At 36.8% G+C, this 1,153,433-nt stretch overlaps 2 protein-coding genes and 1 long non-coding RNA gene across 7 annotated transcripts; 2 read left to right on the top strand and 1 right to left on the bottom strand.

Annotated features, from left to right (window-relative positions):
* Window positions 1-286,722: 286,722 nt before the first annotated feature.
* Window positions 286,723-306,427, bottom strand: LOC147911853 (uncharacterized). 2 transcript variants are annotated; one of them, XR_015550650.1, is made up of 3 exons: window positions 306,341-306,427; window positions 305,178-305,249; window positions 286,723-286,858 (listed from the first exon to the last, which is right to left on the bottom strand). It is a non-coding gene; the product is annotated as an uncharacterized LOC147911853 (long non-coding RNA). The 2 variants fall into 2 exon arrangements; XR_015550652.1 differs by lacking the exon at window positions 306,341-306,427 and adding an exon at window positions 305,742-306,332.
* Window positions 306,428-306,437: 10 nt separating this feature from the next.
* Window positions 306,438-1,132,153, top strand: DIAPH2 (diaphanous related formin 2). 4 transcript variants are annotated; one of them, XM_014795691.2, is made up of 28 exons: window positions 306,441-306,934; window positions 356,641-356,673; window positions 359,479-359,655; window positions 380,453-380,557; window positions 386,047-386,067; window positions 494,690-494,829; window positions 521,167-521,241; window positions 521,320-521,389; window positions 524,949-525,085; window positions 526,857-526,965; window positions 538,805-538,915; window positions 544,476-544,594; window positions 546,547-546,663; window positions 549,362-549,480; window positions 552,813-552,877; window positions 555,869-555,973; window positions 560,972-561,262; window positions 562,881-562,995; window positions 667,406-667,507; window positions 669,552-669,646; window positions 705,884-705,985; window positions 717,879-718,118; window positions 744,639-744,768; window positions 835,624-835,748; window positions 913,852-914,016; window positions 949,195-949,330; window positions 984,691-984,786; window positions 1,126,824-1,132,153. In XM_014795691.2, exons 1-28 carry the CDS (start codon window positions 306,803-306,805, stop codon window positions 1,126,886-1,126,888), a joined length of 3,297 nt encoding a protein of 1,098 aa, XP_014651177.2. In that variant the 5' UTR covers window positions 306,441-306,802; the 3' UTR covers window positions 1,126,889-1,132,153. The 4 variants fall into 4 exon arrangements, with proteins under 4 accessions (XP_087283583.1, XP_087283586.1, XP_014651177.2 ...); XM_087427460.1 differs by lacking the exon at window positions 386,047-386,067 and having other exon boundaries at window positions 306,439-306,934; XM_087427458.1 differs by lacking the exons at window positions 306,441-306,934; window positions 913,852-914,016; window positions 949,195-949,330; window positions 984,691-984,786; window positions 1,126,824-1,132,153 and adding an exon at window positions 339,740-339,875 and having other exon boundaries at window positions 835,624-835,802.
* RPA4 (replication protein A4) lies at window positions 495,912-498,132 on the top strand. The gene has a single exon (XM_004441010.3). The coding sequence runs from the start codon at window positions 496,438-496,440 to the stop codon at window positions 497,227-497,229; it is 792 nt and encodes a 263-aa protein (XP_004441067.1). The 5' UTR covers window positions 495,912-496,437; the 3' UTR covers window positions 497,230-498,132.
* Window positions 1,132,154-1,153,433: the final 21,280 nt, after the last annotated feature.

Genomic DNA, 1,153,433 nt, shown 5'->3' with positions numbered 1-1,153,433 from the left:
CATCCACAAAGAAACTTATATACTAATGTTTATAGCAGCATTATTCATATTAGCCAAAAGATGGAAACAACCCAAACATCCATCAACAGATGAATGGGTAAACAATTTGTAGTATATATATACAATGGAATATTATTCAGCCATAACAAAGAATGAAGTACTGACACATGCTACAACTTGGATGAACCTCAAAAACATTATGCCAAGATGAAGAAATCAAACACAAAAGGTTACATATTTTATGATTCCTTTTATATGTCATATCCAGTATAGGCAAATCCATAGAGACAGAAAGCAAATTAGTGCTTGCCAGTGGTTGAGGGGAAGGAGGGAGTGGAGCATGGAGCATGATTACTTAAAAGGAACAGGGTTTTCTGCTGGGGTGACAAAAAGTTTTGACACTAGAGAGAGGTGGTGGATGCAACAACATTGTGAATGCACTAAGTGCCGCTGAATTGTACATTTTAAAATAATTAATTGTATGTTATGTGAATTTCACCTCAGTTAAAAAAAAAGATTGCAAAGGAAATGTTTAATTTGCTCGAGAGAACCACTGTCCTCAAGGACTCTAGTCCATTAGCTTTTGTCCAACTAAGGACAGATGACTTTTCTATATTCATTAAAGTAAACTTGGGATTTGGCTTGAGGGGCAGTGAACTGCAGAGTGAATAGCGCTGGACTCAGGAAGAATGTTCTTGATTACTTGCTGTATGTTTCGAAAAAGAATAAAATAGAGCCTTCTTTAAAAAAGAAAGAGGGCCGGCCCTGTGGCTTAGCGGTTAAGTGCACGCGCTCCGCTGCTGGCGGCCCGGGTTCGGATCCCGGGCGCGCACCGACACACCGCTTCTCCGGCCATGCTGAGGCCATGTTCCACATACAGCAGCTAGAAGGATGTGCAGCTATGACACACAACTATCTACTGGGGCTTTGGGGGAAAAAATAAATAAATAAATAAAATTATAAAAAAGAAAGAAAAGAGAAAACAGCATGGCTGCTTGTTTAAAAACTGATCCAACAGTATTTTCAAAGAGAATAGTAATTTTTTTGAATAAAAAAAAAAATAGTTGCAATGAGCAGATAAGAACCAAGATGAAACAATGTAAATTCTCCCCTTCTAGTAATTTTAAATGCCTTGAACCACACTGTTTATTTTTCAATGGTCTTCATTTGGAGGAAATTTTCAAACTGTGCCAGAAAGTCATATCATCACAAATGCCATAGCTTATGAGTAAACACTTTGTAAGGAATCCCTACCTTCTCACTCATCTCCATTCCTTGACCTGACAGAAGTTTTCGGTGGATGTAATTTTCTAATTCCATGCTATGGTAGGCCCCAAAGGGTGAGCCTATTACCTAGAGCAGTAGAATTTTACATTGTTTTGGGGACGGAAGGTGGACATATTAGGTACCTTGACACGGAGCACCATGGGTAACTGGTTCTCTTCTTTCCCATTGTTTGACACTGACAATATAATGACTTCTAGCTACGTTGATGAATCTCACAAAGGAACAAAGACAAACATGTTCTGTGTCCAGTTTGCATAATGACAGAGCCCCATCTGATGATTTCCCCTGAAGAGTGTTGCCAGGTAAGTCAATTTTGCTTTCTAAAAAGTAAATGCAAATAGGACCTCTAATTCAGTTGTGCATTTACCATTGGTGTTCAAACCAAAAGTATTTGAGTATCTATGTTTAATTTAACATGATCACAGCTGTACTATTATTCCCCTTCCTCACTTCTCTATGTTAGGTAAAGCCACTCCTTCTAAAACCACTAGCACTGACCTCCAAGATGTCAAACACACACACACACAAAAAGAAGGAAAAATTTTTCCCAAACATCCTGCCAAATCACATGCACAGGGAATGGCTTACGTGCCTCACCTAAATAAACACAGCACCTGATAAATGCAAGGCTTAAACCGCTAATGCATATGGACCACGGACAGACAGATGTTTATCAACAGACTTACTCCCGCTCCTCAAATGTATATTAGAAAGCACTGACAGACCTTCATTGATGTAACTAAATACTTTTTTAAGTCCTAAGAAACTCCTCATAATCACCCCAGAGAAAGAATAAATGGTATGAGTATCAGGTCTGACAAGAGCAAAATGTGACTTAAAGAAGAGTTATAACTAGAAGTTACTATGTAAGTCTCAGCTGAGCATAGACGGGCTAGCTATAATTCTGCTGGTGTCTTACACTATTGATCTGTCCATCTGTAGGTAATTATAGAAACTAGGGTTGGGACAGACACCAGGTTTTGATGTCAGATTCCATCAAATGACTATGTATAGGTGCTTCCTAAATCCAACTTGAAGTTTCATGATAGGCTCTATTGTAAATATGTGACCCCATTTTCTTATTCTGTATTTACATTTGTCCAATAAATACTTTTCCAGAATACATAAGTCCCACAGATTTGCACAAATACTGTCATCTTTTCCTATTCTTCACTCCAAAAAATCACAGCTTCCTTCAAGAGGCTTAGAACCACAAACACACAGCGTCCTCACCAGTACATTCAATTTTAGCCATGGTGCAAATTTTGGTCTGTTTAGTTTTCTTCAGATTGTTTATGTAGCCATGCCACATTGTAGGGACCTAGCAAAACAATCCCACTGCTTATACAGCAATAAGTTTGCATAAACCAGCAAACCAGAAAAACCACACCAAATTCATTGTGGACATACAGACAACGCTGCAGTTTCCCACAGTTATTCTTGAAATTGAAAGTGTTTTAAATTACAATGTATGTTCTCCTTCTTTCTCTGTCCCTTCTAGAAAGGTACAAGCAGGAGATATAAATACGGTAAATCTAATTAATTCAGATTCCACTCCTTTATAGCTTTGTATTTCAGGAAAGAGCCGATATGATGTTTAAACTTTGCAATATGTCTTTTTTTAGCGTTTATTTAAAGAAGGAACTGTTCTCAACTAACATCTAGCATTTTACACCTCTTCTTACGTATGTACAAATATTTGATATAGTAATTGCAAATTTATATCTATATATTAAAACAAATTTCCTGAGGTCCTTAATTAGATTCAACTGTTTGATTTGTTTGAGTTACTGATACTTGAAATTATTTAAATGGCATTTCAAAGAGATCTTCCATGATCTAAACTTTTCAGTAACTGAGGCTGGCTTCCCAGTTAGTCCGAATTAGTAAGACTGAATTCATATTAATTTTCTTTGGAAGCTGTGAGTGATCATAACTCAGAGTCTGGAGCCCAGCTATCTGGGGGTAAACCCTGGCTTGCCACCTACAAGCTCTGTGACTTCTTAGGCAAGTGACTTCACACCTATGTGCTTCAACTTCCCCATCTGTAAAACTGGAATAATAATAGTACCTGCTCTATAGAGTTGCCACTATTAAATGCGTTAACTTTTTCAAGTGCCTAGCACATAGTAATCCCTACACACATTTTTTTAAATTCCAAATTAACAATTAAAATTGACTTACTAGGTTTGCTCTAATTACCTTTAGGCCTGCATGAAATTAAGTCAACAAGGTGGACCTGTCACCCACTTAGGCTCTTGCAGTATGCTTTACAGTATGGCAACAGTTATGGTTTTAGGGAGGACCTATTCCATTGTTATGTATTAATTTGTTATGTATTCATGTATCAAATATCTATTACATGTGTTATTAGAAAAAAGCACATAAAATTTGCTCATTAAAGAGGAGTGGTGGCAACTAAAGTCCAAGTTTGTGTAAAGTGGAAGTTCATCTATAGGAGAAGCCCAGTGTGGACAATCTCAGATTTCCAGGTCACATGAACAGGATGGTCCTCTGAGCCATGCAGATCTTGAGGACCCTACTGTCATTGGACCCTACTGTCATGAAGTAGATTCAGCCTGTTCCAAGGATGTGAGCATTGTCGCTCTAACACTGGGGGTCACAGAGATTCTGCAGCTATGCAGACCTCACCACGTGGGGCCCAGCCCCAGGCCTACAAGCTACATGAACATGGTAGTTCCTAAGCCATAAGGGCATGTGATCCTTATCTTCAAGTGGCAGCCCCCCAGCCCCTGTACTCCCTATCAGACCCTGCCCTCCCACCAAATGAGCATTGTTGGTTCCAAGGGCAGTGGGTCATGTGGATCCTGCATGTGGATGCTACAACTATGGGGTAGGTCCAGCCTTACTGCTCAGGTCAGCACCATGGGCTCTTAAACCCCTAGGTCATGTGGTCTCTCTGACTGACAATTATTATCATGTGGTAGGCTCAACTCTTCCAGTCACGTGAATATCACACACTCTTGAATCCTGCAGGTCACATGGATCCTGCTGTCATGTGGACCTTAGCCTCATGAGGCAGGCTCAGCCCTCTCAGTCACGTGAGCAGCATTGCAGGCATTGCTGTTGGTGAATCATATGGACACATGTCTCCTGTGGTCACATAGCAGACTTAGCCCTGTCAATCAGGTGAAGACTGTGGGCTCCCGAACTCTGCAAGTCATGTGGATTTGGTGATCATGTGATCCTCCTATGGTGATGTGTCAGGCCCAGCCCCTTAAATCTATTGAAATTCTCCTGAACTGTAGCTGGGCTTAGCCTTCTGCAGATTCAGGATGCTGAAGACCTTTAGAACTCTGGTTCATGCTTTAACTCAGGCCCAACTTTGATAAGACTGGCTCAGATCCCAATCTTTACCACCACCTTTTACATTCTGTTGGTAGGCAGTATACTAGGAAGAGGGTCACTGGCCGGTACTAGAAGTTTTCTTGGAGAACTGGATGCTAAAGGACAGCCAAGCAACGTGAGGCCAAAGCCTGGCTAAATGGCAGAGGGCCTAAAAGAGGGTTAGCTAGAAGTAGGGAGACTTCTGAATGGGGCCAATATTTTGTGCATGTGGCAGAGAAAGCCTGTGGGTGTGTGCAACGTGATTCTGGTAGAAAGAGAAGTGGTGGAAGAGAAAGCACCAAGAGGAAGAGGGCTCATTGACTTGTATGTCATCTGTCAGGGACAAAGCTCTGGAAGTCTGAGGCAGGCGGGTGGGATGCTCTGCCCTCCCCTGCCCTTGTCTACCATCCTACCATATTCACTGTCTGTGCAGTGAAATAGCTAGAGTCACCTGTATTTTCTGTATCAATTTCCTCCCCTTCTGCTTACACCTTCACACACTGTGTGATGACTTCCTCTGCTCCTCCTCTGCCCATGTTGTTGTTAAGGGCACCAGAGACCTCCCAGATGCCAATTTGTATAGACTTCCAAATCATCTTAATTTCCATATGGCATATGATTCTGTAAATATTCACTTTATTCTCTTGATTTATTTTCCTAGTAAACATATGATCAGGCACAAGCAAAGCAGAGAAGGAGAGGGGGAGAAAGAGAGAGAAAACTTATTTAAAAAAATTTATATTTCAATAAAAGTGTTAAAAAAAAGCCAACATGTGAAGATTCAGAATTTCTTTCTTATACAGGCGTACCTCATTTTATTGTGCTTCGCAGATACTGCATTTTTTACAAGACCCTCCACCAGCAAAAAGATTACAACTCAGTGAAGGCTCAGATGATGGCTAGCATTTTTTAGCAATAAAGTATTTTGTAATTAAGGTATGTACGTTGTTTTTTTAGACATAATGCTATTGCACACAATAGACTACAGTATACTGTTCATAACTTATATATGCACTGGGAAACCAAAAAATTCGTGTGACTCGCTTTATTATGATATTCGCTTTATTGCAGAGCTCTGGAACCAAACCCGCAATATCTTTGAAGTACGCCTGTACTTACTTCTCAGTTCAGTAGTTTTACAAAGTACATATGGGAAGGGGGTACAATAATCTTTTTGTGCCTAGGATCTCTAAATGGCTTGACTAGTCCAGCCAGACACTATTCTTTCCTGGTTTTCCCCCTAATTTTATAACCATTGCTTCTCAGACTCCTTTCTTAAGACTCCATAGTTTCCTTCCTGTGAGAAAAAAATAATGAACTGATTTAAGAAAAGTATACGAAAACCTGCAACCATGTGTTCTGGCCCAGAAGTAATAGGACAATTCCACTCACAATTCATTGGCCAGAACTAATTAGTGGCCCCTCTTAAACCAAGGGTGTCAAGAAGTATAGTCCTACCAAGTGCCTGGAACAGGAAAGAAATAAAAATACTTGGCAAACAGCACCACTGACTACCATATGAAGGAACTAAAGCCCAGAGAGATTAAGTACTTGCCTAAAACCACATAAGCAGCTAGTGACAGAGCTACAATCCAGAAATATATATATGATTTCAAAGTCCATGTTTCTACTCTTACTCTTTTCTACATTGCATGCTATCCTCTTATGTGAAGTTCATATGCAATAGAAATCCTTCTAATTCAGTGTCGTAATTCCCTCTTCCTCAATTATCTGCAATTGAATAGACATGATGATATTGGCTAAAATCCCCAGCACTGATAAGCTGCAAATCTTTACCAAGCAAATAAATATATTGTGTATTTTAATATCCATTATCCAATGATAAATTTATAAAATAAACCCTAATGATAGTCACTATTTCCAAGGAAATAAATAAGAGCAGAAATGATTGAAATTGATAACAGATGGAAAGAGTTTATTAATAATGCTAGCTGTTGGTACTTTGAAAGATAATAAAAACTCCTCTGGCACAAGCGATCAAGAAAATAAAAATGCAGGCACAAATAAATAACATTATGAATAAAAAGGATGTTGTAACTGTAGTTACTGCAAAGATTTAAAAGATAAGATAGTATTATGAAAAATTACACAAATAATTTGAAAATTTGGATAAAAAGGATAAATTACTGGAAAAAAATTAACTTTGCAAATTGAGTCAAGGAGAAATAGAAAATCATAAAATTATAATGACTTACAAAGATTAGCAGTTACAATTTTTTACACAGAAAAAAGACCAGGCACAGATGGTTTTACAGATGAACTTTTGGTAGGCAGGATTTTAGACCCCCCATGATCTTTGGCCCTGGTGTTATACCTGTGAATATGTTATATTACAAATCAAAAGAGACTTTAGTGATGGAATTAAGGTTGCCAATCAGCTTCTTCAAGGAAACAGGAACCTCAGCCCGGCAGCTGCACAGAACTGAATTCTGACAATGACCTGACGAGCATCAAAATAGATTCTACCCTAGAAGCTCCAGCGGGGAACGCAGCCCTGCCAACACTTTGATTTTGGCCCGTGAGACTCAAAGTGGAGAAATCAGCCATGCCCACCTGACTTCTGACCTGAAGAGCTATAGATAATAAATGGGTGTTGTTTTAAACTGCCATATTTTTGGTAATTATTTACCACAGCAAAAAAAAAAAAAAAAAAAAAAAACTAAGAGGCTGTCCCGGTGGCGCAGCGGTTAAGTGTGCGCGCTCCACTTTGGCGGCCCCAGGTTCACAGGTTCGGATCCCACCGCTTGTCAAGCCATGTTGTGGTGGCATCCCATATAAAGTGGAGGAAGATGGGCATGGATGTTAGCCCAGGGCCAATCTTCCTCAGCAAAAAAAGAGGGGGATTGGCATCAGATGTTAGCTCAGGGCTGATCTTCCTCACCAAAAAAAAAAAACACTAATATAGAACTTTCCCCTAACTCATAAGGAACAGATAAATCAAACTTACAGAATATATTTTGAGGAAGAAAAACAGGGAAATCACTCCCAATCTTAATTTATGAGGCTGGTATAACCTTGATACAAAAACTAGGCAAAAAAAAGAGGATGAGAATATAAAATCCTGAGCCAATCTCAATTAGAAAATAAATGGAAAGAATGTAAATAAAATAGTAACAAACTGAACCCAGCAATAGATAAAAAGGATAATACAACTTGACAAAGTTCTGTTTATCTCAAGAATGCAAGGTTTGTCTAACATTAGGAAATCTATAATGTAATTCACTGTATTAACAGAAAAAAGGAAGGAATAAAAGAATGATTATCTCAAAAGAGTCAGGAAAAAAGGGATCTAATCAAATTAGCAATCATGTAGGAATAAAACAATAACAAGTAATCTCAGCAAATCAGGAATAAAAGGATATTTCTTTTAAATAAGACTGATACAGGGGCCGGCCCCATGGCATAGTGGTTAAGTTTGGCACGCTCTGCTTTGGTGGCCCAACTTCGCAGGTTCGGATCCCGGGCGTGGACCTATACCACGCCTCAAGCCATGCTGTGGCAGCAACCCACATACAAAACAGAGGAAGATTGGCTTAGATGTCAGCTCAGGGCCAATCTTCCTCAAGCAAAAAGAGGAAGATTGGCAACAGATGTTACCTCAGGGCAATCTTCTTCACCAAAAGAAAAAGACTGATACAGATTGAACACAAGGATCTACTTTCACTTCCTGCCGAAACTTCCCTGAAACAACATCAAAGATAAACAAATTATGGTTTGCCCATAAAATTAAATATTACTTTAAAAAAAGGGGGCACGGACATGAATTAATGTCAAAAACATTATGCTGAGTCAAAGAAGCCAGACAAAGAAGTACATGCTGTATGATTCCATTTATATGAAATTTTAGAATAAGCAAAACTATTTTGCAGTGATAGAAAACAGATCAAGGTTTGCCTGGGGCCAGGGGAACAGGGAGAGAATTAATTGGAAATCTTTTGGAGTGTTGTAAATGTTTTACATCTTGATTACAGTGGTGGTTCAGGTAATCCATATAAAGTTTTGTTTTTAATTTGCTTTAATGTACACAAATATGTGTTATTTTTACTTTTAGGAAAATTTTACTTTTGGAAAGTTTTTGTATAAAACTATTTCACAAGTCCATTAATAAAATAAAACCAATTTTTTGGTCAATAAATAAATGAATATTTCCAACTATTTTTTAACTTTATTTTTAGAACCCCCTTTCACTCTCAAGCATATCTCAGTTTGGGTAATAAATTATATGGCTCACCTTATAATTACCAGTTCAGGAAACAGGCACAGAGAGGTTCAGAAACTTGTCTAACTGGTGCAGCTAGGATTCAAACCCAGCTTTGCTCCTTCCCATAGTCCTCACTGGCCCGTGCCTCAGCAGTGACCACTCTGCCTGTCATTCTGAAGTAATTAAGTGATATATTGTGTACATGTGCTTAAGGAGATATGAACAAGCACTGGGAATTACAAAAGAGCAAATTATTTTTCCTGGAAGATCATGGCAGGCTATGCAGAGACCTTGATACGCATAGTTAGACTGGTGGACGGGGAAGTTGAGCAGGTAGAGAGGGAAATGCAGTAGAGGGAAACGAAAGAGCACAGCCAAAGGCAGAGCGACTCAGAAAAACCAAGATGGAAATAAAAGGGGTCCTGAGCAAAAAGAAGGCAACACCATAGAAGGTGATAAACAAGGAAGAAGACAGAGAAAAAGAAATCTTGAAAGAGACTGTGATACTGAGAAAATCTAGTAGAGATACCAAGAGAGGGAAATCTGTTAGCTTGAACTACAAAGGGAGGGAGAAAAATACAGGGGAGACGAAGAGGACTTAAAGCAGATAAAGTGTGTGTGTGTGTGTGTGTGTGTGTTTCTACAATGGGAGAAACACGGAAGAATGTTGAGAAAGAGAAAGACAGATGAGGAGAAAGTGGAGAATACAAAGGAGGAGAGAAGCAATGACTGGTGTGGTGAATGAGTGAGAGAAATTGAAGAGATATATGGACTCTGGGAGGGTGAATGTGGAAGCAGAAAGTGAAAAGGGGGAGAGAAAATGGGAAAAGACAAATGGAGAGGGGGGCTGAAAGAGAGGTGGACTATAAAGAAAAAACATAGGTGGGATTGAAAGATTATACATTTATATAATTATATATACGCACATATACATGTCTATGTATATTCACACGTGTATATGTACATACATATATGTGTGTATATACACACGTGTATGTGCTTGTGTATGTGTGCATGAAGGAAGAGAAAAGAGACAGCAGGGGTAAAGAAATGATTGAATAATAAGTACTTAAAAGAGATAAATGAAGAGAAAGAAGACATCCATAAAGTTATCTATTTAGAATATATAATAGTCATTTTTATATTTTTCTTAGGAGAAATTATTTAAAACCATATAATTGAGTTATTCCAATAGACTATAAAATTGTTTATTTCAATCATTCTCATATTCATTCAACAATCATTTACTGAACTCCACAGTGTACCACGCAGTGAATTCAAAAAGTACCTGTTATAATCTTCTCATACATATAAAGTAGAAAAATTGCAATATCCTGGAATCTCAAAATCACAAATATAAGAAATCATAGTACTATAGTTAAAATATCAACTTAGGGACATATTTCCCCACCAAAAAATCTATAATTTTGAACAAGTCTCCTCTGTCCACATTTCCCTGTGAGGCAGCTGCAAGAACAGCAGGTCAAAGAGACTGAAGGAAATGTCACCCCAAGAGATAAAAGAGGTGAGGAGCAAGGCTGGGGGCTATCAGTCCAGAATGACGGCCACTACGTTTTCACTATCCCTGAGCACCTCGCCCCACTGAGTGCCCTAGAGAAGATGAGATGTGTGGCCTCTGGAAATGTATCTTACAAGGGCACAGCCCAGGCTGACACGCTCATCTCTTCCTAATTGGAAAAGCCCGAGCTCTGACTTGCATTTTGATCTGCAGTCCTCAGGAGTCTTCCCACGGAGACTTGATAAATAATCAACTTTGATTCTTCCCAAGCCGGTGACTCTGCCTTCCCAGCGGTTTGTACCGAAACAAACACACAGTTCACAGGAACCCTGTGATTTCGTTACCTTTAATTATCAGGACATTAAAAGTGTCAAAAGCTGTATTAAGTGTATTTGCAATTTCTATAATATTGAATGAGATATATAGGTAAATTAAACACCTAAGTGTAGGATTTCAGGACAGCCCATAGAAACTTCATAAAGTTGAGAACTGTCTATCATCTTAAAAGTCTTTTAATTACAATCTCTAATTAGTTCCTTCCTACTCCTCTTCTTTTCTCCTGTGTCCACACTGTCATGCTCTTTCCACTCACCTATATTTCCCAAGACCTATCTGAACAGTGTTAGTTAAACCTGTCCTGAAAGAAAGGTTCAGATCACCAATAAAGCTTTTGATTTCACCATCATTCTAAATATGAATATTGTAAGACTAAATCTGGCATCTTCAAAGATTCTCCAAGGCCAGAGGATTTCACTTAAGCTTTTTTATTTAAGAATCTTTTAAGATAGCTACTCTATGTATTTTACAAAGTTAGAGTAACCCTCATAACAAATCCTGATGATTATAGTTCAAAAAAGATTAATTTCACTTCTGACCAGAGATGTCAGACCCTGAATAAAATCCTGGAAAAGAAAATTCAGTAAATACAAGAATCACTCACCATGATCAAGTAAGGTTTATCTTAGGAATGCAAGGAAGAAACACTACTAGGCAATCTATCAATATAATACATCATGCCAATAAGTCGAATAAGTCATTTTTTGACAATTGTAATAGAAGCAAAAAACAACATTCACTATACATTCCTTATTTTAAAAAATATATAACCACGACAAACCTATTAGAACTGATAAAATCAAAGAGACTGATAATGCCAAGTGGTGGAGATGATGAAAACTATCTGGGACTCTCCTGTCATTAACTACAGTGATGGGTCCAGGGATGGATATGCAAACAAGTTAAGCTGTCCAAATTCCTTCCCTGAAATGTGGAGTTGCTTAATTGCTTGTGGCCATATTCTCTGCCATTTGGAGAAAACCTGTCTGAAGTGGGAATGAATGAAGTCAAAGAGAGATAATCAGAGTTGAAAAATGGTGTCAGAGATAGAAGAAAAAAATATATACGTATATTTATGACGGTTAATGTTGTGTCAAAATGACTGGACTAAGGGATGCCCAAATAGCTGGTAAAACATTATTTCTGGGTGTGTCCATGAGTGTGTTTCTGGAAGAGATTAGCATTCGAATCTGTAGACCTGAGTAAAGAAGACTGTCCTCATCAATGTGGGTGGGTATTTTGGATCCAATCCCTTGAGGGCCTGAATAGAATAAAAAGGAGGAGGAAGAGCAAATTTGCTCTTTGCTTGACCTGCAATACATATTCTCCGGCCCTCGGAAATCAGTGCTCCTGGTTCTTGGGCCTCGAACTGGAACTTACATCGTTGGCTCTCCTGGTTCTCAGGCATTCAGACACAGACCAAATTAGACCACCTGCTGAATTACACCACCGGTTTTCCTGGTTCTCCAGCTTGCAGATAGCAGACTGTGGGACTTCTCACGCTCCATAATCATCTGAGCCAATTCCCATAATAAATCTCCTCTTATATATATATATATCTACATATCCTATTGGTTCTGTTTCTCTGGAGAACCCTGACTAATACAATACGTTAGAGAGAGAGAGATGACCCCGCGATATTGATTCCCAGGCCAGTATTTCCTGAACACAGATTCACTTGTGGAATTTTCTTTAATATAAAACCATAAGTTTCCATTTATTCCTATGTTCATTTGAATTGTTTCTCTTACTTTCAAGTGAGTTCTCACTAATGGAGAAGTACTGTTACATTGGATGTAGACTGCATATATTGAGTACCTATTATGAACAAAAAGCCATACAAGATAAATAGAACAGAGCTTCTGCCCTCAATGTTAGTTGATGACTAATCCAAATATACTACAAATTATAATAATATCCAACGTGAACTGAGTTTCAAAACAATGCTTCATAACGTGATTTCATCTAGTAATGACAATTTGGAAAGCCCTTCCTTAAAGATATAGGGACAATTCTATTAATTATTGAAAGCTTTATTACTGAAATACAGTATCTAGTGTTGAAAGATAAGGTTGTATCTTTATACGCCAAACACATGTCTAAAAAGTCACATATTCAGTCACTCAGCCAGATAGTTTGCATTCATGACATAAGTTTGATATTTTAGAAACTAAATTATCTTATTGGTTTGGAATAATGATACAATCCTGACAATATTTCTCTGCAATAACCAAGAAATGAGATATTTATAAGGGATATGAAATGTCTTAACCCTCCAGAGATCCACTGTTCTCCTACCAATATTACCACCTCTAGAATCTGAACACTTATAGGCCAAACATATTCTCATGTCATTAATATTGTACTGGATATATACATATATCCATATCCAGTACAATATTCGAATTCTTATCAAGGTTTAAGTTTTTGGATGCATATTCTTTTTTAATCAGAAGATTAATACAACAGGATTTCTGAAGTTCCATGTAGCTACTCTGATTCTTTCATTTCTATCACCTATGAGTGGCACACCTGCATAATTTTACAATAGTCACATCATGAGCCACTCATAATTGACAGTTCATGCAACTGGAGAGTAGTCAAAATCTCATTAGTTTTACTTCTGGGGAAGCCTAATTATTGCATAGTTTCTAGAGAAGCATATTGACAAGTTGAACGAAATGGATGGTTCTCATATTAAATTCTCCTAGAAAGAAAAAGCAAGATGATTCCTTTTATTTTCATAATGTGACTTCTCCTATTCAAAATGGTAGAAATTGCAGCATTTCTAAAGCTATCTGGAATTTGTCCCTAAAGATTTTTCAAACTGAAGAATGGAATATTTAAGAAAAGAATTTGTTATAATAAAACTTAAAAAGCAACAATTAACAATTATATTTGGAAATGAGAAGTGGACTAAGGAGAAATAAAACTCAAAACTTTTGAGCAACTCAAGCTTCTTAATCCACTACGGAAAACAATAATAATGAAACCTTACTTTTACGTAACACGATTAAGGTTTCAAAAGCACTTTCCCATCAACAACTTCATTTGATACAACTGACTCGTAGGAAACAACAAGGATTAAGCAGAGAGGCACAAATTTAAGTAATCAAAGTCACAGCCATAACTAGCCATACATTTATCCATCCATTCATCCATTTAGCATTGACTGAAAGATCAGTATGTGCCAGACATTGTGCCAGCTGATAATGGAATGTCTTTGCCTTCCAGGCTCTCAGACCACTCTAGAAAGGGTGACAAAGAAGTTCAGCATGATGTAATAAATGCTGTAGGGTGCTTTAGTTATTGGGAAACAACACCTTTAAATTGGTGCAGAACTTCAAACTAAACTCTCTTGAATCTCACAGATGAGATGTTCATGAAAAAAAAGGAATCTCTGTATGAGCACAGAACCACAGAATGTTAGAGCTGCAAAGGGCCTTAGAGATTATTATTCCAACAATTCCTTTATTTGACAGGTGAGGAAACTAAAACCTAAAGAGACTAAGTGATTTTCCAAAGACAATAAAACTAGAAAGTGGCAAAGCTTTCAAGTTTCTTAAGCCCTTAAGTACAATTTCCAAGCTACCTCAACACACCCAGAGTCAAAAAAAGAAGGAAAGCAAGTGTGCAATAACTACATGTATTTAGTCTGGGATGATAGATTTTACCACTATCCTTAAAGTTTTCAAAATGTCAAAAGACAGAGGGGACTTTTGTATTAATGCTATTATTTTATAATTTCCCAATGAATTAAAATAATTTTAATATTCAATGATGAAACACTATTCAAAAGGCAAAAGGAATAAATTATACTCTACATTATTGTTAAGATCATTGCTGGCACCTCTCTGAATGAACAGATATCACCATGCCAACTGCTAAGCTTTTATATACTCAATACAAGGAATGGACAGTGGATACCACAATGCATAGCAATATACAACCCTTAGTCTGTGGCCATTTTTAGTCTACCTTTAGGAGTTCAAACATAAATGTGCTTTATTTCATAAACCCACAGTTCCTTATGCACTAATACCTATCATTAGCGCTTCTTCCAATAACACCTTGAACCTTTAGCAATGTGGATTTGTTGAGGAAAAGGCTATGTCACATTGGTTTTGAAATTTCCCAAAGTAATGTAGCATGCCAGTCTCACTGACTTTTTAGACTGAATTATATTCACATTACCTATCTTCTGGTTCACTTTGCTATTTCTGGTAGAGTGGTTCTGCCTACATGAGTAAAATTTTATTACACTCTTATCCTTCACTGTTGGCTCTACCTTGGCAGTCAAGTTTAATTGTGCCAGATGTTGTTTTTGCAAAGCTCAATCCTTCTGCACAGATAACAGCCAGCCTGACCAATTCTTCCACTCAAAGTACCACTCTCCCTCAGAAAAGTGATATGTTCAGGGGATAATTCCTGACAATGAAGCAGACTAACCTGCTTTCAATTTGTGGGTTGCTATTTTACCAAAAAGATTTGATCTTCATACTCCAAATGGTAACTGTTTTTAACCTGGCTAGTCTTCTTCATTTACTGCTTTTGTCTTATATGTTTCTTTACCAAATCTCATATATAGAATACAAATATGAATTGTAATTATAAAGCAATGAAATAGATTTTCCATGTGAAACATAAAATTGATCACATTGTGGTTTTTTGGGGGTTTTTTTTTGTGAGGAATATCAGCTCCGAGCTAACATCCATGCCAATCCTCCTCCTTTTGCTGAGGAAGACTGGCCCTGGACTAACATCCATGCTCATCTTCCTCTACTTTATATGGGATGCGCCACAGCATGGCCGGAGAAGCGGTGCATCGGTGCACGCCCCGGATCCGAACCTGGGCTGCCAGCAGCGGAGTGCGCGCACTTAACCGCTACACCACGGGGCCGGCCCATCACATTGTGTTTTTGTATCAGCTACATCTATACTGATTTTTTTCTCTCTTCATACACAGGAAAGAAGTAATTCTTCACAGCTCCAATGATTCACTCCCCCAATAGGGGCTGCACTCATGAAGAAATCCTATTCCTACCAGTGCCTATCCCTCAGTTCTTAGATTTCCTTCTTCTTTCTATTTCTCTGCCTCTGCACATAAATGTATCTCTTTCCAAAAAAGGCTTATAGAGTAACATGTCACTTATCCAGAGAACAGATTTCTAGTAACTTCAACCATTAGGAAAAAAAAAAAAGCCACAAACCTTTATAAAAGAGAAAAAGACTACTGAGAGGCCAGTTGTCAGAAAGCACATACTTATTTCATAAGACTAAAACTCAAAATGAGCTCTCCTTCCCCTGAGTTCCCATAGCTTATTATCTGGTCTTTTCTCATGGCACTTAGAATTTCTCCTTATTATTCTAGCTATTTATGTAAATGTGTTATCTTCCTTACCAACCTGCAAGTTCTTTGCCAGCAGGATCCATGTCTAACTTATCTTATTCCCCGCAATACCAGTTTCTTCGTTTATGTTCTATAAAGAACTATTTCTCTATCCTTTAAAGCCCCGTGAAGGTTGCAGAAAGGTCAAGGTAATGAGAACTAGGAAAAGGTTATTTGATTTGTCCAGTTTCCCACTAATGTCTGACACTTATCACACGCTTTTATTACAGGTATTTTTATACACGTCTTACATTCCCAACTGCTCCAACTAAAAAGGAAGCTTTATAAGTTTCTTGAGGGAAAGTTCCATATGTTGCTCATCTTTGTATCTCTCAAAGCTTTTAAATAGAACTTTGCACATAACAGGCTCAGATATACAAATGAATGAACATAGATCAGAAGGATAAATACCAGACACCCATAAGATGTGACAGCTAACAGCAAAGAAAGGCAGTAGAATATTAAAAAGGCATTTTTATTCATTAAACATTTATTAAGTGCCTATTATATACTAAGAACTGTGCTATGTATTAAAAAGAATAAGACGTATAATTTCCCACAGAGAACTCCTAGTTTAGTGGGGTAACCAGGAATGAAGTCAATAATTATAAGACAAAATTATAAGAGATTATGTCCTCTTAATATATCCATTCTCTGAGCCTTGCCCAGTGCATGTTATATTGTAAAAATATATATATATATTTTTTTGTGTGAGGAGGACCAGCCCTGAGCTAACATCCAATGCCAATCTTCCTCATTTTTTTTGCTGAGGAAGATTGGCCCTGGGCTAACATCCATGCCCATCTTCCTCCACTTTATATATGGGACGCCGCCACAGCATGGCTTGACAAGCGGTACGTCAGTGCACACCCAGGATCCGAACCGGCAAACCCTGGGCCGCCACAGCGGAGCGCGCGCACTTAACCACTTGCGCCACCAGGCCGGCCCCTAAAAAGATTTTTTAAATGAAAAAATAGTTTAAACCAATAAAACTTTGGGTGCTAAAACAGGCAAGATTACATGAACTGGAACACCTCATGCTAGATAAATGAGATATTGCTTACTATATTACCACCATTTCTGAAATGTTCATAATCTAAATTAGATTGCTTTATCGCTATTCTCTTCATGCCCTATTCCTAATAATAGATATGAATAGTTATTTTACATGGATTATCATATTTTAGGAGATATTTTTAAATACATCTAAACAAGTATCTTTATTATTAATAATATTTAAGCATTTAAATTTTTTCTCTAGTTTCTTTTTTAGAAAGCAAGATTTCTCTGAGTGTCTTATATAACTTCCCCAAACCTTATTAGGTATTTCATTCAAGTACAGTTAGACAATTTCCAACAGTTCATGCAACCATAAGGGGCTACCCCAATATATGATAGCTTATAGCAGGAATCCTAGCTAGTTATTACAATATTCAAGCATAGCCTTTGAGAATAATTTTACTCAACTTTTAAGACTCAGAAATTTAATCCACTATCATCCTCGTTTCTCTGGAAATGACTGAGACCCTAGGTGAACATCAAAAAAAATTCATTTCCTTTCCCACAGATAATTAAAAGGTAGAATGTCTGTGAAAGGGAGAATTTTACCACTATTTACAGCCTACAACACTTTAGTGTTAATGGACTAAAGGCATTTAGCACCATTTATTTAAGCAAAAGAAGGTGCACAATGAGAAAATGGGCCTGACTTAGGTACCCTATATACAGTGCTGGATTGTATAATAATCCAGCCAGCCATCTGGTAAAATAGTTGACAGCTGTCTAAAAAATAGCAGTAAATGGCAATGTGTATTGCAGGGTATGCCCCACTAAAGATGTAGTAGACAAGGATTATATTAACATTTTAGGAGCAGGTTTTTTCTCTGCTTAAAAGAAATATGCATCATTATAGAAAATTTGGAATATCAGAAAAGAACAAATAACATTATAAAAACCATTCATTATCCAAAAACTCAGAAATTACAAGGATCAACATTTTGGTGCATTCCCTCCAGTATGTGTACGTGTGCGTGTGTGTGCAAGTGCACGCGCACAGATGCTTTATGTGGTATACATATGGATTCGTAATATGTTTTTTCCCACTTTAGACCATATTATGGAAATTTTCCCCATCTGTAGATATAATTCTAATTTTAAATAGTTACATAGAATTTCATAGTATGAATGGACCATAAGGTATTTAAGCAACAACCTATTGTAGGCCAGTTAAGCTATTTCTAATTTTTCATTATTATAACTAACTGTATAATAAACATATGTCTTTTCATACATCATTGGGTTGGGTTTTTTTGTATAAATTACTAGAAAATGAATTAGACAAATAGTATAAACATTTTGAAGTCTCTTAGTAAATATCACCAAATTCCTTGCAGGAAAGGTTTTACACTATCATCAGCAATGTATGCATTTTCCTCACTAACACTGCATTAAATAGATGACAGGTAGGTAGGTAGGTAGGTAGATACATATACACACACATACATACATATACACAGACACACAACACACACACACACTTCAATGGCTTATGTTAAAGAAGTCAGTAGTGATCTCTTAACTCTAACTTGTATTTCTTGGTCACTAGTGCAGTATTCATTTTATGTGAATAGTAGTTACTTATATTTCTGATTTTTCATATTTCTTCTTAAATATTTGCTCATTTTTCTATTGACTACAGAATGTTTCTCATTTTCTTAATAAATTGTAAGTGCTACCTCAATATACAACACTGAAATGTTATTTGCCAATCATGGTTGCAATTTTATTATGAAAATATGTAGAAAATCACAAAGAAAAATACAACACAAGTATAATTATCCACCTTCCAGAACTAATAAACATTAATACTATCATAATTGCAAAGCAACTTCTCTTTTTTTTTTAAATAAAGAAAATATTACAGATAGAGTTGAAGTTCTCTCATGTCACTCCCCAAACCAATTCCCCTCCCTCCCTACCCAGAATCATCAATAATCATGAATTTGATGTCTATCCTTCCCATCCTATTCTTACACATTTTAAGTATTTTCATGAGAACAAATACAATATTATTTGGGCTGTCTTAAAAACAGTTAAATATCATATGCATCATTCTGTAGCTTACTTTTCTTACTCAACATTATGTTTTTGAGATCTATCCATGCTGACATATAAAGATCTAGCTCATTAACTTATACCAATTTATCCATGTTATTGATATAACGTTCATTCATTTTAACTGCTATATACTATTCCATCACATCAAGACATCATCATTTATCCATTCACTATGATAAACATTTGTTTCCTGTTTTGAGTATTGTAAAAATTGATTTAGTAACTAACCTTGTGCATACATGCACAAATTTCTCTGTGTTATATACCTAAACATGAATTGTTGAATCAGGATATTTGAGTTACTGAATTATTGAATTACTTTCAACCTTATTAGATATTGTCATATTTCTTTCAATTTTCTAATGCTTTATTTAGGATTTTTGTATTTATGTTCAGAAAAGAGACTGAACTATAATTTTTTTTGCTATACTTTGTCTATTTTTCAGTAATAAGTTATTAATAATTTCATAAAGTGAGTTGGGGAGCATACCCTTATTTTCTAGACTTTGAAAAATATGTATGTAATAGGGACTATCTAGTCCTTGAAAACATGATAAAAATCACATTTAGTTGGGCCTGATACCTTTAGAATGGAGTGGTAGTGAGAGCAATATTTTTTTTTCAGTTTAACTTCTTTAATGATAAACAGTTTATTCAGATTTTCTATTTCTTCTGGCTTCATTCTGATAATATTTGCTTGTCTGGAAAATTTAGCAATTGTTTAAGCCTAGGATTATTCTCTATATGGCGAAGCCCGAGACAAGAGCTTGTGTGCAGATAATATATTTGAGGGGCATGATCCCAGGGAATGGGTATGTGGGACTGGAGAGGAGTGAAGAAAGGATGGAAGAAAAGCCTATTCAAGGTTGTGTCGTGAAGCTGATCACTACTGTGGCCGACTAGGGCTAGATTCCACGAGTGACCTTATGAGGAGCCATATAGAATGCACCTCAGACTTGCTCACCCATTCACCCAAGGGCTCCTGCTCCTCATTGGTCAAGGATGGCTCCGTGGGCTATTAAATTCCTCTTACAGGCTGCATATGCATACGAGCGCTATGGGATTCTGCACATCAGAAAGTAAGACGAAGTGGCTGCAACTATTAAGTCACACTTGTGCAAATCTGTTTGCCACAGCAATGACTAAAGTAAAAAGTGGGTTGAGGGCACAAGAGATGGAGCACAGAAGGTCTCCAATATGCCACTTACTGTTAGTTTTCAAAATTATTTAGTCTCTTATGATTTCTTGTATCTATTCTTATGCTCCCTTTTTATTTTAATATTAGTTGTGCATTTTCTCCTTACTCTTCTTTTCCAGAGTTTTTTCTTGTTTATCAATATTTTCAAAGAATTAGCTTTTAGTTTTATTGAATGGCTTTATTTTTTCTATTTATGAATTTCTGCTTCTATTTTTATTCTGTCTTTAACTTACTTTAATATATGTCCATTAAATCAAACTTCATGATTTTATCATCCAGATCTACAATTTGTTGTCTTACCAGTAGTCCCTGCTCCCTTCCCTTCATTGCTCTGCTTTCTTCCATGGGGAATGCATATCAGTTGGCTCTGGACCATCTAATCTTGCCGCGACTTCAGCCACATGTGTGGAACCAGGACCAGGCTTGGTCAGGCAGAGGATTCCAATTCCTTGCCCTCAAAGACAGTTCAGAAATGGGCACAGAGCCTATACAGAGCTACTTGGTTTCCTAAGAACTGCTAATCTGGAGGCTGAGAGAGACGCAGACTCTTTTACTCGAGCAGTTTCATCTGTAAAATTGTTATGTCCATTGAATGAATTAATCATATATAAAATGTTGGGTAGAGCACGTGGGATTTATGAGGCATCAATTTATGTTAATACCCTCTCCCCCACTTCTCTGGTGATTATATACCCTAAATGCAAGGCTAACTGTCTACGAAGAAGAAAAAATCCTATTCACCTCTGCCAACTTAAATATACCAAGTGATGGCAGTAACATTACATCTGCCCAGGGTACTTGTGGTTTAACTAACATTGAAGTTTTTTAGAGGAATTTTAATTATTAATGGTGAAATCTGAGGCACTATGTTTTTTTCACTCTATTTGGTACAGTCTAAGACACCAAGATGACCAAATGCCCTTAAGGCTGAATCTGGCTGCTGCAGTAAATGAGACAGCCAATTCTTATTTAACCTAAGAGAAATGAGAAGTTACTAGGCTTTCAGGAAATGTGTTCAAGGTGGTTACATGTTCTGAATTCCCCATGTATTTTCAGTCCATTAAGGCAAACACTGCCATCAAAAAATAACTATGCAACTTAAAAGAAGTAAATCTGCATGCATTTCTAAAACAAACTGATTGGTCATCATAAAATGCATTTGCGCCCACCTATCCAAGGGCAATTTCAAATACAAGCAAAGTTTTGGTTTGCTTCTCTGTAATTCAGAAATGCAGGCCATTCAGTAGCCAATATGTCAGTTCTTGAAAGTAAAAAACAAAGGTCCTGATAAAGTTTCAAATTCAATATCAGTCTTATTTTTTCACAGGAGTCAGAAAAAAAATCTACATTATTTTAAGCTTCTCTTCAGCACAAAATATAGCAAGCATTAAATTATTCACAAAGTAGTAACTGTTCAAAGCTGAAATGCAAGTGGCCTGACTACATGACAGTGAAAACTATCCAGAACTTTATATTCTTGCCAAATCATAATAACAAAAACTTGATTTGAGGTGTTTATAATAGAGAGTATGGACATTCAATCATGGGCTGATTAACTACTTTTGTATCAACACAATCAATCCTTTATATGGTATTAGAAAGGAATAATGACTGATTTCCTTGAAGGATCACCAAGGACCCGTTCAAAGCATAATAGGAAGTTCAATAATACCTAGCAACATCTTTGGCCTCAAATTTCTAGATTTAACCTAAATTACCCAGAGTTTGCACTTATTTGAGCTAAATTAAATGCACTAGGCCTACACATAGTGGAAAATTTTATTATCCAAGAATCAGTCACTTTGAGGCTTAGTCTCAGCTTGATTTGTGTTGTTTTTCATGTTTGGGCCACAGTTTCATAAAGGAGATAACACTTGTGTATATATTTCTCACAGGGCTGTAATGAAGATTATTGAGTCAGCGAACGGTTTAAACTTTTGGCCTAAAGGAGCAACACAAATTCAACTAGAGAGTAACCACAGACTCACCTGTTCAATACCTAATATCCATTAAAGGGAGGACCCAGGAAGATATTTGATAAATACACTCAGTCACTTCCTCCTAAGCTTACCTGCTGTGATTTTCGAGGGGCAGGAGGTACAATATAGCATATTGTAAAGCTTCATTATCTCTAGAATGGGGCAGCCTGGGTTTGAACACCTGCCTTAATACTTATGAGCAGTGTGGCATTTTTTACGTTGTTTATGTTTCCCAAGCCTGAGTTCCCTGTCTAAAAATGGGCACAAAAACTGTACCTCACTCATAAGGTGGTTGTGAGGATTAAATTTTTGGGGTATATTTTAATACACTTAACACCAGTAAATGGTATATTATAAACACTCACCATATGACTAATTATACTATTATAATGGTATATTAGTGAGGATTCTCCAGAGATACAGAACCAATAGGATGCATATATCTATAGAAAGAGATTTATTATAAGGAACTGGCTCATGCGAGTACAGAGGCTGGCAGGTCCCCAGATCTGCAGGTTGAGTCAGCAAGCTAGAGACCCAGGAGAGCTGATATTTCAGTTCAAGTCCAAAGACAGGAAAAAAGCCAATGTGTTAGTCTGAAAGCTGTCAGGCAGAAAGAATTCTTCTTCTTCTTCTCTATTTAAACAGCTTTATTGAGGCATAATTGATATACAACACAGTACCTATAGTTAACAATTCAGTATTGTAAACTTAAAGATTTGTTAAGAGTATAGATCTCATGTTAAGCATTCTAACCACAAAAAAAAAAAAAGCCTACTATGGAGCTGTCAGGCAGGAAGAATTCTTCTTACTCAGGGGAGGGTCAGTCTTTTTGTTCTATTTAAGACTTCAACTTATTAGATGAGGCCCGCCCACATTAGGGAGGGCAATCTGCTTTACTCAGTCTAACGATTTAAATGTTAATCTCAACCAAAAACACTCTCACAGAAACACCCAGAACAATGTTTGACCAAATACTGGGCATCCTGCAGCCCAGTCAAGTTGACGTATAAAATTAACCATCACAAACATATGTTAGTAAAATCGTATACCATGCATGTACGATGCTACCATAATTTATTAAAACTGCAAAATGCATTCAAATGTCTCATGTTTCTATGTAATATCAAACAACTGATCTGAATGAGGATTTTGTGTCTGAGAGTTTAGTTTAATATTGTTTTGCTTTGTTTTTTAACAAAGTGCCCAGTTGTTTGACTAAATTAATTGGTCAGTCCTTTCTAAACAGTCAGTTGTGACTACAGCCAAATTGAGTGGAACTTTTATAGCCTAGTAATTTTTGAAAAGGGGCAAAGCTCTCAAACACAGATGGTTATCACTATACAGTACTAGGTTTGAAGACCTATGAGCAATCTTTCCCACCATTAATCCTTAGGTTGGATTACAGAGCATTATTGAGTATATCAGATAAATAGAGCAATAAAGTGATACCAATATGAAATTTTATTTTATATTTCATCAGCTCAAGTCAATGATTTAAAGTGAGAATTAAATGCATTAAAGGGAAAATAATTTGTAGAATAAAAAGTAGGCTAGAATGTTCACAGAGGTAGCAAAAGTGGCAAGGAATGCATGACATAAAAATCACAATTAAATTTTCTAAGCTTTAATTGCAATTAATATTGCCCAGTATACCAAAGCTGCACTCAAATCATTTTCTTTTAATTGACCACATCGTGCTTTCTTACAAATTTTTCAACAATTAGTCATGAAGATTTAAATTTTGTACAGATGGTTGATTATACTATAATGCCTAAAACATGGTATTACAGGAACATTTTTAAATCAAGTGTAGTATTGAACAAAACCAAGAAAAATTATAGACCCTTAAATCTAGAAAGTTGTTCTATACATGACAGAACACAATTTATCACTTTCCCTTGCTCTCAGTTCATTTGTCTGATAAATGAACATTTTGTTGAAAATAAAGGGTTAAGCAAATACCAAGAGAATGCCTTGCCTCTATTCCTAAGAGAGTCTAAAATTGAAAACTTTTGAAAAAAATTTCTATTTTTTAACTGTTCTAGCCTTTAGTGGAGAGATAACTTCTGGGAAGCTATCAAATGTGAAGATAGTATTTTTAAACAAATAGAAAAATCAGAGGCCTTAACAAAATTCATATTCTAAATAAATGAACATATAATGGCTATCATTTATTGAAGTCTTACTATGTGGCAGGCATTTTAGCAATATTATCTCTAATTGTCACATTCACAACATTTCTTCAAGATAGCTATCAGCTATCTACCCCCTAATCTCTACTTCTTCACCACACACTCAGCCTTCCCCTACTGCAGACGAGGAATCTGAAACTCTGGGATTTTAAGTAAGATTATTAAGGGTTAAGGCAGGAGGCCATAAACCTGAGTGGATCTGAAACCAGTTTCACGCAGCACCAAAGCTCATTACGCCATTCTATCTCTAAAGAAATATTCAAGTCCCAGGACCACAAGCATTTCTTTCCCAAGCAGTGCAGCAATTTTCTCTTTGAAAAAAAATTTACTGATTTCTCATTATAAATATTCTATCTGTTTATTGTAGAACATTTGTAAAACATAGAAAGGCAAAAAAAGAAAACAGAAATAATGCATAATTACATGGTAACATTATGGCACATGTCACGGATGCTGTGCTGTGCCACCCAGATTCCCCCTGTGGGACAAAACGATTTATCCCCCAAAGTACTGGAGAGGTTGTGGCTGTCAACTTTCAGCTTTCAGCCCTCTTTGGGAATTTCCTTGGCTGAGGAGAGACACCTACCCTAAAGTCACAGTCCCTTTCCAGGTCCAGTCTGCACACAACAACTGATTGCTCCGTGGCTTTAAAGACCCCTTTTCCTCCACACTATCCCCTCCCTCAACTCAAGACAACTAGGAAGAGCTATCCCCATGGGCTCAGATGACAGCCTGTTGTGACCACACTTCAGCCCAACTTCTCCCCCTGCCCAGTTGCGTTTCCTTCCTTTCCCACATACAGGGGTTGAACCTGAAAGTACTCCCTAATCAACTTCCTTCAGGCTAATATCTGTTTCAGAGTCTGCTTTCTGGGGAACCCAATCTGCAGCAGCATATATCTTAGAGAATGTATGCGTAAAATATGGGACAATAGTGTACCCACTGCACTGTAATCAGCTTTTATTTTCACTTAAAAATACACAATAAACTTCTTTCCACAATCTAAACATCCTTTTACAACATTATTTTAAATGGCTGTATTGTATTCTACTGTGTATGCCATAATTTATCTAACCAATCTCCAACATTGAAGTTTTTCCAAATTTTCTGTTCTAAACAGGATATTCACATAGACTCAAAGTATATCCCCATAAGATGCTTGTTAATTATTTCACAGTGGAGAAACCTTGTAAACATCATTTTAACAAAACCATGCAAGCGAACTTTGCCAGTAATAGGACTGAGCAACAGCATGTGCCCTCCTGAAAACATGCACTAAGAATTCAGAATTGCTTCTGTGGTATTCCTGCCAAAAATTTTTAACCTGAAACTAATCATGAGAAACATCAAATAAACCCAAATTGAGGGACATTCTACAAAATTACAGGATTGTACACTTCAAAAATGTCAATGTTGTGAATACAAATAAAGGCTTAGGAAATTTTCCAGATAGAAGAAGACCAAAGAGACATTACAACTGAGCACCCCACACAATGTTAACTTTCCTTTTGCTATAAAGGACATTATTAAGACAATTGGCAAAAATTCAATAAGGTCTGTACACTAGATAATAACATATCAATGTCAAGTTACTGATTTTGATAAGTGTGCTTTGATTATGTAAGAGAATTCCTTGATTTTAGGAAATATACACTAAAGTATTTAGAAGTAAAGGAGAATCATGTCTACAAGTCACTCTCCAAAAGTTCAGGAAAAATAAGATGGCGTGTGTACGGAGAGAGAGAAGGAGGAACAGAGAAAGAGAATGAGCTTGGGTAGAGAGGGGAGGGAGAAGACAGGGAGAGAGAGAATAAAGCAAATAAATGCAGAAAAGGCTGACATTTGGGATATCTGGGTGAAGGATATACAGGAATTCTATGTATTATTGCTGGAACTTTTCTCTAAGACTGAAAGTATATTTTTACAAAGGAATATTAATCCTTTATCATATATGTTGCAATTTTTTTTCATGTGCAACTTGCATTTTAATTTTATCTATAGTAGTTATTAATGTATAAAGTTTTAATTTTTTTGTAGATAATCTACCAGCGGTTTCCTATACAGTATCTGGCTTTGGTGTCATGCTCAGAAAGACCTTTTTCATCCTCTGATTATAAAATATTCACTTATATTTTCTTCTAGCATATTTGCGTGCTTTTCTTCACTTTTAATATATATTTAACCTTGAATTTATTTTGGTGTGATGCAAGGACTTAATTTAATTTTCATTAGAGTCAGCCAGTGGTCTCAATACCATATATTGATGAATCTATCCTTTCCCCATTAGTTGGAAATATCATATATATTACATTCTAATTTCTTATACAGTTCTGTTTCCAGGCTTCCTATTCAATTTATGACACTGTCTATTCTCATGCCACGCTTTTTCAAATATTTTAACTAATACCTTTTAATATTTTGCAGTGTAAGTTTGCCCTGCATTATCTTTACTATTAAAAATCTCTTTGGTATCTGGGGATATAATACCTTTATCATTCCTAATGTCATAAATTTGAATTTTACCTCTTTTTTTATTCATTAAAATTGTCAGAAATTTCTCTTTTCAAAGAATTAGTTCTTGGATTTATTTTTTGAGCCTACAGTTTTCTAATTCATTTAATTGTGCCTTCTATCATTATTAATTCCTTCCTTTTGCTGTACTTATGCTTATTTTGTTACTGTTCTTATTGACTGCTGAGTTGAATGCTTAGTTTATTTATTTTTACTCTTTCCTATTTAATAAGGAAATCTTATACTACTAGGAATTTTCATGAGTACAGCTTTGACCACTTCCCATAAGTTTTTACAAGTAATATTGTTTTTATTGCTGCTTTCTAAGCAGTCTGAAATTCTAGTTTTCATTTCCTCTCTGACCCAACAGCTATGCACAGAATATAGTTTAATTTCCAAGTTGTTACACATATATATATTTTGTGTGTGTGTGTAAGGAAGATTAGCCCTGAGCTAACATCTGTGCCCATCTTCCTCTACTTTATATGCGACACCACCACAGCATGGCTTGATAAGTGGTGCGCAGGTCCGTGACCAGGATCTGAACCCAAGAACCCCGGGGCGCCGAAGCGGAGCGCGTGAACTTAACCGCTATGCCACCAGGCTAGCCCCAAGTTGTTATAATTTTTATTGCTTAACCTTTCATTATTCATGTCTAGCTTTACTATATTGAGATCAGAGAGTGTTGATTGCATGATTTCTACTCTGGAACTTACATGTTTTCTTTATCATCTATGATGCGATCATTACATTTAAAAATAAATGTTCGATATATAGTTGAAAATAACGTGATCTCTTTAAGGGTACACATTATACTCCATTAGTAAATCCTTCAGTGTCTCTCTACTTTTTGTCTAATGGACCAGGAGGTGTTCCTTCCACTATGATTTTTGTTTCACAGAAATTTATCCTTGCAGTTTTAACATTATTGGCTTTAAATGGTTTAATATAATATGTGGTGTATAAAAGTTCAAAAAGGTTCAGCTTCATTGCAAATTTTGCACTTTTCAATATAAAATATACCCCAGAAACTGTGAACGCTCCCATAAGACATTTTAATTATATATACATACATATATATTCTTATATATTCAGAGATAGATAAATATCTTCCTCTTGAAGAAATATCCCTTTTTTATAATAGCCTTCTAGTGGTTGCTATTTGAAATTAAAATGCAGTAAACAGTGTTGTTTGCAAATTTTACAGCTTCTTTTCTGCCTTCTTTTGTAGGTTTCAACAACAAATACAAACTTACCTAGAAGATATTTTTCTTAAAACAACATTTACAGAGAAATCTTAGCAAACTTTAAGGCGGCCTCTTGGAAATGTTATTTTGTTGTCATTGCTTTAATCATAGAGGGGTAACGCCACCATAAGTCAAGAACAGAAAATATCTAAGTGGGAAATCCTTAGCTAAAATGCATAACAGCACCTTGGAGAGGGAAGAAAGCCTGAGTTCTAAGGAGACACGGAAGCAGTAATGACAACGGTAATAATAATAATAACAGTAATAGAAGGAGGGGGAGGAGGAAAAGGAAGAGCTAATGACAGCATTCATTAGGTGCTTGCTATATCTGCCAGGCACTGTTCTACGTACTCTACATATAATATCTAAATTTATGCTAACCATGACCCTATGAGATAAAGACTATCTCCACTTTGCCAGTGAAGCAACTTGGGCACAGAGAAGTTAAGTAATTAGCCCAATACCGGGCTGGGATTTAAACCAGGGCAGACAGATTCCAGAGCTGGCACTCTTATCACTATCTAGAAAGACTGTTAAAAGAGAAAATGGGAAAGCAAACTGTATCTATTTTGAAAACACTGCACAGGGGTTAAAAACACAGATTTTGGAGCTGTATGTGGTGAGCCTGAAGACCCATTCCACCATTCACTACGTCTAGTGACCTTCGGCAACTTACTCTACTTGTCTGAGCTTCAATTTCCTCATCTATAAAATAACAATAATAACTCTCCAGAGTTGTGAAAATTCAGTAAAGAAGTGCATAAAAAGCACTTAGGGTAGTGTGTGCCCCTTAAACCTTGCCTATTGTTATTATATGTAACAATATTACATATTGTCAAATTAGATACCAATGACAAATTGATAAAGGCTTGTAACATGGAGAGTTACAGTATATATAACTTTTTTGCCCCTTACCACTTAGAAGATGTGAATACCTAATAGGTTTAGCCTTGGAAAAAGAGAAAGTATCTACATTTCAAAAGAGAAGCTTCTCCTTACTCCAAAATTAACTCTCATCTAGTCTGAGTGAAAAAAGAAAACATAACTTCCCATAATTATCATTCCTTCCTCTCTTGTACAATAAAATCTGCAAGAATAAGTCATATTTAGACAAAGAATGAGTTAGCAGACCATTTGGGGGTTATTTGAATCCCTAAGTAGTTATCCTGAAAGGTTGAGGATATTTTTAAATTTATTTTGGGGTTACACATAGTGCCTAGAACCACAAGGTTACATTTTACTAAACTGAATGCCTCTAAAGAAAGTATCTATTTTATATAGAAAACTCTACTAAAACTACTGTGAAAATCTCCATAGTATGGAAATAAATTAATTACCTAAGAGAGAAAAACATAAGAAGTTCTGGGCCATTCTTATGTACATTCCATCCAAGATTCTATCTTTGTCAAGGCACTCAGAGATCATTCTGAAAACTATGGCAGCAGTCCTCCAAATTCTCTCTATAACTTTCATAGGTTACTAATTTTTCATGAATTAATCTAAATTAACTAGTGGTTTTTAATTCAAGGTTGAGGGTTCAACTCTGGAGAATCTGACAGTTCATCTAAACTAATTCTTGACGCTTTGGAAATTGAAAATCTAAGGAAAGCTACAAACTTTATCTGAGAAAAACATGTGCACGTGTATGTATGCATTAACACACACACACAAACACTATAGATAAACAATTCTATATGTAAGTTCATGGAGTTCATGGACCCAGCCTAAGAACTGCTCTGTAGAGAATTATCTCAGCATGGCCCTACACTATTACAGAATGGAAATTGATAAATACAGTCAATTTTTAAGGTAACTAAGAAAAATATATTTGATGGCATCACATATAAAGAAATACATGATTGGAAGAATAAACCATGTAGACTATATATCTATCATAAATAAGATGAATAAAAGCATGGCCTTTGAAATTAGCATAAACTAGATAAACTTAGCCATGAGAGATGCAGAAAGCTCTAATGGTTAGCAGGTGAAAAGGAGGGAGAAAATAATGGATAAGAATAAGCCTGGAGATATAGTAATAAATAAGGATGGAGGTAGGGGAACTGATTCAACTTGGGGTGGCCCACAAAGTGGTTTAAATCAGTCTCCGAGACGGGGGGGAAATATGGTTTGACAGGAGAAACACAGAAGTTTCCATGCTGTTTGCACCCATATGTATATGCTAGTCTGTAGTTTCCCACCTTATTTTTTTGAAGTTTTTTTCAACTTTGATTTCAAGGTTATGTTGACCTCTTAAAGTGAACTTGGAAGATTTCCCTTTTCATGTATGCTCTGGAGTAATTTGAATCACTAAGAACTAGGATATATAACATAATGATCTGATCCTTCATGGTTTAATAGAGTTTCTCTGGTGCCTTGCAGGCCATAGATCATTTGATAAATATATATTACTTTTATAATCAGGAAAAAATTAAACATATTCCCTTTAAAAATCTAATAAAAGCTATGGACATTTCCCTACTGCCCAAACCAATCAGAAATAAACACAAAGGGCCGGCCCCATGGCTTAGCGGTTAAGTGCGCGTGCTCCGCTGCTGGCGGCCCGGGTTCGGGTCCCGGGCGCGCAACGACACACCGCTTCTCCGGCCATGCTGAGGCCGCATTCCACATACAGCAACTAGAAGGATGTGCAGCTATGACATACAACTATCTACTGGGGCTTTGGGGAAAAAAAAAAAAAGAAATAAACACAAAACTGGGTTTACAATTTCAAGGTGGTTTAGAGAAGCCTTAAAATCTATCCATGAAGTTCCCAAAGATCTACCAATATGGGTTAGGAATCTCTTCCTTGACCTTTCCAGACTCTATATTTTTAGCTTGTTCTGTCCCTTAGGATAAAACTTAAGATCTGTTTGTGACCTTGAGTATGGATCATGTTTTTCAGTTTTAAATATCTAAATCTGGAGTGACATCAGCAAAATGGCAGACTAGGAAATTCCAATTCCTTGTTCTCCCATGGTAACATCAAAAAACAACCAGAAAATGGCTAATATAACTTTATAGGACCTTTGGAGGAAATAAGAGACAAAAAAGCAATTAGACATACAGAAAACAAATAACAAAATGGCAAATGTAAGTCCTTCCCTATCAGTAATTACTTTAAATGGACTAAACTCCCTAATTAAAAGGCATAGATTGGCAGAATGGATTTTAAAAAACACATGATTTAACTAATTTCTATCTACAAGAGACTAACTTGAGCTCTAAGGACACAAAGAGGATGAAAGTGAAGGATGTAGAAAGATATTCCATGCCAACAGTAACCAAGGAGGGCTGGAGTGGCTATACTAATATCAGACAAAATAGACTTAAAATCAAAAACTTTTATAAGAGACAAATAAGCACATTATATGTTGGCAAAGGAGTCAATTCACCATGAGGATATAGCAATTATAACTATTTACACATCAAACATGGGACCTCCAAAATATATGAAGCAAGCATTGACAGAATTAAAGGGAGAAATAGACAAATATACAATAATTATTAGAGACTTCAATACTTCACTTTCAATAATGCATAGAAAAACCAGATAGGGCTGGCCCCATGGCTTAGTGGTTAAGTGCGCGCACTCCGCTGCTGGCGGCCCTGGTTCGGATCCCGGGCGCACACTGACGCACCGCTTCTCCGGCCAGAGAGGCCGGGTCCCACATACAGCAACTAAAAGGATGTGCCACTATGACATACAACTATCTGCTGGGGCTTTGGGCGGGGGAAAAATAAATAAATAAAATTAAAAAAAAAAAAAAAGGAAAACCAGATAGAAGATCAACAAGGAAACAGAGGACTTGAACAACATTATAAACCAGCTGGGCCTAATAGACATATACAGAATACTCTACCCCAAAACACCAAAATACACATTTTTCGCAAGTGCACATGGAACATTCTCCAGGATAGGCCATGTGTTAGGCCACAGAATAAGTCTTAATAAATTTTTTAAAACTGAAATGATATTAAGTATCTTTTCCAATCACATTAGAATGAAACTAGCAATCAATAGGAAAATCAGAAAACTCACAAATATGTGGAAATTAAACAACATACTCTTTTTTTATTGATGTCATAATAGTTTATAAAATTGTGAAATTTCAGTTGTACATTATTATTTGCCAGTCACCATATACATATGCCACTTTACTCCTTATGCCCACCTCCTAACTCCCTTCCCCTCTGGCAACCACTAATCTGTTCTCTTTGTCCAAGTATTTGTTTATCTTCTACATATGAGTGAAATCATACAGTGTTTGTCTTTCTCTGTCTGGCTTATCTCACTTAACATAATTCCCTCGAGTTCCATCCATGTTGTTGCAAATGGGACGATTTTGTCTTTTTTTATGGCTGAGTAGTATTCCACTGTATACATATACCACATCTTCTTTATCCAAGCATCAGGTTGCTTCCACGTCTTGGCTATTGTGAATAATGCTGTAATGAACATGGGGTGCATAAGCTCTTTGAATTGTTGATTTCAAGTTCTTTGGATAACTACCCAGCAGTGGAATAGCTGGGTCATATGGTATTTCAATTTTTAATTTTTCGAGAACTCTCCATACTGTTTTCCATAGTGGCTGTACCAGTTTGCATTCCTACCAGCAGTGTATGACGGTTCCCTTTTCTCCACATCCTCTCCAACATTTGTTGTTTTTGTCTACATAATTATAGCCATTCTAACAGGTGTAAGATGATATCTCATTGTACTTTTGATTTGCATTTCCCTGATGATTAGTGATGTTGAACATCTTTTCATGTGCCTGTTGGCCATCTGTATATCTTCTTTGGAAAAATGTCTGTTCATATCCTCTGCCCATTTTTTGATCGGGTTTAGACAACATACTCTTAAACAACCAATGGGTCAAAGAACAAATCACAAGGGAAAGTAGAAAATAATTCAGGATAAATTAAAATGAAAATACAATATACCAAAACATATGGGATGTAACATAACCAGTGTTAAGAGGGAAATTTGTAGCTGTAAATGTTTACATTAAAAAAAAAAGAAAGGGGCCGGCCCGGTGGCGCAAGCGGTTAAGTGCGCACACTCCGCTGCGGTGGCCCGGGGTTCACCAGTTCGGATCCCCCATGCACTGACGCACCGCTTGTCGAGCCATGCTGTGGCGGCCTCCCATATAAAGTAGAGGAAGATGGGCATGGATGTTAGCCCAGGGCCAGTCTTCCTCAGCAAAAAGAGGAGGATTGGCAGATGTTAGCTCAGGGCCGATCTTCCTCACAAAAAAAAAAAAAAAGAAAGATCTCAAATCAACAACCTAACTTTATACCATAAGGAACTAGAAAAAGGACAAACTAAACCCAAACTATCAAAAGGAAGTAAATAATAAAGATTAGAGTGGAGATAAATAAAACAGAGAATAGGAAAACAAGAGAGAAAAGCAATAAAACCAAAATTGGTTCTTTGAAAAGATCAATAAAATATACAAATCTTCACCTAGTTTGACTAAAAAAAAAAGAAAGAAGATTCAAATTACCAAAATTGAAAATGAAGGTGGGGACATTCCTACCAATTTTACAGAAACAAAAACAGATTATAAAAGAGTATTATGAACAATTATATGCCAACAAATTGGATAATCTAGATGAAACAGACAAATTCCTAAAACTACACAACCTACTAAGACTGAATCATGCAGAAACAGAAAATCTGAATAGACCTATAACTAGTAAGGAGATTGAATCAGTAGTCAAACCCTCCCATCAATGAAAAGCCCTGGACCAGATAGCTTAGCTGACAAATTCCACCAAAAATTTAAAATGGACTTGACACCAATCTTTCTCAAACCCTTCCAAAATATTGAAGAGGAAGGAACACTTCTTAACTCATTCCTTGAGTCCAGTATCACCTTGATACCAAAGCCAGACAAAGACACCACAAGAAAGGAAAATCACAGATCAATATTCCTTATGAATATTGATGCACAAATCCTCAACTAAATACTAGCAAACTGCATTCAGTAGCCTATTAAAAGGATTATACACCATGAGCAAGTAGGATTTATTCCTGGAATGCAAGGAGATTTCAACACACAAAAATCATTCAATGTAATACACTTAAATGTAAGAGCTAATACTATAAAATTCTTAGGAGAATACAGAGCGGAAAAGCTTCATGGCATTGGATTTGGCAATGATTTCTTGGATATGACACCATAAATACAGGCAACAAAAAATAGATTTTGTTCATCAAAATTAAAAACGTTAATATATATCAATGGACACTCAAGAGAATGAAAAGGAAACCTATAGAATGAGAGAAAACATTTGGACATTATATATCTGATAAGTGATTAATATCCAGAATATATAAAGAACTCCTGCAACTCAACAGCAAAAAAACAAACAACTCAATTCAAAAATGGGCAAAGGACTTGAATAGACATTTCTCCGAAGAAGATCTACAAATGACCAAAAAGCACATGAAAAAATGTTAAACATCACTAATCATTAGGGAAAGGCAAATCTAAACCACAATGAGATACCACTTCACACCTATTAGCATGGCTATAATAAAAAAAAAAACAAAAACAGAAAATAACAAGTGTTAGTAAGGATGTGGAGAAATTGGAACCCTTGTGCATTGCATGTGAGAATATAAAATGATGCAGGTGCTATGAAAAACAGTATAGCTGTTCCTCAAAAACGTTAAAAAATTACCATATGATTTGCCAACTCTACTTCTAGGTATACATCCAAAAGAACTGAAAGCAGGAACTCAGATATTTATACACCAATATTCATAGCAGCATTATTCACAATAGCCAAAAGGTGAAAACAATCCACATGTTCATTGATGGATGAATGGATAAACAAAATGTGGTAAATACATACAATGGAACATTATTCAGCCTTAAAAATGAATGAAATTCTGACACACTACAATCTGGATGAACATTGAAAACATTATGCTAAGTGAAAGAAGCCAGACACAAAAGAACAAATATTGTATGATTCCACTTATATGAGGTACCTAAAATACAAAATTCTTAGGGATAGGAAGTAGAATAGTGGTTACTGGGGACTGAAGGGAAATGGACTGGAGGGCAATGGGTATGCAGAGTTATTGTTTAATGGAAGTTATTGCTTAACGTTTGGGAAGATTTTTTAAAAGTTCTGGAGATGGATAGCAGTGATGGTTGCACAACAATGTGAATGTACTTAATGCCACTGAATTGCACAGTTAAAATTGTTAAAAGGTGGGGCCAGCCTGGTGGCACAGCGGTTAAGTTCATGTGTTCCGCTTTGGCGGCCCAGGGTTTGTGGGTTTGGATCCTGGGCACGGACCTACTCACGGCTCATCAAGCCATGCTGAGGCGGCATCCCACATTAAGGAACCAGAAGGATCTACAACTAGGATATACAACTATGTACTGGGGCTTTGGGGAGAAAAAAGAAAAAGAGGAAGATTAGCAACAGATGTTAGCTCAGGGCCAATCTTCCTCAACAATAAATTTTTTTAATTGTTAAAAGGGTAAATTTTATGTTATGCATATTTTACCATAATAAAAAATTGTCTTAGAATGATTCACAGACTCCAGGAAAAAAATACTAAATCTATGCAAGATATGACAGGAAAGAAGTTGGGGAAAGGGCATATTTGTTGGTTCTTTTATGTAACATTAGTTATACTTTAATAGCATTTTTACATTTACATGAATGCCTATAAATGCATACAGGTGTCCTCCTTTATAGCAGGCTCAACCACAAATAAAGACGACAGAAAATAAGACCCAGGGACCTGGATAACCTAGGGACAAATATTTGGTGTGGGTGGTTTTTGTTTGGTTTGGTTTTGCTTGAATTTTCATACACACACATAATTCACTATTTGTCTTAATATAAAAAAGAGAATAATATCTTCTCAACATACAAAGCAATGATCTACTTACTATATTACTCCTCATTACCTTTCTTTTCCTTGATACCAACCTCCTCATGTGCAGACTTGCACAGGTGATTAGCAGAATTTGCATGGATATAATTTGCTCTATTATAGAGGAAAATAATTCTGCCAGTTTCCCCCAAAGATTACATTTGTGCTCCCTTCCTTTTTCATTTTAAAGCCTACTAATGTTATATATGTGGAGATAATAACAACACTTATCTCATTAGGTTGTGAGGATTCAATGGGATAACAGAATGCAAAATATTTAGCATAGTGTCTGGTATATTAATAAATAAATAGTAGTTCCATTCCTGCCCTCTCCATGTAGCATTATATTATGCCTGTGATAGCCATATATCTTAGAATCTCCAGTATGGTACCAATATCTGATATGTTGTTCTCCTAACACCATAATATATTTCTATAGATCATAATCCTCAAGTCAGTATTCAGAATACAGAGTATGTATTCATATGACATATACTCCTTAAGCAATAATAATAGTTACTAGATTTTGAATGTTTAGTATGTTAACCACGTCAGGTGCTCTGCATATACTATGCCTTTTAATTCTCTCAACATCCCTATGAGATACATAGCATCACCGCCATTTAATGGATGAAGAAATTGACAGTTCAATTAGCTTGGTCAAGGTCATACACCTGGTAAGTGTTATAACCAGGTCCCCTGATGCCCTGGCTGGTGCTTTTTCCACTACCTCAGAGGTTCATGGTTCTGGTTAATCGACACACATGAAAACACAGACTTTTTTTTAAGTAGTGCTACTTAAAAAAACACAGACTATCCAGGGCCAGCCCAGTGGCATAGTGGTTAAGTTTGCACGCTCTGCTTCGGGGGCCCAGGGTTCACAGGTGCCCCCGAATGCCAGGTGCAGACCGACACAGCACTCATCAAGCCATGCTGTGGAGGTGTCCCACATACAAAATAGAGGAGGATGGGCACAGATGTTAGCTCAGGGCCAATCTTCCTCAGCAAAAAGAGGAAGACTGGCAACAGGTGCTAGCTCAGGTCCAATATTTGTTAAGTGGCGCTAGATATTTGATTAGTTATTGCACTCTGCTATTGTCTGAATGTTTGTGTCCCCTCCAAATTCCTATGTTGAAATCCTAACGCCCAGTGTGACGGTGTTAGTAGACGGGGCCTTTGGGTAGTGATTAGGTCCTGAGGGTGGAGCCCTCATGAATGAGATCCATGCCCTTAGAAAAGGGGCCTGAGAGAGTTCCCTTGCCCCTCCTGCCATGTGAGGATACAATGAGAAGTCTGCAACCTGGAAGAGGACCCTCACCCGACCATGCTGGCACCCTGATCTCAGACTTCCAGCCTCTAAAACTGTGAGAAATAAATGTTGGTTGTTTATAAGCCACCCAGTTATAAGCCACAGGTATAAACACCCAATACCTGTTTATAACAAGCCAGGTATTTGGTTCTAGCAGCTCGAATGGACTAAGACATGTTCTGAACAAAGGAAGCCAGTGAGCTTTATGATAAAATCATTCTCACACAATAAAAACATTAGGTGCCTCAGTTTCCTTGTCTCTAAATTAGGATTGATTTGTCTCACATGATGGCAAGAACTGATTGGGGACATTGTCAATAAAGAACTTCCATATTTGAAGTACAAATCCTCGGAAATATAAAGACAGATACAGAGCAAGATATCCTGAATACTCAAGCTTATACTTTGAAAAGGGATTGACAAGGAAAAGCTTGACGTTGAAAATGGTTCAGTTATAATCAGTTGCTGAAGTTATTCTGACAATCAGGTACAATGCAGAAGGGCAGATATTCTCAGGAAAGGTTAAGGTTTCCTTGGCAACTATCAAATGCATTGTTAATATCCCCTAGGAAGTTTTTGGTCAATAATGACTGAAGTGCTATAAAACTATTTTTAAACTATCTTTTGAGTTAATTCTATTCTCCTTTCGAGAGTCTTTTTTCTTCAAATTTACTTTAATTGCTTAATTAATGGTTATTTGGTGAAGGTTACTGAACATTCTGTTGAAGGAAAGGTTTTGACTCTTTCTGTCAAATAGAATTAAAGATGTCAGTGAACAGGGAGCTGTTTTGAAAAGATTTGAGCAAACTCTCAAGTAAAGGAGGAGTCGACCCATGAAATATTCACCCAAAGTTACAATTACAAGTGTCTATCTAAAATTATTATTAATATCTATTATAGAACTTTCATATTTGCAAACTTCTTCATAATTCATTTGTGTTGGTTATTCCACATATCAATCTAAGACCTTCAGTGTCTAAATCTATTCTAAGGATGAAAAACTTAAGACCAATTAGAGATAGCCAGATTTTTTTGACCACTCATTAGGAGATAATCATTATCATGTATTGATCAGAATCAGAAGAGTTGAAATAGATATTTATATCATTAGAATTGGTATATTATATTACTTGCAATTCTATCAAGTAACACTTGATAGGATTCTTTGTACTCCAAGAATATGATAGTGGACAAGCTAAAATAACCAAGCCTCTACATAGACCAAAGACGTGTTAGAATATTTAGAGAGCCTCTGATATTAAAATAATTAATGACAACTTCATTCATTGTTTCCTTCAGTTGAAGTCTTTGGTATTTGTGGAGTCTGCTCTCAACTCTACCAGAAATGGGCAGTTATTTTAAATTATATCCTTCAATAAATATACTTTACCCAGATGCTTTTCTCACTGGTTCGGGACATTAAAAGCATGGTTATTTTTACTAAGCAGAATAACTGTTTGTTAACATGAGTTGTAATATTAATTAACTGTTACCAAGATATTGCCAAGAACATTCTATTGATTTTTAAAACTCTCTAGTACCAAGGTAACTATCTTAGAAAGGTAATTGAGAAAGCAACTTCAATAATGCATTTCTAGGCTTATATCTATGTCTTAGTGACAGGCACCATAATATAGTAGAAAGAAAAACAGACATAGAAATAAAGCCATAAATGAATTGTGTGGTTATTTAAGAATAGCTTTGAGACAGATACGGCTTAACTTACAAGTGGTCTTATCTCTATCCCCCTTTTTTTTGGTCTTACAGATCAGTATGAGAATACCTATCTGCTTCCTGGGTTGGAGCTTTTTTCTTCTTTCTAAAAGGAAATTTTCTTCAACTAATTTCTATGTCTGGAAATCAGCCCTTATAGCACTGGAAACAATTTTTAAAAATTGTAAGATTGGATGCTTTAATTACTTCAAAATATAACTCCTCTTGAAAGCGCATGTTCATTTCAGCACCTGGTATATTCACGATGCAAACAGAAACTAAACAATCAGAGAAGGTAGCAAGGAAAATAACTATGCTAAGGATAGGTACCTTGATTTCTTTTTCTCTTCCTCATTTTTTTAAATAGGAATGAAAAGTTCAGTGTCCAAAGTGACTGAAAAAGGGGCTAAAAATAATACAATGTTAATAGTGTCACTCTGAATATATTTTGACTGCTCTTGAGGAAAATGAATCCCGTTTACAATTTAGTACTCCAAACACAAACAACAACAAAAGTACTTCATCATTATAATCACCAAAAATTATTTTAAAATGCCTAGTATGGTCACTTACTTATAACAAACTGGATAGACGTAATAGCTGCCTACAATGGTGCTATTTTCCTGTCACATAAAGCATTTGGTACAATGCCTAGGACTCAGCAGTTACTAAATAAATGTTAGTTCTTCCTCCAGCTACTAGTGCACCTATAAAAACTTGCAGTGGTAGACCATACCCTTTGGTCTCCCTTTGCCATGTTTTGACCAAAAGAACAGAGGTGGCCATGATCAGGGTAGAGAAAATGGAAAGCATGGTGTGGTAGTTAATCATGGTATACAGATAGGGAGGAGGATCTGGGTAGACTTGTAGAGGGATAGTTGGCCAAGTGAAAATGTTTGGAAAATGGAAGAGAAAGACATAGTAGAGGAAGAAGAAGAAATCATGACATCACCTCAAGCATGAGCACTTGCAAGGGAGATCAAAAAGGGCATACTCCTCCAATTCACATTTCCTGATTGACCAATGGATTAAATAAGCCACAACACTCTGGTACTCTAAAGCATCTGCTACATGTAGTCATCTTCTGAATGAAACTGCCAGAAGTTTCCTGTGAGCAAACCTTCATGTTTTGTGTTTGTGACACTGCAACCTTGGCCACACTGATTGAACAAGTTAGGCACCTGACCCAAAGGCAGCTGGACTTCAGGGGAGAAAAGCTGTTTATGGTAAAGTGACAAGAGAGCTTGGCCCATCGGGGGAGCTTTGTGTTGAATGATGGCACAATCCCAAGTATGAAGTCAGGTTCATACTAGAGATGAGGCCATTATTGAAATTCCAAACATCATGGAAAGGGTCAAGAGACACAGATAGTAGAGTGGGGACAGAAGCTGAAAGGCATGTGGCAATAAGGCAGTAAGCAGAATCCATAAGGCAGTGAAAAGCCATGAAGTTGAAAGCTGAGAGTATTTGGCAGCAATAGAAACAGATAGAATCAGGATAGGAAGAAGTAGAAGCAGAAAAGAGAACTTGAATCATGAGAATTATTTACTACTAGAGTTGCTTGTGGTGCACTAGGGTTGTATAGTATTCTAAATATAATCTTTCTGTCAACTGTGAGGATAGATTACCCAAGTATTGAAATGGTTTCTTGTGCTTCCTTACTTTCTCATTTTCTTTACAATAGCCACATCAACTGAGGAAAATTGAGATTGCTGCTGTTCCTTGCCACCTAAAGTTACCAATAAATACACGTAGACGTAGAAGAGTAACCGTTCAGTCATGGTTTATAGCCTCCTCATCACCGGGCTAGTGCTATCTCTTAAAGAAGGAGGGACACCCCAATATGAGTCAAGATATGTGGGAGCTGTATCAGTTGGGTTACATTTGGTTGCAAATAACAGAAAACCCTTAAACAGACCTTAAAAACAAGATGTTTTAAATCTCCCATATTAAGAGTCCATAGGTAGGGCAGACACTAGTATGGTATGACAAGGCTCTGTCTCTCCTTCTTTGCGGTTCCCTGTTCTCGGCCCTTCTTTGTCTGTGGACTTCCCCCTCAGGCATGTAGCATGATGCTGGCAACAGTTTTGAGAGGCATAATAAAGAAACATTTTCCATAAGCCTTTCCAGAATTATGTCATGTACTTGTGCCTATACCAATCAATCTTTGGCAAGGAAAGTAGGACTACCAAGACTATCTTAGATCAATTAGGATCCACCTCCTGTGGCCTGAAATGGGGTCAGCCTCATCAAGGAAGATTGACACCTGGGCAAAATCTGGGTTTTGTTAGAAAGAGGAAGGGAAGCGGGGAGCACATGTTGGGTGAACCATCAACAGTATCTGTTTCAAGAGTCATATCACACCATACTTGAAGGCAAACTGGATATCTTTTCTGAGATTCTGAAGCATATAATTTTACCTCCTGTTTTATTTCTACCAGTAACAACAAAGTTTCTGACAACAAAGCTATAATTAAACACTTTTTTCTTGTTATTATGTTGGTGGTCCTCAAATTACAGTGTATCAATTTCCAATGATCCATCAACTATTCCCACATGATTAATTTATGGCATTTAAAGTTAACAGGCCACTAACCAATTTATTAATCAAATACTGATTGAGTGCCTAATACATATATGCCAGTCACTGGTCCTGGAGACAGAGAAGTAAACAAGGTACAGTTTCTTTCCTCATAATCTAGCAGTACTTGCCTCTGTTGGCTTCCAAAAGGGCCCATGTCTTCTCTCTCCTTGCTAGTGTGGGGGGATCAGAATTTGCCACCCCAAAATGTGTCTCCTTACCTTGATTATTTTTAATAACAAAAGACTCATAAAGAAACTTTGAACTTCCCCCTAACTGCGTAAAAGAATTTAAGATAGAAGGCCTGTCCCAGCAAGGAGCTATCACCATAGATAACTCTAGGTGTGGTAGACTGGGAGGAACCTTGCTAGGCCCATCTTTATCCAAGTTGTCTCTCAGGGTCACATTGTCTATAGATGGCCCAATAAACATCCGTTTACCAAACATCTGCTTGTCCATCTCCATGTAAATTGCCTGCCTCCCCCTTCAAGTCCCAAACCACTACCCCAACACCCTCCTTTGTCGTTAGCTGAAGATGGTATTTAAGGTGGTGGCTTCGGCCACTTTGGCAAGTTACTCAGTTTTCTTGGGTTTCTCCCACGTATACATGTTATTAAACTTTGTTTGATTTTCTCCTGTTATTCTGTCTCATGTCAATTTAATTCTTAGACTAGCCAGAAGAACCCAGAGGGTAGAGGAATAGTTCTCCTCCTCTATACTAGACAACTTGGGAGAGGTTTATTCACCATGGTATCCCCAGAACCTAACACACAGTTGATATTTATTGATTATTGAAAGGATGAGGAATATAAGGGAATAATAATAAGATGAGCGGAGAGGATAAGGGACCAAAAGACTAATCCTGTTACCATAAAGTAATGAAACTTGTTTTATTGTGTTTTTGTGTTGCTGGTAAACTATCTCTGAAAGCAATTTAACAAAGGTTTAAAAAATGTTTGAACTATGGTAATAGCATTTTAAATGTTTATCTTAGCCCAATGCGATTACTTTTAACGAAAACACTCATTAGAATGTAGAAGCTATGGCACATTTGTCACCAAAAAAGTATCATTACATTATTGTATTCAAACCTTAAAATTGTTTCTAAAAAGGAAAAACAGTACTCTAGTGACAGTTGCGATCTACACTAAATGACAACATGCAGAACTTGTGCCTGAGATGGAATAGCTTTTTTCTGTGGATTTGGGCTCAAGCTCAACCCTGTGTGCCTTTAAGCTTGGCCAATCCAAAGCTCTGAGGCTTTTTGACAGTGAGAAGCAGGAACATGGTAAGGGATCAAAGGATGAAAATTTCAGTGCAAATCAAGGTTTCTTCATAAGGTCTGCCATTGCATAACATCAGGATATGAATGAAACAGACGGTACTGAGGAGATGGCAGCCCAACTTAGCCTTTCTGTTTGAAGGCAGCAGAAGGGGCAAGAAATTGTTTGCTACATGGCAATCTGCATTAGCACCTCTATGATCATTTCACAAGAAATCATCAAGTGGCCCTAGGTACCCCCCCAAACACTCCTTAAAAATGCCTGAGAAAATCTCCCCAAGGCGGAAGATCTGAATGAACCTACTCTAATGAAGGTATTATTTCCAATTCTAATTTGTTTTGTTGTAAAAATAAAGTGGAAATTATGAGGAGCAAGCTAAAAACTATAATTGTATTACTAAATATAATTTTCTATGTTATCCTGACTAATCAATTTACATGCATTTTAAAAATCTTTATAATATGTAGGTGTAGGGGAGGAAAAAACCCTTTTCCCTTTACCACTCTACATTCTCAGCTGGGGCCCCTGTAACAAAAACAGATTAACAAGAGAAAAACAGAAGTTTAGTAACATATAGTTCATATATACTTGAGAGAAAGCCAGGGAAACTGAGTAACTCAAAGAAGTGGCTTAGAATTTGAATTTAGCTAAAACAAAGGAAGAAGGGGACGGGGGAGGCAAGTTATGAAAAGATGACCAGGAAAAGTAAGGTAAACAAGACTAAGGTTGGTTACACAGATTCAAGCCGGTCCCTTCTCCATTGATAGGAGTTTCTGGAGATTTGTGGCCATCCTTCTCTTCCTGGTACAGAGAGGGAGACACCCTTACAAACAGAGATTTCCTTTATAAATGTAAATTTCCCTTACAAAAGGGTAATTTATGCTGTTTTCAAAGCTTCTGTGTCTGCTGTTTCTCAAAATAATCACCTCAACTAATCCAAAAAGGCATATTTGGGGTGGCATACTCTGGTCTCCTATACAGGTCTATAATTTTAGTTAGTAAAGTGTGGTATTTGTGGTCATTTCCAAAAAAACAAACAAGTGGGAACAGATCCTTGGTTAGGAAAGCCTCATCATTTGATTAGGAAAATCAGATTTAACTTAATTTTCATTTACAGCACCTTTTCTAGTAATAAATCACATCATAAGCCCAGGAGTTCCTAAATCATGTTTTGAGGTTAAAAATAAGTCTTTTAACATCTACACATTAAACAAGTGGTTAAAAATAAGAAAATCAATTTGCTTAAAAAACCTTGTTTTTATAACCAAATCGATTTAGTTGTATATTTTACACCTCTTTCCCTCCCATCCCCCTCTGCCCCTCATTGCCATGCTAACCCTTTTTCCCACCCACGCTTCTACCTCAGTGAATAGGATATGATAAAATGCCCCTGACCAACATGCTCTTTGGCATCCCTGATGATTTATTATATCCTTTCTCCCTCTTCACTAACCCAACTGATTGAAGCCCCCTCCATCTAAGAGTAGACAGCTCTATTTGACTGCAGTCCTCTCCATTAAAGAGGAGGTATAGCATTCCCTAAACCTATCCTAATAAAAAATAATGATTAAAACATTTGGCCCAAATTTTGAAAGTGAAAAGAACCTCTGGACCCTGGAATCAATACCTTCCCTTGCGCCTTCTTCCTTCCTTTTTGCCGTTCCTTTCATTCATCCAACAATTTTTTCATTGTTAAATGTGCCAGGTACTAGTCAAGGCACCAGGACAAAAGTCCCTACCTTCACGGAACTCACATTCCAGCTGGGGATACAGGCAATAAACAAAAAAACAAAAAACAACATAGTTTATATTCTACATAGTGATATGTGTTAAGAAGACAAAAATAAAGCAGTGAAAGGGATTGTGTGTGTGTGTGTGTGTGGGTGTGGGTGTGGGTGTGGGTGGGTGGAACAAGGTAAAAATTTAAATAAGATGCTCTCCAAGGCCTCAGTGCAAAGGTGACATGGGAGGAAACATCTGGAGGTAAGGAAAAAGCCAAGCAATTCTTTTGGGAAGAGTTTTCCAGGAAGAGGAAAGATCAAGTTACAACACGCTTCTAAGAATAATTCCATAATTCCTTGATCCACCCAAATTTGAGGGCTGTGATTGAGATAAACAGAGGTATTTAACTAGCAAGTAGCAAGATACTTCCCTACACCTACAGTAATCCAGTCTTGTCCAAACTCCTCCCAGTATAATCATCATTCCTTAAAGTCTGTATCAAAGGGAATCTTCCTTGCCCCCTGAAACACCCACACAGACAAGCACGAAGACTCCCTATCTGTTGAAGAGTAGCAGACTATCTCATCCCAAAATATGCTTCTTTGGCATAAGGATTATTTTGAGTTGATTATTTTTAAGAAACAACAGATATAGGAGAAGCCCTGAAAACCAAGCAGAAGCTACTCTTTTGTAAGGGACATTTACATTTGTAGGGGAGCAGAACTTGCCACCCCAAAATGTGTCTACTTGGCTTGATTATTCTTAAAAACAAAAGACTTAGGAAGAAACTTGGACCTTCCTCCAACTGCCTAAAAGAATTTCAGATAGAAGGCCTGTTCCAGGAAGGAGGTATCAGCATAGATAACTATAGTATAATATGAACTAGGTGTGGGAGACACGGAGGAACCTAGCAAGGCCTCTCCATGTCCCATTGTGTCTGCAAGGCACGCCAAACATTTGTTTACCAAACATTTGCTTTTCCATCTCCGTGTGAATTGCCTTCCTCCCCTTTGAAGTCCCAAACCACTACCCCCAACATCCTCTTTTGTCTTTAGCTGAAGATGGTATTAAAGGTGGTAGCTTCAGCCATTTTGGCAAGTTACTCAGTTTTCCTGGGTTTCTCCCATGTATACATTTTATTAAACTTTGTTTGATTTTCCCGTTATGCTGTCTCATGTCAATTTAATTCTTAGACCAGCCAGAAGAACCTAGAAGGGTAGAGGAACATTGCTTCCTCCCCTACACATTTATAAAGGAAATCTCCATTTGTAAGTGTGTCTCCCTTGCTGTACCAAGAAAAGAAGGATGGCCGCAAATCTCCAGAAACTCTTATCAAAGGAGAAGGCACTGACTTCAATCTGCATAACAACCATACCCTTGTTTACTGTGCTTTTCTTGGTAACTTCCCATGACTGGCTCCCCACCCCCCAATATCTTCATTTGTCTTTAGCTGCAGGTGGTATTGAAGGTGGTAACTTGAGCCACTTTGAGGAGTTACTCAGTTTTCCTGGCTCTCTCTCATGTATACAGCGTGTACACGTTATTAAACTTCTATTTGCTTTTTTCTTGTTAATCTGTCCTTTATTATAGGGGAGTTGCAGCCAGAACCTACAAGGATAGAGGGAAACTATTTTTCCTCCTCTACACTGCTATTGCATATTAGCTATTAGTGTTCAGATAGCATTTTTCTGTCTAAAATTTACTCTGTCGCCTATGGGCTATGTGCTGTAGACAGCTGTCAATTAGACAAAGACTCTAATCTGCCACTTGTCCAAAGACAAGTAAGTATCCAAGCCAACAGGCTTGTCTTCTCTGACAAAAGTACTAATTACTTGTACTTACACAAGTACTAATTACTTGTTGGACCAGAAAGCCCTCCTCAGATACAAGAGAACCCAGCAGGCCCCTGAAACACAACTTGACAAAACGCTCAATTGTGTGGTTACAGTTTAGTCATTAACACAAACTAACAATAGTATATATGTTTATATGTATTCTTTGTTAAATCAGTTGTCAACACATTGAAAAGTGTACACATAAGAAAAACGTCAAGCATTTATCACATATGGGCATTGGAGCAAATGATACATGGATAGAGGAGTAAAGAGTACGTATCCCTTACTCCTCCATTGTTTTCAAAAAAGCTTCAGTACAGAAGAGATTTAGCCAATTGTGGGTGTTTTTTCCTGAAAAAAAATTCCACTTCTAGTTTATATTATTTTTCTGCAATAAATATGTGGGTGTAATAATCTGAAACAAAAATTTTAAACTGTTGATTGTGTTCCCCACCAACCACAGAACTTCCATCTCTAATTATCTCATAGTAATCAAATGTGAAATCACTAGATTAGATGAAGAGGAGAATACATATTTAACTCCTAGGCAAATTTAGCAATGTACAATCAAATCCCACATAATAAATCTAAGAGTAGAAAATCAAATCATATAGCTTGTCCAAGAGCACAGAAGAGAGTCTGACAAAGCAGAATACAACTAGAAAAGAGAACAAAGAAGTTCCAGTTAACTGAGCCAACCATACATGAGAGTCTTTATCCTTACCATATGATTTTATGTTTTATGTTTCCAGGTAGTGAGACTAAGGTCCTAATCTAGGACTGCCTCTCGAATGAGTAGCATTGCCCATGTGTAAGCCGCATTGCTTCAAATCTATGTCATGTCTCAAAAGGTGCCATGTTGTCTGCTCAAAAGCACTGAAATAAAATGAAAATACAAATATGTTCCAAGTCACGTAGTTGCAAAGGGATGAAATGAAACCACTGCTGCACTAATATATGGATTACTGTTGCCTTTTGCTGTCATTTCCAGCAAACACTACATCAAATTTGTAGCTAGGGCTGATTCATGTTACAACGTTCGCTCTCAGATTTTTGTCTCCAGAAAGCCTATTCCACAGTTTATGAAGCTAGACAGACAAGAGTTATGCATAACCTCAGAAAAGCTAAGGGGCATCACATTCCTTGTATGGATCAGTGGTCAAATAGTTAATTATTTTCCTCACAGCGAAGATGGAAGATTTTTTTCCATTTGAAGATTTTTACCCTATATATAGTAGATTTGGGGAATGTGCAGTTCTGTGCATCATTTGGTTAAAAAAAAAAACTGTTGCAATCAACCTCTTGAAAGCAGGCATTGCAAAGGTTTATTACATTATTTTTAATATTTCTAAAATTCTATCAAAGAACACATACAGTTCAGTTAAGAGCAAATTCAGAATCCTAGGAGTATGAATCATTAAACATGCATACATAATACCCAGATAGCCCCTCAAAACATTGGGATTAAAGAGGCTATGGTTTCTATAGAGAAATGAAAACGCAAAAACACTGTCTTCTATCTGAAGTATAGACTACCAGAAGCATAAGCTTAAAGGGCTCTTGAGCAGTAAACTGCTTAACTGACCTACCTGTCAGGACCAAAGCAGAAGGCCCTGCCTAGGTCTAAGGAGGAGGGTAGAAGATGTGCAGGGTCAGAGGCAAGCCACAGCAACTTCACTGTTCCCCCTGCTGGGCTGCAATGCAGGAGGAAATTCAGGGACATGGGCAAAGATACTTGCTGCTAACCCCACTTAAGTTCTAAAAAGTAGCCAAGTAGCTCTCTTCTTAGCACTACGCCTGGCTCCATGCCTATAAGGAATGCCACAGTTCACATCAATATTCTCTGATTAAATCTCCCCCCCCCCCCAAAATAATCCAAGTTACTTCGAACAGAGGCTGAATAGATCCTTTAGAAATTTAGGATGCAGCTATAAATTTTTTAAAAAGTAAAAATTTTTTAAAATATATAATCCCTACGAGGGGTGTGTGTTTAGTTTGGTGGTGGTTCCTGTTGTTTCTGGCAGTAATGGTGCGAGTAATCCTGTAGCCAAGAGATTTTGCTACCTTCCCACTAGGAGGAGCTACAGGAACAAGATTGAAAATGCTAGTGCTCTGGTTGTCAGGCTATAGTCTATGAGAAATGTATCTTCCAATTTGCTTCAAGTAGGCACTCGTCAGCATTATTTTGGAGCCCCACCAATATATTCCAAGTAATTCCAACCAATATCCTTTGAGCACCTACTATGAGTAAGGTCCATGGCTAGATGCAATGAGGGACATAGAGATAAATGACACACAACCCTCCTCTCAAGTGGCTTATAAATTAGTGGCTGTTGCAAAGGGGAGGACAGGTGGATAAAACATGTTTAGAACTACCTATATTAGAGTATATAGTGTGATAAACTACACAACAAATGTGAAAATAGTGATATTCTATTGATAGGGAAGATAAATCATACTTGGGTTGGGGGAGAAACAGGAATTGGGAAAAAGTCTTATGGACATCTCAGCACTGTGACTAATGAGAAGCATGCCAGTGTACTGATCTCAGGGACAGGCATCACTCAGGAGTTTAACAACTACTTTTGCTAGGTGGTTTGTGAATAGCCAAAACCAGAAGCAGATGGTCTCTGCCAACTATAGAAAGCTTCCATCTGTCAGGCACCTGACTCCAGTGGCTGCCTTGGAGTCAGGTGCCTGCCCATTGCCCCACCCAGAGCTGCTCCTCCACAGTGGAAAAGGGAAAACCATGACTTACCTGGCTGTGATGGTTGATTTTATCTGTCAATTTGCAGGGCATATTTGGATGAAATTAACATTTAAATTGGTGAATTCTGAGTAAAGCAGATTGCTCTCCATAATCTGAGTGGGCCTCATCTAATCAGTTGAAGGCTTAAATAAAACAAAAAGACTGGCCTCTCTGAGCAAAAGAGAACTCTCCAGAAAATTGCCTTTGGACTTGATCTGCTCCGTCGGCTCTCCTGGATCTCCAGCTTGCCAGCCCACACTGCAGAATTTGAACTTGCCAGCCTCCATAATCATGTGAGTCAACTCCTTATAATAAATTTCTTTCTATGTAAATATATACACCTCCTGTTGGTTCTGTTTCTCTGGAGAACCCTAATCCAATGACTCTTTGGCATGCAGCATGCAGCTCATATTTGTGTATAAGAGTAGTATACGATAATAGAGTCCAGTAACTACACTGTTTCTTATCATATGTGACTCTCACTATGACACCAGCTAAACAGAAATATTTCTTTAATTAAGCATAATCATTTTCCAACTGGGAAAAGTTCAGTCCCTAGGGGTATAAGACAGCCCAGCAGGAGCAAGCACTTTTACCTACAGTGAACTTTGGGAGTCAGACAAACTTGAGTTCACATCATAGTTTAACTATTTATTAGCTGTGTGTATTTAGGCAGGTTTCTCTGAGGTTAAATTTCCACATCTGTAATACGAGACTATTAATACCTATATCATGTAAATAAGATAATGTATATGAAGTATTTGGTATTTGGAAGGCACGCTCCAATTTTTTTTTTTTTTTTTTTTTTTTTTAAAGATTTTATTTATTCATTTTTTCCCCCCAAAGCCCCAGTAGATAGTTGTATGTCATAGGTTCACATCCTTCTAGTTGCTGTACATGGGACTCGGCCTCGGGCTGGACGGAGAAGTGGTGCCCCGGGGCGTGCCCGGGATCCGAACCCCGGCCGCCAGGATCAGAGCGCGCGCACCCAACCGCCAAGCCACGGAGCCGGCCCTCCAATTTTTTTTAATTGCCCATATACCCACCACTTACATTCTACAATTTACATTTTATTATATTGTTGTAACATATGCCTATCCATATATCCATCTAAGTCTTTTTTTTTTTTTTTTTAATGAGGAAGATCAGCTCTGAGCTAACATCCATGCCAATCCTCCTCTTTTTGCTGAGGAAGACCGGCCCTGAGCTAACATCTATCGCCAATCCTCCTCCTTTTTTTTTTTTTTCCCTTTTTCTCCCCAAGGCCCCAGTAGATAGCTGTATGTCATAGTTGCACATCCTTCTAGTTGCTGTATGTGGGACGCTGCCTCAGCATGGCCAGACAAGTGGTGTGCTGGTGCACGCCCGGGATCCAAACGCTGGCCGCCAGCAGCGGAGCGCGCGCACTTAACCACTAAGCCACGGGGCCGGCCCCATCTAATGCTTAATAGTTATAATCCAGGGGCAAATAACTATGAAACTTCCACTATCCCCAAATGTTAGGGAAAGTTTCCTAATGGCCCTGTTGATTCAGTTTTCCAAGAATAGGAGAGTACATCTTGAGCCACGAGTCAGGCACATTGTCCTTCTGTCCCTCTTCCTGCCTAATCATTCATGATCTTCCCTTTATATACAAGCATAGAACTCTCCTTGCAGAGCGTAATGTCACCTATCCTTCCTGAAATATTCCAAGAAAGGCAGATACCATATAACAGCATATGGGTCCTCGTTTCAATAATAAAAATGCTTCTTTATGAGAAAAGCTTGCATTTCCCGTTGCTTTGTCCTTCATATGCAAAAAAAAAAAAAAATAGATGCAATAAGTAAATTCACTAAATTGAAACGTTTTGTGGCTTACATTCATTTTGTAGACATCTGAGAGAATTTGTATATTAAGTGCAGAGGAGAATGAGACATGAAGGAGCCATATATGGTAATGGTGATTGTGAATATGGCTCTGGAGCCATAGAGCTATGAGTACCATTGCCTTATTTAGGAGTTATCTTTGGCCTCCTCTTCCTTTCTCATTTTCTTGGATGGCGAGGTCCTACTCCTCCCCTCAAGTGCCTACTCTGTGTTCTACTTTTCTGGATGATGTTTCTCAAGGTGTGGGATATAGGTATACAGCTCAGACTCTCCTGGGCTCCAAGATTCCAGGGCCCCAACTAAGATCTACCGAAACTGAATCTCAAAGGATGGGCCTTGAGAATCTATATTTGTAAGGAACCATTCACATGCTTCTAATGCACCCTAAAGTTTGATAATCACCACTCTAAACCAGCAGTGGATGTACTATGAAGCTAATGAAGCTTCAGGGCACCTAACTTGCCTGGATCCCTTCAAAGACCCTTTGTCTAATTTTATATTGGTAAAAGTTTATTTTTTTTCCTTAAAGAGCCTTCCTCTAAACCATGTAAGTTTCAGGTCCCACAATACTTGGATGCATCCCTGCTCTGGACCCCACTTGCAAGGAAAGTCAAACCCAAATCAAATATTGAGATGATAAGAAACCTTATCATACTCCCTCTCCCTGGGTATTTGCATTTCAGTAAAGATCTTTTGAGAGACTGAAATCTTCAAGATCCAAAGGAATAAATTCCCCAACAGAGGAAAAGCTGGTACTATGCCAAGTATTGGAAGGAGTAGAGGCTCTTATCAACACACCTCATATCAAACTGGGTTTTGCAGCAGATCTTCTGCCTTTTTATGAGGCTGGCCATAGACCCTCCCAGATATAGAACCTGTTCAGGGAAGTTCATTAACATTGAGCTAATCATACCTGCTATCTCTTCTTCCATCCTGCAAAATACTAAGGAAACCATGTGGAGATAGGCTTAATGAAATGATATCCTCAGCTGGTAAATTTGCCTGCACCCAACTATGACTTCATTAGAAAGGAAAAGTAGAAGCCATGTCTAGCAGTATAAATTAACTGGATGAGAGGGTGACCCATGTTCTGAATGGATATCTCAGCAAACTAAGGCACAATGACATTAATCCAGACAACTGAAACATACCACCTCACAAGTTAAACTCTTAATTAAGAGGAATTTTGTCCTTGAAAGGTGACTACAGAGAAGTGAAGAAGAAAGACTGTGACATCTGTAAGTTCTCATAGGGAAAAGTACCTCCAGACCTATTGGTGTGAGCAATGTAAACAGGACTTTTAAGCAGTGCATTTTAATATAAACAGACGATTTTTCTTTCTGTTAGAAAAATGCAATCACTCAGAGAGATTTGAGTACAAAAAGAACACTTTGGAATTTAAAATAATGTTTTATGGTACTTCAAGGAAAGGAATTAATTTGAATTTAAGAAGTGAATTGTTTGGAAACTCTGCTATTACTTAGGCTTTGTTTGAAATTAGATTTGAGTTCCTATTTACACTAATATAGAACATGCCATGACGATCAGGGTGGCCAAAATGTGTCTCCCTTCCCACCGTGGCCTCCAGCTTAGCATCCTATTACCTGAAACTTGCTCAAATGGTGCAAATCCAACCATCTCAGTTTTAGTATGTCATACTGATGTGCCATATCACCTCACAGACCTTAACAAATTCAATGACATTATTTTTGCTCTGCTCATTCTAAAGCAGATCCACTTCTCCACATTTAAAAATATCATGACTATACAGTTAACAGAACTTATGTTTTAAATTCTATTAAGGCAGCATTCTCCAAACCATGTTCCATGGAACACTAGTGTCCAGCAAGATATTATCCCACCATACACACTTACAAATATTCAAAGAGTCAATGATCAAATAAGTTTGGAAAAGAGGGCATAACCTATCTGCATCTAGGAGACTCACTTTTCACATCATCATATGAAATACTATCATAAGTTATGCAGTAAAGAAATCTATTTAACTTCACTTAACATAGGCCTTCTTGCTCTAACCACCCATTTACGGTCACTGCTCTAGGTTTGCCCCTTGACATTCAGATGGTTTGGTATTCGTCCATTGGCACAACATATCACAGCTATGGTAGAGAAATGCTCCTAACTCCTGCTCCAGCCCCATGGAGCTCCTCTGAGCCTTCCTCAGCTTCCACACCAGGAAAGAAGGATCAACGTCGTGATCACTAATTTACATAGAATCCCTGACGCCCAACATCACACACATGTCCACATGACAGCTAGATGGAGCTATCTGAACAGCTTGTAGCTAGAAAACAGATTGTTTTTCTGTGGGAAGGAAAACCCATCGGAGAGTGTTTAAGAAAAGGTAAACTGTTTAATTTGTGTTAGAAAAACTATATAAAAATGTAGGTTTGAGAATTATAGATCAGGAGATGGATTTTCCACTCCACACACCCACTATCCTGCTTCCTATGATATAACCAAACCAATGTTATGGCTTTCAGTTATAAAAAGGAGAACGAACTAACCTTCCAGTTTCTAATCAGAGCTGGGAAGTATACTTTGGGAAATCAAATGGAAAACATTGCATGGTAAGCCAATAAGCCCTTTGCCATTTATTAAAAACAAACGGCCAACTCTGGATCAATTTCAAAAGCAGATGAATAAAAGTTTTTACCCTAGTCTTTTCCAAACTCAACTCTTGAACATTTGGCTCAGCAATTCTGACATTGATTCTGCCTTTGGACTTGGTATTTGTTTGTGCTTTTCTCAATGTTTAAACTCCAACTTATCCTCCACAGAATTTTACTGGGCTCTCTAACCCTGTTCTTTCCAACTCATTTTCTCTTGGGCAGGGAATACCCTGCTTCAGCTCAAAACACACAGTACCCAACCCTCATCATTTCCCATTAATCAGTGACCATCTGAGCCAGCCTTCCCATACCTACCTCCCATAGCAAACTTCAAGACAAAAACAGAAGGAGGGTGGTCAATAATGCTATTCCATACTACCGCCATCTTAGTAACAGCTCACCTAAACTTACAAGGTCAGATTCAGAGAGGGAATCCCATGAACTACTTTGGAAATTAAATCAACAAAAGCAACAAGGTGACAGTTTAGTGGTGTCAAGCTGTAAACAAGTAGTTCCCAATCTGAGTAACTAATCAGTTCTCACAAAGAGCTTGTCAATCCATGTGTACACTAATCTGCTAAATTAATAATAATATGTGCTATTTTTTAATATATGTAGAAGTTTTTATGGTTATTAATGAAAGAAAAATTCATCAAAATAATACTGAATTAATAGAAATTATATGACATTATAACAGAAAAATAGAAAATGATAGTTATTTTCTTGGAGGCAAGGGTGAAGGGGTGATAGTCCTAAGAACTATTTTGATACATACCAGAAATCTTCATCTTTGAAAATTTGGGAACCAATGCTCTAATCCATTGAGATAATGGCAAAGGTCAACTATTTAACAAATGCATTATCTGATAGACTTGTAGATAATATATTATGCAAAATGTGATAACATGTACTTTAGTCTTAATATAATGAGAAAGATGAGAAATGAAATGTAATTTTGTTTTGAAGAAACTGAGGACATAAGGCCCCTATGTAATGTATGGTAAAAATTGTTAAAAAGCCTTCTACAATTGCATAACCAAAAATCATTTCAAAGAACAAATGTATTCAAGTTGTTATGACAACCCAAATGCTAAGTTTGTGATTTAGGCAAGCAAAATCAATAGATTTTCTAATTAATACCTTCCAAATACTTTTTATCCCTATAAACATCATTCATATGTAACTACTCAATTTCAACTGTTAGTTTTCGAGAACTCCACTATCTTTTCTGATTATTTCCAAAGACTTTCTCATTAATCTAGTCTCTTATGATTTATTATATATTTCTTTCTTGGCATAAGGCCAATCACAATTGCAATGACAGGCTCTTCTATATAAATTTGTAAATCTCTGATTCTAGATTTTTTTTCTTTTAAATATTCTTTTTTTTTAATATAATTTTATTTATTTATTTTTCTCCCCCAAAGCCCCAGTAGATAGTTGTATGTCATAGCTGCACATCTTTCTGGTTGCTGTATGTGGGACACAGCCTCAGCATGGCCGGAGAAGCAGTGCGTCAGTGCGTGCCCGGGATCCGAACCCGGGCCGCCAGCAGTGGAGAGCGCGCACTTAACCGCTTAAGCCATGGGGCCAGCCCTGATTCTAGATTTCTGTTTCAACCCTGTCCTTTCTTTTATGAGCCTGGCTTCTTTTAATGAAAAACTAAAAGGAAAAGGAGGGAAAAAAACCCACCCCGAATCTACAAGGTGAATAAACAAGGAAATAAAAAACAAGTGAGCAAATGCAAAAGAATAGAGAAACTGTCAGAAGAGTAAATTACAGTAAATGGAAGACCTTTGACTCTAAAATCATGCACATACACAATTCAATAATGATAAGGGAGGAGAGGCCAAAAAATGAAAGGACCTTGCATACGAGTAGGGATTTTTAAAGTATGCATATAAAGTATGTATATATTATGGTTACCATTGTAATTCATGCTATGTATGAAGGCTAAACAGTGACGCATAGCTTCCTAGAACTTACTCTATTTTACCTGAAAACAAATCTTTAAATATATTTCATCACAACATACTTTAGACTCACATGAAAATCCTAGCTCCATAAAAAAGCACTATATAACAGACAACTCCACTAGAAGGCAGTCCAGTTATTTTTCTCCTAGCTGTGTGTTTTCCTGCCTGCTAAACCACTGTTGTTAAAGAGAATTTAGGCCAAAAATACAGTTTATGAAGAATGGAAGCCAACTGGTTTTGTAAGCTATAAAGGTTAAAATACTTTTATGAAACATTCCCCCTTGAAGCTTTGTAAGCAATACTTTTCTCTAAAATTTTATGACAGCTGGTACAGCATGAAACCATATGCCTTTTTATATCTCCTAAATAAAAATGACTAATTTGACTTATTAGCACTGATTCTCTGGAGACAGAGCTAAGAGAGCTCCTGCAGATTTATCTGGTTCTTATTATATTTTAACAATGTCTGCTTTTATACTAGAAACAATTATGCTAGCCATCTGTCTGCAAATATTTGTGAAGAAAATTACAAACTATACCTTTATGTACTTCAGATATCTTTTTAAAATCGAGCATTTTGGGTGACTCACATCACAAAACTCTTTAGAGTTATACGGTTTTACCTACTAGAGAGAGGAGATGACATCCCCACAGTGGATTTCAAGTAATAGAATCCAAATGTTAGAGCTAGGAGGACCCCCAGAGACCTCTATGGTCCAACTCTCATTTTAAAGCAAAAACTTGAGGCTCAAAGAGGTTAAACAACTTGACCGTGGCCACAATGCTATTTTCCAAAGAGAGAAAACTAGAAGCCAAGTTTTCTGACAACGTGTCCAGTGTTATTTGCATTAACCCCACCCTCCCACTGAGAGCCCCTCCTCTCTGGAGAGCCCCAATGGTGGAACTATAGCTGATGATGCCCAGAAGTTTAAATCAGGACTGAAGGTTCATTAAGAAACTCAGGATTCCATCTCATATAGCATTGGTCTGGTGAGAGAGGAATCTAGCCACCTCTATCGGGGTTACCACTCACTAGATATTCCAAGCAGGAAATAGGCTACAGAATAGGCCCTGTCTAACATGAGAGTCTGGTGTCAATTCTATTCAAAGACCACCATGAACACACTTGTATTTGAACAAGTTGGGCTCATTACTTGTCACAGTGAAGGAGAACACACATCAAAGAGAACATCTCAGGAAGACAGTGTTAAAAGAATATATTACAGGATTTGGAATTAGGTTGCATAATTTTGGGGAGGGTCAAAGGAAGCAGAGATTCCCTCCAGATTGGGAGCTATCAGAAAGCAGGGGTAATTCTATGATTGGCTGTCCCAAAGAATCTTATCTCTAGGGAGGGCAGGCTAGATGAGGGTAAAGCTATAACTGGTAAACAAGTAACAATCATTCATTTTAGCTGAGAGAGAGAGGGAGGCATTGGTGTTGTGTGGGTTGCACAGTGACCTTGTTTTGTTCTCACTCCCTTATAGTCTCAGAGTGAGCTTGCCTGGTGTTGATGTTCTATGATGTTCTCCAACAGGAGAACAAGACCCAGTCGTTAGTGATCCTCCAGCTTGAAGTAGCATGCGTTAAGACCTAGCTGTGAGCATCAGACCAGTCCTGAATATCAGGGGTTACTTTTTTCTTTCCCACTGTGTATTCAGTGGATGAGGGAGATGAGCAGATCTACAATTCCTAGGTGCCAATCTTGCCTAGCCCTCCAATGGAATGCCTGAGTCACTGTAAAGAAAACTTGGAAATCCTCTTTTACAAAATCAAACAATGAGATCAAAGCAGCACAAAGCAGTATTTGCTGTCTACGAGTGCCACAGTAACTGTAAATTAGAAAGCAAGATGAATTTTACACCTGAAAGAATTAGGTTTGAGTCCTGGCACTGCTTCTTGATAGCTATGTGACTTGACAGATATGTGACTCTGACACTCAAAGCCACAAGGATTGAATAAGATAATGTAATTTGTCTCAAGAGACTCACAGTTAGGCCATCCCAAATCGCTGTCTCTTTCCCAGTTTTTCAGTCCTAAGGAATGTTTCCCTTTGCAAGCCTCCCTGGTTATAACCAGGGAGCATTTACCACCATACACACTTCATGGGCTCTGATCACTTTTTTATGTGCCATCTTTTTTTTTTTTTTTTTTTTTATTGCAGTAACATTGGTTTATAACATTGCAAAAATTTCAGGTGTACATCATTGTACTTCTATTTCTGCATGGACTACATCATGTTCACCACCAAAATACTAATTACAACCCATCACCACACACATGTACCGAATTATCCCTTTCACCCTCCCCCCTCCCCCCTTCCCCTCTGGCAACCACCAATCCAATCTCTGTCCCTATGTGGTATATATACACAATGGAATACTACTCAGCCATAAGAAATGACGAAATCCAGCCATTTGTGACAACATGGATGGACATTGAGGGTATAATGCAAGGTGAAATAAGTCAGAGGGAGAAGGCCAAATGCCGTATGATTTCCTTCATTAAGTAGTAGATAATAACAACAATAAACAAACACATAGGGACAGAGATTGGATTGGTGGTTATGTGCCATCTTGACTTATAACATAGAGTAGTTAGATTAACCCTTTGAGTCATGCTAAAACTTTACCTTTCTTTCAGGTTCACATTGAAAGAATCTTGACTGTCAAAAATTAAAAGGATGATTGATAAGGAAAAAAATTACCTGGTGGGGAGAATGATGTGAATAAAGATAAGACTGGAATTAGCAATTGTGCATGGAAAAGTTGAAGGACAAAATGTTCAAATTTACTGAGCTATCCTAAAATACTGATCCTAGAAATAAAATAAATTTTAATAGCATTGACAGATAAACAGTTGAAACTTATCGTTACAGTCAACACTTTGAAATGCCTATGACCTATAAAGCTCTTTTTGACTAGACGTAAATTAGTTCTTTGACCTAATAGAATTAGCAAGAAAAAAAAAAAAAGTAATGATCACTGAAGTGGATAACAGAGCCAAAGAGTGTGTTTCAAGTTCTAAGAATTCTAAAACCTCTTCTGTAAAAGAAGGTTATGAAGAAGCCTCCAGCCAGAAAGCAGGAAGGAAATGGCATTTCTGGCAACAATTACTTAAAACAAAGGAAAGGTCACTAGATTGCCTTTTGTCGTTTGGCTACCTTGAGGCTCAGAGGAAATTTGACAGTTTCACAAACATCTCTTGACATTTTCACTTAATGGATTCTTGTTTACCTTTCTAATACGATTACAAGGTTCCTAATAAGTAGCACTGGAGATTCTTCTCCAGTTGCTTAACTATTAGTATGCTCAAAATTCAGTTACCCAGCCACACCTTTGAGGGGGCTGCCCAGACACATAACACAAAACGCCAATCTTCTGCAGGAAATTCTCTGTTAGCATTACAACGCCAAGTTCCTGAGATACACACATCAATATAACAAGAGAAGCATGGACCTGGAACAGAGTTTGAGAGAAATGCTATAAAATGAGGGCATTGGAGTTGCTCTCTAAGGACCATTTTGGCTCGCACGTTGTTTGACTTAGTAACTACTTAAATGGAATACAAAGTAAGAGAAGAGACAAATGTCAAGAAAAATATAATGTCAAGCGCCTCATTAGCTAGAATCCAGTGGGTAGGACCCCTAGAACATAAGGTCACGGATGTAATATTTTCCTGGGCTAGTTGGCTGTAACATACCTTCCCTACGACTCCACCTAGCCCTCTCACACATCTTTCCTATTGGTCATGGGGGAAACAGCATGGATGAATCAGTAAAATAAATCCCTACTGAAAGGAATAGGGTAGAAATCTTCATTATCCTGCTCATTATCAAGAGTTTTACCAAAGAACTATCCCTCAGATGAAAGAAACAGAGTACAAAATACAGTACTTGCCTAACTCGTCCCCATGTCCATGGCATGTTGAATGCACATAACCAGAAGACTCTCATGGTTGTGTGTGTCTGGGCAATTCCGCTCCCACCAATTGAATTATATGTTTACCAAGAGCTAGCTGTGATGATTCACAAGCTTGTTGATGCCAGCCCTACTGTGTGTATTACATAAAATGATGATGGTGAAGTATAAGTGCAAAGAGAAAAGAATAGATTCATTTCCATGAAAATTAAATTGTAACTCAATAAAGACAAGTTACTTAAAAAAAAATAGTCAAATTAGTTGTGGGTGAAACAACCATAAAAGTTTGGTTGGGAGCAGGAGTCATAAACATCCAGAAAGACTCCACACTCAAATTTCATAACAAGTGCTTTTAAATTGGTCTTTTACTTCAAAGAAACCAAAACTGGAAATCATAGAGGAGGCATTATGTTGTGGTTTCAGAGAAAGACAAAACCAGTAGTGTGCTGAAGCCAGCTTGTACTGGCTCACAAGAGCCAATTATCAGGTTTTCAAGAATTTGGTGAGCCTATTGTTAAACACTGCCATTATTAGTAATTAAATGATACAAACTGAGAATTAAATAAGTTATATTTTAAAACAAACATTAAACATTAAAGACTTGTCACTTCCTAAATATTTTACACCTTACAGTTATCTATACTCGTGAGATTATTAACATTTATTCTATCTGTATAGTGGAAATATAGTATAATGGTGTGCTGCTACACATTTCTTTCCAACTACACATTCAGTGCCATGTTAGTAGCTTAAAAGTGGCCAGGGTAAGGGGCTGGCCCCCGGTGGCACAGCGGTTAAGTGTGCATACTCCACTTTGGCAGCTGGGAGTTCGTGGGTTCGGATCCCAGGCGCACACCATTGCCCAGCTTGTCAAGCCATGCTGTGGTGGTGTCCCACATAAAGTAGAGGAAGATGGGCATGGATGTTAGCCCAGGGCCCGTCTTCCTCAGCAAATAGAGGAGGATTGGCATCAGATGTTAGCTCAGAGCTGGTCTTCCTCACACACAAAAAAAAGTGGCCAAGGTGGAGGTATTTACACCACAGAAATCATCAAATGCAACAATCAGGGCTATTTCTTCCCAGAATGTTGGTTGTTAAACATTTATCAGCATGCCACTAAACAAAAGCGAAATCGAGTAAGTGGGACCATATCCAAAGAAAAATCCTTGACCATACTGCAAAAGGTTAGCAAATGAACACACGTGTATTTATAAGTTTTAAATTAAAATAAAAATGCTGGGGCCGCCCCCTGACGTAGCGGTTAAGTGCGTGCACTATGCTGCAGGCGGCCCTGGGTTCGGATCCCGGGTTGGTGCACCAATGCACCGCTTGTCAGGCCATGCTGTGGCGGCGTCCCATGTAAAGTAGAGGAAGATGGGCACAGACGTTAGCCCAGGGCCAATCTTCCTCAGCAAGAAGAGGAGGATTGGAATGGATGTTAGCTCAGGGCTGATCTTCCTCATAAAAAAATAAAATAAAATAAAAATGCTATGATATGTGTATATATGTATAAATATACATATATATTTTTTGTTATCCTCTATTTTAATTCTTTCAATTAATCTACAACTATTGGTCCTGATTCAGATTAGGGTTTCTACCAGAGAGAGTAAAAAAAGTAGCACAAATTTTTATAACTTTCTGGAAAGTAGTTTGGCACCATTCAGTGAAAGCCTTGAAAATTCATACCCCTTCCCTCAGAAACTTCACTTCTATTACTTTATCTTAAGAAAATTATAAATGAGATAATCAAATATGTACCAAAATGTTCATCATATTGTTTAAAATAACAATACACACATACATAAATAAATAAACAACCTAAATGCGCAGCAGTAGGGAAATGATTAAATAAATCATAATGCATCTATATAATAAAATATAACAAGTAAAATCATGTATTCAAAGACTGTTTAATGAGTAGGAAGAAAGCCACCAAATATTAATAGTGGTTATCACTGGGTGGTGGGACTTAAATTGATTCAATGTTTTACACAAGTAGTGCACATGCATTATTGAAATGTTAGAAAAGAGAGATAAATAAAAATAAGAAAATAATGATCATCCATAATTCCACAAAACAAAAATAACTATTTTAAATCTTTTGTTGTTTTCTCTTGTAAGTTTTTCCATAGTAAATCTCAAGATATTTCTGGATAATTTTTACCTTATTTTCTTATTTACAATTTTCTGTATTTTCCAATTTTTTTCCAATTTTTTTTTTAAATAATGAGCATAAAGTAGCTTATCTCCAAAGACAATCCCCAACAAACTACGCCTGTGATTCTTGGCTGGTTCAGTGACTCTCTTTAACGGAAGAATGAGGCAGTAGTGACTGTGTGAGTTACAAAGCCTAAGACTCAAGAAGGCCTAGAAGCTTCCACTTTTGTGCTTTTGGGAGCCCCGAGCCACCACGTAAGAAGTCCAGCTACCCTCATGGAGAAACTAAGTGGAGAGACCATATGGAGAGAGAGAGGCTTCAGATTACATGAGGAGAAGAGGCTCAGCCTTGCCAGTGTCCTAGCTGAGCCCAGCCTTCCAGCCACGCCCACTAAGGCATGTGAGTGAAGCCATCTTGGATTCCCTAACCCAGTCAAGCCCTGAGATGACTGCAGCACCAGTACATGGAACAGAAGGACCATTCACCTGAAGCCAAGTCATCCATAAAAAGATGATAAATAAGAAAATGTTGCTGTTTAAGATGCTAAGTTTTGGAGGTTTGTGAAGCAGCAATAAATAACCAAAACAGAACATGTATTATTCATATACTATGAAGAAACATTATTATTTTTTTTTTTTTGGTGAGGAAGATTGGCCCTGAGCTAACATCCGTTGCTAGTCTTCCTCTTTTTGCTTGAGGAAGATTGTCCCTGAGCTAATATCCGTGCCCATCTTCCTCTATTTTGTATACAGAACACCGCCACAGCATGGCTTGATGAGCAGTGGTGCATAGGTCTAAGCCCGGAATCTAGGCCCACAAACCCCAGGCCACCAAAGCGGAGCACACGACCTTAACCACTATAGCACCAGGCCAGCCCTGAAAAAACATTATTTTTAAAGTCATTATAACACACTTGTGCATGCACTTTTGCATACATAATCCATTTCCTGCTTAAATGCCTAACTGCTGTTATCCAGTAATACTCTATTTATTCTATATGACGTACATCTAATTTCACAGTTCAGATTCAACCTGTGTAAAGGAAAGATAAATTGCTGACATTGTAAATTACTCATTGAATGTCAATCTAAAAACCACACAGACTGATGTAGATATTTCTTTTCATATAAGGAAACTGAGACGCGCAGAGAGTAAGCGACTAGTCGAAGGTTACCAAAGTCACATTAGTAGTTAGCAGCTGAGTTAGCACTGGTTCCCAGGTCGATGCCCCTTCCTCTACACCACATTATCTCTTTAAAAAATGCACCACCTTGTTTCAGACAACAGTGGAATTGAAAATACTTATCTACGAGAAGATAGATGCAGTCCCTACTTGAGTAAAAACGAGAAGAATCGTAAATCTTACAGAATAGCCAGGTCTTTGGGGATTTCTAGTCTGATAGATTTGGGCAGGCCAAAGAAGTTCAGATATGTTGCAAGAATCTATGGATAAGCACTGAAAATATTATTGCTTGGAGTGGAGGCCACATGACAGAGAATCTACTTGCTTATCCATCCAGCACTAGTCATTTAAATTTATGAGGCAGCCATTCTCATGTGAACACAGCAGGAGGTGGCATGAGGAAAGCCAAAAACCAAAAGTGGCAGAAGAAGAGAGTGGTAAGAGAGAAAAGGAAAAATAAGAAAATTGAAATAAGAAAAAAATATATATATAATGAACTAATCCCTACTTCTTCCTGTCCTGTGAACCATGAAACACCAAAGAAATACTTCCAAGGAAAGGGAGTCTGATTCACCAGCAGGTAACCCACGGACGTAACATACCAAGACAGCTCTTGCAACTTACAGTCTCTTCGTGCTAACCCAGCAAGGCACTACAGAGCTGGAAGGTACCTAATTTCAACTTTCCCTCTGCTTTTCTTCCCATGGGCAATATCTAACGTTAATGTGTTAAATCAGCAATATACCCTTTACAGGAAACAACTAGAGAAAAAAGCCATTCCAATTTTATCAGTTCTTCTGTACCGAGAAATCTAGTAATTTCATATGTAGGTCTAGGAAGGTCAAAAGATGCACTGGTCGGTAAGAATTCTTTTCCTCTGTCCTCAAAATAAGATTGTCGCCACAATCACTGATATATACAGCCAGGAAGAAGGGGCTAAGAAGATCAGCTTTGCCAAAGACAGAGAGCATTTACAAAATGTTTGGAACTGAAAAGAGCTCTCGGGCTTCCGAAAGCTGTCAAAGGTGAATACCAACCTTGATATACACAGGCACACCTCACTGACGCCAAGGTACCGACTCCATCCTGGGGAGCTTCGCTTGCTGCAGTAACTGTCTGGTGCTGAGACCACAGAGCCCGCACTGTTTCCAAAATAAGCCTGGAAAACTAGTACATTCTTTAGGATAGTGAAATTCAAGTTATTTGCCTTAATTTTCTCAGTACAATGAGTCTATTAAGTTACCTCACACTACCAAATAAAATCATGTAACACAAATGCCATGCCCTCATCAGATTGCTAAAAGGGCAATTCAAAGCTTCCTTTGATAATCAAGTGGCAGGTGCGACATGCAGTTTTCCCACGTTCCCTGATCTTTCCAGTGGGCTGAATTGGTGTGGGAGCTCCGGCACAAGCTCCCTTAGATGGTACTTATATTGATCACTATTTGCCTTGTGTCCCATGTTTTTCAGACTTGTCAGAGCAAAGTCTTCCTAATCTCACCTGTTTGTGCATGGTTCCTATTGGAGGGAAGTTGCATCTAACCTAAGAGCTCCATGTTGGGGCACAATGAGGTGACTGATTATACAAATAATTAAACTCAGTGACACCTAGTTTTCTTCCAGGAAAGAAAAACAATTGCTTTAACAACGTGTGCTGCGCCTCCCCTTCAGAAAAGTACTCTTGTGTATTATCTTTACAGGTAGCTTATTTCAATAGAGATCTTTGAGTTTGTTACGTTTTTAAAATACAAGGCAAGTTTTTTAAGAGCCTTCTGAATAACATCAGAAAAATCCAGAGACAGTTTGCCTGTGTCAGATCCTCAATTATAAACATAAACTAGCATACGAAAAATAGGCTTCTCTTCAAGAAAGGAGGCACTTCACACAAACAAAAAGTACTCAGGACTCAAAATCTGCTGCATGAATATACTTTAGTGAGAATACAAAATTTTTTAATTTACATTATTTGTGAATACTGTAAGAGAAGTGATTATGGAAAGTTGTACTGTCATAGTCTCACTTTCTAGAAGAGCAGCTGAAAATAATCAAAGACTTTGAAGTCTCTATGCCATTTCTAGTTGACTCACTTTCTCCTTTCAGAAGACGAAATGATCCCTTCCCTTTAGCCCAGTGCAAGAGTTTAATCATAAAATCACAGAATTTAGAGTTAGAAGAGCCATTGCAGCCTCTAAGTACAGATAAAACTTTATAAACTCTTTCCCCAAATTCTCTGAAAAAAACAATTTGCTATTTTTATTATTTCTTTCAAAAATTACATGATGTTCTGAGGGACCTGCAGTGACGAGCCTAGAAGTACAAAAATGCTGTTTACACATAGAACAAGTATCACAAGAAAGAAAATAGTACAAACATCCTTGCAGTACTTTAGTGCTGACCTGAAGGGCTGCATTTATGAGAAAGGGCAATGATATATGTACTAGATTGGTAAAAACGAGTCCATCATCAAAGGCTTCAGGGTGTGTATGCGCAAAACACTGAAGCATGAAAAAAAAATAAACTTTAAAAGGAACATGTAAGGCTTAATTCCAAACCTAAAAAGCACCAGATCTATACTTTCAGAGAGACAGAGAAGAAGAGCACTTTCCTGGTTTTTTTAGAGTCATTCTCAACTGTGGGGTTATGACACATCAGGGTGCTCAGATCAATTTTGAGGTGTGCTGCAAGTAATATGTTTTTAATAATATTTTTAAAAAGGAAAGTCTGTAAGTGATTTATTTATTGATCCGACTCATAGTTATCCTCACTCACTTGCATTCCAATATGCTTTCTTGAGCAGAAGAGAAAAGTTGGGTGAAGTTACAACTTGTTCCCAGAGATTTTCCCCTTGTAGAATGAATGTATTCATTTATTCATTCATTTAACAAATGCTTTTTAAGTTTCTAGAATGTTCCAGGCACTATGCCAGGTGCTTGTAAATACAAAGATGATTAGAACAAGGTCCTTGCCCTTTGAAGAGCCCATAGGTCTGGCGTGGGAGGCAGACTTGTAAAAAAGTAAGTGCAATCCAAAGGGATGAATGCTAATACAAGTAAATGCAAAATGATGAGGAAACACTGGAAAGAAAATTTTTTCTGGATGAGTCAAGGAAGACTCCACACAAGTAGGATAGTTGAGCTAGGTCTTACAGAATTACTGGGAGTTTACTCAGACAGAGAAAGAGGGAGGGACTTTATAATTTACTCTCTAAGAAGTAGTAAGATATTGGAGTGGTTCTTCTTATTGTTGCTTGTGACTTTTTTAAAAGTAAGGGAGCAACATGACCAGATTTGTTTTTCAGAAAGCTAATCTTGATGATAATATGGAGGATGTCTGAGAGAGGAGAGAAAGTGGAAGCAGGAATTCCAGTTAGAGGTGATCCCAAGAGTCAAGGCAAGAGATGGTGAGAGCCTGAACTAAGCAGTGCCTGCAGGAATGAGAAGGCTGAAACAGAATCAAGTGATAATCAAGCGACAGGATAATCAATAAGACTTGATGAAGGATTGGATTCAGGAGCTGAGGGAGAGATAAATTAGTCAAAAATGACTCCAAGTTTGCTAGCTTGGGTGATCTAATAGGCATTGATACTATTAATGAAAGAAAGATAATGCAGAAGGAAGAATAGTTTCATGGAGAGAAGATGAGTTTGTTTTGGACATTTTAGGTTTGAGAGTCAATGGGTCATTCAGGTAGATCTGTTCAGTAGAGAGACATATGCAATCAGATTTCAAGAAAGAAGTCTGGCTTACCACTATAGATCGAAAGTCATTGATATATAGGTTGTTGCTGAAAGTGTAGAACTGGATGAGATCACCCAACAAAGGTGAAAACAGAAAGGGATCTAAGCCAGATCTCCAAAGAACACCAAGACTTGGGGAGTGGGCAGCAGAAGAGGAGTGGGTAAAATCGAGAAAAAGGCGGCACTACGCAGAAAGAAACAAAAAGAGATACATGCTTTGGAAAGAGTTTTAAGAAGGAAATTTAGGGCCCGCCCGGTGGCTTAGCGGTTAAGGGCGCGCACTCCGCTGCTGGCGGCCCGGTTCCGATCCGGGCCGCACAGATGCACCGCTTCTCCGGCTATGCTGAGGCCGCGACCCACATACAGCAACTAGAAGGATGTGCAGCTATGACATACAACTATCTACTGGGGCTTTGGAGGGAAAAAATAAATAAATAAAATCTTTAAAAAAAAAAAAAGAAGGAAATTTATATTTCACATGCCAATATTACATGCCAAAGAAAAATAGGAGCATGGAAAAGAATCTTCGGGATTTAGCAAACAAAGGGTTATGAAATGATCTTAGAACAGTCTCAACAGAGTGGTGGAAGCCGAAGCTAGGAATCCGTTAAGCCAAAGGCATAAAGGATATCCTCAGAAGATTAGGAACGGGGATTTAAAAGATACTACCCACCTCCCATAGAAATAATTGTTCCTTCGGCCACAAGTCTCACAGACGGTTACAAACATGTTAACGGCGGGGGAGGTGCAGGAGAGGAAAGAACTCTGTCATTTCACTATGATCCTCTGTGCCAGTTATTAAGTTGCAGACATTAAGTTATTGTCTTTCAGACTCACCTTCCGTGTTCTCCCTTGTGATGATACCTTGGGACGCCGCGGCTGCGACTCTGCAAATCACACTTCCTGCCGGTTCGTTTGCCGCTGGTTCCCTGCCAGGCGCTGAGGCTAGGGGGCGCTAGAGGGAGAATGCAAGGCTGGAGGGAGGGGACAAGGCAGTTCTCCTTCCTGTTTGCTTTCCGGTCCCTTAAACAAACCATGGCAATAATGGCCCTTCACCCAGGCCGAGGCACTGGTTCCAGGCGCCAGCTTTTCGTTCCAGCACTCCCAAATCCAGCCTTATTGTATTCTTAAAGAGACAGCAGCAGCAGCTGGCCAGCGCCCTCTCCTCGAGAATCCGGGTTCCAGCGCTGTACGGACCCTGCTCCGAGCTCCTGGGTTCTGATAACCCCGATCTCTTCCTTCTGTCCTCCGAGCCCTAAGCGTGGTAACTGCTTCCGGAGATAGGGACTAGTAGGGAAGGAACATGTTCGGAGAGGAAAACTCCAGCGTTCTGTTGTGGACACGATAGTTTGATAGCTTTGAGATTAATATAGTGCTTGCAATGCTCCAGGCTCCAGGCGCGTTTTATCCCTCATTTATTCCACTGACCTCAGAATACAAGTATATATATATGGATTAAACTAGCACCATCATGAGTAAGAAACTCCTCACTGTGTTGTGAGTTTTGTTTTCTCTTTAGAGACAGCATGGCACTGAACAAGCCGATTTGTCCTGGTATTGGTACTGCTTCTGATTGCTTATGTGACCTTGAACAAGTCATTTCTTCAGAGTTAGTTTTCCTATTTTTAAAACAAGGACGTTCATTATACTTTGATGGTCGCCCTAAAAAGTCATTATTGTCGATTGTGATGGGAGAGAGAGAAATAGGCGTGAGGGCGGGAGCTGGCAATAGGGCAATAGAGACGTAGTGGGGGCAGTTGGGGGGGGCAGGAAGGACTGGCATGACTACTTCTAAGAGTCCAAGTTGATATCTTGTAGAAATGGGCACTCTGCTGAAATTTTAAGTCACTTTTTGCTTGAGAGGTAGGACAATGCCGTGGTTAAGAACACTGACTTAGATGTCAAACAAGACTTGTTTTTTCAGACCTACTTGTAAATCCTGTGTCTACCACGTCTTGGCTCTGGGATGATAAATCATTTAAGCTTTCTGATTCTTAGCTTCGTCATCCTTCAAATCAATATACCTCTTTTGTAAAACAGAGGTCTAGGGTTGCTGGATGCGAAGCGTGAGGAAGAGCAACTGCATGCAATATTAGGAGCTTTATCTGTTTATTAAAACTGCTTTAGGGCCCGGCCCCGTGGCCGAGCGAGTCAAGTTCCCGCGCTCTGCTTCGGGGCCCAGGTTCACAGGTTCTCAGGTTTGGATCTTGGGCATGGACCTACTCCACCTAACAGCAATGCTGTGGCGGTGTCCCATATATAAAGTAGAGGAAGACTGGCACAGACGTAAGCTCAGGGCTAATCTTCCTCAAGCAAAAAAAAAAAAAATGAGGAAGATGGACAACGGATGTTAGCTCAGGGCGAATCTTCCTCAGCAAAGCAAAAAAAAAACTACTTTAATAAAGCTACACCTTCATGGCCCCATGTGGAAAGATATGTTTCAGCCCCTTACCTAACAGGGACCCACAGACAGATACTATTATTTTTAGGTATTTGATATTCTTCTAGTAATGAGGAATATGTCAGAACCCTTCTACTCATAGGTGGATTCATTTGGAAAGAATGAAATGTTCCTGGATTTCATTAAACTACATATACTAAAAGCATATATCTTGGTGAATACTGAATTAATATATTGGCTTTCCTCACAGTTGTATTAAGAAGAAAGCACCTTAAGGATTTTTTTTTCAAGTAGCTGGGATATACTCCTCAGATGTCAAGGCGAAAAAAAGGATGGTCCATCAGGATCTATACTTAATATAAGAAACTATATTCATAGACGCATGAGTGATGGTTTTTCCATTACAAGATTCATTTGCATAGAATACTGTGGCACACAGACCAATTTTCCCCCTGGAGATACTGCATTTCTTAGCATTTCTAGCCAGTAAAAACGGATGGAAAAAACTAAAAGCACAACCATCTTTCTGACATAAAGGAGACAATTGTTTAAGCTCCCTATGCTTACTTTCTAAATATTATTCTGCTGTGCTAGCTTATCTCTGGGCCTTAAAACAGAATTTTGCAAGCACCATTTACATCCTTATGTCATTCCTTTACTACAAAACAAGTGAAAATTAAACATGCGATCCCTGGATTCAGAAACTTCAGGAGAGATTTCTAAGCCAAAAAGTAGGATGAGAGTTCATCTCCTTAGGTGAACATACATTTGAATAGATGAACAGGTTCTCCACCCATCCCACACCTACCTATCCACTCTCACACACAAATTTTCTCCCTATAATTGAGGCATATTTAAAAAGTGCAGCTAATTCTAGGTCCTGGAGGTGCCAGGATATAAATAAGGCTCCTTTAGCAATTGCATTGGTTTTTTCTGATCACATAGATTATTATTTAAGTGTCTGGTTCATCAAATATAATATGATATATAAGGAAATGAGTGGGAGGGAAAAGGTGGTAGAGACAGTATTTGAAGGAATTTTCAAATATACCTCCTTTGAATGAGTAATACGATGTTCCAAGGGTGAATTTTGTCGTTTCTTAAATGGTTCGCTCTAACAACATGTTTACAACCTATACTCAGAATGAAAAGTTGAATATGTGGAGGCTATGTGACAGCAACAAATCTTTATTTCAAAACTTTTGCGCAGGCTTTTAAGAACCAGCCTTACAGTTAAATGCTAGCTCTTGCATATTCTAGGTGGAATAATAAGTAGGTTTTCATGTTCTTTGCTAAGAAAGAAAAAAATCTGTGATTTTAGTCATCAAAGAGAAATCCTGTGGTGAAGTATTTAACTATAACGGTTTGGGCACAGCCTTTTGCATTTCCAGTGACTATATTGGTTGATTGAATAATGTTTCTTTGTTTTTTAAAGAAAACATAATCATAGTAAACAATATGGATTTTTTTTCTTGAATCAAAGACGCTAATACCTAGCCTCTTTTTTACAAACATTTATAGTTTTCAAAATGCTCTCACTTACATTTCACATATATATGAGCCTCTTACAATTCCCTATGTGATAGGTAAAAGAGGACTCTTCCCTTTTTACAGATGACCTGAGCCTCACAGAGACTATGAATGACTTGCCCAAGGTCATGTAGTATATCTATTTAGTGTTATTTGATTACAAGTAAAATAAACTCCACTCAAATTGACTTAAGGAACAAACAAGTTGTTCATTGGCTCACATAACTAAAAGTCTGCAGGAGTAGGGGATGAAGGAGTAAGGGGGTAAACTGCTTTCACCTATGGCTAGATGCAGAGGCTGAAGGATGTCTTCATGTCTCTTTCTCTTATCTCCGTCACTCAGCTCTGCTCTTCTCTGCCTTGGCTTTGTTCTTGAACAGGTGTTTTCCTGGTTGTAGAGAGATGACAGCCAGCAGCTTCAGTCTTAAATCCCATCCTCTCAACAAACAGGGTGTTTCATTTTCCCAGCTGAGTCTCATCAGCCTGGCTTTAGCCAGAGATAGAGAATATGCTGATTGGCCAGACGTAGGTGCCATGCCTTCCCTCGGAACTTCGGGGGAAGATGGAGAGAGTGTTGTTAGCCTTACCTCAAGACCCGGGGATTAATAACAGGAAAGAAGTAATTCTCTAAAAGGAAAATCAGCCTGAAATTACCAAAAGAAGACGGAGTAGATGTTGGGCAGGCAACAAAATTACACATAACTATTAAGTAAGAGCAAGGATTCAAAGCTAGGTCTGCTGGAATTCAAAGCATTCCCTCTTTACATTCTATTATGCTACCTCCATATATTGTCTGGCAAATATTATACGGTTTTGCTCAATCCACTTATAACTCAAAAATTATTATAATATTTATTAGTGCAATAACAGGAAATTGCTACACTGGATATAAATAGTGATAATGAAAATTACTAGCATGTGTAAAAAATTAACGTTAAAGATTCAACGATTCCTTGTTGCACAGGGACTGCCAAGGTTCTTCACAAGACAAAGGTTGAGATATCTCTTATTAGCAACACCTTTCACTGATGCCTCCCCAACTGCATCAACCCCATTCCTCAATCTGATTCTACATCAGTCCATGTCAAGGATTGTTTATGCTAGGTTCTGAAAGGGACAAAAAATGACCAGTATCCAAATCCTGTCACCAAGTAATTTGAAATTTAGTGTGGGTTAGGAGATGAGATTGGGAATTAAGTGGCCTCACAAAGATCTACAGTATGAGGTACATTATAAATTTCTATGTGTTCCCAAGTACTATGGAAATTAATAGAAGAGAGAAAATCCCCCTGGTGGGAAGGGGCAGGAAAGACTTTATGGAGGAGGTACTGGCATTTGAAATAGGTCTTTAAGAAGGAGGTGAGATTTTGACACAGATCAGAGTAGAGGTGGAGTTAATATCATGAGCAAAAGAATGGAGGTTAGGAAGCACATAGCATAATCAGGAAACAGTTTCTAGTCTAACTGGCAAGAGTACGTGGTATGTATATGGTATAGTTGGAAACGAGCCTGAAAATGCTTGGAACCTTACTATGAACTCCTTTCTGTGCTAGGCAGCTAAGTCTATATATTAATTGTGTAGGCACTAGGGAACCATTGAGTATTTTTGAGCAAGGGAGTAACATAATTGTATCTTTACTTTAGAAAGATGAATCTGGAAGTGATTACGGAATAGAATTTCCTGGCTTTCATCCCAAATTAGACTGAAATGCCTAATTTCACTGTTAGTTTGGGAGGATGTGGTCCAAACAAAAGACTCCTAAACTTCCACCCTCCTGACACGGGCTCGAGTCCCTTCTCACTTTGATCCTTGTTTCCAAATCTCAGCAAATTCTTGAATAACCTCCTGCTGATTTTCTACCATATTTTCTAGTGTCCAGATCTTTCCAATTCCCCATAAGGTCACTATCCAACCCCTGATATAGAAGATGCCCACTTCTAGTTTATTTGCCAAATCTACATTTAAATCCTAGGCCAGCATTAAGGCCCAGGTAACAACTCAGCTTCCCACATCAGCTCAATCTGCAGGCACATTTCCTTCCTTTTAAATCCTGTAGCATTTATTAGCAGTATCACTCTTTGGGAAATTACCGTATACTGCATATGTTATTTGGTTGTTCCCGGTTGTAAATTCCTTGAGAATAGAGATATCAAACAAACAGCCTATGTTAATTGTGCACCTACCAGGTACAAGATGCCATTAGATACCATGGGGAATATCAAAAACAAAATAAAATAAACAAGATAATCCAAAGATCCTTCCCATAAGAGGCTTTATTTTATTGAGCCTATATACTAGTTGAGTGTGTGCTGTTAATTTTGATTGATTGAAAAATCAGTGTCAACCGCCGTGGACTCCCCACACTTTCTGCCACTTCACTTCAAAGCTTCTCTGTTGCTAAATCTACTCTCTCACCCTTCTCTCCAACCTCAGAGGAAACTGTGTCTTCTTCCTTTACACTAGCACTTGTGATCGTGGCCACATCTCTTTCAATCTGCTCCAAGTTCTTGGCCTTTAAATTATCCCCTAATATTTCAAGCATTTTTCAAACATTTTCAGTTGCCTCCTTTCACCTCTCCCACCACCCCTCCACTTCTCTTAGCCACACCCAAATCCAAACTCCCACAGGTCTCCACTAGTCTAAAAAGACCTTTGCTTGAACTTGCTACTTCTACCCATCATTCTACTTTATCCTTCCATTGGCTAATAAATTTTTAGAAGTGTGGTCTCTACCCACTGCCTATACCTTCATTGTTCTCTATGGAAGCTACACTTTCAAAATGGTTTCCTGCTCCCAAATATATAGGCTTTCTCTCAGGCTTCATTCCTCCCTAGGATCTTTTCAGCATTTAACAATGTTGACCGGACTATCTTTCGTGAAACACTTTCTTACATGGACTTCCATGACTGAGCACCGAACACTCCTTTCTCTCTTTGCTGGCTGCTCCATCTCCCCTCATATCCTAATGATGAGCATTCCCTAAGACTCAGCCCTCACCTTCTAATTTCTGTGTTTAGACTCTCTTCTTCTGAGAATGCATCTGTTTTCAATACTATAACTATCTGTATTATATAGTCCAAAGGGACCTAAAAGGTAAATTAGACAATTTTATTGCCCCCAGTTAAAACCTTTCACTAACTTCCTATTGCAAGAAGAATAAAATTTAAAGTTCTTTACATGGCTTTCAAGGCCCCGCATGACCTGGCTTCTGCCTTCCTCTTCAGCTTCATACTGTGCCACTGTGTCCTTTGCTCTGTAGCTCCAGCCACACTGGCCATCTTTCTATTCCTAAGCACACCACGATCTGTCCGCCATCCAATCCTGCTTGTTCCCTGTTTCTAGACTGCCCTTCTCTCCACTTTGCCTGGCTGGTCCCATCTCCAATCAGTTCTCAGGTTAAATAGCACTTCCTCAGAGGCTTTCTTTGACCACCTAATCTAAAGTAGGCCACCCTTCATAGCACTTTTCATGACTTATAATTATATGCAAACATTTTCCTTGTTTATTGTCTGTCTCTCCCTCTTGACTATAAGCATCTTGAGGGCAGGTGTGATGTCTCCCTCTTTCCCTCTCTAGCCCCAGTGTCTAGCATGTGCCTGGCACAGAGTAGGTGCTCATAAATGTTTGATGAACGAATAATAAGAATGGTTCTCAAATTTCAACTCCTACCCCGATTTCTTCCAGGGTCCCCATCTCATATCTCCAGTTCCCTATTGGTCATTTACATATGCATATCCCTTCTCTAATTTGTTATATATCCAAAATTAGCTTACCTCAAAAAACTGCCCTCCTTTCCTCAGGGTAACCTTATATGTCAATGTTATAATAACCACACCCAGTCTTGAAATCTAGAAATCATCTTCAACTCTTGCTTCTCCATTGCCCTGCCCCCACAAAAAATTTAATCCTTCTGCTGGGATATCACTTGAAGATATCCTCTTCTTCATATTCCATAGTCTCCACCCTGGTTCAGAATGTTATTACCTGTAGTCTAATTCACTAAGTGAGCTCCCATTTTTTTGATTCCTATACCCCACCCAGCTTATTAGTAAATGAGCACTCATCTTCAATATACATACTTATATATTAGATGCGTGTAATCCAATAAAAATATACTACTCTCTCTACTTCAGCAATCCAGATATACTTTGTGGTTCCTCAAACATGTCAAGAAAGTTACGCCTCTGCACTTTTGTAAGTGTTCTCTCTCCCTGAACACTTCTATTTGACCTACCCATTCCATAGGATTCTGTTTAAAATATCACCTTCTGGGGCCGGCCCGGTGGCATAGCAGTTAAGTTCACATGATCCGCTTTGGTGGCCCGGGGTTTGCAGGTTCGAATCCCGGGCACAGACCGACGCACCCCTCATCAAGTCATGCTGTGGAGGCATCCCACATACAAAATGGAGGAAGATGGGCACAGATGTTAGCCCAGGGCCAATCTTCCTCAGCAAAAAGAGGAGGATAGGCAATGGACGTTAGCTCAGGGCCAATCTTCCTTACCAAAAAAAATTTAAAAAATCACCTTCTCTGTGAAACTTTCTGACCTCCTTTCCCCACATACACACCAGTACCACCAGCATCACCACTTTTATGAAATCAGGAAGTATTAGCCATTTCCTTATCTTTCTTCCTGAAGCAATCTGTGTAGACATCTATTACCAAGTAGAATGCTGAATTATAGACATCTGCTTATGTTGATTTCTCCCTCTGGACCACAAGTCTCCAAGCACACACAACTAGCAATAAAAATGTTTAGGCATTCACCTCCCACATATGTATGTATCTTATTATATTACTGTCCATATTATTGTATATATGTTATTATATATTACTGTATTATATCTATCATACCTTATATATATTGCCAGAATAATATGTACATCATAAAATATGAAAACTGAAATTGAAAAAAGGTGAGCTAAAACATAAAAATGATTAGAGGTTCTACTGTGTTGTTTCTCCCTTTTAATATATTATTTTGAACACACCCCTGAGGTGTATGCACTCCTTTCTGGAGGTCTATCGTTTACTTTACACTACTGTAGTAACCTCCAGCCTATGGCAATCTCTCCCACTGATCAACTCCTACAGCACTCACTTGGCACTTTTAGCACTTCTTGCACAGCTATCTAATTTGAAATTAACAAAAAATCTTTAATAATTATTTTCATATAACAATATTTACTGAGTGCCCACAATGTACCAGAAACTTTTCTGGGCCTTGGAGTCACAGTAGTGAACAAGAAAGAAAAGGTTCCTGTTCTTTTTTTTTTTTTTTGTGAGGAAGATCAGCCCTGAGCTAACATCCATGCCAATCCTCCTCTTTTTGCTGAGGAAGACCAGCCCTGAGCTAACATCTATTGCCAGTCCTCTTCCTTTTTTCCCCCAAAGCCCCGGTAGATAGTTGTATGTCATAGTTGCACATCCTTCTAGTTGCTGTATGTGGGACACGGCCTCAGCATGGCTGGAGAAGCGGTGCCTCGGTGCGCGCCTGGGATCTGAACCCCGGGCCGCCAGTAGCGGAGCGTGTGCACTTAACCGCTAAGCCACGGGGCCAGCCCTAAGGTTCCTGTTCTTATGAAGCTTATATGCTGGGATCAGGAGAGATATAAATAAACAAGATAATTTTTTATCGTATAATTGTAAGTAGCTTGAAGATCTGCAGTCTATTATATATAGTCAGAAAATAAAAGGCTTTGTAACCGCAGGCCGTCCAGAACCAGTTCAGCTGACCCCAACTCTTATTAACAGAGTGATTACAAATTTTCTGAAAGATAATTGTTAATGTCACGTGGCAGAGCATGTGCAGAAGAAATCTTGACCTGAAATGACCGCAGAACCAAAGATTCTCCTCCCCACAGGACCAAAGGACCGGGATATGACCAGAATTTAAAAGTTGGACTCTTGGGCTGGTCCTGTGGCCTAGTGGTTGAGTTTGGCACACTCTGCTTGGCGGCCTAGGTTTGATTCCCCGGCACAGACCTACACCACTCAGCAGCGGCCATGCTGTGGCGCAACCCACATGCAAAGTAGAGGAAGATTGGCATAGATGTTAGCTCAGGGTGAATCTTCCTCAGCAAAAAAAAAAAAAAAAAAAAAGTCAGACTCTTAGAAGCAAGAAGTCTTTCATTCAGGAAGATCTGGTGTTAAAATTCCTTCCCCACCTTACCATAAATGATTAGAACCTCATCATAAATGTTTAGAACCTTATCATAAATGTTTAGAACCTCATCATAAATGTTTGGAACCTTACCATAATTACTTGAAGCCCACCAATCAAAACCTGTCCCACCAGCATTTCCATGTGCCAGCCTGTTCTCCCTAACCACTTAAATTTCACCCCAAATCCTGAATTGGGGAGACAGATCTGAGAGTACACGCCCCCTGTCCTCCTGCAGATGGATCCCCAGAATAAAGCTGAATTCTTTTCCCAAAAGCTGTTGCCGTAATTAATTGGCTTGTTTGTTTGCATTGGGTAGGAGAACCCCATTTTTGTCTGGTAACAGCTTCAGGATTAGGCAGACCTGGATTCAAATCCAGGGTTAACCACATACAAGGTTTGTGATTTAGGCAAAGAACTTAATCAGTGTGAATTTGTTTCCTCATCTGTAAAATGAGATTAATAATTTTCCTCTCAAAAGGGTGCCTGTGAGAATAATGTATAAAGTTTCTAGCATAAATGCCTGACCAGTGATATTTTAAAAATATATTGTGCAAAATCTTCATAGCTAAGACAGCATATATGTTACAGTATGGCTCTATTTAAAGACATTTACAGTAATTCTAGAAATAGGATATGGGAATTCTTTTCTCAGTTCACCTTAATTGGATAGATTTGAGGGCAGATTTGAATGTGAGAGGAATATACTTTGGAAAATGTTAAGGAAGGGGTGTTAGGAGATAATTATCTGCTTAAGATAAGACAAATAATTGCTGTTGACAGTTTACTTACCTGACAACTTTCCTAGAAGCTGAAGAATTGGCAGCTCATCTTTACTGAATACCTAGCACCCTTGAGGCAGCCTTGAGCTCCACAGATTAGCACTGGAGTCTGTAGAAGCAAACATAAAAGCAGAACAAAAGGAACCGCAAACTGTCTTTCATCTTCAATCCTCTACCTTCCTGTATAAAATGGTGTCCACCTACAGAGTTAAAATACTCACCATTTGCTGCCTGTGAGTTTTCCATTTGAAAGGGGTACATGGATATAGCAAAGCCTAACAGCCTCTGTTCCAGAATTGTGAAATGGATAACCACAGAGATAGATAAAGCCACCTAAATACCAACGGTGGGGACATTAAAAGGCTACAATACCTAAGTTCAATTAATTAGTGGTGACGGATACAGAGGGGTTGTAAATTTCAATGTGACTTCTGAGAATATATTAGTACTTGAAGAGTAATACCAATTGTGAATATACACATTTAGGTGACAAAAACACATTAAAGGGGCATATGTTGCTATTTGTTTAAAATCTTGCTCATAGGCAATGTTTCATTTGATTATATTTACATGATTTTTTATTAAAACATTTTATTTTCTAGTAGTAATTGAATAGTAATTGAATCAGAACTGATAAGCCCATCTTATTACATTAGCAATTAATGTCTTTTGGATGTTTTATAAAATACCTGGACAACAAATCCACTGTGGTTTTTCTTTTTCTTTCTCAATCCACTTCTTGATTGTTTTTCAAAAAACTTGAGATTCAAAAAAAATAAAAATAACAATTGCAGTGGCGAGCTAACCAGGATATTTTCTGAGTCCTATCTGTCTTTTTCTGGTGATTTTGTATGTTTTAAATTCTGGCTTCTTTTCACTCATCTGTAAGGAAATAATTGATAAAAATTCACACCTGCCAAAGAGCTCTTTAAACTTTTAATATTCATAAGCCTTAACCTTTATGGCTAATGTCTTGTCACCTAGGTAACTGTGCATTAAACTTCATGAATATTAGACCAGTCCTTTGAAGTGTAGTCTCTCCAGTTCTATCATGAATGATCAACACCAGAAAATAGAAATGAATAACTAAAAACTGCCCTTTCAGGCCGGCCCAGTGGCTTAGCGGTTAAGTGCGCGTGCTCCGCTACTGGCGGCCCGGGTTTGGATCCCGGGCACAAACCGATGCACTGCTTGTGTGGCCATGCTGAGGCAGTGTCCTACACACAGCAACTAGAAGGATATGCAACTATGACATACAACTATCTACTGGGGCTTTGGGGAGAAAAAGGGGAAAAAAAGGAGGAGGATTGGCAATAGATGTTAGTTCAGGGCCGGTCTTCCTCAGCAAAAAGAGGAGGATTGGCAAGGATGTTAGCTCAGGGCTGATCTTCCTCACAAAAACAAAAAACAAAAAAAACTGCCCTTTCATACTCTGAGATGATGACTTATCTGATAACTCATATAATGTTGGAAGAAAATTACCAATACAGTCAGCAATTCATTCCCACTGCTATGGTAACCAGGTTCGCCCAAAACATGAAACAACAAATGGAAGGTCTACCTTTATTTTTATTCATGAATGCAAGAGAATCACCTTAAGTTCAAATAGAGCAAAAGAAGACTTTAGTTATGGTACAAAGCTGAAAGAGAGTGCAATTCAGGCACAGTCATTTCATTTGAAGCCTCTGTTGATGTATTTTGACCACGTCTCAACAGCATACTTTAAATGAATCATTTTTTTATGTGATAGCAAATAATACAGAAAAGTAATTAGTTAACCAGGAATTAAAGGACAGAAAATAAACCATTAGCACTTTTATTTTCAGTCTCACTATGGAAGTGAGTTTTGACTCTCTGCTAGTGTTAAATTTTATTAGTCACTTGAATATAAGTCATTAAGTATTCCTACTTTAATTGAACATTTGGTACTCATTAATTAAATTTATTAACATGGTGCTTTCCCCCTGTTCGTTTCCACTGCCCTACTCCAGCCTCTCACTTTAACTCTCGTGGATAATCACAGTAGCCTCCTGACGGATAGACATGCCTCTAGTTACACACTGGTCCAATTCAGAGTTATTATCACCATCAGAGTATTAATAATAACAATTGCAACAATGAACCTTGAACGAGTTTTGCCTGCTCTACCTATAAAACATATCCTGAGTCCTCCAATTCTATGTACATCCCCTGCAAATTCTCCACATATCAGCCAGAGCCAACTTTTTTTTAATATAAATCATGTAATATCAAACTCAGCTTAACATCTTCTCTAATGGCTTTCCATTACAATTAGAATAAAAAACAAAATCCTTACCCTGGTCTGCAAAGACAAACATAATCAGACCCCTGTCTCCCTCTAGAACCTAATCTCAAGCAGGTATCCCCTGTATTTACTTCAGTCCAGCCACAATGGCCTTCTGTCTGTTTCTGGAGCACATCAAGCTCATTCCCACATAAGGACCTTTGAATCTGCCATTCCCTTTGACTGAAAGACTTTGCCTCAGATATTCACCTGGCTCATCCCATCACTTCATTCAACTCTCAACTCAAATTTCGCCTCAGCAGTGAAGCCTAATATAATCACCAAATCTAAAGCAGTTTTCCTGCCCCCAGCCAGTCATTATCATATTGCCTGATTTCATTTTCTTCATTACACTTATCACTACCTGAAATTATCTGGAAAATTTCCTTTTTGTGTTATTGTCATTTGTCTCTCCTGTCCATAGCTAAAAAGCAAGTACCATGGGAGCAAAGGCTTTGCCAGTATATGTCACTACTATGGCCCCAATTACTAGAATAGTCCCTGGTAGGTAGGAGCTCAATAAATATTCACTGAATGAGTGAGTTTTGTCTGACTTCAGAGTACCAGCTCTTGACCACTATGCTAAACCACTTCCTAAAGGATAGATTTCATCACCTTACTTCTTTCTTCACAAATCATCAGTATTGCCATTATCTACAAAATAAAGTTCCAGCTGCTCAGTTTTGCTTTTGCATCTAGCATGTCTTTCCCTCTGACCTCTTCCTGCCCCCTACCTTTATGCATTATGACTGAGACACAACAGGGGATCTGAATACACCCTACACTTCCCCCACACCCTGCATTTTCCCCACACCTCCTCTTCCCCCCTCCACCATTCCTACCTATAAAATATTAGATACATCCTTTAAAGCCAAGCTCAAATCATACCTCTTATACAAAACTTTCCTAACCCCCTGGGATATTGTGATCTATAAAAGATATATATTTTGATCATTCAGATGATCAAAATATATTTCTCATATATATTTGGTCTTCATCCATAGTTCCAGGCTCCCCAAACCCTTGGAATTTCCTAAGCAATAAGAGCAATGGGAGCATCTTTTGTCATAATATTTTGTCTCTTGTCCTCAGTTCCTGAAATCATTTCAGAGTCATAAATGTGAAATGGGTGTCTTGTTATTCATCATAAGCCCCTTTCCACCACAAGTGGATTTATGTTAATAAAGGTGACTTTTGGAAAGCACCTGAGATGGGGGCTAGTTGCCATGGGAACAAACCATGAATAGAGAGTTGGAACTTTCAGTCCAACCCCCTGATTTCCAGGGAGAGGAGAGAGGTTGGAGGTTGAATCAATCACCAATGGCCAATGATTTAATCAGTCATGCCTATGTAATGAAGCCTCCATAAAAACCTGAAAGGAGGGGGTTTGGAGAGCTTCCAAGTTAGTGAACACCTGGAGGTGTGGGGAGAGTGGTGCGCTCAGAAAGAGCGTGGAAACTCTGCATCCTTTCTGCATACCATGCCCTATTCATCTCTCCCATCTGGCTGTTCCTAAGTTATATCCTTTTATAATAAACTAGTAATCTAGGAAGTAAAATGTTTCTCTGAGTTCTGTAAGCTGCTCTAGCAAATTAATCAAACCCAAGGAGGAGGTCATTAGAACTTCCAATCTACAGCTGGTTGGTCAAAAGCACAGGTGATAACCTGGGCTTGCAATTGGTGTCTGAAAGGCAAGGGCAGTTTTGTAGGACTAAACCCTTAACCTGTGGCATCTGATCCTATCTCTGGGTAGGTAGTGTCAGAATTGAGTTGAACCATAGGGCACCCAAGCTGGCGTCGGAGCATTGCTTATTAGTGTGGGAATACCTCCCCACCACACACATTGAAATTGGGTGCAGAACCCTTACTCCCTCACTCATCATTAATTTTTCCCTTCACAATTTCCCCCATGGTACTTTGTAGATGTTAACATTCAGCACAATGTACCTTATAATAAAGTTATCTGTGTCTATGTTTGCCTCCAGATTGTTACCTCTTATTTTCCATCACGTTTTTGATGCGGATTCTAGCACATAATGTCTATTCAAATGGTGAACTGAATTCAACACTTGTGGGCTCTCCCATCCCTGTCAGCATTCATACATACTGTTTACATTATATTATTTTTTGCCTCTTGCTTTTTAATTGCTTTTATTTATTTGACTTGGGTATGTAATTTTCCCCCAGCTAGATGTTAAGGTAGTGAAGGCTTTTTTTTCTTTAAGATTTCTTATTCCTTGCCCTTTCTCTTGTCAACACTACCCCCCTCCTCTGTAGTCCCCCATTACTACCCCTTTACACATAGCACATTGCTGAACATATAGCAAGTATACTCTGGATAAACAGAGTGAAGACTAAACATATAAGTGCATAAAAAGAAGATTTCCACCAGGTTTAGTCTGAGAAGTTAAAAAAAAAATGCATGAAAGCAGTCCAACTAGTTTTTGCCTTTCTCTGTTTCAAGTGGAACAATGGCCAAGTGGGGAGGAGGGGCAATGGTGGTAGCCCTGGGCTGCTGGCCAGAGGCAGGAACAGGGAGTTAGAATCCCTTGGGTCATAATTTCTGGCAGATGTGCACAGAGATTTAAGAACAAAGATAGGATCAAGCAGACAAGGCAGGGTCAGGACATTACTCGCCTTCTCTTCCCTCCATACACCCCACATTCCCCAACACAGAGACATGAACAGCTTTGGTATGAGTAAATGCACGATTTGATTTTTCCTTAGCAGTATTGGTTCAAGTTACTACAGAAGGCTTAAAAAAGGCTACTCGTCAAGAGTAACCTTTCGTTAGGCAAATAACCAAAAACTATTGTTTATGCACTTTATGCATATCCCTGGAAGGAAAGATGACTATCAAAATATTAGTGGACTGGTAAATATTTATTGGTTAATGGAGAGGTTGCAGTGACCATGCTTATTTGTTTTTTAAACATAAAATTTAGTCCGGACAGGCATCAATATTTAAGACATCTCTTTTTTGCCCAAGATGGCTTATGACATAGTCTAGATGAGTCAGACCAAACAAATGTCTCCTGTGTTTTTCCAGAGTAAACATTTCCCAGAGGCAGAACTCTGCCCTCAGCCCTGCCTATTAAAGCACAAGGCTGCCAGAGCTTTTCTTATAAACATAAGGGAAAGGAAGAGACTGAAGAGGAGGGGGAGAAAGACAAGGCAAAGTTTCTTAATGAATAAATTAAACATTGAGCCTCTTGAGGAAAACCAGCAGGATTGATTGATTGTTTTTGCATTTGGTGAGTTGTATGTTTGTTTTAGAAAGACCTCTCCAGCCGTAGACAAAAAACAAACAAACAAACAAAACAACAACAGAAATTGGAGAAGTGACTCAGCCTCTGAAGACTAGAACAACAGCAAACTGATCAAGATCTAGTTAGGCGACCCTGTGACAAATGAGAAAAATAAAAAAGTAAAACAATACAAAAAATATTGCCATCATCAAGATGCCCAAGCATGTGCAGTAGAGTCTCCAAGGAGACTTTTCTGGATCTAGACTGTAAAGCAGAGGAAGCAAAAGAATGAAGAATAATGAACAATGAAGCATGTCAATTCTATGGTAGCCAAAGAAAGGAATTTCACCCTGGGAATCAAGAATAATCTCTTGACAACTTGGTATAATTATACCATCAGCCAGAAACTGTAGAGAATATTTCTGATTGGAGCAGGTCTTTAATATATCAGAAAAGCCTGCATAGGAGGAACTGTGGTAAATAACAGCAGCATTCAAAAAAGTCTGTTTTTTAGGTTTTAAAAATAAAATTCCCCTTACTAATGCAATCACTTCATGCAAATAGGCTGTAATCTATTCCTTTTTTCACACAATGGATAAATTGAGATTTCTTTTTAAAAAATTTCTGGCATATTTTACTTCAACTCCAGGTATAGAATAGTTTAACATAATAGACTCCTATAATCTACAACTGGCAACTAAATAAACAATTCAATACCCCACTCCTGAGATATCTTTGATTGTCATGCTACAAACACTGCCTTATTTACCTATAATATCTTTCTCTGCATGGTAGAAAAGTTACTTTTTGTATATAACTTACAAAATTATCTTTAAAGCAAATACATTGAAATTGTGACTGATCAGAAAATATTAAGCCCAATGAACTGTAATGAGTCAGGAATAGTATAAGCCACTTGTATAAACTGATGTCAAGGCCATTTGGAGAGAGAAGAGGCACACACAAACACCCTTTTAGGTATAAATTTTGTGGAAGAATGGATTACACTTGTATGTTACAAAGTAAATGATATTAATGAGAAGACTGAAATCCATCAAATGCAAAGGCTTCCTTAGAACCATGTGAAATAATGTATTTAAAGATCTGAAGGTTGCACATCTTATCCATTTGGTTCTCGAAATTTCTGAATTCTCCTAAGGAAAGGCACTTGCTGTCAGACCAAGATAATGGAAGTTAAGGACAAATGGTTTTGAGTGGTGTTATTCAAAGCACAGCCAGTGGACCACGACGTGCATCAGAATCACCCAAGTATTTAACATGAAGACTGATTCCAGGTTCCACCACCCCAGACATTCCAAAGCATATTTACTTTCTGAGGTTGAGGGAATTTGGAATCTCTCCTTATAATAAACCCCCTATGTTATTCTATCATTACTAACATGTGAGAAACACTGATTTAGGTATTTATTCTGGGTAATTCCTTTGATGCTCAAACAAGTCTTTCTAACCTTTCTGTGTGAAAGGTTACTAATATGCTAAATTGATGTGTTGCCCTGTACCCAAATGATAGCAACAAACAAGATCTTTATGGGGTTTAAAAAATAGCCCCACTTTCTGGAAAGGGACTTTTTGTACTTTGCAAACACAATATCCATTGCCCGAATTTATTTATGTAAAGGCAAAGTTGAGGCCTTTTGGGAATTTCAATCAACAAGGTTTGTTGAGACATAAAGTGGTCAAGTATTGATACTATTTTAAGCTATAATTTCCTAGAGGGCAGAGAATGTTAAACTGAACCATGGATATGTATGAAAATTTTAAAAAAGACAAACTTTTTGATGATGATGACTATTAGCAAAAATAGAAAAGAGCAGTTTAATATTTACTTAGTAGAATGAGAAATACTCAGTGAACGTCTTCTATTTATACCAAACATACACAAAAGCCAGTTAACAGTTTTTGCTGAGCATGTAAAAATATTGCTCTATCTTCTGATTTAGACATTGCAGTCAATGAAATCTGCAAAAGGTTCACAGAGTAGTGGTTTATAGTAAGCTCCAAAACTTTCCATGTCTTTCTGGTGAACTTAATTATCACAGTGTCTTTTAAAACCCAGATGAGCAATGTCTATTGATTACAATGCTGCCTACTGCTGAGAGAAAAACTGATTCACTGTACACTCCAGAGTGGGTAATCCTTGCCAGCAGGTCACTTATGTCTCCCAAGGTTTCCTTTTAACACAATTAATGATGATGATGACGGTGGTGGTGGTGGTGATAATAATAATCCTTAATGCTTACTCAGCACGTTCTATTAAGATAGCTGGAAAATTAAACAGAGTTCACAGAATGTCATTTCTTTGACAGTAAAAACATAGAGTAGCATATTCTAAAGGCCCAATTACATTTTGATGGTAATTTGAGATTTTTTTCAGAAACTAGATCCTAAAGACATCTTTGAATTAAAAAGAGACTCAAAGCACCTTTAATGAACAGCTACAACACAACTACAGATTTACTACCAAGGTGTATCCTCTACTGTATAAGACTTTGCTTTCTATTTCCCATAACTCATATCAAAATAATTCCCAAAACGGGCCAACCCTGGTGGCCTAGTGGTTAAGTTCACTGCACTCTGCTTTGGTGGCCCAGGGTTCAGTTCCCAGGTGCAGACCTGCACCACTCGTCTGTCAGTGGCCATGCTGTGGCGGCAGCTCACATACAAAAAGAGAAAGATTTGCAACAGATGTTAGCTCCAGGAGAATTTTCCTCAGTAAAAAAATAAAATAAAATAAAATTTTATAAAAAAAAATTCCCAAAGGATATGTATGTGGCAGATGGCTTTTGCTGAGTAAAGAGGGAAAACAACCTCGTAGTTCTTGCAAGTTATACAAAATATACCTCCTTACTATTCTAAAGAAATAAAAGGAATATACCCAAAAACCCAGCTCTACCAATTATCAGATTTGGTAATGCATCATTGTACCCTTAGTAGGTTCAAGGGTGAAGACAGTAGCTTTCATTTCAAAGATAAGGTGAGGCCAAACCTGTTTTCTGAAGCTCCAATCATAGATGGGTCCAAAGTTGAATTAAATTTCTCTTTAAGAAGATAAATATAAAACCTAAATCTATCTTGTATTCTCTATACACCTTTTGTCTTTTTATATCTTTCCTTTTTTTTTTTTTTAAATGATAACTCTGTTTTGTTTTGGTAGTCCTTTTCTTTTTTAAAGGAAGATTTGCCCTGAGCTAACATCTGTTGCCCATCTTCCACTTTTTTTTCCTTTTTTCTCCCCAAAGTCCCACTAGATAGTTGTATGTCATAGCTGTATATCCTTTTAGTTGCTCTATATGGGACGCCGCCTCAGCATGACTTGATGAGCGGTGCGTCGGTGTGCACCCGGGATCCGAACCGGCGAACTCCGGGTAGTGGAAGTGGAGTGCGTGCACTTAACCACTATGCCACCAGGCTGGCCCCTCTTTCCTTTATTTTTTAAAGGTCCACTTGCACCACCATTTTTAAAAATGTCATTTGGCAATGAAGCTATACTTATTGTTTCATTCATCCTTATTTCCTTGGGGAAGTAAACATGAAAGAGCTGGACAATCTTACCGTTAAGATCCCTTCTATAAGTCTATGATCATAGCATGGCCGTTAAAGAACTACTTAATTGCCTACTTCTTTTAGAAGGAAAATACAGGCTGAGAGGAAGTACCCCCTGTTTGAGTGCAAATATTTCAGATGTACTGGTGCCAAACTATAAAGCTGTTTCTTATGAAGCAAAGTTTATTATAAAGTACTTTTGTTTGTAATCCATACAAGGATAGTTATTTTCTGACTAACCATAAGGCAGTACCATTACAGAAGGAGGAACCCACCAAAATCAGTGAAAGCCTTTCTACCATCATTATCTCCATCATTCAAAAAAATAGGTATTTAGAACTATGATTGTCTTAGTCAGCTCGGGCTGCTGTAACAAAATACCATAGGATGGGTGGTTTAAACAATAGAAATTTATTTCTCACAGTTCTGGAGGCTGGAAAGTCCAAAATCAATGTGATGGCAAGGTAGGTTTCATTCTGAGGCCTCTTCTCTTGGCTTGTAGGTGGCCACCATCTCTCTGTGTGCTCACATGACCTCTTTGTGTGAGCATAGGGAAAGGGAGAGAACAAGCTCTCTGGTGTCCCCTCTTATAAGGGCACTAATCCCATCATGAGGACCCCACCTTTATGACCTCATCTACTCCTAATTATCTCCCAAAGGCCTCATCTCCAAATACCATCACATGGGAGGTTAGGGTCTCAACATATGAGTTTCAGGGGGACACCAACATTCAGTCCCTACCAATCATGTTACCTGTCACCATAAACTTTTGTCATCTTTGCTGAGAGACACATTCAATACATTGAATGAAATACAAAGTAAGGGTTGAACAATACTAGCATCCAATCTGAATAATTCCTTCTTACTGTGGAAAAAAAAGTACCACCCCCACCCCACCCCTGCCAACAACCTTGGTTTTTGCCTGGACCAGCTATTCAAATGCACTAATTCATTACTCCACCTTGTCTATTTATGCATTAGTATTACAATCATTGCTATAGTGAAATACCTATAATTGACTGAGAAAGCATTTTTTCCAAGTTGGCTTCAGTGTATAAAGACTTCCCTTCAAAAAATGAAAATGCAGCGTTCGGGAGACTTTTGTCATCACTAGATGTGAATTACTCTACCCAGTTGGGAGTGTGACTTCCTCACATTAACTAAAGGTCCAGATTCGGCAGTACAGCATGGAAACAGTAAACTAAACTGCAAATGTTGTTCTCGCTTATCATCATGGTGCATCTGTTTTTCCACCTTCAGAATCTACCAACTCTCAGGAAGACTGGAAGCGTAACTGCTGTGATCTGAATGTTTGTGTTCCCCCAAAATTCGTACGTTGAAATCCTAACTTCCAAGGTGATAGTATCAGTAGATGGGGACTTTTGGAGGTGCTTAAGTCATGAGCAGAGAGCCCTCATGAATGAGATTAGTGTTTTTATGAAAGAGGCCCCAGAGAGATCCCTTGCCCCTTCCACCAAACCAGGATACAAGAAGTCTGTGGAAGAGATCTCTCATCCCACCATGCTGGCACCCTGATCTGGGACTTCCAGCCTCCAGAACTGTAAGAAATAAATTTCTGTTGTTTACAAGCCACCCAGTCTGTGGTATTTTATTATAGCAGCCTAAATGGACTAAAACAGTACTTCATTTAAGAAAGCTCAGATTTCACAGAGCAAAATAAAATTTTAAGATAGTAGTATTGTATATCTGATTTTCTTAATAATTCTAACTATAATTTACGATTTTGCATTCTGGTCATCTAAATATATGTTTCTTGTTTTTGTTTAAGAAACCACTGAACCACTGCTGACTGCAATGTTTTCCATGATTTTGGCTCAAAACTCGATTTTGCATTCTTGAGTGGTCAGTTCAATAATCTCTGCCTCCAGTGGTATCCTAAAACTTCTATAATAAAACAGAATGGATTTATTTTTTTCTCTTTTCAGTTATTTCAGTCCATGAAGTGGTCACCAGTGGCTCCTTTCGCTAATCACACGATATTATAAATTCACATATATTCCAACACTGGAACTACTTTGAGATAAGCAGATTTCAAATTAATTCATGCCTGCTAATTTTGAGATGTGAGTTGAAGTTTCTTAGTTCTGTATCACTTCATGGATCTGACAATCATAATCAGTTTCTACACACAAAAACATTGGGCAATTTAGAGATCTAAAATTAGTGTGAGTGAATTATTCAAATGAGTGCTGCATAAGAAAGAGATTAATCAGGTCACAGGAATGGCTGGAGCGTCCCAAATCTGAGTTCTCACTTATTTTCCTCTCCACTAGTAGTCTAACCAAGGTAGCACAAATTTCATTTAGTGAACTTGTAAAGAGTGCAGCATTTTTTTTAAACCCACAGTGATCTGGCATTCAAATTCAGAATTTAAGCATTTTTGTCCACATTCTGACTGAAGATTTTTTCAAAAGGAACGTCCAATAAAGCTTAACATTCACTGGAGTATTAATAAACATTGCTGATCAATAGGAACATGAACTAGATGACTTTATGTCTTGCTAATTACCTATTTAATTACTTAGTTTATGGCTTCTACACACTACCCCTTATTACATGTCCTTTTAGGTAAGCAAAACTGGGGCAATTTTGAAGTGTACAATTTAGTTTCAGCTATTTTTACAAATTAGAAAACTGATGAAAATGTTTAGCTGTCCTAAAAATATAGCGCAGAAAATCTAGAGAACCCGGTAAGTGTACGTCATTTGTATATAATTTCTATTTTCATTCTTTTTTATACTATATTATAAAATAGAAATGACTTTATTGACAAAATTGACTAAATGAATTTTGAGTGGGTGTTGATTTCTGGTTTTATAATATTTTAACATTGTCACTTTAAAAAAATGTTTTCTTATAATATCTGCAATTACCAAAAAACATTATAAAATGTATTCTGGAGTTGTAAACTCAATAGCTTGCAGTGGTCATATCTTGAATACTTACTTGATGAATTAATCAAAGAGCTTTCCTCTTCTACATTCCAAGGAAGATTGCCAGTACTTTGTGGGGAAAATGGTTATAGCTCATATTCTCTAGTGTTACATCAATTTCTAAGTTTGTATAAGGTTATATCTACATCTCAAGCAAGAAATATAGATCTTTCCAGTTTGCATAAAGAAAGCCAAGATCCAGTGAGGCAGTGGCAGATTGTATGCCAGAAAACTTGTAGTTGGATTGTAAAAGGAGAATTTCAGGGTCAGATTTGGCAGATCGGCTGGTACGTCTTGGGAGATGGGAGGCACACTGATTTTTCAATACTAGCTAAGGTCAGAGAGCCTGTTCATAAGTAGCAAATATTTCCAAGCCCCAGCACTGTTACCTTCCACCAACCTTTTAGAAAAAATTTGCCATGAGTAAAGCCAACAAGACACTTAGAGAATCCAGGCATAAATGTTACATTATTAATGCATTTGTCATTATTATAAAGTGTGGGACGAAACAAAGAGTGAGTCAGAATCTAACATAGGATGTTTGCATAACACAGCTGTACAGGACCAAGCATGTTACCACAACATTCTACATTTAGCTTTCTGGTGCGTAAGGCAGACTTAAGATCTATAAGGGGCCTCTTCTCTGGAAAATCCTTTTCAAGATCTTTTGTCTTTATCAAGCAGCATTATTTCCACCTCCATAACATGGCTCTTATGGATGCTAGACAACACACGCTACTCAAATAGGCTTTAGATATTTAGAATCTAGGCAAATAGGGCCTTAATTATCATTTGGTGGGCTTTAATTTCATTCTACTAATTGTGAGTGAATGAAAAGCATTCAGAACAACTCTTGCCTGTCATTTTCATGGTTTTCTTCTGTTTCTCCTTTCTATTTCTTGACCCCTACCTTTCTTTTTATTGCAGGCAAGAGATTCATTTAAAGTGAAGGAAGGGACTAGTGAGAGAAAGACCATTTCTGCCCCAATTTCAACTCCTGGGTTCAGATATACTACCCTATGATCCACCACTTTAGCACTAATTTATGCTTTAGCTTCTTAGTGAATAGCCAATTTGTATCTCATCAAAATACTCTCTCCTCCTCCAAGAGATAAACCGTACAATGAAGTTCTCGGCTACTAGTGGTTTAGAGGAGAGAATGGACTCCCCAAAATAGGCTCTTGCATACTCAAAATAGACAGCATACAAATATCTTGTGTTTAGTCCCTAATATTTGCAGAGTACTTTGGTATCTTTTTATCTCATAGAGCCATCTTATCACTAACATTCTTTCTCACCATCTCCAGATCACTGTTTGTATGTCACTTTTGTATGGCATAATCCCCTCCCAGAGCTTCTGGAAACATCCACTATAGAGCACAAGATGCGCTGTGCCCACTTACCCAAGAACACTTTTAATACAAAATTATAAAAATGATATTTAATTACCAGAAAATATGCATGTCAAAGAATAAAATTAAAATTTTAACTGTGAAGGCAGAAAGCCTTGTGAACTTCCATTAGCCACTGCATATCTTCACAAACTCATAGCCAATGTCGTGGAGATCAAATAGGGAGACCCAGGCTCATTTTGACCAGGACTGAAGAGTTTGCAAGGATGTGGGACTTTCAGTCCTCAGAAAACCAGCACGGTGGTCACCTGAAGACCAACCAAATGTCATGGATAGTGTTACTGTCAAGAAAATCAAAGCCTCTTGTCTGCTTTCTTCTAGAATGTACCTTTATCATTAAACTTGAAATCATTGATAATTTCCTCTCTTATTACAATATTGTTTCCTACCTAATGCTACCATCTTCTCCACAAAGCCAATATTTTCTGTCCTCTAATTTTCATGTTATTGCGGTTGCTGTTTTGACCAAAAAGATAGTAATTTCTTTTGAAATTGTCACGTTAAAGACTCTTCCTGAACGATTTTATTTTGTGATTTTTAAAAATTAAATCATAGATATGTATTCCATGATAATTTCTGGCATCGTGCTACCATTATTCCATTTCCTTCTTTTTCATCTCACCAGTGGAAGTAGCTGGGATTTTACTGACTATCTCATGACACTTGCATGTGCATTACATTTATCTTGCCATCACAATAACAGGTATTGTTCTCATTTTCCTGATGAGAAAATAGAGGCTAAGTGGAGTCAGGTGACTGGCATAGGTTGTCACTACTCACAGAACTAGTCACAGGATAAGCCTACTGCCTATCATGACCTTGGCTTTCCATATTAATAATGACTCTCCATTTTCTAGCCTATCAAATATACCTAACATCTATGAGCACAGAAGAAATGTGACCTAAAGCTTGTATATCAAAAGATCTACTGGAAAACATTTTCTCAGCCCTGTCTTGTGTGTAGCTTAGGTTCATGGTTGATTTTTCTAATTATTCTCGTGAGACCATAAAATCCAACTCTCTGACAGACTGCTATTGAGTTGCTTTCCTTTATTTTTATCTTGGATATGCCGTTTGTGTTTTAAATTTTCATGGTAAGCATTTACTCAGAAAGTAGGTTCTCATAATATTTCAAAGGAAAACTATATTCAAGAGCCTAAAAAATGAGGGGGGAAAAGCGGCAGTCCTAAATTTTTTTTTTACTCAAAGTACCCATGATTGAAGATTGAATTTCAGGGCACCAGACCAAACAATTTTTCTTCAAAATTGAAGTTAAATCCTCTTTATTTTTTTCTCCTATTTACCATACAAGAAAAACAATATGTGCCAGTAACTCATAATTCACTTTAGTGGAAGAAATTTCTCGGGAATTACATTCTAGAAATGGCTGTAGACCGGCAATTCTAGAATCTATAATAAAGAAGTCATTTCAAAGGAATTTTCCAAATAAAACCTTTTCACTTTGAAGGATAGCTCTGCTTTAGTCAAATTCACATAATAAAGGGAAAATAAAAGCCTAAAGTTAATTCTATAAGAGTATAAGATACATGCAAGCTTGGATACAAGTTAATGGCATCAAACAGTTTATTGGGCAGAATATCTGCAAAGTCAAAATATACACAGAGGCAATAGTTATGAATGTGAAGGAAAATATCAGAACAAAGGTCACTGAAAGACAGACTTGTAGTTCAGCTTTAACTGCCTACAGGGAAGTTTTTGTTTGAATTTGGTTCATCCTAGAAGATTCCAAAATGGGAGTTCAGTGAACCCTAACTTACAAAGAGAACTGACAGCCAGTCAGGTATATTTCACTCCAGTTGTTAGAGCTGATGTTGCCTTCACGGATTTATGGTACTCCTGGGGATGTGTATATCTGTCTATCTGTACAGGGTCACTCCAACTGTAGGGAAATGACTATAAACAATATAGGCTTTGAATCTCCAGGTATAATGTATAAGTTATTAACAACTTTGACCTCTAAATTTTATTTCTTATATATGTCTGGCGCAGGTTTACCAACAGAACTATCCAACTTTTGTTGTAAGAAACATGCACATCCCTAACAATTCTAATAAGGTGCCTCTTTATTTAACACTATTGCTTTAAGATTTACAAACTATGTATTGCTCAAAGTTGTGTCCTATTAAACTGTAATTGCAAAAATACAACAAAACATAACTTATCATCATTTATAAACCAATGATTGCCATTTGTATGGACGGTGCTTAGTAAACCGAATAAGGTAAATACTTATTTAAACATCTACCTTAACATATCTGGTATACTTTATGATCAGTTTAGGTTCATAAACCGATGTTCATAAACTGATTGTGATGTCATCCCATCACAATCACTTGTGAAACAGTGTCATCAAATCATTAAAGCCATTAGGTTCTAACATCCCTAGAAAAATTGCCTTATTAAAATAGCTTGATGAGCTATATTGTGCCATGAGCCTGGATAGTCCCAGTCTACATTTAATTTAAGATATCCAAAAATATCATAGAGCTGAGAAGACATTCAAATGAAATAAATATATACTTTCCATTTGATTATTATGGTAATCTATCACATTGAAATCATCATGCAATGTTTTTAATCAAAGCATGGTTTCTGCTATACTTCAAAGGCCATAGCTGAGACAGTAAAATACCCTTCGTGTTTCACATCTGTTCCCTGTCATCCACTAGGAACATCTATTTTTATTGGTTTACTTATGTCTTTGGAGTAGAAGAGAGCAAACAGGTATTATTAAAGTTGTAAAATTGTAAGAAAAGATTTGACGATTTTAGCACAATGTTGAGAACTATTTCTTGGTTCTTTAAAAAATCATTTTTATATCTCAACTGGTAATAATGCATACTAAACTATTTATGGATGAAATATGATAAATTTGCTTTAAAATATTCCAGTCTAACAAAAAAATGGGTGGGATAGATGAAGCAAGATTGGAAAAGTATTAATAATTGTGGAAATTGGGTGATAGTCACATGAAATTGATTTTACTATTCTCTCTACTTTTGTGTGTATGTTAAAATTTCTGTAATAAAATGTTTTAAATTGTTTTTATCACAATTCATCCTGTCTTCATGGGATTAACTCTAGTAAGTGTGGTGTAGTGATTTATGTGAATTTTAAGTGAAAACACCACATTTTATTCTTTTCTGAATTCAAACATGAAAGAAAATTGACCTATAAATAATATTCTACTACAAATACACAACTGCTGAAAAACAGTGTAAAATCAGCAAGATTTTGTGAGACTTATCCTTGAAGTGATTTAACTCATGGCTTTATGTCTCAAAAGTAGTGTAAGAATCTAAGAACCAAATTTAAGCATCAGTTCCCAGATATGAATCAATCAACTATTTGGTTAGACACATACTAGAGACGAGGCCAGCCCAGTGGTGCAGTGGGTAAGTGCATGCGCTCCGCTTCAGCAGCCCAGGGTTCACAGGTTCAGATCCCGGGAGCACACTGACGCACTGCCTGTCAAGCCATGCTGTAGCGGCATCCCATATAAAGTAGAGGAAGATGGGCATGGATGTTAGCCCAGGGCCAATCTTCCTCAGCAAAAAAAAAAAAGAGGTGGAATGACATTGGATGTTAGCTCAGGGCTAATCTTCCTCACAAAAAAAAAAAAAAGAAACATACTAGAGGCTGTGAAACATACAAGAAAATAGACAAGACACTGCCCCAACTATCAAAAAGTTTCAGATCAGCAGAGGAGACATTAGCACACACCAAAGAGCAAATAGTCGAAAGCTGAAATGCATGGTTCAGGTAGTAATTAAAAAGGAATTTATCAAAGGGAGAGTTTTGTGAAGCTCTCACATAAGAGATCAGAATTGAAACGATCTTTTAAAAATGGATACAATTTGGACAAGCAGGAAAAAGTATCACGTTGCTCGTAGAGAGTTCAGCACAAGCAAAAATATGAAGTCAGCTTGGCATGTAGATATTAAAGAGAACATGAAGCCTAGAGCAAAGGGTAGATGTTAAGGAATAATAATAATGACAACAGCAATAATAATAATAGCAAACACTCTGTGCAAGGCACTATTCTCAGTATTTTACATCTATTTACCCCTATGAGTTATCTTTCATTAATAATAGCCCAACTTTGCAAATGAGGAAACTGAGGTACAGAGAGATTAAGTAATGTGCCCAAGGTCACAGAGTTTATAATGATAGAGCAAGGCTTTGAACCCAGACAGTCTAGTTTAAGAATGTATGTGCTGACTCCCATGCCATACTGCCCAGTGGGAAATAAGACTTGATAGGTAGTTTGGGAGCAGATAATGAAAGTCAGAGAAGTTTCTGTTTGATGCTAACCATATTGGTTCCTGAGAGACAAATAACATAGGAAAAGAACTGTGGGTATACCATGCATTCATAGAACTCATTTATGATGCTAAAGCTGACTTCTCTCCCATCTTCACTTCGAATAACCACTACTTTTATGGACTGTCCAAAATTGTTCAGCCTAGAAGTTGGGAGCTAACTTTTGCTCTCTCAAGTCAAAGAATCAGAAAACCATGGCACTAAGTTTAAGCGACTTGGCTGAAAACACGTAACTTTGTGATAGATCAAAGAACTAAAAATCCAAAGACTCTTGTTCTCAATCCTAGACTTCACATACAAATGTACATTTCTTCTCTCAGAACTAGAATATAATTCCATAGACTGAAAATGGTAGTACGTTTAACTGGATCCCAGCCATCTATCTCACATCTAATGACACAATTCGGGAACTATTACACAATAATTCACAGCCTATAGTGTTTTATTGCACACCAAACAGATAAAAATAAATAGTGCAAACATTTTTAATAATCCTTTCCATTATTGTTCAGCTCCATATACAAACCCCACTGTTTATTTAACACTTGGAGTAAGTGCTGAGACCCAGAATAAAGTTATAGAATCTAAGATTATGATTATTAATAGTCTCCTCTTCTCATACTTTTCCCGTTATCTCTGACCTTAACACCTGACGAGTTCTAGGGCCTGTTATTGACTGAATTCGATGATTTTCACTACTTTATTATGTACTAGAAGTATTAAGCTATTTTCCCAAATCTTCCCCATTTAAGTCCGGAATTAATTCTTGTGGAGTATAAAGCTTTTGCATTATCATATTAGAATGACTTTCCTGAACTTGGGTGACCAACCATCTTGGTTTGCCCGAGACTTTCCTGGTTTGGGCAGTAAAAGTTCCTGCGTTCAAGGAAAAGCCCTCAGTCCCAGGCAAGCCAGGAGAGTTGGTCATCCTAGTGTCTGGCACACCTTTTATTATTTTGTTTTTTTTTAAGATTTTATTTATTTATTTATTTTCCCCCCAAAGCCCCAGTAGATAGTTGTATGTCATAGTTGCACATCCTTCTAGCTGCTGTATGTGGGACGCGGCCTCAGCATGGCCAGAGAAGCGGTGCATCCGTGCGCGCCCGGGATCCGAACCCGGGCCGCCAGCAGCGGAGCGCGCGCACCCAACTGCCAAGCCACGGGGCTGGCCCTGGCACACCTTTTAAAATGTTAGAGAGAAACATGTGTGCCTGTCTCGATATAACTCTTTGTGTATCTACACATTGTTTGATGAAAGAGAATGAATATGTGCGGGTGGAAAAAAGAATAAAAAATGAATCTCTCCCTCAGCATTCTGGAGACATACTTAATCTTAGCGTGAGAACTCCTTCCACTTGGAACAGAAGTGAGCCTGTTCCCTAAACCTGATATGATCTGTTGTTAATTGGCTACAATAAAGGTAAACACACTTCCTAGTAACTCCTCAAGTGGCAGTAATGCTGCTAACATGCAGTGCCAGGGGAAGTGAGATACCAATTTACCTGAAAATCTAACAAGCTCTTAATTAAAACTAATTGTACAACACAGAATTTCTATATTGTAGTGCACTGGCTTGTGACCCAGGTTTTAGGAACTACAACAGTTTAGAAATGTTTTCTTTTATTGCAGCAGAAAAACCAGCATTAGCATTAAAGCAAAATGACTCACGTTTATTATTAAGGTATCTTTGTGAAAGCCATAATTTTACTGAAAGCAAAGAAGGGAAAAAAGAGGAAGCTGATATGTGAGTAAAATACCTTCTCCTCAGATCCTTACTAAGACTGTGGGCATTATTTCTCAACATACACTCTAGTCTCAAAAATACTTGAGAAATTATCTACAAGTACGAGTTCCTCTCCAGGAAATTTTGAGGGAACATTCTTCCTTCTCATAGACACTATGTTTGAGGGACAGCCAAGGATGAAATTAATTTTATGTTAAAAACATCCAAAAATATTTTGAAGACACTTCTCTTTTCTTCAATTAGAAGTTGCTTGGGGGGCCTGATAGTAAATGGAAAATGTACTTTAAAATCATACCTAACTTATAAAATATGATATTTCATTATAATCTCTCAATAATTCTCTCAGAGGTGCCCCCAAATGTAGCTTGAATGAGTCTAATGAAAATAAAAACTACGCCAATTGGAACTGGATTTTAAATCTGAATTAATAATTTATTTTATCGGCTGACTATAATAAAGGGAAAATGACAAGAATAATTCGAATATTTATAAAGGAAATCAAGCTGAGGTAGTACATTTTATCAATACAGAATTTTGTTATAGAACACATTTGAGATTAAAAACTTAAATTATACATCACACTTTTGTAAACTCAGAACAGAAAGTATAGACAGAAAAACTGATTACTTTCAGATTTATATGTCAAAATGGAGAGTTTCTGTTTCATATTGCTGAGGTTTTGTGATACGGACTTAAGCTTAGAGGGCTGGGGTGACGGATCATTTTCTTAAGGGTATACAGAAAATCAACCGCAATACATTCTCTTGGCAAAATTTCACTACAGATAAAATGAGAAGAGCAGTTACAAACAAACCCAAGCCAACAAATACCCAGAAAAGATAGGAAACAGAAAAGAACGGGGCAAAAAGTTACTTTGTTTTCATGTATTTGACAATAAAAGATATTACTAATAGAACCTAATGTTCCCTTCTTGTGCCCTAGACTGACAAATCCTGTGTGCAGGGAGACTAGTGTTTGCTCTTATTGCTAGATATGGCAGTGTCTCCCTGGGGGACCCTGTCCTATGGCCCTTCATGGGCACCAGAATCAGGAAAAGAACTCATTGTGCTAACAATAGCAAGATAAAGGAAGACTGGTACACACCGGAGCTGCTGGATATATGGCCCGGCTTTGTTGTTTCCAGTAGGTCATATGGCCAGTTTTGTTTTCAATGGAAATGTCTTAACACTGAGTTGAAAGTTAGGGACCTGGGTTTTAAGTGTTGGCTCTGACACTAACCAGCTATATAATCTTAGGCAAACTGTTTCACCCCTCAGAGCCTTGGACTAGAATAGTCACTGGGTGACCCCTATGGGCACCATTCGGTGACTTAAAGTCAAAGTCAAAAGTGAAGGCCAATGTTTGAACAATGTTATCTTAGATCAAATCACTCCAACTGTTCCCAGGTATACTGAGAGGCAATATAGAAAAGTACCTGTTAATGTGGCTGTGGAACCAGACTGTCCAGAGTCATACCCTTCCTCTATTACCTTTGAGACCTGGGGCAAGTTTCTTCTCTGTGCCCCCATTTCCTGATCTATAAAATTGGAATGATAATAGTACCTATCCCGCAGGGTTATTAAGAGGATTAACTGAAATAATTCATGTACAACCCTGAGAGCACTGCCTGTTTAGTCCTAATACAGTCAGGAAGAACTAATGCATTAATTAAGCTAGGTCCTTTCCAGTAGAAGATGAGTTCAAGGGCACAAATGGAGGAGTGAGGCTTTCAATTGAAAAAGACACTGCTTCCCAGCCTAGAGTGATGCTCTTTTTTTCTGAGGAAGATTTGCTAACATCCTAAGCTAACATCCGTGCCAATCTCCCTCTATTTCTTAGTGTGTGGGCCGCCAGCACAGCATGGCTGCTGACAGAGTGGTGTGGGTCCGCGCCCAGGAACCGAACCCGAGCCGCTGAAGTGGAGTGCATCGAATGTAGCCACTAGGCCACCAGGCCTGGCCCAAGAGTAATGCTTTTTTACCCCACACCCACACTCCCAGTTATTTTCCAGCACAGTGATTCTCTAACTCTATCTGGCATCAGAATCGCCTGGACGGCTTGTGACAACACAGGCTGCTGGACTCCAGCCTTTGAGTTTCTGATTCAGTAGGTCTGGGCTGGGGTTGAGAATGTGCATTTCTAACAGATTTCCAGGTAATATTGATGTCACTGGCTCAGGCAGCATACTTTGAGAACCACTGCACTAAATAATATCTCCCTGATTTTTCATAATCAGAGAACCATCAGGACCTGCATAAACTGGGTGCTTGAGGACACCATCTCTTATCCATCAAACTCAACAGTACAGCTTGCTAGCCTATGAGTGACTACTAAGGTACCTGACCACTTTGAGAATCACTGATCTATTAAATCACACCGGTTACTTGTTCCCTTGCTCACTATGTTCCAGCCACTCTGGCTTTTTTTCTATTCTTAAAACCAGCCAGGGCCGGCCCTGTGGCTTAGCGGTGTGGGAGATCAAGGTTTGGCCACCCTGAAATCTATCTCTTTACCTTGGTTGTTTTCTCCGAAGGACATTTGACCTCCCCCACTAACTGCCTAAAGAATTTGACATGGTGGCTCCTTCCTAGAACAGATATATCATGACTGCTATAAAGATAATGTAGGATAGAGGTTACAATAGAAAAGGCACCAACAAGCCCATCTTATCGGGAGTTCTGTCTCTCTGGCCACATTCTTTGGATGACCCTGCAAAGAGTTGCCAGACAATCATTTACATTTATAAGGGAAATCTCCATTTGTAAAGGTATCTCCCTCTCTGTTTTGAGAAGAGAGGGGGATGAGCTCATTTCTAGAGACTTATCAATGTGGAAGGTGAGGCCTTGGGGCTGCATAATAACCTTACTCTTGTTTACTGTGCTTTAGTGGTAATCTCCTGTAACTGACTCCCCCCACCCCCAAAATCCTCCTTTGTCATTGGCTGAAAATGGTATTTAAGACGAGAATTTCTGCTATTGTGTTGAGAAACGCAGTGTCCCTGCTTTCTCCCATGTATACATGTTATTAAACTTGGTATTATTTTCTCCTGCTAACCTGTCTTGTTGATTATTTGGCCAGCCATAAGAACCTTAAGGGAAAGGGCAGAGGGAGATTCTCCCTCTTCCCCCTACAGCGGTTAAGTGCGCACGCTCCGCTACTGGCGGCCCAGGTTCGGATCCCGGGCGTGCACCCATGCACCGCTTCTCTGGCCATGCTGAGGCTGCGTCCCACATACAGCAACTAGAAGAATGTGCAACTATGACATACAACTATCTACCGGGGCTTGGGGCAAAAACAAAAAGGAGGAGGATTGGCAATAGATGTTAGCTCAGAGCCGGTCTTCCTCAGCAAAAAGAGGAGGATTAGCACGGATGTTAGCTCAGGGCTGATCTTCCTCACACACAAAAAAACAGCCAAAGAGTCTACCTCAGGGTCCTCGTGAGTCCTATGGTTTACACTTGGAAATCTGCCTTTCTAGATCTTCACATAGCTGGCTCCTCATCAGTTCAATTATCACATGCTCTATACAGCATATATATTTATACAGAAAATCACGGAGAGGTCTTATGTTTTGTTACTACAGAATTTCATTATAGAGCAAACATATTTGAGATTAGCAACTTAAATTATAAATCACATTTTTTTAACATAAAGAACTCCCCACTCCCCTTAGTCATTCTCCAGCTTATCACCTTATTTTAGTTCCTTCATATCAATTATTCAATATGTCATCATATCATTTGTTCATGAATGTATTTACTTGCCTATCTCCTTCTCGCCATAGAATGTAAGCTCCTTGAGTTTGGAGGGTTTTGTTAACAACTTTATCCCGAACACCTAAAAAAGTATTAGGAATACAGTAAGCACTCAATAAATAGACATTAAATGAATAAATAAACCAGAAAGAAGTCATTTGCATCAGACCCAATATCACTGCTCCATCCAGAGTGAAAGGCTCTCTAACGATGATGCCTACTGAACTAGTAGAGAATAAGCTTTCCTTCTAGAAATTATATCATTTTAGTTCTCCTTAAGCCTAGTTGTGTGAAGACTCTAAAAGGAAACTCAAGAAAAGAATGTTGCATAAGGGCAGTGGTGTTTTATACTATTTATCTAAATATAAGTAAACTTCTTAGAGTGACCTAAAACAAAAAATATGCAGGATTATGCTAGTTGCACAGTTACTTAAGCCAAGAACAGAATGTTACAATGAGTAAAGCTAGTTCTATCCACTAAAGAAAACAAAGCTAGTTCACTATGTGAACTGATCTTCAATAGGGATGATGCTGACAGATTTTGTTGTTAACAAATATTCAGTCTACATCCACATTCATCAAAGGACAGAGCCTTGGTCCCACTGGGTGAGCCTGTAGAATGGTTCTCTTTGCCAGACACAGATGGAAAACACCGCATACTCTAGTATCCTTAGAGATTCACAAAGCACGTGGGAACAGAATAAAGGTTTTGAGAAGTCCCACCTTCAAAAGCCTTTGAATTTTTTTAATCCGTATTTCACAAATTTTGACTGATCGATGTGAGCAAACACACCGTGGGAAAAGCAATTTGGTGGTCCACAGTATTGATTTATTTGCTTGTTTTGGTCATAGTGAGTGACAAACCCCTAGTGGGACAGCTAAATAGTATACAAGTTCATTAAGACTGTGCCAAGATATGGACTTTCACAGAATGAACAAAGGGGTGGTTCATTTTACAAGATACCATTATTCAGGGTTCTAGAATAATCTTCTTGCTTGTTAGCCCCAAAAATTGCCTAGGGACTTAACGTGGTTGAATTCCTTCATATCTAGTTCGTAGCTCTTCAATCAAAGCCATCGGAGACAAGAAGTTGTTTTTAAAATATCGAATAATTTGGCACAGCTTTAGGAGGCACAGCATGGAGCAGTGAAAAGGAAGGTAACACTCCATTACTCAGCCAAATCAGCTGCGTCACGCCTGAGGTCAATGGGTGACAGATATTGCTGTCAGACCACCAACACAATCAGATAATTTGGCTGCTCTTCCCCGTCCCCCAGAGAGGGGCTTCTAAGGAACCCACAAATGACCAACTTCATGGAGTTTTTCTCTTTAGAGAGGAACATGGCTTTCCTATAAAGAATGCCAAAAGAATTAGTCTTTTGTCACTTGTGTTTATTTCTCAAGAGGCGTTTAGCCCTTGCTGGTCTACAGCTCAGTGTGACAATAGTGCAGGATACATTTACTTTTTTTTTTCATTTCCAAGGGGAAGTCAGCCTTCAAAACAGTGACATCCTGGACATTTTCCAGAAAGAGAGACTACAAAACTCACACCTGTGGCACTAATAGACATCAATTTCCCTCTGGTGGTGGCCTGCTAACTTAACTCACCCAACAAACAGGGAGGGGAGCTCTTAAGCCTTTATACAAGTGGCCAGGAGATTTCCTTTTCAATGATGTCAGGAACTGCTAAATAATACCTTTTATCAGTGGGAGATAGCTAAACCCTCAGACAATTGTAAAGATTATTTTGAGTATTGTTGGCACCTGAGGCTTGGGTTCTGGGGGTTATGCAGATTCTGCTTGAAGCTAAAGAGATTCTATTATCTCAGGTCCACCGGTGTGGTTATATTGATGTATCTAAGGCTTTGTTTCGCACAGAGTCCCACATTCTATGGGCTAAATTGATGGCTTGGTCATTCCTTCACACGTCTGAGGGGACTACATTGTGCTGTGCTACGCCAACTTTTAACTATTGATTCAGAGACTTAACTCCTTGTTCTGAACTATTGTTTTCCATGAATGAACCTGATGTCACTTCCATACATAATAAACATCACATCTGTGATGATGAACAGCACCATCATCTATAAGTCACCTGGATCCCCTAGTTTACAGGAAGAAAAGTTGCTAGGACATTAGTTCCCTTAACCAGAAAAGTGTGAATATCTAAATATAGTTAAGATAGGAAGGTTCAGAGATCCAGTGGTGGACATTAGAGTCCATTCCCATTATTCCACAAAGGATTATTGGCAATCAGCATGTATAAAGAAGGCTGCTACAGTGCTATGGGAATATAAGGTAGGTTCCTGCAAGTAAGGAGCTATTGTGAGGGAAAATAATGGTAACGGGAAGTAAGATATAAAAACTACAACAAAGGGGAGAAGTAAGACTGTGAAACATGGAACACTTAAACTGGGCCTCAAAATATAGGTAGAAATGAGGGATTGGATGGGCCAGGGAGAGAGTATTAAAAAAGCAGTGGCAGTGGGAAATGACAGAGAGGAGTCTGTGTGTGTGCGTGTGTTTGCTTGAGACATAAGTCCACGCAAGGGAGTTGTTAGTGACAGGAGAAGCTAGAAAGATGAAGTGGAGCCAAATCATGGAGGGCCTTGAATGCCAGACTAAAGAGATGCTGCAGACAATGGGGAGATGCTGAAGGTTTTTTAGGAGGAGAGTGATATTATCCATTGAATGAATACGAAGATGTATCTGGCCTTGATGTGGAGGGTAACCGAAGTTTAATGAAACACTGAGGCAGAGAGACTACCAAAGTGGTTATCACAGGGAAAACTGTAGGGAAAAAATTGAAATGTAATCCCACAGCAATTGAAATATACTCTCAATACCTACATGTGACATGTCTGAATCGCCTCTTCCTGCTTAGCACCCTCTGTGTAGATGACTTATGAAGACCTAAGGCAAAAACATAATACTTTGCAAGCTTATTCTTTAGACTACAAGAGTGATCAATCACACACATGAAAAGCACAATTTTATTTCACAAATTTTACTGCTTGGAACATTAATAATAGAGGGCATATAAAGAACTAAAATTAAGCATCTTTAGTACACTATGTAAAAGATGCATGTGGTACCTTCCAAACATTAAAAAAAAAAAAATTAAAGAAGCTATTTTTTTGAGCCTTCAAAGCTAGCATTCTTCTGTGACCCAGGTCATGAATAAAAACATAAAAATAGTCTTAAGTACTGCTGTCCCACTTTATTTGATGGAGAAATTTTAGTTAAACTCTAAAGCTTGCTCTTGAATCAAAAAAAAAAAAAAATGAAAGAAAAAGAAAAAAGAAAGGCAGGAAATGTGTTCCCGTTGTCGTGCGGCAAAGCAGCTACACAATGCCCAAGGAAAAAAAAAAGAGTGAGTTTAATATAAAAGTCTTGGATTCTGGCAAGCTCTGTATTATTCATACTGTTTGGTTTTGAGGGTCATGGAGAGAACCATATGTGTCAGTAGCAGCATGCTGAATGCCGTTTTTCAAACCTAAACAAAACTCTCCAAAATAATTACTTTGAAGTTTTCTTTGTCCCTGTTCCCTTTTGCTTCTCAGCTGTCTTTCTTTCTTTCTTTTTTAACCAGTTAGGTAAATATGAAGTATAGGATGAGTCTAGCCAAACAGAAAGTATTTTCAGAATGTAGCTCTTAGAAGTGATCGTGAAAAAGGCAATATGGTATATAAAAATAAAGTAAGAAGAGGAAAATATGCATCATTTTAAACGTCTGGCATCTTTGTATGTTTATTTAACAGCATCCACTTTAAGAATCAAGTATTATCATTGTCTTTTGCTTTCCTGTTATGGTTTTCAGCTCAATAAATTCCTGCTTCCTGATTTTGTCATACTAGGAATTCTGCTGCACTCACTCATCACATCTATTTTTGGCATCTGTATCCTGTCTTCGTCTCTAAGGGCATATTATCAAATTCTTCTAACTGACTCAGGGTGTCTGGTGACTCCTCAGATAGTTTGGGCAACTCAATGGGACATTTAACCATTCCAATAACTGTGCCATAGGAGAACAAACAAATCGTATCCTTACTTTCTGCCTGGAGGTTAGCATTACCATGTTACTGTGACTATATTTTCTTCTGTGGATATTTAACTACATTTTCAGTGTTCATTAGATCCTTTCCCCCAAATTGTTCAATCCTCAGGGGCTGATGATTTGTTTAAATGAAAAAGGTGTGAGATATCCTTCATAAAGGAGCTAGTGCCACTGACCATGTGACAGCAAGACCTACCCTTTTTGTTGGGTTTCCGGGAGTGGGAGTGCGTTGTACTGAGTGGTCCTATATGTCTCTGCACCTATATCCAGACACTAAAACACGAGATCTGTCGCCCAAAAAGAAGTAAAGCTGCATTTAGTATTTTTATTCATATATATTTGTTCAACAAATACTTGTTGGGCAACTACTGTATACAACAGACCAATCCACATGCTGTAGAGAGAATACAATGATGAATGGGGCATGGCCCCTGCCCTCAAGAAGTTTCTAGTTTTTTAGGGCACTAAGGGAGTGGTGGTATAAGCTAAGTGTACAAATAACTGTAATACAAGGGAGAATATGATAAGGACAATAAAGGAAATGTTCTAGAGGGGAGGCAGATTATAAATGGTGGCTGGATCAGGGAAGAATTGAGGAAGAGGTAGCAGTGGAGCTATGGAATTTAATAGAGGGATCTCAATAGGCAGAGATAAGAGAGGAAATAATCCAGATAAAAGTAACAGCATGCACAAAGGCGTGGAGGCAGGAAAACACATGGCAAGCTTGGAGAAAGGCAAGTGATCCGGTCTGACACACCATAGAGTGGACATCCTTGGAGAGTGGACAACAAAACCGCAAAAGCGGGTTGAGGTCACATCATGGAGAAGGTCAGCTAGACTAGAAGTTCAGTTTATTTCACACATAATAGGGAGGCAATGAAAGCCTTTGAGAAGGAGAACGATTTGCTGTATTTCCTTATGCATTTGTTTATTTTCACCTTTCTACCTTCCAAAAAGAATATGAGGCAACCAACAACAATGAACACAATGTAATAAGATACAAATATGTAAAGAGACTAAGACCAAGGGATAAAATGATAATAAAATAGTCAAATGACACCAGGAGTAGTTGGTGCACAAAAACATGTCAAGAAGATCCTGCACAATTAGGAACAATGGGGCTCATAGTCAGCCTCGGGTTTCTAATTTGTCAAAGCAAAAGCGGAGATGTAATGTATGGACCAATGACGCAATCAAAGCTGTACTTCATAAAGGTCAATCTAGCAGTGGCGTGAATGATGGATGCAGTGCAGACAATGAAGGAGGAGGGTAGACGGGGGAGGAGGTGACTACAATAGCAAGTGTCACATACTAGGTGCCCCAAGAAACTCCAGGGGGGGTTTGGAAGCATTTAACTGTTTTTCCAAGTTGTTTTTTTCCCTTTTGTATGTTAAGGAGATGTAACCACCAGCCATCCTGAAACTGACCAAGCCTCACCACAAGAGCTACACCCATGACCTTGGCCTTATTTTTAATGCTAAGATCTCTCCAGGAGGAGCTTAGGCCTTATTATGTGGAAGCATGTTCTCCAACTGAGCCTGCACAAGCGAATACCCACCTCTCCCTCCTGAATATTCATTCCCCAGCTGAAATGAAAGTTCCCGCTTCCCTTTGTTGGAGGACGCCATGACTTTGGAAATGATTCCTCATGGCCTCCTATTTGCTGCAAATACGCTTTACTTTGTGCAACAACTTCCACTGGTGTAGAGGCTTATTTAACTCATCAGGAGACGAGCCTAGTTGGTTCGGTAACACAAGGACCTCAACGAGGTGATAACAAGAGACTTACGGAATTTTGTTTTCCTTAATACAAATCTTGCAAAGAGGATAAACTATTGCTCAGGAAACTCTCTGGCCCAAAACATGTTGCAAATGACACACCCCAAACATGTATAAAACTAATTTGGTGCAATTTTCTGTCTGCTAGTGGTGTTTTCCTTAGGGTGTGTATGTTGCACAATTAATTTCTTTCAAGAGATTCTTCCCTAAGTGTTCCTAGGCAGTTGGCAGGTTAAAGTCCTCTGTATCATCTGTGTCCAACAATGACATCTTTAACTGTTAGACTGCATGGTACCTTTCAGAGTGGACTACCCTTTCGCAGTCTGAACACTAGTAAGCCATTTAAGAATAAATGTTCAGTTAATAACTGGTTTCTTTCCAAATAAAGACTATGCTTTTTTTCCTTTGTGTGAGTGTTCACTTTCAATATGATGATATGTGATGCTAGCAGCAGGGAAAAGAGATAGCTTGTGAAGGCAACTGCAGCTCCGAAATCAAAAAAAAGGGAGTTGAAGTCATAATGATACAGATTCATTTCATTTTAGAATGCCTGGCCAAGGCAGCCAGATCTATTTGAATAACAGCAGTTGTGTCCTGAGGTGAGAGTGTTATTCCCTGCTGGGTCTAAATTATTCAGAAGCAGGGGTAGGGAGAGAGGGGGAGTAATTATCTCTATCAATGGGGCTTGCTAACCTTTCCGAGCAAGATACCATTCTAAGTGCGGGCACACACATACACACGCACGCACAAGCACATGCACGTGTACAGAGATACATACACATACTTCAAAGCGTACTCCATATTTTCAACTACTCTCTTATCGTAACGTACCACAAAAAGGATCCTCTCGCATCTCACCTTTACCTTCCTCCTGAATTACTCCGTGGTTCCGTTCTTCCTCTTTCCTTTCTTCCTACCATTTGCCCTTCTGACTAAATAGCCTGCAAAAAGAATAGCTCTCAAACAGCTCTAAGTACCCCTACAGCTCTTTATTTCTGGTAAGTCACTGCTCAGATGTGTTCATTTTATTTTGTATTATGTAATAGGAGAGACGAATGAGAGAGAGAGAGAAGGTTATGTGTTACTTATAAAGCCTAAGACTACAATGGTGGTTCTCAAACTTCAGCATCCATCAGAATCACCTGGAGAGCTTGTTACAACACAGACTGCTGAACGCACTCCCGATGTCTCTGATTTAATAGGTCTAGGTAGGACCCGAAAATGTGAATTTCTGACAAGATCTCAGGTGATGCTGATGCTGGCGGCCTTGAGATCACACACAGAGAACCACTGCAATAAAATACTACTAATAATGTTAAAGCTGCCTGGGGGCTTCTTTCTAATCCCATGCCCCTGTCTCCCCTGAAGAGCTCATTACTATGCTGATGTTAAAAAAATCACTTCCTTGAGGCTGGCCTGGTGGCATAGTGGTTAAGTTTGCGTGCTCTGCTTTGGTGGCCTGAGGTTCACAGATTCAGATCCCGGGTGCGGCCCTACACACCGCTTGTCAAGCCATGCTGTGGAGCCATCCCACACACAAAATAGAGGAAGATTGGCACAGATGTTAGCTCAGGGACAATCTCCCTCACCAACAAATAAATAAATAATAAAATTTTTAAAAAAAAAATCACTTCCGTGCTTTTTTTTTTATAATTTTATTCATTTATTTTTCCCCCAAAGCCCCAGTAGATAGTTGTATGTCATAGCTGCACATTCTTCTAGTTGCTGTATGCGGGACGCGGCCTCAGCATGGCCGGAGAAGCAGTGCATCTGTGCGCACCTGGGATCCGAACCCGGGCCACCTGCATCGGAGCGCACGCACTCAACCGCTAAGCCACGGGGCTGGCCCAAAACGGTAACCAACCCCATCCGACCGTGGCAGGACCGTGCTTTTCAAAAATACTCTAATTTTGTCATATATACGTGTACCCCTAAACTACAGTAAACAAGTAGTGGTATATTCAAACAATGAAATATTACATAGCAGTGCAAAAAATGAACTACAGCTACACACAATAACATGATGAATCTTAGAAACATAAAGCCAGGTAAAAAAAAAAGTTACTGAAGATTACATGTAGTAATTTAGCATTTTTAAATGTTCCAGTGCGTTTCATTCCCAGTTGTGGTTGAAGAGTCCCCAGGAAAGCCTTTATATTTTTCTCAAGTAATATATTGAATGTGTGACACAAGTTCCTTCCAAGGATCTCTAAGCATGTTACACTTTCTTATTTAATCTAAAGTTATGAGGTAGGTAGGAAAAGGCATTTCTTTTCATTTTTTAACAAATAAGAAATGTGAAGTACAGAAAGGAACGATCTAAGGGTCAATGTTGTTGGAAAAATAAAGCCTAAAATTCCAAGATCTTGGAGACTTTTATCAGGGGCAAGTAATTTTAGGTCCACAAGCAGTGGGATGGCATAATATAGTAAAAAATGTTCTGGGTAGGAATTTGGAGAGGTAGATTCTAGTCCTTACTCTACTCCAGACAAGTCAATTCACTCGTCTGGGTTTGTTCCCTCATCTACAAAAGACAAGGTTGATGGTTTTGAAACTGTGCTCAAAGGAGACCTAGGGATTCTTCAGAGATTCTTCTGGAACTGCATGGAGCAATGAGGAGGATGGCCAGGTTGGGTGGAGCGAGGGCTCCTCACATTTGAAATGCAGGGCCTGACCACCTCTTCAATCTGAGCCATTGAACTTCTGTCTGACTGGCATATGCTGGACTTCTGCAAAGAGTTCATTTGGAGAAATGGTTTTTCTGATTGAAAAATAAAAGTTGGGGCCAGCCCCGTGGCTTAGCAGTTAAGGGTGTGCGCTCCGCTACTGGCGGCCCAGGTTCGGACCCAGGTCACGCACCGACGCACCACTTCTCCGGCCATGCTGCGGCCATGTCCCACACACAGCAACTAGAAGGATGTGCAACTGTGACATACAACTATCTACTGGGGCTTTGGGGAAAAAAAGGAGGAGGATTGGCAATAGATGTTAGCTCAGAGCCGGTCTTCTCAGCAAAAAGAGGAGGATTAGCATGGATGTTAGCTCACTGCTGATCTTCCTCACTAAATAAATAAATAAATAAATAAATAAATAAATAAATAAATAAATAAATAAATAAATAAATAAATAAATAAAAAGTTGGAAACCACAGAACTAAGAGATTTGTAGAGGCCCTTCCAGCTTTAACGGCTCCTTCTATTCCAAACCTTTACCACCTTTCTCAAAGTGACCTATATTCCACCACCACCACTACCAAAACTCTCTTTTATCTCAGCCTTGCTTTTTTCTTTAAAGAGGATGAAATATCAACTTCTTAACTTCCCATCTCAATATCCAAACACCTATTTATTACTCTACCACCCTCACCTTCTTTAATGCAGTCTCTGAAGTAAAGGTCTCACTTCTCGGCTTCAAGATAAATCTTCCCACCCATGTTCTTGATCCCATTCTTTACAATTCTTAAGACCTTGCCCATTTGTTATTCTCATTCATTCTCCGTCTCTCCCCCGCCATCTCCTCTCCCTCTCATTTTCAAGATATTTCTCAGAGACTACACATATACTCAAGAATCTCTCCTCTTAAAAATAAACAAAACAAAAATCCTCCCTAGAGTCTGCATCCTCCTCTAGTTACTGGCCCCCTCTCCTTCCCTTTATAGGTGAAATCCTTGAAAGAATTGTCGGGAAGTTTTGTTTCTATTCTTTTCTATTTCGTCACTTCTCAATTTATGATAGTTTGCCTTTTGCTCCCACCATTGCAATGAAAATGTTCTGGCAAAACCCTTCACCAATGATCATCTTACTACTCTATCTCTGCATCATTTAGTGGTTGCTCTAGGTCAGCTCAGCACCCTTAACAGCTCCCTTCCCAGCCTCCACCTTGGCTGCAGATGTCCTATAAAGGCCCTGATGGCTATGCCCCAGCACTCAGGGAACCTCCCCACACTCTGTCACCTATACTACTACACTCTGACCTGCTGCTCTCGGTTTGTCATAATCATTGTCTCAAGCCCAGATTCTCTCTCTTTGCCTAACAACTTCAGATTGACCTTTTAGTTGGGATTATCTGAGTCTCTTACTATTTCAATTTCATCCTTTGACACTGCTTCTCAGAACACTTTGACCTCCATGCTCTGCAGCCTGTGGAACACTTCATCCCAAACTCACACACTCAGTGCAGGCATCCAGGTACACAGCACTGTGGTTCCTAGGTTGTTCAGAGGTGATAAGAGGAGTAGATCCAAGGAGCTTGTGTTTCTTCTCACGCTGCAAGTTCTCCCTAGGTGATATGATCCTCTCTCGTGATTTCAATTACCAACTGTGTGCTAATAATTTTCAGTCTTCTTACTTCAGATTCAGACCCATGTATCCCAATTGCAGCAAGATGTTGCTATTTGGGTATTCAATAGGGACCTCAGACTCAATACATCTGAACTGAAGTCACCATCTTCCCTCTAATACTTGATCCTTCTCTTGATTTCTCTATTTCAGTGAATGACACCCCCTTCTAGCTCATCGTCCACATTGGCGTCAGAGTGGTCTTGTAATAAAGCATAATGAAAGAAGTAGACACAGAGTTGTGACCATAGATACCCCTATATCCTCTATTTATGCTGCTCATCCCCATGAATCCCCATGAATCAAGCTGAATGTTAAAGCTAATTAATCAGTGATGTCATTAAATCCTTTTCATTTACCTTGTGTAATAATGAAAAAACTCCGCAGCTTTCTTCTAGTGCCTTTTACTCTGAGAAACACAACCATCTAGTTAAAATTCCTTTTTGGAAAATTTCTCCCAGGATCTTTGAATATTAAGATCTAAACCATAAATTACAACTGAAGTAGTTACTAGATCGAGATGATAAATGAAAGGCACTGAATGTCGTTCCTTCCAGGGTAGCTGTGAATTTCTCCAAACATAAGCCTTGCACAACTACCCTCTTCCCAAAATAAGATCTGAGACCCTAGGTGATAATATCCTGGATCAATGCCACCATTCCTTTGCTCCTAACCCTCCACTACCGTTGATTATCTTATTTAACAAATATTTATTGAGTTCCTAAAGTGTACTAGGTGCTGTTCTGGGCATGAAAGACACAGCAGTGAGCCAAGCAATACACCTGTGCTATTTATTCTGTTTCCTTCACAGGCTTCATTCTCCACCCTTCTCTGGGCTGCTCTGTTCCCCCAAGAAGCTGACTTCTAAGAACTGTTTCACATGGGCTCCTTGCCAGCTGGCTTCTGCTCAGGTATAAACCATAGACACACTGATAGGAGATGTGAGTACCGGAAGAGAGGAGTTGGTAATTTCTTCTCCTGTTCCTCCTGACTTCCAGGGCCTTGTCTTTCTGTGTCAGTAATTGAATTCCTCCAAGACTACATCTTCTTTCGGACAATCCCTCCTTCCCAGATCCAGCTCTCCCTGGGCTTTACTAACCTTCTTTCTTCCTCTTACCCTTTCAGGTCTAGTTTCAGTATACCTTGTTTATTCCTGTAACCCTGCCCATACTGCTGGAAGTGATCATTCTTCAAAGTCTCTTTATTTGAACCATCTGCAAAGATTTGTTTCCTATGAGACCCTGGAGTGACACAGTCCCAGGACTGACGGACCTCACAGTCTGTAGTGGCAGTGGATCAGGAGGAGGAAAGAGAGACAAAACATCAAACACATGATGATATAATAAAATGTCATAGTAATATGTGCTACAAAGAAAAAATGAAGCAGGATAAGAGCAGCTGGGGGGGAGTAGTTGGAGGTAGACTGTTTTAATAGACTGCAGAGGGCAAACTTTTCTGAAGAAGTAACATTTTAACATAGACCTAAATAAAATGATGGAATTAGTCTCATGGGGATCTAGAGCATTCAGAGCAGAGGAAACAGCAAGTGCAAAGGCCGTGAGGTGGGAAATTAATTAGCAGGTTTGAGGAATAGCTAGAAGGTCAGTGTGGCTACGTAATCACATCACCTTCATTTGCATTCATTCCTTCTAAAAATATTCATTTGATGATCTATTATGTTTTAAGTACTGTTCTGGAGAACGGAGATGAAAGCCATAGTCTCTCTGCCTTCATGGAGCTGGCAGAAGCAGTCAAGTTCTTTCTTCTACTTAAATTAGAAACGAGGAAAAAGTATACTGTAGCATGTGGATTCCTGTAAGGTAGGTCAGCCAGACACTTTCATGAACCTTGTTCTAATGTTCAGAAGTCAAATTCAAGATCCACTCACTCATTCATTAACTTACACATTCAACATAATCACAGGCTACTAAAATGTTTAAAGACAGTTGCCAAAAAGAAAATATAAATATTTAATGCTATTTTAAAATAAAATTGCAACTTTGTGATAGCAAAGTATGCAGTATTGGTACTCAAATTTGGGAAGGATAAGAAGAAATTGGAGGATGCCTTTTTTTTTAAAATAATTTTATTTATTTATTTATTTTTCCCCCAAAGCCCCAGTGGATAGTTTTATGTCATAGCTGCACATCCTTCTAGTTGCTGTATGTGGGACGTGGCCTCAGCATGGCTGGAGAAACAGTGCATTGGTGCACGCCCGGGATCCCAACTCGGGCTGCCAGCAGCAGAGCACAAGCACTTAACCGCTAAGCCACGGGGCCGGCCCGGAGGACGTCTTTTAGAGACCTAAAATTGTTTATTTTATGATGAAGTACAAACATAATAAAAAAGAAAAATCCCAGAACAAAAAGAATACAAGAAAATGGTATTGGAAGTAAGATATTGGAAGAACCCCTTCATATCGAGAGTGACAAATATTAGAGTGGGCCCTGGAAGCCTCAGTCTCCTGATTTCCTTAAGAAAAGACAACTATCTGTCTTGAATGAAATAGTCTCTGATGTGCATGAAGAAAATATAGATTCATCAGATTATTCATTCATGCAAACAACATTTATCAAGTACGTAGTATTTGCATACCACTTTGCACAGCCTATGGGGAATACAAAGATAAGGGAGTTATGCTCTCGATCCTTAAAGCTCATAAGGAGACAAGACAAATACACAAAAAGAGTTAACAGATGCAAGAAAAAATCAGTCTAAAAAGGCATGATTCTAAGTTGTCTAGCTCTTAACAAATTGTTCGTCAGATAACGTCCATGATTTAAGGACATTCCATCAATACTGCACTTTAGAAAAAATTAATTAATGTATTGGGGAGAGGGTACAGTCAGCATCACTCTCCTCACTCATTCCATGCCAAATTCCCATGGGGTTATCTTTCCCTTTACTTTCAGGATATGCTATACAGGGTCCAGAACAGGGAAGTCACCAACACACACTTTCAGGAATTTTCAATCTATCAGTATTGCTGCATTAATTCTGAAGACCTTTTTTTTGACACATTGTTGAAATGTGTAGAACAACTAATGAAATAGATTGAAAATATATAATGTCTCATGAGGTCCAAATTCTGTCTGGCCGACATCTACAGTAGCAGTGAACAGCATTCAATATTCTTCACAAAGAATTACCAATTAGTTCACCCAACTGAGTTCTGTGGACTGATGCAAATAAGGTTGTTAAATAACCTATGTTGTGAGGGGAACTTAGACAGTGCATAAGCAGTTGGGTGAGCACATGAGCACATTCACCTACAACCTGGAATCTACTATATTACAGCTATGTGTTTTTCATTCTGTGCAGTTATTTCCTCCAAAAATTTACCTTGCTGGTTATATTTGGTTGACTCTAGATATCCAACTAAATGGAAGTTTCCAAAGACCACAAAATTGATAGAGAGAAAAGGTGAGAGACTGGGTAACAACCGAAAGCTAGCCAGTGATGAAATTTACAACACACCATGGGGTGTGAATTATCTGTACATAGATAATCAAAAGCTGACCGTATCTTCCAAAATTCCTTTCATTCCTGGGCTTACATAACAGCTGTCTATTTCTGTATCCTCCTCCATTCTAACCAAAGCAATTGTTATAGCCCTTCACTTACATCAGCAGATGTTGTCACTAATTATCCGGAAAATCTGGAGCTCATTTTTGATCATACCTTCTTAAATCAGAGATTGATTATTTTCCACATTTGGGATGTGATCCTTTTAAGATATAATATTCATAAGGGTTGAAGCTTTACTGATGCATTTTCAAAGTTGTTTAAAAAGGAATTCTTATCTCCATGTATCAATCTGCCAATTCCAACTTATGATTTACATAATAAACAATATCAAAGTGCACAAGTCACAGAGCTCCTACCTAATGTCTTTACCAAGGAAAAATAAAAAGGGCTTCCATACTTTTTATTGGATATGAATTAAATAGTTTTTCAAGTATCCTTTGCCAATATAGAGGCTACCCAAGGACATTTATGAATATGTTATGGTAATCATTTCTATTAAGCACCTATAGTGTACCTAGCAGTTGTAGATGCAAAACATAGAAGATGCAAAATATAAAAGAGAGAATTCCCTGCCCTATGCAAGCTTATTATTTAGAATGCAATCTAAGATAGACATATGCAAAAGAAAAGAATAAAAACAAGTCTGATAATGCATTCAAATTGTATATAAGATGCTACAGAATGTAAATAAAGGGAGAAATCAACTGGGATAAAGATAATTAGGGAAAACTTGAAGTAGATGACTACTGAGCTGGCTTTTTCCTTATTTGAGAAAATCTGGCCCAACAGTTTTTGAAAAAGTAAACTTGCAGCTTGATGTGATTTGGGAACTGGGTGAAAACAACTGAATCTGTTCTTTTATAAGAAAAAAGAGAGGCAGAAGAGATCCATCACCTCTGTAGAGGGAAGAAAAACTACACTTCATCTTCAGACACCCCCTCTTCTACAGAATATTATTCATATCTTCCATCACCGAATAGTCTTTTTTGCCTGCATTGTTCTACTGAATGATGGAGTAAGATGATAAAGCATTTCATCTGAGGATGCAAAACAGTGACAGGTTAGATTATACACTGAGGTTATTGGGATACAAATGTGATTGCTCAGGGCACCCTGTTCAGGAAAAGAAAACTGATGATCTTTTGTATTTCTTGTAGAAAGCAGCGATTTTGAACACATAAGTCTTCACCAGCGCTGGTCAAAAGACACAGGGTCCCATTACAAAAAAAAGTTTGTTGCCCAGTTCTTCTGAGGTCTATTAAAAAAGAAGATTCATCTCTGGCCTTAGCACATTGTTTCACTTTGAAGGTCTCTGAAAAATGATTCTACGTGATATTTCTGACTTTTCACAGAAGAAAAAGTCACATAGCTGAATCAACCCACTCTCCGATAATTAGAGCTGGTTTGTTTGTCACTGTAAGATATGATTGTGTCCAAAGGAATAGTTACCTTTCTGACAAACAATGACAATCTGCATTTAATTAAAATCAGAGACGTAGGTTTGCTGCCCTTGGTATAATAGCATGATTTTTCTTTGCTCCATCTTTATCCAGAGCCAGATTTCCCAACTTCAGAGAAAAGCTTAGACTCTGAGCCAAAATATTGTTTTTGAATTGCCAGAAGCTGCCAGTTAATTTTTCCCATGTTCTTATAAATTCAATTAAAAGCTGAAGCTTAGATCAAATTAAAATGACTTGCTCCGTTATCAAACATCCAGCCATCCAGCTGTTCACAATATTAACATTAATACATTTCATGTACAATAGTATTTTCTAATGTTCTCTGTAGGTTCCCTCATGTCTGTAGTCGATTAATTACTTGTTATGTATGTGCTTATGGCAGCCTGGCTTCCTGTTTCCACTACCTCTTCCGCTCCCACAAAGCCCTAAAACGCTTAAATCCTGACATTCATGAATCATAACTAAATGCAATATCCTTTCTTTTCCTTTCTCCGGAAACAGCTCTCATACTAAAAGGGAGTGAAGTCTAACATCTCTAAAAAAGTTAAATAGAATTCTTCTCCATTATCAAACATTATGACCACAATCCATCTACCAATATATGACTATCACGGCAGATATTTGGCATCCTGACAAAAATCGTAGAGCCAAATGTGAATAAGGGCAATGGCAAGATACTTTGCTTCCTTTAGCTGAAGATTAAAAAGAAGTAGTGATGACTGAAATAACTGAGAAGCATCATATTCATTTTTGTCTTCAGAATGATTAAAAATAAGAGCTTTGACTGAAATCTCAAAATGTATGTCTACCTGGCAGAAAGAGCCGTCCCATTCAGTCAGAAACCAGTAATCTTTATTAATGCATGGTAAAGTGCTATTGCTGAGACAGACCCATGTAGGTGTGAAAATTAATCAAAAAGCAATGAAATTATTACCAACAAACAAGCACACCAGATTCAATGATCAGCAAAATTCAGTGAGGTGAGAAAAGAGTGTCTTGGAAACTGAGTACAATTTCAACTGCTTCTCTTCCTCATACTAATCCCTTCCCAAATTGCTATATCTCTGTAGCTTCCTGGATCACTGGAGTCCTTCTGAACTTATCTTGGAATTTTAGGCTACCTTTAGTACCTGTTTCAGACTAAAAAATTATATTCCTGTTCCAACAACTGCACACCCACACATCCTTTACCAGCCTCAGTCATTACCTGTTTAGCTACATAAATATGTTGTGCCCATTCCAAACCGTCCATACATATTGACACTCAACAGAGAACAAACTAGCCCGAGGAAGAAACTTGAAAAAGGACATTTCAGACAAGGGGAATAGCATGAAAAAGCAGAGGCATGAAACACAAAATACCGTGTTACAACGTGTGGACGACTACAATCATTGCTGGAAGAGAAAGTACAAGTTAAGGTTTATTGAGGGAAGGGGCATCTTCCTGGCTTTCAGTTATGTGCCACGTGAGGAAAGGGCGGATTACACAAATATTTTAAGGAGATAGTGAGTCAATGAGTCCATGCTTGGCGTATGAGTGTTCAAGATGACTAACATATAAGTCAAGTGATTGTAAAATCTTTATCCATATCTAATTGCCCTTTTGTCAATAAACTTTCACAATGTCCCAGTTTCACCATGTGATATCAGTGTTATTAAACTTTCAGTTTCAAAATTATAAATTAATTACATTCATCTTTTCTTATTTATTAGTTGACCCAAGCTTTCTAATACGGTGTCTCTCAAAGTATAAACTACAGGCACATACATCAGAATCCTCACTCGATGCTTGTTCAAGTGTAGATTCCTGGAACTCAGGCCAGATTTTCTGAATCAGACTAGAGCCAGGAATCTGAATTTTGACAAATATCCCCAGCTGATTCTGGTGCACAATGAAATCCAACCATATCACTAGCATGACACCTATCTGTGGTGAGTTAGACAAGAGTAACTGTTGACAGAAGGCTAGTACATAGTGGCTCGTGTCTGCTGAACACGGTGTCAGTGTTTGCCAAGGCATATTCCTCAGAGCCCTGCTTGCTGGAGATGCTCTAGGAAAAGATTTCAGTCGTGAAACACATTTGTGATACCACAAAATTATATATCCCTCTTAGAAAGTCCCAGTGAATATTAACATATTAAAGGTTCTGAGAAGTCCTGCATTAAAAGAAAAACTTGTTTAATACACAGACAAAGAGAGCAGATTAGTTACCAGAGGGGAAGGGGGATGGAGGGTGGACATAAGGGGTAAAGGGGCACACATATATGGTGACTGACAAATAATAATGCACAACTGAAATCTCACAATGTTATAAACTATTATGACACCAATAAAAAAAAAAAAACACATAGATTTGCCCTACCCTGAATCCCACTCTTTTTGCATAGGTGATTAATTTTTCAAATATTAACTAAATCGATTCTTTCATATATCAAAAAAATTACATTTTAATTGATTTAAAAAAAAAAGAAAAACTTGTTTAACCCAGCATTTCCCTATTACAAACCCGTTAACATACTATAGAACGAGTATGCTAATATGAGTATATTTAGAAGTATTTCATTGTTAAACATGGTGTTGACTTTTATTTATCATATTATTGAATTACTTTCCGTTTCTAGTTTATTAGGATTTTTTAAAAATCAGGGATATATTGAGATATATTTAAAAATCAGGGCTATAACTGACTGTGGTGAAGGATAAATACACTGATGAAAACAAAAATACATTGAAACCATGTGCTTTTTCATTAAATTGTTCAACTTATTGTGTTATTTATGATCTAAATATCTTTATAATAAGAAATCCACCAACAAAACAGTTGACAAATCATGAGTCATAAAACAGAGTAAAATACATCTCAGTTCTCCTGTTAGAATGTTAAAAAAATTTGATAACTAAGTGAGAAATAATTTGGAGACACTAGCAGATCAAATGTGACTTGTAAAGCAGCCTTTAGCAGTGATAGGTCAGATTCTGTTTTCAATGATTCCCTCAAGAATGTGGCATCCCCCTTCTTGTCACACATATGATGCACTCCCCATTATCTGGCAGTGGGTTCACCGCAGTGTGACTTCCTTTGTAAGATTCTGAGCAAATCCTCGTGACCTCACAACAGATTGCTCAGCAGCCCCCTTGACCCTGGGACATTGGAAACACACTAAGAACATCTGAACCTGTCTGCTCACATTTTACCCTAGCAGCCTTCCTTCCACCTATTTACAAATTACAGCCAAGAGAGCAAACTTTTACTGTTATAGAGATAATGTTTCCGGAAGGCAGAGTTGACGATATTTATGTGTCAACTCGCTTGACCTTACTGATACCACTCTTATCTGTTTCTCCATCATAACTTCCTTATTACCTTGGGAATCTCTAAATTAATCTCATTTAGGAAAGTACAGACATGGAATCTTTTTAAAGCTGGGAATGAGTATGATACAAGCAGTAATAATATACCGTAGAAATCATTTGCTTTAAAGACTCTATCAGAAATTACGGAACGTCCCATTGTGAAAAGCAGTTTAGCATAGAATTAGCAATCAAGGCTTTTTGCCAGCCTCCTTAGCAGCTGTTAAAACTTGTTTGGGACCTTAGCATGAGAAAGGCTGCAGCAACTGTAAACTGTAGTGGTTTGTCTGCAATACATTTATGGTTCTGAAAAGCACAGCAAAACAGCTGCAGAGGAAAGAAAGCACTAGGGGGTTAGAAGGGCAAGTTCGTAAAGCTTCCCAGAATTATCTCAGGGCCTGTCAGGGAAGGTTAAAAAAGAGGCTTCCCCAACAGCTGCCAGAGACAGAACTGGAGCTGCCAAGAGTTAAAGGAAGCAAACAAAGGGTGGAGGGACCCAGGGGATTTCTGTCTTGTAGGCTCAGAGCCAGGAAATGTCGATAGACACCGACCTCCAAAGGAGAGGAATAGACGAAGAAATAGAATGGCTTGAGCCTTGTGTCATCAACACAGTCTGTACACAAACAAGAAGATATATTCCATAATGTGCAAAGTACTCATTACAGTGATTCCCAAAGAGTAGCTTCCCAGCTGCTACTTTAGATGGGATAAAATTGAATTGCCACACGTGTTAATAAATTAGGAGCTTGATGAGAAAGATTCAAAAGTGCATTTGCAAAAGAAAATAGAATATATGAGTGGAAATTCAAAGATAGCAGGATGGAGAATTCCAAATAATTAATACTCTCCAAGATTGACAAGCATTTGAGTCAAGTTCACAATAAATTCAGAAAAGCGCATTCAGGAATTTAAGAAGACATCAACTATTATCAATGGATTTTTTTTGCCTCAATTTACACTGGCCAAGTGATTTATCCTCTCTCATTTCTCTTTCTTATAATCTTCTAAGTCATTCATAGGCCAAATGTATGTTAAATGGAAAATTTACAGAGATTTATGTTAAGAACTTTCACAATGAAGTGTAAATCTGTTGTTATCTTTCCACCATTAAGTGTTTAGTAGTAACTTTAGACATACTGTAGAAACAATGTATGGAATATTCAATGCATTTATTCTCTGAGGAGTTGTAAATCCAAGATTGCACTGGATAGCTGCCACTGTCTTCTAATGTATTACAACACAGCGTTGGTGACTGCTATGTATTTTAAAGATTGTTTTGTTATCAAAAAGTCTGGATAACTGGATATTAGAGAGCTTACTTAAAGCCACACTCCCCGGAGTCAGTAAAATACAGAAATATTTTTAAGTTCCAATATAGTTCATATAATTTTCTACATCTTAATGTTAGATAAATCGAGACTCCTAATTAAATAAATAAGTTGAGTGAAAATCTTATTGGGTGATGATAATATGTTAACATTAGAATATTTATCCAAGGAGAAGTCAGAACAAAGTAAAAAGCTTTGTGTTATACATTTCTATTTGTGTTTATACAGAGAACATTTCTTAACGATGTTCATCCTGTATCGATATAATAGTTTTCCTTAACATTAGGACCTCCACGCTCCATGTTCCTCCACACCAGGTCAATCTACTGCCATCAACTAAACTTCTCATAGTCAATGCTGTCTCTGCACCTTCACACACAAGGTCCCCCTACTTTACATATTCTCACAGTGCCTCCCCAAACAATTTCCAAATCCTCCAATGTCTTTAAACTTCAGCTCAATTTTCATGTACTTTATCAAGACTTCTGATACTTAACTTTCCACATCTTTGAATTCCTCTAGCACTTTTTAATAGCTTATATCACAAGGTCATAATCTTGCTCATATGTAGGAATTATTCTCTGGGAGTGATGTAAAAAATGAGGCTTATTCTTACAACTAATCACAAATTCCTTCAGGAGAGGGCTCAAGCAGTGCATTTGATCTTCCATAATACCTACTTCAGTGCTATCATTCGGCCAAAAGGACTTACTGGGAATTTCTTTGTGTTCTTAGCACTGTACAAGGTATTATGGGTATAGAAGTGAGTAAAGATTACTGTCTGTGCATAGAGTAGGCTGTGAATAAATGTTTCTTGTACAAATGAGTATGTGCAGTAGTGGATTGTGTTTAGCCACACCATGGATCTTTCTTGGATTTGGGCATCTTTCCTCTGGGCTCTAGAATGTCTGTGGAAGGGCCACCTTTCCAAGCACACTCTTTTCTTTTTCTTTTTTTTTTTTTTTTTGTGAGGAAGATCAGCCCTGAGCTAACATCCGTGCTAATCCTCCTCTTTTTGCTGAGGAAGACCGGCTCTGAGCTAACATCTATTGCCAATCCTCCTCCTTTTTTTTTTTTTTCTCTCCCCAAAGCCCCAGTAGATAGTTGTATGTCATAGTCGCACATCCTTCTAGTTGCTGTATGTGGGTCGCGACCGAAGCATGGCCGGAGAAGCGGTGTGTCGGTGCGCGCCCGGGATCCAAACCTGGGCCGCCAGTAGAGGAGCGCGTGCACTTAACTGCTAAGCCACGGTGCCAGCCCCCAAGCATACTCTTTTCAATACATCTTCTAAAGCAAACAGAAATTTGCAACTCTTACTGCTCAATTATCAGCATATAAATCCAACAATTACAAGCATTTCAAATGTGTGGTTGACACCTAAGCCAAATAATAAATGAACTCTGATCTTCAGAGTAGTGTGAAGGAATAGAAGGGGCACTGGACCAAGAGTCAGGAATCTGGGCTCTATCATTAGTTTGTTGTATGATATTGGACAGGCCACTTGGCCTCTTTAAACCTGTTTCTCACATATTCACCCTCTAAACCCTTGCATCTCAAAGTGTGGTCTGTGGACCAATAGCATGGGTATCACCTAGGAGCTTGTTAGAAATGCAAAATCTCAGGCCTCACCCTAGATCTACTGGATTACGGATTAAAGTCTTACATTTTAATAGGATTTCCCAGCTGTACTGTATATACATTAAAGTTTGAGAGGCACTGCCAAGATTATGAGATTTTTTAGGAAAGAGACTATCATATTCACCATTGTATCCCCTAACATCTATTAATGAGCCTACCACATAGTAGGCATTCAATAATTTTTCCAAAGGAAGAATGAAAATGTAAAAAGAAAGGGCTAAGATTGATTGTTTCTCTGGTGCTTTCCAAGTCTAATACTCTGTAATTGTAGGCCAAGCTTAAATTGGTTGATTTTAACATAGGTAAAATGGGACTTAAGACTAAATCCTGCTTGTGGGCTAATGTCTCTGACTGATCTTTCCATTTGCTAAATGATAAATTATATGCCAACTCATAGCTCAGTATTCTCAATTAAATTAGACAAAAAAAGCTGGAGACTAAAGTGTGTGTGTGTGTGTGTGTGTGTGTGTGTGTTCCTTCTATAATCAATATTTATATATACTCACTGAAATCCTGGATCTTGGCGTTAAACATGTTCAGTAAGTTTTTAGAAGTGAAAAAAAAAAACTTGTCCTGGCCAGCTGTTTTTATAGCTTCTGTCTACTAGCTGGCCTTAAATAATAACAACAGAAAGAGAGTGTATACCATTATTTACAGATACTGTCAAACCGCATGCACTGAATTTCTTGCCCTTCTTCCACTGCTTGTCTCTTGCTTTCAGAGAGTTTAAATAATCCCATACCCACTCCTGGGCTTCTGACTGTCCCAACTCACTTGGCTTTCACTTTTCTCTAAATATAAATCGCATGAGCTCATATCTTCTCTAACAAGACTCAGTTATTATTACAGTAACATTCTAAGTAAAAACAAAAGATGCAGAAATGTTCATATTGCAATAACATCTTCTAATATGATTCTGTCATTGCAGTTTGAAAATATAGGTTTTGTTATCCAATTACCAATAATGCTGCACAGAAAATGTCTATGTCTGAAAACATTGGGTATCAGATTTGCAAGCATCCAAAATATGTAAAGGTTTTTATTGATTTCTGCCAAATCCTAATAAATTATCTACTCGAATTCCTAGTTGTGTATATTGAATAAATTGATTCCTTACAAAGGTGATATAAATGTGCTACTTGCATAATTTCTATGACTAATTATGGTGCCTTTCTGAAAATCTCCAGCAAATTCTCACCCCCTGATTTTCTGAACGTTCTAACTCCTTGTCATTTCTGAAGGAGTGAGCTGTCCACCTGTGTGGATCTGTGGGCACACCAGGTGTTATGAGCAGTGATGGCTGGAGAAGCAGAGTGATGGAAATGGCAAAAAAAAAAAAAAAGCCCCATATGTGTCCTACACCAAAACACTCTTGCTACTTCAGAGCAGAAGGCTGCAAGTCAGGATATGGGAAGGAGAGGCTTTACATTTCTGTCTCTTTGTGTCTGCCAATAAAAGGGAATTATGGGATTAACTACCATTTTTCCTACTAGTATCCTAAGCTGTTTTAACATTTGTAATGAAGGCACCTCAACTGTTTATCTCGAATGCTGTTATCAACACTCCCGTAACTGACCTTTCTAAATGAATGGTGAACAATTGATCACTGATATCAGCCTGCTAATAAATCTACCATGGAGGAATATAATGGTGCTTATTTATTACTACTAAGGCATTAGCAGAATCTGTGTAATGTATAATGTATATATAGCAGAATGTATAATAGCTAATAGTTAAAAACTTTGCTAGGGGAAAGATATGCCCCCAGATTGCCACAAATGGATTTAAAACCTGGCTAAAAAGCCAACCATCTAACTAATTCCACACATAGCCTTATTCCCACATTTTGAATCAGTTAATAATGAACATAACCAGAATGATTGAAGAGTCTGACTCTTTTCTTTTGACACTTGAAATGTTTCTGGGATATGAGATATATACAAACAAGACATTTAAAAAAAACAAAAGCAGTGGCATTCACCCCAGAAACATTATTAGGCGCCCTGAGTTATTCAAGTATAGTTTTCTTGTACTTAATTTGATGCGGTAGCTGAGGTCTCTGTGGCATCCTCACTCCCAGAAGTCAAACCCCAAAACTCACCAGTAGCCAAAGATCTTAAAAACAACCTGGCATGCTCTAAAATCTAATTGACCCTGTTTAAGTACAATCCTGACAAGAGATACAAAACAGTGTATTTGTTCCGAAGGGCTGCTGTAGAAAAAAAAAAAGCCACTAACTGGGTGGCTTATTCTTATTCTTATTCTACATAATCTTATTCTCTCACGGTTCTGGAGGCTAGAAGTCTGAAATCAAGGTGTTAGCAGAGTCATGCTCTATCTGCAGCCTTTACAGTTGGATCCTTCCTTGCTTCTTCCAACTTCTGGTGGCCCCAGGCTTTCCTTGGTTTGTGGCAGCGTAATTCCAATCTCTGCCTCTGTCTTCACACAGCCGTCTTCCTTGTGTCTGCCTGTGTCCAAATTTTCCTCTTATAAGGACACCAGTCACATTGGATTAGGGCCCACCCTCATCCATTATGACCTGATCTTAATTTGATTACATCTGCAAAGACCCTATTTCCATATAAGGTCACATTCACAGGTATCAGATTAGGTTTCAACATATCTTTGGCGGGGGTGGGGGGGGTGCACAATTCAACCCATAACACTTGGCAAAATGATGTCTGGATGCCCCGTCAGGTTCTCTCCTAACTCATCTATTCAAATGTTGAACTAGAAATCCAATTACATTCTATATTATGAATTTTGATATATTACTTGTAAAACACTGACTAATGTGATACACAGTAAATGCAAGCTCAGATTCAATTTACTTATCTTTTGTTAATGTCTTTTTTTAAGGTCTTTTTATGTATCTTCCAGATCCCGCACTGGATAAATATACCTCTCAGAACTAGAATCAAGTACACAGTCATTAAAGACCAAAAACCACAGATGTCACAGGCTCCATGTGGTCCATGCCTTTAAGCAGACAGTCTGCTACAATCTGTACCAACTGACACTTCCAGGTGGTGGACAAACGAAGCCCCAGGGAGGCTACATTGCTTCAGTCTAGCCGCAGGGTAACATATATCACAGAAATCAACTTTTTTTTTTTGTTTTAATTTTCCCCCTTAGGTGATCTAGGTGATTTTTAATTGCCTTTCTTCTTCTCCTTAAATTTGTCCTGGGGAAAAGTGAGTAGTACAGAATTTCTGTTATTTCGTGAGACTGTTATGAGGATGCTGATGGTGGATGAAATCGCTGCCCCTACTGGGGAATGACAACCAGTCACAGTGGCCAGATTGTATAGCGGTGTCTTAAGGAAAGTACAATAGCTAGGACAAGCTCTATTATAGGCTAGTGAGTTACTCCTGTAAAAGAAAATGATGAATCGATTCCACACTGTCAGGACAATGCTTTTCTTGAAGCATCTCGGGAATATTTTGCTGCTAGACCTGACTAACTTAAATGCAACACAAAATAAGCAAATGGCAATGCCATTTGCTATCCTATAGGGAGGAAGGATGTACCAGGTCCCTTGCACCTAAGTCTTTCTGAGCCTTTTAACTCTTGAATCTAGGTTTAAAGCTACCCCAAACTCTGAGATCAATTACGCTCCTAGGCAGGAGCAAGACAGGGAGCCCTAGGCCAGCCAGTAGCTGACCTGCTCAAAATCAAGCTGCCTCGCTGGTGTCCTCATGCTGTCCTGTACTCTGGTTCTCACCGTGTTTTTTGTGTACCAGATTCTAATAGGTCGCCTAGTTCCCACAAATAGATCTTGGTTCTCTGCTTGAGTACCTAAGTCTCTGCCTAGGTTTCTACACCATTCCTCCAAGGTCTAGGATTATAACTGATGACTGAATCCTGGCAGAACCTTGGCTCCATCCTAAATCCCAGCTCCTATTGCTGGCTTAGTGATGCCTACTGAAGACCTACTTGAGGCCTCTTGGCTGCTGTTCCTGTCTGTAGTGTGTGTCAGAACTTAGTGGCAGCCCTCCTTGGATTTCATCTTATACTCTCATATCCCATATTCCTGTCCTTCCCTTCTAGTAATTGGTCAGATATGGGTTCCAGTCAACGTTGGTCTGACACATTCTAAACTCCAGTTATGATCTGGAGTAACACTTTGTTAAAGATGATAACTCCGAATAAGCAATCAGTCAATATATAAGCACCCTGTAGAAATAATAAGTGTGGTCACATATTAACTTCCTTCAGAGATTAACTGGGATACTTCTGGCATTGTCTATTATTACTTATATTGTATATTTTGAAGGTTTGGGACTTCTATTTCCTTCTATTTCTATTGCTTCTTAATTCCTTCTTTCTTCTTTTTCCTTCTAGCAATGGGTATAAGATCAAGCCTGTGTTTATCTGTTTATTAGGATTCTTCATTTCAAAAATTGTTTCAAGCTTAAATCTTCATGTGATAACTCTGATTTTACACAGGGTTTCATACTGGTTCTGGAAACTTTTTTTGTTTGATTATAGCTCTCAGATCCATCAGAAGAAGGAGCATTTGCTATTAAGGAACCCCCAGGTTGTGGGCTAAATTCTGTCCCTCCAAATTTCATATATTGAAGTCCTAATCCCCAGTACCTCAGAATGTAACTTTAGAATCAGCCCTCTGTATCCGTGGGTTCTGCATCTGTGAATTGAACTAACCACAGATCAAAAGGCCTATGATGGTTGCATCTGTACTGAACACGTACCAACTTTTTTTCTTGTCATTATTCCCTAAACGATACGGTATAACAACTATTTACACAGCATTTATCTTGTATTCGGTATTATAAGTAATCTAGAGATGATTTAATGTATGCAAGAGGATGTGCATAGGTTATATGCAAATACTACACCATTTTATATAAGGGTCTTGAGCATATGTGGATTTTGGTATCTGAGGGGGGTCCTGGAACCAATCCCCCAAGGATACCCTGGGACAACTACTGTATTTGGAAATAGAGTTTGTAAAGTGGTAATTAAGGTTTGTGAGATCATAAGAGTGGGACCCTAATCCAAGAGGATTGGTGTCCTTATAAGAAGAGGAAGATGGGCCAGCCCCGTGGCCTAGTGTTTAAGTTCAGTGTGCTCCACTTCAGCAGCCTGGGTTCGGTTCCTGAGCGTGGACCTAGACCACTCACCGGCAGCCATGCTGTGGTGGTGACCCACATACAAAATAGAGAAGATTGGCACAGATGTTAACTCAGGGCGAATCTTCCTTCACAAAAAAAAAGAAAAAAGAAGAAGAAGAGGAAGAGGAAGAGACACCAGGAATGTGCACTCACAGAGAAAAAGCTATGTGAGGACACAGCAAGAAGACAGCCATTTGGAAGCCAAAGAGAGAGGCCTCAAGAGAAAAAACCCTGCTGACACCTTGATCTTGGACTTCTAGCCTTCAGAACTGTGAGAAAGTAAATATCTGTTGTTTAAGCCACCCAGTCTGCAGTATTTTGTTAAGGCAGCCCTAGCAAACTAACACACACCCTTTAAGGTCACAACCCTCAAGTCCAGAACAAAGAGAAAAGAGACTGATCTTTGACACTTTGTTAATATCTTGTTCTTCATATTTGATGCTTTCCTAGAAAGTAAGCCATGAGCCTCTACAATTTATATTAAGAAGAATATATTCTAACAATAATTTTCAAATACTATTTATAGCTAGACGTTTTAGAAAGTCGATTCATAGTCAGAAAACCTGATTATAACCTGTCTAGCCAGTTCACCAGTCATGACATTTTGTGCAAGTCTCTTAACCTCTTTGAACCTTGGCTTATTTATCTAGAGAAAGGGGATAACAAGCCCTGTCTTGATCACCACAAAAAGCGTTATGAGGATCAAAAGTGATAGGGTGTGAAAGTATTTTGAGGTTGCAAAGCTCTATAAAAATATAAGGTGTTCCTTTTAGTATAGGACAAGAATTGTTGAACATTTCTAAAGAGGCCTTTTTGTTCCCCCCATGTTCATCAAATTTTGAAGGATCACTGAAAGGTGATGCACTGTATAGCCAAGAAAAACTGCAGGAGAGAATAAATCTAAGAAGCCCACAGTCTTGTGATGTACTTTGGCTCAGAAAAGCCTGAGTTTAAGCTCTGCCACTTTCTCTCTGACTAATGCAGCTCTTTGAGCCTTAGTTTCCTCATCTATAAAATGGAGAAAATAATATTCACCTCATAGGTTATTTACCATAGTAATTGAGATAATAATGAATGTAAAGGACATAAAACAACATTAGCACAATATACGGTAAGCACTCAATAAATGTTGGTTATCATTGTTATTAATGATGTTACTGTTATTACTAAGAACATAGACACTATTCAGGAGACTGTGAATAATGACTCACCCTTTCCCAAACCACAACTACACTATATTTTAACACCTCAACCCTCACAGAGAAGCCTTGCAGAATAACTAAAGAAATGCAAAACCTAGAGAGTGATCATGGAAAGGAAGCTGGTTCAAAAGGAAAAAAATTGCACGCGGTTTTCATTTTCCTAAAAGAGAGGCGAAAGTCCGAGTTTAGAGTGTCAGGTCAAATTGAATGACACAACCCAACTTTGGTTTCTACGTTAGTGGGGCCAGGTGGCCGGGCATCAACTGCAGCGAATCTGATCAGATGGTCACAGGTCAGCAGTTGAGCATTGAGGTTCAAACTGGGTTTAAATCAGGAAACAGCAGAAGCGAGGCCAGGAGATGAGGAAAAGGAGAACAGATGGCGTTGTTCACACAGAAGCGTAGCTAGGGTAGGACGCAAAATGTGCCCGTTTGATGACCTGCTCTCTGTGCTGATTCAAGCATCCTTGTGGGTTTGAGTGATTAAGGACTAGCAAGAGTATGCAGTATCAGTGAATGAGGCAGTGTTGTCCAGGTGCTGGTGACTACGGAAGAGGTTCTTGATCAACAGGGAGTCCTAAGAGCGCTCAAAGCCCCCTTAGCTATTTTTGCATGTGTGTGTGAGTCTGAAAAATTACCTTGTAAATATCTAGAGAGTGTGCTGATCGGGCACAGCAGTAGGAACTGGCCTGAGGTTCTAGACTAGCTACATTCTGATCTTGGTATATGATATATATGCTAACTGTACCCCTCATGCATTTTACAGATATTCTTTTCTGTTTATGTTAAGATTGGCTAGGGGTGAGGATATGCTGGAATGGAAAAGATATGGCTTGATGAAAATAATGAGTAACATGTAGAGGATTTATCATGTGTTGTTCTAAAGGCTTTTCACATGATTATCTCATTTAATCCTCCCAACATCCCTGTGAAGTAGGTATTATTATTGTCCTTATTTTCCAGATGGTAACCCAAGGTATGGTGGGGCTAAGTTACTAGTAAGTACTGAATCCAGGATTCAAAACTAAGCAGCTGATCCTCCATTTCCCTAGCACCAATCTTGAGTATCTAGCAGTTCCTCAATAAATATTTATTTACCCAATAGATGAGTAAATAAATGTTGAATGTTAGAAAAGGTTGTAATTGTATGTATAACCTTTATGCTCTTAGTTTGCAGGTACACTGACTCTAAGGAAATGTTTTCTACAATTCTTGTACCTACTACTTCCTCCCTCACAGTCAGCACTTACAGATCTTTGCTATTGGTGATGGAAATAAGATTTAGATTTGATGTCTAATAGACAGTCCACACTCACCGTGTCCACAACAGCATTCTTTCTTTTATTCCCAAAACCTGCTCTACCTTCAGTCTTTTGAATCCCAATTTAATCCTGTTGACTTTGTCTTCAAAATATTTCCAAATTTGACGTCTTCTCACTACTCCCACTGTCACCACCAGTGGTTTCCCAGGTTACTGCAATAACTGGTCTCCCGGCTTCTGCTCCGGCCTCTTCAGCAGCCAGAGTTATCCCATTAATAATCTAAGTCAGATCATGTCATTCCTCTGTTCACTTCAATGGCTCCCATCTCACTCTGAATAAAAGACAAAGACCTATAAGGCTCTACAGGAGTATTTCTCTGACCGAATCCTCTAAATCTTTATCCCTCCCACGCTCACTCCACTCCAGCCACACTGGCCTCTGCACTGCTCCTCTAATGCACGAAGAATGCTCCCCACATAAGGACTGTTTCTCTGCCTGAAATTTTCCTTCCCCCATACATACAGGAAAATTTACCTGTATGGCTCACTCTTAACCTCCTTCAAATCTTTTCTTGTATGTCATCTCAGTGAGGTATACCCTGATCACTCTATTTAAAATCACACCCTCCCCGCTGCATCCAGATCCCCTTACCCTGCTTTGGTTTTTTCTGAAGCCCTTAGCTTTAGAACATGTAATAAAATTTACTGATGTCTTCTGCTTACTCTCTGTCTCCCTCCACTAGAATGTTCACTCCACAAGGGCAAGTCTTTTTGTCTGGTTTGCACACTAATGTATCACAAGCATCTAGAAGAGAGCCTGGCACGGAATTAGCACTCAATTAATATATGTTAATTGAATTAGCCAGAAGATTCTCATGTGGAATGCTGATGAACAGACCTCAGGTTAAAAAAAAAAACTATGTGGTTGCACTTAAAGCAATATTTCAAGTCAATGATAAGTTGTTCACGCAGGTAAATCCCACTCCCCAAACCCTGCCTAGTTTGTTCTAAACGAGTATAGGTATATTCAAACTGTGCTGGTATATTCTATTTATATCCAACAAGCCTATGGTACGTGCAAAGCAAACCCACCATCCAGAACAAAATGTAAACCAGCACACAAAAATGTCAAAATAGGATAGTACTTCTAAAAGTCTGCCCATGAAAATAGACTGTTCCAAATGTAAACAGTAAAACTGATAAACTTATGAAAAATAATACATTTGCTGAACTCATAAAAACGTTTTAATTTGAGGTTTTATGTTTATTTTTTCATTGTTGGTAAAAAAACTAAATTATGTCCTTCAGTAGGTGAATGGCTGAATAAACTGTGGTACATGCAGCCAATGGAATATTATTCAGTACTAAAAAAATGAGCTATTGAACATGAGTAGACATAGAGAAAACTTGAATGCATATTGCCAAGTGAAAGATGCCAAACTGAAAAGGCTACATATTGTATGATTCCAAATATATGACATTCTGGAAAAGGCAATACTATAGAGACGGTAAAAAGATCAGTGATTGACAGGGGTGGAGGTAGGGAGAGAGCATAATAAGCAGAGCACGGAGAATTTTCAGGGCAGCGATAATATTGTGTATGATGCCATAATGGTGGATACACGTCATTATACATTATTTGTCCAAACCCATAGAATGTACAATATCAAGAGTGAATCCTAATGTAAACTACAGACTTTGGGTGATAATGATGTGTCAACATAGGTTCATCAATTGTAACAAATGTTCCACTCTGGTGGGGGATGTTGGTAATGAGGGAGGCTGTGCATGTGTGGGAACAGAGGGTATGTGGGAAATCTCTGTATTTTCCCCTCAATTTTGCTGTGAACCTAAAAGTGCTCTAAAAAAATAAAGTCTGATTAAAAAAAAACCTAACAGCTAAGTAGCATATGTTCCATAATATTTTCATTTGTGATCAGTTAAAAAAATACCATTTATTATTACAGAAGTAGTATATATGCATTGCAGAAAATTAGAAAATACAAGTAAGCAAAAATTTAAAAACTAAATGTTTGCATTGCCACCTCCAGAGATCTTCTATGTTAACTCTGTAGTGCATATGCTTCTTAACTTTCTTTAAGCATGTACATATGTACAACATATAGATTTGTATATTTTTGACCAAAATAACATTATACTGTTTAGCACCTGCTTTTTTTTTTTTTGGTGAGGAAGATTAGCCCTGAGCTAACCTCCATTGCCAGTTCTCTTTTTCCTGCGGAAGATTGGCCCTGAGCTAACATCTGTGCCCCTCTTCCTCTATTCTGTATGTGGGATGCCACCACAGCACGGCTTGATGAGCGGTGCATAGGTCTGCACCTGGGATCCGAACCTGCAAACCCCGGGCCACTGAAGTGGAGCACGCGCAGAGCGCGTGAACTTAACCACTACGCCACCAGGCCGGCCCCATAGCACCCGCTTTTTTTTTTACTCAATAATCTTCATCTTTCCAGTTCAGTAAGATTTCATCCCATCTAATACTCAAACTACATTGAAATCCCCCATCCCCATTAAATGAAAAAAGGCATTTACAGCTAGTTTGTCAAAAACAATAACCAATCCAGAAAATACAGTGAAAAATCACTTTTAAAGTAATAGTAACCTAAACTTATTTAATTGTATTTCAAAAACATTTTCAACCCAAAACATTTCAACCCAAAACATTCTATCTGAAAATATTTATTTTTATCGCTGCGTTTATCTGAATGTGATTTAAACTTTGTTCATATAAATTTATCGGTGATTTGTTGAATAAAATTGCAGAATAGATTTTAAAACGTACAAGATCTTCGAATATAAAAATAAGAGAAAACATTTAATTGTAAGAAAAAAGTTTAGATCATTGTAACTGTTCAAAAAATCCACAGTACCATAGGACAGCTCACTTTTTATTAGTGTGGTCGTTATTCATTTGATACTAATTTTTTTTAATTACTTTTTCTCTTTTTACTATACAATAAACTACTCATATTCTATGGCATTTTATTAAGCTTTTTCAGTCAAAAAAGTGAATCTTATTTCTGTTCTCTTAGTTATAACAAAGGGTTATGTGATAAAATGACAGTTACCCTAGACTTAATGGAAAATATAAATTGCTTGCATTCAACAACTCTTTTTCTTCAGTGTCCGTTAAATTTCAATATAATTGTCCTTAAAAGCAACTAATGGTGGGGACAGCATGGTGGTGTAGTGGTTAAGTTCATGCACTCCACTTTGGCAGCCTGGGGTTCACAGGTTCGGATCCCGGGTGCAGACCTACACACTGCTCATCACCCGTGCTGTGGCGGAGTCCCACATACAAAATAGAGGAAGATGGACACAGATGTTAGCTCAGGGCTAGTCTTCCTCAGCAAAAAGAGAAGGATTGGCAACAGACATTAGCTCATGGTCTATCTTCCTCACCAAATAAAACAAAAAAACTATTAATGGTGATTTTCTGAATGAATCTTCTTTCTAAACATAAAGTGCAAGCACATAACATTTATAAAATTAATAAAACCATCCATCTGTACAGGTTCTAATCTGTCTTTGTATGTTTGAGATTTGGGTATTATGTGAAGAAAACTGAAGACTCTCAAGGTACACCCTGCAGAATGTTTTTTCTAAATTCTGGCAATATGGTCTCAACATCTTTGTCAAAACTACAGTTATCCTCAAAGATAAAACTAACACGTGGTCAGTTTAAACTGTTATTTACTAGAAAAGAGTATGACAATTTCTTATAAAACTAAAAATGTAACTATCATACAACCTAGCAATCACATTCCTTGATATTTATCCCACAGAACTGAAAACTTATTTTCACACAAAAAAACCTATACATGAATGTTCATAGCTTAATTCATAATAGCCAAAAAGTCTAAACCACTCAAATGTTCTTTAGTGAGTGATTGTATAAACAAACTTTGGTTCATCCACGTAGTGGAATACTATCAGCAATCAAAAGGAAAAAACTACTGATACACAAAACAACCTGGATCAATCTTCAGAGAATTATACTGAAAAAAAAATAGTGATTTTTCCAAAGAAGATACACAGATGGTCAACAGGCACATGGAAAGATGTTCAACATCACTGATTATTAGGGAAATGCAAATCAAAACTACGATGAGATATCATCTTACACCTGTTAGAAGGGCTATAATTACCAAGACAAAGAATAACAAATGCTGGAGAGGATGTGGAGAAAAGGGAACCCTCAGACATTGCTGGTGGGAATGCAAACTGGTGCAGCCACTATGGAAAACAGTATGGAGATTTCTAAGAAAATTAAAAATAGAAATACCATATGATCCAGTTATTCCACTACTAGGTATTTATCCAAAGAGCATGAAATCAATAATTCAAAAAGATATTTGCACCCCTATATTAATTGCAGCATTATTCACAATAGCCAAGATGTGGAAGCAACCCAAGTGTCCATCAATGGATGAATGAATAAAGAAGATGTGGTGTATATATACAATGGAATACTACTCAGCAATAGAAAAAGACAAGATCATGCCATTCGTGACAACATGGATGGACCTTGAAGGTATTATGCTAAGTGAATTAAGTCAGGCAGAGAAAGATAAATACCTTATGATTTCACTCATAAGTGGAAGATAAACAAACACATAGATAAGGAGAACAGATTAGTGGTTACCAGAGGGGAAGGGAGTGGAGGGAGGATGAAAGGGGTAAAGAGGCACATATGTATGGTGATGGATAAAAACCGGACTATTGATGGTGAACAAGATGCAGTCTATACAGAATCTGAAATATAATAATGTACACCTGAAATTTATATAATGTTACAAGCCAATACAACCTCAATAAAATAATTAAAAAAAAGAAAATAGTCAATCCTAAAAGGTTATGTGCTGTATGATTCCTTTTATACAATATTCTTAAAATGACAACATTATAGAGATTAAATTAAATTAGTAGTTGACAGGGTTTAGGGACAGGGTGAGGTGCAGGGAAAGCAGGAAAGGTTATAAACACAAGGGATCCATGTGGCAAAGGAGCTGTTGTGTATCTTGCTTGTGGTAGTGGACACAGCAACCTATCCATGGGATACAATTGTGTAGAAATAAAAACACACACACAAATGAGTACAAGTGAAACTGGGGAAATTTGAATAAGATTAGTGGATTGCATCATGCCAGAATCCTGATTGTGATATTGTACTATGGTTTTGCAAGATGTTACTATTCAGGGAAACTGAGTAAAGGGTACATGAGATCTCTCTGTATTATTTCTTACAACTGCATGTGAATCTACAATTATCTCAAAATATTCACAACTGAATATTCACAACACACTTTTTTCACAACTGAAAAAAAATGCATTATTTAGTCTCATGAGTTTGCTTTAAACAAGCTTTTTAGGGAGACTCTAGAAGGCACCATTACATTCTGTATAAATAACTATATTCATTTCTTCAACCTCAAAGAATATATGAAAATGGAAAGATATATATATTTTTTTTGGTGAAGAAGATTAGCCCTGAGCTAACATCTGTTGCCAATCTTCCTCTTTTTGCTTGAGAAAGATTGTCCCTGAGCTAACATCTGTGCCCATCTTCCCATATTTTGTATATGAGACACTGTCACAGCATGGCTTGATGAGCAGTGTGTAGGTCTGCACCTGGGATCCGAACCTGTGAACCCCAGGCCGCCAAAGCGGAGCACGCAAACTCAACCACTACACCACCGGGCAGGCCCCATAAGTAGAATTTTTTTTAATGACAATAATAAAGCCAGCCTTGTTTTTATTTTTTTTCTTCCTTAGAGATATTGGGAAAAAGAAAGTTATATAGCTATACATTTCTTGAAATACAACTACTTAACTTACTCCTTTCGTATAAATATTGCTTAGATAGTCAGAGCTGAACCCACTTAGGGCCTGGACCAAAGTGAAACCAGAGTAGAGGTAATTGGTCCTAATTAATGTTGGTTGAGGGAGAAATAAAGTAAGCCCCCTCTCCTGGACTATTCTGCAAAGGTGGGGGAATGAGGAAAGAACATTCTGGGAAAAGCAAAGTTCAGGTAGAGATGTCAGGAGGATAATTGAGCAGACCCCACCTCTTGGCTTTTACTTATTCTGGAAAGTTCTGTCTCATAACCTCACTATATCAGACGTAGCCAGCTTAGATCAGTTCTCCTTCAACCAACCATGTTTGGATCTGCTTACAGACCTTTACTTTGCCTCAAGTTTCTTTTTCATTCCCCTCGTCTCCACCCTCACAGAAACCCCCAGTGGAGACAGTTTATTTCTTCTAGAAGGTTCTGTGTTCATACTCACACTTTATCAGAAATACCCAGGGGAGTGAGCTTAGCTCAGATCTCTTTTAACCAACCATGTTACAAACTGTTCTCAGACATTTACTTTTCCCAGAATATTCTTTCCTCCTCTCAGCCCCCACACAGAAACCTTCTGTGAAGTGGGCTATTTAGTTCATCATTATCTAATCATGTTCTGAGCTGACCCAATGACCTTTACTTCTTCTGGATAGTTTTGTCTTTATCCTCCCACACACTGTCACAGAAACCCCAGGGGAGGGAACTTAGTTGACGCAACCAATCACATTCTGTCCCCAGCTCCTGACCTTTACAGTTTCTGGAAACTTCTGTCCTCCTACCCTTCCTCTATCAGAAACACCCAGGATAATGAGCTTAGTTCAGTTCTCCTTCAACTAATCACATTTGGATCTGCTCCCAGACCTTTACTTCTTTCAGAAAGATCTGTTCTTACCGCTCTCCTCAAAATATCACCCTTAAAAAAACCCCACGGGAGGATTTTAGTTCATTTCTCCTTCAACTGATCACTTAGCTATACTTCCTGACCTTGATTTCTTCCCGAAAGTTCTGTTCTCATAACTTCACTATATCAGCAACCCCTAGGGGAAGGACCTTAGTTCAATTCTCCTTCAATCAATCATGTTCTCATCCCCTCTCTTACTTTCATTTTCCCCAGAATATTCTATCCTCATTCTCTCCACCCTGGAGGTTTCTGTGAAGATGGGTAGATGAGGATACAATATTCTATGAAAATTATACATCTGGGATGGTATCTGAACGTGATTGCTTAAAGGAGAACTGAACTAAGTTCCCACCTCTTGGCGTTTCTATGGATGTGTCTCTGTGTGTGTGGTGGTGGGGAAATTGGGACAGAACTTGCTGGAAGGAGTAAGGATCAGGAGGAGGACTCAGAACATAACTGGATGAGGGAGGCCTGATAAGTCCCTACCCCTGTGGTTTCATTTAGATTGAGTACATGAAGACTGAACACTCTGGGGCATGTACAGATCTGAGGAGCAGATCAGAACATGATGGATGAAGGAGAACTGAACTAAGATTCTTATCCAGGGTGTTTCTGATGTAGTGACAGTATAAGCACAGAACTTTATGGTGTCAGAATGTGAATGATGGAAGGAGTATTGAACTATGTTCCCTCTCATGGAATTTCTGTTAGGGTCTATATTGGGGTGTAGAATAAGGACAGAATTTTCTGGAAGAAGTAAACTTCAATAGATGGGCTCATAAAATTAATAGATGTGGAAGAACTGGATAATTACTTAACCCTGAGGGTTTCTGTTATGACGGAGGGATGAGGTCAGAATATTCTGGGAAAAATATTGGTCTCGGAGCATCTTACAACATGATTGGTTGAAGGAAATCTGAACCAAACTCCCACCCTCTGGGTTTTGTGATATAGTAAGGACATGAGGACAGAGCTTTCTGGAAAAAATAAACATCAGGGAATTGAATTAGAATGTGATTTTATGAGGAACAACTGATTAAGCCCAGGCCCCTTGGGATTTCTGTGAGAGTAGGTTTGAGAACAGACAGCCCTGATGGTCTAGTGGTTAAGATTCAGCGCTCTCACTGTTAAGGCCCAGGTTTGTTTCCCAGTCAGGGAGCCACACCACTCACCCATACTGTGGTGGCTGCGTCTTATTTCAGATACCAGCAGGGTCACCCATGGTGGACAGGTCTCAGCAGAGCTTCCAGACTAGTCAGACTAGGATGAGGAACTTGGCCACACTTCTGAAAAAACTGGCCATGAAAACCCAATGAATAGCAGTAGAGTGTTGTCTGATATAGCGCTGGAAGGTGAGAGGATGGCGCAAAAAAATGGGGCAGGGTTCAGCTCTGCTGTCCACAGGGTCGCTAGGAGTCAGAATAGACTCGATGGCACTAACAACAACAACAAAGGTTTGAGAACAGTGTATTCTGGGAAAAGTAAATGTCTTAGAGCAGATCTGAATGTGTTAGGGTGAAGAAGAATGAAACTAAAAACCTTCTCTGAATGTTTCTGATACAGTGCCATTATGAACACAGAACTTTCTAGAAGAAGGAAATGCCAGGAGGTGGGCCAGAATGTGATTGGTTGAAGGACAACTGAACTAAGTTCCCTCCCCCAGGGGTTCTGTTAGGGTTTTTGTGTGTCTGTGTGTGCAGGTGGGGGGATGGGGGGTAATGACAGAACTCTCTTGAAGAAGTAAAGTCAGGGATGGGCTCAGTACATGACTGGATAAGGAAGAACTGAGTAAGTCCATTCTTTTGGGAGTTTTCTGTGAAGGTTGGGAGATGAGAACAGATCTTTCTTGAAAAGAGTTATGTAATCGAAGACAGAGCCAATCAGAGGCTGTTGTTACAAGGGGACAGACATTATCATATATAATAATGAACTTCAAAGCTATAAACAGATTGGAGGACCAACTCCTTTTATTATGCAGATTTTCTTTGTCTATTATTTCAAAGCTGGCTCTCTTTGTCTATTTCTGATTTTAAACTGCATTATCGGACCAGTTTCAATGTACCTTCTTGGTCTCCTTCTGCTTCTTTTTTCTGTCTTTATACTTTTAAAATATGGATTACATACTTCGAACCTCCAGGATAAAGTATGTAGGGTTCAGATACTTCTTAAACTTCACAGTCAAGCGATTTATGGAGGCCATGTCCAAGAATGTATTCTTGCAGGGATGGAAATGGGGAAATAGACGGTAAAGGGAAAAATGAGAATGGAACTAGATTTAGAGGAATGCTTGAGTTTGAGTTTGGGTAAAGAAACTGTCAAAAAAACAAAGCTCAGGGGAAAATTTAGGCTGCAGATGAACACCGAGACTAATTCCACTGATACTTGATCCTGGGCATATAGCTATGTGGTCTGATCATACAAATAGATATATATCTGAAGTATGACCAAAAAAAGTGTCACCACTAAAATTAATTCCTGTAATATTGGATCCTGGAAGAATTAGATGGTGGTCTGAACCATAAGAACAGGCTTACCTGAGGCGGAGAGGGAAAACCAAAACCATCAAAATTAATTCCAGTGATATTGGATTCTGGATGAGTTAATCTTGAGGTTATAACCCAAATAAATGAACATCTGAAGGAGGAGAAGAAAAAAAAAATCCACCTCCAAAATTATATCCAATGATGTTGGTTTCATGACTAGTTATTTGTGTTGTCTAATCTATATAAGCAAAGGCTTACCTGAAGTAAGAGGGAGACATATGCCACAACAAAAATTAATTTCGGTGATCCTGAATCCTGGACAAACTAGTACAGGGTCTGATCCACATAAGCAAATGCCTATCTGAAGAAGGAGAGGCAAACTGCTACCACCAAGATTGATTCCAGTTAATTAATTCCATCCTATCTTGAACAAGTTAGACGTGGAGTCTGATCAATATAAGTAAATGCTTATCTGAAGAAGAAGGGGCAAACTTGCTATCGCCAAATTCATTCCAGAGATATTAGATTCCAGACGAGTTAGTCATGGGGTCTAGTCTCTCTAAGTAATCACATCTGTGAAGGAGGAGGGGGGCAGGCACCCCCAACATTAAATCCAAAGATGTTTGTTTCTAAACTAGGTAGTTTTGTTGTCCGACCTATATAAGTAAGTGTGACTCTGCAGGAGTACAGAGAAAAACCAAATGTTTATTGAAAAGAATATGTGGGCATGACTGGCACTGGTTTTTGTCCTGATGTGCAATTGTGGTGAAGAAAAGTGTGTAGGAGTATGAGAGAGTCCTCTAGTGTGAAGAAAATACCAGGGTATGATAGAAGTAAATTATAATAGACAGATGTGGTATGAGTCTGGTCTCAGAGTGGGCAGGAAACTCTAGAATAGTGGCTAACTAACCAGTTATTCTGGGTCATAGTGAAAAAGATAGTGGGCAACGAAAGTGGGCAGGAAACTCCACATACAGTGGTTAGCAACCAAGAAATCTGTCAGGAGATAGGACACTTCAACTCAATAGAGAGCAAATCCACGATCTTAGTGGAAAGAAAGTGGACAACCGTACAGCCATGGAATCTAGATCGTGGACAAGCAACCAGAAACTTCACAGTGAAAAGGAATGAGGACAGCTAAGAGGGCAGAGAATCTAGGAAGCCAGAAATTATTGAACTGGTCTTGAAACGGATAGAAATACATGCAGAAAGTGGCCAGCCAACCATGATCCGCAAGGTCTGCAATAGAGAGGTGGAGATCTTGAAGACTGAACTACTGGTCTGTTGAGAGAAGTGCCAGTGAGTTCCATAACGACCTCCACCCCCAGGTGAAAGCAGCCTCAAACGATTGGGAGCTGAACTGGAAGCCGAAGACTTTCTGCAGATGAGCAAGACGTCAAAATGTAAGTTGAATTTATTACAATGATCTTAGTGAGTATTTGGAGGGAATCAGGAATTGTGTTTCACTGTTCTGAGTAGTATGCTCCCATGAGATGGCAGTTCTCAAGGAGAGAAATCAGAGTGCGCTCAGTCATGCCATGTGCTTTTCTCATGGTGGTAGGACGATGGGATTTGGAACATTAATAATGCAAACTAACAGTAAGCATTTTCAATCCACAGAATTTTTTTTCCTACCAGGAAGCATTTCAGCATTCAATAATTTTCTAGAAATGACATTGCTAAGTATATATTGAGTGTAAACCATTGTTATTTCCTAAGGTGTCTTGTGAAGACCAGGGTGAAAATCTGGCCCTGAAATTTATCTGAAAGTGAATTCTGGTTTAACACACTTCTCAGTTGAGTGTTTCTTTATGTAGCAGTCAATGTTTTTCCAGCTCTTTAGAGAGCAATCTCTGGTTGCGGCTACATACGCATGCTAGAAAAATATCTCATGAATAGTGGGTTCTTGGAATAGCAGTGATTGTATATGCTGTTAAAATTTATATTTTGAAGAATTTCTTTAAGTAACTTTATCTTAACCCTATTCTTAGAGCATTTTTCACCTATAGTTAACCCTTTGTGAAGAGCATTTAAGCTTTATCTTCTAACTCCAAGGAAAGGTAGTGCTACCCAAGGTCAATTTGTTGAAAACTCAGAGACATAGAGCTTGAATAAAACTGAGTTTTCACTCTCGGCCTCTGAGGGAACAGGATCAAAGTTTTAAGTGATTTGCTTAAGGATGCAGTGTAGTAAATTAGCAGATCGAGGACTAACCCAAATCTCGCTTCCAGGTCAATTCTCTTTCCATTTTTTGTATGGATTGAACTTTAAAGGACAACTATAATGTTGCAAACTTAAACTTTAGTAGGATGTTAAGAATTTTCTGGATAGCATTGTTGCTTTTGTTGGCTTTGCTATCCCATATAGACATGGGTGATAATTGGTAGTCTAAGTTTAATGACAAAGTTGGAAACTTCAACTTCAGCAAGATATTAGACATTTTCTGGCCAGAGGTGCAAGGTTTTGGTAGCTTTGCTCTCCCGTAGGCACTAGTGTTAACTGGCAGTGTTTAGCTAAGCCTTTTTTTTTGGCAACCATAAAAACTATGTTTTTTTGGTCAGGAAATTTGTATGGCATAACATTAAGTTAAAAAACAGGATACAGGGGCCGTCCCGTGGCTTAGCAGTTAAGTGCGCGCGCTCTGCTACTGGCGGCCCGGGTTCGGATCCCGGGCGCGCACCGACGCACGGCTTCTCCAGCCATGCTGAGGCCGCATCCCACATACAGCAACTAGAAGGATGTGCAACTATGACATACAACTATCTACTGGGGCTTTGGGGGGAAAAAAAAGGAGGAGGATTGGCAATAGATGTTAGCTCAGAGCCAGTCTTCCTCAGCAAAAAGAGGAGGTTTAGCATGGATGTTAGCTCAGGGCTGATCTTCCTCACAAAAAAAAAAAAAAATCAGGATACATAATTGTATATGCAGCATAATCTCAACAATGCACAAAATATATAGAAAGAAGATGAGATGAAAAGATCTCATTCATAATGGCCCCCTCACCAAGTTTTTTTTTTTTTTTTAGGAAGATTGGCCCAGAGCTAACATCTGTTGGCAATCTTCCTTTTTCTTTTTTCCTCTCAAAGCCCCAGTACATAGTTGTGTATCCTAGTTGTAGGTCCTTCTAGTTCTTCTATGTGGGACGCTGCCTCAGCATGGCTTGATGAGCGGTGAGTAGGTCTAAGCCCAGGGTCCAAACCAGCAAACCCCGGGCCGCTGAAGCAGAAGGCACGAACTTAACCGCTATACCACTGGGCTGGCCCCCTCAAATATTTTCAAACCTAGGAAAAAACTATATGTGCAACATCCACAAAAAGAAAACTATAAATATTCACTGCATAAATGAAAAGGCATACCATATTCCTTGATGGGAAGACTCAATATAGTAAAGATGTCATTTTACCCAAATAATTTACAAATTCAATATAATTCCAGTCAAAATTACAATAGAATTTTAACAAAATTGACATGCTAATTCTGAAATTCACCCGGAAGAGTACATACTTAAGAAGAGCTAGACCTATTTTTTTGTGAGGGGGATCATACTGGCTTACCACATTGTGCAAATTGCAGATGGCCAAGTCTTTGTGCATGCTGTTTTCTTCAAGAGTTCTCTTTTTCTTACTCTGTTGAGAGCATTTTGGGGATGAAAATAATGTAACGTCTAGGATTTTCTTCAAAATAATCCAGTGAGAAGGGGGATTGGACATGTGTACAAATAAAACAAGATTGGTCATATGTTGATAACTGTTGAAGCTATACGATAAGTACATGGAGGTCCATTATACTACTATATCCACTTCTGTATATACCTGAAATTTTCCATTATCAAAATTTAAAAAATAGAATTATTAGTTATGTTATAAAAGACAAGCCTGATGGGTCATAGGAGCTAGCTAGTAATAAAGTAATGAAGCTAAGGGCAGGCAGTACATCTGGTAGATTTTACTTTCTTCTACACCATCTTTATTCTATTTTAGTACATGTGGACATAATTGAACTTATCTGTTCGTGACCTAATTTTATGTTAGGTTGAAGAAATGGTGATAAATATAAAAGACACCTTTCTGATCTGAGTTAAAGTGAAAGGGAATTGCAGATTTTATGTAAAAGTGCCGATTTTGACCAGGGGTTGCTCAATCTATGGGTATAAAATTTACTGTTATTTTTAATCACAACTTTGATTACTAGGGAGGAAACCACATTTATAAAAGAAATAACGGAAGTGACAAGGCTTGTAGTGGACAAAAGCAGAGGAATGTGTTTTTTATGACTTTTTGCTTGCTGCAGAATACTGAATCATCCCTGAGTTGTTATTTATTGCCTAAACAAGCAGGCCTTTCTGGCCCTGCCCTCTACGTCCCTGTTATAAAGTTACGTGTATTCAGGCTGAGTGTTAATGCCTCACTGCTGTAAAATGAAAAGACAATTAACGTGAAACAACATATAGGGTTTCTTTTTTAAAATTTTTTTATTGTAAAGTGTAACAGATATAGAAAACTGCATAAAGCAAATGTATATCTTAAGGAATTATTATGAGGCAAACACCCTTGTAACCAACAACCTAGGTTACAAATTAGGTTAAAAAATTAGAATTTCACCAGCCACCCCAGAGAGTCATCCTAATCACAGCCGTCTCCATCACCTCAAAAGGAACCTCTATCCTGACCTTTCTGGTAATCAATTCTTTATTTTCTCTATAAGTTTATCACCCAAGTATTCATTCATAAACACTAGTTTAGTTATGCCTCCCCCTAATAATTTCCAAGTCTCTTTTAATCTAGAGTTTCTCCTCCATCCTTTTTCCCTCGAAATTTATTTATTGAAGAAACCATGTCTTTTGTCCTCTAGAGTTTTCCACAGTCTTGATTTTGCTCAGTCTTGCATTTCCTGTAAAGTGGTAGTTGGTTGCATAGACTTGATCAAATTTTACTTGCTTTTTCTTTTGGTTTCCTAGGTCGTGGTGCCCCTCTGTCTGGAGGTATGAAACGTTTGGTTGCCTCTCTTGTCTATGGTGTTGACTACTTTCAGTGGTCAATGCCAGCAGGTTTAGCTTGAGGATGTCTCTCCAGACATTTTAGTTATCAGAAACTCATTCTCTAAAATGTAAAAGACCTCATGGGAAGAATATTCCCTGAGTTCTTGCATGTCGATAAATTTGTCTGTGGTTTTTTTATTTGAAAGTCAGGCTGGATATAAAAATCTTTGGCTCGCATTTTCTTTCCTTGGCTATATTAAGTATGCTACTGCTTTTTCTGCTGGCATAAATCTTCGCTATCAAAATCTAATTATAATCTGATTTCCTTTCCTTTAGGAGTGATTTTTATCCTTTTAACTGAAAGGGGTTTTTTTCCCCCTAAAGTCCAGTAATTTTTCCAGAGTATATCTCTCTGTTGGTTGATCTGGGTCAATTTCCTCAGGTACATGGTGTGCTCTTTTAATATGCACTTTTAAATATTACTTCAGGAAAGTTTTCTTGCATTATACTTTTTAGAAATTGTTTTATTTTGTTCCTACAATTTTCTTCTTTGGGGATTGAGAGACTATGGAAAGTAAAAAAGATTTCGAACAGCTGCTGGGGGCATCATCACAGGGATGAATGAAGAATTGCCAAGCAGTATTGAAGGCCCAATTGAGATTAAATGGCATAAATTTGTAGTAGAGCCAATTGGCACCGTTCTCCAACTTTCTGTAGCAGACCTCAACACAAGCAAACAAAACAGATGTTTGGGTTTATCCAGTGCTGTATATTGGCAGGGCAGGTAGTGTAAGGTCAAGGGGATGAGGGATTCTAGGTGCTAATTGAAATACTGTTAAAATTGTTATCAAAATGTTAATTGTACAAATAAGACAGAAATATACCCCAGAATTTCTAGGACAGCTCCAATTATATACTAATTTATTTTCAATAAAGGGAATTTGAACATATGACAAAAGCTAGTTTAATTCTTACTCTTTTGTAAGGATGTTCACATCACATTAACAAATCAGGAAAGGGCCGGCCCTGTGGCTTGGTGGTTAAGTGCGCGCGCTGCGATGCTGGTGGCCCGGGGTTCGGATCCCGGGTGCGCATCGAGGCACCACTTCTCCGTTCATCCTGAGGCCGAGTCCCGCATACAGCAACTAGAAGGATGTGCAGCTACGACATACAACTATCCACTGGGGCTTTGGGGGGAAAAATAAAATAAATAAAATCTTTAAAAAAAAAAAAAAAACAAATCAGGAAAAAATAATGTCAAACCATTTGTCTCAATATTTTACTCAGATAGAAATATTCTATATCTATATGTCTTTGGCCAGGCCATAAAAAATACACATGGCTTGTGTTGTGCAACAATAATGTCAAAGAAAACAGTGCTTGAGAAAAAAGACCCTTTAATCTGAAACTTGGTTTTATCAGTCATGCAAAGTAGTGTTGGTAAGTTTCAGGTTCTTACTAATATTATTTCTGCTAAATTCTAGGCTGGTGGAGCTGAAGGTACCAACCACCTAGAAAATGAGCAAAGTTGATATTTGTCCACAGTCTCCCTTTCTGAAGTGGAAAGTCATCAACGTTTATGAGTATTTTCTGCATTTACACCCAGCTTAAGGTAATACTAGACAAGATGGTAATGATGAAAAGCGTATCCTTTTCTTGGTCTCTCTTTCTTCACACAAGTGGTAAAAACTGCCCCTTGGTCAAATCCCTTTTTATTCTCCTTTAAGTTTCCCAGTGTTCCCTGCTCTTTAACTGTGATACTGTCATATCTGACATCATTAATGCTTGGCTTTCTTGATCACTTTCCCCTATCTTCCTGTTAACCAAGAGCAACTTATGGAATTAATGTTTATCTCCACATGGTGGTGGCCTCAATGCCAGCAAACCTAGATAGATACACAACAAGTCCCATTCATAAATCTGAAGAAATTCTGTAGTCAAATTTAGAATCTCATATGAGGTTTTATTACCTCTAACTAACCTCTCTTTGCTCTTCCTGTCATTCAAAGCCCATCCTTCTTTCTTGGTGCCCTCCCTTGCAACTGTCCGGTCAAATAACCGTTTTCTCATCTTTGTCCCACTTTTGTTTGCTCTAACTGATATGATGAACTTGGGATGCACTGGGATCTGCTAATCAGGACCTTAATGTGAGCTTCTTGACTATTTACCCAGCTTTCAGCCCTTATAAAAATCTCCTTCTATAAGATCTCAGCCATTTCCTGTCCCCAACTACCTTTAAGACATCTGCTGCTGCTCTCCACAGATGGCTTCAGGATACTAATGCTTGCACCAGGATCACCAATGCCTAAAGTCTTTGCTGGACCAAGGCAATGTTACAGATGCTGAGTCCCTCCTTGTGACAATGCTGCAGTTGCCTACGCTGAGATTACTGACTGTAATGGGTTGAATAATATCCCCTCTCAAATTTGTGCCCACCCAGAACCTCAGAATGTGATGTTATTTTGAAATAGGGTATTTGAAGATGTAATTAAATTAAGGATTGAGATGAGATCACAGTGGAATTGGGGTGGGCTCTAAATCTAATGTGAGTATCTTTATAAGAGATAGAAAAGGACACATGGAGACAGGCAGAGGAGGAGGCCACGTGAAGACGGAGGCAGAGATGGGGGCTACGCTACCACAAACCAGGAAGCACTAGGTACCACCAGAAGCTGGAAGAGCCACCAAGTTTGCAGTGATTTGTTTTGGTGGCCCTAGGAAACTAATACATTGATACTGCACCAAAGATACCACATCATATTACTGACAAAACTGTCGGCACCAATGCTGCTGATTCTTTGGCTTTGAATGTCTCAAGGAGATTTACTCTTTTAACTGTAGCCTCCTTGTTAAAGAATTTAAACTTAAGTCTCTTGGGCTTGTCCTAGAATACAATCTGATATACACCATGGTATACTTAGAGTCTAACTTCTACTCTGTTCTCAAACACTGGTCTATTTCCGGAGTTGAACTTGTTCATCTTGATTCTTCACCTATAATTCTTTCCCAGAAGAATCCTTAGACCCTCATGTAATATAAATGGATCTCTTACTTTGCAGTCCCAACAACTCTGAAAAAGCCTGACGTTCTTACTATATTCTTTCCGTTTCTGTTACCCCTGAATACAACTTGTGTTGTCTCTCTTAAGAGTCTACTTCTACCCAATAATGAGCCCTTCCTAGAAAGATGGAGAAATTGACGCTCCTCAGATAAGTCTTACACAATACCAAGGAATGCGGAAAAGGAAAAGGTGGAGCCGTCTGGTTCTTCCCTATCAACTCACATAGGTTGCCACTGTTAGTTTCTACTGTCCCTGTCTGGTGGCCCACGGTAGCCCATGGTAGCCCATGGGGTCCAGAAGAGAGCTGCTATTCAGTGCCTACTTAGGCCTTGGTAATCTTTCTATTGCTTCTATGCCACATCTGGGGCACGAGTATAATTTGTGAGGTTGCTTATGGTTCCATATTAGGCAACACATACCCCAGCCATTTATTTCCTCCCTGGAGTCGTGAGACCTCACCATCCACACTGCAGAGCATCAGGGTGAAGGATCCCTGTCTTCTTTGTTCTTATGATTTAACACTTCTTCCTTTTCATTTCTTTCCTCTCCAGGCTAAAGGGAATATCAAGACTGTGGAGAATGCCTCTTTTTCCCCATCACTCACTTACTCCCATGAATTCATCTAATTCAATGTACTTCTCCCATACAGCCTTGGCTGGGGAGCATGTGGAAGCATCTTCAGCTATAGGATTTTAACAGAAATTGTGATTAAAAAGTCTCATTAAAGTAAGGCAAAGTTCCACCATTAAATGCAGTCTTCCCCCTAAACATAGCAAAAGTGCAGGCACTCCCCTAACTCTTATATGTTACCTTAGGAACATTCTGATTCTAAGGCTGGGGAGGATCCTTTCTAGTACCCTGAAATATAAGCCTACTGTGGTCTTGGCTGGATAGCACTGTGGGACAGCCCCCAAGGGAAGGACTGGGCAAAATATTGGGTAATGAGGAAAATAAGAAAGGAGGGGGTGGTGTTTTAGTTATTGTATAATATGACAAACCAAGGCTATGTGTTTAAGTTTCTCCTATTTTTGTAGTCATCAGTCATTGTAAATAAATCAGGTGTTAGCACAGAATTCCAAAACAGGAATCAACAGCTCCTGTGGCTCAGGGATAAAAATACCTTGGGATCTTGCTAGGGATACATAAAGAAGGACAGGAGATTGGCATCATGCAAGGTAACAGACTGCTTTGAAAGTGGTCTGTTACTTCTGTTGGCTATACCCTACTCTTTTGAGGGAATAGAGTGACCTATACATGGAAGTGATTCCCAATAAGATTCAAGAAAACAGAGGCATTCTGGTTTCAGGATAAGCCTGGGATAGTGGGTTAAGTAATCAGTTCCCATCAGTACATTGGAACCCCAAAGGTAAATCTACGCAGTCTGCCTCCGGGTGGGGTGGGAAGCGCTGCCGGGAATGTTTTCTGTTATAGAATGACGAAGTTGGCAGGACTGTCCTTTGTTATAATAACGCAGCAATCACAAAAGTCACATCTGGATTTAACACTTTTACATCTATTAAGCCAAAAGGGAGGTCTATACTAGTTCTCCTACTTTGTAAGAAAATTCCATGGAACAGAAGGTATAAAACAAGCTGCTCATGTTGAGGCTCAGGTAAAAGAAACCCAGACTCACATGTGTCCAGGTCACTACAGAAGGAGAAGAAATAGGCCAAAGTTCTCTCTCAGAATAAAGTACATTTCCCTTGAATTTCTTCTGTGTATACATCCTTTGTGATTTTCATGAATCAGATACAATAATATTCCTTTCATAAATTTAGGATGATAAAACACTGGCTTCCTACCAAACAGTCCAAAGCACTTTATATTTGGGGTTCTGTGTAATCTTAGTGTGCAGATAGAAATCTTATTAATCCACATGTGTTGGAATCTTTCCAGATTTCTTACTACTATGATTACAGGCATATCAACAGTGAGATTCAGTAATGATCCTACTCTCCAAGAGTTCTTTGATTATGATTCTCTGGCACAGCATTCTTCCTAGATTATTCCCAGAATGGCTTTGAGTCATTCAACTTTATGACTGCTGCTCCTTTTGTGCTCACTCCACATCCTATGCAAATAGAGAAACACCGTGGTCCTCGCCTTAAATTTCCTCTTTAATCTCTCCTTCTACCCTCAATCCTGGAAAGTCTCCCAAATGAAAGTCATTTTGATTCATGTTTTGGGACTTCCTAGGATGATTGTCAGAGGGAATAAATTGGAATTGGGAGTTACTTTCTTATTTGCTCCTATCTTCTTCTAAATTATTATGAAATGTGCATAGGGAGTGCTGGTAAATAGCAATTCACAACCTACTGCCGTATTCGTGTGCCAGGTGTTTAAAGTGGCTAGAGATAGTTCCAAATAATGCCACCACTTCCTCCACACCTGTGAAATCAGGATAATTCCAGTAACCAGTTCACTTTTTAAATTTCTACAATGTCTTATAGAAATTCCAACCTGACAGTTAAGATAACAATTGTCCATCTAAAAGCCATTCTCTCTACTCTTCTTGCTGAATAATAGAACTTGATTTTTTTCAGGAAGTAGTCAGAGATCCCTTCATCTCAGGGTAGATAGACTCCTAACCCAGCCCCAGAGGATAAACTAATTGCTCTAGTCATTTGAATTCTGTTTTCTTCCACAAGTGATTTGTCTAGGATTGGACCCATAGCTGAGCGAGTTCTGACTACTAAGATATAAATGGGAGTCTAGTGGGCTGTTTTTAGGAAACATTTTGCTTGCTGGTAAAGGGGACAGGGCATGAGAGGAAGGCTTGCTGACACTGTCCCTTCCCCTTTCTTTTAGCCTTAAACTAAAAAGAGACGCCTGAAGCTCTGTCAGCCATCTTACAACCACGAGACGACAATCATGAGGATAAAAAGCCAATAGAACTGGAACGAAAAGACAGAGTCTGGTAGAGAAAGCCAAATACTGTATATTCTCCCTTATATGTGGAATCTAAAAAAAACTGAACTCGGGCCGGCCCCGTGGCTTAGTGGTTAGGTGCTTACGCTCCGCTGCTGGCGGCCCGGGTTCGGATCCCGGGCGCGCCCCGACGCACCGCTTCTCCGGCCATGCTGAGGCCACGTCCCACCTGCAGCAACTAGAAGGATGTGCAGCTATGACATACAACTATCTACTGGGGCTTTGGGGGAAAAAATAAATAAATAAAACTTTAAAAAATAAATAAATAAATAAAACTGAACTCAAAATAACAGAGTGGAATGCTGGTTACCAGGGGCTGGGGGGGTGGGGGAATGCTAGAGATGTTGTTTAAGGGTACATATTTGCAACTAGCAGATAAATAAGTCCTGAAGACCTAATACACAGTACTGGGATTATAGACAACAAAACTGTATTATAAACATTATTAAACTTGCTAAGAGACTAGATCTTAATTGTTCCCACCACTAGAAGAAATGATAATTATGTGACTTGATAGAGGTTTTACCTAAGGCTACAACGACAATCATATTGCAATATAAATGTATCAAATCAATACGCTGTACACCTTAAACTTACACAATGTTATATGTTAATTATATCTCAATTAAAAAAAAAACGAGTCTGGGTCTTTGATGCCACTGTTGAGCAGCTGAACTAATACTACCGACAGCTTTCCTATAGACCAGAAGATCTCAAAGTTATTGCTCTCAGAACCCTTTACAATCATACTCATTATTGGGGAATATTTATTTCTTAGTTTTGATAAATGTGCTAAGGTTATGTAAGGTGTTAATATTAAGGGAAGCTGGATGAAAGGTATACAGGAACTCTTTTATCTCTAACTCTTCTATAAATCTAAAATTATTTCAATGTAAAAAGTTTAAAAAAAATATTGAGGACCCCAAAAAAGCTTCCACTTATGTGAAATATATCTATTGATATTTACCATATTGTGAATAAAAATGGAGAGGCTTAAAATATATTTTATTAATTCATTTAAACACTAAAAATAATAGCTATTTTCCATGTTAACATGAGGAACATATTTTCGTGAACATGTTTTCCAAAACAAAAGTAAATTTAGTGAGAAGAGTAGCAGTGTTTTTTATTTCTGCAAATTTCTTTAATGTCTAGCATGATAGACGACAGCTATATTCTCATCTCCTTCTGCATTCAATCTGTTGTGATATGTAGTTCTGGTTCAATTATATGAAGAAAATCTATCCTCACACAGGTATTTAGTTAGAAAAAGGAGTATGTGAAGGGCCTTTCCAGATAATTGTAGATATTTCACTGAAATTCAAGAAGTGGTAGTTTAAAAGAAGGTTAGTTGCAACATGGAATCGGAAACCATATCAATGAGCTTTTCATGCTCTGGTATATTAAAATCTATTTGTCTATCTTGCATTTTGAATGGATCTTTTACCCACTCATGATTTTGTAACATGATGTATTCATTTGTCATTTGGAAAATACTAGTTCACTGAGTTTTACGCAGGATGCAATATGAAAAGTTCACGTTTTTTTGTTAATACTACTATTGATCTCATCAGGTAAGTCCTTAAGTTGGGAAGCTGACAAGCTCATGACGGCAGATATAAGTTTTCCAAAACTCTAATTTTCACTTGAAAGCGCAAATGTTATTATTGGTAACAAATACTTTGAGTTGTTTTTCTTAAAATGACAGGCTCACTTTGTTCATTTTCAAGAAAGTATCTGCCAAATACCCAAGTCTGTGTAACCATAGTTTGCCTGTCAGTCATTCTTGCAAGTAAAAATTATGTTTCTTGAAAAAAGCAGCCAATTCAGCTCATTACTCAATTGCACAAGCTCTGTTTCTGGAGACAAGCATTAAACTCCACTACACAGAAAAAGTACTTTATGCAAACTCCCCTTTTCATCCCATAGAATATTAAGAAAATGTGTACTCAAGGGTTGAGATTTAATAAAGGGTTGAGATTTTTTACTGCTCTTTGAAGAGCATTCTAAAGTGGAACAGGTTTTTTTTTTTTCTTCAAGTGCACGGCAATGAAGAATACAATGACTACTACTAGTACAGTTTGGTGCCACTTGGTTGATTTGTGTTAAGAAGCCAGCAGTTTTAGCTTCTGTTGCTTTAGCACCAACAGTACAAATGTCAACACAGTGAAAAAGGCAAATAATATCTTAGAATTATTATTAAAATAGTTTTGACCTTGCAGAAATCTGAAACGGTCTCAGGAACCCACGGGGGTCCATGGACAACTCTTTGAGAACCACACTTAGACTTCTGTGAGAAAAATAAATTCTTAATTTGTTTTATCCACTCTTAATTAGGTTTTCTGTTATCTGTGACTAGAAGCATCCCTGATACATTCAGCATAATATATTCTTGGGTATTCCTTTGTATTCTAAACATCCACAATTCCACTTCTGCTTGAGGCGGAAATGGTTTAATTACCTTTTTGAGTTGAGTCTCTTGTGTGGAGCCAGAGATAACTCACTCCTCAAAGTCCTGTGGCTTTTTCCCAACTGGTCTATGAGGGCCATATTTCTCAAGTATTGGAACTATGCTAAGCAACTCTCAGACTACACGTGATCCACCAGCTTTGAAGTATTTCCCATAATCTAATTCCTGAAATAGGAATCTTAGATGATTAAGTTACTGAGCAGTAATTTTACTCATTTCCATAGGTGTATTTAGAAATTCTTCTTTGGCATTATCGCTATCTCAGGCTAGAGAAGCTGCTCAGAGAGTTGAGTTAGAAAAAGGGACAAGCTATTGCCAAAGGTGTGGCACCAGAGACCTAGGCCACAAGGTACATGACACATTTCACAGTGAAGGAGAAAGAGAAAAGACCTAGGAATAAAGATGAGCTTCTCCCTGCTTCTGTTTTGGGGATTTACTGCAGCAAGAATGTTGGTTCCATCCTAACTTATTTTATGGTTTGGTAGTGGTAAAGAAAGTCACTTAGTATTCTAAATCCCCCTTCGCTGCAATATCTAATTATAAAACTTCATATTTGAATATATGTTGTATATAATAAAAACAGTAGGTAACATAGGGAAGAGTTTGAGAGATTTGGGGACAGAAAAATAAATTTGACCAGAGTTTATCCACAGACTAAAGGTTAGAAAAAAACTTTAAAAAAGACTAGGGGATATGTTAACCAGAAAAATGAAACTCTTTAGAAACAGAGGAACTGTGGTTTAAATGCCTAAATTTAATTGCAGATATTCTGATTTAAAAGATATAATTTCTTAAGCCAGTCACAGAAAGATAAATACTGCATGTTTCCACTTGTATGGGGTATCTAAAACAGTCAAATTCATAGAATCAAAGAGTGGAATGGTGGTTGCCAGGGGCTGGTAGGAGGGGGACATGAGGAGTGATTAATCAACGGGCATAAAGTTTCAGTTAAGCAAGATGGATAAGCTCTAGAGATCTGCTGTACAACATTGTACCTATAGTCAATAATAATGTATTGTACACTTAAAAATTTGTTAAGAGGGTAAATCTCATGTTCAGTGTTCTTACTACAATAAAATAAAACTTTAAAATAAATAAATAAAATAAAAGATATAATTTCTCATTAGAAATAGAAGGGATCTTCCATGAACTGATAAAGGGCATCTATAAAAAACACACAGCTAACATCATATTTAATGGTAAAAGACTGGATGCTTTTGCCCTCAGCTCAGGAACAAAACAAAGATGTCTACTCTTGCCAGTTGTACTCAACATTTTACTGGGGGTTCTAGTCAGGGCAATAAAATAAGAGAAAGAAATAAAAGGCACTCATATTGGAAAGGAATGAGAAAAACCATCTTTATTCATACATGACTTTATCTTATATAAAGAAAATCCTAAGGAATCCATTAAAAAAACTATTAGAACTAATAAACAAGGTCAGTAAGGCTGAAGGATATAAGGTCAATACACAAAAATGAATTGTATTTCTATACACTTGCAATGAAAAATCTGAAACGAAATAAAAAAACAATTCAATTTACAATAGCATCAAAAATAATAAAATACTTAGGAGTAAATTTAACAAAATAAATTCCAAATTTACTTACACTCTGAAAACTACAAAACATTGTCGAAAGAAACTAAAGATGTAAATAAATGAAAAAAACATCTTTGTTCATGGATCGGAAGACTTAATAATGTGAAGATGCAATACTCCCCAAATTGATCTACATATTCTACATAATCCCTATCAGAATCCCAGCTGGTTTCTTTGTGGAAATTCACAAGCTGATTCTAAAATTCACATGGAATTGCAAGAGACTCAGAATAGCCAAAACAATCTTGAAGAAGAACAAAAGTTGGAGAACTTACACTTCCTGATTTCAAAATTTGCTACAAAACAACAGTAACCAGAATATTGTGGTATTGGCATCAGGATAGACATATAGGTCAATGGAATGAAACTGAGAATGCAGAAATAAATCCAAATGTCTATGGTCAACTTATTTTTAACAAGGGAGACAAGACCATTCAATAGGGAAAAATAGTCTTTTCAACAAATTGTGCTGGAACAACTAGATATCCATATGCAAAAGAATGAATTCATACTCCTACCTCATACCATATACAAAAATCAATTCAAAATGGATCAGCAACCTAAATATAAGAGTTAAAACCATAGAACTCTTAGAAGAAAACATAGGGATAAATCTCGATGACCTTGGATTTGGCCATGGATTATTAGATATGACACTTAAAGCACAAGCAAGAAAAGAAAAAATAGATAAATTAGACTTCATCAAAATTAAAAACTTTTCTGCATCAAAGGATATCATCAGGAAAGTGAAAAGACAGCCTATATAGAAGGGGAGAAAATACTTGCAAATCATATATCTGATAAGGCTCTAGTATTCAGAATATATAAAGAACTCATAGAATTCAACAAAAAAAAGACAACCCAATTAAAAATGGGCAAAGGACTTAAAATAGACATTTCTCCAAAGAAGATATACAAATGGCCAACAAGTACATGTAGAGATCCTCAACATCATTAGTCATTTGATTCAAATCAAAACCACAATGAAGTACCAGTTCATAACCAATAGGATGGCTATAATTGAAAAAATGGAAAGTATCAAGTGTTGGCGAGGATGTGGAGAAATTGGAATCCTTTTACATCACTGGTGGGAATGTAAAATGGTTCAGCTTCTGTGGAAAACAGTTTGGGAGTTCCACATAAAGTTAAACATAGAATTACCATATGACCCTGCAATTCCGTTCTTAGGTATATACCCAAAAGATTGAAAACAGATACTCAAACAAGTACATGTACTCACATGTTCATTGCAGCACTATTCACAATAGCAAAAAAGTGTAAACAGCCCTAATGCCCATTAATGGATGAATAGATAAACCAATTGTGGTATATCCATACAATGAAATATTATTCAGCCATAAAAAGAACAAAGTACTGATACACGCTACAACATGGATGAACCTTGAAAACATTATGCTAATTAAAAGAAGCCAGTCACAAATGACCACATATTATATAATTTTATTTATATGAAATGTTCAGAATATGCAAATCTATAGAGATAGTAGATTAGTGGTTGCTTAGGGCTGGGGAGGATGAGGGGATAGAGGTGAAAGCTAAAGGTTACAGGGTTTTTGGAGGTGATGAAAATGTTCTAAAATTGACTGTGGTGATGATTACACATATCTGTCATTATACTAAAAAATATAGTATGCACACTTTTAAAAGAGTGAAATATGTGGTATGCAAATTATATCTAAATAAACCCATAAAATAAAAAAGATATAATTTCTCAGATAAATATAAAAATGAAGTTTATATACATTTTCTATTTCCTTAATGTCTCTCAAGCAAAACAGGTTTTTCATCACCATATTTGAAGGCCATTTCTCTAACAATTCTTGTCAGCCTGCTTGTGCTTTACCATCTTAATAGAGCAAGTTAAGAAGCTGGATATAGGCCTGGGAAAACTGCTCATGAAAAGAGCACCTGGCAATCCCCATTATCAAAGTGTTTGAACTTGGGACAGAATTGATGGTATTGAATAATTACAATGTAGTGGGATAAGTGCTATAATACTTGTATCTAGCAAGATAGAAGCTGGATAGGTAGATTGAAAAAAAGGCATTGAGGATCACTATCTGATTCATGAATCAGAGTCACAGAAGGCAAACACCAAGGTTTGTTTGGGAAGATTTCCAAGAGCTGCCATGGACTGAGTTAGTACAAGCAGTTGGATTGGGTGGGGAAGGCGGGAGGGGGATCAGTGTATATGAACTAAGAGACACAATCAAGATAACTGAAGATAGGAATCATTAGGTGATGAAATTGCAGAAAATGATTTTTTTTTTATCTTTCAGTTGATCTTAAACCTGCCAGGCCTTACATCAAAGCATCTTAAAGATGCTGCCTGTCATTTGAAAATAAAATTATAGGAGTCTCAGTTTTAGTCTGTGTATGATTCACACTAGATATATCTAGCACACTGGTCAAATAAGCCTGATAAAAGTATATGAGTTCTGAGGAGCCTCTTGGAAGCAGTCTTCCCGAGGGACGAAGGATCCAGGAGTACAGTCTTCATTCTCTAAGGGGTGCAGTGATATTGAGTAGAGCATGGTGGCTGTCATTTGTATTGGTCTCCTGATCCCAGCCCCAACTTGACTCATGGTTAAGTCCTCAACTCTTAAGTCCATTGAGGGTATAGGCATCACTGCATGGTTTTCCCTATCAACTGAGAGTAGTACTAAAGACAAATAAGAGCAAGGAATAGCAGCAGGTAGTCTGGTGGAGGTGCTGCTGTACTCAGCGGAAGCCAACTTGATCCGGAATACACATGAGAGATCCTTTGCAACCTTCCAGAAACACTTAGGGGAGGACCTTTCAAAAAACCTGAAGTCATGTGTCATACAGATGGAGGCATGAGCAAATTGTTGGAGGTATTACTATTTATGTCATACCTACAGGTTGGTGAGGCCTGAAGAAATGGGAAACATGGACAAAGCTCCTAATCCTAGAATAGTTGAACGTGATCTTACAGCGGAAGTAACCTTTGACCCAGGCTTTGAAGGAGTACAAGGTGTTAACCACACTGAGAGAGGGTCCAAAGGGCATTTCAGATTAGAGCAGAGGGGATGTACAGAGACACAGATGCTCACTATGCCTATTCATGAGGAGGAGTTTGCGTGGACCAAGTGTTTTCCATTTTGCATGGCTACACATGTACATTCTTAGTGGGGATCCTGCCATTTGACCACAGTTGCCACAGAGAGCAGCTGAACAAGAAATAGTTCAGCTTATAACTGTTGGAATTATTAAACTATTAGAATTGAAAGTAACACACAAATGCTATCTACTCCCACTCTACCTCCCCGCCAAATGCAAGAGATAATTGCAAAGCTATTAGCAAACTCTAAGGCTCGATAAACACCTTGCTTATATACAACATCTGCTTTGTCATGTAAATTTAGAGGAGCTAAAAATCCCTCTGAGATTTAGAAGGCTGAAAGGATGCTAAAAATCCGGTCAGCGGGTCATAAGTGTTTCTTTTGTTAATCCAATGGTCTAGTAATTCAACATACAATGAGGGCAGAAAATTACCTCTATAATTCTTTGAGGTTCAGACAGCATTTATACTTATGAAACAAAAGGAAATGGTGCTGAGAGTATTATTGTTTAATTGGTAGTGGATCACATTGTTTAAATCTAGCATCTAAATGTCTTGATAGAGCCAACAAACTGAACATTGTGATTCTAATTTAAATGATTTTTGTGTCACTTTATAGCATTTGTTTCTTTCACACTGTTTCAAATAAGTGGCTGAATTTATTCATCAGAAATTATACAAAGTAGAATTCACTTTGTGTAGAAAAGTAAGACGACCTTGTGTTAGTGTGGTCAATTAACCTAAAGCGAGCACTGACGACTACTAGTACCAAAAGTGATTTCTTTGGAAAACCAGGTCAAAAAAAAGGCAACTCTAAAATTCAGTAAACAGTTGAAAATAAAAAATAACACTTCCGTAGTTTTTCTTTTCCAATGCAATTTGACTGTGGCAGTTTTTCAAAGAATATAAACGAAAACATTGCTAACCTATACAAAAACTTTAAGAATATTTGTATATGAAGGCATGTGCATTATATTTAGCCTTTATATTCAGAGATTATTAAAACCACATCGCTATCAGAACTAAACACCAAAAAATGTTCTATGCCAAAGCTGAAATAGTCACCAATATTTCATTTTTAGTACCTTTCATTTTAAACAATTCTTAGGTTCATAGAGTCATATTACCCAGACACTCTTTGATTATTGTCAGGTATTACAAGCAGTAAGATTACTTAAAATCTGTATGTTATATGCACATTGCGGTAAAACTCTGAATTAGCACCACCTACACAAAGAATTGTTGGAGACGTAAAGTCTAAGGCTTTCCCCTTGAGGGATTTATGATCTAGTTGAGGAGATGAGATACACACAAAATGTTCAACATATGACAGTAGCGCTGTGTCGAATGAGTGTGACAGCCAATAATAGCTATAGGAACTCAGAAGAGGGTCTCAGATTCCTCTGTACATATGGCTTTGTTTCTAGCCATAGGTAGAATTTCAGAGTTTTCTTTATGCTGGGCAGTTTAGCTGCAGTTAGAGCTAAGATACTATTTGTTAGACAATAGCGTATTGGTTATTGTCTCCTAACCTTGGGATGGTTAATTATATCAATTGCAATTGTTTCATACTTTATTGAAAAATCTAACCATATATGTTTCCAATTACCATATTTAAAAAAAATAATAATAATACAGGGGCCAGCCCAGTGGCCTAGCGGTTAAGTTCGGTACACTCTGCTTCAGCAGCCTGGGTTCAGTTCCTGGGAGCCGACCTACACCACTTGTCAGCCATGCTGTGGCAGCGACCAACATACAAAATAGAGGAAGACTGGCCACAGATGTTAGCTCAGGGTGAATCTTCCTCAGCAAAAAAATAAAAACAAAAACAATAATAATACAATTTGAGCAAAGTTTAAAGAAATTAAAATACCTAAATATCATATGGTCTTAATTTCTTAACAGCTGCACATCTTTTTTTTCTCTCTAAGTTATGTGGCTTTCAGAAGTAGGAATCATTAAGTTTTACTTGTTTCAGTTTCAAAAGTTTGCATAGACCCCCTTGACTTTCAGGTTTTTCCTATGGTGTAAATTTTAACCACACAAATGAAAATGTATTTTCCTTGAAAAACTGGTTTTCTCTTAGTATCCTTCAACAATTCACTACCAGTCTCTTTGCTTGTAGAAAAAGCTGCCTGTTATTTAAACTAATGTGGTTTTACAGACACAATAAGAGAGATGATAGCCATATACAATCTTATTCCTGTTTTCTGTAATGACTGTATTCGTCCAATCATAAGGAAGTCATCTTTTCTGTACTTTGAAACCAGTGGACAGTTAGCTGTTAATGATTAGGCAGCTAGTAACTAAAGTTTTTTTTGTAATTATTAATTGTAGTCTTTAGTTGTTCGCCCACCCATTGTTAGCTATGCTGCTTAGGCAATATATTATCCAATTCCCACTAGGTTCCTCGTAGATAACATCTCTGATGCTTGGGTCACCATGGTAACAGATGCTTGAGTTATTTTTCAGGAACTAAGAGTTGACCCCTGTCCAAGTCAGGCCAGCTGAGACTATCACCCACCAATTGGGCCTGCACAGGTGTCTGATAGGTGAACTCTGACGTCAGGGAACTAAAAACTCCACCCTCAGATAATGCTAATGCCACCATTTTGTAAACATGCGTCCTAAGAAGAGCCATGAAGCTCAACTATGCTTGCACAGATCATCAATTACCTCACTCCTCCTTGCCTCCAATCATCTGTCCCCATACTTCAGACCACCCTGCCCCTCTATCCCATAAATATCCCTAGTCCTTATTTTCAGGGAGGCATATTTGAGATTTGTTCTCCCATCTTCTTGCTTGGCTGCCTTGTGAATATACCCTTTCTCTCCTGCAAACTCATCTTGGTGATTGGCATTTCGTATGACAGGCCAAATGAACCTGGTTTGGTAACAACTTGACTAATTCAATAAGCATTTATTGAGCACTTACTATGTGCCTGGCACTTTACTAGATATCAAGGATACAAAAATGAAAAGGGAAAAAGTCTCTGTGATCATATATACAAATAATTGCAACAGAATGGGATAAACAAAAGTGTTCAAACAACATACCGTGGCCTCTAAGACCTTTGCTTACCTTTCTAATCTCATCTTGGTCGCTATATTCCTGCTGCGTTGGCCTTCTCTTCATCTCAAATGCACTAAACTCCTTTCTACCTCAGGCCTTGGCACTTACTTCCTCCTCCTGCAATGTTCTTCCTTGCATTCATCGGCTGGCTGAGTCCTATTCACCCTATAGCAATCGATGTAAACATCGTTTACTCAGAAAAACTTTATCCCCTCAGATTAGGTTTTCTTCCTGTCATATACTCACAGTACCCCCTGTATTTTTCAATTTTAGCCCTAATCTTAATTGTAATTACATAATTATCCATGTACTTGTTTATTGTCTGTATCTTCCACTAGACTAGACTGTAAACTCAATGAAGGCAGGATTACATCAGTATTGTTCACTGGTATATCCCTCATGGCCAGCACAGGGTCTGGCATATAGAATTTGCTCAATAAACATTTGTGGAAGGAAGAGAGGAAGAAAAGGAGAGAGGAAGGGGAGAGGGAGGGAAGGAAGAAGGAAGGAAGGAAGGAAGGAAGGAAGGAAGGAAGGAAGGAAGGAAGGAAGGAAGGGAGGAAGGGAGGAAGGGAGGAAGGGAGGAATGAAAGAAGATTCTATGTGCATTAAAGAAGAGAGTGGTGTATCCCCATTTATGGGAGTTAGAGGCCTTGATTTTTGAGGTTTCTCTCTTCATCAGAGTTACTTATTCTCAGCTTCTTTGTCACCTCCTTTTTGATTAGTAACTTGTATCTCTGGTTTCCAGACCCAAGAAGATGTGCTAGCACCAACCACTTTCTGACAATGACTATACCACTAGCATGAAGTTTTAAAGTGACCTCAATATAATACAATCCTAGTGGTTTTAATATGGGGCCTACTGAATGGGCAGTTCCATACTTATCCCAAACTTTGGATTTTCCCCTCCTTCCCTCTTTAGTTAAATCTCTTGTATTATGTCTGCATCTGTGTCTGCACCTCTATCTTGGTGATGGAGAAAGTAGAAAAGAAACATCAGAATTAGATACTTTAGGTCATTTGTAAATGTACTTTTTCACTCAATCTGTCCTCCATTCCCATGGGTAATTATGAGTTGCTTGTATAAAGTGATTGCTATCAGTCTTAAGGAGATTAATACAGGCAAAACTAACAGTTCCTTTCTTTTCTAGTTAATGCCTACAGTCAGAGTTTTCCACATTTATATAAAAGAGAAAGGAGACAAGATGAAATCAGTCATCTTAGATGCTTCAACAGCAACCTAGTCTCTTTCAAATATCAAACAGCAACTCCCCTCTCCATACTTCAAAAGATTAATATAGCATTTGAAATTATCTTTTCATTCTACTTGTATTATAATGCTCCAGTTTTAAGTTACTATAGCAACCATTTTGAATTTGAGTGAAGCCTTCATTATTGTCACCTTAGTTGTTTGCTTTTGGTTTCTACTCTAGCTACACTGGAGTTTAAAAAGTGAAAAATGGATTTGTCTTTTACTCTCTAAATATTATGGAACATAAAGACAATTCAGACAATGATTCTATATGACTGTTATTGGAAATATCTGTTTGTATACTAACCATCGATGTCTACTTTAGAAACATCAGACATTATACTAAAGCAGACCAATGTTCCGTACAAGTAAATACGAGTGCTAGTAACCAATCTTCAACATTCCACTGAAAAGCATACAACATACAACTACTTCTGCAATAATTAATTATTAAAGAACATTTACTTTTGACTTCTTATAGCGAGAAATATAAAGATGGTGGTCATGATATTTACATACTTGTGCATTAGGAAAGAGGACTCCATAACGGGTTAGTCTGATTTTTGTCATAATATTCATCAAAATTACCAATTAATGTAATTTAAATTGTCCATGTCTGATTTTTTTTTTAATTTCCCTATGCATCTGATTATCTTCAACTGTTTTACTGGTTATTGCTCTTAAAAATTATTTGTGGAGATTCCCTGAGGCTTGTAATAAGCGCACTTTCCTCCTTCTGGCTGCCTTTCAGGGGCACAGCAAGTTGGGGACCACTACAAACCAAGTTCATTGTCCATCTATGCTATATGTTCCTGGGGTACAAATCTGTCTGAGGGCAGGTCTGTGGCCACATCTTCTCAGGCATCTTTTATCCCCCTTCCTTTTCCTTCTCCTGTTCTGCTTAGGTCCAGAGCAGCCTTTTCTCCGGGCTTGTGGGGTTGGGGAGGATCAGAAGGTGACAGATTGGTTGTGGTTCATACTAATCCTGAGAGTGTAGCCCTTTTGGACCCAGCTTAACACAGGAAAAGGCATCTTATAAGAGTCCTTACATTGGATGTGCTCTATGCTTTGACTTCTGTCACCTTTATTCCTTCAGTGTCTTCAAGGCAAAAGCAACTTTGGCGTTCAAATAATCCTTTAGTCTCTTTGGATTCAAGCTTTCACCCAAAATTGGCCTGGCAGGGTTGCACTATCTTTTCAGTTCTTCAGTGCTTTTAAGGTAATTTATCCAGCACTGTTTTCAGCCAAAGGGTTTGATATGAATAACCCACTACCTAACCTGCCCTTATAGGAAATAGCTATTACATTTTTATTGTATAAAATTATGCATTTGTGTTTTACAACCATGATACTTGCCTTTAGGAAATTTACTGTGCAAAAAGATCAAGGGAATGCAGACCCACAAGTTTTTATTTGTTTTAAGAGATTAGTAATCATATGGAAGACAGACTTCTGTAGACTTTTGGGGGGAAAAGGTGTGAGGCTTGTGATGGGTTGTCTCATTAACATTATGAAATTGAAGAGCTCATCTTACTTAAAGCCATTTGTTCTTTCCTCAAGGGGTATCTTCAATTGGTGGGCCAACAAAGTGCATCCTTGCTTTGAAAAAATAACCACCAAAGGAAAACCACTCTTAGCTGGTTTCCCAACGACCTCGGCCTGGTGCTGAGCTGCCCTGTAGTGGCCGAGGTCCAGCCGCTTCAAGTTAGGGGCAGCTGTGAGGGCAGCTGGCTTTGATTCTGACTGTAGAGACAGCGTTAGTCAGCAGCCTCTTCTCTCATGCCCTGATGACTTAGCCTTCCAACATGTGTCTGTGACAAGAAAGGCTGATTCCTGGCTCTGGCCATGGATAAGTGGATAAGCTTGGGCCAGGGTTGTGACTTTGTAACTTTTTAATAACAGCTCCATTCATGGCTCAGTGCTTAACTAGCCAAAACAACGAATTTGATTCCTGAAAGGACAAATTGGTAACACTGGGCACCACAGCTGTGAGGGTAGGATTATGGTGAAAGCAGTATTTTAGATCCTACAGAGGAAAAACAAATCCACATTCACTAAAGACACAATTTAAGTATTAGCATACTTCCTAATGTACACTTAAAACTTGTCTAAATTATCCAAGATTAACCAAAAGATATGCAGAAATGCATTGTAAAAATTTAAAAACACTAAACTTAAAATCACAATATCATGCTATTCTTCTTTTAGTGTGTTAAATTAGAGGTCATTTCGAAATTCGTTGAGTAGTAACTCATTGTTTTCACATGTGCATAAATAGCACATTTTACCTAAGACACTGGACTTTTTTTTGAAAATAATTAGTCCATTAAAATTAGTTTAGTGCCTTTAGGAATGAAGAGGCTGAAATACAAAGCAAGGTCTATTTATTCATGAGCAAATTGAACCAAGATTTTAATTTATTTATTAGTGAAACAAAATTGCTAATCTTCTATAAAATAATTATTTGTATTTGTATAATATTCCATGGTTTACGAAGTACTTACTCACCCAACATCTTATTTAATCCTCTCAACAGCCCTGTGAGGTAAGCATCATCACCATTTTACAGAGTAAAACACAACTCAAGGCGTATTTAGAATAGAGGTCTTCCTAAGGTCACAGAGCTAATCAGCGGCAAATAAGTCTCAAATTCACTCATCTGACTTATGATCCAGTGCTTTTTCCACTAAGTTCACAATTTACATTGTTCTTATCATTGTAGAATCATTGCTCATGCTATTCTAGGAAAAGGACCAATCCTCTGAGTCTAGGCCATAGGAGCAGACAAACAATGAAAAAGGACAAATTCCATGAACTTTCAGTTCAGGTTTGTCAACAAAAGGATTCTCTAACTACAGACAGAAAACCGTTCCCCCATGATGAACTCACAGCAAGGCCTAGAGAATACTCTCCAAGTCTAAATGGACAATCTTTCAAATGTTTAATAAGGGAACTCACCTTCTAACGAAAAGATTTTTTTCCTCCTTACAAGTGGAGTTAAATCCTAACAAATTCAAGGCTAAATAAATAGTTAAATTATTTTCTCATCCTTCAACCTAGAAGTTGCTTTTCTTAGCTAAATTCACAGAGGCCGTCTACATATTTTAAGAATTTTCACTTAGTGTTACATCGACTTTCACCTTTACTTTATGAAACTTTGAACAAGCGCCAATAAATCATGATGGAGATGAAATTGAGCAAGATCCTTAGAAGCAGAATAATCAAGACTTATATGCATTTGAGAGACTGGTAAAGTATGAATGAATGTTACCTGCCCCTTCAATTCTGTATGTATGAAATTTATATTTATTCTGCCCAAAATTATTTAAGACTTGCATTTGATAAAATTCCTCAGTCATTAGTGCTTAAGGTAGTATTACTATTTTTGAGGAAATATGTAGACATTATGTAAATATTGATGTATAAACTAAACATATCTGCAAGAATGCTCTCAATAGTTACTAACTCTGTTAAATCAGTATTTCTATTTTTTTTCTACAGTTTTCACCAATGACATTGATCTCTATCTCAATACAGTCATTTAATAATTAGAGACATTTCATATTTCTAAATTAAAAGTTAACTATATAACACATATTCCAAGTTAGCAGGCCAAAGAGACTATTTTTTTCTAATTGCCATTGAAACAAATGATTAGCATGCTACAGTAATTGTCTAACTCTTTTCTATTCATTAATTATTCAGGATTAATTCTATGAAAATCCAGAGAATGCTTATGATGATGAGTTTTTAAGATATACAACTATTCTAGGAGATAAGAAATATTCATGAATTTATCATATATTGAAATACACTATAAAGATCTTGACTGCTAGAAATGTCTCCTACCTTTTTGTTAGGTAATTACTAAATATTGGTACATTAACATTTGCTCATTAAAACTCAATTACAATTTTATGAACTATTAAGATTTATTAACCTTGTGCAAGGTTATATACAAATTATTCAAATGCTTTTTATTTGTGAAGTACTTTATATACATTACCTATTTCACATGCATTGCCTCATCTGGTCCTCTCAACAATCCTGGGGGATAGGTAGAGCAGTTAGTAAGCCCATTATAAAGGAAGAGAAAAAATGTTCATGCTGAGAAGCCCAGCAGAGGAAGTGCCAACTATATGCCAGGTACAGTACTAGATGCTGACAATATAATGAACAAGCTGCATAATCAGAAGCTTATAATCTAGCAGAGAAGACAATTAAACATTAAGAATGAGCTGTGGTGGGCCGGCCCCGTAGCTTAGCGGTTAAGTGCGCGCGCTCCACTACTGGTGGCCCGGGTTCGGATCCCGGGCGCGCACCGACGCACCGCTTCTCCGGCCATGCTGAGGCTGCGTCCCACATACAGCAACTAGAAGGATGTGCAACTATGACATACAACTATCTCCTGGGGCTTTGGGGGGAAAAAAAGGAGGAGGATTGGCAATAGATGTTAGCTCAGAGCTGGTCTTCCTCAGCAAAAAGAGGAGGATTAGCATGGATGTTAGCTCAGGGCTGATCTTCCTCACAAAAACAAACAAACAAACAAACAAAAAAAGAATGAGCTGTGGAAAAAACAAAGAAAAGAATGAGCTGTGGTGGGGCTGGCCCGGTGGTGTAGTGGTTAAGTTTGCGCACTCCACTTTGGTGGCTCGGGGTTCGCAGGTTCGGGTCCTGGGTGCGGACCTGCGCACAGCTCATCAAGCCATGCTGTGGTGGCATCCCATACACAAACTACAAAAAAGATAGGCACAGATATTAGCTCATGGCCGATCTTCCTAAAAAAAAAAAGAATGAGCTTTTTGAGTTCTCTGCTGGGGGAATCAAGGATGCTATGGAAGCTCATAAAAGGGCAACCTAACTTAATCTTAGAAGAGTCAGAGAAGCATCCTTGAACGAAGAGATATTTGGTAGGTACATAATCGGGAACTTCCTTACAAGACACGCTCAACGTTTTATATTTTATTGTGAAGGCTGTAGGAGCAGTGGGAGAAAAATGAGGGGAACTGCTAGATACATAGGTCTGGGATAGACAACAACTTTTTAAAAACTTAGACTAGCATTCATTAACCACTGAATGGGGGCCAGGAACTGTGGTGAATGTATTTCTGTGATCTATTTTTTCATTTAATCCTCACATCAACTCTAGGGGTCAGTTACTAAATGATATCCACATTGGTGTTAGTGTTATTATTATTATTACTACTAGTAGTAATAGCAGCGTTTGACCTAAAAGTCTAAATAGTTGATGATTACTTAAATACATTATAGCAGGTCACTAAACGGCAAACATGGTAATAGTCCATTTTATATGAAATGATAGAGAAAATGTCAGACAGGATCTGAAAGACATACATCCAGGTGCTAACAGTCTTTGTTTCTGGATAGGAGAAATTACAAGCACTCTCTGAGCTTGTATTTTGCTCGTGTATATGCATGTATATGTATGTAAGTATGTGTATATATATATTCCATATATATATGGAATGAACATGTATTGTTTTTGTAATAAGAAAATATAGTAAACAGTGAAATAAAATTGTTCTTGGACATTTAGCTTGTTCCAACTTTTCCCTTTCACAAAAAGCATACAGAAGGAACAATTGAATGAAAACTAATTAGAAATTAAAAATTCAATATGAAGACAATGTCCTGGGGAAGAAAAAGGAACAGAATGCTTAAAGATGCATAAAGGGTTGTAAAAAACCCAATGTTGCAATCAAATGACCAATTCTCAAAAAAGTAATGATGGTGACTGTTACAGATTGAACTGTCTCCCCCAAATTCGTGTGTTGAAGCCCTAACCCCCAATGTGACTGTATTTGGAGATAGGGCCTTTAAGGAGATAATTAGGTTAAATGAGGTCCTAAGGGTGGGGCCCTAATCCAATCTGACTGGTGTCCTTAGAAGAAGAGGAAGAGACACCAGGAATGGGGATGCACAGAGAAAAGGCCACTCGAGGACACAAAGAGAAGACGGCCATCTATAAGCCAAGGAGAGAGGCCTCAGGAGAAACCAAACCTGCTGACATCTTGATCTTGGACTTCCAGCCTCCAGAAGTGTGAGAAAATTTCTGTTGTTTAAGCCACCCAGTCTGTGGTATTTTGTTATGGCGGCCCAAGCAGACTAATATAGTTATGTTATTTATTTTCAACCAAATCATCATATTGACCAACTTGATTTCAGGCAAAAACAAACTGTTTTAATTTGGGGGAATGTTTTTCTTATTGGTTTGCTTTGGGTTTTGTATTTTCTAGGGAGAGGAGGGTGGATACTGCTCTAAGCTTTAGCAGAGTGTGATCCCACTGGCACAGATGTGGGAGCAAAGGGAATCAAATCTGTGTCCGAGGCAGGACAGCATAGCAAAGCAAGGGACCATCAGATTCGGGCTGGCGCCCGGCTGAGGGATGGATAGGTGATCAAGGGCAAGAATCAGATCTGAGTCCCGTATAGGAGGAGGCACAAGATGAAGGGGGCAGGTTGGGAAGGTGAAGTAAAGCAGTCTGGACAGAAGCATGAGAATTGCTTCCATGAGGAAGGAAGGAAGCAAGGAAGGGAGGAAGGGAGGAAGGGAGGGAGGGAGGGAGGGAGGAAAGGGTTATTGTGATAACACATCTGAATTATCTACCCATAATTACTAGCTATCCACTGAAATGTGGAGAAAAACTAAGACTGTTACTCATTACTTCACATTCTGCCCTAAGCTGCCACAGACAATATTTCATATAATTCTACTTAACTGCACATTCATCCAATCAAAATGCCCTGCATCTCAGACTCATCTCCAATTGTACTACATGGTTACATCACTGGTCTTGATTTTTTTTTGTTTATTGTTTTTTTCTTTTGTGATAGGGGCATAAGCATAGGGATTAAGAGCCCAGGCTCTGGAACCAAACTACTTGGATTTAGATCCAGGCTCTACTTCTTACTGGCTGTGTGACCTTGAGCAAGTTACTTAAACTCTCTGTGCCTTAGTTTCTGAGCAACAGTTGTTGTGAGGTTTAAATGAGTTAATACATATAAAACACTTAGATTCATGCCAGAAACACGGTAATGCTCTATAACTGTTGGCTCTTATGATTGTTAATTGTGACACTAAATTGGGAAAGAGAGTTTATCAAAGGAAGATGCCCTTCCTGAACCACATTCTACTTTACTAGAATGCTTTATTTTTTTTCAGTGATATAACAAACTAGTATTAGTTTTTTTCTGTTTTTTATTTTTAATAATATAATGAACATTGCATCCTAATTACAAAGTATAAAAAGTATAGAAATATAAATATAATACATAGTAATATAACTATAAATATATAATATAAAATTAAAGAATATTTTGAAATACTATAAAGAATAAATAGAAAATAAAAATAATGAATAGCTCCTACACTCAAAATAACCACCATAATTTTTTCAATCTATTGTACAAATTTCAAAACATAAAATAGGTATAGGTAATTTTTTTACCTTACAGTGTAATAGGAAATTTTCCCTGTCATAAAATATCATTTGTGAGTGTAATTTTAATTATTGCATAATATTCTATTGAATAAATGTACCACAATTTATTTAGCCATTTATATTTTTAGACATTTAGGTTGCATCCTCCTCCTCCCCCTACTCTTCCTTCTGTGCTCTTGTAATTAACACTTAGATATGCACCCTGGTACCAAAATATAAATGAATATATTGATAAATGAAAGGATACATAGATAGATGGATAAAGCTGCTTTGAACATTTTTAACACTAATATTTGTCATCATCTCTGATTATTACACTAAGGAGAATTCCTAGAAGTAGAATTATTGGATCAAAAGTTTTAAGATATATTGTCATTTCCCTCCAAACAGATTGGATCAACTAACTATTCACTCACAGCATATAAGGGCTCCCATTTCCCTGCTTTACTAGTAACACTGTATATTTCACTTCTTCATTTTTGCAAATTTGATGGGCAAAAATCATATACCATCGTTCTTTTAATTTGATTTTTTTGCTGACTAGTAAAATCCAAATGTATGCATTGACCATTTGTATCTATTTTATGGATTGTCTTTTACTAACTTTAGATCACTTTTCATTGATTTGTTGTATTTCATCCATATACACACATTCACGTTTATATAAGGCATAAACAGAACCATATCATACACAGCTGGAGTTTTAGTGAAGTTTTCCTCTTTTTTTTCTTTTCTTTCTCATTTTGCTTGACATGCTCCTATATCACCTTCACCCCATAACTTATGTTAATAACTTAGCATGTATCCTTCCAGAGTTTTCTCCATGCTCATATAATCAAGCACAATAAAAGAGTGACAGAAAAAGGCAAACAAAATGTGTGTGGGGGTGTGTGTGAGTGTGCACTTGTGTGTAAGAGAGAGAGAAGAGGAAAGGAGAAGGAGAGAGGAGAGGAGAGGGGGAGAGAATGGTTAAGAACATGAACACTCTGGAGCCGAAATGTGTTTATTGAAATCACATTTCTGCCATTTACTAGCTATGTGAACTTGGACAGTGACTTGACCTCTCAATACCTCAGTTTCCTCATTTGTAAAGTAGGCGTTATAATAATACCTATCTACCTGAGTTAATATATGTAAATTCCTTAGAAGAGTTCTGGCACTTTGTATGTGTTGTACAAATGTTAACTATCGTTATTTTCAAGAATTTGGGGTCATCATTTGTTTTACAAAAATGGCATTATAATATACAAATCTTTTTTGAAGGAGGGTCTTGTTTTCCTAATAGGTGAGACGTAATACTGTATTTCATTAAGTCTTCAGATGCCTTTGATTGTAAGATGCTTTATCATTTTATGTACCACTAAGAAAGAAAAAGTACTACCAGTTAAATATGACATAATGCTTTCTTATCACTTAGAATCTTTATTTTATTCTTATTGAAGGAGTTATTTTAGACTTATTTACACATAGAATTTTATCATAAATTATTCTTGTGTGTATGCTTAAAAAAACTATAAAAGAACCAAATGGTTACAGTATTCCTAAAAAAATCTTTCTCACGAGTCCAATTCTTCTGCACACTTTCAAGTCAGAGTCATCCTTGCCCATGTTTCTGCACACAATATTATTTTCTGTCATCAAGAACATTGGTGCAGACACATTTTTTAAAAGAGCGCTCCACTAGCATCACCAGGCTTTTATTTGAAGCCACTGACACCCATTCTGCAATTTGTGTGTGTGTGTGAGGAAGATTAGCCCTGAGCTAACATCCGTGCCCATCTTCCTCTACTTTATATGAGACACCACCACAGCATGGCTTGACGAGTGATGTGTAGTCCGCACCCGGGATCCGAACCTGCAAACCCTGGGCCACGGAAGCAGAGCACAAGGAACTTAACCGTTACACCACCAGGCTGGCCCCCCATTCTGCAATTTTTGATGCTGAAGTCTTCTTGATCATATCAGAAGGTGTCAATACAAAGTTTTCAAAAAACAATCAGGACTCATAGTCTTTTCTCCAATGATTTTGTTGAGTGAAACACTGAGGGATTATAGTTGTCCAGTCATGCCTTCAGGAGCAACAACCATATTTGTGCATGTGCAGCACGACTTTTACCTAGCCTACAGTGACTGTAGAATGTCATCGGTTCTAAGGCACATTCCAATTTTAGAGATGAAAAACTGAGAGAAAATAATGTTTTTGAACTAATGGAATATGGTGACTCATTATTTTGATTTTTTTAAAAGAAATTTCCCTGACTGCCAGTGAGCTTAGCATATTTACATTTTTGGGGTAGGATATATTCTGTGATTTGCTTTTTTATATCCTTTGTCATTTTTCTATTGGGGCACTTTCTTTTTCTTGTCATTTTGTAATAGTTCTTGTATATAATAGATATTTACTCTCTGTCATCTTTAGTACCAGAATTTTCCCAAATCTATAATTTGTATATTGACTTATCAGATCTTTTCCCATACCAAATATTTTCATTTTTATGTAGTCAAACACGTTTACTTCTTTTTTTGTGTGTTTTTTTTTTAATTTTATTTTTTATTTTTTTCCCCCAAAGCCCCAGTAGATAGTTGTATGTCATAGATGCACATCCTTCTAGTTGCTGTACGTGGGATGCCGCCTCAGCATGGTGGGAGAAGCGGTGCGTCGGTGCGCACCCGGGATCCAAACCCGGGCCGCCAGCAGCGGAGCACGCGCACTTAACCGCTAAGCCACGGGGCCGACCCCCTTTACTTCTTTTTTATAACTTCAGGTTCTCCCGCTTTGCCAATATCTCTTCTATTCCTAAGTTGTATATCTAGTCTCTTTATTTTTCTTCCAGGATTTTTATTTTTATTTGTTTACATTTAGTATTTAACCCATCTGTTTTTCTGGTAATTTTTTAATATAATGTGAGATAGGAATCTAACTTTATTTTCTTTCAAATGGGTAGCCAGTTGTCCCAGAACCACATATTAAATATTTCATCCTTTCCCCACTGAATTTGAAATACAATCTTAGTTATACATTAACTTCTCATATATGCTGGGATCTATTACTGGGTACATTTTATTCTTCAATTTATCTAGAATTTATTCCTATGCAAATGGTTATCCGGTTGTTTAGAATTGCTTATGGAATAATCGTGCCTTCTCCACTGGTTTGAAATGCCACATGTATCTGTCCTATTCATCTTTCAATTTTGACACCAGCATCACCCCATTTCAATTTCTGCAGCTCTATAATATGTTTTTATATCTGGTAGATGAGTCATCTCCCTCCATTCTTTTATGCTTCTTTATCAGAATTTAATTGGATATATGTTTATTCTTTCAGATGAACTCTAAGATGCTCTGGTCACATCACATCTCTCTCCCCATACACATAGATACTAAATAAATAATAAATAAATACTGAGACGTGGTTTTTATTGAGAGTGTGTTGCATGTATCGATGGATCTCTCTATAAAGATATACTTTCTATAATATGTTTCTCCATTTACTAAAGCCTTCTTTTACATCTACAAAAGCAGAGTTTTGTAGTTATCTTAATTTGGTTGTGCACATGTTGTTGTTAACTTTATTATTTTGTATTTTATATTTTTTGTTAGTATTGTGAAGATATTTTTATTTATTATCAAATGGGTTCTTGTTGAAAGAGTTGAATGATATGCAAGATACAATTGCAAAGCATAACTCCAAAAGTCCTAGTCCTATAGATCTAATTCCAGTTTAATTGGTGGCTTCCTATGAAATAAGAAAACTAGTTTACTCATCCAGGCTTGATTTTATCCTCTTCATAATTATAATTACACAGTGTTATGAAACTTAAAACAGTTTGTGAGTAAAGAATAAAAGTAGAAATAATTCAAAAAAAAAATGGGTTCTTGTTGAAATATAAGAAATATATTGATTGACTAATGTCGTAGTTTTGTACTTTGTTCTCTAGGGGTTTGTGGATAGAGAATTACGCTACCTACAAATACAGTTTTTCTATTTTTTATTTATATTTGATTTGTATATTTATATTTTATGAACTCATTGAGAAACATGTCCATAGTGTGTTAAATAATAGAGATAATGGTGAACAATCCGATTTGTTCTGAATTTTAATGGGAATGCTCCTGGTATTTCTTCATTAAGTATAATGCTAGTGTTGACTTAGTTTCTTACCGTGGGAAGAAATTATCTTTCTATTTCTATCTTACCAGGGGTTTTCTTTAGGAATGTCTGTTGAATTTTACTCTCAAAAAAGATATTTAAGTATCTGTTAAAATACTTTTCTCCTTTGACCTGTCATTATGAATTATTATTAGTTTCTTAATATTGAGCCACCTATGCATTAATGGTATAACATTTACTTAAAGAGCAAATATTATTCTTTGAATATATTATTGGATTCAATTTGCTTTGTCATTTAGGATTTTTGCACCAATGTTTACAATTGGTGTTGGACAGTTGTCTATTTTTGTGCTGTCAAATTTTTTTTTTTTTTTTTGTGAGGAGATCAGCCCTGGGCTAACATCCGTGCCCATCTTCCTCCACTTTATATGGGACGCCGCCACAGCATGGCTTGCCAGCAGTGCGTCGGTGCGCGCCCGGGATCCGAACCAGCGAACCCCGGGCCGCCGCAGCGGAGCGCGCGCACTTAACCGCTTGCGCCACCGGGCCGGCCCCTGTGCTGTCAAATTTTGGCAAGAGATTTACTCTAGTTTTGTAAAATAATTTGTGGAAGTTTTCTTTCTTTCCCTATGATCTGTTATTTGGATGTTTAAAATAACTTACTATGAAATCATCTTGGCAGGTGGCTCTCTACAAGGTGTTTTCTGTGACAAGTCTCAATTATAATCAAGTTTTATACCTCTACTTGGGTTGATTTTAATAATTAGTATTGCCCAAAATATTCATCCATTATGTTGAGAGTTTCAGATTTTTTTAATAGTTTTTTTTAAAAAAAACTATTTCTATCTGTAGTTATACAACTTCTTTACTTTCTACTGTTGTATATTTATGCTTTCTTCCTTGTATTGCCTTGCTAAATGTTTGTCCACTTTATCGCTGTCTTTGAAGAAATAGCTCTTGTAATTGTTCATCAATAAAACTGCATATATTTTATTTAATAGATTTTTGTTTTTATTTCATTTATCCAATTTTTCTCAATTCTCCTTTTCTTTCTGTCCTTTTCTGAGGGTAAGGGAAATTGTTCTTTTTTCCAATCTCTTGAGATGAATGTTATTTTCATTCCTTCCCGTTTAATAATAAATGCATTTAAAACTAGTAAGTTTCCTCTGAATGCAGTTTTGACTTCGTAAATTTTGATAGCATTTTTTTCACTGGTATTAGTTTCTAAATAGTGGTTTAAGCTAAGCTTGATTTTCTCTTATATCCAACATTGTGAAAGTGATTTTTAGTTGCTTAATTGTTCAATTTTTTCTATTTATAAGTCTGCTATTACTATATGGTTTTATGCATTCTTGTCAAAGAATGTGGTTTACACAATTTCCAATTTTAGGAAACTGAGATCCTCTATGATCAATTTTGGTAAGTGTTCTGTAGACATTTGAAAAAAAAGAAGTGTATTTTCTGTAGCACAGTATAAATGTGTGTGTCAAGTTGATATTATTATTAATCTTTCTTTACTGTCTTCTATTCCTATTTAATTTTTAAAAGATTAGGAGAGATGTGCTAAAATCTCTCCTGATGGTTGTGATTCTGTCAACTTTCCTTTATAGTTTAACAACTTCTGCATTATATATTTTGATATTATCTTATTTGATACCTCAACATCGCTGTATCCATAAATATCGGTCTTCTCAATGTAGTTTTAACCTCTTGGCTTTTAATTCTACTTTACCCGGTGTTGAAGTTGTGAATCATTCTTTCCTCTGATTTTCATTTGCCTGGTATAGCTTTGTTCTTTGCTTTATTTTTAACCTTTCTCTGACCTAGTCTTAGAATATTGGTCTTGTATTAGGAAGGTTTAACCCATTCACATTTATCGTGATAAATAATATATTTGGTCTTACTTTTGGCTTGCTATTTGATGCTTTCAGTATTCAATATGTCCAGATTTAATATGTCATTGCTTCTTAAATTTGTTTCCCAATTTCTCTAGTTTTCTTTGCACTCCCATTCTGTCTTTCCTTTTTTAATCTACTTGATGGAAGTTGTATATGATAGTATTATTATGTGGTGTTCCAGTAAATTGGTCCAAAAAAAAAGGCTGTGATTTGTAGAGTTTTTGTAGTGCTGACCAATTGCTAATTTTGGTGATGTAAATACTCCCACCATGGCCAATTCAAGTTACCAACATGATATGACTGAATGCAGAGGTAGCTCCATCACTGGATGTATTCTACTAATGTTTATGTGTATATTTTAAAAGTTTATCTCTATATCTCCACAAACATCAAAAATTGTCAATTGATCACCTGTATATAGGAAGAGAGGTTTAATATGCATTTATTCTCCGTCGCCACCAATCTCCACTAACTCTCATGTTCTATTGAAATAACCTGATCTCTTAAATTGAGATTATTAAATCCTTTTTATTATATAATTTATCCTTTAGTAATTATTTTGAAATTACAGTTACGTTTTATAACCACATGAATAATGATTATTTATATATTAGCTATATGGTTTTCCAATTAAAGCATTCATAACCATATTTTATGATATTCTTGGGGAATTATTCAAATGATATTCACTTCCCTCACTTTCCTGGATATTTTAAATTCTCCTCTTGGCTTAAGCTAGACTATCCGTATGTTGTGTCTATGGCCTATATTGCCTTAGACCTTCAGAAATAACGTTCACCAAGTCAAATGTGTGTTAACAACAGGATAATTTTCAAAGGACAACACAAGAAACTATTAGAATTTCACTAGAGATTTTGCTGTGGATTGAAATGGTTGTCTACTATATCACTCATATTCCTAATAGAAAGCTCCATGTGTGGAATTTCTTTTAGAATCCAACTGGTACTTGAAAAGCTTCCTTGAGGATCAGGAAAATGACTGTTTCTTTTTTCCTTTGGTTTCCAGGAATCTCAGAGAGAAATTTGAAGCTCAACTTCAGGAGTTATGGAAGCTCTTGTGCCCTGATTTTTCCTGATCCTGACTTTCTGTTCATAGTTTACTTTGGCTTGCCCTGCTATTTCCTATTTATATTTTCTCATTAATTTATTGTATGTGCTCCTCAAAAGGCTATTTTACATTCTTTGCAGACAAGGAGAGAAAAAAAATGAATAAATAGAAACTCTATAGTTTTGCTTTATGGTTCCTGATTATTAAAATGGAATTTAACACTATTTCTATTTCTTTAAGTTTCTTATATAAGACAAAAGCTACAAAAGATTTTTTTTTGGTTTATGAGTATTTGTGTTTGTCCATCAACTGATTTCTTCAGTAGATCAGTGGTTAACAAGGGACAAACTAAGCTCTGCATCCCTTATGCAATGTGTTTCTTTGTTTCAAATAACACTGGTATTTAGGTTAATTTTGCTTTTATTTTCATCCTGATGGTATAGTAGTTTGCCTCATAAACTCCACTGAATTTAATAAAAACCTTATAGGTGATACTGAGGGCAAGTCTCATTTTTAGTGATGTGGGTAGTGGTACAATGTTTTAGAAAGATCCCTGGAATAAGTGTCAAGAGTCTTGTTTCCAGTTCAAGTTAAAGTTCAGCTACAAATTTGCCTTTTGATGTGTGGTAAATCACTTTACCTGCCTGAGTCTTAAAAGGAAGGGATAAAATGATATGCATTTTAAGGTATCATTCAGTTCTAATGTCTTATTATTTGAATTATGAAAAAATAGCTCGTGAACACTTGCTGATAAAATATGTTCATTATACCTTTATCGTATCTACAGTATTCCACTTTCAGGCATGTCTTAAATTTATACTTAAATTTATATGATTAAGTGTGCATATTAATACAGTTAAAATAAGAAGCAATAAAATAATGAACATCTTATTCATGCATGCATAATTCTTATTCTGATGACATTTTTGAAATCCATGGTATTACTACAAGTGCTCTTTTTTCTGTTTCCATAATGACAAAATAACATTAATAATCCATGCCTGGAATATTAACTATGCTGTGTTAATGAGAAGTTTAATAGCCTAAAAAACTCTAACAAATAACTCACGATTGTGTTTTCTGAGTAGTTCCTTCGCCTTTGTTGCTGAGATCATCCCTGAAATGCCATGGGATCCTAATGATGTGACTCCTGTATGTAAGATTATCATACCTGGAAACAGCTCATAGAAAAATAGGCTTGTAGAGTTGGAAAGGTCCTTAGAGGTTATTGTCTCTTATATTGAAGACAGTTGCATCCTTTCTCTAAGAAATGTTCATATGACAAGTACCTCCTACCATATACAAAATGTGAACTGAATTTGAAAACAAAGGTTTCCGTGTCATATCAGTACTCTCTCCTAGGGCCTACCACAAGGAAAGAAGTTACATTATTTGTAAGATCAGTGATAGAATGATAAACCAATTTATTTCTGGTTTACTTCTCATTTAGATAGCCAGCCACCAAGGTGGTCCCCAATGATCCTCACCTTCTGGTATTCACGCTCCCCTCCCAGATTGTACGATTTGGTCTGTGTGAGCAATAGTATATGGAGAAGTGATGGTATGTAACTTTCAAGATCAGGTAACAAAAGACTATGACTTTTGTTTTAGCCCATCTTCCTCAGAGCACCATTCTGGGGAAGCCATGCTGTGAGCAGCCCTATGGAGAGGTCCAGGTGGCAAGGAACTGAAGCCTCTTGCCAACAGCCATGTGAGAGAGCCATCTTGGAAGAGAATCCTACAGCCCTAGTCAAGTCTTCGGAAACTGTAGCCCTGGCCAACAACTTGACTACAACCTCATGAGAGATCCTGAGCAACCACCCAGCTGAGCTGCTTCTAAATTCCTGACCCTCAGAAACTGTATGAGATAATAAATGCTGCTTTCACCTGCTAAGTTTTAGAATAATTTGAAACATAGCAATAGATAACTAATATAGAATATTCTACTTTAATATTAAACGATAGGTTAAAAAATATTTTTCAGATTGCTCCTTCCTAGGTCTTTCACAACCTGTCTACACATGGGATGACATTAAGCCCATTCTGAAAAAAATGTAATTGTTTCCAACTAATCTTTCAAATAAAATTACTAAGTAACTGACCCAGATTATTCAACAAACAAATGACATGGGGGTAAAAAAAGGTGAGGGGAAACTAGTATTGATTAAAATAGATTTAAGAGACTTATTGACAACTTTAATAGGTGGCCTTGATTGGATCCTGATTCAAACAAACCAATTGTAAAAAGACATATTTGAGATCATTGGTGAACATGAACCTATTAGATGATATTAATGAATTATTGTTACTGTTCTCAGGATGATAATAATATTGTGGCTATAATTTTTAAAGTCTTATCTGTTAGAGATATATAATGAAGTGTATATGGCTGAAATGACATCATAGCTGAGATTTGTTTTGACATTCTCCAACACAAACAAGTAGAATGAAATGATGGTGGAGAGGGATAAATGAATGGAGAACGGCAGAATGGTGATCACAGCTGAAGATGGATAATGGATACATGAGGATTCATTATACTAATATCTCTAACATTTCTATCTATCTGAACATCTCCATAATAAAAACTTTAAAAAATATTCAGCCTCTTATACTTTATTTTAAAGTAATACAGTAGTATGAATATGAAATTTTAATGCTTATTGTTGGAAAATATGACACGTTTCAAAAAATTTCTCCTGGGGCCGGCCTGGTAGCATAGTGGTTAAGTTCACACGCTCTGCTTTGGTGGCCCAGGGATCGCAGGTTCGGATCTTTGGTGCGGACCTACACCACTCATCAAGCCATGCTGACGTGGTGTCCCACATACAAAATAGAGGAAGATTGACATAGATGTTAGCTCAGGGACAATCTTCCTCATCAAAAAAAAGATAAAATCAAAAAATTTCTCCTAACCAAAACCTTATTATAAGATATTTCAGCATAAACAATCTGACAGTGGTCATTCAAAGTCCGATAAGTATTCTTTTACACCCTAAATAATTGTAATCATTTATTTTGAAAAACAATAAGTAAAAAGTAAAACTACAAATTGTAAAAAAAAAAAAAAGGTGAAATGGCACAGGAAGGTCACAATTTGACTTATCTCCACTGCTCCAAACACATTGCAATTCTAGATAAAATGCATAAAGAGAAAAATAAGACACAGCTAAGCTTGAAAGCAAGAAAAACATCTCTGTGGACCAGAAATTAAATTAAACAGAAATGCAGAGTGACAGGGAGTCTTGGAGTCACTGGCCTGCTGGTTCTAGGTCTTAGAAGTAAACTAAGGATGGCCAGGAGTTTGCCTCCAGTGAGATAACGGGGATTAAAAGTGCTGAAGAAATAAGAAGGGAAATGAGCAAGGTGTATTGTTTAAAGCGAGGATCTGGGGTGGATTTAGCACGCTCTAGAAAGGAGGCTGGGAAAAATAAACTGCCTGCAAATAGAGCTCTGGAGAAGTTACAAGTCTGGCGAGGTGAGAGGCCAATATGAGAGACTCTTTGTTTATCTAGCCAAAAGACTTTCTTTTTGTCAAGTAATTTTAGAGACTAGTCTAACAATGCTTTTGAGTACATTTAGAATACTAAAAAGAAAGAAGAAGATTTCATATTGATCAAAAAACAGTTAATTATGGAACAAAAATAAGCAGAACTGAAACATGAATAGGCAGATGTGTAAAAGAACCAACCAGAAATTCTGGAAATAAAATATCTAATCTTTAAAAAAAAAAAAGCCTCAATAGATAGGATAAACAGTTGGATAATTCATGAATTGGAAAGTGATACTGAAAAATTGACCTGCAATGAGGTACAAAGACACAAAGAAAATAAAAATATGGCCAAGATACAGAGAATAGATTGAGAGACCACAACAGATCTTTAATAGGGGTTCCAGAAGAAAAAAAAGAGAAAATGGTGTAGAATCAATATTTGTAGAGTTTATGACCAAGATTTTTCCAAAATCGAAAGACACAAATCTTTAGATCGAAGGTACACTGTGAGTACTGAGTAAGACAGGTATACATAAATCTACATCTAGACACATAGTAATAAAAGAATAAAACATCCAGTATAAAAATAAAATCATAAAAGTTACCAGTAAAAAAGACAGATTGCCTTAAATAGGAACAAAAACTAGACGAAGCAACTTTTTCCTTAGCAACAATAAATACCAGGAAACAATAAAGTAATATTTTCAGTGTGTTAAGAGTAAAAAGTTTTGTTCCCACTTAAACTACCATTTAAGAGTGATAGCAAAGGAGGGAAGGAAGGGAGGAAGGAAGGAAAAAAAAAAGGATAGAAGGAAGGGGGAAAGAAGAAAGAAAATAGAACCCAGAAGGAAAGCATTGGACACAAAAACACAAGCCTGCACAAAGAAGTTGCCAGTAAAATAAATTAAAATTGTATTATAAAAATAAAATATTAACTATTTTTGAGGTTTAGGAAAAAACTTGACGCAACAATAGCAAAATGGGGTTAATGTATATTAAGATCCTTATTGTCATCAAGAGGAAGAGAAAACCTCAATAACTTGTTAGAAAAAAAAATATCAAAAAATTTTGAGGTTCAACTTACGTTTCCACAAATGTGGTAGACTAGATAACCCGAAAATTCCCCAACCACAAAACAGCTAGAAATGTGGGATAAAATATAACAGACATACTTTTAAAAGCATGGCTCTGCTCCAATGAAAGGAAAAGCAGTCACCAGTGGCAAAAAATGAAGAGAAAACTGAAAGCCAGAGAAATAAGCTTCTGAGCTGATACTGCAGGAGTGTTGAGGAATGTTGCTGGTCACAATTTAGAAGTTTGGGTTTTAAAGTCCGAGTAGGCATAGGATACAAAGCCTAGAGTATACATGAGGTATGGAGTTGAAATTGAGATATCCCTCACAAAGAGTGGATCTCTAACAACCACAATTTCAATAAAAGGAAGAAGTAGAAGAATGCAAACAACTGGCACAAGGAGAAAATAAAGACAGTTGTCTGTAGAGTCTCGCTTTCTTTGTGGGGAAGGAGGAGGGCAGGGAGTGTCTAATAATTCCTAACCACTGGCCTGCCTTTAAACAATAAGTCTGTGGTTTGAATTTACATTACCTGCTTGATCTATTTCAAGGAATTGGCTCAAGCAATTATGGAGGCTGGTAAGTCCAAAATCTCTAGAGTGGGCTGGTAGGCTGGGGACTCAGTGAAGAGCTGATGCTGCAGTTCAAGTCTGAAGGCCAATAGGCTAAAGACCCAGAAAAGAGTCAATGTTATATATAGTTCAAGTCTGAAGGCTGCCTGCTGAAGAATTCCCTCTTGCTAGGAGGAGGTCAATGTTCCTTCTACTCAGGCCGTCAACTGATTGGATCAGGCCCACCCACATTATGGAGGGTAATCTGCCTCGCTCAAAGTCCACTGATATAAATGTTAATCTCATCTAAAAACACCCTCACAGAAACATCCAGAGTGGTTGACTATATATCTGGACACTGTGGCCCAGTCAAATTGACACATAAAATGAATCATTACAGTTGGCTAACTCAACAGCCATCTTCAGCTTTGTTCTCCCTTGCCTCTTACTCACAAATACTAGAGACACTATAGAAACTAAATGCTTGCTTTTCCAGTCTCTAGGAATGCCTATATGACCCAGATCTTGTCATGGAGACTTAACTAGAAGTTGGCTGTGGCAAAGGGAATGGCTTTTGAAACAGCTGTCATTTTTCTGGTAAAGGAAAAAGACATGACTATTGCTTCTCGTCTCTTCTTTTATCTGCCTTTAATGTGGACATGATGACTGGAGCTGTGGCAAATATCTTGAAACGTGAATTTGCTACCTACAAAGGATGGCATATCTGAAAGGAATAAATCATGGGATTTTGATGTCATTTCTGAGCAACTGCATGACCCCTGGCCTGCTTACTTATAGACATCTGGTGATGAGAGATTGTTTTTATTGTTTAAGTCACTCTTAACCAGATATTCTGATACTGGCAACCAAAAGCAATCCTAACTGATACAATTTTGAAGAGGTATTTGAGAGAAGAGATTAATGTCCACTAAATACGAGAATGTGCTCAACTTCACTAGCAGTCAGAGACAAGTTATGACAGTCAATGTTGGTGAGAACGTTTTTGGAAATGGGCACACGCTGATGTGGCTGGTGAGAGTGTGAATTTCTGCAATCTTTTAAAAAGTAATCTGCCAATATCCAGCTTGAATATATATATATTTTTATATATACTTAAGTATATATTATACATATCATTTAACCAAGGAATCCCACTCTGGAGAATATAGCCTAAGAAATAAAAATTATCAGTATGTAGGTATTGGGAGAAACAGTCCTCCACAGATCCCTTACAATCCTACACCTCTTGCAGGGCATGTTAAGAACATAAAGGCCCAATTGGTCTTTACTTGGTCCATTTCTCAGTGAGCAAATGAAGAATGTTATGTTTGCAGTGAGCACCCTTGAGGGATGAAGTAATGTCTCCCTCCAGCACAAAGGGAGGGACTGTTTGCTCCAGAATTGGTGGATTTCCTAATTTCAGTGCTCCTCAGGTGTGACCAACCCATTGCATGTAAAGCATCCATCAGGGCCCATAACACACCTCACTGTGGGACTTGGGAGTAAGGGGAACTGATACAAACACGCTGGTGCTCATACTGCTTGCAGTGTCACGAATAATAAAGTCCTTTGTCTTTGACCCAGGAATATTGTGTCTTCTATAAGCATTCATGAAGTCACATCAGTCCAACTTGTTAGCTTATAAGTAGGATAAAATCAAATCCTAGACCTTTATAGTAAGAACACATGCAAATTATTGCTTTGCATTATTGACATTAGTGGTAAACCAAAAAATTAAAGGAAATAATATAAACTTCCATTGACAGAGAAATAATTAAATAAAATAGTGCATCAACACTATGGAATATTATATGACTATCAAAAAAGAATGTGCTGGGCTCGCCCCGTGGCTTAGCGGTTAAGTGCGTGCGCTCCGCTACTAGCAGCCCGGGGTTCGGATCCTGGGCGCGCACCGATGCACTGCTTCTCCGGCCATGCTGAGGCCGTGTCGCACATACAGCAACTAGAAGAATGTGCAACTATGACGTACAACTATCTACTGGGGGGCTTTGGGGAAAAAAAGGGGGGAGGATTGGCAATGGATGTTAGCTCAGAGCTGGTCTTCCTCAGAAAAAGAGGAGGATTAGCATGGATGTTAGCTCAGGGCTGATCTTCCTCACAAAAAAAAAAAAAAGAATGTGCTGTATCTATATGCATTGGCTTGAAGAAACATGTACATATACGTTTGAATAAAAAATAGAGAAAGGTGTGGTAAGAAAATTAACTTTGATTACCTCAGGGAATGTTTTTTAAAAATTAGACAGGTGATAGATAGATAGATAGACATAGATATAGATACAGATTGGTATAGCTTGTATTTTTAAATAAGCATATATTATTTTTTAATTAAAAACATAATGAACCACTAAAAATCTATTAAAACTAATAAATGAGTTCAGCAAGGTTGCAGGATACAAAATCAATATACAAAAATCAACTGTATTTCCTTTTTTTTTTTTTTATAATTTTATTTATTTGTTTTTCCCCCAAAGCCCCAGCAGATAGTTGCATGTCACAGCTGCACATCCTTCTAGTTGCTGTATGTGGGACGCGGCCCCAGCATGGCCAGAGAAGTGGTGTGTCGGTCCACGCCCGGGATCCAAACCCGGGCCGCCAGCAGCGGAACGCGTGCACTTAACCACTAAGCCATGGGGCCGGCCCTCAACTGTATTTCTATACACTTGCAATGAACAATCCAAAAATGATATTAGGAAACTAATTCCACTTACAATAGCATCAAAAAGAATAAAATACTTAGGAATAAATTTAATCAAATAGGTGCAAGATGTACACTGAAAACTACAAAACACTGTCGAAAGAAATTAAAGATCTAAATAAATAAAAAGATATCACATGTTTATAGACCAGAAGACTTAATATTGTTAAAAACTCAGTTCTCCCCAAAATGGTTTACAGATTCAATGCAATTTCCATCAGAATCCCAGATGGCTTCTTGGTTCAAATTAACAAGCTGATCCTAAAATTCATATAGAAACTCAAAGGACCCAGAATAGTCAAAATAATCTTTTAAAAAGAAGAACAAAGTTGTAAGACTCACATTTTTCAATTTCAAAACTACTACAAAGCAACAGCAAGCTAAAAAGCTTCTGCAAGGCAAAGGAAACAATGAACAAAACAAAAAGACAACTCACCAACTGGGAGAAAATATTTGCAAATCATATATCTGACAAGGGGTTAATTTCCAAAATATGTGAAGAACTCGTATAACTCAACAACAAGAAAACAAACAACCAGATCAAAAAAATGGGCAGTGGATATGAACAGAAATTTTTCCAAACAAGATATACAGATGGCCAACAGGCATGTGAAAAGATGTTCAACATCACTATCAGGGAAATGAAAATCAAAACTACAATGAGATGTTACCTTACACCTGTCAGAATGGCTATAATTAACAAGACAAGAAATAACAAATGTTGGAGAGGATGTGGAAAAAAGGGAACCCTCATACACGGCTGGTGGCAATGCAAACTGGTGCAGCCACTATGGAAAACAGTATGGAGATTTCTCAAAAAATTAAAAATAGAAATATCATATGATCCAGCTATCCCACTACTAGGTATTTATCCAAAGAACATGAAATCAACAGTTCAAAGAGATTTACCCATCCTTATGTTCATTGCAGCATTATTCACAATAGCCAAGACATGGAAGCAATCCAAGTGTCCATCAACAGATGAATGGATAAAGAAGATGTGCTATATAGATATACAATGGAATACTACTCAACCATAAAAAAAGACAAAATTGTGCCATCTGCAACAACATGAATGGACCTTGAGGGTATCCTGAGGGACCTTATGCTACATGAAATAAGCCAGACAGACAAAGACAAACACCATATGATTTCACTCATATGTGGAAGTTAAACACATGGACAAAGAGAACAGATTGGTGGTTACCAGAAGAGAAGGGGGTGGGAGGAGGGAGAAAGAGGTAAAGGGGCACATATGTATGGTGATGGATAAAAACTAGACTATTGGTGGCGAACACGATGCAGTCTATACAGAAACTGATATATAATAATGTACACCTGAAATTTACACAATGTTATAAACCAATATGACCTCAATAAAATAATAATAAAAAAAAAGAAAGTGAAAAGACAATCCACAGAATGGAAGAAAATATTTGCAAATCACATATATGATAAGGGACTTGTATCTAAAACATATAAGTAACTTTTACAACTCAATAATAAAAACACAAATAACCCAAATAAAAAAATGGGCAAAAGATCTGAATAGACATTTCTCCAAAAAAGATATACAAATGGTCAATAAGCCCATGACAAGATGCTTGACGTAATTAATCATCAGGGAAATGCAAATTAAAACCTCAATAAGATACTTCTTACACCCACTAAGATGGCTATAATAAAAAAGTCAGATAATAAGAGTCGGTGAGGATGTGGAGAAAATGAAACCTTCATCCACTGCTGGAGGAAATGTAAACTGGTGCAGCCACTTTGGAAAACAGTCTCAAAAAATTAAATAGAGTTATCATTTTACCCAGCAAGTCTACCTTTAGGAGTATATCCAAGAGAAATAAAAACATATGTCCACACAAAAACTTGTAAATAAATGTTTATAGCAGCATTATCCACGATAGCCAAAGGGTGGAAAAAACTAAACTGTCCACCAACTGATGAATGGATAAACAAAATGCGAGATACTCTTACAATGAAATCATACTCAGTCATCAAAAAGAATGAAGTGCTGATTTATGCACAACATGGATGCACCTTGAACATATCTAATTGAAAGAAGGCAGACAGAAAATGTCACATTTTATGATTCTGTTTATATGAAATGTCCAGAATAGGCAAATCTATAGAGACAGAAAACAGAGCACTGGTTGCCCAGGGCTGGAAGGTATAGGAGGGATGGCTGGGAGGTGATAGCTCAAGGGTGTGGCTTTCTTTTTGGGGTGATGAAAATGTTCTAAATTTGATTGTGGTGATGGTTGCAGAACTCTGTAAATGGCTTATATACTCTAGACCATTGAACCGTACACTTTAAATAGGCCAATTGTATGATATCTGAATTATATCTCAATAAGCTCTCACCAAAAAAATATAATGAAGGAAAAATATTTGTTTCCTCACATCATTTCCCACTTTCTTTGCATTATGATAAAGGTACAAAAAGTCCTTGCTCCTTAAAAGCAAAAAAAATGGAAAAGTCACCTCTGCCAACTGCACACAGGTCCTTAAGAGAGCAGAAATCCAAATCGTGTTACTTCCAGTTTTCTATGTGGTCGTGAATATCTGGCCATACCATATATCACATTTGATTGCTTGATTGTATTGAATTGATTGATTGTATATTTTTTTACACTTTGTTGCCTGTCTCCCAGCTGAAATCATCTCTGACACCCCTACCTATATGCTTGGCAAGTAACTTGCTTTTAGGACAAAGAAAATCTTCTTTATTAAAAAAAAAAAAAAAAAGTTAATGGACTAAAAGAAAGAAAGTCACCTGGCTTTGTCTGTCTTTTTGGCAAATATATATTAGCAAAATGAGGTTCCTTCAATTCTCGTACAGGTTCCAAAGATAGCAGCCATGTACAATGCAATTTTAAAGATAAAACAAGAGACTTCAGAGAAATTCCAGACTGGCCACTTTGGACTATGCTCGAGGAGTTACTAAAAGCACAGGTGTGAGAGGCAGCTTCTAAAATGCCTCCTAGTTGTGTCCACCTCTTGTTATTCACACCTACTGTAATTCCCTCCCCTTGGGTGTAGGCTGGACTTACTGACTTTCTTTCAACAAATAAAATATGCCAGAAGTGATGGGACGCCAATTCTGAGAAAACGTTACAAAAAGACTGTTCCATCTTGAGCTCCCTCTTTCACTCTTTTGCTCCAAGGGAAGCCAGCTGCCACGTTGTGAGTTGCACTACGGAGAGGCCCACGTGGCAAGGAAACAATGTCTCTAGCCAAAAATCCAGCAAGGACTTGAGGCCTGTCAACAGCCATGTGAATGAGCTTGGAAATGGATCCTCTCCCAATGGAGCCTTGAGATGATGGCAGCCTGAGCAGATGGTTTAACGACAGCCTTATGAGAGTCCTTGAGCTGGAGACACCCAAGTAAGCTGCACACCGATTCCTGACCCACGGAAACTGAGATAGTACATGTTTGTTGTTGTAAGGCTCTGAGATTTGGGGTAATTTGTTAAGCAGCAATACATAACTGATATAACATGAAAAATAAATAACAACTCCTCCTCAGTTAGCTACAAAATAAACTATCATGATCCTTTACTTTTAAAGTAGAGTCAACGCAAAGGAAGAGGGAACTAGCTTACTTTAAGGATTTAGGGGACATGTTCTTACTTTCTGAACAACTGTAATTCTTCAGCAACAGAAAAGGAGAGAGGAGTTTGGCTCAGTCCTTATTCCTCTCTTCCAATTTTAGGGGTGATCACCAGCCGATAATGAGGTCCTTATTGACCGAAGATTGAAATAGCCAATGCTAATCTTAATGTCCTCACATTTTCCAGGACTAGCCAGTCACATTACAGGGAATGCCCTGGAAAGTACTAGCATTTTACTTTGTTAGTCTCCATCCTTTTAAACAGAGGTGGTACAGAGCTGAGCTGCAGTTTCCTTACTGTTGTCACAACACTCTTTATTTTCAATACTTTATACTATATAGAGCCATTTATGTAATGCCATATAATGTGCTTAGAGTTAAGCACTTTTGAACGTCATGTACACAAATCCTACCCTTCCATAAAAGGGTGTGTGAACCTCTGTGTACATAGATGTTAAAATTCCACTGCATTGTAATAACTAGAAAAAAAAATTGCCATCTGGTGTGGTGAAAAAGACCACACTTTTAAGTATTTTTCAAAATACATGTTTTCTACCTTCAGGTACATCATTAAGAAAGTAAGATTAAAATGATAGTACATATAGTCTAAAATATTCATGAAAAATTGACCATAATCAACTACATTACATAACAGTGTATCATAAATATTGGCATTCAGTTTCAGACCAAGAAACAATTTCTTTCGTGTGCCTTAAGTTTTTGATACTTTGATACTTTGATGATTAGATAAACTACTGAATTTTGATTCCCCTTAGTCTTTAGTTAGACCTTAAAGTTGTAAGCGGAAGACATTTTGAACTTTTTTCCTCACTAAAAATTATGCTGAGCCCAGATTATTATAAATTTTAAATCGTGAGTGACATTTGATTAGCAGATATGCTCTGAAAGTTCTCACACACAAACTGACTTTGTTAAGTTTCATCTGCTTTCCATGTTTCCTTACTATCTGTCATTCTATGAAAAGGAGGAAAATGAGTGCTAGCACCTAAATTAATACAGAGTTTGAATTTGAGTAGCAGCAGATGAGCAGGCAGGGTACACAGGACAGTCTTAGTATGCTTGGTATGGCTCACTTAACAAAAGAGTGACTAATGTATGTTCAACAAGCCCTTTCGCTCTAGCTCAAGTTCTAGAACAGATGGCAGTGCATTATGCCTTACTGACATATCCAGATACATAAACTATATAATTTACGATGTGCATGACTCCCTTTTACACAGTCCTTTACAAACCCATCCCTGAAGGGAGCAGAATGGTGACCTTTAGCCTATAGTTTTACACAAGTTTGGTGCTCTTACTCAGCATTGCTGTTTCACCCTCTCCCTCAATGTGATATGCATACAACTTAAGGGAGTGATTTTTCCATTATTAAGAATTATATATAAACTTTTTTTTTTTTGGTACTGGAGATACTCCTAGTGAATTATGCATGGGTCTGCCAAGGAAGTTATAATTCTGTCATTCCAAATACATTGTTCAACCAGGAGACCTGGACTGATTTAAAAGTATGCTCTGATTGTAAACCACTTTGGGATCCTAGGGGATGAAGCACAATGTATAATAATGTTATATCATAGGAGAGCAGGTAGGAACAAGAATGACAGAACATACGAGGTATTAATCATTTAATATTATTTCTAAATTATTCAAAGTGATTCCCAAGACAAATGTTATCTTCATTTTGACATCAAATCCATGTAGACTTGACAGGTAGAAAGCATACTGCTGCTTTAGATTTTGCCTGCCTTTTTTCTTCAGATTGATAAGTCAATAGTAAGTTGGCTTGCTTCTTTACAAAAGACAGAACTGCATCAATAGATATCATCCGTGAAATAAAACTTAGATCATACCCCAGGGAAGCAGATTTTCCCCAGATGCTCTTAAAATCCCCACAGTGGTCATCACACTGTTCTACCCTCTCCGTCTTTCACATGGACAGAAATTGCTTTCTTTCTTGTATTCAATAGAGATTTGCCTTTTTCTAAGGCAGCCCTCTGGGACATTCTGAAAGCTTTCTCAAGATTGTATCATTTATTTCTCTGCCACAAAGAAAAGCAAGCAAAGAGCTAAGCTGTAAGTAACAACTAGACATTGCATCGGAAGTCCCCCTCCCCTTAGGCCCAGGTCGGGGCCTGGCTGTTTAGTTCTCAACCACAGAGTAAGTCATTGGTCATTGTTACTATTTGGTAAAGGGAAGCAAATTGAGGAAAAGTGAAGCAACCCTTCTAGGGAAGAGAAAAAAAAGATCAGTGAAACTCAATAATCTACCTTCATCGGTTGGAGAGCAGGCTTCTGTCTTCCCTTTCAAGAATATATATGGATGTGCTCATCTTTTCCTTCAATCAAGTCAATGGAAATTTTCCTCATGTTGCTAATGAGAATACTGAAGACATTTCCAAATGAGTTTTGATATCATCTTTATGATGAAGGGAAATACGTTTAAACGAAAGTTGGGAAGATAGCAGCAGAAAATCATCAAAACAAAATTTAGCATTTCAGTTTAGGAGGCATCTCATATTAGTGGATTAAAGACTATATTTTTAAAGTCCTGCCTATTATAAAAACTACCAACTTCTGTCAAAAAGTTTATTTCAAAGACTCAGTGAGGCTTCAAAGAACATAGCACCCAGCACAACATAGGCAATCAATCTACTGGATGACTCAATGAATTAAGGACACCAGATTTTAGTGTCTCAAGAATTTCTTAAATGATACTTTGCCTCAAACGTGTATAAATCTGTATCTCTCTGCAAACTAATATACTCTGATGGCATATGTCTGTACAACTGAATTATATACGAATCATAGATAATTCTACTTCTCTCTTCAACTGCACACGTGTCCAGGAAAACTCCACTTCTTTCTCCATTTATCTTCTTTTCAAAGACCACTTCTCGTGCTCTTTTTCCTTATTTTTTCCTTGTTTCTGAATGTTATATAGACTCATCTCTGTCTATATATGTGTTTCCCACTATACTAGAAACTGTAGAGGAAGAAAACTTTACCCTTCTACCCTTCTAGGTTCTTTGGTTGGTCTAATAATTAAATTGACATAAGACAGATTAACAGGAGAAAAAATTTTTAATTTTGTACGTACGGGAGCCCCACAAAGACATGAGAGGCTCTCCGATAGTCAGGCAATTGTGGCTTATATGCCATCCTGAGCTAAGGAGAAGGGGGTAGGAGTCTGGGACTTCAAAGGGAAGGAAAACAATTTACAGGAAGATGGGAAGAGCAAATGTTTGGTAAACAAATGTTTTCCATGCCATATGAATAAGCCTTTCTGATATAAAAAGTTATCTCTGGTAATAGCTCTCTTCCTGGTACAGGCCCACTATCTAAATTCTTTAAGGCAGTTAAGGGGGAGGTAAAAAGCTCTTCTTGAGTCTGCTGGGCCTTAATTGTCTTCAGCTGGAAATAATCCACATGCCAAAGTGGCACATTCTGGGGCGGCCTGCCCTGAACCCCATTAGAACTTTTTAAGGGAAGAGAACATTTTATTTTGCTTTCTATTCTTATCACTTCTGCTCTAGCATAGCGTCCTGTGTTTAACTCTATCATTCTGTATTCTAATTGCTCATTTGCTTAGAGAGGGACAGTGTTCTTATGACTCAAACCTTTAAATTCAGCCATTCCAGAACATCTTCATTATATGAGTCAATAAATGCAAATAAGTTTGAATTGGTTTTCTGTCCCTTGCAATCCAAATACTTTTCATAAAATTGATATGGATATCTAGAATAGTGGTATTGGAAAGTGACAGATCCCAAAAGTTGAACTGGTTGATTGCAATTAGAATGTGGAACAGTGGATTCTCCTGCCTCTAGCCGTGAAATCGGCAAGCTCTATTTTGCAGTAGTTTATTAAACTGCCCCTGTTGCATCTTAGGACTCAGATCTTGGGCTGATGAAAGTTTAGGGACTTGATATAAATACTTCAGGATATTGGATTTCATTGACTACTGCTGTTGACCTTGAATAAGTGCCTATCGGGGGATAAAAGCTGAGGTCCAAGCTGGTGTGTCTGAAAGCAGACAGGGAAGAAAATAGAGATATTTTCTGCTTATGGACAGCAATACAAAATGGCTGACAGGCAGATAATCATGAATCTTACCAGGTTGGAAGTGCTGTATTCTCTGCTCCAAGTTAAACTTAGTGTGAACGAACTTCGAACTTCAAACTTTGGGGAACAGCAGATATAGCAGGAGATAAGACTGGTACTGATTCCCCAGTTCCCTACCAAGGACCTTATCCTATGCATTCCCTGTGTGACAATGGGCACAATTACCTGCATTTTCAAGAACAGTCCATTAGGATTCTGCCTTGGGCAAGGGGCAGATTAACTGTATCTCCACTACACTTCAACCTACTATTACAGCCTTCCCTCCGTATCCTGTGTGTGCGTGTGTGTTTGGGGGGGGGTTTGGTTCCAGGACCCCCTCGGATACCAAAATCCCCTGATTCTCAAGTCCCTTATGTAAAATGGTGTTGTATTTGCATAGAACCTACGCACATCCTCCTGGATACCTTAAGTCATGTCTAGATTACTTATAATACCTAATACTATGTAAATGCTATGTAGATAGTTGTTATACTGTATTGTTTAGGGAATAATGACAAAAAAAATGTACATGTTGAGTACAGACACAACCATGGTAAGCCTTTCGATCCCCGTTGGTTGAATCTGTGGATGCGGAACCAAGGGATACAGAGAGTCAACTGTACTTGTACTGTCCCAAGAAAGAGCAAAATCAAGATGCCATTTAACTAAGGCTGGTCAATGGGCAGAGCAGCTTGGTTTGTTCCTTAAAGGCAGAAACTCTGAGGCCCAGATTCAAGGACCGTGACTCAACGAGATATGTCTTTGGTTACCAGCCTGTGAAGCTGACCAGATGCAAATCGGCAAAAAGCCAATTAAGATTTTAAAAGTATTGGATTGATAGTCTGCCTGAAAATAAGCCAAAACAGTGGAAAGTAGTGCCAAGAGATAGAGGGAAATTCTAATGGCATTGGTGGAACCCCTTGACTTTCCCAGTTAAGTGAATGAACATATTCCTTTTAAAAAAAATCCTGCTTGACGTAGGTTTCCATCACTTGTATCTAAGTGTCCTAACACAAGGCTAAAGGGAATGGGAAGGAAATTAAAGTGTTTTGAGAACTTATGATATGCCAGAAACTATGCTAGGTGCTTTCCAATATTCTTATTTAATGTTCACAATAATCTTGTGAGGTACATAGTATCTTCCCTCATTTTCTTTAAAGGAAATTGACGTTCAGAGCCATAAGTATACATTAAATGCCTATGGCCACGTTGTTAGTAAGTGGTGGATTCAGGATTTAGCCCAAGTCTGTTTGATGCTAAAACCCATACTACTTGTACTATACCACACTCTTCCTCAATAAAATGGGTATCCTAATAGTGCTTGCCTCATAAGATTACTGTAAATGCTTAGATTACTGTCGGGCACATAGTAAGTAGTTAAATAGCTAAATAGTTAGACAAAATGCAAAAGGATAAAATAAGTACATAGACAAATAGTGGATCAAGGGGTTCCTCTTTGACATGAGAATTTAATATAATTTACAAATGACGTGCTGTTTGATCCTGGCAAATCCTATGATGCCTAATGGCCTCCATTATTTAAAATCTGTAATCAGAAGATGGTTATATTCACTCACCAGCTTAAAAAAGATTAATTATAATTGCTATAAACTTTTAAAATATAAAATCTATCTATAGTCAAAGTAGATTTATTTGCTCTTTTTTCAGGAAGGCTAAACAAATTAATATATGTGCATTATAAAAACATTATTTGGACATTATAATTCTTTTGAGAGTCCCAAGCTGGGAATTTTTAGCATGAATGTTATAAACTAAGAAACAGTAGATGCATGACTTTTGTAATGAGAGTTCTCACTTAATATATAATATGACTTGAACTTACTGCAATCTCAACTAGAATCTGCTTGAAAATTTAGGCAACAACAACTTTGCTTTGTGCAGAGTTTCAAGCTATAAAATAAATTATTCATAATGAGTTAATTATCATCTCAGTGTACCATCATTCCTATTTTTAAAATTATATTCAAAAGATTAAGTACCCAGGAATTTAATCATAATTTGCATACACTAGTTTTGAAAATAAGTAACAGTCTCTTGATCAATGCAAAATTACAAAATCCTCCAGATGAAGGATAACCTTGACACCACAATACAGGTAGAACAATAATTTCCCTGTAAAAAAAGCTAATGACCACCCTCAATTGCTTGAGGGCATTTTACAGTTTATTTTAGGAAATTGTCTCACATTCCCCATTCCTATGAAAAGAGGAAAAATTATATCTCTAATTCTATGTGAACTTTTTATTTTCAGCACGTGGAGGATTGAGCTTAAGTAATTGTCTGAATTCACGCCTCTGCTCTCTTTTCCCCTGAATATATAGGTGCTTGCTCATCACTGAACCTTCTAGACACAAAACAGTGACTGATGTGTAGTACCCCCTCCAAATTACTTAGACTTGCATAGACAAGAAACTACTAGGTCATCACAGTAATTATTATTTCCTCCCTGAAGCCACTGTGCAACATAACAGCTGAACAGTATAAACTCAGTCTTCTCTGTTTCCTCCAGGCACCAACACAAGCCTTTGTGATAACGAATCTGCCACATGTAAAACAAGAAGCAAGGACCAAACATTACCAAGTAGGAGACACAATATCCCTTTCACTTTGAAAATGAGGAATACATTGATGTAAAAACTTTCTCATATTTCTCATATTTAGTTTACTAAAACATTATATTTTGCTCTAGTACTTCTTCCTGCACAGAAATACACATAATTGTAACACACTGAGAAATTATACAGAATTAAACCATTTAATTTTACAAGCATATTTATTCCTTGGTTGATCATGTTACAGATCACAATTAAGCCTAGTTCTTATAATTTATCACTTAACCCAAGAAGTGTATTTGACCAAAATTTATTACAAATTCAAATTATCAGTGTCTGAAGACCATAACATTTTCATATTAACATTTTATACTATATCATAGCTTTGACACAATATCCCATACTACTTCTTCAAAAACAAAACATATTTGCTATGGTTCTGACCAAATAGTGTCTAGACATCAAAAGCAGGTTTTTCCAGTCTTTCCACCTTTTAAAATACTCGGAGAATTTACTGGAGAGGACGAGAAGAAAATTAGATCAAAGTTGTAACATTTTTTAAGCTATATGTTCTCATTTCTTGAGAGATAAAGAGACAAATAAGATCTGCATCCTGTGATCAATAGAAATATAGAGAATTGAGTTTTACTATTTTTCTCTCGCTTGCCTTTAAAAAATAAATAGAGCTTGCCAATGACTTCATTACACACAGCACTTCAAGGTAAGCATAATAGAATTCTACTTTACTGGCACACTGTGATGGTATGTTCTTCGTGGTAAGTAAGAGATGACATTGAATTAAAGAACTTATTCCTTTATAGGAACTCAATTATAGTGTTCTCTGGTATTTTTCTGAATCAAATCCAGTGCTACATCTCAAGTTAAAATTCTCATATACTCCCTTGGCACAGAGGTAAAGAAAGGTTTGTCTGCCATCCTCTTCGATTTTCCTCTTCAACCAGGTTAAAATCCAACCCAGGATTTTTGTTTGTTTGTTTGTTTTTTATTTTTTTTTTATTGATGTTTTAATGGTTTCTAACATTGTGAAATTTCATGTTGGACATTTTTGTTTGTGCATCACCACATATATGACTCACTTCACCCCTTGTGCCCATCCCCCACCCCACCCCCCCACTGCCCTGGTAACCACAGTCCAGTTTTCTCTGTCCATGTGTTGGTTTATATTCCACATATGAGTGAGATCATGCAGTGTTTGTCTTTCTCTTTCTGGCTTATTTCACTTAACATAATACGCTCCAGGCCCATCCATGTTGTTGCAAATGGGACGATTTTGTCTTTTTTTATCAACCCAGTATTTTTAATCGACAGCTGTATATAAAAAACAATTGCTAGAATACCCAAGTGTTGCCGAATTCTCCAGTCTTCTAAAGCCACTCTTTCATTTAATATCCAGCTATATGATGATGTACATCACCATTGCTCATATCGTAAGTCTAGCACCCTTCCTAAAATCCAAGGACTCCTGGAGAGGTGATATCTCATCCCAAAATACGCCCCCCACTGATTTCTCAATCCCCTTATCATCCTATGTCTGAAAGCTGCTGCTGACCTCTTACCTCCCCACTTTGCAGCCCTCCATCCCTTCTCCCCCTTATATAGCACTCTTCCTCCTTGATTCCCCAAAGTGTCACTAACACACGCAGTATGAAGTTCAAGGAAGGCATGTTGACCCAAAGCAAGCCAAAATGAGAAGTGGAATTAAAAAATCAAACAGGAGAAATGTCAAAGCAGAAGCCCAAAAGTGACAGTGAAGACAGAAGTGCAGCTCAGAAAATATAGGAGAGATGGTCTTTGCCTTCAAGGACTATCTATACAGTCTACTGGGGCATTTTGAAACATACCTGAGCACAACTTAAGCTCAACCTGGAACCTTTGTTATATACTTTATGTCTTTTCAGGATGGTGTTTTTTCTTTTCATAAACCCGATCATCAGAGATATGTCAAAGTAAATAGGAAACCAGAGACTAAACCAGGTAGCTAGTGTTGTGTTTTATAATTGGCCAGATGATTGAAGTCCTGTCTTGAGTGAATAATTCGACGGGAAGCGGCCAGGGAGGGATAATGTTTTCAGAAGGTCTGACTGAGGGGGAGCTGTATGTTTCCATTGTCTAGCAAGATGTCTAATATCTGCCAATCATTACACATGAATCCGTAAGAAGAGAGGTTGTTTAGCCCATTCAGCACACTTGTGTGATAATATTCTAATTCCTGATCAGAGTTGCTCTATAGGAAGCCATTTGCAAATGAAGTATTACTATTTCATCCACCTGATTTTATTCTTTGTTCCTTAGAGTCAAGAAAATGCTTGCTTAAAAGGGTGAAATTTTCTGAAATATCCAGTCAGCTGAGAATTCAAATAACTGCTGGATCCTGAGTATAAACAGAAAAAGTGGTAAAGAAAGGACATCTTAACAACAGTGGACAGTAAAAATGTGTAATCAGAGTTGGAAATACAGACATAGAAATAGGCAAGACTGTCAAAAAAGAATCTTCCAGACACTCTTGTAATCTACTTAGATATTTCAGTGTTTGACCTTGAAGCAACTTCTGGCAAGTTGGATGGCATAATTGCCTAGAATATCATAGTGGGTAAATCCATTAGCCTGATGACCCTCACTTGGCATTTTCAAAGAAATTTACTGCTGCTAGTGATAAGGCTGTGAACACTAAAAGCTGCCCAGCTGATGAAAATCCTGTTTGAAAAAAAAAATCTAGGCAGATTTCACATAGGAGTTCCACCAAATACACTCACACATCCATACTGTTAAAATATATACCTTCTTAAAACATGCATTAAGGTCTGAGGATATCATGGGCATTACAAATTCTATTTCATCTTTGAAATTATTTTTAATCCAGCAAAAATGTTTTGAGACCTACTATGGGCAAGGCATATGTTAGGTGCTTAGAGGAGCACAAAGATGATTAGAGAGTCCCTCCTTCTTTCTCATCACAAAGATAAGACAATTAGGCAAATAACTAAAGCAGAATAAGTAAGTACTAAATAGAGATACAAATACCCTATTGGGAAAGCTCAGGGAAGTGACTGATTTTGATCAACAAGGATTAGGGGAGGCTTAACCGGGGGGAGAATTGACCCATAGAAACCAAATTATGCCACATCTTTTGTGGAATCAAACCAGAATCCACATTATTTAGCTGTATTTAATACACAATGGGAAACCTGCTCAGAGATTATCCATTCTACAAAGGGAGAGATGTTATTAATGAAACAAAAGAGCTTTCGGCCATGTCATGGCAAATCACACAACTTAAAATGCTATCAATGAATAATATCTTTTCTCATGGGAATTGCAACATGTTACAAAAGTATAAAATACTTAATTCAAGAAGAACAATGTTATGACTCTTAGTTGTAGAAAAATAACATTTAACAGTGCCTAAAGGAGCAGAATATGAATATTCTGTCTCTAGAAAGATGTACTATAGGGTAGAACAGTAGTTTGCTTGGCTCAAATATGTCTGAGATGTACTCTTCTCCCAAGACTACTGGTTATTTTGCCCCTATTCCATAATTATCTGGTAGCCTTTTGATTACTAATGTAATCATGCCTCCTAATCCCAGAAAGGAAATGATTGCACTAATCTTTGAACTTCTTGAGGGCAGAGACTATATGCCCTCTTAGGTAAACTGGCAAAATTGCAAATCCACAAAACTATCAAAATCAGAATTCTAAGGACCAGCAAAGCAAAATTGAGTCTTAATTGTCAGTTAACTCTTACACATCCTACCAGACTTGCAGATTTACCTATTATACCATTATTTTCCAAAATAGAAGAAAGCCAGTAGAAAATTATGGAAGAACCCACATAAAGTAATCTTATGTATACCATGGACCTATATTTTCAGTTTGACCACAGGTATTTGATATCAGAATGAAGTGGAAGGCCAGATGGTTTTGGGGAGGAAAATTTTTCCTCTCTCCTTCTAGGTTCTTCTGGCTGGTCTAAGAATTAAATTGACATGAGACAGATTAACAGAAGAAAGTTAAATTTAATTTTGTATGTATGGGGGCTCCATAAGAATATAAGACCCAAAGACAGGCAATTGAGGCTTATATGCCATTCTGAGCTAAAGAGAAGGTGTAGGAGTCTGGGACTTCAAAGAGAAGGAAGATAATTCACAGTGAGATGGGAAGAGCAAATGTCTGGTAAACGAATGTTTGCCATGCCATGCAGAGACAAAGGGACACAGAGAGGAATGTGAACAAACAGGCCTTGCTGCGTTTACCACATCTAGTTCTTATTCTTTGTAATTATCTCTGGTGATAGCTGTTCTTCCTGGAATAGGCCCTCTCAATCTAAATTCTTTTAGGCAGTTAAGAGGGAGGTAAAAAGAAAAACTTCCTGAGTCTTCTGTTTCTTAAAAATAATATCAGCCTAAAATAATCTTCTTGCCTAAGAGACATATTTGGGGTGGCAAATTTTGCTCCCTTACAATGGTCAGGGATCTATTTAAAATTTTTAAAAATCATATCAGGAATATTTTAATAATAAATATGATGACAGAATGTGGAATCTTTTTCAAGTAGGTCGAAACTAGAGCACAAATGAATTCAGAAAAAAAAATCTAATGAAATGAGTATATCTTGACTCAGTTAAATTATTTGAAGTCTCTTGTGGCTCAAATATTTAGAAATATTTCTTGTTTAGCAAAATTTTAATTCATTTATTTGAGAACTATTTATTAAACACCTACTCCATATTAGGCATTGAGTGTACAGTAGTGACCAAGACAGGAACTGTCCCTGTCTTTTTGAAGCCAGGGCCAACTTATCCATTAGGCATGGTGAATACAGTGCCTAGGGCCCACATAACTTTTTAGGGGTCCATGAAAATGTTTTAATTTCTTTTAAAAGGAGAAAGAAAAAATGAATACAATCCTAGCTCGATTGTATTAGTCTTTATACTAATGCAGTCATAAAGGATGTTTAATATTTCTGTAAAGAAAGAAGTCCATGAAGGCAAGAGTTGCTAGGGCTCATGAAAGTCATAATGTGGGCCTGTGTGGAGTTTATATTCTATCAGAAGAAACTAGCTGATAATCAGATAAAATATAATACAGTGCAAAAAGTGCTGAGATAATGGTAAGTGCAGGGTGCTATGGGAACCCATCTGGAGGGGGTCATGGAAAGTTTCTCAAAAGCCTCAGCAGAAACATGAAGGATGATAAGAGTAGGAAAGAAAATGCACTGGAGCAAGAATATGCACAGATCTGAAAGTGAGAGAGATCATGATGAGTGGGAAGAATGCCAAGTACCTCCATACACTTAGAGCGGTGGTTCTCAACTCAGGGTGATTTTGTCTCCCAGAGGACATTTGACAATGCCTGGAGACATTTTTGGTTGTCACAACAGGAAAGGAATGTTACTGGCATCTAGTGGGTAGAGGGCAGGTGTGCTGCTAAACATCCTACAATGCATAGGACAGCCCCTGCACAACAAAGAATTATCCAATCCAAAATGTCAAGAGTGCCAAGGTTCAGAAACTCTGTGTTAGAGAATTAAAACTGGAGAGTTTAAATTTTTAGTCTTTGACAATTTGATGATATCTTGTTGCTTAAATTTACATTTCTTTGATTACTAGTGAGTTTAAATGTTTAAATATATTTATTAGCTATTGCATTTCTTCTTTAGTATATTTCCTGCTTGTGTCCTTTGGAGGTTTTTCACCTGGTTGTTGATCTGTTGCTTAGTGTCCTGGAAGAACTCTTTATATATTAGAGGTAGAAAATCTTTGTGTCATATATGTTGCAAATATTTCCCCTAATTTATTATTTTCCTTGATGCTTTATTTTTCTTTCTGTGCAGTTTCTAACTTTAATGTAGTCAAATCTATTGTTCTTGTCTTTTCATATTTTCTGCTTTTTTATTCTAAAAACTGTTTTCAACCCAAATTGCATAAGTTGATTATTTTAACATAATGTGATAAACAGTATAGTAGAACAGTATGTCCCATATCAACAGTGTGGAGGCACAAAAAAAGTGGTCAATTTAAATGGGCAGAAGGGGCGGGATTCGTTTATTTTTTTTATTGTCCTATGCATCCTAAGTGCCTAGAAAGGTGCCTGGCACATAATAGGCTACCCATAAATATTCATTAAGTGTTGAATGAATAAATAAGTGATATTTAATTGGTCACATAATTGCAGTTTATGAAATAGTATAAAATATTTATACTTGCAAATGTTCTTTGTGGAATTGGATGATGAGTAGAAGAAATCATACACTTTTGCATTACTTCTAGTTTATCCCCTTCAAAGCTGTGTCTGAATCTAGGGCTTTCAGGATCTCAAAGTCATCCTAGGACTGTGCATCATTGATGGCTTAGGGCTGGTCCAGATGACCTTGGAGATATCTATGCATCTCCAGATCCCCTTCTCAACCCAAATTGAGTTTTGTTTTTATTTTGAAAGAAAAGGATTATTCTCCCTCCCCCCAGATACACACAAGCACACATACATTTTAAGTAAAATGTGAAAGTTCCTCTGGCCCCCATCCCACTTCCCAGAGGTTTAATGCATCTTTCCATTTTTTTTAACGTATTTGTGATAGGCATGAATTTGTTCCAGATTGCTTGGGTACAAGAAATAGCACGTTTTTCTTTTGTTTTTTTAAATTAAATCCAACTTGGTTCTGAGCCCTCACATTCCTAGCTGAGAGGGCATTTGCTATCAGTTATTATTGGAGCTTCCTCCCCTATCAGATCCTACGGGAAACTCAGAGCTTACTAAGTCACAGGAAAATGGGAGATAGGAGGCTAATCTTTAATAGTTAGTGGTCACCATCATTACTGATGATTCTGCTACCTAATGATGCCATTGAATTCTGGTTCTCTGCCATCTGCCAGGTGCCAGTGCTTTGTAACGTGTATGGTAGGAAGCAGGATGACAGATCTGCCCTTCATCGATGTTTTTTCCATGGCTCCAATGACTCTAGGATTTACCCCAGGAGGTCCTCACTGGTCCTCTCAAGGCAAGACCATGGACCTTTTTGATCAGTCCCCAGCATATACCTCCTCTCAACATTAGTATAGCTACCTCCCTGACCACAGTCTTAAGGTAATTCTTCCTCTCCAACAATAATCACTCACCAATTTGACAGCAAGTATAAGCTTCTATTTACCCTTGCCCTCTAGGGCAACTCCAGACTCTACCAACAAATACCTGGACAAGTGTTATTGCTTGTTTGTTTGTTTTAGGAGTGGTTTTGGTTTATGTGTTTTTCATCTAGGGCTGCACCTATTAAAGAAAGATAAGGAGAAGAAAGAAATATGAAAGAAAAGGAAAGAAAGAAAGATTGAGTCCTGGAAATGAGTTAGCTTTGGGCCAAGCAAGATAGATTTAGGACTCCAGGAGTCACTCAATTTGAGGAAGATCTGAGGAAGACTCTGAAATAAAGAGCATCTTTAATAATTCTCATGTAACATATTTAAAATCTATTCAAAGAAAAGATCTCAGAAGGTAGCAAAATATTTCCATCTACCTACCAGGTCCTCTAGATATAAAATTCACTAACTTTGACAGAACATCACACCCATTTTTCTTTCCTCCCTCCTGTTGGCAATGACCCAAATGCTTTCTGATTCCTGAAAAGGATAAGATCATGTGACCTGCTAGGAGATTTTCAACCAACGAAAAAAGAGCAGCAGGCACAAATGTCTGGAGTTTATCAAACACTGCAGCAGCAACTTAAGATTTGATTAGAGTGGATTTCCACTTAAAATGACAACATCAAGCTACTGTATTATTGGAAAACCTTTATAAGTGAGGAGAAAGCAAAGCATGGACTACTTTAGGAAGAATATACTTTAAAATCCTTTAGCAATAAGTGGAAAAAGTTATTTTATGATATCTTCACAAAGCTTTGCTTTTCTGAAAATACTCAGTTCCAGTCACCTTTAACATAGCTAGAATATTTTTCCAAGAATGTTCTTACACTAATTTTGCATCAAAGTTATTGACAGTTTTTCGACCCCAGAGTATCAGTTCTATGGTTACACTGCCATTTAGACCGTCTACTGCAGACCCATTGCACCAGAAGTTAAGATTGGAAAAGTTGTGGAAAGAATTCTGTCGCCTCACCGGAGAAAAAGCCCTGGTTTCAGAGAACTGAATCAAGCACCTTATTTACGTAAGTTGGTGCATTACAAAGATTGTGCAAAAGAAATTAGTAAACATTAGGTGATGCATAAATAATCAGTCCTCTCATCTTTGAAGGAGCTAAAAGAATGTCACCACACACACACACAGACACACACACACCACATACACACTCAAATATCTCTGAAGAAAAAGTACTTGCCAACACCTATATGCAAACACAGCAACTTTCTTTTCTCTGTTTAGGAGCAGGAGCAGACCTCCTCAAGGCCTATTCTTAAGGGCACTTACTGACTCATACATGAGCACCTTTGCCTGGTCTGTCACTAAATAGTTACAAGTTCTAGTAAGTTAATTTTAGTAAGTTAATTCATAGCTCTGGATCTTTGTCTTCTCATCTATAAAATGGGCATAATAATAAACCACCGTATCTACTAGAACATGAAGCTTAGGAAAGGCTGAAATGAGATAATGTATGTAATAGTTATTCACCAAATATAAAGCTATTTTTTCATCTATTCCACATTCATTTAGCCAGGAAGTGTACTGGGTGCTCAAGATATAAAAATGAATTCAACAGAGTCGCTGTTCTCAAGGGTCTATAACAAGAAGTTCCATCAATCAGCAGACCTATGTCAACACTAATATTATAGTAGTCACTGTGCTAAGTGAGGGGGTTAGAAAGATGAAAAGACAGGGTCCTTACTCTCAAGAAGCACACAGTCAAGGCAAGAGGCATGCTCATAAACCCACAATTACAAAATAGCATAGTAAATGCCATGATAGAGAAGTACAAAAGAGAAAAGGCTTACATGCATTTCTGTTCATTTCTAATGTGCTCTGCCTGCAACTAGGAGACACTGCCCCCATGTCACTGGTACTGACTTGGATATGCTCTTTTGACTTGAATAGTCGTGTTCCCCACTTGTGTGGTTAACTGAGAAAGAAATTAGCACACTTTATACTCAATTATCCATTTTATGATTGAAAAACCAGAAATCTTTATTAAAATAGGTTAAGCACCGACATTAAAGAGTGAAGCAGATAGTCATCCGAGGCAAGTTGTAAAAAAAAGCCATGAACTCCTAAGTACAATTTGTTCTCTCTCTCACTAATGGTTAACAACCACTGTTCAGGTCAGATCTACATTTTTTGCATTGTAGTCCTCAAGACCAAAATATCTGCTTATTGTTGGAAAAACATCTTAAGAGTAGAATTGCCTTTATTAATTACATAATTTAATCTTTCTCGAAATATTTAAGCAAAATAAATATAAAATTCCAACTAGAAATATATAAGATTCACCGAAGGAAACTTCTACTTTAAGCACTTTAGCTGACATGAGATATTGTTGTACATAAGCTCTTTTTTTTTTAATAAAGTATCAAGTTTTCCCAAGATAACATCCCATGAGAGCTGGGAAATTTATGTTTAAAGGGTATAATTTTTTTATTTAATATGCTGCTGTAATTCTAGGACAGCAGTCACTTTCTGGGGGGAAAAAAAAAGGCATTCAAGTGGTTGCCATCTGTATTGCCCCATTCCAAATGATAGGAACAAGCTGGTTCAGAGGCTGAGTGACAAATATTATGAATTTCGAACAAATCTAAACCTGCCATTCTTTTCAGCTCTGATGCTCAAGAAATCATTTAAAGCATTTAATAACCATGTCATTGCACACCTTGAGAGGTGGTTTTATTTCAGGGATCACAATTACCTGAGAAACACAGAACCATTTGCCTTGCAGAAGCTATTTAGATTTGAAGACCTCTTCATCACAGCCCCAAAACTTCATCTTACATCATCTCCTGATGCGAGCTGACTATATTATACTCGGAGCTGTGTGAAAGCTGCAGCACTCCCATTACTGCAGGCTTGTTTTCCTGACAAGTCTTGCAGACAGCACTGGTAATGCTAGGCTGTGGCATATACAGGAACTTTTGAGAAGAGAGGTTAAATCCTAGAGGGAACAGGGTTTTGGGAACAAGTGATTTAGCAACAGGAAGAAATCAGTTAGCCAGCAAAGCAGCAGGACTGAACAGGTATTTAGCTCCTTAGGGAAACATCCAGCTATGTATCAAGGTCAAGGAAAAGCATGAGATCAATTAGAGTACATATTTACAGGCACTTAATATTTGATGATGCTGATATTTAAAGAGAAAGGACAAAGAATTCATTTTTTCTGTGTGCCATTAATTTAGAAATATTCTGCATTTAAAAATAAAGTTTTTCACAGAAATGGTGTCCTTTGATCATCATTCTTTCTTGAAATGTATTTCTTGTTTGATTTGTTTTCGGTAATTGAACTATATTAGAGCACACCATTTAAAACGCTTCTTCATTTAACCCCAAAGTAATTAAATCAGCAATAGGCATGTATTATGAATAACTTTATCAATCAATGTCAGCCTTTCAAATGTTTAAAATTGCGCAGTAATATCCAAGATAATGATTTCAGAAATACAGGGGAGGCATCATGATTCTTAATGTGTATTATGACATTTATGAAATGTTAAGGAGAAAAAAAATGAGAAAGAAAAAAAGGAAAATGAGCTATTAAAGGCACGCATGTCAATTTCATGAAGTGGTTCAAGATTAGCATTTTATTCAGAATGAGCTAATTTTATTATTATTTTATAATCCTCAGACCTATAGACTAGTCTCTACTTCAGAGATGTTCAGATAACATTTATCTAATTTAAGGTTTCTCTCTGCTTAAAGTTTACCTATCTGAAAAATAATGTTTGTAACAATTACAAGTGTCATCTATTTTTACCTCACTTACCAGTAATAGCCTCAAAACATTTCTTGCCTTCAATGGCTTGATTGTTTCTTCCAAGAGTTTAATTATCAATGTTTTAAATTGTTCCCTGGGATATGTGGGGATAATTAGATCACTGTCCTCAAAATCTGCATTCAATGGCTGTGATTTTTTTTCAAGTTTTGAAAGAAGTAAAATAGCAGTTATCTCATTAGAAGTTCATTGGATATGACTTTATCAAAAAAATGACTTGTTTCAGGGGTCATTTTATTTTTTCTTAGAAGCCTAACAGATTCAATCTAAAATCCAAAAAGCGTAAATCCTCTTCCAAATTCTCAAATATGTTTGTAAGAAAAAAGATTTTTTACGTTGAATTGGTTTCAACTATTAAATCCTTGTTTTAGAAGATTCTCTCCTCTGCTTTTATATACAATTACTTATTGTAAAGACGATACATACAGTCATCTTTGTATATATCTGTATCATCTTTGTATAGATTGTGTTACTATTATAAACTTGGAATGTCAAAGACATGTTCAGTCTTTAAGGTGTTTCATTGATCTCTTAAATAATAAAGTGAAACTGAGGTTCGTATTATTTCATCATTACCATCTTTTTTTCCTATTTCCGTACTCAACATGAATTACTCATTCAAGAACCATTTTTGCCACACACTGTGGGTAACACAAAAGAAGTATAATGTATAGCCTTTGCCCTCAAAGACACACACACTCTCTAGGAATTCAAGGCACATATATCATTTAGGACAAAAAATGATTAAGTGCCAACATGTATGGTACAGGAGTTATAATAGAAATTTTTTTAAAAAACGAGATTCATGTTCACTGAAATGTATGTAGAAAGTGATGGTGCTCAGGGCAAGCTACCCCAGGAGGCACCACTATGGTATGCGGATTATTTTGAGCTGAAGACAATAAGGACTCAGAGAACTCAGGAAGAATATTTGAGTTTCCCCTCCCAAACTGCCTAAAGAATTTAAAACAAAAGATCTGTTTCAGGAAGGAGTTATTATCATGACTGCTATAAAGATAATGTAGGATAGAGGTTACAATAGAAAAGGCACCAACAAGCCCATCTTATCGGAAGTTCTGTCTCTCTGGCCACATGCTCTGGATGGCCCTGCGAGGAGTTACCAGACAATCATTTACAAGGGAAGTCTCCATTTGTAAAGGTATCTCCCTCTCTGTATTGGGAAGAGGGGGGATGACCTCATTTCTAGAGACTTATCAATGTGGAAGGTGAGGCCTTAAAACTGCATAATAAACCTTACTCTTGTTTACAGTGCTTTAGTGATAATCTCCTGTAACTGACACCCCCACCCCCAACATCCTCCTTGTCTTTGGTTGGACATGGTATTTAAGACGAGAATTTCTGCTATTGTGTTGAGAAACGCAGTGTCCCTGCTTTCTCCCATGTATACATGTTATTAAACTTGGTATTATTTCCTCCTGTTAACCTGTCTTGTTAATTATTTGGCCAACCATAAGAACCTTAAGGAAAAGGGCAGAGGGAGATTCCCCCTCTTCCCCCGACAAAAGTTTCACAGAGATGATAGGACTTCAACTAGGTCTTAAAATATATTGGGTTAGGTTGAAATGAGGGGAGAGGGTATGCACAAGGAAGAGTAAAGAAATAAAAGAATGAATATGACCAAGAGACAGTGAATGGAGACAGGTTTATATAAGAGGAAAGACCTTGATGGGCAGTAGGGAAAGATAAAGTCAGAAATAAATTGGGGTCCGATTTTGGAGGAACTCAAATACTAAAGGGGAGAACTTCAACTTGATATTATTTGGCTTGGGCTAGGCTAACAGAGGGAATAGGGTAGAAAGGATGAATACAAGAGGCCTAGAGGAGGAAGCATCAATAGGGCTTTTATCCATTCATTCTGAAGCTGGGGACCTGAGGGTTACTATAGATATTCAATCAGCAATTTGCTGTTTTCCTGTTTAACATGAGGGGTGACTCAGGGGTCTCGAGGATTTGCGAGCTTGTTTTGCAGAAAATTTGTGAGCTTGTTTTGCAGAAGAGAGAGAATGCCTTTGGGGTAGGGTTTGATCACCGGATGGCCAGTCCCCAGCTGCCGTTGATGCCTAGAAGTCAGATTTCCCAGGGGCTTATCCGGAGTGACCCCTTTGTTTCTCCAAAGCTCCTCCTGCCAAGCCCCTTAGCTCTATAAAACCCCCTGCTTTCTGCTCTTCTTAAAGTGGATTTGAACAAACCCCTGCTCCTACCTTCTCGTTTGGCCAATTTAAATAAAACCCTTCTCCATTTCCAAGCAACAATGTCTCAGTATTTAGCTTACTGTACATCAGGCACATGAATTTGAGATTAAGAGGTTTGGTATCAATTCTAGCAAGCATTTGTTGAGTATCATTTAGCTGGTAGGACATTATGGGGAGGAAAGATTCTAAGATGGCTTCAAGGCTTTGAGATTTCAAAAAGAGAGAAGTATTTATATTAACAGAAATTTTACTAGGCCTCTGGTCCCTTTAAAAATAAGACTCTAGCCCCTAAAAGCTGCCTGAGCCACATGAGAAGGATGATGAAACAGATGAACCAAATCTGTGATTAGTTCCTGAACTGCCCTTCAATTGCATTGTGCTTTTCCTTGCCTTTGAACCATTCAGTTTCCAAACCTTTTTGTCTCCAGCTCCTTTCCTGCCTCACCTCTCCAGCTTCCCAGACTTCAGCTCGTTACTTTCTTTCTAGATGTTGCTCTTTCTTGGAGGTTTAGATTGCCTTAGGCAAAACCTAAGACATATTTCCTTTCCTGGTTTGCACTGGGAAAAACTGGCTTGGAGAAAAATGAGGGAGTTTAGGAAGGAAAACAATTGAGGTAGGGGAAAGGTGATCGATTTGACTGTAATTCTGTTGATTTTTGTAATGCTAGTGGGATTCACTATCATATGCATGATTCCTGATAGACAATTGGAAATATCAAATTGGAGATTGAGGTAGGAAACAAGGTTGGAACGCAGATTTGAAAGTCTTCACCAATGGCAATTTAAGGTCTTCCAGGGCCGGCCCCGTGGCTTAGTGGTTAAGTGCGCGCGCTCCGCTGCTGGCGGCCCGAGTTCGGATCCCGGGCGCGCACCGAGGCACCGCTTCTCTGGCCATGCTGAGGCCGCGTCCCACATACAGCAACTAGAAGGATGTGTAGCTATGACCCACAACTATCTACTGGGGCTTTGGGGGAAAAAATAAATAAACAAAATTAAGGTCTTCCAGAGGCACTGAAGAGTCCTCCCTTCTCCTTACCCCAGAATGGGCATCAGTGGCGAGGAGAGAGGTCTAAGCTATCATTCAAAGTCAACTAATATCTGCGTGTTAAGTTTTATCTCATTAAGTTCTTGCAACAACTCTGTGAGTTAGAAAGGTGAGGCACATTATATACCATTTCTCATTAGGGTTTTTTTTTTCTTATTTGATCAAGAATTTGATTCATATTAAGGTTAATGTACATACTTATCCCAGACTGACTTCCTCTAAAGCCTTATGCACATAGACCAATCCTTGTTTTCATGACTGGTCTAATTATTCCTAAAATTAGCTGATTCTGCTGTCTTTCCTATCAGCATGTGCAGTCTTGCTCTCACAAATAACTGTGATTAGAAAAATTGCATATGTTAAAAAGAAGGCCAGCTTGAGGAAATTTGGTCTATAACACACAGATCCTCTATTCAGCTAAAAATAAAGCAAATATATTAAGGGAAAGCCTTAAAGGGAAAAAGGCTTGTTATTCTTTGAAGAATATGTTTTGAAACCATTGGTAACTGTGCCTGAAAAAACAACAGACTGTGAAAAAAAATCTGCCCTTTTATTCTTTATATACTAATTTTCTACTAAATATTCTATACTGTATTCGAGTTCTGTTTTTAAAAAATAATTTTGTTATATATCATCAAGCAGAGCCACTAATATAAATCCCAGAGGATGGCAGAACATTCAGTAACTGTAAGGCATGGGTGAGAAATTAGAAACATAGAGGACTTTTATTCACTCCTTTGGATCATTGGATCATAGAATTGAAAGGAATTTGAAAAAAACATTTAGTTAGGCACCTTTGTTTTAAAGAAGAAACCGCAACTCAGAAAGATTGTGAAAAGCTCTAGGTCACAGAGCTAGTAAAGGGCAGAGCTCAGTCTTGAATCAAGTTCTCCTGACTTCCAGCTCAGTGCTCATTCCACTGCCCCACACTGCTTATACCAATCCCCATACCTTGACTAAACGAATGAATCCAAAAGTAATTATTGAGTTCCTACTATATGCTCACCAATGTGATATGTGTTGAAGGGGAAGCTGAAGTTTTTAAAAAAAAGGTTTTTACATTTTAAGACATTGACCCTGTTGCCAGGAGCTTTGAAATTTATGTGAGGTCAGCGTGCAAGAAGTAGTTAACAAGTAGTATCAGAACTAATCTATACTGAAATGTTCAATGGTGATGGGGTGTTGACTAAGGAAGAGAAATTGGAATTGGATGGAGCAGGGGTAGGGAAGCATCTGCTGTGCTCCAAAGCTTCTACTAGACACAGCTCTGAGAAGCCATTCTTTTTTTTTTTTTTTTTAAGATTTTATTTATTCATTTTTTTCCCCCCAAAGCCCCAGTAGATAGTTGTATGCCATAGGTTCACATCCTTCTAGTTGCTGTACGTGGGACTCGGCCTCGCGTTGGACGGAGAAGTGGTGCCTCGGGGCGCGCCCGGGATCCGAACCCGGGCCGCCAGCATCAGAGCACGCGCACTTAACCGCTAAACCACGGAGCCGGCCCTGAGAAGCCATTCTTTGACAAGGCCATGTGTCACCGCCAATGTATCAGGAATAGAAAGGCCTCTATATTCACCTTCATTGCAGGGTATATATAGGAAAGTTGATGAGAGTTAAACTCTGCTAAGGAATTTTAAATCCCTATCCCAAAAATAAGCTGTATTCACTCTTCCTGTGAAATTATTAAAATTCCTGCCAAAGCATTAAAAAGTAGTTTCCTCAACTTTAAGATCTCAGAGCTCATATACAGACGACAAATATTATAGTCTCCTTTTTATGGCAAACAGCACGTAACTCCAGAAAAATATCAAGTAAGCTTTGAGCAGAAGTCCTCATTGAGGTGGAAGCATTCAGTGCCCCAAATTGCTTTAAATTAATAGTTACTACAAAAAGGCTAAGATAAAAAATGTATACTTAGCAAATGATTTAAGTCAATCAAAAGAGAAATAGGAAAAATGAGCAAGGAATATTACTCTTTGGTTTTACTCATTTAAAATAAAATTCTTATATTGCATATGTTAAGCCCACAAATGTATATAACCAGTTTCAAGGAAATATTACATCATCTATTGAGGAATTTTATTATTTTTTTTAATTTTATTTATTTATTTTTTCCCCCAAAGCCCCAGTAGATAGTTGTATGTCATAGTTGCACAGCCTTCTAGTTGCTGTATGTGGGACACGGCCTCAGCATGGCCAGAGAAGCGGTGCATCAGTGCGCGCCCGGGATCTGAACCCAGGCCGCCAGCAGCGGAGCGCGCGCACTTAACTGCCAAGCCACGGGGCCGGCCCTATTGAGGAATTTTAAAATGTATTTTTCATGCTCAGAAATAAAACCACACATATAGACACAGCTAATCTTCAACAAAAGAGCTAAGAACACACAATGGAGAAAGGAAAGTCTCTTCAATAAATGGTGCTGGAAAAACTGGACAGCAATATGCAAAAGAATGAAAGTAGACCATTATATTTTGCCATACACAAAAATTAACTCAAAATGGATCAAAGACTTGAAGGTAAGACCTGAAACTATAAAACTCCTAGAAGAAAATATAGGCAGTACACTCTTTGACATCGGTCTTAGAGGGATCTTTCCGAATTCCATGTCTACTCGGACAAGGGAAACAAAAGAAAAAATAAACAAGTGGGACTTCATCAGACTAAAGAGATTCTGCAAGGCAAAGGAAACCAGGATCAAAATGAAAAGACAACCCACCAGCTTGGAGAAAATATTTGCAAATCATAACGGATAAGGGGTTAATCTCCATAACACATGAAGAACTCACACAACTGGACAACAAAAAAACAAACAACCTGATCCAAAAATGGGCAGAGGATATGAACAGACATTTTTCCAAAGAAGATATACAGATGGCCAATAGCACATGAAAAGATGTTCAACATCACTAATCATAAGGGAAATGCAAATCAAAACTATGCTAAGATATCACCTTACACCCCTGAGAATGGCAATAATCACCAAGACAAAAAATAACAAATGTTGGAGAGGTTGTGGAGAAAAGGGAATCCTCATTCACTATTGATGGAAATGCAAACTGGTGCAGCCTCTATGGAAAACAGTATAGAGTTTCCTCAAAAAATTAAAAATAGAAATATCTTATGATCCAGCTATCCCACTACTGGGTATTTACCCAAAGAACTTGAAATCAACAATCCAAAGAGGCTTATGCACCCCTATTTTCATTGCAGCATTATTCACTATAGCCAAAAGTGGAAGCAACCCAAGTGCCCATCAACGGATGATTGGATAAAGATGTGGTATATATACAATGGAATACTACTCAGCCATAAAAAAGACAAAATCTTCCCATTTGCAACAACATGGATGGACCTGGAGGGTATTATGTTAAGTGAAATAAGCCAGACAGAGAAAGACAAACACCATATGATTTCACTCATATGTGGATGATAAACTAACACATGGACAGAGAGAACAGTTTGGTGGTTACCAAGGGGAAGGGGGTTGGGGGGTGGGCACAAGGGGTGAAGGGGTGCATTTATATGGTGACTGACAAATAATAATGTACAACTGGAATCTCACGATGTTATAAACTATTATGACATCAATTTAAAAAATGTATTTTTCATTGCCATTGAATCAGTTTTTAGTATAAATATATCCTTTTTTGTCTTTACTTTTTTGTATGTTTTGTTCACTTCTGTGTTTCCCCAGGGCCTGTAACTATACTGACACATAGTAGGCACTCAATAAGTATTTGTTGAATTTTTCTAGACCAGGCCCTTTTCTCTCTCTAAATGTGTTAACATTTAATCCTGATTGTTGCTTAGGCCACAAGAGCTACACAAAGAAACTAACGGCAATTTGAGAACATACTTTTAAAGTCATTGCATAAACAATACTAAAATTAGCTATAGTCCTGTGAAAAAAAGCCATTTCTCTTCTTCCTGTGGAAAAATTAGGGATTAAAACTGGCGAGACCTTTCAGAGCCTGAGCATGAGTGAGAATAACCAAAAACAAAAGAAAGAAAAAGAAAGAAAAATGTCAACATGAAACATAAGAGAGTTAAGAACTACTTTTATCACTAACTCTCAGAAAAAAAGTGAATAAACAGAGCAAAAAAATGGTCAATATTGTTGCCCAACAATAGAAAACTGAAATTGTATGAGGCTGCTGCCAGCTGATATCCCTTACCTACTCGGCTTGAAACAAATTAGAGGCAAAGGAGTTAAGAGTGCTGGTTTTAATTAATTCAAAAAGATATTTGCACCCCTATGTTCATTCATATGCACAATAGCCAAGACTAGGAAACAACCGAAGTGCCCATCAATGGATGAATGGATAAAGATGTGGTATATATACACAATGGAATACTACTCAGCCATAAAATAGACAAAATCGTGCCGTTTGCAGCAACATGGATGGACCTTGAGGGTATTATGCTAAGTGAAATAAGTCAGATGGAGAAAGACAAATGCCATATAATTTCACTCATATGTGGAAGATAAAGCAACAACAACAAACAAACACATAGACACAGAGAATAGATTAGTGGTTACCAGAGAGGAAAGGGGTGGCGGATGGCAAAGGGGGTAAGGGGGCACATGTGTATGGTGATGGATAAAAACTAGATGATTCATAGTGCACGTGATGCAGTCTATACAGAAACTGAAATATAATAATGTACACCTGAAATTTACACAATGTTATGAACCAATGTGACCTCAATAAAATAATTAAAAAAAAAAAAAGAGTGCTAGTTTTAGAGTCAGATAGACTGGGATATGCATTCCAGTTCTGTACCTTACCAGATGTGAGACTTTCAGGGTTACTGTGATATTAGAGACAACGTCAATAAATAGCAGCTATCATTAAGTATAGCCTTTTCAGCTTCTTAAGTTATAATTAGTATTTAGATTGTAGACAACCATGCTGTATTTAGTCCTAATAAGGAAATTTTTCTGCCTAAAACAAACACCCACACCATAGGCGCTGTGAACATGCCAGTAAAACTTTGTTAGAATATTTTTAAGCAAAACTTCTTTCACATTAATAATATTCCCCAAGTCAGTGCAAGCAAAAATTGTTGCTCTAGTCCAATCAATTGTTCAAAAAATAAACTGGAAGTGAATGCTTACATGAACCTAGTGCTTTGCAAGGCACTGAGATACAACAATGGGTATGGCTTAATCCCAGCCCTGAAGCAGCTAATAGTTCTGTGGGAGAAGATTCTTTTATATTTATGTATTTATAAAAGGGTAATGAGGAGGTCCACTGTTTTAAATTCAACATGTCATTTGGCAGAAAAAAACTTGGGATCAGAAATTGGTCTGAATATCCTTGGTCTCACTTTCCATAGTCCTGCTAACCATAATTGGAGATGTCAAGTAGGTCGCCACTAAAATATGGGCCATCTAAACTCACTGAAAACAATCACATTTAGGAAACAGAGCAGAGTTCATATATCCAAATAATGAAATCAATTACTCTTTAAAAACTAAAAGTAAGAGCCAACATAAAATTAACATTTTTATAGAGTGTACAATTTACAAAACACTTTATATAATCTCATTTGATCCTCATAAATCATAAATTAGGCAGCCATATACTTTGGCAGATTTTTTATAGGTAAGAAAACTCAGGTTTCAAAAAGTGAAGTGAAGAGATTGAATTGATATGACACCCTGGGAAATAAGAATAGGTGCTATGGAGGATCTGAGAAAGAAAAAGAAATGCCCCAAAGATAGAAGTCAGATGAGATCAGATTAAAGAAAGAAGAGAACGAGAGAAGGAAGGAAGGAAGGAAGGAAGGAAGGAAGGAAGGAAGGAAGGAAGGAAGGAAGAAAGAGAGAGCCACAGCCCAAAGGTACACAGGAGGGGCTCCTGAAAAGCGAGAAGAGCTCCAGGAGCGCTTCCAGCACAGAGATGGCAGAGACTGGGAATATAAGGGGACCATGGGGCAACCAAAAAGATAATAGGTTTGTGCCCTACAGAAGAAGCAGCCAGAAGTTTGAACCCATTGTAATGCCCCTACCATGATCTTGGACCAGACAGCAAACAACAAAGTTGTCTCTACTTCCTGTCTCCATTTTCTCTCCTTCATGCTCTTAGGACCACTCTAATCAGCTTCTAGCCCTTCTGTCAACTCCAACACTGCTCTCACGAAGGTGACTAATGAACTCCAAATTGCTAAATGAAATGGTTCGTTCTCAGTCTTCATCTTATTTGATCTTTGCTATGGACTGAATGTTTGTGTTCCCCCAGAATTTATATGTTGAAATCCTAATGGCCAATGTGATGGTATTAGGAGGAGGAGCCTTTGGGATGTGCTTAGGTATGAGGGTGGAGGCCTCATGAACGGGATTAGTGCTCCTATAAAAGAGGCTCCACAGAGCTCCCTAGACCCTTCCACCACGTGAGGACACAAGAAGCCAGCAGTCTGTGACCGGGAAGAGGGACTTCACTGGACCATGCTGGCACCCTGATCTTGGACTTCCAGCCTCCAGAATTGTGAGAAATAAATTTCTGTTGTTTGTAAGCCACCCAGTCCATGGTACTATATTATAGCAGCCCAAACAGACTAAGACAACCTATTGGAGGATTGGACACAATAATTGACATCTTTTCCTGCATACCTAGGAGACAGTTCAAACTCAACATGTTCAAACCTGAACTCCTGGTCCTCTCCCCACATCTACTCTACCTGCAGCCTGCCTCAGCTCAGAGGATGGCAATTTCATCCCTCTTGTTTTCAAGCCAAAAACTTTGAAGTTATTATTCTAAAAAATTCTTTATTGAAATAAGCGTATATATCAAAAGTCTAATACTTAAAGAATTTTCACAAATTGAAGAAATGCATGTAACCAGCCTGAGATCAAGAAAGAGAACTTTAACAATACCTCAGAAGCCTTGCTTAGACTGCTCCCTTCCAGTCTCTAGTTCCCCCTCAATAAAACTAATGTGTTTCTCAGAATGCAATGCAGGAGAACAAGGAAGAAAAGTTACGGGGCACAGAGTATATATCCAGAAGTTCCAGCACTCATCCAGAATCAGTGCCAAACGAAAAAGAAGAGATACAAAAAAATGGATAAGAAGGATAAGACAAAGCAATAATAGAAGATAATTTCCCAAAACTAAAGAAAGACATGAGTACTCGGAAGTACTTCTAGTACTCACAAGTACTAAAAGGCCCATCGCTTGTCAAGCAGGATGTATGAATAAAGATACCCACCCAGACACACTGTGGTAAAATTTCAGAACAATAAAGGAAGAAAAAACTCTTAACAGCTTCCAGAGAGTAAAACATTGCCCTAAAGGACCAATAATTAATGACATCTGAATCAATGACAGCAATGACATCTAAATTGTCATAGGCAACATTGTGAAGGAAGAAGATGGGACAATATTAGAAATTAGAAAATCAGATTTTTTTTAAGGTTCTGTATCATCTTTATATTTATGCACATTATTGAAAAAATATATTAAAATGTCTGCATTCCAAAACAAAAATTGTCCACAACCCCATCACCTAACTAAGTCAACGTTTTCGTTTAGCCAGGTTTATTTCTAGTCCTTGTTTATATGCACATTCAAATTTTACACGTTTGCCATAGAATTAAAGGTGGAAATTCTATTCTACAGGCTTACTTTGTAATCTATCATGGGAATTGTTCTATTTGGGAGCCTTTCTTTCTTATCTTCCCCCATCTCTTCTCCTTTCCTCCCATTCCCTCCCTCCTCTATTCATGGTAACATTACCACTACTATTTTTGTTATTTTTTCAAAATTTCCCAACTCTTTTTGCTTATTTTCTCCATCTCTTAAAAGTTGGAATCTGCCTGTCAAACTGCATAAAAAATTTTTGTTGGGCTTTAATTGGAACTGCACAGGATTTACAGGTTAATTTGACGAGAACTGGCATCTTTAGAAAAGTGAGGCTTTCCATCTAGGAACATGGCGTCTCTCTCCGTTTACTCAAGTTGTCTTTTGGGTGGAAAAACTACTAGTGTCACTGTCAGAGACATTTGGGAAGACAATTTGGCCATATCTATTATAGTAAAAATGCACGCATCCTATGACCCAGCAATTCCTTCTCATCAACTCTGGAGAAATACCCATACTCAAACATGTCCTACACTATTCTCTATAGTGGCAAAAAAAAAAACAAAACGAAATAACCTAAAAGTCCATCAGTAGGGAAATGGACAAAGAACATATTCCCATCCACACTTCTGAATTCTATGCAACAGTTAAGTAGGAAGAGGTATGTCTACATGGTTTGGCATGGAGCAATAACTAGGACATATTCATATTGTTAAACAAAGCACATTACAGAATGTACCTGCTTATGTAAGGCACACACCCATACACACGAAACAAAAGCAGATATTTCTACCATTCACCAGCTTTATAATCTTGAACATACCTGTTACTTACTTAACTTTACTATTATTTTTCTAATTTGTATAATTTGAATAGGATTGTAGGGAGGGTTAAATGGATTAATACCTGTAAATTCCTTAAAGCCGTGCCTGGTACCAAAGAATTGCATTCAATGTTAGCTATTATTATTAATATTATTAGTCTTAGTTCAATTCAAGAAATACTCATTAACTAGCCACCGTGCATCAGATACTCCACTAGCCATTCGTGATACAGAGATGACTAAGAATCAGTCCCTGCCATTGAAAAAGCTTACACAACGTGGAACGAATAGAGACACATGCCCACAATGTCAATACAATGTGGTAAGCACTTTGAAAGAATAATAATAGGGTGCCGTGAGTATACAGAGGAGGCTCACTCAACACAGGGTTGGGGAGGGAAGGGTGGGAGAGGGGGGTACTTTTGATATGGAAAACTCTAACAACAACTTTCTCTTTATTCCCTTTCCTCATTAAAGGAGAGAACGTCCTTGGTAGATTATTTATTCCTCTCCAAACCTAAAAGTGACCCACCAAAACTTATGTTACCACAAGATTTTCTGATTACCACTCAAGCTTGGCAACTGAGAGTAACCATTACGAGACATGACAGGGTTGTTCCACAGGACAAGTTGGGAAACAACTACAAATCGTGTTGTAAACTTTGCAGGGAATCTGCTTTATTCCACAGGGTGCCAGCCTTTCACAACACAGTTTCCACATTCGGAAAGCATTTTATGGTAAGTTTCCAAAGATTGTGTTTCACAACAAACATCTAAATCCCCCGCCAAGGACTTAAGATTGTATAAACTCAAGATAAACATGAGTCAGCTCTGCATTTCTATTTTTAAAAAAAAGGCATGAAAATGGCTTGTATTAACTAGAGTATATTATCTAGGAACTATTAGATAACTTTCCAACCATAGGTCACAATCTTACAAGATTCAGACAGAATATTCAAGAGACAAATAGAAAATCTGATACTGATTAAAAGACCAGCCTATAAAACTGCAATGGGTTAAAGGAATAAGGAATGCTTTCCAACTAATTCAGTAAGAAATGCCCACTCCAGGACAAGCAAAAGTAAAAGATTTCCTGCCCATAAGAGCTTGTGGTCTAGTCAGAAAAACAAAGCACACACACAGAAAATAGAATGCTATCAAGTCTTTTATAGTATGAACTTTAAGTATAGGCTTGAGCAAGTGTGATTTTAGCTAGATTTTTAACAAGGATTACACATCCCTTATAAAAAACTTGTAATGGATTCTCATTGCTGACAGGATAAATCTGTTTTTCTCACCTTATCCCACACACTATAACCCAATGGTAATCCTCTGGTCCAGCTAGAATGGCTTAAGCAGTATGCCTCAAGTTTCCCATCTGGAATACTTTTCTGTACAAATCCTAACCGTGGGCAGCCATATTAATCCCATCTCTTGCATGAAACTTTTGCAGCTATGGTAACTTACGGCCCTCTTCCTCCACTGAATATTCTTACCACTTATCTGCAGCCTGCAGTCTGATATCTCTTGGCAACCTCTACCTCTACCACAAGAACTTGGTCATGAATGAAGATAATTCACAAAATAGATCAGAACAGAAACATGCAAAGTCACCTTATATGGTCAGAATGACTCACAGGCCTCCAACACTTGACTGCATCCTGATTGAATTAGTTTATGTCGCTAAGGAAAGCAAAGGTTGAGCAAAAAAGGGATAACAAATCTCAAAAGCTAGAGCGGGCTTTATCCAAACAGCACCTTCCTAGGGAGAGGGAGGCTTGGGCCTTGGACTTGAATATTTCTATTGCCTAAGGCAAGACATCCTTCATGTGGAGAGAAGGCAGCCGCTTCCAGCCAATAGACTTCATGTATTTCTAACCCCACTAATGCCAGCATTTCCTAACCACTGAGTGAGAAACTCCAGTGGAAAGTGCCCTACAATTTACATTTTTTAAAGTCAGCTTTATTCCATGATAATTTATATACTGTAAAAATCACTCCTTTTAGGGATATAGTTCTATGAGTTTTGACAAATGCATATGGATATATAACCACCACCAGAATCAAGATACAGAATATATGACTTAACTTCTTATGTAAGTGTGTTAACAAGGAGAAAAATGCACTGTTTATGAAGACATGCCTGTAATAATTGTTTTTCACTAAGACAATAATACAGTAGTCCTCCCTTATTTGTGGCTTTACTTTCCCAGGTTTCACTTACCTGTGGGCAACTGTGATCTGAAAATATTAAATGGAAAATTCCAGAAATAAACAATTCATAAGTTTTACATTGTGCGCTCTTCTGAGTAGTGTGATGCAATCTTGCGCTGTTCCACTCAGTCCGTCCTGGGATGTGAATCATCCCTTTGTCCAGCGTTTCCACGCTGTATACACTACCGTCCATTAGTCACTCAGCAGCTGTCTTGGTTATCAGATCGACTGTCACAGTATCGCAGTGCTTGTGTTCAAGTAACCCTTATTTTACTAAATAATGGCCCCAAAGTGCAAGAGTAGTGATGCTGGCAATTCAGATATACCAAAGAGAAGCCATAAAATACTTACTTTAAGTGAAAAGGTGAAAGTTCTCAACTTAATAAGGAAAGAAAAAAATCGTATGCTGAGGTTGCTAAGATCTATGGTAAGAACGAATCTTCCATCCACGAACTCGTGAAGAAGGAAGAAGAAATTTGTGCTAGTTTTGCTGTCGCACCTCAATATGTATGTATAGGAAAAAACATAGTATATAGGGTTTGGCACTGTCTGTGGTTTCAGGCATCCACTGGGGGTCTTGGAATGTATCCCCAGTGGATAAGGGGGGACTACTGTACTGTTGTATTAGCTCAGCTAGAATGAGTCAATTCTTAATGCACTGACAAAGTCCTGAAAATAAGAGAAAGAAAATTGTCCTCTCAGACCTAAATTATATCAACCCAACATATCACATCAGAATTACAACAAGTTACCTTAAAGAGTGAATATTTCACAGGGCTGCAAGTCTTCTTGTCCATAACCTGACTGCAAATTTTGCATTAACCTAGTGTGTCAAGCAAAAGAGAGGTAGATTGGGTCAGACATTTTCTAGACAAGTGCTACTCAAAGTGTGATCCTTGAACTGGTGCCCTTATATGAACTGTTATGGGCCCATGATGAGATTAAAAACCAAAACTAAGAGTAAGCAATTAGAAACTTTTATTGCAATTTGTCAGAGTAATTTTATATTGGTTGAATCTAATACTAAAAACTCTGGGCTTATATTTTGTCTTTGTTTCATTCTTCTAGTAATTTGTTTTTATTGTATTTTTTAAAATACAATAAATACAAAAAAAAGTATTTAAAAATACTTTTTTAAAAAGTATTGATCCAGGGGCCGGCTCAGTGGCGCAAGCAGTTAAGTGGGCGCGCTGCACTGCGGCGGCCTGGGGTTCGCCGGTTGGGATCCTGGGTGCACACCCGACGCACTGCTTGGCAAGCCATGCTGTGGCGGCGTCCCCTATAAAGTGGAGGAAGATGGGCACGGATGTTAGCCCAGGGCCAGTCTTCCTCAGCAAAAAAAAGAGGAGGATTGGCAGATGTTAGCACAGGGCTGATCTCTTCACACACACACACAAAAATTATTGATCCATGATGGATTGGATTGGGGAAAAAGCGGGTTCTTCCTCACACAGATTGAGAAGCACTGTTCTAGGGCATACCTCTACCACTTCCTGCTTGTACCTACTAAATCTTGACCACTCAACCCTTAATCATTTACTGCCTTAAATCAAGGGTCAGCAAACTTTTTTTTGCAGCAAGCTCTATGTCTCTAATAAAGAAGATCTAAAAAGGAAGCATAATAATTTGTTTAAAAATAACTGATACTCAGGGCCGGCCCCATGGCTTAGCAGTTAAGTGCGCGCGCTCCGCTGCTGGCGGCCCGGGTTGGGATCCCGGGCACGCACCGACGCACGGCTTCTCCCGCCATGCTGAGGCCGTGTCCCACATACAGCAACTAGAAGGATGTGCAGCTGTGACATACAACTATCTACTGGGGCTTTGGGGGGAAAATAAATAAATAAATAAAATCTCAAAATGTTAAAAAAAAAAAAATAACTGATACTCAAATTATATCATACATACTATTTATATATTTTTGTGCCAGTAAAAACATACTGTGTAAAATAAAGATTTTAAGAAAATTATTCATTGTAATAGATGACTTAAGATTTAAAGAGTCAGATACTAAATATTTTAGGCTTTGCAGGCCATACAGTCTTAGTCACAACGCCTCTACTCTGCTGTTGTAGACCAAAAGTAGCCGCAGACAATATGCAAATGAAAGAGATTGACTGTGTTCCAATAAAACTTTATTACAATAACTGGGAGCAGGCTGGATTTGGTCCATGGGCTGTAGTTTGCCAATCCCTGCCTTACACTATCTTTTAATTTTGTCATATTAGATTGCAAATTCTTCATCAAGAGCAGACCCAGGGCTTATCTTTTTTTTTTTTTTTTTCTTTCACTCCAAGCAGTGACTACAAATTCCAATAACCACTTTTGGAATGAATGAAAAAATGGTGACTAATAAACTGGAAGAGTGGAGGATAGTATGCCATATATTGGGGGCAGGAAAAGCAAAAGCATGGAGTTAGGAATACAAGTGAAGACAAATCAGCTAAAGCTGAGAAGACCACGGATAATTTCAATGCTTCCATCAATGATATAAAGCATTGTTTTAAAAAAAAGGTACCTGAGGGCCAGCCCCGGTGGCCTAGTGGTTAAATTCAGCAAGCTCCACTTTAGTGGCCTGGGTTCAGTTCCCAGGTGCGGACCTACACCACTCATCTGTCAGTGGCCGTGCTGTGGCGGTGGTTCACATACAAAAAGAGGAAGATTGGCAATAGATGTTAGCTCAGGGAGAATCTTCCACAGCAAAAAAATAAAAAATAAATAAAAATAAAAATAAATAAAGGTACCTGGCCAATTCCTTTCCTATCTTCACTGAATATAGAAAAGAGAAAATAAGTTGGCATCTTCCCAGAAAGGTTTTAGATGACAAATAAGGAAGGACTGGCAAACTTTAGACTAGGTTACCAAAGGAACTTGCTCAGCATGGGGATCTCTCAAAATAATACTAATACAAATTGGTCTGAACCGTTAGAAGAGATTATGGTGGGTGTCCAAGAAATGTCCTGGATAATTCCTCAAGGTTGCTTTCATTTTGAAGCCTATGAATTCACCAGATGACCCATTTTATTTCCCAGATATAAGCTCCACCCTTCTCACAAAGAAGTTCTAAAAAGGAAGCATAATATTTTGTTTAAAAATAATTGATACTTCAAATTATATTGTACATATTAATTTTTGTGCCCAGTAAAAACATATTGTCTAAAATAAAGATTTTAAGAAAATTATTCACTCTAATGGATGACCAAGATTTAAATTCAAATTTGATGACTTTAGCTTTAGGTCATATAAATTTCCACTTGGGCATTAATACTTGAAGAGTTAGAGGAAGGAGACTAGGCTATAAATATTGCAAAGGTGGAATATGAAGAATGTTAAATAAGTGAATTGCCAGTCTTCATTACAGCAGCAAAATTGTCATGTAAAATCACATTCATTTAGTCAATATTTATTGAGTACCAGCTATGTGCCAAGAATTGTAATGCACAGGATGGATCAAACATAACCTCTGCCTTCAAGGAGTGTATACTCCAGGTAGAGTGTAAAACATGATGAATAAAATAGTACAACAGATGAGTCAAATTTTACTGCAATTCGACAGACTATACTGGTGTTTTCCAAAATGTATCTTTCAAAAATTACTCAGGTAACTTTATTCACATATTATTGTTACTAAATCTCCCAGAGTAGAAGACCTGTTGTCTTTGCCAAAGAAAAAACAGCCTTTGGAAGCAACAGAAAGTTAACTAGGCTAATGTGATTGCCTAAAAAGCATATCTAGTGGACGAAATGTAACGGAGAACAAAATGAAAAAGTTTCAGACCTAAGAAACTCATTCCGACATGTTCTGATCTATACTTAATATAGAATCAGTCCACAGTTATTTAAAAAATCGTTTAAGATTCATAAAAGTCACACTACTCGTTGCAAAATTCTTGACAGTTGAAATATTTACAAATGTAAAGTGAGTCATGTTGTGAAAGAACTATCTGCAGCTTCCTTAATTAAATCAATTGGATATTGATTTATACATTAAAGCTAAAATGTAAAGTATACTATAAGGTCACTCCTTTTGGGTACTTAATGGCTTTATTAACCATGAAAATCGCTGTTAAAAAGAACCTTTTAAAGGCCAATTTAATATGACAATTTTGATTTTTTTACCCACAGGTTGTATTATGCTCAGCTTTCACAATAGGAGCACTTGGGTCTGATCCTTACATAGCAATGCTGAATGCAAATGCGGTTAACCCAGTGTGGCGTATATTTGCGTCTGCCAGATCTCTAGATCTGACTCAGAATCACGAAGATTTTCTGCCTGATCCAGTGCTTGTCATACGTGAGGTCCAGAAGCCAGGCATAACACACCTTTTGGACATTCCCATTCAGGAGCTTGTCTGTTACCTAAGACTTTTCATCCAGGCCGGCCTCGTGGCTTACCGGTTAAGTGCACCCGCTCTGCTACTGGCGGCCCAGGTTCGGATCTGGGCGCTCACCGACTCACCGCTTGTCCGGCCATGCTGAGGCGGCGTCCCACATACGGCAGCTAGCAGGATGCACAACTAAGACATACAACTATCTACTGGGGCTTTGGGGGAAAAAAAGGAGGAGGATTGGCAATAGACATTAGCTCAGAGCCGGTCTTCCTCAGGAAAAAGAGGAGGATTAGCATGGATGTTAGCTCAGGGCTGATCTTCCTCACAAAAAAAAAATAATAAAAAGACTTTTCATCCAAACCGGAGGACCTTAACTGATTCACCAACAACAGCCTCCCTGCACTATCTCTGTGCTTTGGTACTCACAATCTTAATCCTGCTCTGATTAGATTTTTACTCCGGTTTATGATCTTAGTTTGTGTTCTATGCTCCTAGTATATTAATCCCATCACCTGGGCCTTAATCACAGTTACATTATATTCCTTTCTGCCTTTTCTTGCCTGATACTTTGATTCTAGTAAATTACTTTGCTTCCCTAACCTAAACCTCGGTCTCTGGGTTATATATGTTCTAATTTCTGCCTTGCGGTATACTGGTCAGAACCTTAATGATGAAGTTTATATGCATTTGTTCATTTAACGAACATGTATTTACCTGTGCAAAGTATTCTCTTAGCTTTGGTGATACAAAGATGAATGAAACAAAATCCTTGTTCTCAAGGAGTTTACAGTCTAGTGAAGGACACAGAGAAGTTAATCAACAATTGTAATAGAATGTCTTATAAAAGTATTACATCAAGGGAGCTATGCAAACATAAAGGGAGATATTAAGGAAGGCTTCCTGGAGGAAGTGATACTTAAGCTGAGTCTTGAAGGCCAGAGAGGAATTAGCAAGGCAGAGAAAATGAATAAGTAAGAAGGCAGGAAAAGTATTCCAAGAAGAGGAAACAACATGTATAAGCAAGAGACAGCGTGGCAGATTAGAGGAACTACAAGTAGTTTAGAATGGCTGAAACATATTTGTGGCAAAATGGTCAAATGTGAGGCTGATTGGAGCCAGATCAAGAAGCATCCTGTATATTCTGTCTCCTAGGCAATAGGCACCCACTGAAGGGGATTAACCAGAGGAGTGCTGTGACCAGATGTGTGTTTCATATTACTCTCCAGGGTTGTGGAAGATGGATGAGCAACAGGTGAAAGAAGGTGAACAGAGAGGAGACTTACTATACTCCAGATCATACGTAATGAGGGACCAAAATAAGATGGTTACAAGAGGAATGGAAAGGAGGGGATGGAAATAAGGGTAAGAGATGTAGTATTTGATCACACATAACTTGACAAATTACTGGACACAGGATTAAAAAAAAAAGTCTATGTAGAAAACCCTAAAGAATCCATTGGAAAACTATTAGAAATAATCAACAACTACGGCAAAGTCACAGGGTACAAAATCAATCTACAAAAATCAGTTGCATTTCTGTATGCTAATAATGAACTAACAGAAAGAGAGCTCAAAAAGATAATACCATTTACAATTGCATCAAAAAGAATAAAATACTTAGGAATAAATCTTACCAAGGAGGTGAAAGACCTATACAATGAAAACTACAAGACATTATTGAAAGAAATCGATGATGACATAAACAAATGGAAAGACATCCCATGCACATGGATTGGAAGAATAAACATAGTTAAAATGTCTATATTACCTAAAGCAATCTACAGATTCAATGCAATCCCAATCAGAATCCCAATGACATTCTTCACAGAAATAGAAAAAAGAACACAAATTCATATGGGGCAACAAAAACCCCGAATAGCTAAAGCAATCCTAAGAAGAAAGAACAAAGCTGGAGGCATCACAATCCCTGACTTCAAAACATACTACAAAGCAATAGTAATCAAAACAGCATGGTACTGGTACAAAAACAGACACACAGATCAATAGAACAGAATTGAAAGCCCAGAAACAAAACCACACATATACAGACAGCTAATTTTCGACAAAGGAGTTAAGGACATACAATGGAGAAAGGAAAGTCTCTTCAATAAATGGTGTTGGGAAAACTGGACAGCCACATGCAAAAGAATGAAAGCAGACCATTGCCATTCACAAAAATTAACTCAAAATGGATCAAAGACCTGAAGGTGAGACCTGAAACTATAAAACTCATAGAAGAAAATATAGGCAACACACTATATGACATTGGTCATAAAGGAATCTTTTCGGATGACATGCCTACTCAGACTAGGGAAACTAAAGAAAAAATAAGCAAGTGGGACTTTATCAGATTAAAGAGCTTCTATAAGACAAACGAAACCAGAATCAAGATGAACAGACAACCCACCAGCTGGGAGAAAATATTTGCAAAACATATATCTGGCAAGGGGTTAATCTCCATAATATATAAAGAACTCACACAACTGAACAACGAAAAAACAAACAACCCGGTCAAAAAATGGGCAGAGGAAATGAACAGACGCTTCTCCAAAGAAGATATACAGATGGCCGATAGACACATGAAAAGATGTTCAACATCACTAATCATCAGGGAAATGCAAATCAAAACAACACTAAGATATCACCTCACACCCGTTAGAATGGCTATAATCACCAAGACAAAAAACAACAAATGTTGGAGAGGATGTGGAGAAACAGGAACCCTCATACACAGCTGGTAGGAATGCAAACTGGTGCAGCCTCTATGGAAAACAGTATGGAGTTTCCTCAAAAAATTAAAAATAGGAATACCTTACGATCCAGCTATCCCACTACTGGGAATCTATCCAATGAACCTGAAATCAACAATCCAAAGAGGCTTATGCACCCCTATGTTCATTGCAGCATTATTCACTATAGCCAAGAAGTGGAAGCAACCCAAGTGTCCCTCGACTGATGATTGGATCAAGAAGATGTGGTATATATATATATATATATATATATATATATATATATATATAATGGAATACTACTCAGCCATAAAAAAAGACATAATCGTCCCATTTGCAACAACATGGATGGACCTGGAGGGTATTATGTTAAGTGAAATAAGCCAGAAAGAGAAAGACAAACACCATATGATCTTACTTATATGTGGAATATAAACCAACACATGGACAGAGAAAACTGTATTGTGGTTACCAAGGGCAATGGGGGTAGGGGGTGGGCACAAGGGGTGAAGGGAGACATGTATATGGTGATGGACAAACAAAAATGTACAACCAAAAATTCACAATGTTATAAACTATTAAAACATCAATTAAAAAAAAAAGTCTAAACTAACCCTGAGGTTACACAATTGATGTATTAAGAGAAGAAATTGTTTGTAATTGAAAGTTTGATACAGAAGATGACAACTTTAATGATGCTGAGTGTGTAGTATATATAAGCATCCATGTGGAGATATCCACAGGCAAGTGAGAATGCCATTCTGTAACTCAAGACAAAAGTTATGGTTGGGGTAGATTTGAGGTCTGCATAGAAGTGATAGCTTACAGGAATGAGTATATAAAGAAAATCTGAAAAGGTTTTCAGAGGAAAAATGAAATTCCAGATTAAGGCTAGAGTTTCCAGTAGCTTAAGCACTGTGGATATACAGCATGTATAGGGTCAGAAGGAAAGTCATTCTCTTACCACTTCCTTTCTAAAAAGTTTCAACCAATTCTTTTCAAAGTGCTTCCTCTTACCCAGTGTCATGTGACCCTCTTCGCAAGTGCCCTTTGAATTAGATAGGTCAAGTATCATCCCCTTATAAGAACTTCCTGGTAATCCTAGCACCTCTGTCCCTTCCCCCAGGCAGACTTCCGATCCCAGCCAAACCTAAAGACTTCTGCTCTGCTGTCACCCATGCCCTAGCATGACACTCATTTTATAGGTGGGAGGGCCAAAGCACTAAGTGTTCAAGTGTTTGCCAGAGGCCACACAGCAAACCAGCACAGGAAGAAAGTGAAGACCTCAGGACTGCTGACTTCATCGCTAGGGCTCTTTGCACTACATTTTATGATGAACTTTCCAGGAATCTTATCTATTTCACAAGGCAAAGCAAAAAATATTTGCAATATTGAATTTGAATATACACAAATAGTTATAAAAATATATTATTCATATACATATGAGCAAAAGGTGGAAAAATTTAAACATCTCATAACTAATATTTATTTTCACTTTTTTTTTTCTTTTTGGGGAGGAAGATTGGCCCTGAGCTAACATCTGTTGCCAATTTTCCTCTTTTTGCTTGGGGAAGATTAGCCCTGAGCTAACATCTGTTGCCATTCTTCCTCTTTTTTTCTTTTTTTTTTTTTTGCTTGAGGAAGATTCGCCCTGAGCTGACATCTGTGCCCCTCTTCCTCTATTTTGTATGTGGGACCCTGCCACAGCATGGCTTGATGAGCAGTCTGTAGATCCGTGCCCACGAACCCCGGGCTGCTGAAGAGGAGCACGGGAACTTAACAACTAAGCCACCAAGCCAGGCCCTATTTTCACCTTTTACTAACCATGTATTACTCTAAACTTGAAATCAGTTCCCGTATGAAAGTCTTTTTCTCTTCCTCTCTCACATAAATAAGAATGCTCATTAGAAAAATATGGCGAAGCTCCTAGCATTAAGGGACTTTAAAATTTCTGTTAAAGATTCAATGCAATCCCAATCAGAATCCCAATGACATTCTTCACAGAAATAGAAAAAAGAATACTAAAATTTATATGGGGCAACAAAAGACCCCGAATAGCTAAAGAAATCCTAAAGAAAAAGAACAAAGCAGGAGGCATCACAATCCCTGACTTCAAAACATACTACAAAGCAATAGTAATCAAAACAGCATGGTTCTGGTACAAAAACAGACACACAGATCAATGGAACAGAATTGAAAGCCCAGAAATAAAACCACACATATACGGACAGCTAATTTTCAACAAAGGTGCTAAGAACATGCAATGGAGAAAGGAAAGTCTCTTCAATAAATGGTGTTGGGAAAACTGGACAGCCACATGCAAAAGAATGAAAGTGGACCATGTGCTATCGCCATTCACAAAAATTAACTCAAAATGGATCAAAGACCTGAAGGTGAGACCTGAAACTATAAAACTCATAGAAGAAAATATAGGCAACACACTATTTGACATTGGTTTTAAAGGAATCTTTTCGGATGACATGCCTACCCAGACTAGGGAAACTAAAGAAAAAATAAACAAGTGGGACTTTATCAGATTAAAGAGCTTTTATAAGACAAATGAAACCAGAATCAAGATGAACAGACAACCAACCAGCTGGGAGAGAATATTTGCAAAACATACATCTGACAAGGGGTTGATCTCCATAATATATAAAGAACTCACACAACTGAACAACGAAAAAACAAACAACCCGGTCAAAAAATGGGCAGAGGAAATGAACAGACACTTCTCCAAGGAAGATATACAGATGGCCAATAGGCACATGAAAAGATGCTCAACATCACTAATCATCAGGGAAATGCAAATCAAAACAACACTAAGATACCACCTCACGCCTGTTAGAATGGCTATAATCACCAAGACAAAAAACAACAAACTTTGGAGAGGATGTGGAGAAACAGGAACCCTCATACACAGCTGGTGGGAATGCAAATTGGTGCAGCCTCTATGGAAAACGGTATGGAGATTCCTCAAAGAATTAAAAATAGAGATGCCCTATGATCCAGCCATCCCACTACTGGGAATCTATCCAACGCACCTGAAATCAACAATCCAAAGAGGCTTATGCACCCCTATGTTCATTGCAGCATTATTCACCATAGCCAAGAAGTGGAAGCAACCTAAGTGTCCCTCGACTGACGATTGGATTAAGAAAATGTGGTATATATATACAATGGAATACTACTCAGCCATAAAAAAAGACAACATCGTCCCATTTGCAACAACACGGATGGGCCTGGAGCGTATTATGTTAAGTGAAATAAGCCAGAAAGAGAAAGACAAACACTGCATGATCTCACTCATATGTGGAATATAAACCAACACATGGACAGAGAAAACTGGACTGTGGTTACCAGGGGCAGTGGGGGTGGGGGGTGGGCACAAGGGGTGAAGGGAGTCATATATATGGTGATGGACAAACAAAAATGTACAACCCAAAATTTCACAATGTTAGAAACCATTAAAACATCAATAAAAAAAAAAAATTTCTGTTAAAGTGACATAGCACACTCTAAACATAGCCAGGGAGTTTTCACAAAAACACAGAAGGCAAAAACTACAAAAGAGAGAACAAGTGTCTGAAAAATAAGGAGGCAAGTTTTTTGCATACTGTAGAAAGTCCATGGAAGAAAGGGGGGAAAGTGCACAGGCAATAGTAAGATACCGTCTAATAACTTGAAAACTGTTTTACTCTCTAAGAGCTAAAACTATAAAATCAAGGCCTATTGGACCTGGGCATAGATAGAGAAAGACCAGCTAAAGAAAGAGAATGCCTCCTAGGCTAGAGCAAGACTAACAAAATTATTAACATATCTAAAGAAAGAATGGGTCTGGCCGGCCCCGTGGCTTAGCGGTTAAGAGCGCCCGCTCTGATACTGGCGGCCCGGGTTCGGATCCCGGGCGTGCACCAACGCACCGCTTCTCTGGCCATGCTGAGGCCGTGTCCCACATACAGCAACTAGAAGTATGGGCAACTATGACGTACAACTATCTACTGGGGCTTTGGGGGAAAAAAAGAGGAGGAGGATTGGCAATAGATGTTAACTCAGAGCCGGTCTTCCTCAGCAAAAAGAGGAGGATTAGCACGGATGTTAGCTCAGGGCTGATGTTCCTCAGAAAAAAAAAAAAAAAGAAAGAAAGAATGGGTCCATGAGTAAGTGGGCTGGCAGACAGGAATTTAGAAAGAGAATGGCAAAGGCCTTGGCAATACTCATCCTAGCACTGCCCAGGGGAGAGACTGTCAGGAACATAGGGCACTTTAGGCCCTTTAGCAGGTATGTGCCTATTCCGGAAACGGACACATTGGTCCTTCAGAGCTAGTTGTCATTACACGTTAATTTCATCCCACTAATGCTCCTTGCTTGCTCCTCAAGCTATCCTCTTGTTTGGTAGGCCTTTCTACGTGGAGAGAACACTTTGGTCATGTCAACATGAGCATTCTATCCACTAGGAGAGTTGTATTTTTTGTTGTCAATCAATTTTTTGGCATTCTGGATTGTCGCTTGTGAATTTAGTCGATATGAGTTTATCTCTGGGCCACAAAGTTTATCTCTGGGCCACAGAGCTAATCTCCAGGTGTAGACAAATCAAGTGTCTGAGGCTACCCTGTTAGTTCAGTAACATCAGCCTTGAAAAGTGTCTTTTATTCACACTTGAAGGGGGAGAGATGTACATAATCAATACCTTGGTAATTGCTATCTGGCCTACATGAAAAGTTTGAGTGTGGACACAGAATCTGTGTGTGCCGTTGATAGAAATGTGGTGCTAAGGAGTGAGAATGGTTTTAGATGGTAAGTTACAAAATCAGTGTTCAGATATTAGTTGTATCTTTGGGCTGAATCCAATTGCCAGGTATAGAACTTTGCCTAATATCTACCTCAGATATACATGTACTGATAGTCCAATCCCAAATATACAGATGTAGCACTGTACGGATTATGTAGGTGAATACATTCTCCTTTTCTTTTTCTCGCTTTCTTTCTGAAAAGTAGATTAGCGGAACAAACAGAATTTTGCAGTTAGATCTGGGATTGAATCTCAGTTCCACTACTTCTCAGTTTCTTATTTTCTCTCTGTCTCAGCTTCTTCATCTCTAAAATGTAGATAATAATAACATCTCGTAGAATTGTTGTAGAAATTAAATGAAATAATATATGTAGAAGTACTGAATTTTGTTTCCATTCCTGTTCCTTTCCGTACCTTGTCCTCTTCAATTTAAAAATACACACACACACTCATATTGCACATGACTGTAAGTTTCACAAGAGCAGACATTATAGCTGATTTTTGTTTACCACTCTATTCCTAGTGTATGGCTTTTAGGGGGTCCTCAAATATATTTTGAATTATAAAACCAGATTAGTTAAGAAATTGAGGTTTTGTTTAACTGAATTTCCCAGTCAGTTTAGGGATCCCTCTTAGTTAAACTAAAAAAATCTACCATATACACTAAAAGCCTTATCAGGTGTCACTTCTGTAGACTCTACTTTATGATCTTTGATTAATCAATGTAAAGTCTATTTAAGTGACTTTTTAAAGTATTTGTTTTTGTCTGAAACTTCAGATAGGCAACTCTAATAATTTGGTAGGGCTGCTGTAACAAAGTACCATGAACTAAGTGGCTTGAACAACAGAAATTTATTGTGTCACAGTTCTGGAGGCTAGAAATTCAAGATCAAGCTGTCTCAGGGTTGATTTCTTCTGGGGGTTGTGAGTAAAACATCTGTTCCAGGCCTCTCTCCTTGGCTTGTAGATGCTGTCTTCTCCCTGCGTCTCTTCTCATCCTCTTCCCTCTATGCATGTCTGTCTCTGCATCCAAATTTCCTCTTTTTATAAGGACACCAGTCATATCGGATTAGGGTCCACCCTAATGACCTCATCTTAACTAATTCCAACTGCAATGACCATATTTCCAAATAAGGTCACATTCTGAGGTATTGGGGGTTAAGACTTTGTCATGGAGAGGGAAATTCCCCTTTTTCCCCCTCTTGAGTTCTTATGGCTGAACTAATAATGAAATTGACACAAGACCAGATTAATAGGAGAAAAAACAATTTAATAAATGCATGTGGGAGATCATCATCAAAAAATGATGTTCTCCAAGATGAGCAAAGCAGGCTACTTTTATATCTTTTTACACAGAGAAATGATAAATTTGTGAGGAATTGACAGGACAAAGAAACAGATTTGGGGTACATAATTAGTGAGGAATTTAAGTTTAGAGTTTAGGTTTGAGGTAGTAAATTGTAAAAGTAACAAGGTTTGTTTATGCAGGCTTCTTGGCCCTGAACTCCCTAGCTCTGGTGATAAGGATGCAGAGAGAGCACCTTTCATATAGGAGATTTATTTTCTGCTTTCAGGGGGAACAGAGAGAGAAGAGTCAAAATGCCTTTTTTTCCCATCAGCTGCTTCTCAAGCAACTTTAATTCAAAATAGTCAATATGCCATTGTATGATATTTGGGGGGCAGCCCTCCCTGGGCCCCAAAATCTTAAACACATGAATTACTAGGGGGACATAATTCAACCCATAACAACAACTTCTGAGTGATTATCTTTAAGCTTCTGGGCATAGCCTATCACTGGACTGTTTTCTTATTATTGCATGTAGAGGAAAACACTTGACATTTACATTCAGTAAATTCATGACATTTTAGGATGTTTTGACTATTCTCAAATAACCTCAAAATGCACATAGTAGAGTGAGTTACTTAACTTGTGAGGGTATCTAACCATCTACAAGCATCTGTATCTTAACTGACTTTGTTGTTTTCTACTCTTGAGAATGATTTGTGTGTTGGAGAGGGAGGACAGAAGGGATGGCTACCAATCTAGGGTAAAATTTTAGTGAATTTTGAAAAGCCAGTATATGAGGGTATGTTAAAGAAATGGAAATATGATTCAAGGGAAATGCAGGGGACTGTAAAAACGTGAAAACATGTTCATGAATTTGGGTATAGGTGAATTTCAGAGGAATATCAAGGACCTTCTGGACATAGGACAAAATTAAGCCTCAGTCATGATTATACGTTTGCACTAAAATGAATCAAAGTGCAGCTGTTCCAATCGTTTCAGTCATCTTCACAATGGATTTCAATTCAGGTGAATTGATACAAATATTGATCTTTAAAATGGCTAAAATAATTGCTTTTTTAAAACTGGCAAAGAACTTCATTGACTGAAATTGAAAGAGTTTCATTGAACACGTGTCCTGTTTCCCATCAGATCATCCAGATCAAAATAAGGAAAGAGTTTGCTTTGCTTGATTTGGGGGAATAAAGGTGGGTTGATGCAATGGTCTTCTGAAGGATAGATCTTTTGTAACCATGCCTCATTGCCCATCAGTGTAAGGGCAGCACTTATGTGTTTGGTATTCTGGAAATTGTCATCTTTATGCTTAACTTGACTTCAAAAATCTGGAGTGCTGTGTAAAATTGTACTTTTATCTCAAATGTGAAGTAATATGTTACAGAGAAATGAGTTTTGGACCACAAGAGAGAAAAATCTAGATTCCACTCCCAGCTCTGCCTTGCGGCCTTAGGAAAGCCACACAGAGGTCTTGCTTTGCCTCAGCAAACCAGAGGGTTCAATCAGATGACGTGCAAGGTCCCTTTCAACTCAGAAGGTCTATAATTCTGTTATATATAATCTTTATATCTCTAGTACAATATTTTCACTTAAATGCAAAGTATATTAATATAAAAGAAGACTTTTCAGGAGCCAGCCTGGTGGCATAGCAGTTAAGAGCACGTGCTCCGCTTCGGCGGCCTGGGGTTCGTGGGTTGGGATCCCAGGCGCGCACGGATGCACCGCTTGTAGAGCCATGCTGTGGCGGCGTCTGATATAAAGTAGAGGCTGGCCTGGTGGCACAGCGGTTAAGTGCACGCACTCCGCTTCAGCAGCCCGGGGTTTGCAGGATCAGATCCTGGGCGCGCGCTGATGCACTGCTTGTAAAGCCATATTGTACCGGCATCCCATATCAAGTAGAGGAAGATGGGCACGGATGTTAGCCCAGGGCCAATCTTCCTCAGCAAAAAAAGAGGAGGATTGGCATCTGATGTTAGCTCAGGACTAATCTTCCTCACAAAAAAAGACTTTTCACTTTGCTTGGTGTAGGATGTGGAAAGACAGGCTATTCATTTGAGGAACCTCTTCCATCAGCTTTTCAGTCTGATTATTTTCACATTGTACTTCATAAACTGAACCCTCATAAAATGCTACATGCCTTTAAATGTTTTCATCTTTTACTCCAAAAGATTAAAGCCTCTTTGTTATGTCAACACTACTACAATACAACTAGATGTCACGTAATTTTATTTTGCATAAATCTTGGCAGGAATTACCCTGGTGCTTTTGTTTTGGCTAAGAACCAGGTGCATTTGTACTGGATCTATACCAACTGTTCCTTTTGTTTTAAAACTTTACTTGGGTCCTATATAATTGATTTTCCCACCTATCTGATTACCCTTGATGATATTATAAGTATTTTAAATAATTAAATTGGCTATGACTAATTTTGATACTGATAACAAAATTTTAACTCGCTGCAATTTTAATATTAGCAATGTGATACTTGGAATGTAAATGCATTTAGTCCACATTCCAAGTGTTCCATTTTGTGACACTTATATTGAATAATAAAGTGTTCAATAGAATACAACATTTATAAATCTAACTAATGAAGACACGGACATATATTGATTAGTTTATGAGCAAAGTTTAATTTTTGAGATACAATATTTAAAACCAAAGATTAAATTTTTATATCTTAATTTATGAAGAAATCCATTCTATTACTATAGATCTTATTTTATCTTAATCTGATAACCAAAATTTAATATTTTCATTGTGTTTTCTTTGTTGCCTAATATGATAGCCAACGACCTCTTCGAAATAGAATTTTATTTTCATTTCTTGATGTGGTCATCTTATATTCCCTGTTTGTTCTAGCAGCACTCAAATATTTTGTCATATTTAAAAATAATCTTTTGGGCCGGCCCGTGGCTTAGTGGTTAAGTGCGCACGCTCTGCTACTGGCGGCCTGGGTTTGGATCCCGGGTGCGCACTGACTCACCGCTTGTCCAGCCATGCTGAGGCCGCGTCCCACATACAGCAACTAGAAGGATGTGCAACTATGACATACAACTATCTACTGGGGCTTTGGGGAAAAAACAAAAAAGGGGAGGATTGGCAATAGATGTTAGCTCAGAGCCGGTCTTCCTCAGCAAAAAGGGGAGGATTAGCACAGATGTTAGCTCAGGGCTGATCTTCCTCACACACATACACAAAAAATAATAATAATAATAATCTTTTAATTGGATAAGCTTAGTTTATTACAACATTTTCTCCAATTTGGATTCACTTGAAACTGCATAAACTCGATCCATTTTCGTTTACATAATTTAAAGTAAAGGAAATCTCTGCAACTTTCTTCATCATAGCATGCAATAATGACCACAAAAATCACTTTCCATATTTTGACATAAATTCCATGTGCCCTCCCTCCCTCCCTTTTATGGAGTACAAATACAATGTATGTAGCTTTTTTTTCCCTTAAGAAGCAAGTTGCCACTTCAAATTTTTTTTTTTTTTTACCTAATTTCTAGTGTGTCTCAGGACTTTAAGTCATAAGACCAAGGTTTTGTAAATGTTTTGTAAAACTGGAAAAGTCACAATCCATATTCTTATCTGTTTTTCTCATCAGTAAAATGGTGATAATTATCCTTGCCTTGCTTACTTCCTAGAGTTTTTGTGAGATTCAAATGATATAATATACACAAGGGCCTTAAACACATATAGTTAGAATGCTATGCAAATATATGGGCTTATAGTGTTGTTGTCATTACTGTTGTTGATATTATTCAGTTATTAAGATGTTTGATATGGAAAAGGAAAGTAATTTTACTAGAAAATAATTCTATGTAGTTTTCCTTATGTGTCATAGTGGAGTATTTCAACATATAAAAATATGTAACGATTCTGAAAGTCTTATATAACGTCATATTAGTTATAAGATTTTTGGAGCATGAAGTAAACTAAAGAAGGAAAGTCATAGTATGGACAGGCTTAGAGGAGAACCAAGCCAAGACTTCAGCACCAGGAGCCAGTGGAGAAAGAGAGGAAGCTAAATAAGGACGGAATGGGAAAAGAACTCAGCTGTGGAGCTGGTCCCTCCAGAAGAGCCAGGCAATCCACTGCAGTATCCACAGGCAGACAGCTCTGTGGAAGCCCAACTAACGAATAGATCACAGCGACAAGAACCCAGGTCACAAGTCATATTTCGAGTTGGGAACATGATCCTATCATGGTTCTGGGCAATCAGTCTACAGATAATAGGACACCTCCAAAGTCTTTCTCTTGCCCATGCTTTAATATAGATTCAGGGATCACCTCCTCCAGGAAATCTTCCCTAATCACCATCAAGACTGTGTTTGAGCCATTCTTCTGTGCTCCTCTGCTTTGTGTTGATCCAAAACACATATTGTAATTATTCAGCCATTCATTCAACAGATATTTATTAAGCACCCACTGTATACCAGGCATTGTATTAGGAATGAGGGATACAATAGTGAACAGAACAAAGTCCCTGCCCTCACGGAACTTACATTCTAATGAGTGGAAAGGATACAGACAATAACAAATAAACAGGTAAATATAAAGCATGTCATGGTGTTAAGTACTATTAGAGAGAATAATGCAGGATAATAGGGATAGAGAGTGTGAGGAAAATGTTCTTTTTATGCATTATACTTTTATGTAATATTCTTTCTAAAGTTAGCTTTACCTTTGTTAATATTCTTCAAAAACATTATTTTAATGTTTTCATATTCATTCCCTTATATTGGTATATGTACCATACCTATATAACTATTCCTTTCTTCTTGGGCATTTAGCTTTTTTCTGTTTCATAAACAATACTGAGAAGAACATACTTAAAGTTACCCCTTGGGGAACATCCTTGATTATTTCCACAGGATGAGTTCCTAGAAATGGAAAGGTTGTGGGGCCGGCCCTGTGGCGTAGAGGTTAAGTGCGCATGCTCTGCTGCTGGTGGCCCGGGTTCAGATCCCGGGCATGCACTGGATGTTAGCTCAGGGCTGATCTTCCTCACAAAAAAAAAAAAAGAAAGAAATGGAAAAGTTGTTACTCAGCTGCTGCCATCCCAAGCAAGTCAGAGTCATCTCCAGTCCTTTGGACACTGGCACTGGCATCGATAGCCACTTTCTGTAGGAGTCAGGGCCAGAGCTTGTTTACTCCCGCTGATCCTGGACCCACTCATTCACCTTTCTCTTTCTTTTCCCAATGACCCACAAAAAAGGATCAACACACTTAGTGGTGGAAGTCATGAAGGTTATGATAGTACCAGATGAAATTCCCCAGAACTTAAGGAGCCTTTGTTTAAATCTAAAAGTACCGGTGCTTTATTTTTTTATTTTTTTTATTTTTATTTTTTGTGAGGAAGATCAGCCCTGAGCCAACATCTGTGCTAACCCTCCTCTTTTTTGCTGAGGAAGACCGGCTCTGAGCTAACATCTATTGCCAATCCTCCTCCTTTTTTTTGTCCCCCCCAAAGCCCCAGTAGATAGCTGTATGTCATAGCTGCACATCCTTCTAGTTGCTGTATGTGGGATGTGGCCTCAGCATGGCCGGAGAAGCGGTGCGTCGGTGAGCGCCCGGGATCCGAACCTGGCCCACCAGTAGCGGAGCGTGCACGCTTAACCACTAAGCCACGGGCCAGCCCAGTACCGGTGCTTTAAATCCTAAAATTTCTACTGCAGGTATGGATGGTGTCAAACTTAAAGCTGACTGTAAAAGTCTCCAGTTTTATTTCAGCTCTGTCTTTAGCTCCATGCAGAGCAAACTGAGGTTTTGAACCTATTCTTTGATCTTCACCTCCCAAAATATGTGACCTGTCATTCACATCACTTCTACTAGACCCCAACCTTCCTCAACTCTAGTCTCCTGGATGGCTTCCTAGTTCTGGTCCCTAAGCTATACCTCGACCATGCTTTCGTTTATATCTACCATTAACAAGTGAGTAACCTAGGTACTGTCCCACTAGTGATGAATATGGGCCTGGCCTTGGTGTTAGAACCCAGAATAGGATAACAATTCATTCTCATTTTTTCTTTACTCACTACCACCTCCTCCTTACTGGTCAAAATTGTGCAGAAGAGCTGTAGGGGATTCAGAACATCTCAACACACTAAGTGTGTATTTGCCTCCAAAGCTCAAAGAAATGGCTGGGAAATGGTGTGCAGATTAAAGAACATAGTAATTAGTCAGTTTAGCTATTTATCGGCAGTTTTTTAAAGAACAAACAACTGGATGATTAAAGAGGTCAAGCTAATGATTAAAATAGTTTGAGGGCAGAGTTTGTGTTTTTTATTTGTCCATGACTTCACTTTCTCATAAACACAAATGATTACAAATTGTCTCTAAATAAACTGTTCTATTTTTCTAATAGAGTTTGAGTAACTCGAAGTTAAGACTTTTGGGAAACTAACAGTCATGTTAGCATAAAAGACTACTGACAAGGAAATAAAAAGACCAGCCAAGTGAAAATATTTAATTATTAACTGGATTTTAAATATATGGACGCCATTGCATAGACTAATTCATTTTGATCAACTCAACCTTAGGAGCTAGAGCTTACGAAGTCACACCAAAAATGCAAGATGTTCCAGGCACAGGAACTTGAATACTCTGGAGGAAACATGTCTACCTTAGAAAAACATGTTCACTTTTCTTGATCTGACTTTTCAGTAGGCGATGCTATCATTTTCTTATTCTTGTTTGAAGTAACAAATGCACAACGCTACCCATCTTCAATTGGTTTTCTCAAGGTGATAATGGGCAAATTGGAAGCCACAGAGCCACCCACAGACGTGGCTTTCCTACCGTTTGTGTCTCTTGTCCCTTCATCACTGCTTTCGTCAGGTTCTGTTCTTCAAACAACCAGAGAATGCCGTACACCACAAGTTCACATTTTCACTTTCAGTCTCCCAGGTTGAGAACAAAAGTTACTGGTCCACGAGTTATCTTGTGAGCATCTTTTATTATTTTCTTACTTTCACGGATATACAAAGGAAGTAAACAACTTTAATAGGAATGTGAGATTTACCTGACCTGGAAAACAATATACTACACAGCATGAGCAAAGCCAATAGGTATAACAGATCTTCCTAGAGATGATAAGTGGTGTCGTCCCACCTATAAATCATAGGTCACACTATCCACTCTCCTCTATTCCTTGAATGACGGATTTCACACAGTGTTCTCCAACACATAATCTATATACTATTATTTCTCTCACTTTCACCTGAAATTGGAGCTGGCAAGACCATCTGAATTTGGTATTGAGAAAAGTGGATGTAGAAAACATGCTGAGAGAATCAAGTAGCTGCATTGACATTAGTTGGGAAGGATTTTAGCGTATGCCTTGAAGCGATTGTCATATACTCACTTCAACCTTAATCAAATGTGACAGGTTTCCATTGAAAGCAAGACAGACCAAACTGGAGAGGACCAAGGATCAGGAGACAAGACTGATTCATGAAGAAATAACAGAGATCCAAACAGCAAGCCACAGAAGGTAGTGCAGATAGATGAACAGGTAGTGTCAGGAAGAGCCAGTGGGTGATAATAGATAAGATCCTTGAAAGCAAGAGAAGTATGACATTAGGAACATATGAATTAGGATTATATTCTGCTATTAGTGCTAGAGACCTAAAAAATATTGGCTTACATGAGTGGTTTTTTTTTTTTTATTTCATGTAATTAAAAATCTGGAGATTTTTACCCCAGGGCTACTATGGCAGCTTTCAATGTCATCAGAGAAACAGTCTCCCTTATTCATTTGTCATCCCTAGGGTGTGTGACCCTCATCCTCATGGTTACATAATAGTTGCTGAAACTCCAGCTATTACATATGCCTTCATATAGGAAGAAAAGACAAAGTGGAGAAGGACACAGCAAATTCTTTAGCAGAGACATTCAAGAAGTCCTGACTATTTTTGCTTACATGTCTGCTTACAGCAATCCTATCTGTAAAGGAGACCAGGGTTTATAATTTTTTATCTTGACACATTTACATCCTCAAGTGTACAGAAATTCTGTTTTTAAGGACGAAGGAGAGAATAGATATTGAGTAGGCAACTAGCAGTCTCTCCAACAGTGGAATGCAGTTATTTGGTGGGAAACTTTCCATTCAGTGATTCAAGGACCCAGGGTCCTTCCATCTTGCAAGCAATTTTCAACACATGGCTTCAATGGTCACCACAGAAGGAAAAGGATAGGGTAGAGAAGAAATACCTGCTGGGCAACAGAAAGTAGGAACCCCACCACAGATACAGGTGCAAAGAGCAGGACACTACTCCATGAAAGGACTAGAAGAATACTTTCACACCTTGGCTGCAAATTAGAATTATTAGACACATTAGAGCTTTTATCAAGTATGATGCCCAGGCCCAAGCCAAATAGAGTGAGAATAGGCATCAGAACTTTTTTTGTGTGTGTGAGGAAGATTAGCCCTGAGCTAACATCTATTGCCAATCCCTCTCTTTTTGCTGAGGAAGATTGGCCCTGTGCTAACATCCATGCCCATCTTCCTGTACTTTATATGGGACGCCGCCACAGCATGGCCTGACAAGCAGTGTGTCGGTCCGTGCCCGGGATCCAAACCTGCGAACCCCAGGCCACTGAAGTGGAGCACACAAACTTAACCACTACGCCACTGGGCCGGCCCCAACATCAAGACTTTTTAATGTCTTCCCAAGTGATTCCAGTGTTCAGCCAGAGTTGAGAACCATGTTCCTAGAAAGACACAGTTTAACCTCAGACCCAGAAGAACTGAATGCTGGACAAAGATTGAAGATAGAGACTTAGTTAATTCATCTCATATACAAACACATGGAACCATGAAACAAAACAAACTTGATACTTAACTCTGAGAACTTCAGCCTTGGTCTACTTAGACAACTTTATCTGAATGTCTGAGGTGGGGCTAATATAAATAGGGGTTATATGGTCCCAGCAATGAAGTTTAGAGGATTCACAGCCAGGGAGCCAATTACACCATCAAAAAAAGTCAACTTCCTAGAATGTTTGGAGTATATGCTACAAAAGGGATAGACTTGAACCATTTCACTTATTAGTATATCCCCAGTGCCTGGAACAGATCCTGACACAGAGCCAGTATGCAGCAAATATTTTTTGAATTCATAAATTAACAAGTATTTAGAAAGGCTATTCTATGTACTCAGAATGGTGATTTTAAAAAAACTTGGAGGTATAGAAAAATATAAAAATGATAATTTCCCTCAAATGACGAGAGAGAAAGGGAAGAGTGACAGAAATCACATAGAGTGACACATAGAGTGACAGAAATCAGACAAAGTGACAGAAATAAGACAAGTGGCTGCCTGCTGCTGGGGGATGGATTGATGATAAAGGATCATAAGTGAATTTGGGGCATGACACTAACGTTCTGTACCTTAATTATGGTGGTGTATGCATTTGTCACAACACATCAAACTATAAACTTAAAATGGGTGCATTTTATTGAATGTAATTTATGCCTTATATAGTCTTCTAATGCTGCATAACAAATTACCCCAAATCTAGTGGCTTAAAACAACATTCATTTATTAGCTCACAGTTCTGTAGGTCATAAATCTGGGTACCACACTGCTGAGTTCTTTGCACAAGGTCTCCTCAGGCTAAAATCAAGGTGTCAGCTGGGTTGTGTTCTCATCTGGATCTCAGGATCCTCTTCCAAGTTCACATGACTGGAGCATAGTTCAGTTCCTCGTGACTGTATGACTGAAGTCCCAGTTTCCTTACCTGCTGTAAACGAGGGGATGCTCCAATCTAGAGTTCATGTCACTTGCTGCATGGATCCCTCCATCTTTAAATCCATCAATGGATGAATCTCTCTTGCATCGAATCCCTGTCGTGCTTCAGATATCTTTTTCTAGGACTAGTCCAGTTCCTTTTAAGGGTTCCTGTGATTCGTCAATTACATCTGAAAAGTCCTTTTGCTATAAAATATGACATAATCACAAGAGTGATGTCTCACACATTCACAGGTTCCACCCAGACTTAACGGGAGAAGATTGTAAAACAGTCATTGTGTCATCTCAGAATTCTGCCTACCGCATACCCCAATAATGTTTATTATAAATGGAGATTAACACATAAAAATTAAGGATACTTTAATGTTGACCTTTAGCCATTCACTCCCACAGCCACATCTTGGAGCTGATCATCATCCAGAATTGCTTCTCTTTTGAGATCTTAATCGACTCCTGAGATACAAAATGCAGATAGACATACTACTTGTCAATAGAAAATGGAGCGACTACATGATCGGCAGGGCCAGGTGACAGAAAGGCTGAGCTACTCCTTCAAGCATTAATTTTACTATCGTTATAGTTGACACATTTGCTTCTTTCTCATTCTCCTGGGATCACATTCCAGTTGTCAGAAGAGTGTGTGTGGGAGGTGGGATTTACCAGCACTCCCTTAACTACCTCTTACTTCTGACACCAGTGACTGATCATGGGTGAATTCCTTTCAGTTGTCAAGAAGTTCTCTCTTTTTGTGTGCGTGTGCACGTGCCCACAGGCGCCGACTGCAAAAAGATGCATTTCTAGATTTATGACCCAGTGGTAATGCACGTCCCATTTATTTTGGCAGGGAAAAATAAACACTATATAATATTTATTGTATATGTTCATGGATTTTAAAAATCGACATTTGGGAAAACTGTCTAACACTGTGATTGTCACTCAGCTACTTTTAATTTATGCTTAGCAAACACTATACAAAAGAAGGTACTATATTATTTCATGGACATTATCAGATAGCCTGTGTTATGGATCTCTGTTCACCTCACAGCAGTTGACTGTTTTAGGAAAATGATTCGCTTTTATATTTATATCCATGAGAGATTAATTGCTTTTCAGTATTTTTATTAGAAAGAATGATAAAATATAAGCACACTTGAATTTTCACAATTTAAAAACTCCAAATTCATCACTAAACATTTTTAAACCTTCAGAAATATTTTTCTCTCAAAATACATGATGATGAGCTAATTCCAAATGCTTTAGGTTTAATTACAGTGGTATTTTTATTTAGTAAATTACATGGCAGCTTGTAGATGCTATCATAGTTTAAGAAATGAATCTTGATAAGTGATTTGTGCTTTTTATATATCCCTACATTTTATTAAATATAATTAGGTTGTGTTCAAATATGAATATGATATTAAGACTGAGGATAAGTGACATGCTTTTCCCACTAGCATATTATTCAAATGATATAGGGCCTACTGCTTTTCTGGTCAGAATGATAGATAATGACTTTGTACAAGCTAATTTGAAATTCGATCCTTAATTTTCATTCATTTAATTACAAAGCAGCATTATGAAATCCCTACCAAAATAGTTCACATAGCAGTCTGCAATGAGGAAACTTTTATGTGAAAGCACATTGTATAAGCTTGGTCAGTCGCCAGAAGTGGTAGGATTTTGCTGAGCAAGTCATGGCATTATTAGAGGATGCTGGCATAAACAGAAATGCAGCTCAGTAAATGAAATGGAGGATAGAAAGAAACCAATAAAGATGGTGTATTAAAAAAGTTGAATGTAGCTTATTAGAATACATGTTTAATAGTTCAATGTGAGTAAAGACCTGAGGAAATGACTTTTCATTTCAGCATAAATGTAATTATAATTCATTCCAACTGTGCTCTTTTACAATAATATAGGATCATTTAGACTTGCCCATGAAAATGGTTTTATTGATAGGCTGGCACTAATGATAAATTAACTCCTCATAATACCAACATGTTGACTGGTAGAGAACTTATAGAAATGAAGAGGAGACTTTTAAGAAGAGCCATGTCCTCCAGGAGAATAAAATAATGAAGAACCTGTACTAGTGAAAACAATCCAGCTTTTTATGATGATATTTGTATCTATTGCAAAACTCAGGCCTTATAACAGAAGTAGTATGGCAATCAAATTTTCTTTTAAAAGATAAAATGAATCCTACAAACAACTTACCTGTTCAATTAAAATGATAACATTATTTCATTTTCACAAAGAATTCATCTATTGAGATGTTATAATCAGATACTTTGCATGAAACAGGCTTCATCCCTACAAAATTGAATACATAATAGGTCACCTATGTTAGTCATAGCACTGATGGGAAGAGAGATGGCTGGGGTCCCAAATCTTCAAATCTTCAGATTCCATCATGCCGCCTGATCCTATAGAGGTTCCTGAGGAGTATATATATAGCGCATAGGAGACACTGGACAAACGCACACTTCCTTCTAGCTAGAGTTATGGCCTCAAATCTTTATATGGTTTCAGGTTAAACTGGGCTGGACCACATACGAATGAAGATGACTCTTTATCTACCTGACCCCCATCCTAGCCTGGGGCCTAGACTAGAAGTAAGAAGAGTGACTCCTTAGCCCTTTTCCAGGGACCACTCCCTGGTCTTGACCCCTGTCTTCCCTCCACCCTCAGGTCTTACACTCTGATAGGGAGAGGACGGCTAAAGAGAAAATCCTCGTGGAAAAACCTAGAGGACAGCTTGCTTAAACCACCTCCTGTGCTCCAGACAGTAACCTTATGCTCTTGGCTTTACATAAAAAGGCGAGGGCGGGGAGTCCCAATGTGGCTGAGGCTCATCTTACCACACCTTTCACACGCGAGCACACCTGAAGCTTGAACTTTTACTTGTTAGTTTCTAGCACCAGAAACTCAAATTATGTGTTCTTTACCCTTGTTAGAGTTGTTCCTTCTAGAAGATGGAGTTGTTGGGGGGAATATTTAACCTTTCCCAGCAGTTAGAATGTGCCACTAACAATAATTAGGACTAAAAGTGAAGAATAATTAGACACCTCTTGTTGGAGTTAATAAACACATTACATAAACAACTTATAAATAAGATAGACGATGATAAATATTGTAAGAGATGTAGAGAGGATATGAGATACATGTTAGAAAGAGGATCTACTATTCTGAGGGAGAAGGAATTGCTATATGGAAGAGGTAAGACTTAAAAGAGATGTGAAATACATCTCTTAACAGTTGAATTTCACAAATATAGCCTAATCCAGTAATTATCAATATGTGGTTTGAGGACCAGCAATATCAGCACCATCTGGGAACTTGTTAGAAATGCAAATTATCAAGCCCCATCCCAGATTTAATGAATTATAAATTCTACGAGAGAGGGCCCAGCAATCTGTGATTTATCAACCCTCCACGTGATTCTGATGCGTGCTAGAATTTGAAGACCACTGGACTAATCAATCAATAAGCCTATATTTATTGATTGAATTATGTGCTTGGGGCTAAATAGACACTTGGAGAATAGAAATAATTAGAAGATACAGTTATTATTTAAAACATTACAATAGAATCAGAATCATCATCTTAACAGGCACTCTATAAAAGAAACTTAACAACACAAAGTCATTGATAGGGCCCAAGGGACTCACAGTGAAAGGTACAGATTACAGAGACCTTCTACCTGAGTGGAGAGTTCCAAGGCACACAATGGAGGATTGTAGTAATATACATCTCTTCCCCTTTCTCAACATGGACATTATTGTTCCCTTGCTCCAGATGGCAAACAGTTTTGGGAAATCAGAAAAGATACTAGATCAGGAAGCCAGAAACAAGGAAAACAGTGCTAAAGAATCAGAATCCAATCCAGTTCATAAGCCAGGATTCAGGGAACAATAAAACAAATAAACACAAATGGCCATTTTATTTACCCTGCTTTTGGTTTGTTGAGCTTCTTGGATGTGTACATTTGTAGTTTTTATCAGTTTTGGAAAATGTTTGGCCATTACTTCTTCAAACATTTTTTTCCTCCCCCTTCGCTTTCTTAGGACTCCAATCACAAGTGTGCTAGACTGCTTGATATTGTCACTGCTTGATTTGGTCACCAAGATCCCTTTCACTTTTTTTAGTCTTTCTCTCTCTCTTGCTTCAGTTTGCATAGTTTCTATTGCTATGTCTTCAGATCCACTGATCTTTTCTTCTGCAACATCTGATGCTATTAATCCCATCCAGTGAAATTTTCATTTCAGATACTGTATTTTTCCTCTCTAGAAGTTCCATTTAGTCTTTTTTACATCTTCCATTTCCCTTCTCATTATATTTGTTTTCCTTTCCCTCCTTAAATGTATGGAACATATATATTATAGATGTTTTAATTTTCTTATTTGCAAATTCCATCATCTCTCATTTCAGCATCTGTTTTCCTTCTGCTTATGGGTCACATTTTCCTGCTTCTTCACATCTCTAGTAATTATTTTACTGAATGATGGTCATTGTGAATTTTATGTTATTGCATACTAGATTTCATAGTATTCCTTTAAAGAGCATAGGACTTCATTCTGGCAGGCAGTTCAGTAACATGAAGATCATTTTAATGCTTTTGAGGCTTGTTTTTAAGTTTCTTTTAGCTCCCCTACCAAGGTATGATCTTCTGAGATCACTACTAAATGCCCTGGCTATTCAACAATGCCTCTCCATTCTGGCCAGTTGGAACCGAAATGATTCCCAACCCTGTGTGAACTCTTGAAACTGTTTGGCTTACAGCTTCAGGGTAACTGTTCTTTCCCTAAACATTTTTCTTTGCCTAATCTGATGGAGTTTCACCCTACATATGCATAGACTGCATAAGCGTAAGTCTTTTAAAAGACTTAGGGAGACTCCTGTGTAGATTTCTGGAGCCATTTCTCTGTGTAGCTCCCTCTTCAGTACTCTGCCTCACAAATTCTGGTTGCATTGGCCTCCCTAAATTTTGATCTCAACTCACCGAGAGTCCCTCTCCTTGTGCTACTGTCTGGAAAGTATCTCCACCAGAAAGTCAAGGTGGTTGTAGGGCTCATCTCGTTTATTTCACTCCTCTCAGGGATCAAAATACTACACAGCCTGTTGTCTGAAAACAGTAGTTTCATATATTTTGTGCATCTTTTCTTTTTTTCCTGTGAGGGAGATTGGCCATGAGCTAACATGTGTGCCCATCTTCCTCCATTTTGTATATGGGACACTGCCACAGCATGGCTTGATGAGTGATATGTATGACCGCACCTGGGATCCGAACCTGCAAGCCCCAGGCCACCGACGCGGAGTGGGCGAATCTAACCACTACGCCACCCGGTAGGCCCATATATTTTGTGCATCTTTTGAGTTGTTTATGGCAGAAAGGCAAGTCCCACAGGAGATATCCTGCATGAGTGGAAGCAGAAGTCCCCAAAATGCTTATTATAAAAATATGTAAGAAAATTATAGCCACAGACAAAAGGCTCTTAAGGATGGGAAGCTGAGAGTGTTGTTCCTGATAGATATTTGGTAAACGTCTTTTGGAGTGGATTGTTTCCCACTAAACCCTGGCTGGCTTTAAAGGTGTCCTGACCTCAAGTGACTGAGCATTCCATATGCACTGACATTAATAAATAATTGCTGTAGACATTAAGTGCTTCTGAAGGAATGACTAATTTATTCTCCTTATCAACAAGTCAGACAAAATGCAGCATTTGCATTATCTAATAGATTTTTCTGTTCTTTTTGAGAGTAGCTTTTTTATTATATGAGTGATGTATTCTTGTTATAAAAATAATTCAAACAATTCAAAAATATACAAAACAGAGTAAAAATAAAATCTCTTCACTCTATCTCATTCACTGTTAACAGTTTGGAATATATATACATATGTGTATATATATATATACATTTATATTTATATCTATATCTACATATACATATATATTGTATATCTATATCTATATCTCCATATCACAAAAGTGAATTTCTCTACCACTGTCCAGTCTCACTGAAGAACCAGTGACAGCACTTTCCCTATGATGCCACCATCACCCCTCTGTTTTGGGGGACTTACCAGAGGCTTGGGCTATTGCCAAGGAGAAGTATCCACAAGGTGCAGTTGAGATGGGACCCAGAAAAGCTCAGGGCCTACTTCTGCTGGGTAAGCAGCAGTGAGGAACACAGGCAGATCTTAAAGGAAAGTTTTGTCTCAGAGCTAAGAGGTGACATGATTCCCTGGCATTGTTATACGCCACTCTCTTGACTAGTGATGAATGTTTGCTAGCATTGATTCAGCTTTCACGTGGCTCCCGACAGTGGCCACCAACAGAGTAGGTGCCCCTCAGTGCCGGTTCCCTGCTATCATCCATATCCCCCGAGGGCCTGTCTGTTTGTCGTTAGCTTATGACCACCTCCAAGGACTTTTCCTTTACAACCTCCCCCCCACCCAAACACACTCCTTCCTAGACTCTAATCTAATCTCTTCCTAGGACTGAGGTGGAGTGGGTAGATAGTGTCCTTTCTTCTTCTATTTACTTTGTAAGCTTTGTACAGTCACTAACTCTATGTTCTACTTTCCAGAGGGCCTTCCCTTTTGTTTCTCCACAGACTTGTTTGGAAGTAAAAACAAAATGAAAACAACAAAGGGTGTATATTAATTCTTTCTCTTTTAACTCTTGCTATAACTATGCTAATTTAATTCCAAGCCATGTAGGTGACTATGACTGATAAGAGAAAGGGTCAGGAAATTCAGAAAGTGAAAGAAAGGAAGAAAAAGCACAAGGATAAAATTCAAGGTCATATCCTGCATTCTTACAAGCTAGTATATATAGACATGCTTCATAATTTTAACATATTATTAGACTGTGTAAATTACTATAATATAGTGAACCAGTCTTAATAGATACACACACACACAAAAACATCTTGTATCTGCTCAAGCTTTGAACAGCACTTATTTGTTTATTTCTGTAGGAAAAATTCCCGAAAGTAGAAATGCTGGATCAAAGGGTATGTATTATTTAAATTTAAAAGATCCTATCAAATTGCCTTCCAGAAAGATTATACCAATCTCTACTTTTATAAAAGTATATGAGATTGTCAACATTAGATATTAATAATCATATCAATAGTTGCCAATCTAATAGGTCTAAATTAGATAAAAATATCTAATTTTTTAAAATTCTATTTTCATGATTAAGAGGTTGAAGATATTTTCATATGTGTAGGAGTTATTTGTACTTCTTCCATAAATTGTCTGTTCCTACCTTTTGTGCCTATTTGACCTGGGTGTTATTCTTTTACTTATTGATATGTAGCAGCTCTACATGTGTACAGATACTAACACTTTAAAGGTTATACATTGCCTATATATGGCACATATTTTTTTCTAGTTTGACATTTGTATTTTAGCATTATTTACAAAAATTTTTTTTTGCTATGCAGAGATTAATCCATTCAGCAAATATTTATTGAGACCCTACTATGTGCCATCCGCTAGTCTCAATTATGGGGACATAGTGGTGATCAAGACAGACAAGTTCCCTGCACTCAGGGCGCTGACATTCTAATGGAGAAGTAGGAAAATAAGTAAACGTATAGACTGTAGTTGTATGTTAATGAAAATAACAGGGTGACAGAGTAAGTGGGGGAGAATGGTCAGTTAAGGTCTAACTGAGGAGACGACATGTGAGGTAAGACCTAAAAGATAAAAATTAGATGGGCAAGAAAACATATAGGCAGTGGAGGGGGACGTTGGAGTTAGCGGAAAGTTGGGGTGGGGAAGGAACAACGATGCAAAGAACCAAAGGCAGGAAAGGGTTTAGTGTATTCAACGACAAAAATAAAAGCATGCTCACTAGAACCTAGTGAGGAACAGGGAAAACGATATGAATGAGGTTGTAGAGGAGGGGAGGGGCCAGATGAGACAAGATCTTATTTTATACTAAGAGTAATAGAGAGCCACTGAGGAGTTTTCCATACGGAATGGCATGATTTGATTTGTGGTCTTAAAGCTTTTTTTTTTTTCTTTTTAAGCTATGCAGAGAATAAATTGGAAAGGAGAAAAGGCATAAACAGAAAGAAAAGTTAGGCAACTATTGCACTAGTCTAGACCAGAGAGTACAATGGCTTAGGTGACTGTGGTAACCATGCAGAGGAAATAAAGTGAGGATAATTTTTAGGCAATCCAATTTGCTATTTATCCCCTCCCCTCACATATAATACATCTTGATCTTCATCTATTCTTCTCTTATCCTTTCTAGTGTCAAGGAATAAGGTGCCTCATCTCTTTTGTAAGACAAATCTCTCAAGGCATAGCAAAAATCAACTATTTGAAGAATTTCTTGAACCTTTTGACTGTGCTAAAAGTCACTAATGTGTGCAAACCTCTACCAAAGCATTTAGCATTATATTTTAATTATGTTCATTTTTCTCTCTTTTAATTAGACCATAGGCTCCATGAGGTAGGTGATTATGTCTTATTCATGTATATAACACAGCGCCTGGGTCAGTATCTGGCACATAGTAGGTACTTAATTATTATCCATGAATTGAAGGAATGAGTATTAAATTTTGCCTAAGGTATCTTGGAGATAGTGATTTATTTTAATCTATTGTTGCTATATATAAATAGCTTATCTTGAAAAAAAATCTCTGTATTCTTGAAGTAAGTCCTATATGGTTATGATAGATTGTTATTTCCATGTAATGCTAAATCTGATCCACTAATATCTTATATAGCTATTTTTCATCTATATTTATAAGTGAGTTTGGTATACCTTATTCACATTTTGGGACCAGGGTTATGCTAACTATAAATCTGTATTGAGTGGGTGTACAGTTAAAGGTCTTAATTTCAAACAGCAGAAAATGACACTGGTTAATATAAACAAACATGGAGTTTATTGGTCGAATGCTGGATAATTCATAGGAAGATGGAAGACCTAGGATCAGTATGAATGCAGGAACCACAGGAGGATAGGTGTCACACTCCAGTTTACATCATGCCAGTCTGGTGAACACACCGCTGGGATTGCTACCACGGGATACTGGGTATTGCAGCCAACGGCCACGGTCCGAAGTCTTCCCTGTCTCTGCTTCTTTGGTTTAGACTCCTAGTCCCTGGTAGGAGAAGCTGATAGGTTTAGCCTAGGTGACATGTCTATATCCTAGGGTTTGGAGGTAGAGATAGTATCTGACCTTGTTAGTTTCTGTAGTGGAAGGCAAGTCAGTCCTGCCTTCTCCAAATACTCTGTGGGGAATTCCTCAAACATAAAAAGGAGGTTCAGATGCTGGATAGCCACAAAACATATGCAAGAAACTCTCCCCTGAAAAGCAGAACAAAGACTGAAGTCCACTCCAGATGGTTTTAATCATTTGATGATCTTGCATAAACTCCATTGTATGGGAATTTGCCTGTAAACCTGCCAAGGCCCAGAGAATTTTCTGGAAGAAATTCTTTGATAGTTATGTTTTAGTTTTGTCTATGGTTATTGCTCTTCTCAAGTGTCTATAGTTTTTAAAAGTTATTTTCTAAATGTACAAAAATAAGACACAACACACACATGTAAAATGCAAACTATTTCGATATATAGAGTAAAAAAGTGACAGCCTCTTTTTTCCTCTGCCTGAAGTAATGACTTTTGACAACCATTGCTCTATGAATTTACATAGAGAATGTGTATATACATACGTTATATGTAGTTTTGTCTTTACAAAAAAAGCAAAAAAGCATTATCCTAAACATATTACTCTGATTTCTTTTTACTTGATAACATAACAAGGTCATCCTTGTATATCGTTACATAAAGAGACACCACATTTCTTAAGGGCTTTATGATGGTCCATTGTATGGATTAGCATAATATACTTAGCCAATAGTCTCTTGATGGACATTTAGGTTTCCAATTTCTTGATATTACATAGTATAATGCAATGTATATTCTTGTACTCCATATTTCCATATTTTAATCTACTTGATAGTTAAAGGGTAATGATGGTATGCTAAACTTTTCTAATTCTGTTTCTGTCTGTTTCTCTTATTTTTAACATCATCATTGTATGCTTAATGAATTCTGATATTACTTTTTTACTGCATAAAATTCACGACTAAAATACCTTCATTTTGGATTTTTTAAAATGAATATAAACTTATTTTGTCCCACTAAATGTTTTTTCTTAAATTGTATTTTATCTGACAGCAAAATCAACAGTTTTCCTTTTGGAGGTGATTGTCATACATATATTCACTCACCCATTTATTTTGGGCATTTCTAGATGGTTGAGTTTTAGGAGTAACTCTGATAAACAACAGGTGGTTGTGTGGGGCTGCCCCCTTTATTCAGTATCAAAATTCTCATCCTCACTGATGCTGTCTCCCTGAAGTTGGAAGGGAAGACCAGGTCAGTAAAAGAGCTCCATTCTCAAAAGAAGTCTGTAAGGAGTAGACATACCACCTCTTGTTATTTAAATGAGCCCAAGTAAAAGACTTTTAAAATCAGTTGGCCGGGCCGGCCCGTGGCTTAGCGGTTAAGTGCTTGTGCTGCGCTACTGGCGGCCTGGGTTCAGATCCCGGGCGCGCACCGAGGCACCGCTTCTCCGGCCATGCTGAGGTGGAGTCCCACATACAGCAACTAGAAGGATGTGCAACTGTGACATACAACTATTTACTGGGGCTTTGGGGGGGGGGAAGGAGGAGGATTGGCAACAGATGTTAGCTCAGAGCCGGTCTTCCTCAGCAAAAAAGAGGAGGATTAGCATGGATATTAACTCAGGGCTGATCTTCCTCACAAAAAAATAAAATAAAATCAGTTGGCCAAATTGCAGAAAGTAACATCAATTGACTCTAATCAGGCTCAGTGCTTTAGCAACTCCTTTCCTATCCACAGCAGAGGCCATGGAAACCTCATAAAAGGTTGCTGTTGGGGCCGGCTTGGTGGCGTAGTGGTTAAGTTCTCAGGCTCCGGTTTGGCGGCCCCAGGTTTTCTGGTCTGGGTCCCGGGGGTGGACCTACACATTGCTCATCATGCTGTGGCAGCGTCCCACATACAAAATGGAGGAGATTTGCAGATATTAGCTTAGTGACAATCTAGAGGAAGATTGGCAACAGATGTTAGCTCAGGGCCAGTCTTCCTCACCAGAAAAAAAAAAAAAGGTTGCTGTCTCTATATTCTGACACAAAAAGGTAGTATTTCCTGGAACCCTTTCCTTATCCTGCCTGTCAGCACGCTTTCCTCCATCTTGGCAGCCTTCTGATTGCAGTCACATTGCTTAACTCCTGCTTTTTTACCTCTCTTCCCCGCTCCTTTGACTAGGCTCTCTGTATGAATTATTTGGTTCTCCATATCGGCTTTGCTCCCATGGCTCCATGCTCTGCAGGCCATAGGCCAGATCTAACCTTCCCCCATGCCCAGCCATAACTTAAAGGAGGCTCCTTGGATCTATGATCTTCAACATAAACATTATCTGAGATAGCAAAAATTCTAAAGTTTGTAAGTATGTAAGAGATTCTAAAAAGGAAATAACCATTTGTCCCTCCTGCTCTGATCCAGGCGGGACTAGTACTGACTATGCCACTAGACCAGAATTCAGAAACGGCCCCTCCACCAACTTGGGACTTAGAACATGAGAGATTTCCGATTCAGCCATTACTCAGTACTATTCCTGAACTTCTCCATCTTTTGGATGCTATTTTATGATTTGTGAGCATGTCTGGCTCCTTCACTAGGATGAAAGCTCCTGTGTCTTATCCACCTTTGTATTCCCCATCTGGCCTGGCAAAGTACTTTACATGTATAGTCACTCAATAATTGTGAAAAATAAAGAAGGAAATAATAAAACAAACTGTGGGAAAAAGAGAAGAGAATCAATAATGGGGGAAAAGATGACTATTCAAGAATTGTGTTTACATAAAATTGGGATGTGATCAATTGAATGAGGATTTTTCTTGATTGGTTGGTTATGGTAGTGATAGAAAAATAATTGTTAATATTTATAATATGTGTGTAACTTCATTTCTTTAGACACCACTAATGAAGCTGGGGAGAGGAGGGTCCAATAATAGTAAAATCCAATCAATCTCTCAGCTTCCAATAGCTGCGTTTCTGGAATCCATTCCACCTTCCAATTCAAGGGGGTGGAGCAGAATCAAGGAGTGGCTCACATGGTTTATGAATGGCTAGTGATGGTCTTCCTCCTCCTTATGGCATTTGTCATCTCTCTCTGCCTCTGCTGCTCCAGACCTGTGCCCTAGCAGAAACTACCGCTTCTGTCATAACTCTGGATGTCAGCCACAATGTTGTAGCCTTGGTTGCTTTTCCATTCCATTCCAACAGTCATTTCTGCCCTTACTTGTACATCAGTGTATTACTAAGCCACAAATAGCACTGCCTTGTGCTTTCAAGTTCTTAGGGTGACTCCAATGCTAGAGCTCTTTTATTTGACTTATTATCTGAGCCAGCACGACCCCTCTGACCCTGAGCCTCCAGCACAGCACAGATCCACAGGTGCTCTACTCAACCACCTACTCTAACCCAGACCTCTTTCTTCCTGATCAAATCAGTTTACCTCAACAATAACTCCCCTCAAAGTTGGCTCTTTCCCATCTACTAAACTGAATTCTGGTTCAAAGGAGGGCTCTTATTCTCCCCAAGCTCAGAGAGGGGTCTCAGCGCTTGGGGCAGATATCAGTTTCAATTTACCCAGTTATTATAACTCATATCAGAGTCCTTAAGCCCTCATATAGATAAACCCCTGCTAGGTCTGCCGTCCTGGGCATCTAGATATGCCTGGACATGTTGGAATCCACAGTGGGTACTTCCACAACTTTGCCTCTCACTCTAGATCTCCTGCTACACTTGAGTAGCTTTTATAATTAAAAAATAACAAATAAACTTGTGAGAACAAAATGAGAGCAAGCATGTGAAAGCGCTTTGCAAATGCGATGTATTATAACTAGTTCCTTATTGTTTGTTTAATAGAAATCCATGTCCATGGGGGCACTGAAGGCATCAAATAGGAAATGTTAAGAAGTAAAATAAAGTCAGGAATGATTAATTAAGGGAGAAATCAAGTTGATGAACACATGGAGAGTAATTCAAAATCTACGTACTAAATAGAATTTCTGTGGGCCTGTTAAATGCAATAGACATTTGCCAAATGAATGGGGATAAAAGTTGGAAGATGGTCCTGGAGTACCTAAAAAGTAGTCGTACCCAGCCTACATACTTCAGGCAACAAAAACCTACGTGAAGCTATACAGCGTGGAGAATTACAAAGCTTGACTCCAGAAGTCAACCACTTGAGTTTAAATGTGAGCCCTGCCACTTAAGAGCTCTAGGTGAATTTTGACAAATTAGTCAATCTTAGTTGCTCATCTGTAATAAATTACAGATATAATAGTACTGTCTCCCCCATGGATTTTTGCAAGTGTTACAAGAGTCAATACATATAAAGCACTTACTATCAGATCAGGCACACAGCAAATGCTCAGTATGAATAAATTTTACAATTCACCTACTCATACCATTGTATTTCATGAAAGTAAATTGGGCTAGAGTTTACCCAAATTTTCATTAAAGCAGAAATTTAGGGGCTTGTATTTTTCAGTTAGGTAGAATTTGGTAAATGTTACCTGTAATCAGATTGAAAATCATTTCTTTAGTTTTATATAAAAGTTAAGGAGTAGTCTAGAATATTCAAGTGGCTTAAACAACTCACATTGTATAAAACTAGTTCATTTGCCCTTTTGCTCACCATATGGGCAAAGGGACTCACTATCATAGGGCAAGATCAAAAAATAAGTTAATATAAAAATGATTAAAAATCTCATTTACTCAAAATGACTGCTATAAATGGAGATTACTCTCACAATTGCTATAGAAAATGTAATTAATATTCATGTGCAGATACAGTTTTATTTACAAATATCAGATAGTTTACAGTGTACTTTGTTTTAAACTACTGCCATAAATGGAAATCACTTTCACTACCACTATAGAGCTACATTAATAATCATATGTAGATATAGTTGAAGCTCTGAATATTAGTGAATGTATCAAGTAATTTGTCCTAAAGTATAGCCTTATAAAAGGAAATTACTTTCATAACCATTTGAGAGCTAATTACTAATCAAACATAGATACAGTTTTAGTTACAAATATTAGAGTTTATTGTGTAATACTTGAAAATAATTGCCCTCTAAAAACATTTTCAACAATTCTTGAAAACCAAATGCTTAACATAAACCACAAAATGTTCACCATAACAATACTTTCAAAATGCTGTTTACTAAAACGTGAATTTGGAGAAATAATAAAAAAAATGATTTGGATACCAGCAATGCTTATATTCTCTCCCAGAAAGGCATGGGAGTGAGTCAATAACATTCCCATTGGTCTAAAAACAGGGCTGTCTGCCAGAGGCCTGACTCATAAGCAGACTGTTGGCCATATTTAGCTGAGGAGCCTGCAGTTGATTAGCTGTGCTCTGACAATAAATATCCTATCATTGCCGCCAATGAAAATCACCACGGTATAGAGAATTTCTAAGACTACACCATAATTCATGTTAACCAAGACAGATTATGCATATGTGAAAACCCTTAATATGAAGATCTGGTTTCATGACATATGCCCTCATGGAATTTAGTTAGGCAGATATTTAATAGCTGATCCTCACTGCAGTCAACTCAACCATTTTGAGGCTGATTATCCAGTTTCTGGGTTATCCATGTCTTGCTTTTTCTCCTACTGCTTCCTCTGGCTGACAGCCTTTTGACCATTTCACTGTTCATTAGCACCTGCAAAGGATAACTGAAAGCAGATGAACTCAAACCACTCAATTATGCTTCTCATTAGCAGCTCCACTGAAGGGTTATGTCCAGGAGGTGGTTGCAAATATTAGGTAAAATTAGGTTTCTGGATTATCAGTGGATTTCAATTATCCACGTTGTTTCTGTCCCTCATGACCTTGTATAATCTAGAGTTGGCCATATATACATTATTTGCCTTGCCATATAGAGAAAAACGTGCATTTTTAATGGGAAAATTAAAGATACTGGCTATCTGTTCTGTTTCTATTGAGAATTTTCTCCCTAGTCTCCTTTTTTGTATAGTTAACTAAAAAGCACACAAGGTTCTGTGAGAATTTGTACTAATTGTTATTTGTTTAAATTATTACTGTAATTGGTAAAACCCTGAAAGTAATCTTACTGACATGTGGGTATTTAGCCACATTTATCACATTTGAAGGGCGTTTTGTGAGTGTTTTAAATACTTAATTTGGCAACTCATTACTTACACTAATCTCAGTCAGAAATATTGTAGCCAGGGAGTGCCAGTAATAATATGCTGTTAAAGGTTTATCCTATGATGCATGAACAAGGGTGTGTCTCCAGGGAAAACAAGACTTGTGAGTCTTTCTAAATCATGAAATACTTTAGTGTATTGTAATCTTTGTTGTTCTGTGCATTCGAACATTTTTATTATAAAAGTATTACAGCTTTATTTTAGAAAATAGAGATAATTATAAAAATTTTCCATAATCCCACCAGTGATAACCAGTTACCATTTTGTAGTATACACTTGCAGAATTTTTCTGTTTATAAATTGATTAACCCACCACCCTTCAAGTGGGGTCATATGTAATATTGTTTTCTAATTTGCTTTCTTCTCTCAATATGTCAGGCAGGTTTTCTGTACTAATAAATACACTTCGACAACATTCTTTAAATTGGTTGCATAGTATTCCATTGTATGAGTGTGCATAGTTTATTTAAATAGTCTAGATTTGGATATTTAAATGTTCTCCAATTTTTGTTATTATAACAAAAGCCATGAGAAACACTCTGGGATGTAAATCTCTGTGCACATTCTTAATATCACCTCAAGAGAAATTAGTAGAAGTGGAATTCTGGATCAAAGGACATGGGCGTGTCTCCAAATTTTTTTTTTTTTGCTTAATAACTGCCCTAATTTTAGCCATACTGAGATTGTACAGACTTTTCACAAGAGTGAAATCAGTAAGACACTCCTTAGGATTTAACATTCAGAAAGCAGTGTAACAGGGCCGGCCCCGTGGCTTAGCGGTTGGGTGTGCGCGCTCCACTGCTGGCGGCCCGGTTTGGATCCCGGGCGCGCGCCGGCACACCGCTTCTCCGGCCGTGCTGGGGCCGAGTCCCACATGCAGCGGCTGGAGGGATGTGCAGCTATGACGTACAACTATCTACTGGGGCTTTGGGGGAAAAATAAATAAAATTATAAAAAAAAAATAAGAAAGCAGTGTAACGTCTGAGGGGTGTGTGTGTCTGTAACCTTTTTAGTTTAATATGGTGTGGCTGATTGTCACTCTGATCTTGTTTTTGCTAGTGGTTTCCACCTTGTGCACTGATATATATTTAATCTTTACAGTTTACTAGTATCCATCAATTTAAGAGGACAGATAGGCACCAAAAATACTTAATTTTTCTTGGTGAATTATCACAGTAAAACACTAAAAGAACTTAATGTGCTCATTACTCTCCTGCAATAAAATCTATTCCTTCCTTGACAGATATTCTGAATATTCTTTGTACTACATCATATTCAATCTCAGAAGTAAAAACAAAAAACAAACCAAAAAATCTGTACCTACAGCTTTGTTTACCTAGCTAAACAATCAACAGTGACACAACTAGTATCCCCACCACCCCGTACCGCCTAAGGATGAAACTCATTATCTGAAAACATATTGAAATCTTCAACTTTTTTTTTAATTTTATTGAGGAAGATTGGCTCTGAGCTAACATCTGTTGCCAATCCTCCTCTTTTTGCTGAGGAAATTTAGCCCTGAGCTAACATCTGTGCCCATCTTCCTCTATTTTGTATGTGGGATGCCACCACACATGGCTTGATGAGTGGTGCGTGTGTCCGTACCCAGGATTTGAACCCACGAACCCAGGGCCACCAAAGCAGAGGGCGCAAACTTAACCACTATGCCACTGGGCCGGCCCCCAACATGTTTTTTTTCCATCTAAGTAATTGATATCTCCATCCTTCCACTTGCTCAGGCCAAAAACAGTGGTGTCATCCTTGGCTTGTTCTCCTTCTCTCACACGCTATATCCAATCTATCAAGAAATCCCATTGGCTATACCTTCAAAATATATCCTCAATCCAACCAGTTCTCAACACCTCCACTGCTACCACCCAGGTCCAAGCCACCATCATCTATCTTTTGAATTACTGTAAGTCGCTTAACTGGTCTCCCGCTCTGGCCTTTTTACTCCTACGGTTTGTTCTTCACAATGTCTCAAGAGATTCTGGTAAAATATATGTCAGATCAAGTCACTCTCCTCCTTAAAACCTTCCAATGGCATCTCACCTCACTTTGAGTCAGTCAAAACCCTTACAACGGACAACAGGACCCTACAGAATATATCACTCCCTCACCCTTCAACATTCTCGTTGAACCACTCTCCTGTTGCTCTTCCCCTTTCTCACTTTGCTTCAGCTACACTGGTCTCCATTCTATTTGTCTAATAAGCAGCAACCATAGAGAACTTGTGCTTTAAGATAGATTCCACATGGCTAGAGAAGCAGTAGTCGATAAACAATCCACTGCAATGAGCTCACTGTGCTTTGTATTCTTCACTCCTCCACTCTGGAACATTCCATACTCATTTCTTAAACCTCACTCGCCTCATTCATTGTCAGCAAATATTTATTAAGAGACTATTATATTCCAGACACTGTTGTATATGTTAGGCGTACATCAATAAACAAAACAGAACCTTCTACCTTAGTAGAGTTTCCATTGTATAGGGGGAGAGAGAGAAAGTACATAACAAGTAAATTGTGAAGTATGTTAGAAAGTGATAACGTAATGGAAAAATATAGAACAGGGATGTGGGGTTAGAAGTGTGTGCATGCATATATGTGGAAGTGCTATGTGTGTGTGCAGTTGTACTGTTGTCCCTTGCCACAATGTCGTACTTGGATTTGACATATTTCTTGGGTTGTGTTTTGTATAGGTCATAGATTCTAGCTATATGCAATATCCTAGTTTTTGACATGGTTCCCCCATAAATTGGCTATTATATGTGGTGATTTTCCTGCACTTTCCAGTATGACCTATTCCTTGAATTTACTCTTACTCATTCCATTGCTTTAATAGCTAATGCATTTATCTCCCTGTGCTCTAGGCCATTCGTAGAAATTATGGCTGATGCTTTAAGAATTTGTTGGTGATATTCTACCACAACCACTTCTTCCCTTCTATTTGGTCTTCTCTCTTGTTTATGCCTCAGGCCTGCCAGTGGCAGTCAGTGACACCCACATGCATTCTTTAACCCCAAAAGTTTGATTGACATTTCCATAGTCAGAAATGAATTATTGGCCTGCAAGGCATTAGACATGGTGAGTCAACTGGTTATTTTCTTAGCAATATGTCCAGTTCTAGTCAGAACCAGTATATTTAGGTTTCTATCAGTTCATTGCTGATCCTGAAGATGTACAAATATCCAGGATAGTCCTGGGCTTCCTTGATTTCTCAATTCTGAGATTTTGGCTTACTGTGGGACAATGCTTTGGGTTATCCCTAGGAGTTTCCGGCAAAACTGAATTTCTTAATCTACTGAACAGCCTGACTGTTCAGATAAGAGAAATTTAATTGACATCTATTTAGGAGATTCTGCCTGGAGATGAGCTATGCAAAAATATAGCTCCATTAGAAACTTTTCATTTTTCTTCCCTCAAAACTCTGATTTTCTCCTAGTCCAGCCATGCTCACAGGGGTTTTAAGCGGATTAATTAGTGCTTGAAAAGTACCTTTATAAATGAAAAGTAGCTAAGTACTAATATAATCTTTTAAACTCTGGATGTTTGCCTTTTTTATTCGTATTACAGTTCTAATTTCATACTTTTTCCATAATGTCACCAGATTGTAGGTGAGCTCCCAAAATAGGCAGTTACTAGGACTAAAGCTGTTGTATGACCCAATATGCAAAATAGCTCTGGGAAAGGAATGCTGAAATTGACTTGATTGTAGCAATGGCCTATTCTTTTAAAAGGATTCTTGTTTATTCAAGGTCATCACAAATAGTTTTTCGGGGATTTGGAAATGAGAGCATTTTGTATTTGGTGTAGTGCAAAAAAAGCTATTTATGTAACAGTCGTCGGAGATTAACTGTAATGCCATAGAAAGTTTGTTTCAAAATTCAGACTTGGAATTTGAGTGTAGCAATAGGTCAGATTAATTTTCATGAAAATCTTGGTATTGTAAGTCTTTCCTCCTTCCTTAAACTTTTCATTACAATTTTACAAATAAAGCTTAACAGATTGTGATGAGATATTTCTCTTCCAAGACTGATTAAAAAATATTCATTTGGATTTATAACCAAGGGTCTATGAGAGAAACAAGCCAAAATATTAAACCTAGAGGCAATGCAGAAATGCCATTGAATTGTAATGATTTTCTCTCCTATTTCACCTTTCCCAAGTATCTTGCAAAAAAAAAGTAGAAGCTAATAATACGAGCTGAAGCTACCAAGTTTTGAAACAGGCAGGTTACTGAAAGGTGGCTGAAAGAATATGTGGGTGTATCATTGTTTCTAACTTTGAAGAAGTTTAAACTTTGGTAGCTGCTCTATAATTAGTACCTAGACTCTATTATAAAGGAAGATTTGTTAGTTTGCCACATCTACCTGAACAAAATGAGGATCTACTGTTCTCCATAATATAGATAATGATCACTTAATGATCTTCTAGGCTAGCTCTATGCGTTACAATGTTAAGGATGCCAAAAATTTCTGTACTTTTTCATATTAATTTATTAATTTTGCAAATCTTTCTTTAGGAAATAATGCTTTATTTCTTTTTGTCCTTTTAGGAATTCTATAATAGAGTCTGAAAAATTAAGTGAAGAAAATTGGTATATCACAAAGATGTATACATTAAATTCTGATGTAGTTTTCTGAACTATTGCTACATGAAAAAATGAGTTGAACATTTATACCGTAAAATGTCTTATGAATACACGTCTTCAACAATAAATATGTCAGATGCATTTAGTCAGATAAAGCAACAATAATGAATACATGAGCAGAGCTGGAATACTGGACAATCTATTTTTAATGGAAAAAAGAGAATTATGATCTGTGATATTCAATACATAAACTAAATGGCTAGCCTCTAGAAAAAAAAAGTGTTTGCCTCTATGAAAACAATACTATTCTCACATCCTTTGGTACTTACATATTAAATTCAGTAACTAAAGAGTGAATATGTTCTACTTTAGCTATGGATTATAAAGTGTTTAAGAGGTGAAAGCTAATAGTAAGAATGAATGACCAAATTTCAACATGTATAAAAGGTTAATAGGGAGGTGTTACAGTCCTATGTATGACTGGTGGGTTGCAGTTTCATCAATTTATTAAGAACCAGAAGAAGGATGAATATTAGTCAAGATGAGGGGGGAATTATAAAACACTCCTGGGGAACTAAGCAAATGTTATCATTGGGCAACAGATGAACAGTGACAGATACAATTTAATATCTCTGCATACAAGTCAGTGCACGTTGGAAAAAATTAAACTGCTTGCATACCCTGAAAGATTCTGAATTAGTACATCTTGAGAGGGGAAAAAAACCATTAAATATCCAACACAGGCAGTTCAGTGAGATTGTCTGCTCAGTGTTCAGCTGTGGTCAAATGCTGAGCAAAATATTAAAAGTGTTTTGAAACAAGTGAAGAATTATTCAAAAGATGTAATGATACATGACATACATATACCCAAGCTTTGTGATCACAACACACATAAAATAATACATACATACATACAATAGTTACTTGGCCTTGTTTAGAGCAAACAAATGTCTTTCAACTTTATTTTGGTATCATGAAACATTTCATGATACCAAGTAGTATTTCACTGTCCCTTGGTGTCATAAAATAAAATAGGAAAAGAAATATACAGAACCACAGATGTTTAGCATAAGTAGGTAAGGAAGAGAATAATTATTATAGAAAGTAGTATGGGATAGTGGCTATGAGCATGGGCTTAGAAATCAGACACATCAAAGTTCCAATCCCACCTCATCGATGAAATGGCAATCCCTAGCTTGTGGAAATTAATAAACAGAAACCTCATTAAATTGGAGTTGAGAGGCCAAAAGTGGTTGCTCTCATACCCTATGTCGATAGCGGAGCCCAAGAGGAAAAAAGACTTACTCTTCTTGACAGGCAAGAAGCTGAGCCAATGAGAGACTGTCACAATTCAGCCAATGAAAAGCCACTACACTTAGAACTCTTTGTTAACAATAGCCCTCCCAACTTCCTCTTCCCTTCTACAAGAGTTTCTCCTTCCCTTGTTGCGAGGGACTCACATGTGGCTTCCCATGGTTGCAGACCCTGAATTGCAATTCTGTGCTGACCCTGAATAAACCCATTTTTGCTGGAGAAATAACTGGCTATTTCTTTAAGGTCAACAAGCTCATGAGATTCATCTATTGCGTGGCTTACTGATTCCTAATAAGTGAGAGTCTGAAAAAATGTAGACTTCCTGTTATAGATATTCTGATAGCTTTTACAGATCTCAGTAGGTCCAAATGAATAGCTTATAAGTTTCTTTAATAAATGTTTGTACTAAAATATAACAACACGCGTTCCCAGAAGTACACAAATCACAAGCATACAGCTCCATGAATGTTCACAGAATGAAAGGGCCTGTGTAACCATCACCTAACTCAAGAAATAGAGCATGACTCAAACTCAGAAAGTCTCCCTCATTCTTCCCACTCATTATCCCCTTCTCTCCAAAGCTAATCACTATTTATCATCCTAGATTAGGTTTGTGTTTTTGAACTTTGTATAATTGTAATCAAAGCGTGTGTAGTCTTTTGTGTCTGACAGCTTTCACTCAACATTATGTTTGTGAGATTCATCCACGCTGTTGCCCGTGGTAGTTTGTTCATTGTCATAGCTGTGAAGCATTGACTTGTCTGAATATACCTTAGTTCATGTATCCATTCTTCTGTTGATAAATATTTATTTTCTGGCTGTGATACAACACTGCTGTGAAATTTCTTGTACCTGCTTCTAGTGAATACATGTATGCATTTACGCTGGGTGTGGAATTTCTGGGTCATAAGTTAAGCATATATTCAGCTTTAATCAAGACAGGGAAGCGGTTTTCCAAAGTGGTTATACCAATTTACACCTCCACCAGCAGTGTATAAGAATTCCAGTTGCTCCACATACTGTCAACACTTAATTTTGAAAATTTTTTTTTTAATTTTAGTAATTCTGTTGCATATCATCATTTGCTATTAAAGCATGTTTCTTTTTTTATATAGGAAAAACAATGGTCTTTGATTATCCAGATTAAGCAAAATTAGGCATGTTGAGTAGAACTACTTAGATATGCCTCTACTGCCCATTCCATTTCTCAGGCTCAAGTTTCATAATTGAAAGTTTTAAAAGTAAAGCAAACTCCAGCAAGTTATTTTGTGGATATCAACAAACTGATTCTGATTCTAAAGTTTATATATAGAGGCATAAGACCCAGAATAGCCAACACAATATTCATGGAGAAGAACAAAGTCAGAGGACTGACATTACCTGACTTCAAGATTTACTATAAAACTACATTAATCAAGACAGTGTGGTATTATCAAAAGAACAGACAAATAGATCAGTGGAACAGAATAGAGAGCCCAGAGATGGACCCACACAAATATAGTCAACTGATCTTTGACAAAGGATCAAAGGTAATATAATGGAGAAAACACAATCTTTTCAACAAATGGTGCTGGAACAACTGGACATTCACATGTAAAAAAATGAATCTAAACAAACCTTACACCCTTCACAAAAATTGCCTCAAAATGGATCATAGACAAAAGTGTAAAATGCAAAACTATAAAACTTCTAGAAGATAACTTTGGAGAAAATCTAGATGACCTTGGGTTTGGCAATGACTTTTTAGATACAACACCAAAGGTATGATCCATAAAAGAAATAATTGGTATTAAAATTAACAACTTCTTTTTTTTACTATAAAAATAATTAACAACTTCTGCTCTGTAAAAGACACTGTCAAGACAATAAGAAGACAAGCCAGAGACTGGGAGAAAATATTTGCAAAACACATATCTGACAAAGGACTACCACCAAAAATACAAAAATAACTTTTAAAACTCAAAAATGAGAAGATGAACAACTCAATTAATAAAATGGGCAAAAGATCTGGACACCTCACCAAAGAAGATATACGGATGGAAAATAAGCATAAGAAAATACACACAACATCATATGTAATTAGGGAACTGTGAATTAAAACAGCAATGGAATACCACTATGCACCTATTAGTATGGCCAAAATCCAGAACACTGACAACACCAAATGCTGGTGAGGAAGTGGAACAACAGGAACTCTCATTCATTGCTGATGGGAATGCAAAATGGTGCAGCCACTTTGGAAGACAGTTTGATAGTTTTTTACAAAACAAAACACACTCTCACCATACAATCTAGCAATCATGCTCCTTGGTACTTACCCAAATGAGTTGAAACTTATGTCCACACAAAAACCTGCACAGGGATGTTTATAGCAGTTTTATTCATAATTGCCAAAATTTGGAAGCAACCAAGATGTCCTTCAACAGGTGAATAGATAAATAAACTGATAAATCCCAACAATGGAATATTATTTAGTGCTAAGAAGAAATCAGCTATTAAGCGATGAAAAGACTAGAGGAATCTTAAATGCATATTACTCAGTGAAAGAAGCTCATCTGAAAAGGCTAAATACTGTATGATTCCAACTTGATGACATTCTGGAAAAGGCAAAACTATGAAGACAGTAAAAAGATCAGTGGTTGCCAGGGCTAGTGGGGGAGGGAGATGAATAGGAGGAGTACAGAGGATTTTTAGGGCAGTGAAACTATTCTGTATGAAACTACAATGGTGAATACATATCATTATACATTTGTCAAAACCCAAAGAATGTACACCAAGAGTGAACCCTAAAGGAAACTCTGAACTTTGGATGATAATGACGTGTCAGTGTAGGCTCGTCAGTCGTAACAAATGTCCCACTCTGGTGCAGGATGTTAATAGCAGGGGAGGCTATGTGTGTAAGGAGGCAGGGGAACTCTGTACTTTCCACTCAATTTTGCTATGAACCTAAAGCTGCTCTAAAAAATAAAGTCTATTAAAAAAAAAAGTAAAGCCAAGCGAACAGTTCCTGCGGGATATACTAAGGAAGTGGCCGTTGTGAGCTTTATTACAAGAACACTGAAAAGCCAAGAATGGCAGGAACTTGTAAAAGCATGCAAGCTTTTATTCAGACCCATCAACTTCTCAATTACAATGATGTTTTTATTGTCTTCATTATCTAAGAATGGGAGGCAAAAACTGGGAATACATTTCTGCGCTTCTAGTTATTTCCTACCATGTGGGGTATGGATGATCTTTATGTAGATAGTCACCTACATGGTAGGATATGAGAGATGCTTAAAGGCTACATTTGACCTAAAATCTCACCTACTATTCTGTCATGGTATCTCCTTCTTCCTCTCCTGGATTGACATATATCCTGCCTGCTTCTCATTTTTAACACATCCAGTATGTAGCCCATCACCAAATGACACATAGAAGGTGTTCAATAATTGTTCGTTGAATAAATGATTGATCCCAATTTTTTAAAAATAGGATGAACACCCCACACCACGTAAAAAAAAAAAAGTTGAGTACTCTCCTTTTACTTCACGAATTCATCAAAGTCAAATTCTTAAAGCCTGAATATCTCACAACTTTCTTTTAAACTACTTTATTTTGCTTCTTACAAGGGCAAATAACACGACTTTGAAACAAATAGACTCTTTCAAAGTGGGTTGACAGTCCAGTTGATTTTGAATTCATTGATGTTGCAGTTAGGCATGCTCATTCTCAAATGGGCTGATTTCCATATTTAGGGTATAAGGTGTACATATAAATGAAAATTATTCATACCTTTTATTTGCTGTTTCTCCTAGCAGAAATGTCAGATGGAACTCTAGAGCCTTTAAATATAATGAAAAGTAAATTAGAGGCTATGAGTTCAGCTTCATTTCTTGTCCTTTTCCTTTCTGTTATACTTCTCTAAAGGCATTATTGCTTCTTCCTGTACCTTCTTGCTTCCTTGGAAAGTGGCAATGGTGTAGACCTCTGTCATTATGGCCACTACCTTACCAACTGGTCTGGCCCCAATTCGCTATAATGCCTTCAGAGACATACACATTTCATTCCTAGCTTTCTGATTGGTGAGCCTCTGATTCTGTACTGATACATAACTAACCTGCTTTGGAATTAAAATAGTTTGGGAGTCTGCAAAGCACCCTAGGAAATGAAAGGTAGAAACAATAATTGAGGTAAATCAAAAACAGATCACACATTTGTATGAAAACGATCTGTGATGAGGTTGTGGGAAGGAAAGAGAAAAGTTAAAAGTGAAATGAGTCCTTGTCCTCCTGGGTATAGGATGAATGTATGCAGAATAAAGAAAAAATTCCCCTCGGAGTGTTTTATTATCCAATCCCAGAGTGTGGGATTTATGCTTCCCCCGGATATCAGAAAGGTGTGAATTAAACAGATAACTAAAAAATACATTTGACACCTAGGTCTCTAGGCCTTGAAATGATAATTTAGCAAATACTATCCTAGTGTCTGACTTTACACCAAGGAGTGTTTTACAAACTTACTTATGAGCATGACCTCCAAAAAAATAAATTTCGTAAAGTAATACTTTATTTTTGTTTTTTTCTTTAAAATGTTGATAAAGCTCAAGTGAACACAGTCAACAACTTCCTAATCCATATTGCTAGCTCGTAAGAACCTAGTTACTCCACAAATATCTGTTTTTCTCCCATCACACTAATATCCCCTCAGGTACGAGAAGCAGTCTTCCCCTGTTTAAGAATAGCAGCAGCACATCTGTAGCAACAGCAGCTTTTTGAAGTCTTTTAAGTGCCCCCTTTAGATCCATTTAATTCAGAAGGCAGTCGCAATAAGCCAAATCCTACCAAGACAGAATCACTGATTACCGCTCTCTAGTTACTTTGTCCAAATACGGGCTGCTGGTTTGTGCAATCAAGTACAGAAGTTCAAGCGCAACCAACCCTTTCCAGTCACTGTTACTAGACTTTGGACATCACTCTTTTCACTGTTAAGTACATGGGCTGATAACAAGCGCCAGTCTACTCTGCCCTTCATCCAGACTTGGCCAAACTAAAGAAAGGACATCTAGATAGGAAAAAACGGGGGTAGTTTTGATTCCCTTTGCCACTGCCAGGGCTTTTTATGTGAGTACTCTTTAGGCTGGATTGAAAGAGCACAGAGTGTGAAAATATTTTAATGGAAGTGTCAAGCAAAACTCAAAATTGTATCATTACATAGCGGTGCCTGGTGACTGCATCTCCCTGCCACCATTATCGCAATAAACTCGCAAAGGTGTAAAACTATGCAGAGCTATGTCAGATACATTAAAACAGCATCTGCTAGGGGCTGGGCCCATGGCTTAGTGGTTAAGTGCCCACGCTCCGCTACTGGCGGCCCGGTTCGGATCCCAGTGCGCACCGACGCACTGCTTCTCCGGCCATGCTGAGGCCGTGTCCCACATACAGCAACTAGAAGGAGGTGCAACTATGACATACAACTATCTACTGGGGCTTTGGGGAAAAAAAAAAAAAGGAGGAGGATTGGCAATAGATGTTAGCTCAGAACCGGTCTTCCTCAGCAAAAAAAGAGGAGGATTAGCATGGATGTTAGCTCAGGGCTGATCTTCCTCACCAAAAAAAAAAAAAAAAAAAACACAACATCTGCTAAATGTCTCTTACGGCACATTTCTTTCCTTCTTATTCTTTTCCATTCATCATTTTCTCCTTACCAAGTTTTGAACTGAGCTTGTCACCAACTAGGTGCCCCAAGAAACTCCAGGGGGAGGTTGGAAGCATTTAACCGTTTTTCCAAGTTGTTTTTTTGCCTTTTATATGATAAGAAGATATAACCACCAACCACCGTGAAACTGACCAAGGCTCACCTCAAGAGCTATGCCCATGACCTTTGCCTTATTTTTAATGCTAACATCTCTCCAGGAGGAGCTTAGGTCTCATTACTGTAACCTGCAGTGTGTGTGGAAGCATGTTTTCCAACTGAGCCTGTGCACAAGTGAATACCCGCCTCTCCCTTTTGAATATTCATTCCCCAGCTGAAATAAAAGTTCCTGCTTCCCTTTGTTGGAGGACGCCATGACTTTGGAAATGATTCCTCATGGCCTCCTATTTGCTGCAAATACACTTTACTTTGTGAGACAACTTCCGCTGGTGTAGAGGCTATTTAACTCACCAGAAGGCGAGCCCACTTGGTTCGGTAACAGGCCGAAATAGGAAACAGAGAAACAAACAAAAAACGTTACTATGGTTTCTGCAGTATAGCTCTTTTGGTGGTGTTTTTTTGTTTTTTGTTTTTAACAGTGTTCTAAGAAATATTAAAGGACAGCATAAGCAGTATTGTGTGAAGATAAAATACTATTATCTCTATCTCAATCTACTTAGGAATTTTCTGAAAATAATAAGTTTATATAAATGTCATCTTCAAGAGTTGAGGCCATATTATCACTACTTCTGAGAGATACTTTTACAATTAGCAAAACATACTTAAATTTGCTTTGGTTATCAGAGATATCAGAGTTTGAGTAATTACTTAGCCATCATCTCCTGTATTGCCTATCTTGGTGAACCATCTGATCATCCAAGACAGAAACCCGAGATTCATCCTTGAGATGTTCTCTTTAAATTTCCACATCCAATCTTTGTTGATTCTACCTCCTTAATATATTTTGAATCTCTTCTTGAGACATAATTAGTAACTCCAATCTTCTCTACCAATTTCCATTTTCTACTACCTTAGCTTTGGTTTTTAATCACCTGGATGATTATAAATCTCCTATCTAGTCTGCCTGCCATCAGTCTCTCCTCCCCCAAATGCTCCTAAATATTCTAACAAAATGTTGTTTCTAAAATGCAAATATTAGCTCATTAAAAAATCCATAAGAGATTCTCCACTGCCTTTACAACAAAGCCCGCACTCCTTAATATGGCTTACAAGGAAGTGGTCTTGACTTACCTCTCCAACTTTACCTCTGGCCACTTTCCCTTCATAACTCCAGCCAGTTTGATCTCCTTACAGTTTCCTCATCTTGTAAGGCTTCTCACTCCCCCTCTTTGTACATGCCATTGTTTCCTATGCCTGGGAAGTTTCTCTTGTACCCTCTACTACCAAACCCCAGTACTCTTTTTAGTATTTAGAATTGTGTTTAACAGCACATAATAGAAAAATGACTACAATGCCTTAAACAAAAGTCCAAAGGAAATAGAAGTTGCATGATATCATCTGGGACCAAGACTCCTGCTATCTTTTTATTTTACCATTATTATAATGAGGCTTTTGCTCATGGCTATGAGATGATGATTGCATCTCTAGTTTTCATGTCTGCATTCCAAGAATGATGAAAGGGAAGAGTGAAGAACCTGTCAGTTAAGTTCGTTTTCATTGAGAAAAAATGATTTTAACAAAACCCCATTCAGTAGACTTTTACTTACATGGTCACCCATACCTAGAATGGTATATGAAGGGGTAAGTAGTTTTTAACAAGACATGATGCTGCCTCAAAAATTCAGGGTTCTGTTTGTATGCGGGAAGAGAAGAATGGATACTATCTGCCACATCCTTTTATCTGGTTACCTCTTACAAGATTTAGACCAAGCTTCGCTTTCTCTTGGAAGCTTTTCATGACACCACAAGTCTAGGCTCAGGGTCATCCTCTGTGTTCCCAAACTAGTGCCTGAAAAATAGAAGGCACTCAATACATTGGGTTGATTGAATGAATAAATGAAAGTTACCTCTATTTCTTGAGCTTTTAGCACACTATATTGTAATTATCAGTTTAGATGCTTGATCCTTCACGAACCTATAAGTTTTCTATGGCCAGTCACTATGTTTTATTCGCCTCAGTATTCCACAGTATCTGCAGTATAGTAATCATTTAATAAATGTTTTTGAATGAATATGTAACAGAACACATTTTAAGATGAGATTGTATAAGCAAGTTGCAATATTCAGGACATAAAGATTAAATTTTCCTCTATGTTGGGGAATGGCAGCAGGCATCTATCTAAATAAAGTTAGCACAGAAATATGCTAGTCTTAGTGTCTAGCTTAGAACCCCAACAGCTAAATAATTACAATAGGTGAAGCCATTGTATTTCTGCTCATGGGTTCAACTTCATTCCCAGTTCTGGAACCATAATCTCAATGATCAGTACTACCATCTTTATTTTAGCTCTCATCCTGACCTCTTGCCTTATTATAACCAATCTTAGCTTTGTATCTAACCTAGAATCCATGTCTAGAATTGGTCTTTCTTTGTGATTAGGTTTTGTCTGCTTTGAACCTTATCTTCATAACTCCTTCCTTGCTATCTGTTGCAAGACCCCTTTTATACCAATTATTGGCCTGTCTGGACCTCAACATATCATGTGGGCCCTGTTTAACTGTCTGGGCCTCTTCCTAATGCCTGCTGCTGGGAACCTTCCAGATTGCCTGCCTCCCTGCCTGCCTAACACCTGTGAGTCTGTCTAGGTTCTCAGCCCCACTCTCTCCCTCTCTGGCCTATTCTGTCAGTGTGACTCAAGCCTGGTTCTGATATTTGTGAGTGGGGCTGGGTTCAGCTAAGGAGCATCTTATCCGAGAATAACTGGACTCAAAGAGGGAAGCAGGTATTTGATAAGAATTCTGAGAAACATTCACAGTTGAATGAAACCACATTCTTTATTAAATACTTAATTGTCTCAACTAATTTGCATAATGCTTTCTGTTTCTTAAAAGTTTTAGGAAGCCAACAAATGCATTTTTCTTTTTCATAAAAGTGGGGGCTACCATCAACCTTTCTATTTCAAATTTATGGTTGTAGCTGCAGGAAAATGTAAGTTTAGTGTTTTTCACAACAGTCAGAGTTACCTTGTTTTCTCCAGTGGCAGTTATTAGTAAAGTGGAAGTGTCAGTAAGAAGACAAAAAATCTAACATATCTGCTTTGTATGAAATATCACTACATGCAAAGTCAAACTCTCTCCTTTGCATATGAATGGCTGTACCTCTATGCCCAGTTGTCTACACAGCAGAAATTCCTCTTCACTCCTAGCATGCTTATACACAGATTCACCTAAAATAATATGTATACAGGTAGGTAGCAGATAATTCATGTCTACACAAATATTGTGGAAATGGGCAGATTCACTCAAGTTTCTATGACTCATACGTTGGGGTCTATAGACACTAGTTTCATTATTACAAAGCATAAGGATGAATCCTTCTCTTCAACTCTTGTGACTGAGACCTGCTAATTTTTTTAGTCCTCCACCCATTTTGCTAATAACGATTCAGCTATTATCAACTCAACTATCACAGCTTAAGGGTGCATAATATAAATAGCAGTGCTGGGGCAGATTTACCAAAATCATGCCATCCCTTATCACATGCTGCTTTATGTCTTAGAACTACAACTAAGAACAAGTGGAGTGGACACGTGCAATATTCTCATTCCTACCTCATTCCACTCTTGTAAGTTAAATCTTTATTGAAAACCTGCTGTGTGCAGGGTGCTGTGCTAGATAGAGGACTATAAAGAAGTTTGAGACAGGGTGACCGCCCTCAGGAAGCTTACCATCTAGTTGACTGGAAGAGGAGACAATCCTCTCAGTAATCATTAACAGTCAAAGGCTTAAATAACAACAGAAAACCACAGTGCATGTGAAATCTCAAACTCAGTTTAACTGCCAGTAGGAGCTATGCCCTCTGGCTCCCTCATTAATAGAAAAGCAACCAGCCCTACCTTACATGGCTTTTCACAGTTGAAGGACACTTAATACAAAATAATGAGATGGTTTCACAAAATACACAGCATGACAAATACAAACATTCCCTTCATTTTTCGAATATTACTGAAAAAATATTCCTCCTCACTTAAAAGAAGTCTAAGTGCCTTTTCAAATAGTCTACATTGTACACCTTGTTCTTTCATTTCAAATGCATTCCTAACATAATTTAACAATGAATAATAATTCAGGAGTCAATTCTGATACTGTGACAGAGGAAACTACTCAAGCCCTGAGAGCAATAAACAAGAAGGGGGGTTTGAGAAGTCAAAGGAAAAGTTTTTATATTTCAGATCTTTCCTATTCCTCTCACCCATATTCTCCAACTGAAAAGAGAACTTGTGTCTGCCAGTTGGTGGCCTGACCCTAGACTAAGTTTAATTAATTAGCAGACTTCTCCAGCTGTCATCTGGCCTCATTTGCCTAGGCTGTAACCACAGCTCAGTACATTACTGAAGCTAAGACGCCAGCCATGACCTTTTTGGTCCACTGAGCTGCAGTGACTCAACAGCTGATCAGATCTACCTCTTCTTTCCACTGTGCCCTGCATTGCTCCTGCCAACAGAGGCCAACTTGAAATTCTCAAACTTAGATCAGTGTTTCTCAAAGTGTGGTTTACAGACTAGTGCACTGCAAGTAACTGTGCTGTCTGTAAAAACACCGATTCCAGGGCCCTGTTCTCAGAGATTCTGACAGAGTAGCTACTCTAGGGGATGGGGCCTGAGAATATGCATTTTAACACGTTCCCCTTTGCGACTCTCCTGCTAACTAAATTGATTGATGATGCTAATACAGTTAGGGAATAAGACCAAAGGCCTGTAGGACCCAACTAGTATAGTAAAAGGCCAAGATGGAAATAATTCAATTTGCTGGTAACACATTTAATGTAAATAAGAATCACTCAGGAAGCTTGTTAATCATACATCTTTAGGGGTCCCACCTCCAAAACCAAAGGAATTATAATCATAAGGTGAGCCGATTATAATCATAAGGTGGGCCTGGGCATCTGTATGTTTAAAAGGCTCCCCTAGGTCTTTCTGATGTATTTTAACAGTTGACATCCACTGCACTAGATCAGTTGCTTCAAGGTATGCAGCAGCTGGCAGAGTGAAAGAGGTTACTTGCAGAAGACCCAGGCACCCGTTCCCCATTATTGGAGTCTACATGTTTTAAAGGACAAAGCTACACAAATTTTTTAAGTGCTTAAGGGATACATGACACTGAATGTGGTTGGAGTAAACACTCTACAGGCTTTGGGGATGGAGGGAAGGAAATGTTTCCAATATTATGGAAGAAAGGAGGAGGGAATAAAAAGACATCACAGCCAGAGGTAGGTGATGACAGGTCCTGAGATAGCCAAGTGTTTCTGCATCTGGCCTTACTCCCTCTATATTCAGGGCAAATCAGCCAGCCACCCACCCCGCATCATGAAGGGCTGAGGAATAAGGAGTCCTTAAGGAAGAAGCAAGTATCTACAAGGGAGACAGCAGAGTTCTGTCCTCAGTCATTTTAACTAGTCCTATCAGTTCCATAAAAATCAGCAGAATGCCCTCTCCCTAGCTCCAGGAGCAAAGTAGGACAGCATGAATAAACACAGAGCCATCTCACATTGCCACATGTACCCTCACACCATCTGCTATTACTCTGTGCTCATCGGTCGGAGTAACCCATCTAGGCAAGCAGGTGCGATGCTCTCCTGGAAAAAGAGAACACTTCTTTTTTTTAATAATTTTATTTATTTATTTATTTATTTTCCCCCAAAGCCCCAGTAGATAGTTGTATGTCATAGCTGCACATCCTTCTAGTTGCTGTATGTGGGACGCGGCCTCAGCATGGCCGGAGAAGCGGTGCATCGGTGCGCACCCGGGATCCGAACCCGGGCCGCCAGCAGCAGAGCATGCGCACTCAACCGCTAAGCCACGGGGCCGGCCCAGAGAACACGTCTATCCCATCCCACTGCCTACAGTTTATGACTGTCTAGCAATTCCCCCTCTCTTTTCCCTCTGTGTCTGGAAGGGTGTCTTAAGGGTAGAGGTGACAATTAAGTAGAAGGGCAAAACTAATTTAAATCTACTAGTGAGAGTCATGATATCTTCACACATGCTTCCAGAGTCTAACTGAAAAGGAACTCAGGGCTAAAAGGAAATATGTAAGAACCCTTCCCACAGAGCCTATTTCAGTTGATCTCCTGGAACACATCATAATCCACCTCCAAGCTTTATAGCACCAAACTCTCTCCAAATATCAAGAACCATAATCCAATCACCTCTTGGACATCAACTAAATGTTGCACTAGCATCTCTAACATTACATATCACAAACTAAAACTATCTCCTCCAAACCAATTTCTGTTAATGACATTACCATCTTCCCAATTAGAAACCTACAGGTTGTCTTCTCTTTCTCCCTTGACTTTATCCTCTACCTTCAGTCAAGACTTTAGACCATTATTGATCCAAGCAGTAATGACTAGAATACTGGGGAACAGAGGGGAAGGGATGCTCAGGAGACAGCTGATAGGACTCACCCCCTGGAACATACAATAGCAGGGTCTCCACATCTTCACTTCCAGGCTTCCAGTCCCCTTCCTCCTAATTCTTCCCACCCACAGACTTGTTACTCCCCTGTCCAAAAACTCTTACTTGCTCCTCAATCTTACCTTCAACACCTCCGCCTGCACACAAAATGATTTTTTAGCTTTCTCCCGTTATTATCCTACTTACAACCTAAAAGTCAGCCAGATTATAACATTCCTTCTTTCCTGAACATGTCCCTTGTTTCCCTTGCTCAAAGTTTTTACTAATGCCCTTCCCATTATTTGAAAATGTCTTCCCCCTCCATCTGTGAAGTTGATACCGAACCTCTTAATCTCAAGTTTGTGTGCCCGAAGCCCAGCAAGCCAAACACTGAGACATCAGTGCTTGGAGATGAGAAAGGTTTATTCAAATTAGCCAAAGTAGGTGGGATCCCTGAGTTCACTCAAATCCACCTCCTCTAGAACAGAAAGCAGGAGGGTTTGATGAGCTAAGGGACTTGGCAGGAGGGGCTTCAGGGAAACCAAGTGGTCACTCCTGATAAGACCCTGGGCAATCTGACTCCTGGGCTTCACCAGCTGCTGTGGCCGGCCATCCGTGATCGGCAGGCCATGGGGAGATCGCAACCTCCCTGAAGGTACTCTCTTTCTTCTGCAAAACAAGATCACAAATTCTTGAGACCCCTGAGTCACCCCTCAAGTTAAACAAGAAAAACAGCAAATTGGTTTAATATCTACAGTACCCCTCAGATACCTGGCTTCAAAATCCTTATTCATGCTTCAGGGTCCAGCTCCAATGCTACCTCCTCTACCCTCCATTGAATGCATTCTTGCTAAACTAAGAAGCACTTTGCATTTTAATGCTGCTTATCACATTCTGCCTTATCACACTCTTCCCCCATCTAGAGGATGGAAGGCTTGTATTTCCACGCCTTGCCTAGCACTTCCTTTCTCACGGTAATTACTTTAAAATTGTATTGCCTGAATGAATTTCCCCTTCCTCAACTTCTAGGGAAATTCTCTAAATGAAACCTACTTTTATTATGAATAACAGAGAAGATCTCATCCCAGCACGTCTTGGTCTCTGTCTCTTTCTGTCTGTGCTTGTCTGTCTCTATCCCTATGGTCTAGCTCTCTCTATCTCTGCTGCTTTCTCTATCTTTGTCTCTCTCTGTGTCTCCTCACCCTTCCCCTTCCTCTATCTGGCACTGTCAATCTGTCTTTTTGTCTCTTTTTTTCATGGTCTTTTCCTTTTTATTGTCAGTGTGTCTTTGACATTTTCCCTGCATTGTTTCCCTCTGTCTGTCCGTTTCTGTTTCTCTGACACCCTGCCCTCTTCTTACCTGGCAGTCAATCTCTGAAGCGCTTTCAAAGCCTCACTTAAACTATAACTCAAAGTAGAGTGTTATTGGGCCTTTTCAAGTTGGAACTCAGAGAAAAGGCTAAAGTCTGAAAACCTTGTAACTCCGAGGAAAATCAACTTTCCAGGGACAGGTGACATCAGTGCCTATGGTAAAGAGTTTGAATAGAAATCCTCAGATGCTCCCGAATACTTAATTTATATGATAAGGCATAAAGATATAAAAGGTGACCCACCACAGCTAATCACAATAAGGATGCTAATTTCTCTAACTCTGGCTTCAAAGATAAGGACATGTTAGAAAGCAAACAAAAACTTCTAGAAAATCATTGACCACCTTGGCACCTTGCCCTGGAGACTCTAAGGATTCATGCGTAAGTATAAATGAATTGAAGCTAAAGACAATAATAAGAATGCCAACTACTTTTTCAGTGTCTACTGTGAGACAAATGTTTTGTACGCGTTAATTTATTTAATCCCCAAACATTTTATGGAAGTGGAAACCAAGGTTGAGGTGGCTAATTAACTTCCCGATCAGTCATCCTTAAGGAGGTGAGCTAGGATTTGAACCCAGGTGTCGTCTGATTCCAAAGCCTAGGCTCATAAGCTCTCCAAGCTTTTTGCCAGTGTGTTGGTTCTTAAGAATTCCCTGGGTGCTCATTAACCCTTCAGATTCCTTAACCCCGCCCTAGATTTACCAAATCCCAGGGCAAGGGCCTGGGAATCCATTTGTTTTACAAATGACCCAGTCGATTCTTATCAGCAAGTCTGTTTGGGAACAGTGCACTCCACTAAATAGCTTCCTTAGCCATGAGGTAAAGGGGGAAGAGCTCCATTTCTCTGGTCCTTACTAGCACCCCTTACCCCACTCTCCTCCATTCAGTGCCTTTCCTAGCCCCTCCTCCCCAGAGAAATAATAGCTCTTAGATTCTTCATTCAATCTTAAGCGTATCCACCCTGGTGACATCTGAATTTTGACCAAAGTCAATAAAGAAATGGAGCTTTATTGGTGGATTGAAAGCGAGTAGAAGAGTATGCTGTATTCATGTGGGGGGAGAGGGAATGAGAGGATTGGAATCTTCCTGATACTCTTAAAATCATAGCATGTAGGTGAAGGAATATTTCACCTTTTTAAAGCTTGGCCCTTATTATAAAAAATGCTTTTTCTTTTAATTAACAGAAGGACCTGATATTACTATTATTTATTTATTTATTTATTTATTTGTGAGGAAGATCAGTCCTGAGCTAACATCCATGCCAATCCTCCTCTTTTTTGCTGAGGAAGACCACCCCTGAGCTAACATCTATTGCCAATCCTCCTCCTTTTTTTCCCTTTTTCTCCCCAAAGCCCCAGTAGATAGTTGTATGTCATAGTTGCACATCCTTCTAGTTGCTCTATGTGGGACGCCGCCTCAGCATGGCTGGACAAGTGGTGTTTCGGTGCGTTCCCCGGGATCCGAACCCGGGCCGCCAGTAGCGGAGCTCGCCCACTTAACCACTAAGCCACGGGGTGGCCTCAGGACCTGATAGTAATAATAGGAATCACCAAGAAAATGTACAGGCTGAAAATACAAAATAACAATGACTTACTATGGATTGATTGTCAGGCTCTATGCTAAATGATTTACATGAATCTTCTCATTGAATACTCACAATAAACTGGTGAAGTGGTTACTTTAGTTATCTGCATTTTACGGATAACCAGAATGAGGTGCAGTGAAGTGACTTGTCCAAGATCTAAGATTCCAACCCAGGTTTGTTTGACTGCAGTTTGTGCTCTTAACACTTCTGAACAGCCTCCACTACAAACAGATCAAAAAAAGATTTAGAAAATTCACTGATTGCAGACCCCTAATGAGATATGAAAGGATGTTTTAGGGTATTCAGGGTGTTATGAAAAATATTTTGAGGTTATTATTTTTGAGGGAAAGCATAGGGTTCTTCCATCCAAATATTCCTTGGTGGGCTAGCACAGTGGTGTAGTGGCTAAGATCGCGTGCTCCTCTTCAGCGGCCCAGGGTTTTGTGGGTTCAGATCCCGGGCGCAGACCTACACATTGCTCATCAAGTCATGCTGTGGTGGCATCCCACATACAAAATAGAGGAGGATGGGCACAGATGTTAGCTCAGGGACAATCTTCCTCACACACACACACACACACACACACACACACACACAAATATGCCTTAGTATCTTGGAGAGAGTCACTGATTTAGTCCAATATGGCATTTCCTGTGTTCTTACCTTCTTAAGTTTATCAGCAACTAATTCCTTAAGTTGGTTAGGGTACCATTTGGAGCAGTTGTTTCGAATTCACTATGAATTCAGAGCCCTTTTCCTGAATCCTCAGAACCCCAAATTTTCCAAATTTATAGACTTTAAGACATATATTTAAAAAAAAATTCCTTTATGGTGATCAAAGATTCCCCCACAGTAGAGTGATAAGAGGAGGAAGCAGGAAGATACTCTTTTTCCTTTCTTGAATTCTCCCGTTCCTGAAATTTTTCTCTCCATTATGCAAGGAGGGATAATAGAGATGTAGAATAAAAATATCTCTCAACTGGAAGTACAAGATATTTGATATATATGAATAAGTAGCTTGTCAACAATTCTTTTCATCTCATAAAGCCCTACCAAAATTATATACTCTTAAATAATAGCTTAACAACTTTCAAATATCTGAGTACTTATAATCTCCAACTTTAGAATCCTTTTCTTCTACCCAAACTGTACAAATAAGAATAAATCAGAATTTTTTAGAAACTTCAGCTTTCAAAAATCAAATGATTATCAAAATGGCTAAATTTACTGCATGAATCATTAACTGATTTATAGAATTTAGTGACTTCACGTAACGGAAAAAGAACACTTTTGTCTGATGTTGACTTTTTGCAAAATTGTTTTATTTTTAACAAAACAATACACAAATTAGGTACAAATTTAATCAGTAAAGAATGGCTGCCCCTTTTTCTATAGTTCCATTCCCACTAGGCAACCACTTTTGAATATTTTAGGTTTTAGTTCTTTTGTTAACTCATATACTAAGCTAATAACACGTATTCTATAATAAATCTCATATACTTATCATTCAGCTACACAAATTATGAAGATTTTGCCAATACTGCTTCTTCTGGAAACTTTCCTCCTCTTTTTGACTTGAGTTTCATTTTATTTCAGGTTTTCTCTCCCTAGCTAACCAGTCCGTGGGGCAGGAGTGAAGTATAATTTAGCTCCAATGTCCAGCTCCTCTATGCCTTCCTCAATGCCTGGAAATTCTACGCCTTTGATCTGTTTGTTTGCAAAGGGAAGAATATAGGTTGCTGGGAACACATGAGATAAAGTGGAATCTGTAGCACTGGGCCACTTTTTTTCATAAATGGCATTAATTAGTTTTATATTTTTTGTATAATTGACAATGAATTGCACATATTTAAAGTGTACAGCTTGGCAAGTTTCAAAATATGTATACACTCATGAAACCATCACCACAGTCAAAGTAATGAACACATCCCTTACCCCAAAATGTTTTCTGATATCCTCCTGCCTCGCCCTTCCTCCTGTATCCCTTCCCCAATCCAGAAACCACAGATCTGCTTTTGACATTGTAGATTAGTTGACTTCTAGAATTCTAAATAAATAGAATCATACAATATGTACTCTTTTTGTCTGGCTTCTTTCCCTTAGTATAATTGAGATTTATCCATATTGTGTGGATCCATAGTTCTTTCATTTTGGATGCTGAGTAGTTGTCCATTGAATGGATGGATATATAACAATTAATTTATCCATTCACCCCTTGATGGACAATTGGATTGTTTCCAGTTTTGAGCTATTACAAATAAACGTGTTATGAACATTCATGTATAAGTCTTGCCTGAACACGTGCTTTCTTTTCTCTTGGGTAAATACATAGGAGTGGAATGGCTGAATTGTATGGTAGGTGTATGTATAACATTTTAAGAAACTGCCAAAGTTTTTCCAAAGTGATTGTACCATTTTATATTTATACATAAAGTGTATGAGAGTTTCAATTCCTCCACATCCTTGTACTTGATGTGATCAATATTTTTAAATTTAGTCATTCTAATAGGTATAAAACAGTACCTCATTGTGGTTTATTTTGCATTTCCCAGATAACTAATGTTATTAAGCAGCTTTTAATGTATTTATTAGCCACCCTTATATCTTCCTCGGTGAAGTTTCTACTCAAATTCTTCTCCTATTGTCTCAGGGGTCTCAAGACCACCCTCAAGTTCACTAATTTACTAAAAGGACTCAGAAGACTCAACAACAGGTTTTACTCATGGCTAACATTTGTCACAGAAAAAATATATAGAACAAGAGCAACAGGAACAAGACATCGACTAGGTGGAGTCCAGAGTGGTTAGGCACAGGCTTCCAAGTCCTTTTCCATCTGGAGTCACACAGGACATACTTTTTCTCTAGCTGTGAACTATAGGGACATACGTAAAGACGCTGTAGAGGGAAGGCCATTCAAGTCTCAGAGTCCAAGGGTTTTATGGAGGGTTGGACACATAGGTACATCCTGCTATGCAACCAGCTATGGCAACCAAAACGCAGGACCCCAACAATGAAATTAGGTGCACGTGATCAATCTTGATGTTTGTGCAAAGGAACCCTGACAAGATAGTATAACATGGTCCTTTGCTCCAGGTGTACACAATAAAATCCTCAACCATTAAGATAAAGAACCACCCAAGTGCCACATTCCCAGAGGTTGTCCAATGATCAGTAATGGCTCCAAGTTCTCTTGGAGATGTGTGAGGAGTGAGCCAAAAGAACTACTGTGCTAGTTCTTTTCTCACACTCATTTTATCATCAAGTTGTTTGTTTACTTATTATTGAAATTTAGGAGTTGTTTATACAGTCTGTATACAATCCTTTATCAAATATATGCTTAGCAAAGATTTTCTCCCAGTCTTTGGTTTGTCCTTTTATTCTCCTAACAGTATCTTTTGAATAGCAGAAATTTTTAATGTTGAAGTCCAATTTATCAATTTGTTCTTTTATGTATTGTGTTTTCGGTATCATATCTAAGAAATCTTTGCTAAACCCAAGATTTTAAATATTTTTCCTATGTTTTCTTCTAGCATTTTTATAGTTTTAGATTTTAACATTTAGATCTATGATCCATTTTGAGTTAATTTTTGTATAAAGTTTGACCTGGAGTATTTTAAAGCAAATCTTTGGCATCATATCTTTTCACCCATAAATACTTTGGTATATATCTCTAACAGATGAGGAGAATTTTAAAAAACATAATTCCAATACCTTTATCATAATTATTTAATAGCATCCAGTACCCAATCTGTGTTCAAATTTCCTCAACTGTGCCCAAAATATCTTCTTGTTTATTTGAATTAAGAGCTAAACAAAATCAGTATGTTGCATTATGTTGACACGTTTCTTAAATCTCTAGTAATCTATAAGAGTTCCTTTATCCCATTTTGCATGCCATTTATTTTTTCTTAGTACTTCAGGTCACTTGGGCCAATGAATTTCCCACATTCTGGATTTGGCTAATTGTATCCTTATGGTATTTTTAACAGGTTGTGCTGCCATTTCCTGATTTATTGATCTTAGACATTATATATTACTCTGTGCTGTGAAAGATGAGGATGTGGTTCACTTACTATCCTCTACTTCTCTCTCTCTAATTATCTCTTCAACATCTTTAGGAATGGAATAAACATGGAAGATTTTTGAAGAATCAACATGTGTAATTATTTGCCTTTTACCAAGTAATATCTCTATTTAGTCTTGGCTCTACCATAAACTACCATATACTATAATAAACTAATTTTTGTCCAGTGCAATAGCAGTGGAGGAGTGGAGAATATAGATTTGAGAAATATCTCAGAAGAATATCTGACAGTATTGAATGAGGGAAGGAATGTAGAATGACTGCTCAATTTCTGGCTTCCACAACTGAGTGGATGGTGGTGCCATTTAGAAGAACAGAAGAGGAGGAGCAGATTTGGGGGTGGAGTTGGGGACACATGAAGAAAATAAGTTCAGTTTTTGACACTGAGACATGGGGTACTTATAAACAATCAAGTAGAGATGCTCAGTAGATCACTGGAAGTATGGATCTTGAGATTAGGAGAGAGATGTGGTCTAGAGCTACAGATTTGAAAGTCATCAGTTGTATGGGCGATAGTTGAAGCCATGGGCATGGATCATATTGCCCAGGGAATGTGTAAAGAGTAAGGAAAGAAGAAGACAAACAACAAAACCCTAAGGAACGTCAAGATTTAAGGAGACAGAAGCAATTGTTACAATGTGTGATAAGAACCATAATAAAGACAAGCATGAGATACTCTAGTGACTCAAAATAAGATTGATCAACTGGGTGAGGAGAAGCTATCTTAAAAGGTTTTACTTTGGTTTGGATACTGAAGGATGTATAGAAGTGTGCCAATGGGATGAGGGGCAGGAAATTGGACAAACTCACCTATTTTTGTTTGGTGAGGAAGATTGGCCCTGAGCTAACATCTGTGCCAATCTTCCTCTATTTTGTATGTGGGACACCACCACAGCATGGCTTAATGAGCGGTCCGTAGGTCCACGCCTGGGATCCGAAACTGCGAACCATGGGCCCCCAAAGCATAGCATGCAATCCTAGCCACTATGCCACTGGGCCAGCCCCCAAACTCACCTATTTTTACAGCGAAAACAGAGGACTTCAAATGAGAGCTCTCTCAGCCATCCCCCACACTGATACACGTGAGTCTAGAGAAGTGTTCCTCAAAGTGTGGTCAACAATTCACTTGCACGACAATCACATAGGGGCTTAATCAAAATGAATATCATTGGGTTCCACCTTAGACCTACTGAATCAGAATCACTGGGGTGGCAGGCACTGAGGAATCCACATTTTAAACAAGTTCTCTGTAAGTGATTCTGACACAGGTGGTTCATGCACTAAATTTTCTACACACTAAGGGATGTCCATGGGAACATTTAGCTAAAGTGGAATGGAAATAAAAGGCTTTGGGGGTGATGAAGTCAAAGAATTGTGATCTTCAAGTTGCCACTCTCTTCTTGCCAGTTTTAGCAGGAAGGCCTCGCGGGAAAACGGGGAACAGGAAGGCTTTACAAGAATATAATGGACTCCATCTGTTGTCCCTCATTAGAAAGGAAAAATGAACCACATAAGACTAAGAGCAGAGCAGTATTCCTCTGAGCTGGTCCCAAGTCAACCTGGAAGCACATACAGGCACCTTGATGAAAAAAAATCAACAATTGATTTGAGTGATTGAATGTGGTCGTTAACACAATAACAACAACAACAACAACAACAGACCCATGAGTTCCCCTGATTTTGTTTTCACTTTTCAGCTGGTTATCTGGCACTTTATACTCAGCTCTTCCTAGTGAATTCATGTTACTTGAAGTCACTAAATATTTAGTCTTTCATTTGCTCAATAATTCAGGGATAAAAATTTCCATGTTTCCCACAATTTTTATACTAAAAAGAGCAAATCTCAGGGCTGGCCTGGTGGCATAATGGTTAAGTTCATGCACTCCACTTCAGTGGCCTGGGGTTCACAGGTTTGGATCCCGGGCACAGACCTACACACTGCTCCCCATACCATGCTGTGGCGGTGTCCCACATACAAAAGAGAGGAAGATTGTCACAGATGTTAGCTCAGGACCAATCTTCCTCAAGCAAAAAGAGGAAGATTGGCAACAGATGTTAGCTCAGGGCCAATGTTCCTCACCAAAAAAAAAAAAAAGAGGAAATCTCAAGTCGAGTCATTGTCTACTGTTCAGTCAGAAAATGTTTCTGTGTCTTCATAGAAAAGATAACTATATATTTGGAAATACATTATTTGAAGTTCATCATGAAACAGATTACTCTTGAGAATTAATTCATTTGTGTACTTACCGAATCCCCGGGATGTCCTCTCAAACTAAATTTGATAGCCTATGAATATTCTGCTATGGCTAGAAATATTATTCTGAGAAATTGGCTAATGGGTTTTGTTATTTTGTCAAAGCAGCTATCTACATGGCTCTCCAGAGTTGGGTATATCTTGTTAGAAATATGCTATCTAACTTCAAAAGATTGTAGCATACTACTTTGTTTTGAGAAAAGCTATGAATATTTCTATTCATTCCTTGTAATTTTTCTAGAAAAAAAATCATATCATAAAAACAATTGCTTCCTTTGAAAAGACTACTATACCAGGCCCTTTCCTGTGATAAAATTAAGTCAATTCTGATTCCAAAATTAAACATGAAGAATGATAACATTTCATAAGAGAACTAACTCTTCTCTTTGTGTATCCACTTATTTCATTTATCATTCACAGTTTTCTTTCTGTTTTTTTTTTTTGAGGAAGATTGGCCCTGTGCTAACATCTGTTGCCAATCTTCCTCTTGTTTTTTTTTTCTCCCCAAAGCCCCCAGTGCATAGTTGTATATCCTAGTTGTAGGTCCTTCTAGTTCTTCTATGTGGGACACAGCCTCAGCATGGCTTGATGAGCAGTGAGTAGGTCCGTGCCCAGGTTCAAAACCGGAGAGCCCCAGCCCCCGAAGCAAAACTCGTGAACTTAACTGCTGCACCACCGGGCTGGCCCCATAGTTTTCTAAGATACATTTCCTGGCTCATATATTATGCTAGTAAGTTAGTAGCACAGGAGAAGCGGATGATAGCCCCCGGTTACACAGAAGTTAGCAGATGCTTTAGAAAGAGGTGTGATGGGGAAATAAACTGTCACTTTTACTGTGATTCTACCCAGGAGTTGAGGGATTATGTTGTAAAAAAAAAGAACCATGAAACCTAGAGAGAGGAGAGCCAGAGAATAAGGAATTGTCAGTGTGTAGGTAAATTTGCATAAATGAAAGACAATAGAGAAAAGAAATAAATACTGGGTCACTATAAAGTTATATTTTCTGTGGAGAAGAAGCTCTAATGTAGTGTATTTAAATATTCCCACAGGACCATGAGATTTTTTTTAAATTCCATACTTATTAAAACAATCTTTAAGTTATTGTATTAGTTTGCTAGCTATTGTATTAGTTGCTAGGGCTGCCATAATAAAGTATCACAGACTGGGTTGCTTAAACAGAAATTTATTTTCTCACAATTCTGGAGGCAAGAAGTCTGAGGTCCAAATATTGGCAGGGTTGGTTTCTCCTGAAGCCTCTCTCCTCAGCTTGCAGATGGTGGTCTTCTCTCTAGGTCTTCACATGGTCTTCCCTCTGTGTGTCTCTGTTCCAAACACTTCTTATAAGAACATGGGTCATGTTGGATTAGGGCCGACCCTAATGACCTCATTTTAACTTAATTACCGCTTCAAAGACCTTATGTTCAAATACAGTCGTATTCTGAGATACCAGGTATTAGGACTTCAACATATGAATTTTGTGGGGATACAATTCAGTGCATAACAGGTATTATTTTAGGTTTCCACATACATGAATACAAAGAAAGGTCCCTGTAAATGCATATCATCTAATATAAATTTAAAAATCGGATTTTTAGCAAAATCTAGTTGACTGTGAGTTATCTTTCTAAAGGTCTGCTCTGCCTGGGGAATCAACATCCACTTCTGAATAGGTACTCTGTTCCAGGCACTGGCATAGGTGCTAGGGCCGGAAAGACAAAGGAAATACATTTCTTGTCCTTGAGGAGTTTGCAGTCTGGAGGAAGAGAAACAATATAAACAAGCAAGTACAATAAAATGTGCTAAATATTATTATAGAGGAAAAGCAGTGTTGAAGGACCAAATTCAGCTAGACCCATGGTGACCCAACCAAGATTAAGGAATATATTAAGCCCTAGAATACTGCTTAATTAACACTACTGCATAAAATATTAGAGCTTATTATTTTTAAGACTTAATTTATTCACCTGTTTAGTTTTTTGCTTGAAGTCTTAAAACCCATTTCATTTACAGGCATACCTTGGAGACATTGCAGGTTTGATTCCAGACCACAGCAATTAAGTGAATATCACAATAAAGTGAGTCACACGAATTTTCTGGTTTCCCAGTACATATAAAAGTTATGTTTGCACTATACTGTACTCTATTAAGTGTGCAATAGCATTATGTCTAAAAATGCAATGTATATACCTTAATTAAAAAATACTTTTTTGTTAAAAAATGCTGACCATCATCTGAGCCTTCCGTGAGTTGTAATCTTTTTGCTGTTGGAGGGTCTTGCAAAAAACGCAATATCTATGAAGTGCAAGAAAGCGCAGCACAATAAAACGAGGTATGCCTGTAGATATTTTTTTTGAAAAAACTTTATAAAATGGTATTTATATTTACAGAAAAAAATCAGCAGAACTATGTTAATTTTTGTCATAACATGATGGTCATGACCTTGCAGAGTGTGTTATATAAATTAAACATCAGTCTTGACAGGATACTATGAGCTAAGCCATCACTGAACACAAGGCTATATATAAGAACTCTGAAATACAAACACAGTTAAAAAAAAATCAAACTATACGTGAATTGTTTGTCAAGAACTAGAACGATCCCTAATGATATATAAGAACCAGGGTACAAAAGTAGTGAGATAACCCAACTCATTACAGGCATACTTCATTCTATTGTGCTTCGCTTTATTGCAAATATCGCAGATACTGTGTTTTTTACGGGACCCTCCACCAGCAAAAAGATCACATGTCACTGAAGGCTCAGATGATGGTTAGCATTTTTTAGCAATAAAGCATTTTGTAATTAAGGTATGTACATTGCTTTTTTAAATACAACGCTATTGCACACTTAATAGACTACAGTATATTGTAAACATAACTTTTATATGCACTGGGAAACTGAAAAATTTGTGTGACTTGCTTTATTGTGATATTCGCTTTATTGCAGTGGTCTGGAACCGAACTCTCAATATCTCTGAGGTATGCCTGTATCAAGTACTGTATCACTTAGCAGATAACTATCTTAAAAAAGTTATCCTGAAGTTATGATACATTTCAAGAAGCATTCAGTGCCTTCTAAATTATTTTTTATAATGCTACCATTTTTCTATTAACCAAGGATAAATTGATCACAGATCTCTACATACACCAGTGAATCTTCATTATAGATCTCTTTTCTCTTCAGTCCTTCAAAGATGCTATTAGAAGTGAAAGAAGAAGGTTTTAGGTCAGAAAATGCCAGCAAGAAAAGGTCAGAGAGTCCTCCTTAGAGTTGTGTATGTAAAATGGTACTGTAATATGAGTCTAACAAATAAAAAGAAATATGGCATGACTGTTAGCACCATGCTAACAACTTAAGGACAAAATTGTCAAGGGTTAATAAACCTATTCCATAAAGAAACCAGTTTTTCTTCCTGTTGATTTATTCCTCACCTTTCTTAAAATAAAATACATAGCTATGTGATTTAGCTTTGAAATATGTAAAATGAGAAAGTTGAACTAACTTAATTTTATGGTCCTTGTCAAGAACTTGGAAGAGTCTGAGATTTTATTCTATGTACAAGTTAACAAGTTAGTTGGCCACAGTTTCATAGATGCTGGCAGAAGACCCAAGACTCCAGGGTCAGAGACAAAAGACAATTTATTAACATCAGCAATAGCAGCTGCTAGAGTATCAGCATTCGAAACAGTTCCCTGAGGCCCAGTTCCCACAGAGTGATGCAAAGAGTGCTAGAAGATACCTGTCCATATAGTAGGGTACATTATAAGAGAGGAATCTTGAATTTATCATCTATAATGGGCAGTAATCTCTGGAGGGAAACACTATCTCTGTTTTCCATGGCTGTTCACTATACAGAAGTTCTTATTTCAAAATTGAGATATAATTCACACACCATCACCCTTTCAAGGTGTACAATTCAGTGGTTATGAGTATATTCACAAAGTTTTACAACCATCGCCACTCTGTAATTCCAGAACATTTTCCATCATCTGAAAAATAAACCTCATAACCATTAGCAGTCACTCCTCATCCCTTCTCCCCTAAACCCCAGGAACCACTAATCTACTTTTGTCTCAGTGGATTTGCATATTCTGGACATTTCATGTAAATGCAATCATATAATATGTGACCTTTTTTCTGACAGGCTTCTTTCACTTAGCATAATGTTTTCAAGGTTCATCCATGTTATAACATGAATCATTCTTCATGTGTTGTGGCTGAATAATACCCATGGTATGGATATAATGCATTTTGTTTATCCATTCATAAGTTGATGGACATTTGGGTCATTTCCATCTTTTGACTATTATGAATAATGGTGGCATGAATATTCACGTACAAGATTTTGTGAGGACATATGTTTTCTATTCTCTTGGGTATATAACTAAGATTAAAGTGCTGAATCATATGATAGCTCTATGTTTAACTTTTTGAAAAACTGCAAAACTATTTTCCAAAGCAGCTACACCATTTTATTATATTCCCACCAGCTATGCATGAGGGTTCCAATTTCTCGACATCCTTGCCAACACTTGTTATTTCCTGTCTTCTTGATTATAGCCATCGTAGTGAGTGTGAAGTGGTATCTCACTGTGGTTTTTTTTTTTTTTTTAATTTAATTTAATTTTATTTTTTTTTAAAAGATTTTTATTTATTTATTTTTTTCCCCCAAAGCCCCAGTAGATAGTTGTATGTCACAGTTGCACATCCTTCTAGTTGCTGTATGTGGGACTAAGCCTCAGCATGGCCGGAGAAGCAGTGCGTTGATGTGCGCCCGGGATCCAAACCCGGGCCGCCAGCAGCGGAGTGCACGCACTCAACCGCTAAGCCACGGGGCCGGCCCTCACTGTGGTTTTGATTTGCATTTCTCTAATAGCTAATGATATTGAGCATCTTTTCATGTGCTTATTGACCATTTTCATATCTTCTTTTGAGAAATGTTTATTAAAATCTTTTGCCTTTTTTTACACTGGATTATTTGCCTTTATATTGTTGAGTTATAAGAGTTCTTTATATATTCTAGATACTAGACCCTCATCAGATATATGATTTGCAAATATTTTCTGTGCATTATCTTTTTACTTTCTTGATGGTATTCTCTGAAACACAAAAGTTTAATTTTAATGAAGTTCAATTTTTTTTTCAGTTGCTTGTCCTTTTAGTATTATACATAAGAAACCAAAGTCAGGAATATTTACACCTATGTATTCTTTTAAGAGCTTTATACGGCCAGCCCTGTGGCTTAGTGGTTAAGTGTGTGCGCTCCGCTACTGGCAGCCCGGGTTCGGATGCCAGGCGCGCACCGACGCACCGCTTCTCTGGCCATGCTGAGGCCGCGTCCCACATACAGCAACTAGAAGGATGTGCAACTATGACATACAACTATCTACTGGGGCTTTGGGGAGAAAAAGGAGGAGGATTGGCAATAGATGTTAGCTCAGAGCCGGTCTTCCTCAGCAAAAAGAGGAGGATTAGCATGGATGTTAGCTCAGGGCTGATCTTCCTCACAAAAAATTAAAAAAAGAGCTTTATAGATTTAGTTTTTCCATTTAGGTCTTTGATCCATTTTGAGTCAATTTTTGTATATTATGTGAGGTAGGGATCCACCCTCATTCTTTTTCATGTGTATACGCAGTTGACTCAGCACCATTTGTTGAAAGGACTGCTATTTCTTATTGAATATTTCCGTTGTCAAAAATCAATTGACCATAAGTGACTGGTTTATTTCTGGTTTATTTTTTTGAAAGTACCACACAGTCTTTATTACTATAGCTTTCTTCTGAATTTTGAAATCAGGAAGTTGACAAAATCCAATACTTTCTAGCCACTTCTATTCAACATTACTTCTAGTGGTTCTAGCCTGTGCTATCCAGCATGAAAGAGAAATGAAATACATCTGGATTGCAAAGGATTAAGTAAAACTGTCTTTATTTGAGGAGGCATGATTTTCTATGTTGAAAAATCCAATAGAATCTGCAAAAAATCCACTAGAACTCATAAGTGAGTTTAGCAAAGTTGCAAGACATAAGACCAATATATAAAAAATTAATTGTATTTCTATATACTGACAATGAACTACAGGAAACTAAAATCTTAAAAAATACCATTTACAATAGTATCAAAAACTATGAAATATTTAGGAATAGATCTGACAAAAGAAGTGAAGCCTTCAAACTGAAAATAGAAAATATTGCTGAGAGAAGTTAGAAAAGACCTAAATAAATGGACAGATATACCTTTTCCATGGATTGAAGGACTAAATTTTGTGAGGATGCCAATTCTTCCCAAATTGATCTGTAGAATCAATGCATTCCTACAAAGCCCCAGCAGACTTTTTTTTTTTAAAAGAAATTTACAAGCTGACTCTAAAATTTATACAGAAATACAAACAACTTTTAAAGAGAAGAGCAAAGTTAGAGGGCTAATACTATCTAACTTCAAAACTTATTATAAAACTATAGTAATCAAAAAAGTATAGTATTGACCTAAGATAGACAAATAGATCAATGGAATAGAATATAAACAGTCCAGAAATAAACCCACACAGATACGGGCAACGGATCTTTTACAAAGGTGTGAGATGGAGAAAAGTGCAAGGTGGATACAGAATAGTTTTTTCAACAAATGGTAGTAGAACAATTGGATGTAGAATAATTGGAACAACAAATGGTAGTAGAACAACAGACAAAAACAGAATTTCAATCCATACCTTGCTCCATTATAAAATTTAACTAAAAGAAGATCATAAACCTAAATGTAACACCTAAAACTATCAAACTTCTAGAAGAAAACATAGGAGAAAAATTTTGTGAACTTGGGTTAGGCAAAGATTTCTTAGATATCATACCCGGTGTACAGTCCATAAATTAAAAATCGGTAAATTGGACTTAATCAAAATTAAAAGCCTCTACTTTTCAAAAGACAGTGTTAAGAGAATGAGAAGTCATAGATCGGGAGAAATTATTTGCAAAGCATTTATCTGATAAAGGACTTGCATTCAGAATACAAGAAGAATCTCAAAACTCAATAATGAGAAAACCATCAACCCAATTAAAAATAAATATTTGAGCAGACACTTCATGAAAGCTATTTGGATAGGAAATAAACATGTGAAAATATGCCAACATTGTTAGTCATTAGGGAAATACAAATTAAAACCATGAGATAATATCACACATCTATCAGAACGGCCAAAATTAGAAAGGAATGGCGTTAACCAGTATTGCCAAGGATAGAGGACATTGCTGCTGGGAATGTAAAATGATACAACTTCTTTGGAAAACAGTTTGGCAGTTTCTTTTTTTTTTGATATCTATAAAATATTTTTATTCATGACACATCAAGATAATTAACATATACCTCAGCCCTAGAAGATTCCTCAGTCCCTCTCTAATCCCTCCCTCTTGTCCCTATAGTCTCCTTCCCCTGATGCTCAGGCAACCACTGATTCCTTTCAATCACTACAGATTATTTTGCATTCCCAAGAATATTATGAAAACGGAATCATATAGTATGTATTATTTTCCATCAGGTTTTTAACTCAGTATAATTATTTTGAGATTTATCTGTTTTTTTGCATATCAATTGTTCATCCTCTTATTGCTGAGCAGTTCTATTGTATGGATGCACCACAATTTTGGCAGTTTCTCAACAAGTTAAATAAACACCTACCATATGAGCCAGCCAATTCCACTCCTAGGTATTCTCTCAAAAGAAATGAAAGCCTATGTATACACAAAGACTTATACTTGAATACACAAACTGTAGTATATACATACAATGGAATACTACACAGCAATAAAAATGCAACAGCATGGATGAATCTCAAAATAAATATGCTGAGTAAAATAAGCCAGAGAAAAAAGAGTACACAGTATATGATTCCATTTATATAAAACTGTATAAAACACAAACTAATCTACACTGACAGAAAGTGGATCAGTGTTTGCCTGGGGCCAAGGCTGGGGAGGGAGGGAGGAACTACACAGGGGCAAGAGGAAATTTTTTTGGGCTGATGGATATATTCATTTTCTTGATTGAGGTGATGGTTGCACAAGGTTATATACATATGTCTTTTTAAAATTTTATTTTGCTGTGGTAAGAACTCTTAACATGAGATCTACCCTCTTAACAGATTTTTTAAGTGTACAATACAGAGTTGTTATCTATAGGCACAGTGTTGTACAGCAGATCTCGAGAACTCACTCATCTTGCATAACTGAAATTTTATACCTGTTGATTAGCACTCCTCCTTTGCCCCTTCCCCGAACCCCTGGCAACCACCATTTTACTCTTTACTTCTATGAATTTGACTATTTTGGATACAAATTTTATCAAATTGTGCACTTTAATATGTACAGTTGATTGTATATCAATTATACCTCAATAAAGAGTTCAGGGAATTACATATAACCTCAAGGAATAATAATTGTAGTTAACATTTTTTGAGTATTTACTATGTGCCAGGCACTGTATAAAGCATTTTACATGCATTAGTTAATCTCATTCTCAAAGCAATTTATGATGGTGGTATTATTTGTAACCTTATTTTATTTATGAGGAAACTAATGCATTGTAAAGTCAAGTTACTTGGCCGAGGTCACAAAGTCTCGTAAAAGGTGGAATAAACCATAACATGTACTTCCTCTCACAATAACAGCTAACATGTATTCAGTGCTTTACATAGCCGACCCTGAGCTAATCATTTGACATACACTACCTCATTTAATGCTAACCAGCACTATGAAGTAGATCCTACTTTACAGATGAGGAAATAGGCACAGCGGAATTAAGCAACGTGTTCAAAATTATATAGGCAGTAGTGGAGGAGCAGGGATTTGAACCAAGGCTCTTCATCCATCAGGTGGGTCCCAGCGGAAAATAGGTTGAGAACTACTTCTCTCTTTAGAAGTTGGGCCTGTGGTGCACGCAGACGGATCTGATACTTGCCTGATCAGACAGATCACTATTTGCCTGACGCTGAACACAGACATTTACTGCATGGATCCCTCACTGCCTTGGCCCACCTGCCCGGCTGGAAACACAGGCACCAACTACAGCCTGTGTTACAGTGGAGCCTGCTAGGCCTTCCTCCCTGATGGACCACCTCCTTGTCTTCTTCCACCATCTGAAGCCACACTGTACAGATGACTTGGTTCCCCCAGGTCCTTGACCTTAAATACTTGGGTTTCTGCTAGTCCTAGTTAGTTTCCTCTTCTTACAGACTTTGTGTTGCTGATAACCAGAAAGCCTCCTAGCAGAGTATATCCGAATTATAACAAAGGCTAGTTCACAAACCATCTTCTTCAGATTTGAACATATCTACTTTCTTATAGATCCGTTGATTTCTGTTGGCGTTAGACATTTCATGCACAGTTGAGGGCTGTGAATGTGGAATAAGGCGGTTTCATAAGCCATACTCCCTGCTGAAATATCAAGGGCCTGGATTACACTAAATGTCTTGTTTCAAGCACTCACTGAGATAATTTTGGAACATAAATATATCCCCTCCCCTTGGCCCCATTCCCACCCTTGGAGCTGCTGTTCTTCTCTCTGGTAGTACTACGGTATTGAGTGTCAGGGGCATCAGAGTTTCCCTAAACCATGAGAAGCAACCAATTCACCTCTTGTGCTCATCTACCACTGCTGTGCTTTGCTCCACCCCTGACAGCTCCTGCTGGTTTGGATTTGATCCATCCTTTATACTGTCTGCTCCTGACTCTGTTCTCGCCCTTGACGCAACACCTAGTCTCCCATTCTACTCAATTTATTGCTACATTTTAAACATGCATTTAGCCCTTTGAAAACATCTGAATCGAAGAGCTGTTCTCAGTCTGAGTGATACCATTCCGTGTACTCATCTTTCAGTATTCTCCTCCTTCATCCAACTCCATTTCCCTCGCTGGTACCTTGTTTTTCTCTTTCCTCTGTCCTCTAATCGTCCAGCTCATGACTTGTTTTCTTCTACCTCAGTGGTTCTCAACTTGATCATGCATTCAAATCACCTGGAAGGGTTGTTAAACCACAGATTGCTGGATCGCACCACAGAGATTCTGATCCAGTAGGTCTGGCTTGGTGCTCGAGAATTTTTAAGTTTTAACAAGTTTCCAGGTGATGCTGATGCTGTTGGTCTGGGGACTATACTTTGAGAACCACTGTTCCAGCTCAACACGGTTCATATTGACTACCTGTCTATCTCTAGGGCTTGTCCTCTAGGCCCTTTCTTGTGAATTGCCTTGATGTGCAAAGCTGGCAAGTATGGCTAAGAATCCTGACGTCTGAGGTCCACATGGTAAACCCTCTGGATATGCCATAATCACCCAGAGGCAAGTCTTTAAATTAAGCCAGTGATCTTGGGTTACCCTAAAGGTAGAAATTCAATGTGCTCTCTAAAGGTAAGAACTCACAATTAAGACGTTGGATTTATGTTCTAAAGCTCTTGAAACATATTTTCAAAGTGTAGTTCACTATCCAAATTAAGCTAGTTCAGCTTTCTAGAAGTAACAGAGAGGAAGAATAAATTTAGAAAATGAAATGCAATCTCCTGAATAACCAAAATGAATGTGGTCTCTCACATCCATATTCATTCTTTCTGCCTCTCTCTGTCATTATTAAAATGGACATGTTTGTATGTATATACATTAACATGATAAATTAAGGATTATCTATGTGTATATCTGTGTGCTTTGTGTATACTTTTTAATACATAAGGACATATGTAGGCAATCCTTAACTTACCGTACTTTGCATGTTATAAACCTCTAGCACTCAGAACAGGCTTCCAGCACACAAATAAAACTATGGCAGGCAGTCTACTTTCTGATACATTCTGAGTATTGCTTCCCCTGGCTCTTAGCTTCAACTTGGCGCTTTGGACCTAGCGTCCACCCTATATAGCCCCTCTACCCTATTATGTCTGGTCACAGGCCAACACCAGCAGAGATTTTCATGGAACAGGGAGTGAGGGATACTACATCTGGCAGGAAAGGAAGGATAATGAACTAAGCTGAGTAAAGAAGAGAAGAGAAGGAAGAGAGAAGAGAGAGGAGTAAAAGAGAGAGAAAGAAGTTGACAGAGACACTTGTGTATGTCAAGAATGAGTAATCTCTGACTATGAAGAAACCAGAATGTTTTTCCTGTTTGGCTGGTGAACTGTCTCTGAAAGCAGTCTCAAAAGTGGAGTTCAGGGGGCCGGCCCGGTGGCACAAGCGGTTAAGTGCGCACGCTCCACTGCGGCAGCCCGGGGTTTGCTGGTTTGGATCCCGGGCGTGCACTGATGCGCTGCTTGGCAAGGCATGCTGTGGTGGTGTCCCATAAAAGTGGAGGAAGATGGGCATGGATATTAGCCCAGGGCCAGTCTTCCTCAGCAAAAAAAAAAAAAAAAGAGGATTGGTAGATGTTAGCACAGGGCTGATCTTCCTTACACACACACACACAAAAGTGGAGTTCTGAGCAACATTAGCTTTATTTTAATGTGTGTATAGTCTTCCAAATGTGTATTGTTTGAAAAAGAAATCTGCTCATCAGTTTCCTGATTTCTGTCTTAAATCACCAAAGATCTTGTCCTTTCTGACTTTTCTGTTGGCTACTATCTCTTAAAGTTAATGGATGGCCTCTGTGTTATTGCAGTCTCCTGGATGCCATTGTACCTGTCTGAATTTTTTTCTTATCCTCCAGCCATCCAACATCAAAAATGTTTCTCCTCCTAGATTCCTAATCTGCATTCTAGTATCACAGTATTACCACCCTCCCTGTTACTCAGTATAGAAATCGCAGAATCTACCACAAGTAATGCACTTTGCTAGGTTATGTCCTTGGATGATTTCTTCCCCCACGTCCACACTTAAAATGAGCTTTCAACAAACTTCTTTCTCTGGTTCTCATAATCCTCTACACTCGTTTCCTTGGTGATCTCACCTACTCCCACATCTTCAACTAATATTGTTATGTAAATGACTCTAAATCTTCATCTCTGACTCCAAACTTTCTATGAAACAGCAGACCTAATGTCTAATGAGTTCTCCATTTGCAGGTACCTGAAATGTGGCTTCTTCCACACATAACTCAGCATCATATTTTTCCAAATATATTTCTCCTCCTAGATTCCCAATCTGCATTGCAGTATTATCACTCTCCCAGTTACTCAGTATTGAAACCTCCAAATCATCTTCTACTTTTCCCATTCCCCCACTGCCTATATCAGGTCATCAAAGCCTGGGAGTATTACCTGTGAAATCTGTTCCCATCTTTCCATTCTCTTTTCTACAGCCCCAGTTCATGGTCTTATTAGTGCGTGTCTATCATCGAAATATCCAACCAACTGCCTCTGGTCCCTTGAACCAGCCTAACACACCCATGCATCTCATATCCACCAAGCAATAAAGTTAAGCTATGGATGCCTCCAGGCTGATTACCATTGATTTTCCTTCCTTCTTTAAGACAGCTTCTCAAACTACAAACTCTTGGGTCTATACAAGCCAAGTCTAATGGAGACTTCAGTCCTTTGCACTATATTTATTTACTTATTTTTGACTCTTGGTTATTCTTAGCAGATTTTGCCTTGGCTCATCTTTCCAGCTCCTCCTTCTCTGGGCAATGTTGGATATCTACACTAGGTCAGGTTCCTATAGCTGGCATCCAGGTTGAGCTAACATACTCATTCCCCAATAAGAGAATGGCGTTTGAAAGTGGTGTCCTAATTTATCTCCCTGCCTCCAGTTTCTCATCTTACAAACCATCCTACATACCAAGGCCAGAGCATTTTCCTAAAACATAGGTCTAATCATGTGTTTTTCCTGTTCATATATCTCTGGTGACTCTCCACAGGTTATAGAATAAATTCAGAACTCAAGATGGCATTCAAAGTCTTCCTGATTTGGTCCCACTCTACTTTCCCAGCTTTATCTCCCACTATACATTCACAAAACCTACTCTCCAGCCCCATTAGATGACTAATCAGTTTCTAAACTTGGCCCACATTTTCCTTTCTGTATGCTGTTGGTCATGCTGTTCCCTCTCCCTCAAATGCCCTTTCCTCTAATTTCCAACTTTTGGGATCCTACTTATACTTAAAGGCCCAGCTTTTCCATGAAACTTTCCCTATTCTCTTCCTCCTATATGTTTCTGTAACATTCTTTTGCAATTAGATGTATACTTGTCAGTTGCCTTGACTACATCCTAAGCCTGTTGAGATCATGAATAGTGTATCATTCATTTATCCTTAGCACCATGCCCTGGACATAGTTACTACTTAATATTTGTTAATACAATATTATTTAATTAAATTTATATGTATAAGTTCTAATATGGTGGCTAAAATATAATCTAATTACTTTAGTCCTATATCACAATCATCAAAAATAGTACAAAAGGAAAAAAGCAATCTTCTAATAAGTTATATATTATCATAGGGCCATATACAGGGCTGTGCCTGTGATGGAAAAGCTTTATTCTGTAGATTTGGGCTCAAGCTCGCCCTGTGTGTCTCTGAATATGGCCACTATTGAAGTTACGGCTTTGAGGCATATTGATGGTGTAGAGAAACAACATGGTGAGGGATTAAAGGATGAAAATTCTGATGCAAATCAGGGTTGGTTCATAGGGTTTAGAGGCCGGTCTGCCCTTGTATAATATCAGAGTGTGAGGTGAAGTTGCTAGTACTGATGAGATGGCAGCTTACATTAGCCTTTCTGTTTTGAAGGCAGCCACGAGACAATGTTATAGGGCTATTAGAAAAAAAAAATAAAATAAAAGCAGCAGCAAAATAAATATCCTTGCATCTAGTTCTCAAGAACCAATCTTGAGACCATCTTGGTCTCAAGTGACCAAAAGTCTTTCCCAAAAATTTTCTTAAAAATTCATGCAAATCTCAAAGGAGGCCTTTGAATGAATCCGATGCCAATGTAGATGTACATTTTAGCTTCTAATATGTTGGAATGAACGACTTAAAAATAAGTAAGATATGGGCCAGCTCTGATGGCCTAGTGGTGAAGGTTTGGCATGCTCCACTTTCGCGGCCCGGGTTCGGTTCCTGAGTGCACTTGTCTGCCAGTGGCCATGCTGTGGCGGCTGCTCACAAAAAAAAGAGGAAGATTGGCAACAGATGTTGGCTCAGGGCAAATCTTCCTCAGCAAAAAAAAAAAAAAAAAAAGTAAGATAAGACCTATATATTCTCTGCTACTGTATTAGGTAAAATACAATTTAATGTAATTGGTTTCTGGGTTGCCCTGTTGAGTTAATTTATATAAACTTCTAACAGTTGTTCTGGTATACAATGTATACCTGAGTAAATATGGTGTTTGAGGTCATTTCCATAAAATGTCAGGCCCCGGGTCAGAAAGGAATTCTTCTATTATATCATTGCATAGGAAAACTAAACCCCAAATCTCCTGCTTCTGCCAGGAGAGGAGGGGCAAGATTGGTGTTCAAGTGAGAATATCAACTCTGTGGAACTGTAAGTAGGTATAGGTTTGTCACTGTGTATATAGCAGGGGAGGTGGCTTAAACAACTGATTTGTATCCGTGCCCAAGAAACAAATAGATAATAATGAACAAATGAAAATTGATGTGGGATGGATGAACCTTGAAAATATTATTTTCAGTGAAGAAGCCGGTTACAAACACCATATATGGCATGATTCTATTTATGTGAAACATCCAGAATAGGCAAATCTACAGAGACATAAAGTGGATTAGTGGTTGACTTGGGCTGGGGAGGGGGTGGGTTTGGGAGGACTGGGGAGGGGTGATGGCTAAGGAAGGGATTCTTTTTGGTGTGATGAAAGTATTCTAAAATTGTTTGCGGTGATGGTTGTACAACTCTATGAATATACTAAAAACCACTGAATTGTACATTTTAAAAGGGTGAATTGTATGATATGTGAATTAAATCTCAATATAGCTGTTAAAATTTATGTGGGAGAATATATAAAACAAAAATAAATCTATTTCTAAGACTTGCCTAACTATTGATGCCCAGATATGAAAACACGTTTTTATTATTTACAGATGTCAAACATGTGTTCCTTAATTTTCATGTAATTAATTATATCTTGAAAAGGTCAGAAAATAAACACAAACCACAAAGTAAAAGAAACAATAGATTTAATTGCACAATTTTAGTCTCACTTTTGAACTATATTCATTCTTAAGAGACCGTTTATACTGATTTTTTAAAAAAATTTCATCCTCATAAAATAAATAGCATCCCTATGAACACCAATGTCTGTTTCTCTGATCCACACAATTTAGGCAGCAAATTAAAAGTTTTTCTCTCACTGTTTATTACTATACCTATGTCTTAGTAACCTACATATTGGACAATTACCATTCATGATCTGCTAAGCCATTCTTGAAAATCACTTTGGGCTTTGGTTAATGTAGAACAGGGAAGTCTGTTCTTTGTTAGAAGCTTATTTTCCAGATAAAATTCAAAGGGTTGGTTTTCAGCGTACTGTATAAAACCATAGGTGGCACGAATCTGGGAATTCTCAAAGTCTCTTTCAGTCTCAACATTTTCCTCAAAAAGACAAATTGGCACCATTGTCTCTTGGACTAATTTTTGTGGGGCTGTGTTTTAGCTGCCTGGCTTCCTGCCCCAAACCCTGTGATCATCACAATCGGACACAGTAACCTTTACCTCCAGGTAAGTGACCATTATTGGTCATTATTGTTTCCAGGTTTTTTCTTGTCCACTTTTCCTCCACTGGGACCAATCCTGCTCCTGGTCAGAGAGGATTTAAGGAGCAGTATTGGAATAGTTTGGTGGCTTAGCATCAAGTGGGCCTATCGTTTCTGGTCCCACTGTGATCTCACAGACCAGCTGAAGTAACTGGGTGTCTTGGGTGCCATTTTCATTCGCCTGTGTCTGCCCCTCTTCTTGGACATCTGATATGCCAATTCTTTTAGGCCTAGTGCCCTGCCTTGTTTGGCACTGTCTTGCCAGATCTCTTAAAGGATTGCTAATTTGTTTCTTAACCCCAGTCCCCATGACTGGATTCCTGCTACGTACAGTTTGCTTCAGCCTCTGCCTATTGACTGCCACCTGACAGTCTGGAATCTATTCTCTGCCTGCTCGCCAGGACATCCATTGCTAGACTTCCAGAGTCTAGCTGTCTGCCTGCTTATTGCCTACTGGTACACAACCCTTCTGCTCTACCAGCCTGTCTGGACTCTTCCTTTTGGTGATTACAGGAACCTTCTTAGCTTTCCTGTCCTGCCCTAATTAGTCTCTAGTTTCTGGGTACCAGGCTCCTTGGTCTGGCCCGGCTTGTTAATGACAAGGACCTGTTGAGATACTATCACCCAGTTTACTACTAAGTTTTTATTTCCTTGAGCCAAAATTTTAGTAATTCTTGTTTACTCTTTCTTTTCCTCTGCTTCCTGTATATAATCTGTGGAGAGGAACAGTTTGTTCCTTTAAATGTCTCTTGGATTCATTCCTTTCTCTTCATTTCCTCTGGGGCTACTCTAGTTCTAATCCTCACGACTTTATCCTCCAGGACTTTATCTAGTTTTAGCTAGAGTTCAGCAGTGTGCCTCAAAGGGTCGCCTGAGAGGGTGAGAGAGAAGCCAAGTGGTCATGAGCAGGGCTATAGTTTCCACTCCCACGCTAACTTCAAACAGGTCAGTTAGATTTGTATCTGTTGTACATATTGGGGTCCTGCGAAGAGTTTTATTTAGAAAAAAAATCCCACAGTAAAGGAAAAATAAGTTTGAAAATCAGGGTTCAAAGTTATTCTGCATACCACTGCCAGACCAGCTCCTTAAAATACTTATTTATTTTATAATATCTCTGCTAAAGATCCTTATCAGTTACTACTACTATGTCTTACATTCAAATCTGTTTACATACTGGGAAAACGCTATGGGGATAACCACGTTTCCTACTATTATTCAACATCTATGTTCTCACCATTCTACTCAAGCCCTCACATTATTGGTCAGTATTGTTTCCAGGCCATTCCATATGTTGTCTTTTCCTTACTTCCTTTCTTTGCTTTGCCTATTTAAATATCATTTCTGCTTCATACCTCTGCAGCTCAAGTTCTACTTTCTCCTTGAAAACTTCTTCATCTATTCCAGGCCCAACTAATCTCATTCCTTCACCATGTGATGTTGAATTTAGAGTCAGTACCTCCAAGTTAGGCAGCTAATTTTCTCTCACTGTTCCACAAATCTATTTTCTTGTTTGTTTTCTCAAGCAGATTTTATACCTATGGATGGCAGAGATTTTATGTTTTACAGTCTGTTTCATTACAAGTGTTTGTGTACAACAAATAGCACATTAACGACTGGCAAACAGGAGAATGAGGTTAAAATAAGGTGGAAGTACAGTTGGTCCACGTATGAATTTTCTTAGCACTTTAAGTTTTGAAGTGATCAGGAGCAAGCTTTCTCACAATTAAGGAGAAGTCTTAGCAATATATGAAGACTTTAAGAAAAACAGAAGAATCCTGCTCAAGTCTCTACCCCTGTAGAGTGATTGGTTTAGTGGTTTCAACAACCTCTAAGTTTCCCACAACATTAAACTATCTGGTAAAGCTGTGAATACTGATAATGGAGCTGTGAAGACCTTTCGCCATGTTTTTAATAATTTGGGAATTCTTGGGGGCCGGCCCAGTGGCGCAAGTGGTTAAGTGCGCGCGCTCCACTGTGGCGGCCTGGGGTTCGCCGGTTCGGATCCCGGGCGCACACCGACGCACCGCTTGGCAAGCCACACTGTGGCGGCATCCCATATAAAGTAGAGGAAGATGGGCATGGACGTTAGCCCAGGGCCAGTCTTCCTCAGCAAAAAGAGGAGGATTGGCATTGGATGTTAGCTCAGGGCCGGTCTTCCTCACAAAAAACAAAAATAATAATAATTTGGGAATTCCTTAATTAGATTTTTAATTCTGATGAAAGTGGCCTCTATTAGAAGTGAATGCCCTTGAGGATCCACATTGGGAAAGAAGCAGCACGAGGGCCACCAAGCATTGATGGCTGTGATGCTGGGTGCAAATGCCTCTAATCTCATGAGTGTTTTTATTAGGATGGTTATTGTTTTCATTAGTGTTCCGATTAGAAAGTTCCATTGGATTTAAGGGATCTTCTGTAACACGTTTTCCCCATAAGCCCTATGAATTTTTAGCGTGCCATTTTGCAGAACAGGAGATTCTTCAGGAAGACATATATGACATTATAGCAGAACATCTGGTACTTTTTTATCCACATGACATCTAGTTTGGTGTTGCCACATAGTTTAAAATATTTTTAAAGTATTAAAAAATACTTGCTTATTCTTAGGCAAGCTTTAATTCATAAATATTTTTCCATGACCCTGAAAGTGCTTATTTCTCATTTTTGTCTACTCCATGTTTCCTTTAATTTCTCTATTAATGACCTAGATTGTTTAGATGAAAACATGGAGCAGAAGGGGGGCACAGAAAGCCAGAGGGATACTATAAGGATCATCAGAAATCTTTGGGGTAATGGATGGCTCTAAGGTCAGTCTGAAGAAAGATAGAGCCTACTAGCCTTTTATCTTTCTTTTCTCCCAGGGTTGGCTTTTTAATGTTGAGTGGGTGCTAAACTCATGAGAGGCCCGAGACAGAGACCACAAGGTCAGCGGGTCTACCCTACGCTTTTGATATCCCAACTGAAGGTAGTAGCCTCCTAATCTTCAGCATCAGAGAAAAGATGCCTCTCCATCCACCAGCCTATTTGTGTGTTCCAGGAAGGTAAAAATAAAGAAATGCAGGTGCAGTGAGAACAGCCCTAGGACTGCACTTGGTGAGGTGCCTGGTTCATAATCAGAGGACGAAGTGTCCTTGCAGGAGAGCAGTGGCTCCTTTCGTATGTTAGCTTCCAAGAAAGGCCAATGACCCTGATGCCTGAAGGAAGGGTGTTTAATTTTAATTACTGTTTACATTAACTGGAGCAAAATGCTGAAAAACAAACATCATGAATTAAGACAGGGCTGAGAGAACCACAATAAAGGCAAATGTAAGCCATATCAGAGACAGACTTTTCCCTTTTTGCAGTAAAGATTATGCATCTTTTACATGTACCTCTAACTTGATTTCAAATGCAGCTTTGCCGGGCCCGAGGATGGTGAAACCCAACCCTACATTCAAAATAATGTTAACCCATTTTCAAGTCTATTTACACACTCCGAACAGAAGTCATCTGTATTATAACGTCTTCCCCCCAGCTTTAAAACCACAGCAATGAGACCTACAAGTAGGGACCTTCGTGATCTGGAAGCTGCTTATCTATTCTGCTTCTTCTCTTGCCAACAGCAGCCCCCACCCTCACCCCCAATTTCTTAACCATGGGGTCTCGGCACATGCTATTGTCATTTCCTTTGCCAGGAATGCTCTTCACTCGCCTGCTTTGCCTTGCAATTGCTCAACACATTTTTGTTTAATATCCTTCCTAGTAGCCAGAAAGCTCCATAAGAGCAAACCACATCTGTCTTGTTCACCATCGTACCCGCAATGCCTAGCACAGTACCTAACGCTTAGCAGGCTGTCAACAAATACCGACTGACTTTAATTAGACCCTTAAGACTCAGCTCAAGAGTCATCCTATTTGGGAAGGTGTCCTGGAGCCTCTGACAGTCTGCTGGTTACCCCCTCAAGTGCTCCACGGGCTCCCTGTTCATATCTGTTGTACTGAAGTGCAGTTCATTAATAGTCTGTCTCTCGCAGTAGACTATGAGGTTCTAAAGGGCAGAAATGGTGTCCGCTTCATCCTTTAACCCACAGCATTCTGTATATCACCTGGTGTACTCGAAGCAGGTCAATAAATGTCTACTGAGCAGATTACTGAGCAACATTTGAGCTTGGAGGACCCTTAGCTATGGCCCACACCCACATCTCTCAAACAGGAATTACGTGAAAGCACTGGAAAAACAGGTCATGTCTTTCCGCAGCATCCATTTTTATGCAATTTTTCAGGAGGGGAGACATTTAAGCAACTTAAATCATATGTGTGTGTGCGCATGTGTACACACACGCGCATGTGTAGTAAGTCGAATTCAAAATATGCATCAAATTGTAAGTCAAACAGGAACTTCGACAAAGCAAATTTACCTTAGGGCTCCTTGTCTACCCCCTCTGGGAGCACGTATTCCCTCTTCTCTCTGTCCTTAGGTAGTTTACCACCTGCATGATTAAAAAGACAGTGAATGACAATCACAAAGCCAGGATTAAAACTGTTTTCAGATATACAACCTTCTTTTCACTCTACTGTCTAAGTTAATTGCCTCATCACGCCTATAGCATGGGCAAATTTATCCTAACGCATTCTCAATAAACATGTTCGTAAACAAATTAGATTCAACATAGCTGAACTTAGATTGAGGGGAGAAGGGCAACAGGAATCCTAGCCTGAAGGTATCTGAGTAGCAGGCATATGGACGTGTTTATAGACTTGGTATCTGAATTTACATTTCAGGCAGCTTCTCTAGCATATGTGCTCTTATTCTGTGACGGTGATTCCTTCAAATCCTTCCCTGCCCCTCTAATGTTCTCAGTGTGAACATTATTTTTAAAGGGCCCCGTTCAAAAAGGATGGATGAAATATAGCATGGGCCTCTTCCCACAACTCAAGGACTAAAGACCCTCAGTGCCCTGCTGCTGCACAAAAACACTTACCATTTGCCTCGAGATTTACATTTTTAACAAAGCTTTGATACACGTGATCTTATTCACTCCCCACAACAACCCTAAACTAGTTCAGGAAACTGAAAATAGCACTCAATCCAATTGTTAGCTCTCTTGTAGGTGCTTCGGTTAAAGAGCCTTATATCCCCTCCGGATTAAGTGGTGGGTGCCTGCTGCTTCTACTACCCAGCAGCATGGGAATAAAGGAACGACTGTATTTCTTGGGTCGCAACGCAATCATGGCAACAGAAAGCACACCCACTCTTTCCACTTTGACCCATACAGTTTGTCTCGGCAATTAATCAGCGATCTCTGTGGTGCTTTTTCTTATAGGACTCCAGTTGCCTCGCCAATCAACCCCGCCCACAGAGCGTAGCAGGACCACACCCCCGGCAAGGCCTCTGCCGGGGAAAGTGCTCTGGCCTACACTAGTGGAAGCTGATACTCAGGTAGCCCCGCCCGTGAAACCCACACGTGAATACTCCCGGGCCTCACTTTCCCCATCTCTAAAATGGGCTACACCACCTCTTTCTTGACTAGTCCCCTCCCATTTCACGCTAGGCCCCTAGGAAGTGAAATCAGTGCTTAACCGCAGCTTCAAGCGCTCTCGTTTGGCTCCCGTCGCCGCGCCGGGCATGCTCAGTAGCTGGGGCCGGCTCGGCACCGGGAGTAGGAAGCAGCTTTCCGCGCCCGGGCGGCTGACTGCGGGCACTTTGATGAATCACGTGTGTCGGGGCCCTCTTAAAGAGATAGGCACCTACTTTTTCTCCACCCTAAACACCGCCTTGAGGGCGGCGGCGACCGTGGTAATTGCAGCTGCTCAGGGGCAGGGCTTGCCCCAGCGCCGAGTAGTGGCAACGGCGTGTTGCGTCGGGGGTGCCTGGGAGCCGGGAGCCCCGGGGGCCTGAAGTCGGCAGCTCCCCAGGCAGACACACTCTTACACAGGAAGAAGTGCTGCCGAATCCGCGCGGGGCAGCCTCAGTCGAGGAGAGGGGCTTCCTCAGTTGAGGAGAGGTGGGCTTCCAGGGTACAGGTGACAGGGCCGGAGAAAGATGGAGCAGCCCGGGGCGGCGGCGTCGGGAGCGGGAAGCGGCGGCGAGGAACCCGGTGGGGCCCGGAGCAACAAGCGGAGCGCGGGGAACCGGGCCGCCAACGAAGAGGAAACGAAAAACAAACCTAAATTGGTGAGTGCTCCCGCAGCCCCCGCCGGCCTTGGGGACAGCGAGAGCCCCGGGATCCTCCTGCCGTTGAACACGGGGGGACCCGGAGCCCCTTCCCAAGGGTGACCGCGACCTCGCTGTGCAACTCGGGGAGCCGCTCAAGGAGCGGCCACGCCGAGGCGCGGAGACGGCGTGGGGGCGGAAGAGCACCCCCTTCTCCACTTAACCCCTTTCTCACTCTTGTCAACCGGGAGGCAGTGCGGGAAGGAGGAAGGCCCCACCCCAACTTGCCGAGACCCCGAATACTGGGTAGGGTCTGTTGTTGATCTAACTTGTGGGCACGAACCTTTGCGCGATTCCATTCCCCTCCCACCCCTATCATTTGCTGGGTTTTGCCTCTTAACGCTTAGAGACCGGGCAGGGGCACCTCTCTTCTTTTCAGTCCCAATGCTTAGGAGCCCATCCACAGACTTGCAAATCAGCTCCCACCCGCCAAACCCCAAAACACACAACGGAGGCCCCCAGTTTTTCTACTTTACCAGAAATCTAAGGAAGAGGCGCCTACGTGCGTTTTTTTCCCTTGCCTCTCCATGTGCTCTCCCAAGAAACATTTCTTTGGAAGAGTGGGGGGAGCGTGGGAGTTGGAGGCTGGGTGAGGTACCACCAACTGTCGTGTGTGTGTGTGTGTATGTGTGTGTGTATGTGTGTGTGTGTAATAGGCAGACTCATACAGTACTTCGACTTAGTTGATTAAGAACGCTCAAAAGCAGTAGGCAGACTGCACAAGCCTCATGGTCCTGAGAGTGTGTGAACCAGTGGTAGCAGTCCATTTCCTGCCACTGACTTAATGTGCAGAGGAATGAAATCTACGGGGCCTGGTATTAGATTGGGAAATACTCGAGTTTCTTCAACTCATCAGTTAAAGGGGTTCCTCTTTTTGGTAAACTTTCTAATTCGGGTGGCACAAGGGGAAACGGTTTTCCTGCACAAATTCAGCAAATATTCCTTCTGTCTGAAGGTTCTTAGTTTAGATCTGAAGCACAAGCCACATGTTGCACATCTAGTTTTCATTTTTAACCAGCAACTTGACTCTAATATGGAAGGAGACAGTGACATATAACTAAAGCCGTTTCTTATGGCATCTGGCCATTTGGTACCTGTTGTACTTCTCTCTTGCCTCCTGTTTGCCTTTCAGTTATGGACTGTTCATACTGGAAAACGGTGGTCAAAGCATTATCGTTTCAGGAAATATGCAGCCTTCCATTATGTAGGAAGGGGCCTGGTGGAATGGAATAAAATGACCAGTTTAAAGTCTCATCAATTCCACCCTACCTTGAGGCAAAACGAGAACTTGCTTACTTGATGTGTCCTGTTAACACAATATTTACAAGTGAAGAAACGCAGTCACAGCTCTTTGTGAATTGTCTATGCTGGCGGAGGGTTAATGGCTTTAATGGGTGCCTCCATTATCATGAAGCCTAGAAAAGTTGTGTGAGTGTATCACCAAAGTTTAATGTATTTAGAAATTCTGATGTTGTGATTTTGAAATTTATCAATTTGCAGTGAAAGAGTGATCATATTTCCTTTTTTTTTTTTTACCTAGAAGAAAACTGGTTTAAACAGTGATTCAAAGTTTGAGCAAAAATAAAAGTGAACTGATAGTTTCCACAAATAGTTTGGTACATCCAGCAAGAACCTTCCACTTTTAGGAAGTATGCTGTCAAGAAAGAGCACTTAGCTCTGTCTGTTAGTAATAACACCTTCATTATATTATTCCTTTCCCTTTGGTCATTTGTCCTGTTTCATCTTTTATGTTTCACTTGCTTTGACAAGGTAACTAGATAGTAATGAGATGGTATCACTTTCTGTTCCTAGCTAACACTGGTGTTGAACATAGCTTGATATAGTAGAACAAGTTTTTGAATCCAAGAGTTTGTTAATATCATGGGAACTTTCTGTTTTGCTCAAACATAACTTTTGAGCCTTACATGATTTTACAAGATGTGTCAGAGTTAATAAAAACAAATTTAGGAAGACATTTCAGCACATTTTAAGGCAAGCAAGTTGACCAAGCAACAAGACTTGGTAAACTTTTTTTATAAATGCCTTACTCCTTATTTTGAGTTTTTTATTGGAGTGCTTCACATGTTCTTCTAAGGCCTTTTAGAAAGGAGTTCATCTGGGATTCTTAAAATATTGCTCAAAAGATAAAGCTTTACCTAGACTAAATTTTATTATTTTGAGTATTATGTTATTAATCAGTGTAATAGTCCTTCATTGTGTACATTTGTGTGTAAAGGAGTTGTGATGTGGGATTATAAAATAGAGCCATATGGTAATAGAAATTATTTGTGTAGGTGATGGTGAGGGATAAGGGGTCTGAAACTCCTGACATTCTATGAAAAATTTTGAAAGCCTCGTAGTTTTCGTCAGTTCCTCAAAGGCATCTGTCACCTATAGAAGAATAAGAACTATTGGGTTATTAAAGAGAGAGTAAAGGAGACACCAGTTGATTCCACTTGAAGTTACTGGGGAGAGAAGGAGGTCAGGGATGAAGGGAGAAGGGGAATAGCACTGACCACATGGGTGATTGATAGTGAAGATAATTCATCTGGGGTTAAAAAGGAGTTAATTACACAATGTGAGTATCATATTAGCTAAGATGAAAGTTTCCACTACATAGAAAAATTAACTCAATAGCTTTCTATTCAATAGCTGTAGTATAGTGGATTCATAAAGTATAAGGCTTGTGATTCAGTTGTTTTCATTTAGTTCCTCATTGTTTTGGGAAACTGGAGAAGGAAGGCATGTTTTCTAGAGAGGAACTTCTTTCATTTATATCTTCAAGCTTTTGATGGGTATTAGTGAGAATTTTTTCAGAGAGACATTTCAAGACTTTAACAATTTGTCCTTAAGATTAATTAAATCAAAATTTAACAAAATGTACGTCAGTTTTCTTCATCTGTGTGTCCTCATAATGACCCTTTTGATTCTTTCTAATGCAGGCAACCTTGTCTTGCACTTCTCACATCTTGAGTGACACAATAGTAGTAGAACTTTATATTTTATGTAACTGTTTGGTTAGGCCCAGATTGTAGCATGTCATCAAACAGCATGAATCTTAGATTAATTAGTAATTTGATATCAGGCATGGAATGTATTTTGTCAAATCGAGTAGTAGAGAGAGCTCTAGAAGTATTATGAAGGAGCTACATCTCGAATCCCACATATTTCTGGCAGTGACTTAACCATTAAGAGAGGCTCATGTTAAGGTAGGACTAACACTCCTCACACACACAGAGTGGCTTTACATTCTTTGATGTTTTTGCATTTTGACTTTGTGTTTCTGTATAATTCCTGAAGCCTTTGATTCTTTAGATAGTGGAGTCAAATTAGTAACTCGAAGTCACAGAAGTTAATTTTCTGGTAATTATATAACTTCCTGAGTATTTGGTTGTTTCTAATTGGATAAATCATTTTTTGATTTTAATTGATAAAGTCTGAGTACAATGAGTTCATTTATGTAACAAATTTTCTGAGTGTCTGCTACATACTAGTCATGATTCTGAGGGTTGGTGATTTAAAGATGCTCATAGTCTCTAGTAAGGGAGACAGGGAAGTTAATTAATGATTAAAGAGCTGTGTGATAAGGAAAGATAGGAATATACATAGGAGGGTGATATAAAAAATCATAGAGAGGCATCTAAATCTAATTGGATGTTGAGTGTGGTAAGGAAAGCCTTACTATAGTAGAGTAAGATTTGCACTAAGGCTTGAAGAATAAGGCAGTAATTGAAGAAGGGGAAGGAAAGGCATTTTAGGTTGAAAGAACAACATGCACAAAGGTAGAGAGATATGGTAGCATGCCCAATAAAGGAACTGTGGGTAGATGTTAATGGCCGAAACAAAGAGTACTTGTGGTGGACCTGCTAGAGAAGAGACAGAGTCCAGATCATGATGGATATTTGTATGCCATGTGTTAGAGTTTCAACTTCTTTCTGAAAGCCATAGTAAGCCATTGAAGAGATTTAAGAAGGAGACTGACCTGATCAGAATTGTGTTTCAGAAGGAAACAATACAATGGAGACTTGCCTGGAGAGGGGTGCCAGAATGGAGGCAAGAAGACCAGTTAGGAGGAGCAGAGTGGCATAAAAGAGTTTGATGTTTAGAGTTAGAGATCTGGATTCCAACTGCAGCTCATCCACTTGTCCATTTGCTAGCTCATCCATAGACTAGGTGTATTTCTCTGCATCTCGGTTTCCTCCTGCCACTCCCTTGCCTCTCCTTCCTGCCGCCCACCCTGAACATCTTCACCAAATCTGAACTGTTTCTCCTTTATGAATCTCACCTGCCTTTCGCAGCCCAGTTCGTGCCTCAAAATTCTCTCATTCTTCCATTAAACCTTCACTATTACTTCAGCTTACTTGAAGTTTCCTCCTTATTCTGAATTCCTAACCATCATGAGTTTGAATGTTATAATATGCTGATCTTGTATCTACAGAGATTTTAAAGTGTTTTTGGGCAAGGGTCCTGCAAACCCTTGAAAACCTTGCAGGCCAGCGCTTGAGTGCAAAACTACTCAGTAAATGATTATTAGCTGGGCATTCTTTCCCTATAGCCCAGATGTTTTGAGAGTGTAAATTGTTGAAAAGAGGCTTTTTAAAATATAAATGTTTACTTTTATATGCCATTTTTTTCTTAGTATGTATACTCCGTCAAATGAACCTATCTGTACATTCTTCTGTGTCTTTTCTCTAATTTTGAAATTTAAGAAACTTCTTGGCTAGGAGAAGTCCCCTGCCCCCTTGTTGCTTTGAATTCTTGTGATGTTACAGCCTGAACTTCCATGTGGAGAAATAGTATCAAAACTGATGATGACCCAAGTAACATTTTATTGTTATTAGTAGGAGACTTAAGATTATTGGCAAAAGAATACTGAATGGCGGACCGAAGGATCTGGTTCCAGTGTCCATTTTATCTTTTATTTGCTTGTGATCTCTGATGAGCTGTTTAACACCAGAAGTTTGAGCCCTTTGGTTAACTTCTGCCAATTGGAGATAACGTCTACCTGATTTGCTTCACCAAGTGGTTTAGATAAAACACAGTAATGAATGAGAACGCATTTAGGAAATTCTATATTGCTATACAAATATAGAGCATTATTGTTAACCCCTTATATTACCCTAGTCAAATGTGATTGTAGTTGGGTGGTTTAATGACTTTCTTGCAATTTGATAGCTCTAACATTATTATTATATAAAGTACCGTGATATGGTTAGATGTTGATTGATTCCTATTCTCTCCCCACGTCCATGTGTCCATTTGGAGGATTATACATTCTGTCCTTTTACTAATAATTCTTTCTGTTGAATGAATGTAAGGTATGAGTTTAACGTTTTTTCACTGTAATTTTTTTTAAGAACTAGGCTACCCTTTTCTTTCAATTTATCAATTTGATGCATTTAAAACTTTTGTTAAAAAGCTTTCATTAGATAACTGATATTCTGCCTTGTCAGGCAGCTTACTGCTGTTGTACAAATAAGGAAACTGAGTCACTGATGTGTTAAGGGGTCTGACCTAGAGATAAGTTTTAAAGGCTGTCACTTCTCTTGTTGAAGTTAGCTATAGCACTGAGTCATTATGCTCCAGGGACTCTAAAAGTGAAAAATTATTCAATCTCTCTCTTTTTTTGTTCCTTTCTGGAACAATTATAATTGTAATCCACCTAGATTTCACTCCAAGTACCAAGAGCTCTGGCAGTAGCAACGTGTCATTGAAGTGAAATCATATTCTTTTCCAACCTGGTTTCAAAGAACACTGTAAATAACAGGATGCTCTGAAAATGGTACACACATAATATATGCAAAAAATTTACATGATTCACATATGGCTAAATATTACTGGGTATTACTAGCACCACAGGGATTGTTATTAAAGACTTTCTGTTATTCCTGTATTCAGTCTGCCATGCAGAAGAGACCAGTTCCTTCTGTCAGATTTTGGCCATTTGATACTTTGTCTCAAGACTGAAGAAACTAGGGTGATGGCCAGGTCTTGAAATATAGTTATATACTTGATACCCAAGTGGGCGTCTTGTAGAAGCCACCCGTGTGGAAGACAGGTCAAAAATTATGCATGTCAAAGAAGATTGAGATACATTTTCACATAGCTATTTATTATGAATATAAGTAATAGAAAGAAATGAACTTACACTAATTTAAAGTTTATATACCTGATCAAGCTGAATCTATTTCAGTCTAAATGATTTACTCTGGCTGTAGCTTGAACAGAAACTCAACTGAATCCTGATACTTGCTTGCTTTATGTGAAGTGGCCTGGGGAAAAGGGTATTGGTGCCTTTCTCATGAAAGAATATAGAAAACAAAATTCTTACTAATCACCATTTACACAGGCTTTGGTTTAATGAAAGTTTTTCTGTATTGCTTTAGGAAGAATAAGCTACATTGCTACCAAATACAGACCAGCAAATTGGCCACCAGTCTCTCCTGTTAGGGCTCTATGTAGCGGCGCCTACTTCAAGTAAGAAGCTTCTAGGTGGCTGTTCAGGCAGGCCTAGGTAGAAATCCAAGACTTCCTTGGGAATGATTGATTCAATCACCTGGCAATTCTGGTGCTCACCCATGGGATAAAAGATGTTGGGTACAATCCTTTAAAAAAAATTTATTTGTTCCGTGGTAGATATCCACATACATTGGAAAAGATCTGCTCAAAATTATGAGGAATTTTCATCTGCCCTTAATTTGTTGGTCTCGCACTCAGCTTAAAAGAGATAAAATAAAAATTTCACCTTATTTGTAATATGGGCTAATTAATAAGACTTTTTAATAAAACATATGAAAAATTTCAAACATACTGAGAAGTTGAGAGGCTGGTATAATGAAGCACCATATGTCCATTACCCGCATTCAGCAGCTACCTTGATTTTCAACACTTGCTTCATCCATCCTTTATTTTTTCTTGCTAAAGTATTTTAATGCAAATCCCAGATATGTCATTTTACTCCTACGTACTTCAGTGTGCATCTCTAAAAATTACTGACATTTTTTAACGTAAGCACTATGCCATGGTTGCATCTTTAAAAATTAACATATTCCTTGGTATCATCTAACACTCAATTCATAATCAAGTATCTCCAATTGCCTTAAAAAATAGATTTTTCATCTAATGTGTGCCTAATTAATGTACATGTCACTGAGCTCCTTAAACAAATACAACTTTATTTTATTTTATTTTTGTGAGGAAGATCAGCCCTGAGCTAACATCCATGCTAATCCTCCTCCTTTTGCTGAGGAAGACTGGCCCTGAGCTAACATCTATTGCCAATCCTCCTCCTTTTTTTTCCCTTTTTCTCCCCAAAGCCCCAGTAGATAGTTGTATGTCATAGTTGCACATCCTTCTAGTTGCTGTATGTAGGACGCCACCTCAGCATGGCCAGAGAAGCAGTGCGTTGGTGTGCGCCCGGGATCCGAACCCGGACCGCCAGTAGTGGAGCGCACACACTTAACCGTTAAGCCACGGGGCCGGCCCCTACAGCTTTAAATTAATGGTAAAATCTTGTTCAGAGGCACTCCACATAAAGTGCTATCATAAAGTATCTGCTCCAGTTAAGTTCACTTCTGTCTTTAATTCTGTAGAAGTATCTGGAAAGGTTTACTATACAGGTGTGGAGAGACTCCTTAGAACGGCTACTATGTGCCATAGAAAAGACTCCAAATTAAGACTTTTGGCTCCACTCTCTGGTTGGGTCATCACTAATTCTTCATTTTGCAGTTTGTGAAGTGGGGTGGGGTTGATGTGTAAGAATTTTCCTCCCAGGGAAATGCTGTAGATAGTTGGGCAAGGAAATGTGTTCTTGAGTTCTCTAGATAAAACGTTCTTATAACTCTTTGATACACTCACAAATACAACTAAGTTTATGGTACTAGCTCTAGTTTTTATTTCAATACAAATGCCCACTTGGTACTTGAGGTGTCTGTCTTTGCTTTTTAGCCACTCTGTAGGTTGCTGAATATGGATAATTCGGTGAGCAAACCTTTAGGAAGAACTCTGAACTATTAAGTTTCCTCATTTAGACATTTGTGGGGTTAAAATTGAAAACAAGCCTACACTACTGAGGTGATGGAGCTGGGGATGGGTGGAGTGGGTAAGTATGAGAAATTGACTTGGGCAAACAGCCTAGACTCCACACAGATTTACTAAAGAAATTGTGTAACCACTGCTTTCCAGACAGCAATTTAGTGCTGTTATTGTGCTGGGAGGCAATAGGCATATAATTTTTTGAATGTTGTGGACTCAAGTAGATTGAGACTAGTAATCCATCTCCATTCTGCAACTTCTAGGCTGACCATTTACTGACCCAATCAGGTGGGTAATTTTCCTCAAAACAGGAGATGAGTGATAACTGTTGGGTCTGGACAGGTGGCATTTTCTTCTTTTGTTTTGCTCAGGGGAGAGAAAGCTATGGGGGTGGTGTTTCATGTGCTTTGAAATCAATCACTGATAAAATCTCAAATGCTTAATAGCGTATTGTGCTGGCTGAAGCTGTTTAGGAAGAGTAGAAAGCAAGACTTTGTATAGACCATACACTTAATTTTGAATTTATATGTGTAATAGAGACCAGGGCCACCATGTATGGTTGGGCCCTGCTCAAGGGTGTGAGACCACGGAGGTCGCATCACTTACCAAATCGTGTGCCTAGTCACAAGACTGTGTCTTCTGGAGGATGCTTCTTTTAATTCACACAAAGGTGCCATGTGGGCTAGCTACTGCATTTAAAACCAGATGGATTTTATTTTCATACCTGATGGGAAATTCAAGGCACAGGACATAGTTTAATGTCTCGTTTAGAATAGGTATTTTCCATTTGTCACTGATTCTGAAAAAAAAATATAAGATGTGTATCTATGTAATATTTTGTCCTAAACCTGACTACATTTGCTTTTAAATTATTGCAATCCTCAAATGTAGAGGGCTGTGTCCTTGAGGATGTAGGTTACAGGTTCAATATGTTGATTACTTTCTGTAACTTAAGGCTCCTCCCTTTCTGCACTCCTCCCAGTAATGTTCTTGACATTATTGTTCCACATTGTTTCACATGGTTACTGATTGTACGGGTAAGACTGCATTTTTTTGAAGTTTGTGTTGTAACTTCAATTTATTTTCATTAACATTGCCTATGATATAAGGCAAGAACCTATAGAAAGTTAAGATGGGTTCGAATAAATTTGGCAGAAGCATTTCCTCTAATATTATGCTCTGTAGTCTAGTACCTCAGATTTCAAAATCAATGTTTTCCAGAAGAGTCACTGTGTACATGAAATGTTTGTGAGTAGAAATAATCTTTTCTTAGGCTGACCTCACAGCTTGTTTTTCGTTGGCAGTGCATCAGCTTACATTTTTCTTCCCCTTTCGTTGAGTAGCTAATGGTCTTTAAACAAGCTATTAAAGGGAAGAATAATTTTACAATGCAAAAAAATAAAAATGGCCTGGATTTTATCCATGCTGGTGGTTTGGCTTTTCATATATTTGTTTTACTAAAGCAGGGCTAACCCATGTTCTCTAATCTCTAAATTCTTAGGCTGCCTCAGGTTAGCCTATACTTGCTTCATCAAACCATTTTCAGAAGGTCTTGTGAATTTCTGTGAGATCCAGACTTTTATATAAGCTGAGCAGATCTGAGACCAAATACTAAATTTTAAGTGGCCATATCTCTGTATAAAATGGAATTGAGGCATTAGTTACACTTTAAAGATGTGAAATCAATTACTGAATGTGACAGATTTATTTAAAAGCATTTCCCATCCACACCCATCACTAACCATGTTGCCATCAACTAGCAGAAACTACACTTTGATCTTAGCACCAGCACTTTGTGTTTTCAAGACCTTGCATTTTACTTTGTAGAATCTAAGAGTATTTCATGTGCTATGCAGAGTTAAAATAAGCTAAATAGGATATCTAACTGATCTTATTAAGTCTTTTTTTTTTCTTAAGAGTTAGTTTCTGGCAATTTAAAGAGGTTATATAGAGAGTAAGCTGACTACTTTTTACAGTGTAACTCTGGGCAAGTTATTTATCTGTCTTCTCTCTGGGTGTCAGTTTATTCTGTAAAATAAGGGAGTTGAAATAAACAGTCTTCAAGGTTCCATTCAGCTCTGATGTCCTGCGAGTCAAAGGTTATTGAGAGCTGTAATGAATGTGCTCTAACATAAACATATGACATCTGGGTTCTAGTTAGATGAAGAGTTGACAGTCATGAAAGATGACTATTTAAGGCTGAATGCTAATGAGTGAAAATACCAGTTGACTGTGCTGTTTCTGGAGTCTGAGTTAGCCTAGTTCAGTGAAGGTCACATCAACATTGTTTTAACCATGCATTGTGTGCAGGGCCCTAGAGAATGCTGGCTCTGCTCTAGGTCATCCTAATCCTTGAGTGGTTGCCTTGGTTCACTGACCAAGTACAGTACTCAAGCCTGCCCAGAGGTGGTTCTCAATAACAAACAATATCCTATGTGCCGGTTGCTGTTCGAAGTGCCTTGCATGTATCTGTCAAGAACTCGTCAAGGTCTGGGATTTTATCCTCTTACCCACCTGTTGCTGTTTGATGGATGATTGCAGAAGACTCAAGACTCCTGGGTCAGCGACAAAAGATGGTTTATTATTCAATGCAAAAGCAGTAGCCAGAATGTCATCCTGATGTGCTGGTTCACCATGGTCCCAAGTCCCATGAGTTAGACCAGGGTGGATGCCTACACTGGCAGGCAGTTGGATTACATGAGAGAGGAACGCTGAGCTGGGGGGATTTACCACTGAGCTTGGGGGATTTACCACTTTATGGTAAGCAGAAGCAAGCCTGCTCTTTGTCTGGGGAGGAGGTGATATTATCGCCTCATCATCAAGGTCTCTTGCTACACACACAGCCCTGGGCCTTTCAGTCTAGTCATACCCAGCAGGAATGCTCAGGGATTGATGGCTGATATCCTCCCCCATCAATAGTAACTCATTTGATCCTCACAAGTTATTTTGTAGGTGAAAAGAAAGGCCCAGAGCAGATAAGTAACTTGCCCGAGGACATGCAGTGGTGAATTTGGAATTCAAGACCAGTGTGACTATAAATCCATATTTTTAACCATGATTTTCTGTATTCCTTAAGACCCAAAACTTCAGAGTAGCTCTAAATTGACCTGAAGACCTAGTGGTTCTCTGCTGATGGTTCGATCTGGCCTAGATTTGCACTATGCTTGTGTATAATTTAGATGACAGTTCAGGGACCATTCATTTTAGTCCCACTGATAATCAAAAGTTAAAATTCTTTGAATCACTGCCATGAAATAGTGGGTCAGATATGTGACCACTTGCTAGAAAAGAGCCATGAGGATGAAAGTGATATGGCTGTGGATTTTAAGGATACATGAACATAATTCTGAAAAATACCAATCTGGCCTCTAGGAAATAATTTCATGGTCAGCATAAGGCCTACTATACCTTAGTACGGTTGCATATTGGATATGATCCTTTTCTTTGTCTTTTGTATGTTAGTCATGGAGAGAATAGCTTCTGAACAGGTTTCATTGCAAGCCATACTGCCTGCTTCATCTTTTAGTTTCTATCTTTCCTCCTTTCCCTACTCCTCTTCTGTTTGTTTGTGAAATTTCGTGTGAAATAACACTGCTTTGGAGAAACTAATGCTCTCTCCTATTACACAAGTACACGATAGGCATTGTTTCTTGTTTAGGGAGTGCCAAGAACCACCTACCTTCTCCTGCTGCTTCCTGTGTCTGCTTTGCCCAAAGATTGGCTGCTATAAACGTGTGGCATACTCGGCCAAGTGTTATCTTTTTTAATTAGGCTGCTGAAAGTGTTGTGACAAACTATTTTTGCGTTGACGTGTGGCGAGTAATAGAGCCCTAAACTATGGGCTTAAGTGCCAAATAATGCAGAAGTGCATAATGTGATTTGAGTTCTAGTCTCTCAGACTTAACCATCATCCCTACCCAAAGGAAAAGGGAGCCTTCAATTTAAAAAAATGCGATGAATAAAATAGATCATGAATACACCAGTATATGCCTGGAATCAGGCTATTATGCCCTTATTATCACTAATCTTAATGAGTTAAAATTTCTTTGTTGGTTCTTTTCATAGAACTATGTACAATAAGTATGAAATGAGGAGGTAAAGGACATCTTAAGCTCATGTAATGGTATAAACATAACTGGGGAAGCTGATAATTAAGCGGGCTAAGTATTTTTTATAAATTCCTATTTTTTAAATATACCTCTTATCTATTCTTACAAATTCATATTTCCTCCAAATATGGTCCTGGTTATTGATGTCCTGCTCTTGTTTTTAACCTCATTTAACCCAAAGAGCTTTGTGTTTGGGACAAATGTAGAAAAAAGGATGTAGCATTCCTCTGTCTCTAAAAGTACGTTCTCCTTTGTATTTACCCAGTGGTTCTTAGTGGGGCATTACCTCTTGGGGACATTTCGTAATGGCTGGAGACATTTTTGGTTGTCACAAATGGGGGAGGGTGCTACTGGTACTGATAAGTAGAGGCCAGGGATACTGCTGAACATCTTAGTGTACAAGACAGCTCCCCATGACAAAGAATTATCTCACCCAAAATGTCGAAAGTGCCAAGGTTGAAAAACCCTGCTTTGGACTCTTTGACTTTTTGTTTATTTAGTGTAAAAAATTCCTGTGGCTCCTTAGCCATTCTTGAATCTCTATTCTATTCTTTCCTCTATATTGAGACAGGGCCAGATCACATCCCTGTCTTTAAGAAAGCATCATTTGTTTCATTGGCTCCTCCAGTTGTATTTTCATTTCCTTCCTTTCCATTGCTAGAAATCTGCTGGACTGGACTATTTACAACTTTGTAGTTGTAAACTATACCTCTTATCACTTATTTCTGACCTCTAAGAAAAATATTCATTCTCATCCTAATGAGTTTAAAAGGCTATTTTTCCATCTGCTGATTCCTTGATACCTCAACAACTTTTGATGCTGGTCACATTTTTGTTGTTGTTGTTGAGGAAGATTGGCCCTGAGCTAACATCTGTTGCCAATCTTCCTCTTTTTGCTGGGAAGATTAGCCCTGAGCTAACATCTGTGCCCATCTTCCTCTATTTTGTATATGGGATGCTGCCACAGCATGGCTTGATAAGCAGAGTGTATGTCCGTGCCTGGGATCTGAACCTGCGAACCCCAGGCCGAAGAAGGGGAGTGTGTGAACTTAACCACTACGCCACTGGGCCAGCCCCAATGCTGGTCACTTTTACCTCATCATCTATATGGATTTTAGATTCCACGGTATAGTCTTCTTTTTTTTTTTTTTTTAATTTTTTGTTTATTGCAGTAACAATGGTTTATAACATTGTATAAATTTCAGGTGTACATCATTATACTTCTATTTCTGCATAGATTACATCATGTTCACCACCCAAATACTAATTACAACCCATCACCACACACATGTGCCAAATTATCCCTTTCACCCTCCTCCCTCCTCCCTCCCCCTTCCCCTCTGGTAACCACCAATCCAATCTCTGTCTCTATGTGTTTGTTTATTGTTGTTATTATCTACACGGTATAGTCTTCTCAGGCAGCTTCTGCCTCTGGATTTGTTGACTGCCAAAAGTAACAGCTTTCCTTGCCTCTGGTCTCAAAAATTTCTCACTCTTGATCTTCTCTTCTCCATGCACAATTGAAGGCAATCATATGCCTCTTCAAATACTGAGTGCAGTTGATGCCAAACCTTTCTAGCTACTCTGACATCTAAGTTCGATACTATATCAATGTTTGCTGAAAGACATTTCCTAACTATGGTGCAGTTCTATTAACAACAGCATAAAGTTGTTGATTCATTTCTCTGAGACCCATCTGAAACCTGGAATACTTTATGGTAGTGGTTGTTTTAATATTCTTCCTCTTTGTAGGGAAAATAAAAATTAACTTGATACTCCCATACCAACATACACGGATACACAGAGAGAGAAACACACACATGATGTTTATCAAGTTTACTTATTCAAGCTCAAGTTTACTCTTGCCTCACTTATCACCAGACTATATTACTATAATGTTAGTTATTGACCTTTATGATTTCTGGTCCAGTTGAATCAAGGTTAACTTCCCTGTTTGACCAGTGAAAGTCAGTGGCTACTTCTCACCCAACTTGTCAGGATCAAGTTTATTTTTATATTTAGGATTACTGATAAGCTACCTAATTTTATCTTCTTATCTTTCTCTTTCTATTTGCCCTTTTATTTAAGTGAAGCTGTTAGCTGCATTATCCCATCTACCTTAAATAACCTCTTAGCCCTTTTTCTCTTCTCAGTGAATTCTAAGTACTTTCCTTCCGTTTCTTCATATAACTTCTTAAAATCTTTATTGCCTGATTGAAAGTGACATGATCAACTAATTCCCTTTCAACCTTCAAATTCCCATACAGAGCCAGTTCATTCTGCAGCATGCATGGCCGTATTCACAGTTGTGCTTATTATAAATGTATGTTACAGTGTCTAATCATTCAACACACATCAAATCCTCATTGTGTATGAGGCACCATGCTGAGGGTATAAAACACAACTCTACATAGGTCTTACTCTTGAGGAGCTTATGGCTTAGTGAGACAGTGGGGCATACGAGTCTGAAGTAGTAAGTTCTATAATAAATAGGTAGGAGCAGAGTGCTTTTGGGAATGTCTCATCCTGTGCCTGGTAGGGTGAGGAGAGACTTCACAGAGGCCACGTTTGATCTGGGTCTTGGAGAATGAAGAAGAGTTTGGTAAAGTTAAAAGGGAGGATATTCTCAATAGAGGGATCATCATGTATGCAAGTTTAGAGTTATGTAAAGGCGAGTATTTTTTTAAGTGTCATTGATTTAAAAAGGTTACAATCTTGGAGGGAAGGCTGTTACTGAACTTGTTGTGTAACCAAATATGGGTGATAGTGTGAAGAATTTTTCAACAACTCAGAAGTGAGGTGGAGAGAGGGAACTAACATTTACTGAGCACCTGCAATGTTTCAGGCATCGTGTGGGAGCTTGACATCACCATCGTACTTAATTTTTATCGTAAACGTGTATGGTAACTGTACTTATTTCCCACATTTTACAAGTAAGGTAAATGAGTCTCAGAGAGGTTAAGTGATTCTGATTCCAAAATACATGCTGTTTTATGATAGCATGCTACCTTCTCCTTAGAAGTAACAGATTATATTTAAAATTTAGAAATAAACTATATTTTTCTACTTTTAAAATATACTTCATATTTTATATAAAAATATTTTATATTTTATTTTTCCTCCTATCACAAACATCATTAAGAGACTAATAAATGCATCTTAACCCACTTCATCATTTTTGGATTAAGTTAGTTGAGAAGTAATAGAGCTTGAGAAGTTTGCTGGGAGTTGTCTACAAACATCTAATTTAGAATTATATACAGTTATTTTTACTACTGAGGTTTAGGGCAAGCTACTCAGTTGGAAAAGTTCTAGCTCTGAAGTTCTTGTTCAATACTTAATCTAATTTCATAAATGTTTTGGAGAAACCCACTCTAGTACTGTGCTAAGCATTATTAGAGTACTAAAATAAATAGTCCCTGCCCACTAGGAACACAGCGTTGGAGAGTCTGATGTGTACAAAATTATGGTGCAAGGTGGAATGTGGTAAATGCTACTGTAGAGGTACAAAGTGCTGGTAGTATTAGGGCTGATTTCATGGAAAGATTGGCAATAGAAGAGTCTTAAAGTATAGGGAGTTTTTCTTAAGTAAATACTGCTAGAGAGTGGAGAGAGGGGGCATTCCGTGTAGTGAGAACAGTACACACAACTGCGAAGGGGCTGGGAAGTTAGGGCAAGTTTGAGGAATTAAGAGTCAGCCTAGTGAGGCCCAGATATACTTGTGAGAATGGTGGAAGTCAGTCTGTAGAGGAAGCTTGCAGGTCCACCATGGTGAGCACTGAATGCTGCCCTAAACAGTTTGGGCTTCATTCTGTAACCCAGGTGGAGTATATGACCAGGGGCGTGATGTGATCAGACCTTACAATCAGACCTTCCTTCAAACTTTTTATAATTGGAAATATCACAAAGTCTCAAGTCTTTTGTCAAAACTCCGTGGTAATTGGCCTGTTTGTAGTGTAGATATAAACGTATCTATTAATTCTGATACCTTTTGGCATACTTTAATTTGACAGCTTTGAACTTGTGAAATTGAACAGGTACTATAAATAGTGTGCACTTTGATAACTTACAGTTTTGTAGTGACTTAATTGGCCCTTGCGCCCAACCTACTCTTCTGTAGATCTGTGGCTCTAAGTCTAAAGTTTTTGTTTCTTTTTCACAAATAGATACTGCTCTAAAGGTCAAGTAGTTTAGCATACAAGGCTGCTGCTATCAAATTGAATGTGTTGCTTCCAGGGTGAATTACAGTCCCTGGAATATTCCAAGAGAAACAGCAAGATTTATGATATGCAAAAACGAGGTAAAGTTAACCTCATTGAAATTTTGTCATGATTTGGTTGTTTATTTCCATTTTCACATTTGAATCTCATATGACAAAGTGAGAAGAGATACATTGCTTACAACTATGGCAAAATAGTCCTAGGGCTATGATTTGAACTCAAGTCATACTTAGGATAATTCATTTGAACAAGTGAGCTTTGTATTAAGAAACACTGTCAACTTAGTTTTATTACTACAACTTTTAAAGCTTTTATTACTGCAAGGGTGCAAATGAATTAAAGATAAAAGTCAGAAGAATGAAAATTTGTCCATAGGCAGAGGACTTCATATACCTGGGATATCCAAGTGTGTGTTAATCTGTGTTCAAATCTAATTCTTACACAAAAACCTGATTTGTAATGTGTGAATGAAATAATATCTATTATCATTGTTGTTGTTAATGACTATATTGATTTGAACATAAAACTTTTAAACTACATATAGGGTTTTAAGGTTTAGTTGCTTCCTTGAAAGTAAAAACAAACTCCCTTTCTGTTATGGTACATAACTGTTATTCAGTGTTTTAGTTTAGTTGAGGACAAAGATACTTAGGCCAAAATTGAATGTTTTGTGGTTATCTTGTATTTCTTGAGTTTAGAGATATTACTTATCATGTGTTTTACTGAAAGTGAATGATAATTTTTTGCGCGGTGGTTTGTAGCTATAGAAAGGGGACATTATTTTGCAAGATATAGGCTGGGAAAATTTTCAAGCTCCTTGTTGGATTACAAAATTATTCTAAAAAGACGTAGGTCTTGAGGACATGAATCATCCTTTGCTTAGACAACTTTCTCATGAGAGATTTGTGCTTCTTGCAAAATCCCTTTTGAGCCCTTGGAGCACGAAGAGTATAACTAACAAAGCAGTGGACAGGAACTCCCTGAGTTATGAATATATGGCCGTACGAAAGGCCCTTGGGCAGGGGCTACCCTGGTATGTTAAAGCCAAAAATATTGCCTTGCTTTTTTCCTCTCCTTCCCAGTGGTGTTGCCTTGGGACTTGGTGGCCCAATCGCAAGTAGGAGTAGTGTCTGTTTTGTTTCTTTCTCAGTGACTTCCATAAATGTGGTGGTGCTGGAAACAATTTACTTCTCAAGTCTCTCTCCCACTTTCCTTTCCATCTGACTTTATTGCCAAAAAGTTAGGGCTGATGATAGGCATGAACTTTTCCCTCTGCTACCGGCCCCTCCCCCCTTTTTGCTTAATAGCATGGGACATAGTTCCCCACAGACGTTATTCCTTTATTTCACACACAGTGCAGTTCAGTTTCCTAATATTCTATAGTGCTGAAGGATAAAGAGTCATGAAATATAGATGCTTGTTATCAAGGAATTTTACAATATTATGAGGAGAATACATCTTGTATACACATCAGTATTTGATTAGTGCCATGTGAATGGCTGGGATTTAGAGAAAGGAGAGATTAATAATTTGGGTTAAAATAGGCTAGGAACTGACTCACTAGGTACTTCTCCCTATCCTACCTCTAGCTCCCAAATTCCCCATGGGAAAAATGCATTCAGAATTCAAAACAGATTAACTATCAATTCATGTATTATAGTATATCCAGTTTTGGAATTTTCATATAGACTGAATCAATTTAAATATTATAAGAAAACAAATAGGGGCCGGCCCCATGGCTTAGTGGTTAAGTGCGCGCGCTCGGCTACTGGAGGCCCGGGTTCGGATCCTGGGCGTGCACTGTCACACCGCTTCTCTGGCCATGCTGAGGCCGTGTCCCACATACAGCAACTAGAAGGATGTGCAACTATGACATACAACTATCTACTGGGGCTTTGGGGAACAAAAGGAGGAGGATTGGCAGTGGATGTTGGCTTAGAGCCGGTCTTCCTCAGCAAAAAGAGGAGGATTAGCATGGATGTTAGCTCAGGGCTGATCTTCCTCACAAAAAAAAAAAATAAATAAAGAAAGAAAACAAATAGTACTTTTTAAGTAGATTTTTTAAAAGATTTTATTTATTTATTTATTTATTTATTTATTTATTTATTCATTCATTCATTCATTCATTCATTTATTTTTCCCCCAAAGCCCCAGTAGATAGTTGTATGTCATAGCTGCACATCCTTCTAGTTGCTGTATGTGGGATGCAGCCTCAGCATGGCCAGAGAAGCGGTGCATCGGCGCACGCCCGGGATCCCAACCCGGGCCTCCAGCAGCGGAGTGCGTGCACTCAACCGCTAAGCCATGGGGCCGGCCCTTAAGTAGATTTTTTAGTAAACAAAATAAAAGATTCCTGATTTTTTAGAAGACCACCTTATATTTTAATGCTAGTTATAACCATTGCCATACTATTGATAAGAGATGTCCACTACATTGAAAAAAGTAATTTCTTAATAATTCTCACTGGTTTCATATATTACTTGAAAATACATTTATGAATGAGCACCACTGTTCAAAGCTGAAACAAGTATGATACTAAGTTGTATTTCCCTGGGACAGCAAATGAGAATATTTAAAGTATTTTATTTTTTTTGGTGAGAAAGATTGGCCCTGAGCTAACATCCATTGCCAGTTCTCCTCTATTTTTGCTGAGGAAGATTAGCCCTGAGCTAACATCTGTGCCGACCTTCCTCTATTTTGTATGTGGGATGCTGCCACAGCAGGGCTTGACGAGCGGTGCATAGGTCCATGCCTGGGCTGCCAAAGCAGAGTGTGTGAATGTAACCACTGTGCCACCAGGCTGGCCCCTAAGTATTTTAAATGCTTTAGAAATATAGATTCTGTTTTTCCATTCTTCTCATTCCCTTTAATCCTCTAGATTCCCTTTCATACAGTTATGTTAAAAACTAGTTTTAGGGCCGGCCCTGTGGCTTAGCAGTTAAGTGTGCGCGCTCTGCTACTGGCGGCCCGGGTTCAGATCCGGGCGCGCACCGACACACTGCTTCTCCGGCTATGCTGTGGCCATGTCCCACACACAGCAACTAGAAGGATGCGCAACTACGACATACAACTATCTATTGGGGCTTTGGGGCAAAAAAGGAGGAGGATTGGCAATAGATGTTAGCTCAGAGCCGGTCTTCCTCAGCAAAAAGAGGAGGATTAGCACGGATGTTAGTTCAGGGCTGATCTTCCTCACAAAATTAAAAAAAACAAAAAGTAGTTTTAGGACCACTTTCCTGAAAGCCACCAGGAAAGCTTGCAAAAAAACATAGATTCTGTAGCTTCAATGGACCTGCTGAATGAGAATTGTTTTGGTGTGAGCCCCAGGAATCTGCATTAAGAAGCTGCCTAGAAGTGTCTGTACTGTAAAGTTGGAGAACCACTAATCTCATGCAGAGTTTGCAAAATGGCAGCCCAGCAAGTCATATCCGGCCCATGAATTTGTTTTGTTTGGCTTGCAGCATTGGCAGTATGGTTTTTAAAATTTGATTTGTTTGCCAGCTCTTAAAAATTGGGAGTTTACACATGTAAATCCAAATTTCTGGCTTCTCTTGAAACATCAGAATAATTTTGCAATACTGAGCCCATGTTCGCACGTGGCTGTCAGCGGTCCACTGTACCTGAATAAGGTCTGTCTCATTTGAATGGGCCATGTGCTCTTGGATTTGCCACAGTCCACCTGTACTGCATTTCACGCTGGGGTCAAGTGTTAGTTGACATTTTCTTTTCTACAGTTGACCTGCTTCGCTCATTTATATCACCTGCTTAGAATCTGTATGCATTTGAGTTTTTTTTTTTTTTTTTTTTTGCTGAGGAAGATTCTCCCTGAACTAGCTAACATCTGTTGCCAATCTTCCTCTTTTTATATGTGAGCCGCCACCACAGCATGGCCACTGACAGACGAGTGGTGTAGGTCTGCCCCAGAACCGAACCCAGGCCTCCGAAGCGGAGTGCGCCGAACTTAACCGCTATGCCACTGGGGCTGGCCCTTGCATTTGAGTTTTTGACTCTGGATCCAAAAGTTTAAAAAAAGTAAGGAGAAACAGGTGAGATTGGAGGCTGGGAGACCAGAGAATTTATTACAGTAGTAGAGATAAGAAATGATTTGCTGAACTAGGACATTGGGAGTAGAGATGGAGAAAAGGGGGAAGATTAGGATTTAGAAGCTACCAACCTTGGTGACTGACTGAATTGGGGGAGGATCTGGATGGGAGAAGGAAGAACAGACATCGAGGAGTAGGGAGAGAGATGAAAGTAGGTGGAAAGATGAGTTTGTTTTTGGACACAGTAACTCTAGGTGATTGTGGGACATCATTGCTAGGTACTGAGGTATAGGTTATTAGGGAGCAGAGCCCCCCCTACTGTGTTGGGGAGAGGACGACTCCTAGAGGAGCATATAAAAATCTCCTAGGTGTATGTGTTTAGACTGAAAAAGCATATTCAAAAACCTACTTTCTTTTCTTAATGCAAATCGAAAAGAAATCTACAAAATTGCAACTAGCAGGTATAGATACAAAATAGCGTATCGTTACCTTAATGTAACCCCTGGCGGAGGCATTGCACACACAATCCTTGTGCAGAGGTGTATCAGAATACTTGGAGTATGTGAGATTTTTATCTAAAGGGGTCAAAGGTTAGCAAAGGTTGATACATTGCTGTAGGATGTCGTGATGACACAGAGATTTAATGACAACCACTTCCTTCTTGCAAGTGGTAACTTTGGTTTCTTTCTCCCTTTATCTCTTCTATGTTCGAAATTTTGCTCTGTGAGTATTCTTTAGTACTGTGGGTACTAGGAACACGCTGTATTCCAAAAAGTGTTTGTAAGACATTTTTCTTTCTCTTTTATGTTTCTGAGAACATTGTTTCTTTGGGAACATGTTATGTAGGGAGGTTAGTTTCCCAGGGTCGCTCCCCTTTTCAAATCCTATTTAATGTACATTGCAGATGGGCCCTTTTATTAATAGTATGAGTCTGAGCTCTGGGATGAGTCATGTGCTGTGGAGTATAGGAACAATGATGAGAGAGTTCCTTCCTCTTTTGTAGGTACAGGGCTGACCATAGGCAATATTCTAAAAATGCTAAATTTTATCTTTGGGATTCCCCAGATCCCTTTCTGTTCCCCTTTTCCATATAATGGTGCCTTCCCTTCAGGTGACACTTCACCTTCTGTGACACCCCTCCCAAATCTCCCCTGTTCCTTAGTGTTCCAAAGTCATCTACCTCTTCTTCCCAAACTCTTCATTGCTGTCATACAACTTATCTGTCCTAAGTATCAGAATGAACTAACTTATGCTAAAATCATTTCTGGAAGTGCTATATTATTGTTATTTTAAAAAGATGATTATTAACAAAAATTAATTGCTTGGTAAAATACCCTGCAGGTAGCACAGGAAAGTGAATAAAGTCAGACAGTGGAAGGAGAATGTTTTGGGGGAGCAGTGATCATATAAGTAGCCCTGATTTAAGGTCCTTCCTTGGGAATAATAATCAGCTCTAAGCTGTTTTTACTTTTCAAGTCTTGCCTTTATTCACTTAGGAGCCATGTCTCTCAGAGCTTCTCTTTATTAAAAGTGGCTCTTCTAAGATTGGCGCTGCCTGTGTGGCCTTTTGAGTGAAGGGTATATTCCAAAATGATTTAATATAAGCAGCATTTAACTAATCAGAAATCGCTTCATATTTCTTACTCGCAAATGGTGACGTGCAATTTCTAAGCTTAGACAATTTGATCATTGAGGCAAATGATGAACATCATTAAAAGCATTGGTTTCTAATAATTTATAAACTACCTTCTATTCCTATCTGTTGAGTTGTATGCTTACCAAAGAGTTGGTTGTATTAGTTCCCAAACCTATAATGCCAGCTGTAATTGCTGTTGTAATTATATGATTTAATTAAACATCAGGAAATTGGTGAAATGTGAGTGTGAGAAGAAAGAGATCCTTCTATGAAAATTAGGTAGAAGTCTTTTGCATGAGTTGATAAAGCAGCTAAAAAGATTGCCATTGAATTAAGCATAGGTGAGACAACTGAAAGCCTAGGAAAAAATTAACAAAAATCTAGAAGGATTCCTATGGCTTTGCGAGTATCTTTAAGTTCTCTCTTCTAAAGAAAATGCAGACAGGAAAGAATGCATTAAGGGTGTGTTTATGAAAGGAAGACTACTCTGAACTCCAGCTAAGGAGCCTATATTAAAAGAAAAGGCTTTAGCTCTACATCAAAAGATTGATGAGTGAATGTATTTTTCTATGTTGTAAGTTAAAATGTTGAAGATAATTTTTACTTTTAATGATTTCTCCCTTTAACCAACTTGTAAAAAGTAACCACCTATTAGATGTTATCATTACTGTGCAGAAAAACTCATTTTCCGCGCTACTAAATGAAATTCTACTTAGCACATCCCTTCTTTGCTATTTCTAGGCTTAGTGAGGGACCAACATCTTTTATTGAGTGACTATGGTAGTTAAGCAGGTTGTATTCTCATTCTTTAAAATTTGCTAACCACAGTTTAATTTATTGTAACATCCTTTCTGTGACAGCTGAAGGCATTTATTGAATGTGGAAATTTTATTTTGTGGAAATGATAGTGATTTCAATATATAGTGACTGAATCCTTGTAATTATAGCTTTTTTTCAAGACCTTATCCAGGGATACACTTTCTGGAACATTTGTGGTCCTCTTAGGTAATCTTGAGGGATTCTGTATATTTGTTCCTTGATTTTTGTTTTAGTATTCTTATGTTTAGTAGGGAAGTTGCTAAGTATCATTTACAAGTGAAGTCTGAGAGGGGGATTCTGGAACCATTCCCATATTGCAACAGCTCTTTTCAAATGCAGATGAACTGTCATTCAGCTACCTAGACTTTGTTCTGGCTCAGCCTTCAGGGTAGGATGAATAAAGCAATTTGTCCCCAAGACAAAGGGGAATTCACTTTTTGTCCCTGCTGTATGGAAAAAATAACATACTTAGCCTCTGACCCTTTATGTCTTTTTAATGGTTATATGTATAATAAATATAATAAATTCATATGCAGAGGGGTATACCATATTACAATTTTTATTGTAAATTGCTGCTTCACCGTCCTGTCTGCCACGTTCTTCCTGGTGATTTTAAATTTGAGTTGATTGCTTTTGATGAACAAAAAAGAAATTTCCATTTTTCTCTTGCTCTTTTGCGTGGATTAGTGCCCCGGATTTGAAGGGCTGGTGCTAGTCAATCTTTGGATCACGTATATGACACCCCCCATGATGACCCTTCTCCTCTCCTACTTCCCCACTGTAGGATAAAAGGGAAAATTAGCAACTGGTTAGGATAATAGTTTTAGAATTTGTGTATATGTGAAATATTTTGCTGATACAAAATGGTTGAACGCCTGTGTGTTACCTTGCTAGCTGGATATTTAAATGGGTGACATATCAAAGAAAGTATATGAGGTAGGGGAGAGTGTGTCTTACTTTTAAAATTTTTTTTTTCCCCTTTCAGAAATAACTTGCTCTTTCTTTTAGTTCCGCTACTGCTGTGTTCATCTAGATTAGTTTTAGATGCAACAGTCTATTCAGATGTCATCTTAACATTTGCTAGCATTTTCTGTTCTTGCACATAATCAAGGTGGACTTTCTGTAGAAAACAGGTCTGCAGTAAAAATAAAACAACATTAAAAATCCAAGACTTCTTGGGCTGGCCCCGTGGCTTAGCGGTTGGGTGCGCGTGCTCCGCTGCTGGCGGCCCTGGTTTGGATCCTGGGCGCGCACCGATGCACCGCTTGTCTGGGGGTGCTGGGGCTGCGTCCCACGTACAGCAACTACAAGGATGTGCAACTATGACATACAACTATCTACTGGGGCTTTGGGGGAAAAATAAATAAATAAAATTAAAAAAAAAAAAAAGTCTTGGATTTTATAACTTTATTTATTTATTTTTCCCCCCAAGTCCCAGTAGATAGTTGTATGTCATAGCTGCACATCCTTCTAGTTGCTGTATGTGGGACGTGGTCAGCACGGCCAGACAAGCGGTGCATCGGTGCACACCCGGGATCCCAACCCGGCCGCCAGCAGCGGAGCGCGTGCACTCAACTGCTAAGCCACGGGGCGGGCCCAAATCCAAGACTTCTAAATAGACAACATCCTTGACAAACTGAAGTGGTTATCTGGCTAGATATTGAATTCTTAGAATTTTGAACTCTACTAAATATGCAGATTTATTACAAAGAGGTTGTAAAAAGGTAGAGCTGGGTACTAATCTTGACTTCTGTGACTTTGGACACATCACCTCCCTACTCTGGTTCTCCTTTGTTTTCCATATCTGTCATCTCTATAGTCGTTGTATATTGTTTGTTGCAATTTTGTCTTATTTGACTTCTCCAGCCTACCAAACATGTCCCTAACTTTGTTTTTCAGCTGTTTTTTTTTTCTTTTGGTGAAGAAGATTGGCCCTGAGCTAACATCTGTTGCCCATCTTCCTCTTTTTGCTTGAGGAAGATTAGCCCTGAGCTAACACCTGTGCCACTCTTCCTCTATTTTCTATGTTGAGGGTTGCCGCCTCAACATGGCTGACGAGCGATATAAGTCCGTGCCCGGGATCTGAACCTGCGAACCCCAGGCCGCCAAAGCGGAACGTGCCAAACTTAACCACTATGCCACTGGGCCGGCCCCTGTTGTTCAGCTGTTTTATTCTCTTTATTGTTACTTTTTTTGTGGATTTTATTTATAATTTTTTTCATCCTTTCTTTCCAGAACTCTGCCAGCTTGGTTTTTATTTGCTCCTTTTCTTTCATCATTTTTTTTCTTAAAAGGATCTTTATTTTTATCAAAATACTATATGTACATAATTAAAGTCAGTGGTACAGAAGGGCTTGCAATAAGTAGTAACCATCTCAGGCCTCATCTCTTTCTATCCCTAGTGTTGTTCATCAGTGGCAAACCCCTTTTAACTCTTTTCCCTGGTTTCTCTGGTAGTTTTCTCCTTATCTCTAAATCATATGCTTATACTGCTATGTCTTACTTTATCTATTTCAGATATTATCTATTGCATTCCTGCTGTGATAGAAGACGATTAAGCTCATGCCACCACTCACCACCCCATCCTTATCATCACAATACGGTTGTCGCTATTTTTAGTTTCACTGGTCTAAGAGTACACCTTCTTTGATCTCTTTTTACATTATCACATGTAATTTATTTGAGACTATGAAGAGCAACATTTTAAGTCCATCTAGATATTTTGCAAATTTTATGCATAGATTCTCTGTTGGTGCCTTTCTGATCATTTATCTTTGAATTGGTCTGGCAACCTACTACTGTGAAGAATGGTATTGTGTGTGTGTGTGTGCACGCATAAGCATGTGCACGTGTACACTCTAGTACATAGTTCCAAGTTCATGCATGTGAGAGGAGATGGTAAAGGTGAGCTGGAGTAATTTCCAGCCTGAACTTGAGCTTATTTCCTTGCACATATTCTCTCCTAATTTTGTTTTTATTTCCTTTACCCTGAGAGAATGTCTTCTTCAGTTTTTGCAATCAATGGTCTTTGCAGCAGTGTCAAGCTCGCTCTTGCCTCAAGGATTGTGCATGTGTGTATGTGTGTATTTTATTTTTTTTTTAAGTAGACTTTATTTTTCAGAGCAGTTTTAGGTTTACAGGAAAATTGAGCAGAAAGTACGGAGTTTCCATATACCCTCTTGCCCCACACATGCACAGCTTTCCCTGCTATCAACATCCTGCACCAGGGTAGTATGTTTCTTACAAATGAGGGACCTACATTGACACATCATCATTGCCTAAAGTCCATAGTTTACCTTAGCTTCACTCTTGGTGTTGTCCATTCTGTGGATTTTGACAGATGTATAATGATATGTATCCACCATTACAGTATCATACAGAATAATTTCACTTCCCTAAAAATCCTCTGTTCTCTGCCTGTTCATCCCTCCCTCCACCCTGACACCTGGCAACCACTGATCTTTTAACTGTCTCCATATTTTTTTTTTAATAATTTTATTTATTTATTTATTTTTTCCCCCAAAGCCCCAGTAGATAGTTGTATGTCATAGTTGCACATCCTTCTAGTTGCTGTATGTGGGACGCGGCCTCAGCATGGCTGGAGAAGCGGTGCGTCAGTGCGCGCCCGTGATCAGAACCCCGGGCCGCTAGCAGCGGAGCGCGCGCACTTAACCTCTAAGCCACGGGGCCGGCCCTGTCTCCATATTTTTACCTTTTCCAGAATGTCGTAGAGTTGAAATCATACAATATGTAGTCTTTTCATATTGGCTTCTTTCACTTAGTGATATGCATTTAAGATTCCTCCATGTCTTTTTGGGTTAATAGCTCATTTCTTTGTAGAGCTGAATAATATTCTATTGTCTAGATTTACAACAGTTTATTTATCCATTCACCTACTGAAGGACATCTTGGTTGCTTCCAAATTTTGGGACTTATGAATAAAGCTGTTATAAACATCTGTGTGTAGGTTTTTGTGTGGACATAAGTTTCAACTTCTTTGGATACATACCAAAGAGTGGTAAGAGTAAGCTTAGTTATGTTTAGTTTAGTAAGAAAGTGCCAAACTGTCTTCCAAAGTGGCTGTATCAAGAATTTTGCATAGGCTGTCCCTACGACTCCTACTTTTTTCTAATTGACCTCTACTCTTCCTTGAGACCTCAGCTCTGTTCTCTCTCATGACCTCATTGACTCAGTAATTTCCTCCCATTGTATGTTTTCACAGCACATGTATCTCTCCTTCGTAGCACTTGTATTATAAGTTTATGTGTATGATTCTTTAATGTCTATCTTCCGCACTAGGTTGTAAGCTGTATAAAAGGATGGATCATGTTTCTTTTTTTGCTCACCATTTTATCTCTAGCGCCTTAGCACAGTGTCTGGCATTTTAGCAAGTATTTATTAAATATATATTAAATGAATGAATGAATAAATAAATAAATTGCATCAATGTTCTTTTTCCATGATGGTTGATAATTATGTTTTGATTTGGCAAGTTTATTTTGCTTGAAGAATTTTGCCTAGAAGATTGCAGAAAATCTAGGTAAAACCATTTGAAACTTCATGTCAGAAGAGATGAGCCACAAAAGTTCTCTAAACCCCAAACTCTGTAGTGTCTCTGTGTGTATGTACCCATATGTACACATGCTTGTGTATGCTTATGTTTAAGCTTTAAAAAATAATATACTTTCAAGTGAATTAATCAATTTGTGATGGCTGTTGACCTAGCAAAGAAAATATTAGGTAACTCTTTTTGAGAAGTGTGTTTGTTATTAAACAAGAGAGAATTCCTGACTTTTCTTAAGTGCCATGAATGCTTAAATAGTGAAATGGAAAGTTCTGTGTGTTTTTAAAAAATCACTACATTAACTTGGCTTGCGTTCTTATAGGATAAATGTATACTGCATAGTAAAAAATGCATATATAATTTAAATTGTGCGACTTGCATCTAGTTTATTTCTGATAGTTATTTGATTGCTCTTTAACGTGAGGAAAAAAAATCTAGGGAGCAAAGCATTTATTCATATCATTCATTTTGGTGCAACACAATAGTCTTGCGATTGAAGGTGAATTTTAGAACAAAGATTTTAACTCGGCAACAATTATTGACTAATGATGCAAGCTATTAGTGGAGCTAAGTCTCACTGAAGGTCACACTCTAGGGACACTTATTGCAATATTTCACTTGTTATGGCTGGATTATATATGCTTTCACCTGGCAATATTGATTAAACAGTGAAGATGTATTCTCTGTCATCAGTGGAGTTAAGCAGTCATAGTTAAGAGGAAGTGGGGCACACAAGATGTAGTGTGATGCTTTGCCTCATGTTTATTCCTATTTTAAGCTTTAATGACCTAAACTAGAGTATTTTGCAAGAAATTTTCCATGTTGTTTAGAATGAATGTCTTCGTGTTAGATTATTAATGAGAAAAGATTAGGGTTTGAGGGAGTGATTGCTACTCTATGTGTATTTAAACATAGCGGAAAGTAGGAGTCATATAGAAATTATTTCATAGACATAGTAGCATGAGCATAAGATGCCTACATTGTCGTCTTTACTTTTGGATTAATTTTTTTTTTTTTTGGCTTGTGCTATGGCTTCAAAACAAAAGGCACAACCTAAATCCTTTTATGTATTTTGAGTACCTTTCCTCTGAACTGGGTCTTTCGGTCATCTGGTTAGAGTGTAAAACCTATTTTGCCACAGTGTTAAAAAATCGCAGATTACAGATGTTAAACTAAGACTATAAAATAATAAACCCACAATCTCTTGTAAATATGGTCAGTTGTTGTCCCTTCAGTATAGTTGCCCTAGGTGACAGGGGTTTTCTTTTTATTTTGTAATGATGCTGCTGCCATTTCTCAACATGCCTTTTGGAATGTATGGGAACTGTATTCAGAACTAGTTTATAAGAGACATGAGAAAGCCACTTTCAAGGTCACATTTTGCTTTGAGTCTAGTATATATTTGAGTGCCTGAAATGGTTTACAATTTTTGAAAGGGAACAAGTGATTTGAATATATGCATTCTAGTATATTAAAGAATAAATTCAGTCATGTTATTTTACTTTCATACCTTGTAAGTGGAGGTAAGTTGATTACTGGTATATAGTCATTTATCTGTCTATTCTATCTATCAATCTATTTAAACAGCTTTATTGAAGAATAATTGAGATATATGAAACCACACGTATTTAAAGTGTACGGCTTGCTAAGTTTTGCATATGTGTGCACCCATGAAACCATCACCACAATCAAGATAGTGAACATATCCACCCCTCTCAAAGGGGTTATGTTCCTTGGGAATCCCTCCCTTCTCCTCTCATCCCTGTCCCCAAACTGAGAAACAGTTTACATTTTCTTCAGTTTTCTGAAAGCATTTCTATACAGTTGATTTTGGTAGAAGACACCAGTGAAGCCATAGTGTTGGGTCTTCTCTCTCTGTTTTTTTTAATCCTTTTTGTGGCTCTTCTTAAAGAAACAACTTTTGGTTTTATTGATTTTTTTTTATTTGTTTTCCTATTTCGTTGATTTCCATTTTGACTTTTATGATTTCCCTTCTTCTGCTTGCTTTGGGTTTCGTTTGCTTTTTTTCTATTTGCTTAAGGTGGCAGCTAAGGTCACTGATTTGAGAACCCTCATTTTCTTTTTTTTTTTTTTTTGTGAGGAAGATCAGCGCTGAGCTAACATCCGTGCTAATCCTCCTCTTTTTGCTGTGGAAGACCGGCTCTGAACTAACATCTATTGCCAATCCTCCTCCTTTTTTTCCCCCAAAGCCCCAGTAGATAGTTGTATGTCGTAGTTGCACATCCTGCTAGTTGCTGTATGTGGGACGCGGCCACAGCATGGCCGGCGAAGCGGTGCGTCAGTGCGCGCCCGGGATCTGAACTCGGGCCGCCGGTAGCAGAGCGCACGCACTTAATCGCTAAGCCACAGGGCTGGCCCAAGAACCCTTATTTTCTAATATAGACATTTTTTGTTATAAATTTCCCCCTCATTACTGCTTGCGTGGCATCCCACAAATTCTGATATGTTGTGATTTTATTTTCATTTAGTTCAAAATACTTTCTAACTTCTCTTTTGCTTTCTTTTTTGACTCATCTGTTATTTAGAAGTATATTTCTTTCCAAATATTTGGAGAATTTCCAGAAATCTTTTGGTTTTGATTTCTAATGTAATTCCACTGTGGTCAGAGAATATACTTTGTATAACTTGAATACTTTTAAATTTATTAAGACTTTGTTTTGTGGTAAATGTACCATATGCACTTGAAAAGAATGTGTATTCTGCTATTGTTGGATAGAATGTTCTAAAAATGCCGATCTGATCAGGTTGATTAATAATGTTGTTCAAGTCCTCCATATTCCTGCTGATTTTCTGTCTACTTGTTCTATCAGTTATTGAGAGGGACGTTGAAATCTCTGACTGTGATTGTGGATTTGTCTGTTTCTCCTTGCAGTTCTATCAGTTTTTGTTTCATGTATTTTGCAGCTCTGTTATTACAGGCATAAACATTTAGAATTGTTATATTCTCCTGATTAATTGACCCCTTTGTCATTATGATATGACCTTTTTTATCCATGGTAATATTTTTTACTGTGAAAGCCACTTTGATATTAATATAGCCACTCTAGCCTTCGTTTGACTTGTGTTAGTATGATTTATCTTCTTCTATCCTTTTACATAGCATGTCTTTTTTTCCCTCTGGCTGCTTTTAATATTTTCTTTTTATCCCTAATTTTTGGTAATTTGATTAAGAGGTACCTTGGTGTAGTTTTCTTCATGTTTTTTGTGTTGGAGTTCATTGGGCTTTTTGCATCAGTGGGTTTATAGTTTTTTTAAAAACGTGTAACATTTTTGGCCATTATATCTTTAAATATTTGTTATTGCCCCATTCTTTGGGACTTTAATTACACATATATTTGGTTACTTGAAATTGTCCCCCATATTAGTGATGCTCTTTTCATTTTTATTTGTTTCTTTTTTCTCTCTGTTTCATTTTGGATAGTTTCTACAGCATATGTCTTCAAGTGCACTAATCTTTCCTACTGTAATGTCTAATTTGCCATTAATCCTATCCAGTGAATTTTGCTGTTCAGACATTGTATAATTTTCATCTCTAGAGGTTCAATTTGGGTCTTTTCTATATCTGCTGTACCTCTGATTATCTTTTTAAATATATGGAATACAAGTTAAAAGTAACTTTTAATGCCCTTGTCTGTTAATTTTAACATCTGTGCCAGTTCTGGGTCAATTTTGATTGATCAGTTTTCTTTTTCTCTGTATCATGGGTCATATATTCCTGCTTTTTTTGCATGCCTGGCAATCTTTGATTGGATGCCAGATTTTGTGAATTTTACCTTGTTGGGTCACAGATATTTTTGGATTCCTGTAATTATTCTAGAGTGTTGTTCTGGGATGCAGTTAAGTTACTTGGAAACAAGTTGATCCTTTGGGTCTTACTTGTGAGATTTGTTTGGCAAGACAAGGGCAAGGTTTAGTTTAGGGCTAATTAATCCCTTACTACTAAGGCAAGAGCCTTCTGAGAGCTCTACTCAATGCCTCATTAATTATGAGGTTTTCCAGTCTGGCTGGTAGAAACAGGTTTTATTCCCAGTTCTGTATCAGTGACAGACAGTGTCCTCTCTCTAAGCCTCTTGGGTGGTTCTTTCTTTCCCCAACCTAGGGTAGTTTCCTTACATACATGTGCCAGTCAGCACTCTACTGAATATGCAAAGTGGATCCCTGCAGGTCTCCTGAGTTATTTCTCTGTGTAGCTTTAGCTTTTCTGGCACTCCACCGTGTGAACTCCAGCAGTCTGGTCTCCTTGGATTCTCAACTCCTCAACTCAGGCAGTCTGCAGAGCTCTGCCTGGGTCCTCTCCCTGAGCCACAACCTGGACACTCTCTCAAGGCAGTATGCTGGGGCAATTGTAGGGCTTGCCTCATTTATTTACCATCTTTAAGGGGTCACTGGACTTTGTTGCCTGATGTACAGCATCTTGAAAACTATTGTTTGAAATATTTATGTCTTTTTTTTTTTTTTTTTTCTTTTTGGTTGTTTCCGGCAGGATGGTAAATCTGGGCAGAAGTGCCCAGGTTTTTAAACACGTTTAAAAAAACCAGTTTGATATAACTAATTAAAGTGATTGAGATTTTTATGGTTCCTTTTTGCTATCTCTTGCACCCCCCTCCTCGCCCCAGCACCTGGTCAATCTTGGCTGAACGTTAACCAACACTTTGCAACTTTTTTACTTAGTCTCGAGGTATAATCTCTCGGGTTTACTGCCTACTTAACAATTATCTTAACCTCAATCTAGCAGTCGCCCTTTATTTTGGTCAATAGTTATTTGGCAATCCCTTCCTTTACCTAACTTGGTTAGTTCATCAAAATTGCGTATATATAACTTCTTCCAGTTTCCAAACATTTTTCCTCCTAACTGTTCTCCTGGTCATGTGATACATCTGTTCCTTTCTAGTTGTTTGTTACAACACCCTTTCCAGCCTTGGTCAAAATTTCATCCAAAGTCTCCAGCTCAAGCACGTATCATATTTTTACTAGAAATATAGCACAGAAACAGAATTTTAGTACTAATGAGAACCTTCCAGTTTACCACTTAGACTTGAAGAGATATTGAGAGCATACTTCTCAGTCTCTCTCTAGTAAGCAGCCATCTAGGTTTTGCCTTGTCACACAGTGTTTAAGATATTTCATTTCATTCTTGATTCTTGTAAAAATTTAGATAAAAGCTTTTTAGGATATCTTAAATACATAATATAATTTAGGGATTATTTTATTAGTTTAACCTCGTATATTCTTTAAGCTGGAACATTCTCGTTGATCATGCTGGCAGGGAGAAGAGAAGGCAGAAGAAAATCCAAGTCACTGTTGGCTAAGAACAAATGTTACATTTGTGCTATATGGTCACATCAACAAGGATTTTGGCAGAAAACTTCCCATCAAATTGACAGATTTTACTCGTGATAAATGTACTTCTAGAGGGCTTGCAACAAACCACGCAGTTATAAATGGATATTTCTGAGGTAATCCTTTCTGATTTGTTTTTGGTTCCAGGTTTTTTCCCCCCTTGAAATCATACCCTATAATGATTCAGTCAAAATGTATTGGATGTAGACTAGTAGCATATTATACACATGACCTCATTTTATACTGGTTTTCCTCTTCCTGATTTCATTTAGTAATACTGTTAAGTTTGTGGTTCTACCTTCTTTCTGGAATTTAAGGGAAGCTTGTGTTTGACAAAGCTAGGTCGAAGAGAATGAATTCTTTATCGTTGGTTGTCTCCAAAACTTATGTTGAAATCAAGTGCTTGAGGGATTAGGTTAGTAGACTCATTTTGTATGTTGCTGGAACTAAATTTAGGTAGATGAAAGCAGAAACTGGGAAGGTTTTTAATCTTTGTTTTGTGCTTTATTATGTAAGATGGGAGTACCTACTTTTTTTTGCATGTATTTAAAGAAAGAGAATAAACATTTTTAATGCAATCCAAACTGAGACTTCATCTTACAGAGATCATTAACATTTATTTCATGATGTTTTCCTTCTTTTTTTTTAAATGCAAATACCGTGGGAAAAATCTTCTAGTATATGGTCCTGAGAGTGCATTTTGTCACTTAGTATTTTGTATTTTATAGTTGGTCAGTCAAGTGCTGACTAATGAACGCCTGTGTGTTGTTGGTGTCAGAAAATAAATTCAGTAGCTTTTATACACAAGCTAAGTCAGACAAGCTAAGTTCATGTGAGTGATCTGGGAGGCACGTGACCTTTGTGCTCTCTAGCTCTTGCTTGAATTCTGAAAGTAAACTATGTAAATGATCTATGATGTCAGGTTAGAAACTTTTGTTGGTTTTCAGCCAAGGGAACTATGGAATATGTTGAGATGCCTCCATCTGTACTATGATGGATCACACCATACCATAGTCCTGTGTTTGTTAATTGCTTTGTGAAGGCATATTATTAGCTGGCACGTGATACTGCATAGTGGTCAGAGAATATTATAAAATGGTTTTGTTTAACCTGTGTGTGCCTTGGTTTTCTAATCAGTAAAATGGGGATAATAATAATATCTACATTACAGGTTTGTTGTGGGGATTGATTAGTTAAACCAAAGCACTAAGAACAGTGCCTGGCACGTAGCAGATGCTCAGTGAATCTTAATTAGTAGTACCAATAGTAGTGATGTTCTCGCTTTAGGTCTAGCTTTTCTTTTCTTTTTTTTCTTTATAGTTTACAAATGATTAATTAACATCATTCCTTGTTAGGTATTCACCTCTGCAATTTGGCAATTAAAGAGATTCTCATTCATTCATTCCCTTCCTCCCTCTCCTTGTCCTTCTCCCTCTCTCTCACTTCCTCCCCTTCCCTCTCCTTCTCTCTTCCTTCTTCCCGCTCTCCTTTCACCCCTCCCTTTTTCCCTCCCTCCATTGCATTTCTTGGACTTCTTGTTGTCTAGCTGGAGCAGTAATAGCCTCAGGATATAAATATTGCTCTATGAACTGTGGCTGTTAGATTAGGAGATAGAATTTGAAGCCATATATCCTAGAAGAGGAAAAGAGACCCAGATGTCTCTTTCTTTGGTTTCTAATTTGTGTTTTTATAAAAATTCAGATTAAATTTTATACTTCAAATGTATTTAAACATTGTTTTTTAAAACAAGCTTCCTATTTGTTTCTTGTTATTTTATTTTCCTGCCTAACAAGCAATCAATCAACTGGGTTGAGAGGGGTGGTGGGAGGTTACTTTCCAAGCAAACCCCTATGGCCTCTGAATATTTAGGTTCCAGAGGTGTGTACGTGTAATAATTCCTTTCTGAAAGATTGCCGCCCCCCTAACCCAACACACACACACACTTTTCGTTGGCCTCACAGGTAGTGGTATGGGTAAACCTAATCAGCTACTCTAGATGGTCAGTGGAAACCATAGAGATTACAGATATATCTTATAATATGTCTAGGTAAATGTTATGACTGTATATCTATATCTATATATATTTTTGAGGAAGATTGGCCCTGTGCTAACACCTATTGCCAATCTTCTTCTTGTTTCTTTTTTCTCCCCAAAGCCCCAGTACGTAGTTGTATATCATAGTTGTAGAGTTGTAGCTCTTCTATATGGGACGCCACCTCAGCATGGCTTGATGGGCAGTGAGTAGATCTGCGCCCAGTGTCTGAACCCCGGGCTGCCAGAGCTGAATGTGTGAACTTAACCGCTAGGCCACCAGGCAGGCCCCCTGTTATGACTATATTTTGAAGGTTAACTGTTAATTTCACTTTTTTAGGGTGATGTTAATTCTTTACTAATCTGGAGTTTTCTCTGTAGATTTATTTTCTTGGTTTTAAAATTCTTCTATACTGTTCTCTTTTATTACTAACTTCCTAACCTCCCACCCCCTTGCCCTCTAGTTGAATTGGCAGTGGTATCCCTAAATGCCTACTATATGCTCTCTGTTCTAAGATCAGTCCTGTTTTTTCTTGAGCTGTCATTGATTTCTTAGTTACTCTTACTTCTTTGATATGGGATATTGTTTAAGAACCTTGCTTTTGGAGAATAACAAGCCTGGATTATCTCGCTTCCATCTTTTACCAGCTATGAGCCATGATTAAGTTACATTATATCTATGAGCTTCAGGTTCCCCATCTGTAAAATGGGTATAAATAATGGAATATGCTTTAAGGGTTGTTGCATAAATTAAATCTTAAAATAAATGTACAAGTGCTCAGTATGGTGCCTAGAATGTAGTTAGCCCTCAATAAATGATAATTATAATTATACTTTTGTTGTTGGCATCCATATTATGGCTGCCTATCCCTTTTCTTCTCTTACCATTTCAGCTTTGTGTCCACCAGTGTTCTGTCTCAGAGGTTCTTTATGTGATGGACTGCTCCAGTGGCGGGAGGGCTATTATCCAATCAGAGAGGGATCCTATTTAAATTGAGAAATTACCAGCTTCCAGTAATTCATTCAGTAAATGTGTGGCTACTCCAAGGGCTATTAGCTAGGTATTGTATAGTGAGTTTGAGGAATTTCGGGGCTGATCAAGGAAAAAAGATACTACCACAAGATGACAGTAGTACACAAGGAGCTTTATTTGGGTGATGCTTTGACAGATTTGCATGGGAGAGAAGTCCCTCAGCCTGAGACTTTCCAGAAACAACAGCAGGGGGCCACTACTCAGAAGAGGAGGAGGGCAAGGGAACTCCTAAGGGTGAGGAGGATCAGAGAGGGAGCATACATATCTAGATGATGTCATTCAGCAGCACAATGGGGAGTCTTTGGGTCAGAGAGCTCCAAAGGGCAGCAGCAGTTGGGGTCTTTTATAGCTACAGGGTTTATTTTATTTGTGGCCGGCAGATATTGGGTGCGGTTTCACAGTGTGTGCAAACCAGGCACTCTCTAAACGTCTGAAAATCTGCCTATTTGGGCTATATTTAAAACAATTAGATATGTAAAAGTTTGATTTTAGCACCTGTGGTCTTAGCTGCTGTGAAGAAGTAAACATAGGGCCAATATACAGAGGCCATCTTTTACCCATTTATATAACATACTCCAAACTGTTTAAGAGCCAGTCCTTACCTCAGGAAATTCATACTGTCTAGTGGAAAATTATATACCATCATAAATGCTATAATCAAGGTTTGAACTAAGACCTTAGGAGTGACATCAAGAAAGATACCCTCCAGGAATAAAAAAATACCACTTTTGTGGTGTTTCCAGGTTCTTTAAAGCATACTTTAGCTGTGGAAAGCACTCAACATTGTTGGCTACTGGTGACTGACACCACGCTCCATTACTTTGTGAGTTTTGGAACTTTGCCACCTCTTCGATGTCTGTGGGTTACCCGTTCATATTTAGTCACTGTCTGTAGCTTTGGGCCTACATAAAGTCTCATTTCTGCATTTCATGTGAAAGAAAATGCCTTTCTTAGCACATTATGTTATGGTATTAATAGAGGGGGAAGAGGTCATTCAAGTATCTTCCTAAAATAAATGGTCACTATTTAAAACACTCAGGAAGGTGCTTGTGTGTGTACGGTTTGTGAAATTTGAGATATTCAGAACTCATTGGATATCTGAAAATGGAGAGACTTTTCAACTTGGTAGATCAAGTTTGTACTTAAACTCTTGAACAAATTCACTGTAAGTACTCTATAGGCAATCTTTATGAAAAGGTTTAGATCCCAGGCAAATTTTTTTTTTTTTTTGTAGAAGAGGTATATTGCCCTCTCTTTCTCAGTTAAGACACCTCCGGAGTTTGATCTCCTCTTGTGTTACTCTCTGAACACTTATACTGAAATAAGTGGCCAGCTGTCTCTCTTCTGTCCCCTTATGTATCGTTGCTAGTGTAGCCAGCCCTGCCTGCAGAAAGGAAAAACCAAGTTTTTGACATCCTGAGTTAGAATGTATATTTTCTACAGAAAGTGTTTCAAAGGAGGATGCAGTTGGAATACTACTACTAGTGCTAATCCAGATGTGTATTATAGATTAAATAAGAGTTTGTAAACTGACTTGGGAATTCAACCATCATAGAGAACTTTGTCTCTGTAGCAAAATATAGTAGCAGAACTGAGTCTGTGTGTTGCATCAGGGCTATAAAGGGCCCATGTGTGTCAAAAAGTCCAATAGTATTGATTATGGCCATTAAATAAGTAATTTTGTTTAAAATAAGTATAACATTATTAGTAAATAGAATGATACTTGAAGAGAGCTCAATTTAGGAATTTTGTAAAAGTCCTGGCTGTGACTTTGGTGCTGGCTCATTCATTTGGTGCTAGAACTCATGATGACACTGTAAGAGAAATTCTACAAATGTTTAAGCACATCTATATTTATATTTCAATGATCTACTGATTGTAAATCTTTCTGTCAGTTGCATAGTAACATTTTTCAACCTTCCTAATCCCTAATTGGCTAACCTGTTATAAAATCAAATTACTCAGCAGTGAGGAAAATAGAAATCTGAACAAATGCTATTAAAATAAGTTCAGAACTTCTCAAATTTAGCCTGCATAACTTAGACTTTCTCTGTTTTATCAAAGAACACCTCTCATACATACTCTGAGTGTTACTGGCAAGTTTAAGATGGCTGGAGCATTATGTGTGGAGATGTATATGTATCTGTCATTGGTTTTTAGGAGCCCCCACGGAATCAATCCCCTTTTGATTTTGACTGTCAAAAGCCCTTGTGGGTGTCAGCCAAGTCAAAGAATTGCAAAAGAGGTTAATAGCCCCTTCATATTTTCCAGCTTTACACAAAGTATGGTCTATATATTGATGGATAGGAGACACCACTGTTGTCTTAAAGTCTAGGTGAAAAGGGAAAAAAAGCATGTTTTCTACATCAAAATCTTTTGACTGAAAATTTTCTGTGATTTCACAATATTAAAAAAAGAAGAAAGTTTGAATCATCTGCTTTGACCTGTACCTGTGTGGGGGCCATTACATTAGTTCTTGAGTTGCCTGTAATTTCTCAGGCAAAGGGGCATACAGTGAATCATATTTTATATTGTAACTGATATAGTGATTACACACTACATACAAGGCTTCCACGGCTAAGAATAGTTGCTGGTTTATTTGCAGTTCTTACTCCACCTCAGTTAATTCAAATGCATGAGGAGTCCATTGTGAAGACTGCTGTGTTAGAGCAGAAGAAATTTGAGGTCCATCAGAATAAACACTAATGCAATTGTTGCTTTGCCTAAAATCATAAAAAAGTCAAAAATTTGAAACTACCTGTTACTTTGTTATGATAGTATTTGTAAGATAGTGACAGAAATGAAATTTTTCGGCAATGTGTTATTTTATTTGGACAAAATTTCTGTCGCTATCTTTAGATGGAATCCCTTATTCAAATTAAAACTGAGTAAAAAACTATTTAAGGAACAGTATGGAACAAAAGCTTTAAAAGGAGTTATCACTACTCAGCATAGAATCTGAAGCAAATGGGGAAAAAATGAAGGTGACAAAATTTAATAATTTTTTGTTAATCCTAAATTCTTTCAAAGGTCCTTTTTAAGTTTTCTGAAATTTTAAAATCATTTTTTTGCCTACCATATAATCATGTTTTGCTTAAGTTTTTAAGTGTTAAATATGTTATAATATTTAGTTATTTTAAGCATTCTTCCTGTTTGAGTCCAAATAAGCTATTTTTGTTTTCTGTGGGGAGAGGGTTGTCCACTTTCACTTTGGAAACCTGTGTTCCAGGAGCCAAACAACTGCCAAACAAATGAACTTGTAGGCCATAACTCGTTCCTGAATTGAGAATTGTTTGCAAATTCAAGAATATCAGTTAAAAGTACTAATAGTGAAATTAACTTAAATCATTGGTTGTCTTTTATGTATCTTCTACAAAAAGTGTGTTATAATAATCCTTATTTACAACTCAGGTATAATTTTCGGTTCTAGCCGATTTATACTCTTGAATCTTTAAAGGAGTGAATCATTTTGTTTTGTCAGATTAATTTTGCAGCTACATCAGAAAACTAAATGATGTGGTTCTTTATAAAAGCTACTTCAAGTAGATACATGGCAAGTTATTGTGAGGTGAAGTATCTCCAGAGTGATAATCATAGCTATTTAGAGGTTATTTGTATGGTATAAAGATAGTAATCACCACAACAGATATTAAATTACTCTATTTAATATAAACAACAATCATATGTCTGGGTACATTGCTTCAATAACAAGCATAATTTTAAACAAGATTATATATAGTAACTGCCTTCTCTATTCCTACTGCTACCGTCCTAGTCTAAGCTCTTATCACCTCACAACTGGATCTCTCTCTGTCTCTCTCCTCCTCTCCCCTCCTCAGTTCAGTCAATCATGACAGGTTTGAGTGCGAACTATGTGCGAGAAACAGTGCAAAAACTGAGGACACAGTGGGGACCAGGAGAGACCTAGTTCTTAGCACACTGAGTTTACAGTATAGCAGGGAAACCCAGCCTTGATAGAGAATTTGATAATTGGAATGTGTTACAAAAGGGGAAGTTCAGGAACCATGAGAGACTATAACAGGACCAACTTTAATCTCAGCTGAGACCAGAAAGGATGGGTAGGAGATGGCCAGATGAAAAAAGAGGAGGCATGGGGTGACCGCTCTAAGCAGAGCAAAGCATACATGGGAAGGCCAAAATTAAAAAAGAGCTTGAGCTCTGCTAACCAGGATTGTTACACTAATGAAGACTCTTGCAGACAGATTTCAGAATGTACATAGAGGTTTTAGAGCTTGGATTCTACTTGGACCTAAATGCTAATCCCAACTGTGTAATTTATTATCTTTGTGACTTGAGGCAAATGACTTAATGACTGCAAACTTTGATTTCCTGACCTATAAAATAGAACAGTAAATTCCTATATCATAGGATTACTGTGAGGATTTAAATGAGGCAATGCATGGAAAGCTGTTAGCACAGTGCCTGCTACATAATAAATGGTCAGTAAATGGTAACTAGTATTTACGTAGAAGAGACCAAACTTGCCAATCTCTGCAAGGAATCGTTGATTCCTTCTCCAGTCTGTCCTGACTATTACAGCCTACAACCCTTCTCTGAAATTTTAGAATCTGAAAGCTCTGAAAACAGGATTTTATCATTTGGCCTCAGAACCTGACTGGACTTGAGGCTGTATATAGTCTTTATCCTGTTTTATGGAATATTCATGTTTCACTGCTAACCTTGAATGCATTTGATTTAGGGTGCTACCCCAGATCCTGCTGGGTGGATTTTGTAGTCTGTGGTACACATACCGTATTCCTTTGTAAAATATGAAACACTCTGAATTCCGAAACGCATCTGGCGTCAAGGGTTTCAGATAAGACATTGTGGACCTGTACCACCCGAAGTCATCTTTCTCAAATACCACTTTCTCCGTGTCTGTCTCTGAATCAGGAAATCATAAGGACTCTTTTTTTTAAAAAAAAAATCCTATTTATTTATTTAATTTATTTTGTTGAGGTAATATTGCTTTATAAGAGTATATAAATTTCAGGTATACATCATATTTTGATATCTGTGTAGACTACATCATGTTCACTACCCAAAGACTAATTACCATACATCACTCTACACATGTGCTCTTTTACCCCTTTCATCCTCCTCTTTTACCCCTTTCACCCTCCTCCCTCTCCGCATCCCCTCTGGTAACCACCACTCTAATGCCTGTATCTATGTGTTTGTTTGTTGTTGTTTTTATCTTCCACTTATGAGTGAAATCACATAGTATTTGGCTTTCTCGGGCTGACTTATTTCACTTAGTATAATACCCTCAAGGTCCACCCATATTGTTGCAAATGGCAAGATTTCATCTTTTTTATGGCTGAGTAGTATTCCATTGTGTATATATACCACATCTTCTTTATCCATTCATCCATTTATGGACACTTAGGTTGTTTCCAAGTTTTGGCTATTGTGAATAATGCTGCAATGTACATAGAGGTGCATATATCTTTCCTACAGTGTTTTCAAAGACTATTAATGGTTGTCAGATTTAGTCTAGACTATTCCTTGTGGTTTTCAAGACAGTCTCTAATCTGTCTGTCCCCACCCTACATATTCAAAATTTAATACTCTTCAACTTGAACCCTTTGTTTCATAAGGCTGCTTCCCTAAGGTAAATGTTAATGCTGCTCCTTCTGTCTGACTTCCTTCTCTTCCCCTCTTTCTCACTATTCGAATCCTACTCAGTAATTTGGGTACAATTCTTTATAGTTTCTTAGTGAAGCTGTATTTATCTATTTCTCTTCTGAATTCCTATTGTATTTAAATTAATTTATTCACAAAATATTTGAGCAGGTATTATGTGCCAGCTACTGTTCTAAGTGTTAGAGATCCAAAAATGAATAAGACAGGTAAATTAAGATCTCTGCTGTTAGGGAACTTGTTTTCTAGAAACTAAAACACAAATAAGTAAATCAGTAAGTGAACAAGATAATCTCAGATAGTGGTTAATGCTGTGAAGATAATAAGACAGGACATGATAGTGCCTAGGAAGGAGGAGGAGTGACATACCTCAGAATCTCATAGTTGAGCATTTAATTATCTGTTTGTTTTTATGAGGTTAGTTTTCACTCCCTGGTTAGATCTTAGATGCCTTAAGGGCAGAATCATGTCTTAAACGCCTATGTGCCACAAAGTGCTGGGCATATAATGGGTACTCAAACATATTAATTTTTGGTTGAGACATTTGTCTTTTTTAAAAACATTGAAGATAAAAACTAATTAATTAAATATTGAGCCCCACTCGGCTAACTCATTGATCTAAGAGTATCTATTATGTACAGAGTACTGTGCTGGGTTTTGAAACGTTTGGATTTGTGTCAAGCTAGCTTTCTTTTCATTTCTTTTGCTTTTTATTCATAGACTAAGAAAGAAGAACTTTCAGGTCCAAACAATTTTCCCATTTGAAATGGTTTAGTACAAAGCAAATAAACATGATTTCTATACCTGCTGAAGAAGTTACTACTCTTAAAAACCTGGATTATTCCTGTAATTGTTTCTGATTAATTCAGGTAGTGAGTGACTTCCTCCAATTCATTGGTGTGAACTTTTTTTAAGACCTAAGCGGCAAACATACATTTCCTGGATGCTTCACCCTTTGTCCTGAGGCTGAGCATGCTTGTTACACAGAAGAGACTGCTGGATTCCTGTATCATAGTCACCCCTCTTGGCAGTTAAAGATTGAAATTCATGGCAAGACAATTAGTTTAAGGTTGAGCATATCTTGTTAGGACAGATTTCTGAAATTTAGCCAGTGAAGTAACATGGTCTTTTGCTTCATGAAGAAAACTGAAGTCCTATACTGTGATGTCATATTTGATTTCTGGTAGACATACATTTTGTTTATTATAAATTGAAAGAGCATCTTGAGAAGAAAAACCCCCCCAAAATTTTCTCTTGTCATAAAAATGATAGAAAGAATTTCGATTTGTAATAGCGAAGAACTCTGGTGGTTTAAATTTGAGGTTTTTGATTTGACAGTACTTTTGAGATGGTGTCCTTATGGTTACAAAAAGATAAAAGTATTGCTCTATTGAAATGACGGAATGGACAGTTTGAGATACTAACAACAGCAAAGTGAGATGGAAGATCAGAGCTTAATGCCTGTAACTTCATTTCCTCAACTACTAGGCTTTTGCGCTTCCAGGGCAAGGTCATGTCTCTTTAAATCCCAGTGCCTGGCACACTGCCAATTGATCTATCATCTGTTCATAAGTGCTAATGGTGATGGAAGACTACAGTGCCTAAGACGACATGTGGGTGTCTGAAAATGGCCCTTACCTTTAGAAAGGAGATGAAAGAGTGTTTCAGAGTAATTTTAGATACCGGTAGTAGTAGTAGTTCAATGATTTTGAAAGCCAAAATTTGTTTTCCTCCTCTACATTGATCTAAGTTCTAAAAATCAGATTATATGTAGCTTTTTTTGGTGAAATAAACACAACTGGGAGGCACTCAACAACAGTAGCTTGGTTACCAGTAATTAAATGGCCTTGAATTGTCTTGATTGGTCTTACTGGTTTGTAAAGTTCAGGGTGAGTACAGCCTCTGAAAAGTTGGAAGGCAGGCCTTTGAAGTGTAACTATTTCCCTCTGTGATGGCCTCTGATCTAGCTATTGGGCAGGAATGTCGTCCTGAGATTTCAAACCTGGATCAGCAGTTGATATGGATGGCTTTACTTAAGGGCCCTTCTAATGTGGAAAGTATATGGAGGTTATGTTAGGGTACTATACTATCAGAGCTCTCAGAATTTCTCTATTGTGATTATTCTTTCATTCTTCTCATCTTCAACTAGACTGCAACCTCCATAAAGGAAGAGCATGTACTTATCTTGTTTATGATTGTATTCCTCGTGCCCAGCACTGAACAGGTACATAGTAGATGCTCAAATATTTGTTCAGTTAATTGAACATGGTTATTTTGTGTGTGTAATATTGCCCCTGCCCTTCTTAGAAAGCGAGAAGCTTAAAGCTGGGTAAATAATTGACCCTTCATCTTTATTGTGATGGCTAATTTATTTTCTCTAAAAGCGAAGAAAATAGTCAAATAGTGTGATTAAGTTTTTGAGTTGGTGGTGAAACTTTTGAGTTATATGCAATTTAGTTGTCCAGTTTCTGAGGTGCTAGAGTAATTGCATGATGTTTATAAGACATTGTATTACCATGTAACATTAGCCATAAGAGAGTTGAATCTTTACATCTTACTGTTTTTGTTAATTTCTGCCTGATTGAGAAAATTAAAACTTAATTCTCTTGCAATAATGACTTTTGCATTTCAATCAGAAATTCAGCATTAGAGTTTATAAGTAAATCAGCCATTTCTCTTTTTCTTAAGGGGTTGAGACTCGAGAGTGATACTTTTATAATTATACAATACTCATATAATACTGTACTAAGTTGTATTTAATATAACTGATCATAAATGAAGTTTAATAAACTCTGATTGCTTGACTAATGCACAAGCTTATTGCTTTTCCAGAGTTGATTTTAATGAAAATATATGGTCACTATACTTATTTATGCAATATGCCCTCATCCTAATGACCATTATCGTTAGATTTACGCAGTAAAAACTTACTAAAATGACTTTAACCAGTGCTTTTAATTCAGGGGTGTGACTCTAGTAAAGATTTCTTTTGGTCATTTTTAAAAAAAAATTTTTTTTTAACTCCATTGTAGCTCTACGATTTGTACACAGGAGTAAAATCCATAATTTCTGCTTGCATGTGGTGTGAGAGAGATGCGTGCATCTATACAAATTACATTCAGATAGAATTTGAGAGCTTATCCCTGTAGAACATCATTATAAATGAGAGTATATTTTAATATAACCATTTTAAAAAATGTTTTAAAGGTCAGGTCATATAAAAAGGCCTGTGATTTAATCTTGTCGAAAAAGACAGCTCTTGGGCCGGCTCCGTGGCTTAGCGGTTGGGTGCGCGCGCTCCGCTGCTGGCGGCCCGGGTTCAGATCTGGGCGCGCACCGATGCACCGCTTCTCTGGCCATGCTGAGGCTGCGTCCCACATACAGCAACTAGAAGGATGTGCAACTATGACATACAACTATCTACTGGGGTTTTGGGGGGAAAAAATAAATAAATAAAAATCTTTAAAAAAAAGACAGCTCTTTATAGCTCTCTGAACTTTTCTCTTGGTGTTTTTGTTATCTTTCTTGACTCCTTTTGTATCCTTCTTTTTTGACTAATATATAAAGACAATAATGTGGCAGAAATAATTTATTTTTGATTGCAGATAATTTAGTTGTAACATACAATAATTTCAATGTATTTTTAATGTACAGTGACCAAAAATCACCCCTTCTGAAGCTCAAACTCTTCAAATCTCCTTAAATATTTTCATTTTCAATAGGCCACATTTTTCTCTTCTTTTTTTGAACAGTTATAAAGAAGAATTCTAAGTAATGGTATAAAAAATATATTTATGAAAGCAGACAAAGGAAATCTATGAGAAAATATCCATATTTGTCAAATGTGCATAGTTTTACAGGATATGCACTCTGTACTTGAATGAAACTTATAAATCAAGAAATCAGAAGCAGAGTGTTTTTCTTTATGGTTCTCTATCACAAGTAATTCGGATAATTTTTTACATAAATATAATTTTTTATGTGCCTTAGGGTGCTCTATCATTCTTGAAGATGCCTGTTAGGAAAAAAAAAAAAAACTTTAAGAAAACACTACACAAAGCATAGTCTTCCTCCGATATTATTTTTGACCAAGACTTCACATTGGGTTTATCAATAACCAAACTGTAACCTCAAGGGAAGCTCTAGAAATAGAAATGTATCTAGCTAGATGGGCATTCTAGGTAGAGGGAACAGTGGGTGCACAAACAGGACATAATGGGGCATGCATTGGGAAAAGGATTTCCATTTTTGTTGTCTATAGCATTTGGATCACAAGGGAAGAAGTAGAAGTAGCCTAGGGCTGAATAATACAAGGCTTTGGATGCCATATGAAGGCTGTTAGTCTTTATTCTGTAGGTCATCAGGAGCCATGAATATGAACAGGCGTGTGATAGTCATTTCTAATTTTTATTGTGCTTCTATGTGCCAGGCACTGCTCTAGGCATTAGGGCTACATCCCTAAACCACACAGACAAATATCCCTGTTCCCGTGGAGCTCACATTTTTAGTGGGAGAAACAGACAATAATAATAAATTATAGACTATGTTAGAATGTGATAAATTCTATTGAAAAAAGGAAAAGTAGAGCATGGTAAAGCGGATCAAGAGTGCCAGGAGTGTGTGGAGGAGGTGGGTGTTTCCATTTAAATAGGATGGACAGAGTAGGCCTCACTGAGCACAAACTCAAAAGGGGAGGATGATGGAGTAAGCCATATGGATAATGGAAAAGAGCATTCCAGGCTGGGGAAGAGCCAGTGCATGTAGCTTGTTGCCTTATTGAGGAACAGTGAGGTGGTCAGTGTGACTGGAGCTGCGTGAACGAAAGGGACAGTAGTAGGAGATGAGGTCAAAGAGTTAGGGCAAGTGTGCAGATCGGTAGGCCCTTGAAGGCTATTGTAAGGGTTTTGACTCACTCAGTGAAAATAGCCATTGGAAAGTTTTGAGCAGAGGAGTAACATGATGTGACTTCAGTTTTAACAATATCACTTTATCTGGTGTGTTTAAAATTAAGTGTAGGAGGGTAAAGGTGGAAGCAGGAAGACAGGTTAGGAGGTTATTACAGAAATCTAGGTAAGAAGTGATGGTAGCTTGAACTAGATCTTTGCTTTAAGTTGATGACTTTGGCAATGGGGAGAGAATGGAACCAGAGGTAATTATTAGGAGGCTTTTGCCAGCAGTTAGAGTCTAAACTGGGGTGGCCTGTGTGGGAATGAAGAGGGAACGGCAGAAAGATTACCATGGAACTTGACAGCTGCCTGGCTCTTGGGGATGAAGGAAAGAGAGGAAACCAAGGTGAAATGGAAGGCTTAACACTGGATAAATGGAGTGCATGTGGTACCATTAACATAAATATTACCCTCCTGTATGAAAATCTGTCCTGACCCTCTGAGACATTTTGCCCACTTTGTGTCATGGAGTGTTTCCATTTGGTTATTAATTGTATACCTATTTTTTCCCTCCTGCTACCCACCTAGAAAGCTGAGAGAAGAAGTCTGACTTTTAGAATTGTGGCAATATTAAGGTACAATTAGGAAGGTAAAATTTAAGAATTATGAAAGACTGAAGAATCTGAATTTGTATATAGTTTATATATGGAGAATAACTAATTAGTTAGCCACTCAAAGAAAATAGAATATACTGGTCAAAGTGAGTTCAGTAGATGACATGTAAGATGCATTGGGGAAGGACTGAATGCCAGGGGAATGCTCCTTGGGATGATCTTGACCCTCTGGGTAAAGATGGAAAAAGGCAGTTGCGTAAGGAAAATGAAACTGATGGGGCTTGGGGGGTATCTGTGAAGTTGGGATTACCATGAGCTCTTTCAATTCAGTAATTCAACCCTAATATCCTACAGCTTGATTATACCAACTGAAAAGGCCATATGTTGACTACGAGTTAGAATCTAGTGATAACCAGATCAGTGGTCCTTGGGCAGGTCCCTTAGCCTCCTCGAGCTTCAGTTTCATCATTTGTAAAATGAGAGGTTTCGACCAGATTATCTCAAATTCCATCCAACTTTAATAGTCTCTAACTCCATACTGTGTGATTTAATATGGAGAAAATATGTTAATTTCAAAAAAAAAAAAAAAAGGAAAAGGTTGGGGTGGAGAAAGAGAAGAAAACTCAAGTCTCTTCCCGTAAGACAAGGTGGAAATATTGCTAGCAATACTTTTTTTCTTGTTTCTGTCCCCCGTGATTAAACTGTCAACGTATATTCAATTGAGATAGAGATTTAAAGCATTCCAGACATATGTATACCTTAACGTAGAGAATTTGGCTAAATCAAATTGTATTTTCCCCTAATTTACATTCTCACTTTGAAGATATAGATGTGTTTCCAATCTTGAGGTTATAATCCCAAAAGTTGGGAAGAAAAGCAGGAGTTGCTTGAAGAACTGTATAATCTGTCTAATAACCACACAGGTGGACAGGTACATATCCAGATGGTAGCAGGGTAGTTGAGGCACTTTGAGATTTTGACATTTCTCGCTCTGATTTTACGTTACAGGAAATGATGAAGCTTGCCATTGTGCATAAAACAGTTTTCTGTAACCACTGGGAAAACTAAAGAGAAAATACCAGGTAGAGATAGTCCTAGGGTGAATTGATCTCTCTTACAGTGGCTTCAGTTCTGATATGAATAATCCCCCTTCTTTTCTTTTTCCTAGACAGTAAAGATTGATTGGGTTTGTGTCAGCAGGATGTGATGAAGACATAGTACAATGATGTAGGATTGTGGATCCCTGAGGGAATCGATGGATTAACAGTGGAAAAAGAACTATACATACAATAGTGTGTTTGTCCCAGCTGATCCAGGGGAGGATGATCTTTAACAGCATTTGATTGGTGGTATTTGTAGATAATTTCGTGAGATCCTGGGACTGAATAATTCTCACTTCCTTAAAACTCATAATGGAATTCTCCCCACCAGTGAGAAGACCATCTTTTTCTTAGTAAAAAGGGATGTGACCATGCATGACCAAGTTGATGCTCATCATTCAGCTTCTGTTGTAAGAAATAAATATACAGGTTGTGGCAGAAGGGTTAATTCCAGTTCCTAGCAGGCGAGTTTAAAAATCTGGTTCTTTCTTAATCATGTGTCTTAATTGGCACTTCAACATATTTATAATATGATAATAACTGCCCTGCATGCTGATTGTATGTTATTTTAAGATGCTAAAGTATCTTCCGAATCATGGAAGGTTACTAAATTATTAGATATGACTTTGCTTACTTTACTTTAGTATTGCTTTGTTACTTTAGTATTGCTGTACTATTAATTCTTCAAATAGTGGTACTCATATTTGTTATGTGGTAGTTTTTATTAACCACTGTATTTTATTAACTAGAATACACTATTTCTAATGATTCTCAGCATTAGAAGCAGAAAACCACATGCAAAAAAAAAGTGTTGATGTTTTTGAGAAAAGGGCATATATTAACACAATCAGTAAGTTAAATTTTATCCAGAATATTTATAAAGGTGTCCTTTGAACATCTATCACATGTAACGGATATGACATTTCTCCTGTTGTTCATGTTTTTTTAAAATCTATGTATCTTAGGGCCGGCCCCATGGCTTAGCAGTTAAGTGCGCGTGCTCCGCTGCTGGCGGCCCAGGTTCGGATCCCAGGCGCGCACCGATGCACCGCTTCTGCGGCCATGCTAAGGCCGCGTCCCACATAACAGCAACTAGAAGGATGTGCAGCTATGACATACAACTATCTACTGGGGCTTTGGGGGGGGAAAATAAAAATAAAAATTAAAATCTATGTATCTTAGAAACATGATTATTCATTCTAAAATTTTGAAAAAACTTGGAAGGGCTTATGACTTTGCTCTGTCTTTGCTCATGATGGAGCACTGTGGTAGTGATGTCTGAGCCAAATCTGACTTTGGGACCTTGGGAATGATCTTTAAAAACAAATAGACACCCCCCACCAAACCTTAATTTTTAATCCTTAAAAAGTTGTTTTTTTTCCTTTAGTAAAGAATGTGCGTGTTTATATATTTAAACTTTCTAATTCTTTTTGACTAGTTATAGTTGATAAAATAAAAAATGAGAATCATTCAATTATTATTTTCTTGTTTGATCTATGAATTTCTCTTATCTGACAGGTATTTCTTCTTTTTTTTCCTTTTGGTTTTAATAGAACATTCAAATAAAAACTTTGGCAGATGATGTGGTAAGGTGGTCTTAGTAGCATGTTGTTACATTATTATGCATGTTGCCTTTTTATTAAAGTGGTGGACATTAAAGCATTGATATATGTAAGATATAAAATGTCTAGATGTTTACAAAGTACAGTGGAATGGAAGAATGTCAATAAAGTGATTTTTCTTTTTTTGAATATTAACATAAACAATTGCATAGGAACGCAACAAAATTTTGATATATCATCCTGATATATACCTTAACCAAATTTTTTTTATCTATATGTAAATCTAACTCAGGAAAACACAGATGTTTCCTTTTTTGATAGCCAAGTAAATTGATGGTGAATATTTTAAACATTAGTATTAATATTGGAAGTAATTAATTTAAAATAGAAAGGAAGTTAAGTTCATTATGTTAGTCTGATATGTACTATTAAATTTAAAATCCTTCAATATTTTTGAGCTGAGTCTATCATAGTAAAACTTATTGAAAGTTATGGGCTTAAAATTTAAATGTGCCCTTTTATAGCTAAACCTTTAAGAAATGGTATTTTAAGCAGTGTCAGTTTTTTCTTTGTGAAATTACCTATCTACAAATAATGTAAAATATTGTTAGTGATTTAAGGAAGTGAAAGTATATGGCTTAACTTCATTTTCTTATCAAGACAGAGCTGAAAGCAAAAGCCAATTTTCTAGATAGAAATGAAGAGCATAGTGGAAGATCAAATCTTTATGTAAATAATGCTACTCAGTAAAAAAGCTGGCACTGCAGAAACAAATATTAAGTGATATGAAGGGAAAGGAACAGAGATATGTTGATTTAATGGTCGATTGCATATTTAAATGCTTTTATGTCCATCATGTCTTTTAGTGAATTTTGACTGTTGGATATGTACTCAGCTTATTTGGGATTGCTTAATATTTTTTTTTTTCGAGTTGTTTGAAGATATACTACGTATCTAAACCAACTTAATTTTCCTCAAAGAGTTGAAAGAAAATATGAAAATATAGTTCAAGATGATTCAAAGAAATGAATCTTAACGTGAACACTGGGATAGGAAGCAGGGACTCGTGAATTTAGCTAGTCATTTTTTTCTGTGAAATGAGAGAGTTGGTCTAGATGATTTTTCAAGTTTCTTCCCAGCTCTAAAATATTATGATTTATATAATCTCTTTGTAAGCAATCATGTACTAAAATCATTTTTGTAATCCTAAATAAGCTGCTTAAAACTGTTCATATTTCTTTCAAAGTACACCTTTTGATAAAAAAAAGTGTTCTTTGAATCAGAACATAAAGTATGTTTTTTTAATGGGGATCAGCGGAATTTTACATAAGCTGCGATAATAGCTTCTGTGATGCTTTTTGTATTGTTGAAGTAATTTATAAGTTCTCGGTAACACGGCAGTAAAGATGCACTGTCCTCACATCTAACGTGTCTGCTTGTTTAATGTGACCTGATGGTATGCATGTGCTTCCTAACAGAAAGCAGAATAAAACTGAGTTGCATTCAGTTTTATGATCATTACTAATTTTTGATGTCTAATGGTTTGCAGTTTAAAACAGAATGTCCTTTTTACATGAAACTGGAGTCATTAACTCACTTTATGCGAAATAGCAAGCTAATTATTAGAGATTGTACATGGAATCAATGGTTCAGAGTCAATATCCGTAAAATAGCAAGTTCTTTGTCATAGGATTTGTAGGAATAAGATATTTGTAGGAATAAGATGTTTGCTATATTTCCAGTAAATGGAAAAGGTGATGTTTTTAATTTTGTTTTGCTTCCTTATTGGTCCCACTTTTTAGGGAAGAGAAAGGTAGGGGAAATAATAATGATAGTCATAGTAGTAACAATAATAATAAATAGCAACTAAGTGCACTAAACATATCAACTTATTTAAATTTCACAATAATCCTATGGTGTTGGTAACATTTATTTATTTAATGTAAATTAACTCATTATCTCTATTTTAGAGATGAGGAAACAGTCATAGAGAGACCAAATAATTTGCACAGGGTTACTCAGCTAGTAAGTGGCAGATTCAAACCCAGGTAGCCTGACTCTAAAGTCTGTGCTCTTAACCATTATACTCTTTTGTGTGTGTGTGGGTGTGTGAAGAAGAGCGGCCCTGAGCTAACATCTGATGCCAATCCTCCTCTTTTTTGGCTGAGGAAGATTGGCCCTGGGCTAACATCCATGCCCATCTTCCTCTACTTTATATGGGACGCCGCCACAGCATGGCTTGAGAAGTGGTGCGTAGGTGCGCGCCTGATCTGAACCTGCGAACCCCCGGCCGCTGCAGCGGAGCATGCGCACTTAACCCCTTGCGCCTCTGGGCAGGCCCCTTAACCGTTATACTCTTAATGCTACACTGACAAAGTATTCATAGATACTTGTCACAATTTTTGGCACTTTGAAGAAGAGAAACAATACTATAATTTCCCCTTAAAATGGGATATCAGAAGCTATTTTTATTTTCTTTCTCTTTTTTTCATAGTTTGAAAGTTGCCACCAAAGATACCTTCTCCCTTAAATGCCACACAACTTTGATGCAGGAATTTTTCACCTATTTACTGTGCAAAACAGAAATGACAAGGGACTAAGTGTTACTTCTGAGGAATACTTTTCACCCCCTAGACTTCTGAGGCTGAAGAGCCACTTCAAGTTTTCAAAATAGTACAATCTCTATCTGGAGCTTGCTGCTTAAAATAACATTTTATCAAAAGACAATAATGATATATATTATACTAAGTGCCATTTTGATGTTTCAGTTCTTCACATCTGTGATTCTTGATCTCTTTCTTAGGGCTTCTTATTTTTTTCTCTTTGCAGCGTGACCGAATTACAAGTTTTAGAAAATCTACTGTCAAAAAAGAAAAACTTCTTATTCAGCATCCCATTGATTCTCAAGTCGCGATGAGTGAGTTTCCAGCAGCTCAGCCATTATACGATGAACGGTCTTTGAATTTGTCAGAAAAGGAAGTACTGGATCTTTTTGAAAAAATGATGGTAAGTTAGATCCCTAATTTTGTTGTAATTTTAAAATGCGCGTGCCTGGAATAGCACTGGGTTTTAAGTACGTGTGTGTGTATGGACAGTGTTTATATCACATAAAGAAGAGACCAGAAACTTGTTGATACAACAGAACTATTTTCAAAAGTATCTGTTTTTTGAGCTAAAACATCCTTACTTGTCTGTCTCTTCCACTATGAGCTCCTAAAAGCAGGGGCTGTCTTATTTATTTTTGTTCTCTAATATTTAGTAGTCTCTGGCAGATTGAATCAATTTTTCAATTAACTAATTTGTCTTCCTGTTTCTATAAAGCAAAACAGGCCTGAGTCCACTTTGCTGAAAACAGCACAAGGTGTCTTGTTGGGTATATGAAATAGAGTTGGGAGGGCAGAGGGTGAAAAAACAGTAGAGGGGACAGAGGAATTAATTCCTCCCAGTTTGTTCTATTAGCAACAGTCATACAACTTACATTTACTAGCATATTTCTTCTATTTTATAGCTTGTGGTCTAGATTATTTCTTATATTAGATAATACATATAATATTTTGAGTATTCAGTAGGTTATGGTAGGAGAGGGGAGAGATGAGGCATTGGGCCATATTACATTGGTTTGCTTGACTAGAGAAGAACTGGAGATCCTGATTCATGATTCATTCATTTACAATTCTATCCCATTTATCATTGTAAATTTTTTTTGTGGATATCTATCTATCTAGAGTTAGGGTCCACAGGAGTTTCGAAGGTCCCTTCAACCACACCAAAATAAAAGGTTAAGAATCACTGAAAATCTAGACCCTTCTACTCTGCCCATTATGGAACCCACCCCACTAATAATCTGCCCATTGTCATCACCCCACTTCCCACCCCCACTATTTCCCTCCTGTGCCTAGAAGAGTTATTAGGCCTTCCACAAATATTCATTGCAAGTTGTTGAACAAAAATTCCCTTTATTTTTAACTTTTCCTTGACTATTCCTTCTGTCTAGCTGCAGCTGGCATCTGCCTTTTCCCCCGACACAAATCCTGACATTCCCACCCTCTTCAGCCCTTCCTCCTAGTCCTGTGGTACACCCTTTTTTCTGCTGTTCCTTCCATGCCATCTTCTCTGAACCATCTTTTAACAACCCTTTCTCTTGTGAAGTCTATTATCTGCTGACCTTCGTTGATGATGATAGCACCTGGCTCTCCTTTTGGCTTTTCCCCTGCTATTCATTTTGGTGATTTCAGCTCTGATGTTGATCACCTCTTCAATGCATTTTTGCCCTTAGTTCCTTGATTTCCTAAATTCTGACCTTGGTGTCTATATATTTAGCTAATTATAAGCATGACTACACCTTGGACTGTGTCATTCTTTAGAATGATTCCGTTTGTAAGATCTTTAGCTCTGAAATTCTCCTGGGAAGCTAAACAACCTATATTACCTCTCCCGGGCCCTTAATTTTACAGAGCATGTGTTGTGTAGTGGTCAAGAACTTGGACTTTGGGGTCATTCAGACCTGGGTTTGAGTTCTGTCTATGCCATTAATCGCATTACCTTGTGAAAGTTATATAATCTCTCTAGTTTATTTTCCTGAACTGTAACAAAGATAGAAGAGGATCTACCTCATATGGTTATTTTTAGGATTAAAGGAGATGCTATTCTTAGAATAGTGCCTGGCATGTAAGCTTTCTGTATAAATAATTTTATAAATGTTTGTTGCATTTCTTTCCTTTATCAAATAAAGCTCTGTGCTTTCTTGCCAATATTTCCCACCCTCAGTTTACCACTTGTTTGTCTTATCTGAATCATCCAAAACAATGATAACGACAGCAGAAACAGAAACATTCTTTGACACTATTAACACTTTTAATCTTTTAAAATCTTCTTTCTTCTCTTCACTCAAACTTCGCTCAAATTAAATTTACTGCTTTAATCTGCTGACCAACTGGTTTCAAATTTTTGCAGTCTTGAACTAGTTCTTTGAGCACGTCAGGGGCATTGCCATATTCTGGTTCACTTAAGCTCAACACCTACAGGCCGTCTTCCACTTCATTTGTTTTCTCAGTCACTTCTAATTGCTTGCCAAATCCCATTGGTTCTGCTTGTGCAATGACTCTTAAATCTGTTTCCCGGTTGTCCTCCAGCTGCTCTTGCCCTAGTTCAGACAATGTCCCTCTCTAGTTGTTTCTTGTGGGCTACTAAAATAGCCCGCTAACTGGTCTTCCTCCTCTTCTCCAGGTTTTGCCTATTCTAGTCCAGTATTGACTGTTAATGATTCTGAAACAGATTCTTTTTTCAAAAGCCCCAAGTAGGCCCTTACAGTTTTAGACAACCATTTTATATGTCCCTGCTCTATTCCCTCAACTATGCTCCTAGATGACTATTTTACACCTTTACTTTGCTGCTCAGTCCTCAGAACTCTTCCCCGACTTTCTTCTCTGCTGGTAACCTTGCTGCTTAATTTACTGGGTAAATTGAAGCAATCAGAAGAGAACTTCCACAGACTCCCACCGCCACATCTACCTAACTTTTAATATCTGCACTCACATAGTTTGTCTTGCTACCTGTCACCATAGGTGGACTTTTCATGTTACTATCCTTCCATTTGTGTACAAGGTTCCATTCCTTTTCACCTACTCAAGGAGATTGCTCTAATAATTTTCTCCTCTCATCTTCCATTCCCAGCAGCATACAAACATGCTGTCTCGTTTTATAAAACCTTTTCTTGACCTTATCTTCCTTGCCAGCTACTGCTCTATTTTTATTCTCCTTTGAAGCAAAATACGTCCCAATAATTTTGTTTACATTCACTGCTTCTGATTTCTCTCCTCTCACTTTCTCTCCTGAAATCACTCCAGCCAGGCTTCTATCCCACCCCCCATCAAAACTGTTCTTATCAATGTCACTAAAGATCTTCATGCTGCTGAATCCCGTGGTTAATTCTCAGTTCTCATCTTAATTGACCTATCAGCAGCATTTGATGCAGTTGATCATTCTCTCCAACTTGACTTGCTTCGCCCCACCCAACATTCATCCACACCTCCCTCTTTGGCTGCTTCTTTTCAGTCTTTTTTGCTGATCCCTGTTTATAACCTCAACCTCTACATGTTGGAGAGGCCCAGGGATCAGTCCTTGGACATCTTCCCTTCTCTATCTACACTATCTTTGGTGTTTGCAACCAGTAATATGGCTTTAAATTCCATTTGCGCACAGTTCTCAAATTTATCTCCAGCTTGGTCCTCATGTCTGAATTCCAGACTCATATATCAGACTTCATAATCAGCATCTCTCCTTGGATGTTCAGTAGACTTATTGAAAGTAATATATCCAGAACTGAACTGCTGATATTCCCCTCCAAACCTGCTCCTCCCAGTGTCTTCCTTGTCTCAGTTGATGGTATATCCATCAGGCCAAAAACGTTGGATTTTCCCGTGATTGCTCTCTTTCTCAGATTCCAGATTCAATTCATTAGGAAATCCCATTAGCTCTCCCTTCAATGTAAGGTCCTTGCAACATCTGACCATTTCTTACCACCTTCACTGGTCCCACACTGGTTGAAGTCTGACCTGGACTGCCACAGTAATGGTGGGACTATTAGGACTGCCACAATTCCTAATTAGTCTCTTTGCTTCCACCCATGACCCTCTACAGTATATTCTTAACACAGAGACATTATCAATTTAAAACCTGAATAACGTCGTGTCACTTGGCTTCTCAAGTCTGCCATGGCTCCCCATTTCACTCAGTGTAAAAAAAAACCAGTGTACTTACAATATCCTATAAGGCCCTATATGATCTGACCCCTACCTTACCTCTTCCATATCTTCCTCTACTACTCTCCCCGCTTGCTCACTCTGCTTCAGTTGCACACATGCCTTTTACGTGATTGTAGCCCTAAGCAAAAACAATTCCTGGAAGTTTTCAATTTTTTTAGTTTGTGTACAGCATTTACGTTTTCAAACTTTTTACAACGTTTCTATTTTATGGTTTGTATATTAATTTTAATGTTTCATTAGAAAATTACTACTTTCCTCTTTAAATATGTCATGTTTTTTAAAGATTTGCTTATTGGGGCTGGCCCCATGGCTTAGCGGTTAAGTGTGCGCGCTCCGCTACTGGCGGCCTGAGTTCGGATCCCGGGCGCGCACCGACGCACCGCTTCTCCAGCCATGCTGAGGCTGTGTCCCACATACAGCAACTAGAAGGATGTGCAGCTATGACATACAACTATCTACTGGGGCTTTGGGGAAGGAAAAAAAGAAAAAAAAAGGAGGAGGATTGGCAATAGATGTTAGCTCAGAGCCGGTCTTCCTCAGCAAAAAGAGGAGGATTAGCACGGATGTTAGCTCAGGGCTGATCTCCCTCACCAAAAAAAAAAAAAAAAGATTTGCTTATTGGATTGATAAATGTGATTTAAAGAAAGGTACAACTTGGTGCCACATTTTCCCTAATGGGAATTTTTCATTCCCTGGGAATTTTGGAATTAGAAATCAAAGAACTATGATTTGATTAAGAGTAACAACTGAAAGATCAATAAAAAAACTTTTTAAGGATTGTGTCTCCTCTTTGAGAGAAATCCACTTGTACCTTGACATTTTCTATTTTCTGTATTTAGTTTGACTGTAACCAATTTACAGTGAATAGGTTATTTTATGAATAATCAGAGCTTTCATTTACTGTGCACGTATGGGCCATGCATGCCACTAACCCGTTTACATGTAGTATTTCAGTTGATCCTTATGACAATGCCACAAAGTAGGCAACATGATTATATTCAATTTTCAGGTAAGGCAGTTGAGGCTTAGAGAGAGGCTAAATAAATTAGTTTTATAACTTGCCTAAGTGAGCAAATGACTGAGCTGGAACTTAAATTTAGGTACATAAAAATCTAAAAAATTGGCATTTTAGTAGCATCTATCTTTAATAATGTTTGATTTAAGCTAAATATAAAATTAAAACATTTTCCTTGCACACGTACTCAGTGGAAATAGAAGGCAACTCAGAGGTACGTTGGGTTGTAGGTAAAGCCCACCTGGGATGGATTATTTCCTACTGATGAAAATTGTCTGTAATCACTTTTTACAGAGCATCAGTTGAGAAGAAAGAGGCCAACAATATAGTAATGGAAAACTGTTAAAATGCCATTATCAAAGTTGATTGGGAGAAGACGCTTAAATTGTTCTGTTTCTGACACACAGAAGTAGATTTCTAGATACAAAATTTCCCTTTTTTATTTCACTCCTTGTGAGTGTCCTTCCTTGTACAAATAATGTAATAAGGTTCTTGTCCTACTTGATGGCTACTATGACAATCTTGTTTCTCTGGATTCTCACCCTTTATCGCGCTATTCCTGTTGATCGGCTTTTGTAGACTTTTGAGAGCTACAAATGTTTACACCATTTGGCCTAAACACTGTATATGTGTTTTAGGATAGCATACCCCGAGGTGTAAAATGTTTTAAATAATTGCATAAAATAGCACAACATTGTACACAGTAATAGTGTATGAGATACTTGGCAAGAAATAAATTACCTTAAAATTGCTAGTACAATTTATTATTTGCAATTTCTGGGTAATGTATTTTGGTGAAAATCTTAAATAATGAAAGGCAATATTCAAATATAATCCTTTCTTACTCTGATAATTGAAATTTTTTTTTGTGTGTGTGTGTGAGGAAGATCAGCCCTGAGCTAACATCCATGCCAATCCTCCTCTTTTTGCTGAGGAAGACTGGCCCTGAGCTAACATCTGTGCACATCTTCCTCCACTTTATGTGGGACGCTGCCACAGCATGGCCTGACAAGCGGTGCATCGGTGCGTGCCTGGGATCCGAACCCCGGGCCGCCAGTAGCGGAGCGCGTGCGCTTAACTGCTACGCCACAGGGCCGGCCCCCTTGAAATTCTTGTTATGCCTAAGGATCATATCTATCAACAGCCGTTCTCATTGTACAGGCTTATAGATGTAGATAACAGGGGCTATTGTCCTAAATCTGAAATTATTGCAGGACATTTTTTTTAAGTATTAACTCTTTTATTTGATTGCTATAACTCTTATTTAATTACTAATAGATCATTTAAAAAATCACTTAACTCTTTATAGCTAAGTAAAATCCTGGCACGAGTCTAGTTAGCTGAAAGATCTGAATGGTTAGGTTTTCCTTTACTAGTGTATTAGTAGATTACTGACGTTCCATTGACTCTGACATCTATCCTCTGCATTAGTATGTCACTTTTCGTATTGTAGATACTCAAAGAAACAATTACAGACATATCTTCTGAGTAATGGTATCCATGGCTATTGTTGACAGATTTAAAGGTCCAAATTTGAAACTTGTAGATGATTGCTTATTTTATGGAGTGCATGTTATTTATTAGCAGTGTGTCTTCAATAGCAGTGTGTTTTCAATGAATTTTGTACGCAGAGTATGGCCATCGACTACTAATTGAAAATTAGAAAGTGGTGCTTTTATTAAAACTTAAAAAAATGAAAAAAACCCACTCGTTTTTATGTGATTTTTATAATTACCTGCGTGGGGTGAATTATTATTATTATTTTTTTTTATAATTTTATTTATTTATTTTTTCCCCCAAAGCCCCAGTAGATGTGGGACCCGGCCTCAGCATGGCCGGAGAAGCAGTGTGTCAGTGCGTGCTCGGGATCCGAACCTGGGCCGCCAGCCGCGGAGCGCGCGCACTTAACCACTAAGCCACGGAGCCGGCCCTGTGGGGTGAATTATACTCGCTCTTTCAGATTCCTGTTCCCCTTCTCTGCCCAGAGTCATGTTTTCAAATCTTCCACAAGTGGGTAAAGTTAGTAGGACCAAAACAGCAAGATTGCTTCCACATTTTTGTTTTTGGTAACTTTAAAAGATGACTGAACTATAGCAGTATTTTACGCATCTTCTTTAACCCCAAATTCAAATTTGAACGAGATTCGTATTTGTAACCTTTCTCATCTTTTTTTTTTTTCTTTGTGAGGAAGATCAGCCCTGAGCTAACATCTATGCCAGTCCTCCTCTTTTTTTTTTCCCTTTTTCACCCCAAAGCCCCAGTAGATAGTTGTATGTCTTAGTTGCACATCCTTCTAGTTGCTGTATGTGGGACACTGCCTCAGTATGGCTGGACAAGCGGTGCGTCGGTGCACGCCCAGGATCTGAACCCCGGGCTGCCAGTAGCGGAGTGCACGCACTTAACCGCTAAGCCACGGGGCCGGCCCCTCTCATCTTAATCAGAGGCATTTTGTATTGCTTCTAATTAGGATTGGTGAAATATCTCCTCCTTTCCACTTTAAAAATAAGGAAATTAATAAGGCTGTAATTGAATAACTATTCAACATTTTAAGTTCATAGACTTTGAGCTTACAGAGAATAACTGGTTTTTGTACATTGAGTATACTGCTTAAGGACTATTAGATGTTTAATAGTGATAACTTGTTTTTATCCAAACTGAATTAATACAATTAGAGCAAAGACAGAAATGTGTCTGGACACTTGCATTTCCTTTTGAATATTATTGCTCTTTAGTATGCAATTGTTCTTTTTTGGGGAGTGGGAGAAGAGGGGATTTCCATTTTAAACTTAAAAAAAATAAACATATAGAGACTTCTTGGAAATTCGTGTTGGAATTTGATGTCTATTAGCTAGCACAAGGATCTATTGAGTGGAGGTCCAGCTTACATTGGTGATGTTGGATTCATATAGTTATGTCAGTAAGGACTGTGCTCTAATACAAGTAATTAAATAGTTTTGTCGTATGCAAAAGATGAGGCTAGTGATGATTTATGATTAATTAATTTCAACAGCATTTATTAAAGGCAGTGTTTACTATGTGATTCCACATGCAAATGTGATGTTTTATACTTTGTTTCTATTCAGCAATTTATATTAATATACTTTGCATTTTTGTCATAGTTTAATGATCATATAGTTATATGCAATAAATATTAAATGATCTGTCCCATATTCCATCTGCTAGAACTCTCCTAAATAATCCCAAAGCTTTTAATTTTCATTCTCTCACTTTTCCCCTTGTATCAACATAGAGAGAATGTTTGACTTTGGACCTAGGTGTTGTACTTTAACCCAAGCGTGCTTGTTCTCCCGTGACTGCTGCCATGGGTTTCTTTCTCACCCAACACCTGTCTTTTAGGAGTTGGTTAGCTTGGCTGAGAACCTTTCAGTACTCTCAGCATAAGTAATTTTAATTAATGGTTAAATTACCATAAAATAAATTATCAGTAAACTAAGTCTTAAAATCTATAGTAAGCCATGGAAATAGTTTTCAGAAATGACTAGATTATTAGAAATTGTCTAGATAGCATAATTTCCATTGGTACATTTACATTTCCAATATCCTTACTCCATATCATTACACTGAGAGAACACTAGCATCATTTCTAGTCAATATATTTTATTTTCTTACACAGACTCCAAAGAAAAGCTTATAAAGGAGGAGCAAAACTTGCCCAGTAAACAAGTCTAAAAGGTGACTAAATCTGGGTCACTTTTTAATTTCCTTACCAAATATAATTCTCACCAAAGGTTCACAACTGAGGGAGTGGTAGGATAGGAGTCCAAGGAAGAGGAATGAAAGGGACTAGGTTTGCAAATTTACTCTGCTTGTAGCTGGTAAACTTCACAATTCACTGTCTCTTTTTTTTGTTTGTGCATAGAAATGTTTTCCCAAATATGTTTTCTGTTTGAAAGGTTCCGGTAGTATTCATTGCCATGAATACATTTCCACAACCATTTATTGGTATGTGCCATGTTCCAGGTCCTATGCGATATGCTGGAGGTACAAAGATGAATGCAATACCTCCCTTGCTCCCATAGAGCTCAGAGTTTAGTCAGAGAGACAACCAAGTAAACAAGTGATTTCCATGGTAATAGGACGGCTATGAATAGGCTACTGTGGGTACTCAAACCAGTGTAGAGGCTCAGGGAGGAAACAGAGAAGATCTGAATATACGATGAAACCCAGGTCACTTCTGACTTTTCAGTCTTTATTTTTTGGCATTAAAGCATTCTCAAAGTTTGAACAATTTAGTTCAGCAAGGTCCAGTGCCTTCTATCTGCCCGGTACTGTTCTAAGCTCTGAGGAGAAGGAGCAGAGAACAACGCAAGGAAAATCCCTACCGTCAAGGAGCTTATGTTCTGATAGGGGTGTTATAGCAGAACTTAAGGTGTTATTCTGAAAAAGAAAAAGCGAAGACATATTTCCGTGTCGTGGAGAAGTTTATTTGACAACTCTCTACTGAATGCCAGATACTTTGTTAGGTGTAGGGAACATAGAGATGACGAAGACACTGTCCCTGCCTCTAGGATTTTATTTTGTACAGCTTGCAAGGTAAGAATAGTTTTTATGTTTTTAAATCGTTGAAAAAAAATCAAAAGAAGGCTGTTTCAGGACACATGAAAATTATATGAAATTCAGTGTTTATAAATAAAGTTTTTGTTGAATGCAGCCATTCGGCAAACAAATGGCAGCCATGGCCATTTCTTTACATATTGTAGATGGCTCCTTTTGCCCTACAAATGCAGAGTTGAGTAGTTGTGACAAAGACTCTGTGACCTGCTAAGCCTAAAACATTTACTGTCTGGCCCTTTGCAGAAAAAGTTGGTCAACCTCTGGACTAGTGTAACAGTCTCCAAACTTTTTGATTTCCTACCCTGTCAGAAAAAAAGATGTGTATTTAAGCAAGTAACCCCAATATATTTGATTTAAAACACATATACATATATGTGTGTACTAATACTATACACATTATAAAATACAGACATAGAAAGTAATGGATGAGAAAAACATGAAATGAACAAGATTTTATAATGATTTAAAATGACTTTATTTTATGTATTAATGGTACAAAAGCCTTTGCTATCATGATTAATAACTTTTTAGTGAGAGCAGTGTCAATGTGACATTATTTTTTATGTCTTGTTTAAAAAAAGACAGTAATTAGAAGGTTTAGTTCCAAGTTCATTTTATTTTGATATTTGGTTTAATTTCTGTTATAGTTGAAACATAAATCTGACAAAGATAGGTAGGTCCAAGTGGAATGAGAACATCATTAGCAACACTTACTAAATCATAGTATTAGCTTTTCTCAGTTCAATCCATGAATCAAGCAAAGGTTCCCTGCTGAACCATGGCTAGTAAATTTCCATCTTCCTTGATGACAATCAGTTGTTCTTGCAACTAATCTGGAGTGTTGCATTTTTATATTTTTTAAATAAATGGGTTCAAAATGGGCTTTAAAAAATGGGCTTCAACAGATGTCATCAGGGGCATGGGCTCTTGCGTTTTTCCTTCCACATTCTTAATGTGTGGACCCTCATCCCCCTGTTTGTCTACTCATGTCCGCTCCAGGCATTGCATCTAATGCCAGGAAGAAGGAGGAAGAGGTGAGTCATGCAAGAGGGAAGGGGACTGACCTGGATGTTGGGTTGGCCAATGTGTGTCTTTTCCAATGAAGTTCATTTGAGTACTTACTTTCTTACTAATTGTTAAACTGTCAAGGGATTGATTGTCTTTTTGTGAATGAAAATTGCGTAAGTCATGCTAAATTTCAGCAGTTTTTAAATCCTTTGCCTTAAGATAACCAGAGATATCTCTGTAAGGCACAACATGTTTTCACGGTCACTTCCTATCTCATTTCAAAAATATTGTAAATATTCTACTGTATTTGAAACATCTTGCTTTTATTTAAAAAAAGAGCTACGTTCTTTACTATGTAGCGCTTTGTGTACTTTAGTTTTAACTTCTTTCTTGCAGTGACTTGAATTTTACATGTGGGGTAACCTTACTCAGAACTCCTTCTCACTTATAGTTTTTTCACAAAACATCTCTTTATTAAGTAAATCATTTATTTTGGTAATATGTTTTCTCTGTTAGACTGTTCCATTAGTGACTCAAAGAAAAGTAGTTTCTATATTTCATTATTGAAGCAATCTAGCAAATAATATAAGCTGAGTTATTTAAAAAAAACAGCTGTATTTTCATTCAACTGGATGATAAACCTCCCACACGGAGTAATTTTTCTAATACTTGTTTTAGAAAATTTTCAGCAATGATTTCTATGTATGTTCTGACAGTGTTTGCTGACAGAGGAATGTATTTTAGTTTGCTGCCCTGTTGTTTTGCATGTATTATTTCGGCTGCTTCTACCACGTGTTTCCCCAGTGTCCTAGGACCTTTTGTCTTTCACTATTAAAGAAAGACAAAATTCAAAAGAGGCTTCTAAACATGTGTCATTAGGTTTACAAAATTTGACTAAGGTACTGGATTGAGTATCACATGATTTTAATTATTGCTGAGAAAATTGAAAAAGCTTTCTTCACACTCTGGGTACTTGGATTTTAAATGTTTTGCTCGTTTGAGGTGGCTTTGTACTATCAGTAGGTAATATTTTAAAGTACAATATGTGCATAAAGTGAGAGTCATAGCTGATAATTGATATACATCCATATTTCAGATAGTTACCTTAATAATTTTTAATCTTATGTGACCAGCTTCTTATTAGCCTCAGATTTTTGTTATTTTTACCATACGGTATAATGACTGATAAAAGGCTCAGACTTATGAGTAGGAAGATAGGAGTCTAACATTTTCTTGTTCCCTTGAGCTTGCATTATTGGTATTATGCTATTATCCTCAATCTATTGTCTTTGCAGGAATCTTTTAAAGCCACTTTTCCATTTTGCTGGGGTTTTTTGAGGGTTGATTTAGTTAAAACTAGATAAAATAACCTGTAAATCCACTTCACCAGGTAGATGTCAACTGCAGCAGGTTACCGTTCACTGGTAGTGAACACGTGTGCATTGTGAACACCCCACTCTTCCCCTAAGATGCTTTACGTACTGTTTGGACTACGGGTCCAGTGAGGGCTCCAGTGTTATTCTCATGTTAAATAGTAAAGCTTCCTTCTTGTCTCTTTTCAAAAAAATAAATATTTCACAAACTGCAGTGGATCCTTTATGTCATCTCTGGACTCTGGAAACCACTGGTTGAATGTTGAGCTCAGGAGTTAGGATTATGGGAAAGTAAAAATAATATTTGTGTTTTCTAACATCTGAATATATGTTCTAAATTTACCCTCCTGGTGGTAAAGAGGTATGTGTGGGTATTCAAAGTTGGATCCCCCAACAGGACCTGAAAGCAGAAATAGATAAAGAGTTTTTGTGCTATACTCAGGAACATTCACTTAATATCATGTATTTGTTTGTTTGTCCTGTTTTGGGCTCTATACTATTTGTAGAAATAATGTATTTAGACAGTCTTTTTCCTTTAACTTTGTTTTCCATCTGAGCTTCTATATGTTATGTGGCTATAGTCTATATAGGTAAAGTTAACTGGATCTATTGAAAACATGAGGTAGTTAATTAATTAATTGGCCAATTATTTAATGATGTAGAAAACCCCTGATACTTTTATTGAATCTTCAAAAGAAGTATTCTGTCCTTGGAAGCTAGAGGAATTGTGGAACATATCTTTATAAAAGAATAAATTAAACAAATTTTCTAAAAATCCATTAATTTATAACCTTAAAATAATTAAAGATAACAATAATCACTATTCATGCTAGGGAATATTTTTAGGTACTGGAGCATCACTGGTTCATTCTCTTCAAGGGTATAGGTCCGCTCAAGATAGAAGGTAAAGAATACTTGAATAATTACTATTGAGAAAGAGAAAGAAGAGGGTAAGCATTTAACACTGAAGACAAGTTCAGATTTAAAAACAGCAAGTGGAAAATCCAGCCTTAAGTTGGGATCAAGACATGTTGCATAAAGAAAAACAGTTCATTTCTAGAAAAATATATAGTAATTTATAGAAATAAGGAACAAGTATTACTTCTCTCTTATAGGGAAGGAAGAGATGTAAAAACGTAAAAGGTTCACATTTACCTCTCATAAAGCAAAATAGAAAAAAAGTGGAAGAGTTAGGAAAATAGAAAATGATTTTAGAAGACAAGGAGAAAGTTTTACAAATTATATTATCACCTGTTTAAAGATTTATGGGGGGAGAGAGGGAGAATGAGAAGGAGAGGGAGAAGAGAGAGAATGAAATGAATTAATTAATTAATAAGAATGTAAATGAATAACATAGTTAAGATGTCCGTACTTCCTAAAGCCATCTATAGATTCAATGCAATCCCTATCAAAGTTCCAACAACATTTTTCACAGAAATAGAACAAAGAATCCTAAAATTTATATGGAACAACAAAAGACCCCGAATAGGTAAAGGAATCCTGAGAAAAAAGAACAAAGCTGGAGGTATCACACTCCCTGATTTCAAAATATACTACAAAGCTATAGTCACCAAAACAGCATGGTACTGGCACAAAAACAGACACACAGATCAATGGAATAGAATCGAAAGCCCAGAAATAAACCCACACATCTATGGACAGCTAATCTTTGACAAAGGAGCCAAGAACATACAATGGAGAAGAGAAAGTCTCTTCAACAAATGGTGTTGGGAAAACTGGATAGCCACACGCAAAAAAATGAAAGTAGACCCTTACCTTACACCATACACAAAAATTAACTCCAAATGGATTAAAGACTTGAATGGAAGACCTGAAACTATGAAACTTCTAGAAGAAAACATAGACAGTTCGCTCTTCGACATCGGTCTTAGCAACATATTTTCAAGCACCATGTCTGACCAGGCAAGAGAAACAATAGAAAAAATAAACAAATGGGACTACATCAAACTAAAAAGCTTCTGCACAGCAAAGGAAACCATCAACAAAACGAAAAGACAACCTACCAATTGGGAGAAGATATTTGCAAACCATACTTCTGATAAGGGCTTAATCTCCAAAATATATAAAGAACTCATGCATCTCAACAACAACAAAACTAACAACCCAATTAAAAAATGGGCAAAAGACCTGAACAGACATTTCTCCAAAGAAGATATACAGATAGCCAACAGACACATGAAAAGATGTTCAAAATCATTAACTATCAGGGAAATGCAAATCAAAACTACAATGAGATATCACTTCATGCCCGTCAGAATGGCTATAATTAACAAGACAGGAAACAACGTGTGTTGGAGAGGATGTGGCGAGAAGGGAACTCTCATACACTGCTGGTGGGAGTCCAAACTTGTGCAGCCACTATGGAAAACAGTATGGAGACTTCTCAAAAAATCAAGGATAGAACTACCATATGATCCAGCTATTCCACTGCTGGGTATTTATCCAAAGAACTTGAAAACACCAACGCATAAAGATACTTGCACCCCTGTGTTCATTGCAGCGTTATTCACAATAGCCAAGACTTGGAAGCAACCTAAGTGCCCATCAAGGGGCGAATGGATGAAGAAGATGTGGTATATATACACAATGGAATACTACTCAGCCATAAGAAACGATGAAATCCAGCCATTTGTGACAACATGGATGGACATTGAGGGTATTATGCAAAGTGAAATAAGTCAGAGGGAGAAGGTCAAATACCATATGATTTCCTTCATTAAGTAGTAGATAATAACAACAATAAACAAACACATAGAGACAGAGATTGGATTGGTGGTTACCAGAGGGGAAGGGGGGAGGGAGGAGGGTGAAAGGGATATTTGGCACATGTGTGTGGTGATGGGTAATTAGTATTTGGGTGGTGAACATGATGTAATCTATGCAGAAATAGAAGTATAATGATGTACACCTGAAATTTATACAATGTTATAAACCAGTGTTACTGCAATAAACAAAAAATTTAAAAAAAAAAGAAAAAAGAATGTAAATGAATGAATAGGAGGCTGATTCAACTTTTAACTTTCTCATTTGACTCTATTCTTATATAGCTCCTCAGTAATAACTTTAAGAATACAATTTTTATTTCCTGAAGAAGTGAAGTAATTTGTCTATAATGGGAAAATTGCATCATGGCATATGTGAAAGGAGAAAAAATGGTTCAGTGTTTACAAATATAGTTTTAAAAATATATGTGGTTAATTATTTAGACTTCAAACAACATCTTTTAATACTATAAAATACTACGTTTTTCTCATGTATTGTGGAAATACTAAGTGTTAAATATATTAAAAGCTTGCTTTTGAGTTTTGAGTGCTATAAGAACTCAGTGTGTTTAGAAATAGTTTCATATTCAGTTACATTGTTTAGAATTAGTATTGAATTATGAGTATTGCTCTATTTAGTTTTATGATTGTATTATAAACCTGGAGTTAATGATTTGGAAGTATTAGCTCCCTAATTAGTAGTATGTTTCTTATTTCTTTTTTTTTTTTTTTAAAGATTTTATTTATTTTATTTTTCCCAAAGCCCCAGTGGATAGTTGTGTGTCGTAGCTGCACATCCTTCTAGTTGTTGTATGTGGGACTCGGCCTCAGGATGAACGGAGAAGTGGTGCCTCGATGCGCACCCGGGATCCGAACCGGGGCCACCAGCATCGCAGCGCGCGCACTTAACCACCAAGCCACAGGGCCGGCCCCGTTTCTTATTTCTATAAGAATAAAATGAGTTATTATGGTCTTTTCTGTTCATATGAATGGTACCTATTCCCAGTCAACCTCTGCAGTGAATTTTTAGGTATAAAATATTTTGGTGGCTGTAAAGCATATTTAAATATTTAGAGAAAAGATCCTAAATATCACGTTGGTCCAACAAATATTTATTAAATGCTTAGTGCCTTCCAGGAACTAGGCTCTTTGCTGGGAATACAAAGGTAAAAAAGACCCAGTTTCTGTCCTCAGCTTATAGTTTAGAGGAGATGGATTTATCAGATAGTTTCAATGTAAGTGCTCCAATATAGGAAGTAATATGGAAGAATAGAATGAAGATAGTGATTTCTAAGTGAGATGTTTTGGGGGAAATCTGAAGAATTAGCGGAAGTATAAGAGTTAGCCAGGGCCAGCCCCGTGGCTTAGCAGTTAAGTGTGCGCGCTCTGCTGCTGTTGGCCCAGGTTCGGATCCCGGGCACGCACAGACGCACCGCTTCTCCGGCCATGCTGAGGCCGCGTCCCACATACAGCAACTAGAAGCATGTGCCGCTATGACATACAACTATCTACTGGGGCTTTGGGGGAAAAAAAAAAAGGAAGAGGATTGGCAAAAGGAGGAGGATTGGCAATAGATGTTAGCTCAGAGCCGGTCTTCCTCAGCAAAAAGAGGAGGATTAGCATGGATATTAGCTCAGGGCTGATCTTCCTCACACACACAAAAAATAAATAAAAAATAAAAAAAAAAGAGTTAGCCAGATATGGGTTTGGGTGGGGTAGGGTGGGATGAGATGGGAGGAGGTAGAGGGAGAAGGTGGGGAAGATGACAGTATTCCAGGCAGAGAGAACAGCATCATGTGCAAAATAATGGAAGTGTGTAACAGCATAGCGTCTGTAGGAAAACTACAAACTACCTTGCATTATTAACACATAAGGGTAAGATGAAAAGTGGTAAAAAAAAAAAAAATGAGACTGGCGAGGTGATAATAACACTAATAGCTAGTATTCTTTGCGGGCTAGTTAATATACACCAGGCTTGATGTGCATGATCACACTTAATCTTGGCAACATTCCTCTGCTATGATCTCGTATTCCCCTTATTATCCTTCCTACCTCCATACGAAATGATTCTACTCTGATGGCATGATCTTAGCAGTGTATGCCATTAAAAATTGAGTGGAGGTGCATTATAATGTAGAAATGTCTGGAAGGAGAGCAAACTCTCTGCTTAGAGACTGCCAAAGGTGGCACTACCACACTCTTTGGCCTGGCTGTGAAGTGTACAGATATAGATACTCAACCTTGTCAGCATTTCAGACTTGATTCTACTTGGGAGATGCAGATTCATGCTAACCACATTTGCAGGAGACTGTAATTTAACCAGTATGTTTTGAGGCAGTAGTGACATAGCCTGGCATATGTGAGTAGTATTTAGGGGTTTTCATGGAAACAAACACGGTATGAGTCAGCAGAATGATGTGCTTGCCAATAAGGTCGTAAAATCAGAGGCTGAGTTAGTAGAGGTATAGCATTTCAAGATGAAGGAGGTGGAAGTCCTTTCTTTCCTTGCATTTATCAAACCACAGAGTATTTGAGAGAGATAGATATGGATGCTAAGCCATGTCAATGAAGCTAAGTTGAAGCAGGTAGATATACTTTAGCCTGAAGGAGAGAATGCTGCCTTCAAATAACATTTACGTGGTTCTTGAGTTTATTCCCTCTGTCCAATCTGACTACCATCTCTTTTAGTTCAAACTTATTGCTAGTCGCTGAATTACTTCAATAGTCCAAATTATTGAACATAAAAGAATCCTATATTCTCTAGTTTAAATAGAAATATATATATTATTAAGAGATATTAGGTAACTCTTGAATCAGATGGGTTGCAGAAACAGGCTCCAGATAACATTATAGGAATAACTTCTAGAACCACACAACTGAAATATAGTCCAATTAAGGAGCTGTTGCCGTCCCAGAAACACTTAGTCAAACTGTTGTGATGAAAAAGATGTGGCTGCTGCCATTAATTCCATAACCACGTCACGTCTTTTGGATGGCTTACTCGTGGCCTGCTTCCTAACATGGTTCACTTCTGAATCTACACCTATAAATGCATTTCATTGGTGGAAACTAAGTCACACGCCTGTACTCTAGTTATAAGGGAGACTGGCAAATGTCGTTTTTATGGATTCTTCCTTGGTTAGGTGGAACTGACACTGTGAGGATGTGTTAAGATGTAGAGGGCGTGTTCAAATGCTGTTGGGCAGCCAAACCTGACAGAAGACCCTTGTGGTCTTCTAGCTAGTCTCCTTGCCCTCACTCCGATTTTTCTCATCCTTCAAGACCCAAATCCTGGTGATGACTTCTCTGCCCTTTCCGTCTGTCCTCTGTGTTCCCAAAGCACCATATACATACCTCTATTATAATTATTTGTTTGCATATTTGTTTTCTCTACTAGACCATGAATTATTTATTTTTATTTATTTAACAAAGATAGCATTTACTACGTATCAGGCATTGTTCTAAGTGCTTCATAAATAATAACTCATTTAATTTGTGGGTACAAACAGTCTTTCAAATTTGCACTCCTCTAGCCAGCCTAGCATAGTCCCTGGGGCATGGTACAGGTCCAGTAAATGAGTGATTCAAAATTCAGAAAGTAGAGAAGAAAAAAGAAGGACACAGTCTTGCCACCTTAACATGCTATTAATATTTTGTTGTACATATTTCACATCCAGTCATCCAAAGGAAAAATTGGCAAAAATTGAACTGCCCTAAGATGGGCTGGGCTGCCTGCAGAGGTAGTGAGTTCCCTGTTAGTTGAAATCGACACAGAACATAGGTGAACATCTGTGGACTATGTTGAAAGTGCTATTCAGCCTCATTTCCATGATTCTGTTTTGCTTCAACAATGCTAGATCTAGCCTGTGAGAGAGGAAAAGAGGAAAAAGATGTCTTCTGCCTTCAAGTAAATCATTAACAAGTACGATATACAAATGAGAATAAGGAGATAAGATAGGAAAGGTAGGGGTAGAGATGGTGATAGTGGTGATTTGGAAGGGGGATCATGTATATATACGCAAAATTTATAAGGTATTGACTGTGAATGAATTGTCATAGGAGTCATTGCAGTGAGTACATATATAGATCATGAGATTCTTTTTCTTTCTTTTTTTTTTTTTGTGAGGAAGATTAGCCCTGAGCTAGCATCTGTTGCCAGTCCTCCTCTTTTTGCTGAGGAAGATTGGCCCTGGGCTAACATCCATGCCCATCTTCCTCTGCTTTATATGTGGGACGCCTGCCACAGCATGGCTTCATAAGCGGTGTGTAGGTCCACGCCCGGGATCCGAACCTGTGAACCCCGGGCTGCCGAAGCGGAGTGCACGATCTTAACCACTACGCCACCAGGCCAGCCCCGATCATGAGATTCTTGCTGTCAACGAAGTTACTTTTCAATAGATAGATGCAGTTTGATTACTTTTTATGAGTCCTTTTTTTACCCCCACGTTCTCACATGTGAGTCTTTAAAATAATTTTAATATTTTTTCTTTGCCCATTAGTTTACTTGATTTTAAAAAAAATAGTAGTGGGTAGAATTACTAAGAGAGTAAAGGGATAAAAATATTGATATTTTTTCCTTTTTTAAAAAATTGAAATATAATTCACATACCATAAAATTCACCCCCTGAAAGTGTACAGTTCAGTGTGTTTCTTAGTGTATTCAAAGAGTTGTACAACTATCACAACAGTGAATTTTAGAACATTTTTATCACCCTCCTCCCAAAAAACACTATACCCATCAGTAGTCACGTCTCAATTCTCTTATCCCTCCTCCCCTGCTCCTGGCAACCACTAATCCACTTTCTGTCTCTATAGATTTGCCTATTCTGGACATTCAGTATATGTGGTCTTTTGTTACTGGCTTCTTTCACTTAGCATACTGTGATTTCAAGGTTCATCCATGGTATAGCATGTATCAATATTTCATTCCTCTTTATGACTGAATAATATTCCATTGTATGGGTATAGCACATTTGTTGATCCATTCATCACTTGATGAACATTTAGATTGTTTCCACTCTTTGATAGTGCTGCTATGAACATTCAGGTACAAATTTTTGTGTTTTCATTTCTCTTGGGTATGAGCTGGGTCATGTGGTAACTTTATGTATAACATTTTGAGGAACTGCTAGACTGTTTTCCAAAGTGGCTGCATCATTTCACGTTCTCACCAGCAATGTGTGAGAGTTCCAGTTTTTCCACATCCTCATCAACATTTGTTGTTATCATCTTTTTTATCCTAGCCATCCTAGTGAGAGTGAAGTGGTATCTCATTGTGGTTTTGTTTTGCATTTCCCTAATGAATAATGATGTTCAACATCATGTCTTTATTGGTCATTTGTATATCTTCTTTAGAGAAATGTCTGTTCACATCCTTTGCCCATTTATAATTGAATTATTTGTCTTTTTATTGTTGATTTGTCAGAGTTCTTTATATATTCTGGATACAAGTCCCTTATCAGACATATGATTTGTAAACATTTTCATCCATTCTGTAGGTAGTCTTTTCATTTGATGTTGCTTTTTGAAGCATAGTCATTTCCAACTTGGTTTTTTGACCCCCTCAAGAGGGTCTTAATATGTTGCAAGGATTAACATGAGTTTCACAACTAAGAAAAATAATTTGTCTAGTGAAAATGTTATATGTGTGTGTATCACAAAATAAAGGAAGATTCCCAACCAAATTAAAGCTCATTGAACCTCAAAACAATGTGTTCTTCTAACTGAATATTTTTTCCCTCCAGTGAGTGATTTTTGTTATTCCAGTATAGCTAACTATAATTCCAATATAGCTAACTGATTTTTTTTTTGCTTTTCCAAATCCAGCACCTTCTCATGAATTTTTCTTCAGTGACATAGATATATATTTCCTGTTAATTTACAAATCATATTTGCTTTTCTAGATAATAGTGATCCTAAGGGAGTATATGCCAAATAGTAAGGTATGTGTTTATTTGTGATATCAGGGTAAATAAACTAAGGCTGTATGATGTATTATCTATGTTAGAAACTGCCAATTTATTCTGTGGAATAATTTAAAAATATTTTTTCTTTCTGCTCATTAGTTGACTAGGTAGAGATATGAACCATGAAGATATGGTGATATTTATACAAGATTATGGTATCTAGAGTGGAAAATGATAGTGAAGGATCCATAAAAATGATCATTGTTGTTAGTCACGGCATATTTACTATTTTAAGACAGAATATTAATATTTATTAATCACTTTTGAAACTCTTAAGCAGAAATTTGCTAATGCTCACAATAAATGTTCTTTCTAATAGGAGGACATGAACCTTAATGAAGAACGAAAAGCTCCTTTGCGAAACAAAGATTTTACCACCAAGCGTGAGATGGTCGTCCAGTATATATCTGCTACTGCCAAATCTGTAAGTAGTGAGACTTTCCTGGCACCAAAGTAATGAGCTTAGCGTTATCAGCTTAAAAATAAACAAACCTCAGATCTTCAAGTTCTTTCCTCAACGTACTCATATAGACTATTCAGAAAAAAATTTATACGTGTATTTTTATATGTTTAATATATATTTCAAAACTGTTCATAATTATACTTCCATTATCATAAACCAGACAGATTGATAAGAGGTTCTGAGTTAATCTAGTGAGTTTTGAGGCAGAGGTTTTGTGCACTTACTAAAAGTTGACAGCAATTTGCAGGTGTTCTACTTAATCTACAGTTTGTTATATGAAAATTTTGAATTTTGAGGGAGAAGTCACTAACATAGCCCAGTCACAAGCTTTCACTAAGTTTACATTAAAGCTACATGTCTTGGAGGCCGGCCTGGTGGCACAGCGGTTAAGTGCGCGCGCTCCGCTGCTGGCAGCCCCGGTTCGGATCCCGGGCGCGCACTGATGCACCGCTTGTCAGGCCATGCTGTGGCAGCGTCCCACATAAAGTGGAGGAAGATGGGCATGGATATTAGCTCAGGGCCAGTCTTCCTCAGCAGAAAGAGGAGGATTGGCATGGATGTTAGCTCAGGGCTGATCTTCCTCACACAAAAAATAAATAAATAAAAAGCTACATGTCTGGTGTCTGCTTTCATGACATTTTTAGCAATATTTTTTTTTTATAATTTTATTTATTTAGTTTTCTCCCAAAGCCCCAGTAGATAGTTATATGTCATAGTTGCACATCCTTCTAGTTGCTGTATGTGGGACGTGGCCTCAGCATGGCCGGAGAAGCGTACCGTCGGTGCACGCCCGGGATCCAAACCCAGGCCGCCAGCAGCGGAGTGCGCGCACTTAACCGCTAAGCCACGGGGACGGCCTAGCAATATTTTTAATATGCAGTTTTGTTAGTTTTGTTCATTATTTTAGGTGATGCTAACTCTGTAAACTACCTCATAATTGTTACTAGACAGCTTAATTTAATCTAAAGGAGGGTGCTTCGTAGGAACTTGAATCAAATCTGTTTGTGTGAGTGTCAGAAGACTTGAAGGTAGGGTTCATTGAGAAGATTTGTTACCGGCAGGAAAATCTTAGTGTTTTAATGGAATATGTTGCTTTGTTCACTTGCTAAGGTGCTTCCAGGTTTCATTTCTTTTTGTAAGAAAAAAATGTATTTTTGAAATGGTGAAATGCTTTTTTTACATTTTTGTAAAGAAAAAGCTTTTAAATCTAGAGTTTATAAAATCACTATGTATGTGTGTATATGTTATATATATGTGTGGGTATATATATATACACACACGGTGATTTTATGTGTGTGTGGTATATGTGTGTGTGTATATATGTATATATATATATATAAAATATATACAGACATTTACATTTAAAACATGCATGTTTTAAATTTAAAAAGTTGACCAGTGAAGAAAATAGTTCTTTATTGGAAAAATATCTTGTAAAATTATTTGGCTGTGCTATTAATGCTCTTTCAGTACAGTAATTACAGTGGCAATTACTGATGCATTTTGCCCTGAATTCTACGATTGCATTGATTCCATATTGTACTTTAAGCAAGCTAAATCTGAATGCTGAACTATTAAACATAATGCCTTGCAGCTCTGCCAGAGCAGAGCAACAGCATGTTTTTTAATTTGCTTCTGGTATCCAAGGGCTGAAATATGTTTCAAGTGATAAGTGAAATTTGCCATGAGCGTCGTTTTCAATAGAATTAGGTGATGCATAGGGTTTTACTTTGAAATTCTGATGAATCTCTTCTCATTTTTGCACTCCAGTTATTGTTCACAGTAAAATGCTTTAGGAGATCCAGGGTGTACGTTCAGTGTTATTTCTCAAATACCTAAAGGCAAATACACTAGTAAAGCTATATAACGAAATCTGAGTGCAAAGTACAGATAATAATATATGATTAATCATGTAGTGTTTTTAATGATAAGATTTTGTTAGTGTTCCTGGCTCATTTGTTGTTTTTGTTTGTGTAAGTGGGACTGAAGATAATGAAGATTATCTGAAGCTCTTATTCCTTAACCTTTTGATTTTTCCTCTGTGTCTATGTAGAACTTGTTTTCATTCATTCTTATATTCTTTCCTCTTCAACTGACCAAAGAAATGCACACTTTTAAGTTATATACTCATGTTTCAGATTATGATACTAAAGTTGGGGTAAATGTTGGATGAGCTCTCACTGCTTTATTCAAAAGATGGAAACTGAAGTTTCTCAAAAGACATGAAAATTCTATGTTTAAGGCGTTAACCTCAAAATCAGTACTGTAACTATTTAGTATATGACCCTTATTTGTTTCATTCAACATACATATGAGCACTTGACCTGTGGACGGCACTTTCTTTAGAGTTCCAAGATTATACATTTTATTTGCTAATATTTTTCGTGGACCAAATATTATGATGAAAGAAAGCCTGTTGATATTTAAAGCTTTCTCACCTTGGGGAGACATTAATTAGTATTGTGTTTTCTGTTGTTAAAACAAAGAAAATTGCTTATCTAATTTCCTTTTGAAGGTGAGAGGGCTGCCGTTCAGTGACAAACAGTCCTCTCATCTTTCGACCCCTTCATGATGGTGACAATAAAATTTGCATAAATTATAACCTAACACATGGCTGTTTACCTACATGTAACCAAGGTTTCCATCCTCTGTCTTTCATTAGGCTTTAGATATGCTTTGCATATCTTATACTTTTTTACATTTACTTTTTCATTATATTAATACATTGATTAAAAACATTCCCTCGTTTAGAGTAGTTGTGATTGTAGCCACTTCTTTATGAAAATGCTTCATAAGTAGTCAAACTCTTTTCCACTAGAGTCCTGGGTGGAAAAATGTTTTATAGTCACATGTAAAACATGTAAGAATTATATTTACATTTAAACATAAATTGTACATTTCCCCCTCTAACACCTGCATTAGTCATTTTGTGAGAAATTGAAAAACAAAATATGAGCTCAATAAGAAACGTCCATCATTCTCCTGGTTTCCTGGGTAAGGACAATAAAGCAAGATGATACTATACGTAGGTGTATGCTCAAAACCTGTTTCTAAAGCAAAGGAGAGTCTTTTGTTATGTAATTAACTTTGTTAAAATTAGCATGGAATAAGAGAATATAAGGGAAATTAAAAGATGATGAAAACTATTTCTTAATTTTTTCTTCTTAAAGTCCCATAGATATACAGAGTAAGTTATACAGAGTAAGTTGTGTGAATATTAAAGGAAAAAGTAGCTTGAGTAACTCTGTCAGTGATGAATGAACTTTAAATAAGGGTTTGGAGAAGAACCTCTTCTCTGCACAAGCCGGACTTGTCTGCTCATTGTAACAAGTGTGGTTACGCACTTGACTTAGGGAGTTGGTACATGTAGATAATTTGGCCACAAATAATCTGGAAGAGTCTATATTTTCAAACACCAGCATATGTTTTCAGAAGTGGAAAACTAGACTTTGTTAATGTTGCAAATGTTGTCATACCGATTCATAATCCTGAAAGAGGTGCAACACATCAGGGATTTAGAGGGGGTCTTGCATGTTATATCTTAACAGCATATATAGCATATATAGACATGAGGAAAAATTAGTTACTGAAATCCTAACATTAGTTTGCCAAATGCCAGTAAGAAACTAGTTTATTTCTAACTTAAATCGCAATCTTTGAAGTTGAGATTTTGAAATATGTAAAATTATATTTTTGAAGACACATCAGCCATTGAGAGGTGTCACTGATTTCAAAAAAAATCTCAATAGAAAATAATTTAAAATAGTGATACCAAAAACATCTACAGAATTTTTAGATTGGCCCGTGTAATAAGCGGTTGAAAGTTGCAGCATATCTTTGTGTGTTTGTGTGTGTGTGTGTGTGTGTTATGCTTTTGCTTTTGCCATTATCAGATATTTTCTTTCCAAGGTCTTCTTTTCCAGGTGTCATCTGGATATGGTGAAAAACAATTGAACCCAAACATGACCAAACCAGTTTCTCTTAGCTTCTCTTGGCCAATGTAATCGATTTTGCTGTATGTGCTTTAGCTGAATGCAATCATTTTGCAATCCGAATGAATCATTAAATGGGCCGTATTCTGGTCGTTTCACTGAGTATAGACCTGCCTTAATTGTTAAGACAGGCTCACATTCTTTTTTTGGTCTCCTGTCTGTGCTAAATAAACAAGGGACAAATAAGACCTCTGTCTTTTTAGTGGGAGGAAATAATTTAGGTCAATAGCATATCTTTCAATTCAGAAGACTGTTAATGGCACCAAAGAGGCTTTTATTCAACTCAATAATCACTGCCTGTAAATAGTCTGTTGAGTGAATATTTAAGAAAGCTGCTTCTGTATTTGGAAATTCATGGATTCCTCTGAAATAATTTAGTTAGAAACTGTCATTATCTTTTTGTATCTTGTGGTATCCTGTTCAATTTAGGATTCTTACTGGGATTTCAGTTATATTTGATTTTTATTTTTAAAGTACTAGCTGAAAAATAGAATACATATTGGTAATAACTGCTGTCAGATTAATGGTTTTAGATTATGAATTAGCCCTTTTTTGGACATTGCTTGATATTCAAGTGTAGGATTCTGATAATAATGATTTGATTTATATTTGGATTTCAACATAAAATTATGTTTAGGACTATGATTTTACTTCTTGCTTTCTTAAACGCAATTTTGCCTCTCAGAAATTCTCTTATGTCTTATCCATTAGGAAAGCTCAATCAAAGTTGCAATTTTTGAACTGTTTCCTCCTTAGGAATATCTGCATGTTTACATATAAAATGCTTCTTTGTCTTCACATTATATAGAAAACTCTGATCTTATAATAGAAATGCTAGGGTGACCAAGAAAACTAGAATCATAAGCAATCTATCTTCTTTGTAATTTTCAAGTATAATGCAAAACAATGTTATAACCTTAAATTCATAGCAATATAAAATATTCCAGTTTTCAACCTAAAGTTCATTTCTTAATGCATGATTTTAAATGCAACATTTATATTCTAAAATACCTTATTTCAACCTTAATAGTATACCTGTTATAACAAGGAAAAAAAAATCTTTGGGAAAAAAATCAAGTATCCATTGATAATTGTTTTGAGGGGCTGTGGGCTGGTAAAATGATGCCTGATTTCACTTACTCTTGCATTATTTGATATTTAGATCATACTCTATGAGAAGCCCATTACAGTACATTTTTAAAAAATCCTCAAATAGTAGTAATCTTTTATTTGGGAATCCTTATTTTGCAAACTTTACACATTTTTGAAATATGGTAGAAATTATACTGATATATTTGTTTTAGCCTCTAGATCTGAAGTGTTAAAGAGTATACATAGGGTTAGCTACTTACTAATTTACTAAACACTTAACTTCTGTGAAAAGCTTCTGATTACTAATACTGTTGCTGTTTGTTTTTTTTTACACCATAACCACTCTCCGTTGACCCCTGCATGCAGATAGTTGGAAGTAAAGTTACGGTGAGTACAAAAGATGTGTTTTACCCTTAGATGTGAATTTATGCTTTTGGGAATTGAATGATTGTTGCTTATAGTATTTTATACTATTTGGTCCTTCTTTTGGTGTATATTTTACCAAAGCAGTGAAATTAATATTAAGATCAGGTGATTAGAATTTAGCTATAGTATGAGTTTTTCCTGTGGTTTGGGGAAATGTTTTAGAACTACAATATGCTTGTATATTTTGTCTTGGAAAGTTTAATTTTGTTTTGGAATTGTGCCTGTGTCAGTCTTTATGATTCTGATGAAATTTTGTGTTTTATCTCAGTTTCTCAGGATGGCAGGGAGAGACTCCTAAAATGTTGGTTATGCTAACAGGATTCACTTTGATTTTAGTCTCACTGAGCACACAGTGTAATGATAACAACCCTTATGTTCAGTCAGGAGGCCTAGGTGCCTGTCTTTGTTGAGTGCTGCTAGTCGGCTCTGTGATTTTGGGCAAGTCATGTATAATTTTATTTATTTATTTACTTTTCCCCCAAAGCCCCAGTAGATAGTTGTATGTCATAGCTGCACATCCTTCTAGTTGCTGTATGTGGGACGCGGCCTCAGCATGGCCGGAGAAGCGGTGCATCGGTGTGCACCCGGGATCCGAACCCGGGCTGCCAGTAGCAGAGGGCGCACACTTAACCGCTAAGCCACGGGGCCGGCCCTGGGCAAGTCATGTAATTTCTCTGAGGTTCAGTTATTAAATGGAGAAATTGAAGTGATTGGCTTACTTTATCTTTTAAGGTTCTTTCTGTTGCTGTTTTTTAAAGGTTTTATAGTCAAGGCACTGTATTTCAGTGCCATAATTACATGATGCACTGTTACATAATACACCGAAAGTGGCCTATATTGTAATTGAGAGCTATTTGTAATTACCTTGCCTTCATGATTAAGCAGTCTGTATTTAGAGAACAGGGCAGAAAACATTATCTTTAACATCACCAAGTACGGTGATGTCTACAGTAGTAAATGTATTTAATATTTATTTTGCTTTAAAAAATTGATTTATTTTCTCTTTTTTAATTCATGTGATATCTGGGGAAAAAAGACGTCAATCTTTCAGGATAATTTCAAAAATCAGCATATATTTCTTTAGTGCTTATTATGTGCCAAGAACTGTGCTAGGTGTGCCAATGACTGGAAAATAAGAATGAGATAAGACCTTATAGTTTCAATAATATATGTTGAAATGATCAAACCTTAAATATTGTGTGCTGATTGTAAGTGTAATAGGAATTCATAAGCAGGAGAGAGAAGTAGGGTTAGAGTAATTAGAGAAAATTCCATGCAAATTTCTGCACTTAAGCTGGGCTTTCAGGAAGAGTTAGTTGTGATGACTGGGATTTGACTATGGAGAAGAGACTACGGAGAAGCTCTCAGATTATGAAGTAATATTCAGTGCAAAGGCTTGGAGAAAGAACCAAACTGTGTGGGGGCAGTGGTGGGGAGAGGGAAGCGAGAGATGAGGTTGACTTTATTGGAACAAAGAATGTATATTGTAAAGATTCAAAAATAAATTTGAAAGAGGATCTTGAAGTCCAGGCAGAAGATTAGAAATTAGTTTGAGCAAGGAAGTGACAGCAGGGTTTAAGAAAAATAAATTTGGTAGTAGTAGGTAGGCTGGATTAGGCTAATGGTTCTGAAACTCGAAAGTGTACCAAAATGTAAGTTTTGTCGCTCATAGAGTCTGGGATAGGGCCAAGACCTCTGCGTTTTTATCAAGCACCACAGGAGATTCTGTTAAGGTAGTCTGAGGAGCACACTTTGAGAAATACTGAATTAGGATAGAGAGAGATTTCTTTGGGGGCTACCTAGGAGACTTGTGTGTGTCAGTGAGGGTGATAACGGAACCCTCAAGCTTATTTTAATGTGGGCCAGAGCCAGCCTATGTTTCTGGTCTTGGCGCCATAAGCAATCCAATGGCTTATGCCCGAAACCAGTGAAATATGACCGATTCCTTCACATTCAGTTACCAAGTTCTGTTGATTATTTCTCCTAAATAACTCTCAACTCTCTCCCCTCATTACTCACACTGTTGCTTCCTTAGTTCAGACTCATCTTTTAACACACCTGTCATTGCTGTAGCCTCCTAAGTAGTCTCCTAGTCTTCGCTCTTACCCTACTCACGCATCTTCTACTCTGTTACCAGAGCTGTTTTCCCCTTTAAAACTTTCAGGTGGCTCCCTATTGCCCTTTGTGATCTTATCCCTGCCTCGTTTTCTAATTTCCTCTCCAGCTGCATTCTTACATGTGCCTGTCCTCTATCTGTACAGGAACACTTGGCAATTCTTTAACATCCTATTCTTTAATACCTCTAAGTCAAGCACATTCTGTTTCTTTGAGCTAGAATGCCCTTTTCTTTAGTGTGCCCAGCAGACTCCTAAATGTCCATCAAGATTAAGCTTCATCTCAATCTTAGAAGGAGAAGCTACCCTCGATAACTCCTTCCTTCCCATAGCACCATGTATATAGCTGTATTATAATATTTAACATTATAATAAATTATTTATATGTCTTCTCCAATGAACATAGCTCCTGCCCTCAGAATACTAGGTCTAATGGGGAAGACAGACAGGTAGACAGAATAAAGATAGGGCCTGAAGATGCAATATGGTAAAGGTTGCAAAGTGGCAGGCCAGCAGGCTGTATATGGTTCATGGAAAAGTTTCGTCTTGTCTGCGAGTATTTCGAAAGACGGTATAATGAGATGGGTGTTATGAATGATCTGCAGTATAAACTGTTTCTTACCCATTGTCTTATCTAGGCCCTGCTTCTCACATTGGAGTTTGCAAATCCTGCACTAAAGGGAGGAAACGATAGGAATGAGCTTCTAGAGGAAGTGATGAGGAATTAGTTCCAGAGTTTAGGTGGGAGGGGTGCCTTAAGGGGAAAGACTTTTTGTTGTTGTTTTCTTAATACTAGAGAGTCGTGTGAAAAAACAATATTTAAAATCACTCTGGTGAAAGTCAGGTACTAAAGGGCTTATTTTTTCATGGTCTCATTAATCTTCAAAAGATGGGAAGTCTTTGTTCATTGATAAAATGGGCAGATAAGAATTTCATAGAAGTGTTCCAGAGAGAAGAAATTCGAGAATAACCACTTTAAGTATTATGGTTGCCTGGAGATTACATACATTGGTCTAAAAATGAGTGATGTAGAAGGCAGATTGACATCGGAAAGATGGAATATGCAATGAACCAGGTCTGCGTAGCCCTGTCTTTCTTGTCTATCCATTGTCGATTAGAAGCAAAAATGGAGGCAATTGAGGCCCTCCCGATCTCAGACTACCGTCAGCCTTACTTTTCGCTATTCTCTTTTATAAATTTTACTTTAAAAATCAGGCTAGAAAACTGCCTGTTACCTGAACATAACCACCCCCTCAGCCTCATGCAGTCTTGCTTCTGACTTTGCTCATCGCATCTTTTTCTGCATAGAATGTTTTCCTTCCTTTGTCAACATTCTGCCGTCCTCCACAGCTCTTCTCTGAAGCCTATCCTGATTCCCACCCTATTCCCCCCACCCCCTAGTTTCCACCTAGTAATTGATTTGGACTTCTGTAGCACTTTCTTTTTAACTCTTAGAGAATCCCTTTCTACTTTATCTTCTACTTTCTATTACATTATATGTTCCTCAAGGGCTTCTCTTATAATACTCCTATTTTACTTTAGTTTATAGTAATATATATCCTTGAATAATAGTATCAACCTGTGGGTCTGTCTTTTTATGTCCGCAGTATAGATCCTATGAAGTGATGCAAATTTTAGTAGAGCCTACTGGTTTAGAGGCAAATGGACGTGGGTTCAGATTCCCACTCTGCTGCATACTAGTTGTGTGACCTTAGACAATTTACTTAACTTCTCTGAACCTCAGTCTCCCCATCCATAAAATAAGGATAACAGTACTAAATTCAGGATGGTTTTAAAGTTTATTGTTTATATTTAATATATTTAACATATAAAGAGGCTTGCAAATAGTAGCTCGAAATTACATTTTTCATTAAATATATTGAAATCTACAAAATACTGGGTATAAAAAACATAAAAATATGAAGATTAGACAGTAAAATGAGATAAGACTGTGAGCTGCCTCTTTTTTTTGCTAAATATTCAAGGTGTGTGCTATTTGATAGGATTTATTCTGAAATGGTGGGAAAGATTCAGCTGGATGGAAAAAGGAGAAGGCTTTCCCTATTTATTGGAAACTATGTGTTATGTGGTGTAGATTATTGCTGGACTTTGAGAAAAAAATAAAAAATTCATATGTGGCCTCTAATATTGACAAGGTTATTTTAAAGATTTAATAAAATAGTTGAAGATTTGTTATAGATATCATCTATGAAGGGAAATGATAAAATATCTTCCTGTAGATAGCTTAAAATAGCAAAAGAGAATTTGGAGTAGGATAGAGATAGAAAGACCTGAATAACTTTTTCATTGGCTTCTAGTTAAAAGTGTTGTACGACTTTTGGAAAGAAAATAAATTGTTTTTTATTGTTTAGTAACACATTGCATAAAACAGATTTAGAAAACAGCTAAAATGATTGATTTGGTTCCACTGCAAGCCAGGAATAATTTATCCACAGGTGGAAAAATAACCATTCTTCTGTGGAAAACAAAGAGTAAGAATTGATGTGATTACATGTGATAATTGGAAAATAGAATTATAACGACCAAACCTTACAATGTTAAATTTATATTTATTATATATATTATATTATATTGTATGTATATAAGATACTGTATTACCTTATAGTAATTTAATGACGGACGTATATAGTTGAATGCCTAGGGTAGCAGTAGGATGTTTTGGGGATGGTGTTTATTTTAGCATCAGAAAGACCTGAATTTGAATTTGTTTGATTCAGCACTCGTTCATTCCCTGTGACCTTATTAACCTCTGTAACCACAGTTTTATTCCTTTCTTGAACAAAAAGTTTCTGCACCTATTGTGTGCCAGCCGCTATTCTAGGTGCTCAAATGATGAACCATACAGATAGATTGCTCATGGAGCTTACATTCTAACTGGGAGACAGACAATCAGACACATATTAAATATAATGGCAGGTAGTGGGAAGTGCAATGAAGGGAAAAAAAGCAAGATGAGAAAGCAGACAGTGATGAGGGATGTGCTATTTTCGATAGGTGAGCTCTATGACGTTTGAAGGGAGACATAAATGAAATTAGGGAGAGCCATGCAGATATCTAGGGAAGAGTTACAGAGGCAGAGAGAACATCAAGTGCTTTGGCTTTGGGCTGGGGGTGTGCTTTGAGTATTTGAAGAATAGCCAAGAGGCCACTGTGGTTGGAGTGGGGCGAGCAAGGGTAAGTATGGAGGTATTTAATAACCAACCCCAAGAGCTAGTTAAGGTGACAAAAAACATAAGTTAAGCTTAGTGGTGGGTTGTAAGTTTGGAAAGGTAGGTTAAAGTCATTTTAGAAGAAATGTGCTGAGGAGTTGGTACTTTAGTAGTGAGGAATCCTACAAGGTTTTGAGCAATGGAATGACAAAATCCCAGCTCTGTTTGGGGAAGATAAATGGAGCCGTGGAAATTGGAGAGGTTAGAGGCTAGGGGAGGGAGATCAAGCTGGGGGTTGTTGCAGTAGGTGAAATATTAAAACCCTGAACTGGAGAGTGGTTAGTCAGGACTAAATGGAAGGTATAGATGAGGGAGAGAGATTGTGGAAGTAGAATATATCAGCCCCAGCAAATGATTAAAAAGGGCAGGAGAGATGTGTGAATCAAAAGTGACTGAAATTTCAAGCATGGGTGACTGAAATGATGGTGACTTGAGCATTCATAGAGAAGTCAGGAGCAAGATTAAGTTTGGAGTAAAAGATGATGAGTTCAGTCACACACGTTAATCAAGGAAAAATGAGTAAAATCATAAAAGCAAGAATAAAGTTATTGCAACACAAGAACATTTCTTTAGCATTTACAGCATTAAGAGTAGAATTTTATAATTTGGTTCTCTGTTTCAAACTCCTACTTTTGCTATTTTAAATATGCTCGCTGCACATTGCTGCTGAATATGTTGTTTGTCATTCTAATAACCTTTCCTTGTTTATAAACTGAAGCTTCAATATCTGTATAAGGCAATGAAGGCCATGTGTACTTCTAGGGGACTCAGTGGCCTCGGATAGAAAGGAGCTAATCATTTTGATGGCCTATAGTATTGCTTACCAGATAAGCCATTTTACATAATTAAGATGTCACATTTGTATCTTTTGCAAAGTTTCTAAATAATCTGAGTCGAAAGGACAACCCTGTCATGGGTGAAGGTTAGGTACAAATGTATGTTTCTTTGTCCTAAATGGGGCATGGGAATCCTGGGCACTCATTGAGTGAATATTGCAGGACCTTTTTCTCAAAATAGAGCCAAATGAATTTGTTCCCCCAAGCTGGTGACGAAGGTCATACTGAAAGAAAGTTCCAGTTAAAAGTATAAACTTATGGCCAGGCTCAAAGTAAGAAACTCAAAATGCCGTTGATGTCTTCCTTACTATAAGCCACCTAGTAATCGTGATATCCATAAAATACCGCTAAGCATCACAGTATGTGTTTGTGGGCTGTTAAGCTGCTATTGCATTATTAAATTGAAGTTTTATTAGTCTGCTGTTTGAATAGTATCTTAATGATTACTTCATGTAATGTTACACTTGTGTCAGGCCAACTATTTGAAAATATCCTGTGAACAAAGATCAACTCTTACTTTGCCTTTTTTTTTTTTTTTTAAATAATTGTATAGTCCAGAAGGGGGAGACAAAACATTGATTTTTGGAGTTGGAAGTAGCTGCTTCAAGAGAAAACATGGCTTTCTTGCACTCCACTTTGATTGTTTTTTCTTATGGGTTTAGAAATTGTAGGATAGTTGCTACTGTAAAATACTTAGTTTTATGGTGGTGACAATTTTGTTAAAAATTTAAATTGAATCAGAATAAAAATAACCAATGCAATTATTTTTAACTAGTATATATAAAGTAGAAAAACTCATTTGGTAATCAGATGAAAATAAGACCTGAGACTGTTTAATGATGGTGTATTATAAGTGATCTTTTAAAAATAGCACCAGCACTATTAAAGTTCCAATTTTGGTCTTTTCTAATTTTACATTCATTATGAGCAATGAGTAGCTACCTTCCCATTTCCTTATGTTTTAATATTACAAGCCAGCTTGTGTATTATACTTGTTTTGGATAGGAGTATCTGCATATGTTTTGAAAGGTTTTATTATTTAAATTTCCATTCATTTTTAGAACAATTTCGTATCAGTCCCTTGCCTTCCAGTGCATTGTCATAAATTACATTATTTCATCATGCCAGATTAAATTTGTTGTTTAAAGAATGCTAAAATAGTGTAGATTATAAAATATTAGGAAGTCATCTTACCTTGAGCATTTGGAAATGTCTGAAAGACAGTATGAATAATGACTTTATGCTTAGACATATTTTGTAAATTGATTACATTAATATTTATGAGTATGGGGTAGTTATGTTTTATAATATTATCCTGATGTTGGAAACAAAAAGATTTACTTTTCATGTAGGATTCTGCACTACAAGTTTATTTTCTGTATATTTTGACTGTGATTATGTTAGGAATTTTTGTTGAGGATATTTCTCTGTGTATATAATTAGGTAAAAGGATGCATTTAAAATCTGATGCTTGATATAAGACATTTAAAACTAGTATAGCCATTATTTCATATTGCATTGCTTGTTTTACTTTTCAACTATGGCAAAAATTTTGATCAGCCATATAGCATGAGATAATTATATGGTAAGTGTTTTTCTATGTTTATTTTTGTTGTTAAGTAATATAGTCTGTACTATGTATCCTTTAGAAGCTCTGTGTAAAATTTCCTGTTGCCGTTATGAAACTTAAAGTAGCATGACACAGGGATATTTTTTATGAGGCAATGTTTTTTTGATCCAGGTAGCCTTGTGATCAGGGGAAAAAGTGGAAACAATAAGATTCTGATCAATATTAAAGAGTTACCCTAACTTACGATATATCAAATTTTGGTTTTTTCTCACGTGTTTGACTCCATTTCCCATTTTAGTTAATCAAGTTTCTTTTAACTGCTTATCTGTTAGGAAAGGACTGTTTGGTTGAACCCAAATCAGCTCCTTGGAATGGGATAAGGGTAGAATAGAATCATCTTAAGAATGCCACCTTAGATTTATAAAGTTCTTTAGCTCTTAAAGCCCTTTTATGTATTTTCTCATTTGAGCTACATATTATATGTATTTCTGTAGGTTTGTGCATCAATTTTTCAGGAAGACATTGCCTCCATTTCCAAATTCCTGGGGTCTGGCCTTGTCTCATGGAGTTTTTTTGTTTTTGAGGAAGATTCACTCTGAGCTAACATCTGTTGCCAATCTTCCTGTTTTTGCTTGAGGAAGATTAGCCCTGAGCTAACATCTGTTGCCAATCTTCCTCTTTTTGCTTGAGGAAGATTTGCTCTGACCTAACATCTGTGCCAGTCTTCCTCTATTTTGTATGTGGGTCACCCCCACAGCGTGGCTGATGAGTGGTGTAGGTCCGCGCCCAGGATCCAAACCCGCAAACCCGGGCCACCAAAGCAGAGCGTGCCAAACTTAACCACTACGCCATGGGGCCAGCCCCTTATGGAGTTTTTCTTGAGTAGTATATACTGGCCAAAGTATTTCCTGTCAGTGGTCAACAGGTATTCAGAACTTGAATTAGTATCCAGTTGATATGCTTGTTTGAAATGCTTTGTGGGCCTGCCTCACTAAATAATGGTCATGTGACTAGTAATATTTAAGGTAATTTTTTACTATGGTCACCATAATTCAGATAACAGCATTACTGCATTGACTGCATGTGCTATTATAGTTGCAACCACAATTACCTATCAAAATAATGTGGAAAACAAAAATGAATTTTAAGAGCATCAATCAAAGACACAAAAAGCTTTCTGGGTTCAATTTTTATGCTGATCTGTTTGTAAATTTTTACTAACCTGTCATGGTTCCTTTCTTCAATGAACTTGTGATCTAAGGAGAAAAGAATTGCTTGTGCAATATGTAATTCTTGTGCTTTGAGTACAGTAACTACTTTGTACACTTTAGGTAAATTATTTATACTCATTGATGATGATGCTTTTTTGGCAGAGTGGTTTTACATTTAGAAAGCTGTTTTACAAAGTGTGATTGGCAACTGTATACTAGATATAGTGCGTGTGTCTTTCTGTGTATATTTATCCATCTATCTATCTATCCTCTCAAAGTTAAATGAGCTTACATAGGTTCTATGTTCAAAAGCTGAGAAGTTATAAGAGAACTGAGACTTTTCCTTAAAATTATTTCAGATTTTCTTAGGGTGTGGAATGCTTTTGCTTAGAATGAGAGGAGGTATATGTTATGGGCTGAAGTGTGTCCCCCACAATTAATATTGAAGCCCTAACCCCCAGTACCTCAGAATATAACTGTATTTGGCGACAGGGCCTTTAAAGAGGGCCATTAGGGTGTGCCCTAATCCACTCTAGCTGTGGTCCTGATGAGAGAAAATTTGGACGAAGAAATACCAGAGGCATGCACAGAGGAAAGACCCTGTGAGGTTACAGAGGGAAGGCGGCCATCTGCAAGCCAAGGAGAGAGGCCTCACAGGAAACCAACCCTTGATCTTGGACTTCTAGCCTCCAGAACTGTGAAAAAATAAATTTTGGTTGTTTAAGCCACCTACTCGGTGTTGTTTTTGTTGTTGTTGTTATGGCAGCCCTAGCAAACCAATACAGTATATAACATTCTGTTATATTTAACACTTAATAGTAGCTAACCTCTAGAGGATGCTAAGTGCCAGGAATTGTGCTAAGCAAGTTCCATGTAAAAACTAACCCAATCCTCGTAACAGTTATCACCCCCATGTTATAGATGAGGAAAGTGAGGCTTAGAAAAGCAAGTACATTATCTGGGGTTGTACAGTGAATAGGTGGGAGAGCCAGGACTTGAACCCATTCAAACTGACTTCAGAGCTTGTCCTCTTAACCAACACCTAAGTAAGAATTTGGTGGATTCCAGGCAGTTGTGCATAATGATCATCACCATGGGTGCTTACCTTCTCTAACGTTGTTATTGTTTAGTCCTTCACCGATTGCTAATAGGTGGCTGTTATCTTCTACCAGCTGCAGAATGCTTATAGTCCCACCAACAACATAGAGCCCCGCCTGTGGGAAAGCTACTCGATCCTAGAGCATTAAATACTTCTATGCAAATGTTGCTCTATGGGCCAAAAATGACCGAGCAGACATGGTCTTTGTGTTTTCATAGCAGATATTCACAAATAGGTAACATCAACGTAGATAAACAGAACATACTGAGCAACTTAAATGTGAGAAAAGAGATACTGCTGCTGTATGAACCAAACATCAGTGTTAAAAAATAATCCCATTTTTAGCAATGGCCTTTAGTTCTTTTGAAGCCATTTTCCCCGTGTCTAAAGTAGCTTCAACATTGTGCCTCTTTGGGTCTTATATCATCAGTGTTCACCTTTCTTATGCACTCTTGCCTTTTATAATTAATTTCAATTAAACATTAGTTTTGTTTAATTAATATTGTGTAATTAAAATGCTTATAAGCTCTCAAAGGGCAAGGACTATGTCTTAATACACCTTAGACATTTTAAAATACTCTAGGCTACAACAGTGATAAAATAATTAAACATCCTTTTGTTCAATCTCTACATATTCACAACTCCTCCGACACTGAACTGTATATAAGCTAAAATCAGAAAGCTGCATTCATAATGCTTTTCAAGAACAGAAGTCCTCTTCCATTGGAAATGCAGTCCAGCATCTTAAAATCTTATTTTTTTTGAGGATAAACTAAATTTTTTCTCTTACAGTTTAGGTCTCTTTCCTCTTGTCATATTTCCTGCTTCCACTGAGGACAATTGTTCATCATCACCCATGTAATCTCTCTTAGGTACTCGTAGATTTAAGTGGCCCCTCAGCTTCCTCTTCTCCCACTTGCTCTAACTTTTCCATATAGTGCTGCCTTCTTTTTCATTGCTTTTGGACTGTACAGTTAGGGGCCTCAGAACTGTAAGTGCTACTTGATAATACACCCAATCTACATGCTCGCGTTCTCATTTTACTCAGCACGTGTGTGTGTGTGTTTGTGTGTGTGTGTGTGTAGTTCCTTAGTTTTCGTGGTGACACTGCTATTGATAGTGACTGTGATTTTTGCATACAGATGTGACTAAAATATACTGAGAGCTCTCCCCTCCATCCTTTTCCTATTATCTAGGAAACTCCAAAAATAGCTCTTCATCCCACCAGCTAGAAACATCCTGGATATTTCACCTGGAGTTTTTTTCTCCAATTGTTTTTGCTCACAGCTTGGTGTACAAAGTGAATCATATAGGAAAGCCACCACACAAAATGGATGCTTATAGCATAAATTACACCATAGTGAAAATTACAGCGTTTGGATGCAGAGGGTTTGGTTCATGGCTCTATCTCTTAATGGCTGAGTGATTTGAGTTGAAACACTCTATCTGTACGTACCCTGCCATCCCTAATAGAATTATGAAGCACTTTGTAAACTGTAAGACACACTACATATTAAAATCATTGCTATAGTAATAATCAAAGAAATGATTCTCATGGTATTTCCTAATATATATTTTTGGAAGAAAGTGCTGAACCACAACTACTGCCAGCTTCCATTGACATATGCATGCATGCGTTCATTCCTTGCTTCCTCACCATCAGTTTAGAAGCCAGTTATATTATAACCATTGTAAAAGCTCAGATCTTCTAAGAAGGCCCCTAGACCACAGACTACATTTAAAGTCACCCTCTTTATGAAAAGGTACAAACAACCACGAGGATTATCCCTCACCCTTCATCTCAATATTAAAATTCTACATTTTATACTGCACAGCCGTGGTATCCCTTTCTCATTTCATTTGAACTCTTGTCTCCAGCTGAATATTGTATATATTCTACAAATTTAGGTTTCAATAACTACTTCCAAACTAAGGGTACACGAACTCAGAAGTAGGAAAGTTTCTGGAGTAGTATTTTGAGATTTGTGGTAGTAGTTAAGAATTTGGCTTTTTTTGAATTAATAGTGCTAAATGTTTAAATACTACAAAAGGCTATAATTCCTTTAAATATATGTTTTAAACCAAATATATGATTTAAAGCAAATGCTTTTCAAGTTGTTATTCTAAGAGTAATACAATATGGTTCAGAAAATTGGATAACGGAATTAAGGAGAGGGAATTAACAAAAAACAAAAACCCATACCCCCATAACCTAACATAAACCACTATTAGTAATTTGGTACTGATATCTAGTCATTTCTCTGCTGCATAGTTATATTTTTTACATGGTTTCTGCCACTCTTTGTAGCTATACTTCCCCTTCAGAAATGCATCCCTATTTTATGATGAAGTAAACTGATACAGATAATTTTTAGTAAATTATAGCTTCTGATAGAAAAATAGTGTTTTAATTAGTCCTGGCCCCCTCACTTCATTTAATTATAGTCTAGTTATGTAAACTCAGTATCAAGAAGCATTTGATACCTTGAAAGTTATGTTTGTGCATATGAACAGTTAAGGCCATTTTTATGTGTTTTCTTGGATAGCTTAAAAAATCTAATGAAAATTGTCTGTGATCTGTTCCATTATTGGATGGACATAATATACAAATTGCTGTCAAGATATGAAACAACACTAAATCTCAATTGTCTCAGATAGGTAACTATTTATAATGATATATTTTTCTTATTTATGAGATATGACTAATTTGGAGAAAAATCCAGAGGTGTTGAATGGGTGCAAAGTAGCAGAAAAATATATCAGTAAGTCTCATGAAATTTTGTAAACCTCTATTTTCATTACTTTTGAGGGGCGCTGTTGAATTACTCTTGCAAATGAAGCAAGATCTTCATTTGGAAAAATTACTTGTATTAAACAGATGACTAGGCTGAAATAGCTGCTAAAACAATTTCATGCTTCTGTTTTTAATGTAGTACAATTATAAAATGTTACATCAGATTGTGCGTGAGTATACAGGTGCATAATTTTAATTTTATTTCTGAGTTATCACATTTTAAGAAGTTGATTAAAATCAACCCAAATATTTTATAAGCTTTTTGTATATAACAGATTAACCATTTGAACTGAGTTAAAGCAAGAGTGGAATTTTGGTAGTCCATACCTTTACTAAAGGAATTGATCAATCATTTTATAGTTACTTATTTTGTCCTTTTTATTATTGAATGTTTAAGGAACTTACTACTACATTTTATTATTTGCTCTAATTTCTTATTTTGAGAAATTTCAAATCTATAGAATCATTACAAGGATATTACAATGAATACCCACACCCTTCACCCAGATTCTCTAATTGTTAACATTGTCGTATTTGCTATAGTCTGTCTTTTCTTTTTTTATTTCTGTTTTCTTCTCTTCTCTTAGTCTCAGTTGCTGATTTGTAACACTTTACCCCAAATACTTCAGTGTATATCTATTAAGAATAAGACTTTCACCTGTATAAGCACAGTATCATTTTAGCCCATATTCAAATTTCCCCAACTATCCCAATAATGTCCTTTATAACTTCTTTTCTCTAGGATCCAATCAAAGATATGTTACATTTATTTGTCATATCTTCCTAGTCTTTAATCTAGAACAGTCCCTAAATTTTTAAAAAAAATTTCATTTCACTAACATTTGATGAGACCAAGCCAGTTATTTTACAGAAAGTTTCTCAACTTGCATTTGTCTGATTATTTCCCCATAATCAGATTCAGGGTAAACATTTTTGTCAAGGATGCTGCATAGGTGATGTCTGTCCTCAGTGTATCACATCTTCACTTTCATCGTCACATCACAAAGAACATGGCTATCAGATTGCCCCATTATTGGTGACGTTGGGTGTGATCATTTGGTTGAGAACGTATCTTCCATATTTGTGTTTGTAATTAAGAACTGATATGTGGGGTAATTCTTTGAGATCGTGTAAATAACCAGTTGCCCAGCAGCATTTCACATGGTTTTAACATAGGTTGATGATTCTTGCCTGAATCAAATTATAACTAGGGTTTTTTTACAAAATGGTGATTTCTAATTTCATCATTCCTTCTACATTTATCATCTGGCATTCTTCTATAAAGTAAATCTTTCCCTTATTTCCCCTTCACCTTTTCATTTTTTTAAATGCTAGTGTTGGGGGAGAGGGAGAATCTCCCTCTGCCCTTTTCCTTAAGGTTCTTATGGCTGGCCAAATAATTAACAAGACAGGTTAGCAAGAGAAAATAATACCAAGTTTAATAACATGTATACATGGGAGAAACTCAGAAATGAGCAACTCGTCTCTCTGTCTAAGCTGCTTGCTTAAGTATTGCAGCTAAAGGCCAGGAACGTGTTGGGGGTGGGTAGTGGTCTGGGACTTCAGAGGCCAGGAAGACAATTCTTTTCAGGGTCATCTATAGATAATGTGGTCAGGGAGAGACAGAGTTTTTGATAAAAGAGGCTTGGTGCCTTTCCTGTTGTAACCTCTATCCTACATTATCTTTATAGCCATCATGATAATAACTCCTTCTTGAAACAGATCTTTTGTTTTAAATTCTTTAAGCAGTTTGGGAGGGGAAACTCAAATATTCTTCCTGAGTTCTCTGAGTCCTTATTGTCTTCACATCGAAATAATCTGCATACCAAAGTGGTGCCTCCTGGGGTAGCTTGCCCTGAGCACCATCACTAGTATGGACTAATGGATTCTTTATTTAAATAAAGTTCATTATCATAGCTTGTTGAGCCTGTCAATTACTTACTGAAAATAACAAAATAAAGAAATTAAATAATTAACATCTGTTAGGTTTGAACTTTATGAGGTAATTATGAGGTATTATGGGTACATAATAATTTATTAACTCTCATCCAGGAGCAGTTCTATTCCCTCCCATCTCCCCCCAAGAAGAAAACATTAGACAAGTATGGTGGAATTCGCAGTAATGAAATGTCTGAAATGACACATTTATTCACTGCAGTTGTTATATTTGGGCCTTACTTAGATTCATAGCTGCATAGTCCTTCTGAATATTCGAAACATTAAAATCTACTTTTGTATCTTATCAGACATAAGAAATTTTATATCAGATTGCTATTTGAATTAGAATACCTTTAGACATCTTCATTTTCAGAGTTCTACTGTTCTTTACAAAGTCATGACAGTTTATCTTTAGCTGTTATCAAGCATAATCTATAAATACCCACAAATGTGTTTTCTGAAAAAAAAAAAATGTGGCATTTGCATATAGGAATGTGGGTTGCCATAGTGTTTGATCATCCAGAGCAATGCTTTTCAAACTGTCTTCCTCGCACGCTCTTTACCCGAGGCTTTGGTAGATGTGCTTCATGAGTTCTACACATTTTTTCTCCAGTTCTGTTTAAAAAGAGCTTTCCGTAATTTAAAAGGTTACAAAAATAACACCCATGTTCAAAGACACCCAGATTAGTAATTTATAAGGCCAGAATAATTCATTTTTGTGTACATCTCAGAATGTAGCTTCTCCCGGCATCTTTAATGGTAAAGTCTCCTAAGATTGCAAGAAATGCTATTTTAAAACTCTTAACATTTATACATACTTATTTGTGAAAATCTGGGTTTTCTTCATACAGTACAACTAAAATAAAACATGTAAATCATCTATATGCTTTGTCTGATAAGACTATAGCTCTTTTATAAAATGCCTGATGTTAGATATTTCTTTTATCCAAATAGTCTCATTGTTCTTCTTGATCGACTTATAAAATCAATTCCCACTAATAGAATACTACTTTAATATACTTGAAAAAGTGGTTAGTCTTTGAAAAAATAGTTTTTAAACCACCAATCTTAGAGGAAATATCCATTTCAATATGAAAATTTAGTAAATCGTTTATTTAAAATGTGTGTGTGTGTGAATTTTAAATGTATTTCCTTTCATGGAACATTGAATCAGGACTTTAAAATTAGCTAAAAACTTAATAAAATGAATAAAAATTAATAAAACAAGATAAAGAGTGGAAATTAGGAATTCTTGCTGCTCTTAAGTAAAGACCAGAGTAATTTTAATGGTCTGGATTGAGGGATTGTGAAAAGCAGAAGTTACACTTAGCTGTAAATCTGTGTGGCTAAAATATAGATTGTGGCAAAATGGCCAAGGAGCTCTAAGGGGGGCAGCAATATCACGGCATTACCGTATTTCAGAGCTGACAGTGGAGTTTGTATTGTCTATAAGATCAAGGTAAAGTTTAGCCAAAAGTTTTGTGGCCCTTCATGATCTGTTTCCTCCATACTGATGAACATTAGCCTTCCAACATAAAGATTTCTCTTCTGATAGAAGGTTCAGCTTATTTCCTCTATCACATTCTACTGTCCATTTTATACCTGTTTCTTGATTTCTGCCCTTTCTAATTAGTCTACTTAGTGTAATTAGGGTAAAGCATTTCTGAAGTTTTATTATATAAGCATTACTTGCTGCCTGTTAGGGAAAAAAGAATTTTCCAGGCACATTTTACAAATTGCCAAAATTATTCTTTGGTTCTACACTCAAACTATTTTCCTAGAAATATTATATCAATAAAAAGATAAAGACTACATAAATATAGATAAACATTTTATGGATGAAAGTAGAACAAGAGATAATTTCCTTATGTAAGGATCTACTGTTAATAAATTCTTTAAGATCCTGTTTATATATTCTCTTATGCAATGAGAATAGCTTAGGTAAAACAGTATACCTGGGTAACTGTTATGTGAAAATAGAGAGACTGAACTAATACTAAAATGTGTTAAAACATGTATTTATAAATTTAAGCATCTTCTCTTACTTATAGATGTCAATTTTAAGAAATAAAATTAATACTGTTAAGAGGAGAGGTGTAAAAATGATCCTATAGTGCTTTTAAGTATGCACAAATTCTCCCAGATTCAAAGGTGTGAAATCTATATTATGACTTCTATACTGCTGTTTAATGCTATAAAAGTGCCACTCTTTATCCTCAGTATTTCTTACATTATTTATTTATTTAAAAATATTTATTGAGCACTTACTGAATGTGCCAGATATTTTTCTAGGTGCTGAGGGGAAGAAAAGCAATGGAGGAAAAAAGTCCTTTGGAACTTATAGTCTAGTTGAGCTAGTGGTAGGTAGATAATTGATAAATGTATTTGTTTTGTAAGTCTCAATTCTTTCACTATAAGGGGAGTGGGGGCTACATTTTCTAGTATGTAAATTGATTATTTTATTTTATAAAATTGCAGTTGTATTAACCTCTCATAAAGTATTTTGTTTCCCTGCAAGGGCTTATTTAGTATTAAGCATCCAATGCATAAAGTCAGACCACAGTGAAATCTTAGTAGTAAGCCAAGGATAAATCTTTTGATACTCATAAAACAGCCAGAACAGATATCACTCTACAAGTAAGGAGTGGGGGATCTACTATGGTGGTGAGAAAAGCCCTGAATATCTGAATTATGACTAAAATGGGAGGGAGGGAGGGGAGAGAGAGAGAAAGAGAGAGAGTGAGCACACAAGAGCACGCCAATCAGAGCCAGAGCCGAAGAAGACTTGGGGATTACATTTTACACATTAAGTCGCTGATTTGATGACAGGAGAAGAAGGCATGTTCTGGCTGGTAACTGACTCAAAAAGCCTAGCCTTCTTGCACAGAAGCCAAAAAGAAAAACCGAGAAGGGAGAGGGAAAAATGGAGATGATCAGCGGTAGCATCAGCATCAATGACTTGCAGATAGTACAACCATCAGTGACAGATGCAAACTAGAGCTGGTGGTAACAATCTTCCAGTGGCCTTTGGAAGTAGTGATTGAGGTAGCTGGATGGTGAAAAATGTAATAAAGACACATACAGAAGAGCTCTGCATATCAGCAGGTCAAGGAGCAAAGAGGCTTTTAGGCAAAGTCACAAGGCATTGCCTCTGTGGTAGTTCTCAACTACATGGGAGGAATGTCAACAGTTTGAGAAGTCTGCTCTCCCTCCTCCCCCTTTAATTCTAAGGAAGGACACTTGCCACTGGAAAAAGTTCCCTCCCTTCTCTCTGTGTGAATCACTCCTCCATTCTGTCTGTTTTATGTCTATACAAAAAAATCTGCTGGTACCTTAATTACTCCTAAGGATACTGTATGAATGTGGAGCCTGTGGCACACTGGTCAGTCATTTGGCCTTAGGTACCATCCATCTGCATCTTAATATCCCAGGTTTATCTATAGCATTATTGTAACTATGTATGTATAGCATATTTATCTATAGCATGTTCAGATCACTGGGAAGTAGAATAGTCTTTGTAGACAGACAGAGCCATATTTCAACAAAAAAACTTAGAATAGATGCGTTGGAATGGAAACTTTCATCTTCCTGAAATATTTTTTCCTAGAATGTCTCATTCCCTGCTGATTCTATGTCAGGAGGCATTTTGCTTTATTGATCTGTTTTCTGGCTATTTGGAATTTTAATATTCCACATAGGTGCACCAATTTTCTTTGTGAATAACGACACAGCCAGATTACATAATTACAGATACAGAATTCTCTCATGTTGTTAAAAATAATACTGGAACAGGATGAGTGTGTGTACCATCTGAACAAATAAGCCATTTATTTTTATTAAAACATTAAGATCCATATTAAGACCTCATTTATTTTATTCGTTCATTGTCCGTTGGTTTGAATCAAGAAACGTATTCTGGCCTTTGATTTCTTATAGATGTATGGAATTGGCAATATTGATGGAAATATAATCTAATCTTTTTAACTTTGGTACTTTAGGAGGAGGTTCTTCTATACAATAAAACATTTCTCAAATATATGTAAAAACGATAGTGTAAATATAAGCATCCACAATTAAATGAGTGAAATTAAACTCACCTGTTTGACTATCAGGATTTTAAAAAAGGTATGCAGTTTGGAAAAAATAATGTGGAGGTGGTCACTTAGCCAAACAACTTAAATGTCTCTCTCCTTCCTAATATCCCTGCACTATGTATACAACTTGCTTAATTAGAGAGAGGAAGATGTGAAGGTGTGTGGGCCATGAGTTTAGAGAGCAGTGAGTGGCATCAGGGCCTGGATGATAAAGCTGGACTACAGTGGAGTCTATTTGAAGTGTCTAGATATTGGATGATTGTGGAGGAAATCATCAATTTGGAATGGAGACCTTGGAAATGTTGACTGGGCCTTGACTGCAATTTGGAGAAGAGCCATTTCTGTAATGTTGGCTAAATCATAGTCAGATAATCTCAGATATAGTGAACAGCAGTGGTTCAGAAAGCAACCTCTTGAGTCAATCTGCCTGGATTTGAATCCTGGGAGGCTGTGTAATCTTGGTTTTCTCATCTGTAAAATGGTAATGCCAAAAAAATAGCATCTACCTCCACGGTACATTGTGAGAATTAAATGTTAGCCACTGTGATTGTTGTCATTACTAGGGGGAGTGAAATGGATTTGGTTTTGGACACCAAAAAATGCATTTGGTTTGTACAAGTAAAATATAAGTGGAAATATCTGATAAGCTGTCGGAGAAGCTGAATAGAAATTCGGTAAAAAGGGGAGAGCAAGCATTGTTATTTTGTGAGACCTCATATAGGAGTCATAGTCCAAACATTAGGAAGTTCGGGCTCCCTGAGGGGAAGAGAGTAGATGGGAAAGAGTAGAGGGACAGAGACTGTATATAGGGAGTGCTCATGTTTAGAGAGCAGAAGGATGAACTGGAGCTGCTGGCACAAATAGAAGAGCAGAGGGAAATATCCTTGAGGAATAGAGGGAGCGGGGAGGTAAGCAAAGTCAAGTGAGACTTTCACAAGGTTGGGGAAACCTGTTTATGTTTGAAGAAACCAAGAGAGTTAATCCAAAATATGATTGTACCTGCAGGCCCTTTTCCACAGAAAGGTACTCAAAGTCTCTGGTTGCCACCAGTGAACCTTTACACTGTTGCGTAGTATAAAAGTTATTTAGTGCAGTAGTAATGAAGAATTTGGCAGCTGAAATGAACTAAATGGCCCCTTGATAACCTCTGAAGAGGTTAGTATCCTACTGTAAGTGCTCACCTGATTACCAAGGAGTAATTAAGGTACTGTGGAGAATGGGGCTTCAGGTCATTAGAACTTTGAATTAGTCCTGTCTGTTGTGAATAGCTGTGATTGTAAGCAGATTTTGCGAGAGTAAAAAGACTGGTAACAAATATAATTTAGTTATTCTAAAAGTAATTCCTACTATAGAAAAGATAACAGATGTATTTAGATCAGTTTCTGTTTGTGTTAAAAAAAAAAACCTGTAAACTATTGATTCCAATTTGATGAGCGCTGATAGTGTTACTTGCATAGCTGTTTAAGAGAGGAAAGAATTATAGAAAATACTTGAAAGAACCCCAAACCGAAGCACCTCATTGTGTTTTACTTCCAGTGATGATAACACTAATCCTTTTACTTTACTCCAGTAATAATTTAATGTTTTGTGGACTAGACTCCTTATAGTAATAGAAGAATTCGCAAGGTAAAGGATAACCCTGGTCAATACTGTATATGTTAATGCTAGTAAATTTTCTTTTAATATAGCCTGTGCCAAATTTTAGAAAATGTAATAATTGAAGCTAGTATGCAAGCAGTAGCTTCTGTAATAAAATAATTTTATATTATGTACCATGATGTAAACCTTATTGCTTGCTTTGATTTATATGCAAATATTTCTTTTTCTTATAGTGTACGCAGCTGTCAGCTGCTGTCTGTTTTTGTGCTCTAGACTATCTCCATTTTTTCCGTGATTACCATAATAAAATAGGCAAGCAGGGAAAGTTACGGCTACTTGCTGTCTCATTTTGTATATTTGTTTCAGTAGCAGTACCAATCTTTTAGGCAACCAGTGTTGTTGATGTCATGAATTTACAGTAAACCTGTGGAATTTACATATATAAAACATAGATGTCATGCTGGTGAATTCAACTTACAAGCCATGGAATCGAACTCTTGCAGTGAGGCTATTAGTTTCAGGTAATTTAAATCTCAGTGGGAACCAAGAAATGGATTTTGAACTAATATATTTTTGAAGTCTTCAAACATAAGAGATTGTAATATTTTGTGTAAAGAAAAAAAGGTTGGTGATTTTTTTTAAGGTAAAGAAGTTTAAATTTAATGAAGTGATTAAAAGTAATTTCAAGATTTATTTCCCCTTTATACACAGGGCCTAGTGTAATTCGTTCACGAATGCCATTGTTGATTAAGCTGGTAGACATCACTCTTAAGATATATTTTATACTAGCTTTTGTATCGGGTAAAATTATGTCTTGATAAAATGTTGTAATTTTCGAACCTGAAGGAAAATATATAACTATTTTACAGCATACATAGTAGTAATAATATTATAATTAATTTTAAGACTCTGCTACTCAGGTGTTAGAATTGTCAGCTGCTTTTCCCACATTTGTTTTCTAACAATAATGGTGTCTAATGGTAGAGACCATCGGTTAATGGCTCCTCATTTGCATTGTCATATCACTTCGTGCAAACTTCTTACATCTGTAACCTGGAATTCTAATGATTTGTTTAATTCTCTGTCTCCTTTAGGAGACTGTGAGATCCTTGAAGGCTGGGACTGTGTTTATATTTCTATTCCAAGCATAATGCTTGATATTTCGTTGATAGCTGATAAATTCTAGGAAGGCTCCTACAACAAATATTTAGAGTCTGGCAAGACTTAGGGCCTACCACTCTGCCCTTTCGAAATATTTTGAGGAAAATTAACTAACACCCCTAGTATTACCCAAGGAAGCATGTAAATTGTGCAAGTCAAATTATAGGTCAGAGAAAATTGGAATGTCCATGATGGAATAGTTAACATCTTTTTGTTTCTAATATATCAGGCAATATCATTTCCAAGAGGACCATTGGTTACTGTGTTCTAGTTCTATTTGTGCTGGAAGCCCCTTTAGACAAAGGCTGTGTTTAATTTTTATATTTCTATTATGCCTGTTACCTAACATTGCATACAATACAATAGGAATACAATAGATGCTCAATAAAATTTTGAATGAATGATCAGTGTTTACTGGTCTATTGCCAGCATACCCTCCCAACTCTCCACTGGATGATAAGCAATTGGAGGGTGAGACCCAAGTATTATTAATCATTTTTAAATTCTTCTCTCCCCCACATTCAAAACAGTTCCACATGCATAGTCAGGGGTTCCCAAGACCACTCCCACATTTGGAGATTTGCTAGAAGGACTCACAGGACTCAGAATATAGTTCTACTAACCGCTAAGATTTTTATAGTGACATAGTAAGGATGCATAACCAGATCATAAGGAGAAAAAGTCCAGGTGGATTCTGGAGGAATCCATGGGCAGGCTTTCTTATACTGGCTCTTTCCCCTGAGGGTCACATACAGTGCTCTCTTCCCTCAGCAGTGAAAATGCAGCAGTATATCTGCACTGTTCCTGCCCAGGGAAGCCCATTAGGGAGTCAGTCAGTGCCCAAGATTTTTATTGGGGGCTGGTGATGTAGTCACTCTATTTAGCATGTACCAAAATTCCAGACGCCCGAAAGTAAAGTGAGTATTCAGTATCATCCACATTATTTGTCCAAGAAGGCACAGTAAACCATCCTTATCAGTTAGAGAACAGTGGAAATACTCCCCAAAACCAAGTTCCCAGCCAAGGGTCAACCTTGCTAGCAAGCCTTAGTCTTAGACCTGCTATGTTAATGCTTTTCTGCACAGCATGGATTTATAGGAATACCACTTTTGGTAGGAAAAGGAGACTGGCTGGCATTTCTTTTAGTACTTCAAACTAGTCTTATGCTTAATTCGTTAGACAGGGAGATTAAGGTTTCTATTCTTTATTAGGAGTGCCTCTAATGCCTTGGTGGTTTAAATGCCTGTTCAACTTGCATTGTTGCTCAAAATTCCCTTCTTGAGCTTTATGAATGTACCAAACATACCTGTCCTTCCCACCCCCTCAACAGAGCTTGAAAGCTTGCTAAAGTACAGTTGCTTACACACCATGTCCTCTTGCAAATATGGTCAACTAGGCCATACTTTGTTGATTCCTGGTAACAGATAGTTGTTATAAACCCGCGTTATATTATATCAGCTTTTATTCAGAGTGTTTAATTTTCTTTATTTTGGTTGGCGGATTGGAGTATTCATAGGACTGGAGCTAAGAAAGCAATATAACAAAGAAAAAAGTGAGGATTCCAGAAAATCTGGGCATATTGTTGTATCACATGTCCTAAAATGTTCAAAGCTTAATTTCTGAGCTATTTAGATAAATCCCTGATAGATGGCATCTCCATGGTGATTGTTAGAAAATCACCTCTGATTGCTGCTTTATGTAGTTTTCTGTGATAACATGTTTTCTGATTTTAAAGGTTTCCATCAATTGGACTTGACCTTCCTGCTTTTTGGAATACAATTAAGGCAGTTTTGTATTCAGTGGAGGCCCCCTTATCAGGAACCCAGTATTCTGACTGATCTCAACTATTTGCGGTATTGCCTGCATTTCTGCAAATTAAGGGGAAAAAAAGATCTTGTGTGTCTTAGAGAATCGTGGGTGTCACCTCAGGCTCTCACCCAGTTAATCTTGTGTTTTGAAAAGAAAAAAAAAATGAAAGGTGCTATTGACAGTGAGATGTGATAGCTAACAGCAGAAGGAGGAACTATAAAAATATAGTAGTCTTCGGGTATTTCACAGAGAGAAAAACACCCTGGTGCTCTTCAGTGGTTTTGGAGGGCGTACTGTATTATCGCACAGAATAGAAATTGATCTTGATGAGGAGTCATCAAGGGGAGATTCAAGGTACTCTTCATCACTGAAGTCTAGGCGTAATATATTTTCAAGAAGTTTCCATCAGGAATGGTTAGCTTTTTTTTTTTTTTCGTGTTAGTTGTTATACTTAAAGATATATCTTTCAAGTATACAGCCCACTTTCATAGATCACTGATTATGCTGGATGAAAGACTCATATTTAGCTTTTCTTATGAAAAGCTCATGGGAAAAACGCATATCTGTGGCTTATTTGACAGTATAATTAAAAATGTTTTGGGTGTAACTACAGAAGAACTGCACCAAGTAAAAGAGGGGTTTCCAGAAGTATTTGGTAAAATTTGGAATGCATTTGCATGTTTCCCCTATTGCCTCACATTAATATTTCTGAGATTGATTTCCGTAGAAAATAATTGGTCACAAATAAAATATATTGTTTTTAAAAGATGCTCCTGTTCTTGATGAGGCAAAGAAGTCTTAACACTTTGTGGGGAGAGGGAAGGCATTTAAGCATAGAAATAGGATAAAAGATACTTGAACCCTGGTGCCATCTCATGAAGAGGAGAAAATCTCCTATTGTTCAGCTTTCTGGAATGCACTTCTTTGGCAAACTGGCAGTTTTACTTATCAACTGGGAGAGGAATTATGCCAGTTCTCTTATATTAAGGTCTACCCCTGTCCTAGCATCTCTGCTAGGTAACTATCCAATAACATTTACTGAGCACTTACAACATGTGCCAGGCACCGTGATATGTGTTTTTCGTGGATGACCTCATTTAATCCTCACCGTAACCCTGTGGGGTGGTCATTATTTTTATCTCCAGTTTAGGAAGAGGCTGAAATTCAGCGAAGTTAACTAATTTGTCCAAGGTTAGTTGTGCCTGATGCTGAACTCTGATCTCTTCCCTGCTAGGCTGTGTTGCTTCTTACCCAAATGCACTCCCTGGGTGCCATGATGCGATATCTAGTAGGTTTTCTCCAGTCACTATTGGGCAACAGGGATAATTATAGATGAAAGAATATACAACAAATGGAAAATGGCTCCTTATTCTTCTAGGAGTTTCTAGTAGGGGAATCCACTTATGGTAAATGAAATACAGACCTATCATCCCTTATGTTTTAGTTCAAAACTGAAGGAATGCTTTATTTCATGATATTTATTGGTCCCTATGTGGTTGTGTAGAGTTACTCTTCCTGTATTGTTTTGATACTTTCTAACAAGCAGTCCGTGATTGCTTATTTTACAGGCAATTCATGTATCTTCCTGAACACGGGTGCTCAGACCCTATAATGCTGGAACTCTCCTTCCTTCCTTTCGAGCTCCTCCTGCTACCAAAGCTGGGGTGTTCTTCTCCTCCCCAGTGAGCAGCTCAGTTTTCAGGGCTTCCTCTTGACCTCATCCCTCTCTGCCGTCAGTTGCAAGGGAGTTCAGGGCTTAGAACTGCTGTTATTACACTAGTACATTATTTTATGGGTTAACTGTAGTTTTCAGGATAGCCTTGGCACTTAAGCATTTTATATAAACTTGTTTTTCTTATTAAATATGTCCTAGTGTTTTTTTCCCAACTGATTTACAAACAGACTCTAGAATACAACCTACTTGTAAATTGGGACTGCTCATATAACACATATAGGGTTGGGGATACTTTTTCTATCAGATTAGATTGAATATTCTTGTTAATTTGAATCTTGTGATATATATGAAATTGCCTATACTGCAGTTAGTTTAACACTTCAGTTGCTATAAGAGCCTAATTTCAATAGTATGTAAATTTAATGTAACTTTGGAGACTTAGAGTTGGTTTGTTCATTTTAATGTTAATTTATTTAAATTTTAGATACTTTAAAATAGGTTTGTTTGTGTAGGCTTGGTGATGTTTTTTATTTCACTATCATTACATTTTGAAATGAAAGTTACTTTAAAATAGGCTCCAAGGGGGTGTTAGTTAAATTATTAGTAATGAGTTTGGATGCTCTGAAAAAAGCATACTTGTCAATGAATAAACATAATGAAATTGCAGTAGAATCTCTTTATAATGCTGCTATTACAGGGCACACTACCTGTTTTGAGGACTAATTTTGCTGTATCGTGATTTTACTACATAGAGTGATAGTTTCAGGAGCAATGGGACTTTAGGATATTAAAAGCTCAGTTATTTTGGGTTATCGGAGTTTAGGTTCTACCATATTAGAACCTCTGTTTGAGGAAAGCATGCTTGGAAACCTAGTTCTAGAATCTTATATAACCATTGGAGAGTGTTGAAAGAGGTCATTCTAGCTTATTATCTCTTTTGATTTCACTCCCTATTGTGTACTTCATTACTGATCTTTCTTATGTTACTCTTTTCTTTGTATTCTATTTCTACACTTAAAAAAATAATAACTTTATACAAATAGTACAACCATCTTGTAGAAAAGAAAACAGACTCCCTCCCCCCTACAAAAAAAATGCATCTTAATCTCACTATCCCGAGAAAATCAGTATTAGTGTTTGTATTTGTGTGTATTTTTCAGTTTTACTCAACAAGAGTATGATTGTCTTTCCATGTCAAAATATATAAATTTACGTAATTTTTGATGGCTCCATAGTATTCCTTTATGTTGGAGATTTGGTGGATACCCCATCCTCCAAAAAACAGCAGACCATTTGGGGTGGGGGGAGATCCTATTGGCCTTAACCTGGGAGAAATAAAGCAGAGGTGGAGAGTTACAGAGGGCATGGAGGTCCACCTGAAGAGAAGAAAGAAATAAGGTATGGATCAGTGCAGGAACAGTGACCCTTAACAGGATAAGCCTGCCCCACGGAGAATGGAGGCTTAATGATTGATGGAATCCTAGCAATTGCATTAATTAGATCAATCTGTCCTTCCAGGGGAAGGAGAAAATGAGGGCTTAGAGAGGAGGATTAAAAGTCTTACTGATTCTGTTCCCTTCCAGAGAGCAGAGTGAAAGTCCCCTTTCCTCTTTGGAAACATATCTCATGCATTATATGGATATACAATAACTTATTTAACCATTTCACTGTTGAAAGACATTTGGATTGTTTTCAATTTTTAACCATTGTAGTTCTAAAATGAACATCCTTATTTATGCAAACTTGAGGATTTGTTTAATTTTTTTCCTTCAGATACAAGAAGTAGAATTTCTGGGTCAGAGAGTATGCCTGTTTGAAGACTTTGATAATTATTACTAAATTGCCAACCCTCACTCATATCTTTTATATTCCATTTTTATTAGGGAAGTTAGAAAAGAACTTTAATATTTGAGTACTTACTATGCACCAGGTATTTACCTTTATCTCATTTAATCCTCACAATTCTGTAAGGTAGATGAAAGTCTTCCTCTCTTAGAGATGAAGAAACTGAAGCTTATAGTGATAAAGTAACTTGCCTAGAGTCACAGAATTTGTAAGAATCTTTTTTCCAAATAAGAACACATTCACAGATTCTATGGGTTAGAATGTGGACATATCTTTTTGGGGGCCACCATTCAACCTACTATTTCAACAGATATTTAGAGCAGTAGTCTTTGTACTGAAACTAACCCTGACGTCCATGCTGTTTGTTCTGGTGTTCTAGTAGTTCCTGATAGGTGGCAGCTTATTTCATTACCAACCTCAATAACTGAAAATTTGAGGGAAGAGTGATTATAGCTTTATTTCATTACTTTTAAATTTATAAAGGATAGTTTTATGGTCTGGCATATAGTCTATTTTATTGAATGCTTCCACTTGAAAAAGAAGATATATTCTACGGTTGGTTAAAGCGTTCTATAACCATCATTTAGATCAAGTCAGTTAAGAGTGTTGTTCGAGTCTTCTATATTCTTAATGATTTTCTGTCTACTTATTTTATCAATTATTGAAAGAGGCATGTTGAAATCACCAACTATAATTATGGATTTGTCTATTTCTTTTTCAGTTTTGTCAGTTTTTGCTTTATGTATTTTGAAACTCTATTATGAGTTATATACACTTAGGAATGTCTCCCTTATTCTTATTAATGTCTTCTTTATTAATTGACCATTTCATAATAATGAAATGTCCTTCTTTATCTTTGGTAATATTTCTGTCCTAAAGTCTACTTTGTGTGATACTTACTTAGCTACTCCAGTTTTCTTATGATTACTATTTGCATGATGTATCATTTTCTGTCCTTTTACATTTACATCTTTATATTTACAGTGAGTTTCTGGTATACAGCATATATTTGAGTATATAAAATTTTTAATGCTGTCTGAAAATCTCTGCCTATTAAATAGTATGGTTAATCCATTTACATTTAATACAATTATTAATATGGCTGTGTTTATGTCTATAATCTTATTTGCTTTCTATCTGTTACATCTGTCCTTTGTTCCTTTTATCTCTTTTCCTGCCTTCTTTTGTCTTTTTTTTTTTTTTAATTTTTTGTTTATTGCAGTAACATTGGTTTATAACATTGTATAAATTTCAGGTGTACATCATTATACTTCTATTTCTGCATAGATTACTTCATGTTCACCACCCAAATACTAATTACAACCCATCACCACACACATGTGCCGAATTATCCCTTTCACCCTCCTCCCTCCCCCCTTCCCCTCTGGTAACGACCAATCCAATCTCTGTCTCTATGTGTTTGTTTATTGTTGTTATTATCTACTACTTAATGAAGGAAATCATACGGTATTTGACCGTCTCCCTCTGACTTATTTCACTTTGCATAATACCCTCAATGTCCATCCATGTTGTCACAAATGGCTGGATTTCATCGTTTCTTATGGCTGAGTAGTATTCCATTGTGTATATATACCACATCTTCTTCATCCATTCGCCCCTTGATGGGCACTTAGGTTGCTTCCAAGTCTTGGCTATTGTGAATAACGCTGCAATGAACACAGGGGTGCAAGTATCTTTATGCATTGGTGTTTTCAAGTTCTTTGGATAAATACCCAGCAGTAGAATAGCTGGATCATATGGTAGTTCTATCCTTGATTTTTTGAGGAATCTCCATACTGTTTTCCATAGTGGCTGCACGAGTTTGCACTCCCACCAGCAGTGTATGAGAGTTCCCTTCTCTCCACATCCTCTCCAACACATGTTGTTTCCTGTCTTGTTAATTATAGCCATTCTGACGGGTGTGAGGTGATATCTCATTGTAGTTTTGATTTGCATTTCTCTGATGGTTAATGATTTTGAACATCTTTTCATGTGTCTGTTGGCCATCTGTATATCTTCTTTGGAAAAATGTCTGTTCAGGTCTTTTGCCCATTTTTTAATTGGGTTGTTAGTTTTGTTGTTGTTGAGATGCATGAGTTCTTTATATATTTTGGACATTAAGCCCTTATCAGATGTATGGTTTGCAAATATCTTCTCCCAATTGTTAGGTTGTCTTTTTTTTGTGTTGGCCTTGTCTGGTTTTGGTATCAGGATAATGTTGGCTTCGTAGAATGAGTTAGGGAGCTTCCCCCCCTCCTCAATTTTTTGGAAGAGTTTGAGAAGGATAGGTATTAAGTCTTCTTTGAATGTTTGGTAGAATTCACCAGGGAAGCCGTCTGGTCCTGGACTTTTATTTTTGGGGAGGTTTTTGATTGCTGTTTCGATCTCCTCACTGGTGATTGGTCTATTCAAATTCTCTACTTCTTCTTGATCCAGTTTTGGAAGGTTGTATGATTCTAAGAATTTATCCATTTCTTCCAGATTGTCGAATTGGTTGGCATATAGCTTTTCATTGTATTCTCTTATAGTCTTTTGTATTTCTGAGGTGTCTGTTGTAATTTCTCCTCTTTCATTTCTGATTTTACTGATTTCTGCCTTCTCTCTTTTTTTCTTGGTGAGTCTAGCTAAAGGTTTGTCAATTTTGTTGATCTTTTCAAAGAACCAGCTCTTGGTTTTATTAATTTTTTCTATTGTGTTTTGGTCTCTATTTCATTAATTTCTGCTCTGATTTTTATTATTTCCCTTCTTCTACTGATTTTGGGCTTTGTTTGTTCTTCTTTTTCCAGTTCCTTTAGGTGCATTGTTAGATTGTTTATTTGAGATTTTTCTTGTTTGTTGAGATAGGCCTGTATTGCTATAAACTTCCCTCTTAGAACCGCTCTTGCTGTATCCCATAAATTCTGGCATGTCGTATTTTCATTTTCATTTGTCTCCAGGTATTTTTTGATTTCTTCTTTGATTTCTTCGTTGTCCCAGTCATTGTTCAGTAGCGTTTTGTTTAATCTCAACGTATTTGTGGCTTTTCTGATTTTCTTCCTATAGTTGATTTCTAGTTTCATACCTTTGTGGTCAGAAAAGATGCTTGGTATTATTTCAATCTTCTTAAATTTCTGGAGACTTGTTTTGTGGCCTAATATGTGATCAGTCCTGGAGAATGTTCCATGTGCATTTGAAAAGAACGTGTATTCTTTGGTTTTTGGATGGAATGCTCTGTATATATCTACTAGGTTCCTCTGTTCTAGTGTGTCATTTAAGGCAAATGTTTCCTTTCCTGCCTTCTTTTGGATTAAGTATTTTTTTTTTTTACTGTTCCATTTTATCTCATCTATTGGCTTATTAGATAGGTCTCTTTATTTTAGTTTTCAGTGGTTGCTATAGGTTTACAGTATGCATCTTTAACTTAACTTTAACATGACAGTCTAGCTCTAAATAATTGGTATACTTTTGTGTATAATATAAAAACCTAACAATTGCATACTTACATTCTCCCCTGCCATCTTTTGTGTTACTATTGTCATATATTTTACTTCTACATATGTTATAGGTCTGACCATATATTGTATTACTTGTTTCTTTAAATAATCAATTATATTTTAAGGAAAGTAAGCTAGAAACAATATCCTATCTATTCTCATACTCTATTTCACACTCAGTTCTGTGACTCTTCATTCTTTTATGTAGGTCTGAGTTTCTATGTGGTATCGATTTCCTTCATCCTGAAGAACTTCCTTTAAATATTTCATATAGTGGAAGTTTTCTTCAGTTGGATTCTTTCAGATTATGTTTGTCTATTAATGCCTTTATTTTACCTTCATTTTTTGAAGGATATTTTCATGGGATGCAGAATTCTAAGATGACAGGTTTTTTTTTTTTTTTCTGGGTTGTTTTCTTTCAGTACTTTAAAGATGTCATCCATTCTCTTATGACTTGTGCTATTGCTGATGAGAAGCCGGCAGTCATTTTAAACTCTGTTCCTCTCTATGTAACATGTCTTTCTCACTGGCTATTATTAAGATTTTTTTCTTTATAATGGGTTTTCAACAATATGATTATGATGTACCTTGGGGTTATTTTATGTTTATCTTGTTTGGGGTTCACTGAGATTCTTCCATTTGTAAATTTATATTTTTCATCAAATTTGGAAAATTGTGGGCCATCATTTATTCAAATATTTCTTTTGATTTATCCCTTCATCATTTTATTATTTATTTATTTATTTATTTATTTTGGTGAGGGTGATCAGTCCTGAGCTAACATCCATTGCCAATCTTCCTCTTTTTGCTGAGTACGATCAGTCCTGAGCTAACATTTGTGCCCATCCTCCTCTATTTTGTATATGGGATGCTGCCACAGCATGGCTTGATAAGCAGTATGTAGGTCCGTGCCGAGGATCCAAGCTTGCAAACCCCGGGCCGCTGAAGCGGAGCGTACGAACTTAACCGCTACACCACCAGGCCGGCCCTCCTTCATCATTTTAGAAATTTCTTGTGTATTAAATTACTTTATATTGTCCCATATGTCATTGAAGCTCTCTGAAAATTTTTTTAGATATTTTTTCCTTTCAGTGCTTCAGATTAGTAGTTCTTATTGCCATTATTTCTCTTTCACTCATCTTTTTTATTATAGTGTCTAATCTGCTGTTAAGCTCATACAGTGAAATTTTCATTTTAGATATGGTATTTTTCAGCTCTAGAGTCCTATTTGGTTCTTTCTTTATAGTTCCGTGTCTCTTCTCGTTATGTTCATGTTTTCTTTAAATCTTGGCTATACTAATAATATCTGTTTTAAAATTCTTGCCTGTTTTTTCAACCATCTCTGTCACCTCTGGAGTTGTTTCGATTGAGTGGTTTTTCTCCTGTTTATGAGTCATATTTTCCTGCTCTTTGATTATCTCGTAATTTTTGACTGGATGCTAAATATTAGAATGTGACATTGTTGAATATTGTAATTTGGTTGAGTGTTAGGCTTTGTTCTGGCAGTTAGTTAATTTATCTGTAGATCAGCTTGATCATTTCAAGACTTGTTTTTAAATCTAAAGTAGCGTTTTTTCTAGGGCTAGTTTAATCCTATTCCTAAAGTGTGGCCTTTTTGTAGTCTCTGAATGTTCAGTGAAGTCTTTCCACTCTGGAGATCAGAAAGTCTCCGAGCCCTGTGTGATCTCCAGTAGGTGTTAAGTTTATTCTTTTCTGGTAGTCATTTTTTCTTTGGTAGTGTTCTTTGCCCATCCTCGTTGAGTCCCCCCTACGCATGTGCAGATTAGTATTCAGCCAAAAACTCAGGGAGACTCCACTATGGATGTCTGGAACTATTTTTCTGTGGGGATTCCTCTTCTCTGGTACTGTGCCCCATAAATCCTAGCTGCCTCAGCCTCTCTGATCTCCCATCTCTCTCTCTCTTCAGCTCTGTGAGACTGCAGTACTCTGCATGATTTCCCCCTTTCTGAACTGTAATGTGGAAGGTGCCTCCCCACACAAAGCTGGGATGACTATAGGGTTCATTTTGGTTTCCTTCTCTCAGAGATCATAGCCCTGTGCTGCCTATTGTCCAGTGTCTGAAAACAGTTGTTTCATATATTTTGTCTAGTGTTCTAGTTGTTTACAGATGGAGGGCTAGTCTAGTATCAATTACTCCTTTATGGCCAGAAGCAGAAGTCCCTAATAGAGCCTTTATAGATGGATGAGGTGTGTTTGGTTGCCTTTCTTTAATTAATAGACGTTTACATTTGTGTTCATTTTTTTCTTGGGTGTTGCATTTTAACAGTAACCTTTCTTAATTTGAGGACAAAAATAATATATATATATATAACCATGTGGTAATTGTATAAGTTTAATTGGTCATACAGACTTCCTTGTGGGTTGATTTTTAAATTTCTATATGTATGAGAGACTTTTACATGCTGAATTTGTATGTAGTCTGTTTCAACTAAAGAAAATCATTACAATTGTGACCTACTTTTATTCCATTGGATTTTATTCACTAATAGTCAAGTGTTTTGATAGAGTGTAAAGCAACATGTTATTAGTTTCTCAAATCCCTTGCTATGCTCTTTTGCAGAATGAAATTTTTCACTGTTTATGTCATAGTGCAGAATGTAGAATATGAAAATACAATTGTCCACTTCTCTTAACCGCAATTATAATTTGAATAGTCTCGCAAGATACATTTCTTTTTCCCCAGACATAAGTGAAGCCTCTTTTCAGTTCAGAGCTAAAATTAAGGACTATTTTCGGTTGAGTCCCCAGGACACTGAGTTTTTCATTCTAGGTAGCACTATCTCATTTTTACATTTCCTGTGTTGTCTCTGTAGATGGTTAGAAAAGCAATACTTCATCAGAACGATGGGTTCCTGCCAGCCGCCCTCTGTGAGATGGTTATTAAAAGCCTGTCCTTTCCTCTCCAATTCAGAGTGCATGGTTTTCACTGATGTTATATGCTTGAGCTCTTTTGACACAAGGGAGAGGAGAGCTAAAACAGCTCTCAAACCTGGGTTTATAGCCTTTGGTGTCATTTGGTATTTCAGTGAACTAGGTGAGGTGAGGTGAACTACCTCTCTATCATTAACATGGTTGGTCATCAGTGAGAGCTGCAGTCAAACAAAAATGGAAACTTTGTAATTTATGTGTAGCTTTAAAAAGGCAAAGAAATGAAGGATTATTGCAGTTGGTGCAGTCTCCGATACAATTAATATCAAATGCATATAAATCCTATTAGAGATCTGTCATGGGTGAAAAAGGAATATGAAAAATGCGTGACCTATCTTTATTAGATTCAGTTAGAGGAGACCATACAGAGCTAAGGAGCTTTACGAACTGCATATTAATCATAACCAGTCTTCTGAGATAAACCTATTTCTTGTAACTTATCAAAGCTGTACAGAAGATTAGTCATTCCCTTTGGTAAAGGAATGTTTTACATATTGTTCTGAGTTTTGAACGTTGCAGCTTTAAAAACTGATTAACAAATATTTTAATACTAAAATATATCTCATTGAATTATATAGCTCAGGCAGCTATTATCCTGTAATGCCACCTCAATAGGGAGATGTGCTCTTTGTCAAAACCTGTGCATCATTGTTTTGTTGCATATCGAACGAGGCGCTCTAGGGAATTGTATTAGAGACCAGACAAAAGAACTTTGCTACAGCAAGCAATCATTAAATCATGCAGAAATATTTCTTTCTTAAATCTTTACTCGAAGCAACAATTGGTAGATGCCAGCACCATTTTTTTAAATGTCACTTTCAATTCCTGAAGTCTTTTATCTCTTTGGAAAGGAGGAGAATTAGCTTAAGGGGACGGTTAAGACCATCATGTTAATACACAGTATTACTAAAGATAGGGGATGTATAACAGCTATAATCTGACAAAGATAATTAAGATCGGGTTTTAAAAACATGTGAGAAGGTTTCCTAAGATTATGAAACTTTTAGATAAAACATAAAAAGTAGCAGGTATAAAATGTATTTTGTATTGTTGGTTCAGAAAACGTAAAGATGTTGAGTGATTTAAGCATTTAGTTTCTGACCTTCTGTTGCCACTTGAGTGCCCACAATGTGTTAAGTCCTGTCGATAAAAATACAGAACCATGTCATCATGAAGATATTTAATAATATATATCATTTAATTAGTTTGTTTTTATATTTGCAAAATAATAGGCTTGTTTAAAAAGTTAAAAAATATGGACTTATAAATAAAATCTTCTCTCATTCTTCCCATTCCATACTCTAGGAGTAACTACTAATAATAATTTGGTGTATAATCCTTCTAAATATCTTTTTAAAACTCATTTTTTGAAGGAATACACAGAAAAGTGCCCAAATCATAAGCATACAACTCAATGAATTTTCTCAAAGTGAATTCACCTATGTAACCAACACCCAAATCGAGAAATAGAACATTACCAGTTCTTCCCAGTTCCTATCGCCTTCCTCCTCCCCAAAGGGAAGGCATAAGGACTAATTTGAGTTGGAACACTATAGTTTAGTACTGCCTATTTCTAAACTTTATATGAATTGAATCATAGAGTGCCTATTTTTCTGTATCTGACTTCTTTCACCCAGTTCCATGTTTGTGAGAGTCATTTACAGTCTTGAGTGTACAGTTTGCCATTTTATTGTTCTATAGCCCGGATCAGCAAACATTTTCTATGAAGAGCCAGGCAGTAAGTGTTTTAGGCTCTGAGCATCATACAGTCTCTGTCACAACTGCTCAGTTTGACTGTTGTAACTGAAAAGCAGCCATAGATGATATATAAATGAATGGGTGTGGTTGTGTTCCAATAAAACTTTATTTACAAAAATAGGCTGCAGGCTAGATTTGACCCCTGGGCCATAGCTTGCCAGCCTCTGCTCTATAGTATTCCATTATATGAATATATCAAAATTAACTTACCCATTCAGATATTGACAGATATTTGTGCTTTTGCTACGAATGCTGTTGTACGTGTGTTTCTGTATACATATGTATGCATTTCTGTTTGGTATATGGAATTGCTGTGTCATAGGTTATATACATAGGTTCAGCTTCAGTAGTAATGCCAAATGGTTTTCCAAAGTGATGGATTAATTTACACCCCTACGAGATGTTACACTTATCATCAGTTGTTATTGTCAGTCTTTTTTTTTTGTGAGGAAGATTAGCCCTGAGCTAACATCTGTTGCCAATCTTCCTCTTTTTGCTAAGGAAGATTGGCCTTGGGCTAACATCCATGCCCATCTTCCTCTACTTTATATGGGATGCCGCCACAGCATGGCTTGACAAGCGGTGCGTCAGTCTGTGCCCGGGATCTGAACCTGCGAACCCCAGGCCGCCGAAGCAGAGCGTGCGAGCTTTAACTGCTACGCCACCGGGCTGGCCCCTATTGTCGTTCTTTTTAAAAGATATTTTCTTTACTCACTTAAGTTATACGTAATACATGATGATATTTTCATTTTAAAAATTAAAACACGAGAGACTCTATATATCAATTTATATTTACCTAATCATAAAACTCCGTATAGAAAATTAGATATAATATGTTAGCCTCTGATTTAACCAATTAGTTATTTTTCTTAATCCTAATATGCTAAAGGAACTCCACAGCATACATTATGTAATTTATGTATTGAACGGACTTTTATTAACACATGTCTAATAGTGGTATTAGTGTAGCCATGCAGAACAAAGGAGAATACTTAAATCCTAGATAACATAATTTTTGCACATGTACTATATTAATAGCCTTTTCCAAGGTTATCTGTGACCTTTATTTTACAGTCCAAATCCAAAGTCCTTTTCTCAAATGTCATCTTCTTCAAACTTCTTTTGGCATTTGCTACTACTTAACTACCCATTCTGCCTTGAAACTCCGGTGCTTTCTACCTATCTGTACCTTGCTTCTATTTCCTAGCTTCCCATTTTCTTGCCCCAATAATTTTGCCGAATTCCTGAGTTATTGTTCAAGGCCCTTTGTTCTCCTGCTAAAATTTGCCTGCCACTATGAATTCATACTATCAACCTTACGTTGATGCTCCTAAATTGACATCTTTGATTCGGACTTCTTACCTACTTTCTGGTCTTATATTTCCAGATACCTGGAAGGTGTCGCTATTTCATCTCATTTGTTCAAATTTAAATATCTAAAGTGAAACTCATAATGTTCATGTTTATTCTCTCCTTTCTATCCCCTAAAAGTCACAACACCTCCCCCTTACCCCATTTAGCAAATGCAGACAGTAGAAAGAAGTGTTTTATTAACCTTTGATAAGTAGCAAGGAATAGAGTAATTTCTTGTTGGTTAAATGAAAGGGAAGGGAAGAAATGACACATTTTATAAAACTCTTATTAGGAAAGAAATTTGTAGCTGTATTCATAATAATATGAAACATTGTTAATTTTAATATTTGTTCACCAAATATAAATCATTTTACAGCCATAATTTGGGATAGTTAGGCAAGTTAATTTTGGAAAATCGTACAAAAGTAGTGCTAGATCATTCTAATTGAACAATGATCATAGTTCAATTCTTTCTAGTGTTCCAAAAATAAAGTTATAAATATATGCTAAAATTTAAAAATAATTTATTCAGCATAAATAAGTGATAACTATCATTTTGAAAAAGGAATTGCTTCTGGGTGGTAAGAAAAAGCATGTCTTTCCAGTGAAGCACTAATATCCTTGAATCTAAATGGAGTTAGTTTAAAACTTTTGAGAAAAGCATATAATTTATCAGAGTGTCATTTCCAAATGTGGAAGCCCTTAATCTCATAGGGAATGAGGAAAGTCACTGAAATTCTTTAATATCCCTGACATACTGCCAAGATGTAGGGTAATACTGAGGCGAATTCCCTGATGATAACCCTGGCCACCTAACAGAGTTTAATCTAGGTAAAATAACATATATTTGGGTGCCTACTATGTTTCAGGCATTGTTGTAGCAGCTTACGAGTACATTATAGTGAGGACAAAGACAAAAAAATACACATACACGTATGTATGTCCATATACATGCATACATATATGTACACACACAGATAGCTAAAATCCCAGGTGTAAATGCTATATTGAAAGGAAGTGAAATAGAGCGGGGTGGAGAGTACCAGGCGTGAGGGTTACAGTTTGAAACAGGATGGTCAAGATGGGCCTTGTGGTGATATTTGAGCGAAGACGGGAAGAAGGTAAGGGATTGAGCCAAATAAATACCTGGTGTGTATTTATTTAGTAGGTTTTTATTTATTTCTCACTTCATTCCTGAAAGGATTGGGTGTCTGAATTATTTAGTAGATCAAAACTAAAGGAAAACATGATACATTGACTTTTCCTGCCTTTGATAACCCGAGGGAACCATGCTAGGGAAAACTTAGTCCACTCTGACCAAGTGTTCTGCCTGGACTTCTGTTTTACTGTCAGTACTCTCACTGGGGTTCCATGCTGCCCTCAGTCACTCAGGGTGAGGTATTTCACTGTGATGTTTCTACACCTGATGAAATTGACTTAGATTGAAAATATTCCATCACTTCAGACCCTGAACCTGGTTCTTTTTGAGTGCACATTTTGTAAGCTAAAAATCAAATGAGAAGGTATGTGAGAAGGTTTACTGGAAACGCCGAGGTAATGTGATGCCACTGTAACAATGACTCTTTGGAAATAATAATTCTTCTGATGTTATTATCTGTGGAATGGAATAATGCTGGGTATTTCCACCTAGGTAAAGGTGAAGGCAGATAAGACCTTAGAGTAGTCCTCAAATCACACAGTGTAGGAAATTACCTCTTCCAATTATGTAGCATCGGCCCTGGTTGCTGATTTTCCCCATTATTCGCCATCACTGTAATTGGGAAACCTGGAAAACCTGGAAAGTGCAATTTGAATAGAGCTCTTAGTTATGTTACTGCTTAAGTATCATTGGAATAAATACAGGTGTAGTTTTACAGAATGTTTGGTGATTATTCTACACAGAAACCTAATAGTTGTATCATGAATTTCCATTTCAGTATTTAAAATTCTATAATCTGTTAGGGGAGTTTTCCTTTTACTTTTATGTAATTTTACAGATAAGTCCTCAGTTTTCCAATATGGCACTGTATCACTGATATTCAAGTGAGAACACACAGGGCTTGGATTTAAAAAATTAAAGATTAGAAATTACATTTTAGCTTCTAACTATATATGTTCCAGTGTACCTTTTGCTTAGTTTCCTGGCTTCTGGTTTCTGGTAAATTGGACATGCCGCTTTAACATTAAACACCTTTGTATTTTTGGTTAGCTGATTGTATATATTTTACTCTTGCAAGAAAGAAGCAGAGGTATAGACATCCTGGACTCATAGGTGAAGGAACCATGTCAATAATAATCCAGCTGGGCCAGTGGACAACTTTAAGTAAGGCAGGGGATATAGGTCAATGTCATTGGTCCAGACACATAGGTTGTAGTGTTGAAGAGGAGTCATCAATAGTCTAGGAAATTGAGAAACAGCCTGAGACCCAGGAGCAGGGTCTGGGCTAAGAAGAAAGTCCTAAGTAGAGGCCAGAGATGCTAGGCAGAGGGAAAAGGATGCCAGGAAATCATAAAACTTGATATGGAGCTAAAGGTTTTGTAAACTATGGGCTTTCCTGCCGAGGAGCATATTAGCACAAAAAGGGCACTTAGAGGGAATCTGGTCCGTGAAGCTCGGATTGGGGAACAGGGTGCTCCTACATCTGCTGTCCACCACAAATGAGATTTGGTGTTGTAGAAAAACAACCACCAAAAATATCCTTGTGGACCTTAAAAAATACATGAGCCCTTTTTGAGGTCCATTTTTCATATAAATTAAAAGTAACTATATCTGAAAGAACAATTGATATAAAAATTGTATTTTTTTGGCCCACTCTTAATTGGGAAGATTTAGTTTCATGACCCTTTGTATTACATATCACTCTAGTTAGTAGATACTTGAATAAAGGTGCCATCCTTCCCACTCTCTCATATCTTCATAATAGGGCTGATTTAACAAATACTCAATAGATAGACAAAATCCCACCCAGCATTGATTGTTAACTCAAATGAGGTATAGATGAGGCATAAATAAAGAATATAATGATAAAAGTTACAAAATGCTATCAGTTGCACTAGTACCAGTATCACTCCAAAGACTAATCATTTAAAGTCAGAGTGACAAAAGATTTACTACTAGGCAGAACAAAAAATTTTGTGTATTCTTTCCCCATCCTACCTCCTATTTTGAATATATCTGCAAGGCCGGTTTAAATCTTGCTTAAACGTTTACATTAAAAAATGTATGCACTTCACATAGACGTGGTAATGCTTAATTGTCCATTAAAGAAGACATTTCACATTTTCAACATGAATGGTTTCCCTCTCTAAACATTTTTATTCAACAAAGGAAGGCCAGCACAGCACGCAATAGTGTAGATGTTTTTCAACTGCTACTCTTTCAGGAAAGTACGTAGAAATACATTTGAAATACCACACTGAGGCAAAAAACCCTTTAATGGAAATCCAGATAACATCCAAAAATGATCATTGCCATTGGACTATAAGATTAGTCTAGAGTTTGATTTTATGATTTTTTAAGGATATCACCGTTTAAGGATATCTAACTGTTTTCTCATAAATTTTCTTCTATTGATTGTTTTAAATTACATGATGTCAGGGATCTTATCGTTATCCTCTTTCTCCACTCAAAAATGGCTTCCTATAGTACCTTGAAGAGTACCATGTATTTATGTATTTTATAAGTGTTTTAAGACATGCTTGGTAAAGATGTTATTAGTTGCTTATGCATATTTCATTGATTGGCATATAAAATGAAATAGTAAATTATTAAAGTTTTGGACACCCAGACACAAATGCTGTTTCCTGATATTCCACAGTGATTTTGCATGCTGCTCCATTAGGTATTTGATATAAACAAGATCTTTCACTTTCTCTCTCTCTTTCTTTCTCTCTTTCTCTGTCTTGTCCCATTCCACCTTTTCTGGAGACTTAAATATGATCTCTCTTTTTCTCTGTAGTCCAATAGTAGCTGGAAGAGAACGCCTTTTATTCCAAAAAAAGTACTGTCCCTCTTTCAAAGTAGGAATGAATCAATATGTTTGCAGAGACCAGCTCTGTTTTATATGGATGTCTTTAAAAAAAAATTATTGTGGTGAAAAACATATAACAAGAGATCTGTCCTCTTAAGAAATTTTTAAGTGTGTAGTATAGTACTGTTAGCTATAAGCACAATGTTGTACAGCAGATCTCTAGAACTTTTCATCTTGCATGAAAGAAATTTTATATCCATTGAACAGCAACTCCCCGTTTCCCTCTCCCCTTAGCCCCTGGCAACCACGATTCTACTTGATGCTTTCATAAGTTTGACTACTTTAAATACCTTATATAAGTGGAATCATGTAGCATTTGTCCTTCTGGTACTGACTTATTTCACTTAGCATAATGTCCTCAAGATTCATGCGTGTTGTAGCATATGACAGGATTTCCTTCTTTTTATGGCTGAATAATATTCCATTGTGTGTATATACCACATCTTCTTTATCCATTTATTTGTTGATGGACATTTAGGTTGTTTCCATATCTTAGCTATCGTGAATAATGCTGCAATAAACACAAAAGTGCTGATTTCAATTTCAATTTCAAAAGAGATCCTGATTTCAATTATTTTGTATACATATCCAGAAGTGGGATTGCTTGATCATATGGTAAATCTATTGTTAATTTTTTGAGGAATCTACATACTGTTTTCCATAGTGGCTGCACTATTTTACATTCCCATCATAAATGTTCAAGGGTTCCAATTTCTCCACATCCTTGCCAACACTTGTTATTTTCTGTGTTTTTTGTTTTTTTGTTTTTATAATGGCTATCCTAACAGGTATGAGGTGATATCTCATTGTGATTTTGTTTTGAATTTCCCCAATAAGTGATGTTGAGCATCTTTTCATGTACCTGTTGGCCAGTTATATGTGTTCTTTAGAGAAATGTCTATTCAAGTCCTTTGCCCATTTTTTAAACAGGGGTTTGGTTTTTTGCTATCAAGTTGTAGAAATTCCTTATATATTTTGGATATTAACCCCTTATCAGACATATGGTTTGCAAATATTTTATACCATACTGTAGGTTGCCTTTTCACTCTGTTGATTGTTTTCTGTGCTGTGCAGAAGGTTTTTAGTTTGATCTAGTCTCGCTTGTCTATTTTTGCTTTTGTTGCCTCTACTTTTGTTGCCTATGGTGTCATATCCAAGACCAATGTCACGAAGCTTTTCCTCTATGTTTTCTTCCGGCAGTTTTACAGTTTCAGATCTTGACTGTATGTGCTTGGGTTTACTTATGGACTCTCTGTTCTGTTCCATTGGTCTATATGTCTGTCTTTATGCCAGTACCACACTGTTTTGATTACTGTAGCTTTGTAATATGTTTTGAAATCAGGAAGTGATACGCCTCCGGCTTTGTTCCCTTGTATGTGACAAGTTGCTTTTTGGTTGTTTTTAAAATTCTCTCTTTGTCTTTGACTTTTGACAATTTGATTATAATGTGTCTTGATGTGGATTCCTTTAGGTTAATCTTATTTCAGATCAATTGGTTTTCTTGAATCTGGATGTCCACCTTCTTCTCCATATTTGGGAAGTTCTTGGCCATTATTTCTTTAAAGTTCTGCCCTTTTCTCTCTCTCGAACTGCCATAATATGGATATCAGTCTTCTTGATTGTATCCCTTAAGTCCCTTAGGCTTTCTTCATTCCTTTTTATTCTTTTTTCTTTTTGATCCTTTGGGTAATTTCAAATGACTTGTGTTTGAGTATGCTGATTCTTTCTTTTGCTTGATCGACTCTGTTGTTGAACACCTCTGATGAATTTTTCTGGTTAAATCACTGCATTCTTCAGGTCCCAAATTTCTGTTTGGCTCTTTTTTATATTTTCCATCTCTTTGTTGAAATTCTCAATTTGGTCATGCATCATTTTCCTGAGTTCGTTGAGCATATTTATGATAGCTATATTGAATTCTTTGTCAGGTAATTCATATACCTCTGTTTTATTAGAGTCAGTTTCTGTAGATTTTTGTTCCTTTGATTGGGCCATTTTTCCTTGATTTGTGTGTGTGTTCATTGTAACTTTGCTTTGTTATTTATGCATTTGAAAAAACAGCCACCTCCCAATTCTTTAGAAACTGGCTTCATACTGGGAAAGACCTTCGCCAATCAGCTTCGCTAGAGATTTTGGGGGCCTCTCAGACCTTTTCTCTGGGCGTATCCTTCTGGACTTGTGTGTGTAGCTTCCTAATTAGAGAGATTTGCTTGTTTATTTTTTTTCAGGCACTTGTAATCTCTTGCTCCCTCTGATTTCTGACTGCTGTTCTGTGGGTTCTCTGAAGCAGCAGCGTGTCACCCAGCTCTGTTTTGTTCTCATTTGCCGCCAGGCACCTAGAGTGTGCCAGGTCCCATCAGTTCTCGAAGACAGGCCCCAGTCCCTTGGGCAGCCTCACCCAAAAAATCGGAATGTTGGTTGTGTGGTCCTGTCTTCTCTTTCCCTCCCCATGGAGAAGCCAAGAGCTGGACTTTTCCTCCAAATTGCATGGTGCTTTGCTGGGGGAAGGGACTATGGCAAGAGGGTGCCAGAAATTTTCCTATTGGCTTGGATGCAGCTGGTTTTGTACTTACCTGGAGAGCAAGAGCCTCTTAACTGGTTTCTGGATTTCTAACAAAGAAAATTAGTCTATATATTGTTGTTGAATCACTGTCTCCATGAGAGGAAGGGGAGTCTGGAGCTTCCAATTCTACCATTTTGCTGACATTGCGCCCTTATATGGCTGGCTTTTTCGTTAGTGGATGAAGTGATAGAAAATTAAGTGAAGAAGGAGAACGATGGTGCTTTTAAGATTTATTATTGTGAATTTTCAAATCATCAGATAAATATATCACATTAACTTTTGAAATATTAGGGACTATTTTTGTAATAAAGGAAAGTCGAATACTGTATTCCCCTCTTGAAAATTAGTGAAGTGTGCTAGTATATTAAATGTTATAAGAAGTCCAACTTTCTTTAAACCCAGTATTTCTCAGACCTATGTTATCAAGGAACCCCTTTTGGGGTCAAGGGAATAAGAATAATACCCACTAACATTTTGAGGCAAGCCACTCCTTTTCTATTGTCTACAGCTAGGTGAATGCTGAATGGTGTGTTTAAGTATAAAATAGCCCTGGATTACATATGACTATTAAAATTTCAATTAATTTGAAGTAAATAAAATTAGATATTCAATTCCTCAGTCATGTTAGCCGTATTTTAAGTATTCAGTAGCCACGAGTGGCTAGAGACTGCTGTTATCAGACAGGAAAAAGTTTAGAATACAACTTTTTATCGTCACAGAAATTTCTATTGGACAATGCTGGTATATATTAAACTTACTCAATTTTGATATTTGTTAGTAATTTAAAATGATGTCAATCTTGCTATTTGTGTATTTAACCTTTGCAATATGAATTTGCTCTTAATCAACAACCTAGAAAATATGGACTATAGGCTCTGCAAAGAGAATGTAATCTCAATCTGCCTAGTATCCAAATTTTATCAAAAGCCTTATCAAAAAATTATATTTATGAGGGCTTATTTGAAGGAATAGCAGTCCATCCTTCATTCTAAATCAAGGGTCAGCAAACTGTGGCCTATGGGCCAATTCTAGCCTGCCACCTGTTTTTCTAAATAAAATTTTATTGGACCATAACTATGTCCATTTCTTTACATATTTTCTATGGCTTTTTTCATGCTACAATGACCAAGTTGAGCTGAGTTTACTGAGTTGTTATTTGTTTTTGTGTTTTTTGATTACACTGAGGAATGTTACAAGAACTACTCTTCAAAAAAATCTGTTACTACTTTTAATATAGCATTTTAATAATGCTATATTAATATAGCGGACATTTTCCACTATATCATTGGGTCCATTGTGTGAAAACCCACATGAACCATTTTTTTTCCAAGTCTAAATGCTAGAGAAACTTTTGTTCCCTTGAAAAGCAACTGATCGTATTTTTCTTTCTTTTTGATTTGGCTACCAGTAAACATAGTTAAATCTTTGTTGTAGCGTTCTTCTTAATCTTGACCTGTTCTGATTTACACTTTTTTATAGTCCTGTTTCTATTTTTAGTTGTTTTCATAGGCTTGTGAAACACTTCAAATTCCATAAGAACAAGGCAAAGTATAAATAAACATTAGTGATTTACAGTTTTTCAAATTTTTTACACAATTCATGTGAGTGATCAATATCCGTGGCTGTCCCTTTTTATAGGGCATTTGATATTTGAGTCATTTTACCATTAGGAGCATTTTTAGTATCAGTGATAAGTTTTCTAAACTGTCTGGAAGCTCTTTCTTGCTCAGGTTTCTTATGATCAATACCACATGGTACAGAATTCCTTAGAAGTAGGAATATAAAATCTAATTGTAGTCTGTGTTTCTCCATATGACTTCAGAAGCAGACCAAATCTGTGCGATTAAGCATCTTTGTTTCTAAGTCAGTATTTGGAACTTATTATATATTCATTCATTTTACTCTTTCATTCATTGATTCATTCAAGAAATACTGAATGCCTGCTATGCACTGAGCACATTCTTCTAGGTGCTGGAGATGCAGCAGTGAACCAAACAGACAAAAATTCCCTCCCTCAAAGAACTTACATTTTAGTGAGATTAAACTTAAATGCCAGTTCAGTAAACTCTTAATTATTGAGATGATTAACGGGAAAGGCTGTCTCCTAGTGCCTCCTCCCCATGTATACCAAAGTCCTTCATTTCCTGGTTGAGAACCATGGCCTTATTTGCTGTGGCAATAAGAGAGGCACACAGGCCGGATCCAACTGGAGGCAGAGGCATGGACCCTTGTTCAGCCTTCATTGTATTGAAGAATAGGGGTGAGAGAAAGCTGATTAGAAATATAGCTAGTTGATCTTAGAATAGTCTGGGAGCAGGTTTATGTTCCAAATAACACATAATTGAAGACATACTCATTGAGACCTAATCTATTCTTAGAAGTAATCAGGATCATTTTTGGATGATTGGTTTTAAAAACAAACAAAAATGCATACCAGTTAAATGTATTGGTTGAAAACATATTTATTGAACACATAGTATATGACGGTGTTGTAGGTGCTGGGGATAGGGCATTGAACAAAACAAACAAAAATTCTGCCCTCATGGAGCATACAGTGAAGAGTAGCGACCAAATAAACAAATAATTGACTAAGAAAACAAGACAATTATAAATGATATGGAGGCAATTAAAGTGGAGAGATATGACAGTGACATATAGTAACTTGATCATCAGAGAAGGCTTTTCTGAAGTAGTGATTTGTAATCTAAATCCTGAATGATATGAAGAAACCAGCCATGGAAAGATCAAGAGGAATGCCCTTGCAGGCTAAGGGAACAGCTAATACAAAAGCCTTAATGTTGAAAAGAACCTGGCATGGTGGAAAAACAGGAAGAAAGTCAGTCTGGATGTGAAGCAGTGTGAGGGTCAAGGGAGAGGGGAAGAGATTGCAGAGTGAGGCAGGGGCCAGATCAAGTAGAGCTGCTTATGTATATCAACTGAGCAAAAACTGCTGTCAGTCTTTAAAATGAAACCACTTCTTGAGTAGCCCTGAGAACTTTCCAGCTGCTTATAAGCCAAAAGGAAGTCATAATAATTTAGGCTTCACTTAGTGGTGAACACTGGCAATTCATGTTCCAGTCTTTCGTTTTAAGTTATTTGTTTTATATTCTCCTTTGTTCTTTTTCTTTTTGGCTAAACAGCAGAACCCATTGACTTTTTGTTTTCCTCTAGATTTCAATCTCTAACTTCCTTGCATGTGTGCACACAGAGGAAGCTGTGCCAGTCCTTGAGCCAGGGCAGTGGGGGGCAGGAGTGTAGAGCTTTGGAATTTGCTAGATGGGTATGTGACCAATGATGATCACATCCACATTTCCCAGGTAATTGAATCAAACATTTAAGAATTTTTAAGTAAATTCTCTAAAGAATATACGAATAGCTTTTAAGTAATGATTTTTTTTTCTGTTCTTTTAGTTACCTTTTGGCCAAAGTGCAAGTTTTCAATCTTAAATCTAGCATCAATCACCTTCCCATAACTTTAAGACTGGAATATTTACCTGGTTCTATTATATAGCTTTTATCACCTTTGAAAGTGAGAGACTGCATGTAACTCTGATAGTTTGCTGTCACTATTACTGGTATCAGGTCTGACTTTTAGCTCTTAAGATAGTTATTTTCACTTTGGAAACATTTTAAAGATGCATTGAACTTTTTTTCTAAAGTTCTATAAACCATTTATATACATAAGACATAGTAACATAAAGTCTCCCACATACAAGGCTCACAACAGGCAAAATTCTATGTCTGCTTTAGATTTTCCTGTAGAATACATTGTTTTGGCTGCTTTCAAAACATCAAAAATGTACCTGCTAGGTTGGTTTTTTGTCTTGACTTTTTGAAAGTTTCTATACTACTCTTTCTTAGGTTACATAGAGATTATAGTGCAGTTAAATCTTATGAACAATGATCTTTTAGACCTTCTGAGCATAAGAAACCATCAAATTCACATTAAACTCTACTTCCTTTTATTGTCAATTTATTTCACTAATATAAAAATAATCATTGTGTAATGATACAACATTAAAACAAAGGAATATTGGATTTAGTTTCCTGAATACTGTGTTCCTCTCTTCCCTACCTTCCACAGTACCCACTGGCTTGATGTTGGATTGTGCATGAAATTAAAGGGAGCTTGAATACATAAATGGTGCCCTAGTATTGTTTGAATGAAAGGGATAGTGTAAATTCAAGGGTGGTTTTGATGCCCTTGAGCACATATTGTAAAATTTTTAATCAGATAGATAGGTGGCTACTATTCACAACTACTGGTATATTTCTGAGAATGAAATTTTCCAGATAGATGAAGGGTTACGGCAAGAGAGTTTTTCTAATTTTAGAAATTATGATAGAGATGTTTCAAATCAGTAGGGAAAAGTGTTGCTGGAGCAATTGACAAATTACTGAGGGGAAAATATAAATTGATTCCCTATCTCACACTCTATATCAGAATAAATTTCAGAACAATTAAAGAGTTAGGTGTAATGATATAGAAAACACAAAAGAAAAAATATTTTTGACTGTACACAAGTTAGGAACTTTTGTAAATCAAAAACACAATATGCATTATTAAAAGGCAAATGATCAAATTTGGAATAACTTTATAAAATTTTGATAATGGATTAATACAGTCGTGTGCTACATAACGATGTTTCAGTCAACGATGGGCCACATATACTACAGTGATGCCATTAAATTAGTACCATATAGCCTAGGTGTGTAGTAGGCTATACCATTTAAGTTTGTGTAGGTATGCTTTATGATATTTGCACAATGACAAAATCACCTAACAACGCATTTCTCTGAATGTATCCCCGTTGTTAAGCGACACATGGCTGAACTTTTATACATGTGTTCTTATTCAGCAACAAGAAAAGTAAATATCCTAATAGAGTATGAGCAAAGGTAATAACTATAATATTCACATCTTGTAAGTTATATATATGATGTACGTGGTGTGTATGGTACATGGGTGGGCTTATGTGGTTGTGTATGGGCATGTATGGGTGTGCATATGTTCAGCCTTACTAGTAATAAAAGAAATGCCTGTTAAAAGAATGGTGCAATTTAATAGACAAAAAAAGATCTAAAATAATTATCTGATTGGCGAGAGTGCCAAGAAGCATGCACTCTCATTTCTTGATGGTTGATTTATAAAATAGTACAACCTTTCTGGAAGGCAATTTAGCAGAAGGAAACAGAAGCAATGAAAAGGTTTATACTGACATCCAGCAATTCTATTTCTAGAAGAATTTCCTAATGAAGCAGATGTATAAAAAAGATATCTGGGGGCCGGACGGTGGCATAGTGGTTAAGTTAATGTGCTCTGCTTTGGCGGCCCAGGGTTTGCCGGTTCGGATCCTGGGTGCGGACCTACCCACTGCTCATCAAGCCATGCTGAGGTAGCATCCCACATAGAGCAACTAGAAGGATGTACAACTATGACATACAACTATCTACTGTGGCTTTGAGGTGAAAAAAGGAAAAAAGGAGGAAGCTTGGCAACAGCTGTTAGCTCAGGGCCAATCTTCCTCAAAAAAACAAAAAAAAAAAACCAAAAGAAACAAACAAAAAAAAACCAAAAAGAAACGCTACTTTAAAAAAAAGATATCTGTTCATGGATGTTCAGTTCAGCATTATTTCTAATAGTGAAAAATTAGAGCACATATGCTCAATAATAAGAGTTTAAGTAATTCTTACATGATGATTAAAACCAATCTTCTATGTATTTACTGATATGAAAGATGTTCATAATATATATTAAGTGATAAAAGCAGGATATGAAATGTATATACAACGTATAGTATGACCTCAATTTTGTTGAAGAATATATTGTACATAGGAAAAAAGACAAGACTGTGCTAAAATATTAACAACGGTTCTTGCTAAATTTTGAAATTATGGTGATTTTTATTTAATTCTTTTATGTTAACTGTATTTTTCAACTTTCCAACCATGAGTTTGTCTTATGGTCGGAATGAGACAAAAGGAAAAAATGATCAAGAAGAAGGAGTTGGATTATATTATTTTTATTCCCTCTTAGTGTTGACATGTAGCATTCAGCGATAGAATTAATAAACTATATCTGCCTTATTTATCAACTTGTGAGTTTAGCAAGAGGAAATATTATTTAAATTCTATTTTGTTTATGAAGGATGAAAATATATTTTTTGTTTTTTCATGGTGCGAGGGCAGAGGGTGAAGGAACTCACAGCAATTATTTCTTTTAGATATTAAAAAAGATAAATATGTTGTATATCCTTTTGATTTGACTAAGGGAAAAAAAAAAGAAAATAGATATATAAATATCTCCACCTTTCCCTTCACACCCAGATCTTCTGTTCACATCTGGATTTCAACTTTAGACAGGGCCTCATATTAGTTATTTATTTTGACCACATTTGAGGGGTTTTATATTTGGGGAGACCATAATGATAATGGATTTAATGGGAGTTAACATTTAGAAATAGATTTGTAGCCGGTTTTTGTGTTTTGTTAATAGGCTGGGAAGCTAAAAATAACGCCTTGTAAGGGAAAAAATTGCAAACAGATGAAATTTAACTGAGCACCAGACATTCGAAGTTGAAGAGTACACATGGGGGAAATTGTATGTCCTAAAATTATCAACTTATTGGAACTGAAATGCTTTGGTACAGATGTGAAGAGTAAAACAAAAACAAGTCTGATAGTTGGTAACATCTTCCCATCTGCTCTCTGTATTATAAGTAGAAGTCCCACTGTCCACATTCATGGAAATAAGCTCTTAAAAAACAAACAAATAAATGCTTCACAATTTCAGTTTTAGATAATATATTCAGAAAGAGATGATAACATCATGCATAGTTGGAAGGGACAAATATACTAGTTTAATTTACTTACAGATGTTCATCAGGGTGCTTTTCCCTTAAAGTGATTTCGATTTTCTCAAAAGACGGGCCTCATGAGCTATTTAAGAAAATGTGAATTGATTTGCATATGTAAACAATTGAGTCCATGGACCACATGATTTTATCCCATAATTATTCATGTAAAGGTTTAAATTGAACATACTCCACATGTCACAAACCTGTGCTGCATATTAGCAAATGTATATTGGCAAAGACAGTTGCCTTGCTTAGGTATATCTCTTGAGGTGAGGCATAATCCTTTGGCAAGTGGTTGTTTATATGTAACTAAAATAAGCTTTTCTCTCCCTCACAAGTATTAAATACTTTTCTAATCTAAGATAAAATTTCCATTTTGAAAAACTTCAAAATTTTGATGTAAATTGATTACTACTTTCTTTCTCTCTCTCTCTCTCTTTTTTTTTTTTTTTTTACTATTTTGCTAAAGAATATTGTCAGTTGTAATTTGGTACCATGTATATCTTCATGGAGATTTTGAAGTGTTTTTTTCTTTTATTGGCCATGTTTATATAGGTAGAAAATTATGCTAAATCACAAAACTAAAAGCGAGCTATTTCTTGCTATGTAAGCAGGTCTAGTAGAAATCTAGATAGCTATAATATTCTCTTAGATTAAATTTCGTTTATCATTTTTATTTTCTTTTCTTGTTATATGAGAACATGTGTTAGCTATCCCATAGTGGGGATTACTTTAAGCTATACTCGAATGTTCCACTTGCATCTTGTACTTCATATAACGCATACTCTATCAGTTTTCCTTATTACCCAATCTAGCCTCCCCTCACCTGCTTTTTCTCGGTGATCCTCGTCACTGTGAGTAACATCACTGTTCACCCTGGCAACCATACCTTTTCCCGTGTTCTCCAGAGTCCACCACTGCCCAGAATCTGTCAGTTCTTGACTGGTTCTTGTGTTTTCGCCTTCATCTTCTCCACATCCCATCTCTGAATTCACCTTCCAAAAAGCCTTCAGAATAATATTTATAAAGCTTAATCTCCTTTCTACCACTTAGTATATAGATATAATTCTTTCAATTTTGTCCAGTGTTCAAATAAAGTACTCCTGAAAAGAGTATTGCTTCCTGAAGTCCTTTTTTCCATAGCACTATTTAACTTTTATTTTCATTACAGTTTTGTATTCAAATCTACCTAAAACTTAAAGTGAATTTAAAATATGGCAGTTTTAATGGTTAAAGGTCGTTAAAAAACCTTAACGATGAAAAGTGAATAATTATAATCAGAAAAGCATGGAAAGATGCACTTTACTATCAGATACCTATTTGTGGATTACCGCCATTTTACATTATTGGTGAGAGTCAAATAGTGTCATTAAGTTGAATATGTGCACACTTTGCCTTGGGGAGGAATTCTGGCACTGACCTAGCTGAATGGCAAGGAGCATGCCTGATGGTCAAAGTCAGAAACAGTTGGAGATGGAAGAGATCATTTAGTCCAATGCCCTGTTTGAAAGAGGGAAAGGGAAGTGACTTACCCAAGGTTATATAGCTAGTTATAGAGTTATGTAGCTAGTAGTAGAGTAGTTGAACTTATTATGTGAAAGAGTTAATGTTTGGATTATTTGGGAAAAATTATTACTTAAACATTTGAAATATAATTATTTTTTAATGAAGTGAAAATATGTATTGTAAGTTTAAAATATTTTGTAAAACACATTCCTTTAGTTGGATATATTTTCTTGGTTAAATATTGGTATAAAGCTTAGAACGATCCATTAAAATGAAAGATCTTAGAAAATAAAACTAGCTAGGTAATAGTTAATCTTTATCAATAATCAAAGATTAGATTAGATCATAATTTTAATTCATTCCTTTAATATTCCAACTCTATTATCTGCTATCTATATAACACTTTTTAAAAGATCTGAATTTCTTACTATAAAGGAAGAGGAAAGTATTAGTTAAAGATTTAAAGAGCAAAAGCAAACCAAGGGCTTGAAAAGGATTCCCTGAATGGCATATTGGCAGAGTTAAGGTGGCTATTGTAAAGAAAAAATTATTATTTATCTGTTAAACCATAGTCCAAATGAAGAGAGCATGTTAGGTTAGAAACAGAATTAATATCCTCAAAGATCTGGAGGGCTACTTTTCGAAAGATAGCAAAACCAATTGTGTTAGAGGGACAAAGCCCACTTAGATCAATAACTTATAATGCTTTTCAGAGTTTTTGGTCTTAAGGCCTGTTTACACTCTTAAAATTATTGAGGACCCCAAAGAACTTTTCAAATGTGGGTTATATCTATTGCTATTTTCTGATTAGCTTTAAAACTGAGAAAATTTTAAAACAGAAGAATACACAGGTGCACAGTCCATTTGCCGTCAGAGTGATGATTCATCCCAGGACCTGTAGCCTCTGGAAAACTCCATCATAGATTTGTGAGAGAATGCAAGTGAAAAAGTCAAATAATGTCTTAGTATTGTTATGAGAACAGATTTGACCTTGCATATACCCCTGAAAGGGTCCCCATGACACTGAGGAGTCCTTGGAGCACACTTTGAGAACTGCTGTCTTCTCACTGTAGTCTATGTACATGGGACCAGTACAGACAGGAGCGAAGCTTGAGGCAATTAGAAATGAGATTGGTGCTAGAATTTTGTCTTTTTCTCATGTCTTCTCTCAGTGGGTCAGCCTAATTCTCACCTGCTGGAGAGAGGCTTCTTGACTTGGCAGACATCTTGGTTATCAGAGGCAATAAGAGCAGTCAGATTGGCTGGACAGCTCTCCCAGTCTGTATGTAGGTTTGAAGGCCGGTGCCCACTGAGATGGTATTTGTTGTGCATGGATGTAGGAGGTGTCTTGGCCAAATAACTTTGGAAAATCTTGCATGCTATACACTCTCCCCCTTCCTTTGAAAAATCACAGTGCATAGTAACATAGTAAATAATCTGAGATGTCCTATAGTAGAAAAATTAATTAACTTTTGTTAACTCATTATTTCTAAATCTTAGGTGATTCTAGGGCATTTATTATCATCTCATGGGATACTAGTGTGCCGCAAAAGAGTTTGGGAGGTCTTGATGTGCATGATATAAAATTTTGATTCCATTTATACATTGTAGAGTTGTTTCCTACTTCTATTGACATACCAGGAAAGTTGGTGTGGTTTATGTTAATAAGGAAGCAACCACAGAAATTTATACAGATATGCATCATTTGGTAGAAAGGCAGCACATTGTTGTCAGGGAAAATTGTGCCTAAATAATACGTTTTGATTTTTGTGGGGGGGGCTGGCCCAGTGGCACAGTGGTTAAGTGTGCATGCTCTGCTTTGGCAGCCTGGGATTCGCAGGTTCGGATCCCGGGGGTGCACCGACGCAATGCTTGTCAAGCCATGCTGCGGCGGCATCCCATATAACATAGAGGAAGTTGGGCACGGATGTTAGCCCGGGGCCAATCTTCCTCAGCAAAAAGAAGAAGATTGGCATCGGATGTTGGCTCAGGGTCGGTCTTCCGCGCACACACACACAAAATAGGTTTTTTTTTTGGTGTATAAATAGGTGGATAAATGAAATCTAGTGAATGGATTTTACTTAGACTTTTAAAATGCCACAGAAAGAAGAAAAAAACATATTATTATCTCAATATGTATTATGAAAAGTTATTTGATAAAATTCAGCATGCTTTCTTACTTTAAAAAAAGTTTAATACAGTAGGAAAAGTTACTTATTTCCTTAATATGATAAAGGTATATATCTTGAGCCACATATCACTGTTATGTTTAATGGTAAGATACTTGAAGAATTCCCATTAAAGTCTGGAACAAGATAAGGATGTTCCCAACCTTCAGTAATTTTTAGCCCTTTATTCTTTCTATTTTTTTTGGGGGGGGGCAGTGTGTTTATTAGTTAATGCAATGAGACAAGAGAAAGAAATATAAAGATTAGAAAGGAATATGTAAAATTATTTGCACATTATATGAATATCTTACAAAATAAATATATCAAAGTTAATAGCATTTCTATATACAGATAATAAGTTAAGTGGCTATTAATGAAAAAAAGTCCTATTTCTTATAAAATAAGAAACATTCAATGATATACCAATAAAAATTACAAAAATATTTTTTTTCATGAAATTGACAGTATGATGTTAAATTTTACTTTGAAGAATAAATATCTGGGAATAGCCAGGAAAAAACTGGAACAGATGTGCAGTGAAGGGGATCTGATCCTACCAAATATGAAAAAAAAGTTAAAACTGCAGTAATTAAAATAGTTTGATTCTGTTTTAGGATGGATTACTTGAACAAAAGACAGCCCAACAATAGACCTTAATACATATGGGGATTTAATGTATGATGGAAGATGCATTTGAACTCACAAAACATCGTTTATTCAGTTTCCAAACTTTGATTATATAAAAAGATCATAAGCAAAGTTAAATACTACATTACAGAGTGAAAAAAAATATATTTGCAACGTATGTGACAAAGAGCTCATGCTCTTCCTATACAAAGACTTTTTACAAAATAAATACAAGCAAATTAAAATCTCAATTTAAAAATGACAAAACCCTTGAACAGGCAGTTTACAGCCAAAGAAATGCAAATAACCAATAAAGGTATAAAAGGTACTTCAAACAGGATAAATATATGTAGATTAAACCAGCAGTGACATAACATTTTTTTTTTAATCTAACAAAATTTGCAAAGGTTAAAAAGTCTGATAATGTGATAATAGTGTAAGAGAGAGTATGGGAAGCAAGCAGTTTCTTCTACTATTGGCACCAGTTTTTTCCCCTATCATCTTTTTGGATGGAAATTTCATGATATCTATCAAAGTTGGCCCAGCAATTCCAGTTGTTGGGGTTTATCCTCCGCTTAATCCTATACAAATATGCAAAAATGTGCATGTACAAGAATATTGGATACAATATGTCCCTCAGGGGGTACTGGTAAAATAAATCTGCTGTCACTCTTCCCCTGGCTCACTACGCTCCAACCACACTAGCCTTCTTCTGTTCCTTGAATATACCTAGTCATTTCCACTTTAAGGCCTCTGCACTAGCTGTTCCCTCTGCTTGGCAAGCTTTTCCCCCAGATTATTTACATGACCTACTCTTTCTTGTCATTCAGGTCTCAGCTGAAGTATCACTCCTCAAAGAAACCTTTCCTAACTTTCTACCATAAAGTCACTCCCACGCCCTATGATATTACTCTGTTTTATTTTCATCATAGCAACCATTACTATTTGATATTTTCTTACATGTTTATGTATTATCTGTTTCCCCAGAATATGGAAAGGCAGAATATCTTGGGGATTAAAAGCATTGACTCTGGAGCCATAGCTAGATTCAAATTCCGGCTCTGCCATTTATTATCTGTGGGCTCTTGGGGACAATCTTAACTTAATCTCTGTTTTTTACTTTCCCCACCTTTAAAACTGTGGATGAGAATAGAGTCTACCTCAAGACTTGCTGTGAGAATTAAATGAACTTTAACATCTAAAGTACTTACAGCAGTGTTTAAGACATGGTAGACACTCACAAAACACTTGTTGATCAAGTGAATTAAGTTATCATTCATTCATGCAAAAGAATATTTGAAACCATTTCAGTGCATGAGGTAGATCTGTGTGTGCTGATATGGATCTACTTTAAGGTGCAATATTAGTGAAGATAGGCTAGTATACACTGAGATGTTAACCTCAAAATCTCAGTGTCTTTGAGCAACAAAGGCTTATTTCTTGCTCATGCTACATGTCCATCACGTGTCAGTGAGGGTCCCTGCCTCATGTTATTCTCACTCAGGATTCTGGGCTCCCACCATATGGCAAAAGGAAGTAGAAGATACATAATGGCATCTTAGATGCTTTCATCTAGAAGTATCATCCTTTACTCTACTCACATTGCATCGGCCAAAATAAGTCACATTTCCACACCTAACTTCAGGGGGTAGGAAAGTGCAATCCTATCGTTTTTCTCTAAGGAGAAGAACTCGAAATATTGGTGCGCAGTCATTATTCATGCGAATATAGTAATTGAGAAAAAGAGTACAAAAGAGTCAGTATGCTAAGAACCTATCTTTGCAAAGGTGTGTGTGTGTATGTGTATAAAGTACTTGGATTTATATTATAAAAGTGTATGGAACAATCCACAAAAAACTCTTTATTAGTGGTCTGCTCTGGGAAGTAGAATATTTACTTTTCACATCATACCTTTATGTACTGTTTGATATATTTTTCAACGTGCACATGTATTACTTTCATAACTAAAAAACGATTGTCTCTCAACTTCCTCTCACATATACCTTGACAATATGCCATGGCAAATACTATTAAAATTGAGTCAATATGGGATGACTTATATTGTATAGCACATGGAGAAGGAAACTGATTTAGCAATAAGAAAAAAAGGGTGGGAATAAATAGATTCTTTTCTGGATAGAGAAGTATAGAATTGGGGTTCCTCAATGACCAGAGGCAATACTCAAGTTCTATAAGCTATCTGGTGGAGGGAGTTTCATGGCAAAATTTCCAAGCTTACTAGTAACAAAGTCTTCTGGGTAGTTAAGTGCCAAGCAAGTAGGGGTGGAATGTAAAGATTTTTATATTACTTTGCACTTGGACAGAAACATGACATAGGTAGCTAATACATTTCAAATCTCTTAGAGTTGCTGTTGGCAATCATTCCAGGGCTTTTCCCAGCTTGTGAATTCCTAATTTTCATACTTCTTAAAAAGTAAGACACGAGGGGCCAGCCCCGGTTGCCTAGTGGTTAAGTTCAGCATGCTCTGCTTTGGCAGCCCAGGTTTGGTTCCCAGCCGCAGACCTACGCTGATCTGTTAGCGGCCATGCTGTGCTGGTGGCCCACATACTAAAAAATAGAGGAAGACGGGCACGGATGTTAGCTCAGGGTGAATCTTCCTCAGCAGAAAAAAAAAAAGAGTAAGATATGAGAGGATACACTTCTGTATGATTTGCAAACAATGGAAAAATCACTTCTATTAGATTTTTGTTGTTATTTATAATGACTAGGATAGATATATATACCTAATTATTTCCCTTGTTATTTCCCTTTTTTTTTTTTGCATTCCTTGGAAGTGCATACTTTTTGAGAGGGAGACACAAATATGGAAAGTTCTGTGTGAAGGCACAGACGTAGCTATAAAGTATATGGAACGGTAAGTTGAAGGAATTTTGAAATTAAAAAGTTACCAAATGATTTGCAAAGTGGTGTAAGATTTGTATACAGAAAACACTGTGAGAGAATCTGAAGGAAATTTTTCTATTATCTGTAACTGCTCTTTGTAATATATTTTTAAAATTTGTGGGCCGGCCCCGTGGCTTAATGGTTGGGTGCGCGCGCTCTGCTACTGGCAGCCTGGGTTCGGATCCCAGGCGTGCACCGACGCACGGCTTCTCCGGCCATGCTGAGGCCACGTCCCACGTACAACAACCAGAAGGATGTGCAGCTATGACATACAACTATCTACTGGGGCTTTGGGGGAAAAATAAATCAATAAAATTATTAAAATTTGTATTATATATTTATTTTAATTAGTCTATATTTAAAACTATAGTTCAGGTAGGAAATTATGATTTAGTGTATTTTAAATACCTATTTTTGTTCCCTTTTCATAACCTCCTCATTACCTCCTATTAAAATGAGTAGTGTAGTACTTATATTTTACATAGGAAGGCAAGCAAAGTCCTATTCAAGACTGGTCAAAAATTTTTAAAGAATTAGGTTGAAGTATCTAAAAAATCAATATATCACTTTGTAAGAGTGAGTCCAGAAAAATCAGGTAGGTCCACTGGTGTTTCACTTACTCAACCTGATGACTTTTCAAAGGGGTTTATTACCATTCAGAGAGATACATGAGAGCCCTACTTTATGTGCTTTGTATTCTTGGATGCTCATATTGAAGACAACAAGATTTTCTCAATATTACTGAGCACCTAGTATGTTAAGGAAGGTCTCAATTTAAATATTGTTTGTAAAAATCAGCTGCATTTAGATTGTGCTGTTCACCATATCCTTCTTGGCTGGTGATCTGTATCAACTAGTGAGATAGTATTCCCGCTCAACAATTTGAGATGCATCTTGAAGAAGTATTTTGAAATAGGTGTCATGTTCTCCCTTTCCTTAAATTTGTAGTAATTTAAGCTTTTCCCTATAATAATTACTCGTGCATAATTAATGAGTTTAAGAAAATTACCAGATATGGTACTCAAAATGGATATCAAAAGCAATATGGTGAAAAATAGGAGCATATAATATATAGGCCTGCAGTTTCTTTATATATCTAATACAGATGAAAGCCCTTATTTAAATTTTAGTAGTATGCTACAATAGGAAAAAAGGACATATTTGGTAAACATTACTTTTACCTTTTGATCCTATTTGCAAAAAAATAATTCTTAATGGAGACTGAAAAATGTTAGGTCATAAGATAGTCAACTTTTCTTGCATACTCTATTGTAGAGTGTGCTGGAAAGAAACAAAGATGACAAGCCTACTATTCAATCAACAGTTATTTATTGAGCTCCTGTTATTTCTCAACACTACAATTGGGTGTGGAGAATACAGAATAAAAGTATAAAATATCTTGATTCCAAGGAAGTTAAAATTTCCCTGTTTGATCTGCTGAGAGAGGTTAAATAATTTGTCCAGGAGATTATAGTTGGTCAATGGCAGAGCTGAGAGAGATCCTTCTGACTCCAGAGGCATTTTTATTACTATGCTAAATTGCAGGAAAGACTTCGTGGAGTAGGTGACATTTGAATTGGCCTTGAAAGGATGTTACTGGGACAGGAACAACAAAAATGGAATTTAAAAAAATGGTAATGGGGAAACTGGCCCAATCCAGAAGGAAGGCATGTGCTAGGAAGTAAGGAAATAATATAATAATAATAATTAATAATAATGGTAGGTAATATTAATTGCACACTTATTATGTGTTGAGCATTGTTCTAAGTGTTTTTAATACGTGAACTAATTTCACCCTTATAATAACAACATGAGGTAGGTACAATTGTTATTCCCATTTTACAAATGGGGAAACTGAAGTCCAGAGAGGTTAAGTAGTTTGCTCAGAGTTCCACATATAATAAGTGGTGGAGCCAGTATTTGAAGCCTAGGGTGGTCTAGCTTTGGAGATCATACTCTAATCTTTATGCTATCCTGCCTCCGGATAGATTAGTCAGGAGTGGTAAAACCAACCCAAAGTAGCCAATCAGTGCAGTGAATCCACTGGGTGTCAAGAACCTATGAGAACTGAGAGCAAGGCCTAGGGCAAACTCTAGCAAGGTCCCTCAGTTTCTACTGTTAACTATGTAGCCAGAGCATGGGCCCTACCTTCTATCCTCTACCTGTCCCCTTCTAAATAGACAAGAAAAAGATCTCTCCTTTCCCCCATGGCCACCTCAGCTGACCCCAGCAGGGTATTACAAGCACCTGAAGATTCTTGGGTTGGATGGAAAATCTATGTTTGGTGATTTTAAAGACCTTGCAAAAAGAGAAGAGGCCAGGAGCATTTTCTAATCACCTTTCACCCTCCCCTACCCCATCAGGCCTAAAGCCAAAGCAGAAGAAAGCTATTTCTATATTTTATAAATTTTAAATATTCATTGCCTTGGAAGTACGTTGTCTTATCATTTTGTTTTAGGTTTTATGTTTAAAATATTTTTTTAAATTTAGTAGATATTTGCTTTTATGCAAAAGAATGTTATGTAGTTATAAATACAGTTATCTACTTAACCACAATAAAATAAGTTCTTTCTATTGTACTGGGAGGATCGTGTTTGTGTATCACACTTGACATCAGCCTAGTTTTTACAATTGCACCACTGTGGTTAAGAATGGAGTTTTGACTACAGTGGTGTTAAAGGCCTTCAAAGCTAGTCAGGAATTTATGTCCGAAGTCCTTGCCTTATAGGATTATATAATCTAATGATTTAGAGAACTTTTGTTATCTAGACTTTAAGGTACTCATAAAATGCCGTTTGGTTATGGAATGAATTTTCTCTTGATAAATGACTGTTCTCAAAGGCATATTGATTTCCATATAATTATATAGCTAGTTATACTCTAGTTTATTAGCAAAACAGTCTTGGATTTTGCATAATTTAATGAATATAATTAATAACTAACTCTTCTTCTTTCCTCTGATAGGCTAAGTAATCAGGCTGACCTAGATGAATTATTTATACATTTTTTATGTATAAATTTTTATATGTATAAATTTATACATTTATACATATATTTATACAATTATTTATACAATATTCATTACAGAATAGGAAAAAAAACAGCTACAGAAAATTATTTTGCATTATGGCACTATTTTTCTCAACTTCCAATCCTAGACACTTGATTAATTTCACGTTAAAGCAGTACAGGTAAACTTAATATAAGGAATAGAGGCATTCCAGCCAAAAGAGTGGTAAAGCAAAATTCGCATGTAACATATTCCTTTTCTTGTCCTTCAAAATAGAATGATGTCACTGGGAAGACAGGCAATGAAATTTTAGATATTAGTTATTTTGTCATTTAATTATTAGGTAAGGGTGTTTTATTTTGTGAAGCATGGATATAAAAATCTGAACTGTAAGTCATATCAGGTAATGACCAGTTCCCAAAGGAACCTTATACATAGCTTCATGGAACATGCTTACTTCTTACTAGCAGCTTATTGTCTGAGAGAGAGAGAGAGAGAGTATGTGTGTGTGTAGCTGAGGGGGCAGCCAATGAACTTTAAGGTAAGGTCGTGAAGCCTCCTGGTTGATCAAGTCCAAGTAAAGCAACTCTTAGTCAATTCTACTTCTTAATGGCAGAAACTATTTTCTTTTTCTCCTTCAGTGCCTAGAATAGTGCCTGGAAATAGTAGGTGCTCAAAACTTTTGATTGCATTATTCTAAGTAAAAAAGAGACTTGGATTTTAGTTATAAAAATATTTATGCTACTTTCAGTAATGTATATATCATATCAAATAGGATAATTCTCTAATTAAAATGGAGCAGGACTTTTTGTATTACTGTCAACCCATCAGGACTATTTTACTAAGATTTTTCATGTGTGGCTTCTAGAGTTTATTTCCCACAGTGTAAGTACAGTGTGTTCGTCTGTTGATCCCTTACTTCTTATTAGGCACCATGCCGATACTTTTACAGATGTCATCTTATTTACCAGATAGCCTCCTTATGTGCCTGAGAATAGGTATTGTAATCTCCGTTTTTCAAGTTGGGAGAGTCTGACTCAGAATTTAAGAAAGCTGCCCAATAAGTTGCTTGGTAGTAAGCACTGGGGCTTTTATTTGAGCCCAAGTGCTGCTTCTCTAGAATATCCTTGCTGGTGATAAATATTTATCTTCTGCAAGTGGAAATAATCTTTGGAAATAGCCAAAATTTTCTGCCTTAAATTTGATGAATAAGGTGGGTGACTGAATTAATCAAATCCTAGCCTTAAAATATAAAGCAATGAGACATGTTTTATTGTTTGGGTGGCAAACTGTCCCTGAAGGTAATTCCTTTATCTAAAAAGGTTGTTCAGAAATGTTTTCAGCAGTGGCATAATTCATAATTATAGTGCATATATAGCCCCTGAGATAACTGTGATAGACAATGCACTAAGTTCTATTTGTTAAAAAACAAAACAGGATAGTTATTTTATAATCACACTTTGTGATGCCAAAGTAAATCACTTTCATGCCATTATATAGTTGTATACATTGTTTTAAGAGATATAAAGAAATATTCTATTAGAGTACAAAATTACACCATTTATGTTAGCATGGAACATTTGATCATTTCTAAGGAAGAATTTCAAAACTGTTTAGCTCACCTCAGTTTCTATGGCGCAGCCCCTAAAGTCTCATTTCTTTAACAGGGCCTTGTGGGTGTTCTAAGGAAAGATTGAAATGAAAAGAAATGAGAGAGTCAAACAGTGTACTGTAATAGATGAAATGGAAAGTAATTATGTTAATGTTGACTCATTGTGAAGCTCCAACCATTTTTACCTGCTCATTTCTCTGTGGAAACCTGTGCAGCTGAGATGCTGAATAAGAAATTCTTGTACAAATGAGCCTAGAGGCATGTTTCTAATATTGGAGCTAAGCCTATACAGAATTGTAATGAATTTCCTAAGTCAGTATTTAAATGTGTTATCAGAGAAGGTAGTTCTCCAGCCAGGAAATTTGGATTCTAATGTTTATCATCAAATTTTTAGCTGTGTATTTGAATCTTCATAGCTGCATATAATTCTCATTTGTTAATTATGGGGGAAAAACCTAAACCCCATACAACATCTACATCACATATAGTGTCAGATTTTACAAGATATACTTGTATAGGAGAAGTATTTTAGAGAAATTGTAAGGAAGGGACTTATAAGGAAAAAATGTTAGCAGGGAAAAATGATGTAGATGAATACGTCTTGGCAAATATGTGCTCAGGAGTATTTTGTAAGGAAGCAGTTGTAAATTATTCATTCAAGAAGTTTGACCAAGGGGTGAAGAGTGTGTTTATGGATTTATATACAAATCTATAATCATAATCATATACATATATGAAGATATATGAAATGCTTAAGAACGTGGGATTTGGAGTCAGGCAGAATGGGTTTAAACCAAGTCTGTCGGATTCCTAAACTGAAGCTTTTATTCATAGTCAGAGAAATCTAAAAATGTCATTCCCCTAAATTCTTACGCTGCTCCCCACATTGCATATGCCCTTTCTTGACCATATCCTATTTCCTTTTTTTCTTTTGGTGAGGAAGATTGGCCCTGAGCTAACACCTGTTGCCAATCTTCCTCTTTTTGCTTGAGGAAGATTGTTGCTGAGCTAACATCTATGCCAATCTTCCTCTATTTTGTGTGTGAGATGCCGCCACAGCACAGCTTGATAAGCGGTACATAGGTCCGCGCTCAGGATCTGAACGTGGGAACCCCGGGTGGCCAAAGCAGAGGGCACAAACTTAACCACTGTGCCACCAGGCCAGCCCCCATATCCTTTTTTCTATAGCACTCATCTTTCACTCATCATGTATAATAAAGTTTAGTGCTCTTACCTCCCATAACTCACATGTCCTGCCTGTATTCAGGACATAAAATATTTTAGAGAATATCTCTGACTATGTTAAATTGCCAACTGTGGTTTAATTACTTGTAAGAAAAATGATACATTGTCATTTTTAATTTAAAGACACTTAACTTTTTTTCCTGTGCCAATGAGCGGCTTCTAAAACAATTAAATTCCTAAAACAATTAAATATCTAATTTTTGTCAAATTGTGTTAAACATTAATTTAAGAGTTTAATTGAAACAAAAGACTATTTTACCTTGGGCATGAGCTTTTCTTTTCTACTGTCAGTGTGCGAATATTTTTAAGTAACAAACTTAAATTTCATTTTCTTAAAATTAACATTGGTGCTTATACTGTTCTTTTGTATTTCGTGGTGTTTAGTGTTGATTTGGTATTTAGTGTCTGTCTTTTATGTTTGGGACTTTTTAAACAGTTTTTTATTATTCCCCACAAAGATGCAAGAACTAGTTATACTTTATTTTACCCTTTTAACAGTGGAGTCATGATAGTATAGAATTATTGCACCAGAAGGAATATAAAAATTTCATCTAGAGCAGAGCTGTCTAGAAGAAATATAATGTGAGACACATATGTAATTTTAAATATTCTGATAGCCACATTTGGAAAGTAAAAAGAAACAGGTGAAATTTATTTTAATAATATATTTTATTCAATCAAATATATTCAGAACATTATCATTTTAATATGTAATCAATAATAATTATTAATGAGATATATCACATTTTTTTACTATTCAAAATCTGGTGTATATTTTGCATGTATAGCACATCAAAATTCCAACTAGTCACATTTCAAATGATTGGTTGCCACACATGACTAGTGGCTACCATATTGGACAGTGCAGATCTAGAATCTCGATTTCTTTTCCATCCAAATGTCCCTGATGATGTGGCACATGAGACTAGTGCTAGTGGTTCACCAAGTAGAACATACTACCCTGGTAAGGCCTTATCAGAAAATCCAGGTGAGAGGAGCTGTCTTCTGTAGCTTTGAGGGGGCAGTGAATTCCACATAACCCTGATGGGTCCCCCACCTGAGGTAGGGGAGCTTACTCTCTCCACTGAGAGTCACTGATCTTATTTGAGCTCCTTATTTTATCCATGAGGAAACGAGGCCCAGATTCATTCCAGGGCCTGGGTTCTGCAGTAAGGTTGGTAGTCGCAGATTTCTTTCTGTCCTGCAGTCGCCTTTCCCCATGTTTGTTTGTTCAGTTTTGGGTATAAATCAGTTTTCCTTTTGCTCCAGTCTGGATATTTAGTGGGATGGAGATATCACATATCATTAATGATGGTTCTGTTGATTCTATTTTTCTTATTAAATGTCCATTGCCTCTATTCTCTTTCAATCTCTACCTGTCATTTAAGCCACAACCTATTGTAAGCTCAATGAATCGGAGCTAATTGCTTTGCATTTTGAAAATAAATTGCTGATCTGTTTTCTACACTGAAAAACATCTCTCCTCCCTCTTATTAATTGGTAATTAGTTTTGTTCCTTTTGAAAGTGTATTCTACTACACTACTACCACCAGATAACAGTTACTGATTATGTGCCCAGTGCTCTTCTAAGCCCTTTGCCTGAATCATCTCACATAATCTTTATAACACCAAAGAAGGTGGCTTCTGTTGTTATCTCTCTTTTTAAAATGAAGAAATTGAAGCTCAGAGAGTTTAAATGACTTGCTCAAATTACAATGGCCGCTGAGTGGTGAGGCCAGGGGTCACAGCCAGGGAGTCAGACTCCAGAGCCATACTTACCATCATTCTCTCCACAACCCCTTGTTCTTTCTTCTTTCCCCTGCTTTGTGTGCTGTCTAGTAGGGATTTACCTATGTGTCTGGATGGGCTTGTAATCTCCATGCTTTCTTCTTTATCAGGGAGAAATGAGTGACCTCTTTGCATGGTCCTTTGGTCTCTTAGCATTCGTAGGGTCCTCTTCCCTTCACCTTTATGCTTGTAGTACCCTCTTACGAAATAAAGTAATGTAAAGCCCATCATGTGAGTATTTATTGGGAATCAAGCAATTTAGAATTGAGAAAAGGAGAGCAAACAGAGAAAGCCTCAGGAAGTGAATGAAGCTGGCTCACTGTGTTCCATTCATCCATATTTCAAACTCTCACCAATGAAATGTCTCTTGAAATAATTGTCTTCTTTCCATTCCCTTCCCACTTGCATATTTTTAGGTCAGGACTTTTAGAAGAGCCCCCCAGATTGTACCTGTTACCCCTTGAAGGTGCCTCCAGAGTTATCATTCTAAAAATAAATCTAATCATGTTGTTCCTTGTTGTCTAGCAATTGTCCAGAACAGCATGACGGAAAGCCAGGCTCCTTAGCTGCCTGGCTTTCCACCTGTACTACCTCACATTCCCTTCTTCCCCGCTCCCCGTTCCCCCGCAAACCTGAACATCCAGCACTCTAGCCTAACTCTGTTGTTCATCATTTCCCAATGCACTACAAACTTGCCTGCTTCTGTTCATGATGTCCTCATTCACAGAAAGCCTCCCTCAAGCCATCCCAAAGGTCCAGTGTCATCACTGTTTCCCATAACATCTCTCTCTCCATTGGAAGTTTTTCTTTGTATTCTCATAACACTTTTTCACTCACAGGTTTCTTGCTTTTCATATTGTATAGTAGTTTTTTTTCTCTTGCTTGTTTGAGAGTAGACTCCTTGGGCTGGAAACAAACACAACTCACATTTATTGAGCATCTAGGTGCTAGACCCCTATGCTAGATATGTTTAATTTATATCTGCAACCCCAGCACCAGAGTAGGATATAGTAGTTACGTACTTAATATTTGTGGAGTTATATGTTGTTTACAGCTTTTAAAATCCATTGGAACTCCTTTGGGAATCCTAACTTAGTTCCATATGGGGAGGAAACTGACATGTATTAAATGCCTACTAGGTGCTTTATATACAGAATTTCATTTAGTATTGGCAATAACCCTGTGTAGTTGTTAGAGTTTCCCCATTTTAAAGATAAGGAAATTAAAGCTAAGTGAAGTCAACTTAATTACCCAAATCACTCACCTAGTAAATGGCAGGGCTGGGATCTGAATCCAGGTGTGACTGAAGAATGCCTCCTTAGATTTGAAAGTGCAGACTCTGGGTAAAGAAGGAAACTTTGGTGGAGGTAGGAGGTCACAGTCTTGGCTAACTAGATCAACTGAATCAAGCATGATGAGTATTATGGTGCAGGCATTTGGACCTGATGGCCCCTGCTTCCCCAGGGTGCACTAGTTTAATCATGTTGCTTATGTTCCCGTTTCCCTATGTTGGTGTATACTAAACTTCGGAAAGGTTATTATTGGTAGTACACTTGTGTGAAATGCGAGTTAGTAGAACATGACTGTAGAAGGAAAGACTCTTTTAAATTAGTCAAATGTCTGAATTACAAAATTTTTCTTCGAAAGAAAAAGAATGATTGGGAGTAGGCTAACAGCATTGCCCAGTAGAGGACCTTAGGAAACCTGTTTTACTGAATATATAAAAGCTATTAGTAATTAGCTTGTCAATTATTTGGGGGCCTTCAGAAGTATTTTGGAAAGGGGTAGAAAGCTAGTATTAGTTGAGTGTCATAATTTATGAAATCCTCACATTGCCTTATGAGGTAAGTAACCAGAGATGTGTAAATTGAGGCTTGAAGAGGCTAAATCACTTCCTTAAATCACAAAATAAATAAGTGGGGGAACAGCATTCAAATATATGTTTCTCTGACTCCCCCATAGCACACACCCGTTCAGATATGCCTAAAACTAATTTCAATGTTCTTTCTGTACTCTTTGTTACGCCATTAATTTTATTAGCAAACATATTTCATAAGTAGTACAAAGATGAATTTCAAAACTGCTCTATCAATAGACACCCAAAATCCACGTTCATAATTCTTGACTACACATGCTAAATGAAAACATATTGGAAACATTGAAACTACCATCAATCAATTCCTTCTTTTCAGTTATGCAATAAGCTTTACATAGGTGAAGTGGTTTATTTTTCATTAAACAAACTTGCTTAAATGCACAATTTAAAGGTAATAGTCACTCTGTCACACCTTTGAAATGATATAAATATTCTTCATTAAGTCATTTATTTCACTTTACTTTTAGGAAAGTCGATTCAGCTTCAGCCAAAAGAAGCTAATAAAATAAATCCCATCTTTTTAATGTCAATAGTAAAATTGTCATTGATTTATAGATAAACTCCGAAGATCTAAATGCTAAATTGTTTTTGGCAATCAAATTTCCTAACCCACCATAGTACATGGCGATAGCTCGTTTCATATGGTTTTGTGGATAATAGTAAACTCGAATGAGTCTAGGAAATTTATGTTAACACACAGATTTTTCGGGGATATTTAGCATATTGCAGAGGAAGTGCTATTTCACATCAATATGCTAACCCTCTCTGAACCCCCCATTCACTGAAAACACTGAACACACCATTCATTACATAAGCCAGAACTCTTAAAAGCTTGCAAGCTTTAACCTTCTCCTTATAATTCAGTTGTGGTTATGAAATACGAAAAATAATATTTTAAGATTTATTTAAAAACACTTTGGTAAGGAAAACACATTTCTTCTTAGCCCGTGATTAATCTAGTTTTACATATGGGCTGGTCCCACTTATCCTGGAGGCAGTTAATCATTAAACATCTTTAGTGGCAAAAACCTCTCCTTATAAAAAGATTTTTGTCTTCCTGTCATAAATTTCTCATTTTTCTTCCCGGAATTTTAAGTTAGAAAGTGCTGTAAATATCTTAAGGTAGCATCGCAGTTTTTCTGCCAAATTAAAATGATAGCGGTCTAACACCGCTTGTCCTTGTTTATAGGTGGTGTATTGTTTACTAGTTGATAACTTGTCTCTTCAGGTGTACTTAGGTACTCAACCCTTTGCAAATACACACTGATTACCTTTCACATAGACACTAGATTGACTACCTGATTAAAGTAACATTAATCCTACTAGCCAAAACCGAGGCTAACTGCCAGTGAAAAGAAGCTATCAATAAATTAAACAACATTACCATCTTGGTGGGCTTTCCCTTGAAATATGTAGAAAGTGGATTTATTGATGAGGCACCATTTCCGTGTTCAAAAGACAGGGGTGTGTTACCCTTTTCTTTAATGAGATAATTAATAATTTTCCCTGTTTCTGTCTCTGTTAAGCCTGATTAACAAATAATTATTTCATGTGGAGAAGCAGGGAAACTGTGCATTTACAATTATTTTTTGGGGTGAATTTTATTCAATGAAGTTCTTGACACAGATCTGAGTATGGTAAGCATATTTTTGTATTTCACCTTTAGTCTTTTTCATTTCACTTGATATAAAGTATAAATTAAAGCAAAAGCACCATTTATAGTTGAGTGAAAAGTTCTGGTAGTGGTAGAAAGAAAAAGGATTTACTTCAAGCAGTGCATTTCTTTGGATCTCCCCAATAATACTAAACTTTATATATTTTTGAGTACCCTCAATTATGAAACCTGCAATATCAACCAAAGTTAAACTTTGAACTAAAGCAAAAGTATAAATGTATCCAATTATATTCACTTAGTCCAGTTTCTCATTTCACACATTTAACAAAGCAAGCAGTGATAAAATATGCATATCTTGAGTACTGTAATTTGCATTTGAAACTCTGCAGAATCTTCTGGCTGAATGAATCAATAGTGGAAATATTTTTCTAATTATATGTTTAGTGTTCTTTAATAGTATTTTGTAAAGTCTAAAGTGTTATGTAAAAGATAGGGTTTTTTTTGGTAGAGAATCTGACAGATATTTTGGTCCCATGTTTCAGAATACAATGTGAATTCTGTCTGAAATCTCAATTGCTTTTGGTATGCCTAACTTGAGTTCTGCACAGTACCTGTTTTAGTGATATAGTCACTGTGACTGCTGGAATCAGGTCTAGTGGAATCAATAACTATGTTAATAAGTGTTTCTTGAGAGAGGATTTCCTGGCTTAGATATATCCCTTATGTATGCATTGCCCCTTATTGCTTTATTGCCATTCCAATTGCTACCACTCCTTTGTCCCCTTCCTGACCCCTATGGCCCTCATCCTTTGCTGCTGCCTCTGGATGGGAAGACAAAAGGAAAAACTTATAGGCGGGCCTTATAGCTATTTCCAGTATCTAAAGAAGTGTGGTGTAGAAGAATTAGATTTGTTCTCTCTAGGCCCCAAAGGAATAGGTAGAACCAAGGAATAAGTTACCATGAGGCATATTTTACATCAATAAAAGTACTAAGTGATTGATAACTCAAGATGCCCAGATTTGGAATGGCTGCCTTAAGAGATACTGAATGGAATGTTGACAAGGCAGTGAAATGTAATGGAGAGAATGTGTGAGTTTTGGAACCAGAAAGATCTGTATTCCAATTTTGGCTCTGCCTTTTAATAGCTGTGTGGCCATAAGCAAGTCGCTGAGGGACACAACCTTAGTTTCTTTATCTCTAATGTAGAAGACAATGCTTACCTTGCAGGTTGGTATAAGGATTAAGAGATGATGTGTGTAAAGCTCCTTAGCACCATGCCTGGCATGTAGTAGGTACTCAGTGAATGGCAGTCACTGTTATTGTTTAATTCATTTTATGAGTGATCAAAGGCCACTTTTTAGAAATGATGTTGAAGAATTGCACAAGGTAGTAAACTAAATTAGATAATTTGTATCGTCCCATCCACCTTGCTGATATGATCCTATATCACTTTTAAAGATATGTGGTTGCCTGGTAATGAGCATTATCCCCTTCTCTCTATGGTATAGGAACTAGGTTAGTGGTAAATGGAGAGAAAACAGGGTTATGCCTTGCTCTCCAGACCCCCACAGGCATTTTAAGTGAAAATGTAAGTTGTCATACAGGAATATTTTATTATTATTATGTTTTTATGGCTATGTTAACCACTACTCTTTTGTTCTTTCTCCACTAATCTAATCTATTGACCTGGAGCTATAGCTCATGTACATCTTGAGAGCATATTCCAAATCTTTCTTTCTACAATGCCTAGCCACATGCATGTTCCACAGCAAGCAATGGTAAATGTTTTTGTTGAATAAATGGATACAAAGTTTGAGCTGTTGGGCAATTTGATGCATTTTTCAGCCTGTTGTAAGTGAATTGACCATTTGTTCAAAATCAGTCGACATTAACCTATTAAAGTAATTTTCATGTCTGCGTTGCTGATAAATTTTGGAGGGAAGAAGTAGGAAATTGAGGATCATGATAAAATGTATTTAGTTTTATTCTACCTTTTTGACGAGAATCTTAAAGGGCACAAGCCTCTTGGCTGAGAGATGCTTAAGTGATAAATGATAGTGACAGGAGTGGTGATGATTTTTTCCATCAGAGTTTTGGAGATCAAGTTATGTCAGAGAGAATGATATCCTAAACCTTAGCTCCATTAAATGCCAACAAAACTGTCATTTGTCTGCTCTTTGGCCATCAGAAGTATTATCTAGAACATTATCCACTTATGACTATAATGTTGGGATAATGGGTTTCTGATTAGATGTAATGTACTTCTCAGGTATTGTGTTTTTCTTTTCTTTTTTTTTAAATTTCTTTGATGTATGTGTGTAAAGCGTGAGCGTTATTTTCAGTTTGCTCACCTCGAGGTGCTTCCTTCCCCAAGGATGCCCATTGTTTGTGTAGGGCCAAGACTTAATGATACCATTTTTTCATGATTACTATTAAAGATATTCTTATTTTTTGTTACCTATTCTAATCTAAACATTGGCTTCTTATACTCACCTGTCATTCTTCATGAAGAGATACCTGGTAAAAATCTTTCTTCATGAATGATGAAGTTACCAGAGATTTGGAATATTTTTAGATTGAAAACAGTTACGTGGTAAAATATTGCAAAAACTATCTATGAATTAATAATGAACCAATACTATTTCTATTCATTTAGAACATACCTAATACAATTGTTTGGAAGAATGCAGTAACTTTTATATGGCTTAATAGTTCAATAACCTTTTAGTGCTGCTACAAATGCAGAATACTTCCTTAAGAAAGTGTGCCAGAATAATCAGAAAAACCTCTTTATTTATAAAAACATTTTTTTGAGGTCATACTGGCTTATAACATTGTGTAAATTTCAGGTGTACATTATTATATATCAGTTTCTATATAGACTGCATCGTGTTCACCACCAATAGACTAGTTTTTATCCATCACCATACATATGTGCCCCTATACCCCTTTCACCCTGCCCCCACCCCCTGCCCCTCTGGTAACCACTAATCTGTTTCTTCATCTAAGTGTTTGTTTAGGGCCGGCCCTGTGGCTTGGTGGTTAAGTGCGCGCGCTGCAATGCTGGTGGCCCGGGGTTCGGATCCCGGGTGCGCATTGAGGCACCACTTCTCCGTCCATCCTGAGGCCGAGTCCCACATACAGCAACTAGAAGGATGTGCAGCTATGACATACAACTATCTACTGGGGCTTTGGGGGAAAAAAATAAAATAAAATAAATAAAATCTTTAAGCGTTTGTTTATCTTCCACATATGAGTGAAATCATATGGTGTTTGTCTTTCTCTGTCTAGCTTATTTCGCTTAGCATAATACCCTCAAGGTCCATCCGTGTTGTCGCAAATGGCACAATTTTGTCTTTTTTTTATGGCTGAGTAGTATTCCATTGTGTATATACACGCACACCACATCTTCTTTATCCACTCATCTGTTGGTGGGCACTTGGGTTGCTTCCACGTCTTGGCTATTGTGAATAATGTTGTGATGAACATAGGGCTGCATAAATATCTTTGAATTGTTGATTTCATGTTCTTTGGATAAATACCCAGTAGTGGGATAGCTGGATCATATGGTATTTCTATTTTTAATTTTTTGAGAAGTCTCCATACTGTTTTCCATAGTGGCTGCACCAGTTTGCATTCCCACCAGCAGTGTATGAGGGTCCCCCTTTCTCCATATCCTCTCCAACACTTGTTATTTCTTGTCTTGTTAATTATAGCCATTCTGATGGGCATGAGGTGATCTCATTGTAGTTTTGATTTGCATTTCCCTAATAATTAGTGATGTTGAACATCTTCTCATGTGCCTGTTGGCCATCAGTATATCTTCTTTAGAAAAATGTCTGTTCATATCCTTTGCCCATTTTTTGATAGGGTTGTTTTTTGTTGTTGTTGTTGAGTTGTATGAGTTCTTTATATATTTTGGAAATTAACCCCTTGTCAGATATATGATTTGCAAATATTTTCTCTCAGTTGGTGGGTTGTCTTTTTGTTTTGTTCATGGTTTCCTTTGCCTTGCAGAAGCTTTTTAGTCTGATGTAGTCCCGTTTATTTTTTCTTTAGTTTCCTTTGCCTGAGTAGACGTGGTATTCAAAAAGATACTGCTAACACTGATGTCAAAGAGTGTACTGCCTCTATTTTCTTCTAGGAATTTTATGGTTTCAGGTCTTACATTCAAGTCTTTAATCCATTTTGAGTTAATTTTTGTTCATGGTGTAAGATATTGGTCTACTTTTATTCTTTTGCATGTGGCTGTCTAGTTTGCCCAGCACCATTTCTTGAAGAGACTTTCCTTTCTCCATTGTATGTTCTTGGCTCTTTTGTTGAAGATTAGCTGTCCTCTATTGTTTTTCTAATGTATTGGTAATGGGACTCATATATGACATTTTCCCACTTTTTCCACTTCTTTCAATTAAAAAACCTAGGAAAAACGATTCCTAGACATCTTGTGATATTTCTGTTCTTGGGGTTCATGCTGCAGTTACTCAACAAGGTCCTCCTGGTGTAAATATCAAACCTTATAGTGGACCAGATCCTTATAGTGTTAACTGTCATAATATAACATGGTGTATTTACATCAAGTTGATCTCATATCTAAAGAAGCATTTCTCTTCATATTAAGTATAGATGCAATCCAGAGGTGATAATAATAAAACTGGTAATCTTTATTGAACACTTACTATGTGGCAAACCTTGTTCTATGTGTCTCATATGTCTTAATTCACTTGTCACAACATTGCAATGAAGTAAGTAGTATTTTTATTCCATTTTATGGAGGCCTGAACTGAGACACAGAGAGGCTAAGAAACTTTCCCAAGATTACATAGCTAGTTAAATGGATCCAACCCAGGTAATTTGACTCAAGGATCTAGTCTCTTAGCCATTATGTTATAAAGCTGGTAGATACTTTAAGATGCTCCCATGCTTCCTACTTTTACCCTATTTCATTTTCGATTGGCTCCTCATTCACAGAGAAAGCATAGAAAGCAAAAAAGTAGAAGCTCCTCAGTTTATTCTGTATTCCGGAGTTTCATCCCATAGTGTCTGCCTCTGTATGAACTGTCTGGGGTCAGTAAGAACTATTATTATGCCTTATGTTTCTAATCATAGTAATTGCTTCATTTGCTGAGAGATGCAACACTTGAAGTTATTTTCAAACATATTGATTTTTCTACATTTACAAATGCTAGTTTAAATAGCAATTGAAAATTTTTTTTTAATCCCACCCCCCCCAAAGCCCCACTAGATAGTTGCATGTCATAGTTGCACATCCTTCTAGTTGCTGTATGTGGGACGCCGCCTCAGCATGGCCGGAGAAGCGGTGTGTCGGTGCATGCCCGGGATCTTAACCCGGGCCGCCAGTAGCGGAGCGCATGCACTTAACCGCTAAGTCATGGGGCCGGCCCATAAATAGCAATTGAAATAGAAACTTTAATAAAGCAAATAATGTTTGCTTTGCATAGTATCTCAATTCTGAAATTAGATAATAAGATGGGCAAAGATTTTGCCTAGATCTTATCTTTGTTTTTTTTTTCCCATTGAGGTACAGTGATAAATCTTATTCATAATGTTAAACCTGAGAAGGCATCAAGATCTTTGTTCCCTAGAATGTACTTTTTGAAGTGGGAATGTGGATGCTTCTTTTTTAGAAGTATTTTTATCAACGTGGGTTTAAACAATAATAACAAAACCCAAAAAAGGTAGTGTGGTCGTGAAAAGTTTAAAGTGAAAGTTAAATTTATTACAACATACCATAATTTATGCCAAACAGTCGTTCCAGTTTACCAATATTTGGATTTTGAAAGAAAAATAATTGTACATATGCCATAAGAATTCCACTCTAGATGAGTCACAGAGCATATTGCTGATATTTTGTTTACTCTGGTAGTTAAGACTTTTTTTATTCATATTCTTATTTAGTGCTAAATGAGTTCAAAATATATATATTAGCTATCTGTAAAAACCCTTCTTATTTTAGAATGTCAGCTATCTAGTCCATTTCATATTTCAAACCTGAAATTTTAATTGATTTTAATTAAAATTTAACAGGTTGAAATAAAATAGACATCAGATTTCTCTTTTATTTCATTCCAATTCAGCCAAATGTCTTTTGCATTCTATAATGTGCTAGGCACTGAATATTTCAAAGACCATTAGGAAGTGGTTCCTGTGCTTCCAAGCTTTTTCAAGTGTCTGGTTGGTCAAATTGATCAAATTTACCAAAATTTTGTTTTAAGAAATATTCTTCTTGAAATTATTCAATGACTGTATTCTTCTTTTGAATATATTCATATCAACTTTACAGCACTTAAAGTGAATGCAGTGCTTTTGGTAGGTGTTCATAGTTTCTCTGAGGTTTTACTTGACTGGACTTCATGTTGTCTTCGTAACAGTATTTTGAGGAATATTTGTTTCTTCCCAGCTCCTTGCTACTATAGCTAGAGGGAGCTGGGGTGCAAAGGGGGACTCTCTATGGAGGGGAAGATGCAAAGGCGAGTTCTTGTATTGGCCTGCATTGCTGATCCCAAAGAACATGGAGCCTGAGGGCCAGAGTGAGGGAGGAGATTGGGTGGAAGAGTTAGAGTCTGAGGTATCCAAAAGCCTAGAGCTCTGACTCCCCAGTTTTCTTTTGTTCTGCCAATCCATCCAATGTGACTCATTTGACAAATTAAAAATAATTGAGAGAAATATATCTGATACACTTTGTAAATTCTGCTAATTGATCGTTTATTGAATTGACATTTGGCAAGTAGGCTTTTCTGTGATTGATCTAGAGCCTCTGCTATCAAAGGTATCCCAATGTAAATGGAAGATACAATATTATATGTAGCAAGTTTCAGGTCAAAAATTGCCTTAATTAAATCTGAATCTCAAAACAACCCATTGAGGAGTGCATGGATTATGATCCCTATTTAATATCCCTACTTAATACTTGAAGGTTCAGAGAGGCTAAGTGACTTGCCCTAAAATGGCGATGAAAATGGAAGAATCGAGACTTCTGGCTCTAAGGCCAGTCGGTGTTTTTCCATTAAGCCATTCTGAAGACACACACTTAGTATAAATAATTTTATTTTTAGGTTTCAGAAGGCTGGGGGGATGGGGGATAGAGGATGAAAGAGTATTCAAGTTTGCTTAATTGATGACACATTTGTGTAGTATACTTTTCTTGTGCTTAGTAAATCAGTTTTATAAGGAGTTATTACAAGAAGTTTTAAGCATTTATTATTATAGACACAAATTAACTTGTATACTATTAGTTTAAAAATATTATTAGAGCATTTGTTACTTTTGTATATGATAGCATATATAATATTAAATTCTAATCTTTTGATTTTTCTAGCTCACAGCCCTATTCTAGATATCCTTTTGAAGTTTTCAAACTTAGCAGGATCACAAAGAGTTTTCCTGTTTTAGACTCCTAGTTATCTAGGACAAAAAGATCACCCTAGGTTCTGTTGATTCTCACATTAAAGAGAAATTCCCATTTACCATTAATATATTCAAATACATTCCCTTCAGACATACCTTTTCTGCTAAATAGATTTGCTACTGTGTCTTACTGTTCCCTACTTGAGGACTTTATTTTCCAGAAAGAGCTATAAAACTTTCTTAAGCATTATAATATTTCTGAACCCATCTTAAAACATTTACTATTTACTGTATCTGTTATTACTTATAGTTTCTAAAATGGGTTAATTGCACTTCAAGACTATAGCATTTTATTGATTTTATTTTTTGAAAGCTGCTTTATGTTTCATAGTGTAATGGAGGATGTCACCAGTCACGTGTGATTTTGTGCCTGTACTAGATTTACATGTTTAGTGCTTGCTTTTGACAACTAAGTAAAGAAGATCTGTATGATAGCTCTAGATTTATTCTTGAAATTGAAAAATTGTGCTTTTAAAATTATTGTGGGTAGCTTCAGTTTGTATCCTAGTATACCAGCACTAATACATTACTGGTGTCACCTTATATGATGTATGAAAATAGTAGGTACTACAGTATTGGTGAAATTCTATTTCCTTGTGTTCTTATTCATTTTAATTCAAAGCTAAGTCTTTCTACTGGTACTAGATATTTCCTTTACATTACTAGTGGGAGAGTCTAATAATACCGTACAAAAATTTATATAGAAACTAACAAAAATACAAATGGCCTAATTTATCTTTCCAGCAGTTAAAGGAAACGAATGAAAATGTGCAAAGTAGTGACATGCAGGATGAAAAACACCCAAACCTTATTTTCCCTGCCTAGCCTAGCTTGTTCTATTATGGGTTTTATATGATCACACTTTGAAATGAAATGCCATTTGTTGAAAAACAAAAAAATCAAAAGTCTTAAACAACCAAGTGGCAGGCTTAAAACATAATCTTTGGTTTTTAGATGCACCTCAGAGGCATCTGAATTGAAAATTGAGGAAGTGAGTGAATATTTTATAGCAGCTATCTTTTCTTTAAATTGAGGCTTCCTTCTTAATTCTAAAATTATTAATGTAATTTGTGCTATGTTCTACACTTTAAATTTCTTTTTAATTTTATATTTTATGATTAGTCCATCTTTCTGTTGTTTAGAATATCTTTCTGAGGTAATTAGAAATGTATATCTTCTTAGATTTTCCTTGAAATGTTGGTACAGTAAGATGGTTTTTCTTCATTTGATCAATTAGAGAAACTATAGTATAATTAAATTCATGATTGAACATATTTTATCCAAATTAGAACTGAGAGCTGGAGGTTTTAGCGTTGGCATCAAAAACCCAAACATTCCTAACCATTATTGTAATACCATTTAAATTAGGTTTGAGTTTATTATGTAGTTTATGAGAGCAAAGGTTATGTAGCCTTCTGGTTTCTAAATAAATATGATACATACTAAAAAAAGAGTATGTTTTGTTGTGTATTCATTTATCGAATATGCATTTTCTGTTGAATATTGTGCAAGCAGATGTAGCAATAAATAAGTTTAGCATAGTACCTATCCTCATGAAGACAGGGGACAGATATAAAACTAATATTCATTTATTTTTTATTTTTTATTTTATTTTTTTCTCCCCCAAAGCCCCAGTAGATAGTTGCACATCCCCCTAGTTGCTGTATGTGGGACGCGGTCCCAGCGTGGCGGTAGAAGCGGTGCATCGGTGTGTGCCTGGGATCCGAACCCGGGCCGCCAGCAGCGGAGCGCGCGTACCCAATTGCCAAGCCACGGGGCCGGCCCATAATATTCATTTTAATTATCCTAAGTGCTTAAAGGAGACTTCCAGGAGATTAGAGGAACCTACTTTGGGAGGACACGGAAGGCTTCCCTGAGGAATTGATATTTAAGCTGCATCTTTAATGGTGAATAAGGATTAGATAAGCAAAGAAAGTAGGGAAGAACATTTTTCAATGTGGGCAAGTTAGAGTTTAACATTTTCAAAATATATGAACAGAATCTGAGATGGAGTACAATCAAAGGTAAGAATTCAAGTTTTTTAAACATTGTGAGCTCTAGAACAGCATGGAAATAACAAAATATGGTAGTTTTAGAACCTTGCTGAAGATTAATCTTAGTGAATCTAGATTTTATTTTGAATGAAGCTCTGGGACACACTTTAGTTCAATTGCTTGTAACTGGAGTATTGGGAAGGAAATATGGCAGCCAGCCAAATGTCAATGGCTACTTTGATTAAGGACAGAATGTGGAAAAACAATACTTAACAAAAACTAATCTATTAACATGTGTGTCTATTCCAGGTAACCATATGCTCGGGCCCTCTGGTTGATAAAAGGTGTCTTATTAGCTGCCTTCAGGTGCCCCTATTCTCACAAAGTTAAATAAGTTGTATGGCTGCTAAATGAGTTCCCAGAAGATTTAAAAATAGAATTCAAGGTTTTTTTTTTCTTCCTGTGGTGCTCTCTTACTGTGGTGGCACTGTCTTTACTTGCAAGTTTGTTTTGTTTTTCAGTAGTACAGGTCCTAATTAGTTAGATTTGTATACTTTATAAGAGTTGAATATTTATTTGTCCTAATATTTAGAAAAAAGAAAAAAAAAGAACCTTGTCCAGAGTCAAGAGAGAGGAAAACCCAACAAGCTTTCTGAAAATTCCGAGCTGCCTGTACCTACTCATTCACTCTTTCCACAAATATTTATTGAGTAGCTCTGGTGTGTGGTGTCAAAGGGATAGCCTCTTTTAAGAAACAAAAAATATGGTCTCTGCACTTGATAAGTTTTCAATATAACCAGTGAAATGAAAGATATGCACATTCTCACCAGACCATGAGATGGAAACAGCAAGTATCCTTCTGAATTCAGGGTTGGTTTTGATTTGTTTTTAAATTAGGGAGAGATTGAAAATACCTGCCTTAGTATTTCATTTCTGATGTATTATACATGAATATAATGCGAATGATCTTTGAGTATACATGGTATAGCACTTGTTGAAACTTCTGCAAGTTTGTTTACATCATCTGTGGCTCTGTATTATTTCCATTTTTATAGGCAAGAATGAAAAAATACACTCAAGAATAATAGTTATTATTTTTAAGAATGTTCAGAAATTGCAAATTATTACTTTTAACAAAAAGTTAGAGTAGGTTTGTCACAGTAGTGAAAGTTCCAAAATACTATTTCTAGAGATACTACTTTTCAAAGAAACACTTAAAAATCTTTTCAAATACAGATTTCTAAAATTTTTCCTGCAATGTATGTTAAATGTCTGTAAAAAAAATCCATCTTTTAAGGGTATCAAACCAAGTAATCTTAATTGTGTTTCACACATTTATTGAAAATTATGCTGATTTTATTAGGCAGTTGGAAGTTTCTTCCCAAATACCCAGATTTTTCTTTAAAAGGCTGTTATATGATGTAGAAAAGAACACTGAACCAAGAGTAGCCAAAACACCTGGGTTCTATTGCTTTCAGGGATACAGCTGCATGAGTTTCAGTAGCACACTCGCTTGGACTTTTTCTTTGTTCTGTTCTTATCTGCCCTGCATATCACACATGGTTGTTATGAGGATTAAATGACATAATACATGTGAAAGTGTTTATAAGTTATAACTTGCTATATAATTTAAGGTACACCTATTATATGGAAGCTAAGTATAAGTATTTTTATCCAGTAGAGGGAGTCAACCATATGCATGTTATAAAAACCAGATCTAAATTTCTCCTTCTGTTAAAATGATTTATTATTATGTCAAAGTTAATGTATAAAGTAAAATATATGTATGTAAGAATTCTTTTTTATTGATACACCAACGGTAAAATCTTTGATGATTACAAAAGTATTTAATAGTATATTAAGTAAAGAGACAATGCTCATTTGATTCCCTTGAAGTACATATATAGATAGCTTTAGTTTTGTATTCTAGGGTACTGGAGAAAGTTATTCACAGTGGATACTGGTTATTTGTGCTATATATTGGGCTGTTTCAGCCTCGAGGCCTACTGTGACCACCTATGTAATGGCTAGTGGCAAAAAGGGAGTAAATTGACAACCATGAGTCAGAGTTTTGGAACTTCATTGAATCCCATGTGGGGTGGCCATAGCTGAAATCAAGGTTCAGAAGGATGTGGGGAGGTGGCATTTTATCTGGCCCACTGACAATATCCAAGGAGTCTTCTGATCTGGTAATTAGGATGCAACTACTTGATCTTCTAGGCAGGCCTTTGGCAGCATTGTGGTTCCAGGTAATCAGTCTGGTTTGGAGCAAAAACCCTTGCCAAACTTTGGGATTCATAATGTAGGGTGCTCTATTCAATTCCTAGGGGGAAAACGTTAGCATGATGCCAAGTTGGCTAGGGTTCAGGGCAAGTTCCTGTCCCAACAGGGGATGTTTAGCCTAAGTATACTGGGCTCTATACTTAGGACAGCAAAGCTAGATCTAGCCGCCACTTACAGGCAGTGATGAGGATCCTAAATATTTTGAGTTCCCTGGTCGTAACTGAGCCTGAAGATTGAAGGTGTCAGTGCCTGGAAGTAACCATTTATAAACCTGATGGAACTCACTGACAACATGAAACATGCATCTGCAATGAGACAGATATGTCCACCTCTCTCTGCTTCTGTTGACTGATATGAGAACTGATTGATAAAACGAAGAACAACTTGCAAAATGCCTCTAAAGATAATAAAACCCTGGACTAGAAATCAAAGACGCTGGATTCACATGTGTTGTTTTTGTCTCATCTTCCAGTTGAAGGTTGGAATTTTGAGAGTCAAGTGGATAAAGAGAGTCATTTGCTGACTATGTACTGAAATTAAATATTAAATTTTTAATATTTAGTAAGGTGATCTGCTTTCAATAGCATTTCTTTATAACAATAATAACCAGTTATAGAACACAATTAAATGGTTAAGATGGTAAATTTTTTAGGTTATGTGTATTTTACCATAATCTTTTAAAAAAGAACACAATGAAAAAGATCACATTCATAATAGTAATAAAGTATAAGATGATTTGAATGAACTTAATAGATGTATATAATCTACATAAATAAATCTACATCACTGAGAGCTTTAGAAAAAGGTTCGAATAAATGTAAAGAAAATATAATTCTAGATGGGATGAATAAAGACCATAAAGATATAAAATTTCTTTTATTTATACATTTAACATAATTGTAATGAAATAAAAACACATTTTAATTGAATTTATTGAATTTAACAAGAGTATTATATATATGGAAAAGGAAACTGGCAAGAACATAAAATAGTGTTTTGAGAAGCAGGGGCAATATTTTGGTGGTAGGGAACTATGCCATAAGAAGTTAAAGCATTCACATGTTAAAAAGAGAGATGCTGCATTAGCACATATGTTCATGTAGATAAGTGGAAGTAAAAAGTCTAACAATATGTGATTGATTGATTGATAGATAAATAAAAAGAAAGAAGGAATTAGTATTTTGTAAGGATATAAAATAAGGGGAGGATGGGGCTGGCCTGGTGGCGTGTAGTGGTTGGGTTCGCGTGCTCTGCTTCAGTGGCCCGGGTTTCACGGGTTCGGATCCCAGGCATGGAGCTATGCACTGCTCATCAAGCCATGCTGTGGTGGCGTCCCACATATAAAATAGAGAAAGATTAGCAACAGATGTTAGCTCAGGGCTGATCTTCCTCACAAAAAATAAATAAATAAAATAAGGGGAGGAGATAGGCATCCCAACACCATTTATTAATCTGCCTGTAAATCTAGGGGAAGAAATAGGTCCATAACTCAAATTGTATACCAAAGCCATAGAGATTAAAAGTAAATATCAAAGTGAAAACTTTTAAGCTTTGAAGTAACCAAAGTTGCAAAGAAAAAGATTTACTCCTTTGAACACATAAAAGCTAAGTATGGAAAATAGCAAAAATGAAACACTGAGAAAAATATTTACAAGTTTATCACACAAGGGAGTAATATTGTTAGTATCTAAGCACTGCATAGAGCATGATGGAAACATTTAGGTTTGGACAGATAAATGTGCAAAAGAAATAGACAATACACATAAGTGGAATAAAATCAGTAAATGTGGAAAAATTTAACATACCAATTGAGAAATTCCAATTTGAAAAATGAGGTATCATTTTCCATCTATTCAATTGGAAATAATAAAAAAGTGACGTTACCTAATACAATGAAATTTGTACATTACTGTATTGTGCTGGTACTGTTAAATCTGTTTGAAAAACAATTTGACAGAATATACAAAATGCTTATACCCTTTGACCCCTGAAGTATGACATAGTATTTCAGAGAATTTATCCTAAGAAAATTATCTAAAAGAAAGAAAAAGTGATTCCTTGCAGGATTGTGCATACTAATGGAAAATTGGAGTGAGTGGTAAGCTTAATTCCAAGAAGAAGGGAATGCCTAAATTATGGACCAGACATTTAGGAGAATATCAGGTAGGCGCTAAAATGACTTATATACTCTGTATAGAAAAATGAAAACATTCTTCTGATACAGTGGTCAAAAGAAATTACATATGTGGTATGATGTAAGCTTTCAACTATGTAAAATGTAAGCATGTGATGAAAGATTAGATGACAATGTAAAAACTAGTTTCTGGTATGGTGGGATTTTTAATGACTTTTTTTTACATTCTCCCCAAACTTTCTTTTTAAGGAGGTATAGAGAAAATGAGAATGGCACAGACTTCTAAGAATGATGCTAGGAATGCAAAAGTATGCTGATAATGATTAATGATAACAACTTGTATTGATCCTGTTCTATGGACCAGAAGCCACTTTAAGTGTTTTACGTGTATTCTCTCATTCTGAAATGTTTGAAAGCTGCAAAGAGAGAAGGCTTAAGCAGGAAATACTTGTTTCTGAATCATTCAAAGGCTATGATAGGAAAGCAGAATTAGATTAGTCTTCTTTTATTCCATTGGGGGTAAAACAACAACAAAAACAAAACACTCAACTATTATCAACAATGTAAAAATTATAGGAAAACAGATCTTGACTTAATGCTAACAAAACCCACAATGCTAACAGCAACAACATACGTGTTCCTCCTTGTGTATTCTCCACCTCGGGAAATGGACACCACCCTGCATCCAGATGTCTAAGCTAGATACTTGCTTTTCATTCTTGATTCCTAGTACTTCCTCATTCTCTACTTCCAGTCTGTTACCACATTCTGTTGATTCCAACTGCTAAAATATTTCCAGAACTCATCCTTTCCTCTGTTCCCATCGTGACTTTCCCAGGTTAGGCCACCATCCTCTTCACCCAGATTACACCAGTAGCCTCCTGACTGGTCTCTTTTCTTCCAGCCCTGCCTCCCTTTCTTCTACTTCCCTCTCAAATCTAAATGTGTCACTCCCCTGCCTAAAAATCCTCAATGAGTTCACTTTGCTGAATAAAGTCCAAACCCTTTAATGAGGCTTTCAAAGGACTTTTCAGGCCTTAGCCTATATTTACTTCACCAGCATCTGCTCCCCGGCAAATAAATTCATTCTCTCTGTCACACACACACTTATGCCCCCACACGCACACCCACCTACAGCCATGCTGAACTTCTTCCAATTCCATGACTTTTATTTTCTCCCATCATTGAGTCTTCAATAGGTGCTATGCCCTCCACCTGGAACACTCCCCTTCACCTGTCAAACCTCACCTGAAGTTTTTTCCTACCTTCTCTAATTCTTGTTTATCCTTCAGGTTTCATCTTAGACATTCCTTCTTCCAGGAAGCCTTTCTGGACTACTGGTTGAGTCTTCCTGTGTTCCCATACAACCCTATGCCATTCCCTTTCTACTTATATTGCTAGAAAATAAGGACCAGTCGAGTACAGCACATGATCTACTTGGTTTACTCCTGCATTCTCACAGTCAACAGAATGTCTGGCAACCAGGAGATGCTCAATTTGTATTCGCTGAATGAATGTGTATGGTTTTGGCCTACAGTGAGTATTGTAAACTCCTTAAAATTTATATTTTCAACTTCCAGTTTGAGCACTGTCTTCTTAACTGTCTTAATTTCTTTACTGAGTACTGTCTCATTAACACCAAGCACAAATGCCACACAAAATACATCTTCAGTATTGGTTTGAAATGAATGAATAACTCAGTATTTGAATGAATGAATCATTGTAATGGTGACACCTCACTGAGTGTTAATAAGCATTCCTCCTCTCTTTAAGTTCCTTGAAGGCAAAGACTGTCTCATTTGTCTCTGTTTCACCTACAGTACCTAACATAGTGACTTATATATAGTAGACACTCAGTGAATAATTATCTTGAATTCCCAAGGCTGAACAGTAGCTAGAGAGTTCCAACTAATGCCAGTGTTGATTAGGTGATCTTGACCATATCTGGAGTTTGGACTAGCTAGATTTCTCTGCATATTTATGTATCTATGCATGGTCATGTCAACATGCATTTAAAAGTTGAAGACTGGTTTCATATTTAATTATACTAATTAGTGACCATTAAAATGATGCCATCATCCTACGACTAGTTGTCTTCTCATTGTTTTACTGTGGCTGTTTTTGCGTTGGTTTTGCAAAGAATCCTAGGTTGCTCTGCAACTTTTAAGGCAAAGTGTAGGGCTTGTCTTAATCATTCACTGTGTAATCAATGAGAGGGTATTAGGACTTCAGAAAGAATTTTTAACTGAAGGAAATATATGTGGGAAATCCTTTATGGGAAAGGTCTTTTTTTTTTTTCTTTCTTTTCTGCTTGAATATAAAACTTCAGGTGATAATGTAATCCATATTCCTTCACCTCCTCCTCCTCTCATCAATATGTTTTACTTATAAGTGTCTGTCTATAAAGATGTGTCTTGAGGCCTACTGATACATATTTGAATAAACATCTTCTTAGTGGTTGAGGTTGAAAGAGTGCAAATCTTTTTTGGTTGAAGCAGGAGAGATTGTACCTGCTTTGTTATGAGAGAAGGGTTTTCTTTTGTGTCCTCATTATTCTTTATTTCTTTCTCCATCTTTTCTGGTACTGTTTTGTGTCTCTCCTTTATTATTAATTATTTATTTTATCTTTTCATCCCTTATCTCTTTTACTCTTCTTCTTTTCTTTATTCAAGACTTTTACCTATGTTTATGAGTAAATTTGACCAAAACAGATGATAAAGATTTCTTTTTAAAACAATATGTATTTATGTATTTTATGTATTTAATGTATTTTAATGTATTTTCATTATAAAAGTAGTAATCTTCAGTTTAGGAAATCTGGAAATGCAGCAAGTTTTAAAGAGGAAAATAGGCATCTAAAATTCTCTTACTCAGATAATTACCATTAACATTGCCATAGATTACTATTTAGATAATATAAACATTGTTACATAATTCAAATTTACTGCACATAGGATTTTGTATCTCATTGCACATAGCATTGACTCAAAGATATATTTCTACATCATGAAAACATTTTAATGGCTGTATAATATTCCATTTTAAGTAGGTGCCTTAGTTTATGTCTCCATTTCCCTATGTTTGGTCTCTTAAAATGTTTACAAGTTTCCCTTTATTGAAACAATGATGTCATGAACATCTTAGAGCATAAAGCTTGGTCTACAGTTTCCTGTGATAGATTACTATAAGTAGCATTACTAGTCAAAGAGAATGCATACTTTTTGAGGCTCTTGGTTCTGCTTACCAGCTTTCCAGAAAGATTATGCCAAGCCTGCATGTTGCTAGCAGCATTTAAGAGAATTTCCATCTCACCACATGGGCAGGGCTTTTTAGTTTCTTTAACTGTATTCTACGTCAATAAGTGCATAATTTCTGTATAGCTGTGTGTACTGCATTGTCAAATTAATCCATGAAACAAACTGTGTTATTTTACATACAAATTTGAACCTTACACAACTTATTCTGAAGGCAGTAGGTACATGGTGCATTTTTTCTACACTTGGAATTTTTTTTGTGTGTGCTGGGTTATTACTCTGTGATATTGCACTACTCTGTTAAATCCCCCAACTAAAGCAATTAATTTTTTTCTAAGTTCTGTATCTTTGTGGCCTTGACAACTGAGCTAGTACTATGGAGTATAAGTGATCCTGGACCGCATTTTAGGACAATCAGAAGTGCCAAAGGCATGAGAGAGAAAGACTAATGGATAGGACACTGGACTAGAAATCAGATGCCCCAGGTTCTCTTCCCAGCTCCATTTGTCATTGTGTATCATGGCCAAATTTGATTAAAGAACTTGCCCAATCTGTAAAATGGGGATAATATGTCTAACCTTACAGTGATGCTGGAAGGATTAATGCAATATTTTTTTTCTGATTCTGTCTTCTTCCAAAAGAGTTCTAACATTAGAGACCAAAAACTAAAGTCAATCTAAAATTTGAAAATAGAAATTAATTTTTACACTTTCAAACATTTATATTCTCAGTTTAATTTATTAACTTAAGCCTTTATTGGTTACTTCTACAAAGTATAGATTGACTACAGGATGTCTTCAAATATAGCAAAAAGTGATATTGGGCTTATGAATAGTTTCTGCTTTATAACTTACATCATTTTACATGTATTCTTCTGTATTTATCATATATTACATTATAATGTAAGAAGGAGAATCATCATGAAGGAGAATGAATTAACATGGTGAGTCTAAAAATAATATAAAAGTATTTTTCTTTACTAATTTATGATATTTTCATTTAAGAAATGGGCTATGAAACAGTGGCATCAAAAAGAATTTCTTTATCCTCATTGCTTGAATATTTTTTCTGAATTTGGCAAAGTTCTGTCTATAAATTGATGTCTTTTTTTCTAACCTAGAATGAGTATTTTTAAAAATAGTAGAAAACTTGGGATAAGTAAAAGCGTTAGGTGACAAATGTAAGTAATCCCTGAGCTGCATTTAGAAATTTTGATTAAAAATTCTTCTGGTAAAGAACATGCTATTCAATCTGACTTTGAGCTCCCTGAGGATAGGGCAGTGTCTCAGACATCTTTGTATACCCAGGGTCTAGCACACAGTGGGTGCTTAGTAAATGTTTACTGGAGAAAGTAATCTGCTGGTTGATATAAAAAGTAAAAGCAATGCATAAAGGTGATCTGCTTCCAAGAAAGCTAATATACCATAGGAGCTAAAAGGTTCTTTGCAATAATATCTTAGGTAAAAGTAATATTTCATACATGCACTGCAGTTTTCTAAGAACTCAAAGCATTCACCACTCTTCAAAATTCACATTTCTCGTGTAGAGGCTCTACTGGGTCTGGATATTTCAGATTACTTCTATTTTGACCACCAAGAGCTCGTGCTTTGCTTAAAGCCATGCAAGTAATTATTTTCTGGGACAAGAGTAGAACTTTTGCCCTTTAATTTTTGTTTTATTTTTGCTTTCAGGGACTTAGCCAGTTTGATAGTGGGTCTGTAGCAATTTTTAGTATTCCAAGAGAAACTCCCTTTTTGAATGCTTTGGAATGTCAGTAATGTTTCAAAAATAGTTAAAAATTTTTTTTTGCCATATTTAGTGATACTGGTATGTATCATTTTGTTGGAATTGTCACAAATAAGTTGTGAGATCTACATCAATAAATTTGCTACTGTATGTGATATTTCTCATAAAAATGCTTCCCCTATGCAGATTTGTTTGTTTCAGTAAGTGAAAAATATATTGGAGGAAAGAAGCCCCCTCCCTCAACACTAGGATTTTGTAAAGTTCTAGTAATATAAAGTGTATCACACGTTGAACAATAGATATATTCCTAATAATTATGTAAACCATTACAAAAAATTCACCGCGCTTGAGGAAGTCTGCTGAATGAGTAAAACTTACAGTGGCTGGTGGATGAAGTAAAGAACTATTGAGAATAATGATGGAGCAGTAAGTAATCTTGAGAGTAAGTAATATGTTGACCTCTTGTATCTATGCAGGGACAGAGAATAAATTGACATTTTGGCAAGTCATATGGGACTCAGGATCCCAATGGAATATCACTTAGGCTCTCAGGGATGTGTGTGCTTCTGCCCCAATTTTTGTCATGATAGTGACCACTATTTCTCACAGGCCTCAGGCAACATCTTTATTCCTTATTTTGTCCCAGAACTGTGGAATGTTCAATCTGCAAGTGACCTTAGAGATAGTCTTTTAGCCCAAGAACCTCATTTTCTTTTTTTTCTTGAAGTATAATTGACATACAATTATCCTATTATTTTCACATGTACATGCTAGCGATTCGATATTTATATACATTATGAAATCATCACCACAGTAAGTCTAGTTACCATCTGTCACCATACAAAGTTATTACAATATTTTTGACTATATTTCCTATGCTGTATCTTACATCCCCGTGACTTACTTATTTTATTACTAGAAGATTTTACCTCTTAATCCTCTTCACCTATTTCACCCACTCCCCACCCCTTACCTCCTCTGGTAACCACCAATTTGTTTCCTGTATCTGTGAGTCTGTTTCTATTTAGTTTTGTTTATTCATTTGTTTTGCTTTTTGGATTCCACATTTAAGTGAAATCTTATGGTATTTGTATTTTTCATTTCACTTAGCATAATACCCTCTAGGTCCATTCATATTGTTGGAAATGGCAAGATTTCCTTCTTTTTTAATGGATTAGTAATACTCCATTGTATATATATACCACATTTTCTTTATCCATTCATCTATCGATGGGCACTTAGGTTGCTTCCATATTTTGCCTATTGTAAATAATGCTGCAATGAATATAGGGTTCATATATCTCTTCGAATTAGTGTTTTTGTTTTCTTTGGATAAATACCCAGAAGTGGATAAATACCCAGAAGTGGAATTGCTGTATTATATGGTAGTTCTATTTTTAATTTTTTGAGGAAGCTGTGTAATGTTTTCCATAGTGGCCGCACCAATTTACATTACCACTAACAGTGTACGAGGGTTCCCTTTTCTCCACATCCTCACCAACACTTGTTATTTTTTGTCTATTTGATAATAGCCATTCTGACAGGTGTGTGGTGGTATCTCATTGTGGTTTTGATTTGCATTTCCCTGATGGTTAGTGATGTTAAGCGTATTTCATGAGTCTGTTGGCCATCTGTATGTCCCCTTTGGAAAAATGTCTATTCAAGCCCTCTGCCCATTTTTTAATCAGGTTATTTTTATTTGATATTAAGTTGTGTAAGTTCTTTATATATTTTGGATATTAAGCCCTTATTGGATGTATGATTTGCGAATATCTTCTCCCATTCAATAGGTTGCCCTTTTGTTTTGTTGATGGTTTCCTTCACTGTGCAAGAGTTCTTTAGTTTGACGTAATCCCATTTGTGTATTTTTGCTTTTGTTGCCCTTGCCTGAGGAGACTGACCCAAAATGATATTGCCGAGACCGATGTCAAAGAGCTGACTGCCTGTTTTCTTCTAGGAGTTTTATGGTTTCAGGAATTACATTCAAGTTTTTAATCCAGTTTGAGTTTATTTTTGGATATGATTTAAGACAATGGTCCAGTTTTTTTCTTTTGCACGTAGCTGTGCAGGTTTCCCAATACCATTTATTGAAGAGACGGTCTTTTCCCCATTCTATATTCTTGCCTCCTTTGTCATAGATTAATTGATCCTATATGCGTGGGTTTATTTCTGGGCTCTCTATTCTATTCCATTGATCTATGTGTCTGTTTTTCTGCCAGTATCATACTGTTTTGATTACTATAGCTTTGTAGTATAGTTTGAAATCAGGGCGTGTGATAGCTCCAGCTTTGTTCTTTCTCAAGATCGCTTTGGCTATTCAGAGTCTTTTGTGGTTCCATGCAAATTTTAGGACTCTTTGTTCTAGTTCTGTGAAAAATGCCATTGGTATTTTGATGAGGATTGCATTGAATCTGTAGATTGCTTTGGGTAGTATGGACATTTTAACAATATTAATTCTTCCAATCCATGAGCATGGTATATCTTTCCATTTATCTGTGTCATGTTCAATTTCTTTCATCAATGCCTTATAGTTTTCAGAGTACAGGTCTTTGACCTCCTTGATTAAATTTATTCCTAGGTGTTTTATTCTTTTTGATGCAATTGTAAAGAGGATTGTTTTCTTAATTTCTCTTTCTGATAGCTCATTATTAGTGTATAGAAAGGCAACCAATTTCTGTATAGTAATTTTGTATCTTGCAACTTTACTGAATGCATTTATTAGTTCTAATAGTTTTTTGGTTGAGTCTTTAGGGTTTTCTATATCTAGTATCATGTCATCTGTAAATAGTGACAGATTTACTTCTTCCTTTCCACTTTGGATGCTTCTATTTCTTTTTCTTGCCTAACTGCTGTGGCAAGAACTTCCAATACCATGTTAATTAAAAGTAGTGAGGATGGGCATTCCTGTCTTGTTCCTGATCTTAGAGGAAAAGCTTTCAGCTTTTCACCATTAGGTATGATATTAGCTGTGGGTTTGTCATATATGGCCTTCATTATGTTCAGGTACTTTCCTTCTATGCCCATTTTATTAAAAGTTTTTATCATAAATGGAAGTTGAATTTTGTCAAATGCTTCTTGTGCATCTATTGAGATGATCAAATGATTTTTCTCTTTCGTTTTGTTAATGTGGTGTATCATATTGATTAATTTGCAGATGTTGAACCATCCTTGCATTGCTGGAATAAATCGAACTTAATTGTGGTATATGATCCTTTATTTTATTTATTTATTTATTTATTTATTTTTAATTTTTTGTTTATTGCAGTAACATTGGTTTATAACATTGTATAAATTTCAGGTGTACATCATTATACTTCTATTTCTGCATAGATTACATCATGTTCACCACCCAAATACTAATTACAACCCATCACCACACACATGTGCCGAAGATTAGTCCTGAGCTAACACCTGTTGCCAATACTCCTCTTTTTGCTGAGGAAGATTGGCTCTGGGCTAACATCCGTGCCCATCTTCATCTACTCTATATGTGGGACGCCTGCCACAGCATGGCTTGATAAGTGGTGTGTAGGTCTGCGTCTGGGATCTGAACCTGCGACCACTGGGCTGGCCCCTGTCTCAATTTATTTTTTGATTTCCTTTTTGATTTCTTCATTGACCCATTCGTTGTTTAGTAGCATGTTTTTTAGTCTCCACATGTTTGCATCTTTTCCTGTTTTCTACTTACAATTGGTTTCTAGTTTTATACCATTATGGTTTGAAAAGATGCTTGACATGATTTCAACCTTAAATTTACTGAGACTTGTTTTGTGGCCTAATGTGTGATCTATCCTGGAAAATGTTCCATGTACACTTGAAAAGAATGTGTATTCTGCTGTTTTGGGGTAGAATGTTCTGTATATATCTATTAAGTTTATCTGGCTTAATGCGTCATTTAAGGGCAATGTTTACTTATTGATTTTCTGTCTGGATGATCTATCCACTGATGTAAGTGGGGTTTTAACGTCCCCTACTATTACTGTATTACTGTTGGTCTCTCCTTTTATGTCTATTAATATTTGGTTTACATATTTAAGTGCTCCTATATTGGGTTCAAAAATATTTACAATGTTATATCCTCTTCTTGGATTGACCCCTTTGTCATTATGTAATGTCCTTGTCTTTTGTTATGGTCTTTAAGTCTATTTTGTCTGATATAAGTACTGCTACCCCCGTTTTCTTTTTGTTTCCATTTGCATGGAATATCTTTTTCCATCCCTTCACTTTCAGTCTGGGTGCATCTTTTGATTTGAAGTGAGTCTCTTGTAGGTACCATAAAGATGGATCTTGTTTTTTATCCATTCAGCCACCCTGTGTCTTTTGATTGGAGCATTTAGTCTATCTACATTTAATGTAATTATTGAAAGGTATGTACTTATTGCCATTTTATTAGTTATTTGCTGGTTGTTTTTGTAGTTCTTCTCTTTTCCTTCCTTCTTGGTCTCTTCCTTTGTAATTTGATTGTTTTGTTTAGTGTTATATTTGGGTTCCTTTTTCTTTATTTTTGGTATATCTATTGTAGGTGTTTCATTTATGGTTACCATTAGGTTCATGTATATTGGCCTATATATATAGCAGTCCATTTCAAGGTGATAGTCGCTTAAGTTCAAACGCATTGTAAAATCATTACATTTTTACACCCCTCCCATGTTTTGTTTTTGACATCATATTTTACATCTTTTTATTTTGTGTGTCCCTTAACTACTTAGTGTAGTTATAGTTGATTTTAGTACTTTTGTCTTTTAACTTTCACACTAGCTCTTTAAGTGGCTGATCACTTGCCTTTACTAAATTTTTGCTCTTACTGGTGAGATTTTTTTTCTTTCATGTATTTTTCTTATTTCTAGTTATGACCTTTTCTTGTTTGCTTAAAGAGACCCTCTAATATTTTTTGTAAGGCCAGTTTTGTGGTGATGAACTCCTTTAGGTTTTGCTTGTCTGGTAAACTCTATCTCTCCTTCAATTCTGAATGATAACCTTTCTGGGTAGAGTATTCTTGGTTGTAAGTTTTTTCCTTCCAGCACTTTAAATATATCATGGCACTCCCTTCTGGCCTGCAAAATTCCTGCTGAAAAATCAGCTGATAGTCTAATAGGGTTCACTTGTATGTGACTTGTTTTTCTCTTGCTGCCTTTAAGATTCTCTCTTTAACATTAGCCATTTTAATTATAATATGTTTTGGTGTGGATTTCTTTGGGTTCATCTTATTTGCGACTCTCTGTGCTTCCAGGATCTGGATGTCTGTTTCTTTCCCCAGGTTAGGGAAGTTTTCAGTCATTATTTTTTCAAATAAGTTTTCTGCCCCTTTCTCTCTGTCTTCTCCTTCTGGGACACATATAATGTGAATGTAAATATGCTTGATGTTGTCCCATTTTTTAAAATTCTTTTTTCTGGGGCCGCCCCGGTGGTGCACGTGGTTAAGTGCGTGCGCTCTTCTGCGGCAGCCCGGGGTTCGCCAGTTCAGATCCCGGGCATGCACCGACGCACTGCTTGTTGAGCCATGCTGTGGTGGCGTCCCATGTAAAGTAGAGGAAGATGGGCACGGATGTTAGCTCAGGGCCAATCTTCCTCAGCAAAAAAAAAAAAAAAAAAGTGGAGGATTGTCATCAGATGTTATCTCAGGGCTGGTCTTCCTCACCAAAAAAAAAAAAAATTCATTTTTCTTTTTCCTCTTCTGATTGGGTGATTTTCACTATTTTGTCTTCCACATCACTGATCTGTTCTTCTGTATCATCTAATCTGTTGTTGATTCTCTCTAGTGTATTTTTCATTTTATTGTATTCTTCAGCTCTGATTGGTTCTTTCTTAAAATTTCCAACTTTCTGTGAAGTTCTCACTCTGTTCCTCCATTCTCCTGAGTCCGTGAGTGTCTTATGACCATTACTTTGAACTCTTTATCAGGTAAATTACTTATCTACATTTCACTAGGATTTTTTTTTTCTGGGGTTTTATCTTGTTGTTTTGTTTGGAATGTATTCCTCCGTCTCCTCATTTTGTTTGACTTTCTTTTTTTCTGTGAATTAGGTGAAACAGTTACTTCTTCTAGTTTTGAAGGAGTAGCCTTGTGTATGAGCATCCCCTTTGTAGACTGTGTGTGCTGGGTGGTTTTGGCAGGCTGATTGTAGGTGGAACAGGTGAAGGTGGGGGGAGCCCAGGGCGTGTCGAAGCCACCTTGGAGGACTGGCTGGACCTGTTGTGGGCCAGGGCTCTGGGTGCACTGGGGAAGTCTAAGTAGGCTGACGTAGAGTTTCTGGAGTATGTTCCTGCCCATGTAGTCAAGGTGGAGGGGGAATACAAAAAATGGCGCTCACCAGAGCCTCTGACCCTGGAGAGAATTGCAGCAGTTCCCTGGCTGTTTCGCAGACACTCTAGTGTTAGCAAATGGATTTCCTTCTCATACAGGCTAGGTGCCCTGTACACCGCTGTTTTCCCCCTGTGCCCCAGGGCAAGCAAACCTGCACATGGGCCCCTCAGTGATATCCCTCCCTGCTGCAGGTTGCTGCATCAGGGGTGGGATTCTGGTTGATATCATGTCTCTGTCTCTCCTACTCATCTCTATGTGGTTCTTTTTTTTTTTTTTTTATAATTTTATTTATTTATTTTTTCCCCCAAAGCCCCAGTAGACAGTTGTATGTCATAGCTGCACATCCTTCTAGTTGCTGTATGTGGGACGCGGCCTCAGCATGGCCGGAGAAGCGGTGCGTCAGTGCGCGCCCGGGATCCGAACCCGGGCCGCCAGCAGCGGAGCGCGCGCACTTAACCGCCAAGCCACGGGGCCGGCCCTCTATGTGGTTCTTTATCATGTTTTGTGTAGTAGCTGTTCAGTCAGCCCTTGGTTCTTCTTTGAGAGGAATTGCTCTATACACAGATGTAGTTTCATTGTGTCTGTGGGAGGAGGTGAGTTCAGGTTCTTCCTATGGTACCTTCTTGAACCTGCAACACCCTCATTTTCATAAGAGTTGGAAACAGATTCACCCAGAGAACCTGTGTATGTCTCATGGCAGAAAGCAAACTGTGACTGAGCAAGGCTTAAAATCTAATTGCCAGGGGCCGGCCCCGTGGCTTGGTGGTTAAGTGAGGGAGCTCCGATGCTGGTGGCCCGGGTTCGGATCCCGGGCGCGCACCGAGGCACCACTTCTCTGTCTATCCTGGGGCCGAGTCCCACATGCAGCAGCTGGAAGGATGTGCAGCTATGGCGTACAACTATCTACTGGGGCTTTGGGGGGAAAAATAAATAAATAAAATCTTTAAAAAAAAATCTAATTGCCATAATTTGCACTCCAGTAAACTTCCATATTTAGCACACTGCCTCCTTAGTATTACTGATATTGTGTTTTAATTGGCAACCTAGTCTAGCAAAATCTCTCACACCACGTTCTCCTTATCTAAAATGACATGTGGGATATTGACTGGTCAGGAGACCAGTCATATCAAACGGATTGATTCTCTGATCCCAGTGTGATGAAGGAGGGTTGGTCTATAGGTTTGCGTGAGATCAGTAATCTAGAGATTTGTTTCCAGGACTCATAGAGGGTATAGCTTTCTAAAAGTAAGGGAATCTGACTGAAGGTGAAAAGCTTACCCTCACTGCAGGTTAATGTGTGTATCTGATATACTGTGCAGTATTTCGGGGAAGTGTGCCACAAATTTTTTCTACCAAATTTTTGTCTCATGAACAATCACCTGTAACTTATCTACTTTCCAAATCTAGTGTGCATCTGTGTTTATGTGTATGTGTATTTAGACAACTGAGTTAAAAGCTCAGGTTGTGTATCCATCCATTGACTCATTCATCCAAAGAACATTAAGAGTATCTCCTATGTTCTAGGTACTATGGTATGGGCTGGAGGAATACAGCTTGTAAGAAGAGAGACAAAGCCCTTGCTGCCATGGGACTTATATTTTAGTGAAGGGTGCCAGATAATCAACAGATGAGTAAACAAAGAAAATAACAAATAGTAATAAGAGCCCCCAAAAGACTTAAAGAGAGTGATGTGGGGTTTTTTTAGGATGCTGTTTTAATGGCATGCTACATCATATAGGATGGTCAGAGAAGGCCTGTGTGAGTAGGTGGTATTTGAATAATGGGAAGGAGGCAACCACACACAAATTCAAGATAAGAGCCTTCCAAGCAGAGGGAAGAACATGCAAAGGCCCTATCGTGGGAAAGGGCTTAGAGTGTTTGAGTGCCAGATAATAGACGAGCGTGGTTGGTGAGTAGTGAATAAGGATGGGGGATAGAGTCAGATGAAGTTGTAGAGGTAGGCAAGGGCAAAATTACACTGGGCTTTGTAGGCCCTAGCAAGGAGTTCGAATGGACCAGAGTTTGGATCTCTACTACTTACTAGGTGTGTGACCTCACGTAAGTTTTTAACTTGTGTGAGCTTCATTTTTCTCATTTGTAAATTGGGGATAATTATTGCTTTTTGGATTATTTATAAGGATTAGGATAATAAATGTAAAATGAGTTAGTACAGTGACTGGCACATAGTACACTCAAGAAATTGGATGTCGATGATGATGCTAAGACAGGCAATAAATATCCATTGTATACCTAACTATGTGTCAGGCAAGACACTTTACATTTATTTATATTTAAATCTTCAAAACAATTCTGTAAGACATAATAAAACTCAGAAAAAGTGTTACTTGTACAGTTAAACAGTCCTAAGTAGGAGATACGAGATTCAAAATCAAATCTCTGTGACTCCAAAGTCAGTTTCCTCCCACTATGTTAAGGGAGTAAACCAATTATAATGTGTTGGTTGGTTTTGTATATAAATGTAATTTGTGACCATACATGCTCTTAGAGATGAGATCCATCTTTTATACTACATGAATAGCTTTTGCCAGGCAGGAACTTTAATGGATGTTCACATACTTCTCAATGCTTAGGATAATGTCTTGTTCCTCCTAGAAACTCTTATTATATTCTTTGATTAAGTGAATCTGCATAATAATATTAATTGTAAAAGTATTAATATTGATACTTGCCAGCGACATGCCACAACTTTTGAGGAAACCTAGGAAATCTTCAGGTGTTTTATTTTTGCAAGTTTCTTTATTTTTTCCCAAAGACACACATCATATAGCAGCCTCTTCTTTTGAAAGTCTTTTGCCCTTACTTTTGCCCTTAATTGTACTAGTTGGAAATGTCAGAATAGTGAATTAACCTACTGAGCTCCAGATGGCTCACTTTTTTTATTGTTTTGCTTTGTCTTGTTTTGTTTAAAGGAATATAGAATTGGCACCAGAGCCTCTGACTGATGTCAGATTTGGATAGTGTAAATTGTTGTGTTTGTCGAGTAAACATGCACTTAAAGAAAATCTCACGTTGTACTTTTTATTCTTTGCTGTACCAAACCCTCACTGAATATATTTGATAAGTTGAAAGGCTCATTCATTTTGTGAGGAAGTTTATAAAGACATCACTGGGGGCCGGTGTGGCGGCGTAGCAGTTGGGTTTGCGTGTTCTGCTTTGGCGGCCCGGGGTTCAGCAGTTCGGATCCTGGGTGTGGACCTACTCACCGCTCATCAAGCCATGCTGAGGAGGCGTCCCACATAGAGGAGCTACAGCTTTACAACTATGATACACAACTATGTACTGGGGGTTGGGGGAGAAAAAAGAAAAAAAAAAAAGAGGAAGATTGGCAACAGATGTTAGCACAGGGCCAATCTTCCTCAAAAAAAAATTAGAAATTCTTTAAAAAAAGATTTCTTGAAAAAAAAAAAAGACATTACTGATTATCTTTACTACTGAAGATATTTAACACTGATGTTTTACTTTGGGTAGTAGTAGAAGGAAATGAAACCTTTTAGAGATGTGTGTGTGTATGTGTGTGTGTGTATTTTTTCAAGTGTTAGATTATATTAATTTTCTCTCTGAGAAGTAACTGCCATGCTAAAATAATAAACCATTGAATGTGGACCAGGAAGTAATGTTATTTTTAGAATAATTATTTTGATTAAACAGGCATGTGTGTTTTCTTATGTTAAAATTCAGAATTTAGGACTTTAGAGGTAAGAGTGCTACCAGCAGAAACAGTTGGTAATCTATGAAAGTAATATGATCATACTGGGTAATATTATATGCTGTTTCTATTGGCATAACGTCTAACTGTAACGTGATATATAGCTCTTATGAGTCAGAACATCGTACATTTATAAAAAACCCTATGAAGACTACATGCTCAAGTACAAGCTCAGTGTTTTTATCAGCTTGTTCTTTCAGGTTAGGCTAGGGCTTTGAGCAAGCAGTATTTTGTGATATTTGTTGTATACTATCTGAGAACTGGAATTGGTTCTCATGCAGCATAGATGAATTATTTATCACAAAAAAGCTTGAATAACCTATAAATCCATCACTACTGTAGAAAATCCAACAAATGTTTGACTTTGTTAGGTAAAATCAGTTTATTGAATTGAAACCAAAAAAGATCAACTTCCAGGTATTCTTAGAGTTGACATATACTAACCTAAACAAATCATTCCTCTCTGAAACACTAACCAGAAGACTTATCTTACTAAAATACTGTTTGATCCCCAAAATGTCAGTTTCTTTAATTAAACTGAACATTTATGGACTAGCTGATTTTATTATAAATAAATTGTCACTTTTAATGTCGCAATAATTTTTTAGTGGTCAGATCACATAAAAGGAAAATTGAGTATTCAGTTGCATATATATAAATTAAATTGTCCTCTCCTTCTCACCCATTCTTGTCTGTCTATAAAATATTACATTCCGTACTTCTTGCTGTCTGCTTTTAAATGTAAGCACTGCTCAGATTTTCACACTTGGCCTTGTCCTCTCACTTTTCTATTCTCTGTGGGAATCTTGAACAACTTTATAAGTAGTAATACGGAGGCAATGTCGCTTAGTGATTAAGCCCGTAGGTCTCAGAGTCAGACTGACTTGGGATCAAATTCAGTCTCTACCACTTACTAGTAATGTAACCTATCCCAAGTTTGTAAGCCTCAGTTTCCTGATCTGTAAAAATGCAGATAACATTATCATTTAGCTCAGAAGGCTTGCCTAAAGCTGGGAAACATTTTAGTTTCTCCATCTTTACCTAGCCCATCATCCCCATTCACTTACCTAGGTGAAAGAAGTCTGTGGCCTAAACGACTCTAATCTGGTCTTGTCTTTCTAACTGGAATGTTAATGATTTGCACATCATCATATTCTTCCCTGATGATTTTAAAAGACTCTAAACAAATCTGCTGTTTCCATTCTCTCCCCCAGCTCCTTTTCTACACACCTCCCTGCCCAAGCCATCATTGACAATACAGATATATTTGTCACTCCACAGCCTAAATCCTTCCAGTGCCTTCCTCTAACCTATGGCAGTTTCTCAAATTTGAGCAGAATATAGACCCCTTTTAAAGGAAAAGCCTTCTCAAAGACCCTAGTGTTGACTTAAAATATTCTAATTATACTGTCTAAATATGTGCCAACACAAAATAAGATATAAACTATGCCAATAGCTCTTATACAACTTTTAAGATAAATATACATGTTAAAGAAAAAGTACAAAACCAATAAAATTTAAATTAACATTATTTTAAGCGATAGATGTTTTGCTGAACCTGAATTGCTATACACAATGTGAAGATACTACAGTGCAGACATTTTTGAGTTCTCTGTGCCTAGAGTGCTATAGGATGACCCAATTGTACCACCAGTTTTCTCTATTCCATCTATGGCTCAATTTTGATTAGTACTGCATGTTGCAATGTCATTTGGTCTCTATTTGGTAAAAATATATTATTTTCATACTAAGCCATCTTTGTTCTCGTTAGCCTGAGATAATGCAAGTCGCACCTCCCAGTAAGAATGTGATCCTAAATGTAAATGTGGATGCTGAGATTAGATGGCAGGACTTGGTTATAACATGGTTATCCCAATGATCCAGTTTATACGTAGCTTTATCACATTATCTTAAGAAATGAAACTGCAGAATTTTAAAGTTACCTTACACAACTCAGATGCCATCAAGAATATGTTTGAGCATCCCAGTTTGAGAAACATTAGCCCTCAGCTCCAAGTTTAGTGATCTACTACCAAATCCCCAAACATTATGCCTCAATGTTTATTTTAACTTCTGACTAAAATAACCTCATCCGCCTTGGGTGAACATGTACTCACCTTTTACAGCTTACCTGAGCTTCTTTCTCCAAATCAGATCAGACCATCTGACCTTCAGATTGCCGTTACCACCCCATGTCTACTTCTATCATGGTACTTATCACATTGTTTAATAACAGTCTGCTTATTGTCCCTCACCCCCTTTTCAAAGAGTAAGCTCTTTGATGGCAAGGATATGTCTTGGCTTGTCTCCGTACTCCCAGTGCCTGGAACCTCATGGGAACTCAATAAATGTTGAGTGGGAATATTCTAATATGCAAAGGACACCATATGCATAATAAGAGAGAGATGCCTTGTCTCTCTGCAGTGCTATTTTGTGAAGAAAGTGAAAACCTAACTAATCAATGTGTATGCAGAGAATATGGCGGTCGATTAAAATTTTATACTTTAAAAAAGAAAAGCTTCTGCTTCAGTATGCAAATGGTGGCATATTCTGAATCAACGATTCAAAAGGGCAGGACCTTTGAGATCATCTAGCTCAATGGGTTTAAAACTTTATTTAACATCAAAGCAGCTTATCCATAAGAAATCATATGTGGAATAGGGATATATAAAGCAGATAAACATGCAAATGTCCTCATTATTAGGGGAGAAGAGGATCTGGGGATTCCCCTGCTGAGTCTTCTTTTTTGCACATCCCCTCCTCAACCTCCAAAGGAGCCCTGAAAACACCTTAAGGAACTCTATGGACCCTTAGAATACAGTGTGAAAACAATAACCTAATCTACCTAAGGAGAAATTCTTTTCTGAGCATCTCAGAAAGATAAGCCATCCATCTCAGCACCACCTGAATTAAGGTGACCAGAAACTAATAATTTCATAACATCACTATTTCTTTCATTAGACAATTTTGAAAGGAAGCACTCATTAAATTAATGATAATATATATAGTTGTCCCTTGGTATCCACGGGATATTGGTTCCAGGACTCCCATGGATACCAAACTCTGAGGATGCTCAAGTTCCTTATATCAAATGGCATAGTATTTGCATATAACCTACTCACATCCTCTTGTATACTTTAAATCATCTCTAGATTACTTCTAATACCTAAAACAATTTAAATAGTTGTTACACTGTATTGTTTGGGGAATAATAACAAGGAAAAAAATCTGTACATGTTCAGTACAGATGCAACCGTCATAGGTCCTGTGATCCATGATTGGTTGAATCCACAGATGCGGAACCCGTGGATACGAAGGGCTGACTGTAATGGTGGCAAACATTGACTGAGTGCTTATTATATACCAGGCATTGTATTTTACCTGGTTTCTTATTTATTTATGTATGTATGTATGTATGTATGTATGTATGTTTTTTGTGAGAAAGAATAGCCCTGAGCTAACATCCGTGCTAATGCTCCTCTTTTTGCTGAGGAAGACTGGCTCTGAGCTAACATCTGTTGCCAATCCTCCTCCTTTTTTTTCCCCAAAGCCCCAGTAGATAGTTGTGTGTCATAGTTGCACATCCTTCTAGTTGCTGTATGTGGGACGCGGCCTCAGCATGGCCGGAGAAGCGGTGCGTCGGTGCGCGCCCGGGATCCGAACCTGGGCCACCAGTAGTGGAGTGCACACACTTAACCACTAAGCCACGGGGCCAGCCCAAGCTGGTTTCTTATTTCATCCTCACAACAACCCTGAGGATAGATAGTATATTATTACCATTTTGCAGATAATGAACTTGACACCCAGGAGGTCAAGTAATAACTGACTAAATTCACACAGCTATTGAGGTTAACAAATATTTCTGAAACTTTTGCTCACTTTTCCTCTTTTTGTTATAATCCTCCATTGGGAGCAAACTGTGTCCCCTTGAAGACAGTTTTGTATTGTCTTCAGAAAGGCACTCTCTATTTTAGGTTCTAGCCTGTTTCTGACAATTATTGGCTGATTATATAGTCTCAGACAAGTCACGACTTCTCCATGGCTCAATTTTTACAACTGCAGAAAAGAAAAATGGTTTTAGTAATAGCTTCCCCTGTTGTTAGATTATGAAAGAGTATATAGGAAAAGCTGTGAAAGGTATTTGTGCTATAAAAATATAAGGCATTTTTGATATCTAAATCTATGAATCTCATTCAATGCCAGAGACACACATCCATTTATTTACATGTCAATTAGTCACAGATCTTTTACTTTTGCTTGTTTTCCTGTCCTTTGGATACTTTACCATTGATACATTATGATGCAGGTAGGCAAGGAACTGAATAAAATTCAGTGTGTTCATTTTGGCTGACTAAGTAAAATGTTTGGAAGGCTAGGGGTTTGAAAATAATGGGGTAATTTTTTGTTCTGTGGAAGAAATTTTTCTTTATTTCATTTACAATTTATAGCTTCATTACCTACTTAAGATGTAGTTTCTATCTAGGCTGTAGGAAACATTTATAATCTGCAAAAGTCTTTCTCTAACATAACAGATGCTGATCAAGTTTTCACTATTGTTCCTATCTTTAAATGGTACAGCAAAGAAGCTGGCAATGTCAAATATATTATAGGTTATCCTATTGGACTTTATCATTGATCAAATTCTGCCTCTTTTCCTAAGTCATTATTTGCATAGATGAGCTTTCTCTATTTGAAATGGTAGCACGCTTTTTCTCCCTCTGTAGGGCAGTGGATGGAGTAAATGTAGTGCTATTACAAAATGGAGGAAACAGGCTACTCTAAGGGTTCCTAACTCTTTTGTATCATGGGCCCCTTTGACAGTCTGGGGAACCTATTGGCACCTTCTCAGGATCATGTTTTGAAATGTAAAACATAAAATACATAGGATTAAAAAGGAAACTAATTATATTGAAATATACTTATCAAATTATTTTTTTAAGTTATGACACATTCCAGAGAAATAGAAACTTATGTTCACACAAAAACCTATGCACGGATATTCAGAGCTGTTTTATTCTTAATAGACAAACACTGGAAACAACCCAAATGTCCTCAATAGGTGAATGGTTAAATAATTGTAGTATATCCCTACCATGGAATATTACTCAGCAATAAACAGGAACAAACTTTTCATATGTGCAATAACTTGTATGAATCTCCAGGGCATTATGCTGAGTGAAAAAAGCTCATGCCAAAGGTTACTACTGTATGATTTCCTATATATGACATTCTTGAAAGGACAAAATTATAGAAATGGAGAATAGATAAGTGGTTGCCAGGGGTGGAGGGTTGTGGGAGGGGATTTGAGTGTGGTTATGAAAGGGCAACGTGAGGGATTCTTGTGGCGATGGAACTGCCTTGTATCTTGATATTGGTGGTTGGATACCAGGATCTACATGTACTAACTACACACTAAACACACACACATACACACACACACAAATAAGTACAGGTAAAACTAGGGAACTCTGAATAAGATAAGTGTGATTTCTCAATGTCAGTATCCCAGTTGTGATATTGTAATATAGTTTTGCAAGATGTTACCATTGGGAAAACAAAGGAATTCTCTGCATGCCTATTTACAATTATCTCGAAATAGAAAGTTTAATTAAAATGTTGTGACATAGTAATATGCTTCTTTATAAGATTTGTTAAATAACAAGACAAAGTGGCAGCTTGTATAACTAGGGTAACTTTGGAGAAATGGTGAGCATTAAGTGGTATTTTGAAATACTGCCACAAATGTGGTGTGTGTGATGCTATAGGAAGACATCTGTGACTTCTGTTAGTCACAGTGACCAAGTTGTAGGTGCTGCTTGTATCACTATAGTCTGTTGCTTACATTCATAATTGAAAAAGATGCTAAATTCAAGTCAGTGGTTACTGAAAATAAAGATGTTATTTTTCCCCTTTCAAGTTTACATACTCCCTGTATTGGGCCCCAGGGTTAAGAACCCCTGGGTTACTTTCTATCTGTTTACATTTCATTATCTGATATATCTCAAGGGCCTCTGTCAAATAAAAGATAAACATAATACTTAAGCTTTCTTTTATCAAGTACTGTAGGTGGTGATAAGGGCTCATAAAAAATGCTAGTATCTATACTTTTTAGATTTACAGATTTACTTGGTGTCATTCACCCATATGCACATTGTTCATCATAACTGCTAAATAATAGTTTTAAAAGGCAAATATGGAATAGACCACACATTCATTGTGTTTGATGTGAAAGAGAAACATGTCAGACTGATTGCTTATTATACTTGACTAATTTTGAATATCATTAAATATTTTAATTAGCTTTCACTAGCAAATCATTTAATAGTGGTTTACCTTTTCATTGTTGATGTCTCTGAGAGTGTCTAGATCAAATGAGGCTGTTGTTTTACAAGAAATGAAGTTCATTGTTTTAGGATCAATAGTCTACTTATTAAAAATCTCCTTTTTGTCTCAGTTTATGTTAAAAATTAAAATTTATTGTGTATTTAATTGAGTAATTACTTGATGTTATTATGAAGCATTTTCCTGCGTACTCTATAAAATAAAGTATGTGTTTCACAACAGAAGAAATAATAATAGGACCACAGAATTTAAATATATGTTTAGAGTTTCTCTGTGTACTTGACATTTCTAATAGTATATGTGATGAAAGAATGATTTAAGTATTTGTTCTGTGATAGTCTTAGATTCTATAACTTGGGGATGAATTGCTTAATCTGGTATTTAATATAGAAGCTTCAATAAGTAAACAATAAATGGTTTCTCATAGAAAATCTTATACTTTTCTTTAAACAGTTTAGCTAATCATATTTAAATATGCTTAGTTAGTTAAATCCTTTTGGGACAAATCGTATGTATAATCTGAAGAATTATGATGCTTCTATATTGCTATAACAAAGCTTTTTTTTTTTTTTTTTCTGTCCTAGAATTTAGGATATGTTCTCCTACTTTACATATCACTTATGGCCTCTGAAAAGGTCTTACTTAAAAACATTGTGTCCTGCAATGGGAAATGACACTATATGAAGTTATCTCATGATGGTATTTTTCTGTTTTTATCTTACAGACCCTGAATTGATAATATATTGTATCTTTTACGCAGTATTTTTCATGCAGTTTAAAGAATTTTCACTGCAAATTGCATATAAAATTATTTAAAATGTTGTAATGTGATATATTAAAATACCTTTTGTATTTTTTGGAAACATTGGATAAATTTGGATAAATTACTTAATTCTAATAATCTCCCTTGATGAGATGTTTTTCTTATATAACTGCAGAGAAGCCATCTAAAGGTTTAGCAATATATTCAGAGTCCTATAGCCCACCAAATACATCATTATTAGAATAAATATGTAGATTGACTTAGATCAAACATTTGTTCTGTGTTTTCCTACTGGAACTCAAGGAACTGATGATGATGAAAATGGCTTTTCCATTTCTTATGCTTTTAAAGTTATAGGAGCCTCTTAAAGAACAACTCTGTGAACCTTTATAGATATAATTCCAAATTTGTTAATCTGTAACCTTCCTTTTTCAGAGATCTGCAGTGATAGCTAAGAAACTCACTTAAAGTAGCCAAAGAAACCTGACTACATTAGGGTTTATAAATCATGGTCAATGACAGTAATGGAATTATTGTTTTCATGACAATAATATTATCCTTCCTATTTGAAGATGACACCCCTGATAGTAATTGCTATTTGTGTGCATGCTGTAGTTGAAAAGATCTGTGTACAATCAATAGTTCTTCCAGTGTCTGCAGCAAGATACCTTGACAACTTAGAACTATGAAGCCTTTCCTCAAATTATAAGTAAATCAGAATTTACATTAAAGAATGACAGATCATGCTCAGGCTAAGTCAATCTAAAATCCGAAGTGGTATCTCCACGGCAAACTTAAAATGTTCTTTTTAGAATATTGCTCGTCTGGTTTTGATACTAACGTTTCATCTCAGAGTAAGGGGAACGAGATTATTACACTGACCCAAAGAACCTTTGGGTTCTCTGTGTAGTGTCTTAGAATAATACAAGCACAGTCACACTGACAAGGATCTCCATCCTAATGATTTTCAAATTAAGGAATGGCTTCAAATTAGGAAAGCTTTTTGTTCACCTAGCTTTGGAATAGCATGATGTACGCTAATTGCTCACTTTGTCTGCAGTATTTTTTAGAGATCAAATGGGCACAGTGGTAATTTTCATTAATCTCATACAGAGCAGCTAATTAAAATTTCCATTATTATCCATCCATTATCTAGTTGTTTCCTTTGTTCAGTATGAGAACAACATGTTAATAATAAGCCATTTTTGTATTACAGCCCTATTAAATATAGTGAGAATTAGTTTAATCTATTGCACTGTTTTGTTTTTAGGTGATTTCTTTAATATTATGTTGCACCATATTGACTATGCTGAAGATACTTTGACATTTTGTAATAGAGATTTCAGAATTAAATACTTGTTGCTTTAATTTTTCATTCCATATTAAGAAAAAGTGACATATAGTGGAAAAAGAAGTAACCTGAGGACCAGAATATTAGTGTTTTATTCTCACAACCTCACTAATTATGTGAACTTTACAATCACCTTGATTCTCTATTTCTGTAATGAGGGTATTAGAAGGGCTGGTCTAGCCTTTACATGCTATCATGTTTTCAAATGTGAACTTATGTTAAAACCCCAGAATCCTTCTAACTTGATAAAAGGCATTTGTTTTATAAGGTTATATATTCTCTGTCTTGCTCCATTAGAGTGTTTGCTTCCACTCCTTATAACCACAGAGTATCCTAAATTATACAACTTAAACTTATTTCTAAGACCTGGGGAAGATGTAAGTCCCAATGTGATGGGCTGGCCCAGTTGTTCCATAAAGAGTATCTTAGCCACGACCGTAAGGCAGACAGGAACTAACATTTTCTGAGCAGCTTACTCTGTCTATGAGGCAACACATAGGAAATGCCCGTTTTAGGCACTTTATATGCATTGTCTTTATCCTCGTAACAAACGTGGGGTAGGTGTTTATTACCCGTATATCATGGATTAATGAACAGGTTTATAGAGATTAGTTCAGTAGCCTGCTCACAGATTATCTAGAAGGTAAGTGAGGGAGCCATGATTCAAACCCAGTGGCAGTTTGAACTGTTTGAGCTGTTACTAGCATCTCGAAATATATTGTAATGGAACATCTTAGAACTGTAATATTCTGAAGCAAAACTAAACTGAGTTTGGAAGTTTCATCATGTTGAAACTCATCAGTCATTCCCCCGTTTGTTTATTAACCATCTGTCCATCCATCCATCCATCCATCCATTCATTCATTCATTCAATGAATATGTATTGAGTATTTACTGTGTGCCAAGCACTGTGTTAAGATCTGGAGATACAGTGGTGAACAAGGTAGGCAAGATTCTTGCCTCATAGAGCTTATGTTTTAATGAGGAAGACACAGTAAACAAATAAAGTGCTAAACAAGATAAACTTATATAGAGCTAATACTATAAATGAGATTTAAAATGATGTTGGGATGATAACTGGAATGTGGAGGAGAGAAGACTATTGGGCTGAGACTTAAATGATGAGAGCCAGCAATGGAGAGGTCAGGGTAAGAGTCTTTCAGGCAGAGAATACAGCAAATACAACGGTCGTTCTACAGGAATAAGCTCTATATACAAGCCTCCAGGGGAGGATCAGTAGGGCCTTGTTATCCATTAATTAAGAAAACAAGTTTGAGGATCATACGGAAGTGGTATGTGACTGTAGACTTGCAAAATTTTATGCTATAAATGTTTACTTGCTATTATTCTTTGTGGATCTGTAGCCTAAAGAGATGGGTAAATATGTTATAGATACGTGGAAATGATTTCATGGTGATGTTTTTACTTACGGTGCATCTATGTAGTGATTCATCTAGTAGACTTCTTGAACATCTACTGTATATTCTAACAAAGCAAGAAAAATCAAGTCAGTGGCCATTACACAAAATATGGGAGCTGAAAGTATGAAGTTGTATTCCTTGTTCTGTAATTGTAATGGACAGATTCAATAACAGCACACTTTTGTTGGGGCTCACTAAAGTCAGTCACTGTGTTAGATGCTTGGCATACATGGAGTTCCCAGTCTAGAACTAGAACTTATGACCTCTGTCCCAATGTCTTAAGTGCTGTAAGAGTGACAGTGCCACAGCGCTATAAGGAAATACAATTCCCCTACATAGACTTTAGCAGACTTTAAACATTTACTATTTAATGGAATTTTTAAAAATTCAGACGTTGAGAATGATTGACAATTACTATATTGAGGAGGCGTTCTCAATAAAAAGCCAAAGAGTATGAAACCCTAGGGAATCCATTTCTCATTATTAACACATTGGTTTTTTAAAAAATTCTATATCCTCTAATGATATGACTTCTACCAAATGGAAAAAAAAATTGCTTTCCGTATTTTAGCTTAGATACTTAGCAGAAACTGAGTGTAATTCATATGAACTTAGAAAATGGGACTTATGCTAGAGTTTTAATTCAGGGAGATATGTTTGTAATATAGGAAAGGGGAAGTTATGATTATGTGTGTCTAGAATGTGAAACTATGAGTTATTAGTACAATGAATGTGTTGATGATGTTTTTCTCCCAGCCTTTTCCCCAAACTACTTACTTAGTTATGGCAAGGTGATGAAGCTAAGGAGCTGTGATGAGATAATGAGTTCTAGAAATAACTCCCGTATATTGGAAATTAAGCTAAAAACTAGTCGCTATCAGATAAATGCATTCAATGACTTTTTAAGATTAATCTACAACATGGGAGTAACATAGTTAGGAATGAATAGTTGGGAATTGGTGAATGCTTTAGACTAATTTGATTAACTAACATGCTAACTGGAGACTATATTGTTTTACATTTAATAACCGTTTTCATTTGTTTTTTGAAATAGGCTGATACTCTGATATATCTCAATGGATTGGGGTTATGTATAATGTTTTATATTCAGTTTTGTTCACTGTATTTTGTGGAATAGAATATAAATATCTTAGCTAGGAAAATTAATAAGATGATTTCTAAATGTTCATTCTGTGGTTAAGGAGAACCAGCTAATGTTAATCCTAATGCTTGGACTGTAAATTTAAGCATCCTTGTCAGTGACACTTTATGCAACTCAAGTCCATATTCTATTCAGGCCATGAGCACCAGCAGTGTAATTTTCTTTTAAATGAGGCTAGGGAGAGTGTTGACATATATGCAATATGATTTTACCACATCAATTCTGTGACCAAGAATTTTTACATGCCTGGCTCTCTGCACACATTATGCAGTAAAATATTCACATATTCTATGCATTATTTTATTTTAAAAGGTTTTTTAAAACCTGTCATTTGTCTAAAGTGGTATTTATTTGTTTATTTTTTACAGGGAGGACTGAAAAACAGCAAACATGAATGCACCCTGTCTTCACAAGAATACGTTCATGAATTACGATCTGGTATTTCAGATGAGAAACTTCTTAATTGCCTAGAATCTCTGAGAGTTTCCTTAACCAGCAATCCTGTCAGGTAGGTGGTTCTTATTGTTTTAGTATGATTCATACAATTTGTACTGTATATAATTGTTGGGAATATAATCAGTTATGTCATTGTAACCTCAAGATTTTCTGAACAGAAGTCTGAAGTTAGCTAATAAAACAGCAGTGTCTGATTATGAGGTTGTAAACATTTAAAAAATATATCATCTTAATACATCTCTAATAACATACAATTTTAAGAATAAAAATATTACTTGGATGTTTAATTCCTCTTTGATTATATAAAACATGGATCCAGAAGTTAAATATCCACATTTACATGGAAATCTGTGTACTCATATAACAATTATTATGTATTTATTTGTAAAACAAATGAAGTAATTGGTTCTATGATATTATTCCTTTTTAACCTGAGAAGTAAATATAATTTTATATGCTTCTAAAAGTTTTAGATATACTATTCACACATTTCTGTAATTTGGGATGGCAAAAATTAAATTATTTTAAACAATAAAAGAAATAAGAGAGCAAGTATTAATAAACTCCTCAAAACTATACACATTTAGGCTATTACCTAACTACAAAGAATTTTTAAGGAAGAAGTTCCTTGCCAATGGTGGATTCCAGTAACTGATGTTGCTTTATTAACCATAAAAAAAGCCTTTAAATTAATTACATCCAAAATAAAATATTTTTATAAGAAAAAATAGACTTTCAATGTAATATGAAAATATTCTGAGATCTGCTTACATAATTGCTAGAATCTTAAATTCAGAAATTCCTGGATAAGGGTATATAGAAACTGTATTTTGATTTTACTCATGTTTTTCCTAATATATAATGAGGCTGACATCTTGTATTTCTCTGACCTATCCACAGAGCCTTGAAAATAATTTAGAGCTCAGTTATTCTATTTTGATTTATGTATAAATTGAAATATATCACATTATTTATTTTTTCCTTTAGTGCATTTGGTAGAATAACTGGGAATTTACAATTTTGTAATAAAAAGTTTAAAAAGACAGTGGTAAGATGTGACTTACTTTTGAATATGATAATCATTCAAAGGTAGCTGTCTTGCTATTTCTTCCAGAATGCTTCCAGTTTTAATGCTTTGAACAAGGATGTGAGTTCTTTAAGAACAGTAACCATTGTGGTGGTTCCCTCTCACCCCCATCCACCCACCTAGGCCCGCCCCCCCCCCGGCCGCCCCCCCAACCTACTGTACTGTACCATAGTGCACTTATGATAGGCTCTGAAAAATTTTGTTAAATGGTTAATTGATTGAATGAGTAAATGAGTCTTTAAGAAGTGACTATAGAAGAAGTTGTGGCATTGAGGAATGAAGGGGGGGAAAAACCTAGTAAAAATGTACCTATATAAAGGCGGCAGGAAAGGCTTGAAATTACATGGGGGGCCTTTTAAAATGCAGCCCAGCAACCGCCAGACGACTACAAAGAATTATGGGATCAGGCGAGAAGCTGGTAGGTCCTGATTGGCTCCAGAGGTCGCGTGAGGCTGCTTGTGTCGTCACAAGCCCAAGCCTTCGCGGGAAGCGGTCTGTGGAGGTCAGAGCCGCCTTTGGAACTCACCGACTAGATCCGACCGCACCTCCTCAGCTGCCTGAGCTGCCTTCAACATGAGTAAGAAAGGGTTTGGGAGCTATGGCAGCATCTCTGCCGCGGGTGGAGCCAGCGGAAGCAATGACCGACCGTCTCAGGGCGGCGGCACAGCTCCTGCTGCTAAGCCCTCAAGATCCAGGGCCCGAATCCAGGACATTATACCTTGTTGTGTAAACCAGCTGCTCACCTCCACTCTGGCTGATGATGTCTTCACGATTAGGGGAATTGAAGTTTCCCGGGTCTCTATCGTGGGGATAATCCGACAGGCAGAGCCGGCTCCAAACTACGTTCTTTACAGAATTGATGATATGACCACCAAGCCTATTGAGGTCCGCCAGTGGGTCGGCAGAGATAAAGCAAAGCAGGGGATGACTCCGCTGCCAGTGGGAGTATACGCCAAAGTGTTCGGTATCCTCAAATGTTCTACGGGGGTGAAGAGCCTTGAGGTATTGAAAATCCGCGTCCTGGAGGACATGAACGAGTTCACCGCACATATTCTGGAAACGGTCAACGCGCACATGATGCTGGATAAAGCCCGCCGAGCGGCCTCTGGGCAAAATGCACCTGTTGCCCCACCGGAAGTTGATGAGGCTCAGGAGTACGGCGAGTACTGCCCTGACTTCATCTCGAAGGAGGTGCTGCGTTTGATTCATGAGTGTCCTCGACAGCAAGGCAAGAGCATTCAAGAGCTCCAAACCGAGCTTTGCAGCCTGAGCATCGGGACCATCAAGCAAGCCATTGATTATCTGACCGTCGAGGGCCACATCTACCCCACTGTGGATGGGGAGCATTTTAAGTCCGCGGATTGAAGCGGCGAAAAGATTTTTCATTTTCTGAAGACCCTCGCCTCCAGCTGTGAGTTTGACCTGTTGACTTTTAGGAAGTAGATTTTTTCAGCAAAAGATCTCAACTGGCATTCTTTGGAACATCACTGCTTTTCCAACTGCTTTGAACTTTTCTGTTTTTCTAACATATTTGAAGCTCAGAGGGAGATGGGGATGGATAAATTGGACTTTTTATAGGATTTACCAGCAAGCAAATGAAAATACTCCTGGATGGATGAATTTGGGGGAGAAAAGCTATAGAGAAAGTTGAAAATTATTATTTAGTTGTGTGGGAGCTTCTTTTTCTGAAATAGCCGTGTATTAGAAGAAAATAGATGCAGTCAGGGAGCCAGCTAAGAGACAAAAACCAAAAAAAATTTTTGTTTTTACATTAGACTTATTTTCTCTGTTTGGATTTAGCTTATTATAGTCATATTGTTATCTCTTGTTAAATACAGTAATTAATTCAGATGTGCTAAAGATAGCAACTTATGAATTCATATGCTCAGTTCAAGTGTTTATTGAGTGATTTGCTCTTATTACCATAGGTTTATGTTCATAAAAAGTAAGATTATACCATGTTTATATAATGGGGTCATCTTTGAATACTTTTTTCTTAAAATGTGGTTAATGATTACTTCAAATGCGATATGGCAATATTTGGATTAAATTACAATCTGTTGTAGTTGCATGATACATGGATGCCACACTTTCTGTAAATTTTTTGTTCTGATGTATTATCTGTAGTACTAAATGCTCTTCTTTATGTATAACAGGTTTTATTCTTATAGATTAGGTAACCAAATAAGAAGTAATTATAAGAATATTAAGTTTAGCAAGTTTAACTGAAATTTATTTGAATGTTTTATTAAAATATTTTTGCAAAATCTTGAATTTCCTGTGTAATTTTTGTCTAAACACATTTGAAAAGGCCTTTTTTTTGTTTTTGAGGATTAATAATTTTAATTATCCAGAATAATTTTTTCTCTTCTCTATATACTACCAGTAACATATCGTAGTTGTAATAATACATTTTAGTATAGATTATATTAATTACGTGAGACTTTTAAATAATTCAATAAAGTAAGCCCTCAGTTATATGTACACTAATGATGGTATCTTTTAAGTTACTAGTTTTGTTACATTAGAGAAAAGAAAAAAATATATACATTCAGACAGGTAGAAGAGACAAGCATCACTTGCCTTAATTGAGTCACAAAAAGAAGGTGCAAAAACAGAAAATACCATTCCCAGTAATCCACAGTCAGGAAAACTGTATATGACCTTTCTTTGCCAGCCTTTACAAAAATTTATCATCAGTTCCTGCTTAAGCTTTCTGAGGCATAAACTTCACTTTTCTTCCCCTCAAAAGCAAAGAAATCATAAATGACACTTTTGAAAACCACAGATGGTTAACATACTATAAACCTGTTTGTCATTTAAATTATCAGATGTTTTTGCAAATTCTAGTTTTCATAAACATAAGAAATTTGGAACCACTCTTTTTTGAAAAAGGTTGCCTGCCCTGGGGAAAATCACACTGGGGGAAATGCAACGAGGGGCATATTTCTTCCTCAGAATCTCATTGTGGAAAGAAATAGTCTAGGGGACATATCATTCTTTTGTGATATCACTTATACAAATGCAGGAACCCTGAGATTAAAATCTGATATTTGTGACTTTATAGGTCACTCTGTTAATTGTCCGAGTTGATTCAACTGGCTGTTGGATGTGTAGCCACATTTTCCCCACTCTAGGAATGTTCCTCCAGAACTAGGAAAACAGCAACCAAAATAAGCCCTTTTCAGCTGCCTTTCTGCCTGGGAACTGATATGTTGCAACATGTACATCTGAATTTAAGGCGGAGGACCAACTCCTCCTCTTCCTCGCCCCCATCCTCTGAGAGGAACTGGCCTCTGTGTTCCTTGGGGTTCTTTTCAGCTTTGTTAATTCCCTGGGCACCCGTCTTCCCCTTATTCTTCTGAATGGAATCATGCTTTAGTGTGATTCTGCAGAGGATAAGGGACTGCAATGGGAGAATAGTAAGTAGGTCTGGCTATAATGTGAGTGGAAATCAACAAACATGTTTAGGTAGAAAACAATTGCTGGATTGTCTTATACATGCATATTTGATGCACGTTAGGGGTAGCAGATGTTAAAAATTCATTTTAAACCATTCACCTGGCATGCATATTTCTTTTTCAGTCTTGTTTAGACAGTGAATGACTTGGCCAGTGCTCCCCTTCCTCTCCAGTCCTGCCCTATATGTGAGCCAAACCTTTGAGGATAAGATTCAAATCCTGGGGAAATACTATTGACCGTTTTGGGCAGGGACATTTAAGCCTGAGGAATCTGAAGAACATAAGTGATGATTATAATCTACTTGGGGTTGTTTTTCTATGGCTTGTAGACATATGAGACATACGCATTTATACTGAAGTTGATGCTAAGTTGACTGAATATCTAAATTTGAAAATGTTTTCAAGTCAAAGCTAATATTATTACTGTTTTCATAATTGTTAGTAATCATTTTATTACTATTACTTACTAAGTTTAGATTTATATTTTGAGTATAATCTGAGAAGTTTAAATCTTATATTTTTTCAGTTTCCATTTACTTTTTATAATGATGAATCAAGAAAAGTAACCACCAAGAATTATTTTCATTCATGAAACCTTTAGTGAGCACCTACTATATGCATTTAAGTGTTAGTTAGCTTTCAGTTTAATAAGCTTAAATTCAGTTGACTTCTGAAATTCTTATTAAAAATAATAAGAATTAACATTTATATAGTACTTATTATCTGCTTGGCACTATTCTAGGAGTGTATGTGTGTGTGTGTGTGTGTGTGTGTGTGTCCGTCCCTGTGACGCCTAGATTTATATTTCTAGCTCAGATCTCTCTCTTGAAATTCAGACTCTGTCTCCAAATATCTTCCTGAATGGCCTACAGGTATCTTTAAAAATATTTAAAATGGGGCCGGCTCAGTTGCGCAGTGGTTAAGGTTGTGTGCTCCGCTTCGGCAGCCAGGGGTTCGCAGGTTTGGATCCCGGGCGTGGACCTACACACCGCTCATCAAGCCATGCTGTGGCAGTGGCCCATATAAAGTAGAGGAAGATGGGCTCGGATGTTAGCCCAGGGCCGTTCTTCCTCAGCAAAAAAGAGGAGGATTGGCAACAGATGATAGCTCAGTGCTAATCTTCCTCACATACACAAAAAAATTTAAAAAGTAATCAGAAGAAACATATATTTATAGCATTTATTATCCCCCAGGAAATGTTCTAAGAACTTGAAATATACACATTCAACCAGGGTATCATTATTATTGGTATAATATTGTTCTCATTTTATACATGAGGAACCTGAGACTCAGGAAGTTTAAGTAATTTGCTGCATTGTAGTATGACATGGCTAGTAAGTGTCAGAGCTAAGATTCCAACCCAGGCAGTGTGTCTCCAGAGCCTGGGCCTTAACCACTTTGTACTACCTCACAATAAGGAAAGTCTTGTAAACTATCCTTGTTTCACTTTCGTCACATACTAAGTATTTCAACTTTATTTCTTTCATTAAAATTTCCTGACTTTAATTTAAAAAAATGTGAAATATTTCAGCAAAAAGTATAAAGGAGAACGTAAAAACACCTGTGTATTCATCTACCTGTTGAAGAAGGAAAACTTAATTTTATTATAGTTGTAGAGAACTTAGCCATATAACTCAGATTAATTTTTAATGACACTGTACCCCTTTGAGCCTGTATTTTCACTGATTAAAAAATCATCGGAAAGTCTACATTTTCTCTAAACCAATGCATTTACTTTTTGAAGTGTAGTATCTTAAGAATATATATCATCTTATTGGAAAGTCTGTCTTTTTCTGGTGACCACATGGCTCTGTGTAGTGAAAATTGGGACTCCTTTGCCCTATCCATTGGGGATGATACCGCTAGTAATTCGAATGCCATCCATATGGTATTTATTCCAATTTACCATTACATGATAAATTAAGAAAACATTATTTTACTATTGAGTAAAATAGTAAATATTTATGTTTCTGGCCTTTGGTAATACCTTAAATTGGAGCAGTTCAATGAATAGCACTTAATATTATATAGTTTGTTTTTATATATCAGATGGATATCCAATAAAGGAATAATAAAAATAAAGTCCCCTTTTCCGTATCGGGCTTGTCCATATGGAGCTTACATTCTAGTAAGAGAAGTCAGACAATTTTTCAAAAAATCTGTATAAACTGTCAGGTTGTGATATGTGCTGGGGAGGGGACGTTGGTATTTTGTATCAGATGGTCAGTGAAAACCTCCTTGACTTGAGCGACATTTGCACAGAGGTCTAAAGGAGGTGTGGGAGTGAGCTATGTGGTCAGCTGGAAGGGGAATGTTGTTAGAAACAGCAAACAGCAAGAGCAAATGCTTGGCCTCTTCCAGGAATGTCAAAAAGGCCGGTGTGGCTGGAGGCAGAGAATGTAGAGTCTTGAGAGCCATTGTAAGGACTTTAATTTTTACTCTGAGTGAGGTGGGAAGCCATTAGAGGGCTTTGAACAGAGTAATGGCCTAACCTGACCTAGATTTTTAAAGAATATCTGGGTGGAAGCAGTTGCAGTAAGGGAGCTAGACATCTCACAGGAATTCTAGGGACAGCTGTATAGCTGTGCCTCATGGAGGCTGATAGGGAAGGTCATTTGACATCCCAAGGTAGTCCTAGAACCTGAGTGTTTTTGTCATGAGCCTCCCTCAAGTCAGCAGCAGAAATTCATGGCACATCACCCTGATTTTTTCCATGGTTAACATGGACTCTACATGAGTCTGCTCCTTTTCCTTGATAACTTCTTGGCCTTCTCTCTATTACCCAGTTCAAATTCCTGATGGGGAGACTCTGGTCCCCATTTGTTTCTCCTTAGGCAAAGCTTTTCATGCCAGGTCACCTCAGTTTGCAGGCCAGCGTAAGTGCTTGCCTCATCACGGGTCAGGCAACCATCACTAATCGAATCAGCCTTGCTCTTGGTAAGGGAGAGAGGGAGGCAGGGTGATGTGGTCCAGAATTTGTACACCTAGGACTGTTCCCTCAGGAGGTGGCTGTGGGGAGTGCTCCCCTAAAAAGGGGATATGAGCTTGTCAGGCACGGGCCAGTACAGTGACTTTGATAAGGTGAGAGGGAAAGTTATTGCATGGAGATCTCCTGAAGGTCAAGGATTATGTTTTAGTCATCCTGTATATTCAGCATTTGGCATTATTCTTTGAGGCATCACAAGTTGAGTGAATGAGAAAAAGTAATGCACTGCTTTCATGATGTGCCTCTAGTGTTCCCATGTGTGTATGTATGGGTTTTGGAGAGAGGAGAAAAAAACAAGGAGCACCGGTATCCTTACTTTTCCTTTGAGTATCCTGGGAATTTTTGCTGAAGTCTAGAAACTCACCTCCGAGCAGTCGTCTCTCCTTGGACTTTTGTCTCCCATTTGACTCTGGTCCAATCTTTCTTCTTCTTGATTATCACGGAGATACTCTCCTCAACCTACCCCTCAAAAAAACCTGAAAAGTGGTGGTGGTGGGATCTGTGTCTCTATCACATGGTTAAATAAGTTCTAGAAGTGCAGTGTAGTATTTTTCCCTCTTGGGAATTCAGAGTGAACATTAACATTGTTTTTTAAAAAAAGCTTTTCGAAGTCCTGAAGGAGAGAAACTTGTTTATTAACCCAGAGTTTCCAAATTAAAAAAAAAATCTTCTTTTATTCTTCAGAAATGCTGATAACTATTCCATGGTATAAACCGTAGCTTATATATTTATCAGATTTAAACTCACCAGCAACCATAACATTTTGTTATCTAACCACCCCTACTTTAAAATCTCCCTCACAGAAACCAACAAATAAGTAATGAAACCAACACAGCAAACAACGAATTAGTCTTCCTTTTGGACAGAAATTAATAAGCAAACAAGAGCAATGAAACAATAAAAAAATCAGAAAAGGAGGAAACTAATGTAAGAATAAACCCAAGAATGGGTATAATTTGTTCAAGAAGGAAATTACACAGAAAACAAAGAAAAGAAAAATAGGCTATAGAAGGATGAATCACCTTGAATGCATAGTATCTTATATAACAGTAAAAGAATCCTTGAATTCAACAGAAATCACTTAATGTTATTGTTTTAGTTTCCTAGTGCTTCCATAACAGTTACCAAAAACTGGAGTGATTTTAAACAACAGAAATTTATTCTCTCATAGTTCAGATGGCCAGAAGTCTGCTATCGAGGTGTTGGCAGGGAGGTCCTTCCTAAGATTCTAAGGGAGGATCTTTATTTGCTTCTTCCAGCTTCTGGCATTCCTTGGCTTGTGGCAGCACAACTCCAGTCTGTGCCTCAGTTGTCACATGGCCTACTCTGTGTCTCTGTGTGTCCTTTCCTGTGTCTCTCATAAGAACACTCTAATTGGATTTAGGGCCCACCCTAATCCAGTATGTTGTTATCTCCATCCTTTACCTTAATTACATCTACGAAGACCCTATTTCCAAATAAGGTCATATTCTGAGGTTCTGGGTGGGTATTATTCAACTCACTACAATCATGAAAAGGAAAATTATCCTTAAAACCATTGAAATAAAATTAAGTTAAATTCTGTCTAGGTGAAATCATTAACTAGTTCAGAATATGCAACAAAAGTAGAACTATGTACTACTTCTAGAACTATCTTTATGTAGAACTATCCTTAATGAAATTAAATTTTGTTGGCCTTGTTTCCTTTATAAAGAAAAATTCTCTGTAGTACTAAATTCTAAGAGATAGAGTCACACTAGAATGCCAGTAATGACATCTGATTTCTAGTCCTTGATCCCTCACTCTCTGTGACCTTAGTCCAATCAGTGACCTCTTTGGCCTCAGTTTTTCCATATGTAAATGAGATTGGAACCTTCCAGCTCTAAACGTCTATGTTCTGTGTTCTCTTTGGCTTAGTTCCAATCCTATTACCTTTGCTATCGGAACTAGATTAGTGTTTAGAAATGATTTTGAAGAGTAAGAAAAATGTTCCTCCATAAGACTAAAAGATTTCCTAGCATTCCATTATTTTCTTGCCTTGATAAATATTATATTTAACCAATTCCAGACAGGTATTTATAATTTCCCTTAAATACTGAAGAAAGCAGTTTCTAAATCTCTCTTACATAACTATTTTTCAAACCTGTTGTTCATTAGAATCCAGACATTTGCCCTCCCATGGCTAATTTTCTCTCTTCCACAGTTTTAGATGGTTTCTTTTTGTTCAGACCCTAGTAAAATAATAAATAAATATATAAATATACACACACACCTAATCGCTTTACTAAACATTCTCAAAGCAGAGTCATTTCAGAATATTAATTGGAGTCATGAATTTCAAATTCATATGGTATTTAATCACTCAGATGATAAAGGCTCTAAGAAAGTCATTTCATTATATTATTTTCTGCTAAAGGCAAATATTTAAAAATCCCTTTTATAAACCATCATTAACTGATCATATCCCAAATCACTCCCTCACTATACATTCCTTCAACATTTATTTTGTACTGTGTACGTTCACCTGCACCTGCTTATGCTCTGTAATAGTTTCATGCATGTATGTCTGCTTTTCTCATTTAGATTTTAGATTCCTCTGGGAAAGGGACCCTCTTGCCCTCTTATTTGTTTCATGATGGCAGGTATGGTGTAATTTATATACAATAATGTGTGATTTGATGTGGCTATTGACCCACCATCAATAACAACCTATGCTTCTCCAGCAGTGAGAATGAATTTGCATTAATCTGGCGCTATTTTGTGGCTATGCATTTTTAGATGTAATCATAGAAAAAGAATGAAGCTAACTTCCTCCACACAGGAAAGAAACCTATTGGTTTGATTTGAACCATATTCATAAGCTACAGATGACATCGTGTGCTTTACACAATGGTCTTTTTACAGTTGCATTGTGAATTAATGAAATTGAATGTTTACAATTCTATTTAACACCCTAAAAATCCATGAATTTTGACTATAAGATAAATCCCAATCTTCTATCACAAACTGCATTCGACTTCGCACATACCATGGTCTGTTTTAGAATGAGAACTATGTTATTTACAAATTTTTGTTCACATTCCTTTACTAAAGTTTATGAAAGGAAGTAGTGCCTGCTGAGAAATGACCAATGAGTTTGGACAATTTTATTCCCAGCCAACCCATTACAGGATGTATAGGTATTTGGCAGTGCATTTTATGAAGATCCAAAGCAATGTGTAGCAATAAATCATTGTCACTAAAGTTTCTCAACACACGACAAAAACAGCAAATACTGGTTTGAAGAATAGTATCAGAGTTGTGATTGCATAGAATTCTTTTCCGAGTTGTTGCTGCAATTGCCTTACAGCTTGAGGAGTATTTTACCCCACTAGGAAACTGTTTTTTCTGTTTTGTTTGGAATCTTCGTTTTCTCCCAAACGAATGGCATAGTGTGTATATTCACTTTCTGTAATGATTGCTTCCTCAGCCAATGTTTTCAAGCAGGTGAAAACAGATGAAATATCTTTTAGAGTTCATATATGTGTAGTTATTTGCGTTATTTCTGGAATATTTGTTTCTACTTGATATTTTCTAACTTCCCTTTAGATTTGAACATATTTTTCTAGCATATTAACAAACATGCATTTTAACATAATCCTCATAATGAAAATAGCTGACTATTGACAGTAATACAAGATAGGAATAGAAAGCACTTTCTGAATTATGGGTGTTAATAACTATTTAAATAGCCTGTATTAAACTTCTTAAAAGCTTGGCAAAGCAGCCAACGTTACTTAGAAAGTTAATATAAAGGTAGGTGCAGACCAGTGCTCTTAGAACATTTTGCATTGAACTACCTATGAAAAATGGAATAATGAGGACAATTTTTTATGATACAGAAATGTGAACAGGGCTTAAAATTGTGAGCATCTCATAAGGCAGCATTATGAGCAGTATTACTAAAGCAGGGTTGTTTAATATTGGTATTTTAAATTTGTTTGCTTTAACTTTCAAATGCATAAATCATTTTAGAAGACTCCTAGTGCGTTTTTACATGGAATAGAAAATAGTTAACTCAGTGCAGTTATGTCAAATTTTATGCTTTCTTTTAAAATCTTGGGCAGTAATTTGAATTAACAGCAACCATATCCCTGCTCATTTAGCTAAATTGGTACCATAAATATTAAGTGACATTGAATTTTTAATTATATAATATTAGCTTCAAAACACAATTTTAACTTAAGGTAGATCCAATATTATATCTCATAATAGAAGCAAACTACATCTATGTGACCTATATTCTTTTTAAAAGGAAAAACATAAGAACAGGAAATACTGACTCAAGTTTCCAAAGGATTGTTTTAGTAGGAAAAAATGCTATAGGCATTAAGGTAGAATAAATGATGGCTCTTATGTTGACATTTTTTTTTATTACTACATGACATATGAAGCTCCGCCAAGGTAATACGTTTTTTCATCTAAATGATATGTTTTAAATTAGAAAACCAATGTGTATATATAATTATTATCTAAAATAAGTAGAAACTTGTGACTGGACATATGGTTATAAAAGTATATAAGGTCTAGCAGCAGAGTCTAGGCACTCTAATTAAACGTATTTCTTAATGGAAGGCTAACATCCTTCCATTTTAAAACGTTTTATATGCATTTTCTATGTATTCAAAATTAGTCTTGGGAAGAAAATGCTTATAAATATGTGTCATTTGGAATCTTTTTGTTTTGATTTGTATGAGTTAATTTAAAAGTCTCATACATACTAGAGTTTTAAATACTTCTCATTTTATGGGACTATTCCTAAAGCAGTTGCAGCTTACAATAAGACATGCAGATATCCCACTACCATTAAGATGAGGGTAAAAAGACAAACTCCAAGTTAACAAGGAGGGAAGGTGAGACTTTTCAAAAAGCCTAGGACAAGGCCAGATAATGATTTGAGTAAAAAATAGTTTCAATTTTCCTTGTAGCCAAGGGGAAAAAAGGCAGAGTATTGAGAGACATAGTGTTATCTGGTGAATGACAGTGCATCTGTTTTTCAGGAGGGGCATTCTTTCTAAATCTGAACACAGAGAGTTTTATTTTGAAGTTCTTTAAATGAGGGATATTGAATAACACAGTAGAGTGAGTCTTTGATAGTTTTCCATAAAGTGCAGAGTATTTCTATGAATGTCCGTTTCCTACATGGGGCCTTGAGTTAAAAAAAAAAAAAAATCAAGGTCATGATGTTTGTACAAAGACCCAGAGTAATAGTACTGGCGTGCAGCTGCCCAGTAATCTAACCCGCTACTAAGGTGTACTTGAGAAATGTCTCTGAGGCTCTCCTCCTGGAATGTCTATCATCTCAGCTGGACTTTTGATAGGAGCTGGATAGCTGACAATTCACAATTAAGATGCCAGCTAGCACCTGGAGTGCAAGTGTTCTGTGTGGTCGATTGAAAGAAGATCCGTGTGCACTCGATAACAGTGTTTGCTCTGTGACCCCAGCTGTTCGACTGGTGCTAGATAATGGACAGCTAATTTGGGGAGATTTCCCACCTGGTCAGCAAAGATATAGGTGTATAGCCTCTCGCATCAGGCAGTTTAAACCTGAAAATCTTCTGTTGAGATGGAATCCATGAAGGCAGAATATACAAGGCAGTATTACATTGTAGTGTACTTTGGAAAACTAAATCAGCTTCAAGTGAGATAGCTTAGTGGTCTGCCATATGAATATGAATCTCAAACCTTCATACACTCAGAATGAACCCCCTCCTATTTGTTAGATCTGTTCTGCAGCATCCAGTGTTACTGAAAATATGCAGATTGAGTCCAATTCTGTCTATTTTGGAGGATACTACCTGAGTACTGAGTACTGCTCTAGGCTTTTTATGGGGCAAGGTGATGGTACCATACCACCCTTGATACCAGCTTCCAAGGGAGTTTCCTGGAGATCATTTCCTAAATTGGTGCATTCAATATTCATTCATCAAAAAGTATTGAAGACCAAGTGCTAAACTGGAGTGTTAAATGGATTTTTAAAAAATTGGATTGCCATAAATTTCTATCTGTGAATTAGCATTTGTCAAAGAATAAGAATATTCTGATATTGATCCAACACTAAAACTATATTAAGCATTAATGAATTTTTCTTAGTATAGAAAATGCTTAAGATTTTTGCAGTGTTGTTGAGGTCAGCATTGTAAGCATCAATTAAAATGGCAAAATATTTTAAATGTAAGTGGTATGGGCCATCGACCTGGGGTATTCTCTGATGTTATGACATATTTTGTACCTTAGAAAAACTTGTCGGTTTATCTACTTATCGTTACTTTCTCCCAGGAATAGAATGTAGGATGCACTGTGTTGAATTGTTATTATGTGAGCTTTTCATTAATTCTGGTTTCTGCTATTACTTTTGTATTGTTTATGAATTATAATAATGATTTTACATGTTGAAATCATGTATCTTAATTTGCTGATGACAATAGTTTGACGCAAGCATTCACCTTAATGCATTTCTCAACTGTTTCAAATGATCTTGGAAAATTGGAGTAATAAAACTTAAGAACAGACAGCTATAGAGGAGTTAATTTCGAAGGGCAAGAGTAAATTATATATGCATATTGATTTTTCATATGTGTGGCTGGAAATTTCTGAAACATTGATATGATGAATGCTAGATAAATATGAATTATCAAATAGTACCGTGGAGATATAAGCACCATGCCAGACACATACTGTGGAGCTATGTATAAGCATGATGCTGGACTTTTTAGTTTGTGAGCTCACAACAGATTTGAGATTACATAATAGTAGTCAACTATTTTTTCTATCAACTGTATAGAGGATTATATTCCTCTATATATTCTTTGTCTTAGAGAGCTCATCTATCCATTCAAGGTTTGGGCTCTGATCCCTGTGTGTATGATTTGGAATCATCATTGACACCCCTTGTTCATCACATTTGCCCATTTTCTTATTTGCAATATCTCTTATGTAGTTGTTACATTTCCATTGTCAGTGCTCTAGTTTAGGCCTCACTCCATTTGGAGACATGATTGATGGAGGAACTAATTGATCCAGCCACAAGAGTTCACTGGGTTTATTAAAAATTCAGTATAGCGAAAGTGAGTAAGGCAGAGTGCAAAGGGATAGAGAAGTTAAGGAAGTTAGCGAGAAGTGTAGGGGAGGAAAAACTTTTCCTTGACCATTTTAGGGTTCTCTGGCTGGGTCTGAAAATTAAACTCACAAAGACATATTAACAGGGGAAAAGCATACAAATTTTATTGAACTTTTACATATATATGGGAGCCTTCATAAGAGAATGAAGACCCGAAGAAGTGAACAGAGCAGGAAGCTTCTATACCTTTTAGACAAAGAAACAACACATTTGTGAAGAATGGACAAGACAAAGGAGTTTGGGCTGGGGGTAGTAAATGGTGAAGAAGTAACTAGGAAAATAAGGGTTAGCTTAACGAGGTTTATTTATTCAGCCTTCTCGGCCCTAAATTCCCTGTCTCTGGTGATAAGAATGTCTTCCCTTCTCCTGGTACAGGGAGGGTACCTTTCACATGGGAGATTTATCTCCTGCTTTCGGGGAAGAAGGCGGGGGATGAGTTCAGAGTGACCTTATTGCTTCTGCCCTTTTCTCAGATTCCTTCAGCTTAAGGTATTCACTATGCCAGGGTACCGTATTTTGGGGTAGTGTGTCCTGAACCCCATCAGAAGCAACCTTAAAATGACCGACCACCTCATTCATGCTAGGTAAGGAAGCAAGTAAGGCTAACCAAAGACTATTATTCCCAAATTAAAGTTGAATGGCTCCACTTTTTCCAAATGCTTCCTAATACTTGTATTTTGTGTCAGGCCAAATATCAACTAACAATTGGTGCGTTTTTTCAAGTGGATGTTTACAGATGTGTACTTCATTGATATGTCTACAATCCATAGTAATGAATTGCAGTATGATAGGGTTCTGTATATATGCTACACAAGTAACTTTTATTTATTGATATATGGGAAGCAAAAAGAAAGTATATTGTTGGACATCTCCAATGTTTTTATTATCTAAAGTTTCCCTTGCTTTGATGATGGAATCCATAACAAATAATTAAAAAAAAAACACCTAACTGATATTGCTTTCACTTTTGAATATACATGTTGATGATATTTTTATAAATTTTAATTTTCATTCAATATTCCTTCATGAAAAGAAAATAACCAAAAAGCTTGTAACCACTAATTGATGATTTTTATGTTAGTTGTCGATAATATAGTTGAATGGGAAGTGTGTAAGGATTGAGGAGTGCTGGATTCTAATCATGGATTTGACATTAACAAACTCTATGACCTAAGACAAGTCACTAAAATCCTTTAGTTTCTTCATCTGTAAAATGAAAGGACCAATATGGGGTAACTTACTTTAATTTTACAACCAGTAGTGACTCTTATCAGTGCATGTTCTTTCATGGAGGTTTGTTTCTACATGTTGTTAATTATAATTGTTAGTGTTTCTTTTGGTTTTTAACTGTTCCAATTGAAAAGAAAGTCCTTGCAATTTGAAGAAGACCAAAGTTACTTCAGCAATTAAAATATTATGCTTTCTTTTTTTTTTTTTTTTTTTTATGAGGAAGACCAGCCCTGAGCTAACATCCAACGCCAATCCTCCTCTTTTTGGCTGAGGAAGACTGGTCGTGGGCTAACATCTGTGCCCATCTTCCTCTACTTTATATGGGACACCACCACAGTATGGCTCTACAAGCAGTGCGTCGGTGCGCGCCCGGGATCCGAACCAGCGAACCCCGGGCCGCTGCAGCGGAGCCCGTGCACTTAACCGCTACGCCACTGGGCCAGCCCCAAAATATTATCCTTTCTTTAAAAAGCATTCATATGTTCTGAAAGACTCATCAAGTATAAATGTGTATCTTTTAGTAGTAGCTATGTTTCTAGATTTTTCTGAAAATGAGTGCAAGCCAGGTTGAATATAGTAGAAGACTAGTATCTCTTTCTTAGGAACTTGATACTGCACTGTAGTCCTATAAAGGTTTTGTCTATATGTCGTGTACATGTTTATTATTATTATTTTGTTGTGATTGCTTTAGTTGGTTTATGTCACTGTGGAAGAGAAAAATAATGAGCCTGTTTGGCTTAATTTGTCTTCGATGGGCCTTAAGAATTCCCAAGTTGTTTATTGTGGGGTTATTAAAGATTTTGACTATTCATTGTTCAATGATTGTGTTTTGAAAAAATTTATTAGCTTTAGAGATATTTAGCTATGGTTAAGAGTGCATGTATGTGTACACTGATAAACACATAACTTCCATAGTATCTATCAGTTTTAGGGGGAAGGGGTTTTAAAATATTCTATAAAAATAAACCAGAAAAGACCAGAACAATTATCATTATAGATCACATTCTCAGACAATAAAACCTTCGAACTTGCTGAGATTTTTTGAACATCCACAATGAGGACCCGAAGATTGTTCTTTTTGGTTTGGTTGCAGTTATCCTGTGCTAAAAATATTTGTGAACATTAAATTTATTTGATCTTTGTCTACATAGTTATCACACACTATAATGAGTCTTTAATTATATGTTTTTGCAACTGCACCTGGTAGGTGAGAAGGACTGTTGCATTTCTGTTGTTCAGTCATCAAATTGTAATTACCCTTCAACTCTCCTTATCCCTGTTACCGTGAAAGAAAATTCATTTAACTTCTCTGCTGCCCACCAGAATCAGAGAGTATAACATGCAAATTGGTGTAGGAAAAAAGGAAATGTGCAGGTGGCACATGCTAATGCCTCTCTCTTCTTATCTTATTCACAACAGATAAACTTGATGTTAGCTCCCTTTCATTTCGAGGGTTTACAGATTAGGAGTGGGATTTCTTGGAGTAAGTTCATTTTAACAAAATTGCACTAAACTAAAAGAAATTGGATGTCCTGTGGAGTGCATGATAGAATTTTAGCTGGATTACTTAGTTTAGGAAAATAAACCAAAATATTTTTTTGATGGAAGTTAACATTTTATTATAAGTTTGACTGGTTATGTCACCAAGAAGGCAACTTGAGTAAGTGTCCTAACATAATTATATTCACAATTTTGAACATATGAAGAAAATTTAAAATGTGACTACCTTTTACTTGAATATTTGGCATGCTCTTTCTACCTGCTTCCCCTCTACTATAGATTGAAGATTCTATTTTCATTTTCATTCACATTTTTGGTAAATTTTGTTTTCATCATTACTGTGGGATAAGACTATCTCTTATACTTTTCTAACAGTAATTTTTAAAGGAGGGTGGAGAGGAAACTATTCTTTGTTCTGTAGCCTGTTGGACATTTTAACAGATTTGAATGTAAGCCATTTCTACTATCTCCAAAGTAATTTTGAGAGCTTACAAAATTGATTTTAATGAATAAGGAACTTTTGTCCTTTGAGAGAGACTTTTTATTTAAAGTTTTGCTCTCAGGAGATTTTTATATGTAACTCAGGCATTTACAATTTGTTGTAAATATGTAAGAGGAATTTGTTTTTATATAATATGAGCAACCAGAAAGAGTGTACATTTCCTCCTTTGTGAGGAACTCCTAAAAAATGTGTGAGTAGGGGCCGGCCCGGTGGTGTAACAGTTAAGTTTGCATGCTCCACTTCGGCAGCCCAAGGTTTGCGGGTTCGGATCCCGGGTTCGGATCCCGGGTGCGGACCCATGCACCGCTCATCAAGCCATGCTGTGGCAGGCATCCCACATATAAAGTAGAGGAAGATGGGCACGGATGTTAGCTCAGGGCTAATCTTGCTCAGCAAAAAGAGGAGGATTGGTAATGGAGGTTAGGTCAGAGCTGGTCTTCCTCACACACACACACAAAAATGTGTGAGTAGTATGAAACAGAGCAGGATCTTTCCAATGAGACCTGATGGGGAGAATAAATGCAGCCAGAAAGAACCCTCGTAAACAAACAACAAAGTATAGAGAGAAAGATGGAATGTCTTCTTGGGTATTTTCTAAGGAAGTTGTAATCTATCTCAATGTTGAAGTTAAACCACTGAGAGGCAGAGCTGGAAAATTGACATATTCAACCTTTCTATGAATCAGGTGAAATAAGTGGTCAGTGAATGTCGTGCTTCAAAGGAATATGCACAAATGTCTGGAAATTGCAGTATTACATTTAATAGATACTTTAAATTGGTAAGAAATACTTCATGCATTAATCTACCGTGATGAATAGTTTCCATGGACACGCAAATGCCCAAGGCTATTGTGTTTACTTTCATGTAGACAAACCTGAGTGTATGCATATTTTTTATTGGGCTAAGATCAAGGCAGTCATAGCATATACAAATCCATATTATTTTTGTTTTTGACATTTTATTCACATATTTATTTTTGTGAGGAAGATTAGCCCTAAGCTAACATCCGATGCCAATCCTCCTCTTTTTGCTGAGGAAGATTGGCCCTGGGCTAACATCTGCGCTCATCTTCCTCTACTTTACGTGGGATGCAGTCACAGCATGGCCTGACAAGTGGTGTTAATCTCGGGCCACCGACGTGGAGCGTGTGAACTTAACCGCTTCGCCACCGGGCCGGCCCCTTGACATTTTATTTTTTAATGGATATATATATATTGGTAGTGGAATTATGAAGTTGATTTAGCTGAACAAATTATCCTTTAGAAAGGCTGAAAATGCTAAGTTTTTCTTGGCTACTCTTTGGAGATGTTGTTCCATAGACTGAATGTATGATACTGTTTGCATTGGGTTATATGTTGTTTTTAATCACCTGGGGCCCTTTTTCTTTCCTTAAGTGCATATAAGTATTGTTCGATTTTAGTTGCATTCAGAAACATTACATTGGCATCATTTGTATTAAAATGAGATGTTTTTCTGGTATTAAAATATATAAACACCATTTACAATCATTTTTAAAGTCTCCTCAACCCTTTGAATTAGTTGTTTCGTGTCTTATAATTTTACCAACTTTCTGAAGTCCCCCAAGAAACTCTGAACTATCATTCATTTTATTCGATGTTCCAGTGATTTGGGTTGTAGTATGAGATTACACATGGGAATAGAACACCGTTGGAGAGAAATAAAATCCTTTGTACAGAACACATAACCCTCTATGCTAGCCTTTAGCACTGCACAAACAGTGATAAAGGGATGACATGACTAATATTGGAGTCCTGCACATGAGACCAATTGCCTTTACAGTCTACGGGATTCAGGATAGAACTTTCTAATTTTAGCTTTAACCCTTTTGAAAGATAGAGGTGAATCCAGACAAACTAATCATAGTGTACATGCAGTCACTATTTCCTGTTATGTCTGTATTGTGTATAGTGTACTGAATCATCCATCCACTAAATCTTTGATTTTAAGTTATATTTATGTGAAATGTAACTGAATAATTCAGAGTCTGAATCTCCATTTTATGGATAAAAGGTTGAAGTTTTGGGAAATCGTGAAGGGTTTTCCTTTACATGTATGGGTGAGGAAGCATAATCTCATTCCCTTGTACAATAAGTACACTTATAGTTTTTCTCACTTTGTTTTGCCCTGGAGAGCTAGAGGGAGAAAAACCTTGCTTTCTCATGGATTTAGGGTTCAATGAATCCTCTGATACTTTCATTAAATATAAGATTTTCTTTCCTTTGATCATACTGATCAGTATAAGTGGGCCCTTTAAAAATAATGACCTCAGATGTTCTGAAGGCTTGGGATAGATTTCTGTTTTAAAACCTTATTATTTTTTGATATAATTCTTTCTGTCAGGATTATGCATGAACTATAGACTCTCTCTCTCTCCCTATATCCCCTTTTCCCCCCACCATTGTAATTTTTATGTCTATTCCAATGTGAATTGGCCAGCACTCTACTGAGAAATAAATACACACAAAGTTGAATAGTGACAAGTTAAAACGCACAAGGTAATATGAGTACCAAATATTTAAATTATGAAGTCTTTTTAAAAAATAAATCAATAGAAGAAGTCTAGTGTCTGTTTAGATTCTTCTGCATATTTCATATTAATTAAAATACTTTTCAATAAATGAATGATGAAATGTTATTAAATGTGAATACTTTTGAAAAGGAGTCTTTATGCTTAAAATTCATACTGTATATTGGACTAGAAGATTCAAAGAGCATTCAAGTTTTTGGTTTGTAACATTTGCAAAAACATCTTAATAGGAGCTTCACTGTGTTGATTCACATGTCTCCTTTCATTTAGTAGTCAACAAAGACCTTATGGGATATAGGTACTAATCTCATCCCTATTTTGAAAATGAGAAAACAAGCTTTGTGAGTTTAAGTAACTGATCAAAAATAACACAGCTAGAATATGGTGGAGATGGAATCGGACCCTCGATTTGTCTTCTTCTAAAGCTTATGCCCTTAAACCCATGGTAGTATGTGGGTTCACAGCATATTCCATTGATGGATGGTGGGATATTTGCTGACCTTTGAGTAGACTTGGGAAAAGGTCTTTAATTTTTAACTTCTTGAGCAGTGTACCATATGTTGGACTGCCTGATAGATATAGCCAAGCCTTATATACCCAAGGTCAGAAAATATTGTCTCATTGTGGGTCAGTCTTCTTGTTTGCTAGATAATCTTCCTAGCTTCTTTTTCAATCTTCAGATCTAATTCTGGCCTCTTGCTCACTCATATGTTAATCATCCTAACTGATCTTTCTGTTTTTGTTTGGGTGCGGTTCATTTGTTTCACCTGGTCCCCTGACAGGTGATGCCTACAAACATCACCATGGATGCGTAGTATGTCAAGACAACTCTTTAACTTAGGTAACTTGACAACATAAAACCGCCAATATGTTTTAATACCTAAAAACGATATTGTGGACTATATAGCCCATTAAAAAAAATGTATAAGCTACATTCTAGTTCTATTCTTTCCAATAAGCTGCCTTACCTAAATCTTGATTGGAAGTTTTAGTTGGAATCTTCAGATATCTTTCCTTAACAGTATTTGGTAGATTTCTTATGAAGCTGAGGACTTTAAAAGACAATAAAAACATGGATTGAAAAGTGCTTATCACACCTAAACAAATGAAGTAAGCTGTTAAATAATGCAAAGCATATACAGTCATGCGTCACTTAATGATGGGGACATGTTCTGAGAAATCTGTTCGTTAGGAGATTTTGTAGTTGTGCAAACATCGTAGAGTGTACTGACACAAATCTAGATGGTATAATCTACTATACATCTAGGCTATGTGGTACTGATCTTACGGGACCACTGTCGTATATGTGGTCCGTTGTTGACCGAGACGTCGTTATGCAGCACATGACTGTATTTGTGTATATAGATGTAGATATATAGATATAAGCTCAATGCAGTTATGGAATAACCACTAATTCTTCCTCAATGAGTTATTACTGGAACCATTAGCCTGATGTTGTTATAGAAAATTGTGTACTGGTCCTGTTAGTAATTTCTAATGGTATGCTTGAAATAAACATGGGTATTGGAGTCAGACCTGGGTGTGGGTGTGAAGCCTAGATCTGATATTTAGTTGTTGAGTGGTGTTTGGCAAGTTAATTCACTACTTTGCTTCTCGGTTTTTTTAATCTGAAAATAGTTTTGAGAATGGCTAAAGTTAAAAAGATTGACAATATGACAATATGAAGTGCTGGGAAGGATTTGGAGCAATTAGAACTGTTACACTTTGCTGAAGGAATGCCAAATGGTGTAGCCACTTTGGAAAGCAGTTTTTTTTAAAACGTTAAACATACACTTACCATAAGACCCAGCAATTTCACCCATAGTTATTTTTCAAGAGAAATGAAAACACATGCTTACACATTAGATGTGAATGTTTATAGCAGCTTTATTCATAATCATCAAAACCTGGAAACAACCCAGATGTTCATCAATGATGAATGGATAAATAAATTGTGGTATATCCATACAATAAAAAGGAGTGGACTACTGATACATGCAACAAAATGGTTGAATATCATAATTTTTATGCAAAGTGAAAGAAGCCAGACACAAAAACCTGCTTAGTGTATGATTCCATTTCTAATGACATTCTGGAAACAGCAAAACTATAGGGACACGGATCAGATAAGTGGTTGCCAGGGGGCTGGGAGTAGGGAAAGGGAATTGACTACAAAGGAAAATGAGGGAATATTTTGGAGTGATGGAAATGTTCTATATCTTACTTGCGTTGGAGGTTGCATGGCTATACATTTGTCAAAATAATGAATTTTACTGTATGTAGACCATATCTCAGTAAAAGAGAAAGAAAAAAAGCTTGTGTTTCAGAGTGGTTATGGAAATTAGAAGAGATCATTCTCCTCTCCCATTTTTTCTTCTGTTTGGTTCTTCATTATCCTCTGCTTCTTCTATGTCTCTTAGAAATTTAGGGTCCATGATAAATTGCAATTTCTTATTTCAGGGTTGAGATACTACAGAAAATTTATGTCTTTATCTGCAATCTCTGAGTCAGATTTTAAATTGAGTCATCAACTATATTTTTATCCTTCTAGATATTCCAATTATTACCAAATAACTCAGAGCTGGAATTTGCTTATTCAGTAAAATATACCAAGTATGCTTGCTTTGACTGGATTCGCCATCTGTGTCCTGTGACAGTGGGAGTGCACACTATGGTTGGGAGGGTATATAAAGCAATCTTGAGTTTTGAGCCTGAGTCCTGCTTGAGAAAGGCTTCCTCCACTTGGCAGCAAACCATTGTTCTGTACCAGTGGTTCTCAAACTGGAGTGAGCGTCAGAATCACCTGGAGGAGTAGTTAAAGCACAAATTACTGAGTCTTACCCCCAGAGTTACTGATTCTGTAGGTCTAGTGTGGGGCCCAAGAATTTGCATTTCAAACAAGTTCCCGGATGATGTTGATGCTGTGGGTTTGGGGCACACAGCTTGAGAACCACTGATTTATGCTTGCTTCTGGTGTTGCAGCATCAAAATTCCTACCTAAGTACAGTAGCGAACATTTTGTTTTTAAACTGCTTCATCATTTCATGGCCACTTTTGTGTTGGCTAAAATCAAAATATATTTAGAGAGAAAACCGTAAGCGTTTGACTAGAGACCACAGAGTGTTTGATGCCTGAAAGACAGAGAAATGGTTCTGGCATGAGAAAAAGGAAAAAAGGTATGTCTAGCTGTACCCCTTCTTTTTAACATCTTGAGTGTCATCATGCTACATCATAATTATTTTATCCCCCTAGCAACAGGTTCCTTTTGGACTCCCATTCTCTTTGCTTTGAAAGTTCCGAGGACTCTTACTAGGTCTCCTCTGCCCATTGGCCTAAAATATTCTCAGTTAAGACTTTTCACTGCCTGGTTTGCAATAAATAGGCCCTGTCTCGTCAGACTTAAGTTTCATGATTGTATCCTATTTCTTTTTTCAGACCAGTAGTAACTTTCACTGAATGAAACCAAAGTACCATAACAATTTGAAGCAGTCTTGGGATGTGTAGGTGACTGATTTTTCAAGTGAACAAATATAAATCATGCTCTTGTATCAAACAGTTCCCTAGACCAAGAAAGAAAGAACCCTAATAATTTTAATAGCACTAGGTATAAAAAGAATACAAGTAAAATTTAGAATCTTAAAAATAATTTGTAGATGTTAAATTTAAGGAAATCGTAGATTGTTTTATCTACCCAAATGCCAAAGCAGATACCAAGGGCTATATGTATGAATTTGTTCAGAATTCCTATTATTTTAAGGTTACTGTAGGGTATATTGTGCTGTAATGATATCTGCTGATTTCTCTCTGTGATAGATTAAATACAGTATATTATGCTTAAAGCTGATGTCCTTTTATCCTTCCACCACCACCCCACTGATTATAGAGAGTCTTGAGAGAAAATAGCTCATTGTGCTGGTTGATTACATGCCTCGATTGAATAGTAGCTTGCTGCCAATTATCATTACAATGCCATATTGATTTTTTCTCATTTCCTCTATGGAAATTAAAGCAGAATTTGTTTAAAACGAGCTTCCATATATATTGTGGATATGATTGGTTCTGAATATTTGAGCTTTTTTTAAAATATATTTTCTTCAGTGATCATTCTTACTGATATTCTCTTAGAAATTTAGTTCTCTACTTTGTTGATAAGCTTTACCTTAGGTAGATATGAAAGGTAGTTTAAAGACTGTGGAATAGAAATATAGTTCGTGGTTTATCTAGCGTATAGATTTCAATTATTGCTTCACAGGAGCCTGCTATATATAATAATTTATGTTTGTGAAGTTCTTGGGCAATATGAGACTGCTGATTCTGTTAACCATACAAGTCAGTAAATTTAATTAAATTTGAATTAGCAAATAATTATTTGGTGTTGACTATATGTAAACCACTATGCTAAGCATTATGGGAGACAGAAAGATGAATGAGATAATATAACCATCTTCAGAGAATTTATAATCCAGAAAGGTGGGTAAGACACATGTGGCAAGAATCATAATGTCAAGTAGTAAGAGATAAAAATACATGGGTGTTCAAAGGAAAAATAACTCATATTTGTATGGAGGACTTATGGGGAAAAATAACATTAATGGAGGAATTGACAGTCAATGTGAGCCTTAAAAGGTTTGAAGAGATCGAGTTGGGTTACCTTCTAGAAAGAAAGAATAAATAAGGTAAATTCAGGAAATGTAGGGAGGACTCCAGGAAAGAGAATTTGTTTGATTTTATTGGAACGTGTGAAGCTAAATCTGAATCAGAATTTGAAATGTGTTAGGTAGTCCAGAGGAAATTTTTGGACAGAAGTCTGTGATTATGTGCAGTCTAATCCGGCATTTTGTAAAATGAATAAAAGGAAAGATTGAAGCTGCAGAGACCCTCGTTGGGAGGCTCCTGCCATGTTAAAGGAAAGGTAACTAGGGCTAAAGGAGAATGGTAGGAGAGACAACGAAAAGGAGGGGCATGTGTGGGAATCATTCTAGAAGCAGAATAATCATGACTGGGTGACAGAAAGTCAAACCAAGCTCTAGGTGATCAGTCTTCCAGCCTTCTACCACACACGGGACTTCATCTCCTGCTGCTCTCCCAAGCCTGCTTATTCCGCTGCAGCCGCACAGGTCTCATCACAGTTCCTGGAATATTCCAAGCGCTAGCTACCACCTCAGTACCCGATTTGATCTTATTCTCTCTATGGGAAAGTTCTCACTTCCTTCACGGCTCTACTCAAATACCACCTTATCAAAGAATCTTTCCCTGACTACAAATTGAAAAGTAACACTCTGGCTCTCCTTATTCCCTTTACCAAGGTTTATTTTTCTTCATAGTACCAAAGCACTGACATTTTGTTATATAGTTATTTATCTGTTTATCATCTGTCTCCCTCTTTCTAGATAATAAGCTACACGAGGGTAAGGGCTTAGTTTTGTTGCCTGTTGTATCTCTGTCACCTAGAACATGCCTGGTACTTACTAGGCACCCAATAAATACTTGTTGAATGAATGAACGGAATAAATGCAAAGGTGAAAGAGATTGGGAACAAAAAATTATGCCAGTATTTCAAGTCTGAAGGGCTCAAAGGATGGTGGCGTTATTAAGAGAATATCTAAGAGTGGAAGAGGAGTTGATTTAGGGGAGCAGAGACACAGGGGAAGATAAATTTGGCTTATAAATTCAGGCTTAAGTAGATGATGCAGGTGAAACAACCAAAGCAGTGCTGTGGAGTGGGTGATCTAGAATGTGAAGAAAAGTCTGGGATTGAGGCAAAGATCTCTGAGTCATCCTCATAGAGTCAATACTTGAAGCAATGAGAGTAGAAAAAAGAATGGCAAGCGATATAAAGATGGAATTATTGGATTTGAAAATCAAAATTTCATTTTGGACATTTAATGTTTTAAATATACAAATTTATTTATACATATTCTTTTGTTTATTTCCTAGCTGGGTTAACAACTTTGGCCACGAAGGTCTTGGACTCTTATTGGATGTGCTGGAAAAGCTTCTGGATAAGAAACAGTAAGAATAAATATGAAAAAAAATCGCCAAAGGGGAAATTTTTAAGCGCAATATAATGTTTTATTTTCTTTCATTCAGGCAAGAGAATATTGACAAGAAGAATCAGTATAAACTTATTCAGTGCCTCAAAGCATTTATGAATAATAAGGTAAGTAGTATTTATTTCTGCCTCTGTCGCAAAAGGTAAAAACTTGTCCGACAGTATGAAAGTATGAAACGGACAAAATAGTGAGTGCTTATTCAGTTTACAAAAGGGTCTTTATGATGCAAATCGTCCTAAGTTTCATTTAAATATTATTTAAAATATACTTTGCTTCACAAAGTATTTATTGGTAGCTTTTGCAGTCATGCAAACATATAAGTCTTGTTCCCAAATCAGATCATACTTTTTTTTCTTTTGTGGTAGTAGGAAAATTTAAATGTCATGTGTTGAATACCATTTCCTTACAGAGAGTTTTTATTCCATTGAAAAGGAAAATTCAAAGCTATGGTTTGACTTGTTTGCTGAGAACATTATAAAGTAAAGATTTTCTTTTAGGTTCAGTTAATGTCAGTGAGTTAACATACATAAAAGACATTTCTGGAAGGTAGTGTGGTTTTTTTGTATATGTATGATACCAGTTGCATTATGAGGGACTCTGAATTCTAGACAAGGGTTTTTCTTCTAAAAATAGTCTTTGCTCAGGTTATGAAGTTACAGTCATTTTTTTCTATAAACTGTTTTGTTACTGTCTTAGAAGTGATTTTCTCTATATTCCTATAGGTAAAATACCACTGACTAATTCACTAATTACATAATTCCCTTTAGATGATGTTTTAATAATCTCAAAATATTTAATAAAAATAAATAATTATAACAATAACCAAAAACTTGCCAAATGTGAAATATAGCTATTAATAACCAACGCAATGAGATTGTCTAAGTAATCTTCAAACAGTCTTTCTTAAGCATGTGGGATTATATGTAAGTATGTATATATTATACACACGTGTATCAGCAAAGAATTTTTTGGCATGTGGAATGAATGCTTGCTAGTTGAAACGAGACTCGCATATAGAATACGCTAAGTGTGCTGTTCCTGGAAATTTCTTCCAGAGAGATTTCCATCAGTACTAGTACAGAATTTCTCAACTTCTGTCCTCTTAGTCTTTGGCAACAAAGTTTTGCAGAATCTGATGCCTAACAAGAAAGCACTTAATGAACATTGCTTCTCCACAGCTCAAGATGGATCTCTTTCTTCAATTGAGGGGAACAAAGAAATAATGGAAAGACAACACAGTACTAGAAATCAGGAGATATAGTTCATGCTTTGCCACTAAGTTGAGTGGCCTTTGGAAAATCACTTGGCCTCTCTGGCTGTCAGTCCCCTGATCTGTAAAATGAACTGTAGGACCCTTTGTTTTAAATTCTTGTTGACTCACCCTGTCAACTCTCACAGCTTTCCAGGATACTAAGTAACTATAATCAGGAGAGTCACTGGAGAAAGTCATTAGTAGTGAGATTTCCTAAAGAGCCTTTTCCCACAAGACATAAGTTAATATGTCAATACAAAATTACTTATTACTTAAGAGTTTGGCAGTTTTGAAGAACATGATGGTTTGACTTAGATTATTCTAAACTAAGGCTAAGCTTTAGTCAGGGCATGTTAAATGTCTTGTACACAGGTGCTCAGAACATGAATAAATGGTTGATCTTTTAAATTATAGGCATGTGACACAATAGACATAAAGTACATATTCAAAATAAAAAATATACAGCGATTTATCCATTTCATGTTGGAATAAATTGTCATAATCAAAGAATGGAATGTCATTTCATCTGAAATGACTTAAACATCAAATTTGTCTGCCCCAAGGAGTTTAGATTACTTACTTCAAAAACTCTTTTCCCTTGTACAATGCTTGTAATAATAACATCATAAAAAGCAACCCATTACCCTTTAACTTCCATTGCTATAATATTGCTGTGATGCTTAGATTGATGATTTCCCATCATTTCTCATATCTTCACTTTTATTTTTGGTATGTCCCAACATATTAGAAACTACTTTTAAACAATAAATGGAAATTGGAAGATTTAAATGATTTCACTCTCAGTCTAACTGATTTTTAAAGCTGTTATTTTGTTTGGTAGTTGCATGGTAATCATCTATCTCTGTTTTGCACATGCATTTTTCATTTATTTTCCTTGCTATTTATTAGCTATTAACCACCTTTATGTCAGCCCTGGTTGTCTAGTGGTTAAGATTCGGTGCTCTCACTTCCTTGGCCTTGGTTCGTTTCCCAATCAGGGAACCATACCGCTCATCTGTCGGTTGTCATACTGTGGCAGCTGCGTGTTGCTGTGATGCTGAAAGCTATGCCAACAGTATTTCAAATACCAGCAGGATCACCCAGGGTGGACAGGTCTCAGTGGAGCTTCATCGGAGCTTCCAGACTAAGACAGACTAGGAAGAAGGACTTGGGCACCCACTTCTAAAAAAATTGGCCCTGAAAACCCTATGAATAGGAACTGGGGCGTTGTCTAGAGAGGATGGCACAAGAAGACCAGGCAGGGTTCTGTCTGCTGTACACAGGGTCACTAGGAGTGGACTCCACTCAACGGCACTGCAGCGACACTAACAACAAAGCCACCTTTATACACATATCTCCCTTCTGTTTTGTTTGCTTCTTTTTAATCTTGTCTCTTTCATTTCCTTTTTTTTTTTTTTTGTCTTATCTCTGTATAATTCCTTATTTATTATGACCTCTGGTAAAATCACATTTAAGAGCTTTAGCTATGTTTTTTTTTCTCCTGAATTCTTTTAGAAGTTAAATTAGAAACCGTGAAAATATTAATATGTTTGCTACTTAACTAAAGGTTAGCTTGAAACGGCCATTTTGCTCCAATGAAATGTCAGATTTCACCATTAGACTGTAAAAAGAAGCAAACATATTTCATAAGAAATCTGAGAAACACTTTGTGTGACAAAGATCGAAGAAAATATTACCTTCTTAATGTAGTGAAAACTCAAGTTTTGGGCTTTCTTTAACATTTCTTTATCTATTCATTCTTATAATGCACATTTGCGTGCGTGTATTCAAGCCTAGAAAATAAATGAAAATGGTGTCTTCTCTGCCTAGTTGATTGTGACACTAAAACCCCGTCACCATTTCTTTGGGATCATAGCTTTTGTAATGCAGCACAGCTGCCTGGAAGGGGGAGGATACGAGAGAGAAGGAATGGGAAAATCCATACAGAGGTTTATTGCTTCATTAACTGGCAGATAGTATACAAAAGAGCTTTTCAACATTTTACCCTTTTTGTTCAACTTAATTTTCCGCACAGACATATTGGAGAATTTAACCATGAATTCTAGACATCTCCAGGGAGACCCAGTGACATAAGTAGAATTACTTTATAAAATCATATCAATATGTGCTTTACATGTTCTTTGTTGAAGAAATACTGATTGTTCCCATATTTCTCCCAAATCTTTATGGAATTTTTGATTTCCATCTGATCAAGGGACAAAATATTCAAGATGCAGTCATTTCAAATTAAAAAAAAAAAGATAACTGCATTTGAAGAATATTCATATAATTAGGTAGAACCTCATTATGGAGGTATGGGTTTTTAGGAAATCACTGTAAGTTGCTTTTTTACATTAAAGGTACGTTCCAAAGACATTTTGAATGAAAATTCTTTTTTTGTTTTTGTTTTTTAGTTTGGATTACAAAGGATCCTAGGAGATGAGAGAAGTCTTTTACTATTGGCAAGAGCAGTTGACCCCAAACAACCCAACATGATGACTGAAATAGTAAAAATACTTTCTGCTATTTGCATTGTTGGAGAAGAGAACATGTAAGTATTGCTTTATTATTATATTAACTGCATGGAAAATGACACTTGAGAAATTAAGAAGTCCTACTTTTGTGCTGTCTTTTTAGTTAACTTGCATGAAAATATTAAATTATAGAAAAAAATTTTGGCATTTTTATCTTATCTATTTGCATTTTAGCTTTTTTTTTTTGATTCTTTGAAAAATAGGTTTAAACACATAGAATCCTAATGGGAAATTCTTCAAAGTTTGATTCAAAATGAATGAATAGAATTTTGTCTAGCTGAAGGTAAAGTAATCATTAGAAAAGTGGGAAAAAATCAGAGAGTAATTTTAGCTAAATGCACACACACACACGCACACACACACCCCCCCACCCTGCACACACACGCCACACACGTGCACATCACAAAATTTAACTTCTTTAACTAACTGAGTTAACTAGATACTTTTATTTTGTACTATTATTTTATAGTATTTTATATTTATTACTTTATCTGTCTATGGTTAAGTGAAAAGATAAAGCTATTATTTATAGAATGAAATAAAGTAACCTGTTCAAAAAGAAAGAACAAAAAGGCTGTTGTTAAATTATTGAGTGCATTTATGTGCCAATTTTAGCCAGGTGTTGCTGACCATGCATTAGATCATTTCTTCTGATGGAAATGATATTGAATTAGCAGCAAAATTTCAGATTTGATGTCATTAATAAGTCTAGTTAGTAAGAAACCATTGTGATAAAGAATGAAATACCTGCTAAGGACATGAATTGAAATGCTTCTTCGGAGCACTTTGTGTGACAGTGTTAATTTCAACTGAATCTGAGCAGGGCCATGCAAAGATTTAAGAATATTCTAATGTGTTCACTTTCTCATACCTGTTAGAATAAAATGAGATGTTGCTTAATGCTGGCTAGTGTGCTTAGAAACCAAAAGACAAACGCTAAACAAAAATATTATCATATAGCATTAAGTCTTATCTCCATGAGAACAAACTGAGAATGAGATAGCATATGCAAAAGTAAGGTTTCCTTAGGTTTTATAGAAAAATCAGTTTATACATGAGGAAGAAACATTTTCCTAGTCAATTAGATTTTCAGTACTTAATTCATATTATAACCTCCTCTGGTATATTTGTTATAATTTAGTTAAAATGTCAGGTATAGTTTGATAAGAGTAATATACTTCATAGAGGTTAATTTAATTCAGACACAGTACAGAGAGTGTTTCAATATTTTTGTTCAGGTAAATAAGTTTCTTGTGCTAGGTAATTATAGGTGTTTCTCTAGTTACCTAGGCTTTCACTTTTAGGTTTTTTTCCTTGTTCCGTTTTCAAAGAATGTTGATTTTTTAAATTTCTTTTAGAAATATTTAGTCTTTACAGCACTTTATTATAAAATTACAGTCTGCTTATACTTGAATAAGCTTTAAATAATTGTCAATGCCATATTATGTTTAAGTGATACTAATATCTATGTTAACACATGAAATATCAAAATCTGAAGTTTTAAATTTCAATGTGTATCAAGTAGTTTGTTAAAGTTGCCACTCAGAAAAATTATTTTCCTCCAGATTTTTTAATTGACTTTTTATTTTGATGCCCTAAAATTATTTAAAGCTGTCAATATTTGACTTTTAGAAATATGTGGACAGAAACACAATTCTTAGATTTTAATGGTCTATAAAAACATCAAGCACCAGAAAGAACACAAGGAAGACTGAACGAGATAACCCATATTCATAATGTGTGTGTAAGATGTATTTCTCATTTCTGTTTCTTTTTTTTTCTCCATAGTCTAGATAAACTTTTAGGGGCTATAACTACAGCAGCAGAAAGAAATAACAGAGAACGATTTTCACCAATTGTGGAAGGATTAGAAAATCATGAAGCTTTGCAATTACAGGTGAGTTAGTTTTGTCTTAGATTGCTTCTAGGGTTATATTTAGAGTACTCATTTTGTCTGACACCACTTCTGTTTTAGCTAGGATTTAAATAGACTGGAATATCAAAATAAAAGTCTTGCTGTTGCTTGGTCATTCATAAAAGCTAGAAGTTTTGTTTGTGAGAATAACAATTTGTTTAAATTAGGAAAAGTGCTTTGGATTGTTGTAAATATGGTGATTATGATTATCATTAATATCTGGGTGGAAATTTAGTAATTAGTGTAATAAACCATTGAAATTAAAGCCCTAGCAATAATCAGGGCAATAGGGCAAGCAGTTCAGCCAATGCCATTATCCTAACAAGTGTTAATGATGTCTGTGGGCTTGTAGAAATTTAAGAAAACTGAACACATTTCTCTTTGTGCCATTTACACAACATTCAGAAGTCTGACTCACCAGAATAGGGAAGATTGAATTGCAATTCTTAGGTCAACGTCTATCTAATAGCCCTGTGTAGACCCGGCCTACATGTCTTCTTTAGAAAATGACAAAACTCGTTATCTTTTCTTACATGGTTTCAGGATATGACTCATTTTATGAAAGATAAGTTTGTTCTTGAGTGATGAGAACTCATATTTATTGACCATATTTAAGGTGTGAGATCTTGGACTGAGCATTTTAATTTACATACATTATCTGATTTGATTCTCTCAACAACCCAGCTATATAGGTACTATTATCATCTCCATTTTGCTTATGAGACAAATAGGTTAAGTGGGATTCAATAACTTGTCTAAGGTGACACAGCTTGTAAGTGGCAGAGTCAGAATTTGACACCAGGTTTGTTGGTCTCTGACGCTCATCTCTTTCTTTTAGACAGTGTTTACCATTTATAGTACCATGGGAAACTCTTTCTGAAATACTGTTTTAAACTCCTGTGGTGTCAGTCAGCCAGGCCTGGTGGTCTAGTGGTTAAGATTTGGTGCTCTCTCCGCCATGGCCCGGGTTCATTTCCCAGTCAGGGAACCACACCACCATCTGTCAGTTGTCATACTGTGACGGCTACATGTCGCTGTGATGCTGAAAGCTGGCCATGAAAACCTTATGGATAGCGGTGGAGCATTGTCTGATATAGCGCTGGAAGGTGAGAGGATGGTACAAAAAAACCAGGTAGTGTTCCACTCTGCTGTACTGTTACTAGGATTCAGAATCGACTCGAGGGCACTGATAACAATAAAGTGTCATTCAACAAAGAGAAGATGGTTCCACATTCAATTTTATCAAATTATTTAGTAGTGAGTGTTTAAATATTAAAATTTCTTATCTGATGTAAAACAAAGTATCTTTTTCCCTTTTTTATTGTATTATGAAATATTGGTATCTTTTTTCGCCAGAGTTTGAAACTACAGCAGATAGATGAATTGGCTTGTCCAACAAGAATATTGTAGTGTTACAAGACTGTAATCCCCCTCCAAATATTTAAGGAAATTTGTTCAGCGTTACTTCTACTCCAGCTATGATGAGCATTTTGGATAAACTTTTATGGTGTGCCTTTTATGTCCAGTGTATTACATTTTTTAATAATTGGGGTATTTCCTTCTAGTGTTTTTTTTATAAGACATTTCTTACTATAAAATTTATTTCAATATAATTTTTCTACTGAAAGTTTTGAAAACTGTCTTTTTTAGATGATTTCTTGAAATCTCTGTTCTTGTTCCTGTGGTTGGGCTTACCTAACTAAATTTCATTGACTTTCAGTCATATGAAGGAGTTTGTACTTGGCTTGCAAAGTTTGTTTAGGAGGAATTAAGTGTTTTAGATATAGTCAAAGTTTTCGTTACTCAAATGACCCACTCACTCAAAATCACACAGCTGTCCAGGGGTACAGCTGTGATTTGAAGCCAGGTCTTTGTGATGACAACATTTGTATGCTGCATTGTCTGACCTTTAAAATGACACCTCTGCCATAGAGTAGTTCACCCCGAACAATGAGATGGGAACGACCTTTGCTAGCCTTCGGGAAGCTGGACTGAATGGAATGATATAGTAGCAAGTTGCTATCAAGTAACATATGGAAGAATCATGGACATCTTGCTAGGTGTTCAAGAAATTGTTGACTACTGATTATAGATGCAAACATATGCAAATCACAATTTGAAATTTCCTATTTCAGTGAGCTACAAAAATTGGTAATTTGTTATGTACAGAGCCTATTACTCTCACAAGAATTGAGAAGTGGGTTTGTTTATTTGGACTACTTCATGTGAATGAAAAAAATCATGTAGAAGTTCAAAAATATATTCAGAATACAGAATGAAGAACAAAAGTTTAAATCTGTTGTTTAAAAAATATAATTAGTGCTGTATTTTAACAGAATTACTTTTCTATTTCTGTAGTATCCTGAGACTTCTCTAAATGTTATTACAGTCTCAGGAAGTAATTCTGTTAAAATACAGGACTAATTATATTTTTAAATAACAACTATATACCTTCTTTTTCTTTTTTTTTGGATTTCAAAACAGGTTATTAAATTCTCACAGAGCTTTTCTAGCTCATCTTTAAAGTGAAATTTTGTACTGGGATAGAATCTTCATTATCTTCAGTAGTTCAGGAAATAGAAAATAAATCATATATCTTCGTATGCTCTCACTTCATTGACTTCCCTTCAGCTTACTAGCACTCTCAAGTCTCCTCCATAGTACAACACCTTTTTTTGATCCTACTTATCCTTCGAACTAGCCTCTCATCTTCCTTTGTCATTTTATAGTCCAAGTGCCTAAAAGAATCCCCTATACTTGTTTTCTCTGTTTCCTAAATTAACTTTCACAACTCAGTTTTTTCACAGTTATCAAAAAAGTTGACAGTTTTCCTCTAATTTCAAAATACAATGGACTCTTTCTAATTCTAATCACTTGGCTCTATTGATCACCTCCCTCCTTGAAAATTTTACTGCCTTTGGCTTTCTAGGCACCATTCTTTCCTTGCTCTCTGACTGTTCTTTCTCTGTCTTCTTTGTATGTTTCTCCTCTTCTAACTTCTTTGGTATTTTGTTCTCTATGTTCTATTCTTGGTCCTCTTCTATTATTATTTTTGTATATACATACATATATGCATATACATGTATATACATACATATATGTACACACATATATATTTCATTTTCATGAATGTTAATTGCTTCTCTAGCTTTAACATCCATCTATGTTCTATTGATTCCCCAGATTTATAAGTCCAGCTCATCTCCCTCTCTGTTTAAATCTACATGTCCAAATGCCTAACTAGATGTCTTATAGACATCATAAAAATAAGAAATAAAAAATAATACTTATAAGTCATTTGCCGATATTCTAGATAATTTATATATGTTACCTCATTTTAAACCTCACAGCAATTACACGAGAGAGATAGTAGTAGTATCCCCATTTTATAGATGAGCAAACCGAGGCTCATAGAGGTTAGATAACTTTCCCAGGGTCACAAAGTGAATGGGAGGCAAAGCCCAGATTAGAGACTAGGGTGTCTGGCTCTAGAGCACAAGCTCTTAACCACTACATGGTACCTCCTCTTATTAAAGCTGAGTTCATTCTCTCTTCCCCTTAACCCAGTTCCCCCAAAAAGAATTCTACTCTTCTTCCTGTCTTTCTCATTTTAGATTATAGAGGTATCATCTTCTACCTAATCTTTAATTTTCCTCAAGACTTCATTCTTCTTTATTCCTTGCATCTAATCAATCATCGTCTTATAGCACAGACTATGAATCTATCCCAAGCTCTCTACCCTCACTGCCTTTATCTTCTCCCACCAACATTATTCCAGTAATTTCCTAATTAGTACCCCATACTGATACTTTCTTCCCCTCCAGACAAATGTTCTGTACTGTTGTCAGTTATCCTTAAAAAAATCAATCTAATTCTAACATAGTAGCATTCCTAGAAACCTACGCTCATGATCCATTGTTACCTTGATAAAGGTGAAAACCTAATTGTGATGTATGACCTTTAATGTGGCCCCAACCTAACATTCTAGTCTTTGAGCCTGTCACTCTCCCAAATGTACCATATGTTTTAGCCATACTAACCCTGGTGTTTCTCAGATATTCTGTAGAGTATTAAATGCCCTCAAACATTTTTTCATGCAGAACACTTTACTTGAAATACCAACTGTTCCCCACCCGTATCCCTTTCCTCCTAGTACAGTTAAATGAGAGCACAAAGGAAGGCAAATTTAGGTATGTGCTGCATAAGTCTGGGAAGGCTTCAGTGATGAGGTGATGCTTTAACTGGGTCTTGAAGGATAAACAGTAATTTTCCAGGAAATTATCTTTCCTAATAGAGAACCGGTATTACGGTAGGGTGGGAGGCAGAAGGACTTCCACTAGGTAAAAATAGAGGCCAGGGTAGTCTGCTTGTCACTTCACAAAAGAAGACGGAGTGAGGTAATACAACATATAGTTGAAACTAATTTCAACATAGCCTCGCAGGAAAAGCTGGGGTACACTGAACATTAATAATAGCTGTTTATGGAAAGAGAAAGTAGTATGGTTAACCTCCAATGATGTATTACAGAAAGAGCCTCAGTCTTCACACTGCTGTTAGTCTGAAAGGTGCCATGTCTTAAAGTAATTCAGGAACTGTGTGCAGAAGTATGTTTTACATGGTTTAATACATTTTAAAAATGTTTTCTAACCTGCTGAAAATAATTTTAAAAATTACTGCATGTTGTAATTAGATATGGTACACAAAAACATAGCAGTAAATATCCACTTGACTGATGTGTAATAGATTCACTTATCCTGACCTCACCTATTTGATAGATTGATCATTTTGGAGTTAACTGAGAACTGAAAAAGAAAGAAAAGAAAAATAAAATAAAACAATCTGAGCAGCCTGTAAAATGTCCCCAAATCCATCAAATAAGCCTCTTGAGGACAAAGACCTTTTGGCCTTTAATCAGAGCCTATTAACGCTTTTTTCCTCTGGTGTCTTAACAAGTCCCATTATGTCTTTTCCATCCACAGCAGACTAGAAGCACAGGTTGGGAGGTTGGAAAAGGGCTTATTCCAGACTGGTGCATTGAGATGATCAGGAAGTGACAGCTGACAGACTGAAAGCAAGGGAGAAGGAGATAAAAACACAATAAAAGACTAGAACTTGCATGCAAACATTTTAACATTTGGTTTTATTTAGTTTCAGGGCAAGCAGCCCTACACACCTCTGTGGCTCCTGAAGGCCTCTCTTTGTTACACCATAGCTCACTAACTCTCCTGTTTAATCATGGCCCTGAGTCAGGAAGAAAATAATAAATTATATCTAGGATATTTTGTTTAAGAATGAGGGAATTATATAATTCATTGCAGAAAGAGTTCCATGAGGGCCGGGCCCGTGGCTTAGCGGTTAAGTGCGCACACTCCGCTGCTGGCGGCCCGTGTTCGGATCCCGGGTGCACACCGACACACCGCTTCTCTGCCCATGCTGAGGCCGTGTCCCACATACAGCAACTAGAAGGTTGTGCAACTATGACATACAACTATCTACTGGGGCTTTGGGGGAAAAAAAATAAATAAATAAAAAATAATAAAGAAAAAAAAGAAAGAGTTCCATGCAAAAACAGATATTGATGCTTAAATAGACAAACCCTCAGGTATGTGGACTGAATCTTTGTAGTTTGATTTTTTCCACAGAGGTTCTCAAGTGAGATTTTACTCGAAGTGTGCTTAGCTATTAGTGCACTCATACCATCACATATGAGGAAGTAGCTTTGGATAAATCACTTATCATTTGTCAGTAGAGGTATATTTATAATAAAACAAGTCACTGCAGCTTATGAATAAGGAGAAAATTTGGGGAAAGGTAAATGAGTGTGTTAAATATTAAGTGTTGAATGAGAGACTGGTGTTACTTATGAAACTTGTTCTATTTATTGACAGTTTTAAGTTTCTACCATTCTCAAAGTAGAATTGGTACAATGGGGGGTTGTATAGAGATATTTGTACAGTGTAGTCATTTTTCAAGTACTTAGAAAAATAGCTTCAGACTTGAAGGATGACTTTTATTTTGAATCTGTTTGAAAGTTGAATCCTTGTGAAATCTATCATTTTCGATAATGGAAGGTCATTAGTGACCTCCGTAATACAAAAAGCCTTAGCATTAATCACAAAGTAGCATAAACCAGGAACATAGTAGTTATCTTCGAATCCACTCTTATTCCGTTCACTATTCCGTTCACTATTCCATCAGTCACCAAATCCTACCAATTCTCCTTCCTTTGTGTTGTACTTCCCTTCCTCAGTATCGTATCCCTCCCCCTCTAACCCTGCTGCCATTACTTTGTTTCGAAGCATTGTCACATCTCACTATTTCATCATTTCCCTGGACTCTTAAATGTCTTCTACCCTTCATTCTAGCCCCTTTTAAATCATCTTCCAAAAAGTTATGCTTCTGAAATGCAATTCTTGGTATATCATTGCTTAAAATCCTATAAAGTCTTTCCATATCCTCTAGGATTCAAGACTAGTCCTAGTCCACACAAAACAGTCATCATCTCACTGTTGCTTTGTCTCTAGCCTCATATTCCACCACTTTTCTATATACTTTGTGGTCCAGTCATACTCTGCTCAGTTTCCTGAACATTTTGTGCTGTTTCATCCCTCTACCTCCATACCTTTGTACATGGCTTTGTCGTGCCTGGATTCTTTCTCCATTTCTTGCCTTAATTAACTTGCTCTGTACATTTGTATCTTTCTTGGTTGGTACTTATTTTGACTTACACCATCTCTTTTCCTAACTCATGCTGGGCTAGGATAAAGAAAGAGTACTTAATAAGGTCAAGTGTGTGACAGTGTCAATAAAGTTTCAAAAGCGCAATTTGTCATAGGTAATGGCAATATGGATAATCTGTTTGAGAATGCCCTGGAGTTGGCAATTATTGTACTCCATAGTACTCTGTGAAATGTGATCAAACAGATACATAGATGTTTTATAGTTTTCAAAGCTGGTAAGTTAAAATAAATAAAAGGTTCTAGCATTTAGCATTTTCCAAGTAATTTTGTGAAGATATTTCATGTTTAAATATTTCACCTCTCTATCACTTAGGTAAGAAACTGAATGCAATTTCTTTTTGTAGTGATATATCTCATGCCAATAAAATTTGAACCATTTAATGACTATTCACCCATTATATTTTGACCATTTTATTGAGGGCAGTTAGGGGTTACAAAGAGAACCCTAAACAAATACCGAGCCTTATCTTTAGAAAGTTTACAAACTATTGTGTAATATTTCACCCTCTACACCACACCCCACACCCCAGAATGAAGACAATAGCATCCTGTGACTAAAGGATGCAGATGATTATTGTAGAAAGAGAATATACTGTTATAGTAAAGGAGGGATCATAATGTGGTGGAAAAACTGATAGTAATTCATGCGTGGCACATATTATTGATATGTATATACTGATAGTATAATTATGCATGGCACAAATTATTGGATGCTTTATCACATGCACAGAGTTAGTGGTTTTTATCTGTACATTTATGCATTTATTCAATAGCTTATATGGATATGTAGAAATCTCCTTATGGTATAAGAAGATCATTTAATAAACATGCAAATACAGAAACCAATTGTTTTCATTGGTTAAAAATCAGAATCGTGGTCCTAGCCTAGCATATTTATTAATAACAGAGACAATTCACTGATTGCCTGTGATTTTTAAATTTAATTCTCATGGAAGCTGTACTTAAAACAAATGAATATGGCCAATCATTTTGAAACTTACAGCCATTATAAAGAAGCTAAGCAACAGAGGGAGTCTGGATAATGGACTTTGTGACATTCAATTCAAGGGCACTTGTTTTCTTTCCTGTACAAGGAAAAATGCTATTCAGCAATGCCAGATTTGTCTATTGTAGTGTGGTAGAAAGAATCTAAGACTAAAAGTCATGAGGCCTGAGTTCTAGTCCAACCTTTGTGGCTTATTATTAGCTGTATAATCTTGGGCAAATTATCTAACCTTTCTAGGTTTTTCGGTATCTTTACCTTTAAATGAATATGTTAGACCCAAGTATTTTATGTTCTTTCTAGCTTTAAAATCCCATAGTTCTTTATTTTCTATCTCTGGAGTTAGATTTTTTTTTTTTGAAAGCAGATTGATTTTACATTGTAAGAGGACAATATAGTTCAATCATACTCTTAAAAATTTATATATGTGGAAGTTGAATATACCAATTTTGAAACTTTCATTATTCAAGAATGAGTTTTGTACTTCTTTGGAGCTTAGGTTTTAGAGATTGGCCAGAAGCCTTTGAAAATCTCCAGTGTAGTGCTGTCCAATCAAAGTTTCTGCAGTGTCCTACATCTGTACTGTCCGATGTGGTAACCACTAGCCACATGTTGCTGTTGAACACTTGAACTGTGGCTAATGAGACTGAGCAACTGGATTTTTAATTTTATTTAATTGTAATTAAGTTAAATTTAAATTGTGATAGTGGCTCCATATTGAGCAGCACAGCTGTAGTGTATATGTGTGTGTATGTGTGTGTGTATGTAGTTGCATGCACGTGTATGCTGAGTAAGGAGTGGGATGGCAGGAAGTAAAGGAGAGTGAGAGACCATTATTTTAGATGATGAGGTACTCCCCATACTTCACTGTTCAGGATATATATAAAGTTGAATGTAATACATTCCAGGAACCATTTTCTACCTTTCCTTTTTTTTTTTTTTTTTTTTTTTTTGCATTCCATTATTTTTTTTTTATTGAGTATATTTGGTACATAAGATAACCACTTTATATTCTAGACTACATATTATTAAAATAATTGTATGTTTTTCTAATTAACCTATATGGTTTCAAAGCTAGATATCCCCAGTATATTAAACATGATTCACTAGTTAAACTTTATCATCTTCCCCATCCTTAAAATCCTTTGTTATGTGAATCTATGAATGGGGTTTATGAGGTGTCTGTAATGTGCTGGAAAATGTTCTATATTGGAGTAAAGTAATATGGTTTGGAAACATGAGTTTCCTCCTTGCTGTGTGACCTTGTATATGTTATTTATCTCCTTTGAGCCTCAGCTTCATCATCTGTGAAATAAGGATAATAGTAACACTTACCTTGTGTGCTTTTTATGATGAGATTAGGTGGTGAATTATGTAAAACACCTAATATTGTCTGAGCTAATAATAATAAAAATAATGCTGATGATAATAGTTTGGCGTTTTGTATTTAGCTATGAATTCAGAATCCATACAATGGATATTTCATATTTATAATTAAGTAATAACATATTCTGCCCTTTAAACTAATTACATTTTTAAAATTTAATTTTATATTTGTAAATAGTGACCATTATTTGGGTTTTGGATTGATTTTGTTCCTGTCTTCTGAAAAGGGCCGTAATTGTGTAGTAGTATAAAGGAATGGAGATAAGATGACTTTTTTGTTCTCTACCTTCATATAATATAAATATTTGTATAAAAGACCATTGCTTTAGCAGATTATATTAGAAAATAACATGAGGGCTGGCCCGGTGGCTCAGCGGTTAAGTGCGCACGCTCCGCTACTGGCGGCACGGGTTCGGATCCCGGGCGCGCACCAACGCACCGCTTCTCCGGCCATGCTGAGGCTGCGTCCCACGTACAGCAACTGGAAGGATGTGCAACTATGACGTACAACTATCTACTGGGGCTTTGGGGGAAAAATAAAGGAGGAGGGTTGGCAATAGATTTAAAAAAAAAAAAAAAGAAAATAACATGATAGTATGACTATTCATCTTATGTTATTTTTAATTAATTAGATATCTATTGGAACTTGATAAACAATAAATAGTACCTTGATAAACTAGTGCTGTTACCTGTTTGAAACTACTGACTTCAAAGTGTCTCCTAATTATTTTATATTATAGTCAATGGATGCAACTTTTTTTTTAGTATTCAGTTATTTATTCATACATTATATGTAAAGTATTTAATAGCATTGCAACATTTATCATATTAAATGTGAAGTTATTTTGATATAAATTTATTAATTTTATTTTTATTATCTCCTGATCTAAATACTTTTGTTTATATAAAGGTACAATTCCAAGACTCATTAACTTCTTTCTTATGGAAATGTTCTCTTTACTTGTAGGGTAGTAATACAAGCCGTTAAGCTAGAATTTCTTCTGGCAAAAACAATCCTAGCAGATGGCAACTTTTCTCTCTATTAATTTTGGATTGGACATGTACTTTGGCTTGTTCGGTCATGTCATAGTTGTAACATAACAAGGATCATTCAAGCAAATACAATGATAATATAGCTGTGGACATGTACAGTATGCAAATTTATATCCCCAGTCTATTGAAATTATATCCTTACACCTTTTCTTAATGTAAATAGGAAGGTTAAGTAATCCCTTAAGGTGTAAGTGTCATAGTAACTTACCTGATGAGTGTTTTAAGGTAGTGCCCAGCCTATGGCAAATATTAAGTCAGTTGTCTTAAGTGTTTTAGCTTGACATTTGAGCATTCGTAGGAATTGGACTACATTGTTCACTTATCATTTAGATATCTAGTAATGTTAGAAACAATCTCAATTATCTCTTTAAAGCATGCAAGTTTTTGATTTGTGAGTCTGGTTGTGAGGTAGATCGGCTAATCTCCCCCCAAAACTTCTTAAATGCATAAGATACAGATGCAAAAATAAAAGAATAAACCTTTTAGTCTTTTTTCTCTATCTTGAAAAAAGTAACTCTGTTATAATAACAGGCCTGGTGTGTTAAGTCAAAATACGTTTGAAATATTTTCCTTTTGCTAATGTGTTATTCCCATACTATTGATTTATTTGCATCCCCTTCTATATATACTTTAATATCTTTACTCAATATGGTGTTTTTCAGGAGTCTCCTTGTAGTCAGCTCTTTGAACACTCTACTATTCTTTGCATACTTTAAAAACCATCAATTTGAATGCACAGCTCTTCACTTAAACTATTAGCCAGTTGCCTTAGACTTGAGCAGCATTTTTCAAAAATGCTATTCAAGAATAATGTATGGAACACCTGGCAATTAGTATTTTGTAGATTCCCTTCTAGCTTGCAATTACCAGAAAATAAGTCCCTTTTTATAATAGAGAACCTCAATATCAGAAGGTAAGAGAAGCGAAACCCATTTTCCAGTGTCAGTATAATTAATGAATCACCGTCGCTTGAAAACAAGCCCTTATATTTACTTTATCATGCAATTCACATTAGTATTGGTGTCACAGTGCCTTCTAGTTGATCTTAATTCCTTGCATTCATTTTTTATACATAGTAAATTAATTCATCCTAATCATATATTTTAATACTCTATATTTTGTGTGAATCCATCCCAGTAATAGGATGGAGAGAGTATGAATCAATGTAATAGTTTCTCCAAGTTATCACTGTTTGCTGTTTAATATCAGGGTACTTTTATAACTTTATTTGATTTATTTTAGAAAAGTGTTTATAACCATATAGAATTGAGGCCAAGTGTACTCTGAGGACAGCTGGATATGAAACATGATCTTTTTAAAGGGCTCTATATGCATACTTTTGGAACTTTGAGTTTCTCAGAGAGATTTTAATATTCCTTCATATTGTTTAACAAAACACAGCACTACTTGACCATCGTCATATCTTCGTTAGAATTATTCTGGACGTTTGAAACTTTATTGTTAATTTTGTTGTTTATATTGCAAAGTCATAATCATCCTTATACTTGAATAAATATTTCCATTTATTCTATTTTATGATATATATGTATGCCTTTAATGAGTTGAAAAATAATTATCTGAATGCATTAAGTAAATATTTCCTTAATATTTTTTAACCAAGTTTGCTTTCTAATTGCAGGTGGCCTGCATGCAGTTTATAAATGCCCTGGTCACTTCTCCTTATGAGCTTGATTTTCGAATACATTTAAGGAATGAATTCCTTCGTTCAGGACTGAAAACAATGTTACCAGTAAGTTGAATGTACACATTTATTATGCTGATGAACTTTAACATTTTTCTCTCTTTAGCAAAAAGTACTTGCAGTAGAGTAAATAACTGTGCCTTACTATTTTCTTTTGTAAGCTTTTTTATATTGCATTAATATCAGTCTCTATATACAACTGATGATTCAGAATTCAGCTAGTGATGTGTCCAGAAGTGATGTGTTTTTTTGTCTTCTTGATGTGGAAAGGGAATTTCTTTTCTTTGAATTTGAATAGTGAGAACGTAAAAGACTACTGTTTTTCTTCAGATTCAATTTTAATTTAAAAATTTTTCTTTCCTCTTGATAACTTTGATTTTATTTATAGTCAGCATAAGTATGTATAGAATTTTGATTAGTATATTCTAGACACATTACTTAAATGTAACAAGAAATGGTATTCTTGTTACAATGCTGTAGGAATGTTTCTAAAGAAAAACAATTTCATTTGTTAAATGGAATGTCAATATTTGCTCTAATTATGATACTGTTAAAAAACATTTTTGAAATAACTTTATAGGCTTGCTCTGAGATAAATGAGCACGTTTATTTTATAAATACAAATGCAACTGCTGTGACTTTATATTTTATTTTAGAATGTTAACTGAAGGGTATGACATTGTTAAAGGAGATAAGTAAAATCTCACCCATCTCTTCATTTAAGCTCCCCAGACCACATTTCAGAAACAAGAAGTAAGAGTAAGGGAGGAAAAACAAAAGGACTGAGGAAAGAAAAAAACAAAACAAAAGAAATGTCAGTGAGCATGTATATAGGACTTAGGGCTTTAGAAATACCAAAATCAGGGAAATATTCTGGTGAGGAACGAGTGTGTAGCATGCATCTGTAGCTTGTGTTCTGATAGTCTTAACTGAAAGTAGTTGAAACTCATCATCATCAAATGTACAATTGGATCTGTTGAAACCCATTTGAATAAGACGTATGATTGGGTCTATCTGGTTTTAGAAATTTCTGTGTCAATTCCACTTTGAATGGTTCTTTAATTCATGATTTTAAAAACCAAGGAATTGGTTGCAGTGAATCAAAGCAACATTTTAAGTGACTCATATAGAGGTTCAATATGCAGTTAACTTAGGCACATTCACTAGTGTAACACATTTATTCTTGTTTTGTCACGGATCTTTCCTCATGAAAAGTCTGTGGCTTTACGTGCTAGAGATGATGTCATAGTCTTGACTCTAGTTTGCTTTTGAGTTGCCTGCTTATTGGTTTCCTTGCTTGTCCTTACTGGGCTGGTCCTCTGTTTCTGGGAGAGTAATAATGTCTTTGGACACTTACTGGCTACAGGGGCTCCTTAGCATCCTCTGCTTATTTACTAATATGCCATGCTTCTGCCTTACTTGTTGCTATTACTCTTCCGTCTTTCATTTCCCTGTTTTATTTCTAATTGAACGTTCATTTCTGCCTTATACTATTGACTGGCTGGTCAGGAAAACCGTGACTCTTATTTTAATTTAAGTCCTCTTCGGAAAGAGTATTATGGTATCTCTTGTCATTACCTTTTGTGCTTTTGTCTGGGTGTATTAATCTCTGTTGGGTTCAGTGGTCTCATGGTGTGTTATCCATTTGGTTATAGTGACAGCTAAGATTTTGCATCAGTATTTCTTTTTTTTTTTTTTTTTAAAGATTTTATTTTTTCCCCCCAAAGCCCCAGTGGATAGTTGTATGTCGTAGCTGCACATCCTTCTAGTTGCTGTATGCGGGACTCGGCCTCAGGATGAACGGAGAAGTGGTGCCTCGATGCGCACCCGGGATCCGAACCCGGGCCACCAGCATCGCAGCGCGCGCACTTAACCACCAAGCCACAGGGCCGGCCCTGCATCAGTATTTCTAAGCTACACTTACACATTGGTCCTATAGCCATATGTAAAGCCTCTTGTTGCAACATGTAGTTCTTAATATATGTATTCTTAATATATGCTTACGGTTAGATTTTTCTGTAACTATCACATCTCTTCAATATACCCTGCTTCTCAGATCTCAGTGATTCCTCAGCAAGAGAGGAGTGGGGAGTGTCATGTTTCTGCCTCCTAAAATTTTGAAGTAGCACCTACAAAGATTCTCAATTTCTTTTTTTTTTTTTGTCTCTAAGACAATGGAGCGAAATATGGCTAAATATGCCTCTGGTTCCCATCCAAGAGGTTGGGCATGTCCCCCTGAAGAGAGACTGTCAAAATCTTATTGGGAGTGGGGAAGAGATGTTTGGTTTGAAAAAAAAATTCCTCCCCAGGTATTTCTGATATACAAGATGAGAAACACAATCTAGGCAGATGGACCATGAGAAGATTAGAGATCCCTTCTTTTATACCATAGATTTCATTACTGTTGTTGTCGTTCTCATAGTTTCATTATCATAATTTGGAGCAAAGGCCGGAATAATCGTGTTTTAATGTATGCTAGATGTACTCACGTGTCAATACTATCTTATTAATTCGCTCTCTTATTTACTAAATATTTAAATTTATACTACTAGAATTAATAGTAACATTACACGTCTTTTACACACGTACTGAAGCTTAATAATATATTCATAGATGAGTCGTTAAAATCCTTTTTTCCTATTTATTCTTATTTTATGCAGTGTTCTAACAAGAGGAGCTCCTTAATTTTCTAGAATATAGCATATTCAAAGCAGCAAATTAGATGTGGCCAGAGCTAATTTTAATAGTTGGTATATGGATCAAAAACTATACCTATCTGGAATCATTAAGTGTTAGGGAAGAATAATTCTTAGTATTTCAATAACCCTTGAGACCATCGTAATATTATAGTAGAGTCAAACTTGTTTTTATATAATTATCAGAATCCTTAAGACAAGGACAATTATTTTAACTATATTCTGTAAAAATTTACTTTCAAAATTCTACCTGTATCTATGGATTAATTTATCCATGGTGTTTGAAGGGAGTTTATATTTCATTTATATGGAAAATTCATTTTTCATACATTTGTTTTAATAATTTGGGATAAATGAGTTGTTACATACTATATAGTGATTTTTAAAATAGTATTTGCTCTGTAGTTAACTTACGTTGATTTCATGTAAAGTTTTCTCCATCTACTTTTTATTTAGTTAAATAAATTAAGAAAATATTAGGTAAATCAGATATGTGAAGAAACAAGATAGTAAGAAATTGTGTCTGCAGGCAGCAGGCTTTCTTAATCTCTTTTAAAAGACTGACAAACCTTTTATTATTTTGAAGACTCAATTTTGATTGCATGACTAGTAATCAGTCATGTACTTGGTAATGGACTTTTGATTTCTTTTGAAGTATACTACATTATAGAGACTTAATTATATTTAAGTTTTAGAGACTCTGCCAAAAATGTTCATCTATACAGCAAGTCTGTTTAAACAATAACTGAAACATATTTACAATATTTCACATAATAATAGCGTAATTCAGTAATTTTTTTATATTCTACATTTTTAAAGATTTTATTTATTTATTTTTCCCCCAAAGCCCCAGTACATAGTTGTCTGTCATAGCTGCACATCCTTCTAGTTGCTGTATGTGGGACGCGGCCTCAGCATGGCTGGAGGAGTGGTGCCTCGGTGCGCACCCGGGATCCGAACCCGGGCCGCCGGCAGCGGAGCGCACGCACTTAACCGCTAAGCCACGGGGCCGGCCCTATTCTACATTTTTAAATATAAACTTTTAGTGATTCATTTCCATTTTCTTTTTTAAGATATCACTCACATGTGTGCTATATAAAAACTTTATTCATTAAATGTTTATTTTATCAAGAATTTATGGATGTATCTTTCAAGGTTTGACATTTGACTGAAAGGAAGTTATTATATATATGTGTGTGTGTGTGTATATATATATGCATACGTATTTGTTTTAATGGAGTATTATTAATAATACTTACAAGATATTGCAATTATACCTCTATAATTTTATATTGTGGTGTATATGTTCACATACTATATGTAGTATAAATAATGTGTTCTAATTGAAAACTAAATTAAACATTTAACTAGTTTTTTTCACTGAAAATATTTTAATCATGCAGATTGATTCCATGTTTTATAAAGTTCTGATGCTAATTAAATGATAGTATATAACTTAGATTTTTCTGTTTTTCAAACATATTTGAATATGTTCAAGTTTTATAGTGAACATCTAAGAAATAATTTATTGTGACATAGAATAAGGAAAAATCCATATTCTAAAATATATTAAAGGTTGTTTCTGCAATGATCAGCATATTGGGTGTGTCTGACTTCTGGTCTTTTCTGAATAGAGTTCAGAAATCACCTGATAGTGTGACCCACCAATGTTAGATAATTTTTTTGCATTCCGATAAATTTCTTCATTCCCCTTCAAAGTGGAAAACTAGACCTAAAGCGAGTTATTAGTGAAGAGGAAACTAAGTATAAATACATTTATTTGCTATATATTTTATATGAAATTACATAGAAACCTATTAATAAGTATTTTTGTATATTCTGTAGGTAAATTTTCCGTAAATTATTATGTATGTGAATGCTAGAAAAAGAACATCTAGAAAATGCATCAATTTGTGTTTGGCTTCAGTAATAGACATTACATCTCCATTTATAATTGTTCTATTGAATAAAAATAGAAGCGAGAAATGCATCCTATTTTGTTTTATCGACCTAATTTGAAGTACACCATGCTTGCATTTCCTTTTAGAGTTCAAGCTCAGCTCTGAACATCCTAGTCCCACTTTTGGTATCACCCTTGAGCGTCCACAGTTGTGATTACCGATTTGGGTTTTGAAAGCTGCAACTTAATGGACACATATTAAAAGATATTCCAGGTGATATATATTAAGCCCAACAATCTCTAGTGTGGCATGCTTCCAAAGATTTTGTTTATACTATTATTTTGAAAATTATCAGAGGTTTGTAATGCATGTGCTTATAATGTATTACAAAAACAAGTCTTTGATGCCCAAGTTGGTATTTTGTGATTAGGTTAAGCAAAAATGAAAGGTGGGGGAGGAGGCTAGACATGCAGCTTGAGAAAAAGTCCTGACACCTTTTTGCTTGAAAATCACAAAATATCATTTAAAATAAATTTGTTTATACAACTTTTTCTGCCATACTTGGGACTGTTGTGCTTGAATATATCCTCGCATTTGTTCTTCATTAATACAGTTGATCTCTATTTGCATTTTTTGCCAGAGGCATATGTGAATGTTCTAACTGCATGAGTTCTTTTGCGATCTTTGATTAGTGTGTTTAGTCAAAACGACAGCATTTAATTTGGGTTGTTAGCAATTAGTTTTTTTCTGTTGTAAAAGTGATCGTTAATTTTTTAATGTGAATAATCAAAATCTGGGGCATGAAAAGAAAAGGCAATGAATGCAATGAGGTCTTTTATTTTAAAATAGAAAAACATAGTACATTTACTTTCTTTCAGGAAACCAAGCGCCTGGTCAATATTTGAAATTGCTTCTGTGTATGTAAATGAATAATAGTGTCTGGCCTTTATTACCAAAGTATGGTATTGTCAAACTGTTATTTGTCTGTTAAGTTTTATGTTTATATATTAGGATCTAAAGGAAAAAGAGAACGATGAGCTTGATATTCAGTTGAAAGTATTTGATGAGAACAAAGAAGACGACCTAACTGAGTTATCACACCGTCTCAATGACATTCGAGCAGAAATGGAATATCCTTTTGGCAAACCACAAAAATCATTTTGCATGTATTGTGAAAAAGGCATTTGTGGGTGATTTTGTGGACCGTTATTAGAATTCTTGTCTGCCAGCCCAATTCATATCCATTTATTTATATTAGACCCTCACTCTGATGCTGTCCTTGAGATTCATGTTGAGGAATTGTCAGACTGTCCTGATGATTTACACAGACTATATTGAAATCTGCACAATGGCTTGCTGTATTATAGGTATGCTCTGCTCAATGGTCTTGAATAGACAAGAGCCTAAGGCAATATGCCTCACGGATAAGGATTTTTGGGGAAAAGTTCACTGAGTTCACATGTGACTATAGGTAATATACTTTTTCAGCTTATTAAATGGTACCTCAATGGTTTAGAGATATAATTCAATTCAAATAAATGTCTTATTCTCATTCCAAATAGTCTGTTTCCTTCTTGAAAAAAAATGTTTGGATGTGGTAGTATCTGACTATAAAACAAGGCTGTGTAGTGGAAGCATTTGAGTCAAATACAACTAGCATGTAATCTTCCTATGGCAATGATTTTATACGAAATGATTTTAGATCTACAAGATGGTTGTGATAGCGTTGCTGGCCATTTGTTTCACATCCATTAAATTTCTTACTTATGGATTCTGAGGAAATTGGGAAATACTTCAGAACCAAAATGACCTTTGAGCTGTACTTTTCCTCTATGATGTCTTCTTTCCTCTCCCCCGACCCCGCAAAAAAGCTGGAAGTAACATTCCCCTCTTTGAAACTCCAACAATATTTTGTTTGTATCTGTCTTATTTGTGTATACTTCTATGCCCCTATGAGATTGAGGGCAGAAATATTATATTTCACCGTTTTCCACCAATGCTGCTATTGAAGTATCTTATACATAAGTATTGGATAAGTGCAATGAAGAACAATTTCATTATTATAAGGGATAATTTTTTGTAATTTCTTATCCATCGTTAGTGACTGAAGTCTACAGTGGTTTGCATAATATTAAATGCCTTTTATATCAATTAATAAATATCTTGCTTTCTTGCTTTCTATAGATTTCTCTTATAATCAGACTTTCATCATAAAGCTATTTTTGGATCCATTCTGTAGCCATTTAAAGGACCTTTTGAGACTTGAACACAACACTCTTACATGGGCTCTAAGAAGTAATCCATCATATACTTAATTCTCCTTCAGAGAAAATGTTGACATTCACGTTATTTTTTAAATGTTGGATTACATCTCCTCTTCTACCTTTCTTTTACGTTGATTTTCCAGGTCCTCACTTTTATTGGAAAAGTGAATCCATTTTTGAAATCTGTTTTCTAGTTTACTAAAAACATTTAAACTTCTTCTACTCTTTATATATCCTAAGAAAAAGATGTTTCAAGTTCCATTGTCTTTACTCTCCATCTTTTATCAAATGAAATACAAATGAATACAAACAATAATTTCAGTTTTAGTAAGTATTTCATCTGTATAAAATAAAAGTGGTTTTGTGATTTTTTAGCAGTCCACAGAACGCTCGTTTGCCTTCTAATGTGGCAGTGAAAGTAGAGGAGTAATAGCTTGCGTGAATGATAATAGGTCCTCTGTCACAACCACAGGAAGATCAAGAGAAAACCATTTTCATTAATGACGTTGCTGTTCCAATGGTACTAGCTATAATCTGGAATTTAAAAATATAATGAATAACTTATCATTTAAGGTTTTGATGGTTAAATGATCTTGGAAATACACTTTAAGTCTCTTTGTCTCATTAAAAGATTAAAGTGATTCCATAAATTAAATTTCTTTATGGAAATGTTTAAATACTGAATCATGGAGTTGAAGGTTTAGAAACAGTAATGGAAACAAAATGATACGTCAGTGTTTTAAAAAATGAAGCTGCTTTTGTTATGAATGAAACTTTTATCAAGAATCTTTGATTTTTTTCCTTTACTTACTTTCCACTGATATGAATGAAGTGTACCATCTTCTGTATAATATGTTGAAGGACACTGCTGCTGAAAATTACTTATTATCCATTCTACAACATTTTTTGCTCATCAGAAATGATTATTATATCAGGTAAGATGTAGTTCTGAGAGTACTATTTGTGTAATTTGAATTAGATATTAAAGGAAAGTTAACACTGTAGTGGGGCCTAGGCAATACATGCATATATACATACCTAGAGTATAAGTTTGACGATTTTAGGTAACATTTTTTAAAAGATGTTAATTTATTTTTAAATGGGCCAGAAGAATCTATTTATAAAATGGGGAACTTCAGCGATAGGACTTTTAATAACAACGAACCCAACAGACTTTACTGACTCCGTGATGAATTTTCTTTGCTAGATAATGGTAGCACAGAGTAAGCACTGAAGAGTCTATGGTAGAACTTTTAAGTTCTTGTACATTTAAATAAGTAAGGTTTTATTGTTATTTCTCTTTTATTGTATTTATCTAGTAATAGATATGATCTTATCTAAGAAAATAATGATGATAATATATCAGCTTTATATTCAGTAATGTAATTCTTCAAAATAAAGGAGTATGACAATAATCCATAAAGTTAGAAGTTTTAGAGTCTAGTAACTGGGAATATATCTGAAAACCAGAAAGTTAGAGGAAGGTTTCTGAGTGACTGAAATTATTCATAAGCTGGTGACCATGATCTTATATTTAACTGTTCAACAGGCTCTTAGTTGTTTCTTCATATTTTATTATGCATGAAATTCTGGCAACCTCGGTTCTCTGATTTCTCAAAACTTGCTTGATTAGGGGCTGGCCTGGTGGTGTAGTGGTTAAGTTTACACGCACTGCTTTGGTGGCCCGGGCTTCGTGGGTTCGGATCCCAGGCGGGGACCTACACACTGCTCATCAAGCCATCCTGTGGCAACATACCACATACAAAATAGAGGACGACTGGCACAGATGTTAGGTCAGGGACAATCTTCCTCAATCAAATAGAGGAAGATTGGCAACAGATATTAGCGTAGGGCCAATCTTTCTCACCGAAAAAGAAAAAAAAAAAAAGCCTTGCTTGATTAAAGGGAAAAGGAAGGCTACGATGGGGTCAGGTACAGTCCCAAGAAAAATACAGTTCTAAAGTCAGTTAGACAACTATTATAGTTCAGACCAGTACAGTAACTGATGGGTATCATGATGTTACAGAGACATAAAAATGTGTTGAAAATATTAAATTATATGCTGTCTTTTTAAGCAGGAAAGATAGTAATGGCTTTAAAATGATTGTTGTTTTCTAAAATAAGTTCTGACAATTAAAGGGCTACTGTGCTCACTGGTATGCAGTTACCATAGGGAAATAATTTGTGTGAAATCCTCCATTTCTCGGTAACTTGGAATAAATGAGAAGTTGCTCTAATATGACATCATTTTCATCCTGAGAACATCCATGGGAGATAGATGTGTGATAAGCACTTTTATTCTACTTAGGGATAATTAACCTGGGCTCAAAGAGAGCAATTGTGTTTTTCTTGTTTACCCAAAGAGCCGTTGACTGGACTCATTATAATCCAATATTATTTACCCTAGACCTGATGATGACTTGAAAAAGCCTCAGATGTATAATATATATTACTATTTGTTCTTGTTCTTGGGGACAGCCCCATGACAAAAGACATATAAAAGCGATTAGAATCTGTTTGGCTTCATTTGCAAACTTTTAGTAGGTTGGCTAGTTATCAGCACACTAATTTTAGTGATGTTTATGTCATAATTTGTCTATAGTAGTATTTCTTTCTGATTTTTCTCTGTGGAATTTATTAGCCACTGATCAATACCAAATTTTCCTCAAATTTTAGTGCAAAAATAACATTTTAAAAAATTTGAAGTATGCAAGTGGTCATTTTTAAGGCCAGAATTGCTTTGATAGATTGCAGAATTAGAATTTGTTTTAAAACCTTTGACATTTTGAACAAATTGAGGCTATAGCCGTGCATATTAAGTGTGTATGCTTCTATAAAATGGATCTTTTATTTTTATTTTTTTTTTAAAGATTTTATTTATTTTTTTTTTCCCCCCAAAGCCCCAGTAGATAGTTGTGTGTCATAGCTGCACATCCTTCTAGTTGCTGTATGTGGGACGCGGCCTCAGCATGGCCGGAGAAGCGGTGCGTCGGTGCGAGCCTGGGATCCGAACCCGGGTCGCCAGCAGCGGAGCGCGCTCACTTAACCACCAAGCCACGGGGCCGGCCCCGGATCTTTTATATATATAACGTGCATAAATAGATCTTTGGAATGGTCTTGTAACATAAGTGGCTCAGTCCAGTTTTGTAAGCTGTTATAGTTATCTTGAGTAAAGGTGTTGTTGTAAATTCAACACATTGCTTGCCACCTAATGCCAAGATACTCATCCCTTATTGAAAGTAAGAACTTGTAGAGGCCTAGAACCATTTCTGTATGCGTGGATGTAGGACTAACAGGTCATTTGTTTTCATTAACTTTAGGAACAATAGCTCGAGTAAGTAGATAACGTTGATAAGTATCTGTGAACACAAGCGTGATTCCCTGAAAACTAGAGTATTAAGTCATTAAGTGTTCACAGTTGATTGCATCACAATGGGTTTTGCAGTATAACGTCCAGACCACCTTTAAGCTTAGACATATTTCTCCCAAGGGAGTATAATGGCTAGAAAGAGTTCTTTTTTTTTGTTTACCAGCACTAGAAAAAGACTTAGTTCTTTTATCATGCTGAATCACTTCTTAGGAAAATTGGTTTGTATAAGTGCAAAAGGTGTTCAAGAATCCTTTCTCTTTCAGGCCACAGTATTACAAAATAATTGAGGAGTGTGTTTCACAGATAGTGCTGCACTGCAGTGGTATGGACCCAGATTTCAAGTATAGGCAAAGATTAGACGTTGACTTCACTCATCTGATAGGTATGTAATACAGTCCTCAGTGTGCATTGATTGTTTTACTCTTTTCTGTGTAATAGGCACTTTTTAAAGCTAGGTCTGTCACTGAACTTCCTTTAATATCTGGTAAATCATTGTGTCCATGGATAATCGCTATAATTGTTAATTATGATGATCATGAGAGTTCTGCCTGTGTAATTGGAAATATTAACCTATTTGATAAGTTTCAACACTCTTGAATTCAGTTTAAAATCAATGTCCCGCACAAAAAATTATATTATTATAGACGAGTGTCTTGCTTTTTAGAAACATGACTCTGAAATCCTTTGATTCAGTTTATACTGGCACCTTAGTGGTTTTGTAGAAATCACATGTACAATAGAGTCTAATTAGTACTATAGCTATGGTTAGTGTTCCAGTTTGAGAAAAGAAATACAGGCTTATTTCAGTAACTTAAGATCTTTTAATTTTGTCAAAGTAGATCCATTTATATTTTCATAGACCTTAGAGCTAGGAAAGAATTTGAGATGATCATGTTCATCTGCTTGAATTGCTGAGAAGATGACCTTATATCATCCTAGACTGGTAGTTAGCTACACTTTCTGGAACAATGTCTGAAGGATGATGTGAAACCTCTCTTGTGAAATATACTATGCTATATGACTTTATAGTTAAGCAATTTTATTTTACCTAATTGAAATCACTCTTGCTAAGATTAAAGCATGAACTCATTTGTCTTGTCTTTAAAGGAAGAAAACAACAGCTGTTGAATACCAATTATGTATTATTCTTTGCTCCATAGCACAGGGAAGACTCACAGTAATATTCAAAGATGAATTCCTTATTATTTATTATGTATTATTCTTTTCTGATTTTAAAACTAATGCTCACTTATTCTAAGCAATCTACAGACTTATGTAAGTGAGAAAATAAACCACCAATCTCACTTTTTGAGCTCAGTTCATTTCACCACCATTACTTACTTTGCAGCTCAGTACATTTTCTTATATCTCTCTTTTTATCTGTCTATCTATCTATCTGTCTGTCTGTCTATCTTCTCTATCTAGCTATCTGCTGATTTTTCATAGAGCTTTATATTATGAGAATTGTTCCATGTTAACCTTCAAAATATGACTTCAAATGTCTGTATAATATTCCATTTTGTAGAATATCATAATCATCTTGACTAGTCCTTTCTTATTGTACATCTAGATTGTTTTTGGTTTTTCACAATTATAAATAAATTTGCTGTGAACTTTCTTTGTATAAATGTTTGTCTTCTTCTCCATATTTCCTTAAGATCGATTCCTATAAATGGGAGCATGAACTTTGAAAGGCCGAGTGCTTTTCAGAAAGCTTGAGCCAATTTCCCTTGCCCCAGCAGGTGATGTGACTGCTGGCGTCACTGCATATTTTTCACTGAGCTTGTTATTTCATATTTTGTTGAGAGAGTTATAAAGGACTATTTTCACATATTTGTATTGGCTTATAATCTATTATGGACCATAGTTGGCACACATAATCTACTGTTGATTTTGGCTAGCTTGTTCAATGTTCAGCAGACATTTGTTTTGTGTACCGTGTGCCAGGTGCTTATGATTGTGGACTGTGAATCAAGAGCATTGGGATGGGGATAGATGAAGGGATGAGGTGAGAGCGGATAGTCAGCATCAAAAACCCACGATGACCTCAGCCTTGTGTCATCTCTGTGATTGTGAACAAGTCTTTTAACTTCTCTAGGCTTCACTTTCCTCAACTCTAAATTCACAGAAGTCACATATGTGTGTGCTTCTTAATATTTTATGGTCAGAAAGCCTTTTTCAGTAGCTGATGAATGTTCTGGAACTTTCATTAGAACACATACACGCACATATGCATACACACAAAAATTAGCAGGTGCTTCAAGAATTTCTAGGAAATCTATGGATCTCTATTTTAAGATCACCTAGATTTGAGGAGCATAAAGTCTTTTCTGATTTCACAGATTTGTAAGTCTAGTATTTTCCATAAATCCAACGTTTCCCTGCCTAAATCTTTCCAATGCCTTTTCATTGAAATTTAAATCAAAATCATTACCAACCATTGCCAGCACAGCACAGGTCTGGCCCCTCTATGATCTCATAATTTTTCAGTTTCCTCATTAGTTGCCTTGCTCTAGACACACAGTTCTTTTTTTAAAAAAAGAAAAAACTTTACTGAGGTATATTTGGCATAAGGAAAACTACCCATATTTAAAGTATATGATTTGATAAATTTTGATATTTGTATGTACATTTAAAACTATCATCGAAGTCAAGATAATAAACATGTCTATCACCCCCTAAAGTTTTTGCATTCTCCTTTGTAGTCTCTCCTTCCCATGCATCCCCACCTCTCCCCCTCCTGAGACTGTCACTGATCTGCTTTCTCTTACTATGGATTAATTTCATCTTCTAAAATTTTTTATAAATAGAACATACAGCATGTACTGTCTTTTTGTCTGTCTTCTTTCATTCAGCATAATTCTTTTGATATTCATTCATGTTGTTGTATTGCATGTATCAATAGTTCATTATTTTTTATAACTGAGTAGTAGTCCAGCGTATGGGTGTACTGTGGTTTGTTTATATATTTACTTGATGGACATTTGGGTTCTTTCCAGTTTTTGGCTAAATAAATCTGCTATGAATATTCATATACAAATTTGGGTATAGATGTATGTTTTCATTTCTTTTGGGTAAATAAATAGGTATGGAATGGCTAGGTACAGAATAGACTGTATATGTTATAATGAGAATATTGCCTAAAAGAGGTTCTTCAGTTATTTATATTCGGGAGTGTCTGATTAGACCCAAGAATTTTGATGTTTGTTTCCTTATTTACATAATACGTCTGCCCCAGATCAGAAGTTGTTCAAGTGAAATCTTTCTTTAGGAAGCCTGAATTAATAAATGTTATTATATCTCCCCCTCTAGCCTTATTTTAAGGGTCATTTTGATTCTTAATAATTTTAAGCATAGCTTCTTTGGCACTTGCCCACCCATAATAAACTACAAAAATTTTTTTTAAAGAATTCTAAAATTGTTGAAGTTCAAAAATAATTCAATACCTTTAAAAGGATAATGAATTAGTCAAATATATTCTTGGATACTTGTTTTTGTGCCTAAACAGTACTATCATTGAATTCAGATTCAGTTAGTATGCAATAGAAAGAAAACATGGTAGTTTATGTTTTATGTGTAGTATAAGTCAATTTCTCTTTAATAGCAGTTGACATAAAAATGGTAGTCTACATAGTAGAGTTATAGGCTGGCAGCCATCTTTTTCCTAGAGATCCAACGCAATAAGTTCTAATCATTTTTGGTCAATCTTAATAGATTCTTGTGTGAACAAGGCAAAAGTTGAAGAAAGTGAACAAAAAGCAGTGGAATTTTCAAAGAAGGTAAGGCTTATAAAATATCAGCTATAATTTTTAAATTTATAATTTAATCACAACACATATTCTACCTTGTTTCTTTATGTGAGGCCTTATAAATGTTGTTTCAGTTATGTAGTACTTTATGTTTCTGGATTTAGAATAACCACAGAATATTGATTTCTTTCTTGATAAGATAAGGTTGCTATTGGTCCCTCTTCATCACCTTTAATCCATTATGAAAGAAAAACATTAGCCATATTCTATTAAAGTGGTAAATGAAATAAAATTAGGTTGCTGGAAGGATGTAGTTAGAAGAAATCAACGAAAATACATTCCCCCATTGCTTTCCTTCAGCTCTCATTGACAATACGTAGCTCCTGGGAGACCTGTGAGCTGTTTAGCTAGTGTTATCTGTGTTATGCTCTTTCAAGTCAGTGCTATTGATAGCAACAGAATGATGCAATGGTTTTTTTTCTCTCTGCTTAGACTTATCTTTGAATTTTATAATTACCATTTTTATATGATGCTGCTACTTCAGGTAGGCTTGGTGGAATTTGAAGTTCCCCTTTCTTTGTGTGTTAATGCCTTATGTAAATGCCAGCTTTATGAATATCTCAATTTTATTTAGATCTCAGATTGTCTTTTCCTTGTTTCATGAAAGATACTATAATTTTATTAGCTTCTACCGAAAGTTGCATTTTTCTGTTCTAGACGCTATGAAGCATTAGTATAGTATTTCTCTTCTGTTGGTGGCAGGGAGAAGGATTGAAGCACAAGTCTAAAAGCTCTCCAGTTTTCAGCCTTCTGACAGCAAGATAAAGTCCTTACATATTGCTGTCTCTTCAAAGTTATGACTTACCTTGGAGATTAGATAATCACTTTTGCTATCACTCCAGAAATTATAGACTATTACTGAAGTTACTTCAGGGCATCTGAAGAAATGTCTTTGCTCTTTCAGTTATAGAATAGATTTTAAGAGCTTGAGCATAAAATGTTTGTGTGAAGCTGTCATTTTTATTGGTGAACGAAAATGCACGCTTTTTGATTAATAGACCTTTATATTTCTAATGTTCTTGTTTTAAATAGCACATTTAAAATTCCCTTGGAAAATCTTAGAATCTCCTTAATTTTTCACTAGCACTGTATTAGACACCACAAGACGGAGCAAATTATGATGATCTATCTGGTAAAATTTTCTGTAGGCATATATTATGGGAAAAGGAGTCCTAAAATAGTAAAAAAGAAATTGCAGTGTTTGATGCTTTATTCTCATCACCAACATTTAGAATGAAAACATGTATGGTCTCCCAGTGGTTATCTGCATGACTTCTCTTATTCTGGGTGATTTTAAGAGGCCATATAAAGTAGTAAAAATCAAAAAAGCGGGGGGATAGCTAGAATGAGAAGCAGTAGTTGTAAGATCTGATCTTAGCTTTTCCACTAATTAGCTGTGACTTTAAGTATGCCACTTACTCTTCTTGGATCTTAGTTTCTTTGTCATTAAAAGGAGAGGACAAGTTTAGCGGGCGTGTGAGATGTCTTCCAGCTCTTGTTTCTGTGTTTCATAGTCTACGTGTATACAGATTAAGATCATTTTAAATTACAAGCAGAAACATTGTGTGCCTCTCTTCAAATGTACTAATAAACCATTTGTAGAGGAAAATTGTGAGCAGTGTGCTTGGGTAGATACCATGCTTGAGAAGCACACAGGAGAAGCTAACTTTGGGAGGGAGGACGAGAGTATAGAATCACATAAATCTTAACACGGATAGTAGTGAAGTTGAATGAAAAAGCTCCATCCTCTCAGTGAACTAGGAAACAAGGTCATTTATTGACTCTGAAGGATCTCGGATGGGTTTGAAATATAAAGAGATTAGAGATGATTTGGACCAAACTTTGTGAGACATTTTCCTGGGACTCAAGTAGAGATTAACAAAATGATTAATGAAGTAGTAGTTCAGGTTTGACCCAAACACTATTATTATCCAATTTGCTTAACCAATCTTTCTTCAGACTTGGATCTGGATGGCATTTTATAATTCCCAAAGGTCAAATCTACTATGAGGATGAATATTTATTAACAGTGAACAACTTTTTTGTTGTTCTGCAAACTTGAAAGACAATTCTAGACAGTAAGATATATCACTTTTAGAAACAGAAATACTATCATTGGAATAATGTATAGATTTCTAAAATGACTTGATGTGATATTGACAATAAAGGGCAAATGCTCTATAGCTGAACGTGAGCAGTATTCACTCTATGTATGCAGGCTTGTTTGGGACTGCTTAGAGCCCTGACTGAGGTAAGGGCTGGGCAGGATGCAGTGAATGGATATTCACCATTCAGATGGTCTCTTTGGCTTTGCATTACCGTAATTTAACCTCTCATTTTCCCTCTTATAACATTTTATACAAATGTTTTGGTTAACCATCTGAAGGAGAATGCCATCTGCCATATACCATCCTAATGTTAGATTTTGTGGAGCCCCAGTTTTTGGATGCTAAGTAATTAAGATTATAATAGAAATATTCTAATTTGTATTAATGTACATCCATTTGAGTGTTCTAAATGTGCAATCTCGTTTCAAAATTAAATATAGTTAAGAAGTTGAACTGCTTGATGGCTAATTTTTGTTTCATTTTCTAATTCAATAAACTTAAAAGTATGGGATAAAACACTAAAAAAACATGATTAATTCTAAAGCCTAACTTTCAATAACAAAACAATAAAAATGTCCATTGTATGTGAAGAGAGACTTCTCAGTCCACCCTTTTAAAAATTTGTTTTGTATATTTTTTTCCAGAAGTAAAAATTGGTTTGTTTACCTTGGGTTGGGGGCATATTTCTTCACCACAAGCAATACCCCACTCCCCATAGGGGTGCTTAATTGTCATGAAAATAATCAAGAGGTCTGATTTTCTGAGTGACTTGGGAATTCAGCAAAGCAGGAGTCACTCCACTTAGTTAATTCTCAAAACTATATTAGTACATTTATGGTGGTGTTCATTGCAGTTCGATGAAGAATTCACAGCTCGACAGGAAGCTCAAGCTGAGCTTCAAAAAAGAGAAGAAAAAATCAAAGAGCTTGAAACAGAAATCCAGCAACTTCGAACCCAGGTAATGAAAGAAGATATAGACTTTGTGTCATGTCACAGTGAGTTCGATGGTAGAAAATTATCTTGTTAGATGGAAGGAAAAATGTGACCAGAAGCAGACTTTTTGGCTGTTTCACGTTTTAGTTGAAATAACTCCGCAGATTTGATTTTCTAGGACAATAAATCATTTTAATATTTGGATAAAAATAAGGCGTTAGTTGCTTAAACTGCTTAGAATATTTTTAATGGAATATTTTATACCAGCAAAACTGTTTCTGACATGAAATTTTCATGATGATTTGAAAAATTGGATGCATAGTATTTTCTTTCAAAAAGAATGTGGAAATGCTCATTAATTTTAATTATCCCAAAAGCTTTTTGAGATCTCTCTAAATCTTGACTACCATAATTTCAAAACCTAGGAACTTTTACATTTCCGAAACCTACATTCCCTATGATGAAAAGCTCCCATATACACTTTAAATGTTAAGTATGGTGTCTAAATTTTAGAACTGATTAAGTACTCTCAACGCATTTTATGTTTTAAATGAATATTAAGAAATAGAAGATTACCTCTTAACATAGTGGATGCTCAGTAGGTGTTTCTTGATTCACTAGGTTTGTTTCCATCAGTCTACTGAAAAACGAGTTCAGAACTCACCAATGAACTCCAAATTAGCCAATGCAGTGGCCTTTTCCTACCCTTAGCCTGTTTCACTTATCTGTAATATTTGATAATTTCTTTTCACTGAACTTTTTCTCCTTTTTTGTATCATCTGACCTCCCTTTTGACATCTCTGAGAACTTAGTTTCCCTTTATGTTTTTGCCCCCCCACATGGTGACATTCCCCAATGTTCTGTCCTCTGCTCTTTTCTCTGTATCTCCTTGCACTAATATCCCATTTAGCAACATAAATTTAAATATCACTTGTTGGTAGGTGTCAAGTCTCCGGAGTTTGTCGTATATTTCCAGCTCTTGATTAGCTCTCCCCATATTGAAATCAAACCCGTTATTTGTAGTCACTCTCTTTCCTCAAACCAGGTTGGCCTCCATTCTTGTTTAAATTTTACCACCAATTTTTTTGATAGTAAAGCTGGAATTTCTTTGCCTTTTCCCTGCCCCACCACCTGACAAATTAAGCTGGTCACTGTTTTATGTCAGTTCTTTCTCCGACTCTTTTTTCCCTTGCATCAAAACCCAGAATCCTCCAGGGCCACTCTCTCATTACCTCCTGCCTGGAATATTACAATTATTTCCTAACTTTTCCCCCTGCCTGTAGTCTCTTCCTCCTCAAATTTATCCTTTATGTCTGTGGCAAATTAATCTTCTTAAAACACTGCCCTGATTATTGTCACTCTGGGCTTTAATATGTTCAGTGGTTGCCCGTTGCATTCAGGATTAAATAAAAATCTGCTTACCAGGAATTTGAAGGCCTTCTATCCTGGGCTCCTTTATCTCATCTCCCCTTTGCAGCCTGGTCCCTGACTGCTACCCTAACTGCAGCCTCTGTTGCAGTTAAGTCACCTTTTCTCCCTTCACATTTAGAATTTACTGTCTCCACACTTTTCCTTCTGCCGGCATTTCTCAGACATTAGTTACAGACATGCTAATAGGTTTGTCATGAGGAAAACATTCTGTGGTCCAATAAATTTGGTACAATAAATTTACTCTTGGATATTCACAATATTCATTAGCATATTAAAGGGTCTGAGATGTGCTACATTGAAGAAACTTGTCTAATTCTTTTTCGTACAGCTTTCCCAAACTCATTTACCACAGAACCTTTTATCTCAGACCACCTATGAACATCTCCTGGAAAATAGTGTTTTCATGGAACTTAGTTGAGAAATGCTAAATTATGTTATTCTCTGTCAGAAATGCCCTCCCTTGCTCATATGTGCCTACGAAATAATCCTTTAAGGATAGGCTCAGTAAGACATGCTTTGGAAAGCTTCGCCAAAAACTTGGTTAGGGAATTTCTCTGAACTTCTATATCACTTTTGTAGACCACTCATATCGTATTTGTGTGCCTGCTTTATTTCTTCCACTTGTGCATAAGCACCTTGAGGACAATGTCTTTACTTATTATTCTTATTCAAGGCCCTGCTGCACCTACCATTTAGTCCTTTAGTGAGTAGTTGGTTATTTATTATTAAATTAACTGATCTGTAAAAGTGCAGAGTCACACAGTCCTTTCTAGTGCACACAAAATTGTGTCAAATATTAAATTATTCATTTGCCATATTCAATTCTCAATACTCTATTGTAGCTAATTTAATTTTTCTATCCCTAATTGTTCATGGGAGGGAAGAAAAGGGCTCATATGATTTGATTTTTAAAGGCTGGTGGCATTTAATATAAATGTTTGAGATTCTTTATAAAATTTGTAAAATATGTATTTAACTTGAGTAAAATCTTATGTTAAAGTAATAGCATTTTTTATGGTTGCACAAGTTTCATATCATAAATATGATCTAGGGCCGGCCCTGTGGCTTAGCGGTTAAGTGCGCACGCTCCGCTGCTGGCGGCCCGGGTTTGGATCCCCGGCGCGCACCAACCCACCGCTTCTCTCCGGCCATGCTGAGGCTGCGTCCCACATACAACAACTAGAAGGATGTGCAGCTATGACATACAACTATCTACTGGGGCTTTGGGGGGAAAAATAAATAAATAAAATCTTTAAAAAATAAAAAAAATAAATATGATCTAATAGAGGCAAAATTTGATGTTTACAAACACGTATTACTTTAACTTTGCTGTCTATTAATAAAAAGTGGGATATACATTTTAACTTTAAAATTATTCAACAAATCCATTTATATACAAAACTTGTAGGGTAAATTACTAATTTCCTGAACTTTTCAGGAAAATTATTTTAATTTTCCCCAGAATTTATTTGGTTTCCATCAGATTGTTTTCTATAATTTTGTTGCAGTAAAAATAAAATTAAAGGAATTTTGCATATTGCAATTTATTTATTTATTTATTTATTTTTGTGAGGAAGATCAGCCCTGAGCTAACATCTGCCAATCCTCCTCCTTTTGCTGACGAAGACTGGCCCTGGGCTAACATCCGTGCCCATCTTCCTCCACTTTATATGGGACGCCGCCCCAGCATGGCTTGCCAAGCGGCCTGGGATGCGAACTGGCGCACCCCGGGCCGCTGCAGCAGAACTCGAGCACCTAACCGCTTGCGCCACCAGGCTGGCCCCAGAGTTTTGCATATTTTAATCCCATCTTTAATTCTTTCCAGTCTCAGGAGAGGATTGCATTCCAGGAGAGGATTGTCATTTGCAAAGTATATAAACACTTTTGATGCATATATATGTGTATATATATATGTATACACACACACACACAAACATTCAGATATGTGAATAAAATATTTGGGCAGGCACACTGAATATTATGAGAAACATTTCCATGATCTTATCTACTTAGGATTGCTAATTTTTAATATTCTGATAAATAGACCAGTTCTTTAAATTGATTTTCCAAAAATATGCTTCAATTTATTTATTTTCTAAAGATATTTCTAAGTTTTGTTCGCACTATTAAGTAGTCCAAGTAGGAAATTCATATTAGTAAAGATAAGAAGACTTTCTCCCCAAATAAAAATAACACTACACCAAGAAATTTCATTAGTTTTAAGCCATTCATTCAGTTAATCTAATATCATATCTTGATTACAAAAGACATCCGTTCAGTGGTAGGAGTTTCTTAGGAATGTTTATAATATAATAAACAACTTTGCTTTTATATTCATTTATTTAGGAAAGTGACCCATTGTGATCAGTAATGGTTTAAAAAAACAAGTACAGATTAATCATCAAAAAAGTAGACAATATGGAATGCTGTGTTCTCCTTCATCTGTCATCCATTATCTAGAGAATGAGCTTGAAGTTACTTTCTTGTAGTAGAAATAAGTTATACTCTCCTCATAATCCAATCTGTGTAAATAATTCCCCTCATGGCAAATGACCCCATTCGTGAGGAGGCAGTCTGCTAAGGTGGCAAGAGGACTGCATTAGGTATGAGAAGAACCATATTCAAATCTTGATCACATTTCAGACTATGTGAGCTTTTGTTAGTCATCTAACTTTTGCAGTTCAGGTTCCTAATCTATAAGTGGTGAGATATAGGTGAGAGAAAAATACCCTACTTAGGGGCTGGCCCGGTGGCGTAGCGGTTAAGTGCGTGCGCTCCACTGCAGCGGCCCTTGGTTTGGATCCCTGGAGTGCACTGGCGCACTGCTCTTCAATGCCATGCTGTGGCGGTGTCCCATATAAAGTGGAGGAAGATGGGCATGGATGTTAGCCTAGGGCCAGTCTTCCTCAGCAAAAAAAAAAAAAAGAAAAGAAAAAGAAAAAAGGGAGGATTGGCAGATGTTAGCTCAGGACTGATCTTCCTCACACACACACACACACACACACACACACACACACACAAAATATGCTACCTACATTACATGGTTATAATAAGGATGAAAAGAAATAATAGATATAAACACATTGATAAACATATTACTGTGCAAATGGATGTTATTTAGTATTATTACTGGTATTAGAAGACAGCTAAGTGACTGGGGCTGCGAGGCACACTCTTTGTGTATAGCCAATTGGCCCCAAGGGAATCAAATCTATGACCTGGTATTAATTATCCCATATTCAAACCAACCAGTCTAACAGGCCCAAACCATATAGCACTTCTTCTTTGCATGTATTTATAATGAAAGATAATTTTTCATTATTTTGGAGGAGTGTTTCACAAAATCTTTGAGGATGCCAACTTTCCTGGCATTAGTGTGTTAGCAGAAGTAGTCATTGTCCCAAGTTTATAATGCTCATCAAAAATCTATGTAAGTCTTTTTCATGTACTGTTAAGCCCTTAGACATTGCTAAATTAAATAAAGTGTATACGTGTAATCTTAAATAAATAAACCACAAATGTCTACTGATAAGTTTTCTTTGTTGCTATGTTTTACTGTAAGCGTTTACTCGTTGGATTATTTATATTTCAGGGACCTGGACTCTCAGGTTCAGCAGGAATTCCAGACCCCCCTCCTCCTCCACCTGTGTTGTCAGGTGTGGGGCCACCTCCACCCCCACCTCCACCAGCACCACCTCTGCTCAAAGGAGTTCTCCCTCCTCCTCCACCTCCTTTACCTGGTGTACCACAGCCACCCTCTTTGTTGGGGGGACCTCCTCCACCACCTCCTCCCCCAGGAGCACTACTTGATCTGCCGTATGGAATGAAGCAGAAAAAAATATATAAACCTGAGGTGTCCATGAAGAGAATCAACTGGTCAAAGGTAATCCTATGACTGAAGTTTTTTGGTTTTGTCTAGCCGGAGATGATTATTAATATGTGAATAACTGTATTGCTACATACGTGTGTTATGTAATGTTTGAGAACATGACTGCTGACTCTTTTGCTTTCCTTTGTGAGTTCACCATCTTATGTTCATCTTTTAGTCTAGTACCTAGAGAATTGGAAAGTCCACTGATAATTTGAAATTAATGTAGAAGGCAAAAGGAAAATCAAAGTGAAATTGGTGTTAGAGAGTAATATACAAAATATATCACCGAATGAAAAATAATTTTGATTCTTTTGCCATTGTTAACTTTAAGTACTATAACATTCTTAAATATAATCTTTTTTTATTATTGAGCCTTTTCATCTTGGTTATTTTTGTTCTTAGAGAATGATGTTTTTTTAGTTTTAAGCTTTCAGATAGTGTTAAATAAGTGACAGGATTCAATAGTGACATAAGCTAATTGTTTTTTGATATGATGTATGAAAGTTTTTTCTTTTGAGTGTTATTTTGCTTTATTACTGTCAAATAATATGTCTTGTGAAAAGCTTATTATCAAGATTGACACAGTCTCCATTCACTAGGAACTAATCCTCTAATGAAAATACAATTACCCAGACCACCATTTGGGGAAATGACTTATCCAAGAACATACTTACAGTGATATTTGACAGTATCTACATAGTAAATTGGTTTGACCAGAATAATGGTTAAATCAATTTTAAAGTTAAGCATATAATTATGCTTTGTTCATAAGAGTAAATATGGTGTAAATGGTTTGTGAAGAAAAGTTATTTTTTTTAGGTACAATCCACCAAACTGTAAGATCCAGAAGCTGTTGGCCCAGTTATCTATGTGTTTAAATGTAATGATAATGTTAATTTAGCAGTTAAGTGCACAGTGTAATGGTACTTACATATCACAAAGCATCATGATGTACTGGAAAATCAGCAGTTCTAATCTTGGGTTTCAGTGTAGTAGGTACGAACGCAATTCTCTGGAGCTGCACTGCCTGGGTTTAAATTCCATCTTTGCCGTTTACTGGCTTGGGCAGCCACTTAACCTTTCTGGGGCTCAGTTTCCTCATCTTTAACATGGAGATAATAATAGGTCATCCTTCAAAGGATTATTGTGAAGATTAGATTAGATGAGTTAATATATGGGAATCACTTAAAACAGTACCCAAACATAGTAGGAGATATGTGAGTGTCAGTTATTATGGTTATTGCCTTCAACCTAGTCAGTGAACATGAGGAGTTTACTTTTCTGAATCTCAGTTTCCTTATTTTTAAAAATCCAGGAGCAAGAAGAATATGTATGAGTTGGAGGAGGGATTTACTAAATTATTTTTAAGAATCCTTCCGGTACAAGGTTTTTTAAAATATAGTTTGCTATATGGCCTATTGCTATCAGGTGCCTTTTCTGTACACCAGTAGAATTCTGTGACTTTCCCAATAAACATTTACTTAAAAAGTGTTATTTTTTATAGATCCTAAAGTTGATTTAGTAGGTAGATGAATAAAGGGAATGTGATTCAACCTTGGTGACAGTGAATTCTCTGAAAAATTAAATACGAAGTTAATTTAGAAACTTATCTTTGTTATTTTTGTTTCAGATTGAACCCAGAGAATTATCTGAGAACTGTGTCTGGTTAAAAGTTAAGGAGGACAAGTTTGAAAATCCAGATCTCTTTGCAAAATTGGCACTGAATTTTGCTACCCAACTAAAAGGTACATTTTATTTTTTTAAATGTAAATTTCTTACTCTGATATATTGAATTCATTGCTTTGCTAAAAATTTCTAGTAATTTATGCACGTGTAATCCTTCCACGCTGGACAGAGTCAAACAAATAGATTATGTTTTACCCAGCAACTAAAGAAGGATTGCTCTTTTTCCTTTTAGTTTTCTTTTGTATAAATATTATTATTCACCTGAAAATATGAGTTTTATTTTTATAGTTTAATACCTGGATTATATCCCTCTATTATAAAGTTATCATTTTTACTGAGAAGCAAAGGAGATGAATTTGTTGATTCACCTTGTAAGAGAAAATAATGTAACAGAATACTAATGGCTCAAAAATTTTCATGAAATTGGAGTAAGATTGGTGCCATAGTGTTTAAATAGTCTTTAACATTGGTACTACTTATTAATTTGGTTTCCTAGGAAATTTTATAGTTTTTTCTGTAAGCAGATTTTCTGGAATAATATCAAAATCTAGTACCTAATAAGTGTATTTTACTGATTTGATAATAGAGTGCTTTGTTTATGATTAGATCCTTAACCTCTTGTGAATTTCACACATCATTTTGATACTATATAGGTAACTTCTCAATCTCATCATTAATTACTGTGAATTTTTGGTATTTTATTTTAACATTACTATTTTACTAATTATTGTAGAATTGATAGTTCAGTTAAGCATAAGATTTTTTCAGTCTGAATGAGTCTTTACAGCTAAGAAATTGATACATTCCATACTCTCACGCCCTTGGAATTAGCACCTTTACCATTCATTTGTCTGATTTGTCACAACATGCCGTAGAATGTGAGAATGTGAATTCTGGAAGATTCAGAGAGAGAGAGAGAGGTGAAAATTATTCCTTTTCAGCCCTTCTATTCTATCTTGCACACCAGAGGTGCTTGTGCTGTATTTGTTGTTCCTTGTAGATTGAAGTTGACACACACACACACACACACACACACACACACACACACAAATCTGGGGTGATGAGATTATTCTGAAGAATTTTGACAATTTAAAAAATTCCTGCCATTAGTTTTTTATTTTCCTTCTTATTTGCTGTGGTAGACTTCACATTTAAAGGGTTCTTCAATTACTCCAGAGACTATTTGTTATAATTACTTTTTTAAATTGAAGAAGTGAAACATGCTTATATCAAGGTATTCATATAGTTAAAAAAAGTCATGATAAACATATTCCTTTAATCCCAGACTTACAGCTTCTTTTGCAGAGAAAACCACTCTTACTTGTATTTCTCGCATTGCTTCCTAGAAATAGTCTATGCCTCTAGAAGAAGATGCGTATTTATCGTGTTTTGTTTTTTACGTCTTGCTGTTTTCACTTTATGTACTTGGGTATTATTCCATAATAGCTTGTGTTTATCTACTGTGTTCTTTTTACATAGTGCATGGAATTCTGTGGTATGGGCCTATCTTAATTTATTTAACCAATCCTCCATTAATGGATATTTAGATTAGTTTCAGTCTTGCTGTTTCAAGCAATGCTGCAGTGAACATGTATCTACATATACTTTTGTGCACCTAGAATCTATCTGTAGAATAAATTCTAGAAGCAAAATTCCTGGATAAAATGCTGTGAATGTTTGTAATTTTGATAGATGTTACCAAATTGCCTTCCAAAGAGTTTGTGTCCCTTTATAGTGCCACTTAAAATATAAATGAGTATCTGTTTCCTTACAACCTTTGCCCATCTCAGAGGTGAAAATGGTAGATCATCCATGTTATAATTTTTACTTCTTAAATTAGGAGTGAAGTTGAGCAGCATGTCTTTTCTTCATAGGCAATTTTAATTTCTTTTTCTGTGAAATTCTCCCTCCAGTTCTTTGAGCATTTTGTATCAAGTGGTTGCTCTTTTCCTTATTGATATATTTGTTTTGAGTCCCACAAGAATCATAGGTTTCATAAAATTTTTTTTTAAAGATTTTATTTATTTATTTATTTTCCCCCCAAAGCCCCAGTAGATAGTTGTATGTCATAGCTGCACATCCTTCTAGTTGCTGTATGTGGGACACGGCCTCAGCATGGCTGGAGAAGCGGTGCATCGGTATGCCCCCAGGATCCGAACCCAGGCCGCCAGCACAGGAGCGCGCGCACTTAACCGCTAAACCACGGGGCCAGCCCGGTTTCATAAAATTTTAGAGTTAGTCTGGACTTTAGAAGTGATGAAGTCCAGAATGTCTCTTTTACAAATGAAGGAAATGAAGTTTTGAGAGAAAGAAGTAAGTATAAAACCCATTAGAGAGCTTCTAAAGGTAGTGTGCTATAGTGGGAAAAGCCAGAGGAAATGGAGTCACACATATTTGCGTTCCAGCTGTGATACTTGTAACCTCTGAGACAGAATTCTTTCATCCATAAAATGAGTAGACTAATGTTTACCTAGTAGTGTTGTGAGAATTAAATAAGGTTATATATTTAAAGCACCCAGCACAGTGCTTGGTATAACCGGCACTTAATAAATATTAATTCTCCTTTCCCTTTCGTTTAACATGATGCTGTGTGTATGTGTGTGTTTTCTTTTAGTTATTGACACTTAATACAACTGTTAATTCAGCAAGAGAATTTCCTGCTCTTCTGAGCAGCACTTGGTAGAGCCAATCAGTTACAATAGAAGCAGTTCTTCCTGCGGCTGCTAAAACCTAATCAAGCCAAAATAAAACTAAATGAAAATCATATAAAGGCTCTCATGTACTCACTGCTGAGAATACTGTATTTCCATTCCTCTTAACTCTGATTCTCTGAATTTTTTATATGATACTACTTCTACTATCTTTTTTTTTTTTTTTTAAAGATTTTATTTATTTTATTTTTCCCCCCAAAGCCCCAGCGGATAGTTGTATGTCGTAGCTGCACATCCTTCTAGTTGCTGTATGTGGGACTCGGCCTCAGGATGAATGGAGAAGCGGTGCCTCGATGCGCACCCGGGATCCGAACCCGGGCCACCAGCATCGCAGCGCGCGCACTTAACCACCAAGCCACAGGGCCGGCCCATACTTCTACTATCTTAATTTTTATACTGGAGTACGAATCAGAGCACCATCAGTACCATTACTTTTACTAAGATTTACTTCTGAAGGGACATTTAAAGGAACAATTAAGCATCATTGCATATTCCAGACATGCATAATATAGCCAAAACAAATTTTAATGATACAAAACTGCCACTTGTTTTAATAACACTTAATAACTATCGATTGGCTTTACTGTAACAGCTGAAGTTCCTTGTCACTTGCAGTGCCTTGATTCATAATTTGATCAATAGGTGGCAGGATCAGTAAGAAATCAGCAGGAGGCTCTGGCTCCAGTGAACCTGAACCCTGCTGCCCTAGCTTTCTGAGCTCCAGGGCACGGCTTTCTGCTGCTGTTTGCTGCTCACTTAGGTGCATTCCAGAAGGAGCAGCTCATTGTTTCTAAGACCTATTTTCAAAGCCCTTAGACCCAGTGTTCCAAAACCGCTGAGAAATTCCTCCTACTGCAGGGGGTTTCCAGAGCTCCTGTCTCTGTTCTCCCTAAATGCTTTGTAAAGCATTACTGGTCTATGTTTTAAGAAAATGTTTAACATGGGAGTTTAAAGTTTCTTCGGTTTGCTAAACAGAAAGAAGTTTTAAAATATACTAGTTCTGATACCTATACTAATTTATTTATTTATTTATTTATTTATTTTATTTTATTTTTGGTGAGGAAGATTGGCCCTGAGCTAACACCTGTTGCCAGTCTTCTTTTTGTTTGAGGAAGCCTGGCCCTGAGCTAACATCTGTGCACATCTTCCTCTATTTTTTTTTGTGGGGCACCACCACAGCATGGCTTGATGAGTGGTGTAGGTCCTCGCCTGGGATCCGAACCTGTGAACCCTGGGCCGCTGAAGTGGAGCAAGCCAAACTTAACCAATGCGCCACTGGGCTGGCCCCACCTGTAATATTTAAATGTGCAAATATTTATTATGTGCAAGTACCATCAAATTATACTTTCTATTTGAATTACTTATTCTTAGAGTTTTAGAGAAAATTATTTTTAATTTTCTATTCTAAACCAAATTATTTCTATTTTGGGAGAGAATGGATCTCTCACTTCATTTAGTTTATATTTGTAGAGTACCCACTATGTGCAAGATACTATACTAAATTAGAGAGAGAGAAATGAATAAGATCTTTTCCCTGCACCAGGGAACTCATCATCTAGTGAGGGAGAGAGGAAGAGGTACACTACATTTAGTCAAGTTATATTAAATGTTAGCACAGATATTTTTAAAAAGCCATAGGAGCAGAAAATGGAAATAGTTGATTTTGAGTAGGGCAAATGGAGATCCCAGAGGTGATATAATTTGAGCTGGGCCTTGAAATTTAAGTGGAATTTCAATAGAAGAAGAAAGAAAGAAAACATTCTAGGCAGAGAGCATCATTAGCAAAGTATGGTTGGGAGAGTGAAGTGCATACTGTGTTGAAAGCACGGCGTGTGGGGTTGGGACTTTTGGGTGAAGGTGGTAAGGTGAACTTTACACTGAGGAAATGGGCTTTTGTTCTTTAAGCCTTAGGGGCACAATAATTTGATGATTAACCACTGAGCAGGCCTTTGCCAGATAGATAGGTGATGGGAATTCACAGATAGGTTATGGAACATTGATTGTGAACATATACCAGTAGCCTAGGCAAGATATGATGGTATCCTGACCAGTGCGAATTCTTAAGCTTAATCTCTAGGGTCTCTTCTAGTTCCCCATTCCTGTGTTTCCACGCTTATAATATTTAGGTTCTTCTTATAAGCCATAATGATGCTGTATGGCAAAATATATCTCAGAATGTTTTCTGGATTAATGAAAAAAATATATATATGTTAGAGGCAGCTGGAAAAGACCCTATTAGTACTTTTGAATATACGTATGTGTAACTGTTGGAATTTGTAAATGTGTTTTATTTATTATTGGATTTGATGATATTTGGGGATATATAAACATCAAGGCTTCAATAATAGTGTTATTTTCCTTAAAAATCTATAGTAATTATTGATAGCAGTGATATTATGTAGAAATTAAAGTAATGATGGTTAATATTAACTAAACTTGAAATAATAATAAAATATGTAGGTTATAACTGCTAATCCTAATTAGAATTTCTAGGGTTCTCTAGAGGTTTCAAGAAGAACAAAGATAGTGTGTGTGGAAATTGTAAGCAATTTCTTTGGTTTTAATGTTGCTTGGAGGAAATATAAGAAATAAACATGAGGTTAATAAAATTTAGCTTCTTCAATAATATATTTCTGTAGTGCAGTTTGGCTTTAATAATAACAGAAAATTGAGGTGTTATAAATATTTCAAATGCATATAAATGTCATTTTGCAATGCTTGAAATATTGGGCATAGCTTCAAAATTATGGCGGAACCGGGTTTGAAGATATATTTATGTAAAAGTACTTTTCCTCTGGCATCATATTTTAAATTGTGTTTCTTAGTCTTAAAATCAGCAGGCTGCTTTTGAAGATACCCACCCTTGTTTGGTTGCTTAATACAGTCTTCTATATTTGGTGAAGCAATGAAAAAACAAGAGTGGTAAAATTGAATTCATCTCTGTCTTTATAATATAGAAATTCTTGGAATTGACTTGAAAATAATGAGATGTCAATCTCAGAGTGCACACCCCCTATAAGATAGTGCTAAAGTGTCCTAAGAGACCTGGTGTCCCAACAAATAATTTGTCATCTTAATGACACAATATGCATGCTCTATTGTGTTAGCTTTAGTACATAAAGGAACAAACCGAGAAGGCTTACCCCTTTCGGGCAGCCAAGTAAAAGTCATACATAGCTGTATATAATTTCATCATTTTTACTATATCTAAATTCTTTGGACTTCTATATGTAAACTAACTGATCATCTTTGTCTATCACCTTACCAAAGCCTTTTTATTATGAACATTTTAAGTATTTTAACTTATGGTGACACATGTATACATTTCCAATTGGCATATGTTAGCATTGAACAATCACCTCCTTTCTGTAGAAGAGGGAAAAAGGAATTTGTGAGCCAGAGATACATGCCATTGTTGAATTATAAGAGTCACTAATTGTAAGGAGAAATTGAGACAGTGTATCTTCAGCCTTCTGAATGAGTAGGCTTCAGAATGGCTCTATCTTTACATATTGGTGATAGTATGGTGATTGTACGACTTCTGCTACTAACACCATCACTACTAATAACAATAATAATAGCAATCATAATAATAACATTAATAGCAATAATAGCACATTTGTTAAGCACTTACTGTAGCCCAAGAGCTTCGCTAAGCATTTAAAAAAATTTACGTCTCATTTACTCCTCACACCAACCCTAGATACTATGATTATTGTTTTATAGGTGAAGGAACTGAGGTTTTGGGAGATTAAGCAGTAGGTCTTTTTCACATAGCTAGTAAGTGGCAAAGCTCAGGTTTGAACCCAGGTTTGTTCTTAATCACTTCCCTATGCTGTAACAATGACTTAATGGCTTTTATGCCCTTAGTAATTTGTGCGTTTTGTTGCATAGTTAACTGATCCCTTTTTAATGCTATAGTCTGACATATATTATCTTGTGAAATGTGTAAGCCTATTATCCTGGCACCGAAGACAGTTCTTTAGAGCTTAAACCAAAGCTCGGAAGTTGTACCTTCATGGAAGGGAATAAGACTATTTTTTCTATGACTAAGATTTTTTACGCATTTTCTGCATAGAATCTATCATTTGTAAAGCATTGCTATGACTTGGGATCTGTCTCTTCTAATAATGAATGAAGTAATGTGGTCTTCATGTCACTAGGCATTTGGTAAGGGTATATTAATATACATGGAATACATAAAATAATGAAATCAGTTTTTTACGGGGCTCCTTTGAGGTTAGCTTCATAACATTATAGACACCTTGTGTTATTTTAATATGACACTCTTTAGCTATGAGTTAGTGAGACTGTCTCTCTTGTTTCAGAAATTTTTGCTGATAAACGTATTGATTAGGCACAATAACAGGCGTTTAGTTGATAGCATTTACAATTCACACAGATACGCATTCACATTTAGAATCATTTTTTAGCTAAATTAGTTTTATTTTGGCAAATAGAAATTATTCACATTGAAATCCAGTGGAAATTTTTAACACAACTATATAAAACCACAAAGGGGTATGTTTTGTTCCAACTGTCTATTGATGGCAATTAAACCAGTTCTAGAGTATATGTTGCACGATATAAGTAAGAATAAGAGGTTTATCTGATTTTTTAAAGAAATATTTAATTTAGAGAAGTTCATATCTGGTAGCTTTTCTAAGGCATTGTTTATAACTAATCCCTTTAGTCAATTAGGCCTTGTTGGTGACAGTAAATTTAATTCTTTCTTTTCAGTAGGTTATTCAGTATTATCTGGTTGTTACTTAGTTTTCCCTAATCCTAAACTATGCCTTTTGGTATTATTATTATTATCATTATTATAATTTTCATTCATGTCATTATTTTTACTTTTTTTGTTTTGCTTTTTTTAATTAGTTTTTTTTCAGTTTTATTGTGATATAATTGACATATAATGTATAAGTTTAGGGTGTACAGTATAATCATTTGATATACGTACATATTGCAAAGTGATGACTACAGTAAGTTTAGTTAACATCTATCACTTCACATAGTTACAGATTTTTTTTGTATGTGTGATGTGAACTTTTAAGATTTACTCTCTTAGCAACTTTAAAATGTGCAGGACGGTATTGTTAGCTATAGTCATCATGGTCTATATTGCATCACCAGAGCTTATTTATCTAATAACTAGAGGTTTGTACCTTTTCACCACCTCCACTCAATTCCCCCAATCCCCACCTCTTACCTCTGGCAACCACCAATCTCATCTCTGTTTCTATGAGTATATCATTATTTTAAAACAATGTTTAACGACTTATAAGATAGGTGTGTCAATTGAGTGAGCTGAATTTTTTTATTAGATCCCCTCCAGATACTATATGGGAGATGACCCAAGAAATCCAAAATTATAACTTAAGAATATCAGTTCCATTTTAACACATGCTTCTAGGAATACAATTGCACTTGAAAATAGGTTCATGTTTTTGTGCATGACTATCATGTTGAAAGAATTTTAACTTTTTTTTTTTTTTTTTGCTGAGGAAGGTTCACCCTGAGTTAACATCTGTTGCCAATCTCCCTCTTTTTGCTCGAGGAGGATTTGCCCTGAGCTAACATCTGTGCCAGTCTTCCTTTATTTTGTATGTGGGTCGCTGCCACAGCATGGCTGCCAATGAGTGGTATATGTCTGCGCCTGGCAACCAAACCCGGGCTGCCAAAGTGGGGTGCACCAAACTTTACCACTAGGCCAAGAATTTTAACTTTTAATTTTATTGTTGTAGATGATGTTACTTACCTATAGCCACATAACAAATTATCCCAAAATTTAGCAGCTTAAAAGAACACACATTTATTTTCTCACAGTTTCAGGATTCTTGGCACAGCTGGGCTGAGTCCTCTGCCTCAAGGTCCCTCACCAGGCTGCACGTGAGGTGTTATCAGGGTTCTGGTCTTATCTAAAGGCTTGAGTGGGAAATGATTTGTTTTTAAGCCCACTCATGTGATTTTTGACAGCATTCAGTTTCTCCAGGGCTATCGGACTGAGGGTTTCCATTCTTGTTTGCTGCTTGTTATCCAGTTGCTGCCCTTAGTTCCCTGTTTCATGGGCCTCTCAGTAGGGTGGCTCACAAAAGGCAGTTTGCTTCATCAAAGAGTACATGCCAAGAAGGAGTGAAGAGAGAATGAAAGCAAAAAGGAAGTCAGTCATCTTTAGAAGCAATTAACTAGGTCCAGCCCTCACACACACGTGGGGAGGGGATTTCTCAAGGGCAGAAATACTAGGAGGCAGGGAACATTGGTAGCCATTTCAGAAGCTGCCTCCCACACAGATATATACAATTTGATTTCTCAATAATTACAAGTGCTATGACATCTCTCTCGTTGATGACTTCAACAGAATCCTAACTGGTCTATCTGCCTTCAGTCCTGTTTCCTTGTGATCAGTTTTCTACAACCTGATCAGAATTGTCTTTAAAGTGTAAATTATCATGGCACACCCATGCTTGGAACGTTTCACTGACTACACATTGTCTTCATGGGGACATCTAAACTCCTCCTCAGGCGTTTCAAGGTCATTTATCTCTTTATTTCCCCTAAATTGTCCTTAGACTGACTTCTTTTGTTCCTGGAACAAAGACACTTAACAAGACTTTGCAACTTTTCTGTGAACACACCTTCACTAGTTCTTCATTTAGCCTCTGTTTAGATGACAATTCCATCAGAATGCGGTCTTCACAATATATTATACAGGCACACCTCGTTTTATTGTGCTTTGCTTTATTGTGCTTTGCTGATTTTGCATTTTTTACAAATTGAAGGTTTGTGGCAACCCTGTGCCAAGCAAGTCTATTGGTGCCATTTTTCCAACATTTGCTCACTTCACGTCTCATTTTGGTAATTCTCACAATATTTCAAATGTTTTCATTATTATTACATTTGTTATGGTGATCTGTGATCAGTGATCTTTGATGTTACTATTGTAATTATTTTGGGGTGCCATGAACTGTGCCCATAGAAGATGGCGAACTTAATCGATAAATGTGTGTTTTTTGACTGCTCTACCGACTGGCCGTTACCTGTCTGTCTCCCTCTCCTTGGGCCTCCCTATTCCTTAGACACACTAATATTGAAATTAGGCCAATTAATAGCCCTACAATGGCCTCTAAGTGTTCAAGTGAGGTTAAGAGTCCCTCACTTTAGATGAAAAGCTAGAAATGATCAAGCCTAGTGAGGAAGACATGTCGAAAGCCAAGATAGGGTGAAAGCTAGGCCTGTTGTGCCAACCAGTTAGCCACGTTGTGAATGCAAAGGAAAAGTTCTTGAAGGAAATTAAAAGTGAACCACCAGTGAACACACAAATTATAGGAAAGTGAAACAGTCTTATTGCTGATATGGAGAAAATTTTAGTGGTCTGGATAGAAGATCAAACCAGCCACAACATTCCATTAAGCCAAAGCCCAATCTAGAGCAAGGCCCCAACTCTCTTCAATTCTATGAAGGCTGAGAGAGGTGAGGAAGCTACAGAAGAAAAACTTGAAACCAGCAGAGGTTGGTTCATGAGGTTTAAGGAAAGAAGCCATCTCCATAACATAAAGTGCAAGGTGAAGCAGCAAGTGCTGATGTAGAAGTTGCAGCAAGTTATCCAGATGTAGCTAAGATAATTAACGAAGGTGGCTACTCTAAACAACAGATTTTAATGTAGACCAAACAGCCTTCTATTGGAAGAAGATGCCATTTAGGACTTTCATAGCTAGAGGGGAGAAGTCAATGCCTGGCTTCAAAGCTTCAAAGAACAGGTTGACTCTTGTTAAGGGCTAATGCAGCTGGTGACTTTAAGTTGAAGCCAATGCTCCTTTATTATTGCAAAAATCCTAGGGCCCTTAAGAATTATGCTAAATCTACTCTGCCTGTGCTCTATAAAGGGAACAACAAAGCCTGACTAACAGGGCGTTTATTTACAACATAGCTTACTGTATATTTTATGCTCACTGTTGAAACCTACTGCTCAGAAAAAAAAGATTCCTTTCAAAATATTACTGCTCATTGATAATATACTTGGTCACCTAAGAGCTTTGATGGATATATACAATGAGATTAGTGTTGTTTTCATGCCTGCTAACACAACATCCATTCTGTAGCCCATGGATCAAGAAGTAATTTCGACTTTCAAGTCATATTATTTAAGAGTTACATTTCATAAGGCTATCGCTGCCATAGATCGTGATTCCTCTGATGGATCTGGGCAAAGTAAATTGAAAACTTTCTGGAAAGGATTCACCATTCTAGATGCCATTAAGAACATTCATGATTCATGGGAAGAGGTCAAAATGTCAACATTAACAGGAATTTGGAAGAAGTTGATTTCAACCCTCATGGACTTCACTGGAGGAAGTAACTGCAGATGTGGTGGACACAGCAAGAGAACTAGAATTAGAAGCGGAGCCTGAAGATGTAACTAAATTACTGCAATTTCTTGATAAAACTTTAAGGGATGAGGAGTTTCTTCTTATGGATGAGCAGAGAAAGTGGTTTCTTGAGGTAGAATCTACTCCTGGTGAAGAGGCTGTGAAGATTGTTGAAATGACAACAAAGGGTTTAGACTGTTACATAAACTTAGTTGATAAAGCAGCAACAGTGTTTGTGAGGATTGACTCCAATTTTGAAAGAAGTTCCACAGTGGGCAAAATGCTATCAAACAGCATCACGTGCTACAGAGAAATCATTCATGAAAGGAAGAGTCAATCGATGTGGCAAACTTCACTGTTGTCTTATTTTAAGAAATTGCCACAGCCACCCCAGCCTTCAGCAACCACCACCCTAATCAGTCAGCAGCCATGAACAGTGAGGCGAGACCCTCCACCAGCAAAAAGGTTATGACTTGGCGAAGGCTCAGATGATGGGTAGTATTTTTTAGCAACGAAATATTTTTTAATTAAGGCGTGTACATTGTTTTTTTAGACATAATGCTATTGCACACTTAATAGACTACATTATAGTGCAAACCTAGCTTTTATATGCACTAGGAAACCAAAAAATCTGTGTGACTCACTTTTTTGCAACATTCAGTTTATCGCAGTGGTCTGGAACTCAACTCCCAATATCTCCGAGGCATGCCTGTAATTGTCTTTACTCATTTGTATCCTCCATTAAACATGGAACTTCTTGCAGGCAGGAAGAAGTATTTCCATTATGTTTACTATTGTTTCCCAGCATGTACCACAGCTTCTGGCAAGTTTATATGTGTTTGGTGAACACACAAATGAATTACAGTTATATATATTTAGTTTCATAGTACCAAGGCAAATAAAATAAAGTATAAAGAAAGTATGGGTGCTAGCCCAGAATTTATGAATATAATAGGAACTGTGTGTGTATTTAATAGTTCATTTGTTTATATATATGTAATTTATAAAAATGTATATTTGTTATTTATATTTATATTGTATATTATAATATATATTAATATATATATATATAGATATAAATCTTTCTCTTGAAAATCTTTCTTACAACTGATTAAATACCAGAAGTCTACATAACTGAGTCTTGCTGTGGTTGTTTGTTAATGTTAATTTGCCCATTTAAGTTTCTATCATTTAGTAATTTATTCAAGTGTTTATGTATATATGTATAGTTTTGTCCTACCACAAGTTTTCTTTAAAATTTTCAAATGTGAAAGCTAGATTTTTTTCCATAGTAGCTTATGGCGTAGCCTATGGTTGATTTAGTCAATAAAGTTTTAAAATTTAGGGTTGGTCCACTTAAACACGACTTGAGTGTGCAGAAGTAAATGTCTGTTTCCTGATTCATTGTTTGACCTGAAGGAAACCATTTAATTTCACATTGTCTCTATTTAAACAACTATAAAAGAGCATAATGATCAGTAAAATAGAAAGCCCATCAACAGGAGTTTTGTGAGTATGAAGATAAATATATATCACAGGCTCATAGCAAAACTGACAATTTTAACAATTACAAGTGTTAAGATTTGTTGTGCGCTTACTATATGCCAGGTACTTTGTTAAGTGTTTTACATGGATTAATTCATTTAATTTTGTCATCACTGCTACGCTGTAGGTACTATTGTTGTAGCCATTTTGCAGATGAGCAAAGTGGAGCTGGAAATTAAGCTCAGGCAGGATGATTCCATAGTCTGTGTGCCTTATCACTTTGCTCTGCTTACTATATGAGCAGAGACATGGAAATAGAGTGCATTAGAACAAGCCTGAACCCACAGCCTATGTTTTTATACACAACTGCATCTCTCTGTAGTGTGACCATGCCCATTAAAGCTCTGTTATCAAATTCTCAGTTCAAGATCCCGCTTCTCTATCCCACAGGGCAAGTATAGGCTATGTATGTGTGAATTCTTGCCCTTTTAAGTATCTTAGTCTTCCCTATGCAATCCTACCTAGCTTCATAGAGTTTTAATGTATTTCTATTAATTGGACTCAATAAAAATATACACAGAGTGACAGAACTGAATGAATCAATTTTCCCACTAAAAAAAATGTTTATAGTGTGTTGAAAAACATATCTCCCAATATAAAACCAATCTAGAAAGAAGGAAAATATATCTAAGTTAGTAGCCATCTTTGGTTAAGTTCTCCACCTATGTGTGGTCTGCCTCTGGTTTATCCATGGCCGAATATTAATACTAGTCTGATTTCTCCCTTCCTCCCAGCACTGTTTCCTCATGCTCTTTGTCGTCTGTTGATACTGACATAAGGATCATATTTTTAATTATATTAATTTTATAGGAGCCTAACAAAATATCTGATGCATTCAAATGGCAAATATAACTATTGTGAATTATCAATATTTCCTCCATTTGAATGGCTTACTGAGAGTTGACTGTGTCTGGCTTCATGTGATAAGAATAGACTGATAACATGCTCCTGGCAATGTGTAAGAAATGTGTTGTTTCCTAGCATGTAATTGCTTTTAGTAGAGGGCAACGAAAGTAACTACTCTGTGACATGTGCTGCTATTAGGATATTTGTAATTTTCTTTGAAAAGAGGAGCTAGTGTGATTAGGTACCTTTTGTTCCATTAACAGCTATGGTAAAGATGCTATCACTCCTCTCTTAGGTTTTACTTTCTATTTGCTCTTGCAGTACCAATAAGATCACATTCTTGTTAATTATTGGCATTTTTATTCTTTTTCACATGCTTTTGTTTTCTCAATGCTGACAATTTAAGTATTTTAATAATTTATTATATTATCAAATGTTAATATATCTGCACAGTGGATTAGAATATGGTGCTAAAATTTTTGTATCATAGTTTAAAGATTTTATTTATTTTATTTTTCCCCCCAAAGCCCCAGTGGATAGTTGTGTGTCGTAGCTGCACATCCCTCCAGTTGCTGTATGTGGGACTCGGCCTCAGGATGAACGGAGAAGTGGTGCCTCGATGCGCACCCGGGATCCGAACCCGGGCCACCAGCATCGCAGCGCGCGCACTTAACCACCAAGCCACAGGGCCGGCCCCTTGTATCATAGTTTATAGACATTCAGTTTATTAATAATATCACTTGGCATGACACAGTTTCTTAATCCATTTCAGGGCATAAACTGAACACAGTTAAAAATAAAATCATAGGAAATTAATTTCTTAGATTTGAAATAGGATTTTGAGACAGAAGTCTAGCCCTATTTGAATATTTCAGACTAAAGGATAATTTAGCTAAGGGAGTCCTTTAGAATTTTTTGCCATTTCCTGAGATGACTTCTAATCAGTCATATTCTTTTTTAGGTTCGCTTATATATAACCCATGAAAGCAATGAGATTTTTCATATTATTTTCTGCTTCAGTGATATTTGGTCTACTAATTTTGTCTGTCATCCTTATATAAACATGATGCTACCCACCATAACTAGTAGGATATGATACTGTTTCGATTTCCAGTGGTGGGAATATTTTTAAACTGATCATTTCATCCATTTTTGCCTAATGCTTCTTTTGACCAATGATACTCATTTATGATGACAGTGGCATAGGGGTAGAGTTTGTGCCTGTGGTAACTGACCCAGTAAGGATTGAACTCATGACCTTGGTATGGTGTTCTAACCAATTCAAATAATTGGCCACAAGTAGTTATATATGATAACAAAGATAACTGGCAACTATGTTAAGCAGCCTTTTTTATAGTAGATATGAATTTGATAGTATTTGGTTTCTGCAATAGCAGTGCTTGAGAACACCTTCATACTATAGGGCTCTTTAATTGTTTAACATTGAAGACTTTTGAAAGTGCTTTTTTGATTTAGTACCTTACCGGATCAGGGTATAACAATACGTCGTTAGTCTTATAGAAACAAAAAGCAAGTCAACAAATTCTTTATTTTTCTCTTTTCAGGGACATAACTGAATATATTTTAACTAAGCTTTATTGAGTGAGATAGACACTTGTACAAAGCCTTGTCATCATTATCTTAATATTATGGTGTCATTTTCACTTTCAGTGATCATCTACATTTCCTCATACCTTCAGAGACACCAAGGCTTTCTTAGATTTAATCAACTTTTTTAGGTTTAATAATTTTATCAGCTCTCTTAGATTTAATATTTTTCAAAATACCGTTATCAGTTTCATTGGTGGGCAGGTTATATTTGTGCCTCTACATTTATATATTGCATAATATTTTCTTGAGAGTTGTTACCAATAAATAAGTTTAATTAATTGGAATAGACCCTAGTTATAACCTAATAAAGTAGTAGTCTTAAGAGTTTGCTCTGATTTTTATGAATATTACAAGTGCCTATAAATGGATAATCATTTTTTATAATTTAGTATTTATGTGTTGTATGTAGCAGCTCTCAGTTATCTGCTTTAATAGAGTGGAATGAACATACGGAACTTTGGAGAGTATATGTGGAAGGTAAAAGCAGTTAAATGGTTTTGTAGTAGTCTTTTTCTTGTATTTCAGTATCTTTAGCTCAGGCCTATTTGTGTCCTCTTGGACTAGGAGTAAGAAGCAAAAGAAGCAGTGAGAACAACCTAGTAGAATATCCTGGATCTACTAGGGCTTATTTAAAATTTTTTCAAAGATAATCTTAAACGTTTGTTAGCAGAGAGAAAATGGGCTCTTAGCCTTTGGGAAACATGCTATATAGGTCCTCTCTCATGCCTTAAGTTTCTCCTGGGCCATACGTTACAGAAAATCCTGTATCTACTATTGAATTTCTTCATGGTCATGTGAATTACAATGGGTTTGCATTGTTTGGGGTGTTATTTAAGGTTATAAGACTCTTTTTGTGGCTTATCTTAATTCCCCATCTCCATTTTTTGTCTCTTGTAGCCACAGTGATGTTGTTGGTAAGGATCCAACAAACACCTCAGGATTGATGTGGTAGAGTTGTCATAAAATTTGTAAAGTGAATTCATTCATGAACCGTGCTAAATTCAGTTTGGTCTGTGAGCATTCTGTTGGCTGGTTGCCGAGGGTACTCTACATTCCTTAGCCAGTGAGCAGTTGACAACAGGAATGTACGTATGAACTGGAAATTCAGTGTTTATCTAATAGGAGAATGGATAAAGAAACAGAAAAGAGTTGATTCATAAAGCATTGGTTACATATCACATATTCTTCTGAACTTTTTACAAATATTAAATCATTTAATTAATCCTCATGAAAGGAAATACGTGAGATAATGTTTTTATCTCCAATTCTATAGATGATATAACTGAGTCACAGAAAGATTAAGTGACTTGCCTAAAGGTCACAAGGATAATAGATAGCAAAGCTGTGTTTGAACCCAGTGCTCTTAATTACTATACAAGCTGCCAGGTTCTGGTTCATTTACATGGTGTCAATTATATAGCTGGTAATCTAGGTTCTTTTTATATATTTATGAAGTATATTTTATAGAAACCAAAGTCCCATTCCACCAGCCTGATGCATGCCCAGGCAGGTGGGGTTTATCTGGAAGCCAGAATGGGTGTGACAGCAGAGAAGAAAGTCTGGTTGAGTGATATATGCTGACTGTGGTAGAATTTCCAGACTGTCCACATTTGAGTTGCTTCTAAGTCTGAATATTATTCATTCTTGACATCTAAGTGTACTTATTTTAGAATCAAATCTTGAAGGTGACAGTTGCAATTTTGGAAGGACATGAAAAACTCTAACAGAAGTTGCTTTTGTTGTTTTAACCCCTCCAATTGTGTGTTAATTCTTACCCAAAAGTCTTTCCCATTGAAACTGCTGTGTAGGAAGTGTTTCAGAATTCCTTTATAAGGAAAATTGCTACAAGATGTTTTGCATGTTTATTTCACTATTATATTAAAAGCTGAGGATTCTAAACCTATATCACTATGTGTTGCTTTTGACATATATATATATGGTGATCATTATCCCCCATCATCCAAATTTCCTAAAAGGAGGGGCCATAGGCCATATGGGGTTAGATTCTGTCAGTAATGTTTTCTACCTTCCTGGAGCCTCCAGTTCATGTGACTCGTAGAAATGCTGTAATCTAAATACTTAAATTATATTACACACCTGTAATGTAAATATTAATGCTTTCCTAATAGTCTTTTGAAGTGTGGAGTTTTGAGTTCCAAGGTCATTTCTAGACATCTGTTAGGAAGTGACTGTGTAGCATTTGCAGGCATGACAGCGTGCTTTTTTGACTGAAGAGAATCAATGTCACCTAATCAACATACATTTTTTATACTGTTTCTAATAGATTGCTTTAAAAATTTATAGAAAATGTATAAACTATTTAAAAGGTTGTGGAAAGCTTAATTTTGTAACAATTTTTGTCAAATTAGTTATTAAGTTGAAATCATGCTATGTCATTTTCATTTTTTAAATGAGAAGCACCAAATCATTTATAAGTATTCTATTTTAATGCCCATCAGTACTGGCTCACTAAAATGTTTGGTATCCATACACATTCCCTTCAAATTTTCTGCACTTTCCAATTTTGAATTAAGGTCAAATTAGAGGGTTTACATAAAATATTTTAAATTTGAATCGTCAAAATAGGTTATATAACTGGGCTTTGATACATGGTGATATGTGCATTTGCAATGTATTAATAGTTGCACGTAACGAATAATTAAACCTATCAATAATTGCCTAGAATCACATTGCTTTGAATAGTATTTCTGAACAAATTTTTGCCTGAGTATTGCCATTGAGGAAATTCACCTTGGAACCAAGCAGCTTTCCATGTAGAAAATAACAGAGTTGCTAGGACATTGGAGTTTGTGGAATGGCTGCTTATAGAACATCAGTATTTTAGTAATCATATTAAAATTCATCATTGTGATCTTTGGAGAGGAAATGAAAATATGCCCTGCTTTATTATTTATATTATGTATATCTACATAATAGAAATACAAAACTTAAGGAATGGATATATTAATAATGCCTTCACTCTTAGGAATGCATACCATGAAATTTATAGAATTAAAGCAACCTCTTTCCCTTACCATATAGAGGTGGACAATTGGGGCACATGTAATATTAGATAGCTCTTTGCCAGTCAAAATAGACAATATTTTGATGCACTAATAACTTTTAGTGAAGTCATCAGCTGTGAGTTAAATAAACCATCTAATAGGCTTAATATATTAATATGCTAACCACTGTACAGAATTTGCTGGTTGTGGACAATACATTTCCCAAGAGATAGTCAATGCTAAGCTCCATTACTAAGCAGTGATTGAAGATTTTTTTGAGACTAAATTTTAATGAAAGATGAAATAATTTTTTATAAATCTTACAGATAATATCATAAATCTAAATTCAATGTAACTGAACTTTGTAAAATAGTCCTACCACCTATTTCCCTCAGACATGCACGTCTCCCTTCTCTCAGTGGCACCTGATACCTGCACAATCAACATAGTGACAAATTTACCTTTCACAAATCTCGGATCAACTGATGCTCGGGTATTAGGAGCTACATTTCTGTGTATAGGTATTAATAAGTAATGATGGGCTATAGAGACTAACTTACTGTAGAAAGGAGATAACAGCATTATTCTAGCAATTCTTCCAAGCTGCCACTGAGGCTGTCCTCCTTGTCTTATTTGCTCATTGAACAAATATGTATTGAATTTCTATCATATGCTATACTCGACTGGTTTTCACAGAATGCTTATTGCTCCATTAGGTCTATGACCCAGAATGAGTAACTGTGAATTCTCTGTGGTGGAAAGGCATTTTGTTTATCTTGTTTTGCCATGACAGCATCCCTGTATTTCTGCACTTTAGGCCCCGCTTGCTTGCTTAGACTCAAGATAACTATTTCTTCTACTACTTTCAAGAATTTCCTAGGATCCAAATTATTTTTTGTTGTCATTTAGACATGCTTAAACAGTTATGCGTTGACTGAACCACTGTATGCAATGATGGACAGTATTTTCCAGAGACCTTCTGCTTAGTTAGTCTCTTATTTCTGCCCTATTTTTTAGTCCGAGTCCTCTTGTTGCTTCCTAAAACTCAATATGATCAAAAAGTTCCAGTGGACTTTGGGGTCGACCTATATTTTGAAGTTTGGAAATGGGAGTGGAGAAGACAGCACTTAGAATATCCAATAAAAGGAAAACTAAGTTCGTGAGAAAGACTGTTAGGGATAATATAATATACTTGCCACTTTACTAGGCACTTCGTTTACAGAATTAGTAACTGAATTTTTTTTGAGGGGGCTGCTTCTATTTTCTCAGAAATGCATTTTTTATTTTCAAGAAGTATATAGTAAACAATCTTTCTAGAAACTCTGAGTTTCTCAATAGTAATCAGTAAATTTATTTTTCTCTGCAGTTTTATATTCATAAGTATATATGTTAAGTACCTACTCTGTCCCAGATGCTAGTCTAGCCCTGAGGGGATATAGCTGTAATGAAGGCAGATGTGATCTTGACTCTCTTAGAACTTACCGTCTAACAGAAAAGATATAATAATAAACATGTAATTAAATTAATATGAATTTCAGATAGCATTAAGTATTCTAAAGAAGATAAGGAGGATTAAATGTGATGGTTAAGGAAAGTAATTTTAAAAGCATATTAATTGGGGAGTTGATGGGTTGAGTGCAGGGGGTAAGAAAAACACAAGGAATCAGTGATCACTTGTACGTTTGGGGCTTGAGCCAAATAAAGTACTCTGCAGTAAATTCTTATTCTAGCCACCAAGTCAGAAAAGGCTGAGGGCAATATTATTGATAGAAAAAGTGGTAGAGAATTAAAACAATGTGATAATCATGATAAAGCCATCTTTGGATGTACTATTCTAGTATTTCCAAAGGTAGGAAGTACAGTGCAGCTTGAATTAGTTCAGTGTTGATGCATGGAAATAAAATGTATTGCTTTGACATTAACCTTTGCTTCAACTCTGGGGGTTTGTGCCTCTTTTGATTTGACTATAAAGACAACCTTTACTTTTTTCTCTGTATTTAACTATTTGGTCAAATGAACATTGCACCTCTGAGTGTTTCTTTTCATTTACTCTAGGCCGAGGTCATACTGTGTACTAGGTGTGAATTAATTATGAAGTGAACACTTTTGCTCTGGTGAAGAGAGGATTTTATTCTCATTCCAACTAAATTTGTGATCTCAGAAAGATTTTTACATTCTTTCTAAAGTGTCTGAGGGCCACTGAAAGTGTCCTGATAAAAACCCCGTCAAGTTCAGAAAGAAATGTAGGTCATTTCTTTTGGATCTTCTACTAAATGACTTGAAGCACGATATTCCAACATCCGCCTTCCAGATAGAAATAATACTGTCTATCCAGGAAATTTTTAAAGGTTATGCATTATCTTGTTCTAGGAGTTGACAGTAAATTTAGCATTTATTAATTATTGGGAAATTGCCAAAATGGATTATACATATGTGACAAAAATGTTCATGTAAATTTTGAAGTATTCTTATTGTGGCTGTATTATTATTTATGATAGATACGAAGGGGCCTTCTCACTCATTTCTTGGGGCTCCATACTTAAGTAGCCAATTCTCTGATAACTTAGTCCTGCAGAATGAGTGGAATTAGTAAAGCATATGTGATTGTTGGTTATTTCCTCGCCTTTTATAGCACAGGAAATTTAGCACCAAATCTTAATCCTCAATGGGTTGATCTAGCTTTCCAACTTTATCCATGACCATTGATATATATTCAATTGTAATATTTTACTTCATTTCACTTTAGCAGAGAGATATTTTAGCACCAGTATAAAAACTTCTTTGGAGAATTGCATTCAAGAAGATAATGTAACTTCTCTATATGATAATCTTTTCAAACAGCCTTCTAGTACATATGGAAAGTATTGCCATTGAGATATGCTAACTTGCATCTAAGATAGCTTAGTTTATTTGATTAGTGAACTCCAAAGAAATTATTTTGAAGGGCCTCTGGAAAGTCTATAAGAAAGTTTCAAACCAACTCTTTTAGCTAACTGGTCTCCCTTCTGTTTCCAGTGTTTGTTTATCACTTGACATTTTGAATTAATAATGTATAAAAGGAATCACACAATTCTTGTAGTTGTTTTCTCGTCTAGAAATGGTGTCATAATGGGGCTCACCAACATGTTTTAGTGTCTTATATAAGTTACACACACAAACAAACACATCCTTAAATTTATATAACTTGTCTACATTTCTACATAAAATCTCAGTCGTTCATTCATGCCCTAGACTAAAGTGGATTCTGGTCTGCTCAGTAATTCTTCCTTCATGCTGGGACTTTAACAAAGGGAAGAGGCCAAGCTTAAGCTAGAGAAAGTAGAAAGCTAAGCAGTAGAAAAGGTGATTTGTGCCAGGCTTTGAAGAACCCAATCTTTCCATTTCTGTATTCCAAAGAAGCTCTTTCTGTGGGCATGGTATTGAAGGGGCAGGGCTTCTGTTCTGGTTGTTCATTGCACAAGGGCGACCTGCTGAATATCTGGCTAGGGGCTGCTGGTTGGCACAGGCTCCACTTACCAAGCTGTGTACCCACAGGTCTACATCCAAGAGAGTCATTACCTTTCTCTAATTTGTACAATAGTGTCATAGCCTCTAGAGACAGCCTAGGCAGGCCAGACGATAGACAGCCACTGCACATGACTACTGGCCTTCACTCCTCGTACTCACCCTCGCAGTGTTTTCTATAGGGTTTCCTGGTCTGTGCTGCTTCATTCTTTCCTCTTCTCTACCTTTCGTTTGCTAGCAGGAAGCTAATTCCACTAAGGGTGCTTAATTATTTCTCTTTGTTGGGAATAAGGCAGATGTTACCCTAGGGAGTTATACTTGCTATAATTATTATGTCAGTATCCTTGGAATCTGGAATATATCACAGCATTTTCTCTCTTTTCTCAGCATCCCCTTACTTCCAACTGCAGCATCTTTAATTGCAATTTACATACTTGCTGACCTCTGAGTGAGTGATTATAGTCTTGTACATTAAAAGGAAAATCCAATTTAAATAAATAAACTCACAAATGGAGGCTGGGAAAGAAGTAATAATAATAATGGCTCACACTTAACATAGCATTTACTCTGTGCCGAGCATTGTTATAATTGTCTTACAGGCATTAACTCATTATATCTTCTCAATAACTCTTTGAGATTACTATTATTAGTCCCGTTTTATATATGAGGAAAATAAGGCACAGAGAAGTTACCTAACTTGCCCAAGATAACACAGATAACAAACGGGGGAATGATGATTCAAACCAAGGCATTCTATTTCATGGCCTTTTTTACTGTGCTATTTTTTATGAATTTGCTAATTGCCTTAAGATCGTTTTCCCTTTAACATTTCATCAAGCTCTGCAATAAATCATTACTTACTTTTTCTTGCTATTCATTGGGGATGAAGTAGTATCAAATCAGTAGCTATAAGAGGTTTTCTGTTTAATCAACGTAGAGCTTTTAGAAGTTAGTACATTATAAAAGCTCCATTTTCATAATGGATGACTGGAAGAGCCAGCTTATTGTATGTATATGAATACGTACATAACTGACAGTTTTTTTTTCTGTCTCTAAGCTAGTGGGGTGGTATAAACTTCAGTGTACCTTAAGTGCAGTCACTGCGCCTCAGCGTAGAAGTGTTTCTTGAGAAAGAAGAAATACTCCACGATACCTAGAATAAGGCAAGAAAGTAATGAAAATCCTAGTCTGTAATATCTTTTCAAAGAGTTGCCATCTTTGTCTTTTTAGCCTGGAATATATATTTGCATCTTTAGGTGGTCAAGCACATTAAGACCCACACCCTAACTAAATTTTCATAATTCCTGAGGTTTGCAATAGTAATTGAAAGTTCATAGATAGTTGTTTCACAAGTATAGGCAAATATCTTTGATGTGCATGCTGCTAGACCACCATTTAGCCTGAAATGTTAATATGATGAATAGAGGGAGGTTGGAACTGTTTGGACCCATTAAACAAGGAAGATTATTGATGATGGTATTTCCACTGGTTAGTGGGCATTAAACCCATATAGAACCGTCGAAAGGCAATAGGGTAAAGAATAGTGATGACCAAGATAATAAAAGCATATAGTAGACAAGGATCTATACTTTCTCTTTTTAACACAAGTCATGTTATCTGCCATATTCCTTTTAATACTTCGGTACTTGCTCCTAATTGAAAATATTTCGGGAAGGAGATCTAGAGAACTTTCCTGACAAAATTCAGATAATGGATGGCATTTCATAACAGTAAGCATATTATATCTCAGACTACCATGTTTCTTTCTCTTTTAGGCCATAGGCATGGCACAGAATAACCTGCCCATCCTCTCCCTGTCACTTCCCCAATAACAGTTTTCTCGTTCCTTTTATTTAAGGTTTTATTAGTGTTTTTGTCTTATCAGGCAATCTGATTTTGCTTTGCATTTTGTATATCCATAGTAATCAATGGGTGATGGTCACAACTGGTTATAGCTCAGGGAATGGGATTGGATAGTGATATGACCCTTGCATACACATAGAATAAGTGAGGGAGACTTATCTGGAAGGTGGTACGAGGGCAGAACACTGGGACCATCTCTAAGTAGGGAATCAGAAAAGAGGTCTAGAACTTTACTCCTAGTTGAAAAGATGTTGGAAAGAAGGTCTAGAGCAGAACTTTCCCTGACGAAATTCGGTTAATGAATGATGTTCCTACCATGACTGCTTCCATGGTCGGATACAAGGGGTCATGCAGTTATTCCTGTGCTAACAGCAACTCCACTATGTTCTTTCTTTCTCAAAAGACATGTTGGAACACAAGCAAGTTAGAATGACTTTATTATAGGGAAAACATGGAATCTATTTTGTTTTTTTAAAAAGTGACTGATACACAAATTTTACTAAGGTATAAAAATAAAAACTCTTTGCATTTTTACCTTGGAACTGATGCTATCACACCAATGTGACAAAGCACTCTGGTTGTGGTCTGATAGAGGGTTTTCCATGCTAATCCAGAGGGAGAAGCACCTACTATTATAGGTTTATTGGTGAAGAAGAGCAATAGGCCAATATCTTGGCTCTTTGGGAGAGAGTAGTATATCTCAGGGCACCATGTTCTTGGCAGCTAGTTATACTAAGATGAATAAGACATGGTTTGCATCCTTAAGGAGCTCATTATTTTTCAAAAGGGAGGTAGATACATAAAGTATCTGCTATACATAAAGTAGTTGCTGTACTACAATGTAGTAACTGCTCTCAAGAGCCATGAAAGAATAATGTTCTTATTATTGAAGAATAATTAAAGATGAATCCAGAAATTTTCAGAGAAAAAAAACATTTTGATTGGGACTTGAAGTATATGCAGATTTTTTCCAAAAAGAGAAGGGCCTTCAGGGCAGATGAAACTACATGAGCAAGGGCAGGTATGATAAAGCATCACATGTTGGGGAGTGAGGCATAAAGTGTTTGGTTGGAGAATGTGATATGAAGGGCAGGAGGGAGATGACAGGTTGGAGTCATCTTGTAAAGGACCTTTTTACTATGACCTATGGTTAACCTTTAATGGATTTTTAATTGGGGGTTTGTGACAGTATGATCAGATTGCATTTTAGAATGATCGCTTTCAGTAGGAAAGTGAAAGATTGATGGGAGAGCGTTTAGGAGGCTTTTTAATAATAGTCTAATTGAGAGATTTTAATGACTTGAACTAAGGCAGTGGCAGTGGGGATGTAAAGGAGGGAGCTAAATATTTAGAAAGTGAAATTAACGGTTATTAATGACATTAAACTTGGGGAGGTAAGAGACAGGGAAGAAGGGGGGAAGAGAAGTCTCATATGATTCCCATGCAGTGGATGATGTTGCCAGTTACTGAGATGGGGAAGAATGGGAAAAACAAAAGTTGGGTTTCAGACATACGTGCTGAGTTTGAGATATAACATAGTTTAGTGGCTATGTCCTATAGGCAATTGTAAGTAGAAAATTGGAGCTCAGAAAAATATCTGGGTTTGAGAGAGAGATTGGGAGTTCATCTACATGTATATCGAATTTAATACCATGAGAATGCATGAAATTACCTAAAGAATTGTAGAGATAGAGAAAAAGAGGGTCTAGGATTAATCCCTGAGGAATGCCATTTCAAGGGCCAATGGAAGAGAAGAGCCAGCAAGTGAAATGCCAACAGAAGAAGTAGCAAAACGAAGAAAATGTGTCCTCACAAAAGCCAGGAGAGGAAAATATTTCAGGAAGAAAGAAGAGGCTGATTTAATTATGTAGAATATTGCTGAGAAGTTAAGTCAGATGAGGACAGCAAAAAATCTTTAGATTTGGCATCATGGACAATGTTAGTGATCTTAACATAAGCATTTTCTAAGGGTTGGTGTGGACTGAAGCCAGACTGGAGTTCTTTGGAGTTTCGGACCATTGGAAGTATCTGGGGTGGCAGTCACTGAGATAATACAGAAGGAACGTAAGCTGGTAGGAGAAAAACGAATGATCTTTTTGAGTATGATACTCAGCTGGAGTTGTTCAGCAACTAGAAGAGCATATAGTCTGGAACTCACAAGAGCAGTCTGGCCTGGAGATAAGCATTTGGGAGGTTATTCAGTAGTTGAAGCCTCACTGGATATTCTCAGCCACATTTTGAAATAAAATTGGGACCAATTCATTACGGAAAATTGGCAGTTTTTATTAATGTATAATTCATTACAGCTATACACTTGTACATCACAGTTTGCAAAGGAGACAACTGACAAATGAATGAAATGTGTTAGCTTAGCCTCCTCTAAAGACTAATTATTTGAATCTGCTCTTATATTCATTAAGGCAGTTCATACCTGAAGAGTGTATTTTCTGAGTCTAAGATCTTAGTTAATGAAAAAAATTGTAAAAATCAGGCATCCTTATAAAACCCAAACCTAATCAAAGCACAGTTTTATTGAAGTAAGTAGTCTTATAAGAAAGAGAAAGGCTTAAAAACACAATTAATTTGTTTCTATTGTACTTATATCCTAGATTTCTATGAAGTGCCATCTTAAGTTACATGCTTATTTATCTCTGCTGTTCACCTGGAGATAAAAATACCATCAGACAAATAGCTGAGAATCTCTGAAATTCAAAGTAGTTCTTTTGGAAGTTAATTGTCTTGTAAAAGCTCCATCCTCAGACCACTTCATTCACAATGGAGTATGATGATCGGAAACGTGGAAATGACCATTTTTGATTTAAATTACTTTTGTCACATAGTTTTTGATGCTAGTAAAGAAAACATTGAATATGATTGACCTTATTAATTTTAATTTTATACAATTTAATAAAAGTTATGTTAGTGATTTTACAGAATGAAACCTTTATCCATTTATGCTTCTGAAAAATAACCTTGTAAAATGTCAAAATTGCTGTGGTATGCTTTTGAAAAATACTTAATGATTTGTGCTTGATGCATTTAAACTCTTTATTGAAGGTCAAGGATTCTATTAGGGCATTTTTATCAGTAAAATGTTGACAGAAATTAACTAGGTAGTTGAATTCTCACTGACAATACTGTCACAGTTTTTAAGAAATTGTCTAATGATAAGGCCAGATTTTGCTCATTATTTTTCTTAGTAACAACCACTAGTTCATTAAATATTGCCTTAATTACAGTGTAAGTGTCAAAACTTAGTGGTCACAGTCACAATTCTTATTTAATAGATATTTAGTTTAAATTGCTATAGTTATGTCATTTTCAATGACTATGTATATATGCCATGCATTTGGATGAGATGTAATTGTGTGGATATTCCAAGAGCATTGGTAATTCTGTTGACCTTAATGTGTTTTTGATATTCAATATTGAATTTAAACATCCATAATTTGATCTACAAAGTCAAAATCCAAACTAGTAAAGTCACAAAACAAAGGCAATAAAAAAAAGCTGAAATGTTGTCTTATTTTCTTATTCAAAACTTGCCATCACCTAGTCAGTGTAGTATATTTTGTGAATGATCAAATTTGTTATCTACCACCTAAGCAAGAGTTTCTCTTGTTACGTGCCAATGTTTCTTTTCCTTTTTTCGCCCCAGCCCTCCTTAAGGAGATGGTTATAATAAACACAATGGTTCAAAAGGCCTAATATTGAAATGTAATGAGTATATGGTATAGGAGAGAAAAAATAATTTTCTCTCTCCCTTTCTAGGTTCTTGGCTGAGACCCCCTGTAATAAAAGACAGATTAACAAGAGAAAAATAAACAGAAGTTTATTAACGTGTATACTTCACGTTTACTTGGAGAAATTCTCCCCCAGCCCCCCATGGCCCAAGCCACCACCTTAAAAAAACATCTTCAGCTAAAGACGAAAGAAAGATATTGGGGTAATGGGGAAGCCAGTTATGGGAGGTTACCTGGAAAAGCACAGTAAACAAGGGTAAGGTTGTTATGCAGATTTAAGTCCCTGCTTTCTCCATTGACAGGATTCTCTCTGGTGTCATCCTTCTCTTCTTGGTACAGAGAGGAAGATACTTTTACAAATGGAGATTTCCTTTATAAATGAAAATGTCCCTTACAGAAGGGTAACTTCTATTCTGTTTTCAGAGCTTCTTCTTTGTCTGCTGTTTTTCTCAAAAATAATCAATTCAAAATAATCTTCATGCCAAAGAGGTGCATTCTGGGGTAGCATATTCTGCTACCCTTCAATGGACATGTGACTATAGTGTCAACAAATCTCAACAGTCTCAGGATTACCTCTTTTACTGATGTCGGTAATTACTTGAATAGAAAATTCTGAGGTTAATCACTTTCTCTTTCTCTGTGGATGTTTCTTTATCCATACTTAGGTGCATGCACATGTATGTCCTGTTGATATAGTATATGGAGAAATACTTTAAACTTAGGCATCCTTGGAGATGCTGTGGTTGTGGTACCTAGGAGTTGTATACGTATTATGAAATTATCCCTCAGAATTCTTTGGCCTCAGTGTGTGAGAGAGGCTTGGATGGCATGTAGGGCATCATATTCCCCCATACCAGCTGTCCCATGGTATAAATGATCTTTTAACTTAGGTTTTTGAATCACATTTAGCAAATGCATGCATACCCTATGGCTCTCCAGTGCCTTGGGTGGTTTTTTTTTCAAGATCTTCATTGAAGTATTCAATCCTATTAAACTTTGTATGGCATATAGGAATCATGAGACTCTTTTGGTTACTAATGATTATAGATGTGTCTCAGAGTCTCAAAGCTCTTAACTCAGCTATTCTTAATTTTCTGAGACTGTGAGTTTCATGGGTCTTCAGAAGACCTTGAGCCATCATTGCCCTTTCTCTAGGCAGGGCTGTATTTGTACCCCCACCTCGATATCATCTCCATTTTCTTAACAATCTTCAATGTCTTATGTACTTTGTTGGATTTTCTCAATTCATCTGATGATTGTGATCATTTTGATTATATTGAATGTCATGCTTTAATATTCCTGCTTTGAAAAGATATTTCAGGACATTAATAAACATTAAAGGTAAGATGGTGAGTTTAGTGCTAAAATGTCTAAGGTAGACAGCTAACTATCATTTATGTAATTCATGCTGTTATTACACATGTCATTGTCCACTAAGGCTGGCTTAGTTTTTTTCAGATTAAATTGTGGGAAGCTGTATTCATAGTTAAACGACAACATTTTACAGAGGAAGCAGATACTTTTTCCTTAAAGGACATCCTTAGCTTCTAGTTCCTGTGATTTAAGTTGTGTATTTTGACAGTCAATAAAGATCTTTATACTCTGAAGAAATTTTTATACTGTACCTCAATAAAGTTAGTAATTAATATATATTAGCCTTTAACCTCTGTGCTATTTCTCTTCAGAATATGTGAAAAGACTCTGTGTTATTTATTACAAAAGAAGGAGGAAAAAAACCCTAAAATCTTTTTTACTCATGTGTTTTCTGCCATAGTTTACCAAGTCGATTTTAGATTTGGGGAAAAAAAAATGACAGTAGTGTTAGAGGGAACCAACTCATTTTAATGATTCTCCCTATAAGGAAAGAAATGCTAATGCTCAGTTTATGGAGGATGCATTAGTTATTCTTGGTGTGAAAAGCTGGAATTCCTTTAATATTAGTGATTTTTTTTTTTTTTTTTTTGGTGAGGAAGATCAGCCCTGAGCTAACATCTGTTGCCAATCTTCCTCTTTTTGCTAAAGAAGATTAGCCCTGAGCTAACATCTGTGCCCATCTTCCTCTATTTTGTATATGGGATGCTGCCACAGCTTGGCTTGGTGAAGTTCACGCCCGGCATCCGAACCGGCGAACCCTGGGCTGCTGAAGTGGAGCACGTGAACTTAACCGCTATGCCACTGGGCCAGCCCCCTAGTGATAGCTTTTATTGTTGTTGAATGAAGCTAAACTCATATATTAATTTTCTAATTGTCTTTATGATAAAAATGAAACATTGATTAGCATGCATTTCTCTGCTAAAGGCAGCCCTTTATGATAGAATAAAAATTAGTGAACTTCACTTGCTTTATTTGTACTTTATGCTTATCTGCAGGGGGTCATGGCAAAACGTGAAACAAAGGCCCACTAACAAATAGGGCTGGGTTTTTTAGAGAAGCAGAGTTTGGAAAGCAGCCTCTGGAGCTAGACTCTTTGGGTTCCAAATCTACTTCTGCCACTTGTAAATAGTATGATCTTGGGTCAGAACTTAATATCTCAATTTCTTCATCTATAAATTGGAGATAATAGTATCTATCCCTTAGGTTTATTGTGACAATTGATTTCATATACATGAAGTGTTTGAAATAGTACTTGCCACATGCTAGATGTGATAGTTCTTCCGATCCTTTTTATCACTATTGTTACCGCACAAAGGGGACGATCTGCTTGCCACAAGACAAAAGCCAATCGTCAAGAGGCAAGACGGTGGCAGAGAAAGGGCATTTATTAAGCGATGAGCTAGCAAATCAGAAGATGAGAGGACTAGCGTCCTAAAGAACCATCTTAAGGGGGGCACAGAATCTTGAAGCACTTATATAGGCCAGCGGGTTATTGGGGAGTGGGTTAGGAATGCTGACCCTCTGGTGTTACAGACTGGGAGTCACCACACCAGATCTTTAATTTGTCATTTGATGATGGCTATCAGCAGAGACTCTCTGTCTGGGGGTCATCACATTCCTAAGGAACTCAAAAGAGCAAAGTTATCGTCTTATCGCAGCTGTGAGGTACATACACAAGCAGGGGTCATAAAATCTACAGAGCAGGTAGATCTCCTGGAGGGTGCATATCCAACTGGGTGTTAGTCAGAGGTCATTCAAAGTTACAAGATGGTTTCTTTCCTACAATATGGCTTCCCTTATGTCAACCTTGTATTGAGCTGGTATTACTATCAGTAATGTTCACTTATTCTAGCAGCAGGCATTTTTTAGTCCAGGGGTCTAGTTGATTCTTTGTCACCTGTTTGCAGAGAATATGGTCGACACCTTCAACACCATTACTACCTGGTCAACTTCCTTATAGCATCTGTGACCTGGCTAGTACATAGTATAGCAATCTTATTTTGTAGTAAAAGAAATTGTGGACCAGAATGTATCTACTTAGGGTTATAAAGCTAGTAATTAAGAGTCTGATTTTGTATAATTTTATTTATTTATTTATTTATTTCCCCCAAAGCCCCAGTAGATAGTTGTATGTCATAGCTGCACATCCTTCTAGTTGCTGTATGTGGGACGCGGCCTCAGCATGGCCAGACAAGCGGTACATCGGTGCACGCCCGGGATCCGAACCCGGGCCGCCAGCAGCGGAGCGCGCGCACCTAACCGCTAAGCCATGGGGCCGGCCCAAGAGTCTGATTTTGAATATAGCTCTTCTGATGGCTTGTTAGGTACTACTTGTTCTTCAGGGCTTAAGTCTGTCTATGTGTTTTTCTTCATTTTTGGATAATGAATTCCTTCAGTCTAAGCACCATGTAGTAAATATATGAAATGTTAGTATAGGTATCAGTTGTTTTGGTTTTCCCAGGGAAAAAAATGAACTCTGAAATGTGATTTATGGAATTATCTTTCTGTCAGTGTCTTTTATGAAAATGTATATATGTGCACTTAACGTGTGATAAAAGTTACACTTGAGAATGGAGAGGGATAAGGTTAATGACAAATAAAAAAAGAAAAAGACTCAGGGATTTGCTTTGGCCATTGTGAGTAGAAGACATAGGCTAAAAAAGAAATCAATGATAGGAATGTAATATTTCCAAACTGTCCACTTTCAAAATAAAGGTAGAATGTATTATTTCCAAATGGTCCAATTTTAAATTAAAGGTGTGACAATTGTGGAATGAAAAATTCTTCCATCTTCAGTAAATAGAGATTGCTAAAAGTTTCAAGATTCATTCAATCTTATAGCTTTTATTTGAATATTATTGATTCTTCTCTCCCAACTTTTAATTTAGAGGGTCAGGTTTCCATAAACATGAGTTTCTATAAAACATTTAAAATATATGCCTATTTTAGGAATTTTGTAATATTTTTAAAATGAAAAAATCAGTATTTTTAATAGTGATGTTAAAATAGCACTATTTATTAATACAAAAAAATTATTAATTTCTCATGTGTTCCTATTGTTATCTGCCATTGTTGTCTGCCAGTTCACTATCTAACCCCCATTGTTTTCAAACTCAGTCTACAGTGCATTTGAACTGTGTTCTTGCTTCAGCCAGGCCAATCTGGCTGTCCTCACTTGTGCGTATGAGTTACATGGTTTGTTCAAGTCCCTGTCACATACCACTTCCCCAAATGAAATACCTGATGCCTCTGACTCAACTAATCACAGCATTTACCTCCTTTACAGTCTTGTTTCCTTCTTCTAATTATTCCTGATACCAGCTTTGAGAATACTGAGGAGAGCTAACTATGCCTGAGTGGAGCCTTTCATTTTCTTAATATGCATTCTATTAACGTGTGCATTTTGCTTTCTAAATGCTCTTGAGTTACTTTTAAATGTTCTCTTTGGTGTCCTCAACCTGTTTCTAGCTTTCTGAGGGTAGGAAACAGGTCATCCATTTATTTTGCTCCCTTCACAACACCATTGGGTATTTAGTTCAAGCTATTTCTTAACTTCCTCCGTGGGAAAATGTTCAGGGTTTACAGATTTATTTTAAACTAGCTTACATAATACCAAACTAGGTAAATGCAGGAGTTGGAGACATTTGTGATCACTTTAAAACTCCAAGCCAAATGTATTCATTATTAGTATGGAGTACATCAATGTTGAACTCTCTACCTTTGCCTATTCCTTATTTTTGACCCTAAAAATGGGAGCAGATCCTAGAAATTTTAGACAATGAATATTGTACCTGTAGCCTTGATTTTTTTTTTTTCTTTTTTTGTTCACCTTGCTTGGCAGAGGTGGTCCTATTGGGCAATGTGTTTAAGTACCTCGGCATTGGGGAGAATGTTGATTTTCCAAATTTGGTTCAACATTTTATGCAAGTAAATTTTTTTTCTTGAAATCAGAATGAACTTTCCAAGATCAGAGAGAGAAATACTTTACAGATATAATTAGCTTTTCTGTAAAAAGAAAGGCTAATGAACAAATACCGTCTTGAAAATTCAAGTTGTTAATCCATGAGTGTATATTAGTCTCACTGGCTGACAGTCTGTTGCCACTCAGTAGGTCAAATCTAATCCATGTATCTATAGTCTTAACTGCTCATTTGCACATTGACTTAACTCTGTGTATTTAAGCATTACATGTTTTTATATATCTAAGCTTGAGTACATTATTAAAAGTTTTATCCATTATCTTTACTTTCCAATGAAAAGAAGAGATAACTTGTAATGAATACATGTACATTTGTATCAGTGTCGTGTGGCCCACCCCTGTGCAGACTATAGCAAGGACGATCAAAATATCTGAGTGCAGAGCTATGGTTTAATTTACGCTTGTTGCAACTCCCAATGTGAATAAAGCCAACAGATAAGATTGACATTTTCCTAAAGCATGACTATGTTGATTCTATAGAAGATTTTAACTGTTAATTGTAAGTTTAAGCTCTAAATATCCTCTCCTTTTCCTTACTGTTTTAACTCACTGTATCAGACTGATCACTTTTTAATATAAATTAATTGTGAGATGGGACAAAAATAAATTATGTTCTAAGTTTTCTTAACATTTCAAGTTCTCATTTTATTCACCATTTATCACCAAGAAATGGAGGATGGAAATATCAGAGAATGATTTTCTCAAAGAAAAGTATTATAGGATGTTATTTTCATTGTTATAAAATAAATTTAGTACTTGTGAAAATTATCAGGCTGAATAGTCTTAGATCAAAGCCAGACAACTTTGCAGTCCAAATTTAAGATCTCATTTTAGTTTTTGGATGCAAACCACACCCCTTTCCTGTCTTTTTCTTTGTTTCTGCTTTTTTCTTTCTCCTTTGTTTCCCATTTCCAGCCTTCTCCCTATCTTCTCTCTCTTTCCTTTGCTCTTTCCTATGCAAATGTGTACTAAGGGGAAAACTACAACTTGTGCTCAAGGAGGTAACATCTAAATTTTTATCTCTTTTTAGAATCTACCTTCATGGGATATTATTTATGGTTATGCTGAAATTGTCAAATGGTCCTGCTTAGTAAACAACTCAAGACAAGAAGCAAAATCTTATTTGCCCTAACTCAAAATATCTACTTACACGTATACTTGCTTGTTATCCTTCAAACTGAAATAACCCATGAAGAGGTGAATTCTTCTCCAAATACCTTTTTCTGTAATAATTATAGTAGTGACAACAATTCATAAATGGTGACCTGAAGCCTAGTTACTTCATAATACTTCAAATTCCAGTTATTAAGTGAATTGTGTACTATTTAGTCCCTGCTTGCTTCATTTGTTCATCAGTCAGTCATCTGAACAAGTAGTTCTTGAGTGTTTGCCGTATGTTATGTTCTGCTTGGGCTGGGCCTAAAACAGTGACTAAAATAGGATTCCTGACATGGAAGAGTTCAGTCTAGTTAGAGAGACAGGCATGTAGATGAGTAAATAAATTATACTATGGTGTGGTAAGTACTGTAGTCAGGGTGTGAAAAAACTGCTCTGGGAATTAACTTTTCCTGAAACAGGTGAGAAGGCCTCACATTGAAAGTAATAATTGTGTTTTTGAATAATGAATAGGGATTTTCCAGGTAGAGAAGATAGTAAAGGGTATTCCAGGCAAATGGATTTATGCATGCATGTAAGGCAGTTTTAGATGATGATGTTAAAAAATTGAATAAGATGGTTCCTGCCCAGAAGGAATGCTTCTCGCGGCATGGGAGATAGACCTTAAAACAGATCACCACCAGCCATTTTGTGTAGTGATAGTGTGGGTTAAGATGCAACAGGAGCTTTGTGGAGATACTCCTAACTGTGCCTCATCTGGGAAAGCTTAATAGCACAGACAGCTGTAGTACTGAAAGAAGTAGTTCCTGAGGTGAATGACCTCAACAATACTAAGAATAGTAGCCACTAACATTTATCGAAAGGTTACTCTATGCTAGCCACTGCGTTATGCATGTCACATGCATTCTCTCATTTAATCTTCACAACCCTCTGAAGTAGATACTATTATCGAAGCCTAATTAAAAAAAATGGTGAAGCTCCAGGTGGTTAAATAACTCCCTTAAGTTCTCGTGGAAATGGCAGAACTGGGGTTTGAGCCCAGTCAATCTGACTCTAGGTCCATTGTTCACGTATAAATTTCATGCAATGAGCCATCTCATATATTACAGTAGAAATGAAAAATATAAATATTAAATACGACATAACCTCTCTCCTTGAGGATTTCACTCTAGGACTTGTGCAAGACAACTCTTGTAAATAATTATAGAGTCAAATAATATATGCTATGCTGGAGGTATTTTTGAGGTTCTGAAGGCAGCTCTATAATGGTGAGGAAACCACCAGATTTAGTGCAAGAGATATGGGTTTAAATACTTTTTGTTGTTACTTACTACCTGTGTAACTTTCAACAAGTTATCAGGCTTGTTTGATGCTCAGGACTCTGTAAATGGAGTTTAATAATAACTGCCTTACAGGACTGTTATGAATAGTAAATAAGATAAACAAAATGGGATGTAGAAAGCACTGACTGACTGTTGAATCTATTATCTTCAAATAATAACAAATAGAAGTTCTTTGAGAAAACATCATATTGTTGGAAGGAACATGGTCTTTGAAGTTAGACAAAACTTACTCTATACGTGACCTTGGAAACTTGGAGTCATAATTTCCTCATCTGTAAAACAGGGATAATACCATCAGCTTCATAGGGTGGCAGTACATTTACTTATACATGTTCCCTGGATGTTAGGGAAGGCATGGGAGAAGAAGGAGTGTTGGGCCTTGGAGAATGACTCAGAGTTCACTGCAGAAAAGTAGTTTAAAAGAACAGGATGATACTTGAAGAGACCTCCTTAGGAAACCACCTAAAATTTGTTAACACAGTTGCTGAGACCTGAGCGTTGCCTTGGTTTGTTATATGGGCATTTTTACAAGGACGAGGAGGCAATCGTGGACTTAACATAGGGAAAATGGAAATACCCCCTTTTTCTTCATGTGTTCATTGAGCAGAAAATAGTCCTGGAGAAAAGGGGGTGGACAGCTGCTCTGTTCTTGCTTGTCAGTTGTCAGTTGGAGAGGAATGCACAGAGAGAATGCCAGGAGGGGCTCATGGTCCCAGGCTGCTGTCATTTAATAGTTTTTGTGTCTGTTTTTATAGGTATTTTGTCTTCTCCCTTGCTGTCAGCTGCCACTTTGTGTGCTTGTCAGTGCACCTGCCTACCTCAGTACTCGGGGCCCAAGTGCTGGCATTAAAGGAATTAAAGGCTACGACACCTTTGTTTCTAAGTTACCAGATTAGCCTGGATGTCTGAAGCTTCCGGTAGCAGCAGACAAATAGCAGCAACAGCAAGGAAGAGACTTGGCTGAGTTCAAAGGGGCAACAAGATCGCCGGTGGCCTCCAGTTGGGTTCAGAGATGGAATATGCAAAGGAAAAGAATAGGAAAGGTAGTTGGTATAAACTTTGGACTTAGATTTTGCTGTGTGAACTTGGACAAATGGTTTAATGTCACTATTCTTAGGTATAAAATTATTTAATAATACCTACTTTGCACTATTGTGATGAAAACTAACCTAGCACAGTTCCTTCACTAGGGTAGACATTATTCAATAAATGTGAAATTTTCTACAATTCCACACCCCAATAAAGAAATATGTGCAAGGAGGGCAAAAGAGGTAAAAGGGCACATGTGTATAGCAGTGGATGGCAGTTAGACTTTGGGTGGTGAACACTATGTAGTTTACACAGAAATCAAAATATAATGATGTACACCTGAAATTTATATAATGTTATAAACCAATGTTCCCTTGATAAAAAAAAGTCACCACTCAAAAAACAAAAAAGAAATATGTGTAGTTAACTATTCAAAATACCCAAGGTCTTCATATTTTCTTTGCTTTTAAAGGCACAAACATAAGGAGTTTACAAAAATTATATTGGATGGGAGTATACAATTTAGTTGGTTTGTCTGGATTAGGAAATGCACATTGAGAAATAGTGAGAAATGCGTTTGAAAAGGTGGCAAGTGGAAATGCCTGGAAATAAAAGAATCAAATGATTCTTCAAAAACAAATTCTAGAGGTTAGGTTGTATCCAACTGGCATTAGGTAGCCTTGGTGGATCTTTTAGGGTGAACTGATCTGGCATCTGAACATGGACACTGGAGAGAAAGAAGCTTTGTGCAGGGGCATGAGCTCTGTGACTGTTTTTGCAACCAAGGAGGAAGGTAATGAAAGCTTAGAAACTGTGTTAATAGCAGTAGACGTAGAAAGGAAGAGGCACATCTTAAAGGACCAGTGAGCGTTGACTAGGGAGCTGAAGGGCAACTGGCTGAGAAGCCCAAGAAAGTAGAGAATGGCCTGATGATGGAGAACTAGGGAAGATTACTTTTGTGATGCAGTATAATATTTCTGTTTCACTGTATTTACTCTCATGATGTAGTGGGATGTATAATTAGAGACGAGTTTTTGGCAACTAAAAATATAGATGTGGAAAGGTTAGCTTGCTAAGATTGGTACTGAGGAGAACCAGAAAATCGATATGGAACAATGAGAAGTAGCCACGGTTAATGGCAAAGGAAGAGAAAGAGGTAGAAAAGTGGGGATGGTGATAGTGGTTAAGGTTAGATAATAGTTTAGGAAGAGAATGGAAAAGAATTCCAGGGAAATTTATGGGCAAAAGTAGCGGTTTCAGTCTAGTGGTAGATCTGAGATCTGGTTTGTTGGCCTTTAAAGATGGAGTGCAGTTTGTTTCCTGGCTTTGCTTCTTAGAGTAATTTTATTTTATTTTTGATAGAATTAACTTTTATTTTTGTTTCAGATTTTCAGACTTATTACTGTTGTTGTATATTTTTCTTTGCATCTGATTCTCCCCACACTTATTTCCTGCTTTTGCTCATGAGGCATCATGTTTTTGTCTTGTCTTTTTCTAAGCTGTCATAAATCCTGAGCATCCACCTTTTCAACAACTTGAACCAGATCACTTCCATAGCTTCTGATCCTCTGAGAACTGGTTATAGACATTTTTCAGTTAAAAACTACTTGGTGAGATACCATCAGCTTTTTCTCGGTGGGTAGGAGAGTCTGCAACTCCAGTGTAGCGCTTAAAGGGAATGAACTCTGGAGCCAGAGCACTTGGTTGGAGCCCGCACTGCCACTTACTGGCTAAGTGACCTTCGGCAGGTTACCTACCCTCTTACATCTCAATTTCCTCATCTGTAAAATAGGAGAGACAATAATATTACCTCATAGGGTTTTCATGAGAGTTAAAAGGATTAAAATGTTTAGAATAGTGTCCTGGTCCATAGGAAATATTATGAATGTTGGGTGCCACTATCTTGTTCTTCTGGTTATTTTGATTTATTATTATATAGACTTGAAGCATGGGTATAAGTTAGGAACATATCCCACTTTTACGTTTTATTTTTATTCTATTTTTTTGCACATTGGAGAAATTTATCCTCAAAGTAATTGATTTTATTTTTAAAATAAGATGTTTAATTCAGTCTCTTTAAAGATGGGATAGTGATCACATTAAAAAATATATTTCAGGAAGAATGGGGATAAGTAGCACTTTTATATATCTAAAAATTATATAAATAAAATGAAAGTTACACAGAAGACTACATATAGTGTCTTTGAGTCATCAAAATTTACCATATTTAGCTTAAAATGTTCTCTAATACCAAATTTTATATGTGAACCAATAAGCATTTTTAATGAACATTGTTTTCAAAACAGCTCTTTGACAATATGCCTTGTTTTATTGTGTAACTGTTCTGCCTCACACTAATCCTCTAAATTTAGGGAAGACCTCATTTTGATTTTCATGAGTGCACAATAAAAAGTGACTGAATGAAATAATTTCCATACTATCTTTCCTATCTGCATTCACTCTGTTCTTTAATCGACCCGGCTTCTGGCAATCCTTCCAAGCTTCATATAGTAACAAATATCATCCAATATGCTGACCTTATGTCAAATTTACTTTTTTTCTTTCTATTCAAAAATTTTTAAATCTGTGCGTCATGACTCATGTGCAAATACATGTCTGTGTGCCTGTTAACATGACATTTTTTTATATGGGGTGGCTTTGTAACACATCTTCCTCGGTTAAAGCAAATACTGACTCAAAATCTCTTTTAAAAAAAGCCTCTTTGTATAGCAGTTTGCAGCAGGTGATCTGTGTAAGAGAAAATTAATAGCTGTACCTGGAGTGGTCTAGCTTCAGATTTATACAGTGAAACTATATATTGATCAATTCCTGTATGCTTTCTTTAGATCCGAGGAAATTGTATTTAAATAGTTCTGTTGCTAGGAATGTCTTAAAAAGCTACTCAGCCTTTTTGTTAGAAGTAAGTAAAACAATTATGTCAGCTCCTACTATTAATGTCGTATAGTAGGAATATATTATCCTCAGACTAGAATGCTGGTTAAAAGGTACGTCTTGAAACAAATCACAAGCTGTCAATATGTTGGTGATGAATTTCTTCTGTTTTCATTTGGATCAGTAGGTGGGGCAGTTCACCAAGTGTGAAATCGACATTTAATCTTTCTTTTTATGAAATGCAAACCCACCAGTGGCTCATTCATGAAAAATTGATGCTCAGCTTTTCTTAAGGTTAAGTTGTTCTCATTTGTCTTGGAGAACATCTCACTTAGCCTGTGAATTTAGACAATTTGACAAAAAGTGAAAACATATTTTGAAATATTAAAATTAACTCATTCTTGACCTTTTATTTTGGAATGGTAATTTTAGTGTCATCAGGACGTCTTTATGTAAAAATCAAATAAAATTAAGAGAAATAGATGATCGGCTTTCTTTATAACCATAGATGTGCTATGTATTGTAGGTTACTTTATTGTGTAAAGAATTGGTCATATTGATGGAGTTTATGCTCTCCTAAGCAGGTTTATTCTTTCTTCTTCTTCTTCTTCTTCTTCTTCTTCTTCTTTTTTTTGCTGAGGAAGATTAGCCCTGAGCTAACATCTGTTGCCAATCTTCCTCTATTTTGTTTGTGGGCTACCACCACAGCATAGCCACTGATAGACAAGTGGTGTAGGTCCGCACCCGGGAACCGAACCTGGGCTGCCAAAGTGGAGTGTGCCGAACTTAACCACTACACCACCAGGGCTGGCCCAGCACGTTTATTCTTAAAGATCAGGGTATGGAAGTAGTTTTTTTTTTCTTAATAGTTTGAGACTATAGCCACTGTTTATAGAATGCGGTGCTATTGATACCTTTGACAAGTTTCTTCCATCCCTTTCCAAAGAAAATTGTTCAAAAGGAGCCACCCAATTCTTAGCTGCTGTGTATTTAACTGTTGTCACTGCTTCTATAGTTTCCAAGCTGTCTACCTCAATCTAATTTGTTTTAATCTGTTAAAGTATAGCATTGCTTAAATCATTGCATCCATCTACTTTGTAGTTGCCTCAGCTCACACTACAGCTCTTCAGGGTTTTGTGGTAAGCAGGAAATAATATATCAGTTTCTATCAGAAACTTGTTGGTGATCTGGTCTTACTGGTTAATGTTTAATGTGACTTATTTTTGTCCTTTGCAAAACTGGGGGTCTGTCACTGGTTCTCATCATGAAGCTGGGTATGAAGTTGTACACTACTTCTGCTTTTAACACTTTTCTTGGAGCTGCCTGAGGTCAATTACAGGAACTTTTTAGGTACCTCTGTTGGAACATGCTTAATTTAATGTTTGTCAAATGTGATTACCAGAAGACCTTAACTCTGAGGTGTATCTCTCAATGCAAAGTTGATAATCACTAAGCCTTTTTAATATGGTCCTTTGAGGAAGGGATTATAAATAGTTACCATTAGTCCTTTATTTCCCTGTATGAATTTTACTTACTGGACATCAGCAGTTTAGAATTTTTACCTTTTTTTTTTTTTTACTTTGGTTGATGGTGGTGAGAGAAGAAAACTCATTTTTCAAAGGGTATAAGTAGTATATTAAAGTCAAAGATCATAGTATAGTAAAACGTTGATAAATCACTGTATAATGACGTGAATTCAGATATAGTTTGAATGGGGTAGAAAGAGTTAGGAAGTGTCTCTCTCAAGGTAATTTGGGACCTTCTTAGTTCATTTTACAGTCATATATGTTCAATGTAAGTTTCACTGAATTTGTTTTAGTGCTTTATTGAAATAGTACAGACGGATTGAAATATATGGTTTTTAATTAAATTCATGATAATATGACCTTCCATTTTATGTAATTTAATTTTTTAACCCCACTTGTGAGCTTCTGTTGCAGCTTGATGGTAGTTGGAGGTGCAAGTAGTTCCTAGTAATGAGTTCTTGAGCACTTTTCAAATGTTTCGATAATGGTAAGATAAAACAAATGGAAAGTTACAGTGGTATGAGTTAAAAAAAAATTATCTGCCTCATCTCTAGATTACTGGTAAAATCTTCATGAAACCCAAATAAACTTAATAGAAGGAGGAAAAGCCATGTCTTGGCTTTTCATGGCCTGATAGCTTATTTCTTTTTATCCCTGAATAATATCTTCTTGTATGGATGTACCAGAGTTTGTTTATCCATTCACCTATTGAAGGACATCTTGGTTGCTTCCAAGTTTTGGCAGTTTTGAATAAAGCTGTTATAAACATTTGGGTGCAGGGTTTTTTTTTTTGTAGATATAAGTTTTCAACTCATTTGGGTAAATACTAAGGAATATGATTGCTAGATCATATGGTAAGAGTGTGTTTAGTTTTGTATGGTTGCTGCTACTCCATCCTTTCAGTTTTCTTTTTTTGGACCCTATGTTCACAGAACTGGACTAATCACAACTCCTTAATTTATAACTCACTCATCATTGATTTGTGGGTGACACTTTTAATTTCTTTATTCATTTATTAAGTTAATTAATAAGTTATTTTTGATAATACAGTAAGTTCCTCTGACCTCACGATCCAAAACAAAATCTAGGGTCTTGAAAATAACCGATTATTTAACTATGTGCATCCCTTTGCCAATCCATCTCTTATCTCTCCCAAACCAAGGCTAGTGCTGGTTTAGTTTTAGATTTAAGAATGGTTCACTATGTATTTTCATTATTTAAAAGTAAGTTGGTTACTTAGGACATACTTCTCAGGAATAATTCTCCAAATAATTTTAATCAGTTTTCTCCCTCCAAATACATAATAGGTCTTAGTAGATTTTTACTTTAACTTTCTAATACTAATTTTATCCATTTTGCCATCATTCTAAGTATTAATGATATATTTTCCATTGGCACCAAAAAAAAAGAAAGAGTCTTCTGCTAAAAAACTAAGGCTGTTTGTGAAGTTATAAAAATCAGGAAAGACTGAGATTGTCACATCATTATATGAAACAGATCCTTGAGGGAAGACGTCAAATTGCTAATACCAAGACTCCTGTATTTTAAATCTACCTGCACTCTAAAGCTAATGGGAATAATGCCAGTTCAACTGAAACATCAACTGGATTAAGAGAAATCCTAAAGAGCAATGAAAATTTAAGCTCTTGGCTATGTGGTGCTGCGGTTAACCCACTTACTTCTCTGTTCAGGTAATCTAGTTAACACTGCTTCAGTATCAATACATTTTAACAAGTGATGGTTAATCTTATTGTATGAAACATTTTCTAGTGAGACTCACCCTGAAACATACTGTAAATAAACCCTTGCTTGAGCTGACTACAGGACACAATTCCTAATTTACTTAGTGATCTCTGAACGTATGTGTTTATGTAGCTGTATCTTACGGGGCTTCCTTCTAATTAACGATAGTTAACTTTTGGGTGTGTATTTGTAGTAGCAAAGTGATTTTGCAGTTGTACCCATTATCACTCTATGAAAAATGTTATTACACATAAGGAATATTATTTGAGCCATGAAAAGGGAAGTTACAGGTAAGATGAGTGTAACTGTTGCTCTCTTATGATGTCCGTAACTTTTTGAGAAGCAAATAGTCTTTCTCCCAGAAGGTGAGATCTTCCTGGGTAGAGACCATCTTCCTCATAGTGTCCTTAGGGACTTGTGCAAAGAATGTCTTAAAAATTATTATTATATGAATAGATATTGAGAGTCTCGCATAATGTATTTAGAGTAAATGTTACACAGGAATCTCCCAAAGACCAAAGAATATAATTCAAACAGTAACATCTAGAAATTAAATAAAAAATGGTCAGTGATATTGAAATATAAGGAATAAGTAGAATCTGATTTGATTAGAGAAATAGTTGATAGGTAATTAGTTGGTACTATGTCAGTACATTTGATAAAGCAACATACTCTGAGGCTGGGCAAGTAGAATATGTTGTATGCATTTGAACTACAGAATAGTCATTCAGAAAATATTGACTAAGCAATCCATTGGCACCAAAAAAAAAGAAACTGTTTTGTGCAGAGTACTTTCCCTTGTTCTAGGGGTGCAAAGATGAAATGATATGATTACTCTCAACAGGAAGCTTATAGTGTAGTGGGGAGAGAGGATTGTAAAGAAGCAGTTATGTACAGTAAGATACGTGTTCCAATTGGGAAGCAGGCACTAAGATAAGAGTAATGGGAAAAATTGGGAAAGAAAACATAAGTCGGCCAGACTGGAGGTAAGAGCTTGCAATTAGATTGTAAAGGCTATGGATTACTGGGAATATGATAGAGAGTAAAATCCATTATTGGACTGGGAATGAGAAGACCCAGGTTATAACCCCAGCTCTGTAACTTTCTAGCCCTGACATCAAGCGAGTCAGTTTACTTGTCTGAACCTGTTTTCTCCATTGTACAGTAAGGATAGTAATAGTAGGTCTACCTAGTTTTAGGGTTATTTTAAGAGTAATGAGAAACTGTGAAAATGGTTCTCCTATAAATGCTATATACATTTTCACGTACATTGTTTCCTCTGTTGACGATGTGTGGTGGTGTACATCCTGAACACCTTTGTTTGGAGTATGGTAAGATGCTATTTTCCCTCTGTTAGAGGGAATGGGATTAGTTCAGCAAGGTGGCTTTTAAGATGAGCTTTGGCAGAAGAAAACCTCTATTTATTCTCTAGGTAGATGTCTTTACAGATATGTGATTTTTTTAAAAAATGCAAGCGGTTTACATTGTTAGCTTTTTCTCTGAAAATAATGTTTTTGAAACTATTGAAGAGCAATTCATTTTTAGTAATTTTATGATAAAATTAATGCCTGTTGTGGAAAATCTGGAATAATCATTGGCAGATTTGGAAAAAAAACATTATGTAAATAAAAAATTAGTCATCTGGAATTCTGGCATCCCAAGATAATGATTTTTAACTTTTAAATAATATTCTCAAAATCCATATTTTCAGACATATATGTTCCTTGAAACGTTACATACGTATATATATGATAAAAAATAGGGATGTTTTAGGTATTTGGCAATCACAAATTTCATTCACATCCAGTATACTATTTGATATGTTTTTGTATTATTTTGTAATTTGGGTTTCTGATTCACACCTATTAGAATCTGAAATTATTCATAATATTGTGTTGCCATTGGGAGTGATGCAGATTTTGTTTTCAGATTTTAATTGCTTTATGTTATGTATTAGACTGGCTATTTTTCTTATTCTTACATTGTTTCTAATATTTTCTTGCTGTTTAATTTCATTGAAATGTTCGTGGTTTTAATATATTTCTGTATAACTGCTAATTGATTTAGATTATTCTAAAGGCTCTAACAAGAATAACAGCCAGCACATATCTAGCACTTGCTATGTGCCTGACATTGCTCTAGGTGACTCATTTAATTCTCAGAATAATTCAATGAAAGCTAATAATATCCTCATTTTATAAAGAGAAAAAGGAAGCATAAAGAGATGAAGTAAATTAACCAGCATCACACAAATAGTAAGTGAAAGAGCTAGAGTTTGAACCCAGGCAATCTGGCTTCATGGCTCACACTCTTCACTCCTTCATCATACTGCTCCTCTTGGCTGCTAGAACATTTTATCAAGTGAAAAGATTTACCAAAGTGGGCATTTCATTTTCTGTTTTCTGTTGTTATTACATGACCAACATATCTATACATTTAACCTCTATACTATTAAATGGTTTTGAGGGCAACATATTGGAAACAGATTTTGATTCATGCCTATAGAATTGAGAATGTAATCATTAAGAGAAAAGGTTATACCTTAGATTCAATATTTTATTTGCAACCTGTTTTTTACCAGTATATGTTAACAGTTTAAACTCATTATTGGGCCAGCCCCGTGGCTTACCAGTTGGGTGCGCACGCTCCGCTACTGGTGGCCCGGGTTCGGATCCCGGGCACGTACCAATGCACCGCTTCTCTGGCCATGCTGAGGCCGCGTCCCACATACAGCAACTAGAAGGATGTGCAACTATGACATACAACTATCTACTGGGGCCTTGGGGAAAAAAAAAAAGGAGGAGGATTGGCAATAGATGTTAGCTCAGAGCCGGTCTTCCTCAGCAAAAAGAGGAGGATTAGCATAGATGTTAGCTCAGGGCTGATCTTCCTCACACACAAAAAAAGTAAATAAATAAATAAACTCATTATCTTGGCAGTGACGTTACACATGAAACATTTTCCACTAAAACATAGCTAAAGATGACAAATCTACTTCAATATTACCAAAAGGAAGTCCGATTTCAGTTGGGATAAATACTGATCAATAAGGCATTTGAATATGAATACAAATATATATATATATATATATATATATGTACACACACATATAAACACACACACAATTCAATCTTGCAAGTTATAGTCTATCTAAAAATGTGTAAGTAAGTACCGGTCTAGGAGGAAAATATTAGCCATCTGCAATACAATGAGATACTAGAGGTTTTATGTATCAACATGCATGGGAAGATACACATTGTTTCTTTAGATCTCAGGGGCTAATCAAAGTGGATTAGAAATCTTTGCACTCTAATTTACATTTAGGCTACTTTACCTGGAAAAAGATTTCTACTTTGTGCATAGATTTTGCTAAAAATATATTACCTTTAATGTTACTGTTGTCAAACTCTTTGAAATGGAAAAATTTGTAAGATTGCTGGGTGTCTGTGAAACCTTCAGTAATACCTTCAAATGAACACCCAGGAGTGGTATTCTGATCTATGCATATTCCAGAGCTACTATCTCTGAAAGAGGCAGATTCAGGCTGTTCCCACATCAGAGAAAGACATGCTTTGGTCTATGTAGGCTAGAGAGGCAAGAGTAGTAGCTCTCTGTGTGTTAGTCATTTTCACTCCCTGACCCAGATGAAGGCCTGCCCTCTCTTCCTCAATCCTGTTAGTCCTTGAGGGGTTTTGTTCAAATGTAGATTTACCAGAGCTATGCTGTAGAAGCAAGTTTGAATAATTTCACTTATGTTTCCATTTATTCCTCTGGAGTATGATCTGATGAGAAGAGGTAAAGAAACAAAGCAACTAGCCTATATGTGCTTGATTATCACTTTCTGGATAAAATCGGATTATTGTTGATTTCCATCTCAAAATAGCTGATTTATTTCTCAAGTTGGGAATGACCTGATCTGTTCAAGATGGATCAGCTCATCAACTGTGACCACTCCTTAAAAAAGCCAATAGGCTCCTGTTGACTAGACCCCATTCCCTTTATTTTATTTTTCTAACATCCTAGATTGGGAGGAGGGTGTGTGTGTGTTGCTACTTCTGAGAAAGCTGACATATGACTCTATGGGGAACGTTTGCTTCTGATGGCAACAGTCTTGATGTTCTAGTGTGTTAGGTTTTGTGAACTATTGATAGATTCAGCTCCAGACTTTGGAGTTACCTACTCAGAGGTCAATTCTGAATGTAATAATCTCTAAAACAAATGTTCCATTTTCAATAGTCTGGAAATTATGTGGTAAGTTTTGTAAGTGGTAAACAGACTTACAAACCATTTCAGCTAACTTTCTCCTAAATCTCAGGTGAGAGAGAGTCTCCCGCACTGTGAAAGCTGAAAATGGGAAATAATCTATTCTTCCTGCCTAAGTGTTGATATATCCTTAGACTCTAGGATCCAGCAGAGACTTTGGTGCCAATGCCAAGTATGGCATTACCTCTTAAAACTCCAGACAGACTTATGGTTCATAATAGGCTGTGCTCTTGCCTGACAACTTTATATGTTAACTGGAGTACATTTATTTGAGGGTGTATTTGATATGAGCCATGAGGACATCATGGTACCTAACTAGGGATAGAGGGAATAAAAGCCTTTGAGATTCGTTGTAGTCCAAACTTGAAAATGGCAACTTCACTTTAAAAAACATGATAACTGTATTTTGATAGTGTCCCCGAAAGCTGAAGATTGTTCTTATGAGGACTAGTATGGTTGCATAGATGATAAGAAAATATCATTTATAATACAAATCCAGCTGTTGTTATGTTAGGAAATAAAAAGTAACCAATGTAGTAGGTGCTCAACAAATGTTTCAAGTGTTTAATGCATTAACATAGAATTTAAAAAAAAATTCAGATTGAAAGCATCATAGAACTTAAGACACGAATTTACTTTTACAGTATTTCTGGGTTATATATTCTGATGAGCTCTCCTAGCTGAGTCTGACTTCATTAGGCACTCTGGGAGTGTCATCCCTAGAAACAATGCTTTTTGGTAGAAGGTCAGGGGGATTTCCATATTTCTGGACTTCAAACTGCAGGTGGCTCTCTTGATCTTTCAGTTCTAAGTTTAGGTTAAGAACTGTTGCTCTACCTTCTTCCTGTTCTCTAACTGCTTGGAAAAATATTTTCACCCACATTATCAGACCTCCTCTTGAAACTTCTGAAAATTGTCTTATTATTGGATTGTAAGCAACATAGCTTTATTTTCTCACATGTAAAATAAGTTTTTTTTTTAAAATATATTGCCTATCTTAACTTCCTTTAGAATGCCTCTGATTTTCCTTTACATGTCTTGTATGAGGATTTACTAAATATTAATTATAATATTGATAATGCTTCTAAAAAACTATACTAGTATTCTAGCATTATTTAAAAAAAAACATGATTCTATTCATTTTTCTTCTTCTCATTTTCAGAATAGGAAATTTTATCCCATAATATTTGCTATTTTATAGTATATTGATATTTTATCCCATAATTTATCTGAGACACACATGGTACTAAAGGAATTTTAGAAGTACCAAAATAAATGGATATGCAAACCTGTTGATACAACTTCAGGTGGAAACCTAAGTCTCACCTGTACCTTTATTTATTCTAATGTTTATTTTAACAAAATTGCCTGAGACAATGAAGGTGTGGAGATACAAACATTTATGCAAATTGTGTGCAGAAGTAAATTAAAAATAACACAGCCCTTAGTGTGGATTGTTGAATTATCATTCATAATAATATCACTTTACATTTTTATAAGCTGCAAATCTAATTCTTTTTTTTGTAAAGTAAATAAAGTATATTCAGCTGCCACTTTTTAAGGTAATAGATTAGTCTAAAATATGATGGGTGATAGAGAAAATGCTATAAAGATATTTCTTGCCAATACTTAATTGTGTTTAAAGTTGTAAGCACCAACAGCCAAAAGATTGTTTGCAATAAAGGTCTTACACTAAAACATTCATCAAGTAATGAATTATAACCCCAAATGTCGAATTCTATGTGATGTGTGCCTTATAAATATGCTTGTAGTAGTGCTATAAAAAAAGGCACTGATACCAAACTGACCTTAAGAATGACACATGTGGCATTACTGCAGCTGGGCTATTGTCTAGGAAATTCACAGAGGAGGCCTCCCAGGAATTATTTGTATGTTCCTTTTGTGTAAAGTTTTTGTCTGGAAAGTCACTGTGCAAACAGTAGCTGTTCGATAGCACCTGCTTCTGTTGAGGGAGAGTGAGTCTTTTATTTAGAGAGCATCAGTAGCCATTTCATTCATCACTGCACAATGGACCTACATAAAGAGTAGCATTCCAATGACGCCGAGAAAAACCGGAGCTTCCAACAAGCAGGGGCGCTTGTAAACACTGAGTCTGCCTATGTGTCTTTTTTACTTTTCATGCAATTACATCCAGGTCTTTATTTTGAGGAAAAAAATAATTGATTCAGAACAATAATGGAAAAAGTTCTAAACTGCAATTTTTAATTTAAAAATCTGTATTATGTAAAAAGCTGTGGCAATGTCATATATAAGCTTGGTCATTTGCGTAAATCTTACTTTAATCTTCTTAAAGTATTAGAAAATTAATTGCATTATCGAAGTTATGATACGAAAATATTCCATAGAATATCTTTAAAAAATGTTCATGAAATTGTTTTCAATGTGCCTATTGTCCTAGCATCTAAATGATTTTGTATGTATTCCTTTTGTGGCTCATCATCTTCGATCATGATGTCTACATCCAGTGCCTCTACTACTTCCAGCTCTTTCAGCCTCCTGTCAGTGTCATGCCCATGTGTGTTACTCTATTAAAACTGCCCTCTCTCTGGCCTCTAGTTCCTACCTGCCAACTTCTCTGTTTGCTGTTTCTTATCATTCTTCATCTTCATATTACATTGACGAGAACTTCTTGGTACATACTCTCTCTCTTGTTTTTTTTGTTTTTTTTTTTTAATTTTTATTTATTTTTTTCCCCCAAAGCCCCAGTAGATAGTTGTATGTCATACTTGCACAGCCTTCTAGTTGCTGTATGTGGGACGTGGCCTCAGCATGGCCAGAGAAGCGGTGCGTCGGTGCGCGCCCAGGATCCGAACTGGGGTCTCCAGCAGCGGAGCGCACGCACTTAACCGCTAAGCCACGGGGCTGGCCCTCTCTCTGGTTTTTTTTAAGCAATTCGGTGATTTTAGTATATCTAGAGTTGTGCAGCCATCACCATAGTCTGATTTTAGAACATTGCCATCACCAAAAAAGAAACCTCACACCTGTTGGCAGTTACTCCTCTTCTCCCACCCTCAATCCTCTGCCCCTCACTATCACTGATCTATTTACTCTTTCTATGAATTTGCCTATTCTGGACCTACTTTCTGTTTCTATGAATTTGCCTCTTCTGGACATTTCATAAAAATATAATCATATAATTTGTGGCCTATTGTGTCTGGCTTCTTTCACTTAACATATATTTTCAAGGTCCATCTATGTTGTAATAAGTATCATTACTCGTTTCTTTTTATGGCTTAATAATATTTCATTGTATGATATACCACATATTTTTTATCCATTCATCAGTTGATGGACATTTTGGTTGTTTCCACCTTTTGGCTATTGTCAATAGTGCTGCTGTTGACATTGGCGTACAAGTATTTGTTTGAATGCCTGTTTTCAATTCTTTGGGGTCTATACCTAGGAGTGGGAATTACTAGGCCATATGGTGACTTTGTGTTTAATATTTTGAGGAACTGCCAAATTGTTTTCCAAGGTCTCTGTACCATTTCACTTTCCCACCAGCAATGTAGGAGAGTTTCAGTTTCTCCACATCTTCCCCAACATTTGTTATTGTCTGTCTTTTGATTGTAGCCATCCTAAAGAGTATGAGGTGGTATACTATTGTGGTTTTGATTTGCGTTTCCCCAATGCCTAACAATGTTGAGCAGCTTTTCATTTATTTGTTGGATATCTGTATATATTTTTTGCAGGTATTTATTCTGATCCTTTGCCCATTTGTAATTGAGTTATTTGTCTTTTTATTGTTGAATTGTTGCAAATATCTTCTCCTATTCTGTGGATTTTTTTTTTCATTTTCTTGGTAGTATCTTTTACAACACAAAAGTTTTTAACTTTGATAAAGCCCAATTTATTTTTGTTGATTGTGCTTTTGGTGTCATATTTAAGAAACCATTGCCTAATCCAAGGTCACAAAGATTTGCACCTATGTTTCCTTCTAAGAATTTTATTTTATCCAGCTTTATTCTTGTGCATGTGGACATCCAGTTGTCCCAGCACCATTTGTTGAGACTATTCTTTCCCATAATTTTCTTGGTACCCTTGTCCAAAATACTTTGACCATAAATAGAAGGGATTGTTTCTGGTCTCCCAGTTTTATTCCTTTGATCTATATCTTTATGCCAGTAAATCGTTGTCTTGATTACTATAGCTTTGTAATAAGTAGTACTACAGGTTTTGGCAAGTGTGAGTCCTCCTTTTTTTCCTTCTCTTGGTACATACTGTCTTACTTATTCTTCTGCTTTCTTATGATGATCAGCTTTTCTTTCCACAACTTTGTGACCACTCTTTTCTCAGACTCCTCTTTAATATTCTTCACTGGCCCCCATCACACCAAGCGACTACTAGTATCACCTCCTCTGATGGCTTTATCTGATCCCATTTTCTTCACTTAGAAAAATATTCACAAATCCTGCCTAATTAATTTTCTATGGGCTAAGCAGTGGGAGATGGAGAAGGAAAAAAAATATCTCAATACATTGTTTGACCACCTCTGGATCGCCCACTTAACATAATTCACACTTGAAGTGAATCGTAGAGGAGGAGGCTGAGATAATAGAGATGGAGAGAAGTTTTTGAGAAATCCTTAAAAAGTCGAATGAACAAGACTGTTACTGATAGAGAAATAATTGAATACTTGAGAGAGAATGGAAAAACAAGTCAAGTTTTGCTCTATATTAGCAAAATCATAGTCACCACTATCTTCCCTTTGTCTTCCACTAATCAGCTAGTTATGTTTAAATGCAATATGACAATATCATTTCAATTGAAAGTGCTAAAGCATAATGCAAATATTTTTGATGGTTTTGTTATACTTACTAGTAATTTAATATTACAATGTTATGCTATAGGTACCATGCGGACCCATAAGATATAAACCGTATTTGGCAGCATGGGGAAATATACAAATCACAGGAACAAAGAGCTCATATTTCCACATTCAGTTTTATTTTCACAATGACTTTAGTGTTTCCCCTCATGTTTTCAATGTGTGTTTGAAATTGCCTTACTCAATTTTGCTACACTTGATTCAGATATAATTTAGTATATATATAATGTCACCAATTTCATTTTTAAGGAGAAAATTACATTAACACCTTTGGATTTTTAGTGAAGTGTTTATTCTTTGCACTGTGGACATACAGCAGCGTCAGCTGTACTGTAATGGTATAGTTAATGATTCTAGTGAGTAGAGACATATGCTTAAAGTAATTTTGATATAAGAAAGTATACTTTAGAAACCTCTTGCCTTTATTTGCCATATTTTTGAGCATTGATTTTATTTCCTATTTAGTTTAACTAAATGCTTTATTCAGGACTTTAAGATATTTGTCCAGTTCAGTAGGTATTACTTCTTTTACCCTCTTTATACATCTGTCTTGACTTGTTCTGGCTTCCCAAGGCCCACTGATTAACCATCCTTTGCAGTATTTCTCAGGTCTAGTGTGTGAGTTCAACTCACACTACTTAGCGGGGCCATTAGGTATTCTCTGTAGCCGAAGTCCACAGGTTACCTCAGGGGAGCCATTTATGTATGGAGGCCTTTGGCTTCTGGAGCCCCTCAAGAGGTCTCCATAACTATGGCTCTCCATAACTCCGTAGCTAGTTTTCACCAGAATGTGAAATGATAGAATTTTGAGGAATGACCTTCAAATGAAAATGTTTTCATTAGAGCCTGTGAGGGAGAAGAAAACAAAAACTCTGATGACACTGTACAGAAAATTGGAGAAATAATGAAAAAACCCATAATTCCATAAACCTTATATCCTATTCCCCCCAAAGGATGTACTTTATAGCATAATGTATTCCTATCTTTTTGTCCCAGCATCATTCATTATGGGGATGCCTACTTGTATCCAGTCTTGTTAATAGGATCTTAACTGCAAATTCTAGTCGTGCTTTTCTGCTTTCTTTAGTCAATGCACGTTTATTAAGTGCCTACTTTTTTCTAGGCACTATGCTGAATGCTGGGGATATAGAAATAAGACTGTATGTCCTCAGGGAATTCAAGTGTAGTGGGGAAGATAGATAGGTAAATAGGTTATTATCATAACATGTGATAAACACCAGAACAGAGATGAGTAGGGTACTACAAGACCACAGAGGGAGGGAGGGCCACTGAACTCAGATAAAAGGAAGTAAGTAAGAATTCCCAGTGGATGTTGATGCCAGGTCTAAGTTTCAAAGGCCTAATAAGGATTAGCCGATGGAAAAAGGTGATTGCAGTATCAAGGAATTCTAGACAGTGAAAGTATACATTGAGTCATGTGTTAAGGTATGGAAAATCGTGGTTTATTCAGGAAACTCTAAGTTGTTTGGTATAGCTGGTGGGTAAGAAATGAGTGTATAAAGCCAAGAAGGGACCAACTCATTAATGGCCTACTATGCAGTATTTAGGAGTTTGGAGTTTTATCCTAAAGGCAGCATGGAATATGAATTTTAAGTCGAGAAGTGACATTTTTAGATTAAAACATTAGAAAGATCATTCTGATTATGGTATGAGAGATTATTGGGACCTGGTTGGGGGTGTGGAGAGGACATTTGAACTGGAGGAAGAGAGACCTGTCTATAGCTTATTGCAACAGAAATCTAGGCAAGACGTTGCACATGCCCAAACTAAAGTAATGGGAATAAAGGCTGGTACAAATTCTATAGATGTAGAAAGTATAAAATTTAATTCCTAGAATTTGATAAGGGCTCTTATATTACTCAATTTACTACATTATAGTTCTGTTTCCTGAGGTTATCTCTGTCATCTTGATTGCAATTTTGAGTGTTGATTGGGCAATTTAGTGCCAAAATCTTTGAACTAATTTCCAGTTTCATGCCTCTAGATAGCTAATAATAGCTATTATGTTTAGGTTTTTTACTAGTCTTATTTCCTTAATTTGTATCTCTTATCCCCTTTTGCATCTCCTATTACTGGCATATTCCACTTAGAAAGCACTCAAGTTCACAAATTTTAGTTTAAAAAGAGAAGTTGGAAGAGATTATCCCAATTACGCAAGGACTTGTGTAAGTTTCCTAGAACATTTTAAAAAGAGTATATTATAAAAACTTTATTTTACTTGCACTTTTTCAGTTTTGCCTAAAGGATGGAACTCTTTTATTTAAGAGAGTCTGACTTATATGACTAACTACTTTGGTGGTTTTGTTTTTCTCAAATAATTTAGTAAACCTATTTTCGGTCAAAATAATTTAATTTCCTTTGGCGGCATCTCTATTGGGATGATTAATTCTTTACCTCACACAACCATTTACTAAAGACCTTCTCTATTTGAAAGACTGTAATACTGTGTAAGACATTATGATGCTCTTAAGGAACACGTGTAAACCATTGTTTGGTATCCTTCTAAAGGTTCTAGATTCTATATTTTGAAAGTCTCAAATCCACTGCTACCTGTCCAGAAAGACTTTTCTTCTTTTTCTACTATAAAAACAATTTCTAATATACTATTAAAAATTTGTTGAGAATTGATCTTCAGATATAGTTATGTTTCCATAGATACGGCTACATTAGATATCCATTCTGTGTCAGGAAGGGAAAAATTGAGATTTTTATGAGCAAGATTAGAAAACAATTAAAACCAGTTAACAACTTTAAATGTTTAGAATGCTCACATTTAAAATGTACTTATTTTCTAAAGTAGGGTAATAGCATCGGAGACCAGAAAGATGCCCAATGTAATAAACTGAGTCAGTTGCATTAGAGTGCTAGTAAATGTCATTTTGAAAGGTCATCTCCGTTCGTTTCTCTGTTGCTGTCCTTGTGGGGATTTTTTTCCTCTCTCTTTTTTCTTTTAAAAATGATCACTGGTGTACCATAACTTATCTTTAACTAAATGGAGAACTTTATGAATTATTTAAAGCCTCTGTGTTTAAGCAAAATAAAGTAATAAAGAATGTCTAAGTAGTATAACAACATAGGTAAACATACACTTTCTTCAAAAATGTTTTAAAGAAAAGAGGTGTCATAAGGATTAGCAAATTGCCTCAGGGTTAGGTACTTTGTGATACATTTTTTTTTTTAAGAGTTAATAGATCAAGTTAACTGTTCAAACACTTAAAAAAACTATAAATGTTGCATAAATCTATATCTTGATGATTATGAAGTTATGAGTAGGTATTAAGGATAAGGGCCCCCAAAAGAAAATATACACAGGTTTAAAGGGCCAAGGTGATTTAACTTGCTTTTTTGGTGACAACTCTTTATATTTTATATCTGAGTTGTTCTAGTAATTCACATGAAGGGAAGTGCTCTACCAGCTGGAGGTGTTTTCCAACTGGGAATGACTTAAGTCAATTTCTTACTACCTTCTATTGAAGGTCATTTATAATTTAATAGGGATTTCAGATTTAAATTACACAAATTTTGAAACTATTAATTTTGTTAATTTTTACAGCGTAGGCATTTTTAGTGTATGCATTTCTTAGACTATGATACAGTTTTGTGAGTTAAACTTAATGGAAAATACTTTTATTACTGCTAGAAATGAAAAATTAAAGGGTACAGATGTTGCCAGATAACATTTGGTCAGATTGTTTGTATATAAAAATTAGAATTTAAAAGTCAATGAGGGCCGGCCCCGTGGCTTGGCGGTTGAGTGCGCGCGCTCTGATGCTGGCGGCCTGGGTTCGGATCCCGGGAGCGCCCCGAGGCGCCACTTCTCCGTCCAACGCGAGGCCGAGTCCCGCGTACAGCAACTAGAAGGATGTGAACCTATGACGTACAACTATCTACTGGGGCTTTGGGGGGAAAAACTGAGTAAATAAAATCTTAAAAAAAATAAATAAATAAAAGTCAATGAAAAATAGAATATAATTATTCCAATAAACATTTCTGTCTATTTTTATTATTGATATGTAGATAATTAAGTTTCAAATGTTTTCTGAGTAGGAACACATACATGATATAGATTGGTCTTTAAAACAACCTATATGGTATATACAGGACAGAATTTTTTTTAATGTTGTTAGCCTAAGGTTCCAAAAAATAGGAAAGTGAAAATCAATGTGGAATTGTCAAGTCTGGAAAATATCTTACCTTGGGATTGTGCAGAACTGGTTCTGAAAGGAAAGTCAAAAACTTCATCCTCCAGCAATGTTCTTTCATAACGTAGGACTAGAAAAAAGATAGAAATCAAACTACTGCCATGTAACAATTTAAAAATTAATCCATACTTGAGACCCCTGTGCCACTATGTTATTTTAACATAACCTCCTTCTGTCACTTATAAAGAGCTAGATTCAGAACATTATAGTTCAGGCAGGAATATATTACCACTGTAACTACTGAACACTCTGCTACTTAATTTTTTTAAAAAATGTGTATGTATATGCATGTGTGGCCTAGATATACAGTAATCTAGGAAAAGTCTCTGTGTAACAGTGAGCATGGTATTTTTCTAGACATTGTTGGTCTCAGAGGTCCCCATTAAAAAGAATAAGGATTGCTACTCCTCAAACCTTGTCAGATACTGGGCATATTACCTGCATGCACAATGGAGGCATTGAGGATAGCAGTGTACCTTTGTGATAACCTTGTTTATACACTTACAGAACATATCGACTACTGTATGCATTATTTCTACACCACCACCAGAGCTTTGCTTGTAAGATTTTGTAAGAAATACACAAGAGAAAGGAATCATAGGCCTTGGATTTTGAAATGTCTAATTCAGTCACAGTGATGCAGTGCTCAAATGAACTAGAGCAGATTTAATGAGCAATCTAGGACAGAGACACATGTACTAGACACACCAGGGAAAGAGATTACGTGTACAGGGACTAATTAGCATGAAATATGAATACATTCGTATAAGTAGTCTTGATCTATGGGACTCCTTCATTATTGGGAATGATTTTTGCATGAAGTTAATGAAGAGAAATTCAGGAGTTATGCTTTATAAAGAATTTTAAAATAGTATTTCAACTTTTTGATTTGGCAAAGTCTCAATTTCTAGAGCCAGAAAAGAAATTGCATATCATGAAATAGTATGATGAAATGAAATGGACCTATTTTCTAGAAAGTCTCAAATACACAAAGAGGGAAACAGTAGCTATCCTTCATATAACCAATTAACTTAATTAACGAATAGTTTGACTTCAATTTTTTGAATTAGATATGCATTAGAAATTGAGTTTCGCCTTGATATTTTAAATAAGATGATCTGGGCACATTATATTTTAGAACATATACCTCTAGCCGGAGAGGTGAAAAGCTTGGATTCAGTTCTTTGGAGGCTCTAAGACATCTTTACCAAAGAATTCATCAATCTTGAGGAAGGATTTAGACAAAGAATGGAGTTTGACTGTTTAAGGCTCATGGGAAGTGGAACCAAAAAAGTGGTAGGAGGAATAATATTCAAAAGTAGATTTACCTCCAAAATTGAAAAAAATCCAGGAGTATAATATTCATTTGAATATTAGACATTTCATTCAATTTAAACATATATATATGTATTTTTTTTTCTTTTTGCTGAGGAAGATTTGCCCTGAGCTAACATCTGTGCCACTCTTCCTCCACTTTATATGTGGGTCGCCACCACAGCATGGCTGACGAGTGGTGTACGTCTGTGCCCACGATCCAAACTTGCAAACCCGGGCCGCCAAAGCAGAGCGCGCCAAACTTAACCACTGTGCCGTGGGGCCAGCCCCCTAAACGATAGTTTTATTATTAATTTAAGATTTGTAATTTAGCATAGGAACACCTAGAATTTAAAACTACTTTTGATAACCATTGAACACTCTTAAGTTTGAGGAATTAAGTTTATTTTCACCACTCCCACCCCCTTCGAGAAAATTCAACATTAGATTGCTTAGTTAAATGTATGGCTAGATTTTATGTAAAATGCACAATTAATGTTAATATTTTATTTTATATCTGACTTCAATAACATTTTTCATGTGCTTTCTGTTTGTAAACATCTTAGAAACTGCTGCAGAAGTCAATATTTTTGAAGAAAAGTCAATGTTTTTGAGATGTGAAATGAGAACAAAGGCAGCTAAAATAGTCTATACATTTATTTTATAGAAAACATCTAAGAAACAGATCATTTGTATGTAGGGTCATAGGACTATGTGCCATCTACCAGAAAAACTGCCTCTGTACAGCACTTACCATGTTCAATGTTCTCATGTTGTCTCCTAATACTAACTCATACCTTTATACCCATGCAATGTGTATAAGTGGAGCAGGGGGTTATGGGGGTTGATGATAAAAATAAAATATAGATAAATTTAGAAATAACCATCATTTTGACTATCCCAGCTTTGAACAAGTCAAAAAGCACATGACTTTTTCAATTTCATTATTAGGGCACTTTTTTTTTCTCTTCTTTTTTTTGGTGAGGAAGATTGTCTCTGAGCTAACATCTGTGCCATTCTTCCTCTATTTTGTATGTGGGCCACCACCACAGCATGGCTTGATGAGCAGTGTATAGGTCTGCGCCTGGGATCCAAACCCGCAAACCCTGGGCCGCTGAAGCGGAGCGCACGAACTTAACCACTATGCCACTGGGCCAGCCCAGGGTACTTTTGAGGAGAGAGTTGACTAACTAAATGTGGGTCATGAATCAGACTAATTCTTTGTGTAGTTTCTCTTTACTTTATTGGAACATATTTAACTTTAGGGACATTAAGGAGGTGCAGTAGATACATGACAGTCATCAAGATAACAGAGGATACTTGCTGAGTGTCAAGCGTGTTTAGATTGTGCTACATGAGGTGCTAGATGAGTTTACCTAAGACTTCATTTAATGCTAGCAGATTCCTTGTGAGTTATCACTACGATTTTTTTATCTCAAAATTTCAGTTGAAGAAACAAGTTTAAAGAGCTAAGTATTTTCCTTAAAGTCACACAACTTGTAAGTGTAGATCTGGAATTCATATCCAAATTGTTCATACAATTGAATGTACACCTCTTTTTTGTTTATAATAGAGTATCATTAAACATTGAGATGAACAAAAATTTATCTTGAACCAACTTTTCAATTTAGCTGGGCAATAGATGACCTCATTCTGTCTTTTGTGTACTGTACTGAAATACTGCTGTTAGGGAATCGTACTTGGTTTTCTGCTGCTTAGATCTCGGGCATACATATGTATTCCCTGCTGCCTCTCCATGCACCTTTAGCTCCTGTAATTGCTTGTAACCTGGCCTATTTGTCTTAACATTATTGCCACGACATAGTCTCTTTCCTCGAGGGGTTGCCTTGGGGGATGTTTTCATGTTCCCTTTCATGTCCATTTCTGGTATATATGTTCATTTTATACCATTTAGAAAATATTGAAGAGACTTAAAAAAAAAATATTCTCAATTAGTATCACCTAATTGTGATAGCCATTGTTACCATTTTGTTATTCTTTCAGTGATAGTTTCTCTGTGGTTTTTGTCATCTGTGTATATTTATTTTATTTTTTTATAAAATAAAATCTACTGGGTATATAGTATATACTGTATCCTGCCTTTTGAACCGAATATATTCTTGGAACATAAACAGTAATATTTTGCAAATACATGATTTTAATGGCTATCTAAAACTCTCCTGTAAGGATATACCATGATTTATTTAACTATTCCCCTGTTGTTCAATATTTAGATCATTTCCAATTATTTGATTTTATTATGCCACATGGGATAGTCTTGTATATATTAATCTTTTTGTAAATCTCTTATTGAAATTACTAATGGAAGAGTATGAATTATTTTAAACTCTTGTTATGTATTGCAAAATTGTTTCTGGAAAGGCTGTTCAAATGTACATTCCTTCCAGCCATAAAGAATGGTAATCATTTAGAACTATCACCAATACGTATATCATAATTAAAAAATAATTTGCCCAATTGACGAGTGAAAAACAGTCTCATTGTTTTTGTGTTTATTTGCTTACTAATTATGTTAAACAGTTTTAATACATATTGACGACTGTGTTTCTTTGTCCATTAGTTGTTCATGTTTCTTATTCATTTTTATATTACAAGGATAGTATTTTTCTATTTCTTTAAAGATCTTCTTATATGTTTATATTAACCCTTTGTCACTTTTGATGCAGTTTTCAGTTTTTTCTCCAAAGTTTTCATTTGTCTTTTAATTTTGTTTTGAAGTATTTTAGGATGAACTCAAGTTTTTCTGGTTCGCTTTCGTGGAAAGTTGTTAGAACCATTTAAACTAGAATTTCCCTTTTAGATAGAAAAGTTTTACCTTAGTTACACCAGGGAAACAGAGGAGTGTATAATAATTATAATATAGACTCGAGAGAAATCATACAAGTAGTGCTATTCATTTTCTCTGGCTTTCATTTAAATGGAGCTAGCTTCGTTATTTCCATATTCCCCTTCCTGAGTCTCCATCTGTGACAGTCTCTTGGCAGGATTTCAATCAACTTCTATCTCATATATTTGTGATTGGAGCTGAGCCAGCTTCTTCTGCTTTCTGGGAGGAGTTCTCTATCATTGTACATGTATTAGCTTGGAGCTTTTATAATGGTGGGGCAATACATGCATACGTGTGGGACTTGCAAGTTTTCTGAGACTCAAGTGGGTCATATCTATGTCATCAAACCAAAGTATATTAAATCTGAAACTGATCATAAAGATCACGGTCTACAAATCTCACCGTGCAGATGAGTCAAATTCAGACACTGCTTTTGCTTTCCTTCCTAGCCATACCGACTTTACTGAAGAATGGTGAACTTAGTTGATTTTCTGACAACCCCATTATGTTGTAGAGACTTTGTTGGTATTGATCTCATTACACATTTACTTTCTACTCTATCTATGGGAGATAATATTTTCTTGATCTAATAAACCAGGCTACTAGAGTGCATGATTCTTTCTTGTCACAAACTTTGTAGGATGAGACTTGACAAATAACCTAACCATTTGAGATTTTTTCCAGAATGTGATGCTGGTATTCTGTCTATGGCATTATTATGAAAAGCATTTATTAACCATATTTATATGTTTGTTAACATAGTGAGATCAAAGAAACTGTGTTTCGCAGTTTACATAACTTAACAAACATATCTCAGTCAATTTGAGTGCTACTTAACTTACAGGTCTCACAGCAGCTTGGAATAGCCATCATTTCCCAGCTCGGGATGTTGTAGATGTAGGCTAGAAATAGGTTGGGCCCTCAGATGAAATATATTATTTCCTCCTGATGCGACAAGACCGTAGCTCACATCATCTAATGTCAGGGCTTTGAGCAAGTCGGCCTCTGGATGGTTTATCTTTTCTGGGGATTTGAGTGTTGTGCTTGGATTGAATGTACTTTGAATTTCATGTGTATCTCAGCTTTGTTAGTCTGTATTGGTTGTTTTGAAGGGTTTTCATTTTAATATGTAGATTGACACGTTTTTATACATGTTGCTAGAGGCACTTTTGCACTGCTGCATTTTAGAAATCAAAATAATAAATAATACATATGGTGTTCGTTGTTTTTCTCTTCACGGTCTTTCTTTTGATCACTATAACCTTTCATTGGAAGTGTTCGTAACATTTCTTTTTCTTCTCCCCTTTTTTCTTTTTCCTGTTTTTAACATAATAGTAAAAGGTTAGCTTTTCAGACAGGCCTGGCATTTCCTAATTTGAAAATATATTGTTCATTTTTTTTAAGACTTTCTTTTTTGGAGCAGTTTTAGGCTTACAGAAAAATGAGGCAGAAAATTCAGAGTTGTCATATACCTCTTCCCTGCCCCCACTGAATTTCCTCTATTATTAGCATCTTGCATTAATGTGGTACATTTGTCACAATTGACCATCATTTTTGATTCATACATTACTATTAACTAAAGTCCATAGTTTACGTCACAGTTCACCCTTTGTGTTGTACAGTTGTGTGTTTTGACAAATACATAATGTCCTGTATACTGTATACTGATATTTGATTTATCCTTTGATGAAGGTATAGTCGTCTCTTTTGTTTATTCATTCATTCATTCACTCATTTTGATCATACATTTCTCCAGTAACTATTTACTGAGTGCTTTCTGTGTTAAGACAGTCTGACAGATGCTCCAGGAAGTTGCTAACCCATGCACCTCCAGTGATGAAATGAGAATAATGTGAGAGAAAAGGCTTTAAAAGGGAAAACGCTTTACTGACAGAATGGTGTAATAACTAACTGATTATGTTACCGAACCAAGTTGACTCACCTCCTGGTGAGTTGAATAAGACTCTACACCAGTGGAAAATGTCTCACAAAGTAAAGTGTATTTGTAGCAAATAGGAGGCCATGAGGAATCATTTCCAAAGTCATGGCATCCCCGAACAAAGGGAAGCAGGAACTTTGATTTCGGTTGGAGAATGAATATTCAAAAGGGAGAGGCGGGTATTTGCTTGAGCAGGCTCAGTTGGAGAATATGCTTCCATTTAATGAGGCCTAAGCTCCTCCTGGAGAGATCTTTGCATTAAAAATAAGGCAAAGGTCATGGGCGTAGCTCTTGTAGTGAGGTTTGGTGGGTTTCAGGGTGGTTGGTGGTTACATTTCCTTAACATACAAAGGAAAAGAAACAACTTACAAAAGCAGTTAATTGCTTCCAAACCCACCTAGTCAGTGACAATTATTGGTTTCACCTTTCTGCTTGTGATGTGTTTCCCTAAATTGGAACAGGGCTGGCGTGTTCCAATTATGTTTCAGACATTTGTTTGCAAGGAAATGGGGTGTGGGTGCTGTTTTAACTGATGGCTGTTCAAGCATTTCCCTGTTTGTGTTGGATATTTCTTCGTATCTTCCATATTAGAAGTTAGTGGAGGCATTAGAAAAAGCAGTATTTTTCTTTGAAATTAATTATTCGTTGATTCTGGCAAAGCATAAGTTAGTGGGAAATTTTGACTTCACTTAACAAGTTTCTCCTTATAGATTTCCTACAATAAATCTGTCAATTAGTGAGAAAAATTTATAATATTTACATTCCCTGGGTGGGTCAACAATGAATGGATGGATCATTTTTGTTAGGGGAACAAAGCATTCCAAATAAATAAATACCAGCAAAATGAAGAAAATAAATATAGACTTATTTAAGTCTTCTCTTTTAGTTTATCATTCTTTTTCTCTTTAGCTGTAAGATTGTACATTGACTAGCTGGCCATGATGCCTCCAGGCTAGGCATTAGCATCATTTCTTGATAAGTCCTTACAATAATCTGTTGACTATTGCTTTTGCATAGGTTAGTTGTTATTGTTCTTGCAAGAGCTTAGTTGATTTGAAGTTAGGAAATCTGAATTTAAATCTTAGCTGCTGTGCAACCAGGGGCAAGTATCTTAACCTCTCTGAATCTCAGTTTCTTCTGAGTCATGATAATAATACCTTAATAATACCTTTCTCATATGGTTGTTAGTGTGATTAAATAGAATACTGTATGTGGAAAACATTCCTATTAATCACTACTTACAATTTGTGTGGCAGAGGTGACTATTATGTTGTGATAGACCAGGTTGGAGTTCTTCTTGATCCATGAATGCATTTCTAATGTTTCTTAGGTGAATTTACTGAACATGGGAGAGCTTTCTTTTCATGGCTAATGGCTATGCTTTGGAAAAATTTCCTATTAAATGTAGAACTACAATCCTGTTTCTATGAGAGTTGGGAAGCTAGTACTTTCTTTTCTCCCTCTCAGTCTTCTGATTTCTATGTTTTCATTGAGTGAATATCAGACCACTTGTAATGTCATAAAATAAAATCCAGAAAATAGACGAGTCAGTCATTGAAAATAAGGTCTAGTCAAAATTCCTTCAACTATATTACATTTTAAAATAAGAATGCTTGGTCTTTGAGTTTTACTACCATAATACCAACTTTTTTCACGTGTGTGTGTATGTGTGTTTTAACCTAAACAACTGAAATACATTGCTGCTCATTTCTGTTTTGTGAGGTCAATTCAACTTTGATTGTCCCATAAGAATAAAAGAAATGAAAGAATTATTATCACTAAACTGGAGGCACTATTGCTTCTTATCATCTTGTTTGTTTTGTTTGCTATTTAAATTGACATTGAAGTAAAATTTAAACGAGTTTATGTTGAAAAACACTGGTAATATTTGGAACTCACCATAGTTGGTTAAAATACATCAAAACAAATCAATTTTTCAACCAGCTACTTTTAAGTAGGTATAAAATCCACTGAAGATGCTTTTATTTTTGAAACAACCTTCAAGTTTGGGTTTTTAAAGCATACATCTCTGGCAATATCTGTAGATTAAAATACATGGACATTAATTCTGATCGTTCAAATTTACTTATTTAAACATTTAAATTGAGATTGATTTTGTTTTATCCAGAGTAAGAGCTGACAAAACCAAGTGGGCATTGTTTTTTGATAATAGAGTTCACAAATCTCTGGCTGCAAGTGTTACTGAGATTAGGACGGTTTTCCCTCTTGGTAGTTTTTGAAATGAGTGAATGCGTTTTTGTGAATGTGAGCAAGCTTCGCCAATTATAGTGTTTCAGTGTTCGAGAACCTAAGATGAGTCATTTTTCACAAAAGGCTTTATCTCTTGAACTCTTGCTATCTTTGCTTGACAGAGAGGGGATTTGATGACTTTTTGAAAACTCCCTTCGTGCTGCTTAGCTCCGTAGTGTTTTAGTTGCCCTGTAATAAAAATGGAGCAGAGAATTGAAAGGCCAAAGCAGAGGGAGTTTTATAGCTTGGGATGTTTTAAGTTTCAGTGATTTATTTCATATTTAACTGTTGGGGGTTTGGGGGGAGGGGGTAATAGATTCTGATATTGTTCATTTTTTCTGTTAGGAAAGTCAGTTGTCCAGAATATCAGTTTACTTCTTTGTATAAAAATAGTAACATTTTGCCTTTTCTGGAGGATAATTTTAATGGTACATTGCAGAGATTTTGTAGGAAGGAATTGTAAGCATGCTTTTAATATTTATAAAGTATTTTGAGGGCCTTGCATGAAGGCTATATGTAAATATACTACCAATAAAATAACACCACTAATACAATTGAGATATTAAAAGAAGAAAAAAATCTACTAACCATCTAGTGAGCAGAGACTTTCTTTTCCTAATTTGCATTTAGAAAGCTCTAAATTAAAATGCTAAAAAGAAGGCAAACAATTTCAGCCAGTGCTGCTGGTATTGTAAATACAACTTGCTTACTTGATATAATTTTAAATAAATACTCTTGACATTAAGATATCATGCTTTCTGATCATGTAATGGTAAACCACAGAATAAAAGAAACATGTTTGTAATGGGCGTAGTTTTTACCACAGTTCAATATTAATTGCATGCTTCTATATCTTCAAATTAATTTGTGACATCTCTATACAGAAATAGACTTGTATAAAGAGAAATGAATAACTTGTTTGTCTAAGAGAATGTCATTTCATTTGTGAACCATTATAACAGAGTCTTCTATTTGGGCAAACAACAAAGAAAATATGTAATGTTGTTTTATCTTCTGAAAATACTTTGCTGTATAGTAAGAAATTGTAATTTTGCAGTAAAAGAAAATAAAAATCCAATAAACTGGTATATATATAATTTTTTTAAAATCCAACACATGACCAAATAGCCACTTAATACTGTCTTGTACATTTCCTAGCATCTTCTCTTTAGCACAGCTAATTCATACCTTTTCTCTTCTTCAGCTTCCTTCATGCCCGACTCCTCAATTTCCAAAGCACACACTACACAGACACATAGAGACACACAGACATACACACACTCTGATGACCTGCCTCGTAATTCATTGACAAATCTAGAAGCTCTCAATCAGGAGTCCTTTCATCTTCCCCTGCGAAATCTACTAAATTGCCCTGCATCTATATCCATACTATTTCCTATTACTATGGATAAAAAGAGTCCCTGCACCTATGGAAGAGTCCACTTGGGCAGCGGTTCTCACCCCTCAGTGATTTGTCTTCTTTCTGTCTGCTGTGTATTTTCTTCACAAATAGATCATTTTCAGCAGCATACTAACATGCTCTAATATCTCCTCTCTCGAAAAAAAAGAAGCACTCTTGACCTTATAGCCATCTCCAGCTTCTCTCTGCTTCCCAGAGAGCAAAACCCCTTGAAAGATTTCTCTATTAGTCGCTGTCTTTACATTTTCATCGCACTCTTTCTTCAGTTCGCTCCAACTAAACTTTCATCCTCATCACTGCACAGAGTTTGCTCTTCTCAAGATCACCAATGACCTTCAATGTTTGCTTCTCAATTATTGTTTTAACTTCTCAGCAGCATTTGATTTAGCTGACCACTTCTTCTGTCGTAGGGGAAATTTGTATATTGGCTTGCATGACTCCACAATCTCCTGGGTTACCTTCTCTTCCACTAGCCCATTCTTTCTTGGCTTGCTTCGTTCACTGCTTTGGTTGCTTTTGAGATATGTTTTGGGGATGGAGTCAATAAGACTTGCTGATGAATTGGATGTGTGGGATAAAAGACAAAAAGGAATCAAGAAAGATTCCTAATTGTTTGGCCAGAGCAACTGGATAATGGTGCCATTTATTGAGAAGGGGAAGACTTGGGTAGTGGCAGAGTCAGGGGTCAGGAATAAAGAGTTTTGCTTTGGCCATGTTATGTTTGAGATACCTTTTAAACAGAAATCGTATGAAGATGTCCAGTAAGTAGTTGGATTTAAGTTTGGAATTCCAGATATTAATTATAGGTCAAGATGTCAATTTGAGATCATTGTCACATAGTTGGTATTAAAATAATGTGTCTGGATGAAATCACTTTGAGAAAGTGTGTACATGGAGAAGAGAAGGACGTATGGGACCAAGCCCTGGTGTATTCTGTCATTTAGAGATGGGAGAAAGGAGGAAGATTCAGCAAAGCAAATTGGAGAAAGTATGGCCAGAAAAAAATAGAACAGTGTGATGTCATAGAAACAAGTTAAGAACATGTTCCAAGATGTGAACTGAGAGATTAGGTAGAAGGACTATGAAATATCTGTTGAGTTGGCAACATTGAGGTCATTGATGCCCTTAGGCAGTTTCAGAAGAGAGTTTGACCTAGATGCCATGTTGCCATGAGTTGAAGAGTGAAATAGATGAGGGAGTGTATGCACTGTGGCTAGACAGTTCTTGAGAAGCTTGGCTGTGGACGAGGACAGAGAAGATGGTGTCTGCAGGGGGTATGGTATTAAGGGATTTTATTCTTTTTGTTAAGATAGGAAATGCTAAAGCATCTTTGAATGCTAATGGGAATAATAGAGTTGGGAAGGAAAAGTTGAAGATGTAGGAGAGGGTTAAGAAAATAAAAAGTGAAAACAATGAAAAGGGAGGGATATTAGATCCATATGTGTAAGAACTTACCTTTGATAGGAGGATCCTTTTCTCCTTTGTAGTAGGAAAGAAATAGATGGTGTAAATGCAGGTCTGTTTGCTGGTGGCATGGTTAGGGTGTTTCCATCTGATGGTTATTTTCTCATGAGTTAGGCGGCAGGGTCATCACCTAACAGTTTAGCAACAGTGTGGGTTGGTTTGATGATTATATCGTTTGAAAAAAATTTAAAATAATTCTTGGTATAGTGTTGCCATCATTACTAGGTGATATTGAATGTTCATTTGAGATTGATAATTATTACTTTAGAGTGATGTGACTCTTCCCAGTTATGTTATTTTTTTCAGAAATACTCTGCTGTACAAATGCAGGCCTAGATAATGCAGTAGAAGCATTAAGAGGAAAGTGTGTTGAGTATGGGTATTAGACAATGATTACTAATGTCTCGTAATACTTATTTGGCCATGGAATTTAAACTAGATGTGGAGGGAAGCGAGGACAGGAGAGGAATGATGGATGGTGGGTCAAAGGACTGGTGGCCGCAATGACACTTAAAGATTCATTCAGCAGGGTTACTTGATTGATTAAGCTGGAACTGTAGGAGAAAAGGTCATCAGATACTGTGATGGAATTTGGATTTGGGAGGTTGAGTTATTTTTGGTGACCACGGTGTGACCATAGGATTGAATGGCTATGGCTGAATTCAGGAAAAGATAGAGATGAAGAAGCACAAGAAACTGCAAGACTAGATAGGTGTTGGATGTGGATGATGAAGTCAGTGAAAACAACAACAGAAGTTAGAGTGGACGAAAAGACCAAGTCAGTTGCTGAAGTCTTCAGTAAATGAGGGGGAGTGACAAAGAGATCTGAAGATAAAATGGAAAAAATGGTAAAGCTGGATTATGCCAACTACTACCTATTTATCTCACCAGCATAGTATGAAAATTAAATATTGGCAAACCAATTACCTTATAAACCAATGACTGAATGAAAATCAGTTTCATGCATTGTTAGAGGTAGCCCAATGAAATTGGATTCCATTGTGTTTACCTAGTTCAGATGGCACATTTAATGAGGACAGTTTAAGTGGAATGACATTAATGATGGCTAGCTATGATTATAATGAATTTTTCAGGCTTAGATTAATCAATTAGGTTTACATAGTACCCTTTATTGAAAAAAACATGTTGTAAAGAAAAGAGATGTATAATTACAAACTATTTTAAAATAAACACTTCAAATATATAAGAGTTATAACAGTCTTGGAGATAAAATATGCTTTCTACTCTGTTTCATAGCAACAATGTATAAAGTATTTACTTGAAACATTTCATATTGTTCATGTTAGCCAAGTACGTATTTTGGAAGGTAGCAAGGCTCGAGAGGAGTCCTGGCGTTTTAGTCTTGGTTCTCGGTGACTGCGCGACCTCAGTTCCGTACACTGAAAAATGAGGTGGTTCTATTAAGATATTTTTAAAAAAGCCTCTGATTCTGTTCTATGATTCTAAGAAAATTAATCTGAAACGTTTCTATGAAAATTGTATCTTAGCTTGCTTTTAGTGTAGACAAATAAACATATATGCTATGTATATTTGTACCCTCTTGATACAGGATTCCAAGCTATTAGTGATGGTGTGATTTAATGCTTCCAGTTTTTCTTTTATTCTGTAATACCATTTAGGTAGGCATTCAAATAATTTTCTTTAAAGTAAGACCGGGAAAATAGCATAACATAGTAAACTAAGATACACTAAGAAAAGACGATTTATATGGTTTTTTTTTTTTTGTGAGGAAGACCAGCCCTGAGCTAACATCCGATGCCAATCCTCCTCTTTTTTGCTGAGGAAGATTGGCTCTGAGCTAACATCCATGCCCATCTTCCTCTACTTTATATGGGACGCCGCCACAGCATGGCTTGACAAGTGGTGCATCAGTGCGCGCCCGGGATCCGAACCTGCAAACCCCGAGGCCGCCAAAGCAGAGCGCATGCACTTAACCACTATGCCTCGGGGCCAGCCCCAAGACCAGTTATATTTTAAGTTTTTATTTGGAAATCATTTCAAACTTACAGACATTGCAAGAATAAGAATACTACAAAGAACAGTTGTGTATATCTTTTACCCAAAGTCATGTACCACTGACACCATTTTCTCTCTCTCTCTCTCTCTTTCCATGCCCCCTCCACTCTGTCTCTTTCTTCCTGTCTCACTCCTTCTCTCCCCACGTCCGCATCTCCGGCTCTGGCTCCATTTCTTCTTCAGCCTCCTTTAATCTGGAACATTTCCACAGCCATTCTTTGTCTTTTATGACGTTGATATTTTTGAACAAAATAAATCTCCTTTTCTTTAATAGAATGTTTTTTGTCTTGTGTATGTCTGTTTGCTCATGATTAGATTCAGGATATGTGTTCTTTGGCGGAATTATACTTAGGTGATGCTGTATCAGATGTTACATCTGGAGACGCACAATATCTATCTGCCCCCTCATTGGTGATATCAATTTTGATCAGTTGGTCAAGGTGTTATACAATTTCTCCAGTGTATAATTACTATTTTTCCCTTGAAATTAATAAGCAGTCTGTGGGGAGACACTTTAAGACCATGCAAATATCCTGCTCCTCATCATAATGTTCCCCTATCTTATCTAATATTTACCATATCAGTTATAAAATGGTTATTTTTCAACTCCAGTACTCCCTCCACACAATTGGCACTCAGCGTTTTACTCTAAGCAAGACCTTTCCTTTCTCATCTATTGATTGATCTATTGATCTATCTACTTATTGATTCATTTGTTATCAGTTGGACTTATAAATTCCTATTTTTCAATGTTTTATAATTCATTACTGTACTGAATTATTTTGATGCTCAATTTTTCCAGGAGTTGACCAGAGAGAGCCCTTTCAAGCTATCCTTGTGACTTTTTTTTAGCACTATCTTACTTTCTGATATAAAAACATCTTAGTTTCATCTTGTACCCTTCCATAGCCATAGAATCAGCTAGTTCTCTAAGGAACCTGGTTCCTTATAGAAGGGAATTATATGACAGACCAATACCTGGATGTTCATTGTTACTGGAATGCAAGAAAAGACAAGTTACTTTTAAATTAAGAGAGTACAAACCATTAAAAATGTGATTAGAATATGACATTTTTAGCCAAATCATGAGATTTCACTTTTACATATGTTCTATTGGTGTGATAGAGGTGCGAAATTATTTCAAACCAGTATGTGGTAACCTAATTATAATTAATACTTTAATTTTTCTCCACCTCGTTTTTTTTTTTTTTTTTTTTTTTTTTTTGGTGAGGAAGATCAGCCCTGAGCTAACATCCATGCTAATCCTCCTCTTTTTGCTGAGGAAGACCAGCTCTGAGCTAACATCTATTGCAAATCCTCCTCCTTCTTTTTCCCCAAAGCCCCAGTAGATAGTTGTATGTCATAGTTGCACATCCTTCTAGTTGCTGTATGTGGGACGTGGCCTCAGCATGGCCGAAGAAGCGGTGCATCGGTGCGTGCCTGGGATCCGAACCCGAGCCGCCAGTAGCGGAGCGCGCGCACTTAACCGCTAAGCCATGGGGCCGGCCCTAATACTTTAATTTTTTAAAATTATAATTAACGTGTAAGATGAGGGATTAGCAAATCCTTACCTGCCCTAACATAAAGAAAATACTGCTAACTTATGTAATGGCCATATATTAATACTCAATTTGAGTTGATTCTGTGACTAAGTTAATAACATAAAATATTAAAGTTACCAGACAGAATTAGACCAGGGATTTTAATGAGAAAACAGAATCAACTTCCACCTCAAAAAGTTGCAGTTAAACAATAGCTTTAGGGGCTGGCCCGTGGCTTAGCCGTTAAGTGTGCGCTCCGCTGCTGGCGGCCCGGGTTTGGATCCCGGGCACGCACCGACGCACCGCTTCTCTGGCTGTGCTGAGGCCGCGTCCCACATACAGCAACTAGAAGGATGTGCAGCTATGACATACAACTATCTACTGGGGCTTTGGGGGAAAAATATATAAATAAAAATTAAACAATAGCTTTAATAATCCACTATGGAGTACTATAGATGGACAGAACTATTCTTTTTTTTTTTGGTTAGGAAGATCAGCCCTGTGCTAACATCTGCCAATCCTCCTCTTCTTCTTTTTTTTTTTTTTTTTTGCTGAGGAAGACTGGCCCTGGGCTACCATCCGTTCCCATCTTCCTCCACTTTAAATGGGATGCCGCCACAGCATGGCTTGCCAAGTGGTACGTCAGTGTGCACCTGGGATCCAAACCGGTGAACCCCAGGCCACCGCAGCGGAGCGTGCGCACTTACCCACTTGTGCCACCGGGCCGGCCCCAGAACTATTCTTGAATGTATTTATATTTTCAACTTTAAAATCATGTCAGATTATGTGGGTTGATAAAGTTTGCTCTGTGTGTAAATAGTTTTTTGATTTTTTGGGAACATATCTTCATTGTAGTTGGGAAATAATATTTGATGAAACAAACTCCTACGCATTCAATGAGTTGAATAATTCAATTCATAATTCAATTCAAAGCTCCTACTTTCAATGTTCTACTTTATTTTCTGAGATCACCCTGTTTAATTCTTTTCCTTTTACTAAGGATCTAAATATTTTCCCTTCACTCTTGTATTGCTTGATAATTGACCTTCCTAGAAATCAGCATTCGCTGAGCTACAGCAACAGAAACCTATTAACATACTTAAATACTATTATACTCAGGACATTAATTGAGCGCTTACTATGTGCAAGACGTTGTGCAGGGAGCTCATTTCTTTAAAAGTTGTTTGAATTACTGGTATTTCCAATGACACTGGTAGTAGAGTCTGCTCCCCTACTACGAAACCACATTAGACCAGCTCGTCAGATGCATTACTCATTTAGTTGCTACAGCATGAGGTCAGAACTAGAGGTTCGTAGCATAATGTCATTTGATGTTTTCCTTCTATTCATTCTCAGTTCCATATCTGGTAGTGAAAACAGATATACTTTTTATCTTTCTCTCAAAATATATTTTCCCTAAAATCCCATATATTTAAACCTTTAAGTTTTCTCTAAAACATATCTAAGAATTGATGATGTACCGTTCCCGAAACCCTTTACTATGACAGTGCTTGCTTTTTGAAGCATTTTCGTGACATGTCTGAACTGGGTATTTTTTTTTTTTTAACCAGTGCTTCTTTGATTCATCTTTTCCTTTTATTGCCTCTTGCTATATGAATAATCATGTATTCTCACTTGGTTCATTAAGTAGTAGTAGCATAATTATGAGAGCATATTAAAAGAATTTCTTTTAGATTGACCCAATTTATATGAGACGTCAACAACTTACAAATAATTGAACCATGTTTATTTTTTTCCCCCCTCTGGAAAGGAAATGCTCTTACTAACATTGAAACTGGAGTCATTTTTGGACTTTATTCAAATGTGTCAGTTTTGTGAAACCATACAAAGATGTTCGCTTAGCTTAAGGCAACAGAAGAACTTTGTTATGCTCTTTGAGTGTTATATTAAACTAGATCGTTGCCTCGGGATCCTGTTTAATATGTCCATCTGATTTATGATTTTTTTGTAGTCCTTTTTCCTTTGATTTGTCTCATCTTTGGAAAACTTGGCATTTACTTCTATTTTATTTTTTACACTGTCTCGACTATCTGTCCATTCATTACTCTCAGTAATGTTGCTTGCTGAATTTAAAGCAAATTATTTGGAATGTTGTATTTTGAATTTACAATCGTGACATGAAGGAGGTAACATGTTTTGTAGGTTTACAGAATGATTTTTTTAAAAGTGTGAATTTTCATAAATTCTTAAAACACTATCTTTAGTTTTTGGTCTTATGTAATATGAACAACATGAATGTTAAATATACTTTCATTCTCATTTTTATTATTGATTTAAAGAGACTATGAATTTCTACAGCCAATCACATCTCTCCCTTTCTGGCCATCTATCATATAATTAAGGTGATACCAAAGACTCATTAGAATATTTAAGTCATCAAGATTTTAATTCTTAATTGTACAATCTCCCTTGGCAGGGCTGTTAACTTATATGATACAGGGAGGGTAGAAATTCAGCAGAGACATTTATTTATTTTCTTTTTTGAACAAGGCTGTACAATTTGCATTTTTCCAAGTGGTACTGGGAATATGTGAATACATCACAGAGCTGCTGGCTTGGTGGGTTTGGGGGTATTATGTTTAGCAGATGCTTTCAGAATATGGAATTTGAAGTATTCTCAAATATATCTAGAGACACAGATATCTGTTCTCTGGTTTAACATTTCAGATAAAGTCTATTTCTTGGGCATCTTGGTGGTATATAACTGTCTTGCTTCCTTCCCTGTTTTTTTGTTCCCTGCCCCCCCAAAGACATTTTAATGGCTTAGGGGATATATCTACCATAACCTTTGAATTAGATGGACATTCCTATTAAATAGCTGAATATATTTTTAAGAATAATGTGGAATTTCTATAATTAGCTCCATAGTTTACCTATAAGAAGGAAAATGAAAACTGAAGCCAGCCTCATTTCCATGGCTCATTTCTATAGTAAAATTACCCATCTGGGCTAAAGACGTACCATTTTCCCCATTTCATCTGAGATGAGACAGCCTGTAAAGAACTTGGGCCAACTTGATTTTTTATCATTTACCTCATTAGCTTCTTTGGTTAAAAATAAAAGCTGACAAACAACAGGGATTTTGGATACTCATGATTCAGCTTATAGGCCTTCAGTATAGTGATTACTGAATATGTGCTTGTTAAAGCCAATTTATTTCTTAATTCAAACAGTATTTATTGAGCTACATGAAAGCTGCTTTGGTACGTATTATGAGATCTACAAAGATGACTAAGTTAGACTTGGACCCTCACATCTAGGACCTTAATGTTTAAGAATAAGACATGCACACAACTATTAAGAATATACAAAACATATAAAAGTCCTATAGGTCAGATTGAGATGAAGTGGTGCTGGTTTTAAGGGGATTCAGGAAGAGGAGGTCAGGGGAGATAGTGGAAAACATCATGAAAGTGGAGGTAATTTAGCTGGATTTTTAAGGATGGGTAAGATTCAGGCATTTAATATTGTGGTTGAGAGGGGAAAAAAAAGATGTTTTCAGCAAAACGAATTGTATGTTGAAAGACCTGGAGCTTATAATATCATTTTCCCCAGGCAGCAGCAGGCATGTAACATGTGGCTAGACTGCAGAGTTTATGTTGGAAATGGAGGAGGGGTAAACTTCAGAGGAAATGGCAGAAAATGGTGTTAGAAAGGTATGTTTGAACTGGACTATGAGTGCCTTGAAATGCTAGACCAAGAAATGCAGGCTTTAATTGATAAGAAATTTGGATGCATTGGGGGATCTTAGAAGACTGACATGAACAAAGTTGTTTTTAAGGAAGTTTAGTGGAGCCATGTAAGGTGAAAGGGCGTGAGGGCCTGAGTAAGAATGGTGCCTTCAAGTTAGAATCTCTAGGACTAGGGAATTTATTATTGTTGTGTAATATAGTATAGGGAAGAGTTAAAGATGACTGGAATTTTAAGACCATGTGGTTGGTTAAATGGTGATACTTTTAACATATCTAGGGAAGGGAAAGAAAGAGGAAGAACAGACTCAGAGTAAGATGATGAATGGATTTTGGAAGCCGTGGGTTTCCAAACTCTCAGGTTGCTAGTTATCAGCATCCAGAAGGAACTATCCAGTAGGCTTAGAAATGCCAGTCTAGTCTTATGCCAAAATTCTTTTAGGGCCAGCCCCGGTGGCCCAGTGATTAAGTTCGGTGCCCTTCACTTTGGCAGCCCAGGCCAGTTCCCGGGCGCAGACCTACACCACTAGTCTGTTAGTGGCCATGCTGTGGTAGCAGCTCACAAACAAAAGAGGAAGATTGGCAGCAGATGTTAGTGCAGGGTGAATCTTACTGAGCTGGAAAAAAAATTCTTTTAAAGTATATTCCTGGGAGTGAAATTGCTGAGCGATAGGATATGCACATCATCAGTAAATCTGGTGGTGTTGTTGTTGCAGTTGTTTTGTGAAGTTATTATTTGTTTAGATTAGCCAGGTATTTTCCTCTTCCTTTGCTCAACATGCCTTCATATATTTTCAACCTTCTTCCTGGGATCATTTTCCTTCATTGAAGTACACCCTTTCAAATTTCTTCTAGCGAGGGTTTATTGGTGGCAAACTTCCAGGTTTTGTTTTTTTGAATACACCTTCATTTTTATTTATTTTTGAAAAATATTTTCTTTGGATATTTTAGGTTGTTATTTTCTGTCAACGTTAAAGATGTCATTCCCCGGTTTTGGCTTCTCTTGTTGATAAGTTTGCTCTCACTCTCACTCTGTTGTCTTTTCTGTGTATTTGATCTTAAGATCATCTATTTATCTTTGGTATTAAAGAGTTTGCATCACTATGTTTAGGTGTTGATTTCTTTTTATTTATCCTACTTGGAATTTTTTGAGCTTCCTGAATCTGTGTATTTGTGTCTTTCTGGAATACTGGAAATTTATCAGCCATTATCTACTCAAATATTGCCTCTGCCCCATTCTCCGTTTTCTGACCTTCTAGAAATTGGATTATAGAATTTATACCTTGTTACTCTATGCTATATTTCTCTGAATCTCTCTTTCATATTTTCTATCTATTTATCTCTAAATGATACATTCTGGAAAATTCCTTCCATTGTATCTCCTACTTTATGAATTTCTCTTAAGCTTTGTTTCATCTGCTGCTAAACCCGCCCCATGAGTTTTTAATTATTACCTTTTTTCAATTTTAAGAAATTTTATTTTGTTCTTTTTCAGATCTGCTTTGTCATTTTAATAGTATCTTGCTCTTTATTAATAGTTTCAATCTCTTTTATCTTTTTAAACATATTAAACATGCTTATTGTTTCTTGTTCATTTTTCTCTGGGAATATTTCAAGGCCTCATGTGAGAGTTAATATCCTTCAGAGGACATTCATGTTTGCTTTTGCTAGGTTGCTACCAACTTATGATCATGTCAAAATTTTGGCTTAAGGATTTTGTTAGACTCTTAAGGAAGTGTGAATTCAGGCTGTATATGGACTGGCTTTTGACTAAGAATTCTCAGAGAAGATTTTTACCTTTTTAGCATCAAGGTTTGATATGGGCAATTTTCTTCTCGGGTCCCTTGGGAGGTGAGCAAGTTTATTTCTAATTTACTGTTAAACTGATTTGTAGTACTCTGGCGTTTATAGGGCCATTTTCTATTATTCTTTCTACTTTGATCAGGCCCTGGACTTGGTTTCTATTCCTCTATACCTGATGCCTTGGAAACTCAATCTCAAGTTCATCTGGGTTTAGCAGATTCACTCAAGGTCAAAGCTGGCTCTACTGATGTTGACCTCTTTGAGTTCATCTTTCACTTAGTTTTTGGCCTCCAGTTATTGCTTTCTTTCTTGCCAGATTATCTATGCATTTTAAATTATTTTAAAAACATGTATCACTTTTAGTTCTTTTCAGTGGGGGAATAAGTCAGGGTATTTACTATATCATACTTTCAGAAACAGAAGTGCAGGTGACTCATTTTTGTGTGGACACGTGATGTCTCAAAATGACTTTATTCTTATGTTACCATTTCCTAAACAGATGTTGCTACTTGAATACAGAAATCATGGTCCCCAGTCTTTTTCTGACCCAACTTAGTTACTTACTAAAATTCCTTTTGAGAAAAGGGAAAATTATTATAACCACCTATTGAAGAATCAGAGTGATTCAAGAAGTGACTTCGTGGGTAAGCACTATGTTCTGTCAGTAATTATAGTTGCCAGTCCCTCTTTCACAGAATTCTCCCCGTCCTCATTCACAAAAGAAATTTCAAAAAGAGAGGAGGAAGACCAAGAAAAAAAATCAATGCAGTCTATACAGAGCAGTATCTTACTAATGGGCCCTTAATAATGAATGCATGTGTGTATGTGTGTGGTTTCTGATTTTTCAGCTCAAGACTGGAGAGCATGCAGTTGTTCCAGAAGCACCTACAGAGGCTCTGCTTGTCATGTAGAGTGACTGGACTCTAGGACTTTGCCATAGGAAAATCTGTCTTAGTTGTTATCTGCCACCAGTAATGGGTTTTACCAGGGAAACACATATGCCAGAGGTTAAGTTTCATGCTAGTGATGGAAATAGAAAACATACATCAATCGTAGAATCACCATTATTAAATGCAATATGTAGCAATGAATGGTGGTGGCATCTTAAATGCAAATTAATTATGGATATAAGTGTTGACGTCCAATAACTATGGAAAAGCTGGCTTTGAATTTGTTAAATTAGAATACATTTTAATTTCTAATGCGTAGAGTTTTAAGAATTTTTACAGTTTGTCGATATAGTACTTTCCTTCACTGCAGCAAGTATTTTTTTCAGTGCCTATTATGTACCAAATTGGTACTGGTTTCTAGTAATAAAAATATGGTTAAGGTATGGCTGATGGCTTTAAGAAGCTCACACTTAATCGGGGAGCTAGATATCTAAGCTAAGGATAATGCAGTATATTAAGTGCTACATCCATGCCAGGAACATAAAGCTGTAGAGGCCCAGAGGAGGGAGTAATTAATTCTGCTTGGAAGAGTTCAGGAAGGCATCCCAGAGGAGATGGTATTTTAGCCCAGCCAAATGTTTTCAGGCTGAGAAGGAGCAGAATATAAAGAGCTTTCAGCAAAGACATACAGGCTTGGAATTTTCTGACTTTTTCCAGGAATGGTGAGTACTCTGGTGTAGCTGGAGCAGTGGGATACCTGGGGGCTATTACTTAATTTCCAGATGGGTTTTGAAAGGCCCTGAATACCATGCTTATTACTTAAACTTTATCCTATAGGTAGTGAAAAAAATTAAGTATAACATCATAATATTTTATAAAGGTAACCCCAGTAATGAATGTGTAGAAAAAATTGAAGTAGAGTGAAAAAAAATGCAGAACAAAAATCCAGGAGACCACCGTAAATTCATAACTCTTCTATATACCTTAATACGTTGTTGTAGGTGTTCATTTGTTTCCTCTCAAGACAGAGGTTGTCCTTTAATCAATTTTGCATTCACATTGCCTACCATAGTGCATAACTGTAGAATAAATGGATTAATGAATAAATGGTCTAAGCAATAGTTATTGAAGGCTCTAAACAAAGCAGTAAAAATGGAGGCAGAGTTTTGCAGGAGAAGGGCAGGCTTAAGGAGAGAAGGGTCAAAGATGACTTGATGGTTTCTTACTTGTATGATATATATTGGGTTATGATGCCTTTAACCAATGTGGGAAACAGACAAAAAACTTTTCATATTCCCAGATGTGAGGTCATTTTGGAGCATCTTTATTTGAAGGACCTGTGGAAGAGGTAAGAAATTGGATTTCTGAGTCTACAACTCAGGGGAAAGACCTGGGCTGGAGATACAGATTCAAGAAACATAAGCACATAGATTAATGATCAGAGTCAGAGTAGCGCATCACACAGGGTGAGAATATAAAGTAAAAAGATGAGAGCATGGGGACCTTGGGGTCACTAATATTTGAGGAGTAGGTAGAAGAAGAGAATATGGCATAGAAAACCAAAGCCTAGTCAGAAGTGTGGGATTGATTATCAGGGAGGTCTCTGGTCTTTGATGCCATTGAGGACAAAGTTTCCAGAACAAACCGTGTTGGTAATCTAATAAATTCAGTAGTTTCCTATATGGATGTGTATGATATTATGGAATTATATGTGACATATATATGTTAATATAGATTTGGAAGATAGCAAGATCACCTATATCTGGTGTTATATAATTTCAGATCTTAAAGCAATAGGACAATTTCTAGGAAGGAGTGAAGAGAACAAAGAGCAAGCACTTCTTGATTCATGTGTCATCTAATAGAATGGTGCTCTCATTTTCAAGTGATCAGCTTGAAGTAGTTTTTTTTTCCTTTATGTGTGTTTATGCATTTCAGTTTCATTGATTACATGCTTTAAAAGGTTTTAATGTGGCCAAGTATTGAGGATGTAGCTGTAAGAGCCTTTATGTGGTGGTAAACTCCAGCATTTAATAACTGCTGAAAATGCAGTGTCTTCTCTCTTACTGTATTTGACAGGTTTTTTGTTATTATTTTGATACTCTTTATTTTGCCAAGAGGTAACTCATTCCCAAAGGTATTTTATGCCAGGGAAATTTCATTACACTTTGTATAGAAGGCTAGGTTTTATATTATCTTTTGAGTGTTCATTTTTACTGTGGATTATAAATTACTGAAATTACTTAAGCAAAATTCATACTGAGATTCTTTATTTTCAAACTGATAATGACCGTATGCATTAGAAGGCTAGCCCAGAAGACTGCCAGCAAATAATCATCCTTGCCTTTGGGAAACAGTTAAGTCATTGCGTCATGCTTCAATTATCATTAAATATATCAGTGGATATACTCATTGATTCATTTCTGTTCTTTTTGTTCAACCAAATTTCTCCTTTATCATCTTTAGTGATGGAATTTGATATGTCTGGTATGCTTACCTGTAACTTTACAGAGCTCCATTTCTTTGTATAGCTCACTTAGTTAGACTGCATGTAGTACAGTATTTGTAGAATGATTGTTGGTGGCCATTGAATGGGAATTGGCATTTATGGAGGTTCCTATGAAGTGCCAGTCACTGCTTCATGTTTTACACATGTTAGTTCACCTGAAATGATAGGCAAATATGCTAAGAAAGGCAGCTTGCTGTAGTAGAAGGAATATGGACTGGAAAGCTGTATTGGTCTGGGTTTGAATCCCAGATTTATTACTCATTAGATGGACAAAGTTACGTCACTGCTCTGACCCTGAGTTTTTGTATAGTAAAGATAGGATATTTATCTTGCAGAATTATTGTGATAATTAAGGGATAGAGATATATAACTAAGGCACTCATTAAATAGGAGATAATATAATAATCAATGTCATTAATAATTATTGATGTTAGAAAGGAAATAAAATGTTTGATTTTCCTTGGGTCCTATTACTAAATGATAATTCATGTGAGTCATACAGAGACATGGTGGGTATAGGCAATTGCCTTTTATATAAAACTTAAAATAAAAATTTAATTAAAATGTTAATTTGGCAATCATGTTGGATATCATAGGTTTCTGAAGGTCAATAAATATTTCCTACAACTCTTTCACTTCATAGGGACTGCCCCCTACTAGGAACTTAACTATTTTTTAATTGTATTGCATTGAAATTATTTGAGGTAGCATGCTTTTATCACTAAATTGACCCAGCAAATTTTATTTTTTCATTTGAATATTTTCTCTTAATAAGACTACGAATGCAGTGAGTAAGTTGAGAAAACCACCTGCTGTCTTGTTGGTCGGCAACGTAGCTGGTCCATCTGTACTTGGTGTAAAGGGAAGCTTTGATGACTACCATTAGGTCTGCATATTGTCAGATTTCACACTTTCGGGACACCATGGGTAATTGGGTGGCAGCCAGTTTATTTTTTTCAGCTAATGTTGTAGATAAACACTTCATATTTTAGTTTAGCCCTGATATGACAGAATTAAATAGTGTTCTAATCTTCATCAGCAGTTTGTTATCCAGTAACTTTTGTAGTCCAATAAAAATGGCATAGGCTGCTGCTTCTGGAGCATTTACCATTGAATATACCAATTTTGTTCATTTGTGGACTCAGATAGATGAAGTTGTTGTGTTTCTTTGCCATAGATGTCGATAGGGCCTTACGGGCTGTGCTTGTTATATAAACATTTGGTTCTCTCAACAATACTTTCCAGCCTAGTTCTGTTGGTCCTGCTTCATACTACTTTTCCTATGACACTGGAAAATGCTATTTTGTCATCAGCAAAAAGAGGGTGTGACACTTGCTTACTATGTATGTGGACTCTCTCTTCCTGGTTGATGTCATTAATGAACAATTCCAGGAAGCTTTGGGCTATTGTATCACCTTGTCTCATTCCATTATAGATATTGATGCAACATGGATCGCTGAACAGTATAATCTCTTTTGTGCAGTTTCTATTGATCTTGTCTAGTAAATCATTGTATGCTGGATTTATTATGAAATCATTTTGGGCATAAAAGCTGTTCTTGAATTTGACAATCAGACGCCTTCTTGTATTAGGCAAACTTATACAAAGCTAGGATTCATTCGCTTTGTTTCTGTCTCCTTCATACCAGGAATAGTTCTTTTTCCTACTAAACTTCTCAAACGAGTGGTCTTTACTCACTGTTTCCATTCACTTCTTCCTTGCATCCTATAATATGGCTTCTGTTGTCATTGCTCTCTTGAAATTGCTCTACATGGTCTGAAATGGTCTATTTTCTTCTGGTCTTGTTTTTAGGACTTAGACTATGCTTGACTTTCCTGCCACATTTGACACTGTTGATTACTTTCTCTTATGAAACATTTTCCTTTCTCACTGTGGGGACAATGTGCTCCCCTGTTTCTCACACTTTTTTTGATTGTTCTTTTTGTCCTCTTAATTGGCTGTTCTTTCTTCGCTGTGTCCACGACTCTGAGTGTCCTCCAGGGTCTAATCTTCTATCTTGGATTTTTTTCTCACTGACTATTCAGTCGCTGATTAGGCTTTAGTTACATCTTGAAGACAGAAGATCGTCAAATTCACATTTCCTGCACCCTCATCGTTTTTCCAATCTAATATTTCACATAATATTTCTTGAGTATCATTTTCTAGATACTGTCGGAGCTGGGATGGATGTGGGAGACAAAGCTGTACCAAACATGTTGTTTTCCCTGTGAGTATGTAATTTAGAGCAGGTAGGAAGATGCATACATGAGCCTTAATTAAGTAGGGCAACATGTGGAAAATACCTTATCAGTGATATAGGTACACAAATTGCAAAAGGTTTCATAGACAAAGTGATACTTTGTTTGGGTCTTAATGGATAGATAAAGGTTTGAGAGCAAAGATGTGAAGGGAAGTGAGCGCAAAGTATTTTGCAGTCACTCAGGAGTCCTGTCATACCTTTTCTATCTTTAGGTAGACTTGTCCTAGGTAGACAATAGGCAAAAATCACTTAAAATTAGAACCTGTAATCTTTTCATCTATATTAGGCACACAGAATAACAGTATGCACAATAATTCGTGTCATACCCATAATATATTAAAATGCATATATTTTGGAGGCAGAACTTCAAGGATGATTTTAAATAAATATAACCATTTCATTTTCTATATTCATTTACCCCTATTATATCTTGTATAGCTCGGTTTTTTAAAATACTGCACCAGATATCAGATATCTGCGCTTTTAAATGTCTTATCCAATTTATTTCTGTGAGATCTAAGTGGAAAGCTAGATATATTAGGGCTTTTTTTGTTCTTCTTCATGGATTGTCACACCCGACTTTGAAGTTCATATTTTTTACCTGATATTTTAGTATGATTTTCCAGTCAGAAATAGGATTCTATCATTTCTTATTGGCAAATTTGAAGCTTTTAATTTGATTATATTTCTTTATGACACCTCTGTTCCAAATTTTATGTATTGACTTCCTGCTTCCTCTCTGTAGTTATAACCAGTGCTTAAGTTCAGATTCAAAGCATCCTAGGCTAAAAGCAAAGGCACACTTTGGTGGCAGCCATGAGGAAAGCAACAATGAGCCCCCACAGTGATGGGACTGAAGTGGCTGGGGTGAAGTAAAGGCCAGCCTAATGGCCAGCACAGCAGGTTTGAAATAGTTTGCTAGGAAAAAGAGTCAGCAGGTTGCTGTCCTGATCCGGTCAAATTTATCTGCTGTCTGCAACTATTATCAGCTACGTCTTACCTGGGTTATTACTTTTCCTTTTAAGTTTCTGGTAAAACCTTCAATTTGAGGGATTTCTGAATTTTTTTTTTTTTTTTACATAATGCAGGTTTCATTCTAATCTTTATGAGATGTGCTTTATATGGTAATAGCTCTATCTGCATTTTACAGATTTCAGAATGTTTGGGGGGGTATACATTGAGGATGCAATGTACATTTGAGTTTTACTTTACCCTGAGATTTAGTGTTTAATCTTTAAACATTGCTTTGATCTTATATATGCCTTTGTAAACAATACAGGACCCTCTATTATCTACCTCTTGGGCGCAAAAATTAATAAAAGGTACACAGTAGGCAATTACAAATTATTTTCCAATAAATGACTAGCCTTATGTTCTTGTTTTGTACTGTATCTTTTTCAGTTATTTTAAAAATGCTCTACAGCACTGAAGATAGTATTATTAAAAGATAGTTCTTATAGGCGACAGAGCTTCTCATAGCTGGGCCCTCATCCAAGAACTTTTTTTTAAGTTCTTAAAAGGTTACAACCCAAACTGTTTCTGGCATTTAGTAGAATAAAGTACTTCATGGAAGCTCATTGTTAAAGTGAAGCCACATGACTGTGGTATATTTAATGGTACACACACACCCCAGTTGTGGTTATCAATGACTCAATATCAGACTAAGTGCAACTATTGACTAGGTTTCATAGAAGTCAACTTAATTTACTTTGATAAATAGCTTACATGTTGAACTCAGGTTATCATTATTCTCATTGTTTATAGGTGGTATCAATATACTACTATCTAGAAACATGACTGAAGTTCACCTTGACATAAAGCAGAGTATTCTATTTAGGAATATGTGCTTTCACAAGAATTTGGTTTTTCAGATCTGTTGGTCTAAGGCACACAAGCTTTAAAATGGCTACATGATGTGCAAAAGCAAGGAAAGGAAGCTGTGGTGTGCTTGCTTAGCATTTTGTCTAGCTGAACTATGGGTTTTGGTTAGAATGAATTTTGCCTTTTTTGCAGACTCCAGTTTTTATGGAATAAAATATTTTGTCTCTTCCTGTTTTGCGTATTCCAAGCCCTCTGCCCTGGTTGTTTTCAGTGACTTGGTAAAATTGGAGCATGTTTACATCAAGCAAGGAGAAATCCATCTTCCATTACCTTTCACTTTCCTTTTCAGTAGCAAATCATTGTTTTCTCTTTTCTCTTCTCTTCTACCATTGTGACAGCTGCATCTATAAAAGGGCAGAGAAGCAATGTTATCTCGTTAATTTTAGTATATATTGTGTGCATACATGTTTTTAATTAACGCATAAAATGCATTATTATTTATTCCTAAAACTTCTAGGTACTTAGCAGAGTGATAGAGTGTAGAAATATATGGCAAGATCCTTGCCCTCAAGGAATTCATCTAGTTTATAATTGCTTTAAAAATAAACAGAGTGTGCCTTGAGGATCCTTTGCTTTCTCTTAAAATCTCATTGTTTGTCTCTAATATGAGCCCAATTGCTGACCAAGTGTTGCCTTCAGTGTTCGATTCTGAACTTTAGAAGAAATTACAAAGAAGATTTCCATGGGTTATTGTTGATGGTATTTGCAATTTTCAATTTGGGGGGTATTTATTGAGCTATTAGAGTGTTGTGTCATGTGCCACAGTACAGTTGTTCCAAGCCTTGCTAATATCCAGAATTACCTGCAGAGTTTTTAAGAGATACAGGTCCTGAGGCCCTACTTATAGAGATTCTGACCTTCTGATTCAGTAGGTATGGATGTGTTCGAATCCAGATTACAAGCAGATGAGAGAATAGGGAAGGACAGGAAGATGATGTCAGGCATTCTACATTCTTGGTAATAGTATAACAGAGAGGATGATGGATTGGGAAGGAAGAGGGTCATGAGTCTGTTTGTCCTAAAAACAGGATAACCTTAAGCTTTTTGGAATTTTGTTCTTATTATGTTTCACATTTCCAAAATAGGCTCAAATATTGCTTTTCTGCTTTCAAATAGAAACTCACCAACAGACTAAATTTGACTTAAAGAAAAAAGAAAGAAATGAAAAGTTCAGGTACTCCCTTTCCTACCCTTCTCAAAATTTTTCTAATGCTTCGATTGCCTTCAACAGAATACACTGACGTGGTTTCTGAACTAAAGAAAATTACTGCTGCAAGATAAAATTGAAACCAGTTGGAATCCGAAAGGGGAAAACAGAGACAATCTAACTATGGTTGTTTCCCATTGAGCTCAGCCAGCAACACACCACATTGAGATACTCAGTAATATTTTTATGTACATAAAGTAAGAGAACTGTATTATATGAAATTCAAAGATTTATGTGTGTTTTTTATAGGACTCAGATTTTCATTTTATCGTAAACCAGCATATCCCAAGTGAAGCATCACCAAACATTGTAGCTCCTTATGAGCTCTCATTCTAGTCAGATATTGATGGGAGGGTAGAAACTAATTTTATAATTTTATTAAGGCTGATTTGTTTTTACAGTCATTTTACATGTAGACATATAATAAAATCATATGAGAATATATGGAGGATAAATAAGAGACAGTTATAGTTTGGGATCAAACCATTGATCGCTGTAGGATTGATACGTTTAAAAAAGCATGAGGAGTATAAACGTGTTTGATTATGTGAACGCTATTTGAAAAACAGAATTATCAATCAACAATTATAGTAAGGCACTTCTAGATGTTATTTTGCAAGGAACATTTACTAACATTTTCACCTATTACGTCAGGAGTTGGCAAACTACAGAAGGCAAATCCAGTCTGCCACCTATTTTTGTAAATAAGGTGTTATTTGAATGCCACCATGCCTATTTGTTACTTATTGTCTATGGCTACCTTCACATGACAATGGCAGAGTTGAATAGAATTGCAACAGAGACTGTATGACCTGCAAAGCCTAGCCTTATCCAGAACTCCTGGAATTTGCCTCAACTGCTTTTCAAAGGCTGTCTTGGTTCATTCATGGATTTATGGTGGTGGAAGTGACCATGACTCGTTAGCTAATGTTCTTTGGCTTGGACTTCCTCAACAAGCCTGTACTTTTTATGAGCATATTGCTCCACTTTGTACAACCATTTTTTCATCTGGTAACTTCTCTTAGCTCTGAGGTCCCTGACATAACCTCTACACCTCACACTCTAGTTCTTCATTCACAAGTTATACAAAAATCAGTTTACAAGGCTGGACTAGGTGGGAACACATACCCCAAGCCAGTGCTCCATCTCTAGTCCTCTTCTTCATCTTCCCCTCTCAACCAGTAAAAATTCAGTAACACCCAACACCTCCTGTAGGGATCACTGACCACCAAACTCAGAATTCCAGTTTGGGCAAGCGAGGATGCCAAACCACAGCTTTTATTTAGTACTCAAGAAGACACAGCGAAACATTTTGGTCAGGCCACAAGGAAGAACTCTATGAGGGATATTAAACCATGGAGTATGTTCAACATCTCCACTGAACCCTCGTATCTTGAATTATTTAGTAATAAATATGTGGGAGGCAACTGTGAATCTCCTTCCGTATCTTTGCAGAATGGTACACCCTTGTGGCAAGAGCATGAACTTTGGGGCCAGATAGCCTGGGATTGAATCCCAGCTCTGCCATTGAACTTTTTTCTGAGATCTTTTGTAAGTCTCTGGGGAACTCAGTTTCCTTATTGTAAAATAAGAATAATAATACTGTTATGGACTGAATGTTTGTGTGTCCCCAAAATTTATATATTGAAGCCCTAGCCCCCAGTGTGGCTGTATTTGCAGATGGAGCCTCTAAGGAAGTAATTAAGGTTAAATGAGATCATAAGTGTTCGGCCCTGATCCAATAGGATTAGCATTCTTATAAGAAGAGACATCAGAGAGCTCTCTCCCTCTCTGTCTGTCTGTCTCTCTCCCTCTCTCCTCCTCTCTCCCTCCCTCCCTCTCTCCACACACACCAAGGAAAGGCCATGTGAGCACACAGTGAAATGGTGGCCACCTACAAGCCAAGAGAATAGGCCTCAGAATGAAACGTACCTTGCCAGCACCTACATCTTGGACTTCCCAGAGTTCAGAACTGTGAAAAATTTCTGTTGTTTAAGCCACTCAGTCTGTGGTATTTTGTTATGGCAGGCTGAGCAGACTAATACAAATACCCACCTTGCACAGTTGCTAGGAAAATCTGTACAGTGCAGTGCCTGGTGGTGGTTTTATATATACTCTTAATCATTATGCATACCCAATATTTTTCCAGGTCATATGAGTCTGGGGATAGAAATAAAACCACAGAAACTATTGTATGAGTAATGTACCTGAATTGGTCTTATAGGAACTAGTATTCTCCAGTTCTCCCCAGCTGGTTTAGGAATTCTCCAGGAGAGGCTTACTTGTATATATAATGTTGAGGTAGTCCTTGACTTTTGTATGTTTAACCTTCAAAGTGTCCTTTGCAAATATTATAATTCATTGAAACTCTTAAATTGCCTTTTATACAATGAATTCAGGCATTTTTACAGACATGATAGTGCTGTATACCAACCAACAGTTCTGTTTCTATAGTATTGCTATTTTTGTCTGGACAGGAAATGTTTATGCAAGTAATATTAATAAAAATTAATATTTTTATGGCAATTTGACTTTCTTTTATAAGTCATAAGTGATGAGTAAGAAAATGTGTTGATACCAGTGATAAGAAACATGGGTATCATGAGCAAGCCCTGATGGCCTGGTGGTTAAAGTTTGACGTGCTCCGCTTTGGTGTCTTTGGCAGATTCCCAGGTGTGGAACCACACCACTCATCTGTCAGTTGCCATGCTGTGGTGGTGGCTCACATAGAAGGACTTACCTTAGGATATACAACCATGTACTCGGGCTTTGGGGAGGAAGAAAAAAAAAAGAGGAAGATTGGCTACAGATGTTAGCTCAGGGCTAATCTTTCCCAGCAAAAAAAGAGAAATATGGGTATCAAACATAACACAATTATGAAAGAAGATGGAATTCATTAGGCATATTGAAAACAGTGAATTTTTAAGCCCTCCCACCACTCATAACATATAAGTATGTTGTTAAAATTTTGCTTATTTGCAAGTGGGACTTTATCAGATTAAATAGCTTCTACAAGACAAATGAAACCAGAATCAAAATGAACAGACAACCCACAAGCTGGGAGAAAATATTTGCAAAACATATATCTGGCAAGGGGTTAATCGCCATAATATATAAAGAACTCACATAACTGAACAACAAAAAAACAAGCAACCCGGTCAAAAAATGGGCAGAGGAAATGAACAGACACTTCTCCAAAGAAGATATACAGATTGCCAATAGGCACATGAAAAAATGTTCAACATCACTAATCATCAGGGAAATGCAAATCAAAACAACACTAAGATATCACCTCAGGCCCGTTAGAATGGCTATGAACACCAAGACAAAAAACAACAAATGTTGGAGAGGCTGTGGAGAAACAGGAACCCTCATACACAGCTGGTGGGAATGCAAACTGGTGCAGCCTCTATGGAAAACATTATGGAGATTCCTCAAAGAATTAAAAATAGAAATACCCTATGATCCAGCTATCCCACTACTGGGAATCTATCCAACGAACCCGAAATCGCCAATCCAAAGAGGCTTATGCACCCCTATGTCATTGCAGCATTATTCAGTATAACCAAGAAGTGGAAGCAACCCAAGTGTCCCTTGACTGATGACTGGATCATCATGGTATATATATATACAATGGAATACTACTCAGCCATAAAAAGCCAAAATTGTCCCATTTGCAACAACATGGGTGGACCTGGAGGGTATTATGTTAAGTGAAATAAGCCAGAAAGAGAAAGACAAACACTGTATGATCTCACTCATATGTGGAATATAAAGCAACACATGGACAGAGAAAACTGTATTGTGGTTACCAGGGGCAATGGGAGTGGGGGGTGGGCACAAGGGGTGAAGGGAGACATATATATGGTGATGGACAAACAAAAATGGTACAACCAAAAATTTCACAATGTTACAAACTATTAAAACATTAGTTAAAAAAATTTTGCTTATTTGAATCTCACTTATACATTTCGATGTCCCTGTCTGGCTAGGCCACCATTTGGTGTGGATCACTTTGTTCCTGCTCTGCCCTGAGTGTTGGTTGTACAACTTGTGCCACAGAGCATTTCTGTTCCTATGCACTCATATATTAGAGGACTCTTAGTGATGAAATCCTTTTGTTTCTTTTTCTGTTTTGTTTTTTTATTTATTTTTGAATTGATGTTTACATGGCTGAAAATTCAAGAGACACAAAAATAGTATAGAGTGAAATTTCTTCCTCTCACCTCTTTCCCCGGCCACTCAATTCCCTCCCTAGTAGTAACTAATGTGATAAATTTCTTGTGAATCTTCCCAGAAACATTTTATGCATATATCAGCAAATACATATAAATATTCTTTCCTCTTTTTTTTCCATAAATGGTAGCATGTACTGTACGGTCTTGTATCCCTTGTTTGCTTCATTTAATGATATTTATTGAGGATCATTCCATATCATTCTGGAAACAGCTTCTTTGGTCATGGATATAGCAACAGAGTAGTCCATTGAGTGGACATACCATAGTTTTATCAAGCAGTCTTCTATTGATGAGCTTTTGGATCATTTCAAATCTTTTGCTATTATAAACAATGCCCACTGTACCATAATTTATTAAATGTGTCTCCAATTGATGAATATTTATAATCTTTTGCTATTAGCAATACTGGAATACATAACCTTATACATGAATCTTTGTGCACAAAATGAGAATATATATGTAGGATAAATTCCAAAATAATTGGAGTGCCTGTTCTTTTCCAGGTGTGATTCTAGGTACTAGTATATAACACATATGAACTAAACCAGTATGAACAAACAGTCACAGGTCCCTCTTTTTAACAGAGCTTGCAAAGTGGAAGGCATAGACAATAAACAATTAAGTTATGTATTATGTCAGATGGTGATGATTGGTATGGAGAGAAATAAAGCAAACAAAAGGAAAAAGGAGTGCAAAGAAAGAGGAGTTGCGATTTTGAACCACATCATCAGGAAAGGTCTCTATGAGAGAGGGAAATTGAACAAAAATCTGAACGAAGTGAAGGAAGACCTGGGGATGATATAACATCAAGAGCAAAGGCACTGCTATGGTAGTTGGTCTAGGATATTTGACGAACAGCAGGGAAGCTAGTGTGGCTCGAGAAGAGTGAATGAGAAGAAAGTAGTAGGAGATGACGTCAGAGTAGTTAAGGAGGGGACATGAAATATAAAGGAGAACATTCTAGGCTATTGGAAAGACTTTGGTTTTTACTCTGGATAAGACAGGAAGCCATTGGAGGGTTTTGAACAGAGGAATAACATTAATTAATTAATTGACAGGTTAGAGTGAAGAAGGGCAAAGGCAGAATGGAGACTGCTTATTAAGCTACTGCAATAACCCAGGCTAGAAGTAATGGTGGCTTGAAACCGTTAGGTGGAAGTGGAGGTGATGAGAAGTGATAAAATACTGGATTTGCCAAGAAGTGGGATGTGGCCTGGGAGAGAAAAGTCAATGATGACTCCACATTTTTTTTTCTTGAACAATTAGGATTGAGTTGCCGTTTGTTGAGGAGAAGACTGAAGCAGGTTTGGGAGTAAAATAAAGAGTTTGGAAGGGATGTGCTAAATTTGAGACGCTTATTAGACAATCAAGTGGGAATATCCAGGAGATGAGAGGCTTCTTTTAGAATATGTAGTTTTCCGGTGGTCTTTCATCTGAATAAATCCCTGGTGGGATCTACAACACTGACCGTCTAGACATGCTCAGGTATACCTGAAACCCAGACTGAAAAATCCGACATTGGCAAGTTGAGACCATGGCTACAAATATTTCTAGGTGTTATTTTGTTCAGTCTTGCTGAGTGAGGTTTACTGCCTTCTGCATTAAACTAAATTATATACAGGACTTGTACCAGCCTGAGATGTACCACGTTAAAAAAGAAAATCCTGGATATGATGAATGCCCACACTGTATTCTCAACAAGAAGTGCCCTATTAGCCTAGCGGTACTTCATTTCAGCATCAGAATTCCTGCTGATATGCTTTTCTTAGTACTCCTATTTGTTGACACATTTAGCTCTTCGGGTTTATTGCTGGACTTATTGATTTGTGACATGAATTAGAAAATTTAAGATTACAAGAGGTTCTCTGAGTGTATGGGATGGCTAGAAAAACATTCGTCCGGATTTAACAAAGCCAGAGGCAATCTGTGGGTAAAGGGCTTAACTCTAGTTTGAATAAGGTACTTCACATAGGTTAACGGTTAACAGGAACAACTTCCACAACCTCATTTGTCAAATACTAGGTTGAGGTAAGAACCATACTTCAGTTTGAGTATTTAAATTATTATTTCAAACAAGGGAAATTCTCCCTAAAACCTCTAAGACAACTTTATTTGTCCTTCTGAAAATATACATCACCTGCTGAGCTATCGAGGCCCAGTTGAAAATATACAATATTAGCTATGCACGTTGTTAAATATAGTGTTCTGGTGACATTTAGCAGTGTTCAGTAATTGGCTTAATGAACAGGTGTACAAGTGTATTAGTTATGCAGATGTTAATTTGCAGTAACATGTGCTGCCTGATTTGGGGGTTCTTGTCTAAACCACAGCCAGTAAGATTTGTTCCTTAATTAGGAAATCATTACAAAGTATGTGTGTGTGATTCCCACCATTAGAACCATTAGTCTTGTTTAATGTGCTCTAAACTTCGGGAATACTCCTGGTAATGCCGTTCCTATGGCTTCCAGTAGTATGCAGGTGTCAGAATGAAATCTACCTTTATGTGGGATGCCTTAGTTAGTGCTCAGCTGTAGGCAACACAGAGAGGGGAGGCTTCACAGCTGCAATATGCAGCATGTAAGAGGAGACGGAAATGCAATCTTGTACTGCATATTGCATCAGCTTTGCCTCTCAAGGTTTGGTAAACAAGTGTGTTATTCCTCACAAAATGAACTCAAAAATAATTGAAAACAAAATTGTGCTTGCTTACCAAACTGACTAACTTTCACCTGTACTTTTTCTTATTCTCTTTCCTGTGTTTCAGATTCCTGTCTATACTTGGTCCTTGGGATTGCCAAGGCTAACAGTTTATAAACTGTAAAAATGGATGGGTATATTGATGTAATATAGTCATATGATTTTTTTTTCTTTTTAAATTTTTTGTTTATTGCAGTAGCATTGGTTTATAACATTGTATAAATTTCAGGTGTACATCATTATACTTCTATTTCTGCATAGATTACATCATGTTCACCACCAAAATACTAATTACAATCCATCACCACACACATGTGCCGAGTTATCCTTTTTGCCCTCCTCCCTCCCCCCTTCCCCTCTGGTAACCACCAATCCAATCTCTGTCTCTATGTGTTTGTTTATTGTTGTTATTATCTACTACTTAATGAAGGAAATCATATGGTATTTGACCTTCTCCCTCTGACTTATTTCACTTTGCATAATACCCTCAATGTCCATCCATGTTGTCACAAATGGCTGGATTTCATCGTTTCTTATGGCTGAGTAGTATTCCATTGTGTATATATACCACATCTTCTTTATCCATTCATCCCTTGATAGGCACTTAGGTTGCTTCCAAGTCTTGGCTATTGTGAATAACGCTGCAATGAACACAGGGGTGCAAGTATCTTTATGCGTTGGTGTTTTCAAGTTCTTTGGATAAATACCCAGCAGTGGAATAGCTGGATCATATGGTAGTTCTATCCTTGATTTTTTGAGAAGTCTCCATACTGTTTTCCATAGTGTCTGCACCCTTTTGCACTCCCATCAGCAGTGTATGAGAGTTCCCTTCTCTCCACATCCTCTCCAACACATGTTGTTTCCTGTCTTGTTAATTATAGCCATTCTGACGGGCGTGAGGTGATATCTCATTGTAGTTTTGATTTGCATTTCCCTGATAGTGATTTTGAACATCTTTTCATGTGTCTGTTGGCCATCTGTATATCTCCTTTGTAGAAATGTCTGTTCAGGTCTTTTGCCCATTTTTTAATTGGGTTGGTAGTTTTTTTGTTGTTGAGATGCATGAGTTCTTTATATATTTTGGAGATTAAGCCCTTATCAGAAGTGTGGTTTGCAAATATCTTCTCCCAATTGTTAGGTTGTCTTTTCCTTTTGTTGATGGTTTCCTTTGCTGTGCAGAAGCTTTTTAGTTTGATGTAGTCCCATTTGTTGATTTTTTCTATTGTTTCTCTTGCCCGGTCAGACGTGGTGTTTGAAAAGATGTTGCTAAGACCGATGTCGAAGAGCGTACTGCCTATGTTTTCTTCTAGAATTTTCACAGTTTCAGGTCTTACATTCAAGTCTTTAATCCACTTGGAGTTAATTTTTGTGTATGGTGTAAGGTAAGGGTCTACTTTCAGTTTTTTGCATGTGGCTATCCAGTTTTCCCAACACCATTTGTTGAAGAGACTTTCTTTTCCCCATTGTATGTTCTTGGCTCCTTTGTCAAAGATTAGCTGTCCATAGATGTGTGGGTTTATTTCTGGGCTTTCGATTCTATTCCATTGATCTGTGTGTCTGTTTTTGTGCCAGTACCATGCTGTTTTGGTTACTATAGCTTTGTAGTATATTTTGAAATCAGGGAGTGTGATACCTCCAGCTTTGTTCTTTTTTCTCAGGATTCCTTTAGCTATTCGGGGTCTTTTGTTGTTGCATATGAATTTTAGGATTCTTTGTTCTATTTCTGTGAAAAATGTTGTTGGAACTTTGATAGGGATTGCATTGAATCTATAGATGGCTTTAGGAAGTATGGACATCTTAACTATGTTAATTCTTCCAATCCAAGAGCACGGAATATCTTTCCATTTCTTTGTGGCTTCTTCAGTTCCGTTCAGCAGTGTTTTATAGTTTTCTGTGTACAGCTCTTTCACCTCTTTGGTTAAGTTTATTCCTAGGTATTTTATTCTTTTTGTTGCAATTGTAAATGGGATGGTATTCTTAATTTCTCTTTCTGCTACTTCGTTGGTAGTGTACAGAAATGCAACTGATTTTTGTATGTTGATTTTGTATCCTGCGACTTTACCATATTCGTTTATTACTTCTAAAAGTTTTCTGGTGGATTCTTTAGGCTTTTCTATATATAAAAGCATGTCATCTGCAAATAGTGACAGTTTCACTTCTTCCTTTCCAATTTGGATCCCTTTTATTTCTTTCTCTTGCCTGAATGTTCTGGCTAGGACTTCCAGTAATATGTTAAATAGGAGTGGTGACAGTGGGCATCCTTGTCTGGTTCCTGTTCTTAGAGGGATAGCTTTCAGTTTTTCACCATTGAGGATGATATTAGCTGTGGGTTTCTCATATATGGTCTTTATTATGTTGAGGTACTTTCCCTCTACACCCATTTTATTCAGAGTTTTTATCATAAATGTATGCTGTATCTTGTCAAATGCTTTCTCTGCATCTATTGAGATGATCATGTGATTTTTATTCTTCATTTTATTAATGTGGTGTATCACGTTGATTTATTTGCTCATGTTGAACCATCCCTGCATACCTGGAATAAATCCCACTTGATCATGGTGTATAATCTTTTTAACGTATTGTTGTATTCGATTTGCTAGTATTTTGTTGAGGATTTTTGCATCGATGTTCACCAGTGATATTGGCCTGTAATTTTCTTTTTTTGTGTTGTCCTTGTCTAGTTTTGGTATCAGGGTAATGTCAGCTTCGTAGAATGAGTTAGGGAGCTTCCCCCACTCCTCCATTTTTTGGAAGAGTTTGAGAAGGTTAGGTATTAAGTCTTCTTTGAAAGTTTGGTAGAATTCACCAGGGAAGCTGTCTGGTCCTGGACTTTAATTTCAGGGAGGTTTTTGATTGCTGTTTCGATCTCCTTACTGGTGATTGGTCTATTCAAATTCTCTACTTCTTCTTGATCCAGTTTTGGAAGGTTGTATGATTCTAAGCATTTATCTATTTCTTCCGAGATTGTCGAATTGGTTGGCATATAGCTTTTCATAGTATTCTCTTTTGTATTTTTGTATTTTGTATTTTGTATTTTTGTACTTTTGTATTTTTGAGGTGTCTGTTGTAATTTCTCCTCTTTCATTTCTGATTTTACTTATTTGTGCCTTCTCTCTTTTTTTCTTGGTGAGTCTAGCTAAGGTTTGTCAATTTTGTTTATCTTTTCAAAGAACCAGCTCTGGGTTTTACTAATTTTTTCTATTGTTTTTTGGTCTCTATTTCATTTATTTCTGCTCTGATTTTTATTATTTCCCTTCTTCTACTGATTTTGGGCTTTGTTTGTTCTTCTTTTTCCAGTTCCTTTAGGTGCATTGTTAGATTGTTTATTTGAGATTTTTCTTGTTTGTTGAGATAGGACTGTATTGCTATAAACTTCATTCTTAGAACTGCTTTTGCTGTATCCCATAAATTCTGGCATGCCATATGTTCATTTTCATTTGTCTACAGGTATTTTTTGATTTATTCTTTGATTTCTTCGTTGACCCAGTCGTTGTTCAGTAGCATTTTGTTTAATCTCCACGCATTTGTGCCTTTTCTGATTTTCTTCCTATAGTTGATGGCTAGTTTCATACTGTTGTGGTCAGAAAAGATGCTTGGTATTATTTCAATCTTCTTAAATTTATGGAGACTTGTTTTGTGGCCTAATATGTGATCAATCCTGGAGAATGTTCCATGTGCATTTGAAAAGAACGTGTATTCTTTTGTTTTTGAATGGAATGCTCTGAATATATCTACTAGGTCCATCTGTTCTAGTGTATCATTTAAGGCCAATGTTTCCTTATTGATCTTCTTTTTGGATGATCTATCCATTGGAGTAAGTGGAGTGTTAAATTCCCCTACTATTATTGTGTTACTGTCTATTTCTGTTTTTATGTCTGTTAATAATTGCTTTACATATTTAGGTGCACCTACATTGGGTGCATAGATATTTACAGGTGTTATATCCTCTTGTTGGATTGTTCCCTTGATCATTATGTAATGCCCTTCTTTGTCTCTTTTTACAGCTTTTGTTTTAAAGTCTATTTTTTCTGATATGAGTACTGCTACCCCAGCTTTCTTTTCATTGCCATTTGTGTGGAGTATCTTTTTCCAACCCTTCACTTTCAGTTTGAAGTGTGTCTCTTGTATGCAGCATATATGTGGGTCTTGTTTTTTTATCCAATCAGCCACCCTATGCCTTTTAATTGGAGCATTTAGTCCATTGACGTTTAAAGTAGCTATTGATAAGTATGTACTTACTGTCATGTTTTAACTTTTTTTTTCTCAGTGTTTTAGTAGTCCTTCTCTGTTCCTTCCTTCTTCTTTACAGAATTGATGGTCTCTTTAGTTTGACCTCTGTCTGAAAGCTGTACTCTTTAACTCCCCTCCTCCCTCCTTTTATGTTTTTGATATCATATCTAACCTCTTTTTTGTGCATTTGTATCCATTACCCTCTTATCATGGAAATAGATAATTTTTCCTATTTGTGGTCTTCTGTTTTCCCCTTAAATCAGTCCCTTAACACTTCTTGTAGCACTGGTTTCTTGGTGACAAACTCCTTTAATTTTTGCTTGTCTGGGAAATTTTTGATCTCTCCTTCCATTTTGAATGATAACCTTGCTGGGTACAGTGTTCTTGGCTGTAAGTTTTTTCCTTTTAGCACTTTAAATATATCGTGGCATTCTCTTCTAGCCTGTAAGGTTTCTGCTGAGAAGTCAGCTGATAGCCTTATGGGGCTTCCTTTGTATGTAACTTGACTTTCTCTTGAGGCTTTTAGGATTCTCTCTTTATCCTTAATTCTGGACATTGTCATTATGATGTGTCTTGGTGTGGGCCTCTTTGGGGTTATCTTGTTTGGGGCTCTCTGTGCTTCCTGTACCTGGATGTCTTTTTCCTTCCTTAGGTTAGGGAAATTTTCATCTACTGTTTCTTGAAATAGATTCTCTGCCCCTTTATCTCGCTCTTCTCCTTCCTGGACACCTATAACACGGATGTTAGTACGCTTGATGTTGTCCCAGAGGTCGCTTAGACTGTCCTCACTCTTTTTAATTCTTTTCTCTTTTACCTGTTCAGCTTGGGTAATTTCTTCTAGTCTTTTGTCCAGCTCACAGATCCGTTCTTCTGTATCCTCTACTCTGCTTTTGAGTCCCTCTAGTGAATTTTTCATTTCCAGTATCGTATTCTTCATTTCTGATTAGTTCTTTTTTATATCTTCCATTTCTTTGTTGACATTCTCACTGAGTTATATATTCTTCTCCCCAGATCAGTGAGCATCCTTACCACTCTTTGTTTGAACTCTCTGTCAGGTAGGTTGCTCATTTCTGTTTCACTTAGTTCCTTTTCTGGCATTTTGTCCTGTTCCCTTACTTGGAATGTATTCCTTTGCCGCCTCATTTTGCATCTTTCCCTGCACTTGTGTCTACGTATCACGTAGGTCAGCTATGTATCCTGCTCTTGGATAGGTGATCTTATGTAAGTGGTGGCTTAGCAGGCCTGCAGTGTGCTTCCCTCAGTTCTCAATGTTCCAGTGGTGACCCCTATGTGGGCTACGTGTGTCCTTCTGTTGTGGCCTGTTTGCTCTCCCTGTAGGCGCCCATGGAGGCCTAGTTATGCTCCTGGCCAGCTGTTGTAATGCTCAGCTTCTTGTAGTTGTTGTGGGCCCTTCAGTCTCTTTATCAGGTGTGGGGAGCCCCAGCACAGTTGGCTGCAAGTTCTAATACCACATTTGTGTTGCAGTATTTCTTTTAAGTGAGTAGGCCCCCAGCGTGGCAGGCTGTTATGCTCAGGGGCTTACAATTGCTATAAGCCTCCAGCCTTTAGGTCTCTTGTCAGCTCTCTGAGGATTGTAGCTGGGTGGGGCTGGCCTCAGTCACGGGAGCACCCAATTGCTTCAGGCTTTGGAAGGTGGGGCAAACCCCATATGTGGGTCTCTGAGAAGCACACGTCTTCTGCAGCTGACAAGCCCTGCTGCCCACAGGTCCACACACACAGTCAACACAGTCCTGCCCCGTGTACGCACCCCGACCTCCTGAAGCGGACCCAGTCTCTCCATGGCGGGAGCCCCACACACTCCACCACCGCCCCACACTCTCCACCTGCTCCTTGTGCATGCCCTGCCCCACTGAAGTCGGCTCAGTTGCCAGGCTGCAGAGAATCCAGTCACCAATCTATGCAGGCCCACAAGTTGCCTGAGGGCTTGTTCTTGGGTGGAGCCCATCTCTAGGGTGGGTTGCCTGCCCTAGCTGAGCTGGATTAAATCGGTACTCTAGTGGGTGGGGCAGACCTGGGCTAGCAGGCCCCAGGGAGAACTCCAATGGCATCTGTGTTAGCCCACCCACACCAGGCCACAACAATGGCGGCCGCCAATGTCCCAGTCCCTGGAGTGGTCTCACCTCGCACTGAGATGGACACAGGACCTGTTAGGTGAGTCTCTTTTCACCAAAGCACTGTGCACCTTTCTTTCTGGTGATTTTAGGATGCTTTCTGAAACGGGTGAGTTTGCGCGTGGGCCCTTTAAGAGCCGGTTTTAATTTCTTTGTGAACCAGCTTTTCTGGGGGTGCTCCCCATTGCTTTAGTAGCAGGCAAAGTCAGATATTATGCCACTCGTCTCGATTTTGCTGGGTCCACAAAATGCCCACAGCGGGGGCGCTCCCCGGCTCAGGGCCCCGCGCCTCCGAGGAGGCTGCGTACCTGTGGGATGGTCCCGGGCGGCCGTGAGGCGCTGCGGCTTGTGCGGCGCTACGGCTTGTGAAGGCGGCATTTCTCCTCTCCAGAAGGGAGTTTCTACCTCTTCTACCTCAGTTAGGATTGTCTGTTGTTGCAGGTGTCCCTCTTATCCAGTTTTTAGTTCTCTCTCAGGGTTAATTTTTCCACGAGTAGTTGTAAATTGGCTGTGTCCACGGGAGGAGGTGAGTTCAGAGTCTGCGTACGCCGCCATCTTGACTTCCAACCCAGAGAGTTTCCTTGTCATTGGATTTTTATTTTTATAGTGAAAAATGGAAATTTGCAAAGGTCAAGATAGCAAACACCCATGTACCAGCCTCCCATAATGAACAAATGTTAACATTTAGTCATATTTGCTACTGATCTTTGCTTTCAAGATAAAACATTAGAGAGAAATTTGAAGTTTCCAGGGTTCTACTTCTTTCTGGATCACTTTCCTCCCTAAGAGAAGCACTGTCATTCATCAGCTGAGTATCCATTCTATGTGTTTATTATTTTGCTATATGTATATATACTCATCTATCAACAATACATAAGGTTAGTCTGTGTTTTATTTTTAATTTAGATGCATGCTGTTACAGTGCATGTACCATCTTTTACCACTTTCCTTTTTCCATTCAGCATTGTATTTGGGATCTATTCCTGTTGAAATATTTAGCTATAGTACAATCCCTGTAAATGCTGGGTTGTATTGCGTTATATCAATATACCACAATTTATTTATCCATTCCAAAAACCCTGGCAGTGGGTTGTTTCTAATTTTTGTATTGTTATAAACTTTGCCGCTGTGACCATCCTTGTCTCCTTGACTGTTTGACCTGTAAGTGGAAGGATTGGGTTATACTTATGGTAAGCACACCTTATTAATATTAGATGTTAATAAATGTTTATTTTAAGGTTGTTCCCATTTTTACTGCCACTGATGGTACAATCAAATTCTTATTTCTCCATCTTCTTATCCATACTTGGTATTCTGAGACTTTTTTTTATTTCCAATTTGATGACTCTGAACTGGTATTTCACTGGTGGTTTTCATTTGCATTTCCCTGATTTCTGGTGAGATTTAGCATCTTTTTATTACTTGCGATATGATCTTGGGAAAATGACTCAATTTTTCTGTTTCTTAGTTTCCTCCTTTGTAAAATGACAGTGGTAATACCTATCGTATGAGGTGATATAAAAATTAAATTAGTTAGTGCCGTGCATAGAGCAGATATTTAATAAAAGTTGATTTTGGTGGTGGTTGTGATGACTGTGGTTGTGGTTACTACTACTAGTACTATTACTACAATTATTATTGTCGTAGTTATTATTCTTAGACTTTCGTCTTTTGTGTATTTCGTATGTATGTATACATATATATGCATATGTGTTGTGTATGTCTAAATACGTAATTTTTTGCCCATTTTTTAATTGTGTTTTTATAATATTACCAGAAATGCAAGGATAAAGATTTTAAAAAACACTGGAAAATAACAATTAAATGAAAAAAATTATTGCAGCCATCACACACAGAAATCATAGTAAATTTTCCCTCCCTCCCATTGTCATACTTGCACTCATTTTAACATCAAATTATTAATTGAAAATAACACCTATTTCAACTAATATATGAACAGTTATTTCCATACAGTTAGAACCACCTCTGGAATTGTATACATATGGATAATGTATGTATTTATGTAGAGAGATCACAATTCTTATATTTGTATGATATATCTGAAACAACAGTTGGGCATTTACTTGTTGAATATACATACATGTATGCATGAAGTTATATAAATTTTCAATGTGGTTTTTAACACTACTATTGTTAGCTTTTTTTACCCTGCCTTTGTATATAGTGCACTTAATACGAAGTGTCAGACTTTTACTTCTCCACATGTTCCTTATAATATGATGTAACACATCAGTGGATGCTGATTCAAAAATACAACAAAAAGAATTTGCTGAGTGATATGCATGTATTCATTTTAGCTATAATATTATAGGTAAAGAAAATTACAAATGTTTGATATCTTTTGGAGATTATTCAATAATTAATTAGTTTAAATATGCCACGTATTTAAGAGATATGAGTAGATGTTTAAGTCTTGTGTACCATTATATGCACTTGCTAGGCTAACACATAGTAGGTATTCAACAAGTATTTGCTGGATGAATGAATCAATGAATGAGTAGTATTGATGTCGACTTTAGGAATCAATCTTTCTCACTAATTTTGAGATAAATTAGTTACAAAGGTTTTATTATGATTTATGTTTAAGTTATCGCTATGCAAATCTTTCAATGTTACCCATTTATAATATCTTAGTATTTGCTACATATTGCACACATCTTGTCACATGTTCTGTGTATCCACTGGGATGGCAGAAATTAATAGGGGATTCCTAAACATTGCCTAAATTAGATTGGGGAAAGAATATAGCCATGTTTACTTTATTTATGCCGATGAGCATCCCTCAGTTGTAAAGGAATAAATTTATAGTACAATTGCATGTAAAAATCCATGTATTAAAGGAAATATAAGAATACTCCATTGGCGTTTTACCTTAGAAAATTAGTATCTTGATGTTAACATATCTGTAATAATAATACAAATGTCTGTATTACTATATCATTATCTTCCTACAGACAATATTTTATAATGTTTCCTTATTATTTGGTCGATTAGCCGTGCTAATTTGAACACTCAAATTAACTTAATCCATTGGATTCGAACCCAGTGGCTGTATGGTTTTTCGTTTGCACAGGGAGAGGCCTCATTATGAACCTGAGGACCATAGAGCCATTGGTGACCAAATCACTTCTTGAAGTTTTTGTATTGAGACTTAAAAAAAATCTCTTTAGTCCCATCCAAGTAATTTCAAATAATTATAGAAACGCTATAATTTTTGTTTTAAATTAATTTAATTTTTATTTTTTTTATTGTTATAAACAGTTAACCTGAGATTTACCCTCTTCACAAATTTTGCAGTGTATAATGCAGTATTGTTAACTATAGGCACAATTTTGAACAGCAGATCTCTAGAACTTATTCATCTTGTATAACTGAAACTTCATACCCATTGGACAGCAACTCTCCATTTCCCCTCTCACTAACCCCTGGCAACCAACCTTCTGCTCTTTGTTTCTATGAATTTGACATTTTAAATGCTTCATTTGAGTGGAATCATATTTCTCTTTCTGTGACTGGCTTATTTCACTTAGCATAACGTCCTCCAGGTTCATCCATATTGTTGCATATGGCAGGATTTCCTTATTTTTTAAGGCTGAATAATAGTCTATTGTATGTATATACCACATTTTCTTGATTCCTTCATTCTTTGATGGACATTTAGATTGTTTCCATATCTTGGCTATTGCAAATAATGCTGCAGTAAACATGGGAATGTAGATATTGCTTTAGGATTCTGATTTCAATTCTTTTCGATATATATCCAGAAGTGGGATTGCTGGATCATATGGTAGCTCTATTTTTAATTTTTTGAGAATCTTCCAAATAGTTTTCCATAGTGGTTGTATCAATTTACATTCCCACCGTCAGTATACAAGAATTCCCTTTTCTCCACATCCTCGCCAACACTTATCTTTATATTTTTGATAATAGCCATTCTATTAGGTGTAAGGTTATATCTCATTGTAGTTTTGATTTGCATTTCCCTGATGATTAGTGATGTTGAGCATATTTTCATGTACATGTTGTCCATGTGTATGTCTTTATTAGAGAAATCTCTATTCAAGTTATAATCGAGTTATGGAATTGCCCATTTTTTAATCAAGTTATGGAATATTTAAGTTTTGTAAGCACTAGAAACATATATGGAGTAAAAGCATCTTAGGACAAGTGGCATTTTGTAGTTGTTATGAAAGCAGGGAATTTTTAATATATGAAACCTTTAATACTATCTGGATAAGTTTCATATTGCCTCTCTTCAAATTCTCTATTTATCTAAGCTTGTGGTTGTGATCCCTAGGGAATGCTTTTAAAGACAAGAAAGGCAAAGGCAATAACAGCCACTGGTCAGTACCTACTGATCATGGTAAAAACATTATTGTTTCTTAAAGCCTGTCTAGCTAAGGAGCTATTTTAAACTAGCTTTGTTCTAGTGATTCTCAGAATAACAGTGCCCACTCCTGGAATTCTTACCTTTTCTTGAACCCAGGATAAGGTCAAGTTGCATAATATAAGGAAATATATTAGGATTCAGAAAACCAAACTGTGAACTCAGATATGTAAGGTATCTAATCTTAAGTTTAAACCACTCGTTCATTTGAAAAGGGGAGAGGTTGAAATATATTTTAATGAAAAAAATAAAAAACATGAAGTCATACAAATGAGCATTATGCATGCCTGGGTTAGTCAGGAGTCTGTTAGTTTGCAGAATAATCTTAATATATCTTTCGTACTACAGCATTTTCATCCTATATGTACTTAAATAACTAGCCTCCCATAGTGGGGTTTAAGGCATATCGAGATATTAGAACAGTTTTCTTGACTATTTCTTTGAGTAGGTTAAAATTTCTGAATGATTCTACAAGTAATTTCAACACAATTCAGCACTTTTTTTTTTTATTGACAAAGGGAACAACTCTTGAACTGTCATTTCTTTATATAGAGTTGCCTTAAGCTGAGAGTGGCTGGAAAATTAGAATAAATTAAAATGCCGATTATTGCATAGGAAAGACATTGTGCTCTTAGATACTTTGAGGAACATTTGTGATGATTTTAAAAGAAATATATTAAAAATCACTTTTCTTACTGTAGTAGCAATAACTCAATTATGTTGAGTAAACGTGTAAACTACTTGTCATCTCTCGTAAGATCATGATTTCCAAGTGTAATTATTATCTAGTCTGCTCAGATGCTGCATTACTTTAGATGATTTATACCAATAAAGCTTAGAACTAACTGTTAAGACTTGAGTTATTCAGGTAATTTATCTGTTATTTTTGTAATCAGTTCATTTAATTTTCCTATGTTTTGCACCATTAAAACAAAGACGGTGTTAATGGACTTGCAATATTTTAATTCATTCTATAACATGTCTAGAAAGTTTTTCAGGTGCTAACATCTGTGAACACATAGCTTACCAAAAACATGCTGTGGTTGTGTGTTGCTTTTCCTCTAAAGAAAATCAGTTACTCATTTGTGGTTTCCTTGACAAAGATCAGATAAAGTAAAATAATAAACATATTATTGCCTCAAGATGAAGTTATATGTTTAAAAGTAGTAAAGAAGTAGCATGACTATGACCATATGATTCAGTGATAAATTTTAGCAGCATGACTTTGGGGGCAAGAGCATATCACTCTACTTGATTGAAAAAAAAATTGTTGGCTTTACTTTTCTCGTATTTTTTCACGGTCCCATTACCTACAACCCTATTTTTATATTAGAAGAAGTAAACTGCCAACACATAAGTATAATGGTAGCTGGAGAATTTCTGTATAGGAGGGGTTTAGGGGATTGACATAAAGCTTGGTTTTCATAGCAGGCAGCCACATTATTTTTTACTTTGGTTTTTGGGCTGGCTTATTTGGAGGAAGTCTGATGGAGGTTATGGGGGGTTAAAGCCACTCCTTGGCACTGCCACTCCTCACAGGTTCAGGTCATTTTAGCTGTTCTGAACTAGGGAGTTACCTTCTGAATACAGCATAAATAAATCTTTTGTTCTAAGAAAGCAAATAGTACTGAAAAAATGCTGAGGGAGACAAAGCTAACTTCCTCAGAAGACCATGTCTTTGAGGTCCGTTAATTATATATATGCAAATGGGTGCTACTGTTACCTAAGTACTTTAAAACAATTTCACTGAATTAAAGACATGCCTAAATTTTAGCATACTTTAGGATCAATTCGTGTCTGCCTTTTTCCTGAATTAGTCCAAATTAGGGAGATTTTACTATATATTTAATTCCAGTGCTGCTGTAGGTCCCTTGTAAAAAGGAGTAATAAATGTGGCACATTAGGTAAGAAGCAAGCAATTGATTTTTGGTTCTATTTGGCTTATCTTTTCTGCTTAAGTGGTGATATTTAATTTGTAGGGAAACCTCTAAACAGGTCTATATTTTTATGTTTATCCTCTTCCTTGAACTAATGAAATAAACACATTTATTGATTTTGGCATGAGCTTTATTAATGTAGTTAATATGCGTTACTATTGTTATTCTGTGTATTTGGATTCGTACAATTATTGTTTATGAATCAACATTTTTCTTGCAGTTCAAAAGAATCCAGAAGCTCCAGAAGAAAAGAAGACCCTGCCTCCAAAAAAGAAGGTGAAAGAATTGAGAGTTTTGGATCCCAAGACAGCCCAGAATCTGTGTATGTGATAATTTCTGCATAAGGGGTGGTGGCTATGGTGGTGGTGTGGGGTTGTTGAAAGTATTTAAACAAAGTTGTAGGGCCGGCCCCATGGCTTAGTGGTTAAGTACGCGTGCTCCGCTGCTGGTGGCCCGGGTTCTATCCCTGGCGCGCACTGACGCACCGCTTCTCCGGCCATGCTGAGGCTGCGTCCCACATGCAGCAACTAGAAGCATGTGCAGCTATGACCTACAACTATCTGCTAGGGCTTTGGGGGGAAAAATAAATAAATAAAATAAAAAAAAATTTTGTAAACAAAGTTGTAAATTCTTTGAACTGGTGTGGTTAGCGTCTTCTAGAAACAAAATTCTGTGTAAACATGATGTGGGTTGCCTTTTTGTCATTCAGCCAGAATGGAGACCTTTTAGTATTGGTCAGGCCAGATGAAACTTATGAATAATAAAGCTTTGGAAATACTGGTAATCGAGCATTGTTAGAGGATGCAGTAAGTCAGAAGGCATTGTTGAAAAGAATGTTATTGATTTTCCTTCTGCCTAGGCCTGGGAGTGATAGTTTTAGAGTATTCACTAGTCACATTGGGCAAATCGTTTTACTGCTATTCCTTTATATTTGAAGTAATTGTGATGTGAGCTAGTTAAATTGTTAAGCGCTCCGCTTTAAAACTGGTGAGTGAACCTTTAAGCCTTTAGCAAACCAGTCAGCCCTTAAGTATGCTTTTGCTAAGGCAGCTGGTCAGTTAAACCCATCTTCATTTAAGTTGGCCTTAAGTTTTACTTTGACATCTTCTCCCCTCTGGATTGAATTCAGCATTTTCTTTTTGTCTCCACACTAGGCTGTGTTTATATTCTGAGGATACTAAAACACTATGCATGACAAATTGCAACACATCAAGCATTTCTAATTACGCAAAGAAATATCATGGGAGTTTATTTTGTTAAGGAATGAGCTATAGGGAATCAGATTAAAATAAACAACTCATCTTTCTTGTGTCGGTAGGAATCTTGCCGTCAGAAAAGCAGTCTCCTAATAGCTGTTGTGAATGTGTACATTGCTTACCTGACAGTACATTTTCTTTATAAAGTCGATGTTCAGTACTTTTTTTTTAAAGTACAGTATGATCTTAATTGCTAGTTGCTATCTGTCAACATTATTTATTTAGATTATCGACATCTCATTTGGTGTTTTCGTCTAGGTAATCATTTGCCTAGACAGTGAGGATTTATTTTCCTTAGGTAGCAGTGCAGTCATATAGAATTTCTCATGAAAAAAAAGTTCTTAGGAATATGTTCATGTTCTGGTGATAACAACACACAAATGTTCTTTCAAAAGTATGTTTAGTGGAGGTTAAAGTGGAGTGTATTGTTGAAAAATACTTTCTGAGTAAATGTAAGCTTTTCTAGGTAAAATTTGGTGAATTATTTCAATATGACATAATATATATCCAGAAAATTATGATTCAATATATAAAATAGTATATAATATATTAATATATATAATATATATAAAATAGTATGCCACATGAATGTCAGCAGGAATGCAGAGAACATTGATGATTCAGACACTTTAATTTTTTCTTATGTAGGAGAACTGAAAAGTAGATAGATATTATTTTTTTTATTTGGTTACTTTATTGTAATTCCTGAAAAGTACTGTGTTTGTTTTGTTGACAATTTTCACACTAAATTCTACGTTGAATTAACAGGCCAAATTGAAATAAAATCTCTAACTCTTCATTGGTCATTTTGTATCAGCTCAATGTATAATGCATAAGCATGTAGTCATCAGTGCTATTAGTAGGAGTTTTATTTTGTATATAAATATGCATGAGCTATAAACATTAGAGCCTGAGATAATATGCTATTTTGCCTAGATGAGTAGTATAATCATTCAAATGGAAACTACTTTTGTTTGTTCATAACTCTGTAAATTAATATTAGTGATAGAAATTTCATATTTTGAGTCTACGAAATAGGAATCAGGTATTTATTAGGACTTTAGAATTTTGATGCTGTTCTATTTTTAATAAAATCAATTTTTATTTTAGCTATCTTCCTGGGATCATATCGTATGCCATATGAAGATATAAAAAACATTATTCTGGAGGTTAATGAAGACATGTTGAGTGAGGCCTTAATTCAGGTAAACTTTCATATTTTCCTTTTAATATTTATTTTCACCGGTATTTCTAAATTGCTATCTTCTTAATGGAGTTGTGAGAAAATGTTCTTCTGTATTTGGATAATAGAATCAGGAGTGTCTAGCTGTGTTGATAGTAAGAGGACTCAACATAGAAGATCTAGGTTCCAGGTCTGGTTCTGCCATTTATTAGATATGTGTCCTTTTAAATTTAAGTTTATGAATATGTAGACATACCATTTCCTGTCATTCACTGTACACAAAATTGCATGTCTTGCATCATCACAATGACTCTGTTAAGTAGATATTGTTATTGCCATTTTGTGGATGTAAAAGCAGAGAGGCCAAGAGGTTAAATAGCTTGCTCAAAATCAATGGGTAAACGGTAAAGTTATCTTTTGTTAGGCACTTAACATGTGCTGGGGATTGTGTCAAGCACTTATCTCATTTAATCCTACAACAATCCTATGAGATAAATATTATTATCCCCATTTTACAGATAAGGAAACTGAGGCTTAGAAAGACTGCCTAACGTCACAAAGCTGGCAAGTCACAGATCAGCAGAGCTGGGATTCAAAAGAAGGTCTATCATGACTCTAAAGCTATTGCTCTTTCTATTCTACTATTCTGCTTCCTTTAGGCAAACTATTTCAGCTTGCTAAACATCTGTCTCCTCATCTGAGATGACAGGCTCACTGTGAGGAGGAAACTAAATAAAGTGCTTTGTAGAATAAAGCACTATAAAAGATATAACATATTATTAGAATTCTGGTTATGTCCAGCCCTGTCTGGTTTAATTCTGGAAGGAAGAACTGCAAAGAGTTTTTAAAGGAAGGGTGTAGTCATTGTAGTTTTTTTGTATGTTTGTTTTTGAGCCATGCAGTTTGTTTTGACTTTAAGAAGACTGAGTAGTTTATGCTGAAATAGTTTTGCTATATCCCCCTCAGACTGTCTCTAAACTCAGAGAAGCAGTGTTTGTCAATTGAACAGGCTATGTCTAAATGGAAATTCCTCCATTTTGTAGTGTAGGTTTGCATTACAGTTTACCTCATGTATATGTTTTAATTATAAATATATTTATTTTCTATAGGAATAAGGTTTAATGAGTTTATATAGGTTCTTTATTGTCATGACACACCTATATTAATCTCAATAAGAGTTATACTTTGATGAGAAATTCACAAAGTTAAAAGAATGTTTTTCTCTGTGCAATTAGCATGTCCATAGTTCTTTGGAGTTGAACTGGAAAGCTGATTATATTTCTTCTGCCTGTCTTCGTCCCTTGATTTTTTGCAGAATAGTCAGTGTCAGGGAGGAAGAAATGTTCCTCTGCCCTTCTAGGTTCTACTGGCTGGTCTAAGAATTAAATTGACATGAGACAGAACAACAGGAGAAAATCAAACAAGTTTTAATAACATGTATACATGGGAGAAATCCAGGAAAACTGAGTAACTTGCCAAAATGCCCAAAGTCACCGCCTTAAATACCATCATCAGCTAAAGACAAAAGAGGATATTGGGAGTAGTGGTTTGGGACTGCAAAGGGGAGGAAGGCAATTCAGGTGGAGATGGAAAAGCAAATATTTGGTAAACAAATGTTTTCCATGCCTTGCAAAGACAATGGGATATGGAGAAGACTTTGATCAAATGGGCCTTGCTAGCTTCCTCCCTGTCTCCCACACCTAGTTCATATTATACTATAGTTATCTATGGTGACACCTCCTTCCTGGACACAGGCCTTTTATCTTAAAATTTTTTTGGCAGTTATGGGGAAGGTCAGTCAAAGTTTCTTACCAAGTCTTTTGTTCTTAAAAATAATCAAGCCAAAGACACATGTTTTGGGGTAGCAAATTATGCTCCCCTACATCACAATGAGCAAGGCATGAAACCTAACTGTCATTTAGTCCTCCCTCTTTTTTTTAATTGTACAGTTTAATTTTAAAGTAATATAAGACAAACAAACTTCTGACTCCTACTCAATAATTGAAGCTTTCTAATCTTTTCTGTATAATCAAATTATAGTAAAATAGAACCATATTTTGAAGAATTAATTGATGTAGCCATTCATTTTACCCATTAAAATTATGTAGCTTTTCCTTCACATGCCTTGATAAATAAAAAAAATGTAAATATGCAGAATGTTTCTGCGGTATTTATTCGCCGGTAACATTAAAAACATTTATTATTTTTTTAATTTTATTTATTTATTTATTTATTTTTTCCCCCAAAGCCCCAGTAGATAGTTGTATGTCATAGTTGCACATCCTTCTAGTTGCTGTATGTGGGACGCGGCTCCAGCATGGCCGGAGAAGCGGTACGTCGGTGTGCGCCCGGGATCCGAACCCGGGCCACCAGCAGCGGAGCGTGCTGTCAACCGCCAAGCCACTGGGCCGGCCCACATTTATTATTTTTTAAGTCATGTTTTCAACTCTTTAGGGAATGTAAGAAGCAGAAAAAGTTCCTTCTGAATGTTCCTCTAATATTGCAATAAGTTTTTAAAACGTGTGTATAGAAATGTATTACCTGGGATTTTTGTTTCTTCGTTTCACTTTATTTAGTAGCACAAACCATATATATTTGTTGGTCTCTTTAAATTGGGTAAGCGTGGTCAGTTTGGGAGGAGTGAATTGCTTACAATGTGGAGATGGTAGTAAATTATGTCTAAATTCTTGAATTTGCTGGTTTAATCTTATCCACTGTGCAGTCAAAACAACTGCCTTTGAAATCATATTATTATGCTAAATGTTGGATTGTACTGTGGAAAGGTGAGTGTTACGCCTGATCCTTCCATGCATTTCCTGTTTGCTGTGGAAGGGTTTGCCTGGGCCTATCTCATCTCTTCCTCTTTTCTAGACCTCCGCTCCCTTTTGTAAGCCTTTATCTCTTTTCTTTTTCACATATCTGTGCGTTTTACCCCTTGCATCCTTTGCCCCACCAATTTTGTGCCTTCTTTTTGTTGAAAGCAGACTACTCAGGACTTTTTTTCCAGCAGCTTGCTTTCCTGCTCAATGCCAGATACTCTAGAATTTCTTCTCATTCCTTACCCTGCTCAATCAACACTCATTTTCTTAGTTCTGCTTGTTGGAGAAAACAGTTTAACATGTAATTTAATAGTATGCATGACTGAAATTGTGGTGCTCCGGTACAAGGCACATGTTGTGAGTAACTCACCTGAGTTATTAAAACTTAGTATTGAATTTATCTAGACAAATCAAGTGTGTGAGTATCTTCTGATAAGGAGGAAGGTCCTGGCTTGAAACAGTTATTTGATTTTCCAGCACCCAAGGGAGACTGCTTCTCTCAGCAAGAGAAAAGACTAGAATCACCACCAGTGTCTCTTTCTCCCTCCCATCCCATAAACATTTGCTTCAGTGATGCAAAAGTAACATCAATTTGCTGTTCATAGGAGCTGTTTACCATTTATGTCTAATTACCATGTAGCACATCAATAATGCATAACATTAAATATGTATCATCAGATTAACTTTGTTGTAAGTTCTATTTGATTACAGTGCTAAACTCCATCCATGCATAATCATAGTTTGTTGCTCCTGTGGCATAGTTTTCTCCTCATAACAACAAAAACAACAAAAAACAATTAAAAGGACACATTTCTTCCCAGAGACTGAAATTAACACCAGTATTGTCTCTCCTAGTGTGGGTCAATAGGCTCTTCTCTGGCAGACAACTAATAGATTTTAATTTTAGTTCTTTGGCAAGATAAATGTCTTGCTACAAAAAAAAAATACTTTTATTTAATCAGCTTGATCAAGCCCCAATTTTAAGTTTATTAAAAAAAATACTAATGTCTCCTTTATTTCAAAATATCTAAATGTATGCTAGAAACTGAGTTCCCTTTGTGGAAGAAGTTGAAATGTCCTAAAATACTTACAGGAACACATAGAAACATTTAAAAAGTACATCATATCCTGAGATGGTTGAGGAGCTTTTAATATATGCAATTATGAATTAGTTCCAAGTAATGTGCACTAAATTTAGGTGATTTTAGGAGTCATTATTTCGGCTTTGAAAATCTGCTTCAGTGTAATTAAATTTAATCCATTGAGAGAACAATCTAAGACCAATAAGTGTTTTTAGGATATCAGAGGTAAAAATGAAATATTTGCAGACAAACTTACATATAGAATATTGGCAAAGAAATGAAACTATTAGTTTCAAAAAAGTGATTCAGTGTTAAGGGAAAAACAAAAGTATGTTCTGTTTTAGAACATTAGTGCATGCATATGATTCTTAAATGCTGAGGAAATTGATGTTGGTAGGGAGCTTATCGTCATATTTACAAAGCATATGCAGGAAAAAGATGATTAACATAGAAGGCAGTATAATATTACTGCAGAATAATTTACAGAGATATGTATAAAGCAGAGGCTGATAACCAGGCGTTCAAAGTCCCCTTTGGGGACTCATGGAGAGAATTCAGGGACTCCTGAATTTAAATGTGAAAAATACTGCATCTTTATTTTCTTTAACATCTAACTAATGTTTAGTGTTTCATTTGATTAACAATGTAGACAACAGACCAAAGTAGTATTAATAGTACCTCTAACTTTGTTACTAATAGAAATAATAAATATTTTCATATCACATTAAATTTGTGGCAGATATCTTGAAATATTGTTTACAGTCATTACTACTTCAAAATTACACCAGTTATTAAAGCTGCCACTAGATCTTATTTTTTAATGCTTTAATCAAGAAGCACATCTGTTATTACACCACAATTTATTTTTGTAAATGTGTTGATAACTATTGTAATATAATTGGTTTCTTTTGTATTTGTATATATTTTATTTTATTCTGAGAAGAGATCCATAGCTGGCATTAAAGAGTTTATGGCATAGATAAAAAGGCTAGAAACAGGTACAGAAAAGTTTCCCAATCAAGATGGCACACATAACTTGTTCCCAACTTAGTCCCTCTCACAACTATCCATAGAATAGACACCACTATGAAAATCCCAGACCCAAGGGTGAGGCTAATGCACCCTCATAGACCACAGAGACCAAGAATGACCATATTAGAAGGGTAAGAGGAGCAGCTACATTCTGACCACATTGCCCCTCCTGAGACTGGCATGGTGCCACACCAAGAGGGCCCCCCCTTGGCCTGTGGGAGCCAGTGAGAAAAGAGAACCCTAGATGGACATCCAGATCCCCCAGCATTGTGGGATGCTTCCCAGAAGGCCCACTTGTGTCTTACCTCTTGGAGATCATTGGGGAAATCTTCGGGGCTTGACTACTGGGGATCAGATAGAGATGGAAAAAAGGGGTGGGGCTTACAGCAACCAGCACTCAGATCTAGGCAGACCACATTCCTGCTTGTAAGAAGTGCCCGAGCAGAGATCTCAACCAGTGGCTCTGCCAATCTTCAGAGTGAAATTGGTGGCCCCATCTAGCCAGGGAGTTCAGTTGACAGTTCTACCTGATTTGAGTTCCTAGTCAATGGGCTGTACCAGCCATGGAACCTGTTCTACCCCCTGCTTGGTCATGGAAGCAAATTTGCAGCCCTGCACAACTGCTGAGCATAGCCTCCAGTCTCATGTGTCCAAGAAGCCTGGCCAGAGAACTCAGGCAGCTATGGAACCCGTCCTACAGCCTTGCTTGGGCAGGGATCAAGCAAGCAGCCCTGCCCAACTTTTGAGCATACTTTCTGGCCTCATGTAACCAGGGATCCTGAACAGTGACCCTGGGCAGCCTTGGAGCCCAACCTACAGTAACACCAAGAGACAGAGTTCAGCCTAAGGCCCCACCCAGCAGCAGAGTACAGCACATGACCCTGCCTGATTCCTGAACACAGCCTGTGGCCTCACCGAGACAGGGAGCCCAGTGAGGTACCCCACCCAATCATGGAGTATTGCCTGCAACTCTCCCTTATGAGGGAGCCTGGAAAGCAACCATGCCTGACCAGAGAGCATGGTCTCTAGCCCCACCCAACTATGGAACACAGTTGGAGGCTCCTCTTGACTAGAGAGCCCAGTCTGTGACCTTGCCTAGCAGTGGAGCACAGCCAGCAGCCTACCTGACCATGAAGCCCGGTATTCAACCTTGCCTAACATCAGGGCATAGTCTGCAGCCTCACTTCATAGCGGAGCACAGCCTGCAGCCTCAGCTGAACATATTTCAGCCAGCAGCACCATCCACTCAAGTAGCACAGCCTGAGACCTCAGCTGACCAGGAGCAATTGCAGAGCCCAGGCCAAAGCCCTACGCAATTGCAGATTCCAACCGGTAGCACCATCCTGCCAGGGGGGACAGCCTGCGAACTTGCCTGACCAGAGCTGATTGCAGAATGCAGCTAGTGGCCCTACTTGATCACGGAGCACAGCCAATAGGCAACCCCATCAAGGAGACCACCCAGTGGTCCTGCTTGAATGCAGAGCCCAGCCAGCAGGCCCACCCAACCATGGAGCCTAACCAGTGGCACTCCCTCTAACCTCAGATAACAGGCAATGGCCTCGTCAAACTAGAGACCCTGATAGCAAGCCCCACCTGCCCACAGACACTACCAGCTTACCCGACTAGTACTCTGAGGTGAGCTGACATGTGAAGGTCTTTCCCTGCTGAAGCATACATGTAAAGTCTAGAAGAGGAGAACACTTACTCAAATGCACAAATACTAATGCAAGAAATCAAGAGTCACAAAGAATCAGGTAAAAATGACACCACCACAGAAAATTAATGAAGCTCCAGTAACTGACCCTAGAGTAATGGAGATCTATGAACTTTCTGAAAAAGAATTAATAATCTCTTAAAGAAGTTCAGTGGACTACAGGAGCACACAGAAAGACAACTAAAGAAAATTGGGAAAACAATGCATGAACAAAATGAGAAGTTCAATAAAGAAATTGTAACCACCGAAAGAAGCCAAACAGAAGTCCTAGAATTAAAGAATACAGTGACTGAAGAAGTCGATAGAGAGATTCAACATCACTGTCAATCAAGCAGAAGAAAGAATGAGTTAACTGGAAGATAGGTCATTTGAAATTATCCAGTCACCTAAGTAAAAAGAAAAAAGAATGAAAAAGTGGAGAAAGCCTACAGAAATATCAGAAGATTTCTGAAGAGAAACATTGCAGGCAAGGAGATTGTGGGATGATATATTCAAAATAGTGAAAGAAAAAAAACTGTCAACCAAGACTATTATACCTGAGAAAGCTGTCCTCCAGAACTGAAGAAAAAATAAAAATTTTCTCAAACTAACAGAAACTGGAGTTCGTCACTACTAGACCTGCTGTACAAGAAATGCTAAATGAGGGGCCCGCCCTGTGGCTTAGCGGTTAAGTGCACACGCTTTGCTACTGGTGGCCCGGGTTCGGATCCCGGGTGCGCCCTGACACACTGCTTGTCCGGCCATGCTGAGGTGGCGTCCCACGTACAGCAACTAGAAGAATGTGCAAATATGACGTACAACTATCTATTGGGGCTCTGGGGAGAAAAAGGGAAAAAAAAAAAGGATGATTGGAAATAGATGTTAGGGGCAGTCTTCCTCAGCAAAAAGAGGAGGATTGGCCTGGATGTTAGCTCAGGGCTGATCTTCCTCACACACACGCGCACACACACGCACACGCACCCACAACCACACCCACACCAACACACACAAAGAAATGCTAAATGGTGTTTTTCAAGCTGAAATGAAAGGATGCTAATTTAAATCATAAAAATATATGAATGTGTAAAACTCGCTGGTATTGGCAAATATATCGTCAAAGTCAGATTCTCTAATATTGTAATGATGGCATATAATTCACTTAAAACTCAAGTTTAAAAGTTACAAAACAAATGTTTTAAAAATAATCATAACTACAACAATCTGGTATTAGATACATAGTATAAAAAGAAGATGTAAAGTATAATAACATCAATAACCTAAAATAACCTAAGATGTGAGGGGAGGGAGAAGTAAAATTATAAAGTTTTTGTATGCTATCAATGTTAAGTGTTTTTCAGGTTTAAATGTGTTGTTATAAATACATTTTCTGTAAGCCTCATGGTAATCACAAAGGAAAAACCTATAGTAGATACATGAAAGATTATGATAAAAGTGTCAAAGCATAATGACACAAACACTATTCACATCACAAAGGATGAGAGCAATAGCGAAATCAAGGAACAAAGAATATACAAAATAGTCTTGGAAACAATTAACAAAAGGCAATAGCAAGCCCTTAACTAGCAATAATTGCTTTAAATGTAAATGGATTGAATTCTCCACTCAAAAGACATAGAATGGCTGAATGGATAGAAAAATAAGATCCAACTATATGCTGTCTATAAGAGACTCACTTTAGCTTTAAGGACATTTATAGATTGAGAGTGAAGGGACGGAAAAAGTTATTTCAGGCAAATAGTAATGAAAAGAAAGTAGAAGCTATTATACTTATATCAGACAAAATATACTAACCAAAAAATGGTCAATACAGACAAAGAAGGTCATTATATTATGATAAAGGGATCAGTTCATCAAGAAGATATAACAATTGTAAATATTTATGTACCCAACATTGGAACACTTAAATATGTAAAGTAAATACTAATAGAACTAAAAGGAGACATAAACAGTAAAAAAATAATAGTTGGGTACTTTAATACCCCGCTTGCAACAATGCATAGATCATCCAAACAGAGAATCAGTAAGAAAACAGTGGATTTGAACAACATTGTAGACCAAATGGACCTGACAGACAGATACAGAACATTCCATCCAACAGCAGCAGAATATACATTCTTCTCAACTGCACATGGAAAATTCTCCAGGATATATCATATGATAGGTAGCAAAAAAGTCTTAGCAAATTTAAGAAGATTGAAATCATATTGAGTATCTTTTCTGACCGCAGTGGTATAGAACTAGAAATCAATAACAGGAGGAAAGATGGAAAATGCATGAATACATGGTAATTAAACAACACACTCCTGAACAAGTAATGAATCAAACATGAAAAAATGGGAAATAAAAAAATATCTTGAGACAAGTGAAAACGACATACCAAACATTATAGGGTGGAATAAAAGCACGTCTTACAGAGAAATTTATAGGGATAAACACATATATCAAGAAAAAGAGATAGATCTCAAATAAACCACCTAACTTTACACCTCAAGGTGTAAAGAATAAAAACATAAAGAATAAAAACCTAAGCCAAAATTTAGCAGAAGGAAGGAAAAAATAAAGATTAGAGCGGAATTAAATGAATAGAAAACAAGAAAACAATAGAAAAGATTAACAAAACTAACTGTTGGTTCTTTGAAAAGATAAAATTGGCAAGCTTTTGATAGACTAACCAAGAAAAAAAGAGAAGACCCACATAAATAAAATTAAAAATGAAAGAGGAGACATTACAACTGATGCCACAGAAATACAAAGGATCATAAGAGACTACTGTGATCAATTATACACCAAACTAACTGGACAACCTAGAAGAAATGCATAAATTCCTGGTAACATAATACTTAACAAAAGTGAATCATTAAGAAATAGAAAATTTGAGCAAAGTAGTCGTGACTAAGGAGATGGAAGCAGTAATCAAAAACCTCTCAACAAAGAAAAGTCTAGAATCAGATGGTTTCACTGGTGAATTCTACCACACATTTAAAAAAGAATTTACATCAATCCTTCTGAAATGCTTCCCAAAAAATTAAGAGGAAAAAACACTCCCAAACTCATTTTATGAGACCAGCACTACCCTGCTACCAAAGCCTGATAAAGAAACTACAGGAGGGCCGGCCCCGTGGCTTAGCGGTTAAGTGTGCCCGCTCTGCTGCTGTCGGCCTGGGTTTGGATCCCGGGCGTGCACCGACGCACTGCTTCTCCGGCCATGCTGAGGCCACTTCCCACACACAGCAACTAGAATGATGTGCAACTATGTCATACAACTATCTACTGGGGCTTTGGGGGAAAAAAAATAAATAAAATTAAAAAAAAAAAAAGAAACTACAGGAAATAAAAAACTACAGGCCAATGTATCTGATGAATATAAATGCAATATTCATCACCAACTAGAAAATTGTATTCAACTGTTCATTAAAAGGATCATAGACCATGATTGAGTGGGATTCATCCCTGGGATGCAAGGATGGTTCAACATATATAAATCAATAAATGAGATACATCACATTAATAGATTGAAAGATAAAAATCATATGGTCATCTCAATAGATGCAGAAAAAGCATTTGAAAAAATTCAACATCCATTCATGATAAAAGCTCTCAAAATATTGAGTATAGAAGGAACATACCTCAATATATTAGAAGCCATGTATGATGAGCCCACAGCTAACATCATACTCAATGGTGAAAAGTGGAAAGCTTTTCCTCTAACATCAAGAATAAGAAAAGGGTGCCCACTCTCACCACTCCTATTCAACCTACGACTGGAAGTCCTAGCCAGAGCACTCAGGCAAGAAAAAGAAATAAAAGTTGTGTTTCTGTACATTAACAACAAAATATCATAAAAAGAAATAAAGAAATCAATCTCATAACAGCATCAAGAACAATAAAATACTTAGGTATAAATTTACTCAAGAGATGAAAGCTCTGTACACTTAAAACTCTAAGACATTGATACAGGAATTGAAGAAAACACAAATAAATGGAAGATATTTTGTGCTCATTGATTAGAAGAATTATTTTTTTAACAAATGTATATACTGCCCAAAGCTTTCTATATATTCAGTGCAATCCCTATCTAGATTCTAGTGGCAACTTTTACAGAAATAGATAAAATAATATTAAAATTCATATGGAACCAGAAAAGACCATGAACAGCGAAAACAATCCCCAGAAAGAAGATGGAGGCATCACACTTCTTAATATCAAAGTATATTACAAAACTATAGTAATCAAAATAGTATTGTACATTGACCAATGAAACAGACTTGAGAGCCCAGAAATAAACCCAAGCATATACCGTCAACTAGTATTTGACAACGGAGCTAAGAATATTGAGTGGAGAAAAGGATAGTTCATTCAGTAAATGGTGTTGGGAAAACTGTGTATTCATATACGAAAGAATGAAACTGGACCCCTATCTTACACTACTCACAAAAATTAACTCAATGGATTAAAGACTTACATGTAAGACCTGAAACCATAAAACTCCTAGAATAAAATATAGGGGAAAAGCTCTTTGACATTGTTCTTGGTGGTGCTTTTTTTCATATGACACCACAATCTCAAGCAACAAAAGGAAAAGTAACCAAGTGAGACTACATCAAACTAAAAGCCTTCTGCACAGCACAGGAAATCATAACAGAGTGAACAGGCAGCCTGCAGTATGGTAGAAAATATTTCCAAACCACATACCTGATAAGGTGTTAATATCCAAAATATATAAGGAACTTATACAACTCAATTAGCAGAAAACCAAATAATCCGAGTAAAATATGGGCAAATGACCTGAATATACATTTTGCAAAGAAGATATTCCAGTGCCCAACAGGTACATGAAAAGGTGTTCAGTATCACTAATCATCAGGGAAATGCAAATGAAAACCACAATGAGATATCACGTCACACCTGTTAGAATTGCCATAATCAAAAAGACAAGAGGTAACAAGTGCTGGAGAGGATGTGGAGAAAAGGGAACCCTTGTGCATTGTTCGTGGGAATGTAAATTGTTACAGCCACTATGGAAAACAGTATAGCGATTCCTCAAAAAATTAAAATACAACTACCATATGTTCAAGCAATCACACGTCTGGGTAAATATCTGAAGGAAATGAAATCACTATATTGAAGAGATAGCTGCACAATCATGTTCATTCCAGTGTTGTTATTTTTTTTTTCGGTAGCCAAGACATGGAAACAACCTAAGTGTCCATCGATGCATAAATGGATAAAGAAGTTGTTGTGTGTATACACACACACACACACACACACACACACACACAATGGAATATTATTTGGCCATAAAAAAGGAGGAAATTCTGCCATTTGCAAGAACATGGATGGACCTTAAGGGCATTATGCTTAGTGAAATAAGTCAGATAGAGAAAGACAAATGCTGTATGATCTCACTTATATGTGGAATTAAAAAAAATGAATTTATAGGAACAGAGAGTTGATTGGCAGTTGCCAAAGACAGGGGGAAGGGGAGAATGGGTGAAAGTGGTCTAAGGGTACAAACTTCCAGCTATAAAATGAATAACTTCTGGGCATGGAATGTACGCCACAGTGACTATAGTTAAGAATACTGTATTGTATATTTCAAAGTTGCTAAGATCGTAAGACTTAAAAGTCCTCACCAGAATAGAAAACAATTTTGACTATGTGAGGTTATGGATGTGTTAATTAACCTTATTATGGTAATCAGTTTGCAATATATACATATATCAAGTCATCATGTTGTACATCTTAAACTTATACGATGTTATATATCCCAATAAAACTGAAAGAAAATTTTAAAGAGTAAAAAAAAGTTTCCCCGATAAATGACTTAGAAGGTTCGCTTGAAAACATTGCAAGACAGTAAAGTGACCAGTAGTTGGTAGGCATTAGTGGGGAGGGAGGGATGAATAGGCAGAACACAGAGGATATTTAGGGCAGTGGAACTATTCTGTATGATACTATAATGGTGGATACATGTCATACATTTGTCAAAACCCATAGAATGTACAACATGAAGAGTGATGTATGGACGTAAAGGATGGACTTGGGCAGTATTGATGTGTCAATGTGGGTTCATTGATCATTATAAATATACCACTCTAGTGCGGGATGTTGATAGTTTGGGAGGCTATACATGTACGAGGGCAGGAGATATACGGGAATTCTCTGTACTTTCTGCTCAATTTTGCTGTGAACCTAAAACTGCTCTAAAAAATAAAATCTACCTTGGAAAAAAAAAAGATACTAGTCCAGAGGCTCACAGAAAGGGAGCTGTAGGCTAGGGTAGGCTGTGGTTAAGGTTGTCTTCCTGGAAGCCGTGTAACTTGAACTGGATTTGGAGGCACTATTAGATTCAGTTAGAAAGGGCTAGAAAAAGGGAATGGTGTACAAAGCCTTGAGGCATATACGGGAAAATATCCATATTCTGGTATAGCTCAGAAGTCATGTATGGTGGCAATGAGAAAGAGCATGTAAAAGATTGGTTGGGGTCGTATTGTAGAGCCGTAGAGAACACAAATTAGTGACCCATAATGTGTTTTCTTTGGCCTTTGTAGTTCTTAAATGGTAGAATTTGAATATCACATATTCTTCAATTTGCCACAGTCCCCTCCCCCACTGCAGTTTGCCCAGTCGGATTCATTCCTTGTCCCTATAAGCATCAGACTTTTTGAACCCTGGTAGACAACTTGAATGCCAACCATTGACTTTGGACATGGTCAAATGGGTGTTTAGGATGATTACTGTAGCTGCAGTATGCCGAATGGCTTGAAGAAAAGAGATTAGAGATAGGGAGATAATTGTAATTTCAAGTATAAGGTGCAATGAAGCCCCTAAATACACTGAGGGTAGAGAAAAAAGAGAAGATGGATAAATAAGAAGTAAAAAAAAAAAATGATTCATTGAAAAATCTTGGTGATAGAATGATTTTACTACTAACAAAAAGAGTCAAATCAGGTGAGAGAAAATACTTTCAGGGCAGAGGAGAAAAATTTTACAGATTCATTACATTAGAATATGTATTGGAAGTCAGAATAGAGATTAGGACTGAAAATAAGGATTTCTAGAGTAATTTGCAAAAAGTGATTATTGGAAGATGAGGACCAAAGAAATTCTTGAGGTTGATTGTAGGGAAAAAAGTGACAAATGGAAGGTTAAGGGCTTCACTTTTGGAGAGCACACAGGTTGAGGGGATGGATGGTGTTAGGAAAATCAGAACAGAGGGAGCCAGCGTATCAGGGGGAGTGCGGAGTACTGTGGTGTGTCACAGAAGCCAGCACAGGAGAGACTTTTAAGGAGTGGTGAATAAGAATGAGATCAGGGGAAAAGATAACTCTTGTGATTTTCTGAATGCAGTGACTTTACTTAGTTTAAGTAGTTGTTATTTTCTTGTAGTTCTTTTTTAAAACTATCCACACCATATACTGGACACCTGTATTCCTTAAGCAAATGTTTTATTTATTTTCTTTCGGTCTCTGTCTCTCTTATTTCTAAGTGACAGATGCATTTCTTCTGGGCGTCACACTTTCTGGTATCCTATTTTCTACTCCCCCTCCACCTGCTGCATTTTCTCTTATCTTTCTTCCTTTTCTTCTTCCCTCCTTTACCTCCCTCCCTCCCTCCCTCCTTCCCTTCCTTTCTTCTCTCCCTTCCTCTCTTCCCTCTTTTCTTATTTTCTCTCTTCCTTCCTTTCTTTCATTTTAAATAAATTCTTTTTATTTATAAAGGGCCTTAATTTTTCTTAATAATATTCCCTCCATGAAATACAGCTCTAGAGCACCTCCTTCATACCAGGAAATTACAGAAATACCTCCGTAGATGTCTTTCTGTGATACATGCATGGGAATATTCCAGCTTGTTTTTTTCCCTGCTGATAATTTCCACTTGTGTTAGCTGTATTACTTTTCTGTAACCCATTCAAACATCCAGCACTGTATCTTGTGTGTAGGGTCTTACAGGTAGCCACATGGTTATGTTTTTCCAAATGTTATTTTATATCTCAAAACAGATTATGTGATCTATATAACTTATTATTGGGTCCTGACAGTATGATTAGAGTGAAACAAAGGTCATCCAATCCATTTCCCTGATTCCAGGCAATGCTACTCCTAAGTCATCAAGGATAGATGGGTATCTATCGATTCTGCAGGGAAAAAAGATTCTTCAACTTCCCTCAGTTAACCAGTTCTAGAGTAGAATTATTCTTATAGTCAGGAAGTTCATGCATGTGTAATAGTAGAGCTCGTTTTTGTCTCCTCAATCCATCTTTGTAATCATTGATCTATTTATGTGGCTATCGACCATCTGTATTTCATGCAGGCCTGTGAGTCTGCATGTGTTCGTGCACTTTACAAGGCATTTAGAAGACTACAAGTATGTCAATTAAGGCGATAATGGCATTAATGTTGTAGAATTTGAAAACTTTTTTTCTTAAATAATTTGTATTCACCATGTTCATTTTCATAATTCTTTAGGGAAAATGAAACATTAGCAATGACAGCAACAATCATAAAACATTTCTTTCCCATTTCTCATCATGGTGGAATAAATAATTACTTTATGGCCTGCTTTCCAATCTAAATAATACTTTTTTCCATGAGCTGCTGTTCTTTTTCATTTTTTGCCTCTAACTAGTTAGTTGAGTGATTTCTTTTTCTCTTGCCTTTCTTCACTGAAGTTTTCTTTGGCCCTTGTTTTCTACTTTTAGTCTGTTGTTAAAATCACACCTATTTCAAGCAAATGTGACGACTGCTTATTTTCATCCTCTCTATGTTGTTGATTGATACCAGTATTTCATTTGTCACCATCGCTGGTTGTATTGTTGTCCACAAGTGATATCAGACTGCTTCACAAAGAAAGAAAAGGTAGCTTTAAACAATTAATTTTTCTTGTACTAATTGGATTGTAAAAAATATTTTAAAAGTGCAGAAAATTTAGCCTGGTTACACTTTGAATGAAACATAGATCTTATTAATAGTTCAACAAGATGTGGCCTCAAAGATCATATTTTCTGCTGCCTTGTACACTTTAAGCTATATTAGAACTTCATTAAAATTATGATTCTTTCATACTACAGATCCATTGGGTCTATTAAGTGAGGTGATATATGGGGGTAGACCAAGAATTTCCTTGCAATTGTAGAACTTGGAAAGTGCCCTCTTTTTCCTCATATAGACTTCCAGAACCCTGAACTAGGAAATGAGAAGCAAAGTTATACCAAAGCCTGTACCCTAACTTGTAGTTGTGAGGCTACCTCTGGACAAAAGGCAGAAGTCTCTCAGCCTAAGAGAAATGGAGGGCAGAGAGTTCAGGCTCCAATGGACTCCATGAAACTAGTAGAGATGGAGAACAATCACACTGTTTTTTTCTACTAGCTTCCTACTTATTTTTGTGTTATATAAATTTGCTTTGAATCCAAAGATTGTTGGTTAGTCATATATTTAATGAATTATAACACCTTTGTAATTGATTGTATCTATAAAACCACTTCCTCTCTGTTATGTGTTCAGGAAATAATCAAGATGTTTCTTTCTATATATAAGGAATAAATATTTGCTTACCACATGGTTTTTGCAAAGTTCTATTATAATTCCAGATCTCCTTTATAAAGTAGAAATATACCTAGTCATCAAATCTATTAAACCCATATGATAGTTATAGTACAATTTAACATAGTATAGTATAGTTAACATACTATGACATACTTTGACAGAGTTATAATAGTTATAATTGTGTGATTCATATTTTAACTAATCTCTTTAAATATATTTTAGAGAGGCAGTCAGGAAAGAATACACAAGAGAGATTAAACACTTTAATTCTTAAGCTCAGTGGTAATCACATAGATTCGTTGTCTTATGTATACATTTCTGTATGTCTTAAATATTCCACAATTAAAAAGTTCAAAAGTATTTGACAGGTGCTGAAAGCATATGCTTAAAACAGGGTTTCTCAACTTTGGCACTGTGGATGTTTTGTACCCAATAATTCTTTTTTGTTGTGAGGCTGTCCTGTACATTGTAGGATGTTTAGCAGTATCCCTGGCCTCCACCCACTAGATTCCAGTAGCTTATATGAAATCATGGATTTATAAAATTATCCACATCTTTTATGAGTGAAATTATATATTTTAGTTTGAGTATTAGTAGGCAATATTTTGTAGAAATCAAAGTACCTAAAATTGAAAACATGATCTTGTCTAAAAGGTTTGATGATGGAAGAATTTGTCATATTAAAGAGTTAATTGGGGGTTGGCTCTTTGGCCTGGTGGTTAAGTTCAGCGCACTCCGCTTAGGCAGCCTGGGTTCGGTTCCCAGGCACAGACCTACACAACTTGTCGGCAGCCATGCTGTGGCAGTGAGCCACATACAAAATAGAGGAAGACTGGCACAGATGTTAGCTCAGGGCGAATCTTCCTCAAGCAAAAAGAGGAAGATTGGTAACAAATGTTAGCTCAGGGTGAATTTTCCTCAGCAAAAAAAAAAAAGAGTGTTAATGGGAAATGGTGTGATCCATTCTGATAATGAGCTATGATATAATATCTACTTTGCTGTTTGTTCTAATAAAGAATCCCAAAAGACAATAAGTATTTCGGGTCTAACAAGCTTAGATGACAATGCTAAAATGTGGCTTCAAGATTGTTTTCAGTTGGCCAGAAATAGGAGGATGGGATTGCTAGATGAAAGCAAGGAAAGTGGAGACTTGTCAGATGGGTGTGACCTGCTGAGGTCTGGCTTTACAGGAAAGATTGCAAGCGGGATAACCTCCTAGGAATGGTAAGAAAGCATATGGATGAGAGCAGGTATGGTAGGAAGAATTCTGCCTAATGTAATGCTTAAAAGATCTTTTTTCTCCCTCTCTCCCATTTGTGGAACGTGTCTTCCATGAGATATTTGCTAAGGTTTGACCATTCTCTTCCAAACTGTACACATTGTACTCAAATTTAATTTTGGTTTTGTATCTCAATCATGGAGTTAGAGACCATCAAAAGTTAAGACTAGGGCCGGCCCCGTGGCTTAGCGGTTAAGTGCACGCGCTCCGCTACTGGCGGCCCGGGTTCGGATCCCAGGCGCGCACCAACGCACTTCTTCTCCGGCCATGCTGAGGCCGCGTCCCACATACAGCAACTAGAAGGATGTGCAGCTATGACATACAACTATCTACTGGGGCTTTGGGGGGAAAAATAAAAGGAGGAGGATTGGCAATAGATGTTAGCTCAGAGCCAGTCTTCCTCAGCAAAAAGAGGAGGATTAGCATGGACGTTAGCTCAGGGCTGATCTTTCTCACCCAAAAAAAAAAAAAAGTTAAGACTAAAATAAACTTTATAAATTATCTTATTCATTTCCCTTATTTCATAGAAGGAGAAACTGAGGTTCAAAAAGATATATGTCATATAGCCAATCTGAGATCACAACTCAGTTCATATGATGCCCGGGTCATTGATTTCTTTTTCTACCCATGTCATTTGACCTGTGTTTTTCCCTGCTGTGGCATGCAGATGGATCAATAGGTTGGGGAGTTTACTGTTGGGCGGGAATAAAAAGTAGCCACAAAAAGTTTACTAATTAAACAGTTTGTGTAATGTCTATTATCAGAAATCAGAGTAGTAGTTAAATTATCCTTTAAAATATCTTCTTCCCGAATTAGAAGGCATTATAAGTGTCTTCACTGACATTCATTATTGTTTGTGTTGTGAAATATATAATTAGGTGCCAAGAAATAAAGACTTAATTTTACTTAATGCAATATAAGGGGCATTGGATTCCATTTCTGCATTAATAAGCAGCATTTTAGTAAAATGAAAGTGTAGTTCAAATACTAATAAGACTATCATTTATTTTATCCCATTTGAAGGATTTAGAGAGATGGACTCTTTTAATGAAATGAAGTCCTCCAAATTTGTGAGAAAAATAAGAGTAAATATTTTGGCCTTCATTTTATAATTTTTCTTAAATGTATATAGCTAAATAGATTTGAAAAATTAATTGCTTCTCAGGAAAAGCAAATAAGGTGTCTGCTTTTCTTCCTTGAGTGCTGTGACTAATTGCTACATCATCTCTTTGGAGTTTCTACTCTTCAGTGAGTTATTCTTAAAATACAACTCTCAGTGTAGTTGGGGAAAAAGCATTGTCTCTGGGTTTTAGTCGCTTATACCCTGTGCGACCTTAGGTAAATCAGTTATCTTCTTTTAGCCTTAAATTTCTTGTCTATAAAAGGGGGAAAATATGTACTTACAAAACTGGGTTATTTTAAAAATTAAATATGAGCATATGTGAAAACACTTGCAAACTGTAGAATACTGAACAAATAGAACACAAATATAGATGGGTCCCTTGGATATCTACTTAGCCCTAACCTCTCACCTTTTCTAGCCATTTAGTAAAGGTAATTAACTCTCCTCTCGAACATTCAACCATCACTTGAAAGAGCATCCCCAGAAAGAACTCATATTCTTGTTCCCTCCTGCAAATAAAGACCTACCTTCCTTATCTCCTGGAGTTCTTTTCGTCCCTCTCTCTTCTCTGATCCTGCCTGAGATTCGTCCGAGCTCATCATGCATTCTTACTGATCCTTTCACTGAAGGTTTATTAGATCCACTTTTACTTCCTGTTCCCACAGGACTAGACTTACCTTTTATCACTTTACGGTAGTAATTTTGCTACTACTGTTTCCTAGCTGGTCTTTTTGTCTCTAGGCTACCTCCAGTGCAGTGCTTCTTACTTGATTCAACTAGATTTTCTTTTTCCTCTGTCAATTCATTTTTTTCCTTAAGAAGCAGTAGCAATGATTGCCATCTGTTTTTTGTTTGTTTTAAACACTGTAGGTGATCTCTAGTTAATCTCAAAGATTTAGTGAATTTCTACAAGTCTTGATTGTGAATAATCTGTGCATGACTTGCCTTTGTTTTCTCCATGTCTTTGCACATCTCCTTCCATCCTTTAGGTGTCTTCCATATCTTTTAAAACATTACTTAAAGCTCACCTTTTCCTAGAAATAGTCCCTGCTTTCTATACCACCCTGAACATTCTCTCCATTCTTCATCTGCTCATTTGTGCTATGTCACTCATAGCTTTTTGGAATGGTTTTTGAAAGTGATCTTTGCATATGCTGACATTCTGAACTGTATAATAGTCATTCTCTGTTTTAGTCATTTTTTAAGGTTTTTTTAAAGCAGTTAGATACATGATACAGTCTTCTGCATATATAATAATTATTATCATATCATGTGATTTTGTGGCATTTCAAATTAGAGATTGTGAAATTGTTAGACTGACGCTCTCTGTAGGGCCATATCAAGAGGGTGAGTAGTCCATGCTAAGCTTAGTGTCAGATTTATGAATTTCCCTTTCTCTTTTTCTTTTTTTTCTGGGAAAGATTCGCTCTGAGCTAACATCTGTTGCCAATCTTCCCCTCTCTGTTTTTTTTTCTCCCCAAAACCCCAATGCATAGTTGTATATTTTAGTTGTAAGTCCTTCTACTTCTTCTGTGTGAGCCACCACCACAACATGGCTACTGACAGACAAGTGGTGTGGCTCCATGACCAGGAACCAAACCCGGGCAGCTGAAGTGGACTGTGCCAAACTTGAATACTAGGCCATCAGGGCTGGCTCTGGATTTCCCCTTCTTGACTGTTTAGGTCTGTGTTATCTTTCAAGGATTTCTGAGAATTACAAGAGCCATCTCAACCTTCTTTATTGAACTAAAGTTCTTTATGAAAGTAAGCACACGGATTCCATACAGCATCAACACAATACTTATATAAAGTCATGATTAGTGGTAGGTATTTCTGCCAGTCCTAAACATTTCTGTTATAGATGACTCTGCTCCGCAAGTTCTTTTGCACTGAGAGGTGAAAACTATCCTAGTCTACACAGTTTCCCTGGGCCTTAACCATCTATTTTGGGGGAGTGTGGTTCAGCAAGGAAATATTGGTGGTCTCCATTAGCCTAAGTACATATAAGCAGTGTTTTTGGCATACTAGACCCACAGAGCAGCCACTAGGTCCAGTTTATGTAAGTTCCATGTTATATATAATTTTAAAAATAGAATTGTGGCTACTTCCAGATGAAGAGATTTTCTGTTGGTGATGAGCAGCATCACATATAGGGACACTTTTGTTATTGGTTGCCATAAATCCACGAAGAACATCTGAACTCGTATAAAGACAACAGATGCAGCATGGGTTGCATATAATGTGAAGGTATGCTTCCCCTTTGGACAGTGGACTTGCCACAGGTCTAGAGAAGGGTTGAGTTTACCTCAATGTGATTTGGGGAATGTTTGCTAGATATCCTCCTTAGATCCTGAACATATGGACTCCCTTTATCTGATCTCATGCCAGCTCTCCTCAGAAGGGCCAATGGATCTGATCTCATGCCAGGTCTCCTCAGAAGGGCTAACGGGTCAATTGTTATAAAGAGGGTAGACCTTCAGAGGATGGATAATTAGTTGATGATGGAGTGAGCAGCAACATAGGAGTGACAGCTTGGAGTGGGAATGCATCTTAAGTGAAGCCAAGATTCCCTAAAGTGTTAAACTCTGCCTAACCAACAAAAAACTAGTCATGGGATAGCAAACATATTTGGTCATCCTATATTGATATATTGTCTTATACATGATAATTAATAATCATTTCATTTTTGTGGAATTTGGCATTGGCATATGTTCCAGATCCTCTCTACATATAATCTAATCTACTGCTTTGCATTTCATGGTAGAGTGGTGATAAAGTTTGCTCAATGAATATTAACACACGTCGCTAGTTGGGAAAACAATCAATTTTTGAGGGTTGCAGTAAAGACTGTCATTGGCGTTAAATCTGTTAGAAATTCAGTGCCCCTGGCCAAATATACTTTATGGATTATTTTGATAGATAATTTGAATACTTCTTCCAGGGCGAAATATTTCAAACAAAATTGGTGATTTGTTGTAGGATTTCATCAAGTTTTGTTTGACTAGCTCCTCTTAGTTCATGGTACAAATGAATGCCTGAGCGTAAGAGTTGTTCAGGATTGTCTGATTGTCTCTTATCTCCTTCTTTCTAAACTCAGTTGATAATTCTCCATGAGAAAATGGATGGAATATTTGGAAAGGGTCCACAAAAAGCCAACAATTATTTTTCCTTTAAAAAAAAGTTTGAAATAGATGAGTTTAAGCCTTGGGGATTATTACTTAGCCTGTGGAGGAAAAGTAAACTGCAGAGTATGTCTAGACATTGCAAATGTGAAAAGTCATTATCTAGATGATCATGACTGGCTGGGAAATGTCCCTGACTGGCTCAAAAGAAGAAATCAATATTGAATTGAATCAGATGAATAGAAGCCTAATTCTGAAACTGTAAACTTTTTTTTTTTTTTTTTAAGATTTTATTTATTTATTTTTCCCCCAAAGCCCCAGTACATAGTTGTCTGTCATAGCTGCACATCCTTCTAGCTGCTGTATGTGGGACGCGGCCTCAGCATGGCTGGAGGAGTGGTGCCTCGGTGCGCACCCGGGATCCGAACCCGGGCCGCCGGCAGCGGAGCGCAGGCACTCAACCCCTAAGCCACGGGGCTGGCCCTGAAACTGTAAACTTTTAAGGCAACAACATGAACTCTCCCAGAGTGACCAAGAATATCTGAGGATAGAAGATTGAATTAAATTTTACAAATGTATCATTTGGGATCCTTCTCTAATATTCAGCTATATGTGTACAGGTCAAAACAGTATTAATAAGATGTTACCATATATGCCCACATCACCAATATCTATGAAGCCCATTGTTTATGCCTTCTCCCAAGAAGATATCACTGTACTGAATCTTGGGCTCATCATCCCATGCTTTTCTTTATAATTTTATCACTTAGAAATGTATCCCTAAAAATATACGTTTAGTTTTTGCCTCTTTTTTCAACTCTGTATGAATGGAATCATACTGCATACATGTTTTATTACTAAATTTTTTACTTTTTTTTTGAGATTCATCCACTTTGATGTATGTAACTTTTTTTTTTTTTTAATTTTTGCCATGGTATAGTGTTCCATAGTATGAATATTCCATTATTCATTTGCCCATTATCCTGTCAGTGAACATTTGGATTTTTCTAGGTTTTTGTTTTATTATTGTTGTTGTTATTGTTATCATTGTCATTAATACTGCTAGTACAAATAATGTTGCCATGGATATTTTTATACATGGTTTCAGTGCAAATCTTGAAGAGCTCCTCTAGATCAGTAGTTCTCAAAGTGTGATTGCTGGACAAGAGCTTCATCAGCATCTGGGTATGTGTTGGAAAAGCAAAGTCTCCACCCCCAACTCAGACCTACTGAATCAGACTCTGCGGTGGAGTCAAGCAATCTGTGTTTAACTAATCCTGCATGTAATTCCATAATACACTATAGTTTGAGACTGGTTCTAGAATCTTATAATTACTGAGTTATGGGGTATATGCATCTTCAGTTTTACCAAGTAATGCCAAATTATTTTCTGGAATGCTTCTACCAATTTATCCTCCTACCAACACTATATAAGAATTCCCATTGCTTTAAATGAGTAATTCTCAAACCCAGCTGTGCGTTAGTATCATTTAGGGAAACTTGGAAAAATACTGTTGCCTTGACCTCCCTCCAGACCAATTACATCAGTTTCTGTGGGTGGGACCCAGGCACCATTTTCCTCCTAGATTTATTAATTGATATACACAAAACTGCACATATTTAATATATACAATTTGATGAGTTTAGGCATATGCATATACTCATGATACCATCACCACATCAAGGTAATAAACATATCCATCACCTCCAAAAGTTTCCGTTTTCATTTGCTGGTCTTTTGGTTTTTATGGCAAGAACACTTAACATGAGATCTGCCGTTGTAACAAATTTTTAAGTGCACAATACTGTTGTTAACTATAGGCACAATGTTGTTGTATAGCAGATCTCTGGAACTCATTCATCTTGTATATTTATCACTTTATGACCATCGAACAGTAACCCATTTCTCCCTCCTTCCTTCCTTTGACAACCACCATTCTGTTTTTTGCTTCTAGTAGTTTGCCTATTTTACATACTTCTTATAAATGGAATCATGCAGTATTTGTCTTTCTGTAACTGACTTATTTAACTTAGCATAAGGTCCACCCATGCTGTCACAAATGGTAGGATTTCCTTCTTTTTTAAGGCTGAATAATATTCCATTGTATTTATATACTCCCCATTTTTTTTATCCATTCATCTGTCAATGGACATTTGGGTTGTTTCCATATCTTGGCTATTGTTAATAATGCTGCAATTAACATGGGAGTACAGAAATCTCCTTGAGATCCTGATTTCAATTCTTTTTGAATATATACCCAGAAGGGAGATTGCTGGATCATATGGTAGTTCTATTTGTAATTTTTTGAGGAACTTCCATACTGTTTTCCATAATGGTTGCACCATTTTATGTTCTCACCAACAGTGTACAAGGTTTCTAATTTCCCCTCATCCTTGCCAATACTTATCTTTTGTTTTTTATAATAGCCATCCTAACAGGTATGAGTTGATATCTCACTGTAGTTTTAATTAGCATTTCCCTGATTATTAGTGATATTGAACATCTTTTCATGCACCTTTTGGCTATTTGTATGTCTTCTTTGGCGAAATGTCTATTCAAGTCCTTTTTTCCATTTTTTAACTTGGTTATTTAACCGAGTTTTTAACTCCTATACAAAGGAGTTCCTTATGTATTTTGGAAATTAACTCTTCATCAGATCTATGGTTTATAAATATTTTCTCCCATTTCGTGGCTTGCCTTTTTTGCAGAAGCTTTTTAGTTTGATGTAGTCCCACTTGTTTATTTTTGCTTTTATTGCTTCTGCTTTTGGTGTCATATGCGTGAAATCATTGTCAAGACCAATATCACGAAACTTTTCCTCTACGTTTTCTTCTAGGGTTTTTACAGTTTTAGGTCTTAATAAGTCTTTATCCATTTTGAGTTGATTTTTGTGTGTGGTGTAAGATAGAGGTCCAATATTATTTTTACTCTATGTGGATATCAAGTTTTCCCAGCACCAGTTGTTGAAGAGACTATCCTTTCCCCATCATGTATTCTTGAACTCTTGTCAAAGATCAGTTGACCATATATGCATGGGTTCATTTCAGGATTCTCAGTTCTGTTTCATGGGTCTATACATCTATCTTTATGCCAGTACCATGTTGTTTTGATTACTGTAGCTTTGTAATATATTTTGAAATCAGGAAGTGTGATGCCTCCACCTTTGTTCATTTTTCTCAAGATTGCTTTGGCTATTTTGGGTTCACTATTTTTTTTTAAAGCTTCCCAGGTTATTTTTATGTGATGATCGTGTTGAAAGCCAATGTTCTTTTTTTTTTAAGATTTTTTTTTTGGTTTTATTCTGTTGAATTTTTCGTTTTCTCTCTTTTTCTTTGTTCCATTTACAAATGTTTTTTGGAGAAAAAATATATAAATCATATTAAGATTGCATTTAAATAGAAAAGATAGTGAATCACAATAATTTGATTTAATATAAAACACTTCATTTTGTACAGACACCTCAAAGTTCTTTATTATTTAAAATCAATTAAAATCTATTATTTACCTAATTTTATTTTATTTTTAATCTTTTAATTTTTAATTTTTTTATTTAACTCTTTTAATGTGAAATCAGGTGCAGAATCCATTTATTGTGTCATTGGTTTAACTTCTCTAATTCTGAACACAATTAGAGACAATCTATGTAACTGAAACTTTCTGGGGAAAAAAATTGAGCAATATATATGTAATTAAACAGTATATAACAAATCTTAATTTCTCATCGATTTCCATCAAATAGTTCCTAATATGTTCTTTAAAATATTTGAGGAGACCAAAGATAAATCAGAACTTGAATTTACAGTGTTTTCTTCTGTATAGATTCCTTTTGTTCCTTAAAATATCCTTGGCTGCTAGTTCTGATGGTTCATATATTATTTAGAGTTAAATAAATCACAGTTGTGACTAGTAAAGACAATTCCATTGTTAAAGCCCACAAACCATTCTCTGTTTTAAATAATCTGTGAATTTTTCTTTTTTTATATACATTATTTTATTTAATCTTTTTTTCTTTTAAATTTTTTGTTTATTGCAATAACATTGGTTTGTAACATTGTATAAATTTCACGTGTGTACATCAATATACTTCTATTTCTGCATAGATTACATCATGTTCACTGCTCAAATACTAATTACAATCCATCACCACACAGGTGCCAAATTATCCCTTTCGCCCTCCTCCCTCCCCGCTTACTCTCTGGTAACCAGCAATTCAATGTAGTTGTAAATCATATAAATTATTTTAGAAAGCAATACATTTCTTATGCAAATATGATCATGACATTACGGGAGTTGACTTTTTATGCACAAAGTAGTCACAGTTTTTCCTTTAATAATTGTAGAAGTTGTGAATACATCTGCAATCTCCATTAATCTACAGAGCTACAACACTTTGAAGAATTTACTTGAACCTAAGTTAAGAAATGTTTAGGTACCATGTGATTTCCCTGGCCCCGATTTTTGACTGTAGAATGTAAAAGAAGGGTTGACCTTAAAAGAGATTTTGCCGGGAAGAATCATCAGAACCTGTGACTGAGTGATAATTGTCAGTTTGAAAGCTTAGAAGGTGCAGAGGATGCCAGTCCTATTGGCAGAATGGGGCTGTTAGGAGAAGCTGATAAGAAGTAGGGATGAGGGGTCAGAGTGAGGATGAATTCTCCTTTAGATTTGTTCTATTTGAGTTAATGATGGTGCAACTGGGTGGGACTGTCAACTAGAAACATGGAAATGGAGATGGGTAAGAGTGGTGAGGGCTGGCATTATTAGTGCTGAGGTGATGTTGATCCTGGGAGAGTTGATGAGCCTTCTAGAGGACTGAGTTAATCTTAAGTCTCAGTATTTAGAATAATTTCTTTAGGAAAAGTCTTTCTACCTGGGCCAAGTTGAAGATTAAATAGGTAGGAAACCTGTAAAAGGCTGCCTCTTTCTAAGACATAACTGTTATACTCCACAGTCAGGTATTTTCTCATCAGGTTTTCAATGCCTGTGTGTCCTTTTATTAACTAACATTCTTTGAAATGAGTCGTTCCACGGAGGAGGCTAGAAAAGCTCCCTCTAAATGCTTTAGGCCAGTTAATCAGCATTTTAAGATACTTTAGTGGGCTCTTGGAGTCTATTTTAGGAGTTAGAGAAATGTTAGGAATTTCAAACCAAAAGGAGAGAATCGTAGCATGACCACCTGACGAGAAATGTATTTTGGATCAAATGCAGCACAAATTACTGTCAGTCAGAAGTTGATTCTGCTTCCACTGTGTAGGCAGGACTATACATGGCCCTTTTGGACATGTAATCTTCATGAGGGCAGACTCTCCAGTTGTTAATGTGGTAGCAGTCAGATAGTCGGCAGCCAGTAGATATCAGCTGAATGGATAGATGAAACACAAAATAAATATCGAACCAGGCCCAGCATCAAAGTGTCTGCCATTTAACTCGAAGCAAAGAACAAGAACACATTAATGTGATTTAAGAACATTAAATACGCGCACACAATTTAAGACATATACTATAAGAAAATCTTGAAAAACGTATAATAAATTATAATAGCTAAGGGATTGAGTTTTTTGACCAGGCAAAATGGGGAAAGGTTGTTTTAACATCACAGATATTTATCCAAGATTTTGGGGAGACGTTTCTTATCTGAATTTTTTAAAAAATAAAATATTGATCAACATAAGTTAAAATAATGCTGTTGTATATATATATATATATCTCATATATATGTGTATATATATGTGTGTATATGTGTGTGTGTATATATGTTTATATGTGTATATACATATATACTGTAATAATATATTTTTAAAGGAATAAATAATAAATTTTAAAAAAGAAATATTGGCGATCCATTTATGTGGGGAATGATAGACTTAATCACTGGGAACCTAACTCCGCTCTCCTACTACTAAAATGACTTAATGAGATATAAGACAAAAAAGAAAGGTTATGTTTTGGCAAGAAGGAAAGGGCATTATGGTTCAATACCTTCACTTAACTAACCTTTAAGTGTGCAATTAACATTTAAAGGAAATAAAGTTTTGGAAGTATTATATTGTAATTGCAGAAATGTAAAAAGTAGTTAAAAGCCCATGGTCTGTGAGGAGAAATTTCTTCAGATAACAGTGACAGTCATCAGAAAGTGAATTTGTGATGCATAAAAGATGAAGAAAAATCTGCTCATTTGGTGGCATAGTTACTGCTTTTCCCTTTGTTGTTTTCTTCGTGAACTTTAGCTCATTGACATTTTCTAGAATGCAACTTTCATACTGACCCAGAATTGATCTTTTAAACACAAATCTTGCAATATTTGAAAGTAGATGCTCAGTAGTAAGCAGGAGCAGCAGGAGGGAGAATTAGAAAGGTTGAAACTTTACAAGATATTTGCCTATCAACTCACAGTTTGTCAAAATCTAAATTGTATTTAAAAATCTATACTTTCTAGCCTCTGCTATTATGAACAGCTTTTCACTTACAGTGTAGAGGGTGTCTGAACTGATCTTGGCAATTTGCAGAACATCAGTAGTGGTAGTGTCAATAAGGCACCTAAAATGAAAGCTGTTTAAAATTTTTTAAGTACAGAGAACTTTGGCAATAAGAATTTTAAAACATTGGCCCAATCCACATCAGTTCACCTGTTTTCTTGTTGCTCTAGCTCCTAGCTGCTGTTGCAGGACCCTAATGCTTTCCAAAAGCCCCTGTATTAGATGTCTCTATGGGTCTCAGGGAATATCTTACACACTCCATGAACTAATTTTGTCAGCTTACATGTAGCATCTATGGATGATTTCCCTCATTTCCTGTTTTGAACCCTCTCCTAGGGACAACTCTGTGTGTGGTGGGGGAGGAGTTTCCCATGGGGTATAGCTATAGTGTGTACTGAAGCCCTCTAGGTGGCAAGGGTGTGGAATGATCTGTGGCAAGATACAGAAACGTGTTTCTTCCCTTGTCTCCTTTGTTAATATACTTGACTAGAGGAGTACTGAAGCAGTGCTCAGGACACAGCTCCCCTTTCCACAGCACTCAAGACATTTGACTATGTTGGGGGTGGGCAGGCTGGGCTGCAGACACATCCAAGAAACAAATATGCTGCACTCAGAATCACCCCAATCCTTTCCAAAATACAGGCTTTCTTACTGGGTCCAGCGCGATTGCGTGAAACATACTTCCCTTCTGTTAGGCAGGAGATTTCTCTCTCAGGTAGGCTCTTTCATCCACCTTACTAATAGACTTCCGGCTCGTTATAGGACTGTCCACATTAGTCTCAAACTGTGCCTTGAACCTCTACATTTTTCTATTTTCTCTCTTGACGTGCTTTTGATGAGTAGGTGAAAGAGAGTAGAGGCAAATGAGTACTGCTTGTCTTCTTATCCTCCTTCCTCTTCTATTCAGGAATTTGTGGGCACGAAAACATTAGTGTCCAATCTTACACTACATTTTTGTCCGTAAATTTTAGTATGTATGTAAAAACAAATCACGTATCTTTAGGCATTGGCTATGATCTCCACTTGCAACATGGGGTTCTAGAGGTAGCGTACTCATTAAGCAATAAGTACTGTAATAGTAGTCTGCATTTACTACATGTGAGAGAGTTTTATTCTAAACCTTGTTTGGAAATAGAACCTACTGACTGCTGGCAGTTATATAAGCTTGTAACTCAGTCATAAAACGGTATCCAGAATCAGACTACATCTAAGCCCACTGAATGTGTTAAATATTTCATATATCTGAACAGAGAAAGAAAAGATATGTCACCTACTGTGGAGCCTGCTTTGTGAAGATGAGTTAACAGGTTACCTGTAGCTAGAAAAGAAACAAAATAACAAGAAGTTTCACATTCTGAGCTAAAATTCTACTTTAGACTTGATTCATTCTGTAGTACCTATTTTTGCAGTTAAAACTTAAAATTGAGATGGAGAGTTTGAAATATTCAGAATTGATATTTTTTATAATTTTAATAATGTTGTTAATCTTTCTAATTTAATTTCCCTGTAGTCAAAATTATACAAGTTACCAAACTTATTCTGTATTTCTTAATAATATACTTCACAAAAAAATCTCATTAACAGAGAAAAATTTTTAAAAACAATTGGGTAATTTACATACATCAAAAATATTCTGGAAAAATGGAAATAATACCTTAGTATTTATTTACCTTTTCATTCTATAAAGGAAAATGATATTAATGAAGCAAAATAATGAATGTTCTTAATTTCATTTGATTATATGGATGTGTCATTTTATCAATATTGGTATTTCTTTTAAATCAAAGGGCATATGATATTTTAAATTTTTAGTCTCATCCGTTACACAGTGGGTGCCTTTACAGGCCTAGAGCTTAATGGACATGCAAAATTAAGTGGGAGGAGAGAAAAGATAAATGGAGAGAACAAAAGAGCACTTACAGTAGAGCATGATATATTTGTTTCCCATGGGACTTATATTATATGTTGCCTGCTTTGTTTTTTTTAATGTGGAAAAATCTATAACATAAAATTTACCATTTTACCCATTTTTAAGTGTATAATTAAGTGATGTTAAGTATATTTACGTTGTTGTTCAACCATCACCACTATTTCCAGAACTTTTTCATCACCCCAAACAGAAACTATACCTGTTAAGCAATAACTCCCTGTGCCCCTCTGCCCCTAGCCCTTGGTAACCTCTATTCTACTGTCTCTAAGAATTTGTCTATTGTAGATACCACATATAAGTGGATTCATACAATATTTGTTCTTTTGTGTCTATTGTATTTCACTAAGCAAAATATTTTCAAGGTTCATCCATGTTTTTGCATGTATCAAAACTTCATTCCTTTTTATACGTTCCTTTGTATGTATAGTACCACATATTATCAGTGCATCTATTGATAGACAAGTAGGTCATTTCTACCTTCTGGCTATTGAATAATGTTGTTATGAACATTTGCGCCCAATATCTGTTTGAAACTCTGTTTTCAGTTCTTTTTGATACATACCTAGGAGTGGAATTGTAGGTTCATATGGTAATTCTATGTTTAATTTCTGAGAAACCATCAAACTGTTTTCCATAGTGCCTGCACCATTTTACATTACAACCAGCAATGCTTGCGAGTTTCTATTTTTCCACATCTTCGCCAACACTTGTTATTTTCCATTTTTTTGGTAACAGCCATTCTAGTGGGTATGAAATGGTATCTCATTGTGGGTGTTTCTAAAAGTGCTTATTGTAAATGGAATTGTTCTCTTAATTTCCTTTTAGATTGTTCATTGTTATTGCATGGAAATACAAATTTTGTGTGCTGACAATGTATCCTGAAACTTTGCTAAATTCATTGATTAGCTCTAACAGAGTTTTTTGGTGTTTCATTTAGTGTTTTCTACATATGAAATCATGTCATCTGCAAACAGAGACAATTTTTTTCTTCCTTTCCAACTTGGATGACTTTTATTTCCTTTTCTTGCCTAATACCTCTGGCTAGAACTTCCACTACTATGATGGATAAAAGTGGTGAAAGCAAGCATCCTTGTCTTCTTCCTTGTCTTAGCAGATAAGCTTTCAATCTTTCACTATTGAATATGATGTTAACTGTGAGATTTTCATGTATGACCTTTATCATGTTGAGAAAGCTTCCTTCTATTCCTAGTTTAGTGAGTACTTTTCTTGCAAATGTGTGTTGGATTTTGTCTAATGCTTTTTATGCATCAGTTGAAATGATCACATGGTTTTTTCCCTTCACTCTATTAATGTGGTGTATTACATTGGTTTTTGTATGTTGAACCACCCCTGCCTTCCAGGGATAAATCCCACTTGGTCATGGTGTATAATCCTTTTAATATGCTGCAAAATTCAGTTTGCTAATATTTTTTGAGGAATTTTGTATCTGTATTCACTAAGAGATATTGGCCTGTGGTTTTCTTGTGGTATCTTCAACCAACTTTGGTGTCAGAGTAATGATGGCTCCATGGCATGAGTTAGGAAGTGTTCCCTCCTTTTAAGTTTTTTGGAACAATTTTTAAAGGATTGGTGTTAACTCTTCTGTAAGTATTTGGTGAAATTCATCAGTGAATCCATCAGGTCCTCGGCTCTTCTTTGTTCAGAGGTTTTTGATTGTTGATTCAATCTTCTTGTTATAGATATACTCAAATTTTCAACTTTTTTGACTCAGTTTGGTAGTTTGTGTGTTTCTGGGAATTTTTCCATTTCTTCTAGGTTATTCAATTTGTTAGCATACAATTATTCATAGTATCCTCTTATAATTGTTTTTATTTCTATAAAATAAGTAGCAATGTCCCAACTTTTATTTCTGATTTTAGTTATTAGAGTCTTCTCTCTTTTTTTTCTTAGTCAGTCTAGCTAAAGATTTATCAATATGGAATCAACTTTCATTGATTTTTCTCTATTGGTTTTCAGTTCCCTATTTTTTTTTATGTATCTGCTCTAATTATTATTATTTTTTTCTTGCTGCTTGCTTTGGGTTTAGTTTGCTCTTTTTCTTCGAGTTCTTTAAGGTATACAGTTAAATTATTGATTTTGAGACCTTTCTTCTTTTTTATTGTAGGCATTTATTAGTAGAATTTTTCATTTTAGCACTGCTTTTGCTGAATTCTATAAGTTTTGGCATGTTGGGTTTTCATTTTCATTCATCTCAAGGTATTTTCTAATTTCCCTTGAGATTTCTTCTATGACTCATTGGTTGTTTAAGAGTATGTTGCTTATTTTTGCGTATTTATGAATTTTTTACTTTTCCTTTTGTTATTTCTTTCTAGTTTCATTCCACTGTGATCACAATAGATACTTTGTATGATTTTAACCTATTAAAATTGATTAGTACTTGTTTTGTGACCTGACATGTGATCTATCTGGGAGAGTGTTCCAGGTGCACTTAAGAAGAATGTGCATTCTGCTCTTTTTGGGTGGAGTGTTTTGTATATATCTCTTAGGTCTAATTGCTTTAGAGTGTTGTATAGGTTCTCTATTTCCTTGTTATTCTTCTGTCTACTTGTTCTATGCATTATTGAAAGTTTTGTATTGAATACTTCAGCTATTATTGTAGAACTGTCTATTTCTCCTTACAGTTCTCTCAACTTTTGCTTTATATATTTTTGAGCTCTGTTCTTAGGTGGGCATGTATTTATAATAATTTTATCTTCTTGATGCATTGAAAGTTTTATTAGTATATAATATCCTTCTTTGTCCCTTTCTACCTGTTTTGATTTAAAGTCTATTTTGTCTGACAATAATACAGCCACTTCAGCTTTTTTTTGTTGCTATTTACATGGACTATCATTTTCCGTCCTGTTGGTTTCAACCTTTCTGTGTCTTTTTATCTACAGTGAGTCTCGTGTAGACTGCATATAGATGGATATGTTTGTTTTTAAATCCATTCTGCCAAACTCTTCCTTTCAATTGGAGAGTTTAATTCATTTACATTTAAAGCAATTATTCATAAGGAAAGGCTTATTTCTGCCATCTAGCTGTTTTTTGTATGACTTACATATTTTTTGTCCCTTAAATTCTCTATTACTATCTGTTTTTGTATTTAGTTGTTTTTTGGATAGCCTTCTATTTTGATTTCCGTCTTTATTTCTGTATAATTCTTAGTTATTTTCTTACTAGTTGCCTTAGAGATAACAACATCTTAAAATTTTAACAGTCTAGTTTTAATAATACAAACGTAATTTCAATAATATACAATGACTGTTCCCATATATCTCTGTCTCTCTTTTTTATGTTGTAGTGGTCACAGATTATATCTTTATGCATTATTTTCTCATTAACATAGATTTATAATTATTGATTTATGCATTTACCTTTTACATCATATAGAAAAAAAGAGAAGGTACAAAAGTACAATAACATTGACTTTTATATTTACTTATGTAATTACCTTTATAATTGCTCATTATTTCATCTCATGTCTTTGAGTTACCATTTAGTGTCCTTTCATTTCTGCTTATTGGACCTCCTTTAGTATTTCTTGCAGGATAGGTTTACAAGCAATAAATTGTCTCTGTTGTTGTTGTTAATTTGGGAAAGTCTTAGTTTCTCCTTCGTTGTTGAAGAAGGATAGTTTTGCTGGATATAGAATTCTTCATTAACAGATTTTTAGTTTATTTCAGGACTGTAAATATGTTATCCCACTACCTTTTGGCTCCCGTGAGAGAAATCAGATATCAATCTAATTGAGAATCCCTTGAATGTGAAAATACACTTCCTTCCTTCTGCTTTAAAAATTCTTCCTTTTCCTATGTTTTGACAATTTGATTAGAAAGTATCTCAGTGCGGACCTCTTTGAGGTCCTGCTTGGAGTTGACGAGCAGTGTATATTCTTTGAAGTGTATATTTTTGTCTTTCATTAGATTTGAGAGGTTTTCAGCCAGTATTTCTTCAAATATTTTTTTTTGCCCCTTTCTCTCTCTCCTGGGAATCCTGTGATGCTCATGTTTGTATGCTTGATTGTCTGCCACAGGTCCCTCAGGCTCTGTTTGTTTTTCTTCATTCTTTTTTCTTTCTGCTCCTCACAGTGGATCATTTCTATTATATATCTTCAGGTTCACTGATCCTTTCTTCTACCTCCTCAAATGTGTTGTTGAACCCCTCTAGTGAATTTTTCATTTCAGTTATTATACTTCCACTTCCCGATTTTCTGTTTATTTCTTTTTTATAATTTCTATATCTTTATTGACGTTCTCATTCTGTTCATACATCATTCTTCTGATTTCCTTTAGCTATTTGTGCATAGTATCCTTTAGCCCATTGAGCATATTTAACATAGTTGATTTAAATGTTTTTCACTAGTAACTCCAAAGTCTGAGCTTTTCCAAACACAGTTTCTGTCATATTCTTTTTTTACCCGTGTGTATAGGCTATGCTTTCTTGTTTCTTTGCATGCTTTGTAATTTTTTTGTTGAGAAGTGGATTTTAAGTATATTATAACTTTGGAAATTTGGTTTTGCTGCTCTTCCTGGACTGCTGATTTTTGTTTGCTGTGGGCTGTAGCCATTTTTTGGTCACTTTTTCAAATAATTTTTACAAAGTGTATATTCTTTGTGTGTGGTCCCTGAAGTTTGGGTTTCATTATCTTCACCATTAGCCAGTGATTTCCTTAAATGTCTGGTTCCAAAAAGCAGGGGAGGTGTTTCTGTCTATTTAAATCTTTTTATCAGAGGAAGCTGCTGCAACTTAAGAGGGTTGAAACCAAGGCAAGCATTGCACTGGTCCTTCAGAGGACTGCCAAACCGACCAAAATGTGTATCTCCAAATTTTTGAGAACAGGGTCCTTACTGCCCACTCTGGCATCAGCCAGCTCCTCCAGAAACTCAGGTACTATCCTCACAGTGGTTCTGAGGAATAGGGTATGGTATCTGTTTTGTGCATGTCATTCTCTTACCAGAGAAGAGCAGTGTCTCCCTTCATCTAACTCTTCCCCTGATGTAAGTACCCAGTCAGGTTCCAGAGTTCTGAAATAGTTTATTTAAATAACTCTTTCCAGCTCAGTGGTTGCGTTGCTGGAGGGACCAATCTCTGGAACATTCTTCTCTGCCATTTTGTGTCAACTTTCTTAAATCTTTGTTTCTCGCTTTCCTCTTTTTCATATGTCTTTTGAAATCCTATACAAGTCCCCAAAATGTTGGTTGCAGACTAATGTAATGATAATTAGAACTGTACCAAATCCCCAAAATGTTGGTTACAGGCTAATGCAATGTTAATTAGAACTCTTCCAAAGTCCAAATTAAACTAGATTGAGAAGAATTAATCAATTTTGATTCTCTTAGGCATTAAACTTGAGCATCCATCAGACTTCATCACTTTTGCTTGATTCTCCATTAAACTAGGAATGCATTGTGTATTTAATAATTTTATTTATTTATTTTTCCCCCAAAGCCCCAGTAGATAGCTGTATGTCACAGCTGCACATCCTTCTAGCTGCTGTATGTGGGACGCGGGCTCAGCATGGCCAGAGAAGCAGTGCGTCAGTGCGCGCCCGGGATCCAAACCCGGGCCGCCATCAGCGGAGCACGTGCAGTTAACCGCTAAGCCACGGGGCCGGCCCGCATTGTGTATTTCAATATAGACACTATAAATAATGGGAGATTTTTTCCATAGGCTTAGTGTGGTTTATAAGATTGAAGATGATTCAAAATTTTGCCACTTATAAAGAGTAGAGTTGATTTTTCTATTATTATTATTGCACATGAGTTAATTTTACATAATCTTTTTTTGTTTTCTGTGTAGATTGACTATCATGATAGAAAATAAAGCTCAAAAAATTATGTGTTTATGGCTCAGAAGTTCAGTTGATTTGGCATATCATTTATTGCTATATGATCTTTTTGTTTAACATTTATGTACTGTAGTGTTTGGAAACCAAACACGTTTATATCTATTCACATTAAATTGTAGTTCATTTTTTGGTTAATTTTTTTAAAAGAAGTGGAGGATACACTTTTATTATAACAGAACCACAATCAGAAATTTATCTTCTGTCCTAGTTGGTCACTTTTAGAGTTGTTAATACATGTATAATAATCCTAATAATAAAATACTAAACTTGTATACTTTTTTTTAGAACCTTGTAAAACATCTTCCCGAGCAGAAAGTACTCAGTGAATTAGCACAGCTGAAGGGTGAATATGATGACCTCTGTGAGCCAGAACAATTTGGAGTTGTGGTACGTATCTAACATAAGGGCCCACAAATTCAGCTGGGAGGTAACACATGTCAGAAACAGTGAAGAGAAAGCTATCAATTGTTGATTTTTTTTTTCCTGTATAACTACATAATTTAATATACCATTGGCTGTCAGAAAAAAAGTCCTTGTTTATCTATTATTATTTGTCATGGTATTGAAAAATAAAGAAAGATTCATATGCTACAAAATACCTCAAGATACATTATGAGATCTCCTTCATATAAGTGCTGATATTTAATTCTATTAATATATGGAAAATAGTATATATTATTGTATTGGCTATTTTTTCTTCTATTTAGATCTTGATGTTAGAATTTGGACCCAACAAATTTAGGCTAAAGAAAAAAATAGTAAGTAGATAAAAAGCAATGTTCTAGAGACTCTTTTTTGTGGTATATATTTTGTCAGAAAAAAAAACAAGAATTTTCAGATTTCCTATAGAGTGTCATTAATTGATTGAAAGCTTTAAATACACTGTTTCTGATGGGAAGAAAATCTCATAAATACACATCATGTATTAGTGTGGTTAAACTATTATTGGAATGAAATATGTTTCCTTACCCCCTCTTCATTTTAAGGGGTACAAAAGAGGACTAGGTATAAATTATGTATTAAAGAATATAGTTATATGTTTTAAGCATTCTCCAAACCTGCTATTCAAATAATTGGCCAGAAAAATAGTAGTAGGAAAGAAGGCATAATGATTTATTTTATTTCTTAGGGAAAAAGCTGTTTTTGACTTAAGTGTTCAATAAAGATTTGTTCACTGTATGAATGAACAGTTGTATTACGGCTGCCAGCTTTAGCCTGGCTCCCTAACCGTTTTACATCTGAATACCAACACTTTTAAAATTACCATCGGACCTAGTAGTCAAACACTGTGTCTGCTTCATCCAAAATATTTTATAACCTTTTTAATAGTAATATGTTTGAATTGATCCGATTTGCAATTTAAAAATCCTATTTAACATTGAAATGTGATGGGCCTGAGTACGTTTCTTTTGAATCTGTGCAATAACTGCTTGCCCATATCTAGAGTTTATTAATTCTCAGATGTAGCATTCCATATACTGATGTAGGAGCATTCTGTCAAATCCTTGAAAAGAAAATCAGGAGTGTATATTTGGGGTGAGATAGAGAATGTATAGGTACCTGAGGAAGACATTTCTTTCATTTTTGAATTAGGTAAATTAATCAGCTGAACTGGCTAGATAGTATTTATTAAATAGCACCCTAGCACAATATTAAATAAAATTTTCTAGAGCAAAGTCCACACTTGAAACCTAAAGTCCTTGCATCCATATTATAATTGAAGCAAGGCTATATACCATCTGAGAATTCAGCTGTGTCATGATGGTTATGAGTTTTACAGTAGGTACACTACACAATTTCTCTGAAGCCATTTTTTTTCTGAATGCAGTTTATCTTGGAAGATGTATTAGTTTGCCAAGCAAGTCCTTCAAGAGGAATATCCTTGGTACCACACTGAGGAAATGAAGTCTGGGGACATAAAAAGCAATATACCTTCTGAACTAAAAGCAAAGTAGAAAATGGAAGAGATTTCTTGTTTATGCACAGAACCATAAATAATTCTGGGGCTGTGTACATGAAGTCACTTGGTCCTCTTATTTACTCTGCCCATCCTTAACTACATGTCCTTAGGGAAAAAAGTCAAAGACATTACAAAGTAGTTTGCGCTATGTAAATTACCTAAGGTTGTATCAATCATGATTTGCCAAATAAAGTTTAGACAATCTCATATCTAGGAAAAGAGTTTTGAAATAATGATATGCCTTGGTCTTTTAAGCATGTATGTTTTGCAGTGCTTAGAACAATATCTTGTATACAATAGACAATAGATAAATGTTTATTGAATTGAATTATTGGACAATTATTAAATGCAAGTGTGAGCCTGAGATTAAAAATAGCATATTTTAGATCCATAAAAGTAAAAATTATGCTAAAACATGTTTATCCAGGTCTATGCTGAAATTAAATTCACTTCTGTGTGAATACACCCAAATACTTTTTAACCCTCAAACTAGATCGACAGCCTACATTTAGGACAACTTTGGAAATGTGTAGAATCATCTGTACTAATGAGAGAGGCTCCTAACTGGTTGTCTTGCTTTCTCTCTTTCCCCATTAATACTATTTGTATAGTCTTCTTGAAATCTGTATTCATCATGTAATTTCTGTATCAGAAACCTTCGGTGTCTCGCAGAATTTACAGAATAAAACCCAAGCTCCTTAGCATTCTCATTCTGCCTCTAACTCTCTGACTTTCTATCTCCCTGTTCTCTTTGGTGAACTGAGTGAATTGGTCCCTTTATGACATTTTAGCTTTTACCTCAGCGGGGCTCTCATTGCCATTTCAGCAGTTATTTTACTTGTTCCTATTCAGTGGTCTTTCATTTTTCCATGGCGGCTATACCATATCTTACCTGCTTTCTTCAAGTCTTCTAGCCCTCGCCTCCCCATTCTTTTCATTTCCTACAAACAACCTAATCTCTTCCTCGCCAGAGAAAAAGGAAAGCATTTAGGCTTCGGAACCTCCAATATATTGTCTTCTACCTACAAAGTTATCTCTAGCCTTATCTTTTGTTAATCTGTTCTCTGTGGAACCTCAGAAAAAGGGAATACCTTGTTGTTAGGACAAATATTATTGTAGTTGCTATTATTATTGATAGAAACAAAAATATATTGAGGAGTTACTGTGTCCAATGCTATTGCTAAGCTTTTACACCCACCATCTCATGTATTCCTCACAACCGTGTGAGCTTGACGCTATTATTAGCTCCATATTATGGATGAGAAAACTGAGGCCAAGAAAGACTAGGGCCCTTGTCCAAGTTTAGATAGAAAGTAGTGGATGCAAAACTCAAACCCAGGCAGTCTGACTTCATCGACAGTGCTTTTAACCACTGGACTGGACTGGGGGGTGTGAGTGTGCATGTGCATGTGTGTGAGGTGCTCTACTACATGCTGATTTACTTATCTCCGTTTGGGGCATCCTTATCCCCTGCTTACTTTAGTTTTGTTATTCTATTGCCTCTTCAGTTTTTCCTCCACTCTGCCCTTCCTCAGAAAAAAAAAATCTTAAGTCACTCACTGTCTGATTACGAATGAATGGGTATCTGGATAGATGGATGAATAAAAATCCTTCATTGGCAATGAGGTCCCTGATAGCTACTGCCCTCTCTTGATTTCCTAGCGTCATTTTTTTCTGATTAGGCTCCTTTTGCTCTCTGCTTCCCTGCCTCTAATTCACTTTTCAACAAACAGCGATCAGAATTCTGCCTTAAACAATGCGTTTAAACTGATCTGGGGGAGATCATTAATTACCTCCTAATTGCATCTAAAGATCTACCCACTTCTCTTCATCTGTGTTGTCACCACCTTAGCCCAAGCCAGTATTATCGTTCCCTTTATCCATTATGCTATACTTTTAGCTTGTTTTCTGCCTTTACACTTTTGCCCTTCTCCAAATCTGTCTTGGCACAGCCCTTGATGTGACGTTTCTAGAGTGCATTTGTGTTGCATCATGTTATTCATCTGCTTAAAGCATCAGTGCTTTGTATGGCACTAAGGCTGCAATATAAACTCCTTGCCACAGCTTACCACCTCTCCTAGTTTTATGTCTTGCTGCTTGGCCTCTTGTTCATTGTGCCTCAGCCACATTGTCTTTTATTTTTCAGCTTTTGAATTTGCCGTGCTCTTTCCTGCCTCTGGCCCATTACACAGGCTCCTCTCTCTTACTCCCGCTCACCACCTACCTGCCTGCCTGCCTCTCTCCTGCTTATTCTTCTAGTCTCAGCTTCCATTTCATTCTCCCGGTGGTGCTTTCACTTACCTATCAGTCAAAATTAGGTCTCCCTATTAATGTCTCAGAGTGCCTTTTTTTCTTTTCCTTTCTGGAAGTTATCATGGTTTGTAATTAAATGTTTATTTGCGAGGTTATTTATTGAATGTCTATAACTCCCACCAGATTGCAATTTCTGTAAGTGCATGCATCATGTTGATTTTATTCACATGATATGTATTTAACAAATGTTGAATGTTTTAGCAGGAATGCAAAACCAGGTGGACTCTTTTCAGTCCTGTCTAATTCTGTATCCATATGGTACTTGATAACATCAAAGAATTTAGCCTTCTCATTGAAACCTTTTCTTTCCTTCTCTAACAATAAATACTTTCCTCATTTTATTCCTATAACCCTTGCTAGTGCCCTGTAGAGTTTACATTATTATATAACTTCCTGAATGCTGAAATCAAAATCTCATCAGTTAGGGATAGACTTATGCCAGAAGTGAGATTACTCCTGCAAGATTCATTAAAATCATCATCATCAAACAAAAAACAAGAAAATTGGCAAAACTGGGGAAAAATCTGGCTTTGACTTTCTGAAAGAAAGAAACTTATCTGAGACAGTGACTGGGCTGCTAAGCTTTCCCTAAACTTTTTGGTTTTTCAGCAGCTACATCATTGAGTTTGCTTGTAGTCACATGTAATAAGTTAAAAAATAAATAAATAAATAAATAAAATAGCGAGAGGAAAAGAAAAGAAACAAATGAAAAAACCCAGGGACGTTTCTTTTGTCTAAAGGCAGACCTCCTTGTAAGAGGGATATGCTAGTTCCTACACCTTCTATGATCAATAATCCTTTTCTTCAGGGGGGTAGATTGGCTGCATAGCTTCCCACTGGCTTGTCTTCCAACCTGCCTGCCACAGAATTGAATTTGGTACATCGTTGTAATTATGTGCTGTACCTTTACTGGAAAAAAAGCACGGATCTTTGAAAGCTCTGCCAGTTAGAACCCTAAGCAGGAGCTTTTAGACTCTTCGGAGTGTGTTTGCAGCTCAGCTGTTCTCAAACCTCAGAGCAATGGAAATTCCCGCTTGTCTTGCACTGAGGCTGGAGACCCATACTGTGTGTATCTATTAAACTAACATATCTTCTGAGAAAAAGAGGGCAATAATTAGTTCTCTGAGTAATCAGTGCTTTGTTTTGCTGACTTCAAAATTACCCATATTTTTTCAATTAAAAAGGCTATAATGTAACAAAAAGATGTTGAGATAGCCCTGTGCATAAAAACATTTATAATGAAAAACACAGATTATGTGATATCGCTGACACCACATTTAATTTATTTTTCTTTTTCTACACAAATATATGAAGGCGGAAGGAGTGGATTTGTGCCTGTAGTTGGAAGTACGACTATAAAGTTTGTGTCCTTTTTAATTTTTTTAAAGCCCCGTGAAAGCTTATGAACTCTATTCAAGATAGCTTAACCAGGTGAAGAGGAAATTCTTAAAAGCTTTTTTTTTCCTCCCACATATCATCAAAGGCAATTAGTTTGGATAGAAAATTGTACCTCTTCTGTTCCATTAATATTAAATCATTATTCAGGTTTGCATATTCATTTGCAAAATCGCATTTTTCTTTATTTTATTTGCTTTCATTCAGAGTGCTTAGTGTATTGATATGTAGTGCCTTGATTGTTTTTTATTTTCATTCTTGCTGTAAATATGAAGCTAGCTCTCACTTCTAAAGGTGCATGCATTTTATCTGAGAAAAAGCTGTTTTAATAATTTTGAGATCATGTAAAAGAAAACTCACGAATGTCTCATTCTCAAGTCCATATATTCACATTCTTGTTCATGTCATTAACTTCTCATAATAATCCCTTTTGTGACAAGATTGCTTATTTCCATCAGCTTTTGCAATAAAATAAAGTAAAATAAAACCACCTGAAAACTGAATATTCAGATTAAGTCTATGGATGTCAATCAATTTTGTTATTGATTGCTTTTATTAAATTTAAAACATCAAAACATAACCCCTTTCCTTCTTGATATCAGCAATCCCTAATACAACATCATAGCACCACAGTGGATGTTTTGATGGCCATTCTTGGTCTCAAACAGCTATTTTCAGAAGGATGTTTTGAAATCTTGCTCAAATTCTTAGTATGATTCTTCTGAGTTTACATTGTCTTTTGGGGCAGACATTGTTACTGTGTTCTGTTGCAGACTAGACGAGTAGGTGTTTGCTGATGCATAATTTCCACATCTCTCTATCTTTGGGGAAGATATTCTCTATCAGCACATCATTATTTTTCTAGTATGAAGTCAGTTTACAACACTCTGCTTTTCCAAAGCCTCATTTTACAGATTAACTATGGCTTTTATCTCTCCCGACGTCTAACGTAGAAACCTTTGCCATTGATTCCATATAACAGGTACACTTGTATTGATTATTGTGTCCAGGCCAGGTACTAGGCGTACTGCAGAAAGTACAGCAATGAGCAGGCGAGACCCTGCCCTTGAGGATGTTATTGTCTAAAAGAGGATAAGAAAATTATTTAACAGAGAATCATGGATGTTCCTTATTTCCATACTCCAGGCAGAGTTTTGCTCAATCATTGAGTCTGGATCTCACAACTTTTATAGGCAGTTCTGCCTACTGTCTAACTTAAATCCACCTTTCTTTATGTGACTTCATTATCATAACCTTTATTATAGACACTGATACAAAATTATTCTGTGTGTTCAGTGTGCAATGGGTCCTAACAGTATTTAACTATTTGGAGAAAATACCTTGTAACAAATGTATATTTGCTACAAATATATGTTAATTTTAATGAATTCTTAACATTATATTTTGAAGAGACTAGAGGATCAATTATGCTCACATATGATGTAGTTGAAGATGTGTTTCTTAGCGGTGCAAAAGCAAAGATAATAGAAATAACCTTAAAGGCAGGCGACACGTGACTGCAGGAGTGGCATGTGGCCATCCTCCTCCTCGTTCACACATGATTTTTACACTTGTGATTTTTTCCTTTCTCTCTGGATTCTTATGGTAGTTTGGCAGTAGATCAATATTCACCGGCTGCATAGGTAGTGAAGTGTATAAAATTCAAAGTATATAAACAAAACTGTGTCTGACTCTTTGGGGAAATAATCCACTTGTAGCTGCTCTCGCTAAAGCTGTCAATACACTTTTCTTTTATAATATAGTGCAGATCAGCTAAAGAAATGATAGCTGCTTGATGTGATTTGATAGACAGGTACCTCATAACACAAATAAATCCCCTACATAATACAACACCGTGGTCAGCTTACTCCAGCACTTCAAGGAATGAATTATAAAACAAAGGATGCCAGTCAACTAAAATGCTGCGAGGGACCACAACTGAAAACAAGCATCCATTTCAGCTGAGTTTTTGTTTTATTTACTCATAATCACTTAGGTGCATTCAAGTGCCTTTATGAGACATGAACCTTTTAATAATTGTATCTGTGGCTGAGGATGTTGCTCAGTGCTTCCTGTTATTTCTAAGCTTAGTTATCCAGTCATTCCCTTCTACACCCAAATTCTCTAATGGAGATTCAACTGTTGTCTATCAATGCACCCTGGTCTGATCATAAAAATTCACACTTATGACTGCAGCAAATTCTGTTAGTATGATTAACGCATACTGACTTGTGGCTCCTGTTACAAGATGTGTCCAATATAGCTTCATGTCCTCCAGTCTCTTGATTTTATAACAACACATTGTCAGTGATAACATATCTAATAGTAAATGTATATTCTGCATTAAAACTGGCTAAAGAGAGCAGAGCACAATATTTACAGCGTCTTCAATAGATAATAAGCCCTGTACTTCACCGAGCCCTGGAAACACACATTCCTTACTTGTGGATGAGAGAAACTTTCCCTCAGATTTGGGAGAATAATCAAGGATCATGGTTCCTTCTTCTTGGGAATTTCTGAGGATGAGTAAAGAGGGTAATGAAAACAATAGCTATTGTTTTAGAGTGCTTACATTGTGTCAGCTACAATGACAGGAGTCTTACACGTAGTAAGTCATTTAAGTCTTACTGCAACTTGCGCGGATGACTTAAGGAATATATTTTACTGATGAGGAAATAAAGTCTCAGAAATATTAGGTAACTTGCACTAGGTAGTACAACTAGAAAATGACAGAAGAACTGTAGTTCAACTCCAGGTCTGTGTAATTCAGAAGTCCCTGTTTCTCTACCACAATTTACATTAAGGGTCTGGAGAATGCAGAGAATAGTTTCTTTCCCTCTCCTGGCATTAGGGAAGAATTTCTCTCGAACCTACCCTTCAAATAGTTATATGGGGCTCTGAATATTGGCTAAGATTGGGCCTGAGCAATATAGTTGGATGACCTGCATGGTAACAAATGACTTTATATAGGGTACTCTCCTCCTTCCCCACATCAGCCTACTATGATACCTCTTCACGCTATGCATCCTCTTCCCAATCCAGCACTTTGATGCTATTGGAATTCCTATTTGAATGAATGAATCCATCCATCCATTCATTCATTTTATAATTATTTATTTTTTATTCACCTATCATATTAATCACCTGCTATGTGCCAAACCTCGTTCTAGAGGGCAAATAAATGAAAAGTTTTTGTCTGATCAAAGGGTAACTCTGACTCCCTTAAAATGCACAACCTCTTCCTGAAATCAGACTGAGTGATGATAGATTATATCCGGTAATAACAGTTCAACAAAGTTAATTCCTTAGCATTTCTGGTTTGACATCTTAGCTGAAGATATTATTTTTGGGACAGTAAACCATTACCATCCGCTGTTAATTTTTTTCAATAGACAATCTGTTCTACTTGGGAGAAGATCTGGAAAATGGTTAGTCATCTAAGTAGTACTTTTAAAATCAGTCAGCAAATATTTGAATGTCTAATATATGCCAGACCCTGTGCTAGGTGCTGCACGAGGTGCGGTCTTTGACTCTTTTCTCTATACACTCTTCTCAGCAACGACCTTGCCTCCCACGGCATCTATTCAAAAAACTCCCAAATCTGCCAACTCCAATACTTATCTCTTCTGAAACTTGAGGGCTGAATTTCCAAATGCTACCAGATATCATAATAATACCAAAAACTTAAAATATCAAGAAAGCAATATTATTTCCCTATCCTAGAGGTATCATTTTACTATTTATGCAAAAATTTGGAGAGGAAGGGTGGAGGGGTCAGGAAGTACATTTAAATAGTCTATTTTAGTAATTCAACCTTGAAGTACATAAAATTTAAGCTGGTCAGTTGCTAAGTCCCGTTGATTCTTCCTTAATTCTGTCTTTTGTATCCGTTGCATCCCTTCTCTTCCTACTATCACCATTCTAGCTCATTACCTGTTTCTCAGGCCATTTTGATGACTTACTAATGGTCTCCCTGCCACTGATCTTTCCTTCAACCAGTCATGCATACTGCTCCCAGTAAGACTCAAGAGGCAGTGTGGTGAAGTGGTTGAGAATCTGGGTTCTGTGGCCAGAATGCCTGCGTTCAAATCTCCAGGTTTCAACGTATAATTTGACTTTGTGCAAGTTGCCTAGTATTTCCGTTCCTCACTTTCTTCATCTTTAGAATGAGACTCACGATAATAACCTTCCCCTAGGATTGTTTTGAGAATTAAATCAGTTTATATATATAATACATATGTAAAAAATTCCTGGTGCAAAGTACTCAGTAAGTGTTAATTATTATTATCATCATTATTATTATTAAAGTACACTTTTGATCACATTATTTCAGCTGGAGCTGGTACTAAAAAAAAAAACAAAAAAAGATCAAATTCATGCTCTAGGTTTATAGGCCAAGGATTGAAATACAAAGCCCCAAAAGGATAAAAATATGAATGAAGACAAGTGATATTAGAACTGAAGCAAGACTAAAAATCCATGTAAGCCTAAGTTTTAAATTCCTTGTTGATCAGAGATGAAGGCCACCCTGGTGAACTGGGTCCGCATAAGCCCTACAAAGCATGGCCAGAAGGGCAAGTCCATGGTGACCAGCACCTGGTCGGAGTAGCTCTATGGCTTTTTTCACCATCAGGGAGACTCAAAAACTACTCCCCAAATGTATGAAACGATAGAAGACATGCTTCTGTGCTCATCATGGCCAGTTACCAGTAAAAGAAAGGGAAAAATAAAGTGGGGAGAGATTTGGAGACAGTGGTAGAGGCATAAATGAAGGCAGAAAAACATATAGAAACTTAGAGAGATTCCCACAGAGACACAAGGAGATATACACATTCATGGAGAAGTAGACTTTGACGGGATTAGCTTCCAATTTCGTGGCCTACACAGGGACTCTTCAGGTACTTTGGTCCGAATTCTGCCGCTAGGTATATACCTCACATATTCCTAACCTATAAACCTTTTCTCACATCATTCTTTCTCTTTATACCTTCCTTTTGGCCCCGGTTTCTCTCTCTCTCTGTGTATTTATTTATTTATAATTCTACTTATTTATTTATTCATTTGTATCCCCTCTACTGTGAAGCATTCATTAAATATTGTAGTTATAAGAGTATAAAGTTTTCTTTCAGTGAACATCTCTGGCAGTTCATTTCTATTTACCCATCTAGAATCATGTGTTGTTTTCTTCACTAGCTATAGTTTTCAAGCCTCTGTGTTATGAGTTTTAGGCTATATTGGAAACTTTTTGGAATAGGTGGTGTGTCTTATACTTACCATGTGAGTACCAAAGAAACAGTACAATAGTTTGTATAATATTACTCTGATCATATAAAAAGCTAGTGATAAGTAATAAGACCTACATAAATATAGTTACAGGTGGATATTCCTAGCATACTTTTATACCTCTTCCTATAAAAAGCACGAAAGCATATAGAGGGATTAGCAGAAGGCAAAGGTTAATCTTTGGAGAGGCAGACACCCATGGTTAATGGGTAAGTTCATTTCAAAGAAGAAAAATGATGGACTATGACTTGCTTCCGTGTTAGATCAAATATGGTCTATTCAACAGCACATTTGCTGCTTTTGGAGGGTGATTTGTGGTTTAAGACTTTTGTTTACGTTGTCAAATTCTTTTTGTGTTATCTATAGATATCTCAGTGCCTAATCTCTGCCTGGCATTTGTATTCAGGAAACTAAGCTCTATGTGCAAAAATTAAATATAATTAGGATTTTTAATAATTTCTTTTCATTGTATGTGTGCTTGTGTATGTTCAGGTGTTTCTACCCTCCCCACCACCTCTCTCCCAGAAAACTAGTTAAATGACTTGGAGTTATAGGAAATTAAAGACTAAAATAAATTATTATTATAGGAGCTATGCCAAAGGGAATAGAGAATGTGCACCAATACTATGAAACAAGTAATTAAAACCTGAGTTAAACTGTTTTGAAGAAAACCAATATAGAATTCTTGAATAATGTACTTAAAAGTAAGTGTATGTGATATTACCATAACCTAATTATTTAACATCAACATTCTGTCAAGTAGGTGAAATTCTTTAGAGCATATATAAATATTTAATATAGTTTGTGAATAAAAATCATAGGTTTAAAAATTATTAAATGCTCCGTCACAGCTAGTCCTCTGATTTCAAACAGCATAGTAATAGGTAATTTCTTAGGAAATGTGGTTCCACTTGTATTTTCTGTCATCATGTACATCTTTTATCTGTGGCCCAACTATTCACTCAACTCAATTTTCTATTTGTAAATTTTCCTAGTTTACCTCTGGGACAGATTTTTGGCAGTTTAAATGCTGTTAATGAATTATGATTATATAATTAACATATAGCAACTGTTTAGCTTCTGTAATATTTTCTTAATGCTGTAAGAATGATTTAATTTATTTAAAACTGAACAGCTAACTGATTTTTAAACTTTGAGAAAAATATTCTTTTGGAATGTCTAAAGCAAATAAAAATGATATTTCTTAAAACCTAGAGAGAATTAAATTTATGCGGGAATTTTACAGGATTGTCTATAAAATTATCACCTCTAGAGTGAGAAATAACAGGCTTTAGTATATGTTCTTATAGTGCCTTCCTTATCTTACAGATGAGCTCAGTGAAAATGTTGCGGCCTCGTCTCAATAGCATTCTTTTCAAGCTCACGTTTGAAGAACACATAAACAACATCAAACCAAGCATCAGAGCAGTAACTCTTGCCTGTGAAGAACTGAAGAAAAGTGAAAGCTTTAACACACTTTTAGAGTTAATTCTTTTGGTTGGAAACTACATGAACTCAGGCTCAAGAAATGCCCAGTCTTTGGGTTTTAAGATCAACTTCCTTTGTAAGGTAAGATAACATTTTATAATGCTAATTTGCAATAACCTCGTCTATGAGAGGAGTCACTCTAAATAGCAATAGTGCATAAGTCAAAAAAAATACGCTTTGGGGCCGGCCCCGTGGCATAGTGGTTAAGTTTGGCACACTCCGCTTTGGCGTTCCAGGTTCACAGGTTCAGATCCCAGGTGCAGACCTACACCACTCATCAGCCATGCTTTGGCGGGGAGCCACACACAAAATAGAGGAAGGTTTGTACAGATGTTATATCTCAATTAAAACAAATAATTTTTAAAAATATTACTGCAGTAAAATCTCAAAGAGTGTGCACATTCTTTTGTAGTATAGTACAAAACTCTTGCTGATCAACTCTTACTGGAGTTTGTAGATCAAAAAAAATTGCTGGGGCTGGCTTGGTGGTGCGGTGGTTAAGTGCGTGCGCTCTGCTTTGCGGCCCGGGTTTCGCAGATTCATATCCCGGGTGCACAGCGATGCACCGCTTGTCAAGCCATGCTGTGGCAGTGTCCCATATAAAGTAGAGGAAGATGGGCAGGAATGTTAGCCCAGGGCCAATCTTCCTTAGCAAAAAAGAGGAGGATTGGCATCGGATGTTAGCTCAGGGCTGATCTTCTTCAGGAAAAAAAAAAAAAAAGCTTTTGTAAAGTAGATGCAATCTTTTATTTCAATCCCTTTGTACTTATTTTACGTCTCTCCAAAAAGTATTTGAGGAGCTAAATGCAATGAGGTAAATAGCCAGAAATTTCTTTTTGAATACGCTATGCTTATTCTTCTCTAAGAAAATAATACTCTTTATTATTGAATAGTGTTGTGTTACTAAGTTTATACTAGGTATCTTGTGCATCAGCTAAAAGTTAAAAAAATCAAATGATAATCATTTTATTATTTTGACTGGTCTATTTCACAGTATTATTTTTGAGATTTAATTCTTGTTAAAAGTAAACAGAGAAGCGCAAAAGTGACCTCTATGTCCATTTCTGTGCTAGAGCAAACCACCTTATTCAAGGAAAATATCTGTCTGTTACAGAGAAAAAACTGAACAGACTCTGAGGTGAAGGCCTGTATGAAAGCTAGAGATGAAAATAAATCTGAAAACAAGCAGTCTATCCTTGACATCTCACTATTCTTTCACTTTTTTTAGTCTCACATCTGAAAACATTGCAGAACTTTGGTTAGTTCTTGAAGTGTATATTATAATGAGAATCCCAAAACTAGGAATGGATATAAATTTCTTTTCTATTCATGCATTAAATAGATGTGCATTACATATACATGGACTAGCATTTTAATATGTATCAAAAATGATTTACTTCTGGTAGTTCTAACCCAGATAGACGTAAAGAATAACATTTGCAGATAATAGGATGTATAATGGAATTGTAAGTATCTTTTTACTCCTGATTTATGTTTGAGGGGTATGAGAAAAGAGAGCAAGGAAGATAGGGAAGATCGTCTGAAATGCTATATTCTGTCAAAAAAAATAAAAATCATTTTTACTCTCTCTTCTTGTGATATTAGGGAACATGTGAAATTATTCAATAATGCCAGAGAGAATAAGGCAATGCTGGTAATACATTGGAATAAATCATAGCCAGATTGATAGGATAAAAATAAATATTTAAGACTTTTCCATTGTATTATATACTATATGCTCAATATACTAATAAATAAATACTAATAAAGTCATCCCTTACCAAGATGCTACTTGTTTAGAGTATATGCTCTATGCACAGTGAGTGAATTTTAAAGCATTCTTGGTTAATGATTATAAAAATATTATGAGTTAAAAGAAAATATCATTGGAAATTTGTATTGCATACCTATTTCATAATTCATATAAAAAGACCTTTAAAAAATATCCTAATTTGGATACATATGTACCTTTTTTGTGTCTTAATTTCACAGTATTCAAATTAATTACATGAACTGATTTTTTTGAGGCAAGAATGAATAAGTCATTTATACGCAGGAACAAAAGATTATATTAATCTCACAGAAGGATTTTACAGTTACATCTTATATTTGGGAGAGAAGCTTCTTCCTGTCATCTACCCGTCAAATAAAAGTTCTTCCACATAACGCTGATCTGACATCTATCACTAGAGGTATGCTCAAAGGATTCAGCACAAAGATTTTTGCCAACTTCAAATAAAATAAAAAATAATCTTGGGGGAAATACTATCATGTAGTAATAGGTGTTCTAAAAGAGAAAGAAGAGAATGTTTTAAAATCCCCCCCCCCACACTTTTCTGTAGGATTTGTATCTTTAGGGAAATACTTGTCATTAAGAAAGTGAAATATCATATACATGCATGATATTCCCATAATATCTAGGATTCAAAGGATGTTCCTGGAATACAAAGGATTCTGAGGAGATGTAAATGTATAAAATGACAGAAATTTACTGAAGTACATAGAAGTAGTTAGCTTAGGTTTGTAATCTGTTCAAAACTGAATTAACTAACTACTGATGTATGATTAGCTAGAATTGCTGTTAAATTTCACTTGTATTATAAAAGATTACTTGGTTCGTTTTTCTTAGTGTTTTTTTTCCTTAAAAATCGGGCAGAGGGAACTTTCTCTGTAGAGCACTGATTATGCTCTAAAAATGATACCATTTACCGCCTAAATAATTCTAATGATAATTTTCTTTCTCAGTGAATTTAAAATTGTAATCCACCACTTTTTACAAGAAGCTATAGGGTATGTTAAAATATTCACCTAGTTAAAAAGGAGCCATGGTATAAGCAGTTAAACTTATCAGATGTATCTTGTAGTAAAATACTATTAAAAATTCAGATGGTCACATTAGCTCCTATAATATTTGGGAAGAAAAGGAAAACAGATGGGTTAACCTAAATGTCAAATATCACGAACGGGTATCATTACTATAAGTACTACCCTCACCACAAAATGCTTTGTTGATTTGCAGCAGTGAATTATCACTTTTCTGAGTCACCAAACCAGGGTGCTGAAATGTAATAAAAATTATTTCCATGCAGATGAGTTCTCAATGTTAGCTTGTTCCATGCCTGCCTGTTGGTTGTTAAAATTCTAACCAATAGGAATGTTGCACTTCATAGTCATTTGTTATTTATGTTTTCAGTATGTAATAACATACTCTGCATAAGAACAAAACATCTAAAAATACTTAGCACTCCCTAGGCACTAAGCTTTGTGAGTGTATCAGATAAGGATCTTTGTTTGCAAGCAACAGAAAGTGACTCTGCCTGATTTAAGCAAAAAATGGTATGGAGAGGATGTAAAGTAGCTCAGCTAGAAACTAAGGAAAGGCTGAAGAACTTGGCCTTCAAATGAGCAGCAACTTTGGCAGCTTTGAGTATGCAGGGAGCCAGGAATGAATGGAAAGTCTTTTCAGGAAGTTGCTTTTGGGATATATTAGCTCAGCCATTTTTCTCCTCCTTTCCCTCTGTTTGATTCAAATTCTAAATAGAAAGAGAGACTGATTGGCCTAGTGTGAATTACTGGAACACCCTGTGTCCAAGGGAGGGCAAAGAACTTGATTGACAGCGCTACCAAGACTACCTGCGATGGAAGATTGGTCATACCCTAAAGGATGCTGTTATCAAAGATAGGGATGCCAAAGGTTAGGGGTAGGTGAAGGGATATCAGCCAGGCTCAAACAAACAAATAAAGGCAAAACAATAGATGGTTGGTACACCAGGGGGATACAAACAAACAGAAGACACACAGAAACCTCAAACAGCTTGTGGTATAATTGAGTAGCCAGGAAATATACATACAGAGTGTTATATAATGTCACAAGATACACCGTCAGTTAATACAAAAATTAATGGCCATTGAGATTAACAGGACTTCTGAGGAGGGAGGACGTTTTGGGAATGGGGATGGAGATGGACAGTACTGGTAAGTTGAAACAGAAGGATCTTGAAGGATAGGTAGAATTAGGTTACATGAAGGGAAGAAGGTATAACCTTATGAGATGGGAGAACACTGGGCTCAGAACCTACATTGTAGCTTCCATTTTGCCAATTACTAGCCAAATTTTCATGGCTAAGTCACTTACTCTCTCTGAACTCAGTTTCCTCATCTGTAAATAAGGAAGTACAGTGACCCTTGTTTATTTTCATAGAGTTGTTTTCAGGGTCAAATAAAATGATCTTTTTCAGAGTATTTTAAAAAATTATAGTGTTAAACAAATGGTAGTAGTGCCTTTTTTTTTTTTTTTTGTGAGGAAGATTAGCCCTGAGCTAACATCTGTCGTCAATCCTCCTCTTTTTGCTGAGGAAGACTGACTCTGGGCTAACATCCGTGCCCATCTTCCTCTGCTTTATGTGGGACCGCGCCACAGCATGGCTTGACAAGTGGTACGTCGGTGCGCGCCTGGGATCCGAACCTGTAAACTCCGGGCTGCCAAAGCAGAGCGTGTGCACTTAACCACTACCCCACTGGGCCAGCCCTGTAGTAGTTCTTTTTAATGACGGTACACAACTAGGAATAATCATGATGTGTTTGAAGATGAATTAGAAAACCATACTGCCTGGAATATTGGGTGTATGTTGGAAGCAAATGACAACATTGATAGGCAGATTGTAAGAAGATTTTGAGTTATTTGTATACTAGTTTGGATATTTTGCCTCCATAACTGTTTTTCTCTTTTGGAAGGTAACTCACAGCCCATTTTATAACTTATGAAGGCCAAAACCTTTCTTTTTCTGCCTTGAATTAATATCTCCTTCACTCATGCTATGACTTTGTAGTCATTCCAATTGGACAGAGAGATGTAACAAAATATGATATAGTAGAATTATGTGCTTTTGTACAGATGTGAAATATGTCGTACAAAGAACCTGAAGAAAACATTTAGGTTTACTGTGGAGAAGATTTTTTTTTTTTTTATTCATTTATTTTTTTGTGAGGAGATCAGCCCTGTGCTAACATCTGCCAATCCTCTTCTGTTTTTGCTGAAGACTGGCACTGAGCTAACATCCGTGCCCATCCTCCTCTACTTTATGTGGGATGCCGCCACAGCATGGCTTGACAAGCGGTGCGTCGCTGCGTGCCTGGGATCCGAACCCGCGAACCCCGGGCCTCTGCAGCGGAGGGCGCGCACTTAACCGCTTGCGCCACCGGGCTGGCCCCTGGAGAAGATTTTTAAATATCTTACTTTAAGTCTTTAGGATTAATATGATAATGTAATTGTGCTACGTTTTCTGAGCTTTATCATTTATATAAAGTATATGTAACATATAAAGGCCTCATTTCCTAGAGACCTTCACATGGTATTAGTGACAGAATATTATAGGCATCACCTCAAGTATACAAAGGAAGGCATCCATCTCCTCCATACAAGTTGTAAGAAGGAAAGTGAAATGGTTTAGTTTCATTGTGAAATAGAAGATAACTTACCAGAAAATATGATTTGTAAGGAAAATGACAGCTGTCTATGGAAGCATAATTTGGAAATATCTAATCCAAGAGAAAATCTACAAAAGACCTAAGGAAAAAGTATACTGTGAACAGAAATGTTTCACAATGTCTAAACATTTTTACCTGAAATAATGTGGATTGTGTCTGTATAAACTTAGAATCGTAACATAAGAACGTATCTAGTCGAGTCCCTTCAGTCTGCAGATGAGAAAACTGATGGTCAGAGGTGAAATTCTTTGGTTAGTGTATTGGTCAGTTTGGGCTGCCATAACAGAATACCACAGGCTGGGTGGCTTAAATGAGAGAAACTTAATTTCTCACTGTTTTGGAGACTAGAAGTCCAAGATCAAGGTGCTAGCGTGGTTGGTGTCTGGTGAGCACTTTCTTCCTGGCTTGCAGACAGCTGCCTTCTCCTGTGTCCTCACATAGCCTTTCCTCTGTGCATGCACAGGGTGGGGAGACAGAGACAGAGACAGAGACAGAGAGAGTGAGCCAGAGAGCTGGTGTCCCTTTCTCTTCTGATAAGGACACTGATCCTGTCAGATTAGCCCCACCCTTATGACCTCATTTAACCTTAATTACCTCCTTAAGACCTTATCTTCAAATACCTCACATTGGGGGTTAGGGCTTCAACATGTGGATTTGAGGAGGACACAGTTTAGTCTATAACAGTCAGGTTCCTAAAGCTGCATGTAGTGACGAGCTGTCCTGGTTTGCCCAGGACTGAGGGCTTTCCTGGGATTGTGGGACTTTCAGTGCTAAAACTGGGGCAGTCCCAGGCAAACCAGGACAGTTGGTCACTTTTGTTATGAAACTAGGGGTAGGCACTCTGTCCTCCTAATTACACGCCATTTCTTTCTCTCACTCTCTTTCTTTTTTAAACATGTAACTGAAACAGCTTACCTTTTGCATTTTTATAATGTCCTTTGCTACTCTTTTTCATCTAATTTTGCCCTTTAGCTCTTCTTTTCTGGTTTCTACTGCATATTGTGAGGACACTTATTAAAGAACTCTCTACGCTTTACTATAATTATTCATTTCTCTTTGTCTTTTGAGACTCATAACTCGTAGTTTGGACGTTTACTTTATTCTACGTTATATCTCCAGTGTCTATTATATATGAAGCCCTCTATAAATTACTATTGAATGAAAGCCAGGCAATTTGATTAAATAAAGGATTTGTTGCGAGTGTTCAGCATAAGTGTTAACTTGTTTTTTGTGAGAGAATTTAGTTGCTCCCAGATATAAAGGGTATTTTTACTAGCAAATCTATTGAATATGTAATTGTAACACTTTGCTGTGGTGTATTTGTAAAAACATAAAAATGTATTGTTTGCTATAAATATAAACCAGCAATTCACCCTCAAATATGGGTTAATAAATAACTGTGGGACTGTTAATTTAAAACCAAAGATATTTTAGAAAATAACTACTATAGGATATACCGAAAGACATCCTAGTGAAGATTAATGAATCCTGGTCAACAGTGGGTGCCTGTATTTTTACAGTTTATAAAGTGCTTTCCTTGTGATTCAAGGAGGTTAATTATTATTAACCCCATTTTGCAAATTAGAAAACTAAAGCCTGGTGAGGTTAGGCAATTTTTCCAAGATTAAAAAGCTAGCAAATATCCAAGTTCGGGCTTAAATCTAGGTTTTCTGTGTCCAAAACTTTGCAGCATGTTGCCGTATTGCACTGTAACAGAATGTTTGGTTCTATATGGTGCATTTCAAGGAAGCGTTACAGAACCAACTCTGTCACTTACAGAGTTCTGAAAATGGGGAAAATCACATGTGGATTTTCTCTACTCTCTAGTAGCTTGTAAAATGAGGAATCTCTTTTGTTCAAATTGAATTGGAAGTAATCGTAGGCATATTAATAGAAAATCTCTCTTCCCCTAATAGATTTTAATGTATCAGGCAGTAGAGCCTATGTATTTGTAAGAAAATAGCACCTAATAATCTGAATCATTCTGGAGCTATCACTTGGCTTTGTAAGGATAGGCTTTCAGAGCATATCAGTTTTGGGTAGGCAAGGTTGGCTGCTGTTCTTAATATTTTACAAATGAGGATCTGCTCTCCAGAGAGATGGCTTACCCAGGATCACTCAGTGTCAGAGGCAGAGTAAGAGTCCAACTTTTCCTAGGACTCAAATTATTTCAGTGGCTCAAGATATTTTTAGAATTTGATGGTCTCTTTTGCTTCAACAAAACGTGCTTTTTCCTATCAGACAGTGTTAGCGTTATTTGAATTTGGGGTAGCTGTGGTTGATAATTTGCTGAGAAGAAAATTGATTTGAGGGATATAATTTGTTTTGGAAAAATTCCATGTAAGGGAAGATTACACATTCCATCAAGTACGGGGTTGGATGGAATGTTAGATCCTTTTTCCAAACTTTCCTTTTTCTCCCCATGGGTCCTTTCAACTTTCCTTCCTGTGGGGCTGTTTGCAGCAAAGAGTTTTCAGTCAGTGATCTTCCTGACACACTGGCTGTACTCAGTGATATAAGATCTAATGCTACAACAGAATGCAGAGGAGTTCATTTGTGTTACTTTGCATTTTAAAATGTCATCGTAGAATATAGCAACACACTGTGCCATTTGTTCATGATTCATGACCAATAGACACAAACATTTCAAGTTAAGGATTTGTCTGTGCCTCGTTATATTACACTGAAGCAAGAACATTCACCAGTTTTGACCTCTGAAATAACTAAGCACCGTAGAATGACATAAGGACAGGATATCATTCTTAATTTTAAATGGTTTTCTTTGTTCAGCTTATTTGATGGTTAACCTTTATTTAAGTCCATTGTGTTTTATTGTATTGGGCTTAATGGGCTCTCATCATTGAGAACCACTGAATAGTTACTTGAGTTTAAAGATGAATGTTGTACCATAGTGATTCTATGCCAGTGGTGACATTTTAGATTCAGTTTCTGTAATTGTGTCATGGGTTTTTGTTTCCTGCAGTTCTTCATTTAAATCAATATACAAAAATTTATAATTTTCAAACAGCAAGCATTAATATTACTTAAGTCAATAAGTCCAGAAGTGTTTAAATTTATAGAACACTAAATTTATTTTTTAAAGAAACAATTCTCCGTAAAGTCTTTTAATTCCCATGTTAGTTGTTACATATCCTAAAGCACATACTATTAATCAGTGTATGCGGACTTGGGCACACAGGCAAATGGTAATCCTAAAAGATTGCTTCAATCATCTCATTTCTCCATTAATCAAGATGCTTGGATACCAGCTCAGAAATCCAATCCAAAATCCTCACCTCCAATGCCCTTCGTGCCATTTAAAATCTGAACAAAATACAGGCTACTTCTTCTGAGTTTCTCTTCTTTGAAAATGCAGCCCTCTAAAAGTTGAAAACATATGATCATGGCTCCTGATTTTGTAATCCCGTGAACACACTACCATGTACTTTGAAGATTGTCCTTCAGTTAGAAAATCAGCTCCTTTTTCATTTCTAAGATGTAGGGGAGCTAGTCTCTTTATCCATCTCTATACTATAGCAGTCTGTACGGATAGGTTAACTCCTTAAGTAGACAGAAAACTTGATGAAGGTACTATGTGTTTCTGTCTTTAGAGGTGCTTTCTTCTAAAATGGTAATCTCAATTTTTCTGAATGGACACAACATTTTCCAGATTTATGCTAATGTGCAGATGCATTATATCTTTCTTATTCTCTGGAGCTTACATTATGGAATTGAGATGAGAGAAAGGGCTAACTGCTGTTTGAGTTGGGGGTAAAGCTGTATGATCATGTTGGGCACAGGAATTATCCAGTTTTGTCGAAGTACTTCTTCAAATTGGTATGGTTATGAAAGAGTATGTCTATTGGAATACCTTTTTTGAAAACTTGAGCTCTGACTAAAACAAACAAATTCACACCTTTATTCTCATACTTGCCTCTAAAAATACAGAGGTCCCATGAGCTTATGTAAAGGTTTTTCTCTAAGTTGAAATATTCATTAATTTACATTCATTGGTGCAAATTAGTCAGATAATACTTTAAATGTAACACTTGTTTGTTTTCTCAGAATTTGATTACATCTGTTTAGATATTATCACATTTACAAAACTGGAGTTTAGGGTGTGTGAAAACTTCATTATACCCACCTAATTTTCAGTTTCTTAAACTCTCTGGAGAACAGTAGTTCGTAAATGTAATTTGTCTGATGCTGACTGGATTAGTATTCCTTGTCAATACTGACTGCTTTGGAGACATTATTTTTTCTCTCAACATTTTTTTCTGTCTATTTTACTTATATATGTGAAAATGCTCTGTCCTCTAAACACACGCACACCAGGCCCTTAACTGTGATTATTAATGTTGTGAAGTTTATGCTGCTATCCCTGGTCTTAACTTTTATGTTACAGTTAAATCTGCCTCCCATATGTCTATATAACTTGCTATGAGGGCTAATATGAATATATATAATACACACTTGCCTTATGTACTAGCTCTGCCTAGTTATTGTACTCCCCCATGCAAACACATGATCTTTTTGATTTGGAAGAGATTCCAATTTTTGAAAGTTTTATATTAGGGGAAAGATCAAGGAAAAGAAATTAAAATCTAGACCAAGCCAAAAAGTGTGTTTGTGCACGTGTGTGTGTGTGTGTGTGTGTGTGTGTGTAGAGCGGGAGAGAGAGAGAGATTGAGAGACAGAATAAGAGTGAAAGAGAATGAAAGAGTGAGAAAGAATCAGGGATGTTTTTCAAAATTGGATGATCGCAGAAAAACAGGATTGAGTTCAATATTTCTTCTTATACATAAATTGACAAAATTGTAAAGAGCATTTAAAATGCAAAGTACGAGTTGCCAAATTACTCTCCTTATCTTCTGCCAATAATAATTATTAAAGAGCCAACTGTAATACAGACACATTTAAAGGAAACAAAAGATGAATTACATTTGTATTTTCTTTCATTTAAAAAAAAAAATTATCCTCATACACTGATATAAAAAAGACAATGAACTTAATCCCGTGTCATAACCATGCTTGTCGAAATCATCGTGACTAAACAGTAATGGATATACGTAGCTAACTGTTCTGTTGGGTAGTGTGGCTGGCAGAGATGAATAATTCTCGAGTTTACAAAAAACCTTTTTTTTTTGGTTCTTGATGAGTTCCCCATATATCAGGGGTGGCAATAAACAATTTCAGCACTGGAGCAGACAAAAAAAATGATGATTTATGGGACTAGCTGTAGGTCTTACTTGGTTCGCCACAAAGACTGTTTCCATAGAGGATTTAAATGAACCCAGCTGGCTTAGTATTCTGTGAATTGCTGTAGTCATTTTCTGAGTTTAATCCTATGACTGATTTTGTAATTCTCACAGTGGGGGAAAGTTGACAACATGAACAGCATTTAGTGAATATAATTAGTAAGTTTGAAAACAAATGCCTTTTTATTCTATAAAAGCTCTGTTCGAAGGGGATTTTCAACCCTGTATGAGACTGTTGCTCAAAAAATGTGGCTACTGCGACTAAATGTGACCAACCATCTTACAAACTGATTTTCCTGTCAAACGAGGCCTTACTAGTGAAGGCATGGCATAACTTTAAGAAGGAGGGCTGATGACTATGGAAGGGGGTTTATAAAGCAGCAGTTAATATTCAAATAAAACTCTAAATGTCCAATTACCCTGTGATAATTTTAAGGAATCTAAGAGCTATTTATATGCATATAAATACTTTTTAGCTAGTAATCGGGCAGCAAGTTGGCCACATTTATTGAGTCCTTCCTTTCCCTGGAACCCTGTGCTAGATGCTTTGCAAGGATAAAGAGAAATAAAACATACATTTCCAGTCCTTGAGGGCCTTATGAGCTAGTTGCCAAAAACAGAACATTGTAATACTAGAACAAGAGACAGGGAGGGACATAGAGAGAAATGGCACGGGGAGCAGGGGGAGAGATGGCTTCTATATAATGGCGTACACAAGAAATAATCTATGTTGCTATAAATACTGGGTAACTAACTACAAGCTAATAAAGTACTGCATTCGATGATAACCCATACTGTAAAGCTGCCCTACTTCTTTATTTTTTTTTTAATTTTTTTATTGTATAAGTTTCAGGTATACAGCTTTATAATTCAACATCTGTATACCCTACAAAGTGATGACTGCCCCAAGTCTAGTTACCATCCATCACCATACAGTTGACCTCCTTCACCCATTTCACCCACCCCCCAACCTCCGTCCCCTCTGGTAACCACTAATCTGTTCTCTTTATCCATGTATTTGTTATCTTCCATATATGAGTGAAATCATATGGCATTTGACTTTCTCTGTCCGACTTGTTTCATTTAGCATAATACCCTCTAGGTCCGTCTATGTTGTAGGAAATGGCAAGATTTCATTCTTTTTTATGACTGAGTAGTATTCCATTGTGTGTATAGGTGTATATATACATATACATACATGTATATACATATACACCTATACACACAATAGTTATAGTTAAAGAAGTTAAAGAAGACTGACTATATTTCATATATACATGACACATCTTCTTTAACTATTCATCCATGGGTGGACCCTTAGGTTGTTTCTGTATCTTAGCTCTTGTAAATAATGCTGCAAAGAACATAGGTATGCATATATCTTTTCAAATTAGTGTCTTGTGTTCTTTGCATGTATACCCAGAAGTGGAATTTCTGGGTTGTATGGTAGTTCTATTTTTAATTTTTCGAGCGACCTCCATACTGGTTTCTATAGTGGCTGCACAAATTTACATTCCCACCAACAGTGCACAAACGTTCCCTTTTCTCCATATTCTTGCCAACACTTCTTATTTCTTGTCTTTTTGAAATTAGCCATTCTGACAGCTGTGTGGTGATATCTCATTGTGGTTTTGATTTGCATTTACCTGATGATTAGTGATGTTGAGCATCTTTTCGTGTGCCTGTTGGCCATTTATATATTTTCTTTGAAAAAAATGTATATTCAAGTCTTCTGCCCATTTTTTAATCACATTGTTTTTTTGATATTGAATTGTATGAGTTCTTTATATATTTTGGACATTAACCCCTTATCAGATATATCATTTGCAAATATCTTCTCCCATTCGGTAGGTTGCCTTTTCATTTTGTTGATGGTTTCCTTCACTGTGCAAAAAGCTTTTTAGTTTGATGTAATCCCATCTCTTTATTTTTGCTTTTGTTGCTCTTGCCTGAGAAGACAGATCCAAAAAAACATAGCTAAGACCCATGTTAAAGAGCGTACTGCTTATGTTTTCTTCTAGGAATTTTATGGTTTCAGCTCTTATATTCAAGTCTTTAATCCATTTTGAGTTAATTTTTGTATATGATGTAAGATGGTCCAGTTTCATTCTTTTCCTGGTAGCTGTCCAGTTTTACCAATACCATTTATGAAAGACACTATCTTTTCCCCATTGTATATTTTTGCCTCTTTTGTTGTAGATTAATTGACTGTATATACATGGGTTTATTTCTGGGTGCCCCACTTCTTTAGAAAGGGAAAGTACAATATCAGCCCCATTTACAACATGTACTTACAACATATTCTGCATTTACTACTCTCCCCCAAACAACTGCTTTAGAATTTGCTTTTTCTGACATCTGTCATGGAAACAAGCACAAAGCCTTGCTGTTCATTTTTTTTTTTTAATCTGCATTCTCAGAATACTCTCTTCTCTTTTATGCTATAATAAGAGTATCTTTAAAACTGCTTCTCATAAGTTCCTACCTAACTCCTACTATAATTGAATGTTATTGTTTTTAAAATTTTTGACAAAATCAATCAGCACCTATTCAAAATCAGTAATATAATAGTACTAATATATGACTGTTATATATCTGTACCCTTCCTTATTCATTAATTGGGAAAAAATATCAAGTGATATTTCTTTTAGCAAGAAGGTGGCATGAAATTTTCCAGATAAATTAAATAAGAAGGAAGAAAGTCACTATTTAATGCTCTGTATGAGGGATCACTCGAGGATCCAAGGAACTTAGTATGAGGAAATATAAGCTATTTAGAGGCTGACTGTTTAGAGAAAGGAATTCAATCTTAAAATTAAGCAAATAGCTAGGTACTTATATTAAAACAGAAGATTTTACTTGGAAACATGTGCTGAGGGAAGTAGAAAAGCATCATAAGCTGTTCAAAGATTTGGGAGAGATGTAGATGTACGATTCCAAAGATTTTTCATCAATCACAGCCTGGTCCATTCAGATCCCTTTATGCTTACAAATCTCAGCCTTCGTGAAATATTTGAGAAAGCCCAGGGTACTCATCAACTTCTGAAAGTATCTTGTTAGGACTTTTCTTTGTTTTTTGTGTTGTTATTATTTCATAAGTAAAATGTGTTCATGACCAAGAGAGATTTGAACTTTACCTGTAATTTTTTTTTTTTTTTTTTTTTTTTTTTTTGCTGAGGAAGATTCACGCTGAGCTAACATCTGTGCCAATCTTCTCTATTTTGTATGTGGATTGCCACCATAGCATGGCCACCGATGAGTGGTGTAGGACCGTGCCTGGGAACCAAACTCGGGTCGCTGAAGCAGAGCTCACGAACTTAACCACAAGGCCACACGGACGATCCCTTAACTTGTAATTTTTAAAAGTAACTTTACCAGATTATAATTGACATACAATCAAATTTACTCATTTTTAGGTATATAGTTTGATGAATTTTGTTTTTTTGTAAACAGTTGTGTAACGCCTACCACAATCAAGATACAGAACAGTTCCATCAACCTGTATAGTTTCCTCCTTGTTTGCAATCAATCAGTCCCCACCCCCAGCTCCAGGCAACTGCTAATTTGCTTTCTGTCACTATAGTTTTGCCTTTTTCTAGAATTTAATATGAAAGGAATCATCCAGTAATGAAGTCTTTCATGTTACTTTGTGTTTGGTGTGACTTTCACTTAGCATAATGTTGTGGCATATATCATTAGTTTATTTTTATTGCTGAATAATATTTCATTGTATGGATATACCACATTTGTTTCCATTCATCAGTTGATGGATATTTGGGCTGTTTCTACTTTTCGTCTATTACAAATAATGCTGCTATTAATATTCAGGTGCAAGACATAAATTTCATTTATCTTGGATAAATTCATAGGAGTGGGAATGCTGGATCATATGGAAAGTCTAGGTTTAATTTTAAAAGATACTGTTTTTCAAAGTTTCTGTACCATTTTACATTCATCCTTATAATTAAATTAAATTAAACCATTGGCAAAAATTTAAAATTCTGATAATATGAAGTATGAGTAAGAATGTGTCAAAGGAAACTGCTGGTGAGAATGTAACTTGGTACCTCTATTTCGGATAACAATTTGGTATTGTCTAGAAATGTCGAAGATATGATACCCAGAAATGCTACTCCTAGAATATTCTCTAGATAAACTTTTACATAAGGACTCTGGAGACATGTACAAAAATGATCACAGCATCAAAGGATACTATCAACAGAATAAAAAAGCAACTCACAGAATGAGTGAAAATATTTGTAAATCACATATCTGATAAGGGATTAATATCCACAGTATATTAAGAATTCCTACAACTCAATAGCAACAACAGCAAAAACAAGCAATGTAACTCAGAATTGGGGAAAGGACTTTAATATACATTTCTCTAAAGAAGATGGCCAATAAGCACATGAAAAGATGCTCAACGTCACTGATCATTAGGGAAATGCAAATCAGAACTACAGTGAGACATCACTTAATATTCATTAGGATGGCTACTATCTAAAAATCAGAAAGCAAAAAGTGTTAGCGAGGATATGGAGAAATTGGAACGCTTGTGCACTGCTGGTATGAATGTAAAACGGTGCAGTAACTATGGAAAACAGTATAGTGGTTACTCAAATTAAACATAGAATTACCGTATGATGCAGGATTCTGCTTCTGGGTGTACACAGAAAAGAAATGAAAGCAGGGACTTGAACAAAGATTTGTACACTGATATTCAAAGCAGCCTTATTCACAATAGCTAAAGATAAGAGCAACCCAAGTGTCAATGACAGATGAATGGATAAACAAAATGTTGTATATACATACAATGGAATATTATTCAACCTTTAAAAAGAAGGAAATTCTGGTACATTCTACAATATGGATGAACCTTGAAGACATCAGGCTAAGTGAAATAAGCCAGACACAGAACAACAAATATTGTATGATTCCACTTGTATGAGGTACCTAGAATAGTCAAATTCATAGAGACAGAAAATAGAATAGTGGTTGCCAGGGCCTGGAGGGGAGAGGGGGATGGGGAGTTATTGTTTAATGGGTACAGAGTTTCAGTATGGGATGATGAAAAAGTTCTGGAGTTGGATAGTGGTGATTGTTGCATGACAATGTGAGTATACTTAATGCCACTTAACTGTACACTTAAAAATGGTTAAAATGGTAAATTGTATTTTATGTATATTTTACTATAATAAAAGAATGTTCACAGCAGCATTATCTTAATAATATCAGTAATGATGACTACCCCACACACACAAAAAAATGAAAACCAGATAACGAAAATGTTCAACAGGAGAATATAACTAAAATGAGTTACATTTATATAGTGGAATAGTATACAGTATTGAAAATGAATGAATGGATATCCCCACAAACAGCATTATTATGTAATTCACCCCTAAACAGCGGCTCTTCGCTGCTGGATTCTAATTATGCTTTAGCAATATTACATGTCTTGGACCTTCAACATTGTTCTTAAACAGCTAAAACCACTAATGTTGAACCTCCAAATGCCAGAGCAAGATCAGTTCTATATACCCTTTTGGTGGTGGTGATAATCTTTAAAGCTATATACAGAAAAAAAACCCAAAACCTGTTCAACCCACTCTCAAACCTTATACATATAAAAGTTTTTTTTAAGTAAAATTCTATTGACAATAAAAGTTTTACTTAAATGCTTAAACCATTTCTGAGAAGAAACCAGTTAACACCTTAGAGATATTCATGCTTGTAAACTATTTCTATACCAGTTTAAAATAATTTGATTTTTGTTAAAACTGTTCTCAGGAGAATTTCTGTTTGGTAAGTCTACTATGGACAGGTTGATTAACTAAGAGCACTTGAAAGTACCAGACCAGCTTTTCTTTTTAGAGTATAGACATAATTCATTAATTCTTGTCTCTCCTGAAATAAGTACAAATGGTTGTTGATTTGTGACTGGTCCTGGCTACTTCTGACTACTGCATATGCTGGGCATTCTCCTTGAATAAGTGGGGCTGGAAGGGAAAATGCAGAGAGGTGGATCAGAAAGAGCAGGAAAGCCAAATTTGTCTTATCTGGGAAACTAACAGCACGAATGTCCTGCTGAGCTTAAAGGTGGCAATTGTGATAAATCTTTATGCCATTTGAGGTTGTCATGGTTTCAAGGTTACGCTCTCCTTTCACAGATTGCTATCATAAATTAAGCTAACAAGTATAAAACTCTTAAATTGCTTGACTTTTACACAACTGATATCATCTGTTCCCTTTTTGTTGGAAATACCAATATAATACTAAAATCAAGAGTGTAAAAATGGGACGATCAGGTCTCCATAAAAAATTAAGACATCTTTCCACTGGAAATTACATTTGGCTGAATTAGTATCATCCCTGGTCATGTGGCGCCCAGAAAAGCACTTTTGGTGACAGATTTAGAAATAAAGCCAGGAAAGCATGTATTAAACCTGTCTGATCGTAGCTACAGAGCTAATGTCTTTATGGTAATTACAATCCTTAAAAATACATTATCTTTCTTAATGTTATTGCAGTGTATGGTGGTGTTGAAGAAAGCAATAATTTGTAAACAACCCTTGGCAGAGAGCACAGAACTTCATTTTGTTTAAATAAAGGAGACTAGCATTAGAATTCATGTGCTGTATCAAGACTGGCAAGCAGTAGTAGTTGTTTTGATATATGCACTGGAGCATTCATGATTGCTTAAATATTAACTGTTCCATGAATATACAAAATATAATAGGGAAAAAAGAAGCCACGATTAGGGAAAATTTTTGCTGAAAGAAATGAAGTTGAATTATCTGATCCTATTGGTAGTTTAGATGAGGTTATTCCACTGACTCAACAAGATTCCTTCAGTGCTTTTCACTATCTCCTTTCTTTCCAACGACAGTCCAACATAAATGTGTGTTGTGTGGTGTTGGTATCTGTCAGAACCCTTTCCTTGACACAGAGGGATTAGGTAGTTGTGGTTTTTCTGAGTATAGGAACTATTGATACGTTTGCCGAGTTTCATGTGGCTATTTGTATAAATACTGGGGGAAGGAGGGGAAATCTGAAAGGGCTTCCTCCAGATGCAATCTCTATATGGACTTTTATCTCACATTAGCTTTAATACACTTTAAAGATAGACCTGCTTAAATTTGTCCTGATTCTTTTCTTTAAGTAATATCCACAGTGCTTTACCACTTCATTTCTTGCATTCTTTATATGAAAATCAGTTTCATCTCTGATAAATAAACATTCTACGGCAATTTGTGCAAGACAACCTGGTGTTCCTCCTGCGCGTTCTTCCTTCTTTCTGGAAGAGAACATTCTCTTGCAGCTGGCTGGATATTTGTTCCTTTACTTCTTTGCTCCTGATACTTCTCTGTCTCACTTTGCAAGTTGGGTGTAAGATTGCTTTAGGAAGGGGCGTAAGGGCCAGGGCTTTGTTCCTGTGTAATGTGTGGTAATGTGTTAACCTGGCCGCACTCTCGCTCTTGGCCTTCAACTGCAGTGGGGTTGCTGACACAGGAAATGCAATATCAGAGTATGCCTGTGTCGTGGGCAGGGATGATGCTTCTTCCCTTTGCCCTCTTTTTCTTTACGTTCACCCACTATGGTCTGATCTCGGCAGGTTCGTATGAGTAAACTCTGTTTGGCATATGGGTCAGGTGTCTGTTTCCTCAGAGCCAGTACACATGACCCCTGAAATTAGGACCAGGGGGATACATTAGCAATGCAAGGCTTTCACAGAAAGTGTTGAAACCTGATGTCTCCAACTAAAATTTGGTATTCTGCTTCAGAATTCTTGAGTAAATATTTAAGCAACAATTCAGATTTGCCAATAAGAAGTGAGCTTGCAGCTTGAGTTCGAGTTGGAAGGCATGAATGATCTGCTGTGTTATCTAATCCATCACTCCGATAATACGTAGCAGACAAGACACACTACAGCATCGTGTAAGTGTATTTTCAATACAGTTTTAGGTGAAGGATGAGGGACAGTTTAGAAGACTTATGAACAGTGTGTCTAGAATCTTCACAGCATGGAGCATAGTGTTTGGGTCATCTACTCTTAGATAAGTAGATGGTAAATTATGACACAAATCACTCTCATTTTTATATACATTAATCAAGAACATTCAGAGCTATTCTGTCCTTCAGATGTCACAAATTGCTAGACAATTTCTCTCTAGTTTTAAGTTAACACTAAGCTTTGAAATCATGTTGACACTTCAACTTTTTATATGTAAAAGTGATTGTGAGAGGGCCCGGGCAAGCAATGGACAATTACCAAGCACCTTTTTGCCTGGAAATTTCCTTCAAAGAAGTCTAATTGTTCTCAAACTTCAGCATGTGTCAGAATTACCTGAAGGTGATATCAGGATTTTTTTTCCTGTATGTTAAAATGCAGATTGATGGACCTCACCCTTCGAGTGTCTGATTCAGTTGATTTGGGGTACGGCCCCAAAATTTGCATTTCTGACAAGTTCCCAGGTGATGCTGATACTGCTGGTTCAGGGACCATGGTTTGAGAACCAATGAAGTAGTCAATACCTATCCATTCTCCTTTCTCATGATTTTTCATTCTTGTTTCTTCCATTGTCTCATTGCCTCAGGCCTAATTATGCTAAACTTATTTGGGACAAATAATTAAAATAACTTTTGTCACCATTTTCAAACTGCCAGCTCTGCTGCCCCACCATTATCTAATTATCATACACAGTCAGTATTTTGAATAAATTACCTTACATGTTACCTCCTCTTTCTGGCTATCCATTTTTTTTTTTTTTAATTTTGCACCCCTGGCACACTGTGAAACTGTGCTTGAAGGTCACCGAAGAGTTCTCTAATCATCAAATCAGTCCTAATTATCTTTGGCCTCTCTCTGGTGTTTATTCATTCAACATACATTTACAGAACAAAATTAATATAGTCCTCATTTTTAAGGAGTTCACAATCTGGTAGGTAAGACTGTGTAAACAAAATTATATACTCTGGAAGAAATGCTGTAGCTACAGTATATATAAATCACTATGGGAAAACAAAAACAGTTTATTAATTGTATTCAGGGAAGTTGAGAGAGGTTCATTAGCACTACTCTCACTGAATGACCCTTCCCCCTACTCCCGCCCCTCCCTGCACGCCTTTCCATCACCCATGACGCTTAATTCAGTTCAGTATGTATTAAACACCCATTGTACATAAGTTACCATGCTATGTTCTGACACCAGCTCTTATTAGCTGTGTGACCCAGGTCAAGCTACTTAAGCACTCTAAATCTAGTCCTTTATCTATAAAATGGGCATATTAATAACTAACTCACTGAATTGTTTTGAGAATTAAAAAAAAGTGATGCATATAAAGCGCTTATGAAAGTGCCTGGCCCATAGGCATATGATAGATGGGTAACAAATGTTGGCTTCCCTCCCCCTTTAAGGAGGAGTCGGATGCTACCACCTGATGAAGGAAGAACGGCATCTAAGGTGAGGAAGAACATAAGCAAGTGGGTAGAAATCTTCACCCATTCGTGCATTCAACAAATAGGCATTAAGTGCCTATTATGGACCAGCCATTGTTCTAGATGCTGGGTATATAAAAGTAAATCAAACAGACCAAAAAATCCCTGTACTTGTGTAGCTAACATTCTAGTGGAGAGAGATGTACAATAAATAAATAGAGTATATAGTATATTTGAGATAATTGCTATGGAGAAAAATAAAAGAGGGAAGAGGGAAGAGGTGTTGGGAGAGTGGACTGCAATTTTAGATAGAGTGGCTAGGAAAGACCGTAGTGATAAAGTGACTTTTGAGTATGGATCTTGAAAGAAGCGAAGAAACTAGCCATGAGATGAGTAAAAGAGAAACCTTCCAGGCAGAGAGAAAGTGCTCGCAAAGTCTCTGAGCGAGACACGTGCCTGGTGAATTCCAGGAGCAGCAGCTAGGAGGCCAGCATGGCTCAAGGCGGTGGGGAGGGATAATAGCTAGAGATATGATCACAGTGGTAACGGGGCCAGATCACAGTGGGACTCTCAGGTTATGGTGATAACTTACTCTGTGTGAACAGGTGAAGTTGAAGTTGGCTCTCATCGTTTCTAATCTGGATGATGACCACGGTCATGATAATTCATTATCTTATTCAATTCTGTAAGTCTGTGAGCATAAGTACTTATCTAATGCCCGTTTTATAGATGAGAAAGATGAGACATAGAGTGTTTAAGTAATTTACTCAAGGTCACACAACTAGTGAATGGTAGACTCAAGGTTCAAACCCAGTTCTGTCTGAATCCAAAGTCTGTGCTCAATAACTATTCTGATTAGAAGTTTGAACTTTATTATATGAGTTGTAGAGAACCATTGAATTTTTTGAAGGAAGAGAGTGACATGGTCATACGGATGTTTAAGAAGCGCAATTAGGTTAAATCATATAGGATAACATGAAGCAGAGAGAATGGAACGTCCATGACCATCTTCTCATAAGTTATCTCCACATAGCTACCACTTCTGTTTAAAAAATAAGCGGCCACCTCCTTCCTAAAGCCAGCTGACTCTAGTGGCATCACTTTCCTTGTTACCGACATGATATAACCATTCTTTTGATCACCAGAACTTAAAACTTTTGAAATCTTTGATTTTTTTCCCTTTCCCTCATCCCAAATATTTCTTTTCAGTTACTTAATCCTGTTTGTCTTCACATAGTGTCTTGAATTTGTCCTTTCTTGGCCTTTTTTACATATACCCTAGTTATCATTTTAATTATTTCAGTTCTTGACATTTGCCACCAAGTTAGTCTCCTGTGTCGTCTCTTCTCTGTATAATTTTGTGTTTTCTCCTAAATTCTGAGCTCCGTGACGTTTCAAAGATACCAGGCATCATTTACCTCTGATCCCTAGTGTCCACCACAGTCCCTAGCCCACAGTGGATCATCAAATGTACTTCTACATTCATATTTGCTTTGCTCCTAACCTGCCTGTCCTTACAAACATATGGTGCTCTATTTCCTAAGGGACACATTATAACTTTATTCTGGCATTCGCTCCCACCTAACTCGCAACAAATATGGTGTCCTGGAAAAGTTTGCGCTGCATAGTCAACCTCTGTGTGTGTGTGTGTGTGTATATATATATATGGGTATGTGCACCCACACACACACACACGCACACAAACAAGTGTAGAATTTTAATTTAGAAGTATTGCTCTATAGACCACTTAAGTGGGAGCTTATGTGGAAAAAAAGACCTTCATTCAGTAACGTTTACTGCCTACCTAGTATGTTCTAGCATTCTCCTAGGTACTGCGGATAAAAAATACTAGTAAAACAGGGTCTCTACCATTGAAAAAGCTCGTATTGACTGGAAGAAACTGTTGAAAAGTTTATAGTGAAGAAACATGGCGGGCCGGCCCCGTGGCTTAGCGGTTAAGTGTGCGCGCTCCGCTACTGGCGGCCCGGATTTGGTTCCCCGGCGCGCACCGACGCACCGCTTCTCTGGCCATGCTGAGGCCGCGTCCCACATACAGCAACTAGAAGGATGTGCAGCTATGACATACAACTATCTACTGGGGCTTCGGGGAAAAAAAAAGGAAACATGGCAAAATAAGGTATTAATTACTCCTAAGATAGAGAAGTCTTCAGAAAGGAGGTGGTAGTTGAGTAGTCTTGAAATATGAGTAGGTATTTACTTGGCAGATAGGAAAAAAAAACGAGAGAGAAGGGGGGGAGTCTAGACAGAGAACACATGTACAAAAGCACAGTAGTGTGACACTGCATAGTTATGTTCAAGCAATTGTGATCAGACTGAAGAGAAGAGTATGCAAAAGAAAGCAGCAGGGGACAGGTTAGAAAGGTAGGCAAAGGTCACCTGACAAAGGGCTTTGTATGCAAAACCAAGAAGTTTGCATGCTTTTCTAGTAGTTGAGGGGGGTCTTTGCAATGGAAACTTTGAATGGATTCTAATTATGCTGACAAAATTAAACATTTGAAAAATAACAACTGTGTAGAGAGGTTAAATTAACTGAAATTGTTTGGTTTAGAGAACAAGACACATGAGAAGGGAACTTGCGCTCTGTGAGAGGTGGTTATACAGAAGATAGTGACCAGTTATTTTCAGTTCCTGCTGAGGACAGAGCGAGAAGAAATAGGCTTAACTCTCAGCAGACGGGAAAATTATCTACAGAAGGGGTCCTTCTCGGGAAGATCGAATATGTCTGACATAGATGATTAAAATGTTGTTGTCTCAGGCTCTCTGGCTGTGTGCTGGCTTCTGTGTGCTCAGGTAGGCTGATTTCAAAGACAGGGTGAAGACTGCATGTTTTCAGGCTTGAATGAGAGGACTGGAAATAAAATATCTTTTATGCGGCAATTAGATATTCAGATGTTTTGCTAAACTAACTACAGTTTTGGAAATGTATTTGAACATTTCAAATATAAGTATTATCTTTCACAATCTATCACTCATATTTATTAGAAAAGAAGAGAAATGATCTGAATTTGCTATAGAAATAGGTGTTCTGTTTAAAGTTATTTTGTATTCATGTACCATTTCAGAAAGTTATTACAGATTAGGTAGATAGAATTAGTATAAATTCAGTTATTAATCTTTATGTGTAACATTTATTGGTCAGATGATTGCAATTAAACTCACTATATGCTTTATTAACTTATGGGACTTTATCAGTGAATATAGTGAATAATTATTATTATTAGTCGATAACTCAGCTTATTAAAATAATATGAAACATTTTTCGCTTTTTCAAATATTTCCAGTTTCTGGAACTACTGTTTGTGTTTTTATTGTTTGAAAATATATTCAAGACAGAGGATTGTAGGGTGACCATTTTGTTCATCCTTTCGCATCTCGTAAAGAGAAGTCATATATCTGTCTCATACCCCTGCCTAACTGTGCCTGGTGAGAGGGAGAGCCGGAAAGCACAGGCAGGGATGCAAAAAGGTACTTGGCTCCTGGATGGAGCACCCTTTGAAATGCTTATAGTATGGCCACCACTGAGACTTAGGCAATCTGGACAAGTATTATTGGGATATTTGATGTTAATATAAAATTAACATAATTTCGAGTTAACCAGATATCAAATGGAAATCAATTTTATTTCTTAATAAATTAACCCAAACACTTTGGAAGTTATTTGCACATACTCAGATTAGATTACATTTGTACTACCCCAAGACATGTATATATCCAACTGGTACACTTGGAAGAGCAAATTCTTGGATAAATGCCATTAACTATTAGAATTGACGAAGGTGAATGTACTTAGTTGCCTTCTGTGCTCACAGTGAACACAATAGGTCCTGAGAGAGAGACTGTGGCTAATGTGTGAATGGTGTAGACACAGTAAGAGAAACTGAAGACCTGAAAGTACATGCTAAATAGACTTTAATAGGTAAAAATTGTTTCCCCTTATATTTTAATAATATATTTATTTTAAAATGATTAGTCTAAGAGTCATACATATAGAGAAAATTAAAAAAGATCACATATTTGTCATGATTATTTCCTGCCAGTTTGAAACATTAAAATGGACTCTCTGTGTGAGGTTATTTAAAAAATAAATATTATAATACAGATTTAGCAATTTGTCTCCCATACCAACTAAGATATTTCTCAAGTTGGCAGGACAGATGCATGGCCATGTTTGCCGATACTTTGAAGGGAATATTGCAATTCTAGAAAAGTACATGCATATTCTGTTTACAACCCATTCTTATTTTGACAATGACACTAAGATATTTATTTAAATGAAATGTTATGCTTTATCTTTTTAAATTATAACCATTGACTCTTCCAAATTTCTTCACAGAATTTAAATTAATGGACCTGATTCTGAATGAATATTTGCCAATTTAAAACAGTTTCTGAAAATTAAGCACTTAGAAGTATTTATGTCAAAAGCTGAAGTTTTAAATCACCCATAAAATTGACATATGAGCACATTGCTATTTTTCTATTTCTGTGTTTTCCTTTCCATTGTTGGCCGTGTGCCTTTTTTTAAAAAAAATTAGATCATACTTTTTCTATTTGGTGTAATATAATATTTGGTGTCCTGAAAAATTAGGTGGGTTTTTGTTGTTGTTTCGTATATGTTCTTTTTTTTTTTTTTTTGTCTCCACAGTGTTTAGAAAATATAGATCAATTTCCTTTCCTTTAGGAAGATGTACCTTTAATTTTCCCTAAGCACCTAGTGTTTTTAGGATTTAGGAGTTCAGGTAATTTGTAAGAAAAAAAGGAAATGTTAATTTCTTTATTATTTGAAATATCCAGCATACTCTGAAAATGATGCACTTTGTGAAAATAACACCATAATTCCAGGTAAAGACTTCTCTTTAGGAAAGTGAACCTCCCATCGATTCCTCTACAGCTGCAAGCCTTACTTAAGATAAATTGCCCTTGAGGTTTTTGTTGCTTTTTGTTCTTATAGTTTGTCCTTGAATTGTGCCATGCTAACCTTGTAATACTTACAAGTGTTTGGTGGATCAGCATGATAATGCAAAGTTTAAAATATTTTACTTAGGTAGGATAAAGTAATCCCAGAAATTCTAGAAGAAATCATTGTGATCACTTGAACTATCAACATCATGCCTCCTGTGGCTGTTTGTTTGGAGCCTTGAGACTAATATTTCTTTTAAGTTGTTTATATCATTGGGAGGTAAACAGTTGTTAAGAAGCTGTAGCACAAAACAGATTCAGTATGGGCCTGATTGATTAAATGCGATGTTTTTTCTCTTAGTCACTAAAACAATAAGGATTAAATTACTCTGAAATTACCTAAATATCCTCCACAGCCTTTTCATAAACCTGTTTGTGAAGAATACTCATTTATTCTAAACAGAGTAATCCTTAAAGCTAAAAACCCAAATCAGTATGAACATCAGTGAACAAACCCATCATCTAAGGATTATAGAATTAAAATATCCAATAGAATGAGAAAACTTGTGACTTTATGCTGTATTTATCCTTCATTTTTAAGTAAATCTTTGATTTCATTTGCAGTGTAGTCTAGTATAAGAGTTATATTAAAGAAAGTACTTAAATTCTCAGCATAGATTTTTTTTGTCCTATACTTTAAAGATTTTTATCATTGTAACTGTAGCATCTCTTTTCTAGTGTTTCTGAAAGGAAGATACAATATGTAAGCAGACAAAGAAAATTTGTCATTTTATCATGATTGTGTGGTCAGATTCTGTTTATAAATTAGCATAAGAAGTCTTCAGTTATTCTTTTCTCATGGCCCATGCAAGTAAAGCAAGATAAAATGTGCTTACTCTTTTACATTAATTTTCATCAATGATGGCTAGAAATAAATATAACCTCACAAACAATCCAGCTTTCAAGACTAGATTTCTGTGATAAAAGCAAGGAACAGGATGCTGGTGACATAAGCATGAAAAGGATAGTTCATTTTGTCATAATAATTTAGACAGTTTTAGAAATATAGATTAAAGTTTAAATTTTCACTTTTTTGGGTCATCTTTCTGGCTTTTAAAATTTGGAGTTCATCGGCCAGCCCCATTGGCTTATTGGTTAAGTTCAGCGTGTTCTGCTTTGGTGGCCCAGTTCCCAGGCGCAGACCTATACCACTCATCTGTCAGTAGCCATGGTATGGTGGCGGCTCACATACAAAAAAAAAAAGAGGAAGATTGGCAGTGGATGTTAGCTCAGGGAAAATCTTCCTCAAAAACCAAATACAGTTCATTTTAAAATCCAGAACATTGCTACTAGACCCCATTAGGAACCTACCCCCAACTTTTTTTTTAATTAGTGCTTAATGAATTGAGTTCATTCATTCGTTTGACTCGTTTAAGAAAAAAGTCTATATTTACATTACTAAAAAATACTGAAAAATTTGTTATTTCATTGCAGATCAGAGATACTAAATCATCAGATCAAAAAACAACCCTCTTGCATTTTATTGCTGAAATTTGTGAGGAAAAATACCGGGATATCCTGAAATTTCCTGAAGAACTGGAACATGTAGAAAGTGCAAGCAAAGGTAATTGATTTGTGGCTGCTTTGAGACTATTTCTTGCCTAAGCATTATATTTTAAATAGTAGGATTAAATAATCTATAAACATTAGTCATATTTTTTTCTGTTTGTTTACTGATATAAGAAAAGCAGGAAGATACTTTTCATTGGCTCATGTTTGACAGCATAGCGCATTTTAATGACCTGCTTTTAACTTACTTTATTTTTTTAACATTGCTAGGCTATTTAAGCATTCATATCTCTGATCAGAGAGTATGTTTGTTCATTCATTTCATAAACACTGAAGTGTGTATTGTTTGCGAAGGAACCATGCTAGGGGATTTTGGTAATATCAGAATGATTGTGAAACAGTTCTTCCTTGAATGTGTTTAACATACAGAAAGTAAGAAAAGACATAGATACAAATACTTTATAAAACAAGGATGAATATCAGAAGTTCTACTCGAAAAGATAATGTACTCTTGAATGGGTAGGTAAGAGAAAGCTTCATGGAAGAGGCCAAAAGGGTGAGGATAGAGGATAGGATTTTTACAGACATGGAAAAGGGGCATGGTTTCCAGAGAGCAAACTATCTGAGCAAGACACAGTGGCAGAATGTGTTACTACGAGTGGAAGAGTAGTTGAATATACGGCTGGAGCAGTAAGGTGGCCATCTCAGAAACGTCAGTGTCATGCTGAGCAGTCTGGTCTTGATTTGGTAGGCTGCAGGGCGTCATAGAATGAGTAGGACTTGGCACCTGTGAGGAACAGGAGAGGGAGAACAAAAATATCTTCAAGATTTTAATTTGAGCTAATTAGCTTCATTGGTTAATGAGTATTGTCAACTCTTGCCATAAGTTGAAAAGGGAAAGAAAGGAGGAAGGATCAAGGAAACATTTTTTGAAGGTGAGATTGTATATGTAGAGAAATACATTTTCCCTCTCAGATAAGTATGCCATAAATCTTATATTTGAAATTGCACTGTAATAATTCCATTTCTCTGTAACTCAGAGGACTTTCAGTAAGGACTCAAAAGCATATATGTTTCCCAAGTTTATTACAAACTATATAAACCTGTTAGTGTCTTTTGAAGGGGGAAAAAAGTGTGTCTATGAAACCCAGAATATTGTTTGTGTAATATTGTTCAATCGTGATCTCTGCTGGTGTGGTATTGTCAATCAAATCCTCAACATATTTTTTTAATTTAATTCAGTGTGTCTCATTTTGTGGTCCAAGGACCAGAATAACACTAGGAGACAGACTATGACTCCATAGTACTATTTATTTTCTTTCCTTTTTATAAAACAAACTTTATAATATGAAGGAAAATTATATTTACAACAACTATAATGGCAGCTTTCTGGCAATTGCTTTTCTAAAGAACTTCTATATCTTGGCCCTTGGATTTAAAAACACACCTTTGTGACTAGAGGCATATTTACTAACATGTAACTAATGTGGACTAATAGCAACATTTAGAAAGTTTGTATTATAATTTGAAACATGAAAAATGTCAAAAATAAGGCCAATTCTTAAATTAGATCATTTCAGTGCTGCTATTACTTTTTGATTGCCCTCTACCAGAATTTTTTCTAAATTTTATTTGTTCAGTGTGTAGATTCAATTTCAGAAAGATTTTGAGAGGAAGTATATCAAGAATATGTTTAAATAAAATGATCTATCGATTTTATAATGATGATTTTTGATTCTTACATTGAGGATACTTTACATGAATATATCTAGTAGACATATCTGTTTTACTTGAAATAATCTGAAACAACTGTAATAAAATCTGGAATGAAGCTTATATGAGCTTTGATTTTTAAGTCTAAATACCTGTTTATCTATAGCTATATTTATGTCTGTGTCTATGTCTGTATCTATGTCTATATCATATCATGTACACTTTTAGCCACTACTGCTATTAATGAAGGTAGCCTATAGAGCCTTTTGAGTTAGACATTATAAAATTCTAATCCAAGCTTTATTACTTATTAGTTCTATAACCTTGAGCTAGTACTTTAAACTTCCAAGTTTTTGTTTCCTGATCTGTCAAATGGCGGTGATAGAAACAATAAGATTAAATGAGTTAACATATTCAAAGCATCTGTTAAAAGGCTTGGCACATAGTAAATATGCAGCTATTGCTAAACCACTATCTTTATTATTATTAGTAGTAGTAGTAATAATTGATATACTGCTATGAATATTATAGTTGTTGCTATTGTCTTGTTGGAAGGGAGTAGTCATAAGGCTACCTATGGCTCTGCCAGTCTCAGCTCGGTATTTATTATATTCAGTTCTATTTGTTTGTTTCCTGTGTCTGGGCTTTTGGTAAATCCTTTCATATTTTTCTTTTACAATATCACGAACTTCTTTCTCCCTATCCATTTCAAGAGCAAAATCTCTCTGTTGTATTTTGATTATTTCTGCTTTTGTGTATTCTTCCTGCCAGTGTATTCAAAAGACTGTTGCCAGAAATCCTCTTCCGATCTCCTTGTTTGGGCCACAGCAATCCCCATTCTCAAGTTATTTTGACTAGTTCCTTTTTTTTTTCCCTTATGAAATTCAGATTCAGAGTTCTCAACTCAAAAAGTTCTTAAGCACATTCCACCTGCTTGCATCCCTCTTTCATTTCCTGCTAGTTCTCATTTCACTGTGCCCAGACATATTTTCTCTTGAGCCGTTTTTATTCCTTTCTAATAATCCTGTCTCTGGGTACGATTTCATGCTGCATCCCGTGCCTGGAAATCTCAGCTGCCCTGTTCTCTAAGACAACTGACTATCATTTGTCAAATCACTCTTCAGAATCCATTTCTTTCTTTTTTTTTTCTTTTTTTAATGTTGTGCTGCTAAACTCTTAGGAGAAAATACTTTTGAATTTAGTTTGAAGGGGGAAAAAACAAAACATAGTGAAAGGTCAAGCCAATTACCTCTTATGTATAGTTAAATACTTTGCCTTGGTGTTTGAGTCTAACTTGTCTTGTTTGCTTAATATACATTTTAGTCCTGTTTGAATCACATTCTATCACCTCCAGTACTGTGTATAGTGTATACATATTCACAGTCAACCAGAAAATATAAAAATAGATTAACACTATATAATTCATTTTCTTTTATGACGGACTATCTCCTTGTGAACTGATCACCTTCAAAAACAGAAACAAAAAAGTTTCTTTCTTTTGAACTGGAGGGGTAGAGATAAAATGAAACTAATTCAGTTAATGATTGAATTATATAACTCATATTTAAAGAACAATTGTATGACTACTAATACTTTTTTTTCTATGTTTTTGGATTATTACAACCCGAGTACTTATTTTGATAGAGTAAGGATCTTTTCTGTCTGATATAGCAAACAAATTTATTTCAGTTCAGTACTAAAGTTATAGGCCTCGAATTAACTGACACAGAAAAGAAAATTACCTTAAAGTGAAAGGAAAACTGGAAGTAGAAAATATGTGGGATCCATGGAAAAATTTATTTTATAATTGCCTTTATTCATTGTAAAGGTAAGCTTCTAAAATTGTGTGCATCTTGGAAGATGCAAGGCTATGGTATAAACTTAGCATATTTTCCTAGAGTTCTGTAACTCAAAGATATTGGGGAAAAACACATCATTTTTACATTAAAATAGATATATATTATGGAGTAGAATGCAAAATCCACATGAATTTTTAAAATGAAACAGATGACTTCAAAGAAATTTCACACTTGCAGCAGATCCCTAGGGGTGTGTGTTCAATTTTCCCTTCCATTGGGGGTACTTGGGTGGGAACAGTTTATGAAGCATTGCCTAAAAAATTATCGAGTGTTTTCTTTTACTTATTTCTTTATCTATTTAGTTATTATGGCAGGGAGGTGAGTAGGCACGGTAAGAGAGGAGAGTGCCTGGCTGTTGTAAACAGATATTCTCATAGTCCTTATCAAGTTCGGAACCAAACAGTACAGTGTAATTTTATTACCAGTGAAATTAATAAAATAATATTGCTTTGGTCATTTCATTCTAGGTTAAATTATAAAGCTGCAGGTCCTCTCATTCATGTTTGACATACCAATGAGTCTTTAGAGAGAAAAAAAAGTGGTTGCTATAGAGACTCTGATGGTTTTGAAATATTGAAAATACTTTTGATAAACCACAATTACCTTTACCCCAATGATTAATTTTAAAGATTATACATTTATATATATGATTATATATAATATATATATATAGATATATATTGTATGCTGGTTTACTAGACAGATTTTATAAATCATTTATTGTTTTTTTCCCCCTATGGCTGTCACTTCAACTTTTAGCTCTGAGGATTTTTACAGTTTGATTTAAAATCTCTAGAGTTTTTTGCCTCCAGGGATTAAACCAAAAGGGTTAGTAAAGTTTAATTAAAACTATTCCATTCAACAGGGAAATATTAATGTATTTGAAGGCACTATTAATACTAAGATTTGGCATAAATCTGAAATGGGTTTCACTTCAGTTAAATTAGGGCCATCTTACAAAATAAAAGCTCTTAAATTTTCCTCCCATAAATAGTGTTAATTTCTTATTAATTAAATCAATTGTTATAAATTTTGATGACCAACTATACCTTTTGATAGCTGCCATCTTTCCATGTCATGTTAGTAACTCTGATTAGCTATTTATCCACTCTGACTTTTTCATAGAATTAATAATGATAAAAGTTCAGATTAGAGGAAATATTGTAGGGAAAAATCTATGAAATAAAAAAGGAAAAAGAAAAAAGTAAAATAATAGCAGAGGAATAAGTTGGGGCAATATAAAAAGCCAAAACAACATTTTCCGAAACGCCAGAGCTGGTAGAAGCTTTAGAGATCATCTAGTTGCTGCTAAAAGGGACCCAAGATGGCATTTAGTCCAAATTCATCATTTTACAGTTGAAGAAACTGAGGCCCCGAATGATCAAAGAATTGCCCGCGATCACACAGCTGGGTGGGAGAGTCAATGAAGGTTTGCAGACCTTGCGTAGAGTTATTTTATTACATGTATTTCAGCTCCATTTTTACTTGCTTTGTGGTCTAAAACGTACAACAGAGATTCATGCTCACATATTGGAAAACTTATAGAAAGTTAATGCTGACCAAATGAAAGACTTACTGGAGGGTAAATGCTCCTTTTTCTACGTAGTGGTCCACAGTCTCCCTTGCTCCATTTTCACAGAATTACCCTCTCCTTTCTCTGTGTCATAGCAACATTTTAGCCTTATTAGTAATATAGCACGTACCACATTTGCATCTTCTATTTAATTGTTGGCTTCTCTCTGTATCCCCTAGATTGAGTTCCTCAGTGACAAGGAACATGCCTCATTTGTCCCTACAGTTCCAGTGCTAGCACAGCATCTCAGAGAGAAGTAAATGCTCAATAAATGTTTATTAAATTGAATCATTGCGTATCATTTTAGTACAGCAGACATATTTCAAAATAAGACATTGTGGGAAGTTGGCAAATAGAGAATAACAACCTGAAAATTACTGTTTACTATAAATATGAAAGGAAAAACAAGATAAATTAGAATAAAGAGGATACTGGGACTTAACAGTATTTCCTGGTCCATATTTTATTTCTTTCAAGGAGAAAGTTAAAATTGGAAATAATCAAGCTAATAAAGGAGAGAATTTAAACTTACGGAGGCCAGCAAACCATAAAAGTTCATGGTGAACAGTAAGAATTAAAAGTCTCCTAGGAACTAATGGCAGCCAACTGTCTCAATGTAATATCTAACTAATTGCTGAAACTTCTGTCTTTTATCGTAATGCCTGAAAAAAAAAATTACTTTCACATTGTCTACTGTTAGTTTTATTGAAAAAGCTTTGAGTTATGGAACAAAATCTTACTGTTTTTAGAGCATTTAACGTACAGTGACTCATAGGATCCAAGATGTGAGAAAATATTAAACCGTAGGATTTCCTAGCAGATTTAAATTTTGAGTTTTAATCTTTTTAGAAGCACAGAGTGATAATATACCAAGGTGACAAAATGTCACTAGAATTGACCTTACTTAAATGTTAGCAGTCTGAGTAAAACCGAGTACATATAATGCCACTAGATCATTTTAATAAAGTTAGCTTGTTTAGCTTCCCTTGGACTTTTTCATAATACTGTTTAAAATAACTCAAATAATTTTTGCTAAATGAATTGGATTCTATCATATTGACACCAAAAATATCTTATAAAATTTAGAGGAATGTTAAGTTTTAGGGAATCAAATTCCTAAATTTTCTAGTTTGTTATACTTCTTTCTTCCTTACTCTCACCTCATCACTCCTAATTTTTTTAACAAAGTGAATTTCTTTAAAATAATAGAAACAGGTGCCAGCCCGGTGGCATAGTGGTTAGGTTTGTGCGTTCCACTTCGGCGGCCCGGGGTTCGCTAGTTCGAATCCTGGGCGCGGACCTACTCACCGCCCATCAAGCCACACTGAGGCGGCATCCCACATAGAAGAAGAAGAAGGACCTACAACTGTGATATACAACTACGTACTGGGGCTTTGGGGAGGAAAAAGAAAAAGAGGAAGATTGGAAACACATGTTAGCTCAGGGCCAATCTTCCTCAAAAAAAAAAAATAATAGAAACAATAAGAGGTCTAAAACATGCATAGAAAATATACTTTCAACCTGAAATGTCAGAAGGACTTAGGAAAGAAAGCTATTTCCTTGCTGGTCAGTAATCTAGTCATTACCAACCAGTGTTTTCAATTCATAACATGTAAACACTCTAATTCATTTTCATTTCTAGAGGAAACTATTTGTTGAAAACATTAATATCTTCAGTTAGCAGTGAAAGGAAGCAGAAACCGTGGCCATTTGGATTTGAGTAAAATGTTTCAACATAAATCAACAATTCTTTATGGACTTATATGTGTACCTTAGCTTTTGCATCCCAGAATCTTTTTCTGCTAGAGAATTGTATGCATAGCTTAGCTGTCTCACACCCTTGCCCTGCCTATCTCAGAGCCTAGGCTTCTGTGCTTTTTCCAAACTGAAATGCCACCCCCTTCTCAGCCCTTTTGGGCCTTATGTATCTTTTTGAAAGCCCAGCTTAATCTCATCCCTCTGTAAAGGCTTCCCCAACTGTTTTGGCTTTCAGTGGTTTCTCACTTCCCTCCTTTACCATAGTACTTACTGGAACTTCTTAGTTTGGTATGTGATCCTATATTCTCTTGCATCACAGTGTAAGGGTTTCCGTGTTTATGGTGGCATCCTGGCATGATGCTTTCTGAAGTAATGTATAATGCCATTAGTCTACTTTTTCAGGACAAAATCTATCACAGTATTGATATAGTAATTTCAGCTCAGTGAATGTTTATTGCCCATCGACATGATCCTAGTTGCTATCTTTATTTAACCTCACAATGAAACTTTCTGGGTACTTAAATTAACTAAAATATATTTACAGATATTTAATTCCAAGTTCTTACATATTAAGCAACAAGTAGAAAACCAGGTCTTCAAAAAGTGTTCTTTAAAACCAATCTATGGAGTTGGAAATCACTATAATGGTTACTCATGGGGTGGGTTAGTGACTGGAAGGGACTATGTGAGGGCTTTTGAGGTGCTAGTCATGTTCTATTTATTGATCTTTATCCTGGTTACAGGGGTGTGTTTAATTTGTGAAAATTCATTCAGCTGGTCACCTATATGCACAATGTATATATGCTTCAACAAAGCATTTTTAAAAAGCCAGTCATTTAGATTTTTAAAATGTACAATGACTTATGAAAAGTGAGAAAGGCACTACATTTTAATTCAAAAGGTCCTCATGTTTTTACTTGTGCTTTGTTATAATGATCACGTGCTTTGTATAAATATCTGCTGTCAGAGTTGATCTGACGTTATTGTAAATAATTATTATTTTTCAGCAAGTTGCATGTCACTTAAGGGTTTTATCAAAGTGTCTTTTAGTCTAGAGTAGAAGGATGCACTCTAGTATTAAAAAAAAGGAAGAAAGAAAAAAAAAAACAAACCCCACCAACCACGTTATATAACATGTAAATATTCAGTGATCTTTCCATAGTTGTTATCAGTATTATGCTGTCTTGTATATCATTGAATCCCAGCATGTCCTGAGCACATCCTGAGCTAAAATTTTCGCCAAGAACCTGTCACTGCTGTCATTGTTATCACTGTGTCTTTGCTTCAATGTCAGGAAGTAGGATATATGGGAATATTGCTCTGTTTTATCTCATTGTGGATTCAAGCTCATTAGTTGAAAAGTGAATATTCGTACATCAAATGTTATAACTTGATTGACTGCTGAAGTAAAACACAAGGACATATTCGATGCAAGATTTTAAAGGACTGATGTTGAGGAGTAACGTCAAGGTTTGGAGAGGGGAGGGTAAGAGAAGAGGGAAGAATGACAGAAATGAAGAAAGAACCAGCTGTCTGCTGCCACAGCAGAGTCCTAAGAAGAGGTAGCTCGTGCCCTGAGTGGAGATACCTTTGTACCACGAGGGAAAATTGGTGAAATCTGGTAATCAACTTGGTTACCATTACTGTAGCATTCACACCTCCCAGTCCTCCTGATGGATTCATCAGTAAGGATGAGCCTTGTTTAGGCCTATAGGGGTTAAGGATTTGAGGAGATTATAAGAACAGTATCAGAGCTACCTAAGCAATTGCCTCCATTCTCCACATATTCATACACATATTTAACATGGCTTGAATACAAGGACCAAGTCATAGGGGGTCACCTTACTGGTGTGATTTCTTGAATTTAACTGGGGTTTTTTTCTGGAATTTGGATTCTATAAGTTGATGAGGTAAATTAGTAGATAGCAAATATAATATTTACTTGTGTCGATTTTGTATGATCCAAACTCCTTAACAGTATTTCCACATAAAACAGAACAGAACTGGCATTTTTATTCGAAGATTCGTTGAAATCTTAAAGGAAAAAATCCTGACTCCTCTTGGAAGCTAATAGCTTTATGGCAGAGGATTCCAGCATAGTCATATCTGAAAGAAACACGTGCTAGAAATATGTCCAAAGATGAGAATCATGACGTATATATTCTAGTTTCACCTTTGTTACTTCTTATTTGTTGGATCTTAGTTTGGCCATTTAACCTTTCAGTGACTGTTTCCTCATTTGTAGAATAATGTTTCTTATTTTGAAAAATAGAGATAGTGGTATTTAGCCCGCTTATCCCTCCAGGTGATTATGATAATAAAATTAGATATTCAATGTGGAAATGCCTTAGGAGAAAGTTGTCATATATAAATAATGGTTTATTATTCAAACTAGCATGAAGATGTTAATTCCGGATGATTTTGATCATGTTTTTTATGTTTGTTGAGTCCTATTTTTAAAATGAAGGTCAAAATTCACTTGTTAACTTTCTGAAATAGTGTATGTTTTTAATTTTATTTTCTTTATATGTTCTACTTTTTTCCATCTCGTAGTCTTTTAGAAATAAGACTAAAAACATGACCACAAAGGTTCATCTTATTTTGAATGATATCTCTGAGCTGTGATGGAAGAATCATTGTTCCACATTCAAGAGTTGATCATAGAAGTTCCAACATTCTATTTTGTTAGGATATCTTTGTCTTTAGTATGCATAAACATGGAAGAAAAGAAAAAGCATATAGTTTTTAATTGAATAGTCTAAGTAATTCATACTAAATGTTTAGGGGTAAATAAAAAAGGCATGAATTTAAAATATTATTATATTAACTAATAAAATGATAATAAAGCGTTTATTTTATGTGCATTTTAAAGAAATGGATTCTGCTTGCATTTGTAGCAGAAAACCCAGGGCTACTGTTTATGCTATCTATTGCATTTTCACTCAATTATGCATTTTTTTCTAATACCTAATAGTGATAATAATAACCACTACCATTTGTAAAGAGCTTACTAAGTGCCAGGCACTGTATTAAGCGTGGTTTTATAAAAAAAGGAGACTGAATCTTTGAAACATTAAGTGCTCAAGGTCACACAATTAATAAGAGCTAAGATTTGGCTACTTCTATATCCCCTGTTCTTTTCACTATAACAACACTGAGAGTAATATCAAAAACATAGTTGAACAAGATAAAAATATGAAAATTTTATTCATAAATTTAAGGTAAACTGAGAAAGCAATATAAACCTTAGTAAATTCTATATTTTAACGGGAACATTAATTATTATAATTAGAATCACTCAATGAAATCATACAAATACAGACACTTATTGGTTTGCTATAAAACTACAGTAAACTGTGAAATACATAAAAATGGTATCGTTAGGATTTAGGGTTTCATTCAATTGATTTTTCCTTCTACATCTTCATGGAGAATAGTGACACACCCTGTGATAATGAACAAAGAATAAATATCTTCATTGCCCATCCTTGAGGGATATGATCGTCAACTAAACACGTTTATTTAACTCTAATAGTATAAAGACTTGCAGTCCCTGAGTTGTATGTTTGAATCCCTTGTTTTAAATATGTCACTTTTCTTCAGTTATCTATTGCATGGAAGTGTGGATATGCTTTAAATTAATTTGTGCATTTATTCGTGTATCTTTTACTATTAGAAACAACACTGAATAGATGTTCTTCAAAGGGAAATGAGTTATCTCAAACATTTCTATTAATTACCTCAGTTGACTTTCCAGCTTCCTTAGAAATTCATTAGAAATGATTCTTAACCCTTAAATGGGCAAATGGCACATGGACAGAATGTTCTCGGAAGAAAAAGATACCAGATATGTTCAACCTCATCGGTAATGGAAGAAATGCACATAAAACAATAACATACAAGTTTTCAGCTATTGAATTGGCAAAGGCTAAAAACAAACTATGTCATATTCCCAGTGCTGGCACGGGTGGTGTAGGGGAGATACTTATACATTAATGGTCCAAGTTCAAGATGACTTCAACTTTCTGGAAAGCAAAATGTATCAAGAGCCTCAAACTAGTTGCAAACCTTTAATTTGTCCTAAGATGATGATCAGAAATGAGCACCAAGATTTATGCACAAGAATTTCATTGTAACATTATTTATAGCAGTGAATAATTGGAAATATCCCAAATAGCTGAGAATTAAGGAAAATAATAAAATGAATCATAGAACGTACATACAATGTAATATAGTTTGAATAAAATTAAGCCTTCAATGAACTTTAATGACATGGCAAATGCAAATAAGATCCAATTTTTTTTTTTTTTTGAGGAAGATCAGCCCTGAGCTAACATCCATGCCAATCCATGCCAATCCTCCTCTTTTTGCTGAGGAAGACTGGCCCTGAGCTAACATCTGTGACGATCTTCCTCCACTTTATGTGGGACGCCACCACAGCATGGCCTGACAAGCGGTGCGTCAGTGCGCACCCGGGATCTGAACCTAGGCCGCCAGCAGCGGAGTGTGTGCACTTAACTGCTATGCCACGGGGCCGGCCCCAATAAGATCCAAATTTTATTAATCATAATATACTTAACAATAATATTTGCTGTCAGTAGTATTTTTGTATTTTCTATGTGGTATATACAATTGATTCTTGTTATTTGCAGTAGTTATGTCCTATAAAGTCACCATGAACACTGAATTCGTGAATAATGAACCATTGCTCCCAGGGGAAATACAGGGTTAGGCTCCTGTGAGCCTCTGGTCACAACATTTTCATCAACCGATCAATATGTAACCTTGTTTTATGCGTGTTTCTGTTTAAAGACACCTTATTTAATATATATGGTTGATTCATTAACATTGAACTCACAGCTGTCAGCACTGTAACTCATGCCTGAACAAAGCCTATGTAACACATATATTTTCTCCATTAGTCACATCACAGCATGCCTGCAGTTAGGAACACTAGACAGCACTTCAGCACTATGCTTGAGGATCATTTTAAAAAGCAAAACCACCAAAAAATCACAAAAATGAGAAAAACATGGCAATAAATAGATCGCAAAAAGATAGTTCTTTATAGTATGAGAGCTGAAACAAGACGGCAGAGTGGTTGCTTCTTCAACCTTGGCTGGAAGCAGGTGCCTCGGACAACTCAAACTTTTCACCACTCTGCGCATGTGCATATCTGTGAATGACCACAAAATCACCGCGAGTATTAATTGGGGTTACTGATAAATTTCAGCAAGTAGGCAAATTCGCAAATATGGAATCCATGAATAATAAGAGTTGACTGTGTATTTATATTTATAATTACAAAATAATTTTACGATAAAACTCATCATGCAGTTCATTCATTCATTCATTCACTCTTGCAATATTTGTCTTTCTCTGTCTAACTCATTTCACTTAGCATAATATCCTCTGGGTTGATCCAGGTTGTTGCAATTGGCAGGATTTCTTTCTCTTTTAAGGCTGAATAATATTCTATTATATATTTATATGCACCACATTTTTTTATCCATTCATCTGTCAGCGGACACTTGGGTTGTTTCCATATCTTGGCTACTGTGAATAATGCTGCAGTGCACATGGGGGTGCAGATATCACTTCAAGATAATGATTTCATCTCTTTGGGTATATACCTAGAAGTGGAATGGGTGGATCATATGGCAGTTCTATTTTTAATTTTTTTTGAGGAATCTCCATACTGTTTTCCACGATGATTGTACTAATTTGTGTTTCCACCAACAGTGTACAAGGGTTCCCTTTTTCCACATCCTTGCCAACACTTGCTCTCTTTTGACTTTTTGATAATAGTCATCCTAACAGGTGTGAGGTCTCATTGTGGTTTTGGTTTGCATTTCCCTGATGATTAATGAGTGATGTTGAGCACCTTTTCATATAACTGTTGGCTATCTATATGTCTTCTTTGGAAAAATTTCTATTCACTTTCTTTGTCCTTTTTTTTTTGGTGAGGAAAATTGGCCCTGAGCTAACATCTGTTGCCAATCTTCTTTTTGCTTGAGGAAGATTGTGCCAGAGCTAACATCTGTGCCAGCCTTCCTCTATTTTGTATATGGGACGCCGCCACAGCATGGCTTTACGAGCAGTGCGTAGGTCTACACCTGGGATCCAAACCCGCGAACCCCGGGCTGCCAAAGCAGGGCTTGTGAACTTAACTTGTATGCCACCAGGCCAACCCCTTTGCCCATTTTTTAATTGGGTTGTTTGTTTTTTTGCTAGTGAATTGTATGAATTCCTTATATATTTTAGATGTTAACCCTTATGAGATATATCATCTGCAAATACTTTCTCCTATTTCATAAGTTGCCTTTTTGTTTTGTTGATTGTTTCCTCTCCTGTGCAGAAGCTTTTTAGTTTGAGGTGGTCCCACTTGTTCATTTTTGCTTTTTTTGTCTGGGCTTTTGGTGTCAAATCCAAAAAATCATTGCCAAGTCCAATGTCAAGGAGCTTTTCCCCTGTGTTTTTTTCTAAGAGTTTTATGGTTTCAACACCTCACCATATTTTTTATTATTAAAAGTCCCTTCAACACCTACTCAAAATACCTACTTGTAACCAGCAGCTTTTTTTAAGGGAAGACTGATGTGCATGTCTGTATTTTGATTACATTTGCATGCACTGAAATATGATCATTCTGAAGAGAATTAATACAGCCAGGTCATTTCAGGAAATGGATGCAGTTTAAACATAGGTACAGATCAAGTAGATAGTAACCAAGGGTTTTGTGGTCATGATTTGGTGTAACATCTTCCAAGGCCTGACACCATTGCCATGTGGCAGTGTGCAGCACATTTCCAGTGCTTTTGCATTGCTAACAACGAAGTTAGACAACTGTTCTTCCTGAAAACAGTGAACCAAACGCCAGCCCAGCTAATTGCTTTACTTGAGAAATACTACTTACCAAGCTAGAGCCTAGGAAAGTGAAATTCAAGTGTGCGCCTAGTAAACTCCATTTGGATGTAGATAACCAACTAATCTTGAATTACAGTTGGTCCAACACCAGAAGTATTATCTGATTTATATTGTCCTCTCCTAGCAAGGATTATATGAAAGTGATTACTGACATTTTAATTTTTGTCTCTTTATGACTGTTTTACAAAAGCAGCAATGTAGGTTAGAGGATTCTCTGCATTGTCATATCTTTAATAAGTACACTAGTACACGTGGAATTAACACCCGGCAAGAAACATATTTCTTGGTCTTTAGAGTTTTTTTTTAATGATTTACAAACACAATTTGAACTCTTTCATTATGCAATCAAATTTTATTTTATAATAATATCAAGTCCTTCATGATCTGAATTCTCCCTTTTTAGTAGGTGAGGAGCCATAGCAGTGATACTAGAAAGGAAAGGAGAGATTTTGGAAAAATGCAGGATTTAAATATCTAGTGGATTTAGGATGTGACATGAGTGGTAGATGAGGAAACCACCAATGGGGAGAAAGGTTGCAAAAACGGTAGGAATAATATTTGTATGCAGATACTGCACCTAAACAATATATGTGATAATTTCAAATAACCTGAATCTATTTTTAAAAACACAGATGATTCCCTGAATGGATTTCACTTCTAGCATCAGCAGTGTCATACCACTAACACTCCAAAGTAAAATAAAAGTTGTAGAATTAGCTGTAATTTCAGATTCAATATCATCCATTAAGTTTGGAAGGAAGTATAAAGAAGTATTTATTCTGACTGATCAAATTTTAAAACAAGTGTATAGCAGGGTCAAACAATTAGCATATTTGTATTTTGTGTTCTATCTGTATTTCTATTCTCGAAACTAATTATTTCTCTCAGATTTGCTGTCATTTAAAGTAGTTAATCCATAAAAGTATATGCTGAGCCTTACTGTGATGTTAAAGGCTTTTGAAGTTCAAATATTTTACAAAATATAATTTAATTTTCTGTGGATATTAATCATGGCAAAATCACCTCTCTCTAAACACCATTTTGTACAAAGTAAATCACATTCACAATTTATTATCTATGAAAAGAAATGTATATCTGTAAACAGCCTTTTTTCTTGCTTTTCTAACAACCATAATCATTTAATCATCTTCATTCTGTGCCTTTCTCTGGTCTTCCACAGTCTTAAAACAATGGGAAATGATTGTGATTAATGAAGCTACTTGCAAGATGATGTTTGGGACCGTATTCATATTGAAATGTTACAATGTTTAAATTATAAGCAAATATCTGAGATTGGAGGAAACAAAGAGCTTAATCTCCCATAAGTAATTTCCAGATTCAGCTAGAAACAGTTAACATAAGTTGAATCAATTCTAAGCCATTCTCCAGATTCATGAATTCTAAGTTTGTGCCAACTGGACTTGAGGGAGAATCTACAGACAAGAGCAGCAACTCTGTGGCTTGTCAGCGTTGTTCTCTTCAACAGTGCTTATTGCCAGCTATCCAAATGTACTGGGTGCGTGCGGCTCTCAGTGCTCAGTAGTATAACACCTTAATTAAAGAATAAATAGTGACTGTCACTGTTGCTTTTGCTGTAGCTTTTTGACTCATGTGCTTGATTCTCTCTACTTTTTTTTTTTTCGCGTGAAAGAAAAAAATCACTCCTTTCACATTCAGGGGGAAAAACTCGAAGTGCTGATTAAACTGTTGTGAAGCAATATTATCCTCTTTAGTTTTACACTGACAGTTTTTAATGCAGAGTCACTTTAACAGGCTTTGCAAATCAGAATTTGCTGGGTCCTTTATTATTTTTCCAAATTCACTGAACAAGTCCATTCCCAGGGATATTGAAAATGCAAAACAAGGCCAGATTAAAAAAGACATTTATTTCATGAAAGTTTCATTAGCACTCTCACTAGCTGAAGATAAAGGGGAAAAATGTTTCACAGGGAATCATATGAGATATTACTATATACAGATTTTTAGAAACAAAACAGAAGTCTGAAAATCCATCAAGTATTGCTTTGAAAGGAATACAGAATTATATGGATTTCGAACGTGTTGAGAAATGGCTTAAACGTACTGAACTGTTCACAGCCCTTGGCTTTTACTTTTTATGTGAGTTATATCTGAACAAGGATTTTATTATATTCAGTGTTGTTCATGCTGCTATAGTTAAGTTTGTCATCATTTCCATTACAACCCCACTATTTCAGTTGGGGTTCATAACTCAGCTTCAGAAGTCACCCTGGGCTAAAGGTTGGCATATGCATTTTCAACTTGTGGTGGTAGTGATGGGTATGAGTGTGATTAAATATGTAGTAAACATTCAAATTAACATATATTACTTTTTATGCTATGAAATATTTTAATAGCATCATATATTGTGGTTCCTTAATTATAGAAACTAACAAATGTCAGCTTTGTCAGTATAACTGATTAACAGAGTTAAAGAAAACTTTTTTCGATCTAATTAGTCCTTGTAGACAAGAAACTCTGAGCTTGTCTTACAGCCATGAGCCAAAAACACTTCCTGTTACCAATTGAGTAATGGCTTCTAAAAGCATGCCATAATGTATCAACGCTAGAGCCAAACAACTGGTTAATTCTGTCCAAAGATTAGTGAGTGCCATGGGGAGTATAAGGTTAAACAGACAGTTTGAGATTTTACATATATCCATAGCCTAACATTTTTAAAAGTGGAAATGTATTTCTTTTGAATTAATCTCATTTTTCTGGCTATAAAATATCCTGGTTATGAAAACTAAAATGTTATAGAAGAATTAGTAAATACAGAAAAATTAAAGACATAAAAATAACAAAGAATAATCTAAATTACCCATAATGCCTCAAACCAGTGGTAAGCACTGGTTACGTGTTGGTGTATATCCTTCAAATCTTTATATTATGCATAACACAGATACATATATTGCCAAATTGGTATTATAAGCTGAGTCACAATCTGATTTGTTTTCCTATGTAGGAGAGCACAAACTTGTCATTAAGTATTTTCCTAATGCATAATCTCCCTGGCTGCACACAGTATTCCACTGTATGGGTGTATTGACATTTAACTTATCACCTATAGTTGTAGATTTTGAAATCTGTTTAATAATGTAATCTTACTTTAGTATTAAAATCTGATGAGACCTTTCAGCATCTAGAGTTTGGTCAGGATCTTGATCTTGTCTGCATTTAGCCATTTTATGGTACCCTAGGTACTGCATCTCCGAATGTTAACAATTTATAATTGTCGATTGTCAAAAAGTATTAAAAATACAGAATTAAATATATATTGATTACATAGAGATAATTACCAAATACTGAAATTCTATTGGTATGGTTGCTATTGATGCTTATACTATAAATGGGTCAGAATTTTTAAAATTAATATATTGGCAACCAATAGAATGATCATTTCCTTTGAATTCTTATTAACTTGAGTGGACAAAGGGGAAACTTTGTGACAAATAACACTTCTCCTTTTAATTTTTTTTTTTTTTTGAAGTGGGAGGCATTTTCCATAGGAATAGGATGTTACTTAATATAAAGAGTTCTGCGATCAGAAAGACCTGGGTTTACATCTCAACTCTGTGTTTTCTAGTTATATATGCGATTTTAGGCAAAGGATGTCACCTATGTGAGCTTTACTTTTCCTTAAGATGTAGATAATACCTACCTTACAATGTTGTTATAAACATTAAATGGATTATTATGCAAGAATTCATTAATTTATTCAACTAATAGTTATTGAACATTTATACTTCAGGCAATGTGCTTAGCGATGTGATAGTGAACTAGACAGATACAGCCCCTGCCCTCATGGAGCTTATAGTCTACTGGGAGATTCAGAGGATAAATGAACAGATACGTAAATATATACTTATGAATTGTGATGAGTGCTATGAAAGACAATGACGGGTGCTCCTACTTTAGGTTGGATGGGTTGATGGATGTTCTCTGAGGATGTGACATATAGGATTTCCAGGTAGGGGCAATAACAAGGACACTGGGCCCAAGGCAGAAAGCGTTTAACATGTCCTAGGACCTGAAAAGCAAGTGTGGCTAGAAAATAGTGTAGAAAGGGGAGAGTTGCATAAGATGAGACTGGAAAGGTACACCAGGGCTAGGTCATGGTGGAACTTAATGCCCAGCGAAGTGCCTGGCAGGGAGGGAGCCCTCAATAAATATGCATGTTTCCTTCCTTCTGAGCTTTAGAGAAGAGGTAGTTTTGGCCAAGGGTTTTTGGGTCAAGTTATATGATTTTTTTAGGTTAAGTAAAATATTTCCTCTCCAGTTTGGATTATCATCACATTGATCTTAAATGAGGTCAGACTCACTTCTGATTTTTGCCTAGGTGCCTCTTTTTCTTTGCTTTAGCTCCTCCTCCCCTTACTCCTCTGCTTCACACCACCTCATCTACCCATGAGCATACAGATAATCTGCCTGTCTGTGCTGCTCAACTTTTCTTGGCTTCATCATTCTGCCATATTTCCCCCTCACCAGCCCAGTATGGGTATTTTCCTCTACCTGGATTCATCTTCTCTTCTTTTTCTGATTCTTTTGTAGCTCATGATTAGAGCTGGGGATATAAATACTGCAAATCAGTGAGAGGTCAATAAAACAGCAAGAATCACACGTAAAAATTCTGAAGACGGTGAATCTTTAAAACTAAATCTTTCTACCAGAAAGGTTACCGACTCTCCATGGAACTAATACATAAACCTTATACAGACTTATGCCAGTAAAAATAGATCTATTAAAGTTAGCAGCAGAATTCGTGCCTCAGATGTCTTTGTATTAAGAAAGAGAAAGGGACAAGAATTTAACAAGATTATAACAAAAATAGCCCTGGCATTATGAAAGTTTAGGTGCAGACTAACAACTTACTCTGTTTCTTTAGGTGAAATAACAAAACATATGATGAAGGAGAACAATATACAGAATAGACGGGAAGTTCATGTGCCTGTAGTGCGAGAGTATGTAATTTGGGCATATATTCTATGTGTGTAGATGTGAATGCTTTTACTACTGGCAGTGATTAATCCTAAAATACCAATTTTGGTTGATGTCACTTGTCCTAAATAGTTGCTTCATGAGTTTTAAGTATTATTTCTAAGTGTTACTATCAGTAAGTTATGTCTAATATGCAACCATTATGTTTAAAAAAGAAGGAGTATATATTTTTATAGTAATTGTTAATGTTTAAATGCTGTTGTAGTGGATTTATTTTTTTCTAGTGTGAGAGATCTTTTAAAAATTAGTTAATAACGTTTGGCATTTCAAAGTCTCCCTGCCAAATTCGTTTCATTAAATGTACCTGTTGTAGGAGAGGAAAAACTCTTTCTGTGTCCTCCTAGGTTCTTTTGCTGCGGGCCTGTAAATTAGACTGAAAAAAGACAGATTAACAAGAGAAAAACAAACAGAAGTGTGTTAACATGTACGTACACGGGGGAGTACTCAGTGATGAGTAACTCAAAGGGGTAGGTTAGAACTTGGACTTACATAGCATTTTAACAAAAGAACAATAATTTTGTAGAGAAGTAACAAGACAAAGGAAAAGGACTTTGAGCTTCTAGGGGTGGCAAATTGTGGAAAGGTAAATAAAGATATGGGGAAAATTAATGGAAGATAAGGGCTAGTTAGTAAGGTTTGTTATATAGATTCCTCTGGTGCTGTCTCCAGGCTGATAAGAGTCTAGACTTGTCGCCAGTGATTAAGAATCATCCTGCCCTTCCTGGCAGAGAGGGGGAGGGCAGAGAGTTTTTCTTGTGTCTCCTTCTTTTTAATTGCCTTCAGCTCGAAATAGTCCTTAAGTCAAAGGTCGTATTCTGTGGTGGCATATTCTACTACCCTTCACTGTCATGTGTAATCCAGCACAGTATTATGGAAGTGGGCAAGAGTGTTCATTCTTAGAATGCACATAAATTCCATCATTGTTTTGTTTTGACTAAATCCTCTGTATCTTTAACATCATTGATTGTGTTTTAATCCGAGTATGATATGGAATTTAAAGACTGCCGTTGAGAATGGTTTGCTGATGAACGTTTCTTCTTAAGATTGGTAGCATTAAAATATGGGCATAGAATATAATTCAGTTAAATGAACATTGTCTACTGTGCAGAATACTTAGTGCTAGATATTGTAAGGTGACAAAAAGATGAGTGAGACTGGTTCCCTGCTCTCCAGAGACTCAATGTAGTATGGGAGGTAGCTATATATACCCCACCCCCCCCGCCAAAAAAAAAAATCAGAAGGAAGACACTAACCTTTATTGAGATCCTGCATTATAACAGGCTGTCATGGTAAATGTTTTTTACATATGTTGGCTCTTTTAAAATTTGCAACATTCCTGTGGATTTTCCCTCTTTTTCGGGAGAAGAATCAAACTCAGAAATGTTAAGAAATTCACCTTAAAGTCACGTAGGCACAATGTGAAATCCATACTGATTTTCTAGAAGTACAGGAAATATACAGAGTTCTATAATTATAGATTCTTAAAACTATAACATTCTGGAACCAAGTTCTAAGGCTGTAGGTTAGCAGAACCACAGCACTAAACCTCAAGCCATATTGTCCTGAAATCCATATTACTCCATGTGATCCTAATTCCAGCATTTCCGTTAAGGTAGCAATTACTGTGGGCCAGAGTTGTCAGAGGAGATAACATTTAAACTTCTCCATGGATATAGGTATTGGGCAGTAGAAAGGAGAAGTAAAGGCTAGAAAAACAGGTGTGTTAAATAGAGAGGCAGAAGGAACAGTTTATCTGCAGAAGGCAGTGACACAATTGGCTTGATTGGCACACAACTAGGTCCAGTTAGGTCCAATTAGAAGATGATAAACTATGTTATGTAGGACTTGAAAGGTTAAATTGAGTTTACATTCACGCATTAAGACTAAGTGGACATTGTCTAATCCTGAGCAAGAGAGTGGTTTAATAAAAGTACTATTCTAGGACAATTATTCCAGCCCTGGTACCAAAATATCTTTAAAAGATGAACAGTAGATAGGACTCAGTTACATTTCAGTCATTCTCTAAAATTCATCGTTGTCAATAAAGCCTGTGTTGTTACTTCTATTTTAGTTAAGAAGCAGCCAGAGTTCTAGCATTATGTTACATTTTTCGGTCTTAGAGACTCAAGTTATTCTTCAATTCTGTAACATTGTAGTGTCTTAATCTGCGATTGTTATATGTTTTCGATCTTCTCATTCTGCCTTCCCAAGTTTAACCTTTCTTTCATAGTATCTATCTCTTAAGAATTCTTCTTAATATCCCTTTGTAATGTCCCTTCTTATACTCTTCTTAGTATTTCTTCTTAATATCACCTTAATATTATCAATTTCCTTGGATTTATCTTTCGGTTCACTAATTTTTTCTTCAGCTCTATCTAGTAAACATTTCATGTTATCTGTTAAGAAGCAATATATTGTGGTAGATATTAGCAAAGACTTTGAAGCCAGACTTCCTAGATTCAAGTTCTTTTTCTGCCATTTACTAGCTGGCTGATGTTGGGCTAGTTTCTTATCCTCTTTGTGCCACAGTTTCCATTTTTGATGTGCTTGGTTTTTTTTTCCCCCTAATCTATCTTTTCTTTTTCTCCCCCTTGCTTTATGGTGCCCATTCCTTTCTTCATTTTTTGGATCATTTGAACATATATATTTTTTTAATTTCCTTCTGATTATTCTGATATCTGTAGTTCCTAAGATATGAATTTCACCCTTTGTTGTTTCTGCTATCTCGTAGTGGTTTGTTTGTTGATAGGATTTGTAATTTACTTGGAAGCTCAACTTCAGCAGAAATTGTTTTCTTTGGCAGTTCCAGATGCTGTGAGTTATGCAGATATCATTTGGAGTGGTTTCTGTTTTTCTGCCTCTGTTGAATTTTATCAGTTTTCGTATTAATTTTTCAGTACAGGGTTCCCACACAGGTTGGTAAAGCATGGTATCCCACATTTCTCCCCATAGCTTGACATAGTTAGCTTATTTCCCTGTCATACCCCTCAGCAAGTGGCTGAAATTTTTCTAGACCTGCTTTTTCAGAAGGGACCACCTTTTCAGGCTCCTAGCCTTACTCAGGGAGCTCAGTTCCAGTTCTTCACATACAAAAAGCTTGTGGCATAAATTCTTTTCCCTATATAGATATTAAAACTCTAGCCTTTATGCTTGTATTTCATTCCCTATTCCTCTTGGCCTAGCTTTTAGCTCCCTCTCAGAGCTTTGGCTTTGAATTTCTTTTTTGTCTGACCTCTGGGAATTTTCCAGTCTTAATTTTGAGCCTGTTTTATTTTTCTTAAATTTTATGCAGAATAACTTGAACAGCAGTAGTAGCTTTTCGCATTAGCTTCTGCTATTATTTTGTTTGGTAGAATATTGTCAAGAATGACAATGTAAATTTACCAAAGTCATATTTCTTTAATGAGTAAAGTGGCTCAATATATGCATTTATTGATTCATAAGCCTTTTTGTCCAGCTTTATTGAGATATTATTGACATATAACATATGTAAATTTAAGGTATACAATCTAATGATTTGATACATGTATATATTGCAAAATGATTACCACAATGAGATTATTTAACACCTCCATCACCTCACATTATTACCATTTGTGTGTGTGTGTGATGATATCTAAGATCTCTGATTTCAAATAAGTAAGCAAGATTCGTTAAAATCAAGTTTATTGAGAATCTACTTTAATACATTTTTAAGGGCCTTACTATGTTAGTTCCATTTCAAAGATGTTCTCAACTTTTAAGGTACTTATAGTCTGGTTAGAGGCAAGGAATAAATAAATGAAGTACAATGAAAACTGGTAAGTGACGATGCAGAACAACTGTTCCACAGTCCTATAGATCAGAGTCATCTGAGCTGAAGTACCTTAAACTGGCAAGTTACACAACTGTACCTATATATGCCTAAGGCATGCCTATTTTTCCTGCTTTCCCAAAAGAAATTACAGTCATATGTTGCTTAATGACAGGGATATGTTCTCTGAGAAATGCGTTGTTAGGCAATTTTGTTGTTGTGTGAACATCATAGAGTGTACTTACACAAAGCTAGATGGTATAGCCTACTACACACCTAGGCTATATGGTACTAATCTTTTGGGACCACCGTCATATATGCAGTCTGTCATTGAGTGAAATGTCGTTATATGGTGCATGACTGTATATAAAATGCTCCTCCCCCAGTCTTAATTGTCTGTCAGCAGAAGTGAAGTGGATTTATGGTTCTGAGTTTACACTACTGTTTATTTTTTTTATTTTTATGTTTTTGTAAAGATTTTATTTCTTTATTTTCCCCCCAAAGCCCCAGTAGATAGTTGTATGTCATCGCTGCACATCCTTCTAGTTGCTGTATGTGGGACACGGCCTCAGCATGGCCGGAGAAGCCGTGCGTCGGTGCGCGCCCGGGATCCGAACCTGGGCCGCCAGCAGCGGAGCGCGCACACTTAACTGCTAAGCCACGGGGCTGGCCCGACACTACTGTTTATTTTAATCAAAAAAGAGAAACTGACTTGCCTTAGGTAAAGTGAAGCTGTCAACTCTGAGGCAAACCAATGCGTCAAATTTAGAAATATGTCTTCTTACACACTGGCTTTACTATTTTAACATGAGTGACGTGACTTTTCAGGTAATATGTACCTATTATCAGCTTTCTTTTGCTAAATAAATTTTTTGCTTTCTTGACCATTAATTTTTAGAAGTCTTTGTTACTTTTTTTGGTATTTAAGAATAAATTAAAATTCTCTTCTTTATCCCTTCACTTAGTAGTATTTTATAACTTCTCTGAAAATGAATGATGAGTTACGATTTTATACAGTGATTAATATAAAAGATGGTGTGTATATATACCTTATGGGGTTTATTGTATGGTCCTCTGTCAAATATCTGTTCTCATAATACCCCAAGGCATTACAAAAACAAAATGGAAACTGCAACAGAGGACCAAGAGCGAAATATTCTAGATCAATAGTAAAGCAGGAGGAGGACACATTACATGCGTTGTATTTCATTCTTTCAACAAATATTTATTGAATGCTGACTACAAGCCTGGGATTATACTAGGCACTGGTGATACATTGATGATCAAGGCAGATGTGGTCACTGCCTTCCTGGTGCTTACAGTCTCATAGGCGAGACACACCATTAGTAACAATTATATAACTATAGATTTGGATATATGCTAGGAAAGAAACATACTGAGTGCAATAATGGACAATAATACTGTGGAGTGGATGCAGCAGGAGGGCCAATTCTGATAGTATGCTCAGAGATGGCTTCTCTAAAGAGTGCCATTTGAATGGGCACCTAAAGGCTGAGAAAGAGGTTGTAGTATTTTTCTCTTGGCAGGCTTAGTGTTTCATGGAAGACATAAAATAGTTTCCAAAGAAGCATTAGTAAAATAAGATTCTTTAAATCTTCACCTGTGAGTCGTGCTTTTTTGTTTGTGAATATTTCATTTTACATCTATTCTTCATACACTGATGCAATTTCAGAACAAACATGTATAGGCAGCAAGCACTAGGTATTCTGCATAGTTAAAACTGCGGCTCCTTATAAAATTTCCCTCCCCTTCTCTCCTCCCTCTCCCCCTCTCCTTCCCTACCACTCCTCTCTCTCTCTCTCTCTCTCTCTCTCTCTCTCTCTCTCTCTCTCTCTCTGTCTTGTCTTTAGGAATATTAAATCTGTTTGCATATTGCTCGACTGTCCCTTCCTACATCTTAAGACAGCTGTTAATACTATGAGTTATTTGAGAATAACCAAATAGATGTTAACGTTATTCTTCAATGAATCCTAAATGTTTTATTTGATTTTTTATTATAAAACTATACATTTATCAAAAATTCCTCTTTATGCTAATTTTTCTTAATTGGCTATTGCCTTATGTATTGTAAGCTAAGTAATTATAGAATATGGAAAAAAGGCAAGATATCATTGCCAAATGCTGTTTTATGGGAAAAAATAGCCTTTGGCACAATGTAATGTATATTACTACTTACTAATGCCTTGAATATCATTCTGTGATATACAATAATGTCAAGAAAATGGTCAATTTTGATTGACAGCATTCTGATTCATTAAAGATGGTAGAATAATGAAATGTTTAGGAAAGACTAAGAGACATGGATATCTCTCTTTTTAAAGCAGGTTAAAATTTAATACACAAATGGGCCAATGAAAATAAAAGCACAAGCACATAGGGCTACAAGGGCTATTGAATAGTGTCTGACCCAACTCCTTTCCTTCTAGAAAGACTAGAAAAAAACTTCTAGGCAAAAAGTCGTCTTTCATAATTTTTTTTTTTTTGGTGAGGAAGATGAGCCCTGAGCTAACATCTGATGCCAATCCTCCTCTTTTTGCTGAGGAAGATTGGCCCTGGGCTAACATCTGTGCCCATCTTCCTCTACTTTATATGTGGGACGCCACCACAGCATGGCTTGATAAGCAGTGCATAGGTCCGCGCCCAGGATCTGAACCCACGAACCCTGGGCCGCTAAAGCAGAATGCGCGAACTTAACCACTATGCCACTGGGCCAGCCCATATATTTTTAAAATGTTAGTTAGAAAAGATATTTTAAAAAACATTACAAAATATTTCATGTTTATAGAAGAACACACGCACATATACACAGCATGTAAAGTATAAATAATAATAATAATTTAAAATTCCAAGTTACCACCCAACTGAAGAAATGAAACTTCTCTTCTGCGCGCTCCTCTTAGATCCCATCCTCTTTCTCTCATTCCAAAGGTAACCACTGTCCTGAGCTATGTGTCTCTCATCCCTTTTCCTTTATAGTTTTACCATGAGATGTCCGTAAACAGCATATCATCTACTTTTGCTGAGTGTTGAACCATTATATAAATGGAATCATAAAATATGCATTCTTCTACAATTAGTTTTTTTATTAAAAATTATGTTTCTGACATTTACCAATGTTGGTGTATATACCTGAATTTCAGTTCCTCTATCACGTAGTATTCCGTTGGATGAATATACCACATTTTACTTACCCATTCTGCTGCTGATGTACATGCAGTGACACCGCCCCCCCCCCCCCCCGAAGTCTTTTGTTAATATAAATAAAGCTGATGTGGACCATGTTTTATTTGCCTCCTGCTGCATGTGTGCAAAGATTTTCCTCTAGGGCAACTATTCTCAAACTTTTTTTTATCTCAAGAACCCCTTTATACTCTTAAGAATCGAGGACTCCAAGAGCTTTTCCTTATGTGGGTTAAATGTATTAATATTTATTATATTAGAAATTAAAACTGAGATCATTTTAAAACATAAGAATACACACGCACACATTGCATTAGCCGTCAAAGCAATGATGTTATTACACATCGTGTAGACTCTGAAAAACTCCATTGCACCCTCTTTTGAGAATGAGAGTGAAAAAGGCAAATAATGTCTTAGTATTATTATGAAAGTAGATTTCCCCTCCCAAATCTGCTGAAGGGGCCTCAGAGACCCTTACTGTCCCTAGACCACACATTGAGAAGTACTGTTCCAATATAAATCTAGGATTAGAATCATCAGGTCATGGGTACATGTCTCTTCAAATTTACTAGATAATTCCAAATATTTTTTCCAAAGCAGTTGCACCAATTTATACTTTCAATAGCAGGATATAAGCATTTCCTTTGCTACATATTCTAACCAACTTTAAGCATTGTCAGACTTTTTAACTTTTGTCAGTTTAGTGGCTGTAAAATGCTATCTTGCTTTGGTTTCAAATTGCATTTCTGTGCTCACTAGTGAGGCTCAAGATTTTTGCCATTCAAAAACTGTTAGGTCTTTTTCCCATTTTTTGGGGGTTATCTTTTTCTTAATTCTATTAATGAGTTCTTTAATACTGGAGATACTAATCCATTGTCAGTTATATGTGATGCAAATATCTTGTCACCGTTGAGGCTTCTATTTTTACTTTTTGAAATCGTGCCTTTAATGAACAGAATTTTTTAAAATTTTAATATAGTCATTTTTTATGAATCATTTCCTTTAAGACTTAGTCTCTTTGTTGTGTTTTGTTTAAGAAACTCTTTCTACCCTGAGATCTTAAAGATGTTCCCCTATATTTTCTTTCATTCATTCAAACAATATTTATTGGTTACCTACTACTGTTCAAGGTACCGTGGATATGGCAGTGAAAAAAATATGTAAGAAACTAAATTCCTGGAATTCATATTCTGGAGATCGGGAGAAAAATAATAAACAAACGAGTAAGTGATGATTGCTTGTGAAGGATGGTGATAAAAGTTACGGAGAATCATAAAGCAAAATGAGGGTGTGAGTGGTCAGAGGTGAGGTTCTCTAGCACCGGACAGCAAAGTGCAAAGTTCCCAATGCAGTTGTGTGCTAGGGAAGTTTGAGGAAAAGTAAGAAGACCAAGTGGTTAGAATGGAGTGAACAAGTAGAAGAATATTCAGAGATGAGGTCAGGTTGATAACAGAAATCCAGAGCAAGTAGGGCCTCCTAGGCCATTGTAAATACTTGAGCTTTTACTTTGAGATGGGAAGGCACTGGAAAGTTTTGCACAGAGGAATAACATGGTTTCATAACTTAGATTTTAAAAAGATCACTCTAGCTGCTGTTTTGAAAATAAACTGTAGACAAGCAAAGGAGAAAGCCCGGAAAACAGTTATGAGTCTTTTTCATAATCTAAGCAGAAATGATGGTGGTTTGTACCAGGTGGTGGCATGTTGAAAAAAATGATCAGATTCTTGATGTAGTTTGAAGCTAAAGATTTGGAAGTTGGTTACTCAATTAGTTTGTGAGAAAAATAGAGGAGTCAAAAACGAGTAACTCCTCATTTTGGGGGGTCGTTTTTTTTTAACATGAGTAACTGGAAAGAGAAAACTGTCATTTAAAGAGATGAGAAGACTGCAGGTGGAGCGAGATTAGGCTCAGGTGTAAGAACTTCCTTTTGGACATTTCAATGTTCTTATGCCCATCAGTTTTCCAATGGGGTTGTCGCGAGAGCAGTTGGATATATGAGTCCGGACTTATCAGGAGAGGTCCAACCTGGATGTATAAATTTGGGGGCATATAAAGTCTTTGAAGTCCTGAGACTGGGTGAGGTTACCAAGGGAATAATTATAGATAGAAAAGGGAAGAGGCCTGGAGTCTGATTCATGAGACACTGCAATGTTTAGAGATCTATAAGATGAAGAGGAACCAACAAAGGGGACTGAGCAGTGCCCAGTGAAATAAAATGATATTTAAGTAGTATCCTGGAAGCCACCTGAAGGAAGCCTTTTGTGGAGAGAGTGATCAAATTTGTAAAATATAATGAGGTCAAGTGAATTGAAGACTGAGAATTAAACATGAGATCTGACAACATACATGCCCCTGACAACTGCTGTTGGATAGAATGTCATGGAGGAAAGAGCCAGATTAGAGTAGGTTGAAGAGAGAAAGGAAGAATTGGTAATAATAAATATTTTCTTCTAAAATATTTACATTTTCATCGTATTCTTTAAATACATTGCTCTTTACTTATTAAAAGGTAATAGTGTTCATTATAGAGAAATTAGGAAAGGCTTAAAAAGAAGAAAATGAATGTTTTCTATGATCCAATTATAACCACTATTAATAATTTGGTTTATCGCATTTAGGTTTATTTTTTTCTGTGCATTTTTATAAATTGGTTTTCTAAACCAAAAATGAAAATACAGTGTACATATGTTTACTATGATTTCTTTGCATAACAATATACCATGTTTATCTTGCCTTTTCACTAAATAATCTTCATGATTTTTAATGATTATGTAGCATTTTATTATGTAGCATGGTTTATATATAGCCAGTACACAATTACTAGACATTTAGGTTATTTTCAGTCTTCCACATTAATTTTTAGAAAACGCTGTGGTGAACATGTGAATATGTAAAAATGGGCTTTCATTGACATATTCTTAAAGATTTAGACTATTAGTCCACTGGGACATGTCCAGAAGTGAAATACTCTGATGGCGGTGGGTCTGGAAACCATGTCATACAAAGAGAGGACGGAGGAAGAGTTGTTCCCATAGCAACAGTTAGAAGGGTTCCAGTGGAAGAGGAAAACTGTCCAACAGCAGAAAGTAGTCAAGAGGAGGACAGGAAGAGGTCCCACCCATAGAAAAGATCTGGGTACAATTATAGCAGTGTTTGTATGTGTAGCAATTTTAGAATTAAAAACTCGATATTTCACTGAATTACAGGTCACATAGTGTTTGTCATACCACATGTCTTATAGGTGCAAATATAAAATTTATGCCTTCTACAATCAAATGCAGCCCCATTTGGATACATGTATGTATGTCTGTGTTGTAGTTGAGGAACTTTAATTTCTATGTTATACTGATAGTTTACAGAATACTACAAGGTTTGAAATGGATTTCGAGAATTAAAAATTATTTTGAAATCAATTTGGAAAGGATTGAATTTATTGAAAACAAATATAACTTAAGCATTTTCTCTTTCTTGACCTTGAACTACTTGAACTCTGTCATTTTCCGGTTCATTTACTATCTTGAAGAATGTGATGAATCAATCAAGAAATTTTTTTTCCTTGAGGCTTCCCTTGTGATTTCCAGCAAAAGAGACAATGTAGATAACGTTTTACTTGGTGTTGATGTTGCTTAGGAACTGAATTGACAATCAGGAGTAGTTTCTCCCTTTAGGTTTACAAAAGGCCAAATAACTTGAATTCATCATTACTACTTGCAGAAACATCTACATCTCTCACCTTCCTTTTCAAACACTGTATTTACTAAAGCATTAATAAGTAAGATAAAATGTTCTTTTCACTTTTATATAGCCTCTGAATATTTCCCAGTAAAAATGCATTGCTTGAAAAATTAGGAAAAAAAATAAAGCTTTTAAATTAGTTTAAATGATGAAAAGAGGGCTCAAATGAAGAATTGAACAGATATACCTAATGGGATTGCTTTTTTATTGCATATGTATAGAGCTAATCATACTGCTATTTAACAGTCAAAATCCAAATGCTGTCTAAGATCAAGTCCTCTAGTTTCAAATTGTCTCCTAAAACTTCCCACTAAGTACTGTGTCCTCTAGGTGAACTGATTTACTTTCTACTTGCCATTCACAGATTATACTTTTCCACTCTAATCTGTGTGATATTCTCTCCACCTAGATTTCCTTTATCCAAGACTTTGAAAATCTAAATCCCATCCATAATTTTAAGTTCAATTAAGTTGCCATCCCCTCCAAGCAGGCTTCCCTGAATACCACAACTAAAAGTACAATCTCTTCCATTGAACTTTAATTTACTTCTGTATCCCCAGAGACCACCCCAGTGATGGAACATAGTTATGACTATATGGGATTTTGATTTGCTCTGTTACACACTTATAATGTGTGACATAAACAATAAATAATCCCTAAGTATAAGTTTTCTTTATGAAAATCTCTTCCATATGTAGATTTAAATTTGTATATCTTTTTGGCAACCATGAGAATTTCGGATTAAGTATCTGCAAATCCTAAGTGTTCCTTTTAGGAGTATTTTTAAAAAGTGAGAAAAGGAATTTAATAGGAGAGTAGCTAAAATAGCAGTGTTAAGCCGTAGAATGATAGTAGCATTTATTATATGGCTCATAATAAGTTTTTTATATGCCTTATCTCCTTTATATTTCACACACACCCTGTGAAGTAAGATACTATTATTTTCTCCATGTTATAAATGAAGAAACTGGAACTTGGGGAGACTTGCCTAAGTTCCCACAGATAGTCAAAGATAGAGTATAAAGTTTTGAAATGAAATCTTAGGACCCAAAAGGAAACTGAGAGAAATTATAGCTGGGTTTTCAGATTGTGTTCTCATGTGTGTTAGGAAGGAGGACACTACTGTGAGGAAGAAATGTTGATGCGTATGCTTTATGACTTTGTAATAGAAAGAGCTCCTAACCATGGTAGGAGGTTAGACTAATATATCTTTGGTTGTCTTAGATATCAACGGGAAAAAGTATTTATAAAAGCTTTCATAAAACAATTTGATTCCTTTATGTCTCTAAAGCTGTTTCCCCATGAAACAATACTGTTTTAACTAATGAATTATCCTAATGTGGGATTCTTCAGAAACCTAATTCCTGGCGTTAGGTTTCTAAGAGTATGTTCCTGTTTAAAAGAGCTGTTAGTAAAACTGCATATACTTTATTCCATTGTGTTGTTTTAATTATTTTTGACTGATCCTGCTTTCTAAGTTCCAAATTAGAACCATCTCTTTAAAACGTTTGTTAAGCAGAGTTCCTGAACCAGTTTGACCTGACATGTACAGATACTCTCTTAGGGCTGCCCCCGCCCCCCCACCCCCCTTAGAGAATAGTGACTTAGTGAGGACTGTATCAGTTAGGACATGCTACCTGTTATACTAGCATATATTTGTGAAAGGGAGGGAGGGAGGGAGAGGGGAAGGATTTATTTGGAATATTCTGAAGGAGATGTCTAGCCAAGGGATTAGAATAACCATTATCACAGCTTTTGGCCACTTGGATGAAATAATGTTGTTAATACCCATAGTCCTACTACTACTCAAGATAGTCACGTGCATATACTGCATTAGAAACCTATTTCCAGTAGATTAAAAACAAGTTATAACAGGTTTGAGGCTTCTCTTCCGTAACCATCTTTTATATCATTATGGTCTCAGAAGGAACTATTGAAGAAAATAATCATTTACATTTCCTTGAACACTAAGTTTCTTGTTCTCTTCCTCCAGTGTCTAATAGGCTGTCATTTGATATCGGCATTTAAGTCATGTCACAATAGGTGGTGCCATAGCTCTATAGTGACTGACATTATAGGAAAACATAAAGTGTTATTTGACCAGTGAAATCAAAAGAGGAATAAAAATATAAAGGTCTTCTGAGCCCTGCTTTTAGAAAATTCATGAACAACTAAAGTTTTTTCAAAAGACGACATTCTTCCATTCTCTGTTAGTAAAGTACCTTGACTGCCTTCTTGATTCTGCTGGCAGCCAGAATGGCAATATGCTGGGGCCTAAATGGCAAATGATATTATTTGTAACACTGATGTCAGCCTGCATGGAGATTAATTACTATATTTATATTAAAGTACTAGTTGGGTTGAATTGCTGCCTTTTTAAACTCTCCCCTCTACTTTGGTCATTTCTACTGATGATTTGCTGTAAAATAGCTGACAACTGCCTGTGATTAGTTTAGCCAGATGCTACTTGCTCTGGTAAATTCATTTTAAGCATTTGACAAGACTGCAAAGATTAGTGCTAGCATAACTAAAGATATTTTTACATACGAAAGATGTGTAAAAAGCCAACTTCCCAGGTATGTGATGACTATGTAAATTAACTGAGGACATATCTTCTTTGGTGTTCATTTGTAAATCTTTTGTCTACTTTATAGAACAATTGGTAGAGTTGTCTTTCACAAGTATGTTCAGAAGATGTCACCAAATGGAGTGCTCACAAGTTTCTGTATGTTATTATCTTGTGCTGTGAATTACCTGCTCCTCAATACTTAGGGAGATGGCAGGGTAAAATTGGGAACCTCTGGATTAGAAAGTGACCGTAAAAATAAGAGGTTCTCTCTCTAGCTACTTCTACCATTCAACATCAAGAAAGAAGCTCTTTTCTTACTCTGAACACATTGTTCTTAAGATCTGCTGTCAAGTGCCTTAGCTCTAGGTAACACTGACCTATGATAACTAGTTTATTGTGTTTTTTGTTTTTTTTTTTTACCTTTCCTTTTCTCAGAGTCCTTCCTCATTCTTTCCCTTCATCTTCAGTCTTTCTCTTACACCCTCCTTTTTCTTAGCTTACACTGTACTATAGAAATGTCTTATTAATGGTTATTGTGTTAAATTTGATTAGTTGAATAAAAGTGAATTTAGATTCTACATTCTATCTATTCCTTGATATTGATAGCACTGCCAAATACAGCTGCCTTTATAGGCTTTGAGCAGTTTGCTGTCCTCCTTCACAAAGCTGTGTCTGACCCTGTCTAGTAGAATCTTCTATCGTATACTCTTAGTTCTGGAACATGCTTGAGATGCTGTGCTGTCCAACCTTATTTTACAAATGAGGAACCTGAGGCCTTAGGGTCTCAATAAGTTGTCAGATATCACTTAGCAATTGTGTGGCTTGAGTGGGATTAGAACCTAGATCTCATCACATTCCAGTGTTCTATCCACTTCGTTATGTTCCTTCCCAACTGGCTTGACTTTGTACATTTGAATGTCTTTATACTTTGCTGGCTTCAATTTCCTCAGCAAACTTACAGATTTATCTGACTTGGGAATTCATACTTGGAACAGAACACCAATATGAAGGTCTTCAGTTGTGTTCCTTTTCCTTTTCCTATTTTCCTCCTTTTCCTCCATCCTCCCCTCCATAATATCCTACTTTCTCCTTCGTTACTGCATTTTCAGAAACCATAATAGAATCTATAATTTTCCTTTGGAATTTCCTGTTTATTTCTTTTTCCTACGTCCCTTTTTTGTTATACCTCTGGAAAGCCTACCTAAAGAAGAGAAAAAAAAATCACCCTGCTAATTGGCTTTTTTTCGTGGTCTACTGAATAAAGCACTAGATTGGGAATAAGAAAACCTTGATGCCGTTTCTTACCTTGACCAATGACAAACACTCTATGCTCCAATTTTCTACTGACAAAGTGGTATTTCCCTGTGCTGCAGAGTTATCAACCAAATTTAAAGGCCTGGATATGTTTAGGGCTTTCTTAGAGAATAGTGCACAGAAAATATACGATGGTATTACTGTGTTTTAAGATATGGAGAAGAAAGATGATTGTTTTTGGTATAGGTGGTTATTATTATTAATTTTTTAAGACTAATATATTCATAGCTTTTCAAGACAATGATTTAGCAACCCTGTGACAAGATTATATTTCTCTTTGCCCTATTTCACGACTGTGTGCTTTAGATTAACTCAGCCTCTAACACACATTTAGTAAAGTGGTATTAGTGGTGGTGGTGGGGTTACTTATGTGTATGTGTTAAATGTTTATTGGTTGAATGGGAGGCTATAATTTTGTGGTGATCCCAAGCTCTGAGTGTGTGCTTTTAACAAAGGCCTTCTCTGCTATATCCTGATCCTAATTCTAGTTTTAGTTAAGGTGGCAATGGTAGCCTTTTACAAGATTAAGTATATAAGTAGGTAACTATTTTAGCATTTTATGTAATATACAGATTGCTACCAATAATGTGCTATAAATTTAGTTTGTATAAAAAGATCATGCTATGTTAATCTCTCATATTCTGTAGGATAGTTGTGAAAAGTTTATAAACTCTCTTTTAAGGAAATGAGTCATTCATTAACCATTTGCTTTGCCTGTCACTATTTGCTGTCACTTGTCAGTATCTTTAACAATAAAAATGGACCCTGAAATATGGTACATACAATACCTGGAGTTCAGAGGAAGTACAGGCAACTTCTAGCGAGGGGCTTGGGGAAAGCTTCACAGTGCTGGTGGAATTCCTTTGTGGGATTCCAGTAGGTTGAGATTTTAGTATAGCCTGTGGGCTAGGGATGAGAGAGGGAAGAGAAGGGGATGGAATTCAAGGTAGAAAGAACAAATGATACCAAGATCCAAGGTAAAGAAAGTACAGAGTAGGGCCGGCCCCGTGGCTTAGCGGTTAAGTGCACGCGCTCCACTACTGGCAGCCCGGGTTTGGATCCCGGGCGCGCACCGAGGCACCGCTTCTCTGGCCATGCTGAGGCCGCGTCCCACATACAGCAACTAGAAGGATGTGCAACTATGACATACAACTATCTGCTGGGGCTTTGGGGAAAAAAAAGGAGGAGGATTGGCAATAGATGTTAGCTCAGAGCCGTTCTTCCTCAGCAAAAAGAGGAGGATTAGCATGAATGTTAGCTCAGGGCTGATCTTCCTCATGCAAAAAATTAAAAAAAAAATTAATTAATTAAAAAAAAAAGAAAGTACAGAGTAAATTTGAGGAGCAGTAAGTAGTCCATCTCAGCAAAGCATAGAATACGTTTATAATACTGAGAGAAATTGACTGAAAAGGAAGTTTGAGACCATATCAAGAATAGCTTTGAATGCCATTTTAAGGAGTTTAGATTTTATTTATAAGGCAGTAGGGAAACCACTGAAGAATTTTAAGTAGCAGAAGAATATTATCAGAGGTGATCTTAAGAAGATTGATCTGACAGATATGAATAAAATGGATGAAGGAAAAACTAAAGAAGAAGAAACTAATTATTAGGTTATGACAGTAGTCCAAGCAAGAAGAACCTAAACCAGAATAGATGCAACCAACATTCAGAAAGATAACTCAACAGTACTTGATTTGTTTATGTGAGCAGAAAAAGACGCAAGATAATTCTGAGCCTGAATAACTTGCTGAATAGGAATGCTTTTTTTTTTTTTTAATTAGAGAGTAGTAAGTTCAGAGGAAGGATCCTGTTTGGGGAGAAATTATTTTCGAACTTCTCTGATTTGAAGTATAGAGCTAGAGTTGCCTAATAGGGAGATTGATGAACATATGGTGTTTGGATGAGTATTAATAATTAACTGTTTTTGCAGGTATCCCCACAAAGGTAATAATTAAAATTATGAGATCAAAAGAAATCACTACAGAAGAGAGTGTAAGAAAGGAAGAAGGCCAAGGAAAGAACTTTGGTGCACACCTCATTTGAGTATAGAAATAAGAGTTTCTAGAGAAGGAAAAGTTAGAGAAGCTGGGTTGGGGAATCATGCTAACGCAGTGTAGAAAACCTACGAAGGAGAACATTTCAGGAAGAAGGGGTTAATTAACCCTCTGAAACGATAAGAGAGAACAAGGGGGGTGTGGATGAAAAAAGATCCATCGTTGGGTTTTGGGCTTTGGTAATATTGCTGATGCTACAAGGACAATTTCAGGAGAGTGGAAAAGATAGAGATCAGATTGTAAGGGGTTAAGTAGGTCCTGGAGGATGATGAAGTGAAGTCAAATTTGTGTAGATTGTAGTTTTTTGAAAAGGTGAGCATTGCTTAGTTATTTTTGCTTTCATAATGTTAAACTGAGTCCATTCAAAATTTTAATATCACATGCAAGAAGCATTTTCATCGTTTTGTAGCAGATTTTTAAAGCTATCATTTCAGATTTTGAACTGTTGAGAATGAGACAGATTCTCTTTAGCTCCATTTTAGTTCTGGACGAAATTCAAGCTGGATATTACTGATTACTCTGAAATGCAAATAGTGCTATTTTGTTTTACAGCTATCATTTAAAAAGCCATGTACTCATTAAGATAAATATGTGCTGCATGAACAACAAAAAAATGAGAAAGCAAATGGACATTATTTGTATTTTGTGGATTCTCTGATATAGAACTGAATGCACTAATCTTCAGATACTAATGATCAGCAAAACGTAATTTGCCAATGCACGATTAACTTCTGACTGGCTTCTGTTGATTTGTAGTGCTATAATCCCACACCAGGTGAAAATTCCCATTTTTAGAGATTTTATTTGACCAGTATTTCTAATTGTGGCCAAGTAATGAGATGATTATCATGAAAAAATGCTATGTTGGAGTAAATCATACTTCCATGGGGCTCTGATTATCGTTTCTCTGTTGAGTTGTCTGCCACCAGGGCCATGAGCTTTGATTTTCCTCTTTCCACTTCTGCTCTTCCTGCCTTTTCCCCATCATTGACAAACAAGGGCTTTCCTCTCATTTTCAGTTTTGCATCCTGCTAGTAGCTTGTCTTAGTTACAAGCAGTGTTTAATATCTCATATGGCTATATTGTCACTTCTCTCTTCTTTTCCTTCACCTTTATCCTATTACTGTGTCATGTTATTTATACATACATACATAACACACACACGAACATATTATATAGACATGTACATACATATATGCTTACACCCATGCATACATATTTACATACGTACATTCATGTCACAGAGTTGTGAGAGAGAGGTTGCAAAGCAGAAAGGTCACCTGTTTAGCTCATAGGCTAATGAGGCAGATTTTGTTCCTTAGCTTCACATGAGAAAAATCTCTACTGCATGATCATAAGCTGAAATCCTAAACCCAACTAGCCATTTTATAAATATGCCTCTGGACCATGGTACGTTGGGTTAAAGCATATATGGCTCAGTGAGACCAATCATTATGATTGGCAAATGAACTCAAAATACTCTTAGTAATGTTAGGGCAGTCGGGAACTTTGTTTGCACAGCATTCAAACTGTAATACTCTGAATGAGTAGCAGATTGAAAACTTTGAAGTTGTGATTCTCATATGATTTGAGGTAATACTTGTTTCACAGAATAATGAAATCTTGTTGTTGGACGGGGCCTTAGAGGATCATCTAATTTAAGCTCTTTTTCCAATGCAACTGTACTTTCTATAACACCTCTGAGAGATAAATGACCAATGAAATGGAATTCCTTACTTTCTGTGGGCTTCTGTTCCATTAAAAATATATTCTTTATACTGAATTGTGATCTGTCTTCCTGTAAGCTCTCACTCAGTTCTACCCTGAGGGAAAATATAGAATTCAAGACTTACCTCTTTCTCATAATAGTTATTCAAATATTTGAAGCTCTTTCCATTTTGTACACTTTTCCAAGGTACTTTTATATGGTATATATACCTAGTTTTATCAACTATTCCTTAATTATTGACCTTTCCAGAATGTTGTTTGCTCCCCTTCTCATCTATTATAATTTTCAATGCCTCACCTAAAATGTCATACATTATTTAGCCTAACACTCCAAATAGAGTCTGATCTTAGCAGAATACAATTGAATAATGCCTGATACATTATAGGTTTAAAAATCAAATCTCTAGAGTATAGGTTCCCATCTCAGATTATCGATGACAGGCTCAGATTTTTAGCTTTTATAGTAATTGCATCTTGCTGTGGGCACATATTGACTCTATGGTCAACTGAAATCCTCATTCTTTTTTTTAATACAAACCACAGTGAAGTTAGATTATCCCAAATCCTGGACTTGTGACATTGATTTTTTTTAAACTACTTGTAAGATTTGTGTTTATCCCTGTTAAATTTAATTTTGTTTGGTTTCAGTTTAGCACTGCTACCTGTTACAAAAACTTTGATTCCCAGTTCTGTCATCTATCATATTAGAATCCCTTTTTGGGTGTTGTGTCATTTGCACATTTAACAAGTATGCCTTCAAACATCTTCTAAGTCATTGATATGTTGAAAAAGACAGGAACAAGAAGAAATGCCTGGGATTTAACTACCAGAAACCTCCTACTGGGTTGACACCAATCTAATAATTAATAGCCTTTGAATTTAATTTTTCAACCAAATTAAAATCTACCCAGCTGTACTGTTATCCTGTCCATATGCCTTTTCCTTTCTCACAATGATATGGAGGGAGAATTTGCCCAAAGTCATTATGAAATAAAAATATTCTATGTATTTACCTTCCAATTGATTTTCTCTAAGAAAGAGTTGCCAGTAATTTGGCATCAGTTATTTTTCATAATCCATGCTATTTCTTGATTTTTGGCATGATGTTTTATAAGCTCATGAAAACCTTTTGTTTGGTATACCAAAGCATGGAGCAGGGTTGGAATACTTCATTTTCTTTAACACAATTGAGAAACATTAATACTTTAATCAAGACTTTTGCTAAGGGAGAAACAGGGAAGGTAAAAGAAATCTAAACAAACTGGCTTGCAAGTGTAGAATTCTAATCCTCCTCTAGCTAATGTGGCCTACAGGGCCTGACTCGTTCCAAATGGAGACCTATGGAAAATGAGAGCCTTTGCCTTGACTCCTCATTACCACTATTTTGATCTGCTTTCGTGTTTTGAGTGTTAGTTGATACTTATCATCCGGGGCAATCATCCTGGATTTTATGACCCTTGAATATATACCAAGAGAAGCTTTGTCCTCTTACCTGTCTACCTAAGGCCTCATTCTCTTAATTCCTAGTTCTCAAATGAAAGGCATGCCTTTTCTCATGGTGATTGTTACCAGGAATGACCTCATCTGACCTGTGAGATCCCACACTACCTACATTTTTGTGGCTTTTCCCCATACAGATTCAATAGAATGGTAACTTTATACCACATGATGACCTTGGCATTCAGATAGTAGAGACTACCACTCTGCAATATCAAGGAGTATGGTTATAAACTGCCACTTAATCTGTCAGAAGCGTGGAGAATGTGTCAGAGGAAGGGGTGGGGATTGAAGACCAGTTAAGTAACTCTTATTGTCTTCCATGTGAGACATGATCAGTACCTTAACTAGTTTGTAGCAATGTGAATGAAGTAGGTACTCCAGTGGTAGAATGGGGAAATTAACAAAATATGAGACAAGGGAGCAAAAGAATCAGATAATAAGTAAGGGCTTTGAGCCAAGATGGTTGAAAGTTGATACTCTTTTTGGAAACAAGGAAATTAGGAATGATATGTACTGGAGTAAGAGGGCAGGATGAAAATGATGATGGGTTTATAATGGTGCTAGCATACTCTGGGTGATTTTAAGCATATAGTTAAAAGTTCCTACCTAGAGAGATATTTGGGAGTTGTTGTGAAAAAGATAATAGGTGAATTTAAAGAAGAATCTTTGGAGCAGAAGAGTAAGGGCTTGCAGATAAAATCTTGGAGAATAATGCCTTCGTTTTGAAAAGAACTTGCCCAGAGAGTGTTAAGAAAGAGGGAGGATAAACAAAACTGATGCTTTCTCAGGAGCCAAGGGAAGAAAGTGTTTTTTAAGAACAGTGGGGAATAAAACAATATCAACTTCCACAAAGAAGTTGAAGAGTATAAACTGATGTTAGGCCTTCAAATTTGGTGATGACATAGTTATTGGAGACCTTCCACAGAACAGGTTCAGGAGGATGTTAAAGACAGATTGAAAGGTACATACATAATAAAACGTGCAACATGTACATACATACAAACGTACATACATAATATGAGCAGGAATGACGGAGGCAGAAGCAATAGACTACTCTATCCAATATAGATAGCTGTGAACATCAGAAAACAGCTCTACTATTGCTTCTTCCTGTTTAACCAATAGTTTTGTGGATGAAAGGGAAAGGGGAATTAGATAAACTTATTTGTCGAAAAATTACTGGAAGTTTGCTATACTGTTTTAATTGATTTTAACTTCAGACTGTTCAATAATGAGTACGTAGTTTAACCACCACAGGAATGAAATTAATTGAGTTCTTTGCTCTGCATAACTTTAATAACAGACAGATGTTAGTTTTCCAGTAAAAGCAACAAAGGTTGTTTTCTAAATTACTTTGGATTTACAATGCTACAGTGCATTTTAATTACATTCATATATGCATAGTAAAAAAATAATTTCAAAACGTTTTATTACGGTAATAGAAGCACGTTTATGCCACATCATGCAACATGGAAAGCATTCTTTCTGTAGAGTGGTGTAAAATGATTATAACTTTTGCATTTTCATGTTTTTTGCTTTGAAATGGCCACCATCATTTACATTCCCTTGTAATCCAATTTTCAATTCCATAGATATATATGAGCATGTGCTGGACAGGGTGCCAGTGGAAAGCTAAGAAATGAAAAAGGTAAATAACAGTCAGAGGAGATGGCAAGATTACCTTTTCTTCACTGTGCCAAGACAGCTATTTTAGCTAAAAATAAGGTGAAAGGGGTGCACAGTAATTCAAAATTAGGTAGATATAGAAAGAGAAGGGCCGGCCCCGCGGCTTAGAGGTTAAGTGGTTAAGTGCGCGCGCTCCGCTACTGGCGGCCCGGGTTCGGATCCCGGGCGCGCACCGACGCACCACTTCTCCGGCCATGCTGAGGCCACGTCCCACATACAGCAACTAGAAGGATGTGCAACTATGACATACAACTATCTACTGGGGCTTTGGGGGGGGAAAAAAACTGTTTAAAGAAAGAGAAAATCTGGGCAAATAATTCAGGTATATAAGCAAGTTCAAGAGATGAATACAGACATTATCTGACTGTTGAGGAAAGAAAGTCAAGAGAAAGGTTGACTAGCAAAAAGCTATATGTGAACCCAGAGTAATAATAGCTGGGGTTGGCTGGAGGTCTTGTGGCTGGAGTAATTGGAAGAAAGGAAGAAAGATGTGGCCCCATGGGTCGTATTAACCAGAGAGAAGACTCTCAGAAACAAGACACAAAAGAGATCGGTCTCTGAAAATTTGTTTTACTTTTGTCAGGATTTCATCCCTCCTGCCTTCCTTCCTCCCTCCCTTCCTTCCTTCCTACTTTCCTTCCTTCCATTACTTCCAGCTAAGTAATGACTACACACTAAAAATAACTGCATATCCCCAGATTTATCTCAGGAATATGGAGAGTGAGTTATAAATAATATTTAAAACTATTTATTGCCATTTCTGTATAAATAAAATCGTTTGGTTAATTAAAAATTACCAACTCCAAATGGCCAAAAGTACAAAATTAAAGCCTCAACTAAATGAAGAAAAAAATGAGAAAGCAACTGAAAAAAAAAAAAAAAAAAACCCTGCCCTTTGCTTACTCAGAAAGAAAAAGAAAACAAAAAGTGAGTAGGATTTGTTGTTAGAAAATGTAACCTTTAAAGCTAGCATGCAGCGTGTGTTACCTGCCTCTGTAGGGCAAGGCCCTTGCGAGATGCTTCACTAAGCAGGTATGATGATTGCAGAGTTCTATGGGTGAGAACAGAGGTGGAGATTGTCAACGTGTGGGCAGTAAAGCCTGCCTACTCAAACTCGGTGCACTTTTCCTTGGCTTGTTTAGTTCTGTGCTATGTGCATGGGTGTTTGGGCTCAGAAGAAAAACTCCAATGCTGTTAGAAAATGCCTGTTTCACAAAGACAGTATCAAAATGGCTTTCTCAGTTTTCAATAACAAAGAAGTAGCAGAAACAGATATAGAGTTTAGTCCCTTGGTTTCTAGTCACTTGCTTAGCTACTGATGATGTGTTCTGATGTGTGCATTCATAGTATTTTTAGTCCATTCTTTGTGTCTGTCTAATGCTCTGGTCTCCAGAGGACCCATATCTTGATGGATACAGGTTTTTGGTTATAGTGGCGTAGGTCGTCCCCAGGGTAAATGGAGAGATTTGTGATTTTAGGATATTGTGCTAGTGCTGATTGGGAAAAGGTTTTAAAGTTTTTTCTGTGGGCCTTTTGTTTCAGTAGAATGGTGGAAATTCAAAAACAAGCACCCTTAACACTACCAATAGTGTTTAAACTTCATATTGTATACCTTTTAGAACCTTTTCAAAGTCCACATCTAAGCAGCTTCAGATGGATGGCATGAGGGCGTGAGCCTCACTGGGGATGCTGTCCCATGTTGCTCCTTAGCTGGAGAGTAAAGGTCAAAAGTGAGCTGATTGAGCAGTGTAAGCTGGAATCTAGAATATGAAGCACTGCCAGTCCTCACCTCACTCCATTATCTGAAGTCAAAAGGCAACTTCCTTGTTCCTGGTCCTACAAAGTCCTCTTCTTTTTTCTCCCTAATTCTCTATTTGATAGTCCCCTCTTTCTAATGCTAAGTGAACCTGGATCCCATACATAGAAATAGAAAGTTACACATTTGTTCGATTGGTTCCTTCAAGCAATTTGAGTGAAGTTCTCCCTTTCAAAATACCCAGCAGGATAGGTACTGAGAAAGCACTTTGTATCTTCCCGGGGAAGCAGGGTTAAGGGGTACAGACTAGGGTCCCACCCTCCTCTCAACCCTACAAAAGTAGGCTATAGACTGGTTTGTTTCACTTATTGTATAATGTCCTCAAGCTTCATCCATGTTGTCGCATATTGCAAAATTTCCTTCTTTTTTAAGGCTAAATAGTATTTCATTGTATGTATATACCACATTTTCTCTATGCATTCATCTGTCAGTAGACATTTAGGTTGTTTCCATACCTTGGCTATTGTGAATAGTGCTACAATGAACATGAGAGTGCAGATATCTGTACAAGATCTTAGATTCAGTTCTTTTGGAGAAATACCCAGAAGTGGGATTGCTGCATGACTCCACTTATTTGAGGTATCTAAAATAGTCAAATTCATAGAATCAAAATGTGGAATGGCAATTGCTGGGGGGAAATGGGGAGTTACTAAGAAACGGGCATAAAGTTCTGGTTAAGCAAAATGAATAAGCTATAGAGATCTGCTGTAGAGCATTGTATCTATAGTCAACAATAATGTATTATACACTTAAAAATTTTGTTAAGAGGGTAGATCTCATGTTACGTATTCTTACCACAATAAAATAAAAGTTTTAAGAAAGGGTATATAGATTATGGGCTGCTCAAAGTGTAACTGTATTTCTATTTGTATTATTACAATAATTCAATTACATTACTAAGTATGGAGAATAGCCCTTAAGAAAGCTACTATTCATTCATAGTGTTCTATGCTTATATGATACCAAGTGTAGCACAAATAGAACACTTTTTATACTTTTGAGGCCTCTCAACTTTCCATTTTCATCATATCATCAATTTATAATTACATCTTAGGTTGATTAAGGAAGAGGAGAGGAAAGTGACTGGATAGTAGCAAGAGCTTTGTAGTCCTCCAAATCAGTGCTAAAAAGATGAATATTAGTCTACTTTCATCATCTCAAATGGAAACGATGAAAAACTAAGGATATGTCCAATAACCTAATAGGAAAATGGCCACACACAAAAAAATGTATTCCTGACCAGACTCGTTGCCTTCACACAATGGAAGATAAGTACTTTTTTAAAAAAAGAAGTCCTCTTCATCCTCACCCCTAACACCCAACGCTAATACATGTTTTTTATACACGCATATACCAATTTTGTAAACTAACAAGTGTGCAAAATAGAGAGTTGAGTCATGGAATGTAAGAGCTAGAGGTGGTGTCCTTATGCTCTATTGGTTCCAAAACACTGATCCACGGACCAGTGTCAATCTGTGACGTTTTCACCAGTCTGTAATTAAATGATTATTTAAACACACACATTTACACTAAGAAAGTTAAGCTAAATGTATTCAACATAAAAAACTCCTTTATTCTGAGATTATTTCCTTTCCACCATTTTTCATGATAAAAATATCCTACTTTTATGAGATAGTGATGATGATAAATGGTAAGGGTTTTCCTTTTAAAATAATAGCCTAATTTGGCAGTATAGAAAGTTAGTCCCCATTTTTTTATTTTATTTTTTTGGCATGCTTTCTGGAGTCCTAACACCTGGGGACAGCTGATCTGGTTTAATCTTCCTTATTTCACAATTGAGAAAAGTAAAGCCTGGAGAATTGAAGAGAATGACCCACGATTTACTACCAGGAAATCATGGAATTGAAACTAGAACCTAGGTGTCCATATTCCTAGTCCAGAGCTCTGAATAAAGCAATCAATTCCTGCTCTTTTTCCTAAATAATATATTTATATATTTAAATTAACCTTAACTTTGTCACTATTATTTTTCTTCTTTTACCAGATTCATACTTCCTATCTTTCGATATGCCAATGCTGCATTTGGTTACCTTCCTTATGCAGTTCTTAGTTTGTCAAGCACTTTTTTTTTTTTTGGCGAGGAAGACCAGCCCTGAGATAACATCCACTGCCAATCCTCCTCTTTTTGCTGAGGAAGATTGGCCCTGGGCTAACATCCATGCCCATCCTCCTCTACTTTATATGGGATGCCAACCACAGCATGGCTTGACAAGCAGTGCATCGGTGTGTGCCCGGCATCCAAACCTGCGAACCCTGGGCCACGGAAGCCAAGCGTGCACACTTAACTGCTGCGCCACCGGGCCAGCCCCGTCAAGCACTTTTGAATTATTGACTTGTCTCTTATTTTATTAAAGTGAATTAAAGGTACATTTGTCTTATGAAAAATTTAAGGCCTTTTGTTGTCCTTGTACTAGGACTAAGTTGTCTCCCCTTTGGTATCATTTAAGAAAGACATTGATTGCATTCTACTTGGCTGCCTCCTGGTGCTGGAAAAGCTATTTCATTTTCTGCTGAGGTTTATGCTGATGAGTTGAGTGGAATGGGTACTGGTATAAGGCATTTAATTATATGTTACATCCATTTATTTTCTTTTGCTGTTTATCAAGCAGAATTTTAGCATCCTCACAAATTATTATCTGACCCAAGGAAATGCCTAGTCAGTCTGTTTTCTCTGCTGCAATTAGGATATCAAGCTAGGTGGATAATTTAAATCTATGTATGATGGATTCTAATTCGTGGTCTATAAATAAGTTTCTTATGATCATAATAATTTATATTTGTATAATACTTTATATAATAAAAATATGTTCATTTATTTTTGGTTTTCATTGCATCTTTTAGTTACATTATCAGACTTTGTTTTTCTTAATAACACTGTAAGGACATAGGTGCTATTATTCCCATTTTATTGATGACATAACTGAAACTCAGATATCTAAGTAATATGCCCAAAACTACACAACTAGCTAGTAAGTGGCAGAGAGTCAGGACTGGAACCTCAGGTCATATGACTCCATATGCGTTTGTTTCATATCTCAGCTCCATGCTAGTGCTTCTCTGTGCATGTTATTCTTAAAATATGTCTTCCCTCTTCCCTCCCAGAAAGTGATACCATTCTTAGTCAAACATCCCATTCCCATTTTAATATCCTAGAAATGTTTTCAAATTGTTCAATTTGTTTTAGTGGTTCCACCTTCTGGGGCAACTTACCTCAAACACCATGATGAGAGGGGAGGGAAGAGAATAAGTATTGTTATAAAGTTTAAGCCTGAATTAAGTATAAAATTGTAAACTCAATTAAATGTGATCAAATGAGCCATTTTATAGCTTAACACTATGTAGGAGCATATTCATTATATTAGCAAGAGAAAGATTCCACATTCATGTTTAAAAAGTCCATTTTTATATTAGATCCATCAGAACTTCCCAAACTCTATACAGATGGCTCTCCATATCCGCATCCACAGATAGAACCAACCGCAAATCAAAATTTCATGGATACAGAGGAATTGAATTGAATCTGTGAATGTGACACCCACAGATACAGAGGACCTACTGTATTCATTGTATTGCACCATTTTATGTGGGGGACTTGAGCATCTGCAGATTTTGGTATCCACGGGGGGTCCTGGAACAAATCTCCTGTGGATACTGAGGGAAGACTATAACTTCCTCAAGGATGGATTACTTAATCAATAGTTCTGTGGTAATTTGTTAAACTATTTGGATGAGGGGGTAGGTTCCAACCTCACACCATATACTAAAATAAATTCCTTTCATGTAGATTTAAAAAGCAAAAGTTAATAAAATAAATCAATAAAAGAAAGAAAATAAAACATAGGTGGCTATTGTCTGATCTTAGGGTAAGGTGGAGCTTGCTAAACATGAAAGCTTAGGGAAAAATCACAGGTAAAGTTTGGCAGATACGTATCAATTAGTAAACTCTGAAATACAAAAACAGGTATAAACAAAATGAAAAGATAAATTGTATACTCTGAGAAATAATTAAAACATATGTAACATCCAGGTATATTTAAAATAGTTCATAGATTATGGACGTCATAATAAATTTCTGCTTTACTATTAAAGAGTAACTTAAGTGCAGCATAGTCCCTTGCGGTGTGTTTTGGAAATTCGCATTGACTAGTCTCATTGGTAAATAGGGAAATGATTAAAAGCAGATAGATTGTTGGTAAATAGAAAATAGTACAAACCCTAAGGTAGCCCACACCAGCCTACCATTTTGCAAATTCTTAGTGTTGAAGTATTATATTCTACATATTACTGAAAGAGAAGGGAAGCTAATACACTATATTATTAAAAAAGGACTGAGTATCCATGGGGCAGTGATAAACATGATTGTAAGCTTATAAGCAGAAGAGCTTTTATCAGTAGCTGAATAGTTCACTGTTGGCAAATAAAAAAATTGCATGTGTAAATAAAAGACAAGTATTTGATATGATGTCATTGTTTTTCAAAATATAATAAAGCAATCCTGGCAGGATTTGATTACATTTAACTAAAAACTATGGGATACAACAGATGAAAGAATATGCCACCGATGTCTTACGAAACTATTGGTCACCTGAAACGTGGTGACAGTTGGACAGGACAGCAAAGCTTGGTAGCTTATCACTGGATCTGGAACTCAGAATTTGAGTTATAGTCATACACGTAGAAAAATCTGCACACAAACACACGTGTGTGTGTGTGTGTGTGTAGTTTTGTTATATTGCAGTGCATGCAGAAAGAACAATAAAAAAGGGGATTTTCAGTATTATATTTTACCTTCCTTCATTCAGTCTGTGTTACTGCCTTCTTATCTGTTTTCAAGCTAAACGGGATGTAAGAGAAGATTGTAGGCGTTAGGATATCATCAGATGCTAACAGAAATTTGTTGAAAGAAAATATGGTTTTAGTGGTGTGAAATTCACAAAACTAATAACGAGGGATTTGTCATCAAATGTTAATAAACAGAGAAGTGGTAGAGATACTAAGAAAGAGATAACATGAAATGCTTTGAGTATGAGCTAGTACTGGAAGTTTGCCACCGAAAGAGAGAAAATGTTCATTATTACCTTTACCGACAACTTCTTTCAAGGTTAAAATATAGAAAAAAGGTCCAGATATCACTATAGGTATTCAAATGTGATTTCTATGTTGAGAATATGATTTTGAAGCTGGTGCACATGTGATTTTCATTCAGAAAATGCAAATGGAAAAAGTTTTTAATAAAATATTTGACCTATTCCATTGATTCTAATGAATTAACTCCATTTTTCCCATTTGATTATGAGGCAGATCAATGGATTATATCATGATCAGAGAAACTTTTTAGGTTGTGCATTGCACATGGCAATTATAAATTATACCACCTAATTTATGATTTGTGTCTATATGTGTATATACATGTGGATATGGATGTACAGGTAACCTTCCATGTGACTCAGAACACATCACATGGGGAATATAATTTGTCCTCACTACAGACTTATGAATTAGGTAGGAAGCATTTTTCTTGTGGCAGATCAGAGGGCATAGAGGTAGCCTCTGGGTATGGTGAGTGAAACAGCTAGGCAGCAGCAGCGCAAGAAGTAGCCTTCTCTTCTATTTACCATCCGTCTAATTTTCCACCTCCAATTACACATTATTGTCTTTGTATGTATTTCCTTAAAACTTCCTAATACCCACCAAAGATGTGTGCTTAAATTGGTATATATGCCCCATTTTAAGAATACTTCAAGTTAGAATAACCTAGGTCCATAAAAAGGAGAAGCATTGGGTGATTATTCGTCTCTTATAAGGTTACAGTGTAAGTTATAAACTTTCTTCAGGTCTCTAACAATTGATTCAATATATAAGAAATTTAATTAGCCTACTCCTTTTGAAGAGAATTCTGTAATAGAAAATGAGCTCTCTCTACATTTTAAAATACATTTGAGGTGCCTTACTTCCTATTGATGACATTTGTTTCCGTTCTTTAATTTACCAGAGATGGAGGAAGTGATATATACATATGTATGTTACAGAATTAGTAGCTTCTGCTTAATGATTACCACTCTTCATTCAGCCTTTTCTCTAGGTTAAGTTCGAGGCATTCAGGTCATTTTATGATCTTGACCACAACGAAGTTGACTGTCAAGGAGTAAGATATTTGCTAATGCTATTTGACCAGGTTCTTTCAAAGCCAGTTATTTTAATTCTTTTTTGTTTTTTTTGTATTTCCCAAACCTTGTGTATTTCCAGTTGAATAAAAATAAATAGAAAAGAAACGACTACTCAGTATTCTGAAGCAAGCCAGTTATGTTTGCATCACTTACAGAGCTTTATAGGACTCAGACAGAGAGACTGTCAGATTCATGAGAGCCAGCTGAACGCCATTTGTTTCTTTCAAAAGACAATGGGAGTGAATCATTCTGTTGCATGTGTCAGGAATATTGAAAAGCTCATCTCATGTTAAAAAGAAAAACAAACCTCATTGGATGACTCTAGAGAGAGATATAAGAAACCTAAGGATCCTATGGTTTACCAAAAACATGCTGACCAAATCGGGGTGGAGGGAGAAATAATATATATATATACACACAAACACACATATGTGTGTGAGTGTACACATAATATATGTGTGTGTATATATGTATATATAAGGAATATAATATTTTAATATCTTTTAAGCTAAAATTTTCCAATATTGTAAATGATCACAAAAGTCTTTCCCATAAAAACTTATAAACAGTATGAAACTAGAATATATTTAATTGAAATAAGTATATTATGCATACATATAAACAGGCATGAATGTATTTGAATTCGTAGTTAATAGATTTGCATGTATAATCAATAAAATAAATGTTTATCCTTATGTAAATGTCATTATGAGTTTACAGAATCATCAACCATGTCCTAAGTGTATATATATATATATATATATATATATATATATATATATATATTTTTTTTTTTTTTTTTTTGGCTGGGGAAGATTCACCCTGAGCTAACATTGTTGCCAATATTCCTCCTTTTTTTTTTCCCTCCTCAAAGCCCCAGTGCATACTTGTATATTCTAGTTGTAAGTCCTTCTATGTAAGCTGCCGCCACAGCATGGCGACTGACAGATGGGTGGTGTGGTTCCATACCGGGGAACTGAACCCCGGCCGCCGAAGCGGTGACAGTGCTGAACTTTAACCACTAGACCATCAGGGCTGGCTCTCTTCTGATCTTTTATTCCATGAAAATTGTAACTGCTTCAGGCAAACAGTCCATACCAGCTACCGCATTTTTATCTGTTAGTGCAGTGCTGAGTACAGACAAGTAAGCACTTTTGATGGGTTCAATCCAATATATTGAACTTCACCTACATAGTTTCAGCAACGTGGCCGTCCTTTATCATCAAGTTACAGTGATTTCCCAACACATTCCTTTGATATTTCCATCCCTGACAGCTCACAAATCCCCCTCACATTTTGACAGCATTATACTCTGTTAAGAAAGGAAAGCAGGAGATATCCTTTATCTTTCAAATATATTAGGTTGGCTTGTGAGCTGTGGTCAAACTTTATTAAAGGTGAGGGGAAGTCAATGTAGAAAGAAAAATTAACAAACAGAGAATAAGATGGCTTGGGAGAGTTGGGTCTGGGTGGGGAGCAGGTGGGAGGAAGAGAGCCTAGCCATCAGCAGGTTCCAGGGGAAAGGCTGTGCTCACTGAGTTTTTCCCTTATCTTAGTTTTGCAATCTCCCCTTATAATAGTCAGCCACTCTTGATCCAAATGATCACCCCATTGGGTTGGTGATTAAATTTATTTGTATATATCTCTATATAAATTCACTTAGTAGAAAAAACCTGATAATCTAGGGCCTATAAAAATAACTTGCTTTATCATGATATATAACTTAAATCGCTTTTATTCCGTATATACTTGTGGAATATATGTATATCTATACACATACACGTGTCAGTGTATGTACATGTATTTTTATGATATTCGCTAATATTTGCCAGTGGCATAATTCTACATTCCAGTCTCCAAAGCAAACATTTATGGAAAGATTGCTCTAGGGACACTTCTTCCATTACATCATGCTCCTTGCCCCTTTATTGAAGCAATGTCTATTTTTCCTTCTTTAATCTCTCAGAATGTTCTATTTCTAGTGAAATATTCGTCTTCTCAGCATTGAACCTGGGACCTTTGCATACCAACCACTGTTTTCAGGCCTGATTTGAACCAGGGCTGGGTGGGGAGTGGGGAAGGGAGACTTCTTTAAACCATGTTGATATTAATAGCAACTTAATGCTTTGGCTTTTACTCTAATTTCTATGGAACTGAATTATTTGAAACTTTTTCAGCCATGAAGAAATCTGAATATATGGTCTCTTATATTTCCTTTCTTGACTTAAGTACTTTTTAAAGGTTACAACCTATTTTTAAAAGAGCTAGACCAACTATAATAAACGTATATGCCTTTTTATTGGCATTCTTCAACTCTGCCTCTTCTGGACTACTTCTGGAAATGACACGTTATAAAAAGACCAACCTATTTAAATATTGGAATGATTGTGAATATACTTATCATGGAGTCCTAAAACGCTATTTCACACTCACTATGGAGTTTAATAGGGAAAATGGATACTTGCATCATAAAATCTTTTCTAAACAGGCACGTTGAAAGACTTGGATCATAAATAAAAAAATGTTTAGAGACAGGTATAATGCATTTTTCAAATGGTCAATTTATAATATCCATGTGTCTTAGTCATATCCACTGTGATGCTGAGCAATAAACTTATTCATTTAGCATTTGAGTCATTTTAAGTTCTGCTGAGATTATGTTAAAACAAATTTTTAAACATTAGTGACTTTAATGTAGTATGACCAAAAAAATCAAGAAAGTCATACCTGTCAAGGGTCATGCAGTGCTTTTACGATGGTATAGGTCAGGCACACTCAGCGTGATGTATGCTTGTGACACATTAAAAGCATCCTTGGCAGAAATGATATCATTTGGCAGAGTTATTTTAATGGCCTGTGACCCTGTTTCTGTATCTCTCTTACCGATTACCTTGACTGTGTTTTCAAAACATGCTCTAGCTTTTGGCTTTTGGCATCACCTTCATTCTAATCTCAGTATGTCATAGTGACCTCCAATGATCTCCTCATTGCCTCCTGGTGTTTGCCACCGCCAATCCCTTGGACCATGAGTCAAACCCACTGTCATTTTATTGAGTTTTGCCACTGCTCCTAACCAATCCCTTATCATGCTGGCAGTATCTTTATTAGTGTTTTTGACCAAATTATTAGCTGAACTGGATATTTACATATTTAATTTAATCACTTATAAAGAAAATATCATAGTAAAAAATGTTATCAGTCCTATAGTATGGATACCATATAACAATGTCTACAGAATTCAATTGAAATACTTTAACATTACAAACATAATATAAACTCAGGTTAGTTTGAAAGCTACTTATTCTGCAAGCACTTATGGGCATCTTTTAAGATTATCTATGGGAAGTTTGTAACAATAATGATAATAACAAGAATGGTGATGGTGGTGCTAACAGCTCACATTTATTGAGCTCATAGTATATGTCAGAGCTGTTCTAAGTACTTTACATGAATTTCTTTAATCCTTACAACAACCTTATGAGATAAGAACCATTATCATCTCATTTCGTAGGTGAGAAAACTGAGAAGTAACTCGCCCAAAGTTACAATACTAGGAAGTGTAAGAGTCAGATGAATTTGACTCCCACTTTTTTCATGCATCAAGTTGAGATAGTACGATTTGTCTTACCTTCTACCCAGGATTTGATTAATAAACTTCAAGGAACTGCACAAAGATAATACTGTCAGTAAGTGTTGTTTATCAGTCATTACCCATAAATTTAGTAGACTAAGCCGTGTACCGCAGTGATTTTCCTACTGAAATTCTTGTTTTAATTTATAAAAGGAAGAACTTTGCCCCCAGGGTGAATCATCATGGAAATGAAAAAAATTCTGCTGTCTTACCCTAGAAATATTCTTTATATCCATCCGTGCATCTAGAACTTACTGTGTGACCAACACTATAATAGGTGATAAGAATAAAATAGTAAACAAGACATGGTCCCTGTTTTCAAAACACTTAAACTCAGGAAGAGAATAGAAACCCATTTATCTTTTTAGATTATATGTTCACCTGCCTAAAGGCAGATTATCTCTGAAGGAGTCTATCACTTTGGTGATTTTGATTGTAAGAATAAATTTTACTTTAAAATAGATTTTAATTTGCTTAATTTTTTTCAGTCTGTTTTCAGATTAGTTTTGATCTAAGTAACGCATTAGCTACTATTAGTTAAGGGTTACTTTTCTCTGTTAGCTACTGTTGCCAAAATGGAATGGTTGACAAAATGCTCTATAAATTCAATGTACAGAATAGTCTTTTTTCTGTGGCAGTGTATATTTAGGGAAGAATGTGTAGAATTTCTGAATGTTTAAAGATAATAAAATATTCTAACAAATGTTCTTACAAGAAATATCTTTTGAGTAGGATGCTCATTCTGTTGGCCCAGAATTAAGTGGACTATTATGTAAGCCTTTGCATTATTTTAATTTTTTGTCATATTTGTTTTTTAAACAACATTAAGGAAAGGGTTTTTTTTTTGTGAGGAGATCAGCCCTGTGCTAACATCTGCCAATCCTCCTCTTTGTTTTCCTGAGGAAGACTGGCCCTGGGCTAACATCCGTGCCCATCTTCCTCTACTTTATATGGAACGCTGCCACAGCATGGCTTGCCAAGCAGTGCCTCGGTGTGCGCCTGGGATCTGAACCGGCGAACCCCGGGCCGCCGCAGCGGAGCACTCGCACTTAACCGCTGGCGCCACCGGGCCGGCCCCAGGAAAGGGTATTTTTAATATCCCCTCTCTCAAGAATCTAAGACATTGATCAGTCTCCATTTTTTTTTTTTTTCCCAGTCTTTGTCCATAGGCAATGTTTATAGAAGTATATGGCCTTTATTTGCATTTATTACACTTAATATTTTTAAAGCATGATATTCTTTCTGTGTTGCTACACTTTCTTCATAGTTATTTTTATTTATTGTGGAATCCTGATCCAAATTGATGTGCCAAATTTCATCAAATCAGTATCATACTATAGGACACAAAAGACTTCTAACTTTTCACTATTAAAAATAACTTTGTAGGGCTGGCCTGGTGGCACAAGCAGTTAAGTGCACGCTCTCCGCTGCGGCGGCCCGGGGTTCACCGGTTCGGATCCCGGGCGCACACCGTCGCACGGCTTGTCAAGCCATGCTGTGGCAGCGTCCCATACAAAGTAGAGGAAGATGGGCATGAATGTTAGCCCAGGGCCAGTCTTCCTCAGCAAAAAGAGGAGGATTGGCAGATGTTAGCTCAGGGCCGATCTTCCTCACAAAAAAAAAAAAATAACTTTATAATTTATCTCTTTAACTATATATGCCTTTCCTTGCTTTGATTATTTCCTTTAGGTGTGCCAAGATCTGTAAACATTTTTATGCTTTTGGATTTTCTAGAAAATTCATCTTCCAGGGAGATTGTATCAATGTACACAATTATCATGAATAAATAAATAGATGAGTTTCTCCACAATCTCAAAAACAGTAGTTTTTATCTGTTTTGTTTATATTATCCCTACTTCAAAGAGGGATTGAGACAGCCAGTCATGAAAAGAAATGAACATACAAATACAATAAAAATGTAAAAATAAAAATGAGACTTTAAAAAAATTGTGCCAATAAATATACAGTAGTAATCTCTTTTGTTGTAATTTAAATTCGTATGACTTGAATGGAAGAGAATATTTTCCCATCGTTTAAATTAACTTTATCACTTCTTTTCTGCTTTGTCTTATCGATTGAGGTCAAGTGTTGTGTTCTTTATTTCATATGAATTCTTTATGTAACATGTATGTGCTGTAAATATTTCCCCATTTTCTGTTTAATTATAGTTATATGATTATAATTTTCAAAAATCTTATCAAAAATTGTAACTATGACTTAGTATATTTGTGTTTACAAGTAGTAATGTACTTTAACCTTACTCTCACTTAATTTTTAAGTGAAATGACTTGTTGACTTTTAATCATAGATGCCAATTGAGTTTGTAGGTCTATCAAAACTGTCAGTACAGGCTAACTGCATCCTGTTGTTAGAACCACTTATTATCCTCCTTTCAACATATTTTGAACAGAAGTCTCTTCTTAACTAGTATAGCTCTTAGCATTTCTTTTGGACGTGCCACACTTTCTTTCATTTCTGTAATAGGAAAATTTCACTATTTTCTACTTTACTTTTCCAACATTGTATTTGTCCTGGCTTTTTTCATTCTGGAGTTTCCCAAACATTGTCTGTTTTTATGTGGTTATGACAATGATGAGACACTGACTTATGGAATTAACATAGACACGTGCAAACTATTTTATGGTACTGACATAACAAGAAACCACTTCTGGGCTATGATTGAGACCAGGAGCTAATGAGGTTCAACAGTTTCTATTCCACAGAGTGCCATTTTGTCCCAAATGATTGATGACCTTCTCCTGCCCTATTCTCCACAGATTATAAGAATACTATTGCATTCTAGAGCTTCTGTAGATACCCGCTTCATTAAGCATGATCCCAAAATGTCATTTAATTTATTTCTTAGATTGAATGTCTCATTAAACTCTGATGATGTCAGGAGCTACTTTGGGCTGGACTTGTTTTGAAGCACTCTTATCTTAAAATTTTATCTCTGTTGGCAAAGGAAATGGATAAGACAGTGAAATCAATGCACAGTGCACTTTATCTTTGACAAAGTGAAATACTGTTTTACTAAAATAGGCCCATGGGGTAGAGAGATTAAAATCACATGTAAAGTAGATCTGCATAAAGAGTGAATCTACAAACTTATTGAGTATTATTTTATTTTGTTTTAATCCCATTTTGCCTTATTTGGACAAACAGAACATATCTACTTAATTAAACAAGACACCGACCTTTCCCTAGCCCCATTTAAAAAGTAATGTTTTCATTTATTAAGTCACACAAGATAATTTGAGGGTATGGGTAATATTCTAGCCATTTCCAGTAAAAGACAAAGGTTGTTTTTCTTACCTTATGGAACGTATGTGGACCAAAAAGCAAAACAAAACAAAAAAACAACTGTGTGACATTTGTATTTCCCCTTTCTTTTCTTTCTTTCTTTTTTTTTTTTTTGTGAGGAAGATCAGCCCTGAGCTAACATCCATGTTAATCCTCCTCTTTTTGCTGAGGAAGACCAGCTCTGAGCTAACATCTATTGCCAATCCTCCTCCTTTTTTTATCCCCCAAAGCCCCAGTAGACAGTTGTATGTCATAGTTGCACATCCTTCTAGTTGCTGTATGTGAGATGTGGCCTCAGCATGGCCGGAGAAGCGGTGTGTCGGTGCACGCCCAGGATCCGAACTCAGGTCGCCAGTAGCGGAGCGCGCGCACTGAACTGCTAAGCCCCGGGGCGGCCCTCCCCTTTATTTTCCATTGTAGAATCAGGGTCATGGTTATAGGTTGGTATGGGTGAGAGGTGGAGAAAGGAGGTGAATTTTTCAGTAGACCAAACTAAAAACACTTTGTGAGCAAGGAATTTAAGATGTTGGCCAGCCCTGGGTCATGCTGGCCATTGCAAGACAATTTTTGGATGCTTCCTTACAGTTGGGATCGCCATCTAGCAACTGACTTTTCTTTCCTGACTCCTGCATCCCGCACCTTAGTGCTGCCCAACTGCACATTCGGAACATCTGAATTCCATCCCTGTGTAACGTTCCCCAGACTCAACACCAGAATTGGGAGAACTTTTCTCTTCTGCCTTTCCTCGTTACATAGCACGTTGGAGAGCTGCTCCGCAGTCTAACGCTTCGTAAATAAGTAGTGTCATCTGGCATATTGTGCACTGTTGCCTACAGTGTCCTGCGTTTGAACCTTTTCGCTTTGTAAACTGTGTTGGTTTGCTACCTAATCAAATTTGAAATTTTGAAAACTTGCCCTTGTGTACAAGGATAGCAGCAGTCTTTTAGAATAAGAAATAAATTTAACTTTAAAACCATAAACCAGAGACCAGGAAATACATAGAACAATTGGCCTAGAGGATTTTCAGTCAACCTCCATGTTTGATAACAGGGTAAGAAAAAAAAATCTGGGACCGTTTCAATACATATTTTAGTAGTATTTTGAAATTCTACCTTTCCATGGAATTATAAATTTTATTTTTAAAGTCCTTAAGCATTATTAACGTGGCTTGAAATAATATGGTATACCCTTCCTTATTCTCCCTTCTATTGAATTAAAAATATCCCTATTCAGCATCAAAAATACCACTTACATTAACATTGTGAAGTCTGGTTAGAAGTAGATAAAATTGTCAGAAGATGAGTGGGCAGTGTGACAAATATTTAATGAAAGTTATCAGTCTGCTTTTCTGTAGGTTACTCAAGAAAGTGTATGTTAGAACCTTTGGTTTCGGTTTTTGCTTAAATCATCAGCTGCATGGCTAGGGAGGCCTGATTTTGGTTTTATCTTCTTTAAATAGCTTAGGTTATTTTTATTATATTAATTTTAAGGTAGCCTCAATCAAGATCCTATTTTTCACTTATAAAAAAATAAAGATAAGGTCCAGCCCGGTGGCACAAGCGGTTAAGTGCGCGTGCTCCACTGCGCTGGCCTGGGGTTCGCCGGTTCGGATCCCGGGCGTGCACCGACGCACTGCTTGTCAAGCCATGCTGTGGCAGCGTCCCATATAAAGTGGAGGAAGATGGGCATGGATGTTAGCCCTTGGCCAGTCTTCCTCAGGGCCGATCTTCCTCACAAAAAGAAAGAAAGAAAGAAAGAAAGAAAAACTGTGTGGTATTAAATAACATGAATCTTTTTTTTCCCCCCAAGTTGGAGTTATTAAAAATAAAAGCAGTGTTTGGTAGGTGGATGGGTGGATGCGGGAATCCGCAGGATTTAGTGTCATAGGACCTGACTTTGAGTCCTTGCTCTGCAAGTGACTAGTTGTGTGATATTAGGCTTGTTTATAACTTCTCCCAACATTATTCTCCTCCTGTAGAATAATTGTAATGGTCACATTTGCTTCATTGGGGGTGTTGCTAAAATTAGATGAGATAATCTACATAAAAAGTGTTTCATTTACTGTGTGGGGAGAGAGGGAGAATCCCCCTCTGCCCTTTCCCTTAAGGTTCTTATGGCTGGCCAAATAATCAACAAGACAGGTTAACAGGAGAAAATAATACCAAGTTTAATAACATGTATACATGGGAGAAACTCAGAAATGAGCAACTCTTCCCTCTGTCTAAGCTGCTTGCTTAAGTATTGTAGCTAAAGGCGAGGAAGGTGTTGGGGGTGGGTAGTGGTCTGGGACTTCAGAAGGCAAGAAGACAATTCTTTTCAGGGTCATCTATAGATAATGTGGTCAGGGAGAGATAGAGTTTTTTTGATAAAAGGGGCTTGGTGCCCCTCCCATTATAATATCTATTTTACATTATCATTACAGCCATCATGATAGAAGATCTGTTCCAGGAAGGAGCCACCATGTCAAATTCTTTAGGCAGTTAGTGGGGGAGGTCAAATGTCCCTCAGAGAAAACAATCGAGGTAAAGAGATATATTTCAGGGTGGCCAAATCTTGATCTCCCACAACTGCATACACAGGAGCGTCTGTGATTTATTACATTATGTAACTTTTCAAATTTGTGAAACAGCATTGGTTAAATAGTTGAGAGTTTGGGTGTTTTCACTACTATACAACGATTATTATGGTTAATTTCGTGTGTATGCTGTAAAGAAATGCTTGAAATGTGTAGCAAATGTAGTTTTGATTGGTGATGTTATAATTTTAGAAAACTTGGAATTCACAGGAAATTTTGATAATAGATCAATGTTCTGTTCTCGATAGAAATTACCTTCATTATAGAGAAAGGAATTGCACATGTTTTTCTTGTTGGAGCATACGAACTTCAACAAGGAAACCTGAGACTAACTACTGAGATTTCAGAGGAAAATGTGTTAAAATAAGAAAATAATAGACATATTTCAGACTCGAACTTCAGTTGAAAACATGGATCACATTTTGATTTCTCCAAAACCAAAGGAAGAAAGACAGTTTGCTTCTTTTTCTGTTTTTTTTCCCCCTTTCTGTGCGACTCATCATATTCTCTTAAGAATGCTTCTGTTTTCACTGGTTCTCAAGATTAAGAAATGCATTTTCACTGAAGTGTTAAAATATGCAAAATATGCACACTGTGTGGCATTATGGTGTTAATATCACCAAGACCTACAGCTAAGCCAGTTCTTTCATTTCCTATCAAATTGCTGTTAGTTACCAAAGCCATCTAAATACTATTATATGTCATATTTTAGAATCTTGCTTTGCATTATCAGATGCTAAGATGCAGCAAATATTGGGTTTTGCATCTTTAAAAAATGTTTCCAATAACTCTTAACCATGTTAAATATTAGTAAAGGGCTGAATGTGCTTGGGCAATATGCAAATATACTCTTGATTTACTGTAGAGAACCGTTTTGTTAAAGTTGTTATATTTTTATTTTCACTAATTCATTCAATAAGCAGTTATTAAACATCTATTTATCAGATACCTTGAGTATACAAAGATAAATAACAGTGTAGCATCTGCATCCAGAATCCCACACTGTAGTAAGAGAAATAGATATCTAAGCAAGTAAATTACAGTACAGCATGTTAACTCATATTGTACCAATATCAACCTCAGTGCTATGGAGTACAGTGGACATAACCAACTCTGCCTGTTGAAGTTCAGGGAAGTTTTACTAAGTGGCTGGCTTTGGATCTTGACCTTGGAGGATGAGTAGGAGATTGCCCAATAAAAAGGAAGGTGAATAAGGGCAGAGAATTGCATGTGCAGAGAAATGGAGTCATGAAAGGATCTAACATCCATAGACTAGGGAGTAGGTCATTGTAAGAGCATAGAATCAAATCTATGCTACTTGGTAACTAAGAGGACAGTCTTCTATTCTGACATTCCACAGACCAAACTATACCAATTGTAAAATTTGAATATAACGTGTTTCCACTGCAAAATAACAAAAAGTATTTATTTTATGTGTATGTACATGTCTATGGCATTAAAACTTATGATGTCTTCATATTTATGATTCCCAGATACTTCTTTCTTAAAAAACTTAATCTTAAATTTTAAAATGCCTGGTAAAAACTTGGTTATTGGGTTTCTGTTTTTCTTGAGTTATTCAAGTTTCTTTCTACAATACTAAGCACAGTTTAGGTAAGATGTGCTTAACTTGGTCAAATTTTAGAGATTCCAGTAATGAAAATGATGGAGTTGGTTTAGTCTCCTATAATCTTGCTTAAAAGCAAATCTCTGATATTCAATTTCCATATAGCACACAATCTAGATGAATAGGTTTAGTTTTTATTTTATTTTTAATAACAGCTTGCATAAAGGAAATAGAATTTCATTAAATGTGTCTCCTCCTAAAAGACAGGAGCCTACTGGTCTTCCTCTCAGGATCCTTGTAATATAGTTTTCTTGGATATTAGGTGGTTTTGTTTCATTGAATCTCAGCAGTTGATTGCTTTAAAAGCCTTTTTCTGAGTTGGGTCAACATTCCACATTGAGATTTTTCTTCCCTAGTCATGCAAGAATTCAACTGTTATTAACAGTGATATGAATCATTCATGTACACTAAGAGGAAAATAGGTTCCACTTGTTTCAAAAACTGTTAATTTCTAGTTCTAACCATGGGTAGCTCTGTGAAGTGAATTATATCACTGTCTGTGGAAAAGAGAAACGGGAATCAAGTTCTTAGGTTACCATCAGCCGTGTAATCATTGAAGATGAGGGCTAAGAAGAGAAAGCCTCCACTGAGTCTTCTGTCATTCATCCAGTAGGCCTTCATGTGCCCTTTTAGCCATGAGACTGTACAGTAAGGGAGTGTAAAGTGGTATGTGAACCCTCATATTTTATATTAAAGTCTGTTTGATAAAGGGGCTGACTGCTTATTTGTACTATTAAACAGCTGCTACCTTCCACTTTCGTAAGTTAATTACATTCCCACAGTGGGGAAAATATGTATTTACCTATGTAGACACACATACATATATATATATGGTTCATATACTTATATAGAACATATGTATACTGTTGACAGTGAGGAAAAATTGTAGTTTATTTTCATTTATAGCTCACACACTTTAAAATGTCTTGTTTCTAAGGATGCAAATATGAAATTGATCCAGTGTTTAAACAATCAAATCTTGAGACCAAGGGCCAGCCCCGTGGTGTAGTGGTTAAGTCTGGCACGCTCTGCTCCCGTGGCCTCAATATAGATACCGTGAGGCCTCAATTAATGAATCTTCTGTGGTAAACCTCTTTTATTTTTTCCGGCTTTATTGACATGTAACTGACATATAACATGTTGTAAGTTTAAGATGTACAATGTATTGATTTGATACACTTATGTATTGCACTATGATTGCTGCCCTAGTGTTAGTTAACACCTCCATCATATCACATAATTACTATTTCTTTTATTTGGTGAGAACATTTAAGATCTACTCTCCTAGCAATTTTCAAGTATACAATACAGTATTGTTAACTATAATCACGGTGCTGTGCGTTAGATCCCCAACGTTTATTCATCTTCTCTAACTGGAAGTTTGTAATCTTTGACCAACATCTCCCCAATGCCCCCATTCCCCTGCCCCTGGTAACTACCATTCTACTCTCTAGGAAACCTCTTTTAAAATGATGTTGACTATGTTAAAGATATTTTGTAATCATACAGAGAAGTGTCATATGGGTTATATAGATAAAATTATTAACTCATGCTACAAATTTTCTTAAGAAAGCAATAAATGTTTTTTAAGAGAGTAAGGCGGTTGGATAGGAAAGAAAATTTAGGCTGTGACATTTGTGTGACCCTGACAGAAGAATTCGATGTTATAAATGAAATATACCAATATTTGAGCCCCATCTCAAATGCTCTCTCTTCAGTGGCAATTAGAGGCAATGGCATCTTCTTTCGAACAGTCAAGTGCTTTTCTTGCAATTCTCTTATGGCATTCATGATTTTCTGTCTTGAACCTTTTGTTTCATTGCCTTGTCTCAATTATTAGAATCTAAATTGGGGAAGAGGGGAGTGTTGATATGCAAGACAGAGACTTCTGCCATCCCTAACACGGTATTTCTCTCACGTAATAAACAGTAAGTATGTATGGAATTGAGTTTAATAGTATTAATCAGTTTAACACTAGAAAAATTTATACTATAGCATGGATTAAAGTCCTTAGGCTGAGAAGGACACAAATCAAGTAGAAAGAGAAATACATTTGATGCAGGTCTTCCAAGCTGCAATAAAAATAACCGGAGCTGTGCCCATCACCTCCCCTGTGCCACTCTTACGTTTATTGGTACAGAGGATCAAGACCACATTAAAAGCTATGCTATTATGTCATTTCACTTCAAATTCCTCTTGTTTCCTCAGGCCACACCAAAGAGATAAATAGTTTGTCACTTTCATAGAAACTCTTAACTCCCACTTAATTCCTTTGGCCCCTGATTTGGAAGCTCACCTACTATAATAAGAAAGAAGAAAATACACGTCTGTTCCTGGGTTTCTCACGGGTACTTACCCTTCCATCCTCATGATCACACTCCAGAGCTGTTCTGCTTGGCGGCTGCCATGTTCTGCTCTGTATCTGCTGACTCTAATTCACCAGTGCTACCACCCTCACCCCATTTTTCTGAAAGCCACTGTTCTCTCCCCACCCTGAGTGAAGGAGGTGTTTTTCCATCATTTTATGCTTTCCCTGACTAATCAAATATTTGCTCACAATTTCGCTAGGATGTTAATTCATACTTTTGTTATTGTTGTTAATTCAACAACAACGCACACTTACTCTTAGAAAAAGAAATTTAGGATTTCTGAGAAATTAGAGCTGAGTTGTGCTCTCGGAATACAAAGGACAGAACTCTGAATTTCTGTTTTGAGGAGTTAAGACAAGCTTTTCATGTGACATGACATTTGAGCTGATTCTTGAAGGCAACAACATAACATGCACATGTAATAAGTTAGACTAATGATCTCAGTTGTTATTGAGGTATGTCACCTGTATATATATTTTATTCCACTGGCTTTATCAATGTTAGCATTGTGACCAAGCAGGAAAAATCAAGTACTGCCTGCCAATACAAGAAAAAAAAACATCAAATCCAATATATATTCTAATAAATTTCCTTATCTATGGGATACTGTAACTCATACTTAAAACAATGTTATTTATTTATTTATTTTTTTGCTGAGGAAGATTCACCCTGAGCTAACATCTGTTGCCAATCTTCCTCCTTTTGCTTGAGGAAGATTCTCGCTGAGCTAACATCTGTGCCGATCTTCCTCTATTTGCTTGAGGAAGATTCTCCCTGAGTTAATATCTGTGCCAGTCTTCCTCTATTTTGTATGTGGGTCGCTGCCACAGCATGGCCACTGATGGGTGGTGTAGGTCCACGCCCGGGAACCAAACCCAGACTGCTGAAGCCAAGTTCACTGAACTTAACCACTAGGCCATGGGGCCGGCCCAAAACAGTGTTATTTATTAAAATCAAGATAGAATATCCTAGGCACTTCCAAATATAGACTTCTTGTAGAGAGTCTTCAGAGGAATTATTAAACCCTCATATAATATGCTGAGTATACGATGAATGTGTTTTGCGTGTGTGGAATTAGCAGACTGGTGTAGGCTAAGTTGTGCATGAAAAATGCTGTTTCCTATGTTTAGCAGATTCTTGTGAAAGCAAGTCATGGAGAAAGGAATATAATTATTTCAATAGTAAAATTTAAAACATATAAGTATATTAAAATATTAAAAGCATATATATTACACTATGTGACTATCTTTTAGGATACTATATGGGAACATTAAATGTGAATAGTTTGCTTGTTGACTCTTTGAAGTAAATGTCAGGATTATTTTTGTTGTTGATTGGGGAAAAACATAAATAAAAGAAGGCAAACATATTTTCTTTCATGCTACTTCAGAAAGTTTGAAAAGTAAAGATAAAAAAGAAAAAAACATACCCATGATTCTATAGGTCTTTTAAGTGCTGCTGTTGTCATTTTTTTTTAATCACATCTTAGAGCCACATTTTTATTCTTAGGGATTCACAACTAAACTTATAATGAAATCCATTGAATAAATATGAACAAAATTGCATATACTGGCTATATAGATTTGTTTTTTTTTTGAAATATCAATAATACATAAATGGAAGTAGAGCTCTAAAGAGAAACTACCCCAGTGAAGGTGGATGCTTACCCATACTTGTAGCCTTATTGTTATCCCAAGACAGACTTTTCATATTTCTGCACCATCATTTTTCTTCTTGCTCACCAACTGAATATCTTTTATAGATGTCAGAATGATTGCATTTACTGTCTGCAAAATACTCATCGTTGAGAATTATAGACCACTTAGAAGATTGGCAAGGACAAGTTAAAACTGAAAATAGGTCTCTCAACAGGCATGTGAAATCATAGCAGTGATTCAGTAAATTCTCAGGAATATTTTCCTTTCATGGTAGGAAGGGGTTTACATTTTGAGATTGTTTGCACAATAAACACTGGGAGTAGAAAATTATACCTGTATTTATTGTCAGGCCACATTTGTTATAGAATGCATTTTCCTCCTTCCCAGATGTACCTCACTTTCTGTCAGAACGTTCTTTTCTTTGCTATCCTTTGTTGCAAGTGGTTCAGTTCATGCTTACTCTTAGGATTCTGCCACTTTTGTACTGCCCAGCTAGAGAAGTAAAAGTTCTGTTTTTAAAAATCCTGAAGGCACTTAAGTTTCGTTCTGACAAGACCTCTTTTTCAGGATGACCTTATCAGCACTTACAAATTTTAGAAGGAAAAAAAAGAAATCTAAGGTGACCTTTAATGTCATTATTTAACTTGAGTCTTGAGGAGAGCAAATAGAGCAACAACCTGAAGAGGTAGGTTTACTGATAAACACTTCTGTTCCTCCATCTGCTCCCCCTCCACATGGGTAGCAGAGTTATAGTGGAATGACATTACAGGGCAGGGCAGGAGGGGCCATGGTACAATGGGGATGAGGTGAGAGGAGGGAAGGTGGTGTGGGAGCAGATGGTAGCTGGGAAGAGAGGCGCTCCATGGCACTGTTGGCATGGTTACAGAGAGGTAGACGTGCTAACAAGCTGTGCCAATTTCTGAATGTTTCACAACTCCACTTTGTGGCTTGTGTCCTCAAACCTTACTCATTTGCTGTCACCATATAGCTTCCCCTATTGCAAACAGTTCCTATGAAAGTATTCTTTTCCTTACATTGTCTAAATGCTCTTTAAAATATATTGGTGTGTGTGTTGTAATTAACCTACTGATATGTAGAAAAAAAGTATTCACTGTCCTTGGTCTCCAGGTGAATAATAATTAATATATGTATCAACCTTGATAATAATATACATGTATATGTTTTTATATATATAGTCATAAATAATATATGTAACAACCACGATACTAGCACATATATATGTTTTACATATATTATATATTTACATATATTACATATGTACATATGTATATATCCATATATTATGCATTAATTATACATATATTATACACATATATGTGTGTGTCATATATATATATTCATTATAAATAGCTTTGCCATACAATCTATTTATATAGCGGGAGCAAATACTGTTAAAAATAGTTCAGTGGATTTTTTTTTTTCTTTTTTTTTACATTCGGTTGTAGGACTCATATGTGCCTTTGCTTGTCTCATCTTTAGTTGAAATACTGGTTTCCATTAAAAAAAAAAAAAGGAAATGGCCTAATTTAAGTTGAAGTATGTCCTTGACTAAAGTCTTCTTTTTCCATAAAAATGTATCCATTGCTAAACGTTACTGCGATTTCCAGTTCCTAAAGTGCCCTTAGAGGATGTGCATAAGTGCATTGATTTGAAGTTTTCAGCCATATGGCATGGTTGAAGCAAAAACATATTGTATTAGGTCAAACCACATATAATTGCTGATATTCAACCATTTTTGAACTATAAAATAGCAATTTGGTGTGGTTCAACCAGATCTATAATTTTTTTTTTATTTCTTATGTTGAGTTTGGGTAAAATAAATAATAAATTATAAACCACATACATATATGTTTCATTGTGCAGCTAAATAAAGATGAAATATAATTTTTCAAACCTTCAGAGAGTCTAGCTCAATTAAAAATACTGTTTGCACAGGTGTTGAGATTTGTCTCTGTAGAAGTGCTCTGAGAGGGTTGGTTGATATGTAATTTATTAATCTAAGCTTTTTTTGCTAATACATCTCCTCAGAGGTAACTCTGCTATACACAAAAATATTTGATGCAACAGAGAGGCAACTAAATAATGTGCTTTTTGTTTAAAAATAAAGGAATTGATTCTTTTAGTGGCCACTGGAATTTCTTACTTAAAATTTTATTCAAAGTAATAGTATTAAATTTCTCCCACCATTTAAAAACATGATTTTGCTCCTGCCTTTTTTTTTCTTTCTGAGACAGTTTTTAGATTGGAATGAACCGACTCTATAAAGTGCACAAATGATTGGTATTAAATGCCTATCTCTTTAGTCTAAAGTGCTTAGTTTTGAAGTGAGATGAAAATTGAATTGGGCTTTGTACCAAAGAATTTATATTTAGATGAAGTCATTCCAACAGTACCGAAATGTTATTTACATTTCTGTAGCAAACCTCATAGAATTACACTGAAGCAAACACCTTTTTTGAGAAGCATCTCAACCACATCCAGGCTTGTTCCTTCATTTTGTTGTTTATTTTGGTATTTGAAGAATAAAAGGAAAGTCTAGTTTATTGAATAGAAAAACGTGTTCATTAATGACAAAATGTTTCCGACCACAGTAGATTAACCTATATACAGAAGTTAAAGTTGATCTTTATTTTTTTATTTTTTTTTAGTGAGGAAGATTGGCCCTAAGCTAACATCTGTTGCCAGTCTTCCTCTTTTTGCTTGAGGAAGATTGGCCCTGAGCTAACATCTGTGCCACTCTTCCTCCATTTTGTATGCGGGTTCCCACCACAGCATGGCTTGATGGGTGGTATAGGTCTGCACCCGGGATCTGAACCCACGAACCCGGCCTGCTGAAGCAGAGCATGCTGAATTTAACCACTATGCCACTGGGCCAGCCCCTAAAGTTGATTTTTAATGATAAGAACACATAGTAAATATGAATCACCTTTTGGATTTCTCTTAAATTCACTTTGACATATATCATATTGTGGAATAATTTTTTAAAGGAAGGTCTAAAAGTTATAATATCAGTCTTTGCTCATTTACAAGCTTAAAATAAAGCACGGCTATAGTATAATGTGACCCCTGAATTCTGAGAGAGAATTGTCTGGAGATTATACTTTGTGGTTTTTCTTTTGTTAAAGTGCATAAGGACCTTAGTTTTGCTCTTGTCCTTGAGTTTTTGTTAGTTCTGTATCCAAAGAAAAGTTTTCTTCTTTTATAATGTTTATTATTTTAAATGAAGAAATTTTATTATTATACATATGGTTCGTTTTTTTACTCTAATTTCTAGATACTTTATCTCAGTGTCCTCTTGCTAGTTATAGATTCATTTCCAATTCTCCTTACCTAAATTTCAGCCCACTAATAGTGTTTTTCTTATTTTCTCAAGTAGGAGTGATTCAAATTGACTTATATGAGCTTATTTTTGTTTAATGTTTTAGCCCCACCTCTTTTTTGGGTAGTAAATGATAGATCAGCCCATATCATTATAGTCACCATGGCTTGATTATTTTAAGTTCAAATACTGTTAATTTGTCATTTCTTTTCTGATATGTTTTCATTTATTTGATTATACGTTTCTACAAATATTATTTAATACAGGTCATGTTAGAAATATCATTTTTGATACCTTCCATACTGCCCTTCTCCATTTTTTACTGTGTATTTTCTAATTACTAAAACATGTATGGCAATTAATATTTAATAAACATTCCCTAAGATATAGTAAAACCCATGTTTTTACTGAATTAAATGGGTAGTGTCCTACTAGTTATGAACAACAACTTGAAGCCAACACTGAACTCCTTGTAGTTTAGTAGTTTGATCTGTAGGGTCAAATATGTATGGAGGGAAGAATTGCAGCATTAGCAATTCAAGAAGCAGCAGTTATATATTTCTGAGGTTTGGGGGGTTTTGGGTTCAACAAACAGATGGTGGGTCCAGCTCAAAGTAAAGAAAATTATTGGAAACTATAACTGTTATCCTTTTAGTTTAAAATGAGATGAAAACCACAAGGACAGATTAGTCTTGAATATCAAATGAAATAGCATGTACTTATGAAAAGCAAGCATTTCCTGACCAAATTAGACTCTTATTAACTATAAAAACATGATGGTATTTAATTTATTTGGGTTGTAGTATTACCTCAGTAGTTAGTTGTCAGTTTCTGAAGATAGCAGTTTTCAACATTTCAGGGTTTTCAATTAGACTCTAGTGACAAATGCCAGTTTTGCTAATCACCACAGAGTTTAGTCAGTAAAATTATGATATGGTCTTTCTTTAACTATCGTCAGGTCACTTAGTATCTGCTTAATCTTTTTACACTTTAATAAACTAAGGGAAAGATTGAGATCATCAGATAGCCAACTGTAATTTAGCACTGTCAAGATTAAGGAGGTGATTATGGTCATTAGGAACAAAATGGTTTCCATTTATGGACTGAGAACAATGAGGCCCATCAATAAACCACTTTCTGTGTCTAATGAACCTACTTCTCTCTAATTGTGTGCGTATCTAACAACAAACTCATTTTCTTCTTTCATTCTTGACGGGAAGATTGTTAAACAGAAATGCTTTGCATATGTGTTACTTCCTTGAATTTTGGTGTTTGTTCATGAATGCAATAAATTATTTCTAGGTGAATTAATATGTCTTTTAAGGGAAATATGCTGTGTTCTCTCCCAGTTTTTCAACATATATTTGACAGAGGAATAGATTTGCTAAGATTAGATGAGTTCCAATGTCAGTGGCATCTTAATCCTTCATGAGTCATTCATTTTAGAAAGATCTCTGTCTTATATAATTCTCATTTCAAAATACTTGAATGTTCTAAGAATTGAAAATAATCTCGGTAAAGAGTTCATAAAGGATGCATCCGTTTTTGGGCTCTCTGTCATTCTCTCACCTTGGTAGAAATTCTCTTAACCCACCTCCTTGTAATCAAGTTGCCTGGGAAATCAGTGCTCACACTTCACTGGATGTAAGGTCTTGATTGATGCCCAGGGCAGTCTGACTGCTTGCAGCTGGTAGGCTATCCTTGAGTACACCACACCCTGGCACAACTGCTCTAAACATTTGAGATCATAGCTTACCATGAGTGTATTGTGCTTATTTTCCAAACCTCCTGTATATGCCAGTTGTACTTGTTTGTGCAATTATGTCCTTCAATTACTATTATATGAACCAAGAAATAGTGTTTAAAGAAAGAAACATGCCATTTTTAGGAAAACTATGTTGAATGCTTTGGAAATGCTTGATAAAGTTATTTTAAATTTGTCTAGTCAGGTGTGGGTAAGCGAACTTAAAAGATAGGAACCGGGGCGGCCCCATGGCTTAGGGGTTAAGTGTGCTTGCTCCGCTACGGGCGGCCCGGGTTTGGATCCCGGGCGCGCACCGACGCACCGCTTCTCCGGCCATGCTGATGCCTCGTCCCACATACAGCAACTAAAAGGATGTGCAACTATGGCATACAACTATCTACTGGGGCTTTGGGGAAAAAAAAAAAAAGAGGAGGAGGATTGGCAATAGATGTTAGCTCAGAGCCGGTCTTCCTCAGCAAAACAAGGAGGATTAGCACGGATGTTAGCTCAGGGCTGATCTTCCTCACAAAAAAAAAAAAAAAAAGATGGGAACCAATTCCAAAAGCCTTCTGCGCTCAGGTTGCTTCATTTAAGTTCTAGAAACTTATATCTAGAAACTAGTTTAGAGAGTGTATTTTATGTGTGGTTTATATGCAAAGCAAGCCTCTGCAGAGAGCCAATCAGAGGATCCTAACTCAAATAGAATACCTTAGCTCTACATCAGAAAAATTGGCAAATGAATATTATTTATACTTTTTTGGTTAAAATATTTAAGATGTATATCATGTTTTATGAACACCTACTCTAACTGAACTCTGATTAATTGAACTTGCCTGATTTTATAATTGTCTTTCTAGTCGTGTCTAGTGTATTAAAAACTTTATTGCTGCTCACTCATATTCACTAGAAATGTTAACTTCATATTCTAAGTTCATCATTTTGTCTCCTTTCTACAGCATAAAAATGGGTCATTATGTGTTTATACCTTGAAGATTCCCCCCCCCCCCCAAGATGAACTCAACTCCCATAGGCTGTTGTCATTTTACCCAAAGTATAAAAAAAGATTCAAGGCATCTGTCTTGTTTCTCTTTATTGTGAATAGTATGTTACCAGTAGCATATAGACTATCTGCAGAGGAGAATCTAACGGTGGCCTGAGCATAATTTTGTTGGCAATCGTAATTCTAACATCAGAGATAAATAGGAAGGGCTTCTAGTGGGTCCTAAACATAGTACATCCTGTGAGAAAAATGTGATGCCTGTGATCTAGAGGAACTTACATTCTTATTGAAGAGAGATGATTTACAGATAAGAAACACTTAGAGAGCAATATAGGAGGTTCAAATGCTTAGATGATGCAGGGCAGATTATAAATATTCTAGGAACTAAGAGAAAGAAGATCTAAAAAGTGTAATTATGGTGCCAACCCCAGAATGTTTACCTATGGCTAATGATTGAATAAAAGAATGGCTCAGGAAGACTTGGAAGTCTATAGGTGTTATCAATGGAATGTCCTTTCCACTGTAAATTGGAGAGAGGTGATACAGAGAGTTTTATACAAGACTATAAAAATAAATACTGTTAGGAATTACATAATATAACTTAAAAAAAGCCAAGACTTATTTCTGAAGGGTGAAGAATGAATGTATGTTTAAAAGCATGTAATGTAAATATTCAGATGGTCAACGAAGTCAAGAGAATTCTGCTTCCTAGAATGGAATTAGAACTTGCTCCATCATCTATAGCTTGACATCGATATATTGGCCTACAAAAATGGTACTTTCATATGGTTTAACCATTACATTTATTTTCAAAATTCCCTTGAGGACGCTAATCAGTAGAAATGTATGTATATTTATATATATATATTCCAACAGTCAATTTTAATGTATATAAGTATGCCATAACAGTATAGAAAATCTGTTAATTTAAAAATTTATATCACATTTACTCATTTACCTAATATGATCAGCATTAACAAAATACCTTAGCTATTCATGGCATGAAAGTGTTCTGAGCACAGTATAAGACTTAGAAAATCACTGAAGCAACGTGGGTCAACATGATACGTGAATAAGAGTATTTCCCCGTTCTGTCCATTTATAATTTAGGACTTGATGTAGTTTATTCTTAGCTGGCTAACGATGAGATCATTGGATAGTCACCTGTTTGTTCATTTCACACAGTATTTATTTAGTCTTATTGTGTGCGATGCACTATGCTCTGCCCAGTGAAAAGCACACACAGTACCCCTTACCTTCAAGAAGGTGACAGGAATATAATTTCCCTGATAAAATGATTGCAAAAGATTTCATCAGGTTGACTCTAACTCAAAGAAAGTTTTTAATGACTTATTTCAAACAGGTCTTAGTTTATTCTAACTCTTGCAAAGTCCGTGTTACATGTGATAGTAAATCCTAAAGCAAAACAAGGAGATTCTTTAGATCATATAAGAAGCAGCAATAGTTGGAAAGTCAGACCCATTGGTTACATTCAGGTTAGTGAATGTAAGGCATAATTAAATAAAACTAACTGCAAAATTGAAATCCAGTTTTTAGAAGTCCCAAGTTATTCCTAAGCAGATGTTTAAATCCTTAAACTATTTAAATTATTAAATCTTACCCTCAAATTTATATTAGAGTATTTAGCAGGTGCATGGAGCAAAATTTAGGAGGGGGGATGGTAGTTTTCCTGCGTAATACTTAAACTGTTGAGTGTGAATAACATCAGGTCATGAGTCCTAAAATGATTGGGGTCATACATGGATTCTGTGTTTATGGTGAAAAATTTGAAAATACTATTTTTGTGAGGAGAGAATTCATGTAGAAAATGAAATCTGTTGACCTATGGTAAGACAAGCAAAAAAAAGTGTTTTCCAACTTTGCTTCTTCCTCTAGTACTACTCATTAGTGTGTGCTCACTTTTTTCTTTCTAAGATCATACCCTTTATTAGGCAGCAATATTCTGCTAATGGAGAAAAGAAAATGAGCAGTTTACAATTATGTAAATAAGACATAGTTTTTCTATTTCTGAAAAGTAATAGAGAGAACTTTTTCTCCCTAAATGAATAAAATCACAAATAAAATTAGAATCCTTGTACCTCGCTACTCATTAAAGGGTGACACTAGTAATAGTTTGCAAAGAGGAAACTGTAGAAATGCAATAAAACAAGATTATCTTGGTAAAATTGAGATTTTTTCTCTGTATGTCATGCGAAGAATGTAGCTGAGAGCTGGTCTTTGTGAGATCAATGAGGGGTCTCTGCATGAAATGTGATTTGCATATTTAAAGAATCTATTTAAATTTTATAACCCACTGCACAGAGAGAAAGAAGTATCGAAACAGGGATGCACCATTGTCCATCTATGTATAGCAGAGACCACATGTTTACCAAAAGGGCACTGCTGCATTTTTTAATTCCCAGAGACAATAAGGCTCGGTTATGAAGTTTACAAAAGCTACTTCATTTTATGCCCACTATGGAGATTGTGACTATTTTTTATATTTGGAATAGCACTGTAGTCTCCTATTAATTTGTATTACTTTAATGCATTCTATCCATAAACCTCTTGATTTGTGTTCATTATATTAGTCATATTCATTAGTTTCTCATTGCATTCTGTAACCTGTGGTAGCTTTGGGGACTTCAAATGTATTGAAAGTTTTAATTTTAACTCATAGAATCAAGGAGTGATATGGTGACATCAGTGTTCAAAGAAGAAAATGTTTTCCCCCTGGAGGCATTTGTGAGATGGATTGAGAGCATGGAGACCAGTTGTAGTAGTCTAACATTTAGGTGATGTGAGCTGCAGAAAAGTGGCAGTTGCCGTGGAAAGGCAAAGCTGGATGCTAAAAGGCATTTTGAAAAATAATGATTGATGAGAATTGGTGACCAGCTGGATGTGGTTAATAAAAAGGATAAAGAGTAAAAACTAACTCTGTAGTTTAAGCAATGACAGCTGAAAGAATGGTGGTACCACTGGGGAAAACAGGATAATCAGAAATAGATTTTGGTTTCTGGGGGAAGGTGGCTGCTTAGGTTTGGATATGTTCCTTATAAGAACATGGAATACCCAACTGGATGTGTTTATTTGGTATGTGAGAAGAGAAGACTGTTCCTCAGATAAGAGGATGGGTCCTATATAGAGATTTGGGAATCCTCAGCTTATATATAATAACAAAAGCCTTCATGTAAAAGCAATGCATTAAGATAAAGAGTTCATAGAGAAAAAAGCGGAGGGTCGTGGGAATGCTCCCATCTAGATGGTGGAAAGAGGCATAGAAGGCAGCAAATGAAACAGAGAAGGAACACTCATATTGCTCTATAGAACAAAAGATTTATATTTGGAATTGAAGCAGCATTATAGTATTGGCCTCAAATAATTTTTCCACATGTCCAGTAGTCATTTCTTTTCAAATCAAAGATAGGAAATCTTCACAGTTATCACAATAAAAGTATCTGGAAATTTCATATAATACAATACAGGTCTAAAATTAACAGTAATTGTTTTTATGAGTTGATAGAATTCTAATAAATACAAGTATCCCTACTGTAGAATAGAGGCATTCCTGAAAAGTTTCCTATGAAAAATGTATCCTCTGTACTGTGCCTTGCTTTCAAATTATTACCTTTATACATAGAAACTTAAGAGAAAGAGTCAGGGAGCTATTTTGGCCCCATCCCGTTGCCAAGCACAATTTCCCTACAGCAACATTTCTAATACCATCAGCTCAAGTTTTTTATATCACAAACACTATTTACAAAGAGTTTTCACAACCCATTTGTATCTTTATAACCACCCTATGAGGTCAGCAAGGCAGGTGGTATCGCTCCTGTTTTACAAGTAAGAAAACACAAGCTCAAAGAGGTATAAGGGTCTTGTCCAAAGTCATCTGGAAAGTAAGTAGCACTCAGGTCTTCTGATTCCAAAACCAGCTTTCTTATTGTTGTTATCATGCTGTCCCATATTTATTATATATTCCCTGAGGACTCCTGTAAGTGAAACTTGAGAATTTCATCAAAGCAAATCCTAAAGGTATATGATGAATTTGCTATTTTACTGAGCAAAAATCTATTTAGGCAGTATTTCACACATTAGGTCAGAGGTCCAAAGTGACTGTTTACTGGGCTCTTCTGGATACATTTTGAGGTATATTAATTCTTTCAGGCTTTTTGAGTAAATTGCTCTTGAAAGGGTTCTTGTTGGTACCCTCCAGAAGCCCAGGAGAGTTAACTGGCTTATAATACTTATGTGGCTTGCACTCAGGAAATAGTTCACTCATTTCTTAACATCTGGATGTACTGTTTCATTTTTTTTTACTGTTATCTATTCATGTCTGAAAACTGTGGCCATTTAAAAATAAATATGGTAAGTAAACAGTATGTATATAATTAAGAATAATTCACTGTAGCTCTGACACTTTATAAAAATGTTTAAACCAAGAAAAGAAAAAGAAAAAAGCCTTCAAGTTTATAGCACCATGTTAAAAATATCCTGGTGTATCTATGTAACTTGTGAATTCAATGTAATTTAAATAACTAAAAAACACTTTTACAGTAACACTCCATTCTCATTTCAAAAGAATTACAAATTATTTTTATATTATCTACTTTGAAAATATGGAAAACAAAATTGTTCAAGATGTTTGTGTATATGTCATTCTATGAACCAAAACACAGTTTTTGTCAGTCTGCATTCCCCTAGAGAGATAATAAAATATTGCTCTGCTAAAATCTGATTTTCACCTTATGCTAATCATACCCTCTTCCTCAGACTTCTCCTACTCCCTTCTAAACATAACCCTCCATCAAAACAAGAAACAAAACAAAAACATCCTCTAAGAAAGAAAATTACAAAACTACAAAAGCAATACAAAAACCAAGAAATAAATATGTTTATTTAGTAGAAAATAGAAGATGAATGTTGATGACTCTGCCATTGAAAATGAGTCCTGTTCTACAATAGGCCTCCAAGTTCCTTGGCCTTGATTCCATCAGCCTGAATTTCTCTCCGTCTCAGCTCCCCGTAAGCATGTAGATAATAGACTTTGTCATCACATAGAATATGGCTACCTGCAGGATCCAAGCTCTGAAATGTGCTTTTCTACCCACAACCATCCTCACACAGCCCTGGCCTCTTAAGCCTATCTGTTGGCCTCATTATGACTTGACCTTTACCCTTCCTGATCCTCTCCCTTTTCTTCCTACCTGTTAGTTCCCCTCTAGCTGCATTCACCATGTAACCTTTTCTATACATTTCAAGCACACACTGTCGAGCACTGTAGAATCCTCACATTTTTCCTCAAGCTCCCCTCCTCTAGCCTCTGTCTTCCACACCCTGCTATTCCTCTTGCTCTGTTCCAATTCCAGGTCCTGCATAGATGACAGAAGTGACACAGTCCACTTGATGGGGTTCACTGTCCCATGATTTCTCACTTTAGGCTCCTAATATAATTCAGATAGCTTTCCATTTAACTGTAATCCTCTCTTTTTCCCCACAACAGCAATTCCAAACTCTGTTCTCTTCAAGCCCCCAAGTCCATCCTCCGTATGCCCAGAAGATCACCTTTTCTCATTTCTGGCAAGATGGAAACTATTCCTTTCATTTACGGTCACATGTCTCAAGGAATACATTATACCCTCTCCCCTTTACAAATTTTCTTACTTCCTACTCACTCTTTAGTGCATTATAATCTGACTGATACTCTCATCAGTTTATACATCCTTCTATGTACTTGTTTTAACCTCCCTACAAAATTACAAGCTCCTTTCTCATGTCCTTGTCGTTTGCTATTGCAATGTTGTGCCATTAGCAGACACTAACTATGTGTTAAATTACGGGTTTAAAAGAACTTCAGGTACCAGGTTCAGCTTGTACTTCCCATACTTGGAAATGCTGCTTAACTAAAGCTTGCCCTTACTTATTCCTGAGAGGGAGTGGAGCATATTGATTAAGAGCACAGACTATAAATACCGGCTCTGCCACTTACTAGGTAGATGACCTTGAGAAAATTATTTAATCTCTCTTTGCCTCAGATTCTTCATATGTTAAATTGGGATAACAGGCTATTTCTCATAGGGTGGTTATGACGATGAAATGAATGTGTGTGTGTGTGCATGTATGTGTGTGTAACCCTGGGATGTGTAACTTGGCAGCTTCCTGAAATGTACTGGAGTAGTGTTATAAAGCCCATGTTAACTACAAATAGATCAGTTACATAGGATACTTCTTGGCCAATTATTAGATCTTTAGAAAAGTCCGAAAGGAAGTATAAGGTAGAATACTGGAGAATTTTATTTGGATCACTCTGTGTTATTTTGAAAAGTGATAATGTGGCCATCGAGATTGAATTTCGTATTGCTTTATTGTGGCTGATTTTTCCTCTTGTAATGACTAGCTTGAAGGACCTGAATTTAAGTTTCTGCATATATCTGTGCTTTTATATTTTATTTATGTAATTTGAAGATTTTTAAAGTAAATGTTGCCAGGGGTGCCTTGATCCTAACTGTCTGTGGTATTGTGCTAATGGTATAAAATATGCATTTTTTAGTCCTATTAAATTATTCTATTGATGCATTTGGCAGAATAAATTTCTATAGTTGACTTCACCTTATGGAATTCACAATATACATGCAAAAACAGTCGTTGCAAAGAGACTCAGTTGCATTGTGATTGTAGAAGAACCGGAAACCCACAGACCTGGCTGTATATAGAGAGTCAATCACTTTTGGTTTCTCTCTGTCTCTGCATCCTCATGAGAGAGCTGGACCAGGAAATTGCTGATGCCTCTCCCAAGAGTGCATTTTCATTACTCTAGAACACAGAGTGGTTTCCAGAGGCAGGGTGATCGGGGGTTGCTGAAATGGGTGAAGGTGGTCAAAAGGAACAAATTTCCAGCTATAAGAGAAACAAGTTCTGGAGATGTAATGTACAGCATGGTGACTCTAGTTAACAGTACAATACTGTGTATTTGAAAGTTGCTAAGAAGGTAGATCTTAAAATTTCTCATCATGGGGCTGGCCTGGTGGCGTAGTGGTTGAGTTGGTGCGCTCTGCTTTGGGGTTCATGGGCTTGGATCCCGGGCGTGAACCTATTCACCGCTTATCAAGCCATGCTGTGGCAAGCGTCACGCATGTAAAGTAGAGGAAGATGGGCACAGATGTTAGCCCAGGGCCAATCTTCCTCACCAAAAAAAAAAAAAAAAGGCTCTCATCACACACAAAACAGTTGTGAATATGTGAGGTGATGGATGTTGACTAAACTTACTTATTGTGGTAATCATTTTGCAATATATACATATATCAAATCATTATATTGCACACCTCAAACTAAGACAGTGATGTTATATGTCAATTATATCTCAATAAAGAAAAATAGAACACAGGTCAGCAAACATTTTCATTAAAGAGCCAGATATTAAATATTTTAAGTTTTCTGGAGCACATAGAGTCCCTGTCACAAGTCCTCAGCTCTGCGCTGTAGTGTCAAAGCAGCCATAGGCAATATGTAAATGGCTGGGCCTGGTTGTGCTCCAATAAAACTTTACTTATGGACACTGAAATTTGAATTTCATATAATTTTCGTGTGTCACGAAATATTATTCTTTTGATTTTTTTTCCACCACTTATGTAAAAAGCATTCTTAGCTCACAGACCTTACAAAAACAGGCAGCAAGCCAGATTTGGCCAGAGGGCAGTAGTTTGCCAACCCCTGATCTAGAATACCCAAATTTTATATGTATATATATTTGAGGACATACAGTATGCAAGATATTATCTCATAGTACTTGTATTTTTGACCATTTTCACTTTCCTTTCCCTTATTTCATAAATGATCATGAGGCATTTGAAAAATTCAAGAGGCCTTTGACCAGATGTGTATGTATATGTTCCTGTATATATTTTTGCCAGAATACTTAAAAGTCTCTGGGCTTTCTATTCATTTTCACTTTGCCTAATGTTTTCTCACCTGTGTAGAAGAATGAAAATCTTCAACAGCTTTTCTTTGCATGACTTTCGAGACTAGTTGCTATTTAAATTGCGCAAAAATATCTGTGGCCCTTCTTTGTGTATTTGATGAGTCCCTTTGTGGAGGGACTTTTCAGGAGCATATTTGAATAGATTAAGAATTCTGAATAACATAGACATTTATTTGGGTCTTACAGAAGAAAACAAATTTAAAACAACCTTTGTGCCTCTAAGATAGTTCATTTATTCAGAACCCAAGGTATATCCAATAATTTTTGTTTGTTTATTTACGTGTTGCTTCAGAGAATCTCTCTACAGTGAAAAAAATTCATTCCCTTCTTGTTGGCCAGCAGCTCACCCTAAGTTCTAACATTCTACCTCCTATAAAATGCAGAATGAAAGTGTGAGTAATGTGGGGCTACCATTCAAAGTTAGGGAGTTTCTTTTCATTTAGAAAGAGGTTATTAAAACAAAATACATTACACAGTTAAGATCATACTGCATATAAACTTTCATATGACGTTTTTTTCACTTGACGTGAAAGAACTCACAAGTATTTTTCAGTTATTACAAAATTTTCATGAATTTCACATTATTGTCTAATTATCATTCGTATCATTGCACTAAAATTTTTACTTAATTATTCCCTTCTCGCTGGTCATTTAGGTTGTCATTTTTGTGCCACTTTAAATAAGACGGTATGATTTTCTTGGGCCAAAAATCCTGATTTCTCTTTCAGCCTTTTTCCTGAAGACAGTTTACAACTACTATTACAGTGTCAAAGGTTATGAATATTTGTAAGCCTCTTAACTCTCTAATTCTTTTCTAGAAAAGTTGTGATTTTTTTTTCTGTTAACATTGTATGAGACTTCCTGTAACTGTACCCTCAGCCGTACAAGGTAGTCTATACTTTTAAAACCATGTTTGCTAATTGGATAAATGGGGACACTGGTGTCTCAGTTCAAACAAAATTTATTAAGCACTTATTCTATGGCAGGTTCAGTGTTATAGCCTGAGAATAGGAAGATATTTGTTAAAATCTCACTCTGCTTTCAATGAACTAAAATTCTCTTGAGAGAAGTTACCATATAAACTATTAAATTGTAGTGAAAAACATCCTAAAACAAACAAAAGTACTATAGGAGCAGTGGGAATGGAGTCACTATGTCTAGGGGAGACATGAAAATTTCAGAGAGGAGTTGACCTCAAGAAGAATGGGCATTCCAGAGAAACAGAGTAGTGGTTACCAGCGGCTGGTGGGAGAGGGGGATGGAGGAAATGGGGAGATATTGTTCATAGGGCACAAACTTCAAGTTATAATATTAACAAGTTCTGGGGATGTAATGTATAACATGGTGATTATAGCTAATAATACTGTATCATATACTTGAATGTTGCTAACAGAGTAGATCTTAAATGTTTCCACCACAAAAAAGAAATGGTAATTATGTGATGGGGTGGAGGTGTTAGCTAACACTATGGTGGTCATCATTTTACAATATATAAATGTATCAAATCAACACATTGTAAACCTTAAACTTACACAATGTTATGTGTCAATTATATCTCAATAAAACTGGAAACAACAACAACAACAACCAAAAAAAAAAGTAAGAGCTAGTAACATTAACTTTGTTTTTGTTTTTGCTTTTTTGTGAGGAAGATTAGCTCTGAGCTAACATCCATGTCAATCCTCCTCTTTTTGCTGAGGAAGACTGGCCCTGGGCTAACATCCGTGCCCATCTTACTCTGCTTTATATGGGATGCCACCACAGCATGGCTTGACAACCGGTGTGTCAGTCCATGCCCAGGATCCGAACCTTTGAACCCTGGGCTGCTGAAGCGGAGCATGGGAACTTAACCGCTGCACCCCCAGGCTGGCCCCTTTTTTTTTTTGCAATGTGGAAGGTAAATATTTTTTTTTAATCAGCTAAAAGAAAGTAAATGCCTCTGGGAAGCGGGAAATATGGGGCAGGAGACAGCAAGTGCTATTTTCATAACCAGACTTATCAAATGATTTGACAATTTAAACTATGTACATGTACAACTTTCATAAACATAAAAACCATGTTTAAAACTTCCACAAAGAAATAATTAAAAGTTGCTATATTCTTTAAAAAACAGAAGAGGAATGGGTGTTCATCAGACCAAAGTAGCAGCAAGACATTCCAGGCAGAGCAAATGTGAACCAAGGGAGGGAGACATGAAAGAGCAGTTCATTATGGCAGTTCACAAGCCTTGAGGAAGTGTGGGAGGATGGCCTTAAATGAAAATCAAAGATAGGGAAATAGAAATCATGTATTTACAGGCCTTAGACTTGTTGATCCTATAGATGACAGGAGCATACAAAGAACTAACATGTATCGAGTTCTGTAATGTCCTAGTTTATACGGTAAGAGCTTTGCATACATTATTTCATTTAATCAGCATGACAACCTTATGAGGTTATAATTGTTTTCCCCATTTCACAGATCAGGAAAGTAAGGTTCACGAAGGTTAAGTGCTTGCCCAGAATCACACAGTAAGTAGTGGAGAAAGAATTCGAGATAGGTATGTCTGACTCCAAAGGCTGTATTTTTTCTACCATAACAGCACACCACTGGATCACTGAAAGATTTTAAGCCTTATGGTGACAAAATTAGGTTTTAGTTTTTAAAGGATAAGTCTGGCATAGTGTGGAACCAGATTTTATGATGCCATTATTCACTCATTTGGATGCGTATTTCTGGGAGGACTATTTGGTAGGACATATTGTTCATTTGGATTCCAGTTCAGGTTCAACTGGCATTTAGTCAGCACCTTCTGTGTGCTGGGCACTCTGCTAGGTGTGTTTTACCACATTATCTAAACTAGTATTAATTGTGGTTGGATACTTTTTTTTTTTTTTTAATATTGAAACATGTTTTATAATATTTGGTTAGTTTGAGCTACTAGAAAAACTGTTTTGGAAAAACATATGTGATGTCCAGGGCCAAATCTCTTTTGTCAGTAAGTATTACCAGCATGACATCCGGTTGTGTGTCGTGGATGGAATTTCCTGTGATCACATCTTAAAAAATGTTATTCTGCAACTTTTAGGCAGCCAACCAACTGTGATGTTGAAATATTTGATGGGAAATTGGTAGACCTACATAATCAACATTAATTTCTAGTTGTCCCAGGTTGAAAGTCGTGGTCATTTGGGTGGGTTTCTTATTTGAGTTTTCTTATCCATTACTGGCCCCATAGAACATATCCAAATCCTTTACAAGTTGGCAGAATAATTTAGGTAAAAGGACCATAATTGTTAAAACTTTATTTTAGACTACTGAAGGCTAGAGATTGCAATGGCAAGTGTAACTTGCTGACTAACTGGAGGGATGGACAATGATGGACCTTTTGAAATTGATGGAAAGTTAGATTTGTAAGAAAAAAGAAAAAAAAATAAAAGGGAGAGCTTCTAGAAAGACTTTCTCACATCCAGGGCAGTATCAAAATTACTGACTTAGGAACTAAAGCAGATGTGTGCAGTATCTCCCCATCCACTCAGTATACTCAGGAGCGGTAATTCTATTGTTCTACTCTGATTAAAATACAGGTAAGCTTTCCTGTTGTCCTTAAAAGAACAGTTCACTGATATGAAACTCAGCAATTAATTGCAATGACCATTCAAAGGAAAACAACGAACAGTGCAAGCTTGAAATTTTGATACCCTATAAGAACCTTGTAGAGTTACAGCCGGGAAGAAGACATGCTTACTCTGAATACCTCAAGTGGATCCAGTGGAAGAGAGGGACCAAAGAAGCATGAAACCTACACAGTCTTGTGTTGGCTAAACTACCCATAACCCTTCCCCTTGTACCAGCGTTCATGTGCCAATTGTGTGCACTATGAAGGAAAAACAGTCGAGTCTTTCAAATTTCTCCTTTAGAGGCTATTCAGGCAGATATTTTCATGGCTGTGTGCTTTAAAGGCCGGCTGCTTTTTGATTTAGTGTGCTCCCTCCTCCTCCAGATGCAATTAGCTGTGCGGTTGTTACTGGCAACATTTGTTTCAAGAGGAGTATAACAGCGAGACTTTTGGGGGAAAAAAAAGTCTTAATAGGAATATCCATGGTACCTGTGCAAGTTTAGAGTAACTCACGGAAAAGCAGTAAAGAGGAAAAATAGGAATAAATTACAAGCATAGCCCGGAGGAAAATGACCTTAACCAACATCTAGAAATGTTTGTACTTGGAATGAGTCAGGGATGCAGGAATTATTACCTAGATTTATACAGCCAGAAAACTAACTGTGGACTAAATTATATCATAGTAATGTAATAAACAATGTAACTGTTCTAAAGTAGGATCTGTATGCAAATGCCTTCCTATTTCCTGCGTCCAGCTTAGACCTCTCTTCTGAGCTCTGGATCCATGTATCCTACTGCCTGTTTGCAGTCTCAACTTGGAGAGTTCATACAGTTGAAACTTAGTAGGTCCAAAGCTAAACCCTAGATCTTTCCCCACAAATCTCCCCTCCAGACATCTCTATTTCTGTTGTTCATGTCAGAAACCCAGGAATCATTCTTAACAATTCTCTCTTCCTTACCTCTCACATTTTATCCACCCCAAGCCCAGTCAGCTCTACCTCTAAAATACATTCTGCAACCATCTTTGGGCATCCTCGTCTAAGCCACTATCATCTCCTGTCTAGATCATAATAATTGTTTCCTAACTCTTCTCTTTTTTTTCCATTCTAGACCCCCTCCCTCCATTTTCCACAGAGCTGCCAGAGTTATCTGTTCTAAAGTGTAAATTTAATCAACCTCTCCTGCTTAAAGCCCTTCAGTGCTTTCCCACTACTCTTCTGGGTGAAACCTAAACCCCTTATCATGGCCTAGAAGGCCACGCCTACCTCCTGAACCTTCTCTCCTCCTCTAATCCATTGTTTGTTTATTAGGCAAAAATACATAAGGTATAATAGATTTATGAGATGATAATACCCAGATAAAGCCTTGCTTTTTTTATGGACTGATTTCAATGGTGAGGAATTCAGAAATTATTACAATTATATCCCGTAATCGCTTTAGTTTACATTGCCATTCTCTTATCTGTGGGCATATAGTGATCCTATTAGTATCCACAGTCAGTTAATGAATAAGGAAAATGTAACCATAAGCTTACTATACCCTTCCAAGCATCTTTTATTTGACCTGTAACCCTACTACCAAGCAGAAGAACTGCTAATCCGGGCAGCAGTAATGTGGAATGGACTCTAATGACTCCAGCAGTATGACCTCAGCACTGACACTGATCTCATGACAACCTGCATTCAATGTGGGTGAAAGGTGATGGCTTTGTATATGTACATACCTGTGGACTTCACACATTAGACTTGTTCCAGAAAAACTTCCAAAAAGTGCAAGAATAACTATGCCAAATTGTATAGTCCCATTAATTTTCCTGATAAGTTCAGGAATACAGTTCATGGAAAACTTGGCCACTTTCGCAAAAATTACACTCAAGAAGGCTAACATTCTTTTAATATAGCATGATAGTTTTATGACGACACTATCTACATGTATTTAATTCTTGTCAAATAGCATGTGGAAGAAAGTATTCAAATGGTTTGTCAATCCATATAATCTTTCCATACCTTATTAAGGATATAATATACCAGGAGTAAGGGCATGTTAATAAAGCAGCCATTAAGTGATTGCTCAGATAAAAGCATTTGTGAATGCTTATTCAAGAAGCAGGTAGAGGGCCGGCCCGGTGGCTTAGCGGTTAAGTGCACGCGCTCCGCTGCTGGCGGCCCGGGTTCGGATCCCGGGCGTGCACCGACGCACCGCTTCTCCGGCCATGCTGAGGCCGCGTCCCACATACAGCAACTAGAAGGATGTGCAGCTATGACATACAACTATCTGCTGGGGCTTTGGGGGAAAAAATAAATAAATAAAATCTTAAAAAAAAAAAAAAAAAGAAGCAGGTAGTTGTCTTGGTGTGAAATGAACAGTGCTCATTTCTCACACCTGGTTTATCAGAACTTTGACGATGTTGAATATAATTGTTTTCTCCGTGTTTTTTCTTTGTGATTTTTTTCAATAATATTAATTATTACAGCTCAAAACTAAACACATATATAAACATATACTCAAAATTCCAAATTTGACCAACTTGTAATTTAACATTTCGTAAATTAATATTTTGTCTTTACTAGTCTTGGTCAACAAGTCTACATTTTCCATAGCCCTTAGTTTTCCATAATTTTACTGATTTATTTTTAAGGCCTCCTACTGTAATATTAAGTGGCCTCCTTTCACAAGGTTCCCTTTGACCATTAGTGTTCTAATTCCAAGGTAAAAGAAGAATGCATGGCATAGATCTGACAAGTGAAGACATTAGTAAAGGATTGTCATAAAGGATTGATCCGCATTTGAAGGTTCTGGCAAGCTTTTTTGTTGAGGAGAATACCATTCCAGCCATTTTCATAAAATCTCCAGGGGGGAACAATTCAGCCTAGCTCAGCTGCAGCTCAATAAAGACTTGACTTGACCCATTAAAATTATTTCAGTTTGAGGTGTGGATGAGTGAGGCATCTTATATTGCAAGGAAAACAAATGAGCTTTAAAAAAGCTGCTAAATAATGAGAACAACAAGGCTTTATCCAGCTTCGCTTTATAGAAGCTTCAGCTTGCTGATGTACTTCCCAATCCTGGCCTTGAGCTAAGACTGCCAACAAGAGTAGGGGATTTCAGTTTGTTTTTCAGCCTTTGATTTAAAAACTCGCACATACTATTTGCTGCAGGCAGAATAAGAGTTGCAGAAGAGACAGCAGGTGAGAAAGAACTGTGATTCTTCACAGGCAGCTTGACTGTCCACTGCTGGTGGTTTGGTGGTCAGGTCACAGAATTTTTTATTGCAAATCTTTATGCAGAGGATTTCAGACTTTGCCTCCCTCCTCCTTTATCCCCGCTGTCTTTTAGCTATACCTTCCATAGTTATTAGTAAGGTTGTTTTTCTTTTCTTTTTGTTAGAAGGCTCCATTTCTTTATTTGAAAAAAAAATAACTTCAGACTGAGGTTTTCAGGTTGAGAACTTGTACAAATCTATGAATGCAGACATTGAAAGATGCTTGGTCAAGTTTTTAGAGTTAATATTTATGTGGTTTATAAAGCAGTTTTCATGTTTTCTGATAGAAGTTCCTCTGCTCTCAGCATCAATTCAGGCCATATTATGAATCCAATTGAGAAAAACTACACCTTATCCCCAAGGGCACATGTTAGAGGGGTAAGGGATGGCACTTGGGAACACATATATTTTTGAATTTCATTTAAAAAGGATTCTAGTTAAATTGTGTTTTCTGTTAAGGTGACTTTTTAATAATTTTTTTCCCCCTAAGAATCAGTCATTTTCTACAGATTTTTTTTTCCTTATATGAATTTCTTATTTGGGTGCCATTTACCACTTATTTTCTTTGGGGGCCTAAGAAGTCCACAGTGATGAGCGTTTGCTATTGTTATTATATAAACACATTTGCTTCATTTTCATGTACAGCATTCATATAAAATGAAACTATTAACTTATAAATGCACTTGAGAAAGAATACAGCTGTGCCTGTTCAGGCTGCTTGTGCCATCCTATTCTTTTTTACATATGATTTCTGGATGAGTCACTTCAATGCCGTGCCCCTCAGCTGTTAGTAATTCTTCAACTAAATATGTTCAGTTAAAGGAAATTACAGGGTGCTTATAATCGTGTTTGGGCCTATTCACATATACACTTGCAAGAGTAAATTTTTGGCCTTTCTTAGAGCAAGGCTGTAAGAAGTGTTCAGTTACTTTGTCAATGGGTAAAATTAATAGAAATATTTAATTCAGAGAAAAAATCTCTCAAGTTCCTGGAAAAGCTTTTATATTTACATAAAATTGCACATTCTGCTCATGGTCTAGAGAATGTCACCAGAGTACTGTGATTTTTCTTTTCCCTTAAATGCATATCAGTTCTCTTATATACTATGTAATTGAAGAGTCTTTCCATTTAAAATCTCACTTAAAATATTTACCTTATACTTTTCTTAAAATTATGAATTAGAGCAAGTCTGTCATTTAAAATGTTTTGAATAAAGATCAGACCACTCTCATATATTTACTTGAAGCCAGAAAAAAAGTATATGTATATTTTTCAACTGAAGTAAGTAGATAAATAAGATTTGTGAGGAAAGTTTCTTCCTACAAATAACTCAAGAGAGTGTACTGAGCTTAAAAGGTTATTTATGGAGTACAAGGAAGAAAGCTATAATAAAGAACCCGATAGCTATAATTTAATTTTTTAGTGTTATAATTCAGATTCAGTAATTCGGTAGCAGATGTAAAAAATGAAATGAGAGAAAAAAATTAAAGTGCCACCAGACTGACTAATCAGTCATTGAAAATGCCTGTAGTGGGAATTCACTCAGATAGAAAATGTTTGCACTGTCATTAAAGACTCCCTAATTTATATTAGTGAACTAATAGAATGACAGGCACAAAAAAATACCCTGAGGCCGAGGCTATGCAGGAGACCAGCATTTCTAACCCACCATGATATTTAAATGTTCTCAGACCTCCAGGTACACTACATCTACTCTGTCTCTCTCTCTCTCTCTCTCTGTGTCATACACACACACACAAACACGCACACACACACACCCTCAAGAAATATTAGAAGTAATGTAGGCTAGGACCCAATTAAATAGTTAAATAATCGACATGGACTCCCAACTCGTAAGATTGAAGCGAATGTATTCAAGGCAAATAATCAGACAGGTAAACATGTGTTAATTCTTTTCTAACACTTTTTTTAAAAAAAAATCTGTTATCTTTTAGACAAGTCTACAAAGCCAAAATAACTAACTTAAATATCTCCAGAGAAATACAAACTACTGTACAGGTTTTAATTTCCAGAAATATTCTTTAAATTTGGAACTTGCTAATATCTCTAACAGATTGGCTGTTCATTAGTATAATTGTCACTGGTTCTCAGACCTAAAATTCCATGTACCCTACAATGTTCTCTGTTGTAAAACGTACAAACAGAGAACACAGTCTAAGTTTAGTTCTCTTGATTAGAAAGAATTTATTAAATTAAGTTAGGCCATAGTGGGGTAGCAGGTAGGGAATGACTGCTTTTTTTGTTCAGATTACATCTAAATTGTTGTTTAATTCTTGGTGGCACATATACAGTAAGAATTTGTCTGTTGGAAGGTAGGGTATGGGGGAAGGGTAGTGGAATATAGAATAAATATTTATAGATTACCTATCATGTACCAGGTATAATGATAGGAACTTTGGATTTATCAAATCATTTAACTTGAATGACTACTCTTTAAGGAAGGTATTATTATCTTCATTTTGCAAATCGGGAAATAAAGACCCAGAGAAGTTAAGTGACTGGCTCAAGGTAACCCAACTGGTAGTTGGTATGGCAGAGATTAGAACCTAGGTTGATCTAACTCCTAAGACCGTGCCTGTCCGCAAATATAAGTGACATGCCCTTGTGCCAATGGGTATAGATTTTATCTCAAATTGCTGGCCTTCCAGGCACTGGAGACACAGCTTTACATTTACGATTTCCTGAAAAGACACCATTTGGCTCATATCACACCCCTAATTGAGAGCAGTACATACCTCATAGAGTTTTTGTGAGGATTAAATGAGTTAATACATAAAACTACTTAGAATAATGTCTAGCACATAATAAGTACTCAGTAAATTTTAGTTGTTACTTAAAAGCTTAAGTAATGACTAACCCTTAAACCTTAGGAAGACTAGTTGAAGGAACTGGCTGTTGGTAGCCTGGACAGATCAAGAAGATGCGAGTGACCCTTTTCCTGTAAAATAGGGAGTAGACTTGATCAGTGTTGCTACAACGCAAAATGAGGACTAGTGGGTAAGAAGAGTTCAAATAGGCTGATTTTGATTATAAGTAAACAAAAATTTTTCTAATCACATCAAGTGTCACAAAGGGAATCAGCCACTCAGGATATAGTGAATCCTCTGTTCTGGATCTAGTTTATGTACCACCCTAGCTTCACTGCACACCCCTTCTGTGCCACCCCACTCTCAAAGCCTGGGTCACTTGTCTTGCTCCCCAGCCAGAGCGGGAAGTGAACACCCCTTGAAACCGAATTTCCCCCATGAGAGAATAGAAAATGAGAAGGAGCCAGTAGGTGAACTGCTCACCCCCTCTAACTAACTCTTCCAAGTAACGGTTGTTTCATTTGTCTTATTTGGAGACCAGGACTGACTACAGGATTAGGGGTCCCCAGTGCAAAATGAAAATGCAGAGCCCCATTTAAAAAATGATTAAGAATTTCAAAACGGTGACAACAAAGCTTTAAACAAAGCACAGGACCCTTCTAAGCATGAGACCCTGTGCAACTACAAAGCTCACGTGCCTGTGACGTTGGCCCTGATGGAGACAACCTGAGACACTAAGCGAGGAGCTGTATTTGTTGTAAAGCTGTGGCAGTTCAGTAATTTACTCTCTTGTATTTGCTTTCTTCCCTTTTCTCTCATGCTCGTTTCCCTGGGATTATATGGGAGTGTACCCTACTCTCACCCCCCAGTAAGGCCTTAACGTACAAGCTTTGTCTTAGGCTCTGTTTTCTAGGAACGTAGACTATGAGTCTGAAACCTGAGTTTCTCCAACTTGAGAGGCTGGTCCAAATCCCCTTTGCTGTCACTTCTAAGTCTAAAATACCATAATTCCACCAATTTGAGGATATACATTTTATATAATGGTATTGTTTGTTTAATGCCGCCATAAATTTGCATGTGGGCTAGAATCCTTGGATTATTACATCTCTAGTATTCTGTTCCCTTTTGTTCAGGCATAATATTAATAATTCGTTAGAGAGGAAGAATAGAGGAGCCTAATAAAAAAAGGTGTCCCTTGCTTCTCTTCCTTATCACAGTTCCTCACTTTCCCTTTTGTCTAAACACTTCCTGCAACCCTGCCTTCGCTACATATTACTAGACAGACTTCAACTTCCTGTTTCCTTTCCATACTTGCATAATACTTGACAGGGTAACTTTCAATCATTATGATTGTGTCTAACCTCTACATGCACATTCAGTTGCAGAAGTGGGCATACATTTAAATCTGAACCAAAAATTCTTGAAATTTACGTATTCATTCAACCAGCATTTAATGAATCCCATGTGTGATAAGTACTGAGGGGAAAAACAAAGAATTAGATACAGATCTTACCATTAAGTAGCTTGAGATTTTATAGTGGAGACTCTGTGTTGATGTACATGAAACAAAAATAAATCTCATTCAAAGCAGAAGGTGATATGTGGAAGATCACTTAAACAAACAAAAGTGCCTATCAATGGTAGAGAATTTGGACTAGAAGTCTGGAGGGATTTATAGAGGACTAAAGATTTGACATGTGAAATAGAGGAGGACAGATGTCTAGAAAATATTGTTTTATTCAGAATTCAACTTTAGGGTGAAAAGCAATTTCACTGGATTAAAAATCCTGTCTCTTGTTATTTGAGATAACTAGACTTTTGTGTGCATAGAAACTTGATTAGGCAGTTTCTGTATTGAACCTTCAGCAGATGGATTTTCATCATCATCCTCTTTTTACTACAAGAATTACTATTGCTTTTAGTAGGAGGATTACTATTGTCACCTAAACCTGGCCTGTGGGCACATTTGTTTATTGCAGAAAGGTATTATGAGTTTATTTCTTCCAAGAAACCTAAATGACATAAACAACATGTCAATTTATATCTTCAGTTTTTCAGTCAAAAAAGGGAAGAAGGAGAAACCTTTTGAATAATTAGCGAGAATCTACTGGAAAAACCTAAGGAAAAAAATTTGATCAGAGAGAATGATTTCCTGCACAGCAAACTCATTCTTTAAATAAGGCAAGCGATGATTGCCAACCCATTAGCAAATTATTGGCAAGACAAAAAACTCTCTTAAACTTCTCCAATAAAGAATAATTTCCAAGATATTGTCAGATCTAAACAAATGGAACTAAATTGGACAGAGCTTTTTGAAATGACAGATTAAAAGAAAAAAAATAATTTGTCTTTAGTGTTGGTGTTTGATTTTCAGTGTCTTGAATTTCCATGTATATTTAAGACAATTTCTCCTCGTTGAGTTATAAAGGTGTTGGCATCAGTGTGATGAATTTGTATCAGAAGAGTTTGGCTGAAATTTGCCAGAGGATTGATTTTGTCAGTCTCTTCAATTTTTCATTGTAATTCTGATATACCTCTGAATGAGACCAAAATTTACTTTAGAAAATAAAAAAGAATTGTAATATTATTCTATTTCTGTTTCACGGTCCTTTAATGAAAAGAACAGTGTTTCAGAGGCCTGGATTGAAAAGCCAGTGTCACAGGCTACCTCTCAAATTCTAAGACTTGCCTTGTCTTTTCAGCTAGAACCCTGCCCAATCCCGTTGATATTGATAGAAGTGTCTTCATACGTAATTGGCAGTCATGCAGTAATAGAGTATCTATAACATTGTATAAGTTAAAAAAAAATACCTCTGTGAAAAGAAGACATCAGGAGAGATCTGGAAAGTGTGCATGTATTTAGGAGCAGTTTGAATAGAATACTTAAAATTATTGGTTGTCAATGAGGAGAAAAAAAGAAAAGTGCAGAGAATGTTAGGGGTAATTAAAGCAACTAATGATAGTGTTTGAGGGCAGGCTGAAGCTTTGTGGGTGTGTCTGCACATATGTGTTTGCTAGGGGTTGCTCTAAATTATCTTTATTTATCAACAGTTATTTTTCACATCTTTGTGAGTATGAAAAGTACTAAAGACAGGAACTTTTACCATAGATGTTGGTTTATATAAACCAGGATATTTAAACAAAAGAAAAATATTTGATCCTTTTATGTAATTTAACCTTAAATCATTTATATAGCCAAGAACATGCATTAATAAGATACGATCTCTTTGAACCTTAGTTTCTCTTTAATCTTCAAATTAGATTTTAAAGAATGAAATATTAGGAATTCCATCAATAAATTTAAATAGAAATGGATTCATTTGAACTAATGGCTGAATAAAATGGTGACATTCCCATATTAAACATGATGATTTGGTGTCTTATATTACACATTTTCACTTATTTTGTGGAGCATACAATTTTTATGAGCAGTAATTCAGAAAAATGTGAGTTGACTTCATGGAACAATTTTCCACATTAAAAAAATACTTTGACTGATACTGTTTTCTTTTAGTTGTTTTGTGGACTAACTGGTAAAATATTCTAAATGCTTTGCACGTTGTTGTTTAGTTTCAGCTCAGATTCTCAAGAGCAACCTTGCAGCGATGGAACAGCAGATTGTTCATCTGGAACGTGACATCAAGAAATTCCCCCAAACAGAAAATCAACATGATAAGTTTGTGGACAAGATGACGATATCCTTTATTTATTTAAGTATTTTGTTTGTTTGTTAGTTTCTGTGTGTATGTGCGTGTCTGTTTTTCTGTCTATCTGTCTATTTACTACGTGGTTAGTTCTAAACTTACCATTCTGTTTACACTGTCTGGATGAATTTGTGTATAGGCTGTGTTTATATTAGCAGCATCAATTTTAGTTCATGATTTTTTGAACCAGGTAGAGTAGGCAAGAGAACAACTGTATAAGAAAAAAATGCCATTTCTCAAAGGAGAATTTCATTTGAAGGCCCACAAGATATGCAAGGTAAGTCTTATGAGGCTTGATGAGACCTAAAACAAAACAAAACAAAACGAAGAATCTCCTTATGTAACCACTTGCTTAAAGGAAATGATCAACAGGAGAAGATTTTTGTTGGTCAGAGATTTTTTTTTCTCTTGGTGTGTGTGCAGGTATTTTCCGAGGGCACACGTATTTTCAAGGGCAGAGTATATGACTATTATCAGTAGACTGAAAGGATTGTTAAGGATAAAATGGATGCCTGGATGGATCGATAGATGAATTGATCAGTAGGTTATGTATTTAAATAAATCGTAGTATTTATCTGTAGCACATTAAGCATTTCCTGCTAAATAAATGCTTTTAAACCTCTATTTTTACATACAGTATATTCATATAAATTACAGGAATATACAAAAGGAGGACTTGAGAAATAGCATTTAGCTTGAATTGTTTAATGTTAAATCTGGTGTCTAAAGATAAACTACATTAGAGCTGATATATTTTTTTTCTATTTTGGTTTTCAAAAGTTCAAGCTGTATCATCCTCCTCTGGGTTTAAATAAATATCTTGAACTTCAGATTGATTCACTATTTTATATCTCTAGAGAGAATAAATACTGTAAATTCTTTATCTGATAATAAGGAAATTCCTTCAACTGTATGGCAGTCACCTTGTTTCAAGGTTAAATCTATTGCCTTTTTCTTCTCTGATCAGCTTTCTTTTCTGCCCAACTTGGAAGTTACGGTACTAAACTCGAATTGCTTGAGAATGGCGATTTAGATTTACATGAAAATTTTTTTTCCTTCTCCGTCTTTTGGTTCATGAATTAATACCTTGTTTCGTGTGGTCCTTTAGTGATGCTGAGTACTTTCATAAATAGGAATATTAGAAATATAAGTTTGTGGATAATTAGAGGCAGGAAATCCTCAAAAATAACCTTGGATTACATAACTGCTCTCATTGGAATACTTAATGTGGAGATTTAACTTTATGGCTGATTAGATTTTTCTTTCAAATATGTTCTATTGTCCTGTGGCTGGAAACACTACCTATATTTTTCAACTTTTGATTTTGGTTCTTGCCTCATATATTTGAATTTAGTTCCCGATCCCCTTGTTCTTTTTAACATTTTCTTCTACAGTTGGCTTTTGGCCACACAACAACTTGCGACGTTGAGGAGTCTTTGTTGCTCATTTAGAAAAAGAAAAGTAATTTCAAACCCTCATGAACCTGGCCTGGACTCTTTATTTTATTTCTCTCTTTATGCAGGTAATTAAGCACTTTAAAATGAAAATCCAGAGCCTTCTGTATCTGTATTTTACAAATGAATGGTTAGTCTTCATTTAAGTGGCACTAAAGTGTGACTGTTTGTCCACAAGGGGATTGAAAACTATATTAAAATGTATGGGGCTGTTATTTGCATATCATATTTTTTAAAAAACAAAATATACAGCAATATATTTTAGAAGAAAATTTAGAATATTGAGTTGAGTTGCTTAAAAACTCCAAATTAATGAATAACAATGATAGAACCTGTTGCTCAAATCATTCTTGCTTTGGAAGACTGCTTGGGCACCCACTGAGAGTTTCAATCTTCTAGAAAATGACAAACAAAATGCATAATCGTCATATGGATATATGTGATATGAATTCTGGTGCCTACTTAATATTTTTTCTAGTTCCTTGACAGTTCCAAAAGAGAAGGATATTTTATTGTGGAATACTTGATTCTGTTTTAAAATTAGAACCATGATTTTATTTCTAGTATAGGATTCTTTGTACTGGATGATCTTTTCAATGTTTCTGTCCCCTGCCAGAAATTGTTTTGCTTCAGGTCACTGCCCTTTAAATTGAATAACTGCAGGCGCAAGTATGGGAGTAGCTTCCCTTGCAAGTAACCTTAACTACTTAAACAGTAATCTCTCTGTAAGGACTATGAGTTCAAAAACTGGATAGCAGTGCCACACCTCTGGGCTTTCAGAAGAATGTCAGTGCTATAGTTAGCAGGAATTGCCTGATGGCCAGAGAGCAACTAATCTGCAGGTTGAATCTTCACCAAATCTCCAGGTTGGACTCAGTCCCATAGCACCCTATGTTTACCCTTACTCTTTCACAACGTTACCGCACAAAGGGCACGATCTGCTGGCTGCGAGACAAAAGCCAATTGTCAGAGGCAAGATGGTGGCAGAGAAAGGGCAGTTTATTACAGCTTGCTAGCAAGGGGGGAAATGACCGACTAATGTCCGAAAGAACCATCTTACAGAACAAAGACTACAGGCCAGTTATATAGGGGCTGGTCTCCAGGTGGGGGAGGCATCTGTTCTCAGGGTGGGGGCAGACATCTAATCTCCAAGTGGAGGCAGATATTTAATCTCAGGGTGGGGGCAGACATCTGTTCTTAGTTCCTGATAGTCTTTGGTTTTACTGGATATGCATCAGAGACCAGAGCAACACCCTGTACCCTGATCTTTCAGTTGTCATTGAATATGGCTGTCAGCATGGACTCTCTGCCTGGGGGTCACCACATTCCTAAAGAACTCAAAAAAACAAAGTTATCTATTTATTGCAACTGGGAGAGGCCATAAAATCCACAGAGCATGTCAGTTAATCAGAGGTCAGTCAAAGTTACAATATGTTTTTTTTCTACAATATGGCTTCCCTCATGTCAACTTTGTGTTGAGCTGGTATCAACAATATTGATTGAACACCTATAATATGCTAGACATTGCCAGGCCATGAAATACAACAGTGCACAAGATAGAAAACTTGACCTCAAGCTGGTGACAGTCTGGCATTTACTTGCTTCTCTGTCTTGCTGTCCCCATGGCCGAGATCATGTCTGGTGTGTTCATTTCTGTATGCCGATAACAATGCCCAGCACCTAGCAACGTGTCGGCACTCAGTGTGTGTTGAATCACAGAACGTTATAGCTAGAGACAATGGAGATCATCTTGTCCAAGTTCCTGCTTTTACTTAGCACTTCAAAAGGGATATTGTTAAACAGTGGTAGGCTGTGCTTATAGTTATAAAACTTTTCTTTACGTAAATCTTCTTGGGATCTTGAGTAACATTGAATCACCTTTTTAGAGCGTGCATGCAAAGTATAACCAGTTTTAGAAGGGATACTCCATACCTAAGAATAGCCAGTGGCTTTCTGATGAGCCAGAAGCTCATCACCTCTGTGTCCCTTTTTCTGCCCAAAATTGGTTGCTTGTTCTGACTCAAAAAAGTAGATGGAAAGAATAAAATAAGCAAAATTAATTTTATACAAGATACAATTTTATGCAAAATCCAATACAATTTTATACAAAACAGGGAGAATGGGGAAAATTCTCTTATAAATCTTAGTAGGGAGGTTTTAGGATCAAAGGGAATGGTCTATAATGGATATAATAGTGCTATGTATATTGAAATGCACATTGTTCAAAACTCCAAATAACCGTATGGGAAAATTATTAATATTATCCTGATTTTTTAGAAAGCAAAGTTCTTAGTATTCTTCATGCTAATATGCTCATCATGATAATAGTATTGAAAGTTTTTAGTTCAATTGTTTGTACAGTGAATTGAAATAGAATCTATATTCCTTTTTTAGTAAGTTATAAAAATGATGATAATCACTCTTATTTATTGAATGTTTACTATGTATCAGACACTGCCTAAGTTTACGTACTTAAGCTTTTGAAAAATGTTCTCATTTATTAAATGAGGAGGATTTTCCATATCTGATGATAAAATTAACCACAGTTGTTTCTGTGTCATTGTAGTGAGCTCGAATTGTGTCAGGGTAACTTCAATAACTCATAAAGTTATTTGCCATGGTCCCATTTGTTTTTAATTCATTAATTTCTAGAGGTCATCTCTTTTTATCTTTTAACGTTACCAGGAATTATGTAGTCTGTGTCTGCGTGTGGCCCCTATTGCAAATATTGTGGTGATGTTCAGAATTATGTCTGGTTTCAAAGTTTTGAAAAATAACCCATGCTTAAGAGAGGTGGCAGGGAACATTGTGAATGGATTTCTTGATAATCATTAGGCCTGTTCTCTTTGACTTGACATTATATGTAGATTCTGATTTTTGCAGCTTTTGTTTGCTTGACCAGTGACTGTGAAAGAGTTTTTCTTTCCTTTTTTTTTTAAATCAAAGCATCTCTTTTACTTACTGCTCCTTGCTCTTTCCAACAGGAAAGAAGACCATTCTTAAAAGAGGGCTTCTTAGACTTTTAAATGTGTGTTGTGGTCCATTCTTAACATCTTAAACTGTCTAAAAAGCACACTAACCACAATGTTGACCTTACTGCTTATATCCTGTAGACAAATTTCTTACCACATTTACTCACATAGATTTTGTCGATAGCAGGGCTGTTTATTGCCCAAAATCAGCTTAGCTTTTTGATTGACTGCTGGCTAAATCATTTCACCAACTGGAGGACAGGGAATGACTGAGCAGTAGGGGCCCCATTAACACATTGACAAGAAGAGCTGACAGAATGTTAATGACATTAACACCCTGTCAACTAACTATCAACACCTGGGATTTCCTCATAGTAGGAGGGAGAGTCATTTGAAGTGGTTAAAAATCAAGTTACTGAGGAAGCACATTGTCCTTACCAGACAATTCAAAACAGATTTGGGGTCTCCACTGCACCACAATCATGTTAATTTTTATTCCACTATTCTTTATTATGAGAATAATTTTTAAAAAGATGAAAAAACAGTTATTATTCAACCACAGTAACATTAATCACCTCTGAGAACATGCCAGTAACAGGTTTTAGTGAGATGATGATCCACACTTTGTAAAATAGATGCTATATAAAATTGACAAAACAAAAACAAAAAGAAACCTCAAGAGCAAAACCTTTTCTTTGTATGACTGTAGTAGCCCATGCTATTTTCTAGCTCCTAAAAAAAAATCAAGAACTTTAGGCTAGACTGGAGGGAAGTTCACTGGCTCTGACTCTCTCTCCTTACCTTCAATTGCCTGCTGATCTCAAATTCAGAAAATTAGGAAATTCAAAGGAAAACGTTTTACTTTTTTTTCTTTTTTGTGAGGAAGATTAGCCCTGAGCAAACATCCGATGCCAATCCTCCGCTTTTTGCTGAGGAAGACTGGCCCTGGGCTAACATCCGTGCCCATCTTCCTCTACTTTATATGGGATGCCGCCACAGCATGGCTTGACAAGCGGTGCATTGGTCTGCGCCTGGGATCAGAACCTGCGAACCCTGGGCCCCTGAAGTGGTGCGCGCAAACTTAACCACTGCGCCACCGGGCTTTTTAAATGAAATTGCACCGGGAGAGAGGAGCCAGGATAAACAAACAAACAAACAAAAAAGCGTGGTCAGTAATGGAGATAATGCGTACATTGAAATGCATATACTATGTTTTAGAAAACCACATGGGCAAAATATTGCTTTTTTTTTTTTTTTTTGTGAGATCAGCCCTGTGCTAACATCTGCCAATCCTCCTCTTTTTTTGCTGAGGAAGACCCGCCCTGGGCTATCATCCGTGGCCGTCTTCCTCCACTTTATATGGGACGCCGCCACAGCATGGCTTGCCAAGCGGTGTGTCGGCGCGCGCCCGGAATCCTAACCCGGCGAACCCCGGGCTGCCACACACTTAAACACTTGCGCCACCGGGCCGGCCCCAATATTGCTTTTTTAAAAAGGAAGATTGTGAGCATACTTTGAAATACACACTCTTCATAATGGTGTTGGGACGTTTTTTATTTCAATTATTTGTGCATTGATTTGAAATAGAAAGTATAATCATTTATAATATTAATAAAAATAAAAATAAGAAAATAGTAATAATAGCAACTGTTTAATGAATGTCATGTGCCAGTCACAATGCTAAGAAAAAATACACACACACACACACACACACACACACAGACACACAATCTTAAGTGATCTAGAAAGCCATCCTATGAGGTGGGTACTATTATTACCCGCATTTTATTTATTTTTTTTAAAGATTTTATTTATTTTATTTTTTCCCCCCAAAGCCCCAGTAGATAGTTGTATGTCATAGCTGCACATCCTTCTAGTTGCTGTATGTGGGACTCCGCCTCAGGATGGACGGAGAAGTGGTGCCTCGATGCACACCCGGGATCCGAACCCGGGCCACCAGCATCGCAGCGCGCGCACTTAACCACCAAGCCACAGGGCCGGCCCCTACCCGCATTTTAAATATGTGAAGATTGAGGCTACAGAGGTTCAAAGGTTCAGCCACATGTGTGAAATCATGTACATAGTAATTCTGATTACTGAGGGCCAGGATTCAAGTCTGGATTCAAGCCCTTCAGACTCCAAGCTTTGTGCTCATAACCATGGTATTGTGCTGCCTCCAAGGTCAGAAAGCTTCTTAAATCTGGGATGAATTCCATTCACTGTGAAACTAGTTATTGCTTCCTTTCCAATCTCGCTCAAATGGGAAAAATTTTATTTTTGAAAGGTTTGTAAACTAATTTAAAAATTAGCTGCTCACTTACACCATCTCCTCCAGAAAGCCTTCCTTAATGATAGCAATCAAAATTAATTTCCCTGTCCCCTGTGTTCTCATAACATTTTAATACTTAGATTATTGTACTTGCTGGCTTGCCTCTACTCTGCTTATGTGCATGCCTGTTTTGCACACTGGGTTATAAAATCTTTTGAGATACAGATTCTTATTCATCTTTGAGTACTCTACAATAGCCTAGCACACTGCTTTGTAGAAGGTGGTCTTAATAATTTTTTATTTAAATAGGTTACAGTTCATTGTATAATGATTAATGTTAAACAACATTATGGCAAGTAAATAGATAATGTTAGCGTGTTATCCTGGCATAACTTCAGTTTGACAAAAGAAAGGGGTCTAACATGTTTCCAATGTTATTCCTTTATTGTGTTTTGATTTAAAATGCAGGTATTAAGAATCATCTCTAAAACTCTTAAATAAAAATCACATTCTGAGAAACTGTCTGAATGGAGCATATGTTTTGTAGAATCGGTCAGCACAAAAATTTTCTATTTGAGAAGTCTTGCTTGTTTGAACTTCAGCCTGAAATTACATAGACTATGAGCTACATTTTTCAAACTGTGTTCAGGGAATTGATAGACATCTGGTGCATGATGCTGACAGTGAGAAGAGGATATACTGCTCAGTTAGAGGGTGTATAAACCCTTACAGGCCACTAGAGACTCATCTGGGAAATCATCTTTTTCAGAACATAAAATGGGACATAATTTGTCTGAAAGAGTTAATGTACCCCCAACCTGACAAATTCTCATCATTCCCACCAGAAGCTAAGTTTTAGAGATTAAAAACCTTTCTGTTAGATTTATTCAAATTGAGTGGAAATAATTAAAAAAAACCTTGAAAAAATAAATCACCAAAATACAATAAATTGTGTTTTTGTGTATGCATGTGTACCAGAGAACATGTAGCAAATACACAGTGACTTAAAGCCAGTTTGTTATTTACAAGAGCATAAATTGGTTATCGTAGCAGTGAATCTTTGAGTTTGTTGCCTTTTCCTTTGATTTAAAATTTACTGAAACTCGTATTATTTTCAATTATGAAGAGCATGTGTAGTATATTAAATACATGGTTTATAGGCAATGATAGTGATGTTAGTATAACTATTCAAGTAATATACTCTTGCGGCCAAATTGGTCGTGTACTATTATCATAATGTAGAAAAATAATTAGTATCTTTTTCTTTAATAGAAGTCTGTTCAGTTATTTCTAGTTAGGATCTGTTTGAGATATAGCTTATGAAAATTATAGCAAGTAAACTTAGCTTTTCATTGAACATTCCCTGTTCTTTTCTTTTGGTTTTAAACTTTAAGATATAGAAAGTGAATTAGCTTTAGAAGGTGAAGACTGAAAAAGAAATGCCAGAAAAGAAAGCAAGTCATTATGTTTAGTAATCATGTAATGGTACACTCCTTTGTGTTGCAAAGGTAAAATAGTATGATAACCTATTACATTGTTCCACTTCATTAGTGAAGTTAGAAATGGAAAGAAATATATAACTAACATCACTGAAAATTATCCAGTTGAATTTTGATGACACATATATCTCATAAGATATACATTTAGAATTATAATCAAATTGAGAGGATTACATCTTAGCTACTCATTTAAAGATAAGAGACTCACCAGAGGTTAGAATGGAAAATCAATGAAAAATTTTAAAAAGAACTATAAAAAAGCTTTCCAAAGATCATCAGCAAAAGGAGATAGGACCTAGTCACTAACTGATGTTGTATGGGTAGAGAAAAGTCATGAGTAACTGAGTTGAAAATGATTCCAAGGGGTAAAGGTATGATCAGATAAACCCCTCTTTACCTGATCAAAAGCAAATATTTAGTAAATGGCTTTTTTGTATCTACTAAGGCGTTATCAAATTTGTGCACAGCGAGTGTTCAGTTACTAGATTCCCTTATCATGGGTCTGACTCAGAACCTGAAGAGATCCTATTTCATTTTGCACACTGTTGAGAAATACTCTGTCTGCTTTATCTGTTCTGTATACATAAAAGTACTTTCGATCTTTAATGTTCTATACAAATACAAAGCATTTTTATTAATCATTTGAATGAAAAGATATTTGGACCGAGTGTCAATAGATCTAAGTTCTAGCCTTGGTCTTTTCGAACTTAGGAAAGATGCTTTGTTTCCCCATTTGTAAAGCTGAAACAATAATACTTGCCTTGCCTACCTCACATATGTTGTTACTAGGACTAGATATAATAATGACTTTGAACATGCTTTGTAAAATGGAAAACCGTATATGGGTGTCATTTATCATTCTGCCCTAAACCTCACAAATGGGAAATAGATTATTTACCCCAAGGAAAATGTTCTTTATAAACAACCACAGTCTACTTTTGTCCAACTTCATTTTGTTTGTATTTTTATTTTTATTTATTTATTTATTTTTGCTGAGGAAGATTTGCCCTGAGCTAACATCTGTGCCAATTTTCCTCTATTTTGTCTGTTGGTCATCGCCACAGCGTGGCTGCCGACGAGTAGTGTAGATCCACACCAGGGAACTGAACTCGGGCCACCAAAGTGGAGCACGCCAAACTTAATTTAAAAATCTAAGTTCTATCTAGATTTGTTTGGTTTTTTTAGACTGATAGAGAAAAGGTACATTCTTTAAAATGTAATGAATACTTGTGGAGGAAGCAGGATCCTTACACCTAATTACTCCAGGAGTATCCAGATGTTTAGTATTAAACAAATCCCTACCTTTTTCACTTTGTTAGGAGAGAGGAAGAGACAACAAATGGAATTTGAAGATACTTGCATACTCCATGAGAGGTGATATTCTAAATGCTAGGACACCTATAAAGTAACAGGAAGGTATGTTTCCTGCTCTCTAGAAGGAATGTAGTCAGGGAGGTAAAACTGACAGAGAGAAGATAGCAACAAACAATACATGATGATTTCATTGCTAAGTGAGCAGAGCGCAGGATAAAAATTAAATAGGCATTTTAATATCTCTTCCCCTCTTTTTGGTCAGTGAGACAGCGTTCCGGCTTTGACCACAGTTGGGAGTTAACATTGCAACTTCATTATTTTGTTGGAAATGTATTCCTAAACCAAGCAAAAGACCCAAACGAAAAGTTAAGTATGGGAATGCATTCTAAAGCCAAATGGGAATGACTTGTATATTATCCTTTGTTTTGCATTAAGCGTCTCCCTTAGCACAGATAATTAAGAACTGGAGAACTGGCTGTACCAACAATTTCTCTAGGTTCAAAGGTATGTTTCTTTCCATGTTTTTATCAATCAATTAGCATATACTTATTTAAGCATCTACTGCAGATCTTAGCACTATACTAGGTGCCATGGGACTGAAGCGTAAAAATAAAGTACAAAATATTCTCTCTGCTCCTAAGAAGCTTAACATTTAGGTAAGAGCACACCTATAAGAAATAAGTGGCTAAAAGGATGAAGTCTAATAAAGTTTAGTTGTGTGACATTGGTTCTAAATGCAGAGTTAACCAGATTGGAGCAGTTGTGGTTTGGAGCGGCTTCATGGAGGCGATGAGATTCAACTCCTGCGGAAACTTAAGCTCTCTGTGTGCAGGATGTTTACTGTGTTGGTTTTGTGGTCATCATCTTTTGTACTCCAAGTGCCTGGCACATAGTAGGGCTCACCATATGTCTGGTGAATGAATGAATGCATGCTTTCCTCTCTGCTGACATTTTATTTCAAGGATGTTGGAGTATTTTATAGAGGTGGTAGTTAAAAATATTTTGCTACATCCTCTGGGTCATCCAAAATGTGATTCTGTATGACTTTGAAATTCATTTAATGTCTTTATTTAAACAAACCCCAAAATAGCCCCTCACTAATTATGTCTGATTAGGTAAGTATTAAATTGATTTTGCATTCCAAAAACTCGCCCAAACTGGGCTGTATACAGATATTCTAGGATTGGGTTGAAGGAGAGTCAAAATTTAAGATTTGAAATGATCAGCTAGACATGATAGGCCTTTTTGTGTGTACAAACATGACTTTTTTATTACTAAACTTTATTTTGTTCAGTGATTCCCCTGTTATAGAATTAAATAGCTTAAATTCACAGTGCGTGTTAAAAATAATTAATTGATTATAGGCATTGAGATGCCATATGATTGGGCATATGTGTTACGTTAGCTAACATATTTGTCTAAAAATTCAGATATCAATACATAATTGATACAGAGAGTTTGCCCTCTGCTCTACGTCGTATCTCCCTTTTGCCCACACATATATTTTGTCATTCTTTTAATGCCTCAATATGCCTTGTGAACAAAGCATTAGGACTGTGAGGTATACAAAAATGAATAAGACATGGACCTTTCATTTCAGAAACATATAAATTTGTAAACAGAATCAACAATATACCCAAATGACTATAAGACAATGTGGGTATGATAAATGCAATAGACATGATGGAAAATTCATTCTATAAAATAATAAAACCTAGTACATCCATAGAGGTTTTTGGTCTGCACAGATTGTTCACATACATCATCTTAATAGTAGTTCAGAGTGGTGGAAGATCACTTCTGACTAAAAACTTGGAGGGAGGTTTTTTGGAGAGTTACAGACCAGACACAAGCAAAGACTCAATCCTCAAAGACCAAAAATGTGTTGAAAGAACATCAAGTAGACCTGTTTGCCTGGGAATAGTGTGAGTTATTGCTAGGAAAGAGAGTAAAAAATCAAATTCTAAAAGATCAAGAATATTGCTCTAAAAAGTTTGAACAGTATTTGGTGGGTTGTAAAGAGCTGAAAGGCAAATAACTCTTGTTCTCCTTCCTCTCCCTTCTTCCAACCACCTCGTGTTATTTCCCTGAATGGGGTGATACTTGCTCCCTGCCAATGACTGATCCAAGTAAGGACTAAAGCCGGAACTGTTTCCAGTGTGAGAAAGGTGTTTATGCATGTATGTGTGCGCACATGCACTTGTGTGTCTGATGGAGCAGATGCGTTTCTTTTTTTACTTTCAATAATGCGTTTAACTGCTCTATAGTTTGGATTTGTAATACAGTAATAACAACTTGTATTTGTATAGTATTTTACAGTTTAAAAAGCTCTTTTATCTTCTCATGTCTCCTCTGAAATGTTCCATAACAAAAGCTAGCATATTAAGTCTTGCACCTAGTTGATGTTTTTTGACAATTCATTTATTCCACAAATATTTATTTAGTGATTCTTGCTATATGCCAGGCATTGTGCTAGGTGCTTGGAATACAATGAGGAGCAAAAAAGACATGACGTAATGCTTACCCTCAGGGAGGTTTTAGTCTGGTGGAAGAGATAGACATTAAACAACTCCACAAATGACCATGGCAGGTGACATGGAAGAGATTTATAATGCCACGCCAATCGACAACCTAGTTAGGGAGGGCTCTCTTGAAGAAGGTAATGCTTGAGCTAAGATGTGAAGGATGGATAAGAATTCCAGGAAGAGGTGAAGACGAATCTTTACTTTTATCTGTTTATTTATAGATGTTAAAAATGTTTGATGGCTTGCTACCTCAACAATGATTTGATTAGTTGCAATTCTACTATATATAGTTCCTCGTCCATGGTCTTACTGGATTTGCACTCCTAGTGGAGTTTTAAAGTTGGAGAGTTACAAATCTCTCAAATTGAACCAAATACTGAGGACATTTTATGTTTCAAAAACTCTGTTAACTTTTTTCCCCCAAAGTTGCTTTTATTGTTGGCTAGGGATTCAGTGTGGGTATTTTTGAAAAGTTTGGTGGAAAACCTAAAGCTCTAGTAACCCGGTGGGAGCTGGAATTTTTCAGCTAAAGAGGTTCGAATAGATTTAGATATTTATCCAAACCCAACTTTCAAACCACCAGAGCTTTGCCCATTACTCGTTTACATAGAGCTTAACTACAGTGGTTTCCTCTTTCAACATTTACTTTTTGTATTTAAACAGCTTAATCGAGAGCTATAAAAACACTGGATCAATCTTTTCAAATAAAAATGAAATGCAACTGACATGGGTTAGTCTTACAGAAGAAACAAACCCTGCTCCCTGCAGGAAGTCTAGGTGTTAAAATGAAGGGTTTTTTTTAAATACCAAAAGATCTAGTTTGGATTCAAGGTCATAAAACCTAGCAAGTCTTTTGATTTGTGGCATGTGAGTGTGAGATACCAAAAGAGTAATGAGATTAACATTATTGATATGAGAGTTAAAGAAAGATTTCTGTAATTTTATTAACTCAGTCACCCTACACATGGAACGTATTGCCTCACTGTTTTTCTGCACATATTTTATATATTGTTATTTATGTTTTTCATAACATAAAATGCCAATATGTGCTTAGCTTAATAATACTAAGATTGATCCAAAATTCTTTGGACTTATGAATGATTGTTACCTTTTTCCTTTTCTATAAGTCAAATCATTGCTTTGCTTTTAAATCTTAATGTTCTTAAGAATAAAGTGTTTTAATACTCATTTTCTTTAGAGGAAATAAAATTATCAACTTTCAGTTAATTAGACTGAACACAGAAATTCAGGGAAATGAAATGATAATTCCAAGTTATGCAAACAAATACATTTAAGTACAAAGGGATTTTATTAGATGATCTTGAATTTGAATGTTCCTTTCAGCTCTAAAAAATTCCTATATTCCTAATCCAGTGTAGTGTATCCATCCTTGTTCTACTCAAACATTAAATGTATAAATGTTGAATTAACTTCCTCCCTGATTCATTTTACCAGTTTTGACAATACAATACTGTAACGTTATTCCTACTGGTAACAAATTCATGTGTTCATTCAGCAAATATTTATCAAATACGTACTTTGTGCCATGCCCTGTTTTTTTCACTGAGGATTCAGTGATGAGAAACTTAAAAATATGTATATCAATCTTTGAGTATATATTCTAGTGCAGCAGATAGTCAAAAAACAAATATGTAGTATAATACTAGAAAATGATAAAGTAATAAGGAAAATAAACATGGGCAAAAGGATTAAGAACAATAGTGATGCTTTTTTTTTTTTTTTAAAGATAAATTGGTCAGGGAGGGCCCCCTCTGAGGGAGTGACATTGAAACAGAGATTAAATCAAGTGAAGAGATGATTTGTGTGAATAACTGAGGGAAGAGCTTCCCATGTAGAGGAACCAACCAGCACAAAGTCTCTAAGGTGTGATCATGACCAGGCTTGGAATATACAAGGAGCAGCGAGAAGACTGGTGTGGCTGGGTTGCAGTGAGGGAGGGAGAAAGTAAGAAGGAGAAAGGGTAGTTCTGAATAAAATCATGGAAAACCTTGTTGTATGATGGAAAGCCATTTAAGGATTGAAAAGAGGAGAATGACAGTTACAGAGGAGAGGAAGACTAGATGATGAAGAAGGGAGGTTGTGGTGGTGGTGAATCAGGAGTTTGGTTTCAGATCTAATCAGTTGAGACACTACTAGGCATCCACGTGGAGATGTAAAGCCTAGAATATTTGAGCTTAGACTATAGGGGAAAGATCCAGCTTAGAGGTATAAATTTAGGAGCCATCAGCATGTAGATGGTATTTAAAGCCATTAGACTAGATAAGATTACCTGGAGAGTGCATATAGACAGAGAAGAGAAAGGTCCAAGGTCTAAGGTCTGGGGCACTCCAACATTTAGAAGTTGGGAAGATGGGAAGAATTTTAACAGAGAGGTGGGGAAACAAAAGGTACAGCCAGTGTGGTAGGAGGAAACCAGAAAACTACTGGCCTGGAAGCCAAGTGAGGGAAATGTTTGAAGAAGGGTTCTTTTGACTAGACTCATTTATCCTAAGCATTGATTGAAAAGGTATTGCTGTGACTTTGTTAAATTAACATTCGTTAAGTAGAGCCCCAGGGTATCAATGGTGAGCCAGTTCAACAAAAGACCACAAGGAAAGCTTATTACTCACAGGTCCTAGAGGAAGTACACAGCAGCCTCAAGGGGCCACACGGGAAGGTCAAGGCAGGGTGCAGGCAGAAAGAGTGGTAGGACCTGGGGCACATGCCTTTATTAGGGTCCATGAGTGGAGTGCTTTGGGGTTCCTAGGCCAAGGCTAGATTGGTCAAAAAGAGCAAAGTTTTGGTAAGCCTCATGGGAGATTTATCTAAGGCCCTGGGAGGTGGGGGAGACTGTTGCTCACAAGGGCTGCTGGGGAAATCACATCAGGAACTTATACTTACTTGTCACTCTGCAGGCTGTTATCTAGGGCGTGCTCTTTGAGAGGAGCTAGTGTCAGTTCAAGGCCCCTGCAGGCCACTTGGCCACACAAAATGGATGCTGAGTCAGCAGTATCATGGAGTAGTGTAGCTAAACTCTTGAGAGGTATTCTGTGTAAGGCATTGAACACAGACAACAGAAAAGAACTAGTGATTTCAGAACCCTCTAAGTGTTTCATTGACAAAATATAGACTCATATCATGCCTTTCTTCTGTTGCTTTGCTATTTGTTTGGATAGTGCACATGGAGAGTTATGTTAGATTTTTTTTCTTCTATGCTAGCTGACTATTTCCAGATCAATCAAAATGTCTGCATTAAGTTGTCAGTTAAATCACAAATAATTGCCATGAGCCATTCATTTCATGTTTTTAGAATCCCCTGCATTAAAGGCTATGAAATTCTTTGAACAAGTATTCAGTGCAATCTCAATTATCTGGAGTTCCAGTAGCATATATCCCTTTGACAGATAACCAGGATTTTCCAAGTTTGAGCATTAACCATTTGAATGCTGGAATCATACCTTTTTTTTTTTTTTTTTTTTTTAAGGAATAGCCTTCTGAAGTCCATTATTATATTGAGAAACAGTTATATTTTGTGCTGGCATTTTATTAGGCACAGTAACTACTCTTATCTACCTTCATAAACAGGATGTTCCAACCATAATTTAACTATCTCCTAATGATCTTAGATTATCATCAATTCCTGGTGAAGTGCTTTAGAAGTGTTCATCCTGGTGATGCAGTAGTGTATGCTTAGAATGTTTCTTTTCTCCATCCTACCTTCGGTCTGAAACTTGATTTCATTTTTTGCTTTTACAATGTCATATTGGTGTTCTTGAGGCATAGATGATTGCCCCCTTGTGTGAATACCTGCACATACGTCTGCGTCTTTTTCATCTTTCTCTTTTTCACTTTGTCTACGTGCATGTGTGTCCCACAGAAATGTACATGCACAGACACACACACACAACGTGGTACATTAAGAGCACTATATTGAAGCAAAAGTGGCTATTCATTTCCTGCACACACACACACATACACATGCACACACGTGCACATGCCTGCGATGCCATCAGGGCACCTAGTCAGGTGGTTAATTACCCCTTGCACACATACATTTTAGAGAAGTTCTATGGCATTAAGGGCTGTGTTACTGTTGGTTCTCCCTACGTCCTACCCTCTAGGAATTCACGGATGGTCAATCTTCTGTCTCTTTAGAAATGACTTTACTCTCTGTTGTCGCTGTATACTACCCCTAGTATTGCTCTTAATTTCTGCAAGTGTTATTCCACCATTATTTTTGTTTCAGTTCCTCATCAATCCAGATCAGTATAGAGTAAGGACATCAGAACTGGAGGCAGCTGACAGTAGTGGAGGTGAGAGACACACTCAAAACATGCTCTGCTCTCTTTGTTGGAAGCTGGCGCGTTGCCCGGCTAGAGAGGATTCATACTTTAATAAGTTCAATCTGCCAATGACATGCAGAATGACTAAGAAAAGAGAGACTGAAAACAGGAATATCAGTTAAGAAAGTCAGACATTTTCTATATGACAGGCACTGTTCTGGGTCCTTCAGGTAGAGAGATTAATGAGACAGACAAGGTCCCTGTTAACATGGAGCTTAAATTTCAGTTGGGATGGGGCTGGGGAGAAAAGTAGGGATTCAGTGCTATGAGTGCTAAGTGCTGCTGAAGGAAATAAAAGTTATGTGATAGTGCCTAGGGTGCTGCTTTAGATTGGGAGGGCAGAAAAGACCTTTTTGTGACATTTGAACTGAGGCCTAAAATATACAGAGGTTCCAGCCATGCAGTGATCTGGGTAAATGCATTTTGGTCAGGGAGAATAGCTTCTTCAAAACTGTGAAATGGAAATAAGCTTAGTATGTTCAAGAAACAGAAAGAAAGCCAATATGGCTGGTGTGTAGTTAACAAAGGAGAAATTAATATAAGTTGAAAACTGAGAAACAGGTAGGAAACAGATCTTGTAGGTCCTTGTTGGCCACGATAAGGAGTTTAGCTGTAACTGTACCAATCTAAATGATGAGAGGTATTATTATTGCTATTGAGTTGAGTTTTAACTAGCCAGTCCTCTAAATGAGTTAGTCAGCATTTAGGATTAATCCTAGCTAGGTGCTAGAGATCTCATGGAGAATAAGTCATAATCCTTGCCCCGAAGGAGCTTATAGTATGGATAATATATTCTTTTGATTTAAAAAATATAAGAATTTTGCCCACAATCTTGGAAGAACAAATATTGGCTATTTTTTGTTTTATGGAAATTATTTTGTCTTGTAAGGATCTGTGGCCAGCATTTATTTTGACGGTGGCTGTTGAAAGTGTGAGTTTCATTCCTTCTCACTTTGGACAGTATTATCTTTGTGTGCAGTGCCTGAGAATTAGTGAAGTGACTGTCATCATCCTTATTGGAACACCGCCAGGACATCTGGCACGATGTCTCATATGAAGCAGCTATGCCGTCTGCCTCCAAACAAATGATTCTTTGGTGATTGGATATCCTGTAACTTCTCCACTTACATAATTCTCTACCATAATCTAATTTGTAGAGTGGGAGAAAGAGAAAATTTAGAAAGAAACAGAGAACATCAACCCTTTATCCTGGTAAAGCATCTCACATCTCAATTTGTATTGTTTCAGTAACGTAGAAAACAAAAAAATATGATTATAAATACAGTTTTTATTTTTTTACTCTTGCTGGGAATTTGTTTGACCAACACATGCTTTTAATTGTCAAATCTAAGATGGCTTTACCTTTAAAGAAAAATCGGTACACTTTGCTGTATTTGTCAAAAATGACAGGCTAATTCGTTGAGCCAAAACAGTGGACATGAAATGTGATTTTTGTTGATTTTCTGAAGTATAGCACAACTTATTTTTTGACACATCCTTTGCTGTGCTTAAGATTCCCATGGCACAGAACAAACTGCTTATTTTGAGGTTGCAAAGTATAGCTAATCTACAAGAATAAGCTTTCTAATATCTGCTATCAAACCAAGAAATGATGTGTTACACCAGAACCGTGCACATATAAAAGAAATGATTTTCTTACACAGGATGCTGCCACTTGGACTGTACATAGAGTTGATTGGCAATATAAATTAACTCCAATTATCGATTGTTCCATCTGAATTTGTACACATTAAGAATCTGCAAAGAGTTTCTAAGTTATTAATAATAAGAATGCAGTATATGAAATGTAATGGGGTGCGTCAGCTGGATTCGAGTGAGATATTACAGTAAATGTTGCTCAGCTTTACCATCTGTCACATATTCTTTTTGCATAATATTTTAATCCTTTAAAATGTCTTTTTTCTTTTAAAAAATTAACCTGCTTAGATTATAGCGAAAAACCTTTGATAACTAGTCTCTGACCACTGACCTTTCCAGTGTCCTAAGTTTTTTTTTTTAACGTTTTCTTGTCTTTGTGCCCTCATTAAGATGAAAAATGACAATTCCTAGAAATAGAACATGCCAAGCTCCCAGTAACACTGCTAACAAGTAGTAAGTCCCATTAACTTCTTAACTTCTCAGACAAGAACTAAATTTGGCCATGAGATATTGGTTCTGAAACGACTTGTTCTCAGGAGCAGTGATTAAATGAACTTGGGACTTGCTTTCACTAAGTGGAATGGAAACCTCATGTCACAGAGTGTCAGTTCCTGCTTAGTGAATAAGATACTCCCCGGGGTATACATACCTCTTTTAGGGCACCGGAACCCCATTGATTTCCTTGTGACCTCGGTGTGCAGAATAATACCCATGTGACTTAAAAGACTTAATGTATAACCAAACTGTCCAACTTTGACCCCCAAAATAGTTCACTCACCTGTGAGAGTCTGGTTCAAAGTAGTCAACTCCTTCTAATGAGAAAGTGAGCTCTTTGCGCCCTCTTGGCTCACTGCTCTCCGGCCGCTAAATGAAAGGAACTTGCAAGTCATATAGAGCCATTTACCAAATGAACCATTGTGGCCTGAAAAAGTTAAGCACTATTGGGCCTGGCACTTTACCATAATCGAAGAGTTCCAGCAGAAAATATGCAAGTTCTGGTTTCTCGCTAATTTGTGTTAGTGCCATGTTGCTCTTGGCAGCTCCGTAGGTTATTTTGAGTAACCTACTCTTCTGTTCCTCCCCTTGTTATTAATTTGTAAAACGAAACAAATTACTGACCCTTGAATTGTGCTATTACACATGCTTGAGTAATTTCATTTCATTTACAAAGAACTTCATTTCATTTATTTATTATTTACACTCTACCTACTTCCAGAACAGTGTGTACTGGCTTATTTTTAAATCATTCCGATTCAAATCAACTGAGTATTTTTCCAAGTCCTATCCTGAGAAGATTTTATGTCATCATATATTATTTCACATTTACTGTGCTATGGTGATCTGTTGATTATTATAGCATTTCTCTGGCCACCTGAAAACAAGTATATTAACAAAACATCATGCCTAGGGTCTAATATCACTTCTTTTGAGGTGCTATAGTCTACTGGGAAAGAATACTAAACTTAGAGTTATGTGCCTAGTTCTCCCAATTATGTGACCTTGAGCAAGTCACTTACCATTTCTTGCTCAGATTTACTCAGTTTTAGACGTAGCAGTTAATGCTTATGTCCCCCAAACTTAAAAGGTTATGATAATCAAAGCAGTAAATACCAATTGCAGGTAAAGTGTTTAAGTCCCATTTTTCTCCCATTGTCAACCCCACGTAGAGTAACTGTCAGTTGAATTGAAATTATCAAGCACCTCTCATGTATCCAGGCACTGTGCAGACAAATGAGGGAGAGAGACGGCAAGACTGAGTCCCTATATTGAGGAGCCCACAGTGTCATTGGGGAAAAAGCCAAGCACACAACAAGTGTAATAAAATTCTTCATGGAATCAGTGGCACAAATGAGATATACAAAGTGTCATAGATGGCAGTAAGTGGAAGCTATGAACTCTGACCAGAGGATGGGAAACAGGTGAAAAATTGTGATAAAACAAGATAACATGTGGGAAATTCCTTCAAAAACTCTTTGTAGGGGCCAGCCCCATGGCATAGTGGTTAAGTTCCACACGATCCACTTTCGCAGCCCAGGTTCATGGGTTTGGATCCCGGGCATGGACCTACCACTTGTCAGCCATGCTGCGGCGGCAGCCCACCTATAAAGTGAGGAAGATTGGCACAGATGTTAGCTCAGGGGCAATCTTCCTCAGCAAAAAAAAAAAAAAAAAAAAAAGCAAAAAACTTTCTGTGGATGCTAAGACATAATCTTGCCATCCATGTCATTTATTTATTTTCATAGACATTTGTATAGTATTTGCTCTATGCTGGACACTGTTCTAAATGTTTTACAGTTGTAACTCATTTAATCCTGTTATCAACCACAGTGAGGTAGATGCTATTAACTTCATTTACATGATGAGAAAATTGCTACAGAGGGGCTAAGTTGCCCCAAGGTTACATAGCCACTAGGTGGCAGAGCTGATTTTGAACCCATGCAGTTGGGCTCTGGAGGTGGCACCCTTAACCAGGTTTGCTATACTGCTTCTTCATCCATTGACACAGCAGTCCTCACCTTTTCTTGAATCCAGTGCTAGAATCCCTTCTATGACATCCTGACAAGTGGTCATTTTGATCTCTGTTTGAATACCTAGAGAAACGACGAGGACCTAACTAGCTCTTGAAACAGCCAGCTACATTTTTGGACAGCTGTAATTACTAGAGAGTTCTGAATTTGAGCCCAAATCTGCTTTTCCTGTAACTTCCACCCATTGATCCTACGTCTCCTTTCTGACACCACACAAATTCTACACCTTCTTCCACGTGATGACTGTTAAAGTATCAGAAAACATTTTCCATGCCTCCTGCTTAAATTCTGCATTGTCTTTTCCAATTTTTGGGCACTAAGATCTAAAAGAAGGTGTTATTTGAGAGTAATTAGCAAATTCCATTATTTCATTGGGCACTTCTTTATGGAGTTCCGACTGTGTGCAAAATGCCGTACCAGGTGCTACTACTTAGAGAGAGAGAATAGCAAAGTATGTACTCTGCCTGAGCTATTCAGTTCTTACCCAAAAGGTTGCAATTATCATTTAAGATACAAACCGATGAACAGAACTGTTGTCTGCACTTATTGAAGTAAGGATTTAAATAAGTGGTGGCTTGCTAGGTGCACCTGTACACATGCCTTAATTACACTGAAGGATTACAAACCTGTGGGCAGAGACTGCTAATCCAGCCTGTATTCCCCACAGCACCTAGCACCAAGCCTTGTGTAGAGTAAATGAACAATAAATATTTTTGAATGAGTGAATGAGTGAGAGAAATGCAGTATTCATTAATGCTGTGCTTCAGATAATTGCTCTTATGTTTTTCGCATGTGGTAACAACAATAAGGAAGACAGTTTTACTTTACTATTTGAATTTCTTTAAAAATTTCATTTGCCAAGTTAAATGCTAGCACTAGAGAAGCAAATTTCCCCAGGAGAAATGTCTGAGTAAAATGTTTGAAAGACAGCAAGGTGATTCAGCAGCCACAAGTATAGGACTTTAATAGTATTGATCAGTCCGCAACTCTGAAAAGATTCACTGTTATCATCTGAGAAGCTCTCTGCCACCACGTGAGCCCTATAGAGGTTATTTTCTAGATTACCATCATGGGGTGCTCTTTGGTGCCCGTTGTTCTGGCTAATATTGTTATCATAGTGGAGAATTCAGTAAAAACATTGACTCTCTCCTCTGACCATTCTATTGGCATTTGTATAGAGCATCACACAGTCAAGCAATCAAGTTCAGATCGATTTTAACCCCAATACACTACTGTTTGCTATGCTTTTTGAAGAGGATGGTCTGTCTATGAAAATATATATAGATATATTTTCCATTCCGTAGTCTGTGGAAACTTGTATGAGTGGCAGGGTACTATACATAATAGAATGATACGTGCCCATGTTAAAAACTTCAAGTGCGTATTTGTAAACAAATTATTATCCTTTCTGCTGTCTCACTTGGCATAACCTTAACATAATGCATTTATTTGTATTACCTTACTGATAATTAACTATGATAGAGAACTTTAATGTAGCATAATTTTTAAAAAAATGGTTTTAAAAATAAGTTGATATTTTATTGGACAGGACCTCTATGGAATGATTCTAGGATGAGACATAAGATATAATGGGATGGGAGAGGTTCTTTCATTATGTTAGAGATTTTGATAATGCGAGGCCTATAATTAATTAACATTTTCATTAATGATCTGTAAGGAATACCAGTAAACAACACTTTAATTAAGTTCATGGGTAATAAATTAATAGGTGCAGAAAATACCAATGAAGACAGGAAAATTATTCAAATAGACCAGAGAATTTTTAAGATACAGGAATGTAACAGAAATTCCATTGGCCACATGTAATCTCTTACTCCAGCAAATTAAAGGCAATATTCACTACATTTATGGGGTATAGAAAATAAGTAAACAAATTAAATAAATATCATTGTGAGCAATAAAATGACTACAAGAAACAACAGCTTTTGTTTCTGATAGGGCTCTGAATATATTTCTACATATAAGTATCTTAGCTTCATGTGCCTTAGAAACAAACGAAATAATTATATTGTTGGAATGGCAATGCTTGTAAAGAAGCTAACATTAATTGAATGCACACTATTAGCCAATCACTGTATTTAGGCACTTTAAATATTTTGTTTTCTTCAGCTTGTCCCATTTTATAGGCTCAGAGATATTATGAAAATTCCCAAGATCTCATATCCATTTAGTGGTAGAGCTGGGTTTGAACCCAGGTCTTTCTATGCTGTTGCTAATAATGATATGAAAGATGGCATGAGTGTGTGTGTGTGTGTGTTTGGAAATTGGTTTGGAAACATTTACCATCAGCTAAATGATATACTACTCAGAGATACTCAGGTATTTCTCAGTAAGCTTATGCTTAAGGGGAAATTTTTACAGTTAAAATGGCCCCAGAAGTCTGTTTGACTAATTAAGCCACCTGGGGGCTAGAATAATCGTTATTTTAGGTTTCCACCTAGTCAGTACCCTGTTTTACATGTAATTTGACATTGGTCATTTTAATGAATGCTTGGACCTTAGGAAACTTTATCCACTGTGCCAATAATTCCACATGTTTACTCTTGGCCTTGACATCATTACCAGCAAGAAGTAGAAATGGTCGTCGTTAGTTTTCTTCTGATGACTTAAACCGAATGAAACCTTGAAACATTCATAACAAATAAAACTAGTGATGTGTATGTGTATCAAGAGAGCCTGGAAACAATTTGGTTTTCTCTGTGTCTAAACTACATGAACTAAACGGATATTGAACACACATCTTTGAGTTCATTTGCTCATCAGGAACACATTTTGAAGAACCAGGACTGCTTTGGATAATTAGAACCCATTTTGGCTACAAGAAACATAACTGGAGTTGTATATCTCATTGGTTGTGGATCAGTAGAATCAGGTCCGTGTATAAAGGGCAATATTTTACTTCCATCATCTTTTCAGCCCATGTTTTTAAAATATTTTATAATATTTTTGTTTGTCTTTTGTCCTAAAACTGTATGTGGTGGGAAAGTTGGAGGCAAAGTCAGGCCTTACCTTGCTAATCCACTGCAGTGAGTTCCTTCCATAACTAAGTCAGGCACCTGTTGATTAGCCACAAAGTTCCAACCTCATCTAGTTTTTTACTTCTAAGAGATGGATATCACAAATGAAGTTCCTTTGCCAAGCATAGCGAGGAAAACCATCCAGATATCTAGACTTTCTAGATCAGCATTCTTTCCACTATTAGAAATGACTTCACAATCCTTCTCAACACAGCATTCTAGGTTGTTTTGAACAATGAGTTGTCATGCAAGCTGAAACGTAGATGTTGTCCCCTCCAGAATTTACCATTTAAATGTCTCCTCATGAATGAGAAATGTCTGTAGTCATGACTTAGTGTGACATTAAGTAGTTTGGACATACACACATTAATTGGGATATGGTAAATAGCATTTATATGAGAAGTGTCCCTGAAATATACGCATTGTACTCTGCCCACTCCATAGAAGAAGAGCAATTTAGTTGACTAGATGCTTAAGGTGTTGAAGTTAGAAAAACCGATTGAAATGAAACTGTAAGAAGTGTCTAAATTGCACAGTCTATGATCATATAGAACCATTTCCGCTAGTCATTGTTAGTTGTCGTATCATGCAATTAATTAAAAATATTCTAGGAAAAAAAGCTGCAACTAAAAAGGCATGTGGGATGTTAGAGTACTAAATTAGGACATATGGATTCGAATTCTGATCCTGCAAAAAAACCAGCTTTACATTTGAAAATCGGTTCATCTCTCTGGTTATCAGTTTCCTCATCTGTGAAAATGAAGAAGTTGAACTAGATAATTTTTTTAGTTCTTTCTAGCTCTGAATGCTGAGTCTGCTCCCACAGTTGCACAGGGTAACTAAACATTGTTTCCCCTTTCAATGTGGAAATTCCCATGAATCTTGCATAAAATAAAGACCATCAAAGAAAACTTGAAAAATCAAAGTCGTTAGCAGAAATGAATTAATTTGCAGTAAAACTTAGGGGTAGTGTCTTTATTGAGAAACTTGTTTATCAACCAACCAAAAATCTTTAGCATGTTCAACATAGTAAAGAAAATCCATTCAAATAGAAATTCCTATTGAGCACCTGCTATATAAATTATTCTATCAAATCCAAGCAGGAAGCAGCCTATAGCCCAGAAGAGAGGCTATGTCCTTTACATAAAAAGATGACACTGTAAGGTCAAATGGGTGCCTTTCAAATATTAGGTGAAATGCTGGAAGAATCTATCAGAGGAGAGAAAGATCACCTTTGGAAGGCAATATCAGGAAAGGCTTGAGTAGATAGAGTGGCTTTAGCCAAGATAAGGAAGCTCAAGGTGTGTGCCCGAAAGGCCCTAGCTGAATTAAGAGCACCCAGTAAGTCCACTTATGTCCTCTGCCAACAGTCCTCCCACTGGATTTTGGAGCTTTCTCTACCCCTCCGGTTCTTACCCTACTCCTCAGCTTGAATGCTACTTGTCAGTGGACTTTGATCTAATCTATGCTATTACCCCAATTGGGAATGATTTGTAGAAACTACTATAGCCGGTTGAAGAATTCCATTCCAAAAATATGGATTTAGGGCCATGCTTCTCTATTGTTAGCATTCCTCATTTTAACTCCTTGAAAAGAAGAGCTTTTTTAAACTAGCTTTTTTTTAACTAATAGACCTTATATTTTAGAGCAGTTTTAGGTTTCCAGAAAAACTGAGAAAATAGTACACAGAGTTCCCATATGCCCCCTCTACCCCTCATAGTTTCCCCTATAATTAACGTCTTGCATTAGTATGGTGTTTTTGTTGCAATTGATGAACAAATATTGATATATTATCATTAATCAAAGTCCATTGTTTACATTAGGGTTCATTCTTTGTGTTGTACAGTCTATGCGTTTTTTTTTTTTTACATTTTACATGTCTTTTATTTTATTTATTTATTTTTTAATTTTTTGTTTATTGCAGTAACATTGGTTTATAACATTGTAAAAATTTCAGGTGTACATCATTGTACTATTTCTGCATGGACTACATCATGTTCACCACCAAAATACTAATTACAACCCATCACCACACACATGTGCCGAATTATCCCTTTCACCCTCCTCCCTCCCCCCTTCCCCTCTGGTAACCAAGCCATGGTTTTTTAAAATAGTTTCAAGGCGTGTCCTTATTTGGCTTTGCCCCTGGTACAAATTGCAGTATATCAGTGTGGCATAATACATTGTCACAACCATAGAATCACAGCTACTGAGATGAGGGAGGGATCTGCAGCACTGGTTTGCTGGACAAAATAACGTGTGCAAGAGAAGGATGCAAGACAGGCTTTCAGGCATCTGAAGTTCATGTCTGTGTTCTGCAGCTTACCACGTGCCTTATAGAGCGGTTCACCTCTCTGGACTTTGCTTTCTTTATCTGGAAAACAAGGGAGATGCAAGATGAACTCTAAGCTTCCTCTAAATTCTGAAATTTGCTTATCTTGTCTCATCCTCTAGTTTCAAAGGTGAGAAAAGAAAGCACAAGGAAATTAATCTGAATGAGAGAATATAGCAAATTACTGGCACTGCTTGGACTAGAAATTTCGTATCTAGAGTTGGTCTGGCATTTTTTGGTCTCATTTCACCCTTTGCTTCCTGATTTTTCGTGTAAGACCTATCTTTCTTTTTTAAGAGCCACTGATTACATAAAGTAAATTGGTGGAAAAAATGAGAAATAGAGATTGAAAGGAACTGAATCTTTTTCTTTATTTGAGCTTTGACTGCATTGAAAATGTTCATCCAGCCTTCTGTTTCTAAAACATGTAATTCTATGATGTTCTGGAAGTGAATAATTTTTATAACATTTTTCACCACTGCTGGGGTTGTCCCCCCTTATTATGCCGGATTTAAAAGGATAGAGAATATTTATATATAATAGCATTGCAGAATGTAACTGATGGAAATAAATGGAGGAATATGCTTCCTGGAGTGTCTCTTCACTGTTCCCAGCCAGGCTATGGTACTCGTAATGCTGTAATCACCCATGACCAAGTTCACTAGCGAGAAGAGAGGTGAACGAGTTAGCCTTTCTGCTGACTTGTTGGCAGTTAAAGTGGGTACCAAAATCACACATTTTCTACATCATAAATATATTGAGAGAGAAGTAGATGTAGATATATAGATATGGACATTTTTTTCTCCCTCCTCTTCTAGTGGAGTATAAAATCCTGGAGTTTTCTTTTCCTTCATCATGACAAGCTTTCTTAGTCTCAGTCTTTTTTAGTGTTTAGCCTATTATATCTGAGAGGTAAATAAGTCTACACCAGATTAGAATTACATTACATTAGCTATAATTAAAGACGAGAATGGAGACATTTTTAATAATAGATTTGTGAAATGTGAAGTTTAAGTGAACATTTTTAGTAATCAGTCAGGGTTTAAATATGTGTTTAATATGATAGTGAAAATTTTTTTCTAAATGAAAGCTTGGTACTAGAACTGTTATGTCTTCAGGTTGCCTGGAAAAGGTGGTGATACTGGATGTTACATCACTTCTCATCCTTGCAATCATCGAGTTTTGATTTAATTAACAGAGAAAGTCTGCATATACAATAGGGGATAGAGTGTGGATTTTATTTCTTTAATAGTTTGACAAGCAGATTGCAACAAACAAGGCATTTGGAAGCCTGTTAGGGTCCCAGAGGCCTTATAAATATGCAGTGCACTTCTCTGCATTTCCCCAGGTCCCTGAGGTAGAGATGTGATGAATAAAATTAAAACCACCAGCTCTTTTTGTATAGCTTTCAGCTATCACTAATTTAAACGGAGTAATGACTATTTTACAGGTATACCTTCAGTAGCTTCAAAAGTAAAAGAAGTGAAATTTAAATGTGTTTTGACTTTGTATTAAGTTGCTCTTAAATTAAAAGATTTTCTACTTTCTGTTCCATTATACGTTTTCCTTAAACCCAATTCCAAGACTAAAACTCTTTATGCCCCCTTAGGATTGTTTTATATTTAATAGTGCTATTGAGACTCACATGGGACAAAACATGCAGATAAAGTATTTCTTTGAAAAATGATATATATTTATGTATAAACACATCATTGGAATAGCATAATCCCTCTGGAACAAGTTCTTCTTTAGAATTTGATTTTAATAGATTAACACTGTTACTATTTACTGTATTTGTAGCTATTTATGATTGAACAGATCTCTGGTCCCTTTTCAAGGATTTCTTGAAACTTACTGTAATTCATGGATAGATCATTTTAAGCTCCTGATACTTTACTATATTACCTAGCAGTAGAGGAATATTTTAGAAGACCTATGAGAAAGGTTAAGGTAAAACACAATTCATTGTACATATATTTGCAACCAAGTTCATCAAAGTCGGTGGAAAAGATGTATAATGTAAAGCTCCTTAGTTTGATACATAAGACCACAAAATGTAAGTATTGCCTTAATATTAAATATATTAAGCAAAATTGGCACCGGGTGTACACTTATTGAAAAGGCTAGCCTTTTCTAGTGTTAACTCTGAGAAAAGGGGAAGTCTCTTTATTGAAAACCCACATTAGTGTGTTGCTTTTAAGAGAAAAAAAAACCCACTGATGGGGAAATGAAATTTTTACTTACTGATTAAGAACTCGGTTGTGTCAGTTGTGAAGTTTGGGGAGTGGGAAAACTAATTTGTCAAATGATGCCCTTGGAGTTCAACAATAAACTAGATGAAGTCTCCTGGGCTTATATCTAGAAGAAGGCACCTGTATTTTGTCTTAATATGCCTGTGTCTTCACAGTTGCAACTGAATCATACCCACAAGTGCTAAATTGCAACTCCCAGTAGCCACTTGGAGTGCATTTTTACAAGATTGTATCCAAATAACAGACCAATTACATTAAGGAAAGCACATTCTTTAACTGAATTCATCCTTAATCTTTTGCTTTTATTGTCCTCTCGATAGATGTACTTTAAATTTTTGCTTTTTGACAATTTCAACCAGAAACATGGTGTAACTAAAATGAGGTGAGAAACAATTCTAGCCTGATAGTAGTAGCTCTCTGAATTAATTTATTCTCATAGTTTTGTCTGTTATTTTTCTACCTTACCAAAAATGCTCTTTTCAGTATTACAGAACAAAAACTCATGAATTGTGTCATGATTTACATACCAAATTTCATATACTATCATGTTTCATGTTCCATCACATTTCTGGAATGTTTTTTCCCACTGAGATACTAGGATGTCATAGCATAATTGAATGTCCAGACATAGGTTTAGAAGTGAAGGGTAGTGGTGATGGTGGCTAACAAATACCTTCCAGATCCAATTTAGGGGTACTGAGTGTTCCTTAGCCACTTATGTAATTTGCATATGCCAGCTAGTAGCCCAATAAGGGATGACACGTGTGTGTGACTATCTCTCTATTAATCTATTTATCTATTTACTTATTGATAGGGAAGACTACATTTGCTTTGTATAAGTGATTTCCCTTTTATTTTGTGTTTATTTTTTAACCGCTATCGTAAGTGAAGCTATTCACTGATGGCCTACCTGTCTAATGACGGTCATGATCATGATGATGGTGACGATGATGATGACGATGATGATATCAGCCACTATTCTTTAACTCTCAAAACTGAGACTTAAAGAGGTACAGTAATTTGCCCAAGCTCACATAGGTAACAAGTTTGCAGAGCTAGTAATCATACTGAGTTCCATCTGAAACTCAAGTCCCTTATACTTCTAACACGGTTAATGAGGGCTTTAAAGAGAAGACTGCTCCCTAGACATGGATGTCTTAGGACCTTATTCCCATTTTAACACATTTATACTCAAATGAGGACCTTGTCTGCTTGGCCAATCTTTCATTTCTTTGCACTCATGGGATAATATTTAAAATATTTAATAACTGATATGTCATGGGCACTGACCAATCAGAATAGATGCAATCATAGGCTGGAGTAGGGTCCAGGTGGCACATATTTTGCCAGATTACCTTTTAGTTGCTACATCATGGGTATGTCTGGGGAATCCTGGAATGAGGGGCTGGGGCAGCTTGGACAGCAATTATTTACCAACTGGTATGAAAGTATTTTTAATATTTTAATAACCAGCATAGTCATTCCAATGTACAATGGCTGAATATCAGCACAGTATGTTGTCCAACAGACCAAGATAATTGGCAGTTGGATGTCATAAGGACATCTCTTATTGGTATTTCTGTGTTCACTACATAAGAGTGACAAGATTCCTGATAAGTGAATGACCATGCTCTTGATCCTTTGTGGTAAGGCAGACTGCATGCATCAACCTCATTCTTCCTCTTACCAGCCCCAAGAAATTCCTTTTTTTTTTTTAAAGATTTTATTTATTTTCCCCTCCAAAGCCCCAGCAAACAGTTGTATGTCACAGCTGCACATCCTTCCAGTTGCTGCATGTGGGACGCGGCCCCAGCTTGGCCGGAGAAGCAGTGCGTCGGTGCGCGCCCGGGATCCGAACCCGGGCCTCCAGCAGCGGAGCGCGCACACCCAACCACCAAGCCATGGGGCTGGCCCTCAAGAAATTCTTGAACTGTGAATATTTGGAGTTACAGCAAGAGAGAGAGAGAGAATGCTCAGTGTGCCATATCTTACCAGTGTATCTTTCTCTTGTCTAGACTATGAATACATAGAGGACAAGGGCTGTATCTTAGTCACCTCTGTCCCTATTGCCCAGCACAGTACTTGGCACAGAGCAGGTGCTCAGTAATTACTGAACAAATGAAAGCATTGAACTCGACTAATGGAAGACCATTCTATTGGCAATCCAAAGGTATAAGTTAAAGAAATCAGCTCCCTAATCTTCCGGAGTCATTAGTCTAGCTGTAAGATTGTCTCTTCATCTATCAAACAAAGGAAAAAGTATAGTGTCCTCATTGCACAAAGTGTGAAGCAAACTGGCAAATGTTTATAACAGATTTGCAGTGAAAGAAATCTGGAAGGAAACCCAGTTATTTAAATTAATTATTCCCCTTCCCCCTTTCTTGTAGTTCATGCATCATGACATGAACCTTTCAAATGCAGCTTTCTAGAATGCTTATAAGATTTACACATGGTCAGGCTGACATTCTATACAATTGCTTTAAAAGCTATGTTGCAACAGTTTAATACTACATCAAGATGTCAGGATAGGGGCCGGCCCCGTGGCGTAGCGGTTAAGTTCATACGTTCCGCTTCCACGGCCTGGGATTTGCCAGTTCAGATCCTGGGCGCGGACCTACTCACCACTCATCAAGCCATGCTGAGGCGGCGTGCCATATAGAAGAGCTACAACTCTACAACTGTGATACACAACTATGTACGGGGGTTTGGGGGGAAAAAAAAAAAGACGAAGATTGGCAACAGATGTTAGCACAGGGCCAATCTTCCTGAAAACAAAAAAAGATGTCAGTATAGATACTACAAAATTGGTCATTGCTGTAATATTATAACTCGTACTTGTTACCTGTATGTTGAGCAAGCAAAACCCATAGAAAATGAACAAAATGCAATCGTGTGTCACCTGCTACCTCTTCAACATTTATTCCAGGGGTTATCTTGCCCTGCACCTAGAGGAAAAGATAGGCAGTCTCCATGGCTTTTAGATCTCTAAAAGTCTTTTTAAATGGCAGACACAACCTCAATTCAGAAATTAGAATGCTAGGTTCTAGCATGCTAATGATACTAGCAACCTAAACTGACAGATTTAAAGTTGAAAGTAAAATCTTCCCTGCTTCCCAAGCCAGGCTATTGCCGTGCTAGTAGGGGCAGCGTGCTTCCTCTGCTTGGGGAGCCTCCCCTGCAACTCCCTTCACGTGGGTTAATGCATTTCTCACAGCTTGCCGCTTCCCCCTTGTCCCACTTTTCTCAGAGCTCCATGCCACAAACGTTGTGACAAGGATTCTCTGTCCGTGTACCCCCACCCTCTCAGATGTTCCTTTTGGACAGGACTTAAATACAGGCTCCAGATCATCTCTGTCTCCCACAGGGCTCACTTTCAGTCCATGGAAAACCCTCACACAGGTCTTTGCTCTGAAAAACTGTGACTATAGGGATTGAAGCCCAGCTGTCTCTATGCTACTAGCCCAGGCTGCTTCAGCTTCTTCAGGAATGAGTCAGGTACCCCTCTTCTGTGTCCCCCAACTTCAGGGAACACATTCATATTCCCAATAGTCTGATCGAAGCCCCCTTCACTAAGCTTGGATTGAAGGATGTAGCTTCTCTGTACACATACATACCTTGGCAGGTGTCTCACGTCATGGCGGCAGCTTCTCCATATAATCTGTTCATAAATCCTCTCTTCCTCCAGTCTATTGACCCTTCTCTATTCAAGAAGTGGGTGAGAGGAGGCTTCCAACAGATGGAATATGAAATTCATGAAACTGATTTTAAGAATTCTTTCTGAAAATTCTGCATATGTAAGTCTGTCTATAGACATTTTTCTATCTAATGGTTATCTGACATTGGCGTATCAGTCAGAAGTGAGAAAATAGTCCAATTTTAATATCTAGTTACACATTAGGTATATTTCTGTGGGTTTTTTTTATACCTGTAATGTAGCATATGTCAGTAGGCCATATAAGATTGTGAAAGGCAGTTCTGTACTTTGTGGTGTCTGGTGCTTTCATTTACCACCACCAACATGCAGATTACCACAATCAGGGTGTAGATGACATGGTATCTAGAGTGTAGAATTAAGCTCTCCTCTTTTGAAGTTGATATCTGACCTCTGTAAAAAGAGGTTTAAAAAGTCAATTATAGGGCTGGCCTGGTTGCATAGTGGTTTAAGTTCACACGCTCTGCTTCAGTGGCCCAGGGTTCGTGGGTTCAGATCCTGGGTGTGGACCTACACACTGCTCATCAAGCCATGCTGTGGCAGTGTCCCACATACAAAACAGAGGAAGATTTGCACAGATGTTAGCTCAGGGTGAATCTTCCTCACCAAAAAAAAAAAAAAAAGTCAATTATACCTTCAGAAAGATGAACATCTTCTTGTCTATGGAGAGGAAGACTTAAAATCAGATCTAAATTTTCTTTTTGGCTGGGAGAGTCTAGTTATGGGAGTTTACAAAGATGGTGTGTTTGGAATGTTAGCCACGCGGAATAGGAGGAAAAGCTAAACACTACAAGCAAAAAGGACTCACAGATGTTGCTGAGGGCTTGGCTGAGGTTGGAGATTATGAATTTGTATTGTTTCTGCTTTCTAGTTGTGTGATATTTTTCAGTATCATGTGGTCGCCCTAGTATAACAGCAGAGATGATCCTTGTAATATTGGCCCAGAGTTGGACCTTTACTTAACAGATAAGGAAACAGAAAGGTAGAAGGAAATTGACAGGGCTAGTGATTACGTAGTTTAAGTGATAAGCCATGGGACCATACTGGGTAGTGAAGGATGGGAGGCTGGGAGTCAACTAATAGATGGCCAAAATAAAAGGATTTCTGCAGGTGAAGAGCAGGTGTACTAGGAATGAGAGGGCTTATTGGCTGTGTGATTATCATCACAAAATGGGACGTTGAACTTGGAGATTTCAAGAGCAGTACAGTTCTGGGTAGTCAAATAACATACAAAATGTTGATAGGGAATTAAAATTCTCTGGGGAATTGAAGGAGGGATATTATGGAGAGTGAGATATACGAGGATGAAGGCCTTGAGACTGTGATAGAGGGGGATTTTGAGTTTAAGATGTCAGAGATTGAATAAGCATTTATTTGTCATTCAGGTGATGACAAAGTACCAATGTGTGTCAGTGAGAGAAAGGAGAGCTACTAAAGTCATACAGAATAATTTTAGGTAGGATTTGCTGTGGAGAATGGGTCTGTGTGCTAGATGCCCAAGACCTCAATAATGGAGCGTGGTTGAATTTTCTGTAGATTGCATCAACGGAATGGTAGTGGGGTGATGTTATAGTTGAACAGCATGCCTATAAGAAACAAGGATGAGAGTGGAGAGGTAAAAGAGTGAAAGCTCTATTAGGAAAAGAAGACCTATTTATTTATTTAGTGTCTACAGTTGGTTGGGCTCTTCACATTTATTTCTAATCTTTACCCTAACTCATCAAGATACATATTATTTTTAACTTGTTTATTATTGAAAATATTAAGCTTACATGAAAGTAGAGAAAATGACATGATGAACCCCTGTATACCTGTCATTCAGCTTCAATAATCATTAATGTTTTACCAATTAATCCCTTTTTCAGATGAGAAAAACTGAGATTCATAGAGTTTATTCTCAATTTGCCCAAGATTCCATGGCTAGTCTGTAAGTGACTAAGGCAGAACCCAGATCTAGCTGTCACTTCAAAGTCTATGTTCTTTCCATGACACCGTGCTCTTTTTCCCTTTAAACCCTCACTTTCTCTTTTTAAGAACATCTTTCACTCTAGGAGCACTTTCCTGTAGCATTGGAAAACCAACCAGTTGAAACTGGTGAATCTCCTCTTCTATCCTTAATTACTTAGCACCCCCATGTACTTAACATTTCATTTGCTCCAGGTCAATTTTGAGCAGCATTCCTTCTCTTGTAACAACTTTATTATTTCATCTTCTTGGTTAACTAATGTTTTTATATCAAGGATTCTTCCCAGATATTTTCTGAGCTTACCGATTTTTTGTCTAGGGTGCTGCTGCTCTTATGGTCGTCTTGTAGGTGAATATATTTCTTTTTGCTCAAATGAATTGTGAGCTCTATCAGCCAAATACAGGATTGTTGAGAGAAAAATATGAGCATTCAGCAAGGATGTAGAAATCGTGCTAAGTTGATGTTAAAACATAACATGTCCAATAATTATGTGATATTTGCCTATAATCTTCTCAGGTGTTGAAATGGTAGTTTCATACTGCTGCCCTTTCAACATATGTGGACCTTGTTTAATTCACTCAGAAACTCATTAATATTCAAGATAAGTCAGAAATACTATACACACTGTAATGTCTCTAATCTTTTCAATTTGATTTGCTTTAAACAGTGGTCTGTTATGTCTTCATTTACATTGTCCCTTTAATAGGCTTCCCCAGCAGTCCTGTCTGGTAATTAGTTGGCTTATTTATACCTCAACACCTTGAGCGGCTACATCTCATTTAACTTATTGCTCTTTAAAGTTCTTGTAACTCAGTGGTTCTCAGCCCTGGATACACATTAGAATCACCTGGGGAACTTTTAAAAATACTGATGCCTGGGCACCATCCCAGACCAATTAAATCAGAATCTCTTAGAGCTGTGCTCTGAGAACCATGGTGGTAGTTCCTGTTCTCTGACCAGTGCCACTCAGAACACTCTGCTCAATGTGAGGCTGAGAGAATAAAAACAACAACAGTCCAGTCTTCACCTCATCCCTTCCACTTTTATCTTTCTTTATTTGGCAGTAGTTTTTGTTAAACATATGATTAGATACCATCACATTCATGGGTTGTCAGACCTTAGAATTTCACCTGCCTCAAATGCCACTGCAGAATGCAACAGGGTTCTGGAAGTAAGATTGTATTTGAAGATTTTAAAGGAGATCTGTTTGCTTTGCACTCATGTTGTTGTAATACAAGGGGAGAAGGGCAAGGAGACTCTGAGCGAAGATAAAGGAGATTGAAAGAGCATGGGACATTTGGGGAGCTAATGGTTGTTTAGTATGACTGAGCCTTAGAATAGCTGGAGAGGTAAGTGTGAGTCGTATTCTGAAGGATTTGGGATCTCATTTCAAGGGGTATGATCAGGACCCGCTACGTAATCTGTGGGACCAGAGCAAGATGACAATGTGGGGTCCCTGTTCATAAATCATCAAGAATTTCAAGACAGTGGCAGAAGAGCATTAAACCAAGCACAGAGCCCTTCCAAGCGTGGGCCCCTGTGTGGCTGCAGGATCTCATGCCCTCGAAGCTGGCCCCAAGTTTAATTATATCCTGAAGGTAATGGAGGATGGGAAAAATTTAGGCAAGAGAGTGACTTAAGGTTCATTATAAAGATTGTTGTAACATAGGTGGAAAAATAGATTGTCGAGCTGAGAGACGTGTTAACAGTGGCTTTTATGAAATCTGGTGTGTCTATTTCCCTATTTTTCTGTGATTTTTAACTCTTGTGATGTTAAGAGTAGTGATGGTACTAGTAGTAGCTTCCATTAGTATAGCATTTAAACACTTTCATATACAATATCGTCATTTGATCCTTTAACCATCTGGTTGTCAGGCAAGGCATATGTCATTATCCTTGGTTTATAGATAAGGAAACAGTTAAATGACTTACCAAATATTATGTGACTAATGATTGATGTATAAGGGATTTGAATCAACCCTTCTGACATTTACACTACTGGTATTTCTACTATACTAGTATTGCAAATTGTATTATGAATAGATATTTATAGAAGCAATTTTTTTTGTGTGTGTGAGGAAGACCAGCCCTGAGCTAACATCCATTGCCAATCCTCCTCTTTTTGCTGAGGAAGATTAGCCCTGGGCTAACATCCGTGCCCATCTTCCTCTACTTTATATGGGACGTCGCCACAGAATGGCTTGACAAGCGGTGCATCAGTGCGTGCCTGAGATCCGAACCCTGGGCCACCGCAGCGGAGTTCGAGCACTTAACCGCTATGCCACTGGGCTGCCCCCTAGAAGTAATTTTTAAAGTCTCCATTTGTACAGTATTTCAGTGGATTTTACTAATTTGCAGTTGAAGTCATTGTCTACTGTGTTTTCAAAGCCTCTCATACAAAGATCCACACAATGGATTTCTTAGTTTAATGCCAGCAAGATTTTTTTGGAGAAAGATGTCTGTTTTCTTCTAGTCAGACATTAAAAAATGTTACATGCACCACTCTTTAGCCTGGCTGTCAAGGAACTTATATTCAAACTCAATATGTGATTTTCAAAATTACCTCATCTAATCCCTCAACTGCCTGTAAATGGCATCTGCTGTTTTTATTCTTGACAATGCTATTTTCACATTATATTTAATTTTATTATATTAAATTTTATGTTACTTCAAATACATTTGGAAGCAGTCAGGACATAAATCCTTACTTAATAACCAAATAATAGCCATTTGGAAATTCATGCAAAAGAGAGAAGCAGCACAAAGGAGTGTTTAAGTGGCTGAACAGTGGTATAGCAGACTTACCCATTCAGGCTTTAATGGTGTTAAAGCAGGAAGCAGGTGACAAGTCAGATAAGCGTTCCCTAATTAAATGAATGAAAAGATTGAGTAATAACAGGAGAGTTAAATATACATACAATGGAATACTACTCAGCCATAAAAAGGATGAAACCGTTTTTGGAGGATGTGGATGGACCTTGAGGGTATTATGCTAAGCGAAATGAGTCAGCCAGAGAAAGACAAATACCACTTGATTTCACTCATATGTGGAAGATAAACAAACAAACACATAGATAAGGAGAACAGATGAGTGGTTGCCAGGGGGTAAGGGGGAGGGAGGAGGGCTAAAGGGGTAAAAGGGCACATGTGTGTGTATGGTGACAGATGGTAATTAGTGTTTGAGTGGTGAACATGATGTAGTCTACACAGAAATCGAAATATAATGATGTACACCTGAAATTTATATAATGTTATAAACCAACGTTACCTCAATAAAAAGCAACAGCATGTGTGCACCTACAAATGACTTATGCCAACAAATCTTCTACTCTTAGAGATTGTATAATCTCACTATAAATTCCAGTACTTCTGTATCCTACCCAACATCTCTCAATTTTTTATAGTCCCTCATGCTCAGGCCTTATAATTTTTATTTTTACTGTTTCTTGTTGACATTTCTTTATTGTTATTACTTTGTGTATATCACAACTAGAGATTTAGATATTAGAAGATCTAGTCTTTCATAGTAGATAGAACTAAATTTTGAAAATGTATGTTTTATAAATATTTGATTATTTTTATAGAATCACTATGTTTGGATTGTTTTAGGTGTTTGTGGTAATTTAAGCAGTTGGACTTAATTACACTCTAGGGAAAAACAGCATCCTTTTAATAGTCTTATTTTCACATTTTCTTAATTCTCTTCTCTTTTTTAGTTTGTTCCTAATTTGTACACAAATAGTTGAGTACAGTTCAGAGTGGCTACTGTAACAGATAATACTTGAATTTCAAAAGCTACCTTATTCCTTTTATGACAATAGTATGTTAAAAGTACCTAAGGTAAAATTTTAGCATCTGAGACCAAATGGAATTCAAGCTTCTGTATACAGACGTGATCCTATAAAAACAGCTTGAAGGAAGCTATTTAGCAGAATTTATTGGCTGGATCCAATCTGTAATCCACTAGTCACTCTTATACCTGAATAGATATCTTGCCTTCTCGTCCTGGGTAGGCTCACAGTTGATCTGGTCGCACACCAGACCTTGCTTCCTAACCTGGACTTCGCCACTCAGGTCACAGACAGCCCCTGACTTTGACCCATAGATAACCTGATGGAGACCAGGCCTGCCTCCTGTTTTTCTTGCACTACCCAATGCCGCAGTATCCAAGCAAGATTTTTATAAAGATTAAATCTTTATTTATTAGGAATGGAAAGTAGTTTAGAAATATTCTAGTCCGTTGGTCTTAACTTATGGATGAGGTAACTGGGACTCAGAAAGAAGAGGTGACTTATGTCTGTATTGAATAACTTTTTGTTGGAATCTGAAGACAGAGATTATTTCCATAGAGTTTTATAGAGTATTTTAGGAAATTATATTTTCTTTGAGTTATTCAGGTTGTATATGTGCCTAGTAGTTTTGGAAGGCAGACTAGTTATTTTCATTTTATTTCACATAGATAATTATAGGAATAGAGCAACCACAAGAAAAAAAAATCAATAGTACTTAACAATTTAGATACATCATATGCTATTGGACCTTGAAACTATTTGCTGTACACTGTCGTCATTATATTATTTTCTAGAAAATATGTAGGATGTAGAATTGAATTATAAAATTGAGAATAGTTTATATAATTGAGGAAATTTTCAACTAATGTTTATGCAATTCCAAGTACATGACATTATATTTATATTTTATTTACTCCATTGATGTAGTGGATCTTGCCTTTGGATGTGAAACACTTCATCTGCTTTTATAATGTCCCTCTCTTCCCTTCTTTCCTCCCCATCCCTTAGCAGTCTTCTCCAGTCCCAGAACTTCAATCAGTCCTTTAATTAGGTTTATAGCTCCCTTTTTTGCTTGCTCTCCCACACACCAGACCTAATCTTCTAATGATTATTTGCGTATTTTTACCTAGATATATATCCCCAGACCCCCAAACTCAAACTCAAACTCAATATAATTAATACTAAAATTGTTCACCTCCCTCTGGAACCTTTCTTAAAATGTTACCACCACCCTCCTTAGTTATATAGGTTCAATCACTAGAGGTGTTCTTGACTCTTCTCTCTCTCTTGCCTCCCACATCCACTTAATAATAATAGTAATAATAATAATAATAATTTTTGACATATATTTAGCACTTACCATGTGCCAGGCCCTGTGCCAAGTACTTAACATTTCATCCTCAGAACAATTCTATGAATTAAGAGTTGTTATGATTCTCATTTTATAGTTGGAACAACCATACACAGAGAAATCAGGTAGCTTCTTTAGGTCAAAAACTCATAAATGGAAGAGCTAGGATTCAAACCCATGCAAGCTGGCTCCATAATCCAGGTTCTTATTCACTGCATTAAACCACTTACTAAATTGACGTGTTATAATTTCTACTTCTGCAATAGATTTGTATCCATCTAGTCACCTTCTTTTATTACCTTAGTACCAGCTCTCATTACCTCTTGCTAGGACCATTGCAGTAGTACATAGTCTAACCAATTGCCCCAGACTCTCCCTCCCTCCAATCTATTTCATATACTTTTGTGAGATAAATCTTCCCAAAGCATGGCTAGTTGCATTTAATTGTCCCCAGCGCAAAGAAAAATGGAGTGGCTCCAAACTCACTAGACCTTATAGGAATTCTCCTTTTTCTCCTTCATTAATCCTGTGCTGTAAGCAGACCTAATCACAGCTGAAACACTGTTATCTTTAAGTATTGTTTTATCTATGCTTCAAGTTGTCAGCTTTATGTTCTTATTTAGCAATAAGATTTCATAATTGTTCATATTACAAATCATCCTATGTACATATGTCTCCAGACCATGTAATAGCTATTATAAGTATTACTTGTTTTCCCTCTGAGACCTTTAAAGTTCTCTCACATATAATCACGTGTAGTTGATTTAATCTGCAAATGTTTCCAATGTGTAATTGGTGTGATTGTGGTTTTACAACATAATTCCCCAAAGTTTATGTAAACATTATAGGATTTGAATATGAAAAGAAACTCTTTACTCCCTGCTATTAGGACATGTGCTTTGGAGTGTCTTTACAGCCCCATCTATGCCTTCTCTGGTTCTCCTTTTTACCAAAGACATGAATTTGTACCCTGGCTGGCTGTAGTTACAGGTCCTGGCTACAGAACCTTTTTGTTTTTTCTTTTTACGAAGCTAACTGGCTCATACAGGAATCAGACTCATGACCTTGGCCTCATTAGCACCATGAGCTAACCAACTCTGACATATAGAAAGTACACAAGCAACAAATCATAAGAGAAAACAGAACTATTGGCCTGTTGGGAAATAATTTTCTTAAAGAGCATATCCAAATTGAGACCTGCATTTCGCAGCTTCTGTCAAATTCTTGATCCTGCACAGTGGCTTGTTTTAAGTGTGGAAAACAATATAACAATAGCAATAGAGAGTGAAAGCAAGGATGTTGTCCTGACATACTATTTTCTTTCTTGTATAATGTAGATTTATATAGAAACAGGGGCTCTAACCACCTATCAGTAATATGTTTTTGTCAATTTTCCTGTAGATATTTATTCATGAAAATAGCACTGGTGGCAAACATGAGCTAGTGAGGGAAAGTATCCTACACAATTCCCCAAACTGCTCTGCCAGTTTATTTCCGTGATTTGTAGTGCACTGATTGTTTTTTCTTTTCTATGTTGTTGGACTAAAGCAGAGAACAAGTGAAAATTGCTATAGTTCTAGTGATTTTGATAAATAGACAAGTGCCAAAGATTACCATTGGAGTGACTTTTTCCCCCAAGATAAGCATTACTATTACCGTTACTACTATTTTGTTTCCACCTTACAAAATATGGGATGGCATTTGTTAGAGTTTTTATTGTGAAAACTAAGACCTATTTCTGATTCTTTTCTGAATTTCGTGACTTTGGGAAAATCTTTTGGTTTGTCTACTACAGTTACACCCTCCAAAATATGGAGATACCAAGAGATTGAGTTTGATGTGAGAATTAACAAGTTTATCAGTCAGTCTTCTGGACAAACAGAAATAGAACACATTTGCACGGCCATAGTTGTCTCAGAGGTCAAGAGCAAGTGTTAAATCCTGTACACACTTCTGCTTGTGATTTTGAGGGGTTAAAGCATGTTGCTTCAGTCATAACTAAAGCTGTATTTCTTGACTCTTTCTGGTTGTTACCTTAACTAAATTAATTTTACCCTCATACCCTGATGCTAGGTATTTGGAATTTAGTAAGTAGTTGAAATTTGAATAAATAATAAACATGATATAAATGAATTTTTTTGAAATGGGTAAAATGGACACATGGATTTAACATGATATCTGACATTGTTGATTCTATACTGAGTAATAACAAAGAACAGTCAGCAGAGTCTTAATTATGGTTTCCTTATTTTTATCAATATGGAAGTGAATCGATTATATGAGAAATCCAACATAGCTTATCTAACTCTAGTTACATTTAAAAGAAAATAAAAATTAAATTATATTTTAAAAATTATGTTTGCAAAACTCATTTGAATAAGTCAGAAGTGTGGAACGTCATCATTAGGCAACCCAGGATATAGAATTTGTTCTTAAACAATCTTTGAAATTACAAGTTTGATGTATGTTATTTTCACATTTACTATCCACGAACTCTTAGTTCTTTTCATCCCTCTTTCTGAGTTTGTGCCTGCTACACAAACTAGGAAGAATGTTAATTTGCTGAACTATCTCCCTTGAGCTGTTCATCACATTTTTGAGGTGGAATAGAAAAGGAGCTATAAAGAGGGAAATAACAGGCGCTAGCAGTGAGGACTAAATGGGACAAAGATATAAAGGGCCTAGAACAGATGTGGCGCATAGTGTCCTATAAATAGTAGTAATTATTATATTGATAAGGGCTTGACCTTAATTAGGGTAAGTGCCTTGAATTATCATTAGCATTAATAATAGCAATGTTGATATTAGTAAAACTAATACTATTATATTTTGAGGTGACAAGGGATACACATGAAAACATGACAGCTCAGGCTTAAATATGATGAAGTTCCCAGTGAGGGTTACCATCAACCTATCTGGATAAAGTGTTATATTTTGGAGAGTGCTGGTAGAAAATGCTAGAAGGAAAAGTCAGAGGAGCCTGTGTTACATACTAGATAGCTTGAACTTTATCTTATAAAAATGCATTGATGGAAAAATAGGGAGATCTAAATCATAGATTTGAAGTTCATGGACTTGAAACATCATTGAGTGCAACCCCACTTCATTTTGACATACTCTGAGGTTTGGGTGATTTGCCCAAGGTCACACCATTTGTTGGTGGCAAAACAAGGTCTTGAACCTCAGACACCTAACATGAAGTTAGTCCAGTGCTCTTTTCATTTAAATAACTTGAAAACATTGTTCAGCATTCATATTATAAAAGGTGTGCCAAATGTCACTCTAAAGCAAAATATTTTTGTATTTCAATTAGAGAATGAAGAGTTATGCATATACATTGGAGATGATGTAACTATAGAGACCAAAGTAAACAGACTTTCAAAATTTCAGTTAACACACTTTCATCAAAGCTGCATAATAAACGCCATTTATAGATAATTTATTCTATATGTCATACATTGAAAATGCGTTCAAAATCAAATATCAAGACTAAATTGTACTTCAATTGAAAAAGCCACGACAATTTTATTTTTGTTCAAATACTAGTTGAGATTTGTTTATTGCACCTCTTTGTTTTAGAACAATAGAAGCTCGAAAACTATGCTTGGTAATATAACAAGAAAGCATGATTATAGATATAAGTGATGTAACAAGAATTCTATTCCCACTTGTATGTTGTAGGACAGACAAACATTGGATTAATGTTGAATAGGTAATTTGCAATTCTGTGCTCTTTGCAGAGATATCATATTTTGCTATTCTTAGGAGCGTGCATATAAATTTGTTTGGGAGGTTTTCTGATACTCGAAAGACTTAAAAAATGACAGAATTTCCTGTAGTAATTCATGGAAAAACGTATACATTGTTCCTAGAGTACGAAACTGTCTATATTGTATATATGGTGATATGGATTCTTAGGGTGGTTAATGGCTCATAAGATATAGAATAAAAGATGGATTCAATAGTGAAGTGCCCATTGAAATTTGGTAACAGATTGTGGTTGATAATGACCAACAGTGGAAAGGTTTGAATGGCATCTTGATTTGTTTCCTGGTTGACAAATGGTCACACTCCAGAAAATACTACTGAGATTTATCTTAGTCAGATATCTTGTCATTTGGATTTCTCAAGAAAAAAGCTGTCAAGTGAGTAATAGAGATTGATACTTAGGGACATGAATAAGACACCTTATCCTACAAGTCTTAGGAAATAGACTGTCCTCAGGACTATTCCGAGAATAAATTAAAGATGCCAAGCCTCAGATCTTTTGTTGTCACTGCAAAGAAGAAATAACATTTTCTTTTTTTGATATGGGATGTATACTACCGATACTGAAATACACACCTATAATAACTATATGTAGTTATATATATAGAGAGAGAAAACAATTCAGTGAGGCTTTCCAACTTTACCAGGACCTAACTCCTATACTCTACCAAGTCCATAGTGACTATCTATACTAGTAACTGGTAATTAGCTTATTTCTAAAAACAAGCAAGAAGAATTACTTTATATTTATTGATAACAATTGTGAAAATTTAAGTAATTGGATAAGTGGCTTTTATGTAAATTTAATGCATAAAATATTTGATGACCTCAGGGTATCCAGAGGGCTAAGATATTTATACAATTAGATATGAGTCACACTCTCTATAAAGAGCTCAAACATTTAAATAAAATATTTGTTGTATATGATACCTTAAGTACATTATATTCTAAGTTTTATCAGGAAAAGAAATTTTTATAATAACAAAAAAAAAGCAACGTTTTCAAAACAACTTGGAGCAGGGTTATAAGACCCGTGAAGACTACCAAGTTGTTGTTTATAACTTACTTCCCACCTCTGACTCAGGCTTAAATGGTTAATTTTCAGGGAATAAGCACAAAATGTGTTAGCAAAATTAAGGGAACTTTCAAGTTTTTCTGAGATGTTTTTAAGTCTTAAGCAAAATTTCAAACCCAGAGATTTGTAGAAACAAAATGATGAAATAAATGAGATACCGTTGATTTTCTGAGAAAATCTTCATTCCTGAGAGCTGACTGAGTTTACCATTGCCAGTCGTTAATTACGTGTCCCCATGTAGGGACAGCTGATTTACATTCTTGCACAAGTTCCTTATCTCATAGTGAATTGGCCCTTTGAGTAGCATTATATTTGCTCATCTGATTTGTTGAGATCAATAGAGCTTAGTGAAGGACCATAGTGCTGTATGCCCCAGTCAATATTTTAGACGCTTGTTCAACTTTTATGAAAGTACTGGAAACTCAGTTTACTTATCTTCTGTGGAGTCAGTGAAACTGGATGAGAAAAAAAAAATCTGTCTTTCTGAGATTATCGCTTCTGATTTCTGAGTATATCCCTTGGGTGCAGCTCTGATTTCAGATGCATATTCTCACCGTAAGACCCGCTGTTAAAATGATTCTGAGGAGATGCATGTTGACTCATACAACTAGCCATCCCCTATACCTTGCAAAACCAAATGATGTGAGGAAGACTTGCTTAAATAAGATGTCAGTTCAATTTTGTTTTGGTGCTCTTGACACTGTTAGTACTTGACGACTTTTGGTTTTCAGATTTGCACGTCACTTTTATTTTTTTACTTTGTATAGATCAAAGATTTATGCCCTTACTGGTTTGAATTTTGGTTATTTAGTGTCTTTGATCAGTAAAAAAAAGTAATTTGGTTTAGCATCCAATGGATTATGGTGTGTTTCCCTATTGCTTTTGCTTTTCAACTCCATCCACACTCTGGAACGCTAGATCATCTTGCTTTTGTTACCAACATGAGATACCCAACTGCAGCTTGCATATATTGTAGGTCATACAGAGAGGGTTGTAAATTCCCAACGTTGTCCTCTATTTCTTAGTCCCATTCTATTCAGAAAATGTTTTATACCAGTCTTGATAAACTAGCATTCTCAAGAAAGAAAGTTGTGAGATTTTGTTGTTTTGAGATATTGAAATTATGTTAAATTATACATGGGAGATATAATTTATTTATTGAGTTTAGTGCTCCCAAACTGTGTTCTACAGAATATTGTTCCACGGGATGTTAAAATAAGTTTTAAAAAGAAAAAGAAAAGAAAAGGTGTGAGAGAGTGGTCAGGGGGATTGTCTGTGGCAAATAAATTGCGGATGTACTAGATTTAACAAAGATGAACAAGTCTGTTTCCTGCAGAATTTCTCATGATTTAATATGCTACTTTTATTGTGAATCTCTAAGAGAAGCTATGGTAGGAAATGTTTTCCAGCTTGTTTAGCTATGGTACGTGTGTGTGTGTGATACCTTTTAACATGCCAAGCATGGTTTACAGTTTGGGAAAAGGTGACCTAGCTATTTATTCTTGTATGCATAACACACAGGTGAAATGGGCACAGGACAAAATTGTTAAAATTTGGTTATACACCAGACCTTAAATGCCTACAGACTTTATTAGCAAAGCTTCCTGATTATAGGAAATCCCCATTGAAATGTCCAGGAGGAGAAAAAAAAACAAATAGAATTACTTTAAAAATGCATTGATAATATCCTTGGTGTTGAATATAGGAAAGAATAGAATACTTTTAGCTACTATATAAATAAACAATATGGATATTATACCCAGGATTTCAGAACATTATAAAGCTACGCATGAATGCAAGCCTAATTATTGTTAATTAGTAAGAAAGATGTTGCTTTCATAACACGTGATCCATGTACAACAACATAACATAAATACTGTCCAAGGATTTTCAATTTGTAAACATATTATTTTATGTGTGAGTTACTTAAAACATTCTAAAGGTGTTGAACAGTATAATTAGTTCGTCTGAAAATAAATCACAGTGGCGAAACTTGAATACTTATGGCATCAATATTAAAAACGTGCAACTGCAATGAAGCTGTGTCATGAAAGACCCTCATGTTACAGCGTAAAACCCTCTGTGAACCATTACAGAGAACAGAATAACCTGAGAAAAGCCCAGGTAGATATAGTGCTAGAAACAGTTGCCCTTGTTCTGTAGTTTCAAATGGAAGTTGCAGAGACGCCCATATGGGAGAAGCACTTGTACGTATCTCTGTGATCGTGTTCATCTCATGATATGTTTGATTCCATTTTGATGGGTTTGTTGATAGTACGATTTCTGCTGTCACTATGATTTGTGTTTATTATGGCTGTTTCCTTTTTAATAAAGGATGCTGTTGCATATAAACACTGACATGAAGCTATCTTTTCAGAAATTATATTCTCTATGCCACTATCGTCATTGCAACATCGTAAAGTGAGTATTTTGCTACCAACAGAGTAGGATTATGTTTTTTAATGAATTGATTAGTGTGTTTTGTTGTTTCACAATAAGAAAGGGCCTATCATTATTTTTATTTTGTGTTTGTTTGTAAGTAGTGAACACTTTCAAGGAGAAATAGCAGACTAGGCAGTACAATGTGGCTGAAACGTACCTTGATAGACGAACAAGTGGAGGACTGGGCAGAGGGGAAAATGAGTATGTAGAAAGTGGAAGTGCAGCAGATTCGACATAGTCCAAGAGACGGGGAGGTAAAGTCAATAGGCATCGTTTCTCCTAAGCTGAACTCAGGCAGTGTCTAATGCCATAGCTAAGATAGGAGCTAAGATCCCAGGCTGAGAACATAGCCAAAGTATGGGAGGCAAGAAGGCAAGGATCTGTTGCTAGGGCAAGTCAGCCAGTTGTGCTGGGTAGTGTTTTTCTCACCTGGAGCTGCTTTTAACAACCTCATGCCCAGTGGCATTTTAAAGTTGTTGTCTGCTCCTAGAAAGGTTCATCTGCAAAATAAATTGAACAGGGTTGAATAGAACGTATATAAAAAAGAAGCTTCAAGAAACCTTGTGTAATTAATTTACAATGTTCTAGCCAAGTGTCATTGAAGGCATTTCTGATCAGGTACAGACTAGCAGTACACCCAACACCACTATTCCCTCTCTCCTTCCTCTCTCCTTCCCCTTCTCTCTCTTTCTCAGGTTAGAAAAAGTTCCCTATTTAGTTAGGCAAGGATGCACCGATGTTGTAGAAAGTGAGGGCAGAATTGAGCATGGCTCTCTTTGACCCCAGAGTTGCATAAGGGGATTGGTATTGCTGTCCCCTTCCTGTAAGCTGTCACTAGATCTCGAAAATTCAACTCTTTTTTTTTTTTTTTTTGTGAGGAAGATCAGCCCTGAGCTAACATCTGATGCCAATCCTCCTCTTTTTTCTGAGGAAGACTGGCCCTGGGCTAACATCCGTGCCCATCTTCCTCTACTTTATATGGGATGCCGCCACAGCATAGCTCGACAAGCGGTGCGTCGGTGCGCGCCCAGGATCTGAACCGGCGAACCTCGGGCGGCTGCAGCGGAGCGCACACTTAACCGCTTGTGCCACTGGGCCGGCCCCTGGAAAGTGCAACTCTTGCTATAACACTGCTCTTTTTCACACACACCTATCATTACCATTCAGAAAGTATTTCCACAATCTAGACATTCTCATTTAATGGAATGTTTACAAACACTGGGCTTTCTTCATCCCTGAACCCAATTCAGCATTATCAAGACCATGGGCTCAATCTGGAGGGAAAAAAAGAGTCAAGCCCAGGTATCCTGGAACAATGTCCCTTTCTCCACTTCTCTGCAGTCAGGTTACCACTTTCATCCCTGTCCACATGCATGTACACTCTCTAATTTCCTTTATCTGGATGGTTGTGATACTGCCTTGTTTTTTGCAGGACCATAGTCACAAATCCATTACCCCATGGGTATTTTTGTATTTAACAACATTGCTTCATGGAAGCACTTGTGATACATAAACACTTGCTTTGGAACTTTATCCTCTACCTCAAAGAAACTGACTTTCAGCCCTGTATCTGAAGTAGCAATAGAGATAAGAAAGTTTTCCATACCAAAGGGACAGTTAACAAAGACTGAGAAGTGGCAAAATCTTAAAGGTAAGGAGCAGTGGATTGCTATATTTGATTGAATTATTGGATAGATAATGAATTGTGAATGAGATAGTATGAGATAGGATTGGAAATGTCCACTGAGACCAGCCCCCTGAGAGTCTTGAGTGCCTAAGGAAGAAGATTTTATTATATGTGTAAATAAGATTTTTGAGTAGAGCCTGACTGTGAGGGAGCAGACATGAAGAAAAAGGTCCCATTGAATCACCAAAATGATCTTGCCAATTACAGACCCTTTGCCACGGGAAGTTAGAAGTTTATTCCTGTAAGATACAAGTAGTCATAGCTGACTAGAGAGAGAAAAAAAGTGAAAAGAGCATTTGTGCAAAAGCCAGGAGTGCTCGCCTGCCTTTCAGGTTTAATTCTTCCGTCTTATTTGGCAAACCAGCTTTTCCCTTAGTCTGAAACCATCTTGCCCTTTGCCGTGAAAATGTGAAAGACTGATAATCTTTTATGAGAATTGAATGGTCACTTGTTTGGAAGAAGCCTATAATTAAACGTGGTTTATAAGCAACAGATTTTGCCTGAGAAGATTTTGAAGCCATGTAAAGGTTTTCTTTTTTCTTAATATTTACTAAGCTTGTATACATTTCAAATTTAGTTTGAATAGAAAACAGAACAAGCATTGGTTGTATAAATTTCATTAGCATGTACTGACTGTGGGTGTAAGAACGCATTACCAAAGACTAGACTGGCGTGACTCAACCTCGTTTAGAGATTGGTTGTTTCTACCTAATATGTTTACTCCTGCCATTCAGAGACCTGGCACTAGGGTAGTATTTGTGCCCCAGGTGGCTTGAAAGGCAGATCATGGAGATTCTCCAGACATAGCCCAATGATTCTCAGTGATAATATTGTCATCTGCTTTTCAGTAGGTTTTTGATATTAAGAGGAATCATTTTCAAGCAGTGTCACTACTGTCTAAATACTAATTAGTTAGACGCATATTAGCAATGATAAAAAAAAGACTGAGGCAAGGTTGGCAAGAATTAGAATGACCTAGGCCTAAATCACATACCTTCCTAATTAAATGAAACAGTATTTCATTACTGCTTAACCTACTCTGGTCTTACAGGCTGACCTTGACTCACTTTCGGGTCAGAAGTCTTCCCACACTGTGCTTATTAAGGTCCCTTGTATTTGAAGTGGCAATGCTACTCTAATCCTTAAATCCTGCTACTTTGGTTTGCTGCTATACACCATTTTCCCTTCACTTCTGTACCACCTACAGGTCTTATGTGTTAAAAAAAGCCTCTGCTAGCAAATTTTATTCAACATTTTCTTTTATCAGTGGCTTGCTCGATTTTGCTCTTTTTAGACCCAGTTTTCATTGATGCATCCTCAAGGCTTAAATAATAATGAAGCACCTGCCAAATGTAATGCTTCCTGATGCTGCATGCGCTAGGCAGTAAGGTAACTTTGTCGTAGAAGAACCTAAGGGAACTACGCTTACACTTTTCAACCGGTTTGGTTTGCTAGTGTTGCTATAGAAAATGCTTTATAAATAACATTTCAGGAACCATGTTTCTCTGAAGCTGCTTATAGCTGCTAGAATGTTTCCCAGCAACTTTTCTTATGTCTACCAGGAAAGTGCTATGTTTAGATACTGGTCAGTTTTCAACCATTTTCATAGATGACAGCATTAAGTATCAGTTATACAAAATGATGGATAATCCGTATAAGATTTCATCTCTTCTTGTGAAGGATCTCTTTGAGTCCTTGAGAGATAGAGCCATTTGGGTGAGGAAACCCAGGAAGCAGTTTTAGGGCCTAAGGCATGTGAATTCACAAACCTATTTATTTCTTCTCTGCCAGTTCTAATCTTGAGGTAACAAGAAAGCTCGTGGGCAAGAAATCATTACCTTCCTAGAGTGAAAAAGGGAAAGGAAGGGAAAGGATGAGAAAAGGTTAGGCTGGTGTTCTATTCCTAAAGAATGCCAGAGAGAAATTGAGAGAAATCCTTGCTGTACTGCTGTCCATGGTCCCCTCCTAGATTAACACTTCATGACTCATGAGACAAATGAGATTTCCTCACTATGAATTTGCAAAGGGACAAAATTGCCACCAAAGAATCAGCACGAATGGGATTTGAAGAATAGAATAGAATAAAGGGTGAATTAACCAACTGATCAGCTTAATTTTTAAGACTCATTCGTTCATTCATTCAGCAAAAAGTTATTTTGTGCTGACTAATGTGCTCAACACTGTTCTAGGCTCTGGGGACACCACAATGCACAGAACAGATAAAAATTTCTGTCTTCCGGGAGTTTATATAGTAGGAAGGAAAAACAGACAAACAAAATGAAAAAAAAAAAATTACAAAATATGTTAGAAAGTGATAAATGGCATGAGAAAGAGAAAGCAAGGAAGAGGGAGTTGGTATGTTAGTACTTAAGATAGAGTAGCCAGGGAAATCTTCATTGATGTGGTGACTTCTGAATAAGGATCTAAAGGAAGTAAGACATGCAGATGTATGGAGAAAGAGCATTCCAGGCAGAGGGAAGAGCAAGTGCAAAGGCCCTGAGGCAAAAGTATGCCTGATGTGTTCCAGGAAAGGTAGTGAGTCCAGCCTGCCTGGAATAGACTAAATGAGGGGGAGAATAATAGAAGATAAAGTCAGAAAAGTCATGAGGAGGAGATGGATTCGTATACCCAAATGATGTCGGGCTTTGTAGGTCGTAATAAGGACCTGAGCTTTTATTTAAAGAAAGATGAGAAGCCATTGAAAGGTTTTGAGCAGAGGAAAGATGTACTCTGGTTTAGGTATTGACAAAATTAGTGTGTCTACAAGTACAAACTGATAAGTGTGGCAGGTTGGAAGCAGGGAGACCAGATAGGAGATTATTGCGATAATCCAAGCAAGAGATAATGGTGGCTTAGACCTGGGTGGTGTTAATAGAAGTTGTGGAAAGTGGTCTAATATCTGGGTATATCAATTTGAACCATATGAAATTGCCAATATTTGACCATTTTTGATCAATAAAAAACATAACTTCTTATAGTTCTCTCTAATCTTTTGAAGGTAGAATGGATAGAATTTTACTAAAATGATAGAATAGATGTGTGAGATATGGGAGGAGTCAAGGAAAAATCCCAAGGCTTTTGACTTCAGCAATTGTTAAAAATAGATTTGCCATTAATTGAGATAATGGCAAGCCCAAGGCTGTTAGTCTGATACTTGTTTGAGCTAGTTAATTTTCTGTTCCCAGACACTGAACTTTAATTTCGGCAAGCTGTTTTGTCGCTGTATACCAGTGGTCACAAGTGGACACTAGATGTAACGTACATGATTCATCGTAAATCCGTCCTCATTACTGGCAAAAATAATCAAGCTTTCCTGTTGTACTCATTGATATTGGATCAGCATGGTCATCTTCATGTACCAAGGGGAGCGCTTTATATAATGTAGTCTGAAATATGTGATTTCAGTATTTTTTTATCATCATGCCGCTTCTTTCAACTTTTATTGTCTCAGCTCATTTTCTTCCTGTTTTATTATATTCTTTCATGACTTCCTGTCACTCTAAATCAGTTAAGATTCAGCTAGAGTAACTATATGTTGGTACATACAATTTGGAAAGATTGTCTTTATGTTCTGTGATCAAGTGTAGAAAATAGGACTGTGGAGTCAGGATAGAGTAAGGCTTTACCCTTTTGTAAGACTGCTTTCAGAAAGCAATGAAGGTAGACATATACAAGCTCAAGTTGAACAAACTTTATATCCTCACTTACTTGAATGGCTTTGCCAGGATTATTGTATATATCCATAAAAATGGAAGTAAAATATTTGACAATGTATTTTCTTTAGGTGTGTTAGGATACGAGGCAAGTTCATCACAGCAAAATATAATATTGTGGAAAATCTGTACTGCTGAGTTACATTTAAATCAGAAATTAGCAAACATTGATAGCTATTTGTCAAGAGTGCTGATAATATACTTTTAAAAGAGGTCACAGTATTTGTCTAGGACAGTTAAAGATAAGAGTCTCTCAGTTTGCCTGACGCTATCTTGTTTCCTGCCTAGCAGTCTCTTTGATACATATCTTTGTCTGCTATGGGGGCTGATTTCTTCTTCTGAATTTGAATTTATAAGGGAAAAAATAGAATTGGACTGAAAAAGTGTTAGAGAATGTAGAGGAATACTTAAATGTATCATTCAGTTTGTCCAAATTTAGAAACGGTAAAAGCTGTTTGTTCAAGCTACTATTTTCAAGATAACGTTGTGTATGAACATAAGTAGTGCCCCAAGTCGTGGGGAGGCAGGCTTGGTTTGGTTGCTGAGAAATGTTTTAGTTGAAGAATCCGTAGAAGCAAATTGATCCACAGCTTTAACATTTCCCTCCCTTAGGCATACTTGTCGTGAGACAGGAAGGGATGATGATAAACAATATTCTACCCTTATTGTAGAAACTTACCTTTAATATATGGCTGTTGACTGTGTACTTAGTTTTATTTATCATTCTCTTTCTTTTTATTAGACTCTTATCTTTCTTCCCTCTTCCCCTAAAGACCTGGTAATGGAAATAAAACAAGTATACAAATAAAACAAGAAACAAGAGGCATGATGTGGTGTAACAGAGATACACAAAAGTTTGTGTTTTAAGTCCTATTGTTACTGGAAATTAACATGTGAGTAGATGTGAATTTTATGGTTTCATGATTCAATGCAATTGTTTCTCAAAGTATGCTCCAAGGTGCCCTAGGGATTTCCCTCAAGAGGCATCAGAGGTTGCTGATGAGATAGGGACCTTATCCCCCTCCAGCCCCATGCCCCTACACTCATGCTCACACAGAGCAGCTCCATTGTCATCTGCTTTACCAATTAAGTTTCTGTGTAAGACTTTGCAAAAAGAAAGCGTTCTTTTGATTTAAAAAAAAATTTTTTTTAAACAACAGCTGTAGTAGAAAGAGCATGATCTTTGGAGTAAGAGAAATCTGGGTTGAAATTTCAGTTCTGCCCTTAGATGATGCTTACGTCATCCCTCACCATAACCCCTCCACATCAGTCTCTCAGTTGGGAGGATTAAATGAGAGACATGTATAGCATGCCTGTTGCAGTGCTGACCAAACATTCCTATTGAGTTAGGAAAATGTGGATTCTATTCAACTATTTTTAATATCATGGGTATTATTTTAAAACCTTGGAAAAAAGCAGCTTTACATATTTATTAAGCTGATGATTATTGGTTTCATGTCTATTCTAAGTTTTCTCATGTGATTTTGTCTAAATAACTATATGTGGCATCCATTAAACTATCTATATTTATATTTGTTTTGGATCCTCACAAAACAGATAAGCATTTCAATTACATTTGATTCTGTGGTGGTTCTCTTCTGTCTTCCTAAATTATATAGAATTTGGAGATCTAGAGCAGAGAATCCCAAAATTTTAGCCTCATCATGTTGAAATATCAGACCTCTTAGCCCTTGGGGTGGCCAGTGCCCTTGAGCTGGTTGCCTTAGTGTATGAGCAACCTCATCTGTTTACCCTGGGGTGCTGTACAAATATTATCATTTCTTATATATACCACAATATATAGATGGTATAGAGAATCATAGATGGTCCTTCTCTTTCCTTTTCTCTTTATCTCCTTCCCCTCTGTTCCTCCTTTTCTCCCTTTCTTGTCTTCAAACCCCCTGATTTATAAAGGCCAAAGAAGCAAGAAGTCAAGGGTAGGGAGCATGGGCAATTTGATGAAGGGAGACAGTCCAGTTCTTTTTTCTGTACCTCAAACCCTGTTTAGGTAAACTTTATTTATACATTAAGGAAAAAAAAATATGTTTTGACAAGTTGACTAGTTTCCCTCTGGGTTTCCATTTTCCTTGAGCAAAATCTGCAACAATTTTGTGTAGATGGGGCAAATGTGTTTATGTATTGAGGTCCATGCCAAATGAAAAAGTTAGACGTGCACCAGCTTCCATAATAGGAACAGCATGACTTGAAACAGAAAGGTAATAGAAACCAGTGCAGGGTGTCTAGGCAAGATGAGAAAGCAGATTGCCTGGGATATGAATTGCATGATGACTATTGTAATGTTCTTATTATTTTTCTGAAAGTTCAGGATGACTCTGTGCTGAGCTTGAACCAGGACTACTGTGTATAATCAATAAGAAATGAACTAAAGCAGGTGAACACCAAAAATGTTAAAATGTCATCATTTGTTTTACAGCCCAATCACCACTTTTCTGATTGCAAAATAAGTTCTTCAGTCCTGTCCATTGTTTGTCAGTAGTTCTCATGATTAAGTTCTTTAAACTCAAATAACTTTGTAAGAATTCTTGAAAATAAGAGGTTCCCGGGCATTTTTTTAATGCCTCACCTTCTTTTGCTTAGGGAATGCAAGGCAAAATTCAGACTTGGAATATCATCTTCCTTTCTTATGAGTGATTGTTCATGTTTTTGTTGTTTATAAACAGACATTGCTCTTGTACTTATTACCTGACGATAATTCAAGTTAAATCAGTCAGATGTTGAAAGTCATACATTGATTTGATGGAAGAAATATCAGTCTTAACACCAAACCACGTTGAACTTGATCTTAGAGACATGAGCCCTTTTGTGAGAGTATATTTTTGACTAATAATATCAGAGGGAAATTAATAGAATTGTGGAATATTACACTTTGCATTTGCAAAAGACTGTGATGCTGGTACTACTATTCATATGCATGAATGTGAATGAAGGGAGCAGTAATTATCTGCACCCCTTTCCACTTTAAAAACCAATGTATCCTGACCTTGTCAGTGATTGTAATCATTCCACTGTAACTTGATTATAGTTTTTAACATGTCAAATCATCACCAATACCTTGAACATCACCCACAATTGGAGTAAGGATAGTGGTAAAACTATAGAAACGTTAAACTTAAATAAAGCTTCTCAACTGTATTATTAATAGAATCGGAAATATAGAATGCTTTCTCTTAAGGACTCAAACACAGAAGAATCTTCAAGAAATAGCAGTAGCTGTATTTTTTCCCTTCTGAGGCAAAGATCAGATTAGAAATGTTGTATTTTGATACACTCCTCAAAACCCTCTTTTTCTTCTTAATTCTTTAAACCTAGAATGTTGAGCCTATTTTCCATGCATAATCTTGAGAATTTTCTAAAGTTGATGAGTAAACAGCTTATACAGTAAGAAAAAAATTGTGCAGAAATCTATAAGGAATTTGCTTGTTTCTCCAGCTATCCTTGATGCTTCCTATCCCATGTCTTCAATAAATAAGAAGTTTCAGTCTATGTCCCTTGTCCCCTCCATGGCAGTGTAGAGATTTTAAGGTATATTCACACCAAAAAATCGTAATAAATCAAGTTTGGAAAATGATGATTTTTCCTATTCTAATTGGAGGGATTTAACGCTTTTACAGGGCATCAGAACTTTAAAGTATCTCTAATATAAAGTTTTCATAATATTGTTTCGAAAAAGAATTAGTGCCTAGTATAGCACTTAGTACTGAGTAGATGCTCAGGACATTATGAATGTTACTGAGAATAAATATTTAAATATACTCTTTAAAAGTTGTTTTTTCTGCTGAGAGACATATTACTTTCTAACAAAAAAGCCTATCTGTTTTTGTGAAATATTCAGACCATAAGTGGTTAAACAGCCTAAGGGATCATGCTTGTGAGTGTTACTTCTGGAGTAACCGACCTTGCAGATTTTGCCAAGCACCAGAGTTTCCCAAACACAGGACTCTCAGTGCTGAAACTGGGAAAGTCCTGGCCAAACTGGAACAAATTGGTGACCCTCAAAATTATTTCTCAAATTGAGGTTGCATTATATGTAGGTAAATCTGAGCTTTTGAATAATTTCTTACATTAAAACCTAAGACTCAAACAAAGGATCTTTCCTTTTACTTGAAATATATAACATTATAATCAGCATAGAAGGAGTAAAAAGAAAAGTATAAAAAATTATTTTCATTAAAGGCTGTATCTTTAATTTCAAATGGTATTAGTAGAGATTCTATTACTAATTCATTTAATATTTATGAGTCCACTATGGTTGTCAGTTATCCTTTATTACATCATTTGTAAGATGACTGAATAGGAGCACATTTTCTAAGCTGAACTATTTAGAATAGCATTATGCAATTCTTTAATAGCTGGAGATTGGAAGAGAGAGTAATGGATGGAGAATTAACTTCTGAATCATGTTACATACTAGGAAATTAGGGTTATGTTTGCAGTGGTATGGAAACAATTTTATGGATAAAGTGTTTCATAGAACTTCATAACATGGCTCACTTTGTGTATGTCAGAGATAAAAGCATGTCATGTGAAACAGCATTGCTATGCAGTAAAAATCTGAAATAATGCATGTAGCGTGCGATGTAGACATTATCATAGTCCCCTAGTGCGCAACAAAACGTGTTTAACTATCATTAGCATACTGTTATTCCACTAAGTTTTCTTTCCTTTTAGATTGTTATTGCAGAGTAAGAAGTAATATAAGTTAAATGAACTTATGTACAATTACAGTCATATTCACATACATTCACATACATATGTGTTTTAAGTGGCCACTTGCCAGATCTTTCAAGTTACCTTCCAATCTTGGTTGAAAATCATACTGAAAATCATTTTAATTTTAGGCATATTCAAACAAATGACATGCTAATTTATACCTTTGGAAATATATTTGCATGTGGTGTAATCTGGAAAGACACAATTTTATTAAAGTATTTGGATTAACAAATGTTAGTGTCAAATGCAAAAACCCACAGCAATAGAGTTGAAAATTTAATTGTAACTAAATTTTAATATATTCATCAAATACATGTCCCACTGTATTTAATGAAAATATATTGTTTATATTTCTCATTTTGGAGACCCCTTTGTAGATAGTAAAAGCATACTTTTAGAACAGAAAATAGTCTACATAGTTTGTGAATTGGAGTCAGTGTTCTCCTGAGTTTATTCTTGTTAGTTTTCATGCAATTAAGAAAATGTATTTAGAAGCCTAATAACATTATAAATGGCACATCTCTGTAAGTTTAAGCATATGATTCTTTGGGGGAGAGGACAAAAGAAATAAAATGAATTTTGTGAGTTAGAGGGGAAGCAGCACTAGGATATAGAAGGGGCAATGCCAAAAGGGAAGGAAATGGGTACAGGGAAAGGCCATATTTTTAATTACTTCCAAAGGGCACTGGTATATGTTTTATAACTGTTCATCTCTGTTTTTATGAAGTGCTAACTCCTTGAAGCACAAAATTACATGTGTGTGCCTGAAGGCATATGGAAAGAAAACACACCGGAAACTATCGCCGACTCTTAGCCAGTGGTTTAATATGTACAGTTTTGGAGGGGTTTGGGAGTCCAGCGGAATCTACTGATTTTGATTAGTTTTTCAAGAAGAGAAAACAAACCTTTTCAATTGAAAACCTACCACTCAAAATTTAAGTTAGATTAGAGATGGTGCTTTGAGATTTTCTTCCTGGCCAAAAACTAGATTTAATAGCAAAAGGACTTTTGCAACTCTAGTATTTCCTGTAAACTATGATATATGTTTGCAAATAGAAATCTTTTAACATTTATTCTTAAGTGTTTCCTAGTCCTTAAAAAGCAAGCACAGAAAAGAGAGGCTCTTTCCAGGCCAAACCAAATAACTTATAGGACCTAATTCTAAAATGTGGCCCTTATTTGTGCATTCAGTATCTAAATGCTATAATTTGACTCTAATAACCAACCTTAAGGGAAACAATTACCCTTTGGTGCCTAAAGAAGACTCTGCTTTTAATAAAACGTATTTAAAGAGAACAAGTGTTTTACTGGTAATTCACAGGCTTCCATGATATTCCCACTTGGCAAGCTGCTTTCTCTAATGGTCTGGCAAGTCTTCAGCAGGGGGTGATGTGGGGCTAATGAGAAGGGGTGCATTGCTTACTTTTACATAGAAAGCTATAATAAAAGGAGCAAAGAAATACTTCATGTAGCTAAAAGTCAGATGTACCACTTAATATTTTCAGGTGGCAACTACACTTTCATTTCATATAAAATTCCTTTCATAACTATATAAAAAACAGTGCCTGCCTGCCAGGCTTTGAATGTCCTTCTTTTAACTATAAAAGTAAACAGTAGAGAAATCACACACTTTGAGCTTTTTAGGATAGATTTGCAAAAAGAAAAAAAAAAAGGAGAAACCCCTTTATAGTTTACCAGCATTAATAACATCTTAAAGAAGAATGCCATAGTGATTGGAAAGCATCATAAGATCAGTAAAAATGACAAAACAGTCAACCCCATATTCACAGTAGGTATAATAAACTAGTCAAATAATAAATTTTTAAAATCTGTCTTTTACAAAAAAAATTTTGCTTTTCATCTCTTGCGTTTTTTAATGATGGCATCTCAATTTTTATTCTTGTCGTTTTTCTGTCTAATCTAACAGACATATTGTGATAGTCTGTGCTCAAACACAAAGGTGTGAGAGATCTGGAAGAACCTACATAGAGTGCAATATACAAGATCTGTGCAGCTTAAGACTCGAATGTGTTGATGTCCAGAGGAAAACGCCACCGATCAGCTCTTTCTATATTCTCTCTTCAGACAGTGATAACTTAAACCGTCTATATGAGACTGCTGGAAAGCTGTAGAAGGAAATTGTTTTTCTTAAACATATATTGCTCATCTTAGAGTTTAAAGACAATTAGCCTCGTGATGATGGCTATTTGTGCACAGGGCTATGGATGAAAACCTAAATGGACAAGCTACACTGTCCACTGCATGCATATGAGCAGTGAGCAGGCTCCTCTGTGGTTGACAATGTGCCTTCTTAGTGCAGAATCTGCATCTGCACTTCTGCTTCGTAGAGACAGAATGTACTTGATAGTATTGCTCAGAGAGAGAAAATACATATACACATCTTCAGAAATATAGGACCATCTGATTAGAATTACTTTTTTTTTGTGAGGAAGATCAGCCCTGCGCTAACATCCATGCCAATCCTCCTCTTTTTGCTGAGGAAGACTGGCCCCGAGCTAACATCTATTGCCAATCCTCTTCCTTTTTTTTCCCTTTTTCTCCCCAAAGCCCCAGTAGATAGGTGTATGTCATAGCTGCACATCCTTCTAGTTGCTGTATGTGGGACGCGGCCTCAGCATGGCCGGAGAAGCGGTGCGTCGGTGCGCGCCCGGGATCCGAACCCAGGCCGCCACTAGCGGAGTGCACACACTAACCGCTAAGCCATGGGGCCGGCCCCCTAGAATTAATTTTAATGGCTACATTGCATACCAGTAGTTGATTGTTAATACAGAGAAGAGGAAGGACATTATATTGTAATGCACACCAGTGGTCCAGTCTGGGCAGTCACTTAGATATCTTAGGCAGAGTGAGTTTTGCATTGCTTAGGTTTCTTCCTAATGTTACTTTTGGTATTTTAGGCATGGTGCCTGGTTTTCAATTCTTGCTAAATATTTCTTAATGCATAGTTCTAGGGGGGCCTCATTTTAGTGTGATCTTCTATATTTGATCTAAGTCATTTGCAGCACCATTTCCATTCTTGAATTTAGTCAAGGGAAAGTTAATTATTGTACTTTTTGGAGTTGAATGTCTTTGGGAATTTAAATATACATTATATAGAAGTCTGATAAACACAATATTTTGTTTTAAATATGATCAAATACAGATGGAAAGCAACTACCATTTGTAGAAGATTTTTTGTAAAAATCATTGACTGAAGGAACAAAAGCATGTTATTATATATATCAACCTTGCTTTATGCATTATCCAATAAAATGACATTTCAAAAGATTCATAGTGGGTAGCATATGGAATCCTCCATAAATACTGATTAGATTTAATAATGTTTGTATCACTGTTTGGGAACATGTACAAGGAATGCGACAGCCATATACTATTAACATCAAAATAACTCAGAAGAAAAGCTCCTAATTAAAGCAGGACTGATTTAGAAACTTAGCAAAATTGCAGCCAGAAATAACCACCTACCCACCTGCCCGGGACTTGGGACTTTCGTTTATGCATGGAAAATAGACTTGCTTCCTAGGGCGGTGAGATGGCTGCTATGAAAATTATAATGAGCTGTGACAATACCATTTTCAGCTTGTCCAGAACGGCACAAAACCTTGTCTCAGAAGGACAACATTGCTGCTTGAGTTAAGGTTTCAGCCAAGTGGCATCAAAGGAAAGCAAGATATGGTCTGCAGTTGTGCTGAGCTGTACTCAATGACTCTGTGTGATTGATTAATATCCTCCTGCTTGGCAAATGTGCATAGATTAAGCTCAGCATCACAATAGCAGAGATTCACTCAGGGCCTGCCATGGTAATTGATGTACACCTGTCCTGGGGAGCAATGTATGTAGTGCTTTTGTGTTTTCATGGAAGGGGTCTGTGTGGTATTTTCACTCGGTCATTTCTAGAAGAGGGAAACAGGAGCAGATGAAAGTAAACAGGAGAAGGAGGTCGTTTAATTGGACAGTTTGAAAATCTGGTAGAGAAAGATCCCCCACTACTTATAAACTGAATAGTTATGCTCTAATTAATTTCTCTGCCTGCATTCTAAAATATAAGAATTTCCAGCAGGTTTTATTTTTATAAACAAGTATCTGCGGGCTTAGGAAATTTCCTTGTTGTGTATTTAACCCTTTTTCAAAGTTGACATTTCCGTAACACATTTTCTTTCTTTCTTTTTTTTTTTTGAGGATAATTGGCCTGGCGCTAACATCTGTTACCAATCTTCCTCTTTTTTTCTTTTTTCTCCCTAAAGCCCCAGTACATAATTGTATATCATTGTTGTAGAGTTGTAGCTCTTCTATGTGAGACGCCACCTCAGCATGGCTTGATGAGCGGTGAGTAGGTCCGGGCCCAGGATCCGAACACTCGAACTGCAGGGTGCCGAAGCGGAACACGCGAACTTAACCGCTGCGTCACTGGGCCGGCCCCCACATTTCCTTTTTGAGCAGCATTTTTCATACCCTTCTCTACAATCCATTTCATTAATTCCTTTTTAATTCATCTAAAAGCAAAGATGCCCCTCCAGAAGCACTCACTTTTCTCCCTTGTTGTTGTTACATTGTGGCATGTGTTTTCTTGTTTTGTAATTATATCAAAACATATAGGTATATAGTACTTTGGAGTCTAGTTTAATCATTATCATTATTTTTCTCTAAAAATAGATTATTAGCTCCTTAAGTATTAGGTTATCTTATTGTTTTCTCTAGATCTAGCATCTGTCGTTGCTCTTGTTTAGTTTATGCATCTCAGTTTCAGTCTACCTTAAATAAAATATCTACTTTCTTAGCTGAATCAGTAGTAAATGTGCAAATATTTTAATTCTTTTCCACATGTTCTTTTTAGATACTTATCCTTATTTTCTACTTTTATTTTTTCTTGACTTAGAAAAATAATTCATAAGCTGAATAATATTAAAATGTATAAATATTCTATTAATTTGATTTATAAAATTAGCTCAACACTTCTCGTATATATTAGAGCAACATGTAGCCATATTCATTATTTTTTGCTAATACATTAGTATTTTTATTATTTTTCATCCACTAATGAATAATAGGAAGCACTGTACATCATTAAAAGTCTTTATTCCTAGATTATTTCCCAAGATGTTTATTACTATATAAACATATTCTTTCCATCCCCCTTTTCCACCAAAAAATAGCTTTAAGGCATCATGATAAAAATGATAATGTATTTATGGAGACAGGATAAATCAAAAGCAGTAAAGGTGAAAGAATCAGATTAGACATTCAATTTCCTTACTCAATATGGTGTCTCTTATGCCCAGGTTTCCATCTTTACAGAACTTACTGGATATGTTTCATCCACACTGCAGTCTTAACGGATTTTCTTTTCTCTGCCATCTGTTGTTCAGTTAATATGTGTTTGAATGTGTGTTTTGTGCAAAATAACTAACAGCCTAACATTTTGGCACATTTTGCTCTTATGTCTTAACAATGTGCGGGCATTTGTGGATAAAAGAAATGTATTTTTGTTTGTACATATAAAAGGGTGAAAAACACTCCCCCGTCTGCTCCCTCCACTAAAAATGAGAATACACTGAGATGCTAAAAGGAAAGCACCCACTTTAAAAATAACAAACACTAAATCTTATATCAGACTGATTCAAGTATTAATATACAATAGAAGCAGACATTAACAATTAGAGTGTTTTGGGTTTTTCTTTGAGATTGTTTTACTAGACTGGGTACTGGTATATACAACCTGTTCTATCGCTTGTTTGGAACTTATCTCTACATCTGAATTTTCTTGGACCAGCCAATGACTACTTTCTGTATTCTCAGGCAGCAACATGTCTTCCAGGGCACCTGGCTGTTACAAAGGGGAGAGCACAGAGGAGAGAGCCAGCTATGTTCTCTTCTGGTCAGCTTTATCATAGAATGTTTCGATTGTCCCTATAGTTCTAACTCCATTGCTGTTCCCTGGGTAACTGTGCCTACACCTAGAAGCCTTGTCTTGGCATTGTCACAAAGTAGCTCTAAATTGTAAGTCTCCGAGTCTATCTAGGCACATCCACTGGCATTTTTTCTGCTCTCCTTCCGTTCCTAGACACAGACACACACACAGACACACACACACACACACCCTTCCTCTGGGCTCCTAAGCAAGGTCTGTTTATACTAAATTGCCAAGGAAGAAGGAGAAAGTCACTGACCCCTCTACCTTGAACTTGCATAGAACCCTGAGACTATTCAGACATACAAGTAAAAATTTGTATTTATTACGTGTGTGTGTGTGTGTTTGTGTGTGTGTTTAGTGTTGGTGACCAAAATAGAAGTTTGCCTTGGGGCCGGCCCCGTGTTGTAGCGGTTAAGTGCACGGGCTCTGCTGCTGGTGGCCCGGGTTCGGATCCCGGGTGCGCACTGATGCACTGCTTGTCAGGCCATGCTGTGACAGTGTCCCATATAAAGTGGAGGAAGATGGGCACAGATGTTACCTCAGGGCCAGTCTTCCTCAGCAAAAAGAGGAAGATTGGCATGGATGTTAGCTCAGGGCTGATCTTCCTCACACACACACACACACACACACACACACACATAAATTAATTAAAAAAAAAAAAGGTTTGCCTTTTTTTTAAATTGTGGTAAAAAAACATATAACATGAGATCAACCCTCCTAACCACATTTTAAGTGTATGGTACATTAGTCTTAACTACAAGCACAATGTTATACGGCAAATCTCTAGAATTTTTTCATCTTGTAGGACTGAAACTCTGTATTTATTGAATAGCAACTCCTCACTTCCCCCTCCCCTAGCCCCTGGCAACCACCATTCTACTTGCTGCTTCCATGAATTTGACTACTTTAGATAACTCATATAAGTGGAATCATAGAGTATTTGTCCTTCTGTGTCTGCCTTATTTCACTTAGCATAATGTCCCCCAGGTAGGACATATGTTGTAGCATATCACAGATTTTCTTCTTTTTTATGGCTGAATAATATTCTGTTGTATGTGTATACCACATTTTCTTTATCCATTCATCCATTGACGGACATTTAGATTGTTTCCACCTCTTGGCTATTGTGAATGATACTGCAGTGAACATAGGAGTGCAAATATCTCTTTGAGATCCTGCCTTTTTATTTTATTCAGTCCAAGTGCTGGCTTTAAATAACACATTGACATTGAAACATATATGATTCCTAAGATCCTAAGATACATTCCTAAAATGTAATATTTTGAGACGTCAGAAGCACCTAGAGACAGCAAACACATTAAAGATAGATTTGCAGTCCTAGTTTATATCCATGTCACAAACTGAACACTACTGAAGCTATTTTGTTATTGTTTGTTTTCCTCAAGCAGAAAAATTTCACAGAGCACATTTTTATCTTTCCAACAAAGGAAAGAAAAGAAAAGGAATGTGTTGTTTGGAAGTAATGCCACTGTATTTGAATAGCTTCTTCCACATAGAGCATCTAAAAATGTCTTTCAGAATTAAATAATGCAATTTCATATTTATGACATACATTAAATTGATTCTAGAAAAAACACAGCATGTACTAGTGAAACAGTAAAATTAATAAATTCTTTCATATGTATGTAAACACACATATATATATACATACATAGGTATATACATACATATACACATAAATGCATATACATATTTAGGGAACCTTAAAAAATAGTTGAAGAGTTGCTGAAAATCATAAGAAGAGTGGTACAAATAAACAGCTGTGTCTGAGAAAATTTTTTTGTAGCAAAAATAAACTTTTCCTAGTGGAAATTCTGCCTCAGAGTTGCTCCAGAATAGCTATTACCATATTGAATAAGCACAGGGAAACATTCTGAAATGTTTGACTGCCGTGACTGAGGTATTAGATTGATAATGCTCTTTATATCCTGAAATGCACTTGTTTTCAATCTTGCAAAAGTTTTAGTAAGTGAGGAAGACATTAGGTTTAGGGTTAGGGCTATATGATCATCTTAAGAAAATTTATATAGGGTGATGGCATGAATGGATTCTGATAAGTGAACATAGATCTTCAAATCTTAGAGATCTATGAGTTGGAAGTTTAATGTCGGGATGACAAACAGCCGAGACTGCAAAGAAATGAGCCCTCAATAAGCAATTGGGTTAGAAATATAAAGTTGTGTTTCAAGGTCATTATTTTATTTTAGAATAACATGTCTGTCTTTGAGATAATTTATTGCAGGTTAAATTCAGGATGAGGTTGCCGTGTACTTACTGAGTCCTTAACCCTGTTTTAGAGATCATAGGACATACAAAAGATGTGCAAAATAGATTTTTACCATCAACTGCCTTCAATCTAGAATAGGAAGACAGTACAAAATTGAACAACTAGCTTAAATAATACATTCAAGCATTTCCATTAAAGAAATCAAAGTATTCACTTTTTCTCAAGATGTTAGTGCTTCCATTTTACCTGAATCTAGCGTATTACAGCTGGACGGAACCTTACAGAATTTCTACTCTAGTTGCTCTATTTTGCAGCTGAGGGAAGTGAATCCTACAGCTCACCCTGTCCATACAGAAAAGGAGTTACATCTCTTACCTCAGTTCATAGGTGTTTCCAATGCACTGAGTTGGCTCTTATCTTTATGAGTGAACTTGGTTTGGAAGACTTTTCCCTTTTTGTTGCTGCTTCTTTACCTTATTGGTGGTTTTAGTTAAGGAAAGATAAGCAAGGAATGATAAAGCATTATCTGCTGAATTTGAAACTACTACTTGGATTGCAAATGCATGATTGGAAACTATCTACATTTCAGTATAATAATCCCCAAATCTGAAATGGGGCATTTGAAAACAAATGTAGGAAAAATAGAAAAATAAAATGCCCAAAGAATTCAGAGAATTATTTTACAGTAAACAATCAATATCTAGACATTCATCCCAAAGCAGGAGATGTAGAAGTAACTGGTATAGTAAAAATTTAAAAATAAAAATTCTAATGATGAGAAACATAATGATTCTCAGAACCTTGACACCTCCATTTTTTTTTTTAATTTTTATTTATTTTTTTCCCCCCAAAGCCCCAGTAGATAGTTGTATGTCATAGTTGCACATTCTTCTAGTTGCTGTATGGGGGACGCGGCCTCATCACGGCCAGAGAAGCAGTGCCTTGGTGCGCGCCCGGGGTTCCAAACGCGGGCCGCCAGCATCGGAGCACTCGCACTTAACCGCTAAGCCACGGGGCCGGCCCGACATCTCCATTTCTAACTAATTTCATAACTATATATAGTTATTTTTGAATTTGTACTAATATTTTTAAACTCCTGTATACCCTAACTCTTTCACTATCTAAAATAATAAAACTCAATTCCCCAGGGACCCTACCCTTTGGCAAAATTCGCACTGACTACGTGTTTTTCTTCACTGACATTTGTAGTGAGATGATCTTTTATGGTCACTGGAGACTGTTAGCACTGACCGTGGGATCTGAGATTTTCTCTCTTAGCTAAAGTTATAATTCCATAATATTGTATATTTTGGGGGAATTTATCTAGGCCAAACGTATTCAGACTAAGGGTATGTTCACTGAAGAGTGCTAAGGATGCACTTGTTAAGGTACTGTCCTGATCTAGAGCTGATTGGATAAGAGGAAGTCTTCGCTTCGTTTGCCGCGGCTTTGCAGTTCTCATTGTTGCTACACAAGCTGATCTCCAGTTATCAAGGAGCCCACATATGTCCAATTGCATGTTCAAAACTAGTCATTATTCTCTCTACCCTCCCCCCCGCCCAAAATAATGTTCCTTTTCTTATCTCCCAAGTTCTGTTAAGAAATAAGTATATACAAAATATGCTCTGAGTCACGTGGCTAGAAAACTCAAGTGGTATCCTCAATACCCTCTCTGTGACCACTAATGTCTAGTCAGTCACCGTGTTCCATGGACTCTAGCTCCTCCATATTTCTTATATCCACTCTTTGCTTTCTACTCACAGTGCTATCTGTTAGTTTCCTAGGTGCTCTCCCTGGGTTCAGTGTCTCATCTCTCCAAACCATCCTTCCACTGTTGCCAGAGTTAGATTCCTGCAAACAAGTGAGATCATATTACTCCTCTGTATAGAAACCATTGCTTGCAAAGAAACCTTGAAAACCTTAACATGCGTTCAACACCTTTCCAGGTGTAGGGAAGAAAAGACTTGCCCTCTATATTCCTAGGTTCGAAAGCTGGGTCTATGAAACAGATTGAAAATAGGCAGATTAACAGAAGAAAAGGTATACAAATTTATTAATTATTATTATTATTATTATTTTTGGTTAGGAAGATTGGCCCTGAGCTAATGTCTTTGCTAATCTTCCTCTATTTTGTATGTGGGTTGCTGCCACAGCATGGCTTGATGAGTGATGTAGGTCTGCAGCCAGGATCTGAGCCCCCAAACCTGGGCCACCGAAGCAGAGCATGCTGAACTTAACCACTTAATGCCACCGGCCCGGCCCCCAAATTTATTAATTTTTAATAGTACATGCACGGGGATATCACAGGAAACAAGAGAGAATACCCAAACAAGTGATGAGATTTGAGAGCTCATCTACCATCTTAATAGGGGAAGGGGAAAAGAAATGTAGGCCACTTAGAGGAAAGTAAAGGATTTCTAAGAAAGATGAATAGGCTCTTAAAAGAATAGATGGAAGATATGATAGTGTGCAACAAAATTTTTCTGGGTGTGGTGTCAACTTCCAGTCTCCTCTTCTTAGATAAGAGTCAATCCCTTCCCTAGTTGATGAAACCCCCAGGGAGGAGATTTATGACAACTGAGTTCCCTTAAGAGCATCTGTCTTTAAGCAGATAAGGGGAGTTCAGAGAAAGCCTCTTCCTCCATTTGCTGTTTTTCCAAGTGCCTTCAACTCAAATAATCCTTATGCCATATGGCATATCTTGGGAGGCCTATTCTGCCACCCATCACAAGCTTATCCTCCTCTATATCTCCCTGAATACCCAACCTATGTTATCCCAGAATAGTCAATGTTCATTGATAACTCCAGATACATTTATACCTTTGCTCATGCTGTTTCATTGCCTGAGATGTCTTCTCCTTGGATAGAAAAAATCCTTTCCATATCTCAAGATGGCACCCAAAGTTTACTGCCTTCTGAAACCTTTCCTAATAATCTCAGAATCACTCCTTTCTATGTGTTTCTACATCTTTCTTGAATTTCTTTGTGGAACTTAGTTTATTTTACCGTGCACTTTTTGTTTTTTCCCTAACCAGGGAAGCAGTATGGCATGCTAGTTAAATGCATGGTTTTGTATTATGGGGGAATGGGGAAGGGTACGCAGGTTCAAATCCTGAATCCACCAGTTACTGTCGAGATGGCACTGAGAAAGTCAATTGGCCTTGCTGAGGCTAATTTCATCATGTGTAAAATGGAGTTACTAATAGCATATATGTGTCATAGGGCCATTGAGAGGGTTAAATAAGACAACAAGGCTTGTAAATCATTTAGCTCAGTGCATGGTTCATTGTAAGAGTCCAATAAACATTAGTTCCTGCTACTGCTGCTCTGCTGTTATTTATCTGTCTCCCAACACTAGTTTATAAATTCATTGAGGGTTAGGAGCCATGTCTTTTCTCTTTGCTTTCTTTTTTTCTACTTAATCTCTCTCAGTTTCTTATACGTTGCTGCCACAAGATAAATGATGCTACGAGCTGCATGTGAGGTAGGGCTGGAGGTAGGACTTGATCTAATTAACGTCTGTGTGTGCATACTATGAATATTAAATAATAATACTGACATTGCAGAATGTACACATCAATCTCAAAATTTTATAATTATAACACTTATGTTACTCTAAATGCAACTATTTATATTGCCAATCTCAATAGTTATGTATTGCCTAACACCTGCTATTTTTTAACTGCCTTTGATTCTATGTAACATTCTTAATAACTTATAAAATATACTTTAATTAGATATTTATATAATATATACTCTTCTCCTCAGTAGTTAGGAACTAGCAAGTAGACTTACTATCATTTGGACAGTATTCTGTGTTCCATTAGTCCTAAGTTTTTTTGTTATTGTTGTTAGTGTGTGTGTGTGCGTGAGAGCGTTTTATAGGCCTTTGAGCAAAAGAAGTCTGATCCTATCACTTCCCTTTTTAAAACTTCTCAGTGACTTACATCTTTCTCAGGAAATTTTTCAAAATGCTTAAGAGACTTTTAGAATCTGGCCGCTACATACCTCAGGAACTGTCTCCCTCCTATCTCCCACTTACTCTGTAGGTTCTAGCATTTCAGGCCTTTTCCTCTTCTTTGTGTTCTTAGAATATTTAGTATCCTTCAGAGCCTTCATTCACCTTACCCCAGTGCTCCTTCTCCTGGCTCTTGCCTTTCAGGTCTCAGTTTTAATGTTCCATCCTTCAAGAGGCATTGCCAGACTCATGGCCCACCCCTCCCCCCACAAGTCTAAGTTAATCCCCCCAAATATACGTTCTTTAACAACCTCTGCTTTGTAATCACCTTTTTCAATTTGTAATTTTTTGTATGTTTTTATTTATTTGTTTAATGTATGTTTTCCCACTAAAGTGTAATTTCTATGAAAGCAGTGTGAAGATTCACTACTATATCCTCAGCACCGACAAGATACCTGGCATGTAGTAGGCACTTAATAAATATGTTTGAATCAATGAATGAAAAAATCACTCCATTGGGTATCGAAGAATGTGAAGATAGAGTCTGTCTTCAAAGGAAGGGTAAAAAGAAATGGACACAAAAGACACAGGGAGTGAATAATGAATGGGGGTAGAGAAATGTTCGATTGCTGAGTGTACCTCTTACCTCTAATAACCATAACATTTGTGGCTTTAACTGAAAGCTGATTTAAAAGCATTTTCTTTATACCCAGCTGACTCAGGCCATATGCGGAAAAGTGAGGTCATTACAAAATAGTTTCATCTCTCCAGTAACATAATTGCCTCCTATATGTTAAAAACTGGGGACTTTGGTTCAAAATCCTTAGCGTTGACTATGCCATCTTTTTTATGTTATTTAAATGTCCTATGCTTAAGTTTCGTAATCTGATTTTTAAAAGAATTTTGTAGTCTATATCTTGAACTATTTTAAGGTATTATGTTGAACCCAAATGCAAATTCATATATGCATTCCATATTGTCCTTGTTAATGTTTCACATTTTAAAATATTTGTCAATGCAGTCATCAGATACTATGTGGTCTATAAACTGCAGCTACTTTAATATGCCTTAATATTATTTTTAAAAGAAAAATTTCTTTGAAATATTAGTAATTTTTGACTAAAATGATATATTCAAATTAAATGGAAAAATTAATATTTTGTTTTTAGCATTTAGAGCAATCTTTTTTGACAGATTATGGGAAGAGGAAATGCTATCTATGTTCTTCAATAGATTGTGTATTTGTGACTTCCTTTTCTTTAAATGGATAATTATGCCATGTTGCTAACTAAAGCTTGTGTGAAGGTTAAGTGGATCTCAAGTTGATTTTTCAATGTTCTCAATAATCCAGCAGTAATGATATTTCAAATTTCAAGTTCTTTATTAAAATTGGAACTAATGTACTGCCTATGAAGATGAGAAATTATAAGAACTGATTTGACTCAATTAGCTGTGAGATACATCAACTCCTTCATCCCTAGTGCTCTGCTAGTACTTATTCCAGTTCTAATGGAACAAGTTTTCTGTGTTAACAATTACTCTTTACATCAAAATTAAGTAAAATGATAAACTGTTTTCTCTGCCTAGTATTTGATGAAGCAATGCTAAGTAGGGGAGGAAAAAATTTTCCTCGATCCTCGTGAGGTCCCTGGCTGGGTCTAAAAATTAAACTGACAAAGACATATGAATGGGAGAAAAGCAGTCAAATTTGTTTAATATAAGTTTTACTTGACACAGAAGCCTTCATTAGGAAATAAATACCCAAAGAAATGGTTAAACTTGAGTATTTTTATGATAGGTTTGATAAGGAGTAGAAAGTTGCGGAAAGATATGCTAGTGCAAAGAGTATGAGGTAAGTGTAGTAAACCGGGGGGCGGGGTGGCAACTTAGCAACGCCTGTTCATTTAGATTCTTCTTGGTGTTCTTCTGTCTTGGAGATAAGGATGTTCCTTTCTTCTGTGTATAGGGAAGCCACCTCTTACATGGGGGTTTTATAATCTGTGTCAGGGGAGAAGGGAGGGGGGAATGTCAGAGTGACTTTCCTGTTTCTTGCATTTTCTCAAACTCCTTCTGCTTAAAATATTTAATATTCCACGCTGCCATTTTTTGGGGTAGTGGGTCTGAACCCCATCAGCTGTTTTACCAGTTAGAGGGTAACACCTACCTTCAACCAATTTATAGACAAGTGGGTACAGCTACAGAAAATAGTCAAAACAATATATAATGTACATAAAAGTATAAAGAAAGTAATTTACTTTGTATTTGAGTACATGCCTATGGATGAATTACAGCTATTTCAGGTTGAATTTTAAGTCCATACTATTACTATATTACTAAGGAATATAATCTATAAATCTGTATATAGTCACACAAAAAATAGATGATAAAAGCTTTAGGCAATTCTATGTACTGCATGATATAGGGGAGGAAAAATTTTCCTCTACCCTGCTGGTTTCTTTTGGCTGGTCTAATAATTAAACTGATGTAAGATGGATTAACAGGAGAAAAACAAATTTAATTTTGTATGTATAGGAGCCTCACAAAGACATGAAAGGCTCTCTAACTGTCAGGCAATTAAGGCTTATATGCCATTCTGAGCTAAGGAAACGGAGATAGGAGTCTGGGGCTTCAAAAGGAAGGGAGGTATTCACGGAAATATGGGAAGAGCAAATGTTTGGTAAACAAATGTTTGGCATGCCACGCAGAGACAATGGGACACAGAGAAGAATTTGAACAAACAGGCCCTGCTGAGCTCCCCGTGGCTTACCACACCTAGCCCATACTCTTCATAGTTATCTCTGGTGATAGTTCTCTTCCTGGACCAGGCCCTCTAAAATTCTTTTAGGCAGTTAATGGGGAGGTAAAAAGCTCTTTCTGAGTCTTTTGGGCCTTGTTTGACTTTAGCTCAAAGTAATCCACATGACAAAGTGGCACATTTTGGGGAGGCTCGTTCTGAACCTCTTCAGTAAATACCCACATAATTGTGAAAACTGCTTCCATATGTCAGATTTTCAACGAAGTTACTATAAAAATACTTTGTGGGACTTACAATATATGTTTTATAAATTAAGTTTCCAGACTCATGATTGAGATCAAATGGTTTAAAATTAATAATACTTTTAAAAGGTTAACATTTTACCTGCTAGCATTTTAGAATGCTGAACACATTTTAGTTTATAAACCCTACAATGAACACTTCTCTTAGGGAGAAGATGTGATTTTAGTTCACAGTTATCTTGAGTAACTTGCAAGCTGGAAAAATCAGAAATCTTTGTGTTTGAAGAACAAGGAGTTTGAAGGTCAAGTGGTAAAAGGAAACTTGCTCTTAATTGTTTTTCCCCTAATATTTGATAAGTTACATGAATTAGATATGCCCACTTTACCACTTTAAGGTTATATTTATTTTAGGATATAAATTACTATGAATTACCCTTATCTTGGAAATTTATCTTGGAAAGTCTATTGTTTTCCCAAGGTTCTTCTCTCTAGATATTTCAAGGACTCCCAGGGTTGTGTAGGCCAGTGGGAAGATGTCACTCGACATTTCGATCCCAGAATAGTCTAATCATCCTCCCCAAAGTGCCCTATTCTTTGATGCTGTTATAGCTGTTGTCACCATTCCTTGTGACACCAAAGACCAAGAAATCTGGGCATTCAGGAGCAAATGGCCTTTTGCTGCTACTCTTGCTGTTCTCTTCAGTAGTTCCTCAGGGAAGTGTACTAGCATTAGTTACACAATGTGCCCATAACCAGCCTTCCCATTTCACCCTAAGCATGGCTACAGGCCTCCTCTTTAGTGCTCTCAAAACTCAGCTAAAGGCAGGCTGCCTGGCCTAGAGAAGTCAATCACAAGAGCATATAAACACTTTTTCTAAAGTCTCTGTTATAATCATTCTTAAATAATCCCAAGTAAGGAAAAACAATAGCCCAGTTCAAATCTCTACTTTCTCCTCCATCTCCATAGGCACAGTCTGGTTAGATATACCCACTTTATATTATAAATAGAACAGAAATCTATAGGTAGCTGTCAGGATGCCTTGTATCTCTATGATGAGAAAATGGCATTTGGTTTCTAGAATCAAAACTGCCCATGAGCCACCAAATAGCCTTTCCTAAAATACATTTTATAATACATTATTTCTTTACCAGGGATCCCAGTACATAACTTTAAGACTTATTTCCTTTAAAGTGTATTCTTAATTTCTGTTCTCTAATATGGGAGATAAATAAAATGCTCAGTTTTTAATTTTATCAACGAAAGTATCTCCTAGGGCAACATTATGTCTAGTATACAAACTTAAGCAGACCATCATTCTACTGATAAATATATTCACTATTACATATATAGCTTTAAAATAAAATGGATATGATTGAAGCCTACCTTTTTAAAATGTATTTACAATGTCAAGATTGATGAAGGTATATGAGGGGATTAAAATGTTTATTATATTAATAAATATTAATATTTCTCAAATTCATAGAAATGTTACTATAAAAACATTCTCGATAAATAAATTTTGCTGTGAAATTTATCTTAAGATTCACAAGAGGGGTTTTAGTTTCCTAAGTACCCAAGTCAACCGCATGACCCATCCTCCAAAGTGGTATTATAATGAGGCTTTACCCCTTCAACAAATATTTCTTGAGTAGCTGTATAGCATAATGTTATAGCTGTATAGCATAGAACATGAGTTCTGGACCAACACTCAGTTTGTTCCCATTACTGTGACTTACCAGCTGTGTTACCTGGGGCAAATTCTTACCTCAGAAAGCTATTGTGTTGGTTAATTGAGTTAATCCATGGGAGGTGTTCCACAGTGCCTCACATAGAGTAGACTAAAAACAAAACAAAAAAAAGGTAAAATTATCATTATTGTTATTGTTACTTTTAGCCACTGTTTTAGGTGCTAATGAGTCAGTGGTCAACAAGACAGACACACAAGGTCTATATGTGGACCATATTTTTAAGTGTGGAAAGACAGGCAATAAACAGGTAAATCAACTAAAGAGATAATGTCTGATAGTGATAAGTTTTCAGAGTGAAATAAAATGGGCCAGAGTAATAGTGATGGGAGTGGGTATTTTAGATTGGGTGGTTGGGGGAAGCCTCTCTGAGGAGGTGACATAGGAGCTAAGATTGAATGACCTGCTGGAAAAGAAACATTCTAGGCAGAAAGGACAGCAAGTACAAAGGCCTTGAGTTGGGTATGAGAGCTTGATATGTCCAAGGAACAGAAAAAAGGTTAATATGGCTAGATATAGTGCTTAAGAGGGAGAATGGGATGAGATTAGGTGGCAGAGGTGGGTAGAGGCCAAATCATGTAGAGCTTCATAAACCCTGAGAAAGAGTTTCGATTTTATTCCAAGTGTTGTAGGAAACTGTTAGAAAGTTTTCAGGAGAGGATTTACATTTGAGATACCAATAGATACCACTAAAAAAAACAACATTCAAGTAGAGGTGACTAGTAGGCAGTTGATTATAAAAGTTATTACCTCAGGGGAGACATTGGGGGTAGATATGTAATTTATAAGTCAGCAATATAGATGGTATTTAAAGTCATGTGAATTGCTGAGATCAGTTAGACAGAACGTAGACAGAGGACTCAGGACTAAGCCCTCAGGATACTCTAACATTTTATAGAAGTTGCTGGAGAAGGAAAGGAGGTAAGAGAAAAGACATTTTAAGCATGAAGGTGTGTGTCATAGAAACTGAGAGAAGTGGCTGAATGTGTCAGATGTTGCTGAGACATCAAAAGGAGGACAGAGAGGTGAACGTTGGATTTCTCAACATGAAGTTCCTTGTCATTATAAAGAATACACTTCTACCATTAGAAAAGAATATTAGACTAGGTATCATGCAAGGGACTATCATAATGTCTACTGTAGGGGAGAAAAAATAATTATCCCTCTACCCTTCTGAATTCTTGGCTGAGAACCGCCCCCCGCAAAAGACAGATTAATGAGAGAAAACCAAACAGAAGTTTATTAGCATGTATACCTCATGTACATGGAGATATCCAGGGAAACATGAGTAACTTCGTAAGGTAGCCTAAACCACAAGTTTAAATACCATCTTCAGCTAAAGACCAAAGAAAGAAAGGTGTGAGGCTACCAGTTATGGGGGAAGGAGGGTTACCAGTAAAAGCACCGTCAACAAGGGTCAGGTTTGTTATGCAGATTTAAATCTGCAACTTCACCATTGGTATTCTAGATACCATTGATTCTCTGGTGATTTGGAGTCATCCTTCTCTTCCTGGTACTGAGAGGGAGACAGCCTTACAAATAGAGATTTCCTTTATAAATGTAAATATCTGTTACAAAAGGGTAACTTTTACTCTTTTCAGAGTTTTTCCTGTGTCTGCTTTTTCTCAATCATCTCAAAATAATCTATGCCAAAGAAGCATGTTTTGGGGTCGCATATTCTGCTCCCTTTCACTACCTTCTAACCCTAGATGGATGAGTGCCTTTTATCTAGTTTCCAACGACTCTAAAATTTGAATAGTGGTATTTCTCTGCCTTTTTGATGAGGTTGTTTATGAAGAATATGGGACATAATGGAAGGAAAAGTATATTGTAAATGGTGAAGTCCTATACAAATACAAATTGATGATGGTAGAATTATTTGTAATATTAGATTATAAATTTCTTCAGGGTCTGGATTAGCTTGAATGATCATTGTATCAATCACAATGCTTAGCATAGTACTAATCAACATCTTATATTTAGTGTCTACTCAAAAAAATAAAATAAAAAGTTTCTAAATGAAATAAAGGGATAAAAAGGAATGATGGTGTCCAGTTCTTTTTTACCTGTAGTCCCAAGTAGGGTTTGGTGATATGGATACAATTGTGACAGATTTCAGTGCTGACGCGTGCCATCTATCACTTTTACAAAGTAATCACTTCGAAGTTAAAAGAAGAACTTGGAGATTGGGCTGCTTTCCATTTGTTATTTCTAAGATAAACCATCCTGAGAATTTTTCAGGTTTTCTCACTTTGGTACACAGGCAGACTTTCTGAAATCAGTTTTTGTTCTACGAGAACAAATTGATGAAATCGTGTATCACCACATGGACATATTTTAGCTGGTGAAAAATTGTGTTATGATAAATGGGAAACATACAGTTTTTTTGCCTTTTTTAATCTTTGGCTTTTTCTCTGTGTTGTACAGATGTTGAGCCTTCTGAAATATACAAACAGTTTAGTACTTTGCATTGCAAATATAGTACAAGTAAGTGACCTTTGCAAAGTGTTTTCTGTCTAGCAAGTCTCTGGCGTGAGTCTGTTTTATTCAGGGAAGAGAGACTAGAAAATAAAAATGTCACTTTCATTCTATGCTAAGAAATGAAGAGTATTGTCTTATTTCTGCAACTCTTAAACAGGATGTTTAGCTGTTTCTTAAAAATAAGAAAGACATGACATTCTCAGAGGTAAAATCAGAATGTATATGTGGAATTATGTACCGTTTTGTTGGTAAAAAGAAAGTAGAGTCAGTCAGAAATGCATTAGTTTTTTTAGGTCTATTGACATCCAATGGACTTGAGGGTTGAAAGATTTAATGTCGCTTGTTGCAAGGGAAGAGATTGTTGTGTTCTAATGTGAATGCTAATACTTAAGTAGCATAAGAAAGAATATAGGTAGGGGGCATCTCACTTTTAAAAACCTGGTGTATCTCATAAGTGTCAGCTGCAAAGTAATTTTCCAGAATGGTCTGATTTCCCCATTGACTTCCATTGTAGAACTACAACTGTATTCCCAGGGAAAATAATTTTGGGCCCAGGTTGTAATAAAGCACACTGAAGAATTCAGAAAATCGTATAAAATCAAGTATTTCAAGACACAATTATCAGTACCTGATAACAGTGTCACAAAATATTCATACACTGTAGTGGATCTTAAAATAGCAGGCTCCAAACTGTGATATTATCCTTCTTTTACAATCCCAAGTCTATACCTTTCCATTTAAAGACATTTTACTTCTGTGATCATTATTGATTTTTAATAGATTAACTCTAATTTTAAAAGGTAGATTTGGTTTCCTTTATTCTTCGTGGTTAGCCCACTTACCTTTCTCTGAAGCATTCTTATCAATTAGCATTCAAAAATTATTAGCCATAGAAGAAAGACCAGAAGAAAATGTTCCAAAATGTTCATAGTATTTGCTTGTGAATTGTTGGAAATTTTAGTGTATTTATGTTTTTGTATTTGTAAGTCACCTAAAGAGATCATTTTCCATATCTATATCTTCTGTAATCAGGAGGAAAGTATTATTTCTTTCTTAATTATATAAATATAAATTTATATTTATATATAATGAGACACCTTTAGTTGGACACATTTATATATTTTCTTCATTTTATGCTTTGGTAGTGGTTGTTGTTATCACTTTTCTGGTAACATTTTTAAAACAATGATGTAATGCATTTCTGGATAAATAACTTTTCTAGAACATACTACTCAAAGTGGGGTCCTGCACTGGCAGCCTCAGCATCATCTGGACACTTGTTAGAAATTATAATCCTCTGGCCCCTGGGCTCAGGCTCAGCAAACAGCAAATTGTGTTTTAGCAAGCCTTTTAGATGATTAAGGTTCTAGAGCTACAGCAAAATCTCTCTCTCCCATTCTCTCCCCCCTCCCTTCCACCCTCTCCTTCCCCCTTTTTCTTCATGCCTCTCCCTCTCCTTCCTTCTTCTCTCTCTCTCTGCATCTCCTTCCTCTCCTCATGTGGGTTATATATATATATGTACACACACACGTGTATACATAACATATATATAGAATTTGCCATAACCTCTCTATCTGTATAGAATATATGTATTTAAAAAGAGAATATATGTATATAGATACTTTTTTTCTCAGTTTTTTGTTGCTCTTTGTTTCTGCCCTACCTTGTTCATAAAAATGGTATGAGCCAGTTTTCTGGTATTTATACTTATGTACTTTCATTTCGCAAACATGTTCTAGCAAACATGTTCCACATGGTTATACATTAAATAGTTCTGCCTAATTTATAAATTTTCAAAACTCACTACCAATATAATGACTCTAGCAAGTTGTTATGGGCTGAATTGTATCCCCCCAAAGTTCATATGTTGAAACCCTAACCCCAAGAACCTCGGAATGTGACTGTATTTGGAGACACGGCCTTTAAAGAGGTAATTAAGGTAAAATGAGGTCCTTAGGCTGGACCTTAATCCAATATGACTAGTGTCCTCATAAGAAAAGATTAGGACACAGACAACACAGAGAGAGACCACCATGTAAGGACACAATGAGAAGGCGGCCATCTGCAAGCCAAAGAGAGAGGTCACAGAAGAAATCAAATTTGCCAACACCTTGATAGTGGATTTCTAGCCTCCAGATTTGTGAGAAAATAAATTTCCGTTGTTTAAGCTACCTATTCTGTGATATTTTGTCATGGCAACCCTGGGAAACTAATACATAAGTATTTACAGAAATGATGGTGTAATTCAATCTTAACAACTATTGATTGCCTTTGAGGTACTATTGGATCATGTTCCTTAACAGAAAGCTACAGCTTTACAAAGAGTGCCAGAGAGCAGTATGATAAACTGTTCAACATGCACAAGCAAATGGTAAAGCTCTATGAGAATCTTGGAGAATACTTTGTTTTTGATGCTAAGAAAGTGAGCATAGAAGAGTTTTTTGGGGATCTCAACGACTTCCGAACTTTGTTTCTGGTGAGTAATACATCTTAAAGCATTGCAAGGCCTGTTGCTTTTGTTTTTAAGTAATTTCTTCTGTTGGCAATTTATGTACCTATTGACCATATTGATTTCATGTTCTAGTACTTTAACGGGAATTGAGAGATATTTTATATCTGTGGCATGGATAAAAATTGTTGGCTGCCTTAATGTATAATAGGGACCTAAATGAATTATCTTCGACTTTAGGTATACATGAGAATGTTTCCGCCCAAATTTTATAGGAAATGAATGAATTGGTACTTAAATGACCCTGATTTTTATATGGCATACTGTTATAATTTGACGTAGCTTAAAAATTAATATCTAAAATCATCTTTAACCTAATACTTTAAAATGCTGTGATTTATAAACAAGTTTCTTTCATAGTCTAGATGAGAAACTGACTCTAAATCAGGCCATGTAAATGACCTGAATATCTAAGATTTCTTTCCGAATGTGGGCTCTTGTTTCAAACTGTAATTCTTGGGGATAATAGTAAATATTAGCATTATTTGGAGGTGAGCACTCGGGGTACCAGTTATGATGCTAGAGGGAAGCAAAAGCTTTGCTGTATAAAGGCTGTGGAAATACTTGTCTGCATCCGCTGAGGGAATAGAATATCACAGACTCCGACTGTGCTAGTCATAGAAAGATAGGCACAATAGTTGATATTCAACAGGTAAAGGTCCATATATTTTAAAGAAGGAATTCTAGCAATTATCCCCAGCAGGAAGATCAATTAGCAAACTAATTCATTGCAGTTTGAGATATGTTTCTATTTCCAAAGCAATTATTTGCTAAATAAGGCTCCTTCTCTTAATTGATGGTGTTACTCCATGAATTCATTTGATTTTGGTGTGACTTGCACAGTCTTTGAGATACAGATATGCTTGTGCATCTGCTTGTGCATTTCACTCAGAAACCCATGTGCTTTCATCTACTGACTTAGGACACATCACCCAGAGCACACCTCAGCTTTGGTAATAGAAGCTAAACCAAAAACTTTCATAATATATTATTTGTCTTCTTTTTTACTGAGAATATTAGCTTCTTTTGGTCTTGGGTATTTTCCCTTTAACAGAAATACATATTTAACTTTTGAGTTGGCCAATAAGTAGTAAAATGTGTTTTATGGGCAATGAGTGGTCAAACTATTTTCAAAACTTAAAAGTTATAAATATGACATAAAAATATGAACACCCAGATTACAACTACTTGGATTATTTTCAGAAAAGTATGTTGAAAAGAAATGGGGACTAGAAAGTGCACTTCAGTTGACACATTGAAAAGATAAATCCATTGAATTATTTTTGTAACTTTAATGTCTATGGGTGAATGGAGATAAATAAATATAATTAATACTGTCAATCTCTATTAAAAAGTGCCTTGTTTTAACATAGATTGGATCCTAAAACACTGCCTGTCACATTATGTGCCCTCCCTTCCCGATACACAGACACAGAGTGGAATTTGGTATACTTCTTTCATGTTGCAGCATTTTTTTAAGGACAATTCCTCTGTGACAACCTGAGTTTAGTCATGTTAGCCAGATCCTTAGAAGACTTGCTAAGAACTATACTTGTATTTCTTCTTAATCATGACTTATTTAAAAAAATGTAAGGATATCATTATTAAGTAGACCTGATTCTGTGTCCTGGTGCTGTCACTAAGAAGTTATATGACTTCAGGTAAGTTATTTATCATTGCTAGCTAGCTATTTATTTATTTGTTTGTTTGTTTAGTAGAATGAAGGGATTATACTACTGATCTCTAAGAACTTATTCCTCTTTACTAGTCTAGGAGTCATGATCGGAATTTCAGAGATAGAGTCATGTGTATTACATACATAAATGGGATATATTTTTGTCTCCTGCCTTCACTGTGCATGTGGCTTGAGTACGGGGAAATAATTTGTCACAAATCGTTCTCTTGTAAATAAGTTGACATTCTGAAGTCCCATTTTGTGTGCATTTGAGTTAACTTCTTGAGAACCTGCTAAGATTGAGTTTCTGAGCTTTCAAAACAGGTCACCAGCTCCTACACTGCGTACTGGCCAGCCATTGCCACCTGTCTTACACAACACTACTGTTACCACTTCTATCTACACATCGTTATTGACTTGCCGGCATGAGAACTAGGTGTGCAACTTATTAGCTGTTTTGAACTTGGGTTGGTCATGTAACCTCTCTGCACTTCGGTTTCCTCATCTATAAAATATGGCTGATCATTCCTGCCATGTCTTCCTCACTACTATGTGAAAAAAATCTCATAACCTATGCTATGCAGATGGAGAGTATTATTAGCCATTATCTGTACGTCCATTCGATTATTATTTATTGAAAACCAACTTGATTTTGGTAATGCTGTAATCCAGAGATAAAAGGAAGAGAATAGTCTCTCTATCCATGAGTGGAGGGAGCCAGACAAGTAAATGCAATATAATTTGATAAGTGCTGCCATAGGAGTATGACAAGGTGTTATAATAAAACAAGGGAGGAACTGCCTACCCTGCCAGAGCTGTCCAGAGAAGCCTTCATAGAGAGAGTGACATTTGGACAGAGTCTGGAAGAATCCATAGGAGTTTGACAAGTAGACTCTGACAAGCAGTTTTAAGGGTTTTACACCCGACCTATAAGGTGAACACTCCTAAATCAACATCACCAATCTGAGTCAATCATTTGTGCTCACCATGTCCCTGTTTCATAGTGAGCTGAAGGTGATGTCATTCTCCCAGGGGAGGGAAAAACCCCAAAAGAGAGACAAAAATTGTAATCGTCAGAAGTTCCCATTTTCTTAGTGCTTTGTGTGTTTGGCCTCAGGGTTCTTAGTGCTAAAAACATATTGGACTATAGATGGAAGCAATAAAATACTAGTAGTGCTGAGAAGAAAATAAGAGTTCTGATTCATGTGCTACCAAAAATTACTTCCAAATGGGCTCAGAGTTTCATCTTAGGAGATCTATTTGGCATGTGTAGCATAAACAAAATGCACATACCAAAAAGTCTTCCTCAGAGAGAGATCCTCTAAAGGATGGAGAAAACGGAAATAAAAGAGGTTGACATTATGGATTAAGACCTTTTTTAAAATAATCACATTCAAATTAATGAAAGCAAAATTGGGTAATATCTATGAGATGCTGCTCTATTAATTATTCATATCATAAATATTATATACTACTCAACTAACAAGGATATTAAAGATATTCAAGATGAATGTCCTATATATTGGCATGAAGATATATGTAATTGGAAACATTTCTAAATTCAGAATTAAGACTCTCTTTCTAGTTAGCTTCTCTGAGATCATCAGAGTTTAAAAAACTGCTTATAATATAGATAAAATTAATAATCCCCAAATTTAAGTTGAATATTTTGTGGAAGAAAATAAAATTCCATATTTATGTAATGTCTAAACATCTTTTTTGCTTATTCTCCTTTATGCTTCAGTCATTCTAGTTCAAATAGTTGACTGCACAGTCTTTTCTTTTGAGATATTTTGAATAGAATATTCAAAATCAGTGAACCTTATATGTTTGAGCACCATGCAGTATCATACTTAGGCATAAAAATTAATTTCAGCTGCTGGGAAAGTGTTCGAGGCAAGTATTATACTTCAATAACTTTCATAGCTGCAAATAAATTATAGAAAATATTTCTTTTCTCTTTCAAATCTGTCAGTTTCCTGCTGCTTCTGTGTGTTTTTGTTTTGTTTTGTTTTTTAAAGAACAATGTGTTACCCAGTCACTCAGTAAATATTTGTTGTGTGTGTGTCCTCATTCTATATCTCATGTACTAGAACTACAGGAACAAGGTTTTGTAGAATTATTGGATTTATTGATATAACTTAAGAAAATGTTACCATTACTCTTAATCATGCTAGCAGATTTCCCCTCAACAAAATAAGTATTTGCTACTATTAATTTGATAAAGAAAATTTAACAATTTTTTGAAAAAATCAGGACTTTTAACAATTTTCGAACAGCTCTTAGATGAGCATTGAAATGGCTAAGTGTTAGGAGGCTAGGTGATATCTATAATATCATGGAGTTTTAGGCCACTGTTCAGTCTTGTTGCGTTTACCTACTAAATATCTTTTGATTCCACCCATTTCTCTCCAAGCCCACTGACGCTATTTTAGTTCTGGGCCTTCACCATCTCTCAGCTGGACCGTTAACAATGATGCCCCGACTGGTATCTGTGTTTACTTCTCTTACCATTGCTAACTTCCTACCCGTTCACCACATTATAGTCAGAGTAAAATTAAAAACAAAACAAACAGGTTAACATTACTTTTCTGCCTTACGATTCTTTAATGACTTCCTGTGGCCTCACGATAAAATCTAAACAGTTTAAAATTAAAGTGGTTTACCAAATCAAAAGAACTATGGTTACTTAAAGGCTGGACCATCTACGTGTGGCTGGATGAGCCATGATCACTAAGCGTGAACTTGCCTCCCAGACTGGGAAAAGTCAAATATTAAAAGTAGAAGCAGCAGAACAAGGCAACAGCAAGTGCCTAAGAGGACCTGAGCCTCTTAGAACAAAGAGAAACTTTGCAAGCACAGTATCAAAACTGAATGAAGGCTGGGAGGCAAATGTATGATTGGCATTATGCCTTAATTGCTCCCGTAGCTAGTGTGGTGTGGGGAGTTATGACAACTGAGGTCACTCTTAATTCTCAGTTTGGGATGTTCTTCCTTCTATCTTAAGTAATTATTCGTTTAAAATCTAAACTCGTCTGAGAGCTCCTTATGTAGCCATGTTGGCTTATAGAGATATGTAATTTTGAGAAGCGCTCATTTCTCTCAAGCCATCCTCCTCTTTACAAGGCCTCAATCATGTCTAAATCTAAACTGTAATAGGAAAGCCAAAGTGAGCATCTGTACTGAGTTAGACTCAAAAGACTAAATTGATAATATACAGAACATTTTATTCATTCATTAAAGGCAATTTGCCTTTAAAGAAATGAGGATGAATTTCTGCATAAAAAGATTGTGTATATAATTCCTGATCCAATAAGACTAAGTTATTTTGACACATTTTAAAATCCTCAATTCACAAAGCACTTGACATTTAAAGGAAAGTTTAATGCAGTGTTATAAAAATGGTGGACTTATGTAAGAAACCAAATATATTCATTAACAAAGAAAAGTCTTAATCAGTAATATAAACTCTATCATCTAGTATTCCATCATCCAAAATCTCTATTAGATGCCTCATAAATTGATGCGTCTTGGCTTTGCCAATAAAATGGTAATATTATGAAGATGCCCTTGAGAAACTGCAAAGACCCTGATGTGCCTCTTGAATAGTGTAGTTTTATTTGTAAGCTAACTGTCTCCAGGTCTCATCACCTGTGAATTCAGATAGGGGTCACCTTAGTAACAATAATCCAAATATCCCAAATTATCTCTTCTTTACCCCCACTGGCAGGACTCAAGCTCCCTGCAAAGTCTCCACTCCCACAAATAACATCTGGAGCCATCTCATAGGCTCAAAAACATGTCCTCCAGAGCCACCACTTCACATTTGCCCACAAATATTTGAGTGCCTACTATTCTAGGGTGATGAGCATATAGCATTGGACAAAACAGACAAAGCCCTGCCCTTCCTGGCCTGCTGCAGCTCCAGCTCCCCTCTGCTAAAAATGCCTTTTTTTTTTTTTTTTTTGTGAAGAAGATCAGCCCTGACCTAACATCCGTGCTAATCCTCCTCTTTTTGCTGAGGAAGACGGGCTCTGAGCTAACATCTATTGCCAATCCTCCTCCTTTTTTTCTTCCCCAAAGCCCCAGTAGATAGTTGTATGTCATAGTTGCACATCGTTCTAGTTGCTGTATGTGGGACGGGGCCTCAGCATGGCCGGAGCAGCGGTGCGTCGGTGTGCACGCCCGGGATCCGAACCCAGGTCGCCAGTAGCGGAGCGCACCCACTTAACTGCTAAGCCACGGGGCTGGCCCTAAAAATGCCTTTTGCTGGCAAAGCTGCTCAGGGTTGCCCTCAATGAAAATGCCTACGTCTGGGCCACGGTTGCAGTCTCCTCCTGCTCTAATTTTGCCACCAATCTTTGCAGTACCATAGTGGTATTATGCTCAGTGCAGAGGTAGCCATGTTTCACAGGACCCTTCAGAAAAACAGTTCCTTTCACTTCTTTTTTGATCCCTTTCTACTTGGAGGCTTAAAAAATTTTTTCAAGTCCTAGAGACCTGAAGGGGATCCTAAGACCATAAACCCCTCCATTGCCCTCCTTCCTCCCATTTGTTCAGGCACCTTGGCATGTATCTCCCTTTTCCTAGAAGCCAGGGATAAATAAAGTACCAGCATTAATCCTTTCATGTAATTAGAACCCTCAGGGCCCACCAACTCCCTCTATTTAATCACACACACCCAGATAATTCCCTTTGAGCTCAGCTGGGACCACCCTGGCCACATAGCCTTAGGTTTATTTTGATCTATTGCAGCTCTTTGAAAATAGGCAATCCATGTAAAATATATGGTAACTCTATTAAGCAGACTATTTGACCAGAATACCTCATTCCCCAGCTGTGCCAGAGAACAGACTTTACTGTATTATACAGACATCATTGAATTCTTCTTCAGAAAAAGATGTCACCTATCAACTGTTGTATTCTGTTTGACTGTTTACTTTGGGCCAGAAGTAGATCTCCTATTTTTCTGATATAACTGTTCTTTGTATGAAAAAGCTAAATATGATATCATAAGGAATTAAAGGAATATGTAATAATGGCATACGTGGTTTAATGAAAACCTAAATTCCTCAACATGATAAAAATGCCTACTGGTGTAAATGATTTTTAAATATGTACCCACTTTAGATTAATATTATAAAATTTTAAAATATCATAAGTGTTTCTAAAAATATTTCTAAAAGTTTTCAGAAATGTTTATGGCAAGCCGAATATTGCCCTTTAAAAATCTAAGACAATGTAATAGTGAACTCTGAAAATATTAACAAAATCAGTTCAATGCCTACTTTTCTTTTTTTTTTTAAAGATTTTATTTATTCATTTTTTCCCCCCAAAGCCCCAGTAGATAGCTGTATGTCATAGGTTCACATCCTTCTAGTTGCTGCACGTGGGACTCGGCCTCGCGTTGGACGGAGAAGTGGCGCCTTGGGGCTTGCCCGGGATCCGAACCCGGGCCACCAGCATCAGAGCGCGCGCACTTAACCGCTAAGCCACGGAGCCGGCCCAAATGCCTACTTTTCTTATTAAAGTCTCGTAAGAACTAGAACCAAGAAACCAAATGCAATTATCTTTAGTTTTACCAACAACACCTCACACAGAATTTTTCAAAGAAATGTTCCCCATAAATAAGTTATTATTGAATTATGTCTAAACACCAGGAAGTAGGAAAGTTATACAAACTGACCTTTTCCAGTGGCCTTGAGATTGGCCAAAGCTATTGATTATTATCAAAGCCTGCCTGTTACAACCTGAGCAGGAAGATCCCAGAGGCTAATGCTACCAGTGCCACCCTCTCCGCCTGCTGAGTTTTTCTTCATTCTGCTTTATCCTCTTTTTTTTGTCCATTTGCTAATCAATCTTTTATCAAAAGAGATGTCCTATGCCCTGTACAAGGTAGTAGGAGGCAGGACTCTCCCTGGAACCCTGCCCATGGAGCTCCTTTTGCCTGATATGCCCATCCCTCTCCCCCTCTCTTCTCCCACTTCTTCTCCAGTTGCTTTACCAGTGTGTTCAAGTCACTTCATCTACGAAGGCCTGCCTAAGGTTCCCATTTTGACCTAGATAACCCTTCTGTGTGCTTTCAGACCTCTGCCCTAGCACATTTTACCCTGTAACATGTTCCTCTCCATATCCTCAGTGATCAGCACTATAATTAGCCTACTGTGGGTCGAGCAAAGTGCTAATCACTAAGGACATATATGAATGACTTATGAATTAATAAAACAGTGAATGCACCAAACAACCAAAGATGAAAAAAATCACAATGTTTGCCCTCCAGAGCTTACGTTCTAGTGGGAAAGGCAGTCAAAGAAACAAATATTAATAATGAAATATAGTACATGTATAAAAAGAGCTTGTGAGCACAGAGGGGAAAGGCATTTATTTTGTCTGATTTTGTCTGATTATTTTGTCTGTCTAAGGAAGGCTTCAAAGAGGAAGAGACGTGTGAACTGGGTTGGGTCATTGTTTTGCTCTACTGTATGACCTTTGACATTTAAAGAAGTTCTTTCCTTTTTGTTCTTCCCCACCTTATTTGGTGTTTATGTTTAGTAGTAAACAGATATTGTTTCCTCGTTTTCCATGCCCAGTTCAAAGTGGAAAAATAGCTATTTCATTTCCAGGGATGTAGCTATCAGGTAATTATTATGATCTAAAGGTTATCCATCATATGCTTGGACAAGCAGTAACCAAGCTTCAATTACTTCTTATGACTGACAGCTGTCCTGAGCAATAGGCCAATGGATACAGATTGTCTAAGGCAAAATCAATTGCTTTTAAGACTGACTTATCTGGTGTTACGTTAGGGCGGTGGTTTTCACCCAGGGATAATTTTGCCCCCCAGGGGACATTTGGCAAGGTCTAGAGACATTTGCTTGTCACAACCAAGGAGGAGGTGCTTCTGGCATCTAGTGTATGAAGCCCGGGATGCTGCTCAATATCCTACAATGTACAGGGCAGCCCTCCACAACCAAGAATTACCAACCCAAAATGTCAATAGTGCTGGACTGAGAAATCCTGCTTTAGGGTTATCTGCTAAAGATTTTTTTTTTTAGTTTTCATTTGGAAAACAATGAGAGGATTCAAATTAGTAAGCAAAATTTGTACTAGATAAGTTAATAATGCATCTGTCACATCAATTTAATATTTTAATGAAAATTTCAGTTATCAACTTGACCACCGTAGGTGTTGTTTTAGTTACGAATATTTTCTGTATCATTGAAAGATGTCCTGGTTCATATGGCTTATAAACTTTTAAATCATGCATGTAAATTGTAGGAAAGTTGGAAAGTATAGACAATTAAAAAAGTCAACTGAAATTCTACTACCCAGAGATAATATTAATACCTTGGCATATGTTCTTCCAGGCATTTCTCTTTGCTGTATATACTATGTATTTAGATTGTAAATATGTTTTTCTTAAAAATAATAATAACAAAACTCTTATGGAAATTTAAGCCCTAAAATTTATATTTACTTTAAAAATCCTCGTGGCTTATGGCTATATGGATATGGCCATCAGCATTCAGTGTATAGTGCCGTTGATTATGTTTTCAGTTGTGGTTAGATATATTAATTGGCTCATCTTACCTTCTCTTTTTGTTTTCTACATAATACCCTCATCAAACATCAAACTTCCCTGTGTCAAGGTGCCTTAAATTGGTAATTGGTGAATTGCCAGTTGGGTCCTTTCACACTAGTGTTCCCTAAGCGTTCTGCTACCTGTCTTCTGCTGTATATTTTGATTTAAGAACCATTATTTACCTCAACTAGGTTGTCTTCAGTTTACAAATGCAAGCTGTTTGTTAATTATACAAAGGTTTATAATTTAATCACAAAAAGCTTTAATACAAGCGATATTATGATGTAAAATCAGAACAAATGTCCTTCTAAACATATATATTTTTTCTTTTATTTTCTCCTATTCTCTCCTTGAACCAAATTTCAAAGTCATAGAATACAGTCTCTTAAACCTATCTTTTTTTTTTTTGGATCTGAAACATGTTATAATCCTGATGATGAAACAGTTCCTAGTTTTGCTCACATATCTGTTTTAATTTCATTTCCTGCAAGTGTTTGCTCTCACGATAATCAGAATTTCCTGATATTCTTCATGGGGCTTGTGGGCAAATCAGAGATTCCGTGGTATTCCTGAAAAGCCAGAGAGTAGACCAGTCATCCATTCAAATCTTGGCATTTTGAAATGGAAGATGTTCAAAGTCCATTATTCTTCAATATCTTATAAATTCTGTGTTCAGATTAATGGATTACTGGGGCCAGCCTAGTAGCTTAGCACTTAAGTTCACACGCTCCATTTTGGCGGCCCGGGGTTCGTGAGTTCGGATCCCGGGAGCAGACCTACGCACCACTTACCAAGCCATGCTGTGGTGGCATCCCATATACAAAATAGAGGAGGATGGGCACGGATGTTAGCCCAGGGCTGATCTTCCTCAGCAAAAAAGAAAAGGATTGGCAACAAATGTTAGCTCAGGGCTAATCTTCCTCAAAAAAAATACCTAAATAAATAAAAACAAATTAATGGATTACTCAATATAATGGGTTAGTTGAAGTCATTTTATTTTTTTTCGAATTTCATTAGTAGTGCACAAAAGATCCAAACTTGCTTATACTGGAGACAGTATAGTTTGGAATAGTGTATAATATGTTTTTACTCAATTGTCTTTGGTCTAGGAATAAAAAAACTCAAGTTTCATGTACATTAGAGACATATAAATGCAACAGTGATTAGGAAGAGCAAGACAGATGATTAACTAAAATGTGGATGAAATAATAAATATAACTGTAGTGACCAATATAATCTCTAGTTGGAAGATGTAGGTTGATGTCCCCAACAAATTAGAAACTTTATTTTGAAGGCTAATTATTGGCGTTATAATAAGCCATCCTCTTTCATCAGATGACATCTACAAGAAAGTATTTCTTGTACTTGTGTCTTAGTTTAAAATACGAGATCTATAAATAAAAAATCTATTTAAGGTTAAGCCTCTTTAATACATCACCATCATGTGGTTGTTCTTTCATACGATATTAAAAGTCGAAAGCATATTGTATTTTCATGGAAATATACTTTTATTACATTTGAGCATTATTTAGGCAAAATATGTTTTTAGGTAACTGTTGAGTAACAAGTTTTAATGCATAGTCCAAATTAATTTATAACTATTACTATAACTGCTTGTGTATGTAGATATTGTTGTTCAAGTATTTTTGTAAGCACCTGAAAATAATTGCTTTAACTTTGCTTTTAAACAGACTAGCATGTTTTGGTGTTTGCTCTTTTTCATAGTCTATCAGGATGCTTTTGGCTGCCAAGTAACAGAAAGCATAACTAAACTTGGCTTAACAATATGGTTTGACTCTCACACATCACAAGAAGTGTAGAGGTAAGGCAGTTACAGGATTGGTTAATTCAGTAGCTTAGTGATATCACCTAGAACCTCAGATTTTTCAAATATTTCTGTTCTGCCATCTTGGCATGTTGGCTCATGGTTGCAAAATGGCTCCAGTTGTTCCAGGCATCACATCCAAATAGAGTGATATCTAACAAAGATGAGGGTGTTGGCTCCCATGAAGGTTTTTTTATTAAGGAGAAAAACGTTTCTGGAAGCCCCTGGGAAGATTTTTCCTTCAAATTCTGTTGTCCAGGATTGGATCACATGCCCATCTCTAAATTAATCACCGTCACAGAGAATCTTAGACTAATCGTGACTCATCCCTGGGACGGAGGCTCAGCCCCTGAGCATGTGACTATGTAGAGAGTGAACAGCCAAGCCAACCCAGGGTTCTGCCAGCAAGTAAGATGGTTGATGTTAGATAGATTAGGGCAGGGGACTAACAGTATCTGTAAAATAGACAACACAAAAATACGTTGCTGCTCAGCATTGTTTGAATTGTCTAAAGTTCCAAATTTGGCAAAATACAAATGAATGAGATGTATTTGTGAAATGCACACTTGTGTTCATTTAAATAGTTTTTAAAAAAATCTTGAGGAATAGAAATGTAAATAGGAAATATTATTCATTTATTTTCAAGTTATCCTTCCCTGTTTGTTTTCTGTCTTTAGCTGGAATATACAAGACAGCTCTGCTTTTCCGGCTATCTAGCTTACTTGCTTACTTTTTCTCATTCATTCATTCAACAAATATTTATTGAGTGCCTACTAAATGAGAGTCACTGTTGTGGCCATTGGCACTGTTTAGTTTACTAAAATATCGGCCCTTAAGGAGCTTAATTTGTAATGGGGAAAGTGAGACTATAAACATAATTATTAGGAAAATCGTATTATGTGTTAGAACATAATAAATGGTATGGAAAGAAAAAAATGTGCCAGATGGAATGACCACATGACAATGGCTGAAAGATTTCAGCATTAGTTGTAAAGTTCCTTGTACAATCAATGTTTTAAATTAAAATTTAGATTTCGGCATTATAGCTTTTTCGTTAAGTATAGAAATCACTAAATTTTCCTGTTTAGAAGACTTTACTAGTTACAATTAGATGATTTTCATACAAACCCTAACTATTTCATAGGCTCTATATCCTTATGTGATATAGGAGAAATAAAAATGAAGTCTGCCCCACTTGAGAGAAAGTCTTCCCAAAGGCTTTATCATTTCAGTTGAATAATCATAACATTATCTTCTGGAATATAGAGGGTATGCAAGCAGAGATCTTTACCTAGAAGCATGGCAAATTGACTACTTCTAGACACACGTCCAATTCAAAACTTAAAAGAGGAAACTCATGAGAATATGTCTTTCCTTTTCCTAGTATTATTTCTAAAGCCATGGCTCGTCTCCTTGTTAAGTAAGTTAACACCTGTCCTTTTTCAAGAAGAAACAAAACAAAGCAAAACAGTACTTAGACAAACACTAGTTCAACCTCAGGGACTACTTCTTCCCCAAGGTAACTCAGATGCCTTGTTTTGGAAGATAGACATTAACATCCCCAAATGAGATTCTAGACAGGAAGCTCTGACAAAGATGGGATGTATAGCAAAGCATGTAGTGGAATAAAAGCATATTTTTAGTTTCCAAAATATGAAAAATTATAAGGAACTTACAGAGACATTTAGTTCATCTTGGATTCCTTTCACCTTGCTCCTTGTTCTCTGCCAGCTGTCAGCTAGTTGATCTGATAAACTAAAGCAGTACTAATGTGTCACTCATTCTGTACCACATACGTGCCCTTTAAATTCAGGACAATGCCTTAATCCAGCAGAGCAATGCTACTTAAGAACTTCTTGCAGCATGACTAGCTGATAGAGGAAATACTTGGGGGATAGGCAGTCTTTCTTGTACATGGGCATGTGTCATGCCCATGTCATAATGTGTGCAGGATTTCTTGGTTCTTTCTCTGGAAGAACATCGTGTATGTGGCTGCCTAATCTTCCTGGGTCTAGGATTTCTATCTTTTATTTTTTTCCCATCAAGGATATTCCACAACTTAACCTGTTTCTTGTGGTCTCATCATCTAGCTTTACAATCTTTTTGTTGTCTGTGGCTGCTTTCACTCTACGGTGGTAGTGCTGAGTAGTTGAGACAGAGTCCATAGGACCCACAAGGCTGAAAATATTTGCTGTCTGGCCCTTTACAGGAAAAGCTTGCCAACTCTTCATATAGAGCATGGAAACAAGGGTATTAAGATGAGACTCTGATAGGGAAATCACAGAAAACAGGTATACTCTCTTGTGTTTTAACTTTGAAATGCAATTCCTCCTTAAGAGGGGATAGCTTTTGAGAAGATGGGAATTAGGAGTTTCATTGGAAGAGGTGGTATCAACTTGCCTGTTGATTTCTCCTTTCCTTTCCAGGTGACATTCACTTCATATATTGTCCTGTAGGCAGAGATACTGCCCTCATCTGGCATGGTAGGTAGGATTACTGCAAGGGGTGACCCTATGCTTAGTGTGTGAGACCCAAGTCATGCCCAGGCAATAGTCCTGATCTCACTTATGCATCCCTGGAGACAGAAGACACTTATGGCCTATATTATATTACGTACACGGTTTATGCTTTATACTCCAGATTCCCCTCTACTCTACCTTATAGTACAATACACATATAGCCTCATCAGTAGAACAACCCTTTGTCATAATGTGGGCAGGATTTCTTGGTTTTGATTTTCAGTAGAAATATCTCCTCAGTCTATTTCTTGAGATCTCTGTCCTTCAATCTTAAATGTGAGCATTACCAAGAGTCTACCCTTAGATCTACATAGCTTTTCCTGAGCAGTTCATGTCTATTCTCCCTCTTGCCTGAGTTGCAGTCTTATTCTTCAGCTCTAGACTCAAGTTCATTGTCTGTTGGATGATACCTCTAACTAGGTTCACCACAACTTTCTCAAATTCAGCAGATTCAAAATGGAACTCATGACATGTTTTCCCAACTTCCTCCCACATTCTCTGTTTTGGTTAATGACACAACTTGATATCTTCTCTCCCTCACGATTCACATCTGATCTATCCCCAGTTCATGTTGATTCTGCCTGAATCATCCTCACTTCAACTGCCCTTGTTTCAGTATTTGTTGTCTCTCCCCCGGACTACTGCAATAATCTTTTCAGTCACCGTAACTTTAGTCTTAGCACCCTCCAAACTATCTTTATACCACTGCCAGATATTTCTTTCTAAAACATAGGTCTCATTGGGACACCCACCTTTCCAGAAACCTTTAATGGCCTTGCATGGGTGACAATTAAGTCTAAACTAGCAGTTGGAAACCCCTGGCAGTCTAACTCTTCCCAACCACTGTCCTTTTTCTCTGTTTGGAATGCAATCACGCTCACAATCTCCCTTCCACTGGTGAAATCATTTTCATCCTTCAAGACTCCAGTCAATGGCTGCTTTCTCCATTGTGTCTTTCCTAATACCACCTCCCCAACTCCAGGGAGAATTAATTGCTCCCTGTTTTGTCTGTTCATATCACGTTGTTAATGTGGTATTGTAACACTCCACTCATTATAATTGGTGGTGTACAGACCTGCCTTCTTCTTTATGCTGTGAGTTCCTCTGGAATAAATACTTGTCTTTGAGTTTTAATCACACAGCAGACAGAGTATCTGGCGCATAGAAGTAGCCGGCAAATATTTATTGATCATTAACCATATTTGTCACTGATAAGAATGTTCCTCCTGTGCTAGACATCTAGTAATAAATGGCCTTTTGTATTAAATGCTTCAAAGCCCTCTAGCTGTTCTCTCTTTCCTTCCCCTCCCCCACCGCTCTATCTACCAGTTTTTCAAAAACCTTTCATTATTTTAATAACTCCTTTGAGTCTTCATCAACATTGATTCAGCAAATATTTGACTAAAGTACTTAAATTGTCTACATTCACCCCATCACTCTAAGTTGTAAAATCCCAAAATGAACTCTATTTTCCACATATAACTCTTGGGGAGAACTATCACTAGGCACAGGAAGCACCTCATGTGTACTCCATTTTATTTGTACATTCCAGTATCCAACCTCTCATTTGTCAGCCTCACTTTGTGATTTTCTATTCACTTATGACTGACTCTGACCCCGTAAATCTTCATTATTTATCCCCAGCCAGCTACTCCCCTGCTTATGTCTCTAGAATTTTTTTCTCTTTATGATAAAAATCATTAGAGAAGAACTATTCTTCAAACACATATCTGATCTTTCTACCTTCTCTAAGTCTTGCCATCCTCAAAGACCCTTTGAAGAGAATAAATTTTATTTATTTATTTTTGTGAGGAAGTTCAGCCCTGAGCTAACATCCATGCCAATCCTCTTTTTTGCTGAGGAAGACTGGCCCTGGGCTACCATCTGTGCCCATCTTCCTCCACTTTATATCGGGCGCCTCCACAGCATGGCTTGACAGGCAGTGCATCGGTGTACGCCCGGGATCTGAACCCGGGCTGCCAGCAGCAGAGAGCGCGCGCTTAACCACTACACCACGGGGCCGGCCCAGAATAAAAAATTTTAATTTCTCTCTTTTGGCTAGTTGCTGCACTTTAAAAGAAGAGACATAGTCATAAGTTTTATAACATAAAATCTAGTCATATTAAATTTCTTAAGTATATCATGGTGTCGTATTTTACCTTTATAAGTGCTTAAGTATAAACACAAGATGAGGAAAGTAACATTGAGATTTCATTGTACTAGAGTATCCATGAGTCAAAAAGGCATTTATAGAAGTTCACATTGAAAGACGTCAAATCTAAAACATGGTGTTTATTATTGCAAAGTTTTGTACAGGAAATAAAATCCAGTGTGTCTGTAAACTCCCTAAATCCCCTAGTAAGTTATTTGTCCAACATGTCAAGCCTAATGGCAAAATCCCTCTGTACCAATAAATAAGGCAACTTAAGCAGAAGATTCATGATGAAGCCAGAAAACTCCTCTATAAATAATGGCATAGTACCCAGGGAGGAAGGAAGTAAAGGAGAGGGCAGTAGATCATTAGCATGGTAAGAAAAGGATATTCCCATCAGTAAGTAAGCAGTGATATTTGGCCAAATCTAGGTCATGATCAAGGATATAATCACAAGCGAGATGCGTTGTACATTGTGGAATGTAGTTGCAGTGCTCATATGCAGATGGAATGGCTCGCTTCCCAGAATGCAATCACCACTATATAACAATGTCCTTATTATTTCTACTTTTGAAAAGAGGATCTTAGAGCAGAATATTTCTGGTTCTGACCTCTATCCCATCCAAACCCAATTTTGAAGTGATCTACACTATAATATTTATTGTTTTCAGATATTTTCACAGATCAACTCTGTCTGGCTATGGCACCCCCAGATTCATGGTGTCAAAAGGAGACATGAAATTGTATATTTATTTTATTTTTCCTGTTTTATAAACTAATGCCTCAGACACATATACCTACAGAGCCAAAATATCCTAGAATGGAAACTGAGGAATTCCCTATGGGTTTATCTCATAACTCAGGCCCCTGGCATGTTTTCCCAACTCCTTTAGCAGCTAACTAGCTAATCTTTCAAAGAAGTTTCTAGAGAAAGCAGTTTCGTTACTTGACTTGATTCCACTGCTTTGCCATCCTTACTGTAAAGTTCTTTTTAGTTCTCAGAGTTTCTTTTCTTCAAATTCAAATTCAGGCCCTATTATTCTGACTTATGGAAATGGGGAAGATATCTGATAACATTTGTCCTTTAAATAAATATCTAGTTCATGTCCATGGATATAGTTATATCCCTTAATTCCATCTTCCCTGAGCTTAATTATCCATCTTTTCTTCATGGTTTGGCATTTCCCAAACTTTTAGCGCCTCTCTTATCCTTCATCAGACTTCTTTTCAGGTTTTTGTATATCCCTTAAACAGAGGAGGATCCAGATTTGTGAGACTTCAGTTGATACAATTTGGGAGGAACCATTTAAGGAAAAGAATGTAAAAATATCTTTTGCAAATTGAACGAAAACACATGGCCAGGTGAACACATTGCCAGAGCCCCTTACATGCAAGTGCAGGGTCCTGATGCTTTTGCTTCATTAGCTTCATGGTGAATCTGTCTCTTCCCTTCGAGTTGGTCTGCCCATAAATTAAGCACAGCTCTTTAAAAAAGGCCAAACTGTCATTAAGAATAAACCCAAGTAAGAATGTTGTTATAATTCATGCTAAGCTAATATTTATAGTAAATTAATCATCACTGTCTTCATTAATTAAGAAATAATTATTGCATGCCTCCTTTGTGTGAGGTGCTGTATTTGGCTTATTTGTAAGATTACTGATCTAAATATACTATCACACTTGAAGCAAACTAAACCAACACAGTGCCTGCCCTTTCAGAGGCTGTTATAAACTAAGCCAAGACTGAAGCAAACGTGCATAAAGGAAATACATGGAATGCATGTTAAATATTTAACAGATATATTAACATTATATATAAGAAAGGATGAGTGCATCTTTTAGTAATGATTCGTGATGCAGTCTTTGGGGTCTCCAATTTAATCTGAGAGAGGAGAGGTTTAAAGGTATGTTCTCTTCTAATTAATGAGAATGATGTTTCCCTTACCAACAATATAGCATGGAAGTTAAATGTCAGTCTAGCTTCAGGACCACTGTGACCTCTAGGGGCTGTGTTGGCATTCTCTTCCATGCCTCCTCAGCGCCCCCTTTTTATTTGTGTTGCTTGGCTTCCACTCGTTGTTTGTTTAGTGTTATATGTATTTCTCCACATATGAAAATTACCCTGATTGGTCAGACAACTTCAATGAAGGGAAAGGTACTACCCCATAATTACTGGAAGGATATCTTGCTGTCATTATCCTGGAAGGTAGGACAACAAGCCATCAGACAATCTTTTTGTACTTAGAAGAGCACAGAGTTGTGACTGGCAGTCAAAATGGCTTTGTGAAAAGCAAATTGAGCAAAACCATTTTCATTTAATTCTGGGAAAGAATTGGTGCCTTGTAGTCCAAGAGAAAGAAATCTCTCTCTATTTGCTAAGATTTTGATTCCCTCCCATGTGACAATCGTTCTCAATGATGATTGAAAAAAAAAAATAGGATCTAGACTCTAGACTCTGGAATACTGTTTCAACGGACAGTAAGACAGTACTCCAGGTGAGTGAGTCTGGGAGATTGACTAAAAGAAGGCTAACACTCTAGTGCTTCTTTGGATGACCTCTAAGTGCCAGGCACGCAGGAGCCTTCTCTGTAGTACTCATTATTGAGCCCCCAGGGACTACAATAGTATGTGACAAAACATGATAGATACTTAATGAGTGAATGAATGAATGTTTCCTGCTTCTCAGTGGAGGTACAAGTCACTGGGTACAAATAAGGCTGCATTTGTTTTAGCTTTTCTGCTTCCCTGGCCTCTTCTTCCTTTCCTTGTCTCTCTCATCACCCAAAGGACAGAAAAATTATCTCTGTATGTATATATATATAGATAAGTTTTTTGGATGTGTGTGTTCTCTTAGAAATAGGATCAAGTTCAGCTAGGAATTAGTAAAATATAGAATAATTAAGGGCATCAAGCAGGTAACATAGAGATAAGAACATGCACAAATTCACTAGAAAAAGTTTTTGATTCTTAGTGTAAGAGTACTAAACATGAATGAGCAGTATATGAGGTGTGACTTTTTTAAAGCCAAATCAGAAATGTGTAGAGTCAAAGAATTTTACTTCCCTCATTGTCTTAATTGAAAGATAATGATATTGCCCTAAATATTTTGGAAATGCCTGTTTTGGATTTTCCCTAAGGGTTATGTAGCATGTGCTTTAGATCTTTTTAGGAGTACTAAATCTTTGCAGTTTGAGGGTGGATTTGAGTTTTGAAAATAGCCAAAAGTGATATTGAACCAAGTTTTAGGAATAAGATGTATGACCCAACTTGGTAACAAACTCTCTGGTCAAAAATACTGGGAATCTGAAATAATGAGACTGATTTCATTTGATTCAAGGTCAATTCTGAAAGAGAAGTTTCAATCACAGAGTAATGGCCCTCACCAAAATAAGTTTATGACTTCCCAAGGTGGCTGTTTGAGGGATAGGATTCATGGTTTCAACAGATATATCGGAACCAATCTTAGAAGTTTACAGTTGTACCTTAAAATGTTAGAAAACAAATGCTGTGATATGTTAGGAGAATTAGAGCATAGAAAACTGGGGTATCCTTACACTAGATATTGGTTAGCCTGTCTTTTAGGGTATTGTTCTGGCTTTGTCTGTTTCTTTTTAGGGAGGGCATATGAGGATGAAGAAGCCTATAATTTAAAAAATACTGTCCAATGAGTAAAGAAGACCCAGAGGAAAATCTAAACATTATTAAGTTTATAGAAAGAACTGTCTGTGAAAGAGTTGTTATTCTAGAAGATGTTATTGAGTGGCTTAAATTGGAGTCCAAAGAAATTTTCCTAAGGGCCTCTCTGACCCCATCCCTCCCCCCAACCTTTAGCCTACAAACTAAGAAATTCCCCTGTGTTGCATTTGAGGGTTAGCTTCACTTTTGTGGAACTCAGGCACCACAGTGGTTCCTGGGGACAAGTTACACCTCCATGAAGAATTTTTTAAGGAAGGTATTGACCAGGTTTCTATTTCAGTGACCAATAGACAAGATATGGGCTTAAAAAACTGACAGCTTTTAGTTAGACATAAGGAAGTATTTCCTTTTAGAAGTGATTAAGTATCAGCACAGGTTCCTGCAGGAGGTCATGGAACCCCTATTCATAGGCAGTAGACTAAAGCAAGCATTTCTTGAGGGCCCTTCCTGTTCTGAGTCTATATTTCTACTTGTCAAGGTAATTTGATATTCTTATCCAAGTCTCCAAGGTACTTTTCAACCCACCCAAATTGGTCTCATCAAAAACCTTATTGATTGCTCTGCCTCTTCCATCTTCTAAGATGGTGACAGTAATAAGGCAGTAAACTCAGGTCTCAGACCTGTAACCTACCACTTATTTTGTCCTTTCCTCCCACCCACACCTCCCCAAGACGCTTTCTCATTAAAATATTGTATCAGTCACTTTAGAATTTCATTTTGTTCCTTTGGTTCAAAATAAAATTTAAAAAAAGGTATAGATCTGGCCGGCCCTGTGGCTTAGCAGTTAAGTGCGTGCGCTCCACTGCTGGCGGCCCAGGTTCGGATCCCGGGCGTGCACCGACGCACTGCTTCTCAGGCCATGCTGAGGCCGCGTCCCACATACAGCAACTAGAAGGATGTGCAGCTATGACATACAACTATCTACTGGGGCTTTGGGGGGAAAATAAATAAATAAATAAATAAAGTGGAGGAAGATGGGCACGGATGTTAGCCCAGGGCCAGTCTTCCTCAGCAAAAAGAGGAGGATTGGCAGATGTTAGCACAGGGCTGATCTCCTCACAAAAATAAATAAATAAATAAATAAATAAATAAATAAAATAAAAAATAAAAAAAGGTATAGATTAACTTCCTATAGGTGCTCAGTGCACTTCGTAGGTTTTAATCAAGTAGAGGTCCACAGAGGCATCTCGAACTCAATTGTTTTTCTTTCCCAGATGGAAAGAGGGATACTCAAACACCTACTAAGAAAAATGTGTGTGCAGAAACCTGCAGCATTTGAAAACCTTTTCCGTGCTGCAGATTGTAGATTAACTTCTAGCTAATCAGAGTTCAGCATTCTAATGGACTGTGACAGGAGAGAGAGTTTTTCCTCCAACTTCAGATGACATGTTTTTGCAGTTGTAAGGCAAATTTTAAAAGAAGGCCTTGGGGATCTCAGCCAGCCTTCATTATCGGTGCATGACCGCTTTGTAACCAACTGCAAGTTGAATATCCAAGGAGATTTGCACGTAACAGTCTTTTTTTCCTTCTTCTCATTTTTAATAATTTACCTTTGAGATTCTCTTCAAGACCACACTAGTGTGCAAAGATCTGTTTGTCTGTCAAACTTCCAGATATGTACAGCATGTGAAAGATACATTAATTTTTTATTTGTTTCCTAAGGAGGCTGAACAGTAAACTGGTTGTGCTGAATACAAGAGGGCTACTTCGGTGAACATGTACTGGAATTCACTGAACTGGCTCCCTCACCTGCAGCAGATCAGTTTCTTCTCTGAGTCTCCTCTCTGCCAAAAGGGAGTCATTTATACAAATAAACTCAAGGAACTTTTCATATAAACCTTCCACCCAAACCTGAGACGGTTCTGTCTTAAACCAAAAGATCCCTGGGAAAGCTGTGTATTACTAATTTTGTGGATCCTGCAAATATCTTATTCAAAACAAAGATCTCATTTTCAAAATTAGAATGCATCTTTTCTTTTAACTTTGGAGGTTCTGTGTAAACACTAATCTCTACACAAGTGAATGTGCAGAGTGTTGAGCTATGGCAGTGTGACAAATGTCACAGATATTAGGCCTCAGAAACACTAAGCATTGGCATTTTTAAATAAATATAGAGGTCGGTGAACCATAACCTATGGATGATTAGGAAGAAACCCCCTATTCAAAGGTGGAAAATACTTATTTCAAGACCACTAAGATTTTCCACAATAAAGAAACATGAGATGTGTAGGGAACTGTCTATAGAGATGTTCTTGGCAATTTAATGTTTTGAGAATTCCCAGGCTGAAAACTATTATTATGTAAATTGACTATCTCCAGCTGCTAATCCTTAGAAAATGTGAAGATTATCTAACGTTTAACTAGGTTTTGACCTTTTATGTTATGAGGACTACAGTAGGGAAGAGGAAGCTGGGAAGTTCGTTAGGGAGTTATTTTATGTAAGGTGGTAAGGGAAAGCCTCACTGAGAAGGAGACATTTAAGCAGAGACTTGATGGAGCTACTGAGGGCAAAATAAACACGTGTTAACTGCTGAGGGAAGGAGCCCAGTGGAGCTGGAGCCAAAGGACCGAGAAGATGAGGTCAGAGAGGTAGTAGGGGGCCAGATGATGTAAGGCCTTGTAGGCTATCAAAGGACTTTTTTTCTTCAACTCTGAGTAGGAATACATGGATTCTCTGACAGACAGACAGAGACAGAGAGAAAGGGGGAGGAAAGAAGGAGGGTGGAAGAGATGAAGACAGAGTTTTAGGGGAAGGCAAAAATTAAAGGGTAAGATAGGGCAGTGTAGTTTAGAAAGGAGATAAAGAACAATCCAGTCTATAGGAAGGAGGGATCTAGTATCTCAGGAATCTAAGAGGGCAGAAAATGTCTATTTCGTTTGATTCGGTTTAGCAGGTTACCTATGGCCCATTGTACATCTATGATTCATACCATATTTACATAGGTTAATAAGCACTACTTTAATCCTCATCTAACTACAGTATCAATACATGTGTTCAGTGTCTATTATGTAGACACCTAAGTACTTGAGCAAGCTAATCAAGGTTTCAATTATCCCAGTGAGAAGAACATTATACCTCTTGGTTGCAATCGTAGTTGATTGGTTGATGAAGTATTCATGAGATCTTGCATAAGAGGAATGTTATAGGTCACTTGTACCATAATGAGTGGAAATCTCTGGGAAAGAAAGTTTGGCAGTATTATAGTGCTGATAAAGTCTTCAGAGTTACTGACTCGCAGAGTATAGTTGCTGCAGCTGAAAATTCTTTGCCTTGAGCATTTGTCATGACTCCTTCAATCCAATATGCCCTTTAAACACAGTGAAACCCTAGAAGAGGAATATCTAATGTTATTTGATGTTAAGTAAAGAGGAGGATTCTTTCCTTTCTTTAGTGAAAAGTCTTAATTTGTCCCCAGTTGCAATTGAAAACTCTAATGAATCGTTGCCAACGATTTATGTAGGTTTTTTCTCTAATCATCTAGTTGTTCAATTCTTTGTTCAAAATGCAGAAAAACTCATCTTGGCTTACATTATATCTTCTCATTTGTAACCTGACATGATCATTCTAAAATGGGAGTGAGAAAGATCCGGAAGAGTGTATGAGGCCTTTTTTACTATTACCTTTAGTATTCTTTGGGATTTTCACCCGCTTGTACTAACAAATAGGGACCTGGGCCCAAGTTACACATCAGTTAATGGTAACATACAGTGGGATCTGTGTTTTCCAACAACTGTTATCGTTGGTGGCAGGCAAGTGCAGCAAATTGCAAAAGTGTCACTAGCAGCCAAAAAAACTCAAGCAAAGAATGTGTTAGAGTAGAAGGAAAGGAAGGAGAATTGTTCTAAAGAATTTTTTTTTGGTAAAATGATGAAAAGGCAACATACATAGAATGGCCTTTCCTTTTCATTTTCATGCTCAGGACATCTCTGGGACAGGGAAAGGACATTGCTGCTATTAACCCTGGTTCACTGGTCTGGACAACCTTTGCATCTCTACCTGTTTTGCTTCCTGTTATGCCTGGAATTAAATGAGAAATCCACCAACAAGCAAAAAGGCTACACCATTCATCTTCTATTTGAAGTCCTTCAGTATTTGGTTTTCTAGCAGGACTAGCAGCCTCCTATGCGTAAAGATGGGAAAAGTATAAGAAAGCTTAGCAAGGCCTGGGGTACAGAATTAGATGTAGGCTAATTCTCCTGATCCGTCCATAAGTAAACCTTTAGGCAGACCAAGTGAATACCCCATTCTGAGATAAATACTCAAAGAAGAAATAAAAGCAAACCTCTAATTTCCAAATCAAATGGTCTATTCTTAGAGTATGCACTTTATTTTCTCAGGGAGGCAACAGAACTAACTCCAAATGTTAAAAGACAAACAGTAACACCAGAAAAAAAAAATCTACTGCCTTCCCCAGGGAAACTTCATCCCTCAGTTTATGCCACAGTCCCAAAAGGTGTGTTGAACCTGATGCGTGGATTTCATTAGTCCACATAGTAAAATAGTCTATGATCTTTGTTTCTTAGGTTTGTCAAATATGGTATATTAACACAAGAATTTTTCCCAAAACTTCTTGTTGTTCATTCTATCTATATCTCTTTTCTCCTGGTTCAGGAAGCAAGTCCTGTTGTCTGTTCCAAGTTTGCGGATATAAGAGGGTGTGTGTTGTGTTTCTTCATATTTTTACCTGATACTACAAGATTTCCCTATAAAAAAGGATTCTTCCTTCTCCCCAGTGCACATGCACATGTGTGGGCATGTTCCTGTGTTGAGGGAAATGGATTGTCTGAGACATTGGAATTGCCCAACTGTGGAATAATATGATAATGATAACCACCACCATTCATGGGACACTTCCTTTGTGCCAGGCACTGTGCTTAATGGCTTTATATGCAATTTCTCGTTAAATTGCAAACCAGCAGTATGAAGTACAGGTAATTCACAGATCAGGAAAGGAGGCTTAGTTCAGTTACATAAATGGCCCAAGGGAATAAAGCATGATAGTCACTAGACGGCTAGGATTTAAACCAGATCTCTCAGCTCCTAAAGGCCATCCTGTATTCACAAGAGTATGTTGTTCTACTTAGCATGTTTGGATTATGGGTCCTGATTTCAGAGGAACAAAGTAAAACGGCCTCTTTCTAATTCTTTTTACTCTGGGCATAAAATTACAGGTCAGGAATTTTTAGAAATCTTATTAACAAAATGCATAAAAAATGAAGCCTTAGACTCATCATACTTATCTAGGAAAGATAGAAATTTACAGTATCCATGTCAGCAGTTTTTTAATTTAAATTTTAAATGTTCTATATTATTTTAAAAAGAGGTGATTAAAAGAAACAATTTAAAATTCTGAAGTGGTTAGCATAAAACAGAAAGAGGGTAAAAAGAAAAGAATTCTAAAAGCACAGTTTGAATTAAAGCTAAGAGAGAATCAGGTTGCAGAAGAGTTCAAGATAAAAAATGTGGAGAGAATTTTACCTGTTTCATTGAGTTTTCATTAAAAATAATATCTCGGTGACTCATATTTAGTGTAAAAAAAGATTTTCAGTATAACATACCAGGTTTCTTTATATTGTTGCCAAATGATGTGACTCAGTTTCATTAGCGAATCCTTCTACCATCCCTGATGAATGACGAACTACTCAGCAGTGTGATCACAGTATGCCTCTGGCACCAGAGTTACCAATTTGTTCACCAGGACATTTCTAATTTACATTCTTTTAAGGTTATGTGACTCTACTCTCTACAGCTTCTGGTACTGTAATGAGTCGCAAGTCTTGCCAAGTATATTCACACAGGTACCCAGGATGATCCAAAACCCAAAAGAGAAAAGAATAAATTTCTAGTTGTTTCTTTTTGTCATGAGTGTCAAGTGATAGTGATATACAGTCATGTACCACATAACGACGTTTTGGTCAACGACGGACCACATATACGATGGTGGACCTATAAGACTATAATGGAGCTGAAAAATTCCTATTGCTTGATGACATCCTAGCTGTCATAACCTCATAGTGCAACGTGTTACTCATGTGTTTGTGGTGATGCTGGTGTAAACAAACCTAGTGTGCTGCCAGTCGTCTAAAAGTATAGCACATACAATTATGTACAGTACATAATACTTGATAATAAATGACTATATTACTGGTTTATGTATTTACTGTACTATACTTTTATCATTATTTTATTAATTAATTAATTAATTAATTAATTAATTTTTTCCTGAGGAAGATTCGCCCTGAGCTAACATCTGTGCCAATCTTCTTTTTTTTTAACTCTGCAAAGCCCCAGTACATAGTTGTATATTCTGGTTGTAAGTCCTTCTAATTCTTCTATGTGAGCCGCCACCACAGCATGGCCACTGACAGATGAGTGGTGTCGTTCCTCGCCCAGGAACGGCCTGGGCTGCCGAAGTGGAGTGCGCTGAACTTTAACCACTAGGCCATCAGGCTGGGTCTCTCCTCACTTTTTTTTTTTTTTTTGCTGAGAAAGATTTGCCCTGAGCTAACATCTGTGCCAATCTTCTTCTATTTTGTATGTGGGTTATTGCCACAACATGGCTGCCAATGAGCGGTGTAGGTCTGTGTCCAGGAACCGCACCCGGGCCGCCAACGTGGAGCACACTGAACTTAACCACTAGGCCGTGGGGCTGGCCCCTATCATTATTTTAGAGTGTGCTCTTTTTACTTATAAAAAAAAGTTTACTGTAAAGCAGTATGCCGTGTTATGCCGGCAACAGCCTCACACAGACGCAGTGTTTACTGCGTCTCTTGATTCCATTACTTTCTCTTATGCTTGATTTAATCTCATGTTGTTTGTTCATCATGGCCCCTAAGCATACAAAATTCACTGCTAATGTTGCTATTAGGAAGCCATGTTGAGTGATTGATCTGGAAATGAAATTAAAGGTGATTAAAGACTACAAAGGTGGAAAATCAGTGATGGTTATTTCTCGCCAGTCAGGCATGTCCCATTCCACCACCGCTACAATCTTGAAGAACAAAATCAAAGTGATGGAAGCTGTTAAAGGATCAGCTTCACTGAAGGCAATGAGACTAACAAAAATTTGAGAAGGGCCTATATCAGACATGGAGAAACTTCTAGTGACCTGGATTGAAGACCAGACACAGAAACGTATCCCTTTCAGCACCGTGATGATCACGGCCAAAGCAAGAAGTTTGTGATGTTGAAAGAAAAGGCTGGACCCAACTACAATATTGAGTTTACTGCTAGCTCTGGGTAGTTTAAATGATTCAAGAATCATTATTCATTACATAATGTGAACATGAGTGGTGAGTCTGCGAGTGCTGATATGAAGGCAGCTAAAGAATTTTTGGAAATTCTAGATAAGCTGATTGTGAAGGAAAATTACTTGTCAGAGCAAATATTCAATATGGATGAAACCTCCCTATTCTGAAACAAATGCCTGAAAGGATTTTCACCCATAAGCAGGCCAAGTCAGTGTTAAGCTTTTAAGGACAGGATAATAGTCTTGCTTTGGGGCAATGTTGCAGGCTACAAATTGAAACCCTTTGTGATCTGGCACAGTGAGAATCCCAGGGCCTTCAAGCATATCAATAAGCACACACTGCCAATGTACTACAGGAGCAATAAGAAGTCATGGGTGGGGCCGGCCCAGTGGCTTAGCGGTTAAGTGCGCTCGCTCCGCTACTGGCGGCCCGGGGTTCGGATCCCGGGCGTGCACCGATGCACCGCTTCTCCGGCCATGCTGAAGCCACGTCCCACATGCAGCATCTAGAAGGATGTGCAACTATGACATACAGCTATCTACTGGGGCTTTGGGGAAAAAAAGGAGGAGGATTGGCAAAAGATGTTAGCTCAGAGCCGGTCTTCCTCAGCAAAAAGAGGAGGATTGGCACGGATGTTAGCTCAGGGCTGATCTTCCTCACAAAATAAAAAAAAAAAAGAAGTCATGGATGACCCAGCTCCTCCTCCGAGATGCCCTCCTGAATTGCTATGCCAGCAAAATGGAGAAGTACTGTTTGGAGAATAACATACCTTTCAAGATTTTGCTTATTGTTGATAATGCTCCCAGACATCCTCCTTTTATTGGTGATCTTCATCTGAATATCAAAATAGTGTTTCTCCCTCCAAACACCACCTCTTTGATCCAGCTGATGGATCAAGGAGTTATAGCACCTTTTATGGTTATAATTCAGGTTCTACTACCTGAGGAGGACCTTTGCCCAGGCTGTTGCCACAACTGAGGAAGACACTGAGAAGACACTGATGCAATTCTGGAAGGATTACAACATCTATCACTGTCACCAAGGAGTGTATAAATGGCATCTGGAATAAGACACTCAAGAGGTTCGTCCATGATTTCAAAGGATTTGCCAAGGATGAGGGTGCAAAAATAAACACAGCTGTGGCTGAGATGGCAAACAACTTTAACCTGGGTGTGAATGAGGTTGACATTGAGGAGCTCCTGGAGATGGTTCCTGAGGAATTGAATAATAAGGAGTTGCTGAAACTGGAACAGGATCGTATAGCTGAAGAGGCAAGAGAAAAGGAAACTGCGCGGGACAAATAAAAAATTAAGAACCCCCAAGAAAATTCACAGTGAAGGGTTTAGCAGAAGCTTTTGCAGACTCAACAAGCTCCTTAAAAAGTTTGAAAACATGAACCCAACACTGAAAAGTTTTTGTTAATAGAGAGGAATTTTCATGTTATATTATCTGCTTACAAGCAAATTTATGATGGAAAAAAGAAACAAACCAAGCAAACTACCATGAACATATTTCTGAAAAGAGTGACACCTCCTCAAAAACAGCCTCAGGCAGGTCCTTCATTATTCCAGAAGAAGGCATTGTTATCATCAAGATGACAGCTCCTTGCATTTTATTGCCCCTGAAGACCTTCCGATGGGACAGGATGGGGAGGTGGAAGACAGTGATATTGATGATCCTGGCCCTGTGTAGGCCTAGGCTAATGTGTGTGTTTGTGTCTTCGTTTTTAACAAAGAAGTTGAGAAAGTAAAAAAAATTAAAAATGTTAAAAATAGACAAAAGCTTATAGAATAAGGATCTAAAGAAAGAAAATATTTTTGTGCAGCTGTACATTGTGTTTGTGTTTTAAGCTAAGTGTTATTACAAGAGAGTCAAAAAGTTAAAAAAAAAATTTAAGTTTGTAAAATGAAGTGACTATAAGCTAAGGTTAATGTATTATTGAAGAAGGAAAAATATTTTTTGTAAATTTAGTGTCGCCTGAGTGTACAGTGTGTATAAAGTCTACAGTAGTGCATAGTAATGTCTTGGGCCTTCACATTCACTCGCTGCTCACTGACTCGCCTAGAGCAGCTTCCAGTCCTGCAGGCTCCATTCATGGTAAGTGCCCTATACAGGTGCGCCATTTTTTATCCTTAAACCATATTTTTATTGTACCTTTTCTGTGTTTAGATATGCAGATACTTACCATTGTGTTACGATTGCCTACAATACTCAGTACAGTAACATGCTGTACAGGTTTGTAGCCTAGGAGCAATAGGCTATACCATACAGCCTAGATGTGTGGTAGGCTATACCATCTAGGTTTGTGTAAGTACATTTTATGACCTTCGCACAACACTGAAATTGCCTAACCATGCATTTCTTAGAATGTATCCCCGTTGTTAAGCGACACATGATTGTATGTGAGTTGTAAAAATTACCTTAGATGCCAATAGTATGATACAGTCAAAAATCATGTTTAGTATGCTTATGAGGGTAGACTGTCAAGATGCTACATTTCTAATCATAAGTCATATCCTCGTGACTTCCAAAAAAGATGGAGGGTGTTGTGCAGAATAAACCTTTGAAAACTCATGTGGTCCTTTGTATCTTAATGAACAGATTCTTACTGTTCAGACATTCAGATGTTTCTATTACACATAATAATCAGTGCCACCATGTATAGAGCATTTCTTCTGTACTAGGCATTGTCTTCAGTGTTTATATAAACATTATTTCTCTTAATCTATTTAACAGCCAAGTGATATGAGTAGTAGTATCTCCATTCTGCAGATGTGGAAAGTAAATCTCAAAGAGGTGAAGTGACTAACTTGTTCAAGGTCACATGGCTTTTAGGATAAATGCTGGTAGCTTAGATTTGAAACTAGGTTTACCTGAGTCCCCGGTCCATCCTCCTTCCTAATTGCTCCACTTTTCCATCCCTCAGCTCTACCTTTCAGTGAGATCACAGTGCTTACAAAGTGCTTCTGCAGTCAGCACTGGGATAGTAAACCATTGAAGACAATGGAAGTAAGGAATGGTTTTTGGTGGTGGTGGTTTTGTTTTCAAATGTTACAAGGTTGGAAGATGCTTGCTTCATGTAGACCTGACATGAATGAGGCTGGCATCTGAGCCCCTTGGAATTTTCTGAACCAATTTCATCCATTTCCTAAACCTTAATTGGAATAAATGAGAGGTCTTAGCATTTACATGAGCTTTTTTTGCACATGACATTTTTAGTCCATAGGTCTCATTTGTTAATTATGCACAGCAAGGGAAATAAGATTTTTAATTTATTCATATTTTTCAGCAAGGCAATAGAGATTTAAGTGAGAGATTTAAAATTAGGTTGGTGAATATATTTTGCAGTAAATCCTGGAGACATTTTCTGTTATATTTTGTTCCTTTTGTACTTTTTACTGACTCTTGAAAAATAGATATGCCGGTAAAACTAAGACTTTTTTCTGTAAACATTTCTTATCTTGTATGAGGTTACTACCAAAACATTTTCTCAATTAGCATCCTTTTAACAGAACACAGTCCCGTACGTTGACAGAATCTAATCAGTTGGCATTCCCAACCCTGAGAAATAATGATTGATGCTTACTTGAGAATGATGTTTAAGTACTCATGAGTTAGTGTTTTAAAATGTTTAGTGAGGCTTGACAAATGTAAAGTGTTGTTAATCACAGTCAATTATTGAAGGGATTTTTTTGACCTGACCTTAAGTTTGCTCCTGCTGTTTTTGTTCTTTTATTTGGGTTTGTTTTGTAGGAATTGAGATGAAAAGAATACATCCCACCCCTCAAGAGTCTTTTTCTCATCAGCTTTCACATTTTTACGAGTTAAAAACAAACTTTTGAAATTTCTTATCTTTCACTCTAATAAAACTAAAGATTATTGATATGGTCAATAATCATAGTTAATCATAAGCATAGTTAAGATTTCCCTTTCCTTTTTAAAATTCGTTTCTTTAGTGGAAAGAATTGAACAGGCATGTGTTTCCCATTCCTACTTCCCTAAAGCCAGAACCAAAGAATGAAAACACCAAGAGGAATAGGGTCTTCTTTTCAGTGTGAGGCCTCTTCATGAAGACAGAACTGGTGACATCAGGACCAGAATCTTACTCTGAAGTCTGTGTTGCTTGAAAATATATGCCTTTTTAGATGCTTTCGTTCATTTTCATTAGTGCCAAACCACAGAAATTATTTTCCTCTTCTGTTTTGGTCTCTTTAGGATTACACATGCCATTTCAGATTGTGTGATTGTTTTGTAGTTAAATCTATTCCTGAAGCATTTAAGATGTAAACTGATGGACCTATTACTTGGTCTGTTTCAATGTTTACTAGATTTCTGTTAATGTTGTTGTAGTAGTGCCAGTTGTAAGCCTCCCTTTTGTATAGAAATTTAACCTATTCACATATGCCGAATTTCTCCATTAGTGCTTCTTTGATATTAACTATTTGGTTTTTTTTCTTCTACTGCAAATTGTATCAGTTTAGATTTTTATATAAACATTTCTCTTTTAGTTTTACTGTATTTTCAAGAAATAAAAAAGAAAGAAATACATGGAGGATGCTACAGAAATAGCATGATTCAAGTCCATGAATCACATAATACCAATCAGTAATCTACATCAACATTTCTGTTCTCAAATTATGGTTTAGATTTGAGCTTTTTGTTTGTTTTTGTAATCATTCTACTGTCTTCATTAGATGATCTTAGTCTGTGAAAGGATGCTTACAAAAAATCAACAGTGTTGAGAATAGGATTGCCCGACCAATCAAATAAAAATACTTACAATGATAACTAGACATATTGTGGTGATCATTTCATAATGTATAAAAATGTTGAATCACTATGTCATACACCTGAAACTAATATAATATTGTATGTCAATTATACTTCAAAAAAAAAAATACTGGATGCCCAGTTAAATTTGAATTGCAAATTATCCATGAATAATTTGTTAGTACCAATGTGTCCCAAATATTACATGATTTTTTTTTTTTTTTAGTGTAAGTATATCCCAAGTATTGTATGGGATATGCTTTTACTAAAAAAAATGTATTCATGGTTTATCTGAAATTCAACTGTAACTGGATGTTCTGTCACCATTTTATCTGGTGGAAGGCATCATGATAATATAAGTGAACATACATGGTTCTGGTACTTAAATAGCTGTGTAGCCTTGCACATCTCACTTAACCTACCTGAACCTAAGTTTTATCATCTGTAAAATGAGAACGAATAATAGTTACTTTGCACGTTTTCTATAACGATTAGAAATTATTTACTTAAAATACCTGATACGTAATAGATTCCCATTAAAGAGTAGCTGTTATTATCTGAACAAGGAATAAATACAATTGCAGGTTACCAGTTTTTTCATCTTAATAATAAATGACAACTCTCAGCAGCCGTACAACCCATTAGACTGATAACAGAAGAGTCCACCCAGATGTTGGTGACTGTTTACCAGATCAGAGAATTGACCAGTAATAAAATATACACAGCAGTGACCTCCCATCTCTCCTCTATTACTTGCCTCCTCTCATGTTACTTACCAAAGATGGTACAACTTGTTAGTAGCAGAACCTGAATATATATGTAACCTTTTTACCTTGTCTTTTTTTTTTCTGAGTTACAATTTTATTTCAATCCTGCCTTTCTCAAACATCTATTTTTTATATTTTTATTGATATAATTTACATATCATAAAACTTACTATTTTAAAGTATACAATTCAGTGGTTTTTAGTATATTGACAAAGTTATACAACAATCACCACTATTTAATTCCAGAACGTATTTATCACCCCCAAAAAGAAACCCCATGCTCATTAGCAGTTACTCCCCATTTCTCCTCCCCCATTTTCTGGTAACTGTTTATTTGCTTTCTGTCTCTATGGATTTGCCTGTTTGGGACTTTACATATAAATGAGATCATACTATATGTGGGCTTTTGTATCTGACTTCTTTCACTTAGCATAATGTTTTTTAGGTTCCATCCATATTGTGGCATGTATCAGTACTTCATTCTTTTTATGGTCAAATAATATTCCAGTATATGTGTATTTATTGCCTTTTTTTAATCCATTCATCAGTTGATGAACATTTGGGTTGTTTCCACTTTTTGACTATTAGGAGTAATGCTTCTATGAACATTCTTGTACAAGTTTTATATGAACATGTGTTTTCTCTTGGGTATATATCTAAGAGTGGGATTGCTGGGTCATATGATTAACTATTACTCTAATATAGAGTAATACATATAACTATAACTCTGATATACTCTAATAAATATATAACTAATAACTCTAATATAAGTATAACTCTATTTAGCATTTTGGGGAATTGCCAGACTGTTTTTCCAAAATAACTCATCATTTTACATTCACACCATCAATGCACAAGAGTTCCAATTTCTCCACATTCTCACTTAACTTTTTTTTTATTATAGCCCTCCTACTAGGTGTGAAGTGGTACATCATTATGGTTTTGATTTGCAGTTCCCCAGTGATTAATGATGTTGAGCATCATCTCATGTACTTATTGGCCATATGTATATCTTCTTTGCAGAAATATCTATTTAAATCTTTTGCCCATTTTTAATTGGGTTATTTGTCTTTTTATTGTTGAGTTGTAAGAGTTCTTTATATACGCTTGTCAGATATATGATTTGCAAATATTTTCTCCCATTCTTTGGGTTATCTCTTCACTTTCTTGAGTGTGTCCTTTGATGGACAGAAGTTTTTAATTTTGATGAAGCCTTATCTGTTTTTTCTTTGGTTGCTTGTGCTTTTGGTGTCATATCCACGTTTTCTTTTCTTCCTTGAAGTATAAAACAAACACTAAATCAAGAGTGAAGAGACATGAGTTCTATTCCCAACTTCGCAATTACATAAATATGAGACCTTAGGCAAGTGTTTAAACTCGTTCAGAACTCAGTTTCCACATCTGTGAAAAGAAACTGGGTTCAGCAGAGCAGCCACTTTGTAATTTTTTGTGAATAAATTATCTCTGTGAAACCCCCTAGGTTAGTGGTTTTCAGCCTGGGGAAATTTTGCCCTCCAGGTGACATTTGGCAATCTCTGGAGACATTTTTGGTTGTCACAGCTGGGGAGGGGCACTACTAGCATCTAGTGAGTAGAGGTCAGGGGTGCTGCTAAACAGCCTACAATGCATAGGATTGCCCCCACAACAAAGAACTATCCAGCCCAAAATGTCAATATTGCTGAGGTTGGGAAGCCCTGCTCTAAAATTATGATTCTATCATTCCACCTTATTTTAAGTGGTAGTCTTTGAGTTTGTCTGCAGGAGCCAGATCATTTTGTTCTCTCAGCCTAATGCTAGAAGTACTAGCCTGACCGGGGTAGTGGAAAGGGGAAGTACTAATAGTTCTTGCAAGTCAGGAGATTTTTTTGGAAAGTATTTTCAGAGCTATTTTAAATTATTGTGTCTTTTAACATGAAGGAAAAACTTCAATATAGACACCTCCATGCAAAGCCTTGTAGATATATTCTTGTTATTGAGTCCTTTTCTTTAGGGCTTCTGGAACAAAACTGTTTTAGTGAAATAGTTGGTACATGCTATTAAGTATAGCTAATCGATCATAATAGGGAAAAAAACCTCAGAATAACTTGATAGAAGAAACTTGCAGTTGATGTGTCTGTGTATTAGTGATTTGTCTGAACTCACAGGAAGTTAATATTATTCTAGCTGATCAGTTTACTTTAACCTTTTCCCATACAATCTACTAGAATGTACAATTTCACCTGAGTTCCGCAAATAATCCCAAAATAAAACATAAAATAGCTTGAAATATGTTTCAGCATTTCTGAAGATCTTGGTATGTAAAAAGCTATTAAACTTGCAGATATGTCATTCCTTTGATAATAGGGCTAATTGTTTCATTCCCTGCCTCATTAGATTTAATTGTTACTACCACCATCACAACCAACCACCATCACCATCATGGACTAAAGTTTGTTGATTATAATATATCAGGCTCTGTTCTAAGCACTTTATATCTCCTTTTTCCTCACAAAAATCCTATGGGGTAGTTTTTTTTTAAATTCCCATTTTGCAGATAAGGGAAAAATGTACAATAAAGTAGCAAAATACTTCCTAAGCCATATTCCATATTAAACCTTTTCTCGGGTATCAAAACTATTTCATATTTCAACAATGGAGGATATATGCTTGTTGTTAAATCTGAAAACTTTGGTGGCCCTAATTTTCTGGCACCCCAAGTAATAGCAGTTGAAGCCTGAGTTATTTCTACTTTTCTTTCAAGAAGAAATGTCTTAGCATTAATTATTTGTTTCTTTCAAAAGTGTTTGCATGTACCTTGAAGCTGCTGTAATACTTTCCCATTATACATATATACAATTTTAAAATTGCTCAACTTCTCCAATATATAAGTAATGGAAAGCTTTTTGTTTAACTTTGTTTATATGTACAGGAAGCAGTGAAAGAAAACAACAAGAGAAAAGAAATGGAAGAGAAGACTAGGAGGGCAAAGCTTGCAAAAGAAAAAGCTGAACAAGAAAAGTTGGAACGCCAGAAGAAAAAGAAGCAGCTCATTGATATAAACAAAGGTAGGAAGTGCTTCCAATTTCTTAGAATATGTATAAAGTGCAAAATAATTGCACTTAATTAATTTTGGATTATAAAATGAATAATTGTGTTATTGGTAGAAAATTCACACTATTACTAGTCACTTGTGTCGAATTTCTCTCATGATATTATCTGTATATCTTGTCACCTTGCACTGAGCACTCAGGATTTTCAGTAGCTGATGCAGGGTAATATGTTGTTGAATCTTTATTTCTTTCTTCGTTTATTTTACCGAATTATATTATATTCTGCATGAGGCACTGGTGAGGAAAGAAGAGGGTGAGATGAAAAGAGAAAAACTGGTATGGGGAGATGAGCTTTATGGCTCTAATTTCATTTTGTTGACACATGTCTGTTGACAGTGAAATAACAATTAACATTCTTCCCTGGGGGCTAGAACATCTCAAGTCATAATGGATATTGACAGCACTATTATAAGTTGAAAAAGAAATAGGGAGAGGCATCTTGTTCAGCTGTGAGCCTAAAAACAGAATGCTGGTATGTCCACATAGTGTAAAGTAAGTTGTTTTCTTGGTTTGCAAGAATGACTGTATATTAAAGGTGGGGTTTTTGGTTTTGTTTTGTTTTCTTTTTAAAGAAGAGACCGTAAGGGCCGGCCCCGTGGCTTAGCAGTTAAGTGCGCGCACTCCACTGCTGGCGGCCCAGGTTCGGATCCCGGGCACGCACTGACGCACCGCTTGTCCGGCCATGCTGAGGCCGCGTCCCACATACAGCAACTAGAAGGATGTGCAACTATGATGTACAACTATCTACTGGGGCTTTGGGAGAAAAAAATAAATAAATAAATAAAAAATTAAAAAAAAAAAAAAAAGAAAAGAGCGTAAAAAGAGAAAGTGATTGGTACCAAGTAGCTACACTCTGAAAATTTAAGAATGAAAAAGCATAGCCTTTGTCACTGAGGGTTAGAGAATTTAAAAACAAAACAAAATCTGAACACGATACAAGATAATATGATTAATATGGACCACCTATTTCTAAATATAATGATAGTAAAAATTGCAAGCACTGTATAACGTTGACCATGTGCCCAGCAGTGTTCTAAGACTTTCACATGTTTTAAGTCAATTTATCCTCATAACATCTCTATGAGGAGGTACTATTATTATCTCATTTTATGGATGAGGAAACTGAGGCTCATAGATATTAAGGATCTTGCCCAAGGTCACACATATAGGAAGTGTTAGGACCAAGATTAGAATCCAAGTAGTCTGGCTATAGAATCTTTGCACTTAAAAAGCCATCATCAAATAACAACAACAACAACAACTAACGTACAGCACTTACTCTGTACCAGGAGCTGTTTTAGGAGTTTTACATATGTGAACATATTTAATACTCATAAAACCCTATTGGGAAAGTGTTCCTGTCTCATTTTAAGATGACAAAACTGACACATGGAGAAGTTAAGTAACTTGCCTAAGTTCACAGACATAGTAAGAGGTAGAACCAAAATCTGAACCTAGGCAGTCTGTGGCCATAATTAATTATTAATTATTATTATGTGTTTTTAATTATAATTATTATAATTACTAACATCATCAGTTATTCTGCAGTGTATTCTCTGTTAATGGCTAATCTTCTGAGATGATATCTGTACAATTAAGTTTATTCTTCATACCATTAAAATATATAAAACTTTTCAGGAATTGACTATAGTTTATCTTTTCTACCCAGAAAATAAATATAATTTTAAAAGAAGAAAAAAAGTACACAGCCAAGGTAAAATAGAGTAGTATCAACATAATTTAGCAAACAAACTTCATAAATAGGATCAAAAAAACTCGTCCTAACTGAAGATCTCTCGATTAGGAAAAACATTAGAGCACAGCATGGCCATGGCTATTTGTAGGAAGTTCTCGCTTAAAGGTGATGGAGTCAGTAGAATAGCACTGAAAGTTAGCGCCCTTATGTGCATGGAGGAGTAGTGAAAGAAGAGGCTGGAAGAGGTAGGGGACAGATTTTGCAGTCTCTTGGCTGTGCTGAGGGTCTTACCTGAAAGCTATGGGAAGCCTATGAAGGTTATAAATGAGAAAGTGATGTGCTCAGATAGGTTTCTTAGAAAGATCATTTTGACAAGAGCATAGAGAATTGATTGTAAACGGAAGGGCCTGAGACAGCAGAGGTTATGAGATTATCATCATAGTCCTGACAGGAGATGATGGTGGCCTTAACTAATGCAGTGGTCGTGAGGTTATAGAAGTCACCAAAAAGAGGTGTATTAGAGTTCTATAGGCTATGGATGTATAAAGACATTTATTTTAAAGAAGTGGCTCATGTGATTATGGAAGCTGGCAAGTCCGAAATCTGCAGGGTAGGATGGCAGGCTGGAGACCCAGGGAAGAGACAGTGTTGCAGTTCAAGTCTGAAGACAGTTTGCTGGCCGAATTCCCTCTTGCTCAGGGGAGGTCAGCCTTTTGATCTATTCAGGCCTTCGACTGATTATATGAGGCCCACCCACATTATGGAGGTCAATCTGCTTTACTCAAAATCCACTGATTTAAATCAAAAACATTCTCACAGAAACATCCAAAACACTCCCACAGAAACATCCAGAATAATGTTTGATCAAATATCTGGGTACCGTGGCCCAGCCAAGTTGACACAAAAAATTAACCATCTCCAGAGGGGTGTTAAAAGCTAGAGCTGACTGACCCTGATGATTGATTAGATGTGGGAATCAAGGGAAGGAGGCGTTAAAGAAGGTGGTACCCTTCATTAAGAAAAAAAAATTCAGAAATAGCGCAGATATCGTCAGGAGGGTTACAATGATTAGTTTCATTTTGAACGTGTTTCATTTTCACACACCATGTAAAGATGGGAAATGTCTAAGAAGCCATCGTACGTGTGTGTATTAAACTCAGGAAAGAGGTTTGAACTAGGTAGACAGAGTTGGAAATCATTGGTTTTTGATGATTAAAGTGAGGATATATTAGTTTGCTAGGGCTTCTGTAACAAAGTACCACAAACTGGGGGGCTTAGAACAACAGAAATTTATTGTCTCACAGCTCTACAGGACAGAAGTCTGAAATCAAGTTGTAGGCAGGGTCATGCTCTTTCTGAAGATGCTAGGGAAGGATCTGTTCCAGGCTTCTCTCCTAGCTTCTGGTAGTTCCTTGTCTTGTGGCAGCATAACTTCTATCTTCACGTGGCATTCTCCCTGTGTGCATGTCTGTCTCTTCAATTGGTATTCTTTTTTATTAGGACACCAGTTATATTGGATTAGGGGTCCAACCTACTCCAGTATGACCTCATCTTAACTGATTACACAATTCAACCCATAACATACGAGTTTGAATGAGATCACCAGGGAAAAGTGTAAATCACAGGTTCTGAAAGTATTTGGTCTCGGAACCCATTTACACTCTTAAAAACTATTGAGGACCCCAAATACCTTTTGCTTATTTGGGTTGTATATATTGACATTTATCCTATTAGAATTAAAACAGAGATATAATAAATAAAATTAATTAATTTAAATAAAATTAAAATAAATAATTTTAAAATTATTTATTTATTCTATTAAAATAACAATAGTAAAACTATTACATGTTAAATAACACTTTTTAATGAAGTAGCTTTATCTGCCAAAATCTGCCCCACCAAAAAAGTAGTAAGAAAAGAAAAAAATTAGTGTTGTAAATCTCTTCGAAGTCTGTCTTAATAAAAGACTGCTTCTACATTCAATCTAATACAATATCATTTGTCAGGTAGCTTCTGGAAAACACTATTCACTCATAAAAGAATGAGAGAGAAAAAGGCAAAAAAGTATCAGTTTCTTATGAAGGTAGTTTTGATGTTGCAGTTCTGAAATGATCTCAGAGGCCCCCACGAGTCCCCAGACCACACTTTGAGAATCTTAGAGGTGAATGGTGAGAAGAGCAAGCAATCAAGACAGAGTCTATCCAGTTTTGTGCCAAGAACATCATCTTGCTCCCACACCACACCGCACCCCTGTCCCCCTGAGTATATAGCAACCTTTCACTATTTTCCTAAAAATGTACCTATAATAGAAAGAAAAGACCTATTTTGATTGTGTCTATAGTATATATTTTCATTTGCCAGGATTTGGTTAATTACCTCTTCAAATATCATTGAAGCTATAGTAGAAAGATCCAAATAGGTTTTGAGGCAAATGCTTAGCTGAGTGATCTGAACATGAAAAACACACTTTAAAATACGATTTATCTTTTGTGTATTGTTTACGTATTTCTATTTACAGACCAATCAAATAGTAAATTTCACCATTAGGTTCTTGATTTGTGGCCCATATGTTGCAAATACTTATTATTATTTATTGTAATATTATTTTATACTTAAGAGTATATGTCTGTTAGTACTTATAAATATGTTTCAAAAAGAGATCCTTCCACTGCAATTGTGTAGTCTTAAGAAGATGAAAAGATGCAGAAAAGAATAAGAACAGAGTCGGGGAGTTGGGTGTCAAGATGGAATCAGTGTCAGTGAATTTCCCAGACAGTGGCTTATAACAGATGCTGTTGTGAACTAGGTAGAAGTCAGTTGCAGACATTCTGAGAGCCTGGGAGGAAGCATAGTGGAGCTACATAAAATGTGAATCCATGGGAGACAGGAGAACGATGTGCAGTCAGAAAGTGATTCATAGAACTTCAAATGTGTCCATTTAGAACGTTGTTATCCACTTTCTACTGAAAGACCGCTGTAATCTTCCTTTCCACTGAAAGAGAGGTGATATAGCACATTTGACTGCCATCTTGAGATACATATTGTATAGAGTGTAGAGGTATTGCATGCACATGTGACTAGAGATCCATACCATTGGAACCAGAGGATCTTAACTGTAGCAAAAATCAAGTAAAGCGTCCCTTGGGTCAAGAAAGTCACTTGAAAATGACAACTTTAAAAACACATATGCTCTTTCTGTAAGGTTTCTATTTCATATCAACTTGGCAAAATTGCAAACTCCTCCCTTTTTTTAAATTTCCCGTGATCCCATATAGCTAATAGGTAACAACAGTAAGATATATTTATCTGGCATGCAATATTGTATACATTCATCAAGGAAAAATATTTTAGAATTTAATTATTCAGAAGAATAATAGGATAAAGCAAACGCAATAGATTATTTCTATAATCTAGAAGTGATCAACTGAGCTCAGAATTAAGTGAACATAGCGTGGAAACAAAGCAGCCAGAGAATTATATCTTTCAAGTTAAATCCATAAAACATATCATGTTTCAAGGCTCCATTTTAAGAGAATTGGCTATCAGAAGGCAAAGGCCATGATAAGAAATAACATTTTTTTAATTGTAAAGGAGAAAAAAGACATGAATTATATGTTAAAGAAAGTCATTTTGTAAACATTAAGTGGCATGACTGAAAAGTTATTAAAGTCTGTATATTAAAAAAGTGGAGATCAGCTCTAGCTCTGCCACCTACTAGCTTTATGACCTTGTTTTGTTCCTCTGTCTCTTCATGCCTCAGTTATCTCATCCGTAATGTAGGATAATGACATTTACCTCCTATCGTTTTAGTGAAGATTAAATGAGATAATTAAGTACAGTACATAACACAGTGCCTAGAATATACTTGCTGCTGCGGATGATGAAACAGTCATTTTGTGCTCATTGAAGAATCTGGAAAAAATTCAAGACATAGTCTCCATCTTTAGGAAGTTGATAATTTTGTCAGAAAGATGTTTAGGGGCAGGGAAGCCGTTTTCCCACTACCAATCTTAGGTTCTTTGGCTGGGGCCCTGTAAATTACACTGACAAAAGACAGATTAACAAGAGAAAAGCAGATTTATTAATGCATGCTTCACGCATACACATGGGAGCACTCAGTGATGAGTAACTCAAAGGAGTGGTTAGAACTTGAGCTTATATAGCATCTTAACAAAAGAATAATAAGTTTTTAGAAACTTTTAGATAAGACAAAGGAAAAGGACTTTGAGTTCCTAGGGCGGCAAATTGTGGGAAGGTAAATATATGGGGGAACTAATGGAAGATAAGGGTTAGTTAGTAAAGTTTGTTATGTATGTTCTTCTGATGCCGTTTCTGGACTGATAAGGATCTATCCAGAGTTGTCTCTGGTGATTAATTTCTGTTCTCCTGGTAGAAAGACGAAGAGGGACACCTTTACAAGTTTATGTCCTTCTTTTAGGGAAATAGGGGGAGGGCAGAGAGCTTTTCTTGTATCTCCTTCTTCTCAATTGCTTTCAGTCAAAATAATCCTTATGCCAAAGCGGCATATTTTGGGGTGACATATTCTGCTGCCCTTTAGATGAAATAAAGCTGAACCAGAAAACAGTGTACTGATATATCATAGAGATTATTTAGAACTATTAAAGGGGGAAATCAATGAAGTCTGGTACAATGATGTAAGGTTTCACAGAAAAGGCAAAGTATAGTAGCTAGATGTATCAATTGAAGTAGATGCTGAGGATGGCTAATATTTGGCTAAGCAGAGGTGACACTATTCATGTAAGTGGGAATGACATCAGCAGTAGTGCACATTGGCACATATGGCAGCAGGCCTCATGTAGGATATGTTCAATGGCCCACAGGAAAGGACATCAAAATGATTAAGAGGATAGGTCCTCAGTTCAAGTTCCAGATCCACAACTGACTAGCCATACAATTTCTGACACGGTATTTCATCTCTCTGTGCCTTAATTTCCTCACCTTAAAATGGAAAAAAAGTACCTTCCTTGTTGTTGTGAGGGCTAAACGAGGTAACCTACAGAGACTGGTATTACTTATACTCTAGTCTATCAATTGTATGTTGATGTCTTGGGTCTCTGACAAATAGTTTAATGTTCAGTAAATATTTTTTGATGTTGTCATTGTCCTCGTTGGCGTTGTTGGGAGAGGAGGGTTTGAACTGGAAGACTGTTGGAAAGATGGGAAGACTTGGAAAGACTATAAAGAGCCTTCCAAGTCAGGCAGGGGAGTTGTGGTGTGATGAGGTAGGAGAGCCAAGGTGATTATAGGAAGTTGTTCGGGGATTACTGAGGTGTAGGGAGCCAGAAGCACAAGAGAGGGGAGGTGAATACAAGGTGGATGTAGCTGGAAAAGAACAGTGAAAGGAGAAAAAAAAAAAACAAAGCAGTTAGCTCATACCTGATTCTCTCTTCAGAAGGGGAGTTTAAACCTGTGGCAGTTCAAGAAGGTAGTAACAGGGAGGAAAAATTTCATAGAAGAGATGGAAAAAAAAGGCAGTGGGAGTTGCAAGCAACAGATTCACTGATGGCCAATTTTTTTTAAGAACAGCACAGTTTAACCAATATATAATTATATATTGATGTTTTTTGACGTATTAGGTTATTTCATTCATCCAACCAACATTTATTGCACCATTTCCTAAATAATTATAATTAGAGCATGCATAGTAACACACCATTTATTTAAATGTAAAATTGAGAAAGCTAATTTAAATGCAGCAAAAAAGATGCTAAATCAATAAATGTACTCTAAAATGTGTAATAGTATATAAACTATGCAAAGTACTTGGTATAATCTATGTTCTCCAACCTTTGATTATATTAGTATAGACGATAATTAACTTAGGGAACCACTAAAAATAAATTAATTAATTCTGTAGGTAGAACAAGAAAGCTTACCAAATATTTATAATATTTGTGAATAAACCTCTTTCTTTTCATGTTTATGGAAGTCAGCAAATTAATGGCAAGGACTTGGAGGAAGCAATAAAAAGAAATGCATTTAAAAAAGGATGTTTTGAAATTGGAAACTCCAAGCGTGTTTCTTATGCAAATATTATTTAATCAGGAACAGTTTTATTCCTCCTTATATAAGATTATATGGAAATTAGAATTGCCAATTTAGTTCTAGTATGATGATAAAGAATCAGCTACCTTAGTCTGATTTGATGATAAATCAGTCTTCTGAAAGTGAATTAGCATATTTTAACCAATAAACCTAAACATTTAAACTCTATCGTTTAGTGGTAGATAGCAATTTTGTTTTTCTTTTTTCCGAGTTTTAAAATAATTACATCGTATAAGTAAATGAATTCATTTCACATTACATTATTTTGATCTGAATAGGTTGAAACTATGTTTCCTAATGTCATACCCCAGACATTAAATTACAGTAACCAAAATATAGATTAGAATACCCATAAATAACAGAATTGAACCCAGTAGTATTAAAGTATCTCCGATAATATACATTACTGAGACAGTAAAGGTACCATGATTCTGGCGTACTTCACAAATGCTAATGAACAGCTCATAGACGCTAAAGGAAAGCTCAACAAGTGTGTATACTTGGTGGACCTGGAAAAGAATCATTCACATAGTAAAGCCTTATCTGTGGAGGACAAAATGCATCTGCTTGACGTGCCATTTACTTACATTGCCTTGCTCCCTATATTAGCAAACATTTCAAGAAACCTGTGTTTATTCAAAATCAGAACTTTTTCTGTTTGTTCTCTAGGTTTGTTTTTTCAGTAGAGATTTGTGGGGCTTTTTCCCAAATAAAATTATTCAGTACAGTAAAGATTTGCCCAGGTCTTTAGAGCTTTTAGCAAACTAAGGTATTTAGTATAAATTTGGGACTTTGTTGTTTTAATGAAACATCTTTAGGTCCATGTTAGGCAACATCATGCCATACAGTTGCCATTCATTCAATAAATACTTCTTGAATTTCTAAGTTCAAGCACTGGGTTAAAGCATAGAGGTGCAAGAGGAGCTCCCACAGTGGCAACCATCTGGTGATAAATCACACCCTGCTGGATGATTCTGCTGACCGCCAGTGACATGTCATCTCAGATGGATCTTTCATTGGGTTAGCCTTCTATTGAAATGAGTTCAACCTCTTCATTTTTGGAGCCAGACAAACCTGAGTTCAGATCCTGACTCTGCCCCCTAAACAATGTAACTTTGGGCAATTCACCTAAGCTCTAGGATCTTCAGCTTCCTTGCCTATATAACAGGGGAAAGAACCCAAAAACATTAATTCAAAAAGATATATGCACCCTTATGTTCATTGCAGCATTATTCACAATAGCTAAGAGTTGGAAACAACTTAAGTGCCCATTAACGGATAAATGGATAAAGATGTCATATATATACACAATGGAATACTACTCAGCCATAAAAAAGATGAAATCTTGCCGTTTGTGACAATATGGATGGACCTTGATGGTATTATGCTAAGCGAAATAAGTAGGAAGGAGAAAGATAGATACTGTATGACTTCACTTGTATGTAGAAGTTAAACAAACAAATACAGAGAACAGATTGGTGGTTACAAGAGGAGAATGGAGGTGGGGGGAGGGCAAAAAGGGTAAAGGGGGACATTTGTATGGTGACGGATGGAAACTAGACTTTTGGTGGGGAACACGATATAGTGTATACAGAGGTCAAATTGTAATGATGTACACCTGAAATTTATATAATGTTATAAACCAATGTTACCTCAAAAAAAAAAAAAAAAAAGAATGGCATCTACCTCCTAGGCTTTTCATAAGAATTAAATGAGAGAATACACGTCAATCTCTTAGCACTTGCCGGTCACATGGTTAGCACTTAATAAGTATTAAATGCTGTTATCCCATTAATAATAATAGTTATTTCAGTGAACATATCAAGGAAAACTATTAATGGCAATAATCACTACAATCAAATCTTGGTTGACTAGAATGCCTAGAGTAAGAGGTGATTAATCTGATTTTGTAATTATATAGAAAGCCATTTGTGTGTCAGTCTTTATCATTCATAATCTTTCTGAACTCTAGTAGTCCATAACCCTCCTTTCACCCTCCCAATCAACTTCCTCCTCGCCCTCAGTATTTTGGCTTTATATTTTACACAGGTGAAAATGTGCAGCATATAGTGCTTAAATATAATTTTGTACCTATAGCCAGCACACACTATATAAATCACTAATAGATCATTAGGACTTTATTATTGTCTCCGGGCCATTATTCAGAGCATCAGTGATCATTGCACACAAGGACTTCATTGGTACTAATTCCAGAATACAGTCTAGATTAATTGAAGGTTCTAGTTGTTTTTTCCTGTAGTCTATTTGAGCCACTTATCACTAGTAATTTTTTTCTGACCTCTTACTAAAATAATTACATTTCTGGCATCAGTTCACTGGAAATAAGTGCTAAACTCTTGCTCTATCTGCCTTAGCAGTAAAACAGATTTCTACATCTACTAAAAATATTCTTTTAAATAGGGGACAAAAATAAATATGCGAAACAAGATAGGTAATATACTTTAGATCTCATTAAGAGTTCTTACATTCTAAATGCAGAAACTTAGATTTGCACAAACTATAAGAGCTGTCTTCAGTGTGTTGAGCATTTAACAAGAATTCATCAGTTCTTATTAGAAGATGAGTAACGCTGGCAGTTACAAATTTGGCTACTCTCTGCAGTATGTGCTTGTTGCCATGTATGCCTTATGTAACTTTACTCGTCAGAAAACCATGAAAATATTAGAGCGGGTGGGTGAAAACAATCCAATTGACTGCATGAGAAATGACCAAAACACATTGTAGGTGGCCTAATCATTTATTAGAAAATATGCTTTGGTTCTATATTTTAATATTCTGATTCTTATTACAGAAAAGTGTCAAATGAATAACAGCTGTTATATACCAACATTGCAATTAATTTGGCTCTGTTCTCAGTCAAATGCGTTTAGATTCATGTCAGTAATTACACCTAACAGATTCATAGAACCAACAAACTGCACTGAAACCAACTGAGTCTCTAATGACTTTTTTTTGAAAATTATATTTGTTCCACCCACGTTGAATCCCTGAGCCCCTGGGCTGCTTCAGAATCAGGACAAAATCTATTGTTATACTAAATGTGCAAAAGGATTATTATGGATGAAAACCTTTCAGTGATTTTTAATTTAATTCTACAAGTATTTATTGAGTGCCCACAGCGTGCAGAGCAGGGGTGACACACCCTAATCATGGTATTGTTGTCTGATAACTCAGCACCATTAACCTACTTAAGGGGTTACTAACTGTCAGCCTTTGTCCCTCTCTGTGTGTGTTTCTTCTGTAAGAAATAATGGCTCTTCCTGCGTGTGTCTGTGTGTGTGTGTGTGTGTGTGTGTGTGTGTGTGTGTATCCACTCACACAGGACCATGTGCAGCGTATAACATATATATTTCATTTTTTCACGTCTTTTTTATATATGAATACTTCTATTTTTTCTTCTTTCTGTCTAGTCAATCTTCAGTCTCAGTCGCTCCCTTCACACATGAGCAATCTATAAAGTATATGATATCTTGACTAGTTAGAGGAAAAAAATGGAATAGAAACATATCTTAGTTTAAGAAAGCAGTTATATCTTTCTTATAATGGTATTCTAACCTAAACTTAGAATACCTGATTGTCATCTAAATCAGCAATGAGTTTCATATGCTCTTTCATAATAGCTCAGAAGACGTTGGTATGATTCATTTGGGAAGCAAAAAAATAATTATCCTTTTAAATGTGCAATTAACTATGGATGGCATAATACTTTTATTTGTTTGAACCAGTATCAGAATCTACTTTAAATGTACATTGTGTAAAAAAGACAATTCTCTCTTTATCAGAGGAGATATTTTAGAGCTCTTGAATTTGATTTAGCCTTTTCTCTTTGCTGAGCCCTGGACAGGGCTGCCTAGGAATTACTTGGAGCATCGCTAAACAGGCTGGATGTGATACGTCTGGGGAGCCACAGGCTCAGCCCTGCTGAAGGTGGGACGGGGACGCAGGGGTTCTTTGCAGACCTGTATGGTTCTGTGGTAGAAGAACCACATTCTCAGAGTATGCTGGGTTACGCTGTGTTGTAATCTGAAAGCCATAATACATGGTTTTATTTGGATTTTTAATCTCTCGTTTTTATAACATAACTCCCATCCCAATTTTTGAGCTAAAAATTTTATGCAGTTGGATGTTTGAAGCTGAAGAAGTTTTCCAAATTCCTTGTTTATCTCACCAATATCTATGCATTCCTGGTTTGAGTTGCTACCTCCTCTGATTTTCTAGCACAGTATTTCTGTGAAAGGAAAATGTGTTCCCTCTAGTCCTCTTTTGTCAAAAACTCTTTGCACTTGCTTCCTTTTGCCAATTGAACCATTTTTGAAATGCATCAATAGGGAGAGCCTGCCTTGCCTTTGCTAGCCAGGAGTAGCTGTAGGTGCATTTAAACAATCCAACTTGAAAAGGAGATTTCTCTCTTTTTATTTGAAAACAATTGAAAATGAAAGGTGTATGTCTCAGGACAGAGTGCTTAACTGACCTCATTCTACTGAACTTCAGGATGATATATGAAACTGCCTCCCCTGTGTCCTCCCCAATGTTTTAAAAAGATGCTTTACTAGTTTGAGGCAACTGGTTCTGAGTCAGAGCTCTATCTGGCATAACTGGAATCCATTATGTTGTTAGGTCTTGTTAGACTGTTCTTTGCATCTCTTTTTCTTTGCTCACAGAGACAATGCTGCTTTGTTTTAATAGCTATCTGATCATATTTTGAGGGGAAATAGAGATGGAGTTGTAGAGATGAACTATGACTGCTTTGAGCTTTAAGTGTGACCATGATCCATCCCCCACAGTACATACAGCCTGGACTTTTAAGTAGTCTAGTGTACGCTCCTGTGGCTCACATATGTTGAAAACTATCCCTTTTCACTTGATTAACCATGACAGTAAATGAAACCCCCAAAAGGTACTTGTCTCCTCACGTTGGGAAAAGGAAGTGGTGATGTGGAGTTGGCAGTGCTGTACCCAGCTTATCCTTCCTCGCCCCCTCTCTCATTTTTAGACTCCAGAGGAACAAATGAAACATCTTTATAAGGAAATATATGGGTTCTTCTTTTTTTTTTTGTGAGGAGGACCAACCCTGAGCTAACAGCCAATGCCAATCCTCCTCTTTTTTGCTGAGGAAGACTGGCCCTGAGCTAACATCCGTGCCCATCTTCCTCTACTTTATATGGGATGCCACCACAGCATGGCTTCACAGCGATGGGTCGGTGCACCCGGGATCTGAACCAGCGAACCCCAGGCTGCCGCAGCGGAGCGCGCGCACTTAACCGCTTTCACCACCGGGCCGGCCCCTGGGTTCTTCCTTTAAAAATCATAGATAATTATAACCTTAGGAAAAGATGTTGTGTGCCCTAGACTTCAGTAGTTCTTCTCAAGGATGTGGCTCTTTAAAGGCAAAGTCGCTAAGGACTGTTTGCAGATTGCATAACATTACAAAATTGCAAGTCTGTATTTTTGAGGCACCATCACAACATTTACTCTGACAGCCGTATGTCTTAAAGAAAAAAATGTATTATTTAAATAGAAAATGGGGCCTGATGCCAGGGTTTTGTTTTGTTTTGTTTTGTTTGTTGGGCGGGGGAGGATAAGCTAGTTGCTTGTCTCACAAATATGGTAAGGAAAAGAAACCTTTCTGTGGAAGTTGGCCGTCTCTAAATCTCTGGTATTCAAGAAATACCAAGTTTCAGTTTACAAAATATAAGTCCTTTGTCATAAGCATCTTTTTTTTTTTTTTTGCTTGTAGGCAGTTTCTGAAACTAGTTTCTTATTCCCATGTAATGCTTTTAGATGATATTTATCCATAAAACTGTTTGGATTTTTTGAGTTGTTGATGCCTTTTTATCATTCCCCTGCACCTCTCTCCCCTTCATCGGGATTGTTGCCCTGTCGCACTCTTCCTGATGCATTGCTTCCTGGTGGGTGACATCATGATTTGCGAGCAATCCAATATATAAATAAGGCGGTGAGAACTGCCTCAGCAATTCCATTTCTGTTGGAAAGGAATTAAGCAGTCTCTTTCTGCTTTCTTACATTTTCCTCTACATTGTGTTTTTACAATTATATTAGGCACTATAGGAGGGCCCCTTTTTGCTTTCACTCTATTTCTAAAAAACATTTGGTTGATTCAAAATCTTCTTGGAAATGTAATACCCCACGGGTTATAATAGACGTCTCCTACTGTATATGTTTTTGTCACGCCAGAATGTGCCATTCAGCAATAGCTAATAACTACTAATTTTCTAGGAGCATCTCAGGGATACAGATGCTTTGATCAGTGTGTTTTTATTTTCACTGATATTAAAGGAGTGTTTATCTAGGAAGAGTGATAAGAAAGAATATATCAAACTTTGACTTTAATTCTTGACTATGTAGACATTATATATTCATAGGTGTTTTCTGTGCTTTGGTAGGTGTGGAACTATGTGTGAGTTCAATAAAACTTTGCTTCAATATGTTCAAAAGTGAATATGGAGGGGCCAGCCCGGTGGTGTAGTGGTTAACTTCACCCGTTCTGCTTTGGTGGCCCGGGTTTCATGGGTTCGGATCCTGGGCGTGGACCTACCCACTGCTTATCAAGCCATGCTGTGGCAGGCGTCCCACATATTAAGTCGAGGAAGATGGGCACAGATGTTAGCCCAGGGCCAATCTTCCTCACCAAAAACAAACAAAAAAAAGTGAATATGGATATGGTTTTACTGGATAAGCTCATTAACAAAGTTGCCTTTTAAGTATAGAAAAGGCTCTGTGTATATAATGTGCGTGTGTATGCATACTTATGTACGTACAGACATACGATACATATTATTACATAGACCCCCCCCCCACAAATAAATGTCTATTTGTATGTGTCTATGTAATGATAGAACTGACTGTCATAACTCATTTTTTAATCTTCCATTGAAGTATTTAAAGCTAGTTAGAAAGGCATACAGGATTGATGTCAGGGTCTTGCATTACCCACCTTAGAACAAGACAGTATCATAATTATTTTCAAGCAGTTAGTATTCATTTACACTTGCCCACATATTGCTCATTCCTTTTGCTTTTCAGATCATTCATCTGGAAGTACTCTTTTTGCCTAAAATACATATTTTAGAATTTCCTTTGGGTGAAGATGGAAAATATTTGGGCAAAGCCTCTGTGGGAACATTCTGGGCCAAGAGAGACCCAAGCTTTGTCCCACCCCATACCCAACGCATGGGACCTTTGGCCTTCTTATTAACCTCGCAGGAGCTTTCATTCCTGTAGTCCCATCTCACCAAAGGTGTTCCTTCTGTGTCCTGACTCATTGCTGTAAGCGGTTCTATCCCATCCCTTAGTTTAAAACAATGTAACATTCCATTACAACAAAACGTTTCATCCAGCTTTGTGCTCTACCTGGTTTTATTTTCTGATTTAGTACTTTGCATGGTCTTATTAGTCTCAGGTTCAGGTCACAACTTCCTGATATCCTCCTGGCTCACCTACAACCTCTCCCCTCACTCCATTCCTATTGCTAATTGGCAGGCTAATGTACTGCCATCGTTCAGCTTGAGTTTCTTCATTTGAAAGAACACTGCTGTTCTCCGTTGATACCTTGTGACACTTTGACAGGTGCCTCAGGAACCCTACCATGGTGGGTGGGTTCAGATTCTTGGCGTTCTCCTACAGCAGTGGTTCTCAAAGTGTGGTCCCTGGACCAGCAGCTTCAGCATAATCTGAGATTTGTTAGAAATGCAAATTTTCTGGCTTCACCCTAGACCTACTGAATAAGAAGTTGGATGGAGGTAGAGGGACAGCCATCTGTGTTTTGACAATCTGTCTAGGTGATTCTGATGCACTCTAAAGTTTAAGAACCGTAGAGTCCAATTGTTACCAATTTCACCTCACTCCAGTGGGACTCGGACAAAGAGAACATGTTAGGCTTGTTCTGAGCAGGGTTGTGGTTAATGTCTTATGGGGCCAGGGGCCAGGGTAACACAATGACTAGACTCATCTTATTTTACAGGTGTGACACCTGAGACACAAACAGCACTTGCTCAAGGTCATATAGCTAGTTTAGTGCTAAATAGGAGAGTGGGAGTAGAGCCTGCCTTAGCCCACTGCTCTTTCTCCTGTACTACTCCACGTTGCTAATGCTTAAAATTGTTTTTAATTGTTTAAATTTAGTCATGACAGATTATTGTACATGTGAAAATGAGAGGCTTATCCTCCAAGCTTTGCATTTCTATAACTTTTGAACCTACTGCCAGTGACAGGATCAATCAGAATCAAGTAGTTTTCAGTGACAAGGTGGGAGGATAGCCTTGGCATTGGAAGTTTACAGGGAACTCAGCAGAGTCTTTGTGTTGTCCAATATGGCTTTGATGGATGGGTATTGCCAGGTGTTTCAAACTGCAACATACCAAAATGAACTCAAGCAACTGATTTACTAAGGAATAATCATTTGTATTCTGGGTATACAGTCATGCATCGCTTAACAACGGGGATACATTCTGAGAAATGCTTCGTTAGGCAATTTTGTAGTTGTGTGAACATCATAGCATATACTTACACAAACCTAGATGGTATAGCCTACTACACATCTAGGCCATGTGGTACTAATCGCATGGGACCACCATCATATATGCAGTTCATTATTGACTGAAACATTCTTACACGGCACATGACTGTATGTACGTATGTATATGTATGTATGTATTTAGTTTGTAAAATGAATCACTGAAGAATTTTTTAAGTAGCAATTTCCCTGGTATGTAAAAGTATAATTCCTTAGTCGTGGGGAGGAGGTAGATAATGAATTACATAACTGTTTAGGAACATGTCTATTGAAGAGCAAGTTTGCCTTGTAGTAGTTATTAGTTAAGTATTAGTATATTTGTTCTATAATTATGTTTATTTATACATACTTTAAGGCCTTTTGTTTCCTCTTGATGGATGTTCTTATATATTCTTCACATAGCAAATAAACGTGTGTTTCCATTTGTTTTAGTTTGACATCTTTGCCCCAAATACCCTCATGGATATGAACTTAGAGGAAAAGCAATCCAAAGCTACTATTTTCATCTTTTCTGCTTTCAATTTTGTTTTCAACAGCCAAACATTTCTTTTCAATGATAATTGGAGCATTGAGACTATTTTCTTACTAAATCACGATTGAGTGGATTGAAAAAGTTAGCGTAGCCTCTAAAGGAAGTGACTTAACCACTGGGAAATTCTTCTTTGATATGATTTTATGAATGTTAAAGAAAATAGCATTAAGAAGTTGTCAGGAGTAGTAAGTACTACATCATTTTGAAGACCTTGTAATCTTTTTCAAATATTAATAAGAGATTTGTGAAAAATGGACAATCAAGATAGTTTATTATGTTACAGATGGGTTTTATTTTACCAGCAATTGGCTACATAATTTGTGGAGCTCACTGCAACGTAAAAATGTGGGCTTCTTATTCAAAAATGATTAAGAATTTCAAGACGGTAGCAACAGAGCATTAAACCAAGTATGGGGCCCTTTTGAGCATGGAGCCCTCTGTGATTGCCTGGGTCACATGCCCCAGAAGCCCCTGTGTTTTGCCTAAGTGATATATTTAATGAAAGAAGCAAACTCTGCACTCCTTTGTTCATGGAAAAAATGAACATTTTAACTTAAATAAAAGTGAGAATGTTTTTTGTTTTTTTTGTGTGTGTGTGAGAAAGATCAGCCCTGAGCTAACATCAATGCCAATCCTCCTCTTTTTGCCGAGGAAGATTGGCCCTGGGCTAGCATCCGTGCCCATCTTCCTCTACTTTATATGGGACGCCGCCACAGCATGGCTTGACAAGTGGTGCGTCGATGCATGCCTGGCATCCAAACCCGCGAACCCCAGGCCGCCGAAGCGGAGCACGCACACTTAACCACTACACCACTGGGCCGGCCCCAAAGTGAGAATCTTTTAACAAGAATCCATTTCTAAAAAAAAAATCTCTTCTTGCAAGTGACCTTTCTTATTTATTTCAAAATGTCTATCTTATCCTATCAATTCCAGCATGATCTGTGTAGCAAATAAAAAAGGGAGCTTTTCCCATGAGAACTTCTGTCAAGAAGCAATCTTCTTTGACTCTCTTCTGATATATTAAGAAATAGTTCTCATCTCTCTTAAAGTAGGTTTGAGCATTTTTCTCTGATGCATACTTTACATACTCTGAGCAGAGAGCTTCAAATTTCTCACATATTTTGCTGAAGAGATTCCTGTTTTTCCTTTTCCATCCCCTGTGGCTTAAGGTATCGTATCTACAGATAGTTTACACGACAGTCTCTGTAAGTAATGTAATAGTGCTGATAGTATTTCATTCTGCAGCATTATCTTTGGGTCTGTTTGCACTTGATGCTGAGTTCACTTAGAGTAATATCAATCCTTTGAATTTGTTTTCTGTGATTTGGTTTTCATAAAACATTAGGATGCTCTCTAGATTATCCAGGCCAGTTCCCTGCCTCAAGGTATGCCCGTGTATAACTCTGTAAGACAAATGGTTAGACAGCATGTTTCTAAATGTCCCAGGAGAAGGAAAGTGTAACAGCACCAATAATTCTTATGTAGTGAGGAATGTCCAGGGAAACACCAACCGTACTTGTATTCCTCACAAGTTCCATTATTCTTGAATGCAATCATCATCCTTTTCTTTTTATTGAAATTATTTGATGTGTCTTATTCCTTTACTTCAGGCAAAGTGTTTCATTTCTAAACCTAACCTTAATTATATTCTTGTTGAGAAAATAGAAAGCAGACTTTTCTAACTAGTATATTCCACCTATGTAAAACTCTTGAAAACTTTGTCATCACATTTGTCCATTTGTCAGCCTTTTTTGATATGTAGACATATCTTGGTTAATCATTATTATTACATATGTTTCTCTTTTTTAATGAAAAACTATTGAATCATTATTCAGTATTCTTAAAAGTTCAATGATTTTTATATTTCAGATGCTCTTTAGTGTTCAATATATTCACAGCATGCTCAGAATCTCCTTCACTGGTCCACTGGCTCTAATATTTATTAGAATAATTTTATTTACTGTATGTTTGTGTCGTATTGGAAATGTTAGGAGAAAAAATTGAATTTTGAATGTGAAAGGTCTTTTCTTCTTTTATCAAAAGGAAAAAGTGCATTCTCTGACATTAATAAAAGTCATGCTGGCGTTCTCTTATAAGAAATTCACTAAAATGACAAAAAGCATGAAAAATGTAATTAGATGTTTGGTTGAACTGAACTGATTGTTTTGTTTTCGTAGCTGATAAATTCTAATACACAAAAATAAAATCACAATTAATAAGAAAGTGCAAATGTGGCAGATATATTGATGTTCTGGGTGATATTGAAGCAATTGTCATTATTTCATGTACTTACAATAGGAAAAAATAAATTTGACTTTTTTTCAAATATTGCTGAATTTTCATCTGAAAAATACTATAATGAGTGGATTTATTTATTCACTTCTCAGTGAAGTACTGGCTGTATCAAAGTTTTGGAAAAACAAGCATGTATTCTCTGTCTCTAAGTATATTAACTAATCTATAAAGGCTTGACATTCATTAATGCTTGCTGAGGGTAAAAAATGAGTTCTAGAGATTTTGTTTTGCTCAGTACTGCATAACTTACTTTCACAAGCCCTACTTAAGCTTTGATTTCTAAATCTCTCCCCAGTGAAATCATTCCTCAAAGATGTTTCATTAAAATGACAAGATAAGCTGCCTTGCATCCTGATGCTGGAATGGGGGCAAGGGACAGAGTTCTGGGAGATCTTGCAAAACCACCCCTAAGCTTTAGGGAAAGAAGGGCAGATTATTGACCTCAGTGAAAAATTGGCAATATCTCCATTGTGAAGATAATAGCCAAAAGACGTGCAGATGGCGTGCCGAGACTGGCTTGTCTTGATGTTGTATTGATGACTCATATAGAGTTACAACATGGAGGTTGGAGTTATGGAATGTAGGGGCTATTAGAAAGACTGTGCTTTTCAAGTTAGGCGTTTTAGAAAATATTTTTAAATTCATATTTTCACTGTCATGGCCTTTTGCATTGTGCAATCTTCCACTTTTGTCTACCCCTCTTCTGTTTTGAAATATTTTTTCAAAGGCTTGGTAATAGTTCAAATGCTTTCAAATATTAGTTTGAACCATATGAAGTTGTTGCTATTTGACCATTTGTTGGCCTATAAAAACGGCAACCTCACATGGTTCAATCTAATAAAAAATATATAATTCCCAAAACAAAAAGGTAATATCCTACTATTACTTAACCACTTTTTGTTGTGTATGAAACTCAAACTCTTTCTTAGTTATCATTTACTGGCTAAGTTTGATAGTCAAGAGAATTTTCCAGCAGATTTTTGGCATTAAAAGAGAGATTTCAAACAGGAAAAGCTGCTCCCTGTTCATGCAGGGCTGCCCTGGGAAACAGGCCCTAATGAAGTCACCTAATCAGTAGCCTGGTCTCCTGTGGAAACAGTTCTTCTGTTTGCATAGTATTTCTTCAGAGAAAATGCAGTGGGGTTGGTTAATTTATCATATTCTTTATTATTGTTCCAAATGAATATGCCCCGGTCATTCTAATGAGATTAAGAGACACTGTCATATCTTGGATAGAGCTGGATGTTGACAAGGTTTCCTGAGACACCTATTTCCAAATCACCTCTTAAATGAGGATGATTAATCCATCCAGCACATGTTGACCCCTCCAGGTTTGACTCCGAGGTGGAAGTGACCTCTTTATGACTTATTCCCCAATTCAGGGTGTACCTTAAAATAGCTTCCTCTAGACTGGATATCAAGAAGGTTTCAGCAATGAATACATTCTCTAAGTATACTTTTCTTTCTTTGTTGAAAATAGTGCTAATGTGAGTGCTTAGTTACTAAAACAAATATAATGACATTTTTAAAGCCTCACAAGGTAGGTAATTGCCTTAAAGAAATCATGGTACATTTTTTTCTTCCTTTCCTGAAATAGAAAATCATAGTCCTGTTGAAGATGCAGGATTCCATACGTTGTGAGCTCCTTCTAAAGGAAGAGAATAAATTTCCCTTATACTAAAAATCACCAGCTGCCACAAAAGTGCTGAGTGAAAAATTGTCTTTATCATTTCTTTGTGCGCTGCAATTTTCCCCTGTTGATATAGGCTATAAATAGGGAATAAACAGTAGAATGAAATCAGATAGTATGCAGAATTTTCACTGATGAGTTTAGGTGAGCAAATCATAAAAAGAACGAAATATTGCCTGGTCCTAAATCTTTGCCAAGGAGTGTTTAGTAACTGCCTCACTCTCCACCCTTTGGGCAGATACCACTTTTTAACTCCATTTTTGGAGAGTAACAAATATTTGTTTTTGAATATTTTTTTTTACTTATCTAAAAGAGGGAAAATAATTAAGAATATTAAAAATTAGTACTGGTCATTGGACAAGCAAAATAAACATAGTCTTTAATATCCTTTATTTAATGCAATCAGCAGTTCCTCCTTTTATAACGTATTTATCTGAGGTAATTTATCAGTATATGAACAACACAAAAATAACTTCCTTTTCTAAATGGTGGATCCTTGGCTTCTGCAAACACTTGAGCCATGCCCAAAGTATAATATAAAAAGTGGACTTGTATTAAATTATTGTTCTAAGAGCCAAAAATCTAGTGTTTTTCTCTCTGTTCTACAGATATGTTACATATCAAACAAGTAGAGATTTTCACAGAACATTTCATTTTTACCTGGTTGACTGGCAAGGCTCTTAGCCAAAAATTCTCTTCATTTCCAAATTAGACTACATAGAGGAAGAAATACACAATTTACCTATTTATGGCAATATAATCTTAAGAGGATGCCTTATAGTTGTCTGTTTGGCACAGTGCTATCCACCGAGTAAGTGCCCAGTGGTTATGTGTTGATAGCTTGAAGGAGTAAATTAAAAACTAAATAAGGACTGTGCTGAGAGTATGATTGAAGCAGTGCTGATTAGCTGTGTCTAAGTCCTCCCTACTTTCCTCTCTGGAGCCCACAGTCCCAAGAAGAGACATGGTTGAAACAAATTTGAAATTGTAAGTCTTTTCTACTTTATCCCAAGCAAGAAATTAAGTGCCTACTTGTAAGTCTGTCTCTGACCACAGATCCATCCATTTCAATAAAACATAACAATATTTACAAACAGTAGTTACGCAATGGTAGCTAGATAGCGCACCAGCAACATAGTTACTTCATAAAATAGTATATGATATAAACCGTGGAAGTTATTTCATTTAAAAAGAAAAATCAAAGAAATGCAGAGGTCAAGTAGATATGTCAACTTAAAATAAAGCACTTATGAAATTAAGCTCCGAGGAATGACAATCTTTAAATGCCAGTATTTTCTCTGGTTTCGCCAGCTTTTAGCAGGTTATTTAAGCATAATTATCACCCATGACTTTATTTTAAAAGAGCTACATAATGTTCAGAAATTGACATAATTATATCTCTGAGGTATTGGTGCTTAATTCTATACCATTTTCTACTAACTAATCGACTCCCATGTAATTCAATGGCATCCATATTATTTACTCAGTAATCTGTAATTATAGACTTCCTCTAATGAAGCACCCTATGCTTTATTGCCCTGTGTTCTTAGTAGCTCTGTGGGTTTCAATTTTAGAAAATTTGAACTCGGAAGAGCTGTTTTTTCCCAGATGAACATTATAAAGTAATGAAGAGGTTAATCACTGTTGCCTTGATTGTTTGAAATACCAAAAGGCAATACCACCTAATATACAATTACCATATTACTTTTAATATGTCTTCTTTTTTAATTTAAAGGTTAGATTCAATTAAATGGTAGTAGCAGTATGTTAAATTTACTATGAGTATCTGCCTTAGGGAGTTATTTATTTATTTATTTTGAAATTAAGTTTTTTCTATTGGACACCAACTCCCTTTTATTTAGTAAAGCATATAATTAAAGTCGATCTAACTTTTAATTATTTAATAGAGCAGAATATTGTTAATATGTAGTTGTATAAATTGTCTAAATTACCTGAATTGAGGTCATTCATGTTTTCAAAGCACTCGCTCTAGAAATTTGACCCCTTGAATAGATCTGGTGAGATAAAGTATATTCATATAATAATCTTTCCAAAAGCTATATCCATTTAAACTTGAAAGTATAAAGTATCTGTCTTTTGTTGTTGTTGGGTTTTTTTTGCAGGGAAAGAGTCACGCTGAGCTAACATCTGTTGCCAATCTTCCTCTTTTTGTTTTCCTCCTCAAAGCCTGAGTACATGGTTGTTTATCCTAGTTGTAAGTCCTTCTAGTTCTTCTATGTGAGCCACCACCACAGCATGGCAACTGACAGACGGGTGGTGTGGTTCCGTGACCAGGAAATGAACCCGGGCCACCGAAGTGGTGAGAGTGCTGAACTTTAACCACTAGGCCATCAGCGCTGGCTCTGTTGTTGTTGTTGTTTTTTAGTGTACATTAATTTTTTATATTTTTTATTTTTTTGTTTTTGGTGAGGAAGATTGGCCCTGAGCTAACATCCACTGCCAATCTTCCTCTTTTTACTTGAGGAAGACTGTCCCTGAGCTAACATCTGTGCCAATCTTCCTCTATTTTGTATGTGGCACACCGCCACAGCATGGCTTGATGAGTAGTGATAGGTCTGCACCTGGATTCCGAACCTGCGAACCCTGGGCTGCTGAAGTTGAGCGCGTGAAGTTAACCACTATGCCGCCGGGCCAGCCCCAATTTTTTTATTTCTAATATTAGGCACATGAGGGAAGACATATAGGTGTGAACACTCAGGATGTGTACAAAATGATAAAGAAGTAGCCTGGCTGGTGTGCTTGAAGGAGCTAAAGAAAAATCTGGAGACAGTTAATGAGACCATTGGTGTTTGGGTTGGATCTGATGAGCATTGAATCTTGGAAAGGGGGATAATGTGATTAAAATTATAATTTAGTAATGGGAGAGACTAGAAACAGAGAATTCAACAAGTTGATTCATGTAGCTGTAATCTAGGTTAAAGTATGAGTGATAGACTTGGGGGGGGATACTGATTCCGTGAGAGATTACCTGTGAAGAAACGGTACAGCTTAGTCACTGTTTGAATTTGGAGATGAAGAAAAAATACCAGAGACCATTCAAGGGTTCCAAGCCTGGGGGATAATCAGAAATGAGAAAATTGGGATGAGAAGTCGTTGGGTGGGGATATCTGTGGATGATTAAATCAGTCTTAGACATGTTGAGTCTGAGATGATGAGAAATTTTGTAAATAACATTATTTGGGGGTAGCTGATGATTTGGGCCTGAAATGGGAATGAGAGTTAATAGCAGGGATGTGAATTAAGGCATCTCCATCACAGAAGGGAACTAGAAGCCTTGAAACTGAGATCACTTCCCAGAGTCCAAGAAAGAAAGGCCACAGACTGGCCAGTGACACACTGGTCTGCTTTCTAAATAATTATCTTTCAGCAACTTGTTTCCATTCCATCAGGAGACAGCAGTGAGAGTGATAGGAGGACAAATCCATTCTAGTTAATGGAGAAAGAATCCAGCCATGCTCAGAGTCAGACTGGCTCTCTCCTGGAGCAGATTATTGAACTTCTCTTAAGGAATTATTGAGGGATTTAGATCAAGGCTTAAAGGTAAATCTTTCCCTCTTTCATTTTGAAACATCAATGTAAATTACACTGTTGAGTTATAATGCATATCAGAAGTACATACTTTCAGCTCCTTTTCTGGAGCAAGTGGCAATAGGCAGCCTCTTAAGCGTTGCTGACCATGCTTTGTACCATATGATCCTCCCCCACTTTCCAGTTGGGCCAGAGATTGATTCTTAACCTAAGGGCAGCCATCTATAGGCTGGTCTATTTTGTAAGAGATAGTTTGTCATGAACACTCCTCCCAAAGTCTGTTCTATACTGGGGAATCAGTTTGATTCTTTTTCTTGGAGAGTTTGGACTCAAAGACACAAAGAGGGACAATCAGTTTGCAAATGGCAGGAGAGAAAGGGAAAACAAATACCATGAGTAGGTGCACAGGGGTAGAATACATGGGTAGCTGAGAATGGCCATCAAGGTACTAAAGTAATAACATCAGTGGATTACTAGGGCTGTTGTAGCTGGAGGGTTAGAGTTGTGGTTGTATCTTGAATGGTGTTTCAATTCTTCTTGAGGCCTGACCATGCAGCTGCTGAAGCCTGTTTCCTGTTCCTCCTTACTTCTGCATACATCCTTACACTAAACCCCCACCTTTGTTTCTTGCAGGGCATCTAACATGTTTATCAAGAGTGTTGTAACAGTAGCCGGTTAAGTAACAGACATTCCCTCTTTTCCTTTTCCTTCTTGCCCCAACCCACTAGAGGTCCAACAGCTCCATGAGAGAGGAGGGGGAGGGGGAGCGAGAGGGGGATCAGATTATGCGACTTGTTCTCCCTTCAGGTACCTGCATTCAAAAGACTGACCAGCAACCAGGGAAGGAAACACCTTGAAGCAAATATAAGATTAATATTTAAACTAAAACCAGAAAATTATGGAATCTTCTCAAGATGTCATTAAGGGACATGAAAGGGAGATTTGACATTGCATGTCTGTGAGCGATGGTAAAGAAAATGAAAAATAATTTTATGTTTATACCTTTACTGAGTTGAGACTGCTCAATAAACTAGTTGTTTATACAAGCCTATTTTCAAACTGTTTTTACTTTTTTAAAAAAGCAAAAGCATATAATATGTTAAAAAAAGATATGCTCCTCAATTTGAAAGGGGTAGCTGTAATAAGGACATATAAGTTTGCAGCCATGTACAGTTTCTGAGCATTCAAAAAATAAGGTGTCAGATACACACACACACACACACACGACTCCTTGCACTTTGTTTTATTTTTTTTTAAGTTTTTTTTTGCTGCGGAAAATTTTCCGCAGCAAAAAAACTCATTTGCCCTGAGCTAACATCAGTGCCAGTCTTCCTCTCTTTTGTATGTGGGTTGCCACCACAGCATTGCTGCTGATGAGTGGTGTAGGTCTGCACCTGGGAAGCGAACCTGGGCCGCCGAAGTGGACCACACTGAATTTAACCACTATGCCATGGGGCCAGCCCCAGCACTTTAAAAATAGACAAGTAACAGTTAAGTTTCTGTGCTAAAATTGGAGTGAAGTTTTTCTTGCCTTTCTGCAGTTGTGCAGGAACTTGGCTGGAGAGTTGACCCACTATAGAATCTGGTAAGCAAAGGAAGAACACTATAATTCGGAAGTTGGGTTAGCAACTGATGAACTGTCCACTCGTTTCCTGTACTCTGAGCATCAGCAATTAAGAGTACCAGTTCCCTCATTTACAACATTTTTATACTTGGTGGTGGGCTGCCATTATTGCTGTGGTTTGTGACATTTGTTAAAATTGCCTGACTATATTCTCATGAGGGCCATTCTTGAAAAGCCACTTCCACCCCATACTTACCTTGTGCCTGTACTAGACACTGAGGAAGACACAAGTATACAGTTGACCTCATGATGATGCTCTGGAAGCTGAAACTATCCCTTCCCCTCTCTTCTCCACCACTAGGCTGTGTTTGTATTTCTTATGCTGACAGTTAGGCTTATTTTACGGTATTATATTCTGATATGACAGTCCAGTTGAAGTCCATAGGTAAGGAGCTAGGTCTTCTGTAAAGGAGCTGAATTTACTCTATGTCAGTCAGACCCTGGTTCTTAGACAGGAAATCAAAACTTGGAAAGCAGGTCTCCCACTGGCCTTTGAAAAAACTCTTCTCTTTTTGTAACTGTTCTTTTGGAACTGGACTTCAAGGACTCTTAAATGTAAATGTAAATCCAGATAGAAGTGCTTGTGTAATTGTTGCTTCATTATCCTGTCTCATTCTTGACTTTGGCCCTCTAAATGGAAGCATCTCAATTTCAAGTAGACTTACACTGACTGCTCATGTTCTTTTGCACCTTCCACTGTGGTGAGCCCTTGTTTTACTGATACGGTGGTTGCCAAGGTCCTTCAGCACCTCAGAAGCAGATTGTGAGCTCCACAAGTGTCTGTACCTTGCGTGATGTTGATACTGAGAGTGTGTACTTTAGAGCAAGGGTCAGTAAACTTTTTCTTTAAAGAGCCAGACAGTAAGTATTTTAGGCCTCATAGGCCAAAAGGTCTCTGTCACAATTACTCAACTCTGCTGTTGCGTGAAAGCAGTCATAGACAATACATAATAAACGAGCATGGCTATCTTCCAGTAAAACTTACGGACTGAAATTTAAATTTTGTGAAATTATCATGTACCACAAAATATTATTTTTCTTTTGTTTTTTTAAAACCATTTAAAATGTGAAAACCATTCTTAGCACGTGGGCCATACAAAAACAGGTGGTAGGCTGGATTTGACCACCAGGGCTCTAGTTTGCCAACCCCTGCTCTGGAGACATGCTCCCTGGGTTCTAATGCTGGTTGTGTCACCTCCCAACTATGTGACCTTCAGCGAGTTACTTCGCCTAAGTATGCCTCAGTTTCTTTACATGGAAGATAGATTGGTGTGGGGATTCAATGTAAATCCCTTAGAACAGGGCCTGACATACAGTAAGCTCTCAATAAATGGTAGATATTGTAATATTCCTACCTCCAAAAACATCTTTGTTTTATCTTTTCAGAAAGTAACTTACATTTACTTTGGTGGATGGTTTTTGAACCGAGTTAAATTTATTCTTTCTCCAAGTTTCTTTTTGCTTAGTTTTCCCTTCACAGGTGTTCCATGCCCTTAGTAAATGATTGATTCTGATAAGACATACAGAGTATTTCAAAGGTCTCTTTGAAATATTAATTATTTAAAATAGTGAATGTGTGATATTTTACCAGAGGCATCAACAGTGGTTTTTTGGTAAGCATTAACTTTCAGGTTTATTGGGTGTTTGTTTATTTATAGAATGCGTGATTTTCTTTTCCCAATCTCCTAGCGTATAGGTAACTGGAAAAAAAAATGAATACGCATAAACATTATTTTTTAATTACTATTTACTATCAAGCTGTTTTACCATAATCAAGCTGCCAAAAAGGTGCCTTTGGCCAAAAATGTTCCTTTGCTGAAACTCTACCATTAGAAATCCATTCATTTGTGTTAACAAGCTCCTCTTTAAGTTGCAGATACATCACGGAAAGTTAATTCACCAACTCAGTCCCGCTGACAAACTTTTAGGTAGCACCTGCCATGTAGATATTTGGGGAGAAATCACCTCATCCTTCACCCTTCATCACTTTGGAGTGGAGTATCCATTTATCTTGTGATTCCTCGTGCAGTTTGTATTCCATGACAAAATGTACCTAAAACATTAACCTTAAATTAAAATGATTAAGGAAGAGTAGTATTCACTATGAAGTTTATCAGGGATCTGATGATTTACTTCACTGTAGGAAACTGGTAATTACCTGTTCTGGCAAAGAGATGAGATAACAGAATGAATGAACTCTCTAACCAACATTTTCCCCTATAGTTTTCACTTTAATTGCTCTGAGATTAATTTTGCTTTTTGGTGCATACCACTGTGCAAGGCCTCAACCTGGGAGCATAATGTTTTTCTGTTTTATTTTAAAAATTTTCAACTGCTGCATAATGTAATTACTACACTGCCCCTAGCTCATCCTGTGGTTTCTGGTAATTTCTTCTAAGCTCCTGTGTCCTCTTTTCCCTCTTGAAAGTTTTCTTCTTTTGAACAGGAGCATCTGCCTTCATTATTTCCCTTAGAACTTTATACATTCTATTTATGCCCTCTTTTAGTCTCTTTGGAATAATATCTTGATTTTCTTAAACACTTTTCATGGCCATAAATAACTTCATAGACTATTATCTTAGTTACCATCTGTCTGTTTTCCAAGTCACCATTATCTTCATTCTTCAGTCATTTCCAATTAAACTGCAAACTAACAAAAACCTCCCATCAGGTAGAGGCTTTCTAGATGTTTGTGGACTGCAATACAAGTTGCTCAGGTTTTTATCATGTCTGTTGATATAATGCTTTGCCAAATGGTTTGACTTTTTTAATTTCTGACTCATTTATGGTATTACTGTTACTCTTACCGATATATATTGAGGTCCTGCAGCATAATGTGTTATTTTCACCATATTGTGTTTGCCTTTTACTTAGTCTATTACCTCTTGTTGTTCCATGTTGAATTATAAGAGCTATTTGTCAGCCCTGCACCTTCATTTTTTTTTAGATTCCCAGAGAAGGGATTTTGTTTCCCTCTTCTTTGATAAGTGAGCAGTCTTCTAATTTTGTGTCATCTACAAATCCATACATCTTGCAGCACGGTCTTAATCTGGACCATAATAGTGCGAAAAACATCGAATCTAACACTGATTTTTCTTACACCCCACTTATCACTGCCTTCCTTTGCTGTCAACTTCCATTTACTACTGCTCATGACCTTGCTCACAAAACCAATTTTACTTTTCTATTTAGTCTTTCACCAGTAATGCCAAAATTGACCATTCTACTTCGCCCAGGGTTATATGCAGAATAATATTTGTCACTGCGAATTAAATTGTATTCTTTGTATAATTGATTCCTCTCCCACTCTGGTCCATCTTGCATACTACTATCTTAAATGTCACCTTTATCACGTCACTATCTTGCCAAAGACCTACCAATGGCTTTTTAGAGTCCCTTGAAGCACGTGCAAACTTCTTACTCTGATATCCAAGGCCCTTTAGAACTTTGCTCTGATTATACCTATCCAACTGTAACTCCTGTACCTTTCAACTCTGTTGCTGTCTTTGTGGTTTATCATACATACCACGCATATTTGGTTTCAGGTAGCTACACTGATTCAAACAATCTTGACACATTTCCCCCTTAAAATTATATATGAAGAGGCAAAACTAATATATGGTGATAGAAATCAGAGTAGAGGTTGCCTCTGAGTAGTGGAGGCAAGAGGGAACTTTCTGGGGGTGATGGAAATGTTCAATATCTTGATTGTGGTGGTGGTTACATGGGTGTAGACACTTGTCAAAACTCATCAGATCTGTGCATTACAATACTTGTAAATTTATACACATACACGGAGAGAGAGAGAGCAAGCAAGTTAGCATGTATGTGTGCACTAGGAGTTAAATTGAGATTTTAGTGTCTTTAAAACAGTCATTATTCAACCTTTTTAATGTAATCTTTTCAGAGGCTTAATGTAAGCCCCAATTCTTCCATAAATCTTCAACTCTCCGAGCCCGCAGAGAGCATAGTTTTATTTATTTTTTTTTTTTTCTTTTTTTTTTTTTTTATTGCAGTAACATTGGTTTATAACATTGCAAAAATTTCAGGTGTACATCATTGTACTTCTATTTCTGCATGGACTACATCATGTTCACCACCAAAATACTAAGTACAACCGATCACCACACACATGTACCGAATTATCCCTTTCACCCTCCACCCTCCCCCCTTCCCCTCTTGTAACCACCAATCCAATCTCTGTCCCTATGTGTTTGTTTATTGTTGTTATTATCTACTACTTAATGAAGGGAATCATACGGTATTTGGCCTTCATAGTTTTATTTTTAAATATTATTTAATCTACATAGTGGTAGGGTCTTACCCTCTGTAAGAAGTCTGTTGCTTCTTTTGGGTCACTTACACTGATTGGTTGATGGCGACTTCTTCAACTTTGAGCAGCTCAACTTTTCCAGAAAGCCTTAATTATACAATTGAGAATTCAAGGAGGCTATTATAGTGAGTTAAAGCCATTATGCCCAGGTTGTTAGGATCTTAGGAGATGATTTTTATAGTATTAGCTTTAGTTTAGTCGTTTTTGAGGAATAATGAACTGGAGTTGGGCCTCAGTTAATGGGGAAGTCCAAGGCACTAGGTTCCTAGAGGAATAAGGAATATTCTAATTAATAATGTTTGATAAAAGGAAAGGATAGCTCAGAGCATTTTGAAAAACTATGAAGGCTCAGAGATTTTACCCTACTTGCATGCTAAAAAGTCAGCCTGCCACAGTTTCAGAGATGCTGGCAGAAGACACAAGGCTCCTGGGTCAGAGCCAAAGAACTCTGTTATTCACATTAGAGAAAGCAGTGTGAGCTTCATGTTTGCATTGCTTTCCCTTGCCCTCCAGCTCCCATAGGGTGACGCCCATGTGGGCCCAGGTGGATGCTATGCACACAGTGGGTTTGTGTCACTGCTGAGGAACCCAGGCTTAGGAAACCCAAATCTTTTATAATAGACTGAAAGCAAATCTACCTGACCTGTGCCCTAGAGGGAGATATAATTTGTTTTCAAAGCAAACTTGCCCTCTGCTCTGGGGGAAGACACTATGTCTTTCAAGGCTTTTCACTATAAAAACATCCTTGAAGAGATAGTCCAGAATAAAGGCCATCAATGTCTGTGCTCACAGAATGTGCAGAAATGTGAGAAACCCATAGAGGATTGCCTCTAAATAAGTTTGTGCTAGCCATCGGGGAATAGTCTTGCACAAAGGTATAGCAGAGATAATTAATTTATCTAGTGCTAATTTTAATCTGTGGCATGTTCAAACTCCTCTGGGGAAATTAAGTCAACACAACACAGGTGACTGTTGATGCTGAAAATTGAGATCAGCAGGCATTCAGCATCCACTGAATGACCAACACTGTTGGAAACATGAAATAGAAGGTACAACCCCCATGCCTTTCATTTTACCCAAAGATAAGTGGCTCACACAGAGCCCATAGGACTGCAAGCAGCCTGCCTAGCTCCTTAATACTGTCTGTTATCTGATTTCAGGATGAAAGATTAGAAAGGTGCCTCTGAATTGTTACTTCTCAGACATACCCATATATTACCATTTTATTGGCTAAAAAGCATTACCAAATTTCCCCTTGATATTCTTTCACTCAGTAAAATTAGGTATTGTAAGTTGTAAGAAAACACATTTTTCGATGTAATTCAATAAAGCTATTTTCCTTTTCAAAAAAACACTTAAAAGATTTTTTCCTGAGTTTCACCTCGTAGACCAAAAAATAAAAGTAAAAATAGCTACTTACTACTAATCACATCTAAGTAAGAATTCATAATGATTCTATGAACTTGGAAATTCTAAGTGAGCTATCAACCTTAGACAATTTAATCACATACCAAATTTCACTGAAATTTGTTTAAAATGAAGGATAATTTCTTTCAAATGATCACATTGGCTTCCATTTTGTTTTAGGAAGACTAACTGAAATATAAATCAATTCTATGATATATTCATAAAACCTTCATTCCTTGGGTTTAGAGATAACATGAAAATCTGTCAGCTCCTTTGAAAGTTATCATGAAGCAAATGAAAAAGTAATGGTGGATTGAAACTTACATTTCTTTCCTTTAATACATCAGTGATGTTTACAAAGACCTGGCCTTTTTTTTTTGTAGCAGAACCATCTAGCATATGCCTTCTTAGCAGGGGCATTATCACTCCCAAGGGGATGAATACTGGTTCTTGGAGAGATGGGCAGAGAAAAATCTTAGATATTACAGTGGTTTGTGGCTCTCCAAAGGGCCACATTACAGAAACAGGCACACAGTATGTCTGTGGTATTAAATTTTAACAGTGGGGGGATTAGGAAAAAGATGTCTATAAAGGATCCTTGGGAGGAGAGGGGAAATAATAATGAAAAAAAAAAAGTTGAGAAACAGTGATCTAACAAAATATTTTGATAAGTATTGTCAGATGGCAACTACTAAATTAAACAAAGGGATTTATTTTTACTTCCTCTCTACTTTATATTTGTTTTTTTCCATCTTTTTAGTCTATACACGATATAGTAGCATTAAAGAATTTTAATGAAATGGCATCTATAATGTCATTATGTTATAAAACTTTTTTCATCTTTGCATATTATTTATGTAAAATCATAAATACATGCTGTTTTGTATTCTAGTCTTGTCACTTCTATACATATATTCATCTTTCTATACAGTCTTTATAATGACTATTTTTGTAAGGATACATGAAATTCAGTTGTACTGTAGTTCTCTTCTGGTTGTACTTTCTTATCTCTAAAAATTCCTTACATGTCTTCTTTGCAGTTCTGCTTCTCCTGACTGCCTATTAAAAATTGGGGTCCTCAGGAATTGCATCCTATGCCCCCTCCTCTTCTCATCCACTATCTCATGGTAAACTTATCCATATTCCCACAGCACTCAAATCTTTAGCTCTAGCCTAGACTCCACTCCTGGGTTCCAGACTCATATTTCCAACTTCTTACTGGATATCTCTACTTACATATTCCTTGAAAAAAAAAATCTCAAAACAATCATAACATTTTCTCAAACCTGTTAGTCCCTGGTCATCTAGAATCCTTCCTTCTCCCTTGATCTCACCCTTCCAGCCAGGTCCTATTGACTGTATTAATACCTTTAAAATATCTATCTTCTCCTTTCACTCTGCTATCCCTTTAGTTCAGCCCTTTATCTCTTCCTTAGACAATTACATTACACTCCTAAACATCTTCCTCCCTTCTGTCATGCCATCTTCTGAGTCATCCTCCATAGCGCTGTCTGACAAGTCCTTCTAAAATGTAAATCTGATCAAGTCACTTTCTATTGCTTATAGCCACACTGCCCAATACAGTAGCCATGAGCCACAAAAAGCTATTGAGCACTTGAAATGTAGCTAATCTGAAGTGAAATGTGCTGAAATAAAAACATGTTAGATTTCTGAGACTTAGTATGATAAAAAGAATGTAAAAATATATAATATTTTGTATATATTGAGTTAAATATTTACTTAATATATTATAATTAATTTCTCTTGTTTTTTTTCTTTTAATACGGCTACTAGAAAATTTAAAATTATTTATGTAGCTCATATTTCGACAGTGCTGGCTTATAGGTTAATGCCCAAACCCATATCACAGAGTTATGATCTTTCATCATCTGGCCACCATATGCCTAGTCTATTTCATCTTCTGCTAGCTGTCATGCAAAGAGGGTTAGTCTTGGTGTCAGATTGATCTGGGTTCATACCTGGGCCCCTGGAGCAAGATGCTTCAACTCTTTCAATTTCAGTATTCCCAACTGAAAAACAGAGATAATACCTATTTCAGTGTGTCGTTGGGAGGATTAAAAGATATAACAAATGTAAAGTGCCTACTGCATAAAATTTAATTTTCCCAGATACATTACAGCCATGCCAAACTAGTTTTAGTTCTTCTTTTCTTTCTATTGTAAAGAGCAGGTAATGGTTCAGATGTGTCTGCAGCCTTAATATTCCTAAAAGTGCACAGTCCCTTTTCCCTCTTTAGTCACTGGGGTTCTACTTTCCTTTTATTTTTCCTGTTTTCACCAAATATTAGACCTGAGAACCTCTGTGTTTCCCTTTATTTTTTCATTCAATATCCTGTCCTAGAGAATTCATTTTAAAAGAATAAATGATTGTAACATTGAAGAAATCTCAAGTCAAATGAAGAACGTAATCAAAAAAGATTTTAGCTTGTTCTTACCCCATAAGTGAATCTTTTTGCTGTGATCTGATACCCCTCAGTCAATCCTTTAAACAAAGTAGGATTTAAATTTAACTTTCGAATAGCATCAGAAACAATTTCTTCTCCCTCACTGCTCCCTTTTTCTTCTCTTAACCCTCCTGCCTACAAATGTCCTCTACCGCAGACCCACACACTTAACTACCACGCAGATTAACCACCATCTAGTTAGGCTCCTTTTCATCAGCTAGGCCAGTTAGGAAGAGGGGCCTCAGCTCCCTGTGGATTATCCACATTGTAGTAGAGAGTTTCTGGCAATTGACACCTTGAGACAAATGCTCTAACAAATCTTAAAAGTGTTTTTGATGGTCAGAGTTGTCAAAGATAAGAGTAGACTGAAATGTTTTAAATACATTTCCATTAGGAATTTCCATTAACATCTTTTGAGTACTCCGCTCATAGATTCTTAACAGTTCTTTCTCATAGGAAAAGTTTAGAAACACAACAGCTTTCTAAAAGGGATGATGAGACTCTGGCTAATGTCTCTCAAATGTAAAATGTGGCCTTTCAGATGATGTGGTCACCTTTTCCTTCTACAGTGTCAGCATTTGGAAATGGGTAAGGAATATGGATTAGACAGGAAGTGAATGCAAATGTGTTTTGCAAATAGTGTCTTTTGAGATCATCACAGATGAAGGTTGAATGCTGAAGGTATTAATACAATCAGTATTTAACCTTGTGTAACTCTGCTTCATCAAATCACGCCCTGCGCATTGATTGCATTAAGCTGGGTCAGTAGTTTCTTGCTTAGGAATATCTTATAAGAATCTTAACAGGAAGACAGCAGTAGCTGATCAGCTACTGTTTATTTGCATACTGAGCGTGTCATCAATAATACAAAAGACAAGGTCTTTAAGTTGAAAGAACAGTGGGATTGGCATGAATTTTGCTTAATGGTGTGTAATAAGCAAAGTAGTCTGTAGTGCCAGCAACTGACAGGATCCATTATGTTAAAACAGATATATGTCTTTAATTTAGGGGTATTATGTAAATCTGACAGGAGTTTTTCTCTTTATTTTCCTGTAGTTTAACTTTAATTGCTCCAAGATTAATTCCAATTTCTCCTTTTCTCCAGAGGGTGATGAGACTGGTGTGATGGATAATCTTCTAGAAGCCCTACAGTCAGGTGCAGCATTCCGAGACCGCAGAAAGCGGATTCCAAGGAATCCAGGTAAAACCTATTCCTGCTCACATGGTATTGTAAAATGTGAATTGTTCAGAGCCAAGTACAAAAAAAAAAAAAAAAAATCAACCTTCCCCATGAAGACTTTTTTTCAACAGTTGATCTCAATTCACGTGTGAAATCTCAGCAGGCTTCTACATCTACATGATCACAAGTTTCAACCTGGTAAAAGTATCTTCAAATAACAGTAGACTATGTAAAAAAAACAACAACAACAACAACAAAAAAACCAGAGGGAAGGACTCCCACTGTGTTTAATATTAAATATTTTTAATTGTTATTTTATGAGCATGTGGTTTGGGTGGAAGGTAGTTTAAAACCATAAATATAATTAAATCATTAAAAGTAATTGGCCCTAAGGATGTCACATTAGCTATTTACAGGTAAGGAAACCGAGATAATGCTTCTTTCTAGAGACTGTTTTGGCTTTGCCATACAGTCTATTCTCCATTCTCCATGTTAAAGAAAGAGAGGAGAGGCACAGATAATCCAAGATTCCCAAAAGTCCCAAAGCATTGGAATTGTTTTTTGTGTGTCTTTGAGTAGTAACAAAGCCACACTATGAAAATTGATCTCAGGGGGATTAAAAAACAAAAGAAGCAAAACAACCTCCCTCACTCGAGTGGAACAACAAAGTTGTCCGCCTTCTCGGTTCATACCCTGTAGCTGAGGTAAATAATAGCTCCTCTCAGGATAATTCAAGTAGGCTGAGCTATCCATCTACCCTAAGTACGTTTTTATATTTTTAGTTCATATATTTCTTGAAGTAGAGGAAGAAATTAGGGGTGTTGGTTTTAAAAGTCGTCTCCATGGGCTGTAAAGCTATATGGAGAAGTAAATGAAAAAAGGAAAATTAATAATAAATATATAAACTCTACTTAATTTAGGTTAATAAGATTTGCCTTGAATAGCCTACAATTCAAAGAATATTCTGTATTAGGACTGAAAACTCTCATATGACATTAGAATGGAAATTGGTAGCTCTCAAACCATTGTACTCCAACAAAACCGTGAAAGAAATGGAGCCCAGTGTGGTTATCCAGGAAAAGCTTTTGGCAATGGTGAAATTCATGGCAGAAGACAATACAAGTTATGTTCATCTTTTTCACGTTTGGGTGAATCCTAATGAGTAGATTAGCCTGAAGTAAGATTTGTTTGAGAGGATAGAAGTGTTTTGCTTGGAGTATAAGACTGCTTTGTGGATGTGAAGACACTGAAGATGGCCTACAAAAAGAGTGAGTGGAAGACAGGAGGGAAGAAAATTAAAATCTATATTTATACGTTCATATTAATTTTTTAAGGTAATGCTGCATGGCGGAATGTTAGGAGCACTACAAATCTGTAACTATGAGGCAGCCATTCCATCTATGCTCAATCTTTTATCTGTAAGATGAGAATGTTCTACCATGCTATCAGAGGCCCCTTGCACCTCTTAAGGAAAATAGAAACCTTCACTGCTCTTTCTTGAACTATCAGAGCATTAATAGTCAGTGAAAAGCAAACTAAAATAATATTTATATCAATTCAGTTCTCTGTTAAGCAACTGATAAGTAATAGCACGTTATTCTGTGCCATAAAAGAACTGCTACCATCTTTCTAGGATGATTATTTTTAAAATACATTTGCTAAGGCCCCTGTCTGATTAGTCTCACACCTCATACTGACTCTAGAAAGACTGTACCGGGAGAGAGATCATTCCATGGGGTTTCTGTGAGTTGGTACTCAAGGGAATATAGTGTTGTAAACTGTGAAACCAAGAATATATTCACAACTGCATAATTTTGTAGTACTGATTCCAAGTAATCTAAATTGGGATCTCCTTTGGTTTGTAGCTGGAGTGCCTCCATGGACACATAGGGTCAAAAATACCAGTCCATTTAGCCCTGGCAGTCATACCAAGTGGCAGTAACCAATTCAAATGTCCAACGGTAAAAAGAAACTAGAAGGCAGACAGTGGCGATGATTGGTAAAGCATCTTGGACATCAGAGCTTGAAGCGAGGGATAGGGGAAGGCAGGCACAGAGTTGACAAGTCTGCCAAAACTCTCCCGTCTGCTTGCCTCTTTCTAGAAGCAACAGAACTGGGGACTTGTCCAGATTTCCTCCCTGTTTCTGCCTTTCCTAGCTAGATTATCTCTTCCTCTTGGCCCCCTTTTGTTTTCACTTTCTTAGGCATCTTATTTGGTTCCTTTCCAAGATCCCATTGACTTTATATTGTTACACTTTCCCTGTTCAACACCGGCATCCTTGCTCCTTTCCAATAACGTCCACTTCAACATGATGAAATAAAAGCAGAAAGACCAAATTATAAAGAAGGCGATTTTCTCCAAGTAAAGAAAAATAAGAGGAAATAGCCAAAAAATCTGAAATCAGAGTCAACCACAAACAGCAAAGATGTACTGCTCTGCTTGCCATCTCTATTCTCATCGCTTACAGATGAAAAGTATGGTATGTAAAATACAGAGCTCTACAATCGTACTTCTCATTGCAGTGTTTTCAATTCCATATTTGAACAAAATGAAGTGATAGTCTGTATTCTTCATTAGAAAATCAAAATGTTAATAAATGGTATGACTAGTTGCCTAAATTACAGATCTTCCACACTGAGCCCGTGTCCCCTCCCCAAGAGCTACCACATTACGTGACTCAGAAGAACTTCTCAAATATTGCCTCTAGCCCATTCAGCTGAGTACGCTGTTTCAGTTACGGGCACCAAAAGACATTTCAAGGGAGACTATCATATCGGGAGTGATATTGAAAATATTAACAACTGGTATAGCGCAGGCCCCAACCAGTCAGAATGTACACAGGCACTAAGTAGCCACCATTGTTGTACTAGTGTGTACTGGCTGAATATCAACCCACATTACAGGCTTTACCAATATCAAACTCAGAGATTAGGAAATGAGCCCCTAAACATTCATTAATTTCTTATACATCTGTCCTGTGAAAAGTAATATGCTAGACATGCTGGAAGATGCAGAAATAATTAAGATAAGATGTCCTTAGGTATAAGACCCTTGTGTCTTGTAGGAAAGATAAAAAGTACAGAGAGACTACAGAATAAGGCAGACGATAGTGGGTATTATACAAGAGATGTTAATAACATACTATGTGAGTTCAGAGGGAAATATCATGCTTTATTGGATATATCAGAAAAAGAATCATGGAGGAAAAGGCTTTGAAGGATGAGTATGGATTTCAGCAGTGAGGGTTGGAGGTGGGGATAGTGGGCATTTTAGTCAAAGGAAAATACAGAGGTAAGAAAGTGCAAAGCATTTTGGGAGAATGGCAAATAGTATAGCTAGTAAGAAAGTAGGCTATATTAAATGTAAAAGTATGGAGATAATTCTGGAAAAGCAGATTGGTGCCATATCATAGAGTGCTTGAATAAGAGACTACGGTGTTAGCATATAAATCTTTAGGCAATGGGGATATATTGAAGGTTTTTAGTGGAGGAACATAGTCAAAGCTATATAGTAGGACATTTAATCTATAGGAGTGTGAGTGGTGAATTAGAATTCTACTGTCATATTCTTAGTAAAGGAAATAATTCAAGGGAAGAGGAGAAGCCAGGAGTCAAAGATAATCCTAGGGTTTTGAGTTTGATTAGCTGGGAGGATAGTTGGGTTACGAGAGAAAACTATTAAGATCAGGAAAAGGAGTAGTGATAGAAGATAAATCCAGTTTTGGGCAAGTGAAACTGAAAGTGGTAGCAGAGCATTGAGGTCAAGATGTCCAGAAGTTTCTTGGAAATATGAACGTAGGTTTCATCACGAGATGGTTGAGTTCGTGAGGTTTCTGGTTACAGTATGGAAATGGAAGAGATTGTTGGAATGATTATCAACAAAAAAGAGATCCAAAACCAGAACTTTGAAAATGCCTCCACTTAGGGGCTAAAAGCAGAACTAGCAAAGAAGATAGACAAGGAGCAATTGGGCAGGTGGGAGGAGAATCAAGACATTATTGTTCTAGAAGCAAAGAAAGAGGGAAGTATTAAGAAGGTAGAAAAGGTGGGAATTTTCAACAATGACATACGCTATAGTGGAATCAAAAAGGATAAAGACCGATGATTTGCCATTTGGAGCTTTCTGTGTGACTTTTTAAGAGCATCTTTTCAATACTGGGATGGAACTGGGAGCCAGAATGCCAGGACTAAGCAGTGAGTAGATGGTGAGGCTATAGGGATAGATAGTATTCATTCACCAATTGAGCAATTCTATTGAATGCCTCCTGGGTGTCATGTCCTGGATTAGGTACTGAGGATGCAATGACAGGACACTTGCCTCGAGGAGCTCACATACCGTTTGGGAAAACATGAATGTAAACCATCTGATAAAATTGCAACACCCTCTTCTGTGTGCCATAATAAGATGAGAATCCTGTGCTTGTGCAGCACAGGAGTTAGAGTAACTTCCCCCACCCTCTCGCCTCTCACCTTTCTGTCCGTAGAATATGGCCATTGCTTTCTAGAAATTTGGTGGGTGAAAGGAGCATCTCAGTTTTCCTTAATAACCCAGTATGGATCTATCATCTATGAATTTTGCTGAATCTTTCTGGACCCTCTTTGTTACAGCCTTTGTTAGCACTTAAGGTAATACATTCAGTGTGTTTACACTCCACTTTGTAAAGAATTGCCCAGCAGTATTCTTGACTTTGTCATTATAAGATCAAAGGTAAGCTTTAGAGGAAAAAGAAACACATAGAGAAAAACTTGGCAGGAGTGAAAACCACACTTAAAATATAAAAACACAATCCCACATCTGTTTTATTACTGAATAGCTATAGATATTAGAACTTGCTTCTGCTCCCTCAACCAACTTGACTTCTTCATTCTTTGCCCACCGTAAGTAAATATCAACAAGCCTCTCAGCAGTAGATAGATGCCTAGCCTAGCTCTTTTGGCTATGACTAGATTTTGATATATAGTTTTAGACATGAAAAAAAAAAAAACACACAAGACAAGCATTATCAAGAAATGAAACCAGGAAACAGAATAAATGTAATTTGGTTTCAGAACCACACAGGGCAACCAAGAAAACTAAATTTGAAAAAACAGAAGAAACTCAGGAGACACACGATCCCAGTTTTATGGATCGGCAAGATAACAGTATAAATGAGAAGGTATAATTTACCATTTGAGAACAGATAGGGGACAAGAAACGATATTCAACAGAGGAATAAAACAAACTCTAAGTATTAGGGAAAATATCTTTACAGCAAAACAGAATCCACATTTTCCTAGGCCTCTCTACCTCACATAAACAACATAACCCAAATTTTCATGATTCTTGTCTTCACATACACATTCAGGACCTCAGCTGCCTCTAGGGGATCTCTGAAGCATTTCTGGAAGTTCTCAGGGAACATTTCTCAAACACAATGACACACCACCGTTCCTCTACCTCTGCCTGTAATACGATGCGTTTCCATGCCTGCTGTTCGCTATGGCAGCTGGCACTCTTGTGCCTTCACTATGCCAGAGCAGGACAGTGGTCAGTGGCGAAGCAGGGGGAAATGCCTCTCTCTTCCTTTAGAGTGGCACTCCACCAGTGTACCAAGCAGTACTACTTATGCCTCAAAGTCTTACAGACATTTTTACAGAAACAGCTTTCAGTTTTAAGTTACTAGCCCTCTTGATCTCCATAGGATTTGGTCCCATACAGCAAGGCCCAAAGATAAGCCAATGCCAGATCCCATGTAGTACTCAGTATCATCCTCCTCCTTTGATGACCAAGGTCTGTTGGGGTTTTGTGTTTGTTTTTGTTGTATTATTATTAGGTCAAGCTGGTCATTCATTCCAAGCTGTTTACTTCTTTCTCCCTTACGATGAGCTCTTTCCCATGAGGTTCCTCAGTTTCTATTTTGTAAGTATTAGAATCTTAGACTAACCCACTAAGCCCATTTTGTCTATATTACAGTTATTAGATTGTAATGTGCAATTCAAATCTAGTAAAAATGATGTAATGCAAGCAAATAAACAAAGAAAAACATGGCATTCATCCAAAATAATATTTATTGATCAAATACTAGGGGCCAGGCAACAGTGTTAGGGCCCTGGAGTGCAAAGATAGATAAAGCATTGGTCTTGCCCTCAAGAACTCAGTCTCATGGGGAAGACAGATATATGCACAATATAAATGCTATGATATAAGTATGCAGAATGTGCTAAAAGAGCAACTAGCTGCCTAGTGAATTCAAGAAAGGTTTCGTGATGAAAGTGGCATTTGAGCTGTGTTTTAAAGGATGAATAGTTGTTTGTTTGGAGCAGAACAAGAAGAATAGGCATTTCAGGTAAAGGAAATGGCAAATACATGCAATGGAGATATGGAAGGGTGCAAAGGACAATGATGAAAAATCATTACAACAGAGAACCAGCAGAAGCTTTTAAGTAGAAGATTACATGTCCTTATGCACACACGCGCACAGACACTCACATACACAAAAGCAAGAGGGGTTGAGGCTGGAGATAACAGATAACAGTGGGCATCTGCACGTATATGGTTATTGAAACCTTAGAATCACCCAGGAAGGGCGTGTCCAATGAGAGATAAAGAAGGCCAAGAATAGTGCATTTGGGAATTACAATATTTAAGAGGAAAATAGAAGAATCAACAAAAGATACTGAGGAAAAACAAATGTTCAGAAAGGGAGGAAGAGAAGCAGCAAAAAGTGAGACCTGGAAGACCAAAGGTAGAATTTCAGAATGGAGGAAGTCAGCAGGGTCACATCCTGCAGAAAGTGAAGTAGAATAATGACTGAAAATAAACCAAAGCTTTCTCAACTGGCAGGTAACAGCTGACCTTTTCCCAAGCAGTTTCAGTAGAACAGTGAGGGCCAAGAGTGAGGTTCTCATGGATTAAAGAATGAAGAATATCTTTTGTCCCTTAAACGCTGGGGCTTGAAGGAAAGAAAGATAGAGAATGAAAAGATAAGTTGTGTCTCTTCTAGAGATTCTGACAGGAAACTCTAGACACTTTCAAGGGTCTTGAGTGGAGTTGCCAATCATAAATTATTATGCCTAGTTTTACTTCCAAATATGTGGCTTTTTTCCCTCTTCATTCAATTGTATATATTGAGCATATACTATATGATGTAGTTAAAATACTTTAGCATGCCTAGTGCTTTACAGTTTACAAAGCACTTTCTCATCTATTGTGTGATATGTGCTTCATAGTCATCTAATGCAGAGTTTTATTATCATAAGTTAAAATGAAGGACATTTGTGGCTCATACAGACAGAATGGATTATGGGTGGAGGAAAGACATTATTGAGTTGAGTGGAAGTAGGGGAAGAGGTGGGGAAGGAGACAAAAAGGATGGGACCATCTTCAGAAAAATCTTTGTCAACTTTAGAATTAACTGGTTTGCAATTGGTGAAAGTCAGGGGTAGGTTGGTGGTAGTATATGTGTGATTCTCTTGAGAGGAGGAAAGGAGGTGGTGAGGGAGAAGCAAATCAAATAATCCTTAGGCCAACCACTTAATGTTCTCAGTAGCGTTAGTTAGCTTGCTTACCTCTTGGTAATAACTAGAGGGTGAATACTAGAAATTTTGGAGAATTGATCAACATTCAGGTGACGGTTAAAAATACAAGAGTGGGTGAGATAATCTTGGGAAAATGAGTAGAGCAGCGGGCAAAAGAGAGAACTCTGGAGAAAACAAACATTTGTGGCACTGGGTCTCAACCCTGGCTGCACACTGGAATCACTTTGAGGTATTTCTAAGAAATACTCACACCCAGTTCCTTTCTGAACCACTCAAATCCAAACCTATGGATTCAGAGCCCGGGCACTATTTAAAAGTTATTCAGGCGATTTTAATGTGCTACAAAAGTTGAGAACCACCAATTTATGGGAGTAGCTTGGAAGCTGCAGTGCATGAAAGAGAGCATGAAGGGTTTGGTTATGGAGGTGTGGGGAGATAAAAGCTAGTGTGGTATCACAGAGGCCGAAGGAATAGAGCTTTTCAAAAACAAAGTGTTGAATAGCATCAGATGTAGGCAAGACCACCAATAAAATAAGGATTGGAAATGATCAATTGGATTTAACTATTAGCAATTCATTGGTGACCTTAGCAAAAACAGTTTGAGGAGAGTGTGTTTGGAAGCAGGTGATAGTGGGGTAAAAGCCAGATTGCATTGAGTTCTAAAATGCTTTTAATTTTGAGACCACTTAATTTAGTGTCTTTTTTTTTATCACTTTATGTGAATCTTATGATGAAGTGTGTACCTGTATTAGTTATATAATTTTTGTTTTTTGTTTTCTTTTTATTTATGGAAATTAAATTTTACTTTTCGGACAGACATATCCATGTATTGATTAATAAGATCTAAGTTTGCATTACAGAAGATTCTTATGTAGTCTATCCTTGATTATTCTTTGACAACTAGAGAACAAATTGAACACAGACCATTTATGCCCTATTTATATGCAAAATTGTTCTAAGCCAGCACTGATATTCTCTATAGAAATTTCAATCGTTTTTGCTTGTCTGTTCTCCTACACAATATAATCAGCTCTGCTGCACATTTCTTCATTGGTGATCTCTGCAGGCCAGTAGGAGATAAGGTCAATTTCGGTTGATTTTTATGAGAATATGAATTTAGCAGGCTTCCTTTAGATATTGGAATACGGGATAAATTAGGACAAGCAATTATTATGCAGCAAGCAATTTCTCCTGTTAGTTTTAATTCCATGTCAAAAATTCACAGACATGCTAATGTTGGTAGCTAAGCTCACACAACCACCTGCTTGTTTACAAACCTTGAATTCAGGAGTAAATGGTTGGGACCCTGTAGGTCAGGTGCATGATACCACTCTAATATGAGCAGACACTGTGCATTTGTAACTACATTAACTGTCAAGGTATGCATCAGACTGTCATAAGTACTTTAAATTTTCTTTAAAACTAATTGCTTTCAAAACTAAAGGGGAATAAGTTTTTTTCTAATTGGTGGTTGTGATTATGGGCTTATTTCTCTCATATAGACTCAGTAGTATATTATTGAGTATTTTCCCTAAACAGGGATAGGAAATTGTAATCTCGGCTTCCTCTCCAGCCGAATTCCATCTGCTGCCCCAGTGGCCAAAGGCGGCTAGATTCACCTGGAAATGAATGTACCCCCTAACCATCTCCCAGTTTTTGTGAAATCTCTGGACACACCTCTGTGTATTACAATTTGAACCTTACTCCTGGTAGTTCCTTTCCTGGTGACCATTAAAATAAGTGGAAGGTGAAGGAAGGTAGGAAGAGGGCAATGGGTATCTTAAACTCCACAGTACCCTTTTGAGATTCAAGTTCTTCTGATTTTCTGCATTTGCAAAAACATGAGCCCAGATACCTTGAACCTAATATGGTGCTTCACCTATTCAAGGAAGCCTTTTAAGGTTATGCTCAATGTCAACTCTCTTAAAGATATAGATGATACAAAGTGTTAAAATACTACAAGGCTTATAACTATATTTCACTATTAAAAGATTGTGATTTATTTTTAGCACCTAGCACATAACTCAGTATAGTATATACTCTTGATAACTGCTTGTTGAATATTTCGCAATTATCAAAAAAATTGAATCTACACGAAAGCCTTTTCAATATATTGTACCTAAAGCTATCTCTCAAGTTTGAAATTTGGGGAATGAAGGAAATAGAAATTTCATTCTACATCACATTGTAAATGGAATCTCATTAAAGCTGGATTTATTTTATGGGCAAACTCTAATGTCCTATATATGTTACCTTCACGTGACCTTTCTCTCAGTAATGTTTAGGCTTGACAAGTGAAGAAAAATGCTGAGTTTATATAAAAATCAAAATATAACTATATGCCATTACTCTTATTCTCATGTCCGTGGTGCTTGCATTTGACTGCCACCTCTTTGTCATTTTCAAATCGCAGTTTGTTTTAGTTCTACTACTTAGAGGGCAAAATTCCTAAATACTACTAGAGAAAACACAGGAAAAGAAGAATGACAATAACAGCTTTTTTCTGAAGTTTTACATATCTTCTCATTAGTCTTTGCAAATATGCTCTATAAGACAAGGGAAGTAGACAGGAGTTAGTGAATCTCTTTAGAATAACGTTAAGTAATTAATTGCTTTTCCAGTTTTCTCACAGATTTACTCAGGAGAACAGATCTTTCTGAAGTTTAAGGGTTTATTGTCTAGTACATAGGAGTATTCTAAGGATCTGAACTGTTTGTTTGAGGGACTTCTAGAATCCAGGATGATATTTTCCCTTTCCACTTGGGAAAGTTTTAGCTTGAAATTTCTGGGTTTACTGGTCTGTTCTATTGTTTGTCTTGCATAGATGTAGTAAACGGCAAGCAATACAGTACTCTCTAGGCAATGAACAGGGATTTTTCTTTTATTTCATGCATTATTCACAACTCTGCAGTGGTTTCAGAAAGTCAGTGTATATCCTGGACACAAAGAAATGAAAAAACACAAAAACAAGGATATGATTTTCATATTGTTGATTGGAAAGTTACTACTACTGTGCATGGATTTCATCTTTATTGCACAGTTATAATACCTGTTAAATTTTTAGCAGCCTTATAGCTGTTAATCAAAAGTGTACGTTTATCTTATTTCCTAATAAGGTAGTAGATTATCTTCAAATATTTGGAGTTAACCTACCAAGGGAAGATTTTATCAGGAGGGATAAGCAGTATGACTTTGTGTGGATAATCCAGTGCTTATTTTAGTTATGTTTGTGACATCATCTCAGTTGTCTATATCAGTACTACTTTTAGTGGCAGAGATAATGAGAGATGACTGTGCTTTGTACATAATATTCACGGATTTTATTTTATTGTCATATGAACAGATAATTAGAATCAAACAAACATTCTTGAAAAGAAAAAGGACTTTTTAAAAAACTTTTCTAGTATATGGATTTCATTTTATGGTCCAAATTTAAATGAAGTTTCATGCACCTATAGAGAGCATTAAAACAAGTTCAGTTAATAGTCCTAAAAACTCACAACATGAAGACACCAAGAGGATGACCATCATTAGTGACTTGGTTAATGGTCCAAGATAGAAAATAAGTTTAGAAATGAAGTTCCAACATAATGGGTTTCCAGGAAATTATTAGAGGATCTTTTAAATATTGAATTCAGGTGGGATCAGATTGGGAAGGACAAATGGGAAGAAAAATATCACGTCTAGCAATTTGAATATTTTTTTGCAGTTGCCATAAATAGTATCGATCAGTTTGCATGGCTCATTTAGAACTGAAACTTCCTGGCAGAGGAAGATGCAAAGCACTGTAAAAGGATTATGGTCAAGTTGAATGCTGTCCACACAGATTCTGTGCATTATAGATTATCCTTATGCTTCCAATTTCTTAACTTTTTCTCTACTTAGCTGTGCTTTGTGGTCCTGGGGCCCTTTGTACACCACTTTCTTCACTCCTGTTCTGCTGCTTCAGAAGAATCCTGCTTTATCTGTTTATCTCCCTCACATCTGATATTCCACACATTAGCTGTAGAAAAGAAAAACTGATGGAAAAAATGGGGAAATATAATTGTTTGAAGTCTATTTTACTGCTCTTAAGTCTCAGCATTGTTTCTCTTTTAGAAAAAAACAAACAAAAAAACAAGACTGACAATACTTACTGCTCCAAATGAACCCTCTCTTAACTGCATGCAAAATTGTTCCTGTCTTGGTGGCAGGGAGGAGGACAGTGAAGGGCATTTCAAAGAGACAGAGAAGAGTTCCTGATGGACTCTTGGCTACCAGCCTTTTCGGAATTATGATGTCATAACTGCTGGAATTTATAAGTGCTCTTGATAGTGAGTAAAGCAGCAAGCAGATGATAAACCTTTTTTATAGCTATATAAATTATTTCATCAATTAGTATAGACAGTTGTGAAAAGACTAAATGATTTTTTTGCCCTCAAAAAGTCTACACTCTAAAAAAAAAACCTTAAAGGGGAAAATACCTTTTCATCGAAGTTCTTCAAACCACAATGCACAGTTATTTACAGCTTGACAGGTGTGAATGCATTCAGTGAAAAGGAAAAAGTTCGAGATTTCAATAAGTAGAGTAGTTGGCAGGTTTAGTATTTTTTTTGTCTGTCCAAATTCATTCAAATAAAATATTAGATTTTACTGGAACAGGTTATAATTAAGTTCTAGTCTAAGGAGAGTTCTTTATTATTAAGGCATGCAAAACAAAATTTTTTAAGAAAGCACTTTTCTTATAAGCTAATTGGTATGTTAATTTTTCTCTAATATTTTGAAAACATAAGCCTTTGCTCATTCACTTTTTTTTTTTTTAACTTGGAGGTTAACTCCAGTAAAAGTGAGACTCTGCAGTGTCTGCTTGTCTGTTTACCTAAACTGAAGTGTGGCCCTTGGAAAGTAGCATCTTATGGATGGTGATTTTTTAATCAAATCATGCAAAAGCATTTTTTTGTGCATTATGTGTAACTTTTTAAACTACTTAACTTCCATTCTTGACCATCAAATAGATTTTGTTCTTCTAGTTGATTTGGCTATAAAAGTTAAATGTGGCAAAAATTTTTTTAAAGAAAGGAAAAGAAGCTCAATTTTGAAGAATGGCTTTTTTTTTTGAGCTCTGTGACATGTGGTGTGTGTCCTACCATAACTGAAGGTAAAAACGATAGTGGTTGGGTAGAATTCATCACAGAATTTCACTTCCTAAATGTGTGTCCAAAGCTGCTTTTGTACCAATTAGCTATGACCTTTTATTCTAGCCTTAGGGTATGAGATTATTAGAGGCAACCGTTTCTGAAATATTTTCTTTCTTTTCTTTTTTTTTTTGTGAGGAAGATCAGCCCTGAGCTAACATCCATGCTAATCCTCCTCTTTTTGCTGAGGAAGACCGGCTCTGAGCTAACATCTATTGCCAATCCTCCTCCTTATTTTTTTTTTCCTTTTTCTCCCCAAAGCCCCAGTAGATAGTTGCATGTCACAGCTGCACATCCTTCTAGTTGCTGTATGTGGGACACGGCCTCAGCATGGCCGGAGAAGCGATGCGTCGGTGAGCACCCGGGATCCGAACATGGGCTGCCAGTAGCCGAGAGCGCGCACTTAACCGCTAAGCCAGGGGGCTGGCCCTGAAATATTTTCTTTCTAATATTAGTTTAAGCAAATTTTCTTGCAGTGCTGACTCTCCTTTCATGGCTGTGGGGTTTTTTTTTTTTTTTTTTTCTTTCCTGTGTGCTACTTTTTTCCACTAAGCTGCTAAATCTTTTGCAGAGGAATTAAATGTAATGTTTCTAGAAACATGAATAGCTTGTGCCCTTTTCTGAGTGTCCTACTTCAGAAATATTGCAGCTGCAGTGGTATTACGTGCCGTCGTTTCTTCCTGTTTCTCTCTGCAGGGAAGTTCCTGCTTTAAGGTAGACCCAAGCTCTTTTATTGCTGGGATTTTCCTCTTCTAAATGATTTGAATGCTTCAGGCATGTTTTTAAAGCACATTGTTTCTTTGTCAACTTATTTCACGTTGGTTAACTATGCAGCTTGTAGGAATAATGGGGACTGGGCCAGAGAATATAAATGTATAATTACAAATCAATCTTTCCTATTAGAAAAACAACCCAAAGCAACAGCTCTATGAATACTGTCACAGTGACGTGATCTTTAGAGATGACGCACGATGCGTTACCTGTGTATGTGATACGGGAACGTCTCCACAGGCCACAAAACGTCAAAAATGCAGCTAAAATGAAAACAAACCACTGGTACGTTTTTCGTGGTGCTTTAGTCACAGGACTACATTGTTGCCAAATGAAAAGGTCTTCTTTGACCTGAGTTTGGGGCGGAGAATGAGAGGACTTTGCTGAGGGTCGCCTTGTATCCCTCTCCCTCCAAAGCCTTTCTTTTATGTGATTCTTCTACTTTCCTTTCTCATCCACTTGTCATTTTATTTGTTTTCAGTTTGAATATCACTCTATTTATCAAATGGTCACTGCTTTCGAAGTTCATTTTACGGAGCTGTAAGTCTTATTGAGAAGAAAATACTGTTCTAAAAAAAATAGGTTATTGAACAAATTAGTTAAATCCCATTCAAATAATAGAAGAAGGCAAACTTGGCTTTATTCAACTTTGACATCTAATTTGAATCTTTTGTGCATGCTATCCTGAAAGCTGCTACCACTTGTTAAATTTGAATAGGAGAGAAAAAAACATAGATAGTAGAATATTACTTCTTTTTCACTAGCTTTAAATTAATTTTAGATTACACAGAACTGCATCTTCATTATTAAAGTGAGAAATTCAATATGTACTCCACACTGTTCTACTCTTCTAACTCTTTTAATAGTGTCAAGATTCTGCATCAGAAGAACAAGGAAATTAATATTTTCTCATGGTATAAATGTTTTTCTTTCTAAACTGAGTTAAAAATTATTTTTTCTCATATTTTTGATGATTCTTAGGCTAATCGAAACAAAATTCACATGAGTAATTTATATTATTGACTACCTGCTACTTCAGCATTCATGGAAGGAAAAATAAAGTTTTAAAATAAAAACAAATAAGCCTGCTTTGAAAAGACTATATATCATCAATAATTTTTGTAGTTTATGTTTTCCTAAATAAGCTAGTTATGAAATATATAAATATATTAAGTTGGAAATGAATCTACTTGTGCTAGCACTGGTTATGATTCATGGTTAGCACTGGTGCAAGCTGGTAATTTAAAAACCTCGTAGATTTTTACTGCTATTTGTACCCATCTGTGTCAACTGTACAAATGATAAAATAATAATCAAAGGACTGATGGATTAATATAATAGCTAGTGGGCTCTAACTACCTTTTATGCTTTGACATGAAATGTCTCTCTTGCCTTAGTATCTACTTTTCAAAAATCTACCATCCATTCCTGATACTATCTAACTGGGGTTATTAGTCCTTTGACAGTACTGTATGCTATTGACAGTATCTTTTAATATGGTTAATTTCCTGACATTTTCTATGTTAATTTTTTACTTTGGGATTTTTAAATGGCAGATTTGTGCTTAAAATAGAAAAGCCCTCCACTAATAAGATTTAGTCATATCACCTTAGTACTACAGAGTTGTCCCAGATGTAATAGGCAGAGATAAAGAAGGGATCACAGATAATAAATTTGCCCTGCTTTCTCCACAAAGTTATTACTGCAGGCTTTAAGTCTCAGCTTTTATTGATAAATATAAATATGGGTTATGTAAGGAAAGCCTATACCTATTTATAATAGCATTCAAATCTGGTTTTAGTAATTGCTTTAGGCCAAACCACTCCATAAACAGTCCCAAGGCGATTTGAAAACAGGTATTTGTTGCATAATCTGTTTTTACCGCATATGCATTTTGTTTTATGATTTTTGTAATTAAAGTAATAAAACTAAATAATATTTCCTGACTAACTAGCAGGTAAACAACTTTCCACAATATAAATGTATTTTATCTTGTGAAACAACTGATGGTCATTCAAAAGGAAGATCGTTGAAGAAGGGTGAGAGAAGGTAGTATTTTCAATTGGTTACCAGGCTTTTAACAAAACAATTCCTATTATAATCCTAGAGAATTTCATCTGACTAAATCCCCACTGAAATGACAAGCAAGGAGTGAGAGCTGTAGTCAAAGGAACAAAGGATGGGGGGACCGGTATCTGAATGAGTCCCCCCATGGTGCCCTTTAGAGGGGCCTATTATGCCATAGGTTAGCACCTCTCACCATTGCTTGTGAAAATACTCGGCATTGAATGATGCTGTATGTCTTACATTCTACTTACTAAAATTGCTTATGCAATTTCAATTGGCTATGGTATTTATCATGTTCTGTCCTCAGCATTATGTAGCATGGTTAAGCCTACAAAGCAGCTGCCTATTTTTTGTGTGTGTGTGTGGATCAAGTGATTGTTATGTATTGTGCGAATATCGGTTCAAGTTTCTTGAGTGCTGCGGCATCTAGATGAAGGGTAGTAAATAAACATCAGGCTTTTTTAAAAAAAGACTTTTATGCTATTCTTCAAATTCTGCATTGCCTGCAAATAAATAGTGGCTATAGGACCCTTTTATTTCAATAAAACTTGGATATATGCATCCATTGGTCAGCACATATAAATCTGCACATTAATGTTAATGGAAGTTGCATGGGGGTAGCGAGGTAAAAATCCTCAAAGATATTATAAAATCATGTTATATAGTTCAGCTTTTACAATGATTCCAACCTAAGGGGCATCTTTGCGTACCATGACTTAGTATGTATACAATTTTTAACCTACAACTCCCTTGAAAAAATGGCTTTATAATCATAAGCTTGGTTAGTTTCTTTTCAAGTATGTGTGGTGCAGGAGGATAGATTTTAATTATAAAAGCCTCATTGGCAATTAGACTTGGTAAAACGAGCAATGTGTGTATACATAGATGTACGTAGCTCCTTTGGTGTCTGGTAAGAACTAAGCGTTATTCTAGCAATTTTTCCACTCTCTTCTTGAGCTGCTTTACATCTGAGACTTTCTCATTCTGCAGCCCCCACTTCCCCACAACTTCTGCCCTGATCCCTTTAACTGCATTGTCTCTTTTCTTCTCTTTCCATCTGAGAACTCTTATGTCGCACAATTTACTGAAGTGCTATAATTACAGCCTGTTATCTTTTATTAACATATCTCCATGCTATGCTTTTCTGTGGTAGTACAGAATAGTAATGCGATTAGCACCATTCATTAAGATGTACTGCCCATTTTGAGTGATAGCCTTAAGTCACAGGATAAGCCTCCTACACAATGGTCTACCCTTTTTTTGAAAGAAGAAGGGAAAATTTGTAATAAAAAAAATGAAAACCTCTCAGAGAATCTGTCATTACTAATCCACCCAACCCCCCCAAAAAAGAGGAAGTTGTGACATTGAAACTTGGGAAATCTTCCTACTGATAGCACATTTTCTATACTTTAATAAGTTAATCCATAAGTTAATCACAAATGAGGATACCTTGCTTATTTCCTACAGTGACGGTGAAGATAAAATGAGATGGTAGATGTAAAAATTTTTTGAAACTTTTAAAGTGTATATATTTAAAACTTGAACAAAGCTTTTACAATGTTTAAAGATTATTGTCATTACTATATTAAACTGATGCCATTTATTTCAGTGGCTTCCCATTACTAGGAAAATCCAAAATTTTTACAGTAGCTGAAAAGGCTCTGTGTGATCCAACTTATAATACCTACATTACTTGCCTCTTCTTGAATAGTTCAAGGCTGTGAGAAAATATAGTGCTCAGCTACTAAGCTGTTATTATGTCAAAAAGAGCAGCATTATTTTGGGTGCAAAGATCTTCCAGTATTCATCCCAGAAACTGGGGCTTTCTGGTAAAATTTGAGTCATAATTGATGGTTAAGAAGACGTGATGCCAGATAAGTTTTATTATGATTGTTTGGTCATTATTATGAAAATAGGTACAATGTTATTGGTTTCATTTATATCTGTAATTGATTAAGGTAATGAACAATTAAAATGTAAGCCAGAATTTATGAGGTGTTTAATTAATAGCAGTAAATATAGTGTATTGAACTTGCAGTTGCATTGCCTATCAGACTCTTTCATTATAGAGTAAGTCTGATATTTTCTAAATGGAACAGTTAGAACAAATCTTATTTTAAAGTGTCCATCTCCCTATACTCCAAGTTCTAAATAATTATAATGAAACCCAATGCTTCTCCTATTACAAGTTTACAAAGCAATGGAAATATTGCCTATACCCTGGCCTTCATAGTTCAACCTTAGACTTATTTTTTTGTGGCTACATCTGTAATATGGAAAATGTTTTATTTTCCTGGCTAAGCTATTCTAGTGCAGTAAAATTTTTGAAAGAAAAATTATTTTGGATCAAGGACAAGCAACACCAGGAGTTAAAATAGTCGCTTTTTTCCTGATTATTTTTCAATCTAGGAAAAATTTTTAAATATATGGCACCAATATTTTGCTTTGATAGACTGAAGGTTCAAACATTTTAGTTATAAGTGGACTGCAAAAGTAATATCTCTTTCTTAAAAAAAGAAACCAATATAGTCAAATATGCATCTAGGAAATATAACTTGTTCACGCTTATGATAGCGTCTCCATAAACCTTTTCATGTTGTTATTTTTATTTAAATGTCCATTAGTGGAGACAAATGTATATTTAAGTATCAGGATCAGAGGGGCCACAGCCATCATAGCTCAGTCAGAAGCAGAAACATAATATTAATGTTTTAGCTTTCCTTTTGCTTTCATCAAACCCATGAGCAGAAGCTATCAGTGTCCAGGGCTTGTTTTCAAATGACAAATTCAGCATGCTGTAAAAAGTAATAGTAGGATTTCCTGCTGAGGACATCCAGAATTTGGCCATCCTGAGAAATGACTGTGGGTGGATTCTTATTCTGAGATGCTAGAGGTTCTTGTTCTTTTATTATATTTGATTTTGATGGTAAAGAATATGACTCAAAAAAGGACTATATGCCACATGAAGAGGGACATGACTTATAGAATTACAAATTGGTCAGTGCACTCTTGCTACTATTGCAGAATCATCTGACTATAATGATATGGTTTGGTTCCATTTTCTAAAAGATAAAACACAAAACACAATGGAAATGGAAGTATTCTGAATCACCCATATGAACAGTAATGGTTAAGATTGTTTATGTTCCTAGCACATAGAATATCCTCAATAAGATTTGTTGAATGAATGAATAAATTATCTAAATAAATGTATGTTTTGATTTAGGTTATCTATTATATTTCGATTTTGCCTTTCCTCTTTCCTTGGTCAAATAATTTAAGAGATGTTATCATCATATATTTTTTTCTCTATTCAAATGTTTTATATTATAAAAGATAATATATGCTCTTGGTAGAAAATTTGGAAATATATAACATATAAAGACAAAGAAAAATATCTATAGTGTCAATATCCAGAAATAACCACCATTAACATTTTGGTTTATTTCCTTCTATCCTGTATGTATGCATAGTTTACATTATTCACATTATACTTTATACACAATTGTGTCTCCTACTTTTTCACTTAATTTTGTAAGCATTTTCATATATTAATGAATCTCTTTATAATTCACCTTTCTAATGGTTACATATTATTATAGTATATAGATGTATGATAATTCACTCCATCAATCCCTTAAGTTGGACATTGAACTTGTTTCTATTTTTTGCTACTATAAATAATTCTGCAGTAAACATTTTTATACATATAGTGCGTGTACTTATAAATCAGCACAACTCCATCCTAGAAGGGATTCACAATGTAAATATGGGGGAGTGATGTCAGCAAGATGGTGGAATAAGATGTCCCTTACATGTATCACCCCTCAGCAACAATAATTTGACAGCCATCCACAGACAAAAGTGCCTTTGTGGGAGCTTTGGGATCCAGGTAGGAGACTGTGAAACCTTGGTTAAGTCCAAGACCAAGGAAAGATGTTTTGAGAAGACAGGCTTACACCCAGGTAGCTGACTCACCGACTGTGGTCCCAGATACAAACTCAGAAACAGCTCTGTACCCCAGAGGACTCAGCTACAACCCTGTGTGGCCTGGGTCCTGCTACTAGCACTATATGCCAAGGAACCTGGGAAGAGGAACACCCACCCATGCCTTGGGTAACAGGCCCACAGACCTCGATCCCAGCTGTGGACACTGAAGTGGCCCATTAACCAGCTCCAGCCCCTTTCAGCTGAGGTCCTGCAGCCCCTGGAGGTAAGGCTACCAAACTCAGTTTAACTGTAGGTTGTGAAACAGCCCTGTAACTGAGCTCTAAACCCTCCTAGCTGCAGTTCATGGGCAGTCCTGCCAGTCCAGGAATCCAGTAAGAGACACTTGCATCTGCACCTCTGAAAATCCTGAAATCACCCTGTACCTGGCTCCAGTCCCTTCCAGCTGGAGTAAGGGAGCAGTCCAGGCTACCAGGGGAACTGGTGGGAGACATGCCCATCCATGCCTCCAGAGCCAGGTCTACAGGCCTCAATCCTGGCAGTGGACCCTGAAGCAGCCCTGGAGCTTGGTTCTAGCTGCTCTCAGCCACAGTCCAGGTCCAGTCTTGCCTGCCCAGGGACCCACCCAGTGACCCAGCAGGAGCCCTCCCAGGGACCTAATGGGAGCCACACACATATACCCCCCTGGTAAAAGACTCGCTGTCTGAGGACCCAACTGTAGACCCTGAAGCAGACCCTTGTCCCAGCACCACCCTACTGAATAGGGTCCTAGAGGTCATCCCATCCACCCAGGGACCAGACAGGATCCACACCCACCATGACGCTAGTCAAAAGCCTGCCAACTGGTGTACCCAGCAACAGCCTTGTGACCCAGATCCAACACAGCATGACTGCAATTCCCAAGGTAATCCCATCAGCCTGGGGAACTGATAAGAGAAGGTATTTACCTGCTGAAACTAATCTGTAAAGACTGGAAGAGGTGTTTGCTCCTTCAAATGGACAGACACCAATGCAAGACTACATGGATCAGGAAGAATCCAGTAAATATGCCACTACCATAGGAAACTAATTAAAGCTCCACTAACTGACCTCAAAGAAATAGAGATCTATAAATTGCTTACAAAGCATTCAAAATAATCATCTTAAAGAAACTGAATGAAATGCAAGAGAACACAGAAAAGTAATTTAAAAATCAGTAAAACAATGTATGAACAAAATGATAAGTTAAAATAAATAAATAGAAAATATAAAAAATAACCAAACAGAAATCCTGGAGCTGAAGAATACAATGACAGACCTGAAAAATTCAATAGAGATTCAACATCAGACTTGATCATGCAGAATAAAGAATCAGCAAACTTGAAGACGGATCATTTGAAATTAGCCCAAGGAACAAAAAGAAAAAAGAATGACAAAGATTGAAGAAAGCCTACATGAATTATGAAAAAGTTTGAAGAAAGCCTAATTGAATTATGAAAAAGACTGAAGAAAGCACCCTGAACTACACTATCAAGTGAATGAATATTTGCATCATGGGAGTCTCAGACGGAAGAGAGAGAGAAAGAGGCAGAGACCTTATTTAAAGAAATAACAGCTGAAAACTTCCCAAATCTTGGGAGAGATGTGGACATCTGGGTACAGAAGCTCAAAGGACCCCAAACAAGATCAACCCAAGGAAGATTACCCTGAGACACCTGGTAATCAAAATGTTAGAAGTCAAAGATGAGAGAATTTCAAAAGCAGCAAGTGAAAAATGACTCGTCATACAGGGGTACCCCCATAAGGCTATCATCAGATTTCTCAGCAGAAAATTTGCAGATCAGAGGGAGTGGGATGATATATTCAAAGTGTTGAAAGAAAAAAACTGCCAACCAAGAATAATATACTCAGAAAAACTGTCCTTCAGAAATGAAGGAGAGATAAAGACATTCCCAGAAAAACAAAAGCTAAGAGAATTCATCACCACTAGACTTGCCTAACCAGAAATGCCAAAGAGTGTTCTTCAGGTTGAAATGAAAAGACACAACCTAACAACAGAAAATATATATAAAAGTATAAAACTCACTGGTAGAAGTAAATAGATAGTCCAATTGAGAATACTCTAATACTGTAACGGCAGTACATAAATTACTTTTATCTCTAGTATAAAAGTTAAAAGACAATAATATTAAAAATAACTTTAGCTACAATAATTTGTTAATGGATGCACAATATAAAAAGATATAAAGTGTGACATCAATAGCATAAAATGTGGAGGTAGTAGAAATAAATTGTAGAGTTTCTATACACAATTGAAGGTAAGTTGTTATCACTTTAAAATAGACTCTTATATTTGTAAGATATTTTGTGTAAGTCTCATGGTAACCACAAAGAAAAAACCTATAGTAGATATACAAAAGATAAAGAGAAAGGAATTAAAGCATACCATTACAAAAAATAAATCATAAAGAAGACAGCAAGAGAGGATAAAAGGAACTATAAAGCAGTCAGAAAACAGTTAACAAAATGGCAATAGTAAGTCCTTACTTATCAATAGTTACTTTAAATATAAATGGATTAAATTCTCCAATCAAAAGACACAGAGTCGCTGAATGGGTAAAAAAAAAAAAAATCCAACACTATGCTGCCGATGAGAGACTCACTTTAGCTTTAAGGACACACATAGGCTCAGAGTGAAGGGATGGAAAAACATATTCCATGCAAATGGTAACCAAAAGAGAGGAGGAGTGGCTATACTTAGGTAAAATAGACTTTCAGTCAAAATCAGTCACAGGAGACAAAGAAGGCCACTATATAGTGATAAAGGGATCAGTTCATCAAGAGGATATAACAATTATAAATATATATGCCCCCAACATTGGAGCACCTAAATATTTAAAGCAAATATTAACAGAACTAAAGGGAGAAATAAACAGCAATATAATAATAGTAGGGGACTTCCATACCCCACATTTTTTTTTCTTTTTTTGGTGAGGAACATTGGCCCTGAGCTAACATCTGTTGCCAATCTTCTTTTTGCTTAAGGAAGATTCACCTTGAGCCAGCATCTGTGCCAATTTTGCTCTATTTTGTATGTGGGATACTGCCACAGCATGGCTTGATGAGTGGTGTGTAGGGTCACGCCTGGGATCTGAACCCACGAAACCCGGGCCGCCAAAGCAGAGTGCACAAACTTAACCACTTTGCCACCAGGCCGGCCCCTAATACCCCACTTTTAACATTGGATAGATCATCCAGACAGAAAATCATTAAGGAAATAGTGGACTTGAATAACACTACAAACCAAATGGAGCGTATTATGCTAAGTGAGATAAGTCAGAGAAAGACAAATACTGTATGATATTGCTTATATGTGGAATCTGGAAAAGCAAAACTCTTAGAAAGAAAGTAAGAGTAGATTGGTGGTTGCTAGGGCCTAGGGCGTGGGGGAAATGAGGAGATGTTGGTCAAAGAGTATAAACTTCCATTTAGAAGATACACCATGGTAACTATAGTTAATGATACTGTATTATATATTTGAAAGTTGTTAAAAGAGTAAATCCTAAATGTTCTCACCAGAAAATAATAAAAAGCTAACTATGTGAGGTGATGGATCATTTTACAAGGATCATTTTACAATATATATGTGTATCAAATCATCATGTTGTACACCTCAAACTTACACCATGTTATAGGTCAATTATATCTCAATAAAGCTGGGAAAAAAAGTCTTATGAGAAGAACAGCACCAGGCAAGAGACATAAAAACAAGCAATTAGAAGGAGGAAAAAAGTAGATCCGCCACATTGTCTGGGAAAAAAAAAAAAGAAAGTAAATGAAGTGAAATGAGAATTCTTTATTACTTACCAGGTACAAAGTATCATTTACCTGGGTCAAGTGAGAGCATAAAATCTGTAATTGCTGATTTTACGTAGATAGATAGATAGATCTGATTTAGATATCTAGATCTATCTATATATTTTTTCACATTCTTTAAACAAATATTTTCAATATTTATTCTAGCCAGATCCTGAGGGCACAGAGATAGACCTCCCCCCAAAGGTATTTAGTGTCTAGTGTGGAAAAGAGAGACACATGAAATTAACTATTAGGTTGAGCTATATGAAATTGTCAATTTTTGACCTACAAAAATGTTAATTTCATATGCTTCCACCTAGTGTAATACAGTATAATAAGGGTTAACATTGAAGCAAGTACATGGTGCTGTGGGAACACAGATATGTAAGCAATTCATTCTTTTGAAGAGAGATAATGTAGGCTGTTACTGCTTATTCAGCAAGTATGAATTTAAGCGGGGTCCTTTCTTGTCTGTGTAGGTGTGTGCTGGAAAGATGCAAGGTCAGACTCATGCATCCGATTTATGGCATTCAGTAGCATTGCAGTACAGTAATACCTCACTTCTCTGAAATTCAGCTATTCCAGCAATCGTGCTTACCTGGCAATGCCATCTATCTCTTCGAAATACGGCCATAAACTGGAAGTAAGCAAAAACAAAAATATCTCTGAATAGGCAAAAGGAATGTTATTAAGTCCCTAAACAACAGCACATGAACTTTCATCTGAAGAGAGCCTTCACAGTCCCTCTCTCAAATCTATTTACTCTTCTATTAGACACAGTTCTATCAAATTTAGTTTTCTGTTTTTTTCGCGCCCCAGCAAATGAGAAACAACATAGTAGTATTGGGAGTAGGACGGATATGTTAAGATCTGCTGGCAGCAATAAGAAGTGATAGGTAATATGCTGACTCCAGTGAAGGAGATGAACTAATTATCAAAGCGGGTAACATCTTACAAAGCAAAAGCACAAGATACAAAAATGGTTATAATTGAGCTCAGCTAAGCAAAATATATGTATATAGTTGCTAAAAAAATTCAGAATGAGATATATCAAAATGTTAACAGTCTTTGTGGCTATATCATGGTATTATGGGTGATTTGTCCTTTCTTCCTACTTTTCATAATATTTTTTCATGACCATGTGCTGGTTATATCATTAGAATAAATAAAATAATAGTTTAAACATAAATTTTTAAAGTGAGAAAGAACTTTAAACACAGAGTAGTTCTGTTCTATTTAAAGAAGAAACAAATAAACACACCTCAAGTACACCCTGAGGACCTGTTGGATTCAGAGCACAGCAGAGTATTTGATGTTCATGATAATTATGTGAATCAGTAAAGATGTAGATTCTCTTTATGAAGTCAGCACAGTGCATAATACATCTTTAAAACATTTCTATACAAAATGGCTAAGATAAAAATTGTTGCTATTTAAAATTTATAAACCCTCAGCTATCCAGATCAACTCATTCTCTGAGGTTTCTGGATAGCCAAGATCTCATTTTAGGGTTTTTCTATTTTAAAATGAAATTGCTCTACACCTCTTTGTCCTATTAAATTATGCAATATTATTATATCTAAGCTTCCTCTCCTAAGTGTCCATAACTATTTATTGAGGCGTTATTCTCAGATGGCCGTGGAAACAAATGTTTAAGTGATTGTCTTGATTCTTGTGTTAAATGGCCCAGTTAGATGTTAAAATATATCTCCTTCTCTCAAATGTGAGGTTTTGCTGTTTGATGTTGCCTTTGTTGGTTGACCCTTGCTTTTTCAGACTTTCACAAAGTAAAAGAAGAAATATTTACATATTTCCAAACTATTGCAAAGTGTTAAAATCAAATCATAAATTATTCAAGCTATTTGGAAAGTTTCCTGAGAAAAAGTATATACATCATAAAGAATCTAGGATTTAGAATCATATCTCCCTGCTAGTCGTGTTACAATTGAAGCACAGTTGCTCCTCAATCCTCTCCTCTTAAAGATAAAAATCAAACAATAACAGCAAAACAAAATAAATACTAAAAATGAATTCATTGCCCTTGTGGAAGAATCTCAAATATTATCTTCCTCTTTTATGGATGAAGTATGCTTGTAGCATTAGTTGAGCCTTCCTTACTGCTTAGCAGTCTCCTTATTGATTGTTCACTGAATCACGTGCCTTGGTGGTTGGTCCAGATTTGCTCTACTCTCCCCAGTCCCTCGAATCGGAACTCATACCCATCAGTCTCAGTAAATGACCTTATCTTTATGTTTCAAGTTCCCTCAGTTTCCTTCAGTACTCCTTCCTGGGGCCCACATCATGCCCCTCATCTCACTCCTCTGACCTCGTTCAAAATCATACTTCATCAGTTATCCTCTGCGTCTTTTCTTCTTAATGTCTTGTTTTAAATTGATTTCTTTTTTCTACAGAAATACTCAGGTCCTCCTTGTACTTTATAAGCAAACTTCAATGATAAATAAACCAAACAATAAATAAACAAAAAATGTCCCCAAGCTACTATCCTATGTCTAGCTGGGGAGAAACGACATGGCCACATCAAAGGAGAGATAAGATATGTACATATCTATATGTATGTACGGTGAATTCGTACGCACTGGCACCCATAGATGAACCTTATATGGCTATTGGGAACTTGCCTCTCCTAACTGGGTTGTGTAATTGGAATCGCTTCATCTGATGTAGGGCCTTGATGGTCAGTCAGTCCTTTTATTTCTTTTTCCCTTACTCTTTATTTTAAAATTTTCAAATATATGAATAGAATAATATAAGGAACCAACACCCAGCTTCAACAGTGATCATTTCCTGGTCAATCTTCTTCTATCTATACTCCCACCCTTGGATATTTTCAAGCAAATCCTAGGCATTACATTTTTTATCTGTAAATTTTTCTATATGTATCCATGAACTATAAGGATTATTTCTAACATAACCAAATAATATTGTCATATCTTATTAAAAAAAGGTTCCTTAATAACAAATATCCAGTGTTCACATTTCCTTGATTGTCTACTACTTTTTCCCCCCAGGATTGAATCAGGAACTAAATAAGATCTATTTATTATTATTGTTCTCTTAAGTCTCTTTTAAATTATGAGATGCCTCTTGTATTAGTTATCAATTAGTTATCAATTGTACATAACAGATTACCCTCAGAACTTAGTGGCTTAAAATTACGAATATTTATTATCTCAAAGTTTCTGTGTGTCAGGAATTTGGGAGCAGCTTAGTTGAGTGATTCTGGCTCCTTGCCTCTCATGAAGTGGTACGTCAGAATTTCAGCCAGGGCTGCAGTTCTCTGTGGGCTTGACTGAGGCTGGAGGATCTGCTGCCAAGCTCACTTCTTCACCTTGTGGGTCTTTCTGTAGGGCTTCTTGAGTCTCTCAACAACATGACAGCTGGCTTCCCCAAGAGTGAGTGGTCTAAGAAAGCAAAGATGAAGCCACAGTACTTTCTATGTCCTAGCCTTGGAAATGACATATCAACATTTCTATGATATTCTATTGGTCACACAAGCCAACTCAGAAATAATGTGGGAGAGAACTACACCAGAGCATGAATACCAAGGGGTGGGGATAATTGGGGGGTCATCTTGGAGGCTATCTACTGTACCTCTCCAGCTCTCTTTTTTTTTTAATTATAATTTTCTGTTATTATTGAAGCAACCAGGTCATTTATCTGATAGAGTTTATATTTTGCTTATTGCAGCCCAGTGTTGTCATTTACATATATCTTTGCCTGTCCTCCCACCCCATATATTTTCTGTAGACTTAGATGTAGAAGCTGTCAGATTCAGTTTCCATGTTTTTAGCAAGACATCCTTGTGGTGTCGATTTATAATGGAGTACATGGCTCGTTGACTGTATTATGTGAGCAGTTTTTGATAATCATTGCCTAGATCCATTAATTCAAAAGAATGACATTCTATCATTCCTTCTTTTATTATTTGGAATACTTCTATAAAGATAAATGTCCCCTCATCAGATATTTGGTTATATTGAGCTATGTTTCATATAGAGAAGGCAAGACAAATACTTGATTCTTTCCCTTTATTTACCAGTTTTCAAAATGATTTATTGGCTCCCTAGCATCCCCTAGAGGTGACAAGTGAGGTCTGGGAACCACGATGGATATGCTGAGGCAGACTGTCAGGGGTGGGCCCTAGGCTTGGGGATTTTGAAAAAGCTATGTCAGTGATTCTGATTTGCTCCTCTATTAACTTCTACTGGTCTCCATTCCCAGAGTTGGACTTACTAGGTTTGGAATGGGGCCCAGGATTCTGCTTTTGCTTTTGTTTTTGTTTTAATCTCCAGATAATTATCTTGAGTTGACAAGCTTGGGGAACACTACACTAGACTATACCTTTTCATGTTTACTGTGGCTCTATGCATCTATGCTATTCTCCCATGACATGGGTGTCTCAAGTTTGCCCTCCTACAACAAACTATTACATTGAGAGTCTGCCCAGCAAAGACTGAGGAGTTGGACTGCTTGGGTCCAAATCTTGGTTCTACCATTTATTAGCTTTGTGTCCTTGGGGAAGTTAATGACCTCTCTGCCTCAGTTTTCTCATATATAAAATGGAAATGATAGTAGGATCCACCTCATGGTCGTTTTGAGGACTAAATGAATTAACATTGATAAATTGCTTAGAACAGTGCTTGGTAAGGATTTATTAAACACGTAATAAAGCTTATCTCCCTTTGGGAGAGCTATCCCTGAATATTTCATTGATAAGAGGTAGGCTTGATTATTAATATTATTAGTATCATCATTATTATATTAACTGTCATTTATTGAATGCTTCATATATGCCAGGCATAGTGGATTATGTATATTATCTGGTTCACTTAATTGTCATATCATTCCCTCAAGATTAGCAATATTATTCTCATTTTACGTATAAGGAAACTGAGTCTCCAAGAAGTTCAGTAAATTGCCTAATGTAATAGAGCTAATAAGTGATGGTATAGAAATGACATATATTAAAGAGGCAGTGTGATGATGAGGAGCATAGAATCTGGAGCTAAGCTGTCTGGGTTCAAATCCTGGCACTACCACTTCCTAGTCATGTATCTTGGGCAAGTTACTTAACCTCTCTGTATTTCAGTTTCCTTATCTATAAAATGAGCATAATAGTAATACCTACCTCATAGGTTATCATGAGGGTAAAATGAATTAATACTTGCAAAGTACCTAAAATGGTGCCTAGTACAGAATAAGCACTTTGTACGTACTAACTAAATGTTATTATTGCTATTATTAGTTATTGTCAGTTATTTTTATTAGTTTGGGTTTAAAGAAAAGGCAGTTTTAAGAGGGAGAGATTGAAGGTGCTAATAGGGAAAGCAATAAATGTAGGAGCGTTAACCTTCAGGAGGGAAGAAAAAGGAGAGCTGTTTCTACCACAGAGATGGACAGAATGGAAGATAATTGACGTCTAGGCGAAGGCAGATGATGAAACTCTTGGGAGATAGACTCATTCTTACAACAAGGTAAGAAGCAAGATCATCCTTTAGGAATGAGGAAGGGAAGATAGAATTGGAAGCCTGTGGACGTGAAGGGAATTTGGACACGCTTGGGGAGTAAGTCAGGGAGCACACAATAGACACAGCCAAGTTGAGTTTTGTCAGTACTTGATCATAGCTCGATTCCTCCAGGCTAAGAAAATTGTCTGGGGAAGGAGGATCCCAGGTTGTTGGAGGAGTAGCTCAGCAGCCTAGTGAGGCCAGTGAGATCGGGCATGATTGAGTGGGATGGTTATGATGGTAAGTAGAAGTGAAGGAGCATTGAACAGGGAATCAGGAGACTTGGATTCGTTTTCCAAACTCTCCTATCACCTAGCTTGTACGACCCTGGAGTAAGTCACTTGACCTTTGGATCTCAGTTAATTCCCTTGTGAAATGAGAGAGCTACATCAGTTTATCTCTAACATCCCTTCTAACTCCAGAATTTGTGACCCTAAGGGGCGGATTCTCGAGTCTAGCTGCAGAAGAAAGGAGTCGATTGAAATGCCAACAGTAGGAAAGTGATGGGAAGGCTCAAGGAAATTGGGATTCAAGTTCTATAAAAGTAAAGGTAGATGAGGGAACTCATGCTAGTCAGGCTCAATCTCTCCATCTTTTCTGCCTTTAAAATTTCTTTGTTCTAAAAAAATTTTTGAGTAGTTTGTCATTTTTTGTAGCAGATAATATGGATATTCTGAATTGAATAGGCTATATTTGACACACACAAAAGTTAATGTTCTTTATTTTAGCTTAGGTATCTAAAACGTTCATTAACATATCAAAAATAAACAATTTACTTATAGGGAGTTATTTTTCTGCTTTTAAGCAGAAGATAACAAAAGAGTATTTTATGCTTTCCTGTGCCCATAATAACATTACACTTTGGAGTAGCTAACTAGGTTGCTTGAAGACGCTGTTACAGAACTGGTTAATCCATAATTCAGCAGGTTCTTGGCCTCTGAGTTGCCTTATTGACAAGCCTGAAGAAAGTGGATGGAACTAATTAGCACTCAGCATTATAAAATAGGAAGAATTAAATAAAGCAGCTTCAATATTAAACTCAGACCTCTATGAAGATATTCCCTTTAGTTATGGGGATTTTGAAATGATGGACAGGCTAAACCAGAACTCATAATCCTATTACAGTCTCCTACACCCACCTAATAAGCTTCAAGAGCTGTTTCCATAGAGTCTGGGATATTGCCATCTTCCTCTAGCTTTTTCCATGTATAGCTTATAAATTCTTTACTGTTCCCACTAAATACTTTGTTATTTAAAATAGCATAAAAGAGAGTATATAAGTGTATATACATATTGATGCATTTTGACTGTAATAATACCCTTGGCCTGTAGGGAACTTCAAATTATTAGTAATTTCAGAGGAAAGCTTTTAAGAAAAAAGCTCCAGGCTTAGCTGTAATGAGGCATTTGAAAAGGAGGAGGGTGTATGTTTGTGTGCGTAATGAAAATATTGAACCCTTTGGGCTGTTATGAACCATGGTGTACTCATAAATGATCTTTCCATTCCAGTGTTCCAGCAGACATCTTTGTACCCCTGATGTATCCTTGCAGAATGCCTTTAGCTCACATTTCGTTTTAAATATTTCTATCTCCTGACATTTGCTACTGGGGGTGGGGGTGCAACAGGGTGAATCTGATGGAGAAAGGAGGACAGTACTAAGAAGCAGACAAAGTTGGTGGCTTAGAATAATGAGCCCATTTTCAGCTGAGCTGTGCGGTTCATATGAATTAATTAACCCCTTACAAGCATTTGTCTGACAATCCTAATTCTCATTCAGTTCAGTGAGTTTTATAATTATCATTTAACTAAATAGCACTAAAAACTGTTTATATCCTGACATTAAGGAAGCTTTGTAGAATTCTCTTCCTATAAATCATCTGAAGTTGTTTACAATTTGCAGTAGTCTTGTTTTTTTTCTGGTTTGTGCTCAGGTTGCTGTTTTGCTGTTTTAAAAAATATTTTCAGGGTGCTAATTATAGAACATGCTCTAGAGTTTGGTTAGCCTTGTAAGGGTAAAGGACCTCAGTAAAGAACATTTTCACATTTTAATTGGAAGAATGTAGGCTTAAACTATTATCTATCATGTTAAACAAAATGAAACCAATGATGCTAAATGGATATAGAATGATTAATTACTCATTCTTAAGACCTGTGCCATTTAGTTCCTGGTGATAAAGCACTTTTACCCAGAAAGAGAAGAAATCAGAGTATCGTGTTGTTGATGCTGGAAAACAGTGTGAGAACACTAGAAAAGTATGTTTGAGATGGGAAGCATATGGGCCATCTCTTACCACCTATGTCCTGTACATGTAATTACTTTTAATTTTCATACTAAAAGGTAATATTAATAAGCATTTTACTTAAGTATGTCTCTTTTGATTTCAAGGAACAAAAGGCTATTTAAACTGAGGTTTTAGAGCCAACCCTGATGGCCTAGTGGTTAAAGTTCGGCACTCTTACCGCTTCGGCGGCCTGGGTTTGTTTCCCGGTCACGGAACCACACCACTCATCTGTCAGTAGCCATGCTGGGGTGGTGGCTCACATAGAACTAGAAGGACTTACAGCTAGAACATACAACTATGTACTGGGGCTTTGGGGAGGGGAAAAAAAAGAGAGGAAGATTGGCAACAGATGTTAGCTCAGGGCGAATCTTTCCCAGCAAAAAAAACCCAAAAACTTTAAATTGAGTGTTTATTGAAGAGATAGAGAGAGGGTCATGGGAATTCAGGACAGCAAATATCATATATATAGACCTAGATCCCAGGAAATGGGATCTTCTACATTCAAGGCAGCTCTGGGGTCCTCCACAGCACAAGTTCATGGGCCTTTTTGGAAGGGTACTTTGCTTATCCTGTGTTTGGAGGGAGACTACTTAGCCTGGTCTAACTGCCCCTTCTACCTCCTGACAAGACTCTTGGGTCCCAATTCCACATTCCTGTAAGAAGAATGTAATTTGGCTCTCCTCCTTCCTCCTATTTTTTTTTCTAGCATCAGAGCCTAGGATGGCTGCCCTCTAGGTCAGGTTCCTAGCTAGGTTCAATCAGCTATTACTATTTGTGTCATATGATAACTAATTTAATTCTCACAACAACCCTATTGGATAGGTTAAGTACTATTATTTTACCCCTTTTTCTAGAGGGGGGAACTGAGACAAGGAGAGGCTAAGTAACATTTCTAAGGTCATGTAGCTCCAGGGTCAGTGCTCTGAACCAGCATATTCTACTGATAGGTGCTATGTGCTGAGTTAAAAGATCTGGTTTCTAATCTTTGACCTGCTACTATGTGAATGACTTGGAGGGAATCACTTAATCTCCCTGGGTATTCAGCCATTCCATGAACAGTTTAAAAATTATTTTTCTAATTTTTTTATTAAAAAGCTAAAAGGCAGAATAGAAGCCCAACAACACGTTGTCTTTGGGCTTGCTTGGTTACAAGGAATAGAAATGTGCTCAAACTGGCTTGAGTAAAGGGGGTTTATTCAAGGATGATAGAGGACTTCTTGGACATCCAAGGACGATAAACAACAGTCAGACCATAGAGTGCCTTGGACTGGAACCAAAACTGAAAAGTTAGAAATATAAGTTGCTTTTTCTGTCTCTTCTCTGTCTCTTCTTTTTCTCCACTGATTTCCTTTGAGTGACCATGACTGCCACAGCTGTGATACAGCATGACGCTTACCACAAGTGTCTATCTTTATGTGACATTAGTCTCTTTGAGTTCAAATAAATTCTTGTGACAGAATCAAACTGGCCCAGCCTAGCCTATGGATTTGTTCCCCTTGGGTCAGGTGTCCAACCTGTGTCCAATCAACCAGGGCAGGGTTAAGGTTACACGCTGCGTAGGATTGCTGCCTCTTCCGGGGACTGTATGGAAGAGCAGATTCTCTGAGAAAGAAGTATGGGAAAAGCAGGCAATTGGACTGATGTTTGCTATACCCATAACCCTAGCACTCTAACACTGTTTTTAAACGTATTGCTATTTCTCCATAGATCATTATTTTGCCTACATAGATAATATTTTACCGTTTAATAAGCACTTTATTATATACCAAGTACTTTACTAGGAGTATACTAAGTGCTGGGCCTCCATTTCCTTATCTATAAAATGAACAATCCCGTCCAGCTTTAGTATTCTGCCACATACACACACATTTATGCTTTTACTTACATTTAATGAATATACTGCTTTTATTACCAAACCAACAGGAATTTATTTATCCCAATAAATGTTCTTCAAAGTGCCATGATTTGAGCTAAAGAAGAAATTCAATGTCATTTCTTTATAATCACACCTAGTTTTTAACCAAACGTTAGTATTACACAGCTTAATTACTCAGCTTATTTATTCTATTTGGCTTTGAAATACCATTCTGTTTTTCAAAACTCAAATCTACTATAAAAGATCAAAGATGTGCTGTCACTGAGACTATTCAAAAGAATGTGAGGCTGACTCAAAATATATCCCAAAGAGGCATTTCACAAATGTTTCATGCAATGATAGAATCATTGCTTGATTCTGTAACTCTCAAAGCAACTATATTGATGAGGAGAGATCTCATTTACCAACACATGTAGGTTATTTAAAAAACCATTCACATTACTTATATTATCAAAATTATAAGAAAATATACAAAACACAAATGCCCAGTTCAATCTATAGTTAGCCAGTTATGAGATATAAAAAAAAAAATTGGTTGGACCCTTTACTGAAGTGTTAAAAGGAAAAAGAATGCTATCTCCCATTTACTTCAACTTCTCGGACCTATCATCAGTATACTTTTCTTATGCCCACATGGAAAAAATATAGATTGAAATGCTTTGGACACACTGCAAACTAAGTAGATGAATTTAGAGCTTTTAGAAGAATGAGAACAACTTGCCACAGATCTCCTCCAGAACCAGCCAATTTAATTAACCCTTCTTTGTTTGTTGTTATTGTTGTTTTATCATAATTATGTAAAATCAGTGCCTCATGTACAAGCAAAAGCCCCAGAGGGAATAGTTGAAGTTCAGCAAAATAGATTTACCAAATCTGTTGGTGCTTGCCTGGTTTCATGTTGGTCTTTAGACACCGTCTTGTTGTGATAGCTGTGTAGCTTGAATGTGTGTGTGTGTAGGTATGTTTGTATGTATTTCTGCTGACAAGTTCAAAATGGTTGGATTTAATATGCTTTATTTAAGAAGTGATTTGAGAAAAGTGTTGTATGTATTTTTTCTCTTTTTCTGGGGATTAAAATATCTTAATTTTCTATTTTTTTTAAATTAGTCTGTCTAGATTAGTTATTCTAATTTCCAACAGGAATGGAAGATAATTTTAAAGCTAAAATTAGAATTCTATCTAAGCAGTGTAATCTCATGAACACATCCTTTATCTAAGATTTAGAACAGTAAATGTTTTACTTAATTTAAGAATAACTGATAGGAAAACTTCATCATAGAAATGGTTTCAGAAGTTTGAAATGTTAATCACAGCTTCCATACTCTAAAGTCCCATGATCCTCATTTAATTCCAAGGTAAATCACTTGTTATTTCTAGAAAAGTACTAATAGTTAGACTAATTCCTCTTTGTTGTTGTTACACAAAGATTTGAAACCAATGCACTGTTTTCCTTCTTTCTAATAGACTAGTATACTGGTTTCCACACTTTTCCTATGGAGTTATACTTTAAGGCCTAAGATATACAGTGTAGAAGAACTCTTCTAAATGTGACCGCTCTGTACAGGGACTCCCTTTGTACAGGACAAATTTTTGGTGTTAATCACAGTCCTGACTCATTCCTGTCCTGGCCTGTGTCACATCTTCCCTGTTGTACATTTATGACCTGGCTCTAATGGCTAAGGAAGAAACAGAAAAATAAAATAACCGTAATATGAATGGTAGATTTTTTAAAACTTCAAAATAACTTTAAAATTTATTTCACAGTCTATAGGGGAATAAGCGGATAATTTACATATGTACTAGAGTCTGGTGTTTTCATATACCATAATTTACGCCTTTTGAAAATCCTAGCAGAGACCATGTATTTTCTTTGGGGATACACAATTAGATACTTAATTTAAACCAGGAACAAGGTGATTTGAACTGATTTGCAGAGAGACTATGAAAACTGAAAAATCCGTTTGACAACATTCCTGCTGGGATTGGCCTTCAATAAATGTTTGCAGTGGTATTTGGAGGCCATGCCAATTTAGTCAGATCACTGGAGCTTAGGAGATGATGCCTACAGTAAAACTTGAGTTCAGTGCTTATCAGGGAATGTGTGAAGGCTCCCAGGCTGAAGGTTCATTAGGTCAGTCTGTAAGAGCTGTCAGTCAGACCAAGCTGGCAGGGGAATACTTTTCTAAAAAATAGAAGCAAAATTTTCCCACTTAGGATTTTTCCACATTGTATTCCTGCTGCCATCACATTGTCCACACCAGGGAATAGAATTCTAGGCCATTATAATGTTCCGAATGTCAGCCTCTGGCCACCATCACTTATGAGCATGGCTGCCACTGTCCTCGTCATAATCGTTGTTGTCTCCTAGGGTGAATAGGATAGAATGGTTCTCAAGGTCCATAAGACTATAAGGAAATAGGGACTTGTGTCATATTCATTAGCCCCAGTATCTTACCACAGTGATGGAAACATAGAAGGTTCTCAGATGTTTGTTGATCTTAACTGAACACCAAGAAAAGAAACTACTGTGTGAATCTAGCATATATATGACCTTTACCACCCCGTTCCCTATCCTTCTTGGTCTAACAAAACTCAGCAAAATTATTTCTTGTATTTCTTCCATATTGTCAAGTGTGTATTGTTTTTTTTTATTATTGAGGGAACATTAGTTTATAACATTATATAAATTTCAGGTGTACATCATTGTATTTTGATTTCTGTGTAGACTACATCATGTTCACCACGCAAAGACTAATTACCATCCGTCACCATACACATGTGACCATTTACCCCTTTTGCCCTCCTCCCTCCCCTCTTCCCCTCTGGTAACCACCAATCTAATCTCTGTATATATGTGTTTGTTTGTTGTTGTTGTTGTTTTTATCTTCCACTTAGGAGTGAGATCATACCATATTTGAGTTTCTCCATCTGACTTATTTCGCTTGGCATTATACCCTCAAGGTCCAAGTGTGTATTGTTTTATATTTAGCAAGCCCATGTTATTCAAGTTTGATTTTTGGTATGTCTATTGTTTGACCATGAATAGAATACTTCAAAGGACTTCTTAAAAAAATGGATTATTACTTGCAAAGGAAACCAAGAGAGCTTGAATATACAGTTTATTAGGTTTTGTGTGCATATTTTATTTAACACTAACACATTAGTTAATATTTATTAACCATTTAGAGGATTGTGATACTGCAAGTATATCCGTGTGACAAATCACTAAATCAAAACAAAGGTAATGTGTTGTGTGTACATGTTGTAACTTGAATAGACCGAGGACACAGTTGACCACATCAGATATGCAAGAAACCCTGGCAGGATTAGCAAAATAAGCAGTTCAACTAAGAAAATGACAAGTTGGTGATGGCATGCAGGCTCGAATTATTAGCATCATCAATATAATGTGAATATATAATAAAATGTAAATTATATAGTTTTTGTTTAACTCTTGTGTTAAACAGCACCAAATTAAGCTAGAGTTGTATTTATAAGTAGATGTTGGTTTCTAATATTTTAGAATTAATTACTTCTTCATGAAACAATACCCTTCTCAGAATGGAGATTTAGAAAATCTATTCCATTAAACATAAGTTGATTTTATTTCCAGGTGGCATCCATTAGGACAAACATCATGAAAAGGCCACTGACCAAATTGTTGATTCCCTGGCTGACACCTGGAAGAAAAACAAACTTATGTTTAATGGAGTAGACTGTCTAAATCCCTGTTTTGAGAAGAGTGCACCTTCATGAATATGTATTCATTGCTGAATTCAATAGATTCTAATAGTGAAGGACGTCCGTATTATAGAAAGTAGCATCTATTCATTAACTTACTACTTTCCAAAGAAAGAAGCAAGAGTGCAGCTTGGGATAGAATGCTGGCAATAACCAGCTCATTCCTTTATTGTGTGACACAGTCGTCATGACCTGCATAATAACCAAGGAAATAAAAATTTGATTTGTGTATAATCTATAGTCTAATTTTTATCCTGAGCCAATATTATAAATGTACTATTGTGATTTTCTCTTATTCAGTGTTCTGGGCACAGTATAATACCTATTTATTTATTTGCACATTTCAAAGAATTTTTCTGTTTATTTCTTCTTTTCTGCAATGGTAAATCACCCTTGTGCAACAAGGGCTAATCCAAGATCAGCTACATAAATGGCCTGAGTGCCGTTTTTAAAAAGATTGGGTGATTGTACAACATGACTTTTTAAGATAATCAAATGGCAAAAGTTGCCAGTAGAAACAAGATATTCATTTCGCCTAGTCCCCTTTTCTTTCTGCCTAGACGCTGTGCTAGGGGCCGTATGTAACCATCTCACTGCATCTTCACAACCTTCCTGAACATTAGGTTTTATTTTCCCAAGCTTACAGGAGAAGGAATGGAGGATTAGAGAAGTTAAGTAGCTTGGCCAAGGTCACAGCTAGTGAGCGGTTGAATCAGAATCTGAACACCAGTTCGTCTAATTCCAAACTGCACACTCTGCTATTTCCTTGCAGTGTTGCCTTTCACTAGGGGGCTCATGCAAAAGATTTACAAGATTGCTCAGATTTCCTTTGGTCATACTCCTAGGAACACTTGTAGTTGAATTTTTAGTTCTTGCCTCAAATAAGACTAGCAACACCACTACATTTTTAAAGAATTAGTGATTAATTTGTGGAAATATTCATTGGAATACTTTTACGAGTTTTCAAATCATAGAGTTGAAAATTCACGCTGTGCTCTAGTCATTATTGATCCTGAGCCATCTCGTGCAGGTAGATATAAATCCTTTTCTTAAAGATCTCTGGTGAAAAACACTCCAAGCTTTTCCATGGTAATTTACTTCACTGCTGAAAAGGCTCACAGATAGGTATATGCACGTTGTTAGGGCCAATGACATAATGCCCAGTTCCAGTGAATCAAGCCAATAAAATAATAATTCCTTTTAAAATTATTATCTTCAAAGGGTCCTGGCAAATTACTTATCGGAAGTTTATGTGATTTTGCCATTTCTCTAGGAAAAGCAGTTAAGTCTGAACATGTAAATGATCAGGCCTTGGGCAGATCACAAAGGGATTTTTATTTTGCATTTGGATTCCCTTTATGGTTTAAATCACAGATCTCTACCTTAAATGTAAATGAATGGAATGTTGAGAATTGTCACAATTTTGAAAATTATCACTTGTTTTCAGATAGCTTTACTCTTCAGTTTAAGTATCCTATCCCATAGCCTATCCTGTATTGTAACTGTTGGCTTATTTGTCCTTTTAACAAGACTGTGAGCAATTAGAGGGCAAGAATTGTGTCTTACTCATCACAGCATCTCTAGTGTTTAGCATAATGCTTGCCACAAAAGTGATCAATAATTATCTATTGAATTAATTAATTTCTCCAATCTTAGACAGGCCTTTCTCATACTTTCCTATGAATGCATCCTGCTAATTACTACTAATTTACTAATTTTCTGCTAATTTACATTTCTCTATCTTGGTTCATATTATTTCTCTCACTCGGAGTTACCTTTCCTTCTCTTCTCCACCTATATAAATCCACTAGTTCTTCCTGTTACAATTAGTTAGTACATGATCCTGTTCTGACTATTCTAGCTATCAAAGAGTCATATCCCCCATACCCCACTCTTTTAGCCCCAAGGGGCTGTGCCACATCCTTTAGCCTTTTACTATATTATTTGCCAATCTTTTAATATTTTCATCCTTGTTTCTCCAACCATTACAAAAAGTGACCATGTTTTACACTATTTTCTCTCCCCTGCATGTTGACTTAAATATAGACTAGACCAGGAGATGACAAACTGTGGCCTGTAGGCCAAATCTGGCCCCAAATCTAAGAATGATGTTTACATTTTTAAATGATTGAAAACAAAAGAAGAAGATTTTGTGGCGTGAAAATTATATGAAATTCAACTTTCCATAAATAACGCTTTCTGGAACATTCATTCATTTACATATTATCTATGGCTGCTTTGGGGCTGTAACAGCAGAGTTGAGCAATTGTATATGGCCCTAAATTACTTAATACTTGACCTTTTACGGAGAAAGTTTGCCAACTGCTGGAACAGACCACCAATGAGTACTTCTTGGTTAAATAATTCAGTATCTTGTGACTATTCCATTATGAAACAAGGTACTCTGAAAGGACTGGTAATTATGTTGTCTTACCTTAAATAAAGAAAAGTAATAATAAACGCAACCCTTGGAGCACAAATCATTCTTGTCTTTTAGTTGATGAAGTACAAAAATTTTCATTTTCTCTATCTCTGGTAAACTGACTTAGTGCCCTTAGCAGTTTGAAACCTTCTTAATGCGTGCAGAAACTCTTCCTGTGGAGATTCTTAAGAACAGGGTAAATGATTATCATTCTGGGATGGACTAGGTAACCTCTACTATTGTGCAATCCAATGATTCCTGGGATCTCCTTTACATGTAAACCTTGTGTTATTAGAAATGAGAAATTTGATTTGTGAAAATGAAGTCTCCTCATCCCCAACCAGCTCCCTGATTCTCCTTTGCCAGAACCCCCACCCCTCTACTTTGGGTTTAATCTAGTTCTTTTAATTAAATATGAGATAATTAAAGTTCACAGAATTTAAACCCAGCAGGTTTGATTTAGCGATAAAAATCTGTGGTTTGTCAGCTTTTCAAGCCATAATCCTGGCTTCAACCTTATCTGACAGGTAGTCAGCCTAGCAGGTCCGAGGATGAAAACCAGAGCATCTCATCTTTTCAGGCATGACTTGCTGTTTATCTTCTGAGGCATAATTTACAACTGCCTTATAGAAACGGGTAGGGTTAAATAAGTAGAAAAGGCCCTCTTTTGCTTCGGCACAATTAGTTCATTTAGTGTGCACTTGTCAGTGACTAGGCCTACAGCGTGCATATAGGTATATTTCAAATGGGGAAGGGAGGAACTCCCCAAACATAGCTTATTTGATTAATGTAAATTATTCCTTTACTCACTGAATATGTAAAGTATGTAAATTTAGTCCTGCTGTCAAAAGGTAGCTCTGTGCCATTAGTTTCTGCAGCAGACAAGGCCTCCTGCATCCTGTACTGCATTTTCAGAGAGGTAATGCTAATGACAGCTTGAGCAATTGCCTTAATGAGCCAGAAAGGTGTTCTTTTTTATTGGTGTTTAGCTACTTGGAGTCATCTGAAATAGAGATCATCTGTAGATATTCCAGAGTGAAAAAAGGCTTAGGTTATCTTATTAATGTATTTTTCCAAGCATGTTAAGAATGAACCATCAATCAGTTATTTGCCAAGAAAATGGCTTGTTGTCATTGCTATATAGGTGATAGGCCTTCTTGAAAGGCAAGTTTTAGATTCTAATTATCATGCTAGCTTAAGAAAATACAGTTGTCAAGCTATATCTCTCAGTCATTTCGGGAAAGTTGTAGGACTTCCCAAATTGATCACAAAATAGCATAATATTATAAACCTAAGGTGAACAACATGACCCATTTTTTAAAAAATAAAGCACTGTACGTGAGTCATCAGGAAGGCATTCAGAATCCACCTACATGCATCATATTGCATGTAATATTCAGCTCAGTTGCAGCTTTACTTCATGTTGTTAGAACCCAACGCATTAACTTTAATACTTAAGACAAATTTCCTTTGTCTTTGTTATTCAAGTCTTTCATTCTAAGTGAAATGTCCATATTTTCTTATTAATTTCAGTCTGTTTAGAGATGTCACATCACATTAACGTAAAGGTTGAGCAAGTCATGTTCAAATTTTGGATTAAGTCATGAAATATATACCTGTAATTTACTGTGGTATTTTGATTTGGTTATAAAATGTAACTGTACTTTTCACATGGAGTCAAGAAGAGTAGTGGTTTAACACATTAGTATTGTAAAAGTATAAGTTTACACTTAAGCCACTCCCCTTAAGCCAAGGATTTGCATAAACTGGCAAAGTTCAGCTTGAGTTTATGATAGAAGTGAAATAGCAAAGGTTTAAACACTGTAAGCTAAAGTTCCGTTCTGTCACCATTGTGTACAGTCCATGTCTGCATCTTGCCTAATCTTAATTAAATTGTATGTCTCCTGCGTCTGAAGGCTGAAATTCTGAAATTTAACCAATATTTAAGAACTTAAAAAGTGCTTTTATACAGAACTTGTACTATGAGATATGCCTTCAAATAAACCTGGGCTGTAGAATTAATTTTTTTTCAATTGAATGAGTAGTATAAAAACGTATATCCTTTTTAGATTAAATAATCCATTGTGTTAGAAAGAAAAAGTTAATGCAAGTGAATCATCTCTATAGTGTTCAGAAGGTGAATCAAATAATTACTAAATTGAAGTACATTTAGACTTCAACTATCACGTGAAATTATATTTCCCTATAAATGTCTTATTGAAATCTCACATTGATTTCTGTGTATGTTTGACCACTAAAGTAAAGTGTAGGAACTATTATAGAATTTAGATTTAATGCCTTGGTAATGGGTACTTTTCCAATTACAGATCTTTATGGAGTTTCTAATGAAGAAACACTAAAGAGCTCCTCTTCTCAGCTACATCATAAATGACAGAAACTCAGCTCTGTAGGCATAAGTCAGTGATAAGTGGGAGAGTGATTCTTCTAGTTACTTATTCATTTGTGGAGTTTTCCAAAGTTAGCTTGCATCATAACTTTCTTATAAGTAGAAACATTTCATGAGAATTAATCTTTTGGTATTGTCACAATTGTGTAACATTCCCCAAAGAAGAGTGACATGCATACACTTAAAGCAGTCAATTAGTAATGCTTATTGTTAGTAAAGCCAAAAATTCTATTTCACAGTTATACACTTATGGAGATGGTAATTAGAACGCATTATTTGTCAGATTTTATTCTTCTTTCAAAATCCCAAAGAAAATGTGACAGTCTACTATGTCTTTGAATCTCTGATTATGTAAATTTGTTTATGATAATCTATAACATATTGGTTTCTCTGCAGCTCTGTTTTCAAGCTGATGATGCTAAAATTTGTGTTAATTCACATCTAGGCATATAGGTGTACTTGAAATCACCTAATTTGAAATTGTAGTTCTTAGAGTTAGTTCCAAGAAATGTAATTATGTAAAGAATATTTTGAATGAAATATTGAATGAATTAGTAGAAACATAGTTAATTTTTCAATGTATCCCAAAATAATAGGCTTGGAAAGTGGTGCTTTTCTACTTTAATTTTAAATCTTGTACATTTTATGGGCAAGAAGCAAGCTTGTGCCTATATTAGGCAAATGCTAGTTCCATTAATTCAGAGAAACTAGGTTCATTTGATGATGATTTAATGCTGGTTAAAAAATAACAAGATAAGCAAATTCTTGGTTCTTTCCTATAATTTTCTATCATTTTTTTCAGTTTTTTCTTGTTTTGTTAAATCTTCAGTTAGGCTATGATAGAATGCCATGGGACCTCATTGTTCTTTGACTCTACTGATTGGCTGCTTTAAATTCCATTCCTAGTAATCATTTTTAAAGTATCAAATTTTTTCTGTAAAAGGAGAAAGGAAAAAAGAGCTTTGACTTACAAAGTGACTTACAAGCATTCCTATGATTGGTTGTGTTTGAAGTAGGCAATGCACCCATTTTTTTTTTCTCCAAACTCAGTAATACTGTGTATTTCCTTTCGTGTGTGTGTGTGTGTGTGTGTGTGTGTGTGTGTGAAGAAGATTAGCCCTGAGCTAACATCCGTTGCCAATCTTCCTCTTTTTTTGCTGAGGAAGATTGCCCCTGGGCTAACATACGTGCCCATCTTCCTCTACTTTATACGTGGAATGCCACCACAGCATGGCTTGACAAGTGGTGCATAGGTCCACGCCCGGGATCCGAACCTGCGAACCCCCGGCCGCCGAAGCGGAGCGCGAGAACTTAACCCCTATGCCACCGGCCAGCCCCTGTCTATTTCCTTTTTGAAACAGGAAAGAGTAAACCATGTATCACAGTTCTCTTAGCTATGGCAAATCTATAATTCCTGAATCCTTCCTCCCGGCCTCCACCCTCCTTGGGGGGCTACTTCTCCCCAGTTACTTTATGGTCATCAGAGAATTACAACAGGCAGAACAGCACAGCTATGAGAGCATCTCTTACCTTTCTACTGAAAATGTGTTGCTCCCCCAGACAACTGAAACTTGAGCTAAACCCCTGCCCCAGGAAAAGAAAGGTCAGGGAGTCATTTTGCTTTCTGTGAGGCTTCAGAGATCAGGGCAAAGAAGAGGAAAGGAGAGCCTTGGCATTGACTCCAGTATTGCACTTGACTGCTAAACTTCCATCTAATCTGTCTATGATACATCATCAACATTCAGTGTATACCTCGTACATGAAAGCAAAATACTAGTCATTGCAGGATTTCTTTAAAATTGTGCCCTTCATTTGTTTCCTTTGCATGTTCTGTTTCCCCAATTAACTTTGTGAGCCCTGAGCAAGTTAGTTAACCTCTCTGGGCCTCAAAGGCCTCATCTATAAAATGAGTGGTTTAGAATAGATGATCTTTATGATCTCTTCCATTGCGAACATTCTATGCTATGAAACCTCAAGGCTGTAAACTATGTAAGAGTAGGAGCCAATTTTTTTTTTTATCATTTTTTATCTCTCCGCAGTGCCTAATGTAGCTTTGAGTTCACTGCCTTGCTCCTGCTGTGTGAAGTAGAGAATAGATTTTGAAGATAGCTCTAATACGTACTGAACTAGATTAGAAATTAGATGTTCCATTTTAATTGAAAGTCAGATTATGTATTAGGAGTAGATGTCTTGTGGACTTGCATGTTTCAAAAGAAAAAAATTGTGGGAAATTAATCATTGGGATGAAATTATGTAATCCCATTTAGAGGGATAATACTTTAATAATTGGCTATGAAAGGGTTGTAGGTTGAATTGTGTCCCCTCAAAAAGATATGTTGATGTCCTAACCCCCTGGTACCTGTGAATGTGACCTTATTTGAAAATAGGGTCTTTGTAAATGTAATGAAGTTAAGATGAGGTTTTACTGAATTAGGATGAACTCTAAATCTGATGACTGGTATCCTTATAAGAAGGCCATGTGGAGACACAGAGACACAGAGACCCACGAGGGAAATGCATGTGATGGTGGAAGCAGAGATTGGAATGATGCAGCTGCAAGTCAAGGGGTGTCAACGATTGCTGGCAACCAGCAGAAGCTAGGAGAGAGGCCTGGAACAGATTCTCCCTCAGAGCCTCCAGAAAGAATTGACCCTGCCAACACCTTATTTCATACTTGTAGCCTCGAGAGCTGTGAAAGAGTACATTTCTGTTGTTTTAAGCAAGCCAGTTTGTAGTAGTTCATTATGACAGCCCTGGGTAACTAAATCAGAAGGTTTGTACACTAGCTTAGAAGAGTCCCCAAGGGAAACAACTCTGGACTGGACCAGTCATAGATTACAACCACTGTAGGACATCCACCCACAGCCATCTTTATAAATCCAGATGAAAACTGACCATTAAGGTCTCTTTTGGAGTGACTCAGAATTCCTTAAGAGATCAGGAATTATCTTATAAAAACTCTAATCAGTCTGAACTAAAATCCTATTTGTTATAGCTATTACTGGTCACTTGAGAGCCACCTTTGACTCAGCATTTCATACCCACAAGCCTAAGGTAAGCTGCAGAAAGGCTATTTCTTAGGGTTATCATCCATTTATTGATATACCTTTTTCTACTTTATGCAGGTTTCCTTAGTTTGTTTTTAGTTAACCATTTATTCAGTTAGATACTAAAGATCTTTGAGCTCAAAAATAATTTTTCAAAGACTAAACAATGAATAAATCAATTTGAGCTGTTTACTTGCCCATTGGGAATAACCTCTCTCCTACTCTCTACCTATGAAAATCCCTTGCAGGACATTTGGTCCTGTCCATCAGACATTTGGCCCACACCAAAATGTCCTTGCTATTTGGTCCTGTCCAAAACGTCCATGGAGACCTTGGGTCCATGCCAAAAGGCCTTTGATATTTGGTCCTGTCCAAAACCATTTGGCATAGACCAAATATGCTCATGGACGCTTTGGACAGAACCAAATATCAAGGACCATTTGGCTTGAGCCAAATGTCTGATGGACCAAATGTCTTATGGACCAAATGTCTTATGAATGTTTCGGACAGGACCAAATACCAAGGATCTTTTGGCATGGACCAAATGTCTTATGGATATTTTGGACAGGACCAAATGTCTGTTAACCATGAAAACGTCATCCATGCTGCCACCATGCATAGCTCAGATCTCATCTAGCTCATGAAGGTATCATCAACCACCTTATACTGAAGTAATCTGATTCCCACAATTATGTAATTTATGCTTTCTGTGTAATTCCCTTGACACTTAGAAAATAGTACCCTTTGTTATAGTTTTGTTTTTATATCTGTGTGACTTATCTACTCAATTTGTTCCTAGAGGATAGGAATTATAATTCATATTCTTTTGTATCCCTACCCTGCACCTGCAATACACAAAGAGCAGTGTATGCATGTCATAACATAGATTATGATGAGTATTTTTCAATTACGGTGGACTAATTATGACAGAATCAACAACTTAATTCAACAATTAACTGGTTGTAGGCATAGCCTTACACAACTCATCATTATTTGACTAAATCAAAACAATCTATATTCTAAGACTCTGGCACAGAATTTCTGCTTAACAGTGGTTGGCATAATTTATTCTCTTGCCTGTTATTTTCAAGTTATGTTATTGCTTTGAACTCATTTTTAAAAGCAATATTTATAAATATAATTGGTAAAAGTATGGCATCGTTGACCAATGAAAAGAATTGCTGCCAGTTTGAGAAAAGAAACTAAAGCACTATAGTATACTACAAATTGCAGACCTCCTCACAAAAGTGATGGATTAATGACCACATACAGCATTATGAAAGCTAGTTATAGTTTGCTTAAACCAGTCTCTCTGTTTAAGGCGTTCTCAATCTTTTTAAACAGCTAGGATATAATAATATTTTAAAAATGAAAGTATTTCACATAACCAAGAACTTGATATGAAATGAGCAACATTAAGCACAAAACAATTGAAGCTTCAAATACTGGAGCAGGCGAGAATTTTAAACAGCCCCAATGAATAAGGATGCAACACTGTTGTGCTTCTTCAGATTCGGTAATAATCAGGCTCAGATGTTAGCAAGAAGCGATTTTTATAGCAATAATGGCTCCCAGTACCATTTTTCTCTTGTGACTCTGACTCACAAAGGTGAAGCTTTTATTTGAAGATTTGATACAATGCAGCTGCAGACAGCAGGGGGGAGAATTTGGCCAAATGGCTGGGCCCCCTCAAACATCTATGAGAGAGGGAGAGATTGAGAAGGAGAGACTGAAAGAAATTGAGAGAGAGAAAAAAGGAGGAGGGGCGGGGACAGAAATAAAAAAAAGATTTACATTACCAATGACAAATCAAAGCTGAAAGTTTGCCTTGCCTGTTGTCATTCATTGCCATTCATATTTAGAAAGCAGACTGCTGTGATAATTGATTTGATGGTCCAGCTTGAGTGGAAGCACTTCTGGGCATAGCAGGCCTCAGAGATGCCAAAAAAGAAGAAAAGGTGGGAATGAAATAATGCACTACTTTCTCCTCAGAGGCATGTGGCCCAGTTTTTAAGAACAGAAAAACATGCTCTGGGGTGGGGATTGTAGAATGGGGAGGAAACCTAAAGAACTTAGTAATAAATACAAAAATGACCATATAGCTCCGGTCAGATAAAAATAGGCATTCAAACCGAGACAATGAGAGGACATATTTTACTGACAGGTGAATAATAGGGGAGCGTGGTGGAAATAATCTGATTTTTAACGGACTCTGTCCTTGGGAGTACCTTTTTTGCTGTTCTTTTGTATAGAGACAAAAGTGATTCCTTTTCTAAAAGGCCTTTTAATTTTTTAAGCTTTTCATACTAGATTAATAGTTCAGAAGGAGAAAGAGAAAACAATAATTGAGACTGAGAAGCTATATATGTGCCTGGATTATCTAAACGTCACTGAATTTATTTCCATGAAGCAAAAGGTAATAATGAAGCTTGTCCTTAGATTTGGGAGTGGAGGGTGGTGTTCAGCCATTGCTTCCTGCTGATATGAATAAGTTAGGAGACTAGAGTGCCGGTTGAAGGGGGGAAAAGAAAGAGAGTGGGAGAGATTTTTTTTAAAGTACTGAATTCACTGCCTGACCTCTTAATCACAACTGCCAATTGGATTGTGTGCCCTGTCATCAATTTAAGGGACCTAAACAAAACCAGATAAAAGACACAGCTGTCAAAACACAAATTTTAATCAGAACCTGTTTGTCTTTTGAGAGAAATGTAGTTGTGTTCAAAAGTAGCTCAGTCCTTTACTTGGTTGCTTTTCTCTCTTTTCTTCTCTCTCTCCCTTCCACCTTCATTTCTCCTTTCTCTCATCTTCTCCTACTTACCCATCTACTTGCCTTCACCTAAACCTGCAGAGAAAGCCAGTTGTCTGGCCTCCTTGAATCAGACCAAACCAGTTTCATACATATGCAACTATTATGCAAATATCAATACCCTCACATCCCATCACATCACAATTTCTGTTCTGCTGCTAAGTTTCTCAATTACAGTGAGACAGTGAGCATTATGAGTTTTTTGAAAAAGAAGACAACCTCAAATATATGACTTGTGTTAAAAAGATGCGTATGAAATTAAGATGGAGAAAGCAGTGTTAGCTATGTCAATATAATGTATGGCAGTATTTCTCAAAGTCTTAAAAAAAACATCAGCATGAGAATTACTTGGGGAGCTTACAAAAATTTAGATTCTCAGACCCCACTCCAGATCTACTGAAGCACAGTGTATGGTGCCCAGGAATCTACATTTTAACAAGTGCCCCAGATCCTTCTTCTTCATACTACTGAAGTTTGAACACAAGAGACATAACTGGTTAAAGAGCAGTTTTAATCAGATAAACTGGATTCTAATCCATTTTCTACCATTACTGGTTGTGTGAACTTAGGCAAATTACCTAACTTCTCTAAAACTCAATTTCCTTGCCCATCAAATGTATATAACAATGCTTGCCTGATAGGGTTGTTCTGAGGATTAAATACGATAATTAATATAAAACACTTTGCACAGTATCTGGTGATTATAATATCAACATATAGTCAATATTGTTTATCTTGTATGATTTAGAAATAGATTCTTTTCTATGAGTTGTTTATATTGCCTCCATATAAAGTAAATATTAGGTTCTACTTCAATATTATATTAACTTGTACAGTACTTTTTCATGCCTCAAAGAGTTTATAAAATTAATCATACCCTTCACTTCATCTTACCCAACGGGGAAACAAAACAATTTTAGACTAAAATAATGGTACATGCTTACTCTCATAGAGTAGAATATCCTTATTAATATTAACTGTATGTAGGCAACTAGATATATACATTATTCATATGTGAATGTGTAATTAAAGAGCATTAAGGTACTGAACTTATTTGAGTGAGGGGGAAAAAAAAGCCTAGGTTATCAATGAGATACTGTAAATACCAAAAGCACTTCACAGTGTGACCAGCAGCACCACCTGTCTCACACCCAAACGTAATCAAATATCGTGTCTAAACAGGGAGAGTCTTTGTTCTCATATCCTGGAATAGAGAAAAGATCACCAGATTTTTTTCTTTTTAATATCTAATTCCAATGCTTCCTAGCTCTGTATCTTAGTCAGTTTGGGCTGCTATAACAAAAATACCATAGACTGGGTAGCTTAAACAACAAACATGTATTTCTCACAGTTCTAGAGGCTGGGAAGTCCAAGATCAAGGTGCCGGCAGATCCTGTGTCTGGTGAGGGCCCACTTCCAGGCTTGTAGACAGCCAGTCTTCTCACTGTGTCCTCACATGACTGAGAGAGAGAGAGATCATCTCTCTCTAGTTTCTTCTTACAAGGACACTAATCCCATTCATGAGGGCTCCACCCTTATTTATGACCTTATCACCTCCCAAAGGCCCCACCTTCGAATACCATCACATTGAGAATTAGGCTTCAACATATGAATTTGGAGGGGACACGAACATGCAGTCCATAATACTCTGTTACCTCAGACAAATCTCTTAACGTCAGTGCCTCCACGTATAAAATGAGGCTAAATCATATTTGCCCTACCTCAGAGCCTTGAAGTGAGAGGGAAAGCGGTAATGTATGTAGGAATCATTTGTAAACTGTTATGTTCTATACAAATGCATGATATTATTTCACACCCTTTCAAATGGACCAAAAGTTCATTTTGAAAATGTGGTTCTCAACTTTTAACGGTTATTGCATTCTCATTTTCCTGGGAAGTCCAGAGAATAGATGAAATTAGAATTCTTCATTCATCAAATCCTTGTTGTGCCTTGCTGATTTTTGCTTGAGGTGACCAAATTTCGCTGATGCATTTTATACAGCATTCATTGAATATTCCTTGGTCCAAAAGCTTTCGGCTTTGTGGCTTTGAAGCTCCAATTCCCTGATCAATGTCTGAACTTGTGAAGCTTGAAATTTGTCATTTGGCATTGACTTATGTGTAAATTTGAGTCAAAACTCAGTGTCCTTTAAACATCTCAGGGCAGATTTTCAGCATGGCCTCATTTTTACTGATACCGTTGTGTATTTGTAAGTACAAATTGCCACTTTTGTCCTCAAGAGAGCACAAAGTGGTCGTTGCACCTGCCATGAGGTAATTGAAGGTGCAAAAAACACTTCTACAAAAAGGTCTTTATAACACTCCCTTCCCCCCCTGCCTCTGTGTGTACAGAAAGAGAAGGAGAAATCATGCTATTAGCAGGCTCTGAATAGAGGTCGGCATTTCTTTTCAAGAAAAATAAACTGCATCTAATTTGCACTTCTTTTCTAAAAAAAGATATACATGAGATACTCTGAGTAATTTAAAACATAAAGTTGATAGAAGTGGCAATGTCTTTCCCAATTATCATTTTGCTGCCATGTTTTATATATGCTTTAACTTAAGCAAATGAGTAGTTTTGACTATTGAAAAACAGCTTTTGAAAGCCAATTATGGAACTTACAGTACAGCTATAGTTTTAGTTGCCTAAAACTATCCTCTGGGGTTACTCTAGACCAAGAGAGTAACATTTGGTGTGAGTATGCCCTTCTTTGCACCAATGTTCTCAGGGTCCTTTTTGAACTCTAGAGCTAGAGAAAATGAGAGAGCTATACGAAATAAAACCAGACTCAAACTAGAGCTTACCTGTTACCTAAACAGTATATATGTTGCAACTGGTTTGTAAAATTATCCAGGCTGTCGGACAACTTCCCAGCCATTTGGTGGTACGTTACTTGTGGCTGTTCTAAGCATTGCCTGGAAATTATTTGCAGAGCTTGATTTTATACTTCTAGTGATATATCTACACATACTATTTAGCCTGGCCTACTCATCAACTACATATGTGCCTAGCCCAGTGCCAGGAGGCAGTCACTTTTTCTCCCCTCGAAAACAGCAGGCTGTTATTTAAATGAACAGTTTCCTTTACTTAAGTGAGCAGTACAATTTAATGCAGGTCGATCTATGCATTTCCCCTTGAATGACTAAATAACAAATGGCCATCTGGAATTCCCCCTCCACTCTGGCACTCTTAAAGCAAAAAAGTGTTTGAGTGGTACCCAGGTAGCCGACAGGATCCCTGCAGACAGTTTGAAACCTAATAGAAAACCAAATACTCCTTATATGCCACCTGTCTGAAGGATGAGGGTCAGGAACTCCCACAGATAAGTTTTATTAATGAAATTGATGGAAAATGAGATCTTAGAAGGTGACTAAAAATGTATTCTAGGTGCTGAGAGGGTAAGAAAGAGAAGTGATAAAAGTCTTTGAAAGCATGTTTTTGAAGGAATGCTATCACGTATTAAATATACAGTTGGAACTCTTTCTTGTCCTAGTGACAAATGCATATCCGACCAAAATTACTGTTTTGTTTCATTTTATCCCTTCCCTTACACAGTAATATCTATAGTGATGACCAGTCCTGGAGAGTGTCATTCTATTATGTTAGCAAATCATTGCCTATTAGGTAGCCAAAATGTAAGAGAATTACAGCTCACTCCATATTGTCAACCCATAGAAACAGCAACAAAGATAGCCAAATGAAACAAGCTCTGGTCTTTTCAAAACCAAAGAAGTGCACGAAAAGCATTGAATTTAAGGAATAGAAACTATCCCAGAAGGTTATTGCTAGAATTCAGATACTAAAGACAGTAATAGAATTATACCTTCAAAAAGATTAAGAGTAACAAATTGGATTTGAAGTACTACCATTTCAAGTCTTCATTTCGTTCAAATGTTAAAAAGAAAGCATAATCATGTTTTACTTTGCAGTCTTCATAGGAGGTAATACAATGAATGAAGATAGTTCTCTTCTAACACCCTTGTACAAATTGGCACGTTCCATGGATAAGTAGTTCCTTGTGACCCAGAATTAGGAGAAGCTTTCGATTGATAGTTTTCTCTTTCTCTCTTAGAATGAGAGAAAATATTATCATAATTTTATATTCCAGAAATAAAATTTTAAAACTGATGCTTTTTCTTATTTAAAAACTCCAAATTAGAGAAAAATACAACTTTGAGTTGTAGTTTCTTTTGGTCATCAATCTGAAGAGCTTGGGCCCATTTAAGTTATGTTGGACCGGAAGACAGTGCCCTAATAAATGTTGCCTTAACTAAATTCATTCAAATAATTGTGGGAATATTGTTAGATCTGTTGGCTGGAAAGAAGCCCGAGCTTGATTAGTCCAAGGTGATTTGAGGAAGGGAGGCGAGCTGAGCATGCTCTGCCCTGAGTGTTATTGCTGGGGAGGAGAATGAGAGCCAAACTTTAGGATTTGGCCAGGGCCCATAAGATACTGTCACTTAGTAGAAACTGTGATATATGGTAATACTCCATCAGTAGGTGAAAAGAAGAAATAGAATGGAGTTGGTCCTCTACCTCTGGCCTGCCCTCCCCCCAACTTTAAGTTTTTGAGCTCATCTAGGCTAATCCACTCCTCCTTTCTCTGGCTTAGCCACTTTGTAACTCTTAACCACACTCCTTACCACATTGTCTTTGTCCTTTATCTTTTGCTTTCTTGTGGTTCTTTAATATTGTGTAAAGGACTTTTTCTGTTGCAGGAAACAGAGGCATGCCGAGGTTTTCTTAGGTGATACAGTGTTAAGGAAACATGGGGAAGAAATAACATGGTGGTTACCCAGCCATGCCTCATCAAAACTAGAATGTCCCAAATACAACAGTGGCTCTGGCAGTCTGACAGCAGCTCTGGTGACACAATGACCACTCTGCTGGTAGTCCTCCTTTAGGAGCAGGAGTCAGTGGTGCCTAACTCCACTTGTGCCTTACTAATCTGTCTGTTCTCACGCTTTGCTCTTATGGAGACCCAGCTACTCCATTTTTGTTTTTCTGTCTATCTAACTCTTCTTTGTACTCCCTAACAATGAATATACTCTCTGTTCTCCTTTCAACATCAAGGTGTCTGCTTATGTCAGTTTTGCTTAACATCTTCTCTCATAGCTTCTGCTGCTTCCTACCATTGATATCCCTCTCTCCATATGTCTCATTAAATTCCCCCAAGAAAGATTTAATTGGAGGAAGAGAGAGTTCCTGCTGGAAAGAGCTCTCCTGATAGTCTATAGATATTTTTCTTTGGCATTTACCCATTATCTAATGTGCTGTGATTGGGGTCATATGATACCAAGCATTGTGGCCTATTTATAAGGTACCTTTTTAGAAGGGGACTCTTAAGTTATCTCAGAAGAGGGCAGTGCAACCTACAAGCATCATACACAGAATATTCTGTATATTCAGCCACCATATCAGAGGACTTGAGGTACTAGATGTTTACTTTTACCGTATATTATTAATTTAAGATGATACCAATTGTAAGATATACATTAGTTTATGTACCACTAAGAAAGAATTGCTGCCAATTAAACCATAGCATACCTTTGCTTGTTAGATGCATCCCAGTCTCAGAGATGTTATGTGAAAAAATGTGCACACAATTGTGAGACATTAATGAATAATCTCTAGTTGTTGACTTCTTTTTTGTTGTTGGGAGGGTAATATAGCTTTAATTATAATTATGAATCCATATTGCTATCTTTTAGTTCCCACTATGTTAAGAGAGCCAAGTCCCACATTAATGTGATAAGCACGGAAGAAAGTCCTTATCAAATTCCCCTTGCTCTCCCATCAGCTGGCAGGGCGTGGTGTGGGCGGTTATCAAAGGAGAGTGCTCCCAGGTGATCTGTCTCCACAGCATTCAGGGCTAGGTTTACTCCAGGTCTGCAGATAGGAGATGTGAGGCAGCTGTTTGTTAGGACCACATTTCCCAGTGTGTTTCCACTGAATATTTGTTTTGTTGGATGTTGCTACCTGTCTTGTGTAAAAAGGGTTGGGTAAAAATGCTGGGTAAAATAAAGGGCTCCGAGAACTCTCTCTTACTCTCTCTCTCTGGGTACTGCTCGTAGGTTCCATAGCTATTATAGCCCAACACAGCTAGTATGATTTTTAGGTTGGTCTCCTGGGGCCCTTTCACCTTCTGAGACCTCAATGCCTAAGATAACTTATCTTATCCTATCTGCTGCAAGACTACTGTGGTCCCAGCTCAGCCCCAAGGGGACTCTTTTGAAACCGTGAACAAGAGCATGCCTGGCTCAGGAGGATAGCAAAGTGCCTAGTTATATGTGTCACTGCGCTAGACTTCATAAGGAGAATTTCATAAGAGTGCCAGTTTGGTTTCTGAGACTAAATGAGACTCGCAGGTATGCTCAGCAAGAAGGAATTCAGGTTTCCAATATTGTCCTTACAGCACACCTGCAGGGCCAGACTGATGATCCTGAACTTTATACATTCTAAGAATGAGCTTAGCTTTAATAACAAAATCTCTGTCTTTTACACAGTACCTTCCTATTATTTCAATACCACGTGTTATACGCATTCTAGACTAGGGTAACAATGTCTGTAAGTACACTTGGATTTCACAGTGGCCACTCAATGATACTTTTTTGGCAGAATAGGATGAAGTATTAAACAGTTTCCCAGTGACTTAAATGACCTACACTGGTCCTTCGGTGATATATGCAAGTCTTAGTCCTTGCGGGTGCCTTCTAGGTGGTCCTAGGACATGTGTTCTTCAGTCTGCCACTCCTGCACATATGCCAGATCTTCTTGAATCCGCTCTCCTATTCCTTCCTTTCCTTTGCTTTTTACTCTAACCTTCTATTTTCCACCCCTCAATAAAGAAAACAGCTAATGCGCAGGAAATGCTGCAGGCTGCTGTTGTCTGAAACTAATTTAGCAGACACTCCCCCACCGAGCCCCCTCCCCAAATCCAGCATCAGGAATAAAAGTCTCATCAGTCCTCTTGGCAGTACTTAAGTGACTGCTCCCCCATGGCTTCATGCCTGTTAATTTGGTTTCTCCTTCTATAGAGTGAGGCACATTGACAGGCTACTGTACAAAGACAAATACTATTCTTTGGGGTCGTGGATTTTCTAAATAAACTGAGAACAGTGGCTGAAAATCAGATTATCTGGAAGTCTAGAAGGAAAAGGCATTGAATGACCTCATCCAGCCTGTTTTCAAAAGCACTATGTATTTTTCAAGTTTTAGATCTTCTAGAGACAATTAGGAGACAGTAGTTGCAAGAAAAAGCAGCACTTTCGTGAGATGCATAAGCTATGTGACTTGGATTAACTCATACCTAAAAGTTGAGCCAACATATACTGATATTATTTTTAAAAGACAAATATGTGTAAAGGAGTTTGTCTTGTACGTAGGGACATGTTTCAAAATGAAGAATATTGCCTTTTGGTTTTTTTCTTAGTATATACTAAAATGTTGCTGTAACTTGAAAGATGGTAATTTATTTCTGTGAATCAAATTTTGTAGTTCAAGCTGACTTCTATTTGTTTATATGTTGTGGTAGAAGTTTTTTTTGGGGGGGGCGGTGACAGAAATATTTTCTGGCTTTTAATAAATATTGGCTTTTTAAATAATTATTTTAGTTCAGCTTTTCACCTCTTATAAAATTTTTGAACTTAGATCTTTTCTTCTTTTTCTTATTTTAAACAAAGCTCCCAAAACGTGTCAGCTTTGTATTCAAATAAATGAATTCACAAAGTTGCTTTCTTCACAGCATGAGGGGCTAACAGCTAGAATAAAAATAATCAACCTAATATTTCTTGTTGCTGGAAAATAATTATGAGAATATTACACAGAGGAAGCCATGCTTAAAATAAAGGCTTCATATTGCATTTAAAACTCAAGTGGGACTTTCAAGTATTCTGTTTAGTAGAATAATATATTGATGAACCCTTGGAGAACTAATTACGTTGTTTCACATGAATTACAAATGCATCATTTAGCTGCATTATAGTCTTACATGTGTCCTTTACAATTAATCATCATTAAATGTTAGAAATGTAAAATTTAAGATGCAAAAAAAGCATACTTTTTAAACAAAGTGGTCCAAACAAATACCAGTATTTTAATTTCAGATCTATAACTGGCCTACAGATTTTCTTTTCCTGTTTTTGCACGATTAGTGTGTGAATCTGAGAACTTCTTTTAATAGAGTTCCCTCACTAAAATCCTATTATTGATGGTAAGTGTAAGCTGTGACCGTAATTTTTATTATACCACTTCAGGCTTCTGGAATTTAAGCAACAGAAACATGTTATTAAAACTTTCTGTTATTTCTGTAGCTGCCTTTCCAAATGCGTTTCCAAAAGTCATAGCTTTTTAAGCTTTTTACTCAGAAAGTCACACTTTCAAGTAGGAACTGAAATTCTGGTAAGACAAGTAGTAGACCTGTGCAGAGTCCTAGCGGCAAGTTTTAGTGAATTATTTAGGAAGTGAACATTGATTCCCTTCTGAGTCACTTCAGTCTCTTTCTGAAAATAGTGTTGTTCCCATTAACCCTGCCATTTTATAAGAAAATATTATATTCCAAAGAGTTGGATATTATTGGTAACAAAGTAGACAGAGACCATAGACATTGACTAGTTTAAGTTAAATGTGATAAAATTCTATAATACAAACATTATGGTTGGAAAATGCTGTGAGATGAGGAAACACAAAGTAGAAGGAACATTTATTAAGCTGGCACTGTTCTAAGTGTTGGGGATACTGAGAGGAGCGAGAAATGGTCCCTTTCCTCAAGAAATTATACATTGAGTAGAAACACTCCAAAGGGCCAACAGTAAGGGACTCACAATGAGTTGACAAGTTATGAACTAAACAGATCTACTCCCAGACTGCGGTATACAGGCAAAGTCTACATGTATTTGAACTGCCCTGCATAACTGCCATCCTGTGTGATTGCTAACAGAATTGTAGATGGGGAGTGGTAGAGCTGGAAAGGCTCTTAGAGATCATCAAGTCCAAATTTCTCATTTTCCAGAAGAGGAAAACTAGTCTCAGAGAGGGTAAAGTAATTTACTCCAGGTCACACAGAGAATTAATGACAGTAGGGACTAGAACTCAGGTCTCTTGATTCTCCGTCCGGTCTTTCCAGAGGGGACCAACACAAACCTTTTTCTTTAAGCTCACTCCCCATTCTCTCATTTACTTTAGTGGTATAAACAATGACACAAGAAGTATATAGAAAAATGAAATTCCCCAAATGAGGATGTAGGGGAGGAAGAATATTCCTCTATCCTCTAGGTCCTTTTGGCTGGTCTGAGAATTAAATTGACATGAGACAGAATAACAGGAGAAAATCAAACAAATTTAATAACATGTATACATGGGAGAAACCCAGGAAAACTGAGTAACTCACCAAAATGGCTAAAGCCAACCCCTTAAATACCATTTTCAGCTAAAGACCAAAGAGGATGTTGGGGGTAGTGGTTTGGGACTTCAAAGGGGAGGAAGGCAATTCACATGGAGATGGAAAAGCAAATGTTTGGTAAACAGATGTTTGCCATGGCTTGCAGAGACAATGGGACATGGAAAAGACTTTGATCAAACAGGCCTTGCTAGGTTGCTCCCTGTCTCCACACCTAGTTCATATTATACTATAGTTATCTGCAGTGATAGCTCCTTCCTGGGACAGGCCTTCTATCCTAAATTCTTTTAGGTAGTTAGGGAAAAGGTCCAAGTTTCTTCCTGAGTCTTTTCTTCTTAAAAATAATCAAGCCAAGGAGACACATTTTGGGGCCGCAAATTCTCCCCTGCAAGGAAAAGAAGCCCTGGATTGAATACTCATGAGGTCAATAAAGAAATTGGAAGGCAGGGTGAAAAAATGGTTAAGAGGAAGTCGGGAGCAAATACAGACCAGAAAGAAAATTAAGAGGACCCCACCAGCGAGAATGAGAAAATCACAAAGAAAGGAGGACTGAAATAATTATCCATTGGCACTTATTTTTATGGAAAAACAGGCTAAAATACTGTAGTCTAATTTTATGCATTCAATTTGCCTCAAAATTTTTCCTTTTCGAAATCAATAGAGCCAGCTATGTTAGGTAGCCTGGTATTAAACTGAAGAACTCTCCGTTACCCAGCACATTTGTGCAGCTGCAGAGTAGTGATGACTGATGTGCATAATGATGACCCTCAGGCAGTGTAAGACCCCAAAGTATCTTTTGAACCATCACAAAAATATTTCCATTATGTTCAGCATATTTTCATTTTTAACTATATTTTATATTCAAATTCTTGGAAAATGGGGAATATGTTTATGATAATATCTCTGGCAATTATCTGTGAAATCATCTTAAGTTCATCACAGCACTTCGTATCTTAGCTCAGCCACATAGTAGAGATATTACTGGAATGACAAAGATCCTGTGTTGTTCTACTTGTCTTCCCAGACGTTTCCTTTCTTAGGCTTTTTGGGCTTGCATACTTTTCTTGTTCCTTTTGTGATGAAATATGGAATATATAGCCTGTCACAGTTTTAGGCTGCCCTGCCCGATTGTTGACCATCTCAATCCAATGACGCTTTTGAAAGTACACATGTAAATAGATTATTTTACCTTCTTCCGCCTTACAAGTCTTTTGGTATGGTAGTAAAGGAAGATTATAATGTTTTTATTGGTGCTCAAATGTCCTTTTCATGTAAGTCAGCTGCCAGGCAAGCATCCTGATTCCGTTTTCTAGCATCCCTATGAATGTCTGTGATAAATAAGTCATTGCTCACTGGAGCTGCCTTTGTGAAGCAGGTCCTGCACTTACTGTTTCTTTCACGTGCACAATGACAGCAGTCAACCTAATTGACTATTACTTGGTCAGTTTCTGTGTCAGAAGTGATGCCAGATAAAATAGAGAGGAGAAATTCAAATTCAATGCATTTCTGTTGAAACCCAGATAGATTTAGCAATAGAAAAAAATTACGCTAATTTGAAGTTTTTCAGGGATTAGTGTTCCCAAAGGATGAGCTTAAGAACACCACATTCTTTATCACAACCTAAACCAGATTATGTGGGTTTCTAATAGTGAATCACCAGTAGAGGTATTGACATAGTATAAAATGTATTACATGGCTGTAATAAACATCGGTCAGTAGAAGCTACATGACTGTAATAAACATAGGTCAGAGCTGTAGTTCAATTAGTCAAATGCCAGGAAATTCTTTTCATATATTATCTTTTCTAATTGGAAATCTAGAGGATTGGATACAAATGGTCATCCTTATCAGTTCAAACAGCTGTGAACAATTATGTTTTTAAAAGTCCTAGTTATATTTTGTAGTTAAAGACGTGGTGATGCCTACCTTGCAGAGCAGGCCTCCTCTTCTGTGGCTGATGCTGCTTTTTCTTTTCTGTGTCATGTCTCCTTTGGAATCATCATTATAGGGTATGACACTAGTCATGTTAGGCCATGCTGCTGACAACAGTGACTTTCAACAGGGAAAAGGAACCAGGGAAAGGGCAGCCATCATCACCTAACATAGGGAGAAAAACCCGAGACTCAGAAGCAGTGTTAGCAAAGATAACTGGATGCAAGGAACCATTTGAGTATGATTACAAACATCCTAGATTGTGCAAATTGGCCCTGGATTGAGGGAAAACAAGAATTGAACAACCTCCTTTGTGTAAATGAGCATCCTGGAGTTTGTAGTAATGGAGCCAATAGCCTCACTGCATTTTGAATCCATTTGGATGTCATGTAAAGAATGAACATATGCAGTACTTAACAAAGAAAGGTCAATTCTGCCATAGTGATCACTGAAGCATAATGCAGCAAATGAAATAGGGCTTTTTTTTTTTTAATTCATCAATCCTAGAACATTCAAGCTTATCTTTTCAGGAAATTATGGGCTTTTTAAAAAAAATCTCCTACATCTGTTATAACCTAAATGAACAGCAGTTTAAAGCTAACTCCACACCTGTACTAACATATTTAAAATGTCAAATAATTTGTATATAAATACTGATGTTCAGTTTCATTAACAGAGCGTCTGGTTTATCATTGCCCTTCCTATTTATCAGACTCTAAATGGATTGTTGAGTTGCTGTGGCTCTCGTATCTGCCAATTGTCTCTTATTTTATGGAATGTACGGCTTGCATTATAGTTAACAACCAGCCTGGCAAGATTTGTCCTGGCTATGATGCTTTGTTCATCTCATAGCATTAACAGTGGAATTTGTATGTTGCCAAAAGTAGACCATTGAATTCATCATCCTCATCCAAAGAAAAGCAGCTTCCTTGATTTTCAGCATAATGTTTCTGGATTTCCAATGGCATTTTTTGCAGATGGTGAATTAGAAGGATATAAAATTGTAACCTCAGCATGTGCCATAACTCTCGGCTTGTAGTTTCTGGGAGGTGTGGAAATAACTACATATATTCACCCATGAGTTCCAAAATTGCCTCTCCAATTCTAGTCATTGGAACTGATTTCCACCTAGAACTCATTTGAACTCTTTTTCATTAAAAGTCTTGTCCAAGAATCAGCTCAAATGTCACGTTCTTTGGTCTTTCCAACTTTCCTCCTCTGAGTCTTCTAACTCTATCATTAGTTCTATATATACTTCTGCCCAGTTGTCTTCTTTCCTTATCCATTAGCTCTTGGAGAACATCAACCATGCTATCTTTGTTATTTCTCCATTGCTTATATAATCATTCATTGAATACATTCATTCATTTTTTAACAAATATCCAATGTGCTCTTCCTGGTGCTGGGCAATGATCTAGACCAGAGGTTGGCAAACTATAGTTAGTGGGTCAAATTTAGCTTGTGGGACTGGAGTTAAGAATCTTTTTTACACTTTTACATTTTATGACCCATTTTCAAAGGGTCATAAAAACGAAGAAGAATGTGTGATAGAGACCATATGTGGTTCACAAAGCCTAAAATATTTACTGTCTGGCCCTTTAGAAGGAAGAGGTTGCTGGCCCTTGTTTTAGATGCTAGGGATATAACAATGAACAAAAGAGACAAAAAAATCCCTGCTTTCAGAGAGCCTAAATTCTGTTTATACATCTATTTTACTCAGAATAGGAATCCATCTTTGTTACCTCCACAGTACTTACATGTAGTACATACTCAATGAATATTTGTGAAATGAATGAATGAGGCATGGAATACATGGAATCTGTCCTCAATATCATATCATATAGACAAACATTTCTATATAATGTAATTAAACAGTGTAATTTTTAAAATCTTTATATTAGGAATCTTTTTCTAGATAGTTTTTAGAGAAAAAAACTGAAACACTACTTACTTGTCAAAGACATTTTTTTCTGGTACTTAATAAAATAGTCGCCCATCTTAATGTAACTTTTATTCTTGATGAGGTCCTGATTATCTAGCCTCCCTATGAGAGGTAATTATAATTATATTTGATTCTGAAACCTTTCTAAAATGGTGGATGTTTTATAAGAGATCATTTTGTATACGTGACAGTTAAAACAATGAGTTAGTCTTCCAGGGAGTCTCCGTCCTTGAATTCTCCAAGTTTGTGGTGTTGGAAAGCTAGAATTCAGATGAAACCATTTTACTCTACGTTAGAAAAGACAATCTTATGCTTTAGATTCAGAGTTGACTAATATTATGGCAACTTTTCATAAAGTCAGGCTATAGATGCCACTAATTCTCCAACAGAGCACACACCCCTTAGGAACTGATGGTAGGCTAGTGGGGATGAGTCAAGGGGTGCTGAAAGGAGAGTAGAAGAGAACAAGGGGCCAGTGAAAGGATGTCGGAAGTGGAAAGGGTGGGATTTGTAAAGCCAGCAGATTATGGTGGTAGTAAAGAGGATTATGTAATTGCCTTTTTCAGCCCCTAACTGGCAGAGTTGTCCACTCAGCACGATATTTCCATCCCAGCACCCCCACCTAATCAGTTATCTGTTTTAACACCCACCTATCCTCATCCCAAACTATCACTACCACCAAGTAATTTTCTATATTCTCCTTTGTCTTTTAAACATTCAAAATTAGAAGTAGATGAGGTACCAGATCTAAAAAGAAAAATCTCATGACCTTTTAATTAAATCTTGATTTCCACTGGCCCTTTAATCTGAACTGCCCTTACTCCTAGTATCCCGCACGCTTCCTCTTAAATGCCACACTACTGTTAATCTAAATACTTTGCTTTATGAAGGAATTGCTCATTTCTCATTCCTTGCATAGATTTAGAGTTGACAAAATGAGAGTTTAAAATGCAGTAATGGAGAATCTTAATTACAAATGAAGGAAATTGAAGCATACTACTATATGTACTGATTTACTTTCAGTTTCTTGACCTTTGTCAAGACTAATGAGATTACATATCTAGTATAGAGAATGGATAAAAATTTTAATAGACCTGCCAAATTTGCATTGTTAGGAATTCTGTAAAACAGAGAGTTATGCCAGCAAACCTGCATGTGCTGTCTCTTTAATTGCACCTACTGCTCCCCACCAGCAGCCTACCCCCATCCTATCATATCTGTGGTTAATACATTTGAAGTCATTATGTTATGAAGTAACAAACATAGGAAGCCTTGGTTTGTTCTCCAAATGCAGATAGCTCATCCCCAGCAAAGTTTATAACTTACAGAGCTTAAACTTCCCTTTGGAGGAGGCTAGAATGCTGAGTAATCATGGAAAAGCAACATTTGTTAAATCCAATTTTGACACAGGACTTGTCTCTGTACAAAGCAGTTGTTCATAATACCAGTTTAAATCTGTTTCCCCTATATAGCAAAACAAAGAAGAGACTTCTCACTCTGGAAAGGTTCTAGATCATTGAACTCTACTTCTAGAGGATCATACTCATGCTTATAAAATAGCCCATCAGACTATGAATGTATTCAATCAATAGTATTTATTGAAGAAATATTATGAGCTTAGTATTGTGGGAAGTATAAAAGTAGAGAGCATGCTCCCTTTCCTTGGGGAATCAAGACTTACAAAAATAAAACAATTGTACACAACAATAAATATATACTAAAATGTTCTATAGGTTCTGGTATATCCTAGATTTTCCAAAGTCATCTTAATTCATTATCAAATTGATATCGAACCTCTTAATCTCAAGTTTGTGTGCCCAGTGCACAACAAACCAATCACTGAGACACTGGTGTTTGGAGATGGAGAAAGGTTTATTTGAATTGGCCAAAATGAGAAGGTGGGAGAATAGGTTCTCTCAAGTCTACATTAAGAAAAGAAGAAAGCAGGAGGTTTTATAGAGCTAAGGGGCTTGGGAGGTAGAGTTTTGGAGAAACAAAGGGGAAATCCATGTTTCTTTCACTCCAGATAAGCCCTTGGGCAACCAGACTTCTGGGCATTAACAGCAGCTGGAGGCTGGTTATCTGGTGAGAGTAACTTCCTTAAAGGCATTCTTTTTTTCTGCAAAACAAGCTCATAAATCCTTGTAACCCTTGAGTCACCCCTCAGGTTAAATAAGAAAACAGCAAATTAACAAGATTAACTTCTTTTCATCTATGCCTCTGTTGGGAACAAGGTTGAAGGATAATCATGTTCTTATTGAATATTTACAGTAACCCTCAGGTACCCAGCTTCAGCATCATGTGTTCACATTTTTAATGCAAAAAATAGCCTCTGTGGCAATAGGGCCTCAGGGAAGGTCAAGATCACCGCAGTTTGACATATTCCAAGAAGGCTTATCTTACAAATATTGTGTTATCTCTTTTCAGATAATTTTCTAATTAAACTTCCTGCTATTTCCCCTTGAATTTCTTGCTACTTGATTTTTTTCTTTTGTCTTCCTTTTCACTCATTCATAATAACAGAATTGGAAGCAATTCCAGATCTTTTAGGTTAATTTTTATGTTGTTTCAACACAATTCTTACCAGAATCCCCACTGAAACACATTTCATTCTGCTGCTTCACAGTAACATGGAAGCAATTATCACAGAGCATTTGAACTCAGTAAACTCAGCATTCAAACCCATTTGTTGCAATGAGGCAGCAAGTCTAATTCTGTTGTCATTTTATAAACATTTGTTCCATGGTTTGAAGAAAAAAATTACTTGAAAGACCTCAACAGTCTATCTTGATTCTTGTTTTTTCTTGTCAATGAAATAATAAAAATGGGCAATTCCAACCATCTCTCTCACAACTTTGACAAAGCACGGCAATGATCTATAATTTACGTATCCTTCATCTGTAGGGCTGAGAAAAACTGACAGGACCAAAAGGGAGGGGAAAAAAAGAACGTCTTTCTGGATGAAGTGATGATAGTTTTCCCCAGCTTTTAAAAAAAAATTTATATGCAAAGATTTGGGGGGACAAACAATAGCATTTTTATAAATTATTATTAAAATATATTGCTAATAAAAATTTGAGTAGCTAAGGCTTTAGTCAGACATATTCTTAGTTTCTCAGAAACTGATATGATTTCTTTATGATTTTTAAAACTGTATTTATAAACATTGTCTCCACATTCCTCTAGCCCATTTTTAATTAAAGGAAGCCCTACCGGCAAAAATGTAATTTTTCCAAGGTTGGACATATGGCCGATGTCAGAGCTAGCATAATGTTATGTAGAGCCAAATGCTGAGTTAAGACTCCCAATGCTGATGCTCATCAGACCCCAGAATAGGTATCTCTTACAGAGTAAGCAAGATGTTAGCCACAGAAGTGGAACTCTATGGATATAGAACTACTCACCTGCAAAATCAGGTAGCTCTGAATATGAATGGCACTGTAGTGTTGGGCCAATGCCTGCTGACCCTGGCACTGGGAATACAGTCTTGTATGGCAGATCAAATGAGTAGAAGTCTTAGGGCTAGAATGCTATCAAGCTCTTCCTAAATTTGAAATGGATGCAAAGACCTGCACACTGCCATGGAACCTGGCATGGATTCTAAGTGCCTAGTAGGCAATTTTATTTTGTTTTATTCTATTCTATCTTATTTTTGGTAAGCAGAACTGGCAGTGTGAGATAAACCTACTAAAACAGTGAGTTCTTTATCTTGATTTTGATATTTATTTCTCATATAGATCTGAAGTCAGTAACTTGTTTACATATAGCTCTAAAGCTAGAGGAGATAAAGGAATAGCATAGGACTATGTTGAAAAATCAGGATGGGGAAGAATCCCCAGAAGAGCTTGATATTTTGTTAATCCCTGTTGGAAAATATGTTGCAAATTTGAAGAAAAAAAAAAAAGTCCTTTCAATTGTTTTTAAGTCTCTCTCTCTGTCTCTGTCTCTGTCTCTGTCTCTCTCTCTCTCTATATATATATATATTTTTTTTTTATCTGGTTTTCTGTTTTCTCTCAGTAGTGTCCATTTAATGTGGCTGGTTTCAACCCACGGCTTTCACCATGGATTAGATTCTGTGTCTTAGAGCACCAGTGAATGCAGCTTCAGTCCTTAAATGAGCTAGGAAACTCCCAAATGAGAAAATATGGGATTTTCCAAGAAAGTTTTTTTGCTGTCATCCTCCAGCACCCTTCCTGCCCTTCCTATTCTTCAGCTTTTCTCTCTAGCTGAGGATAATAGCTGCCTACCTTCTAGCTCCTCCACTTTAGAAGCTGGAATAATAAAGCCTTGAGAATGCATAAAGAAAGTTTGCTCAACCCTCAGGGTTCCTGATGCCAGCTCAGTTTTTAATCTTCCTGAATAGTGACTCATACCTCAGAGGTAATTTTGGATTTAAAATGGCTTTCCAAATCTACATAAATAATTTCTGGATTATTTGCTATTTTAAATTAGCCATGCTACTGTTCCTCTCCATTAGCCTAGATAATTGAGAGTTGGTTGTATATTACCTGATACCTATAAAAAGAATTGAACATTCTGAACAGTACATTTTAATGGCTACAATTTCAGATGCACAAAGCCAGGCCAGGCTACTTCACTTTTGCTCACAGTAGGATACAGATGTGCCCCTATTTAAGCAAACTCAACAAATGAAAATACTATTTTACAAAATTGATAAGCTAAGAAGGTGATTTTCTTCCCTCTTAGGAATCTCTTACTTTAAAAAGAGATTCACTGTAGGGTTACTTTAGTCATTCCCGATTGCATTTAAAATATCTCTGTTTTAAAGAAAAAAATCAAATTTATGGATAACTTTCCTGGAACAAATATATTGTAAGTCAGTATAGAAGGGCTAGAAGATAGTTATATTGCCACATATCGTTCAGCAGCTTAATATTCTGTCTTTTCTTTAAAGATGCTTAGATGCCTTTAAAATGGTTTTTAAATGTTTAAAGGAATAGTAGTCCGTGCATAGCCCTCTGTGAACCTAAGAAGATGAAGTGTACTTGTGACTGTGATTGATAAGGATGCCTGTAATTTTCAACAGAGGTTACAGTTTAAATGGTGGCCCAGATATCCATCTGTCAATCTTTGTCAAATAGCTTATTTGTATTCATTTTTCTGCAGTCCCTTAGATTGTTTTTGTTCTTTCCACACAGTCATCCTCCCCCTTTCCCCAGTGTTCCATTTTACAAGTGAATCAAGAAATTCACCTACCCAATCTGGATAACAAGAATGTTATTTAGTTTTACTTTAATCTTAGCTATCCTTAGACCTCCTTTTCTTCTTAGTCTTTTCCAATTGAAATAAAAAGGATTTTTGATGTATGTAGAGGCTGTGTTTTTTTAGGAAAATTGTTAAGATTGTACAGCTTCAAAGAGTTTCCAAATGTTGCATTTTCAAAAATGTTTTATCTTGTTTTTCTTTAAACTTCCTGTTGCTCTGTGTAGTCCCAGTGATGGCTGAAGGCACTGAATTTTTCATTCTATATTGGTCTCTCTGTTCCACGTCTGGTTAACAGTTATAACTTTTCCCACAAATAACGGTGCTTTTATGGAATTAATTACTCAAAGCTGATTTTTTTCTAATGAATTTTTTCAGACCATGATTTTAAAGTATACTCCAATTTCCACATATATAAATGTTTTCTCCCTCTAGATAGAACATGGATACATGTTGATTGCATCCTAATCAGATAGCTACCTTTGGTCCATTTTGCCAAGTTATTATCCTGGATTTAAATTCTAGAAGGGCTAGTCCACCTTCCTCCTCCCATCTATATTGGCTGACCTGCCTGCCTGCCTGCCTGCCTGCCTTCCTTCCTTCCTTCCTTCCTTCCTTCCTTCCCTCCCTCCTTCCTTCCCTCCCTCCCTTTTCTTTTCTTTTCTTTTCTCTTCTCTTCTCGTCTCTTCTCTTCTCTTCTTTTCTTTTCTTGATGCATTAATGTATTTATCTCTCATCTACTTCCCAGAAAGATTTCAAGTAGTTTACAACAAAAGGCTGTTAAAATAAGATTAGATGGAAACTTTCAGACAGTTATTCCAGATACCTAATTTAAGGATGGTTACTGTTATTGAGAATTAAATTTATCTCTGAGCTTCCTAGAAGCTAAGACAGAAAGAAAAACATGATATATTTTATACCTCTCATCATGACAAAATGAAGACAGTTTAAAATGAAAGAGCAAGAACAAAATTGTCTTCAGTAGCAGTTTGAGATACAAGCTAATGAGAGAGATGATACCAAATCATCTCTCAAGTAGGGATGATACTGTAGGGGAGGAAGAACTATTCCTCTACCCTCTAGGTCCTTCTGGCTGGTCTGAGAATTAAATCAACATGAGACAGAATAACAGGAGAAAATCAAACAACGTTTAATAACATATATACATGTGAGAACCCCAGGAAAACTGAGTAACTTGCTGAAAGGGCTGAAGCTACCACTTTAAATACCATCTTTAGTTAAAGACAAAGGAGGATGTTGGGGGTAGTGGTTTGGGACTTCAAAGGGGACAAAAGAAATTCACATGGAGATTGAAAAGCAAGTGTTTGGTAAACAAGTGTTTGCTGGGCCATCTATAGACAATGGGACCCAAGAGAGAACTTTGATAAAAATGGGCCTTGCTAGGTGCCTTCCTGCCGTCCTGTCTACCACACCTAGAGTTGTCTATGGTGACAGCTCCTTCCTGGCACATGCCTTCTATCTGAAATTCTTTTAGGCAGTTAGGGGGAAGGTCAAAGTTTCATTCAGAGTCTTTTGTTCTTAAAAATAATCGAGTCAAAGAGGCACATTTTGAGGGGGCAAATTCTGATCCCCACAATACAAACATGTTTTTTATGGTCATTGCTTCATCAACAGGCCACTTTCATATTATCTTTGTGTTCACTTATGAAGCGCAATCAAGTATTATTGCATTTGTGGAATACATTTGCAAGATGTTGTAGAAAACCATATTTATTCTGTAATAAGCCCTCCCCATCCTCATTTCCCTTTCCCCATATTTACATTCTTTGCCTTTCCTCACCCCTAAAGTTAAGCAACTGGTGATAGTTCTGGGACAGGAAAAATTTCGTTTATTTCTGAGAGGTTATAAAATCTTAATTCCAGTTACAAGCATTTATTGAGCACAAACTGTGTGTATCTCTCTCTTGTCAAGTTACAAACAATTTCAAATGTACAGGAAATGTTAACAGTGGAACTGTTTAACCTAACAGTCTTTATAGAAGAAGTTTGTGATTAATAACTATTTGTATATCTTCCAATAGAAAATATTTGCATCTAGGTCCTAGAATCATAGAAATTTAAAAGTGGAACGCCTTCCTTTTTTGTTTTGTTTTGTTTTTTTGGTGAGGAAGATTAGCCCTGTGCTAACATCTGTGCTCATCTTTTTCTACTCTACCGTAACATAGATTCGCAGGTTCAATTTGCTGCATTCAAATTGCTGTTGCATCTCCACATGTGACAAACCCGAGCCTCATATAATCTTTTCCCTCTCTATATAGAACTTATATCTCTGATTATTAGACTCTCAGTTTTTAAGTTTCATGATGAAATTGTTTACGTAGAAGATTAATGAGTCTTTGATCCATTCAGTCAACAAATACTTCTGAACTATACAGTTCGTAATTTGAGATCCATTTGGTTAAAAATCGTGACTGCTTTCATTAGCACTTTAATTAGCCTAATTCTGTATTTGAGACAGGCAAAACCAAGAACTGCGTTTTACTGATAATTGAGGTACAATATGCCTTTTAGGCAAACAGAACCCTGACCTTTTGTCATTATTAATATTCTGTGTGCTCTCATTTGTACTAGGAGAAGGAGCACCATCACCGCATTACCACAAACAGTAAATGTATTTGTCTCCTGCCTGTGACCACTCCTTTCCCTGTTTGGAAGAAGAGATGAAGGTTCTGATGGTTCACTACTTAAGGGGCTCCCTAGTGGCCTGTCTGTTCTCCAGCAGCCATCCTGAAGGGAGGGTGGAATAAAGTGAAGCTGGTGATCAGGAGCAAAGAACGGAGGCTTTTTAACCCTTTACTTAACAGGTTCAGCCAGGGCTTGTCTGATTTATTATCTAAGGCGGTGCTAGTCCCTTTCATGCCTTTGGAGATCCCAGAAAAAGGGCAGCTAGTCCAGTAAAACCTTTGTCTCACAGGGCTTTTACAAACAATGGCAATTCATTTCAGCCGAGAGGCACAGAGGATATGTATTCTTATAAGACTTTTGTTCTTATTGCCTATAAACTTTGAAATCAAATTAGTGGAAAATTTGAATGTTTTCTTCTCTCTGTCCCTCTGCACCTCCATACCTTCCCCACCCCCCCACCCCGTAATTTTGAGGCAAATAGATTGATGGGGGATTCCTTTGTCCCTGATTCCTGTCTAGAATGCTCTTCCTTCCTAATATGTATAGAAATACATTTGAAAGAATTCTAACTAACCTCAGATACAAGCCTGAGATAATGACCAAGATTAAATGGACTGAACATCTCATTCATATCAATTCCAATTCATAATCATATTTTGTTTAAGTGGTTATCTTTGTCCCTTGGAATTCCAGTTAGCCAAAGGATGCCAGTGCTGATAATAATACAGCTTGCCAAGGGAAAGTACTGCCTCTTCTTCCACAACTCCCAGGGTTCACTTTGTGGAAGCTGTGTCTTGACGTAATTTCTCTTGTCCACCCTCCCACCCTTTGGGCAATATTTGGAAAAAAAGAAAAAGATCTGGGGAGAGAACTCATTCAAATAAATTCGGAGCAGTTTCAAAACCAGATTTGCTCATTAAAAATATTACTTGAAATAGATAGCAGCTGTTGCTTCCTTTTTGCAATTTTTTATGACCCATTTTATTTCTGTTTTCTCAGTTACTTAAAAATATTTTAAACTGTTATTAGTGTTACAACTTCCTCAAAATTATTTGCTTCTTAAATTAATTTACCATATTGTTTTTCATAAAATTTCTAATCATCTTTATGTTGGAAATAAGAAATAACTAGATTTTAGTGTAAACTGTAAACTAGTACCCCCACTCTTTGCCCCTTACTCTACTTCATTTTTCTTCATGGCATTTATCACCACCTGCCATCTAGTTATTCGTTTATTGTCTGTGTCTTCCTCCCCCACTAAAATGTAAACTCCATGACAGAAGAAAGTTTTGACTCGTAGTTATCCAAAGACTCCTCAGGGCCTATAACAGTGTCTGGCAAATATTTATAGTAGTTGCTCAGTATTTATTGAATTAATGATTAGTATGCATGAGATATACAGCTTGCCCATTTCAAGTGCTGTGTTGAATATTCTCCTAAACCTGAGAAATCTTCCCCCACAACTGGATAGTTACCATTATCTTCATTTGCCATTTGATTACTAACAAGATAGTACCCCAGGTGCCATTATAAAAATGGCTTAAATGCTTTCCATGTCCATGTGCCTTTATATTTCACTGAACAGTCTTCACATTAACAGACATTCATTCATTCAATAAATATTCATTGAGAACTTACAATGAGCGAGACACTAGCGCAGAAAGAGAGACATACAGATAATTAAGATATTGCCCCCTTGCTGTAACACCATTAGAGCACAACCCCAGAAAAAATTTCAGAACCTCTGCCATCTCGATAGTCGTTTGTGGATTTCTCCACAAAATTGTACTTCAGAGTTGATTTGTGACACCACTCTTTTCCTGATTTTTCTGATATCTTTCTATTTCTCCTCCATCACTGATGTTTCCTTTTCTCCCTCTACGTTAAATACTCTTGTTGACGAAGGTTTCCCCCTCAGCCCTTGCTCTTGCTCTACACTATAGTCTCTCTGTGGCCTTACGCACTCTCATGTTTTTATCTGTCATGCGAATGGTTCCCGACTCTGTAGCTCTAGCCCACAATTCTCCCTGGAATTTTAAGCTTGCATAGCCAAATGCCTACTGGATAATTCTACCTGGATGTCTCACAGGCACCTTCAGCTCAACATGTCCAAATGTTAAGTCTGCTTTTTTCTCTAAAACCTCTTCCTTTATTGATTCTTTATAGGCAGCACCACCATCCAGCCAGTCACTCTGGCTAGGAACTGGATGTGAATCTTGACTCTTTCTTTCCTATAAGTTTCCACATCTAACAATCTCCACATCCTGCTTATTTTCCCTCCTAAATATTTCTTAAATGTGTCACCCCTGTGCCATCCTGTCATTGCCTATTTCCATGTCTCACCACCATTTGTCAAGACTACTGCAGCAATTTTCTCAATGGTATTCCAGCTTCTATCTTGTCCACCGTCCCACCCATGCATCCTTTCATAACTTTGCTCACTGTGCCCGCTGCCTAGACTGCTTTCCCTTATTCTTTTCACCTGATTTACTCCAGCTCATCCTTTAAAACTCAGTTTGGCTCGACCACCAGGAGGGCTGAACATACCTCCTCAGTTCTCCTGTGATACTTTCAGCATGTTGCCCTCACTGAACTCCCGCACCACTTTATGTTGGTTTCTTTACCTGCCTGTCTCTCGTATTAGACTGTGGGCTCTTTGAGGGCACAGTGTCTTATCCATGTGTGTAGATCCAGCATTAAGCATGTCACTTGGACCTTAATAGGCCCTTCAGAAATGTGTGAATACATGAATAGATGAATGAACAAAAGAAAAAACAGGCAAACAAGAGGTGGCTTTGAGGTGCAATATTAAGATATCGAAATATAAAATTATATTCTTTCTACTTTAGATATCAATCTTATAATTTCATTAGGAAAAATAAAAACATGAAAGGGCTGTAATCTACCAGCCCACATACAGTCTTATGTTCCACTACTGTTTCATCTGACTTGGCCTTTTGCCATGGATGTTACAGAGAGTATCTGGGCCTAGATATACTGCTAGTGCTCTGGAATGTAGGTTGAACATTTTGATAGAAATTCTTTCATCCGTGGCTTGGTTCCATGTACGCCCCTTGACTATAGACCTAATTTGCATGACTGCTACAAATGAAAAATGCTTTGTAGTTCCTACTTCAAATACATAAATCTGACCTTGATCAATGTCAGCAAACCAGGCCTCTGGCAATCACTTCACAATTTTGACCAGAGAAGTTCATCGTCATTTTTAGACAACTATACCCTGGCGTGGCAGGTTGAGTTAGTATCAGTGGAGCCTTGTCAGACCTGTTTCCTAACAAAAATGACCTCAAGCAGGAGTGTGTAGTTTTCTCTGAGAAAGCTTTTCTTCCCCTGAGCAGCTTGTAGCCTCCACAAATGTCTTTGAAGCAGTCATGCAGAGGTTGCTTTATACAGATGATTGTGACACTGAACATGAGGGATTTGAATGGTTATCCTAAAGTGACCCATCAAACAGAAGGGTGAAATGCCACTGCTCCTGAGGTCTTAAAATAGAATCTCTTCTTATTGAACCCATGGGAATGGAAAGTTTTGTGATCAGGCCGCTTGAGAAGAAGGAATGCAAAACAAAAACCGGTGTCATCATATCTATTTGTCCCTTATTAACAAAAAGCTAAGAATAGGCATTGAATTTTATACCATTTTTAGTATCTATCCCAGCATGGTGCTATGTATGTCTTCCCTCCGAAGCATGTAACTCCTTCTACCTTCTCCATCTCTAACAGTAATAAGCCCAGTCACCGAGCTTCAAACCCTTGGAGTCAACTTTGACTCAAGCCTCTCATCCATCCCCTAGATCCAGTGATCACCAATTTAGATTTTATCACTTGAGACAATTGTACCTCTAGGTACTCTAAAATTCTCTTATTTGAACACAGCCACTTCTCCTTCCATCTTTCCTAGTCCATCACATTCACTCTACTTGTGCTTTTCCATGTGGTGTTCTACAAGCCTTTGTCCCATTTTGGTTTTCCCTCTTGGTCTCATTTCTGTGTCTATCCATCTATGACTCTGCTGTCTGCCATTTTAGCACTGTACTCAAGAGTACTCCTCATTCACTCATTACCCAATTCTTCAGTTGCTCCTGGCTTTACAATCCCTAACCCTGGAAATAGCCATTGACCATTTTCTCTTCTATTGCCCCCAGGCTAATTTATGCTGGTAGGCAATGATATTCAACAGTAGTCTTTTGATCAGGTCCATTGCCAATGAAAGAAAACTTTTAAATTCATTAGATAGAACTTTCAAAACAAAACACCTGTCCCAGTACATCTACTTAGTTCTGAAAAACTGATTTTTGTGATTATTGAGAGGTTTCTGTAACCTGAATGTTTAACTGGTGTTTTGCATGTTGAAAATTATTCTAAGAAGATTAAAAATAGAGCATCTGTTGTACTGACAGACTTTTTTTTTAGGATTTACATGAGTCTAATCTGATAGAATAGAGGAATGTAATTGAAAACTAGGAAGAAAAATCCAAATATGGAATGTCATCATCCCAATATTTTTTTCTCCTGATTAAGAGCAACATACCAGCATGTGTTTTTCAAATACAGGCAGTCCCCATCTTACAAATGGCTTGTTGACAGATGTAGGGTATATTATTGTTTGAATCCTGATTATTCAAGTTGGGAAAACTTTGTTTGGATGTCAGTTGTCTGGAATCCAGAAAGCATTTTCCCACAGAAGCAATGTTATAAGTGGTGGCTGGGCTCCCCCAGGACAGCAAATAATGTCACCGAAATCCTATACATTTGCAGTGGAACAGTAGCAAACACTTTTGTGATACTCATAATTAAACAAAAGCAATAACATTGAATAAGGGAATTTTATATTTTTGGCTTGAATGGCGGTACTTGAGGAAAAACAGGTTTAATTATAAGAGGATGAAGAAGTAGATCGAGATGGTATGAAGTCTCAGAATAGGACTCATGAGAATTTTTAAAGACTTTGAATGAAACGTGTTGTTCATTGATCCTAATTGAATTTTAAAGCTTGTGAACTTTTGCTTGCCTTTTTTTGATTATAGGGGTTTTATAGGGGGACTACTATAGTATGACTGGCCTCACTTATTGACTTAGAGATTAAAACAAACCAAGGGGGGAAGATGAAGACATGGTGCCAGAGGAACATTTTGAAAAGAGGAGACATATACAAATATGAAAGATTAAAAAGAAAACTATATACTTTAGCAAGCCACAAGCTCCACCATCCAGATGAAAAGGAGTTATTGCTTGTTTAGTCAGTTCTCAGGCCATCCTTTATATATATGTAAACAGACAGAAAAGTTAAAATGCATACATTAGAGAAGCTAAGTGAGCCACACTATAAAGAGATGCTACAGGGAGAGAAGAGTAAACTACAGAGCTTGCATGAGCTGGGGTAAGGAGAGCTCTTTTCTTTTCTTTTTTTTTTTTTTTTTCGGTTGTATAGGATAGATGTTGGAATGAGGAAACATTGGGAATGTGCTGCCTTGAGTGTGAAAGGTTGAGTCAGAGAGAGATATAGAAAAAAAATTTTTCAGTTTTGTTGCACATTATAAATGGAGTCCTCCTTTGGTGTCCTTGGAGAGAATTCAGTAACTATTTACATTGTTTTCCAATCATACTTTATTCAGATTGATTTTTACTTGCATGCAGCTCCATGCTAACAGGGAGCCGTGCGGTAGCTTGGCTTTATTCAAGTTATACAGGTGTGATCATTTCCCAAAATCACATTAATTGAGCTGTCAGTGAAGAAAAAGAAATGAGGAACTCCTCATAGCATGATTACTCCAAAGAGAAAGAAGAAAGATGATAGAGGAAAGACATTGAGCCACATAGTTCTCTGCTGCTCACCAGCTGATTGCCAGACATTCATTCAACAGATGTTTATTGTTCTGTGTGCCAGGCACTGTACCAAGTGCTCGGAAATACAGTGGAAAAAGTACTGGGAATACAGTGGTACATGATGTTGTCTCCGCCCTCACATGGGGGGCAGGTACAGATAAGTACTAAATAGGAAATTATAAAAAATTGTCTTAAGTGCTAATGTGGAAGTACTGTCGAGTATTAAGAGCATATATGGAAATATCACCTAACTCAGACTTTGGCAATTAGGAAACACTTCCAAGAGCATTCTAAGCTGATACCTGAAAGGCAGATAGGAGTGAAATAGGAAAAGAGGAGATGAGAAGCAAATGTTCTTAGCAGAAGAAATAATATACAATAAGGAGGGAGTAGTTGATACTGACTGATGCTGCAGAGAGGTCCTTTGGATGTAATAACAAGGAAGGTAAGTATTGAGAAGTCCTTTGGATTTTATAAGTAGCTTGTTAGTGACCTTGGATGCAAATAGTTTCAGTGGAGTGGTGGGTATAGAAGCCAGGATGGTGATAAGGTCATAGATTTGAAGTGAATAGGGAAGGTGACTATGCAAACATAGAAGGCATGATGGGCTTCGTTCAACTTGTGATCCATGAATTTATAGTGACAACAATCTATATGGCTCTGTAATTTTCTCTAGTAACACTCATCAACATGGGTAGAAATATAGGGACTGGTTGGATTATTAGGTTGATTCAGAATAGGAGTTTTGTCAGCAAAGTTTGAGAGAAGTACAATGGGGCAGGGGAATTGAGGAATTAGTGAGAGGAGATAAGAATGCTTTTGGTTGGAAGTAACAGCTAACCCAGTTTAGAGTGGCTTAAACAAATAAGAGTTTATTATTCTCACATAGCCAGTGTGGAAGTAGGTGGCTCCTCCCCTTGCTTCAGTGGCTCAAGTGTGTTAGGACCAGAATCTTTCTTTTCATCTTTCCTTCCTGGTCACAAGGTAGCTCCCAAGGCTTCAGGCATCCTATCTGCATTCCAGGCAGGAAGAATGGGGAAAGGGGGAAACGCCAGCTCTGTCTGTTGCTTTTATCAGGAAAACTTTCACTAGCATCTCACTGGCAAGAACTGTGTTACATGTCTTGCTGCAAAAGATGCTGGTAAAGTGGGTATTTAGTTTACTTACCTCTTAAGGTGAGGGAGAGCATAATTGGCAATGGTTGTTGGGTTAGCCAACCACTAGTATCTACAAAAAAACAATAGATATACTCTGAGCTCTAGGCTGAAGAGGGAAGGAAGTTAGGACAGGAAGGGGCTGATAGCTAAAAACAAAGTAGAGGGGTCCAGAAATAAGGAACGCCTTTTAAACTGAAGAGCAGGTATAGTAGGAGTCACCCTGTGAAAGAGCTGGAAGCATAGGAGGTTGTAATCAGAAAAAAGGATGTACAAAGTTATTCTTCATTATTTCTGAGGTGGAGTTAGTTGAATTGGTTTTAATTACTGTCTTGAATAAGATGTCTGGAGTCAATGATTGAAACAGGTGTGTGTGTGGCGGGAGGTCGGGGGGGTGGGAGTAAGGAGTACCCTTGGAGGGTATGTGATGTACTGACCATATGAGTAGAAAAATGATCTCCAGAAATATAAAATATTAATTAAGATTTCATTAAAAATCACAACAAATTCATGATCATGTTCTCATCACTATCAATTCTTTTTAACATAGAGCTACCATTTGCTTTTGACTTTGATTTAAAAATTAAAATAATTCACATTATTTATAGGGTGGCAAAATTGGATGTGACCAAAACCTTAGGTTATTCATTTTCCTAATGATTGTTGTTCTTCCTATGGTCAGCGTGCTGGTATAAGTGAAGTTTTACAGCCTTCAAGAATATGGGGATTCCCGTCCCTCCTCTCCCCTCTCCTATCGCCTATACATTTCCATTTCTGCTTCCTTCTCCACTTCCACTTTGCATCCTTTGCTTTTCCTTTCCATTTCTTTCTTTTTGCTTCTTTCCTTCCTTCCTTTGTTTCTAATAGTGGAAATAGTGATAACTTTGTGGATTGAGAGGAAGGAGCCTGTGTACAAAGAGGCCTACTTAGACCCAAATCATGCCGCCATTAAATCTGAGATGATTTTTAGAAGTGATGTGTATTCTAGTAAAGTCTACTCTACTACTGAATTTTTACAGACTTAGCATACATTACAATTAAAATGCCTTTTAGAGTCCCATTCTGTTTTACAAGACCACAATTAAATGTGTATATACATACATACACATGATATTTATCTATGTGCATGTATCTATATGCATCCATGTGTATGCCAACACAGTACTTTACTGAAGTGAATTTCCAGGGTTGGAAAAATAGGCCTCTCTAGTCATGTAAACTACTTATTTAAACATTGTGATCCAATTTTTAGAGAGGTGATTATTACAATTTATTAGTCCATCACCATTTGGAACAATAGCTGTTCTAATGTAATTAACCATTGAAAGAAATACATTTTAAGTGTTCTAAATTGCATTTCTAATTACTTGTAACTAAAACTCTCTGGAATTTTAAAATCCATTTTGTCTTATGAAAGGCTTCAGTGCTTATCTCTGTTGTTGCACTATTACTTTAGATTAGAGTAACTTCATTTTAAAATTATATGTCAAATATAATTTGCTAGTAGTAACATGAAATGTATGGCTTCACTCTGAGCAAAAAAGCCTGTTCAGCATTTTTTAATATCATATACCTAAACAGAACTTCCAGAGTGATTAGATCACATCTGGCCCAATGTAGATCTATTTGTACTTGCATAATGCATGTACATGTACACACTGTTATATTTTATGACTATTTGGGTGCATTGATTTTTCTATAAAGAGAACTATTATCTGCATCTTTTTGCACAGAAGTACACTTAAACATTGGCATAGGTAAACAACTTACTAAAATAAAACCTATGCTTGGCACAACTATTACTGGTGTCAGAGATTTTGCAACTGTAATATTTCTGAAAAGCTAGCTTGAACACTTTGGAACAGTTTTTTCTGGGTGAATGCAGAGGCAGTTTGGTGAGCTGTAAAACTTCTACATTTCATTTTGCATTCTAGTCTAGGCCAAGTCTTAAGTGTCACTAAATCTGATTCCATCCTGAATTGTGGCCCAGTATCATCCTCTGAGAGAGGCTATTCCCCCAATACTGGGCAAGTGGGCAGTCTGAAACAAAGGAAGTGGCTCTGCCAGCAGGCAAATGTTAAGAATGGGAAAGAGTTAGAGAGATTAACAAAATCCAAAAAGCAAATCCGAAATCCAAAAGTACAGGCAGCTTTAACTCTGCATTATTTTTCTCTTGTGATCCTGTTTGAAGAAATGTATCAATTTATTATAAGTAAGGTAAAAATCACTAGCATACTGTAGAAACAAACTGGTAAATATTCCTTCCCTTCACTTAGCATAAAATTAAATCCATCTTAAGACATTAGTTCCTCCTTGTCAGGAGAAAGAGCCTCTCCACAGACTGCGTGACTGTCCTGAGGACATGGCAGTTGAGTTACAGTAGAGTGAGCTAACCCAGCAACTTGAGAGTGACATGGAAAAGTTTGGTTTTGCCTGCAGTTCATAGTCCATAGTCCAATTGTGTCAATTGTCTCAATGATTTCTTTTATAGCATTTTCCCCTCCAATACAGGATCCAGTCCAGGATCATATATTGCATTTAGTTGTCTTGTCTTTTTAGTCTCCTTTACTGTGGAACAGTCCCTCATGACATTGCATCACCTTGTTAAATATGAAGAATATTGGTCAGTTATTTTATAGAACATTCCTCAATTTGGATTTTTCTCATCATTAGATTCAGGTTATGCCTCCCGTTCGGAATACTACATAAGTAAAGTATGTACTCCTTAGGATTTCACATCTGGAGGCATGCAATGTCTCTCTGTCCCTTGTTGGTGCTGTTCATTTTGATCACCTGGTCGATGGTTAAGTGTCTGCACTTAATAGGTATTATTTTCCCTGTTCTAACTAATAAGCAATCTGTGGGGAGACACTTGAAGACCATGTAAATATATTGCTCTACATCAAGCTCCCGTTAGCTTTAACAACTATTGATGATTCTTGCCTGAAGCAGTCTTTACCACAATGGTTGCAAGTCATCTTGTGTGAATTTCTTTTGGAGCAAGAAAAAAACAATAATTTATTCTGGTAATTTTCAGAAGAATCCAGTTGATTTCCTTCGACGATGTTCTAATAAAGGAAATTAATCTCTATGGAATCACAGAGTAGTCTATTCAGTCTAGCTCAATTAAAATGAGCAGAAATTAAAATCAAATGATTTTTACTCTAGAATCAATATAAATGTATAGATGCTCCCCAACAAGTTATAGAATAGACTCTCTTAAAATGATACACAAGGTATATATAAACACAATTGCTGTGCTTCTTGGAAAAAAATGAAAGTGTTTTTAATTGATTTAATGGCAGAATTCTATAGTTTCCAACTACCTTATTGTTTTCTACAATTTGTTTATGTACTTTTTAACTTTTCAGACTTTGTTCTTTTATGTCTTTAACAAACTGTCACCTCATCCATTTAGTCATGTTCCATGTAATTTGTGTATTTCTATTCTTCCTCCCTTGTGACCTTCCACCTTACCTAAATCCTTTGTGGTTGGGAGTACTTAAATTTTTCAACCTGGTTTTCATTCATACCTATTTTTATAAATTACATGTGTCATTTATTTTAAAAGTATCTTGGCCATTTTCTAGAATTGGAGATGAGACTTTTCAGGCATCACAATGAAAGAGTTTAAAGTTGTATTATATCAATATTATATTATAAAATGTGTAATAGTTGCTAATTGATGTTTTATATATTTAATGAACTGTACAAAAGGCAACTTCTGTTCAGTGTAGCAACCTTAATTTTAATCTTTTAATTTAAAATTTTAATCTTTTCTATTTAGCATTCCCCATAAATAGCCAACAATTTGTGTTTCAATGAAAAAGAAATTTCAACATCCTCATGAACCCTAACTACTTAGCATATACATATGTAAAAAATTGTTTACCTGACAACTTTCTCGTTACTTCTTTAAGTCTCTGATACATTTTTGATAAAAATTATAGAAATAAGGTTCATTGGCTACCTCAGCCAAGTGATCAAGGTCAACATCACTGGTGATAAGACATATAGATAATATGTTCCCTTCATATAATAAAAATGGCATTTTACCTTTGTGGTCTTCCTCCCAAAAACACATAACCCCATTCTAATCATGAGGAAAACACCAGACAAACCCAAATTGAGGGGCATTCTACAAAATACTTGACCATTACTCCTGAAAACTGTCAAGGTCATCAAAAACAAGGAAAGTCTGAGAAACTGTCACAGTCTAGAGGAGCCCAAAGAGATATGATGACTAAATGTGATGTGGTATCCTGGATGAGATCCTGGAACAGAAAAAGGACATTAAGTAAAAAGTAAGGAAATCCAAATAAAGTATGAATTTTACCTAATGATAACGTATCAGTGTTGGTCCATTAGTTGTAACAAATGTACCACACTAATGTGAGATAATAACAGTAAGGGAAAGTGGGCATGGGGTATATGGGAACTCGGTACTATCTTTGCAATTTTTCTATAAATCTAAAATATTCCAAAATAGCAATTTAAAAATTTAGGTGCATTGGGAATATTATATTTGGTATGAGATATGAAGTTAGAAATTCTAAAATCAGCAGAAGGTTCCTGAAAATATAAGATGCCACTAAAATGGTCTTTTTATCCTTGATAAAGAATAGATAATACCCAAGGTCACTATCATCTAGCTTTATATTTTTAAAATGTATGCAAATATAATTTGATATTTACTAATATATTGATTATTAATCAATATTTCAAGAACTGTATGTTACAGAAAATATGAAAATAGTAGAAAATGATTAAAAGACTATGATCCCTGTAAATGGTAATATAAGTGAACATAATTTATACAAACCACAGAGAATATTCATTCCAATCTCTTATGCATCCTTAGGGAAAGCACTATCTAAATGAGATAATTGCTTTACACTTCATGGAGGTGCCAAATAAAACACTTATAATACCAAGGAATTCTAAGAATTTTAGAGTTTACTAAATGAGGAATTAGAGGAAAATGCAGCTAAGTGAATCATAGAGTATAAGTTTTAAGACATATCAATGGAAACTCAGGCTCAGCTCTTACAATATGTGGCATTTTATGGACAAAGACAAAATAAATCTCTTTGAAAACTTAATACCATTTTTTACCTTGAATACTCAATATAAAATTTTCCATGAATAAGAACCCCAGCTATCAAATTACTCAGATGTACTATTGACCATATGAAGCCACATTAGCACTTCTGGTTCTTTAGAATGAAAATATTGTATGAGTCAGCTGTTGAATTTTTAAAAAATTTCTATTGGTCTGATCTTAATATATTATAACTACGTGAAAATTACCCTCAACATTTTGATCAGCTATTTTTAAACAGAATATTGTGGAGGTATGATAAATATCCTAAAAGACAAATAGCAGTTTCATATTTGTACCAGATATATTAAATTACCAAGGCCTTCAAATATTCTACACTAGAAATACCTATTTGTGGAATTTCTGCACTGAATCATTTACCTCTTCTTTCAATGGCACTTTGGCCTCACACTCTCTCCCCCTTAAATCCAATAGCCCAGTTACACTCTTTTTAAGTATGTTTAAATATTGGATTGAGAATCTGCTTCGCAACCTCATAAAACACTGCTGCCAAAGAATGTCATCAGATTGAGTGGGATCCAATAGAGGCGTGCATTATACAAAAATTATACAAAATTATATACAAGTGATTGAGTCTAAAATGCATTTATTTACTGCTGAATTATAAGCAAGGCACTATGCTAGGTGCTGTAAAGGTTGAAAAATAAAGCTGAATAAGCCATGATACATATTCATAATTCTATAATAGAGGTAAAACTAAATTATATGGAAATATAGAGGAAGGAAGGACTGAATTTTACTAGGGGCCTCTGGGAAGCATTCATGGCAGAAAAAGTATTTGGACTGGCTCCTAAATGAATGGGTTAAACTTCAACAGGTAAAAATGGAATAGGAGGAGAGGGAAGTAAGTGTGGGGTGGGAGATATTTTAGATAGAGGGAGCACAAAGGTGGAAATGTATACAGTGTTTACAAGTAGTCCACTGTGACTAGAGTAAGAAGTCAGATCACGGAATACCAAATAGATGAGTGGGGAGTTTGAACAGCATTTTATATGCAGTGGGGAACCGTTAAAGGTTTTTGAGCAGTAGAATTTCAAAACCACACCTGATATTTGAATGATCTATTGGGCAATCATGTGAAGGATAGATGGAAGGGACAGAGACCACTTAAGTGATGCAATAATAAGGCTCAAGTTTATGTAAGTAGATTTGTTATCTTAATTTTAACAGGTTAGTCTGTGTGGTAAATAGCCTCTGAGATGGTCCCTCATGATCCCCACCTCCGGGTATTCATGCTCTGTGAGTGTGAGCTGGGCCTAGTGACTTGCTTCTAGTATGGAAAAACTAACGGGATATCTGTTCAGAGATTAGGTTACAAAAAGACCTGGCTTCCATCTTGTGTGCTGTCTCTCTGTCTCTCTCACGGATCACCAGCTGCCATGTTGTGAGGACACTTAGGCAGTCTAAGGAGAGGCCCACATGTCCAGGAATCAATGGCTGCCAGCAACCATGTGAGTAAGCTTGGAAGAATATCCTGCCTCATTCTCTTGCCCTGGTTGCACCTTCAGATAAAATCGAAGCCCTGGCCAATGGCTGGGCTGCAACCACATAGAAGACCTTGTGGCAGAGGCAACACTAAACTAAACCCAGATTCTTGACGTACAGAAACTGTGAGATAGTAAATGTTTATTTGTAAGCCATTAAATTTTGGGGTAATTTGTTAGGCAGCATTAGGTAACTAATATAGTAGGTCAAATCCAATATCTAGCCTGTCTTGTCTTTGTGCTAAATTATTAAATGTTTCATTTCTGTACATAATATGGCTTAAAGATTACTAGATTATTAATAACATCCAGAATATTCTCCATATTGCTTTGTATAATCTTAACTATTATATTTGTTGTAAATATTTTTTTCCTAGTAGTAATTCTACTTTGAGCTGTGTGTAAAGTGCTCATTGACAAATACCTTTAGGATCCCTTAACATTTACAGCTTTTAGAGAAATGAAAGATACAGGATTTGTAATAAGGGAGGTCTTAGAAACGTATTTTGAAATTAGACATTTCTCATATTTTATGTTCATCCTTTTTAAGAAAACAAATTTGTTTTTAAAGTTTTTGGAGTACCACAGTTAGAACACTAACTTTAAAAATTCACTGCAGCTTTGATGATGAAAAAACTACTGGAAAATAATTAAAGAAGTTGCTAATCAGTTCATTAATCAGGTGTATCTGCTACACATTATACTGAAACAAATTGAACAGGATGCTGTGCTAGCCAGAACTCCCTCTCAAATAAAGTCAAAAGTGAAGATAAACTAAATTGACCTTTCCTTTGTGGTTGATTTTTATCTAAGTAGATCTATCTCTAAAACACCGAATAAAGAAAGTTGCATCTATGCATAGATTCAAGCCTCCACAAAGATTCTACACTATAGTACCTTGATACTACAAGATGACTTTCAACTATATTTTATCAGTCTGTCTTTAGTTTTTGGGGTTTTTTTTTGTTTGCGTTTATAACTCACCATTTTCATTTTCTGAATGCTAAATATACATAGAAGGAAGAGAGAAAAACAAATAACACCTTGCTCACTGCATTAAGACAACTGGTTTTGTAACCCCATCAAAAGAATTAAATAGCTTTATATATAGGTTACCAAAAAAATAAATCTATCAATGGATAAAAATATTTGTCAGCAGTCAGAATGAGTCCAATCTTTCCCACTTTCTGTGGTGCCTTAGCTATAATCATGACAGTGAAGCACTGTAGCCTGAAAAAGTATAGCCAGATTTTCATTTATGATTAGAGTAGATCTTCCAGAGAGGTCTCTGCAGAAGGTCCAAGCTTCTCTGCAGGGTGAGATGAGTGACTAAATTCTGACCTAAAACAATATAGTCCTTCTTCTCCTTTCTTGATACTGACTTTCAAATATTGGGGTTTTTAAAAGCCAAATCCTAGAATAATTTGCAGATTCAAAATTGGAATTTGCTTGAGTTTCATTAGTTTTGAGCCAGACACCAGCCTGTGTCATTTTCTGAAAGCAGAATAATTTGGATTTAAAGCAATAGCCTAAGAAAAAGAAACATGTGACCTGGCAATTGTGTTAAGACTCCCTTGGTATGGACAGATGTATATAACTTCTTTTGATAGGCTATTTAATTTATTTATTCCTTGAATTTTGGCACTCAATTTTAAAAGAGCCCAGAAATTTTAGACTTGATATAATTTATATATATATATAATGAGTATGAATCTGAAATCCACAAACTCAAGTACATAAGAAATGTAATTTTCTTTATTTTTTGTAACTGAACTTCGTTCTATCTTGATACCCTATCCTATTGGGTGGTACCATGGAGGATGAGAAAACAAAAGAGAGGAAAATATACACGAGTTTATACTTCATATGCTATCCCCACCACATTATAAGGATACAATACCCATGCATTAAGAAGTGGGTTACATGTTACTCCGTTATAGGTTATTTAGGATTATGCTGAATTTACAGATGAAAAAAATGAATGAAGAAATACCACTAGATACAAAGTATTTTGCTTTCCAAAAGCGTTCATTTAAGTGATTGGCCCATGATTATCCATCTGCTCTAGCAGTGAAAGATCCCTCAAGACAAAGCTTGTCTTCTATCCTTGTGATACTCAGAACACTATTGGCATTAGCAAATATTTGCCCAAAATAGCTCATTTCAGGATCCAAAAGAGAGAAATAGATGAACTGCAATGAGTCACTGATAGGATCTGAGTGAAAAATCTTTACTTTTTTTTAAGGCTTAGATGAATGTACACAGTTTCCTATTGTTTTGTTTATCTTGGTCCCGTTTCCCACTTCCACTCCAAGGGTGTGTGTGTATGATTAAACAGAGCTCTAGAAGTTGGGAATGTCAACTGACATGGACACCTTACAGGAGTTGAGATTAAATGCTATATCCTTTACTCTTGTGCACAAATGCAAACCAGATGTGAACAGCTTTTAATTGATTTGCAAAATCTGCAGTAGAATTTTCTGGTAATTAGCATCTTGCTGAGATTAAGTGAAGTCATAGCTAACTTAGAATGGTGTAATAGACTTATTTTAAATCATATTTAATTGTTTTGTATGTTTTTAAAAATAATGTGGTAAATTAAAAATACAAAGAAAATTTTAAATAACTTAATATCACCAAGTTATTAATAGAGAATTGATCATCATTATGCAACTGATTAGAAGATATAACTATACAAATCCACCATGTATAAAATGATAGATACTGCAGAATATTAAAACTGTGAAGGCAAGTGCTTGACAAATAATAATTAGCTGTAAAGAGAGCCTAGAAGCAAAATAGTGGTTTAGCAGCCTTGTTAGAAACTTTCTCTAGAAGTGAAGATGCATGACCTTCAGTGCTTTGCTAATCATCAATTATAGATACTTAAAGTTTTATATTTATAATAAGTCTGTACTAGAGAGGATATATACATATGTCCATGTATCTCTCTTGAGCTCTCAGGAGACAAAGAGTGAGAAAGCAAGAGAAAGAAAGTGAAAGAGAGAGCATGAGCAGGGGGGAAGCAAAATAAACTACCTACTACTTATAGGCATAGTTAAAATTGCCCATTCCTCATGGGTAACCTAATTCCCCAATTGACCTTGACATTTCTCCCAAATATTAAATGCCAAACTAGAATTCTGTTTCTGAAGGAAAGGAAATTAAAGAAAAATCGAGTTAAGAAGATAAAGAGAAGGAGTTAATTACGTTTAGCAAGGGTCACAATCCACTTAGATACTTACCGGGGTAATCAGCACTTTTTCACTGTGGCATTTGCATTTAGCACTTTTAAAATCGAGTGAAATGAGTTTTATAGATACTGGAGGAATCATTATGAGGTCACAAAGAAGTACTGTAATATAGTAACTGAAGCTGGGGGAAGGGAAGGCAAGTTCATACCACAGAGGAAAGCAAACTTCCATTCTCTCAAGTCATCTGTCCAGTCAGCATTGCCTGCGTATCACATGCTATGTGAAAAGTGGGGCCGATTACTGAAGTAATCAACAGGAAGATATAATGGTGTAAAATAATTGTTTAGCAGCTCTATCCATTCCTGCCATATTCCAAGGGAATGCAAATATTTCTGCATAGTTATGCCGTGATATGCTTGAGCTGGGAAGGCGAGGACAAACCCAGAGTGATGGTTCTTTTCCAATGTTTGTACATGCTTGTGGGTGTGTGTGCACGCGTGTACATGCCAAGACAATCTGGCTTCACTGATTGCTTTCTAGAATTTTCTTTCCGTTATATGCCCTGGACAAGAGGGCAGACAGGGAATATAATCATAAAAACGAAGACAAATGTGGTTCTGTAATTCTAAAGAGGTGGTGTTTTTCTATTTCCTCTTAGAAGAAATAAAATGTATCATGTGTAAATTACCAATTAGGATCATATTGGACTTTAAAACATTGTTTTACACTATAAGGATTGTGAAAGAGTGTTGCAAAGGGAGATAGTGAAATCTCCTTCTAGAATGTGTTGAAAAGATAGTTGATGATCAATTTTTCTGGTAGTTTTGGCACCTAGGCCTACTTGGAAGAATGATGAGGGCCTAAATGACTTCAACGGAATCAGCAGAGAGCTGATTTGAAATGTGTTCTTTTGTCTATTAGGCATGAGATTAAGCAGAATGCTAGGCATTTGGAGCTGCTGCCACAGCATTATTAATTTTTAACATAGTCATATGGTAACCAGTTATAACAACCTCCCAGTCAGAAGGCCCTCAGTAAGTTTTTCAGGCTTCAAGTATAAGGATGGGTAAGGGTAGGACAAGACTCCAGCTGAGGTTTACATGAGAATGTAACTAGTAATGGGTGCTAGAGGCCCAGAATATCAGTCTACAGTGTTTGTTTGGAGACCTCAAATATAGTATGGATATATTACTTGTATTATATGTAAGTAAATATAGACATGAGTTTGATAATTTAATCCCGTATTCTGATTTGGTTCTAAGCAAAGGCAATTATGAATATCAGCTCAGAAAAAGGTGATTCACTGTTACCTGGTAAGTGGGAAGAAACAGGACTTCTCAGTGGATCTTTCTTGATGGTATTTTAGATACAAAGCTGAGAGTTTAACCTGTTGCCCTTTCACAGAGCCTTGCGTATCTGTGACACCATGACCGAGGGAGATATAATCCCCTTACCTGACAGAGCTTTGGGTGGTGGCTGTATCGTTCTGTATCCTGGAACGCGAGACTCTGCTTATTGGTCTTAAACATATATGCCAAACTCACTGCAAAAACATAATCAATATATGGTGGAGAAAATTACAAGGAGGAGACATTTTTAAAAGCTGAGAGATACTAAATAAATAGGCTGAGATCAAGATGAAAGTGAAAAGAGCGAGCAAGATAGAGTAGAAAGAATAAGGGGCTCAAAAAATGATAAATATTAATATTAGAAGGTATATCCATTATCAATTACTGTATGACAAACTACTCAAATAGTGGCTTAAAACAATTATTCATGATTCTGCAATTTGGGCAGGCTTCAGCTGGGCAGTTCCACTGCTAGTCTCGCCTAAGGTCACTCATGTAGCTGCAGTTATCTCGAGGCTCTGCTGGGGCCGGATGGTCCAGGGTGGACTCACTCACACGCCTGGTGGTTAGTTGGGGCTGTCAGCCCAGCACTTCCCATCTCATGGCCTCTGCAGAAGGAAGTTCAGGCTTCTTATGTGGCCAATGCGGTGTTCTGAGAGGTCAAGAATGGAAGCTACACAGTCTCATGAGGCCTAGGTCAGAAGTTGCACCGTGTCACTTGTACTGCATTCTATTGGTCAAAGCATGTCACAAAGCCAGCCCAGATTAAGGGGATGGGGAAATAGATTCCATCTCTAGATGGGAGAAGCTGCATGTAATATGTGTTCATATTTAGTCTGTCACAGAATTTAAAGGACTATGAAAAAAAATCATGGCAAGTCTAGTGTATTAAGTGGAATCGTTTTTAATGTCCACCATTTTATAGTACTCTTTGTGGAGCCTCTGTTGAACAATGTTTTAAATGTCTCTACATATTTTATTCTTGAATCTCTTGAAAGCTAATAGTAGTGAAAAATATTTATATTTTATTCATTCAATAAACATTGAGTACCTGTTGGTGTCGGGCACTATGATTTATCCATCACTCTCAGATCTATCAGCAACTGTAGGTGTAAATTGATTCTTTGCTGCTTTATTATAATAATTGTTTAACTTTCTTTGTGAGTGCGTTACTGACCCCTGATAGAAAAAAATATTAATTCATATTATATTTGTTAATCAAAAACACAAGAAGCACCCTTCCCTATCAAATTCCTTCAACTGTCACACCTCTACTGTCCCAGAGATTCAGATAGTATCACATGAAATTGTAGCTGGAAGGGAAGGGGAAAACTCGGAAGGCTTATTTAAATTGCCTTCCAAGCATAGAAAACATATCCTGTTTCCAAGAATTTAAGCATAGTAGAATATTAAATCAATAATATACATACTTAAATGAATATTGTTTTATGTGTTAGTTAACCATTATGTAGAGTGTCTAGAACCAAAATGATTCAATTGTCATTACAGTCAACAAAATGAAATTGATAAATGGATTGTTACTAGCTTCTTTTTGGTTTGTTGTAGAGTGTTCCTCTAAGGAGAGAGGAGACCAGAAATAAAATCAATGCACAAGATGCACTGTTTCTGCATCTCCATTTTTCTACCCCGATTTTAGTTTTGATGTTATTTCCCTATGGAGGGTATCTGAAAGCTAAAATCCTATATAAAAATCACTTAGGCCATGTCATTTTTACTGACTAAAAGTCAGTTTTCCTATAAAATGTACCACAAGATATTACTTGAACAGTTTTGGTTCAAGGGGCAACGGGCTGTGCAGACTACCTGAGCTTCAGTGGTGACATTCTTTTAGGCGAGACTCTAATGGTTGTCTGAATCATTGGGCTAACATTCTGTTCATGTTTTCCTCTTAGAAAGGCAATTTTAAGTCTATTTTTTAAAGGGGTTTAAAAAGAAGGCTTAAGAAAAAGTAAAATAATAAAAAATCCATTGAAAAATAATTTTACGACCCATTCAATTCCCTGAGTATTTATTGCAGACCTACTCTGTATCCAAGCATGCTGTCCCTGGCTGCTATGGGAATAGCAAAGACATATTGAAACAGTCTCTGCCCCTGAGGTACTTAGAATCTCGTTGATGAGACAAACTGAATACTTCATTATGGACTCATCGACTTGGTATTCAAGGCCTTCCATGGTAGAGCCTTCAATAGAGCTTTTCTGCCTCTGTTTTCCACTATTTCCTTCATCTACCCTATATTGCAGCCCAACTGAATAATTCCCTTTTCTCTGACTGACTGTACGTTACCTTTCCTACCTCTATGGCTTTCCTCATCATTTTCACCCTATCCATTCTTCAAGGCTCATTTCTTTTTTTTTTAAACTTTTATTTATTTATTTTTTCCCCCAAAGCCCCAGTAGATAGTTGTATGTCATAGCTGCACATCCTTCTAGTTGCTGTATGTGGGACGCGGCCTCAGCATGGCCGGAGAAGCGGTGCGTTGGTGTGCGCCCGGGATCCGAACCCGGGCTGCCAGCAGCGGAGCGCACGCACTTAACCGCTAAGCCATGGGGCTGGCCCTCAAGGCTCATTTCTAATACAAATTCCTTCACGAAGACTTGCCTCCTGAACACACACACCACTCACCCACTCACCCCCAAATCGAATGCTCTTTCTCCTTGTCCCTCTGCCATTGCGCTTAATTCTTCTTTATTTGACAGTTATCTCTGTATCCTGTGTCCACTACTCACAAGATTTGAAGTCCTGAAAGTAGAAACACTGTTTTGCTCTGTCTCCTCCAGTACCTAGCACTTAGAAAGAGGCACATTAGCTGTTTGTTGAATTAAAAATGTATGCGAGAAAATTTTGTGGCCATCTGCCAAAATGTTTAGTCTAGGTAACAATGTAGGAGAAAAGGTAGCTTTTTTTTCTTGAAAGTTTGATAAAAATATATATTCCTATAAAAGTAATCATGTGTCCAGAATTTAAGAGCTAAACTAACATTCACTGTATGCTTGTTACTCTGCATAATATGTTTCTCATATATGTAAAAGCACATTATTTAGTCAAAACTATCATATTAAATTTCCCCAGTAATTCCTAAGGGCTGTCAGCTGCTCATTAAATCTTGATTTTCTGTCAGGAGGAATTAATAATCTTGCCTTTGAGTGAATTTAGAAGCAATGAGGGATTGAGCAGAAATATTTGAATACCCTCTCGGTGGTAAATTGGATATCCAATTTTCAACTTAGTCTTAATAGGAAAAAAGAATAAATTGAATTCAGAAGCTGTTCTTTCCTTTTTAATATTTCGTCCCCTTTTTAACTGAGTTAAAATGGAAGAATATGGTTCTTTCTCAGTGGTGAGGGGAAAATCTATTTTCATGCACTTAGAGAGGTTTCTCAAATTTGAATGAGACTTAATATATGGACAATCCATACAGCTAAGTCTATAAGGCAATCCTCTGGAAATCAAAGGAAAATGCAGTACAATAACACAGAAATTGATTTGCATGAGATTTAAATAGTGGTTTTTTTCCTAAAAACAAAGCACTCCCCCCTCCCTCCCCCCAAATGAATTTTATTGTCAAATACTGATACTAACAATTTTTGAAATCACAACTCAGTCTCTAAAAGCAAACTGCCCAGTTATTGCCATAGAGATATTAACTTCCATCAAACTAATAAAATTGAGTTCTTAATTTTTAGTTTCAGCTACACATGTCTGTACATAACCTTAGATTAAAAGTCCATTAAAGTTACAAAAGGTTGAGAGACATTGATAAATAGGCTTAAAACCGTGTGGGTTTCCTTTTTTTTTTCCTCCAATCCCTCTTATTTTCTAACCCATGTTGCATCCTGTGCCATCCAGCAGTGCATTTAGCTGTCATAAGGCTGCTGACAGATGTCCGTCCACTAGGCAGCACAGACTTACAATCACGTCCTCAGTGAGGCAGTAAGGTGGAGAGTGTATTTCTATCTGTGTAATATGACTGTATGACCTCGTGTGTGTCACTCACTTCCACTTTTTTTTTTTCAATCCCCAGGCAGCAGTTTGGTTAACTGTTTTTTTCATGCAGGTTAAGAGGAAGTAGTAACGTACACAACTGCAAATTATTTCTCTTTGCAGCCCCATTCTGTACTAAGCATTTGAATATAGATGTGGCTCATGTTCATGGCAGTCATTATACCTCATATGAAAGAATGAGGTCAAGTCATGAGGAAAGAGCTGAATGCCCATGGATGCCTCCTTTCTCCCTGCTTCCTCTACTCTTGCTAGGGATCAATGGAATCACCTCTCAGACCAATGGTAAAACTTGATAAGAAATTGTCTTTCATCTAGTTCAGAAACATTATTTTTCTAGCTCAGACTCCGCTTAGGGTATGGAAGGTTCTCTCTGGTTAAGTTGAATAGACCTACTCTTCTAGCTTTTGCTGTCCTAGAGCGAGAGAAGTATAAATGTCAACAAGCAGAACGAGATGAGTATAACAAGAAGTAGAAAGAAGCCACGGGATGAAAACCAAAATCTAGATAATCACCTGTGGATAATTGAGAGTTATCAGCAGATCCTAATCTTTTGCTTCAAAAGATGTTGAAGCGTGACCAGCATGCCTGGTACTTTGCATAGGTGCTGTTTGAATTTCTACCCAAGCCTGGGCTTAAAATAGCCTTCAGATTGGATGCTGGTAACCCTTCTTCTTAGAAGTAACTCTAGCTCCAGCATCTCCTTTGAGGGGGCTTCAGTTTTTCCATGCCTCCTGTCAGTTTACGGTGTTCCAGCCTTTGCCCCCACACCGCTAACATTTTTTTTGTACCAATGTGAGGCAAGAACTATCCCTCATCTAATCCTCAAAGAATCTTTACAGGATAGATATCATTATTCCCATTTTATAGATGAAACAGTTGAGGCCTGAAGAAGTTAAGTAAGTTGCCTGAGGTCATCCAGCTGCTAAATGATAGTGTCGGGGGAAGAGGGAGAATCTCCCTCTGCCCTTTCCCTTAAGGTTCTTCTGGCTGGCCAAATAATCAACAAGACAGGTTAGCAGGAGAAAATAATACCAAGTTTAATAACATGTATACATGGGAGAAAGCAGGGACACTGCGTTTCTCCCCACAATAGCAGAAATTCTCGTCTTAAATATCATTTTCAGCCAATGACAAAGGAGGATTTTGGGGGTGGGGGGGAGTCAGTTACAGGAGATTACCACTAAAGCACAGTAAACAAGAGTAAGGTTTATTATACAGCCCCAAGGCCTCACCTTCCACATTGATAAGTTACTAGAAATGAGCTCACCCCCCCCTTTTCCCAATACAGAGAGGGAGATACCTTTACAAATGGAGACTTCCCTTGTAAATGATTGTCTGACAACTCCTCGCAGGGCCATCCAAAGAATGTGGCCAGAGACAGAACTCCCGATAAGATGGGCTTGTTGGTGCCTTTTCTATTGTAACCTCTATCCTAAATTATCTTTTATAGCAGTCATGATAATAACCCCTTCCTAAAACAGATTTTTTGGTTTTAAATTCTTTAGGCAGTTTGGGAGGGGAAACTCAAATATTTTTCCTGAGCTCTCTGAGTCCTTATTGTCTTCAGCTCGAAATAATCCGCATACCAGAGTGGTGCTTCCTGGGGCAGCTTGCCCTGAGCACCATCAATAGTTAGGAATTGACCCCAGATCTGCCTAATTCTGAATCCTTTGGTCTTTGTGTTGCTCCATGTTGTCTCCCTATTTAAGAATCTTATTTATATTTGCCCTCCACAAATTTCTATCCTATTGGAACTATGTTGCAGCAAGTTTAACATCAATTCTTGTGAACTGGACTGGGCTAAACAGTGCTGATGGAAATGCTCGACAGGCCACTGTGATAGGTCTAAGTTCAAACCCATGCCCTAATACCTGACAACAGAAACCACTCTCTTCTAGAAAAAAGAACAGACCTGAGGATGCTAGAGTGCTTTGTGCAATTCAAAGCCAAACTCCCTAGTCATTCATTCATTCATATTCTGTCTCTTGCCCCCCACACACACACACACACAATTTTTGATGGACACACAATTTTAAGGTCATTTTTGATTTGGAGAATTTGTTCTTCTCTTCTTTCCTGATTACATGGCCATACAACCTGCCCGCAACAGTATGACTCACTCTCCAGGACTTTCCCCGAGGCCCTTTGTTATGAGTTCTCCTTTTGTGCCTCCTTGTTGAAGTGCTCTAAAGGGCAGGGATGGCCTTTGGCTGGAAAGAATGGCATGTCAGGAGGGCTCTGTAAGCCATGTTGCTTTTCTTAATCGTGAAAAGGCACCACTATTCAGTGACATGGCCCAGTTTTCTAGTCTAATTTAATTGAATATACAATAATATGGGCATTGGGGATTAAATACAAGCGAACTTCTCTCCAAAGTTCACAATTGCCTTTAAAGCAAACCGTAATACTTTGCTCATTTCTTGTGAATGGTTTTTTGTATATCCCATATATAATTTTGCTTGTATTCTCTGTGCAAGATGATACCTTAAAAAATATACATATCTGTAAAAAGAGTAAGGTAGCTTGGTCTTCTGGAATATGGTTTGATTTAATTAATCGACCAAGATGACTCTAAACCTTTATGTTGCTTTGAAAGTTTTTTCTTGTCACAATAAGAACTCGAAACATGTCCAAGCAAAGTTCTAACTTAACTGCAACTGAAATAAAGTGAATTCATATATTTGTTATTTTTAAAGAGAATCTGTTTCGGAATTTGGCAGAGTTATTTGTACATTAAAGCCCATATTGAGACACCTGCCCATTTATAAAACCATAGGTATTTTCCCAAGTGCTGAGAAAATATTTTATCTAAATTTTAAAAGAAAAAGAATCTAATTTTAAAACACTTATATTTTGTGATTTTAACCTGGTTTTTGTTTGATTTGTTTGCCTTTATTCCCCTTACTATGATCTAATGTGTAGATAGGCTGGCTCGCTAAATGGCTTCAGTATTTGGGTTTAATTTACTTTAAAGTGGGTCTTAGAAATTAAAGTTTCAGGTTAAAACTTGCCTTTCAGATCTTCCTGCCTAAGTATGTATGTAAATGTGGAAATAACCTAACATGTGCATAAACACATTCAAAGTATTCTATAGCTTTATATATTTGTTATTTGGAAATAATTTTAGACTTACAGAAAAGTTACAAAAATAGTCCAAAGATTTTGATATACCCTTCACCCAGATTCCCCAAATATTAATATTTTATCACATTTGCTTTATCATTCTTTCTCTTTCTACACACACATGCACACACACGTACACATGCATTACTTTTTTCTGAATGTTTGAGCATAAATTGCAACATAATGTCCCTCTATCCCTAAATACTTACATGTGTATTTCTTCAAAATTAAAACGTTCTTTTATGTAATAACAGTAAATTTATCAATGTCTGTAAGTTAACATTGATTAAATCCTATCTAATTTATAGACTTTATTCAAATTTTATCAATTCTGTCACTAATATCCTTTATAGCAAAAGAAAAAAATCCAAGGTCACATTTTGCATTTTGTTATAGTATCTTTTTAACCTCCTTTAACCTAGAACAGTTCTCACGCCCAAAATACATAACCTGAAGCTAATCATAAGGAAACATCAAACAAATCCACATTCTACAAAATAATTTACCTGTACTCTTCAGAAATACTATGGTTTTTTAAGCTATGGTACATCTCCAGGGAAGTACATATGTATATTTTCCTTTTTTAATTTCCTCCAAGAAAGAAGAAAAACTCAGAATAAAGCCTGTTTTCAAATACTTGTTTTTGAAAGTCAAAAACACTCTTAAGACTAAATTTTTATTTGAACATAGAATGGCCATGTCAAAAAGCAGTATTATATAATAAATTAGGGAAAATCTATCTTTCATATACAGATTTCAGACAATTGCTTCCTCATTCTGAGTTGAGCAATATTTCTTCCATGGGCTTTTAAACTAAGAACGTTTAGCTGCTTGTTGAGTACTTTTGTTGCTTATATTCTGCCTCACAACCATCTCCCACTGCCATACATATGACGACGACACTTAACTCTGAGCCCAAAAGTCTAAAAGAGAGATCTAAATGGCATGTGAAGTTCTTAAGAACCCTTCTCCTAAGGAGGGATAGATGAGGGGAACTGGGAAGATTCATCTGCCCCAAAAGACCTCCCACATATCGTCTGCCATTTCAGGCTGCATTTATTTAAACAAGATCTTCATGTAAAATACAAATGAGAGTATCTAGTGCTATCAATATTTCACATCTCCATATTAATTACTGAATTCTGACTAGTTTCTGGATTGTGAGTGAATGAAATATTCTATTGAGGAGCAGGGAGAATGGAAGAAGTAATGTAGAGCAAGGGGTATTTGGTGAGAGGGCCTCTTTGCGTCCCTATACTAGGGAATTATGAGTAGCAAGAGAGCCCTGTACATCTGCTAAGAGACAGGGAAGGAGTGCTGAAAAATAAGTGGAAGGCCACCTACTTTTCAATTTTTTTTTTTTGGCTGAGGAAGATTTGCCCTGAGCTAACATCTCTTGCCAATCCTCCTCTTTTTGCTGAGGAAGATTCCCTCTGAGCTAACATCTGTGCCAGTCTTCCTCTATTTGGTATGTGGGTTGCCGTCACAGCATGGCTGCTGACGAGTGGTGTAGGTCCGCACCTGGGAACCGGACCTGGGCTGCCAAAGTGGAGCATGCTGAACTCAACCACTAGGCCCTGAGGCCAGCCCCCCTACTTTGCAATTTTGCCTGGTAACACCAATCTAGGCAGCCCAAGCCTGGTTTCAAGTTTGTCACAGCTGCAAATGATGATAAACGATATCAGTAACACTTCCTGGTTGTTATTGTTTGATTGTATGAATTTTGAACTAATATTTCCATTGTTATGAGTCAGTAAAACAAGTGTGTCGTGGTAGGTTATTTTCTTTTTTAAAAAGTTTTTTCTCCATAATTTGTTTAATCCAATGGCTACTTTTAGAAGGCTCTAGATAGATTTCTCACTCTGGTTATTTCCAAAGCATAAAGTCTCCCATACTGGCTATTCTACATATAACTTTCTTCCTAAGACATTTTTAAAAATTCCTATTTTCCTTCTTCCCATTCTCCAGAAATGGCATTATGAAAGTAAAAGCCAACAAATTATAGCATGAAGTCTGGAAAATGAGTCAAATGTTCCATAGCTGTGTATGAAACATTTCTGACTTAGTGATTTGTGAAAGTAGCACTGACTCAGCTAGTGATCATGGCAAGAATATAGACTTAGAGTCAGAAGACTAATTTGAATCCACAACTGTGTGACCTTGATCTGGTCACTAAGGCTCTCTAGGCCTCAGCAGTCTCCCCTTGAATGAAATGACGTTGTTGGACTAGATGGTCTCTGCATTTTCTCCCAAGCTATAATCTCAATGGTTCTGAGTATAGGAATTTACAAAGCCACTTAAGGGGAAAAAATTCCATTCATTTATGATGAAATATTTATTGAGCTCCAACTGTATACCACATTTCACAGAAACGAAAAAGCTAGATATCCTAACTCTACTAAGTTGTTTTGTTTGTACATATCTAGAGAAAAGAATGTGAAAAGGGTACATGAAAAATCAAGAAATCAACATTGGAAACAAATAGATAGTTAATAAATTGAAACAGCAATTAATACAGCCTCAGTTAAATAGTGTACTTCCAAATGGATGGAATCATAACATTCAGGGCTAAATTATATTTGAGAATACCTACCCTGAGAAATAGGTTTTTATGCTCTGGCACCATCACCTCAAAATACAGCATCTAATTCGTTTTACTCTTCACTCAGTATGATTTTCTTTTTGAAAGTACAAATTTCTTTCCTATAAGATAAAGTAAAAAGAAAATTTCAGGATGGCTAAAGCTCATTTCTTCTAATGATAAAACACCTCCATATGGATAAACAAAATATATGCTCCTATCTGAACAACCCAAAAGAAAAAGAACTTCTAAGTCATAGACTATTAAAGGGCTGGAAATAGTTGTTGACTTCTTAATCATTCTGTGTGTATTAGTTTGCTAGGGTTGCCATAACAAATACCACAGATTGGGTGGTTTAAAGTACAGAAATTTATTTTCTTACAATTCTGGAGGCTAGAAGTCCAAGATCAAGGTGTTGGTAGGGTTGGTTTCTTCTGTGGCATCTCTCCTTGCTTGCAGATGGTTCCTTCTCCCTGTGTCCTCACATGGTCATTTCTATGTCTGTGTTTTCTGTGTCTTAATTTCCTCTACTTATAAGGACACCAGTCATATTGGATTAGAGCCCACCTTTTAAAGGCTGCATCTCCAAATAGAGTCACATTCTGGGGTACTAGGAGTTAGGGCTTCAGCATTGGAATTTGGAGGGACACAATTCAGCTCATAATACTATGTTTATTTCTCTAACAATGAGCAGGAATTTATGTTATTCTCCCTACGGTTTTGTGCAGTGAATATATTTTAATTTTGGTCGTACAGTTGCATTGCACATGTATCAGCTTATCACAGTATGCCAAGGATGTGAAATTTATTGCTTCAAAATACATCCTAATTAAGATAATTAAATATTCACATTTTCATAGCATTTGATTTTTTTTCCTTGTTAAACAAAACAGAATTGATGTCGTTCACATATCATAGATCGGCCAATAAACCAGGCATTTTTACCATACTCTGTGTTGATAAGGATTTTTTTTTTTTTTGGCATGGCAATGATAAATTTTATGGCCTTTAACTTCTAAGACTCTCTTTATTACAAATACAGTGGACTTTTTACTAAGGGTATTATATATGCAATGGTTGTTTCAACCTGAAATAGAAATCCTTAGAGGGAAAGTATTTGAGTCCAGTGTGGCCCAGTATTGAAACAGAATTGCAACTTTGACATTTCATGAAATCCTTGATTCTATTCTCTGGCTGACTTTACAAGACTTTATGTAATGAGTAGGTCAAAAAAATAGTTTGGAAAATGTCAAGATAAAAGAGTTATAAGAAAGTATGAGAAACCATAAGGCCTAACTCAAATGATATGCAATAATTAAATGGCTATGGTGCCAGACAGCCTGGGTTTATATCCTGACAATTCCCATTACTAACTTACTGTACTTCTTGTACCTCAGTTTTCTCACCTGTAAAAGGGGATAAATAATGATACCTATATTACAGGATTGATGTGATGATTAATAAAATAATTTGCAGAAAGCATTTAGCACAGAGCCTGGCATATAGTAAATTCTCAACAATTTCTAGTTATATATTAGTGTATGTGTATGTCGGTATATGTGCCTGTGTCTATGTGTACTTGTATATATATTATGTATTCACATACATAATATGTATACATATTAAAGTTCATTTTTATATTCTCCAGCCTCCCTTTGGTATACTACTAGAGTGGACGTAGTTCAACTAACAGCTAGTCCTCCTCTCATGGTGGCGATACTAGCAGAGGCATAGTCGGCTGGACAAGTCAGTCTCAAATGGTACATGTTTCTGTAAGCAGACAGATAGGATCCATGGCAGAATGTCTAGTGATTGCCTCACAGATGCTACTTCTAACCTAAAGGGGAATCAATGCACAGAATCCAAATCCCTTCCTTCCACTCCTCTCAGAACTTGAGCAATCTCTTGATACATATAAAGCTTTGTAAATGTCCTTGAGTTTTTCTTGGGTCTACATAGAGCCTTCATGTTGAACTCATCTTTAAGCTCTCAAAAGACAAAGACTACATACCTCCCTCATACAACTTCAACGGTACCTGCTGAAAGCTTCCTCACACCTTAGACACTAAATAAGTCATGAAGTCTGATGGGATCCTGAAACTAACCCATAATCCACGAAACTGAGAAAAGCTAAAAACGTTCCCTCCTCTGGACCCGCATTAGTCTAGAAGGTTCAAGAAATCACTGAAGGCAGGATAGAATAGTGGTTAGTACGTCAACTGCAGAGAACAGGCTACCTGGATTTGAATCCTAGCTCTGCAACTTAATAGTTGTATGACTTGGGCCAAGTTGTTTGACTTCTCTGTGCTACATTTTCTTCATCTTTAAAATGGAGAAAATCAGATTATCTACTTCATAGAGTTATAAAGTTAAGTAAATTTATATTTGTAACATGCTTAAATTAGTTCTTGGCTCAAAGTAAGTGATAGCAGTTACTCTAAATGTGTGCAACATAAATAAAATCAAATAATGTCTGGCATCTCCTAGCTACTTAAAACAGTGGCCCCAAAACGAGTCAGTTCCACACAGGTCTTCCAGACCAAGGCCGCTGTAAACCCAGTAGAGATCTCCCAACAAGGGAGTGGTAGATATCTCAGCATTTATGTTGGGGTTCATCAGAAGACAGAATATTACAAATTGGTTTCAGCCAAGCCCTTCCTGAAGAGGTTTAAAAAAACAGACTGGTGGGACATTTGGTATGTGTTTCTTTGATGCTTTACAATCTGTGTTTCTCATGTCTGCATCATTAATGGATGTCTCTTTTGGGACTTACACTCTGTCATTACTCATCTCTGTCTGTTTTGAGTTAAACTGGTCACTGGAAGAGAGGAAGAATATGGGTCTCATTGAGTTCTAATGCTTCGTTATGATGATAGCTCTAGTGCCCACAAAGGAATAGTTACATTCCCATTTGGCTGCAATCCAGATCTGCATTCTTCAGAAAAGCAGTTATATGGCAACATTTAAGAAAGGCAATCTTCCTTTACCTTCAGTTTTGTGTTTTATTTCACTCTACAGTTTTTAAGTGAGAGGGGTAAGGAGAGAGTTGTAGAGAGTTCAACTCTCTACAAAGGTGAGAGTTGAAATATTTGTACAAAGACATTATTAGAATGAATAGGATGGATGATAGTTGTAAATAGGGTGAGTGGGAGAAAGCCTTGTTAAGAAAATTAGAAATGGTGATGAAGAAAAGGACTTTAGGAAAAAAACACTAGGAAATGAATGTCAGCGTAGGAAAAAGATAGTAAGGTAGAAAAGGAATTTTTTAATGAAAAAAATAAATAGAAGGTGATTTTATTTTGATTTTTAATAAGACTGTGTCAAAGCATTTTATAAACAATAAAGTTTTATATGACTGTTGGGGATGGTTATGTTTGTATAGCAAAGGCCATGTTAATGAAATGGCTAGAGAAGTAACATCTTATCTGTTTTTATATATGGATCCACTGTGTGCATTACTGTAATTTTTGTTGTCAACTTACCCTAAAATAGGTTTTGTAAGCAACAGCAGTAATAGCAACAATCCCTGTTACTCTACCATTCTACCACAAACTCAGGAACATTCACGTGAGGATTCCAGCATTATATGGCCCGTTTTAGAGCACAAAACACCAGCCAAAACAAAAGCAATTTCTTTTTTTTTTTCATGCACCAGCAGTGTATGAGAGTTCCCTTCTCTCCACATCCTCTCCAACATATGTTGTTTCCTGTCTTGTTAATTATAGCCATTCTGTCGGGTGTGAGGTGATATCTCATTGTAGGTTTTTTTTTTTTTTTGTGAGGAAGATCAGCCCTGAGCTAACATCTATTGCCAATCCTCCTCCTTTTTTCCCCCAAAGCCCCAGTAGATAGTTGTATGTCATAGTTGCACATCCTTCTAGTTGCTGTATGTGGGACGCGGCCTCAGCATGGCCAGAGAAGCGGTGCGTCGGTGCGCGCCCGGGATCCGAACCCAGGCCTCCAGTAGTGGAGCACGTGCACTTAACCGCTAAGCCACCGGGCCAGCCCCAGAGAGAAGCAATTTCATTGGGTCGTTCATGATCCTAAATCTTTCAGCTGTGGCTTTGAGATCTCTACTCTATTCCCAATGGGAATGATGGTAGAAAGAAGAAGTCAGTTTTCCGTGGGTTTTATGTCTGTCCCTTTCCCTCTAGCCAGAATCATCTTGGAATTAAACATGTATGGAAGTTGTAAAGAGACTCTCCCTATGCTGACTGAGAGTCTTAGTTGGCAGAGAAGAATAGACGCTTTGGAGAATTCATTGGACATAGATCCTCTACCAAGTAAAAATCATTCATCATCCATTTATTTATTCATTCAATAAAAATGTATTGGGTGCTGTATTAGTTTCCTAGGGCTGCTGTAATATAGTACCACAAACTGGGTGGCTTAAAACTACAGAAATTTAGTTTCTTACAGTTCTAGAGGCTAGAAGTTCGAAATCAAAGCGTGAGCAGGGTTGGTTCCTTTTGGGGACTCTGAAGGAGAATCTGTTCCATGTCTCACCGCTAGCTTCTGCTGGTTGCCAGCAATCCTTGGTATTCCTTGGCTTGCAGTTGCATCACTCCAATTTCTGCCTCTGTTTTCACCTGGCCTTCTTCCCTCTGTGTGTTCTCTGTGTCTCTGTGTCGCCAAATCTCTCTCTCCTAATAAGGACACCAGCCATTGGATTTAAGGCTCACGCTAATTCGGTATGACCTCATCTTAATTTGATTACTTCTGCAAAGAACTTATTATCAAATAAGCTTACATTCACAGGTACCACAGGTTAGGACTATAGTGTATCTTTTTGGAGGACACAATTCAACCCACAACAGGTGCCTTCTTTATACCAGATACAATGCTACATGCTGGGGATAGAAAGATGAATAACATGCAGTCTCTGTACTCAGACTTCATTCACATGGGGATAGACATAAATATAAAATTGTAATATAGTGTCATAAATAATACGTCTCAACAAAATGCTATGGGAACACAGAGAAAAGGGTGACTAATGTTGTCTAAGAAGACCAAAAAGCTTTATTATGGAACTGTCTTTTGAGGCACAGGATAAAGGATATTGGAATTTATGGGTGAATTCATGGCCGTGATTGTGCGAAGGGCATTCCAGAGAAAAGCAACACTATGTATTAGAATATGATGTCATGAAAAGACTTAGCATCCTTCAAGAAAGGGAAAGAGTTAGTGTGACTGGACTATAGTTGGAGGGGGTGGTAGAATACACAGGTGGAATACATAGGAGAGAATGAACTGGTGGTAGATGGTAGAAGACCTTCTATTTCATGCCAAAGAACTTGGGCTTTATAATATATAATAGAAAGCCTCTACCAAGACCCTTGTGGATATCTTTTAATCCTTGAAGTAACAATGAATGGATTTAAGTAGTATCAAAAAATGAAGTGAAACAGCACTTAATAAAGCATCTTGCAAAATTGGAAAGGCCATTTTGATTTAGAGAAAATTATTTGAATTATAGAATAATTTTGAGGAAATGCATTTTTATTTATCTCTAGTATGTTCAGGAGCTCCAAGTTAACAAGATTCAGTCATTCAAACCATTGCCTAGTAGAGGGCCTTAAGGACCCAGTTTTAATGAACAAATATGGCTAAATTGTAATTAGCATATCAATTGTTTATATGTAAATTGATGCTTATAAAGTACTTGAGGGGATGGAAAAGTTTGTTCTCTTAAGCATTTTAAATATTCTCCTTATAATCTTATCTATACTATTAATTTCAGATTATCTATGGGGAAGGGGTTTGCTAAACAAAGGTAAACGTCAACCATAGTCCCTGGGCAACTGATGAATTCTGAGTTAGTCACTTTTTATTTATTCACCAAGTATGTATTACTTAACATCTGTGAACCAGATTCTGTCCTAAGTAGCAGGGATTCAAAGATATGACAGGACACATCGCTGTTCTCATTTAACTGATAGTCTGGTTGGAGAGACCATGGTGGAAACAAATAATCATATTAAAGTAAAATTTGTTGAGTTGGATAATGGTGGTGTATACAGGTTGCTGGGTGAAGGCAGTGGAAGAAAGACCCAACTCTTTGTGGGAGAAGGGAAGCAGGCTATCGGGGAAGGCTTTATATTTAGGCTGAACTTTGAAGGATAAAAAGTGGTTTTCCTAGTAGACAAGGAGGCTGACTGTGTAGTCAGTATCCTAGGTATTGGGTACAGCTCTTTAAAAAGGTGGAAGAAATAAAGGCTATGCCACGGTCCTAGAACTGCAAGAAATTAAAAGTGTACGGCTTGGGGTGCAGATGTGAAGGGACAAGGTGAGAGATGAGGCTGGGGAGTTGGACAGCAACCAAGAAAGGTTCTGATAAAGGCGTTTTATATGATATAGGATCCACTGACAGGTTTGAAGCAGAAGAGGGCCATGATCAAATTTGGGTTTTAGAAAGAGACCTCTGGAAGCAATTTGGGAGAAGAGACTATAGCAGTGGTTTTCACTTTTTCTTTTATGCAGAGAAAACTTTTTCAAATAAAGTCTTACATCTAACCAAGATAGATAAAAGATGAGCGGTATTTTATTAGAATAAATGTATATGTTTCAATGTAGAGCATTTATTTAGTATAAGGTCAATAAAAACAGACTGCTTCAAAGTAAAAAGTGTGGGATTGGGGGTTATAGATTACAGCTCCTGTGTTACATCAGATTCAGCATCAAAATTACATCTGATTTATTACTGTACCATATTGAGACAATCCTGATTTGCAGTGATAAATTATAAATAATAAGTTTTAAACAATTCTCCTTGCCATGTCAGGGTACTCTTCAGTTGAACTGGTCTAGAAATATAAAAAAGGACAGAGACTGGAGAAAAAAACCCCTGACAACAGTCACAACAGCTCACATAATTTACCATAAGTAGAGGCATTGAAAAACTTTAAAAAATGCTAAAATCATCCATACTAGAGTATTACATCTTTATTTTATTTACTCACTTTTTGTTTCTACATGCATGGTAGACCTGGTAAATATCTCCTGAATTAAAATGATCAAGAACAAAGTAAAAATTTAACCAACAAAATACATACTTAAATAGTATGAAACCACAAAGATTTTAAGTCAAAAGTAGCTCTCGTCTACAGCAAGAATTCACTGGCATTTGTCCTCTAGTCCAACTTCCAACTCTGATTTATACAATCCTGACCTACCCAAAAATTGGGATAGATTTCACATCATGGGAAAAGAGATCATGCTTTAAGAAAGAAGAGACTCATAAATTTGTATGGCGTTAGAGGCGGGAGATCCCTCTCTAGTTGTGTTTAGAAACTGCTGCTAAGGGTTGGGAACAAACCTCTTCAAATCCTACCCACTTCTCAGGACCCAGATCAAATCTCACCTTTTCTATGTGACACACTGATATCTCAGCATTTCCTGAGAGTCACCCACATGCCAGGAACAGCACCAGATGCCAGAAATACAAACATGTAAAAGAGAGTCTCTCATCTAAATTCTTAGCATCTATTTTCACTCACTTGCTGTGTAATCGTTTTTTCTATCTGTATACAAGACTCTAAAGCCCATGAGAGCAAAGTTTCTTTAAGTTTAATTCAACATACTTTGGCCACAAGCCTTGTGGCAGGCCCCACGTTAGGTGTTAAAGATACAAAGATGTAGAAAACAAGTCCTCAAGTAGCTTGCAGTCTGACCTGTCCAAACCCCAGAGGGCTATAACAGTATATGCATGAATAGCCAGTTAGCTGAGGGTGCATCCTTTAATGCTCTGACTAGATTAAAAATGAGTCTCTTTTTCAAATGTGTCATTTTCGATTTCACTTTCTTCTTAAGACCCTGATGATTCCACATGAAAAATCCATAGGTCCAACCCCAGTTATACTTTGTATCCTAGACTGGACTGTTACACTAATAAGGATTTTATTATGCTAACCATTACAACAACAACTTCATATTATGAATGTGTAAAGCTAACTTTCACACGTTATCATATATCTCAACATTCCTTATAGTTATTTGAAGCAGATGAGTGGGAAAAAACCTTTAATTTTCTATTTGTGGGAATATTTTGTTATTGGTGGTGGTATTGGGATATTGTGAGTGGGGACTTTTTTGCTACCTTCTTGTAGTGCTTATCACTATACAACGGCCATATTTGATGATGTGTATCATCTGATTTAGTACCACCTACTTGGATCAGTTCCTCTTCCAAGTTTCTGTATTGTCTTGATGCGTGTATTTGTTTTGCTTTAAAGGAAAAATCAACAATTGAATTGCCAGTGATAGACACACCAGTAGCATCATTCTTAATGGATATGTAAAGATAATTTCTCTTCTCTTAAAGTCTGTAAGTTCTCCTCCACTATAATGCCTTTTAAATGCGCCTCAATAACAGTTAACTGCTGACCACCAAACAGTTGACTGCCGCCTCGGATGTGTTTTCAGTTGTTGGCTTTTCTAAGTAATTACTTGTCAGAAAGGAAGGGGAATGGATGAAGATATCCATCCTGACACCTCCTGAAATGGAAGTGTTAGTTGAGTATGTCTGTTACATCACACTGCCCCCATTCGGCATCACTAATCACAGTGCTAAGTGACCTTTTACTTTACTCGAATTAAACTTGTGGTGCTTGACCTTTGAGCCTCAAGCAGGCCTTTCCCCAGCACCCCGCTGTATCTTTAGTACTAAACTCTTGAATCATTATCCATCCTGAGTGTCTGCCTGGCCCTAGAGGTACTCTGACATTTGCTAAGACTTCCCATTGGACTTTGCAGACATTTCCAGATCATGACAGTGTCATTTGATATCTTGTTTTTAAACATCATCAGAGTGGCTTGTGCTGAAGAACCTGAGCTAAAAAGAAAATGATAAAATAAAAACAACAAGGCTCTTTCTTCTGTGCTTATTAAGATGGCATGGAAAAATACATAGTTTTTTAAATTATGAATATAGTCATAAAACCGTGAATATTTTTCAAGGGATCCTAGTATAAAATAGAGAGCCAACAGTAGAAAAGATACAAAGTGGCCCATTTGAAAGAGGCTCTATCTTTAGATAGGCCTTACAGTTAGTAAATCCAATTATAATAAAACCTTACAGTTATCTAGTAAGCTATTATTTATTAAGTACTTTAATTTTACAGTGTCATGCTTGATCCTCGCAAGAAATGCATGAACACAGTAAGATGGGGTTACTCTCCTCACTTTGCAGGTGAGAAGACTGAGGATTAGAAAGGCTAAGTGACTCATTCCTAGTTTCCTGGCTTGAATGAGGCTGAGCAAAATTTGAGCCTAGGACCTCTGAGCTCAAATTCCATGCTCTTTCCACTATATCATGCTGTGACTACTTATAACGTGGGATTTGGGCAGATCATTTAGGAACTTGGACAAAGCAGTCTGTGTTCAGGACAGAACTTAAAACTAAGGTAGATAGTAAGACGACTCTGTTCAATTCATGTTTGTCTAGGCTGTAGTCGAGGGGAACACCTAGGTTATGATTACCTACTCCAACACGACTGCTTTGTGGTATACATTCACATAGACACCCCCAAAAGTAAGTATAGTTAGATTGTGCAAATCAATTTTGTATTGGTGCAAAAAAACTCCAACCCTTAGAATTATATTTCCTTCACATGCTAAATTAGCTGCAACAGAATTATAAAATCTTGTCTTCATTATTTTCTGTTGAAATGTGTACGGGAAAATTAGAATTCTGCTAATTGATTTTTTTAATTCATACTAAGCCCTCATACAATTGAGGCCTATCTAAGTCTAGAAATCTATTTTATTTATCTTACAGTCTGAAAAGGGAGTATTATAAAAATTAATGTCTTCCTAGAGTAGGAAATAAAATTTTAAAAAATGAAGTAATGATAAACATTAAGCTCTTTAAATATGTAAGAGGCATATAGAATTACGAAGCAACCTGGGGGGGCCCAATTGCAAGGATTGATGACAATGAAAGTCATCATTTTAGGATATTTGACAATACATTTTAGGATATTTGTCAGATTAATCCTTCCGTTTTATGCCTTCAGAGATATGAGGCCAGTAGCATGTCTAAATCTAGGCTTATATTATGATCTATTTTTCATCATTACTGTGAAGAAGGGTGAAATTAAATCAACTATCACTGTGTGGAGCATTTTTTTTAATTGGAGGATAATTTTACACTTACTATTTCTCCTTCAATTTCAAACATTATTACTTTAATTACTTTGAGGAAGTAGTTTATTCCATCAAAAAGTTAAGGAAACTGAAGTAGGAGAGTTTGCAGTTGAGGCTCAGCTGCTCTGAGTTCACTGAAAGTGAAATGCCAAGCTGCCAGGGATAAACTGCAGGAAGCTCTCTTGAGGTTCATGAGTGGGCCGAAAAGTGGCAGGTGAGCTTCCGTGTGAGTAAGGTAATGCATTTAGGAAAAAATGAAGGTAAAATAAGCCAGGCTGCATTCACAGGCTGGCAGGCTCCAACTTCTTAGTTTTAATCTTGAAAAGGGATCTAGGAGTGACTGGCAACTGTTCCTGAAAAAATTAGCTCGGGGAGCTGCTGTAGCCACAAAGGTCAACATTCTGCTGGTCAGCATCTGGAGAGAGAGTGTCATCCAAACAGAAGAGGTTCTGTTTCTTTAGTACAAGATTAGGGTCCTCCAGACTTGATGAAATATTGCAAGTAATTCTGCTTGCTGCTCCTTTAACAAAGCTGCTGCTGCTGCATCAGGCCAGAGAAGGCATTTGTAATGAACCAGCAAATAGTGAGGATTCGCTGTTATGAAAGGCTAAAGCAATTAGGGCTCTTCTGTTGGAAAATATAATGGTTGAATGAGGCTATGCTCAGAGCCCATCAAATCATGAAATTATAAAGGGTTTGGATAAGATATATGCAAACCTGTTTATCAAACCCAAGAATATTGGAACTAAGAAGTATCTCTGGAACATTACAGAGGTAAATGATGGGGAAGCGGAAGTACTATACATGACTTATGGAATATGTTATCCCAGAAGTTGTAAAGAACTAGCATGTTTAAAAAAGTCAAGTGATTTCCGGTCAATTCATGTACTCACTGTAGGTACATGGTTAGCAAAGAGAAGGTTGGAGAAACAAAGGAGGACAAACCATTCCGTTCTGCAGAGCATCCCTTGGTGATTCTCACCAGAAATAGAATTGTGAGGCTAAATAGATCATGACTATGGTAGTCTTCAGGTTTTTAATTTAAAAATGTATTAAAAATAAAAAATGTATTAAAAGAGTTAGTATTGAAGATGGTAATGCATTTATGGATTATAAAGCTTCTTGTCCTACTTTTGATTTCACCTTTATTTCTATGAAGCACCATCCTGTCAAAGACACAGACCTAGAAATTCAGGCTCTGCTTGTGGAGGCCATATGGTATGGTGCTTCAAGTTATGGGCCTTGAAACTTCACAGATGTCCACCACTTATTAGCTGCATGATCTTGAGCAAGCTTTTTAATTTCTTGAAGTCGCACTCTCCTCATTTGTAAAATGGCTTCATAATACTTATCCTATAGGATTGTTTGAAGAATCATTGACATATAATATATGCAAGTCGCTTAACAAAGTGCATGGCACCCAGTACATGCCAAGTAAATGGCAGCTCTTACTATTATTGTGGGCTAAATGAGCCATGTGTACCACCGTGGATTCAAAAGTTTGTAACAAATGTGATGGAGAAGGTGTGCCATTTTCCTAATATGATTTTTTACAAGATTTTTGACCATTTTGAATATAGATAACCTTTCAGAAGTGTAGATGAAACAGTAAAATGTCTAATTATGATATCAAATTTATTTAATTATACAGATATATTCAAATTGCCTATGGTATGAAATAGTATCTTCGTGTGGAAATATTGCTTTCCCCCCACTACCCCATTTTGTAAAACAATTTTGTCAAATTCTTCATGTAGATCTCTGACATCAGTGTTTCCATAAGCACGAGAGTCAATTTTTGAGTCACCTAACAGTTTTCTGGAACACATTACATTGATGTCCGTCTAAGTTGTTAGAGATACAATACTTTAATTGGTGTGTGATAGCATCACAGTCATTTTTATCCCAAGCCACAAATATCCATTTGCATAACACTATATCGTTTGATTATTTCATTCATTCCAAATGTGTATATTTTTTATCTTCTCTGGATATTTACTGCATTGTAATATTAAGTGCTCTTTCAAAGGCTTTTTTACAATGATATCTAACACTTAATACTGTGAGGTCGGTCATACCCTGAAAATAATTCTTAGATCTGTGTTACATTTCATTGTCTCCAACCCCCCAATTATGTAAATTTACCTCCATTATCACCAAAAACTCATATTAATTAAGATTGTCCCAGACTAAAGTGTGTTCTCCAAAGAGTACTTTAATATTAAAAATAAAGTAATTTAGAAAAGGCCCCTTATAATTAAAGGATTTATAAGGACTTGACCATAAGGCAGCTTCCTTTTTTCTGAGACATAACTGGGAGGGAGGAGACATGCCTTATATTTAGGAAGATAGGAATATACATTTTCTTGAAATTTTTATCCAATTATATGACTTCGAAAGGATACACGTTTCTTATTCTTATTCCTTCCATATATGTGTTAAGTGCTGGAATGACCCAAACATGTAGGAGACAAAGTTCCTATTGTTATAGGCATTTTCAGACCTTGGAGAGTATTTGATTGAAGAAAAATGTATTAAATACCACTATGTGCAAAGCATTTGCAGAGAGAAAGATGGGAGTTGCAGCCCTGTCCTCAACAGCTTACAAGCTATTCCAGGGGTTTAAAACAATATACAAATAATTCTTGCACCTGGAAAAATAAGGAAGCTATAAACTGCTCTGGGGGTTCACAGTCAGGAGATGCCATATCTAGTTGAGAAATATCAGAAAAGATTTCAGGAAGTCAGTCATATTTGAGATCAAACTTAAAGAATGTGTAAGATAGTCTTAGGCATTTCGGGGTAAAATAGTGAGAAAGGGACCCAGAGCCTACTAGGAGGGTGAAATGACATGAGCAAAGGCATGGAAGAAGAAAAGAAAGAAGGATATTCAGGAACAATGCATAGTCCATTTGGATGTGATATAGAATTTATGGGAACAATGGGGAAATGAGGCTGGGCTGTAAATGAGATTAGGCCAGATTGCGAAGACCTTCTAGGCTATGCTCAAAAAGTTTATTTTTCTCCTGTAAGCAATAAAGAGAGATTTATTAACTCAAGACTGAGTTATGTGATCGGGTTTGTATTTTAGTTACCTTTCTAAGTTGATTTCTAAAGATAACTGTGAAGAGACTGAAGTAGTCTGAGAGAGAGAATAGATTGAGAAAAATTTTAGAGGTTTATCAGAAGAATTGAAGACCTTTGGATATTGGGTTTCAAAGCGTAGGTGGATTAACGATGATTAGGTATATAGCTATACCATTTAGTTGTACAGGTTTGATGGAGTAATCAACAAATTTGGTTATGTTGATATTGGACATAATGTGTGAGGGGCCTGCAGACATGGTTCACAAGGCACTTCATATAGGAAAAAGAAGAGGTGAAGAGAGAAAGTCTACATGTAAAAAAAACACACACAATGAATCATCACTGGAAAAACACAATTTTCACCAGCAAGTAAAGAAATTCAAATTAACATAACATAATCTCTAACTACAAAGTATGAAGTGTTGGAAGAGCTGTAGGGAAACAGGTACAGTTTGATGGTGGTGCCATTGCGTGACAATTCATGGAAATGTATACACGAAACGATGTTAAGTGAAAGAATTAGATCACAAGAGAGTATATAAACAGTGATTATATCTATCATAATGCATGTATGTTGACACATATTGGAAGAGAATTTGAAGGAATATAAGTAGTTTAGTGTTCATTTGCATTTTCTTCCTGGAACAGTTATTTAAGTGCATTCTAATTTGAAAAGAATGGAATGAAAAATGATTCCTCATCACACCCCTAAAACACATACACGTACACACATCTTTGCAAATGGATTGTGGTAAGATATTATGTTCATTGTTAGAGATGTTGCAACATTATCTATAAATCAGGGACGTAATTGAAGTTGCAGTCCCCTTCATTATCTACCATAAGTCTGATGAGGCATGTTTTGATCACTGTTTATTATAGTAATGAGAAAACAGGAAGTCTTTTCCTCATAAATCCTGACACTCTGCATTTGAAATCCTTCCTCAATATGAATTCATTGCCCCCACTAAATAAATACGGAAAATGTACACTCGTTATTGCTTATCCTCTCTACCTTCCTCTCAATACTCAGTGGCTCATTCTTGACCTTTACCTATCAGTTGATAGTTGGGTTTTTTCCCCCCAAGGTTGATAGATTGAGATGTGTTTATTAAGCACACATAGCTAAGGTTCAGATTTACATGCAGCTAATACAGCAAATGAATTGAATGCCTACTATGTGCCACACATTGTTGCCTAGCACTCTACAGAGAAGATTTCACTTGATCTTGAGAGTCACCGTCTGAGGTCTGAAATATTAACCCTATTCTTGCATGACAAAAACTAGGTATCAGTTCAGTAGGCTCTTCTCTTCAGAACCTTGGACAGTGCTCTTTCTTTTCTGTCGTGGTGCCTTTTCAGTGGCTAGTTCCCAACAAAAAGAAGGTACACTGCATGCTATGGCTCATAGTATAGTTTCAAACATACAAAATAATTGTTTAGAAATCAGCATATTTTTAAGAAAGATCTTTTTTTCCTCATTTAAAAAAAATGTATACTGTTGCTATAAAATTTATTTATAAGGGCTTTGGGAAAATTTGATACAAAGCAGTTCAAAGTTATGCGAGCAATTTAAGTGGAATCCAAACATGAAGCAATATTCTCTACTACTTTAATGATTTCAATTAAATAACACTTATGAGCTGATAAAAAAATTTGGTTTTATTTGAAGAGGTACATGATGTTGGCAGGAAAGTAACATAACATTATATAATACAACACATAATGCAAACAAGGAAAATTGTGAAGTAAGACATGGAAAATCATGAATATCAAACTACAAGGACTAAATGGGAAGCATCGAGGGATGGTTGGTACAATCAGGTATATTAACTATGAGAATGTTTTCAGACTCATCATATAACATTATTAAGACTGCATTGGGATGATTGCAATGCTAGCTTCTATGTGACTGCTGCAATATTATTAAGATTGGAAATGTGCACCAGATGATAACCAGTATTTTAAGGTGGGGGCTGCTGGTATCATTCACATAGAAAGATGAATTGAAAAACTGTCTTGTTAACAAAAGAAAAGGAAGAGTCTGGAAGGAAATGTAAATATTGTAGGAATAGGAAACAGGGCTATAAGGTAATGAGTTTCATATACATAAACCATGTATTTGCAAACATCCATCTCCTTTTGCTCTAGTCACACTATGTTTGTGGCTTGCAGGAGTAAGAAACCTTGATGAGGAGGTAATTGTTCAGAAAAAGAATTTGAGTTGAAATCAGTGAAAGGAACAGCATTTTATAGCATTTTAAATCAGATACCCAATATAAGTGGCATAAAGAATGCATGCAAAATAGGTGTTGCTTTCTAGTCAAGTTCTAAATACCTCTATTGATAATGTACAGCTCATTTGGACTCCAGAGAATAATTGAGAACAGAGACTTTATGAAACAGCTCTCATTTAACTTGTTCACCTGACAGTTGGCTTTGAATTATAGTTTATTACCAATCAACCTAGATTAAAATACCCAGCTCACAGCAAAACCCTGCAGTGTCTCGAATACTAAAACACAGACTGTATGTAAATAACATTAAGGTTAGGACAAAGATTGACAAAAGCAATGACAGTGAACATTAACGTGATACCAGCAGCTTTGAGTTCCTTCCATCAACAATGTGGAACATGATAAAATTACCAGAGAGGGCAGTACAGTGACTTTTCTAACTTACATTTACAACTAGAAGAGCTTTTAATTTTTTAATCTTAACTATCTAGAAGTCTAATGCCTTTTAATAAAGATGTGGTGTCAAACATCACATTATATACATGTATAGTTACATTTACATATGTTCGTGTGTATGTATGTATATCCAAAGCCATCCATCCATCCCAAAGTGCATCTTACCAAGGCACTAGCCCAGACAACTGTGTTCTTTTCTTCTCAGGTCTTTGTATAGTAAATGTGTACTTGAAGGACTTTGTGGAAAGTGCATGAAATAAATATGTTTCAGGCCCATCAAAATGCAGATTATAGAAGAGATATATATATATGATTATAGGATTTATATATAAGATCCAGTGAACTTTTCCTTCCCAAAGAACTGGATTACTGAATGTTGTATTATAAAATTACAGGAGTTTTAAACTTAACATTACTCCCTCATTACCTCTTTAGAGTGGTTGTTATACAGGATCATCAGAAGATCATGGTCTATCATGTTATTGCCATCTTCATGAATATATATTTTATAAAAGCGTAATCATATATTATTCAATAAACGACTGATAGAACAATTATGATCATATGTTTTATTACCTTACATCCCATCCCCTGCTTTAAGCCTCTCAGTTTCATATCTTTATCATGCGGAGTATTTGTGACAAGTTGATTCTCTTCTCCAGAAGTCAGTATCATCATCTACAAAATGAAAGGTTAGACTTCACTTAAATAATCCATAAATTTTCTTCTAGTTCTAGAATTCTATGTTCCACTGATTATCCCCAAACTATTATACAAGTTCATGAGGATCCTTTTAAAAATCAATATCTTTTAAAAAACACTTAAGGGGCTGGCCTGGTGGTGTAGTGGTTAAGTTCGCGTGCTCTGCTTCAGCAGCCTGGGGTTCATAGGTTCAAATCCCGGGCACGGACTGACGCACTGCTCCTCAAGCCATGCTGTGGCGGTGTCCCACATACAAAATGGGGGACGATGGGCATGGATGTTAGCTCAGGGCCAATCTTCCTCAGCAAAAAGAGGAAGATTGGCAACAGACGTTAGCTCAGAGCCAATATTCCTCACCAAAAAAATAAAAAAGACTTTATTGACTTACGTGAATTGAGAACTAATGTGGTATCAAAAACTCCTTTTCACTTGAATCTATGATGAGGGTTGGATGTGTTTGGAAATGTTTAGCCCAAGAAAAGAGAAGATACAGGGATAATCAGTCTTCAGGTTTATGATGAAATAGTGACTAGTTTTCACTCTCTTGGTAAAGGATAGATTGAGAGGAAGCAAATGGTACCAAATCCCAGAGTGGAGAATGTAATGGTGCATCCAAAAATGCGATAGAAGCTGGAGATGCTTAGGGAAGGTAACCATTTGATGCAAAATATCAGCTAACCTTCCCTCTAGAGTGCTTTAAAGCCAGGGAGTCTAAAAATGAGGGCAGGGGGGTGCAAAGCAGGATTGGAGCTGTTTCTCATAATTCAATGGGAAGGCACTTTCTGTATTTACTTATATATTTATTTATTGCTTATTTTTCAGAGCCATTTCTCCTAAGAGAAAACCCTGAGACCTAGCCCATAGAAAATTGGCATTTAAAGATACAGATATCATCGTTGCTCCCAAAGTTGGTTTATATGTATCAAGATGTGATGACAGACTTCCTCCACACTAACCAATTTACAATCTGAATGTGTTAGAAGCTTGTGAATTATGTTGTATCTATTATCCTTGTAATCGCAGAACATTATATAAAAATAGACATACTTTCTTTCTAAAGAATCATTAAGTACAAGTTCAAAGTTGAGTACGTCACACTTGGTGGGCACAGAGACATAGCTAACAGGTAATAATGGACTCGTTCAACTAACATCAAGTCTGAGTTTTTCTTTAATGTTGTACAGTGAAGGTCATGGGTGGGCAGTAAGGAGGACAGCCCACTCAAGAAAGAGCCAGGCTTAAAGTTTCCCCTTTTTTTTTCAAAGTTTCCCCATAACATATTCAATTCCATTTAAATATCGCAAAAAGCTGAATTGCAAATGTTAACCTAAACATGAATAAAAAATGTTGATATTTTATTTAACCTAAAAATAGTAATTATGGATAGGCTGCTTTTATGATTATCGTATTTAAAATATATGACTTTACATTGGGCATACAGGGAGGATTGTCACTGTGATGTTATAACAAGACAAGTTGTTTTGAGTGCATTAAAAATATGGTAGATGGTTATTGCAATATAAGAGGAGAAGTTGTTTGCTTTTGACAGTCTGTCAGGAGATGTAGCCTGGGAAGAAAAGTATGGTAGCCACTTTATATAAAACAGTAGGAGAAGAACACAAGCTCAGAGAAATTTTTCCCAGCTGCCGTTATTAAAGAAATTCTTTTATAGAAGAGAGGCTGCTTTTTTCTCTTGCCGTTTTTGCTTCCATCTCTGAATCCTTTGCTTTCATGTGGCATACAAAGCGTCTGTGCATGGCAGCCTGTAACTTCTGTTATTTAAACTGCCAACTGTTAAAACGGATTGAGTTGAACCAGGGGAAGAGAATAGAACCACTGAGGCAAATGCATTTTTACACCCCTCTTTAATAAAATATTGTGAGGAATAGCTAGAAAGTTTCCCCTCAGACTTTCATCTAAAATTGTTAGAGTGTAGCTGTGTGAAAGAATCATTACTGACTCCTGTCAGACAGTTTTGGAGAGGTGGCGAAGAGACTTGTCTTCTGCCTTTCTGTGTGCTTTGTCAAATCAGGCACTTTGAGCAGAAGTACGAAGTGAAGGCTGATGTCATGGAATGCCTTGAAGCAGGAACTTGTGCTCGTCTCCTGTGACTTCTTTTTTTTTTAGGAATCAGATTGGATTGTAAAATGATGGGAAGATGACTGGACACAAACACGTTTATTGCAGGCTCAGCAGCCGTTACATATCATTAGTGAAAGGAGGCAAGGGGCAGAGGGGACCATTTTGATGTCACTTTCGTTCTCTTTAAGGACAGATGCATTCACTGATGAGAAATAAACCGACATCTGTAAAATTCTGGAGACCGGTAATACTTTTACGCCTTCTTTTCCTGTAGGTAAACATATAACTTTTTAATAGTCATTAATATAAACTGAAACAATGGGTAATGTCCGAGTTGCTTTTAAGGATGTCAATTATGAAGCAACTGTGACTTAGAATCAGTGTATTTCAGTATCAAAATAGTGTAGCTTTTTCTTAGGTACATACTATTATTAATGTACCACTTCAGCTAAAGTTAATGTCAAAATCAAATATTTCAAAGCTGATATGCTTTTTATTAAGAAATATAATTTGACCTTAACTTTCTACCTATAAAAAGCTGTTCTCCATACACCTCAACTCTAAAGTTAGTCCCATTTTCTGACTTTTCTTGTTCTTTGTTCTTCTTCGCAAAGAATCTCTGTAACTGGCTTGCTCTGCAAAGTGTCTTATTTGCCCTTCTGAATGTTAGGGTTGTTTTAAGGATCTGAATGTATTATGGCATGGAACGCAAGATTTAACTTCAACCACCTCCGTGCCCCCACCCACATTGCCAAATTAATGCTTTCTGTTTTGAATATTTCAAGGAAGAGTGAAATTGCTAAGATGTAACTGGTCCCGAGGAGTAATCTACACGTAGGAGCCATTCTAGGAAAGATAGTACGTATCTGTGTGCCCAGCACAGATCTTGGCCTTGCCCTACTTCCAAGCATCTAACATATCCTCATAGTCATTTCTTCTGTATTGTGATTTTTTTTAAGTGAAGCACTTTTAGGTGTCCCATATGGTTTAAAACAAATCAGAAATTCATGTCCTAAATGTTTCGTTAGTCAGAATAATTAAGTTGATCAGTTCTGGGAGCAGTGGAAGCAAAATAATGGGGTCATTGAAGCAGTCAGGCCCTAATGGGAACCTGAGCTCATTCAGATATCAAATCTAATAATTGTTCTACACCTGTATGCACAGTCCCATTGAGCAAATTCACATTAGAGGTTTAGTGGAACACTTTCAATGCTGTGATCCAAAGGGACTTGCTACTGTTTTCACAAGAAAACATTGAATATTTTTTGGCGATGTGTCTTTTGTGATGTGTTAACGAAGCTGTGTGTGTGTATGTTGGTGCCCTATCCCTACCTAGGGAGGAAGAAAAGGGAGATATGTATAACTAGGAATGGTTTCCTTACCATTTAAACTTAATAAAAGTGCACTCAAGCGTTTACCACCTGGAGGCAATAATATGCAATAACTGAACTCACTGGATGGTGGGGGGTGGGGGAGTTTTGTTAAATAACCTATGCAACCTACTAGAAATGAGGATCACTTAACCCCTTCCCGTCATAAAATAATATGGTATCAAGCATGGTTTAGGTTATTGAAGTAGAAAGTAGCAATTAGGCCTTCTGTAGTATTGCAATGTTTCATTTCTCCTATGTCACTATATGACTGTAACAGCAAATTGACTGCTTTTGATTCTCCTACAAGATATCTAAGGAGAGTTGACAGACGAAAAAAAAAAATTTAAAGATCTAAAGAGTGCAAAGATGAATTTAATTCTGCCCTATAATGACCGTTGAACTAACAGATCTTCAATAGAACTTTCTCATTGGAGGCTTCAAAGCACACAGGAAAATTAAGAGATTTGCAGTATATCTTGAACAACTATGAAAGACAGATATGGCCAGCCCTCTTTACCAAAAAAGGCAATCAAAGCTGAATTAACTTACCTAAAGAATGGTTTTCATACATACACACAAACTTACTCATGAATATTGTGCTCTAATATTTTTGCTTTCTTTGTGGATAAACAAAAGAACATGTTCATTTGTGTATTCATTCAAAAATCATTTACTGAATGCGTGTTATAGTCCAGGCACCAAGGAAACAGATGCAGATGACAGTTCCTGCCTTTCCAGAGCTCACAGTAAAGTGGGGGAGACAGATGGCACAGGGACAGTCACCATTTAAAGCTCAAGCTGAATCTTAACAAACGAGTAGGAGTTTCTTGGGTAGGAAAAGGAAGAGAAGCATGTTTCAAGAAAGGGAACTGCATTTCTGGAGGCAATAGGAAAGCACGATATATTCGAGGAAGAGCAAGCAGTTCATATTGCTAAAGTATAGGTGGGAGAAACTGGTAAAATGAATTGTCATGAGAGGCCTTAGATACCAAGGAGTTTGATTTTTTATTGCACAGGTAATGAGGAGCCATTTCCAGCTTTTTTCCCAGAATCTCCTAGCAGGGCGAAGGTTGATTGGGTAGGGCTAAGGTTAGAAGCAGGAGAGATTCAATAGGGGTCTATTATAAGAGCCTAGGCGACGGAAGAAGGCGTGCACTAGAGTAGTGGCAGTGGAGATGATGATGAAGAAATAGGTCCAAGAATAATTCAGGAGTTAGTTAGAATTGACTGAACTTGTCAAGCAATTGGATATAAGGATGAAAAAAGTGAAGGAGTCTAGGGTGATGCTTTGTTTTTGTTTTTGTTTTTATGCCTTGGTGTATGATGGCTGTATTAGTTTGCTAGGCCTGCTGTAACAAAGTACTACAAACTGGCTTAAACAACAGAACTTTATTGGCTCATAGTCCTGGAGGATAGAAGTCCAAGATCAAGGTGTCAGCAGGGCCATGCTCCCTCTGAAGGTGCCAGGCAAGGATCTGTTGCAGGCCTCTCTCTTAGCTCCTCGTGGGGTGCTGGCAATCTTGGGCATTCCTCGGCTTGTACAAGCATCGCACTGATCTCTGCCTTCATCTTCATGTGCCGTTCTCCATTTGTGAGTGTCACCAAATTTCTCCTTTTTATAAGGACACAAATTATATTGGATTAGAGCCCAACCTAATGACTTCATTTTAACTTGATTATCTCCGTAAAGACCCTATCTCCAAATCAGGCCACATTCTGAGGTAATGGGGTTTAGGGCTTCAACGTAACAATGGGGGGGACCCAATTCAACCCATATCATGGCCCCATTCATCAAAATAAGGAAACATGAAAAGGAGAGAATAGGATCGAAGGAAAGGAAATCAGTTCACTTTGGATCTCAACTGGGAGGTAGCCTCGGAACAATCAGGAGAAATATTTAGAAGGTAATTGAAGCTGTAGCCTAGAGCGTAGGAAATGTAGAATTGAGATCCATTAGCATAAAGGAGGTAGAGTAGAGTGGTTGAAGTTTTGCAAGTGGATGAATATACCCATGGAGAGTAGCTCATGGAAAACTTTCGAGAAAACTCGAGATGAACTCGAGTTCATTGAGTAATATGGGAAAGGGCAAAGAATTAAACCCAGAAAATTACTAATGTATAAGAGACAAGGAAAAGAATGGTAGCTTATAAAAGAAATGGAAGGATCAGGCAAAGAGGTAAGTTGAAAATTAAGAAAAAGTAGTAAAATACAAGCCAAGAGAGGAGAGAGTTTCATGGAAGGAATAATTGTCAACAGTATCATGTGCTACAGAGAAGTCAAGGAAAATAAAAACTGAAAGAAAAATCATAATCCTTAAGGCAGGAATGTGATATTGATTCAGAATAGGCCTATTCATAAAACAGTCAGCATGGAACATACTCTGTATTTTCAATAGACTTTTACTCTATTTGTATTACTAGAGAAAAAAAAGAATGAATTTATTTATACAGTATAACATTTTATTTTATTATTATTTTTTTTAATTTTTTGTTTATTGCAGTAACATTGGTTTATAACATTGTATAAATTTCAGGTGTACATCATTATACTTCTATTTTTGTATAGATTCCATCATGTTCACCACCCAAATACTAATTACAACCCATCACCACACACATGTGCCAAATTATCCCTTTCGCCTTCCTCCCTCCCCCCTTCCCCTCTGGTAACCACCAATCCAATCTCTGTCTCTATGTGTTTGTTTATTATTGTTATTATCTACTACTTAATGAAGGAAATCATACGGTATTGGACCTTCTCCCTCTGACTTATTTCACTTTGCATAATACCCTCAGTGTCCATCCATGTTGTCACAAATGGCTGGATTTCATCGTTTCTTATGGCTGAGTAGTATTCCATTGTGTATATATACCACATCTTCTTTATTCATTCGTCCCTTGATGGGCGCTTAGGTTCCTTCCAAGTCTTGGCTATTGTGAATAACGCTGCAATGAACACAGGGGTGCATGTATCTTTATGCAATGGTGTTTTCAAGTTCTTTGGATAAATACCCAGCAGTGGAATAGCTGGATCATATGGTAGTTCTGTCCTTGATTTTTTGAGGAATCTCCATACTGTTTTCCATAGTGGCTGCACCAGTTTGCACTCCCACCAGCAGTGTATGAGAGTTCCCTTCTCTCCACATCCTCTCCAACACATGTTGTTTCCTGTCTTGTTAATTATAGCCATTCTGATGGGCGTGAGGTGATATCTCCTTGTACTTTTGATTTGCGTTTCCCTGATAGTTAATGATTTTGAACATCTTTTCATGTGTCTGTTGGCCATCTGTATATCTTCTTTGGAGAAATGTCTGTTCAGGTCTTTTGCCCATTTTTTAAGTGGGTTGTTAGTTTTTTTGTTGTTGAGATGCATGAGTTCTTTATATATTTTGGAGATTAAGCCCTTATCAGATGTATGGTTTGCAAATATCTTCTCCCAATTGTTAAGTTGTCTTTTCGTTTTGTTGATGGTTTCCTTTGCTGTGCAGAAGCTTTCTAGTTTGATGTAGTCCCATTTTTTATTTTTTCTTTTGTTTCTCTTGCCCAGTCAGACATGGTGCTTGAAAATATGTTGCTAAGACTGACGTCGAAGAGCATACTGCCTATGTTTTCTTCTAGAAGTTTCATAGTTTCAGGTCTTCCATTCAAGTCTTTAATCCATTTGGAGTTAATTTTTGTGTATGGTATAAGGTAAGGGTCTACTTTCATTTTTTGCATGTGGCTATCCAGTTTTCCCAACACCATTTGTTGAAGAGACTTTCTTTTCTCCATTGTATGTTCTTGGCTCCTTTGTCAAAGATTAGCTGTCCAAAGATGTGTGGGTTTATTTCTGGGCTTTCGATTCTATTCCATTGATCTGTGTGTCTGTTTTTGTGCCAGTACCATGCTGTTTTGGTTACTATAGCTTTGTAGTATATTTTGAAATCAGGGAGTGTGATCCCTCCAGCTTTGTTCTTTTTTCTCAGGATTCCTTTAGTTATTCGGGGTCTTTTGTTGTCCTATATAAATTTTAGAATTCTTTGTTCTATTTCTGTGAAAAATGTTGTAGGAACTTTGGTAGGGATTGCATTGAATCTATAGATGGCTTTAGGAAGTATGGACATCTTAACTATGTTAATTCTTCCAATCCAAGAGCACAGAATATCTTTCCATTTCTTTGTGTCTTCTTCAATTTCTTTCAGCAATGTTTTATAGTTTTCGGTGTACAGCTCTTTCACCTCTTTGGTTAAGTTTATCCCTAGATATTTTATTCTTTTTGTTGCAATTGTAAATGGGATTGTATTCTTAATTTCTCTTTCTGCTCCTTCATTGTTAGTGTATAGAAATGCACCTGATTTTTGTATGTTGATTTTGTATCCTGCAACTTCACCGTATTCGTTTATTACTTCTAAAAGTTTTCTGGTGGATTCTTTAGAGTTTTCTATATATAAAATCATGTCATCTGCAAATAGTGACAGTTTCACTTCTTCCTTTCCAATTTGGATCCCTTTTATTTCTTTTTCTTGCTTGATTGCTCCGGCTAGGACTTCCAGTACTTTGTTAAATACGAGTGGTGAGAGTGGGCATCCTTGTCTGGTTCCTATTCTTAGACGGATAGCTTTCAGTTTTTCACCATTGAGGATGATATTAGCTGTGGGTTTGTCATATATGGCCTTTCTTGTGTTGAGGTACTTTCCTTCTATCCCCATTTTATTCAGAGTTTTTATCATAAATGGATGCTGTATCTTGTCAAATGCTTTCTCTGCATCTATTGAGATGATCATGTGATTTTTATTCTTCATTTTATTAATGTGGTGTATTACGTTGATTGATTTGCAAATGTTGAACCATCCCTGCATACCTGGAATAAATCCCACTTGATCATGGTGTATAATCTTTTTAACGTATTGTTGTATGCGATTTGCTAGTATTTTGTTGAGGATTTTTGCATCGATGTTCATCAGTGATGTTGGCCTGTAATTTTCTTTTTTTGTGTTGTCCTTGTCTGGTTTTGGTATCAGGGTTATGTCAGCTTCGTAGAATGAGTTAGGGAGCTTCCCCCCCTCCTCCATTTTTTGGAAGAGTTTGAGGATAGGTATTAAGTCTTCCTTGAATGTTTGGTAGACTTCACCAGGGAAGCTGTCTGGTCCTGGACTTTTATTTTTGGGAGATTTTTGATTACTGTTTCGATCTCCTTACTGGTGATTGGTCTATTCAAATTCTCTACTTCTTCTGGATCCAGTTTTGGAAGGTTATATGAGTCTAAGAATTTATCCATTTCTTCCAGATTGTCGAATTGGTTGGCATATAGCTTTTCATAGTATTCTCTTATAATCTTTTGTATTTCTGAGGTGTCTGTTGTAATTTCTCCTCTTTCATTTCTGATTTTACTTATTTGTGCCTTCTTTCTTTTTCTCTTGGTGAGTCTAGCTAAAGGTTTGTCAATTTTGTTTATCTTTTCAAAGAACCAGTTCTTGGTTTTATTAATTTTTCTATTGTCTTTTTGGTCTCTATTTCATTTATTTCTGCTCTGATTTTTATTATTTCCCTTCTTCTACTGATTTTGGGCTTTGTTTGTTCTTCTTTTTCCAGTTCCTTTAGGTGCATTGTTAGATTGTTTATTTGAGATTTTTCTTGTTTGTTGAGATAGGCCTGTATCGCTATGAACTTCCCTCTTAGAACTGCTTTTGCTGTATCCCATAAATTCTGGCATGTCGTATTTTCATTTTCATTTGTCTCCAGGTATTTTTTGCTTTCTTCTTTGCTGTCTTCGTTGACCCGGTCGTTGTTCAGTAGCATTTTGTTCAATCTCCACGTATTTGTGGCTTTTCTGATTTTCTTCCTATAGTTGATTTTCCAGTTTCATGCCGTTGTGGTCAGAAAAGATGCTTGGTATTATTTCAATCTTCTTAAATTTATGTAGACTTGTTTTGTGGCCTAATATGTGATCAATCCTGGAGAATGTTCCGTGTGCATTTGAAAAGAATGTGTATTCTTCGGTTTTTGGATGGAATGCTCTGTATATATCTACTAGGTCCATCTGTTCTAGTGTGTAATTTAAGGCCAATGTTTCCTTATTGATCTTGTTTGGATGATCTATCCGTTGGTGTAAGTGGAGTGTTAAATTCCCCTACTATTATTGTGTTACTGTCTATTTCTCTTTTTATGTCTGTTAATAATTGCTTTATATATTTAGGTGCACCTACATTGGGTGCATAGATATTTACAAGTGTTATATCCTCTTGTTGGATTGTTCCCTTGATCATTATGTAATGACCTTTCTTGTCTCTCTTTACAGTTTTTGTTTTAAAGTCTATTTTGTCTGATGTGAGTACTGCTACCCCAACTTTCTTTTCATTGCCATTTGCGTGGAGTATCTTTTTCCATCCCTTCACTTTCAGTTTGTGAGTGTATTTAGGTCTGAAGTGTGTCTCTTGTATGCAGCCTATATATGGGTCTTGTTGTTTTATCCAATCAGCCACCCTCTGCCTTTTAATTGGAGCATTTAGTCCATTGACGTTTAAAGTAGCTATTGATAAGTATGTACTTACTGCCATTTTTTAATTTTTTTTCCTCAGTGTTTTAGTAGTCCTTCTCTGTTCCTTTCTCCTTCTATACAGAACTGATGGTCTCTTTAGTTTGACCTCTGTCTGAAAGCTCTACTCTTTAACTCCCCTCCTCCCTCCTTTTATGTTTTTGATATCATATCTAACCTCTTTTTTGTGCATTTGTATCCATTACCCGCTTATCATGGAAATAGATAATTTTTCCTATTTGTGGTCTTCTCTTTTCCCCTTAAATCAGTCCCTTTAACATTTCTTGTAGCACTGGTTTCTTGGTGACAAACTCCTTTAATTTTTGCTTGTCTGGGAAATTTTTGATCTCTCCTTCCATTTTGAATGATAACCTTGCTGGGTAGAGTATTCTTGGCTGTAAATTTTTTCCTTTTAGCACTTTAAATATATCATGCCACTCTCTTGTAGCCTGTAAGGATTCTGCTGAGAAGTCAGCTGATAGCCTTCTGGGGTTTCCTTTGTATGTAACTTGTCTTTCTTTGTGGCTTTTAGGATTCTCTCTTTATCTTTAATTCTGGACGTTTTGATTATGATGTCTCTTGGTGTGGGCCTCTTTGGGTTTAACTTGTTTGGGCCTCTCAGTTCTTCCTGTACCTGGATGTCTGTTTCCTTCCTTAGGTTAGGGAAGTTATTTTCTATTATTTCTTGAAATAGATTCTCTGCCCCTTTGTCTCGCTCTTCTCCTTCCGGGACACCTATAACACAGATGTTAGTGCGCTTGATGTTGTCCCAGAGGTCCCTTAGACTGGCCTCACTCTTTTTAATTCTTTTCGCTTTTACCTGTTCAGCTTGGGTAATTTCTTCTAGTCTTTCATCCAGCTCGCACATCCATTCTTCTGTATCCTCTGCTCTGCTTTTGAGTCCCTCTAGTGAATTTTTCATTTCCAGTATTGTAGTCTTCATTTCTGATTGGTTCTTTTTTATATCTTCCATTTCTTTGTTGACATTCTCACTGAGTTCATCTGTTCTTCTCCCCAGATCAGTGAGCATCCTTAACACTCTTTGTTTGAACTCTCTGTCGGGTAGGTTGCTCATTTCTGTTTCACTTAGTTCCTTTTCTGGCGTTTTGTCCTGTTCCCTTACTTGGAATGTATTACTTTGCCTCCTCATTTTGCCTCTTTCCCTGTGCTTGTGTCTACGTATTAGGTAGGTCAGCTACGTCTCCTGCTCTTGGATAAGTGACCTTATATAAGTGATGGCTTAGGAGGCCTGCCGTGTGCTTCCCTCAGTTCTCAATGTTCCAGGGGTGACCCCTATGTGGGCTACGTGTGTCCTTCTGTTGTGGCCTGTTTGCTCTCCCTGTAGGCGCCCAGAGAGTCCGAGTTATGCTCCTGGCCAGCTGGAGTAATGCTCAGCTGCTTGTAATTGTTGTGGGCCCTTCAGTCTCTTTATTAGGTGTGGGGAGCCCCAGTACAGTTGGCTGCAAGTTCTAATACCACATTTGTGTTGCAGTATTTCTTTTAAGTGAGTAGGCCCCCAGCGTGGCAGGTTCTTAGTCTCAGGGGCTTGCAATGGCTATAAGCCTCCAGCCTTTAGGTCTCTTGTCAGCTCTCTGAGGATTGCAGCTGGCTGGGGCTGGCCTCAGGCACGGGAGCACCCAATTGTTTCAGGCTTTGGAAGTTGGGGCAAACCCCTTATGTGGGTCTTTGAGAAGCACAAGTCTTCTGCAGCTGACAAGCCCTGCCGCCCACAGGTCCACACACACAGTCAACACAGTCCTGCCCCGTCTGCTGCCCCGACCTCCTGAAGTGGACCTAGTCTCTCCACGGCAGGAGCCCCACACACTTCTAACATTTTATACTTATAGAAATTGTACTTTTCTAAATGATCTAGTTTTTCTAATCTATAAGAAAGGATTCACTACTGGAGTATCTTTCAAAAGGCAGTTAAATAATCCTGATAGAGACTCTTTTAGAGGCAATACATACAAATTTTCTGCCTTGGTCTTGAAATTCTGATATTTATGGTTATTGTATTTTGTGACTAATGCTCGGAATAGGATAAAATAGAGCCTCTCAGAATGAGATTGTAATGTACTTGGTCAGAAGAGAGTCTTCTAAGGAAGTATCTTTCCCTTCAAGTCATTGTCTATTTTTATGTGGTCAACATTGGAGCTCTCAGGGCTGCTATATGTCATTTTATGTACTACTTCACAATCTAACCATATATATTATCTTTTTTCCTCAATTCCCCTAAAAACACAAAGCTATCTCCAGAACCAATTTCAGTGATTCACAATTAGACCCATAGTAAAAGAAGGTATTGAAAAGATAAGGTAGAATTTGTAAACTATGTATTGTCCCATACAAATATGTGTATATGGGAACAAATGACATATTTATGTCTATACATCCTCATAAAAGTTTTGTTCAGAGAAAGAACCAACAGTTATATACTGAATGGCTGTTTAGTATTGAGAAGGCTAAAAAAGAGATAGAAGAGACATTCTCTGCTATCTTGGAACTATCATCTTGGAAAGGTAATACATGAAATGGTAGTGAAAAGTGTGAAACTGGCTAAAATTACAAGCTGAATTTTGTGGTACAAGCCAAATTTGTGCTATTGGAGTCCAGGGGAGAGAAAGATCAATGAAGGCCAGAGGGGTCAGGGAGGTGGGATTTGGACTGGGCTTAAAGGATGGGTAGACTTTAATAGAGGGAAGGGAGAAGGCAGAGGTGGGCACATAAGCAACAATCTGGAAGATGTATAGGTGTGTTCCTGGAACAGTTATGAAGCCAACCTAATTAGATTGAAGGGTGAGTCGTAGAGAATAGGGGAAAATACGATTGGATAGAGTGTGGTTTGTGTAAAAAAAACCACAACAAAAACAGAAAGTATGTAATTCACAAATTTCTCCTTTACTTTTTTAGCTGCCACAAATTTTAGAGCCAAATTTATTATACATATAGTCTAATCTCCCTCAGCTACTTCCTTTAGACTGATTCTGCTCACTTTTATCTTCATATGCCTTATCTTGCAGTGAATTTTAATCTATGAGCCCTCCAAAGTCCTTTTGGAAGTTAACTTGTTACAATTTTTATTGTCGTTTCATCTTTTTTTTTCACCATTTCAAATTAGAGTTGAGCCAAGTTAGTCTTGTTTTAAATCCACTGCAGCCTTTTGAGCTGGGGAGTAGGGTGTCTTTGGGAAGGCTGCTCAGAAAGGCAGGCTAGAGGATGACTTGAATGGAGGAAAGTCTCAGTATAGTGAGGAGTCTAGCCAGAGCCTTGTTTCTCAAATTTTAGTAGTAGTAAAAGGAATCTGTAGATTCATTTTAATGGGAATCTAATTCTTTTGGGTCTCTGATAATTGACTTAAAACTATTTTTAATATATTGTTACTTAAATATCGACAAATATAAAAATAGGCATAAACTCCTTATGATTTAACATTTTTTATAAAACAGACAAAAATAAAATTAATGTTAATTTAATGTCTACTAATGCTAGATTTAATAGTAGAAAGATTTAGCTTAGGAGCCAGTTATGTATTTTGACCTCATTAATACTAATGCAGAGAATCTCTGTTGTATAAGTAGACTGGACAAAATGGTATTAAAAACTTCAAGGGGTTATCATCTAACTCAAGATCATCAGACTCCACATTGAATGAAAACTCTGGTATTGAGCAACTCTCAAATTCCAGTTTTAATAGAGTGTCAACTTGATAATTTTGTAAAGTTGCCTTGCTCACATGAAGATAAGGCTAGGATTGAAATCTTCATAATATGGATATTTAATCCACTTATTGCTGGAATCAGGAAGGAAAAAAATCATTCAGTGCACATTTAACCCTCTATTTACAGCTAATGAACAGTTGCAAGTTGGTCCACAAAGACTACATTCCATTGTGTGTCTGCTCACACCGTGAAGATGGTACTGCCTTCTTTGTCACAGTTCCTTATATGTCCAGCTTACCTATGCTATGGTGTGAAATAGTATCACACTCTGGGATGACTCAACTCTAAAAAATTTTCTTTCATCATATTATGAAACTTTCCTTAATTCAGTATACTTTGATGTTGCTTGGCTTTCAGGTAATACAAAAACAAATATATAGATCCATGAGCAATACACTAGTTTCCTATAAGGTGATGATACAGAATATGCTTATGTTAATATTTTTTACATAAAAATGAAAACACAAAACTTTAAATATATCCTGCTTTAAGAAATTACGGCCTAGTGAGCTTTGCTGACTAATTTTTGAATGCAGTTAGCCCCAACATTAGGAATCAGATTGTGTAATTCATGTCTTTGTTATATTGGGCTCTTTTAGAACAGAAATTTACTCAGGACACCTTAAGAAACAAAATGGGTTTCACTTCCTTTTGTGTGTCTGTTCCTTCTTTTCTATTTCTCTTTCAACTGGTTTATTACCTTGTTGAGTAGTGCCTTTCATCAACAGGCATGTCATGTGTTACTAGCCAGCCTATGAATTGGCTGCCCTTGAGAGGGCCAGATGTCTATCGTGGTCCATTCAGTGGCTTCTGTTAGGAAAGAAAAAGAAAAAGCCTATTCAGTGCTGCTTCCTAAGTAAAAAACTGTGAGCAGGACAGTTTCAGCTAGAAGTGGTGTTGGGCATGTCAGGCACAATGACCTGAGATAACTGGTTTTGCTCTGTGAAAATATCACCTCTTTCAGGGTCATGGGAAATGCAAGTATAAGTTATATTCATTGCGTCCACTTACTCCTCAACCTTTTGCAATATGGCTTCTGCTCCCCTTATTTCACTGAAATTGTTCTCATTAAGGTCTCTAATAACCTTCATATTTCTAAAGCTGATAGTTTTCTGTCTTTATTTTACTGCATCTTTCTACAGCATTTTATATTATTGCTTGCTCCATTTTTCAAAATATCTACTCCGTTGGCTTCCATAACGGGTGCTCTAATGTTTCATTCTGTACCTTTCTGAATATTTGCTGTCTGTTTTCCTCACGAACTCCTCTTCCTATGCTCATCTCTTAAATATCAGTGTTTACCAGGATTTGATCATCAGCCCACTGTTCTTCTCACTCTACATATTTTCCTGAGTGATGGCTTCAGTTACCACCTATATGATGAGACTCCCAAGTCTCTCGTACTCTTTCCGAGCCTCTCCCTTGAACCTCAGTGTTATAATATTTAACTGCCTGCTGGCCACCTCCACTTGAATATCTTAAAGGTATCTCCAACTTGAAAATCTCAAACTGAACTCAGTATCCTCTTTGAATGCAACTGCTCCTCCTGTATACCCTATCTTAGTTGATGGACCCACCGTTCTCCCAAATGTATAAACTGGAAATTTAGGAGTTGTCTTGGACTCCTTCTCTATTCTCCGTATCCAATTAATCCCTAAGTCTTATCTTGTCCCCTTTAAGCCAATCCACTGCATGATCATCAAACTATCTTATAATTTCACTCCCTGTTGCGCATCTAAAGTCCGAGAGCCTTAAAATGGCATGTGACCATCTGTGATCTGGATGTTACTTCTCTAGCCTCAGAGCCCATAGTCCCCTACCTTTAATCAACACTGATTTGCTTATAGTCACACACACATATTTTTTTTCTCATCTCTTCTCTCCCTTTCCTCACGGTGTCTCCTTTCCCTGGAATATACTTTTCCTCCACGCTAATTCATCCTCATTCTTTCAGAATCAACTAGAAAGCCTTCCCAGAGATCCTTCCCCTAAGGCTTGGCTAAGCGGTCCTTTTCTGTGCTCTTGAAGAATATACCCCTAATCACAGTACTCACTGTAACTGTATTCTAATTATCTTTATATGCTACCCCTATTTAAGTGAGAATATCATGAGGCAAGGGGCTGAGACCTTTCATTTTTGTATCAGGGGATATAATATAATCTAGATTCTAAAACTGACTCCCTGAGAACTGTGTAGCAGACTACAGAAGAATCCCTAACACATCTCATCAGACTAATTTTTAAACCAAAAGGCCACAATGACTACATGGTACATACCTTGAAAGAAGAGACTGGCTCATTTATCTCTGGCAGGCACATAGTCAGTGTTCAAGAAAGGATTGTTGAAATAAATTGCTGGCCAGTTTTTGGACAGAGGGAAGTATACCTGACATAGGAAGAGACCCTGGTTATGACGGCAAGGCTCTCTCTTTCCAGTGAATAGGTCTACTCAGGAAACCAAATTAAAGGTCAGCTGTCCTAGAAAAAAATCTGCTGTCCTAGAAAAAAATGAGTGACTGGTTTTACTAGATGCATCATCCAAGCCAGGCCAGAATCTCTAGAAATAATCTCTTTCTACCCTAGGGGACAAATCTGTCCAGACAACTGGAATCCTAAAGCAGAGAAGCAATAGAAAGCAGTCTGGCAACATTTCTCTACCCACTGGGTGACAATAAGAAAAGTAAATTGCTATAAAAGATTTTCATTGCTTCCCAAGGGCATAAAAATACCCCAGCCCGTGATGACTTGTGAAATAAATAAAAAGTCGGAACCTTGATAAATTCTGATTTCCTGCCTTATCTTTATTAAGTCTTTGTTTTTATAGGCTAATCTGAAAAAGACTTTTATAAACATCTGTTTGCATCTTATCCCATTGTCCCTAAAGTGGCTAAAACATGTCATAGTCTCCATATGAGGCTGTCTAGACTTTAAAAAGTATAGTAAGATCTTGATGTTGAAATCTTCGCAATGTGACTCTTATAATATGAAATATAGAAAACGTTAAGCATTGGGGCTGGCCCAGTGGCATAGTGGTTAAGTTCACGCACCCTGCTTCGAGGTTCACAGGTTTGGATCCTGGGTGTAAACTTACTCTCTGCTCATCAAGCCATGCTGTGGCAGTGTCCCACATCCAAAAAATAGAGGCAGGTTGGCACAGGTGTTAGCTCAAGGACAATCTTCCTCAAGCAGAAAGAGGAAGATTGTCAACAGATGTTAGCTCAGGGACAACCTTCCTCACCAAAAACAACAACAAAAAAGTTAAGCTTTTACTCTATATCGGGTATCATTCTCGTCCTTTTACATTATTGCCTCATTTAGTCCTTGTAACTACCTTAAATAGGTCTTTAAATATTATTTTCATGTTCACAAAGGAGAAAATAAGTTTAGGAAAACATAGCTACTCAATGACAGAACAAAGATTTGAACCCATATGGTCATACACTGAGAACTTTGATCTGTCTGTAATAGAAAATCATGGATAACCATTAGAGATAGAAACCACTTTTTGCTTGAGGACTGTTGACTGATTCGTGTGTGTGTGTGTTTCACAAGTATCAGAAGATTATTATGGGCCAGGTACTAGATTATCTCCTTTAATTCTTTTAACTCCCTACAATGTAAAGACTATTATTATCCTCATTTTGCAGAAAAGGGAATTGGTGTTTAGAAAGGTTCCTTGTACAAATATATAAATGTGAGGGTGGCCTGTTTTATTACAGAAAATGTGTCTAGTAATCTACATTAGTAAGTTCAAAGACAACGTATACAAGTCAGCTTTACTTGACTCCATCGTCATATGTACAAATGGGGGTAAGAAAGAGTATAACGCTTAAGGCCAAGTTTCTACTCCCTACCCCAACACTGCCTGCATTAACCAGGGAGAATAACCCAGTATGCGTAGCTTGCTGAAATGGTCAATATCGTTTATGATCAAAGGACAGACTTTATTTTTAATTTGTCTTTTGCAGGTAACATGTTGCTGCAAAGCAAATTTGAAGTCTCATTTGATTTTATCGTTGAAGTAAAACTCTCCAGATGATGTCACGATGTGCCTCCTTATCTTTCTGAATGTTTACCCATCTTTTTGGAGAGAGAGAATGTCTAGGTTCACTTCTTAAGACTAGAACTTTTAGAATTTAGAATCTAAGATTCGTGAAATACATTTATAAATGACAACAGTGTATGAAGACAAATTTGTCTGTGCTCTAAAACCAGCAGACTTATAAGCCATTTCTTTCTGATCAGGGAACATTCTGTAGCCCTTATTTAAGCAGGGCAGAAAATGGCACTTGATTTCTTTTTTTTTCTTTCCATTATAATGTACTTACTGATGGTATAATCAACAATGAATTAATTCAGAGATTATTGAATCCTAGACTGTACTTTCTTTAAGTTGAGAACAGTAAATGCTTTTTGTCTGAAGACTGAAAATTTAACATCCTACTTAGGTTGTTTCCCTAATTTGCCAAGTTAATCATGCTCAATGCCAAAAATTCAAACATGGAAAAATATAAAAAAGAAAAAAATCATGACCCCACCATTCAGAGATAACCACTGTTTTTATTGGTATATATCTTTCCAAACTTCTAAAAATTGTATTTTTTCAAATATAAGAATATGATACGCTCTTTTGTAACTTGCCTTTTTTACTTTATAATGTAGACTTCTTTCTGTCAAGCACATATAGATCTATATGATATTTTAGAATGGCTGCATAGTATCCCAGTATATGTGGGTCCCATCCTTTATTTATCTAATCCCATGATGGACATGTAGGCTATTTACAATTTTCACCAATGTAAATAAGGCTGCAAAGAACATCAGTGTACAGCCATCCATATTTATACATTTGTCTTATAATGTGAGGACTGGCTTTGTTCCAGGAGACTTAAAAATCAGGAAAAGTTCTTTGAGACTTCTTATATGAGAGGCAAGTTGCTAGTGAGTAGCCATTTTTACTCATCTATAGGCTAAGCCTGCGCTTGGGTTGTGCATAGATTGCCTTAGACACTAAAATTACAAAGGAACTTCTGTCAGTTATGAATATGACATTGAGAAGCTGTGTTTTAACTCTGTCCTAATTGCTCATATTTAAAACAACTGCTGACTGGCTTCTACCTTAAGGGACAGTTTATATTTTAAAACAATGGCACTGGCAGCTGCTAAAGTGTCTGTGATATTAACCATACAGGTTGCCTTTGTCCATCCAACTGGTTAAGTAATTAAGCACAGGCTAGCATGGGGAACACTACTAATGGGAAGCACCTGTTTAGAGGATCGCACATTGTAAGTTGTAGATTAATATCTTCTCTCCTCCAAATCATAGCCATTGGTATATTTTTGTGATCCAGTCCTTTGGGATATGGAGGCATCCTGCAGGGGAAGGCCTGCCATTTCTGCTTTGCTATAGAAGCCAGCGAACTTACATAACCCCAGAGTACTTGGGGCTACTGAAGCTGCAGAGTTGGGCTGACTACTCTAAAACTTCCATCATCAGCAAGAAGTAGGTAGCCCGGACCCAAGAGATAGGTTGCACATATTAAAAACAAAAAGAATAGATATATAGTCTTAGAGTGATTAAGAAACAAAAGCAAATGACAGGTAAGTATCTTCTAGGTCAGCATAGCAGCAGCAAAGCTCAGGCAGATCGCAAACAACTGCCACAGGAAATGACAGAGGATTGTCCATCATCTGATCAAAGTTAGAGAAATGGCTGATGCCTAATATTCTTAGTCATAGGGATCTATGTCACACGTGGAATAGAAAGGCACAGAGTCGACAGGTGATAGGAATGAATTGACTCTGTATCCACAGTGCCATTTAACAGCTAGTTTATCTGTACCAACCCAAATGGTTGCTCAAGCTCTCATCTTGCCAAGTACTCTTGGCCCAGGTCACTGCAATCTATGTATGCGTTCATCAACTCTTCTCCTGCCACTCTTGATAGTGCTATCTAGGCTTCAACAATAGAGCCTAACCAGATGATTCCAGAGGGCCCCACCGCTGCTGGGTATTTTTGTTTTATTTTTTCTGGGTTGTTTGCTTGTTTGTTTTGAAACAGAACTGCTGTCTTCCCTGTAAATCATTCAGGATTGTTTTTAAAAGTACCATTAAAACTAAAATCACATGTTTATGGAAATAGCTATCACTATGAATCTGGCCAGTCCACTGCATTTCCTTTCATTATTTTCCTCCCCTTCCTAGAAAAAAAAGATTAAATATGTATAGACATTCTGATTCTCCCTTTATACATCCATTGCTTTTCATGCTCCCCAAATAGGAAAAATTTGGTAATTAAATAGTCAGCAACATGAAGAACTAGAACTCACTTTTTCTAATCAAAAATTAACAGCTATATTTCTATTCTTCGTGTTGAAATCCTACCTATCTTTTAAGGCCTAACTGAGATGAAGTTTTACCTGACCTCAACTCCTGCACTCAAGGGATATGATTTTTCTCTACTCTGAACCTCCGTCGTACTTAGAGTGTAATAGATGCTGTAATAGACATATAATTAGTTTTATGTTGTAGTTGTTTGTACATTTATCTTTTCCTCCCTAATAACTTATTAGGGTGCCTATTATGGTACTCTGCAGATAGTTTATGCAGTAAAAACTTGTGGGTGAATGAAAAGAAGGAAAGAGGGAGGGAGGGTTTCTTTTCCTTTCCTTATATTAATGGCAAAGTATATTCCCTGTGTATAAGCAGTACAGTGGAAGGTGAATTGCAGGATCAGTTCCTGATTCATTGCTAGTGTTTGGATGATTACTTAATCAAAAAGACAGTTTCTGAGAAACCACTATGTGTAATCCACTGTGATAGACACCTGAGCGGCTCTGTTGTAGTTTGTGTGGTTTCTTTTTGTTTGCTCGTCAACATAAGTTTCATATATATATTTTACGTGGGAGCTCTTCCACCTATTTTCTAACATGATTCATATTTTTATTTGTCACCTTTTCCCATATTTTCTAGATATGCAGGCCTCGTCATCAGACTTTCAACCTCATAGAGATAAAATTTGTCTTAGGGCCCAATTGCATTTCCCAGTAAAGAAGCAAACATAATGCGTGGCTAATGTACAAAACCAAGGACAGTTAAAAAACATCTATTCACTGGCTTTGACATTGAGTCCAAAGATAATCAATAGCAAGCTCTGTGGCAGTGGAAATACTGAATGATATACTGATTTTATTTTTTTCTGAGCCATACTTTTCTAAAATCCTTTGAAATACTCGTTATCAATTATGTAAATGCGAGTGATTTAAAATCCCAAGAAGTTGGTTGTACATGTTATGAAAATATGTGTATGATAAATAAAAGTATGTATTGCATATTTTCTACATTTGTAGCTTAATGTGGATTAGGTTTTTAATGCCTTGAAGTAATATTATTGTATTATGTGGTTTTACTTTTATCACATATTTCAATCTTCCTAAAGTTGCCATAATTGAGTTTGTTTGATAATGTACCTTTATATTACTACAAGACTTGATAGTTTGCAAAATATTAGGTTCATAATAGAGATAGAAAGTAGAGTTACTACCTGGCAGGGAGGATAAGAAGAAAGTGAAATATAGAAAAGTGATTTAATCTCACTACTGCAGTTTTGCGAAATATAATTTGTTTTTCCCCTAGCACAGCAGAGTTTCATGCTGATAACAAGCTACTGAATTAATAAATCCATTGCAACTATTGAGACTTTTCCTTTAATAACATAACGAATGCTGAGCATTAAGAAGAAAAAAGGAAAGGCATTCTTTGTGCAGATGTTACCTCTAGCAGATCTACATTCCTAAGCATAGGAAGAATACCAACATCATACCCTGAGCAATATCAATGTGAAAATAATTTGTGCATCTCAATTAGAATACTGTATTTTCCACACAAAAGCATGCTGTTTCCTGGAACGTATTTGCTTATTTTCCAATTGGAAAGACATTTAGGGGTCTATTTTGTTATCATTACATGTGCTTTACTCCAATTACAGTTAATGGGAGTTGTGTGTCTATAGTCACAGTAGCCTCTGAACTACTTTAACATTATTGCTTTCCATTATCATCCTCGTTAAAATAACTTTCATTTCTTCCGCCAACCTGACATACCATGGTAATCTGGGTTTCTGTTTGCTTCACATGGATTTATTTGCATGTAATGAAGGATGTAGATTACACAACATGGCCTATTTCTACTTTTAAGAACATTATGATGTCCTTGAGATTAGACTAGGGCTAGAACTATTTAATTGTTAAATGGAGGTAATTGATTGGCTTCTAGACATGCATTTTTTGTATAGAACCTGTGTATACAATTCTGTTGGAATAAAATAATTTGATATAGTTTAATACCTGTGGTATCTAGTGGAAACCAAATTTGTAAAACGTATTATAAAACGTTAGAGAAAATAAGGTTTACAAACTAGAAGCACTAGGCTTTATGAATAGCCAACAAAACTATACATTTAATTCCAATTATTCAAATTTTTGACAGGGCAAAAATAATAAGAATAAATGTATTATAAAATCTCTAGGTAGAATTGGTGATGCTCTTTTCCTTAGTGCTGGACTTTGCTGTATTTCCAGAAGAAAAGTGGTCAGCCAGCAGAAAAAGTGATCACAAGACAGGCGAAGAGGCTTATTAAGTCTTTAAGAAAATGAGGAACCTGAGGAGAACTCTTAAAAACATCATTAGGGACATTAGAGTCTCTTGACTCACTGGCACTCAACAAATAGACATTTGCCTAGCCTTATTAGGATAGCCTAGTTAGTACCCATTGGGTTTGTTTTTCCAGCTGTGTTGTTTTCAGGGTGTTTTGTGAGTATAGCATAATGTAGAGTTCTAAAATGTGCCCTAAAAATATGTTTGAAATGAAAATATAAATTATGGAGGGTTATCTCCACCAGATAGTAAAACATATTTTGAGACTGAAATAATGAAATCAGAAGGTATTGGCACAAAAAATAGTTGGAAAAATGCTTAGGTCAATGGAACAGAAATGTACCCTAGTATAGACAATTTAATGTACGATAAAAGAGGTATCATGAATCAGTTTAGAAATTCATGATTATTCAACAAATGGCACTGGGACAACCCATTTCCTCTTTGCAAGAAAAAAAGAAAGAAAGCAAGCGATGTGGAAGCTTAAATGTAAAAAAAGAAAAATCAAACCTTAAAGAACAAAAAGAGAAATAGTTGAATGTATATCAAATGTTTCTGGCTAGAGAAGGACTTCCTAAGCTTAAAAATAAAGGAACAAATCACAGTGTAAAAGATTGATAGATTCAGCTACATAAAAATAATAGCATATGTTTCTAAAAGCCCACAACACAAACCATATAAACAGCCAATCAACAAACTAAGGAAAATGTTTTAATAAATATTTCAATTGGTTACTATCTGTAATGTGTAGAGTTCAAAATAAAAACAAATGCAAAAACCTAAGACCCAAATAGATTAATAAGCAATGGACATGGCCAGCATTTTAAGGAAGAAATATAAATTGATTGATAATAACATATGAAAAATTCCACCTCACTAGGATTTGAAGAAATGCAAAAAGAACAAATCAGATGCTGTTAGTCACTTTTCACATTAGCACATTTTTAAAAGATTAATACCCAATAATGAGATAAGAGAGACAAATTCATGTACTTACTGCCAATTGGATTTAAATTAATACAACTATTCTGAAATACAATTTGGACTTAATTTTGCGTATTTAACAATGCCACTTCCACACGTGGTGTTATATAAAGATATAACTATAAGGATGTTATAGGGAAGGAAGAAATATTCCTCTACCCTCTAGGTTCTTCTGGCTGGTCTAAGAATTAAAATGACATGAGACAGAAAAGCAGGAGAAAATCCAAGTTTAATAACATGTATACAGGAGAGAAACCCAGGAAAACTGAGTAACTTTCCAAAATGGCCAAAGCCACCCCGTTAAATACCATCTTCAGCTAAAGACAGAGGAGGATGTTGGGGGTAGTGGTTTGAGACTTCAAAGGGAAGGAAGGCAATTCACATGGAGACGGAAAAGCTAATGTTTGGTAAACAAATGTTTGCCATGCCTTGCAAAGACAACGAGACATGGAGAGGACTTTGATCAAATGGGCCTTGCTAGGTTCCTCCCTGTCTCCCACACCTAGTTCGTATTATGCTAGAGTTGTCTGTGGTGATAGCTCCTTCCTGGAACAGACCTTCTAAAACTCTTTTAGGCAATTGGGGGAGGGAGGCCAATGTTTCTTCCTGAGTCTTTTGTTCTTAAAAATAAACAAGCCAAAGAGACACATTTTAGGGTTGCAAATTCTGCTCCCCTACAATGTTCATTGTGAGGCTTTTTATAATAGAAAAAATTGGGAGCAACTTAAATGTCCAGCAGTAGAGAAATGGTTAACCAAATTGTAGTATATTTATATAATATAAAAGAAGCATATGTGGCTATTAAAAATCATGTTTTCAATATCATGTTTCAGAAATTTAATGACATGGAAAATTTCTACAATAAAATGTTAAATGAAAAAGTAGAACACCAAATTGCATAAATAGTTTGAGCCCAACATATTGTTTTTTTAAAAACAGACACTATTCTGGTAAGAATGAAAAGAACAAATCTGGTCAACTAATAGAGTGATTGGCTGTCCTCCACCAGGAGATTGGGCCCAAGCCTAATTCAGCTGCCACCTTCCAGTCATTTCTAGTGAGTGAGAAACTGTATCAATTCAGGAATCCCAAAATCACAGAAAAAAGCATAAATCAAACAGTTTTGGAATCATGGGACACAAGGGGAAAAAATGTAAGTTCATATGAGATGATTTCAGCATGACAGTCTAAAATAAATTATCTTTCATCAGCATTTGGAATGCAAATAGCTACTCAATAGACATTTTCTGAAGCAACCTCAAGTTTTCTTAGTTTTCTTAGCCTAAACTGCATGAACCCAGTCCTCTGCTCTATTTGCTGGAAACAGCGCCTACCCATTGATGGTCATTCTGCCACACCATCACTTTTGAAGAGCTTTGGAGAAAACAAAGCTCACAGTAAATTACAGAGGGTTTGTTTTACTTTGTTTTCTGGCCAGCTAATTTGCATTAAAATGGGGTATTTTGTAACACAATGTGCAGTATATCCCAGACACATTTATTTTATGTTACCCTGCTGGGAAGGTATAGTGCATTATGTTAGCTCAACATTGATACATCTACATGCCTATGAAGCACCAGGAAGGAAACAGTTCTTCCATAGACGACAGGTGGACACCTAATCTAGAGGGAAATGAATAATGGACGTGGCCTTTTTATCACAGGTTTTCAATCCCAACTTGACCTACTCATGCAATTACAAGACACAGCCTCGTACCTTTGGCATACACTCACTTTGCTAGAGGATTAATTGCACATTCCCAGATTACATACCACAGGCTTGAATCCTTTGGTCTATCTTACATCATGTTTTAAGCTTTATCTATGATATGCTTATTCCTCAGTCATTTCACTTGACAAAGTTTTCAGTAAGAAGGAAATTAGTGATGTAGATTTACCTATGGATCTGAAATTTTGTGACATTCAGGTATTTCATGGATGATGTGCTTTGTACATAGTTGCTGAATAAATAATTGCGTGAATGAATTTTAGAGCAATACAATAATGAGTTTCATCCATTCACTGCAGGACTCAGTTGGGAAGGTTTTGAGATGAATGCCAAATCAATTTATGCTCAGAAAAAGCAGAATGCTTCTTGCTCTTATGACAGTGGGGAAAGCTTTGACATTTTGACATTGGTTTGAGCTGGTTAACCTGATATTCAGAATGTGCAGAAGCGTGTTAAAGCTGGGCCATGTATTTATATTCTTTGTGGTGACAGATTGGAATATTATTTTAGTTTTGGCCACCCTTCCTCCATGGAATGCACATTTTCACATAACTGTGTCCCTCTCTCCAACTTCACACTATGACCAGGTCGCTCTCTATAATGTCAGAATCTCTTCACTTTCACATGGAGCATATTTCAAAGACAAGTCTTTGATGACCAAAGAGAATCTGTTTGTTAGGGTATGCATACCCAACTATGGTGGATTTGGAAGGTACATCTTAGGACTGACATCTCAGGCTTTACTGCTGCGTTAATCCTGTGATTACAAACAATAGAATCCCTTATTGAATTCTTTAAACCATGAGGATACGTTAGATTCTCTAGGTTTTCTTATTTACTATGTTACCTCATATGCATTAAGAAAATGGAAGCAAAGGAAGATTATGACAAATCGTGTTCACCCCATCCTCTAATGAAAAGTGTTTTCCTGTATCTCATTGCACAATATCCCCAACAAGTATACAAACAGACAGACCCACCCCCCCATCTTCCTCTCTTTGATTTACAAAAAGACAATAGGCAAATTGGAAAGGGAAGCCACTACTTGTTAACAAAGCTCTCCCCATCATTTCAGGTAAATAAATATGTCTTAAACTATTGACTTTTTGGTGAAGAGGCTCCTATTTTTGCCATCTAAACTATCAGTAGTTTGGGGAGAATAAGACTGATTAGAAAAGTGAATTTGGTTCAGTCTGGGTCTCCTGGAGCTCTGAAATCATATCACATGTGCACCCACTTCCCCCGCCTATGTTTCCAAATAGGGAATGCAGTCACTCTCACAATCACCTAAATTACTCCATGCCTCTGACAGCAGTAGTAGCTAACATTTGTTCCTTTATCATAAATTTGATGCCAACTATGTGCCCTGACCTTATGAGGGTCAGGCCACTGATTTTTGCACATTAGTATTTAATAGTATAAATATAGAAGTTGTACTTCAAAAAATTCAGTGATTCTCGATGTCCTTCAAAGAAGCCATGAATTCAAGCATTAAAAGTTGTCATCATTAGATTTCAAGCTGTTAGAATGTGAAGAGAGATTAACATATATATATTCATGTTATATATGCATATAACATGTTATACTCTAAATTGCACTTCTGGCGTGGTCCATATAAGTCTAGAGTATAAATATATATGTTTTGCACCTAAAATAGTTTTAACATAAATACAGAGAATTGTAAATAAATCATACAATCCAGATCAATCATTGCTGCCATTGTTTCTAATGGCATTTTTTCATAAACAAGGTTGTATGTTGACATTTCAAAAATATAAGTGGTAACCTTTACAGAATTGCTTCCTCTTGTAATTATCTAATTAACATAGGGGCTGGTTAGGTACCAAAAAAATTAAAAAGAGAGAGAGAAAGAAGGAAGGAAGAGAAGGAGATAGGAAGGGAAGCAATGTAGAATAATTCTCTTTTGTGTATGCCAAGAGCTGGATTTGGGCCCTGAACCAGTGTTTATCCTGCCTTCCAAAAGCTTCAGTGTCCTTTCCTCAATTCATTTTGACCTGAAAGTTTATTTTCTCACAACAAATGCTACCAATAAGTGGCAAGTTGATGTGAATCCTCACATCATATCATTTAATGCTGCGAGGCTGGGTTTTTGGATGTGGTACTTCTTATGAATCCAGTGGGCAGAGAGTGATGATATGGGGTGCCAGTGGCATTCCTGGAGTGAGTGCAGATGCCAGTTGACCTTAGTGTATAGGACCACCAAAGCACAATCCCTTTTTTGATCTGGGACAATCCTCTGTGAATGGTATCATCATTCTCATATCTGATAGCTTTAACACTGAATGCTTAAATGCTAGCAATACAGTGGTAACCATTATATTATAATCTCATTTTTAAATGATTTCTAGGATATCCCAAACCAATCTGTATGCAAACCAGTGACATATGAGTAATAAACCCTTTATCTCAGAATGTTATCTTCACATTTTTAGCTGAATTGTGACCCATATCACAAAGTAAATAATGGATTTTTTTAATGGTATCTTTAAAAGGATACACAAATAATCCATCACTCAGATATATCTCTGAATAGAGAAAATGCCTCTTTCTTTCTCACCTCTCAGTGATATTATTGCATTATAAGGCACTTTAAAGCTTATGGCTGGTTGGTTCAGTGCACTCATACTGTGGTGTTAATGAGGCCAAGGTCATGGAGGCCAGTTAGCTTTGCTCTGTGTACTGACCACAGACTACCGGCAGTCAGTCAAGAGATACTAATACAGATGAGAAAGGTACCATGGCAAAACCTCAGCACTTCTCACAGTCCATCCTCCCCAGGGGACAGGCAAGATGTGTTCCTTGGGCTTCATCCTTTTACGGAGGAAATGAGGAGTAGCTTGGGAGGCCCCAACATCTACCTCTGAACAAAGCAAGCTTGACATTTAGGCATTAACTTTGCATTATAATCCCCCATCATACCATTGATTTGCTGTGTAACCTTCATCACTAAAGCAGAGATAATAGGATAGAATGAAATGGGCTTACCTCCCGGGGATGTTGTGTGAATTAGCAAATTAACGAGTGTAAAGTGTTAGCATTTATGTAAGTGCTGGTGGTTGTCATTATTTCTAGGGACCTAGTCGCATTCTAAATAGAGAATCTAAGTATATTATGCTTTTGTCAGAAAGGGATTTTCATCCACATCAATTGCATTTAAGCTGAGCATAAAACAGAGGTGATAATAACATAGTAGTGATCATCACAATGCAGAGCTGTAAACCTTTTTCCTATTAAAACTAAAACTATTTTCAGCAACTTCTTTCAATGCTTTTAAACTTTGCTTTCCAAGCTTTGTGCCAATAGTTATCTCTACAGTGATTATTCTTCCTGTGACGGGTGAGGGGAATGGGACCTATTCATTATTCATTTCCATAATGACTATATAATGTACTGAATTTGTTTACATCATACAATCAGGCAAAGACTCAGGAGCTGGTTTGATTGCCACGTGTTGCAATCATTGTTAAAAATAAAAACTCGATTGTGCTCTGCCCCCGCTGATGTCCTCTGGAGGTAGCCAACGTACAGACTGAACACTCAAAGGGAATTGAAGTGCTTTCCAACAAAAGGCACTGTACATAGATCTTTTCAATTTAACGTCTTTACCAAGGAATTTTGTTGTCGCCTGCTATTTCCAAGGGGACTGTGCTTGAGAGAATTCTTCCATTTCTTGTATCACTCTGACTTCACTTACCAAGAAAAGTCATTTATTGCTGATTGCAGAACTCTTGAACTCAGCCTGGCAGCTGCAGCGTGAACTCCTCAGATCTGGGCTTCTTGTTACTTATTTACATATTCATTTGAAGTGATTTTTCAGGACTATTTGAAAACCTCTCTCGACCTGACATCGTATAATAGCTGAGATCTAAAGCTCACCCTGTTTTTGATTCTTTTTCTCTTTGTGTTACAGATAACAGACGAGTACCTTTGGAAAGGTCACGCTCTCGCCACAATGGAGCTATCCCATCTAAGTGATTCCTGATGCCAAAGAATATGAAAATATTTAAGTAAACAAAATCATATATTTTGAAAAGAACAAAACATGCACTCAAGGGTTGGAGAGGAAATAAGTGCATTTCTGCAGAGATCAAGCTAAGCCGGATGAAATAGCGTGCATTTGTAAAGCTATTGCAAGAATCCTTCTAAGATTATACTAATATGAACACAATTATCAGGATTATAAAACATGTGTTCCATTGTAGTGTAAAGATGTGTGTTATTTGTTATTGTGCATGACCTGATGGTGATGATGAAAAGTGTAAGAAATTCTAAGGCTTTCAAAAACATTCAGTCTGTCAGAAATTTACAATGTTGCTCAAATTTGCAGGTCACCCCCCCAAAAAAAAAGGAAGAAAAGGAATAGAAAGAAAGAATCACTCAATGTCTGCTTTTGATTCCTGTTATATAGAAAGGGATAAGGCCAATAAAAATTAAATGTGCGTGTTAATAATTTGGAGAGGCGCTAATATTGCACACTCCGTAAGAGAAATCATTTTGAAAACTCACTCAAACACAGTGCTGCTTCACCCCCATCAAGTTCTTTAGAATCTTATCTCAAGTGAAAGCTGATGGGTTTGTCTGCTTTGGCTGAAATTAAATGTATCATTAATCTAGAGTTTCAGCATGATATTGCAGGCACTTATCGTTGCTAAAAATAAACCAAAGTTTAACAGAAACAGAGAAAGTGATTTAAACTTTATTTAAAGAGGTATTTTCTAATGATGCACATATATCTACTTTATACAAATACTTTATATGGCTATTTTTGAGAAAAACCTCACATTTTAATGTTTAAGCTAGGGATGAACCTGAAAATTCTATTACCTTTAGTTAGATTTTTAAAGGTAAATAGTGATTCCTATTCTCTGTGGTTTATTTCTTCTCTCCATTGCTTCTTTCTCCCATGACCCCCTTGAAGACAGACAGGGAATAGAGTTCTAGAAGACCTGAGAGGAAAAAGATTTCTCTCTGCAGGAGGCAGCAGAAAACTGTCTGAAAGGTCACTTGTTTTATCTGCCTTTCTACTCCCCTTTCCAATTCTGCCTTGGTGATCTGAAGAAGAACAAGAAATTATATATATGTATGTGTATATATGTCTATATATTTATATCTCCTGCTACAATAATTCCACATCCCAGTGACTAAGTGAACTTCTCAATCATCTTCATACTTCCTTATCTTATATTAACAAATTTAAATGATGCTGCCAAACCAACTCTTGGAGGAAAACAGGCTCTACAATTTTCTTAAATAGATGAGAGAGTAACGGTTATACTTAACTTGTCTATTATTTTCAAATAAGCACTGAAATAATGTGGTATAACTTCTCTGGAGTGTAATTTTAAGACTAATCCATGCAGATGATTGTGATTATTGTAAAAGAAGATTTCTTATATGTATATTTCTTATGTAGAAAATCCTATTTCTATGCCTCCAAAGCACATTATAGACATTCAGAAAGAACAAATGACTGGCTTGGCAGGTCACCACCTGAGATAATGTAAACAAGTGACCAGTAGCTCACAGTTTCCTTTATATAGATGTATAGTGATTCAAACTGCTGCCTTTTCCTCCAGCGCATTCTGACTTGGGTATTATACTTTAAAAAGCTCTGAAGCTGCTACGATAGAGAAATCAAAAAGAATAACAATATCTGAGATTTTACAATTTTATCCTATCTTAAGACACACGTGCACACACAAACAAGTTTAAGGGACATATCAATTTAACACACTCTTTTTTAACAACAACAACAAAGATTTAGGTTCTACTAATTTATGTAAATTCTTAGTGTGTATTTTTGACTTCACAAAGTCTTTTCTGAAATCTTCGTGGTATGGCTTCTTTGAGTCTTTTGATAGCTTTTCAGACTGTAGGAAAATGATATTTTGAAATATTAACCCTGACTAAAACTTAGGGCCATTTGCCATGCCATATTATCAAGCTGGTGAAGGTAGAAATACTGATGTGTTTCACCTTTTCCAGATGTGAACTTGCCTTATTTTTTAGTTTGTGAAAAAATGAGGTACTATTATTGATAAATTATATATTTGTACTTAGAGTAATCCTATATGCTTTTCACAAACATTATGAAACCTTTTAGGGTCTTTCACGAAGTTCCAATAATTGAGTTAAAGGGATTATTTCCCAGATTTATAATGGTCCTGTTCTAGCCATTTGCAGTTTTGTTTGAGATTGAAAAGTATCACCAAAAAACATACATACATAGTGACTTTTTTAGTATAGAACTAAATTAAAGTCTTATTGAGTTTATTACTGCCACATATGAGAAGCATCAATTTTTACAGATTTTCTTCAGAATGCTTTTAAAAAGTGCAAAACCCTAAAAATGTTTCCAGTTGTATTAGTTTCCTTTGGCTGCTGTAACAAATTACCACACACTTGGTGGCTTAACACATCAGAGATTATTCTCTCATAGTTCTGGTGGCCAAATGTCCAAAATCAAGGGCCATGCTCCCTCCAGAGGCTCTAGAGGAAAATCTTTTGCCTTTTCCAGCTTCTGGTAGCTATCGGCATTCCTTGGGTTATGGCCACATCCCTCTCTCTCTGCTTCATCTTCACATCACCTTCTCCTCTGTGTATCTAATCTCCCTCTGCCTTTGTCTTATAAGGACACAATTAGGTTGGCATTTAGGGCCTACCCAAATAATCCAGGATAATTTCATCTCCAGATCCTAAACTTAATTACATCTGTAAGACCCTTTTTCCAAATAAGATAACATTCACAGATTCTGGGGATTAGGATGTGGATATATCTTTTTGGAGGTGACCCTCAGCCCACTACAGTCTGCCCTCTGGCCCCCCCAAATTTATGTCTATCCCATGTGCAAAATATATTCACCATATCTCAACACTCTCAAAAGTCTCAACCTATTATAGCATCAACTATAAGTCTAAAGTCTCATTCCACTATCATCAGTTCGAAAGTTCCAAATCTCATCTAGATCACCAAAATCAGGTATAGGTGAAACTCCTGGAGCCAAAGCCCTCCCTATCTGTGAATCAGTGAAACAAGATGATAACAAGTTATCTGCTTCCAAAATACAATGGTGGGACAGGCATAGGATACTAGTTATAGACATTCCTATTCCAAAAGGGAGAAAATGGAAAAGAGAAAGGAGTCACTTGTCCTGATGGTTTTCAAAATTCAGCCAGCAAGATCCCCGTAGGTTTGAGGCCTGACAATAATCCTGTTTGTTTGTCTCAGGGCTCCACCCTTTAGGCCTGCAGCTCTGCCCTCTTGGCTTATGGATTCTCTGCCTCTGTGTCTGTGGCTTGCACTTCTGCCTCTGTACCTGCAGCTCTGCCCTAGGGGGTGATCCTTTATGTTGAAGGGCGCATGTTTGTTTGCAGCTTTATCGACCCGTTTCCTGCCTGTAAACTTTTGGTAGTCTAACAGCCTTCTTTCATTTTGTCCTGTCTCTATCTATCTCTTTCAAGCCAAGCTGGAAGTGTTTCTGCTGGTCTAACATTCTCAAAACTTTATGGGCCTCCCATGTATGTCACATTGATTCAATAGTGAGACAAGAGAGTCCCCACGGACCTTTGCCAGATAACCCCATCTCTATTTCTGGCTTTTATTGAGATGCTTGAGTGGATCCATGAGTCAACACCTAATCTGTTCAGCACTGGCCAAAGACTGTCCAGCTACATCTTTGGCTTTATCTCAGAGCACACTATCCTAACAGTAAACCTCCTAATTTTCACTCTTTTGCAATCTAATAGGCTCAAAATTTCCTGAATCATCAAGTGCTCATTCCTTTCTGCTTAACAGTTCTTTCCTCAATTTATCTATTTCCTCTTCTATTTTACTATAAGCTCAAGAAGAAACTAGGGCATACCTCCAACTCTTTGCTTGGATATCTCCTCAGCTAAATATCCAAGTTCATCACTTACAAATTCTACTTTCCACACAACTGTTGGAGACAATTCAGATAAGCTTTTTGCTGCTATATAACAAGGATTACCTTTCCTCTGGTTTCTGATAAAATTTTCCTCAGTTCCTTCCGAGCCCTCACCAGAAGCGCCTTAAACATTCATGTTTCTACCAAGAGTTTATTTAAGGCAATCTATGATTTTTCTGTCATATGCATCAGATTTCTTCCAGCCTCTACTCATTATCCAATTCCCAAGCCAATTCCACATTTTTAGGTATTTGTTATAGCAGGACCTTACTTCCTGGTACTAAAATCTGTTTTAGGTTCCTGTGGCTGCTGTAACAGATTACTCCAAATGTGGTAGCTTTTGGAGTAATCAGAAATTTATTCTCTTATTGTTTTGGAGGCCAGAAGTCCTAAATTGAGGTGTTGGCAGGGCTGTACTCCCTCTGGAGTCTCTAGGGGCAAATCTGTTTGCCTCTTTCAACTTCTTGTGACCATCATCATTCCTTGGCTTGTGGCCAAATTTTCTCTCTGCTCTGTCTTCACATCACCTTTCCCTCTGTATATCTAATCTACCTCTGCCTCTCTCATATAAGGATACTTGTGGTGGCATTTAGGGCCCATCCAGTTTATCCATGATAATCTCTTCAAGATCCTTGACTTAATTACATCTGTGAAGACCCTTTTTCCAAATAAGGTAATGTCACAGGTTCTGGGAATTAGGACATGGACATATCTTTGAGGAGCCACCATTTAGCTTACTACACTAGTCATTGCACATAAATGTACTTTTCACTTTTTAAAATGCATCTTTGGTGCTCCAACCAAATTCAAGATTGTCTCTAAAAGCTATTATCTATCTGCACAGGCTACTGCATGCTTTGATATTAAATGGCTGAACAGGCTATTCTAAAATTTGGTTGATACTTTTACTACTATGGCCAATTAGCTTGAAAAAATAATTGGTTCCAACTCTGAGTGCTGATATATCTCTTCTGCCCCTTTTATGGAGTCTTTGACCAAATGACCTATAATTCATAATGCAGGCGTCAAACTACCTCTGATACAGAAGGGTTCTTTATAAGCTTATTATTTTAGATATTGTGAATCCCTCAGCTGAAAGAAGAGGTGACAGCAAAGCCTGCTTTGAATGGGTATTGAGGGAGATTGTGCCCATACCAAGACACCCAGAAGAAGTATTTCAATAGCAGTAGAACTGTGGATTCGTGCTCTCATTTTGCCTCAGAATAAACACGTGTCTCTTCACAGGACCAAGAATGACTTGCAATCTATATGTAATGCATACTTACTTATTCAATAAAGATATACATTAAATGTTGTGCTGCCTATGATAATTAATATTAAGGATGAGTGAAAAGGCACAAACTGAAATATCAAGACAGGATATAAGAACATTATAGAAGAAGAAGCTTCAACTGAATGGAAGTACAAGAGTATTTCTGTAAGGACCTGGTCAGGTAGAAATCATGGGATATATTCAAAGACACACGTACCTGTGGGAATCATAAGATTTTCTTTAAGTATTATTTAACACTGCTTGCCAGAGTAGTGGAGAGATGTTTGTTTGCACAATTTAAGTCTAGAAAAGTCAGAAGGATGATTTACATCTTCCAGAGAAACTGTTTCTACAGAGAAGATTTCTTGTCTTGATTGTAGAATGAAAGCAAATGGGCTTCAAATGCTCAGAGAAGTAAAAATCTGGAATGAGTAATAAAGGATCATAGATAATTATTCCCTGGAGGGCTTTCAAAAGAATCTTTCATCATAGGTGAGCAGACCTGAAGATGGGGGTTGAACAAGGTAATAACCAGGTCTATAAATGATATGATCCAAAGTACCTGGCCAGACCATTGTTTCCCCTGGTATGGTTTGCTCCGGGAATCAAATACATTGGCTTTTTCTCCCCCAGAGAGCCAAGGAGGCTAATTCCTTAGTAGGGATTCTAAGAACCTTAGTATCCACAACTAGGGGAATTTGAGCTTAATACCAAGAGCTCAAAGGAAAGTGGAAATCTGGAAATTGATATATATGCAATGCATGTAACGTGCTGCAAAGTTTTGATTTATAATAAAAAGAAAGCTATAGCCAAAGATCCCATTTACAGACTGAATTTATTTAGATGTCTAGAGTCCCAATGGCCAAAAATGAAATATTATTACAGTTAGTATCCATTGCAGAGAAAAACAACTTGCAAATTCATGAATTATGCACATCATGACTTTTTGTTCCTAGTTCTTGGAGATTAGCCAGAGTTCAGTCTTTAGCCATGATGACCTTGTATCTTGGCTAATAGAGATTCAGCCAATATTTTCACCTATATTTTGGCTAATTGAGGTCCAGACCATATTTTCACCTTTTGATGTTTATGAGCAAAGCACAACAGCTATTATATTATTAGAAATAATAATAATAAATTCTCAACTTCTCTACTTTGTGAAAGCCTCCATGTGGCTATTCTAATCGAGTGCTCATTCAGTGAACATTGTTTTTTAGGACACAATTATGAATTAAACATAGCTCCTACCTTCAGGGATCTCACAGTCTAGTGGGAGATGGGACATATACAAAAAGAATTGTAATCCAAGGTAGAAATAAAGTGGTCAATGTCATAAAAGTGGTATTGATAAGGCCTATGGGAGTTCAAAAGAAGCAAATCACTTAGATTTAGAGAGGTAAGGTGAGGTAGGTATTGAGCAGGTATCAATCAGTGTAGACTTTTTGGTCAAGGTGACATTTGAACTGAAATTTAAAGGCTAAGTAGCTTTGGACATGTGAAGCTTTTATTCAGTCAACTTCTAATGAGCACCTACTATGTGCTGACTACAATGCTAGGCTCTGAGAACATAACAGTGAACCAGAAAGATGTGATTTCTGTTTTCATGAAGCTTATGTCTTTTTGAGGATGGAGGGAAGGCATGAGCAGAAGTACAAATTTTGATGTGCATATGCAAGGAATATATTGAACTATTCAGTTTGACTAGAGTGTCACGTTCATGAAATGCAGCAGTGGTTATGTGGTTTGTGCTTGATTTAATAAATGGTAGGGAACTACTGAGGGATTTTGAGGAAAGAAATGATCTGGAGCACTTAAGGAAGATGATGCTGGAAGCTCTGTGTAGGATAGAGAGAGAGAGGTCACAGAAGGCTGACTTTGTTAGAGGCTATTGCAATAATACTTTTGATAAATAATGAGGGCCTAAACGAGGGTAGCATCAGTGGGACAGATCCAAGTGGCATCTAAAGAACTGACAGTCAATTAGATGTTGAAGGTATAAGGAGAGGGAGGATTCAAATGTGACACCAAGATTTCAGACCTGAGTGACTGATGGGCTCCTTTCAACAGAAAAAATTGAACACAAGAAGAAGAGCTCATCTTCTTTGCAGTGATACCATGGATATGCACAGCTGCAGCTCTGACACTTGATATGATCCTATTATCTGTACTGTTGAATGGCTCATAGAAGCCTTATATACAAGTAGCATCGAGTCATCAAGACATAGAGCAGACAGAAGAACATGATTCTGCACAAGAACTTATTCAGTGATATTTTAGTGATCATGGTAACAATGGCAAGGGGAAGCTCTCTAGGCTGCGTTCTTTTTCTTTCCTTCTTTGTCCCTTTCTCTTTCCTTTTCCCATTCCCATCTCTTTTCTTTTCTTTTTAATAATACTGAAAGTTAAAACACTGAATGGCTGTTCAAAGAAACAAAAACCTGACAAAGACTGAGTGGATATTAAAATGTACTGATTCAGTTTTAGTCTCATACTGACAGGAAAGAAAGGCATTTAGATGAAGTATAATTTATGGAAAAAGCTTTAATTAGTTCATAGCAAGGACTTCTTAAGTGTCTGGTTAATATTTTAAGCCATACATTTAAGAGGTTCTTGAACAATTATTGCTCTTTAAAAGAACAGCAAATCCTCCTGTCTTACTATTTTCCCAGGAATTTCTCAGACTTCCAAACTGTGCCCAAGTCTATTCCCTTTATCCTAAATACCTTTCTACTCAAAGAACCACAAGCCTTCTCTCAATACATTCAACTGCTGTGTACATGTGACACTAAATGGCTTTATTTTAGCTAATATTACTTTGTTTTGGAAGAGGACCTGGTTTATGAATCTTTTCCATCTCCCCGCTCCGTCCTCACAAATACCTTTTGTTATTGTTCTTCTGTTTTCCTACAAAAACCCAAATATCACAATGGAAATTAAATCGAAAATACCCAAATACTATGAATTTTCACTTTGAACAGTTTTTGGAAACCTGTAACATATAATAACACAGTAGCCTAGACTTTCTGACAAAAATCAAGTAATGAAGTATTTTACCTGGCTGAACAACTGGTAGCGCTAATGGTGGTGCTTGGGGGAGGGAGGGAGGGAAGGGAAATGAAAGGGGTCATGAATAAGGCCTCTCAGCAGAATTCAGTATAAGGATAAAAACCAAAGCATCTGTTAGATGTCAATGACCTTTTGACTCCAGAGCATCTGGGATAAAAAACTAACTTGCTGTGACCTTATATTGTGTGGTGCTCTGTACTTTTGAAAGGACTTTCACTTTTCACATCCATTATTCCATCATCTCATTTCCTCTCAGTCTACAAGCATCCTCAAGTCTCCTCCATCTGATTAAACAACAACAGCCTCCTTCCCGCAAATCTCTCTCCTTCAAGGCTACCATTGACCACCTAATTGCCAAATCCTATAAATTCCTTTTAGTCCTCATCTCACTTACTTTCTCCTACTCTTCCGCAAAGTACACCTAGCCCTGTCTTCTCCCAGCACTCAGAAAATTCCTCAGTTCCCTTTATTAGTGGTTGTCTTCACATGAACCCTAAATATAGGCTGTATCTCCAGTGTTCATTTGTATTCACCCCACTGCCGGGGTCAGCTTAGCCATTTCCACAGTTTTGACAATTTCCTATGAGCAGATGACTCATCTCTCCTGAACCCCGGAACCACCTTCTCTCTGGAAAGGATAGCTCACACATTAAGTCAGTATATTCCCAACCAAATATGTTCTTCCAGCAAACTGATCCTTCTATCCAGGTTGCCTGTCTCATTATGGGCACTACACTTTTTCCAGTCTCTAAGGCTAGAAATGCTAGAAGCATCTTGTATTATTCCCTCCCCCCTAATATCCAGTCAGGCAAAGAAGTTGGTCTCCCTGTTTCAGTCTCTTACCTCTTCAGCCCATTCTTCACACTGCTAGAGACTGCTTCCTAAAATGCCCTCCTTGGCCCACTTCAAAAATTTTGATTGTTTCCCTTAATTAACAAAACTAGTATGGGCTTCAAAGGTCCCAGGAGCAGACTCAAACGTAGCTTTCAAGCCTCCTCATCATCCCTCCAGCCATGCTGCGCTGGATTTATCATTGGAGCTTGCCAATGATACACAAACGTATGATTACATTCCCAAACATGAAAATACCTTCATGCCATTTTATGTAAATGCATTTTACCCTGACTAGTATGACCTCACTGCCCAACTTTACCCCTTTTCTCCTATTAATCCTTCAAGGACCAATGCCACATTTCTGAAGCTTTCCTTAATTCTCCTTCCCTCATTAAAATAAATTGTGTTATCTAGGCTCCCACAGCAATTTGTTCATACTCCTATTATGGCCCTTATTTCATTCTGCTTTCTACTAGAGTTAGTCGTCTGTGTCCTTGACTAAAGTGTAAGTTTCTTGATGGCAATGACTGTTTCATTCATCTCTGGGCCTTTACACAAAGCAATTGCTCAATGAATTAATGTGTAGTGTCAACTCGCGGTGAATTAAATAAATGAAAAGAAATGCTTGGTACAGGTGATGGAAAATCATAGCTAATTTCCTCGTCCAGGTGAGAACACAGCCTTCATCATTGTCCTGGGAACTGAGGGCCTGCCTAAGGTCAGTGTTGAGGACAAGCTCCCCCAACTGTGGATGACTGGAAGTTGATTTCAGAGGAGTACTTTCAGGAGCTGATGACTGATTGAAGACAAGGAAAAAGGTTTTTCCTCCAAGGTCAAGCTTTTAACAAGTATCTGCAATGTACACGGAGGGATTTGGCTGTACTCCAATTATGCTAATATGTTTTATATATGGGCCTCCAGCATCCAGGAGCCACCTCCCTAAACAATTTAATAAGTGTAAATATCAAGGCAGAGTTGTAAATGTGGAACTTATTTGTAATGTACCAACCTTGTTATTATCAAATGTCATGGGGTATAAGTCATGGCAATTATGCTGCCTGCTTTTTATTACATTTATTTTACTTTTTAAAAGTACAGTATATCCCTATACGCTCCCTCTCTTCTGCCCTGCCTAAAAGTAACCTACCCTGGCTGTGTGTTCTGGAGTCGCAGAAGGCAGGGTCTTTAGGGTCACAGGACTAATGGGCATCCCTGTAGGAAAGGAAACTCATGGGTCATCGACTCCACCCACTGACACTATATCCTTGACATTAGGCTGAAACACTGCATGTTTCAACAATCCAGGTTGTGGGACCTCGTGGGTTTTCCCATACAAGAAATTCCATGATCTAAAATACAGAATTGTGCTTCCTCCCGCCCCCCACCACCTGAGCATGCAGATGTGTGTTTGTCCCTGTCGTGAAGACACTGGAAATTTTGCACAAAGCCTTCAAACCCTTGCTTGCCAGCTTAGTGTGATACAGTTCAGAGCCACCTCTTAAGAAGTCTCTTGGCAGGTGAAAGTGAGGGAAAGTAGGCCTGATTTTTCTGATTTATCTCCTACGCAATCCCCATCCAGCTTCCTCTCCAGGCTTCATTGTGTTTATTACTGGCACTGACATGCTTCTAATCACCAGGGTTGCGAAACTTCATGCTGTCTTTGACATCCATTCCTCCATCAGTTCTATCAATTCTCCTTCATAGTATAGTTTACAGTGATCTCTTTCTGATTTCAAAGCCACCACCCAAGCCCAGACCCTAGTACCTCACTCCTTGATTACTGTCCTAACTGCTCTTCCTGCCTATCCTTTCACCCCTGTCCAAAGCAGCCATTTGATCTGATTCCCACACTCACAGCCCTGCAGTGGCTTACCAGTGAATACAAAATTCAAGTCCAACCTCTGCAGCTGAGTAGCCAACGCCTTCTACAATTTGGCCTGGCCCGCTTTTTCCAACCTTCCCTCCCATGCTTATCCATACACCCTCTGCTGCAACCATACTGACCTAACTCAACATTCTCCGAAAATCTCCATTATCTAGATCACCACTGTCCAGTAGAAATCCAGTATAAACCACAGATGTAATTTTAAATTATCTAGTAGCTATATTTTAAAAAAGTAAATAGAAACAAGTGGCATTAATTTACTTTTTGTTTTGTATTGAGGTAACATATTGATTTATAACATTATATAAATTTCAGATGTACATCATTATATTTTGACTTCTGTTTAGACTACGTCATGTTCACCACCAAAAGTCTACTTGCCATCTGCAAGTTTACCTTAATTTTAACATATTTTACTTAACCCAGTATATCCAAAATATTATCCTTTCAATATGTAATCAATGTAAAAATTATTAGTGAAAAACTTTACATTTTTTTCATACTATGTCTTCAAAAACCCGTGAGTATTTTATACTTATAGCACATCTCAATTCGCACGTACTAGCCACATTTCAAGTGCTTAATAGTCACATGTGGCTAATGGCTACCGTGTTGGACAGCACAGATCTAGCCCCCATCCTGTGGCTCAAGGCAAGCTCTGTCCTCTGCTTGGAATACCTCCCCCTCAAACCATCACCTGTGGAAATTCTACATTCCAGAGACCCAGCTTCCCAGCCCACATGCTCTCAGAAGTCTTCCCAGATTTTCTCAACTGAAATTCATCTTTTCCCTCTCCCATACTACCATGCACATTATTTTATTATATGTTTTTAAATGTTGTGAGTAGATAAGATATTCAATTGTTTCAAAACTCAGAGGGTACCAAAGGATATGCATACAATGACACCCTCCACCAACTAGCCACCCTAATTCCCTCCCCTAGAGGCAAGCAATCTTATTAGACTTATGTGTATTCTTGCAGATAAATCTCATACATATACAAATACCTATGTAGACATCCATTTCTTCCCTCCACCCTTTCTTAACAAATGGCGGCATACTACACGTACTATTCTGTACCGTACATTTTTGTACATAATAGTCTATCTTGGAGATCATTCCATATTTGTACATAAAGTATGTCTATCTCCCTGACAAGCTTTTTAATTCTTAAAGGATATAGATTTTGTTTTTTTTCTTTCTGTTTCCTTGCATAACTCTGCACCTTGGACTCTGGTGCTATACATAATACTCAGCAAATGTTTGTCAAATTGAATTACTTGAACTGTTACCAGATTAATCCTCCTAAAATGCTCTTTTGCATATGGCACTCCCATCGCCATCTAAACATAATTAACTTCTAATTGCCCACAGGATACATTTCACATTCAAGGACCTTCACAGTCAGACCCAACCTTCCCTTCTAGAATAATCTTTACTCTCCAGAGACACACCCTTTGCTGTAACCAAAAGGTGTCCTCACTAGAGCTTTGCCACAGGTTGGTATTGATGGTGCTCAGGGCAAGCTGCCCCAGGAAGCACCACTCTGGTATGCGGATTATTTCGAGCTGAAGACAATAAGGATATTTGACCTCCCCCACTAACTGCCTAGAAAATCTGGCATGGTGGCTCATTCCTGGAACAGATCTTCTATCATGATGGCTATAAAGATAATGTAAAATAGATGTTGCGATGGGAGGGGCACCAAGCCCCTTTTATCAAAAAACTCTATCTCTCCCTGACCAAATTATCAATAGATGACCCTGAAAAGAATTGTCCTTCTGCCCTCTGAAGTCCCAGGCCACTACCCACCCCCAACACGCTCCTCGCCTTTAGCTGCAATACTTAAGCAAGCAGCTTAGACAGAGGGACGAGTTGCTCATTTCTGAGCTTCTCCCATGTATACATGTTATTAAACTTGGTATTATTTTCTCCTGCTAACCTGTCTTGTTGATTATTTGGCCAGCCAGAAGAACCTTAAGGGAAAGGGCAGAGGGAGATTCTCCCTCTTCCCCCTACAGTATGTATGGTTATCCATCTGTGTGTACGTGCGTGTGTATGTGTGTGTATTTATTTCAGTATCTTCCCAACTAGATCACAAGCTCTTGAAACAGGGGTTGTGTCTAATGCCCTTATTTATCCCAGGACAGTGACTACAACTCAGTGATGCTCTGTGTATACTTGATGGACTTGGAAATATCTTTCTTCAGGCCCTCTTCCCTCCCTTCCCTTCCCTCGGGCCTCGCCTGCCCCAGGCTAAATGATAATTGCCCAGAATCTACATTTCCTTTTGGCAGATAGAAGACTGTTTCTCTAATCCATTTTTATTTTTAAATCATTCTTTCTTCATCCAAGTGATTCTCAAGCCAGAGAAGGTATAGGCAGAAGCAGTGACAAGGGTCAAAGCACAAAATAAGCATAGTTCCCGCCAGGGAGTTTTTCTTCCCATTTTCATGCTTTTGTCTAGAATTCCATTTCTTTAAATCCAAAATCACCAACTTTTCTTAAGTCTCAAACAATTGCAGCTGTTTGAGAGTCACATCAAAAGCAGATATGACACTACCACTGCTGGCTAACACTTCAATAAAGCCCAGTAGTACTTCAACATGATCAGCTCAAAGATGGAAAGCGTGACAGTAGCTACCACTTACTGAGCACTCTGGTGGTTCCGTGGTTAAGATTCAGTGCTCTCACCACCACGGCCTGGGTTCGTTTTCCGGTCAGGGAACCACACCACCTGTCGATTGTCATACTTTGGTGGCTGTGCGGTGTTGTGATGCTGAAAGCTATGCCACCAGTATTTCAGATACTAGCAGGGTCACCCACGGTGGACAGGTTTCAGCAGAGCTTTCAGACTAGGGCAGACTAGGAAGAGGAACTGACCATCCACTTCTGAAAAACTGGCCATGAAAACCCAATGAATAGCAGCAGAGCTTTGTCTGATACAGCGCTGGAAGGTGAGAGGATGGCACAAAAAGACCGGGCAGGGTTCCACTCTGCTGTTCACAGGGTCGCAAGGAGTCGGAATTGACTCCACGGCGCTAACATCGCAGGTGCTATTCTAAGGCTTTATGCTCCTTATTTCATTTAATCCTCACAACCATCCTAAGTTCTATTATTTAAATTTTACAGAGGAGTAAACTGAGGCGCAGGGAGGTAAGTTAGCGTGAACAAGATCTCTATTAGAAGTGCTAGAGGTAGAACTTGAACCCAGGGAATATGACTCCAGAACATACGTTCTTAACCACGAGAGATAGTTTCTCCCTTAGCTTGAGAAAGCAGTTGCCTTCTGGTATATATTGCTTGAAACCCATCTATTCGAACCCCTGGGGAGCAGGAGTGCAATCAGCTTCATATCTGCCTCCCTTTTGTTTCCTTTGCCCTTCACTTGGTCCAGATAGAACTGTGCTACTTTTTCACTGAGTCTCTTCATACTTTCACTGCTACTAGCCAAAAAGGGCTCGGTATCTAGACTGTGTATCTAGAATGTTTCTTGTGACTCAAAATATGCTCCATAGACAAGCAGCATCAGCATCACCAGGGAACTTGTTAGAAATGAAGCATCTCAGGCATCCGTCCAGACTAGTGAATCAGAATCTGCATTTTAACAGATTCTCAGGTGATTCATGTGTACCTTAAAGCTTGAGAATCACTGCTCTCCATCTTGTGGAGTACTTTCTTAGTGATTCCTTGCTGGAGTGTTCCAGAAACAGAAGTCTAAAATCTATGGCTTGAAAGGGAGGGAATTGTTTAAGCTGCTCCCTATTGTCTGGCCTTGAGGAGCTCCAGAGTCAGTCAGAGACCATGGTCAGAGTAGATCTTGCTGTCTTTAGAATAAAAAACATGTGGGCATAATGAAAAGACAGCCACATGTTAGCCATTATTTCCTTCCCATATTTCATTCATGCTCTCCTGGTGTCTCACACCGCTACAACACACTTTCCTTTATACAATGAGGAAATTTTTAATTAAAAGCATCGGAAACTTTGAGTATAGATAATCCTTTAAAAATTAACTTTATCTGTATTTACAAGCCCCTGTTTATTGGGTAGTGACAATAGGATAAAAAAAAACAACCCTGCCTCTGAAGGCATATGGAGGAATGATTAAGCTGATTTACAATAATTGCTTTAATCTTGGTATATTGAATTGTAGTGCTCTCTTTCAGTTCTCTTGGTCTGAGGCAAAGGCAAAATATGTCACCATGCTCTATATTGTACCTCTGAATAACAGTGGAAATTCTGCCCGATAGTGCCAGCCTATCACCCGTGTTATTCATGTGATAGATGGAGAGAGATCCAGAAGCAGCTCCTCACTCCACCCCCAACACTCAATTGCCGCTCTACTTACTCCTTTGCTTTAGGACAGAAAGATCATGTTCAGAAGCAAAGCCATTAACAGCTATTAATTTCTTAGCTCTAATAAATTGACCAGACCAGAACTTAATTGAGGGAGGTATTCAGGAACAGGACAAAGGACAAGAGGATAGGAAGGAGAAGAGGGAATGGGTTGAAACCTAGGCAGCCAGGAAGGCCGGAAGAAGGTCCCGGATGGGGAGAGGGTAGTTGATATATACAGAGGTCAACTTTGCTTACTCCCTGGTTATGGTTCAGGACAGTCCTGCAGGACAGAGTCCAACCATCTCTGATGATCGCTACGGATTCACCCCTACACCACTCCAGGAAGCACCTAGAGTAAAAAGAGCACTGATAGTTAAGGGGATGTGAAATATTTCTTCCTGCTCCTGGCACCCCTGCCCACCCCGCCTGCCTTGGGGTTGACCACTTCTCTCCTTGATGGGACTGTGGGTTAGGCCTGGTTTTGCTTTTCAACTGACTCAGATTTGAGCCACTGATCAAGAGGAGGGGACTCTAGTGACAGGTACAGCCCTTTCAAGTCAGAAGAGTGAAATTGCATTATAAGAGACCATAAGCATTCCAAGACATTTGGCTGAGAGTTATTGTCCCATTATTTTACTTTTAGAAAAACTACACTCTTCATCTTTTGCCCTCAGTGAGCTCTGCTCCACCAGTGATTTCAATCTCCAAGTTTCCTGAAGGGCTCTGCCAGATGTGACCAATAGCTCATCATGATCTGATATCTGGTATATGGCCTCAAACAATATGAGATGATGATCATTGCATGCATGTGACATTTATATAAGTGTCTCCAGATTTTGGCAAGAAGCATTGAAGTTAAAAAAAAAAACATTGAAAAACATTGCTTTTGAATTGGAAACAGACTACTTGGCAGCTAACAACATGGCAATGCAGCCCACTTTCAGCAGTAGAAGGCATTGTGTGTGGGCTCTCTTGGTGTCAAGCCTCCCCACGTCTTGCTGTTTTTAGCAAAAGTACAAATTGGAAATGTTTAAGATTCTTTAACATCCGACTCTCTGAATAGTGTCAATGAAAGCGACAAGAGTTCCCTTCTGTATTCCTCCCTTCTATTATCCTATTGAATCTTTATTGCTCAGGTTCTATATGCCTCTGCTTGATTAATTATGCACTTCCTTCTTTCATCTTGAATGTTTAAACTGACAGTAATTGGAGCCGGCCCCGTGGCTTAGCGGTTAAATGTGCGCACTCCGCTACTGGTGGCCCGGGTTCGGATCCCAGGCGTACACCAACGCACTGCTTGTCCGGCCATGCTGAGGCAGCATCCCACATACAGCAACTAGAAGGATGTGCAACTATGACATACAACTATCTACTGGGGCTTTGGGGAGAAAAAGGGAAAAAAAAGGAGGAGGATTGACAATAGATGTTAGCTCATGGTCGGTCTTCCTCAGCAAAAAGAGGAGGATTGGCATGGAAAAAAAAAAAAAAAAACTGACAGTAATTACCCAGAATTGAATGCATGACCTCTAAGAATCTAAGTCTACTATAAAAGGGCTGGTTTCACACTGTAATCTGTCATAATAATCCTCAAGAGGGTTGATTATGTAATTTAGAAGAGGCTGCCATTTCAAAATAAGGGTTCAGATCAACTCCACTGGCCAGCCTACCACCCACACCTGAACTCGAAAATACCTTTGTATTGTTAGTTGTTTACATCTCTCTTATATCCACTAGATCCGTCACAAACCATCTGCAGTGAAGACCCACACTTTTGTTTTGATTTCTTTTTAATTTTCCATCTATAGATACTTTTATAAAATATAATAAAAATGCATTACTAGAAAAATATAATGAAAAAAAGTCATACAAAATAAAAGCCCCCATTTTTTCTGTTAGCATCAACAGACGTAAAAGTACTCTGTCAAACTGCTGTAACGTTCTCAAATGCTTATTCTCAACAGCTACACTTCCGTCACCATGGATCATCATTGATCTACAAAGCAAGATGTGAGGAGCACCGCATGAGATTGTGTGCTTATCCAGGCTTTTGCCAAGCCTTATCGTGGCCTGAATTGTCTTTGGACTCCCAGAGCCAAGCCTCCATCATGCATGATGATTATCATGTCCAAAAGAACAAATGCACCCCTATTTAGAGAACTAGCAACCCTTGTTGGCATAAGTTAAAATTGATGTGAGTGACCCAGCACTGTAAGTAAAGGTGCAATGTCGAGAGACAGACTTGGGTTAGAATTCTGGTCTAGACATTTACCAGCTATGTGACCTTAAGCAAGTTATTTTACCTCTCTGTGCCTCAGTTTCTTTACGTATAAAGCAGGGATAATTGCAGTATCTATCTATCTCATAAGGATGCTGTGAGGATTAAAGGATGTGAGGCATTTAACCCACTTTGCAAAATGCTTGGCACATACTACAGACTCAGTAAGGTTGGCTAGTATTGCTATGTGACCAATAAGTGGTATTAATGTTCCCTTCATTTCACAGGAGAGGGAAATTCCACATTTGTAGTCCCATAGGCCTCTCATCTGATGACTCTAGGATTATAGAAATTGCTTCATTCAGTCTATCTCAGGCTTGGCAGGACTGCTCTCTTAGGCATGCTGTCCCTTTTCTTCTCCCTTCTCCTACTCAAGGTGATTTCTCATCGCTCCCGACAAGGCTTCTGCATCCTAGCGAAGTCAGTCTACTCCCTACTCTTTCCTTGCACTCAACTGGCTGATTCTACTTCTTGACATTTTCTCAGGACCACCCTCAACCTGGAATGCCCTCTCCTTTCTTCTCTGTTACAGGTATTTGCCTTGTTCAAACTCAATCTCCAAGTTAGTCTCCATATGCAGTAGTTCTCAAACTTGAATGTTCTTCAGAAGCACTTGGGGAGCCTGTTAAGGAAGCTCTTGCCTGAGCTCCACAACAATATTCAGATTTTGGGGGTCTGGAGTAGTGCCCAGGAATTTGATTTTTCATAAGACCTCCCCCTCCCCACTTCTTCAACCCCCAGGGGACTCTAAGGCATTAACATTTTTGGATCACAGTTTGAAAAATAGTGTTCTATACGAAAACACTAGTTAACAGCACTTAAATCAATTCTTTCTCCAGATTTCCTTAAACACTAATACTTTTAATAAAGTAACCCCTTATTAACTCAGCTCCATTAAATTGGAATTCTTGATAATTGGACGGAAGCCAGGCCGCCAAAAAGAGAAGTGGGAAGCTGAAGATGAATCTGCCTTCAAGATGATAAGTAGAGCTAGCCATGCATATTTAGATCGGTGCTGAGTAATTCCTTGCTGATTTAGTCATTGACTGAAAGTTCCCTGATGAGTCCATTCAGGACCTCATCCACCATTTTCTCTCACTTGGATTACTGCGCAAGCCTCTTACCTGTCTCCCCGCTTCCACTCTTGCTGCCCAACAGTTCATTCTCCACATAGATACTTATATGATCTTTAAAAATCAAATTCTGGTTGTATCACCTGACTAAATAAAACCTCAGTGGTTTCCTGTTGATCTTAGGATAGAGACCAAGCTCTTCATCTTGGGCTACAAGTCTCTGCAGAGTCTGGCCCTGCCTACCTCTTGTTTCACCCTCGCCCTGGCTCTGTGTCTTTAGACATAGGAGATTTCTTTCAGTTTTGTGACCAGATTCCATTTCCTCCTGCTACAGAACCTGTGCAGATGCTCTTCCAGGGATTTGGAATGTTCTTCCCAGCATCCCCTCCCCACCCACACACCCACACAAACACACACTGAGTTAACCCCTACTCATCCTCGAATCTTGGCTCAAATGTCTCACCACAGAGAAACCTCCTGAGCTCCCTACTCTAAGTTTTCTTTGCTGGATGCTTTCAGAGAATCATGTTTCTTTCCCTCAGAATACTTGTCTCAGTTTATGATTATAAATTCATTATTATTAGTGTGATTATTTGATTAAAGCTTATCTCATCTTCTAGACAGTTAGCTCCCTGAGGGCCCAAAGCATATCATTAGATCCTCGGCATCTAGCATGGTGACAAGCATATATAGTGAGCACTTAATAAATATTTAAGTCAATGGACAGGATGAATTCTTTCCATTCCTTCCCAGAGAGACTACAACAATCCAAACTTCTCTACTTTTCTCTCAAAGCTAACACTATCCTGACTGTGTGTGTAGGAGTGTGTGGGTGACATGAGTTCAAGCTCCCCTAGAGGGAAGACCCCAATCAAGGGGGGTTAAGCTTTAGGTTAACTTTAGGTTAAAGTTAAGCTTTAGGCCAGCTGCCTTAGCCAGGAGACCAGACAAGCATGACACGCAATACCCCTGCCTGTTGGCCTCTGCACTAAATAGTTACCTTGTTCCTAGAAGCCACCCAGGCATCAGATGGTAATGATGGGAACACTGTTCAATTCATTAAGTTGCAGTCCAGCATGGTCAGATCTTGTTAGCTATCACCTTAACCAGCAAATGCCCTCTACACTAAACACTTCACAAGTGTACTTCAATTAAGTTATCCACCTCACTCTTGCTGGTATGCATACTGTTATACTTCTTGAAGTGAGATTAAGGAGGAGCAGTTAACAAGACGTTGCTAGTGACGGTGATGGAGAATGGGTGGCTAGTGTAGTGTAGTACGTGGCATTTCTTAGCACCAATGCCATTCAGAATTTCAGAAAGAGTGGAGCCAGCATGGGACAGAAGAGCTACCTTAACAACCTGAAAATCTTTCGCCCAAATCACATCTAGCTCCAAGGGTTGAAATATATTAACTTTTTGTCTCTAAGCTTATGAATCAACCAGTGAAATCATAGACACAAAAAGCTTCAGGCCATTTGGGCTAGGTGGTAATTGAAGACCTAGATTTTTAAAAACTCAGATTGAGTCAGTAGGTTGCCTTAGCTCCCAGCATAGGTAAACTCCACATAGACTCCTATGACTCTGGATGGAGGCATAACATGCTAATGCTGCTGTCAGTGAAAACCTGAACTACAGAGCAACTGAACAATTCAAATGATTTTCTAATGGGTCATAATTCTCCAAACATTCTAATATCACATGCTGTCTCTGTAGCCCACCTGAGAAAAGGCATGCCACAGGAAGAGCATAAAAGTGATTGGCCTCACAATTTCTCTATCTGTTCAAATATTCTGCTATTTGAATTTTTTTTTTTTTTTTTGGCAACTGTGGCTATTTTAACTGTCCTTTCAACTGACGCAATAAAGGATATTCTTCAACATCTGAGATGCTATTGGCAGGACCTGTGGATCCTGAGTAATTTAGGTAGCTTTCTTCTTCAGGGTTTGCAAAGCCATTTTAATATAATGATTTTTCAAATAAGTGCACTTTGTGTGTGTGTTATAACCTTTCCTTTTTAGTTCCAACTGGCAAATGGAACGAAAGCCAAACAAAAGTAGGGTTAATCTGAAAGTGTAAAAAGGAAATATCCTGTCAAAGTGCTATACTTTTTTAGATAATCTTGACCCATCCTCTATACATATTTCCATTAGTCTCTCTCTGTGATTAGGAAACCTATTGGAAAATTTCTTTTCCTGGTGATACTCAAGGTTTTTGTTCAATATATAATTTTAAGTTTCTCAATAAAACCATCTGTTATACAAAATAATCTCCCTATTTGCTAAAAATTCATTTGGGAAATGTTTGGAAAGTATCCACTAGGTATAATTATTCCTTGCCTTCTCTCTTTTCTCAATCTTCATTGAAAGCATGTGTGAAGATTTTCCAAAAATGAAGTAATAAGTGAGATCAGATGATGAGTTACAATATGACCTAGCTACTTTGCTTTATAGATAACTGGACTGCGGATCAACACCAGACCCAAAGCCAGTATTTATGGGCCGATCAGTGGCCTATGCAGTGGACTGGCATAAGAATTCTCACAGATCTTTACTCATGAGGAGTTTCAATTTGAGACTCAAAAAGAATCAGTCTACTGGTCAGTAGTGGGAGAAGTAGACGCAGAGACAGAATAGCTGAGCTAACCTCATAGCAAAGCAGTAGAAGAAGGAGTACTAGAACACTCCTTGTGAGGGGACCACTTATTGTTGTATGATGAATGATGGTCAAGTTCTTTTGAAGGCTTATGTGGCTTGTTTATTTACAATAAACCTTCATTAACTGAGATATCCTGAGCATGTCACTATTCTTTGTAACTTGACTGTGCCTAACACATGGATCAACTTTTAAAATTTTCTGAAGTCCAATTGTCAATGTAGATCAAATAGAGACTGAACTAAGATAAGAACTTGGGTCTTCTCATTCCCAGTCTAATGATATTTGTAAGATCAACTTTACTTCTTATCAGAAAAGCTTTAGCTCCCAATTAATTGAAAAGTTCATTTATAGTTAAGATACTGTACTTCTTCAGACTTGTTGCTATCAACTGCATCAACACCATGATGATGTCTTATGTGTATGAAAGGCCAGTAACAATTCTGTGAGATGTCAGGTAAATTTCTAGTTGATATGTGTAAAATATTTGATTGACAAAATGGTACTCCTAGGGATTAGTTGAAGAATAGCTTCCCGTCATCATTCAAAGCCCTGGTGAATGAAATCCACACCCAAGATGACACTTAACTCATAAACCCTTCAAATGGGAAACACTTTTTCTCAAATGTTTCAAAAGAAGCCTTTAAACATGCTTCGTATGTTCAGATATTATTAAACGCACCTCTTCTGGATAAATCTGCTTCTTTGCTAGATCTGTCCAAAGTTCTGGGCCAGTGCCACCATTTCCCTTACTTCTTGGGATAGTACCCAAGACTAAACCTTCTAGCAGTTATTATTCCAAGACAAAGAAGCTTCATCTATATTAGCCAAAGAAATCTAATATCTGGTGCTGACTTTTCAAACTCTACACCCTCCATCTCAGCAAAATTTTTGTATACTATGAAGTGTCTAAATGGTGAAATCTGTTCTGAGACTTCACAAATACTGGTAGCTTCACTTAATCTAAAGAATCAGGGCCGGCCCCATGGCGTAGGGGTTAAGTTTTCATGTTCCACTTTGGCAGCCTGGGTTCAGATTCCTGGCACAGATCCACACAGCGCTCATCAAGCCATGCTGTGGCGGCAACCCACATACAAAATAGAGGAAGATTGGCACAGATGTTAGCTCAGGGCCAATCTTCCTCAGGAAAAAAAAAAGAATCAAAGAATCTAAAAGAAACTTTGACTCAACTTCTTTGAATCTCTGTGCCCATGCTTATAAAATGAGAATGATAAAACCTGCCATGCCAACACCCCCACCCCGAATCCTAGAATATGAACGTTGGAAATGCTTCCCCCAAATCATCTCATCCAGCCTTCTCCTTTACCTCATAAGTGAGGTGTGAGCTTCAAATGGACAATGTAGCTGCATTTAGAAAGATGCTGCAAGGTATTAGCATCATCACTCTGCATTTTTATTTAAATGATGCTATTACTAACTATTCCAAAGGAGCCTCTTGGCTGTTTACTTAGTGGTTACCTTGACTGGAAAGACTTCTATTTTTCAACTTTCCCGAAACTTTCTGTCCTGGACTTTAGCTCTATGCATAATAATAGCCAGTATTTTTTTTTTCATGTGTCTGCCTCCACATTGAATGGTTACATCTAAATTTACCCCAGAAAAACTAACATATATCCCTAACCAAGAAGGCACTTCCTGATTGGTCCTATTTCAGGTGTCACCCTCCTTGTACACAAACAGTATGTCTTATCCGGAAAAGCTTTGAGATAGAATCTTGCCTAAAGACTCTCAAATACCAGTCTGCAAGCCAATTGCATCTGAATTACCTGGGAGACCTTTGACAAATATAGACTCTTTTGTTTTTAGTTTTATTAACCTTTTTATTATGAAAAATTCAAACATATAAAAGAATGAGACTATCAAAAAGAACTCTCACATAACCATCACCAAGCTTCCAAAATTAACCACCCACAGTCAATCTTGTTGTATTTATATCTCATCCAACCACGCCCTGATTATTTCGAAGTACATTTCATACATAAATATTTCAAAGTGCAAGTATATAATTTTTGTTTTTCAAATACAAATTCTTGGGATTCTGATTCAGTGGGTTTGTAACTGGGCCCAGGAATCTATTTGTAATAGGTGAACCTGATACACAAGTATGGCAACAGCTGCACTTGATTCTCCTTTTAACATAGAGAGAAATAGAATCTAGACAGGGGAAGTCACCAGCTGAATGTTACTCCATTGCTCTATCACAGAGACAGGCGACTGTTTTGAATAAAGAAATACTCTGAAGCCCATTCAGAAAAGATACTGTTTGAGTGGGAAGTGCTTTGAAAATAATGGGCCAGACAACAGGAAGCAAGAAAGCAACTTTCTGAGATGTCAACTAAGCATTGAAGCCTTCTCAGTCCACACTGAAGTCTCGTGCCTTTGAGCTCAGCCTTCATTGACTGGACTACTCATTTGGAAGTTAATCACAGAGAGCCTTGTGACAGCTCATGTATTATGGAATTGATTTCACTCTTAAATTGCCTAAACTCTTCAACTAAATTGTAAGCTTATGAAGGGTAGGGACCTTGCCTGATCTGGCTTCATACCATTATCCTCCCTACCTCCTGACAAAACCCTGCGTGGTGTCCTGTCACATGTGATAATTTACTACAGTACATTACTTCTTACCTTACACCACTAAGGGACTCATTTACCACATTTCTGTACTAATGTGCTAAATATAGTGAAAAAGTGATTGTGCCTCACAATGTCCCTAAATACAAGGACAACTATGTGTTGTGATTCAAAAGGTCCTGTTGAAATGTCCTCGACCAGAAATATTTCTTCAGTGGCTTGCCATATTGCCCGGAACTACCACTCCTATTTACCTCTTTAAGTGACTGGATTGAAACCCTAAGGTTCAAACAGGAATGTTAACCCAGGAGCTCCTTAGCATAAATGAGCTGACAAGGGTGACTTCATTTGTGATGCAGATCCTTTTGATGTCATTGTGGGAGCATGGGCATTGCTGAAACAATAGTCCAATTGGGATTCTCTAATGGAGGTCATGGGGCTGTTGAGTATCCAATGGGTGGGAAAGGGTTTACTGAAAAGGGGCACGGTACAGCATAGTGGCTAAGCATGCAGGTTTTGGAGTGAAATGGATCTATCACAGACCTGGCTCTACCATTTGCTAGCTGTGTGACACTGGGATAGTCACTTAACTTCCCTGAGCCTCATTTCCTTCATTTGTAAAACAGGGGGTTAGTAACAGAACATACTTCATTTATTCATTCAACAAATTTGAAGATCGTCTATGTGCTAGGCACTGGGGATACCACAGATAATATGCCAGATGGGGTCTCTGCACCCCAAACTTAAATTCTACGTTTTAGGATTGTGCTGACGCTTAAATGAGATAATACACATGGAGAACTTAGTACGGTAGCTGGATCTGGGAAACATTATAGACCTTAGTTATCTTTATGGCTGTTATTATCCAGGAAGGAGGGTGGATGGCACCACAGAAAGATATTTCACAATTTGCCCAAGGCTCCTGCTGTATATGTAGTGGTAAAGAAAAACTATGGCTCAGGTCTCCCAGGCCTATGGAAAGGCTAGAAGCAACCCACAAAAGGACATTTGAGGAATGGAGAAAAATATTCCCCAGCCAAGATTTTTTTTTCTTTTTTTAAAGATTTTATTTATTTTTTCCCCCCAAAGCCCCAGTAGATAGTTGTATGTCATAGCTGCACATCCTTCTAGTTGCTGTATGTGGGACTCGGCCTCAGGATGGACGGAGAAGTGGTGCCTCGGTGCGCACCTGGGATCCGAACCCGGGCCATCAGCATCGGAGCGCGCGCACTTAACCACCAAGCCACGGGGCCGGCCCCCAAGATGTTTTTATTTGTGCTTAAAACCACAGCAGACCAAAAGAAGCCCTCTTACTACAGCAGCAAATGCCATGTCAGGGTCTATGCAAGCCAGAATGTTTATATCACCCGGATTTGTGTAATAGCTAGAGCAACAGAAGTATGAAGAGTGAACTTTGTGTAGTTGAGGAAAAAAGCCCATGCACTTTAAAAACTAACATCTCCACAGTTGTGGGCAGAAAGGGTGAGAACTCTCCGCAATGAGCATCAACAGGCCTGGTATTGGGAAATGATCATCTGGTAAGAATTAGAATGGAATTCAGTGCACAGAAAATGAAGAATAGCTACAAAATGATAAAGAAATAAATGATAATAGAAGAGGAGGGTACAGGACTTATCTCTGAAAACAATAATTGAAAATCCAATGTAAACTATCCAGGGAGGCATGGTGACCTTGGGCTTGGTTCAGCAGGAATTGACAGTGGCGAGGTCCAATCTGAAAGATGGGGCAGGGAAGCAGCACCCAGATGTCCAAAGGTTGTGCCTGGCACAAGAGATAACGGGTCTAAGACAACAACATTAACTTTAGTCCCCACTGATTAGTATGGTTGAAACTTTCTAATATTTTCTAATGTTCTATATTTTCTGCCCTGCTCAGGGCTAGCTTAATAACTTGGCCAGGCTGAGCCTGCAGATACCTTGCATTAGTGTCTCCAGCTGGGCTGGCCTGACATCAGGTGTCTTTGTTTTATTTGTTCCATAATAGATGAGGAGAGAGCTCGCTCACAAGCTACAGGGTCAAGGCTAGCAGGTATGTATAGAATCCTCTGAACACACACAACCAGATTCTCACTCAAAGATCCAGACATAGATATATAGACTCATATCCAGATCCACTTTCAAGAGTCAACATGCAATCATTTTTCAAGTGACTGCTTATTCCTACCTTCCCTTAATTTATTTAGAAAGCTAATACTTATGCATAGCATATATCCATGGCTTAAAATAAAGGGCCATTGAATAAATCTAAAGATGAGTTTTGAACAGGTCTTTTGCCTAAGTTCTCTTTCTCTTCCCGAAACTGACTAATGCTAGATTCCACAGGTCACTTGTCTTCAGCAATTACTCTGAAGCACTACATCCTACCTGCAGCCTTTTAAGCATTCTAGCCTAAAGAGGATTCATTCTCTTTTCTTGGAAATAAATGTGAACTGTCAATCGAATACCACTAATAAATGTTTCTAATTGATGTTTGAGGAGAGGGAATTTTTTCCCTTAGGCATGTTGCCTTTTATCTTGGTCAGTGGCTTTGTTGTTTATAAAAAAAGTGTATTTGTGCATTCATAAAGCATAGGATGAGA

Source organism: Ceratotherium simum, chromosome X, assembly GCF_057802395.1.
Source record: "Ceratotherium simum simum isolate JZ-2026a chromosome X, ASM5780239v1, whole genome shotgun sequence".
NCBI classification, from domain to species: Eukaryota; Metazoa; Chordata; class Mammalia; order Perissodactyla; family Rhinocerotidae; genus Ceratotherium; species Ceratotherium simum.
The sequence above is the reverse complement of the archived record's forward strand: the minus strand, read 5'-3'. Positions and strand labels throughout refer to the sequence as shown.

Coding starts and splice junctions, on each gene's coding strand:
- DIAPH2 (XM_014795691.2), top strand. CDS start 306,803: ATGGAGCAGCCCGGGGCGGCGGCGTCGGGAGCGGGAAGCGGCGGCGAG. Junction 356,674..359,478: donor AAACTTTGGCAGATGATGTG/GTAAGGTGGTCT, acceptor TTCTCTTTGCAG/CGTGACCGAATTACAAGTTT. Junction 380,558..386,046: donor TATCTGCTACTGCCAAATCT/GTAAGTAGTGAG, acceptor CCCTGCATGCAG/ATAGTTGGAAGTAAAGTTAC.
- RPA4 (XM_004441010.3), top strand. CDS start 496,438: ATGAGTAAGAAAGGGTTTGGGAGCTATGGCAGCATCTCTGCCGCGGGT.